The sequence below is a fragment of the Nilaparvata lugens genome, chromosome 2 (assembly GCF_014356525.2).
Source record: "Nilaparvata lugens isolate BPH chromosome 2, ASM1435652v1, whole genome shotgun sequence".
NCBI lineage: Eukaryota > Metazoa > Arthropoda > Insecta > Hemiptera > Delphacidae > Nilaparvata > Nilaparvata lugens.
In genome coordinates, this window is record NC_052505.1 from 23096216 (window position 1) to 23910418 (window position 814203).

Consider the following 814203-nt stretch of genomic DNA (forward strand, 5'->3'; position numbering starts at 1 on the left):
GGTGGGAGTGGAGATATTGGACGGGGTGGTTGGGAACTGTACTGTGGAGGGAACTGGTGGTAGAGAGGGGATGAGGGGACTTTTAAAATAATAACCAACAATAATAATAAACAATATAGATTGTACTTACTTTGTTATTCACTAAAAACTGCACTGCACTGTAGCACACACTAAAAAGAGCAACTCGTCTTCAACTAGGGAGCAACACAATGCCCTTATGCTCTTATGGCTAGGAGCTCCCATATTGGAGCACCCAAACAGTCTCCCACCACTCCCAAAGGTTGTGAAATTAATTCTAATTTATTTTTATTTAATTTTTGTTTATTTCTATTTTATTTTTATTTATTTTTGATTTTTTATTATTTGTTTGTTTTTTTTTAATTTTTATTTTTTTTTTTTTTTTTTTAATTTTTTATTTATTTTCATTTTATTTTTATTTATTTTTGATTTTTTATTATTTATTGTTTGTTTTTTTTGTTTTTTTTTAATTTTTTTTCAATTTTTAAAATATTTTTCTTTTATTTTTTTTCAATTTTTTTTTAATTTTTTTTTAATTTTTTTTAATTTTTTTTAATTTTTTTTTTATTTTTTTTAAATTTTTTAAATTTTTTTTAATTTTTATTTTAATTTTTTTATATTTTTTCCTATTTTTTTAATTTTTTTTAAATTTTTTTTCATTTTTTTTATTTATTTTTTTATTTTTTTCATTTTTTTTTAATTTTTTTTTTGACTTTGGTGACCTTGAGGTTAGGTTAGGTCAACTTGGGTGACCTTGAGGTTAGGTTTGGTTGACTTGGGTGACCTTTTTATACTACTTGCAACACAAATCAAACTGATCATGAGTTTATTGTTGGAAGAGTTTTAGAAGCAACAATTCCAAAAGATGAAGATAAAAACTTGGACAGTGACACAGAATGCAATGATGATTTTAATGCAGAAAAACTATTAGAAATAGGAGATAATGATAATTTGAAGGAACAAATTGAAGAAGATGGTCTTTGTTATATAAGTGGGTGGATAGCGAAAAAACTGAAAAACAAATATCCCCATTTAGGCAGCTACACATTCAAAACAAGCCGTGAAAGTGGATCGTGGGTTCAAGATTTATCAGCTGGAAGACTTACAGAGCCTTCTATAGAATTTGAAGACATTATCAACAAATTGGAGCATTCCTTCAAGAAATTCATGGGTGAAGGTCTTCCAAATGCACCTTGTTTGAAGAAGAAACTCGTATCACACCTCAAAGATGAATATAAAGAAGTTGACGATGTGATAGTGAACTTGTTTGCTAAGCGACGTATCGTGATGAGAGTGAAATATTTAAACAAATTGAAACAGGGCACAAAAGTTTCTTCAAGATGCAGGAAGTTGCAGAAAGTTACAGTTTAAAACTGTAATACGTCCTACAGCTGTCAATTATAACTTTTTGGTGAGTATAATATTATTGATATACAGTACTATATTCTCATTTCATTGCTTGAATATAAATTTGTTCATATAGGCTACTGGTGAATATAGGCTACACATATACGAAGTTCATAAACATATTACTGATGAAGAACCTCACTTATTTGAGTTTCACAGGGACAGCCTTAATTATTTTCTAATTTTAAAGTATTTACTAATTTGAAATACAAAGAATTTGAATTATAAAGGTTAACATAAATTGAATTTGGCTTTCATAGGTTCAACGTAAAACTCAAAAATAATACTGTACTGTAATATTCAAAAGAATACTCCAGAGCTCAAATATTCAAATTGTACATTACTGTACAATTTAAAAACAATATTAATGTGTCAGAAACATTTCAAATTATTGGTACGGGGGGCTTTATTATTACTATATATATATGTATATACTATAAGTATATTATATCAATTGTAGACTTGAGTTGAAAACCAGGCTAAGTGCCAAAATTGACAAAAATGAGTTAGACATCATAAAGTGTGCTATGTGCCAAGCCCAATACGATGAAATGTGTGTTATGTCTAAGGCCTACCATACACGTTTTGATCGGTCTTAAGGCCCGGACTCTTCATTCTGCACTGAACGAATACTGCACTGATCATCCCCTTGTTTCACTTCAGAGTGAGCGGAATAGTTGAGGAATCAATACATCCCCCAAGCAATAGGGTCAGTGTGTGTGTAGTAGTGTGGTGTTTTTTGAGTGTGGCATCACATTCGGCTGAATAAATTATCTGCTGAGGCTGGTATGATAATATATGATTATAATATTCCTATTTTCATATTATAATATTCCTATTATCATCATTATCATCATCATCATCATTTATCAATTATCATATTATCATCATTTCACATCACATGAAATGAGATAAAAATTAGATTTCGTATTTTCCTCTCTGTTCAAATATGGTAATAATGATATGATCAACTAAGATAATAGAAATATTACTGTGTAATACCTGTCTAGTCCTGTCCTAGTAGTGCTAAAAAAGTTTCAGGGTTGAAGGATTGAAGGAAATTCAACTTTTATGATAAAATTGATAACATCGCGAAGATTTGTTTTTCTTTTGGATATAACTTCTCCCAGAATCATGGGGCATTGTAATGTGTAACAATTTTATATCAAATTAACGGAGAGAATGTCTCCTTTCTATTGGTGTCTGGATGATTTTTATCTGACCCATAATAATTTTTTAATTAATGATTATGTTCGTCAACGTCGATACATTTCGAGCAGAAAACATTAAATTTTTGTCATGCTCGAAACTTTTTTGTTTTGAAAGATAAGTGGATGGTGAAAGCAAGAAAGTTTCACAGAATTATTTTCAACTGTTAAAATGTAAGGTCGTATTATGGTCTACAAGGAATTTTAAAGTTAGGAGAGCATCTGCATGGTATGTATTGTGTACCAAATTGTATGCTAAAGGCTGGTAATTTACAAAATATTTGACTAAATTATTTCAAACGCAAGCAGCTGATTGCCTCTAGAAAGGCTGTAATGAAACACTGCTTGGATTATTCGAGGCGAGGTTGTCATTTGCACTATTTATAATCATGTTGCATGCAGTTGCTGAATTTTTCAAGCGTACTGTATTTAATAGAGCTACCGCGCTACTGGATACGGTACTGGATACGCAACGGCCCCAAGGCCAATCGGTACGTGAATGGGGAGACCGCCATTGAGGCCCGGTCTTAAGACCGGGACTAAAGAGTCCGGGCCTCAAGACCGATCGAAACGTGTATGGTAGGCCTAAAGCGATATGCTAAGAGGTTCAAAAATGAGTCACAAGAATGCGCTCGGGTCAAATTCAACTGGTTGTGTAAAGTAACCAAGGCTAAGTGCCAAGTATTGAAGCAAGGCATTTTGAGGTTACGTTATCGTTGTTGCTGGTTTTTCAAGTGTTGTGCTTATTGAACTTTTGAAAATGAGTGCTACTGAGGCTGTAAATACGAGGAAGAGACGTAAATCTGGAGAAGGAAGTCATAAAGAACACCAGAAGAAGTCACGCTGCCAAGGAAAATCATACATTAATAATAAAAATCAACTTGCTTTGGCAAAACAAACACCTCAAGACAAGGTAAGACTCAACTTTTCAAGTTTTTTTTCTGATATTCATATGGGTACATACTAGGCAAACGACCTAATTCAATTGATAATTTGTCCCCACAATAAATGTGCAGAGTTAAGCCGTGTTTTCGTAACAGGCAGACGACAGAATTCACTTTAAATTAACATTGGTTCTTATGGGAGTGTTCACCCCAGTTTTAGTTCATAAAATAATATCTTATTAATAATGAGATACAATCAGTTACTTCAAATAATTCACCCTTATAAATTTCAAGCATAGGTAATTAAAAGTTAACTCTTTGATTGACATGCCTATAAAGCATAAAATTTAGCATAATTGAAGTAACTAATAATTGTGGTAAAGTTATCATTTATAACTTTTAACTTATAACATAATTTTGGTAGAGTTATAAAAAGCAATTTATTCACTTTATTGAATTAAATATCCAATAATCATTTTAGAATTACCTTTTGGACAACCCCAAAAGTTCATTACCCATAAGACATAAAGCAAAATTCATGTCAAAGAACTAGTTCTTTGAATTTTACTGTTTCTGCCCGCTTGGGTGCGCTGCAATCGATTCTGCTTCTGCCCGTTACAAAAACACAGCTTTAGTGAACAAAAAGGTTTTGTGAGACAGGACTGGAACAATGTCTATAACAAAACTTTTTTGTTTTTCAGGTGACTTGCAAATGCACCTACAAATGCAAGGATATTTCTTTTTATCAGAAGCTCAAAATATTCACTGAGTATTATGACATAGGAGATCTCAGTCGCCAATATACCTACCTTATGGGCCTGATTAATGTCACTGGGGTCAACAGACGAAGACATGGCAGCTATGAGGAACCAGAATCAAGTCGCCGTCAAGCTTCAGTTTATTATTCTTTACCGAATGGTCATGGGGAAATAGTTCAAGTGTGCAAGAAGACATTTCTGGATTTTCACCAAATTACAAAAAGAACAGTTGAAACTTTGGTCAAATCAAAGAAAAGAGGAGATTTGATTTATGTTGAGAAAAGCGGTAACAAGAAGAAAATGAGAAAATACACTGGTGATGATGAAAAAGCTGTGATTGACCACATGAAAAGTTTTCCAACAGATAATAGTCATTATACAAGAGCAAGAAGTGATTGTGACTATTTAAGTGAAGATTTGGATTACAACCGTATGTATTTGGCATTTCAAGAGCTATATCCAGACACAAGATCATGCCTCGTTATTATAAAGATACTGTGAAGAAACATTTTCCTCAATTGAAATTCAAGAAACCACGAAAAGATACTTGTGGAACATGTGATTTGTTGAAATCGAAAATACTGAATGAAACTATCAATAGAGATGAAAACAAGAAGTCTCTAGAACTTCATCATCGGAAGGCAGAGTGAGCTCGCTCTGAAATGAAAAATGATACAACACATTCACAGCAACCTAAGAATAAGATTTGTACTATTCCCGTTGATCTCCAACAAGTTTTTTCACTGCCTACATTGTCACATTCACAGATGTATTATTCACGCCAGCTCTCTTGTTTCAATCTGGGTTTACATGTTGGAGACAACAATAAAGGATTTATGTTTGTTTGGCATGAAGGGTTGAGTGGGAGAGGTGGTAATGAGATTGCGAGTTGTCTATTGAAAGGCTTGACATCCCAATTCACAAATAAAAGAAAGCTCATTATCTGGAGTGACAACTGCACCGGGAAAAACAAAAATAAAATGATTTTATATCTGTGGATTTATCTTGTTAGCAGAGGAGTTTTTGACGAAATAGATCATAAATACCTAGTATCTGGACATTCATACTTAGCTTGTGACAGGTACTTTGCCCACATCGAAAAGAGAAAGCTAGTCACAAAATGTGAGGTACCTTTGGACATCGTTCGACTCCTTGTTTCAACTTGCCATAAAAATCCATTTATGGCTACTCTGATGCAAGAAGATGACCTTTTCTCTATATTTATAACCATTGAATGATAAAATTACTTTTCTGAAAAATTACTCACTTATTTGGATCTTCCAGTTTTACTGGCTAACCCTATATTATGTAAATGACATTATCAAATCGGATATATCGTGTAGAATGCTACTGGTTGCTGATGACAATACAGTTTATTTTGAAGCAGACAGCTGGTTGGGAGTATATGAGAAGGCATCCAGAGACATAATTAAGCTTAAAAATTGGTTTGATGGTAACATTCTTAGTATGAATGCAAAAAGACCAAAATACTCGAAATATTCTTTCAAAAAAGCAGCTAAGAGCAGAAATAAATGCAGTGGGATTACTGAATTCAATCGACTTGTAAAGCAATTCCTCCCTTTTCATCAGTTAATGTAATAATAAGACATTTGTGCACAATAACATAGGCCTACCTTCATGTCCAAATCCTCCTTGCTTCCAGGATCCCGGGTCCAGATCACGATACGAGACGAGATGACACTTGTAATAAATCACAATAAATAATCAATAGATCACTTTGCAAAAATCGACATTATGAGAAGTGAGCTGTTTGATTGGCTGTCAATCGGCAACTGGCTGCGATTATGCTATGCACATCACCGTTCAATTGCCCCCTCTACCACACAACACCAGACAACAAAGAGGAACATTGATAGTTTTGTCTGAACATTCCGCCCACCTTAGAAGAACTTCCAATAACAAAAAAACAAAACCACCTATAACGAACCCTACTAGGGAACTAGGAAAAAAGGAAAATGTCTTCACTCCTCAGGGGCCCTTGAGGAGACTTATAAAAAGGAGTAGGAGGCCCACGGAAAGGAGAGGATGGGCCGAGAAATAATGACTATATACAACCAATATAGAATAAAACAAGAAACAAAGCAACTTGGGAACCTTTCCCACATATAAAATGAGAAACAAAAAAAACTAACCACTAAAACTTATTGAAGTTCCCTTCAATAAGGCCTAATCTTCATCAATAGGGAGGAGACATACCCTATTGACAGACTTGTGAGACTTCCTTTGCAGTCTGTACCTCCACCACTCTCACAATTCCATCCTGTCCAAGGAATATCTTCATTATTCGACCAAGTCTCCAGTGAAGAGGGAGTAGGTTACTTTCCTTTAAGAGAGCCATACGTCCAATGTTAACATTACTATGTTTTCTGTACCATTTTGTTCGGGTTTGCAAACTAGATACATACTCCAATTGCCAACGTTTCCAGAATGAGGATACAATTCTTTTGAGTAAACTCCATCAATTCCTCAAGTTCACCAATTGAATTGATTCCTCTGAGTCTTTACTCTGTGTTGCTAGAGTAATTTTTCTTGCTTCCAATTCAATCTGTTTGGAATTTTCATCATCATTACCGTGGGTTTGGTGTGGCCAGCACTCCAGTGGTTTGTCTAACCAATCAGAATCATTCCACCACGGAGAATTACCAATTAATTCATTGAGCAATAGTCCTCGACTAGCACAATCAGCTGGATTACTTTCGGTTGACACATATCTGAATTGCTCTGTAGACAGGTGTTTCTGTACTTGACTTACACGATTTGCCACAAACCTAGCCCAACGATGAGGTGAAGACCGAATCCAACTCACTGCCACAGTTGAATAAGTCCAAGCTGCAATATAATCTATGTTTATAATTTTTGAAAGCACTTCTTGAACTTCATGTGATAATCTAGCTACTAGGACAACCACACAAAGCTCCCATTTCTTCACTACCTCCACGGATGCTATATCATCCCAGTCACATCCCGATTGCCATAGACATTGAATTATACTCTTGAAGGTAAGCATGAAAGGTGTCAAATATCCTAATGGATCAAAAATTTGTGCTAAAGTTGATAAAACATTTCATTTTGTAGCTAGATGGGATGAAACCTTCACCCTGTAGAAGAGGTAGTAACCAATTGGATTTGATTGGAAGCCAAGAATTTTAATGGTTTTATCAGACTCCAAAGTGAAATCTTTTGCATCAATAGCGCAATGCTCTGGAGGGAGATTTGATAGAATGGTAGAATGATTGCAGGCCCACTTTAGCAATTCAAATTTCCCTTTGCTTAACAATTCAGTAAGCTGCAGTTGCTTGGTTGCTTCTATTGATGAGACTGATGTAACTATATCATCCATGTAAGTAGAAAACCATAAGGCTTCAGAAGCCGCAGGGAACATTTTTTCTTCATCTTCAATACACTGATGCGTAGTACAAATGGCAAGAAATGGCGATGATGATACACCATACGACATAGGTGTTAGAGTATACTCTTTCATTTCTTCTCCTTTTTCGGATTTTGTCCATTTTATTTCAACATTATCCTGTCTATCATCATCCAACTCTTCCAAATTTCGTTTCTCCCTTTCAAAAAAATCTTCACCAATTTCCTTTTTCGGTATGGGTCTTCCCATTGGTTTGATTTCATGTGGACTATGAATCACTTTTAACTCTTTCCCTAAATTACTGTTGATCGGTAAATAACTGTTGAAGGCTATACCTTGTTTACCTGGAACTTCTTTTAACTTATCTCCCAATTCTTCTTCTCGAATCATGGAAACATTTTCTCCGACATTAGTTTTACCTTCAAGATATCCAGATATCTCACTCGTATTTGTTTCCTTGGATGATAATTCTACAATGTATCTACCAGTATTCAAACGACAAACAGTTGATTTGTATATCTCCTCACAAGCCATTTCACTTTCCAATAAATTTTTTGTCCTAGGTGGCTCTTCTACGACCCAAAATCGCTTCACCAACTCTTCTGAATTAGCATTGGAATACATGCACAGATTATTTGAGATAGTAGAATTCTCCTCTGATACCTTACCCATCAGGCAGTAGCCCCATACAGTTTCTAGGGCAGATGGTGTACCCGCTGGACCAATCACCTTTCTTCCAGTCAGAATGAAGGGGAAGTATTCAGCACCCAATAAAATATCAATCTCCTCTGAAAGGAAAAATTCAGAATCTGCTAGCTCCAGTCCTTCAATATGTGCCCAGTACGCATTTTTTATCTCATTTGTAGCTGCTATTTTGTTGACTCCCAACACAGTAATTTTTAATGAAGGGGAGTTCGGTGTTTCAAATTCACAGTTAGCAATTTCATCTGTCACTTCCAGTTTAGTATCAGATAATCCATAGATTGGCAAACTGTGTGTTTTGTGTACCACTAAACCCAGTTTTTTCATGCATTGCCTTGTAATAAATGACTTGGTGCTTGCACTATCTAATAATACTTTGACCTTATGATAATTGCCTTGATTACCTCGAACTCCCAATTTAACAGTTGGTAACAATACTAAGGAGCTATTTACATTCGAAAATACTTTCTTAGCTGAGTCAGTAACAAATGTTTGATGGCTTTGATCAGCAACGTCGTGCACATCTATGCTGCTCATTTGTTTATTACCGGCCAATGTGTTGGTGTTTTCAACAGGCGGCTGTCTCGGCTCTAAATGGAGGAGCGAATGATGACGCGAATTACAGTGACTGCATGGCTTCCTTCTTCTACAATCTCTAATAAAGTGCCCTGCCACTAAACAGCATATACATAGTTTCCATTCTTTTACACGTTTTAATCAATCAGACGGTTTGAGATTCAAGAATACTTCACAATTTTCCAGTTCATGAGAATTATTACATTCAATACATTTCAGCTCGTCCGATTTCGATTTAACAATCATAGCTGAAGCTTTGTAATTTCCCATAGTGGGTTTCGATTTCCCAAACTGCTTACGTGAGGAGGCTTCTGACGATGTAGATGATCCCAATAAATCAGTGGATTTAGTAGCCTCTAAAATAACAGCTTCATCATTCAAAAATATTTGGAAGTTTTTCAAATTGGATACTGTTCCATTTCTTAGTAGTCTCTGCCACTTCTCTCTCAATTCTTCAGTCAGTTTTTTACATAAGACAAATAATAACGGAATCGTCCAGTCATTAACTGCATGACCAATTGGTTTTAGTGCTGCAATATACTCAGCTAAATGAGTGATGAATTTTCGTAGCGAGTCTGGTTGCTTATTAACTGCTGGCATATCAAAAATTGCTTGCAAGTATGCGTCAGTCAGCTTGTAAGAGTCATTGTAGCGATTCAATAATAACTTCCATGCCTCAGCATAATGATCACTTGTCAATGGGACTACAGAATGACTGACAGTGCATCGCCTCTCAGCTCTCAGTACAGACCGAAGATACATATGTTTTTGTATGTCAGCAATTTGACCATTATTATGAACCGTGGCTTCGAATAAATCTTTAAATTGACTCCAAATTTTCAAATCGCCGTCAAAAGTCATTAAAGGAAGCTTAGGTAGGGCAACTGACGAGATATTTCCAGTTGTAGGTGAAGAAGCTACATTGGAAGAACTAATATTCAAATTTGTTTGAGTGGATGGTAAGGTTTCGAGAATAGCCTTGACATTGAAAAAAGTCTCATCAAATGGCTTATCAAATTTTCAAGCTCACTTGTTTCCAATTGAGGATTTTGTTTGTTATAGTAGCTCTGCATCTTATCTATTATATCATTGAACTCCACCTGGTGGTGATCGATATGCTCACCCATAACTTTCAATAAATTCTTCATTTTTTTATTTTTTGGATCCTTTTCGACAGCTTCGGCAATTTCATTAATCTGTTTTATTTTACGAATTAATGCATCTCTTTGAAATGTCAAATCTTCAATAACACCCATAGTGAGGCGATAACAGTGAGCGCTCGTCGAGAGAGAGTGAGACAAAGAACCAAACATGAATAAGAGGGAAAACACGAGAGCAGGCGACACAATGGAACAAACGGGGATGTTTCACAGAGACAAGTTCTCACAGAGACAAGTAGTGTTTTTGAACGATATTAGTGTCACAGAGACAAGTTTCACAGGAGCAAGTATTTCTATAAATGGCAGTCTCACAGGAACAAGTTCCCACAGAGACAAGCAGTTTCATAGAGACAAGGTTTCCGTCCAAAGTAGTAGCGCTATAAATGGCAGTCTCACAGAACAAGTTCTCACTGAAACAAGGTGTTTCACAGAAGCAAGGTCAGTGTCATAGAGACAAGGTAGCGAATGTAGAAGAGTTAGGCGTGTTGCCTACATCTGAACTTGAAGGCACTCCATTATTTGTTCTAGTAAATTGAATGTCTGCTGTTTTTCAATCATGCAGGTATATGTTTATGATTGAAGGTTTATCATATAAGATAGGGATGGGTTGGTAACCTATTAGAATTAGATAGAAGATAGATAGAATTATGAAGATAACTTAAATAATAAATTGAGTTCTATGCAAATGTAATATATTTCTACCAAACTCCAAGATAACTATTCCAATATATCCAATAAGTATATATTAAACCTTCAACCCGAAAGAATAATCAATATGAATATGAAACGGAATATAAAAGAGCCAAATAGCCTACCACTGACCTATTCATCACCGCTTCTTAAAAACCACATGGCCAAAATGGTTTTTCATTATAATTCCTTCTTTCGTAATAAATTGTTTATGCTTTTGTACTCCTGAGTGAAGCTCGGTCCCCGATATTATGAGCTAATCATCTCTTCTTTTTCCGAGCTGCGGTCTCGAATTGTAAATTCAAATTGATATAATATTAACTTCAGGCAGTCACAGAGTAAAGCTGCGTTAACACCAATAGATTCTATAGATTCTATTAGATTGAACATAACTTATCATACACATGATGAACATATGTGTTTTTCAAGTGCCGTTCAATCTATAATAATCTGTGAGGATTGAGTTATTAACATCTTGTTAATAACTTTGGTGTAAACGCAGCTTTAGATGCCAAGATTTATCATGGCGTTCCGAGTTACGGATGATAATGTCAATGAAAAACTTCATTTTCCTCATGAAATCTTACCCATAAAAATTTTAACAGCTTGTTGTTCTACAAGCGTCTTTACATGTTACAAAATTAAAATCCCAGTGAAAAACAAAAAATTGCCACTTGATAATTCCCAATCATCTTTTAATCATAGCTCTGATTCAACTGAGCAATACTTCTGAACTTACTGAGTTGATAAAGTAACATTTAAAATTATCATAAGCGCAATGGGACTTGGGATTCCATCAACTCAGAATAAGTATTATATCATAAAATATTTGCACATAAAGAGAAATGCAAAACCGTCGACTTGAATCTTAGACCTCACATCGCTCGGCCAATGAACTCTGGATATCTGAGTTCTTTTTAAAGTACAGTCGAACCTCTCTATAACAAACCTCCACTTAACGAAATCCTCCACACAACGAATTTTTACCTGGTCCCATGACATTTTAGAGTTTTGGCTGCTTATTTACCTCTATTCAACAAATTTCGAACCTCTCAACACAAAGTTTTCTCTTGACTTCAACATACAAAGTGTAGTGTGTATTGGAAGCAGTCGGTTATTTTCAAGGAATTGTTTAGTTTCAGCAGAAAGGTCAATAGACTGAAAATAATGGCAATTCAGGTAGGAAGAAGATAGGGTGGTAGACAGTTAATAAAGGGTGAAACACATGTCGGAAATTGAATGCAAGCTACTGGATATTGAATTCCAAGAACTTGTCATTATTGTAGACCAGGCAGGTGAACGACTGGACTTCCCCATTCTTGCTTTTGTCACACATTTCAATTCTTTGAACTGGCTATGATGATGATAGCTGTGATGAACCTGTGGAGAAGAATCCGTCAGATCAAGAAGTTCTAGAGGCTTTCAAAATTATCAGGCTAGGATTAAAACTGAAAAATAGTGTACCAGACATGTCTGACTGTTTGAATAGATGTGAGTCGTTTATCGAACATGATTTTTTATTCAAATGCAAAATTGAACCGAAAATTACTCACTTTTTCAAATATGAAACTTAAAAAATAGGAAAGTTGATATTTATAGTGGAGTTATAGACAAAATAAAAAAAATGGAACCGTATTTTGCGTTCCATCTAATAGTAGTGTAAAGAGTTGAAAGATATTGCTACAGGGTATGTACTTTGATTAAACTCCACTAATAGTACAAATGAAGCTTTCTTAAAATAAATTGTTAGTTTACTTATTACATTCTATAATTATTCAAAAACATGTTCTTTTTTCAAACAGCATGAATTTTCAAATTTCCATATTAATATGGCCTAATAAGTACCCTACCTACGTTCGCGATGATATATTCTATGTACCATATTCATTTATTTACCGCCGTGATACGATATTATAAGATCCATAGGATCGTGGCAGTTTTCTTGACAGAACCTCCCAATAACGAATACCTCTCTGCAGCGAATTTTTTCTCGGGATAATCGACTTCGTTATACAGAGGTTCGACTGTACCTCTGAATAGCATAGATTCTACTTGTTCTACCGAGCCAGTACCATTTTGATTTTTTTTCATAGTACATGGCACTATTGAAATTAACTGTTCTATTGATTTATTCTAGTTTTGTCTACAGAATTGTGAAACTGCATATGAGGAGTACTGTATGTCTATTTTTTTTATCAACGTTGCATCTATTTTCAGTTTGAAGAACTGGATATCAATCTTGATTATTCAAATTTTTATTGTTCAACATACACACACATTATTTACATACATATAAAAACAAAATGATACACAATTTTTTTAGAACAATAATGCTCAAGGTAAAAACCTGTGACGGGAGAAAAATCTAAATTTTCACATGAAAACGTCACTCGAGAATAATTATGTCACCCGGCCTCACAACAGAGTCTTTTAGATTCTTGACTAAGAATAGTTAATCTCACAGTTGTACAGTCAGTGTCAGTGAGATTTTCTGCACACACTTCATTGTTACCGTAATATTCAGATGATGGTATTTCTAGATGAAATGGATCGGCGTGAATACGCCGAATGGATCGACTCGTATCATTTGAGAATGGTGATAATGATGAGGAAACATGATTATGTTAAAAGGAATAGTCTCCATCTCCATTATGTTCTTAGGGATTTGCTTGTGATCATGTTTCTATCATTTTATCAATTCGAAGATCAGCCTTCAAAAATTCAGGTCAACTTATACACTTCAACCTTTGACTATAGAAAGACTATCTTTCTATAGTCAAAGCTTCAACTCACGTTGCTACACGTTTCAACTTAGCAAAAGGACAGAGGGAATTAGTATCATTATTCTCTAGAGCCCTGGAAATATCCCTGTTATTGTTCTTGGTACCTTATACAAAAGGGACTCCCTAATACAAAAACGAATCAGTCCTTGCCGGACAAAGCTAGAGGAAGAAGAAAAAGAAGAAGAAGAAGACGACAGGAGGAGAAGAACAAGCGAGAAGAAGAAGAAGATAATAGAAAAAGGAGTCAGAAGAAGAAGAAGAAGAAGGAAGAAGAAGAGGAAGAAGATGAACAATAATAATAAGAAAAAATATAGATAGGAGAAGATTATAACCGTTGAATACACTATTTTATCTATAACCACTCTTTTGACGAATTGAAAACTTATAAATTACTGGTGGTACTCCCATACAGTAACAGTTAGGGGTGTATTCAAATACCGTTGGATAATATCTTTCCAATATTGTTTCATTCATCTAGAAGTATATAATCTGTTCTTTCTTACATTGATATCACTTATGTATAAGTTACTGCAGTATCAAAATTATTTGATATTGACTGAACAATTAAAAGTCACATTGAAATAGTTATTTTGGAGTTTGGTAGAAATAATACATTTACATGGAACTCAATTTATTCATTAAAGGCAATCTACATAATTCTAATAGGTTCTGATAACCCATAATGATAAAATAGGTGTTCAATGAATAAATGAAGCCTACCAACTTGAAATATATTTCAAATTATTTAAGATTAAATTGATTCTACCTCGGTGCTAGTCAGCTTTACATCTGTACATGTATCATTGTATTGAATTATTAAATATTTGATGATTTTGGTAAAACGACATTTTAATCCTGGACTAGTAGTTCTACACAGTAGACCTCGCGCAGTTATAAAACACAGCCTCGTCTCATACTGTCCATAAGAGTAAATCCTGTTTGTATGTTGTGTCGGCAAGATATCGCTGTGGAAACGGTTAATGGCTGTTGGGGTTAGTGTATCAAAAATATGCTTACATCAAAAGCTAATCTCCTTCAACACACTGGCAACAGGTCAGCCCGAGTTGAAAGCAGATTTCGAGAGAAAATACTATGTTTTCTTTCCGTTATTAATTGCATGCAATAACGCATGCAATTAAAAATCCACTCAACAGCTGAATTATTATGGATGATTCTATTCTGATTTTTACTGTAATATTAGCGTTCGAAGGAGACTTTACCTATTGTATTAACCTTGAAATGAAAAATTTCCAAAAAAAAAACTTGTATATACGTCGAGGCACATTTAAAAATAAATATACCTGTCAAATTTCATGGTAATCTATTGCTGCGTTTCGCCGTAATTGCGGAACATATAAACATAAAGAGGAATGCAAAGCCGTCGACTTGAATCTTAGAACTCACTTCGCTCGGTCAATAAATCGAAATTTTAAGAAACCACAAATATCCTGGATGAAAAGGGGAATCAAATGCTATGTAGATTTGAATCTAAATGTCTAGGATACACTAAACAGTCCACTAAATTCATCATTTTTTCTCCCACAGGAGAAACGTTTAAAGCTGGCATCAAATGATGTCACCACATTATTTACATATGTAAATTATATATTTATATATGTATGTCACATGGATTGAAGGAGCGTTGTTTGTCACGTTGTTTGTTGATTGAAGGAAGATTGTATTTTACTATTTAAATAAATCATAATGTAATTTACTTATCCACTTCAATTTACATAGTGATAATAAGTAGGAAATGAAATGTATAGCAAACACTTCAGTTGCTAAGTAGGCCTACTGTATGTATCTGTAGTGTCTTATTTTTTACCAAAGTGATAAAGTATCAGAAAATACTATTATTCAGCATTGTTATGTATTATTTTCAATGTCATTTTTTCCTCTTTCTTTACAATAGTTTAAAATTTGGTATTTTTTTTAAATAAGTAGATAACTTAACTATTGTTTATTTTTAATCATATTATTTGCATTATTTTTTTGTTTGTTATAATACTTGATAGAGAGTTGAGTGTAAGAGAGGGTCGACTGCGCCCTAACTTCGCTCTCTAAGAAAAATAAAGGCAGTCATTCTATTCTATTCATGTCACCATAATATATATATATATATTATATATATATATATATATATATATATATTGAAAAACAGATGACATCCAATTTATTAGAGGGAATGGAATGCCTTCATCTTCATGTGTAGGCAACACACCACACCAACCTTGTTCCTGTGAGACTGACCTTGTCTCTGTGACACTCCACTTGTTCGAATGGGACTCTACCCTCTTCTTGTTCCGGTTACACTACTTGTTCCAGTGAGACAGACCTTGTCTCTGTGAGACTGACCTTGTCTCTGTGAGACTCACCTTGTCTCTGTGAGACTCTCTTGTCTCTGTGGGAACTTGTTCCTGTGAACTGCCATTTATAAAAATACTTGTTCCTATGAAACTTGTCTCTGTGACACTAATATCGTTCAAAAACACTACTTGTCTCTGTGATACGGACCCGAACAAACAATGGCTAGCTTATCTAATCATACAAGCCTAGCCAGCACTTCAACTTATGCTCGGTAGAGAATGATCGGTTACGAGGCTAATATACTGTATCGATACTCATTGGAACAAACAAATCTGCTATTAATAACGAAGTACAACATATCAATGCAAATAACTGCAATATCCTTTGAAAAAAGTAACAGTTCCAGTTACTGTTACAGCTAGACGACATATAAGTCTTTCTCTACTTATCGACACGAACTTGCCAGTCCAGCCTTGTGGCTCCAATGCAACAATCTTATGCAATAATACTACGACACAATTATTTACAAAATATTACTTGTTCTACTCAATTTCCAACTTAATTGAGCCCAATTTCTTAAGAATACCACAATAAAGCGTATATTCATCTACAACGACAAAACAAGCCATATACACAGAAAAACCAAGATAATAGAGCATAAAAACAACAAACCTATTAGACGATTTTCAACTTATGTCCTATTCAAATTCGATTAACAAATCAATCCCGGATGGTTGAACCATGTATATTCGACAGACTGGCTCAAACAGCACTCTGGTTTGTGGACTGTATAATTACATCGAGAACTTTTGGGTTGTCTGGCGTCGGGTAGCAAGTTGAACAATTAAAATGGCTAAGTGCACAATAACATAGGCCTACCTTCATGTCCAAATCCTCCTTGCTTCCAGGATCCCGGTCCAGATCACGATACGAGACGAGACGACACTTGTAATAAATCACAATAATAATCAATAGATCACTTTGCAAAAATCGACATTACAAGAAGTGAGCTGTTTGATTGGAATGACCTCGTCCTCTGCCCCTATCCTGTTGTTCCCCAAAAATGGGCAGATGCTCTCCCATCACATTTATACCTGTTCCTGGGGGTTCATCATCTAAGCGGGGTAGAGCCTCGGGCGCCTCAGCTTTGGGGTTGTCGATGATAGCTGCAGCCTCTGGTGCCACAGCTATGGGGACATCGAGAGCCTCTTCAATATCCTCCAGCTGTCCGAGAACGTCTTCAGGAGAACCCGGCAATGCAGAGGGTTAGATGCCCTGTTCCTGATAGTCGATGATGTTATTCGGGAACAGTTTAAGGTCTTCGTCGACAGGCATCTCGACCCCCTCTAGCACCTCCACTGCAGCTGCTGCAGGGGCGACCTCGATGATCGGCTCAGGCTGCTGAGGGCGGTGACGACGATCCAGTTGCCGGGCACGTTGATTTTCCAGACGGGCCACCAGTCGCTGCTGGCGAAGACGTCTCTCCTCCTGATGTCGCCAGCGCTCCCGGAGCCTTTGGAAGGCGATCGCCCGTCGCTCCTGCTGTCCTCGGACCTCATTGACGTAGGCGTCCCCATCAAAGCTATCCCTGCTTGACATAGTAACAGTAAAGATGCTAATAGCAGAATCACACAGACACACACACAAACGTGTCTGGTGTTCAACTAAAGTTGAGAATGTTATGAAGTCGGATAAAATTTTTACCCATTATAGGGAATCCCCAATCCGCGAATATGCAATTTTTAGGTCGAACTGTTTTTGTTTTGCTAGTATATACAGTTTTGACAGTACTATCAATACAAATGACGAAGAGGATGATACAATTCTAAAAAAGAACTTGCTGGCAACGCCCACAACCAGATAATTGAGAGTTCTCCTATTATTTTCGTAAAGGAACTGATGAGGTGAGGGTATGCAAATACGTTCATCACCCAAAAAAGACAGGTGTCTCATCTGCATCCGTTTTGAAACAGCAAAGGATGGAAAAGATGAATTAAGGGATGAGTATGAGCAACACATTGTGAGAAGGAATGAAGCCAATGCCAGCAATGAAGCCAACAAAAAAAGAGCAACAGAGGACAAGACCTTTGTCAGTGCTTCTTTGATCTTCAGAAGGTTTTACAAATACCATGATCAAATGAATCTCCATTTTATTAAAGCAGAAAGCTGAACGCCTTTAGCTTCACAGTTTGTGAAGCAGCGCCTCCCAATAATGGTTTCTGTTTTGTTTGGACGGAGATTAATGGGAAACGTAGGAGTAGTGAAATTGGTTCAGCTGTCCTGAATTGGTTTAAAACATTGCATAAAACTGTCAAACACGTCACAGTTTTCTCCGACACCTGTGCAGGACAAAACAGAAATCGGAACATGGCAGCTTTGTTCATGTTTGTGATAGAAAATTTCGATTTCAGTGCAATTGAACACAAATTCATGGAGAAAGGACACAGCCACATGGGGGTTGACTCAATGCACAGCACCATTACTTTACTTTACTTTTCTTGTTCGTCACAATTATTAAACTGCATTAAGGGAGCAACGATCCCGCAGTATATGACACATCAAAGTTTAATCTAATATCTACCATCCCTCATATTTCAACACAACAGATCCCACATAACATATATCAATCAAGCATTATTCAACAAGGAAGTCTGCTAACCTATACGGACACAATACAATAAGGAATTCCCTGAGTGTTTTTTTGAACTCCTTTAAGCCATCAATTTCTCTTATGTGGGATGGGATTGAATTAAATATTTTCATTCCCATATAAAACGGGCCACTCTCCAGCAGGCTAAGTCTGTGGTTTTGGTGAACAAAACCTTTAAATCTTGTATTATGGGGATGACTCACCTGTTTATCTACATACATTCGTCATACATTGAGTACGCTTAAAGAAGTGTGCCGATCTACACCATGAGAGACTGGCTGAATATTTTTCTCATGGCGAGGTTAAATCGAAAGAAGGAAATGGCTAGCAAATACGTCATCAAAGAGATGAAGTATGATGAATTTCTAGATTTGAAAAAATTGTCATTAATAAAAATAAAAAACACCACAGTAGACAATGATGGCAATAAGGTTGAGTGGTTCTGCATCAAGAAATTGTGTTTTCAAAAGAATTCATATGGTATAGGCCTATTAATCTTCTTCAGTTATGATCATTCGACCCCATACAAAGAACTACATGTGAAACCTCGAGTTCGTGGTAGACCTGCTCATCTTGCACTTGAAAAGCTCTACAGCCAACCACTTCCAGTTTCAGATGTTAATCTTAATATGGATTTATCATCGAGGAATGAATTTGTTTTATGTTGATACATATTAGATTATTAAGTTGGCAACAAGATGAATAACCTTGGACCTGGTCTACTTATGTTATGCCTATGTCTATATCACATGTCGATTAATAATAATTTTGTCTTTTTAACAGTCTTTTATTTATTGACTTTTATATTAAGTTGTTTAGTGATTAAAAAACTTACAACAGAATAATTCAATATGATATCTTTCAAGATTTAATCTGTTATCACTATGTACAAACTTTCTATGTTCATGGATTTAGTTGCATACAATGCAATCATTCATGAGCTTGACAGTAGCCTATTCTGAATAAAATTTCTCTCTTTCGATTATCACTTTCTAAATCTTTGTAATTTCTGGCAGTATACATATTCACTGTCTTTACTCACTTGAAAATTTCACTGTCAAAAGCCTAAATCAGTTTTCTCTATTTTTTCTAAATCAACAGTTTCCGAATGAACGGGAAATTTGCAGATAGTTAATTTTGAAACTTCTCGTGCATACGTTGTGTAGAAGAAATTACACAAGGCTCATTACAATCGAAGCTTAGAAGAAACGCTTTAAAGTAAAGCTTTTTTGTATTTTGTTTTTGGCAAATAAAATTCATTCATTCATTAAAAAAAAACAAGAGGCTCAGTCTGCAACAGTGCTACTACTACCTGGGACACTCAAGTATGATTTCAAAAATAATTGTTTATTTAGTGGAGAGTTAATTCAACTAAAATCAGTTAACTTTTTAGTCATTTAACTAAAAAGAATGAAGACAGAAGAAAAGCCGTACATCTACAGTATCAAGAGATTTCTACAATATATAAAATGATTGATGGACATGTATAATTACTTTCAAAATATTTAGTACACTTGTAATGAATTTTTTTTGTAGAATAAATTCAATATTCATAATATTTTTCCATTGACAAGGAAAACATTTTTTGGACATTAATGGAGGCCAATGCCCTAAATTATATCTCTTCCAAAGAGAAAAAATTTCACAGCTCCAGTGAGCGAATGGAGCTCCAGAATATGGAGTACCTTGAAGAGGAGCATCAACTTAGAGTGGGTGTGATTAAAGAAGAGCATAGGGTTAAAATGGAAGCCATTGAGAAGGAAAAAATTATTTGACATTAATGGAGGCGAATGCCCAAAAACAAATGTGATCAAAGAAAAAAGATCTCACAGCTCCAGTGACCAAATGGAGCTCTAGAAAATGATTCAATTTTCAGATACCTTATAATAACTTATTCAGCAATACCAGATCAACAAAATATATTATAGAAATAATAATAGTATAATAATATCAAAGTATTTGATATTTAGTTGGGCCCCATCTAGTCCTTTTTCTAGGATCAGGGCCCATTAACGCCGTCTCTCCCTATTATTCGCTTTAAATTACTATCATTTTTGCACCATTTACAACTGGGGTATAATTTATAAATAAGGCAAAGTCAGGGGGCAGATATCATTTACCTCAAATCGCCTAAGTAATTTAAACGGAGTGATTTGAAGGTTTGAAATTAAATTCAATGGAACAACGTGATGGAATATAAACAACAAGTACTTATTATTGATGTAAACATGTATGCAACTTCTATAGCAAAGAGAGAAGCTTCTTGTATTTTAGTTGATAAGGAGTTTGCCACAACAATTATTCAATGTTGTTGCGTACTACACAACTTTGTTAAAAAAACAAGATGCTTATTTTTTACCGACACTCTAACTTGTGAAATGGAAAAATAATGTAGAAGAAGTTCCAACTGTCGGAGGAAAAACAAGTGATATTCAAGTTAGGGTTCTTCTTTGTGGCTATTTCAACGGTCCAGGAGCAATATCTTGGCAAGAGTGGTATGCTTATTTGTGATGAAGAGAGAAAACAGATGTAGTTGAGAAAACAGATGTACAATTTGTTCATTGAAACAAATTTATATTTGTTTCAACAGTGATGTTTCGACCTCACATGGAAATAAACTGATGGTGAGATTAAAGAAATTGGCATACATATTTTATTGAAATGCACAAAATAGCTTTCAGCTATTAAGTTTGCGAATATTCTCTGCAATAAGTTAGATTTAAAAATACCTACAAGTGCTCAGTAAAATGTGTTTTTTTTCAACATATTGATATATATTCAAATTGAAATATATCAGCTGCGGTCTTGGACAATATCCAACGTGTCCCTCAAGAAGTTTATTGAACAACAATGAAATTGGAGGGGAACATGGAAGAGGAGCCCTATTGCCTTTGCCCTTTATTGCCCTATCACACCATCATAATGTGCAGCATGTGCTTCACAAACGTGACCCCGGGATTGCAGTAGACTTGACGAGCATGGAATTAAAGCATGAATCACCCTTGACCATCAACTACAGCAGTCCAGGAGATGCCTGAACTTCCTAGTCCCTAATGCTGGACAACAGTAGCGGTAGCAGATTTTCCTCCATACCAATAGTCTGCCGGCTAATTAACTAATAATAATATAAACAATAGTGTCTAATTGGGTTTTTTTTTGTTTCAGGAGATTATCATTATGACACTGACTATGACCAAACGTAGGAACTTGCTGACCTTGTACTCGACCATGTTTCGGAGGATGAGGAGAGGAGTAATACAGAGAATGAACCAGGGATTGATAAATTCAGACCAAGGAAAAAGTTGTGAAGAGTGGAAAAGTTAAGGCAAAAGATCTTCGCAACATTGGAAAGGCATACACTGGTGTAAAGGAGGAAGACAACAAGAAGGAACGTCCTACCCTAATAATTGCAGGTATAAGCGTAATAAAAATTTCACCGAAGAGGGCAGGAAATAGATTTTTGATAAGTATTGGGGGACAAATTATTGGGTTTCACAAACCATTTTCAAGCTCTTGTGTTAAAAAATTGTCTTCAAAAGAACGAACTGGCACTCAATACCCAAAAAAATCAGCACTTGTATTGTTCTGAGAGAGAATAGAATTTGCGAAGAATTTTTTTTGAGAACTCTCAAAATCAGTAATAAGAGGTTTTTTAATGTTGTACAGAAAAAACCGAAGATTGCATCCTATTAAAGGATCAAAGAGGTCGCCATACTCCAGCAAACAAAATGTCAGATTTACAAAAAGATTTTGTCAAGCGTCATATCATGTCGATTCCCCCAAGTTAAACAGCCGCTATTCTAGGAAGTCTAACACACACCGAAAATAATTCTCAAAATGTCAACCATATGTACGAGTTATAAGTGTGTTGAAGAAGAAAAAGATCCAGTTCAGCTCCAATATTACAGGAAAGCCTTCAACTTCAAGTTCAACTAGATTTTTCATAAGTCATATACAGACACTTGTATACAACATGTGACGAACTCAATGTCACTATAAAAAGTGGTGATGAATCCACCAAAAATGAAGCTATGATTCTAGAAGACCTACATTTGAGAAAGGCGGATGCAGCCAGGGAAGCTGAGAATAAGTCAGCAGAAGCTGCTGTCTGCCCCAGATTGAGTGGCTATTGCCTTTGACTTACAGAAGACTGCCACACCAATGATCACATGTAGTCAACTATATTATTCCCGTCAGTTGTGGACATAGAATTTGGGAGTGCATAACTTTAACAATAAAATTGCCACCCACCCCAAAGTTCTATCACCTCACTATTAACATCAAGGCCGATCCCGACGCTACGTCTGGACTTTGAATTTGACAATTCCTGTACTCTGATGAAGAGCCTCTAGGAAGCTATTAAAAACTAGTTGAATTTATTGATTGTAATGTGGGTACTTTCATAGTTCGTGGTTGTATGCAAATTTATAATTGGCTCTTGTGCTCTTGTTATTACATAGTTAGATCTATTGCAAAACATTTTGTTTTAATTTAATTTAACATTTTGTGGTTTAATTTAGTCATTGTTAGAATTCTCAGGTTTGTCACCGATTAATATCCCAATAACTGAAATTGTTACTTTTGAATTTTAATAATTTATATTTGTTCTAGATTGTGAATTTTGCGTTTTGTATAGTTTCCTATATTGCCCCTAATAGATAAATTTGAGGAAAATTTTATAAATGTGTAGCCTAATCAAATTATAATAAATCCATCACCTCCTGCTACAAGTAGCTCTTTCACTAACGAACAAAATAAAATATTTCCTTATGATATTATTTTATAAAATATAAAAATATTACTTATTAAAGAATACGAGTATGACAGTCACAGCATTCATGTGAATTTCCTTACAAATATAGACAAAAAGAACGGTAAAAGTATATCTTATCCAACAGGATTCTCTTTTTTTCTTGTAATGGATAAAATGATATTGAATCAATTCTTCTAAATTGCTAAATTACAATTGAATTTACAACAGATGTCGAATCCTAGCCATAAAATTATTATTGCTAATTAGAGTATAGGCTACTATATATCCTTGTTTGTTTAGGTTGATTTGAAAAAAGGTTGATTTTTGTTGAACACGAAAATACATAAAAATGGAAAAATATTTAAATAAGCATTTATTGTTTTTTTGGTTTATTTATTGCTGGATGATGCCCACATAATAATAATAATAGATATAAATATAATATGGGTATTCACGATGTTTGAGTTACCCAGCTTAGTCGAGCTATCTGTTGAGTTCAGTTAATCGATAACTCAGTGTTAAGTCGAGATAGCAGAGGTAGATTAAAACAATTTAGCAGCCGATATGACAGAGAGCGTTGATCCTGCTAATTTTTACTACCAAAACTTAGCAGAACAGTTAAGCAACATCGTAAATACCCCTCATGCTTGTGCGTCAGAAATGAGATAAAGTGGTCAAATAACCATGACCTAGGCGGGACTCTAACCCAAGACCACGCATAGCCTTAGCAAACTGAATTTGCGATGCTTACAAAAACATGTATGGTCCCTTCACTATACTAAGATTCACGTGATTAATATTAGTTTGCCATTAAACAAAGCAGATGGGAATATCCCTTTCTAGTTCCGCACTGTTGCCAAAAAGTTTTTTGGCTATGATGAAATTTAGGCCTACTATAAAATATACTACAAAAATATTCCATCTCAATTATAAAAATTCATCATTCAATCTTGAGAAAATATATTTTCTTGACGAATAGAATATATTTGATAATTGTTTTACAAAATCAACAATAATCAGATGTACTGGAATAACTTGAAAAATAGCTATCTATTATAGAAGGCGTTGGAAAGAGGTAATAGTAAGACCCTGTTGTCCTATCATTTCAACTGACTTCATAACATGAATCTAACTATAGTTAAAGCAGAGGCCTCACTATGCTTGGTCGTTTAGTTATGTCTTACCAACCACAAACTAATATCAATATTCAGTTTTAGAGTGATTTTTTTTTTAATTTTATGGATGAACATTTTTAAAAGTAACTCATTAGTTTACATTGATTAGTGAGTGTAATTTTGTTATTCAATTTGATTTTCAAACAATCTAAATTCAAAATTTCTTGTTTTTACTGAAAATTGGACTAAAATTCAGAAGTGAATGAGAGATAACCAACTTTTGGGACTACTTTATGAATCTGTTTTTGGCTGTGCCTGTTGGCCATCCTCAATCATTTTAATGATTTGTGTATCATTCAATAAATTTTGCCTATAGTGAGATCCACGTTATAAACTCATCTCACTATAATATTGCAAGTGAAATTCGACACCTGTTGCAATATGAAGATACTGTTTTTCCATATTTATCACAATATGAACAAGTAGGTTACTACCTAATGAATGTGTAAACTGATTGTCTACCTTGATCTAAGTCACGCAGCAATGTAGCTGGCAGGTCGAGTTGGGCGGAAGTTGCGGAGAGGTAGACCGCTTGTCGCAGCGCCCCGCGAACGAGTTCGGCCAGCGAGTGGAGTGGCGCCCTGATTTCAAGCGAAGCAACCGAGTGGCCGGGTGTGACCGCCACATAGTGTCGCCTGCCGTCGATCAGCAACCGAAGGCCATTCAGTGTCTCCTCTGCCAGTCGACCGGTGTGTGCACTTCCACTGTCTGCTTGCTTGGCACTCACCACGCCGTACTGCATCTGGTGTCCGTCGGGCCTCGCCCACATTATGCGCACGTCACTCGGCATCATGTTCTTCAACTCCACGGCCATTCCTTCCGTAGAGTTGTACGACACTCCAAATCTCGGACGATCTGAAAGTAGCATTGGCACTGTAACATAAAACTTACAAAGTGTCTGATACGTCACTCCCTATTTTTCAACAGTTATAATTTCATTATTTATGAACCAATTTTGTTAGAACTACATTTGTTAGATAGAGCACTCCTTGAGGTTGTGTTTAACACCAATTTCCATTTGTTTCAGTTTAAAAATGCCCCCTCTCTTGACTGTGGAAGAACGAGCCGAAATAGCAGCTCCGAAATAACTGCACGTACAAAGGTGGTGGAGGGCTGAACGAGAGATCCATGCAACACTGGATGCAAAAACATTGAGATCTTTCTTAAGAATCGTTGCAACAGAGTAACGTGAAAGACCACTTTCACGAGATCCTTGATGCAGTGATTTCGTAGGGCTCCTCATGAACTTTTCATGAACTCTGTCAACATTCTCTGCTGTCCTTGATGTTGATGGTCTTCCTGATCGTCTTGAATCTGCGACACTCCCTGTTGTTAGTAATCTGGAATGGACATTTTTGCATCAAGTTCTGCATGAATCCCTCGTTCAGCCCTCCACCATCTTTGTACTCGCACCACAGATCCTCAGACCACATAACGAGCTGCTATTTCAGCTCGTTCTTCCACAGTCAAGAGAGGGGGCATTTTTAAACTGAAACAAATGAAAATTGGTGTTAAACACAACCTCAAGGAGTGCTCTATCTAATAAATGTAGTTCTAACAAAATTGGTTCATAAATAAAGAAATTATAGCTGTATAAAAATAGGGAGTGACTTATCAGACACCCTGTAGAATAATAATCCTACAATCCCCAAATAGCACTACACAAAACGAATCCAACAAACATTATATAAACATAACACTGCGTTCAATGAAGTAGTATTTTTCCCGAGAGAAAAATAATAATAAAAAACCTTCCAACACTTTTCCTACGGCGATCAGGAAGAGTACTGAATATTCACGAAAAAATTTACAAAATAAAAAGATAAGATAAAATAATTGAAATGATAATTGAATGTTAATCAGAATGAAGAGAGAATTGTTTATTAAGCTTAAGAATGATTATGACAATTTTGTGAATAAACAGTAAAAAAGCTCCAAAAATGTATCAATACAAGATCAGACTTATAAAAAAAATAAGGAATAAATGACGAAAATAGCGCGAATCTAGGAGTAAAACACAAAATTCGGCATGAATCTAGATGTAAATCAGAAAATTAGACATGAATTTAGTGGTGAATCGCGGAATTATGAGTGAATTTAGGAGTAAATTACATAATTGGGCCGCTCAAATACTGAATAGTTGATCATCTAATAATGTAACAGCCGCCTAATTTCATGGCTGCAATATCAAACTATATTTCAATTTATTCAATAATCTCATTAATTGAATGGTTAATATGTTTAAATTAGAACACAATAATTACAATGTTTTTCCTGCTCAAATTGTTCATTTTCACAAAACCCAGGGTTTCAATTTCTAACTCATTTTATATTTTCGGATTGAGCTCGGCTCAACTGAAGATCATGCAATGGGTTCATGCACCAAAACCTTGGGTTTAGTGAAAATGAAACATCAAGTACAGAATAAAGTATAAATATTATATTCTTATTTGAACATCCGTTTTTTTTTTTTTTGAGATTTGTAATTGTTACCAGCCCTTGCTTCACAAAATGATCACTGGCCTAATAATTTTAGAATTAAAAAACAGAATTTAAAGGTGAAGACCTAAATGAAATAGCCTTATTTCGGACATTGTAATCTATCTAAATTTGGGAGAGAAACAGCTCATGGTAGCCTCATTTTTCCTCTACCGATAATTTTAATGGTGTGCTTTTCGTAAGAATAAACTTTTCCTCACCTACTGTCTAAAGTACTCACTTTACTCACTGGAACATAATATTAAAAAGCATCACTTATTCGTCGCCCTCGGGACTAAAGAGACTGAAAACTCCCTAGGGAGTTAGAGAAACTCCATTTGAATAACATGAGAAACATCTCTATTTTAAAAGCTTACATTGGAAATATGATGAAAGGTCGGAGCTCAGATGAGCTACTCATGTATGAGCTCAGATGAGCTCATGTAGAGTTGTCATTGAGCCAACTGAGTTCGAGACCTCAACCATAAATCTGATCAACTTATGAAAGATATGTTTGTATGCTATACTTATTACATAGCCTACTTGATATTAGTAGACTATGAAAATTTATACATATATTTTATGTTATTCAAAATGCCAGCCAACGAATATTTTTCATCAGCTTATAAAATCTGGAACGGCGGAACTGGAGTCAGCAGTCTGCCATCATTGTTTCAAGATCGGGCTCATTGTTTGCCTCGGGCATAGACTTTCCCCTCAAGTAGAAAAAGCTATATTTTTAACTCGACATATACAAATAACCATACTTGTTTCAACTAAAAACTCACATGCGTCTCGTGTGACATTGCTAGATCACACTCATTGTTCGATCTCTCTCGAAGTGAGAAGGGGATAGGTGATGCGCACAAGCAGCCTGAAGGAGTGGGAAGAAGAGTCTTCAAGCTTTGTGGGCTTGACATGGAAGTGTGACAGACCATTGGCCAGACAGGGTGTGTCAGTGCAGGTGTCGCGACCCATCCAAAAGTGGTTGGCGTTGACGTTGACTGAGGCCCCTCCGGCAGTAGAGCGTAGCACTGCTAGTCGCCTAGCTCTCCCACATGTAGTGTCGCATTGTGGAAACGCAAATACGCTTCTCATCGCAATAATAAATTAATATCATGATAATAATTAGCTGTTATGTAAATTCTTGTAAAAATAACGTTCACTGATGTAAGCTTATTTAAGCTTACAAGCTAAGCTTAAGCTTATTTAAGCTTACAATCAAGTTTATTTAAGCTTAAGCTTATAAGCTTATTTATATTTCAATTTACAAGTTTTTATATGGTACCTTGTCAAGCTGCCTCTTCAAGGAAGCTTATTGATTCAATTAATGATTTTTCTACTATATTATCTTCAATGTACTACACTTTGTAGGAAGCAACTATTATTGTGATTGTAAGTAATACGACTTAAATAGAACAACTTATATGTGCAAATTGGATCAACATCACAAATTGGTCGATAAAAGTTCTCATAGTTTGTTTAGGAATGAGTTTCTAGAGAATATATGGAGACGGAAAATGATAAGCCACTACTAAAAATTACAAGTATCGCAAGCCAAAAAAAACTTCTTCAATTACATTCACAAAGCTCAGTCTCTAAGCACCAAGCATACATTCCTCCCAAAATCAGCATTCCAATTCAACCCTATTGTATAGACTGCTATTTGTAAAAAGTGATTTTTTAATCCTATTACCCTGTAAGTGCAATAATGTAATATTTGTAAGCATGTGGTTATTTATTTGTGAGGAAATTTTTGTTTGGCGCAAGAATTTGGTTGCCCTACTCAATCTGTAGGCATCTATACTGTAAGGCAGTGCGAGTTGATTATCCTTGAGCTGCGTAAAATTCTGTGTGAATTGCGATCGGCTTATGAACAGAATGTTCGGCTCATTTTTTTAATGTAATTTACATGTAACATGAATATTATGCTGAAAAGAGTCAGTCAAAGCGTGTATAGGTGGAAATTTTGAGAATATTCTTTAATAATGTTCAGAAACTAAGAGATTGGTTATAAAATATTACATGACTTTTGAAAATAGCCTCACAACTGTACATTTTTATTACAACTGAATTTCCGTTTTTATAAACTAAAATATTACTCTGCATTACTTCTTCAAGATTTTCTCTGATAATACTGAAAGTGTGATTTGATAGATAACCATGTAAAATCTTGACAAGTAGCTTCATATTAATATTAATAGGCTACTGCTACTTATTAATATTATCTGAAATAACTGCTTCATAACAAAGGGTTACTACAAAAGATTCGTCATCTGGATTTTTAAAAAACTCATATTCACCGAAGTACTCATTTGAAATGAATAATCTTTATAACAATGGAAAAAGAAAATTCCAAAGTTTTTTTAACAATGAATACTTGAGCCCTATTAGACTAGGCAGCCAGGTCACACAGTCAGCCGAGCAAGCTCACTCAATCACCGGGCACTGTTTTTAGACTAGCACCCAGGACAGCCTTCCTGTCAGCCACATTTCGACTGCTGGTTGGATGCCGAGCCCGACGACCACACTGATAGCCAAAACTTGGCTGTCCTAGTCGTAAAATGGTGCCCGATGACAGAGTAATCGAATGCCCTGGTAACCGAGTGACCTGGTTGCCTAGTCTAATAGGAGCTCAAGGTAGCCTATTTATTAAAAAAAAAAACGTTGAAATTCTCTCTTTCCATTGTTTTAAAGATTATTTATTTCGAATGAGTACTTTGGTAATTATGAAATTTAAAAATATGACTAGTCTTTTGTAGTAACCCTACCCTGTATTACAAATCAATTTGTCACTAATTGCCAATCACAAATAATGAGTTTGTAGGCTACTATTGTAGCTTTGATAATTTCAAGATTATAGCTTCAAGAATATATTTATTTTTTACTTTATAATCATTTATAATTTTGAGGCTATGATAACTTTAAGTCAAGTTTTCAAGTTATGCGAATTGAAGTTGAGTTGACTTCAAGATTTAAAAATCACCCATTCGACTCAATTCATTTACTCTTTGTTGTTTTAAATTAAAAATGAGAAAATAAGATTTTTACTTTGTAAATTGTAATTTTTCTTTTTGAAATAAATATATTTTGTCTATCTGTCGAACGTTGAAAAAACTCGAATTCAAGTGAACTTGGGCTTCATTCTAGTTTATTACCGCGGAATCCAGCATTAAGACCTACATGGATCAATAGAGGAGGAAGAGACACGTGTTCAACCGCATGGTTGACAAAGACGTCAACGTGTACAACAAAGTTTGTTCCAAGGCGGATGACAATAACTGAATTACTGAACCATGTATCACATTGTTGTCAATTTCAAAGAACTAGCGGAAGAAGCATGGCAGAAAGTTATAATTTTTATGAGCTCCAGTCCTGACGGTTCTTAAAGTGCAATTCCTTAGAGGTGTATCAAGAAGCAATGTGTTAAGACACACGTGCCTATTAGCAGGCAGCCAGAGACGCGTCGTTACAGCCGTCACAGCTAGAGCACATAACCTGGTAAATTCAATGATTCATTGGATTTTTTTTAGATATTTATTTATTTATCATTTATTCGTGGACATAATCACAAATCATATAAATATGAACATTATGGCGACAGATAAATTTAAAATGCTTGCTATTATTGTTTCTACGATACATATGGAATTCAATTCATTAAATTTGATGAATTTATAGGTTATGATCTCTAGTAAGGACGCGTCTTGACTGTCTGACCACGCGTCTCGACATCTCGACAGCCGCGCATCTATGGAATTCAACTTTTAATACGCGTCTTGAGTCTTTGCTCAAATTGCATCCAAAGAAGCGGGTAAGTCTAAAACCTTGACCAGCATAAAAAGTGATTGACCAGGTATTTCTAATTGTCCGATTCGTTTCAAATTTGGCATACAGAATGATATACACATGTCAAACATACTGTTGAAGTTTCATCGGAATATGATGATGTTTAGGGGTGGTTAGGGGTAAAAAACCCTATTGACCAGCATAAAAAGTGATTGACCGGGTATTTCTAATTGTCCGATTCGTTTCAAATTTGGCATACAGAAAGTGTGATTTGATAGATAACCATGTAAAATCTTGACAAGTAGCTTCATATTAATATTAATAGGCTACTGCTACTTATTAATATTATCTGAAATAACTGCTTCATAACAAAGGGTTACTACAAAAGATTCGTCATCTGGATTTTTAAAAAACTCATATTCACCGAAGTACTCATTTGAAATGAATAATCTTTATAACAATGGAAAAAGAAAATTCCAAAGTTTTTTTAACAATGAATACTTGAGCCCTATTAGACTAGGCAGCCAGGTCACACAGTCAGCCGAGCAAGCTCACTCAATCACCGGGCACTGTTTTTAGACTAGCACCCAGGACAGCCTTCCTGTCAGCCACATTTCGACTGCTGGTTGGATGCCGAGCCCGACGACCACACTGATAGCCAAAACTTGGCTGTCCTAGTCGTAAAATGGTGCCCGATGACAGAGTAATCGAATGCCCTGGTAACCGAGTGACCTGGTTGCCTAGTCTAATAGGAGCTCAAGGTAGCCTATTTATTAAAAAAAAAAACGTTGAAATTCTCTCTTTCCATTGTTTTAAAGATTATTTATTTCGAATGAGTACTTTGGTAATTATGAAATTTAAAAATATGACTAGTCTTTTGTAGTAACCCTACCCTGTATTACAAATCAATTTGTCACTAATTGCCAATCACAAATAATGAGTTTGTAGGCTACTATTGTAGCTTTGATAATTTCAAGATTATAGCTTCAAGAATATATTTATTTTTTACTTTATAATCATTTATAATTTTGAGGCTATGATAACTTTAAGTCAAGTTTTCAAGTTATGCGAATTGAAGTTGAGTTGACTTCAAGATTTAAAAATCACCCATTCGACTCAATTCATTTACTCTTTGTTGTTTTAAATTAAAAATGAGAAAATAAGATTTTTACTTTGTAAATTGTAATTTTTCTTTTTGAAATAAATATATTTTGTCTATCTGTCGAACGTTGAAAAAACTCGAATTCAAGTGAACTTGGGCTTCATTCTAGTTTATTACCGCGGAATCCAGCATTAAGACCTACATGGATCAATAGAGGAGGAAGAGACACGTGTTCAACCGCATGGTTGACAAAGACGTCAACGTGTACAACAAAGTTTGTTCCAAGGCGGATGACAATAACTGAATTACTGAACCATGTATCACATTGTTGTCAATTTCAAAGAACTAGCGGAAGAAGCATGGCAGAAAGTTATAATTTTTATGAGCTCCAGTCCTGACGGTTCTTAAAGTGCAATTCCTTAGAGGTGTATCAAGAAGCAATGTGTTAAGACACACGTGCCTATTAGCAGGCAGCCAGAGACGCGTCGTTACAGCCGTCACAGCTAGAGCACATAACCTGGTAAATTCAATGATTCATTGGATTTTTTTTAGATATTTATTTATTTATCATTTATTCGTGGACATAATCACAAATCATATAAATATGAACATTATGGCGACAGATAATTTAAAATGCTTGCTATTATTGTTTCTACGATACATATGGAATTCAATTCATTAAATTTGATGAATTTATAGGTTATGATCTCTAGTAAGGACGCGTCTTGACTGTCTGACCACGCGTCTCGACATCTCGACAGCCGCGCATCTATGGAATTCAACTTTTAATACGCGTCTTGAGTCTTTGCTCAAATTGCATCCAAAGAAGCGGGTAAGTCTAAAACCTTGACCAGCATAAAAAGTGATTGACCAGGTATTTCTAATTGTCCGATTCGTTTCAAATTTGGCATACAGAATGATATACACATGTCAAACATACTGTTGAAGTTTCATCGGAATATGATGATGTTTAGGGGTGGTTAGGGGTAAAAAACCCTATTGACCAGCATAAAAAGTGATTGACCGGATATTTCTAATTGTCCGATTCGTTTCAAATTTGGCATACAGAATGATATACACATGTCAAACATACTGTTGAAGTTTCATCAAAATATAATGATATTTAGGCGTGGTAGGGGTAAAAAACCCTATTGACCAGCATAAAAAGTGATTGACCGGGTATTTCTAATTGTCCGATTCGTTTCAAATTTGGCATACAGGATGATATACACATATTAAACATACTGTAAAAGTTTCATCAAAATATAATGATGTTTAGGGGTGGTAGGGGTAAAAAACCCTATTGACCAGCATAAAAAGTGATTGACCGGGTATTTCTAACTGTCCGATTCGTTTCAAATTTGGCATACAGGATGATATACACATATTAAACATACTGTTAAAGTTTCATCGAAATATAATGATATTTAGGCGTGGTAGGGGTAAAAAACCCTATTGACCAGCATAAAAAGTGATTGACCGGGTATTTCTAATTGTCCGATTCATTTCAAATTTGGCATACAGGATGATATACACATATTAAACATACTGTTAAAGTTTCATCAAAATATAATGATATTTAGGCGTGGTAGGGGTAAAAAACCCTATTGACCAGCATAAAAAGTGATTGACCGGATATTTCTAATTGTCTGATTCGTTTCAAATTTGGCATACAGGATGATATACACATATTAAACATACTGTTAAAGTTTCATCAAAATATAATGATGTTTAGGGGTGGTAGGGGTAAAAAACCCTATTGACCAGCATAAAAAGTGATTGACCGGGTATTTCTAATTGTCCAATTCGTTTCAAATTTGGCATACAGGATGATATACACATATTAAACATACTGTGAAAGTTTCATCAAAAAAAAATGATGTTTAGGGGTGGTAGGGGTAAAAAACCCTATTGACCAGCATAAAAAGTGATTGACCAGGTATTTCTAATTGTCCGATTCGTTTCAAATTTGGCATACAGAATGATATACACATGTCAAACATACTGTTGAAGTTTCATCGGAATATGATGATGTTTAGGGGTGGTAGGGGTAAAAAACCCTATTGACCAGCATAAAAAGTGATTGACCGGGTATTTCTAATTGTCCGATTCGTTTCAAATTTGGCATACAGAATGATATACACATGTCAAACATACTGTTGAAGTTTCATCAAAATATAATGATGTTTAGGGGTGGTTAGGGGTAAAAAACCCTATTGACCAGCATAAAAAGTGATTGACCAGGTATTTCTAATTGTCCGATTCGTTTCAAATTTGGCATACAGGATGATATACACATATTAAACATACTGTAAAAGTTTCATCAAAATATAATGATGTTTAGGGGTGGTAGGGGTAAAAAACCCTATTGACCAGCATAAAAAGTGATTGACCGGGTATTTCTAACTGTCCGATTCGTTTCAAATTTGGCATACAGGATGACATACACATATTAAACATACTGTTAAAGTTTCATCGAAATATAATGATATTTAGGCGTGGTAGGGGTAAAAAACCCTATTGACCAGCATAAAAAGTGATTGACCGGGTATTTCTAATTGTCCGATTCATTTCAAATTTGGCATACAGGATGATATACACATATTAAACATACTGTTAAAGTTTCATCAAAATATAATGATATTTAGGCGTGGTAGGGGTAAAAAACCCTATTGACCAGCATAAAAAGTGATTGACCGGATATTTCTAATCGTCCGATTTGTTTCAAATTTGGCATACAGGATGATATACACATATTAACATACTGTTAAAGTTTCATCGAAATATAATGATATTTAGGCGTGGTATAAAATATACTACAAAAATATTCCATCTCAATTATAAAAATTCATCATTCAATCTTGAGAAAATATATTTTCTTGACGAATAGAATATATTTGATAATTGTTTTACAAAATCAACAATAATCAGATGTACTGGAATAACTTGAAAAATAGCTATCTATTATAGAAGGCGTTGGAAAGAGGTAATAGTAAGACCCTGTTGTCCTATCATTTCAACTGACTTCATAACATGAATCTAACTATAGTTAAAGCAGAGGCCTCACTATGCTTGGTCGTTTAGTTATGTCTTACCAACCACAAACTAATATCAATATTCAGTTTTAGAGTGATTTTTTTTTTAATTTTATGGATGAACATTTTTAAAAGTAACTCATTAGTTTACATTGATTAGTGAGTGTAATTTTGTTATTCAATTTGATTTTCAAACAATCTAAATTCAAAATTTCTTGTTTTTACTGAAAATTGGACTAAAATTCAGAAGTGAATGAGAGATAACCAACTTTTGGGACTACTTTATGAATCTGTTTTTGGCTGTGCCTGTTGGCCATCCTCAATCATTTTAATGATTTGTGTATCATTCAATAATTTTGCCTATAGTGAGATCCACGTTATAAACTCATCTCACTATAATATTGCAAGTGAAATTCGACACCTGTTGCAATATGAAGATACTGTTTTTCCATATTTATCACAATATGAACAAGTAGGTTACTACCTAATGAATGTGTAAACTGATTGTCTACCTTGATCTAAGTCACGCAGCAATGTAGCTGGCAGGTCGAGTTGGGCGGAAGCGCCCCGCGAACGAGTTCGGCCAGCGAGTGGAGTGGCGCCCTGATTTCAAGCGAAGCAACCGAGTGGCCGGGTGTGACCGCCACATAGTGTCGCCTGCCGTCGATCAGCAACCGAAGGCCATTCAGTGTCTCCTCTGCCAGTCGACCGGTGTGTGCACTTCCACTGTCTGCTTGCTTGGCACTCACCACGCCGTACTGCATCTGGTGTCCGTCGGGCCTCGCCCACATTATGCGCACGTCACTCGGCATCATGTTCTTCAACTCCACGGCCATTCCTTCCGTAGAGTTGTACGACACTCCAAATCTCGGACGATCTGAAAGTAGCATTGGCACTGTAACATAAAACTTACAAAGTGTCTGATACGTCACTCCTATTTTTCAACAGTTATAATTTCATTATTTATGAACCAATTTTGTTAGAACTACATTTGTTAGATAGAGCACTCCTTGAGGTTGTGTTTAACACCAATTTCCATTTGTTTCAGTTTAAAATGCCCCCTCTCTTGACTGTGGAAGAACGAGCCGAAATAGCAGCTCCGAAATAACTGCACGTACAAAGGTGGTGGAGGGGCTGAACGAGAGATCCATGCAACACTGGATGCAAAAACATTGAGATCTTTCTTAAGAATCGTTGCAACAGAGTAACGTGAAAGACCACTTTCACGAGATCCTTGATGCAGTGATTTCGTAGGGCTCCTCATGAACTTTTCATGAACTCTGTCAACATTCTCTGCTGTCCTTGATGTTGATGGTCTTCCTGATCGTCTTGAATCTGCGACACTCCCTGTTGTTAGTAATCTGGAATGGACATTTTGCATCAAGTTCTGCATGAATCCCTCGTTCAGCCCTCCACCATCTTTGTACTCGCACCACAGATCCTCAGACCACATAACGAGCTGCTATTTCAGCTCGTTCTTCCACAGTCAAGAGAGGGGGCATTTTTAAACTGAAACAAATGAAAATTGGTGTTAAACACAACCTCAAGGAGTGCTCTATCTAATAAATGTAGTTCTAACAAAATTGGTTCATAAATAAAGAAATTATAGCTGTATAAAAATAGGGAGTGACTTATCAGACACCCTGTAGAATAATAATCCTACAATCCCCAAATAGCACTACACAAAACGAATCCAACAAACATTATATAAACATAACACTGCGTTCAATGAAGTAGTATTTTTCCCGAGAGAAAAATAATAATAAAAAACCTTCCAACACTTTTCCTACGGCGATCAGGAAGAGTACTGAATATTCACGAAAAAATTTACAAAATAAAAAGATAAGATAAAATAATTGAAATGATAATTGAATGTTAATCAGAATGAAGAGAGAATTGTTTATTAAGCTTAAGAATGATTATGACAATTTTGTGAATAAACAGTAAAAAAGCTCCAAAAATGTATCAATACAAGATCAGACTTATAAAAAAAATAAGGAATAAATGACGAAAATAGCGCGAATCTAGGAGTAAAACACAAAATTCGGCATGAATCTAGATGTAAATCAGAAAATTAGACATGAATTTAGTGGTGAATCGCGGAATTATGAGTGAATTTAGGAGTAAATTACATAATTGGGCCGCTCAAATACTGAATAGTTGATCATCTAATAATGTAACAGCCGCCTAATTTCATGGCTGCAATATCAAACTATATTTCAATTTATTCAATAATCTCATTAATTGAATGGTTAATATGTTTAAATTAGAACACAATAATTACAATGTTTTCCTGCTCAAATTGTTCATTTTCACAAAACCCAGGGTTTCAATTTCTAACTCATTTTATATTTTCGGATTGAGCTCGGCTCAACTGAAGATCATGCAATGGGTTCATGCACCAAAACCTTGGGTTTAGTGAAAATGAAACATCAAGTACAGAATAAAGTATAAATATTATATTCTTATTTGAACATCCGTTTTTTTTTTTTTTTGAGATTTGTAATTGTTACCAGCCCTTGCTTCACAAAATGATCACTGGCCTAATAATTTTAGAATTAAAAAACAGAATTTAAAGGTGAAGACCTAAATGAAATAGCCTTATTTCGGACATTGTAATCTATCTAAATTTGGGAGAGAAACAGCTCATGGTAGCCTCATTTTTCCTCTACCGATAATTTTAATGGTGTGCTTTTCGTAAGAATAAACTTTTCCTCACCTACTGTCTAAAGTACTCACTTTACTCACTGGAACATAATATTAAAAAGCATCACTTATTCGTCGCCCTCGGGACTAAAGAGACTGAAAACTCCCTAGGGAGTTAGAGAAACTCCATTTGAATAACATGAGAAACATCTCTATTTTAAAAGCTTACATTGGAAATATGATGAAAGGTCGGAGCTCAGATGAGCTACTCATGTATGAGCTCAGATGAGCTCATGTAGAGTTGTCATTGAGCCAACTGAGTTCGAGACCTCAACCATAAATCTGATCAACTTATGAAAGATATGTTTGTATGCTATACTTATTACATAGCCTACTTGATATTAGTAGACTATGAAAATTTATACATATATTTTATGTTATTCAAAATGCCAGCCAACGAATATTTTTCATCAGCTTATAAAATCTGGAACGGCGGAACTGGAGTCAGCAGTCTGCCATCATTGTTTCAAGATCGGGCTCATTGTTTGCCTCGGGCATAGACTTTCCCCTCAAGTAGAAAAAGCTATATTTTAACTCGACATATACAAATAACCATACTTGTTTCAACTAAAAACTCACATGCGTCTCGTGTGACATTGCTAGATCACACTCATTGTTCGATCTCTCTCGAAGTGAGAAGGGGATAGGTGATGCGCACAAGCAGCCTGAAGGAGTGGGAAGAAGAGTCTTCAAGCTTTGTGGGCTTGACATGGAAGTGTGACAGACCATTGGCCAGACAGGGTGTGTCAGTGCAGGTGTCGCGACCCATCCAAAAGTGGTTGGCGTTGACGTTGACTGAGGCCCCCTCCGGCAGTAGAGCGTAGCACTGCTAGTCGCCTAGCTCTCCCACATGTAGTGTCGCATTGTGGAAACGCAAATACGCTTCTCATCGCTTACAATTAAAACGTATTGACGAGGCTGCAAAATACAAAATTACTATGATTATCACTCGATATTCAATACATTAAGCAAATAATAAATTAATATCATGATATAATGATGTTAGGGGTGGTAGGGGTAAAAAACCCTATTGACCAGCATAAAAAGTGATTGACCGGGTATTTCTAATTGTCTGATATGTTTCAAATTTGGCATACAGGATGATTTACACATATTAAACATACTGTTAAAGTTTCATCAAAATATAATGATGTTTAGGGGTGGTAGGGGGTTAAAACCCTATTGACCAGCATAAAAAGTGATTGACCGGGTATTTCTAATTGTCCGATTCATTTCAAATTTGGCATACAGAATGATATACACATGTCAAACATACTGTTGAAGTTTCATCAAAATATGATGATGTTTAGGGGTGGTTAGCCTTTTCTATACCAATAGCTATTCATATTATTCAAATACATTCTGTTGAAGCTGATTATGTTTTGGAAACAACAACCTCCAGAATGTTTGATGGTTTTGTATTGGTAATCGTTTTCACTTCTCACACTCACAAAAACAAACATGAAAGTGTATGATTGTCTAGATAGAAAGGACTACTCCTTTAAATTCTAGGCTCGTTTGTGAAAGGCAGGTTCGCAGAAATCTATTATTTAATTCACTTCTATTTTCTGATTCCTTTTTTGAAAAGGGTCGTTTTCAAAACATGTTTTTGGAACAATATGCATACCTTATCTTTTCTCTGGGAATTCACGTCTCTCTGATTTGTATCGCATTAGGAGACAAGTGTCATCCTGACATTCCTATTATACGTTCCTGGTACAGTTGGCCAAATGAAAATGAGTCCCTCAAGGTCAAAGCTTGCTCTTCACACCACCACCCGTCTCTACCAACACTGTTGCCACTTTGTACCAAGGGTGGCCAGTAAGAGAGAAGGTGAATGTGTGTGTGAGAGAGGGTGTGATAGTGAAGTATTGTTATTGTGAGGAGTTTTGTTTGTCTTCTCTGTCCAAAGCCTGGATGAAGTGTGATGGGAATCAAATGAGAATTCATGCAAATTGAAAAATGCAGAGTGGAGTGGGCACTACAAGAATATTGACTAAAATAAATAAAATTACATCACTCCACTTCCAATTGATTATTATAAAAGTCTCCAGATAACCTTAGAAATACCCGGTCAATCACTTTTTATGCTGGTCAATAGGGTTTTTACCCCTAACCACCCCTAAACATCATTATATTTTGATGAAACTTCAACAGTATGTTTGACATGTGTATATCATCCTGTATGCCAAATTTGAAACGAATCGGACAATTAGAAATACCCGGTCAATCACTTTTTATGCTGGTCAATAGGGTTTTTACCCCTAACCACCCCTAAACATCATTATATTTTGATGAAACTTCAACAGTATGTTTGACATGTGTATATCATCCTGTATGCCAAATTTGAAACGAATCGGACAATTAGAAATACCCGGTCAATCACTTTTTATGCTGGTCAATAGGGTTTTTAACGCCTAAACACCTAAACCAAGGATATAGCAGGTTGCCTCGATCGCGTTTACGTACGCGCATGAGATGGCATGAGCCTGCGTCAGACTGCGACCTCCCGTCCGGCAAACGCCGGCTCCCATATGAATTACTTACAAAACACCGCGTCAAATATCAATTCCTCACATGAAAACCGCTGTATTGATAAAAATTATGAATATGCGATTCAATTCAGAAAGAAACTAGTTTTACATCAATATGTAATTTGAATACATTAACTAATTTCCAAAAGTATAGAAAAAACTTGAATCTATCACTATATTATTCAATCCGTAAATCCGATTCATCAAAATATAATGATGTTTAGGGGTGGTAGGGGGTTAAAACCCTATTGACCAGCATAAAAAGTGATTGACCGGGTATTTCTAATTGTCTGATTCGTTTCAAATTTGGCATACAGGATGATATACACATATTAAACATACTGTTAAAGTTTCATCAAAATATAATGATGTTTAGGGGTGGTAGGGGTAAAAAACCCTATTGACCAGCATAAAAAGTGATTGACCGGGTATTTCTAATTGTCTGATATGTTTCAAATTTGGCATACAGGATGATTTACACATATTAAACATACTGTTAAAGTTTCATCAAAATATAATGATGTTTAGGGGTGGTAGGGGGTTAAAACCCTATTGACCAGCATAAAAAGTGATTGACCGGGTATTTCTAATTGTCCGATTCATTTCAAATTTGGCATACAGAATGATATACACATGTCAAACATACTGTTGAAGTTTCATCAAAATATGATGATGTTTAGGGGTGGTTAGCCTTTTCTATACCAATAGCTATTCATATTATTCAAATACATTCTGTTGAAGCTGATTATGTTTTGGAAACAACAACCTCCAGAATGTTTGATGGTTTTGTATTGGTAATCGTTTTCACTTCTCACACTCACAAAAACAAACATGAAAGTGTATGATTGTCTAGATAGAAAGGACTACTCCTTTAAATTCTAGGCTCGTTTGTGAAAGGCAGGTTCGCAGAAATCTATTATTTAATTCACTTCTATTTTCTGATTCCTTTTTTGAAAAGGGTCGTTTTCAAAACATGTTTTTGGAACAATATGCATACCTTATCTTTTCTCTGGGAATTCACGTCTCTCTGATTTGTATCGCATTAGGAGACAAGTGTCATCCTGACATTCCTATTATACGTTCCTGGTACAGTTGGCCAAATGAAAATGAGTCCCTCAAGGTCAAAGCTTGCTCTTCACACCACCACCCGTCTCTACCAACACTGTTGCCACTTTGTACCAAGGGTGGCCAGTAAGAGAGAAGGTGAATGTGTGTGTGAGAGAGGGTGTGATAGTGAAGTATTGTTATTGTGAGGAGTTTTGTTTGTCTTCTCTGTCCAAAGCCTGGATGAAGTGTGATGGGAATCAAATGAGAATTCATGCAAATTGAAAAATGCAGAGTGGAGTGGGCACTACAAGAATATTGACTAAAATAAATAAAATTACATCACTCCACTTCCAATTGATTATTATAAAAGTCTCCAGATAACCTTAGAAATACCCGGTCAATCACTTTTTATGCTGGTCAATAGGGTTTTTAACCCCTAACCACCCCTAAACATCATTATATTTTGATGAAATATCAACAGTATGTTTAATATGTGTAAATTATCCTGTATGCCAAATTTGAAACATATCAGACAATTAGAAATACCCGATCAATCACTTTTTATGCTGGTCAATAGGGTTTTAACCCCCTACCACCCCTAAACATCATTATATTTTGATGAAATTTCAACAGCATGTTGAGTAGGTGTGAACCATCCTGCATGCAAAATTTGAAACGAATCGGACAATTAGAAATACCCGGTCAATCACTTTTTATGCTGGTCAATAGGGTTTTTAACGCCTAAACACCCCTAAACCAAGGATATAGCAGGTTGCCTCGATCGCGTTTACGTACGCGCATGAGATGGCATGAGCCTGCGTCAGACTGCGACCTCCCGTCCGGCAAACGCCGGCTTCCCATATGAATTACTTACAAAACACCGCGTCAAATATCAATTCCTCACATGAAAACCGCTGTATTGATAAAAATTATGAATATGCGATTCAATTCAGAAAGAAACTAGTTTTACATCAATATGTAATTTGAATACATTAACTAATTTCCAAAAGTATAGAAAAAACTTGAATCTATCACTATATTATTCAATCCGTAAATCCGATTCATCAGTGAAAAGGCTGGTAACTTTTTTGTTTTGGACTCATTTTGAACAATAATATGACAAAATAAAGAAAACAAATATAATTCTACGCTGGTCATCTAATTATGTTTAGAAATGATTGTTTTTATTTGACAATCGTTTGTGAAAGTAAATAGTATCAGCGCCCCGAATGCTGGGTAGTAGCAAGCATTATTCTGTATAATAATGACTATTTGTTTAGGACTAAACTCATTGACAAATACCTAGAATCAATTTAGGGAATTCATTAAACTGATCACCATTGTTACAAGCTATTTATAGATCGTTGAACTGTCTTGTTACTAATAAAATTTTAACACTTTTATACCGTAGTGTTTTTGTTTCAACTCAATGCAGTATTATTATTGACGATTGTTAGTATTTTTTATTGATGACTGTTATTAATCGTTTGAACTGGCAATCATGCCAGTTAATGAAGTAGTCCTAATGTAGACTACTTTCTGATTAATAAGTGAGTTCTGTGCTTATTCTGTGCGGTTATTCCGAGTAATGTGTGTGATTGAAATTGTTTGATGGTAGGTTTCCAGCTTCATTTTCGGTATTTTTCAAAATATGAATTATCGTTTATAATGCCAGGAGAAAGGTATGCTGTTGTTAAACTTATTAATAAGCTTATTTCATTAACCTTCTAGTCGTGACCCTAAATTTCTCTGGCGTTCGTCGTGAGCCTGGGTCCTGAAGACCCACTTTTTCCATCAATTATTTAAAGCAGAATGCTATTTTTCATTTCAATGTGTCCATGGGATACTTAATTTTCATGGCAAAAAACATTGCAAAGAACACTTGTATAAAGCAAGAATAGATCTTAATTATAATTCAAATATTCTTTAACTAATTATAAATATAAATACCATTGTTAGTTTCTCATAAAATGTTTAAACAACCCTACAGTACGGTAGTGAAATGCACTCTATTTCTTGATGAAATAACAGCATTGAAAGTTGTGATTTTTGTCCATAATTAGGATAAATAAAGATCTATATAATGTTTGAATGATGATAATACATTCTTAGGGCAGATTTAGATTGGTTATTTCTGCGATAATGTTAGGAAACCTTTGAAGGATTCGGATTATCGTTGTTGATAAAATGACGTTAATATCATCAGAGAAATATCCTGAAATTCCCGAAGAAGCTGTTAGATCTTTTCACAAACAATGGACCTTCATGAGGACGAAATTTCTCAATGAGAATCTGAAGAAGAGGAAAAACTACAACGACACAAGAAAAAGTAACAGAAAGTACAAAAAGCTCATTTGAAATACTATGTATTGAAACGAATCATGTACTCAAACGATTTGTTTTAGACTCGCCAGTAAAATTTATAGGATTTTTATTGAAAATTTGTTTTGATATTGTTTCAAAAAGAATAGAATGCTGAACATTTTTATGTCATTCACTTCTATGTAGTGTTGATGGTTAATCTGCTATAGGGGCTCAAAGATAGGCATTTTTACGTTTGAATCCGTGTTAAACCGGGCTGAGAGGTCGCAGCATGACTTAACACCATAGCCGGCTGCTTTCTCCACGCGTCTTACGGGATCAAGGCAACCTTCTATACATTATTCTCGTCCCTAAACATCATTATATTTGGATGAAACTTCAACACTATGTTTGCCATGTGTATATCATTCGGTATGCCAAATTTGAATCGAATCGGACAATTAGAAATACCCGGTCAATCACTTTTTATGCTGGTCAATAGGGTTTTTCACCCCTACCACCCCTAAACATCATTATATTCTGATGAAACTTCAACAGTGTGTTTAATATGTGTATATCATCCTGTATGCCAAATTTGAAACGAATCGGACAATGAGAAATACCCGGTCAATCACTTTTTATGCTGGTCAATAGGGTTTTTTACCCCTAACCACCCCTAAACATCATTATATTTTGATGAAACTTCAACACTATGTTTAATATGTGTATATCATCCTGTATGCCAAATTTGAAACGAATCGGACAATTAGAAATACCCGGTCAATCACTTTTTATGCTGGTCAATAGGGTTTTTTACCCCTACCACGCCTAAATATCATTATATTTTGATGAAATAACAGCATTGAAAGTTGTGATTTTTGTCCATAATTAGGATAAATAAAGATCTATATAATGTTTGAATGATGATAATACATTCTTAGGGCAGATTTAGATTGGTTATTTCTGCGATAATGTTAGGAAACCTTTGAAGGATTCGGATTATCGTTGTTGATAAAATGACGTTAATATCATCAGAGAAATATCCTGAAATTCCCGAAGAAGCTGTTAGATCTTTTCACAAACAATGGACCTTCATGAGGACGAAATTTCTCAATGAGAATCTGAAGAAGAGGAAAAACTACAACGACACAAGAAAAAGTAACAGAAAGTACAAAAAGCTCATTTGAAATACTATGTATTGAAACGAATCATGTACTCAAACGATTTGTTTTAGACTCGCCAGTAAAATTTATAGGATTTTTATTGAAAATTTGTTTTGATATTGTTTCAAAAAGAATAGAATGCTGAACATTTTTATGTCATTCACTTCTATGTAGTGTTGATGGTTAATCTGCTATAGGGGCTCAAAGATAGGCATTTTTACGTTTGAATCCGTGTTAAACCGGGCTGAGAGGTCGCAGCATGACTTAACACCATAGCCGGCTGCTTTCTCCACGCGTCTTACGGGATCAAGGCAACCTTCTATACATTATTCTCGTCCCTAAACATCATTATATTTGGATGAAACTTCAACACTATGTTTGCCATGTGTATATCATTCGGTATGCCAAATTTGAATCGAATCGGACAATTAGAAATACCCGGTCAATCACTTTTTATGCTGGTCAATAGGGTTTTTCACCCCTACCACCCCTAAACATCATTATATTCTGATGAAACTTCAACAGTGTGTTTAATATGTGTATATCATCCTGTATGCCAAATTTGAAACGAATCGGACAATGAGAAATACCCGGTCAATCACTTTTTATGCTGGTCAATAGGGTTTTTTACCCCTAACCACCCCTAAACATCATTATATTTTGATGAAACTTCAACACTATGTTTAATATGTGTATATCATCCTGTATGCCAAATTTGAAACGAATCGGACAATTAGAAATACCCGGTCAATCACTTTTTATGCTGGTCAATAGGGTTTTTTACCCCTACCACGCCTAAATATCATTATATTTTGATGAAACTTTAACAGTATGTTTGACATGTGTATATCATCCTGTATGCCAATTTGAATCGAATCGGACAATTAGAAATACCCGGTCAATCACTTTTTATGCTGGTCAATAGGGTTTTTTACCCCTAACCACCCCTAAACATCATTATATTTTGATGAAACTTCAACAGTATGTTTGACATGTGTATATCATTCTGTATGCCAAATTTGAAACGAATCGGACAATTAGAAATACACGGTCAATCACTTTTTATGCTGGTCAATAAGGTTTTTTACCCCTACCACCCCTAAACATCATTATATTTTGATGAAACTTCAACAGTATGTTTGACATGTGTATATCATCCTGTATGCCAAATTTGAATCGAATCGGACAATTAGAAATACCCGGTCAATCACTTTTTATGCTGGTCAATAGGGTTTTTTTAACCCTAACCACCCCTAAACATTATTATATTTCAATGAAACTTCAACACTATGTTTTATATGTGTATATCATCCTGTATGCCAAATTTGAAATGAATCGGACAATTAGAAATACCCGGTCAATCACTTTTTATGCTGGTCAATGGGGTTTTTTACCCCTACCACGCCTAAATATCATTATATTTTGATGAAACTTTAACAGTATGTTTGACATGTGTATATCATCCTGTATGCCAATTTGAATCGAATCGGACAATTAGAAATACCCGTCAATCACTTTTTATGCTGGTCAATAGGGTTTTTTAACCCTAACCACCCCTAAACATTATTATATTTCAATGAAACTTCAACACTATGTTTTATATGTGTATATCATCCTGTATGCCAAATTTGAAATGAATCGGACAATTAGAAATACCCGGTCAATCACTTTTTATGCTGGTCAATGGGGTTTTTTACCCCTAACCACCCCTAAACATCATTATATTTCGATGAAACTTTAACAGTATGTTAAATATGTGTATATCATCCTGTATGCCAAATTTGAAACGAATCGGACAATTAGAAATACCCAGTCAATCACTTTTTATGCTGGTCAATAGGGTTTTTTACCCCTACCACGCCTAAATATCATTATATTTTGATGAAACTTTAACAGTATGTTTGACATGTGTATATCATCCTGTATGCCAAATTTGAATCGAATCGGACAATTAGAAATACCCGGTCAATCACTTTTTATGCTGGTCAATAGGGTTTTTTACCCCTAACCACCCCTAAACATCATTATATTTTGATGAAACTTCAACAGTATGTTTGACATGTGTATATCATTCTGTATGCCAAATTTGAAACGAATCGGACAATTAGAAATACACGGTCAATCACTTTTTATGCTGGTCAATAGGGTTTTTTACCCCTACCACCCCTAAACATCATTATATTTTGATGAAACTTCAACAGTATGTTTGACATGTGTATATCATCCTGTATGCCAAATTTGAATCGAATCGGACAATTAGAAATACCCGGTCAATCACTTTTTATGCTGGTCAATAGGGTTTTTTAACCCTAACCACCCCTAAACATTATTATATTTCAATGAAACTTCAACACTATGTTTTATATGTGTATATCATCCTGTATGCCAAATTTGAAATGAATCGGACAATTAGAAATACCCGGTCAATCACTTTTTATGCTGGTCAATGGGGTTTTTTACCCCTAACCACCCCTAAACATCATTATATTTCGATGAAACTTTAACAGTATGTTAAATATGTGTATATCATCCTGTATGCCAAATTTGAAACGAATCGGACAATTAGAAATACCCAGTCAATCACTTTTTACGCTGGTCAATCACTTTTTATGCTGGTCAATAGGGTTTTTTACCCCTAACCACCCCTAAACATCATTATATTTCGATGAAACTTTAACAGTATGTTTGACATGTGTATATCATCCTGTATGCCAAATTTGAAACGAATCGGACAATTAGAAATACCCGGTCAATCACTTTTTATGCTGGTCAATAGGGTTTTTTACCCCTACCACCCCTAAACATCATTATATTTCGATGAAACTTTAACAGTATGTTTGACATGTGTATATCATCCTGTATGCCAAATTTGAAACGAATCGGACAATTAGAAATACCCGGTCAATCACTTTTTATGCTGGTCAATAGGGTTTTTTACCCCTAACCACCCCTAAACATCATTATATTTTGATGAAACTTTAACAGTATGTTTGACATGTGTATATCATTCTGTATGCCAAATTCGAAACGAATCGGACAATTAGAAATACCCGGTCAATCACTTTTTATGCTGGTCAAGGTTTTAGGCAGTCCCCAAAGAAGCGGACAAAAGTACTATTTTCCCTTTATGCTCTTCAAAATAAACTCATTCTCGAAGTCTCCTAACCCCTATTCAATCTCCCAACTTATCTAACATTATATTGTTATGCATGTTTTTAAAGTATGTAGCCTAATAGCCAGCAAGTGCCTCACAAAGGCTTGAAGTTTAGACACAATTAAAATGTAACTAATTATTTTAATCTTCAATATGATCTTATCTCATGCAACAAAGTTGAAGAAGTTGGTTTCTTGTTTTGAAATTGTGTTCTGCTCATGTCGTTTTCTTATAGTACTGTAGCCGCCTACTTGAACTTACCATGCTGATTATTAAATTGTTGAAAAAAAAGATAAAACGGGATGGTTTTTCACTTTATAAATTCAACAGCAATAAAAACATTTTTAGAGTAAGCCTACTTTTAAAACTGAAATATTTCATTTTTGTCAAGTAACGTTAGTTACATACAAACGTGTCAGTAAAAAGTGTGAAACAAGTCAGGAGTTGTCATCAAGTAATCACAAAACTTGTAGATAGTTATTCAGTTGAATCGCTATCACATACTTAATTTTAAAATCTAAGAATTTGAGTGAAGATAAATATACAACACAAAAACAGTGAATAGGTACTGAACGAAAAAGTTTGAACTCTGTTGCGTCGGGGAACCACCATAGCCTCGACAAACTATAGCATCGACACGACATAGCCTCGACAAACCATAGCACCGATGCTATGTCGTGTCGGTGCTATGGTTTGTCGAGGCTGTGGTGGCAGGCTTAACTTTATTTTTCTTGTCGATGCTATGGTTTGTCGAGGCTATGTCGTGTCGGTGCTATGGTTTGTCGAGGCTATGTCGTGTCGATGCTATAGTTTGTCGAGGCTATGGTGGTTCCCCTACTGTTACAGCACAGTATGAGTTGAGTAAACGGACACACGTTCGTAAACTCGGAAACTCGGCCACAGAATAGTTACAGAATGGAAACTTGTAATCAATGTTTTTTACATGACGCAAATAATAGACACGTCACGTGACCTTGGGAAGCTCCAATCCTGGAATGCGGCGCTTCCTAACGGCGGATTTTTGCGTCAGGTTACTAGCCAAGTTTCCATACTGTATGTATACTGTGACTTGGCTATAATAGTGAGGTCCACGTTATAATGACAGTATTTGATCAACTTTGGTTTTGCTATCCTTGTCTATCATTCGACAAAGTCGGTGTTACTATCCTTTTCTAGGTCCAACACGATACAAATTATGTTTTCGACAGTGTAGAAATATAATTAATTAATGCAGAGAATCGGCATCGCTATTCTTCTATCTTTATCCACTGCCATTATAACGTGGACCTCACTATAGTACACTGGCCATCTTGTTAGGAAGTTCCGCATTGTAGTATATAGTGAGGTCCACGTTATAATGGTGATGAATGAAGATAGGAGAAAAGGGTTGCCAGATCTCAACCTTGCCACCCAAACAACTGATACTAGTTTATCTTATAAATTAAATTGTACATTATTGTTGAAAATAGTTAATCATATTTTATTTGTCAAGAAAATATATTTTTCGAAGATGTAATAATACATTTTCATGGTTGAGATTAAATTTTGATCAATTAGTTGATAATCTACATTGTTGATAAACGATGTGGCAACATCGCAAAGCGTGAAAGAGATAGCAACATCTGCTTTGTTGAATGATAGACAATGATAGCAACACCATTGCAAATAACACACTGCCATAATAATGTGGACCTCACTATAGTATTGATGAGAGGTTCGGATCACTCTACTGATCCGGATCAATTGATCTCGTTCACTGCTGCGAGTCAATCAGAAGACCAAGATTGGAACTTCCTATAGTGAGTTCCACGTAATAATGGCAGTGAGGAAATATAGGAGAAAACGTTACCAAATCTCTCAATTTCGCCACTGATTGTACACAGCTGTTACTCAATTCATCCCATTAAATTTGATCTAATAATAATTATAATTCCCTTGATAAAATAATCAATTTCATGTCAAATTAATCAAGAAAATATATTTTTTCAAGATTTGATTCAAGAATTCGCTTCCATGACTAAGATCAGATTTTTATTTGTATTCAAACCTGAAATGGTGGCACTTTTAAAAAGCTGTGATACACCAATCTGAATTTCAAAACAACAGAAATTAAGTTATTTGGTAGGTATTCCATTCCAATTTCTTTTAAAAATAATAGAAAAATAGGAATCCTATTGAAAAAAGTAATTTCAGTGAGAATAATTCTGAAATAACCTTTCGATATTATTTATACTGGTATGAGTAGGTCTAACCTATATGTGTAGGCTAACTGAAGCATGGATGAAGTCTAGGATGGTTAGTTATCAACTTTTAAAATGTCATTTCAGGTATTTTGATTTGTGTTTCTCATACCATAATGTCTAAAAATTATTTAATTGTTTCAAAGATACATTTTAAATCAATTATACAACTTGTGTACCAAAGTATTTTTGACCGAGCAAAGTGAGGTCCAAGATTCAAGTCGACGGTTTGACATTTATCTTAATGTTTAAAATGTTTATATGTTGCGCATTTATGGCGAAACGCGGTAATAGATTTCATGAAATTTGACAGGTATTCCTTTTCAAATTGTGAGTTGACAAATATACAAGGTTTTTAGAAATTTTGCATTTCAAGGATAATATAAGAGGAAAAAGGAGCTTCCTTCATATGTCAATATTAGAGTGAAAATCAGACTATAGAATTAATTATTCATCATAAATAATCAGCTGTCGAGTTGACTATAAATTGCACGCCATGACGCATGCGATCAATATCTCAATGTAACTTGGGTAAAACCACAGAGGAAAGAAACACTACCAGAGATCTGACGGGTCGAGATAGTTCTAGACGAGTATCAGAGATAGCGCCAGCATCGAAACCTTAGTTCTAGACGGTGCAATCAGTAGCGCTAGTGAGGGAAACTTAGTTACTGATGAAAGCGCCTGGAGCGCTATAGTGATGTCCACGTTATAACGGCAATGTTTCATTATCAATAGTATTGTTATCCTTGTCTATCATTCAACAAAGCAGATAGCTTTTTCCCCGCTTTGTTCTGTTGCCAGATCGTCTTAAAACAATGTATAATTAATAGTAAACAATATATTTCATCTTAATAATTAAGATTATAATAAGGTTTTCATTAAGATTGGATTATTGTTGAGATAAAATATTATTTAGATAATATATTAGATTATTGTAATAAGTGTGAATGATAGATAAGAAGTAACTCAATTTGTATATTGAATCAACATCAATATTATGTTACTAGGTAACCAGGGATACTACAATAAGATGATAATAAATCTCAATAATTTAGTTAATTGATGCAATATTAACTCTTTTTTGTAGTTTAAAATAAACAATTGTATTTTATCAATTGGATATCCACTTACAATGTTTGTGAATCAAAATTTTAAACAGCAAATTCAGAATGAATTTTGAATTTTTGGTACAACTTGTACAAACTGCTGCTTCGCAATCAACAACTCTCTGTGTTACTGCCGACAATTTTTCCAAAACTCTTGTTTTGTGAGCAATCTTTGGGAATCTTTTTTTGAAAACTTCAAAGGCTACATTGCAAATTTGCAGAATTGTTTCGGTTGGTGATAACAGCCCAGTAGTCGTATCAACCTTCAAATTTGAAAATGTTCTGTTAAAAATAAGAATTTCTTTTCTGCTAGAAAGTTTTGAGTCAGCTTGACTCAGAATTTCTAAGCAGTTAAAACATTTGAACTTCTTGTGATATTTCATCACCAAGTAGCCCACAAAATAAACTTGTGAGCACTCCTCCAGAGTGACATCATCAGTTGGAGATACTCTTATCAATGTATCTTCACTACTTGATGTCGAACTTTCTGATCTGAGACTTGGTTGTGGAGAAGGTGGTGGATTCGCTTTCGACTGCTCACTAACTTCACTAATCTCCAATAAAACATCATAGTCTGGATCATAGCTTGTGCTCCTTGGAGGCTCCAGTATTTGTTGGAGGGTCAAAATTTTCAATGTTGCCCTGAGGATTCTTACACTGGATTCCGGTTGAACCCTCCTCTCTGACGGATTGAGGAAAACAGATTTTCGAGAGGGTCCTGATTTAAACGTGATGTAAGAATAAAATTGCATTTTTCGCTTTCCAGAAGCTGCAGGAAGGAAGTAATAGTTATTATAAACCCATCAAAACATGGCGGTCTTGAGGATCTGGCATTAATTTTTTTAAATTTGTAAATAGAACCAGGGCTTCATTGAAAAGTGCAATAATTTTTGGGTTTTGTTTGCTTAATGCACAGTTGTCGGGATTTTTTGAAAAAAGTGTTCGGCTATTCATAGCATCGAACAAGGCATTGATTTTTTGTAGGAATTTGCAGTTTCTAGAGCAGTTGATGTTGTCAATTGGCCAGTTGCAATGGCAGTTTTGAGCGCTGCTGCAGTTGTGTGACTAAAAATTTGAGCTGCAAGAGAGACAGACATCTTCTGGAAGTTGTTGGGTGAGATGTGAGCTGAGGACAGTTGATGAGCAGCTCTTGTAGTCCCACTCTGTCTCTCAAGCTCAAACAGCTTCACAATATCATCAAATGAGACCCTCCTCTCCTCATATATGAAATCATGAGATAGTAAATTGTTTCTCAATGACTTCAAAAGGTGAGGAGGATCATATATTGCAAAAATCTTATCTCCTTTGCCATTCAAGAAATATGGGGCCTCCTTAGATACTCCAATTCCTTCAAGGCCCTCGTATTAGTTGTAGATTGGTCGCAGACAATGGCCTTCACTGCAAGACCAATATTTTCAAGACTTGAAATGCAACATTTTATTGATGATGATGAGTCGCTCCCATTCAAACCTTTTTCCGACACAAAATAGCCAATGGGAAGTTTCCATTGATAATATAACCCTCTAATCATGAAAACACTTGCCTGTTTGGCTATTTTGTTCGATCGCCCAAGCCTGCCTAAATCCTGGAATCCCTCAATAATATCATAGACAGGAGAATATTCGAGGCATTGTTTGATTGACATGTCATCAAACATCAATACACAAGCCTTCTCCATGTCTGACATGGTGTCAACTTTCATCTTGATTTTTTCAAAAAGATTTTTGTTGAAACCTGTGGAATGACATTTTTTCGAAGAAAGCCACATTCTAATTGTCGATTCACCAGGAAGAATCATTATTTTGCGGAAGTATCTATAAGTAGATGGTGAACGCAAAAATATGCTAATGGCCAATCTCTTCTCTTCTTTTTTCCATGGTTGCCTCTCTTTATGGTTTTGCATTCCAAAGAGAATTGAAAATTCCTTTGATTTAAATTTTTGAAAAGTTTTATTTTTTGACAATTTCTGTCTCAGCAATTGTCTTTTCAAACTTGAGATTTCAGTTTGTTGTCTCTCAATAACTTTCATGTAAGACTCCTTCTGAAATTTGGTTGGGGTGGTAAAAAGTGATCTTCTGACATCCGTCCCTTGTGTTGGGGAAGCACTCTCTATCCAGTTGTGTACTGAAGGAGACATCTGAATAGAAAAATTTGCGGAAGAAGTGCTCACCGATGGAGATGGTAGAAGCTCAGATTTTTTTGCTGGATATTTCTTTGGTGACGCCAATGTTATGTTGAAACGAGGAGAAGCTGGACTAGATGAGTGAATGGTTGTGGATGGGCCCGGAGCACTGTCAGAGCCACAATAGACTTGCGGAAAGGCACCTGAAAAATTAACAACATTGTCGTAATTGTGATATTATGGTAATTTCATTCAATCATTGAGAGAGTGTATAAGATCAAAAGAGCGAGTAGAATACTGTCAGTCAAGATGAGGGAGTTATTCTTTACTGAATTATTCAATTACTTTCAGCAATAATTGTAAGCACATTACAATTATCATTATAGTCATACAACCAGGGAGTAAATTAATTACTCCATTAACCATTAATTAATTGTTGCAATTCAACTAAAAATCTTTATCCTGTCAATAATATTATTATTATTGGATTTTCCCCGACTTCCTTTCTGATCGGCAATTGTTCAATCAAGCCGTGAATGTGTGTATATTAATAATTTATGAATGGAGTAGTTATATCAACTGAGGCCATTTTCAAGACTGTGTAAAACAAGATTCGGCAAAGTATTCTTAATATGTTACTTTTAGGATACTTTTGTTTTGAACGAATTTCAAAAAAGTAAGCCTCTGTTAATGCATCCTATAAAAGGAGCTTAGTTCTGTACCTTGTACCTCAATCAGTCATCTTCTATTTTTTTTTTTGCAATTGAGAGTTTATGACCTTAAAAAAATAAACAAAATTTATTTTAAGAATAAAGAACGTTTGTATCTGAAAAAGCGTTGATAATCGTTGATAAAAATGACCACATGGTTGCTAGTTTTCCTTTACTGCCTCCTTCTATATAGTACTTTGAGTAGCTGTGATTCAAGTTGCTTCGGTATATTTGTTACAAGATTAATTATTAGTGATAATGAATTCCATCTCAAATATATTTTATTCGCCTAGAGACAGTTCTTTGTCATGAAGAAAAAACCTAATATGAATGTATGAATGAATATTATACCACCATTTTGTTGTTATATCTATTGAAATTATTTTGTTGGATGAAGCTTATTATTTGTTTTTTATCACATAGGTAGTAGATAACATTTTTTAGCAAGATTCTTATCAATAAATTCGATAAAAAATATTTTGAGTAAGAGAGAAAATTGTCAAATTTGCAAACTAAAACATTCCCTCAGTTCTTCACAATTTTCACTATATCATTAGGAATGAGGGTTGAATCAAAGGTTATTAGGAAGGTGCCTTGTACAAAAAGCAAGAATGGCTTTTGAAAGGTTCAACACCCTGAAGTCTATTGTATGCCACACGTTGAGTGATGGGATAGTCCGTGCCAGCTTTTCACGGTTCATTGGGAGACCTATTCTGTATTAAATGAATTCTTAACACTAGAACTTTGATGTTGCCTATCTTTTACAAATTGATGCCACCCATTCATGAGGGAGTTGAAAAAATGGTTAGCAACCTAGCTAGAAATACAAAAGCCTCTTCTGAAATCCAAGGTCCTAAAGGAAATGTGCACGCTCATCTATTGTTTTTAATAGTTTTATTTATAGTAGGGGGACAAGTTCAGCCTACACAAGTCTACCTTTTTTGAGAGAGAACTTCCAGATAAAAATGAGAAGGGAGGAAAGGCGACTACAGGTTTATTATGATAAAAGAGTCGAATTTTCAAAAACGTCTGCCTCCCTTTTGTTATCTGTCCCAAGGTTTGGTCACGTTGGGCACTTGTACTCCTACATTTAAACGGTGTACACACGTACGTTTGCCTCGGGTGAGCATACGTGTATGGGCTTGCATTCGCACGTCTGGACACTGTTCGCTGAGGCATGTGGGCGAACCGGAACCCTGTCGGTATTTTGGCGTGCTCAAAGGCGCCTCGGGCGAGCATTGAATGTACGTTTGGACGCGATTTTGCCATACGGGTGAGGCAAAACGTAAACATTGAAGGCGTCATAACCTAATTCCAATGAATTAGGTTTAATGAATGACAAATCAAATTGTGATCCAATAACTAATTGTAAATTGTAGGATTTTTGTAATTTTGTAGGATATGTGGATTGTCAAATATTTAAATAGAAACATGCATAGAGTATATAATTTGTATCATGATTAACAAATTTAGAACTGCATAATTTAAGTGAAAAAAGCTTCTCTACAGGGTTCCTACAAGAAAGTATAGCTCAAATATTATTTTACTGTGGCTATCAAATCATCTTGTGTTTGCTTCATGTTATCAATCAGAGTTGTTGATTAAAATTTTAATCTTCAATATGATATTATACGTTTTAGATAGCTAGGCTATCTATAGAGAGATTTATTCAAACTTTGAACTATAGTATTGCCTTGAAGGTAAATCTTGAAGCTAATCTTTTGGAGAATCTTGTTTTGTCATGTGTATGAGCAGAGTTAGTTTAAAATAGGCAGCAATTTAGTATTTGATTCAATTTATGGCTAATTTCCTTAAAGAAGACTGTCAATTTCGTGAGACAGTGTTAAGTGCTTTGATTAGGTCATCAAAACTTCTGGAATTATTTTAGAAATTTTCTTTTTTTGAGATTCAGAATAGATATTGGAAACCAACAAATGAATTGCCTAATTGTGATACCGGTAACTATCTTCAATGATGGAATGACGTCATTGTTGTCATGTTGTGGAAAATCTACATCTACCATGTCTTCATGTCGTCTGCAAATCAGATAGCTTTTTGAATGCCGAGGCATACGTGGATCGCGACCACAAGGACGTACAGTGAATGTTGAGGCATATGTACATACGATTGTTCGCGCGAATCTGTACGGACGTGTGTACAAGGCTTTATGCAACTTTCCACTTTCACAATTAAACAGGTGAACATAAGTCGGCGTGTTTCATGTGAACAACACAAAATTCCTTTGAAAAATCATTGTTGAATATTGATGATACCGATATAATAATTGATATAATGATATACGCCTGTTTGCGTTGTATCATTCAAACACCTGGAGAGGGATGTTTTACACCGTATGTCTGCTGCTGTGTGCGTAAAGAAAACTAGGAGAGCAGAGAGGCTCTTTAACAAACTCAATCTTCATAGTAATTAGGCATATATATTACAAAAAATGTCTAACTTGGAAGTAGACTTGGACTTTCACAATTAGAATGTAATTCTATATCTAAAGTTAATCGCGATGAATAATAGGTTTTTATTATTAGGCTACAGTACCATGTTGATAATCGTTTTCAGAAATGATCATCGTATGCGTGTGAATGTCTTGTATTCATGTTTTCTTTCTCCCTTACCAATTCAGCTGAAGATAGTAATTCCATATAATTATAGTATGTATATAAACTTAAACTGTATAACACTTTACTCCATTGAAACATATACTAATATGTATTACTGTATACTGTATTATATTGCCATTGACTCAGCAGACAAAACAAGGAAACAATATGACACAATACTTCACATCCAAACAAAACCTAACTCGCACTCTCTCAGACACTCGCTTTCTCTCTCTTCCCACCCCTGAGTTTGGAGAAGCTGTGATAGAGAAACGTATTTGACGAGTGATAGTTTCAAGCTTTCTCCCCTAACTCTCCTACTCTTTTTCACTACCTACATCCCAGAATAAGAAGAAGAAAGCGAAAAAAATAAGAAAAAGAGGACGAAAAAGAGGACGAAAAAGAAGAAGAAGAAGAAAAAGCAGATGAGGAAGAAGACGAAGAAGAAAAAGAAGATGGAGAAGAAGGAAAATGTGAAAAAAGAAATAGAAGTATGAAGAGAAGAAGAAGGAGAAGCAGAAGAAAGAGAAGCAGCATAAGAAGAAAAAAAAGAAGAAAAATGAGAAGAAGAAGAAGAAGAAGAGAAGAAGAAGAAGAAGAAGAAGGAGAAGAAGAAGAAGAAGAAGAAGAAGAAGAAAAATGAGAAGAAGAGAAATACATACAGTGAACCGCGATATAATATACCCCGTTCCCCGTTATAGTACACTCCCTGTTAAAGTAGACTACATTTTTTACTGCAGTCCCTTGAAACATCCATATTTAGCTGAATGTTAGATTAGACTCCTACAAAGTAAATTATTTTTGCTTAGAGTATTATTGTTTTACATACCTCTCATGAGACGTCCACTGGGTAAAATATCCTGCTGTTGGAAATGTTGCTCGCATATCTCCTTTTTACCAAGTGATTTTGGTGATAATTCTATCAGTTCTGGATTCCCTGAGAAATTGAAAACATATTTGGGATAAAAATTGTATTTTATTTAATGAGAAATCACTTAGAACTTTGATTAGCTACTTCAAACCAATGTCAACATGATGCTATTACTTTTATCTAAACACATGATCGACTTCTATTTTCTTTTCTGAATAGAAAGTTTTATCAATTATTACAATCAATTGAGTTTCTCAATGTTTAAGGAATATTACTATTCTAGGGCCAGGTTGCACAAACATATTATGCAATTTGACCGTGATTAGGTGCCAATTAATGACGTCGCCTGCTTCTCTAGATGGCTCCAGTATATAGCACTCAACTGTCATTTTATCTTATTTCATGCAACAGGGATAAGTAAATCTTTCAAGTACAATACCGCATTTCAACATGTTTGTGCCAACGATGCTTTTATTAAAAATCTATAAGGAAAACGTCTGAAAAAATTAGAAACTTGTGAAATGTATGTTATCTCCTTATCCGAAAGTTGAAAATTTTCTTTCAACTTTGAAAAATGAAGTACTATTCATGAATATTGTTCAATATCTAGGCTATATTCTACATTGAATGATTAATAAATACTGAATAAAAATGAAACTCACCTGAGTTGTTCACCCAGATCTTTGCTGTGTCAGTATCCCGGGGAAAGGAGAACATTTTCAATCCTTTAACTTTTGCACGACTGTTGGAACATTTCCTAAATGCGCATCTATTTCCCGACATGATTTTCTATTTTATTTTAATTAAACTAGTTACTATAATAATTATTCAAAGTAGGTATGTTCAAATTCTGGGAAGCCTACATAATTAAAGTTAATAAATCTTTGAAAATCAATGACTAAGCTATAATAACTAGAATAACTTTCAATTGAATTTAAAATATAATTTATTTGATTTAAATTTAAAAATTTTCATAATCTTATTCAGAATTTAAGTATTTTCATAACAAAATTCTCATTAAAAATAACTACAGTACTTTTAAAATATTTATAATAAATATTTTTATTTATAAATTATTCAGTATTTAAAAATAACTACTCAACAACTTTTAGAGAGCGCCGGAAAATTCAACCCCTAAAGCCGAGAAGGGAGACTGAAGGATGCCGGGAGCAGAGGCCTGCTGTTGCTGCTGAACTACGAATGCGTGCTAATATAGTGATTGAACACCGCACCAGTGGACAGAATCGAGTTGGAAAATTAAAAACATTCCACTTGTGACTTGGCAACAGGGCAGATTGGCAACAGTGCACGTCTTGGCAAGCATCCAAGCATGCGATGATTGTACGCAAAAGACCACTAACACGCCTGAGTATGTGTTAGTGCTAAGGTGGTGGGAGTGTGTCAACTGCCTGCGCCTGTATCATAATATTATGTGATCAAAATCTGAACACAAGCGCGCTCTATCGAGAATCTTGAGAACTAGCCGTCATAATTCTGTTTATGCTTATTCCGTGGTAAAACATTAGCAGCTGTGTAGACTATAAATTGCATGCCTCATTGAATGCAATTTTTATGCACTATTAGGATGCAAAGAACTTATAACAGCTCGTCTGGGCGCCTAGATGTCTTCTGGTTTTCTCGCACTAAATTCTGGAAAGCATTATATGATAATTAAATCTTGTGTAAGCATGATCTGATCAAATAAATAGTTAGTGTATCAGTGTGGATGTGCTTATGGTTTGGGACGTCGTTATAACTGTGCAAGGTCTACTGTTCACAGAACTACTAGTGATAGAATGAAAAGAAAAAAATGGCGGCTGAGTTACTTTTGAACAGTCACTGTCAGATGTAAAAATAAAATATTCTGGCAAACTGACAACATTGCAAAGCAAGAGAGAGATAGCGCTATCTGTTTTGTTGTATGCTAGAAAAGGACAGCAACAGTATTGTCAATCATACACTGCCATTATAACGTGGACCTCACTATAGTATATTATTAGTGCTATTAAATGCAGGGTCGCATGAATTGGGAATTTCTGGAACTCAAAATATCTTGCAGCTGGCCGGAATTGGGAATATATGGAACTCCGAATATTGTGCAGACCGGCGGAACTCAAAATATCTTGTCAGCTGGTGGAATTGGAAGTATGTGGAATTGGAAATATATCGAGTTCACAATATCAATCGTTATTAGCGAGACTGTGTAGATGTGGGATGAAACAAATTTATCGCAAAACAAATGAAGGGTTCTATAGTTAACCTAAAATAAATTCATCAACACATCAACAGTCGTCAGTCTTGTTTGTTGAAACAGATAACAGAGTTTTGAAAGCTTGCATAATATGTATGAATATAATGAATATAATTGAAAAAGAACGACAGACCAGGTCCAAAAGTATTCTATTCCCAAATTTTGATAATGAAAACAAGTCCAAAAAGATCAGCCAAGTTGTTTTTACTGTTTAAAGTTCAAGTCCAATATTTCCATTCAAAATTAATATATAATGAGCTATGAATTACCCTAAGTGGGCTAATTAGTCCATATCATTCCAGAAAATAAGTCAGACTTGAACCATTTCTCAATAACAAACACATTACCAGTACTCCCACTTTGGCACTGATATTCTGAGTTCCAGATATTTCCAATTCCGCCATCTGACAAACAAATAATTTGAGTTCAAGATACTCCCAATTCCGCCTAGCAACATATTTCGAGTTCCGGATATTTCCAATTTTGCTGTCTGACAAATATTTGGAGTTCCACCCAGCAACAGTTTTCAAGCATAGGACATTTTAAGGTGCGTACAGACTTTCATTCTGCTCCAAGACCGAACGTCACTCCTGCATAGCGATTGATGATCGACCGGCGAGCAACAATGGTTCGACCAGGGAACGCGAGAAGATCTACCATCTTCCGTGGGCGGAGCGACTTTGGTTCGATGGTGTTACGAGGGTGGTACGAGGGAGGAGCGTGCTCGGTGCGGGTTGGAAGCGCGAATATGTGTACGCAGCTTTAAAGCATTGGTTGGAAAGGCGTTTGATTGATAGTTTCCATTCCGTATCTATTCTGTGACTGAAGTTAGAAACTGTGTGGTTCCTTGTACACACGTCCGTACAGCTTCGCGCGAACAATCGTATGTACACATGCCTCGGCATTCACCTTACGTCCTTGTGGAATCGTTCCACGTATGCCTCGGCATTCAAAAAGCTATAGTGAGGTCCACATTATAATGGCAGTGAATAGAGATGGAAGAACAGCTTTGCCTATTATCTGCCCTAATCAATTATATTTCTACATTGTCAAAAACATATTTGGCTTCGTTGTGGAGCTAGAAGAGGATAGTACTACCTGCTTTGTCGAACAATAGACAAGGATAGCAGCATCAAAGCTTATCAAATACTGTCATTATAACATGGACCTCACTATATCTGATTTGCAGACGACACGAAGACATGGTAGATGTAAATTTTCCACATCATGACAACAATGGCGCCATTGAGGTCATTCCATCATTGAAGATAATTATTACAAAATGCAGTTGTATCATCTATTTTGATGACTGGTAGAATAATAAAATCGAAAATAAAACTTAACAAACGATGTTGGTGGGTTGAACGATTGTAGGTTGAAGTAAGGAAATAAATTGCTATAAGATATGAGATTGTCAATTCAAACTTTATTAGGATGTCAAAACATTATTTTGTTAATACTGAATCTAATTCAACTAGTTATCCAAACAAATGATACCATCATGAGGGAAGCAATTACTTCACAAGAACGATTGGCCCTAACTTTGAGATTCTTGGCATTAGGCGATTCATTTGTTGGTTTCCAATATTTATTCTGAATCTCAAAAAAGGAACTTTCTACAATAATTCCAGAAGTTTTGATGACCTTATCAAAGCACTTAACACTGTCCTTCAAAATTGACAGTCTTCTTTAACAAAATTAGCCATAAATTGAATCAAAATACTGAATTGCTGCCCATTTTAAACTAACTCTGCTCATACACATAACAAAACAAGATTCTCCAAAAGATTAGCTTCAAGATTTACCTTTAAGGAATACTAGTTCAAAGTTTGAATAAATCTCTCTCTGGATAGCCTAGCTCTCTGAAACATATTATAACATATTGAAGATTACAATTTTAATTACCAACTCTGATTGATAACATAAAACAAACACAAGATGATTTGATAGCCACAGTAAGATAATACTTTTTTGTAAGAACCCTGTAGAGAAGCTATTTTCATTTAAATTATGGAGTTATAAATTTGTTAATCATGATTCAAATCATATACTCCATGCATGTTTCTATTTAAATATTTGACAATCCACATATCCTAAAAAACTATTACAAAAATCCTACAATTTACAATTAGTTATTGGATCACAATTTGATTTGTCATTCATTAAACCTAATTCATTGGAATTAGGTTTATGACGCCTTCAATGTTTACGTTTTGCCTCTCCCGTATGGCAAAAACTTAGACCATTTATAGAGTAGACACGCTGGGAAGTCTAGTCTCTGTAGCCAACTTATACTACCAAATCCGCCCATATTGACGTCACAACCAAGCTAACAACAATACATTGTTCAACAACAATATAAGTTAAACACTTCGACCATTAATGTAATAGACACGGCTTCCCAATACCCCCACAATACATTGGACAGAAGCAAACATAAACAGCCGTATGACGTCACATGAAGGAGGAAAATGGCTGGATATTCTTATACGGTATAGGCACGCTATCATATTTTTGTATTTTAATCAATTACCAGATGGTGATTTCTTTAAAAAATGGTGAGAAGTTGCTGTGCATATAACTGCACGGAGAGTGATAAAAAAGGAAGTGGGATTTCTTTTCACAGGTAAGTAATTATCTAAGTTACATTCTTTTCAAATAAATTAGGCTCAAGTTATCATTCAATAAGTCAATGTTAATATAAATACTATGTACCTAATTTCTACAAGTAGTCTATTTTTTAAGCTCTTCATCTACTCATCTAAATCTTCATGAAGAATGTACTTTTTGTAATATAATATGTAGTTTTATTTTTAAAAAAAAATTCATAATAGTGGATAGCAAAGATCACTGCCTCTATTAATGCACTTAATAATTCACGAAAGTTGTACAAACGAAATTGTAGAATTAAGCGTTCCTTCAGCTCAATGAAGCTGAATATATTAGTATTATTAATATTACCATATGTACCTACTTAATTTTGATAAGTAATTTTTCATGCTCTCCATCTACTTTCCTTTTAACATATTTCTGTAAACTACTAGGTACTCTATTAATCATAGAATGCAATAAATTATTGTTACTGCCGATATATTTTCTACAAAGAATTTATATCATGATTATTATATTATATTGATTGAATAATATGTAGTAATAATATTTCAATATTGATTTGTTCATTCAAATCATCCAATCCCTAATCCTTGTATTCCAGTTTTTTACCATCATAATTTTATTGTGTTTCTATGTGTGATAAGAAAATCTGTTATGTCTAGGTCGAGAATTCAAACTCAATGTTAATATTATTCTTTTGAACAGGCTCAAGATTATATTATTGATTGTGTGCATAACATACAATGATTCCTGAATTTTCAATAAGTCTATTCATACTTGTTCATTGAAGTGATCGGAACCTACCATCAATACTATTACAATGCGGCGCTTCCTAACAAGATGGCGGATTTTGGCGTCAGGGTAAAGCCAAGTTTCCGTACTGTATGTATACAGTGATGATGGTTGAAGCTAAAAATGAGGTGTTTTTCACAATACAAGGACCATTGTTGTCAGGTGTACATGGAAATCTATGAGATAGAGAGCTCTACTCAGTCTCAGATTGTAGAGCACAAAATTACGCCCAGACAGATTTTGAATTTTATATCTGGATTGTAACAATTGGGATATATTGTTGATACTAAATATAATCGAAATTGATTTTTTCTTGTAAATCTAAAAAATCAGAACTAAAATATAAATTGCTAGCACACCCCTTTTTTATGTATTTGACTGGACTATGAGGATAACCAGCAATCTGAGACTGCCAACAAAACTTTTCGGTTGACAGACTGCACACCTGTAGCTCTGTATATAATTAAACATTCAAAAAACTAATATATGGTTGAATCTTACGACGTGATCCAATAACATGTTGCGTTTTGGCAGTACCCGCTGAGAAAGACTACCATAGACTACAAGTACAGCTGATCCCTGACAACCTTTTTCTGGCATTTGTTTCAGTTGTTCAGTTTCCTGTTATCAAGTATCAATTTCAATTTATCGTCGTTTGTTTCATTTGTTCAGTTTCCTGTTATCAAGTATCAATTTCAATTTATCGTCGTCTGCTATCTGAAGAAAATAAAAATAAAATGATTTTGCTAAAAAAATGATGAATCAATACTTCATGAAAATTTAGTTATTTGGAATTACTGTGTACTCCAGTTATTTGAAGCATCCTAGCTTTTAATTTAATAATCACAGTATTTAGGCTTACTGCAGATGTCCAAGCAAATTCATGTTGTCGGATATCTTATCTTTTCACTTGAGATTTTAAAAACAACTCCTAATGTTCTACTAACTTTATGTCATTACTCAATATGTCATTTATCAAATATTTTCTAAAAAACAATAACTATTCAAAACTTGCTAGATTAGCTTTTGAATATTCCGCCCAATTTACCGGCTTGCATCGGCAAAGTTTATTGCCATTACAAGAATCAAGAAGAAGCATGGCGGACGAAGTTGATAAATCACAAGCTGCAGCTCCAGGAGGAGATACAATATTTGGTAAAATACTGCGTAAAGAAATACCTTGCTCATTTATCTACGAAGATGATAAGGTTAGTACTCAATATCTTTAATATAATTTTACATTAAATTAATTATCAGCCTACTCTCACTTTCTGTTAGAAACCCGGTAAGGTTAATTACGTTTGTTTTCCAAAACTTGATAGACAAAATATTATGCTAATATTAACACAAGGTATACATTTTAAAATTTATTCATAGGCTTCACTACTAAATCAATCCTTCAGCGGCTGCACTTTAGTATATGGGCCGCGGAATCTAGCATTAAGACCTACATAGATCGATAGAGGAGATTAAGTCGAGATCAACCATGTATAACATTGTTGTCGATTTCCAAGGATTAGCTGAAAAAACATGGTGGAAAGTTTAAAATTTTTATATCAATTTTTATTTTTAATAATTTTTTTATGGCTACAATATGTTTAAAACTAGTTCAATCTTATGTAAAATTTGACGAGGAATCCAATGAAACTAATTTCAGGTTCGTAACTTCAGTAGTTTTTGAGATATTGCAAAAAATGTGCGAAAAAGTGCAAATTTTTTGTTTATAAGGGTCTGGGAAAAGCTCAAGTTGGGAAAAGCTTGGGTTAGGAAAAGCTCAGATTAGAAAAAGTTTAGGTTATGGAAAGCTTAGGTAAGAGAAGGCTGGGTCTGGACTTAGGTTAGGAAAAGCTTAGGTTAGGTAAAGCTTAGATTAGTAAAAGCTTAGGTTCGGGGAAGCTGGGTCTGAGAAAAGTTTAGGTTGGGGCAGCTTGGGTTAGTAAAACTGAGATTAGAAAAAGCTTAGGTTAGAAAAAAGCTTAGGTTAGAAAAAAGCTTAGGTTAGGAAAAGCTTAGATTAGGAAAAAAGGTAAGATTGGGATAAGCTTAGGTTAGGGAAAGCTTGTGTTAGGAAAAGCTTACATTGGGAAAAAGCATAGGTTAGGAAAAGCTTGATTTGATTCAATTATTTTTACAATCTTTTAAAGCTTCTGAATTGCATTGGAAGCTGAATAAAATGTGATCCTCATTATCGGTCTGCACTATGCCTATGCAAACATATTGAACTCTACTAAAGCTAAAATACTACATTTTCTTGTACTTTTTCCAAATATCTTAATAATCTGTAAAGTTTTCTAACCTCAAATCTATTTTAATGAATTCCCTGCAAAAATCGCAATGAGATTTAGCCAATATAGTGGTCACTAAAAGTAGTAAAAAAAATTAAATATGAGAATTGAAGGGTATCAAGTGTGCAATTTTTTTTATTTTCCCAAATATCTCGAACAATTTTGAGTTTAGGCTATCAAGTGACTGGACATTTTTTCTTTAGAATTTATCATTCTACTGAATCCAATAGTTTAAAATACCTATCTATCACCATGCAAACAGGTTCACCTCTTTTAAACAAAAAATTTGCCGGTTGAACATACGAATGGCTGCTGCTGGGTAGCTGTTGTAGGTGCTGCTCAATCGTGTGTGGGATGCCTCAAGGTCAGCAGCTCGGCGCGTATTGTGGATGTGGATTTCACCTCTTCTCATCCAGGCTTCCTGGTTGTCCATCAGGTGTGATAGTGAGCAGAACACGTACTGACTGTAGATGGTGAGGATCCCCATACCCTTGAATAGAGGTTTACAGTGGTCCCTATTTCCCGAGAATGTGATTGTTCGGACTGCTCTTTTTTGGAGGAGCTTGCATTCTATTTTGCAAGTAGTTTACAATTGTTTTCAGCACGGTCCCTTTCATGCCATACATTTCAATCTTTTTGATGAGTAAGTCATGCGGCACACAATCAAAAGCCTTACTCAGGTCGCACATTGTGAGGGCCAGGGCTTCACCACCCTCAAAGGCACTTTGTATCTTGCTGGTCAGGGTGAGCAATGCACTTGTAGTTGAGCGCCCATTTCTGAAGCCATGTTGGGATTTTGCCAGGATTTCGTTCCCCTCCAGAAATTCTGTGAGTTGTACCTTCATTTCTGTCTCAATGACCTTGGACAAAATTGGCACTATTGATATTGGTCGAAAATTAGATGGGATGCTGGTGTCACCTTTCTTGTGAATCGGTATTGTTCTTGAAATCTTCAGTAGATCCGGGAACTTACCCACACTGAGACAATCATTTATTGCCCTTGCCATTGGTCTTGCTATTAAGTGTAATGTGGATTTCAAGACAAATGTTGACAGGCCATAAATGTCCTGTGTTTTGGAGTTCTTCAATCCTCTGTTAATGTTCTGTATCCTCCTTGGGTTAACCTCCTTCCACACATACATACTTACACCTCCTCTGGTGTTGATGCCAACAACTGGAACGTGGTCGCCTGTTTTGTCCAGGTCCTTCAACACATTACCAGCAGCCTCAACAAAATAATTGTTGAAATCATCTGGGCTGAGTGGAGAGTCTACCTGGGGCTTCTTTGGACGATGTTCATTGATCACATCCCAGGCCGCTTTGCACTTGTTGTCTGCATTCATGATGATTTTGGCTGTGTGCTCTCTCTTTGCCTGTCTGACATTCCTTCGGTACTCATTGTTTACTCTCAGGTAGAGCCTGTAGCTGTTTTGTCTCTTTTCTTGTGTTTCGGCTGTCTTATATTGATGGTTTAGCAGCATCACTAGGTTCTTCTGCCTACAGAGATTCCCTGTGAACCATGTTCTCTCGTTTGAAGTGTGGAACAGTGGACCTCTATTGAGTCTTGTGGATTTCCTCATCACTTTAGGGTATACAGAGTTGAAGGCGCTTATGTACCCAGTAATCAATATATCAAATGTCAGTTCTGGATGTGTGGTGCTGAATATTTGATTCCAGTTTATGTTGCTCAATTTCTGACAGAGCTCTGGAATTTGCTCTTCTCTGACTACTCTGGTGTAGGAGCTGTAGTTTGATTTCCATGCAGCCTCTGATGCAATTTCACCTTTCCAGCCTCCTGTTGGATCTGGAAGACAACCGCGCAGTGGTCTGAAATCATGGGGTCAACTACTTCAACTGTATAATCCCAGGAATCCATATTTGTTAGAAATGTGTCCAGGCATGCAGTTCCTCTTGTTGGAAGGTGACTCAGGAACTTGTTGGAAGTCTGAACTCAGGTGACTCAGGCTGGTGATGTGTTGGCGGTTTGCGGACTTGTGTTATGCCCAGTTCACACGTTTGCCCAGTCATGCTATCCACACTGCAATATTTTGCTCAAAGCCTTTTGCAGCGATGACAACAATTATAATATATGTGTATGATTAATATCGTTAGTAGCCAGTGTGATGCCGCATTAACATGTTGGTCCATGCAAAGACGATCAATGTGTATGAATGTGTAGTTTGCAGCGTTAGCCTAAATTTATGATTGCTGGACTAGTTATTACCAGGCTCGACAAGCTTACTGGGCCAACATGTGGATTTTAGTGTAAATCTCATGATGAAGAAATAAGGCCCGCTTATGAAGTAAGCCTATGTGGTTTAGTTCTCATCACCTTTCGAACCTATCTATCTGAAAGAAATCAAATACCTACTCAATCTTGGAGCGACTCAGGTTTGCTCCAAGTTTACCATGGAATGACTCAGGCGGCTCAGGCCATCTCCTTTTCCTGGTGATGAACAATGAACAAGGATCTCATGGAATCAGCAGCTTAAAGAGCCTTGTCCCAATGTTTTTTCTTTGATGACTGTACAGAGTGGTATAAGCTAGGTATAACAGCAAAAGATCAAACTCTAAATGAAATTTACAACAAAAAATGTCTAGTGAAATTTTCTTATATTGATCTAAGTTTTTGAGATTTATCGATATTTTTGAAATAGGTATTTTTTTACCATTATTGAATAAAACGTCAACTAAAAATATATTTGTCAAAATCCAATTCTACAGATATGGTTGGAAAGAGGGAAAAACTTTATATTCATAATTTGTTCCTTTGTTAGACGTTTTTGAAGTTTTTATGAGCGCTCAAAGTTGAAAAAATTACATTCGTCGAGTTCAAAGCCAAAATTCAAACAGTTTTTCTTGTTTTTTTTTCTGCGTAACAATAATATTTGTTACAAATGAAGTATACAATTTACTATTTCTAAGATTTTGTATGAGTGTAAACTTGATAGGAAAAACTGCAATAGTAATGAAAACTGCAATTTTACTGGTCATTTTTTGTTGCAAATTTCATGTACAATCTATGGTCTTCGGCTGTTAAGCCTTTTCTTGGGACATCTTGATAAGCTGCTTCGCATGAAATCCATGTTGCATCAAGAACTAAGAGTATAGACTGTCTAATAGTTGAAAATTATAACTTCGATGGACCTCTTATACCACGGAAAAGGAGATCCCCGTGTAAAATTCTATACTCCGTTCAAAATTACTTTTCACTTGGAATATTCGTCACAGAGAAATGGAGGGAGATCAGCCAATTACAGTGATGGATAGATTCATAGGTAGAAGCGCAGTTGTCGATTAGAGTCAGTCGACTGAATGCTTTCAGAGAGGAAACTCCGCAAGTTTAACATGAGCGCTTGAATACTAGAGAATGCATCAGAACGGAAACATCGCTGCCGTTGTATCCCTACCTCTGTATGCCTTCCATGCTGCGCCTGTCCCTCCCAAGTCAAAAGTAATTTTGTACGGAGTATAAGTGTGTAAAAAAGTCACTAAATAGCCTACAACCGGATGGGGAAAACGCTTCATTGCACAAGGATCAGAAATGTGCAAAATCTACCTGCCAAAGGATCTCTCAGTTGTAGATCCTAGTTGTAGTTGCCTATCTTCAGGCAACCATACCTCGCCTACTGCAGACCCCTGTTTGTGGAGGATGGCATTCTAACACTTCCTGCACTGTTTGTTTTGGAGGCATGTTTAATGACTAGAAGGAAACCAAATATTTTTTTGAACAATCAGCAATATCATCACTACAACACCAGACAGAGGAAAAACACTTATGTGTCAGTGGTACGATCCAGACTGACCCTATATGGACCGAGATACACATGTTCAAGGATACACAACTGATTTTTGACATAGGCCTAACTGATATTTCCCTCCCAACAAGGACCAAGTCATGTTCACTTCCAGACACAGTCGATCCAGATCTCTGATCATGACTAAGAAGAGAAGTATGTAAGTGTGGAGGGTTTTACTTGGCATTTGCTCTCTGTCATCAAGTTTATAGAGTAATATATATTTAATTCTAATTAATTTTGTTAAGGTTTTATTCATAAATCTATTCTTGTCTTATTGAATTGAATTGTTTCAGTGCGTTGCATTCAATGATGTGAGCCCTCAAGCACCTGTACATTTCTTGGTGATTCCTCGCAAGCCAATTGATATGTTGGCCAGTGCTACTGAAGAGGATTCGGCAGTGAGTAGCTCCTTTCCACTTCATTCATATCTTACTGAGTCTATTGAAATTTAAGTCCAGTTGAGTGTTAATGATCCATCGCAATAAAATTGTAACACTGTAAAAGACTTCTTTTTAATAGATTTCTGCTCTGTACTTTAGTACAGAATCTGGCACCTGAAATAAATTGCTTGCATAATCTAGAGAACAATTGTGACTGTTTAGCACTTGGAAGAACCGAACTTATCATCTCCATCATAATAAATAGTTGATAGATTTCGTCTTCTGGCATCCGAGGGAACAGTGTCCATTGAGCCGATGTTTGTTCCTAGAGTTTGGATGCAGACAGAGAGAGAGAGAGAGAGAGAGAGAGAGAGAGAGAGAGAGAGAGAGAGAGAGAGAGAGAGAGAGAATGAAGTGTGCGAGTAAAGATATTCCCACTTTAGCGTGCTAACTTTCACCATTCGAGGGGCGAGGGGTCAGAACTAAATTTCATTCCTCTTCTACTTGACACAAGTCCTGCAATTCATAGTTTTCCATAAAGTCCTCTAATTCCCACCAGAATAGAGTTTCTCCTAGAATTTCAAATTCTTCTAATATTTTTTTTTTGTGTTTCAGCTGTTGGGGCACTTATTGTTCACTGCGAACAAAGTTGCGGCAAAGGTTGGATTAGCCGACGGTTACAGAGTTGTCATAAATAATGGTAAAGATGGAGCTCAGTCGGTTTATCATTTGCATATTCATGTGTTGGGTGGAAGGCAAATGCAATGGCCTCCTGGTTAATATATATAATATTTGAAAACAATCGATTGAATCAATAGAAATAATTGTAAATCGCAATAAATTACATAATCAAAATGACGTTGACTATCACAGTTACGGATGTACTATTCAAAAATATTTTAATAAACTTGTCACAAACAATGATACAGATTTTATTTTGCATGAATCTCCAATATTAATGTTGATATGTGTTGAGGAATCTACTTAGGAATCAAATTTGCATTAAATCGCACATTGACTAATTAGCTTGTATGTATATTTAATGCTATTTTTTACAATTCATTTGTCAATTGGAGAGTGATTATTCTGATTAAGTTGCCAATAACTGTGAAGATCTATTCCATACCATGTTATCTTCACCCTTAGCACTTCAACTAGATCCCAAATACCTTGGGGAAAGACCCCGGGTGAGCCCTCCTCATCATTTGGAATATTATAGATCACTAGATAGAATGTTTTTCCCTAATAAAAGAAAAGAGATGAATAATATTCATAATATTCAACAATCAGCATGGTAATTAATTATTTGTATGGTTTGATTTTTCCACCTCAATAAATACATTTAGGTACTCAAATATTCCACGATTCGACAACAGGAAATATGCATTTTCAAGGTGAGAAAAGTGATTGTTTTACTGGGTTCTTCACTCCTTAATCACATTTTTTAGCTTCAAATCATTTTTTATCGGGACGAGAAATACTTGTCTTATATGGCTTAAAAATAAAATGTTATCACAATTGTGAGTACAACCTGTAAGAAAAAAGCCTGACAAATACAAATCTTTCATCACTGCAGAGTGGGGATTAGATATCGACAGAATTACGTAGCAGAGGTATGACCATACAGAAAAGATAGCATGAGAAGTTAACTCAAGTCGACTACTGTCTGTTATTACTGTTTTGACCGGGTGGAAATGTAAGAACGGTAAAATATTAGGCTAGGCACACACCAGTTAGTCAAGACAAGAGAAGACATGATCAGACACGTTCAGTCACAATACTTCACATAGTTGCTTATGACGCAACTCACACTCTTTAGTTATTGCAATTAGACATGTCTTCATAAGCAACAAGTCTAATTGCAATGACTAATCAGTGTGAGTTGCGTCATAAGCCACTTTGTGAAGTATTGTGTCTAAACGTGTCTGATCAGGTCTTGTCTTGACTAACTGGTGTGTACCTAACCTTAGGCCGGTTGCAGACGAACCACAATCGCATGTGGGACCGACATACCACAGAACAATACGACCAACGCAGAGAGTCTTTCACACTACATACGAGAAAACGCTAATTAGTGCGATTGTGGTACACGGTACAGAAGCTAGGGGAAGCGAGGTGATCAAATCAGTGGTACCACAATCGCAAGTAAAATAATCGCTACCACAGCGCGCAACGCCATGTGGAAGTATCAGTGCCACTGCCATGCCTGCCAATGCATTCCATATGCGCTGCGTTTGTGGTACAACAAAAGGAAAATAGTTGCTCCCTCATCCCACATGCGATAGTGGTTCGTCTGCAACCGGCCCTAGTGCGTCACATAGCTTCACGAAAAATACCTACTGTAGTGAGGTCCACGTTATAATGGCAGTGTTCGATTAGCAATGGTATTGCTATCCTTGTCTATCATTCAACAAAGCGGATAGCGCTATCTCTTTGCTCTGTTGTCAGATCGTCTTCTAATAATGTAGAATTAAATTAACAAAATATTACATCCTTATTATGAGAATTCATTATGAAATTATTGAAAAATATAATTTCTTGCTTAATAAAATATACCTAATTGATTATTTTAAACGAGAATGAACCGTTAATATTACATCAATAAACCTGTATCAGCTACTGTCTAAGGAGGCATTGACAAGACAGAGGATCGGCAACGTCTTTCTCCTATATCTCTCCACTGCCATTATAACGTGGACCTCACTATAGGACTATCGGCTTGATTTAATAGTGAAATTTGGAACATAAACGCCCTATACCGTGAGGTATTTTCATAAGCTATCTTTTCTCTATGTTATGACGGAGTGGCAGCCATGAGTAGTCAATTCAAAGAAATGCAGAAGATCATTAGAGTGTAGAATACTGTACTGAGTTCAGAGTGCTTTAAATGTTTATTTTATTTGAACTTGGCAATTTCTTCGACTTGTAGCATTGTATCTATACCTCACGGAATGTGGACTATTGTAGTTATCATTTTTTTTTGTTTCCAAAGCGTCTGGCACAACAATTGTTGTAAATATGGAATTCAAACAGCTGTAAAAAATTCAATCGCATGTGTCCTATGATGATTTGAACGACATGATGCAGTTTGAAATTTTGCTGACCTTGAAACTGAGGTGATGAATGCGCCATTAGACGCGTAAGTTCATGGAAGGATGGGAAAACCGTTTGTGAGACAAAGTCGTGACACCTGTCTCTGGAAGACATCGAGTTCAATGTTTCCCTCTCCCTTTATGACCTTCCACTTGACCTATGACCAGGATATAGTTTGCAAAGACCAAACAAATTGAATTTCCTTCAACCCTGACACCTTTTAGTACTACTGGAATATCGGGGATGATATTTTACATACAATTCTGTGGTTAGATTGGAAATTGATAGAGTCGAAATTTTACACAAATTGGCAACGGTGTTATTTCTTCGGATGGAGGACCAAGTGACAGGCCTCAACATATTTTATGCAAACTAAAGAATTTACAAAAAAATACATAGATTGAGCTTGATAACCAATTCTTTTGAGAAATATTTCAGTAAGACTTCTTCCTTTCACCAGAAAACCTGCAATTCATTCAACTCAGGCTACTATAAAAAAGTAATGGCATAGGAAATCTCAAATCCATATTCAAACACTCATAAATTCCTCAATTCTATTGTTTTAAGCGGAAAGAGGATTTCAAATACCCATACCCGAATTCCTTCTCTAAGGAGGCATTGACAAGACAGAGGATCGGCAGGTCTCTCCTTTCTACCCTGTACAAAAACGTTTTTTTGTTAAAAATAGTCCGATAAGAATTTCTTATGTAAAAAGATATATTCAAGTATTCAAATTAATAAAAACAATATAAAAATCTTGAAGTACCCTTTATTTTTTGAAAACTTTAAAATAGTTCAACAACTAGTTTCGACCCTAAGTTAGGTCATTTTCAACTTTAAAGTTTTTAAAAAATAAAGTGTACTTCAAGATTTTTATATTGTTTTTATTAATTTGTTAAAAAGTAGACCATGTAAGTGAAGTGTTTTCAAGTATTCAGATATTCTATTATTATAAAAGTATTTTGTATAAAAAATATTTCACTTTGTTAAACTAAAAAAACTGAGTTCTGTAAAAACAATTATCTAGGATTCTCTTAAAAAAGGTTAATCACGAAAAAGATGACTAATTTTTTATATATAATGTATTCACCTTCCCTCTCCATCAATGTATATTCATTGTGTGTATATTCATGTAGGCCTACTGTACATCTATATTCAAAACCCTTTGTTTTTCAAGCCCTCATTAATTTTGAGCACACTAGTAGTAAATAGTAAATAATATGCATACTGGTTGTGTTATGCAATCCTAAGTCAAAATAAGTTTTCTTTTGTGTTTGTTCTACACATTTTCCAACTGTATTTGAGAAAGTATCAATTGTAATTGAGAATAGTAAATTTTATTTGAGAAAGTATCAATTCAATTTGAGAACATACGATTTGAAATCGAGAAGTTGTCAGTTGTAATTGGGAAATGAAAACCAGTACTTATATTTTTCATAACTGTATACTCATATAAAATAATATGATAATATATTTAATATTGCAATAAAACGTTTAGTTTTTGAATAAAACATTATTTTCAAGCCCCAAAATCCATTGAAGAATTGCCGAATTGTTTGATCAAGAGTTTCAATTGATTGATGCAGAAGTTCAATTGCGCCGTAAACATAGAGAATTTGATCTTCATCAAGTGCAATGTTCCACAAAATTTTTGGAGACAAAAGTCGCGTTGCCAATACATAGGCTACATAGAAACTCATTACTCATGGTTTCATGGTTACTCACATTACTCATTAATCATTCGTAAACAGTACAGGGGAAATACTTTCACCATTGAAAATATTAATTTTCAAACATGCAAAGCCTATGATAGTAATTGGAATACTGTGTACGTAGTATAGTATCCTTTCCTGCTCAAATCAAACCTGTACTAAAGACCACAGAAGAGTCACGACATGTCAATTGGAAAATTTTCTCATTTTCAATTCATATCTTCTCATTTACATTTGACGATTTCTCAAATACAATTCACTATTCTCAATTACATGTGATGACTTCCCAATACAATATTGACTATTCTCATCTACATCTGACATTCTCTCAATTACAAGTGACTATTCTCAAATACAATATTGATACTTTCTCAAATCAACTTGATACTTTCTCAAATAAAATTGGAAAAGGTTTAGATTTTTTGCCTATTTTACTCACTTAAAACTTTAATAATAAAAAAAAAACAGTTTACTTTTGGTTAAATATTTTTATACAATAAAAATACATATACACAATAATAATTGCTATCAATCATATCAATAATACTAAAACTTAATTAAAATCAAAATTTATTTCAATTTGTAAATATATATTTTAAGGAGGAATTCACCATTTTATCAATCGTGACCCAAGTAACTTATTATTTGAAGTTCTTACAATTCGAGATGAAAATCTTACAATATTTGATTTAAAAAAGTATATAGTTTATCAGATCTCATATAATGATTAATATGCATAGTACAATGATAAATTTCATGACTGAGAACTACACTAAAATAGACTGACAATTAAGTATTTGGTTGCAAACAAGTCAATAATTATTTCCAAAACATGGAAATCAGCAAGTTTTTGGTTAAGGTTATAGAAATTCCAAATTTAACAATATTAGTCTATCTGACTATATGTACTAGGGCTAATCAAGAAAGTTTATCTTATATTAAATTATCAAATATTTCTGTTTAATATTTAACTCAAGCGAAGTAATGCATTCATTCCAAGTTCCAACAGTTATCAAGGTTGGGAATAAGTTAGTATACCGTTCCAAAACAGTGATATCATTTGAAAGGAAGGTGAGTTTTGACGTTCTGTGTACTTCGATGGAGTTTAGGAATATCCTAAGATGAATACGAACCACAAACATTGGCTATCAAGGAATCAATGCGTCATCAAGTACCTACTTTTGTTTTGATAATTGAAGCTTGAATCTATCAATTCTTCAGTTGTTGTGAATACATTGAGAATATTGATGAATATAATCTTGAAAGATTTCAACCTTATCTGGGATATGAACTTGTTGAAAAAATAGATTTGAGTGTTAAGTCCATTATTCGTACTTTGATCATTGTAATGCATTACTTAATGACAATGAATAAAAACAGGCAAATCTGTATTAAAACGCATTGTATTTACATATTATGGTATAAAAAAAATCAAATGTAACCTAAAGAACGTACCGTATTGGACTAGAATGAATATTTTGGAAGGATTATGCACATTTTTTGACACTGTAAATTGAAGTTATGCAGTGATCAAAAAATCAAGTACAAAAGTATTATTTTGTAATATCAAATACCTGAAGTTTTTTCTCAATTTCTCAGTTTCTAAATGTTTGTATTTTGTATAACAAAAGTGGACTTATTGGAGTTGCTTTTGGCTATTGACCTAGACCGTAGAAAGAAGCATTTTTGCAACAACAGAATACATTTACAAAAATGTATTGAGTTTTCAAAATCTCCTTTTTACATTCTTAGTGATTTACCATACCGTACATTTAATGTAAATTGAAGAATATTCTAGATAAATTTGATCAAAAGATAGTATCAGCACCATCCTGAACCATAAAAATGGCCAATAGTTGATACAGTTTTCGGTTCAACAGTCAGATAGTTTGAATATCATGTTTCATTTAGGAACGTTAACCTTTCTCAGCTTTCTCGATATCTAGAATACGTCCATAGTTTAATTTTGGTAAGATCATTCAATCAATGAATTCACATAGAAAATAAAAGTTTTTTTATCGAAATGAATAATAGTCGTAATGGTAAAAAGAAATATCAAAGAACGATAAATAAGTATTAACCAGTTTGCAACATTAATATTGGAGTTATAAAATTGTCAATGAAAGAAATTATTTTTTACAAAATCATCTTGTACATTCGAATCTTAACACCTTTATGAAGATTCAAATTCATATAAAACAGTTTTTTTGGTAAACGTTGTTACTTGGAGAAAAGTCTATTTTTACAAACATCTCTGCTAACAAATAAACACGAAAGCGGATGCTAATGAGATTCGCTCCATACTGTTAGCAAGTCAGCATTCCATATTAATAATATCAATGCTGACATGCAAAGTGTATCTTGCTGAGATGGCGGCTACAGTCCGAATGAAACAAGTTGAGACTTAAACTAACAGCCGACCAAATATAAGCGTTGCCAGTTTGTGTGAAATTCTGACTTTTCAAATTCCTCATTCTGCTACACAAATGCACTCCCATGAATCAATATAATATTCAATTCTACAAGGTTGCATAGGCAGTGTTACAAAACGGCCTTATCTATCAGCTAATTGCAGTTAATATAATATATTATAAATAATATAACAATTCTAATATTATTAGAATCAACTAGTAGACTAGTGCATTTTAGCACTTGAATGTCATACTGGGTGGAGCCAAACTGTTCTTTTTTAAACTTCACAGAGACGAAATAAAATTATTTCGACAACTTTTGACATTTGAAAACGTGCTTTCAATTATATAATAACATATTGAATTCCTTCATCAACCAAAAAAAAAATCTAGCATGTCGAAAGTGTCATGTTTTCTGATAGAAATGCCTCGACATTGACGAACATTCTGCAGTAATAATAAAAAACTTACAGGTCAGACGAAACCTGTACCTTACCAACCTTGACGTTGCTTATGACTTGATTGTTTCTTGGCATTAGAATGGTATTTACTTATTTTATAGGTCTTCCAATGGAAATGACAGTTTTCCAATCATTATTTTAATATAAAAAAGCTTACTTAGTATTACATCCCGTGATTCTGAGAAAAGTAATATTCGAAAGAAAAATATATTTTCACGATTTTTCAATATCATAAAAAATCAATCTACTACTAGTCCATAAACCAGTTTTTAGCACAACTGGAATCTGGAATATCGTGGATGAGAAACTACATACAAGTTGAATTAGAAATTTAAGTCATAACATCACACATTCCGGCAACACTGATGTTTTGGCTAAAAACAGTCTCGAATTAAGTGTTGGCAGCTAAACACAGTCTCTTTTCGTGGTAAGTGGTTTGCGCTTTGCCTGTCACGTGCAGTCGCTTGGTAGTTGACAGGGCATCGACATGGACCGCAACTCAAACCCTGGGAAGGCCGCTGCTGCGTTTGAAATAGTTGTGCTTGACCTGAAAAATTAAACAATCTTCATCAACTGTTTCTCTTGATGAGTTACATAATTATCTTTGTTTCATAACGTTTGAATTTCTTCATATACCTAGCTGAACTAGCGGTAGGGAAACTACCTTACCTACCTAAACCACCCTACCTAACCTAGGCAATGTTTTCATACTTTTACATCGAAACTAGGATTTGCTCTCTACAAATACAAACAAAGACCAGATTAATGGATTTCTTTTGTTTTACATCTATTATGATGTTCTCTTAGCCTATTAAGTTCTCAATTTTATCAGGAATAGGTGCTATGTTGTATTAATCTACTCAATGAACTGATTAACAGTTATTTTTTTATTGTTCAAGAAATGAAAGATGGAGAAAGTTTGATATTTATTATTTGAACATTTTCTGGAGTAAAAGTGCGTTCTTGCCAAGCAATAACAGAACTGAAGAGGAAAAGTCTATATATTTACTGACTTGAGCCATTTGGTTGGAGAGTATTTCAAATTGCCCAGTATTTCAACTTTTTGTTATTAGTGTTTATTTTCGAAAATTATCTAAACATTTTATCAAGATAAACATTTATCTAAACTGTCATTTTATAGCAAACACCTAACCTTCCTAATATTTCCTTTTACCTTTAAAACACAATTAAACAGAACCATTTAGGTGATGCTCATCTAATTATGTATGCAAGACAAATTGAAATCTGGCTGATCTGAGGATTTCTCACTTGATTGCACAGACTCAGTAAAACTAATCTAAACAGTGGATTGAATCAAGCTGTGGTCTATGGTCGCATTTATTATCCGCCATATTTCAAGTTTAAACCAGAAGTTAATCCGATTCAGTTTAAGCTTGCGTGTGCAAACGAACCTTAGAACCTTATCCAATCAACGATCTCAGAATTTCTAGTATTTCTAAGTTCCTGATCAACTGTTTCAACTATCACTGAATTAAATAGTCGTACTTTGATTAATTAAAAGTTATCAGTTTATCTACAGCTAAAATATATCAATACTTTATACGTACAGGTTTCTAAAACTATTAGGAAATAAAATAAAGTATAAAAATATTTTAAATCATACTATTACAAACAAGAAAGTGGAGATAATTTAAATACATATTTACAGAATGTACACCAAAGGTTAACAAGTTCCAGGTGACGAAAGGCATATGCATTTTTAATGAAGATTTTTCACATTGAGAATGGAATTTATTGGATTTTTCAAAATTTACAAGAAAAATTGATTCTAAGCATTTTCATTAAAATTATTTTCATATTTAGATTGTTAAGCAGCTTCAAATTACTATAAGCTAATGGAAGTAACATGCACAATCAAAATTTACCATCAACAGAACAGACGCCACAATTAAAACAATACAATTTTGAGATGTTGATCTACAGAAGGTGTAAAATAAGATAATGAAAATTTCACCTTCACTAACAGCAACTTCGAGCCTTTAAAAATAATTTCATGAATTAAATAACTTGGGTTAAATTCATTGGATGATTAATTATCATCATCAATCTTTTTTAACTCTGATTACCAGAGATTGATGTTGGTATAACGACCGAAACTAGTTTTTCATTCTTCAATAATTGAGAGATAGAAATAACATCAAGTCTCATTAATATTATTGAAACACTTAGTTTGATGACTAAATAACTCAAAAGAAATGTGCTATCTATGATAGCCTAAACAAGCAGTTGATTTGTGTATATACCTCGACGTCATAGCTCAAGATCTTAATACTTATTTAGAATATCCTGGAAATGAGAGAGTTATTGTTTATACAAAAAAATAAGTAATGGAAATATCAAATTTATTGATAGATTGATGTGAATAATAAAAACTGTCTATTCTACTTTCAAAGGCCATTCAAACCCTTCCAATTCTGTCTATTTCTAGCAAGAAGGAAAAACTTGTATTATATTATTATCATAATTATTATTTTTTATCATTCCATCAGAATGATGAACTTTTCGTAGAATTCAAATATGAAATTGCCAGGGGTTCAACATTGGTTATTATAGAGAGAAAGCTCTCTCAAAATATGGCAGATGTCCAGCAGGACCGATTTTTGTTTGAATAGTTCTAATACTGATTATTACATATTTATCTCCCACAAACCGTCCTTAAAAACTCTTAGAACAATTCCAGTAGCACGCATGATGATTGACACACTACAAAACGATAAACAATTAATGTAGTGTAATTGTACTTGGACAGCTAATGAATATGAATTAAAAGTATATAATAAATTTATAGAAATGCTAAATGATGATTAAATTTGTTCAAGGTAAACCCTTTCAAGAGTCCTATGAAATAGCCACATGTCTAGTGTGAGTGCATCTCAAAGTCAGATGTAATTATTTTAAAGGAGTTCCACAATTTTATGAAACAGACCCCTAGTAATAGAATAAATTCACAATAGAAACAATGCTATTCAAATAAAACATATCAACTTGAAAAATATCCTGGTGGTAAGCTTTCAATGTTTTTTTTTTATTTATTTGACTGGAATCTATTTGGTTAATGATCAGTTCTATTCTAATTTGAATTATTAGTATAACATTTCTCGCATAAGACAGTCATTCCTTCTCAACTATAATACTGTAATTGAGCATTGCTCATACACTTTTATTCAAAATTGAAGAAAAGCAAAACAATATACACTTGTTTTCATTTGTTGCTTCTTTTACTATCCAGAATCTATAGTATATTCACAAGAGCAATAAAATAAAACATGGGATTATGTTCAAAATCAATAATTTAAAATAACAATGCCATTCAATACAGAATAGAATTATTAATTCACACGTTTACTCAGAATGTGTCCAGCTTTATACGTGAAATAAGACAAGATTGATTTCAAAAACGTGATGGACTCCAGGTTGAATAATATTCTGTTCTATTATTACGTTATGAACTGCGGGAATAATAATACTAGCATATAAATACAGTATATAACATATATTAATATAGTTAAACTGACCTATTGTGCCTAAGGTGACTTCTGACTAGATGGCCGGCTGCCAATGCTGACATGAGCGATAATTCTCCTGCTAGAACTGTTCCACAAACTATCCTTGCTAGTTTATTCGCATTTTCTCCAGGACACGTCTCGTTTGGTCCTAGAGAAATAAAATAAAATGATTAATAATTTGAAAGAGTTCTGAATCAACTCCAGATTCAGATCTTAGATCGCACATATTGAAGAATTAACAGAATAATTTTATTGATAGATTCGAGCAAGAAACCCTACTTCTATCAAAATTCGAAAAGGGAACAGTTTTGAGCTAAGCCTGTTGGTCCTTTTTTGATAATGTATATGATTTGTGTATTTTGAAATGTGAAAAAGTAAATAGACATCAAAGCTCAGACTATTTTTAGAACTTGGCTATTGTGAGATTCCCGTTGTAAATTTGCTGAAAATGATAGGAATACATTGTAGCCACTTCTCCTACACCGCATGTTGAGTAGATAGGTGTGATTGAAGTTATCCCAGTAAATCTGATCTGATATTTTATTATTTATCAAAATTTGGGAACAGAATAGTTTTGGGCTATGCCTGTTGTTCTATCCCGATCATATTCATATGATTTGTAATTATATCAACAAATAAATAAATAAAATATTAATATTGTTGTTTCTTGATAACAATAATCAGTTCATGCGGTTCAAACTTCAAACCCGCTCACAGCCAAACGTTTTTGATCAGATCCCTCCCGTGTTATCGGATGAGCACATTAAATTGTTGGTCCCGGCTGAAGTATGACAGTCGTAAGGCCCATTGACGGCTTAAGCGATGTTTTCCGACAAGGTGGAACTTCCGTCAAGGACTCCCACCAATAAAAGCTATACGAATATTATTATTAATTCTATCTCCAGTATATTTCATTAGCTGAGAAAAATATTATTTTTTTCAAGATTTAAAAATACATTTTCATAATTGAGAATAACTATTTTGGTACTTCATCATATTTCTACAAAGTAGATGAACAATTTGAAAACGGTGCATAATTATAAAAGGATAGAGCTTTGTTTAATAACAGACAAGGACAGCAAACCAATGTTAATAAGATGCTGACGCTGACTCTATAAATAGAATCTCACCATGATTGTATAGTCATATCGTATTGTTGATTTATAAGTAAAGCCAATTAGGGAAACAGATTACTACCATATAGCTCACATTGGATTGTAAACAGTTGAAGAGAGAGGTGAGAATTTTCAAAGATTCAAGTCAATTTGATGATAACAATGATGACATAAAAGCAGAACTAGCTGCCGCAAACATACAGGGTGGGTGAAAAGTCCGAGAGCGGCCTAATATCCCATACATAAAGGTAATTTGACGGTGGGTGTGATTGGGGATCCTACTTAAATTTGAAATACTACTTTACTATTTCTCTTGAAATTTCGTATCGAAATCATGTATGGCATGACCACCTTCCTATTTAAATAGTTGTATTCAATATCGCGGATCCAAGATGGCGGACCAGACTTTCAAAGTCATATTAAAGTAGTATTTCAAATTTAAGTAGGATCCCCAATCACACCCACCGTCAAATTACCTTTGTGTATGAGATATTAAGCCGTTCTCGGACTTTTCACCCACTCTGTATACTATTATGCTCTGATCCAATATTTAAGATACAAAACCCTGTTCAGGAAAGTAAAGATACAAATATATGAAACAGTTATAAAGCCAGTTGGGTTGTGTGGAGCAGAGGTGTTAACAAAGAAGAATGTGCATCTATTAAATATTTGGGAATGGAAGGTTTCGAGAAGGATATTTGGCCCAGCATATACTAATGGTGAATGGCAATTACGATCAAATCAAGAGCTGCGTGATCTGTACCAGAAATGTCACATTGTTGACGAGATGAAAGTAATGCGTTTGAGTTGGATGGGATACGTTGAGAGGAGGAGTGACTCAAGAGTCGTAAAAAAGGACCCTAGAAACAACACAGGAGGGAAAAGGCTGAGAGGACGTCCGCGAAAGCGCTGTCTGGAGGATGTGGAGAACGATATTATGAAATTGGGTGTCAGGGGATGGAGACGTAAGGCTGCCGATAGAGATGAGTAGATAGGTTTCTTGAAGGAGGTTAAGGCTGTGAATGAGATGTAGCACCAAGGAGTAGGCAAGTAAAATTAATGCAGATGAACCTCTGACGCCGAGCATGTCCAGACAGGAGGCTTGTGCGGGCAGCTGAGTTCCGCCGCCAATGGTGCCGATCTCAATGGAGGGCATTGTGCACGACACGTACAGGTCATTGCCCTCTCGGCCCCACGGCTCCATCAGGGTCATACAGTTGCTGCTGCTCACGTTCTGCGCCGGGTCCTGTACAAACAATGCGACATTGCTAATGTAGGTATATTGAATTAGTTTGCTAATTGGTAATAACTTTCTAATTTATTCCACTATGAATGATGCTAAAAAAATATTTTATGATGCTAAAAAAATAATTGGGTACCACACATTATTGCTTCTTGTACCATAGCGTATAATAATTATGTAGTAATATATAATTGTTTAGCACAGAATTATTATATGTATTGTTCCGTTTTCTCTAAGAAATATTAATTTTTTATATTAGTTTTTTGAGCAGAAGTAGTTGATAAAATGTTGCTAATGACTTTTGGCTATAATATTATGATTGCATATGGCGATGTGAGCATGGGAAATATTTCTTTGTATTCTTTCATTGTTATTGACCGAGCGAAGTGAGGTCTAAGATTCACGTCGACGGTTTTGCATTCCTCTTTATGTTTATATTTCTGTTCCGCATTTACGGCGAAACGCAGCAATAGATTTTCATGAAAATGATTTGACATGTATGTTCCTTTTTTAATTTCACGACGACGTATAACACGCAACAAGCAACTAATAACTTATACCCCAACACATATAATTTATAGTGGAGTGTATAATTCATTGAATTATCTATGCCTGTTAATAAATTATTCAATGCATAAAACTTCATTGTTTTAATTGTATCAATTGTTATAGTATTCTAATTTGTAATGTAATTGTTTTTGATGAATAAATTTTATTTGATTTGATTATTTGTATATATAGGGTTTTTGAAATTTTGCATATTAAGGATAATACAAAATGAAAAGGAGTCTCCTTCTAACGCCAATATAACCGTAATAATAAGACTATAGAATTATTCATCATAAATCAGCTGTCGAGTGGATTATTAATTGCATGCAATTAATATCTCAATGTAACTTGATTAAAAACAGCTCCTGTGTGGACTATTAATTGCATGCCTCATTGAATGCAATTTTTATGCACTATTAAATGAACTATTGATTGCATGCAATAACGCATGCAATTAATAACTAAAATAACATAGTATTGTCTCTCGACCTTTCTCTGCTTTGAACTTGGCCTGACCTGTTGCCAGTATGTCTTGAAGGAGATTAGCTTTTGATGTTAGCATTTTTGATACACTAACCCCAACAGTTATTAGCTGTTTTCACACCGATATCTCGCCGACACGACATACAGACAGGATTTACTCTGATGGACAGTATAAGAGGAGTTTATAACTGTGCGAGGTATACTGTTCACAGAACTACTAGTATTTTTAAGCCATAGCATTTGATAAATTTGTCTAATAACTTAATAAAATTGTTGTCTTTTTCTTGTAATATTGTGTTGTAGTTCATGAGAAACAATGAATTCTATTCTATTCTATTTGTATTTTTGAAATAACCTAATATATTTTGTTGGCTGAAATAATTGAATCATAAATGTTAATTGGATACTCACTTGTCCGGTGGCAATGTAGATGGCGGTAACAATGTTTGCTGCGTGAGCGTTGAAGCCTCCTATACTGCCGGCCACAGCCGACCCAATCATATTCTTGCTAATATTCACATCGACCAGCGCCTGCACTGATGTTTTCAGAACGGTCAGAACAACTTTCGACGGTATAATCGCTTCGCAGACTACTGATTTGCCTCGTCCCTCAATCCTGCAACAATTTTATCAAAATTACGAGCTGTGGTAAAGTCGTTGAAGATCGTTATTTTTCATGTCGTATGACTTGAATTTTTTTGTTAATTGGAATGCAAACAACTTCCCACGCATAAGCTGAAAGCTCATGTGGGCATCTTCCGCAATAATAATAAAAAAAATACTAACAAGTGTAGAAGTTGTATTATATAATGTGTCTTCAAGGCCTATTGCCGGCCAGGATACGATTAAGGCGTTGCACCCTTCAGTCTGCTAGTGCTACCTGGTCGCGGGTTCGAATCCCATCGAATAGGCATGGACGTTTGATCATCTCATAATCATCCTCGCACTTCCCATTAGCCAAGCCCAAGCAAAAAGCTCATGTGGGCATCATCCACAATAAAAAATGTGAATCAATCAAGTATTTTTATTTTTACTTTCAATTCTATTGCCAACATATTATTTCATTTCTTTTTTGTGATTATTGTTTGTGCTTTCTTTGCGAGAATAAAGTTATTATTATTATGATTCTTTAAGATTTTCATTTTAGTAATCATGATATAGAATTTATCAAATATACAAGTATAAATTTTAAGAAGACTCCATAAATAGTCCATTATAGATTCTAATATTTAATCCTAAATCAAGAATAATAATAATAATAATATAATAATAATAATAAATTTTACTTCCATTAAAATACAAACAAACAATCTAATCAATAAAATGTAAATAACATTCAAAATACAATATATGAAATTTACTACCAATATAAATAAATTGATTTTTTTCTGAAATTAACCTACTCAACTATGGGAAACCCATGTACTAGGGCAGGTGTAGGAGTATTCTTCCCCCATCCCATCCTTTCATATCTACCGTCTATTTACTTTTCCTGATACCTTTTTCAGTTTCTCAAGGATTGAAGGTTTTCCTAGTACATGGATATACAGAGTTAGAAAAGCCCTTCAATCTTCCATCCTTTTTTTGCACCACTTTCTTTTCATTTTGTTTTAGTGTGTTTTGTTGTTGTTGTTTACATGTATTCATTTTGTTATTCTCTGTATTAAACTTGTATGTGTGTGTAAAAATAAATTGAATTGAATACATTAAATTTAGTGTGGGAGTGCAAATACATTGGGTAAGTAAGCTCACATATTGTTAGAAATAATGTTTTCTATATTGTCTTCCAGTTGTTGTGATCCAGTTTTTAACGGCGCATTGAAATTTTCGTGAGTTTTCTATTATCTTGATGTGTACAGGAAGTAAATTGTGGAGTTTTGGTGCTGGTTGGTTGAAGTGTCGTTGGTATGTTGCCTTCCTAGTGTAATATTACATTTTTTCTCGATTGGAATCGAATCTTCAATTCGAGATCTATAAAACTTTATAGTAAATATCAGAGTAATCGATATACGGACAACTTTTTGACTGAGAATTTATCATAAATAATTGTGTTGCTTGTTCCATGGTATCACCGAAAAAACAAACTCTGTAAACAGAGTTAACAGAATTAACAGATCATATAGAGGATATATAAAATTAAAATAACAGTTTCGAAATAAAGTTTTATTGAGAACAAATGTAAAATGTAAATTCATCTTGTCTTCTTCTCTAAAAAAAAAAAAATGGTGGCTGGCTACTGAAAAGTGTTTTGTGGTCTCTGAATATTTTTCTATTTAATTGAAATTTTAATGTTTTAAATTGAGTTTTGAACAGTTTATAGTGTTCTAATTTTTGTCTATAATTATTTCTTGTGTTTACAAGCCTATAGCCATTGTTTTTTCAACTACATAAGTGGATAAGTATTTAGATCGTAATGATTTTAGATGCTTAAGTGTGTAAGGTATTGTTCTTTGTGGATTTGTGTTGTAAATTGCCAAAATTCTTCTGAAGATTATAAGTTGGTTTGCTCTGAAAACTGGATTTCTCATTCATAGGCGATAGATCCATTCCTAGTTTATCAAGAATCTATTACTTTGGAGCCGATAACTTTCCTTAGGTTAATAGGTGGAAAATGCTATCCAACCGATTTAGGAGAAATTGGTAGCACGGCACTAGTCACGTTCGTGATAAGAGGGCTTCTATTTATTGTGTAGTGACAGTGGTTTCTGTTTTGAAAGCTTTTTGGGTTTTAGTGTGCAAATAATTTCAAATGTAACAAATGTAGAACATTAGGCATTCTGAAGCTGAAGTTAATTCAATATGTATAATAGATTGGAAAATATACAAGCTGATTTTATAACGTTTTTAGAACTGATATTGATGTTTTTCTCTCCATAATTATTGAGCTAATTTATTAAGTCACATATGAATTGATTATATACGTACATTAAGCATGGAACTTTTGTTCAATAAAAATAAATGCAAGCTCGATAAAGTGTTATTGACAGAATAATCATTAAACATATCATTTTATACAATATAGTATTTATAGTATAACCTACTATAATCAGGTACTTTGCTTAGTATTTTACCAAACATATTGGAGGCAGTGAGATCGGATACTATCTTTGCCTCAAAACTTTATTAAATCGAATAATGGAAGTTAAGTTTGATAATATCTTACCAATTGACTGCAGCAGGTTTTTTGTCAGCACAGAAGTTCCCACTAAGACTCAATATCTCCATATCATTGAATATCGACTGAACAAATTTCAAAGCATGTTCTGTACCCTGCAAAATTATACGGAGAACATTATATTTTCATTTTTCAATCATTTCATCTATTAAAACATTATTGAAAAAACATTATTGAGTACAGCACATTGATCAATACTTGAAGATCAAAGAAAGAATATTATTGTTAAGGATGTACAATGACCAAAAAACAGTAGTAAAAAACAATAATCTATAATATAATAAAGGAAAGAATTAGCTCATACACGTAAGGGATAGGAAATTCACGACTGCCGCATCATCATGTCTGAACTACTGGATTGATTAACTTGAAATTTTGCAGATAGATTCTTAATTCGCCGAGGATGGTTATAGGCCTATTCTAAATATACAAGATTTCAGTAGGTCAAGCTCTCAGTTTGTCAAGGTTTTAATTAGATTGTCATTGCGGGCGGAGCACGGTTACCTGCTAGTATTAAATAATAAAATGTCATTTAACCTGAAAATAATAAACAGGAAATTCTAATATGGAGTGTATTAAATATTATCGAAGAAAACACTGTACGGTATCCAAATTATTGATTTATATTGTCTGATAACAAGCAATACCAAAAAATATTTTTTATTTTTTCAACTGAAGAATTATTTATATTTTTTTAGATGAATGAGATGAATCAACTACTGCTTGAAACGTGCTTTGTAATTAACCTAAGTTAAAAAGATTTGCTGAAATTATTTTTCAACTGAAGAATGAATGATTTATAATATTATTTTAGATGAATGACATGAATCAATACTGCTTGAAACCTGTTTTGCAATAAACCGAACAAACGTACGTAAGTTATTTTGCTCAGAACTGTTTTGGAATTAAACGATGATAATAATAATCACCTTTGAGACCATATTCATTCCCATCGCATCGCCAGTAGTCGCCACGAATCTAATAAAAAGATGGCGTCCAGCTATTCTAACGTTGACTTTGCTGAGGCGTGCGTATCTGCTAGTCTGATCGAAGTGCTCCTTCATTTTCCTGAAATTATCGTCCAGCTGCATCCACATCATTGCTTCACTGCAATTCATAAAACATACATACACTATTAAAGTAAAATAAAAAAGATTCATTACTTTGTGTTGTAATGTAATGTTCATAAATCAGGATTAGAAGAACTTGAAGAACAATTGAATATTTAAAAAAAATCAAGGAAGTGGATTGAGAGTGTGCAATAGCAATCGGCCATATATTTGATATCCCATAAGATGAATGTAATTTTGGAACATATAGCGCCGTTATTTATGGACGGAAACTCACGTACTATACGTCATTAGAAAGATTTTGCTTGTAACTTTTCCAATTTTGAAACAATTTTTGTAATAAATTAAAGTAATAATAACATTTCTAGATTACATTTTGGGGTTTTTGGAAGAAATATTTGTTTGAAATTTGAAAAATCACATGCCTTGCTATATTAAATACTTTATCCAAAAAGATTGGTTCAAGAAGATCCTATGTAAGCTGTAAACGTAATATGTTCCAAAAAGAATGCGTGGTCTGACTGTTTTTGAATTGATCGTATGTTAGATTAATTTAATAAGATTGCAATACAATTCAAAGTTACGACTGCTACCGCACATTCTTGATTGAAGAACAGGTTTACAATGTCCAAGTTGATTAAAGACTTCTGATTCATTAACTAATTTACCGTTCTCAACTTGAAGGATCACGTTTTCAGCATATCTTGACCAAATTATCTTGATAATCACTTCATATACAAACGTTAAGTTAAAAACGTATCAGACTGACAGCGGATCTCAAAACGACCTCAAACCCAAATATATTGAAGTTGTTATTATGGGCTATTGCTGAGTTTTCATGAGTTGGTTCACACGTGACTGATCGACCTTCAGTCGGGCTGATGAATGTGATTAAAGGCCGATCTCTACGTTTGGAGGAACCATAACAAACTTGGATAATAAAGAGAGCTAAAAAAGTCACGCACATCAATACGTTGAATAGGTTCAGTCACATGAGCGCGACTTTTCAATCTCTCTGTAGAATACAGCATGTTAACTGTACAGTCAATGAAGGTTTACATGAGCAGGCGGAGTTAAAGCAAGTCCAGTCCAACACTTGACCTTATTTTTTAATTGTAAACGTATACAGTCTTCAATCAACATGGACATTAAGAACCTGGTCTTCAATTAATATTGAAAAATGAGAAAAATATGAGTGTAATATTGAACAATTTGAAGACAATTGGATTGAATTAATACATGGTACTTATTATATTAAAATAACGAGTTTTCTGACTGACCTAGCCCTAGTGATGGACTGAAATCGCACGACAGGACCGCGAGTCATTCCGTCGGCTACGACACGACTCCTGACGCCGCAGTCCTTGAGCGCGCGACACCCGCGATTGGTGGACGCCACCAGACAGCCTTCAGTCGTTGCCATCGGGATGTGCAGCAGCTGGTCGTCCAATCGCAGCGGCCCGGCCACGCCCACTGGCACCGGTACGTAGCCAATCACGTTTTCGCAGCACACGCCCATCACCTAAGCCACGTTCAGCACACAAAATCACACTAAAGAATTGGGTAGTATAAAATGTAAACATAAATAAATGTAAAATTATTGTGTTGAATTTGATAAATTTGAATTGAAATTGAATTGTATGTAGAGTTTACACTACACACTGAAAGTCTGTGATGATCGATAATGAAATAAACATCTAATAAAATAATCAAATAGAGTAAAACAATGTATTCTAATCCACAAAGTAATCCAATTCACAATTGCTTTATTCCAACCATGTTGATTAAGGCTTAGAGAAAAGATAGCACAAGTTTATGCTAAATGATTAAAGCTACCATTATAATGATTTCAATTAAACAATGACAGTGAATGAAGTACCCAGAAATTCATGAATACGATCTCTATACAGAGTGTTTCAGAAGTAGAAGAATGACAGAGAAATTAATTCTTTTCGTGCTGCATGCATGACCATGAACAAAAAAAGATAATCTGAAAACATTATAAAATCAGCTGGATGGCCATATGAAGCCATACCGAGTTTCAAAGCTTCATCTCAAATACAATTAGAATTGAAAATTTAATATTCATGTTTAAAATGGTGAAAAGTGGTCATTCATGCAGTAAGAAAATAATTAATTTCTCTGTTATTCTTTGACCAATCATAATTAATAAGTCATTGAAATATCAAGAATAATATCCTTGAAATCTTGATAGGATTTGCTAACTTTTTTGTCTCTTGTAAATTTACTGTAAAGTGAACGGTTTTCGTGAAATTTGCCATCAAAAACTTAGAATGGCCGCCATTTTGAAAATTTACATCGAGCATTTTTTATTTTATTTTTTAAAGTTGAGTCTTTATAGAATAAATATTCATGCTAATTTCAGATCAATACAACTTTTCGTTTTTGAGATAAAAATTCCAAAGTGAAAAAACAAAATGGCAGCTATAAGGATAACCGATGAGTTTTGGACACTTCAAATACGACATTTGTAGTTTCCTATCATCCAGGAACAATACCCTAAAATGTTCGACACTACTTCTGAAACACCCTGTATAAGCCATCTATAATGAGATTTACACCATCAATTCAGCACCTGATTAGCATTAGTATGCTATCCTTTTCTGTCATAAGCCAAAACAGACAGCTCTATACTTTACCAAGTCTTCTGCACTGTTGCCAAATGGTTTGTTTGATATGAAGAAATATTATGAAGTATCAAGATATTTAATTTCAGGGAAATTCATTATTATATCATAAGAAAAATATTTTCTTAATGAATATTATCGATTTGGGATAGAATTTACAATTATTAACAAGAATCAACATTTAAATTAAGCTAGGCCTATATCAAATACTCGTATATACCGGATTAAATTCAATCACAGCTATCTACAACAGATTAAGGGGGTACCAGAAAATTGACAACTCTGCCGTCCTATCATTTCCACTGATTTAATAACGTGAATCTCACTATAGGAACTTGCGCTTTAAAACGAGTCAATTCTATAACATTAAGTTTATTCAAATAAGAAATTAATGAAAAAATTAACAGTTATTTGTCTGAATAAACATAAGTCTATAGGTTTTCTTCACATCATAATAATAAGATTAGAATCAAATCATGATAATGCTCTGAGAATGAAATCCTTATTTTAAACAATGGAGCCAGAAATGAAAGATCCATTACCTTGTCGTAATCATAATTTTTGTAGGGCAGATCATTGAGTGCCTCCGGTATGGCAGCATCGAGGCAGACAATCTTCCTTCTCAGTCCCACCCCCCTCTCACAGTCGTTGACCACCTTCTCCAGCTGATAGCCGGCGATCAGGCCTTTCTTCACCAACAAGCACACCTCTGCGTCATTCAGCTTACATGCTGAGCCCTGAAAAAACAACCACAACATTCCATTCAAGCAACCGTTTTCAATGTAGGAGTGGAATTGTTCAATGGTATAATAAAAGAAAGAATCGGCTTATACTCGTAAGTGATAAGAAATTCACGAATGACGCATCATCACGTCTCAACTACTCAATTGACTAGCTTGCAAAGTTGCATATAGATTCTTGATTAACGAGGATGGTTATAGGCCATTTTAAATTCTTCAAGATTTCAGTAGGTAAAGTTTTCAGTTTGTAAAATTTTTAATTAGCTTAGACCCTTACGGAGCACGGGTTACTGCTAGTCGGTAATATAATGCAAATTAACAGAACTCATTTCCTACACCCAGAATGTGTCTTTTTGGGAAATATCACAATATTTTAATTGATTAATATCGAATGACCTGGCTGGCTTAGGCCAGGTGTCAGAGTTTTCAGGTCGCACCTGATCAATTTCAGAGCCTCTGACATGACCTAAAGACTGGTTTTAGGCAGTACAGTAAACGTGTCCATCCGAAACACGGGAGTGACCCGAGATAAATATCTTGCCCGGGCCGGAATTTGAAACCGGGCCTCTGAATTATAAATTCAGCATAAATCTAATCAACTCGACTACGGTCAATCAAAATATTTAAATTGTAACTGTAGATGTAAATTTATTTGATTTGATCATTATTTACTAACCAACAAAGCATTTTGAGAACCATTTACTAGATCTAGTGTATCAGGCAGGTAGGCATTGAGACTATTGTTGTTTTAAAACTAAACAAATGAGGAGAATATATTCTTTAGACTACAAATAATGATTCAAAGTATCATCTGTTACTGTTTTTAAAGGAAGAAGAGCTCCTTCCCCTAATATGTTCAGTCTTCTGATAACACATTTGTGATCATCCATACACAGTAAATCATTATATCACCTAATAAAGTAATTTGATTGGGCTACTTGAATGTTAAATTATTGTTCACTGGAAAATAATTCTTCATTTTAACACTTGAAAATGACATAGGTGCTTGAAAATAGTTGTGTTTATTGACCGAGCGAAGTGAGGTCTAAGATTCAAGTCGACGGTTTGGCATTTCTCTTTATGTTTAAATGTGTATATGTTTAAATGTTTGAATGTTTAAATGTTCAAATGTTTATATGTTGCGCATTTACGGCGAAACACGGTAATAGATTTTCATGAAATTTGACAGGTATGTTCCTTTTTAAATTGCGCATCAACGTATATACAAGGTTTTTGGAAATTTTGCATTATAAGGATAATTTAAAAGGAAAAAGGAGCCTCCTTCATACGTCAATATTAGAGTAAAAATCAGACTATAGAATTATTCATCATAAATCAGCTGTCGAGTTGATTATAAATTCAATATCTCAATGTAACTTGGTAAAAAATCAGCTGCTGTGTAGACTATAAATTGCATGCCTCATTAAATGAAATTTTTATGCACTATTAAATGAACTATTGATTGCGTGCAATAACGCATGCAATTAATAACTAGAATAACATAGTATTGTCTCTCGAACTTTCTCTGCTTTGAACTCGGGCTGTCCTGTTGCCAGTATGTCTTGAAGGAGATTAGCTTTTGATGTTAGCATTTTTGATACACCAACCCCAACAGCCATTAGCCGTTTTCACACAAATATCTCGCCGACACGACATACAGACAGGATTTACTCTGATGGACAGTATAAGAGGAGGCTGCGGTTTATAACTGCGCGAGGTCTACTGTTCACAGAACTACTAGTATAAAGAATTCTAATTTATTTATTCATATGGCTTTTATCGGCAGAGAGATCCTTTTGGACGTATTACCCATGTCATTTCCTATTCACACTCAAGTTATATAAAGAATATAAAGAGGGTACTAGTGATTTTCTATAAAAATAACTACCATTTATTTCTTTAGGGCTTCTTGATATTTTCAAGATATATAGTTGAGTGTACTAGTGTATACTAGTAATATAGTTACTGTAGTGTATACTAGTGATAAAGAATAATACAAATAATTACCAATAATAGTTTTTCATATTATCATTAACAAATAAGAAACTTCACAAATACTAAAAACCAACTAGTGGATGAATGATTGTTATTAAATGGCAGTGGATGACTCACGTCAGCTTTGTAGACAGCCGCACACTCCTCAAAAGTGCGACACTGAGCGTCAGCCGCATCACCGGCCTCCCCAACCGCCGGAGCCACCTCCCTCGCCTCTCCATCAGTCTGCACCAACTTGTCGAGTCTAGGTGCTGCCAGCAGGTCAGTCTCCACCAACTTGTCGAGTCGAGGCGACGAGAGGTCCGTCTCAGTCTGCACACGCTTATGAAGGCAGGACACTGTGGCCGACTGGAGAGGCTGCTTCGAGTCCAGACTGGCCGAGTCAAGCACCAGCGATAGGCCAGTCGGCATGAAGCGCGACAGCATTGTCGAGTCAAGGTTGCCTGAGCACAATACATCGTTCAATCAATTAATAAAATGATAGATTATAGTGAGGTTAGATCAAATCAGATTTATTTATGCTATGGCAGACCAAACTTATGGCAGATCAAACGTTTCTGTTCAGTGTTAAATATGTAAAGAAATAATAATATTCGTATGGCTTTTATTGGTGGGGAGTTCTTGGCGGAAGTTCCACCTCGCCTGAATATATCATTTGTTGAAAATGTGAGTAGATGTTACTATAAACACCTGAAATAGTAAAATTTGATAGTTGAGAATTTTTTTTAAGATTTCCATTCACTTAATTTTTGTATGATTTTCTAGTGTCTTTGAATGTGAATAACTATGAAACGGTTTGAGATATCTATGTTCGCGATTTTCGACATTCATTTTCTCTTGAAATTCTGTATCAAAATCATGTACCATATGCCACCACCACCATAAGCCATGTACCACCTTCTCATTAAAAAAAATGAAGTTGGACCAAAATTTTTAAGCGACAGGAAAGTAGTTTTTTTCAATCCGAATAGGATCTCCAATGAAACCTATTGTCAAATTATCCTTGTAAAAGAAATATTCAGCTACTTCAATAATTTTCACCAGCCCTGCATAACTATAACTATATTATGTTGTTAGGTTCACTTTATTGCCATCAATAAAGAATTTGAATGAAATAGAAACGCTCATGAGAATCTTCATTTCAACACTTAAAAACAAAACTCATTTAATGCGGATATCTACTAAAATATCAGTAAAGTATGAGTAAAAACTTATAAGATTCGAAAAATCTACTCACGTTCAGCAGCGGCATCATCAGCAGACATGAGGATCTGTTCGGCAAGTTCTTCCTTGTCTTCAAAAAAGATGAATTTGACAGTGAGAGCCAGCAAAAGAATGAGGATGACTATTTGATCTGCACTCACTCGCACCCATCTGTGTCAAAACACAAATTATTAATTAAGCTGACTTTATAACACAACACCACGAAAAAACCAAAGGCATTAAACCAAGCAAATTATGATTTCATACAAATAGAAAAATGAGTATCTGAGTTAAAAGTATCCAAAAAATCGGAATTGAATGTTATGCCGAATGGTCAATGTAAAGGAAGTATCGCAATAGATTTTTGGTATCTTAAGTACTTAATTTAATACGTTAACTCATCAAATTCTGCAAAGTAAATTGAATGGACCTCAGCGATTTTGTGTGTTGGAAATTGTTTATTTTCTATTAGTGGCTTTTTATAAAGTAATTCTAGAGGGAGAATATTTTTGAAGATATAAGTAAGAGGAAAAGTTAAATCGCAACTGCAATAAGTACCTCATAAGATATCCTTGCAAAACAGCATCTTCAGTTCGGTTGGAGCTGATGTGGTCTCCCTGAACGAGTGGTAGTTCTGGTTCTTGGCGGTCGATGTTTCTCAGAGCCAACCTGCTGTAAAATTCAAGAAATTCAACAATTTAACTTACAAGTTACATATGAACTCACTAAGGCATCTGGAAGTTTAAAATGGTAATTGATAGGTTCCAGGACTAGTTGACATATTATTACAAGAAATGGAAGTATATATGGTGTTTTCAAATAAAATCGCTATCTGAAGAATTGAAATGGTTAACACTAAGGATTAGTTTATATTACGAGACAAAATCTAGAATTATGAATAAATTGAAGAATTTGTGATAACACAAACAAATTTAAATGAAAACAGCCTTCAACTGATCAGAGACTGATAAATTCTAATTTTTCTTCATACAAAACATACATTATTCACATAATACTTCCAGATAATATAAATATTGAAGACAATGAAACAATGGTTACGGGAGAAGGTTATCCAATGAAACCAATCTTTAAAGTGATAATGACAAAAACGTAAGAGGCTGAAATTTGTAATAGAAAAGTCAAAATAAACGTTGAATGTACATGTTATACGAGATATATATTCAAAAAATATTGGATAACAATCGGGTGAAAAGTAAATAGAAGAGAAGAGTAGAATAGAGACGAGAATGAAGAGTAGAGAATAAGTAGAGGAGAGTAACAAGTCCAAGTAGTAAAACGCACTTGGAAAAAACTGTGCCAATAAAAGAGCAGCAAAGTGTTACAAGAAATGAATATTTGAAAATAACTGGATAATGAGTAAAAAGTGAAACGTACTTGGAAAAAATCTGTGCCAATAAAGCAACAGCGATAAGGAAGAAGAGCAGAACAAGACAAGAGCCGTCGGCCGACATGAATGAGCAGTGAAACACTCTGGCCGGGAAATAAGCGCTGTCCAATACATAAATAAACAATTATTCCTTCCCCCATCAGCGCATTTTCAAAGGGAACAAGCCAGATTAACATCTGAGGTTGGCCGAATGGGACAAAGGAAACGCTTGGGAAAGGTCAATGTTAAGACCTCGACTGCCGCCGGCAACCGGGTTTCAACAAATAATAGAATCGAGAGGAAAAAGATTATGCAGAACGCTACCTGAATGAGATAGAAATAGAAAGTGTGGATGAATGTGGGGCACCGTAATTTTAGAACAGATTCAGGACGTAGGTACAGCTGACACGCATTTTGTAAATTCATGGGAAGTGGGTGATGAGATGTAAATTGTTGCACGAGTAGGTGAGATCATTGATTTTAGAGGAAAGGTCCAGTAAGAAATATAAGGGTTATAATGCACAGGAAATAATTGTTTATTAATATTTAGGAAACATAATTTTCAGTCGCAACTGACTGCCAACTCACAATTTGTTTAAACTGTGTGGTAGGAAAAAACATTGAGGAAAGTGTTTGCAGTTATTATCTATGAAATAATTGAGTGAAGATCTGCTTGTACACAACATGTTTCACGTTGATACAATTGCATCAGGTTCATTGACGTTTGATTTGAAAATAAAACTGATTTGATTGGATTGATAGTAGGTGAGATCACTAATTTAAGAGGTCTAATTTCTTATAAAGTATTAGGTATAATAATCGTATATGAGATTCGATTGGAAAACTGCAATCACGAGCATCACAAAAAATCTCTCAAGTTGTCATCTTTGAAATAAATTACTTTTACAGTGAACTTCAAGATGATGCTTCTGCAATGTGATGCTTGGTCATGAGAGAGATGTTGCTGAGGGATAAACGGATCTACAGTTCCAAGTGGGAGAGTGATTAATCGACGTCCAACAGTTTAAGGAAGTTCTGCTGAGAGAAATATCTATTAATAATAATTAAGGATTTAATAGAATGTATTCGTGTTTCCTTATAACGAAATATATTACTTTTCTCTCCTAACAATGTTTCTGAGTATAATTTCCACATGAGATATAAACTTGTGCGTGGATAGTGAGAGAAGTGGTAGACTGGGACCGTTCAGTGGTACGACAGTATCAGATGGGTCATGAACTACCAGTAAGTGATACGGTAGCTGACCTCATATAGGAATACCAATAGTACGCCAAGTATCTAATCTAAGCAATCAGCTATCATCAAAGACCATGAAGCCTATTTTTTGTATTTTATTAGAAATTTATTTTTTGATTGTGGTGTTTTGTATATTGATTTATTTAATGTAGATTGTGTTGAATTGGTTGAAATGATTGATTGATATAATAGAATGTGATAACGCAATCTCACTTTTAGGACACAAAGTCCTAAATGTAGCAAAGTGTTTTGTCAAGATTTATTACAAAGGTAAATAATAACAACAGTGATCGAAGAAAACTATTCTTGTAATAAAATCAGGAGGTTATTTGATGAGGGTGATTCCCACATAAGCTGCAGGCTAGTGCAAGGAAAATGAGACGGATAATGATGAGAGATGAGTTACCGCTTTAGGTGGGTTCAATAATGAAGGATTGAGTTTCTGAGAATCCTTTTTGATTTTCAGTTTAGTTACTGGATTCAATGATCTGATGTGAGATCAGATTCCTGATAGAATAAGAGTTGCCAGTGGAGAGAAAATTGTGAAGTTCAGTTTTAATATTAATTTTGTGCTTAGCAACGCCCAAAATAAATTATGAGTTGGCAGTAGAGCGTAAATCATTTTAAAGTTTTAATATTGATTCGGTGCCCAATGTGCCTTCTTTTAGACAGTACCTTCGGTGTCTTCTTATGTACAATAGCCGACCAACAGTTATGAAGCTTTAAATCATATAGAATCAACGAAACTGTGATGATAGCATACCTGTGGAGATGAACAATGACAAGTCCGGCCGACATGATCATCTTGACTCTCTGCACGACAGGATTCGGCTTCTGGTCTTCCTCTTTGAGCGCTCGCATGATCAGCGATTTGTTATGCCACGCTGGGTGTCCTGCTTCTTCACTGCGCGATAACTGAAACATTAATATTATTATTATTATTATTATTATTATTATTAAAATATTGAAAATTGAATGAATATTAGAAATTATAAAAATAGCCATCTACAGTTAGAGTACATAGAGTCTCATTTTTTTCAAATTTCTTCCTATTATAATCTATTTGTGCAAGATATACAGAGAAATGTTAACTTTGTTTGAAATGTTTCAACTTTGAAACGATATATCTTCATGCGCGGTACGTCCAAGTCTGTAATGAATTAAGAAGATAGTGGGAAGATATCTCATTCATATTTTCATCTTCAACAAAGTTCAAAATGTTTAGTAAAAATATTTAGTTAACTGATAGTTTGCTAAAATGAAGAACTATGGCTGTAGCACGCAAATATGTATGTATCAATAAATAAATAAATGAACTAATCTTATTCTGGATTATCTTATTTAATCTTACTTTAAAAGAGGAGTAGCTCAAAGTTTGTCTTTTTACTCTCTCTATCATTTCACTAATAACAGAGTTGAAACTAATGAAAAATAAATCAATTGACTAGCCCGCAATAAAGTGGAAAATCCATGTAGAATAATGACGAATAAACAATAATGAAGTAAAAGACTTGATTACAAGAGAAAATCGATCAATTAATTTTTATGTTTCAAAGTTGAATTTCATTCAATCCTATCGATTCTCGAATAGGTCTGTTTCATAATATTTTCAGGCTAACGGATGGTTTTATATAAGTTGATAAGTTTACGGTCCTATACAAGTATTTCCTAAATGAAATTTCTAGTTATCGTGGAACAGACTCTAGTGACAGGGAATAATTTGATATTGCAGATAGTCAGACAAACCTTGAAAGGAAACATCTGTCAACTGTATTATTATCTTAGCATTTCTTGAGGCACGAACTTTTACCCTTTCAATGGAATTCCTTAGTAGAACCCCACTCTGCATTGCGTGAAATGACCATCAGAAATGCAGATCAAGTATACTAAATCATAACACTCTGAGCCTCAATTATGATTAATAGTTGATTAGAATCTACTAGTCAATTAAGATTGGGATATCCTAATTGATTAGAATTATTGAATTAACGATCAATTGGTTGTCTTTAATTTCCTCATTGACTAAAAATGTCATTACAGTAAGAAAAAAGTATCTAGATTGTAGTATGAAATAAAGATAATTGATAAAATTTGTTGAATATGTATTGATGATTTGGAACCTCACCATAATATTAGAAAAAAACTGTTTTATTTGTCAACTCCGCTTTGTATTAATTTAAACTGCAGTTTTTGAAACCAACACATCAAACAAAACTGCAGTCCTGTAATTAAATTAATAAAAGTGAAATTGACTTAAAAGCTTTTTTCAATTATTGAAATTGAAATTATTTTCCACATTGCATTCCAAAAAAATTAAAATTACATAAATTCAATTATAAATAAAATACATCAATTTAAATAGAAAATTATACATTAATGTTAGCATACAGAAGGCGTGGAATCTCCCCAAGAAACCTATACATACGTCTGTGAATGGGGGAGAGTTCTTGCATGAAAATACAGTAACATGTATCTTTATCTGTGCTATATACTATTAACTTTATGTTTTATACAACCTATATAAGTAAATGTAACTGCTGTTTTTAGTTTATTCGAAAAAATATGTTATCAATAGCAGAGCAGAGTTGATTATAAATTTACAAGTGGGAGAGCAAGGGAACCTACGACCAGCAATGAAGCGAAAAAGTTATAATTTAATTAAATTGAGCTGGTAAGTTATACTAGATGTACGGTGAATGGAGCAGTTCCTCAGTTCCAATCCAGCCTATGCCAAAAAGCCACTCGACCAACCTACTTTTATACACCACGTCGCTGCAATCCTCAGCCTCCCTGATGACATTCGGCAAATTCCTATAGATAATTTGAGCTAGGTAATATGATGATTTGAGTTCTATTCCATGCATTAATCTAGGTGTTGAATAACCATGGTTGTTCCAGAGTCGTGTTTGGTAATTGTGTTGTATGTTAGCAAATAGGTTTATTTTATGTTTCCTTATATATGTGTGATTTTTTTAAAATAAATAACTGTCTTAGATTGAGTACAGGGAAGTCCGAGAATAGCAGCAAGAAGAAGAAGAAGAAAAAAAAGAAGAAGAAGATAGAGAAGCAGAAGTGAGACGCCTAAGTGACTGGGTGTTAAGGACATTTTTTATAATACAATTGCTTAGTCTCGACTCCAGAATAAAGAAAAAAAGGATTCTGGATTCTTTTTTCAGGATAGCTTTCATTATTGTGCGTTGAGTGACGGCCAGCGGCTCCAGGCAAGCGGATGAAACACCTCCCCAAACTATTATGCCATACTGCAATATTGATTTGGCATTTACATGGTATATCCTCCTACACAATCTAATGTCTAGTAATGTGTAGAAATTTGTTCAGTATTCTAAAAAATTACAAGTTTTTAGTTAATCATTGGTAATCCTATTAGCCTCTCAAGTCAAAAATGAGAAATTATTGGAGTGAACTTAATTTAATTCGTTGAACATAACGTTGCTTTGACAATATATTCGACTTAAGTTTAGAAGAAATGAAGGCTGACACCTTTTCTCTCTATTAGAATAATTCTCAATCCTAAAAAATTAGCAATGAACAAAATGATGATATCTCTACCTATGAAGTTTCCATACAAAATATGAATATCACAAATAATTTTCAATCTATTTCGAATAGGATAGAATGGGATGTACTTACTTCAAGAATGAGCGAAAGACAAGCTGGGTAGAATGTCATGAAAACCACGTAATTGACAACCACTGACAGGCACGCGAACCAACACAGCACTTCCAGGCGCTTTACACCTGAAACCAATTGACAAAAGAGTGATTATGTTTTATAATAATTAAAATATAAGTAACTTTTACAAATAGGTACAGTAATTTAAATTACACATTTTTCTATACAAATACTCTCAATCAACTTATATTTATTCAAGTTGTTCAACCTTTTACAAAATTATTTCGATTTAGTATGTTAATATTAAAAAATGGAAGTAGTACTAGTTAAGTCGATGGAAAAAGGAATTGAATAATAAAAAAATATTTTTAAAAAATCAGAATCGAGTACATGAATATTTAAAAAGAACTTCAGGAACTAGATTATCTATGAACTAGAATCCAGAAATAATTATTGTATTGCAGAAAAACTTGGAGCCCTGTTTTCCGTCAACAATCATTAACTGCACACAAGCGACTATAGAGTGTGTAATTCATTGATAAAAAGTGTCAATTACTTTGTAAACAGAAGTCTTATACTTCCGTTTCTAACATTAATATCTCGAATTCGAGCGAGATAGTCACAGCCCCATTAATTCTGGAAATTGATTTTGTTTCAGTTTATTCATATTTTGAAAGACACTCTAACAACATCTTAACTGTAACCGCCAGAAATTAGGATATACCAAAGGAGTTATGGGACACGTAATTAACATGATTGTGCTTTCTATTTAACTTATAATTTATTTGATGACTCTATTATTTAATAACTCCTTTTGAAATTTTCAATAAAACAAATAATCGTTGAAATTTTATTGTAACTCAGGAAAACTGTCATTTTTTCCTAACTTATCCCCTAAAATAACTGATCACAAATACTTGAGAAATTATTTTACTACTACAGATAAATAATTAGGGATTCGGTCAAATAAGGTGTTTTAACATGAGCTAGAAAACATAATAGCACTCACAATAATTATTGTTGAAATTATTAATCCGATACAATTGAAAATTCGAAATACACTGTGATGTTGATGGTTATTCCACTGATATTGTTAATAAACATTTCATTTTCTTGCACTTACATTTCAAATTAATTTAAGAATTCTTCATAAAATCGCACAAAACAAACATTTCACAAATGTTGTACAATCATTTATCACCAAATTCGACACGCTTAAGGTTTAAAGTGGGTAACCCCGCACTTGAGAGGCTCGAGACTACCTCTGGATTTCAATGTGTTTCCGATCCCGGCTTGATTGGAACTGTTTATTCGACACAAATTTCATTTCAAGTAGCCATTGTCATTTCAAGTAGCCTATCTATGGGTCTAAATTCTTTTATAATTTTATGTATTATCTAATTTGATACAATTAGGGCTAGACGGGTTTTGCATCGTTTTCACACTGGCGGCGGACGAGTCAGCGGCTTGGGCAATGTGATTTAATGGAGCATCCACACGTTGGATAGTACTGGCGGCAGACGACTTAATTCGGCTTACTTTTTGTCGGCTCCATTAAAATTACATTGCACGAGCCTCCTACTCGTCAGAAGACTCGTCCGCCGCCAGTGCAAAAACTATACAAAATCGCTACCATAGAATAAAACAATCTTGAGTATTTTTCTTGGCTGGCCCTTGGATATTGGATAATGTAGTTTACCGGAGAGCGTGCCCACACTGATGACGAGTGTCTCGACAATGGTGTCGAGTGTGATGGTGGGGCCGAGCAGCGCCATGCCTCGAGCAATGTTGTGCTTCACCTCGTCGCGACTCGACGAACTCAGTGCGTACTGCGCCAGCACAGTCGCCTTCGACAAGTCGATCAACAGCAGGAAGAAGAACAGAGCATCTCTGTCAAATAAATGCACAACATTAGATTGGATTTCAGTTCTTTATTCATGAATGTTACAATATATACGGGCTGAAGAAACACAGTTTTATTTTTGTCACATCCACATTTATTATATTTAATTTAATTTATTCATAGACAATAGATACAATGCAGGTAAAAACAACTAGTATTCGCCCAAAACTGCTTTAAACCTTAATTTGGAATACACGGTCTAGAGGTTATGTAAATAATAACTTAATTCACACACTATTTTGAGTCCAAAAATGTATGTGAATACACTTTACTGTAAATATACTTTTGTACAGGACTGCAGTTCTGTGAAACCAACACATATTCACTTGTGGATGTGTTGGTTTCAACACGAAACTGCAGTCCTGTATGAAAGCATAATAAATGTGAATGTGACAGAATTAAAATAGTGTTTTTTCCAATTATGGAGAAATGCCACAATATCAATTCTCATTCAACAAATTTCATATATACTGACTTTACATTAAATAACAGTATTACTATTTATTCAACAAGTTCCATAAAGTATACAAAAATAATTAATGAGAATAAAGAATTGTATCAAATTATAATATGAGAGACAAGTCCAGAAAACACCAATAAAATACTGGCTTGGCTGAACAGTGAATTACTGGAATTCTGAATGCTAAACTGCTGGCTTGTAATATTAGTGTAGTAAATAAATAGATGAAACTTACTTATTGATCTAAATTTAAAATTGTTTTAGGTCCGGTTTCTATGACACTTACCTAATCGACCATCAAACATACAGACTTAATGGCCATCAGTTTTAATAAGTGTCTTAGAAACCGAACCATAGATAACATTACACACTATATTGACAATTATTGTAATTTAAAATAATAACAGCCAACAGCATAGCACAAGAGTAACTCGATTATACATCACTACCTATCAAGTGAGAAGTCGAGACAACCATGATAAAAAATAAATCTCTTATTATATTATAAGGAAATAATTATGAAAATTTGTTTTATTAATAACTTTATGAAAAAATAATAAGAAAAGCCCAGATAACAACTTCATTTCAAAAATAGTTACAATTATTATTGACGCAACTTGCTTTTTGAATAATACATGAACGAATGAGTGGTGTGCGTGTTTCATTAATGAAATGGATGGACCCTTTCAAAGCTTGTATACTAAAAGTACTTTATCACGTTAATAAAGGAATGAAGTAGGATATCAGCAATAGGCTTATCATATGCATACATTCTTTACTAATGTGTACAGAAGGTGCATTAATGTGATTGAGGTGTACAAATAGACATAATCAATCATACAAGAATTAATGCATATTTTATAATAAAATAACTTTTAAATAGCATAATACAGGCGCATAAATTAAAGTGTTTTTCTTAAGAATTATAATAGTTGAATATCGGTAAACGGATGTCTACCATCTGGAAACCCAGGAATCGTCGTAATTTTTGTATTAAGTTGAAATACTCTATATAAAGAAATGTATAAAAAATTAGACTTTTTTAGATCTATATTTTGAGGTCTATATAAAGATAACGTTTCAAATAGACCTTGGAACTGAGTTAGTACCTTTGGTTTTCGTCAAATAGCTAAAGTTGGAATGTGAATAGATTTTACCTTGGTGAATGCTAAAGTCTCCAGTACTGTTAACAATTAGATACATTCTGATAAAGTAGAATTACTAAAACTTATCGTTCGTCGATAATTATATTTTTGAAGTCCAGATGTGTATTTCTTCCTACATGAAATGGAAAAATATTACAAAAATTATACCCCAATAATTCGCTTCCCAAATCAATTTGGTTTCCAGTTTCATGGGCATTGAAGAAAGTACGGTACATTTACGAGAAGAATTGAGAAAAGGTGAATTATACCACCCAATATCAAACTGAACTGTATTCTACAAAGACCCTCATAAGAAATTAATACACAATATATAGTTGAATTAATTTATTGAGAAAGGAATACGTGAAATTTTTACTCACTTGAGATCAGAAATGTCACTCCTCATGAAATTGATAACACTGGACGTAAATACAAAACTGGAAAAGACAGTGAATAGCCCTGCAATACCTGCAACAAAACGAAAAAATACCGTTACTACCAATAATCAATCAAATTCAATCACAGATTATAGCAATTCATCAGAATCAAGTCGTTCTTCCAGTATTTCTAATTTATAAATATCAAAAACTTGACTGACTTAAAAGCTTATTTCAAAGCTCAATAATAATCAGTTGAAGCTGAGATTTCTTGGAGCTGTGGAGGAGAATTTCCCTCTTACTAGTACCGGTATTAGGATTTAAGTACGGTATATTGTTTAATGATATTCTACAGGGTTGGGTTGAGAAGTATGGCCAAATTTGAACTGCCAGTTACACACTCATTTTTAAACGTAACTAAAAATTTAAATTTTTAATGTGTACCTTGGATAACGCCCTTTACCATCTACAAAAAATACCATACAGTATTTGAAAAGGCGATTGTTCTTGTTCGTAGACTTCTGTAGATGTTTTGGAATTTATTCATAATCCTCTAAAGCCTACCTATACCTAAGTAGGTATTACACGAAGTAACAAAATCCACTTTAATTCCATGGAACATCATAACCACTGATCTATTAAAATGACCAGAAACTAGTTTTGGTTGCTCCACCATAATCAATCTCTATCAATGTGTAGTTGACATTGGTGTAACAACAACAACAGCTGAATTCTTCTCATTTTTTAATAAAGTTGTCAAATCATTTTCAAGTTTTTTGAACTTAGCTATCTATTACAGTTACATAATCTTAATTACCGCCTAAAGTTTATATTCATTATTTTCAAAGTAATCAAGGTCAATAGAAATCTATGTACCCTTTTTAAAAATTTAAGTCACTACATGTTTCGGCTATATGATACAATATTATGAAGTCCTTGTTATATGAAACCACTTGATAATGGCATCATATAGCCATTACATGTTGTGACTAAACAATTTAAAAAAGGTGTTCTTAGATTTATATTTAAGAGTAGCCCTAAAAAAAAGACAATTTGATAGTGAACCATAAATCTATGAGTTTAATGGTTCATTAAAATGTAAAATGTTACTTATTAAATGTAATAGACCATCAAGCACATAGATATAATGGTCCATTATATTTAATAAGAGCACTAGAAGCTAGTCTCTTAAATTCTGTGATAAAATAAAACTAAAGTATCATGATCTTCCAAGGATTGGGGACAATATTGATAAAATTAAAGTTTCAATAAACTTTATAAATCCAAGTAATCAGAAACGAATAAATCCATGAGGATCAGGATCAGGAAGAATATGATCGAGACAGTCAGCAAGCAAAGGAAACAGAAACGGACTTCCCATGAATTAGGAAGAGGAACGATCACTTTCGCTTTCGGACGGAGCGTGAAGCAAAGTGTTATGACGTCACATCCACGCGACGACGCCTCGCCAAAGAGAAAGCTCTCACAGATTGTCTCTCTCCCGCGTATCTTTCTCATTTTCTCTCTCCCGAGCATCAATCCATTCTTCTTTCTCTAGTGCATCACTCCAATATATTGTCTCACTCTTGTGTATTACTGGTCTTTTTTATAACCATAACACATGCTCTTCCATTTGTATTGAACCAATTTGACACTCCATATACCTCCTCACTACACTTATAAAGATACACCTTCCTCCTCCATTTACTACCGATTTGGTATTTGTCTTCTGTCTCTCGAAAATTGTTCTTATTAATTCTTCATCCTTCAACTTTTCTATTGCCTTTTTCTTTTTCTTAACATTCAGCGAATACTTTTGAACTGGATAACGACGATATTGTCACACCGCTAATGAGAAAATTTGAGAAACTAGTTTTATCGATGCCACCTTATCAACAGTGGCGGCTCGTGGACGAAAATTTAGGGGAAGCCCAAATAACATGAAAAATCGAATATGACATAGGCTATCAAGTATGGGATTTGAAAGATGGATTCCTTATTATTCCCAATTCCGTTTGGTGTCGAAAATAAGTCATTTGAGAAAAATATTGAAAAAATAAAACTATACTTTAAGCATGCCTGAATTTTTGTATAAAGGAGGTTACTCACTTTGGTCTTTTTTGTCACTATCAGTCCACTTGAAGAATGGTGTCTCTAAGAGAGCACAAACTTAATCTATTGATGGTTCCATAATATAATTACTATTCAGTATTCACACTACAAGATTATAACACTACACTAACTGTAACTAACACTATTACTTCCACAGATACATCATTTACACCGGTATATTTATAGAATAATGTTCAATAGAATAAATTATTCTCAATAGCCTAATAAGAATCAGCGCGATGTGTACCGTGTTGTTTTCAAGATTTTTAGGATAACCTCAAACTTTTAACAGCAGACATGCGGTTCATCAACCGAGCGCTTTTAAAACTTCGATTGTGCCAACCTGATCGATAGAATTTTTGCAAAACACATTCCTCGTTTTTACGTTATGTTCTGCATTTTCATATTGCAAGGTTGGTAGTAAGGGGATGCCCCAGCTTGTCTTGCAGTACCTATAGGCTTCACTAATGTAGAGTCTATAAGTATGTATATATCGTTTCCATGGCAACGCGTGTGTATAGTACTCCTGCAGCGACCAAGGTCAGTACTGCAAAATAGAACACGGCATCCCTTGAGCAAAATGCAGCTCAGAACGAATATCTCAGTAATATGGGACAACAACAAAACTCACCAGCGACAAAATGCTTCACATTTCATACGCACAGCCAGCCTTATTCAGATTCAGCTAATAAGATTAATGATAAGTTATTGAACAATAAATAATCGTAACCTTATGAATATTCTGGGAACTTCATTTACTTATTCTTATTATAAAAACATTATTTTGTATTGGAATATTTTGGTACAGCCGGGCAGTACTTGATTCCCCCGACGAGCCGCCATTGCTTATCAATCAGTCCTAATTAATACTTATTAGGCTACATTATTAGTCTTCCTCATCTTCCTAACAACGTCTATGAGAAACCCAAGTACTGTATCTACATCTTTCACCTACTCCCAATTTTATTCTACCTTTTACTCTCTCACATTTTTCTTTTGCTTTCTTCCTTGAAAATCTTTGTCTTCTTCTTCTCAACAACATTTATGGGTTTAGGATACCCACGTTCTTACTCACCTATATCTTTTTCACTTAGGTGGGTAAATACATACTAAAGCTATGTTTAGACAAAGCTATTTTACTCTGCAGAGCAACAGAGCAACAATTATCTGAACATACTCAAATGTAATTTTACTGCTTTCTTCCTCTCTTTAACTACAGCTCTTCATTTTTTCTCAGATTTCTTCTTCTTTCAATTTCTTCAAACACCTTATTCAAATCAAATCAAATCAAATCAAAATTTTTTATTCGCAATACAAACAGTTGAGGGTCCTGCCAAACCCAAAGGTTTTTCGGCGGGTGCCCAGTTACAGGAAAAAAATGAGTTACAAAAGATAAATAAACTTAGACAAAATAAATATTACACTTCAAAGATTTTAAGTAAAATATGAAAGAAAACTAATGCAAAATGAAAAAATAAAATAAGAAATATACATCAGAAATATATTTCCTTCTTTTTCACAGCATCTTTCCTACCCATTTCACCACACAAAATCACCGAGTCATGAGACTGACAGTCATCAAGAGTGGTCAATTTAGTATCTCAATTTTATCAATTTTGTACCTCACAAACTGGCCAACATATCAAAAACTGACTGGAAGTAACTGGTAGCAATATTGCAATCAGCTTCATTTGTTGATAAGTTGATCATGTCGGTAACCGGTAAGACTCGTATCTTTTTCCAATATATGTGAAAAAAATGGGACTTTTCACCTTAGGACGAATAATTTTCATGTTTGCCTCCTAGTCTCCTAGTTACAATCCAAAATGAGCTGCAAAGACATACATTTGCAAAGTCATATCATCTCTCGCTTTATATTTTTAGAATTTTGTTGCCTCGACTTAATAATAAAGAGAATAAATTAACGAAGTTTTTTCATTAAAACTATAAATTTGATTACAATAAAATTGAATAATATCAATTCAAATTGAACAATTTAAAGTTTAATTGAATAACACAATTAACTCAATTGAATAGTTTAACGTCTATTTCAGAAAACATGAAACGGACCTTGGCAGTAGATAGGTAGGATACTAGCAGCAGACGGTAGGTAGCATACCATAAAACTAGATATATATACATGGGTAAATGAAAGTATAGTTATCTCCTACGTATGTATCATAACAGCAGTAAAAATGCGGCTCGACTGGTCGCTTGCGAAGCGATTATATCACTCGAAATTATCCACGCCGCATTTCCTGAAGAACGCGCGCATCCTGCACCTTTTCAATGTAGATGGTTACACCTCTAGCTTCAGACACCTATTTCTTCACTACCCAACCTGATAATAATATGTCATGACTGTAGCAATTCGGGTAAAGTACACGTGATGATTAACTTGAACAATTTTTAATCTTGTTTTACGGATGACACTGAATCTTGATGATTAATAGTAGGCTGGCTGTAATGATTTAAAATGACATTCCAGAAGCAAGAAGCTTGAAAAATCTAAATTTCAGTCTCACAGATTATATCTATAATAAATTAATACTTGAAAGTTCATCATTTTATGAGAGGTTCATTCAGTAACTGTTCAATAATGAATTGGAAACTTCTTACTCCTATTTAAGAAACTAATAATGTTGATGCAGTGAAACTGCAAAAATATATAGTTCCCCAATTATCAAACCTAATGCTTAAAACTTTGAACATCTAGTTGGAGAGAATCGTGCAAGGAATATTGTTTACGATAGAGACCTAAACAGTTGGCGAGCAATGTATAAAATACGGTACTCGAGTAATCCTCAACCCTCGATTAAATTCACGGCAAATGCATTGGAAAATTGCCACAGCCAAGCAATAAATGCTTTTATTATGGCATCGTACGTCTCAGGATTGATCATAAAATTTTAGAATTAGTAGGCTACACATCAATAAAAATAATTATAAACCTGTTTTCTATCAACAATACTGCGTCCTCTACAATATCACAACAATAGATAGTTTCAACTATTGAGTACTGTTTCCAAACTTGCTTAAACTTGGAAGAGGTAGCCAATCGTTGAACAGTCTGAAACTTCTTATTTACTTGAAGATTATTTTTGAATATATTAAAGAAAACTGAATCATTAAGGCCTTTAAATCATAGGAAAGAAACATGTGTCTTTGAACAATACAAAGCTTCTTTGAGTTGAATAGAAATATCCATTAATAAAAGTTTCTAGAGAATTATAGAAAAGTAAATGAAATAATGTAAAAAAGGAACTGGTTCGTGGAGAACTTATTTTATTTCATGTTGTTTTCTTATTCAAAATAATAATTAGGGAACAAACATTGTGAAAATGTTGAACCACATGTCAGCATGATTGATGATATGGTACTCTAGGATTTCTATCATCCATAACAAAGCTTTACAAGAACAAAAACCTTGACATTTCTACGGAGTAGGATATTGAAAACTCGTTTTTTACTTCTGGAAAGATGGGCTCAAATTTTGAAGCCTATTATTTCCTTAACCTGTAACATTCACAGGTGATGAAGAAGTATTTGTATTTGATTGGTGAACGGCACGAAATCAAAGCTCATTTATTCATACGGAAAGATATACGACACATATTTGGTATACACGAATCCAAATAATCGAAAGATGTACGAGGATATAATCAGCAGATATAACAGACTTGGGAAGTCTAAACAATCTAGAAAATGAAAATGTGGTAATTCCAGTATCCCAAAATTACATAAACTGAGTAACTAGACACATCAACTATTATAATAATTAATCTATGCTCAATTTGCTTATACTGGGGGTATGATACCAGTAAGAATTACTATAGCATTTTTATAATACACATTTTAAATTCAGATTTAAGCCGCTTCAGAAATGAATGAAAAATAACTAATCTAATCTTTAAAATGCATAGTCAATAGAATAGAAATACTAGTAATAAGTCATAGGCGTAGTATGTCTGCAGTATATGAAAACCAATTTGTATAGTCTTAAGCAATTATACATAGGCATGAAGTTTAGGCTATTATTCCAATTTGAAGGAGCTCAGTAGTACCACTAATAAATCAATAATGCAACGTTTTTTTCTAAATACAGCTCTCTCAATTAGTTCACATTAGTTTCAGTCGAGCTTAAAGAATTTAAGAAAAATTTGTCTCAATCGTTCCAGTAATTCTCCAACACCTCTTTTCTCAATATTTTTTCTTGCATCATCCTTTTTTTAGATCTACTCTGAGCTTGAAATAAGACGCGTGAGGAAGAGCGCATCAGAACAGAAAATGGGTCAAGATCAAGTTTAAACCAGCCTTAACAAGTTAACACTTTAGATTTGTTTATTACAGGATGAGCAACTGCTTATTAGAGCAACAGAGGTCTTCCTATTCATTGATGGACTTGACCTACACCAATGTACCCAACATCTAACCTGCATAGGTTCATATGCACCATCAATCAGGTTTACATAAAGATTATGCTCGCGTCAAATAATGTGTTACATTCAGGGTTTAAACCAACAGCTGATAAATCACTGTTTAAACTAGAATGGTGCTTATGATCCATAGGTAAATGAAAATTCAAGTGATTTTTCAAGAAAAAGTAATGAAGAACAAATTCAAGTTATGTGTTCATTGATTGTCATCAAGAACCAGGCTTGGAATAATTTTTTGGACAAAAGTTTTTTTCCGAAAAAGAATGGCCTTTTCAAAAGTATTAAATCCATTAGAAATAGAATGTATTTTCATAGAATAAAATTCTTTATACTTGCATCTACATTGAGAAAATCATTATGAAAATAGCATTTTTATTTTATTTAAAGAAATAAGATCACATTAGGAGTGTCAAGTATTTCTAACAGTAGCCTATGAAATATGATTTAATGAATTAATTGAAATAATGAAACCTCGGGAAACCAGCATGATAAAATAGTATCAGAAACTTGATGAAGTGAATATTCTATTAATATTATACTTCAAATATTTTCAACACACTGATAATGAAATTTACAGGAAGCGTGTTATCTTTCGCAAGTTTTAGAAAAAGGTTATGTAGCCAAATATGGTATCACTTGTCCAACTCGACCTCAAAACGTTATAGAATGTAATTTTTTGTGACATCTTACAAGCTACTCAATATCCTGAATTAACGAATACACACATGTTCCAATCTTGAAAAAAAAACTACATCAAAGTTTGCCAAATTGTCGCATTTTTACTATTATTACTATCACATTATTATAGTTTGTAGTGGCACTAAAACCTGTTGAGAAGCTATTCTTTCTAGCAAAGAGAAATAGAATAAGATGTACATGATACCATGGAATAGTATGATATTTGTATGAATATTCAAATTGTCTTAGTTCCAATTCAAACACACATGATAAGCCTAATCCAAACATATTCAAGAGAAACTAGAATTAGAAACAATCCAAGAGAATTGGAAATTCAAATATGACGTAAGCTGTCAATGTACGACAGAAATAATTATATTTTACATTGGCAAAGATGATTAGAGAGAGCATTCCTTGATAAATTCTTATTTTATCACAGTATCAACTACCTAACAATGTACTCTATTGACAAATCTTATCAAACATTTTTCAACACAATGCTCGCTTATCAAGCAGTTTGGTCATTTTCCATAACATTGAATGAGCAACAGAAATAATAATAATTGGTGATGATTAATAAATTAAACAAAACTATTCTATTAGTGTTTATTTGATCAGTATATCCAAATCCATCCAACATTTGTTGAGGAATAAGAAATATAATTATAGGGGAGAAATCAAGTGCTTCTTTGAATATTTCTTTCTACAATCCAACATCTCAACACATTATTTTTCAGTTTTATGAACTAACGATATAATTATCACATCAACCACTCTGAAATGAGTAGCTCTTGACCACACATATAACTGTCACATATGACAGCTAGCTCATGCGGTGTGGCTTCAATGTGAACAGACAAATTCACTTTCCTTTCAATTTCCACCTCAAGAACTACCGTTCTACAAATGTATATGATACTTTCTCTCATATCCCCATCCTGTCACACGCACATAGCCTTCACAAACTGGAATAAGAATAAAATATGTAGCTTCCTTACTAGAACTAAAGAAGTTTTTGAAAAATTTCTTAATTTTTTTCTGTCGAAAACTGGAGACAAAAAGAAATTATGGTAGCTTCAAAAACACAAATACGCTTGGTTCAATTATTCAGAATTGTGATTTATTTTTGGGGTTGAGAAATGTAGAATTTGGCTATTTTTTCATCTATTATTATCGATTCACAAAGCAAAATACAATATCCACAAGCCTATACTTATTGTTTCATCTACAAATTTATCATCGGAAAATCAGTATTTAGTTCTATTTTAGAGAAATGAATATTCATTCCTACAATAATAATTATATTTATTAATTCTCATCCAATTACAGAAGTTCAAGTCTAAGTGAAATTTGCTAGTTCTCACTAAAAAAATATAGCATTAACAGATTTTACAAAATTATTCGATGACTGCAAAAAATGAAGAGACCAACAAAGTAAATTTGTTCTAGTTATTGAAAAAGTAACTAACCAATTCTGCTATTTCATATTTTTTTTTAAATATGATTTTATTACAGATGAAGGGACCAAAATTTAAAAAAGTATATATTTGTGAATTACACAGGAAATTAATGTAAAATAATTAAATGGATTTAATCATAATCATTAGAATCTTATTTCTTTCACCAATATAAACATCCTCTTATTGGCATGGGATATAGCGTGAATGTTGATGTTGTGGAACTTTTCCATAATTGAATAGACTTAAAACGTTGTCAAAAATCCACTTTAATTAAATAAAAATTAATATTTTACACGAAAGCATGCTCCTGTAAAATATTAATTTTTATTTAATTAAAGTGGTTTTTTGACAACGTTTTAAGTCTATTCAATTCAGGCATGGGATATATTTTACACAATTTTTAATATGATCTATCTATTTTTCTATAATTGAAATTTATTCACAACACTGACATGTTACGGTAATAATTTAGAGTTTTAGACTGAAGGACCAAATAAACCTATATTTCTCTGTGAATTACACAACAAATGACTTAATTTGATCATCAATTAAAGGAAATGATTGTTGGTGTTAGACTGTATTTTCTGCCTTAGTATAAAAATCCTTTGATTGAGGAAAAGGAAATTGTAATGAAGGTTACTAATAGCACAATCCAATCAGATACAGGAAAAGCTGATCAATTGAAACAACTGAACAGGAAAAGACAGTTTCTTCAGTGCTCAAAATTTCAATACAGAGAGATCGTGAATTGAATTGAAAAGAGCAACAGGAGAATTGAATCGAGAGCAACATGGAGATGACTGTGAATAGAATAGGATCATTTTTGTTAATGAGGTACATCATATAATGAGACCTGTCTCAGATGTCAGATCTGAGATGAAAAGTGACTTTCAGGAAGAGTGAATACTAAAGAAATCATTCCGAAAAATTGGTTTTACTCATCTTGATTTTAATATCCCTCAAATAGCTAATAGCTAAAGGGATTAAAATATGTGTAAACTGAATTTATTGAAATTGTATTTTGAAACAAATTAAAATTGAAATACTACTTATAAAAAATAGAATAATCGAGAAGAAATATGAAAAATAATGTTGTTGGGAAACTTTGGAAAACAATAAAAATATAAGGAAAATCAATTTAAGTTCAATCGGGCTTTGAATTTGACCCAATTGTGCTTCAAATATTTATAGAAGCATAGAAGTGAGAAAAACAAGAGAAAACAATAAATTTTTAAAAATTCGTATAAAATTAGCTCAACCCAATTTTTACATAAGTAGACCCCAAAGAAGTAGAAATTACTAATGAAACTATCCAGAAATGTTTGAAAAAGATGTTATTTTCGAACTGTTTTTTCAAATCAATAGTCTAAACTACAAAGGAAATCACAAATATAGATATTTATAAAATCACATTATAGCGAATACTAAAGAAACAAAATTCATGAAGAATTATTGAAGTTAATAAGAACAATATGAAAACTTGTAGTACCCTTTATTATTAAAAATATTACAATAACTAGTTTCGACTAATTTCAACTTTTAAATGACCTAAGTTATGGTCGAAACTAGTCATAATATTTTTAATAATAAAGGGTACTACAAGTTTTCATATTGTTCTTATTAATTAAAAAAAAATTGCCCATTCAAGTGAAGTGTTTTTATTGAAGTTACTATTTGGTTGCCTTGAATAGTGTTGATAGTTGTATAATAATAATAATAATAATGGTATTTCATATTTAGCTAGCACAGAATTCCATTAATTATAAGTAGGAAATGAAAATAACGTTCAGAAATAAAGGGAATAGTCTGCTCATTCAATTTTCCTAGAAGTATAGAAGTATTGAATATTGAAGAAAACATGTTCAATTCATGCATTCATCAAGCCTCCTATTTTTCTTTCCGAGTTTTCACGTTTCTATACAGCCCAAATTAAATCTATCAATTGTTATTGTGGATTCACAAAAGCTATGGTCGAAGGACAGGAGGCTGAAAGACATCAGTGATCCAGGAACACTCGGAAACTAACCGCGGCCACGTGAATTATTGTTGAAATGATTTATGACTGTGCACACTGCACAATTGCACAATATTAATGAATGAAGAATTGTAGCGGTAGACCGACCCACTGTCACCGTTCTGTTATCAAAGCAATCCCAAAGCTCAAGGACAATTCTGTTTACATCGAGCACTGCAGCAGTAGTTAACCTCAAAACATACCGCTACACTGACACAGCACGTTGCTTAACAATCTTTTGAATACGTTAGGTTTCATCTATAATAACTATAAATTGAATGGCGTAACAGGTCAGGACACTGCTACTACAAAGGTCGCTCTAGTGAACGCTCATTTACATCTGCACTGTACTGTACAGGAGCCACGTAGTCGTTGATCAATAAATTTGAACTTCTGCAATAATTAGAAATGTATAGAATGATATATTAGCAGCGATTTCAGAGCTTAGATATTGTATGATTTGATACCAAGTTAACAGGTGGTATGCAAGAATTACAGTAATAAATTTGAACGCTTGCAATAATTAGAAATGTAAAACATTACATTAGCAGCAATTTTAGAGCTTAGATATTGTATGAATTGGTACCAAGTTAACAGGTGGCATGCTTGAATTACAGTAGTAAATGTAAACTTCTGCAATAATTGAAAATGTATAAAATTATATTAGAAGCGATTTTAGAGTTAGATATTCTAAGATTTGATACCAAGTAAACAGACATGCAGGAATTACAGTTATAAATATTTATAGACTAATACTGTACTATAAAATTGGATGTGTATAACATGACATTTGTAGAGACTGTGGAAGTTGGATTCTATATGAAAACAGAGAATTCAATTTATAAAGTACAGAATGATTAGGGTACTACTATGATAATAGGGAAAATCAAATCACACAGAGTACTACTGAATATCCTATTATATTAAGCGAGCAATCTCTGTATGTCTGTTTATATTTTTATATCTGGTTATTTATGTTCAACGGATCTCGAAAACGGCTCTAACGATTTTTACGAAATTTGGAACATAGTAGGTTTATGTTATAAGAATTCGATTGCACTAGGTCTCATCCTTGGCTGAAACAGCTGAGACTTTCGTCGTCTGTGGATAGTAAAAAGTGAGCGAGTGATTCTGTGGAAAATCATAATATCGCATCCGAGAAATTCATAAGCTGACGTATAGCCAGCTGCTGTAAAATATAAACACGATCATTTTAGAAAATTGTGTTCTGTTTATCAATAAATGAAAATAACGAGCGAAGCTCGGTGCCCCGATATTCACTATGATATAAAGAATAGGCTACTTTTTGAAGAAACTGATACTGAGCCGTGATTATTATTATTATTGACTATATAAAAATACTGTATTTCATTTCAACAGAAAATCATAATTTATTTCCATGTTTATTTATGATTTTCTATTCACTGGATTAGCTGTGTTATTATAAAAATGCAATTTAATAGCGTAAGGAATAGGCTACTTTTCGAAGAAACTGATACTGAACCGTAATTATTATTATTATTGACTATATAAAAATACTGCATTTCATTTCATCAGAAAATTACAATTTATTTCCATGTTTATTTATGATTGTCTATTCACTGGATTAGCTGTGTTATTATAAAAATGCAATTCAATAGCATCTAATAAGCAATATCTTTAGAAGAAATTCCTAATGGTCAGAGCTGCAATATCACAATTTTACAAAGTGACGCTGGTACTGACTTTCAATTCTGAAATACAGACTAGAAGATTGACCTTCAACAATAGTGAATCTGCAATGAACGCATAATGATTTACATGTTGATATTCAATGTAGGCTGTACATAATTTGAATTGAAATTAATGTTATAAGAAATCCCAACGGTTAAATTTGAAGTTGCGAAACGTCACCGATTATCTTTCGGCAGTCTTCCTTGACACGCTTGGCTCTGCTCAGCTCGGTGTGAGGATGGAACTTCCAACTTCCTTTCATTCAACGGAGAAATAGGACTGTGATGACTTAATTGTCGGCTTCAGGCACAAAACTTCATGCATTATAATAGAATGGTGTCGACACATATTGACGATCGCGTATCCCTCACCATGTCACTAACAAATGTCATTCATTTTGCAAATCCTGTATGAGGAAATTTGAAGGATGTCTGTGGGAATATGGAACTACATTCTTCTTCGATTACTCTATTCTCTTCTTTATTCAATATTTCTTTTTTAGTGAACCATTAATTAAACTTTACGAACAAACTATTAATTATTATCTTCTTTTCTTTTTATATTCATAATCTCTTTCATAGAAAACTATTCACAATAAAATCCAAACGTTTGGAGATACAATTTAACATTTTTAAGATAACAGTGGACGGTAGAGTATCTACTATCAATTATTTACTATAAACATTACAACTATCTACTATTGGCATTAGATTAACTGTGCCAGAATAACTGAGGAATTATATCAACAATTGGATTAAGAGTAATTATTTTTTTCTAGCTATAAGACGCATCACTTAGAGTACTCTTCTGTTTTTTGGTTGGCTTGCTGATACTCTGTAGATTTCCATCTTAGAATAGAAGAATAGAATAATGATTTATTGACAAAAATTGAATACAAGCATAAATTATCAAACAAAATCACAAGCTTGGCTTTTAAGGCGTCAATAACAATAGTAGTACAAACTACAGTAATAGTAGTAACTTAGTAGTAACAGTAACAGTAACTTAATAGTAATAACTTAAAATTCAGTAACTTCGACTATTTCAACAATGAAACTTCATGAATTGAAATATCATCAAAGAAAGTAGAGTAAATAGGCATACAAAAAAGATTCGATAAAAATGGCAGAAACTTGAACTCTGGAACCATCAGTATACCAAATAAAAAGTTAAACCTCACAACTTTTTTCTAACTAATTTACATCTTATAGTAATAAATTGTAACTTAATGATTGAAGTTATTTATAAAAAAACCATCGGTATTTCCACGCATCTCTACAGTATAACGCGAGGCTTCTCCAATCTATATATGAACTACCGTTCATAATTACTGTAAACTCTTGTGCCCCCAAAATGGTTTTCCATCTTAGTCTACAATATTTTTTGTAATAAAAATCTCCTGGCCCTTTGATTTTCCCCATCATTATTATACCTTCCATCATCCAATTTTATCATGCTTACATTCCCTTAACGTTTCCCGATTCCTAACATACTCTCTCAAGGATTGAAGGATTTCCCAGAACATGGTAAACCGTAGTCGGAAATTCTAACAATTCATACCTATTTTAGCACACCCCACCATGGAGCCTTTTACTTTGTATTATGTGTTCGATATTTGTACTTTTTGTATTTTGATCTTACGTGTTTTTGTTTCTAATAAATTTGAATTTTAGTTTAGAATTGACTTTCCATTGTTATACTTTCCTTCCAATCACTTTCCATTGAGCCGAATTTCCTAGTCATTTCGAAATGTGTCTTTCCAATTTCATAAAATAATGTATTTCCAAAATAAAAAATGCAATGTAATCTTCTTCCATAAATAATTGAAGATTCTTTTTTCATGTTCTTTTTTTCAACTTTACTAGAATTATATGGAATTCGTTACAGACAAAGCATTATTAACTTTTAAATCGTCAGACACATTTCAAAATATTACCCAGACTTGATAAGGCAATCCTCCACCATAATTCTCAGCAATGCTTGGGAAGAATTACATTGATATTAATGTAAGGCACCTTAACGACTCCAATAACGACTTTTTCATTGAGGTTAACGCCCCATGTTCGTTGGTTACAAACTAACCCACTATTTCATGAATATACATTGCAATTGTACAATAGAGCTATAATAGTAATACAGCCAATAGTAGTAGATACTGAACAACAGTGGTTATAGCGGGTAATTGTTCAGCCGCCTGCTTGATTTGAATATGAGCCGCCTTGCGGTAAGATGACTGTCATCTTTGGCGGGTACCGTAATGACTTTCTGTTTTTGTTGTCATCATTCATAATCTCTTACACAATAGTATTGCACTTTTATTACACTTGGGAGCCGTTCGCCAAGCATGGGAGACTTTTAGAATTTTCAGCTGAATCCTATATTAGTTCCTCACAAAGTAAATACTTCTGTATGACTATTGACCTCCACTGTAAAGGTTATACACTTTATAGTGAATCAAATTACTTGCGGTTTGAACCAAAATAGCGTTCATGTGCAGGGTTTACTTCTATTTTGAGAACAAAATTTTTAATGAGGTGGACAGTAAAAAGCGATTGTGCAAAGAAATGGAGGAATTTTGGATTTTTAATAGACCTGCTTGAATTGAAGAGCTAGATAAAGTATCTAATAGGAGGTGACGAATTCAAACAATGCACACAATTCGAACGTTCTTCATACATGTACGCTCAAAATAGAATGGTGATAAATCGTAACATTTTTTACATTTATTGCCCTTGGCAGTAGGTATTTTTTTCAAATATTTGCTATTCAAATCATTGAATTCCCGCCTTCAGAGCATAATGAAGAGTGAGATGAATATTAGGCCTACTACAGTATTAGCAAGTACAGTATATTATAGTACTGTACCGTAGATTATATTCAACTTACATTAGCACATTTTCAAATATTTGACGTTCAATCTCTAAATGTAGGTTTCAATGGCCAGCAACGAGGAATTGGCATTAATGCTTAACTGGAGATGAATAAATTATTCTTGTCAAATTAAGAATCTTGAAAGAAATACTATGATGCAAATTGAATTTACATAGAGATGTGCGGAAATCGATTTAACAGTTGTAATTAACAAGGATATCAGGACCTAATTTCTGGAAATCATGTAGAATTTCTAATATTGTATCAAATGTGACACAATAGTGTTTCCATAAAATTTACATGGATGGAGTATAGAAAAATTGGCGTGACTAGAATTTGATTTAAATTATAAGTACCGGTATTCCTAATCAGTTAAAAAGTAAATAATTAGCTATTATTTTGTTGTTTTAAATGGCTCAACAATTTAACACTAGCGATATTGTATCCCAAAAAGCGAAGAAAATTATTCTGTCTTCCTACGAAAAAACGCAGGTATTTTTAACTCCGATGGGAACCGGTTAAGACGTTAATCTATTCAAATATAACCAGACAAACCCGGAACTTGTATTTCAACTCTTCTGTCGAGACAAAGAACTATGACTCGAGAGCACCCTAAGCTCACAAAAGTTGTCAATAGGAACGTTTTTTTACAAATATTTCGTTTCAGACAAGAAATACCTAGAATCAATGACTTCCTAAGGACATTAAGCCCCAAATTGTATTTTATGATTTCCTAAGAGCACTAAGCACCAAGTTTCACAGTCGTCAATATAGCAAATATATTCTCAATCAATTATTAATCAAAGTAGACGATACCATTTATAAACTACAAGTTTTTGTATCAGTCAAAAAGTAGAAATTCAAAATGAAATTTAGATAAAAATTTAAATTCATTATTTATTATTATTTTTAAGAACCGTAATCTACGGTCCCAAACCAATAAATGAACAACGATTTAGAACACTTTTTGGGGTCCCTCCTTCTATAAAATCTAACAGCTTGAATGAATGGATAGAGACTATTTATATTTCTAAAAAAATAATAATTAATAATGAATTTAAATTTTAATCTGAGTACTATTATTGAAAGGTATAAGCTTTAATCAACAATTAAAAATATTGCATAATTCATGTGAGAACTAAAAATTTAGTTGTTGGTTATCCATCTTGTTTTCACTATTATTATTACTATTACATTTTGTAAAACTTTAAAGTGAAGAAGCACTCACATTCTTTGATGTGACGACGTCCGTTTCGTGCTGGTATTGCACATTTTCAAGCCAAACAGAAACTGAAGTGTAGTGTTTCAAGCCGTCTTTTGTTCACTCTGTATAGTATTAATATGTCATCTACATATCGGAACCAAGTGAGTATTCTATTGGATTGGATGTGTGATTTGGGATCATGGTTGTGTAGAATGTGTTTTTGTTCTAAAGTGTTAACGAAAATCTCTGTTAGAATGCAAGATATGGGTGATCCCATAGGATCTGTTGATTTAAGGAACACACACCCTGACATAGATAACAACCTCGAAATACTCCACTATTCCCACAAAAACAGAAAATTAAATGTACTAGAACAGTTAGAAATATACAAACACACCACACAACAGCCAAACAATATTCTAAATGATCAAATCAACTTTTCCTCCCACACCCTGTTTGACAAACTCATTTAAATCCTCCTCCATTAACCGCCAAAACTCTCCTCCACCCCCACTCTGACCAAATTTCACCCTCATAACCTTAAACACTTCAGTTTCTGTTTGGCTTGAAAATGTGCAATACCAGCACGAAACGGACGTCGTCACATCAAAGAATGTGAGTGTTTTTCACATTAAAGTTTTACAAAATTTAATAGAAATTTAGTGAGTATTTTGAAACATATTGGAATTTCCATGCCTAAAGAGATCTGTTGATGGATGGTTGGTTAATATGTTGATGAACAAAGAGGTCGTGCGAGGCCCCGGCTACAGTATCTGAACAAATGACGAAGGATCTGGCTGCTATGAGCTATGGTATGTACAATGAAAGAGAGTAGCTAGCAATGGACAGATTCAGATGGAAGACTGCCAACCAATCAAACGATTGAGCTGAAAGAAGATAGAGATCTATTAAGTGAACCGAAAAGTTACAAGCAAAAATTGTAACTGAAACTAATCATCACACAAGTTTCCCCACAATGCCATAAAAATGCTCAGATTTCACAAGTCCATTATTATCTGCAAGCTCTCTAGAATCGCCATCACAATTATCCTCCGATTCCAAACTGTTCCTCCATTAGAAAGTACTGATGAGGAAAACTACAACTACAACAGCATTATGACTTTTACATCACAATCATCAGACACCAGAGAAGACTTTGACATTTGCAAATTACTGTAAAACGAAGTACGCGGTGTCAAGTAGATCAAGGTTCGTTCAATTATCGGAACGGTACAACTTTTTCGCGCCATTCATAACCTGTCTCAAGGTTACACTTATTCACACACATTTCCGAAGAAGCGCTAAGGTTTTCAGTAATTTGCTCAAATAATTAGCACGTAACATAATTATCTTGTTGATAATATTTAGGGAACCAACAAACTTAATTTCTATATCAAGCCTATTGCTTAATACATATTAATTTATTATTGGAATGTATGTCATTTTGACTAGAGTTGTAATCACATAGGAAGACGTATACTGATCAATAAATTACAGTAATACTGTGTAGATTGCTTCCCTTACAGTGTGTAATTGAAGGGAATAAACGTTCAAATAGTATATGAGTGGTTTCGTATAAATGAGTCAACTAGTTTGGAATGGTGTTGTTGAGGAACTCTGAATGAAACACATGGGTATAGAAGGTCAACGCTCCGCATTTGAATCGCCAATACCCCAGAAACATTGCGTTAATACATATTTACTATATTTTGCTGAGAATGATGTCCAAATAATTTTTAGACTTGTGAATGGTGTTTAGGTATGAGAGCGATGATAATAGGAACCGAGTGGACCTACATGTTTGGGTGGCTTTTTAGCCACCAGTGATTTTAAAGCTCATAGCTCAGAACTGTCTAAGCTAGCAGAGTTGTGTTTAATACCGTAGGTGGTAGGCTTACACAAAAATCTTATTGAATTATTTGGATATTTTTTACCAATTACGAATATATAACAGACTAGGTACTACTATTCTGGTATACAGCTAGTATTTTATTGCTTTTAATTCAAGATGAATAAATAGAATTGTTATTGTTTATAGGCCTACAATCAAATTACATTAAAATGTAAGATAAATAATTATATTGAATGTAATGGAATAAAAATTATAATAATTCTATTTTCGAATAGTGATTCATTTTTGACAAGGGAAGATAGACATAATAAATAACCAGATAACTCTAAACTTTCATCGAAAGTTAATTTCAGGATACAGTTGAACTTGTGTAATATATCTTGCACTGAAAAGTACATACATTGCAAAATTCCATTTCCGCAACTAGTTGGATAAGTCAGTCATCAGACACAAGTCCAAATGTTCAAGGAAGCTAGTCTGACTCTGCTTCTCAGTCAGGTTTCAGTGTAATATTCATGTGAGCACAGGAATCTCCCAATAATAAACAATCTGAGGACTTTCACTATTAAGTCGCGGCTTGGGAGCTTTCTTCTCAGCTGCTTGTAAACAACTGTTATAGCACAGCTACCACTATAGTTCAATTTATAAATCACTGCTTATTTATAATACCATTGCTTAGCGAAGAGTTCAATTATAATTATAATTATTATTGTCCAGAGTGTCTCTGAAATTTATTTTTCACCTGAACGGTATACCCAAGTATTTTACTATTTTATATTTTATTCTATACCCAAAACTGTTTTCTACAAACTGATACAAACATGAAATCCCCATGCCATTTTAATTGATTTCTTCTTCTTCTTCTTCTTTCTTTCTTTCACGGGTTATGCATTGTTGTCTGTTCCGAGCCACTATGCCTCTAAAATCAACCCATCTTTTCCAGAGACGTCCGCGATCTCTTCTTCCATATGACTGATACAATTCATTTTCAAAGAAGATAATTTTCAAAGATGGATCAACATTCTTCGAAATGATGAGACTGAATGTAAAAAAAGAATTCAATTCGATCGAGTGAGACCGCAGTTTGATGAGATATATGTCAAAACATGTTGTGTTTAAGTTTGAAAGGGAGTAGAGGGATTATTTTAGTGATAAACCAGTGATTTCAATTAAATTCTTATATCAAATTCTTTCACCAAAACTGGTAAATAATTAAATTCTAAAGATAAAATGTAACAGCAATTTATATTCATTAAATATGAAGATACGCGTGAAATACATAACTACATAGGATTATATCCTACATAAGCCTGTATTATTCTATTCTGAACAATTTTTATGCATTTTCAATCATCAAATCAGATTTCATAATATGAAGAATAAAACCACGATATGAATCCTAATTATTTAGAATCCTCCTACAAGACTATCAATCTGTGTGTAGAGAGGAGGAATTATTAATATTAAATAAGTAGAAAGGACTTTCAAAATATTTTTCAAAATTATGAAATTCTACTAATTTGACAAAAACAGTTTAATAATGAGAATCAATTATACACATCAACATTTCACAAAATGATGAAATCCACATCTCTCAACCTGTATAATCGTCAAGGTATTCAAACTCATTATCAACACTTTGTATAACGTAGGCTATGGCCAAAAGCTGATTCTAACCGTATTTATGCAACTAAGCCGTTACTATCATGCCCAGACAATTATCATTATTAACCTACGAAATAATGCACATTGTAGTGAAACTTTCTATTTAAACACTAATTGTTGATTGCAAGTCGAGCATTGAACTGACAGTGACACACGCATGCGCGTACACCAGCATGCAACGTAAATTTAATTTAACGGCCCACGCAAAGTCGCTATTCGAGTTTCACTTCAAGATAGAATAGCTACAATAATTAATTTATCATTGTAGCCGTTTATGAGGGGTTAAGAGATTTATATGAGTCATAACTATAACAAGTAAAACGTTTGAAAGTAACACTAACCACAATTTGAGTTCAAATTGAAACCTAATCGACATGAAGAACAAGTTATAGTTCAAAATCAAATCAAAGTACTTTCAATCACTTCATATTATAATTCTTACAAAACATAACAAAATAATAAATAATCGATTGCACTCAACCTTAGGCTAGCCTAAGTCAAAGAGTGATTCGTCTAAATTTGGTATAAATATCATAATATCCAAGGTACCTAGAATACATTCTAGGAACATTGATAATATTATAACCCTAAATTTAGGGTTATGATATTATAACAATATGCCAGATCATCAGATTATTTTCTTCAGTAACAATCTTTTACTATCATATTCATCTCTCATTGTGTTAAACTCAGATTTGATAAATAAAGCTTCAGTGCAAGTATCTCTAGGATTGAATATAGCTCAATTCTAAGAGGGGGATTCTTTGTAGAAAAATGTTGTTATGTAAAAGGAGAATAAATTTAATTTTCATACTATGAATTAAACTAGAAGTATGGTATTAAAATTGCATATGAAAGCAACCTTCATGGTTAATCAGTAAAGGTCCAGAAAACTAATATTGATCAAAATAATGTTATGCATTTAGATTTGAAGTCAGTGACCTCAACGAAGAATTGTCTCAAGGTTAAACACACTGCCTACTTGTAAATTGTAATTCGCCATAAAAACTGATTTCCAATTGGTTTCTTCCTTTTGTTCTCAATTGTGTTCAGCTTCCAATGCTTTTGCTGATGAAGAGTAGTGTTTTTGCACATTAGTCTAAGAGTATTGCCAAAGCAATTGGACCATATTATAATATATGTATTATATTATGATAAAAATGAGAACGAACATGAACCGAGAATAGAACCATGGAATAAATTTTGTGAAGAACTATTCTTCTATAATATAGTTCTCTACGAAAGAACCCATGATCGTTGCACTGATAGCGAATCAAGTAGCGACGCTTCAGTCCACTAGACTACTCCGGCTCGCCATTCAAATGAGTTCTCCGTTCATGATGAGCAGTTTAATCCAAGTACACCGTAATCCAGGATTAAATCAAGATATGGTCGCATTTATGAGCTACAATTGGATCAGCTAATGATTTCAAATTGAACTGCTATACAACTTTTTCTATTCAGGCTTTATAGCAAGATTTCCAATTCATCAATGATTTTCACATACAAACTACAACTGAAAAAATTTCTGTTAACTAGTAAATTTTTTATACTCACTTCGATGCCTAAACAAGGGCGATGCAGTCCGCCGCAAGAGGGTGAGGAGGTGGTGGAGGGGGTGGAAGATGGTTTGGGGCTGGAGTTGGGGTTGGGATTGGAGGGGTCATCCAGTGACAGTATGCAAGCGGTCAGAGTGAGGGTGCCGACTATCACCTCCCACGGGTGACTGGCACAAAACTCCCCGTGACGCCGAAACAGCCGCACCAACATTCTAATGACACCTGGAACACACAACAAAAACATAAACAAGTGACCATTGATTCGAGATTAGTGATCATAGCAGTGCAATTAATACTGCTACAAACCAAATGCTGATATTACCATAGAGAAAAGATAACATAATCCCATCTATATAAAAAAAGACCGAGCCTCAAATTTTGACATTCAATAACTTTTTTATATGTGCACCGAATTTGATAAATTTTTTTTGTTGTGTTCGTTATGTTGAGGACCAGGTTTATGGCCTATCAAATTTATAATCCGACTTCAGGACTCTTTCCTACGGTCCTTCAAAGTTTACATGTAATCCTTATGGGAGAAGATTTGTGAGCTGACCACACACAGAAATAGAAATCAGCTGTTATAATCATTGCGTCATACAACAGCCGTCGGTAGATACAACAGCACAAGAGTGTGTGCTGCTCCATAACCGCCCATGTATTTTATTCTAAACGCTCGAACTAAAAACAAAATAACTGTTCTGTGTGTAACCATCTAGCAGTGCGTCCTCAGGTTTCGAATAATTGTGCTGTATTTGGTGTTCAGAATCAATTGATTATTAGTAAATTATTTACCGTGCAGTTGGAAAATTATCTATATAGAAAAAAATGCCGCATCGCGCCTCCTCAGTTGCGCATCCCGCTAAAGTTTGTCATGAGATGCATTAAACTATTTGGCGGTACGAAGTTCGCCGGGCCAGCTAATGAAGAAATATATTGAAAAAAGGTATTAAAAAATGATATTGCTATAAGCCAAATGTGATATCACAATAGAGAAGAGATAAAATAACATAATCTAATGAAAAAATCAAAAGATAGGTAGCACAAATGCTATGTGATATGCTCTATGATAATGCTCTATGATAATATGTTAATGCTCTATGATAATATTACTCTATGAAGTAAATCGATTTATTCAATTGCTCTAAAACTCCCTAGAGAAATACTGGAAGTTGAGGGTAAAAAGTGACCATGATGATAGGTTGTAACAAAGGGGATAATAAGTTTAAATTCAGATTATTAGTAGAAAAACTGTACATTCTGTGGTAGTAGTTTTTAAATAGTTGAACTGTCAAACTATTGATAACTAACCAATTCCTCATCTGATATACTGGAAATGATCGGATTGGAGGTGAAATCCATTGCTATATTACAAATCCTAGTAACTCTAGGGACAAATGTGTCAAATTGAAGTTGATCAATATATCTCTATCTAGACTGCCAATTCCAGAACAACAGAGAAGAGATTATGAAGTGATTTAGGTGAGAAAAGTGCACAAGTGGGTGTTTGCAAGTAGTTAAATCATTTCTTTGATAGGTCGAACTAGATCATCCTACAGTAACTATATAACCATATATTTATATAGTTAGAATAGAATTCTAGAATAGAATAGAATAGAATTCTTTATGACATTAAACACATAGTGCAATAGACATAGTCATCAAGAAACAAAATACATACACAGTTATAGGTTATACAGTTACTGTAGTTCATCTTAATTATCTTCTGAATAGCCATTTTATTGATTTTATTTTGTTCAGGCCTAACCGGGCTTGTCAAAACTCTTTACAGCTTTCAGACTTGAAATACTGTATAAATGTCAGGGGTGACCCCACCCCCTAAAATTTAGAAAAATTCTGCTCTTCCCCCCTTTACGGAAAAATGTTAAAGCCATTAAAACCATTACGGAAAAATGTCGTAGTCATTTTCAACACTGCTGAACTTTTTTGGCTCACCAAAGATTTGATTTTGAGCCCACCCCCACAACATGAATTTCAAGGATGCAATCTGCGCCGTTCAACCCCCCTTCTGTTAACACCCCTGGCCACATAGAGATGGAACAATTATTACTATACCACTTGGTGAACACTCACCATCATTTTTAATAGTATTCGAATGAAAAATTATAATAATTAACAGCCAATGAATAATTTGAAAAACAAAAGAGACAAAATAGATATAACAGTAGGAGAGATGTAACACACTTTCAGTCCGAAAATGTCTCATTTTGATTTGAAACAATCAAAACTTCACTTTTTAACCTTTTCATAATTAATTTTCATCTGAAAATTATAATATTCGAAAAGAAAAAAACACTACTATACTTCCATCTCACACATTATGAAACAGCAAACTTTCGATTTTTCAAGGTAGCACGCCGAAACGTTGAACAGAGACGCAGTAATGTATAAACAACATTTAGCATGTGCTCTCTGAAAACAAGTTTTGTGTTTTTTCTCAAGAGACTAGTTTTCGAAGAGGAAAATGCTCATCAGTAAATCAAAATTGATGATGATGATACGTACTTGAAAAGACGTTCCTGATTATAAGTTTCTATACTAAATTATCTTGATAGTAAGGAAAACTTGGTAGTACCAATTTTAATAGTTATGAAAACTTGAATAGGAAATCCAATAGTGATCTCAATTTAAGAATAGCCTGGAATTCATTTTCGAACAATTCCAATTCAAATTCATTTATTTTGTCATAAAATAATACGGATTAATAAAATAAATATTCTAACTAACAAAATGGCACTACCGGCAAAGAACAACTTGTGCGCCGGCAGTGAGTTCAAACAATTACGTTTAATTTAACAAAGATGAATTTGTTATTTTGTGATGAAGAATTTCTCATCTCTTCACAAATCAACTTAACCTCACACAGCTATTTACAATTGATTTTCTCGGAGAATATGAACACAAAAATACAAATTAATTGAATTCAATTCTTGATTTTATTTGGGAAGTAAAGATAATCTCACCTCATAAACAGTAACTACGAATGAGAAAACACACAAGCTATACCAAACTATACTCAACAAATTCAACTGGATTAGTAAATAAAACTGAAAATCAGGACCACAACTTCATGTGTCTCCACCGATTTCTCACTGACAACTAACCTCAGACAAGAAATACATCTCCTGATAACCTAAAAAGATCAGTGTAAAATAATTATAGATGTAGCCCTCAAACTAGAAAATAATTGATGCAACAATCGTTTACGAGTAGGCTACGTTGTTTTTTTCTACAGCCCGAAAACATAAACAGGTCAATGGACAATGATTATAGTTTATATCCTGAACTTGAAAGCGGTTTGAATATTTTTTCCATAACCCAAAAACATAAACAGGTCAGCGCACAATAATTATAGGACCATGTCCTCCTTCTCACAAATAATTGTAACACGCATACACTTAGAAGTGAGGTGAACTAGTTCCAATACAGAAACGGAATAACCTCTACAATCGACACATCATTGATTTGTCATTACAGTATTGGTCAGCGATTGACAATACCACATAACACAACTGATAAAATTTTCGCGAAAAATTTAGAACCGGTTCCCAATAATTTCCTATCGAAAAAACGAAGCGAACTTCAATTTGCGATGAACATGACTTTGATGAAAAGTATTACACCGATGATAATATGAATGGTAATGGTTCGAGGGTAACCAGTATACTAGTCACTGATAGTGAGTAGTATATGGGTATACTGGTGAGACTTGCACCTGGTTTGGATTGCGAAATGCATTTGAGGAACGATCGACCTGCCGGCCTCTTGATTGACCAGTGGCAATGATCTCAATACGGACACGAGACCACTGCAACATAACCGTTCACCAAACAGGCACTGCAAAGCTTCCTAAACTGTTTTCACAATAACTTCCAAGTAATTTCGATAAATCTATAGACATTATTAGTTACTTTGGAGCCCGAGTTCCTATACTACAGTGAGGTCCACGTTAAAAAGGCAGTGTTTGATTAGCAATGGTATTGCTATCTATAATGATATTGCTTGTCTATCATTCAACAAAGCGGATAGCGCTCTTTTTCTCGCTTTGCTCTGTTGCCAGATCGTCCTTTAACAATGTAGAATTAATAATTAATTAACAAAACATTTCATCTTAATTATAAAAATTCATTTTGAAATTATTGAAAAATATAATTTCTTGCTTAATAAAATATAATTGATTATTTTAAACGAGAATGAACAGTTAATATTACATCAGTAAACCGTCTAAAGAAGGCATTGACAAGTCAGAGGATCGGCAACGTTTTTCTCCTATCTTTCTCTACTGCCATTATAACGTGGACCTCACTATAGTTGAACGTCAAACATAATTTTTAGAAGAGTTACATATATTTAATAAGGAATTACTTATAATTTTTATAAGGAATATACATCAATCTTGATTGTTGTCAGGGTTTTAAGGATCAATGTATCAGGAATGGTAGGTATAAGGTAAAAACCTCACCAATCCAGGATTTTATAAAACTTGGACTGGAGTCAATCAGGGTTGAACGACAATAAGAAATATTATCAGAGTTGAAGGTAGAACCAGAAAGTATACTGTAGAAGTAGTCTTCTACACTCACTGGGTAAGACGTGATTCAGGTGAGGAGCCACGTTTAAAATGTATAAATCTATTGAATTTTCTTTTATAGCACAGACACTTATGAATTGAGCCGATACATCCCATTCCACTTTGAATGTTCAGATTTTATCATCAACAGTTTCTCTGATGTGAAGAGAATACATTGAATGTTCCTTATTTAATCATAGAAACGGAATAACTAGTCTAACATTCTTTCCTCAATGTTTCCAATTCTATAGAACTGAATTAATAAAAACAAACTGAAATAATAGAAGATAAATAGAATTGAAGAATGATCAATTGATAAATAGAACAAGCTCTTTCAATTACAATTAATACGTGAAGAGGAAAAATAGATTTAATCTGTAATCCCTATCTTAAAATACCCTGTGCTGCATAAAAATTTGAGATTACGCTGGTGTGCTGAATCACGGGCTCACGGCCAATAGAGCTCATTCACATTTCACCAGCGTGCATTTGGCTGGCGATGCTTCTTTATTCATTAAACAAATATTTATTCCTTGAATTTTGTTTCGCACGTTCAATGAATCGAGAAGAGAGCAGAAACAGAAAAGAGAGAGAGAGAGAGAGAGAGACCGTATTATAGAGTACGTCAACACAAAGAGAGGAGTAGAGCAACAGAGATCCCGAGAACATAATATTATCTGAATGAGGCCCAAAAAGTGTGGGAGGAGGAAAAGTTGCAATTGTTTTAGTAGATTAGATGAGTTCGAAGAAAATTATTGTGACAAGATCAATGGCAATTGAGATAGTGAGCCAATTATAATTCTATCTAGAGTCGTATACGAATGAATCATATTCAATCAATTTCAAATTAATTAAAATAATTAATCTAAAATTCATCAACATGGTACAATCAGTTGTCAAACTGTTAAGGATCGCCTACAAAATAAGGATAGAGAGATGTTGCACTCACAGAAGAAGAAGACAACCTATTAAATAGAGAAATTAATCAATTTGATACGGATAAATCTCAATTTTGTAACTGCTACCCAGGATAGGATAAAAATAGAGATTACCTTCTAGAGATTATTTTCTAGAAATCATACGTCATGTAGCAAATTTATTACAAAGTTAGTGTATTATTATAATTTCTAGAACTCATACGTCATGTAGCAAATTTATTACAACCAAAGTTACAAGTGTATTATTATAATTTCTAGAACTCATATGTCATGTAGCAAATTTATGACAACTGTATTATTATAATTTTTGTTCATTGCTCATTGTTTATTCTCATTGAATAAAGAAATAGTCTTGAATTTAACATTAGAAGACAAGTATACTAATCCAATCAATTAATCATTTTGGAAACAATAAAAATGAAATGACTGGTATATATTAATGTCCCTTTCAGTCCCTTACTATTGTATCCCTTTCAAGTCGAAACAAAAAATACAGATGCATCCTACAATATGCTGGAATCCCTGTAGCTATAAGCTATGCACTTGAGTAATATTATTTTGCAGAGTATTCCTCAAGGTACAATCGCAATTTTAGATGTAATCCGAACAGAGGTTTGATGTAAGTGTAGCGAGGACAGTGAACTTGGTGTTCATGAGAACAACATCAACATGGTGTTAAGTCACGCACACACCGGTCTGTGCACGGATTGATGACCGTGACAGCCATTGATTCATCATTCATGGCTATTAACCTCCCTCTAATAGCTCGACTACTCAATGACCGACCTTGTTGCTATGAGATAATAATTGTGTAACTTTTGTTGGGGGACTACTGCTAGTTCCACCTTCACGTTACAGATTATGGGGAAAATCACAAACCATAGTGTTATGATATCATAGACGAATTATGCTATTTCTATCTTTCCTCTATGATGATATTTCAAAGTGTGGAATCTGAATTAAAATGAAGAGATGGAAAATATATTAATAAAATAATATAATATATCTTTTGAAATGAACATTATAATTGCAAATATCAAAGGCACATAATTTCGTACCGAAGCGTTCATCGAGTTTCAATCTAGCAGTTACACTGCTGCTAAAATACTGTATTTGAAATCGCAGGTTAATTTATAATATAATTAATTTGGATTTTTTCATAGTTATGATACTATTTTATAAAATGTCATGAATTTCAATGGTCTTTTGTAGAAAAAATAAGCCAATTCATCAACAAAATTATACTAAATCATGTTAAAAAATGGCACTACACAATTATTATAAAGATTACAGAAACTGAATATTCCAGAACTTATTTTTTTTTTTTTAGTATAGATAGGATTGATTCTTCTGTTTTCCCATAAACACAATCAAACAATAAATTTATTTTAGATCGTAAACACCTAATAAAAGACAAAAAAGATTTGACCGTGTTAACTGCCGTACTTTCCAATAGACGCATCACATCTCACAGACCAGACCAGGGAAGCGGTTAAAAACGTCTACACGTGCCAACTTGGCTTCCAACCAATGCAGCTGGACACTAAACAATAAACTGATATACCATCATAAACGTAAACTAGGATGCCACATCCATTCTTGAATCTAATTACGAGTATTCATCGTTCTTAGGATTTGGTATCTTTTGAGAATAATTGAAAAAAATGATTATTCATCACTGATAAGATTGACATTTTTCGTCGGATCAATGTGAGGCATATCAATCTGTGAGAAAAAAATGCTGAACAATCATTCCTTCTATGCTTAATCAGACTTGCTGATTTTCGTGAAATAATTAAATATTATTTTTCAACATAGATATTTAATTGTATGAACGATCTTTCATTACTTCATTCGATATGTTTCTTTCCAATATTTTCAATCTTATGATATATCTAGTAATTAATTATTTATTTAATCATTCAGAATTACACAACTTGCAGAAAGTACCACAGGCTGACGCCCAAAACTGTTCCAATTCTAATTTATACAACAGTCCAAATGTAACTAGGTTATGTGTCACTTCAACATTCTTCAGTTTCACACTCAATTTACAATTCAAAACACAAAAAAAAGTCATTTTTAAATTGAAAAAATTGTTCTAAATTGAATAAAATCAATTGAAAATGCTCAGAAAATTACAAACTTTGAAAAGCTATAACATTTTGAGACTGAAAAGACACACTATATAGAACAATTATAAATAGAAGTCAATACAGAAAAAAATTAATAGTATGTTAATATAGTACTAGAAATGTGACCGCAAATCTTATTCAAACAAGGACAGCATAAAAATTTAATTCTCAATAGTAGATTTGTTTCATGACCCAGGCAGTGGTTTTAATTTCGTACGAGGTACTATATCGAAAAACATTAAGGATCTTGTTATTGAAATTATCGATAAATGGATCACTGAGGATCAGGCTTGTGCATTGGTAAAGTATACGAAAAAATGATACTTGAACAGACCTACAATTAAGTAGTAGTTGGGTGGTTCGAGCGCCACGGGAAGCCATTTTGAAGCTGGTGAAAAAAGAAGTGGAAAATAGTGGAGTTGACCTCAAGCCACCCTTCCAACAATATTACTAGAATCACGTCGCTTATCTGTTGTGGCTTGTGCTGAATCAGTCTCAATAAATGGTCAGATAAACAACACAAACTGAGTGAAATTAGACTAATTGAACAGAAAATATATTCTCCAATACATGAAACAGATCCGTCTCTACAAGACCGGGACCTCCCATTGGAGTTTTAGATATGGTGCCTGAACTTATCCTTCAACAAACCACCTCTTTCCACAAAAAAAACTATTTTTTGAAGACATTAAAATCGTTATCGATAGACAGAATTCCATATTTTGTAACGGTTTGTTATGATGAGAGATTTTGGAAGGCTGGTTGCAGCAGTGGACTCGTCTGCAGTCAGAATGCAGTCAACCTTGGCTCAGAGCAGAGCCCAGAGAGAGCATAATATACTCAAGTGGACCACAGAGTGGAAGAGTGGACCACCTCACCTCAGAGTGGCGCAATGCACAGTCAGCCATCAAGGTCCCCAATCACCCCCCTCATCCTCACAACACTACCTGCTGCTATCTATGTCGTGTTCCCCTTTTTCTATTTATTTTACTTATTATGTTATTATTTGTTACTTCTCCATATTTTCATGAAATTGATCAGCACTCGGTATTTTCCCTACAATTAATCATCTCCTTCTAACATCCTCTTATTCTCAAACTAATTCTTTTACTCTTTTTCTTCCCCTTTGTCTTTTACTTCTTTCACATCTTCGCCTTGTTTCTTTTTATTTTTTTCATCATCACTTTTGAACCATAATCGTCACATCGATAGCAAACTGAATTTTTGATGCTCCAGACCACATCTTCATCCTTTCAGTTTAATTTGACTCCTTTTTCCTCTAGCTTCTTCGTCAGCAATTATATGTTTTATTCCATTCTCTTCTGAGTATTCTATTCCTCTCTGTTGATCCATTTGCTCTCCTCGATCTTCTACTTTTACGTCTAGTTCTTTTTCCTCCCTCAACCTCAATCGTTCAACTTCACCGTACTCCACCTCCATTTTTTCATTATATACTACTCAGAAAATTCCCATTTTCTAATCTTAACTTTACGTTTTTATCTCCATAGTTTTGCTATTCTTGCTATTACATAGATCAAACTTTTTGTTGCATGATTCAACTTCTCATACCATATTTTTATGACTCTTCTAGTTGAATCATATTCCTTCTTCCTTCTGTTTTCTTTTTGAATTTTGTTCTTTATCATAATCATCTACATCTTTACAGACACAACATAATCGTAATCATCAGTCCATAATTTTTATTTATCATTATTATCATCATCGTAATTAATATCACCATGGTCATGAACATCATCCTCATCACCACTATCAATTAATATATTAAATAACTCAATATCATTTGTTACAAGTGGTAATTGAGTGGAATATTTCTAAACAATTTATGAATTCAAGCCATCTAAATTCAAAATTTATAGTTTTAATGTTTTTTTGGACTAAAATTTTATAAAAATTGTACACGTGAATTTCTAACCTTATCTTTGACTTTGTCACCTATAAATTTGGAAGAAAAATAGCTCAAGGACTAACTTATTATATCATCTACCAATGTGTCTACATTAGTGTCATTTTTGCATTGTGAATAAATATCACAATTATCATCACCACCAACAAAATCATCTTGAACATTATTAACAACATCATCGACTTCCATCTGAATATTGATACTAGTCTATTCAAACTTCGAAAAAATCAAATACTTCACATAAACACTCTCTTAACAGTGAGCGCCCACTTCAATAGAGAAAGGAAGGATGCTCATTGAGACATTGAAAGAGAAGGCAGACATTCTAGCGAGATTCACTTCAAACTGACAGCATTCCTCATTAATAACATCAATGCTTCCCGTTCAATCAATACTGACAAATTAAAGTTACTCGCTACTTCATTTCAAGCTGTCAGTATATTTCTTTTGAATGACATTAATGTTCAACATTCAACCAATGCTGACAGTTTGAGGTGAATCTCACTATATAAGTATGCGGCGATGTCCTCGAAGATGAAAACTGTCAAGGTCCGCCGTTAAGAGGTTACCAACTGCTGGTTGAAGGAGGAGGCAAGTGAGTTTGTCCTTCCTTCACGCTGTCCTAGAATCCTCAGCGGCCGGCTTGCCTTGACAAGGCTGCTAGCTTGCTAGCCGCTCATTCGATTAGTCCTAATTGCACGTAAATCCAGCTCAAATTTAATTATTTTTTCTGTTGAGGATGATGCCCACAGGAGACCTAGGCTTGTGCGTGGGTAATGAAACTCATGATGATGAAATTTACCTATAGCTTTACGTGGGTTCCGAACCACCAGGAAGCAATTTTTGAACTCATAGTAGCCTACTCATAGCACAGTTGAAATGATTCTGGATATTGATGTGATGCAACCTGGAGGGTCATACTAATAAACGAGTTTCAAGAACGAACTGGGATCAAGTTTGATTTGATTGCAACCATCAACAGGAACCAATAGAATGATTCTAGTATTTGGTTACTAGTCAATCAAACCGAACATGGTTTCAAGTTCGTTATAAAAAAAACGTTTATACAGTTTTTGTTGAATAAAGTGTGACATGACTTAATTAACGTGAATAAAAGAGAGGTTCTTCCTTTCTATGTGCAGTACGTTTTGAATTGCTATTTGTTATGTATTGTATCAAGAACTAAATAAATTTAAATTTTAAATATGAGCGTTGCACATAATTGTAACATATTTAAACTAGCATCCTTCCACTATTAAGAGAAAATGCGGAAACATTTCAGAAGGAACTCAAGAGTGAAGAAATCGCACAGATTCCACTCTACAAAACTCACATTACAATTTTCAAGAAATCATGAGGAATTTTTTAAACCTTGTAACTATAGTTCACGCAACGTAGCCAGGTAAAAATACGGTAATAAATAGATCAACGTCCAACCGAGACATAACATCAAAATGTTTCTAATTCCAGAAATGAAATACTATACTGAAAACTGAAACCCCAAGAGCCGGTGACATGTGAGAACTATGTTTGAGAAACTTTCAGGTGATGGAAATTCTGTATCATCTTCAACCTCAAGGGTTAAGTGGAAGAAGGGGCTCTTATTGCCTCAACTTCGCCCACATCACGTTTTGTAATGTTATAAAGTGGAAATAAGACATTTACCTATCCTACCTATTTACCTATCAAGAAGTTGAAAATTTGGCTCTGAATTTCCAAGAAATATATTCGATCACTACTTCCTGAAGAGAGAAATTAATACAAAATACGATGACAAAATCCCAAATAGTAATTGGGGCGTGAATAGACTACTCAGTACATATACTCGAGACTTGAACACACACACGCGAGCGAGCAAGCGCGCCCACCTTACATGGACATATATCGAGCAAGACTGGTGTGAGTCAGAATTCCAAGAGATTGTTGAAAGGATACATAATATGACGGATGGTGGACAGAGAGAAAGCAGACGAGGCGAGAGCAGGAAGAATACACAACTTCTTTGTAAATTTAGCTGTTTAAAATATGAGTTATCATTAAATATGGGATACATGATACGTATGAAAAGGGATTAGAGGGATACGGGGAGGAGAATCTGGTACTCAAGGAATGATGGAAGAAAATAGGTGGATGATAAAACTTTATTGAATTTGCCAAGGCGGTCTCCAAGAACCGAATTGGTAGATCCCAAAATTGATTAAAGTTTCAAGCTTTGATGGATTTAAGATTGATCGTTATAAACGACTGGCAGTTTGCCCGAACGTTTTGTCGCAATAGGTTCCAGTGTGGATGGTCTGTCTTGTTACAAGATTATCGGACCTATAGTTTTGGTTGTGTTCCGAAACACTGGGGAGGAGGAACTGATATCTAAGGGTACCATTCGGAATAGAACGACACCATTCCAAAAGGGTAACGTCAATTGACTAAATTAACAGATACCGCATTGGTGCTAAGAAGATAAACACAAAGATAAAGGAAAGCCACGAAACTGAGGAAAGCCATGAGGAGTGAGAAAAAGAAAGTAAAAGATGAGAATAATGACTATTGATATTCCTCCCTGAAATGTTAGTCCTCCTTTATTGCCATTAATTAGGGTAATGACTATTCCTGTGCATTCCAAGTAAAGGTACGTTTTCGTTTGTGCATAAACTTCCGCAGTTGTCGACGACAAGCATTGCTGTATGAAGAGATTCATATTGTACAAATTTCGAGTGTGCTAAAACAGTTGATACAATAACTTTTCGATTAATAAGACAATATAAAATCTTAAAGCACCCTTTATTTTTAAAATAGAAAGTATTATTATTTAAAACGTATATTTATTAATTTACTTTAACTTTTGAATTTATAACTTTATTAATTTAAAAAGTAGCCCATGTGAATGAAGTGTTTTTTAATAACTTTTCGATATTTGTGTTTATTATCCAAGAACATTTCGGATTATATCAAGATATTGCCATTTAAAAGTATAAACTTGACCTCCCCCATCAAAACATAATCTTTTAAGTTATTCAGACAAATTGAAATCTACCCAATCTGAGAACCTCACCCTGTTGTGGTCGACGACGGCATTTACGCACAAACGAAAATCCCGCCTATGTTGAAGTATATGCACCAGTCTGCTTTTGAAGGATACTGTCAACTATTTTCAATTCATTTCGAAATTCTATGAAATGAATGTCTATGAACACGTGCAACAGATTGTTCAGCATTATGCTAATAGACAGTGAATCTATTTTCATTCTAGAGGAGAAAAAGAAACGGAATTCGTGAAAAGAGTACAAGGCGAATGAGAATAATGAGATGATGAGGAATAGAGCTGGGAGCTGGGAGGACAACAGCTTAGCGTGGAAGGCCGACTAGGAAACGGTCTCGTGGACCTCTCGTGATCACACTGCTAAATATCAACAACAACAATACGATAGTGGAGAAGATGCACAAACACAAAGAGGATAGGAGAAGACGAAGGTGAATTAGAATGAAGGAGATGCAAACATCAAGCAGAAGATGGGAGGAGGAAAAGAAAAATGATGATAAATATTTAAGAATGACTTTTTATTTGTTGATGTGGCGAAGTTTGGACAGTAATGTTCACTCTACCACTTAACCACGATATATTATTGAATATTGTATGGTGGCGGAAAAAGAAGATAATGGAGGAAGGAGGAAAAAGTAAATGAAAAAATAAGACAAAAAATGCAGATAGTAGAAATATGAAGGAGAAAAAATAAGACAAAAAATGCAGATATTAGAAATATGAAGGAGAAGTTGAAGTAGAAAATATTCTAAAATGGGAATGAATGAGACGTGAAATGGAGAACAGAACAAAAAGCGCAACTGTTACAAGACCAAGAAGTGAAATGGAAAAGGAAAATGAAGGAAAGATTATTATCAGGAAGAGAAGAAATCGAATAAGGATGAAAAAGAATAATAATAATGATGAAGATGATGTTGTTAATAACTATGATCAAAATCGAACAAGAAGCAACAAGAAGATCAAAAAATATTTTAGAAAAGGAAGATCAAGAAGAAAACAGGTTATAGTAGAACAGGAAGAAGGCGATGCAGCAAAAAATCCATAAGAAAATAACATGAGAAGAGTATGCAGAGAGAAGATACAGAGAGAAGAAGGTGCAGATGGTGCATAATTCAGAGAGAGGAAGAAGAACAACAATAAGGATCGCGGTGGTTGCATCACACTTCCATCATCATCATCATCATCATCATCATCGCATATCAAAACTCAACCCACCCGGTTTCAAGTTATACATGGAATGGTAAACAAAACTATCTACATGCTAGCATAGACCTATGTATATACATCAAAAGTTAACACAAAAGGCAGCGACACACATTTTGTACTAGACTGACGACGACAAAAACAAAGACGGAAGGAGAAATGGGTGCAGCAGAAGGAGAGGTTATGAGAAAGAAAAGGTAAACTTCCAGGAAAATGAAAATGTCCTCTCTACCACTCAACCCCGAAAATTAAGATGGGTAAAAAATAAGTAGAGAATACAAACGACAAGGAAGGAAGATCTGGAAGATTGACAAAAAAGAAGAGGAAGAAAGGTAAGGAATTGAGAAATGCCAAGAGGAGTAAGGAAGAGTCAAAGTAGAAGATGAGAGAGGCACAAGACAAAGTAAGACGTAGATCCTGAAAAAAAGGTGGAAGAAATAAAAAGATGAATAAGAAAAAAATAGCAGGAAGACAAAAATAAGATAATGAAGAGGGTGAAAATGCTTGTAGATAAGGAAAAAACAACAACGAATTCAAAAAGAAAATGAGCAGTGTAAAGAAAAATATGACATAGATGAATCAACAACGAAAAATAAGAAAAAGAAAAGAGTAGTAAGATGAGATTGAAGAAAAACATATCACAGTATCAACTTTTATGAGGTCAAGAAAAAGTTGTACAAATTTGAAGGAAGTGACAAAAAGGAAAATGTGTTCAAATTGATTGAAGATGTAGAAAAAGAGAATTATAACCCAACGATGGAGGAGAAGGAGAAAAGAGATCATGGGAGCAGGAGGAAAAGAAAAGAAATAAGGAGTGCCCGGGGACCGTCTTGTTGTGTACCCTGGATGCCAAACATAGTTTTGGAGTCAGCACTGTGTTCAGCATTATTATCATCAAAACACACATTATCTAACCGCCGCGCGCTAGATGTCGTTTAGTTTACATAAGACGGTTGACGAACTTCTTCCAACAAGCATCTCCTACATGCTCCTCTTCACCACATCCCTCTTTTTCTCTTTCACTCCTATCCTTTTCCATCACTCTCTTCACTAACACCTCCTCCTTATCAACCACCACCACCTCCTCCTCCTCCTCCTCTCTTTTACTACAAACTCCACAACTTGCTCTCATTTATGAATCAGTCACAACTCACAAAAAAGCTTGTATTACCCCTCCCCCTCACCTCTTCTAACCACCACTGTCTGAGGTGATATCGTTTACGTTTTCAAGGAATTAAATCACGATCATTCATGAGTCATACGTTCAACGGAATTACTTACGAAATTAATATGATACAAGAATGGTAACTGTGAGCGGGTTACTCTCATCAAATATATTGGAATCTTTAGATAGAATTAAACATTATTTCAGATCAATTGTTTTGTAATTGAATAAAAATATTGTTTTTCATACGACCTTTATTTGAATTTCTTTGATCTAAAACATGTAAGTTAATCTGCTGAAAATACATAGCTTCAGAGAATACGCAATTGAAAAACATTGCATTGATATTATGAAAAAATAGCTAATAGAAAAAAACAAATTCTCATCAAAATCAACATTTTACATCTTATTTCCAATAGGAGATAATTGAGAGAGTCAATAGTATGTATAGTAGACCCAACATTGTCTGTGGAGCCTGAAATTATATTTATGTCACTGTGTCACTGATAAATGTAAGATGCAATTATTGTAACGATGATAAATTAGTTATTTTTGAAGAAAATATTTATTCCACACAGGTACTTCAACAACTGTAGCTTACATCATAATATATTCCAAAACCATACATTTTCTAGTTAGTAACATTCTATTTTGAGAGTACTCAAAAACTCTATATTCCAAAACCATACATTTTCTAGTTAGTAACATTCTATTTTGAGAGTACTCAAAAACTCTATAAGCCCTAATAGGGATGCTATGGGGAAAATTTTGTATGTTTTCTTCATTTGTTAAATTTATAATTACTCAAAAACATTTTTGTTTAGGTTACTGAAACATAATTTTAATATTTGGAAAGGATAACAATTTTCAACACCTTGACAGAAATTAATTTCCTATAACATAAATTTGGGGAATTTTTATTGCCACTCAATGATTTAGAATTTTATTTTGATTTTGAGCAAATGCAGTATTATTATTATTATGAACTTCCAGTAAGTATATTTAAAGAAGAATGAGACATCCTATCAAATTCAATCAGACAGACGTTAGGATTTGAAAATAGAAAGCTCTATTACATAATTTAAAGGCACCTTGAATGTGTTCAAATTTTGGAAATTATCCAAATTCTTTTATGAAAGAAAACTTTATAACAAATTTTTAAAGAATTGCATATCCTGATGCAACTGGAACACCAGAGACATCGGATATTTTATGTAATCCAATAAAATTAATGTCCACATGTTCCTTTCATACGATTTATTCTATTTACTTATATTTAGGGGCCTACTCTATTTACTGATGAACAAACGAAAAAAATTACTGTCATATAACCGGTGAAATTCAATGTAGTCAATACTGTAGTATGTAGTGAAAATATATTGTTTATCAATAACACCTTGAGATATTTTTATGATAAATGCATTATATTTTATATTAATTATAGTTCACATAAAGTTACTCTAAAAAATCATTTTATGTTTTATCGTTTAAATTACACATCATGAATCGTATTTTAGAAGACACCAGCCATAACACAAGAAAAAACAAATAAATTCCAATAAAAATTATTTATGAAAAATAATTTTTATAGATGAATACAAGACATGAATAGCAAACTGATAGCCTATATTATGCATGAAATAGTTGAAAAGTATTTTTCAATAACACTAGGAATGACAGAAAAAGACTAGGAATAGAAGGAAAATAAAAAATAGTAAATAAGAAAATATTGAAAAAATTTGCCCAAGTTACACAAACATTTATGCCACAAAACCTTACTATACTGTGATAATGAATACCAATTATTATGTAGAACTATTTATTGAATATGCATTTTAGTAAAAACCCTAGGAATGACAGCAGGAAAAAAAAATAACACACCCCAACAAAAAAACAATTTTTCAAAGTTCTAAATGTAACCTTGAGCCTTCAAAGGAAAATAAAAAATGAAGTGAAAATATAGACTTACAAAGTTAGCCTTTCCGTTGTGATTCGATAAAATCGCGATCACGTTGTTATGAGCCGCGGTTACAACGAAACTTTCTTTCCCTTCTAATCACGGAAGGCGACTGCAGAGCAGACCATCTCAAATATCAAAACCGTGTGAGAAGTGATAGTGAAGGTTCCACTATACGACTAAACAAAGAACGCTCATAATGATCACTACAGTTCCCAAACATGATACGGTACGTTGTTGTGTTGCTTTGAAAGAGATACGCGACAATTTGCAATCAACTTTTCCACAGAGTAAATAAACTGCTCCGAACAAGTTTATTAACCTTGATTTTTTATATCTTGTTAATCTTGTTCTTATTATCCTGCTAAACATTTGCACCTGTAATTATACACCTAATACAAAATAATCACATAATTATTTATCATTATCAATCTACAATCTTTCACTGGTACCGTATAAAAAAGAATCCTGAAGACTTATCTTAATCCTTGTAAATTATATTGGATTGAACGGAACTTGACAAACACATTATGTTCATCATGAGTATGATAAGTTATGTTCAATCTAATCCATAAGGATCAAGTTATTAACATTTTGTTAAATGATACATTAATTTCATTAATTTACATAAATCTCATTAACATTTTGTTAATAACTTTGGTGTAAACGCAGCTTGACTATAACTAAATATATTATTTTATGAAAAAGAACACTATATATTGCATTTTCTAGTAGAAGTATTTTATTTTCACAAAACCCAATTTTTCGATGCTCAAGGCATTATGTTCAGTTGGATATAATATTATGGTGTAAACGCTGCTTTATAGTCATTGAAAGACGTGGATACGAAATAAGGGATTTTATGTTTTGGTTTCCTAATTTCAAGTGCTTGAAGAATGCATTTACCAACCCAAGTTACTAACCAAGTAGGCCCAATCATAGTTACAACCACCTACCATAGCTTACTATTTAGTACAGGAATTTAAAGTGGATTCACTCAATCTCAGTGAAATTTCTGAAATATGATTTTATTAGAGCACTCTAGATTCAAATCGATATCGATAACTGTGATCTATTCCGTCTGTCAATAGTCATAACAGGATGAAAGACTTTTTTTAATTTCAGCAATTGAATCGACTATATTGCTATGGTAAATACCATTTCATTAATTTATTACTGTACAGTACTACAAACGCAGTGTGAGACTTCCCATAAAACACGTCATTCCAGGTTCCAAGAGGTCACGTTTCCAAGAGGTCTGTACTATTTCTTTGACGTTTAGGATTAGATAAAATAGAGTAATAACACATTTCAGAGATTTATTATGGAGTAATAATGTACACCAACAAAGAATTAACATGATATGTTATTACCTACTTGTTGGAACAATAATAATAAATAATTTACACAGTACATTACTACTCCTAATAATGATACTCATCTACTAAACGGTAATGCACCACTGCAGATATTTCAATACACCAAATTCAAACTGCATAGAATTTAATGTCGGGACAATATATTCCCAGTTCAATATTAGCATTTATGATACAGAATAAAAGTAAACGGTCAATTGTTACAGTATTCAATTCATCGTAATCAGTTAATTCGAGTTAATTCGTTTGTGAATAAATTGTCTAATATACTAGTAGTTCTGTGTACAGTAGACTTCGCGCTCAGTGAGTTACATTGGCCTGTTGTTATGTTTTCTCAAAGATTAATAAATAATTTATCAATTTAAAATGTCTAGAAAAAATCCTAAATAAACATAGAGCTTTCTGTCCTATATCGTACCGTGATGTGTCGTCCCGGAATGTGAGTGTGAGCGCTGTTATCAGGTCTGGCTGCAACTGTCTACAACGTTGATGGAAAGATACAATTTTCAAGATGTTCGATGTTTTTGAACGGGTAGTATTATAGTCCACTAAACAGCTGATTTATGATGAATAATTCTATTTACGGTAGTATTTTGATTTTTACGGTAATATTGGCGTATGAAGGAGGCTCCTTTTTCCTTTTATATTATCCTTGAAATGCAAAATTTCCAAAAACCTTGTATATACGTCGACGCGCAATTTAAAAAGGAACATACCTGTCAAATTTCATGAAAATCTATTACCGCGTTTCGCAGTAAATGCGCAACATATAAACATTTAAACATTAAGAGAAATGCCAAACCGTCGAATTGAATCTTAGACCTCACTTCGCTCGGTCAAAAAACAAAATAAAATACAAATGAATCTTTTAGAACAAAAAATATATTGTGGATCCTCCCCATTATATCACTTTAGTTCTAAGTGCTCAATTGAGTGAAATTGTTATTTGTTAATACATTATAATATTACATTTTTTGATAATACAATTAGCCAATTCTAATAATTATTGTATCTTACCCACTCACATTCTTTACACTACATGTTCAAATGTTTTTTGTAAAAATATTTGTGTTAAGTTGGAATTCAAATCTATTTCAATATATACTGATTGAAAATCTCAAGTTATACAGCATTATGAACTTATGATAGTCATAATTTATCCTAATAAGTTACTGTGTAATCAAGTGAAAATGTGTGGTAGCGCCACACACGTCTTGAAAACAGAAGTGCTTGGACTCAAGTACAACATAAAGCTACAATTAATTTTCGAATTCCTGAAATATCATGCACTGCAGATCATTTCCTGATTTTGTACTGTAATTTTGACGAAAAAAAATTAAAATAATATCAAGTGATGGCAACTTTGGACAGAGCAAGCGGCGCTTTGCAAATATTTAAAACGCTGTTGTTGATATTATTTAACTCGACAACGTGTGATTGTGTCAAAGGTCAGGTGGGTCTTTTTGGCCTCTAATTACTATTAAAATAAATCCTCGTGTTATTGTCGACCAGGGCCGGGGTGGCTAACAGCCCCACAGAGTAATCGGAGCGGCGCAGTAGTGGCATTTCGAGTCCTTCGCGGGCGATTAGGTCTACACCAACTCTGTGTCCTTCTCAGTCGTTGTATGTTTTGCCCTAACAGCTTTCGATAGCCACTTGTGACTCCCGGGTGTCAGTGAGCGGATATTACACATATTAAACTCGCATTGTTTTCCTGACTGCCGTTTGCATTAATATATATGTTCTATAAATGTACATAACTATATACTACGTTTACAACCACTTGCATTCATAAGCTGCACTTCCATCTCCTCCAAGTTGAAGGATGATCGTTCTCATTCAAGGGCTCCGTTGTGATACGGCATAAATAACACTAGACACAATGATAGCCTCGTTATTTTTGTAATGCTATTTTTATGATGAGCCACCATCTTTCATAGTAAACAATAACAACAACTTCCCTATCAACGTGGAGGTTATTTTTTCATGGATTGTTATGAAGGATTGGATTGTGAAAGTTTTTCAGATGAGGGTTAGCACTATAGTACTCCGGAAGGTTGATGGGTTATCAGGAAAAGATTTGGCCTCATCCAGATACAACTTTCGACATCCAGATACTTGAGCTCTCTCCAAAAATATATTTAAAAACACCACTGGTCCCTATAAAATGTTATGGATGTGGTCAATCGCTGAAACATTATACGATATTATAAAAATTGATTAATTTTGGACAATAATTTATTGGAATATGGGCTAGGAACAGTTTCAAGTTGAGCCAGTGGTTCTTTTAATAATCATTTCCATGGTTTGTGCAATATAATTGATAAATTTATTTTCAGACGAAAGTTTTTTTTTATTATTATTATTTGTAGCTTCAATCGAAGATAACACCAACATTATAAAAATAATTTCTGGAATAATAGAATAATATTTTATTTATTGATTTCGCTCCACAAAATTACTGCATAGAGAAAACAAATTTCAATTAACTTATTCCTTCTCTTTCACACGTGTGAAACGCAAAATTACTGCATAGAGAAAACAAATTTTAATTAACTTCTTCCTTCTCTTTCACACGTGTGAAACGCACTGGTAATGACAAACGATATAAATATTATTTATAACTTATTTTAAATAGTTGGGTAGCAGCTATCAAAAACAACAAATTAATGGGAAACCTAAGATAATCTTATAATCATTTCTACACAAAAATCATAGTGAATAGGAGCTACAAAAAAATATTCCGGTACCGGGAATCGAACCCGGGCCTTCTGGGTGAGAGCCAGATATCCTAGCCACTAGACCATACCGGATTGGCGAAAACAGACAATGCCCGATCCATACGTATTCGCCACACTTATATGTAAAAATAAAAGATTGCTGAATCAATGAAACTATTATAGTATTATAGAATGATATCATTAAAAATATCATACAATTAACATAGAATAAGAATAGAGAAACGTATGCTTTATCTATGGGTGCAAACATGGTGGAGCGACGAAGGTAGCTTCAAGCTCGATAATGTTGAATGCATGCAAATGCATGGAGAAAAGATAGCATTTATGAGTTATCTTTTCTTTATGATGACATACAAGGGAGGCGCACTCTAGTGGCTGAAAGTGGAGCAGTATGTTCCGACCCATTTCAATGCATGCATTACATTAAACATTCTCAAGCTTGAAGCTACCATCGCCGCTCCACTATGAATTGAATAGAATAATATTGCCTAATTACGGGCAGAGTTAGGACTCTATAGTGAGGTCCACGTTATAATGACAGTATTTGATCAACTTTGGTTTTGCTATCCTTTTCTATCATTCGACAAAGCCGGTGGTACTATCCTTTTCTAGGTCCACAACGATGCCAATTATGTTTTTGACAGTGTAGAAATATAATTAATTGATGCAGAGAATTGGCATCGCTATTCTCCTATCTTTATATACTGCCATTATAACGTGGACCTTACTATAGGTCCTCTCTCCCACACAACCCAATGGTTGCACCCAAAGAGAAAACATAGGTTTCTTCATTCTTATTCTGTGATATTATTATTTGTATGATTACAGAGTGCCTTCAGTGGTGGGGAGAGGTTTGTTGGCCGCATACTGCTTCCTTAAAATTATCGAGGGAAGGGAGGCTAAAAATCAAATCTGACACATTTTTTTCATAAGGCTGGTGTTTGGGGTAGAAGCTGAATTTTCCCTAAATTTAGGGGGGGGGTGTTAGAGGGAGCGTCCATGGACTATGTGTACATTATAGCTCGATCCTGTGCTATTATACTCTAGGGGGAGTCAGATTCATATTGAATCATTTTATTCTTATAAATTACAATATTAATGCTTTTCATTCAGTCAATGCTATAATTTGAAGTGAATTCCACAATAAACTACTTTGTTAACAAGACAACGATGAGACAAAGCAGATATGTTATCTGGAAAATACTAATTAAGTGTAAAAAATATCTTCTGGAGCAATACTCGATAATTATTATTATTATCAACCCAAGTATTCCATAGCCTTTAATCCATTAATATTACAAAAAACCCTCAAAAAATGAATAAATCTCATAAAAAAACAGTAGCTATGTCAAAAATACTGTGCACACTGGAATTTATACTAAGTAGTTCCTATACTTCCTATATTGGAGTTCAATAGTTCTATATTGGAGTAGTTCCTAAATAAAATCATCTAGACGCAATGGATTCAAAGTCTATTTTTGTTAGGATAGAAGAATGAAAATCGTGAATTCTATTTATAAGAATGAAAAAGATCAGACAGAATTTTCAAAATACAGATAAACTACAGACTTCAGATATTCCGTCAGAAATTATTTTTTTATACCTCAAACCCAAATAATCTTCTACACTACGGTAAGCTACAGGAAGAGAAGGGTAAACTCAGAAAATATCATAATAATGCCACGTCGGATAATGCTAATTCATGCTTCATGAGTGCATGTTCTTATTGGCAATCTAAAAGTAGTGAATGAGGAGCATCAATCTGATTCAAGAGTGGTCTACGAAGATGATTGATACTGTACTGATGAATTGATAGTCATAAACCTGAGGAAGGCTGCGCATGCATGAACAAGTGAATAAATCCCACCATAGGACTTTTTTATTTTCTATAGCAAACTGGTTTTGTTGAATTTGGAAACGTTTCTTTGATCACGTAGTGGACGGGTTGCTATTACTGTACCTCTTTCCTTTTCCATTATCCCTGGTGTCTCTTTCACTAAAGCAACAACAAGTAAGAGGATTCAGACGAGAAAACGAGGCGCATTAAAAAAATTAAATATGAAGTTCTTTCTTATTACCAAATGTAGTATTATTCATATATATTTATTGGTTCAATTATAAGAGTGTATGTAATGGGATCTTGGAGCAAAAGTCGCCTATATTTACCTATCAAGAAGAAAAATGCACCAAGATTTTGAAATAGCAACTATCTGGTTCAAAATATACAGTTGAACTACTTTTTTTATATTTCAGCGTATTAACTGTTCAAAAGTAGTAAATCTTTCCTGGTGTGAGCAAATTATTTTTACTGCAAATTGAACAAAGACTCACAATCAAAGCTGAATCAGAATCCAACTATTCTTTTTTCAACAATTTCGCATAAGATTGTCTACATAATCCAAATTGTAAATACGGTAATGTTTTATGATATCTCGATTTCTTTCAAATAAATTATTAAAAAATGATTGTTTGTGTTATTTGTCTCATTATGTTTCATAAGCCTGCTCAGGGTCTCATCAAAATGATAAATAATATCATTGTAAATTCATACATAGACTACCTAAAATAAATTTATCTTGAATCTGTGATAATATTGTATCATAGGTTCTGAGAAAGATTCTACAGATAGGATGCTCACCAGATACAAATGCAGCTGTTAAATTTAGAAGGTTGCAAAGGATTGCAAGCCGATTTAAATGTAATTGGAAAATCTATTTTTGTTTCCAAGGTTTCTTTTACCATAAACTGACCATAATGAAACAAGAATAAACTCTTCTCTTATATGATTTTTAATAATTTACTTCGAATTGTCAAATTTAAATAAAATGGAATAAAAATAATAATAATTTTCTTATTCAATTATAGTGAACTATAAATATGTACCTTATTTCTGTTTTAATCTATTTATTTATAAAATGAATGAATGAATTAGGTACCGTATCATTCTTTCAATGTAACATTTCCAACAATATTGAAAAAAATATAATCAGAATGATATTATTAATGATAGACTTTACGGTTAATTGTTATAGAAATGTACAAAATTCAAGATTTTTTCTTGTACAAATAGCCTATGTTTCGAATTATCAATATTGCTCTTTAATTTTTTTCTAACAAGGGTTGATAAATTGATGTATAAGTAATTGGGCATCATGTGTCTTCCACTCATATTAGCCTACTGGTCATTGAACTGTTCACATCTTACAATAATATTGTGTAGATTACTATCTTACTGATGAGTTGTTTCAAAGTAGCCCACTAATTTTAATTACAACAATTATTTCTTAACCTATACTAACATTGATTTGGTTGGACCCTCTCTGAGAAGAAATTTGTTAACAGGTACAATTACGATTTTATGTAAATGAAGCCTCCAACCAATTACCCGAAATTAGAAGAGAGTATTCTAGAATGATCCTTCAACTACCTCAACAAAATATTGATGAAGTAGTTACCAGAAAAACAATTGCCAGAATGCTAGTCACCAAAAAGTTAAGAGTGATAGGCTAGTATTAAATCTGTCTCGCTGGAGCGTCAAGTGTTCTAATAGCAAGTCGGGAACATCAATTCTTTACACTTTGGCGCCTATGGTTGCTTGTTGGCTGAATCTAATACATGTATTCAAGTATAAAAAAATTAAACTGCATAAAAAACTGGTGTGGCGGACTCACACAACTTTCCTTGCAGTTATGAGAATTGATCACCTGACGCTAGTGTTTACGCGCATCTCAAGTCTACTATTCAAAGATCTGAGCCAGCTGTTGACAGGACAATAACGTTGGAGACACACGAGGTCTGCTATCTCTTCATAGTGAATGATTTAATAGAATCAACAGTTGCAAACAGTTTGCAATTATTGAAAATTACATTTTCTCGAATTTCCAGCTTATTTTCAATTTTAGGTGAAAATCTTAGTGAACATTAATTGTAGAGATTTTCATGCTCAATCTTCTACTCTCGAAATTTTTTGTTTAATTTGTATATGAAGCCTGATAATTGGGAATCTAAAATCAAACTTTGCATAGATGGGGCGGAGCTCCTGGAATTTTTACAGATATGGGACTTGTGGCAGTTCATAGAGCTTACCAATGACAATTTTAGGTATACATTTGATCAAAATCGTTGGAGCCGTTTTCGAGAAATCGCGAATAAGCCCGTTTTTGACAACATTTTTGCCATTTTAGCCGCCATCTTAAATTGCATTTAATCGAAATTGTTCGTGAAGGATCTTTATATTGTAAGGACCTCGAGTTCTGAATTTCAAGTCATTCCGTTGATTGGGAGATGAGATATCGTGTACACATACAGACCAATACCCAAAAACCACTTTTTTGGACTCAGGGGACCTTGAAACGTATAGAAATTTAGAAATTGTGGTACCTTAATTTTTTTCGGAAAGCAATATTTTCCTTACCTATGAATAGGGCAAGGAAAGTAAAAAAGTAATAAAACCCACAAAGTTTGTGATAATGGGTAGGTGTCAAGTTGAAATGAAGTTAAAATGGTTATGATTGATGCAGTGTGTAAGCTATCATTACTAACAGTAAATACTATCAGTAGGTAGTATAATAGTGCCACTAGAATTCAGTCTAACGCTTCAACAATAACACATTTGTTATTTAGCCTAACATAAAATAAATTTGCTATTATAGACTTCAGCTTATAAAATTCACTTCTTTCAACGATATGACCTTACAAAAAAATGTAAGTTATAACCTCAACATTTAAAATATCCATAAATTTGATTATGAAGTTTCAAAGTAAGATCCATAGCCAATCACATGGAGCATTAAGTAGATAACGTCTACAGATCATTTTTGAAATAAATATATCTGAAACATAAAAATATAGATAATTCTGCCCTTGACCTACGCGATCGATTAGAACTGCACTCTTTCATGATTATTTTAGGTTATGAAAGTAAAAATTGAACCCTTACCAAATTCGAAATGGTGAGCGGTGATTCAATTCATCTGGGATACAATTTGATCTTTTCTTCTCACAAATATTGATAAGTTCCAATACACTAATATATGATCAAAAATAAATGCACCATTGAACATAATCTTTTGTATAAACACATAAAGTCATAAACTGGCAGACGCAGGCCACACGCTACAGCTGTGCCACAGCCACAAACTCTGTCAACAAATTTCTATTGAAAAGGCTGTGGCTAATAAAGAGATGATGGCCAGCTGACTCCCTTGCAATTCACACCATCAGAAGAAATTGCTCGATTTATAGACGATTAGTTTTTCATTTCTTTGATAATATATGAATTTTCAGGGTACGCGCATAAATAATTATAATTCACGCTATTATAATTAAGGTTTATTGAAATATGGAATATTTCTAATCAATTTGTCAATTCAATCCATCTAAATTCAAAATTTATAGTTTTAATGTTTATTTTGGGAAAAAAATTATCAAAATTGTACACGTGAAATTCTAACCTTATCTTGAACTTTGTCATCTATAAATTTGGAAGAAAAATAGCACAAGGACTACCTTATTATTTTATCTGCCAATGTTATTACATTCGTATTATTTGCATTGTAAATAAGAATAAGAATAAATAAGGTACCCCAATTTCTATACGTTTCAAGGTCCCCTAAGTCCAAAAAAGTGGTTTTTGGGTATTGATCTGTATGTGTGTGTGTGTGTGTATGAGTGTATGTGCGTCTGTGTACACGATATCTCATCCCCCAATTAACGGAATGACTTGAAATTTGGAACGTGAGGTGCTTACAATATAAGGATCCGACACAAACTATTTCGATCAAATGCGATTCAAGATGGCGGCTAAAATGGCGAGAATGTTGTCAAAAACAGGGTTTTTCGCGATTTTCTCGAAAACGGCTCCAACGATTTTGATTAAATTTATACCTGAAATAGTCATCGATAAGCTCTATCAACTGCCAACAAGTCCCATATCTGTAAAAATTTCAGGAGTTCCGCCCCATCTATGCAAAGTTTGATTTTAGATTCTTAATAATCAAGCTTCAGATACAATTTAAACAAAAAATTTCGAGTGGAATAGTTTGAGCATGAGAATCTCTACAATTAATGTTCAGTAACATTTTTACCTAAAATTAAAAAATAACTCATAAATCGAGAAAATGTGATTATCCAATTGCAAACGATTGGCAACTGTTGATTCTATTAATAATGATTCACTATGAAGAGATAGCAGACCTCGTGTGTCTCCAGCGTTATTATCCTGTCACCAGCTGGCTCTAATCTTTGAATAGTAGACTTGAGATGCGCGGGAACACTACCGTGTAGCGTCAGGTGATCAATTTTCATAACGGCAAGGAAAGTTGTGTGAGTGCGCCACACCAGATTTTTATTGTATGTCATTGGACAAAGCAAATGGCTCAATCCTTTTCAAGCTCCACGTGGTTCTATATTGTTTTTGAACAATGTGGAAACATGCTTGATTGCCAAAATATTCTATTCAACTGTGAAAATGAATCATTTTATATAAAAAAAATGTTTTTGAAGGACAAAATATATTCCAACTGAGAAGAATAAACAATTAATACGGTTTTCGATATCAAATTAGATTTAGGCTATACCGGATCAGCTATATGGTATTGTAGAGAATCGGCAACGCTGTTGTTACATCTTTTCACTTTGAAGAAAAATAGGTCAAATTCGAGATAGGGGTCTGCTATTGGAGACAACCAATGCAAGGCTACCTAGGACGTGATCAATACCAACAGATTCATGTCACGTAAAAGTATTGACTTTGCAAGCCCAGATGACTTCAATGGGTTCTTTGTGAGTTTGGTTCAGGACATAGTGGGAGCACTGCCTGATGCTGCCATTGATCCCATTGCTTTGTTGGAGGAAAGAGTCCAGCCGGGCCAGAAGCATCTCTTCTTTTTCCGCCCAACAACACCAGCAGCCTTGAGGAAAATTATACGTTCCTTTAAGCCCTCTAAAAGCCCAGATGTTCTTGGCATATCTGTGAGCATGCTTCGTGAAGTTGTGGATGCCATTGCAGTTCCTCTCTCTGCATCTGTCAACGAGTGCTTGAGGTCTGGAAAATTTCCTGATTTTTTGAAAACTTCAAGGACTGTCCCGGTCTTCGAGATGGGTGATCGCGAGAGCATTCGTAGCTTCAGGCCCATCTCCATTACCCCTGTCTTTGGCAAGGTGATCGAGGTGGTGATCAAGCCACAGCTGGAGGCTTTCTTTAAGGAGACTGGCCTGTTCTCTAACATGCAATTTGGCTTTCGAGTTGGGAGATCGACAGTGGGTACAGTTAACCATGTAGCTGAGCGGATTGATGTGGCATTTGAGGATGGTGAGTCTCTTGTTCTTGCTCTTTGTGATCTGAGCCGAGCCTTTGACTGCGTGGACCATGGCATTCTTCTTAGAAAGCTGAGATTTTATGGTCTAAGAGACTCTGCCCTTTCCATCTTGGGCTCTTACCTTTCTGGAAGTACTCAGCTTGTCTCCCTCAGTGGTGCAGACTCCCGGACACTCCCGGTGTTCCTCAGGGATCGGTGCTGGGGCCTTCACTGTTCCTTGTCATGATAAATAACCTCGACGACCACGGTTCCTCTCTGCGATGTTTGCATCTCTACTGTCATCGGGTTCTGAGCTTGAGCAGGTTTTGGAGGCATCTGCGGAGCATCTTCGATCTGCTCTTCATGGTTCCTGGCTAATCGTTTCCAGCTGAATGAGGACAAGACCCATAGGATCATCTGCAGCTTGTCACGTGAATTGCGTGACCCTCAGAATCCAGTGAAGCTGCTGGGTTTTGTCTTGGACAGCAAACTCAGCTGGAACAGTCATATACAGCAGGTAACCAGTCGACTCTCCCGCTTTTGCTTTCTGCTGCTCAAGATGAGGGGCCTGGTAACTGATAAGTACCTTTTAATGATGTATCATGCGCTCTTCCATTGCCACATTACCTATGGCTTGCTTCTGTGGGGTCATTCAGCAGAGGCTGCTGATGTGCTGAGACTGCAAAAGAGGGCTATAAGAATAATAACAGGCAGCGATCATCTTGCCCACTGCAAACAAATCTTTGCTCGCCTTGGTGTGCTGACGGTCTTCAGCCATTACATCCTCATGTGCTTGGTGTATGTCAAGAGGATACAGCATACTCTGGCTGCCAGAAGTGACGTGCACAACCACAACACCAGGCACCGCGAGCTGCTGGATGTCCCCAGGAGACGTCTCCACCGTTCACAGGCCAGCTATAGAGTTTCTGCACTGAAATTCTTCAACAAGCTGCCTCCTGGTGTGAAGCAGTTGGATGAGGCCGCGTCGGAAGAGAGCCATCAGGAAGCTGCTTTGTGATAAATCATATTATAGCATAAAAGAGTTTATGAGTGATGATCAGAACTTTTTTTAAAAAGTGGTCACTGTTTTATCTGCCATCTGAATAGTTTTTGTGTTGTGTATATTGAAATTGAACTCTATGACGCCTTCGATCCCACAAATGTGGGTAATGGATGAAGCAGAAGGTATTAGGTATTAAAGGTACCGATTTTATGTTTAGTGCGGTCAATTGCTTATGTAATGATTGTGAAATCCTTCACCACTACTCTGAATCAGAAGGAAAGCAGAGCTTCAACCTTCCTCAAACTACCTTATTCCCCCTCAAAATGCGCGCACCCATGTTTATAGACTTATCATGCCTTACCATATTCCCCAGAAACCCGCCCCCCTTATGATATAAAATTTCATATCCGAGCTCATGATCGACAGTTATACCTGTATCATGCCTTCAAATTCGATTGAAGGATTGATAACAATATCGAGGTTTAAACTTAGTTTTATTCATTTATTCTTTACTTCAACCTCAAAAAATTACTTTTATGATCATTCAACCTAATAACGCTATCATTACAATATTCGTAATTGTTCAATAATCTTCCAATTCAAACCAACTTTACTTCACTTTTACTTTGAAAGATTTATCTACTTTGACTTTATTCCTCTTGCATTGCAATGAGTCAGGAGCCATTCAATACATGCCGAGGTATCCTTATAGTCGACCCAGATAAATTGACCACGATCCGTCCTTGATGTGCTGAAAAATTGTAAATTTTTTGTTGTACTTTTAAAATTAGCAGAGAACAATAAAACTATCAATCTATGTGTGCTTCTTGAGGTAGACGCACACTGATCGTCATCGGACGGACAGCAGGCATCGGACGATTAGATTTGATGCATTGTTTTCGATTGGAGTGCACATACCTAGCCGCATCGTATAGGTACGCACACTCCAATAGAAAACAATGCATCTAATCGTTCGATCCGTCCGATGCGTGCCGTCCGTCCGATGACGATCTGTATGCGCCTACCTTTACAGACCCTTTTGAAGAGCACAGGTATCACCTGCTCGTTCATCATAAATTGCAATGATTCATTTAGGTTTCAACACAATCAAGATGACTTATATTCTTGTAAAAATATATAATCTTGCATAAGAAACTTAAAGTCAAAATTATATTAGAGATGTATCATAATAGCTTACTTATCAGTACTTGGTACAGCACTACTATGTGGATGGATAAGATGAGATTAGTTTGAATAATGAGAAAGAGTTAAAAAAAATCAAAATTCAGACATTTTAATACCACTGTACAATTATTTTAAATAACGATAAAATACGTTTTGCGTTTTTTCTCAAGTGTGAATATATTCATATATGTCCATATATTCATTTATCAATTAGGTTAAAACATCACAATATTAAAATGCAAAAACAGGCACAAGCCCAAAACTTCTCTTCTTAAATTTGTTTTTTTTTTTAACTGTCCAAAATAGAGTCAAGTTATCAATTTTTCACATTAATAGCTATTACTCATTTCAATAGCCAACAACAAATAAACACTTGAAAATATTCAAAAAAATTTCGACGAAAATTCACAATAATTATCTACCACAGCTGAATGTGTGTAGATATTCATAATATATTTGATGGAAGAACAAATGTTAATTCAAATTTCATATATTCCCTGTTTCGTCATTAATCATTGGGTAAAAACTATTAAGTACAGTGAATTAATATTTTAGAATTACCAAACATTGCTTCCCACAAACCAATTTTCAACATGTAATATGCATTGCATAATCTTTTAGGGTTTTAATCACATTTCCAATTTTTTAAAGTTCATAACTGTAGGCTACAACTCATTAATGGCCTTCTTCACAATCCCAAACTGCTCTTTCTACATTAATTTGCAGACGTACATGTCCTGGGCCCCCCACCTATCATAATGGCCATTTGAGCATCAACCATCGTTTGTGCACGAATGTGCACGTACATGAAACGTTTGTGCACTTTTTAAGCAAGAAAATGGGTCGTTGCAGGAGTGAGGTACAGTACAGGGGCAAAGAGAATGGTTGCCCCCCGTTATACAGTATTTATACAGTAAATTTGGAACCGTTTGTGCTTCGGATGTCGAATGTGCACACATGTGCATGTACTTTCACCGTTTGAGCACTCTTCAAAATTATTCGCGAAAGCCTGAAACAGGTTAGGGGACTCGGGAAATGCTATCCCCCTTAAATAGTCAAAACAACCCAATTTTCGGCTTAATCGCTTGTGCACACTTTTTAAGCAAGAGAATGGGTCCTCGCAGGAGTGAGGTACAGTACAGGGGCCAAGGGAGCCCCTAGTTGCCCCCCCATCAGGTGATAAAATACAGTAAATTTTGGTTCAACCGTTTGTGCTTTTTGGTCAGCATCCACCAAATTCAAACAAACAGAGGCCCTGGTTACCTTGTGGTTGTTGCCACTGCAGCGTGCTTTTCATTTGTGCTCTTCGATTTCAGTTGGAGAATGTTTGAGGACATTTTTTAAAATATCTCGAGCTGTTGTCCTGGACTGAAACTTCATAAAAATTCTCAAGTAGAACCCTTGACATGCAATGCAGTACTGTGCCAATATTTGTTCTCGCATCTGGTAAGTTTTGGCTTTGATTTCTCTTCCATTACATCGGGAATTATGAGCCAAATTGATGAAGTACTGGAGTCATTACCTTGAATCTGCGACTGCATATTGCTCAGGTAGTCACTGCTGTCCGTTGCTGCTGATGCCAGGACTTGACAGAAGCTATCAATAGCGCATGTGTTTCTCACAATCAATTGTGCAGATGGCAGGTGGAGAGGCTGTACATTTTTGGCTTTTGAAGGAACCTTCTCACCATGGATTAGTAAACTACAACCATTAATTTTCACAGGCTGTAATGAGTTTAGTAAACTACAACCATTAATTTTCACAGGCTGTAATGAGTTGCCGTTCTTCAGGAGCCTAAGTGCTGGTTTCTTTTGAACCAATTCCTTCTCGCTGAATTCCATTCTGGCAATAATTATATGGGTTTGGAGTCAAGTAGGAAGAGAGAGGCCGCATCTTTGAATGTGCACTTCCAGGAGATCTCTTCTGCCAGGTATTCTTAGCTGATTGTTCTTTGTCCAAATTTGAGAGTTTATTCCCATATTCCAAATCAGAATTGAATGTGACTTTCATTTTTCGAGCACATTTCGTCTGGATGTCTTTATGTTTTTCTCCTGAAGATTTTTCTTCACTGCAACTTATGCAGAGTCTCTTCTCTCCAAACCCTTCTTCTTCTCCTCCCACTAGCAATGAACATGTTTCAAATATGTGAACTGATCTATTGCAGTTAATGCATTTGTGTGCACCGGTTGGGAAATGTTTATTAATGCACGCAGAACATGATTCGTTGCCTTTTCTCCTTTTTCTTGTTCTCAAGCCTCTCACTTGGCTGTGCAAGTTCCCTGTTTCCCTGTCCTTCATCCTCATATTCCTTGTCCGACTATTCATCTCCCGAACATACTCTTTGTATTTCCTCTGGTCCATCTCCGTTTTGTTCATTTTTAATCCTATTGGTCTACATCTTCCTCACCATCTAACTCTTCCTCTTCTTTATCACCATCCTTTTCATCTCTCCCTGTCTTTCTCTGCCTGTGGTGCTCATTTAGGTCCTGATATGATGCTATAAGGTTTGCAGATCCTCTCATTAATATTAATGATGTCTCTGGTCGAGGGTACAACACGACCAGAGGAGTTTATTCAAATTATAGACATGATTACAAAAAGCATATAAGCTAAAATTATTTACAAAGTATTAATACAATTGGTTGATTATTTGCTGATCTAAGAAAATGTGGCCCCCACTATATATGAATATGTGTCGGAATGCCAATAATTTTGCTATTGTTTAAGATTTTATGCCAAAAGTAAAAAATTCTAATAAAGATACATATTGCGAGTTATTATTAGTTCATGAAAACCACATCTATATACACAAATTTAAAAAAATATTGATAACCTAAGATGTGGAAATTTTATGAAAATTTAACATAAAAAACATGTATAGACATGGGGAAAAAATCATTAAAATGAAGGAAATAAGAATGAAACAGTATGGAAAATTTTTCATAAAACTAATTGTTCTCCATGATTGATTCTATTGGACAGGAGCCAGTTTTTTGTTTCCGATTTGAATGAATTGCTTGGAACTGTTTCTTTAATAGCTATTGGCAGTTTATTGAAAATTTTTGGTCCTAAATATGTGGCTGACCTCTGAGCAGCTGATGTTGTCATCCTGGGAATTGCCAAGTCCATGTTCCTTCTGCGTGTTCCTTGCGGGTGATTCAAATTGATGAAGAATTGTGGGTTCTTTCTGGTGAATGTTAGAAGTATGTGAATGTAAATCTGTCTTATGCTGAGGATGCTGAGCTCCGAGTATAGTAGTACTGAAGAGAAGAATGGATGTTTGCGTCCTATTATCCTCAAAATCAGCTTCTGAACCTTGAAGATAGGATCGATGTGGCAGTAATTTGTAGCTCCCCAGATCAAAATGCCATATATTGCTACGGACTCGACTATTGGCATAATAAACATTTTTCATCTATTTTTTCATCATTTTTATCTATAACATTTTTGTCTATTGATAGTAGCTTCCTGAGTTGGATGAATTTGTAAATTAATTTTCTGATTTCAGCCGTTTAATGTAAAATGTGTTTATCCCAGCAAAGTAATTCATCTATTATGACTCCTAAATATTTTATATTGTTTGTGCGCTCTATTGAAGGACAATTACAATTCATACTATCCAATTTGCAATGATGTAGTTTGATTGTCTGCTTAGAAGGCTTCTTGGAATCTGTCAGTGAGAAAGCAATAAAGCAGCGATTGCAACAATGTGCAACTGAATGAATTCATCTACTCTCATTGGGAGGTTCTTGTGTCTAAAAACACGATGTTTAATATTATTGAACTCACTTTCGACAGGAGCAGAGCTGACTGTTTCTCCTGAGACTGTCTCCCATATCAAACACAGGGATCATTATAGCAGTTCAAATAGGCAGGTATTGACCTGCTCACACAATTTCACTGACAACTTTGGGAAGGGATTGCAGGTTGTCATGATCTCCTTCTCATCCTTCATAAACCATCTTCTCCTGTGCTGCTCGACTCAGACTTGACAGCCAGCTTTCGAAAGGTGAATATGTATTTTCACTGTCTTTGTTCAGGTCATCCACATCCTCCAGTAATCCTCTTCAATCAGCTGTTGAACTTCATCCTCTGGTAGACCTGTGAGTGCCAGCATACCTCTAATCCTGTCTCAGCCGTTGCTTGTTCACTTCACAAAATGTATAACATCCTGTTGTTTCTTCAACACCTTCAGATGGAGATAGGGCAACAGTAGAGATGTCAAGAATTAAGCTGTGACATCAATGATATTTGTAAATTGCAGAACAACAACAAGGGAACGAATGAAAAAGTGTTCTGAAACCAGCTCCTTTCAAAACGGTCCATGTGCAAATCATTTTGATGAAGTGGGCAAAGTCAAATCTGACACAGGGGGCTCTTGAAAATTATTTTGATGAGTGCTCAAGCGGTGAAAGTACATGAACTTGGGGGGGGGGGGTCAAACGTTACCTTCGCCCCTGTACTGTACCTCACTTTTGCGACGACCAATTTTCTTGGTTAAAAAGTGTGCACATTCGTGCACAAATGAAGCACAAACTATTTAAGCCGAAAATTGGAGTGTTTGACTGTTTGGGGGGATAGTATTTCCCCTGCCCCCATTACATGCAATTCGTATTGATGACTGCACAAACGGCGAAAGTACGTGCACAATCGTGCACATACGATGCACAAACGAAATCGTTACTGCTATGCTCAAACTCAAAAAGAGGGGGGCTATCGTTTCCCCAGCCCCCCAAATCGAATTTTTGATTAATTTGTTCAGTTTGCGTGCACAAACCCAGAGTGGTCGTGCACATTCGTGCACAAACGATGTGTAATGCTCAAATCTCCATTACGCTGAGTAGGAGGGCCAAGTACATGGAGGCAACTATTGGATGAAAATTTGGGAATGAAAAAACAAATTATATACAATATTCATAATTCATCATATTTAACAGCTATATTCTAATAGTTAATATTGGAATCAGCACTATCAAGTGCTATGATGATACCCAGGACTACCTGCAGGTTGTCAGTGGCAAAGGAAAGGCGAGCGCTGATTGGCTGGAAGGCAGACAGGCGGTGCTCTACTTCTTCTACACGGAGATGCTGATTAGCGTCGGCAACTGGAGGGCGGCCGAGTCGATTGTCAGGAAGATGGGCCAGCTGAGGGTGTGCATCAGGCGGCCCGACCTAGTGTTTGGCGTTAGTGCTGATCACTATGCTGCAGCGGGATAATCTAATTTTCGCCAATTTCAAGAATCGTATGAAGAAACTAGTCGAAAAAGCGAGCGTTAAAAATCGGCTGGCAGTTAATTTGCAGAGTACAGTTGTCGATCACACACCCTCCAAAACCTGCCTCCCCCCACGCCGCCAACTGCTTGCCACCAACAACGCCGCCGCATCTCTGCTGCTCGAATTGGAGCGACGCAGTCTGTTCGTGTCGGCGAAAACGCTCGAATTCGGTAGCAGTGATAAGTATGACGACGAAGATGTCGTAAACTGCACAATTGTCGACAAGGAAAACAATTTTGCCAGTCCCATTTTGGCACAGCGCAAGGCGGCGCACAACAAGTTTCCGGCGTTTGTTGCACAGGTGCCGGAAACTGAGGCAACGACAAGAAGTATGCGACAGAAAGTTGGGAGCGTGTCAGATAGTGACACAAAAGTACGACAGAAAAGTCGGAACGATGTGTCGGCAACAAGTGATGGTGAGAGAAGAGTAGAAGAAAGTGTGGGGAACAAGTTGTCAACAAAATTGCAAGGGTCAGCAACAAGTTATAGAGAGGGGAAAGTGGAAGAAAGTGTGGGGAACAAGTTGTCAACAGAAGTAAAGAGTCTGCAAAAAGTGATGGAGAGAGATCAAGCTCAAAAATTAAAGAAAGTGTGGGGAAAAAGTTGCCCACAAAAGTACGACAAGAACGTCGGAATGATGTTTCAGAAACAAGTTTTGGAGAGAGATTGGAGGAAAGTGGTGTACCGACAACTAGTGGAGAAGAAAGGAGTTCAAAAGTATGGCAGATGGGTGTCCTCCCAAGACGAGACCACACTTGAGAGAGAAGGTGAAACCTAGGAGTGCTGAGTAAGAGATTTGTACTGATTCTCCTTCTAGCTCCTCGTCATCCTCCTGTAGAACCTCTAGAAGAAATTCGTCATCAATTGAAGTAGTTCCAGTAGCGAGCAGTGATAAATCGAAGGAAAGTGATTCACAAGTTAGTGATAAACCTAAGCGTGCAGTGAGAACTGCGAGGAAATAGAGGTTGAACTGCTAGAATCGATTATTGTCACTACATCTTTCCAATTATTTTATTTGAGAAAGTATCAATTCAATTTGAGAAGATATCAGTACTATTTGAGAATAGTCATTTGCAATTGTGAAACATAAGATGTAAATGAGAAGGGACAGTTTATGCCCAAAACTATCTATATATCTATTTTTGATTGAAGATTTGTTGGCCTACAATTTAATTTGGACTGTAGTAAAAATTTGAGAAGGGACAGTTTTGGGCATAAGCCTGTTGTGCCTTCTCGCATAAGTGTAATAATTGTACATGACTAAATGAGAACAGTCAAATATTATCAATATTCACTATTAGAAATTTAGCTGTTGAATATGATGAATTATGAATATTGAATATAATTTATTTTTAGGTCCTATACTTCTTTCTCAGCTCCTGTTAAAACGACAACGTTTAGTTTTTCTATGAGCGTTCAATTCACTAGATGAAGTAAATTTTATATCACATTGCTGACAGCCAAAAGGTTTCTCACCAGTGTGGATTCTGATGTGTCGTTTCAAGTCAAAGAAATGAATGCATTGATAGCCACAAATGTCACAGCTGAAGGGCTTTTCACCAGTGTGAATTTTCCTATGTCTACATAAATCACCATGATAGGCACTTTTGTAACTACATTCTGTACAACAAAACCATCCATCTCTGTTACGGACTGTGTGTTTACGCCTAGGAGTTCTTGATGATTTAGAATTGCGAGGCTTAAATTCACTTGAATCTTTTCTGAGGCGTTTATCTCTGTGGTCAACAGTATGAGTTTTTTCGTGTTCTTGTAGAAGGTAAAGTCTAGAAAATTTAAAATGACACATTTTACAGTTGTAATGTTTCTTGCCTGTGTGGACTTGCATATGCCTGGTCAATTTACTTGACTCCGAGAACTTTGAGTTGCAAATAGTACAGGAATATGGCTTTTCTTTAGTATGCTTGTACATCGTATGCCTTTTCAAGCCTTCTTTTTGAGCACACTTGAAATTGCAGATATCGCATTTATAAGGCTTTTCTCCAGTATGAATTCTTTGATGCATTTCAAATTTCAACATACTTTTTGCCACATATTTACAAACTTTACAAGTGAATTTCTTCACATTATGGTTTTTCAAATGGGTTTTGAGACCTTCCTTTGTACGACCCACAAATTTGCACTTGTCACATTTGTAAATTTGAATGGTGTCAGAACCATTAGTACTGATTCTATCCTGCTTTCTGCTTTCACGTCTTGCTCTGTTGATGCGGGACTCTCTCAGGCTTGCCAATGATGGTATGTACTCGTCATTGTCATCACAAGATTCTGGAGACAAAAATAAGAGATAATAATTATCTAATAATATCAATTTTTGTTAGTCGTTAAGCAAAAAGATTTTTATGATATTCACCATTTCGATTTATCACTATATGCAGATGATTAAGTATTCAACTTGGATTAAAAGTATACTAATGAGCCACCAGGCTGGAGAACTCGCTAATGAGCTATTGTACTGATCTTAGAGAGTTCTTACTGATGACTTGTTATTTATCATAACAAAACATAAATCCATAGTCAGTTGGATGATAAATTGCTATACATTTCTTTTCTTACGCATTTTCAATATTATCCTCTAGTAACCTCAAAAAGGATAACCTCAAAGAGTCAATTTCGTCGGCCAAAGAATTTGATAAGCATTTAAGATTTGAAGTTGACTGATGAAAACAATCTTAAGTAATCGTGTTACAAACCCACAAACTGTCATCAGTGAGAACTTACTTCGCTCGTTCAATTAATTATTATCAGTATTTAATACATAGCGAATTATATTTTTCATACAACTTGGAACATAATGTTCAAATGCTGTAATAATGACGTAGCATGGGGCATATTTTTGCTAGAGAGTTCCAGACGAAATAGTCAAGAATAAGCAGGATTGAAATTTAAAGCCTTGGCAACAACTGTGATCAACGTTCTTATTCGACTCCATATTCATACAGATGGATGACTGTATGATAGCAAAACTCACAACAGCCTACAATTCTGGAAGCCACACATGACTTGCCCTACCATACCCCCTCCGCCAATAACACCACACATATGTCGGATAACATATGACATGTGTTTCACCACGATCATATGAAGCAATAATTTATTTTTTAAATCGATGCATTCCAAGTTTAAACCACCAACTGAACGTTCAAACGGAGGTGGTCCAAGCAGGCCTAAACATGTTTGGGTTTCCTATGATGGTTTTAGCCAGTAGATGAATTAAAATTCACACCACACTCTTTGCAAATGAAAGGTTTTTTGCCAGTGTGAGTTCTGATGTGCGGTTTCTAGTACCTAGATCAAATAAATGCATCATTATCCAAAAGTGAGTTCAAATAAATGCATCATTCAAAAGTGTCCCAACTTCAGTGCTTTTTGCCAGTGTGAATATTGGCTGTGGTGCACTAAATGGACTTCTATTAATTAGGGTTGTTCTGTAAAGCTAGGTTTGGAATCTGAACTATTCAATAGAAAAGCACTTTGAGTACAAACTCTCATAGTGCAGTAAATGGGCTTATTAGGAATGACGTAACTACTAAACTCTACTACACTACAACTCGGATCAACGTAATCAACACATAATAGATCAACTTAGCTGATCTATTGATGATCTTACGAGGTAATCAGTTGATTCGTTTTATTAATTTTCAATTCTCATTGAGATAAGCCCACATACTGCACCCTCACACAGTGCAGAGTGCACATGGGCTACTGGCAAAAGTCCATATAATGAGTTAAATTCATCCTGAATTTTTTTCTATATTTTGATAAATCACTATAAAAAGAACAATGTTGTAACTGCAGTCACTTGAACAGCAAGGCTTCCCACCAGTGTGGATTCATCTCTGTTTTCAAAACGTTTCTATGCTTTTGAAGTTTATTTTAGAAGATTTTTTATGAGAATTAATTAATGTTTTAAATCATCAGAAGTGAAGCTTTTGTAGGTACACTCAGTACATTTTCAACTCTTGTGCCATAAGTGTGTTGGTAAGATCAAAGAAATTTACGATGACATGTTTCACAACTATAAGGTTTTTCGCCTGTGTGGATTCTTATATTTTTGGTCAAACTACCAGAATCAGAGAACTATGAGTCACAAATAGTACAGGCATAATATGGGTTTTCTCCAGTATACTTCATAAAATACATTCTCAAGTGTTATTTTTTAGAATATTCTTGTTATCACAGTCATCACATTTATAAGGCTTTTCTCCAGTATGAACCCATTACTTTTTATCATTCATAACTCTACCTTCATTGTATTATCATTCATCCCATCATCATCACCTAGGCTTGAAATACTTCTAGGAAGTCGCCGTTGTAAAATAATAAATAATACATTTCAATGATATTCCTAATTGGTGCTGCATATTGACATATTTCACAAATGCGTACCTTTCCTATTATGAGATCTGGAATGCGTTGCAAGACTTTTCTTAGTAGGACCCACAAATCTGCACTTGCCACATTTGTAAGTTTTCTCGGTGTCAGAGTCATCATCACTGATAATATTCTGCTCTCTGCTAAGTCTTGCTCTGGTGATGCGGAGCTGTCTGAGGCTTGTCAATGCTGGTCTGCCCTCATCATTGGCATTGTCATCAGACGAGTCTGAAAAGAAAAATGATACATCGCAAAATTAAATCAATCAAAAAAAAAAAGAGGCAAGTCATTCTCAAAATATAAAGGTTTTACTCCAATTTGCTATTGGTATTGGATTTTAAAATGTCCAACCTATACCAAGTGAATGATAAAATGAGGAACTACCTAGTGTCATTCGCCTTAGGTCGGCCACTAACGGTAGGACAAGTAGACATAAGTAATTATTATTAAACGAAAATCCAAATTAAATTCTTTGAATCATTAATTCATTAGCATTTGAATAAATGCAATATCTTATTAATTTCCATCTGTATAAACATAAAGAAATATAAAATTATTTAATTTATTCAACTTAATTTATAGTCCTTCAAAAGTAAACACAAATACATAAGATGTGGAGCACAATAATGAAAAAAGTTAATAATGTGGTTATCAGATTCTCCCGATGATAATGCTCAACATGACCAGCTATCAAGTTATATGACATCTTCTGTTCTTATTCATCAGCTTCAAGAATAGAATTGGAAAATTCATAACTCATGAACTAAAATTGACAAATTATAATAGTTTAGCCTGTTAAAAACAACACTGTGAATAATTCTATCGCATGAATTCTAATTTTATCAACTTCACATTAACTTAACAAGAATTGGCAATTCATTACAATCGGAATGGAATTACAGAACTGAGCCAAGAAATACATTCTTCAGTTGATTGCAATACTGCAATCTCTTTGCCTGCCGAAAAGCAGACGTCAAGTCATGTCAGAGGCCCTGAAATTGATCAGATGCGATCTGAAAACGTTGACACCAAAACTGAGACGGACAGGTTACTCGATATTATTATTTATTCATTTTTACTGGGGAAATAGAAAAACAGACTCACCATCATGACTTGAGCTGCTCTCTGCTCTTGCTGTGGATCCAATTTTATAATTATTGTCATCCTCCTGGAATGAAGAACAGAACAAGTAAGATACAAAGAATGACTGAAACATAATCAGAGAAAATGAAAAAAGAAAGTGAAATACATAGTCATAATATGAGATGTTATAGCTTGAAGGTTGTATACAGGAATAACCCTCAAACTTCTATTGCTGTACCATTGGGAATGGATATGTTTGCTAAATTAATTATTGTGTGTGTCAGATCACATTCAGCTAAATTTTATTTTGTATCAAATCACATTTAGTTAAATACAGAGACCAATATAGCCGGATTTTGTATGAACAATGGATGCAGCCACTGTTGTCTCTGTGCGCTATGTGTATTGTTTCTCACAGCACATTCAATTCAATTTAGATTTCTCTTAAATTTAAACTTTTAATCCACAAGATAGGTAATAACCTATAAAAATGTTATTTGTATTTAAAATTGTAGATAACAACTACCAACAACATGAATATCGGCTAGAGGACAAGTTTATACTTATGTTGGTCAAGCCACAATACAAACAATAAAATAATGACTTTGACAATTTGCATTTTTGAAAACAAATAATATTATACGCAATAATTTCTATCTTAAGTACTAGTAGTTCTGTGAACAGTAGACCTCGCGCAGTTAAAAGACACAGCCTCCTCTAATACTGTCCATCAGAGTGAATTATGTCATGTTCTCACGTGTCGGTGTGAAGTTATATATTATATAACTTTACAATTGAAAAGGAAAAAAAAGAAAATAATAACACACTTCGTTAAATATTTACAACAATTCAGTATAAGATTAGAAGAGAACGATATTTGAGTTAGATTCAGGAATGTTAGCGAAGGGGTATGAAAAAAGAAACAATTGAAAGAATAAAGCGTTAGTAGAGCTCAAAAATAATTAATTTAATCATCAATTGAGCAGCGTAATTTTTCACAAGATTTTTGAATGTATTGTAGCGGTCATAGGATTGGGAGGTCAAGGAATGGGTTTAGTCTATTGTTATATTTAGGTAAGAATTGAAATGGTGAACGGTTCTGACAAACGGTATTTGAAATAGCTTATTAAGTATTGGTCTATTGCATGGAACATGAAAATTTTAAGAATTGGGAATCTGGCATGAATATATTATTACTTAGAATTTCATATAATAACATTAATGCTCTAATGGATCTTCTGGTTTTTAATTTTTGGACTTTAAATGTTGACCTCGAAGTTTCAGTGGACAAAGCTATTGGACAAAATGTATTATACTTTTTGAAATAAAGATACCTCAATAACTTATTTTGAACAACCTCCAAATCATTAACGGCAGTGCTTGACGGCATATCGGTATGTAAACAACTAATGGATGTTTGGGTTGTTGTATCGACGATAATTTGTAGTAAACAACTATGCTACTATCATTAAAAGCTTACCGAGTTGAAAGCAGAGAAAAGTGGAGAGAAAATAATATGCTACTTCGAGTTATCAAATGCATGCCGCATCGCTTGCAATTTATAATCCACTCGACAGCTGATTTATAAAAATAATTCTCTCTAATATTATAATAATAAGTCTGATTTTTACGGAGATGTTGGCGTTCAAAGTAGACTCCTTTTCCTTTTGTATTATCCTTAAAATGAAAAATTCCAAAAAACCGTACGTTTCGACGCGAAATTCAAAAAGGAACATACCTGTCAAATTTCATGAAAATGTATTGCTGCGTTTCGCTGTAGATGCGGAAAATGAATAAAAACAAAAATATAAACATAAAGAAATATTTTTGAACTGGCCTACAGTTGCCGCCTATTAACTGCCGTTTTACTATTGGTGCATGCAAATTTTATTCGGTATTCATGCGCCTGGTAACTCTTATTTCCTGAATACATTAAATTATTTTTATTTGGTTTTTTATTTATGCTCTTTGCATGCTAGTTAATATTCTATACATTAATATTAATTCCATGCTACCTAATAATTAGCCACGTGGACGGGTGTTTTTCACATTGCACACCATCTGATTGCAATAAAGCTCTGCCAAGGGGTTTTGGTCAGATTCTACGTTCTTCGGTTTGATCGATCTCTAGGTCACCGATCCGTGAATACATGTACATAACCTCAATCTTCAAATATTTTATATAATAATCTATTTATGAGCAATAAACTTCTTTCAAATCCTTTTTAGGTTCTTGTACCATTTAGCCAGAACAAGCTGATGCTATCTAATCTTAGTTATTATCTATTTGGCGATATTAGCCAGTTACTTTATTTCAGACCTATTACTGTTTCTGTTAGGGCTTTTTATCTACCCAGATTTAATATGTTACAATGTTCAATGTTGACCCTGCTTTCTTCAATATAATAATGTGGCATATGAATTCAACAAAAATGAAGAAAAATTGATTGAGACTACTAAAAGAGGGTAGAACTACCAATTTAAGTTACATCTTTTTAATATTATTACTAAATTATTCAATAAAGATAAGAGAAGGGCTTCGTCAAAAAGGGTTTTCACAAATCGAAACCAACAAAGATTAGATAGCTTACACATTATTATTTGATCAAACATTAAAGAAATACGAAAAAATCAACTTATTGATTTTGAAATAAAATAATATAGAAAGTGGGAGGATTTTCCCAGAATTGAGTTTCTGCGTGGAATAATTATAATTAGTTATAGGATAATGTCCATTGAACATTTTATATACACCGTGTCCACTAAAAGGTTTACACATTCAATTTTATATTACGTGCACCGAACTTTTTTAAATTTTACACAGTTTACAAAGTAGAATCAAGAAATATTCTGGGAAAATTTCAGCTCTCCAACCTTCGTAGAAACAAAATGGCGGCATATTGAACATTTTACCAATTCGCTTCCTATAAAAAATTCTATAAAGGCCGGGACAAATATAACCGCACCGAGCCCGCGCCGACATACGGCTGAGCTAAGACCGCGACACGGTGATAGTGGTAGGAGAACACACATATCCGTGCGACAGCCGAGCGGCAGCAGTGTCTCAGTTCTGTAGTGCTACTGTGGTCTGATTTCTGAATGTCTTAAACTATTGTTAATAATATAACACTATTAAAAGCTCCTTACATCCGATTTGAATTTATAATTTCAATTTCAAACTAATTACCTGTAGACACAGAAGATGAGAATCTCATAGTGCTGGTATATATTTCGGTGCATAACAATACCATCATCAGTCATGTATCGGAAATATATATATATATATATATATATATATTATATATATATATATATATATATATATCAGCAATGAAATTGTTATATTCTGCCTTCTGTATCTATAAGTAATTAGTTTTAAATTAAAAATTTGAGACACAGTCACGGGTTCCTTCTTTTATACTTTTTGTTGTTTATTTTATTATTTATTATATTATGTCTATTATAACTTTGGCTTAACTTATTTGGTTCTACTTTTACTTCAACTTATTCTTCCGTTCAAACAGATTTCTCATCACTTTGATCGTATAACAAGACAGGAAAATTCCGTATCTCTTCAATAAGTTGTTCACTCTATGTCAAACGAGGCCACTCCGTCACCGTCAAAAAGTGAACTGAACTAGTCGGTGACGGCGCGGACAACAAACACGGCGACAGTGCCGGCGCGGAGCGTGTATGTGTCCTTACACGTTTGAAAAGCCTTTGTTTTCTCACTCGCCGTAGTACGTCTGACACTCGGCCGTACGTAGACGCGGGCTCGGTGCGGTTATGTGTGTCCTGGCCATAGAACCTAATATAAAATTAAACGTGTAAACCTCTTCGTAGGACACGGTGTATAGTCAATAACTGTTACAATTTATTGTAATGGTTATAAATTGTCAGTAACTGTAGACAAATAGAATAAGGTTTCTTAGCACACTAAATTCCAATGCTCACCTTTAATAATTCATACTTGGGTCTAAAGTTCGAATTCTCAACAAAACAAGCCTCTTCATCTTCCAACCTAGATAGACGAACAATTGCTATTTTGCCACCTAAAATTATAAAAATGGAAAAATGTTCAAACATAAACAATTAAAGTGTTAACTCGTTTCAATTACAATTATAGGATTGTCTTGATTCAGATATAACTAAGAATAAAATGCAGTTGGTTTTCAATTAGCTGTATTACAATTAACTGAATATAATACAATTGTTTTTCCAACTGTTCTAGCTATATCTTTCTATTATCTGAACAGAGGTAATAATGAACACACCAGTCAGAATACATAGAGAGAAATAATTGAGATTATGAGTATTTAAAATGATGAATGGAGAAATTGTACAAGCACATGTTTGAGAATTGGTTCAATTTATTATTGTGGAACAATTTTGAATCTGTTCATTGAGAAGTCTCTAATAAACAGTACTACGAAATGTTACAAAGCTAATGTAGATACTCTAGAATAATTACTTACAAATCTCCGATTCCATTTCATGGCATAACTCCAGCTGAAGTGGATCATTCTGCAAAAGGTAAAATTACGATTTCATTGAAGGTCTTTAATGGATCATTCTCTCTCACTCTCTCTCTCTCTCCGCCCTTAAAAAAGGCAATTAATCAATCAATCTCTTTCTATTGTATACTGTAACCTGCAATGCTTGATGCTATTAACAGTAATTGTGAATTATGAACAAACTGTGAGTTATAATATGAAACTAATGTAGGCCTACGCTGAAATATTCAAAAATTATAACTCACCTTTGGTATCACTGCCTGTACTGGAGTGCTGTTGAAGAGTTCTTCGATGATTAATGGGGTTTCATCGATTTCTTTTTCATCTTTTATGGAAAACTTGAGATCATTTTTCAAGTCATCATCATTGTAGTTTTCTGCATCAATACCATTGTTATCAAAAGGACCTTCATTTCCTTTATTAGTCTGTAACAATACATTGGATGATATAGAAAATTGTACTAGATTTTTTGTAAGTTTATATAAACTTTTTCATATGTCTATTTTTGTATAAGTTTTTCGTAAGTCGATTTTTGAAAGAATTTTTAATATTCTCAAAACGATTTTGAATGAAAGTATGAATGGCTTAAAAATTTCTCACCTTTTGAATCTCTGACTGTGCTTGAATGTCCCTCGGGTATTCTTCCTTGATTAATGGTTTCCCATTCATTTCTATTTTGTCTTTTATGGAAAACATGACTTCATTTCCAGAATCATCATTGTTGTTGTCGTCAGCAACATTGTCATCAACAAAACCTCTATTTGTACTTCTATTAACCTGTATAAATAAATAAGAAAGATAAGAATGTTGCATTATTGTTGAAATAATATTTTACTATTTATCAAAATTTGGGAACAGAATAGTTATGGGCTATGCCTGTTGCTCTATCTCGATCATATTCATATGATTTGTAACAACAAACAAATAAATAAATAAAACTGACTAAGTGGAGTTTTCTAGATGAAAAAACTGAGCAACCATGATATATGAATGATTCATAATTTTTTACCTTTGGATTATCGCTGAAGAATTCTTCCTTGATTGACGGGCTTTCATCAATATCAATTTCGTTTTTCACGGAGACCATAACACCATTATCAATATCATTGTTGTCAGCAACAAAACCTTCATTCCCATTATTAGTCTGAAAAAAGTTCAGATTAGAATAATTATATCCCTAGAGTATTGTTGAAACTAAATAACGTTTCAAAAAAATTAACAAAACTTTGAAGCATTTCTGAACAACTAAATAAATAAAGGCTTTTATTGAACGAAATTTCATTACATTTTAGAAAATAATCAAGTAAATGTTAATACATTTTTATTGTCAGCGTTTTCTCCTTGCCTGAGTGCCGTCAGGAGGTGTTGGCAAGCTTTATATATATGAATTTTAATATTATTTATATTTAAATTAGACAATATATAAAAAAAATGGAAAATACTATTTTTCATTCCCATTATTAGTCTGGAAAAAGTTCAGATTAGAATAATTATATCGCTAGAGTATTGTTGAAACTAAATAACGCTTTCAAAAATTTAACAAAACTTTGAAGCATTTCTGAACAACTATACAAATGGCTTCATAATTTCTCACCTTTGGAATCACAGAATGAACTGGAATGTTACTACATAATTCTTTGTTGAATAATGGCTCTTCATCAATGTCAATTTCTTCTTTTATAGAACCAATCATTTCATTATCTTCTTTCTCACCATTGTTTAGGCCACCCTGATCAACAGCATCATTTTCCTGATCAGCCTGAAATTGAATATTGAGTTGGTTGAATCAAATGGTTTAATAGGACATATTTTATCAAATATCTGATAGTTTAATAGGAGAAAAAATCTTTGATAAAAGTTGCTCAAAGCTGTTTGGCTAAATATTTGGCCGTTCAAAGAGGCGCTTAGGCTACTTCCGTCATCTAAGAATCATTCATTGTTTCTCTCTTCATTATAATGTCATTCAATCTGTGTTATTTTTCATCTTTCTTCCAATACTAATGTTATAAACTATGTTGAACTGATGGAATTGTGAATTATTATTGTATTTTAATGAGGAATAAAGTAACTTGATTTTACAAGTAGAGCTCAGATACACAACCATTGAGAAACAAACATAATATCAATTTCCAACACAGCTTGAAAAATCCTCAATAAATAAATAAGAGCGCTTTCTTGATAGGAGTAATTTAAATTATTGAAGCATAGGAGAAAGGATATAAATAAATGATATTGATAATAACTATGAGTAAATTTCATAAATAAATAGCCTAGTATAATATTTGATCAACAGATAGGTACCCATCAGTCCATCAATATTTCAAGTGATTATAAGGCTAGTCGCACATATTTAGGGGCATCGCGACTGACCCTAGTCTGCTAGATGAGTTAATATCATATGATCATATTTTAATGTTCACATTGAGACGAAGCTAGAATGTGTGAAAATTATATGATCATATTATATCTAGCAGACTCGAGACGCGTCATGTCACGAACGCGTCTCTGTATGCGACTAGCCTTATTTTGCTGTAAGAAGTAATGTTTTACTCTAGAAGTGTTAGAACTCACCAGATGCATAACAAATTCCATTGTAGTATCATCAGGTATTTCATTCTTCACAAATATAATTGGTATTTCATTTCCAACAATTTTTCCAAATGCGTGATCCATTTGCACATGTTCTTCTGTCCACCTGGAAAATAAATATATTATAATATATATATATATATATATATATATATATATATATATATATATATATATTATAATCCATAATCAAAAAAGCAACGACTGAAGTAGCCCAGTCAGAGTGTTCGGCGTGAGCCGGGGTGATAAACGGACTGTTTTCGTATCTGCTCTTCTGCTCAGATAAGATAGGCCTGACTGCTTTTGATTTTACTTGTAGAGATTAATGTTGTTCATAGCTTCATAGCATTTCATAACCTATAACATCTATTTTAAAACTTATTAGCATTATTATTATAACTATAAATTTCAAATCTAATAACTCATTATTTTTAAATTTACATTTTTTATTATTTTCATAACATACTATAAGTGGTTTGTTATTTTTCCGTTCATAAACAGGTCACAACTCTTCAAATACTTTCAACTCTTGAAATTTAAAATTATTTCTAGCATAAATTGATTAATCTTGCCACCTGAATTCCAGATAATTTTATCACTCAAACTTACCACAATTTTGCATTTATATATATATGTTCTTAAAACCTGTCCTATCATAAATTGATAACTGCATATTAAATCTTAAATAACATACTGTAAGAGTAGCTTAACTGTTATTCTTCAATTACATACGCTGCAACTCCTCTAATTCGTACTTCTGAACTCGTGAAATCTCAAAATTATTTATAGAATAAATTTATCAATTTGCAATCCCATCCTAAGATAGCTTCATCATTCAAACTTACCACAATGTTTCTCTTATAAATGTATTTTTCAACCTTAGTCTTACCATAAATTTATAACTGAATAGTAAACTACGTTATAAACTCTCTTGTCTCTTGGACCTATCCTTTTTTGTTTCCATAAAAATCATTTTCACATTCCTTTATCCTTCCGAGAAATTGCAGAGGAGGCTAATCCTTGATTATAGATAGTGATAGTGAAAAACACGAGTTGAAAAAGATCTGCAAAATCGGCAGGCTGCTTTGTAAAGTTTTGTAAACTGTTATAGTTGCTCTTGGCCCGGACCCGGACGGGGTACGAGCGATTTGACGACAGACTATTTCATCACAGCAAAGTTTCACCTGTATTTTCTCAAAATTTTCAAGGATTCCATTACGAGAGCTTCTTCTTTATTTTTGACTCTTCATTGCATAGTTGCAAATATACTTAGCTGCTCCTAATTTTTCAGCATATCCCTTACCTGATTTCCTTTCCCTTCCTAAATCATACGAGTATGTTACGAGAGAGATACTTTCAATTTAATAATATTGTTAATAGAAATTTTCAAAAGTAATACAACATTGTCACTACATTTGTCAAGCCGTATTTTAAGTGCAAAATACAAAATATTCCAGTAACTTTGAATAACCACATTTCTCCTCAACATCCACATTTCTATTATTTTTGTAGAAAAATAATATCATTTTTTTAATAATACTTCATAAAAATATAAAATAGAAGAAAAATTAATACTAGATAAGGCAAGGAGCAAGGTTTATTTAAATAGAGTAAAAAAAACACAATATTTTTCATTAACTGAATGATAGTTGGTGCAGTACTGGATTTATAACACGATCAACCATGAAATTGATGGAAACCACAACTAGTAAGGGGAATCGCGCAGTTCTCCTTCATAATTAGAAATTCAGAAAAGACAGGATCTTAACTGATGGAAGTACTATAATTTGGCGATGTCTAAATAAATTGTGTAACATTTGCTTGAAACGAACTTGGAAATTGTTCTCTTGTCTGATGAAAATTTGAAGCATGATCATTTACCGAGAGCCACAGACATCTCGATCACTGATAATGATAGTTTATTATCGCCGAATGACACGATAACGATGCTGCTCTTGATAAATCCATCAACTCACCTGTTCACACATCTGATAATATGATAATATCAGCAGTTCCAGTAGTTTTTAATAAAACCAACTCTATCTATCTATCTATATATATATATATATATATATATATATATATATATATATAATATATATATATATATATAAAAGCGAAATGGCACTCACTCACTGACTGATTGACTGACCGACTGACTGACTCACTCACTCGCAGAACTAAAATCTACTGGACCAAAAACGTTCAAATTTGGTAGGTATGTTCAGTTGGCCCTTTAGAGGCGCACTAAGAAATCTTTTGGCAATATTTTTACTCTGAGGGTGGTTTTTAAGGGTTTAAAGTTCGTCTTTTAGCTTGTATATTCTTCTTCTTATTCCCTTAATTATAATTGAAAAATGTCCATACCATATGTTAATATAGAACTATATAACTTTTGTCAGGTTGGCATTAAGTTGAGTTGACTTTGTTAGGTTGGCACCAAGTTGAAGATTGAAATGCATTTATCGCGGAAAAATTGATTGGGCACTGCTACTTCAATCAGAGCTATTCCTGGGAATATTATATTACTAGCCATCAGGCTCGCTTCGCTCGCCATATCCGTTTAGTCTGGACCCCGACTGGATCGTCCTTACATATGATAAAAATGCTCAAATGAAAAATGCAGGCGAGCGAAGCGAAGCGAGCCTGCTGATCTCATTCTTGGACGATCCAGTCGGGGGTCCAGGGGGCGGAGCCCCCTGGCTAGACGGATATGGCGAGCGAAGCGAGCCTGACGGCTAGTAATCCTATAAATATGGATTTTCTAACACGTTCGAATTATAGAGATTTGCGACTAACGACAATGACTTAACAGTAATATCACTGCGAAAGGAAATCAGTGAATTGGTTGAAGAAATGTTCATTTTGAAACAGCAATGGAATGATGCAATAGAACATTCAATAGACACAGATAGGAAGCTAATGGAAAGTAATAAAATAGTGGATCAAATGAAAGTGAGCATAGAGGTTTTGGAAGTAGAAAACACTGCACTAAAGAGTGAGAAAAAAGGTATGGAAATTGAGTTACAGGATCTCAAGAATTTTTATATGTCAGGTGACACAATATCTAATCACTCGTCAAACTCATCCATTACTGTTACAAAAAAACTCCTTTGCAATCCCAAATGATAATGCAAAGGTGACAGCGATGACAAGTAACATGAACCAATGCAAGAAAGTACGAGCACAAACCCGGCAACAAGGAGCAACAAGGTCAAAGGCGGAAAATAATAATAATAATAAGAAGAAGAAGAATAATAATAAAAAGAAGAAAGGTAGAGTATTGCTTTTGACTTCCAGCCATGGAAGAGAGTGCAGCAACCTACTGCACGACAGGTTGAAAAACAAATTTAATGTTCAGAGTTTTTTCAAACCGGGTGCCCCTATTGAAGCAGTGGTGGAGTCGGCTGGAGAGCAAATTAGAGTTTGGTAAAAATGATTATCTGATAGTGCTGGGTGGTTCAAACAACATTGACAAACCAAATCTAGTTCATCTTCCTCAAGTATTAGGGAAAATAAAAGAAATTGTGCCACTCAGCTTGAAAACGAACGTCATAATCAGCACAATACCAGGTAGGTACGACAGGCCAGAGTTAAATCAAACTATCAAGAAAACAAAGCAATACATGATACCATAAAAAAGCAATAGACTAAAAACTAAAAATTCCAAACAACTAGGGGTCTGTTTCCTAAATAAGAGGTTGGAAATCATCATCTTTATTGAAAGCACCTCTCCTTAATCACTTCATATATTCTTTTTCACCATCACTTTCACCATCAACTCTATTAAGGAATGTTTAAGAAGTAGTTTTCTAAGTATTATTTTCTTTCTTTTCAAACGTTAGTTTTAGTATCTTTTTTTTTATTGAATTGTATACTGTACTTATTGTTGTGTTAAGGAAACATATTTGGGTCATTACCTGTTGTTTCCGATGTGATATTGTGAATAAATAGACCTACAGTTAGATTGACTAAAACTCTGAAAAGTCAAAGGTACCTACAAATTCGCATGTTTCATTTACTACCAGATAATGTTAAGCAGTTACCATTGAAAATGTTTTGTATTGCTGTTGATAAATGGCTCAATTTTAACATGTTTAGAATTTTAAAAGAGCAAACTTCACTAGTCACGGACTACATCTAAACAGATCTGGCAAAATAATTTTTTGTGATAGGTTGGCAGAGATGATTGAGAGTCGTTTGCAATCTCCTGTCACGGAAACACTAGAGGGAGTTAAGAAACAGATATTTTTTTATGAATTGGCTCAGAACAGGAAAAGGAAAGTAGATTACCAGAATAGCATCAGTGTAAGGAACTCTTTTAACGGTATTGGAGATAGTATAGGTCAATGTTGACCAGCGTCTGTGTGTTGATGGGTGGTTTGCCCTTCGTAAGGAATTGCACCTTTACCAGGCTGGGACAGAAACTGGGCCAACATGCAGCTGGGGCATCAGGATCAAGAGGCATTTTTTCAGTTGACATGACAGGACAGTAAGCTATCCAAATGGCTGATTGGGCAGGCGTATCGAGAAAAAGCTCTATGGATAGAAAGCTCTCTAGAATCAGCCAATTGGAGATTTTCCTGCCCTTAACCTAGCGCCGCAGTGCAGGATGGTTTCTCACAGCTTGGCGTTGTTGTCATTTGAGATGGGTGTCTGGCTTGGGAGTGTTTCGACCGTATTGCAGGATGACTGTTAACGGTTGCCGGAAGATCATCAGCTGGGTCTATTTCGTTATTTTTCGTGATAGAGCAATTATGATTGCAGATTCGTTCTCAGCGACCTCAAGTTTAGCCTGAAGGCTCAGAATGTCAACAATGTTTTTAAATAATTGAAAATCATCATGAAAAGTCATTAATGTGGTAGTACACCACGTCTCTGGAAACTTTTTACAGGTGACTGGAGTTATTATTGATTATAGGTAGCACAAAAATCAAAATAATCGTGAGAAAGAAAACTGCTGATGAACGCGAATAAGACCGTCACTCCATTGTTCTATTATCTCGGCTGCTTGGCTGAGCCTGGCTGGAGGGATCAAATAACCGACTGGATTGATCTTTCGTCTGTCCACCAGGCGGAACTACGCCGACCATTGCTGGGTGGAAGATGTTACTGCGGCCGCTCGCATTCCCACCAACGCTGCTTTTATTTGCTGTCTCAGTGCCTAGTCCGATTCAGCCAAGCATCCAGCCTGCACTGCGGAGCTACGTTTAGGGCCGAGTCACGTGAAGCATTCGTTTTTTCAGGCGATTTTGCACTGACGGTGGAAAATTGAGTTTTTATATAATTTTTTTATAATTTTTCATAGCTACAATAGGTTCTAAAATAGTCTAATCTTAAATCTTATGTAAAATTTGACGAGTAATCCAATGAAACCGGTGTCATAAGTTCATAGCTTCAATAGGCTAATGATGAAGTTAATATTTAATTTGTAAATAAATTTAAAAAAATATATTACATCATCTCCAGTAATTGGCATAGTTTCTCCAGTAACTGTCAGGCGCTTGCTCCAGTAATTGGCATGAGTCTGTAGCGTCTTACTTCTTAACCTACAGTTAGTTTTAGAATGGTAATAAGACTAGATATGACAATGTAAGCTAGGATATAAATTAATAACACATGGACTTTACACATTACATAAATCAGTAGTAGTAAGTAGAACATTTTAAGTGTTATCGACAGGTGGAGAATATTCAGTTGAAAATATTATGAGCACTTGTTCGTCATCAGAAGATGGAATTAATTCATCTTCACTGCTGTCTTCTGTACACATATGACAGATGAAAGCAACTTCATCCTCATCTTCATCATCTTCTTCTAGTCCGTACTTCTCTAAATGTTTTTTTTTGGGACACATTTGAAGTGATAGGCCCCATGGCAGTCATCACACTCTACCCACTTGCCTGTTTTTTTTGTAATCAATTCGGCGGAGTATCGTCTGTTGCAAACTTTGCATACCCAGTCGTCTTCGATATCTTCAACTTCGGTTTTCTTTTTCTTGTTTCCTTTTTTTGTGTGTCTTTTCTTTCTTCTCTCATTCTTTTTCTTTCATCTTTTAACTTCTCATTTTCCTTTTTCTTCTTCCGTTTTTTGTCTTCATAGTCCAACCACTTTAGGGAAGTGACCACTGACGGCATTCTGGTTTTGGTCCTTTTCAAATTACTTTTGGTTGGAGTTCCTGGCCATAACAAAATATCTTTTAACGGAAAAGGTACATTGTTTCCTTCTGTCTCTGGTGATAAAACCTTTGCCAATTTCTCTCGTCTCAACGGAGATTTAGGCCTAGGCGTAGGTTTGGATTGATGGATGGATGTCGAACATGAAGGCTTGGTAGGCGTAGGTTTAGATGGATGGATTGATGTCGAACACGAAGGCTTGGTAGGCGTAGGTTTGGATTGATGGATGGATGTCGAACATGAAGGCTTGGTAGGCGTAGGTTTGGATGGATGGATTGATGTCGAACACGAAGGCTTGGTAGGCGTAGGTTTGGGTGGATGGATGGATGTCGAACATGAAGGCTGATTGTCAATCACTGGATCGTCATCTGTCAGGTCATTAAATGGTCCTAATCCTAAGTCTTCAATAGGTAAGATGTCAATTCCTAAGTTGTCATCTTGCAAATCATTGTCGATTTGAAGATCCTCCGTTTGGTAAGTTTCAACTCGAGTCTCATCTTTAATTTTTTTCCAGACAACGTACAGGTCATGGGATGACTCACTACCATTCCAAATAGGAGTGAATAGCTTATACGTCTCTTTGAATTGTTGCAGTGTGTTGGGGTCGATGAAGGATTCTATATGTTTCAGAATTACTTCTTTTTCAGCATGGTGCTTTTGTCCAGATCCTTTTAGTTCTGTTTCCTTTGTACCGGTACTCATTATGTTGCACTTGGTGAAGTCAACTGAATTTACATTAAATGGGTAGAGACCACAGACTCTGAAGCCATTTTTAATTGTTGACTCATTCATGGTCTTGTCCAGAACTTCTTTCAACAATGGTGCAAAATTGAATTTTTTTAAAGATGCACCATCTCGCTTCGGATCCATACGCCACTCATGAACAGCCTTGCTCCAATTTTGTTTCACTGGCCTGAATACAGCGACATCCAACGGCTGTATCCGGCTTTATCCACCTCCATTTGGTGGTAAAGCAATTAGAACTATTTCATGGTCTGCACAAAATTTGCTCAAATGGTAGGTAAGATGTGCTGAATACCCGTCCATGAACAAAATAATTGGCATCTTTATTTTTTGCTCTTTTAACCAATTATGTAAATTATTGGCTATAAATTCAAAAAAAACTTCACCATTCATCCAGCCGGATTCAGACCTGCCTAGAGCCCAATCCTTGTTTGCAGGAAAACTTGTTTTTATTGCAGATGGCAGGCCAGGATACAAAACAAGTGTAGGAGCACTTTTCCCAGCAGCATTTACAGTTGTTAGAACTGTTATATTTTCCTTACCAGAACCGGAATGAACTTCATAGATGTTCTTCTGGCCTTTAGCAGCTAAAACTTTACCTGTATTAGGACAAAGCATGAAGCCAGTTTCGTCTAGGTTGAAGATCTGTGTAGGATCTTTTAAAACTTCACAAAGATCTTTTTCACGTACATAATCTTGAACTTCTGCAAACCACGCACGGATGTCTTTTTCAGTGACTGAAGCACGCACTTTACTTAGTTTTTCTGTCTCACGCAAAACTATATTCGGATGTCGATTCAGAAAAAGCTCTATCCACTTCTTCCCTGGAGTATTATTTGTGAAATTGGTTTTAATGTTCATTTTTGTCACTATTTGTTTAACTGAAATAGCTAAGTCTATTTTCGTCACTGTAAACCCTCTACTGGCCATCGCACGGATCCACTTAGCTATCATCTCTTCAATGGTATGTCCCAAAGCAGGCGGTGGTCCCATCTTCCGCTGGATTGGAGTTTTACCAGTTGCTTTGTTCACAAGGGTTGACCTCGGCACACCAAATCTCCTACTAACAGCAAAAGCAGTTTCTCCTTCTCTCACTGCGGCAATAGCTGCATCCATATCAGCTTCACTGTATTCAAACTTTGGTCCTTTTTTCTTAGGCCGCGCCATGCTTATCTGCAAATAAACAAATTTTTTATCATTAGTTAGGCTACCACAAAGTCCCTTGAATATCTAATTAAACAATAAACGGTGTAAGTATACTTTACTGGCCTAGTTAACTAGCCTAGACAAGTTAGGCCTAGACCTATGTCATGAGATTGTCCTTGCACCAAAAATAAATTGTAGAATTGGACAAGATTTTTGTGTTTTTCATTTTAATTAATATGGAACGTTTCTACCACCTCACTTAGTAACTACTGTATAGAATTCCTCTATTATGTTTTGTACTTACCCACGGCCTTAGAGAAAAATTATACTCAGTGCCAATTACTAGATTTTTATGAACCCATTAATTGGCAGTCACTGCCAATAACTGGGGGAAACAGCATAATCAAGATCTAGTAATTGGCACCCCCATTTTCGATCCTAAAAATTGGAGGTTATGGCAAATGTAGGTTATCAAATTATAGATTTTTTAATACAGAAACCAGTGATATTATTTCTCAATCGATATTTCCAACTACACACTGTACAGATAGCAACATGTGAACACTTACCTCTTAGTTTTTTCCATAGAGAATTGATGAAATTGAGCAGCTGAACAACAAAAAATTTCTCCAACTCAAACACCAACGAACACCTGATTCAGCTCTGCAGTAGATGATGGAGAAATGTGTAAGCTACCAGCTGATGAAGAAAAAAGTGGTCTGGAACCAATAGAAAGCTTACAACTAGTAAATTAATAATAAAGTGCCAATAATTACTGGTGAACTGTCTATTACTGGTGCATTTACCCTATTGATTGAAAGCTTATTAACCAAGCATCTCAATAATGCAAAATTTATTGAATTATGAGTTAAAATGTTTACACAGTAATTGATTAAAGTTGAGCTTTGCCTTAAAGTGTCAATTACTGGTGCATTTACCCTAGTTTTTTGGATATTGCCAAAAATGTACGAAAAAAATGGCATTTTTTATTGGATTCCTAATTGAAAAAAAAATTATTGAATCAATCTAGATGCTATTACAGCCTTAAAAAATTATAAAAATGAAAATTTCAACTTTTCTCCATGTTTGTTCAGCTAATCTTTTGAAATCGACAACAATGTGATATATGGTTGAGCTAGTCTTTACCTCCTCTATCGATATATTAGGTCTCAATGATTGATTCCGCTAAGCCCATAGACCCAATTGACATATTTATGACATAGACTACCTCAAAATTAACATTGAACTGTACATGAACACCAACTCACTAAGGTAGTTTAATATAGAAACAACATAACCTAAAAACTCAACAGGTTAATGCCCAGTACTGACGGGCGAAAGATTCGTGCGAAGCAAGCCTCACTTGCATGTCTCGGCGAGGCAATGTGCGTTCGTCAGTACGCTTTCCACACATGCCTCGGCATTCATAGAGCTATCCGATTATTAATAGTCAACCGCACAAAAATAGTCCGATGGAGATTAAAACAGATGAGTGAAAAGCAGCCAAATAAGAGTTGATCACATGTATCCTCGGCTACACATGCTAGAGCTATCCGATTATTAATAGTCAACCGCACAAAAATAGTCCGATGGAGATTAAAACAGATGAGTGCAAAGCAGCCAAATAAGAGTTGATCAGCGTTGTTCGCAGCTAATTATGAATGAGAGTAATCAATATTTTTTAAATACACCTGATGAATTGGCAACGTCTATGGGTGCGTGTGAGGGGGGGATTCAACTATTTGAATTTTCATCGGACTATTTTCTTTCAGATAACTATAGCAGATGACGCACATTTGCACCATTGCAAAAATGTCGCTTGACATCACAAATAAAGAAAGAAAGAACAACACTAGAACAAGAACAAAGAATGTTAGAGAGAAGAGATGATAATACTGGAAAAAGGAAGAAATTAAATCAATAGAGGAAAATTAGATTACTGGAGTGAGAATTGAGAATACCAGAGAAAGACAGAATAATATTGATAAAAAAGAGATAAGAGATTGAATGTAATGAGGAAATAGGCTTGTTTATGATGTCAGGAATGAAATGGCTGACTCCTATTCCATAAGAATGACAAAAAAAATTAAAATCATTATAACTTCTATAATATTTCCAGTTGATGGGACCAAGCGTTTACTACGAATTATGGAGGGGACGAATCATAGAGGCTATAGTGGTGGTGATGGAGGAGGAGAAGAAGGAGGCTTATACTATGAATGGGGATGAAGAAATCATTGGAATATAGAATGCTACATATTTGATGGGCAATCACAGAGATATTATGGATGGAAATAATTAATAGAAATAGCTTTATATTAAAATAAAGTTAAACTTTGAATTTTCAATTTACAATATTGTGAATTTGAATCAATAAAATTTGAATTTCCAAAAAATATTGACAAAATTCTAAAATTATTGAATCAATTAATTTTTTCCGTTCGATTTAAAATGATCGCTTGGTATTCATTTCTAGTAGAGAGTGCACAACACTACTCATAGCTAACATTCATAAACTTATTAGGCCTAGGCCTAACGAATTTGAAATGAGACATTTTTTGAAGGAAATCGGTCAATTAGTCAGAAGCTAGACAATTTATTGAGGGGAAATGGTGAAAAGGTAGTCAACTACCTTTTAGGGGGAAAATTATAAAAACTTTTTTAGGACATAATGTTGAAAAAAATGTCAACGTTTTAGAGAGATAAATTATTGAAATAGTCCATTTTTTGGAAGGGGAAAATGGTGGGAAAATAAGACATCATTCATTACAAATAAACTGATAAAGTTAGATTCTCATGCAAATGATTATCTTTTATTCTGAGTGAAATGCAGTTATAATAAGTACCTACATAATAATTATAAAAAATAGTGCCATTTGCACAGTGCTAGTTTAAACGAAATTTCATTTTAACTGGATTCAATCACTACCTCCGAAAAAAAGCCATAAATAGTGCATTCTGGTGACGTCAGCACAGGTAGGGCTCCTACCAATACCTACTATCACATGAAGTAATAGTAGGTATTGCTCCAATAAAAATTTGTTGATTTCAGCTGATCTAGCTGAGTTTTTATTGGTGTAGGAGCCCTACCTGTGCTGACGTTACCATCAACCACCTGTCATGCACCATGGCTTTGTTTACGGAGATACGGTAGTGATTCAACCCATATCAAGAGTCTTGTTATAATACGGTTCATTTTGATTCTAATCCATCAGCTGATTTAATCAAGATGAAACTTACTGTGTATTTATTTAACAAAAGAACTTGAATTCTGCCTACAGACATCTGTAACAACTCATTCAAATATAAATCTATGGTACGTATATACTGTTAGCGCATAACGAGAAGACCCATGGCTGACATTTGGAAACCATTAAAACAATGGAACAGAGTGGCCTTCTCATTATGTGCTAGGCTCCATTCTCCAGCCTCCGCGCTCCAGTCGCTTTCTGACGGGCTAAAAGCTCTCAGTATCCCGCAGTCACTTGTCAGCAGTCAGCAAGTGACCAGTTAGTGACTAGTCAGTGCTCCACCGGACTTGGACTTTGACGCTCTGACATGTGGTCTCGCGGTCATCTTCTCGCCGCGGTGGCTTCAACCTTTCTTCTCTTCTTTTTGACAACTGCTGACGCACTCTTACCCGACAATGGTGAGACATTTCAAACTATGACTATTACCATAGCCACCTCTAATACAAGGCCCTGGCCTACGATATTGCAACGTCGTAGTGTAGGCCTACAATCAAATACATGATTGGGGAAAAAGATTTAAAAAAATACCAGCTGATCTTTTTTTCCAATCATGTATTAGATTGTAGGCCTACACTGCGACGTTGCAATATCGTAGGCCAGGGCCTTGTATTAGAGGTGGCTATGCTATTACAAATTATTATTTTCTTCTAAACATTGCAAGAATAGGCCGAATGGGATTCTGATGTGAATGATTATCTTTTATTCCTAGTGCGAGTGAGATACAGTTATAATCAGTACATAATAGTTATATTAAGAAAATATTAGCAACTCAAGCAATAATCAATTTTGACCATTGGTGAAGAAATTCAATTCTTATGAACCGGTGACTTACCTGTAGATTACAGTACGGAATCTACACTGCGATCTATTATTCACCGCGGTCTATTTATTGACCGAGCAAAGTGAGGTCTAATATTCAAGTCGACGGTTTGGCATTTCTCTTAATGTTTAAATGTTTGAATGTTTGAATGTTTAAATGTTTAAATGTTTAAATGTTTAAATGTTTAAATGTTTGAATGTTTGAATGTTAAAATGTTAAAATGTTAAAATGTTAAAATGTTAAAATGTTTAAATGTTTAAATGTTTAAATGTTTAAATGTTTATATGTTTAAATGTTTATATGTTGCGCATTTACGTCGAGACGCGATAATAAATTTTCATGAAATTTGACAGGTATGTTCCTTTTTTAATTGCGCGTCGACGTATATACAAGATTTTTGGAAATTTTGCATTTCAAGGATAATATAAAAGGAAAAAGAGCCTCCTTCATACGCCAATATTAGAACAAAAAATCAGACTATAGAATTATTCATCATAAATCAGCTGACAATTGATTACACAGATGTGTGGAGAAGTCAGTCTATTGCTGTGTTTCCATAAGGTGTCTATAGTTTCAATCAGGTACTTGTGGATGAGAATACTGCGTGAGGTCTACTGTTCACAGAATTACTATTAAAAAAATTAAGATCTCAGTATATCAATAATTTAGGCTGAATTACAACTTAATCAGTTTATATTTTGATATTAGCTATTGCTAAAAGTTACCCAATAACAGATTTCCCCCCAAAAAAACATGAGAGATAGATATGGCATGTTTACTATAGCTAATCAGCTAGCTGACAACTAGCTGGCAACCGTTCACCAGATTTACCGTTCAGCAGATTCATGAACTGATTAAAATTAATTATTGATAAATCATATTTCAAATGAATATCGAGTGTTCAAAGGAGAATAAGTGATATTTTCGGGCCCGGGAGGCTCACTAGTATTCATTGTTTGTTTTCAATTTTCTAAATGATAGTACCCATACTAAAAAGCCTCCGGGGTGTTTCAAGGACATGACAATGGTTTTGTCTTATTTTTATTGAAAAATCATTTTTTCAGCGGTAATTTTCTCAATTTTAGTTAGACAAAATGCTGTTCAAAGGATATCATGAATGAAAAGATTTATTTTATTCCATAAACATTATTTATTCAGCTGATAAGCCTACAGTCGTTAAAGTACCCTTCATGTTTCTCCAAGATGATAGGGTTGAGAAATCAATGCTTCCTATTTAAATTTTTCAAGTTTCAAAATATTTTGGTATTACTTTACAACTCGTCAAGATTTTTATGCAATGTTGTGTTGATTTTATTCTATTTCAGGCAGTAGAATAAATCTTTAATAATAAGATTTGATTTAAAATCCTTGATCAAAATTCTGTCCATGGTTTTTGCAATGATATATTGTCAATTACAGGGGAAATGCACAACTTCCAGAAATATTGATGAATTTCAGAAATATTATGATATTCCAAATGCATGATGACTCTATGATATTCAAAATACATGGGATACAACTCTAATGAATTATAAATGTATCGAATACTCACAGATGGCTAAAAACCTTCACATTCAAATTTCTCACCGAGTTATTCTATAAAAGGAAAATCAGCAGAGTGACACACAGTATTCTTTCATCACCAATGTGGATTATATCTATATACTATTATATCCTACGAGTGAAGTCCATCGTGAAGATTTGAAAGTAGGTAGGCAGAATGAGATATCGATAGAGATAACCTTTTTGTGTCAGCTCTCAGGCGTCTCTGAACTTAACGACTTGAGAAATAATTATACTGAAAGTGATTTCAGTGTAACGCACATCTGTCGCTGATTTTAAACGCATGAATAGAAAGGTTTTATATAGCCTACAAAACCTGAGTGGATCTAATTCATGCATTAATCCAAAACCGATTGTTAACGTTTTGAAACTGATTTCAATGTTAAACAAACATAAAACTTATACCCTAGAGAAAAGATAGTATAGATATTAAAGTATATACTAATGCTATCTTTACTCTATGGTTAGACACATATATGTAACTAATTTGGAGCATTACGCAGATTTATGTCACTATATTTTAGAAGCTATATTGTAAATAAATTGTAGAGCCAAATCTACTTATAAATTAGGCTATGTTGACGCTTTTTACATTAATAACTATTACCATGTTGGTATTGCACAAGAAAGCAGTGAGCTCGATTTTTTTTTACTGAACAGCAGGACAAACGAACTATATGCATACATTTTTAATACATAACATTACTATAACTATAGGCAGATAACAGTGAATCCCATTTATGGTCAAGAGGTTATAGCCTGACGACGTCTTGAGATAGAGCGATATTCACTTCAAACTGTCAGCATTGATTAGTCGGGAGGCATTTATGTTATTTATAAGGAATGGTGACGGTTTGAAGTGAGCACCAGTTGTGCGTGGGACGTGCATGTGCGTGGGTAAGCCACGCGTGGCGTTGCGTACAGGAAACTCCAAACAACCAACAACCTGAAAAGAAATCGACCAGCTTATCAGATGGACCGAAAATATCTCGGCGCACCTAAATCGTGTGCATTTATTGTTTTTTTTCGCTTCTCGCATTCAAGTGTGTGTAGACTCCTCCTCATTCAAGTATCGCGGTCATTCATGGTTTAAGAGATTCATTGATGCTATCAAGTGTTGAAATTGAAAACAAAGATTGATAAAGGTTTGGATTTATTCAAACCAATTCTATGCATACAGGATCATTTCACACCTGTACTTATATTATTACAAATACGAAAATGTACTTCACACTGCACAGTACTTATAATTACACAAAATAGTTCAAGAAATGTCACTAAATTTCACTAATACAGTGAAATCGCATAACACTTGTAACACATGTTTCTACCTTCCACTTAATACAATATATATTTTAAGAGAAATATTGATTGACTTTATTCTGTTGATAACCAATCCTAATGTGTGATTCAACTATAATCATTGTTTGAGTCACTATAGTGAGGTCCACGTTAAAATGACAGTGTTTAATTAGCAATGGTATTACTATCCTTGTCTATCATTCAACAAAGCGTATAGCACTATCTCTTTCTCGCTTTGCTCTGTTGCTAGATCGTCTTTTAACAATGTAGAATTTATAATTAATTTTAAAAACTCATCTTAATTTATTATGAAAATTCATTATGAAATTATTGAAAAATTTAATTTCCTGCTTAATAAAATATTATTTATCATTTTAAACGAGAATGAACAGTTAATATTACACCAATAAAAATAAAAAAATAAATATTAATTAGCATTTGAATAAATGCATTCTCTATTTCATTCCATCTGTTACACCAATAAACCTGTATCAGCTACAGTCTATAGATGGCATTGACAAGACAACGTTGTTCTCCTATCTTTCTCCTCTGACATTATAATATGGAGCTCACTATAGTCTTCTATATTATAAAAGAGCGAAATGACACTCATAACTCATCAAGAGAACTAAAAATCTACTGAGCCGAACACGCTCAATTTGGTACGGTAGTTATGTACAGTTGCCACTCTGAAGGCGCACTTAGAACGGTTATTGAGAATTTTCCAAAGATATGTAAATACAATACTCCAGGTGCTGCTCCTGTTTTGGCCAGAATTGGAGCTATTTCAGCTAATAAAACCTAGTTGAATAAAGTAGATTCGTATGGCTTTTGTTGGTGGAGAGTCCCTTGCGGGAAGGTCCCACCTCGCCTGAATATATAATTTAAGCCGTCAACGGGCCTTACGACTGTCATACATCAGCCAGGACCGACAGTTTAACGTGCCCATCCGATAACACGGGATTTATCTGGTTAAAAAACTTTTGGTAATGGGAGGGTTTGAACCCGGGATCTATATGCTGCTACGCAAGCACTTTATCCACTAGACCACGGATCACTCCAGTTGAATAATAATGTATTCCTATTGAATCTATTGCATTTCATCTGTGGGATAAGAATCTCTGAAACTTGGAATTATGAAGGAAGTTGCATTGCAGATGTTCCAAGATTAAAAGGAATCCGATCGAGTGCAATGAATTCGATCTGTTTTGATGTGTCGGTGATGGTGATTCAGAGCACGTAGGAGTGACTGTGACTTTCCCACTAAGGAAGAAGGGCTGACAACCAGTAGTCTTCAGACGAACATTACTCTGTACTTGAGTACTTCTCTCAGCCTCTCCGCTAACGCTTTTCTCATTCTTCTACTGTAACTTCATCTCCTCTCCTCCTTCTTCTACTTCATCTTCTTATTCTCCTCCTTCTTCTTCTTCTTCTTCTTCTTCTTATCCTCCTTATTTTTCTAGATCTTCTCCTTCTTGTTCTTCTTCTTCTCCTCCTCAACCACTTTCTTTTTCTACTCCTTTCCCTTCTCCTCCTTCTCTTTTTATTTTACTTCTCGTCCTGCTTCTCCTCCTTCTTTTACTTCTTCTTCTTCTTCTTCTTCTTCTTCTTCTTATCCTCTTCTTTTTCTTCTCCTTCTCTTCCTCTTTCTTCTTCTTATCCTTTCCCTTCTCCTCCTCCTCCTTTCCTCTTTCGAGAACCTGCTTCTCCTCCTCCTTCTTCTTCTTGTTTCTTGTCCTCCTCATTCCCCCCCTTCTTCTTCACTTTCTTTTCTTTTTCTCCTCTTCCTAATTTTCTTCTTCTTCTTCTTCATTATATCAGAGTTGAAATAAGAGAGATAAATATAAAATATGATTGTATCTCTTCTCTCTGATTCTACTTTTCAGTTACAGCTTCCAAACTTTAACTTGCTGTTATTTTTCTTCATGAGCTTCAACATCTTCTTTAACTTCTTATTCCTCTTTAATCTTCATTTAGATATTCTCATTAATTGTTTTTCCTCTTCCCCAGCTCTTACTCTTATTCTACTCTTTCCCATTTCTAGTTCTTCTACAAGCTTATCGTATTATCCTCCATTAATTCATCAATCTTCTTCTATGATTTCATTTCCTTTCTCTCAGTCTTTTTTCTTCACTTTTATCTCAATTCTATTATTTTCCTTCTTCATCTTCCTCTTTGCCATCTCGTCGAAGCCAGTTTACAATGCAGGACAGCACACACAATGCAGCGACAGTCAACGTCCTTTGCTTAGCTGTTTGTCCAAGAGGAGTCCTCTAAAAAGTTTCTAAGAGTCCCATACTGTTAATACATTTGAACGGTAAACGCATTCCTGTACCAATACCATTCTTTAAACATTGCAAAATGTTAAAGCTCCTTTTTGAGATGAGTTAATTATTTTCGGGTTTTTATTCGTCTTTCAGTTTCTTAAAGTTTGGTAATTTGGTTATATTTCTTCAGTTATCGCTTGACAGTGTGGCATCTTGTGAGACCAGAGTTCACATTTAAAAAAAAAAAATTATTTGAGATTTCCATGTGTACCAACAGTTATAACTATATTTATCTTCCTACACTCCTATGAGCTCTATCAAATCACATGGCCTTTCTCATTTTTACTTTCCTTGCCCTATTACCATAGGTAAGGAAAGTATTGCTTTCCGAAAAAAATTAAGGTACCCCAATTTGTAAATTTATATAAGTTTCAAGGTCCCCTGAGTCCAAAAAAGTGGGTTTTGGGTATTGGTCTGTGTGTGTGTGTGTGTGTGTGTGTGTGTTGTGTGTGTGTGTGTGTGTGTGTGTGTGTGTGTGTGTGTGTATGTGCGTCTGTGTGCACGATATCTCACCTCCCAATTAACGGAATGACTTGAAATTTGGAACTTGAGGTCCTTACACTATAAGGATCCGACACGAACAATTTCGATCAAATGCGATTCAAGATGGCGGCTAAAATGGCGAAAATGTTGTCAGAAACAGGGTTTTTCGCGATTTTCTCGAAAACGGCTCCAACGATTTTGATCAAATGCATACCTAAAGAAGACATTGATAAGCTTTATCAACTGCCACAAGTCCTATATCTGTAAAAATTTCAGGAGCTCCGTCCCATCTATGCAAAGTTTGATTTTAGATTCCCAATTTGCAGGCTTCAGATACAATTTGAACAAAAAATTCCAAGTTGAAAAGATTGAGTATGAAAATCTCTACAATTAATGTTCAGTAACATTTTCACCTAAAATTGAAAATAAGCTCGAAATTCGAGAAAATGTGATTATTTCAATTGCTAACTGTTGACAACTGTTGATTCTAATAAATCATTCACTATGAAGAGATAGCAGACCTCGTGTGTTTCCAGCGTTATTGTCCTGTCACCAGCTGGCTCAGATCTTTGTTTATAAGTAGACTTGAGATGCGCGTGCACACTAGCGTCAGGTGATCAATTTTCATAACGGCAAGGAAAGTTGTGTGAGTGCGCCACACAAGATTTTTCAACTTTGTCCACATAAGTCTGAGGCCTACGTTTGGGAATTAAAGAGAAGATGCTTAGAACAATAAATGTCAGCCGAAATGAGAATTAAACGCATGACTGAAGCAGTAACAGCTTATCAAAGTTCCTAGCTGTAACCAACTATATTACTTAAATAGTCCATATAGTAGTAATATAACTATAAACATTATAGTATCTGAGATACTACTATATTACAGAGTGTTTATAAATGAATGTCGGAGTTTCCACTCTTTATATTTTCTATTTCATTGATCTTACTCACCGTTATAAATGCTATTATGTCGAATGAAAACTCAAATAGATTAATAAGAACCTTGTCTCGTATGTTCAATAAGACCACCATTTTGATCACACGGTCATCGTTTTCATTTCATTAGACTCAATCACAGTTAAAAATTGTATGTCGAATGAAAAAGCAACTCAAATAGATTAACAAGAACCATTTTTTGTCACATGGCTCACATCAAGTCTATAATCAATCTTTTCCCAAACGTTGATAAGTGTTCCTCCAATAGTTGTAGAAGTATCGGCTTCAATTTCTCAATTCAACGAGGAATTTATTGACAAATCCAAACACCTCTTCTACAGGAGGGGTGCAATGAAAATAATAATACAAAATAATAAGAAACTGATTTGTATTATCATACTCTTGATACATATAGGCCTACTGTACCGTACGACTGACATAACTTCCATGTTAATTTTCACAAAACTACCAACTTCTTTAATGCTACATTGTCTGAATGAAAATATGATCCAGATCTAGATAATCTGATTACCTTATTAGATGAACTCATTTAGAAATAGTCCGTAGGATGTCAGCATCTGTCACGACAGTGCATTACATACGAGGCTTTCCAACACCACATTCAACCCACTTATTCAATGACGTTCATAATATTCTCAGCTTCCAGTTCAGCTTAGCCTTTCCTGGAAAAACAAATAAAATTAAACCTACTCAGTTTCAAGTTTATTTCGTGTGATATTTCACTGTGAATTATTGCATGTCTTACTTAATGCAGTCCAAATGAGGACGTGAGTTAATTATGTTTGTTACTTTGACAAAGAATTGTTTGAGGGAGTTTCAATCCAAAAACAACTTTTCTAGACAGCCAACATTTTCATGACATTCAATTAATTGAGGCTACTAGAAAATCTGTTTGACTTTCTCAACTAGACTTCTAAAACAAAATGATGTTTGAATAACAATGTCGTATTCTATTTAAGGAGGAACACAGAACTTAATTCGAAGGGAAACTGTATAAACGGTTAACAAAGGAAAAAATACAACTATGGCTACAACAGAGCAGCCATAAATAACAGAGTTGACATACAGAGATTCCCTTTCTTTTTTCTTTCCATTATTTCATTCATTAGAAGGACGACGAATCATTTCCATGATCTATTTCGTTACCTATCTGCTATATAAATCCAATTAATCTGTTGTCAAAGAGAACAGATTAATTGTTCAATGGACAATGACGATTTTCCTAAGATAAATTTGATTAACAATCATTTCTCAATAAGTATTCAATATGTTGTAAAAGATGAAACCATTGACGATTTTCCTGAGAACGATTTTAAATTAATCAACCATTTCTCAATTTGTAATTATTTACCAACTTTTTCTAGTATTCGTATGGTTTTAAACTTGATCAACAAAGAGACGATAAAACTGAAATGAATGAGAAGATAGCAGACCAACTACATAAATAATTATAAAAGCCTAGTACACAAGGTATTTTTTATGAGTTTGTATTATTTTATTGTCTAGTTTATATTTAGTTTAGTACAAAGATTGTTAATCTGATTTTTCTACTGTGTAATGAATCAATTATTACCCTCAATCAAATAAGTTAGTATTTTACTTTTTTTGTAGTTGAGAAGTTGATATTGTGGTAATAATTCATATTAAATAAAATACTATTTTCTGGTCTTTTATTCAATAGTTAGTATTTTACTTTATTGTTTTTCTATGGAAAATAAATGTATGAATATAAACAATAAAGAATCGATGTTGTTTTACAGATGTGACGAAATCGCTAGAGGAAGCCGTCCAAGAGGACCAGTTCATTCTGAGTGTGAAGCACATCAAGCCAAAGAAGCGACTGCGCGGTGGCATCGAGACTGTCTTGGAAGTCGACTTCCCCGGCTCACAGCACAAGTTACAGTTACAGATCGACAGACGTTCAAGGAGAGGTATGTTATGTCTCTTAACAACAAAAATATATTAATCTTCATTATATTAGAATGCAAGATCATAGTATGATCCAAGATAATAATAATAATAATAATTTCTCAGGATGTTGGACGACACATCCAGAAGAGTTTATTCATAAATTCAGGAACATTACATATTATTTTCTCATACATTTTCATTAATATAACAATATTCATGGTTTTCAAAATGATACCTTACTATATAATATAATATATGTGTCGAGGATCATATCATTCATTTTCTTGAAATAACCATAGCTTAAAACCACATTCAACTTAAAATGGTCTCAGATGCAAGGAACCTGAACAATAATTCTGGGTACTTTCCTGTTTATTCGTAGAACATGGACTTTCAACGGGACTTTCTAAAAATATTTCATTTTTATAATGTGTTTGTTCATTTGAACACGGCAAAATTAGATGGAGTAATTATTTTCCAAGTAGGCTCTACCTAAAATGACATAAATGGATCTTGTAAAATGGTGAGCATAAAAATATGGTAATAGCATGTTTCGTAGGACTATGACAGTGTAGTAATAACAGCCTAGACCAAAAACGTCGGCAAGTAATTAAAAAGATAATACGGTACTCAGACTTCTAAATGCGTAAAAAATAAAGGAAATACTTATTTTACAAGGGAGGCCCTACCTAAAATGACACAGATGGATATGGTAATAATGGTGAACATAAATATGGTAATAGAATGTTGTCGTAGGACTATGACAGTGCAGTCTTCTTATGCTATCTTTTCTACATGATAGAAAACAATACCCAGTAGGGCTCTAATTCTTTTTTTTATCTCATTAGGGCCAACAGAAACACAGTTTGACATTTTTGAAGCTCACCAAAAGACCAGCCTAGACCAAGAACGTCGGCAAGTAATTTAAAAGAGTTCTGAAATCTGACGAAGTCCACTAAATTTATCTCCATACAGTCACATGTTATATATCAGTTTGAAGCCAACAAAAGAACCATAGAGTGAAGATAGCACAAGAAGATATCCCATGGTATAGGGCGTTCATATTCCAATTTTCAAGCTGATAGTCATGTTAGTTATTCTCGTGTAGCTATCTCTTGTTAGTAGTCTCTCATACTGTGCCGTTCTTACACTCTCACCCGACCTAAACAGTAATAATAGACAGTAATTGACAGTAATAGGCTTGAGTTAACAAAATCGGGTGGAAATTTGGAACATATACTATACTATATTTGGACCTATACTACCGTACTGGATATCTTCTTCTTATGCCATCTTTTCTCTATGATCGAACACAGTACCCAGTAGGGCTATAAATCTTTTTTTTATCTCATTAGGGCCAACAGAAACACAGTTTGACATTTTTGAAGCTCACCAAATATGGCGTAGCCCAAATATCACACCAGATGGTCAAATGGATGAAGAAATTTGAAAGATAAAAGAATTGAAAGACGACGACATCGTAAAATATATGTGACCTATGCTTTATTTTCTTGAGCAAAACGTGTGGTGTGACATTCACTTCACAAGGTGAACTTGAAGAAGAATAGTTGAAGAATGATGGTTGAGTAACCCTACATAGCGCTGTCTTGTTTTTCAGCAAGTAATTAAAAGAAGATGAGAACTCGACTAAAGTTGCTCAGATTTCCTTCTATAAATCCCTAGATGATGAATCACGTGTGTCAAGTGTCGAGTACCGGTACGGTACATTGCTCAAATAATTGTATGTGGAAAAATAAGAATAGAAATACAAATCTTAGTAGGTACCCTTTTTGATTTATTATTTCACAACATGTTTCGGACATTTATGCCATTTTCAAGTCATGTATGTGGATTGTATTTGGATTATTGTTCTTGATAACAATTCTTTGGATAACTCGACTGTTTGAATTTCTAAAATATTTCATCATATTGCTTGGATTAAATTCTCAAGATATTGACACATCATATAGCCTAGGCTAACTAATTAGTATTACTTAATTCATGTATTGTTTTTATGATGGAATATAATATTCAATCCGTAGAATGTTGGTGATATCAAATAACATCCTGGATACTTTCTAAGTTCCAAATACTGACATGATACATAGCTAATTTACGAGAATAATACAAACAACACCACATAAAATTTTCGAAATAATCGAACAAAATGGAAAAACTGATTATTTTAATACTCTCTTGAATATTGTTATTTATAATTGTATTTTAATATAATTCTACCAGTTGAATTGGGCATCAGTTTATTGTACATAATTAAATTCAGACCTAGTCAAGAATCAAACCTGGAACCAACAGGAGCAAGCCCAGCATTACGTATCACAGACATTCGAATGTCGCCTTAGCTTGAGATGACACAACAGTGCGTGGGTTTCCATTCTTGGAAATGTTTTCTAACTTATAATGAAGTTGGCGGTGACAAATATCATCACTTGTTTTTTTTTCTACATACTACATAAAAACCTATTGACACATAATATATATATATATTTAAAGTACTTAAAGTAACATATTATTCTCCATATTCTTAATGAGTTACATTCTTAGTTTTCTGTGATGGATATGATGGATAGATACAAACATTTATCACAGTGTTCCAAGTTCTATCCATCTATACTCTCAGCAGCCACTAGTCTAGGTCTCACAGGCCGGCAGTAGCTGATCAATGCGTGCATCCCTTATAAGGAGTTCGATTTTCATGACACAGCTCTGAGGCAATCCGTTGTTGTAACTGTCTCTCTTTCCACTCTCTCTCTCCTTCTCTCATTCCATCTTCACCTCCTCTCCACAGTAATTTCCTCTCACTGTTATTCCTTTCAACTTGCCGCCTACTTTACACCAAACTCCATCCAGTTTACAAGTTAGAGTGAATCAACAAGAAAACAATGAACTTGGTCAACAAGCAGAACTCAATTGTAATAGGCCTGATTTCAATTACTAACTTGACAATAAAGAATTTTCTTCAATAATTTAGTACCGTGACATATGATTTGTTATTCACATCTGGTTTGTGAAGAATACAGTAGAATGTTAATCGGATTTATCACTTGTGATCGCTCTTACATTGTAGACTGTAAATAAATAAATTTGGATAAATTTTTTCAAATTATTATAAATCTTACATGATTTTTTCTTAGACTCGAGGTTTCTTGGGACTTGGGAAAACTTGGACAAGTTAACTTGAAATTAATGAACAAATACTATTATGTGTATGCGTCTATTATGAACAATAAATGGAAATGAGTAACTAAGGTAGGTAATGAAGATATTAGCCTACAGTTTTGGGCTTTGCCTGTTGTCTTCTCTCAATCATATTATTGAATGATATAATGATTTGTGATTGTTAATAAATAAAATGAAATATCCAATACAGACTGAAAACTTTAACCATAAAAATTAGCATATTTTGTAATACGACTGTAGTGAATAATCTTCTAACTAGTTTCACCGGATTTCTAAGCACATCTTAAATATTATAAAATCATTTTTAAACCCATATCAAATCATCAGAGAATGGTAATACAAAGTTGGACCATCTTCATCTTCGACAATTTTTTATCTCAGTAGCAAAGCATTCAGAGACCTTTGTTTTAATTGAATGAAACGAGCCCTAAAAGTATTGGTGACTAGACATGCGACCAATTTCCACAATAGTATTACAATAGAGTAATATTAATAGAATGAACAGTAATTCAATATTAAATCAATATCAATATAAAAGTTTGATTTGAATAGCTTCTGGTTAAGAATTCAACATTAAAAGCCTTTGATTGAACTATATACGGTACTGTAACCTTATGACATATTCACGTTTAACTCTGCGCGAATCAGAGTGGAAATATGTTGGAAAAAGTTATGCTTTTTTTCAAATACCATTATATAGAGATTTACTTTAAATTATCAGCATTCCTTGTAAATAGCACTAATATGCTTTTCTCAATCATGCTAAAAAACTAGATAGGCCACTATTACTATTTGTATGATACAGAGCAGAGTGATGTCTCAATTAAGTTCAATTAAATGTCACTGCAGGTTTTTCAAAAAGTTTCTCGATTCTAAAGGATACCCTACTGTAAATATCTATTGACATTTCAGTCATTTTTTGTGAAAAGGATGAAGCGCGTGTGAATAAGGAAAATATGGAAGACTTGACTTGTTGAATAGCTACAGTTGATGTATGAACTAGATGACATTTTAAAAGAACAATTTTCTTTTTGAGACTCATCTGTGAAAGTCCAATCTCTAGTAGTTGTAATGTTTTTATAAGATTAGATTTGCGCGAGCCATTCAAGCAGTGATAATAGAATTATTTTATTATTATCAGAAAAAATAGGAATTCCAGGATAAATGGGAATAGTCGAACGAGACATCCTCAACAAAAAATCGTATTCCAATGTTTATATTTCTTTTTCATTTAATATTTTTGATTTATTATTAAATATTGATATAATAGAAATTCCAGAAGAAATCTGAATAATCGAACGAGACATCCTCAACAAAAATTTGTATTCTAATATTTCTTTCTTTTTCACTAAACATTTTTGATGTATTATTAGATATTGATATTCGAATATCACCAGTTCTACAATATGAGTTATTTTTATCATCTAAAGATCAATTTATGATTGATAGTTGAATGAATAATATTTTGTTTTGCAGCTGTCAATAAAAAGTTGAATGAATTATATTTTGAGTTGTAGTTGTCGATAAATAGTTGAATGAAAAAATTGTTTTGTTTTCAGTTGTTGTAGAGACCCTGGAGGATGGCAGACCTCGTACCCAGCACTTTTTCGTTGAGAAATTGACCGAGGGCTCGGCCATTCACAATTTGCTCATAGTATTCGACCAGCGACAACCTGCGGCTTCAGCCACCCTCTATTTTGACTGCGAGTCTCAGGGCAAAATAAACAGCCACATGACTCTCAAGGAAATGTTCAAGAGCATGCGCAATCCACACATTCAGGCTGTGAGTATTTAAATGATTATGAATGAACTATTAGTCCCCCTGAACAATATCTAGTCTGATATCTCAATATCTTGTCTGATCTAGTCTTTTTATTCAGTACTGAATTGAACATGAATGAACTAGTAAGCACCTGAACTCGCTAATGTCATTTAATTGTGTAGGATATTGACAACTTTTGATTGTACAGTAGTTTAGTTAATCAACAGAGAACTAAAATTTTACTTGTATACATGCAACTGGCAGATGATGTGAATGGATGTGTTTTCATTATGCATGCAGATCAAATTATTAAATTATTGGCTAAAACTAGTCATGTCTGAAATAGAAAAGAAAAGGGTACCGGACCAGTAATTCTTTGAAATCAGATAAAATGATAATATTATATTATTTTCTAATGACGATAAATAATGGATTATGGATTATTAAACATTCAAAACACAAAAAAATCAGTATGATTATTGAGTATATTTAAAGTGGAATATCTAGATTTGATCGGAAGACATGTACTTTTTATTGATTAAGACTTGTGCACATCTCTGTGATTTGCATGACTGAGACCGGCAGAATTTTTTTAAAACTCGTGAGGATTGAATTTCTAAAATGAAATATAAAGGTCAATGATATTATTTATTTATTTATTTATCACATTGTGTACAAATACTTAACATGAGGAAAGGCACAAGAGGCAAATATTCACAAATATTTTGATCAAACCTAGATATTCCACTTTAAATATACTCAATAATCATACTTTTTTGTGTTTTGAATGTTTAATAATCCATGATCTAATATTTATTATGGTAAACTTAAAAACAACAAAATATTGTCTTTGATCAAAACTCTTATACTGTACCTCTCTTTTTCCAAGTATAATGTTTTCATGTTTTGCGTCCTTCAAATTGAAATTTCACAGTGACTCAGACCATTTATATATATTTATTATAGTTCTGATAGCTATCATTGGCAGAGAGATTTTGGATGTTCTGCTTCACCGTAATACCTAATGTCATTCAGTGTAACCCAATGGCACTCAGGTTTATATAAAGTATACACTCAGGCCATGATTTCATGAAAAAAATAAGAGAAAACGTGATCAACTCTAATGCTGGGGAGTGACGTCAGCGTTAGCTCCAATAATGGCGAACAGGGAATGATCTCATTTTCTCTATAAAAACTCTGAATCGTAGAACTTTGCTAGAATCGTAGTATTGCACTGGAATTAGAATTTGAATTACTTACTCCAACTTATGATTTGAGAAAATACTTATGATATTTGATTATTGAATAAGAATTGATTTTTTATCAAATAAAAGCTCAATACCGTATTTTATCAATACTGAGATTCTTGAGTTCAATTTTTAACGAAAATCAAAATTGTTCTATAATAAAACAATCATACATCTCTGACAACAGTGTTATAAACTTTTTGTCATTTAACACTTTAACCGAAACACCGGTCTGTGAGACCAGAGGTAAAATTATTTTTTCTATAGTGGCAAATTGTGAATCAAAAATTGCTGCCAGCTCTAATACCTTCTCCCCCACTATTCCTCAACATTCTTCAACAATGCTCGTCAGTCCCCAACTCACGGTTATCAAGTAAACATCAATCTATTGAAAACATACCGGTCTCAGCTACCGGATCTTTCGGATAACGTTCATTTTTTACCGGCCTACAATACCGGATGTTTCGACTAACAGATATTTTGAGCATTCAATGTTTTTCTCTTCATTATTTTGGTATTTTATTGACATTTTTTATTTGGAAAACTAATTTTTGTTATTTAGAAAACGTTGGTTTAGGAAAATTGATGACAATGGATGAGTTATCAACCATACAAGCCCCAGCCTTTGGAACTTGTATCAATAGGATGCTTCACAATGTAGTGTCACAAAATAAACATTCACTTGACGAAATAGATGATTCCGACCACTATAGTTATTTATGAACTTTTCTTGCTAATAAAATAACTGGAGGCTGAAAACGTTTGCTCAAACAAGTTTCTTGGTAACAATGAAAAACATTATTATTCTCAATGATTACCTTTCAGTTTTGCTATGAAGCCTATATTGATAAAATATTTCTTCATGATCATTGTTCTGAGTAGTAACTGATAATATATCTTACACGGACTTTTGTATTGTGTGTGTTTTTACATCCAACATTATACATTTATTACATATAAATGTTTCTAATTTTTTTTCTATTCTTCCATCACTTAATTTGCAACTGAAATCTATATTATACTTTACTATAATTGAAATTTACCAATGAAAAATATTTAAATTCATATTTAGTAGAAAATATATCAAATATAACACTTTAAGCAAGACCCGGTCTGTGGGACCGGATGTTTCGGTTTAGGTCAGTTCTGACCATGTTTCGGTTGGAGTGTTAAACACCGAAATGCAGTCAAAAATGAATTTTCTTCCTCAACTTATTTTTAGTGGAAATGAATTTTCATTCTCAAAACAAAACTCACTTCCATTTTAAGAACTCATTTTCCTAAAATGAAGTTTTTCCAAATAATATTATTTGCAATAATAATGTGATGGTGATAAATTGAATGTTGAAGAAAATATTGCGTCCAAACGATTTGCAAACGTTTTGTTAGTTTCGTTTAGCAAAGACTGTTTCAAGTTCTGAGAGTTTTGAATGTAATCATTCTATTATATTCGGTTTTTAATCAAATCAAATTCAAAATTTCTAGTTCATTTATTTCTGGACTGAAAAGTGGACTCAAACCAATTCAAGTGGATAGCATAACCTATAATTTTTATCCATTCATTACTCTACCTTCATTGTATTATCATTCATCCCATCATCATCATCACCTAGGCTTAAAATACTTCTAGAAAGTCGCCTTTGTGGAATAATAAATTATTTAAATGAATAAATAATAAAAAGTAATAGATTTGCACATAATTTGAACGAATAGATCTTTGATATTTATTACTTTTTGAGATATGAGATGGAGTGGTCATTTTTGGGACAGGTTCGATATGATTTTTTAATATTTTTCAGTATCGTGAGAGGAAATACGAAATACAAGTAGAGTCTGATTTGGGAATCGGAGAAATGCTGGACCGCAACAATTGTCCAGACAGTATTGTTAACGAAATGTTAAACGACCAGCAATTCGCAGGCAACGATCTCACTACCCAAATCAGGGGTAAGTAGTAACAAAATAGCATTACCGTGATTTATCCTATTAAAACGACAATATCAATAATATAATCATAGAAAAAAATGATGAAAAATTTTATCATTCAACTTTGAAAAATAGTTTCATTTATTTCTAAAAAACTTCCTTGCCTTTCAACACTCACTTATCTTTTAAAACAAAAATGTTTTTAGAATGTCAAAAATGTCATTTTTTCTGCTTGAAATTTCTCGGCATTAACAAATAATCATTATAATCATTAATTAAATACTAACTATAGGTCGGATGAAAATAATTATCTAGATAGACAGCAATAGAAAGGAGACATTTTCCCGTTAATTCGAAATAAAATTCTTACAATTCATAATTCTGAGGGAAGACGAAGAATATTTAAAAGCGAAAGGGAAATGATATTTGAAAAAATACATGTTTTCAATTTCATCAAAAAATTAGATTTCCTTTCAACCCTTCAACTCTGAAACCTTTTTAGCACTACTGAAATATAGGGGATGAAATTTTGCATACAATTCTGTTTGAATTAAACATTCGAGTCGCAATTTTACACAATCGGGCAACGCTGTTATTTCGTTGGATGAAGGATCAAGTCCCAACTTATTTTATACAGATTACAGGGGTCAAGCAAATCAAAGGTCTCAACCCCTACCCCCTGTGTTTAGGGGGTGGATGTGATTTGAAGGCAAGGTATAAGGGATAAAGGTATAGATAGATTGAAGGTACCATTTTTTTGGGTAGGTACCGCAAATATCTTGGAAACTATGCGTCTTAAGGACATTATATCCCCTTACAAAACTAAAGTCCACAAATTTTCTACAAGTCTCATTTGACACTTTTTTCATATATTTCATAGTTTTTGAGATGTAAGCTCTTGTGTGTGTAACATTAAAAAGCAAAACCCTTTCGCCTCCAATTTGATGGATTTATAACTTTTGATGAAAAAATATGTACTAATTATGAGCTTATAGAGAGCATTAAAATCTCTTCAATTTTATAATATATAATTTCACCATCTTACGCATGTACCTATGACTGTTGCAGCAGTTTTAGTGTTGAATGTGAATGAGGATCTGGAAATTGGCTCCTTGATGGTCTTTTTTTTTCAATCAATTAAATATAAATGTGATTTACTTATTCACTTCAAGATTTATAATAATACGTAGGAATGGTATGTATAGCAAACACTATAGTTGTCGTTTTTGTATTTTGTATACATTAGGTTCTCTTTTTTGTTCACTACAGTGGTGAAGTATCACTACTGTTAATCAGTATTGTTATATACATTTTTTTCCAAGTTGATTTATTTTCTTCTCTTTTCAATTATTTAAAATTTGTTATTTTAAATAGGTAGATATTGTTTGTTTTTTCATATTGTTTGGAATATTTCTTTTTCTTTATCATATTATTTGTATTTTTTTGTATTGTTATCTTGTAAAAGAGAGTTAAGTGTAAAAGAGGGCCGACTGCGCTCTAACTTCGCTCTCTAGAAAAATAAAGGCAGTAATTCAATTCAATTCAATCTTCAGTTTATTAACACTAGATCAGTCGATTAGCAGAAAAATTGTAAGGGAATGTTTGGAACACATTCTTTGACTTACCAGCTTTTGTTTCTTCGCTAGAAATGATGAATTTCAATATAAATTTTGGAAGATTTAATAATACCTTTTTTACTAAAAATTGTTTTCTTTTTTCAGGTGATATACCAATAATACACGACTGCGATGGTGAGTAACGGCACTTCAGCATACTGTGATTTTTCAATTTGAATTATACATATTTTATTCATTCAGAGCTTGAATTTTACTGTAATACTGTATACAAATCAAATCAAACCAAATTTTATTCACTCGAAATTCATACAAAATATTAACATAAGTATAACACGACAAGTTACAAGTGAACAATATACTACTCACAAAAAGTACATACAGTATGTTACTGGACTTTGTTCGCGAATAGGAGTCAGATCCAAAGTGTTATAAGTAAGATTATTTAATTTATAACTTGATATAATTAAAGATGGGAGTTGGGAAGAAGAAAGATTTAGAAATTCAAGTACTGTATGATGCAATGAAGATGATTTAGTGCAAGCTCGCACATACATACAAAACAAGGATTTTTTGTATCATTTACCATTATAAATTTCACCCATTTGTAGAAAAAGTGCCTATCAATCTATAGAGAAATAATATAATTGAAATATTAATCAATTCCATAGTGTAGTAAAAATAAAAGATTATAAATTGAAATATTACAATAGATTAAGAATAAGAGTTATTAGTGACATCATCGAGAAAAAAACAGCAAAAATTGATAGAATATTTAGTAATTAATACAAGGTTGATTAGATCAGTGGATACAATATCGAAGCTTATCAACTTAGAACCTTAAAGAAGCTTTCCACCTCAACTGGCGAAACAATAAAATATTCACCCAACTAAATTTTTATGGGAATATATTGAAATGTACTTCAAGTGATGACATTCATTTGAATTTCATCGTGCTGAACCGGAATCGATACTGTTCAGTGTTCAGACTGTTCACTCCCATGCTTTACAATGTGCTGGTGTTACATGAAGGTCGATCGCGACGAGCTACACTGAAAGCTAAATATCAGCCTGACCGTTCTGTTCGTACACTAAGATTTGCACAAACTATGCATAGTACTGTACGTATACTATACTTGAAACAATTATTCGAGTAATTATTCCACTTCTATAGGCCTAATGCCTTTCTTTGTTTCTCAATATTTCCATGTGTAATGTAGCCGATTATTTGACATGCATTTTCACGGATAGTACATATGTGATTGTTCTATAATTATTCTACATTACACATGATTGTTGATATTTAAGATGTTGTAGTGTTTTTCGCTTTGATTTTTAAGTAAAATTTAGTTTCAGTTTTGAATATTAGTTCATTTCTCTTTTATAATTTTCAGATAATCTACTTGTCAAGGCTATAAATGATCTGATACAGATAGTGAAGCAACTGAAGGAGGAGCTCAATTACCAGGTGAGACAATCATTATTGGAATAGAATAAATAATTGATGCAATTCAAATTCACTTAAAAATCAATTATGGTAATACTAAGAGTATATTAAAGCCAACTGAATACCAAAATTGAAATCGAATATAGTAAGATTCACTTTCAACTGTCAATGCTACCCGAATGGGGTCCAATCATCACTGATAGTTTACGTGAGTCTCACTATACGAAAATTCTCAGATTAAAGTAAAATCAGTATTTTCGAAATATTCAAGTAATAATTCCCCTTTGATTGACTCTCATTATTACGTTCTATTGGTTTATTGAATTGATTAAATAATTTAATGAATGATGTTTGTTTGACTACTTAATAAATCAGTAATTCATGAAATTAGAAATTGAAATTTTACAATGCAATTATTATAGGTATTATATAGAAGGTATAGAAGGTATTGGAGAATGCTACAATAATGAAATATCATTAAAATGGCTGTATACCAACAGCTTATTTTATGGATAAGTTATTTGGTGAGTGGAGAGAGAGAATCTTCCTTGAATAATTGAAGTTCGTGATATCTTATCTTATATTGCTGATGGAAATGCTCTCATCGGTTTCAAATTTGTGCCTGGGATAGGAACTGATTGAATAAAAATGAATCTACATTTTAAGAATGGGTTCTGAATGATGCTTGGAGTGATTGGTTCAAATCATGAGTAAAAATAAATGTTTGAAAGGCCCAGAATACACTAAAGTGAACAATAATGGATTAATAATCATATTTCCTGTATATTAAACACACGGCATTGACATAATCTCAGGGTTTTTTAGCTTGTATTGAATATTGAACTAATGTCATTGGAACATGAGTACAACAATTTGTTGATTATCGAATAACAATGCTTGAGAAAAGATCGATTCACAGTAGCCACACAACATCTTTGAGATAGACTACAACTGAATAATCACAGTATGTGATTCAGTGTGAATGGAAGCATTGTGAACTGGTATTTACGAGTTCAGAAATTGACAGGTGTCACGTGACAACGTGACAGCAGGCATCACGTTTAGACATATACAAGCGCAAACTCAATTTTGTTGTTGCCTTTTGATGAAAGACAATAACAATTTTTTTTAAATTTTTTTTTGTAAAAATCTGAAAAATATAATTTCTACTCCACAGAGATCCGAGACTCGTCGATTGAGAGAGTACCTGGAGAAATGCGACATCTGCAAGCCAGGTGAGGGATAGAGGGATCAGGGATCAGGGATAGCTTAGGCTGGAAAACCATCGTCAAGAGTAGACTGACATAATGCACTTACCTCATTAGTAACTCAATCTATTAGCTTACTAAGCTAATTTGTAACTCTACATAATATATACTTTAGTAGGTTTACCTCAAGTTGTTTTGTACGCTGATATTTTTCTAATAAAATTCAATTTACTAAATATGTCGGTGTCTCATTATTCTTGAAACCTTGGTTATCCAGCCTTAAGCTATCTTATTTCGTTCATCAGAGATTTTTCAATGCTAAATACTAATCTATCAACATATTTTTCCATCGGAATTTCTACAATGCTTTCTCTTACAATAACTATATAGCAACAGAGGTGAATTTAAGAAGAGAAATACATCAATAATTTGGACAATATTTCTATTTGAGAAAGGAATCACTAATGAACAGTTTGAACAGTTAGTCAAACTATGAAAAACTATTTTATTATAATTATTATAAAACTATATATTCCAGGAAGTTGATAATAGAAAAAGCTAAATTCTTATAAATCGTTCAACTTTGGAATTCGAATTTTGCTTGAAATGATTGAGATATACTAATGTATGACTGATTCACCTTCAAGTCGAACAAAATGCATCAATTAATCATAAATTAAAAACCGTACTGGCCATAATTATGTTGTTCTGGCTGTTTATGCATCCAACTACATAAAACCATGCCTTATCAGAGTAGAACACATTATCAAATCAGGACCTTCTATATATAATAATAATACTGAGGGTGATGCCCACATAAGATCTTAGGCTTGTGCGTGGGTAATGAGTGAGAGGGATGATGATGAGAGATGACGACTACGTTTTAGGTAATCGGACCGACGGCTTTTCGTCTCCTCCGAATTACTGTACATTTGAAAGGTGGTAACCCCATACTGAGGAGGTGGAGGAAGAGATCGAGATAGATACACCCCAATGTAACACGAATACATTTTGTGTTATGGGCGCACGAATGGTGAGGCGATCAAGGTAAGCTGCTCGGTAAACATCTACATCGATCTTCTCATCATACGGGCACCCATAGCACAGAATACATTGTGTTACATTGAGGTACCTCTATCTCAACATCGACCTCTACCTCTATCTCTACCTCCTCACTATGCGGTTACCCTAAAGAACATTTCACTCCAACGAAGCGTAGCTCGAAATACGTCTTTGGAAGACATAGCCGCCCTATCTCCCAATGTTAAATCCAATCTACGAATCTTCCCGTTCACACCAGTGTAGCATAGCTTTTAATACTAGCTACACGTAGCTGGGTGTGTGAAGACCATAAAGCTGCGTACACATATTCGTGCTTCCAACCCGCACCGAGCACGCTCCTCCCTCGTACCGCCCTCGTACCACCATCGAACCACAGTCGCACCGCCCACGCACCCATCATGAACGTTACGGAAGATGTTAGATCATCTCGCGTTCCCCGGTCGAACCACTGTTGCTCGCCGGTCGATCATCAATCGCTCTGCTGGAGTGACGTTCGGTTGCGGAGCAGAGCGACAGTCTGTACGCACCTTTAGAGATCGCTGATTAATCACCGGAATACTATTGTGAATAACATAGTAATCAACTCTATCAGGTTCTTGAGGATCCACTTCGTGGAAAGTGGGAAGCTGCTACCATTATACAGCTCTGTAATAATCTGAGCAAAACTAGTTGTCTTGAAAAAAATATCCGTGTTGCCAACTTGTGTGAAATTGCAACCTTCTTCTACAATACCATATGGTTGAAAATATCTAATTCTACAACACAGTCGATGCAGGGTTGGATATATTCAATGTAACGTGTGTTTGCATGGAAAGAATGCAAAATCGCAATATATTTGGCAACGCGTATATCTTGTCCTAAACAAGAAAGTGAACTTATGGTATAAGTATACTCGTGTATTTGTGAATGAATGCAAATCTAACATGTGGGTGTAGTGTCGCTGGCACAGACTCGTCCGACGTGCAGCAGCCAGCCGTGCTTCGCGGGCGTGGAATGTCGCGACACGGTGGAGGGGCCCCGCTGTGGTCGCTGTCCGCACGGCTTCGTCGGAGACGGCCGCCACTGCAAGCCTGGCATCACCTGCGCCGAGAATCCCTGTCATCCTGGTCAGTAAACACAACACTACTGTCATTCACTTATTCTAGAGAGAAAATAACTAAATAAGTCTATATTATATTGAAGCCACTTGTGAGGTCCTCAGAAGCATAAACTTCGTTCAAAAGTACAATACAAAACTGATACACAATATTTAGACCACAATACCGTCTTAGTAAAATGCAAAAATCATACAATCAATATTTTTATTGTTGCAATAAATGAGAACATCAGATGTATTACAATCGCCTAACAACAACAAAAAAAAAAACAATATTAAACAATATTGATAAATACTACAAGCATATCTGCGAAAAAGAATATCCAACATTGGAAAGAATCACAAAAATACCATTTTTACAGCATTATCGTTCGAGATTTATCCACAAAAAATTGAATCTTAAAAATGCAATTATTTTTCAACATTGTTCTCAAATTAATTTTGAAACAAGCATAACCTAATTGTTTAAAACAATTAAACTTGTGAAGGGCAGGTCATTACTTTATAGAAATATAGAGGAAAGGTTTTTCATTGCGGATGATGAGCTTTTTGCTTGTGAGTGGTTAATGGGAAGTACGAGGGTGAATTATGAGATGATCAAACGTAGATGCCTATTCGATGGGATTCGGCGGGATTCGAACCCGCAATCAGGTAGCACTAGCAGACTGAAGGGTGCAACGCCTTAGTTAACTCAGCTACCTGTCCGAAAATCTGGCATCTGGTTTATTGTAAGTGAACCTTTTCAAGCGTAGAGCACTCCTACTTCTTGTTGAATAAGTATGATTTAAACCCAATTAAATACACAGATACACAGTCTCTTTCATGTAATAATGAAAGGCTCTAGAAGATGGAAATGTTCGAGAACTGTCGTCATCACTGTATACAGTATTAAGACTGTTCTCTAAAAATCTACAAATTTTCATCTACAATGTGCTCATCTGGATGGAAGTGCACAAATAATGTTGTGTTTTGAATGATGCAGGCGTGAGATGCTACGACACAGTGGAAGGCTTCCAGTGCGGTTCATGTCCGGCGGGAATGACGGGCGACGGGCGAAGGTGTGCTCCAAGGTCCGGATGTGACAACCGACCCTGTTCTTCAGGTAAATAGTTCATCTCTTCATAAAACCCTATTCAAATACCATCTCGTGTTAAGATATTTCTCAAAATAAACTATGTATAGTCTTTTGTATGGATCCAAACACAATAATTATTACCGTATGAATGGAACCAGTTCAATTGAGAACTTGAATTACATGAGTTGCTGCGTTGCTTGTTGGTGGAAACTAATTTGATATAATTTTTTCATTGCAAAATCAAATATGATTATTTGATTACAGGTGTACAATGTGTGAACTCGCCCGACCCACCCTACTATAGATGTGGCGCCTGCCCTGAAGGTTTCACAGGCAATGGAACTAATTGTCATGATTTGGATGAGGTAAAAATACCAATCAGTCCTAAATTCAATATTTTAGTTGTTATCAATAGTAATTATCTATAATCTTGATTTTATCAAATTCTTATAAAATTCAATGAATAAGATATTTTAAATATTATATTTAGGTTTCTACGTATCTACGTAGGTACTTGATGTATACTTGTACTACAAACTTTATAGACTATTCAATTCGCAAAACTTGAATGAGTGTTACGAAATATCTTGATAATTGGAATGAATTGGAGAAGTCAATTCGAATGAATCTTCGGTATAGATGTTTTGGCTAAAAAGTAATTATTATACCTAAATGCAAATCAAATAGTTAGTATAGTAAAATTGAGATTTGACAGAATTGAATTTTTGTGAATAACTACAAACTCTTTCCTGATAATCAAACTTCTCATTCCATTTTCCATCTCTCCTTTTCACTCACACTTCCCTAGCACCACCAGATATATATTTCTTCTATCACCAACTCCTCTTACTCTTTTTCATCCTTTTTTCTTTTTCTTCTCTTACTCATTTTCCTCTTTTTTCTTCCTATCTTTATCCCTTTTCCACTTATTGCTCTCATTGTTCTTGCTATTCTTCATTTGTTCCTCTACTACTCTCCTCCTCCTCCTTCCATATCACCTGTTCTTCCTCTTTTTCTTTTTTCTTCTTCTAATTCTTTTCCATTCTGTTCCATTTCCTTTTCTTTTCCATTTCCATTTTCCTTTTCTTCTTCCTATTTTAGACCTAGAACATCAAAATAAAAATCAATCTTCTACTACTTCTCCATCCTTTATTTATTATTTTATACTTTCTCCTCTTCCTTTTCTTTGTCTATTCCTACTCCTCCTCCTCCTCCTTCTCCTTCTTTTCTTCTTCTTCTTCTTTTCAATACTTCGTATTTCACCGCTCCTTCTCTTTCTCTTCATAATTTTCTTATTATTCTTCTTTATCCTTCTTTATTTCAACCAACTGAGTGAACAAAACTTGGCTGTCAAAACGAAAGTTGCCAAACTTGGCTCTATCATCAGAAAAAGAAGTAATATTCATTAACATGTTTAATTAACTGACAGTAAGTAATTCGATGTTGTAACTAACCTGTTGTGTTGATGTAGTGCGACCTAGCCGAGCCGTGCGACACGCGCGTCAAGTGCACGAACCTGGTGCCCGGGTTCCGTTGCGAGGCTTGCCCGCCTGGCTTCACCGGCTCGCCGGGCCTCGAGGGCGTTGGCCTGGAGTTCGCGCATCGCTACCGCCAGCGCTGCTACGACATCGACGAGTGCGCAGACGGACGCAACGGCGGCTGCGCGCCCAATTCTGTCTGCACCAACACTGAGGTACACTACAAACACACACGAAATTTATTCACTGATTGTTATTAGTTATTGATTATTGATTAATCAATTGATTCATATATTGAAAAGCAAACTCATACAATACAAAGATGATATCATACACAATCTCGATTCAAGTGATTGCTGAAAAATAATTTCAATTTTAATAATGATATCCCACTATAATATTGTGACGAATAGGGAAGTATGCCTCCACAATTTGAATCAAAACATTATTCAATTACAGTTTATTAGCACCATTATTGTAGCCAATGTTTGTATTTTGAAAATTTATGGGGGCTCCACCACTTCCCAGATGGGAAGAAAAGCAACAAAGGATCGGAGAGCTGATACTGATTATATTCTAATACCATTTAGATCTGGGAGATGAATGACGATTTCTAATAATAAAATAGAATACTTTAATGAATTATTGAGAAAGAGTTTTATCGGGTAGAACTTAAATTCGTTCGATATACAGATAGACTGAGTAGCAGCTAGTGGTGTAGGCAAGACAATGCATATCATTTATTAAACCGATACCGGTACGTACTCAATCACCTCAAATTCTCATACCCTGATAGGTACCGTATATTCTTTGTATATTCACAAATTAAATTTGGATTTAATTATCTTTATTGAATGAAAACGACGAGATATTGGCTCAGATAATGGTTTTAAAAACCAGTGGTTTTCACAATATCAAGTCGTTTCAATTTAATGAGTTGAAGAATATTTCAAATTATTTTAATATAACAGTAGCTGTGATAATATTGAGTCGTTTCATTTAATATAGATATTCACCTCATCACCCTAACAACATAAAAAATCATTCTTTTTACGTCAAGGTTGCAGGAAATACATTGAACACCAGAACATAAAATTAACTGAAGCCTCACTCATAGAAGATGATTCTAATCTCCCAAAACAATATGGTTTTCTCTTGTAATTTAGGAGTGAATATCATCGCTACGTTTAGAATTGATACGTTTTTCTTTACAAATCGAAGAGCCTATACAATGAAGACACAGGGTGAAGGAAGAATTTTCACACTTTTCAAGTGAGATCGGCAACTTATCCTCTTGACTCTCCATCAATCAATCAATCCATCACTCTGATTGCTCATTTATGCACATTAAATACCTAAATCCTATACAAAGTCAGTTGAACAACCCCAGATACTATCCCATACAAAAAAAAGGCAATGAAAACCCAAAATAGAGCTTTCTGAGGAATTCTGAGTGAATAAACTCTTTGAATTATCTCAAATCAAAAACCATGGTACAAAATTTACATTTCAAGCGTTAAAGATGAGACTTCCAAGAGAACTTATGCATTGATTTTCGAGTTTTAACACAGGAATGACGACTTGCAGTGTAATATAATTGAGAAAAAATCAATATTTACTTCCTCATGATCAAGAAATTGAAGATTTTTATTAATTTATTCAAGATACAAATGACACTGATGTAGTAACATTTCTTTAAAATTGATGCAATTTCTTCCTATATTTTTTAATAAACTACATATATCGTGTAGCTGACAAAAAAGTTTAATACATTATAATTATGAAACTGTCATAAATTAACTTATTATAAACTTGTCATCAAGTTACTCTTTGCATCATCCTCATTAACCTCATCCTCAACCTTCAATTCTAATGTATGTTCTTGCAATATTTATTTTATTTCAAGTGATTCTAATTGGTTGGAATAATTTCAGGGTTCATTCCACTGCGGGTCATGCAAGATGGGCTACATAGGCAACCAGACGAGTGGATGCAGGAACCAGCCGGGTCTCTGCCCTGATGGAACCCAGTGCGACTCCAATGCCGAGTGTGTCAGAGTCAGTTACCACTCATACCGATGCAAAGTAAGACATTTCACGATAAGTCCGCTTCATTAATTCATAATCTCGTGTTCAGATCAGTCGATTCTATTAGATCAGTCTCTATTAGGAACATTATTAGCCATAAATGCCCATGTAAATACTATTAATCAATCTCACCTACAATATTATTGATAGAACTAAATGAAAAAATGCATTTCATCAAATGTTAATAAATACGAATAGAGGAACCGGACTCGATTCCGAAACTGACAAATCATTTATGGATAGTAGCGCTCATACAATTTCCTTTTAACTGTTCACCCTGTTGTCAATATTTGTAGTAGAAGTCTTCGGGGTGGTTTACATAATTTATTTTGGATTTTCATTTTTGTTCAGCTATTATTTTATTAAATTATTGTTTTAGACCTACTACTAAATTGATTATACGAATAATTCTAATAAAATTAATGATCGTCAACATCACTCATGATGATAAGGCAATTTGATCTTTCAAAATATTTGTACCTATAATTCCTAAAAATGAAAAATAGTTGTTTTTTTAAATTGGAGGATCAAATTTATCTATTCTTTATATCAATTTCCAATGCCAGTCCACAAATATTCTCCATTAAATATTGCCTTATTCATCTCAGTATATAGAGCTTAATATATAAAAATACAATGATAAATTCACATTTCATTTGGTATGAATTTAAAATAATTTCTATTGCAATCGATCTCGTATTTCATAATTTTCTTCTATTATATAGTGTGTTTATCATGGCAATATCATTGCTAAATGATTCCTTTATCTCTAATAATTATATAATCATGAATTTTACAGTGCAATTTTGGAGCTAAATTTTGAAAACTTTCCTAAGATTCCAGAAATCTCTTACCAAATAACTCTTACTTTAAATGCTTCATGATCTTATTAACTTTCTGCTAATTAGCTATATTAATTCTTGGATGCTATCGACTCATTTCTCACTTTCCTAGAAGGCCTATCACTAAATCATGCAGAAAACTATATTTTTGTATATGTTCGATAAAGCATTATTAATGTTAAACTCTACTCATCACTAACATGGAAGTAATACTCGTTCAAATTTCTATTACTAACAGAGACATGAAATTATTTATTTCTCAAAAAAATTAATTTAAGATTAACTTAATCTGCTTGTATCACTCCACGAATGAACAGAAGGAATAAACTTTTTTCAATTTCACTTCATTTCATGAATTCCACTTCTCACTAAAATGAAGAATCAATAATAAAATAAAATTTTCATCTAATTTCTTTCTTTTCTTCCTTTCAGTGAACGTAAGCGTTCCGTTGGCCAATCCTGTAAAATACGGCTCAGCCAAGGAAGGAGGAAGAAAAGAAAGCAATGAAGATAACAAAAATGACGAAGAATGGACGCAAAATGGAGAAAAATTAGGAGTTTTTAACTTTGATTATCATCTACCATATGTGATACAAGCTGCACTAACAAGATTAACAATTTACCATGATAAGTAATATTAGTTAGTGGATAGTCTGAATATTAATTTGATCACTAGTCTTGATTAATAAAAACTTGTAATGACCTATTAACATTAGGCTGTAATACAACTATTGTATTTCAATTATTATTGTGTTTGAGTATTTTCAATGTTTGATAATGTGAAATTAGAATAATAAAATGAAGTGTTTCAATTCTTTTCAAGTGTTCATTTCAAAATGTATCAACTTATTTCACCAATCATTGTTTTCATAAGTTACCGTACATTGAAAAGTTATTTTTGTAAGAGAATTCTAATAACGTACATCACGGTATGCTAGGCTACCACCATTAATATTTTCTGGCGAATTTCATAAGAATACAATGCAAATTCTAACTGCTTAGTTTTGAAAATGTTCCTACACAATGCAAATAGTTTATTATTCTTAAGAACATTAATATATATTAGTTCAGTACAAAAAATATAAATTGTGCTGGGAAAAATAAAATGAAAACTAAGGGAAGAGGTAAGAGGCAATACTCTGGCATTTCTTACCAATAGAGGGCATACCAATACCAATTTTGACAATGCAGTAAGTAGATTTTCATTTTGAAATGAATCTGACTGAGAAAATGATAATTCGAGAACGTAACGAGAAGCATAAAATAGAAGACTGAAAATTGAAATTCTTTATTCCCAGAAAGAAAGAGAAACGAATTGATAGGAAATGATAACATTTGAAACAGATAAATTGGGCTCATGAGCATGTGCCCAAAATAAAAAGCGGCTGGGTACTATCCGGGAGGACCTTGGCTATTGTATTTCAATGACCTTCTAGGCAGAATCTCCAGTCTTCTCTTTTAGAGTTGATAGAAAGTGTCCTAGACACATCGGTCTGGTTACCGGAATAAACAGCGGCCTCTGTTTGGATGTGAATAAGTGAATAGTTCAGTGACTTCCAGAAATGGCAAGCAATCTAATTTTTCTGAGGATGATACCAACAGAAGCGTGTGAGGCTTTTTGCGTAGGTAATGAGTTCTAACACGCGAGCACGGTTATTTGCACATTCATTTCCACTTGCAGCCAATAAGTATACATACGAGATTCTAATGAGAAATTCACTGTTTAATTTTTCAAGTAGTATGCTAAGATAGAAAAATTTTGCTCATTAGTCTTCAGACTAGATGGCTTTAGAGTTAATCTGGCTTTAGATCAATAAATGAAAATCCAATAATAATCTATTGGCCAATACAATAAAAATCCACTATTCTATCCTTTTTGAAAATACTATAAAAGAATTACTAAATCCTCAATCGATTCTGCTAGACTGCTGTAATGCAGTAGGCCTACGATACAATGCGAAATTTAATAAATGATTCAAGTAATTATTTGTAGCCTATAACTTGACTTATAAAATGTGGGAGTTATGGTAGATGTTTGTGTTGTTTAGTGTAAAGTTGGGTATGCAGGAGATGGCCAGGTTTGTGGGTCGGACAGGGACCTCGATGGCTGGCCCGACCATCAACTCAGGTGCTCAGATGCTCATTGCAAGAAGGTAACATCAACTATGTACATTTTCACTATTATATTCAATAATGAACACTACTATTCCATTATTTCTTAATGCAGACCTATTATGAACTCCAACGCTAACACTACATATTTCTACTTCAAATTTTGCGACTGTGGTCACCTATATAATTTCATTTCAGATTTTAATTTTCTGAATTATCTCAATTTTTTTTGTATTTCTATAATAATTATTAAAACGTGACTTCCTCATGGATTATTGCAATCTGTGTAGAATGTGCCTCACTTATCGCTGCAACATCTCAACTGGGATATTATGGATTTCATCCAAATGATCTCTTTTCATTCAACCATAGTTATTGGTCAAGTTGTGAACTCTTTCGATTTGATATAGCTTCATGAGAAAGCCCAATGTAGAAAAAGCGATCAGTGGAGAATCTCTAATACAAATTTCAAGAATCTATTCAATGCGGAGGAAGCCATCTAAAGAAAGCAATTTTTGAGAAAGATAGCTGTCATTGATGTTTCTTGAATTAAAAATTCCAATTTTATTCATATTCGAAGGCTATAAAGAACTAAATTCATTATAATGAATATAATATTATTTTCTAGCTACCCACTTTTGTTTATGAGTTTCTTGAAAGTTCTTGTTATTATGGGCACCATGTATTTTCTCAATGCAACAAATTTGTTTTGAATTGAAGGATAACTGTGTGAACATACCGAATTCGGGACAAGAGGACGCAGACGGCGACGGGGAGGGAGACGTCTGCGACGCCGACGCTGACAACGATGGCATCTTGAACAGTCCTGTAAGTAATCAATGTTATTCTGAATTTACTCATAATTCCACAATTACAATTTAATAATACAGATTTATTATAGATTCAAACTAACTTTATCTTAACACCGTCAACCAGAATATCATCATGCTACAGTGGAAGTAGAAGTGTAAATTATAGCACTAAGTTTGTTATACTTCAATAAGTATAACCATTTATCATTATTTTGTTATCTTTTTAGTAACCTAAGGCCCGGAAGAACAAAAGCCTGTTAACTTTTTATCATGATTGAATTTCACGAGAACCATGATTGCAAACAGAGAAGGTTTTCTGAAAAGAAGACTTCTCTGATTGGTTCTCGTGGCATTTAATCAACAGACTTTTGTGCAATCGGGTGGAAGAGTTTATTTGTAACCCGATTCTATATGTAGTGCTGTAATAATTTATTAAAAGTTAGTGGGTCGTTGATTTGCCCAATTTGAAAAGTAAAATTCAGCACTTCTTTCACAGTTGTAGAATTGTTCAATGTAATGATATAGCACAAAACATTGTCTCTATCACCGAGACACGTTTATTAATAGCCAATTTTTTATGACGTAGTAATGAGTGATTGAAAGTTAGTGGGTAGTTGATTTGCTCAATTTGATACGTGAATTTCAGCACTTCTTTCAGAGTTTTAGTAGAATTGTTCCATGTAATGCAATAACACAAAACATTGTCTCGATAAACGAGACACGTGTACGAGTTTATAAATATGTTTAGACTTTGAATAAAAATAGAAATCTAAGTACCCTTTCTAAAATTGTTTACTCACAACATGTTTCGGCAACGATGCCATTATAATTGCTTTTGATATTCAACAGTAGCCCTAATGGAAAAAAAGACAATGTACATACTAAGATGGGGCATCAATTTGTATGAGATAGAGGTATATGATCAGACACACAACATGTTTGCGTATCAAAGTCCTAATACATGGGATGCATCGAATGCATGGGCATAAATTACAGCCTTACACAAAATTGCATGATTTGATAGCATGTATGAGGAGATTCTTCATAACTTCATACTTGTCAACTTGAGAAGTGACTCATATATAAATAAAACAGAACTAACCAATAAGAATAAGAAAACGTATTGAGCTACTTTATTAGTTCATTAATAATTTGTAAAATTCAACTATCAAAGTAGAACTACAAGAATTAACCTATTTCGGATAATGTGTAACCTTATCTAAATTTGGGAGAGGAATAGCACAAGGTTACCTTATTTTTCCTCTCCCTATCATTTCAATGATGTACTTATTGTATGAATTGATAAATAATAAAAAACAAGACATTATTTAATTTTATTTGAAATAGTTATATTACTTGATCAAATTATCTGTATCAAAAGTTGCCCATATTAATATTTTGTAAAGATTAAAAAGTAAACTGTAACAAAGCTGAATATCGTTATATTAATTTAATTGTGTATTCTGTGATTTATCTTGTTCAATTACAGGACAACTGTCCATTAGTGCACAACCCGGACCAACTGGACACGGACAGAGACGCGGACAGAATGGGAGACGCCTGTGACAATTGCCCCATGGTTCCCAACCTGGACCAGGCCGATGTCGACAAGGATGGACTGGGAGATGCGTGCGACAGTGACATGGACAATGATGGTAATGTTTCATCTCAGGGAAAGAATGTGATACTACTCAAACTCATTAGTCAGGATCCAAAGATGGAGGAGCCGTTAAGATAAGAATGAGGAATCTCTTTGAAAGTTTTCAACAAAAATTATTACAAAAAACGTTTAAAGCCTGTAAAAACAACTATTGGAATTCCATCACTTAAATGTGGAGTTCTTCAAACTCAAGCATCTTGAATAGCAGAAAAAAACTTAATCGAGTTTTCTGAATTAAACTTTTGCGATTTGTTAGCTAATATCTCTCAAAATTACCGTAAATAACCCCTTCTTTATTTAATAGTTGCTCTTCCAATAAATAAATTTCTTGCTGATGGTGATGCCCACATGGGATTCAGGCTTTTTGTGCGGGTAATGAGATAGATGATGATGATGATAGATGAGTGGACCTACTTTCAAGGTTGGTTCCCAACCACTAAGAAGCGATTTTCAAACTCATGTTATTTAGATGAGTCAATTCTTCAAGTCACCCATTCAACGGGTGTAGCAGACGCAAGTATCTCAAGGGCCCGGCCACACAGAGATATCTCAGATATGCGATCTTGAAATAAATATAGAAACCTGGATATAGGATCGCATATAACTCTCTGTGTAGCCAGGCCTCAACTTATCTTACTATTCTTAAGTATATCGATAGCCAATCGCTTCTCTGATAAATACAATAATACAAAATAATAATATTGAAATAAATGTTTGATTGATTAAAAATTGGAAAATTTCGAGTTAACTTTGGAAATGTTGAGGCTGTAATAGGAAATGATCTATATTATGTCAATAATTAACTTTAGATGATGACCTAGTGAATTGACTTGCCTAGGCATTCCGAACCACAACGACAACTGTCCGAAGATCGCGAACGCGGACCAGAGGGATCAGGACAACGACGGACTGGGTGACGTGTGTGACAACTGTCCACGGGTTCCCAACCCGACCCAGGTCGACAGCGACAATGACCTCACCGGAGATGCCTGCGACAGCGACATCGATCGCGACAGGTACACATAATAATACCTATGAAATTACAGATAATTGTAATTCATGAAAATAATCAGTGAATCAATATTCTATTCATTTCGCACTTTAAAAAAAACATGAAAAGATAAAATAGGAAAGGTTGCAACTAATCATGACTGTCAATGAACTAGATGTCGAGAGTAATAAAATAGATTTTTATTTTTCAATTCATTTCCTCTATTTACACTTGGCGAAACAATACATGTACATTTATCTGATCTTTGACAAAATAAGAATTACACTTTTACATGAAACAGTACAAAGAACATATTGATTGAGTGGAATTCCCCCAGTAAGACTATGCGTCTGAGTTTGGGGAAAATTATTCTCCCATTATTGGGGGATTGACATGAAATTAGCATTACTACCTGAGCTAGAGTTCAATTTCATATATAATAATACATTTTTTAAAAGAACTTTCGTGAATGTTCAACAAAGTAGAGGCTGGAGAAGAATAATGATGAAACTTTCATTTATAGTAACTTATTTGTTTATTTATTGTATAATTATGTATTGTATATTTATATAATTATTATTGTATAATTATTTATTGTATTATATATGACTTAAACCTTAATCATACATAAATCTCATATTCACTTATATCTGTATTATAACATCATGAATTAAAATCTTTGAAGTTTTATTCTTCAAGTTCAAATGAATGAAATCAATTAAATTCTTTCAGTCTCATTCAGTTTTATGTTTCATTCATTTTATCACGTTTCATTTCAGTTTTAAACTTGAATAAATAATTCTTACATGTTCTATTAGACAGACCCCTGAATTTTTGACCTCACAACATTTTTGCAATTCAGTGAAGAATGTACCTGTATCTGTTTTTAGAATTTGGGAAAGGACCACATTTTTGCCAAGCCTGCTGCTCTCTCCCAGTCATAATAATTATATACCGGTTTTGGCACCAGATATACAAACGTTAATGAAAACACGTTGTCACAAAGTAACACCTGCAGGCACAAAGTAACCCTACTCTACGGTAGTTAACTATATAATTATTATGATTGTATTGAAGAATGAATAAGTACAGAGTTTGATTCTAGAGGTTTTCGAAAATAATAGACTTTAATTAATTTATGTTTTCAGAGACGGTATCCAGGACAGCACCGATAACTGTCCAAAAGTAGCCAACAGCAACCAGTTGGACACCGACGGTGATGGGAGGGGAGATGAGTGCGACAATGATATTGACAACGACGGCATTCCTAACAGGGAGGATAACTGTCCCCTAGGCTACAATCCCTCACAGGAAGATCGCGATGGTAACATTATTCATCTAAGTTATCTCTCTAAATATCATCTCAAGGACTTTACAATTCTCTAAAGATTGACTTTCTATTTAGACTTATTCGAATCATATAAATTGTTAAATTTATATAGTAAAATTTATACAGAGTGGGTGAAAAGTCCGAAAACGGCTTAATATCTCATACACAAAGATAATTTGACGGTGGGTGTGATTGGGGATCCTTCTCAAATTGAAAATACTACTTTACTATGACTTTAAAAATCTTGTCCGCCATCTTGGATCCGCCATATTGAATTCAACTTCATTTTTTTAAATGAGAAGGTGGTCATGCGATAAATGATTTCGATACGGAATTTCAAGAAGAAATGAATGGCGAAAACCGCACATCGATATCTCGAACCATTTCGAAGATATTCACATTTATAATCAATATTATTCAAAGCAGAAAGGAGAGAAAAAAATCTGAGAACGGCTTAATATCTCATACACAAAGATAATTTGATGGTGGTTGTGATTGGGGATCCTACTCGAATTGAAAATACTACTTTACTATGACTTTAAAAATCTGGTCCGCAACTTTATTTTTTTAAATAGGAAGGTTGTCATACGACATGATTTCAATACAGAATTTCAAGACAAAATGAATATTGCAAAAACTGCACATCGATATCTCAAACCGTTTAGAAGATATTCACATTATTAATTAATACCATGCAAATCAGAAATGAAATACATAAGTTGATGGTTTATAATATGTATATCTTCAAAACGGTTTGAGATATCGATATACGGTTTTCGCCATTCTTTTTTTCTTGAAAATCCGTATCGAAATCATGTATCGCATGACCACCTTCCCATTTGAAAAATAAAGTTGCATTCAATATGGCGGACCAGATTTTTAAAGTGATAGTAAAGTAGTTTTTTCAATTCGAATAGGATCCCCAATCACACCCAACATCAAATTACCTTTGTGTATGAGATATTAAGCCGTTCTCGGACTTTTCACCCACCCCGTATGGTTAAATTTATATACTTATAAATGTATAAGTAGTCCAACATAAAATAATAAAATTATTATTCCTGAGTTATAAAATCGTTGTTTGAATGCAGGAATACATGTAGATTGAAATACTATTATATAAATATGATACTTTTATGAATATCAGGGATACTTTAATAAATATGAATGAAATGGAATAAGTAACTTTTTCTAGAAATCACGTTCAAATTCTTCTAAAAAAAAAAACAAAAAATTGTTTAAAATTACAAAATCAATAAAAACACTATGCATTTCGGGAGATTTATCTCATCCTCAGGTGCAATTAAGAATAAAAATTATTATTTCTTAAAAATTAAGAATTAAAGGTGAATAAAAATAAAGGTGATTAAGAATAAAGGTAAAGAATAAAATAATAAGTACTAAAAGAGTACTTATCCCATTTTATTCCTATATAATACTGAGCACTGAATAATTGAAACCATTGTTTGAAGGAAACGGAGTGGGAGACGTCTGCCAGGATGACTATGACTTGGACAAAGTGCCAAACAATCTCGATAATTGTCCTAATAATTCGAAAATATTCTCTACAGATTTCAGGTAAATTACATCCTTACATTTTCTCTACAAATTGAAGTGCATTGAAAATATTTTGATAATTTGTGGGTTCAAATGAATGCTCCTTGATTATTATCATCATAGCTAAAGACCAGTACTGTATCTATATGAATTATGAGGCTATTATTCTCAAACAAAACTTGTACAGTATCATCATCAAATTAAAATGAGATGAACAATGACAAAGATATCATGTTTAGCTAAAGCACAATATTGTTTAGTACTCTTCAAAAGAATTCCATCAAAGTTATAAATAATTATATTGAACGATGACGCACTTGGAATATAGTAGCCTACAAGACAAAAAAATGATAAGAATCGGGCTTTGACAATATTATATGATACCGTATGGTGATTCAAAGTGATCTAAGAATGAGAATTGTAAATCAAAATGTACACTTACTCAATTGAGAAGTGGTTGATTCTCTCCAATTAATTCCCCAACTTATTCGATGCAGAACCAATTCAATTTCAGCAAGTGTCTAAAAAAATCATAAAACTCAAGATGAGAAAATAGTCTACATTTTGATTACGAATTTCAAAATTATAACATATATTTTGTTTTGTCCAAATTTACAGAACCTATCAAACTGTTGCTCTAGACCCCGAGGTGATTCTCAGAATGATCCCAATTGGGAAATTTACAACAAAGGAGCAGAAATTGTCCAAACTCTAAACAGTGATCCCGGATTGGCAGTTGGTGAGTATTATCTTATAACACAGATCTAACAGATTTGTTTAGTTAAATTTGATTATACCTTTTATACTAAGTTTATACTGAAGTTCCATCGAAGAATGAATATTTATAGTGATATTGTGTTTTGATTTCACATACTGTTGTAAGCCACAATAATTTGGTAATAGAAAATATCATCTCTAGTATGAAAAAATTAATTTCTTTGAAAAGAGTGAGGATTTTGAGTTGAACTCCTTTATCTAGCGGATTTGACGGTTGAATTTGGTCATTGATATCAGAATGAACATATAGTTATCATTGAATTAGTTTTAATGCAGTTTTCAACTTTTCAGGTTATCATTCGTTTGGCGGCGTTGACTTCGAAGGAACTTTCTTTGTGGATACTGAAATTGATGACGATTATGTCGGCTTTGTTTTCAGGTAAGTCACACACACAATCTTCCGATTTTTAAAATACAAAATGTGTCATATTAATATCATAATATAACAAAACTTTACCTATACATTATCAAATATCCAAGCCTGGTTGAGTTATCTGAATAAACTATTCAAATCAATTGAATTCAAGAAACAGCTTACATTCAGCAAATATTAAAAAGAAAGTTGCCTACCTATGTGATAAAAAAGTAATTCTTTACAAGTTGAACATCTGAAATTTGAGCTGAATATGATGTCCTCATGTCCACATAAGTCCAAAGCTTGTACGTGGTTAATGGTACCAATTTAATGGGAGACCTACATTTTTTTATGGATTCCGAACTACCAGGGAGTGATTTTAGAATTTAGAATTTGAATTTATTTATTCAAGTAAGTTACAATACATTCTGGTTCATACACGAATCTCATATTCACTTATATCTGTATTATAACATCATGAATTAAAATCTTTGAAGTTTTATTCTTCAAGTTCAAATGAATGAAATCAATTAAATTCTTTCAGTCTCATTCAGTTTTATGTTTCATTCATTTTATCACGTTTCATTTCAGTTTTAAACTTGAATAAATAATTCTTACATGTTCTATTAGACAGACCCCTGAATTTTTGACCTCACAACATTTTTGCAATTCAGTGAAGAATGTACCTGTATCTGTTTTTAGAATTTGGGAAAGGACCACATTTTTGCCAAGCCTGCTGCTCTCTCCCAGTCATAATAATTATATACCGGTTTTGGCACCAGATATACAAACGTTAATGAAAACACGTTGTCACAAAGTAACACCTGCAGGCACAAAGTAACCCTACTCTACGGTAGTTAACTATATAATTATTATGATTGTATTGAAGAATGAATAAAGTACAGAGTTTGATTCTAGAGGTTTTCGAAAATAATAGACTTTAATTAATTTATGTTTTCAGAGACGGTATCCAGGACAGCACCGATAACTGTCCAAAAGTAGCCAACAGCAACCAGTTGGACACCGACGGTGATGGGAGGGGAGATGAGTGCGACAATGATATTGACAACGACGGCATTCCTAACAGGGAGGATAACTGTCCCCTAGGCTACAATCCCTCACAGGAAGATCGCGATGGTAACATTATTCATCTAAGTTATCTCTCTAAATATCATCTCAAGGACTTTACAATTCTCTAAAGATTGACTTTCTATTTAGACTTATTCGAATCATATAAATTGTTAAATTTATATAGTAAAATTTATACAGAGTGGGTGAAAAGTCCGAAAACGGCTTAATATCTCATACACAAAGATAATTTGACGGTGGGTGTGATTGGGGATCCTTCTCAAATTGAAAATACTACTTTACTATGACTTTAAAAATCTTGTCCGCCATCTTGGATCCGCCATATTGAATTCAACTTCATTTTTTAAATGAGAAGGTGGTCATGCGATAAATGATTTCGATACGGAATTTCAAGAAGAAATGAATGGCGAAAACCGCACATCGATATCTCGAACCATTTCGAAGATATTCACATTTATAATCAATATTATTCAAAGCAGAAAGGAGAGAAAAAAATCTGAGAACGGCTTAATATCTCATACACAAAGATAATTTGATGGTGGTTGTGATTGGGGATCCTACTCGAATTGAAAATACTACTTTACTATGACTTTAAAAATCTGGTCCGCAACTTTATTTTTTTAAATAGGAAGGTTGTCATACGACATGATTTCAATACAGAATTTCAAGACAAAATGAATATTGCAAAAACTGCACATCGATATCTCAAACCGTTTAGAAGATATTCACATTATTAATTAATACCATGCAAATCAGAAATGAAATACATAAGTTGATGGTTTATAATATGTATATCTTCAAAACGGTTTGAGATATCGATATACGGTTTTCGCCATTCTTTTTTTCTTGAAAATCCGTATCGAAATCATGTATCGCATGACCACCTTCCCATTTGAAAAATAAAGTTGCATTCAATATGGCGGACCAGATTTTTAAAGTGATAGTAAAGTAGTTTTTTCAATTCGAATAGGATCCCCAATCACACCCAACATCAAATTACCTTTGTGTATGAGATATTAAGCCGTTCTCGGACTTTTCACCCACCCCGTATGGTTAAATTTATATACTTATAAATGTATAAGTAGTCCAACATAAAATAATAAAATTATTATTCCTGAGTTATAAAATCGTTGTTTGAATGCAGGAATACATGTAGATTGAAATACTATTATATAAATATGATACTTTTATGAATATCAAGGGATACTTTAATAAATATGAATGAAATGGAATAAGTAACTTTTTCTAGAAATCACGTTCAAATTCTTCTAAAAAAAAAAACAAAAAATTGTTTAAAATTACAAAATCAATAAAAACACTATGCATTTCGGGAGATTTATCTCATCCTCAGGTGCAATTAAGAATAAAAAATTATTATTTCTTAAAAATTAAGAATTAAAGGTGAATAAAAATAAAGGTGATTAAGAATAAAGGTAAAGAATAAAATAATAAGTACTAAAAGAGTACTTATCCCATTTTATTCCTATATAATACTGAGCACTGAATAATTGAAACCATTTGTTTGAAGGAAACGGAGTGGGAGACGTCTGCCAGGATGACTATGACTTGGACAAAGTGCCAAACAATCTCGATAATTGTCCTAATAATTCGAAAATATTCTCTACAGATTTCAGGTAAATTACATCCTTACATTTTCTCTACAAATTGAAGTGCATTGAAAATATTTTGATAATTTGTGGGTTCAAATGAATGCTCCTTGATTATTATCATCATAGCTAAAAGACCAGTACTGTATCTATATGAATTATGAGGCTATTATTCTCAAACAAAACTTGTACAGTATCATCATCAAATTAAAATGAGATGAACAATGACAAAGATATCAATGTTTAGCTAAAGCACAATATTGTTTAGTACTCTTCAAAAGAATTCCATCAAAGTTATAAATAATTATATTGAACGATGACGCACTTGGAATATAGTAGCCTACAAGACAAAAAAATGATAAGAATCGGGCTTTGACAATATTATATGATACCGTATGGTGATTCAAAGTGATCTAAGAATGAGAATTGTAAATCAAAATGTACACTTACTCAATTGAGAAGTGGTTGATTCTCTCCAATTAATTCCACCAACTTATTCGATGCAGAACCAATTCAATTTCAGCAAGTGTCTAAAAAAAATCATAAAACTCAAGATGAGAAAATAGTCTACATTTTGATTACGAATTTCAAAATTATAACATATATTTTGTTTTGTCCAAATTTACAGAACCTATCAAACTGTTGCTCTAGACCCCGAGGGTGATTCTCAGAATGATCCCAATTGGGAAATTTACAACAAAGGAGCAGAAATTGTCCAAACTCTAAACAGTGATCCCGGATTGGCAGTTGGTGAGTATTATCTTATAACACAGATCTAACAGATTTGTTTAGTTAAATTTGATTATACCTTTTATACTAAAGTTTATACTGAAGTTCCATCGAAGAATGAAATATTTATAGTGATATTGTGTTTTGATTTCACATACTGTTGTAAGCCACAATAATTTGGTAATAGAAAATATCATCTCTAGTATGAAAAAATTAATTTCTTTGAAAAGAGTGAGGATTTTGAGTTGAACTCCTTTATCTAGCGGATTTGACGGTTGAATTTGGTCATTGATATCAGAATGAACATATAGTTATCATTGAATTAGTTTTAATGCAGTTTTCAACTTTTCAGGTTATCATTCGTTTGGCGGCGTTGACTTCGAAGGAACTTTCTTTGTGGATACTGAAATTGATGACGATTATGTCGGCTTTGTTTTCAGGTAAGTCACACACACAATCTTCCGATTTTTAAAATACAAAATGTGTCATATTAATATCATAATATAACAAAACTTTACCTATACATTATCAAATATCCAAGCCTGGTTGAGTTATCTGAATAAACTATTCAAATCAATTGAATTCAAGAAACAGCTTACATTCAGCAAATATTAAAAAGAAAGTTGCCTACCTATGTGATAAAAAAGTAAATTCTTTACAAGTTGAACATCTGAAATTTGAGCTGAATATGATGTCCTCATGTCCACATAAGTCCAAAGCTTGTACGTGGTTAATGGTACCAATTTTAATGGGAGACCTACATTTTTTTATGGATTCCGAACTACCAGGGAGTGATTTTAGAATTTAGAATTTGAATTTATTTATTCAAGTAAGTTACAATACATTCTGGTTCATACACGAATCTACAATAAATTACAGTACAACAGCCAATTATGCAACAAATTTCACATATTATGAAAACTTATTAATTACAATGAAGATTGAATGCAACATTAGAATATCTATATATATAAAAGCGAAATGGCACTCACTCACTGACTGACTGACTGACTGACTCACTCACTCACTCACTCACTCACTCACTCGCATAACTAAAAATCTACCGGACCAAAAACGTTCAAATTTGGTAAGTATATGTTCATAGTCCAGTCAATGAAGGCAAAAAATAGGCATTTGTCGGAACTAATTAGTGAAAAGCTGAAACTTTGCCCAATGTTACATTAGTATAAGAGAAGTTCCCCTACAAAAGTCCCCGACCCTACCCCTCTTGCTTCCCCCCCACCCCCTTTTTAAGTTAAAATGTCGATGTTTACTAGAAGCTCGATATCTCAGTAACCAATCATCGAATAGAGTTGAATTTTTTTTAGAAAGGTTGCTAATATAATGGTCTACAATAATGGGTCTATGCTTTTTCACGATAAAAATGATAGTTATCCTGATATAAACAAAAACATCTAAAAAAATGAACTTTTTTCAACTAGACTCATTTTTGTTTCCCAATTTACTTATTTGTAAGCAATTTTATCGAAAAAAACTTTGAATGAAAGTTTAAGATCTATTCTTTCTCAATCCAACGATATAAATCTTGCTTACAAAAAATCGGAAATGTCGCTCTGGGAGGGGGAAATAGCAACGCGCTACACTTTTACGCTACGAGCTACGCGGTCCCCTCACATCAAGCTCGCACAAGCCATGCGTCTATTTGAAAAACGAGAGATTCTCAGTTATATTTTATTCTTCAATACTCATAGTTCAGATTGATAGAATAGTTTTTATGTTCAATAGAAAAGTAGCTTGTTTTTGTGGCTTTAAGTTCATAAAATTATATTGTTAGATTTTAAGAGAACCATTGTGACTAGATGTTGTATAGAATGCATAATATGGATATTTTTGAAGATACAAATGCAGAGTGAGGCTCATAGCATAACTATATAACATATAACTATATTATATACAAAAGACTAAGTATTTTGTATGCTACATTTTGACAATACAGTGGTGAGCTGGGCCCATAGAAATAGATGACATCTATTATTATGGCTGGGCCGGGCAGTAGGGGTGCGGCGCTAACGTTGCTCCTCTCAATATTGTTTTTGTTGCTAAATAAAGAAAAGAAACTCGTTCTTTGCATTCTCGTATGAGTGGCATTCTCATCCCTCATGTCAGTTTCAGAGGGAAGTTTGCCAAGTTCGGACGTGCGTGGTAGACTTTTCGTAGTGAAGCACGTGGTAGATTTTTCGTAATTTTTCGTTGTGAAGCACGTGGTAGATTTTTCGTAATTTTTCTGTGAATAAAATGCTGTGAAGAAATGCTGGTCTGTCTAACATGATCATTGAAGACTTGGGAGACCTGTGCTAAAATGCTGTGAAGAAATGCTGGTCTGTCTAACATGATCATTGAAGACATTGAAGACCTGTGCTAAAATGCTGTGAAGAAATGCTGGTCTGTCTAACATGATCATTGAAGACTTGGATAAACTGAAAGAAGTTGGAAGTGTGTCATGTTTACCTTCAGAATATTTGCATCCCCTCAACTTCGTATGGCTTTCTCATGTACACTCACAGCCTGGGTGGAGTGGATTTATGACCAACCTAATGACAAACTCAGCAGAATGTCAAACAACATACATTATGGCAGTACCATTTATTAATTTGGATCCCAGCAATATGTCAACCATCTACACAGCATTGCTTTTTGCAGCTGACCAAAGTAAGAAACAAAATCAAACCTGTATTGTTACATTTGATCAGCCTCTTTTCTTAAAAGCTATGGATATAGTAGGTGCCTCTGATAAAGACAGAGTAGAATATCGAAAACTGTTGTCCGTTTGGGAGGATTTCATTTACTGATGTCTTATATGGGAGCTATTGGGAAGATTATGGAAGGAAGTGGTCTAGAAGATCTCTGTGGCACAGTGTATGGAAAAGCTACAGTAAGTCATATGATGAATGGGCATGCTTATGACAGATGTCTTCGAGCATTTACACTAACAGTAGCAGCTCTAATGAACATTGCTAGAGAGCAGTTTCCTGATATCCAACACTGTTTTGATGAAGTTGATGAAGTATGTAGAAAAATTATTTCAGGAGAAATGTCAACAAAACTTGCATTAGAGAACCCCTTGCTATTAGAAAAACTCAATCAATTGGATGAATGTATGAAAACCATTGAAAAGACAAGCAGGACAGCTAAGTTGTGGCTGCAGCTTTTTCACACTATAGATTTAGCTCTTAATTTTGTGTATGCTGAGAGGAGAGGAGATTGGATTATGCATTTAAAATGCACAACAGATATGTTTCCATATTTCCATGCATCAGGCCACTTGCCTTATGCAAAGTCTGCACATATTTATGCCCAAGAAATGACCAAAATAACTGAAAAACTCTCTGAAAAAGAATTAGATCTTTTCATCAACAAGGGATATTTTACTGTGAAAAGAACAACAAGATACTGGTCAGGAACATGGACAGACATGTGCATAGAGCAATGTCTGATGAGGCCAATGAAATCTGTAGGAGGACTCACTCATGGAAGGGGAATGAATGAAAGTACTGTGAATAAATGGATTCTTGGGACACCATACTTCATAAAGATTAATGAAGCATTAGAGGAGTTCTTAGACATTTCTATTACCTACAGTGAACAACATGTTGAGCTGAGAAAGTCAAGAAAACTCAGAGACCAAGCTGATATTGATAAGTTCACCACATGGTTCAGACAACACAATCCATTAAATAAGGAATCTGGAGAGCTAGTTTCATTATCATCTGGTTTCATCAGTGATGAGTCAGTCAACTGTGACCAAGCCTATGACATAGGTTGTGCTGCTATGAAGACAATGGTAGGAAAATCATTTGGGAAACTGACATTAAAAAGAAAGGACATGGTTAAGACCCAACTAGCACACAAATTAGTTAAAGTCAGATCCAAAGAAATACCAGTCAACTCTCAACAGCTCTTCAATAGAATACTCTGTGTGTGTGATAGCTCTCAAAAATTGAAATTGTATCTTGAATATGAACTGTCTTCACATCCACCATCTCTCTTCGACAATGTTTCATTAAGAAAAGGAACTAAATCATCTATCCTGAAAGTGTTTCAAGATGCTGTAATAGAGGAAGAAGAAACTGATCAAACAAATTTATGTGTGATTATTGATGGAGGATTTCTCCTTCATTATGTTCCCTGGCCACAAGACTCCACTTATGGAAATATCATACACATTTATCGAAAATATGTTGTAGAAAATTTTGGAGAAAATGTAACGGTTGTATTTGATGGCTATCCAGAAGACTGTACAACTAAACAAGAAGAGCAGAATAGAAGAGCAGCAAAAAATCCTCAAATGACATAGATTTGATAGGAACACAAAATGCTTAACATCAAAGGAAGAATTTTTAGGCAACAGAAGAAACAAGAAGAAGCTTATATTTTCAGTTTCTGAAGAGCTTATAAGTTCAAATATCAATACAATTGTTGCAAAAGACGATGCTGATATTTCCATTGTGACGACTGGAATAGAGGAGCTGAAGAGACACAAAACTGTTATGTTGTATGGTACAGACACTTATTTGTTGATACTGTTGATAGCTCTTGCCCCTGAGAATCAAGAAATCTACTTCTGCAAACAGATAACAGGAAGATTGCATGGAAAAGTGTTCTACAGCATTTCAAAGATAATAGATAAGGTGAAAAATACAAGGAAGCTTTTACTGTTTGCTTATGCAATAACAGGCTGTGATACAACTTCTTCTTTTTTCGGCCTTGGAAAAATAAAATCTTTAGAAATTGTTCAAAAATCAGAAGAAGCTCAAAGACAAGCATCAGTGTTCATTTGTGAAAATTCATCTAAAGAAGAACTGAAAAGAAATGGTGAAGATTTTATTCTGAATTTGTATGGCCAGAAAAAGCACACAAGCCTCAATGAAGCACGTTACTTCATGTTTACAAAACTAGCAAGAAAATCAAAACTCAGATCTAATTTTGATCTTGCTAAGCTTCCTCCAACGTCTGAAGCTGCACATCAACATATATTTAGAGTGTATTTGCAAGTGCAGACATGGCTTGGAAATAGAATGGATGCTACAGATTGGGGCTGGAAGATGGAAATGGTGAAGAAAAATGGTGATCACAAGAAAAGTTTAAAACCGGTACAAAGCACCAAACCCTTTGCACCTGATGACCTTCTGCACCTTGTGTCTTGTAGCTGTAAGACATCATGTCTTAAATATTGTGGGTGTCGGAAAGTGGGACTTGATTGCTCTGCCATGTGTGAGCACTGTGATGGTCTTTCTTGCGAAAATAGTCCTAATATTGATGAAATTATTGATCACGAGATTGAATTGGATTGTCAAGAACAGTAAAAGAAGGAAGAGAAGAAGAAGAAGAAGAAGAACAAGAAGAAGAAGAAGAAAAGGAAATGAGGAGGAGGAGGAAGAAGAGAAGAAGAAGAAGAGGAGGAGGGGAGGAGAAGAGAAAGAAGAGGAGGAGGGGAGGAGAAGGAAAAAGAGGGAGAGTGATTTTGAGAGAATGACTATTGTATATAGTGTGAATATTAATTTAAGTGGTGGGTGGGCGGTCCGTGATGGCGTTTGACACCTGCCGGTTTGAGCCAGTCCGGGACACGCCGGGTCCATAGGTGGTGGATGATGGAACAACCCTAAATGAGGGTTAGGAATAATCCCCCGAACCAAAACTGGCTCTCTTTATATGCTTTTGAAATGCTTCTACTGCCAAACACTGAGATCTAATTTTGGGGGTTGAGGGACCCCCTCTACCCCCCTTCTTCATGGTTTAATGAGCTTGGTAGTATCAAATTTGAGCTAAGCGCCCAAAAATACATATAAAACAACTGAAGAAAGATTTTCCGTCCGAGTGAATGTGTTAATCATATAACATGCAATAATAATGATGATAATGAAGGGTCGCGTCAAAGCGTAGCGCGTTGCTATTCCCCCTCCTAACGCAATATTTCTTATCGTTGGTGTGCTAAATTATACATCGTTGGATTGAGACAGAATAGATCTATAACCTTTGTTGGAGGCTTTTCTCGATAAAATGGCATACAAGAAAGTTAATTGGGAAATAATAAAAAATTTAGTTGTAAAAATGCAATTTTTTTAGATATATTTATTTTTATCAGGATAACTGTTGGGTTTATCGTGAAAGTGAATAGAATCATTATTTTAGACTATTATATTACCAACCATTTGAAAAAAAAATCAACTCTATCCGATGATTGGTGCCTGAGATATCGCGTTTGTAGTAACTACCTGTTTTTTCCAACTTCAAAGGGGGGTGGGGGGGGGGGAAGCAAGAGGGGGAACTTTGGGGACTTTTGTGTACAAACTTCTCTTATACCAATATAACATTGGGTGAAGTTTCAGCTTTTCACTAATTAGTTCCGACACAAAACCTTTATTGACTGGGCTATCAGTTGGCCCTTTAGAGGCGCACTAAGAAATCTTTTGGCAATATTTTAACTCTAAGGGTTGTTTTTAAGGGTTTAAAGTTCGCCTTTTAGCATGTATATTCTTCTTCTCCCAATCTCTTAATTATAATTGAAATTTCCATATCATATGTTACTATAGAACTATAATCTAGATAGAGTACCTCTACGAAACAGTTAAGTGGTAACTAAATTAATAATTTTGTTAGGTTGGCACCAAGTTGAAGATTGAAATGCATTTATCGCGGAAAAATTATTGGGCACTGCTACTTTAATCAGAGCTATTCCTGGGAATATTATATTACTAGCCGTCAGGCTCGCTTCGATCGCAATATCTGTTTAGCCAGACTTTAGTCTGGATCCCAGACTGGATCGTCCTAACATATGATAAAAATGCTTAAACGAAAAATGCAGGCGAGCGAAGCGAGCCTGCTGATCTTATCTTTGGACGATCCAGTCGGGGGTCCAGGGGGCGGAGCCCCCTGGCTAGACGGATATGGCGAGCGAAGCGAGCCTGACGGCTAGTTGATAATATAACTACATAAATCAGCGGTGTTTCAACAATGAATAAATGATAATTTCAATGAATAAATATACACCCCACTATATATCATATGTGTTGGGGTATAAGTAATTAGTTGCTTATTGCGTGTAATAATTACTATTTACAAACTTCATTCACTGATATGGGATTAAAGTTTTTTATAATAAAATTAGTAAAAATGTATAATACAAACAAACAAAATTATGGTATTAGTAAATAAATATTAATGTTCTATTAATGATAATAATAAGAAAGGTTATTTTTAGAAAAATGAAAAACAGTAAAGAGTGGAATGAAGAATAAATAGTTTCAATATTTACAGTCTAACTAAATTTTCACAATTCTCCACTCCAATATCAACCAACCAGGAAAATAAACTTTTCTTGAACCTGTGTCTATTGAATTCTTCCCTAATGTAACTTGGTATTGAATTATAAATTTTTGGTCCCAAATATGTGTAGTTTCTTTGCCCAAATGTAGTGTTCATCCTTGGTACTATTGAATACGTGTTTCTCTGCCTTGTTTGATGGTTATGATCTGCCAGTCTTATGTGTTCGTTGTTTCTCCTCATTCGCGTGATGATAGCCTGGATGTAGAGTTGTCTTACACTTAGTACTTTACTGACCTTGAAAATAATGTTCGTGGGGAATTGATTCTCCTTGAAGCCTATTATTTTTAGTATTCGTTTTTGAAGTTTATAGAGAGGTTCAACATGTGTAAAATTCGTAGCTCCCCAGATAATTATGACGTATCTTAAAATTGATTGCACTAGAGAAAAATAAACAGTTTTTAATGTCTCATAGTTGAGGATTTTACGGAGTTGATAGAATTTGTAGAGAAGCTTCCTGATCCGGGTAATTGATAGATTAATGTGCTTGTCCCATTTGAATTTGTTGTCCACTATTGTTCCTAAATATTCTATTTCATTGACTTGTTGAATTGAAGGGCAATCACACGGGTTGTTGGTGCTTCCACAGTGATGCAGGATTATTGAAGAATCCGGTGGTCTCGTCCGTTCTGTCAGAGAAAAGGCTAAAAATTTCGTTTTTGTTGCATTTACTGTAAGCAAATTTTCTCTTAACCATTTATCGACTTTCATCAATTCTTCCTGTGCCAGATTAAAAACTTCCTCCCAGGTGTTTCCTTCAAATAGTATACACGTATCATCAGCAAAAGCTATTACTCTTCCTCTTATCGTAATTGAACATAGCTCATTTGCATATGCCAAATACAGAATTGGCCCAAGAACTGTTCCTTGGGGAATCCCAAACTTCATCGTTTCCTCTGAACTGAGATGTTCTTCAACTTTGACTTTTTGACGCCGGTCACAGAGGTATGATCTAAACCATGCTAGAGGAACTCCTCTAATTCCCATGGCTTCTAATTTCTTCAGCAGCAAACTGTGATTAACAGTGTCAAAAGCTTTTGCTAGGTCCAGGAACACTGCTGCACATTTTTTGTTATTTTCTAGCTTATCTGTGACAAAATTTGACAATTCTAATACCGCATCTTCTGTACTCCTCCCCTCACGAAAACCAAATTGATTCCTAGATAGTAAGTTGTTTTTTCCATGTAATTCACAAGACGTTTCTTTACCAGTTTTTCCAAAATCTTAGAAATATTGCTTATAAGTGAAATAGGCCTGTAATTGGTGGCATTTGTTTTGTCGCCTCCTTTATGTAATGGTCTAACACATGTCTCTTTCATAGCTTTTGGAAAAATTCCTTTTGACAGACTTAAATTAAATATGTGAATTAATGGTTTTACAATCACATTTTTTATCGACTTCAATGTTCTATTATTGATTCCATCAAGTCCTGGAGCACTGTCATTTCGCAAACTACTAATAACTTCAAGAAGCTCATCTTCAGTTACTGGGTGAAAGTAGATGGAGTGTAGAGTTCTTGTAACAGGTTTATATTGGGATATGATTTGGTCTAGTGGTTTTCTTAAGGAATCTATTATTGTCTCCGCCATTTCTTCACCTACATTTGTGAAAAAGTTATTCATGTGGTTGAGCACAGTTTCTGGATTTTCCTTTAGATTGAAAATCCTATCATCTATTTTAATAGCATTCAATTTCATTTTTGTTTTTGATTTAGAGTCAGTAGCATCTTTGATTACTTTCCACATTTTTTTATTATTCTTTCCAGCTTCATACAATTTCTCTCTATAGTATTGGTCCTTTGTTTCATGAATTAAAGCTGTGAGTGTATTCCTATACTGACGATAGAAGTTGGTTAAGTTAATGTTGTTTGGGTCTTCCTTTCTTCTTTTGTTGGGTAGATTTCTGGTTCTTATTGCTGCTACTATACCTCTGGTGATCCATGGTTTGATGGGTTTGTACTTCTTCTGCCGCCGATGCTGCTTGATATTATTTTGTATATGTTGTCTCAGAGTTGATAAGAAGGTGTCATAAGAGGTATCTGGATTATTATCTTCTAAAACATGAATCCACTCCTCATTCAGTAGTTCATTCTTCAAGCTATTAATGTCTATTTTCTCGTTTATTTTATGTGTTCCAGTTTCATTTGCACTATTTCTCGAAATATGTTGCACTCCTAGAATTGTGGTGAAGTGGTCAGTTATTGTTGATTCATAAATGATTGGAAAAAGATTATCTCTGGAGTTGGTAGCAATGTGATCTATGCAAGAAGCAGTTTCTGTTGTAGTTCTGGTTGCTTTTGAAACGTATATGTTCGTCAATTTGAGCTGGCCTCAAGCAGACATTCTTCAACCGTACTTCCAATTGATTAGATATCGTTATAGCCGCTGGGACAATCAGTTCCTTCATCTGTATCAAAATAATTATAGCTACACGTCTTACATTAAAATTTTCCAAGATTTTGGATTGTAATCTACTTGAATGAAGAAATAAAATGAAATCTCATTCACTTCTCTAGCACAACTATATACACCTATATTGCAACATATTTTTTTTAGAAATAATTTTTTGGTAAGGTGAAATATTATTTCAGTGTAAATTTTAATGTATAGTATTTAATATGCATTTTCTTGAACTTGAATCACGCAATATCTTGGATAAACTAAAAAATGTTTACTTTGTGCAGTTATCAAGACAACCACAAATTCTACACAGTGATGTGGAAGAAGAGCTCGCAAACGTACTGGCAGGCTACGCCTTTCCGAGCGGTCGCCGAGCCTGGCATCCAATTGAAGCTGGTGCAGTCCGCCACGGGACCAGGCCAGGTGTTGAGAAACTCACTATGGCATACTGGCGACACTAACGAACAGGTACTGTGACATTCAACTGTCATGAATAATATAAATCCTTTCCATTGAACCATTTATTTGAAGTGATTTACATTTTGTTCAGTTTAAATTTGAGATTTTCTTTTGAGGATCATGCAATGATCCGTCTGTTGCTGTGTGCGTTTTCATTCCTCTAATATTATTTACATTCCAATATTATTTTCTTGTCTAAAAGCAAACGCAAACAGCAGTAGACGAACGTATGCCGACATACATTTTTCCAAAGTGCTCAAATGTTGCACACAGATGACCGTCTGTCGCAGACGTTTCATTTTTTCTCAGTTCGTCTGTTACTGTGTGCGTTCTCATTTAATCCAATTCTCAACGTTCCCTGTAATTCAAGTATTTAATCTACACTCTTCAAGAAAAAGGATCATCTCCTATAACATCTTCTTTTCATCTTGATATCAAATATTTCTTGTAAGTGAATTGTCTGACAAACTTCATAATAGAAGTAATATATTATTCAATTCAATTTTCTTTCCATCCACGACCAGTCTTTACACTGGATAGATATCGTCATAAGAAATTAAAAATCTAAGGCCCGGTTGCACAAAAGCCGATAAATTTCAACTGTGATTAATTTCACGAGAACCAATCAAAGAAGGTCTTTTAGAAAAGACGGCTTCCCTGATTAAAGAAGGTCAAAGAAGGTCTTTTAGAAAAGACGGCTTCCCTGATTGGTTCCGGTGAAATTAGTTACGATTAAAATTTAACCGGCTTTTGTGCAACCGGGCCACAAACGTTCATAAAATTTACACAAACTATCGAGATGGCATGTCAAAGAGACAAATAAAACGAGTGATCTCCTCTTCATTTTTAATTTCTTATGACGAAATCTATGCAGTGTAAAGACTGGTCGTGGATGGAAAGAAAATTGAATTAGAGTGAAATCAAGAAATAGAGTGGAGGTTTGAGAAGTTTATCTCGGAAGTACATTTTTAAATTGTTTATCATCCAATTCACGGACACACAATGGGAGCCTGTTGACTATTTTCAGGGTGCGATTGGGAAACTGGTGTGTGATCTGGCCAATCGCAGGTCTACATCATCACGTCTTCTAGTATACAAGGAGAGTTAACAGTTTCTAGAATCTAGTATTTTTTACAAGATACATCCAACTTGAATTACATCAAATGTAATTTTATCAATTGATTTTAGGTGAAATTACTGTGGAAAGACCCCAGAAACGTGGGTTGGAAGGAGAAGGTTGCTTATCGTTGGTTACTGCTGCACCGTCCCAAGATCGGACTTATCCGTTTGAGGATTTTCGAGGGTGAGAATCTGGTGGCCGATTCTGGAAATGTGTTCGATTCCACGCTGAGAGGCGGTCGGCTCGGAGTCTTCTGTTTCTCTCAAGAGATGATCATCTGGTCTGATCTTGTCTACAGGTGTAATGGTCAGTATTTTCTTACAAAATGAATAATTCAATATGCTTAATAACAGTGAAAACCAAGTCCAACTTACCCAGAATTAAATCAAGGTTTGCATTATTTTGTTATGTTTTGATTTTGAACCATGAGATGGTTAATTCCGTTTAGTCTCGTTAGACTTAATGTTGGCCGCTTAAACACTTGGTGTCTCACTGGTGGTCGAATGTGATACGGGCATAAACTACTAAAAGACAAAAAACCAGTAGATCTGTTCCAAAAAGGATTCTGCAACTTTAAACTTTTACTTGTGACGGAACCATCTAGGCTATATTAGCTGCCCGGTACTTAGCTGAATTAGACAAAATATAGATCACATATATTATTCATTCTCTATTTGATTGACTCATATTGTACCCATGTACCATGTATGATGTGTCGTTTCATAATCAATCAATATTCAATAAAGTACCTGATAGATACTGCTCGAGCCGACTCCAAACCCGTCTATTCAGAGACGATTTTATTGTCTCTACATACGACCCTTGAAAACTAGTTTGATTATGAATTAAAATTCAACTAAAGATATTTTTTTAATAAATTAAAAAGAAAACAAAACAAATTACTACAGTAGGCCTAATTATAAAAATAATATCAGACTTACACCATGAAAGTTGTAGAATTCATGTCTGGACTTGTCGACTGAAAAATAGGTTAAAAACCAATATTTTTGACACAATTAAACTAAACTAGGCTACATGAGCAGATTCATGAAGATTACAATTTTGATTAGGCTACAAGATAAGGAATACTAATTTTACAAGAAAACTTACTAGTTTTCTATTAATACTGAAGACTTTTTTTTAACTGAAATTAAAATTCAATCCTGCCTGTTCCTGTTGAAAGTTGCACGACTTATCGACTTCGCAAGTTTGCATTTTGCTTTTGCACTTTGCTGACTTTGCTCTCTCACTCACTCTCTCGAGTACCGGTAATGACAAACCACTCTCTGTCTCAGACAGCACCGTATCGCGCATGCGTTAGCAACGGGTTTTTCCCGTCCCATTCAGTCAGTTCTTTGAATGTAACGTTCTTTGTGATGATGGTTACCGAGCACTGTAACTGGAGCCAATCGTCATTCTATTTGATGAAAATATTATTATCCAATGATGATTTATCATTTACTTCAATATAATAATCGATATATTATTATTTTATTTAATAAAAGAAAGAGTACTTTTGAAAAATATAATTAATAAAATATAACAGTTGTTATTTAACTGATGTTAAAAACACTATAACTAAGTCAGCATATTGTCATTTCAAAACAAAAACCGAACCCTCAACCTCCCCTTTTACATTTAAAACATCAATAAACATAACTATTTGAAAAACCTCTAATCCCTTCCAGCATATTGCAATTTCAAAGCAAAATCCTAACCTATCTTTCCACTTTTGAAAATATATCAAAAAGCATAATTCTACCTGGACCCTAGCCCTTTCTAGCATATTGCAATTTCAAAGCAAAAACCTAACCCAACCTTATGGAACATTATTGAATATAATCCAAAAAAACCTAACCACTAATCCTTAACCCCTTCACATTTAATAATTTAGATTTCAGAGCAAAATCCTAACCCCCTAACCTATCCTTTCACATTTGAAACATCAAAAAACATGACTCCAACTGCACCCTAGCCCCTTCTAGCATATTGCAATTTCAAAGCAAAAACCTAACCTATTCTAATAACACATTATTAAATATAACCTGAATAAAACCTAACCTCTAACCCATTCACATTTAATACTTTAGATTTGTTCGTCATCTTTAGAACAAAACATAAACATTTGGTTCATTTCATGAACATGTTCACAAAAACGTGGTTCATTTCATGAACATGTTCACAAACATGTGGTTCAGAGCAAAATCCTAACCCCCTAACCTATCCTTTTACCTTTGAAACATCAAAAAACATAACTCTACCTGGACCCTAGCCCCTTCTAGCATATTGCAATTTTTAAGCAAAAACCTAACCTATCCTAAAAAAAACATTATTAAATGTAACCTAAATAAAACCCAACCCCTAACTCTTTCACATTTGCAAATCGTACATTACCATTATAACGTGGACCTCACTATAGATACTCAAAGAATACTTTTGAATAACTATGTTATAACTGTGACTGTTGCTGGCCTTTACTCTGTTTCTGAGACAAAGAGAAGCTCCTCCGGTAATGAAGATCAATAGACAATAGAAACATAACCTAAAATTAAATGTTCATCAAAGATGAAAGAGTAGGTTGAGTGATAAGGTTATTGCTTTTAAATTACAATACGCTGGTATCTTCCAAAATGTTTTGATAATTTTAAATAAGAAGAAAATTACAGAGAAAACAAAAAAGTTAACCTCTAAAGAAATTGTAAACTGCGCATGCGTATTACGATGCTATATTGCTCTTGGATTCCCTTGTGAGTTTTATTCACTGCCTAGTTGATTTCATTTTTTCGCGGTCTATGGCCCGCGATTTTTGAAATAGCGCTTCATTTGAAAATATTACTGAAAAGTATATTTTTAAAAGTCTAGTTTCCAATCTATTCAGCCTATAATGCTATTATCACGTATTGAATTTAGTAGATAAATTATTCTACAAGTCAGAATAATTGTATAGGATCTTGGGTAGGGGACAATTTTATGTAATAAGACAAACATTATTATTTTCTCTTGCCGCTGCAGCTTGCCACTCATGTGGGCTTACCCTTACATAGCCCAATGTTGGACCATTTGTAATTATCAATGATTGATGACCTGTTTTGTAAATGTAATTATTTAAACAACATGTTCAAAAATATTTAAGGAAGGAATTGAGACAAGTAATGACTCATGTATACTAGCAATCAGTTGCATAATCTCGACTTACCCATCGAATGATACAACTAATTGTGCTAACATAGAGAAATCATTATTTCAATTACCACATTAAAAACCTTTGAAGAAAAGGGGGCGATTCACCAGTTCCCAGACGGGAACACTGTAAAATTATTGTTGCGCAACATTTGATGGTAGAGCAAAAGCTGTTGGTTTTTAATTATTAACAACTAAATTATTACTTTTCCGGAATTTGAAAGGGGAATATTTTTATTAGGACTCAGATTTATTTTATTGTAATGAAGAATTCCATATGAATTTTCACATATTTTTGTTTTATAAAATTAGTTACGCTATTATTATAATGAAAGTTACGCTACATCTATTTTGATACAAAACAATTAATTAAGGCTATGGAGTTTTTGAAAATTCAACCAATTTGAAATATTAAAATGAATTTGATCTCAATGATTTCACAAAACTTTAATCGGAATTGTTTTGGACTATTTTATTATTAATATTAATTATATCAACAAGTTATATGACACTTTTAAAACAGGATTCAAGACATAATTAATTTGGATTTTCTAAAAACAAAACAATATGGAAAAAAATGAATTGAAATTTGAACGATACCCTTATACAGTTGATGTCCATCCAAGTTGCCATGGTCTGAATGGAAAACCAGGGATGTCCAGCCACGGGTCAGCTCGGTCTGTCTCTCGAGGTAGGCGATGGGAAAGAGTGTTTAAACTTATTCAGAAAAAAGTGGAAAGCTTTTTTCACTAGCTGGCTGGAGGGGAGACTAGAATCACATATAAAATAAGTAATAAGTATATACTTCCTTTATGGTAGAATGCTATCCCCACTCCTACCTCTGCTCAGCATCTTTACTCTGTCAGCCAAAACTGTCTAATCAGCTTTTTAAAGTTGAAAATATTATTTCTCTTCTTAAAGAAGAAACTGATGTTTGGGGGTTTGTCAAACCTTCTGGTTCATGACATTATAATCAAGGTACAAGCATAGAGTTTAAAAGATTTTCATTCAACATGACAATCGTGAAGATAACAATATGTAGAGTAGGTCTACATAAAATGTACACCCTCCTTGAAAATGACCTGGTTCTGACACTATTATGGGGTCAATCTCGAACATAATAGTCAAATACTCCTACTTTTCTCATTCTATCATGTTTGTGGATGTGATTATATGAATACATCTTTTCAATTTTCAGACGATGTGCCAGAAGCAATATACAGGGAGCTGCCTCCAAGGCTGCAGAATGAAGTGAATGTGGACTCTAGCCAACCTCGACATCATTGAATAAGTTTTCACTCAAGTATTAATATTGTAATAAAATTACAATTGACTCATAAGTCTATGAACTATGATGTTTCGTTTATGTACAGTGATTGTTACAAGTTACTTGTTAAGAAATTATTATTATTTATTTAACCACTGATAACCTGCCATTTGTTCCTTGGATGCCATTGAATTGCAATCTTTAAAACATGATTCAATGTTGCTCTCAGTAATTTTCAAGCAAAAATTTTCATTCTGCATTGTCGAATCATAATTTCATCCTAGTAATTACAATGTACCTATTATATCTTCCATCATTGACAAATCATTAAAACATCATCATTAACTTTCAATGTACACCCTAGATGTATTACTGTGTATGTATTACTAGATCATCTTAGCAAAGTATGATGCGACATGATATTGAAAATAGTCCTATATAATGTATTGTATAATCTGAGGCTTGAGGTCCAGTAAAATTTAGTGATTGAATATAAATTAATAAGAAAATCTAAAACTGTTGAGCTAATTGAGTGAGTGATGTATGAAGTGATTGATTAAGATAATAGAATATGATTAAGATCATGCTATTTTCATTTGAAATAAACGATTTGGAAACAAGAGAAACCATAATGGACCTGTGAAATATGTAGGCCAATGTTAAAATCATCAAACCGCTTACTGCCATAACTTTAGCTTATTATTTATTTCAACTACGGTACGTTAGTATAATTGTTTTATGTTTTTTTTAATAATAGTATGAGTATTTTTAAAATAATTATTGTGTTTTTTTCGTCATGCTTCATCTCTATGAATAATTCTCCATTAATCTATTAAAGATACTTTTTCTAGTCTACGTCTAGCAACAGTTGCCGTTTAATGTTATGAAGTTGAGAAAAAATATAAATAATTCATATCTTTCCTTGGATTGCTATTTTTCAGGACAAGTTATAGATACAAATTGAGAACACACATAAAAAGACAAAGTTTTATTAAGAGTATCTTCTACAACAATAATATAAAACACACAATTCAATATGAACTCAAAATTATCACAATATACAATTAATTTAACAGGAAAACTTAATGATTATTGGCACAAAATAATAAACTCTTGGTTTGTTGCAAATAAGTGTGTTAAGATCTAACTTATTATGATAGAATTTGAAATATATAAAATTGAGAAGCGATTCTAAAATATGGGAATTCTTAAACAAGTATTACCTATATGATATATATGCATTTAATATGAAGCTTTCCCAGAATAAAAAGTGATGCAAATGCTGTGGCTATATTTCTGCTCTCTAAGACAAAATTATATCATAGTTTAACAATTAATAGGTAACTTACTGATTCAAATGCTAAAGCTTTTCTAGTGATGCTTGATCTGGTTTCTTTCTTTCTAAATATCGATTATTTTTATTTCATCAATGACATTTAACTTGAGTGAAACACATTTTTACAGTTTTCGAGAGAAAATCATATATATTTGGATAAAGACCTTCTTGTTGGCTATTATATGGAATAGGCATGATTCATGATGTTAAAGTTGGATCTAGCCTGCATTTATCAACAGCTCAATATAGTTCAATATCATTCTTATCATCTATAATGAAAAATTTATTTTTAACAAATCATAGACATTTCTTTTGATGAGATATTCACGTTCAAGAGCATTATTACGCATTACGCATTTGTCCAAACAAGTGTTTCTGGAGCTTTGCGTAATGGAAGAGCTTTTTGAACTGGAACTGGAAATACTTCCACATTAGATGATGATAAAATTACGAATAGAATACTTAAAAACTTATCAATCCTATTGTATTACAGCGATTTAGTATATTTTTGAAAACATTGTGATAATTATACTGGATTACAATTATTGAAGACATTAATTTCGACTAGCGATAGCTCTATTTACACATAAATATCAAGCTAAAATTCATCGGTAAAACATTATAATCTTCTAATTTTCCATGGAAGTTAAAGATACTCTTCCATCGCAGCTGGGTTTATTTTGTGGGCTTCATTCAATTCAACAATTGAATACTTCAGTTTAATCAACTAACGTTCATATAATTTATCTACATAATATCTACAACATACAAACAAAATACAGTACATTATCATCTCATATTATTAAATTATAAAATACTGGTTCTTTTTGATATCGCTTAAAACCTATAGTATTATATCTACAGTTTATACATTTGGCAAACTGAAATTAAATAATTTATCTATCCCAATGGCAATAATAGACTTCTTTGATGTCAGGTGAAATACCAAAGAAAGCATTGAATATTATTTTTTCCAATATTGACATACCTACAGTTAATATACTTCAAGTTTTTTCATGACTCTTTCAATAGAAAAACCTGTTGTGATTGTGAAGCCAGAGAGTTTCACTCGAAATTCAACTCTTAATATTGCTGGTTTCATATCTTGAGTACATGAATGGAATGACAAATAATAAGTACATCGAATCATGTACGGTACAAAAATGTATTCTAAATTTTCAATTGAAATCAAATTTGAATGATTCTGATCATTGAAATCAAATTTGAAGCACCTAAATTTATTCAGTAATAAATTATCCAATGAGAAATATGCACAACTTATTTCATATTGGTTTGCCAACAGAAGAGCTGTACATAATATTAGAGGGTCTTCAAATATTCTGTTGCTTTTTAACGTGCTATGAAAATAGCATGGAAATAAGGGATATACAATCATATAATAATTATTAGAAAAAGACAAGATCTTAAATTATTTTCAAAGTTGGATCAACATTATTAGTTTGCAGCCACACCTTGAATAAACACAGATAAATAACAAATATAATGAGAAACTAAAACTGTACATTACTATCGATTACTTCACAATACATTTACAATAATTTACAACTTCATAATATTATCTCTGATTCTCACACGCACATATTCACACAAACATATAGATGCTCACTAACATCTCACACCTATACAATATCAATAATAAAATTATTTTAATAAGATTAATTTTTGTTCATTGAAACACTCGATTTTTTTCAAAATGGACTCAAATATTATTTTCTAGTAACATGAAATACATAAAAAATTGTTTGATTTCATGTGTACTGTAGAAACAGTTTTTTTAAAGTTGTGTGGTTTGGGTAAAGGTGATTATATTATTTTCACTAAGTGACCAATACCGTAGCTAGTTTTCAATGCAAATGTATTTCTATTCATAAATTTACTAACGGCTTGTGAAATATATCGAATAATATCCACCGATTTGAAATTCATATATCAAAATACTGTACATGAAAATAGTGGAAAATGTAACTTATCTGTTTTCAGGCATATAGCTAGAAACGATAAACATTTTTTTGTAGATGTCAAATCATAGTAAACCTACCCTTGCAACAAATATAAAGATCCACTATTTGACAAATTTCATGATTGAATGGAAAGTTATGCAACACAAGAAACTTATTAACGGAATTGTAATGTAACATTACTGGGATTATTGCAATAAAAGTGATCAAGTAGCTTTCTATTTTATCAAATAAGAAGGATACTGGATGACTTTTATTAATACCAGATAGGAATTGATTTTTACTTTTCGGATTAGAATAAAACTAAATAGAAGAACAAAATTAAACTTATTACACAAACAAATCACAGTTCAGTAGAAGGTAATAATCTTTGACTTTGACTCAGATTTAAGCCTTGTTTTTGCATGCTTGGCAGCAAGAGCTTCTGTAGTACTTGTACTTGCAAAGTCGTGCTTGTACTACAAGCTGGCAGTTGGGAAAAACATCCGTGCAGTCTGGATTATCTGAAAAATAACACAGTCTATATTTCATTCATATTCGATTTCATGGTAATTAATGATATAATTATCGTACCAGCATCAATAATAATATAGGTGATCATTCGAAAAATAATGTACCGTGCAAAAATTTAATCAAGCGATTATGAAAGATTTTGAATCATCTTATATTTTATAATCAGTGACCCTTGATTTTTAAAATTTGACTTCCTTTCCGATTTTAATACAAATAAGAGACAAAAATACAAATCATTAAACATATTTGAATGATTCGTTTATCTTAAAAATGTTCTAATATGAGTTAATATAAGTTAAGTTGATTCCATTGAACACACAGTGACCGCATTGTCATTGTTATGCATGAAGTAAAGCGTGGCAGTAAAATATGGATTAATTATTGAAATCGCAGATGCTACTTTATGGATTAATTAATGAAATCATAAATGATACTGTAACGACCATTATAGTCTATGTATAAAACGAACAGTTTAATTTTATGCACAGTATTTCCTAGAGTAATCAAATGTAAATGTTCTATTTTTAGAATGATAACAGCTACAGCAATATAATACAGATTTGGCTAATGTTAAAAAATATATTCATTCAATATTTGAAAGATTCTTAACATTTTTATTTTTATTGCTACACAAGAATTCTTTGATATACATAATGATTCTCTTGTGTAATGATTCTCGCTGAATTCTTATTGATATGGCTGCAGCTCTTAAAGTAATGATAAATAGATCATGATCATAAATACAAAATATTGCAATAATTACAAATCATGTACTAGGGTATCGTACTCGTTTTGAAATAGGTTATTATCATTTTGTTTCCACAATAGCTATGCCAAAATTCAGCCATTGCTCAATAAGAACGATATAGTTAACCTAGAATAAAGAAAAATACCTGACATTCAGGGCCACTCCATGACTATATTGTATAAAAGTAATAAAAATGCAGTACCGTACCTGTATTGTCAGCCGGAGCTTGTTCTCCTGGGTTATTACTGTCATTGACGGGTGAAGCATCTGTCTTTATCACTTCCTTCTCACCTACAAAAAGTTGTATTTTCAGCAAAAACATTAAAGTCTCAAGTTTACTAGACCATATATTACTTGAAATATTTTCAACTGTACCTCAGACACTTCTAATGAATTGTTCCAACAAATAACGCTACAATTGCATAATAATTGACTGTTATTAGTAATGGTGGATCAACCAAGTTAAACCAGCCGTTTATAATTGGTTATAATATAAACTATTTTGATCTTACACTCTGTGAAATGTGCTGTAAAGATGATTAAATTCAATATTTTTCTGACAATATTTTCCTATTGGAATTCTGCAAAAAAATATAGTTTTGGCTTTAGCCTGTTGTTCCTCTTACAAGGATTTCCATAATTTTTGATGTATGAATTCATGAATTGGTGAATTTACTCTTCACTGCTTACCTGTGCAAGGATGAGCATTGCAAGATCGTCTGACAGCTGGCTTTTTCTGTTCACTGCAAGTTGTAGAGAATAGTTCGTGTTCATCCAGACATCTCAGGTCTCGCTTCTGTACTCCCAATCCACATGGCTTTGAACACTGCAAACGACAAATAATAGGTAACTCATGTCATTCACTTGTATGTATGAATTCATTACACTTACTGTTGTATTCATTTGTCAACTCAATGTCATTTACTGGTATAGCTCATGCTCACGCTCATGCTATAATAAACTGAGAATTTATTCATGTTTTGTCGGGTTATAAAAACTATTTTTTCAGATGGAAATAAATTGGAAGTTGTATTTGTTCAAATACTAATTAATGAATAAATATTATTAAACTTAAATCCCAATTAAATGCTGTGAATCACCCCGAAGACTTCTGCTACTGCAAATATTGACAACAGGGTGAACAGCAAGATGGAAATTCGATGAGTAGAGCGCTACTATACAAAACTTATTTTTCACCGAATTTCCATCTAGCTGTTTACACTGTTGAATATTTGCAATAGCAGAAATCTTTGGGGTGATTTACAGCATGTAGTTGGGATTTTCGTTTGATAATAATATTCTTTCATTCATATTGAATATATGATTGATATTTGAGCCCATTATCATAATCATAATTGGATCATTAGTGGACAACTTTTAAAATATATCTCAATGAACTGATTGTCATATTAAAAGAGCACAGCTCAGAATCGTTTCCATAGGTATCGTATCAACAGAGGAGTTCACCACTTTTATCTCGAAACAAGAATGTTTCCGAAGAAGGTTCTTGAAAATATTTTATTGATACCGCCTCAGGGATGCCCACAGCATATATATGTTTTGATGTCGCAAGTTACGTCATGAGGCTGAATTTTGGGGGGATTTTTGGAAAAAACTAGGGAAAATGGGGGGGATTTTTCAATATACAGTTTTCAAGTACCTAATTGGATACCAAATTTTGAGAATTGGGGGGGGGGGGGAATTTCGCGACATGGACCATTGGGGGGATGGGCACCCCTGTACCGCCGTATTATAAGCATAATCTATAGTGATATTACTTTCAACTGTAAGCTTTCCTTATAAATAAGGTTTCCTTATTAATCATAATATTATTGTTATTATTGACATTTTCAGTTGCCATGTCAATGTGTTTTGAATAAATGAAAACATTCTTATTCTTAATTAATAACAGAGGGAAGTGCATCCCAGTTAACCAATGCTGATATTTGAAGTATAAACCTGGATTCCCACAAATCAGTGCCAGTGAAAGTGATCGGTAGCGGGAGAATATTATTCCCATAAGTATCAATGTGATTATCCATACTCGCTCAGTCGTCCTGAGTGAAAATAGTCCAATCACAAATCTAAGAAATTATATATTCACTTTTGCCGGCCACTTTTACTGTTAGCATAGTAGTATTCTTTTCTCTATGCTGTTAGGTACTGATAATTGGGAATTCAGCTTAAAAAACATAGTGCTTTGCAGTGATGCAATGGTGACAGTTTGAAGTGGTACTGACAGTGGCCCATTCGCCGGTGTACCACTGGGAGCCGCACGGCTGCACCTGGCAGTCCTGTTCGATGTCGGGTCGTTGGTTGAGCTGGCAGCTGTCGGCTGGCACAATGTGCTGCTTGCCACCTATTGTCTCCACACACACCACCGCGCGACTCTGCCGGCCCCAGCCGCACACTGCAGAACACTGCAAAAATGGACCAGATATCCAAACATCGATAACATATATAACAAAAAAGTATATCTCCCAGAAATTCGATTTAAAAATAACCTAAATCAATAAACTAAATTGAGTTTTCATTTTCGATAAGAATAAAATATAATTACAAGTGCATATAACAAAATTTTACTATAAAAATAGAATAAACCACATTTTTATACTAAAGTGATGAATAGTATTTCTCCATATATCATATTTATTATTTTCATATTCATTATTTTTCATCCAGTGACCTCCTATGCAAAGAGTATAAGTGGATTTGGCAAATCAAAACACAATCCATAATAATAGTAATACAATAAAGATAAATTGCTCAAAACAGACTTATAATAAATTACAGTAGATCAGTTGCGACCTGAAAGCTCTGACAACAGACCTGAATCAGCCAGGTCACTCGATATTTTCATTATTCTAGCAGTCGATGGTTCTGCAACCAGAAAACTCTTGACTGCTACCGAACCGCTGCAATTTAAAACTTTTTCTCGTGATTGAGCCATATATAGAACGAAATATTGAGAGGCTATTGTGAAATATACTTACACTATTATTGTAATATGAAAAATATTTATAGGTAATTTATTGCAAATTTTTATACCAAATGTATCATAACTTTAGGCTGTTTTGGATAACCTATGATAGGGAATATCAATCCTATGACAATTTCTTGTGTTATAGCTATGAGTTTGATGCCTTAATTTTAAATTGGATGAGTTTTTTTTAACATGCAACGATACAGTATATATGTAAAAATTCACTTATTGTCATTATTCTAAGCTGGACGAAAAGAGGCTTACAGTGTGCTAGTCTATGAGAATCAGTTAAAACCCTGACCACCTTCTTTTGTAATAATAAAATATTTTCTGCATGACTACTATTCCCCACAGTAGTATGCCATATGTTGCAATACTCTGAAAAAAGGCAAAATATATCGATCTCAAATAATTATCTGGAACATGATTTTTCAGTTGTCTGATCAGATAAATCACTCTTAAAAGTTTACTTGATATATAATTAATATGAGCTTCCCAAGTCAAATATCTGTCGATGAATATCCCCAGAAATTTTACATTGCTTATTGCATCCACACAATCTAAGCCACCTCTAAGGGTGAAGTGCATAGTCTGTGTTTTATTCTCGTTGAGCATGAAGCCGTTAGCCCTAAACCATGTCGCTGCTTGCATCAGAGTGGTCTCAGTTAGATTTTTAAGATTTTGAAGGTCAGTACATTTATTGATAAATGTTGTGTCATCAGCATACAGTATTGAACGGCAATTTAGAACAGCAGGAAGGTCATTTATCATAAGAATAAAGAGCAATGGCCCGAGAACTGATCCCTGTGGGACACCGAATTTTACACATGCTACATCTGATCTCTTATCTCCAATACACACCACTTGTCTACGTCCCACAAGATAAGTTTTAAATAAGCTAAGATCTGCTCCACAAACGCCATAAAATTTCAATTTATCCAGTAAGAGAGAGTGCACAACACAATCAAAAGCTTTGCCCAGGTCACAAAAGGTCACCTGAGCATACTCTTTATTTTCAAAAGCGCTCAGAATATTCTTGACAAGAGCATCCATGGCTCCAGTAGTTGACCTACCCTTAACAAATCCATTCTGAGCATTACTTATAATATTGTGCTCTTGAAAATATTCATATAACTGCCTATGCATTATGGTCTCAAGGACTTTTGAAAAACATGGCACCAATGAGATGGGACGATAGCTACCTGGAATATCTTTTGGCCCCTTCTTATAGACAGGTACAATTCTGGAAACTTTCAGCACTTCAGGAAAAACTCCATCTCTCAGGCATCTATTTATACAATATGTGAATGGATTTATAATATTATGAATAATTTTCTTCAATAGATTACTTGAAAAGCCGTAAATATCAACACTGGATGAAGCTTTGAAACTAAGAACTATATCAAGCACTTCACGTGTGGAGACTTTGTGAAATGAGAATTTGGGCTTATCCTGGTTAAGAGGGAAATTGAAGTTTTGCTCCAATAAATTAATTGCCGTTAAATTGGGCCAGTCAATCTTATCATGAACATCCATCACTGCGTCCAAGAAAAAGTTATTCATTTCATTGGGTGTGAATGGAATTGGATCTTTTCGAGCCTCTTCCTGAACAGATTCTATTATTTTCCATGCGGCTTTGCACTTATTACTAGTAGACTCAATTTTAGAAATGTTATAATGTTTTCTTAGCTCTATTAATTAACTGCTTATATGATCTTCTAATATCTAAATATGCCTTCCTAGCTTCATCAGTATTATCTCTCCTTGAAATATCTAAATATAACAATACTGTGTTTTTCATTTTCGCTAATTGCGGTGTGTACCAGTTTTTTAGTTTTGTTTTTCTTGTTTTCTTTGCGCCTTGATGATTATTCACAACTATTTTTCTTTCAGGAATGAACATATTAAATATACTATAATATTCTAAAATATTATAATATTGTAAAATGATATTGCAGGTCTATGAGTCGCTTAGGAAGTAGGTAGTTACAAAGAAAATATTATTTCACGAGGAATATCGTGTAAGGCACTGTGGAGCATTGATGAGAATAATTGAAAGTACCACAGGTCTCACAGCCACTATTTTAATAAATATAATCTACAAAAAGATTTGAAAATCAATAGCTAGCTTGTAACATATTTATATAGCATTTCTCAAGTCTTTTGTGAGGTCCAGCTACTCTTATCTATCTGGAAATTAAAATCTAAGTAGGCCTACCCTCTTTAAAGCTACAACCATAATATTGAGAATACATGAGGTTTTTTGATAGAGAAAGGGTACTTGTATTTTCAATTTCCAGATTTGTTGTATAATGGATGGATTACCTGAGTCCAAGCGCCAGAAAACCACTTTGGTCCGCACTGCTTATCACTGGAGCAAGCTCTACTGTCCTCTGGCCGAGTGCTCGGATCACACTGACCGCCAGAGCAGTGAACCTTCCTTGTCTGCACTCCTGTTCCACACCCTTCTGAACACTGAAAGAGTCGTGAGGTTGCGGATTAGTACGAGTACAATATTAGGCAGTATTAAAAATTTACATCATACTCAATTATCTTGCATATTCATTCAGAATTCGAATTGTTGAGCTGTATTAATTTATTGCTAGAATTCAAATAAGCTATGATGAACAGTAAATCTTAACAAATTATAAAAATGTCACTAATCACTACCGTATAGTGAGATTAACATTATAAAGTCAGCACCTGGTTAACATTCGTGTTGCTATCCTTGTCTGTCATTAAACAAAGCAGATAGCTCTATCATTTTCTACCTCCGCACTTTGTTGCCAAAGTTGTTGCTTTGTTGAATCTTATTTATGCTTGTGGGTTTTATTGAGGAATAAAATTTAGGCAACCAACGATTTGGCAACAGTGCGAAGATGAAACGTTTGTTGACTATGAAAGAACCAACATATTTTATCCCAATTATCAAAATTTCAAATTAAATTTGATTATTACAAGAATCAGCAAATCGTTTAATAATATTAATAAATAGTATACAAATATTACTCATTACACCATATCATTATAACGGATTAACTTGAATCACAGCTATCTAATATAAACGGAGGTTTATTTCAGGTAAACTATAGGCAAATGATAATTATGATATAGATAAATGATAGGCAAACTATAGCCTTATCATTACCATTGACTCTATAGCGTGACTATCTAGTAAGAGTTCCCAAAAGCCTGTTGCATGAGCCTCACCTTATAAATTATTTGAAAAATGGTTATTTCACTCTGTAACTAAGCAGATATTTTTTAATGACTAGTATTAGCTCATCCTTAGGTAGCTCAAAATAATACAGTATGATAAAAATTGATAACATAATAAAGTTAATAACTTTCAACTCAATAAATTATTTTCAACTAACTAATATGTGCGAGCTATTATTTTACCTGTTGCGACCACTCAGTGTAGAACCAGGCAGGCGCACCAAGGTTGGCGTCATTGGGGGAGCAGGGGGTGAGGAAGCAGGCGCGCGTCCGCTGCAGGTGGGGCGCAGGGGGGCGCAGGCATGCCCCTTCGGCCACAGTCATGATGAGGTCTGCGGTGATCTCCTGTCGGCACACCAGTTCGCGGGTCTGCACTCCCTCGCCGCAAGTCACCGAGCACGCGCTCCATTCACCGCCCACCCATCTAACCCAACCAAACGAGTCAATGAAAAAAGAGAAAAAATAATTGATAAGTAATAAATGGATCAGTCAATTTGGTCAGTTAAAAATTAGGGATGATCATTTAGGAAAATGACACAATTTACAGAAAAAATGATTGATTACCCGCTTGGAGTGTTTAAAACACCAAGCGTGTTTATTACAGTATTTGATAAACTAATACCCACATCAAGTGTTTATTTGATGTGGTGGTTAGCTAGCAAGCCGTTTTGTCTCAGTACCTAACAGGATACTAGATACCTAACCAGATACCTAACTAGATACAGTAATGTATGTAAGGACTAACCATTTTTTGTAATTTTTGTTGAATTGTTAGATTATCCCGCTGTGTCAAAATTGATGGGGATGACTAGAATAAACCATATGAGAATTTACGTACCGTATCTATGTTTAACGTAAATTTACACATAAAGCATTGATGGAACCTCCTACTGAAATTATTGTGAACTTTTCTACACTATTATTTTTCCCATTCAGTTTTTGGAACTCACTTTTCAATGTATTACTATATTGCTAAAGCTCTTCCATTCAAATGTATAAGATTAGAGTATCTTGTTAATTTTTTGCCGCAATCCTAATTATTTGCACATGGACAAAAATGTTATATTTCTCTTGGTCTCTAGCTATGAGACCGATTTTTGATTAGTATCCAATTCGTGTCATAAGTTCAAGAAATACAAAAATTTACTCCATTTCGATAGAAAAATAAGTTAAAGGCTATAAGAATTAGCTCTGATGTTGCTTCAACATCAAATGATTGTCACTAATTGTGGTCATATTATAAAACCTTCAATATCGTATCATTATAAAAAGTATCAAGTCAATTAAAAGAATAAATAGGTTTGAATCTTATAACCAGTGTAACGACCAAGATTTTGAAAAATTTCACCATTATAGTATATTGAATTATATATTACGGTAACTGAAGAAATAATATTTATCCATTTTTGTTCGTTCAATAAACCTGAATATTTATTTATTCAATCATTAAAAATTACACAACTTACAGAAAAGTACCACAGGCTTACGCCCAAAACGAATCCAATTATAATAAACTGTTCACTTCATAAGATCACCTTACGATTAAGATTAACGTCTCATGTCATACACTGTATAATAAGTTACTTGAATTTTTCTGAAGATAGTTCCTACTTTTGTCAAATAAATCATTATTAAAAATTTGAATCGTAAAAAATATATCTATTCTCAATCAATGTAATATATTTTTGTCAATGAAGAATATTGTTAGAATGTAGCATGGTACATTCAAGTGAGCTCAATAAAAATGTCCAACTCTTAACTCAACCAAGATTATAACATTTCATTGTGTATTGTGTTGTGATTTTACCTGTAAGAGTCCACATTATTGCCAGAAGGTACTCCATCACTCGGAATATTCAAACCATCTGTAAAAAGGATGATACATTGTTAGAAATAGAGAAATAGGAAGGAAGATCGATTCAAGCAGATTCAAAACGATCTTATATTAAAGGCAATTTGAGCCTGAAAGTTCAAAGCTTAGTGTAAATGGAATGCTTGAAATCGATGGAGATCGAAGAGAATTAATATAGATCCATTTTTCCTTCTTGAAGTTTATGGAGTTGCTAACTTCTGACTTTAAAGTGTCAAATTTGTAATTCACTTTTGGTTTTTAAATTTTTGAGTTACATATCTGAGAATTCAAATTAGAATGGACCATCAATATTTGGACTATAATTTTTATGTGACTAATCGAGGAGAGGAAGAAGATTTGAATGATTACTTGTTTCTTACTCCCTGAGGAATATAGTAATCGTTATTTAATCGCATCATCCAAACATAACAATTTAATATTTTATGAAACATAAATACTTCTATACATATCTCACAGTATAAATATAAATCTGGGTATCCTTTTAAAATTATTTCGTCACGAAATGCTTCGGCTACTATTAAATGTCATTCATACTAATTCGCTCGGCTACTGGCTACTCGGCATACTAATTCATACTACTGGCATTAGTAGCCGAAACATGTCGTGACAAAATAATTTGAAAAGGGTACTCAGATTTATATTCAAAAGTAGCACTAAAGGAAAAATACAATATCTCACAGTATTTTCAAATACCATGAGAATTGATACCGGTTTCGAAATTTTTAAAGAGTTTTCGGTATTGCACACATTCTGAAAACTAAATATGTAAGACATGGATGAGCAGCATGGAACGATCAAAATATAATATTATTTTTCCTTCTCTTGAATAATACGATTGAAATTGAGTGTATAATACCTGGGGGCTGGTTGATGAGTGGAGGTGCGATTGGAGCCTCCTGTGGAGGGAACAGCATCGAATCGGCTTGTGACATCGGAAGTTGGTATTGGTATTTGATACCTGAGTTCGGCTGTTGATAGATTAACTGAAATTGAATAAATATATTGGAATAAGTTACAAAATGAGGGAAACTTGGTTCATGCACAACTATCTTTCATCCCTTGTCCAATTCGACTTACTTGAGAAGATAATTCTGCAAGATAAAATTACCTATTTATTCCCAAAGATCATGCTTAGGACAACGTTTATAGAACAACGTTTCAATTACTCGAGTAAAGGCATAAAGATCAGTAAAGGCATAAAGATCAGTAAAGGCATAGGCTAGCGAGAAGATAGCATGATCTCATGATATCTTTTGATATCTCTATGGTAATGGCGAATCAGGCTTATCAGTTGGGATTCAAAATTCAGCCAGAGTATGATAGGCTACTATGGTGTGATTCACGTTAATCTGTCAGCATTGGTTGAATGGAAAGTATCGATATCATTTGAAATGAATGCTGACAGATTGAAAAGTGAATCTCATCTTGAAGTGTCACACTCGTCTTCTTTCCATATATTTTGAATCTTCTTCCTTGTCTTGAGCCTTGCCTTGTCTATTCTCCATCTCTCGGCATCCGAATTCTTTTCCGCTTTGCCACTTGTGTCTTCGCAGAGCTGTCTACTTGCACTTTTTACATTAATTTTAGCTGTGCATTATTTGTTTTTATTGTTTCCTTCCTTCCTATTTCTAAACTAGGCTAGAACTAGGTTACTCCGTCATACAGGAGGGTATGAACCTCCTTTTCTTCTCCTCCTCCTTTATTTTCACCCTTTCTTCTTCTTGCTCCCTTCCTGTTTCTCCGCTATTCTTTCTTACTCTCTTATTTGTCCTTTTACGGTTAAGTGCTGAAGGGGAGGATCCTCGATACCCTCTATGAGAATGGAATTCTTAAGGTCCAAACTTCACCGTTTCATGTGAAAACATTACAGTAGTACCTTAACTTTCGCATAGTTCATCATTTTTCTTGCTCAATAATATTGTAGAACTCTTTAGTTTAATATGATTCACCATGCTATTTCACTGTTATTGGTATTTACTTCTAACGCTAGAACGTAAGTTGAATTTTGTTTTGTTAAACATATGGATAAAGGAATCTGAATTTGAATCCTTTATTCTTATGGGTTTTTATTTTTTTTCTTTACTTTTCGCTCTACTCGCCTAATTATGAAATGCTTGATTTCTTTCCATCCCCCAGATTTAACCTCTGATTGGCTCCTCACTTTTCGTTTGCTACTTCCTCATCCTCCTACCTCTTTTCTCTTCTTGCTTTTGTTATCCAAATTCTCCCTTCATATTCTGTCTCATAGAGAGAGATGGGATGTAGAGTAAAAGTGAGAAATAAAACTAGAGACAGTTTTAGATAAGTAAATAAGAGTACAGTAACCTATTAAGTTTTTTACGGATATCACTAATTCTCTTTTACTGAAATCAAAATGAAAATTCAAAAACTCTTCTCTCATCTTATTATGACATATTTCGATTTCATCATAGTCATGATCAAGTAATGCCGTTTTAATTAATAAAATATTAATTCTAATTCTTATCAAATCCTGAATTTCAATTCCTGGCTACCTGGATTTTTATTTTAGTAAAAGAAAGGTACTGAAACTGTACCTACCATAAGGTCGATGGGTTGGTCGAGAGGCCCTGGTGCTGCAATGGACTCCCCGGCGTCGCGACGGTACACGAACTTGGTTCCCACAGCCTCGTAGTCTCCCGACCAGTTGATCGCCCAGTTGCCATTCAACACATAGGTGCCGTCGACACGTCTCAGTGCTGAAATTGTTGCATACAGACATTAATATTAATCAGTATATAATATATTAGCAAGTTTCGATATCAGTCTCAGCCGCCTCTCACATCTCATATGCTAGTTTTTTCCTATCTATCCAGTCTCCCCCATTCATATTCCTGTCTATCACTTCAATAGTAATAATTATTGGTATTAATGAATAATTATTGTGTCAAAAGAAGTGTGTGAAAAGAATGATACAAATGATACAATGAACACAAATCTGAAAAACAGATTTGTGTTTTTTATTCAATTATGGAACGGTTCTACAATATTGACAATGACTCAGTCGAATAGGCTAATATAGTTTGGAATAGTACAGTCACTTGAAAAATGTAGGTCTACTATTTACTGCCTGAGGGTGATGAATTGATTAAACTAATTGTAAAAAATGATGTATTATTAAATGGAGACTCATGTTCTGGGATGAAGAGAATTTCCACAATTTTTTAAATAATTTTGTATGATTGAAATACTGTACTGGGAAGTAGTGCCACAACACGTTCAACATTTAACATGCATTAGATAGTGAGTACCTTTCCAATAGCACTCTACTTGCAAAGTGTCTCAAGAATTTAGTACATCATTTCTACAGTAGAGAAAAGAATATGAATCTAAACCTTCCCGTACATTCAACACATCAACATTTAGAAACAATAAGACAAAATATATAGCTATCCCTATCAAAACATACGATTTTCGTAGAAATACTTTGAAGGTGTACTCAAAAACGTTATCCGACCCTACACAATTGAAGAATTATGAACCAGTTGAAAATTTAACCACAGTTAAAAAGTTGGTTCGGATTATATTTATGGTTATTCTGATTATGAAAATATACCACAATCATGGTTCTTGCTCAGAAGCATAATCAATTATAAATTATCACATTCACAGAATAAAGAAACAACTTTGTTTTTTACAAATGTTTCTCAAATTTTGTTGAGAAATCAACATTCTTTCTTTACTACGTGCCACACTTATTATTTCTTATTATGATTCTTCTGATCGAGAACCGTAATTGAAAAGTTACGAACATAAACCAGACAACACTTTGGAGATTTGAAGAGTTGACTCACCTAGATAGTTGCGCGTGGGCTTGAGATGCGATATGGAAATGTTGCAGGCGGCGCGCGGAATCTGCGTGATGAGGTTGTATCCGAGTGGAAGCTGTGGCCGCGTGAAGAGACCCGACACGACGCGACAAGTGCTGTTGTTGCCGCCGCAGACGCCGCAGCTGTCCAGTCGTCGCTCCGACCCGATCACTCCGTCGCAGCCCACACTCTGCAAACAAACAGACAAACATTTCACATCAGGGCAAGCTCTCAACTGATACGATGGTCTGATCTCACAGCAAACAATCACAGCGTCGCACTTTCGCCACTCAAAACACTTGGATCTGTACTCCTCCTCTATAGTGATATGAGTAGATTGATACAGCGAACTATATGAATGGATGGAAAATGGATATGGTGTATCACTGCTACTCGACAAAGGTTAGGCGAGAGTTGACAAACATTTTCATATCACCCAAACAATCATCAAGCTTTGGTCACGCTGAACACTTAGATCATACATGCTAGTATACGATAAATGTGTATAGTGCATTCCTGACATTAGCTTGTTCCCCAAAATACACAATTTGAGTTTTGATACTATTATGTATCATAGTGTAGGAACTCATATCATCAGTTTGATTACTCAGAACACTTGAATCAATATAGCTTTTAGTATACGGGACATGGGTACATAGAAAAATATACAGTATATACAATGCATTCGTAACACTAGCTTGCTCTCCTACATACAAACTAAAGTTTCAAAAATATTATTTATCATAGTGTGAGAACTTCCTCACTTCCTTCATGGAGGAATCACCTGGAGGATTCCTGTACCTTATGGTATGTGGTAAACTAGGTACTCGATCTGATGTTGGACCTTAGAATAGAACAACTTTAGAATTTGAGAGAGCATATTGAAAGAACATAGGTATACCAAAGGATCGAGACTTCCTTCAATTAGGCCTAGAAGCACCTGATCCGACCTTATACACTTTCACTGTGGGTTATCTTTACAGGCCTGTCGATACTCCGTTTTCTCTGTGGCTTGTATGTAATAACTGCTCCAGGAATCCTATCAAACATAATCCTTTCAATATAACGATTCTAAAGTTATTTTATTATAAGATTAGCTTCAGATCAATTAGTCTACCAGATATTATAACTATAAATATATAAATGCAAACATTCAGTTGACCCAATTCTCTTCTCATGTATGCTAGGCCTGCCTATTCGTAGCTCCAGGGAATCTAGACACTCAAATCACATCCCTCCGTTATTGATGCTGTGTGATGGAAATATTGTTTTTGGATACAGAATACAGAGGTCGTATCGTCGTTTGTTGTTTTTGCTAATGGTTTGAATGGAAACGTAAGTGCTTTGCATTGTAAAAGTATGAAGCTGGATTCCCACATGTGTAACCTAATCAGTGAACGTTTGCGGTACAGTGAAAATATAATTTTCATAAATTCGAACTCGACTTTTCATTCTAGCTTGACAGGGCTGAGTGGCCATAGCCCCATTAGAACTATAAAACTCTTGAGGATAATGTTTCTACTGTACCGGATACATTCATTGATCCCATATACTAATCAACTGTATATATGAGTCGATCCTGAATTATTGTTGGATAGAATTAATATTCTACTCTTTATACCAATGTGGAACTTTCCCATCACTTTCACATTTCAATTTCAAATTCAAATTCTATTGTTCGCAACAACGATCATTGTTGTATCATAGCCACCTCTAATACTGTATTACTGTACTAATACTGTACTACTGTACTATACTAATACTGTATTAGAGGTGGATATGGTTGTATTAAATACTCTAGTGAACATATGAGACTCATGAACTTATTAGCCCTCATTTTACAATCATAATAAGCTTCTTATAATAATACCTATTTGATGGGTGATTGCGTAATGTATTGATTTTCCAATGAGAATTTCAAGCACTGGACGCCACCATTTGTTGTATTCATGAATCCAATGAGTTTTTGAGAAGAAAATAAACTTCAATCATGCATATAATTGACCCTAAAGTTTTAAATATCATTGTACTAATAATTAAATGATAATGAATAGCAAAATAGTCAACTTTATAGCTGAAATTTAAGACTTGGACGATAACAAGGGCTTTGAACTTGGTGCTTGAATACCGAGAGTTATTGTAGATTTTGGATGGAAACATAGTATTTGGAACTAGGTGGAAAAGCTAGAGCAAGGTAAGAGATAGGAAGAGGAAAGCTGGTTGTGAGGAGAGGAGAGGAGAGGGAGGATTATCGGCTTGTTTGTGGCCGCATCTTGCCTGCATTGATTCCACCGCAAGAAATTCGAACCTTCTTGAGCAAGGTGCAAGCAGTCTTGTACAACATTGTAAACACAAGCAGCTTACCGAGATAATCCCTTTCTGCCGAGGCTTTACCAACATACATGATTTGTTTGTTTGCTATCCAAACTTCATAGTGTAGGCTGAGGGTTTATTGGTGTGAGCTGCAAATAAGGTGAAGCTGATAGGTGACTACAGTACATACTTAATTGCATGATAATAGTGAAGTTAATTTTGAAATATCAAACATTTATCATCCGAAATGTATGAAAAGTTTTGATTACTAGAAGTTTAAATACCAATAATACAATTTCAATAATACAATAAATTTAGTGAATAATTTATATCAAGGAACAAAACAAATCAATTGCAATAAATGAAATATATAATGAATAACTTCTGGACTTGAAAAATATCAGAAATGATTCAAAAAGAAGAGAAGAAAACATATGAATGTGAATACTTATAACTTAAACAAAAGCTCTATACCAAACATTAGTTCTAATGTTTATTTTTATTTATAAAGTTATTTATTCATCTTGTTCAATGTTTATAGAATAGATGGGAGTTAAAGATTGAGATCCAAACTAAAGATTCAACGAATAAAGAAGTTGTTTTCCAATATTCCGGAGTTCTTAGCTTTTCAAACTAACTGGTAGTTAAAGAGTTGATGCTCGAAACATCTCTTGATGAAAATCTCTTCATTGAACCTGCCAGATAATGACGTGCATCCAAAACACATGCGTACAACTTTTTGATATCTGATATGCCTTCCAACACGACCGTTCTTGATTCACATGTTTCGAAGAAGTATCGAGAAATTAAATAAAAATGTAGCTTACAAGTGAGAAGACTACATTAGATTGTGGATAAGATGTGCAGTTTTGTAGCCTACTAGAGTTCAGTGAAGATCTACATTATGCTGGAGCAATTTGATTGGAGTTATGCTTTCAGCAACATTCTGCTTGCTTGAAATTGATGGCGGATTAGCTGCAATAGATTATCTGTAGCCTGAAAGCATGACTGTCTCATTAAATTCATAATGAGTAAAATACTCAACAAGTTCAACTCTAATCGTTTGATCTAGTTATGCCCAATCGGAAAAGCACTTGATAACTTGAGAGCAGTGCATGCATTTATTAATGTTTAGTGAATATATAGAGCCTGCAGCAGGCTTGAGACTTTGATTTGCATAAGAGTTCTACAGTGTTATATCATTATATATTATATGCAATGTTTCTATATCGTGTAGTATAGCTATAGTTTAATGGATGTAGTATAGTTATACAGTAGTGTAGACGTGTATATTGTTTGCCACTCTGATATATAAAAGCCCTTCTGAATTTATTACAAGCATAAATTAGTCTAGATATCAACAGACTCGTTTTCAGAGAGTTGTACGGTACATTTGCATACTGACGCCGTGTTATGTTTGTTTACTGTTTCAGCATGGAGTAAATTAAAAAAATTCAGCTTTCGGCGAGATGAAGATTCACAGAGTTTTTCAGTTCAAAATTTGGCAACATTGCACATCAAGATTGATGCAGATAGTTCTATTCATTTTTGCTTTCAATCAAGTAAAATAGATTCAATCAAGTATTAGAATTTGATTCCTGATTATGAATAATGTCATGATGATGATATTATAGTAAATTGAAAGAAAGAAGAAACATTGGAGGAATTGGATTTGTATTGAGAGTCATCAATCGCTTTCCGAGCGTATAATTATTTATCAAGAACTATGTCGATACACAAGGAACATGAGAAAACATGCTGAATTATATCTAGGGAACAAACTAAAGACTTTGATGAAAATGACTATCTAATTGTACTGGGTGGCTCAAATAATATAAATGAACCTAACTTGAATCATCTTCCTCAAGTAACAGAAAAAATCAAGGAAATTGTGCCACTCAGCAAAAAAACAAACTTAATAATAAGTACAATTCCTAATAGGTTTGATAGGCCAGAGTTAAATGAAGCAATCATTTCGACAAACAAATCAATCCATAATACAATCAACAGCCTAAAAAATAAGAATTCTAAACAACTGGGGATTTGTTTTCTAAATGAAAGGCTGAAAAGACATAACTTCACTAATCATGGGTTGCATCTAAATCGATCTGGCAAAGTAATATTTTGTAATAGATTGGCAGAGCTGATTGAAAGCCGTTTGCAATCCTCTGGTTTAAAAACAGTCAAAAAAACAAATAACGATTTTTTAGTAAATTGGCTCAAAACAGGGAAAGGGAAATAGCTACAAATGCTAGAGATAGAGTAGCACAAGATGGTAAGGTTTTTAGTATTTATCATCAAAATATTCAGTATCTTCGCAACAAAATTGACAGATTAGAAGTATTTCTTAAACAGGAGGATCCTGACATTGTTATTTTCACAGAGCATGGCTTAAAAATAAAGGAAATAAATCAAGTTAGGATTCCAGGCTATTCACTGAGATCAGAATTTTGTAGAATAGCTCATAGAAGTGGTGGTGTATGTATATTCACTAGCAATGCTAAACATACCCAAACTTATGAACTGGATTTTGTTAAGAGATTTTCTGTTGAGATGGATTTAGAGGTGACGGGACTAAGGTTAAAAATTGATGATCGATTTGAGGTAGCAGTGTTAGGTATCTATAGGTCACCAAATGGAGACTGGCAAAAATTTTGTGAGCTGCTCCACACACTTTTGGAAATTACAACCGCTCGTTTCACAAATGTTATAGTAGTAGGAGATTTCAATACCGATTTTGCCAGGCAGGATAAAATGACAGAGGACATTAGAGATATTATTAATATGAATAATTTAGAAATTAAGGTCCACGAATATACAAGAGTAACTCGAACTTCACAGACAATTATTGATAATATCCTCACAAATATAGAAGGTTGTAATGTCAGGTTAGGTAGCTCAGATCTATCAGATCATAACTATCAAATTTTAGATGTTAAGTTGCAGGGCCAGAATCCAAGCAGAAAAAAAACTTTTGTGAAAGAAATTCAGCAATATGAGCTAGGAAATATAAATTGTTTGAAGCAGGAACTGCTTCAAGAAAATTGGAGTAGTGTTTATAACAGCTGTAACCTAAATTACAAATATAAGCAATTCATTGATACTCTAAGATTTCACATTAGTGTATGCTGTCCAATAAATAAAGTCAAAGTAAAAAGTAAATTGGACAAAGTAGATGAATGGATAACTGAAGATATTCTTACTCAAAGAAATATTGTTAGGGAAGCCTATGAGGAATTTAAATTAGTGAGGGATGTTCCGAGTGAAGTCAAATACAAATGTCTAAAGAAAAACTATGCAAAAGAAGTGAGGAAAGCTAAGTGTAAGAAAACAGCTGAAATATTAACAACTAGTACCAATTTTAACTCTGCTGTTTGGGAGGTAATTAATAGAAATAGGAGAGCAGCTCAAAAAGATACAGTTACTAATGTCCCTAGGATAATCGATGAACATGGAAATTATATGGATGATAGTATAGACATTTGTAACTTTTTCAATAAGTATTATCAACAGGTTGCATATAATCTCCAAAAGTCACTGAACACTAATACTTGTAATACAACTACATTAAATGCTGAGCCAATTGAAAAGGTATTTAAATTCCATCCATTATCAAGAGATGAGTTGTCAAGAATAATAAAAAATTTGAATAACAAAAAAACAGTAGGATTGGATGGGGTCTCAAGCAAAATTTTAAAAGAATGTGAAAATGAATTACTGGACCCTTTATTGCATCTCCTTAATACTTCACTAGAGCAGGGTATTTTCCCTGATGATCTGAAACAAGGAAAAATTTTGCCAATTTTCAAGAGCGGTGATTCTGAAAGAGTTGAAAATTATAGACCCATTAGTATTCTAAATGTAATAAGTAAAATTTTTGAAAGAGTAGTTTTAAATAGGCTATTGATGCACCTGGAAGAAATTAATTTCATATGTGATGAACAGCATGGGTTCCAGAAAGGGAAATCTACTAAGACTGCAATAGTATCCCTTGTTGAAAGACTAATAGATATAATAGATTCAGGTGAGAAGGCAGCCGCAATATTTCTTGATTTATCCAAAGCTTTTGATTGTGTGAACCATAGAATATTATTGGAAATACTAAAAACTGTAGGTGTGAATGGTATAGAACTAAAATGGTTTGAATCATATCTCATAGGTAGAAACCAGTGTGTTGAGCTTACCAAGGTGGATGGGAATGAAATAGTAAAAATTAAATCTCAAAAACTGGAGGTCCAGGCTGGAGTACCTCAAGGCTCAATTCTGGGTCCCTTACTGTTTCTGTTGTATGTGAACCAATTACTAAAAGAGTTAAAGATCACAGAGCTCTGTTCTTTGCTGATGACACATCGCTTATCTTTAACAATTATTTATTAGATAGTCTAGAAATAAATGCTTTTACTGGAGTACAGTCAATTGTCCAATTCTTGAAGCGAAGGCAATTAACAATAAATAGTAAGAAATGTCAATTCCTACAATTCAAAAGTAAATATAATTCAGTAGAGGATAGAGAAATAAATGTGTTTGTAGAGGAAAATGAATTAGACCAAGAAGAGAAAGTAGCATTCTTGGGAATTTTATTGGACAGGAAATTAACATGGCATCCTTACATTGAGAGGATATGTAATAAGATATCATCTGGGGTATTTGTCCTGCGGCAGCTTGCTAGGCTGAATGATAAAAAACTACTGTTAACTGCTTACCATGGACTTATACTATCTCATATTAGGTATGCTATTTTAGTATGGGGTAATTCATCTCAACAAAATATGGACAGGGTGTTTAAGATTCAAAAGAAGGCACTCAGATGTATAGAGAAAGTGAATAGGTTAGACTCTTGTAGGCCTTTATTTAAAAAGCTTGGTCTATTAACTGTGCCATCTTTGTATGTATATGAAGTTGTAATGCATGTGAAAACGAGTGGTGTGATCCAGAATTCAGATGTTCATGAGTATAATACGCGAAACAGAGCAGATTATCATATAATGGGTCACAATAGTAGGTTATTTGAACAAAAACCAGATTATATTGGTAGGAAATTTTATAACAAGCTACCTCAAATCTTGAAAAGTAATGATGATTTGAAGATTTTCAAAAAACAAATTAAAAAATATTTAGTTGATAGAGCTTTTTATAGTGTTCAAGAATTCCTTTCAAACCTAAACTAGGTTGAACTACTTAGTGTTAGAATTATTATGTAATAACATGACTTGTCTTATACTCCATGACTGGAGTCTTTAGGACGTAATCTTAAAAAAAAAAAAAAAAAAAAAAAAAAATATGAAACTTTCTGAAACCAACTTCTCTTGATAGTACCTAAAAATCTCTAGATAACACATTCTTTTAATTTCCATACTATTAAATATATAAACCATATTATTTATCGATTCTTGTTTCTCAATCGACTAAGATTATCCTCAAATAATTAATCACTCGAAAATAATTTTAATGATATTCAAAGAAACTGAGCAAAGTCAATTCATGAAGAATAAACTTTTAGAATTAGCTTTTTCAATGTATATTCAAAAGTTTCCTGCTCAAAAAACTCAGCAGCTCTCAATGTTTCTGCAATCAAGTACAGTGGTTTTAAAACTTACTTCTTTCAAACACTCAGAAAGTTGAATCAAGTTTACTCAAGAATATCCTATTGCAGACTTCAGAAACGTTCGTCTACAACGTTTTTCTCAGGATGTAATTGAACAGTTTGCTGGAGCGGAAGTAAGAGATTTACTCCCATTTCATAGTTGATCAATCGCAGCGAGCAGATTCATATTCAAATGTTGAGAGTGCTCAATCCGATTTGAATACGGAGCCGACCTGAGCGCCAGGCCGCCAGCGCCCCGTCTATTTCTGTCCCCGTCTATACAACTCAAACTCCAGTATTCGATCTCCGTCTTTGTGATTGAATGCTTCTCAAGTGCCAAATATATTGCTTCATAACACATTTGCTTGACAGGAAGCAACGTTTGGTTGATTATCGGAGAAATTTATGTTGAATAAGTAATCGAATAATATCATTTACCATCAGTCATGAAGATCAACTAAAATCTGCGATGAAGCTCAAGAACTCAATTCTGATTCTCAATTCAAATTATTGAATTTAATGCTTCATAAATGCTGTCTCCTATTCTTGATATTATAATATAGATAACAAGATTGTAAATCCATATGAAATGTCAATAATAATGTTGAATAAGAGGGATGAGCAACGATTTGTTGTAACGTAGTTTATTGATAATGAATGCAGATAATTCTAAAAACATTATTCACCAGCAGCTATTAGTTATTAGAATGCATGATGTAATCATGTAATCATTTTGACGAGAGAGCTAAAGTATTGGATTTTAATCTTCATTATTAAATGCTTCATAAGTAGTGACAACATTCACTATCAGCTATCAGGCCTACTTGATAACACATGAGGGAGAAGAATATTGTGGCTCATAAAAGGAATGATGATATTTGATAATGATGAAGTTTAAGTACATTACACAAACTTATAATATCATATCAAACTATCTTATATTAGTTAAAAGCAAGCATTTTTGAAGATGGAATGTTGACGATAAAAAGCAAGTTCATGATCAACTTGATTTGCAACTAGTTGAATGCCTTCACAGAAAGCTACATGACTTATGACAAAGCAACTGATTAAGTGGGTAATATGATACAGATTAAAGTGGATTATTCATTAATGGAATCTGAAATCTATGTGCAATTAATAGTATTGTAATACATCACTCTCCAGTCTGATAGAGGTTTTTGCCCTCTATGTGAATGTGGTCCAAGTATTTTCATCTTGATCTCTCTGAACAACGTTCGGATGAAAATGTTGATGAAGTAAATAAAGTTTATATGGAATAAACAATATTAACCAACGAATATATCAGTATAGATATGAAGATCTTAGATAATAAGAATTAGATTCTAATTAATTATACTAGAATATTGTATGTTGATTGGAATAACTGGTAGGAATGAGTATTGAATAATATGATAAAAGAAGATCGATTTTGTTCACTCAATTTGGTGATTTACGAATGCTTGCAGAAATATTGTATTCAAACTACTGTATTCTGAATGTTGAATAGAATTACTGAAATTAGTTTTGATATCTAATAAAAGAAGACCTAAGACCGATTTTGCTAATTCAATTTTGTGATTCACGAATGTTTGCAGAAATATTCCATTCAAACTACTGTATCCTGATAAATTAAATTAAAAGGAAAATTTCAATTTATTAAAGAGAATATTTCTCTTCTAATGATTTCACGGATCATTTCGTACTGAATTCAGTCGACTAGTCTCTGGCAATGATACGGTCCATTGCACAAGAACCCAGTATGTTTTTCTCCAAGTTTGACAAGGCAAATTAAAATTAGCTGCCAAGTTCAAATCCAGTTTTTTTCAAGTTCAATCTAAATCCCACATGCTACAAGGTAGGCCTACATATAATTCATTACCTGATGGAAAATTCTGGATCGCTTTCACGATCAAAGGATGTCAAGTAACTGATAATTAACGATTGACGATAAGTTTACAAAATGTGTGCTTGAATCAATTCTAGGGGAATTATATCAATAATCAAATGATAAAATGAATGAATCCATGAATTTGTTAACTCTCATTGATAATAGAATATTGACAATGGATGATTGAAATCACGATAGGTATAATTTGTTTTGAATGTTTCGAATATCTGGCACCAATCTAGCCACTTGAATAAAATGAATCGAATCAACTCAAACATAAAACCATTTTATTGAAGGTCCTCTGATCTTCTGATTTATTAATTCATTCAGAGCGACATGATTTATTAATTCTAATACCGAAGTATCATATATTATTGAGCTTGAAATTCAAGAGGGAAAAGGAGCAGCAGAGCAAACAATTTCAATGTCAGTTGAATAATGAACAGCAAACAAATGAACAAAATTTGACAGAACTGTGAGTTCATAGACTGGAATACATTACTTGTATTTTTGTTTATTGAGAATTGAAAAGTTGAGTTTCATTCTGTCTGTTGACTAACACAAGCAAATCAATCTCACGTCAACAATAATAATTATCTACTACTTGCCAGATTGCATGCTTTGATAAGTGTTATTTTCACAATTTCAATTATCTCCAAAGCGCATTTCACTTTTCTAATGAGAGTGAAATCATGTAAAAATCAAAATCAAATCTGATGATTGACACGAGTAGCATCATGGAGGCCTATAAGAAAGCTGGTAACTGTTGATATTATGGATAAAAGAGAATATGAATGGCATATTAATGTCAATTTTAATTAATTTCCACGTAAAAAATCATTCCAATCAATATTCCAAAAAATTGGTATAATTAATTCCCCCAACCTTAATACAATGTGAAATTCGACAGATGACGTCACATTTGGCTGTCTACATACAGTTAAAAAACACGAAATATTCATCTCGTATCTCTCAAAAGCTATTGTGATACTTTCACATTTGAATATGTTGCTTTTTTGGTAGATAATTAAAAGGTTTGAGAGGAAATTTGTTTCCAATTGGAGGAAGACTGCAATGTATGGTAACCGCCTCACTGGTCTTCATTCTCCGGATAGTTTCCCAGAACCAGAATATTGTTTTGTGAAATCGATCGACCAGCCAGCTATTGCACAATTTCCAGTAGAATGGATCGCTTCATATTTGCAGCTGCATATTGGGTCTTTTCATTAAACGGTGCTCTTCTAACAAGTGACAAAGTCATGGAAATGGATGGATACGTTGAATATTTATTAGAAAAATGAAAATATTGGGAATACTCTGTTATTCTAACGAATAACAAAGTCATGAAGATGAATGAATACGATGAATATTTGAAAAAAAAAAATATTCTGAATATTTTGTTCTGCATCTATTGATATGTCGGAGATGAATGTTGTTTTATGCAATTTCGTCAACTTCAATTCTAAATTTTCCAATATTATTATTTATTCTTTTGTTTGTGAGTGGATTTTAGAGGAAGAAAATTCCAAAGTGAAAGAGATGAAAATATAGACATCCCAAACCACAGATGGAATAATTTAAACCTCGTAAACATACGAATGTATGTCCATATACAACGTTTATACAGTAAATGTATCCCAATGCAGTAGAGAATGATGCATAAAAAATGAATGTCTAACCAATGATGGTCAATACCGATAAAAGAGGTTTCTCATCCTAGTATAGATCAAAATCATGTGAACAACTTAAATCCTCCACACATTATTTGCAGAATAGAAGTAAAAATTTGACTCTTGTATGAATGGATAGGATTCATTGGATGAATAAATAAAGATCTTCCTACTTAGCTAGAAAAGTAGAAAAGATTCCATCCTGATCGGCACTCCGCAAAAATAAGTTGAAACCTGTTAGGATCTCTCTACTATAAAAAAACTATAAGCTACGTATATTTTAGTAAAAATTTGGACAAGCAATCGCCCTACTAAACCAAGGCACGCTGACAACTGAATTCAAGTTCATGTTCAAAGTCAGTCGATCGAAAACATTTTTCAAACAACCTGGTCGATGTTTAAACATAGAAGTCCTACAATGAGATTCACTTTAAGCTGTCAGCATTCCTCATAAATGCCTTCCATTCAACCAATCTGCTGGTTTATAGTGCATTTTTACTATACAGGTCTATGATAGTTCAGTTGGGTTTGAAAGCGCGATGAACTGGCAAAAGCAAACAGCAAAGAATTGGTTGAGGTGGCAGCAGCTATGAGCTATGAGAGCCAGCAAACTGTTTTCAAAGCTTCGCCACCGCTGTGCAAAGTGGAAAAATGGTGAGAGAGGGAACTGAAGCAGAGAAGAAGTTTGAGAGAAAGAATACTTCAGAGGAGTTTCATTTAGCCGAATCTATGCGTAACAGGGTGAAGGAGAAGAAAAAGAAGGAGAATGAAGAGTGGAAGAACGAAAAAAGGAGAAGGAGGAAGGAGTACAAGGAGAAAGAGTAAGGAGAAAAGGAGACGGAAGAGAAGGAGAAGGAAGGAAAAAGGGAGAAGGAAGAGGACGATGAGAAAGAGGAGGATGAAGTGAGACAGGAGAAAAATTGGAAAAAGGAGGAAAAGGAGGGAGAAGAGGAAGAGAAAAAGAGGAGAGAGAAGAAAGAAAAAAGAATAAGAAGGAGAGGAGGAGGAGGATGAGTAGAGGTATGAGGAGAAGGTGGAAGAGGGAGATGGGAATGAGAAGGAGGAAGAGGTGGAGGAGGAGGAGGAGGAGGAGGAGGAGTAGGAGGAGAGGTTTAATGAGTGTAGAAAATAAGGAGGAGGAGGAAAGAGAAAAGTACAAGTGGAAGAGGAATAAGAGAAAGAAGATGAAGGAAAATAAGTAGAGAAAGAAGAATAAAGTAAAATGTTTATATTGGAAGATGCAAAGAGAGTGACAAGCAAAGAGAGATAAACGGAAAGCAAACCAATGAAGGGAAAGTAAAAAGAAATATATTGATGGAAGGAGAAGAAAAATTAATAAAAAGGGGCAGAGTGAAAAGCAAGCCAATAAACAAGAGAGAAGGTGGAGAAAGAAGTAAGCAGATGAAGAATCAAGATAGATAGAGAACGAGAATAAATGAAGAAGAAGGAGCTGAAAAGCAAGAAGAGAAAAAGCCAAAAAGATGGGGGAAAAAAGAGAATAGGAGGAAATGGAGGTAGAAATATAAGAAGAAGTCCGATAGATGTCTTGTTATGCAAATCGAACATGAGGGTACGACGTGAAGACCCCCCCTGGGGATGTGGGGATGGCTAGCAGTGCCCCATTAGACAAATAAAAGTTTCGGCAACACGGCTAAACGTTCCGAATATAGCTCGCTATCATTTGCAGTCTACTAGCATCGGTTCACACGTGTATAGAGAGGCTAGAGCTAGATAGAACGAATACCGGTTGTGTTGTTATCTGTTCCAGAGTACCTCTCTAGTATTTTTCAATCGGGACTCTCCACTTCACCATCAGAAGCCTCTGCAGCCTCTGCTGCTTCCCCAGTCCCCGATCACTCTTTAAATTGGAGTCGGAACGGTATTTAAAATAGGAGCTGTTCTGAAACGGTATCAAAATAGCAGTTGATTTGAACCAATATTTAAAGTAGGTGTAGCTTTTGAACGGTATTTGAAGGAGAAGTCATCCATAAACGGTAGAAAAGAATTGATTTTCGAAACTGGAATAAAAATTCAGGAGTTGTAGGCTACGCTAGTGCTGCGACAATTTAAGAGGCATAATAAATCTTCAACTACAAATATTCACCACTAATCTACCAGCAACTGATATTGTAATTTATAGCAGTTCATGCTGTTAATTCTTGACATTTGTAAGCTCAGTCGTTAATGTGAAACTTCAACACATTTGGTGACATCTACTCAAAGTAGTTTCATCTGAAAGATGCATAAAGATTTCAAATATCTACATAAAAAGGGCTAGAAGTTTACTGGTTACATCGTATTTGTGAACGAGTTCTTATGGAGTGTATGGTGTAGCTAATAACAAAATTTAATCGCCTTCCACTGAGACACTGATAGTGAAGAACATCCCAAATGATCATTAACATTTACATAACTGTTGCAGTCCTTCTGGATATTCTAAGATGGCGTTAGAGCTTAGTCGTTGAAAGTGACTTGGATTCCAGAAGTAATTATTAGAAGTGATGTTCAAGGAATCTCTTGAAAGTTATTCCCAGTTTGAAAGTAGACTTCAAGTGTACTACTTCGACTATCACATACCGTATTCAATGAGAGTTGCCAGTTACTATCCCCAGTGATCTTGATCTTGATTTCTAGTTGTTTGAATGTCTTGATGCTGTGGAACGAAAGTAACAAAAGTCGCAGGAGAGGATGAGATTTCAAAAAAGGTTGAGTACATCAATAATAAAATCAGTGCTTCCTCTTGAGATGTTCTAGTTCGAATTCCCATTTGAATTCTGGCAATATTAACAAAAAAATTATTCATCTTGATGGTTTTGCAACACAAAGCTCCAAATAGCATACTTTTCGACGTGGGAAGTGATCAATATGCTAGATAGATTGACCAAGAAAAGGTCTGAATATATGAATAAACTGCTCCAAGAAAGCTTCAAGAATTTTAATACTAAAATTTGTAGTTAGTAAGAGCAATATCTCTCCATTACATTATCTTCATGCATTCACAACTCAGAAACAATAGTTTTATACTAGCTGGCCCGGCGAGCTTCGTACCGCCAAATAGTTAATACCTAATACATCTCATGACAAACTTTAGCTGGATGCACATCTGAGGAGGGGCGATGCGGCATTTTGCATCCAGGTGTTACTTACTTAATGGTTTGAATAGAAGAACTTACACACACTGAATATGTCATGTCGTGGAACGGTGTGATAAGGCAATCTCCATAAGATCAACTCTTTGTATCACCAAGCTGCGCCTCCTGAGATGTGCTTAGCCTTAGCTTAATCCGATGCACTATATTTTCATGGAAATTATCCATTTATATCTCAATAAGAACTTCCTATGTGCTTAGTTAGTTGTGCAGCAGAATGTATTTTTTAATTATAGTTGAATGCAGCTTGCTGAGAATTGAATGGTATATCTCCTTGCTGCTGATTTTTCCGTGCATATTCTTAATTTACAGCATTTCGAGTTCTACGACCCAAATTTGGACGTCGTTCGTACCTTGGCTTCATTGAGAATAAAAGTTTTGTGAATTAGTAGAAAGAAAATGAATAGAGAAACAGATCTACCGACGGCTGTTGGATAAGCAATGATTATAACAGCTGTTTTTTTATTTCTGTGTGTGGCTAGCTCACAAATCTTCTCCCATAAGGATTACATGTAAACTTTGAAGGATCGTAGGAAAGAGTCCTGAAGACGGATTATAAATTTGATAGGCCATAAACCTGGTCCTGAACATAACGAACACAACTAAACAAGAATCATCAAATTCGGTGCACACAAAAAAAGTTATTGAATGTCAATTAAATTTGAGGCTCAATATTTTCATTTATATAGATGATCAGCTGGGATTCAGCTGATTGTTTCGACTTTTGCCATGCTCCAAAAAGCATTCAAACAAGTGTTAAAATCTTTTGATGAAATTCAAGTATTTGTGCTTCAGAAGTGAATGGTGTATTGTCCTTGCATCTATGTTCCTACTGAGTGAGATCATAATCGAGTGTAGGAGATCCAATAATGATACCAGTAATACCAGTGCTATCCTGAAGAGCATTATTCCTACTGTCGCAAAGATAGAGTACGTTTCTACATTTTGCTTTTGTTGTCAAACGTTTTCAGAGAGATAAAGCTTGCGTACTCTATCTCACCAATATAGTGCAGTGGCTTTCACCACTACTCCTACTTATGCGGTGAGCAAACAAAGGTTTCAACAGCTTTCAGCAGAGAAGCATGGAATGTGAAGAGAGAAGTTCTCTCAGGAAGACGGTAGAGGGGAGCTGGAAAAAGTAAACGAATACCAGAGAAAAAGAACAAATCAGAAGAGTAGAATCGAGGGGATGAAGAAATTAGAAGATTATGATGGAAAAGAAAAAGGATATGAGAAGGAAAAAGCAAGCAGACAATAAACAAGCGGGAAATAAAAAAGTGGAGTCAGTGAAAATAAACAGGAGGGGAAGATTAAAGAGGCAGAGATGGAGAAGACGAAAAAAGAGGAGGAGGAGAGAAGAGGAAAAAGAAAGAAAAATGGTGGAGATGAGATAGACATAGAAAAGAATCCAGCTGGGGAAGAAGAGAGAAGAATACGAAAAAGAATAACTGAATGATGGAAGAAGATGAAGAAGAAACAAGCAATCGAAGACTAGAAGACAGAAGAACAGATACGTGGAAGGAAGAAGAGAGAAGATATGGAAAAAGAGAGGATAGAAGTAGAAATAATAGTGGGAGGTGAACAGATGGAGAAAATAGAATAATAGGAAAAGGGAAAAGAAGCAGAAGAAGATCAAAAACATGAACAAAAAGGATAAAATCGAAAGTAAATTGAAAGAAGAAATAATTATGAAAAATGAGATAAAAAGAAGAAGAATCAAGAAGGAAAAGAAGGAAGAAGATTAGAAAGAATAAAAAACAAACAATAAAAACAAATAGTGGGCAGCGAATGTAAACGTGTGAGTAGACAGCTCTGTGAAGATGCAAGTGGCAAAGCAGAAAAGTATTTGGATGCTTTGAGATAGAGAATGGACAAGGCAAGGCTTAAGACAAGGAAAAACAATCAAAATATATGGCAAGCAGACGAGTGAAGCACTCCCATACTGAGATTCACTTCATACTGTCAGTATTATTTCAATGAGTTAGGGTAGGTGTTCTCTACACGGAATCCTGACAGTATAAAGTGAATTTCACTTCTATTTACTTGGAGCAGTTTTGTCGTGAGTGTGGAGAGATGAGTCCACAGCCGAGGTCGCAACTTGGACCTTTCTTCTCTTATTTATTTCGTAAACTTGTACGTTGAACTGGTCCATACGTGGCGAGCATTCTATTATCTCGCACACGTTACTTCTCAGTAGTCAAACGGCGCTGAATTCCTAGAGGAGAACTGTGTCAGTTCAGTCTTAACTGATTTAGCTCAAACACGAAGTTTCCAAAAGAGATTCATTTTCCAGAAAGGATTATGAGTTGTACATTATGGAAGGATTGTCACCAGACTAAATCAAATTAGTGTAATCAGTTAGAGTTAGTCAGAATTTAGTTATTAAACTTATCCACGTTTCACCAGTTACTAGAGTTTGGAGAGAAATAACAGGTTTGCTGTTCGTGGAATAGAATAATTGTAGATAAGATGGAACAGATCAGTTAAGTGTGAACACGTAATGAGCTAGAGCACGTATTTTCAAACGGGGTTTTGAAATAGGGATAAATATTCAAAAAAAGCAAATTTTTAAATAAGAGCTTCAAACATTTTTCGTGATCAAGGATCATGAGTTTTTAAAACTGAAATCGGTCTGAATTTATCGCTCAAATTCATCCAATGATCTAATTTTTGATCAGTGTCATTTAAATACTTTTCATCCCAATTTAAATATATTTTCCACTAGCTCCAGTTATTATGAAATATGATTATTATGGTACTAAATGAGAATGTACAATGTAAAAATCACAAATAAAAAATTCTCAATAACATAAATAGAAGAGGCGAGACAAATGAAAACAAAAATTTCAACTGTATTAATGAATGAAGTAATGGACAGCATTTTCATGTAGCGAAAGTACACTGTCTAGTTTGTGTCATGTCCAGTAACCAAATAAATCTAGTGTTATGTGTAGGCTACATGAACTATGTAGTGATGTCAAGCTTGACGATTCTAGGAATTATAGGATTTCTGAATTTGTATGAAACTAAAGTCAATGTGGGCGAACTAAAAGCTTTTAAACTAAAGGATAATGTGATCTGCTTCATTAATAGTCTCGTTATAAAGGAGAAAGGTTCTTTCACACTAGACATGAAGTTTTCACACAAATCACTACTATATCAGGCTACAATATCAAAAAACCTTCTCTATGTATCACCACCAGGTTGATATGAATATAAATTTAATAATATTCCTCTACAAATTTATATTAACCCTCTATTTGAATTAATGATCAGAAATGTATCTAAATCTATTTAATAAATTTCAATATGAATATTAATTCTTCTGAAACAGGCCAAAGTATTTTTTCGTTTTTAAACCTTTTTCCAATCAATAATCAGAAACTTTGCTCTCAGCTATGACGTGAGGACTTCCCTGTACATTGCGGCTACGTAGTCAGTATAGGATCTCTCCCCTTCACAGTACGGTTCCAGAGGTGAATTCCAGCCTGTATTGGCATATCAAAGTAGATAACAGGTAACCACTGGCTACAGCAGTTGACCACATCTATCAAAGCTCGCTTTTGGGGCCCCGGCAATATCACATCAATGGACCTAGAATCAATAGAGGGTCAGCTAGATCCAATGTAGCCTGGATCCAATGTTATAAAGTGAGATAGGATAGACGTGGGTTGTATTATTTCCATTCATATCGCTATTGTATGAAGAGCTCCCGTTTCCCAAATAATGTGAGCGTTTGTTTGTTGAGGGATATCCACTTTCCAGAGAGAATTCCGATTTGAAACGCAATAAGCAGATCATGTTATATCAAACAGATGAAATGGCTCTCCAAACTAATATTAAATCAAAGGAAAAATGTAGTGATTCAATACTGAGGCAAATGAAAAATGAACAAAGAACCTAAAAACGCAATAGTTCTCTTATTTCTAAAATAAAAAAAAATTAATGAATAAAGTCCGAATGAAATGCATTCTCGAATACTGTATAGAAAAACGTCACGATTGTTTTATTCTATGTGTTGTATTATTGAACTATGTGAAGTGAAAATCATCTATTTATTATGTGAACACATCAGCAAATTCAGCCCAAACAAGATATTATAATATCGACTATGAATATTTAATCAGGAAAGGTCAAAAGAGAGAGATTGGTTCGATGTTATATTTGTGAAATTGCAGTAGAAGTTTATCATTAATGGACAATATGGACATTGATGAACAAGATATAATGAAATGAATCATGATGCATCCAAATAAAATCTGTTGCTTGAACAATGTTATCAATATTGATAAAGAAAGTTAAGCCTCAAAGGGCTCAGTCTTCATCATCGAAATTTATCGCACTATAATATTCCAGAGGAGCTAGACAGAAGAGTAAATGTTGGTAATTTACTTGGAAAGATGTTGGTTGATGAAGTTTTGAAAAGCTTGTGTTCACGATGTTGCAGTGCTATTGCGCTATAGTGAGGTCCACATTATAATGGCAGTGGATAAAGATATAAGAATAGCGATGCCGATTCTCTGCATTAATTAATTATATTTCTACACTGTCAAAAACATAATTGGCATCGTTGTGGACCTATAAAAGGATAGTACCACCGGATTTGTCGAATAATAGACAAGGATAGCAAAACCAAAGTTGATCAAATACTGTCAATATAACGTGGACCTCACTATAGCGTGCTATTGGTCGAGGGGCGTGTCTTGTCTCAGCCTGCCATTGATCGAGACAAAACTCTTCCAATCAACCAATAGCAGACGTTGAACGTAGCTTCCATTCTGTCTACCGGCGTGTCATTGAATGCATTGCATTCATCGCATTTTATCACTCTCTGCCAATTCATCATTCTTTTATCATCATAACTGCTAATAGAGCAATCATTCCATTTCATTTTGAATAAGAATACTGAGAAATTGTCAAAAACCACAGATTTATTGATACTCTATCTATTTATGATACTATCTATTTATCTATCTTTAGAGATTGATAATGGTGTAACAACCGAAACCGGTCTTTCTAAGTATCAATAAATCTGTGGGTTTTGACAATTTCTTAGTATTTTTATTTAATATGGATAATTACCACAATATCAACTTCTCAACTACACAAAAAGTGATTCCATTTCATAGTTTTGAGATTATTTAAGCTCAATTCTCAATCGCCAAAAATGTTAAAAAATATAAAAAAATGTGAATTTGTCCAGGTATTTGTATTGGATCATTTTCTATCCCACATCCAAATATTTTTACTACCAAATTGATATGTAATAATCTTAATCATCACCATTCACTAATTTGAATTCGTTGAACAATGGAATACACTATCCATTTGGCAAAGTTGCATAATAGATCCAGATGTATTTATCATAGTCATCATTACTAAAGAAAAACTGATAAAACTTAGCAAAGAATCTGCGAAACTCAACATTCTTAGAAAACAATCAAGAAGATACTGTACATCTCATTTATTAGGTGTAAAGTTTTCTATTGGACGAAAGTACCTATTTCGTGCGGCTAATTACCTTTTTCGGTTATTAAATAAGCGGCTGGTTGATAAACAGATTCAATTTGCCTGCTCGCAGCTATATAGTGGCATCACTCCATACTGTCAGCATCACTTGAATGGGGAGCATTGGTGGATTTTACAAGGAATGCTGTCAGTTCTAAATGAATTTGAGTATACCGCAGCCGACTGCACAATGAGCCGGAATTACATGTAATAGAACTCGCATTATGAGAAGAGCAATAAATTTAAGCCGCCCGCAACGCAACGCACAAAGCGACGACTGAACCTTTTCCTAGCACGCAGAATATTAACTCCCTCACAGCTACTTTCTAATTTCAGTTACATGGTGGAATTTTCGGATTAATACTCAGTTCGCTACCCACCACCCCACCCCACCAGCATTCTCCGTTACTGCGTATACAGCAGAGCTCTATTCATTGAATGCTCCAGCGCTGAAACGAAAGTTTGGAGTTCACTTGTTTGCGCATCGATGATTCTCATTCAAATGAGTGATTAAATTAGGTGTTCTTCGAAAATTAAGAAACATTTGATTTGATTTTGCTCTGAGTTATTAATTTGTGTAAATGTGTTTCGAGAATCCTAACCAGGGGAAGAAGTTGAAATTTTATTCCTCACAAACAACATACGAGAGTCAAGTTTTAAAAGCATTATAAACGGAAATTTTCAATTTATAATTTCTCATTTGATTATTATTGCCAATTTTGTTCAATATTCCTTATAGAAATGGGAATTATATTCTCGATTTAAGATTTGGGAGACTGAAAGTTTTATAGATTTTGTCGTACATGTTTTGGTTTTCTATCTGTGCAGAATTATCAGGCCATTATTCTACTCCATTTTCAGTACTCGAATTTGTTAATACTCCATATTGAATTCTCAAAGCTTTTCTTAGACGGAAATTTTGAACGCTCATATTTCTCCAGCTAAAAATGTTTATCCAGCCGAACTCGAAACAAAATTGGATAGAACCTCAGCATGAACAAAAGTCTACATTTTTGTACTTCAACGTCTTACAGAAGTACGAATATAGTCTATGTGTCAACAATGTTGAAAATCTTGAACGAATAAACTCCCCTATCATACTGGAGGGTGGCTTCATATGCCTGTAATAATCTGATCACTTTACAGTTACTATTCCAAAACCGTTCACTTTCTCTTCATAAACAACAAATGCAAATATTCATGAATGAATAAAATTTAGCCTTATTTCACAATGTAAATTAATGGAACTCACAAGAACCTCCTCCACATACCAAAAGCATACACCGTGGTCTCGTCAGAATCAGCGAAATTCTTCTCGTGTTTCGCGAAATCGAGGCATCTTAAGCGAAACGAGCCATAACTCATTAGAATTTCAAGAAACTTCAACTCAACCGACAAGAAAGCATATTTCAGCGCGATGCATATTCAAGGGACGGCAATGGTATCTTTCCAAATAGCAGGAATTCTTTGCGGTTTTCAGCGCTGACTGTGGTGAGGTGGAGGTTTAGGAGGGAGGTGGAGGAGGAGGTAGTGGTGGTTAGTGGAGGTATAGGTGGAGGGTGAAACTGCAACGTCCATACTTTATTCAGGGTGGTAAAAACCGGCATCGTCTCCACAGGGAAATGTGAGAATACGCTCGGTTGTTGTAAATAAACTCGTCTGCAATGGACTGTATGTTTTCCACAAGAAGTGCGTTCGGCATTACAATTTATTTATCCTCCAGGAATGTGTGATGTTCATTACACTAAGAACGTATGCTCTTTACTTTATGGTGTCCCACATAAAACTAACTCCTTGGTATAGTGTAAAGACGAGTAGAGTCGAGAAGATAAGTTCAATTTTCATTGAAAGAATAGAAATATTGTGTCTTCATTTGATAATAGCTGGAAAAGTTTTTCACACTTGCTCGTGATGAAGATCTATAGATTGAATAGAAACTTGTCAATATCACATTGCTGGAATTGACAGAAAATATTCCTAAATCCAGGCTCATCTTGGTTTATTTTAATGATCTTGGTCTGAATCTTAAGTCTAATTCAAGAATTTATCAATGTGATATTATGATTATAATATCGATGAATAATAATTTGTTATTGTTATAATTCATAGCGATCAATAGAGTTATCAATTGGTATGAGATGATGATGATGATTAATTACTGGCGTATCAATCACTGAATTAAAACTGTCATTCGACGTCTATGAAAATCTTAATCATTGGAAAATTCACAAATCCTCTCAATGTTCAAATAAATGGAGTACATTTTTCAGTTTCGAGTGTTTTGATCCCAGTTACCATTCCAGTCTATTTATAACGAAAGTATCTGAGACTAGAAGCAACTTGACCTTTTTGAAACGAAGAAGAGCCTCCAACCGACCAGATTCGCCCATTCCAAAATCATATCTGGCACGAAAATAAAAACTACGCTCTGAACTTTTCTATCTACGAGATGGATGCATTGCATTTCACTCATCACCTATCTGCTATATAAATCTTCTTCTCAGATACAGTTTCTGGTTTGTATGTTACGCTGCAGAGATTTCTAAAATTTCTGTAACTATTGATGTTGAAAACTGAAAAACCATTCAATAATCCTTTTACTATCAGAATGGAAACTGTTTCTTGATGTAAAAACTAAAAAAAAAACGATTTTGCCATCTCTGCTACTGTCAGTTAAATAAGAACGTTTTACCTGCTACAGTCGATTCGACTCACTATTAACGTCTCTCTTACTCACCTGCAACAAAAAAGTCAATTATTAGATTTATATCATTTTAGTATTCTAATATCAAATATTATTATAATGTCATGTACATTGAAAATAGTGGATATTTTCAAAATTTCAAATGAATGAAAATACTGTACATAGATAATGGACGCATTCATGAGGATATCTAACAATAGTTGAGTAGTATCATCAAATGCTCCCCAAAAATGTATTATTATATCGATCCAGCTTGGACTGTTGTCTAATAATAGTTTAACATGAGTTAAACATATTTTGAAGAAACTATAGTGTAGCTGCCGTGTAAAAACGAAAACTATTTCCTCATCTTATATTTTAAAACTATCGTCATTCTTTTTTAAAACAGAGAATTCAAAACATCTCTTGATGGCAACGGGGAAGATCTATTACAGATATCCCATAAAAAATAGCAAGTTCGTATCAGGATGATTAATAAACCACATTCGTCACGGCCATAAAACAATATGAAATACACTAACTTTCAAGCAATTTCAAAGTCACGTGAGATATGAAGATCGGAGATTAGCCCAATTCCTTCGGCGGCCAGAAGAATGAATACTATGTTGGGTTTTGTTGTGTGAGATTAGTTTGTGGAGTATCATAAACATGTAGCCTTTGGTAAAAGTATTTTTGGTGACGTATCATATTTGTAGCCTATATTAAGTTGAGTATTTTTGTGTGGGATTTGTTCGTGATCAAACAAAAACGGCGTGTCTTAAAGGACCGCAAATGTTCCATTCCAGTTCCATGTTTCTATCCTAATGAATTTTTTATACAGTTCATATGGTGCCATTCAGTTCCAAGGTCAATAATTTTGCTGTTGAATCCTTATTTGCAGTAGGAAAACCAATTGAAAATCAGTTTTCAAAATAATAGTTCAAAATAGAAACACTTCTGAACATTGTTGAATATTATAATCTTGTAGTCGACTGTTTCAGAATTAAAATGCTGAAACTTGACTTACATTATTATTTTCTTCAGCTGTATGTTCTCCTTTTCTTCTTTTTTTCCGGCCTTTCAAAGAGAGATATTCAATTAAGAATGTATGAAGAAATTCTGAGGTCGATCACTAGATGGCAGTAGCTGCTGGATTATTTAGATCACTAGCGAAATGGTTAAAAATAGACACACCTACTCTTTCCTGATTGGTCAGTAGTTCACTTCCATTTCCAAACTCTGCTACTGGGTGACACTAGCTGCTGAGTACTTTACACCTATCTTCTTGTCCAATAGTTTCAATATCTCAATGAACAAAATATTTCTTAGTAAAGTACTGTATTTCGGAATTATTGAAATACTGAAGACTACTAGTTTTGAAAACATTAATTACGAGTAGCTCTTATAATTATTATGAGGTAAATCATTGGACTAGGTGACTATCACCAGAGACAACTGATACCTTAAGCCCCACACACACACAACACATAGATTTTTGTTCGTACGGTATTTTGCCATACTTATGATGTTTGTCAAGTCCCGTTTATTCAGATAGAATTCATATAGACGGCAAAATATCGTACGAAATGAAATCGATATGTATGTGTGTGTGTGTGTGTGCGGGGCTTTACGCTTTATTTCCTTTATGCTATCACCCAACAGCTGCAGCTATTAAGTGGTACAATTATTTGGAACATGAATTTGAATTCAATCATTATCGACTATTTAATAATGTTATAGGCATATAGAAACTCTTATAATATGTGGGGAATTTTGAACATCAGCCTTTTCAATAATAATAAGTATTGAAAGTTGAAAATTCATACAATGCAAAAATCCAATCAACTCATCAAATCAAAAAATGTTTTTCAATTCAAATAATTCAGGGTCCTGCCAAACCCGAAGGTTTTTCGGCGGGTGCCCAGCTACAAAAAAAAACGAGTTGCAAAAGATAAATAAACTTAAACAATATAAATATGACACTTCAAAGATTTTAAGAATAAGACGAAAGAAAACAAATACAAATATAATTGCAAAAATAAAATAAGAAGTATTCATCAGGTTTTGATAGAGGATTAATAAAAAATACATCTACTAATAACTCATTCTAATAATAAACCATCAACGCTAATACTGTAATAAATAACTTATCTCCTCTAAATTGCCACATTTAGAAATCTCATCACGCCCGTTAGTGCTGATTTGCGTTATCGATTTTTTCCGAAAATAAATAATGCAGAAAGTTGGCGAATGCAGCCTGATATCATCAGCACATCCTCCATTGATGGATCCAATCGTTTAACGTCTTCTTTTTGCAACATACCCTTGGCCCATATATCTTCGTTACAGAATATCCATTAGCAGCCGCACTATCCTCAAGTAGATTGCAATAAATCTCCATTACTATGGAATCAATAGTCTTCTGTGTTGAACACCAGCCACACTGCTAAACTGCCGAAAGGCTGCTGCAAACTTCACTATGCATGTGAAGTGATTTGTGAAAGGCAATTAGTTTCGGAAGTATATTCCTTGTACCTCTTGTTTATGTACTAGAAAGGAGGGTTTTATTGAAGTAGAGGTTACATAGAAATGATGGGAATAATGGAATTACAAGAACAGACCATTTTATATAAATTTATTTTCTTATAATATTATTAATTTCTTTATTGTACTGTATACTTCTAAAATTTTGTACTTTTGTTAACATTATTATTTTGTGATTGTAGATTTATGTCTGTAAAATTATTTGGCAAATAAATTACAATTACAATTTAGACATTTTTAAAATTTGAAGAACAAACTTCATAAAGCCGTCATGTTCCATAGAAGGCAATTACGTTCTCAAAATAAATTACATTCAAATTTTTCTTGTAGAATATAAATGTTTTTTTTTTAAATAAAAACCTCTTTATTGGTTCTTAAAAACTAAAAATATATGAAAAAAAAACAAAACGTTCAACAAAAATATAAGAAACAAAAACACCTGCAAGAAAAATCCTGTGCGCAGGTGAGAGTTGCTAATACAATTCAATACGAGTCATTAAGAGCTTACAAAAGATGAAATAGGAAATCATATAATATATAGATAAAATAATATGATGAATAAGTGGAATAAGGGTGATCGGAAGAGAGAAAAGAGAAAGAAAGATAGCCAACATATTATTAGAACAAAGATGCAATTTCATAGGAGATATTATGGAAGTTTAGTAATAGAAGTGTAGATCCATATTCGAATAATATCCTATTCAATAAATATTCAAATACTAGATACAAATTTAAGAATTCAATCTATAATATAGCTGAAGAACTACTCTTACATAATTCTTAATACACCAACAAAAATAACCTCAGCTCTAGAAGTATTAAGAAGGAATTAGAAGGATATACATTTAGTTAATATGATTTCAGTAAGATGATCCATTGAAATGATCTCTCTCCTCTTTTCTCACTTCGTGTCCTACAATAAAGTTTCAATTAACAGAGCTGGAACTTATTTATTTCCTCTCATTAAGTTGGTGGATTCACTTCGACTGTCCTTGACTGTTTCAAAGTTGGACCATCAAAATTTCAATTTACAGTAGAACTTGAGAAGAGATAATTTCGTGAGTTGTGATTTCAACCGTTCCGGGCTAATTAGGTCATAAGAGCCTCCTCAACTTGAGAGGAAAGTTTGTAATAGGAAAAAACTGCTGTTGCTCTAACAGGTAGTCTACACTTTTCCTCATTCCAAATAGGAGTTGGGCCTATTGTATGGATATAATATGTGGGCGAAACCAGAGGTTTCAAGAGTAAAAAGTGCTCTTTGGACACGCCATAAAGAAAGTAGCTCCAGTTCACAGTGCTAAACAATACTGTATCCATTCACCCCATTCACAAACCGTGATTTATAATGAAAATCAAGAACTTTTCAAGTAGTTAAAGCACTCCAAACTTTTCGCGAACAAAAGAGAGAGAAAAAATGTCGGAAGTGTTGTGATGAAAACAAAAGAAGGCTAGGAAAACAGAGAAAAGTTTATTGGAAATCAGTGAGAAAATAGATTGGGCTGGAGATATCGATATTCTCGATGTCATCTATAAAAAAAGGAAATCTAGAAATCTTTTTATTTCTGGTTGAACGAAAGCAACTCAGTTTACTGGTCATTGTCATTTTGTTTGTCAGTTTGTGATGTTGATTATGCCGTTCCGTTCCTTTTCTCTAATAAGAAAAGATTTGGAATCTATAATTCGTCGTTCAGTCAGTTCAGCCGATCTCTGATTGGGTACCCGGCAAACTCTTTCCCTTATCTATCTACTTTCCAAGGTTCCCAAACTCCATTATAATTTGATTGATTCATATAATTTTCAAATATGAAGTATCCTGGTAAATACAATAAAAATATGTTACACTAATTCTGATGATTGATTACGAAAAATTACTGTCAAGTCTTTATATTGTTTTTGTTGTTGAAGACGTTTGTGATGGAGGAGGAAACTAAACTGCTCAAGCTTTTTAATTAATCTATTACAGTCTATTTCATATATAATTGAGCTGTATACCCTTATTAGTTCTCTACAATTCAATCTAATTTTTCAAGTACCCTATTTCATGTGTCATGCGTATGTGTATCTTCTATTTGCTTTCCCAGTAATTAACCAAATTGGTTTTGCCAAATATCGGAGTAATATATTCAGATTGGAGGCATTCACCAACGAAATATGGATTATGAAACTTATGGTAATACAGTGTAATGCAAGGAATACAGAACGCAACTATAGCATCGGTAGAAATACAATTATTTGCCAAAGTAAGACACAAACTAAGACACGATCCAACTCCTTCATTGTGCTGTAGCTGTTTGTAATCAAGTTCGAAACCACACTGCTCTGGTTTTCTCGTGGAAACTTATTCGACTAGCATTCTACACTCCACTAGTACATTGAATACTGCAGCAAACTTCTTGTAGAAAGCTCCAAATGACATTCATCTGCAGTCGCGCATCTAATTTGGTTAACCTTTTCCGTCTAATGAGACTCATTGTGCAGTTAACAAGCAGCTTTTGAAACACCAAGATGGCTGCACTAATTCTCAAAGCCCGTAGCAGGCCACATTGAACGGTACTAACGATTAAAACAGCTCATTTGTGGAGGAGCTTCTGTATCGGGAAATTCAGCATCAGAATGGTGCAATTATGTTGAAGGAGACTTTGAAAGGAGTAATGAGATTTTACAATAATTCGATATTTAATATTCTTGTTTAATTGATCAATGGAAATACGAGAGTCTTTGGGGTATTTTGATGCAGATAGATTCAACTCTGAATAATAATAATGAGTAGTAAATTTATTAAAAAGAATTATATTCCAGAGGAGAATATAATAAGAATATAATAATAAGAATATACTGAGGGCCGGTTTCTGAGCTCGTGATTTAGCTAAGCTCCAGACTTTAAACAGCTGGAGTCAGAAAAGTGAACAGAGAATTGGCTTTCGTAGTCGCAGCTTTTATGACAATCTTCATTTTCTTATTTCTATAATTGGAAACGGTTTTCCTTGACGAAATTAAACATTCCTGAATAATTCAAAATAGCTGAAACTTTTCACTATTTCCTTCTTATTTCATGTTGTGTTCAATTTTATAGTTTTTCAAAATTTAATTTAAACGTGACTTTGACTATGACCGCCACTACGCCCCATTTCGGAAAGCCAATTTTCTGACTCCAGCTGTTCAAAGTCTAGAACTTAGCTAAATCCCGAGCTCGGAAACCGGCCATAAATATTCTACATGAATTTGAAATTTTCAAGTGTAGTTTTTTTTATTCCCAATAAAACCATGTTTTGGTGGTAATGGTATCTGTCGTTATTGTCAGATAGTCTATTATATTTGATATTATCATCAGTCGAACATTATTAAATATTATTAATGTTGGGAAGAGTTTGCTATTGAGTTGAACTCTTATCTAGATTCAAGATTCAAGATTCAAGATTTTTTATTCGCCATTAAGTACAGTACAAGTTTATCTTATACTAGCGTACAATAGGTCGTAGTCACTAATCTAATTAAGACTTATATTACAGTCGAGTCAAAAAGAATTAATTAAAATGAGCATATTATTCAATAAGCTGTCAAATAGTCATAAACATTAAGTATGCAAGAAACATAATTAACATGTATGCATGTTGAAACATAAATTACAAACATAAAAACATACTTAAAGTATAAATCAGAAAACATCTATTAAAAACTATTGCTGATACATCAACCATACCGGTACGTCAAACTTCTCAAGTCATGGGCGAGAAATTCTTCAATTGAATAAAATGCTTGTTTTTTCAGCCAGTATGATACAGTAAGCGCAAATACTTTATATGGCAGGTTTCTGATTGATTGAGGTAGTTTATTGAACAAAATATATTGCTGATACTTGTGACTTCTGTGTGACTTGTGTAGCCTGATACTTGGAGTTACTAGGTTTTCTAGGTGTCTGGTCTGATACTCATGTTGATGGCTATGTCTATGGAAAAATTTCATATTTTTTTTTACATATATTAAATTGACATAGATATACATAGATGGAAGGGTCATTATATTCAAATCTATGAAGCTGTTCCTACATGTTTCCTGACTCTTCAACCAGCAATACAACGAATAGCTCTTTTTTGCCATACAAATGCTTTTTTCACCTCACTACTATTACCCCAAAGTCTAAGACCATAGTTTAGTTGCGAGTGGAACAAACCATAATAAGTAAGAATCAAAGTATCACAACTAACGCAGGATTTTAGTTTTCTTAAGAGAAAAATGACTCTTGATAGCTTTTTGCATAAGTGCTCAATGTGACTACACCAGCTTAATTTACTATCCAATACAATGCCTAATAGTTTGACAGGTTTCATACATGTTTGGTGGATATCGCTTAAGTTATTTCTAAGTGTGAAAATTATATTTTCTGTCTTTCCCTCATTGAGAACCATGCAATTCGCACTATATATTTTATTGTATCGTAATAGTATATTTCGCACCTAGAGCAGAAAATGAGATTTTTCTGGCTCGAAATCGGTTTTCAAGTCCGAGGCCGTAGGCCGAGGACTAGAAAAGATTGAGAGCCAGAAAAACATTTTTGCCCGTGTTGTGAACAATATTTTTCGCCACACTACAGCTATTGCTGACAAAATAAATAAAGAATACTTGTTATCGTACCTATCTCTTGATTTTAGTGGAAGAAGATTTGCAGTCAGGATTTCAGATTCTTTTAAAATTTCACTTGGAATATAACGGGCGTTGTCATCTTCAAGCATTTTTGAAAATTCGGAATGCGCTAATCAACAATAAATAATTGAATGGTTGCGAAGCGAATGCTGAATTAGTTTGATTTAAAATTCGAACTGAAATCATGGCGAATTAAGATGAAGAAAGTGGACACTCGCCCGATCTAGCGAATGACTTATTAACTACGGACTTCCATGACCGGCTGGAAAGAGACCACTTTCCGGCCTAGACCGGAAAAGAAACCTGTTTCTTACGTCAGACGAGAGTCGTCTGCAAACAAGGTCTTTCAGATCTATGTAGGGACTGGAAAACAGCTGCTTTCTGTGCAGTGTGGCGAAAAATAATTTTCTAGAAGGGATTGATAATTTTCTCTATTTTGAACTTGTATAAGGATGCTGCTATCCCTAGTTTATATAACATTCATTTACTACCTGAGTTGAGCTTGTCGTAAGTCGGTCATGTATATTATACTCATTTTTTCATTTTATATGATACTATTGGCGCAGAGTATACAACATGAAGCTTGGCTCCACCCAAGGCTATAATATAGCCTTATTTTATAGGCAGTACCATCCTTGTTCTAGACCAAGAGTATACAAAAAGGCGGATACGATCTTTTCATCGCAAATGGCATTACCTTCCATGATTTGGCTAGGCATTGAGAATTAATAACAACCAATTTGAAAAGAAAGAGTATGAGTGGAAAAGCTATGTAAGCTTATTATCTTAGTTTATACTCTTCAAAGTCTTTTAATGCGAAGCTGAATGCGCAAGTCTTATAATCCGGTGTGTGTTAAATATAATAAGGTGTGTGCTAATATGCTAGTATTGTTCTATAGTTAATCAATGAGAAGTGCTTTCATCATGCACCCAATTGTATTTCGAGTCTATTTGGTGGTCATTAACTGACATGATTCGAATTTATAGATATTGAGATAGTTATCAATAAGAAACAATGACCTATTGGCTCACACCTTCCACGCAGCAAGAAGATGAATAAAGATGTTCTTGTTCTTCTTGATTATTCATTTATTGAATGGATCTGAGCATCTGACAATCTGTAGATGGAATTTGAAAAGTCATGCTGAATTATCCAATCTTGCTAATTTATCTATCAGTCTATTATTACAACATTCAAAATCAATTATTGTTGAAGATAATAGGAATCATGTATTATTTCGAGGTAATTGTATACTGTGTGCAGGTTCATGGCGAGTGATCGTCACTTTTGATCATCAATTTCCAACTCCGAATCATTTGGAGTTTTTGATCGGACTGCGGTTTTCAGGGTTGGATTGAAACGAATTGTTTGTAATGGGAAGCAATTGTGAGTAAATGGGCCCTGAAATTAGTCTCCCTCATTCAATACCTATTCCCCTCATTCAGACATTTATTACACATCGAGGAGCTATTTTCCATTTAGATGATCCAGGCCCTGAACCCCTCCTCCTCCGAAATCAGGAAGTTCATTTCAATTCTATGAGTTCTATTGATGGTTAATATTACAAAGAATGCAAAAATATATTAAGATGGGAAATGTGTTACTCTTCAAATTTACTCTGTTGATAATGTTTCTCGTCACAGCTATATCCTAGTTTCAATCCGTGGGAGGGATGTCATGGGTTGGGGAGATGGAGAGAGAGAGAGTTACATCTAGTTATCAATATATTCGTATTTTATTATCCATCTTTCATTTATTAGCTGCTGGATAGAACAATTATTTAAGACCACTATGCAAGGAACACTATTGAACTCACTAAATTTATATGCCAGGCTATGTGACACAAGAAGTGAAGGCCTATAACATACTGGATACTCCCTAGTACGATAGTAGAGTACAAAACATAGAAAACAAACTATTGTACTCGATCTTTTTCAAATCAAATAAATTATTAGCAGGCAATAAACTACAAAAATAAATAAAATTTTGGACTGCACGAAAAAAGCGTTGACTCAGCTATTCCTGAAACAATATCAAAGATAACACACAGAAAAAAAATTGCAATGAAATTTTGAGTAACAATAAGAAACTGAATACTTCCTAGTACAATAGGGGAGAATAAATAACAGAAAAATGAAACAATAAATTAAAACCAACTGACCTCCATCGATTCCAAATTTATAACAGACAATTAGTCAAAAAAATGGGAGAGATCAAAGTGGGTCTCAATAAATGATTAAAGAATGCTCACTTTTCCTAGAACAATAGTAAAGGAGCGCAACAGACGTGTCAGTGAGCTAGTAGAGGAGGCTGAGTGATTGTCAGCAGTCAGCCAACACCTCAGAGAGGAGAGAGAGAGAGGGACAGGAGAGAGTGACAGGTGCAGAGTCTGTCAGACGAAAATTATTATTGTTATTAATGAGACACGCACATTCGTCAGTGCCGAATTTCGGCTGAGTCATTTTGCCGGGTCCCAGTCAGCCCACACTGCTCCTATGATGGATCTAACGGTACCCGAAGGTTCAACGATCCAAATGTGATGAAAATTCATCAGATTTGAAGTGTGAAGTGCTTTGGATTGAATTGTGTCAAGTTTCTGTGCATGGTTATCAATTTTCGTTAAGATGTAATTGATAGAATTTGTTCACTGTTTGTGTAGTTTGCAACAACCAACAATATTGATCTAGCTTCTCTCATCCTGTATAAAATTGTATCAATGTTTCAAGTACTATGATTCCCATCAATTCTTCACAAAATCATCATAAATCTCATGAAATAATAGCAAATAATTTATGAACTGTTAGTCTTTAAATGGGGAAGTTTTTTTCTCATTATTATTAAGGTTTTAGTAGCTAGTTTGAGACTAATTAGCCTATTTTTAATCCTATTTTGACTGAAATTGATAACTATATTCAGGGGTCCCGTTGACCTCCCTTTTCAGCCCATGGACGTATCACCCTGAATTTTTGACAACCCCCCAAAAAAAGTTTGAGGACGCAGTCTCTGCGTCCAAACCCTCCCTCCTGTGGGCACCCCTTCTATATTGTTGGTGACCAATAATAGTTGATTGGCTTATTCATTAATTTTGAAGATTGAATTATAAGAGGTCACTTTTCACATATTCAAATGAAGAAGAGGTGCAATCAGTCTCACGTAATAAGCGCTCTTACTTCTTTCAACCTGAGACTCAAATACCCAATAATGTCACATTTGATTTATTCTAATTCAGAGGAATAAGAAATAGAATATAGTATCACAAAATTCTAGTAATAGGTACACTAAAACAGTCAACAGAGAAATAAAAGAGTGGAGTACTTACCAGCAGCAATAAAAAAATGGACAAGTATTGGCGCCCCTGGAAGGCCATAATGAAGCGTTGACTGCCTCTAAAAACACTTCATTCCAAATGCTCACCACTTTCACAGTCACACGCCCCTTCTATCAAAATTTCCACTCGAATTTTATTGTCCGCAACACAAAATTGAGCGGGCTTTCCACTCTTACTGCCGCTATAATTCTGTAAGTAATTTGGAGTCTGTTACATTTTTGAAACCATTCTGACACTCCGTTCAAAGTGAATGAAATGGAAAACACGATGGTTGTTATTATTTTCGGTAGTTGTAAATCTTCTACTCGATATTTTCCCCACTGGTAGTTTATATTTGGATTCTCTCGTAATAAAAAACGAACAACATTTCAAGGGGGATAGGAAAGTTATAGCCTTATAATGATGTTTTCGAAGTATCTCATCAAGTTCCAGTTGAGGCTTATAATGATTCTGTTATGCATAAATTACTGGTGTTTTATTTGGTGTTTATCGGTATTTGGTTTCACTGACGACACTGAAACGACAGAATTATTTATTCCACAGAATGATGGTACCTTTTGGTTTTGGGATTGAAATCATTTGAGCTACAATATTCCATCTAATAATTACTTCAGTTCATAAGTTATACTATAATTCAAATTGAAATATCATGATAATGATAACTTGAGTAACAAATGTAGATATTGTTTCTAAAATATCTATATTCTGTATAAGTATATTCATTGAATATTTTTGAAAATATTCTTATTTTGGAAGTTAAAAGGTAGCATAAATGAAGTCAGTTCAACTGATAATAGAGAATGATGGATCAGGGTACTATTTTCTTATGCTACCTTTTCTCTTGGGTTGTACTCTCTACAGTCAGTCTAAAGTCACTCTAACATACAAGCCACTCAATATCCTGTCTGGTTTGGGAATGGTGGATTATCCATTGAAATATTTCCAATAATTTCAAGTTTCCTACTTTTTTTTCATCAATAGTGTAAGTCAAGTTCCCTTATTCCAATTTTTACAGAGTCATTCCGAAGTTGGTTCTTTTGTATCATCATTATTTCATTATTGTATATTGGGATACACAAGATGGAGAATAAAATATAAATTGATACAAAAGGCATTTCTGGAAATCTGATCAGAGCCCTAATTCGTTGAAGCATGCTAAAATCGTCCTACACTTATAGAACGAGTTTAATGTCTATAACAGTAGTTGTTATTACAGTAGGAAGAAATTACTTGAATTAGGAGAATTATCTGAATCTAAATAAAGTACTCGTACCTCACGTTGATTTAAATGAATTCGGATGTTCTCATCAATTATATTGTGAACATGTATTGTTTCAAACTTAATCTGAAGGATGAGTTGAAAATATAAATGTCCTCATCAATTTTGAACGTGTATTGTTCTACACTGAATCTGAAGTTGAAAATAGAAATGCAAAAATTCCATTTACATTCCAGATTGATTTGAAAACTAGACTATAAGTAGAGAAATCTGTGAAAATATTGGCCTACTAGAGATCCAGAGAATGGTCTTTGCTAATTATACATTCATTACATTTCATTCAGTACGATCCCAACACAAATGCAATAAACTCATATTGAAAGGCAGTCTCGAACTCCCGATATGAAGATGTCTACTTTCAACACTGAAAGCATGCTAATGGACATTGACTAACGTGGCAATAAAACGGCCATAACATTTTATGCATTCTTAATTGCCGGATTCTTATGCATGGGCATCATCAGTGCTGACTGAACAACGCTAAATTGCGGCAGGCGATGTCTTTCCCATTTGACAGGCAGACAGACAACCAATCGATTCTCATTCGCTTATCATTGTTAAGTGGTGAATAGGAGTGAGAAGGGGAGAAAATGCATGATGCATTCGACAGGATAATGCGGAAAGAGAACACAGTAGGAGAAGTGACACAGGGAGAAGGTGAAGAGGAAATTGAGCTAATAAGGGAGAGTGAGATAGAATGAAGAAGAAGAAGAAGAAGCAGAAGAGGAGGAAGAAGAAAAAGAAGAAGAGAAAAACTGGATTGAAAGAGAGATAGATGAAGTTAGTGGGAGAAAGATAACTTGCTTAAAAGAAAGAGAAGATAGAAGATTGCAGAACAAAAAGAAAGGAACTGTGGATGAGAGAAGATGAAGAAGTGGAAGAAATAAGAAAATTGGATGACAGAGGAGCTGGAAGTAGATTGAAATAAAAGATGAAAAGAGGGGAGAATGTAGGATGACAACAATATCGACTTTAATATAGAGAGAATAATGCATAATTCATCCGAGAGAATAGTTCAGAAAAAAATACTGTATATAGAATAATGTGGGAAGAGAGAAATGAGAAGAGATGAAACTGAATATAGAAAGAAGAGAGGAATACGTGGTGGTAGTGAAGAAAAACAGCAAAATACGTGATACGAGATAAGAAATATAAAATAACAAGATACGTGTTAACAAGAAAATAAGGATAAGGGGTGAGATAAATAACAATATGGATAAATAGCTTAGTAAGAGGAATGACAATAGAAAGAGCAAGAGAAGCGCCAAGAACAAACAAAGAGGGGTAGCGAAAGAGATGAACCAGAGACGAAACGAGAATGAAATATATCCTGTTTAAGAGGATAAAAATATTAGAAGAAAAAGATGAAGAATATAAACAATGAGGATGATAAAGAGGAAAGGTGAGTGAGAGTAGGACTACTGAGTTAATAAAACAAGAGACCAGAAGACACAAAATGTACTGATAAAACTTGAAGGCTCCTATTCGATGCTGGAACCCAACTGCTGAAAAATGATGAAATGGGAAACGGGAGTTGATATCAAAAGAGAATTACAATACAAATAGTAACTGGGATAGTGCTGATGATTACGAATGGAATGAAGAGAGGAAGAAAGAAACTGATTTTCCCCTTCACAAATACAAAAAAGACAAGTTGTAAAGTATTTAAATTCGGTGTAGTATCTTGATTGCCCGACTCTGTAATTCAGTTGAATTTCCGACTGATAGAAAATACAAGAGTGCATAAAAACCTCAATAGAATTCCAGCTACGATCAGATAAATATTTAAAAGGTTTCGAAGGATAAACTAATAATAAGTCCACATCATCGCGAGAAACTCAGGCGCTGTTTTCGGTAAAACGTTATTTAACACTAAACAAAAAACTTCTATTCACTCACTTTTTATTATAGCCACTCTTTGTGAACGAAGCCTGGGTAAATATCGACGGAAATAGCTCAAAGAGAATATAGATAGTAAAGCTGTGTACGATTGAGAATAATGTGGAAATATTTTTCTCTCAGCTTTTGAGTATTATCTTCTGTGATGGGTTCATCATACAACTTTGAGCGGTAGAAGCTAATGGAAGGCGGAGATCTTATTAGAAAATCCAAACATTTTATTCTGCACTGATCAGTTCTCTCCGCTTTGCAGTCATAAAGTTCCAACCTAACTATTCCATCAAGATGGGATACATTGTGTAATCGTTAAATAATCAGTTGAACATTTTCATTGGAAAAGTTCATTCAGAAAAATATTCTCTTCCAAAAAATTAATATCCAAAAAACTATAGTGATAGTAATCTATATACTCTGTGTATGAGATATTGTTTATCTCTGTAAAATGAGAGTCTATGAATAGTTCAATTCAGTTTCGTGTTCAATTGAAGTGGAGAAATTTAAATATGAGTACGGAACTGAGACTAAATAATGAAAATTGTTTCTTGAATCTGTGGTATTGCTTATACCACTATACTATTAATTTATTAACTTTTCCTACAGCTGTACCTTGAAAAGTGGCCGTTCCTGCACTGATTACAGAACGCAAAGAATCACTTTTCCGCTCTAGTGCGGGAAAAAAATTTTCTGCACTCCAGATTTGCAACATGACAACGCAAAATAGTTAGTAGGTTATATGGAGCACCAGTGCAGCAAAATCAAAATTAAGTTGGTAACAGTGACTGTGGTATAGTGTTGTGGTGCACGTTATAATAATATTAAGGACAACGAGGACAGCGACATGAGTGACAGCCGCCCCTTCATTCAAACACTACTACATTATTCAATTTGACAATACATTAAGGATTTTATCAATAATAAAATTACACAGAAAACCATTTGATGGATTTCAGGCAGTTTCACCCATAATTACCCACTTTTCATATTCAATGGTAACTGTGGGAAAAATTGTGAAATACGTGCGCAAAGCTCCTCTGCTGCACTCAAGAAACAATTCCGTAAACGTTTCTTTCGGTGCAGCAAACTGTCACTTTGCGCACTAGTTGCACAAATAACTATTGTATATGAAATTGACATGTCTACGACTTGAATCCTAAATAGAATTGTTCAACAAAATTAAGTTTGTTGAATTATGTAATGACCAATGGGAGTAACTTGTGTGCCTGTTAGGGATGTCAATCCCGGGACTGATTTCCAATCCCGGTATTTCGGGAATATCCAATATCAATCCCGGGATCCCGGGACTGATCCCGGGATTGGCAAAAATCAGTTTAATGCATTTTTAACCAATTGTTCCTCCTCAATTACATGTTCGGTAACAGTGTGTCTAGAGGAAAAAGGGCCCATTAAAGAGGGAGAGGCTATTATTAAAATAAAAAAATATACTTGGGAATAATATTAAAATTGAATATTCTATTTCTATAAATTTTTTCAAGATTATAGGAGTAACTGTTTTATTCCATGTCCTACCTTAAATTTGCTGTATCCTAGATGATAGTGAGAACTGAGGAAAGCAAGATAACTCATCAGAGTCTTTTTTATGTAGACAAAAGCATTTCTATCCTACATCAGGACGGGATAGAGCTCACACTTTAATTACGTCAAATACTTTAAAGTGAATTGATATCACTTGAATTAATAAAATTAATAATAAAATAGAATACTTTTTGTAAGACCGTAACCGACCAAACCACTGCGAAAGCTGAACCACTACACTATACTAAATGAAATTTCATAGAACAACTATAATATTTACTTCAACAAGAAATTCTACTTATGATAGAGAAAGAGAAGAGGAGAGGAATAATTAGACAGGAAGTGAATCGTGCTTTTTTATTTCTGATTTCTGAAGTCTTTTCAAAGTTCGGAATGCATTTCAAGGAAATGCCATCAGCATTATTGCAAATATTGCGCCGTCTAGACTGGTAATTGTGGTGCTGTGTAAACAGAAACAAACGTAGAGGCATAACAACCAATCAACAACCATTCTGCCAATTATGCGAACTGATAATGCGAATTCTATTAAGCCAGTGAAGAGTAGGCTACAATATACAATCATTATTATGTATATGCAACTGTAGACTGTGCCTGTAAAATAAATTAGTCAAACACTTAGAACAATAAATTAGTTATAGAAACTCATATTCATCACCATAAATAAATTCCATATTGGATTGTTTTTGGAAAAATGTGATTCACAATTTCAGGTTTCCAATCCCGATAATCCCGGGATTGACGCTGACAAATCCCGGGATTGTTAGGTATGAAATATGGACCGGGATCCCGGGATTCGGGATCCCGGGATCCCGGGATTGACATCCCTAGTGCCTGTTCTTGTAGTCTACTAAGCACCTGAAATGTGCTCGCTTATGATTTGGTCGATGTTGTGTAACGTAATAGGTCTATCAGATGACGTTGAAATTGGCATCAACCAATGAAATTGAAGGGGCGTCCCATCAACAGACTGCTAGTTTCTTACAGTATAATCTTATTTTTTCAAATAAAAATCTATCATTTATGAAATTTATCTTATTCTTTTCCAATAGAAACTTATATTTCATTGAAATTATCATTCAATTTGTTCTGTATAGATGATTCAAAAGAATAAATGATGTACAAATATTCAAAGACCTTTCATAGGAGGCTATTGAAAGGTGATTGTTGGAAAATCAAATGAAATTGAAATCTAAATAATTTTGTTGAAAGAAGTTAATTGGCTGTACTATAATTTTATCAGTTGATATTATCGTGAACATGGAGAGTGGAACATCTTGTCTAATCGTATTTCTTCCTGAATAGGTAGTGTTCTATAAATTCGCTGCACATTTTTTAGAAAAACAAAATCGAAAGATGGTTGAGAATCCTGTAAATGTTAAGCTGAAAGATGAAAAATATTGTAAGAGAGAAAAGGTCAACTGCCTCAATTGTTCAAATTTGGCGAAAAACAGTTTTGGCAAGTGGCCATCCTAGTTTCAAAATTCAAATTGGATAGAGAGAGGAGTAGGAGAAATGACACAAATTGGCTCCACCTGAGTCTCAGTCTAATCAACTGGCAGACGCTTGAAAAACAACAAAAGGCATGTGAAGAAAGACAGAGGTATGAAAAGAAGAGTGGAACGAGAAATATGGAAGGATATAGGAAGAGAAAAAGTAAATAGAAATAAATAAATACGGAGTAGATAAGAAGAGATGAGAAATAGAAGATGAGAATCAGTTAAGGAAAGAGTAAATAAACAGAGAGAAGAAAGAGGGAGAAGAAGGAAAAGAGAGAAGAAGGAGAGGAGAAAAGGAAAGAGAAGAAGAAGAAGAGAAAATGAAAAAGTATGGGAAGAGGGTATAGTAGAAGAAATAGAACTGAGAAGATGGAGGTAATATAAGAAAAAAGATGATTGTTAAAGAGTGGATTGAAAGAAAGTGAAAGAGAAAGACTGAAATACAGGTAGAGAAGAAGAGATAAGAGAAAGGGCAAGGTTAAGTTAGAGGGGGAAAGAAGAAGAAAAATAGAAAGAAGAATTAGAGCAGAAAAAGAAGAAGTAAGGGAAGAAGGCGATAGTAGAAAAAATACTGAAAAAATGGAGGTGATACAAGAAAAAGGATGATTGTGAAAGAGTCGATTGGGAAGGAGTAAAGAGAAAGATAAAAAACCGAGTAGGGGAGAAAAATAGAAAAGGAGAATAGAGGGTCAAGAATAAGGAACTATTTGTAGTAGTTGAAGGATGAAGTTTTGAAAAGGAGAACTGGGAAGGAGAAGAAGAACGCATATTTATTATGAAGAAGAATAATAAACGGAAGGAAGGTGAGGTATAAAAATAAGAATCGATAAGTGAGATGAGAGATCAGACCAAGTGATAATCAATCTCAAAAAAGAGAAAGGTATATGTAAAAAAGAAGAGGAACAATAGAATGGAAATTTTTGAGAAACTGAGAATCAAGAAAATGAATATAAAGGATAACAGTGGAGGAAAATCAAGAAGAAAGGGTAGGATAAAAGGGAAAACGTAGTTCTACGATAAGAGGGGGAAATTGGAAGAGAAGGTAAAAAAAGAGGAAAAGACTGTGTACTATGTACAGTACTTCAGAACACCTATACATTGATATATCTATATTGTATTAGTATGCTATACACACACGCTTGTCTGCCAGATATTGTGAGATTCAGCTCATACTGCCAGCATTATAACATCAACCCTACCCATTCAAATAATGCTGACAATTTAAAGTGAATCTCAGCAAAGTCTAACTTAATATTCTCCACATCCACGGAGCGGAAACGTCAGAGCAAACTTGGAAGGGCGTGCCTATTAGCTCGGCAAAGCTGTATTATAATTTGGAATAATAAACAGATTACTCGGCTGCCACAGGTGTGAGCATAATAACTCCCTGATCCAGAATATTAGGAAAATACTAAGAATTAATCCTATTACCCTAATAAAAAAACTACATTTGATAATCCGTGATGGAGATAAAAGGGGATGTTTCACAGAGACAAGTTCTCACAGAGACAAGTAGTGTTTTTGAACGATATTAGTGCCACAGAGACAAGTTTCACTGGAGCAAGTATTCCTATAAATGGCAGTCTCACAGGAACAAGTTCCCACAGAGACAAGCAGTTTCATAGAGACAAGGTCTCCGTCCAAAGTAGTAGCGCTATAAATGGCAGTCTCACAGAAGCAAGTTCTCACTGAAACAAGGTGTTTCACAGAAGCAAGGTCAGTGTCATAGAGACAAGGTAGCGAATGTAGGAAGAAGTTAGGCGTGTTGCCTACATCTGAACTTGAAGGCACTCCATTATTTGTTCTAGTAAATTGAATGTCTGCTGTTTTTTAATCATGCAGGTATATGTTTATGATTGAAGGTTTATCATATAAGATAGGGATGGGTTGGTAACCTATTAGAATTAGATAGAAGATAGATAGAATTATAAAGATAACTTAAATAAATAAATAGAGTTCTATGCAAATGTAATATATTTCTACCAAACTCCAAGATAACTATTCCAATATATCTTATAAGTATATATTAAACCTTCAACCCGAAAGAATAATCAATATGAATATGAAATGGAATATATAAAAGCCAAAAGCCTACCAATGACCTACTTATCACCGCTTCTTAAAAACCACATGGCCAAAATGGTTTTTCATTATAATTCCTTCTTTCGTAATAAATTGTTTATGCTTTTGTACTTCTGAGCGAAGCTCGGTCCCCGATATTATGAGCTAATCATCTCTTCTTTTTCCAAGCTGCGGTCTCGAATTGTAAATTCAAATTAATATAATATTAACTTCAGACAGTCACAGAGTAAAGCTGCGTTAACACCAATAGATTCTATTAGATTGAACATAACTTATCATACACATGATGAACATATGTGTTTTTCAAGTGCCGTTCAATCTATAATAATCTGTGAGGATTAAGTTATTAACATTTTGTTAATAACTTTGGTGTAAACGCAGCTTTAGATGCCAAGATTTATCATGGCGTTCCGAGTTACGGATGATAATGTCAATGAAAAACTTCATTTTCCTCATGAAATCTTTCCCATAGAAATTTAACAGATTGTTGTTCGACAAGCGTCTCTACATGTTACAAAATGAAAATCCCAGTGAAAAACAAAAAGTGCCACTTGATAATTCCCAAATCATCTTTTTAATCGTAGCTCTGATTCAACTGAGCAATAACTTTCTGAACTTACTGAGTTAATATTAAAAATTATCATAAGCGCAATGGGACTTGGGATTCCATTAATTCAGGATAAGTATTATATCGGTATTCATTTTTACTGAGTGATGATAATTATGACTTGATAAGACTGATTTGATGAATGACTACATTATTCATAAGATGACTACTAAGATGTTATGAATATTGAATTGCTCATTTATTGTATAACAGACTATAAGCTGAATTCTTTAGACAAGGCCTAATCGCCTAATCTACATCCAAATTGTTTGTATTCATCGGTCAATATATTTCTTATTCCTAGACGCCAGCTAAGAAAGGGGTTTCAATTTTCGTAGAATAAGCACGTTTTTCAAAAAATGTTGTGATTTCAAATTCAAATTTCGTTTATCACACACATATACGAGAATTTAGAATTAATGAGAAAGTGGCCCGGAATAAGGTTTATGATTTTTGTTCTTCTGTATTTATACAAAGTGACGTATCAGTGATGGCTCTTAAACTGTAGGCTTATTATTAAATAACGAGTTTAGAGCACCGGGAAAATGGGATTTATATTTTATTATAATAAATATTCAAAATTACGTTTCCAACCCACAATTACTGTCTTTTTGTCATGTCCTTAAAGTTACTGAAAACCATATCGGTTGGGACTAATCAAACTTCATTAAGGGTGGTTCTAATTATTAGTTTTTGTGTTACAAAATAGTACACCTAGACCTAGATGGCTATTGAAACATTATTGATCTAACCAAAGCATGATATTAGTGACAAAGACAGAAATCTGCGTTTCAATTCATTATCATGTGTGTGATAAGAGAGAGAGAGAGAGAGAGAGAGAGAGAGAGAGAGAGAGAGTGAGAGAGAGTGAGAGAGAGAGAGAGTGAGAGAGAGAGAGAGAGAGCCCGAAGGAAAGGGTATGTGTGAGAGAGTGATGTGGTTGAGTGGGAGTGAGAAAGTTCGATATATTATATATGCTATATGGTGGGTGAGGAATAATAGTGTGGACCTTATGCGACACTCACATATATATATATACTAAAACCATATCCATAGATTTTTCTATCGGGTGACCTCCAGCGACCAATCCTTGGGTCTACTCGCCCTTCAAAGCCATAAGCTAATAAGGATAATAATAAAATTGAAATTTGTACTTATGTTTTTTGTGTAATCAATTCCCATGATAATTTATTGATCTTTATTATTCATCATCTTACTAATAATTAATCTTTCTTTTAATATTTTACTAGGATTATTAGGCCAGTAGGCCTACACACATGATTTTTCTTTGAGTACTAATTGATTCTTGACAACAAAATATCTTTATAATAGATGGCTGTATGTTTCCTACTTAGTTAAGAAGAATCATTTATCAAAGAAATATGAAATTTAAGAAGCAATTAAGTAGATATCTACTGCTTTTCAATACTACATAATAATATTTGCAAATGATATTCAATTTTGTCAATTAATATTATTATTTTACCGTTGATACGATAATGATGTAACATGGTATCTTTTGTATATGTATATATAGCCTACTTTGTTTAAAAGTGATAGATTATTTCGATAATTTTTGTTTTCAGGCAAATTTTCAATACAGAACAATTTTTATAAAACTTGTATTTATTATATCTCAGTTCATCCCTCTATGAAAAACAATCTATATAGTCAATTTGACCACTTGACAAGTAAATCACTGATCGAAACTTTGAAACCTATATTCTGTATTTTTGAAAAGCTTTTTATTCAATTCAAATTTGAAAATCAGTGAATACTATAGAGTGAATAGTAAATATTATAATAAGTAAGTAGAATTGATCCCGTCAACCATATCCTATCGTAGCCTATTTACAACTAATTTTCTTTGCAGATGTGGTTCTGGTTTAAGATAGTATTTCTGTAGAAGTACACTATTAAAATCATAATAAAATCAAATCATAAAATCACAGTAACAAATACACAAGACACAGGGAAAGAAAGCATAATACCATTCATATGGAGTAATGATGAATGTACTCTTCCTTTGAGTAAAGAGCACTCTTAGAGAAATCTATCTTTAATTGAGATCTAAAGTTGCGTTCAATTTATTCATCGAAAAAACATACTGGCGTCTGCCGAACGTGACTTTATCACAATGCAGCACCTTGCATTTTCCTTTGATGTCTCCCAATAGAATTTGTTGACCTATTCAGTTGGAAAAATAACTAGTAGTTCTGTGAAAAGTAGATTTCGCGCAGTTAAAAGCCACAGCCTCCATCAGGGTGAATTATGTGCTGTTATGACGTGTCGGCGAAATATCGGTGTGTAAGCCACTAATGACTGTTTGAAATGTATCGTCAATAATTACTGATATTGAGTAAAATTATTATCATTAGAATGCTAATAATTTGTTGTAAACAGCTACAATCATACCGAGTTGAAGTACCTACTTACCAAGTTGAAAGCAGAGAAAAGTCGGGAGAAAATAATAAGCTACCTACTTTGAGTTATCAATATTGCATGCCTCATCGCTTGCAATAGTTCACACGACAGCTGATTTTTTACCAAATTACATTGGGATATTAATTGCGTGCGTCATTTCATGCAATTAATAATCCACTCGACAGCTGATTTATGATAAATAATTCTATAGTCTGATTTTTACGATAATACTGGCGTTTGAAAGAGACTCTTTCTCCTTTTGTTTTATCCTTGAAATGCAAAATTTCAAAAAACCTTGTATATATACGTTGACGCGCAATTTAAAGAGTAACATACCTGTTAAATTTCATTGAAATCTATTGCCGCGTTTCGCCGTATATGCGGAACATAAAAATATTTAAACATAAAGAGAAATGCAAAACCGTCGACTTGAATCTTAGACCTTGTCTAGTCTTGACTTAATCTCATAGTTGTACAGTCAGTGCCAGTGAGATTTTCTGCGCACACTTCATTGTTACCATAATATTTAGATGATGGTATTTCTAGATGAAATGGATCGGCGTGAATACGCCGAATGGATCGACTTGTATCATTTGAGGATAATGATAATGATGATGGAACACTTTTCTGTTAAAAGGAATAGTCTCCATTATGTTCTTAGGGATTTGCTTGTGATCATGTTTCTATAAAGTCGTCATTTTATCAATTCGAAGATCAGCCTTCAAAAATTTAGGTCAACTTATACATTTCAACTCACGTTGCTACACGTTTCAACTTAGCAAAAGGACATAGGGAATTAGTATTATTATTCTCTAGAGCCCTGGAAATATCCCTGTTATTGTTCTTGGTACCTTATACAAAAGGGACTCCATAATACAAAAGCAAATCAGTCCTTGCCGGACAAAGCTAGAGGAAGAAGAAGAAGAAGAAGAAGAAGAAGAAGAAGAGAAGAAGAAGAAGAAGAAGAAGACGACAGGAGGAGAAGAAGAACAAGCGAGAAGAAGAAGATAATAGGAAAAGGAGACAAAAGGAGAAGAAGAAGGAAGAAGAGGAAGAAAATGAGAAATAATAAGAAGAAAAAATATAGATAGGAGGAGATTATAACCGTTGAGTACACTATTTTATCTATAACCACTCTTTTCTTGAATTGAAAATTTATAAATTACTGGTGGTACTCCCATACAGTAACAGTCAGGGGTGTGTATTCAAATACCGTTGGATAACATCTTTCCAATATTGTTCCATCCATCTAGAAGTATATAATCTGTTCTTTCTTACATTGATATCACTTATGTATAAGTTACTGCAGTATCAAAATTTGGCCTTAACCTGAACAATTGAAAGTCACATTTAAATAGTTATTTTGGAGTTTGGTAGAAATACATTTACATGGAAATCAATTTATTCATTAAAGGCAATCTACATAATTCTAATAGGTTCTGATAACCCATAATGAATAAATGAAGCCTAACAACTTGAAATATATTTCAAATCATTTAAGAATAAATTGATTCTACCTCGGTGCTATTAAGCTTTACATTTGTACATGTATCATTGTATTGAATTATTAAATATTTGATGATTTTTGTAAAACGACATTTTAATCCTGGACTAGTAGTTCTATGAACAGTAGACCTCGCGCAGTTATAAAACACAGCCTCGTCTCATACTGTCCATAAGAGTAAATCCTGTTTGTATGTTGTGTCGGCAAGATGTCGGTGTGAAAACGGCTAATGGCTGTTGGGGTTAGTGTTTCAAAAATATGCTAACATCAAAAGCTAATCTCCTTCAACACACTGGCAACAGGTCAGCCCGAGTTGAAAGCAGATAAAGGTCCAGAGAAAATACTATGTTTTCTTTCCGTTATTAATTGCATGCGTCATTGCATGCAATGAATAGTCAACACGACAGCTGATTTTTTACTAAGTAACATTGATATATTAATTGCATGTGTTATTGCAAGCAATTAAAAATCCACTCAACAGCTGGATTATTATGGATGATTCTATTCTGATTTTTACTGTAATATTGGCGTTCGAAGGAGACTTTACCCATTGATTTAACCTTAAAATGCAAAATTTCCAAAAAACCTTGTATATACGTCGAGGCACAATTTAAAAAGAAATATACCTGTCAAATTTCATGGTAATCTATTGCTGCGTTTCGCCGTAATTGCGGAACATATAAACATAAAGAGAAATGCAAAGCTGTCGACTTGAATCTTAGAACTCACTTCGCTCGGTCAACAAATTCAAATTTTAAGAAACCACAAATATCCTGGATGAAAAGGGGAATCAATTGCTATGTAGATTTGAATCTAAATGTCTAGGATACACTAAACAGTCCACTAAATTCATCATTTTTTCTCCACAGGAGAAACGTTTAAAGCTGGCATCAAATGATGTCACCACATTTTTTACATATGTAAATTATATATTCATAAATGTATGTCACGTGGATTGAAGGAGCGTTGTTTGTCACGTTGTTTGTCGATTGAAGGAAGATTCTATTTTACTATTTAAATAAATCATAATGTAATTTACTTACCCACTTCGAGATTTACATAGTGATAATAAGTAGGTAATGAAATGTATAGCAAACACTTCAGTTGCTATGAAGGCCTACTGTATTGTACTCTGTAGTGTCTTATTTTTTACTAAAGTGATGAAGTATCAGAAAATACTATTATTCAGCATTGTTATGTATTATTTTCAATGTATTTTTTTCTCTTTCTTTTCAATAATTCAAAATTTGTTATTATGTTAAATAAGTAGATAACTTAACTATTGTTTGTTTTTAATCATATTATTTGTATTATTTTTTGTATTGTTATAATACTTGATAGAGAGTTGAGTGTAAGAGAGGGTCGACTGCGCCCTAACTTCGCTCTCTAAGAAAAATAAAGGCAGTCATTCTATTCTATTCATGTCACCATAATATATAATTATGTATATATATTAAAAAACAGATGACATCCAATTTATTAGAGCAAATGGAATGCCTTCATCTTCATGTGTAGGCAACACACCACACCAACCTTGTTCCTGTGAGACTGACCTTGTCTCTGTGACACTCCACTTGTTCGAATGGGACTCCACCCCTCTTCTTGTTCCAGTGACACTACTTGTTCCAGTGAGACAGACCTTGTCTCTGTGAGACTGACCTTGTCTCTGTGAGACTCACCTTGTCTCTGTGAGACTCATCTTGTCTCTGTGGGAACTTGTTCCTGTGAGACTGCCATTTATAAAAATACTTGTTCCTATGAAACTTGTCTCTGTGACACTAATATCGTTCAAAAACACTACTTGTCTCTGTGAGAACTTGTCTCTGTGATACGGACCCAGATAAAATAGTCTAAGAAGGTGACTGAACGACTAAAAAAGTCCTCTATTAGGACCTGTGAAACAGATATTACAGATCAGGAGGAGAATTATTAAAGTTGTCTGAAAAGTTGAGATACTTTGTGACAGTTGAATGCAACTTTGAAATCGTTCTGTAGATCGGGTTAACATCTTAATTAAGTTATAAATTGGATAAAAACCCCCTTCAGAAATCATTCTGATAAATTAATTGGATGAGTTGGTATAATGAAATATTGATTTTGAATAAGTGGGTGGATTAGATGGTGCTGGCTATAATTTCTAATATTTTACGAAATTGATAAGAAACCATTATAGCGTTTTATGAACAAATAATAAGAAAATCAATGTAGGCCATGATAGAATAAAGTAATTTTTTGTCATAAGCATTCAATTTCAGCTGTTTTACATCCATGAAATCAAACCGGTAAACAGCTGATTGTAGAACAAATAAACATATGATTCTCATTACAGCATACTATACTGTAATAAAATCATAATTATGTTTTCTTTGCAGTCGAGTATGTTTACTAGTTCCGAATTAGGAACAGCAAAACTTGTACAAAAACCGCCTTTTAGCGCTTCAGGTGGAAGCTTTGTCAACTACAATCAAGAAATTCCTGATTCAAAACTTGTAAACTATAGTGAGGTCCACGTTATAATGACAGTATTTGACCAACTTTGGTTGACCAACTTTGGTTTTGCTATCCTTGTCTATCATTCGACAAAGCCGGTGGTACTATACTTTTCTAGGTCCACAACGATGCCAATTATGTTTTTGACAGTGTAGAAATATAATTAATTGATGCAGAGAATCGGCATCTCTATTCTTCTATCTTTATCTACTGCCATTATAACGTGGACCTCACTATAGGTAAATTGTTTAGAATGCATGTAGTAATGTCAGCACAAGCAAGTAATGTTTTCTGTTTCTCAATTACTCTTTTCTAGACTATTATGACAAGAAATGGTGTAAGTTACTTGGACGTGAATGTCTTTTTCAGTGCTCGAATGAAATTCTAGTCTCGGCTAACGCCTCGACTAGAAACATCATTCTCGCCTGCAAAAGGCCCCTTCCCGTCCTTGTGAATTAAGATACTATATCAGATCAGAAGCCTTCACGGTAAAGACATAAATTTGTCAAAAAAATTAATGATTAATCCTATTATTTTATAAATGTATTGAAATTAGAGTCATATACATGTATTTATCATATCATGATAAACAGTAAATTATCGTATATGAAAAATTCCGGTCGTTATAAAAATCTATATTGAAAGTATATTATGAGAACAAAACAAGAATTCTTTGTATTCTGATGTTCGATACGTTTTTATAGTTCACACATGTTTATTTTCGAAATCTGAATTCTTCTATTTAGAAGAATGTTAATGTTGATGGATGAATCTAACACATTCCAAAGAATCAGCTCAAACCCCAACTATGGAACAATCTATCCAGTGTAGATATAATCCAACCATTGTCGAAATGCTTTACCATTTTCTTCATAGCTCATCAATCCTTCTATGAGACAGATATACTCGTATTTGATTGAAACAAATACATCACTTCGAGCCATTTAAAGACTGGAAAAGAAATATTGCGTCATATAACGGATCATTGAAGTCAATAAACTACCACCATTTCAATTATTAAATTGGTCCGTTACTCAAGACTGAGGCTTTTCCCCCTATTCTAGATTTACAGTTGCTATAAAAAGGCTTACAGCTGGAGAGACTCTCATGATTTTTCACGCAATATACGTTTTTGTATGGTGCATTAGCTTGAGTGGCTATTTACTCGAAAGTAATTGAATATAGAACCAATATTGTGATAGTATTAAACCATAAAAATTTATCTCGAATAAATTGATCTAAGACATTTTATTCAAAGTTTGACCTGGCATTCCAAACTTATAACTTGAAATTATAAGGTAGACAACCTTGTAAATCTTTGGAAAAGTGATAAAATTTATTCTATCATATATTATTTTATCGTAATTTATTTAAAATAATTTTTAGTAAATCTCAATTTTTCACATTCTCAATGTAACCTTAATTTGGACAATCAATCAAACTAGGAAGAAGAAAGTTTTGGATTCTATATGTTTCTTGATGCCTCATATTAATTCAATGAAAAAATGCAATTTGCACCTTTAAATTAAGGCTCAAGCCTCACAGGTAGGGGCGAAGACTATTAATTCATTATTCATGCCCACCACTGTACTTCTTCATTGTAGAATAACGATGAAGTTATCAAAAATCTTCAAAATGATAGATTATGCAGTCACCGAGTATAAATCCTTCGATTTCACTTCTTTTCATCCCAAACATCCTTAACATACTTGAACTCAGATAAAAGAAACTTGATTAGAGGATCCTGAAAAAAAAACATTATTTCCTAAACCTAAAATATTCTTATACCAAGTAACATTCACTAACAGATCATAAAATTCAATGGTTTTTCAAAACTAAAATACCAAGTTGAAGGCCAAAAACAATAAAACAGCGATTGAGAAGTCTATGAAAAGATCTGACTTCACATTCAATAAATGATCCGAGTATTAACAAGATTATCAAGACCCAGATAATTAGTTGGAAGTACGCCCACGATTAAAGCTGATACTCTATTGTCTATTGCAAATCCAAAAATAGCAGCACTGAAATCTGGTGAGAAGTGAAAAACACCAAACTGAAGATCGCAAATAACAGTCCTTTGTATGTGAGGGCTGAAAATATTTCGTATACTACATACTTGCGAAAACCCTCAAATTGTTCCACTACTCAAATGTATGGATCACATAGTGAGTTTCATTTCAAAGTACCAGTTTTCCTTATGAAAAGCATAGAAGATTTTCATTAAAGTAATGCTGACAGTTTGAATTGAATATCACTATAGCGGACTGTCAGAAAAATGACAACCTGTCGTTGGAGGAAGATGTCGACAAATGAGAAACGAAGAGGAGAATACGAAAGAGGAAATGAGTGAGTGAGAGAATAGGAGTGAAGTAGCGACCTAGAGAAACAGATGTCTCGTTTTTGAGGGTAGCTGTGTTTTCGCACTCTAAATATATAACATTTTGGAATATTGAGTGAGAGGAGGCGTTATGAGTGCTCAATCTCGCCGGATGTTACAGAAACATGTTGACACGTCAAGTCCCGATAACATGTTGTCAACATATTGTCCGTCCACGCATCAGAATCAGTTGTCAATCAACCGAATCAGACGACAGCTGCAAAATGGATTGGAGATCTGATTACAATGCATGAACACCAAACAACAATGGCGAGAGTGGTAAGTGCTTCATGGAAATGGAAAATGGAAGCTCTTGTCCGATGTATTCTTGTAAAGTCTGGAATATCAATTTCAGAACTTGCGATGGAGTAGCTAATAGCAAGCACAAATCTGATTAAAATGTATGAACCTGATGGAGGCACGATTGACAGATGGTAACTATCCTTTGTTGGAGCTGAGTGCTTTTCGAACTACCAAATTCTCAAAATAACTGAAATGCAAAGGTTCACAATAAAGCATACTATCAGATTCTCAATGAAATTTCCCAGAAGTGCGATTGAAGTACCGACTGATGAAAACTATGGGGATTTAATCCTTCATAAGTATAGCCCTGCACACACACACACACACATCCATTTTTGTTCGTACGATATTTTGTCGTCTTTATGAAAGACTAGCCGTCAGGCTCGCTTCGCTCGCCGTATCCGTCAAGCCAGGGGCTCCGCCCCCTGGACCCCCGGCTGGATCTTCCAAGAGTGAAATCAGAGAGTGAAATTTTTCATTTGAGCATTTTTATCATATGTTAGGACGATCCAGTCGGGGGTCCAGACTAAACGTCTGGCTAAATGGATATGGCGAGCGGAGCGAGTCTGACGGCTAGTAATATAATATTCCCAGAATTAGCTATGATTGAAGTAGCAGTGCCCAATCAATTTTTCCGCGATAAATGCATTTCAATCTTCAACTTGGTGCCAACCTAACAAAGTCAACTCAACTTAATGCCAACCTGACAAAATTATTAATTTAGTTACCAGTTAACAACTGTTTCGAAGAGGTACTCTCTTTAGATTATAGTTCTATATTAACATATGGTATAGCCTTTTTTCAATTTTAATTAATAGAATAAGAAGAATATACATGCTAAAAGACGAACTTTAAACCCTTAAAAACCACCCTTATAGTTAAAATATTGCCAAAAGATTTCTTAGTGCGCCTCTAAAGGGCCAACTGAACATACCTACTAAATTTGAACGTTTTTGGTCCGGTAGATTTTTAGTTCTGGGAGTGAGTGAGTGAGTGAGTGCCATTTCACTTTTATATAGAATTAAACGGAACTTGAAAAACATCATCTGTTCAATCTAATATAATTTATGAGGACGGCAAAATATCGTACGAACAAAAATCGATGTGTGTAGCTAGCCTTCTAAATAGATAACTTTGGAAGTCCCAACATTTTTCTATTTCTTCTGAACTGTCATTCACCTTCTTAACCTTCATCTCTTTCACCTATTTGCTTTTCCTGTGTGCCTTCTCAAGTTATCATTTCTTCTTCGTCATTGCTCTCATTCCTCTTTATTCTGCTTTTTTCTTTGTCTTCTTCTCCTTCTTCTTCTTCTTCTTCTTCGTCGTCTTCTTCTACTTCTTATTTTTTTCTCCTTCCTCTTCTTTTTATTTTTCTTCTTTTTGAGTCCGATCATCTTCTTTTTCAAGTTTTCTCTCCATTTCCTCTTGTTCCACTAACCTTTCCCTTCTCATCCGTCTTCAGTCTTCTCATTCTTCTTTCTCCTACACTTCACCTCTTTTCTCTTCCCGCTTTCCTTTCCATCCCCCCATTCACCCTCTTCTCCAAGCCTCATCCCTCTTCGGTCTCAATCAACCTTCGACCTTCAAGGACTCGAGCGACGACAGCAACAACAGCACCCACTACTATCGAGCCTCGCGGCAGCAAAGCCATAAAGTAATAGCTGGATAACATCAAGTGGCTGGCAGGCAGCTAGCACGCTAACATACTTGCAATTACACCCACCCTCTACTCCACCATAAACCACATGCAAATTGAGACTTGACACAAAAGGCAATCTCACCTATACTGATATTCACTTTCAACTGTCAGCATTCTATATAAATGAAATCTATGCTCCCCATCAAACAAGAAGCTGACTACACTACACGACGTAGTCTACAACGTATACTATTAGTTTACTACCACTACTAATATAGTAAGATTCACCTTCAACTGTCAGAATAAATTAAATGGGAAGCGTCGAGACACAGAAAAAGGAACACTATGTTTTCCTTTGTGGTTGAGTTTATAAATTAAGAATTCTGACAGTAAGAACTCACACTATACATCTAGATTTGTACTCACTATATACTATAATAGTCTGACTAATCGAAAACGTTTACTTTACTTTTATCGCTGAAGTTTACTGTATCGTTTACTATTTGAATATTTACTGTACTGTACAGCAGTCGTTCGACTTGGCAATTCGATATAGCGTTACCATTCCATTTATTGCTTCCAACCCATAAATTCTGTAATTACAAGCTTCCATAACATCGAACCCGTCCTTAAAAAGCATATAACCGTTCTGTACCCCAAAGCTAAGTTAAATGTAGTAGTTTTTGCACTTGTTGAAGAAAGTTATAGATCCCATTTTGTACACACTTGAGTAGTAAGTAATCAAGCGGAGCTATGAGTCAACTTGTAAGCAGCTTTATTAGAAGTAGGCTACATAAACGTGTTGTATCCCAAAGGTAGCCTAGCCTAAATATAGTTTTTGCACATGTTGAGGAAAGTTATAAAGTCTATTTTTTACACACGTAACTACAGTGGAGAGTTTTCGACCACAACTATGAGTCATCATGGAGCTGTAAGTGGAGTTGTGCAAAAAAACGGCCAATCGTTGTGGCGAACACTTAATTTATTTCGTTCCATATTTGGTACGAACAATTATTATAACTGGTCGAATATGGATTGAAAATTCAAGTGAGATTGTAATATTTATGGCGTAGCCACAGAAAAAATTGCTTTTTGTCCTAGTCAAATGAATTGGAGAAAATTATTTATGAACTAAGAACTGGAAGAAAGGAGCATGGAATGGAATAAACTGAATCAGTGCGTAACTGTTCTTGAGATGATGCGTTCTTTTTCGTCCTTCTTCTATACAATCATTTTCTTCTTTAGACCTGTTCTTCTTTCTTTTCCATCCCCTTTCTAATATTCACAACTCGTTCTTTCCCCATTTTTCTTGTTTCCTCTCCTTTTCTTTTCTCCTGATTGTCATATTTCTCTTCATCTTATCCCTTTACTTTTGTCTTTCTCTTCTTCTTCCTCGAACTCCGTCTCCTTCCACTTCTTCTCATCCATTCTTCTTCTTTCACCTCACCCCAACCTTTCCGCTTTGCATTATCATTTCGTCAGAATATCAATACTCACTATTCTCATTTACAATCAACCAGTCGTATTCAATCAAGAATGAATAAAAATCTGCCTGTAAGTCAGAAAGGAATTATTGTATTTGTGCAAAATTAGTTCAGGCCTAAAGAAGATTAATCTTAAGTAACACATACTGCAGTGTATTACTCAGAAGCCTCAAAGCTTTCTTGCTTCCAGGCACTTTAGCTGAAATAGGAGCTTAGCAGCTCTGACTGTTCTGTGTGTATTGTAGGCCTATCAATCATCTGCTAATTGCCCAATCAGTTGCTCCATTCAAGACAAAGATGCCAGGGAAGTGGATCCCATTCAATTCTGAGCCTCTACCAGTTAGTTAGCTGTAATAGCATCATTTGTGAAGGATTCAAGACCATTTAATGAATTTTGGTGTAGGTAGACTCCAAAAATCGATTTATTATTATGATTCATAGTTATACATAATACTACTGGATTTTATTTTCGTACGCCATCATGGATTGGCTTCCTGATCATTTAATTTTTATCATCCCAGTAAAGCCATTCTTATTGACCATAATATCATACGACAAAGATTATATATTATTACACATATAAATATTATACATATTGATATCATAATGCAAAGTATGAAGGGGATTCAAAGTTCAGGAGATGTAGAAAGAATGGATCATTCAGTGCTGATGATTACATTGATTAGAGTTCATCGAAAAGTAAAAAAATCTAAATAAAAACTTTTAAGTTTGAAGTCATGACTTTTATAACATGATAATATAACTTAATGCCCGGAAATTACGAAATATCAGTTGGAAGAAACTTTGCACACAAAAATTTGATTAGAACTTGACTTGGAGAAGAAAAGAATACATTGAAGATTCAGAAACATCGTCCAATAAAGTGAACTAAATTGAAGAATAAACACGAAATGATGAAATCTTGCCTCGAAGAATGTGATGTACCGACTCACTTTGTCCGTAAAATTAAGATCAATATGTCAAAAACTGACAATCATGTTGTAATATTTTATTCACGAGCATACAACTTCAGAGAAGCTGATGAAGACGTGGAATTCAAAAAACCAGGAGGTTTTTCCAAGAGAGAAAGAAAAATAGGTTAGAATAGAATGAAGTGGTGAAATAGAAGAATAGCTGTAGAAAAGAACAAGATGGAGAACCAGAAGGTGATCATCCATTAAAGTGCTCCTTCTCTTGACCTACAACCAATAGTAGGACAGGGCGAATTGCCAGGATTGAAAAGATAAAGGATAAGGGCAAAAGCAAGCCAAATGAACACTGGCAAGCCGATTGTAACATTACATCGACTTCAGCTTTACAGCATGTTATTGTAATCCCTTCTTTATTACGGTTAGGGGCTTGTAATAAACAGACAATAGAAGTAAGGCAGCTTTGAAGGAACTTCTGTTCTGTACCATGTTTACAAATAAATTGGGTGAGAGCGCACAAAACTCTCTTTCTCTTTTATTGGGTCACGAGGGACCTTAACAGGAATCAGGATCCATTAGTTGGCTGTAAATACTTTTTATCTCTATTTTATAGTCACGTTGTATCAACCCTTTCAGAATAAGCACTGGTGTAGAAAGATTTCAATCAAATGAAGTCAGTATTGATTGAGAAAAAAGTTAGTAGACTACTCAATTGAATAAATTCATGTAATCGGAATGTAAAATCGTTCTTTCTTGTCACGAATTTATTGAATCTGAACTCATTATGATATAATTTAATTTGAAATTGTTTCAAATAAATTCTACCAATATGGGAATGAATCCATTTATCCATATGCATATTCGAATATGGAGAGTGAATCTGGCATTTATTTAGAATAGGCATACTTTACACCTTGCGCATGTCTGGTAGAATGAATCATTATTAAATATGGATGGATTAAGAATGAATGTGTATTCCAGAACACCTGGAAGTGAACATAAACTCAGAATATTAGCTGAGCGGGGTGACCGCGAAGGAGTACCGAGCGTTTGTTATCTTATCAGAATGTTTTGAATGTTTCATGGACACTGAGGGACAGACCCAATCTCTCCTCAAGGAGTTCACGAGTAATACTTTTACCAAAATACTTTTTATCTAAGTTTTGGAGAGAAACGGTACAGGCTGGTTTTTCCTCCATTGTCATAATTATATTATGATTAAAGTGTTTTGTACAATAAATGAAATAAATAAATACATCCAGTTCGTAGGTATGATTATTCATTCATTCTGCTCGCATGACTGTAAAGTCACACTTGCAAAGGAGCTGAAAATATTCAACTATGTAGATGACATACTATTTTTCTGAAGAAACTATGTAGACAATGAACTATGTAAACAATGAGCTATTTAGGAAACAATCTTTGTAGATCACAACTTGTCAAGATGATAAGATCTTTCAAGGAAGAAATTTCCCTCAATATGAGTGCATTGCATCACGAAAGTGTAACTGAAGATGTTCACCAAATTTCAAATTCACACATCATACTTATCACTCGGGAACCGATATTTGAAATTCTATGAATATGTATTTTTAAGAATAAAAGAATAAGAGCAGCAAAAACAAAAAGGTATGAAAAACATGAATGAATACGAAAGCGAACAAAATATATTCAACTTTGTATCACTTTGTAATTGTTGCAAACATCCAATTCAACAAAGTTTTAACCATTTTTCTACTCTGTATCATCACTACAACAAACATGAATAACTTGAGGAACCCTTGGAAGTCTTCTGTGTGACTTAATCCCAACAGTTAGTCACTTATCTTTCAATAACTTAAATTCTGAAAATGAAAAATTGTCTTGGGGGTGATTCATTCAACTCAGACTTCATCAGTTGTGATAATGAGCGCATAAAATCACCAACTCAATTAATACTTTCGAGTTGAAATCGACCTGCTCAATTTCCACTTCCATTGCGTTTGCTTCACTGGAAAGGAGCTTCTTGATTGCTTCGTCAACTTTTAATTCCTGAATGGAGAGGAAATCTCGCTGGCTGCAAACTTTAACGTAATCTGAATATAATTACGAATATCTTGCACTCATGGATATAGATTGGGAGGATGACTCAGGAAAATTGGTAGATGAGTTCAAGTTAATCATGAAACGGTCATTTCGTATGAAAAAATTGTTCGCAGTTCTAAAAATGGAGAACTTTGAAAATTGTATGAAATTATATAAAAAATGAGGATACATTCACCGAATAATTAATTCAAGAGAGTAGATCGAAACAGAGTTGTTCTGTAAAGGAGGAAATTCAGTCAATTAAAGCAATAAATCCAATTATTGTATTATTTTTGATAGGGATGATTCTCATTATTCATTCTACTCAATTTATTAAAGCTTATAACATACTTAGTTTTGAAATCGGTATTCAACTACTCTAACATAATTTATAATAAATTGATACTGAATAAAGAGCAGATTCCACTAAAAATGCAAAACACTTTATTCAATTCCAACAAATATACATTTTTGCAGCCTTACTACGGATACCTTCAACATAAATTACCTGTTGAAAAGTATTATTTAGGCCTACTATATCGGATCATCAGCAGCTAATCAGTCATTTCAGAACCTAGCGTACTATACTGGATACTCAATTAATTAAAACCCATTAGATTTGTTGGTTGGGTTCTTGATAAATTATCCAAGAAGTTTATAACTACAAAATGAGAATATGTAATATTCCATACAACATGTATAAACGTATGTATGGGAATAAATAGTATTCTATATTCCATAAATATCTCATGTTGTTCAATTAGAACTGAAAATTGAGAAGAGTCCTGTTTCATTTAAAATTCAAAGTTTTAATGCAAATGAGTCGATAATCCTGAAGCTTTCAATTTATGTGGAATTCGTAATCACGTTCATGCACTTAACAGAAATATAATGACGGAACTCATTTAACAGTAACAGAACATCAAACTCATCCTCTTTCCCTTTCGTTGTTCTGTTTAAAATATTCCAACCCAAATTGAAAATTATTCCTGATTTTTCGTATTCAATGGAAAAATTTATTCAAACAGTATAATATTCAAAATCGAAATCAGTCCCTTCCTCATATTGGCGTATTCCACTTCCATTTGAACCATGTATTATATTCTAATATATAGAAATGCATGGGTTTAGGAGTATTCCACTCAATCCAATTTATACCCATTTTCGTTCCTCATATTGATGGACAATTCCATTATAGCTGTAGGCAAATTATTCAAAATAAAACTGATTTTCACCCTCATGATGGAGTAACCACTGTATTCTGCATAATATTTTCGTGATTAAATTCATCTTCCTCACATTGATTGAATAAATTACTGGAACAATAAATATTTATATCAAAGATCTACCACTTCCCTTGCATAATGGTAAAATCCATTTGGAAAGTTCATAATACGGTATTCCAAACCAAAGCAATAATCTTCAATCCCTGATATTAATGGGAGGACTCATCCAACAGTTTCAAGTCAAGCTTATATTCACCATCACATTACCAAGTCTACTCACATGGAACTCGCCTATTGTAAAAACTCGTAGTATCCTTTTCAACTTATTCTTCCTCCCTCACATTGATGGAAGAATTTATAGAGCAGTACAGATATGAAATAAGGATCAAACTCATTCCTCCTCCACAACGCTGAAATCCTCTTGGAAAGTATAAATGTGATATGATATTGTGAATCAGAGCTCATCTTCCATCCCTGTAATAAATTAATATGGAGAAACTTGTTGAAACAGTACATACCCAGCAACATTTGCGCTTACCCACGTATGAACGCGATAGGATTAATACAGTCACACTCAGCGGAGAGTTTTCAATTTTCGCAGTCAACAGACATTATTCATCATTTTCAATTTCTGCTGACAGCGCAGAATAAGGTGGATTTCGATAATGGCGAGGGTCAAGGGAGTTTGAAGGGAAGCCAAGGTAGCGGCCCCTAAATTAACATCATTTCCGTCTGAGTTTCGGGTTGGTTGACTTTTGTTCGGACAACGGTAACGGTAACGGTCATTCCTGATAACGGCGGCCCAACTGCCATATTCGGCCATACAAGTTTCGCTAATTTATTTCGCAGCCGGCGGAACGTGCGAAAATTATATAGCTTTTCCGGACAATCGATTTTCCGGGGCTCCTACGCCAGTTTCCACTATAACCGCGATATACAGTTAAATATTCATACCAGTATCTGCCTCCGAAAAACTTTGCGAGTGAGTGAGATAGCACCAGCAGATAACTAATTATACCAGAAATTTGAATTTATAATTGGAAACAAGTTCATCGTCGGCTGGCTACAAATGCACATAGCTCAAATTTAATTACCACTCTGACTGATATTCGTGCAAGCGCCAACCTTCCCCTCCCACCCCCCGCCAACCAAAAACCCCAAGGCACAAGATTCGTAGAATAGATAATGTTTGAAATTCACTAAAATTTGCGAATCAACTGTGATGAGTGGAGTTATTGGAAGTAGAATTTACTGGGTATTTGAATTTGCGCTGGAAAACGGGGTTTGAACTGTTTCTGAAATACAGTATAGTATGATTGAATATCTACACTCAGACTCACGTAGTACATCACTTGAATCAATATTTAAGTAAGTACTTTCAGTGTGGTACATGGAAGTTAATCTGTATGAGAATCTGAGATTCTGCATTTGAACTTGATATCAAAGAAGAATACATTTTTGGGAATACATTACATATTCTATACATAATATGAGAAACCAGATAAATAACTTCTCACACGTAGTTGTACTCCTTCAATAATTATATTCATTCAATTACTGCATTATAGAAAAAGTGGTAAACCCCATTAGAATGCAAATATGAATGCGTGTTGCACAATAACTATCGTGACTAGAACTTTTTTAACGAGATCCTTTTTTTTCAGAACGCAACTTTTTCAGTAAAAAGCCTATTGCAATGATAAGTGTGAATTTAATTTCATATGCTATAACAAGTAGGACATTTAAACACGTAACGTGCAAGAATTTAATGAAATTGCATTTATTAGAAAAAATGAAATTGTCGGCCCACTTAAGTTCATTGAGGTATGGTTTTTTCTTGAACTGTGTCAGTTTCCTTCTTCAAACAAACCGTTCAAGTATAATGAATACAATTTGCCATTCAGAAATGCATTAGATCACGTGATATTAATTAAGTGACAACGATCGATCAAAAAGGCTCCATAGATTCCTTTAAATCCTCTGTCCGACGGATAAATCAATCATTAATATTTTTTAATAGGATTAGTGATTATACTCGTAAGATGTGTCAAGTTGTTAATGGTTTTTAGGACATCTGAATCGATCAATTCAACATTGTTTGTTTTATTTTGATTTGTTAAGATCCGCTGTAAGAATTAATATGGACATAACATGAATAATATTTGGACGATTTTAGATAAAATTAATAAATAGAAGAAGTTTTGGGCAAAAACCTGTTTTTTCGTATGTGAATATTGTATTGTTTGCTCTTTCCGAAAAATATATAGATGAATGAACATGATGTGAACAACTCAACGTTTATAAATAGGAGAAAGAAAGGAGTGAAAAGAGAAAGAGATATAATATAAGTCGATAAAGGAGATGATGGAAACAAGGAAATATTGAAGTGAGGTGCAAGAAAAAGAAGAGAGGTTGTATGGGAATCAAAAAGGAGTGTTGGAAAGGGAAGTGAAAAAGAAGGGAATGAAAGTGTAATCACGTGATACTTTATCAGAAAAAGGTGTACTAGGAAGTGACGCAAAAGCAAGAAAGAGAAAGAGGAAAGAGAAGTTGATGATTAATTGGAGAGGGAAGGAGGAGAAGAGAAGAGAAGAGTAGAGGAAGGGAGAGGATAAGGAATGAATAGTAAGAGGAAGAAGGAGGAGTAGAAGGGACAGGAATGAAAATAAAAATGAGACAAAAATTAAAACAATACAAACAAGACAGAATAGATATAAAATGAAAAATGAGAATGATAAAACTATACTCATTAAAATGTTGGATGTGATTACATAGTGATGAACACAGAGTCTGGTATTTTTTCAATAAAGCCTAATACACTTTTATGATGAACTTGATTACCCCTTCATGCGTGGATAAATGCATAGCGTGGGCAGCAAGGAGCGAGCATCGTGTTATTTTTGCATTCCGAATTTTGTTGGACGGCTCGTAACTCTTGGCTATTTCTGTCAAAAGTTTCTGTGAAGCTTCACATTTGGACATATTCAAAATACGGTCAACGCTTCATTTCCAAATGGACTCGTGGGCTCTACCCTCCCACTATATCGTTATACACAAATAGTAAATCTATCAAAGTTGACCTGCTGCTATCAATTTAATCTTCTGCGACAGAATTATTCAACTCTTGCAGAGAGAGTACTTACTAGCTTTAATTTCATGCAAATTGAAAATTGTTTGTTCGGATTTCTACATTCTATTTGATCCTCTAGCTAATGTGATTCACTACAATCTGTCAGCATTTCTCATAAATAATATTAACACTCCCCATTCAACTAATGCTGTCAGGTTAGAGTGGATCTCACGATAGAACCCTGCTGTTTGAGGAATAGCTGTGATGAGATGGCGTTTGAATAACATGGTTTGCAGTCAAACTGGAAGTTGGAGGGAATTCCGATCCAAACAACTATAATATTCAGATCATCATTCGATTCCAACCCACGTGCTCACAGCACTCGATTAGCCACACGATTATGTGATACACAAGTTTGAACAGAATATTCTTGAGGAATGACTTTGTCTTGTCTTGGCCCTATTGAGAGAACTATATTAATACAGTAAACTGGAAATTCTATTCATCAACATTCATGTTTCAATCATCAATGTAGTGGAATTTTATTCATAGTTCCACCAAAATTCATTTCAAGTCTATCATTTTACCTTTCTCGATTTTGTAGTATTGTTGACGCCAATCATATTTTTGTGTCCAATGATGAATTTTATTTGATTTGACATAGTGTTTTATTTATATAACTATGTTTATATATGTAATGTAACTATCTGATTGTTGAATTCATGTGGTAAGACATGAGTTATTATATCCTATATCAATACTTGGAGATTCACTCAGATTAGACGGAGAGAAAGGCTCCTGATTCACGTGAGTCTGCGTATGACCCTTCTCAATAACATAACTTATATTTGCTTTCAAAACCACGTGGAGTACACCTTGAACTATATGCTTATTAATTGTCATCATCAGCCATCATCATCATTATTCTTATCTGTCTTTATAATGTTATCAACCAATCACAAATAATTTTTCTGAAAATCTTCTTCATAGTTGATGATACAGACATCCAGGTCGCATTTATACTATTTTCTTTTCGCACTATCACCGCTTGTAACTTTTTGTTAGCTAAATTTTTTTGTTCAGTAATATTTTCAGGTTGTTTTGCAGCCACCATAATAGATATCCCCCATCAAATAGAATTCCAAAATAATAAATGAAATTCAATAAAGTACGTAGCAGTATTATCTGATCACCCATAAGTTCTAAAAACAATCAGCCACTCTCCTCATTCTCTCCGTTTCCAATAAATTTGCATGTCAGTCTCAATTTATTGTTGTAGATCCTTATCCGAGGATTATTACGTTGAATCTAGCCTTTTGAATATTCAACGACTGGCTGTATGGATAGGATAATACATGCGCTGTAGAATGTATCTATTTTCCAGTAAACTGAAATAATGTATATGTATTCTGTATTCGCTATTAATCTGAAGGACTGTATATATGTATTTGCCTGTAAGAGCACTCGAAGGGATGATTACTGCATACAATATTTATTGTTCGAGTGCTGTCATGATAAAGTTCCAATAACAACAATGGTTCTTTGCATAAATCTTGCCAATTGAATTGGAAATAAAATGCATCGGCTACGTCCCCAGGTTTTGTTTCAACTGATGTAAGATTAATCACCTGTCTAATTCATCTTGGGAAAAGTAGTTGTTTCACTGAATATTCTCCTAGAGTTATATTCTCACTTCCATTCTTGAATAAAATTCAATTGGTTTCAAGAGTTCTCATGAATAATTGAGAATAGAGAAAGCAGAGGAGAAATGGAATTCAGTTAGTTATTGTATCTCAATCTCATTATTCTGTGATGAGTTTCAAGAGTTCTCTTGAATTGAGATTAGAAATAGCGAATAAGAAATGGACAACAGTGAGGAGCTGTTTCCTAATCCTATCCTTCTGTCAAGAGCATTCAATGACGAGTATTAAATTATCTTTGAATGAACTTTTCTATTCCAATTTCCAAATTTGAACAATATTCTCAATTATTTAGTATGAAGGAAGGCTTGGACGGATCTGGAAAACCATGCTAACCTTGAAAAACCAGTGCAGATGAGTGAAGAAAAGTTTATCGACGTAAGAATTGAAGTCGATTAGTGGAAAAAGTCTGTTAGTGAGTAGAAACTGAAAAGAAAGCCTGAGCTACAAAAGAAGGGGCGAGGGAAATTAGTGTCTGGACTCCCCCTATACAGCAAGGGATTGATTGATTGATTAACTGTCCTCATTATTTCGAAATTGATTGATTGACTATGCCTGCAAGGCTCAAGACGTGAAAAGAGGTACGGGATGCTCAGTAGAGGCGTACAGAATCCAAGAAATGTAAAGAAAAGGAGTGACCTTTCAGCCTTTCGTTCGTAATTTTCCGCTCTCAGGTTCAGATGGATTACGTGGGAATAATACTGTCAAGGTTTTCATTCTATAAGATGGTAAGAAAGATAAGATCATCAGTTACAGCTCATTCATCTATAATAAAAGCATTGAAAAGAGATTAATTGATTAAGTAGTGAAGTTGATAATGTAGAAGAAATAAGATTTTCCCAATATTACTGCCGGGTGCACGCAAGTCTATCAAATTCAACCACCGAAAAATGTTGACATTTAATCATTCATTTTATTGGCAGTGCTTTTCTTACATGACGTAATTCTATGGCAGTTAAATTCAATGAACGATCATGCAAATAGGAACAATATTAACATTATATAGTACAATTTTTTATAATCGTAAATTTACAATGAAGAAGGTTGCTATAATTTGAATGAAATGGATGTTGATCTGATAAAAATATCGTCAATGTTGTTTAATTGTATTCATTTGATCAAAAACATAACATATTTTTGCACAGCGTTATCAACAATAACTGAGAAAAAAAAATTCTTTGGAACATTGTTGCTTCACATCCAATGATTTGTGTTATACTATGAATGAATAATGAAAAATAAAATCACTTCACTTATATGGGTTACTTCATTCAAATTAATAAAAACAAAATAAAACTTGTAGTACTTTAAAAAACTTTAAAACATTCTAACGACTAGTTTCGACTACATTTACTATATTACCCAAATTGGGTAATATATTTACTGTAGTTTTGACCTATTTTGACCATTTTCATGTTAAAATTTTAACTTAAGTTTTAATTTTAAGTTGAAAATGGCCAAAATAGGTCGTTCAAATGTTTTAAAGTTTTAAAAATGTTCTAATAAAAGAGTAGGTACTACAAGTTTCATATTGTTTTTATTAATACAACATGAGTATAAAGAACTAATCTTATCATGCATAACAGATTGGCACCACTTATGCCAGTTTCAAGTTCATAATGAGCAATGAATCTAATGGAATAGAATTTTAATACAATTAATCCAATGATTGTTTATACAAATTATTTATTAAATATCGATGAAGTCTCCTAACGACGAGTGTCCAGAGAAATTACAACCTTCTAATCCAGAATTCAGATCGACTGCGTGATTGATTTTTACTAGACACAGTCTTCCAACCTGCTACATGGAGAAAAGGATCGGACCGATCTGATTTAATAGGTATGCATTCACTTAATGTCTCAACAGAGACACGTCAACAAATCAACGTACAACAATTCATTTCAAATAGCCTACAATCATTTCCTATTGCAGATAGCAAATGAACATGTCTAGCTGATTTACTATACTTTCTGTAGTTGGCTCTAGAATAGATGAGAACGAATCTAAACGACTCTAAATTAACAGCCAATAAAACGGTAGCCGGCCAATAGAGAGCTCTTTAACAATGTTAGGGTGTGTTATGCATGGTACAAATCTATGGCGGTGTCATAAATAAAGCTAATAAACATAAATAGCATTTAGCTATAGTGAGATTTGCTTCAAATTGGCAGCATTCACGATATATGACATCAATGTTCACCATTTAACCAACGCTGACAGTCTGACAGTGGATCTCACTATAGTCAGAGTCAATTTACACCTCCTATCTGTGATCAGCTAGCCCAACTGACAATGCTATTGTCAGCTGGAGGTCATTACCACCTAGCCTTAGCCTATTGCACAACTACAACCACAATCAAATCTCACATCCAAACTTCAATTCACACACACACACACACACACACACACACACAAACCGTCGTAACTACACATACACACATGGAAATCTATGTAAGATGCATATGTGAGGTGGAGATCAAGGAAGAAGGAATTATTTTCCTTTAGAGATCCATTGAAGGAGAGAGTCTGTTGCTGTAGGAACCGATGTTAAAAAGAGGCAATCGGAAATGAGTTCTCAGCTTTTTGAAGATGGAAATATTCGTTGAGCGTTTATTATTGATTTCCTTTGAAATGTGAAATTCCAACCTTACGGTACTGAGATTCTATCTCAGTGAGAGATTTTATTTTTGCGAGATATTTATAAATTATTTTGAAGTGGAGCTGTTTCAAGAGGCTAATGCTAGTAGCAGTAGATTCCTCTTGGAGAATAGAGGGCCTACTATCACTCACAAAATTGGAATGACTGCTTCAGATATCAATAAAGTATTGCTCTCCAGTGGGCTAGTGGAGAGTTTTGTGAGCGATTTCAATGTGAAGTACATAATTTTTCAATGAATCAATACTCAAATGGTTTGAAATAATGATAAATACTCTGACTGTCGTCCTTTTTTCAAATTTTTAATTCATAATTACAATATAGCCCAACTCTTCAGGCCGCTTCAGTTCTACTATCATAGAAAAGAGAATAAGAAAAAGATTTGTAGTTGAGATAATTTTGTGAAAAACTTCGGAGAATTTGAAATAATTCTCATATGTATTGTTTGCAAAAATAACAAACAAAGTTCAAAATTTATCTTTTGAACTCCCGATCTCCACTCGCGTATCGTTTGAAATTTGACTTGTTCGTAGGATCCTTCAAATTATATTCAGGTCTCTGAACAACCGACTCTTCAGAAGTAATCATTCCTATTACTACTTGTACGAACATGAAGACTGAAAAATGGGTTTTTGTGATGATTTTAGTCCGCAGAACAGTTACTCACATCCAACTATCTCTATTAGTTATTATCTGACTCAGATGGAATGTGAATTAATCAAGATAAAATAAAGTCCGATAGAGAAATTTAAATTTATTCATGATTGAGTTCACGTCTGCAATTTGTGCTAATCAGGTTGCATAGAACAACATATTATCATTTGCGCACAAAATTCAATCCGGTCCACAGGCAGCATAAACACTGAGTCGAGCACATTTTATCGTGGTCAGATTACATAATAGCCATAATTATTGAGCGAAAATTGATATTGTCTATAGGAAATGAGGCAGGTGAAAATCATGGACGTTTCAAATAGATATTTACCGATAAATGATTAGGTATTAAATATTCAGATGGGAAGATGATACGCTCATTGAAAATGAGCTCCATAAACACACTCACTACACGTCACTCATCATGAATACATCAGTGTGTTTATTATGATTTCAACGTTCCCGTTTGAGAGCTTGATTGGATACGATATTGGAAAACCAAGCACAGTAATAACGATAACGTTATCATCAGTGTACATTTTGATGCCTCTCTGCCCAAAAATTCACTGTATTCATTTTTATTATATGGTCAAAAGTTTGTTTGAAATTACTGAAAATAATATAAATTGTAGTATGGGTATGATTTACAAAGAAGACAAAGCTTCCATTTCTGGAATCGATGACTACTGTTCAGTATACTGAATTCGAACCAATCTAATATTGAGTACTGTAACATTATAAATAATATGTGTCATGATTTGTCAGGTAGCATCAACATTATTTGCTTGTAATATGTTATTCAATACAAATCACGTGTAGACATCATGTGAATGATTCGGATATTCATACTGTATTATTTATAAATAATATGAATTCCAAAATAAATCATTCAGACTCCACTACATGGAATCAGCCTCTTATAACCAATCTGACAGTAAAGATAGATTTAGATTGGAATTAACTTATTACTTTCGAGTCATCCATCAAATTGTTATTTATGATAATTTTATTATTTATCGAGTTCTTGTCAATGTTAAAAATAGAGGGAAAGCCATTAATAAAGTCAAAATAAGATAATGGAAAATAGAATAGATTTTCAGAAACTACTCCTCTTTCTCAGATTAAAATTTCCCAAATTCAAAGCGTTCACTTTTATGATTCCACAATACTTGTTTGCCATCTATGAGGACTGGAATACATGTTCAAAAAATATCATATTAAAGCATCCAAACAGAATCTCTTAATTGTTTCTGACAGCAGAGGACATCAAAACTGAATTCAACTAAGCAGGCTCAGTGAAATTAATTGGAACTTGATTACCCCAGCAATCCCACTTGGTAAAAAGGGTTGCATATCGTAATCGCATTAAACCCGGGTCATGATTTTTTCTGGAAATGCGTTCCCATTCCCAGGGATTGGGCCTCCCTGTTCCTATATTTTCCCTTCCCCCTTCACTCACAACGATCTGCCAAATTTTCAGTCCACAAACTGTTCGTATCAAAACAAATAATAAAAAGCAGGCATCTGTTGACATGGGGTGATCGTTTGTGGTCAACATGACGGCGACAATTTATACTCTCTACAGTGAGGTGCACTTCGAACTGTCAGCATGCCTAACAGCCAACATCAACGCTTCCCATTCAATCAGTGCAGACAGTTTGAAGTGAATCGCACTTCACCAGCCGCAAGCTCAAATAATAATAATTCGCAATATTCGAGTCACTGACACTGAACAGACTGCGAGTTGAAAACGCGAATTTATTATTGATACTGTCCAGTGGCGGCAAACAACCATATTTCACCATAACTGTGACTCAGGAGTCAATTCTCCAGCCATTGAAACTAACCAAGAGTTCTCAATTATTCAATGCACAAACCACAATAAATATATGGAACGATGAATGAGTTCCAGATTTATCCAAGCCAGATTATTTGTTATTAATCGTGAAGGTTCTGATAATATGTTGACGAGATGTACAAAGTATGTGATGATTCTGAACGATTAATGAGAGATCTGGTTTGGATAAAACTGGAAGCTTGATCATTCGTTCTCTGAAAACATGAGCAGATTGGACCTTGATTGGCTGGATAAGTCTGTATTGAGAGAACTATAGATTATCATGTGATGGACTTCAGCCATTTTCTAAAAGATTTGTTGAAATAGACTGGGCAGTGATCTCACACTGAATGATTTTACATTTTAATAGATTAATTATCCGTAGAGAGCTCAATATGATCTCTATACCTCAACGAGTTGACGAGAATCGAAAACAGTGGAAAGAACACGTTGAGAGAATGGGAAACGGAAGAATCCCCAAAGCTGTCATTGCTTACAAGCCAGAAGGGAGGAGAAGTATTGGCAGACCAAGAAAAAGGTGGGAGAATGTTTGAAGGCGGAACAGGTATTAATGCCTACCCCTGTTAGAAGGCGACGACGACGACGATAGATTAATCTATACTAAATTTTTTGAATTTAAATCATTTCATATATAGATTTATTATGTTAATTCAGAGAGAAAACTGGGGAAATGGGAAGATTGAAACAGCGTTAGGTTTGGTAACTTATCACCTGGATTAGATACTTGTTCTCGATCACTTGTTCTCGAAATATATTGTGAAATTCATCCATCATAGGGAAGGTAAAATATCTTAGTAATAAATTGATAGAGAATAAAGCAGAGAACAGTATAATCAACTTCTCATGTGTCATACGCTTAGAAGTAAATCTATTTTATTAATCTGCGATTTAAAACAGAATCGACGTTCATGAATCATGAGATTCTACACAACCCCAAATAGCTCGATTACGAGTCCAATAACATCTCATTCAAACATCAAAAGGTTACATAAATTCATTCACTGGACAGTGGACATGAACGTTACTCTTGAAATCAAATTTAGCTATAAAATGTAGTTTATCTGCCCTTATTTATGGCAGCAGAGAGTATTTTTCAACAGTTTTCGTAATAGAGGCCTATAGGCCTAAAACAAGATGATCTGAAAGAAGTAACTGGAAAAATGTAACACCACTACTTGGCTGCGTTGCCAAATGAGAGCATCTCAATGTTGGTTTTGGCTCGGGCAATAGATCGCGGCCCTCATTCACGATAGGCTGCCTATTTTACAAGTTCGCTTTCAATAAAAAGAGAAAAACTTGACGTTTCTGAGATATAAACGTCAATGATGTAGTACTTCATTCAGTAAGATTTGCTACTTTTTTTATAGTGACACGAATTAAAGCACCGTAAAGTACTGACATGAATATCATACTCTATATCATTGAGACTTTAATACTATCGTATCAACATTAAAATTATATCGTGGACCTACACGAATATGTTAGAATGTTTTCTTCAATCAATATCAAATACAGTTACATTGTTCTCAATATCCGCATGATGTAACAAATTATATTGAATGCCGTTGATAGAGATTTAGGCTTAATAATTATTGTAATTTGAAATATCGAAAACAGCAAACGGTATTTGAGCTAAAATATTTTGGAGGAGCCAAAATGATTCAAACAGACTGTTCATAATTATGAACATTGATGTATTTCGATTTCAATCCGGAGTAACATTGTAATTATTCACGTTCCTACTAAATTCATGATCTGTGAAATTCCATCTAACATGATCACGGAAATCAGAAGCAGGGATTTATTTCAATTTCAATCAATCCGAATCAGAATTCCATACAAATGATAACAAATTATTCGAACTCTGAATTATTTTTTTTATATTGAGGAAAATCACAAAATAATTTTCAATTATATGAGCTTTCAAAATCACAATGAAATTCAATATCACTCGAAATTCCATCTTATAGAATCACAGCAAGCAAAAGCTGTAATTCATAACAATGTAAAAACGTAATCCTCATTCAACTGAAACTAATTACGTCAATTCCAAAACCTTCATCATCATATTGGAATCACTAATTAATTTTGAGTTATAAGTGCTTTCAAAGACACTCTCAAAATCACTGTGAAATCGCATTTCCTCTTAAAGATCCAGCGCCTCTCGCTGGAAAACGGAAACCGCAGAAGACAAGGGAAATGACAACTTAGTCGACTATTGAGAATGAATCCCTAGAGATTCAAAAGCAATCTTAAATTGAACAGCAAATACTTTAATTTCTCTGCAACAAGCCACACCCCCATGAGCGCTCACAATAATTTATTTTAAGTCGGCGCCGATGAGAAACTACATCAGTTATTATTTACATTTTTACATCACGATTATTCAGCTAATCAACCCCTTCATATCCATCTACATCTGTTATGTAGCTAAGGTGAACGTGATTTCCGAGCTCAAAATTCAAGTGGTTTTATTCTTTATTTTGTGAATTTTCTGTTTCATGTTTTTACGAAAGTTTTATTATCAATGTATCCAAATTTGAAGTTGTTTGTTTTATTCTAATTTTTATTTTCAGATTGTGATTCGGTGTAGAAATTGAAATTAACATAACCAAGTAGACTTTGTATATTTGGACAATTTGATACTAAATTAGGAAATTGAAGAAGTTTTGGGCAATAGCCTGTTTTTCCTTTTCCGATCGTTGTATTGTTTGTGCTAACCTAATAAATAATAATAATAATAATAATAATAATAATTATAATAATAATAATAATAATAATAATAATAATAATAATAATAATATGTTTTATTGTATTACAGCCACATCAAACACCTCGGTTTAAATATAAAAGCTACATGAATCACCTCGGTTTAAACGGAGATTGATCATCTCGGAACGTAACACATTAATATAATAAATGCAATCATATTTTCCACTTTCTAGTAAACCTATAAATTATCGTTGAACGTAGATGTTGCATATGGGCCCAAGACACTTCTGTGTGCTATATTGTCTATGCCTCTCATATGTCTCACATGAGTTGTATTGGTCTAATACGGTACACTGAACTGAACCGTTTCCCAAGTTTCCTGTTGACATTGTTGAAGTCAACTTTTCAGCTTCAGCCCAGCCTAGCCTGGCATAGCAAGACAGAACAGTGATGGAACGAACTGAACTCTCCGAGGAATAAAAGTTTAGCACTTCGGACACCAAGTGATGAGTAACATGGGTACCAACTTAGTCCTGTCAGTATTGGTTCAATGAGAAGGAATTTTGTTGTTTGTGAGGCTTGCTGACAGTTTTAAGTGGATCTCACAACAGACAAGTTGTAGGAAGCTTGTTGGGGATCTCTGGAGGAGGTGTATCGACTCTATTCGATTTGAAAGAGTTTCTCTACAACTGTCATGTAGTGGCAATGAAGTCAACCGCGAAATGTAGGCATCGATGTTTCTACGAGTTGCTCATTTCAAAACAAGGTTCGAATCCACTGAGTTTGATACTCCACAAGAGCTTTCTAGATTGGGAATGAATGCTTTTAATTTTAAAAGTTAAAATGTTTATAACATAGAAATTAGTTCAAGAATCTAGAAAGGTAAGCTTTTTCATGTAATAAATTAATGGTTATGATAAAATAGTTACCATACCTTATCTTCTCTTTTCCGCATTGTCTTCTCTAATCATTTATGAGTTAGAAAATCGCTTCTTGGTAGTTGAACATCTAAAGCAGTCATCTTCTATCATCCTAGTCGTCTTCTATGAACCAGTGAAGCTGGTTCAGTCATCTTCTACGATCATTCTTTCCAACACCCACTCACAAACAAAGAACTCATTAATTGAACTGTGGAAATCATCCTCAGGAAAAGAAAGAAAGTAGATGTGATTATGAGAACTCTAATCACTATAATCAGTGATAATGTATAATGCGTGTGTTTGCAAATCTACTATATAATAAAAGAAAGAAATTGGCTTATGAGCGTACGGGATAGGAAATTCACAAATGACGCATTATCATGTTTGAAAAACTGGAGTGATTATGGGCCTATTTTAAATTTTTCAAGATTTCACTAGGTCAAGTTTTTATTTACACCTTTGCGGAGAAAAACCTATGGTCTTCATTCAACAAATTCGCAATGCCTGACTTGCAAAATATAGTCTAATATCAATGTACTCTTATCATACCTATTTGCCGACAATAATGTATGGTGTGTTTAGGGATTCAAGAGGCTGCATATCAATCTACTGTGACTGCATATTACCGCTGCTACAGTATGAAAATATAGAGATCATTTACATGCAACAAAGTACCGCTCCAATGTGCGAGGATCTCAAAGAATGCGTTGAATTAGCGACTATATTCTTCGAACATTAACTTACATTGTTACACAGAAAAACAAGCAGATGAAAAAGAAATCTATTTTCGCGTGGGAGGAGCCCACTTGACATAGTTGTGCACATATATGTATAATAGGTACTATATATCTATGTTTAAAATAGTTATATATTTGGATGTGCGAGTTTTCATGCATATGCAATGGAGTTTCGCCTGACTATTTTGCATAGCATAGCATACTTTTGTTTCACACAAGTCACCTTGTGCTTGTTGAGACCGAAATTTACATCTCAAATATGCAAACAGACCACAGACTATATTCAAGACTCGTCTTGCATTTTCAACATATGTATTAATATGTGTCGACAACCAATTTCCCACTCAATAGCGCCATTTAAATTGAGATGCATGGCTGTGATAGTTCGCCGAATGTCCTGAGATCGCCAATTGAGAATTTCTTAGTGGTCTGATTTCACGTGACGCGCTTTTTAATGTTGACTCAGCAAGAATTAATGATTTTTGATGAGGTACTAAAATTCAGGGACGAAATTCTCAAGTCATTATAGAGAGGATCTGACTCCACCTTTGATTATATCGAACGATTATGTTAGTCCTTAATACCTCAGACAAAACTGTAGTCCGAGACAGATTTTTGAGATGCGGGTGAAGAGGCAGCGAAAGTGAAGATTTCAATCCGGACTGATTTTTCAAAACCGATGAATTCGGCCATTTTCCAGGGATTTGAAGATGTTTTAGTCGAAAACTATATAGTCTAGGCTTTTGAGAATCGAAGCCCATAGATGAATATTTTCAAATAGTTATTTAATCAAAGCAATGACATACTATGTGACTAAATTATATTATATGAACTTATTTTATAACTGAAAAATTATTACTGTGATAAACTGGTAGAAGCATATTGTTGAATCAATGAATACATAACAAATACAAATATAACATCATTATATTAATAATTATTCCAGCCTGTATTGAGATGAATACATAAAATTATCGTTTTATGAACTTGTGGCGCGATCTCTTGGACAATAACTAAACTCAACAATCAATATTTTTGACCAATCGCGTGGAAGTAAAGGAATGGGCGTACATTTCCGGTAGTTTGAGCTTTCTTATTGGCCGATTCCGAACGATCGAACAAAATGGCTGTTCCTAATAGGAATGCAAAAAAATGGAGGATGCTATCTGAGTTTTGTGCGTACAACTATTTTTGACCAATCGCTTGAAAGACAAGATTTGTGAGCGAAGATCAAATTCCATAGAAATATTCAAAATGAACACGACTCTACTTTGCTAATTGCTATGATTATGAACTTGTAATTTTAAACTCTGTACTGTAGTTGCAGTGTATTCCCCCTCTTGTAATATTTTGGATTAATCCTTTATTAGATTTAGGATTGAAATTAACTCACAGAGATTAATCATGAAGAGAGTTATCTTGGGTAAGCTATTGTCCTCAAGTTTGTCCTCAAGTATTGTTACCAATAAGGTCAACAAGTTTCTTTAGATTTTTCCTAAATTCTGAAAAATTTATAGACAATCTACAACAGTCTTCAATAGAAAAATTCTACTTACAAATACTACAACAAACTGTACGCATTATTTTTTTGTGAACTTTCTATACCAATATTCTTGACATATTTGTGAAAATTAACAAATAAAGAATCAAAACGAAATGATTATATCGATTTGTATTGAGAAAGAGTAAGTAAACTATGCGTACAATTATTCGTCTATTGGTTGATAGAATTCAATTCATATAAGAAGGGCACACAGAGAAATACCAATACTATTCTCGATTCATTAGACAGAGAAGTCAGGGACAATATTGATAATTATTATGGAATGGAGAGTTCGTTTTCAGCATTTCAACATCAACACACCGTGGGTGTCAGTTGATCCAATTAGAGCAATTAACAGTGATAATGAACAATTTTTATCTGCTAAGATAAGATATATGATGATAGGCTTCTGAGTGTCAAAACTGTTCGAGGATCAAGTTAGCAATAAATTTTGTCTTGGGTCATCGTTTTATTGGGATCAACGTTTAATGGATTGAAAATGCTCATTCCACAATTTTCTTATAAAGGTGATGAATTGAGAAGTGAGAAAAATCTACCATCAAGGACTTTTCTATCATCAGAACAACACCAATTTCAAACCCACCTCTCGCTGTGACCATTATTATCATCCCTCTCATAAAGTTAATCTGTGATAGCACTAGAAATCATGTTTCTATGGCTCAAATGGACATTGATTTGAGCTCAGAAATTTTTGAAGTGGACGTCTATTATTCATCGACTTGAATAATGAAAGTATTGAATCGACTTGAATAATGAAAGTATTGCATCGACTCAAATACAAACTCAATAAAACATCAATAAAGTTTTTGTGTGAATCAACTCATAAATAAATTTCATAGTCATCTCATTGTCTCTAAAAGTTTACAATACTCCAAAGCTCCATTTTCTATTTTTTTTCTTTCAGCCTCACATTTTTCCTGGCTCCCTTACACCATGTAGGTCGTTATTAGAAATATATCAATTTGCTGGAAGTAGCCTATATTAGAGAGTTCAAGGAAGAATTTTTGCGCAATCCGCGAGAAATAAGGAAAAATTTTTGCGCAAATCCCCCTCCCCCTCCCCCCTCCCCCTCTGCGCATGCGCCCCCCTCTCCTCCCCCCTCTCCTCCCCCTCTCCTCCCCCTCTCCCTCTCCTTCTCCCTCTCCCTCTCCCTCTCCCTCTCCTACTCCTTCTCCCTCTCCTTCTCCCTCTCCCTCTCCCTCTCCCTCTCCCTCTCCCAGTGAGGACGAGGGGGAGGGAAAAAATAATTTCCCTTTTTCCCTTTTCTACTGTCAAATTAAAGTGAATCCATCTTTCTACTGACAAATTAAAGTGAATCCAATTTCTACTGTCAAATTAAAGTGAATCCATCTTTATACTGTCAAATTAAAGTGAATGCTAGATGAATGAATCCATCTTTATGAGCATCAATAGAGCTGATACCCCAAGTGATATAGGTCTGAGGATATCTATAGCCATTTTTGGAATGCTTGTTCGTACTAAATTTACTATAGATATTCTCGGAGAGCACACTTGAAAAGCAACGCCTGCGGTTTGTACAGCACATAGAAAATTTGTGAAATTTTTCTTAACTGTCGGGTGGAAAGCAAACCAATCACTTTTTACAGTATAAAGATGGATTCACTCATCTAGCATTCACTTTAATTTGTCAGTAGAAAAGGGAAAAAGGGAAATTATTTTTTCACTCATCTAGCATTCACTTTAATTTGACAGTATAAAGATGTATTCACTCAGTATAAAGATGGATTCACTTTGCATTTAAAGATTTTAGGGTTGCATTTAAAGTAATATCCTTGCATTTAAAGATCCTTGCAACTAACTCTAGAACGAGAAACTTAAAGAGTAATAGGGTTTTAGCACATCTACAAAAGAGTTTCTTATCTATACTAGACTGGGATTTAATCTGTCAGTATAAGTTGAATTGGGTTCTTAGAGATTCATGATGCTGAAGTAAGATCTGACTGAGAGAATAATTTGAGCATATCTTCCAAGGTTGACTCTCACTGTCAGTATTTAGCACATCTACAAAAGAGTTTCTTATCTATACTAGACTGGGATTTAATCTGTCAGTATAAGTTGAATTGGGTTCTTAGAGATTCATGATGCTGAAGTAAGATCTGACTGAGAGAATAATTTGAGCATATCTTCCAAGGTTGACTCTCACTGTCAGTATTTAGCACATCTACAAAAGAGTTTCTTATCTATACTAGACTGGAATTTAATCTGTCAGTATAAGTTGAATTGGGTTCTTAGAGCTTCATGATGCTGACTTAAGATCTGACTGAGAGAATAATTTGAGCATATCTTCCAAGGTTGACTCTCACTGTCAGTATAACATTAGATGGAGTCACTTTAATTTGACAGTAGAAATATGGATTCACTTTAATTTGACAGTAGAAAGATGGATTCACTTTAATTTGACAGTAGAAAGATGGATTCACTTTAATTTGACAGTAGAAAAGGGAAAAAGAATTTTTTGTGAACTTTCTATACCAATATTCTTGACATATTTGTGAAAATTTAAAAATAAAAAATCAAAACGAAATGATTATATCGATTTGTATTGAGAAAGAGTAAGTAAACTATGCGTACAATTATTCGTGTATTGGTTGATAGAATTCCATTCATATAAGAAGGGCACACAGAGAAATACCAATACTCTTCTCGATTCATTAGACAGAGAAGTCAGGGACAATATTGATAATTATTGTGGAATGGAGAGTTCGTTTTCAGCATTTCAACATCACCACACCGTGGGTGTTAGTTGATCCAATTAGAGCCATTAACAGTGATAATGAACAATTTCTATCTGCTAAGATAATATATAATGATAGGCTTCTGAGTGTCAAAACTGCTCGAGGATCAAGTTAGCAATAAATGTTGTCTTGGGTCATCGTTTTATTGGAATCAACGTTTAATGGATTAAAAATGCTCAATCCACAATTTTCCTATAAAGGTGATGAATTGAGAAATGAGAAAAATCTACCATCAAGGATTTTTCTATCATCAGAACAAGGCCAATTTCAAACCCACCTTTCGCTGTGACCATTATTATCATCCCTCTCATAAAGTTAATCTGTGATAGGACTAGAAATCATGTTTCTATGGCTCAAATGGACATTGATTTGAGCTCAGGAATTTTTGAAATGGACGTCTATTATTAATTGCCTTGAATAATGAAAGTATTGCATCGACTCAAATACAAGCTCAATAAAACATCAATAACATTCTTGTGTAAATCAACTCTTAAATAAATTTCATAGTCATCTCATTGTCTCTCCAAAGTTCACAATACTCCAAAGCTCAATTTTCTATTTTTTTTCTTTTAGCCTTACATTTTTCCTCGCTCCCTTACACAATGTAGGCCGTTATTAGAAAAATATCAATTTGCTGGATTATGATACATGGTATCTTAAGATTAAGACGCCTTAAAACAAAAAGAGTTCTTCAATTTTCTCTCATTCTCTTATTCATCTCTTTTATCAGTCATAAGAAACTCTACTTTAATGGAAAAATAATCGTCTTCATCTAAAGACTGAGAGGTAAGATTGATTATATGAATGATAGGACTTAAGATAAGAAAAGAGGAACTACCTGAGACTGAAAATATGGGCCCGGCATTTGAGTGAGATAAGAGAAATAATGCAGTAATCGCGATTATTGTCTTAAAATATTACTGTGCAATGTAAAAGTGAATATATTTTTAAGATACTCACTACGCAACGCATTGAGAGCTTCAAGTTTCTTTTAACCTGGAGATCTATATGAAATAGAATTTTCTGGTAGACTGGAACCGATCATGATAACTACTTATCAGAGGGAACTACTACTTTTAGAAAACCTCTCTGAATTATCCCCAAGAATTTCACGCTTGGTAATAATCTCAGCTCTCCAAATAAAATCTTGAGATTGATTTTTATGACATCCGAACATGATAATTGCAATTCAGTGTTGAATGGAAAGAATAGAGTTGCACAGACAATGTGTTCATTTTCACATTTCAAGCAAGCCAGTGGATTAATGCTTCAACTTTTTCCATTAGCCGCGTTCGGCTCCGTCGTCTCCATTCTCTATTCTCTTTTTCCTATCCTTTTTTGAACAAAAGTCTTTGCAGGGAAGTCGGGCGCTCATTGTTCGAAGGGAAGAAAAAGGTGATGAATGAGGTGCGTTCGAAGCAGTTCAGCCGACGATATAATGAATTTTATATTCATTTATAACAGTTCTTCATGTTCCCAGATACTGCCTTTCAACTGCATAATATGCGCGCAATATTAAACTGAATTAATTAATAAACTTGTCGACTCTTTCCGAGCATGTGAAATACCCCCTGAGAAAAAAAGGATTTTTCACGACACATTAGTCAAAAACTGTTTAATAAGCTGAGCAATCGCATAGAACGTTTGCAATATTGGAGGATATGAACTTTTCCCTGTGTTCATTATTAATATTCGTCATCAATTTGTATGCAGACATATAAATGAATAACGTCTCATATTAATTTGGCTTAGAATTGATGAAAAAATGTATACCCTTTATAAGCTTCTAGTGATCTGAGAAATAGCTTTTTTGATGATAAAAGGAAATAATAGTTTCAAATAGCTTTTAATTACAATTCTCCTGAATCTCCCTTATCATTTCTTTTCCGCCAATCCTATTCGAAAAAAATGAAATTTTCCAACCACCGTAAAGAGTAGGGATTTTTTAAATAACATGCTCCTAATCATTTCCTATTCTCTCAAATTCATTTCCCCAATTCATCCTCGGAACAGGTCTAACAGTTATGTGGAGCGAAATTGATCAATGATTTTCATGAATATTGTTATAGTACAATATTCTATACTCTAATATTCACTCATCATTGGTTCGAAATCATATAAAGAATAAGGGCTCAACGAGAAAATATAGATGGAAGATTATGAACGTTTTGATAACAGATTTGGCAGACAGGTCTTTTGCATCTTAGCTCTTTCAAGCTACTTTTGAGCTTCTTTCAAGTTCTATGATGAGAAAGTAGGAAACCAAACGACATTGGCATACCACATAGAAAAAACCCCGAATACTATGTTCCATGTAACAGTGTCCAATGTCCTTTGTCCTATGTCCGAGTCCTATGTAACAGTGAATTATAAATTATGACAAAAATGGAATCAAAATCATTACGAATGAGAAATACAAACAAACAATCTATATATATAAAAATGTTATGTTGGTTTGTGTGTAATGCAAAAACTCCAAAAGTACTGGACCGATTGAGTTGAAATTTTAACATGATATAAAATCCGCATCAAGGATGGTTTTTATCTACTTTTTACAATTTTCAGGGGCGCTACGCTCGCCCGAAAATTTTTAACTTTTTTGTTTATGGATTTTTCCGATTTTTGACTTCACATTCGGGGTCAGCTCGCGAAAATAAGTCGATTAAAAAAAAAAAAAATTGACCGGGCTCGCAGGGTGGCCCGGGGGGAGGGGGTGAAACTTTGGCCATTTTTGGCCAGATTTGAGCTGAGCGCTGCTGCAATCAAAGTGCAAAATCTGACCGCTAGATAGCGCGCATGTTTCAAAACGCAGCTTCAACAGGTTCGTGAGATATAGAGTACCGGTAAACTACACTCTTGATTACCGTATGTTTTCCGGTACAATTATTGGATTTCAATTACTTTCGCAATTCAGAACAAAGAAAGCATACCGATGCTTTTTTTTCACATGGACAACTGTATGTTGCGTGTTCCCGAGTCGGCAAACCAGATAGTCTTTATATTTACGCAGACAGTGGAAAAACAAAAAATATTGTATATAAACAAGTATTGCAAAATTAAACTTATATGAAATGTATTCTTTGTTTTTTCTCATTTCTCAACCATTCGCAAACAGAGAGTGAGAATAGGGAAAAATCTGAGTGCAGAAGAAGGCCTTCCTGTAAAATTCGGCGTGCCACAAGGAACAGTTCTTGGTCCGATACTGTACCTCATCTTTGCCAATGAGTTGTGCTCACTCGACATTGGTGGCAAGATTATTGTCTTTGCCGACGACACAGCTGTGATATTTCAAGGCAACAACTGGAACGAGACTTTCATAACCGCTGAATTAGGCATGGAAAAAATTACACTTTGGCTCCACAGTAATATCCTGACTCTCAATTCATCAAAATAAATTTCTAGCATTTTCACTGACGGACTCCAAAAAACCTGTACGAAATACAATCAAGTTACATCACTGCAAAATAAATCGCATAGACTGCAATTGTCCATCAGTAGAACGAACAGATAATATAAATATTTAGGAGTTATAATAGACGACTTACTTTGGTGGGACAAACACATCATACAGCAAACAACAAAACTCAGGAAACTGGTTTACAGTTTCATTCAACTCCGACAGATACTCACACTGGATACGTTAAAAATTGTATATCACGCATTGGTAGAGTCAATAGCAAGATATGGAATCCTGGCATGGGGAGCTACGTATTTCTGCCATATCAATCCTGTTTTTAAAGTCCAGAAACTCATCCTCAGAATAATGGGACAGAAACATCCACTCTACCCTTCAGATTCTCTATATGAAGAGCTCCAACTACTGAGCATCCGACAAATTTACATTCACAAATTACTCACATTCATCAGGAAAAACCCGCAGTTCTTTCTCAACATGGACCACACCCACAGCACGCGAAGAAGGAATATTGATCTAGCAGTCCCCAGGATGACAACAACTGCCGCCCAGAGAACAGTCACATACTTAGGACCGAAGATTTACAACAGGCTGCCAATGGACATCAAGGAAATGGTACTGGTTAATATATTTAAAGCAAAAACAAAAACTTGGATAATTGAAAATAGAATAAATTATAGTGAAGACCTTATTACAAACTAGATATTATGAATATTATTAATTCATTTTTTTATCAATCCTTTTTAAGAGACTATTCTCAAATATTTTTTTCTTTTAGAATCTAATTATTTTCCATCAATAATTTTCTATTTTATATATAGGTATTCATTTACTCATTTTAATTTCTTTTTTCTAAAAATTTTGCTTTTTTTCATTTTATTTCTCACATAAACATTATTTTTCCTTTTAGTTTTGTAATTGCACAATAAACCAGATTTAACAGCTCACATAACACAGATGTTCATAATTTATTTAACAAGCATAATATTTGTGGTTTCCCAACACATATTTTATATATAGTGGGGGCCACAGAAAAAAAAATAAAATTTTCCAACCACCGTAAAGAGTAGGGATTTTTTAAATAACATGCTCCTAATCATTTCCTATTCTCTCAAATTCATTTCCCCAATTCATCCTCGGAACAGGTCTAACAGTTATGTGGAGCGAAATTGATCAATGATTTTCATGAATATTGTTATAGTACAATATTCTATACTCTAATATTCACTCATCATTGGTTCGAAATCATATAAAGAATAAGGGCTCAACGAGAAAATATAGATGGAAGATTATGAACGTTTTGATAACAGATTTGGCAGACAGGTCTTTTGCATCGCTCTTTCAAGCTACTTTTGAGCTTCTTTCAAGTTCTATGATGAGAAAGTAGGAAAACCAAACGACATTGGCATACCACATAGAAAAAACCCCGAGTCCTATTTTCTATGTAACAGTCTTCTATGTCCTATTTCCGAGTCCTATGTAACAGTGAATTTATAAATCATAATGACAAAAGTGAAATCAAAATAATTTTGAATTGGAAATACAAACAATATTTTAGAACTTATTCCTGATGCACACAGTTTAAAAAAACATAACATTAATCCTAGTAAATCGACAAATTTGATCAGATTGCATCTAAACTCTTGGGAATTTCTCCTGGGAACTGAAAAAGGTGTAGGGAAGAGGAAGCATGAAAAGATGATTGTGTGAGGCTCAAAGCCATTAAATAAATAATATAATGCAGAAAATAGTTCACAATTATTTATTTTGAAAACAATTGTAATTTCAGCTCATAAAGCGGGATTCCAGAGACAATGCTGGCCAAATTGCAGCTCCACTCGCGGCTGAGCACGTCAGGAGTCAGGCAGGATTCACTTTAATCTGTCAGCATTCCTAACAGATAACATCAACCTAACCTAACCTAACCAATGCTGACAGTATCAAGTGAAAGCCGCTAGGCAGGATTCGGCCATCGATTACCATAAAGCAGGCAGCCAGTGAGCTTCACCCCAAACTGTCAGCATTATGGCAATGGGAAGCACTGTGTTATAATTAATAAGGGATGATGTCAGTTTGAGGTGAATCTCACGAGGGCCCCGAGAGAGTTTTCAATTAATTAAAAGGTCGGCCAGTTGTGAATGGAGACGTGATCGATGTTAAACTCCGCAAATTTCGTGTCACAGCGCTAAGTTGCTTTGTTCGCTAAACGAGCATCGCTGTACTCCATCTAGTCAAGAGTCACGGAGCACAACCAGAGACTAAAAGCAGTACGGCACTCATACATGTTCACGGTGAGCTGACATGAACCGCGCGTCGTTTAATTATTACGACTCTGCTCACAAAATAGCAACAACATTCCTCTGTTTAGACGATTGTCACATCATTGGTTTTCATAGTCAATATGTGCATCACTGGAATTCTTTACAGTAGTAAACGGTTGTATTGAAGAAAACTTTGTATTCAATTGTCCCAACATTGGACTATTATTTTATAGTCAAAATAGGCAACGGTGATAGATTAGCCTACAGTGGCGTGTTTCTGTCACCAAGTACAATGATAGCATGGTCAACTATAAACAGAGTACAGATTTTTCTTTGTGTATTTCAACAGTATACATTGTATCTTTGCAATAAATAACTTTCTCTCTGTCTGTCAGTTCAGTGTACTAAAAGTATATTCAAGATCCACTTTACTGAATTCTGTAGAGTCACATCAATCAAACTTGAACACAGTAAATCTAAATATCTCAGGAAATAAAAAATAATACTATGTCTGTACTCTTCGACTAACATGATAATATTATTGTACTTTGTGGGCTATTATCAGTCAAGAAATACGTTACTGTACCCTGCACAATCAATATTACATAACTCATCTCAGTGTAGTAATCTAGTAATTATTTTTGCGTTGTATTGGAGGGTTGAGTGTATGAGAGGGCCGGCTGCGCCCTTACTCCGCTCTCCTAGGTAAAAAATAAAGGCAGCTATTCTATTCTATAGTCAATAACCAAAACATTATACTGAACAGTGCATTCTGTTAAAATTCACAAAGTAAAATCTGTACTCTGTTTATAGTCAACCATGCTATCATTGCACTTAGTGATGGTAGCACACCACTGTAGGCTAATCTATCACCGTAGCCTACCTATCCTACTTTGTCCAGTCAAAAAAAGATCACTGTCATCTGTTAAGTCATTGTTTACATCGCTTCAAAAGTCATATACTCGTCATAATGTAGAAAACCGCCTTATCTTGGTAAAAATCAAACGTCTGCATGCAGACGTGAGCATTCGTATTATGCAGACAGACTGACACGTCTGTGTGCGTTGCAACAGGAGTGATTTTTCCTCCGCCTGTCTGCATACGTCCGTCTGTTGCCGTATTCACCCAAAATCTCACTCAGTGTAGTTAATAGATACGTCATGGAACTGACAGTCTCACTGTACACTGTATAACGGAAGCCATCCCAAAAACTAAACGCAGTACATGAACGCTGACATCCAATTACGATGTCGCTTGCTAAACAGCGTACACGACCCGTTACAGCGCTGACAACTCAATAAAAATGCTAGGAGATGCGAAATGCTAATGAACGCCTGTTGTATTTGGGTGGCGGCCAGAAATTCGCCAGTCGTTAGGGGCTGAAAATCTGATCTATTTCCAACGAGTGCTTGAAAAATGAAATCTGTTCGAAATAAATTGGATTTCTATGCAAAAATGTATGGAGCCGACAATAGGAGTCGAACCACTGGGTGTGGGACACAGCTACTACGTCTTATTTTCTTCACTCCCCTCAGAAAACGAGTGGTAGGGTTTCATTCAGAAATAATAAGTATAGGATATCATACACAGGAAAAACTAGATTTGTGGATAGAGTTAATCGGAATGAAATTGGAAGCCGTGGTACGTGTATACTATCGTTATCATCTTTTCCCAAAAGATTCCAGTATTGGAAAATTCGTTGGGATTCGATTCATGAAATTAGTCAATACAATCATTGCTAAACAGTCAAGTGATATCTGGAAAGATACATTCCTATTGTGAATGAATGAATGAATGAATATACACAAACTTACCCAGATAATTTCTAGACTACTATTAATCAACACTGATGATAAGAGTTAAGTTGTCTGACAAATCTGAATAGCTCATTTATTGTGAACACAACGCAGATGGACTATAAAATTATGGTTTCTTTCCTTATCAATTAAATTGCATAAGAGCTTCAATTTCTATTCAATGATCGTTTTTCACTGCAATCATTAATGAAAGTTTAACAAAGAGGCTGAGTTTCAAAACAATTCACTTTGTGTACAATATCCATGGAAATTATAAGATTATATGAAAATAATAATAATAATTATTGATTGGTGACAACTTGAAGGAAACTTTTATTACGTGATAAAGTTCTTTCCAGAACTATACACCGATTCCTAACGCTGGTTATTTGACTTTGAGTTCGTCAGTAGAAGGAAGAAAGTAATCTCCATAAAGAGATGAGTGATACTGTTCTAGTGTGGCAATAGATGCTCATTACAAAACATAATGCATGATGAATAGGTGGGACAGTTCCTATTGGAAGTTGATGTACTCACTTTCTTGAAAGTGAATATTTTAAACATGTACGAAGTTGAACGACACTACGAAGTGTTCATAGCTATTTGGATAATCATTTGAAATATGTGACAATATCTTTATAATACATGACATAATGGGATATGACATGATGATATCTATATTATAGAACAGATCAAGAAGTCGATGTGTACTTTGATGATACAATATTGTTAGGATGAGAATCAAACTTGATTGAGTTAAAAATGAATGTAAACTCAATATATTGCACAGCTAATCCAAAAGATGAGCATCTCTAAAAATTTTAATTTCAAATTCAGATTCACAGTCTTAATTGCAATTAACGATACTCAGGTAAAATTATAATAAATTGTTAACAGCGCAGAACGCGCAGCGATTCATCTAGAAATCCACAGATAATTCAAAGAGGCGCAATTGAAGGAGTCGGTTATGCAATAAACAATGCAGCATCAATCTAGGGAGAGTCTTCATCTATAGTTCTACATTACTGTACTCGAACAAGATTACACCGAGTACAAAATGATCAATTATTTCTGGATATTTCCGACTCAACATGATAATTATGATCGAATATTGATAATTGATCCTCCTAAGGTTCAATTAATACAATGCTACAAACCTGGAGAGCTTGAGAAGAATTATTTGCTCATTTCAGTAGTATCTGTTGGCTTTTACGAAGATTCTTCACATTTTGCCGCACGAGAACTCAAGTTACAGATTATGTGCGGTCATAAAAAATACCAACTGAATAATTTATGAGGCATTAAGTAACAAATACCCTCATTCGGGTACTTTGGTAACGATTGAAATATTAATGGCAGTGAAAAATTACGAGCTTACAGCGGTTCCTTATCCGCTTAGGTGAAGTTTCCTGAATGCTTACGTTCATGACTTCATATTATATCTAAGCGCATTATCGCAAGATAATAGACCTACTACAGGTGTAATGTATTTTCCAATCTCAATTATTCTTCGCCAGATTAAGAGAGAGCTAGTATGAAGTCATCTAGTAATGTTTAAATACTTTCATTACTGTAGAGCAGCTCAAGTAAAGTGATATCATCCAACATAACTTTTCACTTGAATTATTGTATCAAGTGGAAATGTAACCCTTTTTTGAACAAATTTACTTATCAAACTTCAAGGGAAAACAGTTAAAGGTTGAAGTTGTATCCCACCCAGGATAATATTATTGTTATGATATGTGTTACTCCACATGAATAATGTAATATACAGCAAGGAAGATGTTCGATTGTTGTTCCTTGTGTAGCTGCCATATTATCAGATTAATCATAAGATTGCACGAATGATAGAATTGTAAAATTTCCAGGGAGGAAGAACTTGAATTGAAGTTAAACAAGTTGGCTCATTTGATGTGTCAAAAATAATATAAACAACACTTGAAGTTATAATAATTCAAAATATTTTCTATATGATTATTCATTCAGAAGAGTTTCTTTTCACTAGCTATTCATCCCGTGGAAACATGAATATAAAAATCCAATGCTACATGTAACGTTCAACTGTAAGTCGTCAATTGCGAGTGAAATCGATAGTCAGCATCCTATGAAACTCGAAATCCAACCATAAATAAAACTTCAACGATCGAATCCCAAATTTGAATACAAATTGATACGAAGTGTAGGCTAGAAACAATGTTCGTTGAAGAATGTGGAATATAGGTTGAATATTCGCGTGATAAGACGATTGTAAATACCTCGACGAATGCATAATAATTTCTGATTAATTTATTGTTCTCCTCCGTGTTCTGAAAGTATAACCCACTAGAACAGATAGTGTGGTCTGAGAGAATGTAGCCTAGTTAAGTTTCTTAGCACTTTCGTTAGAACTTGCTATTGTGAGTTCCATGTCAAATTGTCAGCATTAGTTAAATGGAAAGCATTGATATTTTTAATTAGGAATGCTGACAGTGAATATCACTATTGCTTGCTTACCGGCTTGAGTATGTTTACCTTTTTCCACACTGGCTGTGGCTGTTGCTGTGGCTGCTGGGCTATTGATTGCTCAACTACAGAACAACATTCTTTGCGCCAAGAATTCACTCTTCCAACATGCTCATCAGGGCTAGGTCGGGATTCTTGTGGGATCGACATTATTTGTGGAATGACTCGTGGAAATTCATCTAGTTCCCTCAAAGTTTGAGATAAGAATTTCCCAGACGTTCAAAAGCTCATTGATGTTATTATATAATCTTATATCAAATCATCTCATATTCATCAAATTGAGGATTTAGATTTCATCTATTGATAATTTTTTGGGCTCTAGACTTTTAGAATGACTCGTGGAATATCTTAAGGTGCGTACAGATATACGCGCCTCCAGCAAGCTTCGCGCTCGATCCGCACTCGCTCCGCAATCACTCCACGCACTCTCAGCGATCGCTCCGATCATGAACGTTACAGGAGATGTTAGCTCTTCTCGCGTTCCAGTCTTGCTCCCCGGTCGATCATCAATCGCTCTGCTCGAGTGACGTTCGATTGCGGAGCAGAGCGAAAGTCTGTACGCACCTTTATAGGTCTCTTGAAGTTCTTCAGTTCAAAGTTTGCCAGTAATGAAAATGTCAAAGTTGTCACGAATAAGCTTTCAACGACAAAATTTTGAATCCTTTTACACTCCCAGTACGGAATAAGGGTATATATTTTATTGTTCAGTACTCTGTGTTTCTATCATTATTGATGATAGCTGACAAGTAAAAAAATCAAATTTGATCTGGGAGTGGTTCTGAGGGAATGCCTGAAGTATCCAAGGATACTAGGCTATAAGTATTTTCTATATACTATTCTTGCGTTGTATCACCTTCTATTTTTGATAATCATAGGGGTACTATTTGTATGGTAGGAATGATATCTATGATACTAGAATGAAAAGTACTTAGTATAAGAGTTGATATTATATGGCATGTTCAGGCATGTACATGACTGTTATCTCATGATATATTGGCGATAAATTATACATAACACATGACGTGTGACTTATATAATAAAAAACATGATTCATGATCTGATAAAAAATTGATATTTGCATTTCAAAGCTTATAATAAGCTTTTCACGACAAAGCACTCTGCTCAAATTAATGGAACATTCAATTCTACTAATTATTCGAGAAAATTATGATCCAGTTAGGATTATGAATGAGTTGAGGCCCATAAAGAACGACATTGTGAATGGCATTAAAGTAATGTAGTCCCGACAGCAATTGACCTAATTCGGTACACGTGATGATAGATTAGTTTTCCAAGTTTCATTGATAACAAATTTGATAGGATTGAATTCTGATGCAAAACTAGAACGACTGAACGAATTGGATTTAGATATAGTGGGAATTCACTAAATAGTGGATTTAGATAAGTAGTGGAAAATATGCAACCAAACATTAATGAGCATATATAGATGAATCATCATCAAAAGTGCAAATGGTTTTCAATTGTAAATCACTCATCAAAGTAACAATCTTATCAGCAACCAACATTGATCGAGAACAGAAAAAAACATAAAATACAACATAACTATTATCATCTTATTTAAAAGTTCTCATCAATTAATTCTGAGAAAATCTCAGAGAGCATTCAAAACCACTAGCGAAGTTTCTAATTTGCCTCACTTTCCAGAAACTATGAGAAATGAAAAGGTATAAGGAAATACGAAAGATGTTGCAAATAAACAATGGCAGCAAGTAATATCGATCATTTCCTTCGAAAAAATCTACTTTTTATCTTTATGTTTAAAGTCTGTGAAATTACGTATTCCCAAACTTGAAATTTTGGAATATTTTATGACATTTTTTCAAATTGATAAGACAGAATAAGTTCAAGAAGATACGTCAATTATAAGTATTGATTGTACTCAGATTGACATTAATAATCCACCTTGAAGAGAATTGATAGTTGAAAACAACAGAACCAACATTTCTGATGACTATCAAGTCTTGACATTTCATAAAAATCAAACAAACTTCTGAAAAGCCAGAGGAACTTTGATTTCATTCACAAATCAAGGTAGCCACGGAAACTGTCACAGTCTAATATAAAATTCACTAACTGTAGAGATTGTAGTTACACTGTCTGTTTTTGTTATTATTGTACTAATTGTTGTATTTCTCATCAAGTGGCGAGAGAATTTTCTTCACATTTGAGTTTAAATGAATTTATCTCTATTTTTTCCAAATATCCATATAATTCTTCAACTTTTTAAATGGAAATGAATTGAGATGAAGAACTTGGCAGCACCTATCAAAATACCTTCCCCATTCTTGAGAGGACCTCTACAACAATAATTATTATTAAACCACCAGATAAAATAATTTGAAGTATTCAAGAAATTATCAACTTGTAATTTGTAATATATATATCTTAATTACTGTTTAACGCAGCATTTAATAATTGCTAAGAACTAGACACATTTTTATAATATTTAATCATTATAATGATTGCCAAAAATCAATCAATTTTACCAATCCCTTATTAGGGAGAGAAGAAAAGGAGTGTCAGAATAGTTTCAAGGTCAATTTATGTAGTTGGTTACTTGTGAAGAGATGATCCTCAGCAACTTCGAACTTGGTCCGTGCTTTCCGATAAGCCACTGATTGACAGACACGGCGATGTCGACAAGGGAGCGAGAGAGAGAGAAAGTGAGAGAGTCCGCGAACTTGCACTGAGAAGAGTCCAGCACACACTGATCTTGAATTGGTCGCCCGCCGCTCGAGGAGTTGGTTTGGCGGACTTGTGCGTCGACGTGAGCGCCCTCCCCCCTTCCACCAAATACCCCCAACTTACCCCCTCAAATCAGGACCCCCCTCGCTATACACTCTCAAATCCAAAAGTACAACTCTTCGCATTTCACCCGCAATTTCAATGCTGAAGCAGTTTTTCCAACACAGAACTCGCTACCCTTTGATTTTTCCCTGCTTCAACTCAACACACTCAAACTCCTTATATATATATAAGCTTCACTTTATATACTACATAAAATATACAGTGGTTGATAAGCAAGCCGCTGACGACGAATATGACGCAACTTTTCAACTTTTCTCTGTTCAGCTGAGTATTTACATATTCTCACAACTTCGTCTCCACTTTTTTGGAATTCAATTTACATGGATGGAGGCTTGGTTGTCAATTTTTTCGCGCTACCCAAATGAGGCTGTAAACTCACAAATTGGAGGAGTTTTCGCCGACGATGTTCACTTTGATTTTATGTTTTGAATTCCCAGACTGTCGAATGCTCATTCTGATGTGTTCCGAAGCAACCAAATGAGGTCATTCGAAGTCCATTGTTTGTTATGGGAGAAATTAATGTATTCAAGGCTCCTGAGTCATCTTGTATTTCAAAAAAATTATACTTTGAACTGTCCATAGAAACTCAAAAATAAAACAAGACAAGAAACGAGAAAAAAGTTTTATAATACTATTGCAGTTCCGACTCTCCTATATGGAAGTGAGAATTGAATACACACAAGGAGAATAGACAGTCTAATTCAAGCTGCAGAAATGAGGTTTCTAAGGAGTAAGTATTTGGCTGCAATAGAATTGATAAAATCAGAAATACTGATATAAGACAGGTTTTATTGGTTGCTCCTCTGCATGAAAGAATCATACAAAATAGACCAAACTGGTGTAGTCATTTGAGTAGAATGCCATTGGAAGTCCAAAACTATAGACCTACTGGAAAAAAAGATGCAGGAAGGCCAAGAAAGAGATAGGTACCGGAACAGGTTTATTAATAAACCTAATCCCTAAAGTGAAAATTATACTTTGAAATATTGCATTTTCTTGTATGTTGGAATTGGGAAGCTATTTCCTTTCCAACATTCTCTCAGAATGTCTTTTTAATGAGAGGGTGGACATCAATGAAAGATAATCATCATTAAATAATGAGTAAATCAAGATTCTGAAGATGGAATACTTCAATTGAGCTATTTCACAATTACTCTATCTTGAATCTATTAATGTTATTCCATCCTACTTTCATTTATTTCATGTGCGGACAATTCCAAGGTTTGATTTTTTTCATTGTTACAGCACAATATACTTCTCACCCATTTTATACAACTCATCTATTGAGAAAAATATTATCACGATTATACTGTGGTGATAAAAAACTATAATACTTATGATACTATACAAAATATAATACTTCATTATGATAGTTCGATAAAGTTTTGATTGGTGCATTAGGTTACTGGATTATTCAGTCTTGAATAGACTCGATCAATCACGCTTAATATTGATCCATAGTAGTTTGTTGCAGCTCAGCTTAGATTTATTGATTCACTGCAATACTAGTAAAAGTCAGAATCTTCCAGTCAAGAGAAATAAATCAGCCTCAATCGCATGTGCTCTGAAAATAGGCTATTGTTCACAGTATTTATCCTTGAAGTTTTATTTTTATCAACATAATTCTCGCTCAGTAATTTTTTTTTCAAGATTTCATTAGATCATACCTCATAATAAGCTAAAAACATTTCATGAACGTCCACACCTCTCATACTATTAACGTCCATAATTCTATTGGAATGACCTAATGATAAGAGCAACCAAAATTTCATCAATCTTATTTTAAACCATTAAATCAATAAGGAGCATTTGAGCAATGTGAAAAACGTCAGTAGAAATCGATTGTAGAAATTCCCTGTTCCAGGGAATTGTACCATTGAGATGTAATGAATTTCTCAAAGCTTTCCGATAATAGACTCTGGGGTTGAGCTGATCCTTCATATTGCGAGGAAAGATATCACTTTCCAAATTCATGAAAGGAGCTGAAGGAAATGTGGAAACCCTTTCTGTTGTATCTCATACTATTTATAGACTGTTGTTTGAATTTTGTAGAGCACCGTTTGCTGGGAAAGCTGTTATTACTGAAGTGAAAGCTGAAACATTATTGGAGTGGAACGATTTAAATAAACATAAGTTGTAGAAAATTGGAATCAAGGCATACAGTTAGCAATACCACTTTCCCGAATCTCACAGTAAAATTCAAAGAAGTGAATACTCTGATGTTACCAGATTCAGCCTTAAAAGAAACTGCTGGTTTCCATTATTGAGATTCTCTACTATTATTATGTTTGACATCTTCAAATTCTGGTTATCTCATATTGAATTTTCTACAATAGCTGCTCCAGGACTGCTCCAGGACTGCTCCATCTCCCATCATTGCGATTGGATTAGAACCATCATTGAGACTCTGGCTCCCCACCATTCATATTCTCCAATGAATCGGATAAGGAAAGCTTAAATCGTGATAAGTCACACAATAATATCAGGTGTCAGTGAAAATGCCAAGGAGTAAACAGGTTGTTTAATAAGACTTGAAGGATGCAATTGGTACATATTGTGCAGTTGGGAATATCCTCATCTGTTGGATGTCGGAGATCCTATTTGTCTCAAGTAACCATAGTATTGCCTTCATGTGAAAAAATAGATGGTTATTCCACATTATTCGCACTCTCCGCATTTAAAGTACGTTTTATAAGCACTACTCTCCAACTCTGTGAAGCCCTCTCCTCCATTCATCCAAAGGTGATAAAATGAAAAAGATATTTTACATATCTCATTTTGCCGAGACCTTGGAGTGTGTGTGGTTTCGACCTGCGATCTCTGAACTTGCACTGATAATGTATGGCAGTCGATGCGATGCGGCTACTTAACAAGAGGCTGGCCGACCCCCTGGCCCAACAACTAACTAATCCTGATAACTAACTATACCACAGCCCGTCCTGAATATTATGCAAATCTAGCTTAGCTGCTCTGTGAGAGTGCCCAGCCCGGTCAACAATCATTTTGTTTGCTCTTCTAGACTTACTCTAAACTGTCAGTATTCCTTTCAAATACCTCCGTTACTTCCCATTCAAGTAATGCTGACAGTTTACAAGTAAATCTCACTATAGAAGAGCAAACTTTAGACTGTCAGCTTTTCTACTGATAAACATCAACACTTTCCATCCAAACAATCATGAAAGTTCAAGGTGAATTTCACTACATGAGCCGAGTTGGCCTCCTAAAAGCAAACTAACGAGCAAACTGACAGTTCATTCAGTACTCCACTTCGTATCCTGTTCGGAAAACTGTTTTTAAAACGTAACCACTTATCGCGCCACTACCTTACTACTTTGTTTCTTGTGTTAACCGGCGATTACATCCGTCGGGGTGGTGTATTCTATTCTCTACATTTGAGGTTATTGGGAAATGTAAATCATGGTTACGTTTGGTTGCCTAACATAGAGTGCGATATAATGATGAACAAGAATGCATTACTTTATCGACAAATGTTGAAAGTTAAATGTAAAAAAAATTAAAAGTAAATGTTAAAATGTGAATTGATGTTAAAAGATGCTCATAATCATGATAAAGCTCTGTCATTGTTATAGAACAAATTTTAAACTTTAAAGAGCAGAATTTGACATACCTTGAAACAGCAATAGTCTTAGTGGAAACCAGTATGATCTTGAGTACTCCTTACCTGAAACAAAAAATGAGTGTGAATTTGAAGTTGATGAATACCTCATCGAAAGTCCTTATTTCAACTCAAAAAACCTATTGATGATATTTATCAATTTTTCACAAAGCAAGAGTATTAACGGTTGTAAGTTAAGTGTTTCGAAAGCTTTGAAGTTAGAAAAGTGAGTGCTGTAGGCTAATACCACGTGTATTAATGTTACGGTTCAAGAAGAACACGGCTAGGACTCTGTAATTTGCAATTCAGAGATTGTCATTATTTTCTCTATTATATTTCAAAATTTGATAAACTCTCTTTTCGAATCAGAGTGCACCTATCCACTTATTGACAAGCTATTATAAACTATAAACAATTTGCTATAAAAGTATAAACTATAAGCTATTGTACTTGAAGAAGAATTCCACGATTTAAATAGGCAATTTCTCATTACAGTATCATAGTTGTATTATCCAATTGATTCAAGAATGATACACATGTTGAACCACTCTTTTATCATACAAATTTATAGGGAGAATGCAAATCAATAGCTTAGTGCAGTGGTTCCGATCTTTTATGTTTGGTAACTTAGTTTTGGATGTATTCACGACCCATCAAAATCTCCCCCCCCCATGATCATTATATATACATGAGAATCATTTATTTCTGAATCATTTCAGTACGTATTGGAAGCAAAATATATTATATTCAATTCGAATGGGTGATATTCCATGATTGTGTGCTCAATGTAATCCTTGACTCTGGGTTCTGCTGATTTTGTCTGATGTGCGGTCTGATTCTGTTCAAACTCTCCAGTGAAACAGACAACAATTTAAAATATCATTCACATAGAAGTTGAAGAGCTCCAACAAATAATATAACGGTACGTTGCCACCATATAGAGGACGCATATTCCAATATATCTAATGAAACCCCAATACGCATCAACAGAATGAATTCTCCCGCCTCCCTCCTACAACCACAAGCCAATATTCCCGCAAGGCAGACTCCCTTTGATGGCGTCCCCTCAATAAAGTCGATCATTGTTGGATGGACGAAACAATTTTTCGTATTGACGTTGAAATGAAATAAACCGTCCACCATCAAAGAGTACATGCATGACGTGGTCTATTCAATTGAATAGCACTGTTCCATTTTGGCGTTGAAAGTGATCATTGTTATAATCCTATTCAGCATTAAAAGCTCAACAAAGAATTTATTCTCTCCATGATTATTCGGACATGCCAAATTTTGAATGAAACGCTGAAAAGAATTTCTTCCCCTCAAGCTTCGGGCATTATGTATTCCATTCAATTGTTGGAGCATTGTTATTTAATACAATAGAATAATATATTGTATAGAGATCATTGTTAACGTGCTCGATGATGTATTTAAACACGAATTTGCAACCCACATTATGGTATTCAAATTTACCCTATGAGTATAACAATATCATATTATTATGATGCGTTCAGAGTCAACGTCTTTATCGAATTAAAATATTGGATTATCTCTTACAACTACTACAAATCATTGATGTACATTCTACACTCTCTGTATGAACTATAAGAGAGTCCCTGCAGTCGTTAGATTTCCATACCATTACTATGTTATCCCAATATTATAAAATTACAATTCTATCAAAACTTACTCACAGTTCTCTATCATTTCTTATTGGATCTAGAATTTGAATAATCAATGTCCTTCTAGAAATATCTCTTCTAAAATTAATGGATCTCCTTCTGTAATAAACATCATCTATTGACAATGTGAAAGAGAAGACATCAGCCCACAAATCTATGTTTTCAAAATCAAGCCGAATAAATTCACCAAAGTAAGGATTCAATTAATTAATCAAGAAGAAACATTAGGATTCTAACTATATCATTGATGGATAAGATTGGTTATAAATAAGGTTATATGTATCAGTCATCAATAATTGATGGATGTATGAACCAATGAGTTCGTTAGTAATTAAAGCACTATGAATCACCACATTTGGTTCTCATAATATTCTCAGAATCTCATGATATACTTAGAAAATATGAATGTGACGAATAATGTTAACTCTTTGGTATTTCGAGGATAGAAGAAAAAACCAATGGTTTCGGTTATAAACCAGAATTGATAAATAAAATGACTTTTTCGACATTTTTTATTTTTGTTGACGTGGCGAAGTTCGGACATTAATGTAGAGTGAACACAACACATAACCACGAAATATGAACTAGCCTTCCAGATATTATATTTTAGAATGGTGGGTATGAGAAGTATCGATCATTTCTCCAAGAAATACTGCATTACTTTGGAATTTAGTAATGACTAGCCGTCAGGCTCGCTTCGCTCGCCATATCCGTCTAGCCAGGGGGCTCCGCCCACTGGACCCCCGACTGGATCGTCCAAGAATGAGATCAGCAGGCTCGCTTCGCTCGCCTGCATTTTTCATTTGAGCATTTTTATCATATCTTAGGACAATCCAGTCGGGGGTCCAGACTAAACGTCTGGCTAAACCGATTTGGCGAGCGAAGCGAGCCTGACGGCTAGTAATATAATATTCCCCAGGATTGAAGTAGCAGTGCCCAATAAATTTTTCCGCGATAAATGCATTTAAATCTTCAACTTGGTGCCGACCTAACAAAGTCAACTCAACTTAATGCCAACCTGACAAAATTATTAATTTAGTTGCCAGTTAACAACTGTTTCGAAGAGGTACTCTATCTAGATTATAGTTCTATAGTAACATATGATATGGAAATTTCAATTATAATTTATTAAGATATTGGGAGAAGAAGAATATACATGCTAAAAGACGAACTTTAAACCCTTAAAAACAACCCTTAGAGTTGAAATATTGCCAAAAGATTTCTTAGTGCGCCTCTAAAGGGCCAACTGAACATACCTACCAAATTTGAACGTTTTTGGTCCGGTAGATTTTTAGTTCTGCGAGTGAGTGAGTGAGTGAGTGAGTGAGTCAGTCAGTCAGTGAGTGAGTGCCATTTCGCTTTTATATATATAGATAGTACCTCGCAATTCTCTTTTAATGAAGATATACTTTTATATTGCGAAGTATAAATGAAGAAATAAAATTCCATAGGAAACCATAGGAAACAAGGCCGATCCAATCATGTGGCGCCTCAAAACTTGAATTGTTTCATTGAGAAGTGTTTATCATTCAGAATGGAGGCGAACAGAATAGAAAAAGCTAAATTTATCAACCAAATAATCCTGACCTCTAGTAGAGCGAAGACTGCCGGAAGTCACATCGGATAACAATGGAGGTAGATGGATAAAAAGTAGGAGAGAAGCGAAAAAGTAAAAAAGTAGCGATAGATGTCTAACTTGAATCGAATGGGAATTGATGTGATACTTGGCAACGGTCGCTTTGGGTACCTCACACACTATCAGGATCTTTTCAGATGCGGACAGTGACAAACAACAGCTGATGAATCTGTTGCTGATAAATTATTGTTGTGATTAATCAGAGTCTGGCTTGAGGTGATGTTGTGCATGCATTTTCACCGTCAATTCGAAATAAGAGCTGCATTATTATCAAGTGCGGCCAACTTCTCATTAGCATAGTGTTACCGTGATCTGAAACCACAAGAATGTATTGCCATTCATTTAATGTATCGGTTTTGTTCAACGATAAAGTCATGTGAAAAAGTATATTGATTAACATTACTCTTCATAATATAGTAGATAGTAGAATATTGGCTTGTTCTATGGTGCAAAACAATTTCCTTGAAACTAAAATTCAATTTTCTGTTGCAAAAAAAAAAAATACAAGATTACAATAAACAATTTCTGGAATCCGTCTACAAGACTATCCATATGTGTATAGGGAAAAGATTCAAATTGATTCATTGATTAATTCAATCACTTTTCTTATAAATTCTTCAAAAATATGTTCAAATTGAATACTGAAAGTGATTACCGGTACTGAGCGATTACGCGTTCCTTACGTAATCACTTAGTATTGATAGTACTTATTAGGTGATACCACAGATTCATACTACAGATAACAGATTGTTTATTTGATCTATGGTGATAATATTGGAAAAGTAATAGGTGATTGGATAAGTGCTTGGTTCTTGGTATGCCTGCCTGAGTGCTTGGAAGGATGACCAATACCATAGCCACCTCTAATACAAGGCCGCGGCTTACGATGTTGCAACGTCGCAGTGTAGGCCTGGAATCTAATACATGATTGGTGAAAAAGTTCAGCTGGTATTTTTTAAAATCTTTAACACCAATCATGTATTAGATTCTAGGCCTACACTGCGACGTTGCAATATCGTAGGCCGCGGCCTTGTATTAGAGGTGGCTATGCCAATACTCATAAAACATAATTCACATCCCAGAGATTCAGGCCTATTTTCAGAACTATCAATTTTTCAACATATTCAGTCTATTTATCATCATCCTCATCATCATCATCATTATCATCCCTATCATACCTCACATCAAGTATTTCTTATACTTATGATTTATACTTTATTTCCTATACTTGTGACTTATTCTAGCCACACATTCAAGCAGTAAAACAAGAGAAAATGGAAAATTAGCATGATTTGACATACTATGGAACAAACCCATTCGTGTTAATACAGAATGGAACATTTTCAATCGACCAATGCCATTTTGAATGGAATATTGAAAAATAGTTTGATACTAGAAGGTACTTGACGGATACTAGATACTTTCAATATATTCCCAATACTACCCAGGAACCTACCAACTAAAATTCATAAGCAGAACATAGAGCGCCTCCTATTAGACAATCCATTGTACTCACTTTCAGATTTCTTTTATCAACCACTTGACAACTTTTTCAATTGAATCAGGGAAGAATATATCATTAAGTATAAGTGTTCTCAATATTTTATTGTTATGTTTTTGATGTACTCTTTATTTTATTATTTAATGACTATTCTTTTATGTTATATGACTTTATCCTATTTCATGTATATTATTTATTCTATTCAATGATATCTTGTATAGATAAATTATTATATTATGTACATTTTTCTATCTTGAAATTAAACCTGAAGTTATGTACGAAATTATTATTATGAAATTGACGTTTCCGATAGCATTGTTCATGCATTGAAGGAATAAAAAATTATTCTTTGTCTTGATCCCATGTAATAATCACCCACTCATAAATCGAAACCACGATAGTCAATACTGTTATGGGATAAGATAAAATAGTTTATGGGTGAGTTTAGATAAAATTGTTATCAAATGGGTGACTTTGAAATATATAAAATTGTTATGGGTGATGAAACAGCTCTCTACTGGATAAGGCTATGAAGACTTTCACTAGTGATTTTATTTTCTCATTCCTATTCGTTGCTGTACTCATAAAAAGATCTGACAACATATTTTATGGACTTCAACGGTAGCGTGCTATATATACCAAGTAGGGGTTCGAAGTAAGATGTTGAAAGTGTTAATTCGTAGCTGGAACATTGTAGCTGTGGCCAGTGACGCACTGGACATCGACAGAGAAAGAGAGAGATAGAGTGATTAGATGTGTGTGTGAAAGATAGAGAGGGTGATTGAGAGAGAGTGAGAGTAAGTGTCAGAGAGGTTCACAGTTCAGTTTAATATTCATTGAATAATCAACACCGACTGCGGCATGATAACAAGCAGGTAATTAATGCCTTGAACAGGTTCGCGGTGTAGTCTGCATATCTATATCTGTACATATCTCCACATCTATATTCGTATCTACATATCTATATATTCACCCTTCAGACAATAACAGCCCATCTATCTGTCCAGTATAATTCTATGATACGACAATCCCCCAACTACTCATATGCTACACCCATTGGAAAATCCCCATGAAAAATTGAAGAGCTCATAGATGCACGTTTTTCAACGACCAAGTACTGTTCCAAGTCATTTATCATGCTGGAATCTCTATGTACAACATGTGTGAAGTACCCATTACTCTCCAGGTTTTCAGTTAATACTTCTTGTTTCAGATGGAAATATTCACTTTATGAACACTGGAATTATTAAAATCACGTTTCTCAGCTATTTTAAATCTGACAGAAAATATTACTTGGCATATTAATATGATTTAGGAAGTTGTTTGCGTGTGATGGTACAGCAGCTTCTTCAAGGCTTCTGAGGCTTTTTCATTGTCAACACTTGAGCTGTGGAGACGTTTTCAGAGACTTAAAATTAAATGTACGTTGTGAGGTCCTGAAAGTTATCTCAATCATATGAGTTCGATGGATTCACCAGTGATATAATTTGATATTATTTCCTAAATTTTCTTATTTCTGAACAGGAGAAAGGAAACATTGCTCTCAAAATTCGCTTCAACAAATCCTCCGTAAATACTCATGCAACGCATTAGAAAGTTGGAAATTTCCACCTCATACGAACCTCACATGTGCTCTCAAATCATGAATGATGTAGCTTCCAAAATATATTTTTTATAGTTCTTTCAATTGGTATAATTCAATTATGAATTTGATTTTTATTGCGGATGAAGCCCACATGAGCTCTTTGGCTTGTGCGTGGGTAATCTGATTTAGTCTTTATAAAACTTGACACTTCATACAGAATTATCACGTTTTGAACTATCTATTAGATTGGTGAATTTTTATTCCGCTTTTTTTGAAAAGTGATAATCTATCATGTTGTCGATCTACAGGATAGGTTTTTTGTAGGCTATGGAAATTTGTCTCTGGTTGGGGTTGGACCAAACGAGAGAATGCTTGTTATGAACAAGGATTTTTAGAAATCTGGATGAAGCCAGTTTAGAAGCTCTTAAGCCATGAGAGCTACCATTGGATTTATACACTTTTTGAGACATAGTTTATCATGCTTCTCATATAAATGTCCGGTTGTTTTTGTGCGTTTTATGCTCCTGAATTCATGCTTTCTCTCTATGCTCGTTTGTTCAAGCCCAGCCTAATATTATATGTTGTATGAATCGTTAATCACATCTACTTCATACCTTCCTCTCTCTATTGAGTAATTTGTGTTGTTGATTAAATAGATAGATTGATTGATTGATTGAGTACTTTATTATGTAGATTACAATATATACTGGCTTATACACTTATATACAATAGCTTACAATACAGCAAAGTTATAGATGAATTTACATAATATAGACTAAGAAAATAACTATTGAACTGTATATGATATGAAAAAGCAATTTGTAATATAATAATAACTATAGATAATAATCATATTGTTATGCATCTACATAAATTGGCGGAGCTTTGGACATATCAATGTCCATTCTTTGGAAGAATATTAAAAATATCCTCCCCACTAACTCTCTACCAATAGAGAGAGAGAGAATATGGGAGATGAAAATATATCAAACGGAAACAGTTGGGAAATAAAATTAATCTAGTTCATGTGTTAATTTAGATAGATAAATAATATAAAAACGTATGGGAATGAAAACCCATAGACAACTCTGCTAGTTCTCTCTGAAAATCTCAAATTTGAATTGAAATTAAAATTCAATCCAGTTGTACTTTAGAGCTAGCGATCGTCATAATTGGATGAACCCTTCAACTAGCTGAACAGATCGACTCACACACGATGGTCACAGTCTGATCCCGGATTAGGAACGGAATCCTCTGAAGATAAGCACTGCGCTTGCAAAGCAAATGCATGCTGATGCATGCAAACAATAGCAGGACCGGATCGGCACACGTCACGGTGTCACGGTAGCTGCACGTTTTATCCTCGGTTGTCTCTGGGCTCTCAGGTCCGCTACTTGTGTCCTGTGTCACAAGCAATGATTAACCTGGCGTGGCACAGTCTGATTAATTATCGCACACCAAGTGCATTGTTCTGATCAGTTAGCAGACCCTCACTGGTGTATCACATGCTCGAATCGTGTATCATCCACTGTAAAATGTGAGCCGCTAATGGAATTCATGAATGGGATTACTCCTGAATGAATAGAATTACTGGATTTGAAACAAGAAGATTCAAATTATCAAACTCACTGTCTAGCTGTATTACATGCTCAATAAATGTTCTATCATTCACAATCACATAAAAGCTGATAGTGAGAGTCTTGAATTGAATCCCCCTCTCACTGATGAATCACAACAGGAAATATAATTGTAATTACACTCACTAGAGAGTATTAATTCAAGTACGTTGCATCATTCACGATTGTGTAAAAGCTGGTATAATAAGATTCAAGAATAGAGTCACTCAATCACTTATAAAAGCTGGAAACGTTGAACAACGAGATATAGATGGCATGGCGTAATAGTGTTATTCTTTTAGAGTGAAAATGGCACTAAACTACTATTTAGCTGAAGGTTCATATTGAATTAAAATTATTAGAGCAGATTCCTGTTTTATGACATTTCACTTCATCCAGTGATTTTTGTCACCTGAGAGATCATATTATTAATGTCGGAAAGAAGCTGTGGAAGAATGAGATAATAGGAGAGAACAATATAAAATATGACATCGAGTGAAAAAAAATACATTGAAAGTTGAAGTTCAATGAAGAGGAGTTAGTGGTCTAATTATTTAGAGGATTGTTGAATAAAAAATAAGAAAGAAAAATGTTTTCTTTAAGAGTGAGTAGAAGCCTGATCAAATATTACAAAGAATAGTAGAAGTGTTTGAAAAGAGTGACCAGGAAATTTTCATCCGCTAATAATATTTTTCACTTTTCACTAATAGCTTTTTAGTTTTTCCCATCATAAAATAATATTCATCCTTTGGAATATTTTACGTGATTCATGGTGAAGTAGTATTTGATTACATAATTTATACAATTCAAGATCATCAGTGTGTGGAATAAACCAAGTATTATTTTGGGAAATAAAAAACTGCGAATCTCAATGCGTTTAGGTTAAATGAACCCATAGAAAATTCATTATCCAAAACATTCTCCAAAAAGCTGTTATTACTGAATTTCAACAAGTAGATAGTAGTTGATGTTCCTACAATGAATAAAACTCACTGCGTTGCTTATACCACTTAATATATTTCTTGAAATCGATGAATACCCAAAAAATCAATTTTCAAGTTATGAATCATGGTTTCAACGTAATATTTTCAATTGAAAGCAGTGAACACAAAAAACAACTTTAAAATTATGTATCGTGACTTGAACGATTTTTTCTTTAGTTGGACAGGACTAACCTAGGAGACTCAATCCTTATCGTATGAGGAAGGATCGCTGGTCAATGTTCACGTCACAATAATGAGGGCATAATGAGGTACCCTATTGTGAAAATCAGGCCCGGAGCAAGTGGTTGCATCTGACAAACTCCATTTTCCGTTAGCAACTAACAGTTTAATGACAGGACAATGAGTCCATAACTGTTCCCCGATTAAGCGAGATCCACATTAAACAGTCAGCATTCCTCTAATATAACATCAATACTTCTTTCCCAGCCAATGCTGACAGTTCAGAGTGAAGCTCCCTATAGATACAAATCTTCCATATCGGGCACGACCTACGATAATCTATCACTGGCTGGGAAGGTGTTGTTGTATTTAAGGGCCGGAAAGTATGTAATCAAATCGAGTACTCTTTCATATCCGACGAGCAATGATTGGGCAGATCACAAGTAATCCCGCGCAATTACCTCGAAGCGAGGTGTGAGAAAAGTTCGGTACTTTTCTGAATCATTGGAGCATGATCCACTCTCATATTTTCAAATTTGAGTGTGATGCTTTTGTTCTCTAGTTGACCGAGCGAAGTGAGGTCTAAGATTCAAGTCGACGGTTTGGCATTTCTCTTAATGTTTATATGTTGCGCATTTACGGCGAAACGCGGTAATAGATTTTCATGAAATTTGACAGGTATGTTCCTTTTTAAATTGCGCGTCGACGTAAATACAAGGTTTTTGAAAATTTTGCATTTCAAGGATAATATAAAAGGAAAAAGGAGCCTCCTTCATACGCCAATATTAGAGTAAAAATCAGATTATAGAATTATTCATCATAAATCAGCTGTCTAGTGGACTATAATCAAAGACCTTAAAGATGCATAGACTGACATGCAGCGCTAGTGTCGTACTTGGAATTGAAATCCGCCATTGAGGGGGCAACCCATAAGATTATTACATACCAATGCCACCAATGCCTTTTCGATCTATAGTATTACAAATAAATAATATATTTATAATATCTTGTGCTAAAATACCCCAATGGCGGCCTTCAATCTCAAGTAAGAGCTATCATTGGGAAGGCATAGGCATTGTGGGTCTATATCTCTTTAAGGTCTTTGACTATAATACTACCCGTTCAAAAACATCGAACATCTTGAGAATGTACACATTCAACACTCACATTCTGGGACGACACGTCACAGTACGATAGGACAGAAAGCTCTATGTTTATTTAGGATTTTTCTAGACATTTTAAATTTATAAATTATTTATTATTTTTTGAGAAAACATAACAGCAGGTCAATGTAACTTACTGAGCGCGAGGTCTACTGTTCACAGAACTATTAGTTATTCTTCAGTTTAAAAAGATTGGTCAGTTAAAAAAATGTTATTTCTATTACAACTTTGATTAATAAGAATTATTAAGAATTAATAAGAATTGCGCGTTGACGTATATACAAGGTTTTTTGGAAATTTTGCATTTCAAGGATAATATAAAAAGAAAAAGGAGCCTCCTTCATACGCCAATATTGGAGTAAAAATCAGATTATAGAATTATTCATCATAAATCAGCTGTCTAGTGGACTATAGTACTACCCGTTCAAAAACATTGAACATCTTGAAAATGTACACATTCAACACTCACATTCTGTGACGACACGTCACAGTACGATAGGACAGAAAGCTCTATGTTTATTTAGGAATTTTCTAGACATTTTAAATTTATAAATTATTTATTATTTTTTGAGAAAACATAAACATGAGCGCGAGGTGTACTGTTCACAGAACTATTAGTTATTCTTCAGTTTAAAAAGATTGGTCAGTTAAAAAAATGTTATTTTTATTTCAAACTTTGATTAATAAGAATTATAATTATTTGATATTCATAACAATCAGAACATTAAAAAGTATTATTTAATTACAAGCAATCAGAACTGTACTCCTTTCGACACGGAAACTTAAGGTTCGCTCCAATTGATGTACAGTATAAACCTTCAAAACACTTCCTGTTGTTCGAAACTCACCCAAACTCTACTCATATTATATTTTATAATGATCATTTTAAAGCAGATGAACTCAATCGTAGAAAAAACATCTTTTTCATTCACGTGAGTTCATAATTTAGTTCGTGATTCATTCATGGACATCATTTCCCTGAAAGCTTTCCCATGCAAATATTCTGGTTAGAAGCGAGAAAATGTAAGCGAATAGTTTGAGGAATGTAGAAAGATTGACAGGTATGACAGTACCGCTACTGTTCTGTAAACTGACAAAAAAGAGTTGAGTAAACTTCACTGTTGAACTTCCGGGTCGATAGAGAAAAATCAGAGGTAATATAACCACTATGAACTCAGAAAATTTAAGAACGATCAGTATTGATTAGTATGAAACCGTTCAGATCGGAAAGATAAATGATAGCGGCATTCTAAAAGTTAGTCATACATCAGAAGCTATTCAATTTGTACGGTGTAGGCTGCTCAACATAGAATGTGCATTAGGATGACAACCTACGATTTTGGAGTCTGAATCTCGAGAACCGCTTTGTTGTGATTTTGGAAGTTGAGATAGCTCGTAAATCAGGATTAACTGAAAATATTTCGATAAAACGTTGGTGACATGGGATCGTGTGTGTTCCTGTAATGAAGAGTTATGCACTATCATTCAAACATTCACTCACCAGCAAAAATTTAGTTGTATAGAGACATTTTTCAGCATCCCACCTGAATTTCTTGGTAGGTTTCTCCCGGAAGCTTTCAAGCTATTATGATGATCATTGGAGTGATAATATTGATGATCTTGTTTAGCATAGCATGAAACAAACAGTGAGGTGATACAACCGATAAGAATTTACTTACTTGTAAAATCCTTATAAATATTTTCAATTAGAAACTCTCGTAAAAACGAAAATATTTTAAAAAATGACCTAATTATTATAGGATCATCGGAAATACTTCAAATGTTGTTATCAGAGTGATGAGGATGGGGTTCCAGTTCATGTTCATGTTCGAGAAAAAAAAATGGAAAATTGAAGATTTTTTTTAATGTAATAATTACAGTGATAACAAAATATATGAGGAATAGTATGCAAAAAAAAAAAAACAATGGAATATGGAAATTCAGTCCCTGGTACTGACTGATATTGCCTTTCATTTCTTAAATTGGAGAATTTACCTTCAGTTATTGACCGAGCGAATTGAGGTCTAAGATTCAAGTCGACGGTTTTGCATTTCTCTTTATGTTTACATTTTTATATGTTGCGCATTTACGGCGAAACGCAGCAATTGATTTTCATGAAATCTGACGGGTATGTTCCTTTTTAAATTGCGCGTCGACGTATATACAAGGGATTTCGGAAATTTTTCATTTTAAGGAAAATATAAAAGGGAAAGGAGCCTCCTTCATACGCAAATATTAGAAATATATAGAGTAAATAGAGAATAGAAAATAAAGTAAAAATCAGGCTATACAATTATTCATCATGAATCAGCTGTCAAGTGGATTATTAATTGCATACAATCTACTCAATGTAACTTAGTAAAAAATCAGCTGTTGTGTGGGCTATTAATTGCATGCAGTGAGGCATGCAATTGATAACTCGTAGCATACTATTTTCTCCCGACTTTTCTCTGCTTTCAACTCGGTAAGGTTTTGATAATAGTAGCATAGCTGTTTACAACAAATTATTAGCATTCGAATGATAATAATTATAATTAATATTAATAATAATTGTCGTTACAACATTTAAAACAGCAATTAGTTGTTTACACACCGATTTTTCGACGACACGACAGGACAGGATATAATTTACTCTGATGGAGGCTGTAGTTTTTAACTGCGCGAGGTCTACTGTTTAAAGAACTACTAGTTACTAAAATGATACTGAACAATTTCATTACCCTCTGTAGAATTTGAGTACAATCGATCTTCAAAGACCAGAGAGTATAGAAAGTGAATATCACTCTACTTACATTCTAATGTAGCTACCTACATTCTATTCTTCCTGATACAGGCCAATTTTCACCCTCGAAGGTTAGCTTTTTCTACAATCATTTTCAGCTTTCAATATTAATTGTAGGCCTATATTATTATTGATTATTTCTTATGAATTTCCAATATAACCGCAATTCAGCCCCTTAACGAACCCTAAAACCTACGAGGTAGGAAGGCTAGTCTGCCACCACTAACTAGACTTTGAGTATTACTGTGGGAAGTTACGGTAGCCCAGTCCACTCCGGTATAATCAATTGTTCACTATAAAGTACAAAGCCCAAGAAGTGATCTTAGAATTCCTTTGATGCAAGGTACAAAGTAAGGGTTCTCTCCCTAATTTAAATTGACTCAAGTATGTATCCTCAGCTATATAGAGCCTCACTTAGGAACCTTCTAGAAGATAATTCAGGATAGAGTGAGGGAGAGACAGAGAGAGAAAGCGATTACTTCAGAGCGAGCATTTTATGAAGTGACGAACAGCAGTTTACGGTGTCGTTTGAAGTCGTCATTTTTAATAATGTCATAAATGTCTGCATTTTAGAATTTCAGATTTCAAACTCCATGCTAACATTTCAGATAAATACACAATGATCGATCATCAACGTTGTTATGTAAAATTGTTGCAACAAATCCATGTAAAACAATGTGCATACGTAAAAAGTTGCACTTGAAAGACAATGTGAACTGCAATAGCTCAAAGTCACTACTGTTCTACAAACAAATAAAATTGACCTTCGTTCAAAACAAATAGCTTGCACATGCATAAAATCAATATTGATAAATTACTGACCCATGCAAGTTAATGGTGTGGAACTGTGAAAATTGAATACTACTTCAAAGAAAAATTTTCAGTTGTGATGTTGAATTTTTTCAACGCGAAAAACATAAGGCTTCTCTTGAATCTGAATTTATTATCGGGCTCTATTCATCGAGCTATTTTTAGAACAATGTAGTCAGCCGTGAAGGCTGCAGACCAATTGCAAGTGCATCTTTATCATGATAAATTCGTTGCAACAATTTCCAATGAAATCATTGTTGAGATCAGAAGGCTACTAGAGCAATACCAAGAAGTCAAGAATTTATTGGCTCCTACTATTTATAGAAGATAAGGAAAGATTTTTACAAATTTCTGTACTGAGTTGTTTCAGAGAATCTTTGACAGTGACTTTGAGTGGAATGAAGTTTTGTTATTAAGTTTGTAATACGAGATTGTGTATTTATTGCACAAATTACTATAGTAATTTCTATATTATAGCTATCAAAATTCAAAGAACTATTATGTGTGTTGCATACTCATCCATACCTTTCCACTATTGAAACAGAACTTGAATTTCAAAAACACATATAAAATGGAATTACACTTACTATCAGTAGTGACGATTGTTCATAATCAGAGTCGAAACGATCGTCAATACCAATAGTAAGTACATTTTCACATTATAAGTGTTTTTGAAATTCAAATAATTATAGGGTAGGCTATTATTTTCACACTACTATGTCACTCACAAAATTTAAATCACTAATGTAAATTCATATTTTGAATCATTTTAATAGCACTAGATATCGTATAAATTGAAAGAATACTAGAATACTTGCCTGTATTCTCAATAATAACAGTGTTGAGTAAAATTTGTCATATGGAAGAAACTTCAACTTGAATACCGACCCATCTTACTAAATGCTATGCATTCTATCGTTTGATTCTCGATTTCCAAAATCAATCACATGAATAATGCTTTGTTATGAATTTATTCTGATAAATGAGATCACCTCTTTAGCTCTACTTACTGCACTATGTGAAGTAGAATGCCAAGATTGAGCTCTTGTGTTGCTTATGCAAGTAGTACCACAGACAACCATGTTTGTATTTGTGGTAGTACCGGGACATGTATATTCATTATATTAGACATGCAATTTATCCATGTCTATCTATTGTTGAGGTAATTAATATGGACAGGTACTAAATAACCATCACCATTTAAATAATTGGATTAACGCCTCTGATATACATTTTGAATAACGATGTTTTTCAACACATTCGTTACTGACTATGTTCAATAATTAATGATTACATTGGTATGATATATATAATGATTAGTATTGGTATAGACGCAAGTTCCCAGGCTTGTTATCAATTGTCAGAATAAGGAATGTATTTGACAGCTCAACATGTATTCGATTGAAATGCAATATTATAAATTCTTGACAGCAGTATTACAAGCCATATTATTGGTGATATTGAATGTATTTCATTCTCAGTTCATTAAATATAAACACGGTATACATTAATTTACATTGATAAATGGATCAACATTGTTTATTCGTGCTTGGCATGATTGGCAAGCTCTAGAATAATTTACATCACAAGAATGATTCCCAGAATGACAGGAACTCATTCATGGTCAAATTCAAAACAAACATGAACAAATAATGGATATTCCAACTAAGTCCAGTAGAATACAGTAGTACAGAATATCCAAACTCAGTGAATAGAAAATTGAAACTAAACATAATTTGTTCAATTGATATTGATATTATCAATATATTCATAGACTGTGATATTAATAATCAATTATGACGACATCACATGAGAATTAAGTGAAGGATCATTCACACAATCACAAGTGAGAATGCAGCTTTATTTGACAGCCAATCGAAGATGAGTGAGAGAAAATTGGACCAATCACAAATTACAGTAATTAACCAATGAGAAAGTAGCACTTTTTTCATGAGAACAACCAATGAGAGTCGGGTGAATGAAATGTTTGGGCTCCGTGATGACATCATCTTACGGCATTTTAATTTCATTGAACTTTTGTGGAATTAGGCTTTAGTCTTTTTATTTGATTTTGATGTATACAATAGAATGACATTCACAATATAACAGCGAATTATGATCATCCACTTACTTATTAGTCAGGGTCGCTCATAGGGGTAGGAGGTTTGTGCGCAGACTGCTCCCTGGAGGGGCTCAAAATCAAATCTTGGGTTGCAAAAAAAGGGTTTTATCTTTTGGGTTCTCAATATTGATGGAGGGGGCAGGGGCAAATCAAATTTTGGATAATCAATACTATGGTAGTATGATAAGTACTACTTCTGCTGAAAGTAAACAACAAAATATTTCTCACATTGATACCAGTGATGGCAACAAACTACCAAAATACAACTCGCTTTAGCATATCGCTGTTGTTGCACAACTTTGCACACAGCTAAGCATTGAGAAGTGCTGCATTTCAGGCCGAAACTTGCCGGCAATAAGCAAGTACATCACGGCTATCGTGAGAGTCACTTCAAACTGTAAGTATTCCTCATTTACTCCACCAAAGCTTCCCATGCAAACCAAAGCTGACGATCTGAACTGGAACTCACTAGGCTGGCTTCTCTCGGGAAATTTGGAGCAGGCCCTTCTTCTCCAACTACTTCTCCTATCCGTCATCACTATTCACTTCTCCACCATTTTCTGTTCCCGTAACCTCTCCTCTCATCCGTATTCCTTTTTTTCTGCTCTGCTCTCTGCCATCTACCAAATACTTGAGAGTTAAGTGTAAGAGAGGGCCTACTGTGCCCTAACTTCGCCCTCCTAGGTCAATAATAAAGGCAGTCATTCCATTCTATTTTATTCTACTTTCTAGTGTTTTCCTTCCTCATACTTTACATCTTCGTTTCTCTCATTTTTTACTATTTCGTCTTCACCTTCTGTTTTTCCTTAAACTTGCATCCCTTCATTTTTCTCTATATTCTTACTCTTCATTTCTCCAAAGATCTCTCAACACTATAATATTTCCCTATACTCCTTCCTCATTTGAAACGTTTTTCCCTTACTATTCTTTCCAACCGTCTCTTCAACCTCTTCCTCTCTATTCTCACCTCTTCTCTATTGCCCTTCTTCTTGCCACTTGTTTTCACTCATCATCCCTCTCATTCATGTCCACTCTTTTCTTTTGATCTAATATTTCATACTAAATAAGCTAAATAAGGGAACCCCTGAGTTGGAGAGCTCGCTCATACTAATTTTTCACTTTCATACTCCTCATTCACCAATTACTCCCCGTACTCCAAATTCCTCCAAAATATATTAATTTTGTGTTTGTGGCGATGAAAATACAATTATGATTCTTATATTTTTACGAATTCTCTTCACTCCTTATTCTTATTTCTCTCGCTTACTATTTCTTCTTCATTATTTCTTTCTCCTGGTTCAACTTTTGCCCTTCCCTTTCCCCACCTCCTTCTTCTTTTACTATTCTTTTCTTCCGTATTTTCAGTATTTTCACTCTCTTTAGTATCCATAACCTACTTCTCATATTTATTCATTTACATTAACCAATGCACAAGTACCTCTTCTTTTTCTTCTCATCCTAAAACTCCCACTCCTTGTTTCTATTTAAATCTTCTATTCAGCTTTATTTTCCTAATTCTTCTTGGATAAATTCAGCATCTTCGTCTTCTCCCTCTTCTTCATTTTCTTATTCTCCTACACTCACCCCATTCCCTCTCCTACCTCTTGTTTCTTCTTCTTTTTCTTCTTCTACTACTTCATCACCTACATTTCTTTCATCTGTTAATTCTTCTTTTACTTTTTCTTCATCCTATTACTTCTCTCCACCCTCTTCTCCTCCACTTTCATGAACTCGTGAAGAGGTCAGATTGCAATACGATGCTAGTCAGTCAGTCCCTCTTGACTCAGCTTCCGCACAACAAATTGTTTCCCATTTCTTTCAGAGCGCTCTTGTAATACAGTCTACTAGAGGAAACCCCAATCTCGAATCGCAGTGGTTCAAATCATGGCCAGTTCCCTTAACTTCATCCCATTATTTACTGTTTCAAATATTCACTTAGAAAGTTTGGATTATTGTAGAATAATATTATTATTGTTGTTGGTTGTTGATTAATATAATGGGATAAAGTGATGTCATTGATCAAGCGAAGTCAGAAGTAGGCGGATCAATACTGCTGAGATACATGAATGCCTGCAATGAGTATGAAACATCTAATTAATAAGAACTGTATGCTTCAACAAAAATTATGAAAGAGACTCCTTGAGAGAAAACTAGTAGTTCTGTGAACAGAAGGCCTCATGCAGTATTCTCATCCACAAGTGCCTGATTGAAACTATGGACCATAGGGAAATACAGCAATAGACTGGCTTCTCCACACATCTGTGTAATCACTTGTCAGCTGATATATGATGATTAATTCTATAGTCTGATTTTTACTCTAATATTGGCGTATGAAGGAGGCTCCTTTTTCCTTTCATATTATCCTTTAAATGCAAAATTTCCAAAAACCTTGTATATACGTCGAAGCGCAATTAAAAAAGGAACATACCTGTTCAATTTCATGAAAATCTATTACCGCGTTTTGCCGTTAATGCGCAACATATAAACATTTGAACATTAAGAGGAATGCCAAACCGTCGACTTGAATCTTAGACCTCACTTCGCTCGGTCAATATTCATGATAAAAGACATTTATAATGCTGGAGTAATGGAACTGATAACTCGCATTTCTGATAGATAATAGTTGTAGAAAAATCCAATTTGTTTTATTTACCACCATTTCTCGTGAGATGTACTGAAAATTCTTTACAGATTCGATGTTGTTTGACCTTGACTCTTGACATTAGCCTTCACAATTCCGCAGCCATAAACATTAGATTCAGCTCACCATGAAAATAGGGCATAGTTTTCCGTGTAAACTATGACATTTGGAAAGAAGGTTAGACCTATCCAAAGAGTAAATCAACTCAAATCAAGTATTATTAGCGATTAGGAGTAATAGCATTATCAACAACGATAAGAAAACATGTATTATTGTGATTTAATAATTATGAGAACCCATTGGTAAGATCAAAAAATTATAAAGCGGCATAATTATTATTGGCGGATTACAAAAAAAAAAAAAAATAAAATGCATGAACATTGAGGTTAGAGTTACTTGTTTACGTTTTGAAAAGAATTAGTCGATCTTGGATAAATCGATAATTATTAGAACCAATACTGAACGAATCAGCTGATTATTCGATCAACCCATATGACCGGTTGAATCATATAAAATTCACTCATAAAGGATATATTATGTATACTAAAGGAAGTCGATGTGTAGAAATACAAATAACTATTATTTCTGTATAAATATTTATTATAATCTAAAAAAGCATGATAAATCAAGAGTATACAAAACTCATATAAAAACTAAATGTATTATCTATTAAAATCGTATGTTACGATTTATTTATGAATTCAATTTAAGATAAACACTCCATATATTTGTATAAAAACTTCTTTTATTTAATTTTTTCTATTGTAAAGCCGAGGAAGCCCTGATTCCCAAGGCAACCAATTGTATTGAGTCTATTAAATTGAAGGCCAATCAGAGAGTAGCTTACAGAATTATTCTAGGAAGAGGCAAATTTTTCTAAAAACCTCCTTCTTCTGGCTTAAGATCCCAACCCGAGAGGATGCACATGGAGTTTAGGGTCTTTTCTTCTTCCTTTTAAAAATTTTTAATGAATTATTAAGCCAAACCCTTTTTTAAATGTAATGTATGTTTGTTGAATGTTAATTGTTTGTGAACTCAGTGCTGTCAAGGAGTTCGTAATTGTAAAGATTCCCATAAAAATAGCTTTAATTCGAAAGAAACTTATAAAAATCTGGATCACGCGTTAGCCCAGCAGTGACGAAAAGGAGCCTACCTAATTAATTATTGGAAATAATTAATTCAATCCACGAGAACATCTAGAACTTCAGTCAGTGAGTGATAAGTCAAACCAAATGAGCTCATTTTTTCTACGTTCAGTGGGGTAATAATTAATAAAAAAGCGCTATTCCTATTAATTTGAATTAAAATTAAGAGTCACCACGTGTTGAACAATATCACATAGTTCACAAGAACATTTTATAAATTTATTTATTATATGTAGGAAGCTTACTTCCATGCACTGCCCGAATTCATATTAAAAGCCCTGAGATCTCATGTTTGAATATTAATTTATTAAATATTAATTTTGTAATTGAACCAAGTATATCATATCAAACTTATAGACCGAACAGGTTTTTATTGGTAGAATTTTGTATTGATTGGAAGTCTAAGTACCAGTATTAAATATAATATATTTATGAATTTGAAACTCATTATTGTGAATATTAGCAAAGCCTGTGATAATTATTCAGATTTTAAAAGTAGATTATTTAAGTGAATTATAGTTATATCGAATATTTTATGCACATCTTTTTTGTGGGAATATATTTTGTGTTTTATGTCAGCATACAAACTTATAGAATTTTTTATTATATCCCAATTCATCTCGTGTTATATAGTTTGAGCTGTTTTGGTACCAACAAATATCTAGCAGCATTTAAAATTATTGAATCAATTATATTAACCTTATTCAAAGCACTCAATATTTATCATCCTTTGATGATATTCATTTTATCAGCCAGAACAAGTATATTAAGAAATTATATTAATAAGGTTCCAGTTATATCATATAAGGATCCAGAGAGCTTCAAGAACTGGCGTTGTAAGTTCTAAGGAATTTTGAAAGGGTATATTGGTGAATACTTGTATTCACGACGAGCGTTTTAAGAATCAACTAGAAACAACTATAGTTGGTCCTGATTATTCTCTAGTGGTACATGGTTACTGATAATCAGTCATCAAATATTCTTTTAATTTCCTTACTGGTATTCTTCAAGAACTTCATAGAAGCAGCGGTAAGAATTATCAATACCTGGTCCTTGAACCTTATGGTGATTATTTGTATTTATAAAATTCATGTTTCTACCACTGAGCTAGAGCTGAGGTTTGAACCCAGTAATTTTGCGAGCCGGAAGGCCTTAATTTTTTGTGAATTTATTCGCAAAAGAGGGAATTTAGAGACTGCTCTTATAAATACCAGAAACATCGTATTATCTGTGAAGGAATTGCAATCCACAACTTCTCACAATAGCTTCATAACGTGGGACTCTATCATAAGAGATAACCCCCCCAGGAGCACAACTTCACACAATGGCACCCAACCAGTGGAGCATGATGAAAAGCTTACCTACTCAATCTTACTATCAATGATTAATGAAATTATTGATAAAACTGAAAGCTGCAAGAAACATAATCTGAAGTTGTTTCGACAAGATATATCTGATAATCTATTGTAAGTTCTGGCTAAAATAATTGAGTTGCTCTTCAAATTAAAATTTTTCAAGCTGCATAAATACAGACAAACTGTATCACACGAGTTTGATAACATAATTCTCATAATAGAGAAAATTGGATGGAAATTTCCATAAAAGTTATAGTAAAAATTTGATTTTGATCTTTGAATCTAGACATTGTATGCTGACCAGGGTTATAGGTTATTTGAGGCATTATAATACTATCGTTATTCAGGAGGATAAGACCCTAATTAAAATTTTAAGAACTATATTAGTGTAATTTGTAAGCCATATCTGTCTATGTTGATAAGCGTACCTGTAGCACTCGAAGGTCTTTTTGTAATATATGTACATGACACTTGAAACTTCAACACAACACAATTTTATCCAGAATAGGCACTATCACTGAATCCATTTTAATATTCCTGAGACTTGGCAACACACTTGGCTATTTACTCGAAGTATTCCATAATAACGTCACCATGAACCAGTCGCCAGCTAACTCGCAAATCTCCTACTTCAGCGACCACCCCCAAAACTATGCAGCTACGACACCGGCCAATCAACAACCCCAGGACCATGCAGCGGAGACCCCACGAGAGAGAGAGGGAGGCAGCATATGCTCCATCAGTTTCGACCCGCAAAACTTAGCCCAATTGTCTTCTACGAAGATCGATAACGTCATTGATGCGATTAATTCCGATGAGAGTCCGGATGAGGGAGTGAGGGCGTCCAACCCGGTACCGGCGTCTCCGCAGATCGCTCCAAGCGCCGCCGAGGGAATGGAGAAGGCCGCCATCCAGTCGCCGACCAATGTGATCAGCCAACCGTCACCCGCAGTCACCAACCTGGAAAAGCACAATGTTACATTAGATTCTTCAGTCGATTATACTACCAATTTCATGACGAAAGATTTCATAAACGAATTCAAACTTATACTCGACCAAGCCTTAGAAGAAATGACTAAAAAAATACAAGAAGACATCTATGAAAGCGCTAAAACCATCCAGGATAAAATGGAAGAAAATACCAAAATCATCCAAAAAGATATCAAAACTGACCACGAAGGTGTTGAAAAGAGGGAAGAGAAATTTGATGAAAAATTTTCTGAATTCAATGAAGAGACAAAAAGCATAGGAGACAGTAAAAAAGACATGCAATCTACTGCCGTAAACGACCTAGAAAATCATATTGATGATGTTATATATCAGTTAAACGATGAGCTGGATGAAGTGCCTAAAGAAATTGAGAAGCGGGTAGACGTATTAAGTGAAGAAAGAGTCTCTAGACTAGCGACATCCATGGAAAATATTCCAGCCAGCAGAATACATTATATACCGATTGAACCAGTAAATAGCACTCAACCTTTCCAAAATCTTGGAAAATTTGATAATTCCTACCGTCACATGCAACCCAAATTATTTGTGGACCAAATAAGAGCCGTTCAAGAACTGACACCCACCTCTTGGTTAATGTGGCGTTTCCAATTGTCCAGTTTACTACTTGGCGAGCCACTGATGTTTTTCCAGAGCCGGATGCGAGATATCAACAGCCTGGAGGACTTCATCTCCCAGTTCCTGCAACAGTATTGGAGTAAATGTAAACAGATGGACGCATTGTCGGAAATTATTTTACGCACTTACGATAGTAGAAATAGACAATCCTACACTGATTTTATAACAGATCTGATGAGCAGAAACTATCAGTTAGACGAATCTCTAGCTGATTCATCACTGGTCCACATCTTATCAAAAAAGCTTCCTTTCAATGTTCGTATGACACTGGCAGTATCTTCGATTTCCAGTTGTGAAGAACTGATAGAACATTTACATTCTATCCAATCAGCTACGTCTGAGCCAAACCACTTAAATAATCGAGCAAAAAATTTTAATCAACAAAATAATCATTTCAGAAAAAATTATAATAGTGAAAACTATATTGCAAACGCTGGAGCAAATGCGCAAAGTGCAAAGTACACTGAAAATAATTGCAGAAACAGATTTCAATATCAAAACAGCAAACAGTACTATAGAAAAACATATTATGATAACAGAGATCGCTTGAATAGAAATAATAAACAGAAAATAACTTTCACAAATCAGGATGTAAATTTCACAAAACAGGACGAAAATAAACAAAATAATAATAGAGTAGACACATCTTTCACAGTAGCACATACAACAAAGACAACCCAAAATCAACATGCAAATAACCCACCACCAGACACACAGAAACCAACACCAAAAACCGCCGCACGCCATGCACTTAAAACGCCCTGTAAACATCAATCCCTTTTGAGCCTTATATTTCCCACTGGAGAACCATCACCGCAGGAAGAGCAACCCGCCACCGAGGAACACCAGGTTATAGTAAAGGAGTTATGCAATATGGAGCAAACATGCGATCAACCCGTTTTGAATGCCACACCCGCGCATCAAGGGACCACCACCAGGCATCCGCGCACAGGACTTATGCACCCCGAGGAACCCAGGATGGAGGAACAAAAGGATGACACCAGGGAGTACCGGGAGGACAACATTCGGGATACAAGAAGCATACACCGTAAGGCCCGGAGACGGAAACGCCCGAGGCAGACACCGGACGACCGACTGCATGACCGACTACAGGAGAAAAGAGGCATGCACCGCAAGGCCCGGAGGCGGAAAGTCAGGCGGAAGAAAAAGAAGTACCGCGCGCGACGATACCAGCCGCATGCACGTTTCAAACGCCCGAGGAGGATTCCGGACCAAAACCAGGATGGAGGACCGGAGATCGACAGCATGCATCCGCGGCACATTCGCTTTAAAGCAGAAGATCGGCGATGTGACCGGAAGAATGGGCTAAAGAAATGTGATAAAAACGGACCTAATAAATGGATTAAAAATGGAGCTGCTTACGAAACAAATATGGAAACATGCATGGATGATAACAATAAATTAGATTACTTGTGGGAACTAATGAAGACTGGAAAGTGTTTAAGAAGAGTGAGAGAAATAAGGAGTTATATTAATAAAATGAAAGTACCTGACTATTATATGTTGAGAGATTATATTGTTAAAGAAATGATAAATGTTCTGATATATTGTATACTATTTGTTATGACTGTGATATGGATAAAAGACTGTGTTGTGGATAGGATGAAAAATATTGTATTATTATTACTAAATGAAACTACTATTGATGAGTGGAAAGGTTATGTTGTGAGAAACACGGTAAATGCATTGATTTATTTTGTGAGTATTATTATATTTATGGCTGCGATATCAATTAAGGAAAATATCATTAAAGTACTGATGAATGAGGGCGTGTCTTATGTTGAGAGAATCAGTTCTAAAATTTTCAAAGCTAATCTGAAACTCAGAACGATTCAAAATACACCAAGTAAATACTCTAGGCTAGCCAGGATAAGAGAGCTGATGGAGAACCGGTCGTCAAAACCGCCAGATTATTTACAGAATCAAAGCCCATGCCTCTAATCTCAAGCCGTATTATCGAGACAATAAGCGATAAGAATATAAACAATAATATTTGGATTCATGGACCTACCTGTCAACAAATACGTACCAAACAAACACCAGGCAACACACTTATTTCGCAGACGAGTATCCACTTCGAATAACAACACCTGAAAATAAAGAAATAAAAAATTTAGAAACCATTTTTAACACCTTTCTTATTAATGAAACAAGAGAATAAATAACTTCTAATGTTAAAAGCCAACTTACCTTCATGTAGCAGGAAGAAACATCAAGATGGCGACAAGTGACAAACCGAAGCCAACGTAAACCAGCTGTACACTACGAAAACCAGAGTAGTCAATGCCTATTAAATCATCAAAGTTGATACCCCGAATAAGAAGATCAAGTGTCATATAAATGTGAATTGCATGTAGAGATATTATAAAGATATTATATTATTATTATTTATGTATAAACTATTAAGAAAATCACTAAAATTATCCGCCAAATGATCAAACCGCATAGTTACCACCAAAAGCATTAATCCCAAGTCTCAATGTATTAGAGGAATAAGAAGTTCTTGTTGATAAAACCTACCAAAGATTATCCTTAAAAATATCCATTATATGAAAACAAAGCCCAATTTCTGCAAGAGAATGAAATGAAAATGTACAAGTCACTGTTCTATGTTGAGGGAGAAAATATGTTATACTCTGCAAGTCGGAGAATTATCAGTTTGTTAGGTTGGCAATGATTTTGCACCAACATTCAAATGTGCTTCTGGCCTGAGGGCAGAGCGTGGATTAGAAAAAAGATTTATATTATATATGGAGGAGGAGATAGTTTATATTGTGTATTGTGTGTAGAAGGAGATTGGCCGATGTAAGGCGTATGTATTTGAATTGAATTTATTTATTGTTGTATATGTTGTTGAATTGTTAGGAGGTAGATTCTCAGTAGAGTTATTAGCAGACTTTGTAACATGTATGATTTCTGATCCAAAACCAACTGGATCATAAAATTTATATTATATTCTCGAATTGTCGTTTTAAATCAGAAATCAGAGGGCGTTTTGTGTCACGTGGTAATTTGAAACCACCAAATATTTTTAAATGAGCCAATAAAATGTAATAGAACTATAAAATTGGAAAGAAGGTTAGACCTATCCAAAGAGTAAATCAACTCAAATCAAGTATTATTAGCGATTAGGAGTAATAGCATTATCAACAACGATAAGAAAACATGTATTATTGTGATTTAATAATTATGAGAACCCATTGGTAAGATCAAAAAATTATAAAGCGGCATAATTATTATTGGCGGATTACAAAAAAAAAAAAAAATAAAATGCATGAACATTGAGGTTAGAGTTACTTGTTTACGTTTTGAAAAGAATTAGTCGATCTTGGATAAATCGATAATTATTAGAACCAATACTGAACGAATCAGCTGATTATTCGATCAACCCATATGACCGGTTGAATCATATAAAATTCACTCATAAAGGATATATTATGTATACTAAAGGAAGTCGATGTGTAGAAATACAAATAACTATTATTTCTGTATAAATATTTATTATAATCTAAAAAAGCATGATAAATCAAGAGTATACAAAACTCATATAAAAACTAAATGTATTATCTATTAAAATCGTATGTTACGATTTATTTATGAATTCAATTTAAGATAAACACTCCATATATTTGTATAAAAACTTCTTTTATTTAATTTTTTCTATTGTAAAGCCGAGGAAGCCCTGATTCCCAAGGCAACCAATTGTATTGAGTCTATTAAATTGAAGGCCAATCAGAGAGTAGCTTACAGAATTATTCTAGGAAGAGGCAAATTTTTCTAAAAACCTCCTTCTTCTGGCTTAAGATCCCAACCGAGAGGATGCACATGGAGTTTAGGGTCTTTTCTTCTTCCTTTTAAAAATTTTTAATGAATTATTAAGCCAAACCCTTTTTTAAATGTAATGTATGTTTGTTGAATGTTAATTGTTTGTGAACTCAGTGCTGTCAAGGAGTTCGTAATTGTAAAGATTCCCATAAAAATAGCTTTAATTCGAAAGAAACTTATAAAAATCTGGATCACGCGTTAGCCCAGCAGTGACGAAAAGGAGCCTACCTAATTAATTATTGGAAATAATTAATTCAATCCACGAGAACATCTAGAACTTCAGTCAGTGAGTGATAAGTCAAACCAAATGAGCTCATTTTTTCTACGTTCAGTGGGGTAATAATTAATAAAAAAGCGCTATTCCTATTAATTTGAATTAAAATTAAGAGTCACCACGTGTTGAACAATATCACATAGTTCACAAGAACATTTTATAAATTTATTTATTATATGTAGGAAGCTTACTTCCATGCACTGCCCGAATTCATATTAAAAGCCCTGAGATCTCATGTTTGAATATTAATTTATTAAATATTAATTTTGTAATTGAACCAAGTATATCATATCAAACTTATAGACCGAACAGGTTTTTATTGGTAGAATTTTGTATTGATTGGAAGTCTAAGTACCAGTATTAAATATAATATATTTATGAATTTGAAACTCATTATTGTGAATATTAGCAAAGCCTGTGATAATTATTCAGATTTTAAAAGTAGATTATTTAAGTGAATTATAGATTTATCGAATATCTTATGCACATCTTTTTTGTGGGAATATATTTTGTGTTTTATGTCAGCATACAAACTTATAGAATTTTTTATTATATCCCAATTCATCTCGTGTTATATAGTTTGAGCTGTTTTGGTACCAACAAATATCTAGCAGCATTTAAAATTATTGAATCAATTATATTAACCTTATTCAAAGCACTCAATATTTATCATCCTTTGATGATATTCATTTTATCAGCCAGAACAAGTATATTAAGAAATTATATTAATAAGGTTCCAGTTATATCATATAAGGATCCAGAGAGCTTCAAGAACTGGCGTTGTAAGTTCTAAGGAATTTTGAAAGGGTATATTGGTGAATACTTGTATTCACGACGAGCGTTTTAAGAATCAACTAGAAACAACTATAGTTGGTCCTGATTATTCTCTAGTGGTACATGGTTACTGATAATCAGTCATCAAATATTCTTTTAATTTCCTTACTGGTATTCTTCAAGAACTTCATAGAAGCAGCGGTAAGAATTATCAATACCTGGTCCTTGAACCTTATGGTGATTATTTGTATTTATAAAATTCATGTTTCTACCACTGAGCTAGAGCTGAGGTTTGAACCCAGTAATTTTGCGAGCCGGAAGGCCTTAATTTTTTGTGAATTTATTCGCAAAAGAGGGAATTTAGAGACTGCTCTTATAAATACCAGAAACATCGTATTATCTGTGAAGGAATTGCAATCCACAACTTCTCACAATAGCTTCATAACGTGGGACTCTATCATAAGAGATAACCCCCCCAGGAGAATGCAAAAAAACACTAATTTTATTTTGGGTTATCTTTGGCGTTATTTCAAATTCCTTCTAACACAACATTATTACACCCCAGCTGAGCTTCTGTAGTAAATTTGAACATTTTCTGTTCATTTGTTCTCGATAAAGCTGAGAAAACGCTAAAAAAACGCTGGAAAAACGCATATTTTGGGCGTATCTTTGGAATTTTTTTAAAATCCGTTCTTAGTGCGCCTCTAAAGGGCCAACTGAACATACCTACCAAATTTGAACGTTTTTGGTCCGGTAGATTTTTAGTTCTGCGAGAGAGTGAGTGAGTCAGTCACTCATTGAGTGAGTGCCATTTCGCTTTTATATATATAGATAATATTCTCCCTAAAATTTATAAATTTACTATTGATTGATAGACTATTCATATCGTATATTATGATATTGAAAGTTTATAACCTTCACACCTTTTGGCTGATCAACTGGTATCAAATTACACGAGTTTTATTCGGGTAGTGTATAAGCAGGTAATAATATGATACAATTATACAGGTTAAGCTGTTCGAATCAAGAAACAGTATGATATGCAACGAGATAAGTACAAACATTCCTTCTCTCCACAGCTCAAAACCTCCACCAACTTAATATTCTGGTAGCATACTGTCTGAGAGAATAGAAAATTATCAATTGGTAATAAGATGTTGAAAGAGCCGCGAATAATGTATGGGAGGTGGCGGAGCATAACCTTTCTCTAATTCCAGGCTCACTGTTTCACTTTCTAAATGGCAGTATCTGATAATCAGGTGCATTGTAATGGCTGTATTTCCAGTCCAATAAATAACCAGACACATCTTCCCCGTGATGTTGAATAACATGCTGCTTTGAACAACAGAACCAGTAAAATGTTGTTTCAGTTGTAGATGGAAAATGCATTATCTGTCGGGTTGCTGTTACACAAGTGAATTACAGGATAACTTCATTCCGCGTGCTTGTTTCCATGTCCTTATCCTTGCTTCTTCTCATTGTTCTACTACCGAATTCTTTTTCTTCTTCCTTATATTTTTATCAATTTTCTTTCACTCTATACTTCCCTAGAGTAGGGAAGTATAGAAGTATAGTAGGAAGTATAAGTACCCTATCTCCACTCTCTGCTTCTCTCCTGATTTCTCTCATCCTTCATCTTTTTCTCATCTATTCTCGTCTTATCATTTTCCCGTATTCCTTCTTCTCATTTTCAAAGTCTTACTGATTCATCTTTATAATATTATGCTCTGCCTTGTTTTCATTCTTCAGCTCTTATTGTATACCTTTTTTCATATTTATGATATTATGCCTTTCCATTTTGTTTTATTTACTTTTCCTTCTCCTTGATTCTTCACTATCTTCTTCTTTTCTCACTCCATCCTTCATTTCCTTCCCCTTTTATACCTTCTTTCCATTTTTCCTTTTTTCTTTCAAACCTCATCCCCATCAAGTTTCATCCACTTCTTTACATCTATCTTCTCCATCACCTTCTTTTCTTTTTCACCTTCTCTTCGCTATTTCTTTTGCTTTCCCTGTTTCCTCCTCTGTTCCTGCTCCAACCTATCTCTCTCTTTTATTCTCCTTCCCCTTTCTCATCTTCACCTTCAACGTTTCCACTTTTTCCTACATTTACTCTTTATATTCATCCTTTCTTCTTTTCAACCTTCAACGTTTTCACATATCCCTCCTATTCCTCTCTTTAGCTAGATATTCTATTCTTATTTATACTTTTACCCATCTTCCGATCGTCATTCTTCAAACTTGTCTTTCTCATTTTTCTCGTTTCCTTGCTCTGCCTCCTCCTCCTCCTACTCCTCCTCCTCCTCCTCCGCCTCCTACTCCTCCATCGCCTCCATCACCTCCATCTCCTCCAACTCCTCCTCCTCCTCCATCTCCTCCTCCTCCATCTCCTCCATCATCTCCTCCTCCTCCATCTCCTCCATTACCTCCTCCTCCTCCTCCTCCTCCTCCTCCTCCTCCTCCTCCTCCTCCTCCTCCCCCTTCCCCTCTTTCTCCTCTTTCTTCTTCTTCTTCTTCTTCTTCTTCTTCTTCTCTTCTTCTTCTTCTTCTTCTTCTTCTTCTTCTTCTTCTTCTTCTTCCACATTATCGCATTGTACAGGCCAGCCATCCGAGTGCACTGCAGGATGCCTTATTGTTGTTTGTCCTTAATCTTGATATCGGATGAATAATGCATCGTATGAAATACTTGTAACATTTATCGGCCGATCTTGGACTGTGGAAGCGAAATGCTTCATTTCCATTGGCAGGAAGTAGTGGTCACTAGCTTGTAGCTTCTTCAAACAATTATTACGTTTCTAATTCACTGTTGTTACTATTTACAGCCACAGAGTTTACAGAAAGTGTGAAAGCAACTGTTAGTTACTGGTTGGTTTCGTTTCTAACCGTCATGATTCCATGATTAATATATTTGGTTTTGGAGGTTTGAGATGGAGTTACAGTAAACTTGAGAAGTATTCCTTTTTTCTTTTAGAGTTGTAGGACGAAAATTCACATTCCCCAACAAATATGCTTGTAAACAGTTCCGTTTTTGAAAAAATTATAGTATGATTATTTAAAATAATTATTGATACATTCATTTCGAACTACTCTGTATATTATAACGGTTAACTTACTCTTCGTTTCTAAAACATAGGACATTCTTTATAACGACGAAGAATCTTTGGGTTTTTTCACCGACAACAGCCATTGGGAATATTATTTTCATCAAATCAAGAATTTGACAAGAATGTTCACTAAATCTAACAACATAGCTATGAGCACGAAGATGAATATTTGGTATTATATGAATTTTATAATCGGTTGTTCAGTCACAATCCTCATTATTGCAATTATTTTTCGTGAAGACTATTCCAGAAATCAAAAACACTCATCGAGAGCAGAAATTTCAAATTTGTTAGATCATCCATGAAATTTATAATGTTGACTTGACCTATCACTAAAGCCACTGTATGTTATTGGATATTCTACACACGGATCCTGTCTCTAATTGAATTGATTACAATTAAATCCAGGATCAACAGTATCATTGCAGGCGTGCATATTACATCATGCTCAATGTTTGTCAATTTACTGTACAGAGTCAATAATAATTGACAATTAATCACTATATAATATTGAATGACATCATAATCTTCATCATCCGTCTCTTCACCCACGCACAAGCCAGGATCTCATATTGATCTTACTTTCCAAGAGTTTTTCAAAATTACATAGGATTTTGGCAACATTCAAATAGAGACATTTTACAAGCCATGCTTAATAGATGTAAGAAATGGAAATAACCTATCTGAGGTAATCATGAAACAGAAATACTGTAAGAGAGAATAATCTGGTGTGGCGCACTCACACAACTTTCCTTGCCGTTATGAAAATTGATCACCTGACGCTAGTGTTCCCGCGCATCTCAAGTCTACTTTTCAAAGATTTGAGCCACCTGGTGACAGGGCAATAACGCTGGAGACACACGCGGTGTGCTATCTCTTCATAGTGAATCATTTGATAGAATCAACAGTTGCCAACAGTTTGCAATTGGATAATCACATTTTCTCGAATTTCGAGCTTATTTTCAATTTTAGGTGAAAATGTTACTGAACATTAGTTGTAGAGATTCACATGCTGAATCTTTTTCACTCGAATTTTCTCGTTTAAATTGTATCTGAAGCCTGACAGGCTTCATCAGGACAGGCTGATCAGGAATCTAAAACCAAACTTTGCATAGATGGTGGAGTGCTCCTGAAATTTTTACAGATATGATACTTGTGGCAGTTGATAGAGCTCATCAATGACTTTCCTAGGTATGAATTTGATCAAAATCGTTGGAGCCGTTTTCGAGAAAATCGCGAAAACCCTGTTTTTGACAACATTTTCGCCATTTTAGCCGCCATCTTGAATTGCATTAGATCGAAAAATGTTCGTGCCGGATCCTTATAGTGTAAGGACCTTGAGTTCCAAATTTCAAGTCATTCCGTTAATTGGGAGATGAGATATCGTGTACACAGACGCACATACACTTATAATATATAGACCAATACCCAAAAACCACTTTTTTGGAAAGCAATACTTTCCTTACCTATGGTAATAGGGCAAGGAAAGTAAAAAAATGAGAGAAGTAGTACGACCTGTCATAATAGCCAAGGAGGCGATACCAAATTGACAAAAGAAAAAACCAATATAAGTGAAAAAACCAAGATATTGATGAATGATACGAGAATAAGACTGAATGAGACAAGAGTTGAGCAATGCAGGAAAACCTGAGTTGGAAATGCCCATCTTGGAATCAGGTGGTTAAGTCAGGAGGTGAAGTCAGAAGTGGGAGTTAAATTAGAGGCTGGAGCTTGAACGTCAATAATGCCATTATCATGCACTCAGTCACTCAGCACACTACCGAGAAATGTCTTCGGTGAAGGAGTTCCGAGAAATTTGATTTCTCATTTGAGATATTGAGATTTCAGAGATTCTCTCTTGAGATATTGCTGACGATCTGATGGATCAATCTCAATCAGTAGTTGGCTTCGAATGTCTTATCATGCGTCCAAACCAGTCCTCAAATTTCATCCCTAAATTTAGGCCCTAATGAATCTGATTACGTAGTTTATCCATGACATTGGTTCTCCGAAGAACCAAGGGATGTGACAGAAGAGATCATTTCAGGAATAAAGGTATTAAGAAAGAATTGAAAATCTGCAGCATGAATGAAAGAGTTACGGAGAATCGGTATCAATGGAGGGAGCATGCTCAAAGAATGTCAGCTGAAAGAATACCAGTCTCTAATATTATCAGCCAGTAGGCAAAAGAGATGTTGGCAGACCATGCAAGCGTTGGCAATAATACGATTTTTTTATGTTTATTTGAATAATTGGCTAGATGTGAGTCGGAACAGGTTGAAGCCTAATCCTTGTTTGTAAGAAGAAGAACAAGATCCATGACGTATTCCTACACTAGAAATGAATATGCAGGGAAACCTATATCCTGCCTTATCAAAGAGCCGAATTATTCCTAAGAAAGATGCCTACATGAGAATGATGATGATGATGATGATGATGGTGATAATGTGCACTTACAGTTTTATTGTTCCGGGTGACGAACCAACGGGGAGTGATTCGAATCTCTAGTGCGGCTGGAATCTGGATCATACTTCCAGTGAATCAAGCGATCATACTGCCAAATTGGCACTGTCATAGTGGAGATGGCACTAAGCAACCACCCTTCCAACGAGAGTACAAACAGCACAATATACGATTTGAGCTGCTGGTGATTTGGACGTTGGTTCAACATTTGATACATTATTTGATAACATTATTTTTTAATAATGTATCATGCACAAGCGATAATCACATATAAAACTGAATTATACCTTAGAGAAAATATAGAATAAGAAGATCGTTTATGTTCAAAATTTCAAGCCGATTGCTGCTGATTATTGTTTATTATTACTGTAGTGGCCGGGTAAGTGTAAGAACGGCACAGTATGAGAGACTACCAGCGTCACAGAACAGCCTCTTCACGGAACAGAACTACTAGAACTATCTTCTTGAGCTAGCATTGAAATTTGGAACATAAACTCCCTATACCATGGGATATCTTCCTATCCTATCTTTTCTTCATGACTATACACTGTATAAGTGAGTAATAATCTCGACTGTTTCAATCCCACTGTAAAATATTACTGTATTATATGCTTCTTCATTCTACTAGTATGACAGTCGTGAGGCCCATTGCCGGCTTAAATTATATATTCAGGCGGTGAGACCTTCCCGAAAGGGACTCCCCACCAACAAAAGCCTTACGAATTTACTTTTTTTTACTAGTATATTATTTCTACTTTATCCTATTTATTTATTTGGATGTTAGAAACAGATTTCTCTTACCGAGCCAAGATATCGGAATCGCAATTAGTTTTTCAACATACCTGTAAAAGAGAAAAAACGTTATTACATGGAACATTTTTCCTATTCGCTAATTTTTATTTATTCAATCCAGTAATACCACATACAATGGATGCTGCATGAAGCTCTAATCGAATGTTGTTTGGATTGCAAATAGTATGTTGCAGTGAGATCGGTATCTGACTTGATTGTAGACCAACAAAACTGTGTGCTTCTAAAGCTTGTACTGAGATTGTCAACAATCACTAGCAATTATGCAAAATACTTGATGCTGCAATTAGCATACGATTACTTCTTGATAGGTTTCGTCCAAGACAAGAATGCTTGATAGTGGAGCTCTCTTTGTTTATGTTCTGAAATCCAATATGTAAGTAATACAGTGTGATGTAATATGATAATGTGAAATTTATATTTTTGTAATTGAGAATATTATTTTTATAAATTTTCATATTATTTTATGTTAAATAGATCAATTTGAATTTGAATAAAATGAAATTCAAGATTGATTCAATAATCCAAACATAATCTTCCTTTTTTAAGGTGAATGAAAGAAACTAAACCTCACTATAGAGAAGATCCACACATTTCTGAGTCAAGTGTAAATCTCTCCTTCAATCCTATCCTCCTTTCTCTACTACCTCCTCTTATTATTCCTTCTCCACCTTTCTCCCACCACCACTCTCTCTCTCACTCTCACACTCTTAGCACTCTGCTCACCTTGCAGAAGAGAGGCTCACCAGAAACGTGAAATCAATGATCGTTCTCAGAAAACTATTAGCAGAACAGAAAAAATGAGCGCGTCAATTGATTGGGTCGATAATAAATAATAACCGCCAAGTCTGCCTGGCCATGTATGTCCCTCGCGGCGTTCTGCACATCTTGTTGTTTATAACAATATGCCGTCGTTCTGCACAACTTGCTTCAGAGCTTCAGGTATAACATAGTGATCCATCCATCAAGTCGTACCTAAAGTAATCAGGATATCCCAGTTCTTGAGGAAAGGCTTCAAGTTGGTTCATTATTCTAGTACTCTGGAATCTTCCCATATTCTCCGGTTATGCATCCTCTATTGTTATCATTCTTGAAATTGTTCTCCATTCCCTTTCTCGTCTTTTCCTGTTATATATTCTTGAATCTTGTTTTTGTTCTCTCTCTCGTTTTCTTATCCTCCATTTTGTTTTTCTTTCTCCTTATTAGCAAAACTCTGTTCCTCCTCCACCCTCTCTTCCTCTTTTTCCCTTCTTCACCTCCAACGTTCTCGTTTTCCTCTCCAATCCTTTTCTTCGGCCTCATTCCATCTTCATATACTATCAATATTTCTTCCATTCACCATAATTATTTCACATGTCATTCTTCAAGCTTGTGACTCCCGCCTTTTTTCCGTTTCCTCCTCCTCCTCTTCTCCTTTATTGTTCTTTATCATAGTTTCCATATTTCCACTCCATCATACAATCAATTGATTTGCTACTCAATTTTATCTTAATCTCCTTTGAATTTTTCGTTTTTTGTACTTATCTTTCTCCCTAAAACGTCTATTCATGTCATACTTCATGCTCTTTCTACAGTTTGTCCACTTTCTGTTCTATTTCTTCTTTACCTCCTCCATAGTCATCTCCTTATCTATCTGCCTGTACTTTCTCATGCTTCTCCTCCACATTATAGCTCCTAGTCTACGTATTCGCATTCAAGGTTCAAGATTTCTTCATTGCAGAAAAGATTTGTAAAAATGCATAGCATCGTCATGAAATAAAATATTTCTCCAATCTCTTCCTTCTTCCCCTCTCCGTTCATCTTCACTTCTTATTCTTGAGCTTTCCCTTGCTATCTGCCTCTCAATCATGCTAAAATATTATGTATCAATGAATTGTGCTTTAAAGAGATGGAAATGGGATTAAAATAGAGGTTTGAATGGATAAAAAAGAACATTTGAATTGTTGTATAAATTGGAATTGCTGGAACCGTTTTGGGCTTGAGGCTGTGGTACTTTTCAAGGAGTGGTATAATTCTAAGTTATTGAATGAATACATGAATATTCTTATTAATATTTCGTACTTCATCTTATCTACACACTATTGATAGCTCTTGTAATGCTCTCTTCAATCTTATTACGCTTTTCCTCAAACTCCATCAATATTTTTCCTTCCTTTATTTTTCTTTTAACATTTTATTACTCTTTCTTGAAAAGAGCCACATCGCTCAATCTACTCTTTCCTTTTCAACAACTCGCTTTGTTGTTGGAGCGGCGAGCGAACACATTTCTGTGCCACAAGCACACATTCAATCCGTGCTGCCTATCGATCTCAGGCGCACGATAATCGATCGCCTAAACGTCTCCTCGTGCCGACTCACTCAACTGTACAAAATCAATGATTGAGATCCATCTTTGGCGCATGCGCACACATCAACCAGCCACAACTGACCATCCTAAACTGGCCGACTAATACAAAGTGAAAAGCCTTATTAACCCACTTAACTCCCAATTGTGCACGGCTCGATTATAAGCTGTTTAAAACGTTACACACCGTTCAATACCTGCGCTTAAAAGCTTAAATGCTGCCTAAAGTGTTCTGCCTCCAAAAGCTCACCGCCTCTTTCAAGGTGCTAAATAGCCGCAGGAAACGCTCCTTGCCGCTAAACGTGTAACAATCGATATATTAAACAACGATATACCCCTAACTAACGATATTCCTGTATGACTTGTACATGCAAGATTATTTTTTTAAATCGAGTATGAGTAATTTAACGCCGACCAGCAGAAATGGACAGATCAAAGCCCAACAAGCAGCAGAACTATTTTATGAAGCGTGTATAAATGGACCGGTCTTGTTCTAACAAGTGCCGGCTCTGCTCAAATTGGAAAGTGAGTCCCCCCCCCATAATGGATAGAGCTTGAAATGAAGTAATGGCGATTGGAAACACATCATTGGAAGAGTGAAGTGGTTTTTCACTTTGCGAAGCGAAAGTATCACGAATACTGAGAATAGATGAGGGATGTAGTTTCAATTTTGATTAACATCAAAATGAATATTGTTCCAGGAGTGAAATTGAATTGATATGGTAATCTATTGACATCTCATGCTACTTATTCATGTAAAACTGGAAAACTGGTCTTCCAGTATGCCTAGTGAATTGATTCAAATTTCCCATCCAAGGTAATTTTATTCATTTCCCACTATTCGCATCTCAAATAGAGCAGTTTCAAAATCTTGAAACGAAAAATCATATACTATGATTTTAAAATTTTTTTTTTGTTATACTGAGATTAAATGGCGCTTTGCAACTGTTGATAATTATTATTCCTAGTTGAAACTTTCTCACTTAAGATAATGTATCATCGAATGTGAAATACATATTTTGAATCATGGAATCAAAACAATCATGATAAAAAATAGTAGCTTCATCATCATCATCCACGGCTCTACAATCCAAAACGGATCTTGGCCTCCTCCAGCAATCGCCTCCATTCTACTCTGTCCATGGCAGCTCGTCTCCAATTTCTTACACCAAGCCTCCTTGCATCTTCAGTGACTGAATCCATCCATCTCAGTCTTGGTCGACCAGGGCGTCTTCTTCCTTCCATGTTGTAATTCATGATTCTTTTAGTAGCTTACCGATTTCAATTATTAAAGAGATTATTTGTCTCTTATTCCAGTTACATAAATTGATTCTATCTTGATCGCATATAGCATTGTCTAAATCGAATTTGTTCGTATGACTGTCTGATGATAAGTGGATTGATCAAAAATAAATGGAAAACATCGTTTTATACAAGAATATCACTCAATATTGATATTATAATATTTTATTTTGAAATGACCAACTTCAAAAACGGCCACATCGTACGAAAGAATTGAGAACATAGTCCTGTATTCAACCAATGAAAAAATAATGAATTTGTTCCTTTCAGATTTGTTTGTTTTCCCATTTAACCGATAACTTGCTACATAACACCAACCCAAAGCTGCTTTACTACTTGTTAGATGAACTCAGAAAACTTGACTACTCAGTGGAAAACACTGCAGTAGCCCCAGGTTCTGTCCTACTACTACTAGCTTCTACTAAAGAGAGATTCACTTCAATTTGTCAGGAATCCTCATGCATAGTATCAATGCTTTACATCCAATCAATGCTGACAGGTTTAACTAAGTCTTACTATATCTACTTGGTGGCCAACCCGGGTCTAATTCATTTCATGTTGGCAGCATTACTTGTTTGCCTCATCAATGTTTCCTATACAACCAATAGTGACAAACCAACGTGATTCTTAGTATATCCACTTGGTGGGTAGTCCGAGTCGAGGTTTTCTGAAGAAGCAATAGATGTAGATAAAATCATTGAGATAAGCAGAGGCTGACATCTGACAAAGCAGGCAAGCGGCCAACCAAAAGCAGCAATAAAAATCTTGTTTAGATTGGATTTGAATTCCTGAATGGTCTGAGTTGACTCTCATATTGACGGAACGGACCGATAAACAACTATTTGGTTCGGAGATCGGAAGTTGGAGTGACGAGAGGCTTGCTCTCTTTTCACAGATGACCGAGAGAAGGATGGAGGAAGATGGATGAGAACGATTAGAGAGAGTCAACACTCTTTAAAAACACATTCACGCCACCCAGTTGAAATGAGAAAAAGTGATCGATAGATCCGAAGTTGTCTAAATCGATAATTTATAGTGAGTTAATTTGATTTTTGATTGATCACTTTTCAAACTATATGAATTTGACCACGAGTCAAAAACTTAGCAGCATTCAGGTCTAGGTGTGATATACTTGCTGTATGGTACACATAGACCATCTAAAACAACGTATAGAATAGAAGTGGTGTCAGGCTTGAACAAGTGCACCTTATTAAAGCCATTTTTGACGACCGAAAATATTAGAAGTGTAAAATGACATCAATTAAAATCTGTAAATGTAATTTAATATGAATTTGAGTCATCAATGAAGACACAATTCGGAGGTGTACACTGACATCACATCTAATATAATATTACTACAACCACCACTCACAACTAATTATACTACTGACACTCTACTAATACTAATACTAATACAACAGTGCAAATAATGGCGTTCAGAATGATGACCTATGTTCTCCTGATCAAAAACTACAAAACATCTAAAAGAAATTGGGAATATAAGTAGGCATTTGAGACTCATGAGCTTCATATGTGTATCTGTCATACGCTAAATAATAAATAAATAATTCGAAAGTGACAAGTGGAAAAATAAAATTCGTTCATGTATCAGGGTTGATTGATCATATAACCACTTGTATGATGCATAGTGCAGTAGTTACATCAAACGCAATCACACTCCGTTCAAATTAGCTTCGGACTTGGGATGGACATGCGCAGCAGAGAAAGCAAACCGCGGCAGAAGATGAAGAAGATTTGCACGGAGTATATAAAATAGATAGAAGTCATGGAGAAGTTTCGAATGCATGTCTTGTGAAAAAGTTTATCAATAAGGATGTTGATTGATATGTACCATCTTGACGACACACCTTCACTATCAATCAACGCTTTTCAATCGTTCAATTCAAATTATAATCCATATTATTCACAGTATTGTTGATAATCTATTATTCACAACATTGATACCTCAATTATTAAATTTAATCGTAACAAACCAATCAATCTATTAGGCCTACAGTCGACTTGAAAAAATTGATTCCCGCTGGCAATCACCATATTAGTATATCTATATGCATCAAAACTATCACTGTAGAAAAACTATTCATGACATACCTGTACCATAGATTAATCAACCTGTATATCGTTACTACATGCCAGTACTATTGATATTGTAATAAGGCTCTTTTGATCTTCGCAAAAGCTCAAGTCATGTTCGTCCTATGTTATATATTTAATCTGAGAACAAAACATCAATCTTTCTGAGCTGTTATGTTGACAAAATCAGTAATAAGCGATGTATAGTTATAGTGTCATAAATAAGTGACTTGTACTATAGAATGTCAGCACTGCTTGGATGAGAAGCATTAATATTTTTATGAGGCATTGTGTCAGCTCAAAGTGAAGCTGTGTAGAGATGTGTAGAGCACGACAAGTGGGAGGGGGTATCATTATCAAGATCATTTCGCTTTTGTAAGAGGCACGGTTCCTCATTAAGGGGTGGTGATAAAGGCAGCGCGTCTCACAAATACTTGTGACTACATGTTGTATCCTACAAAAATATGTATCATGTAACTTGTATCGACTGTGGCAAGCTAGCTCACGCATGTTCACACGAGATACATTCGAAGATAATATCACGTTGCCTGTATTACCATAAATGCAAAACAGTCTCTTCTTCACAGCCTTAGGACACAGAGTGGTCGTCAATGAGTGGTTTTTGATGAATGAAATTGAGAAAATTCTGGAATAAATCATACATGAAGAGCGTAGTTGTCGCCGTCGTGATAATAGAGCCGGGATAAGAAGCCCGAGGGCTTGCAGCGTCCTGCCTCTGCCAAATGACCGAGGCCAGCTGACTCCTCGCTTCGAGGCTGCACAAAATAGCTCTCCAGATAAGAAAGTGGAACGACACTTTTGATGGTGTCATCCGTCTTCCCAGGGGCCATTTCGCAGACACTGCAAGGTATCGAGATATTAATCAAGGACTATATCAAATCCCTAAAGCTAGTACCATAGTGTACATTTACGAAGTATCAAATACAGGTAGTTGAAACTTTGTTACAATCTGCCAAGCTGAAAAAATCTAATCAAATCAAATCAAAATTTCCATTCAAAATTCAAACAGAAATGAAAAAAGAAACAGAAGGAAAAGAGAAGGAAATTGAAGTGCCTACTGTTCGTAATAGATATGCAATAACACTCAATTGAAAACAACAAATTGTACAATGAATAAGGTTTTGTTATCAATGTTGGGTTTTTATCGTTCTGTTTTAGTTCATGTTAGTTCATGAAACCATACCTTTCGTTTAAGAAAATTTGAGCCATGATGTTAGTTGACATGATAGTTTAAAAATCTGAGATCAATTTAATTGAATATTATGTTTTGTTTCTCGGGAATGAGAATAAGATATTTTCTTGAAAGTAAGAGATCATGCTATGGTCTAAGTCGTTCTTGATATTCTGAAAACTCACGACTGGCTCTTGACATTTTGGATGAAATTCAATAAACTTGAGACAACTTATTCCAGCAAAAGCAATGTAATTGAATTTTTTCAAAAATGCATTATTGTAGCCTGAACGTATAATCTGAATACAAGAGAAACGTCTTCTTAGAAATGATGCAATTTCCAAAACATTTTGTCGAGAAAAGAGTTTCTTCTCAAGAAACATAAGAAATCGTTGTGAACAAGAGTGTTTACTCTTTGTCCTTGTTATTCTGCTCTCTATCTTGGAGACCACTTGAAATTTGGAGCTATATTTCCTATTATTAGGTATAAGAGTTTGTATTATAGAACAAATTCACATGATACCATAATTATTTAGATGACGTCAGGATACCCAATAATCTCATTCACAAAGAAATACTCCGTTTCTCATCCCCTGTCACAGCGAGAAAAATTATTCTTTCCGAATGTATCAAATATGAGTGCAAATATATTATGCATGAACTATACCTAAAATCATCTATTTCAAGAAAATCACCTAAATCAAGAAAGTCAGCTACTACATTGCCCTATTGTGTTCCATATTATGCATGAACTATACCTAAAATCATCTATTTCAAGAAAATCACCTAAATCAAGAAAGTCAGCTACTACATTGCCCTATTGTGTTCCTATACTACCATCAACTAAAACAACTGACTAGGGGTACACAAATGCAATAGGCTATTTACAAAGCAAAGACACAAATTTCCATTCCTTAACTTCCTTTCAGTCTTCAAAAAGGGGGAGAACTAGCGAGTTTGATAAGATTTGACGTGACTTGAAGAGCAGTTCAACAAAACGACCAACATAACAGTTAGGGAAATGTGGAGGTACTCTTGTTTCTGAACAGTTATTACAAGGGAACAATATCATCTATTTTTTGAAAGACTTGCTACAGAAATAAGTCTAATCTCATAGAAGTCGCTCCATGAACTTGATACCACGATCTCACTTGGAGTTAAAAAGGAGGCGAGTATAAAAAGGAGGGGCGGATAAAGAGAAAGCAGTGGAAGAAGAAGAAGAAAAAGAAGAAGAAGAAGAAGAAGAAGAAGAAGAGAAGAAGAAGAAGAAGAAGAAGAAGAAGAAGAAGAAGAAGAAGAACCATAATAGCTCATGAGAGTAATATAAGACAAATGTTAAGATAGTTTTTACTGTATACGTGAATAATGTGACTCAGCAATACAAAATCTGAATTCTGTCCTCGTAAAGCCTGGTAGTTCCTCAAAGAAATAATACATTCTCTTGAACATTCTGTCTTATCAGAAATAAACTGATTCAATAGGCATTCTTGAACGTTTTTGTGCATCATCTGATTCTTTAATGCCTAATCGTTTAAATCACTTAATATAGAATGACTATACAGAGAGTCATATGTATGGGAACTCTTCAATAAGTTGGAGACTGTTGTACTTTATAATACTGTTACTTTCAGGATAAGTTATTGGTCGAATACTCTACATTTTGACGTAAAATTGAATTGCAAACTAAAACTTGAATCAACCTCCATTTTTGATACAAGTATCATAGAACATTTTTTATGCCATCTTTCTTGTTTTTAAAAGGTCTTCAAAATGATGTACCACACAATGCATACTTTCATTTGAAATATTTGAGTTACATCCCCTAAGTCATCCCCTCATGAGGGGTTGACATTCAGTTGTACGTCAAAAGGTAGATTATTCGACCAATAACTTATCCTGAAAGTTACAGTATCATATCTACAATAGTCTCCAACTTATTGAAGGGTAACCATACGTACTCTGAGACTCACAGATAGTTATTCTTTGATAGAACCGATAAAGCTCCTCCACTCCTAAGTTGACTACACAAAATCTCTAGTAATATGCCATAAAATACCATGGTAACTTATACAATTGCAAAAAATGTTGAAAGTAGATGAAATAGCTAGAACAACCATGTTACCACATGAAGAAAACTTGTATACAGTAATATTTAAATAGTTGCACAATAGGTAATGGTGCTTAACGTTTCCCAATGTATATTACAATGGTCGCCAAACTTACGAGCCTGTGAGCTAGAATAGCATTTATAAATCTTCTAGTGAGCTAACAAGGAATATAAGACTGAAGAAAGTACGGTACGCAAAATGAAATTTTCACACTTTTATTGCCTATAAAGATACAATTCTAGTGTTGAAATCTACTCATCTCATAGCAAAAAGTATACCATAGTTGAAATGTACATTTCAATAAGAGCAGTGGAACTCTTTTTTGGTCATCAATTATTTTCTTGATGTTTGGAGTGTACGTTGTAGTTGTCCAATTGTTAATCAGTCAGTCTGTTCCTATAACGATTTTTTATGAATTTCATACTTGAAAAAGATGCTTCACACAAGTAGGTAGAGCTGAACATAGCTTTCAACCTCAATGCAACTTGAATAATATTTGGATGCATTTCTTCGGGGATTTGAGGCCAAATATTTCCAGTTGTAGAAAGTTATCTGAGCAACAGATCATTTTGAAAATCCACAGATTCCATTTCAATTGAAGGATCTTCACCAAAATGTTTTACATCACAAGCTGAAAAATCTTCTGCATAGATTTCTACAAAAGAGGGTTAATGAATTGTACCATATTTGATATGCTTTTAAAATATTGAAATAATGTTGATCAAACTGTTGTCTCAAGTCTGAAAGAATTGTACCGTATTCTTGGTTATTTCTCGTCATTGATTTTCTTCAGACTAGGAAAGTGTATATATTCAAACTGGACGACATTCTTTTGCACGAGTATTTCTGTGAGCTACCAAAAACTACCCCACGAGCTACCAGTAGCTCGCGATCGACTGTTTGGCGACCACTGGTCTATTAGAACACCTTTTCCATCTCTTCCCAGCTTTACTACGGGATTAGAGATCTAGTTATCAGTCTTGATTCATAGACATTTATTTGGAACTTATGCGATTCATATTTGATTTCTAAAGGATTCGCCGAAAGTATCATAATGAAGCATCATAACAGTATGAGCCCTATCAAAGTATCCTGGTTCTATCCCATAAAAGCTGTTGCTCAACATAAAAGAATGAACACATTCCCCTGTGGGGAAAAGCTCGCCTGATAAAGCATGTCACATGCACAGCCGGTTCAGGAGAAAAGCATGCACATCTTACAAGCTGATGCTCATATTTCATTCTGTAAAATTTACGCCTGCTTGCCGGCGTGTACTTACTGACTCGGAAAAACTTGGATGCTAAACTGAACAATAAAAGCCTCCCTCGAGAAATTTCCCGACTTGAAACATAATTTAAACTAGCTCCAGTTTGGAAAACGGGCGTAGTTATTTTTACTACTCAGGTAACATACATGGGAATAGCTGATGAGATTGCTGTACTTGGAACTGTGCACTTATTGCACTAGAAATAGTATCCTACTTGATGCTCTCATATTTTCACTGCATTAGGAACAGTATACTAACTGCACTCGAATCAGCCTATGATAATGGGTAGACTATCAAATTCTTGTTACATCAGTGAAATGAAGATATTAATTACAAAATCACAATGAAAGATTGCTCTCTAAACACTGACCTGTAGCAACTAAACACTATACAACAGTGTACGTGTATCAGGCGCAAGTTTTATACCCTATCCTAAATCACAGACTAAACTAATATTATTAGAATCTATATTCAATCAATGAAAATCTTTTCATCTGTGCTTGAATAGTCATTATAGATAATAATGATTGAGGATATTTCGAATCTCAGAAGTATATATTCTCAATTGGAAAAATATGATATTCCAGTTTGGCAAAATAAATGAGGAACACTGAATACTCATTGGTGAATTCACATCACTGATCAACGTGAAGTTCAATTTTGTATTTGATGCTTTGAAGTATTTTGTTTTCAAGATCATGTCTCTTCCACTACATTTCATCCCAAGTAGTACTACTACGTAGTGGAGTACTCGTATTACTTCTTCTCTATTGACAGTCGAGCAGTCAAGTTGCATTATATTGAGCTTGAATTTGGAATCAATGTTTTTGAAGCCCCATTTCAAGCCATCTTTTGAATAGATGCACTTTAAAACTTGTTTGTCATACATGAAAAGGTTCGGCAACATTTGAGAAGTTCTGATGATGAGGAATGCATTTCTCCTCCTCAAATCAAATTTATATGATTATAAGAAAAGCATCGCTGGAACATCGAAAAAATGAGTAAAGTGAGATTCATTCCAAACTGTCCACATTTCTTATGAATAGAATACAAGCTCCCATTCAACCAATGCAGACAGTTTGGAGTGAATCTCACAATGGAGTCAATGCTCTTTAGATTTTGCTGTAAAAGTTTATTGGCCACTCTAATCCCTTTCAATTTCAGGCAGTGCTAAAAAAGTGGAGCATTAAATGAAGCAACCACGCCCTGGGTGTAGTCTGCAGTCAGCCAAATGTTTCAAACTAATTAGAAACTAGACTAGTTCCTGGTTCATTGCTTGCAATTCATAAATAAAAGGGCCTTTCCAAGATCATCAAATCTCCATATGGAACTTGATTTTTGAAAATTGCACAATAATATTATTACGGAAGTCACTAATTTCATTATGTAATAACATTCTAGGGCTTATTTAACATGGGAAGGATTTACTTGTGATAAGTGGAATCACAGATGGAAGATCTGTACTTGAACTACTTATTTCAATATCTGTTCCATCTCCAATATGCTGATTTCAAAACTCTGAGAGGGAACAAATGATGCGCACTTGCGCAGTTATCATAACATGGAATTGAACATAATATTGAGTTTCAGGGTTGAAGAGACATTATCATAACGCCTCGAATGTTTAAATGTTGAGACCATTCTCTCACGTTCCAAAAACATTATCTTCAGATTACAATCAAGAGAATATTGCTTCTGAACTAGCACAGCAAAAGAATATTGTAGCAAAATTCACATCAGATCACTATCTTTATCAGCTATGTGTGGTAACTTCGTATTCTTTTAGCAGATTCGTCAATATTGTATGAGTGAAATTAGAGGTCATTGTTAGAAGCAGCAGAACAGAGCTACTCATTTCATGATCAAGGTAGTAAGCAAAATCAATGCATTAGAAAAACAAAACATTTCTATTAGGAATATCATGAATCATCATATGAATCATACTATGGAATTAATTCAAATTGATATTTTGCTTTTTTCACCCGCATATGCTATCGTTCTATCGACCAATACCTTCTTCCCTTCTCCCTTACCCTGTTTACCTCTATCTTTCTCTCCCCCATCTACCTCTTTATCTTCTTATTCCTCATTTCTTGTTTCCATACTGTTTTCCCTCTTCTGAAAAATGTTTTCTTACTTGTGTTTTTTTGACCTTCATCATTGTTCTATTCTTCTGATGAATAGAATGTTTCTACATCATTTTCTATATAATTTAGTTTCATTTTCTATAATAGAATAGTATTGTATTTAGAATAGTTCCACTACTCTTCACATTGCTCTACCTCTTTCATTACATCTCCCTTTTCCTCCTTCAGCTCCTACTCTCCATCTTCTGTTCCTCCTTCCCTTCTTCTCTACATCATCCTCCATTTCCCTTCCTCCTCCTTTTAGTTTCCTTTATGCCCTCTCCTATTTTTCACCTCATCCTGTTCCTCCTTGTCCTTCTTCTTCTTCTTCTTCTTCTTCTTCTTCTTCTTCTTCTTCTTCTTTCTTCTTCTTCTTCTTCTTCTTCTTCTTCTTCTTCTTCTTCTTCTTCTTCTTCTTCTTCTTCTTCATCCACTTCTTTTTTTTTCTTTCCTTCCTCTTATTTTTCTTGTTCTTCTCTTTCTCTTCCACTTTTCCAGCCATATCTCTCAACTCTTCTCTCTGTCTCAGTCTACTTCTTACTTCTCCACAGGTCAGTCTGCTTCTTATTCTCCTCAAATACATTCCATCTGCCGAACATTGTAGAAGATGATCTCCCCGTCGCTTATAACAATCTCCTACAACATTGTAGATCAGATCACCCCTAATAGGGCTGCCATTGAGAAGCCACAATCAGCGGCCATCTTCTACTCTGACCACATCAAAGACTCTTATCAGCGACGCTAATCGAGTAGCATGTCCCCGGATAAATTTATTATTATTTACCAAAGCGCAATCGCCGTGCATTAGTTACGGTAACCCGATCCAGTCATTATAGGAGTGAGGCGGACACCGGATTTGCATTGAAATTGCCTCTGAATTAGTCTGATCGCACCTATAAACTAGGTGCTGCGATTCGATTGTCTATACTGCCTTCTAATGCTAAACCACATGAAATTGGTTTTTAATGGTGTTGCATTCCGTGGAATCGATTGCAAGAAATAAAATTACTCAATCTATAAGTTAGCAATTGATATGGGAGGATTCATTTCATTGGTAGTTTATGTAATTTATCAACTTTCTGGTTGAATTGGATTTGTTTATCAAGGCAAATTCCAATTTTCATTCAAATTGAGGGATGATGATAAAGATCAATGTGAATATCGTTCCTGAATTAGTCCACGATAACTCCACCATATTCATAATTAACTATTGAACTCAAATTATCATATTTTCATCCGATTTGACAATATATTTTATGATAATGCATTTATTTATATTTGATTCGATAATGAAGATTCAAGTGACGAGCAAATGATGTTACGGTGATCTAAGTCTTTATGCAGCAGTGAATTGTGATATTGGATGAACTCTATATATTTGAACATGAATTCACCTTACCTATGAAACAATTATCATCTCTCAATTGTGGAAAAAATTCATAATACTGTATCACACTTCAGTAATTCAGTATATTCAGATTTTACTAATTATATTCAGGTCCGTATTTTTTAGAGCATTAACAGAAGATTTTTAAATAGTAATTAAGGTCAACTTATAATGACAGTAGGGCAGGGAAAGTGAATACAGGAAAAGACAGAAACGATAATATCGTAGCCTTCATGTCTTACATCAGTGTTGGTGTTGCTGAATGAATACATCCCCTTAAACATTGTCCCCTATCAAATGCATGAATACATGTATAGTTGATACATTTTGAAATAATTTTAGAGTACTCATCTTCAATCTCTCCGACAATTTTTGGTGCATTTTCTTCTCGATTATTTCGTGAATCAAAATACAAATTGTTGATATTTGATTAAAAAATAATGAAAGTTTTTTTATAATTTTTTACATAATATCCAAAAGATTAGGGATTCACCCATCGAATATAATTTCATCGGAAAAATGCACTAGAAACAAGACTTTGGGGTGCAGATCACCCCATCCTCCTGAATCTGAATCGATACTTTTAACATTTTTGGCTTTCCAGTCTCTTTTGTCACTGACCGAATCTTGACTCTTCTGGATGATAATTTCTCGTTGGAAACCCATTTTTAACCTGCACTCACGTAGGCATTTCCTATCAACTACTAGAACACCACGAAACAGTTATGTAGCTCAACTAGCCGAATATCAACTAACTGGAATGGAAATGAGATAGGCCTACTCTCCCAAGATTGAAAACCAGTTCTGATGCTAATGAAAAATGATTCTGCAAATCTTGGAAATCTGTTCATAAGTTTACGAAGCGGTGAGATGTCTTTATTAGTGCTGCTTGTGTGGGAGTGACGCACCTAAAATAGATATTTGCATTATTGAAGCACACACATAGTTCGATTGAAAATAAAACCTGAATTCTAGGCCATAATAAACTTGTTTGCTGTATGCATTGGTACTATTGCCAGCTCGGTTATTATAATTTTATGCAGCCAGGCTGTGGGGGTGGCTGGGTGATTATAGTGATGATATTATCCACTTGGCGCAATTGTATTATCCTAGGCCGTGACATGATACTTGAAATGATAATTGGACGACCTCACATACAGTCAATAATTCTTATGTTGGGAATCTTTCCAGAAAATTTCATTCGACACATTTTTTGTAGCCGTGTGAGTGAGATTGTTATCTTGAACTTTTTTATGATTGTATTGAAATTTGCTTATAAAAATATATTGCCTATTGTGAGTTTTGTGGAGATCCAAGGGAACGTTTGGGAGCAGATGAAATTATTCAAATGGCATGGAGAATAAGGAATGTGGTAGGCTGAGTTAATGTGGTTGTTTCGACCTATTTTATGGGTGGGGAAAATGTGTCTATGCAAGAACTGTGAAAAAAGTAAGAATATAATGAAGAGGATCAAGCATAGTGGGAGAAATGTGCGGAAAGTACGAACAAGAACAAGCGTTAATATAATAAATAAAGTTGCTACACGAACAAGAACAAGCATTAAAATAATAGGTAAAGTTGTTACAGACCTATCGACCTTGGCCAATAAATGGAACTTGGAACTATTCTTGTTCTGCATTTCACTGTCTTTCAAAAAAATTAATTGATAAAGAGAATTAATTATAAATTTAAGATATTTTCTTAAAGTCAGGATGAAGCTCGCTCGGCTCTCGATGGACCTGATAGTAACCGGAAGTGCATTCCATGCTCGACAGGCACTAACTAGAAAGGATTTTGTGAAAATAGTAGTTCGATGATTGGGTATCCTTAAAGTACTTTCTCCGGTTCTAGTATGTGAAGCATCTATCCTCCTACCTTCAGAAACAAATTTGAAATCATCTTTAAAATATTTCGGATTACCGTATTTCCACAGTGTGTGGGAGAGAAAGAGATGGAAGGAGACGCAATTTGGATAGAAATCGAGAGGTAAATGAAGCTAGAAGTTGGGAAAGAAAATCAGAGTAAGAAATACAGGTGGAGCTGAAGAAGGAAAAGCGTACAAAAATGTTGATGGAAGGAGTGCAAGTAAAATAGCGTATGGAGCAATTACCGGCAAGATAAGGTTAGCAGAGCTGCAACCATTAGCAACCACCGGCAACTCAAAACCACCCAGTCGATCGATTGAAAGCCACCTTCACTCACACACTCTCTCTCTCTCACCCTGTCTCTTTCTCTCACACTTTCCGTACCCTTCGATCAGAGGACCGATACCAATTTGCTCATTACTTTTTATTCTGCCTTCAATCAATGACATTCTATCCTTGCAAGGCTATTACAATGTTGATAGTCATTCAATTGCCTATCTAAGTGACTCCATCCTCAGGCAAAAGCAAGTGACATTTTGTTTTACAATATTACCATGAGTAAAATATCAGGTATCAAGAGTAATTATTGAAAAGATAAAAAGTATATGCAGTTATCACAAAAAAATAATAGAGTATTCAAGTTTTATATAATAGGGACCACACCTAAGATTTCTTATTACTTACCATACTTTGCAATTGAATGTTATCTATGGTTAAATTATGGAATAGTATCTTGCAATTTGAAGTATTGAACTGAAAAGTATCTACGAGCATAGCCTATTAGTAAGTAAATTCACGTATCAAGTAAACCTACCGTCATTTTCTTTGTGGAATAGTTATCGAGTAAATGAAGGAGATTTTACATTGATTGTGAATTGGTTCATCGAGACACTCCTATTTTCTAGATAAGACTTTATTACTGCACTCCGGGATGAATAGAATAAAATTGCATTCAATACGATACGGAGTCTGTTTTTGAAATCCTCAAAGAGCTTGGACATTGAAATTGAAACTTTTATAATCTTATTAATGTTTTAATTACAACTGTTCTATTAGGCTATTATGATTACTATGATGATTTCCGGAAAATGAAAACGATTCCCAGTATTAGAGATGATAATAGCACAGAAAACCATACGCCAATATTATGGTATTTCCTTATCGTGAAATTCTTAATGAACATAAATATGTTGCTGGAAATAGTTTGGTTTCCCAGTTTATAATAGGCCTAAGTGATAATCTAAGAGACGCAAACCCCTTAAGAACAATAAGCTTCATTATTAAATACATTAATCACAATTAACTTCCATTTAACGTTTCAGTCTAGATACCAATAGCTGTTGGACCATGTCATACTTGGCCAATCGTTGACATAAGACACGCCTCCTCTCTTTTGATTGGCCAATAGTATTCATTTCCAAAATCTGCCACTAGGTGGCAGTAGCTGTTGGGTGGTATCCCAACTCTTGTCCAATAGTTGAGAATAGACACGACACACCTTCTCGTCTCCTGATTCACTTTCAAGTTATTTCCGAACTCTACCACTAGGTAGCAGAAGCTACTGGGTGGTGAATGTCGCTTGCCTAGTGCTTGAAAATAGACACGTCTACTCTCGTTAAAATATTGGTCAATGACTCACAATGAATTGATTTCAAACTCTGCCACTAGGAGGCAATGGCTGTTTGGTGGTGTATTTCCTTTGCCAATACTTGAAAATAAACACACGTACTTTCGTTATCGTTGGGACAGTCATACTTATCAGATTCATATTGAAGTTATCACATTCTGTGACCAGACTGGTTTGTACCAACTTCTTTGAGTCTAAACAGAACATGGTGATGAAAAAGGGATTTTCGAAGTATTTGAACCATACCGCTATCACTCGATTAGAGAAGAGTAGAAAATTTATTTTGTTTATAGAGAGCTATTACTATTCAGCATTTGAGAGATAAGAAAATTTCTTAAGACCAAAAAGATAATATCACCCGATCAAGATCCATTGTCGGTTCTGTTTATGAGTTCGAGATTTCAAATATCAATTGATTCATCAACCATTTTATCAGCACTTTAAAAAACAATAAATGGATCAAGACCAAAACTCTCGTTGCTGCTCCTCGAATAAATACTTCAATTTACAAAGTCAATCTCTTGATATACTCTTAAAATCCAGATTTCAGATTATTGAGCTAGAGATACCATCTACAAACTACATGATTTCATAAGAAATACTGTATTCATAAGTTCGTTGGCGTAAGCTCTTTTCTCTTATAGTTATGATGAGTGGTATCAAGGATAAAAGAGAGTGCTCGTTTGTGATAAAATCATTGCTAGCTTGAAAAATATTGTAAAAAGCTTGATAAACTGTACAAGAGTTTGTAAAAATTTTGTATTTGAGATGAGCCTGATGTATGCCTTTTCCGTCATGAATACCATTGATGCGATTATTGGGTACCTTCACGTGAAGCTAAACATAAATCGATGTAATAAACTTGTTGGTGTGTATAATTTCAAACTAAAAATCAACAATATGACTGTATTTTTCGTTGACATAGAGGCATACATTATGTAGCCTAGTCTGGATGAATAGATGTTTGATTGTAAAGGCAACCCCATCTAGATAAACACACAATCATTTCTATTTGTATCAATAGATCCCATATAATTAATCAGGTGAATTCAAACAGGTTTGTATTGAATTGCAATTTCCTCATCGCAAGCCTTTCAATACACATAATTTGAATTACCACACACCATCACCTACAACAATTCACATTGCCTGTCAGCTCATGATTTACATTAAATATACATGTATTTAAACATTAATGTACCATAGAAGTGGGAATAGGCTGTGCGAAATAGCCGATTGAATGTGTTATGGGGTGATGTGGTGATGCAAATGCCTTTAAATAGAGTTCAATTGCAGTGCAACTGATAAAAATCGGCAGACATCAAAGGGAGCTCTGTTAACAGGCGCCTGCATTTCCTGCAATCATGCTGGATGAGTCACTGCTATTTAGAAGAATCTCGCTGCATTCAATTTATCTTGTGCGGTTGGCAAAATGAATTGAAGGAGTAATTTATTTTGTCATCATTATTGGTACTTCTAGTTGATGAAATGGGTGTTATAATCTTAGTTCCTGATTTATGAGCTGACTAAAAAGTATGCAATGGAATTGAAAGACCGCCATGAATCTGATACCATAGAATAGTCTACTTTTCAATAAATGATTGATAGTGATTAAGGTTAGAATGATACCCCAACATCTCATATCGTCTTCGGAACTATATTGTTAATAGAGCTTTGTCAATTGTAGTAGAAATAAATAATCGATCGGGTGAAAATAAAATGAGATTTATTCGTGAACCAATAGATGAATAACACATTTTTCAAGTTCATGAATTTCATGAACAATAAAGATCCAAGAATTAATTATTATTATTAAACGAAAATCCAAATTGAATGCTGTAATTCATCCCGAAGACTTCTTGCTTCAGTCCAAATCACAGCATTTAATTTGGATTTTCGTTTAATAATAATAACTAATTCATTAGCATCTGAATAATTGCAATATCTCAGTAATTTCCATCTGAAGATCCAAGAAATTTTTTGATCTGATTGAAATCATCCTACATTTTCCTGATCATCATTGAATTCTCTTAGAACCTTTGAACAGAATCTATAGTATTAAAGTTTGAGTCAATCTTGAGTTGAAGTAATAAGAATAAAACTATCTAAAGGGTTTGGTGGCGAAGAAAATATATGAATGAGCATATGAGGAGCTGTAAGTCCTTAGTTGAGGTGCTACATAGGCCTATACGTGTGTTTGCTACCAACTAATAAACACTCTAATGTACTGTAGCTACAAATCGTCTGCGAGTTGATAATAATTATTGTAAGTACAACAAGGATGGAACAAGAAGTACTTCTTTTTCCATCCACAACAAGAGCCCATGTAATGGGAGCTTGTAATAAATTCAAATATCCCACCTATTGATTCCGTAGGCCTTCTTGAAATACGATAACCGAAGCTGCAGTATAAATTCAATAACAATTTCAACAGGTATCATAACGCACATGATTCATAACGCCTTTCAATTTTCTAATTGGAAAGTGTAGTTTCTCCGTATTTAATCGACTATCCACGATGGTTGTAACCAACAACTTAACAACATTTGAAACATTGTAAACAAGAGTTTAATATCCCGTTTGGAATCTTATGATATTCTCGTGAGAAAAGCTAGCCAGCCACATAACAATATATTATTAGGTCGAGGAATATCTGGACAAGTATCGTACTTACACATTAGGATTACTCAGAACTGCTGTATCGTATTGCTTAGAAGAGTTAAAGACTATTATTGCCGTGACTATCTTCCATTTTCAAAATCAAATTACAGTTCAAACTGATACTGTTGTCGAAAAAGGCTAAGAAATGTTGGAGAGGTTAAATATGAGTCGGAACAGGTGAAGAACAACGTATATATAAGTATATAGGGTGTAAGTGGGTGTATATATAAGCCGGATATCGTGTAGTGATTTATTAGATGTTGAAATATAACTGATAATTTCTGTGATATCAGACCCTTCTCTTGGGGACAGGGAAAAGGGCAGCTTAGGTCTTGTCAAAAGCAAAATGAAAGCAAACAAGAGTGCCCTGCAATTAGAAGGCCCTAATTTAAACGCATTATCAATATTTATAGTCACCCCTTTTACGCGCCGGAACAACTTCGAGCCAGCATCCGTTGAATGGGAAGTGTTAGTTTCATTTATAGTGAAAACTGACAGTTTCAAGTGAAACACGTCGCATAAGCCGGTGTACACGATTTACGAGCTCGACGAAAAGTAATAACAACATTTATCATGCAGGACGTCTTCCAGGGAAACACTTTCGACTCGGCTGCTGACACCATTATCACACTTTACTGTATTTTTCACCTGATAATATTCACAAACGTCTAAGAAGTGAACATGAGAAGTGAGGATGATACAGAAATGTTAGGTAGAATGAGGATTGAACTCATTTTCCGTCAAAATTGACAATATCAACCAAATTATTATTAGAATTTGATGAGCTATCTCAGATCATACAATATTATTTTATTTGAAAGATTCATGTCCATTGGATAACATTCTTATACATGGATTTCATTAGGTTTTGTGGTGTTATTCACGAATTATGTTTCACAAGTTTCATTGCTATCAAAATATCTGTCGTCAGTAACTAAACTAGTGACCTCCTGGGTTGGAGAACTCTCTCATGAACTGTAGTATTGTAATCTTTGAAACCAGCAACTTTTAATATTATGCAGAGTTGGCGAAAATTTTGGAAACAGCTAAATGTTTCTCTAACAATTTGACAGTAGGCTTCATTGGGGATCCTATTTAGAATGAAAAATTACGCGTATGCTATTGTCAATTATTGTTCGTACATTTGCAAGAAAAGAACATCATCATTAGAGCTCAACAAGTTATAGAATGGGTTCCTCTAAAAACTTTTCAACTGACAAAATTTCATAAAGTGATGCTTCAGTGTAAAAACGTTTGTAGAATTTATTGTTCTCTACCTAGTAGTGACATCTGTGGTTGATAGTTTGCACTATTTTCTTATTAAATAGAACTATTTTTATAAAATAGTGCGAACTCTCAAACACAGATGTCACTACTAGGTAGAGAACCATTCTACCAAAGTTTTTACACTGAAACATCACTTTATGAAATTTTGTCAGTTACACCCATTGTGATTATAGCTATTGATAATAATTATGACTATAGTTTCAAATGTTGAAGTACTTTGAAGAGAGATATACATTAGAATTGCTCGGTCACAAGAAAATTGAAAATATTTGTAATGTTTTTTCAATTCTTATTGCGGTTTGTTTCGATAAATTCTGATTAATAATAAAAATATTTTTCGTATTAACGTGAGAATGTTCCAGTTTCCAGGAGAATTAAACAAAAGATGAAGGATTGATGATAGGTACTACTGGAAATATCACAACATGTCGAAATTAATTCAAGAAAATTTAGTATATCACTCAATGATAGATTTCTCAGTATGATATGATTTATTATATTATTTATAGTAATTATTAATCAAATTTATTTATTTTTATATTATTTATAGTAATATATATTTAGCGAATGATAATGATACCAATGTTAATGTCCCTAGCTTTGACTTACCTGATGCAGATGAATTAAAAATAGGTAATATCATCAGAAGTATGAGTTCAAATAAATCTCCAGGGATTGATAATATTTTGATGTCTGATATAAAAAATCACAGTATCAAGTTCATACCGATTATCACAAGATTAATCAATTTATCATTAGAGGAAGGTAAAGTTCCAAATAAATTGAAAACTTCCATAATAAGACCGATTTTCACAAATGGATCCAGATCAGAAATCTCTAACTAACGGCCTATTTCAATACTTTCTTCACCTGATAAGATTGTTGAAAAGTATATTTGTAATGAATTAGTTACGCATTTAAAAAATTACAATTTAATCCCTTCAGCTCAATTTGGATTCCAACGCGACCTTGTGTGCCACAAGGCTCTAATTTTGGACCATTGCTTTATTTGGTGTCAGTAATCACAATGATTGGTGTTTCAAAGGAAACTAAAATATTTCAGTATGCTGATGACACAGTTATGGTAGCCAGCCACACAAGTTTTGATGAAGCAAGAATATTGCTACAAAGAGACTTAGATAGAATGCAAAGATGGATCCATGATAATGGCTTGACTTTGAATTAAAAAAAAAAAAAACACTTGTATGCATATGAGACCGCCACGTCAAACCTCAAAGTCCACTAATATTACTATGCATTCCTTAAATTGTCTACATGAGAATAACTTTGGAACTCCTTGTACTTGTAATGAAAAGGTCAAACAAGTTACAATTCAAAAGTATCTTGGTATTTTCATTGATGATTGTTTAAAGTGGGGTCCTCACATTGATAGTGTATGCCAGCGTCTTCGCTCATGTCTATTTGGTTCATATAACTTACAGCGATCTGTCTGAAAGAAGACATTGATAGTTTTTTTATAAAACCCAAGCTGAATCCGTAGTAAGATACGGTGTCAATGTTTGGGGTAATGCAAGTGCCTATGAAATTGATAGAGTTAAGAGATTACAAAATTCCTTGCTGAAAATAGTTCAATCAAAACAAGAGAGTTACCCTAAGCCAAATTTGTTTAAAAAATATAGCATTCTTCCTGTAAACGAGCTTTTCAGATATGATATCTTATTAAATAATTATTATTCTAATAACTATAAAATGTCAAGTAGAATTTTGCATGAGCGAAGACAAGGTGCAGCATATAAGAGGTTTATTGTGCCCGAATACAATAATTATCATGGTAAATGTGAACTTAGTTATCTTGTACCAACTATTTTCAATGAGTTGCCAGATGATTTAATTGAAAATAAGTTGCCAGATGAAACACTTTCTGTTGAATAATTTGAGTGAATTTGAATGATCTTCATAAATTATTTCTTTTTTTATATTTTTTTCTTGTGTATGTTTTTTTGTGATAAGCAGCAACTGAAATCCCATTGTTCTATTATTTTATTGCTACATATTGCTACACAATACAATTAAATGAATTATTATCAATTACTTTTTTCCTACTCAAGATTGACAACTATTTTTCTTTTGATATGATTTGAATTGAAAAATTATTTATTTTGGGATCACTGATTGATTATATCAATGTACTCTTTCTATGTTTTTTTTTTAATATAATGTAAAACTTGACTCCTCCAGTCAAACCTTCTTTAGAAGGTTTTGGAGAATTTATATTTCGTCTGGTTTATAATATTTGAAATTTTCCATTGAAAGGGAATCTTCTCATCTTTTGTCATTCTTGCCTTTTTTATTATTCTTCATTTGTTTTGTTTGTAAGATTTCTTTTTATGAGTGTATTTTCATTTTTGTTTGTTATATTTTCTATAATAAACTCCCTTCTTCTGGGGGTACCAGGACGAAGGAAAAAGGAAAAAGAGTCAGTAAGTTGTTACCGGTAACTGGAAATTTGAAAGATAGCAGTTCAGGTAAGCACATTTTCTAAAGATTCCGAATCCGAGCTACTAAGAAACTACAGACGAGCTACAGAAACTAGAAAAAAGACTCCTTCAACTTCCCGACTTGACATCACATTTTGTAATTCATCGAGCTTATCAAAGAAATACAAGATTTATCTCCTACACTAAGAAGATTTCTACTGAAAAACATGAAGAAGCTTGGAAACTAATTGAATCAATGTGTGAGTCTTCTTCGCTCGCCAGATTAGAAGTTTTCCGAACAACGTTCAGAGTCTGCAGTTACCTACTGTGAGATTCACTTTGAACTGTCAGAATTGGTTCGATGTGAAGCGATGGTGTTAGTTATGAGGTATGCTGACAGATTGAGGTAAGTATAGCTATAGAGATTGTATTTGCAACTACAAGATGAAGATAGAAACAGGTTTGCTACTAATCAGGATACTATCAACTCCTTTCAACCGACCAGACTACATAGTTTGAGAAAACTTTTTCCCACTTTGAAACCACACAGAGAGTGTACACCCATCTTCGACCACCCTCGCCGTTCTCAGAAATTATTTTGTTCTGCAACTAAGTTTCGATCTATTCCTTTTCTAAGGATCGATCTATTCCGTACCTACTTTGACTTTGTAATGAGAAATTTCCAAAATAAAACATAGAGTCTTATGATGTACAATCACTCTTATTGGTCTCGTTAGTTTGTTCTCATACGATTACCATGGCTATTTTACTTCATTCAACCATTTTGTTGCTTCTCTGAATTCCTTTTCATTTCTGAATTCCTTAGATTTGTGGATGAGAGACTTTTGCATCTGATTTGATGCTCTTTATTATAATAATTATAAATTTCTAGAATTAAGTGCATTAAACGAGTCACGAAATAAAATTCAATGAAATAACCATCAAACGAATCACGTGTATGTAATTCATAAGTTCAATTCATCAATAAATAGCTTTGTTTTCAATTGCTTGGATCGTTGATATTTTATTCAAACAACACTCTGAGATAATAGGAGCATCACTGGAGTGGAATAACAGTAACTGTGACAACAATAATTATTGAACAAAAGCTATGCAAAACTAAATATAATAGAGACTATTATTATCAATGTTCATGATACGATCCTTTTGGAAAACAGCATTTTACACCTATAGTAAGGTTCACGTTATAATGGCAGTGGAGAAAAATAGGAGAGCAACTTTACCGATCCTCAGTTTTGTCAATGCCTTTTATAGTTGGTAGCTGATACAGGTTTATTGATGTAGTATTAACGGTTATAATTATATACTATTAGGCAAGAAATTATATTTTCAATAACTTCATAATGAATTTTCATAACTAAGATATATTTTGTTAATTAATTATCAATTCTACATTGTTAAAATACAATCTGGCAAACGGAGCAAAGCGAGAAAGACATAGCGCTATCCGCTTTGTTGAATGATAGACAAGGATAGCAATACGATTGCAAATTAAACACTGCCATTATAACGTGGACCTCACTATATGAATATTGGAAATTTAATGTATAAACAAGAATTAATAAATAGCCATTTCATTGTTTTTCCGACTACAGAGCTTTACGGGTTCAGTAGAGGCCTTTGAAACCCCTAAGAACTACAGATATTTTAATCATTTCATTATCCAAGTCTCAGTTCTCTTATTCTGTTAAAAATTCATCTAATAATAATTGTGATGAGCCAATTCAAAAACGAATGTTTCTTCCCACAGAGTGTGACAGAACCACGCGATACCTCAAGGTTCGTAGGTGATCTTTCCCTGTTCTGATTTGATCTCAACAAATTTCCGAACATGTTAGAGAATATTCGTGGAACGAGTGTGAATAACCTGGAATTCGATATTGGGAGTTATCAGATGCGTCGATTGGTGTGTAGCAGAATGTTTGAGAAAGCCAAGGCGGCTCCAATGTGATTGCGTGAGGCCAAAGCATAGATTTTGTTTGAGATTAATTTTTCTCAACTAGTGGATTTAAAACTTATGCTGTCTGATTAGCATATTGGGCCCCGGGCAGCAAGCGGCTAGGTGGGAATGAGAAGAAGCAGCGTTGAAAAAAGATGTGAACACCTCAACGCTTTTTTCTCGTAACATGAAAAATTATTTTCAAAGAACAAAAAGAATTGAGCCATGAATATGAAGTCGTTATAAGCTTCACACTGATTAAGCAATCAAGTGACGGAATAATTAGAAGTACTTCGTTCTATGTCGCTGTGTCTGAGCGCAGATGAAATAATAAGTTCTTCATTTCTCTTCATGATCCGAGGATTCGCCGATTCCTTCTTTTCAGTATAGTGAGAGTTTTTTCTGTGTATAGGATTTTAGACTTTGTAATCTGATTTCGGATTTCGAGTCGGATGACGACTCGTTATCTGATTTGGGTCCAATCAATAACATAATATTCCTACTAAAAAGTTAGCTCTTCCAATGAAAGTTTGAGCTTGATTCCTATTTCGTATACGGTACAACATTTATAGTTCAATTTAAAAATCTACAACCAGATTCTGGAGTGTACAATAGTTCTCTTCTGAATAAAACCTTCTTACATTTTAATAGTTGACGTCAGCGTTTCGAGACGTCACTCGGCGTCTCTTGTCAACTCAAAGCAAGGACTTATTTTCTGGATTTCGGCGCCAGTTTTATTCGACATTCTTTCAGAGTGCAGTTGGGTGATCGGTTGAAAATCGAGGGACACACAATGGGAGGTTTTATTGAGCAATTGAGTCCTGTCTGTTGTCGTAGAGAAATCCTCTCCTCCCCCTACCACCTTAGTGGTGACTCTTCCCCCACTCCTGTCAACCGCCTTCACAATTGAGTTGGATGCGAGTTTAGGTTGGTTCAAGCACGCCGAGCCAAATCACTAGAATCAGCGGGAAAATCTGACTTCTAGAAAGGAATTTTCTTCTCAAAGCACTGTAAAAATAGGATTTTCCACTACTATATGGAAGAAGTGTAGATTGCTATTTTTTATGAAACTGGTATTTGAACATTTGAATTTCTGTAAACATAGATTTTTAGTCCATCTATAAACGGAATGGATTGTATAGCCGAGTTCAATGGCTCCAATGATGAGATAGATTTTGTTTATTCACAGTAATTTTGACATCACCAGCACTTCTATTTTCTATTCAATGATGATATTTGAGTCGATTACCATAATGAGAAATGGAAACAATCAACTACTACTAACTTCTTCTATATTGTTCTTAGTTTTGAATCTCAGCTTCATTCAGAAGTAAATCCTTGCAGAATAACATGGAGTCTAACTGGAAAATTTTGTCTCAATATTTCAATTCGGACTCAACTCAGAAACCTTTGAATTTCTGTAAACATAGATTTTTAGTCCATTTATAAACGGAATGGATTGTATAGCTGAGTTCAATGGCTCCAATGATGAGATAGATTTTGTTTATTTACAATAATTTTGACATCACTATCACTTCTATTTTCTATTCAATGATGATATTTGAGTCAATTACCATCATAAGAAATGGAAACAATCAACTACTACTAACTTCTTCTAAATTGTTCTCTGTTTTGAATCTCAGCTTCATTCAGAAGTAAATCCTTGCAGAATAACATGGAGTCTAACTGGAAAATTTTGTCTCAATATTTCAATTCGGACTCAACTCAGAAACCTGACAATGAATTTGAATGATCTGACAATATCCTGGAACAGAAAATTGTCTGTTTTCCATCCAGTAAAATTGTGTTATCCAGAGTATTATTTACTACGCGCCTTTTTTTATAAAATTCGTTGGTGCTCTTCATAAGCTGGATTTTCCAAATGGAGACATAATACCGGAATCAATAGTTTGTGAACGATGTTTACAATTAACTGTGGGCCTGTCCATTGCTCATAACGTTGTTCATGTTAGTGATTCATTTCACTTCTGAATACGGTAACTCATCTTTTATCATAACTCATCAATATAATAACTCAAGAGCAAATCAAGATCCCTTTCAAGATTTCTAGCAAACGATTCTTTGAAATTATCTCGAGTTCTTCTACAACAGATATGTTTTTTGTGAGACCGGCATTTCTTATCATTATCGTAACAGGAGCTGGGATCTGGGAGCTGGGAGCTGGGACCAGGCTACCGATTCCCAGTCGAACAATACATTTGGAAACGGAAGGCAACCAGATTCCTCTGACAAGAATCTCCTAGTTTCGATATCCACGTCAAAAGACCATCTTGCAGCCTATCTATCATCGGCATGGCTCCGGGCGGTACACACTCCACACGGCAGGAGTCGTGACAAGTCTCCCTCACCCACTCACTCATTCTCTCTCTCATTCTCCTCTCTCACTTGCTCTCTATCAATTTCAGTTCTCTTGTTCTATCATGCTCACACGCTACCGCCCATCTTGCTCTAAAAATATGATCTGGTACTTACTCGTCGGAAAAACTCAAACTCAATGTAACATTTTTTGAGATTGAGTCGTAGGGATGTAGCATGATTGGTGTTGCATTTGGGGATGTTCCAGGTATTATTTTCAATATTACGGTTCGAATTATGTAGGGTGTAAGATTTTTGATGAAGTCATATAGCAGAAAAAATGTTGAATATCAATCTATGATCAAATTTAATTTTTTGATTTATGATTTATGATTAAACAAATTCTCCATAAAGTGACTTCTTAATACGAATTCAATAATTATGGATTCAGTTATAGATTCATTGTTTCTCCATATTTTCTTAGTCTTCGAATAGCATAATATTTTATCTACCTTATCAATGTCTCAGCTCATGTTAAAAATTTATGATACTTGTTGGTACTTTAGTTCTATGTCACTTGAAGTTCAGTTCAGCTTCAGCTTCAAGTTCTATTTAACTCTATGTAACTTGAAGTTCAGTTATCAAGTTCAATGATTGGAAATAGCCTATCCATCATGATTTGAACTTCTTGCATAAAATCAGGACTGTTTACAGAACACATGTTCTGTTACACAGAGATATTTGTCAACTTTGAAAACTTGAAATATATTATCATGTAATTTATTGATATGAACGTTTACTGTTCATTGCTATTTTTCAAGAAATTTGAAACTGAAGTTGGGTTCTGATAGTTTTCAGCCACTGTTAAGATCTCGCGCAGAATCCCAGCCGATTACGACGATTGTCATAAAATAACATGCGAGATCCCAGTTGATTCTGGCAGACACGTTCATATACGAGGATTTCGCCAGTGTCACATGGAGAATTTCAATTTCCATATTCGCCGAGTTTGGGGAAAACGTGAGTGTTCGTGGAAATAAAAGGTTTGCCTCTCGTGGCGAGCAAAGGCAGTGAAATGGAAAGTATGATTCTATCTTTTATCACTCGGGGAGCGGCCTTATGAATAACTGATGTTTTCAACTGAATATTTCGGTGGCACAGGGCGCACCACTGTATTCTATGATCACTGGAGGCATTTGCAGACTTGGGAGCATTATTACAGTATAGGAGAAAGGTACACTCATGAATATATTTAGACAAATATTACTAGTAATCCAAATAAAAGCAATATAAATTATGAAAAATAAAGGAAATGAACAAAATTGGTCTTCTTCGATGAAATAATGAATTTTCTATAAAAGTCAAAGCCGAGTCACATTTTAAAATATGACATGAAACTTTAAATATTTATGAATAGGCTAATTAGTTCCGAGCTGCTTATTCAATTCAAATGAGCTCTGAAAAATACATATCATGAGCATGATAAATTTATCCATATTTGCATTTCCAGATATCAACACTTATTGTGGACTATTATTGGGGAATTTTTCACAGTTTTTCAATTGAATATGGACTATTAGTAGTTAATATAAATCTTAAAAAACTCCATTCTCATGAGATTGAGGAAAACATTATTCTGTATTCTTTAGATCAAATATTTGAGAAATTACATTATTTTCTGAATTTTTACTATTCTGTTCATGTGCTGTCATTGAATTTTTCCATTCTCTATGAATTCTGCAATAAATTATTGATTAGAACACTTTCCACTATGTTCTTCTGTGATATAGTTTGAATAAAGTTGAAATTCCAGTTGAAAGAACAAACAAAAAGAAGGATTCAATGAAAAATGTTATTCTGTACTATGGATATTTTATTACGCTTGTACAATCAAGGATGATGATGAAACAATGAAGAAATAATTCTAAATTTTTAGAAGAACAAAATTGATCACCAATATATCGTCACTTCTCCGAGGCAATCGATATGGTCTAATGATGTAATCATCCTTGACTTTATGATCACATTCATGAATCCCAACCCACTCTTATCAACCTACTTTATCATAACCAAGTAGAGATGTTCCAACAAAGAATCAAAAGATAAGTCGAATTCGGAGCCTACTAGTTTTCAGCACAGGTTCCACATCGATGGGATACAATAATAATTCAGAAGTGTTCTCAACTAAGTGGGCTACCGCTGCAATCTTGGTTTATGGATCTGATTAAGGCGGTAATGCCCGGTAAATTATATTAGCTGTGTTCAATTAACTGGAGATTTGATGGCATATCCTTGGGGCTTAGATATTGGAATACTGTTATTAACACTGTTTACCATATCGGGCCCGGCTATCGCTACATTTACTGACCTAGCGTACAATAGATCATAATTAACTGATCGGAAGCACGTGGATTGCCTTGGCCGGGCTTACTCTAATAATCCACTTTATCATCCCATTATCGAGTGTGTTTTCCCCCTAGAGAAAAAAACGTTACGTGGAATCCCCTAATCGCCAGAATTCATCAGAGCTCTTTCAACTGTTCAAATCTCCTAATCAATGAATCCTCATATACGTAATACCATTCTATACATATTCATTCTTGTTCCAGTGATGGTATTTCTGATTACAGCTTATTGTGATATGAAGCTTGGCAAACGAATTATCACCTCTTTCAAAATCCGTTCTCTTCAGATTTAAATAGAATAATAATACAGTTTGTACATTTGAGTTTTTATAACTCCTGATTTCATAACTAATTGCTCCCTCTTTGATAGCAAAATTATTAATTATCACCTCGGTGCTCATTATACACATTTTTTTTTCAAGCAAAATCAACTAGGATGTGAGATTAGGGCTAATAGGCTATTATTATTGAATACGAAAAGTATGTTCCATACTTATCCAAGAATATTTGAATTTGAATTTTAATTTGAAATACTATCATTGGTATATTAATGCCTTCTTAGTTTCTAGAGCCAATCCTTCCTTGGTATAGGCAAATTTCATCTATTTCATCAGTATAAGCACAGAGTATAGAAAAATAAACGTTTTCATCTTCAAAGAACAAAACTTTCAATAACAAAAGTGAAGCATTAGTTGAATATAAATTTGTGTAGAAAAGTTTCTCAAATAGGATTTTTCTGGAGAGCACATATATCACCCTCTCCATATGAGTTTCAAATCAATAATGGAATAAATTCACTTATCAATATTTGTTTAAACATGATTGATGATACTCATAATAGAATTATTAAATTATTGATAGATTCATGTCAGTGATAACGGTCCAAGAGTAACCTAAAAAACTATGAGAAAGTACAGGATATCCTATATAAATCACATGTAGTAATCTGAATTGTATTTTTTTAATCAGAAGTACCTGGTTGAGCTAGGTTAGTAACCAGAGGCCCATAAATGGGCAAGCCAGGGGCAAATGCAGAGATGCACGAGAGCACCGGTTTCAATTTCCATGCTCTGCCCATGAATCAGCAATTAAAATTGCATCGTAAATTTAATTCGAGCTGCGAATAACATACATTGTGACCCGCCCCAACTATGTACGAATTGTAGCTAGCCTCAGGTTGTGCAGTTTCAGAATTTAAATCGGGGCGTTGAAAAAATGTATGATATTACATTGGACTTGAATAATCTTCTGAGAACCGCATGCTATTTGCGGTTTGACGTATATGACATATACATGTTCATGTAGGCCTATCTTCATGCATCTCATTACACTGTTATTTTTTTTATTTTTACATGTATGTTTCACTGTTATTTTTGGGGCGATTCTTCTATCCTTCGAGTCTCTCCATTGAGAATGTTCTTGAGAGATCTAGTGGCTGATAAAGTCAATTGTGACAAGTCTTTAATTCGACGAATCAATATTAGGTGGAGGGGAAGTACATTTCAGATTGAAAGATAATAGGCCTTTGTTTCTCTCATATGGGAAACTTTCTTTAAAGAGAACTTTCTAATTTTTTGGAAAATGAAAATTGCTGGGTTCTTCTAAATGAGTAATTTTGTTTGGGAATGTAACTGATGGTAATTAATGTGACTGAATCAATAAAATTGATTTTTTGTGTAGTTAAGAAGTTGATATTGTGGTAATTATTCATATTGAATGAGAAAGACTAAGAAATTGTCAAACACCACAGATTTATTGATACTTAGAAATACCGGTTTCGGTTATTAAAACCATTGTCAATCTCTGATAAAGAGTTTATCAGAGATTGTCAATCAGAGATCAGGGATTGTTATCAGAGATTACGATTGTCAATCTCTGATAAACTCTTTATCAGAGATTGACAATGGTGTAATGACCGAAACCGGTATTTCTAAGTATCAATAAATCTGTGGTTTTTGACAATTTCTTAGTCTTTTTCATTCAAAATAAAATTGATCACAATCTGAGATTCAGTTTAGAGTGGGCAGATACAAGAGATTTTAATATTGGTTGAGAAATGACATTTGTATTCAGATATTGGCTATCACATAATGTAAATATCTGGTTTGATTGTTCTTCAATCTTCATCATACTCTTTCAAGAAAGGAGGGCCGGCTGCACCCTATCACCACACTTCAAGTGACGAAAAAATTTCTATTCTTAACATTATTACTCACTTGAAGCATCTTTGATCACCGTTGAGATAAGGAATGTAAATGACATGAGGGAAATTACCTCAACAGCTTGGACCCTGCATGTTTCCATCTAACTGTGATTCAATCCACAGAATTTTCAACTTGACAACTATTTTGATCTGGGGTATGTAAAGTCACCTATAATAATTAAATGAAGTTTGAGTCTCACACGGATAATGAATAAGGAAAACAATACGGATAAGGACAAGGAACATGGATAAAGACTTTCTGCCAGTGGATTACAATATTCACGGAAAATTAAATTGTTATCAGATTATCATAGAATACATTTCCAAGATAATATTAAAGAATGAGGGATTATTACATGATGGAAAGTTTCTACAAGGTTTCAACGAAGTAACAAACAATGCAACAAAGTGTACGGTAGTTGGAAGCAGTCATTCTGCTGCACTCTGTGAATTCGCCTGTGTACGAAAATTGAATAGTTGGCAAGCTGCTGCGCTCTGCCGGCCAAATGCTCAACTACGTCCAGCGTGCAACCTTCGCTGCAATAAACGCAGCACAAATACTTGCGAAATAAAGCTCGGTTCTGAAACGGCTGAATTTGGCGGCCTTATGAACCAAAAAGACTAAACCAGTAGATGAACCAAACACCAAAAGTCAAGATACTGGTTTGTTGAAAAAGGAAAATGACGTAAAATCATCTTCAAACCCACAGATTTCATAAAATGGTCAGAACAGTTATCGAATGACAGTCATCTGAGAACAGGAATTAACCGCAAAACATGAGTACCTCGCCGAGAAAATGATACCTACGGGAGGTCTATTATAATTAGGAGTGATAAAGGAAAGAAAAAGCTTGGTTTTGACAAAGAAGGACAGTTGTTGGTGAACATGAATAATGCAACATTAATAAATGAGGAGAGATAGTAAGAAATAAAGGTGTGCAAGTGTTTTAAAGTGAGGAATAACAATGGGAAAAAGTTGAGGAGAGAAGATTGAGATAGGAATATGTGTAGAGGAGGTGGAAATGAATAGAGTGAGGAGTGAAGCGAGTAGATAAAGATCGTGGTAAGGAAAAAAAGGAAGAGAAAAGAAATTGATTGATTGAGTGCATTATATAATTATGTAGATTGCAATCAAAAGGAAGGGAGAGTTGATGAGGAGATAAATAACAAGGAGAAAAAGAGAATGATGAGGAAGGAAGTGATAGCCTACTTGAGGGATTAAAGAAAAACGGAAGATACAGAGAAGAGGAAAGAGAAAAATGATGATAGAATTCTACTTGATGAATTAGGTGTAAAAAGGAGATAAAGGAGTAAGAGAGAAGAGAATAGAATAGAATGACTGCCTTTATTTTTCAACTAGGAGGGCGAAGTTAGGGCGCAGTCGGCCCTGTCTTACACTTAATACTCAAGAGGAGGAAGAGGAAATGAAAAAGAGAAAGATAGAAAGAATGAAAACAGAAAGGATGAGGAAGAAGAAAGAAACTAGAGATTAATTGTGAATTTAAAAGAGATCTAGAAATGTAAATAATGAGAGGGTGGAAAAATGAACCAGTGAATATTGTGAGCAAGAGAAGAAGAGTGAAAATATAGAAGAAGACTCAATTTCATTTCATCTATGGAGAATATTTATCATACATAGGTGCAATGATCAGAAGCCAATAATTCTGGTGATAAGAAGAGGTGAACAAAAATTATATGTCGTGAGGATGTCATTAAGGAAAGATAAGATGCAAGGAAGAGAGAAACGACCCACAAAGGACGATCAGATGTGAAAGGATACACGTGTGAAGCAATAAAATAGCTTTGGTGTGTGGAAGAGCCGATAAAATTGACGATGTGTGAGGGAAATTAGTGGCTTGGTTTCGAACAGAGATGGAGCACGAATCGAAGAGATATTGAGAAATGTCGTCGACTGCGGTCAAGTCAGGCAGGCACTGTCCTACGTGACATTTAATATCCGAGTGCCAGTGATTCACTTCAAACTGCCAGTATTGGTTGAATGAGAACCATCCATGTGAGATTTATAAGGAATGCTGACGAGTTGAAGTGAACCCCAGTAACCCACAGCATCTGCTACTCATGCCCAATTCTGTCTGACAATAATATCTGCTACAGTGTGATTCACCCAGAACGGTCAGCAATCTGTTACTGAGGAATAGGTATGTTACTCATAAAGAATGCTGACGGAATAAAGTGACTCTCACTGCAGGCTACATTCAACCCAATTGCTACAAGATTCGACCGGTTGACAATTTGCTCATATTACTAGCACAATAACTCATTCTAAAGAAACCATTTTTTGAAATTTGTCCAATTTGCCCAACATGTTGAGGAACGGGAGACTTTCTTGTTGAACTGAATCTTCTTTATGATATTTTAAACAATAAATGTGTTATTTTAAATTTTAATAAATTAGAAATAAAAATTGCTTTGTTCGGAAGCGAAGGTTATTGTTTAAGTTTGGATCATCAACTATTGCCAATATATTTATAGCCCCAAGGATAGTATATAGATAAGTATAAGGATAGATATACTATATAGAATAGTCTATTTATAAAATTAAATTATAGTACAATTTAAAATTAATAAAATAATAAATCAAGAATACAAATTGTTTATTATTCAAATTGTTTCATTAATTTTAAAGGGTACTATAATTTTATTTTATAAATACAAGAAAGTAGTCCTGTGAATAATTCATATATTGAAAAAAATAAATAGTCCATTATACTATTCTTGTTATAGCCCTACCATTTGCGAACCAATATCATTTCAGTTTAGAATAAGCAAAAATACACAGAGTTTTCTTCTTTTACACATTCTGATGGGACATTTGAGACTAATCATTCGATCAGTGTAATGTTGAACAGACAATTACATAGTAATAGTCATTTGATTAAAATACCTAATACTTTTATAAATATTCATAAAAGTTGGTTTTATCAAATTCTTATAATAATCCATCAGTTAAAAGCAAATACCCGTGATAGAATGAATATATTTTGAACCAATCTGCAATTGAAAACAAGGAATCATTTTTCAACAGAGATTTAGAATCACTTGATCTGATAATGATCGAAACTAATCCACAATAAAATTCTGAGATTAAGTGTACTACTAATTCTTTCTTGAATCAACTGATGATATCTACTCAGTAATTATTTTATCCTTGCTAGGAAATGAATAAATCAATCAACCATTCATTACGCTGATAAAATACTCAAATTATTGATCTTTATTGGTGTGATACATTGCGCTGATACAAGACTTAAATTGATCTTTCTTGGTGTATCACAGCATTGAGAAGCTACAAACATACCACCTCAAAACAGTACACTAAGAACAGTTGCAGCCATCTAAACAGACATTAAGCTCTATTATATTAGTCAGTTGAGTAGCAATAAAGTTCCGTAAAGTCTTCCAGTCTGTTGGATCTGAGATTGCTGTTAACCGTGTAAGAAGAGATGGATCTTCTAATACTTATAAAACTTCAATATACACTTAGTGCAATAGATGTCATAGATAGGAGTTCCAAGATGGAATCAGAAGAAAGTTATAGTGTATAAACTACTATAAGTGACTGACATTAGAAGAAAAATAAGAGAGGGAAAGAGAGAAGATAGAAAGAATAGACAAAAAGAGAGGCTAACAGCTTCCTGAAACGGATATAAGTAGTGTATCGGAAGGGTATTATTACAGGTCTCTTGAGTGTACTTAGCACCGTAGATACAGCTGGCAGCATTGATAGAATGGGATACATTGATGTTATATATGGGGAATGCTGACAGTTAATCTGGATACAGACATCCTCTGCAAGACATCTACTTCGATATAGAGGGGTCGAAAGGGGACTATAATAAGACGTAACCTGGACAAAAACGCTTGAAGACACTTCTAGGAGTCAAGTTGATGGAAGGGTCACATATCTATGTTTGTCTAACAGATAACGTGGAGCTCTAATAGGAGGATTTAGTTTCTCACCCCTGAATGTATATATATTGTATATTTATGAACAGCGTGAACTGTGTAGTATATACTCGTATCATAGGTTAAAACAATCTTAATTTTCCTCTGGTAAGATTCTTCACATAATATCCTGCTTCCATAAATTATGGATTTTATGAGCATAATATTGTACGATATTACGTATCCTTTTTACTGTTTGATGGAACAAGATGGTTACTTCGGAGTGTTTTTACCTTTATTCTATGAGCAAGAAATATAAGTCTTTAACCATTCAAAATTTTCAACTAAAAATAGCCATTATTTTAAAAATTTTCAACTAAAAATATTCATTATAATAGGCTCTACTATCACACGTTCAGTTTTTTAATATTTTTCTTAGATCTGTATTAGTTTGACGTCAATTCAACAAAATGATTCTACAGTAGTAGATAATATTTGGGATCACTGGGAAGCTTTTTTGCTCGAAATCCCCTCCCCCCTCTCCCCCCTCGTCCATCCCTCCAACCTTCCCCCCGCCTGTAGGGTGGGGGGTGTTCTAAAAATAGATTTCCCCTTCCCCTTGCCCAGTGGAGGTGAGGGGGATGAAAAGAGAGAGATATATCTTTCTCTCTCTCTTTCTCTCTCCCCTTCCCCCTGCCCAGTGGAGGTGAGGGGGATGAAAAGAGATATCTCTCTCTCTCTCTTCCCAGGTGAGGGAAAAAAAAATTTCCCTTTTTGGAGGAAAAATTCCCTCTCTATACTGTCAGATTAAAGTGAATCTATATTTCTACATCTAATGCTATACTGACAGATTGAGGTGAATGCTAGATGAGGGAAAAAATCTCTTTGAGAAATTCCCTTGGTGACAGATTAAAGTGAATCCATATTGCTATACTGACAGATTGAAGTGAATTGAGAAATTCTCTCTCTCTCCCAGTATAGATGAGGGGAATAATTTCCCTTTGAGGGGGAAAAATTCCCTTGCTGACAGATTAAAGTGAATCCATATTACTCTATACTAGTGAATCCAGTGTGAGGTCAATGACTCTCTCTCTCTACATCTAATTGAATTGAGAAATTCTCTCTCTCTCGCATCTAATGCTATAAATCTCTACAATGATCTAAGTTCTTTTACATTTTTTATCTGCAATATCGTACAAGCATTTCCAAAGTTCATCGGAATTTTTAACAAGAGATAATGACGAATCATTTGTACAATCATAATGTAGATGTCCACTGTCTAGAATATTGAGCAGTTCGAAAATCTCAGATAAAATCGAAAAGTGTACATTTTCTGTTTTTGTTAACGGTAAATCAACATCTTGACATCCTGTTGAAAATTTAATATTCTTCGCAATTGAATCAAATTCATTAAATGAAATTGACATCAAGAGACGAGTTAATTTTTTGAATTTTGAAAAACCATAACACTGCATCTCGCAGATGTTTGACGTGTCTCGAATGAGGGGGAAAGATATATCTCTCTTTCTAAATTGATGAGATGCACGTGTTATAGGGGCTCGTGTCTGTATAAAAAAGATCACCCCACACGTGTTGTCTAGTCTAGCTCTAAGCAGCAACTAAACTAAAAAACGTGAATGGGATATTGGAATGAAAAATCATTTGAAGGCAGAAAACGTTTATTTACACATTTCGACACAACTATTCATAATTTCATCTTCAATTCTAATTAGCTTATCTATACACAAATTATGAGGACGATAATAACATAGATAGTCTCTTATATCATTTAAATTAACCGTGCTTAGAAAAATGTCTTTCAATTGCTTCGCCAAACTATAATTTTCAGGAGTTGATTTCCTAATTGAACATAATTACAGTATCGTCTGCATATAGTAAAGAGTTTATGTGTACAGTATTGCTGAGCTTAATGCCTGAGTCCACATATTGATTCCAAATATGAAGAATCTCGTCTGCATATATATTAAACAAAGTCGGGGACATTGGACAGCCTTGCCGTACTCCTTTGTTTATCCTAATTTGGTTTGTCTTCTTATTATTGCCGAACATAATTGTAATATCTGTATTGGTGTATGCACCCTCAATTGCAGCAACCAGATGTTTGGGGTAGCCTTTTTGAAGCATTATATTCCATAACTTTGATCTTAAAACTATATTATGAACTACTGTAATTATGTTCAAAACAGAAGACCAACTTCAATATGCACTTTTCATGTTAAATAAGATTGGTATGGACTTTGGCATGATAATCGCACCACAAAAATCCAAGGTCATGGCGTTTAAAGGGAAGTGGCCAGTTAGATCCAAGATAGTGCTTGAGAACCAAATTTTGGAACAAGTTAAATGCTTCAATTACTTGGGATGCCGTATCTCATTTGACAGAGAAGATGATGTAAGTGAGAAATTGACAAAATTCAGTGCTGTGTGTGGTGCAATACGTAGAACAATAGGGAAGAAAACAAGACAAGCCACTCAGATGAAGTTCTACAGACTAATGGCTGTACCAATAATAGCTTATGGAAGCGAAGCCTGGGTGTCAATGAAAAAAACTGAGTCACGTATCCAAGCAGCCGAAATGAGGTTCCTTTGAGCAGTCAAAGGTTACACTAAGTTGGATTACATAAGAAACGAAGTAATAAGAACCGAACTGAATGTAGAGTCTTTATTGCGAATATTGAAGAAAGGTAGGGAAGACTGGTCCAGCCATCTACTCCGTATGCCAGCAAATAGACTTCCAATTCAAGCTTGGCACTACAAACCCGATGGGAGAAGAGGCGTCGGACGACCGATGAAGAAATGGATGCCGGAACAGACCAACAGAGTCTAATCCTTGAATGACGATGATGATGATGATGATTTGCTAATTGCACTTTCACACTCATCGTACCAATCAATACAGTTTTTTAACCTCACTTCCAATTCGTTGTCAGCAGCCAACCACTTTCTCGGATCCATGTTGTTGAGCGAATGAAGAAAACTAAGTATATGCAGGAACTATTATAGAGTAATTAAGTGGTCTTTCTTCATTAATTGACGATAGACAACATGTACGCGCTTTATGCAGTCTCAATGCATGCAGGCAATAAACACATTGTAGATCCTTTCCGTTGTAGAAGAATCCATAACGAGCAAAGTTTCTTTTCTGTGAATTCGTGTACATCGGAGCCATTTTCATACTTTGCATTCAATTGTTTTCGCACAAGAAATTATTTGTTTGATACATATTTTTAAACAACAAAGAATTATAATGTTGGGCAGAGAATAAAGCACAGCGAGAATGTGGTCTATTTTTATGAATGTTGCACGCAGCATAACACCATGAACTAGTGAAAAAGCTGAAATCAGGTTTTGGAAAATCCTCTGGTATACATTGAACGTTGCTATGCAATCTTCTTAAAAACTTTGCTTTCTCAGTTCCTTTTGTGAAAATTTTCTCATAAGCTGTAAGGTAATCACGTATTAATGACTCACTGTATTCTAAATCTCCATCTTCCCATTTTATTTTATGATAGTGACGTTCTAACCATGTTACATCGTTATACAATTTTGCACTCAATTCTGTCTTTGCAAATGGTGATTTGAAATGGAACACAATATAATTATTAAACTGATCAATTATGGCAAGTTCTTTCACAATAATTTGATTACAATCTTGTTTAAACCAGTGAAGATCATTTTCGCACTCGCTTCCTTGTCCACTACTTTCTCTTCGGCGACCTCGTTGAATCCATTGTCTTTCTCCCTCCCCTCAGCGGCGGCGGCGGACTCCTCGAATCCTTCTCGTTTCTCCTCCTCCTCTTCTCGTTTCTCCTCCTCCTCCAGCGGCTTCGGTGTACTTGCTTCATAATAGAAACTATCAAGATCACACTGAATACCAATAGAGCGAGTTTGTGGTTTGTCCAAAATATCAGAACACAAAGAATAGGACATGTTGCCTGTTCAAAGGTGAAACTGATAATGAACTAAATTGAGCAGAATGCACACCTTATATAGGCGGCGCGCTCTATCAATAAAATTACTGAACTTCTTTCACCATGCTCGTGAGAGGTGTGTATTCCATCACACGATCGCTAATTAAAACGCAATAGGCGGAAGTATTTGCAGGTACTGCACTTTTAAATTCCATTTCAATACGAACATCTGTCGATGATTTCAAATGACTTGGTTGGTGTGAACAATCTACAACAATCAGCGGTGTTGATTCACAAAACGTTTTAAAATCGATTTCTGTTCCGAGTTCGCTATTGATTGAATGATTATAATACGAGGGCGCGAAATCCAGGAACATCCGGTATAAAACTTCCTTCTTACCTAGCAGATTTTCATATGGATAATACTCACTGTTCAAATATACTTTAACATTGTAAATACTGCAGCTATCGAAATTAGATATTGATTTTTTAATTTTATTCTTACGATCAGTTTGAAATGCAATTATAACGTATTTTGGACTATCAAAACTCGATGTGGTACGAACTGCCCAAGAATGGTTAAGTGAATTTTGCAAATTTGGTAATTCACAAATTTCCCAATGGCGGAAACCTAATTTCAGTGGAGTGTCAGCATCAAGCAGTCTAAAAAATTTCAGTCTTACATGATCTTCTAAAGTTATGTAGGGCATTCTCCATTGCAGTTTTGTAATTTTCACACTAACGCTTGTTCCACTTTGAGACTCAACACAATTTAGATCTGTCGGTGACCTCAATAAGACAAGTTCCTGTTTCAAATTTAAAATTATTCTTTGAAAATCTTCAAAAAACGGGAGGATTAGTTTCAGCGGTACACAGAAAGTGAATGTATTATCCGTTAGCTCATATCCTGCTCTGTCAAAACCAGCCAAGTGATATGTGTTTTTATCGAGAGTATTTTTCACCAATATAGCTTTAATTGTGGATGTTAATCCAATCAATCTTGATTTAGAAATTTGCTGACCTGCTAATTCATATCGTATTTCGTCAAAAAGGTTGCCGATTATGTTACTGCTTAATTTATAGTCTGCTGCAACTGGTGCATCGGCTGGGTCTGTTCCCGGTTTTGTACAGTTAACTGTTCCCTCAATCAATATGAATGATTTACAAGGTAAAGAATAGACATCTAAAGAATTTATGCCAATACGTGCCTCGTCAGAGTTTTTTATTTCCTGTCCCGAATAAACTGTATGAGTGTGAAATTGGAATTTAGTAATATCATTATAAAACTGAAGGTCTGTCTCCACATCCAGAATTTCACTAATTGCCGCTCCCCCTCCTAACATTTCGCCAATCAACTATAAAACCCAACTTTTCTAATATTCTCGCGCTTTTAGCCGACAAAGCACGTTTGTTTTTAGGTGTTGTTGCTATCGCATTCCTTTCTCTAATGACTTGATTGGTCTTATTCGAACATGGGTTGAAAATAAGATAACCCATTACTTTTCACGTATGTGCAACCTAATTGTAATTGTATCTCCGCGGAAATCAATAAACGATCCGTTCTGGTCCGTTACCTTTACATTAATAGTTTGAATTCGATGCGTATTCAAAGGTACATAAATAATTGGTGATGGTACTTCGTTTATTAAATAACCGCTAGGAACCTTTGGTAAAAATTCGTAGATTATATGTTTTTGTTTTCCCTCAGAGTAACTGCCGCAAGCTAAATTACACTCAACTACAATACTGTCAATGCATGTTATGTTAACCAAATGTTTGGAATAATGCCATTTATTTGCCTGCAAAACAACATTATCAAAACCAAGTATCTTAGCAATCTAATCAGAACGTGTTAAATCAATGGGTTCATCAGAATGAATTTCAATCTTCATAGTATTTACGTTTGCACGTATAATAAGTTTATTCTTCTTGCCATCAATATTCAATTTATTCTTTAAAGATTTTATAATATCCTCAACTTCATATGCACCAGTATCCAACTCAATTAATCTATCACCATATTTGAAGCTGGAATTTGTTCCTTTGTTAATGTTTGCAATACTATTGTAACTGGAAAAATTAATCAATCCAATTTCCCATTCACGATTTTTATCCAATTCTATAATTTCTTGTAAATGTTCATAGAGGTTACTCGTGTTAGATCGTAATGTAATAACCACCATCTTGTGTGTTCAGCACAAACACTTAATTAGAACTGATTTGCAAGAAACAATAATGTAAGATGACCACAAAAATCGCTATTTAATGGTTGCATATGCTCTACATTATAAAATATATTTACTCCATTTTCTTTTTTCCAATATTTGTCCAATTCGTATGGAGGTTGTAAATTTCCAATTGGATCAAAATACCAAACATTAGAACCAACTTTCTTATATGCTACCCAATGTGTGCCATCCTCGCTATCCCTTGCTAAATTCACAATGGCATTCTCGTTTTTTAGAATTTTTTTGGGTAATGCATCTAGCATATATATGCCTCTTAGCTGAATCTGTAATAATTTCGACCAATCAATCAAATCATAATTTCTCAATTCTCCTTCAATATTCATGCCTTCTTCTTCTTCTTCTTCCTACTCTTCTTTGTTGTTCTACGTTTCTTAACTTGAGGGAATAAACTCACTCCATATGATGATGGGGGTAGGGGTGGAACTCTCCCCCCACTAATACTAGGAAAAGGCTTCAAAAAATATCCTTTTCCTGCAATATGCTTTTTCAACTGAGCTATAGCTTTGCGTCTAATATTGTTACTATAACTTCTCCTCTCATTCTTCTTCTTCTTCTTCTTTCTCAAAGACCCACCAAACGCCGCTTTAGCTTTCATAACGTTTGTAACAAGATAGCTAAGTGCTTTCTCGGCAAGGGGTGTTTGAGGATTTTTGAAAATGTCCCATGCAGCGTTTGCTAGAGCTCTGTCAGCTACCGCTCGAGTTTTATTATCGCTATTTTGAGTATAGGCTATATCATGTATCTTGCAAGCTCTAACTAATGAATTTATACCTTGATCACCTCTCTTTAACCTTTCATTAACCTTGGTGCCCGGTCCGCAATACTCGTATCCCGGAATATGATATTCTTCCCCCAGGTTATCAATTACCTTATTTGAAATAGTTGATGTCACATTACCTGCCAAACCTGACACACCTTTAAAAACTCTTGCTGCTGAACTCAAGATTCCTCTACCCCGTTTCCTCGAACTCTGCTTTTTTCTCCTACATACCATTTTTCATTACCTTTCAACTCAATGGTTGAACATTAACTGAGGTTAATTAATCAATACACCAACTTGAATTGGTTTAATTTTCAATCAAGTTGGAAATGAATTCATACAATGATTGCTATGATACATTGCTTGAATGATAAGAATATTATTTCAAATCTGAAAGGTGAATGCGATTTGAAAAGGGGAGAAATGATGCTGGCCCACCCACATCTGTAGGAGCACGTGCGAACACGTGCTAATGTAGGAGGGAGCGAGAAGCCGCCAGCGCTTGCCTGCACGGCTGTGTGTGTGTGTGTGTGGTGTGTGTGTGTGTGTGTGTGTGTGTGTGTGTGTAGTGGAAAAGACTAGTGAGCATGCTCACAACAAACTATAAAAGACACACTCACCTTATTTGAATATCATTCACAACAGAGCAGCTGAAGCATTTCTTCTTCTTCTGCGTGTTTCTACTATTCATTACGAACTTATCAACAACGGCAACAACAGGTAAGAATTGAAAACAATTTTTTATCAAATATGGACACATTTTATTGAACACTACTATTACATAACATATTTAATGCAAAACATGTTAATGCTCACCGACATAAATATTGTCAAATGCCAAATTTGCTAATTTTGCATTTGTCAATATTTATGTCTGTCAAAAAAGCATTAACATGCTTCACAAAGAGACATAGGGATTCACAATTTTTGTTAAAATGTTCAATGTCTTTGGAGGTCAAACCGCGGCTATACCTCTCCGGCATGTATATATCCGTCAATCGTACAGATGTTAAATGCACTTTTAAAATTACCCGGCGACCATGTTGGTTGGTAATCTGCCGTACCCCCACGATGGGGTACGGCGTGTCCTCCACCAACTGCCGGAGAGGTGTCCACGGTTTCTCAGTATGATTTATAATGGCGAGCAACTCCTCCGTCTCCACGTCCATCTCGTTCTCCGCTTCCTCCTCCTCCCTTCGACACACCTCCTCCATCAGCGGTAGCATGGATGAGTTCTCTTCCGGAACACGTTTCTGTTGAAAAAATATTTCATTAGACTCTTATTTGTTTCAGGTTATAAAATCATACGAGAGAGGGAGAACTTGCTCAACAGATTCACTATTGAAAACTGAAAGTAAGTAATAACTCGGAAATTCTCCGATTACTTGAACTCAATTCAAATTGCTAGATAATTGACTCAAAAAATATTTCACTTCAAAACATGTTCATTTTTATCAACAATAATTTTGTTTCACACGAAATATTATAAACAGTTTATGCATGTGAATGCATTTTTCATAATTCAAATAACAATGTATTATTCGAATCAATATTTCAGTTCATTACATGTTCATTTTTATCAACAATAATTTTGTTTCACACGAAATATTATAAACAGTTTATGTATTATTCGAATCAATATTTCAGTTCATTACATGTTCATTTTTATCAACAATAATTTTGTTTCACACGAAATATTATAAACAGTTTATGCATGTGAATGCATTTTTCATAATTCAAATAACAATGTATTATTCGAATCAATATTTCAGTTCATTACATGTTCATTTTTATCAACAATATTTTGTTTCACACGGAATATTATAAACAGTTTATGTATTATTCGAATCAGTAATTTGATATAGTAAGTAATATATATATATGAGTAATAACTCGGAAATTCTCCGATTACTTGAACTCAATTCAAATTGGTAGATAATTGAATTGTTTCATGCAACATATTCGAATTTATTATCGAAATTACTAAAACATGTTTTGAATTTTTACCCAAATTTCAATGCAACCATCATGAGAATTTATCTGTGTTCGAATTGTTTTGATAGCACAATTAGAAGTCAAGCTCAGTCTTCGCTCACAGTATAAGAATCAGTAATGACTTGTAATGCACGCAAGAGATTTTATCCATTAGAAATTAGTTTTAAAAATTCACATTTTATGAAGATTTTGTGCACATTACATGTTAATACAATAATAATAATAATATTTGTTGAAACTAACCTTTGATTGAGTGAGCACCTCCTCCTCCTCTTCCCCGCTAACTTCAGGCTCCTCGAACGTTAATTTCCTCTTCGCCTGCCTCTCCCTGATGCTGTTTGATAGGGTTGTCAGCACCGCACGGCGCGGTGCCCAGGTAGTCGGTGTTGATTGAGGGAGAGGACTGTCCCCGATGATGATCTCCTCACCCCTCTCTCGTTGTACGAAGATTCCCCGTCTCTTCAGGGGTGAGGCGGAGGAGGAGGTGGGGGAGGCAGCGGAGGTGGCAGCGGCAGCAGCAGCAGCAGAAGGGCCGGCACACTACTCGGCAGCTTTGCGCTGCCAATAGTTGAGCACACGCTGCGGGGGTGGGCTATCTGGTAAGATGAACGATGGAGAACTCATCTCATACGATGTGTGAAGTATACTGTCTCTGATGTGAATGATAATTTTCCTCTCATCGCTTGTGTTTATATAGCATACGTTTCTCTCTCTGTTCCAGGCACGTGCGAGCGAGAGCGTGCTACAAGGCGAAAAAAAAATTCGAATTTCTCCCCAACAACACGTGCTCCCAGATCGTTATCAGATTGTAAGTATCCCACACACGATCATTTTTCAAATAGCATCCATGTGTTAGAAGACGAAAAAAAAAAAATCTCGTCTAGAACTCAGCATGAGACTTCACCTGCTAGAAGCTGAAATCCCCCATGTCTAGGGGAATAAAACATCTAGCTTGATTCTAATTTTATAATTCAAATCAATGTTAGATCCTTCAACATGGAAGTAAGAGGACCTCATTTTTCAAACATGAATCTTATCTTGTCAGTGTTTTCTATCATCAATGAGATAACGCATTTTAATATTTAACCAATCTAATGTTTTACAGTAGCAAAGTTGTTGCATTTCATTTATTTACAATAATGCACACATACACTTATATGTTTTGATCTTTCTTTGTCAATCCTGTTCTAACCCTGTCTCATCTGCAGAATCTCGTAAAAAATTCCAGATAAGTTGATTTTATTGTTCTTCTGTTAAATGAGCATTGTTTTCTATTATAACCTTCTTAATTCTATTGATAGACTGTTTAAGGATTGCACACTCACATTTATATGAATCTGGGCGGTCCCCATTCCCCCAGAATTTATCATATGATGTACCATATAAATCACAAACAAGAATATGATCGTATCCATCACTGAAGCAAGAACCTAATTTTTCATAATCTCTCACAAAAGTTAAATATTGTAGATTTGTCCATCCTTTTTCTGCTAATCGCTGCAATATATCTAGGTGTGTGTCCAAGAGTTCACTTAATTTATATTGATATCTCATTTTTTCTAAAGGAACAGAATGGTATTCACTTAATTGATTAAAATGTCTATCTATAATGAATTGAACGCACAAATCTGAAGACTTTAACTCAGACTCTACACCAAACACATTATCCATCTCAGTACAGTAGCTTGATGTTGTATCAGCAAAGACAAGATCTCTACTAACAGATTACCTTGCTCTAGCTTATTATTATTATTATGAAAAGCACACTCTAGCGATAATTTATTGTACTTTATACCACTCTATTTCTAATAAATATTTCAGACCATAGAGGAATAGCATTCTCGATTCAGTTATTAAATATTTCACAACATTTCAAGATAGAGGAATAGCATTCTCGATTCAGTTATTAAATATTTCACGTCATGGAGGAATAGCATTTCTCGATTCAGTTATTAATATTTCATTGTTTTCACAGCATTTTCTCACCTCTCAACTCGAGGTCCGAACCTCATAACCAGTTGAGCTCTCGTTGAGACAAGACAGCTGAGAGGAATCAATCATAGGGCGCTATCTACAGCTCTAGCATAGACCGCTATCTACACCTGTAACCCGCTATCTACACCTGTAGCCCGCTATCTACACTCGAGGAGATTCACGCAGCATCTAGCACTACATGTAAGTACATTTTTACTTTGATTTTATCCTCTGAGGAGGAAAATAGTCCTCCGAGGACAGTTTTTCTCCTCCGAGGACAGTTTTTCTCCTCCGAGCACAGTTTTTCTCCTCCAAGGACAGTTTTTCTCCTCTGAGCACAGTTTTTTCTCTCCGAGGAGAAAAAACCTTCTACAATATACTGCATGCATGCGATTTACTTCATCTTTAGAATATGGTATATCCGGAACATCCAAGCCCCGCTCTTCTTTCTCACACTCTTCATATAAACAAAATGGTAAATGTATTACTTTTTCAAATGGATTTTCCATAATATATTTGCAATAGACACATTGCAGATAGAATGGATTTTTATGTAAGAAATAACCATTTCTCGCAAAATACTCTGCTTTATTGCATAATGATTTACAAAAGTCACAATGATGATGCTTTTCAAAATACTCTCCTTGAATGGATGAATCTTCTACACAATTAAAAGTTGAATATCTTTCTTCATATTCTCGTAGAATATTATTATCGAAATTCTCCTCTTCAATTGTTATATTATCTTTCCTTCTACAGTTCGGACTGTACCTTACATGTTCTATGCTGGTATGTCACTTTCTTCCCATTTTCCCAAATAAATTGAACAAAATACACATCACACATGTCTGGTGGAGATGAGAATATAAATCCCTCTTCGCCATGTTTTCTGCGGACAAATGCGGAGAAGATTTCAACCATCTTTTATCAAAAGATAATAATCTTAATCTTTCATACAACATTATGTGATCTTGAGATATCATTTTCACACACCCTTCTTTACCAATGTCAATTCACAACTAAACATGTTGTTGTACTCTATCTCATCCTGATCGTTTTGTTTTTCAGAATCATGCTGAGGGAACGCAGACTATGTGGTATCAATTCAAGCGCAGCCCGCCATCGCATCACCCTCGATGACGAGGATATCGACATTACCAATGTGCTAGAGAGCTCAAAACGTCGAGTTTTCGATATAATTAGGGAACATGCGGCACGCCATGATGGGAATGTTAAGTGGTTTATAGTCTTAAACGTTTTGCTGTATAAATTAGTGGTGATGGATGACAAGCAGGTTGGTGACTCTGTCTCATCTCTAATAAATCTACATAGTTACTCCAACATAGCGCTAAACGTGCTTGAGAACTATGAAGATTTTAATGAGCATTTTTTCTTGGCTGTGAAAAAAATCCTCTCATCTTTCGAAAATTTCGTAAGACATGGGAGGGATTGGTGCTAAAGAAAATTGAATCACTGGATGTGAAGTGATTAAATTTAATCCTATATACACATCCAGTTTCATTCAAACACCCCAGTTTTTGAAAAACAAAAAATATATTATAAATGTGAAAAATCTCTCTGACGAAAAATGCTTTTTATGGTCAGTGCTCGCGTATTTCCATCAGAAGCCAAAGGACTCACACCTGACTGTAAAGTATTGAGCAAGTTTGCTCACACACTTAATACGCGAGGAGTAAATTTCCCGGTGACGACACGTGATATTAAGAAATTTGAAATACTCAATCCGGACATTGCAATTCACGTCATCACGTACGAGAACAAAAAGTTTTTCCCCTTCCGTACAAGCATTTCCACACGCGTAAACACCAATTAATCTTTTAATGCTAAAAGGCGATGCAGGAAAAACTCATTTCTGTTTAGTAATACCGCGAACGGGAAAAACGGTCTATCACGTCTTCTCTCCCACCTTTCAAAACATCATGGTCAAGTACACATTTGCAATTTTTGTTTCCATAGATTTACATCAAACAAAACTAAAAATTGTGATGCTGAAGCAAATTTGTTGAAACATGTGGAACTTTGTTCCAAGTTTGAATCCCAGCGCGTTTCATATCCTAAACGCGGAGAGACAATTAAATTCAAGAAACTAGGCGCGACGTTGAAGAAAAAGTACACCATTTACGCGGATTTAGAAACATACGTTGTGAATATTAATGATGATGATGATTCCGATTCTGATGAAATTACTCGTAGTTACACAAAGAAAACGGCGTGATTCCTACAAGTTTATGTCTGAATCCTTGGAAGTATTGGTGCGTAATTTGGTAGAAAGTACAGACATGGAAAAGAAGTTCGAACGATTATTTTCGGTGTTTCATGATCCACCTCGCGAACACAGACAGCTCTTGTTGAAAAAAGGAGTATATCCCTACTCGTACATGAGCTGTCCCGAAAAATTCGCAGAAACATCGCTTCCTCGCATCGAATGTTTTCATAACGATTTAACTGATAGACCTCTGTCTCGCGAAGAATATGAGCATGCACAAAGAGTGTTCTCAACATTCAAGCTGAAAAATCTGGGTGAATATCACAATTTTTATTTATGTTTGGACGTAATGCTACTAGCGGTAGTTTTTGAATCCATGAGGTCTACGCTTTTAGCTCATACGGCCTCGATGTGACCCATTTTCTTTCTCTCGCCCACTTCACCTGGAATTGCATGCTGAAACACACTAAAGTCGAACTAGAATTGATTACTCATCCTGACATGCATCTTATGTTTGAGGCAGGGATGAGGGGTGGGGTCTCATTTATCGGTAAACGTTATTGCGAAGCAAATAACAAACATCTACCCGAAACATACGATCCTTCAAAACCGTCTAATTATCTGCTTTATATCGATGCAAACAGTTTATACTCGGAAGCTATGAGCCGAAGCTTACCTGTTGGAAATTTCAAATTCCTCTCAGAGGAAGAAATTTCCAGCCTTGATTTCGCGAATTTGGACAGCAATTCAGAAACCGGATATATAATAGAATGTGATCTCAATTACCCTCAAGAGTTACATGATAAGCATGCCAGCTTCCCCCTTGCACCTCTCCACCAAACGCCGTCGCACGAATTGCTGTCGAACTACCAAACAAATGAGAACGGTCAAACTGAAACCAAAAAGCTCATGAACACACTTTTCGATTGTGAAAAGTACATTGTTCACTATGTAAATTTAAAGCTCTACCTTCAGCTCGGTTTGAAATTATTGAAAGTGCATCGCGTCATTAGCTTTTCCCAATCTCCCTGGCTGAAAAGCTACATCGACTTGAATATCCGGAATAGACAGAACGCGAAAAATAAATTTGAAATATCCTTCTTTAAGGCCTGTTGTAACTTGATATATGGAAAAACTATTCAAAGTAGTCGTAAGCAAATGAACGTTAAAATTATCACGGATGAAAAACGGTTAGATAAGTACATTTCAAATCCACTATGTAAACGCTGGCAAATAATTAGTCTGATCGTGATCGCAGTTTTCTCTCGCAAGTTGGAACTTAAAATGAACAAGCCTGTCTATTCCGGCTTTTCCGTACTGGAGTTGAGTAAATTCCATATGTATGATTTTTTCTATTGTAAATTACAAAAAATTATACCGTGGGATCGTATAGAACTGTGTATGACTGACACCGACAGTTTTCTTCTAAACCTAAAAGTCGAAGATGTGTATCAGTTGATTAGAGAAAATTTGACCCTTTTCGATACTTCTAACTATCCACCTTCCCACCCTTGCTTTTCCATGGAGAGAAATAAAGTTGTAGGAAAGTTCAAGGATGAGACCGGGTCAAAACCTGTCCATAAATTCTTGGACTTAGATCCAAACTTTACTCATATTTAGTATGTAACAAGAATAAAGAACCTGTAAATAAATGTATAGCAAAGGGTGTACAGAGCGGAGTGAAATGTAGAAAACTTAATTTTAATTTATATAAGAAATCATTGTTTGAACGTAGTGAACATGTAGAAAAATTTAATATGTTAAGATCCTATAATCACACCATGTATCAGGTTGGATGTGCAAAAATCTGTTTGAGCCCTTATGATGATAAGAGGTATATTGCTGAGAATGGTGTTGATACTCTCCCATTTGGACATTATAGAGTGCCAACTGTGAACTGATTGCTCAGTATGTCCCATGACAATCATCCGACACCACTGATTGGACTATATCATGAATATTATTAGATCTAAGTTAGCTTTAGAGCTTCATAGCGTGCCGCGTGTGAACTATCCCACTCGCAAATATGAGTTGAAAAGTGAAAAAGACTTGCTTCAAGCCGATCTCATTGAGATGACGAGTTTATCGCGTTTTAATAAGGGTTACAAATATATCTTAGCTGTTATTAATTGTTTTTCAAAATTTGCATATTGTGTACCATTAAAAGACAAGGCAAGCCAATCTGTATTTAACGCTCTCGAGCCAATTATTTCTAAAAATAAAGGAGTTAAGCTGTTCCAAACAAATCAGGGAACAGAATTCTTTAATTCAAAAGTTAAAGCGTTATTAGATAGATATAGTATTAAACATTATCATGTTTTTACCGATAAGAAAGCCTCCATAGTTGAAAGGTTTAATAGAACACTTAAAGCAAAAATTTATAGATATTAACTGAACATGGAACCAAAAACTGGATATCGCAACTAGACAGTTTAGTTCGTGATTATAATGCAACAATGCATTCATCCATAAGAATGAAACCTAAAGATGTGGGGAAAAAAGATCGTAATCATGTTTTAATGTCATTGAATTCTGCATTCAATAGACGATATAAATTGAAAAATTCAAAACCGAAATTTAAGCTAGGAGATGTTGTACGAATCTCAAAGAAAAGGGTTCTTTTCGATAAATCTTATAACATAAACTGGAGCGCAGAGTATTTTGTAATTCATTCTATATTTCCTTCTCAACCTGTAACGTATAGCTTACGAGATCTAAACGGAGAAGTAATTAGTGGTAGGTTTTATGCAGAAGAAATTAAAAAAACACAATTAAACGAATCGGAGAGACAAGTGTATTTGATTGAAAAAATATTAAAACGTGATAAAAAAGGATTGTTAGTGAAATGGATTGGGTTTTCAACACCTAGTTATATTAGTAAGGATCAACTATTAGATGAAAAATAATCTTTTGTAATCTATTGTAAATATCATGTAAATTTATTGTAAATAATCTATTGTAATATCATGTACATTTATGTAAATAATCTATTGTAAATATCATGTACATTTATTGTAAATAATCTATTGTAAATATCATGTACATTTATTGTAAATAATCTATTGCAAATACATTCCATTCAGTGTAAATATCATGATGTACATTCGTTGAAAATATAATAGCTCCTCATCAAACATTGCTTTTCATTTCAAGTTTCGTAATTTGCTAACCCTCAACCAACAGATGCATTCTCGTGAAGAGGGTGCGGGAAAGAGAGCGCCATGTGCTGTGATGCTCTCTGATAACTTATCAGTTCCTTATCAGATCACATGCTGTACACGTGACTAACATGATTCCGATAGTAAATTTCGACAATGTTATAAGAGAGAAAGAAATGCCAACATGGTGTAAAAATGGTAAGTTATTACCACATAATGCAAGGATCCTTATAATAGGCTCTTCAGGTTGTGGCAAGACCAATTTACTATTTAATTTAATTTTTTCAAAGAATGGATTGAGATTTAAAACTATATACTTGCACACGAAGAGTGAGTATCAAGATAAGTACTTGTTTTTGAGAAAAGTCTTTTCAAAAATGAAGGGTATTGAATTTCATATAAACAGCAATTCGGAATCTATACCTCACCCCAACAAAATTCAACAATTTTCTCTTGTCATATTCGACGACTTCCAACTTAATCACGTACCTCAAATAAGAGAATATTTTACCATGGGACGACATCGTAATATTGACACTGCATATTTAATTCAGAGTTATGGAGCTACACAGAAACATTTCACTAGGGACAACGCAAATATGATTATAATCTTCAAGGTAGATTTATTGAGTCTGAAATTAATTCACAGAGATCATGTTGGAGCAGATATTTCTTATGAAGATTTTGTTAAACTTTGTCATACAGTTTGGAATCATAAACCTCATAATTTTCTAACTATTATGAGCGAGTGTGGAATTAATAGCGGCAAGTACCGAGATTCGCTCGATACGTTTCTTACCGTTCAGTAGAGATTAATTCTTTGTGCAGACATGTTGTCATACAGCAGCAGAAAACTGAATAGAAAGAACGTTGGTTTAATCGAAAAGATTAAGAAATTGAGAAAAGTAATTAGAGAGAAGCATAAAAGCTTAGTCAATTTTGAAAGGCGATCGGAGGAATATAATAGGAAAACGCTCTCCCCGTTGATAGAGCCAATAATTGAACTGGGAAAAAACAAATTCTCACACTCTGGTGTAAAACCAAAAAAGGAAGAAGTAAAAGAGGAGAGTATGCAAATTGATGATAATGGAGAGGGGGATGAACAGAGTTATGAGAGTTCAACAGACAATTTTTTAAGCTCGACTAATTTGAAAACAGTTTAATTGGTTCTAGCAGAAACGATGATGTGCTGTCACAATATCTAAAAACGTTTCATGCGGAAAAATTGAATAATTCAATCAGTTATGGAATTCATATAATTCTAAAGATGATGTGTATTATATTGGAAATCAGCAAGTAATATTTGATAACGGTTATATAGATATTAATAATGAAAGATTTCGTTTAACACATGGTCTACTTGAGTTATTATTCAGTGCGAGACCAAACTCAAATCTTTATAATGAGAGAGATCTGGATAAGTATAAAAAAATCTTAACACTTACAGGTATACATTTAGATCGAAGAGGCTATGTTAAACGAAATCAGGGAATTAAATCGCAAATGATTCAAAAGTTATTTCCCAGTAAAAAAATTAGTAAAAAGAAGGGGTGGGGTTTATTGAAATTTGCAAAAAATAATTCTCATGATAGAATTTATCAATACTTTGATAATTTTGACGAATTAGTGGAAAGATTAAATTTACTCTATTCCTCAAAAGCTGCTGGCAACACCGGGCATGATGTGGAGATCGCGTCTATAATTGAAGAGCTAAAAGAAGCAAAATTAATTGTTTAGTGTCACGATGACTCTACATCGATTCGGACGAATTGATACGGCTAGTGCTAGCGGAGCTCTTGCTAATCTTACGTGTGATATTGACTCGATAACACAGAAGATAATCAAATCGATAAATCAACAAGGAATCAGCGAAGCTGTGAAATTTTATTTAGATTCGCAAATAACCAAACTCGTTTCGGAAAATACAAAGAATATTGGAGTGAGCATAATTGAAAGAGAACATATTCTAAGTACATTACAAAATTTCAGTGCTAATATCGATAAAGCTATTGCAGAGAGAACACAAAATTTAGAATCTGCTCTAGGAGAAGTGAAAACTTTAACAGACAGCTTTTCATCTCAGTTGCTCAGTATTAACAACGATAAAGTTGATAAAGCTTATTTAGATGAAAAATTAAAAGCCGTATCAGATAAAATTAAGAATTTGGAGGTGCTGGACAGAAACTATCTCAATACTAAATTGAAACAACTTAGTACAGAAATTTTTACTAAAGTAAATGAAACACAGCCATCGGCAATTGATAAGCAATATTTAGAATCTACTTTGCAGAAATTGATTAGTTCTTCATTAACAAAGGAAGAGTTTGAAAAACGATTATCTGAAATGGCGAGTGCAATAAAAGCTAATATTATGGAGGGAATTGAACAGTTCATTACAAAAGATGCTATTGCTATTCTAATTAATCAAATTGCAGAAAAGTATGCAACTAAAAATGATATTGGAGATTTTATTAAGAAAAACGAGATGGGAGTTGCTGTGAAAAGCGTTCATGATGAAATAGCTGAGGCAATTAAAAATTCGGAAGAGGGTACTGTCATGAGACTGCAATGTTTGGCTCCATTCATTGAGTACCTAAGTTTATTCATCCACAGAATCGCACTTGACATTGTATCCAAATATGCCGAGGTGTCTTTCCACATGAATTGGATTGAGGCAAAAGATCATAACCTTTCTGAACATCAGGTAGTGCTAATTATTACAGAAAAAATGGATTTGGTCAAATATAAAGACTTTATATTGGGTCCGAAAACATAAAATCTTGAGTTGTGTGAGAGAGAGAGTGAACGATATGTTGTTTCACCCTAGACGAGCGTGATTGATTGTATAAACACTTGTGTGAGAGAGAGAAGTACAGACCTGCAGTTTCAAATTTCAGTCTAGACATTTTTGACTATATCGATAAATCTTGTAAAAGGATGTGTGAGAGAGAGTGAACTTTAACACCTATAGTTTCAAATTTCACACCCTAGACATTTTTGACTATATCAATAAATCTTGTAAAAGGATGTGTGAGAGAGAGTGAACTTTAACACCTATAGTTTCAAATTTCACCATAGACATTTTTGACTATATCAATAAATCTTGTAAAAGGATGTGTGAGAGAGAGTGAACTTTAACACCTATAGTTTCAAATTTCAGTCTACACCTCCGTGATTGATTGTATAAACACTTGTGTGAGTGAAGTAACCTATGGTTTTCACCCTAGACATTTCTGACTATATCAATAAATCTTGTAAAAGGATTGATTGATTGATTGATTGATTAGCTGCCTTTATTAAAAACCTAGGAGGGCGAAGTTAGGGCGCAGCCGGCCCTCTCTTACACTCAACCCTCCAATACAATTCTAAGTAAAACTAAAACACTATACAAATATTATAAGATAAAATAAAACAATTTACAAAATAATAAAATTTTCAAATAGCGAATGAAAGAAAGAAAAAAAAAACAAAATTTCTTTCTAATTTGAATCAGTGAAAATAATACAATGAGAAAAGAGAAAACTGAAAAGTGAAAACGGAAGAAACGTCTGTTCAAAATCCATAGATCATTTCGATAGAAGAAAAAAGAAGAAAGAGAGGAATAAATTAAAGAGGAAGAAAGGACACACACACACACACACACACACACACACACACACACACACACACTAACACACACATTAAGATTTAGTGAACATTCCAGCCGAGTCCACCACCTCTGATCCACCGCAAGACAGCCGCACCGAACCGACGATGTCCCTCAACAAGCCTTAGCTCAGCAGGCAGAGAATTCCACAAACTACAGGCTGTCACAAGGAACGACTTGTTGTACATAACAGTCCTATGTGTTGGGACAGCCAGCAGATGGGATCCATGCCGCGTTCCTCCATGACCAAAATCACCCAAGTAACGGTACTCTACTGCCAGATACTTAGGGGTTTTAGTTTTCAATATCTTATAGAGGAAGCACAAAGCATGATGTGATCTACTCTCACGCAGCTTCATAAGTTCAAGTCTGTTAAAGTATTCAGTTACATGGTCGTCACGTCTCAGGTTAAAGATAAAGCGAACACAGTAATTATGTGCACGCTGCATCCTCTGCAGAAGTTGAACTGTCATGTCAAGAGTCACAATGTCACAGTAGTTGAAGATCGGGAAGATCAGAGTCTTGACCAACATAACCTTCGTTGAAAAGGGAATGAAGTCAGAGATCCGTTTCAATGTCATAATCCCCCCAATGACCCTGTTACAAGTCTGAGTCACGTGGCTGGTCCAGTCAAGAGTCCTTGTCATTGTAAGTCCTAGATTTTTCACGTCAGAACTGTATTGCAATTGTATGTTATTCAATTTTATAAATGGTCCGTTAGTTATGTCAATTGTGTTTAAAAGTCTTGAATAACCTATGACTATTGATTTTGATTTAGTTTCATTAATTTTCAGTCCATTATTCTCAGTCCATCGTACCAAACGAGTCAAGTTAGCATTGACTTCATCAACTGTGATGTCGAAGTCATTTTTCTTGCAGTGCCGGTATACTTGCAAGTCGTCGGCATACAGGTGATGTCTGGTTGTGAGTAGAGTGCTTGTCACGTCATTTATGTAGATGCTGAACAGCAGAGGACCCAATACCGAACCCTGAGGAACTCCTCTGTTCACTTCACGCCACCGTGAAGAGGCATCCCCGACTCTCACACACTGACACCGACCCTGAAGATAGGACCTCACCCATGCCACAGTGGAGTTGGAAAAACCTAAGTTTCTGAGTTTATAGAGTAAAGTGGGATGAAAAATGCTATCGAATGCCTTACTAAAATCTATTAGGACTAGAACTGTTAGCTCTCTACCATCCATAGCCCTACGGATGTCATCAGTGACTCTCAGGAGCGCAGAGGTGGTGCTATGACCACTACGGAACCCCGATTGAAAGTCACCAATCAATCCAGAACCATAGATAAATGAGCTCAATTGGGAGTGAACGATAATTTCCAGAACCTTGGACAAAACGGACAATAAGCTTATAGGCCTGTAATCGGATGGAGAGAGAGGGTTAGGGATCTTGTTCAAGGGAATCACTATAGATAGCTTCCAGTCATTAGGAAAAACAGACGTTAAAAGTGAGGTATTGATCAAATGGGTGAGGAATGGGAGGATAAAAGGAAGGATAATTTTGATGAACTTAATCGGGATACCGTCTGCACCAACAGCATTACTCTTCACTCGATGAACAGCCAAGAAGACCTCTTGCTCCGTGACATTGGAGAAGTAGAAGTCCTCATTGGGATGAAAATCAGGCAGAGAGTCAAAGTGAGCACGAGCTTGGTCCAAACCCACAGGGATGTCAGTGAAGAAGTCATTGAGATCATCCAGCGAGTGAGCTACAGTCGGTACCTGCCTCTCCTTGCCAGCCCCAATCTCCCTCAGAGCACGCCAAAGAGATGAAGTTGATGATCGCTTTGAGGAGATCAAGTTACGATAGAATGTAGCTTTCGCATTTCTAATTGTTTGCTTGCAAGAGTTCCTCAAACGCTTATAATGATTGAAATCATTGGGGCTTTTTGAAGCTCTTGCAATTTTGCACCAATAATCTCGATCCCTCATTAGCTGGCGTATCTCATCTGTGAGCCATGGAGCAGGATCTCTGGTTACTCTGCGATTTTTTAAAGGAACATGTTTTTCAAAAAGAGAAACTATATTGTGGTTAAGAATGTCCAACATAACATTAACATTGTTAGTTTGGAATATCTGTAACCAGTCAAGGTTAATTGCATCATTGAACAAATTGTGGTAGTTTATATTCTTATAATCTCTATAAGTGATTATTTTTGGTTTAGGTTTAGGCCTCTTAATATTATAAACTAGGAATATCATATCATGTGCAGAGAGGCCTGGAAAGGGGAACTGCCCATGGCACACAGCTGCTCTCACATCGGCAACTGCAATAAGATCAAGCAATGTGTCCGAAGTGGATGTATGGTGTGTAGCTTGGAGAGGCAGCAAGGTCATACCATTCGCAAAAAACATAGTGGTCAGTTGTATTTTGTCATGAGTATCAGGTCCAAGTAAGTCAGTATTGAAGTCACCCATGATAGCCACATGTTCATAGGGCACCATCAGCTCAAGTAGTGCTTCCTCAAATTCTGACATATACCCAATATGAGGCGGCCTGTAGCAAACTGCTATTAACATTTTAACTCCGTTACACTTAACCTCAATAAACATGTATTCAGGTCTAGCTGCACGGGAGGTATCAGAGGAAAACTTATGAACAGGCAGCAGAGAACGCTTGACAAACGCGGCAACCCCTCCCCCATTCTTGTGTAGCCGGTCATTCCGAATGAGCACATAATCCTCGAGTGCAACAAGTCGATTAGGGATTGTCGGTTTTAGCCAGGTCTCGGATACAAGAATGATGTCACAATCTTTGCCCTCGAAAGTGTGCCTAAATTCATCTATATGACAGAGAAGGGATTGCGCATTAACATGAGCGATCTTAAGTCGATCCGGGAAAGGAGAGAATGCCCGCTTGAGGGAATCGCCGACACTCAGCGCGGCCGCGCCGTCATCCTGCTGTATAGACAAGGTGGCTGCGACGAAGCAGCAAGGCAGAAGAGGGGGGTGAATCGGCGAAACAATGAGAAATCATAAGAGATAGAAGAAGAAAATAATCAAGTGAAGAAGTCGAGCGCTATGAAACGATAAGATAACGCTATATTAAAAGGAGAGATAAAAAACAAAGTAATGTACAGCAGTAAGCAATGAGTCGGAACGCTAGCTACAGGCTTGAGCTGTTCGGCTCCTAAAAGATAAAATTGAGGTTCTAATTCGGTTTTTGTGAATGACAGATCAAAAGTATTTCAGTTCAAGATTAGATACACAGTAAACTAGAAGACTGTAGGATGTCGATCAATGTGAGAGTCAAACGGAATAAAAGATAGTGTGACCGAGTCCACTATTACAGATAGTAGATAAGAGCAATCACGACAATCCTCAGGTAAATAGAATAGATTGGGAGCAGAAAAAATATGAAAATGTAGTGTGAGAGAGAGTAGAAGAGAGAGAGAAGGAGAAAAGGAGAGAGATCCAATAATATATTGATAATTGAGAGCAGAAAAGTAATGAATAATAGTGGGAAGATAAACCACATGAAAGATGAATCAGATAGAATCTGTAATTATTTTAGGCTATAAGAGTATATCATCAAGTTGTAAGAAAATTGTAGACAGATTACTATCTACCTATTCTTGTGTTTTAGAAAAATAATTATCAATCATTAAATCGTACAGTATTATGGCAAACAAAGTATTTCATTATGCGAACAAACCCAACTTTGATCTGATAAACTGTGTTCTGTCTTGTAAATGTGTTCTGTCTTATATAAGACAGAACAAATTTTTACTCAATAATTTAAAATTTCAGAAAAATATAAAATTAATAAGGAGAACAAAGAAAAGTAATAGATAAAATATTTTTAAAAAATTGTGAAAAATGGAAAATGAATCAAATAATAATAAACCAATGATAAGTCTTTCACAGAAACATAGATACTACGATTTCTAAATTCAATTTCATAGTTCAGCTTCCACTAAATTAATCAGAAATTTCTCCGAAACATAATTCTATCCCCCTCCCTCCACTTTACCGTACCATCAACAGTCCAGGCGTTTGCTTGGCCCACACGAGCAGCCACCTCGCGATAGAAGCTGTTCCGCTTCCGAGTGAGGTCCTCACGGATGGTGATCGAGGACCCCTTCAGCTGCCGCCGCACGGAGAGAACGGCACGTTTTGTCTGATAACTGATAAACTTTACCAGTATCGGACGCGGCCTAGGTCGTGGCTCGCCGGGCCTTGGATCGACAACACGGCCGGAGCGATGGCATCGGTCAATCAGTGCAGGGTCTATATTAACGTTGAGCTTGTCGCGGCATATTTCAGTCACGATGGCTGTCACGTCCTCACCCCTCACCTCCTCCACGCCAAAAATTTGCACATTGTTGCGCCGCTGGTACTGCTCCTGATCATCGATCTTGTTTTCGAGCAGCACCTGACGGGCCCTCGCGTCCTCGCGAACGGCGACAACCTCAGCCGCAAGAGACTCCACTCTCGCCTCCAACGCCGACAGTCGCGGTTCAAACGCTTGGATAAAGCGCGCGGAGATGGTATCTGCCAGTCGATCGAACAGATTATCGGCAACCTTATCCGCTAGCCTGTTCAGGAACTCGTCATCGGAAAGGAATGCCGAGAATTTCTCTCGAGCCGCTCCTCCCCCAATCACCGTATCGCTTCCACCTTTGGACGAAGAGGCAGAGGGGGCCGAATTCGACCGTTGATTTACCGGCACGGCTGGGCGCTTATCTCCTGCAGCAGCCTTATCAATCGAAGCCTGCGCCTTAGAACCGCTTCGTAGAGCTTTTGGCGATGGAAACATGTTACTTTGATTTTAAAATTTCTCAATTGCGCAAGATATATGAGGTGGATCGCAACAAGATTCGGTGATGAACTTGATAACACTTTCACACACTATATATGAAAGAATCACGCTGATTCAATGAGAAAAACCGACTGAAACGAGTGCCATGTTTGTACAGCAAAAGAGCTCAATTTTTTACACATTCATAATCAGTTTGATTGAACTCTTGACTGTCAGTTGGAAAGCAAGCATAATATGACCCATTATAGAACTTATACTAGATTCGCTAGTATAACATTCTTCCTTACTCGACTTTCGTAATGCTGGGCAGAGAGAAACGTTTCACTTTAATCTGACAGTATAGGAACACTCGATCAAAATGGAACTTAGTTACTCCTTATCTCCTTTACTCGCCTTTCGTAATAAAGAAGGAATTTAGAAGGGTGCGGGAAAGAGATGGGGCGAGTAAAAGAAGGAGAAAGCATCTGCCTAGACTGCTGGTTGTGAGAAGCGAGGGGCGTGTATCCTCCTCTCTCTCTCTTGAGTCTGCCATTGTAGTATAGCAATGTGGATTCACTTCAATCTGTCAGTATAGCATTAGATGTAGAAATATGAATTCATTTTAATCTGTCAGTATAGCAATATGGATTCACTTCAATCTGTCAGTATAGCATTAGATGTAGAAATATGGATTCACTTTAATCTGTCACCAAGGGAATTTCTCAAAGAGATTTTTTCCCTCATCTAGCATTCACCTCAATCTGTCAGTATAGCATTAGATGTAGAAATATGGATTCACTTTAATCTGACAGTATAGAGAGGGAATTTTTCCTCCAAAAAGGGAAATTTTTTTTCCCTCACCTGGGGAGAGAGAGAGATATCTCTTTTCATCCCCCTCACCTCCACTGGGCAGGGGGAAGGGGAGAGAGAAAGAGAGAGAGAAAGATATATCTCTCTCTTTTCATCCCCCTCACCTCCACTGGGCAAGGGGAAGGGGAAATCTATTTTTAGAACACCCCCCACCCTACAGGCGGGGGGAAGGGGTGGAGGGATGGATGAGGGGCGAGAGGGGGGAGGGGATTTCGAGCAAAAAAGCTTCCCAGTGATCCCAAATATTATCTACTTACAGTGTATGGATTTTCGTACAATCACTTGAGAATATCATAGTTCATCAGAAACACCAAATAAGAAGGAATAGCAATTTTAATAATCAATGAAGGCAAATAGATAGGGAAGAGTCATCAATGCAATTCCACAGAACAGCCTTGAGCTGCCAATCCTTGAGTATTTTTAAACAAGAATTTCCTCCTCCGAAAATATTTTTGCAATGTTATGTTAACGATCCGTAACAATTAATTATTGAACCTAGTTCTAATTCGGCGAATTCAATACAAGAATAGTGCAGCGCAGTGAATGTTGACATAGAACAAACACGGAATGTTTTTAAACCGGCGGATGGAAAACAGACAGTGGTAAGCACAAGAAAAAATCAGTCGACTAGGTCTGGGTCCGAATTGAGGCGCTACATATTTCTGGGAGTATTTTTACTACTCATCTATAAACAAGTCAGTCAGTATTTTCGGAGAAGTAGATGCAATCCAGACTGTGTCCAATTGAATAAGGCAGAATATAAAATAGGGTGTATTGATCACTAACAGAAATACTTGACTGCATTTAGATGTTACTTGGATTGAATGGGATCAATAGTAAAAATACTAGACTGCATTAAAATGTGAAGTGAGAGTAATGAAATGATGGGATGACATCTATTGCACTCTATGTATATTGAAGTTTTATAAGTATTAGAAAATCCATCTCTTCTTACACGGTTAACAGAAACTTCAGATCCAACAGAGTTTCACAGAGCATTAGAGAATATCAAGGACCATTTTTTTCAATATTGTAACTAGAATTTCCTAGTGCAGTACCAAGCTCCACTTGCTCGGTGAATAGCCTACTCTCTGTAGTACCTAAACTCACGATGTTTTCATGATTCCATAGGTTTGAACGTTGAGATTAGTATTGAATTTGATCAAGTAGTTATACAAAAGAAGGATCATGAGAAATGATTGTTGATTACCTGCTTTGAAAAATAATGTTGATTCACTCTGTTTAGAAAATAATTACCACAAACTGATGCTACAATCACGGTTTGATATCGCCGTAATATGACAGATTTGACTAAATTATTTTATCATATCTGATTCAATCACATGAATTTTCATTGTAAACAAATACAATTTATCATAAATTGTCATTACAGTAACACTAACCGACTTTTTGGCGCAATCCGCGTTGAAATTGACCTACCATAAGTCTTACATGAGAACTCTAGATGAGAATTCTCACTCTGAAAAACTACCTACCTGTTCCATGAAGAATAGGAAGTACTATAATATTGGAATATGATATTCCTCACACTATCCCATGATATACACAACTATTATAATAATCGGTATTATTTTTCAAGTGTGAATAGATTCTTTCATGATTATACACAACTTGTAAGCTTCCATGAAACATGCTCGAAAACTGTATAAACCGTCCAATGGGAATGTGTTGTTCTCAGTATAACTTGAGAAGCGATGTCTTCATCCTTCTTCCTTCAAAGAGCCTCCCCAATAATGAAGTTATCTCCCAATACTCACTCATGACGGTTAAAGCATCAGCGACGGGACAAACCTCAACCGACAGTCTATATCCTCAAAAGTCATGCATCATCGTCACTTAGTGACGCTTGAAACGTCCAAAGGGCTGGAGAAATATAACATAAAATACATTTTTTCAAATTATTATTATACTAAGGTGTTAATATGATTTGTTTAATAATTATTGTGAATCATTCACATTGAATTCAGTTTTTCTATTATTATATGATTGATTGTATTTTTCATCTTTTCCCACATTCTTCATCTTCTTCTCATTTTAAATTGTATTATATTAAGATATTATTGTATAGAGTGTAAAAGGCAGAATAGGTTTTTTCCTGATGTCTCCGTTGATAAAATTATTATAATTATTTGTGTGGGGTGGAATGCCTGCAATTCGATGTTAAGTTTTCCACTCATTCAACTAAAGTTTCAAAATCATAAAGCCAATTATGTCTGTAACCTGATCAGTGACAGAAATCTAGCTTGAAACTGTATAGTTTCAAGTCAAAGACAACTAATTTGAAGAGTGATCAACAAACAGAAAAAAGAAAATATTTCACTGATGAAGAATATAAACGTGAACCATTCCTTGAACAGTGAACACTATTGAATAACAATAAACATTCATTTTTCATAAAACTTTACGTAAGAAGTATTAGTTATATCGCTGCTGCTCTTATAAGAAATATTCACCCTATGGTGGATCATGAATTTCAAGTTGAATTCAGTAACTGATATTATGTTAGCTATTCCCATTTTTGTAAACTCGAATAAAATATCATACTGTATCAGAAAATACCATACTCTTTTCTGAAAAACGAACAATACATTGATGGATTCACTATAACGGAAGAAATTTATTTGATTGGCGAATTGTAGCCTAGTAATATTTTAGTGAACTCACTGAAATTGAAACACGTGCATACGGCTTGCTTTACATGTAGGTACACAGTCCACTAGATGGGTCCAATAACTCAGAATAATAACGAATCAACTCTCTGAACACAATATTGTGATTGAATGAGAATATTCCTGCAATACGAATCGAAACATCTTTCCAATTCAATAAATACAATGTGATGGCTTTCATGCAGTTTCATTTACGTTTTAAATTGGAAACTTTCAATTCGAAAACAACCATCTCATCCAATCTCCATCTGTTACTGAATTATTGCACCGTGAATAAAGTTGCACCTATCGCTTCACTAGTGAGAAACGTATTATTTGACAAGTGAACAAGATCAGTGAACCAAATTTGATAGTAGTTTATGACTGACTATTCATGCTACAGAAATCATGATGAAACTTCATCGTATGACAAGTAGTATGCCATGTTTTTTGTATGATTGATAATAATATTCATTTTTTCCTCATAATACACACGAAATTACATTTTTTTCTGATTCATAAAAACAAAGTCTAGTCTAGTAAGAAGTAATCAAGTGAAGTTATAAAATCTATTTTAGTGCATACAACCCTTCTGACCTAGTTCAACAATAATTTAGGTTAACGTTTCACCCTTCAATGATATTCCACTACTTGCATCTCCTACAAACCTTCTATTCAGATATTAATTTCAATTTCACTGTCTGAAATTAATTTTTGATTAAACCTTACAACTCTTCTCCGAAAAGAAACATGAAAAGTTCTCAGTACTCACTGTAAAATGGAGAATAACGGTTCACTGACTTAGTGCACTAGTACACGGGGCTTTGCATACTTTATGTGACACCAGAATAATTTTGTCCCCATACAACCCTGCTATACAAACTGCAGACTCCCATGGAGTACTAGTTCATGATCTATTATAATCATTTCTCATTTAATTGGATTGTTCTCTTAGCATTCTCATCCCAAATGTAATCATTGTTCCCTTAGTAAGTTGTAGTATTTCACAGCATCATTTATCATTATCAGAATTATCTGAAATAATAATTGCATTATTTGGAATTGAGCCTTGTGCAGACACCCCTGCGACTCGCATGACGGTGACGGAGCGAGAGAGATTAGATTAGATTAGATTTCTTTATTTATATATGTTACAATATTTACTGGCTTATACACTAATTCACATTAAATGACGATAATGCTAGTTATTTAACGAATTTTACAAAGTATAAATAATTAATCAATGAGAATAAAGATTGAATTCAATTAGAATAACAATAATAGAATAATGTTATATAACTTCATAGATCGGCGGTGTTTCAACAAATAATTGTCGATTCTGAAATGCCCGGTCTACACGACGATATTAGCGCAAACCTGCCAGGTTTGCGCTAATATCGTTGTCGTATAGAAGGGAGATCGTTGTAAATTTCTGAGGTTTGAAGGTTTGTGCTTCCTTCGATCAATCTCAGCCATAAGAAGGATATAAAATATCCTTCCCATTAACACACGACCGGAAAAGAGATTGATTGATTGAGTACTTTATTATGTAGATTACAATATATACTGGCTTATACACTTATAAACAATAGCTTACAATACAACAAAATTATAGATGAATTTACATAATATGGACTAAGAAAATAATTATTGAACTGTATATGATATGTAAAAGCAACTTGTAATATAATAGCTATGGATAATTATTATATTGTTATGCATCTACTTAAATTGGCGGAGCTTTGGACATATCAATGTCCATTCTTCGGAAAGAATATTGAAAATATCCTCCCCACTAACTCTCTACCAAAATTTAGTAATTTATTATAATTACTAATAATTAAATATTAGAGAGAGAGAGAGATAATAAGATTGATTGATTTATTTTATTTTCTTTGCCAGGTCTGAAGATGCCTATGGAAAACATCAATTCACATGAATACGTTGCAAACTCAAATCACGGAGATGAAGAAGAAGCAAAAATATGAATGAAATTACTCAATATTGATCAACTACTGTAATACTGTATCAATTAATTAGAGAATAAGGTTGTAAGGAAAGTGACTTCAATAATATTGTTCTGTTGATGATGGAATCGATACTGAACCTTCACCTCGAATGAAAATTCTGAATCAGTATAGCAAGGTATCAATGCGTAGTTACTGTAATAAAAGTCTATTGAAGGAATGGCACAGAACTGATTCGTAACTTTTACTTATTTGAACTTTGTAACACAGAACTTATTATTTTAATAAGGTATTCAAAATAAAAATGATATAAATAACTTATCATATAAGTAAGTAAGTAATAAAAATGATTTACATAATTTTTGATGTGAAGTAGCCTGATACACAGAACAAATTATTTTTAATTTCTTAAAGTAAGCTTCCTGATATAACTCATTCCGAATGAGAATGCGGATCATCATATCATAAATCATTGATGGAAGAATGATTAAGTGAATTTTACATATAGATCTCAGTAGTAATTAATATTATAATCCCTGAGAATTATCGAATTATGAAATACAGCAGTTTATGGATAAAGATGATACATTATCTTAATTATTTATTCATCACTACATCTCTGGCTATTAATCCTGAACTACTCGTATTATTCGTTACAATCTGGGAAATTTTGATGAAGTTTCTGACAGACGTACACTCTCCCTCCGTACGCGAAGCAGACTGGCAGATGCATGCTTGATAAGATAATCGAAATTGAGATATTTATGAATGTGAAACAAAGCGCTGGAACTTGGAAGGGTAGACTATTATGTCAGGACCCTACATTCCTACAATAGACAATGGCTTGACTAGCTGCTTCAATCAAATGATAAGCCCTTCAATATCACAAAATGGATTCCGGGTAGCAACTTCTTCAATGTTACGGCTTCCTAAACATCACTCTAAACGTACATAAAACGGCGGGATGCATAGGAGAAAATGGACTCGGCAGAGAAATACAGTATTTCAATGGAGCCATTTACATAAGAGCCTATCTCACATTGTGTCGGCCCTATTATATCTATAAATCGTCGCACCGATAAGACAACCACTGTAAAACCTATTCCTTATGCTATTTCTTTTCCCTATACCATCTATTTCCTCATTCCTTTTATTTCATTCTCTTCACAATAATTCTCCTTTTCCTCTTTTTCTATTTTCTCATCCTTTAAATCATTCCATTTTCTCTTCAGATCTTTCTTCTCAAACAATTATCTTCTCATGCTCATTCATTTAACCCCCGAGTTTGGCTAGTTTTATTCCCTCTTTTCAACTCTGCTTCCTATACCTTCAATTATATTTCTATGTAATCTCCTAATTCTTCAACAACTCCATCTCCATCTCCATCTCCAACCTTGTGTAATGAATGACAAGATGCGAGTGGAGGTGAAAAATCGATTTGTTAACAAAAATAATAGATGAAGATGATGAATATTGAACATGATTTCTTATGACTTAGCATAAAATAGGGCTCATCTTTCAATTAATCTTATACGGTAGGGTACTTTCTGGTTAAATGTGAAACACTTTCATGATTTTCCTACCTTTTATATGCATGCTTACTCTTCCTTAATTTGTATGTTTGCATAGCTTTCATCTTTAGAATCTACTGAATTTTAATATTGGACTGTCTAAATGATGTAGATTCAACTAGTAAGAACGGAAGATAAGCTACTTTACAGAGAGAATCATAGAAAGTTCCAACTCAACAAGCCCAATGTATACATTTTTTCATGTCTCAGCCGTCATATAATTATATTTGGCTTAACTGAAGGTATATTATCAACCTGGCTTGCAGAATATTAACTGAAGAAAACAGCAAACACTGCACGCTATGATTTTTCAGGAAATCGCCACTGTTAACACTATTGTAATCTATGATTTATCTCAGTTTTTGACATTCATAGCCTATGATAAATTTTAGCATAGAAATTATGATCATACACACATATTTCAAATATGTATTATATTATGAATATTTTATCGGTTGCAAACAATATCTTTGTCTGTCATAGAATGCATGATTTAGCACATATATAACAACAAAATGATTTTAGAGAATTAAAATGTGAAAAATTAGTTTCATCGCATGTCAAAACAAAAGACAAAATTGATTGTTTCGAGCGCCATAGTGTGAATAAGATGCAACTCAGAAAGCAGTAGGCCTACTAGGTACTGTATTTTACTGTTTACTATGGTGAAGAGAGTCAGCCACGCCGTACCGCGTCGACAGTTTCCCCTTCCACAGCGTCAAATCGAATCGCAAATAAATAACAATATACATCAATGGATTCGCAATGAATGTGGCTACATTAATTATTTGTGTAATTTTTTTAGATTATTTCCTTCGAAGTTAATCGGAGAAAACAAAAATCAAATCGAAAAACCTCTAAATTTTTACATTATATTATTTTATCAAGGAAACTGTTTGATTCATTGAGGAAATGAATACGACTCATATTTTAGTCCATAATGTAACGAATCGAATTACATATGATAGATTTTTTTCCGATTAATGGTTACAGAGATAATTGATTTCCATTTTGCTGTTTACTATGGCTAAGAGAGTCAGCCACGCCGTACCGCGTCGACTGTTTCCCCTCCCACGGCGTCAAATCGAATTGCAAATACATAACAATATACATCAATGGATTTGCAATGACAGTGGCTACATTGATTATTTGGCTCATTTTCCTTTAAAACTACTTGTTTCGAAGTTAACCGAAGAAAACAAAAAAATCAAATCACAAACCCCCTAAATTTTTACATATATATTATTTTATCAAGAAAACTGTTAATTTTATTAGAAAAATGAATATAACTAATATTGTAGTCTATAATGTAACGAATCCAATGGCATATAATAGAACTGTTTCCGATCAATGGCTACAGAGATAATTGATTTCCATTTTGCTGTTTACTATGGCTAAGAGAGTCAGCCACGCCGTACCGCGTCGACTGTTTCCCCTTCCACGGCGTCAAATCGAATTGCAAATACATAACTTCCTCCTCATCCTTCTACTTCTTCTTTTTCTTCTTCCTCTCTATCTTCTTTTTCTTCTTCTTCTCTACCTCTCTTTGCATCTTCATTCGTACCTTTCCTTTGCTTTTCTCGCTCATTGTCCTCCTCCCTTGAAGGAACAACCTCTGCCAGGGGTGCCACCATTATCGTGATTTTCCTTCTAGGAACGTTTTAGACTGCTCGTTTCAAATGCATTACCATCGTATGTTATGGAAGGTCGAATCTATTTTTGATTGCCGTGGAAATGCACTCGTACATTTGCGTGAGCTGTACTCTGTTATTGCTAGAGAATGCACTCAATATCAAATAGCTGCTGCTTTCAAATTAGTTCTATTATTACCGTTTACTACTATTGATATTAATATTAATGTTCTCTTTGGGAAATTCACTGAATTTGTTTTTGGTGCCATTGTTACATGCAAGAGGAGTCAAATGAATTTCCATTCATCAAGAAGTTGGGTACACTACTTGGTAGTGCCAGTGGTAAATCTAATATGATAATAATAAAATACTGATGATAATGATAGTAGTTCTGTTAGTATTTCTGCCAGTTGATCTGGTAGTGCCAGAAGTGAATTTAGTAGTTCTGATAGTGTCAGTAGTAAATCACTTGGTAGTTTTGGCAGTGTCAGAATTCTTTCAGATGGTACAATTCACATGTTAGCATTCTACAATGGAGTGGGTTGAAACGATGAGGTAGGTTATGAAAATGAGGTTAAAGGACAGTAACATTTTACCTAATTCTTATTCTCGATTCTAGGATATATTATTATCTTACTAAAGGAGGAAAGAAAAAATGTTAGAGTTTTTGATTGAACTCCAACTTGTTGAAATGATGGATTGGGAAACTCCCAGATGCCCAATTTCGAATATGAAGGTGATGATGTTTATTCAATTTGTTATGAATGTTGCATCTTTGATAATGACTGATGACATTGGAACATCCTATGTGTGACAAAGAGTGTGACAACCCTGCAGACCTATGATGAGATCATCAAGTCTGTCACACTCTTAAGCTACCGGACGAACACCTAATAGACCGAGCGAAGTGAGGTCTAAAATTCAAGTCGACGGTTCTGCATCTCTATGTTCAAATGTTTATATTTATGTTTTCATAAACATATTTTACGCATTTACGGCGTAACGCGGTTAAACGTGGTATGTTCCTTTCTTTAATTGCGCGTCGACGTATATACAAGGTTTTTTGAAATTTTGCATTTGAAGGTTAATATCAAAGGAAAAGGAGCCTCTTTCATACGCCAATCACTATGTATAAAAATGAATGTCTAGATATGTGTGTGTTAGTTTGTTAGCTTGTTTGTTAGTTTCTTAGTTCCCTATAGACACGAAATTACTTGACAGAACGGCATGAAAGTTTGGGAATATGTTGCGTGAATATTGGGGATGGTTTCTTACAAGAAATTTCAATAGGGGGGCTAATAATAATTATATATTAATCCATTTTACAGACCTATGTTTTCGAAATTGTCGGCCGAGCGGCTAACGTAGTACGGGTAATACTATAATCATGATTCCAGATCATGTTGTAATAATAAGATTCAGCATCTAAACTTACCAGCTGTATTAAACACACCACTCTCTGATAAAATTGTTTACTGGTAATAAAACGATAGCTTTAAGCACATAGGAAGTCCATATTGAGATATAAATGAAAATATTAATAGTAAATAAATAAATTTCATGTTTCACCAAATAAAGTCAAGTGTGACATGAGATACATTGACTTTTTGGCGGTACGAAATTCGCCGGGTAAGCTAGTATTAGAGTAAAAATCAGACTATAGAATTATTCATCATAAATCAGCTGTCGAGTGGATTATAAATTGCATGCTATGACGCATGTAATTCAATAGCTCAATGTAACTTAGTGAAAAAACAGCTGTAGTGTGGACTATTAATTGCATGTAATTGCTAACTTGTAGTAGCATAGTATTTTCTCCCGACTTTTCTCTGCTTTCAACTTGGTAAGCTTTTGATGGTAGTAGCATGTAGCTGTTTACATCAAGTCGATACAACAACCCAAACAGCCATTAGTCGTTTATACAACAATATCTCGCCGACACGACAGGACAGGACAGAATTTACTCTGATGGACAGTATTAGAGGTGACTGTGGTTTATAACTGCGCGAGGTCTACTGTTCACAGAACTACTAGTTATAGTCTGAATCTTAGTTATAGCATATGAAGCATCGTATATGACAGATATGTCTAGACTTCAGACATAATATCACTGTTACAGAATGCTCATTAAGCAAGCATTTCAGCCGTGGAATGTCAATTTTGACAGTGAATTCGATTGTTTGAGAGGGTGACTGCTATAAAAGTAGGTAAATGTCAGAGAGCGAAGACCTCTACTCAAATGTCAACTTTTCTTTCAACGGGAATGTATGAGTTTCCTCAATGTGGGAAGCTTGTGCTGAGAAAACAGTTCTTTGAAAACCTATCTTGCTTCCAGTCCCACATATTCTCAGAAGAAAACACTAAATTCTTACAACTATTTGAGAAAACCCGGTTTGAGATTTCTTGTAAGCTTTTCTTGTAACATACATTCCAAAAAGAATACATTTATTCTAAAAAAACCCTAGGTCCTTGATTTATTAATAGTTTTTTTGTTCTGGTATCAAGAGACTTGAAACTAACATTATCCACATGAAATAATTCCGAATAAAATGTTAATAAGGTTTGTTCAATATTAATTTATTCCAATTGTCCAATGGAAAGTCTAGTCTATCTTAGTGTCAGTGATTACTCAAAATTACTTGAGATTGAAATAGAATTGTTCCAATAAATAGCACAAGATTGTAGGAAATTATCTCACAAATACCTTAATACTAAGATACAGAGAACAGGTTGTAAATGATTACTGTATTCAAAGTAGGAAGTGAGTGATTTCTTAGTATCACCTTGAAGTCAATAGTTTGATGATCAGATAGAAAATGTATTGATAATAGCCAATCGCATGATGGAAGAAACAATTTCAACAGTAAATAACAGAGTATGCTTCAACACGTGACTACATTCAAAGAAACTGTGATTGAACAGTCTTGGAAACTATAAATTAATGCATTCAGAGAAATGTTGTAATCAGGAATCATATCAAGAGTATTCGATATAGTGATGATTCCCAAGGCCAGTAGAAAATTGTGATTTCCTGTTAATGAGCCTGATGAGATTACATAGAGAGTGAAGATCAAGAATTAAAGAGACTTGAGCTATAGTCAAAAATCCACTTGATTTTGAAGATCAAGAAGGACAGCTGATCAGTGAATGATTCTACTACGAAAGTTTCTATAGTGAATTTCAATCTCGGAAGAAGTATAAAATATTGAATTCCCAAAGTATATGTATTAGTAAAGTAAAGTACTCACTAAAACAGTACCTACTAGATTATTAATAGAAATACTGACAAAAAACTTCTATTCCAATTCATTTGAGAAGAATATTCCTCACTGGAAATAATTATTCAACTAATACTTTAAGAGATTGAGGAATAAATCCATTTGGGAATATTCACATTACAAAGTTACTCAAATTGTTCCACGAGAGAAAATTTGATTAAGAAAATACCAACTAAAGGGATAAATGAACTTCTCTTTTTCCCTGCTTCACATTATAGTTACGATTGAATTCAAAACATAGGAATTTCTCTGTTGAAAACAGTCTCATTTTCCTTACCTCCCTATCAACTACATTCTTATCGAGAAAGCTATCTTTATGTTGGAACGATTTCCTTGTCTTTTCATGCACACTTTCCCTTCTTGGCTGGGAATTTATTTTTATGTTGGAACTTTTGTCGACTGGATATAGCAAGGTGAGAAAAGTGGAGCTTCGGCTCTGGCGAAACGTGTTAGTGAGATGGGATTGGTTATTGGAAAAGTGTAGCAAATGGACGCAGGCTCATCCGATTTACGGCCGGCTTAAAATAAACAAATTCATTAGGAAGAGTCGACTTTCTTATCGACTTTTTCCGGCTATTTGTCTTGATTTTATAACAGTTTCAAGGAGGTTGAAGAGGAAGAATAATGTTATCTTCTTCTTCTTTTTCTTCTTCTACCTTCTCTTCTTCTTAATCCCTTCATTCTTCTTCCTATACACGATTACAAGTTAGACCTCGTAACTTTGGTGAGGGAAAGTTACTATTCCCTAATACTAATATTTATAATAACTTGAGGTATTATAAAAAGTTGGAACAAGTAAAATCATAAAACTATGAATATTAAGAAGAGGAAGAATAGGAAGAAAAACAAGAGAAATAATTCAATTTAAAGAGGAGAAGCAGGAGAGGAAGAAGAAGAAGAAGAAGAAGAAGAAGAAGAAGAAGAAGAAGAAGTGGAAGAAGAAGAAGAAGAAAGATTAGTAGGAGGGGTGATGGAAGGGGTATGAGAATGAGGAGAAGGAAAAGGGGATGATAAGAGATGGTAAGTGTGGAGAATGATGGAATGATGAATACAATATATTGTTTCTATCTCTGGTGGAAGAGAAATTCCAATAAGAGCAGAGTAAAACGTGTAAGAGGAAGGTAGAAGAAGGAGGAAATTGAGAAAATGCAATGACCATGCAGTGTAATAGAACCCGGAAAATGTAGATGGATTGGAGGGAGAGCAAATGGACTGAGTACAGGAATAGGAATGAAGGAAAGAAATCGGAGAGAATGTAGAGACGAGAAAGCGAAGAAAACTGAAGTGAATGAGAGAGATATATGAATGAGAGAAATAAGAAGAAGTGTGGAAAAGTAGGGAACAAGGAGAAACAAGTGAGAATTATCTTTAGAGGAAAACAAAATGTTTAAGAACAGCTGGAGCAAGTGAAATATATTACGTAGCAGAAGGAGGAAATGAAGGAGAATCGGCTGAAGAACAAGAAAAGGAGGAAGGGGAGAGGAGGTAGGAAAAGAGAACGGAATTGATCGATGAAATGAGAAGAGAAGGCAACAATAGAGGAAGAAAAAGAAGAGGAGGTGGACGATTGTGAAAGCACAGGTCTTCAGGGAACATTGTCAATGGAAGCAGGCACCTTTTATTCGCCGGTTTGTTCCATTGATGGCATTAAAAGCTGGCTGCCAGCGAAAAACGGAATACTAAGTTGTTCTAAAGATGTTCTCCAGGGTCTCTCGCCATTATTGTAGGCTGTAGGGATTCAGTTTTATAGCGATTGAAGCATGATCGTTTATTGCTGTTGCAGACTCAAAATGTTATTGCCTTGTAACTTGTGAAATGATCGATAAAATTTCATGACTCCATATTATCTCTTGAATTTGTTCAGTAGCCAATTGTTAATATTGGATGAACTGACAAATCTCCAATAGAATTGAAGCTCATCAAGGATCGTTGTGATAAAACATGTCATTAAAACTTAGCTCCAACCAGACATTATAAACTTTGATCTGCCGACATACTGCTTAAGATCTGATACATAATCTCCGATAGATGTTAAGTGATCTGATTCGACTGAACAAAAAATGGGAATATAGTAAAATATTTTACTATACTTCATTCATACTTTATAAAAATACTTTATGTTTCATGGGACACAATACTTTTATATTCTAAGATCTGCAATCTACATGCATATTATTCATATTCAAATGTATTGATCCCGAATAATCGTACTTATTCAATATACAGAAACAGGAACATGGATTGCTGGACTCAGAAATATTCTCTTGTTCGGAAACATCGTTGAAAAACTCAAGTTTTATTATAAAATTCATCTTTTTATCAAGAAACATCGATATCACATTCTGGATAATATCACCAGGTTCCAGGCTACTAATTTGAACCCATGATTAGTAAAGTGTATGTATTCAGCACAATTGTAACAATATTCTCTCAAAATGAGAAAAAGATAGTACTGGAACTATCAAACTGAATTGATATTTATATTTTGATATTTAATGGATCTATTTAATTTGCTAGGGGACGATCCTTGTTTATTTTTTGGAAGTTGCAACCGTAAGCAACGTTGATAATTACATTTCTGGGTGCATAAACAAGGATCAACTTGAATACTGGATCACCTCTGTACAACGTAAGCAAACCCAATTTGAATTCCAATTGGTTCAAGTTTGCCTGTCTGATTTTAAGAAATGAGGAATACAGTCCAAATCAAACTAGCTTATACATGGTAATTTTCATTCTCAACTCAATACCAATAAGCAATTGAAACAGTGTACAAAAACCCCATATCCATGAAGGAAGAATAATGACCATTCAAACAAAGTATTCCACAGTTCAACAGCTACTGAATAATTATTGTAATTCGAATGAATGATAATTGTAATTCAAATGAATAATAACTATTATTGAATCGTTCTCGCATTCCATGTGGTTTGTACAGTGAGTGGAGTGGTATTCATGATCACGCTTAGAGGTGTTTGAATAGTCGGCGCCTGACTTCGAATACAAATTGAATGATCTGGACAATGAGAGAGATCCTAATGCCCTAGATTTGGACCTGGATTTGATGGGATTTGTGTTATATTGTTATTATGCGAGCAGCTCAGCTCGAAGTTGTAATGACAGGTTTGGAAATTCATGATTAACTACTCGAGTTACAGGATTGGAGAGTTTGAGGGGAATGAGAGGTTGGTACAGATTATAGAGAAACTGGAGGAGAAAGAGAGAGATAAATGAATGGGAATTATGTAGAACTCATGTGGCTCTGTGGTCCTGAATATTTCCGGTATGAATAATAAATATGGAACAAAAGTGCAGATTTGACCGATTTTTTCAAAGACTAATATGCTTCTATGATCAACTCGAACATAGATGCACATCATGAACATTGCCTAAATTCTCTCGCTTGTTTTACAAATTTGACCATTCTTCTCTGAGTACATTTTTTGAGAATCTTCATTTTATAAATTTGATAGGTTCAGTTGATTTTTTCCGTCGAATAATAAATTCATGATTTTTTCTCTATGATCGTCATTATCGAATCCCTCAACATTATGTCGTGCAAAAATCCATAAGAATGTTCAAACAGACAAGAAATAATACTTGTATCATGCTGTCTGGATAATGAGTCAAGATACATGATCCCTTGATAGACCTATGACGTATTTTGAGACATTGCAGACTCTTAATATTTATAAAGATCAAATAAAGACATTATCAATGTTAAACTATTCTATTGATGCGTTAGCATCGCGTTCATGCCATCACAAGTGAATAAGATTTGAAGCTGGAGATTGAAAATTTGAAATTTTAGATTGATTTTATAAGAAAATAGTATCAGTCAGACGTTCAAAATAACAAAAAAATAGTCTGGAGAATTTTCATTAGTCAGAATTCTTCAATAATATCTCACGTTGAATAATAAATGCAATAAAAACAATTATTACTTGGGATGGATAAAACTGAAAATAACGAGAGAAATAATTAAAAACTGTCGAAAAATAAACAGTTTCATCAAAATAAGAATGAATTTCAATTTGATCTTGAGAAAGAAATCGACCCAGCAACGATTCAAATGTCATCTTCAACTTTTGCAAAGGGGTCTGATGACAAAAGTTTCTAATTGAAAAATTCTTGATCTCCCTTGATAGTTAGTGTTCTTGTAGCTCTTTTTGCTCTGGACTTGAAAACGTGCTCAACAAAAAGTTAATTACGCTGTTAGGGCAAAAACAAAACTTGTATTCGGGTCTCGCTGCAGAATCACTTAACTACATTGTTAAAAGTGGACTATATTACCTCAACGACGGAAAGTGAGGATATAAATTTAAATTAAATGCTTTATAGTGCAATGCGGTAATGAGCAAGCGGTGATATTGCCGCTATAGATATATCTATTTGATGAGCCAAGTATTAGTTTATTCCTAAGAATTTCCCTGAGTTGCATCAACTAATAAATTCAACTTTCTTTGTAGCCCTTTAGATGACGTTGTAGTTGGTTTACCATATTGGTTTTTACAAGAACCATTTAAAATTCCGAGACATTGAAGAAATATCTCATCTTGGCTTGATTTCTGACAACTATACACTCGTACAATAAAATTATTGTGTAATTTTACTCTCTTGTCCTCAAACACGGTTAATCACAGTCTATGCTGTTGGAATGAACGTTTTTTCAACCAAGAATTGATATCAGTTATGAATAATGGATTATCGTGCATGATAATATCAATCACCTTGATCAATGCGGATTGATAAACAACAATATTTATTAATATTCTTAGTATAAAATAATCACGATTGAAAATAATGATTCTATGACAAGGGAAAAAAGATGTTATTCTCACATCGAAGTAGAAAACGTCAATTCAATTCCTAAGAGGCCATCAATAATAATTTACAAGGCATTCAGAAATTTCCCAAAAATGCTATACGGTCTTGTAATCCAAATATTGTGCTCAGACTACTTGCACAATCAGTTTCATAATGTCTAAACACAAATTGTTAAACGACTGTCACTCATACCGTGAGTAGAACGTATTCAATTTTCATATCATTATATTCATTTTTAGGGTTTTCCAATACTCAGGTATCGGTCCTCCACACCTGAGAACGAATTAAATCAAAAGACTGAAACTTTGTTTGAAAATGGTCCATATCCATGAAAACAAGAAAAATGTAGCATGTGCTATTTATTTAGAAGAACAATAATGAAAAAGCTCATATCTGAAACGCACATATTCATTTAAAACACTCCTTCAATATTTTATTCTACTCAAAGCTGTTATTTGAAAGTTGGTCTATTATGACGTTTCATTCCACTGAAAACATCTTCAAAAAAAGTGTAATCTCAATTATTTTGAGTAGTATAACTTATATGAGTTATATAACCAGAAGATTTCTCCAATTGAATAGAATGAGAAAAGCCTTATCAATGGTGTGTCTTTGAAATCCTTATCACTCTTATGTGCATGAGTAAAATGCCTTATGAGTGGAATGAGTAAAAGCCTTATCACTGTCTTAATTAAAAGCATGGAACAGGTTTTTTAGATCTTTTCTGAAAGTCTTTGAATAGCACAATTTGAAAATAAGCCGAGTTATCCAGCCGCTGTGAAGGGTATGAATAGAATGCGAGACACCTGTCACCAGCATTTTCCGAGAGATTTTACCGAGAACTGAAAACAAAGAGTATGATAAATCTCTAGGGAGGCGATTCAATGCAAAAATCCAAGAATACGGACGTAGAGTGGTAGAACTCTATTTCTCCAAGCTCCTTGTTACTGGAAACCTTTTTGGTTTTCTCTTGCACGAGGAAAAACTATGAAAAATAATGGGAAAATATTGAGTAAAAAACGAACTAAAGTCATTTCAAGAGATAGGTAATGAATGTCTCTGAATTCCTATGATATTTTTATTCACCCACAAATTATCAAAATTATCAGTTAATACCGATTTCAACTCTAGATACCAAGTTCAGAGATCCAATTAAATCACATTCAGTCCATAAATAATAATAACGATTTCAGATTATTTGCTTTCGCTTTACTTATTGTTTCAAGCCATGATAGATGATTACACCGACAAATACGTGAATAAAACACTAATTGATATCAAAATCAATCATGCCACTTATAACAGAATGTATAACATCATGTCCTCATCATTCAACCCCCCTATAATAATATCAATCACCAGGATCTCCAAATACAACAAATCTCTTCTTTTACAAAAATAATGACAAATATTGGGTTTCTTAAAATGATTATTGATCAAATGATCCTTTCAACTTTCTCAATAATAAATTTTTATTAGTAATCCCAACTTACCAATTGAGACAGATTTGCTCATGATTTTCTCAAACTTTCTCGACTCATAACTTACGTAGACCATTCCGAAAATCAGTCTCGAAATAATAATTAATTCAATCCTAATCTCATAATTAGTTAACCATATCTTATTTGAGCCCAGAGACCCATACTCAAAATATCAACTTGAACGACTTTAGGGAGAAACGGTGCTTTGGATAGTGGGATAGGAGGCAGGAGAATGGATAGGGGCAACATCTGAGATGCCCTGATGGAATTCAGTAGGTTACCGCGCTCTACCGCAATACAACTTTCATACAACTCGGATCGCATCTTTTTCCGCATCTGTGCCAAAGAAGAGCGTCTCTCGAGGATAAGAGAAAGACAATTCAATTTTCTCCCTGATATATCTTCGGCTGGAATTGATTTGATTATATTCAATTCTGTCTCACAGGGCTGCTCAACTCTCAACTTGCTGTACTAGCATATCTCTGTGTGATACCCGGCGCTTCCATCAGCGAATATCTTCACGTAACGTTTCAAGTGTTTCATTGTGAGTTGTGTGGTTCATGTTGAAAGGCATCATCTATGTTCAATTTGCTCTCTACTGGTGTTTCTTTCGATTTTTTGTCGATGTGATCATCTTAAAGTCTAAAATCTAGAAGCTGATCTAATTTGCTAATTGGGATTGTTTTAATACTTTGACATTGAATGATAATAGCTCGTAATAATCTCAATGATCTAATATTGTGCTATCAATCATTATTTTCATTTTATTTATTTTTTATTTTTATTTTAATATAATTTTTTCTTGTAACATCATGATGGATTTCATCTCAAACGCTCATTTATCTAGAGTAGAAATAATTATCTCTTTTCTGTATAGGGCTACTTTTATAGAAATAGAAAGAAAAATAAAAATCTTAGTACCCTTTTTGAAATATTTAATCACAACATGTTTCGGACATTGATGCCATTCACAAAGATTTTTATTTTTCTTTCTATTTCTAGAAATAATTAGTTTCTTCGACCCAATCTATTAATTGATGATGATTGGAGCGAACTATCACTCAAAGAGTGTTCAATAGCTTTAAGTGGAGTTTCATATCACAGCCACCTCAAATGAATGCCCTGCCCTTGGTTGAATGACAAAATCGCATATTACGTTAGTCCAAGCAGGAAAATGCCAATGGAATGTGAAAGATGAGTTTAAATCATAGTCTATTATAATAAAATGCTGTGTCCATGAGATAATAACGACATAGGTTCATTCATAGGGCATAGTAGTAGGTTTATACCTGGTTCATAGTGAAAATTCATTTAACTTGTCAACCCAAGTTGAATACAGTGAAAATCAACTGGAAAGTCCATATATTATTACTTAATAGAGTAGTCAAATTAATCAACTTAATAAACATAAGATATAACTAAATTGATTGAGATCTAACCAAGTAGCTAACCAGCATATTAACCACGTATTACTTTCGTTTAACGCGTATGATTCATAACATACCTTACTCAAATTTCCTTGCGATAGCACCTGTTACAAAACTATAAGATTCATTCAGAGTTCTACTGATGAAATAAGCAAATTGAGAGAGGAAGTGGTGGTTACTAACCTTGCACATTCCTCCGACGCAGATGGCTCTGGTGGCTCGATCCTTGCTGCTCGGCCTACAGGAGGTGCCATCGGCCACACTGTTGTTCAGAGTCGCGTAGAATCGGTAGCCCAGTGCGCGGCAGTTTAGTGCACATTCGTTCCCAGCTGTAATTCACAGAAAATAAGCATTAAAATCGAATAAAACTGTATAAATTGACATAACTTTCAATTTATAGTTTAATTCACTTTAAACTGTGATCATGAGTTGAAGGAGAAACATTGAAATTATTTGTAAGGGATGCTGAAATTTCGAAGTGTGTTTCATTACTGAAGAGAACATTGGGATATGAATTAACTAGTGTACCTCCATTTGAAAAAAATACATTGGAATAATGCCTTTATCTTGCATTCACAATAAGTGAGTAGTGTAGCTGGAAATTATTTTGTGCGTGCTTGATAATTAGAAATAGATTTAATCCTAGAAAAAAAATGACCTGCGTGCGTAGTGAGTAGTGAAACTGGGAATTATTTTGTGCGTGTTTGATAATTGGAAATATATGTGATACTAGAAAATAAAAATACAATGAAAGAAAAATGACCTGCGGGCGTTATACCTCGCCATGACTATTCGATGTACTCATTTATTTCAAATTCCATGACGAACTGCTAGTAAATAATGTTTTTTTCAACGACACTACTGTCAAGTTTTAACATTGGAATTGACTACAGTCAATTATTTATATAATTTATTATTAAATATTATTCAAAATACTTGACTGTAGTGTCGTGAAAAATAGTTCAACAATGAATTCGATGTAGGTCACTCTCAATAGAAAATTGTACTAGAACAAATAAGAACTGAGATTGGTTTTGGAAGAGTACTTAAATGATTGGTATTGGAAGTAATGACAATGATAAATCATATCGAGAAAATAATGACGCTCATCTGATTAGAGATTAGGTGATCTACCACTAGTCTACACAACAAATGAGGAATTAACAACATAGTAGGTGATACCTAGATTCCTCTAGTGACCAGATATACATTTCAAAAGAAAATCATATTATGATCAGTCTCCTGTAAACAGCAACGGAGCTGTATGAAAAGATGATTATTCAAGAATAGAAAGTGAAAATATCCAGAATAGTAAATGAGAATGATATTCAAAATGGAATGGGGTGATTCTTACCGAAGATATGAGAGATTGATTACTGACTTCTCAAATCATCCTGACCAATGTGGAATGCAATTAGGATGAAGAATCGCCAATGAATATGAAAAAAATTCAAACACTACAGAGATTTCATCTCATTTATGTCTCGATTCTTGACTTTCATTGAACATTCTTGAAGGAGCTCGTTATCTCAGTTTGTGTAAAAAGTACTACCTTGCCCACTGTGTTTTAATTAGAATTTTTCCAGGTAGAAGAGTTATAAATTACACAAAGCCATGTTTATCGAATAATATTAAATTTCAAGATTTCATCTCGCTTTGATGCAAACTCTGATGCGGAAGATAAAAGAAAGAGTCAAGAGTGCCTTGTAAGTATAATTATTTGGAGCTGAATTTTCTCCCTCAGAGAGAAAAATCTAAACTCGGTTTCACGTTGGTCCAATTTGATAATTAGGATATTTACTGAGTTGGCTGCGTAGGGGAGTACATACTTTTATTCGAAAACTTTAGATAGAATTAGAGTTACAAGTTCTTTGTAATAGAGTCTTGACCCACTGGTTGGAAGTTTCACGAGAACTGAAACCTCTCTCATCTCTGTGGGGAATAAACTACAGGAAAAAAGGAAATGATAGGGAAGGAGAGTGGAAAATGAGTGAGAAAGGACTGTGGAGAACACAGTGTTGTAAAAAGGAACTTATGAGTATGTTACAATGAGAAGAAAAGAGAGAAAACGATAGACATAGAGAACTGAGAGGAAGTGGAAAAACGTATCTGATGAGGAAGGGGAAAAGAGTGATAAACAGGAAGTTGAAGAGAGAGGAGAAGATAATTAATGATAAAGTGAAGATGAGGAAAGCGATCATAAGAAACTCGTGAAGCAGGACAAGGAAGGAGGAGTAGAAATTGAGAGAATGAAGATTAGAACGATAAGTGAAAATTTGAGGAGTAGAACAAGGAGAAGAACCATGATCAGGAGGTGATGAGGGAGATTAAGGAAGAGGATATCAAGAAAAAGCGGGAAGAGAAGGAGAAGGATGAAGATGAGAATCAAAGCAGGCATAGCAGGCAGGCAGGAGTAGCAGTTTGAGGAGAAGGAGAAGAGAAAGAAGGAAAATGATAGATGTAGGATAACTAGAATAAAAAATTCAGATGAAATAGAAGATAATTATCAAATGTTCTTTTAGAATGAAAGAGGAGAGAAAGGAGAGTGGAATAGGATTGGAAGAAGAAGAGGGGAAGATAAGAAGACGAAGAATGATAAGGAAGAAGAAGACGTGAGAGAAGTACAAGATGGTAATGATGATTAAAGGAAGATGATAGAAAGTTGAAGACTGAGAGAAAAAAAAGAAGTACAAAGAGAAAAAATGGGTGAGTACGAATCCAGGAAGATAGAAATATAAGGAAAGGAAATTGAAGTGGTGAATAGGGGATGGTGGAGGAGAGATTAGAAAGAGATGATGATCTTCAAGAGAAAAGACCTTGAAAAACCTTAAAGAGAAAAGGTTTGAGGAACAGAGAGGGAGAGCGTGGTGCTGGATTGATTGGATATAGAAGAGAAGAGATAGAAAGGGGTTGGAGAATAAGAGGTTTGAAGGAGAGAGAAGAGGAGCGTAGAAATAGATTGATTGGGAGAGAAGAAGAAGCGTTACGGTAAAGACTGAAAAGCAAAAACAAGAAGCAATACAGCAAGAATAAAAAGCTGAAAAAGAGCATGACAAAGACGAAGAAAAGAGTAAGTACAAAGATACAGATAGCACATGTGAGAGATCAGCCAAGCAACCTCAAAGAAAAACTTTGTAGTGAAAAGAGAGAGGAAAAGTGTGTGTTACCGTCGGTGAAGGGCTCCCAAGTGTAGGCACGTCCCATGAACAACTTGCCGTTGTAGGCCTCACACTGCACGCGGCGGAAATCCACGCTGCCAGGGGGACAGTCCTGCAACAAACACCAAAGCAACACATCAGGCATCAAAATGGCGGCCACACACGACATGGAGAAACAACTAGAGAGGTGCTGATATATAGGGTGAGATAGTTCTGTGGTTCACAGTTTGATCGAGATCTGAATTCGAGGACGAATTTATTCGTTTCTTTTCAATAATAAGAACATATCCAATGGTGAATTCCAATTATTTATTTATCTTGATCTATATTCAATGGATTGATCTATCTGTTCAATGGATTATTTCATAATTCTCCCAGAATTGTTGAGGATACTACCCAGCCTGTTTCAAGTTGATTCCCTCTAAATACTTTGAAATGAAACATGAATGCACAAAAGAATAGAGTTATATAAATTATGAGCGTTACTAGGAAAGCGTTAACATAAGGACAAAATAATTGATATCATCAAACTATAAAAATTCAAAATGAAAGTTCAAATCAAAGTTTAGAAAATCAGAACACCTGCAAGATAATATCCTGTCTGCAAGGGAAAATAATTGAATTTATTGAAAAATTATCATTTGAAATTAAACAGAAGAAGAATTAGCTAAAATTATTGGGAAGTTAGGTAGAGATGAATGAACTCAATCACTTTTCAAACTTGACTGTGTTCAGTCAAGTGTGATTGGAAAATTCAAACAATTTCCTATCAGGACGGAAAAATATCGCATTTTAATAATATTGTCACTCAAATTCCCAATTCCAATTTTTTTAAAAATATAAATTCGTAATAGTTGAAGGAATAATAATAATTCTAATGAGTGAGCTAAGAATTCACCCATTTTTAATGAATTAGGAATAAGGATAAGAATAAGGAATAATCAGCTGACTGTCTCGATTGCCGGTGAGAATTAGTTGAACTAGCTATTCTACCCCGAATAATATCGGGGCTGGATCAGATTGGAATTCAGTTCCGTGAATCCAGTTCAACCGATCACTTGACCACATCTCTGCCACACTGCTTTGTCTTCTACGAATTCCAATATACCTTTCCACCACGAATAATAATACCGGCCCAAAGCGAAATCGAACAGCTGCCAGATTAATTTCTGCAGTAGTCACGTGCTGACTCAGCCTGATTCAGTTGGAAACTCGTGGAATAACGTTCATCCGAGCAAAGAGGGTCCACCGAATCCTATCTACAAAGTTATATTTGATTGCCATCTTTGAAGTGATCTGATTTATGCCGAATTGGATGGGATTGGGATGACATTCTGTTTATATAGGAATTGATGCATCTTGAGTCGCCTCAATATAACCACAGATGAGAAAAATAATATATACAAAAATATTCTTCAATCTGTACCATAACATTCCAATAAATTCTATAAGACTCACTGATGCATTTTGCAGAAAAAAACTGTTATATACGAAATAATGAATTATATTGGATCAAGAATTGATATATTATTTGTCTCTTACTTTAATTATAATGCCCCTGATAAAGACATGAAAATCAGAGTCAATCATCTGTGTCGAAATAATAGTGAGTGAATTGAATAAGTCTTTCCTGCTAGGGAAACAAATCAACAGTGAAAATATCATTATGCAGATGGAAATAGTAAAAATAATTATTATTATCTAACAATAATTGGAAATATCATTGGTTGGGTAGGCCCTCAAGCACTATTCGGTCAATGTGTGAAAAATCACATGAGAATCAATGGTACGTATCTTAACGATTACAGTGTTGTAATTGTAATAGTCTATAGTACGATGGAATACTAGTACAGTGGAATACTTCTCTTTCTAGCCCAGTCAATAAAGGTTTTTTCGATCCGAAAATTAAATAAAAGCTAAAAGCATCGATGGAACCCTCCCAGAGGGTCATTCTCCCAAAAGTCCCAAGAAATCCCCTTGGAGCTTTCCCCCCTAGCCACCCTCAAAGTTGAAAAATTCAGGTAATCACGGAAAATCAATTATCTCTGTACTCATTGATCGGAAACAGTTCTATTATATGCCATTCGATTCGTTACATTATGGACTACAATATTAGTTTTATTAATTTTTTCAATAAAATGAACAGTTTTCTTGATAGAATAATATATATGTAAAAATTTAGGGGGTTTGCGATTAGATTTTTTTTTGTTTTTTTTTCCGATTAACTTCAAAGTAAGTAGTTTTAAAGAAAAATGAGTCAAATAATTAATGTAGCCACTCTCATTGCAAATCCATTGATGTATATTTTTATGTATTTGCGATTCGATTTGACGCCGTGGAAGGGGAAACACAGTCGACGCGGTATGGCGCGGCTGACTCTCTTAGCCATAGTAAATAGCAAACAGGAAATCAATTATCTCTGTAACCATTAATCGCAGAAAAATCTATACTATGTCATTCGATTCTTTAAATTGAGGACTACAATATTAGTCGTATTCGTTTCCTCAATAAATCGAACAGTTTCCTTGATAAAATAATATATATGTAATAATTTAAGGGGTTTTCGATTTGATTTTTTTGTTTTCTCCGATTAACTTCGAAGCAAGTAATTTTAAAGGAAAATGTGACAAATAATTATTTATTGCGAATTCATTGATGTATATTGTTATGTATTTGCGATTCAAGTTGACGCTGTGGAAGTGGAAACAGCCGACGCGGCTCACTCCCTTCACCATAGTAAACAGAATAATACTTCTGTCTACATTGCATCTCATTTACACTATGGCGCTCGAAACAATTAATTTTGTCTATTGATTTGACATGCGCTGTATCTAGATTTTAACTTTTCAATACTCTAAAAGAATATCCTAATTTTCTTGATTTAACCATGCTTATGATAAAAATCAGGATTTCGTTGTCTGCTCACAGAATTTATTATATTAATTTGAAGTGTGCCTTCTCCATACGAGTCAGAGGTATCACAATTTGATAACTCTAGTTTCAGATATTGATGTTTTCCAATGAATTTTCATGATATATTATGTGTCTGATTCCTTTATCTTATCCTTATTTTGTGAAAAATGAAGATTCAAAATTTCTTTTCGTAGCTTTTCTTGTGTTTTATCTTGTTTCATCACTCTTTATAATTTGAACACTTGATAATGGAACGGATATCATCAGATCACGTGAAAAAAAATAAAAGTGTAGGCCTACCTGAGATACGATATGATTACACTGTACTCCTGATAAGTTGAAAATTTTCAAGCTGGAAGTAGATTAATTTGTTGCACATTCGGTTCAAATATTAACAAATGTTACCAATATTATCACATATAGTGTAAACGAATTACTCTGAAGCTTTCTATTCTCACTAAACATGAAGAGGCAATACCAAGCCAGAATCGCAGCTCCGTTCAAATCATTATTATCAGAGCTTTCAAATTGATCCTATGTAAATTTAACTATGGATGTTATCCCCATCTCACAATTTCCCTATTTATCCTTATCGTGATTCAGAATAAAGTAGTTGATCTCTATATTCACAAAAATCAATGTACAGTACCTATAATAAATAGTAAAAATAACAACATTTCAATAATAATGCAACTTTTTCTAGGTACGAATTTCAAGGCTCATAAAATGACTTTTTCCCAATCACAGGCAGAAACTCTAATGATCATCATTTTAGTAATTTAATGAAAATTGTATGTATTGTACATTGTTCGACGTAAGATAAGCTACATCTTCAAGGTAATCAACGTATTTAGGATTATCATGTTTATGAATGAAAGCGAGACTGTGATAGAAGATTAGTCAAATTGGAATATAAACATATATACAATGCATATTCCTGATCAACTCAAATTACAAATGATAGTATCAAGCCGAAATGAATTGAGCAACTGAATTTCAAAGTTACTATCCACTGTTCAAATCGCACTGTGATTTCCTTTTCCAAATGGATTGAATTGCCTCACTCTTCAACGTAACAATTATTGTAAAAAAACCAGTGGAATGTGAACGTCATCCAAATAGCATTATTTTGAATTTCAATTTTCAGATCATGAAATTCATAAAAAAACTTGAGAGAATAGTGATGAATTGCAAACAGTGCAAGTAACATTGATACAATAAAAATCAACATCGATTAATTTAATACTGGACTTATCAAATTTATATTACCGTTAATCTATATTATTTATAAAGCCTATAAAATGTAAAACCAACATTTTAAATTTTCTCTACTGGAGCAAAACATCGATCGAAAATAAAGAAGAGCCCATTATAAGCACAAAATACTTGTGCACTAGAACTCACTTGAACTAACTCATCACTTCACCCTTCAATGATCACAATGACTAGAAGGGTATAAAAACCATGAAATTGATAATCAGGTACATTTTCAAATAGCTTCACCCAACTAAATCTGTGAATGCCAAGTCATAAGAAATCATGTTCATAGATTTAATTTAATGCTTCAAATAGAAAATGATCTAGTCTTTTGGTGCCCGAATCAGAATCAATTTCAATCAACATTAATCGACATCAAGAAAAGCTTCTGCCAACTTTGTGTAATGAATGACAAGATGCGAGTGGAGGTGAAAAATCGATATGTTAACAAAAATAATAGAAGATGATGAATCATCTTTCAATTAATCTTATACGGTAGGCTACTTTGTGGTTAAATATGAAAAACTTTCATGATTTTCCTACCTTTTATGCATTCTTACTCTTTGTATGTTTGCATGGCTTTCATCTTGAGAGTCTACTGAATTTTCATATTGGACTGTCTAAATAATGTAGATTCAACTATTAAGAACGGAAGTTAAGCTACTTTACAGAGAGAATCATAGAAAGTTTCAACTCAACAAGCCCAATGAATGAATTTTTTTATGTCTCACCGTCATATATATTTGGCTCTACTGTAGGTATATTATCAACCTGGCTTGGAGAATATTAACTGTTGAAAACAGCAAACACTGCACGCTATGATTTTTCAGAAAATTGCCACTGCTAACACTATTGTAATCTATGATTTATCTTAGTTTTGACATTCATAACTTGCGATAAATTTTAGCATAGAATTATGATCATACACACATATTTTAAATATGTATTATATTATGTAATAGTATGAATATTTTATCGGTTGCAAACAATATCTTTGTCTGTCATAGAATGCATGATTTAGCACATATATAACAACATAATGATTCTAGAGAATTTAGAGAATTAAAATGTGAAAAATTAGTTTCATCACATGTCAAAACAATAGACAAAATTGATTGTTTCGAGCGCCATAGTGTAAATAAGATGCAACTTAAAAAGCAGTAGGCCTACTATTTTACTGTTTACTACGGTGAAGAGAGACAGCCACGCCGTACCGCGTCGACTGTTTCCCCTTCCACAACGTCAAATCGAATCGCAAATAAATAACAATATACATCAATGGATTCGCAATGAATGTGGCTACAATAATTATTTGTCACATTTCCTTGAAGATTATTTGCTTCGAAGTTAATCGGAGGAAACAAAAATCAAATCGAAAAAACCCCTAAATTTTTACATATATATTATTTTATCAAGGAAACTGTTCGATTTATTGAGGAAATGAATACGACTAATATTGTAGCCCATAATGTAACGAATCGAATAACATATGAAAGATTTTTTTCCGATTGATGGTTACAGAGGTAATTGATTTCCAGTTTGCTGTTTACTATGGCGAAGAGAGTCAGCCGCGCCATACCGCGTCGACTGTTTCCCCTTCCACGGCATCAAATCAAATCGCAAATACATAACAATATACATCAATGGATTTGCAATAAGAGTGGCTACATTAATTATCTGTCTCATTTTTCTTTAGAACTACTTGCTTCGAAGTTTATCGGAGAAAACAAAAAAATCAAATCACAAACCCCCTATATTTTTACATATATATTATTTTATCAAGAAAACTGTTCATTTTATTGAAAAAATGAATAGGAATAATATTGTAGTCCATAATGTGATGAATCGAATGACATATAATAGAACTATTTCCGATGAATGGTTACAGAGATAATTGCTTTCCCGTGTTTACCTGCATTTTTCACGTTTTAGGGGGCTGGGGCGGAAAGCTCCAAGGGGATTTCTTAGGACTTTTGGGAGAATGACCCTCTGGGAGGGTTCTATCGATGGTGGAAAATTCAGCTTTTATTTAATTTTCGGATCGAAACTGCTTTTTTGGACCTTCATTGACTGGGCTATTCCGAGCATTCATTCCAGAGCAGTGCGTTTCAAAATTATTTTTTCAAGAGACTTCATGACAGATCGATGCAATTGGAAATTTCTCCTCTCACACTCGCTACAAGAATATTATCAGATTGGATTATTAATCTTGAATGGGATTCGAAGAGAGAAAATGTTATTTTGCAATATTTCAAACTAGAAAAGCAATGATTTTACATAACGCTTGCACATGAAAAGGATCATGAAAAGTTCTGCATTCGCTGAAATGAGATTTGAGACATGTATAAATATTTTGAAATCTCTCATGAGAGGTAGGTACTGGGAAAACTTATTACGCTACTGTATACATTTGGATGACAGGATATAACTTTTCTCTCAGCCACTACATGTGCGCTGCGCACGGATTCATTTGAATTACAAATTTTTGAATATTGATGGCATGTTGATTCAAACCGAAACTTTTCTAGCATCGGCTGCATACAGTGAAACTTTTTCAAATGTATCATGTGAAGCTGGAAAAACGATGAAAGTTGTGGGTGGACAACTGTAGAACTTCCAATTTTTGGTTATTGATTACTGATTACTGACTACTGATTCTATAATCATCTATGATTTATTTAAAAGAGGATAAGGGTTAATAATGTTATATTATTATGATTTCAATTCATCCATCAATTTCTCAAAATGGATATAACTTTTAACACATTCCAAGAGTAAGTATCAACCTCATTTGAAGCTATATTTTTGGAATAATGGTTGATATGTCTTCAAGTACAGGGACTCTTGGAGTGATAGCTTGATAAAATATTCTTATTAATATTTCTGTGAGTCTTGTATCCTTTCTTGTTGTTCACTTCGTATCATTCCAGTTCTAGACTTGCATCTTCAATTCGAAATTGTATTTTCAATGAAATCATATCTCAATTCGCCATTTCTCCTCTCCATTCAATCAGTACTATGAGGGAAATGCTGTAAAATATATTTTTATGTTTATCGGCATTCTCACCCACATTTTTTGTACTTTTAACCGTCTCTTAATTTATAAACAATGAAAACATGAAGATTCATAGACACGTATCACACGTGTGAATTAGATCCATTACTCTACATTTAGAAGATACAGGAATCAGATCGTTGGTATTCCTGTCTGTGAGGAAAGAGTTTACTCAAATTGTTATTCACTTTGCGTGCAGCAGGTTGCACTCTTTATTTCTCTCTGTCGCACAGCATCCACTATAAACCCGACGGCGTGAGTTCCACAGGAACTTCAATGCTTTTTCCGGGCTGCCCATTAATCCTAAGCAAATGCATCCAACTATATACATAAAACACATATATACTCTGTCTCATAATATATATACCCCGGCAAGTGTTCTGTTCATCTCTGGCATGTGGAATAACGACATCAGAGTTCCTTTATCGTCCATTTTATAGCCAGCTCTCTGGATTACGTTCAGATACATAAAAGAAACTCCCGGATATGACATTATACGCTAGTTAGTTATACCCAGCTAAAGAACAATAGCCATCTGAAGCCAATTTGCATACTTTATTGGGCACTGGAAAAAGTCACGACTGAAGGGTGACTTATCGGGCAAAACGAGCGAGTGAATTTTATGCGATAACTGTGAAATATCACTGGGGCAGTTTGTGATGATTTCAGTGAGGAATAGAGGAACAGTAATTATTTCTAGCAGAAATGTGGAATAATTTGATAAATTCTTCCTCTCAGGTGGAAAGCCGCTTTACTTTACTTTTATTTTTGAGCTAATACATCTCGCCAGACTTCTACAATCAACAATGTTCAACTTCGAGAACTACTCCTCCCAATACTAGAGAACGTGATCAGTCTTCTTCAACCAAACTGGTTGCATTTTGAAATTATGAGAAAATCAGCAAGAAACCTCGGGTTTATTCGATGAGATCATCATCTGCGGTAATTTTCAAACCTTTAAGAAAAGTCATTGGAAGAATTTACAAAAACTCTTTAATTCATCGTAAAACTCAGAAAAGAACCATGTTCATGCGTTAGGAGATCAAAATTAGTGTTTATCTTCAAACAATTAATAACAATGATTATCAACTATGTATGGATGAGACACAGTTCAATGGGAAGAGAATCCTACTTCTATCAAGAAATATTGTACTGTTCATATTGTTCCAGAGGTAAGAGAAACATTTTCAATATTCTCCCTTGTCATATCCTTTCAAGAACAGGGTTAAGCTCATCTATAGCATACAGAACGTTTAACCAGCCTTATTGAGTTTAACAGCTATTAGCCCAAAGCAGAGAAAACTTCTATAATAGGATAAGGAATTCTATTAGATTTCAGCTAATTAGAATTTAGATAATCCCAATAAAGGTCCATTGCTGTATTCTGTGCCCGAAGCTACTAGCCTCTAAGAAAGAAAACCTCTCTTACTTGTTAACACATAGGAAAATAATTAAATTGCCATCAAGCAAGAATCATTTTTCAGTCGTTGTCTTCGGAAGTAGGCCTATGATTACCTTACCTTTGTACTGTGTTGTACACAGGCATGGATTGATCACTAAATAACCAATCTCATAGCTACAATAATTTCTTGCTGACAGATATCACATTATTGTAATGAAAGCAAGTGTTACATGCATATACTCGACCTACTGCTGTGAACACTAAGAGCCAACTGCTTACTTATCAAAATCTTGGGTTATGATGAATCAATACCGTTACTACTGTAATATCGTTCTCGAGTTTTCATTATACGTGACTATTCAGTAAATGACGTCTGATTTCAAGGTTTGTGAATTATAATGTACACTTTGTAAACATTCTTGAAAGTCCTTTTACAGTTCACATACCGTAATTTAAAAAATGCTGATTCTACTTTTAATGGTAGATTCTTCCTTCATTTAATAGGAATAGATCAGTTTTCTCATGGAATAAAAGTAATATTGACTGGCACTGAGTTTTCAGTTCGCATCAATTTCATGGCCTCTGACATGACCTAACAACTGTTCTTAAGCAGCCAGGAATGACGACTTAACGTGTCCATCTGAAACATGGGACTGGCCCAAAAAATATATCTTGCCCGGGCCGGGATTTTAATCCGGGGCTCCATATTCTCTGAATACAATGAGCTCTCTCATTGATCCAAATATATTTTTGAAGAAGCGATTAACGAACAGGCAGAGGTACTCCAGATTCTAACTCACAAGTGTTATCAATAGTTTATATGTAGATGATTCTTTATTATTGATGCCATTGAATCCTATTAAAAATTAGGCCAGTAGAACGAAAACTTTGATTTCCAATACAGGTTAAATAATGACTGCCTATAGTCTTGACACGTAACCGAGAATGGATGACACAATGGCAGAGCTGCACTTGAAGCACTGCGTTTGGCCAAATAGTGCTAGTTATCGGCTCATTTTTAATAGTGGGAGGAGTTTGCCAATAGGAATCCAGTTCCAATACTGGTGAGATAACATAGATCACCAAAGTTATCTCGAGCTATATTTTAAGCTTTCCCTTTGGCCAAGTCTTTCAGCTCGCCGATTGATCCTATTACTCATTCAATGACTAGATAGTGTTAGTAGAAGGATCCTTCCTATTTCACAAAGATTTATCTTTGAGGAATGATAAAGTTTGTATTTCGATTCTAGATCAAATAATTGGTGTAATCTGATCAATCAAATCATATTATAATAATGTATATAAATAATGTCCTATGTGTCATAACTCTTACCTGGGTATTACAGATATGCATCCTCTTGTACATTCCAATACAGTGTCCTCCAGAAACTTTTCGTTTGTGTCTTCCTTCAACTCTGCAACAAAAGAATCCACAATCTTGATGTTATCACATAGAATTCAACAATATTTTTACACATGAAACGTTCTAAGTGAACAACGAATAAGTCATTTGATGAAAGTAACAAAAAATAAGTAATTTTTCCAAATGAACTTACTCATTATCAAAGGTGATGATAATAATTATTCATTTATTTATTCATTCATCCACTCATTCACAATAGAGACAAGGGTTTCCCCAAATTTTTCTCCTTCACAATACAAAACCAGCAATAAACAAGCTAATAGTGCAAAATAGACAATAAGTTTCCAAACCGTTCATTCTCCGTTTGGCTTGATAAAATTTCGGCTGTTTATATCCCCTGAAAAACCTAACTTCCTAACCAGCAACGAAAGGATCAACAATAATCATTCCCAGCACAGTCGCATGGTAGGGTCATTCGATAGCCAGTGTAAACAAAATGTGACGGAATAAATTTCCAATAGACGGTCGATGAAAATGTATGCATATGCAGTCACTAGCTGCAGTGTCAATGCACTCTGTAAACAATAAATGCATCACAATCAAACATTCTATTTGTTGAGATTCACTTCAATTTGTCAGTATTGATTGTATAAATCGCATTGATGTTATATATATGAGGTGAACTGACAGTCTGAAGTCAACTTCAGTTTGAGTGCTGACACTTCAAACGGTCAGCATTGGTTGAATGAGGAGCATTAATGTCATACATGAGGAATGCTGACAGTTTCAAGTGAATCTCTCTGGCTGCGGCCTGCAGCCAGTGTGGATGCATTTGCAGTTAGCACTGTGGATGGAACTCGGCAAATTGTTGACTCGCGGCTGAGAGAGATCTTGCATAAACAATGGTAGGCTATCAATTCCGTCACTGATATTCTGTGGATGGGTATGAAATGACTGAATAATATAGTATAGTATACTATACTCCTATAGGGATATGGGAATATAGTATACCCTCTCCTATGGGATAGGAGAGAGTGGATCTATAAACTAAACATCTACTGAGATGAAAATGTGATGGATAGATGTAGGCCTATCGATGAGTATAGATTGAATAAAAACAATAAAATACTTGTAGTATCCTCTTATTAAAACATTTTTACGACTAGTTTCGACCTACTTTGACCATTTTGAAGTTAATCGATTCTAACTTGAAAATGGCGAAAGTAGGTCAAAAATTGTCGTTAAAATGTTAGTAAAGTACATTTGACATTTAAGACAGGTTTTTTTGCGCAATCTCCCCCCTCCCCCCTCCCCCACAACCCTGAGTTTGTGCAAACTCCCCCTCCCCCCTCCCCCTTCCCCCCTCCCCCCAGAGTTTGCGCAAACTCCCCCCTCTCCCTCTCCCTCTCCCTCTCCCTCCCACTCCCTCTCCCTCTCCTTCTCTCTCTTATCTTATCTTATCTTATCTTATCTAATCTAATCTAATCTCTTCCCCTCCCCCAGTGAGGACAAGGGGGATGAAGAGAGAGAGAGAGAGAGTGATCTCTCTCTCAGTGAGGGGAAAAATAATTTCCCTGAGGAAAAAATAATTTCCCTTTCTACTGACAGATTAAAGTGAATCTGTATTCTCTACTGACAAATTAAAGTGAATCCATATTACTACATCTAATAACTTATACTGTAAAATTAAAGTGATTGCAAATTAAATAATTTAATTGGTTTGCTTTCCCCCGAAGAAAAATTTCAAAGAATAATTTATATTGAAATTTTCTATGTGCTGCTAGCTCATCCAAAAAATAGCTATAGATATCCTCAGACCTATATCACATGGAGGGTACAAGAGAGAGAGAGAGAGAGAGTGATACACCCATCGTTTCTCTGTCTCTCGCATAAGCATTACTTGTAGATTGTGCAAACTACTAGGTGGAAAAAACAGATGGCCCCATGCGTTATCTCCTATTCTCACTTACTCGCACCATATTTCTAAATTCCTTTTTGCTATTACGAAAGCCATGTGAAAGAGAAATCAGACAAGTAACTGAGTTCCTTTTTAATCCCGCCTTCCTATACTGCCAGTTAAAGTGAATCCATATTTCTACATCTTTATACTGAGTGAATGCATATTACTACATTTAATAACTTGTACTGTAAAATTAAATTGATTGCAAATTAATACAATTGGTTTGCTTTCCGCCTGACAGTTAAGAAAAATTTCAAATTTTATTTATATTGAAATTTTCTATGTGCTGTACAAACCTGCGGGCGTTATTTTTTTGTAAAGTGTTTCTCCGAGAATATCTATAGTAAATTTAGAATGAACAAGCATATCCAAAAATAGGTATAGATATCCTCAGATCTATATCACTTGGGGAACATACTCAAGCTCTATTGATGTCTGACATATCTTAACAGAGAGAGGTCAATGATCTAAGTTGATCTTTTACATTTTTTATCTGCAATGTCATACAAGCATTTCCAAAGTTCATCGGAATTTGTAACAATAGTTGAGAAATCATTTGCACTACAATAATGTAGATGGCCGCTGTCTAGTATATCGAGCAGTTCGAAAATCTCAGATAAAATTGGAAAATGTACATTCTCTGTTTTTGTTAACGCTAGATCAACATCATCGCCTTGGAATCCTGTTCAAAATTTAATATTTTTTGCAATAGAATCAAATTCATTGAATGAAATTGACATCAAGAGGCGAGTTAATTTTTTGAATTTTGCAAAGCTAAAACACTGCATGACCTAGATCAAGCTATGAACTATAATTGATAAGGTAGGAATGTGCACTTAGCTGTAACAGTTGTCTCTGAGGGGGCGTATCTCGCGTCCTCACTTAATCAAGTCTACACTGATACTAAGCCAAAATGTTCGAGGAAATATCTGAATTAAAAATTTGTTTACAACATTTCACTACAACAATACATAACTTCATCTTCAATTTTAATTAATTTATCTATAGACAAATTATGTGGACGGTAATAGCACAAATAGTCTTTTATATCGTTCAAATTAACTGTGCTTAGAAAAATAGCCTTTAATTGTTTCGCCAAACTATAATTTTCACGAGATGATTTCTTAATTGCAATTTCGCATTCATCATACCAGTCTATGCAGTTTTTTAACCTCACTCCCAACTGGTTGTCAGCAGCTAACCACTTTGTCGGATCCATTGTTGTCGAGCAAATGAAGTAAACTATGTGTAGGCAGGCACTATTATAGAGTAATTAAACGGTCTTTCTTCATTAATAATTGTACACAGACAACACGTGCGTGCTTTATGCAATCTCAGTGCATGCAAGCAATAAACACACTGTAATTCCTTTCCGTTGTAGAAGAATCCATAACGTGCAAAGTTTCTTTTCTGCGCATTCGTATACATCGGTGCCAATTTCATACTTCTCATACGAGTATTCTCGCACAAGAAATTATTTGTTTGATACATATTTTTAAACAGCAAAGAATTATAATGTTGTGCACTGTACAAAGCACATCTTCCATCGGGTCTATATTTATGTATCTTACATGCATCATAACACCACGAAGTGGTGAAAAAGCTGAAATCGGGCTTGACAAAGTCCTCCGGTATGCATTGTACGTTAGAAGGCAATCTTCTTAGAAACTTTGCTTTCTCAGTTCCTTTTGTAAAAATCTTTTCATAACCTGCGAGGTAATCACGAATCATTGTCTCATTGTATTCCAAATCTCCATCGGTCCATTTTATTTTATGATAGTTACGTTCCAGCCATGTTACATCATTATACAATTTTGCACTCAATTCCATCTTTGCAAATGGTGATTTGAAATGGAATACGGCATAATTATTGCACTCGTCAATTATAGCAAGTTCTTTCACAATAATTTGATTACAAGTTTGTTTAAACCAGTGAAGTTCAACTGTAGCAATTTTCGTAGACATCTGCTTGTCCATTCCTTTCTGTCCTTCTTCACGTATCTGTTCCTCCTCACGTTTCTGCTCCTCCACCTCCTCTTCCTCCTCCTCTCCCGACTTCTGGATTGGTGTACTGCTTCTCCTTGGTTCATAATAGAAACTATCAGATTCGATATCGTAAAGTACCGACTGAGTTTGAGCTTTGTTCTCACTCTCCAAAATATCAGAATCGAGATCACACTGGATACCAACAGTCCGAGTTTGAGCTTTGTTCTCACTCTCCAAAATATCAGAACACAAAGAATAGGACATTGCTCAGATGATTCCTGTTCAAAGGTAAAACTGATAATGGCTTACATTTGCCGCAGTACACACCTTATATATAATATTGCATGCAGTGATGCACTCTATCAACAAAATTACTGAACTTCTTTCACCATGCTCGTCAGAGGTGTGTACTCCATCACTCAATCGCTAATTAAAACGCAATAAGCGGAAGTATTTGCAGGTACTGCGTTACTAAATTCCATTAATAGAACCTATAATTGAATTGGGAAAAAACAAATCTAGTTTGCACTCTAATCATGATTTTACACCTAAAAAGGAAGAAGTAAAAGAGGAACAAGAGAGTATGGAAATTGATGATAATGAGGAGGGGGATGAAAAGAGTTATGAGAGTTCAACAGACAATTTTTTAAGCTCGACAAAATTTGAAAACAGTTTACTTGGTTCTAGCAGAAACGATGATGTGCTGTCACAATATCTAAAAACGTTTCATGCGGAAAAATTGAATAATTCAATCAGTTATGGAATTTCATATAATTCTAAAGATGACGTGTATTATATTGGAAATCAGCAAGTAATATTCGATAACGGTTATATAGATATTAATAATGAAAGATTCCGTTTAACACATGGTCTACTTGAGTTATTATTCAGTGCGAGACCAAACTCAAATCTTAATAATCAGAGAGATCTGGATAAGTATAAAAAAATCTTAACACTTACAGGTATACATTTAGATCGAAGAGGCTATGTTGAACGAAATCAGGGAATTAAATCGCAAATGATTCAAAAGTTATTTCCCAGTAAAAAAATTAGTAAAAAGAAGGGCTGGGGTTTATTGAAATTTGCAAAAAAATAATTCTCATGATAGAATTTATCAATACTTTGATAATTTTGACGAATTAGTGGAAAGATTAAATTTACTCTATTCCTCAAAAGCTAGTGACAACACCGGGCATGATATTGAGATCGCGTCTATAATTGAAGAGCTAAAAGAAGCAAAATTAATTGTTTAGTGTCACGATGACTCTACATCGATTCGGACGAATTGATACGGCTAGTGCTAGCGGAGCTGTTGCTAATCTTATGTGTGATAACACAGAAGATAATCGAATCGATAAATCAACAAGGAATCAGCGAAGCTGTGAAATTTTATTTAGATTCGCAAATAACCAAACTCGTTTCAGAAAATACAAAGAATATTGGAGTGAGCATAATTGAAAGAGAACATATTCTAAGTACATTACAAAATTTCAGTGCTAATATCGATAAAGCTATTGCAGAGAGAACTCTAAATTTAGAATCTGCTCTAGGAGAAGTGAAAACTTTAACAGACAGCTTTTCATCTCAGTTGCTCAGTATTAACAACTGTCACGTTATTCTTTATATTTAAATAACGATTAGCCTCCTGCTTGGCATCAGTCGGTAAAGCATGAGATTTTGATATAATCATATAATTAGGTCGTGGTTTTTTAATAGGATTCAGTCTCAAAAATCTTGATAGGCCTAGGTATGATTTATATCAGAATTTGGGTGAGCTATTTCATGAATTTGCGAAGTGTTTTGTGCTGGTAGGTTATCTATTCTTTCGTTTAACTCACAAGTGACAGTATCTATTTTTGCTGTTAAATTGGTTGTAATTAGTTCTTGATTTTCAGCGGTAGATGCTGGTATTGTGTCCGCAGTTTCCTTACCCATTCTTACCGATGTATCCTTCAATGATTCCCGCATTTCCTTCATTTCCGCCTTCAAGTCCTTCATTACCATGGTCATTGTTTTTTCTAAACTATTAGAAAATGACTTGATCATCCCCTCTACTATAACCCTTCTTATTGCTTCTTGGGAGACATTTAATGGTTTATTACTGTTCACAGGATTCTTGGCGGTGATTGAAGAGATCTGGGCGTTGGACTCCATCGCGCCCCCCTCAGCGTCGATCTCCGCTACTATCGCCGTCTGCAGTGTGTCTGCTACCTTACTTTGCGTGGACGAAAAGAGACTCATATTTTAAAAATGGATTAAGTGTCAAGTGTTTGTTAAAAAAGTGAAAGTTTTGGCCAACAAGGCATTAATAAGGACACAAATGAGGATAGGCCTATGGACATTACAAGCCAGGTAACCTATTTATTACTTAAGCTCTTATAATATAATAATACTATTCATTGATTTCTGACTAGCAGTTTAGGCCCATAAAATATAATAGCTCTCTCTATAAAATATATTTTCTTTTTTACAATAACAATAATATAAAATTTTCTTTAAAACATATAATTTCTCTTTATTTAAAGCTATTGATTCCCCAAAAAGTAATACAAATTTTACTTCGCCAGTTTTCCTCAATACTCGTATAAGTTATCTATAATTTTCAATATGGTTATTGACTTAATTTCAAATAATTATTCAATGAGCTCGGCTCTCATCATCAGTCCCACGTTGGTACGGCATGTTTTACCGTATCCATGGCCTATCACGTTGGGCGACATGTTTTATGTCACGTTATTCTTCATATTTAAATAACGATTAGCCTCCTGCTTGGCATCAGTCGGTAAAGCATGAGATTTTGATATAATCATATAATTAGGTCGTGGTTTTTTAATAGGATTCAGTCTCAAAAATCTTGATAGGCCTAGGTATGGGCTTCTCCTATAACTCTTGTAATTCAATAAAAATAAATATATATAAATATGATACTTATACTATAGTGTTGAGGAATAAAAATAAATTGCACACCATAAACATTTCATACATATATTAAACAAATAATGCAAAGAGTAGATCGAGGCAAAAAATATATAAAGAGCGATAGAAAAATATAATATAAAATAGAACATAATTGCAATCAGTAAAATATCACAGGCTAAACTTTATATTCTAGATTTATGGCACGAATCATTACCATGTGCCTTTATCTTAAAATCATATGCATTCTTTTGCATGTAGCTGCGATATGCGCTTGCTAATACTTGTCGACTTGGACAATTCAATTAAAAATATGTGCTTTAAGATCAGCTTGATAAATTAGCCACTAATAATCCAAATATATATATATTGAAATCTCTAGTACTTAGTAGATTTCTTTATATCGAATATATATTTTTATCTCAGGGTGCAAGATTCGGCACCTGACGGAATAGGTAGAGCCATTCATCTAGTGAATTAGAGCTATAATCAACTATCGCAAATTATATTGCAAAATTTAAATATCATATGCATATGTTTTAATAGCCTAGATTTTATACTTCTTTGATTCAATAGAAATTTCTGAAATGTATTGATCTATCTTTTTTCTTTTAATAAAATACCTTTAATACTAATTTTACTTGCGCAAGTATTACTCTTATTAATTTCTTAATTTATAATAAAAACCCTTTCGACGAGCTAGCTTTGATTATTAGATTAATTCGAAGCACTAGGGCGCCCATCACTAATTCAATATTTATCACTCACGTGTCGAAAATCTTCTTATAAGCCGCCGATGTCGATCCAATTCCATGTGGTCCGGGAATATGTTAGCCGGAATCGTCTCTTCCAAGGGGTTATAAATTTATTTGAAATTGAAAATGACTTCTGCTTTACAATAGCATCACGAAGTCCTTTAAGAAATTTAATAATGTGATTTAATTTTAACTTTTACAAATTTATTAGCAAGGTACTACGCTCTAAAATATTTGGGGTCCTCTCCTGGTGGCATTTGGTTGGTGAGTGCTGGTTCTCCTTTCTCAATTTTACAAATCTTATTTCCGACTTTCAAATTAACATAAAATTTGAATATCTTAGTCCTCCGCCATTTAGGTTCAAATAGATCTTACAAAAAATATCAAAATATTACTTAGATTGTACGATTAATAATTTCTTTGCTTTCGAGCCATATCGATAACATAGACTATACAAAGTTTTAACACAAAATCCAGTACATTTATATAAATATATAGAAATATTTTTGAATTGGCCTACAGTTGCCGCCTATTAACTGCCGTTTTACTATTGGTGCATGCAAATTTTATTCGGTATTCATGCGCCTGGTACCTCTTATTTCCTGAATACTTAATTATTTTTATTTGGTTTATTTGTTATGCTCTTTACATGCTAGCTAATATTCTATACACTAATATTAATTTCATGCAACCTAATAATTAGCCACGTGATCAGGTGTTTTTTCACATTGCACACCGTTTGATTGCAATAGAACTCTGCCAAGGGGTTTTGGTCAGATTCTACGTTGCTCGATTTGATTGATCTCTAGGTCACCGATCCGTGAATACATGTACCTAACCTCAATCTTCAAAATATTTTATATAATAATCTATTTATTAGCAACAAAATTTCTTCACATCCTTTTTAGGTTTTTGTACCATTTAGCCAGAACAAGCTGATGCTATCTAATCTTAGTTATTATCTATTTGGCGATATTAGCCAGTTACTTTATTTTCAGACCTATTACTATTTCGGTTAGGGATTTTTATCTACCCAAATTCGATACTTTACACAACGATAAAGTTGATAAAGCTTATTTAGATGAGAAATTAAAAGCCGTATCAGATAAAATTAAGAATTTGGAGGTGCTGGACAGAAACTATCTCAATACTAAATTAAAACAACTTAGTACAGAAATTTTTACTAAAGTAAATGAAACACAGCCATCGGGAATTGATAAGCAATATTTAGAATCTGCTTTGCAGAAATTGATTAGTTCTTCATTAACATAGGAAGAGTTTGAAAAACGATTATCTGAAATGGCGAGTGCAATAAAAGCTAATATTATGGAAGGTATTGAACAGTTCATTACAAAAGATGCTATTGCTATTCTAATTAAGCAAATTGCAGAAAAGTATGCAACTAAAAATGATATAGGAGATTTTATTAAGAAAAACGAGATGGGAGTCGCTGTGAAAAGCGTTCGTGATGAAATAGCTGAGGCAATTAAAAATTCGGAAGAGGGTACTGTCATGAGACTGCAATGTTCGGCTCCATTCATTGACTATTCAATTTATTCATTCACAGAATCACCCTCGACATTGTATCCAAATACGCCCAGGTAAGTTTTCACATGAACTGGATTGAGGCCAAACAACATAACCTTTCCGAAAATCAGGTAGTGCAAATTATTACAGAAAAAATGGATTTAGCCAAATATAAAGACTTTATATTGGCCCCAAAAACATAAAATTTATAAAGAGCGGTAACCATTGTAACGCATAGCTGCAAGAACAAGATGATGGTTTCACTTTAACTGGCAGTAGCGTACGGCCGATCAAAGGGGAGAACAGTCGAGAGCTGAGTGTTCTCTCCTTCACTCGTCATTCATAATGCAGAGAGAAGCATATGGTTTCACTTAAATCTGGCAGTATATGAATGGTGGATTAAAAAGGAACTCAGTTACTTCACTGAGTTCTCTCTTCACATGGCTTTCGCAATAGAGGAAAAGCGGTAGATATGGCAACGTGCCAGGGGCTCGACTTGGGTGCAAGTCAGTCTGCTGCTTGTGTGAGAGAGAAACACATAGGAGACGTATCACAATTTCTCTCTCTCTATAACCTTGATGCGTGTGCTGGATTTCACTACGTATCATCATTAGATAAGGAAAGTGTAGCATCCGTCGAATTCCATTAAGTTAATTGCAGGAGGTGTCATTTGGTTCTAATCGTTCGAGCTGATAAGACAAAAAAATGACTGGTTATTTTGATTGCACAAGTTTCAATGAATTCTCAATTGATGCAGACCAGCAAGTCAATTGGGGTTTTGATTGTTACCCTTTTGATTGGTTTAGAGTAACAAAAGTTACATTTCCCGATAATGGAGAAATTCACATTAAAATTATTGATATTGATAGCAAAGGGGACTTTAAGCACACTATCAAATTGCCGAATGAGTATTCTCTAGTCTTAAACAAGCATAAGCTTAAAAGTTTTCTTTCTCGCTCGTGGGAACTAAATGTTAGCGGAAATAGAATTTTCCTAAGAGAACTGTACAGTGATTGCAGGGATTGATGATTTGTCCACACCAAGTGATATAGGTCTGAGGATATCTATACCTATTTTTGGATATGCTTGTTCATTCTAAATTTACTATAGATATTCTCGGAGAAACACTTTACAAAAAATAACGCCCGCAGGTTTGTACAGCACATAGAAAATTTCAATATAAATTATTCTTTGAAATTTTTCTTAACTGTCGGGCGGAAAGCAAACCAATTGAATTATTCAATTTGCAATCACTTTAATTTTACAGTATAAGTTATTAGATGTAGTAATATGGATTCACTTTAATTTGACAGTAGAGAATACAGATTCACTTTAATCTGTCAGTAGAAAGGGAAATTATTTTTTCCTCAGGGAAATTATTTTTTCCCTCACTGAGAGAGAGATCACTCTCTCTCTCTCTCTTCATCCCCCTCGTCCTCACTGGTGGAGGGGAAGAGATTAGATTAGATTAGATAAGATAAGATAAGATAAGATAAGATAAGAGAGAGAGGGAGAGGGAGAGGGGAGGGAGAGGGAGAGGGAGAGGGAGTGGGAGAGGGAGAGGGGGGGGAGTTTGCGCAAACTCTGGGGTGAGGGGGGAAGGGGGAGTGGGTGGGGGAGGGGGAGTTTGCGCAAAAAAACCCGTCTTAAATGTCAAATGTACTCTACTAATGTTTAAGAGTTTTTAAAATGTTTTAATGGAAGGGTACTACAAGTGTTATATTGTTTTTGTTCAATTTGAATAGAGTAGCCCATATAGGTGAAGTGATTTTAGATCAATGGTCGCCAAACTTATGAGCATGTGAGCTAGAATAGCATTTATAAAACTTCTAGTGAGCTACCAAGGAATATTAGACTGAAGAAAGTATCTCTTATTGCCTATAAAGATACATTTCTAGTATTGAAATCCACTTATCTCATAGCAAAAAGTATAACAAAAGTTGAAATGTACGTTTCAATGAGAGCAGTGGAACGTACTCTTTCTGGTCATCAAGTATTTTCTTGATGTTTGGAGTGTACGTTGTAGCCGCCATTCTGATGCAATTGTCCAAATGTTCATCAGTCAGTCTGTTCCTATATCGATTTTTCATGACTTTCATACTCGAAAAAGATGCTTCACTCAATGTAACTAGAATAATATTCGGATATATCTTTTTGGGGGGACTTGAGGCCAAATATTTCCAGTTTTAGAAAGTGATCTGAGAGACAGATCTTTTTGAAAATCCACAAATTCCATTTCAACTGAAGCCTGATCTCCACCAAAATGTTGTACAACACAAGCTGCAAAATCTTCTGCATAGATCTATACAAAAGAGTTGATGAATTGTACCATATTTGATATGCTTTTAAATTCTTGAATTCGTTGATCAAACTGTTGTCTCAAGTCTGAAAGAATTGTAACGTATTCTTGGTTATTGCTGCGGTGCTGTGGGGGATTTTTCTCGTAATTGATTTTCTTCAGACTAAGAAAGAGTTTATATTCAAACTGGACGACATTCTTTTGCACGAGCATTTCTGTGAGCTACTAAAAACTACCCCACGAGCTACCGGTAGCTCGCGATCGACTGTTTGGCGATCACTGTTTTGGATGATTATAGATGCATGTAGAAAAATACATAGATAATGTATGGAGTGATTTTGAAGTTATTTAGTTGACAGAATAGATTATTAATATGGTGACATATTCACACTACAGTTAGAATAGTTACTGATCTAGAAAATAAGTTAGATGAAGTTTGGTTGGCCTTTCATTAAAGTGCAGCTCCATAATAAATGATGAATCTTAATGCCCGAAGCACTCGAGGTGTTGGCTGATTCTCAATGCGCCAACCCAATCAGTCAATCGTAGAGCTTCTTGTCCTGTCGTGCCGTGACGACTCGTCTGAAAATCGCCTAGTTTTTTTCGACCCTAAGCGTAGAAAAAAGTAAAAAATCCAATACACTCCTTATTATATTATACACATCTAATGACGTGAAAGCATAATATAGTAGAGGGAACTGTGAAGAAAATATAGTGAAGAGGAAGGGAAAAATGAGGAGTAGCAGAAGAAGAGGTGGAATGTAGGAGAAATATAGGATAAGCGAAAAGAAGATATCGAAAAGCAGCAGTGATGCAGGGAGAAAATGTACAGAAAAGGAATAAGTGTGAAAAACCATAGAGAAACAATAGCGTAACTTACGCTAACGTTTCTCTATGGAGAAACTAAGAATAACTTGTGGGAGAGAGGAAGGTCGGAAGTAGGAGGAAGTAGATTGAAGATAATTTAGTTATTTTAATTATATGTGAATTTTTGTGTGTAGTAGGTGTAGTGTTTGACCGTGATAGTTAAGTTTTCTTCGACTTTGTAACTTATTAATGAAAAATGACGATTGTCTCAATATATTGTATGTTCTATGACAATAAACGATGATGAGCGAGTGAGACTGGTGAATAGCCGCACCATACCAATACAGTACCATCGAAATTGCTCAGGCCAATATTGTTATAATGCACATAGCAGTGTTTACAGTTGTCTCCATCCTGAGTTACCGCACCGATTTGCCGACTCGCATCGTACAACGTTTGTCAGGTGCCCGAAGCTGAATGCAGACTGCCGACTGCTGGCCGGTGATTTGCCGGATATAATTCAATGGTTATGGCTGCCACAAATGAATGATGTCCTTCTCTCGCACTGAGTGGCTCTGCTCGCTTGTTTCCCTCCATCAGCGATATTCTCAGCAACGTCTCTTGTTTGGCTATCTGCTATTTCCTTAATCACACCAGCTTCTAATGTCATTCTCTTCGTGAATAATTGACGTTGATGGCCTGAAAATTATTGTTGGGATTACAATAATAATTATTTCCCTTCACATCATATCAAGTTATAAACTCAGACTGATAAAATAAATTATAATAATGAAAATTATCTATATATAAAAGCGAAATGGCACTCACTCACTGATTGACTGACTGACTGACTGACTCACTCACTCACTCGCATAACTAAAAATCTACCGTACCAAAAACGTTCAAATTTGGTAGGTATGTTCAGTTGGCCCTTTAGAGGCGCACTAAGAAATCTTTTGGCAATATTTTAACTCTAAGGGTTGTTTTTAAGGGTTTAAAGTTCGTCTTTTAGCATGTATATTCTTCTTCTCTCAATCTCTTAATTATAATTGAAACTTCCATATCATATGTTACTATAGAACTATAATCTAGATAGAGTACCTCTTCCAAACAGTTGTTAACTGGCAACTAAATTAATAATTTTGTCAGGTTGGCATTAAGTTGAGTTGACTTTGTTAGGTTGGCACCAAATTGAAGATTTAAATGCATTTATCGCGGAAAAATTGATTGGGCACTGCTACTTCAATCCTGGGAATATTATATTACTAGCCGTCAGGCACGCTTCGCTCGCCATATCCGTTTAGTCTGGACCCCCGACTGGATTGTCCTAACATATGATAAGAATGCTCGAATGAAAAATGCAGGCGAGCGTAGCGAGCCTGCTGATCTCATTCCTGGACGATCCAAACGGGGATCCAGGGGGCGGAGCCCCCTGGCTAGACGGATATGGCGAGCGAAGCGAGCCTGACGGCTAGTTGTAGATAAACGTTGATCCATCAGCTATCAGACCATTGCAATCTGGTTGGTACTGTCATACTCTCAATGAATTGAACTGGTTGAATAAGTAGCGACAATCAATGTGAAGACAACTGAAAATTTCAGATGTAATTCAACAAATTACAAGCAAATCGTCAATGAGAGTACAGCGAATTCGTCATCATAGCAACAGCTAATGGTATTTGTGGAAATGTATGAGTATTCAACCAATCAGAAGCTAACTAATAAGACAGCAGTGATTTGTCGTCATGACAACAGCCAATGGAAGTTGAGCGAGAGAAGTCGAAGGAAGAGGAACAACCATCGAGACAGCAGGGAATAATGAAGTTATCATTATTTAATTAATAATAACACAATTCATTTTATTTTGTTAAATCCTAGTTGGATAAGTTTATTATCTACAAAACTTTATATAATGTGAAGTATCATTTATGATGATGACAAAATGAAAAAGTGATTTGATTTTGAATTCGTTGTAATGACAGTCGATAGGAGGATGACGTCACAACCTATCGCTATGGCTTTGTTAATTTAGGTGGTAGTGTAGGAGGTGAGTGGGCCTAGAAGAAAATGAAAATGAAATAGATCGGAAACATCTAATGGGTCATCAGTAATTTCTTAGTCATGAGAGAATCCAATGTCAATTTTTGATGCGAAGTTCAACAAATTACAAATTAAGCAATGAGAGATTAGGAATCTGGAGCTGAGAACCAGAAAATTAACCAATCACAAACTATGCAATGACAGAGCAGCGGTTCCGTCATCATGACAAGAGCTAATAGGAGGTGAGTGAGAATGAGCTCTACCAATCATTAGATCACCAACGAGAGAGTTGTTGTAGGCGCCTATTGGCTGGTCACTCAGGCAATATCAGAAACATCACAATATTACTGAGATTGAACTTGCTTACTTGCTTACAATATTACTGAAGTTCATTTTTATCCTTGCTTCCAAAATATAATGTTTTTACTATAGTCACGTTTATTTGATAGAGTCTTCTACTTCTTCTTACAAACAAGGATTACTAGACTTTAACCTGTTCCGACTCACATCTAGCAAATTATTCGAATAAACGTAAGAAAATCCTATTATTGCCACCGCTTGCGTGGTCTGCCAACATCTCTTTTGCCTACTGGCTGATAATCATAGACTTTAAATGGTATTCTGATTGAGTAGTTCTCTAATTTATTTTCTGATGGAGTTTCTCAGAAATACTCTGTGTGATGATTATTATTCCGCAATGAATAATATCGATCCAGAGGATATAAGAGACTAACAGAGAATAACTCCACCAGTTTTCCCATTCTAGATCGACATTGGCAAAGGTGATCGAATGTGGCAAATGTGAGCAAATTTTTGTTTGATATTGAATAGAATTGGGCCTTCCCATCAAGATACTGCTACAAAATTGCCAGGCTACATCTAAAGTTCAGATCCAAATCTCTCCAATACAGACTATTCAGAGCTGGCTGCAAATTAAAATCAGAAACCTGGGTCTAATAGATAGGGCGGTTGTAGGCGGAAACTTGAGATAACCAATCAATGCAGGTAACCACTCCATTGTGGATCTTATTATCTTGGAAATGATCAGAAATAATTGATTCAAGTAGAAATGTCAGAGGGAAGTTCAGGAAACAGAGAGCAGGAAGACGTCTTGAACTAGACTGGCTGTTTGTAGTGGTTTGTTTTCACTTGATAAGTCACTGAAAGAGAAAGATAGAGTGAGAGTGTGTGTGAGAGAGAGAGAGTGAGAGAGAGCGACATTTTGACCAGAAAGTGAAGTTGCAATCTGCTCTACAAAGTACCACTAACTCACAGACCAACTCACGGACCAACAACCAGCTCACAATTCCGTGATTTAATAGCTTGAGCCCATTTGGCCGAACTTAATTAAGGTGCAACTTGCCCGGTAACCTAGTGTAAATTTCGGCTTAGGTTGTGTAGTACAGTTAAATCGATAAATTTACAAGTGTGCTTTGCAAACGTTTCCGAAAGTGATACAACATTTTCCAACTGCTTATTAAGTTAGCTAAGCTCTCTCAGCCGTTGTAGTTTTGGTGCACACTGCAATCATATTTTCACTAGTGATTTACTGTTTTCTGGTGAACAGCACACTAGTGAGTTTTACTCTTAACTGTCAGCATTGTTTCAATGGAAAGCATTAAAGTTGTGAATGAAGAATCCTGACAAATTGAAATGAATCTCCTTATAGTGACTCAAAATTGCCGGAAGCTCTAGGTTGTTCCACTCAAAACCAGGATTGGAACACATAATTTTCGCGAACAGTCCATTTTTTTCCTCTTTTTCTGTGTCAATGTTCAACAAATGTTGTGCGTACCTAAATTCCCTTTGTTGGAAACTCCTTTCAGAACATTTTTTGAATTATAAAAACAGCTATGAAAATGGTTTAGCCTGGATGGAAAATGTGCTATGGATATTCTTATGCATTTTTGGATTTTCTCTCCCTTGCGTAATTCTATTAGTTCACTTCGTATGATATTCTCATACTGCTGGTGATGTCCTAGACTTCTTCATATGAGAGACCAAAATATTCAATGCATATTTCCACGAGGACTTCGACAACAGATAATTTCCATTTCCAACGATTGTGTAGAAAATATTAGTTGATACAAATCCTTTGTCTCATGTTTAAACAAGTGCATGAATGTTCAAAACTACAGAACCTTTAAAGAATTAAACCTTGTATCACCTATGCTATCAATTCACAAGTTTGTTATTCGAGTCTCCCACGAGAAAACAAGAAATACTAATTGAAATTTGAAATTCAATCCTCAATAAAGGACTTCGTGATAGAATGATATAACTTATAATAAACTTATGGAAATCTAAACTCGTATATGACAGTGTTCGAAGTTTTTTGACATATTTTGATATATTGGACTAATGAATATTATAACTTAGAAATAATATAATAGTTCGAATGATGAAGAATCTTCTTTTATGAAAATTGGATATTCTAGAAAATTCTGATGTTATCAGGAAATACAGTCTTAATTCTATAAAATCCTGGTATTTTCAGGGAATAGAGCCTTATAAAAGCGAAATGGCACTCACTCGCAGAACTAAAAATCTACCGGACCAAAAACGTTCAAATTTGGTAGGTATGTTCAGTTGGCCCTTTAGAGGCGCACTAAGAACGGATTTGGAAAAATTTCCAAAGATACGCCCAAAATCAGCGTTTTTCCAACGTTTTTTTAGCGTTTTCTCAGTTTTATCGAGAACAAATGAACAGAAAATTTAAAAATTTAGTACAGGTGCTCAGCTAGGGTATAATAATGTTGTGTTAGGAGGAATTTACAATAACGTCGAAGATACGCCCAAAATTAGCGGGTTTAGCTAGGGTCTAAAAATTTTGTGATGAGGTGACTAATATTTTATCAAAGATTCGCCCAAAATCAGCGTTTTTCCAACGTTTTTCTCAGCTTTTCTGCGTTTTCTCACCTTTTTCAATAATTCATGGAAATATATTAAAAAAAAAACTCAGTACACAGGTTTAGCTGAAGTGAAAGAATTTTGTTCGCCAAAGATACGCCGATATCCAGCGTTTTTTTCTACATTTTCTCAAATTTTTGAGATCAAATTCGGACATAAAAAGTTCAAATTCGGTACAGAGTTTCCGCTGAGATCTACAAATTGAAAGGCCTTCAATATTTCGCCTATGATATGCTCAAAACTGGCGTTCTTAAACGTTCTTCTAGATTATTAGTTTTCTCATTAATATTATTTAATCTTATCAACCGAGATTGTTAAAATTTGTTACACAAATCCGTCTGATTTTTCAGGTTTGGAGTAAGTAATGGCGGTTATAAATTGGAGGGTTTCTTTTCTTCAGTTTTTCATTGAGTTTGCAATGCATATTTCTTCATTTCTCAGGAAAATTTCAGACTCGAGAGAGTTGGAGAATGAATGATTAGTAAGTTCTCCACGTCATTCCTATCTCAAATTTAAAAGGCTAGACTGGAGTACAATAACTCTCATAATATCCAAACGAAGTTTTCCACCCTGCACTAAATAATTGAAATTAATCGGTGATTGAATCGAGCGAGGAAGTACTTTGACTTTCTGATGAAATGAAGCATGCTCAGATGAAAAATGCAGGCGAGCGAATCGAGCCCGCTGATCTCATTCTTGGACGATCCAGTCGGGGGTCCTGGCTAGACGGATATGGCGAGCGAAGCGAGCCTGACGGCTTGTAGAGGTATACAATACTCTTGTTTTTTCTACTTCAGAATTCCCACTTTCTCAGTTAAAGAAATTTGAAAAACCTTCAGTAGATGAATCTGTTCATTACGAGGCAAGTACTATACGAGGACTTGAAAAATAATCACTTTAAGAGCTTTTTGTGAGATTTAAACATTCAAAGCTCTCTCATTTACTGCTGTGTTTCAGTTTCATTTCCAAAGAGTACTGTCACTCGCTTTAGGGTTGGATGCTTGTATTGTAATTTTGCCAGCTGTATTGTGGCTCCCAATGAGAGTGGTAGAAAGATAGAGAGAAACAGAAAGTTAAATATATGTATGAGAAGAGAGAGAGCAACAGTGAGTGGGTGTGAGGAAAAGGATGAGTGAGAGAGAGAGAGCCAGAATGCCCTAGAAAATGACAATAGTTGAGTGTCAATTGAAATTGCAGGCGTGAAATGTACAGTGTGCCCCGTGAAACAGTGGCTCTATTTGTGCGCTACCGGAATGACATGTTGTTCTATTCTGGTTTGAAGTGCGCGAAATGCGCTCTGTTAGTGCTCTTCATGAATTATTCTGTGTGCTCATCGAAATGATGACGTCAAACGGTGTTCAGAGATTTTCCAACTGTTGTTCAGTCTGCATAAAATGTAAAACATGTTGAACGTAAACAATTTGGGTTTTATTGTTTTGTTGAACTGGAGAAAATGAGTATGGAATAAACACGAGTCAAGTTTATGAGGAACAGTGTGGTCCGTTGGAGGGTTATAGGATGGAGAAACAGTTGAAGAGTAAGAAAAATATTTTAGTTGGATGGACATTAAAACACGTTAGCTGTTGCATGAGTACCTTGATTGAGGTTGTTAGATATTATACTATGAAAATGGAGATTTTACGATAATAGGTATGATTATATGATATGGATATGATAAGATATTGATAGATGAATAGCCATGATATGATATAACTGATGGAAAAACTATGATCTTTTCTCGATTTTAAACTGGATACAATTAATGATTATTTGGCTAGTACAGTTATATCATTGAGTTACTTGGAGAAGAGAAGATCGCTCGGCGCTCTTATTGAACAGGTGACCGTCCATTGCCCAGCACTACTATCGCTTGGTATGTGCTTCCAGAGTCTCCTCCCACAGTTCATTATCTCTCTCAACTCATCACATTTATAATTCTTTGACAAGTCTCTTAGAAAAATAATCAGAGTTTTGTGTTGGTCATTTCAATTTGTAATTGAATCTGGTTCGCAGCATTAGATCCTCCTACTCTCGTCTATGAACGCCAATAAGGTGATTATTAATTTAGCATTATCCAGTACTTCCCTGAAATATATCCAAGATAATTTTGTTATGTAAACCAGTAACATTTTGACTACTGTTTCTCTCCCAATAACTCTCATGAAATGTTCTTTTCGACCTCACTTTGGACGTGAGAATGAGAGCTGACACTACTAATGAATAGGAAATAATAGAAAACGCATCTGTGTGAGTGTCGGTCAGGTATTTTTGTGCGTCGATAGCATTGTGAGATAAAAATGGAGTGCTAGGGATCCTCCACGAAGCCATCTATTATCTAGTTGCTCGATGAACGAGCCTGGAAGACGACGGAGTCTTTCAGTTTAGAGAAAAGGTGTTGATTGATTGAAATCCCCCAATGGTTTTGTAGGAAATCCCAAACTATTCATCAGCTGAGGATTAGTTCAGGTTTTAGTTTCAATTCACAATGAACTGTCAGAATTGGTTGAATATGGAGTATTGATGCTACTATTTATGAGGCATGCTGACAGTGAATCTGGGAAATTCACGGTTCATAAAACTCACGTGCTGCTCAGAACGGTATTTTAGAGAAACTGTGGGAAAATAGTTTTGACCAGTTTTGCGTTTCAGTAGAATAGATGAATTTAGTAGTGAAGGAAGTCCACGAGAGCCCACTATAACTATCAAGGTTATGTACTACAAGGAGAAAATATAGCATGCTATCTTTCTTTTTGGTACTAATCAGATACATCTACAGGTTATCCATGTTACCTTTAGGGTATCTCAATCGAATTTGATTTATTATTCGACAAATAATCTACTATATTATTACAATACATAACAATACGCTTCTGCTACTAATCTTATCTACAAAAGCATTCTCATACTCTACATTTATGTAATACTATTGAGTATTAAGTACACTTAAATGAACACACAAATTAACTATATGCTGATATGAGATCAAACAATAAGCCTGGATTTTTTCAACATGAAATCGCGTGAAAACGTAGGTGCTCTTAATACATAGATTATTACGATTATACCAGCGCGGAACTTGGAGTAAAATGTTCCTTTAATACGTTTTTATTTGGAAAGTTAGAAAAAATGCATTGACTTGACGAGTACTCTAGTTGAAAGTAAAGGAGAAAAACAGGGAAACAGAAATATATGAGAAAATTAATATCGTCGCCTTAGAGATGACCGGGTGACTCCAATTTTGACCATAATGAGATTCTGATATCACACAAAACGACTTTCCATGCTCTATAATCAAGCAAAAAATTACAATTTATGGTTTTTGTTGTTAGTTTTTACAACTACATGGAGACTGTTTCCTCATTTAGTGCTTCTGTTCTTCGTCAGTGAAAATGACCGGAATACTTCTCGTTAGGAGACTATACAACTAACTACTACAACACCTATGATATACCTATTGCCATCATTATCGTATAAGTATTTTATTCTTGAGTCTAATAAAACTTTCAACTCTAAACTTTGAACTGATACATTATCGAATTAGAAAAACTATTCCGAATAAAGATGACATTTTAGTTAGTATCCAATTCACAATTTGATGAAACTTCTTAATTGGAACACCTGAATAGAGTGTACTTTCTTATGCCGTTTAAACATTCGAGTTTGAAGAGTGAATAATTTAAGTGGAGTCCAACTGGTCACACTGGATAAGTAAGCAAATTTCATGAAATGGGATTACAAACGAGTAACTAGACCCCACAAGCAGCTAGAGAACGAACATTATTCATGAGTTACCAAACATAAGGAAGGCAATTAAAATCCTATTGAAACTTGTCATGTCAAATTAAATATCCACTACTTTTCCATTTTCTGAGATATGGGATAGTTTTCGCGGTCGATTAGTTTCATATGGAGGTAGGTAACGTACCTCATCAGCGGTGACTCAAACATATTTTTTCAATTTAATGGAGCAGTAAATACAAAAATGTAGTGAGGTGTAAATCAAGATTTAGCCGAGAGGCGAAGTCGACGATTTGTGGAGGGTGGCAACCTAGCTGCTGCCGGAGGCTTCAGCCGGCCATAATTAATGATTTTTACTTTCCTCCATTCTGGCAAAGCACCAGTTATGGAGCCATCAATTCCACGTTGCAGTCCAGAAAAATGCAGGCTTCGGGCCTGGAATGAATATTTCCTCTCCAAATAGTATACAGGTGATGGCTTTCAATCTGTTATTCGTTATTCTATTTTGAAGAAAGAGGGTGAATCAGCTCATCGACTTGGCTGTCTCAAGAGGATTAATGGATTTCTAACAATTATTGTTTCTTTCGAGTTAGAAAAAACTTGGAAAGAATAATTAGTTCAAAGAGGATGAATTGATTCCACATATCAATTAACGGTTTAAAGAGAGATAATGTGGGAGAAAAGAGAATCTAGGATTCTCAATGTGGGGACATAATGAGTCGGGAGGACTTCCCTAACTATCATAATTGTGGCAATCGATTTCAACAAGAATCATTAAAATAGGGCGATGCTGGTGTAATGTGTCCTGGAGTATTATTTGTTCCATTCAACTTGAGACTGTCAAATAATATCTTATAGAACGTAGAAATTATCGAAAACACCAATTTTGATATCGGAAATATATCAATCGTAGAGACATCTGAGAGGAATTCAAGAAGGAATTGTATAATTATTGGATCTATTTCATTCAATGGAGGACTGAATTTTCACTAGTAGAAAGAATCAACTTATCTATTAAAAATATTATCCATTTATATTTTTTTAAACTTATCCATTGGAAATAATTCACAACAGATTGAGATACGATTACTAACTAATGCTGCAAAATGCCATCCAACGGAATCAATACCAAAAGAACAACAACAGTCATTTAATTGAAAAATGATTTTCCATAGCAAATAACTTCGAATTCGTCATTGTATGACCTATGAATTCAACAAACTCACGTCTAACCAGACTTGTGAATAAATAGTAATTTCCAATGAGTCAATGTCGTATTCAAAACTCAAGGTTTTGTAATATCAGTTGATATTAACTAAGAACTAGGCCTCATATCTATAAGCTTATTTACATGACCACTCGACCATAATGGAGTCACGAAATGAGAATCGTGGTATAATTCATGATATTAATATTATTGGTTTATAACTCACTCATGGTGCATACAATACTCCCCATAAATCCATAACTCTTGCTACTAATCTCCAGCACTTTCATACGTCACAACTCGGCAAATATTGACTCCAAACTTGACAATGGTAACTTGAAACAAACTTGACTCCAATCCTGTTTCTTCTATAGACATTACTATATTCATGAAGACAATTCATAATATTATCATGGGGAGTCCCATACTGGATCATATACTAGGATCAGGAGAAATATATATTATATTGCTAATGGAAACTGGAAAGAATCCCTGAATTCAAACTTATCAGCGATAAACCACGTGTTCTAGGATTTTTGTATTTCGGTCACATTCCTTCCACATAAACCTCCCATACAGAACAAATAGCCTACCGAACAAAACTCCTCTATTACGAGCACGTGAGGGGAATGTTGACTTGGCTTCTGCAACATTCAGGAATATCCTGGCAAAACTGGAACAGGAGTTTGAAGAGCTAGTTAGGAGTTAATTATTTCTTGATTCGAAGCTGAAGATTGGTAGATGTGAGATGGTCGCATCAATTCAACTTTGAAATGGTAGTTCATACTCGGATGTATGGAATACGAATGAGGAAATATTTGAGCTGAATATAACTCATAGGCACAGCAGCTGGATCCAAGATTCAAAGATAATTAAAATGATCACCAAATTAATGATGTTACAGTTGAACGTTGAAAGAGTAGTTAGAGAATCTACAATTATAAAAATTTGTAGAGATCCAATTTTGAAAATTAATATGATTATTCATATATAAAATTGGACAAGTTATCTAAGAATCCACATATTCATTTTGTCATATCAACCAAGCCTAAGTTTGGATTCAAATTAATTCCTCATTCTATGAATGGAACAAAATTGAACGACTTTATATCATTTCACTAAAGAATGCATTATTTCTTTCTGTTGCAAACTGCAGCTCCATTATGATAACAAAAAACTCATTCTATCTTGAGTAATGATCATCAACTTCAACCAATATCATACTGATTATATCGTTTCAAATATTTCCCATTTTTCATCCATCTTAATATCCAAATCGGTATTTGACCCAAATTCTTATCATTTCGTTGCTCGATACAGATAACGATACAGATAAGAGAGAAGAGTTTTCTATATTTTAACCACTGTTATATCGAGTATTTTTATATGAGAAGAGACGAATATTTTACTAAGTCTATGCTGTTACTAATAAAGCCATAACTGAACCATTATTTTATCGTCGATCAGTATCTATTCCAGGATTACAATAGCTCAGTACCTTTCTCTCTAAATACTGCTATCTATCGGGATCATCGATTCAAGTCATATTACTCTCACAATAATTCTGCTCAAAGAATGAGATAATTTTATTATTTTCCCATATTAGGGCATCAAGCTTATTTACTCCAATACCAATCAGTTTTCTATATCTGGTCAACCATGAAAAGCTTTTAACAAAGCTATTCACTCCAAAGTTATACATTTTGAAAGATCTTAAGCTTCTTCAAAATGTAATGTCAAGCTTTTAAGTATCATAAACTGAAGCTGAATCCAATCCATCATTTGCCTTATTCGGTCAACGGGAGTAATGAGTAAGCTTCTAACCAAACTATCCATCCAATTTACAGATTTTTGAATATATATTGTCACGTTATTCTTTATATTTAAATAACGATTAGCCTCCTGCTTGGCATCAGTCGGTAAAGCATGAGATTTGATATAATTAGGTCGTGGTTTTCTAATAGTATTCAGTCTTAAAAAATCTTGATAGGCCTAGATATGGGCTTCTCCTATAACTCTTGTAATTCAATAAATAATAAATATATATATAAATGATACTTATACTATAGTGTTGAGGAATAAAAAATAAATTGCACACCATGAAAGTTTCATACATATATTACACAAATAATGCAAAGATCAATCGAGGCAAAAAATATATATAGAGCGATAAAAAATATAATATAAAAATAGAACAATAATTGAAATCAATAAAAATATCACAGGCTAACTTTATATTCTAGATTTATGGCACGAATCATTACCATGTGCCTTTATCTTAAAATCATATGCATTCTTTGCATGTAGCTGCGATATGCACTTGCTAATACTTGTCGACTTGGATAATTCAATCAAAAAATATGTGCTCTAAGATCAGCTTGATAAATTAGCCACTAATAATCCAAATATATATATATATTAAAATCTCTAGTATTTAGTAGATTTATTTGTATCGAATATATATTTTTATCTCAGGGTGCAAGATTCGGCACCTGACGGAATAGGTAGAGCCATTCATCTAGTGAATTAGAACTATAATAAATTATCGCAAATTGTATTGCAAAAAATTAAATATTATATGCATATGTTTTAATAGCCTAGATTTCGTACTTCTTTGATTTAATAGAATTTCTAAAATATTGATCTATATTTTGCTTTCAATAAATACCTTTAATACTAATTTTACTTGCGCAAGTATTACTCTTATTAATTTCTCAATTTATAATAAAACCCTTTCGGCGAGCTAGCTTTGATCATCAGATTAATTCGAAGCACTAGGGCGCCCATCACTAATTCAAATTTAATCACTCACGTGTCGAAAATCTTCTTGTAAGCCGCCGATGTCGATCCAACTCCATGTGGTCCGGGAATATGGTAGCCGGAATCGTCTCCTCCAAGGGGTTATAAATTTAATTAAAAATGAAAAATGACTTCTGCTTCACAATAGCATCACGAAGTCTTTTAAGAAATTTAATAATTTACTTTAACTTTAACTTTTACAAAATCATTAGTAAGGTACTTCGCTCTAAAATATTTGGGGTCCTCTTATGGTGGCATTTGGCTGGCGAGTGCTGGTTCTTCCTTCTCAAGTTTTACAGATCCTCTTTCCGACTTTCAAATTAGCATAAAATTTAAATATCTTAGTCCTCCGCCATTTAGGTTCAAATAGATCTTACAAAAAATACCAAAATATTGCTTAGATTATATGATTAATAATTTCTTTGCATTCGAGCCATATCGATAACATAGATTACACAAATTTTAACACAAAATCTAGTACATTTATATAAATATATAGAAATATTTTTGAACTGGCCTACAGTTGCCGCCTATTAACTGCCGTTTTACTATTGGTGCATGCAAATTTTATTCGGTATTCATGCGCCTGGTAACTCTTATTTCCTGAATACATTAATTATTTTTATTTGGTTTTTTATTTATGCTCTTTGCATGCTAGTTAATATTCTATACATTAATATTAATTCCATGCTACCTAATAATTAGCCACGTGGACGGGTGTTTTTCATATTGCACACCATCTGATTGCAATAAAGCTCTGCCAAGGGGTTTTGGTCAGATTCTACGTTCCTCGGTTTGATCGATCTCTAGGTCACCGATCCGTGAATACATGTACATAACCTCAATCTTCAAATATTTTATATAATAATCTATTTATGAGCAATAAACTTCCTTCAAATCCTTTTTAGGTTCTTGTACCATTTAGCCAGAATAAGCTGATGCTATCTAATCTTAGTTATTATCTATTTGGCGATATTAGCCAGTTACTTTATTTCAGACCTATTACTGTTTCTGTTAGGGCTTTTTGTCTACCCAGATTTAATATGTTACACGCGCCCCTGGGTTTGAATTCAAAATATTGAGAATCACAATGTTTTTAATGAAAACCCACCCTTCAATACATCGATATACACTATACTTTATTTATAAATTATACTCTCATACTTCTATCACAGTTCGCAGACATATTTGCTGCATCTCCTTTATACCTTTATCAAATACAATAACAAATTCTCCTCCTCAACACACATAAAATATCATAAATATAAACTTCTAAACGTACTCCTCCTGACAACACTTAACATATAGTAATTTTTAAATTCGCCGCTTGCAGGGCCGCCAACCTAACTACACACATTTCATAATTCTCACAATGATTCCTTTTAGACAATAATTTCGATTCACAAAACTTCTGGGCTTATATCTATAGTATTTCTTAGGTCTTAATATAAATAATTTTCTATACATCAGGTACAATACTTTTCTTTTGCTAATGGCTCTTTGGTTTTGGTAGCTGGTATTCACTTTAAGTCTTTTTCAGGTAACAAACGTGGCATAATTAAAAGTAATAAATATAAAACATATAAATAAATATATCGACATTAATAAATATAATAAATAACAATAATAAATAACTTTTGGGTACAGTACTTCTTTTTATAAACATATGTTCAACAGACATTACATTCATTTGATTTGGGTGGCTTTGGCCAGCTGGTCACTGGTTCTACAGAATTTGCTGTCGAATTTCATAACTAACCTAACTGCTCAATTTTTTCTCTTAAAAAGGTAATTAACAAATTTTAAATATACTATCCCCGCTTGTGTCCTTTTTTAGTGGATGTAGCTAATTTAATTACACATTTAAAAATTGTTCTTTTTCTTATTGCAGGCTTCTAACGGTTGGAAGGAATTAAAACACTGGATTGTTGCCATGCGGTCCTATGCCAAGATTAAATTTATTAAGGAAGGTCAGTAATCGGTTTGATAATAATGTTTTCCTTGATTTCTTATCATATTTATTTTAAATTTGACGATATAGCATGTAAAATTGTTGTGGTTTACTTGCATCTTCTTGCATTCTGTTTGTAGATGTTGTAGGCTGGTAAGGTTATCTGCTATCCGTTGGTGAGGCTGTCCTAATTGATAATTTATCTTCATGAATTTAAAGCCCTGGTATCTCGTGTATTCTTTCAAATAAATCCTTGCTTCATTAATTGTGGTTCCTCTCAATCCATTCTTTTTCCAATCAATCTGTACTCTTAATTCATCCTTCCTTTTATTTTCATCTAATACTCTTGATTTCGGCTCATTATAACTCATTAGGCTTGCAACAATAAACATTTTTATAATATTAAATTTCCAATTATCAATCATAGATTCATTTAATAATAACAATATAATATTTTCCATCCTATCTACAACACAGTCTTTTATTAATATCACAGCCATTATTACGAACATTACACACCATATCAAAACATTTATTTTCTCTTCAATAGTATAACCTCTTATCATATAATAGTCAGGTACTTCCATTTTATTAATATAATTCCTTGTTTCATCACTCTTCTTAGACACTTTCCATTCTTATTAGTTCCCACAAATAATCCAATTTATTGTCCGCGCATGAATTGATAGTAGTCCTTCTAATAGCTTCGGTTCTATCCCATTTATTTGATCCGTTTTTATCCCGTTTCCTTAGCCCATTCTTCCGGTCACATCGCTCAATATCTCTCTTGAAGCGTATGTGCCGCGGATGCACGCCGTCGGTCCGCTCCTGTCCTCCACGGTGTCGGTCCAGTATCCTCCTCGGGCGTTTGAACCGTGCGTGCGGCCTCCATCGGCGCGCGCGGTTCCTCCGTTTCTTCCGCCTCCGGGCCTTACGATGCATGCTCCTCTTCTCCCGAATGCCGTCCTCTCGTCCTGATGTCGGCCGTCCGGTGTCCTCGGGCGCCTCCGTCTCCGGGCCTTGCTGTGCATGCTCTTCTCCCTGGTGTCATCCTCTTGGTCCTCTATCCTGTGTTCCTTGGGGTGCCTTGGTGGGGTCAAATGATGTGCGGTGGCGGTCTCTTGATGCGCGAGTGTGACGTTCAAAGCGGGTAGTATGGTGACGGTCTCCTCTTGGCAGCTGTTTGTGTTCTCTGGCGGTGATGGGTCTTCGGCGGGAAACAATATACTTAAAATGGGTTGATGTTTGCGGCTGGCTTTAATTGCATGGTGGGCGGCGGTTTTTGATGGTAGGCTGTCTTGTATTGCTATATTAGGGGTATCATATATTCGTAGGTTTTTAGCTGTAGTTTTCTGTATATCTGGTGGCGGGTCGTTGGGTGTTGGGTTCCGGGTTTTTTGTTGATTCAATCCTATTGCATGTGCTAATGTATAATTTGTACTTACTTGTTGAGGTGGCGGTTTATAATTTCTGTTGTAATTGTTTTGTGTGTGATTATTATGTGAGTTTAATCGATCACGGCCATCATAGTGATTCCTACGATTGCTCTGCTGGGCATAGTGGTTGGTTGTACGATTTTGAAATTTTTCATTATTCCAGTTACCATTTTGCCTGTGCTCATAGCGGCGTTCAAATTGAGGAGCAGATCGGTAGCGATCATATGATACCGGTTCATAATTTTGGCTGTTATGCTGATTAAATTTTGATTATGTTGATTTGTGCGTATCTCTGGTCTGAGCGGTGGTTTGATATTGCCATTGCAGACTGTATGCCATATAAATGATTTATCAGCTGCTTGCAATCAGTAATGGGTTGTGTGGCGAGTGCCATTCTAACTTGATACGGTAGCTTCTTTAAAATAATACTTGCTAATGCCGATTCATTAATGGGCTCGCTCAATTGAGAATTTTTAAACTGTAGGGCAGTGACGAAAGTGGTACATGCACCGTCTAAGTTAGGGTTGAAATCGCATGATATGATGTCCGCTAGCACGTCCAACTGTTTACTTCTGCTCCAATACTGTTCCAGGAAGACAGCTACAAACTCATCCAATGATGTAAATTCATGGGCTCTACTCCGAAAGAACATCAGGGGTTCGCCAATCAATAAATTAGTCAAACGGAGACGCCAAAAATTCCAAGAGGTAGGTGCAAGAGTTTGTACTAATTTTATCTGATCAATGAATGGTTGAGGTTGCAAATGGCGATCAGTATTATCAAATTTTCCTAGTCCTTGTAATATACTATGTACGTTGAGGTTGTCTGTTTGAATCCCTTGAGGTTGTTGTTGAATATGATTTTCCAATGCTATTATTTTTTCCTGTGTTATCTGCCATTGACTATTATGTGTAATTTTATTTGCGTTTATTTCTTGATTTAATTGAGTCAGAGTGGATTTTTGAATTAGTAGAGTTCCGTTTAAAGCTTTACAGGTTTCAGTATTTTGATTGATGCTACCTTGCAGTTGGTTCATTTTTGTGGACATATTAATCTGTTTATTTTGTATTTCTTTAATACTGTTAATATTTTTGTCAACTGTAGTTGTTAAGGTTTGATTGGCAACGGTAATTTGTTTGTGGATTTCTTGGTGGCAATCGGCCTTAATGTTATTGTTATATCCTGAATGGGTGTAGTGATTTGTATGGTTAGGTTATCTATCCTTTCATTGAGTTCACATGTAACCGTATCCAACCTTTCCGATAATCCTGCCGTAACTTTATCCTGACTTTCTTTCTGTAGATTTATCATTGCTTTTAATTCTTCCCTATGATTCTCTACTTTAGCCTCAATAGTATCCAACCGTCGTTCTACTGATTTTATAGCGCCCGCTGTCTCTTTCATGCCCTGTTCCATGTTTGCTTATTTGCCTCTTTCATTTCCACATTCTCTTTTTTAATCTCCTGCATCATTTTGTCCATTGTGTTTTGTAGCATAATATTGAACATACTGCTAGTTTGTTCCATCATTACCTTTTGAAAAGGATCTAGCTCTGTGACTGAAAATAGACTTTGTTTGCTCAGATGTGACTCGGCCTCTGGAGATGCGGGTTCGGCAGGCTGCTCCTCGCCCCCTTCAAAGTTGATCTCTACTATCCGTTGATTCAATGGTGTGTCAGCGGCGTCGATTCGAGTGGATGATAGAGGTTGCAGACCTGGTGGATCGAAGACTATCGACCCGACGCTTCCTGGTTCCCTTTCTCGTGGCGTATTGGCATCTACCGTGGTGGGGTTTGATGTGCTTGGAGTCGACAAAGTGGGATCTGTGCAACCGCCGTACATATATGAAACTTCAGAGTTTGCGGGAGTGTGATTCATTATGTCAAATATGATAAATGCTAATTAAACAGTGACAAAAATGATAAGCGAAGATGCTTAAAAAAGAGACACAAACCGGGACTTACAGTGAACAGTGATGTGTAAAGTGTTTGGATACTCTTACAACAAGGTATTTATACTTAAGTTTTTTACAATGCTCTAGCGCCCCCAATGTTTTGTTGATTTATTCTTGGCTAGTTTACAGGCTGCGACTTATTTTCCAACCGGCTTAAACACCTAATATATTTTTGACTAGAAAGTAATAGCAGTTTAGGCTTATAAAATATAATCTCTCTTTATAAACATGTAATTTTTCACAGTACTAATAATATAAAATTTTCTTTAAAACATATAATTTCTCTCTATTTAAAGCTCTTGTTTCCCCAAAAAGTAATACAAATTTTCCTTCGCCAGTTTTCCTCACAACTCGTATAAGTTATCTATAATTTTCAATATGGTTATTGACTTAATTTCAAATAATTATTCAATGAGCTTGGCTCTCATCATCAGTCCCACGTTGGTACGACATGTCTTTGTGTCACGTTATTCTTTATATTTAAATAACGATTAGCCTCCTGCTTGGCATCAGTCGGTAAAGCATGAGATTTGATATAATTAGGTCGTGGTTTTCTAATAGTATTCAGTCTTAAAAATCTTGATAGGCCTAGATATGGGCTTCTCCTATAACTCTTGTAATTCAATAAATAATAAATATATATAAATATGATACTTATACTATAGTGTTGAGGAATAAAAAATAAATTGCACACCATGAAAGTTTCATACATATATTACACAAATAATGCAAAGATCAATCGAGGCAAAAAATATATATAGAGCGATAAAAAATATAATATAAAAATAGAACAATAATTGAAATCAATAAAAATATCACAGGCTAACTTTATATTCTAGATTTATGGCACGAATCATTACCATGTGCCTTTATCTTAAAATCATATGCATTCTTTGCATGTAGCTGCGATATGCACTTGCTAATACTTGTCGACTTGGATAATTCAATCAAAAATATGTGCTCTAAGATCAGCTTGATAAATTAGCCACTAATAATCCAAATATATATATATATTAAAATCTCTAGTATTAGTAGATTTATTTGTATCGAATATATTTTTATCTCAGGGTGCAAGATTCGGCACCTGACGGAATAGGTAGAGCCATTCATCTAGTGAATTAGAACTATAATAAATTATCGCAAATTGTATTGCAAAAAATTAAATATTATATGCATATGTTTTAATAGCCTAGATTTCGTACTTCTTTGATTTAATAGAATTTCTAAAATATTGATCTATATTTTGCTTTCAAATAAATACCTTTAATACTAATTTTACTTGCGCAAGTATTACTCTTATTAATTTCTCAATTTATAATAAAACCCTTTCGGCGAGCTAGCTTTGATCATCAGATTAATTCGAAGCACTAGGGCGCCCATCACTAATTCAAATTTAATCACTCACGTGTCGAAAATCTTCTTGTAAGCCGCCGATGTCGATCCAACTCCATGTGGTCCGGGAATATGGTAGCCGGAATCGTCTCCTCCAAGGGGTTATAAATTTAATTAAAAATGAAAAATGACTTCTGCTTCACAATAGCATCACGAAGTCTTTTAAGAAATTTAATAATTTACTTTAACTTTAACTTTTACAAAATCATTAGTAAGGTACTTCGCTCTAAAATATTTGGGGTCCTCTTATGGTGGCATTTGGCTGGCGAGTGCTGGTTCTTCCTTCTCAAGTTTTACAGATCCTCTTTCCGACTTTCAAATTAGCATAAAATTTAAATATCTTAGTCCTCCGCCATTTAGGTTCAAATAGATCTTACAAAAAATACCAAAATATTGCTTAGATTATATGATTAATAATTTCTTTGCATTCGAGCCATATCGATAACATAGATTACACAAATTTTAACACAAAATCTAGTACATTTATATAAATATATAGAAATATTTTTGAACTGGCCTACAGTTGCCGCCTATTAACTGCCGTTTTACTATTGGTGCATGCAAATTTTATTCGGTATTCATGCGCCTGGTAACTCTTATTTCCTGAATACATTAAATTATTTTTATTTGGTTTTTTATTTATGCTCTTTGCATGCTAGTTAATATTCTATACATTAATATTAATTCCATGCTACCTAATAATTAGCCACGTGGACGGGTGTTTTTTCATATTGCACACCATCTGATTGCAATAAAGCTCTGCCAAGGGGTTTTGGTCAGATTCTACGTTCCTCGGTTTGATCGATCTCTAGGTCACCGATCCGTGAATACATGTACATAACCTCAATCTTCAAATATTTTATATAATAATCTATTTATGAGCAATAAACTTCCTTCAAATCCTTTTTAGGTTCTTGTACCATTTAGCCAGAATAAGCTGATGCTATCTAATCTTAGTTATTATCTATTTGGCGATATTAGCCAGTTACTTTATTTCAGACCTATTACTGTTTCTGTTAGGGCTTTTTGTCTACCCAGATTTAATATGTTACAATATATACAGTGAAAGTGTGATAAATATAATAACGTTCCATGAGACATTCTCGATAACTGTAAATAACACAGTGAGGTTGACTCCAACATTATTCAACCCATTTCAGCATTTCTGGCCCATAAAGGAGAGAGTTTTTGACAGAACGATTCAATCTCACGCCGCGAAAAGGTTCAGGGTGAACTCGTTGGATGAACAACAACACAGATATCAAGATTCGAACAGAGATACAAAGCCGGTAAGTTGGCAATTACAAGCGACTCTGATGTATTGTTCTGCTAAATATCGGAATTATCGTTGGAAACTCATTGAACCGAATAGAGCTCGCAAATATAATGGTGATGCAGAAGAGATAGTCACGAACGGCTCGAACAATAGATCAAAATTGCTGCACTCGTCAGGTTTCGACCACGATTTCAAAAAACACGGCCTTGATGGGTGGGAAACAACATATCAGAAATTAAAAGGTACTGTTGAAAGAAGAACTGGGAGAGAATGAGTGGAAGATGGAGGAAGTGTAATAGAGTAAGAGTAGAAATAAGAAATGAGATGGAGGTGGAGAAAAGAGAGAAATGGATGTGGAGGAAGACATGATGAGTAAAAGAGGAATGGAGAGATGAGAGATACGACGATAGATACAGGGAGACAAGCAAAACATTGAAGAGTGACTGTCGGAGACATAGAGAGTGAGTGACACAATAACACATAGAGAAAGCCAAGGAAAACATGGAGAGAGACAAGGAAGACAGTGAGAGTATCATAGATAATCAGGGAGTAAAAAAGAAAATATTAGAAAGGTATAGAAAGGAGAAGGGATTGGATGCAGACGAGTGAAGATGAAGAAGAAATTTGTCAAGGGAAAGAGACGACCAAAATGTGGAAGAAAGAGATGATATGAATAGTACAAGAGGGATGATGAATAGGTTGAATTTTAACTCGGTGAGAATATGAAGAGGGAGGAGAAGGAGATGGATAAATATAGAATAGGAAGTAGAGATAGAGTGAATGCGGATTCGTGATGGTAGGATTGTACAAATTGGTACATGTTGAAAAAGATGGGAACAGAGAAGACAGCAACTAAACTTATACGTGTGTTGATGGGGGAAATTCAAACGAATTGAAGAGACAAGGGGACAAGTAGAGAAGGAGAAAGAAGACAAAAGTATCAAAAGAATAAAAAAAAAACAGAGAGAGAAGGACAATATCACTGTAACAATATCACTGAGTTCAGGGGACGAGTACGGAGATAGAAGCAAACGAGTAAAAAACAGTAATAAAGCACACTTATTCTTCTTGGATCTCAGGTTGATGCTAAGAGAGAATAAATATGCTCTAAATGAAAGAACACAAACCATGGGAAGAACTTGTCAAAATTCGTCTGAAACTGAGATTCGAATCTCTCAGTTGTCCAGTTTCGTGACGAGCAAGTCACGTTTGTCACAATGCAGTTGTCCGAAATCTCTCCATTATTAGCGATTATTTCAGACAATTCGAATGCCACAGATTACAGGATGTCAGACAGAATCGAAATCGCATCCAACACAATAATCACTGTCAAACAGTAATACACACAGTAATGAGTATCGTATCTAGCTGCCAACGCATCAATTTATTGGACAGATTCCACCTCTAGCGCCCTAATTAAGCTAGTATCGAATGATATTAAGCTGGTATCAGCTTGCAGCCTTGCACACACCCACGGACCCACTTAACTAACATAGCCTAACTAGAGCTGAGGTATTATTGTGTCAGTGTAACAAAATCCACTCCCCTAAAAGCAGAGCTGTTATGTAGAATGGATTCATACCAAATGATTCTCTCCTGAAATTTAAATAATGGCTAGTTGGTTCATTTGATTTAATGTGTTTCCACTTACAGATGTGAGATACACAATAATGCTTCAATCCTAAAAGTAGTAAATGATTCAAATTGTAGGAGAAAGTGATTGGGTTTGAAAATTGCGCTTTAGAGATAATCCTACTATTAATTACATCATAACCAGAAATGTATCTACTTATTATTATAATTGTTTCATTAATTGATATTAATCTTATTTATTCATGGATTTTACATATGTTTATTCCATCATTGACGGAGTAATATGAACTATTGGACAGAGATTCCACCAAACATAACTTTTCTCATCCAAGTCACCAAATTTCTTAAAGAGAGTAGGATAGTGTAGATAATAATGGATACTCCTGCCCCTGAAGCATAATGTTCCACACTGAAAAATATTTTTCAAGTTGATCCTAATAGCAAACTTGTAAACTAAGGATAATAATATCAAGTGGAAACTCAAGCTCTGTATTGTTTTATCGATTAGCGACCTTCGATTACTACTGAGGATATTCTTGAGTTACTCAAGCCCTGATTTATGATTAGTTTCTGCTTTGCTGAGCAGAGAGTACCATGGTGCCTCATGTGAACGTTCACACTACTCGTGCATCAATCTGAGAACACATCTACAAGATCAATAGTATTTCCTCAACTCCATTCGCTAGCAGGGCTTGAACTTTGATGTTCACTTGTTTCTTCATGTACCACACAAAATAGCCTCACATCGAAACGATTTTAAATGGTTCATCACTTGATTCAATTTTGAAAAACCAGTTTTTTCCGAATCAATAAAGAATCGAGCTTACAACGTAGTCGACATTGTGTAACGCGGTACGGTAAGTGGTTTGTATCGGCGACCACCCAGAATATTTACGAAGTGTTTTCGAGTTAACATCTTTCTAATTTGATAACAAGCGAGTACCCTTGTACCAACTGAATTCGATTTTTATTAGGTTACACCTCTCATTTGAAGCACAACACACGATTGGTTACACACTCCCTCGATAATTTATTCAAGAACATCAAAAACTTGAAGAGGTGGGCCATAGAATAAGATTGCTGTTCTCAATTTTGGCATCAATTTTGAATTATATTGGCAACAATTCATTATTAATCATCATGTCCTATCAGGCCTCATAATTTCTATAAACTCATCTGAAGCTCATAATATTATCAAGCTGGATTTCAGTAAGACTAATGTCACAATACTTAGATTTTAATCACTCTCGAATCATAGGTTCACAATCAGAAAATTTTATTCCCATTCTATGTTCATCTATAAAGTACTATATACAGGCAGTAACGCATGTAAAGAATGAACCAACGCATGTACACCGCATGCAACCAATTTAATCAAAAACCTTTGCCTCATCTAACAGAAATTATTATCTATAAAATGCAAAGGAAAATTATATTCATAAAATATGTAAAATTTCTAATGAATTGAATTTTGTCATATACGATGAAAACCAATCACAGAATATTACGTTCAATCCAACTGAGAGTTTTCTAAAACGTATTCATACCCATGAAAATATAATATTATTATTTCTCATTTTTGTAGAACTTGTTCTAACATTATTTCAGTTATTCCAGTATATTCTGAGCATGCTACATAATCGAAGTGTTCCTGGTGAATACTAAACAGACTACTAATAATACAAACTACGCAGAATATTATTTCAACGGTACTGAGATTTAGAGCTTTCCGTCATGAAAGGTGCAACCACAATATCTTGACGTTCTCTATGTTCACATTGCTAGAACTAGTTTTAATCGCAAAAAATTGATATTTCGATAGTCGTGACATAAGTTCAGTAAAGAGCGTTATTTTCCACATTCTTGTAGTATTATATCATTCATCAAGTATTTATGTTAATATCATTATTATCTGCGATATAACGCTTATAATATCAAAGTCGACTCCACCACAATAAGTAGGGGATACTTTTTAACGCACCTTATCACAATGACATTTCGAATAATTCACATAATGATAATATCCATATATGGTGCATATAATATGGTATGCATATGGTATGATCCATATATGGTACCGCGTATGCTCATAAGTAAAGTGGCGCCCTATCTATTGAAGGCATTTCAATGGTGGATAAAGTAGCAGCAAGTAGCTAGGAGTAGTAGCAGTAGCAGCCAGAAGCTTTTCTAGGCAGACTGGTATCCTTTTAGTTGAATGAATTGACGCACCTGAGGCGTGTATGTGATATTTGCGTACAACAGTGCAGCGAACAAAAGGCGCATCTAATGATGTGGAAAGCGCTTTTAGGCACCAATACTGCACACGAGTTTTCTAATAGTCTCTCTCCGACGGCCACATTATTATCTACCTCTCTATCTCCTTGATACACTCTCACTCTCTCTCAGATCTCTGTTCTCTCTCTAAGATTCTCTAAATCTAATAGGCTATTATCTTCACCCGTTCTCCCTTTCCTTTTTTCGAATCTTCATATCTTTCCTCTCAGACTATCTCATAATCTCTCAAATTATCAACCCTTCCCAATCAATCAATATTTGAAATTTTTCTCTTTACCTATTCGTCAGTTCCAATTATATTCCAGTTTTCAAGGACTATAAATTCACCATCCAAAGTCCTGGTTTATTATTGAAATGAAGGATATCATTACTTTTACTTTTCCAAGATCTAAAGTGTTGATATTCTCAAACTCCGCCATTTTATCATGGATACTGCACATATTATAGAATCGTATTTCAAATTTCACTTAATCTCCATAACAATCAATGATTCTTAGCTCAAACCAAGCTAACTGAATTGCTAGCTTCAGTATCTAATTGCCAGCTAGAGTGTATCCGCCAGATTTCCAATCTACATGAATAAGAAAGTCAATCTAATTCATTTTTTTCAATAACTTCCTCTCTCTACCTCTCTCTCTTTCTCACACACTCTCTCCCTCTCTCTTTCAACTGTTATCAATCATTTTGTAAATAGAGGTGAAGAGCTCACTTCTGAAAACAGTTGAAACACATACACACATGCCGCTCCACCAAGCGACAGGGGGTAGCTCTCACCCACACTCATATCCTTGCTATTTTGATGCATTAAGCCCGTTGAACTCAACGGATGTACCACAGCAAACTATAAATGAGCAAGTTCAGTTCAACTAAAACAACCGGAATGCTGAAAATTCGGAGACCATCTGACAAGTTTCTGCAATGTGTTGAGCGAGTTATTAGCGGTGAAGATGGAGAAAGACAGAGGGAGAGTGGAAGAGAGAGATAGATAGATAGAGACTTTATTCTCCAATTGAGAGAGATGGAGACAGAGAGTGTGTGTATCCTATGGAGACTTTTTATCATCTTCTAAATAAACAGTACAATAATTACTACTAATTTTACACCTCGTATTTAAGCATATTATTGTATTTTTATATCAATTTCATTTCCAGAATACCGTAGCTATTCAATTAAGAGGAGAGTCTTGTTAGAGATGACTCATAGTTTGTAAACTATTAAGTATCTTATCCAATCCCTTATATTTGTAAGCATATTGTGTAGTGCTGATCAATTCTTGGCCTCAAAAAATTTCAGAAATTCATTCTGACATCGGAATATTGCTCAATTGTTTCTGAACTTCTAATAACCCTATAATGAACTCTCATATCATAATATCTTATTTTGAAAGGACTTAAACTTGCTACAGAAAGTTGCTACTTTAAAGAAAAGTTTTGCTACTTATTCTCCATTCATTTAATCCCTGGTCAATTTAGAAGGCTGAATGAATGGATTTTACCTTCAGAAACAATATTTTCAACAATTCAATTCAGAATGAAATAGCTCATTATTCTCTCACTAGATGCTATAAAAATCATGGGAAAAAGCTCCAACATAGATTACATGGGAGTTTCGCTTTTGAATGAACATTCCATTCTCTAATATACAATGTAATATTATCCTCCTTGAAAGAAAAAATATGTTCCAATTATCAAATTTTTAGATTGACAAGAATTCATCAAATTTAATAAGGATGTTTTTAAATGCAACACTTTGTAGGACAGAAAAATATTTTGTCTTATTTGATCGGAAATAGAAACTACGCCAGATTCCAGAATCAAGGTGATGAATTGAAGAAACGAAATCCATACACAAAACGAACATTCTCATTTATAGTGACATTTGGGAGCTTTTGAATTTCAAGTGGCCATCAACAGCATTCCCTGAGCTCGGAAATCTGGACTCCCTCCAACTTGCTAATGAATGGGGGCCTATTGTCTCTTCATTACGAGAATAATCTTGGTTCCTCTAATTAATTTGGACTTGTGAAGAAGTGAAAATATGTTCATCAAGCCTCTTGGAATCCTAATGATTCAATTTCGCTTTCAACTTCCCTATCCTCAAAACATTGCTGAAGTGAGATTCATTACAAATTGTCAGCTTCTCTATGAATAACTTCAATGCTGCTTCCCAACAAATCAACGCTGACAGTCTCTTACCACAATTTCCACATCAACTTTCACAGAGAATTACAATTGAATTTATATAATTTACAAAATAACACTACGCAATGATTTCAAATTGAGAATAACCTATTGTAGAGTATGTTTGTTTAAACAAGGCTTTCCGAACAAAATAGATTTTCCTTCTACCGGGTTCTCTGATTTATAAGGTATAATTTTTCGATCTTAGGAATTGCGATAGGAAGGAGACTTATGTTTTTTAAGACACTTTGTTCTATCAAGCTTAGGGCTCTGGAGCGTGTATTCAAATTATCCAACACCCAGAAACATGGCACGACAAAATAGCTCCATCAAAAATAAGATCGAAAAAATTAATACTTAATAAATCAGAGAACCCGGTAGAAGGGAAATCAATTTTGTTCGGAAAGCCTGTTTGAACAAAATTTCACACTAAAGAGCAGTTCTTTATTCAAATTCAAATTACTAGACCATGGATAATTCAGGATTCCATAATTGCCAAAGTTCTAAAATTACATCAATACTTCATTAAAACTTTCATTTGATAATCTTGTGGAAATGAATATCTCTGATTCATTCTTTCTACTAGTAAAGAAAGTTACAATTAGCTGTAGTTACTACTTTTTTACAATGACGTAATACTTGAGTTATTGCATTGATAATATGCTGGGTTCATACGTGGAATACAGAGTGATAGGAATGATACGGAATACAAATGAGTAAAATCCAGTTGAAGGAGATTCCGGATACCAAAGAAAGTGGAATCTACTGCAATCAATAAGACAACTTATTTTAAAAATCTACCACTGTTAATCCAAGTTCTTCTAGTTGAACAAAGAGGGAAGTGAACTTGGAATTCATTACAGTAGTTTCCTTGATTACTGAAGACTTTCTCAGCTAGCTTAATACTTTGTAGAGCTGTGTTACACAGAGTTCTTATAGAAACGAGTTATGGATTTTGTTCCAATCAAAATACATTACAGACCATTACACATTTCAAACTAGGAAATGGAATACACATAAAAATATGTCAACCTAGGGTTTTCAACTTGTGTTGCGTTAATCACCTCCCACAATAGAAAAACCAATGTCATTTATAAAAGAGTAAGCGTCAGCGCATATCATATCGATATCCAGGTATCATAAACGCTGATGAATTACTAACACAGTTTTCGTAGACAAAATATGATACGTAGGCTATACTGAAGAAGGAACTTCTTATTGGGAAGATATGAATGAATCACATCTGAATCATAGGCTTCTAGAGAGAATTGGATTGATCACTTGAAATCCCTACGAAAAAAAATAGGTTTCATTTTTTTGTAGCTCTGAACTGATAGATAGATATATATAGCAATAGATATATATAGCTGATATAGATATATAAAGCAATGAGCATAGCTTTCTTATTAAGAGTTAGTGTCTTAAAGACTACATGTAGGGGCTATAAGACAATGCAGGTCACTTTTGCTCTGTAAATAAAATCAGGTCATTCTACCTGCGAATTACCTCATTTGTGAAGATTGTGAATGACTAACATCTGATACCTTATACCTGGAGGAATATACCAAATTTTTCAGACTATTGAAATCGATAGATTATTAAAAAATTGCATTTGAAGGAAATCAAATTACCTTTGTTATCAAATTATTACCATTCATGTCAAAAAAGTACTGGAAAACGAGTGACGAAGTCAAGAAGAAGGAATGGAAGGAGAAAAAAAAGAAAGAATATGAAGAAATTGCATCACAGGAGTGGCCCACAGACCCATAGGGACGATTGAGCGGGTGGTTGACCCAAAATAAAAGACTCAACCCAAGTGGAGAAGATCCAATCATGATGGTCACTTAACAGATAAGAGAGAAAGAGAGAGAGACAGTGAGAGTCATGCCCCACGCACCCTCCATACGTGACCTCTTTACCCCCTCCCCCCGCCATCACGAGGACTGATCAAAGAGCTAATAAGTCGATCTTCTAATTGAAATCGATTAGAAACAAAACGATGTTCTTGGGAGATCTCTCTTATCCGGAACAATCGAGCAGTCCACCTTCTTTTGATCGCTATCCGATCTGAGTCTAAAGAGGCCGACCTCTTCACAGAGAGACTACCACTTGTTAGCGTATGTGAGAGAGAAGAAGAATGAAAGCTACCACAGCTGGGTATCGTGGATCACGATCGTCTATTAAATGCAGAACTGAATGAATGGGATGATTTCATTCCTTCAAATGAGAGGCAAGGTTGAGATGATCGCTCAAGATAATCGAGATTATCATTATTATTTTTAAACGAAGGAAATAACCTGCAGAACCAAATGAAAGAAGTGAGATGAAGTAACAATAATGTGGATCCTAACAAGCTTACAGAGAGGGAAAATAATTTATTCTCGATTAAACTGAACTTGTTCAAGATACACCATATCAATAATACCTTCCAGTTCTGTTATTGTTTTTGAATTTGTACTGTGAGAATATTCAATTTCAGCGCTGGCTGAATGGGGAGCATTGATGTTTTTCATGAGGGATGCTGCCAGTATGAATTGAATCTCACTTTATTATGGTGCCAACAAATCGTGTGTATTGTTGTGTTTGGGGTTTGATATTATTGAGCTTTGATTGATCCAGTCATGATTTCTAATCAGTGCTGTGATTGGTGAATAGCTTTTGAATGTGAACTATTGTGCAATTTAATCATGAAGTGTATTGTTGTAATAATTGCGGCACTGATTCGTTGTCAGTGTATTGAATTGCACCCGTGAGTTACAAAAAAATTCTAATCAAATCATCATGAAAGCTTTTGATAATATTATCAGAATACTGGAGTATCAGAATATAATTGTATCATTATCTATAGCCACAACACCACAATTAGAAATCTGAATTTTCTTCTCGTTCCTAGAATGAACACAGCTTTTGGTCAGAGATCTGTACAATATTTAGGTCCTAGAATTTTCAATAAAATCCCGCAGATCGCAAAGGACGAAATAAATATGGATAGATTTGAAAGAGCAGTACGGAATAAATTGGTTATAAATGATACTGGCATTCACCAGACCGAAGAGCTCATTGTAAATAGGATATAGAATGAACTACTGTCTTCTTTTTATTCTACCTTTAATAACTAACAAACATTTATAACTAAAATTTAACAATTACATTTTTTATACATGTTTTAGAAAAGAATGTTATGATCACCCCGACACATATTATTATAGTGGGGTATCATAATTAGAACTTAGTTTAGTATTAGCAATTTTGTATGTATAATATAACAACTATGTTCATCAATAAACATAGTAAATTGTATATGTTTTGTCAATAAACTCCTCTGGTTGCAATTCATTGGCAATCAGAGAAACTATTACTATTATTATCATTCATAATATATATCATATATCAAGATGAATGATTCACTTTCAGTTGACTTCCGTCAGCCAAATTTGTGTTCAAGATGAATTTTATAATATGAGCCAACGTAGGCATAGTACTGAATTTTTCAAAAATTAATCTTCATTCAATTATTTTGAGTTCAATGTTTATGCGATTTTATTATTTATTTATTGAATAGAGTAAACAATAAAATAGTCGGAAAAGAAAAAAACAGGCTATTGCCCAAAACTTCTTCAATTTTCTTATTTTGTCTTGAATTGTCTAAATATTATTGCGATTAGTATTAATGAACTATCTACTTTCTACTTTCCCTTCCTTGGTCTAAACTCTCTGGTATAAGATAGATTGCTTATTCCTATTTGTATTTATTTATTGTTAAAAATACTACAATTATAATATAATTATGATATTGAAGGAAAAAATAGGCTGAGCCTGTACTATTTCTCTCCAAACGTTTTGATAAAAAGTTAATGTAGCCCAAAGATAGATTTCATATTATACAACTTGTATTGGTAATTTTTCTAATATTTCAACTACAGTATTTTGGCTACCATTATTTATCACTTCTATGTGATAAAAGTTTACTCAGGATTTCTCATATACATTGGTATTATAAGAGGTCCTGGTTTATTTGATGGGTTAATTAGCTACTGATTGTCTGCACTCTCTAGTGCTCTAATTCAATATAAATTTCGTATGTACGTATTTTCCTCATCATTCTCCATTCAACTATTATAAGTTTGGAGTTTATGTGATGATTTGATGAAATTTTGATAATTTAGCTACCTTGGTCTGCACTCTCTGGTCTGCGTTGAGATGCCGCCTCCACAGCTTCGGGAGCACTCCGACCAGGATGACCATTGCGACCAGATTCCCAGAAGACCCTCTGCCACTCGTTCGCGGTACATCCTGTGTACCTGCAACATTCACAACATAAGTCAATTAATAACTCTAGTATCCTGAATTTATTACCGTTTTCAAATCAAATTTATTTATCCTCAATGATGGTTACAAAGTTTCAAACTCAAATGATGGTTACAAAGATTATTTGTAACATTTATTACAAATTATTATTTGTAATTAGGTTACATTCATGGTTACATGTTGTAATTAGGTTATTTGTAATAAATGATGGTTACATTGAGAGGTTTTCACCCTCTCAATGATTGAAGGTTATCCAAGTCTATGGATAATCATAAATCATGTGTGTGTTAAACAGATAAATGAATTCAATTTGAAATTGGAATGAATAAATAATTATAATAATATTTGTATGGCTTTTATTGATGGGGAGTCTCAGACGGAAGTTCCATTTCGCCTGAATATATCATTTGATCCGTCAATGTGCCTTACGACATAATTCAGCGGGGACCGACAAAATAAGGTGCCCATTCAATAACACGGAAGTGATCTAATTAAAAACTTTTGGCTATAAGTGAGTTTCAAATTGAAATTACAAAAATGAATAGAGTTGAAATTCATGAATTGGAAGAAATAGTTTAATATTTATAATTGGATGAAATCGAAACTCATTCTGTCTGCTCTCATCGAATTTTTATCTAGCTGTTAACCCTGTTGTCAATATTTGTAATTTGCAATAGGAAGCAGAAGTCTTCGAGGTGATTTATACCATTTAATTTGTATTTTGCTCTAAATTAGTTATACTTTTTTTAGGAATATTCGTTGGCTTGTATTTTGAATAACATGGAAGGAAAAAATTATACTTTTTTTAGTATAGTGATATGAAGTTTGTAATAATTTTAGCATACAAACATAAATTTCATATATTGATCAAATGTCTGGTTGAGGTATTGAATTTGGTTGGTTTAATGACTACTCTACATGCTTCCTCATCTGTGCTTAGACCTTCTAACCTATTTCAAATGTACGTTTCTAAAATAGAGATGCTTCCCATGTTATTCAAATGGAGTCACTTTCACGCTCTAGAGAGTTTTCCTGTTTCACCTCCCGAGAGCAAAAAAGTGACACTTTAGTATTATGTACCAGGGAATAAAGTAAGCACTTTAGACAGTAGCTGGAAGAAAAATCAATTTGCGTACCTGTAATCAAAATGTGTAAGTTGAATAATTATCGATAAAATTGTATTGATACTGAATCAATCATAGATAATAAAAATGTAAAAAATGTGCCTCGAATATCATTCATTGAAATAATTACTTCTGGTAGAAGAAGGTGAACTATTTTTCTTAATAAATTCAAGTGACAATCACAACGAAGCGAGCGCAATGAATTGGTTCATTAATGCAAGTAATTTCATATCATTATCACTAATCTATCATGATTTACAATCATTATACTTTCAGCATGAAACGAATATTGGTCTTTTGTATCATGATAATATCAATTAAATTCGTTTAATGCTGAAAGTATAAAATAAAAGTAAAGTAAAGTAATTGAAAATAATAAAGTAAAGTAATATTCGTCGAATGCTGAGTTCGTTTAATGCTCAAAATTATTTTGAATGAGAAGACGATTCCAATATTGAGTAGGTCCCACGTCCCATGTCACAGCCTTTACAATACTACACATTATACAAATCATATTGCGAAACTGAATATCATAGTGATAAGGATGACACCAAAATTCGATCTCATGCCTGATGATTCGAGCATACCAATAATAGATTATGTATGGAACAATGACTGAGTAATTGGGTTAGTCGTCAGACATGTTTGTCACGCCACCAATTCACGTGAGAATTATAATATCTGACACAACCACAATATTCACGCTACTCCCATGAGATGAACATTATTATCATGAGTATCATTCAACTTTGACCCTATCTTTCATAATATACATGTTATACATTGGATATTATTATAGGACCTTATTCATATTCATGTTGCACAGGGAAGTTCTGAAACAAACTATAATCAGAAGTGAATTATTTGAGGAAGTAGTGGTTTTTCAAAATTGTTTTCAGTATTGTGGAGTTCAGTTTGATCATAGAAGAGACAATATGACATTATTCTATTATTCTGAGGTCATAGTTTACTTCTAGTTCAACAGTAGTATCATAGGCACCTCTAATGCAAGGCCCTGGCCTACGATATTGCAACGTCGCAGTGTAGGCCTAGAATCAAAACATGATTGGTGAAAAAGATTTAAAAAAATTCCAGCTGATATTTTCACCAATCATGTATTAGGTTCTAGGCCTACACTGCGATGTTGCAATATCGTAGGCCAGGGCCTTGCATTAGAGGTGCCTTTGGTAGTATTCAATATCTAAAATTTCAATTTTCGCATCAGCTGATGCTAGGCTTTTCATTCTGTTTCTGTACAAATACAGGTATAATCAGCTGATGAGAATTGAAATGCGCGTGTTCGTAGTGCTCAAGTCTGTACGCAGCTTTACAGAGATTTCATTTCAGATTGATCATGTAAATTGTACATTTTTTGCTTGAACTTATTCTAGCTTTCAGTGGACTACTTACAAAATAATCACAAGAATGAGTATCTATATATTATAATGTTCATTCTAATGATACTTGGGATCAAAGTATGAAATCATTTCAACAATCATCCACTGGTGTTTTCACAATCCTAATTGTAACTAATAAACCAATAATTTCTAAATAAATGAGTAAAAACAATTGAATAACATGGAACTGAACATTTGAAGCAGTAAAAGTTCCAACAAACAATTCATTTGCGTTTCGCTATTTTTTGTTATGATTATTTACTCGTTGTTCGCTCAACTAGGTCCAACTCAATTTGAAAAATTCGGTGTTTCAATTTGAATTTGATTTGGGTAGTTTGAAAATGAAACATTATTCAAATAGTTTTAATTTTGTTCGAATTATATTTTCATATTCAATGACTACTACATTTTTATTTCATTTATCAACTCACGTGATGAATCTGAAATAATGAACATATGCGTGTATCAATCATTAATGTTGTGGGAATTGATGGGCAAGTTTGATTGTTTCGCAGTGCACTGCACTTGGTCCATTTCGGTTGAGAGATCTGATTGATATGGCAGGTCCTTCGCCACCTCATTATGCGACACTCTCATTTGGTTTGTAGAACAGTGTCATCGATTCGTGTTCAATGTTTCACCAGAACAAGCTGATTGAATATCTCTCCTCTCTCGGATGCGAAGTGACAATCTCTACCAATCAGGAGCGTTCAGAATCAAACTTGTAAAAAGAGATAAAGAACTATAGGATTTATAAAAGGAAAAGAGAAGAGAAAAGAAGAAGATTTAAAAAGAAGATGAGGAGAGGGGATGTGGAAAGGGGAAGAGAAGAGGAAAAGCTGAGAAGAGAAGAGAAGAGAAAAAGATAGAAGGAGGAGAGAGAAGAGTCAAGGAGAACAGGAGTGAAGTAAAGTGAAAAACCAATAATATTATTTATTGAAGATTTTTTTCCAATTTATCAGGCAATAATTTGACATATAGTGAGGTCAAACTCCACAGAAGTAAAAAGTGGAGGAGCAAAACAGAATCATCACTACTCACGTAGTGTAAAGTGAACGTGGGAAAATAGAGAAAAGCAAGTTGGAATTCAGTGGAGACAGAATGAAGAAACAACTTGTATTGGTTATTTTTCCAATCATTCAACTACAGTATTTTTAATACCATGATTTATCACTTCCATGTGATAGAAGTTTACTCAGGATTTCTCATATACATTGGTATTATAGGAGGCCTGGTTTATTTGATGGGTTAATTATCTACTGATGGTCTGCACTCTCTAGTGCTCTAATACAATATAGATTTCGTTTGTTACAACCATAGAGAAACAATAGCGTAAGTAGATATCCCATGGTATAGGGAGTTCATGTTGTAACTTTTACTGTTATCTCAAGCCGATTACTGTTGATTATTGTAGATTTTTACTGTTTTGGCCGGATGAGAGTGTACGAACAGCACAATATGAGAGACTACCAGTGTCACACAGCTTCAAGGGAGAGAGCTACGTGGACTATAGGCTTGAGATAACAGTAAAAGTTGCGACATAAACGCCCTATACCATTGGATATCTACTTATGCTATTGTTTCTCTATGTTACAGTAAGTATTTTTCTTATCATTCTTCATTCAACTATTATAAGTTTGGAGTTTATGTGATGATTGGTGAAATTTTGAAAATTTAGCTACCTTGGTCTGCACTCTCTGGTCTGCGTTGAGATGCCGCCTCCACAGCTTCGGGAGCACTCCGACCAGGATGACCATTGGGACCAGATTCCCAGAAGACCCTCTGCCACTCGTTCGCGGTACATCCTATGTACCTGTAACATTTGCAATATAAGTCAATTAATAACTCTAGTATCCTGAATTTATTACCGTTTTCAAATCAAATTTATTTATCCTCAAAGATGGTTAAAAGTTTGAAACTCAAATGATGGTTACAAAGGTTATTTGTAACATTTATTACAAATTATTATTTGTAATCAGGTTACATTCATGGTTACATGTTGTAATTAGGTTATTTGTAATAAATGATGGTTATATTGAGAGGTTTTCACCCTCTCAATGATTGAAGTTCATCCTAGTCTATGGATAATCATAAATCTTGTGTGTGTAAAACAAATAAATGAATTCAAATTGAAATTGGAATAAATGAATAATTATAATGATATTTGTATGGCTTTTATTGATGAAGAGTCTCAGACGGAAGTTCCATCTCGCCTGAATATATCATTTGATCCGTCAATGTGCCTTACGACATAATTCAGCGGGGACCAACAAAATAAGGTGCCAATCCGATAGCACGGAAGTGATCTAATTAAAAACTTCTGGCTATAAGTGAGTTTTAGATTGAAATTACAAATGAATAGAGTTAAAATTAATGAATTGGGAAAAATGGTTTAATATTGAATATTAATCATTTATTGATCATCAATTTTATGATTGGATGAAATTGAAACTCATTCTATTCATATATAATAAAATTTCATCAGCTGAAATAATAGAATTTTATTGATACTTAAACAATATTGTAGACGAATACATGTGAAAATGTGTCTAGAATACCATTATTTCATGAAAATTTTATTTATTTATTCAACGTTATTGCATTTATTCAAATTCTAATCAATGAATAATAATTATTAAACGAAAATCCAAATTAAATGCTTTATAAATCACCCTGATGTAAGAAGTACCAGGTTCGATTTCCGGGCAGGTAAATAATTTTTGGTTGGTTGGTCTTATCAAATTCTCATCTAGTTGTTAACCCTGTTGCCAATATTTGCAATTTGCAGTGAGTAGCAGAAGTCTTCGGGGTGATTTACAGCATTTAATTTGGATTTTAAATAATAATCAATCATTATTTGAATTAATAACTTCTATTATTGAATTAACTACTTCATGCAGTAGAAGATGAGACATTAGTTCATTAAAAATATCCAGTGATTAGGATGAAATGAAATCAAAACTCACTGGTAAAACTAATATTTATGAACAAAATACTGTTGAAAAACAATTTGTGTATCTTCAATTGAATGTGTAAGCTGAATTATTGATAAAATTTGATTGATACTGAATCAATCATCGAAAATTGATGTAAAAATATGCCTCAAATATCATTCATTGAAATAATAACTTAGTGAAAGCTGAACTATCTTTCTACATAAATTTATGTGAGAATCACAACGAAGCGAGCGCAATGAATTGGTTCATTAATGCAAGTGATTTCATATCATTATCATTAATCTATCAGCATTAAACGAATATTGGTTTTTTGTACCATGATATTTTGAATGAGAAGACGATTCCAATATTGAGAAGGTCCCACGTCCCATGTCACAGCCTTCACAATACTATACAATATACAAATCATATTGCGAAACTGGATATCATAATAATAAGGATGACACCAAAATTCGATCTCATGCCTGATGATTCGAGCATACCAATAATAGATTATGTATGGAACAATGACTGAGTAATTGGGTTAGTTGTCAGACATGTTTGTCACGCCACCAATTCACATGAGAATTATAATATCTGACACAACCACAATATTCATGCAAATCCCATGAGATGAACATTATTATCATGAGTATCATTCAACTTTGACCCTATCTTTCCTCATATACATGTTATACATTGGATATTATTATAGGACCTTATTCAAATTCATGTTGCACAGGGAAGTTCAGAAACAAAATTATAATCAGAAGTTAATTATTTGAGGAAGTAGTGGTTTTTTAAATTGTTTTTAGTATTGTGAAGTAAAGGTTGATCAAAGAAGAGACAATATGACATTATTCTATTATTCTAAGGTCATAGTTTACTTCTAGTTCAACAGTAGTATCATCGCAGTGTAGGCCTAGAATCTAAACATGATTGGTAAAAAAGATTTGAAAAAATACCAGCTGATATTTTTCACCAATCATGTATTAGGTTCTAGGCCTACACTGCGACGTTCCAATATCGTAGGCCAGGGCCTTGTATTAGAGGTGGCTATGGTAGTATCATAGCCACCTCTAATACAAGGCCGCGGCCTATGATATAGCAACGTCGCAGTGTAGGCCTAGAATCTAATACATGATTGGTGAAAAAGATTTTAAAAAATACATGCTGATCTTTTCCACCAATCATTTATTAGATTGTAGGCCTACACTGCGACGTTGCAACATCGTAGGCCGCGGCCTTGTATTAGATGTGGCTATGGTAGTATTCAATATCTAAAATTTCAATTTTCGCATCAGCTGATGCTAGGCTTTTCATTCTGTTTCTGTACAAATACAGATATAATCAGCCGATGAGAAGTGAAATGCGCGTGTTCGTAGTGCTCAAGTCTGTACGCAGCTTTACAGAAATTTCATTTCAGATTGATCATGAAAATTATACATTTTTTGCTTGAACTTATTTTGGCTTCCAGTGGACTACTTACAAAATAATCACAAGAATGAGTTTCTATATATTGTAATGTTCATATTTTAATGATACTTGGGATTTCAAAGTATAAAATTATTTCAACAATCATCCACTGGTGCTTTCACAATCCTAACTGTAACTAATAAACCGATAATTATTTATAAATAAATGAGTAAAAACGATTGAATAACATGGAACTGAACATTTGAAGCAGTAAAAGATCAAACAACTCATTTGCGTTTCGCTATTTTTGTTATGATTATTCACTCGTTGTTTGCTCAACTAGGTCCATCTCAATTTGAAAAATTCGGTGTTTCAATTTGACTTTGATTTGGGTAGTTTGAAAATGAAACATTATTCAAATAGTTTGAATTTTATTCGATTTGTATTTTCATATTCAATGACTACTGCATTTTCATTTTCATTTATCAACTCACGTGATGAAACTGAAAACAATGAACGTATGCGTGTATCAATCATTAATGTTGTGGGAATTGATGGGTAAGTTTGATTGTTTCGCAGTGCACTGCACTTGGTCCATTTCGGTTGAGAGATCTGATTGATATGGCAGGTCCTTCGCCACCTCATTATGCGACACTCTCATTTGGTTTGTAGAACAGTGTCATCGATTCGTGTTCAATGTTTCACCAGAACATGCTGATTGAATATCTCTCCTCTCTCGGATGCGAAGTAACAATCTCGACTGATCAGGAGCGTTCAGAATCGAACTTGTAAAAAGAGATAAAGAACTATAGGATGTATAAAAGGAAAAGAGAAGAGAAAAAAGAAGATTTAAAAGGAAGAAGAGGAGAGGGGATGTGGAGAGGGGAAGAGGAGAGGAAAAGCGAAAAAGAGAAGATAAGAAGATAAAAGGAGGTGAGAGAAGAGTCAAGGATAACAGGAGTGAGGAAAAGTGAAAAACCAATAATACTATTTATTGAAGTTTTTTCCAATTTATCAGGCAATAATTCAACATAATTTATAGTGAGATCAAACTCCACAGAAGTAAAAAGTGGAGGAGCAAGAAAGAATCATTACTACTCACGTAGTGTAAAGTGGACGTGAGAAAATAGAGAAAAGTAAGTTGGAATTTAGTGGAGACAGAATGAAGAGACAAAAAATGAGTATTGAAAGGTAGAAAAGAGAGATGAACAAGTGAGTAATGGGAACATGTAAGATAAGTGGAAAAAGTGGGAAAAAGTAAAAGTGGGAAACTATACAATAGGAAGAATGAGAGTGGAAAAAATTGAGTAAGGAGAAAAGAGAGGTATTATTGATGAGAGGAAGTTGGAGAAGGAATAGAAAGATAAACAATATGTTAAGATGTGAAGGAGACGTAGAAAAAGAATATGAAAAGATCAAGTTGAATTGGAGTACTGGTGAGATATGTAGTAAGGAGATAGAAAATTTGCAAAGAGGTTAATGGATAATAGTAGAAGAATAATAGGTGGAATGAGGGAATGGTGGAATGGTGATGATGAGGGTGAATGAGGAGAACAAGATGATGAAGAAGACGAGAAATATAAGAAAATATAGGACTGGAAATGGCAAGTGGGGAAAAGGCATAGAGTAATAGGAAGAAAAGAGGAAATTGACACGACAGGCATAGTTAGTGAGTAGATAGGAGAGTGGGGGAAAGATAAAGGTGATGAAGGAGAGACAAGGAAAGAGAAGAAGCTGGAGGAATAAACGTTGAAAGAGTAGGAAGAGGAGGGATTAATTGCGTCGGAAAAATAGTTGAGCTAGAATAGAAAAAATAATAATGAAAATAGAATTTGAATCTAGAGGAAGAAGAAAAACAGGGAGGAAGTGGAGGAAGAAGAAAAACAGGGAGGAAGTGGAGGAAGAAGAAAACAGAAGGTAAGGAAGTGGGAAGAATGGAAAACCACCCTAAATGGATTCGCTGCCACATGCCATATAATAGCTAGTACAATGCAAGTGGTGGAGCAGAGCATAGCAGAGCAATACAGGCTGATAGCATCTTAATGTGATGAGCTCGGCTAAGATAGTTCTGATTAATACTGCAACGACTCACACAGACCCAGTCATACTCCTCTCAATATTACCTCTTCAATGGCCTCTAACTGCATAGTACAGCTTCCCAACAATTCGCTATCCAATATTGAGTTCACCCTCCACACTACTCCTTCTTTTTCTTCTTCTTGTTGTTGTTGTTGTTCTTCCTCTTCTTCTTCTTCTTCTTCTTCTTCTTCTTCTTCTTCTTCTTCTTCTTCTTCTTCTTCTCTTCTTCTTCTTCTTCTTCTTCTTCTTCTTCTTCTTCTTCTTCTTCTTCTTCTTCTTCTTCTTCTTCTTCTTCTTCTTCTTCTTCTTCTTCTTCTTCTTCTTCTTCTCTTCCTCCTCCTCCTCCTCCACCACCACCACCACCTCCTCCCAATTCTTTACTTGGCGTTATTTCTCAGATTCTCTTTCCCATAATTTTCTTCCTAACTCTATTCTACCTCATCATGTTCATCTTTTATCTACTGGTACTGAAAACCTCATTCTCATAATATTTTTCTCTCTAGAGTTCCTACTCTACTCACTCTTAGTTTCATATTTTACTCATCTTTGTTGTTGTATTTTTACAAATTTATTCCTCTTTTCCGTTTTCCTCTTCTACAATGTAAATATTTTACAAATACACCTTCAATGTGTCTCACTCATCATACTTCTTGTTCTTGTACCTTTCTTGTCTTTTTCTTAATTTGCATTGTGTCTACTACAAGGACATCTTGTCTTCTTATTTTGATGAAGTCCTGGAGAGTACATAATGTGGAAATATTAAATCTTCAGTGAGATTCACTCTGATATCAGCATTTTTTCAAGGACAGTTCAAAGTGGATCTCATTATACAAACTTCCATTACTTGTCTACTGAGTTTTATGGATCTTTTCGAGTGTTATGATGCTAATGATGAGGTACACTATATTGCTGATATTCATTTTCATCACATTCAATGGTGTTTCAAATTATTCCCTTATGAATAATTTACTCAGAGTCTTCTCAATTCACGATTACTCTGCTTCATCGAATGAGAATCTTTATTATTATGTAATTTTATTGAGGATTTTATAGTTATGGCACTAGATTGCTTTGTCAGTTTCACATACATCCTGCTACTAGAGAGCAGATTTGTTTCAAATAATTAATACCACTAATTTAATGTTGGGCCCATGACTCAATAGCTAAAATTTGGATAAAAAATATACAAAGAAATCAGCACCAGTTTCAGGACTAGTTTCACCTTATCGTCTCTAGTTTCATACTTCTCTGCTCTAATAGCTTGATGAATAAAAACTAGTAGTTCGGAGAACAGTATAACTCGCTACACTCACTAACATTACTACTCACACATGCCCGCCTATTCACACACAAACACACATACAAATTGGACAAGTAAACAAGCAGCTGCAAGGTTTTCTACATTCAGCTCCATTCTTATTTGAACGGACACGTTTCCTGTCTCTTGATTGGTCGATGATTCAGAACGGTTCAGTTGATGAATTACCAAGCATCTATCATTCCAGTGGTTGGAAAGATAGACACGCCTACTCTCCCCTGATTGGTCAACGGTTTAAAACGTTTCAACATCTTGATCCAGTCACTAGATGGCAGTAGCTACGAGCTGATTAATCGCAGTACTTTAGTAGAAAAAAACATATCACTTTATTTTCTCTCTGGCGATTGGTTGACAAATCGAGAACAAAATTTTAATGGCTTATTTAAAAAGTCAGAAAAATTTAACGTACTCGGGAGTAAGAAATTGGAAGAGGCAGGTATGTCAGCGAGATGATTGGAGTCGAATTGTCAAGGAGGCCAAGGTCCACGCAGGGCTGAAGAGCTTCGTAAGTATGAAATGTCAAAAGTAAGAAATTTCTGGTAATAATTTGGTAGATGTTGAAGATCTAATTTCCACCAAAAAATAATTTAGTCGAGCCTTCGATCCCAGACTTCTTTGATTGCGATGGAACTTTGAACGAGCATTATTTTTGTGTTTGAAGTCAATCTACTCATCTCAGATCATGTTAACAGTGAATTGGAATGTTTGAGAACAGCCAGCATGATTCGGGTATACAAATCCCTTATTTGTGAAGTTGAACTCAACTGTGAATCTGTGAAGTTGAACTCAATCGTTTAAGGGAGGGATGTAACCTGAGGGTACATATATAGTGAGATAGAAAAGAAAAAGACAGATAGAAATGAAGAACGAAAATAAAAAGAGCTTCATTTCTTTGTCTATAGAATTAAACAGAATGCTTCAATGACCATTGCATTGGAAGCTTGGAGTGTTATTTGCAGATGATAAAACCCACATGAGCTCGAGGATTGTGAGTGAGCAGTAGAAAATATGATAAAAAATAAGAGAAGCCCACAGCTCTTTGTAGATTCCCGGCCGATTTTGAAACTCATTGAAATGAGTAGTAGGTAGGGTACATCAGAAATATGACAGATCAAACTTTTTGTTCAATGTGTTGGATATGTGAGTAGATGTGTCTTCAAGTGCTTACTAATATTTCGTAAATATAAAATTTGGTAGTCAAAATTTTTATTATTAAATTGGGCCTTCTCATCAATTGAATTTTTATATGATTTTTTAGTAAATGCAAGTGTAAATATCTTTGAAACGATTTGAGATTTTTGTCATTCATTTTCTCTTAGAATTCTGTATCCAAATCACGTATCATATAGCCACTTTTTTCAGGCGAACCAAAATTTTAAGCGATAGAAGAGGATTTTTTCATTCGAATAGGATCTCAATAAATTCTCAATATCAATGTCTTATTAATTCTCAGTGAAACCTACTGTCCAATTATCCTTGTAGAAGAAATATAAAGCTGTTCGCATAATTTGCAACAACCATATTATATATTACGATGGATAACATTGAATAGAACGACCCCATACTGATACATCGTTATCAATCCGTAGTGAACTAACATTTATTTGATCTTTACAAATAACCCCTCGATACCACAACATCAATTATTTCAAATTCAATAGAGATATTTTAATACATTTGTAGTCAATGCAACTTTTCCAAAGAGGGCTCAAGGGAATAATGGACTTGACTACTGCAGTATTATAAGTATCAGCAAAGAGGATGCAAGATTAGTAATGAATATTATCTTTTCCTATAGTATATGATGATATTAGTCAACTTATTTACGTGAACGTCATCAACCTGATGGCTTCGTTTGACCAAAATTGGATTCAATTGGAATACGTCACTATACTGTGCTATACAATCACGAAGTAGCAAATGAGTTGTGAATGAATTCAAATTTCGAATATTTACACATCCTTATTTGTCGTGAATGAATAGGCTAGTTACTATTTCATAAACAAACATCAATAACCAATAGTGTTCTAAAAAATCCTTTGTTTGCCTTCCAGAAACGCCTCCGAATACCATTTTGAATCAACATGAATACCTAAACACAAATATTTGTCCAATATCCATCGCTGCCAATGTTCGATACCAAACCATGGATGGGTTTGAGTGTGATCCATGATCCATGGATGATCTGAAACATCGATCAGCTGAAATAAACATGTCATCCTTTATGGCGACAGCGATTCTTGCACCAATATTTGTTCACTTTGCGTCGAACTTTGCTCTCGTGACTGCAGCCGTAGCTCGAATAATCCTCTGAATAAACCAATTGCTATGCATTATTCACCCGGAAACTCGTCATCCAATAGAAAGGTTCACTTTCAACTGTCAGCAATTCTTATAAGCATAACACCATTGCAATCCGTTCAATCCATGCTGACAGTTTGGATCTCACTATTGCAGTGATGACCTTTCATCGAATGAAAGATGGAGATTGCAAAAAGGAATCACTGTAATAATTCAGTTCTGCAGATTTCAAAGTTTTCAGTGAGATTTAAAGTGGAATTGGGCAGATAATGTGAGTTAATCTGATGATAATGCTTAATCCATATCAAATAACGATTTGGAATACACTGTGGAACAATGGGTGGAAGGGCGAATTTTTCATTTGATATTTTTCAATGTGAGAATAATATTGCAGATATATTCGATTCTATTAGCAATAGCATTTTTCTATGGTCTAATTCGTAACCATCAGTAATGAATATACTGTGAGTACACCCTATTACTAAAGCCATCTACGCAACTAGTAAAATAGTTTGGAAATAGTGTAACCGAATCGTCGATCAATTGGGAGAAAGTGTGGTGGGTGTAAGTATGAAGATAATACATAATCAAGCATCTTGTAGCTATGTTGCAATTCAGTGATAAGATTTTGAAGTAGGCATACCATAGAATGGAAATAATCAATGCCTGAAATTTGGGAATAGATATACTCAAAGTACTTCACAGTGTAGATATTCCTTGTTTGTGGCAGAAATTGGAATTGGAATCGTCGTGTATCGTTGAGCAATCAGGATAAAGTAGGCGTGTTTTAAAATATGGGGGAGCATGCAGCAGCTAAAGCTTTCTTGTAGTAAGAATGACAGTTTAGACTGGGATGATCTGACGGTTCTAGTTCTGTAGTTCATGATTATGTAAAATGTTGATCCAATCAGACTTTGAAATTCTCAAAGATTTAATAAAGTTTCCAGATGAGAAATAGTTAGAGTTTCTAAAGTTAACGAAAATGTGCTTGAAAAACTTCAGGAGTCAATTGATGACATTTCCTGTGATGAAAGTTTGCCTGAATTTAAGAATAAAGAGAGTTTATGAGTCCTGGTCCACACGTGTGAGATTTGAATATCAATATAGATTCTCACTCTAATGGAAATGATGTACCATTAGATTGTTGAGGAGAGGAGATAATTTATTTCTAAAGCATTCCAAAATAAGTTAGTACTGTAATAGCTCTACAAGAATGGAGTTTTCTTGGAATAAAACTTGTAATAATTGCATCATGGTTCGATGAGGGCTCACATTTAAATAATAATAAAAATATTGAATAATACTCATCACCTCGTAGTCCAGTTGTTTGTCAAACCATAAACTCTGAAATTTAATTGAGGAAAGAAATATCACAAGTTTAATCTAATTTTTTTCTCCCAATCATTTTAAATGAGAATTATATTGTAAAAATTAATAAGGAATCATTTTTCCCATTTTTTATATCAATTGACTAGGTACTTCTGCTTTTGACGACATTAAGAATAGAGATTTCTTTATAACTTTCCAGTTTACAGCGTACAGGTACATCAAGAAATCTAATTCCAGGATCTTTTGTAGACCTCATTGGAGATCTCTTGGATTTCTCTCAATATAAGAGTATTTTGTGAAAATTAATTTCCAATTACAAATTTCGAACCCCAATCGAACTTTTTGGGGATAGGGTAGTAGTTTTCAAGGCCAACGTATTTTGATCTTGTCCTAATTTTATTCATCAGCAAGAATCATTGTTTATGTTCTAAGAAAGTATTTGATCACACTAAACCCTATGCTAAATTTTTCTCCGACCATATTTTTTATTTTTTAGTATCCTAATTTCTCTACTCTCATTCTTAATCTCTGTCTCTCATCTTATTTTGAACCATAATTTTTATTTATTTATTTATTCATTTATTGTATAAAACACTATAATCATAATACAATTATGAGATCGGAGGAAAAACTAGGCTGAGCCTGTACTTTTTCTCTCCAAAAATTTTGATAAAATGTTAATGTTGTCCAAAAGTAGACCAGAAGATCAGACGATAACATTGATTTCGATTTCAGTCTAATAAGCGTTTTACGCTGACAAAGTAGGAAACACAATGGCAATATTTCTTGCGGAAGGTGTAATTGGACTTGGCTGATATCGGTTGACTGGGCTCCTGACTGGCAGCTGGACCGACTGCTGACAGACGCAACGATTTATGAAGAATCCTGCTGCTGTAGTCCAGCCAGAAATAAATCTCAGTTCCATTTCTATTAAACTTCTCTGAACTATACCCTCTACTTCCACTTTTAAACCGCTGTTATGAGAGAACAGTAGGTAAAGCTTTCATAATCACGATCATCAAGTAATCCACGGAATCACTTTCCTATTCGCATATCAATCTTCCAAAGCTGGATAAGAATTTTTCGCCACACTGCACAGAAAGCAGCTGTTTTCTAGTCCCTACGTAGATCTGAGAGACCTTGTTTGCAGACGACTCTCGTCTGACGTCAGAAAAGGGTTTCTTTTCCGGTCTAGGCCAGAAAGTGGTCTTTTTCCAGCCGCTCATGGAAGTCCGTAGTTAATAAGTCATCCACTAGATCGGGCGAGTGTCCACTTTCTTCATCAGCTGAAGTCCCAATGATTTAATTTCGAGTTTCGAATCAAACTAATTCAGCATTCGCTTCGCAACCAGTTTTATTCAATTATTTATTGTTGATTAGCGCATTCCAAATCTTCAAAAATGCTTGAAGATGACGACGCCCGTGATATTCCAAGTGAAATTTTAAAAGAATCTGAAATCCTGACTGCAAATCTTCTACCACTGAAATAAAGAGATATGTACGATAACAAGTATTCTTCATTTTGTATTCTTTATTTATTTTATCTGCAAAACCTGTAGTGTGGCGAAAAATATCGTTTGCCCGTATGTTTTCCGACTCTCAATCTTTTCTAGTCCGAGGCCTACGGCCTCGGACTTGAAAACCGATTTCGAGCCGGAAAAATATCATTTTCTGCTCTAGGTGCGAAATATACTATTTTTGAAATCATGAATTGTGTGCCTGCTGCAAACATTCCGATTTTCTCAAGGATTGAAGAAAAGTGTGATGTTCTACTTTGATAAAATGTATATTGATAAAATGCATGCATTTTATTTGGTCAAGGATGCATGTATTGGAGAAGACAAGACAGGTCTAACATTAAAACGTTATTATTTTATAACCTATGTTGAAAATATAGCTTCAATTAATTTCAACACATAGGACACATCGTTACCAATGCAGGAGCACAGGCTATTGTTTTCCAGATAAGTCAACACATTATGAATGAATGATACTGCAGCAATCTACATAATTCAGGAAAGAATTGGCTTTTACACGTACTAGATAGGAAATTCACGAATAACGCATCATCACGTCTGAACTACTGGACCGATTCACTTGAAATTTTGCGTATAGATTCTTAATTTTCCAAAGATGGTAAGCCAATTTTAAACCTTCTAAGTGCGCTAGTTTTAAATAGTTTGTAAACGTGAGGAGGGTGTACTTGCAATAGCATTCACCAGACAGCTTCGTCAATAAGTCAGTTGAATAATTTCTATGCTTTTCTCAGAGTAAGCTTGTGTGATGTGTTGAGACATGATCAACATAAATGCCAGACGTCATGAGAATCGAACCCTCGACCGGTGCAGTGATAGTAGATTGAGGTTGCAAATTGCAGACTACTAAACAACAATGGCTTGCTATCATTTTGACCAGAGTGGAGAACACAATATTTTTATAAATGTATCATATCATACTATAATTTATAATTGAAAGCAGGGAGAGAGATAATAGCGATCGGCAGAGCCTTGGAGGTTGATTGCGGTGGAGGAGAGATTTTGCAAATCGGGAAGTAGCGTAGTTAATGTAAAAGAAATTTTCATATTCATTCTGAGGAGTAGATTCCCACTCCCCAACAACCTGGACATCAAATTTCTCTCCTACCCTTTCTAATGTACGAGATTATTCATGACTGAAAACCAAGCAGCTAACTCACAAACCCTGGGAATTCTTCGGGAAACTTCCCGCTTGATTCATCTTGCAAAACCTCCATTAAGAGTTTGTTCAGAGTTGCCTTATTGAATTCATTTATGTTTCTCTGTCGATTTCAGAGTTTGTGAGTTGAGTTGAAGTGGCTGGATCCACACCAAAGTCAATTAGCTTAAAATGTTATGCTTAGTGGTGTTTCATCATCTCTTGTTGAGGTAGGATAATGTTTGAAACGAACTTGTGGATAATAAATTATATATATATATATATTATTACTATTATTATATTATTAATATTTTGTCAATAATTTCAAGTTAGTTGCTAGAAGTAGTAGTCCTGGTGAGAACTACCTATCTTATTATATTTAACCCATTATTATATTAGGAAAAAATTGCTCATTAGTCTTTTTAGACTAGATTGCAATGGGATTTGAGAAAAAAGATATGGGACGTTTCGTGAATTATGTAATAATAACTTTATATAATAAAATATCGTTATCAATATTTTCAATTCATACAAATCTGTCTAAGAACATTTGTCGGAGGAGTATTGGTCAGGTGAAGCATTGACTGAGCTCTTTCAGAACAGGATTTCTGGATTATTTTTCGTTATGTGACATAATTCCTATTTCTTAGATGGCAGATGAGTGACTGAATAGAACAAACTTTATCTAAAAAGAAATAATTCATTGATGAATCGAAAATTGTATTTATGGCAATTTAACAATTCAAATTTGAAAGCTCTACTGTTATCGATTAATATTGATTGATATGACTATTTTTTTAGAAGAACCAGGAAAATCTGAAACTGGATTCTAGAAACTTTATCAAGTACATTTAAGTAATCGATTTTTAAATCATCTTAAACAACAACTTGAAAAAGATTAACAATTAATGGGCTCGACACTCTAAATCAACTGATCAATTTTATTGATAGAAGCTCTTATCAGTGATCAATTCTACAATTTTCCAAACTTTTTATGGTAGCCATGAAACATGATAACAGAATCAAACATTTTTTATAGATTGTAGGCGTGAATCGTCTTTAAAATAATGAGTTTTATTGATAATCCAATGTTGAAAAAATTGTAACATTTCCCACCCAATAATGTTCCCATTCTATTCTCCATAGATGAGGAATTATAAGGTTTATGAGAATTAAAAGGTCAATTATCAAGAAAATAATCACGAACCAAGATTTTTGTGAACAATTTTCATTCACACTCGTATAAAAATTGAAGAAATAATAGCAATCCAACAAAGCTCGTCAGTAAACTACAGTATCAGTGTGAAAATAGTGAATAGGTTTAAATAGTAAATCATAGAGTAAATTCATCTTTTATCGCTTACAAGTTTCAACCATGCTTATAATCGTGAGCAGTTGAAGCTGACTTAAACCAGATTTTCCCTCTACATAAGCTTCTCTAGTGCCTATCATCCCTCTCTTTTTCGATCCAACTTTCGCCTCACTGCTGTGATATCACATCTCAAACAAATTTCCACCTCTTTGCATGTACCGCGTTTACACGTATATCTGAATATTGAATTAATTATTCGGGCCAAGTCACAGAATCACAAGTAACAAAGTGACAGAAAAGCAATTTATCGCGAGAGAAAATAGGGTTTTACGGAGGAAAACTCGTTTCGCAGTGATGTTTACGCGTCGAAAAAATGATGCCTCCACAAACTGAACTCAATGCTCACATTTTGACTATGAATATCACAGTTCTCATCTTCCGAGTATGAGTATCACTTCCATACTCACTATGTATGGCCTATTCTCCTACCAAAGAAAATTGGTTCTTGTTGAGAGATATTTTATAGTTTCTAACGAAACCGAATCAGGATAAGCCAGAATTCCGTGAAACCGGTATACTTTTATGAAATTGTTACTGCATATTGAAAAATTTCTTTCATGATGATTGAATTCAGAACTTATATTACTGAGTTTGGATGATTTTTAATCAACAAGATATAGGAAGAAGTCTGAGTACGAAAACCGTACTGTCATCGTTTTAAAATGATTGTGTACCTGGGAGAGTGCCTATGAAAAATAATATGAATTTTAATCAAATTATTCGAAGAAATACATTCACCAGAGTATATTTCTACATAATTATAGTACGTACAGCTTTAGCTAACTCATGCTCATACAATCGAAACTATTTTGTGTAGCAATCGACATCAAATTTCTCTATTATGATTTGAAGAGTGGAAATTACGGAATGGTTCAACTAAAATAAATTAATATTCTCTACTAGCATGTTATTTGTGAAGCACATGCCCATGTCTTATCAGTCAAAGTGAATTGTCAATTCAAAAGATTATTCCATTTATTTGTGGATATGATAACAAATCATATAGAAATGGTCGGGAAAGAACAACAGACATGGCCCAAAACTATTCTCTTCCCAAATAATTCTAATAATGAATATCATGTCTAAAAAATAGGTTATGTTTTACTATTTTTTTAGAATAGAAGAAGAAATTAGGAACCAGGAACAATATCCATGTACAACTTTGAAAATACCTCACTCTCAACAGTAACTTTACTTAAGTACTGTATTTAACATTCATGACCTCATAAACATAACCACCACCATTTAAATCCTATTCACCCAGTGACACTGTTCCTTTATTCTTCACAAATATGTATAACGGTTGAAACGGTTCTTATTCAGCTGACCAACGATGTAATTTGTCTTGATGGACAATCATAATAATACATAACTGAAGTTGAAGCTAATCCGTGACTGATTCGAAGAAAGCTGGAGGCTATAAATCAATTAGGGCGACGAATGACGGCGTGGAGACATGCTCATTGTGAGCAACTTGCTTCCCATTCAAAAAGACGTCCCGCGTTTTGTTATGTGCGTATTATTCGTGAGAACATGAGGTCAATGAAGAGACCGTATGTGACCGGCATAAAGGAGGAAGAATCAACAGTGTAGACAGAATAAAAGGGCAAAGGAGAAGAATGAAAAGGAACAGGGAAAGTATTTTTGAGAATAGATTTTTGTGAAGTGAGTATGGAGCATGCTTGGGAGAGTCTGACATGAGATTAATTTCCATGCAGAGCTTTTCGAAGACTTGCTTCCACACGTAGAGCAAACACAGAATTTAATTCATGCCGGTTTGATATTGATACCGTACTTGACGTGGGGTCCAGAATCAATAGTGGAGGAAACGGTCTTCAATGTTCTTTTCATCTAATAGACGCTAATTACTTCAATCTTGAATGATTAAATAATACCAGTATTTGGCTCATTTTGCATAATCCATTTTCAACATTAATCTACGATCACATTTGTGTATGGTTGCATTATAATGTGTTTTGTTCCAGGTTGAAATGAACAAGTTATCCATCTCCGTTTTAACCGAGACCGTTTAGATTAGTAATGATGAGAAAATCTCAATTCTCTCCATTTTTCTGGATTTGGTTAAGATTGAGTTATCAATGATGAAAATATTTAAAAAACTAATCATGTTATTCCATACTCAAAGCTCAAATAATACTAGAGCAAAACATAAGTAAATTTGTTGATGGAAATTTATTTCGAAGGCAATAATAGAATCTGATTTTACGCTATTTTCAGTGAATGATTTCAACGTTCTTCAAAGGGAATATATCAAATTTCATTCTACATTATTGTAATCGGTATAGTTTGACAGGAGGATTTGTTCGATTGTTATCACATGATTGGAAAAATAATAGGATTATTAATTTAACTATTGAAACAACAATTGAAAAAACAGGAAAGATCACTGCTAGAAATTGTTTGTCTTCGTTTCAGGAGTCCACATTCAAATTGTACAGCAGTTCCAGCCGATAATGGCGTAAAGACACTCATAGGTTGAGTGAATAATGGAAAAATGGTTGAGTGGAAAAAAATTGATTTTGAAGGCAAAGATGGTTTCCAAACATCTTTGAAGTGTTTCTAGAACTCTATAGTGATAAATTGATCTCCACTCTCAGAACAATGGAGAACAACTATCATTGATAATATTCCATTCAAAATTCAATCATTTAAAATCCGCATAATTTTTCTCTTCATTCATTAGCTACCATAAATCAAATACATCTTGTTATAATATTCATCTCACAGACCAGATAAACCCTCAGACCTCATAGAAGATGATGATCTGTTTTGAATTCCGTAAATTGATCACATTAAGTGAACGCTCTAAACATTGAACCATTCTACTATGAAAATCTGATCGAATCTTTTTTTTGTTCTTAGATATGGGGATATTTCAGTGAGGAATATACTATAATTTGAGTGAAGCACTACATATAGTCAAGTTCAAACAATATTCAACATTTTCTAAATTCTCAGTTTGAACTCATAGGAAACGATCACCTCCAACGAATACGTTTCACACGAACTGGATGTACAAAATCAATTCACAGATTCCAAACATATTCGACAATGAACTTTTATTGCTGGTAGTGATGATACTGTGCGTGTTAACGATTCGGGCGCTCTGTTGGGAATAATGTAATACATTTTGGAAGTTGGAAAGTGGTACGCGACGCGACGCGATAGCCCATGGTGCGCCCTAACACGTTCAAACAAATAAATAACACACGAAAACGTGAACTGCTCTCCATATACATATATATAAAACATCTATCCATACACGATACACGACAACTCCCATTACGAAAACAATGGTCGTTAGGCCACAAGGTAAGCTGTGACAGATTGTTTCCTCTGTACGCTGAACTGTGACGCAATATTCGATTATATTTCCACATTTTATTTACGTAGCCAATGTTATTTTCACATATTCACATAATACTATATGTGATGTGAGGCTATGATGAGACGAAACAGTATAACTAGATATGGGATGCGTTTCGTTATGTATTCTAGACTTGTATTCAATACATTTTCGCACCGTCAAATTTTGTGATACATGTGGTGTGGAATGATGTGATGTTATTATTTGAAACAGTATCAGCGTACTACTCGAGATTGCCTTGATATGAGTGAAGTGATTTGATCGTATATGAACTAACAAAATCTGAAATCACTAAAATGATTGAGAGAGAGAAACAGGTGAACCATGAATTACTATAATTTTAGGAAGATGATGCGCTCATAAAAATGATCGATCACTAATAATTAAATATTAAAATTCGATTAATCATGTTGAGAAAATGCCTGATTGAGAGTCTTGATCAGCATTCATTTACCACCGTATGATACAAATATTATGACACTTCAAACGAAAAGCTCAAAGGAACTGAAAAGGTTAAATCACTGTGCGTGAAGAAGACATGAGTTAGTCGTAACTGAGAAGAAGTCTGGCTTATAAAATTATCCATTTGAATCATAATGAACCATATCAGTGTTTTAAAATTATTGAGCGATGATCAAATTCAATTGAAACTGCAATGAAACTATTTAATGAAATTTTGATCCATATTCCCCTATTGTATGATTTATAACGTAACCTAAGAAAATAATGAGTTGTGTTTCAAATCAGATAATAAATTACAAAAACCTATCTTGAAAGATGATACAATTTCCCTTTCAAATTACAAGAGTGATATAATATATAAAATATGATGGAGTAGGCCTAGACATTTAATATACGAAGAATAGGTGGGCTTGCAATGAACTAAGAAAATCAAATTGAGAAAAAAATGAGTAAAGAAATTGAATTGAAGAAGAGAAATTAGTATAATTGATGAGGATCAATTATTGAAATAATGATTTAAATTTGAAATTCTGTGATCATTAGAACCAATTACAACCATGACTAGTACCAGTCATGATGATGAAAGAACATAGGCATCTAGTTTGATGTCAGGGATGAGAATGCGCCTCATTTCAGCTTCAATTTACTTTATGACAGTAGGCGTATTCTCAATCCTATGTGGTAATTGTTGCAGAGTGCAAAAGTTGACAATCTCCTCAACTCTGAATAGAACAAGTCGCGAAACATTCTCTGATTGTTCATTCTTTGAGTGATGGTGATGATAGCCACTGAATACGACTAGATGTTGTCATCTTTCAATTTGCTTGTTTATGATTTAGATTATGACATTTTGATATTGAACGCAATTCTTTTTTCAGTTTCAGCAGCTAAGATTGAACGTAGTACAATAAACATTCTTGTATTCTGTTTATTTCTACTTAGATGACTTCATGATCATCATAGCAAAATTAGTTAATCACACAGGATTCGTTACTTTTTCTCATTCCTTGATGTCATATTTAATTTGGTTGATTTAATTTAAATCATTGATTACTTCAATCTTGAAACTTGATATGGAGTGTTCAATTTGGTCACAGTTGTTCAGTACTAAGTATCTATTAATAATATCTTCTCAATATATTAAAAAGTCAATTTAGAAATTTCACTAAATTATTTTTATTGGAATTAAATGACTATCATCGAGTAGGAAGACTTACTTATTCACATTACTTGTAATGTCATGAAGTAGTACTTTTTTTGTAATCTTCAACTGCGTTGTTGGAATATCATTTCAAGGTACAATATTATGATTCTATTCTCTTAATTAATGTATTATATGAAAATAACAACACATAATATATTCACAAATATCACAAAAAAATTTTTTTAGTTTCAGAGATAATTTTTCTGGAGGTATAAAGTATTGTAATGATTGAATAGATTGATTAAGATGGATTTGAGGAAAAATAAATGTTTCAAACGACCAAACTGAAATGGAAGGGCAATCCCAATTCCCAATTATTCAGTAAGAGCTTTTTTGAAAGATAATAAAGAGAGTTCAATCCTCACTATCAAAAATGATTCACCCCCTAGAAAACTGAAGAGTTCATCGAAAATAATATTTGTTTCAACACGATGAAATATTATTTGAGAAGAAACTCGAGGACTGAAGGCCATTCATGGCTACCAAAATCCACTTCACCTATCACTCGCTCTATCATTTTTTTGACCAGCCAGAAATCAACATTTCGCCCACATTTCCAGCTGGATTTGGAGCTTAGTGAGAGAGCGCCCACTTCAAATTCCAACGAGATTTGTGTTTCCAGGTGTAATTAAATCGAACACTCATGTTGAAGGTGTTATGATTTATGGAGAGCAAGCTAGCGCAAAAAAACACGCGGACTGGCAGAAGACATAAACAAATGCTCCAGACTACTCTCTACATTCTCTCTCACTCATTCTATCTCTCTCTCTCTCTCTCGTACTCTCACGCTCGTCCAATCACACTGTCACTCACTCTATCTCTCTCTTGCTGGCTTGTCAGTAGCAGGTCTAGATTATTTGTTAAACGGGCCAAGCTTACCGATTTCATACGTCATGCAGATGCAGAGTCAGTATCGTTCATTATGCCAGTCAGAGTTTTTTCAAACGTATTCATTTTCAAACGAACAAGTTTATTAAATTTCCATACATATGAAGACATGCATTAAAAAACTATGTGTCATCGGCACACAGAATCAATAGGGAAAATAATATGTGATTTTAAAAAAAAAAATATTTCTATTTATGCCTCAAAACCATTCTTCATCATATTATATTTTTTAATGTACAAAACCAATTTCAATGTTCTCATTCGTGATACACATAACTAAAAAACTGATGAATCTCATTGTAAATGCAACTTGTATCTTTCTAGAATACTTCAACCCTCATGTTACATTGTCTACCTAATGTTCTAAGTAAAACTTCAACCCTTCAGTATCCACAGCTGTAGCAGAAAATTTAAACAAGAACTGTCTGAACCAATATGAGATTGGATACAGTATTTAACTGTTTACAATAATACTGTCCAAACGTAACCCTTGAGGGAGAATGGAACGCAGAATGGGGATGGTGGAACATGGAAAGAAATCCACTGATCCTAACTTTGAATTTGATAATATTTCATCATTCAGCAATAATTGAATTCTGAAGCGAGTTTTCCATTCTCTTGCTATATTCTATCTTAATTCAGCCTATTGATTACATCTCAATTCCAGTCGTTCTTACATAATTCATTGATATATTGATTACCAGATGAAGCCAATTTGATCTAGTATTTTTTTAAATAGTGAAAATATTCAAATCCACTCTTTAGAAGCAAGTAATTTTAAAAACAAAATTGGATTGGCTCTCAAGAATAGTTCATTAGAGAAACATATTTTACGTTATTATACCAAACGTTCATTACCACTTGAATTCAGAGGAACAATTTCATCAATAATTATCAGAATAATGAATGAGTGACGAACTTTATGAAGTTTGTCACGTTATTTTTTTATAGTTAAATAACGATTAGCCTCCTGCTTGGCATCAGTCGGTAGAGCATGAATATTTTAATAATTATAAAAATCAGGTCGTGGTTTTTAATAGGATACAGTCTCATAAAAATCTTTATAGGCCCAGATATGAGCTTCCACAATAATTCTGATAATTCATTAAAAAATATATATATGGTACTTATCCTATAGTATTGAGGAATAAAAAATAAATCGCACACCATAAACAATTTGATACATATATTAACAAATATTGCAAAAAATAAATCAGAGCAAAAAATATATAGAGCGATAAAAAATATATAATATAAAATAGAACAATAATCGAAATCAATAAAATATCACAGGCTAAATACTATTCTCTAAATTCTACAGCACGAAACGTTACCATGTGCTTTTACTTTTCTGATCATATGCATCTATTTGCATGTAGCTGCGATATCAGCTTGCTAATACTTGTCGACTTGGACAATTCTATTAAAACTAAATTATAAAAACCAGCTTGATAAATTGACAACTAATAATCCAAATATGTATATTAAATTCTATGGTATCTAATAGATTTCTTTGTAATGAATATATATTTTATCTCAGGGTGCGAGATTCGGCACCTGAAGGAATAAAAGAGCAATTCATCTAGTGAATCAGAGCTACAACAGACTATCGAAAATTATATTGCAGAAATTAATGATCATATGAATATGTATTAACAGCCTAGATTTTATACTTCTTTGATTTATAGATCTTCTGATATGTGGATTGATTCGTTACTTTTCTAATAAAATACCTTTAATACTACATTTACTTGCGCAAGTATTTTTTACCAAATTCTTAATTTATAAGAAAACCCTTTCGACGAGCTAGCTTTGATTCTTATGTAATTTCGAAGCACTGAGGGCGCCCTATCACTATCTCAATATTTTCCACTCACGTGTCGGAATTTTCTTATGAGCTGCTGATGTCGATCCAACTCCTGGTGGTCCTGGATTATTGAAGCCGGAGTCGTCTCTTCCAAGGGGTTACAAAATTATTTAAAAATGAAAATGACTTTTGCTTTATAAGAGCATCACAAAGTCTTATAAGAATTTAGTAATTCAATTTAACTTTAAATTATTACAAGGTATTACGCTCTATAATTTTTGGTGACCTCTCATGGTGGCAGTTGGCAGGCGAGTGTCGTTCTCGTTTCTCAATTTTACAATTCTCATTTCCGATTTTCAAATTTGCATAAAAATTTGAATATTCTAGTCCTCCGCCATTCAAGGCTCAAATAGACCGTGCCAAAATATTAAACTATGACTTATGTTATATATATAATAATTTCTTTGCCTTCAGGCCATATCCAAAACATAGACTATACAACAATTTTATACAAACTCTATTTATTTGTAGAAATATATACAAATATTTTTGAATCGGCTCACTATTGCCGCCTATCAATTGCCATTATGTGATTGGTGCATGCAAATTGTTACAGTATTCATGCGCCTGGTTACCTCCTATTTCCTTAATACATTTATATAATATATATATATATATATATATATAATATATATATATATATATAGCGAGTTTTTGCAACTTCAGTTGTGTCGCTTCTCGCACCCCAATCGCCATCTTTCCTTATCTATCCAGTCTCCTTCAAAGAGACCTCTACTCTCCATTTCAATGTGGACATTGGATACCCATTTCTTTCGCGGTCTTCCACGCCTATTTCTGTTCGCTGGTACCCAATTCCATACTTGCAAAGGAAGTCTTCCTTCATTCATTCTGCGCAGGTGTCCATACTATTTCAATTGTTTCTCTCCAATGACATCCATTATTGTGTTTTTTGCGCTCATTCTCTCTCTTATTATATCATTCCTGATTCGCTCCAGCAACGTCAATCCTAAACTCCTCCTCCAGTACATCATTTCCGCTGAAAGAAGTTTTTGAATAGTTAATTTGTCCACACACCACACTTCTGACCCATACGTCATGACTGGCTCAATTATTGCCTGGTAAATATTTTTTTTTGTATTTTTGGTTATGTTTTTATTCCATAGGATTGGATGTGATGCTCTTATCAGTAGTGGGGTTTTGAGAGAGCTGCCTATCCAATAGAAATCGAGGGGTGTGGCCTCCCCCCTCCACCCCCCCAGCCCCAGTCGGCCATTTTCGCCCCGCCCCCAGCCAATAGGAATCAAGGGGCGTGGCCACGCCCCCCTCCACCCCCCTGCCCCAGTCGGCCATTTTGGCCCCGCCCCCAGCCAATAGGAATCAAGGGGCGTGGCCACGCCCCCCTCCACCCCCCTGCCCTAGTCAGCCATTCCCCCTCCACCCCCCTGCCCTAGTCAGCCATTTTGCTCCACCCCCCCAGCCCCAGTCGGCCATTTTGTCCCCGCCCCCAGCCAATAGGAAGCAAGGGGCGTGTTCAAAATGGCGTCGTGCCCCCACCACCCCAACCAATAGGAAGAGACCATTGTAGCAGGTGTCCATCTCCCCTACCCAGCATGGGTGTGTTCAAAATGGCGTCCCCCTTCCCTAGTGCCCCACCACCCCAACCAATAGGAAGTGTAGCAGGTGTCCATCTCCCCAACGGTTCCCCAGCGGCGGCGGCCATCTTTGTTGTAGCAGGTGTTAACTGACATCTGCCCCAGTTAACACCTGCTTAATTTGCATATTAAAAATATCCCCACATTTAAAATCTTTAAACTCTCAAACTACACTACTACTAATCTATTTCCCAGTCATACTTTTTTCTTTTTTTTCCTGCATCACTTGGTCGCCTATCACTGAACATTCTTTTCAAAAACAACTCTTGCACCTGATCAGAATTCAAATTATGTTGTACAGCTTCACTCATGTCAAAGATGTACCTCTTTTTTACATATTGTGCAATCAAATAGTATGAAAAGTTGAACAACTGTTCATTTAAATATTTCTGAAAATCTTCACCTTTCATAATCATCTGCATAATGTCATCTTTTAGCTTTTGGTGAGAGCTGAATTTTTTTCATCAAGTTTCTTTTGCACCTCAGCCAACATAATATTGAATGTTGATTCTAGATCAACTACTTTCAAATTATAATCTTGCCTGTTAATAAAGTTAAGTTTATTTTGTGCAATTAGATTGTCTTTTAATTCTTTCAATTTAGTTTCTAGCAAATCTGTATCAACATGTTTTAAACAATTGTTTTTACTTTGTTGTTCACATAATGTCTTCAATTCGTCTGATTTCTGATCAAACAACGATCTACTAACATACTTTAGCTCAATATCATCACTAATTGATTTAGACAATGTTTTCAATTGTGAATCGAAATACTGTTTTTGTTGTGCTATCTCCTTCAATATATCAGACATTGAATGCAATTTACTTTCAAACACTTTTTTAGTAATTAAATCAGACTGTAGTTTTTGGAATATACTAGTTGATATTGCAAGTAATTTGCTGTCTAAATATTTCCTATCTACTAAATCAGATGATTCAGATTGCAATTTAGTGAATATATTTGTTGATATTTCAAGCAATTTACTGTCCAAGTATTCTTTGTTAACTAGCGGTGATGATTGATCAGTCTGTAGTTTTTGTATTATACTAGTTGAAACTTCCTTTAATTTACTATCCAAGTATTCTCTGTTAACTAGCGACGGCAACCACAATGGATCAGACTGTAGTTTAGTGAATATATTTGATGATATTTCAAGCAATTTACTGTCCAAGTATTCTCTGTTAACTAGCGGTGACAATGGATCAGACTGAAGTTTATTGAATATATTTGATGATATTTCAAGAAATTTACTGTCCAAGTATTCTCTGTTAACTAGCAGTGACAATGGATTAGACTGAAGTTTATTGAATATATTTGATGATAATCCAAGTAGTTTACTGTCTAAATATTCTCTACTTGCTGCCACTAATGATGATGATGATGCTGCTGCTGCTGCTGATTCACAACCACTGTTTAAAACTAATGGTGCTGTTGTATTAAACACATGATGTGTCCTACCAAATCGATCTATTGTACTACTCACTGCAGTGGTGGCGGCGCTACTGCCCGACATCTCTATTCTTGTCAAGTGTTAAACACATACTAACGACTAAAAGCAGCAACATTGCCACCTAATATAATACCACTTTCTTTCAGTTCTTCAATAATAGAAGCTATTTCAACTGAATGTGATCTATTTCCCGCCTGCTGTGATGAAAGCAGAATATCTAATCTGTCTATCAGTTCATTTGGATTATCCCAGTAGACATACTGTCGACTAGTAGATTCATTTCTTATAAAACCCATACCACTAACAGCTGCCGCTGCCGCTGCATCATCAATCCTAGATCTTTTTCTTTTCCTACTACTACTTGATGGAAATAAAGATTGAATAATTTGTGATTTATAGCCTGTATTTCTCTTTACATGACCGCGTCTATCTAAATGAGCAGCGGTAAGCTGCAATATATTACAATATTTTCTTAAATCACGTTCTGTGTACAGTTTCTGGTCAGGCTGTTTTTAAATAGAAGTTCACACAAACCAACTGTTAAACGATACTTATTATTATTGTCGATAATTAAATAACCATTGGCAATACTAATATCCTTTACACCCATATAGTATTCATTTACTTTACTATCATAACATATACCATAAGATATACAATTATTCATTTTTTCATTATGAAATTCACGTATATACTCATCAATAAAATCCACTGTTATTGTTGTTTTATTCAAAATATCACTTACGTTAGATCTATTCAAACCCTCATCCACATCCATTTCCTTGCCCGTATCTTTCTCCTCCTCCTCCTCTCCTCCTCCTCCTCCTCTCCTCCTCCTCCTCTCCTCCTCCTCCTCCTCCTCCTCCCTCCTCCTCCTCCTCCTCCTCCTCATCGTCTCTGATTCTTCTTTAAGTCTGCTGCTACTAGTGTGTGCATGTTGTACAAGTGTATCTTTCAATTGTTTTAGTGGATTGATAATTGGTTCTAATGATTTTTGTCTAATCGTATCATTTTCCCTAATCATACTAGTTAATGATCTATGTTTATTAATAATTGACTTACGCAAACCTTTTATCCTGTCAATTACTTTACTAGTATGACGATGATGATCACGTTGCACTAGTCTTCGTCCTCGCCGGCGCCCTCCTCTTTGTTTTTTTCTTTTTAATTTAATTTTACGCATATTGCTAGTAGTAGAACGATAATTAGTTCTTTCACCTACACTGGCTCAACAACAAATGATGAGAATTGACACATGTCAATTGGTGGTGCTGCTGCTATACACACTTGGATCAATATACTTACCAAGACAATTACGATATTTACCAGCATCTGGTTTACACTCAGTGAAAATTGAAATAAAACTATGATTTCCGCTTTGCCATACATGTGAACATAGATTTCTGAACGCAACAAATGTCATATCAGTTCCGACAAAATCCCTAAATATTAGTTTTAAATTGTGCATATCCATTTTAAAAATAATCAGCATATTTGCATTGTCTCTGATATGATGTTTTGAAATTGCGCCATAGCTTTGAATTAAGTACACACAATCTATGCTTTTGTGTCTGCCCATTGTGAAAAAATTACGTATTTGCGGCACACGTGTAACATTCAAATCGTCAAAAATTATCAGTGAATGATGTCGATATCATTCGGTTGCGGTATACATTCAATATTGTCAGATTTATAGTAGTTTACACACTTGAGTTTTGAAAAAACAACGTCCAATAGTTTATATTTTCCTGATACAAGACTTACTGAACAAGTATAGGTTTTTGAATTTTAATCCATTTTTATCGAATATTAAATTCAGCAGTACATTGTCTTTCCACAATTTGATGCACCGCAAATTAGAATTCTAGCTGAACTTGGCAAAAACTCACCATGCTTTTTTCTATCTAGACAATTTTTGCCACCCACTTGTTTTGTATCTACAATTAGATTATCAAAGTTAACTATTGCTATTGACTCTTTTGCTGTCGTCATAATAATAACTCTTGCTGCGCGTGCGCGCTTGCTGTTTACACATGCGTGTCTACAGTTCAACTATGCTGTTAACATCGCTACATCCGATGTGTGTGTGTGTGGTGTGTGTGTGTGTGTGTGTGTGTGTGTGTGTGTGTGTGTGTGTATACTACAAGCGGTTTATGAATGAAGAAAACACGCACATACAATGTTCACAGTTTATTAAAAATACTAGATACATACAAATTTAGCAGCAGCAGCTAAAACAAGCGTATATTACAAAGTTGACAAAAAGTTGAAAATACATACATTAGTTGACAGCTGCATACATAAAAGGTGAAAATATACATACAAAGTTGTCAGCTGCAGTAAGGTAAGTGGCGACAAATCTAGTGATAATACATAGACAAAGTTGACAGTGTTAATATTATAAAAATTATTACAAAGCGTGTGTCTTTCACATAATACAGTATAGCACCAGCATCGCACGCATTAATTAAGATTAGCCATTGAGAGAAGATATTGATAGCAGCAACGCGGCTAGCGGCGGGACTGCTGTTACGTCAGATTGATCGCAGCAGTGAGAGTGAAAGAGACTGAGCGAGGAGCAAGAAGCTATTAATGAAACCAGTTCAACAAGCGTCGCTCAGCTCAGTGTCGAACACGAAGAAGAAGAAGGCGGCAGAAACACATCCGTCTAAAGAAGAAGAAGAAGAAGAAGAAGAAGAAAGATCGCTGTCTGGAGCAGTAGTGCTGCAGGTGTGACTGAACACTAGCAAAAACAATCACACGCGCACATTCGTGTAGGGGGAGATCAAACCGCAAATATGTCAGATTTGCAACAGAAAATTGCTCAGGATTGCACCGTCCAGCGCGAAGAAAATTCAACAGACGTAAATATATATTAAAAGGAATAAAAGACCTCATTCAAATTGATTTAATTGAATTGCCAGAATTTGCTAGAGCAAACAACGGCTATCGTTATGTTTTGATTGCAATTAATTGTTTTTCACGTTATGCTTTTGCTGAACCATTAAAAACTAAAACGGAAAAGAAGTTGAACGAAAATTAGCGCGAATATTAGTATTAATAAGGGTATAAAAAATGTGCAAAGCGATTTAGGTCGCGAATTTTACAATAGGATGTTAAACAACTATTCGATAGGTTGAACATTAATCATTACAGTGTATTTTCTGAAATTAAGGCAGCTTTTGTTGAAAGATTGAACCGAACACTGAAATCACATTTGTATGAACGACTAACTGCTAATGGTACGCAAAAATGGTTAAACATTTTGCCGGACATTGTTTATCAATATAATAACACTATTCATTCAGCGATTGGCATGACGCCGGCCAGTGTTAGACGATGTCATGAAAAGCATTTGATCATGTTACAGTTGAAGAAAAAGACAAAACAGTCGCCGTCGCCGCGTACAGTTTATCGACCAAAGTTTGCATTAGGCGACGTAGTGCGAATAAGTAAGTTTCGACAGGTTTTTGATAAAAGTTTTAGATTAAATTGGTCGCCAGAACTGTTTATAATTCACGGTGTTTTTCCCACACAACTGCCAACCTATGTAATTCGCGATCTTAACAATGAAATCATACAAGGTAGATTTTATAGTGAACAATTGATGAAAACAAACTTAACACCGTCCGAACAAAATACATATTTAGTTGAACGAATAATACGAAAATCAAACAATAATATCTTGTTAAATGGTTAGGCTTTGATAAAACTAGCTGGATAGATAAGAGTGATATTATTACTCCGTCTGTAAAACAGAAGAAGAAGAAGAATCTGCGTGCAACACGCAAAAATCATTAAATTTATTTGCATATTGTTTCAGATATGATATAAACATAATGTCAATGGCTATGGATGCGCCACTGTTGTTCTATTTGCTGAATGGTAACGATGTGTGTAGTATTATTAAAAGATTAATTGATCTTTTGTGTACGCTTAAAGCGATGTGTGTAAAACGTGTTGATATTGAAAAATGCTTTCTAGTTGGCTTATGTAAAAAAACATTTTTCAGCAATGTTGTTGATGATGATGATGATGATAGTAGGTTTCATTTAAGTATATGTTCATATAAAAATTTAAAAGATGCAAGCAGCGTATTTGATGTAGTAGATACTTGTATTTGTGCTCAATTTTCTATGCAACTAAACATACTTTACTCGCAAATTAAATCAATAGACTTTAATGTAGCTGATGTTGATGATGATAAGAAGAAAGAAAAGATATTAATTTATATTTTAGATTATTGCATGTCAATGGCTAATCTTAATTAATGCGTGCAATGCTGGTGCTATACTGTATTATGTGAAAGACACACGCTTTGTAATAATTTTTATAATATTAACACTGTCAACTTTGTCTATGTATTATCACTAGATTTGTCGCCACTTACCTTACTGCAGCTGACAACTTTGTATGTATATTTTCACCTTTTATGTATGCAGCTGTCAACTAATGTATGTATTTTCAACTTTTTGTCAACTTTGTAAGATACGCTTGTTTTAGCTGCTGCTGCTAAATTTGTATGTATCTAGTATTTTTAATAAACTGTGAACATTGTATGTGCGTGTTTTCTTCATTCATAAACCGCTTGTAGTATACACACACACACACACACACACACACACACACACACACACACACACACACACATCGGATATAGCGATGTTAACAGCATAGTTGAACTGTAGACATGCATGTGTAAACAGCAAGCGCGCACGCGCAGCAAGAGTTATTATTATGACGACAGCAAAAGAGTCAATAGCAATAGTTAACTTTGATAATCTAATTGTAGATACAAAACAAGTGGGTGGCAAAAATTGTCTAGATAGAAAAAAGCATGGTGAGTTTTTGCCAAGTTCAGCTAGAATTCTAATTTGCGGTGCATCAAATTGTGGAAAGACAAATGTACTGCTGAATATAATATTCGATAAAAATGGATTAAAATTCAAAAACCTATACTTGTTCAGTAAGTCTTTGTATCAGGAAAAATATAAACTATTGGACGTTGTTTTTTCAAAACTCAAGTGTGTAAACTACTATAAATCTGACAATATTGAATGTATACCGCAACCGAATGATATCGACACTCATTCACTGATAATTTTTGACGATTTGAATGTTACACGTGTGCCGCAAATACGTAATTTTTTCACAATGGGCAGACACAAAAGCATAGATTGTGTGTACTTAATTCAAAGCTATGGCGCAATTTCAAAACATCATATCAGAGACAATGCAAATATGCTGATTATTTTTAAAATGGATATGCACAATTTAAAACTAATATTTAGGGATTTTGTCGGAACTGATATGACATTTGTTGCATTCAGAAATCTATGTTCACATGTATGGCAAAGCGGAAATCATAGTTTTATTTCAATTTTCACTGAGTGTAAACCAGATGCTGGTAAATATCGTAATTGTCTTGGTAAGTATATTGATCCAAGTGTGTATAGCAGCAGCACCACCAATTGACATGTGTCAATTCTCATCATTTGTTGTTGAGCCAGTGTAGGTGAAAGAACTAATTATCATTCTACTACTAGCAATATGCGTAAAATTAAATTAAAAAGAAAAAAACAAAGAGGAGGGCGCCGGCGAGGACGAAGACTAGTGCAACGTGATCATCATCGTCATACTAGTAAAGTAATTGACAGGATAAAAGGTTTGCGTAAGTCAATTATTAATAAACATAGATCATTAACTAGTATGATTAGGGAAAATGATACGATTAGACAAAAATCATTAGAACCAATTATCAATCCACTAAAACAATTGAAAGATACACTTGTACAACATGCACACACTAGTAGCAGCAGACTTAAAGAAGAATCAGAGGACGATGAGGAGGAGGAGGAGGAGGAGGAGGAGAGGAGGAGGAGGAGGAGGAGGAGGAGGAGAAAGATACGGGCAAGGAAATGGATGTGGATGAGGGTTTGAATAGATCTAACATAAGTGATATTTTGAATAAAACAACAATAACAGTGGATTTTATTGATGAGTATATACGTGAATTTCATAATGAAAAAATGAATAATTGTATATCTTATGGTATATGTTATGATAGTAAAGTAAATGAATACTATATGGGTGTAAGGGATATTAGTATTGCCAATGGTTATTTAATTATCGACAATAATAATAAGTATCGTTTAACAGTTGGTTTGTGTGAACTTCTATTTAAAAAACAGCCTGACCAGAAACTGTACACAGAACGTGATTTAAGAAAATATTGTAATATATTGCAGCTTACCGCTGCTCATTTAGATAGACGCGGTCATGTAAAGAGAAATACAGGCTATAAATCACAAATTATTCAATCTTTATTTCCATCAAGTAGTAGTAGGAAAGAAAAAGATCTAGGATTGATGATGCAGCGGCAGCGGCAGCTGTTAGTGGTATGGGTTTTATAAGAAATGAATCTACTAGTCGACAGTATGTCTACTGGGATAATCCAAATGAACTGATAGACAGATTAGATATTCTGCTTTCATCACAGCAGGCGGGAAATAGATCACATTCAGTTGAAATAGCTTCTATTATTGAAGAACTGAAAGAAAGTGGTATTATATTAGGTGGCAATGTTGCTGCTTTTAGTCGTTAGTATGTGTTTAACACTTGACAAGAATAGAGATGTCGGGCAGTAGCGCCGCCACCACTGCAGTGAGTAGTACAATAGATCGATTTGGTAGGACACATCATGTGTTTAATACAACAGCACCATTAGTTTTAAACAGTGGTTGTGGATCAGCAGCAGCAGCAGCATCATCATCATCATTAGTGGCAGCAAGTAGAGAATATTTAGACAGTAAACTACTTGAATTATCATCAAATATATTCAATAAACTTCAGTCTGATCCATTGTCACTGCTAGTTAACAGAGAATACTTGGACAGTAAATTGCTTGAAATATCATCAAATATATTCAATAAACTTCAGTCTGATCCATTGTCACCGCTAGTTAACAGAGAATACTTGGACAGTAAATTGCTTGAAATATCATCAAATATATTCACTAAACTACAGTCTGATCCATTGTGGTCGCCGTAGCTAGTTAACAGAGAATACTTGGATAGTAAATTAAAGGAAGTTTCAACTAGTATAATACAAAAACTACAGACTGATCAATCATCATCGCTAGTTAACAAAGAATACTTGGACAGTAAATTGCTTGAAATATCAACAATATATTCACTAAATTGCAATCTGAATCATCTGATTTAGTAGATAGGAAATATTTAGACAGCAAATTACTTGCAATATCAACTAGTATATTCCAAAAACTACAGTCTGATTTAATTACTAAAAAAGTGTTTGAAAGTAAATTGCATTCAATGTCTGATATATTGAAGGAGATAGCACAACAAAAACAGTATTTCGATTCACAATTGAAAACATTGTCTAAATCAATTAGTGATGATATTGAGCTAAAGTATGTTAGTAGATCGTTGTTTGATCAGAAATCAGACGAATTGAAGACATTATGTGAACAACAAAGTAAAAACAATTGTTTAAAACATGTTGATACAGATTGCTAGAACTAAATTGAAAGAATTAAAAGACAATCTAATTGCACAAAATAACTTAACTTTATTAACAGGCAAGATTATAATTTGAAAGTAGTTGATCTAGAATCAACATTCAATATTATGTTGGCTGAGGTGCAAAAGAAACTTGATGAAAAAATTCAGCTTCTCACCAAAAGCTAAAAGATGACATTATGCAGATGATTATGAAAGGTGAAGATTTTCAGAAATATTTAAATGAACAGTTGTTCAACTTTTCATACTATTTGATTGCACAATATGTAAAAAAGAGGTACATCTTTGACATGAGTGAAGCTGTACAACATAATTTGAATTCTGATCAGGTGCAAGAGTTGTTTTTGAAAAGAATGTTCAGTGATAGGCGACCAAGTGATGCAGGAAAAAAAAGAAAAAAATATGACTGGGAAATAGATTAGTAGTAGTGTAGTTTGAGAGTTTAAAGATTTTAAATGTGGGGATATTTTTAATATGCAAATTAAGCAGGTGTTAACTGGGGCAGATGTCAGTTAACACCTGCTACAACAAAGATGGCCGCCGCCGCTGGGGAACCGTTGGGGAGATGGACACCTGCTACACTTCCTATTGGTTGGGGTGGTGGGGGCACTAGGGAAGGGGGACGCCATTTTGAACACACCCATGCTGGGTAGGGGAGATGGACACCTGCTACAATGGTATCTTCCTATTGTTTGGGGTGGTGGGGGCACGACGCCATTTTGAACACGCCCCTTGCTTCCTATTGGCTGGGGGCGGGGACAAAATGGCCGACTGGGGCTGGGGGGGTGGAGCAAAATGGCTGACTATGGCTGGGGGGGTGGAGGGGGAATGGCTGACTAGGGCAGGGGGGTGGAGGGGGGAGGCCACACCCCTCGATTTCTATTGGATAGGCAGCTCTCTCAAAACCCCACTACTCTTATCATATTTTTTCCCTTCCTTATCTTCCCCATGATATCCACTCTATCCCTTCCATCATCACTAATAACAACGCCGAGGTACTTGTACTCCTTAACATTTCTAATCATCCATTTTCAGTTTCAATATCCTGTCCTGTGCCTCCGAACTGCATAATACATTTAATTATTTTTATTGGGTTTTTAAATATGCTCTCTACATGCTAGTTAATTTTTTATATGTTATTATTTGTTTCATGCATCATAATAATTAGCCACGTGAGACCTTTAGTTCCTCAAATTGCATACTGTTTTGCCACAATAAATTTCTGCCAAGGTGTTTGGTCAGATTCTACGTTGTATGGCTCGGTCGATCGTTAGGTCGCCGATCACTAAATGTTTATGCCTAACCTCAATTTTCAATATTTTATATAATATTATATATTAGCAAAAAATTATTTCGATTCCTCTTAGGATGTTGTACAGTTTAGCCAGGACGATCTGATATTATCTAATCTTTATGTTATCTCTTTGGCGATATTAGCCAATTACTTCACTTAGACCTATAAATATTTCAGCTAGGGATTTTTATTTGTCTATCCAAATTACAATATGTTACAAGTTGGAATAGTTTGGATTATATTTTGAAGAACGACAACGATATGCCATTGAGTCAAACATAAACATACTAAAACTGAAAACCCACCTAATAAAATTTTGGTGGTATGTAATTTGAATATCAAGGAGTTTTCAGACGAGGGGTTGAAAGGTGGTGGCTTACAAGGTTCATTAAAGAGCTAAGTTTGAATGCTGGAACAGAATATGTATGACTCGTATAATTAAAGTTCTGCGAGTAAACGCCATAACAGAAGTTGCGCGCGCTTCTATCAGCGTCTGAAAAGATAACTATAGCGAGATCCACATCTCAGACTGTCAGCATTTGTTGGGTGGAAGGCGTTGATGTTATTTACAAGGAATGGTGTCAGATTATAATGAATCTCACTAGAATACTACGAGTCTGCTCGCATCCGACACTCAGAACAGTTTCTTAATAAGCACGTTATTGTGCTCTAAAGTTTAATGTGAGACCGAATTTTGGTACTCTCTCAGTGGTCTAAATCAGGCTATGGAGAAACTTTGTCCGTGAAAACAAGCGGATCCAAGAAGTAGGTGGTGAAAACTTGGAATTAACGGACGATTTTGATTAGTAAGACATTTACATAGAAAATGAAGGAAGTAAACAGTTTAACACTGTACTGCATAATCACTAGGATGATTTTGATCAATGAGACATTTACATAGAAGATAAACATTTTTAGCACTATAACCAGACCTTCAGTATAAAGTGAGAATGAAAAGCAGTGAGTCAGTTGGAAGGAAATTTGCCTAAGCACACGTTCATGCCTGAAATTCTTCAACAATGTTACCCTCTAATGCAACTTACAATGGGAATAATGAATACTCGTAGATACATTTATATTTTTCAAGTCAGGGCAAGCAATCACTCAACATAAATATTGATCCTTCGCCAGAAAAAATCCTCAAACAGATAATACATATCTGATAAATTTATTTTTTACTCGATGAATAAATTCTGCATTCAATAAATTGGCGAATACTCGCCCACAGACGGTTATAAAATGCAGCGTTTAGGGTACCAGAGGGGACAAGTGAGGAATAAAAGTGACATGACAAAGAATAACGACCCCCCTGGTGGGTGGGGCCCCCCCACAGTGTGCTTTCGACACAGGTGTTGCTCAAAAGAGTTATCGCTCCATGCTGCACCACTAAGAGCCACTTATATTCATTTTGCTCGCTAAGTAATGGCTCTTCCCCATTCCGCACGCCTACCGATAATTTTTCACCACTGCGATTTTTTGCAACTCTTCAATCTTTAATAATCATTTTACATCCCACTGAAGTAATGTCAGCCACTTTGTAAACTGGATTCAAAGCTAGGGTTTATACTTCGATCCATAGCGTCCAAGTGGATTGAATAACATAATAAATAATTTAATAAAAATATTAATAACATAATTATTATGTTATTACATACAGAGGAATAATGTACTTTTTTGGACATTTGAAAGCAATGGAGTCAGGCAGTGTTTGAATCCGAGGAAAAGATACATTAGAATGAATTCTGCTATATTTTGTTATTATTTAATAATTATCTAGCCTATTTATCATATAGTAAACTTCTATTATTTCAATGATACAAGCTACTTGAAGTAATAATAGATGAATAATAGATACAAAAGAGTTTGTTATTATCAACCAAACACTCTCTTCCATTACTCTCATCATTTATTAATTTATTCATATCATTTTTTATTAAACTGATTTTCTCAAAGCACAGAGAGTAAGCAATACATTTCATCGGAGCGTGATATATGGGGGGGGGGGAAACCTAATTATTTTTTGTGTAGTTGAGAAGGTGATATTGTGGTAATTATTCATATTGAATGAAAAAGACTAAGAAATTGTCAAAAAACCACTGATTTATTGATAATTAGAAAGACTGGTTTCGGTTATTACACCATTGTCAATCTCTGATAAACCAATCTCTGATGTTCATCAGAGATTGACAATGGTGTAATAACCGAAACCGGTCTTTCTAATTATCAATAAATCAGTGGTTTTTGACAATTTCTTAGTCTTTTTCATTCAAACCCCAACTATAATAATAATTGTTATTATCAATCTTTTTAGTTACTTTTTATCCGTCCAACTTGTTTATTAGCACAACTCTTGCTAGGTTTGGTTGAGGCGGTGAATTTTAAAGGAAATACAATATCAATATTGGAGAAAACCAAATTCTAAGAGCTTGAATTGAATTGAATTATACTTGAATTATCAAATTGAATTTGTATTAGTTTTATATTTTTCAAATCAAATCTACATTTATGCAATGTTTATTCAAGGACCGTAATGTGTCCTTATTTAGGACTATAATAGCTGGAGAATAACAATTGGGGTTGACGCAGATCATAATATTCATGTCTATCAATAATAATAAGAATGAAAAATATGACGAGTGATCTGGCTGGCTTAGGCCTGGTGGTGTCAGAATTCTCCATGACTGCTTATGCAGCCGGGACTGACGGCTTGTACATCCGAAACAGGACGACCCGACAAATAAATCCTCAGAAATTGTCATCGTTTAAACAACTCACTTTTGCAATATAATAATTAAAACTGCTACTATCGTCATCTAATATCTCTGAGAAAGAGTAAAATCTGAAAAATCTTGGAGTATTGGGAGTGGCAAATTTCAACATTCATCCTTGCGCATCAAAACCCAACTAGCAAAGTATCTTTTTAGGAGACGAACCTCAAAGAAAAATACATCTCCAGAGAAAACGCAAACTGAGCGTTGAAAAATTCATTCAGTATGATAGAATCATTCGGATGATGGGAGTATAAATTCAAGATCTCCAGAATCGAGGAAATGAGACCTTTGGCGTGAGGAGGAAAAGCGTCGACCTGTGAGGAGGAGAAGGCAAAGGTGGTGGTGTAGGAGGAGAAGGAAGAAGTGGAGAAGGAGGAAGGAGGCGAGACTGAATGACACACTCAAGTGTTTTTTTGTGTAGCTGTTTGTTGAAAGTATTCCCACTCAGAACTGCTGGATCTAAGGAAAAGCTTGTTCCCTTTCTCAGAAAGAATGTGAAATGTTTGTTTAGCATCTCGAATAATGAAGCTCTTGAGAATGGTGGAAAAAACTATTTATCCTACTCTACAACACATCCTGGTATTTTATTGCCGACACAGATAGATCTTCTTGGCAATTTTGTCACAGCCAGCCAAAAACGTTCTTGAAATGAGGAGTTCTCACTAGATACTGGACCACGTTCATTCTTATATTCTCCTTCAAGGTAAATCTGCATTATTCAGCAGGAGACGTTCTTGAAAATGATAAATTTCCAGTGGAATTACATAATTTTAAGTATTGATATTTCTCAAAACATGCATAACTTGGAGTATTTTCTTGTTAGGGCTACTCTTGAATAGAAATAAAATAAAAATCCAAGTATTCTTTTGTAAAATTGTTCACTCACTCACTTTGCAGAAGGGTACTTGAATATTTATTTTTATTTCTATAACTTAATGTATATTGCTCATATACTGACCCTTTGGTCTAAAGAAGAACTACTTCTGAAGAACAGGAATGCTTGTAAAACAGTGATGCATGTGGTAGTGATAATGATGATGATAATGATAATGTGAAGGTGATAGTGTTAGTGGACAGTGATAGTGGATATCAAGTGTGGCTCGGCACCCACCTATCTGGTCTCGATATCACGACTGGAAGAAGGATTTATATTTCATGAGTGATTTATAGAAATTTGAATTAATTTTATAGGTCAGTGATATTGATGGTCCCTATTCTTGGAGTTTTCGAGGATGCATTTGGTATTGGAAAAGGAATTAAAGGTAGAAAAAACTTTTTAATATTTTACGACGTGGATGTTTCACATGAAGGGTTGATAGTTGGTACTTGTTAAATTTTCCCATTTCAATTATTTGAACGTTTGATTTGCAGAATTTTTCCAAATCTGTGGTTATTGGTAAATTAGAATCTATCACAAAAGCTATCAAAATAATCGAATTTCAGGAAATTACAAGTGTAATAATATAGATAACATCGTATCAGTTCCCAGCGTTCACACGGCGGCTCGTGGCAGTATATTTTGATTTTGTTTCTTTGGTGATTAGAGCCTTGATTGTAGCAGGCTTCTTGAAAATAGCGACTTTCGGCAAGGTCTTTGTGCGGGAATTCCAAAGGATTCTCTTACCTTTTCATGGAATGTTACATGTGAGAACAATTTGTTAGGTCGGCAGTGTATCGAATTTGCGCGCTGCCTTTGCTTGGAGCCGGCTGCTGTTAAAGCTTGAATTGAACCCTCATCGTCTCTCACATGAATAGGTGATTGCATCATGCATGATTTATCGACACCCGTGCAACGCACCACCAAATTGAGTACCAACAACATTCTCTTCAACCATTTACTATGTAGATGATATTATGTTGTTTAACGGCTGCTCTTCAAACAATGTACTTGGCGGTGTTAGACTGGATTTTCAATTAATTCACCACATCATGACGTTGATTCCAGGTATTATGAGTATCGAAAATTGAAGTCTCTCCGATGTTGGTGGAGTGACACTTCAGGGAGCTGCATACAGAGATGGAATGGAGTTTGCAATAATCATCGTTCTGCAGCATGAAGGATCAACATATTCAATGGAAGTTATAAACAATAATTGGCTCTGTTTTCTGTGTTCGAATTGAGTATCCTTAATACCTTTGACAAAACCTCTCTAATTGATTCAAAATGCGTTTTTAGTACTTGGGATAGCCTGATCAGATCACTGCTTTGAACCCTTTTAGCAATGAAGATAAGGATGACATCAAATTGTGAAAATGAATATTTCTCGTCTTCTGTAATAACGGGATAGTATGCTCAACTTGACATGCATCAACTCATCAGTGTGAATTTTGAAAGCTTTGTTATTCATAAAGAGCCTATCAAGAACATGAATCCTATCCCATTATAATCGAAGCCATTTTATAAGTTCAGTAAATCTCTGGAAATAGAATTGAATCGGTAAATGGTAAAGTGCAGTTTTCACAGTTACGTTATTATTTGAAATATCAACTTACCTGAAGAGGGTATTTCCCGATTCCGATCACTTCTTGCCTTGTGGCTACGCCCAGAAACCAAATCGCGATCACTGCCCTGTGAAAAAAATGAATCTATCAATACTTTCCATAAATTCAATTCCATACTCGGTATGAACAATTGAAATACTCTCAGGACCAAAACCCTGATGGTGTGTAATTTCATGAGAAATAATATTGTGTAACGTATTATAATCTATGAAGTTCTCTTAACAACATATTGTAAACATTGGTAACAACTATTCAATTATAATTTATTTAAGCTGAGTCATCCAAGTACTTTTAAACTCGTTCAAAAGTTTAGGGCTCCTCATATCCTCTGTACTCAGTGAATTATTGTATTCATTCATACATATTCAAGGTTTTGATCCTGAGCTCCATATTCATATTGATTATTATCATTCATCTGATTCCACGGTAACAAAATTATAAGTACAGGTCAAGTGTTATGGCAATAAAGTATGTCGTGGTTGAAATATTGTTCAAGAACATCCGTTACCATAGAATAAATCGAATTCGTTTCAGAAGCAACTCAGTTATTGCTAGAAGATTGATTAGAGTTTTTATATATTCCTCCATAAATTGAAACAAGAGGGGAACAATGGAAAAGAGCCTTATTATACATTGAGTGGATTGTTTGAAAGCGAGCTCAAATATATTATATTGTTCATCATTTCCGCTGCACCTTTGATTTCTTCGCTGGAGACACGAATAAGGGAACATTAATAACATTTTCATAATTTGGTTTGTTGTTCCAATTCCCAATTATTCTCGATTCTCGAAAATGTTGATTCTTGAGGACTCTACGATAGTCTTTCGTCTTCCATAAATGTCAATGATATTTCTATTGTTGCCATCTTTTCAGTTTGAATGAATCAAAATTAATTAAAAAAAGGCTGCTTCATTAAAAGAAATTCATCAATAATGCGACTCTGAATGATAGCCTCTCCCAATCAACCCTTCTACATAATTCCAATATAACTAATGCTACAGCATCATACAATTATATTTTAGAATTGGGTTGGGTAAACGTTCCTGAAGAGGTCATTCAGAAAAGTATACCTGAGACCAGATAATTGAATGCTCTTTCAAACTCTTCCATCACTAATTTTTGGATCCTTTAATGGAATGAAGAGCTTGTCAAATTGAAGGAGGATGCTATAATTTTTGTGACTCAATCAAAATATACATACAAAGTTTGCAACTTCTTTCATTGAAATCATGATGATTGACAATGACTGTGGACATTGGAAAAACGTTTCTTGAAGCTTTCGTGTGGGAGATGATGCTCTTTATTCTTAGAAGAAATTCAAGTCAACATTGTTTCATCAAAACATTGTAATTGCATCCTCAACTGAGAATACTTACAGAATCCTTAAAGGAAAATTGGAATACCTCTCCCGAGAGAGCCTCTTATTCTTTCCAACCCACACAATTCCGAAGCGAAACCCCTTTTTCAAAGAACCCACTCATAAAATTTTAATGTACATAGTAATATTGACCTACTTATAATTTCAGGAAACTAACGAAGAGTTGAGAAGTAATAACAGGATAATATGAGGAAAGAAGAAATTGGAAGAACATTGAGATGTATCTTGTAAAATAATAAACATTGTGAAGGTGGAAAGTAAGGGGAAGAAGAGAATTGAAATGTGGAAGTATACGAGATCGAGAAAAATTAACCATACCATATGAATGATAGAAAAAGAATGATACTCTCTCACTCTCTTTGTGATTTATATTTTTCTATGATGTTAGCCAGAAGGATAGGAATGGGAAAGAAGATGACGAGAAAGAGAATATGATGAGGAAGAAGAGAAATGAGCGAAACTGAAATATAAAAAGGAAATGAAAGAGTAGGAGGAAGAAAGAACGGATACTCAAAGAATAAGAGTGAGAGAATGATGAGAACACAAGGAAGGGTAGTGTTTGAGCCAAGTCGGATCTATGATGTGTCTAAAGTGGCTCTCACACCCATCCATGGCTCACAAAGAATTTTTATGCCTATTATCAATCAACGTCCCGGCCCCAAAAATATATAGGCGCGCGCCCAGATCAACCTGTTCGAGACTGCGATGAGGAGGTGGAAGAGTTGGAGAAGAAGGATTAGGAGGAAGAGAAGAAGTAGGAGGAAGAGGAGAAGTAGGATGAAGAAAAGTAGGGGGATCAGGAGGAGAAGGAGAAGGAGGACGAGGAGGAAGGGGAGGAGAAATATGTTGTGAAGAAGAGGTAAGATTTGAATGAGGAAGTGAGCGCGAAGATAAATGAAAAGAGAAAAGAACCGAACATCTTACTCTGCTCCTATTTTTCAGATGATGTTGGTTATAAGGCTATATCTCCATTTCTATTCTCAATAATTTTATCACCTTCACACTTCCATAGAATTATTGTCATTGTTTCTTCTACATTCATTCTGCTCCACATCGACGATCTTTCTCATTTCTTGAGCTTATTCAATATCTTGTTGCTTCCTTCTTGCTATGATTCTTCCAATCTTAAACGAATTTCACTTGTAATGGCTACTTGTAATGAACGACTGTTCATTAGATTGTTTTCTTCTTTATCCACTCGGATATTCCTTTCTCCTCCTATTTCCGTATTTAAGCTAATATTGTTACAATGTTGCAGAAGAATTTATACTAATTGTAATCTCAATTCAATTACTTTGTCTTTTTCTAAATGCTGATATTAAAGTCCATTATTAATTCAATATTTGTATTCTTTCTAATTTCTCATGTGATTTTTTTCGAAAATTTCTAGAATTTCTTTTTTCAAATTACAACTTTTGAAATTTCCAACTTTCCACTCTTCTTACTCCTCTAATATTCTTCTCTCTTCTCCCATCTCCTAATCTTCTAACTTATCCTTTCTCTGGCTTCTCTCTCCTCCAATATTCCTTTCCTCCTTTTCCCTCTCCTTCACCCTACTCTTCTGTACCTTCCCTTCTCTCCTCAGTCCTTCCTCTTTTCCTTCTCTCTCACACTTTTCTTACCTCCACCTTTCTTCAATTCTTCTCCTTCTAAACTCTCTTCCATATCCAATTACTCCTCACACATCCACTTTCGCTCCCTTTCTCTTACCTCCTAGTCCTTTCTCTCTCACACTTCTCTTACCTCCACCTTTCTTCAATTCTTCTCCTTCTAAACTCTCTTCCATATCCGATTACTCCTCACACATTCACTTTCTCTTACCTCTTAGTCCATTCTATTTCACACTTTTCTTACCTCAACCTTTCTTCCAATTATTTTCCTTCTAAACTCTCTTCCATGTCAGATTACTCCTCACACATTCACTTGCTCTTACCTCCTAGTTCATTCTCACATTCTTCTTCATTCGATTACTCCTAACTTACTCATGCTCTCTCCCGCTCTCTCACGTCCCTCCCCTCCTTACACCACCACGTGTTTTTCTTTTTCCACTCCCTCCACTCGTATATTCTCACGAGACGTCCCCTATCTCTGTCAAGGATCGCAGGATGCTCTCACACCGCTGCTGGCCGCTCAGCTCAGCACTTACAGTAATTGCATTCACGCATGAAAGCATAATGAGCCATGGATTACAGAGCAGACGACGCAGCTCAACATTCGATTTGTCAATCCTATCAGCACTCCGAGTGCTAATGAATTTTTATCATTTGTTAAATTGCGCGCGATAAAAATCAACGTCATCCTCACACTAACAAGCTCTGATGAATTTCTATCATTCACCAATGAGATTATGATTGAATTTTATCCTATCCCGGGGATGAAAAATGGATTTGAAATAGCTCGATGTACTCGTACTTGATTATATTATCGTTTTGTGGAGTTGTGATAGACTTTAATAGAAGAAATTTAAATTGTAAGAGCACATATTCTTGAATAGTGTTAAAATCAGTTGATTATGCAAGAGTTCACTATATTACAGTATAATTACTACTGATAGAGTAATCAGGAGTTTAAGGACCGAATTCACCAAAACGAAAGCTTGGTTTGAACGCCAGTTGATTCTAAATAAACAAAAAATCATATTACAAAAGCAATTCAAAATCATCTGACTTAGAACCAACTGCCGCTCAAACCTAGTTCTCGTTTTTGGTGAATTTGTACCCAAGTGTCAGTTAAACTATTAAGTAATAGTAGGTATTGGCTTTGCTCGTTATTTTTATTTATTGATAAACAGAACACAATTCTCTAAAATCTGGTGTGGCGCACAAACACAACTTTCCTTGCCGTTATGAAAATTGATCACCTGACGCTAGTGTTCCCGCGCATCTCAAGTCCACTTATAAACAAAGATCTGAGCCAGCTGGTGACAGGACAATAACGCTGGAGACATATGAGGTCTGCTGTCTCTTCATAGTGAATCATTTTGATAGAATCAACAGTTGCCAACAGTTTGCAATTATTGAAATAATAACATTTTCTCGAATTTCGTGCTAATTTTCAATTTTAGGTGAAAATGTTACTGAACATTAATTGCAGAGATTTTTATGCTTAAACTTTTCCACTCAAGATTTTTTGTTTTAATTTTATCTGAAGCCTGATAATTGTGAATCTAAAATCGAACTTTGCATAGATGGGGCGGAGCTCCTGAAATTTTTACAGATATCAGACTTGTGGCAGTTGATAGAGCTTATCAATGACTATTTCAGGTATAAATTTGATCAAAATCGTTGAAACCGTTTTTGTGAAAATCTCGAAAAACCCTGTTTTTGACACGTTTTCGCCATTTTAGCCGCCATCTTGAATTGCATTGGATTGAAATTGTTCGTGTCGGATACTTATAGTGTAAGGACCTTGAGTTCCAAATTTCAAGTCATTCAGTTAATTGGGAGATGAGATATCGTATACACAGACGCACATACACTCATACACACACACACACACACACACACACACACACACACACACACACACACACACACACACACACACACCACACACACACACACACACACCACACACACACACACACACACACACACACACACACACACACACACACCACACACACACACACACACACACACACACCACACACACACACACACACACACACACAAAGACCAATACCCAAAAACCACTTTTTTGCACTCAGGGGACCTTGCAACGTATAGAAATTTACAAATTGGGATACCTTAATTTTTTTTGGAAAGCAATACTTTCCTTACCTATGGTAATAGGGCAAGGAAAGTAAAAATGATTGAGTTTATATTCCACAGCTGGCTATACGTCATCTTATGAATTTCGGGGATGCGATATTTTGATTTTTCACATACTCACATTTTTCCTATCCACAGCTGTTTCAGCCAAGGATGAATTATCCTTTTGATGTCGTTCATCGAGTTTTCCCAAGGATGAGACCTAGAGCAATCGAATCTTTCTATCATAAACCTACTATGTTCCCAATTTCTTGAAAATCGTTAATCGAAAATCGTTTTCGAGATCCGTTAAACTAGACATAAAACCAGAAATATAGCCAGTATAGTATAACCAGTTAAACTATAAATTTAATAACCAGACATTAAAATAGCCAGATATGAAAAAAACAGATATAATAATAACCAGATATAGGAATAACCAGATTTATAAATACAGAAATTGCTCGCTTAATATGATAGGATTACTTCTTAAACTGGATTCAATCCATATCAAGTCTCGTTCATTATAATGTGGATCATTTTGAGTTCAAGCCTGTAACTGATTAAATTCAGTTCAAGCTTTGACTGTGCAAACGGCCTTGAGAGTATTAATTGATGTATTAAGAGTTTTCGAGAAAATTTGATGAATTTCTGATGAACAGAAGTCACACATTCGGAATCAACTCACTCATATTATTATAAACTCGTGAGTTCATCTCAAGAGACAAGGGATGCAAGTACAACACCACTTAACGATCCAGAAAACAGTGAGTAAACACTTTCCACTACAAAGTTTCCATAAATTGGTACGTTCAAATATCTACTGTAGGAAAGAGGAATGTATTCCCAACACCTACGACTAATTTGATGAATGCGCTACAAATATGATTCGATGATTCGACAGCAGCTTTTTAGTTGATTTGAAACGATAACTGGAAAAAGTATAAAAAACATTCATTTCGATGACAAATGATTCACATTATAGTGTAGCATTGTATTGATTTAAAAATGTAGCATATATTGATTAGCATTTATTGATCGATATATGGAAATTTGCAATATCAAGTTTAATCTCAACAATTTTGTTGAATTCGACGTTGATCAATTCGTAAGACTTCTAATTCAATTTTTCGGGTACCTCATTAATTTTTCTCATGGCGAGAGATTTCTCAAGTTCATCTCCCAAAAATGGACACTAATGACGAACAATTATCAGCACACTGGCTTGCAGACGATGAACAGTAGATTATAGGAGTGGCCTGTGGTCACCGCAAATCACTTCAATACTTCATCAGCATCTGTTCACTGCTCGCATTAGTGTTTGTCTGCAGTTGAATGGTGATCATAGAACGCAACTAGAGTTGGTAGTAAATTGGGGAAGCTAGAGTGGGACAGAAAAGTAACCAGAGTAACTGAAGCAGGAGAGTAGAGTGGCGAGAACAGTGAGTGAGGGGAGCTAGAGAGGAACAGTGATACACTAGAATGAGATAGTAAAGCAGTGAGAGTGAGATAATAGAGTAGCACCCACACAGTGTTCAACTTTCATACATGAGATCCGAAATTAATTTCTGGGATGCAGTAGCTGTTATTTTTCATAGCTCTCATTAATTCTGTGGGACTTGTCAGCGTACTAGTGTGTTGTGGCCCTACTACCAAGACTCCCAAGCATAAAGAATATTTTGTTGCTTATTCTCCACTTGAAGTCAATTTCTAACTTTATTCAACTTGCTCTTATTTCTCATTCTGATAGAATAATCGTGATAGAGTTTTTGAAAATCTATCACAATGGATTTCACCATACATAAATTCGTGGGAAATGCATGGGAATAGTTATTTGTGCAACTAGTGCGCAAAGTGACAGTTTGCTGCACCGAAAGAAACGTTTACTTGAAACGTTTGGTTTCTTGAGTGCAGCAGAGGAACTTTGCGCACGTATTTCACATTAAATTTTTCCTACAGTTACCATTGAATATGAGAATTGGGTATTATGGGTAAAATTCCCTGAAATCCATCAAATGTTTTTCTGTGTAATTTTATTATTGATAAAAACCTTAATTTATTTGAAATTGAATAATGTAGTAGTAAATGAATGAAGGCGGCTGTCACTCATGTGGTGGTTGTCAACTGCTGTCATCCACTGTTGTCCACTGCCTTCATATTATTATAACGTGCACCACAACACTATACCACACTATACCACAGTTACCAACTCAATTTTGATTTTTCTGCACTGGTGCTCCATATAACCTACTAACTATCTTTTGTTGCCATGTTGCAAATCTGGAGTGCAGAAAAAAATTTTCCCGCACTAGAGCGGTAACTCGCGGAAACTTTGCGTTCTGTAATCAGTGCAGGAATGGCCACTTTTCAAGGTAACTGTAGGAAAAACGTATTTCGCAGTGTACGTTCTTCCTTGACAAACGTAGACTCACTTTTCTCAATTTAAAAAGTATCTGTTTCAACATAGTAGGTTGCTCAGTAATTTGTTTGATTGCGAAAATAGAAGCAGGCCATTCTCTACCCGACTATCCGACTAAAAAAAAGGAATATAGTGAATTAAAGTAGATTTTTAGTGGTTAACATTGTAGTCAATTATTCAATTTTGTATCCGACATAGAAACGTGAATATGGTTGTTGGATGTTCGAAGTCTAATCGGACGAGTTGGATCAACTAGTGGTCCAACACGGAGGTCTAACATCCGACTAGCATTTGTTTTCTATTGACAAGACTGAATTTGAAGAGCCAGTCGTAGCGTGAGTGGTGAAACGATCCGACTAGTAATCCTACAATATAGTTGAACCACTAGTTGGATAGTGAATGGCCTGCTTCATAATCCACGAACAAACTTTTCACTTTGATGAACATAATACGGTATAGCTTATCATCTATTATCATATTATTATTAGGGAATGCTTTAAGATTGAATCAAATAAATTCTCGTTCGATAATGAATTTGAAAGTAGAAACTAGCCCTATATTTTGAACAATTTCATTTTACCTTAATGATCTATATTATTTGTAAAAGAAATATGTAATATTATAAAGAAAATAATTGACTGAAGTGATTAACTTGAAATTTTGCATAAATATTCTCAATTTACCGAGGATGGTAAAAGTCCTATTTTCAGTTTCTCGAGATTTGAGTACATTAAGGTTTCAGTTTGTCCAGTTGAAAGTTCGTCAGGTTTTCGACATGTCAAGTTTTCAGTTCGTCAAGTTTCTAGTAGAAGATACATTTCCTGAGTGGTCATCTATCCAATATATATTATGAAAGAATTGGCTTGTACATGTATCGGATAGGAAATACATAATTGACGCATCATCTAAATGTTCATGACACACCCGTGAACTAATGATCTGATTATCTTTCTATTTCACATAAAGATTCTGAATTCACCAAAGATGGATAAAGGTTTATTTCCATCGATATTAATCATCAATCAATTATTATATTAATAATTGAAACAAATTCATTCAATTTGTGACTCAAAGTTTATGTAACAATAAAAGCTACATAAAACAGAGCTTTCTCAAAGTGAATCTGAAGTGTTATTGGTAGCAAGTGGTAGGCTACTCATGAGTGAAAGGTTGCGGATTCGAGAACAATTAAACTCATATTTTTCGCTGAGAGTTTTCAACCATGATGAAAATTATCAATTATTGATTGTGACAACATAGTAAATGATTATTCTTGGAGATTAAATTTTACAACACACAACTTTCCCCGGTGCAAAGCACGGGTTATCTCCTAGTAAATGAAAATGAAGATTAGGTTTGGTAGAAAATTGATTGTATGGATTAGATTCAGTCGTGCTGTCAGCATTCCGTATAAATAATAGCATTGCTTCCCATTCAACCGATTCTGACAGTTACAAGCGAATCTCACTAGAGGTCCAGCATAGGAGGCTGCATCCCCTACATTACAGGGTCTTGTTGTTTGGACCCAAGTTGATCCGGCGATTTTGCAAAATTTCAGACCAACCAACGATACTCCCTTATTGCTCCCTTACTTCCCCTTTCACCGCTCAACTCAGTGGCCATAATATCAGCTGGTAAGCTCAGCTGTGGTCAGCTGTGGTCAGCTGTGTGTTGTGGCCTGTGCCAACCGCACACCTTGCATGTTTCAACCGAGAGCCTGTCTGTCATCTTTAATCTTCCCGCTTCCAGTCAAGAATAACCTCCAACCCAACCTGAACCGACTCTCTACAATCTGTCAGCATTGGTTGTATGAGAAGCATTCATGTTATTTACAGAGGATTTTAACATTTGAGGATAATTTAACTTAACAAAACAGTTGTACAAAGGAGCGAGAATCCTCTGAAACCATCCTAAACGAGTTGAGTAGGACTATCGAGGTATTTCTTTGAGGTAGAATAAATACTTAGCCCCCCACCCCCGCCATGACCAACCAGTGGAAGAGCCGGAAATAAACCACAGTGCTCTATTCCCCGACTTTCATAACTTTAGCTTGGCCATCTATCTGAGGACTGGAAAATATTTGAAAACATGCCAGATTTTCAACTTCATCAAAAACGGTGGTTTGTGAGAATTTCTCTTTCAGAAGTATAATCTGGATCAGTTTTGTGGTAGGGTAGTCCTACATTATAGTGAGATTCACTATAAACTGTCAGAATTTGATATTGTCAGTGTTTTCCATACAACTATATGCTCACAAATATTGTTGCCGCCACTCGCCGAGCTCATTGAGTCAAGGAACGAGATGGATTCATGTCGACAAGGCTCATTACTATCCAATTATGAGTCATACAGACATATATGGCTCAGAAAACAAGGAAAATATATGGGGTAGTCATTAAAAAAGTTCTATCAAGTAAATTGATCTTTGATTAACCATAGATGGAAGGTACACGCATTGTTGAAGAAATATTCCACATTGTTACTCTGGTTTCTGGACCTTCATGTTACGTACTATACTGTATACAGCGCCACAGCCAATAATAGTCATTTAATTCGATAAAGTGATTCAATTCTAATCTTAGAGAAGAACGGTTTTCCGCTTAAATGCTCACGTCAAAATCAAAACAAAAAAACATATTTCTATAAGAACGCTACTGACGAGCAAAAAGATAAAAATACTGGTCACAACTTAAACTTCGTGAAAATATTCCCGAATATCTAATTTTAAGTAATCCATTCACAAAACTACACCCTCACGGATACATTTGATTTTTTGATTGAAATGGATGTGAGAATTGTTATGATGGCGGCCTAAATGGAAAACTATTAGGAGCGATTATTGTTTGTAATAACGAATGGTTGAGAACTTTGCCGTATTGAATCGGAAATAACACGCGGTAATCGATTGTTAAATCGACGTTAAACGGCGATTATTCGAGCGATGATCAACGTCAGTAATGACTGTTTTCGAGTTTTGAGAAGTGACTACGGCCACGTTCGCCTAATCAGCGGTTAGGGGCGGATTAAAAACGTTATTTCGAAAATCAGCGGCTTCCTATATCGTTTATCGGAGAGTCGTTTCGGAGAGATGGTTATTGTCGACCATCATGTAATGCGAGTTCGAGCAAATTATTGCAAGGATTTCCAATAAAGTTCTGTAGCTCCAGCACACTCATTTAAAAAGCCAACATTTTCAGTTCGATAAGTGGCGAATTATGATTACTTGACGATTCCAGAAGTGAAAATGAGAATATGATTGTGGGTAGAAGCTTTTTGGATAATGATAACTCTACGAAATTCACCGCTAACTTGATATCAAGAGTTGAAGACAACTTAATAGAGGATACTCAAGAAACTTGATAATATTCTCTGATCAAATTGCAAACAATAAAATTTTAGCACAGTTTCAGAAGTCAAAAATTTCCGTAAGTACTTGAACATGTTTAAAATCAAATTTGGCCAACATTTTGTTGTAGTGCACTTTTCTACAATGCATATACGACTCTTTGAGTTGGTTATACTATCACACAGTAACCAATCTAGATTGTATTTGAGTTTGCATTAGATGTTTCGCATAGAAGCAATGTAAATCAAATTTCCCGTGTAAATCAAATTCAGTGTATTTCTACAATCTATCAAAATTATCAATTTTCAAAAAAAGCTCAAAATTCAGTCACATATTATTGTGAGCCATCAATATACATGTAGCTTCCATTATATGAACACTCATAATAACTGAGATCAGATGGATAGTACAAAGCCATAATATGACATATCGGAACAGATATTATTGAGGTAACGTTGCAGAACAATAGTATTGTACAGATTTTATGATGATTGGTTGTCATTACATTAGAGATTAGAGCTTTGCGTATCCTGGAACAATGCATTATTGAGCATAGTCAATTTAGCAGCGGAAACAATTGAGCAAATCTCAAATTATAGTATTGATTCGCATGATGACATTTCGATGAACCGACGTAGAACTAACTCTTTTCAAAACTAGTTAACCGCTCATATCTAATTGGAACCAAAGAACTCGGCTAAACCCTGGTAAGCTGTGTTGTTATTTTATCGTTAGGGAGCTTATAGCGAATCTACAGCTACTTGGATGTTTTTAGAGGATTAAAAAGTTGTTAATACTTTACTGGTGTTTCTAGAACTAACACGTGAATTTTTATGTATTAGTTTTAAGTTGTTTATAAAAAGTTCTATCGCCAGAAACAATACAGTACAATAATCCCATCTTGGCTTTATAACTGTTTGGAATCACTCTGACATTTTCAGGGATAGTGATAGGTTGGACCGATTTCTAAATAACTAACCAACAAGTCATACTTGAGTATACTTCAGTAATTCATTGCTGATAGCTGAGTAATCCCTGAAACTTGACAAAACTGTATACCATATTGATACTTAAGCTTAATGCTCAGTATCAATAGATAAAGGGTTCCCCCCTCCCAAAGCAGTCTGCGACCAAACCTTCCCCACCCCTGTGGGAACCCATGAATAAACTGAGGGATTACTTTTGAGATTTCTCAATAATGTAGCAAAGGCTACAACATAGTCGGAATAATAGAATAACTGATTTGGACAGTACAGTATAAATTGGAAATGGGACAGTTTTGGGCTGGGCATGAGCCTGTTGTGCCTTTCCTCATGTTAAGTATTTGTACACGATGTGATAGATAGATAACTATTATACTACTAATAATATTATGTGTTTCCCTATGACTATCATACAATGCAAAGATCAAAATACTCTTCCAATCTACTTTCAATGTTGCTTAAGAACAGAGACTACTCTGAAGACTTCTCCAAAGACTGCATCTACTGCATGATAATTGAGTCTCATTAGCCGCACGGTAGCTGCCTAATTTCTCCAAATAAAGACCAGTGTATAATGTTATTATCGTATTATCAGCGGTCTTATCTGATCTGCTAACAAGGCGGTGTCACTGTACGCACTAAAGAGAGTATTTGATCTTTGACCGTGCTTGTTGGCTATAAAGCCTAAGTACTTCGTTTAACATAAAACTTCTGCTACATTATAATTAAGCAATCAAATGAGAAATGTAGTTTTGTTTCGTTGTCTGAAGCCCGCATTGGGTGGGTCCTGATTGTCTTTCTCTTACTATATCCTATTCCTATGGTGAGATTCACTTTCAACTGTCAGTTATATGTTGATCAGGAAGCATTGGATGTCATCCATAAGGAAGGCTGACAGTTAGAAGTTTATAGGAAACCCTAGGAAACGATCAACAGAGCGCATGCTTAATTCTGTGAATAAAATTACCAACTTAAAAAACCCATTAACTCATTTACGTATCGGAATCGTAAATTAATAACTCCAATTACAACAACAACTCTTCTAAAACGTTTTTAAAGGTATAAGTGTATAAGGTATAAATATACTATTACTCCAAGATCCTGCAAAGAAAAATGAAATAAATTGTGCGTTTTCGAATCACCATTTTAAAATAGAGAATAGTGGTGATTTGAATCGATCACTTAGTTGTGATTGACAACTGAATCAAATCTTTATTATACATACGAGGGTCATATTTGATTACACATCATCAGACACAGACAAGTGGAAGGGGAAGGGGAGTCATAGTTCATAGCCTCATTTAGCTTTAACATTTTATGAACAAGGTTCTAGTGGTGGCCCACTGGTATGATAAATGCCTCAATCTTTACGGTGATAATGTTGGAGAATAATAAATTTTATGTGTAAGTAGCTTTTAGTGATAATATAATTGTTTTATAACATACATTCGTATTTTTCAAACTTTGCCTCAAACTTTATGGTGATAATGTTGAATATTGATAAATCTTAAGATTACTATAATATGTGACACAGTAAATTATAATTTTAAAGTATACATTAATTATTTATGTATGATCAATTGAAGGTTGAAAACATGACCCTCGTACATTACAGAATAAGAATAGTGTAGTATGAAAATGATATAAAAATAATGGAATATTATTAAAGAACACCAATCTGAGAAATAGATAATAGTAGATAATATCCTTTTCTGGAGTTCTGTAGAAAAACTCGAATATGCGAATAAGATTGAACTTTAGTTCGCAATTGAAAAATGGAGTGATAAGTGGTGTTAAATGGTGCTAAATTGAATGGACCGCTCCGTGATAAGCATTCTGCGACGCATTATTATTATTGGCTGCCGCATAAAGTGATTTTGCTCAGCGATTTCGAATTTACGTGACCATATTCCAAGGTCGCTCTTTACTTTGCAGCTACGCTAAGAACTCAACCCTCACCTTATATAAATGCCCTATATCTATACAATCTCCATCCATAATCGCCCTATATTAAACTCCCTCATCTTTTCAATCAATAGAAGTGTGCTGCATATCAAAAAGCCACGCTGATCTGTTCATAAATTGAAATTTGATGGGAAGTAATCAATTTATATTCTTGGAACACTCTGGGATCATCAGTTTCTTTGTTTCTTCCTAGTTTAAGATTATATTTTAACGCGAGTCTTTTCAAATCATCTATCAAATTGTTCCATCACACAATTTTTTTAATCCTGAAATGTTTGTTTTTCAGATTGATTTCAACGTAGCTGGCATTTTCGCAGATTTGACGTCTAGTAAGATCCACTCCCCCGTCATTCACGCCCAAGCCAAAGAATATTAAGAATGTACATAGTATAGATATTACACAATGGGATGTATCTATAAAATACGATCTATAATATACTCTCTGGCAAAAGCGTCAAATCATCCCAAGCGATGAAAAATAGTTTCAGTCCAATAATAAGAAAATTATAACCTTCATGCATCAATAACTGTAACTTTATTGGAAAATAAATGTTTACCCGCACTTTCCGACAAACGTTCCAATCTTTGATGGAGTATTGTAAAGTCTTCCAACTGAGTCTGAAATCTCCGAATTGACCGAGATCAACCTCGAAAGATCGACTCAATAATCTGCTAAGACTGAGAGATATCTGCATGCATCTTACTGCTTTATTGTTATACTGTTATATGCACATATATCAGAGCAACCCTTGTATTATAGGTTATGAAAAATTCAATATTGGTGAGGTCTGTGAATATTCACGAAAGTCTCGATACGATGCAAACTGTGCATTTCAGAGGTACCAGATCTCCTTCTTTCTCTATTTCATTCAACGACAGCAGCTTTCTCCTTCCCCGATCACATAAAGCATGCACAGTTCCAATATTCCTCTGTAACTTTTCCTTTTTTTCCAAATCTCGCCCTGCAATCTATACGTGACACGATAGGCGACTTGAGCCGGAATTATCACAAGTCATTTTTCTTGTTCTTTTCTACCGTTCAATATCAAGTGATTGACGACCGGGCAGACCGTCAACTCGTGTGTGATATCTCTATATATGGAAGAATCTATTATATATGAAGTATTCATAAATGTAATTTATGAAGTTTGTATGAGAAATGTGAGCTGTATATTGGGTTTGAAATGCCAATAGTCTGTATGAAAAATGTGTATTTATATTGAAGTTGGGAAATCTCTTTATGAAAGATGTAGGTATTGAAGTCGAAGATTTTCGAAGCAAAGCTGCCACGGGTGGGCAAATGAAGTTGTGCTTGTTTCTTCAAGTCTGATTTGAGAGTATTCACTTTATTCTTGGAATCATTGAATAGACATGATAAATCCTAAAGTGTTCAAGACTCTTGAAGGAATGCAAGAACTTGAGATCATCATTCATATGTTATCTGATCTGTTCGAGAGATATGAAGCAGGTATCATGATATTATAATATAAATAAATCATATTCCAACCAGTGAGCCAGAGAAACTTAGTTTTTTCAAGCATTCCAGTTACAGAACTGTACTACTGAAAATACTGTTCCAATCAGAGGTGCCAAAATGGAGGGAAGGGGCGTCATTGTACTTTTAACCCCTAATGCTTCTTCCACTAAAGAAAATAATATCCCAATTTTTGCATGCAGACCAAGAAATAAAATGTGCTTGTGTAGGTTAATAATTATTCCTACTAATCAATAATAATCAATAGTGGATAAAATGTCCTTAGATAGAATAGAGAGGTCTGTGGAAATAGCTTCTTAATTTTATATATTTGTAAATCAAATGTTATTCTTCCCGAAGTGCTAATTGAATACCATAATATCAGCAGAAAACGTTCACCCGAAATGAAATAGCATAGCATTTAATAGATAGCAATTTCTGAAAATTCATTACTGCATCAGTTTATTATCAATGCCATTCTTTGACGAACTGGATTTTAGAGGCAATACACCATAATTTATAATCAACAATAATCTATTCGAATCAGAACATTACTGCATGAAATACGCCTTCCTTGGTTTTATCGCTTTTTGCTGGCATTAAATGAAGGTCATGAAGGAACTATTTTAATGAATGTCATCAATTCCAGAGAAAAAGAAAGGTGGAGCAAAAGATATGGAAATGGTAACTTATTGAAGTGAGAAGAGGAAATGAGATGGAGGAGTACAGAAGAATAAAATTAAACACCTCCAGATTTTCCAGACTACAAGATGAATAGTTGAACAAATGAAGTACCTTCATCAAGTAACATCTCCTTCCCCATTACGGGATGCAATAACTTTATATTAGATTAGCTGAACTTTCTCATACTGCTACTGAACATAAAAATGATAGTTATTCTGGTGTGATAAAATAGAATATAAACTTTCAGGGTTGTGGAGCTGTTCATATCTCATAATCTTCATATAGAGTCAGAGAAGAGTTGATTCGAAGGCTTGAATGAATAAACAGGAATATTGAATGATGCTGTATATTTCTAAAAGGATTTATGCTCAAATGATGAATCAATATGCGAACTCATTTATGAGATGAGTCCATGATTGCCTCATACCTTATAGCATATCCACTCAATCATGTATTCAAGGCTTTAAAATAGAGGATAGGATTACTCATTTTGTGATTAGCAAGAAAATCTACGTCTGTTATTAAGATTAAAATAATATGATAAGTATCATTCTACTCGTACATATTCAGATCATTTTAGTATTCCAGTGTCCATTATATTGTTTAGTATTCTATTTTGCTTGTGGCGCCAGGACAGTTGATGCACAGCTCTCATGTATATCTTGTAGAGATAATTTCAAAAATCTAAATTTTGACTTTTTCAAATCATAAAACTTTACCTGGTCAATTGTACCTTGTCAGCTATTCGTATTATATTTATCGATGCGAAATACATGTTCGACGCATCATTACGTCTGAACTACTATGCTGATTAACTTGAAATTTTGCGGATCGATTTACCAAGGATGGTTTTTTGCCTATTTTTATCTAGATTGATACATTGAATATAATTCCAATAATCAAAACAAATTTATTTAATTTGTGATACAAAGTTTATATAAGATAAAAGCTGAATCAAAAACAGCAAATTTTTCCAATAAAAGCATGGAACTATAAAATTGTATTCTATATAATGAAGTATTTCAATGTGGCTACTTTCATTGTTTGATCATTATGGGAAAAACTGGTACCCTTTCTGAACATTTTTATCACATAATCGTTTGCAGGGTATTAGTTATTTCTTAAAAAAATTAATTCAATCTATTTGTGCTACAGACCTTGCTTATTACCTGCTGCTCAATAATACTTGATGTTTTTTTTATAATTATTGAACTTCGCATCATCATTGAGTTCACAACAAAGTCAGTCAAAGTTTTCTCATTCAAATGTAGTCGAGACTACAGTCAAGTTGTGAATTTCACTTTGAACTGTCAGCTCTCAAATGTTGAATAGGAATCATTGTTGTTATTAACAGGAAATGTCGACAATTGAGTGTGAATATAGAGCCAATCTCCTTATAGTTGAATATTTCTCTCGAATATCACTCACAAACTCTGCATAACCGTGGTTGAATAATAAGAAATTCACTTCAAAAATGCAATATTCCTTATAAATATCCCCGATGCATCCCATTTAAAAAATTCTGACAGTCTCACTACGATTTCAGCTACAACTTGCTCAAGAAGGTAAGTGCAAGCTGACAGATCCAACTGAATCTCACCATAGATTGTACAACTTGTTCAATTACAGCTAGTTAATCTGTGATTGACTGACAGGACTGATGACAGTTGATCGACTGATACTCTTGCCTCTCTCTCTCACACTGTCTCACATCCTCTCACTTATGCAGACAGCTTCCAGTTGATCGACTGCTCCGTTATTCGGTCGCTGAGTAGGTCCGCCGCTGGAGGCTCTGGCCAAAGTCGGTGCCGAAAGTGTAACAGCTGACAGCACTGAGAGCTATTAAATTGCTGAACAGTGAACGAGCCGCTTGCAAATAATAATTATAACCCGCGGAAACCAATGATGAGAAGAGCTCTGGCGGCCGAATAGCTGTCTAGAATGGCGATCAGATATTAGTCGGGGAGCAGGATCAGTGGAGAGAAGGAGATGAAGACTAATTGAGAGGATGGAAGAACGGAGGAGATAAGATGAAGATAAAGATGTATATGGAAATGAAGTTGAAAAAAAGATAAGGAAGAAGGAGAAGAGGGAGGAGAGGGAGGAGAAGGAAGAGGAGGAGATAAAGACTAATTGAGAGGATGGAAGAACGGAGAAGATAAGATAAAGATAGAGATGTATATGGAAATAAAGCTGAAAAAAAATGAGGAAGAAAAAGAAGAGGGAGGAGAAGGAAGAGGAGGAGATGAAGACTAATTGAGAGGATGGAAGAACGGAGAAGATAAGATAAAGATAGAGATGTATATGAAAATGAAGTTGAAAAAAGATGAGTAAGAAGAAGAAGAGGGGGGAGAAGGAAGAGGAGGGGAAAAAGAAGAAGAAGAATAAAAAACTGATGATGTAAAACAAGTGATAGCAGAAGAAATGTTGGAAGATGAAGTTGGAAGAGGAAGGGTTGGTAATAAATAATAAGAATAGAAGTAGATGTTGAGAAGTAGTCAGGAGGGAGAGGAAGAAGAAAGAAGTTGAAGCAAGAGGGCAAGGAAGAAAGAAATGGAGGAAGAGAGAAATATATAGAAGATGTAAAGGAAAAGATTTAGTAAAAGGAAGAGAAGGGAAGATCGGAAAAGAGACATAAAATTAGTGAGAAGTGGAGATTATGTGAGAAAATCATGAGAAGGAAAAAGTGGAAAACAAGATGGAGTAGAAAAGGAAGGAGAGAAAGGAAAACAAAAATAGGATGCATAGGATATAAAAGAAAGAAAAATAAATATTCAAAAATCAGTTTAGAAACGAAAAATAATAAGAAGAACAAGGAGAACAGAATCAAGAACAAGAACAATGTTCAATATCAAGAACAAGAACAAAGGACAGGAACCGTAGCAAAAAGGAAAATTTCAAGGATAGTCGCGGATCTTCCTTGAAGGCCGCTGCTTTCTCTGCCACTCCCAGGAGTGTATGAAACACTACACACACACACTCACTCACGCTCTCTCTCTCTCTCTTTCACTTTCTTGCTCTCCCTCATTTTCTGTTTATATTAATGTGAGAGAGTAGATGTGGAAGAGAAAGAAGAGAAAAAAGAGAAAGAAGGAGGAGGAGGAGAAAAAAGAAGAAGAAGGAGAAGATGATTATGATGATGATCGATTAGCATTATTTTGAAGAGTGTGGTCATCACTGAAGCACACTACAGTCCACACTTATCATATCAAGGCTCAGTCTTCCATAGTCTTATAGTCTCCACTTATCATTATATCAAGTGGAACTCCGAATATTTCGCACTACTGCTCAAGTTGCCCCCCTGGCAATGATGGCTGGACTTGATAGAAGGTGAGAAAGTAGGCGTTAAAAAGTTGCAAATCTGATCAAATTTTAATATTAGAACAGCCATTCCTAGTAGGCTACTCGAGATGGCTCTGATTTGAAGGTTTGAGTTTGGTTATGATTCAGATCTTTGAGTAATGAGCTGTGGAATCGTTGTTCAGTGATTCATTCAGGAAATATACTGGAAGTAGGCCTACTCGATAGACGAGAAGAAAGTTTTGATTTTTATAATATGAAAAGATTTTTATATACTTAGGCCTACTCGTAATTTTCTTTATAATTGACCGAACGAAGTGAGGTCTAAGATTCAAGTCGACGGTTTGGCATTTCTCTTAATGTTTAAATGTTTATATGTTTATTATATATTTATATGTTGCGCATTTACGGCGAAACGCGGTAATAGATGTTCATGAAATTTGACAGGTATGTTCCTTTTTAAATTGCGCGTCGACGTATATACAAGGTTTTTGGAAATTTTGCATTTCAAGGATAATATGAAAGGAAAAAGGAGCCTTCTTCATACGCCAATATTAGAGTAAAAATCAGACTATAGAATTATTCATCATAAATCAGCTTACAAGTGATTACACAGATGTGTGGAGAAGCCAGTATATTGCTGTATTTCCATAAGGTCACTTGTGATGGGGTACTTGTGGATGAGAATACTGCGTAAGGTCTACTGTTCACAGAACTACTAGTACGAATAAAGCCTAGTTTATGCGATGCCAATTGGCGAGACGATTGTCATAAGGCAACTGACTGGCATGAAATTATTGTCTTCGTGTAAACACTTCATGTCAATTGTCTTGCCAACTGTCCCGAAAATTGGCCCGAAATTCAACTTTCTCCAGGAGTAGACTATTGAAAATTAATTGGGCCCAGCGAGCCCCCCACCAGTCGGAATCTCAGTTTTCGCGACAATTGGCGCAGTGTGAACGGTGTAGGCCAGTAGCGCTGTCTTGGTTTTGCCAGTTCAGTTGTTTAGTCACAATAGATGACGAGAACTCGGACATGATTTTGGTGAGCTGTCAACTGAAAGGATTTGAGTCAGCTGTATAATCTTCAGTTTTCGTCTGTCGTGGCAATAGTTAGCCCCGTATAAAAATCTTCTCGTTTAACTGGCCTGGCCTCCGACAATCCGCCAACCACGTGATGACAATTGTCCAAAGACAACTGTCTCGCCAATTGGCATTGTATAAACTAGACTTAAGAGGTGAACATCAATTTCAGTCACATTACTTAAATGAATATTATGTTAGCTCATAACTTAACATATTGATAATTAGTCGCTGAAAATTGTACTTCAAGATTATTCAATGAAGTTGAGAATTATGAACACAAACAAATTTGTTAAAAAATGTATGATATTGATAAAGTCAACTCTAATTTTCAATCAACAATTCATTATTATCCACGATTAGGAATCCCAGACATCCAAGCAACTTTATAAACCAATGTTCAAAAACTTGAATCATTGAAACTATAAAAACCTTATGAAACTATCATTATTGAACAATTATTCACTATTTCGATCACAGCAGTGGTCCACGAAAATATAATAATGTGAGCAATGACCCTTTTAAAAAGCTTTCAACGAAATTGAGTTTGAATTAATAGTACACCAATCTAGCAAAGGATACATCGAAATAAGCGATGGAGAGAGAACGATAATGAGAGCCATCCATTTCAATTGGTTAATGTGACGACAGAGTGTTGTCCCTCTAATTCCATCCAGTAAATAATCCATCATAATGATAACGATCGAAGTCAACATTGTGTAGAACAGCTTGTAGTCTTTAATTACGGTACTGAATTAGTATTGAGTTTGTGAGTTTTGGGAGTGGAATAAATCATTAGAGTTATAGATTCTGTTAACGGTTGATTCCTTACAATAATATTGAGGATGATGTTTCAATTCGTGCCTCGATTATTATCAATATTAGGTTTTGAAATCATGCAGTGGAGATTTTATTATGAAGTATACAGCATCCAAATACACGGCTAGTGGTGTATCATTGACACAAATACAAAAGAACATCCCTCAGAAAAGTTGGTGACAAAACTTCGAAAGTTGATAGGTGTCGAGAGCCATGCTGTACAAATAAGTCGAGGGAGTGTAGGTAGCTAGATGACTTTGAGAAGTACCAAGTACCTTTCAACATAGGCCTACTTTATACTTTGTTTCATACTCAGTACTTTGTACTTCATATTCATAATGATATCATAATAATATTATATTGTGATAGAAATTTTAGTTATATAGGAACTTTTCAAATTCTATTATTTCTATGATGAAGGATACAGTATCACCTAAAGAATTGTAGATTTATTGTTGTAGAGTGAATTTGGTATGTCTAATTTTTTTTTATATTGTCGTTGTGTTTCATGCAAATTCAATATTCCAGCTGAATTTGGTTGTATCAGCCTCATTGAATTAGCGTTCCATGAGATCCACATCAGATTATCTGTGAATCAATAGTTGGGTGGAATGATTTAAGAAATAATTATCAGGAGGAATGAAAGAAGTATTTGAAATTCGGCTTCTTTTCTTCATCTCATTTGCACATGAAACATTGTATAAGTTGACTTGATTCTTGACAGTGCCACTCAAAATAAAGTGATAATTTATGAAATTGCGTTATCAAAACCCCAGTTGGCGTTTACACAGTGGAATGAGATGAAAATAGTTCAGGTAGAATCGAATTATATATGTGGTTATTATCTGGCATTTTGTAGTTCTGTAGCAAGATAAAATGAGTTGGATTGAAAGAGTTCATCCTATTCCAATCTTCTCACCACAGAGCAGGGATACGTATCAGAGGAGAAATATATTGTTTATTCTACTAATGAAAACAATATACAAATCTGAAGCGATATGAAGTACCCTTCATTTTTTAAAAACTTCAAAATAGTTCAACAACTAGTTTCGACCTAACTTGGGTCATTTTCAAGTTGAAATGTAGAAAATGAATTTATTTATTATTTTGTATATTGTTTTTATTTATTTGTTAAAAAGTAGCCCATGTGAGTAAAGTGTTTTTATGTTTATTCTATGTTTTCACTATCAATCCATTGTCACCAGAATCTGAATGAGGTGAAAAACAATGTAGCTATGCAAACTGAATCGGTTCAACCAGTAATCAAATAGTTCAAAACTAGATCACGTCGTATTAGAATGACAGTTGAGCTGCAGGTGAGTTGTATTCAAGCTGCAAATTGTAGTGACATGTTGGTAGGAGCCAGGAATCATGTTTCAAACTGCAACCAACTTGCAAATGACATGTTACCGTGTAGCATTCACGTCACCATCCCCATTCGAGTAGTCACTCCAACTCAAATTACTGTAATACATTGAAAATCAGAGTTATGGCTTCAACATCATGCATTGGTTGAATGGAAATTCTAACAATTCACTGTCACATAGATCTATCATACTTGTTACTACTAAGAGGTCAGATTGAATGAGATTCAATTATATATGAATACAATGAATTTATTCAATTTATTCTCATAAACTTATTCCATATCCTTGTACGTTAGAGGAAGGGAAGTATTGCTTTCCGAAAAAAATTTACGGTACCCTAATTTCTAAATTTCTATACGTTTCGAAGTCCCCTGAGTCCAAAAAAGTGGTTTTTGGGTATTGGTCTGTATGTGTGTGTGTGTGTGTGTGTGTGTGTGTGTGTGTGTGTGTGTGTGTGTGTGTGTGTGTGTGTGTGTGTGTGTGTGTGTGTGTGTGTGTGTGTGTGTGTGTGTGTGTATTAGTGTATGTGCGTCTGTGTACACGATATCTCATCTCCCAATCAACGGAATGACTTGAAATTTGGAACTTAAGGTCCTTTCACTATAAGGACCCGACACGAACAATTTCGATCAAATGCAATTCAAGATGGCGGCTAAAATGGCGAAAATGTTGTCAAAAACAGGGTTTTTCGCGATTTTCTCGAAAACGGCTCCAACGATTTTGATCAAATTCATACCTAGAAAATTCATTGATAAGCTCTATCGACTGCCACAAGTCCCATATCTGTAAAAATTTCAGGAGCACCGCCCCATCTATGCAAAATTTGATTTTAGATTCCCAATTATCAGTCTTCAGATACAATTTAAACTAAAAAATTCAAGTGGAAAAGATTCAGCATGAAAATCTCTACAATTTATGTTCAGTAAAATTTTCACTTAAAATTGAAAATAAGCTCGAAATGCGAGAAAATAAGATTATTCAATTGCAAAATGTTGGCAATTGTTGATTCTATTAAATCAATCACTATGAAAAGATAGCAGACTTCCTGTGTCTGCAGCTGTCTCAGATTTTAGAATAGTATATTTGGTATGCGCGGGAACACTAGCGTCAGTTGATATAAGATATAAGGTCATTTTTCATAACGGCAAGGAAAGTTGTGTGAGTGCGCCACACCAGATTTTTGTTTGTTGTAGCCATAATTATTTGTGAATCATCTCTCCAATATGCGACATTGCCATTATTCTCCGGCCTTTTCAAATACCTAGTTAATGATACTTTGAATCTCTTTCCCGTGATGTATTCTATGCTGAAAATCCATTGAATATTGAACAGTAAATACCTTAGTCAATAGATAGTGGCAATTAAAGATATACCCTATATGATATCTCCATCAACAGACAATTGAGTTTAATCACTATTCATTCAGGAATTTGTTTGGATGAATATGATGAAGGATCACGAGAGAAATAGAGTAGGATCCCTTTAGAGGAATAGGATAATCCCTTGAAGACTATTTTTGTTCATTTTGACCTGCAGCAAGCCATCGTGATATGAGAATCATATTTCTATAAGATACGAGGATTTTACTTGTATAGTAGTCAATTAAGGAATAAAAACATCGTTAATGCTTTTCTGGGATGTCAATTAAGGAATAAAAACATCGTTAATGCTTTTCTGGGATGTAAGCTATTCCTTTGTTTGTTTATTTATTCGAACGGAAATAAAGAAGATTTGAAGAAACATAAATTTAAACCTTCAGGATTTGGTTGTGAGTTCAAGTACAAAAACTTGGAATAATCAAAATTGAGTAGTTTGTGAACTTATCGCGTGATATAAAATGATATGTAGAAAGACAAATAATAATTAAATAAGTATGTAGAGGGATAAATGATAATCTTGATAAATTGATCTTCATATCCTCTTTATCTTCATGAAGATTTCTTAATCTATTAAACACTCATGGAAACAATGACTGAATAGTGTTTAAGTCGATCAGGGACACTACAAAAACTAACAATCCGTTTTCTAGATTATCTCCTCCATTCCCAATAAATCAGATTGCTCTATTCGTAATAAACAGATTTCAACCTTCGGTCCGCAGCAAAGATTTGCATCGGCCCACAATGAAACCTCATTATGAGAGAATAACGAGACTCGGCTGGAAAACGTCCAACAATTTAGATTATTTCAAATAGGGCTGAAAACCGTAGAATAAATAGGATGAAGCGAGAATATTGAATTACGCAAGATGAAAAGGACGATGGCATGCTTTATCATAACACACATAGCCTACTTGGGGAGAAGAGGCAGGAAAAGTTGCAGCTTGATTGTGGAATGTTGCCAATTTCACAAATTGAATGAAGTTGTAAAACAGGCGAGCCGAGTAATTTGATGACACTGTTGCTCCTTCTAATCCCCTCTCACTCTGACACCAGTCGGCCAGTTTTGAATCCCCTTTCTTAATTCCAGGAGAATGGAGCCAGTATAGCTGTCAACACACATGCGTGTGTTCTTCTTCACCGGGCTTCTTCTTCTACGTTTTCTTCATATAATCTTCTTCTCATATCATCCCTTTCCTCCCTCTCTAATTTATTTTAAATTCTCTGTTCCGCTTAAATTCTATCTATCACTTTGCCTAGATCGACTCTTAACTGCTTCCCATTTCTTGTACTTTGTACTTTATTCTTTCTCCTTCCTTCTCCTTCTTATCAGCTCCTCCTTTTTATGTTCTCCTTATTCTAAACATCATGGTACGCTCTGGTCTTCTTTCTTCCTTCTTATTATATTCTAATTCATTCTCAATCTATCTCCTATTCCTCACCTTTACCGTCTTCTTCTCCACTTTCTCTCCTTTCTCTTCCTCTTCTTCGTTTCCTTCTTTTTCTTCTTCTACTGCCTCTTTCTCTTCTTTCATCTTGTCCGTCTCACCAATTTCTATTAACCTTCTTAATGTTCTTTCATTTGCAAATCACACTCATGTAAAGTAACCTTCTATCTTACTTTAAGTTCTTCTTCCCTGATTTCTTACCATTTCTTGCTTTTAATATCCTTTATTCAATGCTTATTCATTACTAACTCTTTCTCTTCTGTTTCCCCTCTAGTTCTCTTATCATCTTTCTTTCTCTTTCTCCATTCAACTCTCTTTTCTTTCAGCTCGTCATTTTTCTCTGTTCTCATCTACCTTCCCCACTTTTCTTCACTTAAAGTACTTCTCTTCCCACTATCTATTCTTTCTCTTCTTCTCCCTTTCCTTCTTCTACAACCATCTTCCTGCTTTTCTTATTATTATTTCCCGCCCAATTTCTCCACTGTCTCTCCCTTATTATCCATCAATCTTTTCATTTTTAAATTCTATCCTTCAATTCTCCCTACAAACTATCTTCACTGTCCTGTTCATCTTCCTCCTCATATGATACCCCCTCCTACTTCTCTACCACATATTTTAGTCCTCATTCTCTTCCTTACTCACTCCTCCTTCTCCTCATTAGATGTCATACAAAATACAAAACCAACAGCATGCTGCTTCTTTCTTAAAAGTGAGTGGTGTAGTAGCGTAGAAAGTGTTGATATTATGAGTGGAGTGAGACACTCAACAGGAGTGAACGAACTAAGTGATGACAGCTATAGTGAGATTCATTCCAAACTGACAGCATTTCTCATAAATAACACCAACGTTTCCTACTCAACGAAAGCTGAAAGTTTAACGTGAATCTCACTATGGTCAGACTTGCGTTACGCTGACAGCATTCTTCATAAATAAACATCAAAGCTTCTCATGCAACCAACGCTGACAGATTGAAATGAATCGGACAGCAGTAGGCGTTCAAATTCATCGCTGAATTTTAACCAAGGCCGTTGTCACGTGACAGAGATGGCGCCAACAACAATTTTAGGAGGCGATGTTTTAAATTTTTACTACGACCGGATGACTGACTTCACACTTGCGGTCAATTTCCGTTGCAAGAAAAAATTTGTTTGTTGAACGTGGTGGAGAATTTTTTCACGCTTAGCGGTGCTTGAATGTTTAAGCCTTGCTTGGAAACAATGAGTCTTCTAACTAATCAAAATCAGACTGATTCAGATAATTATGAAAAATTCACCAGAGCTGCATAATGATCAACATTGAAAGACGTTTTTCATTAAAGACTAATCTCTGTTGGAGTGATAATAAATGAATTTGTTGGAATCCATTGATGAATCTGAAGGAGTAGTTCAATTGAATACCAATATTTTCTATTATACTTGATAATTATAAATTGAGTTATTGTTCTAAAACGTTATATATTATGCTCGAATTTCGAAAAGTCGTCTTATCATCCTTTGATAATAAAATGTAAAAAGAATTCAAGTAGGATTAAAATGGAAGTATCTCAATGTTTCAGCTTGCGCACATCATATTCCATTAAGGCATTTGAAGTAGGAGAATTATAAAAGTTCAACTTACTCTAATCTACAAAGTACCAAAGGTACTATCTCAAGTTTTTCTAAAATATTTAATCAAACATCATAATGATTCAATTCCAAGAGAGTTTGTATGAAATTTTAGTTGACATTAATTTGATATCCTACAAGACCGAAGAAGTACAGTACGTAAAGTATAGGCCTATACTCTCCCAAAGAGTATTATGCTTTCTGTTTTTATTCATTGTGTAATGGATCTTATCTTGAATTGTTTTCACTTTTTTCGTTGAAGACGATGCTCGCATTAGCTCCAGGCTTGTACGTGGATAATAGGAAGTATGAGGGAATATTTTTCTACAATAATCCTTCAAGTTCTATGATACTATGATACATCTACGACAATTATCATTTATTTGAATAGGAAAGAGCACACGGAGTGAAATCAACTCCCATTCAATGAATTGTCAGGCCTAATTGATGTGATGGAATGCGTGCAATTTGCTGACACATCAGTCACTGACCGCAGTCGCACCAAGGGGCACTCAGTCAGGTGCTTCAGATGGTCCACTGACCGCACTTACTAAGCTGGACAGTCTCTCTGGACAGTCAGTGGTAGAGCACACATCTCTCAAGCAAATGGACAGTGTGTTGCAAGTAGCAGCAATGTAGTAACATAAGGAACTCCATATAATCAGCCTGATCACATAGTAGAGTGAAGAGGAAGAGGCCTAGGTAAGTGATAGGCGAAATCAATTGGTAGTCTAGTAATATCGATCAGTAAAGTGTTGAATTTAAAAAAAAAATAGATAGGTCAAATCAGTGTTCCAAAGAAGAATTTTATGCGATAATAGTTGTTGATTGTCAATATAATGGTCCAGGGAATATGCGTATACGATGAATCACAAAGAATTCCATATTCTTTCGATCTTCCATTTTAGGATGAATATCAGCTAAGCTAAATTCAAAAAATTGTAAATTATTCTGTCATTCTTCAGTAATTTATTAATGAATGCATTATGAGCAGCTATCTTACATGAGGTGAATAATTTTTTCTCAACATTTTCCAGTTTCTCAATGATAGGGATACATTCTAGAATGTATTCTAGGTACCTTGGGTCTTCTAAAGGACCATTATCTACAGCTGGTACCAATCAACTACACTTCAACTCCAAACTACCGTATTAAGCACGGGTGACCTGTTTATTACAGCTGGTAACTTTAGATTCTAAATCATATTATCCCAACATGATATTGAATCATGATCATTTTTCCTTTCTTCGTTAGCCGCTCGGCCGACAATTCGAAAACATAGGTCTGTGAAATGAATTAATAATTATTAGCCCCCCTATTAAAATTTATGGTCAGAGACCATCCCCAATATTCACACAACATATTCCTAAAGTATCATGCCATTCTGTCAAGTAGTTTTTAAGTCTATAGGGAACAATCAAACAAACTAACGGACACACAAACAAACATTCATTTCATATACTGTATATAGACTGGACAGCATTTGGAAATGAAAATTGAAAGTTTCATTACCCCATGTTTTTGAGGTTTCATGATTTGATATTTCATCATATATATGAAGGTGAAAATAATTATTTATATTGATAGAATAACATTCATGAGTACATTAATGCTATATCCTCTCAGAATTAGAACCAGTAGATTTTTTTAACAACTGGCTAAAGCCCGTGAGATGGAATTTGAAAATTGAAAGGACATTATGTCACAAATTCAAAGTAGGAGAAAATAAAACATTTTATGGTGAGATCGATATACAAGAACGTTATGAAAATCAACACAGTTTTGAAATTTACGAATCATTACAGTTCCTTTAAACTAATTAAAAGTTGATATTCGATCATGTGTAGTCTATTATTTATCATCATAATAACAAATAGGACTCACACCACTAGAATACAAAATTATACTTGAATCATAATAATCATCATCAAATATATTCTTTCCTATTCATAAATATATACTACTGCAAAAAAACAACCGAATGCTTCTCAATCTCGAGTAGGCCTATTGTTGAGAATATCATTTATATTCAAAAATTAGAGCTGCACTTAGCATTGATTTTGTTTCTTTGAAACGGTAGATCATCCCATGCAAATAAAACAGGCAACACTACTAAATGATCGTCTGAACCTCAACCTACACTGCAAACAACTTGTGGTAGGCTATGTGTGAAACTGGTTCCACTATCTTTTTTCTAATCCATAGCCTCTCGTCATCGTTGGACGGCTACCCATCCATCACTGGTGCTTTGAAAGCTCATTCAAGTCACGTCCGCCTCCTATCAACATACAATTTAATCATCCGATCAAAGGTACAACGGCTCTGTTGTCAGATTCACTTCATACTGTCAGTTCTTTTTCAACGGAAAGCTTTGTTGCTATTTGTAAGGAATTCTGACAGTGGGGATTTCGAAATTTTGACAGCTCAAATGGCAGAGTTTCTCATGAATAGTATCAAAGCTTGCCATTCAAACAACGCTGTCAGATTAGAGTGAATGTCACGGAAGTAGCAAGTAGCGCGTAGCGGTCAGCCCAACTAAACACTGTCCAGCCTTCATTGATAGTCGTGTGGCGTTTGTTTGCTGTATGATTTTTTGACAAGCCTTCACAATGCTGCCAAATGATTCGCAATAAACCAAAACAGGGTTGAAGAGATTAATTTCGTAAATGATTATTTATAATAACAAATTTGGAATATTATTTTGATCTGAAATTTCCAATACACATATTTGGATTCACTCGATTGAGTAGACAGCGAGGTGAAACTATCCGTACACGGTAGTACTTGGAATCTATAATATAAAAAAGAAAGAATCGGCTCATACACGTACGGAATAGGAAATACACAAATGACGTATCATCACGTCTGAACTAATAAACTGAATAAGTTGAAATTTTGCATATAGATTCTCAATTTACCACGGATGGTTATAGGCCTATTTTAAAATCCTTCAAGATTTCAGTACGTCAGGTTTTCTGTTTGTCAAGTTTTTAATTAGACCCTTGCGGAGCACGGGTTAACTGCTAGTTGAAAATAATGTTCTCGACTCAGCAACTAAACAAGCGATCAAGTAAATACAAGGAGAATATAAGAGGATGAATTATTAACGAATGAAGGAGAGATTATTGAAAATGAATAATGAAAAAAGGGAGTTGATTTAATTATATAACAACGATTTATTGATAAGCATCTATCCTTGTATCACTGATTTCAACAGCTTTTATAACTTCAACACTTATTCATGCTTAACATTAATAATTCTTCTAGAAGTTCAGACAAAATTGAAGAAATTATCTTAGAAAGAGAAAATTGGATTAATAAATACAACCATATATTATTTCTCAAAATTGAAATAATAAATTTGTTTGTAATGGATTGGAATGATTCAGAGAAGTATCTCTTTTAATAATCTCCTCAATTAAATGGCTCAAGATAGCCTAGCAGCATAGTGCTATTAATTACTGTGGCTATTTTTAGCAGAAGATACAGATTGTGAAAGAAAGAACAGGACAGAAAGATGAAACTGAGTTATTTTTGCAGAAATAACTGAGTATCAACCCTGGAGGAAGAGAAAGAGAGAGAGTGGTCTTGAAAAGGACACAGGCATTAAATCTTGCACCATATTGAGCTGAACGTCCTCTGGTGGGAGAGGCAGTAATAATTATTCATTTATAGTGAGCTTGATTTTCAATTCTGAAAATTTGCTTGCAGCTTGCTATGACGTCTATTAAAAAAATATAATGGAGCAATGCATAATATGAACAGATTGTGATGGGAGATGATTACTTTCCTTCGTCAGTAATATTTCAGATTCATTGTGAAATGGAAAACTCGAGGAGGATTTATTGGTCACCTTCTGCTTCAAATTCAATCATCTTTTTAATATCATTCAAAAATTTCGCTCATTGTTGTCTATTCAATTTTATTCAATCATATTTGGTAGTGCACAAAGGATACAAATGCATTCACCATACAAAGCATACACAAACAGGGTGAGTTGAGTTCAATACTATTCCTCTCCAAAATTTCAATAGGGTATCATTGTTAAAATCAAGTTGATGCTTCTTCTCGATTCATGGACAAAAATTATTTATCCAAAAATGTGGGGGAGTAACAAAGATTTCAACATTTTTGGGCTTTGATAACAAATGGAACTAATACGAAGTACTCGAATTAGAGCTCGAAAAATAAAAGCTTGAAAAATTTCCATACACTGTACCGCATCTATGAACTTTGAAGCTTTCCAAACTGAAAACATCCACTCACTCACTCAATCAATAAGCGGAAAACTGCATTTTACATGCTATGAGCAAGAAGAATCGGTGATAATAATGAGTGTATACTATATATACATGAAAAATAATATGTTTGGTAGTATAAAAATCTGGTGTGGCGCACTCACACAACTTTCCTTGCCGTTATGAGAATTGATCACCTGACGCTAGTGTTGTCGCGCATCTCAAGTCTACTTATAAACAAAGATTTGAGCCAGCTGGTGACAGGACAATAACGCTGGAGACATACGAGGTCTGCTATCTCTTCATAGTGAATCATTTAATAGAATCAACAGTTACCAACAGTTTGCAATTGGATAATCACATTTTCTGGAATTTCGAGCTTATTTTCAATTATAGGTGAAAATGTTACTGGACATCAATTGTAGAGATTTTCATGCTCAATCTTTTCCACTCAATTTTTTGTTGTTTAAATTGTATCTGAAGCCTGATAATTGGGAATCTAAAATCAAACTTTGCATAGATGGGGCGGAGCTCCTGAAATTTTTACAGATATGGGACTTGTGACAGTTGATAGAACTTATAAATTTCTATTTTAGGTATAAATTTGATCAAAATCGTTGAAGCCGTTTTCGAGAAAATCGCGAAAACACACACACACACACACACACACACACAACCACTTTTTTGGACTCAGGGGACCTTGAAACGTATAGAAATTTAGAAATTTGGGTACCTTATTTTTCTCGGAAAGCAATACTTTCCTCACCTATGGTAATAGGGCGAGGAAAGTAAAAATATTGCCATATTTGCAGTAGCATCTCTGCCTACATGCAGTAGGCCTATTCTAGACTTTATTTTCTGATCAGAGACATGAGGAAACACACTTACAATGAAAGGAATAATTTCCTGTATCCTCTTAAAATTCAAAATACTCTCGACATGGAGTGGATGCTATTCATGTGTGGATTCAAGTGAATCAATTCAAATAAGAAAGTATCTAAATGCAGATATCTTTTGGAATTTAGCGAGTGTCTTGCAGTGTCATTTACCCCACTCAGGTCAATTTCATCCACTTCATAAGAATAATAGGTTATTTGTTATGATGATAAGAGAATAATACGATATGTAAAGATGGAGCAAAGAATAAACACAGTAGTTTACACTCAATTACGACCCTAATAAGAGCTCTTTCGAAGCCTTGAGCATCGTTGCACGGTAGTTACTTACTCCAGTTCTCCTTATGAACTGCACAACCACAAGATATAACAAATTATGAGTGAATTTGAATTCTTAATAAACAATAATTTGAGGCTCAGGAAGTGGATTACAATGATATAAAAACTTGTAGACTGGAGAAAGATTTGCGTTTTTTATCCGTTTGCGATTTTTTGTCGCCGGTATGCGATGGGCGCGCCGTTCAATGTTTATTCATGAATGACTGAGTGAGGCTGACTTCATACTGTCAGCATTGGTTTAATGGGGAACAATGGTGTTACATGTGGGGAATGCTGCCAGAATTAAGTGATTCCCACCATAGGAGAGGGGCGGCCGAGCTCCAATGATAATTCGTGTTGAACTGGGGCATAAAAACAAACCACAAACATCAAACCGGCAGTAGAATAAATTCAATTTATTAGCCACACTGATAGGGGTTCGTAATATTTGTAAATTTACATACACCCAGAAACCATAACATGATATAGGTTCGCTGAAATTGTGTTATGAGCTCTACTTACATGTTTTACATAGTTTGATTATGATATACAATGTTGAACAGGTAGATTTACAAGGGTTCCAGTGACGAACAATAATTGTTGCAGTATTTCTGATTGATGAGGAAATACGATGAATACATTTTTTATTGTTGTAGAATTACATTATTGAGATAAAATGCGATATCCTTGATGGTGGTGGCATACATGATTACAGTTGATTGAAGATGTTTAATGAGGAATAAAATTATTATGAAATTATCAAAAGATGTAAAATACTCCATTCTAAAGTGAACTTAAAATCTATGATGAAATATTATTCTCTTATATCACTCAACGATGCACAAATCATATTTACTCATGTTCAATCAGATTTACGAAAATTGCTATCTTACATTCACTGATCAAATTCACTCATCTATATAATAAGAGAGAGTAGGGTTGTGTTTGTTCGCATAAAAACATGCCAATTTGTGGATTGCACACCGGAAAAACGGAAATGATTTAGACCTCCAAATTTTTCACATAGATTCTAAAAATATCAATCTCTTGCACCTCGAAGCCCAAATTTCAATTTTCCTTTATAGATTTTTCAGAATTTAAGTTTAGAATTCATTCACGGGACATCAAGTTTATATGGCTTACAATGTTCCATTGTTGTAAAATGTGTTTTTTATGAGGTATTTTATATATCATTGTTACAAGACTAATTATTTCAGCGGTGTCGTGGTCTAGCGGTAGAGTATGGCTTACAATGTTCCATTGTTGTAAAATGTGTTTTTTATGAGGTATTTTTTATATCATTGTTACAAGACTAATTATTTTAGCGGTGTCGTGGTCTAGCGGTAGAGTACTCGATTTCGGAGCGAAGGTTTCTCGGTTCGAGTCCCCAATTCTTCCATTTTTTTTGTTCTTGATTTTTCCCTCGAAACTTATTATGAATTATTTTTTAAGGAAATTGTTTTCATTATGATTGAAAATGGATTTCATCAAATAATTATTTAATGTAAAATTTTGCAACCAGTGCAAATGAAATGGACAGGTTTCACGCTGTATCATTGGAATTCATAAGAAAAACATGAACAGATAACAATGGTGAATTGGGGGAACAAAAGGCTGCTTGATTGAAATTGTGGAGGATCTAATCGATACTAAAATTGATGTATTGAGAAAAATCAATATGATACTATTAGGTTTTCAAGTATTATGTCTTCTTCAGTTATCTATTATATAATTATGGAAAAATTGGCTATCACATAATTATATGGGATGGGAAATACATGACTGACACATCATCACGTCTGAACTACTGGACTGATTAATCTTGAAATTTGCATTAAGATTCTTAATTTACCGAGGATGCTTATAAGCCTATTTTAGATTCGTCAAGATTTCAGTAGGTCAAGTTCTTAATTAGACCCTTGCGGAGCACGGGTTACCTGCTAGTCACTAATATTATTGATATACATGTTTGAAGAGAAGATATCCATTGTTACGTAGGGTTGAAAATAATTGTCATCAATCACAGTTAAGAATAGTGTTAATTCAGTAAATTTATTCGATTTATTTGTATCAATGTCGAATGAGTATGAGCGAGTAGGTGAGGATCGTATGGTGCTCGTCAGTACTTCCAATTCCTATAAAATACTCTCACAGTATAGCTGCATGAAGAGAAACAATGAAGCATTCACATCATTAAGTGAAAACCGCAAACGCCATATAGACTGTGTACAATAATCAATTGAATTCAATTCAATTCACTCGAGCAATAAACTCCATTTAATGTGAAAACAGTTCGTTTCAGGTGTTCGATCAGAGACTGCTAATGAGAGTTACTTTGAACACACAGGTATTTTGTAAGTGCCTACATTGTAACAAAGCATTGGACTAATAGTTTATAGTGTAATAGCTTTTTGATGCTAGCTAATTTGTATATGTAATCCATTGTCACCGTGTAGCCTTGCTATATCGTTTTCTAAATAGACAATATCAGAGACAAATGAATAAGACAATATGAGAAGCCAATATCAGCGACGAATTAAATTATCTTTATTCTATGACAATATTCTCATGAACTCCTGAATAGTTGGAGCTCACAATATCTTGAAAATTATAAATTTAATCCAAACCTGAGAACTCAAGTGTGATAAAACAAAAATCAAATTTTATTTTGGGAAATTTTCAATTACAGGAGTAGATGTTTCTCTTTGTGATAGTTGAATGCTTTGAGTAAAATTTGTAACAAAATTGATTTCAATAAACAATGTAATGTAATTTTTACACGCTCAATTTAATTTAAAGTTTTGGGAATATCTTCAAAAAGACAATGATAAACGTTCACAGAAATTAAATTATAGTGATCAAAATGAAAAAAGTATGTAGCTCATGCATCTTTCAATTAAGTTACTCTTTTTCTTCAGTACTTGATTCCACCCAACCGCTAAATTAAGCGATGAGCTTCTTCACACACCGAAAACACAATGCATTGCCTGTTATCTAGTTCTGTATTCTTTACAGTAAAGTAAAAACATACACAACGTCTACTCATTTGCGTTGTTATTTTGCTAAAAACAGTTCGGTTCATTATGTGTGCTGGGCCCTGGGACGGAAACTTTCGTTTCGCTGAGGATTGGAACAAACGAGAATCATTTAGAACGCACGACATGGAATAATTTGGCAGTTCGAATTGCAGCTGCCAAAACTTAACGAGTTTTCACAAACTCAAACTTCAAAGTCAACTTCTTCAGTAACATTTTGTTGAACTAGAGTTTGTAATGAAGCAATACATTACACTCACATGCTGCCTGATGAGTGTTGTTTTATTAAGACAAGTTAGAACTTGGTATGGAATTTCTGAGATTTTCCAAGAATTCTACATTATTTAAGACTTACATGCGTTACATGATGAGTTGTTTCATCGAGACAAGATTGGTGTAGAATTCCAGAGATTTTCCAAGAATAATAATTATTGTATAAAATTCGAAATTTGCATGTTTCATAACCTGATTACGATACAGTTTATCTTTCACAATCTATTGGCTTGTATCAACATAACTGAGAACCCGATGAGGAATTTCAAAGATTCTCCAAGAATTCAACAGCATTCAAGTTACTCGTATGTCTCGTAACCTAATCCCGTCAATATTTATCTTATCCAAAACATAAACTCAGTTCATCAATTGACGAGTTACTACAAATATTTGTATAATTATGTATGTTCAGTGTAGTAACAATATAGGCTCCGGTAGACATGTTCCGGGGTGCCTGGAGGTATTCAGAAAGGGGGTCCACTCCCAAAAAATTCAAATTTAGCCTGAAAAGGGGTACTTCAATCCAGTTCGGTAGCAAGGGAACATTCGGGAATTTGTCAATAATTTGTCCCGAACACTAAAAATAAGGCTCATCCAGAGTTACAATATTTTTATTTCCATTTTTGTCCCAATAGGTGCCGGTACGGCGCAAGGATAGTGTATAGCCTATATACGATAATAGTCTATATACCATTCTTGGGTACGGCGTACCGACGCGTACGGTCACAAAAACACTGTGGTATGTAAATATCAAGCATATATTTCATATACAGTATTATATATTATCATACTTATCACGTATAGCTTATTAAGAAATGTTATGAGCGTATTAGGAGTATGAATATACTCTGAATATGATTCATGAGTTTTAAAATCACTTCACGGTGGTTCGGAACCCACCTAAAACTGTGGGTCCATTCATCTTTCACTATCATTCTTCACCTCATTACTCACACACAAGCCCAGAGCTAAGACTCATGTGGGCATCACCTTCAGCAAGAAAAAATGTATCCTTTATGAAAGAATGAGATTTGTCACTATTTATTACATTCGTATGCACATTTGAATATAATATTACCAGTTTCCGAATATTTGGCTAACTACAACGTTCAAAAACCCTCCAGTGAATGAAATAAAGTTTTTTTTTGAGTAGTAGAGAAGTTGGTATTGTTGTAATTATTCATATTAAATAAAAAGACTAAGAAATTGTCAAAAATCACAGATTTAGAAAGACCGGTTTATTTAATAAAGTATATTTAGAACGATTATTGCACTATCAAAATCAAATTAATACAAGTAAGAGAGAACATAGAAGATTTAAAAATATTCTCTTCGAAGTAAGTATGAAATGCAAAAAATCCTACAACAACAGGCTACGTGTGGACAACATACATTTATATTGAAATGACAGTAATAGCATGTAATGTAAGTCTCGACGGTCACGCGAAAAATAGAGTCGAGGTCTTTCTGCTTTCAACTTCAACTTATATTTAGTTGCATGCATTGTTCTCATGCGGTATGTCTGCAAACTGTCTCAAACATTTCATAATATTCAATCATACTATTTTCTCTGTCCAACCAGCTATTTTTTCACAATTCGCTTGGAGAATGGTGACTTTGCGTGTAAAATTTTGCATTGCTTTTTCTCTTTTCATTTCAGACATTGACTTCAGTTCAACTCTAATCTCTGAGTTCTGACAGTGATGTACAGTTTGTACAAGCATAACTCATCGAAGAAGAGAAAAATAATTAGATTTGTTCCAATTTATACTGTTGTACGTCACTTGCCAAGTCATTTTCTCACTCATTTTTTTTTTGACAATACTGCTTCTACTTTATCAACGAGAAATATATATGCATAATTTGTATATGAGTAAAATGTATATAATGATATAGTATGAATAATTTGAAAATATGAAGTGGACATGGAACAATTGGGATTTTGAACTCTCTCCATCAATATACTTAACAAGCACGAAAAACTACAATAACTTTTGACATTACATGATTCATAAGCTGTAATGATTGTCTTGTTCACTGAGTTTAGAGAGCTTTCAATTTCAAGCTCTTCCTATAAGTAAATTCGTTTGGCTTTTGTTGGTGGGGAGTCCCTTGCGGAAATGTCCCACCGCCTGAATATATATCATTTAAGCCATCAATGGGCCTTACAACTGTCATACTTCAGCCGGGACCGACATTTAACGTGCCCATCCGATAACACGGGAGGGGTCTGGTTGAAAAACATTTTGTAATGAAAGGGTTTGAACCCGGGCAAGCACTCTATCCACTAGTCCACGGATCACTCCAAATCAGCTCTTCCTATCACCTGATAACTAATACTACAGAGAGATCGAATGGTCGCGCACATCAATACGCACATTATAGTCCACGACTCGTCGATCTCTCTAAGCTCCTAAAAAGTACCTAAACAGTACCTCAATTATATTCATTCCCATTGCAGTAACTCATTTCTTTTCAAACCCATCAGGAATGGAAGAGAATAGAGAAATGTCAACTGCAGACTCGTTTTGTTACAATTCTACCACAATTCATTCTAGTTAGAACAAAATCATTTCCCAAAGCCCAGTCTAGAACCCACTGAAATTCACACAGTTTGTGAATATACTCGTACACCGCGCTCGAAGAATCACTAGTAAATAAAGTAGTAGAGCTTAACATTTGTAATGAATACACAGAAATCAGTACACGGCAGCAGTAGTTAGTTTGGCTGCTTGGTCAGTAGTTATTAAAACCGGGGGCCACGTACGGTCCTGCTCCACTGTAGTAGTGTTCTACCGAACAGAGGGCGGAGGCAGAGCAGAAGCCAAAGCTGACTAAATCATCATCATCATCATCTACATCAGTTGGATGATCATCATAATCACAGTCAGCGGCTATATTAGGTAGGTGCTGTAGTAGCTTCATTAAACTACAACATAAGTATCAACAGCATCATGATGGAGAAGGAGGAGACGAAGAATTAATACGAGTAGGATAGTAGGAGAAGGAGAAAATTGATTGATTGATTGATTGATTGATTGATTGATTGAGTACTTTATTTATGTAGATTACAATATATACTGGCTTATACACTTATATACAATAGCTTACAATACAGCAAAATTATAGATGAATTTACATAATATAGACTAAGAAAATAATTATTGAACTGTATATGATATGAAAAGCAATTTGTAATATAATAACTATAGATAATTATATTGTTATGCATCTACATAAATTGGCGGAGCTTTGGACATATCAATGTCCATTCTTTGGGAAGAATATTAAAAATATCCTCCCCACTAACTCTCTACCAAAACGTTAATTTCGTTATTTAAACTAAGGATTTATTTATTAATGGAAATATTGTAAAAGTTTTAATCAATATGAATATTAAAAAGGAAAAAAAACAGAAAATTGATAGAGTGAAATAATTATATAGGTAGATAAGATCAAATAATTGATTAATAAAATGAAGTAGGCTGAAAGTAGATCAGGGTTATCAACTTTCAGTAATATACAGCATTATGCAGTGGATAATGAAATAACATGAGTTTATATAATATATATATATACAATTCGTTCTATAACATGGTTTAAAGGTTTGTATTTGTGGGATGGGTGGGGGATGGATGTCATGTGATCGTTCTAGGGCCGGACAGTTTCAGTCATTTGTTCCAAAAGATGTTTTTTTAAAGTCAGGATGAAGCTCGCTCGGCTCTCGATGGACCTGATAGAAACAGGAAGTGCATTCCATGCACGACAGGCACTGACTAAGAAGGATTTTGTGAAAATAGTAGTTCGATGATTGGGTATCCTTAAAGTACTTTCTCCGGTTCTAGTATGTGAAGCATCTATCCTCCTACCTTCAGAGACAAATTTGAAATCATCTTTAAAATAGTTCGGATTACCGTATTTCAAGATATCTCTAACAAGCTTGACTATTCGAAAAGCCTCTGATCGGAAGCTTTAATGTTGAACTAGCAATGTGGGCTGGGGTGATATGATCATGGCGTTGGAGAGAGTAGACGAAACGTAGACAATAATTTTGGCAACGCTGTAGTTTATCATTCAGAGTGACTTGCATATCGTTAAGAACAGAATTACAATACATTAAATGTGGGAAGATGAGAGATTGAACCAATAATAATTTAATGTTTCTAGGGAGGATATCGTGCATTTTCTTCAATGCATGCATGGCTGAGAATACCTTTTTACAAGTTTTGTTCACTTGTTCTGACCAGTCAAGAGTATTATTCATAATAATGCCTAAATTTTTAACTGAGCTACAGTAAGGAATGTCATTACCGTCTACACTAATTTTGTGAATCGATTCAAGGTCAATATTGTTTATAAGACGAGAATATCCAATTATAATGGGTTGTGTTTTGATGGGATTAAGCTTAAGGCCATTTTTCTTTGTCCATTCCACTATCGAATTGATATCCTGATTCATTATTCCAACTGTTTCATTAATTTTTGTTATGGACAGCTTAAATAGATTTGAAGGTCGTCTGCATAAGTATGGAAACTGGAGAATTTGATAATGGAAGAAAGGTCATTAGCATACAAAGTGAAGAGGAGAGGGCCTAAAATTGAACCTTGTGGTACTCCATGCATAACGTTTTTCCAAGTTGACTTTTTGTCACCGACAGATACACATTGTTTCCTACCTAATAGATAGGATTTAAACCAAACTAACGAGTTGTGACTGAAACCAAGAATAGCCAACTTATTCAGAAGGACTGTATGATCAACAGTATCGAATGCTTTAGAAAAATCAAATAGGGTGAGGATGGTGCATTTTCTTTGGTCCATAGCTAACCTTATATCATCAGTGACACGAAGCAGAGCTGTCTCAGTTGAATGGAATTTTCTAAAGCCTGATTGAAAGTTATGAAGCTTACTATTGTTGTCTAGAAATTTTACAACTTGAGCATGAATGAGTCTTTCTAGCACTTTGGACAATGCAGGTAAAATACTGATTGGTCTAAAATCCTCAACTTTATTGGGTGATGGAACTTTATTTAGAGGGCGAACCAGAGCAAACTTCCAGTTTTCAGGGAAAATGCCTTCTTCAAGTGACTTGTTGAAAATGTATGTAATGGTTGGTAAAACAGCAAATAACATCTTCTTGATAAATTTAATAGGAATTTTGTCTACACCATAGCATTACTATGAATACGTTGAATTGCTCTGAAAGTGTCTTCTTCTGAGATTGGATGGAAATGAAATTGATCAGTGATTGGTAAATCTAAGTTTGTAACCTGCTCTTCAAGATCATCAATGTGATTAGCAATGACAACTTCGTCGCGTTGGTTAGAGTGTGAAACGAAATGGTCATTTATATTATTCAATGGTAAGTCAATTTGTGGATTCGATTTCTCTTTGCCAAGCCCGAATTCTTTTATTCCCTGCCAAAGTGATTTAGAGTCTTGTCTATTGTTTGTCATAAACGAATTCAAGTACCTAATCTTTGAGTTCCGTAATTCCTGTTTAACCCTATTTCTAAGGCTCCTATACTCTATCAAACTGTCCAAGTCAAATGTCTTTTTAAATTTTCTATGTGCTTTGTCTCTACGTCCCATCATCTTAAGTATGTCTTCAGTCATCCACGGTACTCGTCGTTTTCTATTAATCCTCCTTGTCACATAAGGTGCATGTTTGTCATACAAAGTCAAAGTCCAATTCTCGAAAGTCTTGACCATGTCATCAACTGAGGGTAATGCTTCAATTTGATGCCATGGAGTCTGAGCCACATCAGTCAGGAAGGCGGCTTCATCAAAGTTTTTGAAGTCTCTATAAGTGATAATTTTCTGTTCTGGCTTGGGTATCTTATGGGAAAGTACACAGTAGATCAAATCATGTCTAGAAATAGCTGGGACTGAGATTTGGCCTGCTTGAACAACCTCATTGGGATCACTAACAATGAGAAGGTCAATGAGTGTGTCTGATTCATTAGTATGATGAGTTGGATCGAGAGGTAAAATAGTCATGTTTAGGCATTGGAAAATTGTAGTCAGTTGAAAGTAGTCAAAGTTACGATTTGTCATGTTCAAGTCGGTGTTCATATCCCCCATAACTAGTATACGGTTATAGCAAGGCATAAGAGAAAGCAAGGCACTTTCGAAATCTGTGAAATGACCTATTTTTGGTGGGCGATAACAGATACCAACGAGTAATTTATCAGTACTAGATAAGGATAATTCAAGTAGCATAAACTCTGGTCTGGAACAATACTCTTGTTTAGATGTGATTAAAACTTTTGTTTTGATACCTTCTTTCACATAAATTGCTACACCCCCACAAGCTTTATTTAATCTATCATTCCGGAAAAGATTATATCCAGGCAATGCAACAAAATTTGATGAAATACTAGGCTTCAAAAATGATTCGGAAATTCCGATTATATTGAAGTCCTGAAAACGGAAGATTGCTCTGAGTTCATCAATGTGGCAACTGAGGGATTGTACGTTAAGGTGAGCAGCCTTGAAAGTTTTTTGAAAGAGTGGAGCTTGTTCGCTAGAAACATACCTGCGTCATTATTACTATTATTGAAATAATCATACCTACTTGAGGGCGAGCGAGCTGACGTGTCAGTGAGAGGCATCATGGAAGCAGCAGACCAATCGTGAACCGACCTCAGAACAACACATGACGGGGAAAATGGGGATGAAACTGATAAAACTTAACCTAAATGAAAAAGTCTCTTGATTCGAGTGCATTCAGCATGCCTTGACAGTTCGGCTCCCTTCACTATTTAAAGCACTAGTTCAAAACAAATTCACTAAACACAATAAGATGTAGATGTGTGGAGTTCCGGTGATGAATAATCCTAATGGTGAATAAGACGAAGATTGAGGAAGAGCTGGTAGTGGGAGATCTGGTCCAAGTGGAGATAGAGCGAGTAGGTATCCAGTAGTGGAAGAATCGGTCCAAGTGGAGGTAAGCGAGAAGGAATCCAGTAGTGGAAGATCGAGTCCAAGTGGAGACAGAGAGAGATGGAATCCAGTGGTGGAAAATCGAGTCCAAGTGGAGATAGAGAGAGATGGAATCCAGTAGTGGAAGATCGTGTTCATGGTGGAGATAGAGCGAAATGGGATCCAGTAAAAACTGAAAAAGAGAAGAAAAAGCCAGCAGAAAAACGAAAAATCTTTGAAGAAAGTTATCAATTGAGAAAAGATACATAATACAACTCGCACCTTGGGAGGAAGACTGCTCCAACTCGAAAATTGTCAATTATGATCTTGTGTATTTTAGTTGGTTTCTATGCACTTTATTCGGTGGAAGACTGTTCCAAGTCAAAACTCGTTCCAATTATTCTATAATATATCACAGAATGTTCAGTATTCCTATTTTGAACACCAATGCAATCATTTACAGGAAGACTAAGTCATTGATTGAGTAGGAGAGAGAAGAAATGAGCAGGAGAAAAGGCGAGTTAGGAAAGGTTGAATGAACGGAGAAAATGAGAATACAAGTAAAGGAGTAGGAGGAGAAAGCGAAAGAGAAGGATGAGGAAGAGGAGGAGAAGAAGGAGGAGTAATAAAATGGAAGAAAAATGATAAAGAGAAGTAGTGGGAAGAGAAGAATGAGAATAAAAAGAAAAAGATGGGGAATAGGAGAAGAAGGGAAAAGAGAAGGAGGATGATTAGAAGGAGGGAGAGAAGGAGGTGGAGTTGGAAGAGGTGGAGAAGGAGGAGAAAGAGGGAGAGGACTCTCCTCCTCTGGGGAAGAAGAAGAAGAAGAAGTAGAAAAAGAAGAAGAACAAGAAGAAGAAGAAGAAGAGAAGAAGAAGAAGAAGAAGAAGAAGAAGAAGAAGAAGAAGAAGAGAAGAAGAAGAAGAAGAAGAACAAGAACAAGAACAAGAACAAGAACAAGAAGAGAAGAAGAAGAAGAAGAAGAAGAAGAAGAAGAACAAGAACAAGAACAAGAACCAGAACAAGAACAAGAACAAGAACAAGAACAAGAACAAGAACAAGAACAAGAACAAGAACAAGAACAAGAACAAGAACAAGAACAAGAACAAGAACAAGAACAAGAACAAGAACAAGAACAAGAACAAGAACAAGAACAAGAACAAGAACAAGAACAAGAACAAGAACAAGAACAATAACAAGAACAAGAACAAGAACAAGAAATAAGAAGAAATACAAGGAGAAGAAGGAGAAGGAGGAGCAAAAGGAAGAGGAGAAGGAGAAGATGGATAAGAAGAAGACCAACAAGAAAAAGCATGATTAGGAGTAGGCTAGTTGCAGCAGCAGTGATAAGCAGTAGAAGAGAAGCAGCGATGGGATTGTGTTAATCCAGCGGCGAATAACGAAAACGAATAGAACGATAAAGGAGCGGTGGCTTAGCAGTGAGGTGCAGCGTATGCTGCCATTGGAGCGTAACACCAGCACAATTCCAGCCAAAGCTAACAAATTCGAAATCCTACCAACTAACTGCTGGCGGAATGGGTGCATTGAAAGAGGGCGACGAGAAGAAGGAGGAGGTTAGTCGACGGTTACAACACGGTAATTGAAAAAGAATAGAAGATGTAAAATAGATGGAGAGGAGAGATGAGTGAGTATAGACGTAAGTAAGGAAACGATTACTGGGAAAAGAAGAGAAAAGAAAAGTTAGGAGTAGAGTGATAAAATTATAAAATGTATTTATTTATTTACTTAGGTACAATGCAAATAACACTAATGTAATAACATTGGAAGATAAAATAATAAGGTAGTCCTTGTGCTATTTTTCTTCCAAATTTATAGATGACAAAGTCCTAGATAAGGTTAGAATTTCACGTGTACAATTTTTATAAAACTTTGGTCCAAAATAAACATTAAAACTATAAATTTTGAATTGAGATGGCTTAAATTGATAAATTAATTAGAAATATTCCACTCAATTACCACTTTTAACGAATAATATTGAGTTATTTAAGAAAATTTGGAACTATTCAATAAACACAAACTCGTAAACACTAAAGCTCAGCTGAAGAAGAAGAAAATAGGGTAACTATGAGATAGAATGATTAGAAAGTAAGAGAAGAATGGAAAGGGCAGAAGGAGAGAATGGAATAGAATAGAATAGAATAGAATGACTGCCTTCACTTTTGACCTAGGAGGGCGAAGTTAGGGCGCAAACGGCCCTCTCTTACACTTACCCCTCCAAGAATGAGGTATTCTTCTTATCCTCCCACATCTCCTTCTCCCACTTCTTCTTCTCTTCTGGAGAGACATTGAAAGAGAAAGTTACGAAATAAAAGTGATGGCAGAAGATGAGAAGAAAATGAAGAGGATACAAGAGATTGGAGCAAAAGAAGGAATGAGGGATTTCCAGATTCCTATCATTGAAGAATAGGAAAATATTTGAAGAGAAAATACAGGAATTTTTGGCAAAATACAGGAATTGGAAGCTGATATGATAATCATTTGTCATAAATCAGTTGTTTGAATTATTCTAAATCATCAGAAAGTTTGTTATTTTATCTCAGTTCATTTTAGTCAATAAAAGCCATTATTCTAGCTCTTCAATGGTCTCTATTAATTTATTACAATTTTATTGTCTAAAATAAGTACCGGTAATCAAAATGCCAATATTTATTACAGAAGCGGAAAGGGAAACAACTGAATGAGGTGATAGTTAATGAGGTACAATAAGCAGAAGCAATTATCTAAAAGATGGAGGGAAAGCTGCAGAAGATGTACAAATCCTAGATGAACTGAATAAGGTTGGTCAAGAGGAATAAATAGAAAGAAAGAAGAAGATGAAGAGGAGAAATAATGTGAAACATTGGAGAGATGAAATAATATTTGAAAAAGGGAGAGAAATGGAATTCCACAAAACAAGCATTGAGAATAAACTAGACATGGAGGGTTTGTGATAGCAGAAAAGTAAGGAGACGAATTTTAAGATAAAGAAATCAATGTGAAAGAGTACATAAAATAAGAATAGAATTGAGAAAAGAGGTGGAGGGGGATTAGGAGAGGAAGAAAGAGAAAGAGGAGAAGGAGGGGGTGAGAAAACGGAGGGGTAGGAGGAGGAGCAGGGGGTGGGAGGGAAGGAGGAGGAGGAGGAGGAGAAATAGTAGTGGGAAGAGGAGGAGGAGGTTGTGGTGAAGGCGGAGAAGAAAGAGAAGGAGAAGAAAGAGAAGAAGAAGAAGAAGAAGAAGAAGAAGAAGAAGAAGAAGAAGAAGAAGAAGAGAAGAAAAAGAAGAAATAGGAAGACGGTGAAGGATAAAAGAAGAAGAAGAAGTAGTACTGAAGAAAAATACAAATAGAAAAATAAGTAGAAAGAATAGAAGAAATAAGAAACGAAACAGAAAAAAGAGTTGCAAACTATAGCCGTTGGGCAGTGCAGGTCAGCATCGATGTACCTTGGCTTAAAGAAAAGCGGCGAGCGAATTACAGCACAGTGGATGGGTGCTCATGTGGCCAATGCTCAGCTGACTCCATTATTGGCCTCCTTTGAGCTGCAGTCGAGCACACATTCCTCCTTCTTCTCCATCTCCACCCACCCTCCTTCATTCCATTTCCTCTTTTCCTCCAACTTTCTTTCCCTCTTCACTACCCTAATAGTCTAATCTGAATCGTCAGGCCCCTTCAATACCAATATCATTCTGGGGAAATTACATGCTTGCCACAAAAAGTCAAAGAATAACGGTCTACCCTTTTACTACATCTTGTAGAATCTCTCTCCGTGTGTGTGTGTGTGTGGTGTGTGTGTGTGTGTGTGTGTGTGTGTGTGTGTGTGTGTGTGTGTGTGTGTGTGTGTGTGTGTGTGTGTGTGTGTGTGTGTGTGCCCTTGGAGAAAATCACTTGTGATTTTGGGTGCAGTATGTTGAGCTTTCATGTTATGCCTGTATGGATGAAATTGACTCTTCTATGTTGTACAATGGGAGAGGTTTTGAACTGATAAGGGAAAATCTCAACAGTATTGGCATATTGGCTGTGGAATCGATTGTATGATTGTATTGCTGAATTTTTTTTCTGAACCCAGTGCATCAATAGATTCGTCATTTGATTCGTATCAACATCAATATTTTCTTAATACATTCAGCAATACAGTCGAACCTCTGTATAACGAATTCGATTATCCCGAGAAAAAATTCGCTGCCGAGAGGTATTCGTTATTGAGAGGTTCTTCCAAGAAAACTGCCACGATCCTATGAATCTTAAAATATCGTATCACGGCGGTGAAGAGATGTATCGCGAACATAGGTAGGGTACCTCTTAGGCCAATATTAATATGGAAATTTGAAAATCCATGCTGTTGGAAAAAACATTTTTTTTAATATTTGTAGAATGTAATAAGTAAGTAAACTTACTAATTGCCTGATAATTTTGAAAGCCTCTAGAACTTCTTGATCTGACGGATTCTTCTCCTCAGATTCGTCACAGTCATAATCATCATCATAGTCAGTTCAAAGAATTGAATTGTGTGACAAAAGCAAGAATGGGAAAGTCCAGTCGTTCACCTGCCTGGTCTACAATAATGACAAGCTCTTGGAATTCAATTTCCAGTCACTTGCATTCAACTTTCGACATGTGTTTTAACCTCTATTGACTGTCTACAACTCTATCTTCTTTCTACCTGAATTGCCATCATTTTTAGTCTATTGACCTTTCTGCTGAAATTAAAAATTCCTTGAAAATGACCGTCTGCTTCCTATACACACTACACTTTGTATGTTGAAGTCAAGAGAAAACTTTGTTGTTGAGGGGTCCGAAATTCGTTAAATAGGGGTAAATAAGCAGCAAAAACTCTAAAATGTCATGGGACCAGGTAAAAATTCGTTGTGTAGAGGATTTTGTTAAGTGGAGGTTCGTTATAGAGAGGTTCGACTGTATTAGTGAAACAACTGAGTAACAAATATTGGAGTCTATTTCAAATTATCCTTCAAGTTGATGAAATCTGAAAACTTTCATCACAGTGACTGTAATACCGATCTACTCGTAAAAGGTAAAATTACTGAAGAAAAGGTTTCTAAGCTATGAGATTTAAACTTTTCCAAACTTTGGAATCTATTCAACCACTTCCAGAAGTTTATGAATTTAGCTTCGATTCGTAGGTGTTCGAATATAACATTGAAGTGGATATGGTATTTCAATGCTTATTCTTGATCGCATCACGTAGTATTTGAAGGATCTGATTAGTAATTTCCCACTACACCACTGATGAGATTATAGAATACGTATAACATGAAGAGATTGGAAACACTCAACTATATCATAGAGAAACAAAAGCGTAAGTAGATATCCCATGGTATAGGACGTTTATGTCGTAACTTTTACTGTTATCTCAAGCTGATAGTCCACGTATTTATTTCCCAAAAAGGTGTGTGACGCTGGTAGTCTCTCATATTGTGCCGTTCATACACTCTTACCCGGTCAAAACAGTAAAAATAGACAATAATCGACAGTAATCGGCTTGAGATAACAGTAAAAGTTGCGACATAAACGCCCTATACCATGGGATATCTACTTACGCTATTGTTTCTCTATGACTATATCCAGTTTTCCAGTTATTTGGTTGATACCTGAATAACTTATATAGTGAGGTTCACGTTATAATGGCAGTATTTTATTTACTTTTGTGTTGCTATCCTTGTCTATCATTCGACAAAACACATACCACTATCGTTTTCTAGCTTCACAACGTTGCCAAATCCATTTTTAACAATGTAGAAATATAATTAATCAAGGCAGACAAATGGCAACGCTGTTCTCCTATTTTTATCCACTGCCATTATAACGTGCACCTCACTACAATTCACATTATTCATTAATGGAACATTTCATAAGAGGAAGTTAATCTTCAACCAGGACCTGATTTCCTAAACTGTACACACTTTACTGACTTCCTTCTTGTGGAAATTGAGATCGTGAGAATAAAAAGGTGAGGAAAGAGGAAAATACCCAGAGAAAGAAGAAAAAACAGAGGGAAATAGGAGATTAGGAAAAACGAGATGAATAAGAAGAGAGCGCAAAGAAGGAGAAGTGGGAGAAAATGGTTTGATGAAGGGGAAGGAGATAGAAATCCACATTTTCGCAAACCATTCTTTGTAAAACTTGTGAAAACCGACCTTAAGCAGAGTTTTCACACATTGTGTGACAGTAAGCTGATTCCGATTCGAAATTGATGACACGTTGTTCGTTGTCTTGGATCGAGAAATAAATGTGAAAGTGTTAAGATGGAGTGGATTGATGGATGCATTCGATCAGTATCGGTTGATAGGATTTTCATTGTAGATTGTAGGGCGACGGCGGCAGAGGCGAATATAAGCTGGTATGCATGATGCACGGTGGCCTAGCCTAGCCTAGCATGTCGTTTCAAATTTGCATTTCCGGAGTTCAATCCCGGCTGTATGATGGCCTACCCTCTCAACACATACGTGAGTGGGTGAGAGGTGGGGGAGGTGGATGAGGAGGAGTAGGAGGAGGATAAGGGATGAAGAAGGGAGAGAGGATGAGAAAGGGTGGTGGATGAGAAAGGGTGGAGGAGGAGAAAGGAAGGAGGAAGAGAAGGGGTGAAGGAGGAGAAGGAAGGAGAAGGAGAAGGAGGAGAAGGGGAGGATGAGGAGAGGGGTGAAGGAGGAGAAGCAGAAAGAGGGGGATTAGGTGAGAGACATATAGGACAAAAGGAGGAAAAGGAGAAGACGAATAGGTTGATAACGAGGAGGAGTAGAAGGAGGAGGAAGAGAAAAGGAAAGGAGATGGAGAGAAAGGAGAGGAGATGGTTGATGAAGAGAGGAGGAAAGAGTAGAATAAGAAAGAGGAGAAGGAGGAGGTGGAGGAGCTCGTGGTACAATAAGAGAAAGAGTAGGAGTAGAAAGAGGACTATGAGGAGTATGAGAATGAAGAGGAAGAGGAGAAAAGCAGAAGAAAGACAAGTGTAGAATAGAATACAGGAAGAAGTGTGTCCCCGGCTGCTGTTACTCACATACGAATAGGAGGGGATAAGGAATTGGAAGAGATGATGAATGAGCGGAAGGCGAAACCGAATGATGAATAGCAGGATAGAAAGGAAACTTTAGAGAGAAATGAAAATGATGAAACAACAAGTAGCAAAGAAGGATAACGATATTATAGAGGAAGAATAAGATATAGAGGAGGAATTGAGAGAAAGAGCGAGAATAAGAGAGGAGAGAAAGAGAGAAAAGGTGAAGAAGGGATCACAAACACTAAATCACTGGGAGGTGATTAAGACGTGAGAGGAGGAAGGTTATGAGGAAGAAAGAGGTGGGGGGAGCGGATATGATGTGCATTACAAAAAAAGGTCATTATGAAGAGTATGAAGAGAGTAAAAAGACGAGAAAATCAGAAAAACTTTGCGGATGAGAAAGACAAAGATTGAAATGAAGGAGAAAAGAATTGAGAGAAAGATGGAGAATAAAAAGGCGTAAAACATGAGGAATAGAAGGTAGATGAGCACGTTGGATGCAGAAAAGGAAGAGAAGAATGAGAAGTATGACAGAGGAACAACAGTTTAACGAAAAAGTATATTATTAATGAGATGAAAAGGAAAAGGAGGATGAATGGTAATGAAGAAAGAGGACAAGACAACAGTGACAAGAGGTCGTGGTGGAGAAAAAAGATGATTAGCTAGTAGCGGGAGTAGCTGGACCAGGAGGTAGAAGAAAAGGAGTAGTCGGAAAGTAATAAGAGATGAAAAGGAAAAGTAGGATGAATGGTAATGAAGAAAGAGGACAAGACAACAGTGACAAGAGGTCGTGGTGGAGAAAAAGATGATTAGCTGGAAGCGAGAGGAGCTGGACCAGGAGGTAGAAGAAGAGGAGTAGGAGAGTAATAAGAGGATGAGAAGGCGGAGAGGAAGAGGAAGAAATAAGAATAGAGAGAAGGACGATCAAGAGGAGGAGGAAGAGGAAGAGGAGGAGGATGAAGAGGAGGAGTAGGAGAACGGACGACAGACACGCTAACACGATTCCGGTGTTGCCCCCGTGCCCGCATACTAGCTCACCCTCTGCTAGCCAATTTCGGGTTCGTTTTATGGATTTTGCGACAACCTTCACCGCACCAAAGAACCCCCTCAACCCCAAACCACCTCACAACATGTTCCATTCAATCATGTGGACCACTCTCCATCCTGTTTCGTGTTATGAACTATAAATATAAATCTACCCTACAAATATACAACTCACACTATAGATATCTGCATACCCACCCCACCTAACCGATATTATTCAAAACTCATACTAAAGTTGCAGTTGTAACATTTATTATCACCATGATAAATTTATGTGCGCTCTGAAATTGAGATGCACTGTATTGATATTATACATTATATGTAACCTAGACCCTGAATATGGCGATGTGGGGGCGATTATGTAGTATATTTTTCAATAAAATGAGTATAAACTGGGAGAAGCGAGTTGTGATGGAAGATTGAATTTTGCCATAAGGAGATTGAATGTGAAGGTTGTTAATATGGAACGACTTGATGTTGAAAACCAAGGTGATAGGCTACCATCTAGCTTTTAAAAAATTTCTTGAATTGATTTTTCTTGAAGGTGTATTTCAACATGATATGTTAATATAGTGGTAATTCTCCATGGTTCAAAGGAATTCATCAACTCAAAGATGTGAAGTCAATCCTGTAAATCTTTAATGTCAGGAAGAAGTACAGTTGTAACAACCTGGAGTTGTAACAGGTGCTTACCTGTTCAGATTATTCAATAATAAAAACAAACATTCCCGAAATGTTGGTAGATTGAAGATTTTTGATATCACACGCCAATCAGCATTTCTGTGTTCTGGATAGTGATCTCAAATATTGATAGTTTAGAAATTAACTTAGATCTTCAGTGAGTGGTCATTGACGAGGTATTTATTTGTTAGAAACAGGAAATATTGACTATTCTGACGAACTCCACACCTAGTCCTATGTGATTATTTTTTCCAAGAATCGTTCACTCACTTAATGTAAAATGGAGTTCAAGTTAATGTTTGAATTGGGCGATAAAACACAGGATGAACCAGAACAAACATCTTTCTCCTGAATTGAAATCTGTAAAGCCTTATGAATTGAGATTCAAATATGTAGGCGATGGAACTAGCGATATATTCCTGTGAATAAGAAGTAGACACCAAAACGCATTCTATTCTCAGATTATGCAACTCCAATAATCGATATATACAGGTTGAATTCAAATTCATATTTCAACCAAGAATTCCTTCAATCAAAGAATAATTTCTATAGAAGTGGGCAAATGGCCAAATTTTGAAAGGTTGAATTTTAATTTGTGAAAAGGGGCTGTTGAGTGTAACTTAACTTTTTGCGACTTTCATTTCCATGTGAATTTGATGAGATACATCATAGAGTCTATTTATTTATTTAGGTACTTTCAAGAAGTTAGAACTAAGTCTTTTAAATATAATTTTGTTCTAGTATTGACATGTCACCAGTCAAATGAGTGTTACTCAAAAATTGATGTAATGTGACGATAAATAAATGAAATGAAATGAAATAAAATGAGAAGGGGAAAACACAAAGCCATTTAAAAAGTCAAAGATTTTGAATTAATAATAAAATTTAGAAATTATTTCAACAAATTATTAACCAAATTTTAATGAACAAGAATACACTATGTACCATGTCCACTATATGATTCCAATCAAAAAATGATTAGAAACAGTTACAAAGACCAAAAGAAAGTATAACTATGAAACTAAACTGCAAAAAATCGAAGCTCAGAGAACAAGGCAGATTACAATAGGAAGAAGCCAACGGTGCCGCTAATAAATTCCAGGGCCACAAGTGTTATTGATGACCGACTAGTCAGAAACTGGGCTATTTTCTTTGAAATGTCAGCATTTCTGACTAATAACATCAATGCCTCTCATTCAAAAAAACTCTGACAATTTAAAAAGAATCCTACTATATATGAGGCTGTGAGCTGAAGGCGTGGCGTCCGAATAAGCTCACTCGCAGCCCGCCTCGGGTGTCTCAAATTTGGCACTCCCAGGCCCCCACTCAACTATATCTATACTTCTGTATAGACTATGTGTTTATTCCCAATGATACTATATCTGTATATATAAAGATCCACAGATATTTCATATGAATGGATGTATATAACATACTAGTTGTGTACATGTATAGTTGTTAAGCCCTGGCTATCAGAGCGGCGGTGAATCAAAACATAAGAAAAAATTAAGGCGCGCGCAGGAACAGAGACTTCTGTGGACTGAGATGGATTGGAGAGATTGTGATCTAATCTGAGAGACGTCTGCCCTCTGCCCACCTCCAACCAGTGAACCAGGTCAGGACATTTTTGTCTTATTATTTTGATCTGTTGTCGGATTAAGACTTTGAACTGAGAGGAGGATTTTCAGAGAAAATAGTGGGTCTTGACAGTAAATATTTCGAATAGATTAATGACCTGAACAGTTATTGTTTCTATGCGTTTCTCCATTGCTGAAATCAACCTAATATAAAAGTATCAAAGTATATCTTGTGTTGTAAGTATACACTTGGAAGAGGTTTGGTGATGATTTCACTTGTTTCACCTGTCTCTAAATCATCCTAATTATTGGAGTATCCCGTACAAATGAATGAACAGGTGTAATTCCTGTTATAATCATAAAGACAACTGTACAGTATCATAAAATGGGGTTCATTGGATAAATTTGAACAAAATCACAATGTAGGAAGATCAGAAGAGATTGGTGAAGATTCTATAACATTTTCAATAAGTTTTTAATTTCTAGTTTAAAACTGTAATCTGAGAGAAATCTTGATAATGTAGGCGAGATAAAGAAAACAATCGCCTTGATAAAGACAAACTGTACAGTATCATAAAATAGGGGTTCATTGAATAAATTTGAACAAAATCACAATGTTGGAAGAACAGAAAAGATTGGTGAAGATTCTATAACATTTTCAATAAGTTTTTAATTTCTAGTTTAAAACTGTAATCTGAGAGAAACCTTGATAATGTAGGCGAGATAAAGAAAACAATCGCCTTGATAAAGACAAACTGTACAGTATCATAAAATTGGGGTTCATTGAATAAATTTGAACAAAATCACAATGTTGGAAGAACAGAAAAGATTGGTGAAGATTCTACAACATTTTCAATAAGATTGAAATTTCTTGTTTGAAACTGTAATCTGAGAGAAACCTTGATAATGTAGGCGACTTCAATAGTAGCCATTTAGAAATATCCGTGTTGTCAATTAATAGTGATTCTTTCATCGATCATTAGAATTCTCTTTAACTCCCTTGCGCTAGATAAAAATTGCATCCTGAAAATTTTTGAAATAAAGCATCGTGATCTGAATATGTCCCACCTTCAATATTCCAAGAGTTAAGAGTTCCAAACAGTTGAGACGATTCTAGTTTATTGGAAAAATGTTTCATGAATTCTATTAATTCGTACCAAAGAGCATCTCAGCATTGAACACCAGAACGTTACTCTCAATTTAGAAGATTCAACCTTCAATTGAAAATCAAACAAGCTTCTCCATGCACTGAACATTATCCAAAAAAGTTCCCATGCTGAAGATGTGCGTAGGTGAAAGTAACACCTATCACTTTACACAGGTATAATCAGACAGAACACAAACGTTTATCTGATCTGGCCTAAGGGCAAAACTATCAGTTTACCAATGCTTAGAATCGATGACGAGGGAAGCTGAGAATCCATTCAGCCTCCAAAATCAATATACGAGTGTAGAGAAGCGATTGGATCAATTGATAAAGTTCGACCAATTCATCGCTATCAGTGATCCACTTAATCACGCAGAAACAATATAGTAATCGCGATCAATTGAAATACAGAACGATTTCCACAAAAATTAAATGAAATGATGAAAAATAGCGCACGAATTGACCTACACCACAAGCCACAGAGTAAGCTGATTGCATGGAGAGTAACAATATTGGCCGGCTTTAATTGCACATGAATCAATGAGCTGTCAGTGCCTCAACAAACGGATGTGGCACACACTAATTGAACAGCTTGTTTCAGATGAATCAGAAAAATGGACCAATTTTTGAACTGACACGACGGTCAAAAAATGATATATTACAAACCCGAACAAAGGTTGAATTGGTACGGTACCAACATCGTGAGCAAATCCACAGTACGACTCACATCTCTCTGTTATCATTCCTCATGAATAACATAAATGCTTCCCATACATCTAATGCTGACAGTTTCAACTGAAACTTATAGCACACCTGCAGAGATGGCAGAGTTGGCTGGATACTCGTCAAAATAATGAGCTAATGAAATTTGATACCCAACTAGAACAAATGCCCGAAGGGTATATGCCTAACTTTGTGATTTATGAATTGCAGCCTATTGACTATGGTTCAACTTTGCGGTCCATGATTGTCGGCTTGCCAATTGTTTCAGTTTTGCCAATTTCAAATCTGAATAAACATAAAACGTTCCAGGACTTTTATGAAAAATTAGTTAACTGTATTGAATTTTCTCATTCATATTCTCTCATTTCCATTAATTCAAATCAGATCATTATAATATTCAATGAAAATACAATACTTGAACAATACGATATTTTGAAACGCTAGCGTACACAGCAACAGAGCAGACATGAAGAAAGACCGACGTCTATGTGCTTTGCAACAATCGAACACCTGTGGAGGGATTTTTCCTTCGTCTGTCTGTAAACGCCTGACTGTTACTGTGTGCGTCTGTCATGGATCCACAATTCCCTGTTATCTTATGACCACGATATGTATTTTCTGGTCAGTACGTAGTAATGTTCACATAAACCCGAGGTGTGAGTAGACCTATAATGAGAAAGAATTCTATAAATGAGAAAGAATTCTATAAATTTGATAAATAATTGAATAACTTGAATCATACTGGACAATAAGAAATTAGCAATTTTTCTGTCATGACGACAGCTGATAAAAGTTGAGTGAGAGAGAACTAAACCAATGACGGAATAGTAACTTCGTTGTCATGGTAACAGCCAATGTGAGTTCGGTAAGGGATAATTGAACCAAATAAAAGCAGTCCAATGAGAGAAGAGCAACTTCCCTTCATGACATCAGCCTATGAGAGATGATTGAAAGAGATTTCAACCAATCTTGAGCCAACTAATGAGTAAGTTGCATTTCTCCATCATATCAGCAGTTAATATGAGAGATAATTAAACCAATCACGATCTCACTGAGAGGAGAAGTGTAAGTGAAGTATTCATTTATTTGAAAATTCACATATTGTGATGTATGAAGGAATAGTGATCAGAATGGAGGAACAATTTTTGTCCTGACAACAGTAAATGGGAGTATAGCGAGAGAGAACCCAAACAATCACAAGCTAAGCGTAAGCAATTGGACTGTAGAAATTTTGGTGACATGTCGACAGTCAATGAGAGTCAAGGAAGAAAGTAGGTCTATTCAACCAAATGAAGCTAACCAATGAGAGAGTAGCAGTTTTGACGCCATGACTTGACTTGATACAAGCCATTACATAGTCATTGACTCGATACAAGTGGTTATAGTCGGTAAGACTATACTCAACCAATCAGAAGTAAACATTCTAATATCGGTACCTGGATGATCCATAACAAAGTGCTTTGCCATCCCAACAAAACACTCCGTCTTTTTCTCCCTTATCAGATGGGACCAAACAGAAAATGTTGTGACAAGTCATAGCAGCAGCAAAATCCGCACACCGCAGGTGGACCTAATCTAATTACACTTCCAAAGAAATGTTCATTAGTACTGATGAGGATACACGGTAATGCGTTAGGGCTTAATACAGTCCCTTATCACAGTCCCTTATTTCTCCTTCACCTCCTCATCCTCCTCCACCTACTCCTCCTCCTCTTCCTCCTCCTCCTTCTACTCGTCCTCTTCCACTTCCTCCTCCTCCTCTTACTCCTCTTTCTCTTCCACCGCATTCCTGCTCCTCCTCCTCCGCCTCATCCACATTCCCTTATTTCCCCTTACCGCACCCACAACAGGCATTAAATTGTGTGGCTTCAGCTGGGAAGACAGCTTTTTTGCCGGGAAAAACACGGCTCTAAAACATGTCCTAACAAGGTGGTTAATGAATATGAATTCGAGTAAATGAAATCGTAACCGAGATGAGTTGGCTTTCATGAATCCATTAATATTTTTTCCATTGCAATCCGCCTGAGATGGGCTAGATGTCATGAATCCATTAACTTTATAGGTTCCTGTATGATATTCCTGTTCCTGTTCTTGATCTGTATACAACGTCAATAATTGATTGAAGTTTTCTAATAATCATGGATCCAATTTATTTCAAAAAATATGTATATTCTCCAGTGATTAGTGAAATTTTGACCTAATTTGATGAGATAAATAATCTAAGAGCAGATCTGAACTATAGCGAATTAATTTTCCACTCATGGGTTCCGGTGTGAATGTTTCATCTGTTTACTGTATTATTTATCTTTAACTGTATTTCATAACAATTCAACGCTCTCCACTAATCTAAGTTTTTCACCTTTATACTATACGTTATCATTTATTAAATTTTGAATCCTTCATTCCGCTCTCCTATATTTTTCTATTTCTACATCAATGACATTCATTCTTTGTTATAATAAAGTCATACGATGGGGAAAAATTTTCAAGTTTTACAGAAATTAATACAATTAATTATTATGGAATATGATAGAATATCAAATCTCATTCCCATACATTTGACTCGAAATCCAATATTAACAGATATTAGAAATAATACATCCTCATATTCACCATGCATCCATCTCAATATCCCAAACAACAAATGATATCCATTAGTTCATCATATTTATTGGTCTTCGTCCTGTCCAATTTGTAACGCATGGCAAGAACTGAACAGTATTTGGGATGCGATATCGAGCCCATTCCATGGAACATGATCATTATTTTCGATGCATGAAATTCTTTGTTTTGCTCCGTTGTTATTTTCAATAGCAGTTATTGGAGGGCAGACTGGATGTCACAATTTTTCTGCTATTTTGAAATAATAATGATGCTGTGTAACGTCTGTTGGAGGTTTGAGCTTCGTGAATGCGATATTTCTCTACATGAACATTATTCCTATTCCTCTAGTGGAACCAGAGACATATAAATTCCATTTAGTGAAAGATTTTCATTTACAGTTTTCTGGATTACTATTCAATTACGGTGATTTTTATTTGAGTATTACTGCACTATTAATTGGAATAACCTGCTGCTCTTCTCCAACTATCAGTTATTCGAATCTACGAACAATTTATTCATAAGAATACGAATCAAATAATCATGATTGGAAGATGCCAACAGACTCAGCCCAAAACTTTCCTTAATGATCGCTTCAAAATCAATTAGTTTAAAAATGTAATATTAGATGTGTAATAGTTATTGGGTCTGGTCACTACCTCCGTGTTCACTGAGGTAGTGGTCTGATACGTGTAACCAAAATTCTTTGAAAATCAAACTTGAAACATTTTTTTTTCTCTTCTCCAACACACCCAACCACAAAGCCCATGGTTTTTTATATTTGTAACATTTTATTGTGTTTTATTTGTTTCGTAACTCTTTGTAATTTTGTTTTGTCTTGTTTTGTGTGTTTATAAAATGAAAAGTATAAAGGACGCCTTATTGGGAAATATGATGATATTCTGCCACTGAGGATAAAAAATCGATTCAATATTATGAAAATCATTCATACCATCGGCTATAATCATTCATTATTTTCGTTCGAGAGTAGGATTTTATTATTGTATTAAAATAATAATCATGATGAAAAGTACGCTTTCAAAATAAGTCCCGAATCGCTCCTTGTGAGTTTGCCTCCAGCAGCTTCCTGGATTACACAAAGGAAGTGACTGAACAGAATTCAAATAATGCACTTTTACAATCACGTAAGAAAAAGAGCCAATCACGAAATTTCTCTCAATAGCACTCGTAACTCACCGAACGGACCGAGAAACAAAAGACAAGCTCGTCTCTGAGAAAGAAGATTGGAATACTAATGAAATAATCCTCTATTGAACAAACTACTTCAGGTAAATCAATGACTGCGCTACTCTGTCAGCATTTATTGAAAGGAGAGCATCCATGTTATTTATATGAAATGCTGACAGTTCAATTTGATTCTCACTATAGCTCGGGTTGCTTTTGAATCATTACAATATTTTGGGAGATAGAAACGAATAATGAGAGGTGATCAATTCACTCTGAATTTCGAATTCAGTTCGATTATGGTGATACTATAGATTTATCTGGTCAAATTGCAGTGATGAAATGCAGCTTATCGAATTCCATGATAATAATAGAAAAATAAGATGAAGATCTTCAATAATTATAAATGAATATAAACTATGAATTCAATTACTCGTTACAAATTTTCTATGCTTTTACAGTCCAGAGCCAAGCTCCCCCCGATATTTTATGTTATGTACAATTGAAATCCGTTGCTTACAGAATGTTAAGGGAAAAATATTCAAATTTGAGTTGTGTTGGTTTCATGAATTGTTGAATAATATGACGATAGGAAGTGAGTAGAAAAATACAGAGACATTTTTTAAATATGATTTTATATATTCAGGCTTTATTTATTTAAGAAGTTGAACTCATTCAAGAAATTTGTAATGAGCAATAACGATTTTTCATTTTATTGACAATCCCTTACTTCTTTCGTTAACCGACCCCTTCACCATTCAGGAACTAGCAGCCGAATAATACAATATCGAATGCAATAATAATTTTAATTGGATGCCTGAATCTCTCAGTTTCAGATAGCAAAGAATTTACTGCACGTTGCTAAATACTACAATGATTTCAACAATTATTGCTGATATTTGAACTTTACAATGCGGGAAACAAATATTGACATTCAAACTCCCAAAGCTCGCTGGACTGTAAATAATTGCAAGCGCAAAATGGTCTTTGTGCGCTAGTCACTGCCCCAACTACTCATACAAAGACCGTAGCTCAACAGTTCTTTGTAATACATGAATTTTGAAAAAACAACTACTTTTTAATCTGCTCATAGTTCTGTTCTTAATAAATTCAAAACAAATTGTACGCTTTCTAGAGGTTTGAACTGCTCGTAGTGAGATGAAACCACAAAATTATCTAAATATAACTAAACTACTTCATCATGTTTTATTATTCCATCTAGTTTTGAATGTGAATCATATTCTGTCACTCACTAATGTTTTATATAGAAGAATCAGAGTACATTCAGATTAATCGAAAATAATTATTACTCTCCAAAAATAATTTGAATTCAAAAATTCAAAGATCATGATTGATCGAATTCGTTTCATTGATAAAGCTATGTGCCGGTTGCACAACAGCCGGTTAAAGTATAACCGTCATTAATTCCACGAGAACCAATCCGAGAAGCAGTCTTTTCAAAAACGCCTTCTCTGATTGGTTCTCGTGAAATTAATCACGGTTGAAATTTAACCGGCTGTTTTGCAACCGGGCCGAAGTCTCTCAACTCTTATCAAAGATAATTTTGGTGACAATACTCATTTATGATGATCGATTATAAAAACTATGTATAACATCATGGTGTATATCGTTATAGTATATCCCTGCAATAGAAAATTGTTTGGATTCAGTACAGGAAAAATGTTGTTTGAGCATCATCACATCTGAACTTGTGAACTTACAAACTAGTTAGCTGGAAATTTTGAATAAAGATTCTGAATTTACCGAGGATTGTTATTCTTATAAATCAACCAATTTTCATTTCAATGGGAAAAAACAATATTTTTTCTAATAAATAAATATCCAATTTGATCTCAGCATATTTAATTCGTTTGGTTTTGTAATATAAGATGAATATTGTCACGTGGTACTTTAGTACCATCAAATACTTTAAAATGCACCAATGAATTTTAATAGAATTATAAAAGGGAAAGGAGGTTAGACCTGGTCAAAGGATCAACCAACTTAAATCGAATATTATTAGCGATTAGGAGTAATAGTATTATCAAAAACGATAAGAAAACATGTATAATTGTGATTCAACAACTATGAGAATCCATTAGCAGGATTAAAAAATTATAAAGCGGCTTACTTATTATTGGCGGATTATAAAAAATAAAAGTTTGCATGAACATTGAGGTTAGAATTATTTGTTTACATTTTTGAAAAGAATTAGTTGATCTTGAATAAATCGATAATTATTAGAATCAATGCTGAGCGAATCAGCTGATCACTCAATCAACCAGTATAACAGGTTGAATTATATAAAATTTACTCACAAAGGATATATTATATTATTATACTAAGGAAGGTTAATGTGTAGAAATACGGACAACTATTATTTCTGTATAAATATTTATTATAATCTAAAAAGCACGAAAAACCAAGAGTATGCAAAACTCATATAAAAAACTAAATGTATTATCTATTAAAATCGTATGTTACGATTTATTTATGAAATTAATTCAAGATAAACACTACAGGTATTTGTATAAAAACTTTTTATTTAATTTATTTTTCTATTATAAAGTTGAGGAAGCCCTGATTCTGAGGCGACCAATTGTATTGAGTTTATTAAATTGAAGGCCAATCAGAGAGTAGCTTACAAAATTATTCTAGGAAGAGACTAATTTTTCTGAAAACCTCCTTCTTCTGGCTTAAGATCTTGACCTGAGAGGATGCACATGGAGTTTAGGGTTCTTTCTTCCTTTTAAAATTTTAAAAACTATCAAGCCAAACCCTTTTTAAATGTGAAATATTTGTATTAAATGTTAAATTATCTGTGAACTCAGTGTTGTTGAAGAGTTCATAATCGTAATTGTTCCCTATAAATATATCTTTAATTAGAAAAAGAAACTTATAAGAATCTGGACCAGGCGTTAGCCCAGCAGAGACGAAAGGAGCCTGCCTAATTAATTATTGGAAATAATTAATTCAATCCACGAGACCGTCAAGAACTTCATGAATGTGAGTGATAAGTCAAACGAGCTCGTTTTAGGTTTTCTATGTATAGTGGGGAAATTAATTAAAAGCGCTATTCAAATTAACCTGAATTAAAGAAAAAGTCACAACGTGTTGAGTGATATCACATAGTTCATAAGAACATTTTATAAATTTATTTGATATATGTAGGAAGCTTACTTCCACGCACGGCCCGTACTCATATAAATCCCTGAGATCTCATGTTTGAATAATAATTGGTTAATTATTAATTTTACTAATTGAACAAAGTATATCATATCAAACTTAGAGACCAAACAGGTTTTTATTTGCAGAATTTTGTATTGACTGGAAGTCTAAGTATCAGTATTGAATATAATGTGTTTATGAATTTGAAACTCACTATTGTGAATACTATCAAAACCTGTGATAATTGTTCAGATTTTAGGAAGAATTTATTTAAGAAAAATTATAGATATATCGAACATTTTATATACACTTTTTTTATGGGAATATATTTTGTGTTTTATGTCAGCATACAAACTCATAGAATTTTTTATTATATCCTAACTCATCTCGCGATATACAGTTTGAGCTGTTTTGGTACCAATAGATATTCAGCAGCACTTAAAATTATTGAATCAAGTAATATTGATCTTATTCAGAGCACTCAGTATTTATCATCCTTTGATGACAATCATTTTAGTTTGCCAGAACAAGTATATAGAAAATTATATTAATAAGGTTCCAGTTATATCATATAAGGATCCAGAGAGCTTCAAGAACATGCGTTGTAAGTTCTAAGGAATTTTGGAAGGATAAATTGGTGAATACTTGTGTTCACGACGAGCGTTTTAAGAATCAACTAGAAATAGCTATAGTTGGTCCTTATCATTCTCTAGTGGTACATGGTTACTGTTAATCAGTCATCAAATATTCTTTTAATTTCCTCACTGGTATTCTTCAAGAACTTCATAGAAGCAGCGGTAAGAATTATTAATCACCGGTCATTGAACCTTATGGTGATTACTTGTATTTGTAAAATTCATGTATCTACCACTGAGCTAGAGCTGAGGTCTGAACCCAGTAATTTTGCGAGCCGGACGGCCTTAATTTTTTGTGAATTTATTCGCAAAAGAGGGAATTTAGCGACTGCTCTTATAAAATAATATCAAGAGCATCGTATCATCTGTGAAGGATTGGAAATTTACCACCTTACACAATTATAGCTTCATAACGTGGGGTTCTATCATAAGAGATAACCCTCCAAGGGGCAAAGGTACACCATTTTACAATATTTATTTGGTTTCATCCAAGTCAGAGTCTATATTTCTGCTAGGAATCTTCTACTAAATGAAGATTATCAATGCCAAATATAATTTCAACTAATTTTTGAGAATGAGTTACACCTGCTCACTATACAATAGAGTATAATATTGTATTGCTTTTGTATATTATTGTATACGTCGAGGTGCAACACCAGAGTCCATCTTTCCATAAAAACCTACAAGCATAATTTATAAATGAATATCGTAGCTATTGCATCGTAGCTGTTGATGAATGCATAATGCGATACAAATCATGAATGAAACCACAATATCCATGAAATGTATACTGCAGAAAAGTAAAAAACATATCAATGTCATAGAGAAACGACTGGAAATACCTGTTTTACACCACAGTGAGCTGCTGCACGAGTCAACGTACACTAGGGAGCAGTTATTTAGTAGCCTTAAATCGTACCTGTAACAATGCAAAAGACCATCATTAGTCAAGAATAAATAATCACAGTGAATTCAAATGTAGTCAAGAATAGTGCTTAGCTCATTAGAGGATATTATATGAATGAATACTAAATCTCACGTGCAACAATGGAGAAAGACAATCATTAGTAGTGAATAATAAATTACTGCTGCTTATCAGATTGAAATCAAATTCGGGAATGCTAAATTGGCTGCAATATTGTCATAGATACACTATAGAAACACAGGTCCATCCAAATTTAAATTAGCTCCCTCACTTCCCGGAAGATGCATCAAAATGCTGATTCACATTTGATACATGCTGTTACAAGAATTCAAATCAATGTAACCGGTCTGACAACATTGTTTTACTAGTTGGAACGTTTTGTGTTACACATTAAAGCACTCGTAAATCTTATCGAAAACACGATGGATGTCCCGGGAGAAATGAGTCATATGTATGCTGAACATGAATAAACTTTTTTTACGGCTTTAAAAATGTCACTTGACGTACATTCGTTTGATTAATTGAGGCACAGCGCAACATTCTAGCTTCGATTTATGCCTGGGGGGAATAGGAGTTTATCAATAATAACAATAAAAAACGCTCGAATTAATTCAAGGGAACGAATTTTCAATAATTTTTGTTGATAACGGGCTCAAGCCCCATCAAGATACAGGAGGAAACCAGATTTATGTAATTTGTAATTAATGTTGTCACTCTGTTATGTTTGAATAGAATTCTCTCCATTTTCCAACAATTTTGTCACGATATAAAATATTATTTCCATAATCCTCCAGCAGTCAAATATGAGTAACGGAGAAGGCTGATATCATTTGAATAAACTTCTTGCAATTTCGATATTACTGTGTATCAGAGATTGACAATGGTTTAACAACCGAAACCGGTCTTTCTAACTATCAATAAAATTTGTGGTTTTAGACAATTTCTGAGTATCTTCATTTAATATGAATAATCACCACAATATCAACTCCTCAACTACACAAAAAGCTACTGTGTATCATCCATTCATCGCAATAGGTCAACTTGAAAGTTTCATTACATAGAATATGTTACACCAGTTATACCAGTTACAAGCTACACCAGTAGCCTGTATCTCCTTTGAGACGAAAATAATACTCTATAATTAGCTCATATGTGAATTGAGAAATAGGTTGACAAATATTGGATCCACATACAATACGATACAATAAGTAACATCCATTGTAATTAAGAGCTGATGTTGTGGAGTTGGTGAGGGTAGTTGGTGTGGAGGAAAACTGTAACTTATCCTCTTAGGGGCTGGCACCAGTGTGAACCAGTGGCTGTTAAGGGGTGAAGTACAACTTAAGGGATGAAGTACAACGCAGCGTGTTTCGAGAGAAGAGCACACCGTAATTTCCTTGGGAATGTTCGGAAACTCGGGCAACACACTCAACAATTCATACACATGCTGGCCATTCACTCGCTACCCCAACATGCACCTTCACTCCTTTATTATTATTGTTATTTCGGGTATCAACTCCAACAAGAGAATGTATTGCGAGGGAGAGATAGAATGACAGCAGAAGGAAGGAAGATAGAGATAGAGAGAGAGAGAAAGAGGATGAAGGCAGAAGGCAGGAAAATAAGTAGAGCTACTTGAGAGAGAGAGTCATCTACGAGAGAGTAACATCAGGTGTAGCTATGTGGGAAACCCGGGAAAGTGTCAAGGTTGACAGATAGATCTGTTCAAAACCTTGGTGAGTACAAAGCTTTTGAGAATAACTCAGGAGCTATAGGAATGTATCTAACTGATGTAGAAAATGGGAACTCATTAAAACCTTCCAAAGATTAACATATTTGTATGGTTAATTAACAATTTGATTTCCAACATAGGCGCTATGCGGAGCACAAATTCGACTCCTTCCAAGCGTTCTTAACGTTTATCACTATTATAGTAATAGGTATATACATACAACTCATCGAAGCAATCTGTTATTCCAAACAACATAAGTTAGCGTGCTTTCACTAATTAAAATACGACAGTATATTCAATATACATCATGGTTGACCTTTGATAAAGGAATAACCTTTTGTTGAAGGATTCAAAAGTCAGTCTTGAACGAGAATCTGAGAATCAATTACAATAAAAATCATTCAAGTATTGAATTTCTTTATCTATTGCGAAGAGCTGTGTTTTTGTACAGTGTCACAACATTGAAATAACAGCTTGTAGAAAATTCATCTTAGAAGTGGTTAATTTAACATGTAGTACAAATTTCAATACAGAGTATTCTTATCACTTAGAATCTATTTCCAACAGTCAAAGTGAGTTTATCAACTTCAAGAATGCAAGAGTTTGAACTCATTGTTGTTGGAGGATTACTAATGATTTATCGATTAATTTGATTGTCTTGAAAGTTCTAATCACCGGTATACAAAGCATCACCAGTTTGGAATTGTTTGAATAGTTTCTCTCAACATAAATACTAAAAACTTCTTGAAAAATAAAGAATCATAAATTTAATTTTCGATTTTGAATTCGGAAAATGCGAGACCATATAACTTACAATTGGATAACTTTTCACCTTACCGCAATGTATTCATATTATTACATGTAAAAACAAAATCTAATCAAGAAAGAGAGTAGAAATTGATTTCGACCACAGCACAGTAGTAGAAATGTACAGTAAGATTCACTTCATACGGTCAGCATCCCTTTACAATAGCATTAATGCGTCTTATTCATCAGCCAATGCTGACAGTTTCAAGTAAGTCCCACTATAGATGATAGAAAGAACTGTACGTGAACTTTTATTGGATTGCTGCGAATCCTCACTTGACAAAACAAATATTCGAGACAGAAATCTTTTGATTGGATTGCATGCCGTCCTCACTCTCAACGCTTCTCACTTCCACCTCCAGAAGTCCAATCTCGCCTCTCACTTCTCCCTTCTGCATGGTCCAATCTCCTCGATTTATTCTGGAAGTTTTCCTCTGTTGAGGGAGTCTGCTGACAGAGATTCCCCCGGGCTGTCACTCCAACTAACTCCCGATGTGAAAGAAAATACGATTCGAAAATTATAACTGTCAACTTACTGTCCTTTTGTTCCATGACAAGTCTTATCTACCCACTCTATGTTTCTACAGGACTACAGGATGGGGTTGTTCATTGTTTTCTTTGGGATGATCTCATGGTAAAGTAGAGTTTTCTTGATAATAAGTTATATACAGAGTAACCCACAAACCTTAAAACATCAACAGTACAAATCATATTATCTGAAATGTGAAATTTGGTTTCAGTTACAGTTGGTGAAGAGACTCAACCACGCTTGACAGTCATCTTTTTTTTCTTTTTTGTGGAGTAAATAATCAATATCAAAGAATTGAAATGCCAATCCATCCCCAGTTTTTCTCACTATTTGCCATCTTCTTGGTGGATCTTTAAAAATGTATGGGTCTTGTTTCAAAACTACGTTGAGTACCTGGAATACAGTGATCATAAAAGTATGAGAGCAGTATTACGGAATTGCCTTTTCAAAATATAATGATGAAGGTTGGCTTTGAAGTAGAATTCATGTGAAATGGAATAGTTCTTTTCAGGATGGATTTTTTCAATAGAGCTGATGCACCTGTTTGAACTTTTCCTTTAGCAGTTTTCTTTGATAAAACTTCATATTATCTATTCTATTCCCTATATCTCTCTCATCAAGATTTTATATTTTGATTATAATTATTCGCAAATATCTCTCTCCTTTCATCTGGAGAGAGTATTCTCTTTGATGTTCTCTAAATGTATCGTTCATTGAAGAGAAGCTCAATAATTCAAGCTTTAGAAAGCTGTGTACAATATACCACCTTCATTCACCATCCAAAACTCATTATTGTTGAAGACTCTCCCAATAGTCAAGCTCAACTCAACAGAACTTTCAAGTTCTAATGGATCTTCTCAACGCCCGGCTCCATCTCAAACTTCGACTCATCCCTATTTTTGCCTGAATAGGTAATCTGATGACGAAACGAAACCACAAACTTGAGTATTTGCGAACAACAAGGCCGATTCGTGGGCTGTGTGATTAACAATTCAAATAAGCAATGAGTATTACTGGGTGGGAAACTCTTGGAAAATGGTAATTTCCATTCGAGTAGCGAGGAGATTCTAGAGGAAAAATGCGGGATTAATCCTGGAGCAAACCCGACAAATGGAGTTGAGTTTGCAAATTATCAGACTTGACCAACTGCGAATCGCAGCCGGCCAAAATTAATAACTCTTTCCACGTCCGCAAGCTGTAAGCTCCATTCAAAAACCGTGAGCTTACTGCGTGGCTGGTGGAGTGAGCATCGTTTCAATGGGAAGTATTTTATAAGGAACTCTGACATTTGAAAGTGAACCCCATCATAGCTTCTACGCTTCAACTACTTACCAGCTTACCACTCATGATAATGCAGATGAAATATTATGTTCAATACAGTCAGCAGTTGTGATAAGTTTCGAAAACAGTCGAAACTTCAGCCTATGATACTCAGATAACTTATTGAATAATCTTCTGTGTTTGGATTTTCATTATTTATGATCTACTCCTGTTAACTGTGTTTGTTATCTTCTGGAAAGAGTAGGCTAGGAGTGGGAGAAGGAGGATGAAGAATTTGTGGAATTCATACTTCGATGAAATCATTTGTTTCAAGGAAGAGGAAACGGTTTTTATGTGTTAGGTACATATATTAATGTGCCACGAACATGCGCATTTCACTCCTCATCAGCTGATCATATTCTTATCAAAAAATAAGAATATTTCCATTCTTATAATTTATAATTGAAATTATTATGTATTTGTGCAGAAACATAAACTTTCATAAATGATAAGTATATCATCAGTTGATGAAAATTGAAATGCGTGTCTTTGTGACGCGTAAGTCTATATGCATGAATGCTTATATACGAGCGACTATATTGGCTGTTATACGTATAACACATTCATTAGAAGATTTACCGGTAGACGGAGAGCTTGAAATATTTCTATCACTCATGAAACGACCTTCAGTTAAACGAATGGAAGTTTCTCAATCATTCATTAATTCATTTGAAATAACAATCAAGTAGGCCAATCATAACTAACAAACAACAAAGAATTGAGGGAGGGAGTGACTGAATCTGTTAATGGCCAACAAAAAAGATCATTAATTGAAGGACAAGAGTGACACTATTAATGATTTGTGGCCCATCATTAAATGCCCTTCACGATTAATCATCCAACGATGTGATTACCGGCTCTACTTGATAACATCAAATCCAATAATCGAGTGATTACCGATATTACTTGATAACATCAAATATGTAATGACGATTCTGATGAGGTTCTGTTCTGTGCCTTCAAAAATCGTCGTTATGAGCATTTGAATCTAAAATATGACGTCACACTGTGATGTAATCGCAGACGATTGGTAATGTAGCCTATATTGGTATGGATGGGTTTCAAATTAATCCTTTGCTGGGTACTGAGATATCCTAGTGGGCATGATACACAAGTAGTTTTGGTTTAAATGGAATACTTTTGAAAAAAATTGATTTTATTGTAGGCCTACTGGAATGTTGCAAGAAGTCTCAAATTGAGCTTTGAATTGTCGAAATTATCTCATAATCTGCAAACACCCATTTCTCATGTGATGATATGGTGTATGATATTGTAAGTAGGCTTTGTAAAGTATTTTGAAGAAATATATTTGAAGGAGTGATTTCCTGCAGTACTCAAGTGAAAGATAATTAGTTTTTTGAAAAACTAATGTACGTTTCATATTACAGTAGCCAATATCAGAAGTATAGGCCTATGTTGTATATTGTGAAATAGTTATCATGAAATTATTTCGAAAATCAATCATATCTTATTGGATATGATAGTATATAATATTATTTTATAATAACCTATATGGTAGTAAATGTTTTAGTAAATAATTCACATGTTTAGTCCCTTGGTCTGGCATTTTGTATCAACTGCCTTAGTAATTCAGTAATGTCCTATGTAGTCGCCCTAGTGAACAGTGTCAGAATAGTTGAATACGGTAACGTACACATTTCAATGAGAATTCTTTGAAACATAAATATGTCACAATAATTAGGTTAATTCAATATAGTAGCTCCAGGAAAACACACATTTACTCCCTTCCTTTGAAATGAACGAGGACAAAATTACATCCAATTCACTTTATATGATACAAGATAAATATTTGACAGCCGAAATTGTTATTCGTTAAATATCGTTTTCCCCTGTGACGCTGTTCTAAAATGATACAGCACATAAAGTAAATTCCATGGTAGATGGAAGGAAGAGAAGAGAAAGAAGATGTGAACTGAAGAGGGAAAGAGAAAGTGAATTTGAAGATAAAGAGCATAAGAGAGAAATTAGAGATAAGGAGAAAATAGAAGATTAGAGAGGTAGATAGTAGAATGTGATAAGGGAAGAGAGAAGAATAAGGTTACAAGAAGAGAAGGATTATGGGAAATAGAGTGAAGAGATAGGATTGACATGAGAGAGAATAGATGGGGTGAAGGTTGAACAGAAGAGAGGAATTTATAAAGAGAGATAACGATGAATGGATTTGAGATATGTTCGTGAGACAATGGAAAAAAAGAGGAAAAGAGAGACAAGAAAAGAAGGGAACAAGAGAGGAAGGAGAAAAAGACAGAAGAACGAGAGGGTGATGAGAAGGGGAAGAGGAAGGGATGAGAAAATAAAGAGTAGAAGAAGAGGAAGAGAGAGGGAATGTGGTTGAAATAGAAAGATAATAAAGATCAGGTGGAGAGAACATTGAGCCCATGATAAGAGTAGGCCTAGAAATAGACGAATTATGTGGTGTAAATGAAGAGTGAAATAGAAGCCAAACTGAAGATAAAATTAAGAAAAAGAGAATTTAAAAAACAATGAACAGGAATAAAAAGGGAAAGAACATATTATTTATTATATGGAGTGTATAACGCAAAAGGGTAACAAAAAATTGGTGTAGAGTATAGAGATTAGTGAATACAGAGAAAAGGGACACAAGAAAACAAGAGGAAGGAAAGGGTAAACAACAAATAAGGTGGAGAGTAACAGGAAAGAAAGATGAAGAAAATATATAGTTGAAGAAGAGATGGTCGAGATAAAGGCTAGTAAAGGTGGAGTGAAAGGGTGTTTGCTGTATGGTTAGAGGAAGCGCCCGGTCAGGTTGACTGTAGCTGTTCACTTTTCACTTCAAAGAGAGGCACAGCGATTAATTTGGTGCTACAGTGCGATCCACTCCCATATCTGTCAGCATTCCTTCCAAAAAGAATCACTGTTCCCCATATAACCAATGCTGACAGTTGTTAGTGAATCTCTCACTATAGTGTAGATGGCAGTGGCAATTTGTCGCGCCCAATTCAATGGACTTATACACTGCACTGGACATCTATGGTCTTATTCACTTTAAACAGTCAGCATAGGTTAGATGGGAAGCATTGGTGTTACCCATTAGGAATGCTGTGTGTTGGAAGTGGATTTCAATATAGGTACACTAGTCGAGAACGGCTGGTGGGTCAATGAAAATAAAATCCGCTTGAATTGGTTTCTTCTACTTGTTTTTATCTTTCTTCCCGCATTTTCTTCTTTCTCCTATCCTTCATTGTCTTTCTCCTTCACATTCTTCAATTTCCACTCATCTCATATTTTCACTGCCTTTAAAGTACTTTTCCCCTTCTACATCTTCTGTATACTTTCTTTTTACCTCCTCTTCCACCTCCTCTACTCTCCTTTCCCAACTATTTAAGGAATCTTTATCACCTTCTTGGACGTTGTTCATCTCCGCTTTTGCTCGTACTTGGTTACGTCAAGAAAATTCAAAACTCTAACATCTATTCCTTTTTCTTCTTTCAAGATTGACGTTGAAGATAGAGGAAGTGACTGTTAACAATATTGCACCGTTGTCTACTATTTCATCATATTCTCTGTCTCCTTTTTTACTTTGATCTTGTTTTCTTGGTTTTCTCCAGCCACTTTTTGCTCTTTTTCATTTATCAATTCTTTTACTTATTCAATTATTACATTGTGTACGAATAATCAACTTCTTCCTCTTTACACATGCTTTCATCCTTCACACTTTCTTCCAAACTCTTCTTCTTTTTCTATTCTCGCATGCTCTCGTGAATGGCGTAGTAGCGGTGAAAGTAGGAATAAAAAGCACAACTTTCCGACGTATCATCAAATATTCATAGACGTCTTTGCGGAGTCCGTAGACGATTTTAGGACGCAGTCAGGCCCTTTTATGGGTGGGTGTGGACGAGGAGCAGGAGGAAAAGAAGGAGATGGCAGAGAGAGGAAGGGTTGCAAGGGTGTTTTCATGACAAACTTCTCCAATGCCCATCTATACTAGTCGACAGCAAGGGGTGGCTTCTAAAAGCACACCCTCATTCATGTATGATTGCATGAAGTTTCGAATATTTCCTAGGATGGAGAGTGTTATATGCATGGGAGACATAATGAATGTTATTAATGAAAGTTTACCTGGGAAAATGAAGATGACCTTTCAGGATAAGTTATGATTCGAAGGAATTAATCAACCCAAAGAGCTTCAATCAACAGAAAATGTTAAAACATTGAGATTTTCAATCATGAATTATTTGATTGTATTATCCCTGTACTCCCTTCAGGAGTTTACAGATCTTACTGTAAAATTCCGTTACTGGTCATGATTGTTTGTCTTAAGATTGTGTGTTCTTTATGATTTGTTTGTCTTGATGAGTATTGACACTATTCTCAAGGTCTCCTCAAACTTGGCTACTCCACGCTGAAATACGTCTTCTATCTCCCAATGTTAAATCCAAGCTACGAATCTGTACCGTCCACATTCGTAGCTAGTGTTTGAAACGGAAAAGAATTTCCGTTTGTGCGTAAACTTCCACAGTTGACGACGACAAGCATTGTTGACATTAATATTGTCCAAATTTCAAGTATGCTAAAACACCTGATCAAATAACTTTTCATTATTTGTGTGTATTATTCTAGAATGAAAACATTTCTAATAGTATCTACAGTATTAAAAGTATAAAATGCATAAACTCAACCTACCTCAATGAAACATAATTAAACATAATATTTTAGGTTATTTAGACAAATTGGAATCTACCCAATGTGAGATCCTCACCCTGTCGTAGTCGACGACGGAATTCACGCACAAACAAAACCCCAGCTTCAGATTTAACATTGAGAGATATGAGCATAATAATTTAACAATGCAAGAGGAGCATATGATGTGAATGAGAAGATTCTAATATTAAGGAATTTTCAGTTCCCAATTAAGATGAACTGGTCCAAAACAAATTTTAAATTGTCAATCTACGCTTTGAGAAACAAAAACACTTCCCAAACCTTCCCATTCCAATTAATTATAACACATGTCAACTTTTTCCAGAATTATCATAAAAAATAATGACATAGGATTATGATTCAAATATGGATTTGCCACTGGAAAATCACACTTCTGATGTGAAAATGATGAGCACATTAAAAAGAAAAATCCATTGATGCTGAGAAAAACATTTATTAGACGGTGAGGCCACGGAAAATGGCTGAATGCATTGACCAGATGATGGATGCGTCTAATAACGCTGGATGAAGAGAGCTTCCAACTGTCAGCATTGATTGAATGGCAAGCATTGATGTTATTTGAGGACATGCTGACAGTTGAAAGTGAATCTGACTGTGTGATCTTTGGAAAGAGGTCGTGTAATTTACATACTGCCACCGTTCACAGAAGAGTTTTCCATCAGTCATCAATTATTCTCTCAATGGCAGAATGATGCATCGGTGAGAGATTCATCAAATAAGGCGCATTCCATCAAGCATTTAAGGCCAGCACTCATTGATAGTTGAATGATTCTTTCGAAATGAATTATTAGAATGGATTCCTTAGATTTATTATGGTGGAATTCATGAGAAAGAAAACACAACAGGTTCAATGTTAATTTCACTTTTCTATTTGACAAAGGTCAAGGATATTCATTTGAATTCTTCTATGTTTGGTTTTGACGCATCTAAATTTAAAAATCTACTAAGTGAAAATAATTGAGGACTGAAAATTCTGTGGAATGAACAACTACAAGACAACCCATTTCGGACTATATGTAACCTTATCTTTTTACTTGGGAGAGGAATAGCACGAGGTTACCATATTTTTCTCTCCCTCTCATTTTGTATGAATAAATCAATAAAAAATTCAAAGATGGAAGATGATGATAAACTCTCTTTCTAATGGTAATATTTTCAAATTGTTTTATTTGAAATAGTATTAATTATAATAAAATCAAGTGTTTGCTGCCTAATAGCTTCAACTTTTTTTATTTGACTCAACTCACTTCATTTTAGTATTTGGTGCAGAACTTAAGATTGTATAATCACTTGATGTAATTGCATTTTATATTAATGTATTTATAGTCATCATCATAAATGTTTCTACATTTAATTTCTTATTTCCAATATTAATTTGTTTAGTTGTATTTAAAATTTTCTTTAAATATTCAAGTATTATTTCATTTCACTCATTTTTCATTTTAGTATTTGGTGCAGAACTTAAGATTGTATAATCACTTGATGTAATTGCATTTTATATTAATGTATTTATAATCATCATCATAAATGTTTCTACATTCAACTTCTTATTTCCAATATTAATTTGTTTAGTTGTACTTCAAATTTTCTTTGTTTTTCAAACGATTAATGTAATGGAAGCAAAATGGATCATTGATCTGTTGCTTCCAAATATTCTTGTTTTCAATAAATAAATAAATAAACTCATTGATTTTAATTTGGGAGAAAAAACGTTCTGGGCAAGAAGTCTTCGTTGTTAGTCTTCAAGAATTATTTAAAAACATTTTGCGAATCAATGTTCATTAATGAACAAAATTGTTCATGAATAACAAACAAGCACATCAACATTGAAATAAAATTTCAAGTTTTAGATGGTTTAGATGGCTATAGCCTACTTTCAGTCTTCGATCATCGAATGTAATTTAACGGGATCAATTCTATAACAGTCTCTGAATTTTCAAGAATATTAACAAGATTCCTTCGATGACAGAAATCATTTGAATTAGAAAGTTAAATCTACATAATTTGGAAACTTCCTTCTTTACCTGATGACTCAATTCAATTCAATTAACAAATAATTGGAATTTCCCCGCGACTAAACAAACAAATTTAAAACATCTGTAATTTATTTCAATAATAACGATATTCACTACATTTCTACGAATTTAATTTACTTTAGGAATAGCTGCACCACAAATAATCTTCATAACTTTTCACATGTTGAATAAATAGGTGACTACAAGAAAATTGGGTCACCAGATGTAGAAGGTGGGTACCCACTATAATAGATGGTTGAATGTTTCAAGGGGCACATGACTATGTGAAGCCGCTTCAAGAGATGGAGCAGCAAACATTGTGCTACTCCATCTCACAATCATGAAACCCTCTTGAAGTTCTACTTGAAGCTACACCGTCCAATAATACTAATGGAGAGACAGTATTCTCCTTTGAGGCAAAGCGGCTGCGGCTCACTTACATGGATAATCTTCTTGCAGTAAAAAAGGTTCTGTTTCCGGTAACAAAGGAGTTTTACAAGTGTGTTCTATCTCTTGCTCCACCACAATCTTCATATAATCTGTCTTTGTCTATCAGCTTGTGAAGCTGCTGAGCTTAATAAGCTGCACCCAATATTAACTGATTGAATGCTTTCATGTTAATTAGGCCGTACGATGAGAGCTGTGCTATACTGGATGCTTCACATCGCCCAGTTCTATTCACTTTCAACTGTCAGTATTTCTAACAAATAACAGCGATGCTCCCCATTCAACTAACGCTGTCAGCTTGAGACGAGCCTAGCTATTGTGAGATTCACTTGAAACTGTCAGTATTCCTCAGATATAACACCAACGCGTCCCATTCAACCAACACTGACAGTTCGAGGTGAATGTAACTACATGGAGATGGGAAGCCGAGCATTCTCATCAATCATAATAGGAACAGGATCAAAATAAGCGCCTTTGCCAGAAATTCAAGCACAAATGCATCGTTTGATGCAGGAAATGAAAGAGCTAGTATGGTTTGGGGAGTTTAATTTCTACTTCTTTGAAAAACGAATATTCGCAAGTTACTGGAAATGGGTATGAGTATGAAATCAATTTATTTGAAGAGTCATTAAGCGTTGAAACGAAATTTCAACATAGATGTGAATTGCGATGGGAGCAGTGGAACCAACCAATTAACAACTGGAAGTTTATAACTGAAAGAAGAGTTCTGTATAATCCTAGGCAGCATTTAAAAATGAAATGAATATTTGGATAAGAAGTCTTCCCATCGATAATTCTATAATGAGCGAACTTTAGTAGATTGTGGGCCATAAACTATTATTCTTTGATGCCTATACATGTAGACTTAATTTTTCTTGATAACAATTTTCAGAAGTACATGACTTGAAAAAAAAACTATATTTGGATTTGAACTAAATATTGAGAGAATAAGATTTATCTCTTATTTGCGGATATTAATATTATTACTTCAATCATATGGAGAAATATTACTTCAATTAGATGGTCAAAAGTGACTAGATGGTCATATTACTTCTATTAGATGGTCAAACGTAATAAGTTTTATCAATTGTGAAATATTTTTGACCATAGCGCTCACCCTCTCTCACTCTCTCTCACACACACACAGATTCTCTCCCTATTTCTCTCTCTCTTTCTCTCTCCCTCTATAAAAAACAAAGTATTCTAATAGAATGGAGCGATTTTGAATGAACTCCACATAATGGTGAACAGTATAGAGAGTTGGCGATCCAATAATATCAAAGTATTGAATGGTGCTTGTGATTGAACAAAGTCCAAGTTAATATGATTACCGAGAGCACTACAGCCACAACAACCACAGTATAATAGGGCACACAAGTTTCCAATCACTGCCACACTAATATCGTACTTTATCAACAATTTTCAATATTCTGTACAAGGAAATTCATCTTTTGTCTACTACCTGGTTTTCCAATAATTACTGCATTTTCCTTATTCATGGTGATTCTGTGATACAATATTGTATTCTCTTCATATAATAAATTATGAAGGGATCATGTCACATCATGCTCATTATGTATTGTCATGCTCATGGGAGGAAACAAGAATTCCAGTGTTCTGTTGCAGGGATTAGAGTACTTAATCCAGGGTATTTCAATTTAGAGTGGAATTGAATGAGCATGCTCACATTATTATGATGATATCGTATATTTTTCACTTTTGGGGATTTGAATTTCAAATTATAGTATTTCACTTATGATCTATATCTCCTGTTAACTGTGTTATCCATGTATTTCTTGCTCGTATTATTCATTTGATTTAATATTCAAATAACGTATTGTGATGAATTTTTTAAATAGACCTCATGAGAAGAGAGAAAAACTGTGATTACCTTTTAAAATGAAAGAATTTGCTAAAGGAATAGTTAGCGACCGAGCGATAAAGCTTACTTATCAGTAACTGTATATTAGATAAGAGTACCGTTCTGTACCGAATATTTTCTAGAAAATTATTCAATAAAATTATAATTATTCTGCAAATAAAGCACAAATTATTTACGAATTGCTCATTGAATTTGAGGTTACACTTTGTTTACTATCGATCAGATGTTTTAAAGCAGCCTGAACACAGCTGACTGATTCAAAGTATTGTCAAATGTCATGCCGGTTTTCATGCAAGGTATAATATCATTCCTAAAAATTATAAAACTATCAATAAAGGACCAAGAATTTCGAATAAAAAATAAAATGTATGTATTATCGATGAAATTATTTATTATTTAAGAAATCATATTATATGTCAGGTCTTATTGTAACTAACTAGGTCATATCATGAACAGTATATTATTGATAAAACGGCAGAAATTAATTATAACAGTCTCAAACATAATAAAAATTGTATAAGAATATTAATTTATTAATGATCAATTCAACTGAACCACATGGTAATTAAATCTCTTTGGCAAGCCTAAGCCAATCATAGTGCATAGAAATAGCACCAAAAGGTGATCGTTTGAAAGCAACACATGTTAATCTAATATCAGACAACAAACCTGCCTTATCATATACGCTAGCACAGATACATTGTATGAGAGGAACTATGTCTAGAAGATTAAGCAGTTTTAAGAAATACATAAATTGAATTATTATTGTAATTAAAGGAATTATATTCTACTGCCTGCCACTGACGTCACGTCTACGTCACAATCGTTCTACCAATGGCAAATTTTTCATGCAAATTATTACATCGAGATTCTCAGAAGAAAGGTCTAGCCAAGAAGCTGAGAGAAAAGACAGCACTTCCCTTTTGAAATCCTCACCGTTCAGATCTCTTCTTATAGTTACCAAGACCTATTTGTGAAAATTTCTTGTTCGATTTTTATATGTTCTATTTGTGAGCCGATATTTTAGGCCGATCTGTTTGTTATTTGTAAATTTATTTCCATCAATCGATAAATTAAAAGTTTAAAGTAAATTATCCCTAATTAATTCGGTGAAGGAGATATTTAAATTAAAATTCCACACGTGCTGAAACTGAAGCCTGGATTGCTGCCGATCAAACGATTTTTGATCTAAAGAAGAAAACCACGACCGCCAAGGAAATTCACGTGAGTTATAAGTTTTAAAAGGGGCCCCAATCTACGCTTCAAAAATATTTCAGTGCAGAAAAACGTAAATTTTTCTTCGTTAAATTATTGGCCACGCCGACAAGCGTTTTTAGTTATTAAGAGCCTAGAATTTATTCCTATTGAATTCATAAGAACTTGTAGTTGATTAGCTATCCTCCGCTGCCAGAAACACGACCCCGAGCAATTTTAAAAAATATTTTATAATTCATTTTTTTCACTATTTTTTCAAAACTGTTCAATTTTATCAATTGTAAAATTCTGTTGAATCACGCATGGTATCATGCAAGCACAAGAAAATTTTTAACTATTCTGTTAATGCTAAATTATTATCAACCTGTAAATCAAATTCTGAACCTGCACTGTATGATTACATATTTTATTATAATATATTTCAGTTTTGTTAATTCGCTTTCTGAGTTCGATTATTTCTTAAGCCTGTCAATTATTGTGTCTGATACGTTCTATATCATCAAGAACCAATCGAATGCGATCATTGGAATAATTGAATTAAGCTGGATATTGGAACAGGTCTAAGTGGATGTAGCGAGTGGGGTCAGATCGAGATATTTATTCTTTGTCCTTACCTGCTCATATATCAGCTTTTATCTGTTATCTACCTCGACTTAGGAGCGAACACATCCATTGTACAGCAGATGCAGCCAGAGATCATATAAATTCCTACAATAGAGCTTAAAACCCAACAAGACTCTGTTCTCGAAGTATATTCTGAACGATATTTGGTCCAAATACCGTATTTTAATCCTTCAGAACTTATTAGAGACGCAGTCCCGTAAATTATCTACATCGGGATTTTTGCTCGACCTGTATGATTTTGTATGCTCATTCTTCACAGGTAATAATTTTAAGGTATCCGTCTTCAGTGTTTAGCGATCGCTACACTGCTTATAAAAATTTCATCACTATACAATTTGTCATTAGAAGAATCAAGGGTGAGCGAGCGTTTAGGCCTCCCGCGATTCCGACAATTGTATTGAATCTTGTAGTGAATCAATCAGTCAGGTGTACACTCAGCGTCCACACACGCAATTGCAAAATTTATAGCCGCTACACCATTGACTCAGTACAAGATTCACCCTACATATGTGAAGCCTTCAAATACCGCTCCACATGATTTGGCGCCCAACGTGGGGCATTGATGAGGTGGATAATCGACTACGAAGATTATTTAGTTGCTCAGTATACTATAGCGCTGACAACGGGAAAATTTTTTGAAAAAATTTATGGTTGTGAATTTCTTCAAATTTAATATTAACTGTTCACTGTTATACAAAACAGCAAGACGTACCATACCCAATTTTTGAATGGAAAAGAAATTTATCGATTGATGAATTTTTAGAGAAAAAATCGAACTCAGAATTTTATTATTGTGTTATTCGAGAATTGGTCATACTATAAGTCATAGGTATAAGAAATACCATAAGAGAAGTCATACTATTTAAGAGTATTAGGTCTATATTGAAACAATTTATAAAAAAATTTATGGAAAAGAGGATTGAAGTCATTTATATTTTTTAAATTTTTAAAGCATAAAGAGGGAAGTAAAATTAAATCACGGATATATTGCGGAATAATTCAAGTAGAACGCTGCAGCTTTTATATAAAATTTTGCGAAGAATACTAGCCCTATATATAGAATTGCGGCGAGAAATTATAAGAGTAAAATATTTATAATAATAGTAATAATAAATTATAAGAGGCATACCTGTATTACCGCATAAGTGTCCATTGTGTATCCTGTATGTTCTTGTCATTTTTATGTCAACGATATTGCTACTTTGATTCACTTCATCACTGAACATATTATTGAATAACACTTTTATATTTCTTCATTGAACGAATTTTTCACACTATTTCAATTTTTGATCATTCACTTATAATCGTTTCACATAACCTCACATGTTTGCGATCGTTTCACTGCACTTACATCGTTATACCATCCGATAAATTATGGAAGAACCACACCGCATCCGGGAGACCGCATCGGCGACTTCAGGGACGGAAGATGTCGCGCGGGAGAAACGCCCATGTACCACCGTTCCAGAAGTCCAGACGCCCGCATCTCATATCATAGAACCATTGCCGCCGACTGAGGACCACATACCCACCCTTCCTGTGCTAGAGATGAGCATCATCCTGGAAGCATTAAACAATGCATATGAAGGAAACACACAAGCAATTGACGAACTAATTGAAGAAGCCCGACAGATGCAGAAAACAGGTAAACGAGGTTCTAAAAAACCGGAACAAAGATGGAAGGAAGCAGTAGAGAAAAGAAGGATGTTAACACAGCAAAGTGAAGAGAAGTGTCATGCAAAGGAAGTCAGTATTGGACCAGAGACTGAGCCCACGCACGCGGAAATAAACATACTCGAAAAGGAGGTTAAGGTCAAACAAGCAAGAGAAGAAATAATTAAAGAAAACAAACAAGCAATAGAAGAAATAATTAAAGAAAACAAACAAGCAAGAGAAGAGATAATTAAAGAAAACAAACAAGCAAATGAAGAATTAAAGAAGGAAATCCAACAGTGGAGGAAAACAAGTGAACAAGGTTTTGAGAAACTGGATCAACAGTTGAAGGAAGCAGCGGAAAGAAGCAGGATGTTAGGACGGCAAATCGAGGAGAAACATCAGACAATTAAAATCAATATTGGACAAGTGATCGAGCCCATGCATGCGAAAGCGGACATACTCGAAGGAGAGGTCATAAAACAGGCAAGCGAACGTGACACATGTATGGAAAATCAACCCACCGAGAATATCAAGACTGAAGTTGCACCGCACCCCGCAGAACGCCGAGAGGAGCCGGACGACACCACCCGCCAAGCTGAAGACGTCATCCATGGCATAGAGGGACAGCCCGCATCACCGCCCGCAGAATGCCAAGACGAGCTGGACGACATCACCAGCCAAGCTGAGGACGACATCCAGCAAGTAGAGGGACAGCCCGCATCACCGCCCGCAGAATGCCAAGACGAGCCGGACGACATCACCAGCCAAGCTGAGGACGACATCCATGGCATAGAGGGACAGCCCGTATCACCGCGCGCCGGACACCAGGAGTCCAAGGACGCTGCCCGCCGAGTAGAAGAGCAGCCCGGACCGCCGACTGCCCATATCTCCCATCCACCGAAGACAGCATCTGCAACAGGAAAACCCAGCACTCATGAAGATATTTCGCCAAACAATAGAAATAAAACAAAAATTCACAACAAATCAAAATCGCAACTGAAACTAAAAACCAATAAATCAAAACAACATACAAGCAAAATAGCAGTTCAACGGAAAAGAAGAAGCATTGATAGAATTCATCTACACCGCCATCATGTTAGGCTAAAATCTTACATCACGATTCCTACCGACATGCAAGGAAAAAGGAAGACGATATCCAGAAGAACCTACAACCACCGCAGTCATGTCCGGTTGAAATCAAACAGACTGTACACCAGCATGCAGAAAAGGAAAATATTATCAACAAGAATCCACACACATCACCGGCATGTCCGGTTTAAAAATATCAAACTGCATGTTACCGGCCAACAAAGAGGAAACGAGTTTGTAAGAATTGATTTACACCACAGGCATGTCCGTTTTAAGCAGAGTTTAATAAAATGGATAGTCACAAATCGGAATTGGACCTTGAAGGACACCGAATCAAATTTAGATGGGGGCTTAAGGAAGAAATAATTTTTCAATCAACTAGAAACTACATTTGTGGAATACACCAATAATCAAACACTTCATAATCACAGCCTACCCATCGAATCATTACTTTGCAGACTAGCATCTTTCTACTGCTGCCTAATCAACAACATAACCTAACTTCGCCGCATCTCAGCTAATATGGAAATATTATTGATTCACATCAAATGAAGAAATTATTATCAACTCTAAGTCAAGAAATTAAAACTGAAAACAACTTTAAGAATTTACCAACCTGATCAAGCCATCCACCTCGTGTCATAGTCATCCCAGAAACAATTGCCTAGTTATATCCGCCCAACTGAAAAACAAAAACAAAAATTGTATTATCAACAGAAAATAATTGTAAATTAGAAATCAGATGAAGTTAGTAGTGAATAGGAGGAAAGAAAATAAACAAAGTTTATTTGAAAAAATGTGTAAATCTAACCTCGAAATACAGAATCGATAGAAGAATCTATTCAGAGTCAAAGCCTGTTCGATAATTTTCTTTGTCACACCAACCAATGTGTGCGAGATCATAGAGTCAATTTCAATGGAATCAAAGCAATATCGTTATTAATTAATGTAACCTATTATTTAATGTGAAATTATAAGTGAAAAACGCAACCAAAAATATATATTTATGTTAAATTGCACGGAATGCGCATGTTATATGTCATATAAATGTATCTCTAAAAAGCTCAAAAGAAAATGAAATTCTTACCTTCAAATGTGAAAATTTATTATTGTTGCATCAAAAGATCATAAATTGTAATTCAAATTGATAAATATAATCTTGAAAGCATAATATTTGTAACCAGCATTGATAAAAATCAAAAATCACTTCAAGTGTAACCCTGTTTGTACACAACGTACTAAGCGTAAAAAAGGAATTACTCGAATCAAACGGTAGACAATTGTCAAGTCACCGAAGTTAAATCACACTCTCACCCAATTTATGTAAAAGCCAGAACAAAGAGTCGAAACCTGTAATAACCATGAAAAAATGATGAAAATCTATATTTGTTGCCAATACTGTTCGAATCTTAAGAGGATAATATGTGAAATTTTGTATATTTGTTATAGTTATGGGTCTGCTCATAAGCCACCCGTGAATGGAAGTTGTGGAGTTGTTTTAATGAAGGATCCAAAGAGACCTCATTAATTATTGTATTTCGATTGTATCCAATGAAAGGAACAATCAATTATTTATTTTCTCGTAGCCAAAAGTGCACGATATATTGTTTTTAGTGTTAAGTGTGGAGTTTTCGTAGAAGTAAGGAGATGAAATAGTGTATTCATCACAATATCGGATTTTTCAAATAGTCATTGTTTCAACTCGTCTCCCAATTACCTATTTAAAATATCCTGGGGGCTTTGTGTGATGAATTTTTTAAATAGACCTCATGAGAAGAGAGAAAAACTGTGATTACCTTTTAAAATGAAAGAATTTGCTAAAGGAATAGTTAGCGACCGAGCGATAAAGCTTACTTATCAGTAACTGTATATTAGATAAGAGTACCGTTCTGTACCGAATATTTTCTAGAAAATTATTCAATAAAATTATAATTATTCTGCAAATAAAGCACAAATTATTTACGAATTGCTCATTGAATTTGAGGTTACACTTTGTTTACTATCGATCAGATGTTTTAAAGCAGCCTGAACACAGCTGACTGATTCAAAGTATTGTCAAATGTCATGCCGGTTTTCATGCAAGGTATAATATCATTCCTAAAAATTATAAAACTATCAATAAAGGACCAAGAATTTCGAATAAAAAATAAAATGTATGTATTATCGATGAAATTATTTATTATTTAAGAAATCATATTATATGTCAGGTCTTATTGTAACTAACTAGGTCATATCATGAACAGTATATTATTGATAAAACGGCAGAAATTAATTATAACAGTCTCAAACATAATAAAAATTGTATAAGAATATTAATTTATTAATGATCAATTCAACTGAACCACATGGTAATTAAATCTCTTTGGCAAGCCTAAGCCAATCATAGTGCATAGAAATAGCACCAAAAGGTGATCGTTTGAAAGCAACACATGTTAATCTAATATCAGACAACAAACCTGCCTTATCATATACGCTAGCACAGATACATTGTATGAGAGGAACTATGTCTAGAAGATTAAGCAGTTTTAAGAAATACATAAATTGAATTATTATTGTAATTAAAGGAATTATATTCTACTGCCTGCCACTGACGTCACGTCTACGTCACAATCGTTCTACCAATGGCAAATTTTTCATGCAAATTATTACATCGAGATTCTCAGAAGAAAGGTCTAGCCAAGAAGCTGAGAGAAAAGACAGCACTTCCCTTTTGAAATCCTCACCGTTCAGATCTCTTCTTATAGTTACCAAGACCTATTTGTGAAAATTTCTTGTTCGATTTTTATATGTTCTATTTGTGAGCCGATATTTTAGGCCAATCTGTTTGTTATTTGTAAATTTATTTCCATCAATCGATAAATTAAAAGTTTAAAGTAAATTATCCCTAATTAATTCGGTGAAGGAGATATTTAAATTAAAATTCCACACGTGCTGAAACCGAAGCCTGGATTGCTGCCGATCAAACGATTTTTGATCTAAAGAAGAAAACCACGACCGCCAAGGAATTCACGTGAGTTATAAGTTTTAAAAGGGGCCCCAATCTACGCTTCGAAAATATTTCAGTGCAGATAAACATAAATTTTTCTTCGTTAAATTATTGGCCACGCCGACAAGCGCTTTTAGTTATTAAGAGCCTAGAATTTATTCCTATTGAATTCATAAGAACTTGTAGTTGATTAGCTATCCTCCACTGCCAGAACCACGACCCCGAGCAATTTTAAAAAATATTTTATAATTCATTTTTTTCACTATTTTTTCAAAACTGTTCAATTTTATCAATTGTAAAATTCTGTTGAATCACGCATGGTATCATGCAAGCACAAGAAAATTTTAAACTATCCTGTTAATGCTAAATTATTATCAACCTGTAAATCAAATTCTGAACCTGCACTGTATGATTACATATTTTATTATAATATATTTCAGTTTTGTTAATTCGCTTTCTGAGTTCGATTATTTCTTAAGCCTGTCAATTATTGTGTCTGATACGTTCTATATCATCAAGAACCGATCGAATGCGATCATTGGAATAATTGAATTAAGCTGGATATTGGAACAGGTCTAAGTGGATGTAGCGAGTGGGGTCAGATCGAGATATTTATTCTTTGTCCTTACCTGCTCATATATCAGCTTTTATCTGTTATCTACCTCGACTTAGGAGCGAACACATCCATTGTACAGCAGATGCAGCCAGAGATCATATAAATTCCTACAATAGAGCTTAAAACCCGACAAGACTCTGTTCTCGAAGTATATTCTGAACGATATTTGGTCCAAATACCGTATTTTAATCCTTCAGAACTTATTAGAGACGCAGTCCCGTAAATTATCTACATCGGGATTTTTGCTCGACCTGTATGATTTTGTATGCTCATTCTTCACAGGTAATAATTTTAAGGTATCCGTCTTCAGTGTTTAGCGATCGCTACACTGCTTATAAAAATTTCATCACTATACAATTTGTCATTAGAAGAATCAAGGGTGAGCGAGCGTTTAGGCCTCCCGCGATTCCGACAATTGTATTGAATCTTGTAGTGAATCAATCAGTCAGGTGTACACTCAGCGTCCACACACGCAATTGCAAAATTTATAGCCGCTACACCATTGACTCAGTACAAGATTCACCCTACATATGTGAAGCCTTCAAATACCGCTCCACAGTATATAGTTTATACTTTTTTGCTTGAATCTGTTTCTCAACTGTTATTTTTCCTGTGAAATTGGTTTTCTACTGTTCTACTGTAGGAAGTTGAATAAATAAATAAGTGAATAATAGCTGAATATTGAGAGGTCTTTTTCATATTTGTCAATAGTTTTCTAGGTATTTATCTCGTGTATCAAGACAACATACTCATGTTTTGGAAAGAAGTTATTTTTCAAAATAAATTATCAAATATTTTTTCAAATGAAATAATTAGAAGAAAGTAGTAGTGATTATCATCAAACATTACAGATTTTATGTCAGCTTTAATCGATCATGTCGGAAATCGTTTCGAATAAAACTACATGAACATGTACAGTACTAATAGCCTATAATTATTTGCTTCAACAATTCCAGTTAACTGTTCAACTGTCCATTTTCAACTTTTTGATCGTTTTAAATATCTATTTCCAACTGTTTTGAATGTTTCAACTGTACAGTACTCATAGATTTGCTCCAACAATTCCAGTTAACTGTTTCAACTGTCCATTTTCAACTTTTTGAATGTTTCAAAAATCTATTTTCAACTGTTTTGAACGTTTCAACTGCCATAAGTCGAGAGATAATTGCGGTCTTAAAAATCAAGGTCACCCTTCAATAGATAACGTCTACTCTCCATCCTTGACTCGGGAAGGTTCAAGGAGACATGAAACTTGGAAACATTTATGTATTCATGAGTCTGCCGACGACCAAAGTTCAACTCCCTGCAAACACCTACAGAATGTGTTATTTTCTGCCGTCAACTTATTTAAAAGTCACTGCTCGAAAATCTAATCATGGCCGGGATTTGAAGCAGTGCTTCAGCAATGGATCAGCCAGCAGCACTTGAGACCTCGATATATTTTAATGAGAAACTTAGGCAGAGAAAGGAGAGTTGCAGAAAGTTTTCTGATTAGATTTTGTGTATAGTAGTGGTTTCGTGGTAACCAAATTCTTGAGTGATGGACTGCCTGTAGAGTAAGATATAAACGATAATAATTTTTCGCTTAAAATTATTGGACTTTTCTTAATTTTCTTATGTTTCCCCAAAGCTTCTATTGATCAAATTCAAATGGTCAAACAACATGTTAGGGGATAAGAAGTTGAAATATTGAATCATACATTCTATTTTTTTATATGTTATAACGGTTTTTATGTTTTTCGGTGTATGTGAATTTTATTCATTTATAAGATAACATAAGATAAGATAAGATAATCTCTTTATTCAACACAGCATATAATACAATATACATTTGAATATCGTCTAGTCGCAGGTCATTCCTTGAGGAATTGTTGAAAATATACTCACAATCTTCTCTACATATCTACATATCTCATAATATCTTATTAATCCTCTCTACATATTTTTCTGTTAATATATTTGAATTTATATTATTTTTTCTACAACTGCGCGTAAAAAAAGAATTTACATACTCAATTCTCCTCGTAACAGCTTATTTCTGAGGAGAATCAACTTTTTCGCACGCCAACCATCCGCGCATGCTCAGTAGATTTTCTTTATGCTCGCTAATCATTCGCGCATGCGCAGAAGAGTTTCTTTACGCTCGCTAATTAGCTGATGGTAAGCAGCTCGCCAAAAGTCAGATCTTAACCTAAAAAGTCGGTAATTGTAACTCCGCCGATATAAGTAATTTAACAGGTTTGGGCAGTGTAGAAAAAATGTCGTATGTAATTCGCGCGTAATGCTTCTTTATCGCTCTTGCAAAATTATCACGCTCCGCTTCACCGCGAGCGATAAAGTCGCGCATTACGCTCATGAATAGCTATTCATAAATAGCTATTGTAGCCTAGACAGTGAAGGTTGGACATTGATCCGTTGTAATTCAAATATTAATTATTGAGGTGTAATTTGAATATTAATCCTCTCTACATATTTTTATAATAATGTAATTTATCAATTCATATCAATATGTAATGTAGACTAAACAGTGAAGGTGACACATTGATCCGTTGTAATGTGTAGGGTGTAATTTGATGGACATGATCCATTGAATAATCGATAAGCTAGCTGTCACCTGTCATTGCTGATAATCTGCCTCATTCATGAATCATGAATAATATGATATCAATAACAATAATAACGGAAATCACACGGATAGCTGCAATCGCCAGCTCCTATAGAGAGATTGACTTCAATCCGTCACCATTAGTTAAATGGGATGCATTCATATTATTTATTAGGAATACTGACAGTATATCCCACTGCAGTATTAGAATACTGCAACTGTGAATATGCCACTATACTATAGTAGATCCTATTTACCGATTTTGCGAGACTTTTTTGCGACTTTTCCCCCCCTCCCCCCTCCCCCCGCACCCATCCTACCTTCCCCGCACCTCCCCCGCTCCTGCGGCACCTCCCCCGCCCCTTAGAAGCACTTTTTAAATCTACGTGTACTAATTTGCAGATTTATCTTGATCGAAAGCAATCAATTTTGTGATGATCATAATGATTATTAACCTTCCGGTAGTCGCGCCCTACTCAATCACACGAGCAGTCGCGTGTTGTACTTTTTACAACATCCAATTATCCAAGTGTTATGTACTCTGTTTACTGTTGAAACATGTTAATTAATTGTATAATTACTCTTTTCATGTATTGGATTATTTTACACCTATGAACATTTGGATGATTACAATTTCATAGCCCAATAAGGTACACCAAGCAATGCCATCAATTCTGTGTTATTGGTTCGTTTAGCCCCGTATACAATCTTTCCCTATCTTATAAACTGTCGCGACTAAATGGCACCTAAAGACTGAACCATTGCTCGGTTGATACTGCAATTCAGTGGAGTGATGGGGAGAAAGTTTTGGAATGCACAGGTGACTCATTCACTGACTCCACCCTATCCAATAGTTTTGTGCAGCAAAAAACTGATACTGTTGTACTTTTTACAACAGCGCGACTGCCGGAAGGTTGATTCTATCATGGGAGAAGTATTGAGTTTCACTAAGAATAATTAAATATTATATGGCCTACCTTGTCCCTATCTTGTGGAATTTCCTTGATAACATTTACTCTTTCGAGAAAAAGTGAATTATCATTACCTGATTATCATCAACACTCTGAATAATAATTAACATTAGCCTGTGATGAAATTCACGTTAAAGATCCAGCATTCCTTTATAACAGTCTCAATACTTTCCATGAAACCAATACTGCTGACAGTTTATCTCCCTGTAGTAAAGCTTCATCCAAATAGTGCAATACATTCCACGAAAACTCCACAAAAAGTGTTGAAGTAATATGACATTTGGAGATTTAGGCTCAACTCACACTTACGCGACTCTGATCGAGAAGAGACTCGACTCTAGTCGAGAGCATGTGTTTTCAGATGGTGTCAGTCGCGGAGACTAGAATCGACTGGTCTGAGTGTCACCATTTGGAAACACATGCTCTCGACTAGAATCGAGTCTCTTCTCGATCAGAGTCGCGTAAGTGTGAGTTGAGCCTTAGAGTAAAATATACAATTAGTTTCATCTAAAAGAATTTTCAAATTATCTTTTATTTTGGAAAGCATCACAGAAAAAAACATGTCTATAGTTCCTCAAAATTCTGACCGATTTCCATGATCCATTATTCCAAATAATGCTCTATCAATCGACCCCAGAACATTGAGAAACAATCATATCAAACTCAATAGTCTCCGGTTGCAAGTGTGAATTATTTACGGTACACCTTATCATAAAATATGGTGCCTCGGGTCCTGAAAAATTCTAAGCTGGATGATTTAGGGTCCTCGTGCTGGATTTTTTATCAAACTGCACTCTCAAACCTTTAGTAAGATCCACTTCAAACTGTCAGCTTTAGATAGATGAGAAGCAAACATGATATATATGAGGATAGCTGACGGTTTGAACTGACTCTGACTGTGGGTCCCCCACACATAAAGCAAGCAAGTAGCTTTCATCGCCTCAATAAACAACAAGCTATGCCAGATGCAGATGCAGCTACAGTCACATTATACCATATTTTTCTTGATAAAATGGTGACGCTCGTTCCAAGCACAGAGACTAGATAACAGAGTACATAACTGGCCAATATTGTTTATTTCAGAGTTTTATCGCTTTATCTGGAGTTGATTATTTGATCAAACCAATCCGCATTAAGGAAAATTAGTTCTTTAATATCTCACAGATATAACAGAGAGTCATTTTCTGTATTTCAAATAATTTAATTATTGCCAGTATTATTCTGATTAAATCATTATCTAGAACCTTCAGACGTCCAGACACAAGAATAGTGGCTAGGCATATGAATATAAGTATGATACAGGCCTATTACTGTAATGTACAATATCTATACTCTAGCCTTGGTTTAGAGCTAGATTCTAGAGTATGAAACAGCGAGGATTCTATTTGTAATTCAGTCAAAATAATAGCTTCTATAATAGTTTTACCATCCCTGGTTTCTTTCTTCTTCTTTTCCTTTTTCTTTCTCTCCTTCTTTTTCTTCTTCTTTTTCTTCTCTTCTTTTTCTTCTTCTTCTTCTTCTTCTTCTTCTTCTTCTTCTTCTTCTTCTTCTTCTTCTTCTTCTTCTTCTTCTTCTTCTTCTTCTTCTTCTTCTTCTTCTTTTTCTTCTTATTCTTATGCTTCAATTTCCTTTTCTTTTAGGGCTGAGTAGTCTTTTCATTTAAATAATTCTATCCTAGTAGTCCATAAAATTAAAATATGTAAATTTTGGATGCTCCTGATTCCTCAATATCTGCTCTCTAATATCTGACCCTCTCTGACACTTCCTCCCTTATTTTTCCCTGCCATCATTTTCTTCCTCCCGTATCCTTTCTCATTTCTCTACCTTCTCACTCTCTTCCTCCCTATCTGTTGAAATTGATGCTATTCTGAGCTATCAATACTTTTCTAATATTTCAATAATAACTATCAACAATATGAGATTCCATAGTGGAAGAATTCTAATAAAGGTATAATTATTTTCCCTTCTTTTTCTCATCCATTAGTGAATTTTCTAATCGATTGATCGATACATGATAGTGCATTAATCACATTTACACCTTACTCCAATTAGTTGACTCCTGATTCTCTGAATCCCAGCTTAAAGCACCAAGTTTGTTACTACATCGCACCAATAGCTGAGAAGGAATAATCAAATTATTCTTCCGTTGGGTGCCTTCCAAGTTCAACTTTCAAAAAGTTCGCCTCAAGAAAGTATCCTCAATGAGCAATAAATTACTTGCTTCCACAAGGAAACCTGAGAGCTCCATTCTCACACTTTTCTGGCTCTGCGAGAACTTCACTTGAAAAGATTTTCAACAGAAATTTCCACCTGAATAAAACATCATAGGTAACTTCTGTCCAATTAAGCTCAGCGTGAACCACAAAATTAGGTTACGATCACTCGTTCAAGTTAATCCACTCAATAAATTACTCGCTAAAGTGGTTTGGCTGGCTTAATTCAAAATTTCATTCATCAGGTACTTGGCAAACGACAATAGAGTACAGGGAAATTGGCCAACATGATTGCCGAAACTGTACAATTCCTATGGAACCTTTCCCTCCAATCCTGAATATAAATATTCAGGTCTGTATACGAAATAGATCCTTAAAGACTTTCTTCGCAAAGAGCGCTTTAAGAACTAATCAGAAGTATTAAATTGGAGATAAATAATCTACAACAATACTCACATATTCAACCAGATTCCATAAAAAGAGAGCAACATATTGCATTATTGAATTTACTAGATACGCATCAATTAACAGTTTGGTGTAACACCATAATAGTAGTTCATTCAAGTTATTATGAAGTTGACTACTTTGTTATCAACTTTGAAATAAAAACTTTCCAGATCTTTGAATAATAATCCGAATCCGTACAAAGCGCTGAGAAAATAGGTGATGAAAGATTAGCATTCAAGTTGTTCAAAAATTTGGAATTCAATACACAATGTAAAATAACTTCAAGCACTCCTCCATCATACAAAACTATATTAGAGAATCATGTTATTAGCAACAGTTTCGTATATAGCTCACTGGATATGCATAATATTTCCAGCAATATTAAATAGCTGTATTATCCACAGGAACATTATATAACAAGTAAAAATTGAGAAAAATCAAAATAGGTTAAGATATATTCGATGGAGAGTTTCACATCGGGTTGTCAGAAAAATGTATGAAGAAATAAAAAAACAATTTTCAAAAAATGAAGGAATATTTCGAGGAAATTTCACAAAATAACACCTCAATGAATAGAAGTGGAGAAGCTTGTGAATCATATATTCTTTCTATGATGAAATTCACTTTAAACAGTCAAAATTCCTTATGAATACATCGACACTTCCCACTCAAGCAATAGTAAAATCTTTACTATAGTATAGATGCAATAATGAGATTGGATAGTGAATAGATGCGGTTTTGGACGGTGGCAATGTATCATCAGAGGAACACAACAATAACTACTAATAAAGGTTGTTGTCATAAATAGATTAACTGCTTTTTGTTATAGATTAATTATTGAGACCTTCCAAAACGAAAATCGTTTTTACAAATAGATGGACCAACATTAATCAATTCAAATAGAGTGATGAATACACAAACTAATCTGATTGACGAAATAAATTATTGAAATATCTTGCTCAGCCAAATGAAACATAGCCAACGGTACTGCAATGAGAATCGTGATATAAATAGAGTGAATATACATGAATATATTATTGTAAAGATTTGTATAATTGGAAATATTGTGAAATGAATGATTCAGTTACAGACTTATTTTGGGATATACAAAAGCATTTCCAATAAATTGTAGAGCATTGAACCAAATTTTGAAGAGAATCACTTGCAAGTTGCAACTAAAATATAGTTGAAAAAACAGTTTTATTCTTGTCACATCAACATTTTATGAGTATCTCTACCATATATTTGAGGTAGACCTCATGTATTACTCACACTTATGTGAATGTGACAAAAATAAAACTGTGTTTTTTCAATCATGGAAAATATCCACAATATCAATTCTCATTCAAAACAAATTTCATTAAAATGTAGTTGTCCATTTGACCTCCTCAGGACCAATTGTATTTTAGGACACGACAGTATCCATCAACATTTCAGTCGGTCTCTGGGCTTGGCACTCACAAGCTGTCAGCTACCCTGTGATCGGCACGTGGCCCAATATTCAATATTCATCGTTGATGTATTGAACTTGTACATCTCTGTGTAATGAAAGTACCGTGTTCATAGCCCGTGATTCATTAGCATATTGGTAAGCTTCACTACGTAATGTCAGTATCGGTGGAATGATAAACGTTAGTGCTATACATAAGAATCACTGACTGTTCAAATTGATTTCACTATGGTGTGATTCACTAATTTCTGTCATCATTGGTGTTATGAGAATCTTTGGTTTTATTCATAAGGAATGCTGACTGTCAACCCAGCCTCGTGCAACGCGCTTCTCAATTGGCGAAACTGTCCTCACAGGTCACAGTACACGGCATTCTAGTTGTCAGTCAGTGTCCAGCAAACATATCATTGCAATCGATGATCATTTCCAGCAAAACATGCTGGATTCCAGATCACGAAACGAAATGATATTGCTGACGTCATGTCAGGGATTAGGAGACCGATACAGTATAAAAAATAAGGTGATTATTTGCAGTAGGTCTACTTATCTCTTTTCTGTTTAGAGAAACTTTTAATATAAATAGAAATACAAATCTCAGAACCTTTTTTGAATTATTTATCACAACATGTTTCAGTTGTGAAACATGTTGTGATAAAATAATTCAAAAAAGTTAACCGAGCTTCATGGAACTGGGCATATGTGAATAACTCCAATAACATGAAATTACTATTCAATTTTTTTTTTAAATTGATGAATTCAACACAATATGTAAATAACTTTAAGCACTTCCTCATGGAAAACCGTATTAAAGAACAGGAGGTCTGGTGTAGCACACTTGTTGAATAAACATATATGTTTTATATTTTTTTTCAAAAATCTCAAAGAACAGTATTTCACAGGAAATCAAGGACCAATTGAAGAAAAACAGCAAAGCACATTATTCAGTAAATTTAATATTATAATATGAAGGAGTAACAAAGCATTGTTCAAACAGTAAACTTGCTCTAGCAAGAAATTCTAGAAAATACTACCACAGGATAGGAGATAAAATTGTGAAAATTCCAGTAAAATTAATAATCATTTCTATTTGGGAAAATATAGATCACAGTCTTGATATAGACAATATAGAATCCAAGTCTTCATAATCATAATCTATAATCATCACTTCCATCAATCATAAAAATCTTTGGAGTAAGAACAATAAAAGGCAAAAGATATAATATAATTACACTAGCCGTTAGGCTCGCTTCGCTCACCATATCCGTCCAGCCAGAGGCAAAGCCCCCTGCACCCCCGACTGGATCGTCCAAAAATGAGATCAGCGGGCTCGCTTCGCTTGCCTGCATGTAGACCTCAGCAGAACCTCTGTACCGAATTCTGGACCCCCGACTGGATTGTCCAAAAATGAGATCAGCGGGCTCGCTTCACTCGCCTGCATGTAGACTTCAGCGGAATCTCTGTACCGAATTTGAACGTATTATGTCAATTTGATCTCGAAAAAACACCTGATATCATATCGGCGTATCTTTGGCAAACAAAATTCTTCCACCTCAGCTGAACATGACTGTGTACTGAATTTTTTTAAAAATATATTTCCATCAATATTATTGGAAAAGGTGAGTAAACGCAGAAAAGCTGAGAAAACGCTTATTTTGGGCGTATCTTTGGCGTTATTTCAAATTCCTTCTAACACAACATTATTGCACCCCAGCTGAGCTTCTGTAGTAAATTTGAACATTTTCTGTTCATTTGTTCTCGATAAAGCTGAGAAAACGCTAAAAACCGCTGATTTTGGGCGTATCTTTGGAAATTTTTCCAAATCCGTTCTTATTGCGCCTCTAAAGAACATACTACTATTTGCGCCTTCTAACTGAACATACCTACCAAATTTGAACGTTTTTGTCCGGTAGATTTTTAGTTCTGCGAGTGAGTGAGTGAGTGAGTTAGTCAGTCAGTGAGTGAGTGCCATTTCGTTTATATATATATATATATATATAATATATATATATATATATATATATATTATATATAGAGATAGATTCACATTATTATATAATAAATACTTCTTTATAATCATATTGAATAGATTCCTTGGAGGTCAACTCGAATTTGATGAAGTGGTTGCCACAGAATCCAGTGAACCAATGACGTCACATCTTAAGAAACTGCAGAAGAGCTGTTGACACGTTATGGATTAATCACGCAGCCGGCATATGGCTCTGACGCATTTTCCTGATCGTCAAGCAAGTTACTTACTTTCGACAAACTTTGATGGAGTTCGCTTCCTCGAATTATATAGCCTAGCATCTTCTCGACTTTTGGTCAGATTTTTTCTTTCAAGACTCAATTTTTCAAATGTATTTCAAGTTGTGTTTTAGAGGATGGTTTGAATGAAGTGTGGTATGAGTGGATAAGTTTCATTCCAAAAGGATCTCAAAGAATGTTGATCATCACAAACTAGTATCGAAATAAACATGCCTCATCCCATTTTTCAATCGAAAGTGATCTGCTAGGCTATCTATAATTCACATTCAAGATTCAAAAATGTCTTGAAAAACATTTCAAGATAAGATGTCAGAAAACATCTTATGGTTATACATCATTCATATCAATCATGAAGCATGTTAGGAAACTTTCAAAGTAGAAGGTACTTTGATTTTTCTTGACTCCCCCAAAACTATGATGCCAGGAATATCTTGATGTTTTTAGACGTCAATATCTCCCTTATTTGAAATTCACATGTAATTTTATCAGTTTACTAAACAAATTAATTCATACACTCTAAGACCAGTTATAGAATAGACACGCCCCACACTGGAAGTCGATGAAGCCAACATCCACTACCATATCGCCCCATCATGGCGTCAGCATCGTATAAAAAACTTTTCTGTGGAGTTTGTATACATTGTAGTTTGTTTTGTATGGATAATATTGGAAGGTTATATCAAAATTACTTTCATTTAAATTATCTTTTTATAAATAAGATTTCTATTTTGCTATTATTTTGAAGAGAATTTGAAATAGAATACCCACCGAGCAACTTTATTTCTGTTGTTTTGGAGTTCAGATTGGTGTATCACAGCTTTTTTAATTAGCTGCGATTTCAGATTTGTATGAACATAAAAATCTGATCCCAAAGCAAAGTTTTGAATCAAATTACGAAGAAAGATGTTTCATTGATGAATCCAATTAATATTACATGAAATTGATTATCTTATCAAGGAAATGGTCTAAACTAAATGAATTAAACAAAATGCCTTAGTATGAATATAATAATAAAACATGTATATTTTGTACAGCATATAAGATGTCTGTTAATAGTTCCAACAGATAATTAGTAGTTTTTGTTTTCAAAATTGTATGATAATAAACTATTAGTAGCTGTCTCGTTTGTTCTCTTAGCACATTCTTAAAATATCACACTTTCAGGTCTCAACATAGAAAGATAAGATCTATCTAATTTACAAACTCTACAGAAAAGTTTTCTATACGAAGCTGACGTCACGATGGGGCGATATGGCAGTAGATGTCGGCTTCATCGACATTCAGTATGAATATACAATGGGGCGTATCTATTCTATAACTGGTCTAAGCATACACTAAGTCCCCGTTGTACAAAGGCGTGTTGAATTTCAATCATGAATGAATTTCACAAGAATTAATCAGAGAAGGGTTTTCCGATAAGATGGATTATCTGATTGATTCTCGTGACATTTAATTGGGATCAACTAATGTTAACAGACTTCTGTGCAACCGCGTGATAGTGTTTTTGCTTAGGTGATCCCAACATCAGGTCTAGGCTAGTTGTATGATGATGATGATGATGATTGTGATGATGATGATGATGATGATGATGATGATGATGATGATGATGATGATTGAATTGAATCGCTGCCATTATTTAAAACCTGAGATGATGAGAGATGGGTGGACCTTCTGCTTTAAAACGCTATTAACTAATAACGATATTGAGCGGAGTCAGTACCACAAGTGGGTCACCCTTCCAACGAGAGTAATAAGCAATAGACCAATCACGGAGCTAACCGCTTCCCTGAAGCTGGTTTCCAAAATTGTAAATTTTCAAGAAATCCTCAAATCATTCCAGATTGCGTTCAAAAATGTTATTTAATTATTTTTAATCATCTTCATAACATTTCCGTTGTGTAAAGGAATACATCCAAAGATGGAGATGATGGTCGATTCTAAAATCTCAGTGTAGTATCATAGAATAAGAATCGGGAAATTAGCCCTCTCTATGGTATGGGAGTATTAGCATCATTCATAGCTTCAATCTCCAATCATCAACATCATTAATATTGAAAATACTCGTAGTATGTGATCATATGAATAAAACTCAACTGTCCAGACTTTCAAAGGCTTGACATCATTTCCCCATTCTTCTCATTTCATATTCCTTGATTATTCGAAATCCTGACTGTTGTATAAACCAAAATGATACTCTGTGTGCTCGATAAACGATATCATATTGTTTTCTCAGAAAATTTATCAACTCGTATTTGATTATGACGGAATAGAAACTGTAAATCATCGCTTCACTGAATTGTTCTTCAGTTTTCATTTTTCCCATACCAAATAGCGCTCTGTATCCACTGAACCAATGCATATTAGTTGATATTAAAAATATTTCAAACAGTTCCCAGAACTGAATCCACTGAAATACGCAAAAAGAGAAATTATTATCATACAACCTGCTCTTAAACAACATCCATCAAATGATTTTTTTTTTTTTTTTTTTTGCTAGGTAATGGCCATATACCCTTCAGGCTTGTAAAACATGAATGATGGGGAGAATCAGGATTATTCAAAGAGATGAGAGCAGAGCTCTAAATCTCGCTGAGAGAACAAATCTCTGAAAAGCAGCCTGATTGAAATTAAATTGAAACAATTCAAGATTAATTTTTGTTCATGTACAATGAAAAGTTGAATTCCTTACTAAAATAATTATGTACATTAAATAAAATATCGGGGCACCGAGCTTCGCTCGTTATTAATTTATTTATTGACTTTTGATAAACCGGACACAATTCTTTAAAATGATTGGGGAAGTACTAACAGGCACAGCCCAAAACTGTTTTTTCCCGAATTTTGATTTATACACTATAAATAGTCCAGAAAGTAGGTTATGTTCCATACAGTTAAATTCAGGTTCAATTTTCTGTTCAAACATTTGAAAACAAATATTTATAATAATATTTAGATTATATACAAACCAAATTGAATAACACTCACCAATCACTTGGAATTGTCAAATAATAATTAACTTTGAAAATTATGATATATACTCTAGTTTAGGAGGATTATCATGTCATGTCAACAAATCAGAGTATGTTGATCAAATCGATTAAATTGTCTGGGTGGATAAAATTTCTCGCTGATTGATTATGATTACACAGCTGGAAATAATTCTGTCTCTCTCCCACACATGCACACGCATCTTCTGTTATCGAGAGCCGACGAAATTATCATCTGTTTTCCAAGGATGAATTATCCTTTTAATGTCGCTCAGCGAGTTTTCCAAAGAATGATACCTAGTGCAAACGAATCTTTATATCACTAACCTACTATGTTCCAAATTTCGTAAAAATTGTTAGAGCCGTTTTCGAGATCCGTAAAATATAAATAACCAGATATAAAAATGACCATATATAAAAATATCAAGATATAGAATGTAACATATTAAATCTGGGTAGATAAAAAGCCCTAACAGAAATAGTAATAGGTCTAAAAATAAAGTAATTGGCTAATATCGCCAAGCAGATAATAACCAAGATTAGATAGCATCAGCTTGTTCTGGCTAAATGGTACAAGAACCTAAAAAGGATTTGAAGGAAGTTATTGCTCATAAATAGATTATTATGTAAAATATTTGAAGATTGAGGTTATGTAGATGTATTCACGGATCGGTGACCTAGAGATCGATCAAACCGAAGAACGTAGAATCTGACCAAAACCCCTTGGCAGAGCTTTATTGCATTCGGATGGTGTGCAATGTGAAAAAACACCCGTCCACGTGGCTAATTATTAGGTAGCATGGAATTAATATTAATGTATAGAATATTAACTAGCATGCAAAGAGCATAAATAAAAACCAAATAAAAATAATTTAATGTATTCAGGAAATAAGAGTTACCAGGCGCATGAATACCGAATAAAATTTGCATGCACCAATAGTAAAACGGCAGTTAATAGGCGGCAACTGTAGGCCAATTCAAAAATATTTATATATATTTATATAAATGTACTAGATTTTGTGTAAAAATTTGTGTAATCTATGTTATCGATATGGCTCGAATGCAAAGAAATTATTAATCATATAATCTAAGCAATATTTTGGCATTTTTTGTAAGATCTATTTGAATTAATGGCGGAGGATTGAGATATTTAAATTTTATGCTAATTTGAAAGTCGGAAAGAGGATCTGTAAAACTTGAGAAGGAAGAACCAGCACTCGCCAGCCAGATGCCACCATAAGAGGACCCCAAATATTTTAGAGCGAAGTACCTTATTAATAATTTTGTAAAAGTTAAAGTTAAAGTAAATTATTAAATTTCTTAAAAGACTTCGTGATGCTATTGTGAAGCAGAAGTCATTTTCATTTTAATTAAATTTATAACCCCTTGGAGGAGACGATTCCGGCTACCATATTCCCGGACCACATGGAGTTGGATCGACATCGGCGGCTTACAAGAAGATTTTCGACACGTGAGTGATTAAATTTGAATTTAGTGATGGGCGCCCTAGTGCTTCGAATTAATCTGATGATCAAAGCTAGCTCGCCGAAAGGGTTATTATAAATTGAGAAATTAATAAGAGTAATACTTGCGCAAGTAAAAATTAGTATTAAAGGTATTTAATTGAAAGAAAAATATAGATCAATATTTTAGAAATTTCTATTTAATCAAAGAAGTACGAAATCTAGGCTATCAAACGTATGCATACAATATTTAATTTTTTGCAATACAATTTGCGATAATTTATCATAGTTCTAATTCACTAGATGAATGGCTCTACCTATTCCGTCAGGTGCCGAATCTTGCACCCTGAGATAAAAATATATATTCGATACAAATAAATCTACTAAATACTAGAGATTTTAATATATAAATATATATTTGGATTATTAGTGGCTAATTTATCAAGCTGATCTTAGAGCACATATTTTTGATTGAATTATCCAAGTCGACAAGTATTAGCAAGTACATGTCGCAGCTACATGCAAAAGAATGCATATGATTTCAAGATAAAGGCACATGGTAATGATTCGTGCCATAAATCTAGAATATAAAGTTTAGCCTGTGATATTTTATTGATTTCAAATATTGTTCTATTTTTATATTATATTTTTTCGCTCTATATATATTTTTTGCCTCGATTGATCTTTGCATTATTGTGTAATATATGTATGAAACTTTCATGGTGTGCAATTTATTTTTTATTCCTCAACACTATAGTATAAGTATCATTTATATATATATTTATTATTTATTGAATTACAAGAGTTATTGGAGAAGCCCATATCTAGGCCTATCAAGATTTTTTAAGACTGAATACTATTAGAAAACCACGCCCTAATTATATTAAATCTCATGCTTTACCGACTGATGCCAAGCAGGAGGCTAATCGTTATTTAAATATAAAGAATAACGTGACAGAAAGACATGTCGTACCAACGTGGGACTGATGATGAGAGCCAAGCTCATTGAATAATTATTTGAAATTAAGTCAATAACCATATTGAAAATTATAGATAACTTATACGAGTTGTGAGGAAAACTGGCGAAGGAAAATTTGTATTACTTTTTGGGGAATCAATAGCTTTAAATAAGAGAAATTATATGTTTTAAAGAAAATTTTATATTATTATTATTGTAGAAAATATATTTTATAGAGAGAGCTATTATATTTTATGGGCCTAAACTGCTAGTCAGAAATCAATGAATAGTATTATTATATTATAAGAGCTTAAGTAATAAATAGGTTACCTGGCTTGTAATGTCCATAGGCCTATCCTCATTTGTGTCCTTATTAATGCCTTGTTGGCCAAAACTTTCACATTTTTAACAAACACTTGACACTTAATCCATTTTTAAAATATGAGTCTCTTTTCGTCCACGCAAAGTAAGGTAGCAGACACACTGCAGACGGCGATAGTAGCGGAGATCGACGCTGAGGGGGGCGCGATGGAGTCCAACGCCCAGATCTCTTCAATCACCGCCAAGAATCCTGTGAACAGTAATAAACCGTTAAATGTCTCCCAAGAAGCAATAAGAAGGGTTATAGTAGAGGGGATGATCAAGTCATTTTCTAATAGTTTAGAAAAAACAATGACCAGGGCAATGAAGGACTTGAAGGCGGAAATGAAGGAAATGCGGGAATCATTGAAGGATACATCGGTAAGAACGGGTAAGCAAACTGCGGACACAATATCAGCATCTACCGCTGAAAATCAAGAACTAATTACAACCGATTTAACAGCAAAAATAGATACTGTCACTTGTGAGTTAAACGAAAGAATAGATAACCTACCAGCACAAAACACTTCGCAAATTCATGAAATAGCTCACCCAAATTCTGATATAAATCAAAACATAGTACAACTTGAAAATCAAATACATCAATTTCCGCACGAGAATATAGAGCCTATTCCCATAGCAACGTTTGATTCACTACACAGTTTCAATGAATTAGGCCGTTTTGACAATACAGACCGCTATCTCCAACCTAAAGAATTTATAGATCAGATAAAACTAGTACAATCATTAACACCCACCTCTTGGAATTTTTGGCGTCTTCGTTTGACTAGTTTATTGATTGGCGAACCCCTGATGTTCTTTCGGAATAGAGTCCATGAATTTACATCATTGGATGAGTTTGTAGCTGTCTTCCTGGAACAGTATTGGAGCAGAAGTAAACAGTTGGACGTGCTAGCGGACATTATATCATGCGATTTCAACCCTAACTTAGACGGTGCATGTACCACTTTCGTCACTGCCCTACAGTTTAAAAATTCTCAATTGAGCGAGCCCATTAATGAATCGGCATTAGCAAGTATTATTTTAAAGAAGCTACCGTATCAAGTTAGAATGGCACTCGCCACACAACCCATTACTGATTGCAAGCAGCTGATTAATCATTTATATGGCATACAGTCTGCAATGGCAATATCAAACCACCGCTCAGACCAGAGATACGCATCAAATCAACATAATTCAAAATTTAATCCGCATAACAGCCAAAAATATGAACCGGTATCATATGATCGCTACCGATCTGCTCCTCAATTTGAACGCCGCTATGAGCACAGGCAAAATGGTAATTGGAATAATGAAAAATTTCAAAATCGTACAACCAACCACTATGCCCAGCAGAGCAATCGTAGGAATCACTATGATGGCCGTGATCGATTAAACTCACATAATAATCACACACAAAACAGTTACAACAGAAATTATAAACCGCCACCTCAACAAGTAAGTACAAATTATACACTAGCACATGCAATAGGTTTGAATCAACAAAAAACCCGGAACCCAACACCCAACGACCCGCCACCAGATACACAGAAAGCTACAGCTAATAAACCAGGACTATATGATACCCCCGATATAACAAGCACAAGCTCAAATGAAACAAACCAAGAAAAACAGGATATTTCAACGTCATACACCACATTCAGAAGTGATTTACCGAAAACATTATTAGAAGAACCGAAAATATTAGAAAAACAGATGTTAATACAAGACAGCCTACTACAAAAAAACCACCGCCTACCATGCAATTAAAACCAGCCGTAAGCAACAACCCATTTTAAGTATCCTGTTCCCCAACGAAGAGCAACCCGCCACCGAAGAGTCACTGCTAAATATAAACAGCCACCAGGATCATGCTATAATTAAGGAGTTGATGAATATAGAACAAATTGAAAATGTAACAGATCCGCGCACCGAACCTACAACCGCTTATCAAGGGACACCACCGAAGCAAACCAAGGACCCCAAGATGGAAGACCGAGAGGACGGCATCCGGGACAAGAGGAGCGACCACCGCAAGGCCCGGAGACGGAGGCGCCCGAGGACACCCGACCGGCATCAGGACGAGGAGAACGGACTACATGACCGAAGGAGCATGCATCGTAAGGCCCGGAGAAAGAAGCGAAAGAAAAGGAGGAACCGCGCGCGCGCATACCGGCCGCATGCACGGTTCAAACGCCCGAAGAGGACACCGGACCGTCACCGAGGAGGACAGGAGCGGACCGACGGCGTGCATCCGCGGCACATACGTTTCAAGAGGGCAAACCAGCTATGTGACCGGCAAAATGGACGTAATAAATGGGATAAAAACGGAGCTACTAAAAGGACTACTACGGATTCATGCATGGGCAACAACGAAATGGACTACTTATTGAGATTGATGAAGGATGAACGGTGTTTGAGAAGATTGGAAGAATTAAAAAATAATATTAAGAAAGTGAAAGTACCTGGATATTATGCTATTGAAAAGATGATAAATGTTTGGATATGGTGTTTAATATTTGTTATAATGGCTGTGATAATATTGAAAAGTGATGCTATAATTAAGACAATGTTATTGTTGAAAGAATTTATTAGTGTTGATTGGAAGTGTTATATTATTGAATTGTTTATTATGATGATGAAGCCTAATAATGAATTTAAGTGGAAAGTATCGGATGAAGATGATTGGAAGCTTTATATTATAAAGTCGTTTATTGGTGTAACTAGAATTATAAACAATGCCACTAAAGTGAAATTATCGAGACTCAACGGAATAAATAGAAATAACAAGGAAGAAAACAGAACCAGATCAAGGAATTGTTTTAAAAGATACACAAGATACCGAGGTTTTATATTCATGAAGATAGATTAATAATAGGACAGCCTCAACAATCAACAATCAACAGCAGATAACCTAACCAACCGGCCTATAGTATAGCTACAAGCAGAAAGCCAAGATACGGGAAAGCCACGAAATTTCTACATGCTATATCGTCAAATTTAAAATAATATGATAAGAAATCAAGGAAAACATTATTATCAAACCGATTACTAACCTTCCTTAATAAATTTAATATTGGTATAGGACCTCGTGGCAACAATCCAATGTTTAATTCCTTCCAGCCGTTAGAAGCCTGCAATAAGGAAAAGAACAATTTTTAAATATGTAATTAAATTATATACATCAGATAAAAAAGGACACAAGCGGGGATAATAAAATTAAAATTTGTTAATTACCTTTTTAAGAGAAAAAATTGAGCAGTTAGGTTAGTTATGAAAGTCGATAGCAAATTCTGATGTAACATGTAGCACTATGAAATGTAGAACAGCGACCAGCTGACCAAAGCCACCCAAATCAAATGAATGTAATGTCTGTTGAACATATGTTTATAAAAAGAAGTACTGTACCCAAAGAGTTATTTATTATTGTTATTTATTATATTATTAATGTCGATATATTTATTTATATGTTTTTATATTTATTACTTTTAATTATGCCACGTTTGTTACCTGAAAAAGACTTAAAGTGAATACCAGCTACCAAAACCAAAGAGCCATTAGCAAAAGAAAGTATTGTACCTGATGTATAGAAAATTATTTATATTAAGACCTAAGAATACTATAAGATATAAGCCCAGAAGTTTATGAATCGAAATTATTGTCTAAAAGGAATCATTATGAGAATTATGAAATGTGTGTAGTTAAGTTGGCGGCCCTGCAAGCGGCGAATTTAAAAATTACTATGTTTTAAGTGTTGTCAGGAGGAGTACGTTTAGAAGTTTATATTTATGATATTTTATGTGTGTTGAGGAGGAGAATTTGTTATTGTATTTGATAAAGGTATAAAGGAGATGCAGCAAATATGTCTGCGAACTGTGATAGAAGTATGAGAGTATAATTATAAATAAAGTATAGTGTATATCGATGTATTGAAGGGTGGGTTTTCATTAAAAACATTGTGATTCTCAAATATTTTGAATTCAAACCCAGGGGCGCGTGTAACATATTAAATCTGGGTAGATAAAAAGCCCTAACAGAAATAGTAATAGGTCTAAAAATAAAGTAATTGGCTAATATCGCCAAGCAGATAATAACCAAGATTAGATAGCATCAGCTTGTTCTGGCTAAATGGTACAAGAACCTAAAAAGGATTTGAAGGAAGTTTATTGCTCATAAATAGATTATTATGTAAAATATTTGAAGATTGAGGTTATGTAGATGTATTCACGGATCGGTGACCTAGAGATCGATCAAACCGAAGAACGTAGAATCTGACCAAAACCCCTTGGCAGAGCTTTATTGCATTCGGATGGTGTGCAATGTGAAAAAACACCCGTCCACGTGGCTAATTATTAGGTAGCATGGAATTAATATTAATGTATAGAATATTAACTAGCATGCAAAGAGCATAAATAAAAAACCAAATAAAAATAATTTAATGTATTCAGGAAATAAGAGTTACCAGGCGCATGAATACCGAATAAAATTTGCATGCACCAATAGTAAAACGGCAGTTAATAGGCGGCAACTGTAGGCCAATTCAAAAATATTATATATATTTATATAAATGTACTAGATTTGTGTTAAAATTTGTGTAATCTATGTTATCGATATGGCTCGAATGCAAAGAAATTATTAATCATATAATCTAAGCAATATTTTGGCATTTTTTGTAAGATCTATTTGAATTTAATGGCGGAGGATTAAGATATTTAAATTTTATGCTAATTTGAAAGTCGGAAAGAGGATCTGTAAAACTTGAAAAGGAAGAACCAGCACTCGCCAGCCAGATGCCACCATAAGAGGACCCCAAATATTTTAGAGCGAAGTACCTTACTAATGATTTTGTAAAAGTTAAAGTTAAAGTAAATTATTAAATTTCTTAAAAGACTTCGTGATGCTATTGTGAAGCAGAAGTCATTTTCATTTTGAATTAAATTTATAACCCCTTGGAGGAGACGATTCCGGCTACCATATTCCCGGACCACATGGAGTTGGATCGACATCGGCGGCTTACAAGAAGATTTTCGACACGTGAGTGATTAAATTTGAATTTAGTGATGGGCGCCCTAGTGCTTCGAATTAATCTGATGATCAAAGCTAGCTCGCCGAAAGGGTTATTATAAATTGAGAAATTAATAAGAGTAATACTTGCGCAAGTAAAAAATTAGTATTAAAGGTATTTAATTGAAAGAAAAAAATATAGATCAATATTTTAGAAATTCTATTAAATCAAAGAAGTACGAAATCTAGGCTATCAAACGTATGCATACAATATTTAATTTTTTGCAATACAATTTGCGATAATTTATCATAGTTCTAATTCACTAGATGAATGGCTCTACCTATTCCGTCAGGTGCCGAATCTTGCACCCTGAGATAAAATATATATTCGATACAAATAAATCTACTAAATACTAGAGATTTTAATATATATATATATTTGGATTATTAGTGGCTAATTTATCAAGCTGATCTTAGAGCACATATTTTTGATTGAATTATCCAAGTCGACAAGTATTAGCAAGTGCATGTCGCAGCTACATGCAAAAGAATGCATATGATTTCAAGATAAAGGCACATGGTAATGATTCGTGCCATAAATCTAGAATATAAAGTTTAGCCTGTGATATTTTTATTGATTTCAAATATTGTTCTATTTTTATATTATATTTTTTATCGCTCTATATATATTTTTTGCCTCGATTGATCTTTGCATTATTGATGTAATATATGTATGAAACTTTCATGGTGTGCAATTTATTTTTATTCCTCAACACTATAGTATAAGTATCATTTATATATATATTTATTATTTATTGAATTACAAGAGTTATTGGAGAAGCCCATATCTAGGCCTAACAAGATATTTTTTTAAGACTGAATACTATTAGAAAACCACGCCCTAATTATATTAAATCTCATGCTTTACCGACTGATGCCAAGCAGGAGGCTAATCGTTATTTAAATATAAAGAATAACGTGACAAGAAATAACCAGATATAAAAATAGCCAGATATATAAATACAGTGAATGGTCGCTTAATATAATAAGATTGAGAGATGACCATCATCACATTTTATTTGCAGAATTCCATTTCATGATAGGTATTACGCCGTCACGTAGGAGTGAAATTCATTATGCAGAAGCCACTTCCCAGCATCATCCATCAAACGAAGCAGCTCAGCCGGCATTCATAATTGGCACTGAGAATCATAACAGTTGAAGTGACGTAGCAAGTTGGCGGCAGATTTAAAATTTCAGCGGCATTAATACGACGAGAAGCGGCGATACGTCAACGATAGAAGAGTTACGGCTCGGCCGCACACAACATGAATAAACCAACAGCCTCGGGTGGACATACGCGCAACAGAGACGACTGGAGGAGGAGTGAGAGGAGGTGGGAGAGGAAGTAGGAGAGGACAGCCGGGCACAGAGAAACATACATGAGAGGAAAAGTTGTAAGAAAGTTAGGAAGAGATTAGGAATCAGGAAAGGAATCTCACCGGAAGAGAAGGAGAGGAGAAGAAAATCGTAATGAGGAGAAAATGAAAGAAGAGCAAGGAGGAGAAGATGAGAAAAGAGGAAAGTGGAGAAGATGAGGGAAGAAGAGAAAATCAAAAAGGAGAAAGAAAAAAGAAGAAAATACAAGGAAGAAGAGAGAGACAAAGTACCAATGAAGTTAGGAAGAAAAGGAAAGAATGTGGGAAATCAGAGAAGGTAGACGACAAGAAAAAGAGGAGACAGATGAAGATGAAAGGAGAAGGAGGAGAGAGCAGGAAAGTTGAAAGCAGAGAGGAAGTTAGAGAGAATTGGAAAAGGTTAAAGACATGCAGAAGAGAGTTGAAGAAATGAGACAAGGTGTTAGAAAATTGCTCAAGGAGATGATCGGATAAAGCGGAGAGGAAAAAGAGAAGAGGAGGAGAAGGAGGATGGCTGATAGAGAAGAATGCAGAAGAGAAAATTGATTCAAAAGAGATTGAGAGAAATGTAGAGAATTAAAAAATATGATGTACAGAAAAGTGGAAGAAGGAGTGACTGAGGAAGAAGGAGGAACAGAAGATTACAAATGGGTGGAAAAATTAGATGGGACATACAGATAAAAAATTGAGGAAAATTGAGGAAAGAAGATTGGGGTAAACGCAGACAATGAAGAAGAGGGAAAGATGATTATTAGAAAAATCTATAAGGAAAATAGGTCAATAATGTTCGAAAATTACAAAGAGGAAATGGCCCAGAAAGGAGAGGAAGATGAGAGCAAGTCGAAAAGAAAGGGATTAAAATTTTTTTAAAAAATGTGAAAAGTACAGATCTACTTGTTATCTGTGAGGGAAAGTGAAGACGAGAAGTTGGGAAACAAGAAGGGTGATATGACCAGTAGAACCGAAGAGATGAAGGGAAGATGGGAAGATAAGGAGGAACATTACAGTTTTAAAAACTTATATTCTAGTGGTAACGAGAAGGTAGGTTACTGTAATTCTCTACCTCGAAAATAGCGAATGAGAATGAAGAGTGAATAGAGTTGATTATATGTGAGAGAAGAATAAAGTAACGTCAAGAGGATGACAGAACAAGAAGTTGAAAAATTGGAGAAAAAGAATAGCAAGAGAGAATTTCATAAGGAACGCAAAAGACAAAGAAGAGAGTAAAGGAAGGAAATATACAAGAGAGGAAGATAACTCCCTATTCAACTCTCCGCAGTCGAACAACTGAAGGAGGAAAATACCACAGTTCATAACAGGAGAGTGATCGAAATATGAGGTAAACGATGTCATTATGAGAACAGTTGGAAATGGAGGGGGTTAAAGAACAACGATGACCAGGATAAGAAGATTCAAGAGTGAGACAGATAACAAGATTGGTCAAGCGAGGAAGGAGAATAAAATGATGGGAAGGACCCCCTCTCATTGACTATCTCGTCTCTCACATTTCCTTATACACACGCCTTCTCTCACTCTCTCACACACACACACACACACACACACACTATCTCCAATTCACCCTCACTATCTCCAGTCGACCGCCTGTCAAGAGGGACTTGTCAGAGATGTATTCTAGTTTATTTTCCTTCAGCCTTTTCCAGTCCTTCCAGGAAATCTCAACTGGCTTTCCCTAAACACATATGGGAAAAGATTGACAGTGGACAGCTTGTGTCTAATTATTTATTCATATGAAAATTGAATTGAGTCGTAATCTGAGTTTATACCGCACAGAACTAGCTGAAAACTTCAGAATAATAATGAATCATTTTATTGCATAAGTGAGCTACAACTTTTCTGATATGTTAGTTCACACATTAAATTTTCTATCATGATATGATTCTGGATAATAATATGATATTATCTGGTTCTGGATTGAAAATTTCATAAATTTGACGTCACAGTCTCTATCTTTGACACAGATGGATAGACACAAACATACGATTGCACGTTCACCTATTGCACTTAATCGTGATTAATAATTACGGTAAAGCGCTACGAGAACCAATGAGAAATACGCATAACGTCTACAATCATCATAAATGGTGTTTTAGTTGAGCATATCGATTCCTTTTGAAGTATCGGATGAGTAAAACTTGAACTATCCTCAAAAGTACAAAAATATTGTATGATGAGGGGAAAAACGATGAATTTTATGAAACACGATCAAATTGTAATTATTCGTTTTCAAATGTAATCGTCAATTTCTCAAATATACAGAAAAATCCTCAATATTAATACTGCAAAAACTTCCACCTTGATTATGATAATGACTTATCATCTATCAATAATAGAGTATCATGTCAGTTTCTCCTCACTCACTATCTCTTCTTCTTCTTCCTCTTCTTCTTCTCCTTCTCCTCCTCCTTTCCTCTTTCTCCGTCATCGTTAACATTCACGCTCTCTGTTTTTCTACAAAAACATTTACTTGATTTGGTTGTAAATTTCGATCATAAAATAGGAACCCACAGTTAACTTGTCATTATTATTAGAATTTATGAATAACTTTAGAATCTGGGCGAATTTCTCTATAAGTGTTGATGAATAACTGAATATCTTCCGTATCGGACTGAGCACCAGCTTCATGAAGCCACCCACTCATCCAGCCCAACCGATCTCATCACATAACTTATGCAGTAGACATTTATACCCCCTGATCTCCAGCAGATTAGATGGACACGACACGATAGCTGACAGCGAGAGCTAATCAAGCTAATAGACTCCATAAGGATTAAGTTAACATTTTGTTAATAACCTTGGTGTAAACGAAGCTCTATCAATTTATAATGATGTTTAAAGTAAATAATAACTTATCAAACATATTTATGATAAATTGAATCGCTAACCACAGAAAGGCAACATGTCCAGTATTCATCATTCTACAGGAGAGACAAAAAACTTGATAAAACATAAACCTTAACCTGCAGTAAACGATATTCAAAACGTGACCATTACAATGCTTTCAGTTGGACATGTTTCCTTTCTACAGTAAACGATTTACCCTACATTTAATAGTTGATTTATTGGAAAAAACATTTTTTGACATGTTTCCTTTCTGCGGTTAGTGAATCAATTAATTTAATTCTAATTTGAACTACATTATAATTTTTACCCATTTCTATATTTTTCTCACTTCTCTAACCAACTATCTCCTCAAACGCTCTTTCTCCCTCTACCCCATCCCTTTAAGCTACCATCTCTTTCCGCCGCCAGCGCCACTGCAATTCCGAACGCTTTGTTCAACGAATTCATTGCTCTATTCATGAAATTTCAATTCACTTGTACTGCGGTCTGAACTCTGAAGCTGCTGCTGAATGCAGGTTGAATGTCACTAGACGCATGTTATTCCATTCCCGGCTGCTGGCTCCTCTTTTCACGATTGATTTATGAAGCATATACCACCTCTCTCTCCCACTCACTCCATCCTCTCTCTCTCTCCAGTCATGAAATTTAATTGAATTTTTCTCCACAGCCGGGACTAGCCCGGCCAACATTGTAACTATATTGTTTTATTCCGTATCTTTTGTGCTAGCTCGACGTTTTGTGTGTCAGAGTTCTCTTCAAAATTACCATCAATTTTCCGGCTGTCTCTCGACTGGCTGTGGAAGCAGCTCTAGTGGAATTCACTTTGAACTGACAGAACTCTCCAATAATAATCCAAATGCTTCCCACTCAACCGATGCTTACAGTTTTCAGTGAATCTCATCATAGCACTACCAATCCCGCATCTTAAAATCAATGTTCTATTTTGTTCGCTCCATACCACCCGCTAATTAAAAGTGATGCTGAAAATCGCCGATTGCTTCTGTTACTCATGCAAAACAATAGTGTAAGGGATTTTGGTTGAGTTTATTCAATTTGAAGCTCTCCTGAGGTCTGACAATTTCGAGGAAACAATGTTGTTCACTCCATGTCTCCGCTTGATTGAAACTAGGATTACTATTTTAATTGAATTTGGGAATAATCTTTTATAAATTTTACTGAAATAGACTAGTTCAGTTCAATAACTTGACAACTGGAGCCCACGCTCACGTTTCCAGTTATGATTGCCCTGGGCAGAAACCAGTTTGTGTGGAAACTATTGAACGATTAACATAAGAAGCACCACAATTTGTGTAAGTAGAGAAGCGAACCTGACTCAGTGAATCGGATACATTATACAGGACATTTTGAATAGTAGTTTGTATAGTAGCAATTTCAGTTGTACTTTCCTAAAGGCTTTGAAATTGAATAAATTATAATGTGATCATCTTACTAAGGACAATATTTTTTCTAGGCAGCAAGAGAAAACTCAATTACTAGAAACCACCCGACTATAGAATAAAACTATTCTCTTAACATCAGTGATCAATTCAAACCAATGATGCTCCTACTTTTTTTCCGAGAGGCTGGTTTTCAAAGAAACTACTGTTTAGTCGACATGACGAATAACAAGGATCAGTGTTGAAACTAAAATAAAATTATTATCACCTGTCAACTAAAATCAAGAGTAGGGTTTATAATTTTGTTATATTTATATTATTTTGGTTATAATTTTCAAGGTTCTCAAAAAACTATGGTTCCTTCATAACCATACGAACCTGCATGGGTAGCAACGGAAACCCCTTTTCCTAAGAGTGACCAGAACATATGGTATTTTATTGGACACTTTACTTGCCAATTGATGCAAAAATTCAATCTAACATAGATTTTCCCAAAGATTGTCGTATTTGAGGCATCTAGGACATATGACTCCCAAATTATTTTCACATTTATAAAAACAATGATAATACCAATAATGATAGGAATGATATCTGAATGAAGATGAAAAGACAAAATAGCATAGGAAGGAGTTTGAACATTGAAACAAAATTATTATCATCTGTCAACTAAAATCAAAAGTAGTATTTATAATTTGGTTATATTTATATTATTTTGGTTATAATTTATCCTTAATAATAATAACATCAACAGAAAATCAGAAACATAGAAATAGAATTACATTAAAATGATGTATTACAGTATAAAATTAAATTATACAATGAATATAAGGAAGGTCCCCGCAAGGTTAAAGAACTTGTGCGCAGGGGCCGAGTGTTAAAAATCTAGATATTTTAAATTTCAGGATAAAAGATAAACTAATTAATAAAAAATATTAAACTAATTACAGTGAAAGGAGAAATAATAACTGATAGAAAAATATTAAACTTCTTAAACTTAGAAAATAAGTTACTTAACTTAAAAAGAAAAAAGAGAGGAAAAGGTTTTGAGATACTATGTTTCCTTCATAACCATACGAACTTGCATGGGTAGCAACGAAAACCCCTTTTCCTAAGAGTGACCAGAATATAATATGGTATTTTATTGGACGCTTTACTTGCCAATTGATGCAAACATTCAATCTAACATAGATTTTCCGAAAGATTGTCGTATTTGAGGCATCTAGGACATATGACTCCCAAATTATTTTCACATTTATAAAAACAATGATAATACCAATAATGATAGGAATGATATCTGAATGAAGATGAAAAGACAAAATAGCATAGGAAGGAGTTTGAACATTGAAACAAACATTACACTTATTATCTATACTATAATAAAAGGGAAAACTGGCCTATACACTTACGGGATTCGAAAATTATGTTTGACGCATCATCACGTCTTAACTGCTGCACTGATTAACTTGAAATTTTGCATATAAATTCTTAATTAACCAAGGATTTTGAAATATTCAAGTCTTAAATGCGTCAAGTTTTCAGTTTGTCAAGTTGTAATTAGAACCTTGCGGAGTTCGAGGTACCTGCTAGTATGAAATACAAATAATGTGATTGAGAAATGAGCAGAAAATAAATTGAGGAATAAGTTGACTACATACAAATGTGTAGAAGATAATTCAGAAGAAATTGTAGTTAGTGGTAAGGAGAAATACATTTTAAACATAAAGAAGAAGAGACGGGAAGTTAGGGGTGGATAGTAGTTTTCATTGGGTCACTTTCCATGAATATCAATTTAGACAAATGTTTGATAAATGGGAATTGGTGGAGAAGTGACATAGTGAGAAAGCACTCACTTCCTGTTACTTTCCGTCACTGTATTCCCAGTCTCTAAGCCACTATTATTGACAAATAGATTTTACCATGCTACATTGAAGAATGATTGAAGAATCGTGAATCCTGACATTTATAGTGCAGATTATCTGTTTTCCCCTTTCTATTCCATTTATTACAGCTGGAGTTTTGTCATTGTGTCACATCTGTCTCACGCAACGACAATCTCAAAGCAATAGATTCTCACATTGTTAATCTGTTCTCAAAAGGGTTTCGGGGGCAACTGATTTGCATTACCAATCCGAGATTCGAGTCTCGAGATTGCCTCCATGAATGGTGACGAAAAGGTCAACCCTTCCCGTGTTTCAACGAAATTGGCTCCACTTCTCTTCTGTTACACAGGCGTGTGACAATCTTTATTGTCTCGGCTGACATTTCAAAGGCGCGGATGAGTTCAAAAGTAAGCTGCTTATTGATCCTGCTGAATTCATTCATCAAGGCATCCTAGAGGTCAATGGACAATCACGTTCACTTAATAAAATACGTTTTTTGGAACATAATGATCTATTAAGCCTAACCTTCAATTCATTACATGTGAAATTGATAGCAAATTGGATTAAATTCCATAACGAAGAAATTGAATTGACTCGGTAACATAGGATGAAATTTACTATGTTAAATTCATGAGTGAGTGTGATAAATTCAACGAATAGTTATGAAAAATATTGTTTCATGATGTAATTCACAGATTTTAATTAATTGATCGATAAAATTACATTCACAGATATGGGGGTTGAGAAAGGAATATTACATTGAAATAGAGTTTAAGACACAATGCCATTGAAAACACTTTCATGAGTTTGAAAGGTTTATTGAAAAATGTTTCACTCAAAGCAAACCTCTGGGTATAAAGTATTCAAAGTTCTCCAATTCATCAAACTTGAGTCTCGTTGGTGAATTCTCATGCGTACATATTGCTTTGGGCTCAAAAATCCACGAAGGAGAGTAAGATGATTGGAAATTCAATTTTAAATTTCAAAAGCCTAGAGGTGCAGCGTATCTGAAACTACAAACAAAGCTCACGATATGGATTTGAATGGATTGGAATTTATTGATGGGATAAGACAGAACAATACTGTCCTGCATGGAAAGTATTCTTATCTATCCTATCTATCCTCAGGACAACCTTTATTCGCTCAAAAACGGTAGATGTGAAATTTTTCAGAACCTTACAAGAGAAATCAAGAATCACTTCGTCGATCAGGATAGATTTCTACTCAAATTTATTGTCATCCCAATCTTCATTGAGTCTATTGTTGAGTAGGGTATCATGTTCTCTCCCACATTTCACCAAAGCTCATTGTAAGCACCATCATTCACACGTTTGTAAATAAAGAGTAGCCCAATAATTTATGTTGCGACATTATCCATTGAACAGACCTCCGAGTAAGATAAAAAATACTCAACATTACTCCTTCCTTACTTTTTATGTATAACAGGTAACTTTTGTTATGAGATGAGCACTCACTTAGGTCAGTGCAGTAGAAAAGCTCTCACAAAATTTGAATAACACCGACCGTCTTACAACATACATTTCCATAAACATCTCTCGAAATAGCCATTCTAGAAACAGTTCACTGCCACCGGGGAAAGTATTGTTGCATTCATAACTAACTTTTGACAGCAGTTATAAATCTTGAGCTGTTACAATGCGAAAATTCAAATAAGTTGAATTTTGAGTGCAAAGAACAACGAAAATAGTCTCATTGTCGAACCAACGCTCTCTGCAAACTGTCATCGACAGTTTCATAGAATGCATTGATGTTATTAATGATGTACGCTGACAGTTCGAAGTGATTTCTAGTATATGCAGCTAACGAAACAGATTGAAGCATTCATTCAGCAAGTAACGGAGTTTTTCTGTGCAATTTTTACCTCCTATTACGTGCATAATAGCGTTGATGACAATACTGCATCAATCAATAGGTCACTTATGAATAATAATGTTTTCATAAATGAAATCAGAACGATATCACAATATTGCTCTCTCGACTCTCCGCCAAAATATCAAGTTGTCATCTGTACTTCCTATACTCAGTGTATGAAATAGTGGTGCTACGTTCACTAGATGACTCTTATTGAGGTATGAATGCTACCAATGGAAACAGAATAATATTTCAATTTTTCACATCGATTTCGGACCAAATATGCAGATGTGAACCGTATTTCCCATGGAGGATTGAATTCCAGTGTCTGTATTGTTAGTTGATGAACTTCCACCGGCAATTGGATTAGAGGGTCTCGTTTTTGAATTTGCAAAGAGCGGAGATTTATAACTCGGCAGGGAAATCATAGCTTTCTAATCAGCAGCTACCTGCGAACTTTCTGCTGACCACCAGGAATCAACGAAATTGCAATTTCTGCTGATGACTGTCAGCATTGATTGCAAGGTGAGCTTTGATGTTATTTATAACGAATGCTGGAATTTTTAAATGAATCACACTTTAGATGGGGCTGTGAGATTTAATATATACTGACAGCATTGGTTGTATGTGGAGCGTTGATGGTATTTGAAGCGAAAAATGACAGTTTTGAATGAATCACACTTCAAATGAAACTAGTGTGATTCACTTTATACTGACACCATTGGTTGTATGGTAACGGTGACGTTGATGTTGTCAATACCACTTTCTGTTCAAAATTGATCAGTTTTAAGTTTTAATTAATTGGTTAAATAAAAAGAAGTATTAACATCATCAACGTCTTTTTCTTCCAATAAGAGAGAGAGGTCTCCATGATTTAGTGTGTATCAATGTTGAGTGTTATGCCCCATTGCAAAAAAAAGAGCAATTCCTTATTTAGTGTGATTTCCGCTGATTTCAAAATAGTTGATGTGAAAATCTGGGTTAAAGCTGCTTTTCTTTGTTGCCAGGACAAAACTCCAGCTAGCTTTTTCGAAAACAACAAACTCTGTCAAAACATTACTCTCCACTAGCTTCCGAACGCACATTGTGGAAATGCGCTTTTCATTTCTTCTCGACTTTCAAATAATTTTCTGATCCGTTCCATATTCCGAGCACCTGCTTCTGTTTCCATTCCCGTTTCTGTTTCCATTCTGCGATACAAAATGCGCCATCAAGTGTGTTTCAACGCTCGCATCGAGTACAGTGAAATTCACGTTATACTGTCAGCACCCCTTACAAATAGCACCAAGGATTCCTATTCAACAAATGCTGATAGAAGTGAATACAGCGATACTTAGGGTGGTGATTTATTGCAATGGGTTATTTCTCTCCGTCTCCTTACTGTAGCTTCCATATTTTCAAATAACAATGGCAGTGAAGCGGAAGGTACAAGTGCTTTCAATTCCCCAGAGCGATAATGACAACACTTCAATTTGGAAGATTGAATAGCAAACTTCTGTCACAATTGACGCAAATTTTAAGAGCGACTGTTTCTAGTCGAAATTAAGGACACACATGAATTGATGATGGATATTTGAGGATTAGTCCTAAGCTGCGTCGGATACATTAGGATAATTTTCATGTGTCAGCAGTGTTATTCTCCGAAGATGTATAAATCTCGACAAGATAGTGGTTGTTGAGGTTCGCATATCACATTGAATATCACATAATATCTCTCATTCATACAGGTATATTTCTGGAACGTTCTTGTCTCAGAATTATTATTCCAAGAGGATAGAAGATGTTTACCTTCAAGGATATTCTCTTATTCCATAATTAAAAGCACCAATAAAGTGGAGTAATATACCATGATTGGGTGAAGTATCTACTTACCGTTATTATTTCATTGCTGTCAATGTGTCAACACAGAATTATATCGGATTCAGAGGATTAAAACGCTGGAAGTAAAATATATTGTTTATAGCACAGGAAAAACTGATACATAAAAATATATTGTGGAAAATCTTTGTCAATAAATTCATGATGCAAATTACTTTGGAAATCACCTGAAACTCTTGTTTGAGATTGATTATGTTTATTTGTGGCTTATCTCATATCATTTTATGTTGTCAGATAACTAACGGTCATGAGGCTCATTGACGGCTTTAATTATTTTATACTCAGGGTGAGGTGGAACTTCCGTTAGGGACTCCCCTCCAACGAAGCACCAATTTCAATTTTTTTTACACACACATACAAGTTTGATACAGAGATTAACAAAAAGAATACATGCGAAAAATGTAAAATGTAACCATTTTATATTGTCAGATAACTAACGGTCGTGAGGCTCATTGACGGCTTTATTATTTTATACTCAGGGTGAGGTGGAACTTCCGTTAGGGACTCCCCACCAATGAAACACCAATTTCAATTTTTTTTTACACACACATACAAGTTTGATACAGAGATTAGCAAAAAAATACTCGCAAAAAAAAATTTAAAATGTAACCTTTTTTGTACCAATAAAAGCCATACAAATAATATGATTATATTGACTGCTTTTTCATGTTCTCCCACAATGAATGAATCACTGGAAAGGATTAAGAATCAATTTTTTCCCCAAATGTCCGACGGTCTATAATTATTTGTGCATATTATCCATCTCTCAATTATAACCATATTTACAAATTCATACGTTCTTATCTAACACGACCATCAGTGTTGTACCAATTGGATCAGATCTGAGATATGAAACATAAGTTTATTCTTCTATAGGCCTATCTGTTAAGAACATCATGAACTGTAGGAGTTGTTTTTACTTTCCTTGCCCTACTACCATAGGTAAGGAAAGTATTGCTTTCCAAAAAAAATTAAGGTACCCCAATTTCAAGTTTTCTATACGTTTCAAGGTCCCCTGAGTCCAAAAACATGATTTTTGGGTATTGGTCTGTGTGTGTGTATGTGTGTGTGTGTATGTGTGTGTGTGTGTATGTGTGTGTGTGTATGTGTGTGTGTGTGTGTATGTGTGTGTGTGTGTATGTCTGTGAACACGATAACTACATTCCTAATTAACCGATCGACTTGAAATTTTAAACTTAAGGTCCCTATACCATGAGGACCCGACAATAAGAAATTCAATAAAATTCAATTCAAGATGGCGGAAAAAATGGCGGATAATTACTAAAAAACCATGTTTTTCACGTTTTTCTCGAAAATGGCTCTAACGATTTTCTTCAAATTTATATCATGGATAGCTATTTATAAGCCCTATCAACTAGCATAAGTCTCATTTCTGAGAAAATTTCAGGAGCTCCGTAATATTCTTGAGAAAAATGGCGGAAAATGACTAAAAAACCATGTTTTTCACGGTTTTCTCGAAAACGGCTCCAACGATTTTCTTCAAATTTATACCATGGATAGCTATTTTTAAGCCCTATCAACTGGCATAAGTTTCATTTCTGGGAAAATTTCAGGAGCTCCGTAATATTCTTGAGAAAAATGGCGGATAATGACTAAAAATCCATGTTTTTCACGATTTTTTCAAAATAACTTGACCGATTTTTTTCAAATTCATACTCTGTATAGTTATTTATCAGCTCTATTAACTGGCATGGGTCTCCTTCCTGGGAAACTAATGGGGGGTCCACCCCATCCTTGAGAAATGGACTTTGTAACCTCCTTCTCATGCATGAGGTAGGTAGGTAGAGCAGTTCATAAAAAGAACACATAGTCGAGATATTTCATCTGTAGAACAGCTGTTTTGACGACTTTAAAAAAATGACGACTAAAAAAATCATTGAATTTCACAATTTACACAAAGGAAAAAGTACTCTGAAAACAATTATATATACACATATACAAAAGTCTGATCGTAGTTTCGAATATGAGCAAGGAAAGTTGTGTGAGTGTACCACACCAGATTTTTTACTTTCCTTGCCCTATTACCATAGGTAAGGGAAGTATTGCTTTCCGAAAAAAACTAAGGTACCCCAATTTCTAAATTTCTATACGTTTCAAGGTCCCCTGAGTCCAAAAAAGTGGTTTTTGGGTATTGGTATGTATGTGTGTGTGTGTGTGTGTGTGTGTGTGTGTGTAGATGAGTGTATGTGCGTATGTGTACACGATATCTCATCTCCCAATTAACGGAATGACTTGAAATTTGGAACGTAAGGTCCTTACTATATAAGGATCCGACACGAACAATTTCGATCAAATGCGATACAAGATGGCGGCTAAAATGGCGGAAATGTCAAAAACAGAGTTATTCGCGATTTTTCGAAAACGGCTCCAACGATTTTGATTAAAGTTATAACTGAAATAGTCATCGATAAGCTCTATCAACTGCCACATGTCCCATATCTGTAAAAATTTCAGGAGCTCCGCCCCATCTATGCGAAGTTTGATTTTAGATTCTCAATTATCAGGCTTCAGATACAATTTAAACGAATAAATTCGAGTGGAAAAGATTGAGCATGAGAATCTCTACAATTAATGTTCAGTAACATTTTCACCTAAAATTAAAAATAAGCTCGAAATTCGAGAAAATTTGATTATCCAATTGCAAACTGTTGGCAACTGTTGATTATATTAAATGATTCACTATGAAGAGATTGCAGACCTCGTGGGTCTCCAGCGTTATTGCCCTGTTACCAGCTGGATCAAATCTTTGAACAGAAGACTTCAGATGCGCCGGAACACTAGCGTCAGGTGATCAATAATTTTCATAACGGCAAGGAAAATTGTGTAAGTGCGCCACACCAGATTTTTATAATTTGATCTCTATAATAGTGCACTGTTTGAGTTTGTTATGAATAACAATTCTCGTAGAAGATCTGCCCTATCTTGATTTAAAGTTGAAACTATTTTCCAGTACAATCACGTAGAATAAAACAAATCTCAACTACTCTACAATAATATGATTCACAAACTATGTTTTGTAAACTTTTCCCAAGACTTTTCTTGCAATGATTTCAAGCTCAGAATTTCCGTCTTATTCTACGAGATCATTTCCAACGTATCTGGAATATTTTACATGGAGCCTTGTGTAGTCTTGCCTGATTCAAGCAGCCTGAGGCTCTCCAGTGAAGGAACGAGTAAGTTTTTCCCGTCCTATCAGAGTCCTGAATCTCAACAAAGGAATCGCGTACGGAATTTCCACCGTTGAGAGAAAATGCAGTTTTATGCTACCAAACGAATAGTCTCTGTATTATTCATCAACTTGGCTTGTGGCGAAAAAAAAATTGATACCAGTAATCTGCGGGGCTATACTGTTATTACAAGCGACGATAATTGGCGTCCCGGTAACGTCAAGGGACATCTGTGAGCTGATTTCATGTCACTGGCGAATATTTATCGAGATTTCATCATGAACTTCCATCGTGAACATCCAGTCAGTAATCGAAAAAGTTTTTTGAATAAATATCACAATATTTTCGCAATATCACCAATAACATGATTCATAACTTTGAATTATTCAAATTCTCTCTAGTATCAGAATAATATGATCAGTTTTGAGATCAATACTACTATGATTACTCTATGGCATGATACTTTATGGTAATACAATGGTACTCCAAATTTTTATTCTCCATACAGAAGTACCAGAATAATAATCATCAGATCTAAGATGAAATACTACGGTTAATCTTTACTATGGTACGGTACTCTATGGTAATAATACAATGCTACTCCAAATTCAAATTCTTTATACAGTAGTACCATAATAAATCATCAAATTTTATATTGAAAACTATGATTACGGAGAACAATAGCCTATGCTGATCGTTATTAGGAAAATGTAATAATTCAATACTATCAAGTCACTCACATGGTAACACTAGAAACTTGCTCTTGTAGATTGTGCCTGGGTGAAGATTTGATTATGTTTCTTGGTTTCTTCGAATTGGAAACTTGGATTTGATTTTCAATCACCCTCTCCCAAGAATTTCCAAGACGCAGTCTGCGTCCATCACCCCCCCCCCACGTGTAGGCACCACTACCCAACTACATGTGGCTAAACTAAACGAGATTTTCTTTGGAACCGCTTGATTCGATATTTCCAATGTGTTTGAGTTCCAATGAATGAGTACAGCTACTGAATCTTTCAACCATAATTATTTCAAGCCTAAAACTATTCCATTTCCTAAACAAGCATAACTATATTATTTGGCAATAGAAATCATTATCATCATTGCTGAATTGATAATTATTAAACTTTACTAGAGTAGTGAAAATGATTTCTATTGTGAATATAAATTTATTGAGAGAGTAGTTTACTGGCATCAGTACCTGGACTAATTGAAAATGAAACATAACATGTTAATAGATTATTTATATAGATTATAACAATCATATAAACTGTATTAATTATATGAATCATATTATTTATTCCATTTTTCAATGGAAGATTTCAGAAAATGGGATTTTGAGAAATAGATGAATGATTTTAAAAATATGAAAGAGATTATGGATTTCATGATAATTTCAATTATAAATTGAATGTTTCTATCTATGATGGATGAGAACAGTTTAATACAAATCTCACTATAGCAAGATTCAATCCCATACTCCATTTTCCTGAAGCTGAAAGACCTTCAAGAAGATAATTCGAAAAAAATCAAATGCTGGTTGAAATCTCTGTTTTCTAAAAGGAAATTAAAAAATTATTATTACAACCCTTCTGGCTGGTGAGACATGAGAGGACAAAAAATTGAATTCTCTGGAAAGAAAGAATAATATTAATTTGATAATTTAGAGTTCCTTTCAAATACAAAAGAAGAAGTTTTCCACCTTCCTCGATTCCAATTCAATTAAAATCCACTTTCTGTAGAAGGATTCCATTTCGAGAAGTAATTTAATTGTGAGTTATTTGTAATTGAACGAAATCTTTGAATTGTTTCAGCAGCTTGAATAAACATTTTCAATCTCATTTGTGTCTAAAGAGAGATTCACTCTAAACGGTCAGAATTATTGTTTGAATGATAAGTTATCATGTTATTAATGAGGAATGTCAAAAGTTCATAAATTGTAGAATGAATATGAATTCGAGTAGTAGATAAGAAGGCGTGTCCTAAGATATTGTCCAACCAACGATTTATTGAAAATCAAGATACCGGTTCCGGCTGTTACACTATTATCAATCTATGAAAAACTGAGTGAGGTAAATAGCAACAGTATTATTATCAGTTATGGCCGAGCTATAGTATTGGTGGAAGCCGTGACCTATCAAGGTGAACGTCTGCCATTGGCTTAAACAAGCCCCTCCCAATTAGCTGTTCATACAAGAGCTTTAACGTTGATTGTGAATACTGCTCCTCTTAAATGTAGTTTTAGTTCACCAGAGATTCGTTATGGTGTAACAACCGAAATTCGTATCTTGTTTTTTAATAAATCAGTGGTTGGAAATTTGTAGTCTTTCATCCAGTATGGATAACTACCACAATATCACCTTCACATATATTAGCAATTCATTTAGTCAAATTGTTCAGATTGATACCGCTACAATAACTAAACTCGATTTTTTTTATTCTAGAAAGAGTAAAAGAGTAAGTGGCTATGATTAATTCAAGATTTATGTTGGATTTCTCCAAAAAGTTGATACTAACCTACTCTTATCAGTCAATAGATTTTTTAGGTTTAACAAGCAATTGCTTTGATCAGATACTATAATATTTTATGAATATGACCTACAGATATAAGGTATGTAGTCATTTAAGAATTTTTAGGTTTAACAAGCAATTACTACTAGAATAGCTTTAAATCAGTTACTATAATATTTTATGAATACGGATCTACAGATATTAGTTATGTTGACAGAGACATCTGGATAAAACAGAGTAGTAGCAAATTAATCATAGAAATGCAAACGGTTGAATCCCACTTTGACATCCGAGTCAATGAGAATTTCAACTGTGAACCCAACATTTTTAATGGAAGCTACAAAAAATAAGCTTTTCAAGTACGGTAATGGCTATATCAGCTCCAAACCAACTTTTTAAATCTGAATGTGATGAATAATCATTTTATCAGATAGTGAAATAAAGTTTAAAGTGAAAATTATCAACATTTTTCAAGCACTCAATTTCATTATGGATATTTCAGCTCCAACCCAACATTTCAAATTCAAATGAAATGCATGGTTACTATTTTTTTGGTGGACTAGCTAGAGTTTGATTGGCATTTACGTCACCAAAAAGGTTGATTTTATAGCTATTTTTAGCTGCAGTCACTGGTCATTGTCGTCAGCATTTTGCTCGTTCATTTCAAAGTTAGGAACATTGAAATTCATCAGATATAACAGTGAACTTCAGCGTTATTTCACAGTATTAAAATACTTCAACGAAGAACCAACATACTGAGATACACCTCGAACTTTCAGCATTGATTGCGTGTGAAGCATTGATGTTATGTATATAGAGTGCTGACTGTCTGAATTGAATTAATCTGTAGTTTATCCCAACTCAGCAGCAAAATTAAAACTCCGTGATCCCTGAATAATGAAGAGCTGTTTTAATGGATTATTTTGAATGTGTTGTCAAAAGTAAACAAAACTGGGTTTAGCGCTGAGACAGGCTGAAACAGAAGCATATTGCTAAGCATTGCATGTTGCCAATGGCTCAAAAGGCATGTGTTTAGTGTCAAAATAGTCTACTTTTGGCGTTTTCCGTGGATGACATCACACAAAGTCCTCATGCTTTCAGAAGAGTCCTGTATTTCGATCTCGAATGAAGAAACAATTTTAATGACCGCAGCTTACTTTGATGTGGATCGCTTCTGTGCCGTTGACTGAATGGAATGAACTCCACTCTCCAGTCATATATTGTGAATGAGATACTTGTGTTGTCGTATATTGTGAGAGTAGGCCTTCTGGTGTTTCCCAACCGATTAGAGCTCACAAAACACATGAGTTCACTACTATCTCTTTTCTGTTTGCATCAGAAATTTCTAGCTGAAAATTTACCCTAAACTGTCAGAATTGGTTGACAGCATTAGTTGAATGGGTAGCATTTATGCCATCTATAAGGCATATTAACATTTCCAAGTGAACCTTACAATAACAAATTCTTGTTTTTTTCACAAACAGGATCTTATTTCTTTCATATTTCATTATTTTTCAGTGTTTACTGGAAATTGAGGAACTGCGCTGACACACGTAAGCTTTAATAATCTACTTATTGTTAATTATTGTTATCTCTATCATTATGAGAAAGCAGGCAAAATGTCGTTATTCGTGACTTTTGTTCGTTATACATTTATTTCGTCAGGGGTGCTCACCTTAAATTTATTGAAACTTCAGCTCCTATACCTTCATAAAGAACCCTATAATGGTTTTCAGCACTCATTTCAAACACTGCTGACCGACCTTTTTTCAACTTTGATACCCCCCGGTGAACACCCCTGGTTTCATCATGGATAATAATCGAATATTCATTCCAGATATGTATTTCCTTATATATGCCTATTGTTCATGTTGCATATCTGAAGTTGATTCACATGAAGTTATAGTCACCTAAATAGTGAGGGTACAGATTAACCCTTTGCGCTCCCCAGTCCAGTACCACTGGACATGAAGGATTCATTCATCAGCTCGGTATTGTTTAGCCGCTGCCTATCCCCACAGCTCTCCTGTCCAGTACTACTGGACAAGGCACAATTCCTCTCCCACTCGTAATAATAGTCACCCATGATTCCTCTACAGCTCGGAATTGTTTTTGCAAACAAGTGCTTTTATCACTGAAAGAGACAGGTTTTAGATTTTGTGTATCTCATTTAATCTACAAATTTCATATTCAAAAAATTGACTCTTCAAAACTTGTTTTTAATATATCCTTTAAAAATGTTTATTAATAAAATATATTATAGTCTATCAATTCTGGAATTTTAATAAATAGGCCATAGGAGTCGAATGACAAAAAATGTTATAAAAAAGGAGAAACAGGCATATTTGTAAATTATGCCAATATTTGATACCCAATTATATATTATGTATGATCTACAGATGAACCTATTTATCACACATTGTAACCAATATAGCAAATATATGTACGGTATTAAATTTCTGTTTTCCAAACAATTTATAAACAGCATAGCATGATATATTAATAGATAATACAACAATGTTAAAACTGAATAAATAAGGTATGAATGATAAGAAAACAGTGATCACTATCTTCAACAGTATATTCGTTGTCACTGCCGCCTTCTGAAATATATTCTGATATTTCTTCTTCCAAGACATCTCCTATTTCATCAGAATTAAGTTCCCGGTCAGCCATTGAGAAAATATTGATCAATAATATTAAAAATAATAACAGAACAAAACAGTACTCCATGAAGGTTAAGTCACATGTCTGTCAGAACCAACAATACACTACTATAATGAAGAGACACGAAACAAAAACTTGTGGTTATAGTAGTTTCATATATTACCACCAGGTTCCAGCACTAATCAGACATGTAAAAACAATAGATACTTTTTCGCCACACTTGGATGTAATGAGCTGGTTTACGTGCGTCATATGGAGGCCGAAAGTGATTGTTTTCCGACCAGGCCGTAAAATAGGGCTGTAAAATGACCTTGAATAACAGCTGATCGTGTCCGATCTCACAAAAATCATAGAGATAATCTCCTAACGACTGTAATAATCTATATAATTATGTATCGTGAATCGCGGTATCATGTCTATAATATATTTTATGAATTACTGTTTCATAATTTAATATTTATTATTGTGTTTTTGATATCAAACAATAGAATACGATGATATCTTCATAGCCTCAACAATATAATGTTGGCTGCATTGTCCATTGTCAGAAAGGTACGTATCGCAAGTATTTAAAAGTGAAGAATTGAATTTGAAATCAAAGTACAATAATTGTATCAATATTTAAAAGTGAGGTAGAGTAATAATTGTTTCTTTTTTATTATCGAATTCCACTTCTTAATGCAATACAATCAACAATAATAATAGGAAAATACAGCATAGATCTAAAGTTTAAGGTAAGCCTACTGGTGAAACTCAGCCTTGACTGAAAAATTCCTAGTAATTTTTCCGTAATTCATTATTAAAACTTTTAGATAATTTTTCTTCAATATCAAACCATATAGAGAAAACATTAGGCCCACTCAAGATTGAATCTTCGAATGTTTTCTCTATGATTTAACTATTTTCAGAGCAATATTTTGTTGTGAAAATGCCGGCAAACCGGCTTCAAGTTTGCCGCTATAGCCTACACTATATTATAGTAGCCTACATACGTTACCTGACTTACAGGCCTCTTTGATCAAAAATATGCAATGGCCGAGAGCATAAAGGCGTAATACATCAGAACTCAAAGCTCAGTGAATTACAAACATGATCTAGGTTTGAACCTCGGTCAGTGACAATTTTTTTGTCGATGAATTTCGACTTTTATTAGCTATTTTTTATATTAGTTACCGTAATTTGAATTTCAATCAATTTTTTAGATATATTTTGAGACAAAACTGTGAAATATGCAATTATATTAATTTTTTGATCACATTATTTCAAAATAGTAATGAAAATTCTATTCATCCATCTATCCATGAGATATTGCACCAGGCGCAAAGCGCGAGCTATAAAAATTCAAACAATTATTCGAAATATTAATAGTATAAAAATATTGTCACTATTGTAAATTATTAATTAGTAATATTGAAATTAATTGACAGTGAAAGTTGTCATAACCAAGATTCAAACTATCAAAATAGGCTGTTTGAATTTTATTTATTTTTTAATTTCTTATATATTGGGAAGTTTTTTTTTGGTGTGGCGAAAAATAGCGTTCGCACCATGGGCAAAAATGTATTTCCGGCTCTCAATCTTTTCTAGTCCTCGGCCTACGGCCTCGGACTTAAAAACCGATTTCGAGCCGGAAATATCTCATTTTCGGCCCTAGGTGCGAAATATACTATTACAGACAGAAAAGTTTATCACTCTGTAGTTGTCCAGCACTACTGGACAGGAGACCGAATCGAGCATTTTAGTTTTGTCCAGTTGTACTGGACTGGAGAGTTCAGACGTTGACTTGCATGCAGTTAAATACGAGTGGAATAAGAAAATGGCGCTGTCCAGCTGTACTGGACAGGAGAGTTGGTGAGCCATCTTCACATTAAATAAAAAGGGCGCAAAGGGTAAAGTTTATTATCTCATAGAATAAAAGTGAAGGAAGCGTTTCCTTTATCTTTTATGATAAAGGTAACCTACGGTTCATATCATCATGCTAGTTCAAATATTGGAATGCATTAATGAGAATATCATTATGGGGGTATATTGGATTGGAAAGTACAGAATTCAATAAGGAAATTGGTTGCCATGTATAAGGTGGACCAGGAACAACCAGTCATCAGCAACTTCACTACAACAATTTGATTAAAAATGCTGTTTCTTTCATTCATTTAATTTTCTTCACGCTCCAGTTTCAATATCCTATCCTACTTTTGGTATATTTCAACCTCTTCAGAAGCTCAATAGCTTTCATACTTCCTCTCTATGTTGACCATTGATACTATCCATCAAATGTTGACCTTCACATTAAATACGTTCGATAATTTCTATATTCTCAATAATCTTCATCCTCCCGGCTTAATAGTTTTTTCCATATCTTCTTATCATATCTTCCCTTCTCTGCTATCTAAAATTATTGAATAAACATTTCCTCAAGAGATATCAAGAATTTTACTGATATCTAGCACTTTGATCAGTTTGGATTATTCAGTGATAATTTATTCCTGTATAATCCTGCTTCCTTGTACAATTCCTCCTATTATTTGAAATTGATGTTGTTTTCTTGTTTTTAATAACGAAACATTCTGAAATAACTCTTTTATAGTTGGAACAGAATGTCACAACTACAACAGAGTTCATGCTATTTTTCCTTTCCATACTCTTCCATCACCCGTTCTCCACCTTTCCATACCCTTCCATCACCCTTCCCTATTCCTTTTCTTTTCCTATCCCTTTTCTTTTCCTATTCCTTCCCCGTTCCTTCTCCTTTACCTTTAATACTATTCTGTATACCCTTTCCTTTCATGTCCTTTTTGACATGCATGTCTCCTCCCACATACTCACCATACTTCTTGCCCATCCAGCCCAGCACAGCGCCAATATTGCAGATAACAAAGCGCTTTTCTCTCAGGCTGAATTGTGTTATTTAGGTCAGCATTCAATTAGCAAAGCGATAGGCGACAAGAGCGCCGAATTGCAATTGTACTACGACAATGCCAGCAGATAGGCCGCACAAGCACACTGATCAATTTATGTAAATGAACGACATTGCAATTACCTGAGCAGCAAGTACATGACTTTCCTGATTGGGTTTCTGCTTCGGCTGCACTCTAGTAGTTTCACGGCGTTTTTAGATCACATTTTCTTCTCGGATGAGACACATTCCAACGTCGGCACCGCACAACATGTAGACACTGGTTCACTGAAATTCACTGATCACTGGCACTATCGCGATTGGGGCAGTGTGAACCGGGGCACGATACGGTGTGAATCCGGTCGTCTCTAACCACTCAGCACGATTCTGGTCGTAGCATTTGCATAAAGATCGACACTGTCTCGCCACCTGAAACAAACAACCATATCAGATCAGATACAATCTACAATGTATTTCATAGTTGATGCATATAAATAGGGCTTACAATGGGTGATTCAATATGAAATAGAATCACAATAATGGTTCTATAAATCTAGATTATGGAAGTATTTATATTTGGTTATCAATAACACTACTGGCTTGATACTCAATATGATTAAAAATATGCTACATCAATACCCAATATTAAATTTGAGAACAATAATAACATAAATGATGATTTGATAAGTATTATACTGTATGGGTGGATTACAATAATGGTTTCACATAGATGAACTTTATAAGATTATTAATATTTCATTTTTAGTGATAAAACTGAATTGATATTAAAAAATAATCAATAGTTCATTATCAATATATTCATTTATGATGATTTCAAATATTATTCAACACACTTGTGGCAGCAAACTTTCAATTTTTTCTACATTATTAGATGGCGGAAATCCGTAGAGATGTAATTCAATTCCTCTTCTAGAAATTCTCAATGCTTATGTAGGAATTCCATCTATCAAATAAACATTATTCATTAATTTTTTAAAAATTGAACGAGAGATGATTGGGTCTATTGGCGACTACAATCGAATCCGCAACTCGAGTAGAAGAAAGAGATGATGTTTTAATTTGAATCTGCTGTTCGATTGAGGCTAATGGAGTGGGTGTTGGCCCCAGACGTCTCAAGAGGATGATGATGATGATGAGGAGGAGGAGGGGAAGGAGTAGGAGGATGGTGAGCGGGAGGAGAAGGAGAAGAAAGGAAAGAGTAAGGAGGAGGAAATGGAAGAGGGCGACAAGCCATATTTTTCCATTTGTTATTCCCTGGGAGTCAATCAATCGCAATCTTGACAGTTTAAAACGCCCAGGAATATTACGCAGACAAAGATTGACATCTGTCTCACGATTGGAAAGATGAAACACGTTATCAGACAGCATACAATCATTTCAGAGAACTATTAAGTACTAGCAGGTAACCCTGTGCTCCGCAAGGGTCTGGAAACTTGACAAACTGGAAACTTGACTAAATTGAATCTTGAAGATTTGAAAATAAGCATATAACCAACCTCGGTGAATGAAGAATCCATATGCAAAACTTCAAGTTAAACTGTTCAGTAGTTCAGACGTGGTGATGCGTCATTAGTGAATTACCTACCCACTACATGTATAAGCCGATTCTTCCCTTTATTATAATCATTTTAGATGATAATGCTTGATTGAATATTGCAAGTTTGATGATATTAAGTTTCTTTCATTCCAACTCACATTGAGTTGAATTTTTCAAATTGAAAGTTTGTAATAATTTTTTTATTGAAATTTGCTTTTGAAGCTTTTTTCTAATTGTCACACCAGTTTTATGTTTTTATGGAATTCCACTGAATGTGTTGTAGTATTTGGGCCTTACCCTTTGTAAAAAAGAATACGAAACAACGATATAAGAGTCTCCGAAAACATTGTTCTATTGCTGAAAAAGTTAACATATACTTTTCTTGGTAATTCAAGACAAAAATAATATAGATGGTAGCCATGATTTGAGTTGAAGGTATCTTGTGAAGCTTGTGACATCACATTTCATAAGCGGGCTGGCATAGCTGAAATTGATAGTAGCGAGCAGCAATATCGATTAGATAAGATGCCAGCCTGCTATTTCTTCGGTTCATACAGCTTTAATTATAATAAAAATTCATTCCAATACTGTGATATTATAAATGTTTGTCAAGTTATATTTTTAATTATTATTATTTACCCTCTCTCGGAAAGGTGTTCCTCAAATTATCTCTACCTCCATGTTCATTATCTATTCCTCTTTTACAATTGAGGGTGCTTACCCCCACCTCCATAACTTTGGGGAAATATTGGCGTTATCTGCTAGAGTAACGGGACTCTCTCCCGGCAACTGAGAAGGAACTCCGCCTGTGTTTTCGTCACTCTTCTCCTAGACTCCTCGGGACTTGCAAACGTAAAGGTGTGCGGAGAATCGAAGTGATTTGGTGGTTTAGAAAATACGCGTGTGAAAGAAGGCTGGCGGACGGAAGACTACCACCTAATGCTCTACCGGAGGATTGCTGTCTGGGGACGATACTTAAACTAAAACCGGTGAGTCCGTTCCTTATGGAAAACTAGTAAAAGGGACCCTTAGGTCAAAAATCCAAAAGTCTCACAAGCTGTAATGGAAACTTCGTACCCTGGACGAAGGATTGTAAAGTAGGATTAAATACTTTTCTAATTGAAGGGACAAATATAGAGATGAAAGCTAACATTTTAGTTGAAGCTATCTTGTGAAGCTGTAACGAAGATTTCGTCCTCTGTAGAATTGTGAAGTAGGATTGGAATGGAAACCTTATTCATGGACTCGTTTGAGATGGAAGTCTATGAATGCAGAAATCTGTGAGAGATAAGTCTGTGAAGATACAAGCACACCATTTGAAGTCAAGAGAAGGATTAAAAGACGTGAAAATCATTTTACTTTAATGAATGAGAGTTTCTTAGGATAATCTGAGCGTTTTCATCATTACGAAAAATGATTACAGTATTTTGGATCATTCTTACTATCAGAATAAATTTAGATTCTTTCTCGGAACCTTTTTTCTATAAAATACCAGAAAAAGTATCGTTCAATTTCTTCTCCAAGAAGAATTTGGAACACCACTTGGCAAATCTTCAAATTCTTATGAGTTGTTTAAATTTTGAGTAGTAGTTGGAAAATAGAACTCGTAAAGATTTATTGCTAGACAATAAATATGTACATACTCATTCGATTGAACAGTTATGTTCGATATTATTACCTTTAACATTTTATGCTTCCAGATGTGATCATAAGCCTACCTATTTCAGCTCTTCAATTCAATTTTAATCATTCAATTTATTGTAAACAAAAGTACAATGTTGGCTCCTGCTAAGCCCGTAGCATGAGACAGAATATAACAATAGGATTTTTCCCTTTTTCCTAGTTTCCCATATCATGTAATCAGATTTACTGATATATCCTAGATTAATGTGACTCAACTTTATCATTAAAACAAAAAATTAAAATGACAATAATTCATTTGCCTTATTCAAAAACCTGCAAAACCAAAAAAACATAGAAATTTTGCGAGCACATTCAGTTGAATCTTGAAACGCTTTCTACGAATGGATTTCGAAACCTTTCCAACAATACGTCCAAAATCGGCGAATTGGTGACATAATTGGAATTTTCTTAAACTACCCCATGAATACAAGATATCCAATCATAGAATTATCTTGCCTAACTAGCAATTTCAATGCATTTTATAGATATACCGTGAATGGCCGTTTTAACAGTCACCGATGTCTCCCCGACACGACACTTGAAATGTCCTCCGATTGGTCAATTCTAAACAACGACTACAGTAACATTTGGTGTTTTTGATTCGACTTAGTTACAGCTAACTTTGATGATTATAATAAAGATCAAGAGGAAACACTAATTAGCTCCTACAGAAATATTCTATTTTATCGAATATGGATTTCTCTTCACCTCCAAAAATAGTATAACGAACGATGAGTGAAGCTCTACTGTCCACAAAGTATCTGTAAGGAATGCCATGAACATCAAGTAGGTCTCTTCCAAGCGATGGTGTGAAGTTTGGGAAGTAAAACCGTGGTAATAATCATTACTCTTGAAGGATGGAGAGTCACTGTAGGCTAGTGACTATCATCTGGCCAGACGACTCACTGGATTTCTGCTCCATAAATTGCAATTTCTGTCATAAAGTCGCAGAGCATGACCACACGACAAGATTTCGTGCTTTCCTGAGTTCTATGTCCCCCTCTACCCTCCCACACAAACTCATCTTACCACCCCCTCTTAAGCACACTCTCCCTCTCCTAACCCCCCCCCCAGCCATAAATTTTGATCTCGTGACCTCGAATGTTGCCCCAATACGCCATATATTCCATTATTAATGTCCCAGATGTTTCCTTACAGTTGCTTATACAAGCGCGTCAATTTAATACATTCATGGATACTAGAAACAGACGAAGACATGATTCTTAGTATAGCTTCTAAGAACTATGCGAATTGAAATGAGAAACGTATTATGAGAGCTGAGAGATTGGTTAATTGAAAATGTTGAAAACCAAACGTACTGAGCTTCAGGGTTGATTCAGTATTGTTTTCAACTCTCTTGGAACAAATTAGAAAAATACTCTAATGATATTCTTGAAATCAGACTCATCAAAATCTCAAATTTTAGTTTCATTATTAAAAAATCTGGTGTGGAGCACTCACACAACTTTCCTTGCCGTTATGAAAATTGATCACCTGACGCTAGAGTTCCCGCGCATCTCAAGTCTACTATTAAAAGATGTGAGCCAGCTGGTGACAGGACAATAACGCTGGATACACACGAGATCTGCTATCTCTTCATAGTGTATGATTTAATTGAATCAACAGTTTGCAATTCAATAATCACATTTTCTCAAATTTCAAGCTTATTTTCAATTTTAGGTGAAAATGTTACAATACATTAATTGTAGAGATTTTCATGCTCAATCTTTTCCACTCAAAATTTTTTGTTTAAATTTTATCTGAGACCTGATAATTGGAAATCTAAAATCAATCTTTACATAGATGAGGCGGAGCTCCTGAAATTTTTACAGATATGGGACTTGTGGCAGTTGATATAGCTTATCAATGACTATTCTAGGTATGAATTTGATCAAAATCGTTGGAGCCATTTTCAAGAAAATCGCGAAAAACCCTGTTTTTGACAACATTTCGCCATTTTAGCCGCCATCTTGAATTGCATTTGATCGAAATTGTTCGTGTCGGATCCTTATAGTGTAAGGACATTGAGTTCAAAATTTCAAGTCATTACGTCAATTGGGAGATGAGATATCGTGTACACAGACGCAAATACACTCATACACACACACACACACACACACACACACACACACACACACCACACACACACACACACACACACCACACACACACACACACATACACACACACACACACATACATACATACATACAGACCAATACGCAAAAACCACTTTTTTGGACTCAGGGGACCTTGAAACGTATAGAAATTTAGAAATTGTGGTACCTTAATTTTTTTCGGAAAGCAATACTTTCCTTACCTATGGTAATATAGGGAAAGGAAAGTAAAAAAATGTCGAGTACGATTCCAATGCATTAGCCTACCATATTTACTGACAATCAATATCAGTGGAATATTATAGTGAAATTAAAATTAATGGTTAGTCTCTGAGACAAGCTTTAATGACAATCAACATGAGTGGATTTTTTTTTTGTTTTTAAATCAGTTTTCAAACATTCAAATTACAAATTTTCAGTTAAGAAGTTAGTTTTGGAGTGAAAATTGGACTTGAAAGTGAAAAGTACAAACATAGCCTCATTCTTTTCTTGAAACTTCTATTCAACAAAATTTGGGAAAAATACAGTTTTGGTCTTTGCCTGTTGTCTTCTATCAATAATTTTATTATTGTATAATATAATCATAATGATTTGTGACTGTCTATAAACGAAGTTGATAAATACACATAACCAAATAATAATATTACTTTATATTCGCGAATGGTCTTATTTTCTTCATCTCTCTTTTTATACATTTTTTCATATTTCTGTAATTATTGTTCTGTGTACAGTATAACTCTTCATTTATTTCTAGGAGGCAACTACAAATGACATAATATTGTGTAATATACCGCATTAGTTGTTGTATTGTACTAAATTTGATGAGATTTTCTTACATTTGACAGATTATCTCAATCTCTTAATTATACTCAGTCACTATTGTTATGGAGATTCGTCAAAGAGAACTTTCTCCTTGAATATTAGGAAATTGACTGTCTTCCAAATGAAAATGTTGCAGTCCAGATAACGCGAGAGTTGGTTACGTCACGGATCTTACAAGTTGGAATAAATCTCGCAAGAAAAGTGAACAAACACAGAAAATGAACTGAATGCGACGCAAATAATGATCTAAAACTTCGACTCCCCCAGGCGGTCGCATAATTCATGCTTTTTTCCTCTCGGAAGTACTCTGTCTCAAAACAGTTCGCTCTCCAAAAAGTTTGATGGGATCTGGGTGATTTTTACCGAGCGATATTCGGCGCACGACCTCGTAAAGTGTCTGATCGCGAAAAAAGTCTCTGAGTTTTACGTGATCAAAAGCAAATCCAGAGTAAAGAGATCGCGAATCTTCCAGATTCATTATTTACGCATTCAGTGGAGAAGGCATTAGGTATTGAGAAGTTAGTTTTGGACGCGACTAAACTCTTAGCAGAAACCGATAACCTAATCATTGAATCTGTTCATGGAACAACACAAAATGACATGATTATGTACCATGAATTATTATTAATTACTAATTGAAAAAGATAATGCAATATGAGAGCTTCCTCTAATATTTTATTTGTTTTATCCATTTACAATGCAAATGACACTAATGTAATAGCATTGGTAGATCAAATAATAAGGTAGTCCTTGTGCTATTTTCCTTCCAAATTTATTGGTGACAAAGTCCAAGATAAGGTTAAAATTTCACATAGTGAAATAGAGGGAAGTTTCCTCACAGAGTTGTAATTTTACTTCTGAGTTAAAATTTTCACTATTAATATTCATAAATCATAATGTTGTTGGCATTAAATCAATCCGATATTGATAGATCCTAGATCCATCCAATATCGTTGAATTGGAAATCCAAAATAGTTTGGTTCAAGATCAATTCAACTTCTTATCGCTGTGATCCGGTTAGGTACAGCATTCACTAGTAAATTCTAAATTGGTTTTTCCCATTTTTTTATGTTAAAAAATGAGTTAAAAATGTTTCTCATGATATTCCATCGCAGTCTATGATAGGCTTTTTTGTCTGTCAATCAGTAGCATGTTTCGTCACTTATCCTCATCCTTACATTTTTTCTTGATACAGTACTTATCCATTATCACCTCATGAATGAAAAAATCACGAGAAGCAATAATACGAGATTAATACCAGATTTAATTTTCGTCACATATGCTCATCAATTAATTATTATAGCTTGTTTTCACTCATCATTCAAGTGAACAAACTAGAATGAATGATTGGTAACAATGGAATATAACCACGAATACCAACGCAACATCCTAATGTTGTACTGGTGGCCTATCCTCTATATTTCACGGGTGATTCTATACCGTCAGGCTTTTTTATATTCGCTTTCAGCTTTCAGTATGTAATAATTGGAAGAGATGTTAAGCAAGTTACATTGACGAGCCGCGAATCAATACAATGTGTTCAATGCTGTTAAAAGGAAACAAAACTTTGTCTAATGTACTCCATGCATTCATAAAATTTCCTTCCGTTGAAGGAAAATTATTGTTGATGACTACAATTTTTGGAGAGTTCCTTAAATCTTATTCCCACTTGATTGTATTTCAATATTGTCCTCCACTATCAAACACATCAAATCATTTCAAAGGGCTGGATCCTCATATCCTTCAGTTAATAGAGTAGTATTCTTCTCTTGCATTCTAAACTTCCTATCTGATAACAGGGTACACTCTGGAAGTTGAACATTTATTTCCACTCCTGTGAATACTTTCTTGCAGATTCATTTAATTTCCGCTCAATTCTTCACAAAAAATGGATGTTACATTTTTTAACGTATTTCTAGACATAGTCGAAGTAGACTGATAGACCTATTGTTAATGTTTCAAGTTGTATATTTCTCTCGTTGAAGTTTTGATATCGAAGGCTCAGAGTATTGTTACTGCTTCGGATCACTCAGTGAACATTTCAGAAATTCTAAGAAACATTCATTTTCACAATGGAAGCTCTTCATATCAGCTTCTTCTTTTTCCAACCAAAAATATTTTTCAAGAAAAAGAGTATTCTTCGTTCCATCTTCAGTTGCCTTCTTTCTCTTTTCAAGTTCACCTGACGCCCTGTCAGGAAAGGTGCCCTGCCTCATTTTCTCTCTACTCTTCTTTCTCGTCTTATTTATCATTCTCTACTCAATCCGTTCTCTTCTCAGTTCCCTTCTCCTACCCATCATCCTGCTCCTCTTGCATCTTCTCCTTCTCTTCGTCCTTTTCAGCCTCTTCCTCGTACTCCTTCACCTTCTCTCCTCAACCACTCCTCCTCCTCCGCCACTCCCTCCACCACTCCCTTATCGTCCCACTCACCCACCACATACTCATAATCATCCATCACCTCCACCTCCTTTTCAACTTCTATCACCAACTCCTCCTCCTCCTCTTCTTCCTCCTCTTTCTTCTGCTACTGCTACTTCTTCTCCTCCTCCTCTTCGTCCTACTTCTCCTCCTCCACCTCCTCCTCCTCCTCCTCCTCTTCTCCTTCCTCCTCCTTCTTCTGCTCCTGCTCCTTCTTCTCCTCCTCCTCTTCGTCCTACTTATCCTCTTCCACCTCCTCCTCCTCCTCCTCCTCCTCCTCCTCCTCCTCCTCCTCCTCCTCCATCTCTTTTCTCTTCTTCTTCTGCTCCTACTCCTTCTTCTTCTCCTTCTCCTCGTCCTACTTCTCCTCATCACCTCCTCCTCCCCCTTCTCATTCTCCTCCTCTTCCTCCTCCTCCTTCACCCACTAATCCTCCTGCTCCTTACCCTCCTATTGCTAATCCTCCTCATTTTCGCGTTTTTTTATTTTAGTCAATTTCAAATTGTTTTATCATGCCTTTCCTTCCAAATCCAATTTTCAGGCCCCAAACTTATGCCAACTTATTGTTCCCAACATCGGGGTTTGACATGGCTCCGTCATTCCAAGAAAGGTTTGCAATATCATCAGAAGCACGTAATCGGAAACGCGCGGAAAAGTTGTGATTGCTTTGTCAATATTGTGCGCCTATCATCCCATCAGCCCACGCTTCGCAACCCAACGCAACGCAACGCACAGCTTGTTGATTCTGATCAATTATTCCGGTTTCGAACAACAACTGTTCCACACAGGTTGAGCATGATTTTCTAGAATGATTTGGGGTAGAACTGGTTGATTTGACACAGGCGAATAATATATCAAACCCATCATGTTTTATGTATTCCCTTGGTTCTCTTTGCAATCCACAAGTGAATTTGGATCAGATATTGGGCTGTGGTTAGGGTTGTTGCCTCTGGATTTGAAAGATATGTTGTTCAATAATGACGTTTCCGTCTAGAATATCAAAATTGATAGATTTTTCATAATTATTATATTGTAGCTTACATTCAATTTTCCATCAAGAAGCATTGTCACCAAAACATTACTGTGAAAAACGGATGTGATCACTATGATTCTTGAATTATTTGGTCTGGGGGGCTCAAAATTTATCAAAAACGGACGCCATTTTCTTGATTGATTGATTGAAGTGTTATCACCTTGATTGGATATAGATTAATTATTGACTTTAACAAGGATCATTGTAAACTTGTGCGTGCAATAAAATGATTATACTCAAGCATACTTCTGGTATTTCAACTACGACAGTATGAATAATATATAAAACTCAGTTTCAATGCTCATGATATCATCAGATTAAGTTGACACAGAAGTTTTGCTTGTTCTAAATTCAATCAGAATTATTTGTAAAGTAAATGACTCGTTCAAAGCCAATTCGAATGCACCACATATTCGCTTAAACCAGAACTAGTTTTAAAAAATATTTAAAGAGTCAGTCGAGAGTGGAAAAATATTATAAAATGTCGTCAAAAATAGCTTAGCTTTTTCAATATTTGCAGCACCTTCTCTCTAAACGATTATTATGTTCCTTCATGAACAAATCTATTTTTTCTCTTCTGCAATCAGCTCAAGAACTATACTTCTAATAATATTAAGCTATCAACAAGTAGGCTGCCTAGCTTTTTCCAGTGAAATGGTACAGTTATCTTCTGTCATAAACCCGTTATCAAATCTCAGCCACACAGTTAAACATTACTACATCTGTGAGCTAATAATAGAGCCACTAAGCTCTGAGTAATTAATCGTCTGAGTGACAAGATTCTATCTTGAGTGACTGAAAATCTCAAGTGACTACTTTTCGAGATTTAATCTGAACGAAATTTGTTCACTAACAGACTAACCAATACCAGCAATATTCTTAACCAATAAAGATATAGTTCCTAATGATAAAATAAATAATATGAAAGAGAAAATTTATGATTTCAGAGATCATTTCCAAAAAAGGAAAAATATGTTCAAATAGCTCCAATAAAAATCTAGAAAACACTTTTTGTGTATTCACAGGTTCCAGATAGACAGTAACGTTACAGAGAAAACGTTTTAAATTAAACAGTAACAGTAACATGCAGCCGACTTTAAACTTAAGTCATTGCCTTCTAGAATGAATATTATTGAGCAAAATTTACCGTTGAAGTCTTAAAGAAAATTGAGAAAGTTATTGAATTGGATCGTAAAACGCAAACGAGAACAAATATTATTCTCCACTATTGTAATACAAAAGTTGAGGATTCCTGAAACATTGGAATTCACGTGAATGCAAGTTCCTAAATAGATCAAGTGTTATATTGTTGTATAGGGGTTACTCTCCACAGTCTTCAAGTGTTTGTTTTTCAAGTAGTATTCAAGAATAACTCGTAATAAGTAACTCTTTTTATTGAGGTTCTACTATAAAGGTACTAATAATTTGAAATACTGATTAAATTGAAACTGAAATGGATGATTCGTATTATTTTGTAATGCGATTTCAACTGCTGCTCTTTTTAGCACTTAAGTATAGAATAGGATACATTTTTTCTTTCACAAGCTTCAACCATAGATAGAGGATAAGCATAAGCTATATTACTTGTCTCTGCTTCAACTCATACTGTCTAGTCCTTGCTCGTTTCCCATAATAGATGTTGTCTCTTGAACTCTGTGACTACTCCTTAGTTCTTACTGTGTGATCTCTTAATAATCCTAAATAATTTCGTCTGATATGTTTATTATGAGATTCACATTAAACTGTAAGCATTCATTGAGTAGATACCATTAACACTTTCTATGAGGAATTCTAACTGTTCATAGTAAATCACATAATATAGCTTTTAGAGATGTTTGTAGATTCACACAGGAATTTACAACAAAAATCAGAGGAATTTTGTCTTTTTCTCCAACTTTTTCCTACAAACCTGAATGGCTAACTATTTGACAGATTGAGCTTGATTTGTGGCTTCCGAAATTCCAAACAGCCCCCACAGGAGGCAGTTCCAGATTAGTTTCGACTGCATTGGCTTCCACCGATAAATCTCGCTGAATTGTCTAGCTTCTCATACATAATAGACTGTGAAATTGATCTACTCTTTTACTGCCCACATATCTATCTCTGTGTTTGCTACTCCATACCAAGGCTGATAAGGTACCTGTAAACGGCCTACGTGCTTCAAATGGGAACTATGAACTGGTTTTGTTTCCGGCGATTTTCAATGCTAGAAACACACCTGTTAATGAGAAATAGTTGAACTTTCTAGTGATGTCAAGCCCTGAAATCAGTTGCAAAACTAGAACATATAGAAGGTAGTAATGAAATATGTCGCATGGTAGAAGAGGTGGTGTTATCAAACTCATCTCTCGAGCTCCAAATGCCACACAGTTTATAACTGCAATGACTTGTACAATCTCACTTTTATTAAAATATAACTGAAGCTGAAGATTTTTAGTGGAGGAAAGGAATATGATTGAGCTTCAGAGATCACTATTACATGCTGATTTGTAACGGGTGAAACAATTTTCAAATAACGAGTTGAAAAATCAATATTCCATTACAATATTATGATTAGAATTTTTTTTTCAAAAGATAACGCTCCTGAACATCACACTTCATGGTTGATGGTTGGAATCTATGTTGTTTGTGCACTATTGAACGTGATTCATGAAAAAAGCTCTCTCCATTCATTTGTTCAATTACGATATGCCAAGAAACCTGTTTCTGTGATGTAGTTACTGTTTCTACCTTTCAATTCAATCAGGTTATTACGTGAAGAAGCTATGGAATTCGAACAATATTTGAGAATTCCCATTTTTAGCATTATGAATAAAATAGTATTGAATGAGCAGCATTTTCAGTTACAATATCATGCATGATATTCAAAGAAACGAAAAGAAGCAGATTGACTGTTTTCTCTGATGTACAAGGCAATTATCTGAAATTTCAGATACGTGTTTACAAGGACACACTTTGTATGTAGAGCGAATGTGTTAATTGATTGCTGGGTGCACAGAATAATAGTCCTCGATGGATTCAGAAACAATTACAGTGAATCAATACTCCAAAAATTTATTCTCAAAGCAGTATCATCAAATTGACTTCCCGCCCTACCCTTCACCCACCCTGTTGTTTGTGGGGCGTTGAAAATAAGCTCTTCACACAGCCAGAGAGAGTAAGAGTGTGAGATAGAGTGAGAGAGAGTGTGAAAGAGGTGGGAGTGAGAGGAGCCAATTGATTTCTCCACTTCAATTTGCATTTTGATCACCGTTGAGCCGTGAACTCACTCAATTATTATCGAAATTGTCCAAGTTTGAATACATTTTCATTGATAAGTTGAGCAGCTGCGTTGTATGAAGTCCACTCGACATTCCCCGAATAGGAATGTTTGGAGCATCATTGCATTTTCGGTCAAATAAACGCTTTTCAGAGGGTATTTTCCCAGCCAATATTTTTGTAATTAATTGGGAAGATTGTCATACAAAATTTCTCACAGGATATAATAACAGTTTTTGCTGCTCTGCGTTGTGAAAATGTTGATTCTTGGACGTAAAGTCTACTATAATATTACACTCTCCTTCTCTCTATGGATTCCCACATGAGTTCATGTAATTTGGAAGAAAAATAGCACAAGGACTACTTTATTATTTCATCTATCAATGTTATTACATCAGTGTCTTTTGTATCGTGGATAAATGAAATGTGGATTTAATAGACTGGCATTCGTTTTAATGAACGACATTTTTATACTTTATTAGGGCTGAAAGGTGTTCGAGAAACAAAAATATGAATCGATTAAATTAATTTCAATGATCTTTGAATCTAGTTAGTGAGTATCCTGGGAATAGGATATTGGATAGAGAGCTTCAAAATGAATGTGAGGTGAGGTGGAGCAGGGATCGAACCCAAGACTGGGGCAGAAATAGACTGGAGCTTCGCAAGCTCCAGGCGGTTGAGCTTTCTGCTAGGCAGCGGTAGATGAATCTGGATGTGGATAGTTAGATTCACTGAAAACTGTCAGAATAGGCAGAATGAGGAACAATATTATGTTATTCGCCGCTACTACAGGGCTGCTTGGCAGTACAGGTATTCATTGATCCAGGAGTTCAATTTCTAAAGATTTCTTAAAACGTATCTTCTTTTGCAGTAATAATAATAATAAAAACTCCTTTGCCATATCGTTTGGTAAAGGGAAAAAATTATCTTTCTCCTCTCCCCCCGGACGGATCTTATCCATGGGGCGAATGCCAGTAATGTAATACTTATATAGAAATATTTTTGTAACAAATTGTTGTATATTTGATCAATAAAGGCGATTATTATTATTATTATCATTATTATTATTATTATTATTATTATTATTATTATTATTATTATTATTATCATTATTATGTTATTCATAAGGAATTATGACGGCTAGTGAATTCCAATTTAGCTATGTCAGACCTATCTGAAAGCTCTATTTCACTTTGCGTAATTTTCGGAGAATTGAGGCTGATAACCCACTGTGTATCAAGTAACACGATCCTCGTATTATAGAGAATTATCAAAAATCATTTGAAAGAGCACATATCTTCATACTTCATTAGTAAAAATACTCTGAATGCTACTAACAAACTTCAATCGTTAGGCGCCACCATGAAATTATTGATAAAATAAATATAGGCCCAACCGGGAACATCTTTACTGCAATTAAATGCTTGAACCGTTTCAATGAAGAATAACATTTGTGTGGGTCATGTAGTGATTCTCTAGTAATTACATGAGATTGAATTCATCTTATCAGAAGCTTCCGGTTCTGAATTGCATCTTGGAAAATGATTGTTTTTTAAACTTTTTTCTTATTGAAAGTCAATAGATTCTTATTAGGTTATATTCGATTCTAGCAGTTAAATAGATCAAAAGCATCAGTTCAAATTCATTATATTAATTTATTCATTCACAAATACACATAGCCAAGTCAATTAAATCAACAGTATTACCTCAAAACTGTTTCTTTTTCGAATTTTATTTTCATCCATTGATTTTATATGCCTAAATTGGATAAAAGAATGGATTACTACCCTATTGATATCATGGGATATAAGTTCAATATAGCAGACTGCGCACTATTAAATCAACGTTCATATCTTGAAGTTGGTTCAAATGAATAAGTGGATTATTATAGAATCCCTAGAATAGAGAATATTGACATAGGATACATCAAAAAGTTCACTCTATATTGTGTATAATAATCGTGTTGGGAAGAAAAAATAGTTAGTTGGTGGAGGAATCCGAGAAATCATCACCAGAGACAAATAATCTAGGATTAAAAAAGTATCTTTGCTCTATGATATCACTGACAGTGTGATTAGGTTGATGAAGATTTCCGATATTTCATTATTAGATTCCACCATGTGGAATATCATTTGGAGAGAATCTATTAGCTTGAGTAAATGAATAAATTTCGAGTACCTGACTGGTTCAGGTATGTTGTCAAAACCAGAGAGAATAGAATAATAAATAGATAGTTTTTATTCTCTTAGCTCTCTAGGAATAAGAAATAAATTGGGTTTATTCTGTCAAGCTCTTTAGGCTTTGTTTGAGTTCATGGGCGTAGATCCTGGGGGGGACACAGGGGACGCGTCCCCCCCCCCACTCAGAATTAGGCTATGTTCCCCGGAAAAATTTATTCAAGTTTTTAATTATGATAACACATTTTTATAAGTTCATTTTTTTTCACAAGAATTTAGTATGATCATCTCATTTGAGGAGTTCGTCTATTATGTTACAATTTTATATCTGCAACGCTCTTCAAACAAGAACAGTTACAAGAGTTACAATCAGAAAGATTCATGTAAAAATTACAGCTTTGTATGGTTTGTGAGTGGATAACTTTTTTATGGTTATTTAGCTATCCTGCTTTGGTTGGTAAACAAAACAAACAATACAACTAATGCTGTTCTTATTTTTTGTAAATAATTTGTATTTAGTAGAACTTAAAACCATCAACTCAGAATTTCATCTATTTACCAACTAATTTACCACTGCCAAATAAGAGGATTTAAAACGGATTTGAAGTGAAATATGCTTCAAAAACCATCATTTTAATAAACTATTTTTCAAAAAAATCTTCCCAGACCCCCCAATGTCAAACAGCTATCTACGCCAATGTTCGAGTTGCAAGGTTGCAACTGATCAGCTATTTTTATCGGCAAAGCATCAATTATTCTCTATCGTTGAGCACTGAGGAACATTTTGCTATAATGAGTAAGATGTTCAAAAATTGCATTTTTCCATAGTTGTTATTATAATTGCAGTTCTCTTGAAGTTCATGAAAAAAGTCTTCCTGGAATTGAAGTTTCAAATTGAATTCAATCAATTCAATCACACCCCGGAATAACAACAAATTAAATAGCCAATTATCGGAGTGCTATTATTGTTGGAGCTTCCATGGAGCTTGTTTTAGTACCGCGCGTGCTTCTAATAATGGAGGGCTTTTGATTTATTTACATCATTAAGTTATTCCCATCGTTGATATCGTCATCCATCGGAAATTATTCCAATTTCCTCACTGATATTTTCAACAAGAGGATCTTGAATATAGTAGTAATTGAATCATAATACCACACTGATTCAACCATTATAGTGACTGGAAGGTTGTACTATTGTGACGTGTGACGTCATTGGAACCAACACTACAGTGTTCATAAGTGGTTATCAATGAGAATTATAGAGAATGTATAGTAAAAGTAATGGCATTGAAATACAAAAATGTTATGTTTTCATGAAAAGTACTTCCAGAATATAATTTGACTGGACTTGACTGAAGAATCTAAGAATAACAGAATCATGTTTGTTTTCTTCAGACCCAGTTCAGCATAATAATTTATTCCTCTAAATGTATTAGCGGCCTGACTGACGTTAAAGTAGTGATCACAATCGAGGAACAAATTTCTTCGACCTCATTCTAGAAACACAGAAGCTCTTCTATGAAAAATATAGAACATTTGTTAATGATTGCTACTGTGAATAGATATTTAAACGGAATTGTTGAAAGTTATTCATAAAGTGTGGTGATTCATTCATTGCAGTGAGTGAAGGTCTTATAAACAGACCTTCTATCAAACACTTGGTTCATATGCATTGCATTCTAGCTTATTATTCCAGATATTCAATCTTTCAGTGAACAAAGATAAGAAAATTTTTAAAAAATGATAAATTTCCAAGACATAACGGTTGTATAACGTTTGAGGATCCAGCAAAAACCATTAAATTTTTATAGTTCCACCGGTCACTACTCCACTCTAGATCTACTAAGATAATAAAGTACAGTATGCTTCATGATTAAAGTTTATGTTTTGGTGAACACTACTCTTATTTAACTGAAAATTTATTTTATTTATTTTCAACATTTTTCAACATATTAATGTCTTTATCAAGTGAATGAATCACTTGAAAATGAAGATTTCAAAAAAGTGGTACTTAAATACAATGCTCACGGAGGAGATAGAGGAGTTTCAGCGAACAATTATCAGATTAGAATAAAATAATACAAGTATATCAATGAATAAAGTGAGTGTGAGTCAGTGGTGGTCCAGGTGGCTAAGGGTCTACATCCACTTATTTGTACATTATGTCTCATGTACACTAGATAGAACAACGCTTTCCAATAGAGTCACATGTATATTCTTGAGGATGATGCCATGATCATCATACCACCTTGACTCAATCCTGGCTCCGCCACTGTAGTTAGTGATGTCAAACCAAAAAGTTAAGCACCATAATTTTATGATACGATACAACATATGATGAAATTTGAACTAGAATCTTTTACAGTAGACAGTAACCTATTTTTTGGACATTTTATTAATTTATCAAAATTTGGGAATGGAATAGATTTGGGCCAAGCCTGTTGTTCCTTCCTAATCATATTTATATGATTTGTGATTATGTCCACGAATAAATGATAAATGATAAATGAATGATATTAGAATACAAGAGTCGTAATAATAAAGAAATAGAAGAGAGTGCAAAGACAGACAGAGCCACAATTCCTTGGCTTGTGGAAATAAAAAAGACATATCGGAACTAAATTTAACTATTGACAATGTCAAAAATCGCACAAAAATCTATAGGGAAACCATCACCGACAGAAAGAGGATCCTATAAAAACAATTAGGAGAAGGCAACAGGTTTGTTCAGATGAATTGAGAAAAGAAAGATCTGACAGAATGAAAAGGTACTGGGAAGAAAGGAAGAGAACTGAAGCAAATAAACGAAGAAAGAGGACTAACCAGAGACTACAGTGATCCTATGTGGTCATAAAATTGAAAAAAATAGAGAATTTCCTATGTTTATGGAGGAGATGGAGGAGTTTCAACTTACAATTATCAGACAAGATAAGTGTTATGGAATACACTTGAAGATTGAATTAGACCAATAAAACAACATGCAAGAGGGCAGAAATAGAAATCCAACTTGAAGACCATCACACACTTTTTGCTCGTCACATATCACAACGTGACATCATTAGCAACGAGCAACGACGTGAGGTGTTGTGACTAGTGCATAACCGACGTGCCCGGTTTAGTATCAAGAGTGCTTTGCAAAACAGTTGTGACGCAGACATTAGCCTGAGATGGAATGAAATGCTGTAAATCCTTTACAGTTGAAACCAGAATCAGCCGGGCAGACCGAGGGCTTATGCACTAACTAGAGAAGAGAGGCTTAGTCCCGGCATCCTCCACTATTAGTCCGAATGTTCATTGTGCTCGACGAATTAGGTAGGCCTACCACCCATTTCAACCCTCAACTCGTCCGCTCCTAACAGAATTATTGCAGCTGACGTCTGTCTCCAATGTAGGCTACCTAAAAGCGATGTGCTAAACAAATAGCTGAATGTAAAACAGAAGTAGTTCAGGGGATTTGTACATCAAAATGGAATTTTAATTGACTTTTCCAATTCGTTTTCCTCTCCCAGTTGGACATACAACTGAACATGAACTGGAAGTAGTTTTGGGGATTTGTACTTCAAAAACAAGTTTTGATTCACTCCTCAATCTGTCTTGTGGTTCTATTGATGAAGAATAGGAGGATAAAAGCTGTCAGCGAGTGTGTACTCTGAAATGGAATACAGATTGACTCCAATCAGCTTGTTTTACTTTTGTTCTATTAACTTCAATGACAAGGATTTCAATCGAACATTTCAGTATTGTAAAAGTGCATACTATGCAAACTTTTAGCTACAAGAAGGAGATTTTCAAAAATAAATCTTGTATTGAGGTAGCCATAATTCAAAATCTTTTTAAATACGTTCTCCTTCGCCATATGTGGAGTGAAGTGGCTGTAGCGTCTTATAGACGAGGTAAGTAGAAATGGCAAGCTACTGGTGGCCATTGATTCTCATTACGTAACTCTTGGACAATGTCTTAGACATTACGTAAAAATATAGACATGAAAAAGGGGGTGTGCTTGCAATATATATTGTCACTATAGTTCTAATTTCTTAATATATTTTTTGGGTTAATAAGAGAAGTTCAGAACCAATTTTCTCATGCAAAATTCGCCTATGCCAAATACAGAAAGCCCCAAAAACCTTGATTCTTATTTGATTTTCCAGTTTTCCCCTATTTCTGCCAAATCCAGCCATCGGACAGAAAAATTCGCTCCCGAATGATTATGAAATTTTGAATAGGATTAAATCATCTGGAGCTGTCTATCCTCAATGAGAAGTGTGCTACAACTCTTCAAAAATGAATAAAATTTCAAGAAAAAAATTTTGATGAATTTCAGATTCAGTCACGATATTTTCCGATTGTCACGATTGAAGTAATAATAATAATAATAATAATAATAATAATAATAATAATAATAATAATAATAATAGGTAACAATAATAATAATTTCTCTGGATGTTGGACGACACATCCAGAGGAGTTTATTCATAAATTCAGGAACATTAAATATTATTTTTCCATACATTTTCAATAATATAACAATATTAAAGGTTTACAAAATGATACCTCACTATATAATATATGAGTCGAGGTTATCATCAAATTAATACAAATTTATGCTACAACAGATAATACGAAAATTCCAAAAAATCTAAAACTATATCTATTACCCTAAGCATCACCTAGCACAATGATACTAAAAATATATCATTCAAAATCCTTCTGGGCGTAATTTTGTGTTCTACAACCTAAGGCCAGGTAGAGCACATTATCTTATATAGATATCCACGTACACGTGATAACAATGCTCCTTGTATTTTGAAAAACATCTCATTTTTAGCTTCAACGATCATCACTAACTTCATTGACTTCACATTGAGATTCCGCACAATGATATAGGTTCATAAGATAATCTTCTTACTGACAAAATGATAAGATCTAATTCTAAGAATCATATAATGGGTGTAATTCATTATTGCTACTTTTGGTGTCAACTATACTTCGTCTACTTCAATAATGTTTAATTTTCCATGATGAATCAATGAAATGGATTCCGATCATGCTAATTGATACTACAGTAACATAAACTTTTAATTTTAACCGTGATTGATTTCAGGAGAACCAATCAGAAAAGGCCTTTTTTATAAGACGGCTTCTCTGATTGGTTCTCGTGGAATTAATCACGATTAAAATTTAACCGGATTCTGTGCAACCGGCACTCATCATTCCTCATAGATAACATATAACAGCTTTCAATCCAACCAATGTTGACCGTTTGAAAAGAACCTAACGATAGAGAAACTATTAATGTGAACCTTTTCGTTTTCTTTATTCCATTATTCGTGACACTCAGATTCCCAATTTCAGATTCTACGTGAGTTCACGGACATTTTCCAGAGTTGACTCAGCGCTCCTTAGTTTACATTTAGAGTGATTTTGTACGTTTTATTAGTTAGCTGTCACCTTATAAGCGACAAGACAGGAACAATCAACCAATTTGAACACTTCCTTGCAATCTGACTCATCTAGGCTCTTATTCAAGTCTAGCTTGGAATTTCAAGAGCTAATAATGATTAGAGAAGGAATGCTGATTTGTAACTCTGTTGAATATTTTCAGTGTTTTCATTCAGTAATAAATCAAGCAATGTGTAACTTGTTGAATGAAATCTGATACACTGAACAAGATTTCTGATAGCGGACAGATAGCATTTGAAGCAGATGTGCCAAATAATACAGAGATTTAAATTATCATTCTCCTTGTCGAATATTTCAATCTTTTGATAGGTTTTCGGAGAGAAATTGTGAAATCATTATCCATGCAGAAAATAAAAGTTTGCGAATTTGTTGGATGAACCATAATCATCTATGATCTTCAGAAAAGTTTGGGAATCCAGAGAACTTCTCGAGAGAATATCGATGCTATTTCAAGAAATCGATAATAAAAATGTTTATATGTTTTCATCATCAGACATCTTTGTTATTCGCCATGAAAAATTGATTTCAACTACATTTTTGATAAGCTTTTACATAGATTATGTTCTCAAAGTGAGTTGATGCCTGTTATTGATGTACAGTAATATGAGTGGAAGGTTTGATAAGAATACTTTACAATTATTGTAACTTCTATCATATCAATTTTTCGAAAATCCTGAATAATTCAATATGAATAAATATTCAATATTCTTGTCCATCAAATAAAATTATGTCGATATTTCTTCAATGATCAGTTTTTAAATAGAATAACAAATTATCATATGCAAGTTGTTAACGTACTCGTAGCTTATATTTTGTTCTAGCTTTACCTCAAGGAGGAAAGATTGTTTCAATTGAATAGTCTCATCACATGAACAAAAGAGAATGAACCAATTTCATTCGCAGATTGCTTTATCGATCGTGTCGTGTAGTTTAAATACTCCAAATCTTATTTGATCTGGCAATATTGCATAACTCTCATTGGACTATTCTCTCTATATTATCACAGATAATATGAATGAATAATCTTTTCTTGTGGAGTGGCCGTAGTCGAATGGACACATTAACCGTCGGTCCCGGCTGCCTAAAAAGCAGTCGTTAGGTCATGTCAGAGGCCCTGAAATTGATCAGTTGCGACCTGAAAAACTCTGACACCAGACCTGAGCCAGCCTGGTCACAGGATATTATTATTATTATTACTACAGATAGTATGGTCAATGAACGCCTGATATAGTCTGTTCTCGAGCGTTTCCCATCAATTTTTCGTTACGAATGGAATACTATAAAGGTATAATATAATAAATTGGACCATGTTCACGTTTAATGGAGCGGAATAAGTTTATTAACAATGAACATTATAAACAATGTATGTTTTCCTTCTCTTATTTTAACTCTTGATCAGTGTTGTATCGAGAAAAAATAGGTAAATTTGGGTATGGACAGAAATAATTGCTGGAGCGAGAGCAAAGAGGAATTCCAATCAAATCATATCGCAGCAGTCGTAACTAATCCGATGATAATTAAAATTGAAACGTACCGGCTCCAAAATATCAACCCACTTGAATGTGTGGGTTAGCTCTCAATTATTGAATTAGTTACCTGAGTACTACATCATCGGCTTGCTTCGACTCTATAATGATGATTAGAACACTCTGTTTTTATCATTGTTTAATAGCTCTGATAGTGAATAAATGAGGAGTTGGTAAAAATTTCACAATCCCCGGCGCCTCGCAGCTCAGTTATCATATTTTACAGTTAATTATTCATCTATTTAGATTCTTCCTCTCCATTTTTCCTCATATCCAGTTATATTTCTTCTTCTTCTTCTTTCTCCTTTCTTCTTTATTCTTCATCCTCGTCCTCGTCATCCTTTTCCTCCTTTTTCTCTTCCTTCTCCTTCTTATTCATGTTCTCCTCTTGCTCATTCTCCAGGTCCTCTTCCTTGTCATCCACCTCTCCCTCTTCTTGTCCTTCTGCTTGTTGTGTTCAAGTTCTCATTCTCTTCTTCTTCAAGTTCTTCTTCTTCTTCTTCTCCTTCTTCTTCTTCTTCTTCTTCTTCTTCTTCTTCTTCGTCTTCTTCCTCTTCACATTAAAGGCAATCTGAATTCTTCACTCATTCACAGATTTGGCAGTTGTCTAATTTTCAACTACTCAACTTCTCAGGTCCTATTTTTATGCGTATCCCATTCAATTATCTTGATATCGAGTACATAAATTGGTCAAAATCGTTTAACAGAATTTTAGGTTCATTACAGTTACTTCTCTGCCTTCCAACCACGCTGAAGTTGAATCCCCCCTATTCCTTCAACTTAATTTCAAAACTTAAGAATGCTACGAAATTTCTTCAGGAACATACTTGAAGCTATCAAATCCACTATCAAACATCCTTAATCAATGAGACACTGCTAAAATCTCATTGGGAATCCTCTAACCAATTATTAGAGTATAATCACTCCACATTAATCGAAAAAGGATTCAGTTTCAATATCGAATTGAAAATCAAAGGGTTGATGAGAAATTTTTTACGTGATTATTAACTTTTTCGTTGAATTTTCAATTCATCTTAGTTAGTAAACAAATTTCTCTTACAACATGAATTGCTTATTGATTGTCGATTAATAGTTGGATGAATGTGATGCAATTAAATTGAAATCTAACTCATCTAGGCTCTTATTCAAGTCTAGCTTGGAATTTCAAGAGCTAATAATGATTAGAGAAGGAATGCTGATTTGTAACTCTATTGAATATTTTCAGTGTTTTCATTCAGTAATAAATCAAGCAATGTGTAAATTGTTGAATGAAATCTGATACACTGAACAAGATTTCTGATAGCGGACAGATAGCATTTGAAGCAGATGTGCCAAATAATACAGAAATTTCAATTATCATTCTCCTTGTCGAATATTTCAATCTTTAGATAGGTTTTCGGAGAGAAATTGTGAAATCATTATCCATGCAGAAAATAAAAGTTTTCAAATTTGTTGGATGAACCATAATCAACTATGATCTTCAGAAAAGTTTGAGAATCCTGAGAACTTCGCGAGAGGATATCGATTCTATTTCAAGAAATCGATAGTAAAAATGTTTATAATGTTTTTATATCAGACATCTTTGTTATTCGCCTTGAAAAATTGATTTCAACTACATTTTTGATAAGCTCTTACATAGATATGTTCTCAAAGTGAGTTGATGCCTGTTACAATTATAGTAACTTCTATACTATCATATCAATTTTACAAAAATCTTGAATAATTCAATATGAATAAATATTCAATATTCTTGTTCATCAAATATGTCGATATTTTTTTTAATGATCAGTTTTTAAATAGAAGAACAAATTATCATATGCAAGTTGTACTCGTAGCTAATATTTTGTTCTAACTTTACCTCAAGGAGGAAAGATTGTTTCAATTGAATAGTCTCATCAAATGAACAAAAGAGAATAAACCAATTTCATTAGCAGATTTCTTTATCGATCGTGTCGTGTAGTTTGAATACTCCAAATCTTATTTGATCTGGCAATATTGCAGAACTCTCATTGGACTATTCTCGCTATATTATCACAGATAGTATGATCAATGAACGCCTGATATAGTCTGTTCTCGAGCGTTTCCCATCAATTTTTCATTGCGAATGGAATACTATAAAGGTATAATATAATAAATTGGTTCATGTTTACGTTTAATGGAGCGGAATAAGTTTATTAACAATGAACATTATAAACAAAGTGTGTTTTCTTTCTCTTATTTTAACTATAGATCAGTGTTGTATAGAGAAAATAATAGGTAAATTTGGGTATGGACAGAAATAATTGCTGGAGCGAGAGCAAAGAGGAATTCCAATCAAATCATATCGCAGCAGTCGTAACTAATCCAATGATAATTAAAATTGAAACGTACCGGCTCGAAAATATCAACCCACTTGAATGTGTGGGTTAGCTCTCAATTATTGAATTAGTTACCTGAGTACTACATCATCGGCTTGCTTCGACTCTATAATGATGATTAGAACACTCTGTTTTTATCATTGTTTAATAGCTCTGATAGTGAATAAATGAGGAGTTGGTAAAAATTTCACAATCCCCGGCGCCTCGAAGCTCAGTTATCATATTTTACAGTTAATTATTCATCTATTTAGATTCTTCCTCTCCATTTTTCCTCATATCCAGTTATATTTCTTCTTCTTCTTCTTTCTCCTTCTCTTCTTTATTCTTCATCCTCGTCCTCGTCATCCTTTTCCTCCTTTTTCTCTTCCTTCTCCTTCTTATTCATGTTCTCCTCTTGCTCATTCTCCAGGTCCTCTTCCTTGTCATCCACCTCTCCCTCTTCTAGTCCTTCTTCTTGTTGTAGTTCTCCTCCTCCTCCTCCTCCTCCTCCTCCTCCTCCTCCTCCTCCTCCTCTTTCACATATCCATTTCCCACTTTTATTTCTCCTCTTTATCACTCGTCATCCTGCATCATCGCATTCTCCTTCCTATGTTTCCAATCCTCCTTCTCATTTACCTCTTTACTTTCTTCTCCTACTCAACATCCTCTTCATCCTCCAACTCCATCTCGTTATTTTTTATTCCCCTTTTCTCCTCCCTCGTCTCCATCTCTTTCTTCTTTCTTCCATCCCTTCTCGTCATTCTCCTCCTTCTCCATCTCTTTCTCTTCTCCTTTTTTCCTCCTTAACTTTTTTCTTCGTTTCCATCATCTTCTTCTTTCTCTTCTCCTTCTTCTTCTTCTTTTTCTTCATCACATTAAAGGCAATCTGCATTCTTCACTCATTCACGGATTTGGCAGTTGTCTAATTTTCAACTACTCAACTTCTCAGGTCCTATTTTTATTCGTATCCCAATCAATCATCTTGATATCGAGTACATAAATTAGTCAAAATCTTTTAATTAATTTTCTCATCGTTTAACATAATTTTAGGTTCATTATAGTTACTTCTCTGCCTTCCAACCACGCTAAAGTTGAATCCCTCCTATTTCTTCAACTTAATTTCAAAACTAAAGAATGCTACGAAATTCCTTCAGAAACATACTTGGAGCTATCAAATCCACTATCAAACATCCTTAATCAATGAGACACTACTAAAATCTCATTGGGAATCCTCTAACCAATTATTAGAGGATAATCACTCCACATTAATCGAAGAAGGATTCAGTTTCAATATCGAATTGAAAATCAGAGGGTTGATGAGAAATTTTTTACATGATTATCAACTTTTTCGTTGAATTTTCAATTCATCTTAGTAAACAAATTTCTCTTACAACATGAATTGCTTATTGATTGTCGATTGATAGTTGGATGAATGTGATGCAATTAAATTGAAATCTAACCTCATTCTTTTTTGAAACTTTTATTTGTAAAAATTTGGGAGAAGAAAGTTTTGGGCTATGCCTGTTGTCTTCTCCCAATCATATATTATTTTAATTATGATTTGTGATTGTGAATAAAATAGATAATAGATAATAGAATATCAATAGAAATGAGATACTGCTGATTGTAAATAATAATTATGAAAAATGAGAGTATATTCACTTATCTTACAACTATAATTCATTGTTCCAATTGTGATTAGAGTTTATATCAATCATAGTTAAATGAGTGATGTGACAGTTGAAATAACTGAAATTTTGTAAGAATGTGAATGACTGAAAGTATTCGAACCGAATGTGTAGTCCACATTCTTGACAAAAAAATGTGAGACCCTTGAACTTTTCTTTCCTCCCACTTTCTCCCCTCCTTCATCTCACTCTCTATCCCCCTCTTTTTCTCGCTGCTATTCTATCTCTCTCCAATCTCCTCTACTTTCCTCTATTGATAACTTTCTTCAAAGATTTTTCGTTTTTCTGCTGGCTTCTTCTTCTCTTTTTCAGTTTTTACCGGATTTCATCTCTCTCTATCTCCACTTGGACTCGATTTTCCACCACTGGATTCCATCTCTCTCTGTCTCCACTTGGACTCGATCTTCCACTACTGGATTCCTTCTCGCTCTACTCCACTTGGACCCGATTCTTCCACTACTGGATACCTACTCGCTCTATCTCCACTTGGACCATATCTCCCACTACCAGTTCTTCCTCAATCTTCATCTTATTCACCATTAGGATTATTCATCACCGAAACTCCACACATCTACATCTTATTGTGTTTAGTGAATTTCTGAACAAGTGCTTTAAATAGTGAAGGGAGCCGAACTGTCAAGGCATACTGAATGCACTCGAATCAAGAGACTTTTTCATTTAGGTTAAGTTTTATAAGTTTCATCCCCATTTCCCCCGTCATGTGTCGTTCTGAGGTCGGTTCACGATTGGTCTGCTGCTTCCATGATGCCTCTTACTGACACGTCAGCTCGCTCGCCCTCAAGTAGGTATGATTATTTCAATAATAGTAATAATGACGCAGGTATGTTTCTAGCAAATAAGCTCCACTCTTCCAAAAAACTTTTCAAGGCTGCTCACCTTAACGTACAATCCCTCAGTTGCCACATTGATGAACTCAGAGCAATCTTCCGTTTTCAGGACTTCAATATAATCGGAATTTCCGAATCATTTTTGAAGCCTAGTATTTCATCAAATTTTGTTGCATTGCCTGGATACAATCTTTTCCGGAATGATAGATTAAATAAAGCTTGTGGGGGTGTAGCAATTTATGTGAAAGATGGTATCAAAACAAAAGTTTTAATCACATCTAAACAAGAGTATTGTTCCAGACCAGAGTTTATGCTACTTGAATTATCCTTATCTAGTAATGATAAATTACTCGTTGGTATCTGTTATCGCCCACCAAAAATAGGTCATTTCACAGATTTCGAAAAGCCTTGCTTTCTCTTATGCCTTGTTATAACCGTATACTAGTTATGGGGGATATGAACACCGACTTGAACATGACGAATCGTAACTTTGACTACTTTCAACTGACTACAACTTTCCAATGCCTAAACATGACTATTTTACCCCTCGATCCAACTCATCATACTAATGAATCAGACACACTCATTGACCTTCTCATTGTTAGTGATCCCAATGAGGTTGTTCAAGCAGGCCAAATCTCAGTCCCAGCTATTTCTAGACATGATTTGATCTACTGTGTACTTTCCCATAAGATACCCAAGCCAGAACAGAAAATTATCACTTATAGAGACTTCAAAAACTTTGATGAAGCCGCCTTCCTGACTGATGTGGCTCAGACTCCATGGCATCAAATTGAAGCATTACCCTCAGTTGATGACATGGTCAAGACTTTCGAAAATTGGACTTTGACTTTGTATGACAAACATGCACCTTATGTGACAAGGAGGATTAATAGAAAACGACGAGTACCGTGGATGACTGAAGACATACTTAAGATGATGGGACGTAGAGACAAAGCACATAGAAATTTAAAAAGACATTTGACTTGGACAGTTTGATAGAGTACAGGAGCCTTAGAAATAGGGTTAAACAGGAATTACGGAACTCAAAGATTAGGTACTTGAATTCGTTTATGACAAACAATAGACAAGACTCTAAATCACTTTGGCAGGGAATAAAAGAATTCGGGCTTGGCAAACAGAAATCGAATCCACAAATTGACTTACCATTGAATAATATAAATGACCATTTCGTTTCACACTCTAACCAACGCGATGAAGTTGTCATTGCTAATCATATAGATGATCTTGAAGAGCAGGTTACAAACTTAGATTTACCAATCACTGATCAATTTCATTTCCATCCAATCTCAGAAGAAGACACTTTCAGAGCAATTCAACGTATTCATAGTAATGCTACGGGTGTAGACAAAATTCCTATTAAATTATCAAGAAGATGTTATTTGCTGTTTTACCAACCATTACATACATTTTCAACAAGTCACTTGAAGAAGGCATTTTCCCTGAAAACTGGAAGTTTGCTCTGGTTCGACCTCTAAATAAAGTTCCATCACCAATAAAGTTGAGGATTTTAGACCATCAGTATTTTACCTGCATTGTCCAAAGTGCTAGAAAGACTCATTCATGCTCAAGTTGTAAAATTTCTAGACAACAATAGTAAGCTTCATAACTTTCAATCAGGCTTTAGAAAATTCCATTCAACTGAGACAGCTCTGCTTCGTGTCACTGATGATATAAGGTTAGCTATGGACCAAAGAAAATGCACCATCCTCACCCTATTTGATTTTTCTAAAGCATTCGATACTGTTGATCATACAGTCCTTCTGAATAAGTTGGCTATTCTTGGTTTCAGTCGCAACTCGTTAGTTTGGTTTAAATCCTATCTATTAGGTAGGAAACAATGTGTATCTGTCGGTGACAAAAAGTCAACTTGGAAAAACGTTATGCATGGAGTACCACAAGGTTCAATTTTAGGCCCTCTCCTCTTCACTTTGTATGCTAATGACCTTTCTTCCATTATCAAATTCTCCAGTTTCCATACTTATGCAGACGACCTTCAAATCTATTTAAGCTGTCCCATAACAAAAATTATGAAACAGTTGGAATAATGAATCAGGATATCAATTCGATAGTGGAATGGACAAAGAAAAATGGCCATAAGCTTAATCCCATCAAAACACAGCCCATTATAATTGGATATTCTCGTCTTATAAACAATATTGACCTTGAATCGATTCACAAAATTAGTGTAGACGGTAATGACATTCCTTACTGTAGCTCAGTTAAAAATTTAGGCATTATTATGAATAATACTCTTGACTGGTCAGAACAAGTGAACAAAACTTGTAAAAAGGTATTCTCAGCCATGCATGCATTGAAGAAAATGCACGATATCCTCCCTAGAAACATTAAATTATTATTGGTTCAATCTCTCATCTTCCCACATTTAATGTATTGTAATTCTGTTCTTAACGATATGCAAGTCACTCTGAATGATAAACTACAGCGTTGCCAAAATTATTGTCTACGTTTCGTCTACTCTCTCCAACGCCATGATCATATCACCCCAGCCCACATTGCTAGTTCAACATTGAAGCTTCCCGATCAGAGGCTTTTTCGAATAGTCAAGCTTGTTAGAGATATCTTGAAATACGGTAATCCGAACTATTTTAAAGATGATTTCAAATTTGTCTCTGAAGGTAGGAGGATAGATGCTTCACATACTAGAACCGGAGAAAGTACTTTAAGGATACCCAATCATCGAACTACTATTTTCACAAAATCCTTCTTAGTCAGTGCCTGTCGTGCATGGAATGCACTTCCTGTTTCTATCAGGTCCATCGAGAGCCGAGCGAGCTTCATCCTGACTTTAAAAAAACATCTTTTGGAGGAAATGACTGAAACTGTCCGGCCCTAGAACGATCACATGACAACCATCCCCCACCCATCCCACAATTACAAACCTTTAAACCTGTTATAGAACGAATTGTATATATATATATTATATAAGCTCATGTTATTTCACTTATCCACTGCATACTGCTGTATATTACTGAAAGTTGATTACCCTGATCTACTTTCAGCCTACTTCAGCCTATTTTATTAATCAATTATTTGATCTTATCTACCTATATAATTATTTTACTTTATAAATTTTCTGTTTTTTTCTCTTAAATATTCATATTGATTAAAACTTTTACAATATTTCCATTAATAAATAAATCCTTAGTTTAAATAATGAAATTAACGTTCTGGTAGAGAGTTAGTGGGGAGGATATTTTTAATATTCTTTCCGAAGAATGGACATTGATATGTCCAAAGCTCCGCCAATTTATGTAGATGCATAACAATATATTATTATCTATAGTTTATATTACAAATTGCGTTTTCATATCATATACAGTTCAATAATTATTTTCTTAGTCTATATCATGTAAATTCATCTATAATTTTGCTGTATTGTAAGCTATTGTATATAAGTGTATAAGACAGTATATATTGTAATCTACATAAATAAAGTACTCAATCAATCAATCAATCAATCAATCAATCTCACCGACACTCACAGAGCACATAAAACTCGCCAGTTCGAGAAATTTTCCGAGTAATCACCATGAAAAAAAGCATGAACCGATAACCAACCATGGAGTGCGATCCACCACAAGCCACAGAATTTATTTGAGGAAAGCCATCGATGATTAATGAAGAGCGAAAAGTCACAAGCGAATGGAGTGGGAGGCGCACGAAAAACTGTGTGAACCAGAATCAACAGAAGGGATAGTTTGTTTGTTTCAAAGCGGCGGCATCAGTTTGTCGAATAGGAGCAAAAAGCGCAAATGAAGAGAGAAAGATAGAGAGTGGAATAGAGGATACAGTGAGAGAGTGGGAGAGAGAAGGAGCAAAATGGCACTAGTTGGTTGGAGGACCAAAGTGCACAACAGGTGCGAACTTCACTGACAACTTCTCTCAATCATCCCACACAATATAAACATCGATTTTCCAGGACCTGTTCGAAAATTGGTTGATGAAATTTTTTCTCATACTGAAATTTCGATAGACTACACTCATGATGCACATGGAAACTCATTAATTATTGAATCACATATAATTTATTATATTATTCACTCGATAAAAATACAAGATAAGTATCATTTTTCAGTCCCATTAAACAGCAATTTCCAGTCCAAGCTCAAAACGGAACGAAAAATATACCGCTGTCAAGCAGATATAGATAGATAGATAGATAGGCTGCCTTTATTTTAACCTGGAGTGCGAAGTTAGGGCGCAGCCGGCCCTCTCTCCCACTTTACCCTCCTATACAATTCTAATGCATCTACATCACAACATAAGGAAATATAGAGGCAGAGTTATAGAGGGAGAGAGAGTGAGATGTAGAGTTATTCAATGAACATTTAAGTTATTCTAACAACATTTTTTCCGAGAATCTAAATAATTTTATTGATGAGTATTGGGTTTTAATCTATACTACTTACAAATTGGCTTATACAATTACGGAATATGAAATACATATTTGACAAATCATCACGTCTTAACTACTGAGCTGATCAACTTAAAATTATGCATAAAGATTCTCAATTTACTGAGGATTTTATAGGCCTATATTCATTTTTATCCATCAATCAATTGCAATTTTGATGATTGAAACAAATGTATTTTTTATCATTATTATTATTAAACGAAAATCAAATTTAAATGCTGTGAATATTGCAATATCTCTGTGATTTCCATCTGTAGACAAATTTATTTATTTTGTTATTTCGTAACTCCATTTAAATAACATGGGAAGCATATCTATTTTGAAAACTTACATTTGAAATAGCTTAGAAGGTCCAAGCTCAGATGAGGAAGCATTTAGAGTAGTCATTAAACCAACTAAATTCAATACCTTAACCAGACATTTGATCAATATATGAAATATATGTTTGTATGCTAAAATTATTACAAACTTCATATCAGTATACTATAAAAATGTATAAATATGTTTTCATTTTCCATGTTATTCAAAATACCAGCCATCGGATATTCCTCATTAACTAATCACATTTGAAACGGGAAACTCATTTAAGTTTACGTAAGATGACCAATAAAACTTTATGTCTATTGTAAATTATTACAGTTGATATCTTCAATATCAGCATGGATCTGTAAAACTCGATTCAATCCATTTAAAAATACTTTCTAGTGCTTTCAACATACCCTTGCGGAGCACGAGAAACACCTTCTCGTTCAAGATAAAATCGACAGGCATTATTATATTAATGAATAAAATCTGACTAGTTGCATTATTAGATAGAAAATAGTATTGATTTTTGTCAAACTTAACAAATGTTCTCCGTGTTTGAAATTATGATCCTACAATACATTTCTTTTAGCAATCAAGGCCAATTTTGATGAATCTGGAACTCTCAACATACAAGATGCCCAATTTTTAAGTGAAAACCAAATTTAAATGCTGTGAATATTGCAATATCTCTGTAATTTCCATCTGTGGACAATTTTTTTTATTTTTTTGTTTTGTAACTTCATTTTAATAGCATGGGAAGCATATCTATTTTGAAAACTTACATTTGAAATAGGTTAGAAGGTCCAAGCTTAGATGAGGAAGCATTTAGAGTAGTCTTTAAACCAACTAAATTCAATACCTCAACCAGACATTTGATCAATATATGAAATATATGTTTGTATGCTGAAATTATTACAAACGTCATATCAGAATACTATAAAAATGTATAAATATGTTTTTATATTCCATGTTATTCAAAATACCAGCCAACGGATATTCCTCATTAACTAATCACATTTGAAACGGGAAACTCATTTAAGTTTACGTAAGATGCCCAATAAAACTTTTTGTCTATTGTAAATATTATTACAGTTGATATTTCCAATATCAGCATGGATCTGTAAAACTCGATTCAATCCATTTAAAAATACTTTCTAGTGCTTTCAACATACCCTTGCGGAGAACGAGAAACACCAACTCGTTCAAGATAAAATCGACAGGCATTAATATATTTATGTATAACATCTGTGTACAGTAGTTGCATTATTAGATAGAAAATAGTATCAAAAATAATATTGAATTTTGTCGAACTTAACAAATGTTCTCCATGTTTGAAATTATGATCCTTTCTTTTAGCAATCAAGGCCAAATTTCATGAAATCTGGAACTCTCAACATACAAGATGGCTAATTTTGTAGTGAAAACCAGAAAATTGTGACGAAATTGGCGAAGAAAAACGTTGACAACATTCAGTGACGATGGAAGAAATGAAGAGTTACCCAAAAAGAGATCACTAATCGAAACTTATAGTTTGATTCATCACAAAATGGCAGTATTATTCATAAATGACAATCTCATTATAATACTGAATAGTTATGTTATAACATGTACAGCTATATCAACACATCAACAGGTACTGACAGTTTAAAGTCAATGTCAGTGTGGCAATCTAATGCCTATGCAGATTTTACTCTCTGTACCTATGCAACAATAGGTCTCTTTGGTAGAGAGTTAGTGAGAAGGATTATTTTGAATATTCTTTCCAAAGAATGGACATTGATATGTCCAAAGCTCCGCCAATTTATGTAAATGCATATCCATATTATCTATTGCTATTTCCAATTGCTTTTTTCATATCATATGCAGTTCAAAAATAATTTTCTTAGTCTATATTATGTAAATTCATCTATAATTTTGCTGTATTGTAAGCTATTGTATATAAGTGTAAAAGCCAGTTTATATTGTAATCTACATAAATAAAGTACTCAATCAATCAATCAATCAACAATCTAAAGCACTGGACTTTAAGGAAAAAATCATTACAGGGAAGAGAAACAAAAGGATTACTCCAATGCAAAAATTTACTTTCTCACAGTTTCAAGAATGAGCGCTCTGAAAGAACCAATATCCAACAAAAAATTATTATGTAATACCAGAAACCATATTCCAACTCTCCCATAAAAGAATTTGTTTTCTAGTACATTGATATTGATGGGGGAGAAATATTGGTTCTGCTACAATTTACAATGGAAGTGAAGCTAATAACTAGATCTCTTAGAGTTAACTTTCTCACTTTCCTATATGCACTCAACGGTTAACTCATGAGATTGAATTTTCTATAATATGCACTCCATGGCTAACTCATGGTTAAGTTAAGTGTGTTAAATCTTCTACCAGCCCCGAACCAATCATTGCTATTTGTCACGCATTCTTAACACATGCACACACTCCCACACATGTCCAAGCTAGCATGTGAGTAATTGAACAAGTGAACAATATCAGTACAAAGGTTCAACAAGTGCAGTACAAATATTGATGAAAATGGACTTGAAAGACATGGCGCCTAGTATTTCATGGACGACTGCAAGTATTCGAAGAGACTAGTGTTTGAAAGAGAGGAAGAAAGTGATGGAGAAATGTAGAGAGAAGGTTTCAAAGAGAATGAAAACCGGAGTGGATGTATGGATCCGTGACGTCATCATGATGAATTCATGAGCACATCATGATCTGATGTCAATGTCAGACACAAGAGGGATTCTACGTCCATACGTTCTACGTAATCTTTCCAGTACTTGTATGAATCAATTTTGAAAAACATTGTTCAAGACATAAAAAATTGATATTTGAAAGAATATGTGATATTTAAAATTTGATCAAGCTTTTGAAACTCACGACCAGACACCAGAATTACACTTCTGTAGTGAGATTTACTTCAAACTGTCAACATTCCGTTAAATAACAAAAATGCTAGCACCGAGTTGCACAAGAGTTTGTTAACTTTTAATCCTGATTATATCATATTATAAGCCTTCTTTCCAGAAAAAATGTTCTGATTGGCTCTCCTGGAATTTAATCGTGATTAAAATTCAACAGGATTTTGTGCAACTTGTATTATCTCACTATAGAATAAATCAGTTGCAATTCAACACCAAAATTACAGTTTCTAAAGACTGACATTCCAGTTGCAATGGTATGGTATATTACTTATCATATGAAATTTATATTAAGTACTCGTACTTGATGTACATGTGGATTCATCGAAATTAAAGAATTTAATTATTACAAAATGTAATGTTTCTCAGAAGTCTTAGCAATTTCTCATTGCAGTTCCATAATAAACCACCTCGATAACATAATTATAAGATAAGTATCTACATATCTTAATGTATGTACGAGTACATTATAGGTATAACAAATTCATGTCATGTGATATTTAAAAAAAATAAAGTTTTTTTTAGTTATTTATTATTAATTTCTCATAAATGAGTTTTCAGAGACTAAGAAGTTGAAAAAAGATTATTTCTTCTCATAAGAGGATAACCAAATTTTGATGTCATGAGTAGCAAACAGCAAATGTAAACCAAATCATATATTGTACTATCAGAATAAAAATCTGAATCTACTTCCACATTCACTCTGATATTATTCTCGATGAGAATGAAATTCACGGGTTTGACTTACATAAATAGGAAAATAGCTCTTAGTATTGAGACAGACCGTGATAATAGCAACATATTTGAATAAGAAATTCCAAAAACGCGAGGCATGTTAACGTCAGGGTCTAGGAGATTTAGAGAGTGTCAAAAATAGTGAGCAAATGTTCAACTCTCCACGCTTTTGGACCTGCAGAGACTTGCCAGAACATGAAAGTATCCTTTCTGAAAGTAGCTGCTGGCGAATATGATTAAAAAACCTCTCCTGAATGTGTTTTTTTTCTGTTTCCATTCCATAATTCACTACATGATACTCTTATTTGTACTAATTCAAAATGAAAATCCACTAATTCGTACGGGGTATCACTTTGAACTATTAGAATTAGTTGAATTCTAAACACTGATGCTGATTGAGAATTTCAGACAGTTTAAAGTGTATCTCACTAGACTTCGATTGTAGAGCTTTTATTCTGCAGTATTGAAATTGGGTTTGTTGATTATGTTGAATTCAGGAGACACTATAATTCGTGAAATCAGAACCAAACTTCTTTCCATTCTTTGACTCCCATAGTCTAAATCATAATCTCATAATTTCTCAATAATCTAAGCACTTTTAACCGGAAATGATGATGGTCGGATACATTGCCACTACTTCTTGAACGTAGAAACTCTGATTGTGATGATTATGATTGTAATAAATTTCAGTCATTCTAAACTGTTTTAACAGTGGAATCCGCATTAAAAATTCAACCGATTCGATTTGTAGCTAAAATATTATTTTCTATCTTCGGAGATCCCATTATCTTTATCAGAAAGTCAACTCCATCAATTAACAACATTACATGTTATAGTACAATATTCTAGAATAATACTGTAGTACAAATTCAGGTTCCAACTCTTTATGATTACCAACTCTTTATAATGATTTTTCATCATTATTCACAGTTTTTATCAAATGGAAAACTGTTATTAAATTACCACGAAGATTCCACTCACGAAAACCCTAAAAATAAAAAATTAAAATACAAAGTAGAAAACTTCGACATTAATTTTTTGAATATACATTAACATTGATGACATATTTCTTGACATTTATGTTGTGGCTTGTGGAACTCCTTCATTATTGAAAAGACACACTGACACTGCAGTAATATAATTGAATCGATAGAAATTGAGATGACAAATAAACAGCATCTTTTCAACTTTTTCATTTTCTGAATGTAGTGAGCCTACTTTTTGCAATGCAAAATTTTCATCAATAACATTATTTTTACAAGTTTTCAACAAATAAAATTCTCGTGAATTTGATGTGAAGAATTCTTATCAATGTCTTACCTAGCTGCCCGGTCGAAAGTGTCGAAGCCGGTCTTTTCTCGTGTGACACAAAATTTATATTATCGTGATAAAGTACGTGATTGATAACAGGAGAGCACAACACGCGCGCACGCAAGCCAAACCGCACGGTCCACAGACAAGCACCGACTGGCTTCGAGCTTCAAACATTCAAAGCGCGCGACTTCCAGCCCTGCGACATCTATCGGCCAACAGACGAACTAGCAGCGCTGCTCTGCTCAACCACCGGCTTATCATTAGACACTCTTGCTGTAGTAAACCGTCTTATCTACTTGTAAACTACCGCGCGCTACCAAATCTAATGTCCTGACTTGATCCGACTGTAAACGAGCCTTGATTTACGGCGCAGGGCTGTCAAAACGCTTCCAGTAATGATAAAAACGTCATAAAAACAGCAGCCAGACGCCGGAACAATAGGAAAGTTTTTATCCTCCTTCCTGAAAAGGGCGTAGTCAAATCAAGACGTCGGTAGGTATATCTACGTCAAGTTCCTACATAATCACAAACCCAGCGCTTGTCTTTCCTCTCGTTCACAGGGAATTTTCACGAATATCACATTACAAAGAGTGATTTTTTCCACTTTTCAGAAGAGATTTTTACGATGATAAGATTCTGCAAAGTGCTTGTGAAGTGATTGAAAGCCATTCTTGCTGGTTTTCGGACTTTCTCATCATCCTTTCAAATTTAAATTGTATACAGTTATGCATTGTCGTTACATACAGTTTAGAACTTTGGAAAGAGAAATATTTGTGTTGGTCCACTTTAATTTCAATATTCACATTAACGAGATAAAATCTTTCCCCAATTCTATTTTCGGGTCTATTCAATTTCATGAAGATACCGTTTGAGATTTATTTCATCTGCTCGACAAATCAATGATGAACAGTGGTGTCGTCTTTACATCCTAAAGTTTGTTGTCGAACAGTTGATAAGATAAATTTTAGAACTTTGAACATGGACTGATTAGACCACGCCTACTGACTGACCTCTCTTGATTGGCCAAAGATGTAGCTCCTAATTCAGTCACCAGGGTGCAGCAGGGATAGGGTTATGTTCGTATAGTCATATGGTGTAGTCAACTGAATTTTCAAATTTTAATTCGGTTTTGAAAGTTGATATTCACTAAAAAATATAGAATAATAGATTCTCACTATAGGAATGAGTACATGCTGAGAAAGATAATATGGACAATTTATCGATAAAATCTACCAAATTTGAATAGCCTAGATGTTGTATGGTGCAATCCAGAAAAATCATAAAATTTTCAAAGTAATTACAGAGAGATTGTAAGATATTAGAAACAATCATTTAAAATGTTGAGAGATTTACTTTCGAACTGGGCATTACTCAAAAATGATGCTATTTTCCTGTCCATACAACCAACTTTAACCGTTCAAATCATCTCTTAACAGGAAGAACACTACATTTTCAGCTTTGAACTTACATCCAAGAAGCAATTTTACTAGTCAACAATAATTCACCAAGAACAATAGTTCACCAATAATTAATAGAACTACATTATTTAGAAGAGACTCTCCTTGTTTACTGGCCTCCTGGTTCCTGTATGTAATTTCAAACAGCAGCTCCAAACTGTGAGCATTGGTTAAATGAGAAGAAATGAAATTTCACAGGGAATGACAGTTTGAGGTGAATAGTCTCTAAAGTCAGTCAAAAAGTTACACTCATTATCAGCATTGATTGAGTAGGAAACATTTTTTATGATGATTGCTGACAGTTTGAAGAGAATCTCACTACAGTCACTAAGTGAATCTTACTATCAGAATCAGCAGCATAAACCTGGTCCCCGACTTTACCAAATTCGGGAAAAAACTATACCATATTTTTGTATCTTTTTGTACCACCAAGAAAAATTTTTTCACCCCTCCCCATTTTGAAAAAAATGCATTTGAAAAGTCTATGCTGCTATCAGAATCAGCAATGGGAAGCATTGATGTAACTTATATTTTATAAGAGGTGAACCTCACAATACGTTACGAATTCGAATCTCTCCAATACATTGTAGGTTGCGTTTCTGCGTAGCTTCAATGCAATTGTTAAGAAGGCAAGCCTCGGTTACTACTGTTGTGCTTTGAAGCTTTTCTTCTTCTCTTCTTCTTCTTCTTCTTCTTCTCCTCCTCCTCCTCCTCCTTCTCCTTCTTCTTAACTTTTTTCTCTCACTTCTTTCCTTCCTTCAGGACACGGAACTCCCTGATGTCAGAAGGCAGACCGATGCGCCTGCCTTCCATTAGTGAGTGACAACACAGAGAATAGGAACGAATAGAAAACGGTTGCTGGAAAGCGGCTTTTCTTCCTTGCTAGGTGGTCTTCGATCGCTGCGTAAAATATGATCGAGCGCATTTTCCTCAAATATCGCCCCTGTTATTGTTAGAAACTGATGGAACGTCTGTGTGGACGTGGAAAATAAAGTCATTGTGAAGACAATATTGTGATAGATTGGATTAGAAATCTATTTTCAGACCCAGTTCACATTATTTGTGATTGGTTGATGTAGCTCCTAATTCAGTCACCAGGGTGCAGCAGGGATAGGGTTATGTTCGTATAGTCATATGGTGTAGTCAACTGAATTTTCAAATTTAATTCGGTTTGAAAGTTGATATTCACTAAAAATATAGAATAATAGATTCTCACTATAGGAATGAGTACATGCTGAGAAAGATAATATGGACAATTTATCGATAAAATCTACCAAATTTGAATAGCCTAGATGTTGTATGGTGCAATCCAGAAAAATCATAAAATTTTCAAAGTAATTACAGAGAGATTGTAAGATATTAGAAACAATCATTTAAATGTTGAGAGATTTACTTTCGAACTGGGCATTACTCAAAAATGATGCTATTTTCCTGTCCATACAACCAACTTTAACCGTTCAAATCATCTCTTAACAGGAAGAACACTACATTTTCAGCTTTGAACTTACATCCAAGAAGCAATTTTACTAGTCAACAATAATTCACCAAGAACAATAGTTCACCAATAATTAATAGAACTACATTATTTAGAAGAGACTCTCCTTGTTTACTGGCCTCCTGGTTCCTGTATGTAATTTCAAAACAGCAGCTCCAAACTGTGAGCATTTGGTTAAATGAGAAGAAATGAAAATTATTCACAGGGAATGACAGTTTGAGGTGAATAGTCTCTAAAGTCAGTCAAAAAGTTACACTCATTATCAGCATTGATTGAGTAGGAAACATTTTTTATGATGATTGCTGACAGTTTGAAGAGAATCTCACTACAGTCACTAAGTGAATCTTACTATCAGAATCAGCAGCATAAACCTGGTCCCCGACTTTACCAAATTCGGGAAAAAACTATACCATATTTTTGTATCTTTTTGTACCACCAAGAAAAATTTTTTCACCCCTCCCCATTTTGAAAAAAATGCATTTGAAAAGTCTAAGCTGCTATCAGAATCAGTAATTGGAAGCATTGATGTAACTTATTTTATAAGAGGTGAGCCTCACAATACGTTACGAATTCGAATCTCTCCAATACATTGCTGGTTGCGTTTTTGCGTAGCTTCAATGCAATTGTTAAGAAGGCAAGCCTCGGTTACTACTGTTGTGCTTTGAAGCTTTTCTTCTTCTCTTCTTCTTCTTCTTCTTCTTCTTCTTCTCCTCCTCCTCCTCCTTCTCATTCTTCTTAACTTTTTTCTCTCACTTCTTTCCTTCCTTCAGGACACGGAACTCCCTGATGTCAGAAGGCAGACCGAAGCGCCTGCCTTCCATTAGTGAGTGACAACACAGAGAATAGGAACGAATAGAAAACGGTTGCTGGAAAGCGGCTTTTCTTCCTTGCTAGGTGGTCTTCGATCGCTGCGTAAAATATGATCGAGCGCATTTTCCTCAAATATCGCCCCTGTTATTGTTAGAAACTGATGGAACGTCTGTGTGGACGTGGAAAATAAAGTCATTGTGAAGACAATATTGTGATAGATTGGATTAGAAATCTATTTTCAGACCCAGTTCACATTATTTGTGATTGGTTGATGTATTTATACCAGAGATTCATGTTGTCATGCAGTATTGTACTAGGACAATTCATATATTGATTGTTGTAGAAAACAAGATCATAAATGAATCTCTTGTATCTCTTGCTACTATCTTGTATTCCAGTAAAAACCTTGGGTAGCAGATATAAAATATCCTCAATATTCTCAATATCCTTCATTTTCTAAAAGGCTGGAAGAATTTTCTGAATCATTTTAATATGTTTCAAATCGTTGAAATTGATGTGTGACTGTTTTTTGTTCCTCTAATACTAGTATAAATATAGATTTTTCTGTCAATGCGAAATAGTTCAAGGGATTGCACAAGAAAATATGTACATTGATCAGATAATTTTGGGTATTATAAATAGGCGATAAACTGTTAATATTTGAATAATCCAAAAATACTGGAAATGTTTCAAACTTCCTTAATACATTAATTATTCTAACATGTTGGGTTGATGCATTGAAACAGTGAATTCAACTATTCCAAAATTTTACATTACCACTATCCTAGATACAGGTTATTTATAAGTGAACATGATGTGCATTTGCATAGCCAGCCCCGTGTAGTCTATTTCTATCGTGGCAGTGCCCCGTTGAAACGTCAGCTAACCAGGTTAACCAGATTTGATCTAGTTTGAACTTTGGTTGGTTGCCTGAATCTCAGTTCCAACTCAACCCATCACTGCAGTCAGGCCGCAATTTTGTTTGAGTTTGACTCGCCGTGACCCCTGATATTTGCGGGTCAGATAGGAATGGAATTCGCGGTAGACTACCTATTTGGGAACGATGAGAGGCTGTGGGTTGGGGCAGGTCGGAAATAGGAAATCGGTAGAATACAGAGTTAGGGGCGGAGGAGCGTGGTGTGCCATCCTAGGCGAATCAATGACACTCTAACGGTGTTCCTCTTCCTTATCCCAACAAACGCCAGTCGTAATCGGTGATCGTATTTCATGAAAATTCACTTTTATCATAGAAAATCGGATGAATAAAAAGTATAAGAGGATACAAGAGTGTTCACAGGGAGGGACAAAATTGGATGAATAAAAAGTATAAGAGGATACAAAAGTATTCACAGGGAGGGATAAAATTGGATGAATAAAAAGTATAAGAGGATACAAGAGTGTTCACAGGGAGGGATAAAATTGGATGAATAAAAAGTATAAGAGGATACAAGAGTGTTCACAGGGAGGGACAAAATTGGATGAATAAAAAGTATAAGAGGATACAAGAGTGTTCACAGGGAGGGATAAAATTGGATGAATAAAAAGTATAAGAGGATACAAGAGTGTTCACAGGGAGGGATAAAATTGGATGAATAAAAAGTATAAGAGGATACAAGAGTGTTCACAGGGAGGGACAAAATTGGATGAATAAAAAGTATAAGAGGATACAAGAGTGTTCACAGGGAGGGACAAAATTGGATGAATAAAAAGTATAAGAGATACAAGAGTGTTCACAGGGATTGATTGATTGATTGATTGATTGATTGATTGATTGATTGATTGATTGATTGATTGATTGATTGATTGATTGATTGATTGATTGATTGATTGATTGATTGATTGATTGATTGATTGATTGATTGATTGATTGATTGATTGATTGATTGATTGATTGATTGATTGATTGATTGATTGATTGATTGATTGATTGATTGATTGATTGATTGATTGATTGATTGATTGATTGATTGATTGATTGATTGATTGATTGATTGATTGATTGATTGATTGATTGATTGATTGATTGATTGATTGATTGATTGATTGATTGATTGATTGATTGATTGATTGATTGATTGATTGATTGATTGATTGATTGATTGATTGATTGATTGATTGATTGATTGATTGATTGATTGATTGATTGATTGATTGATTGATTGATTGATTGATTGATTGATTGATTGATTGATTGATTGATTGATTGATTGATTGATTGATTGATTGATTGATTGATTGATTGATTGATTGATTGATTGATTGATTGATTGATTGATTGATTGATTGATTGATTGATTGATTGATTGATTGATTGATTGATTGATTGATTGATTGATTGATTGATTGATTGATTGATTGATTGATTGATTGATTGATTGATTGATTGATTGATTGATTGATTGATTGATTGATTGATTGATTGATTGATTGATTGATTGATTGATTGATTGATTGATTGATTGATTGATTGATTGATTGATTGATTGATTGATTGATTGATTGATTGATTGATTGATTGATTGATTGATTGATTGATTGATTGATTGATTGATTGATTGATTGATTGATTGATTGATTGATTGATTGATTGATTGATTGATTGATTGATTGATTGATTGATTGATTGATTGATTGATTGATTGATTGATTGATTGATTGATTGATTGATTGATTGATTGATTGATTGATTGATTGATTGATTGATTGATTGATTGATTGATTGATTGATTGATTGATTGATTGATTGATTGATTGATTGATTGATTGATTGATTGATTGATTGATTGATTGATTGATTGATTGATTGATTGATTGATTGATTGATTGATTGATTGATTGATTGATTGATTGATTGATTGATTGATTGATTGATTGATTGATTGATTGATTGATTGATTGATTGATTGATTGATTGATTGATTGATTGATTGATTGATTGATTGATTGATTGATTGATTGATTGATTGCATCTACATAAATTGGCGGAGCTTTGGACATATCAATGTCCATTCTTCGGAAAGAATATTAAAAATATCCTCCCCACTAACTCTCTACCAAAACGTTAATTCCGTTATTTAAACTAAGGATTTATTTATTAATGGAAATATTGTAAAAGTTTTAATCAATATTAAAGAGAAAGAAAAAACAGAAAATTGATAGAGTAAAATAATTATATAGGTAGATAAGTTCAAATAATTGATTAATAAAATGAAGTAGGCTGAAAGTAGATCAGGGTTATCAACTTTCAGTAATATACAGCATTATGCAGTGGATAATTGAAATAACATGAGTTTATATAATAAATAGGGAGGGATAAAATTGGATGAATAAAAAGTATAAGAGGATACAAGAGTGTTCACAGGGAGGGACAAAATTGGATGAATAAAAAGTATAAGAGGATACAAGAGTGTTCACAGGGAGGGATAAAATTGGATGAATAAAAAGTATAAGAGGATACAAGAGTGTTCACAGGGAGGGACAAAATTGGATGAATAAAAAGTATAAGAGGATACAAGAGTGTTCACAGGGAGGATAAAATTGGATGAATAAAAGTATAAGAGGATACAGAGTGTTCACAGGGAGGATAAAATTGGATGTATAAAAAGTATAAGAGGATACAGAGTGTTCACAGGGAGGATAAAATTGGATGAATAAAAGTATAAGAGGATACAAAAGTGTTCACAGGGAGGATAAAATTGGATGAATAAAAAGTATAGAAGGATACAAGAGTGTCACAGGGAGGGATAAAATTGGATTAATAAAAAGTATAAGAGGATACAAGAGTGTCACAGGGAGGGATAAAATTGGATGAATAAAAGTATAAGAGGATACAGAGTGTTCACAGGGAGCGATAAAATTGGATGAATAAAAGTATAAGAGGATACAAGAGTGTTCACAGGAGGGATAAAATTGGATGAATAAAAAGTATTAGAGGATACAAGAGTGTTCACAGGGAGGATAAAATTGGATGTATAAAAAGTATAAGAGGATACAGAGTGTTCACAGGGAGGATAAAATTGGATGTATAAAAAGTATAAGAGGATACAAAAGTGTTCACAGGGAGGGACAAAATTGGATGAATAAAAAGTATAAGAGGATACAAGAATGTTCACAGGGAGGGATAAAATTGGATGAATAAAAAGTATAAGAGGATACAAGAGTGTTCACAGGGAGGGATAAAATTGGATGAATAAAAAGTATAAGAGGATACAAGAGTGTTCACAGGGAGGACAAAATTGGATGAATAAAAAGTATAAGAGGATACAGAGTGTTCACAGGGAAGGACCAAATTTGATGAATAAAAAGTATTAGAGGATACAAGAGTGTTCACAGGAGGGATAAAATTGATGAATAAAAAGTATTAGAGGATACAAGAGTGTTCACAGGAGGGATAAAATTGGATGAATAAAAAGTATTAGAGGATACAAGAGTGTTCACAGGGAAGGACCAAATTTGATGAATAAAAAGTATAAGAGGATACAAGTGTTCACAGGGAGCGATAAAATTGGATGAATAGAAAGTATAAGAGGATACAAGAGTGTTCACAGGGAGGGATAAAATTGGATGAATAAAAAGTATTAGAGGATACAAGAGTGTTCACAGGGAGGGATAAAATTGGATGAATAAAAAGTATAAGAGGATACAAGAGTGTTCACAGGGAGGGATAAAATTGGATGTATAAAAAGTATAAGAGGATACAAGAGTGTTCACAGGGAGGGACAAAATTGGATGAATAAAAAGTATAAGAGGATACAAAAGTGTTCACAGGGAGGGACAAAATTGGATGAATAAAAAGTATAAGAGGATACAAGAGTGTTCACAGGGACGGATAAAATTGGATGAATAAAAAGTATAAGAGGATACAAGAGTGTTCACAGGGAGGGACAAAATTGGATGAATAAAAAGTATAAGAGGATACAAGAGTGTTCACAGGGAGGGACAAAATTGGATGAATAAAAAGTATAAGAGGATACAAGAGTGTTCACAGGGAGGGACAAAATTGGATGAATAAAAAGTATAAGAGGATACAAGAGTGTTCACAGGGAGGATAAAATTGGATGAATAGAAAGTATAAGAGGATACAAGAGTGTTCACAGGGAAGGACCAAATTTGATGAATAAAAAGTATTAGAGGATACAAGAGTGTTCACAGGGAGGGACAAAATTAGATGAATAAAAAGTATAAGAGGATACAAAAGTGTTCACAGGGAGGGACAAAATTGGATAAATAAAAAGTATAAGAGGATACAAGAGTGTTCACAGGGAGCGATAAAATTGGATGAATAAAAGTATAAGAGGATACAAGTGTTCACAGGGAGCGATAAAATTGGATGAATAAAAGTATAAGAGGATACAAGAGTGTTCACAGGAGGGATAAAATTGGATGAATAAAAAGTATTAGAGGATACAAGAGTGTTCACAGGAGGGATAAAATTGGATGTATAAAAAGTATAAGAGGATACAAGAGTGTTCACAGGGAGGAGTGAACAGACAGAGATTGCATCTTTGAAATTCTTGGGTAGGTGTTCTCAAAAATCAATTTTTGGGGGATACCAAAATGTCAGCAGTCTTACAAATAACAACTGAATGTCTTATTTATGAGGGAAACTAGAATTTGGGATTTCTATGGGGATGCGTCATCGAGCTTGGAGGGGCACCCCTGAGTAATTGAAGTGGAAATATTTTTTGATTATCCTTGCTCCTTGATTTTAGTATCATTACAGATGTAAGTCTTGTCTGTGGTATCATTCACTTGCAAATATCTGTCTTAAATTTCACTGTCATTACTATATTACCATTTCCATCCTGCCACAGTAACTATTACCTTATATTATAAGCGAATATTATGTTATTACGATTTTCCAATCTTTGGAGATTTGATTTGAAAATCAGTATGGTCATATACATATGAGCAATCTAATGTACTTTATTGCTCATGTACATATGAGCAATCTAACCATGGTTTTGGAATTAATTATGACTTTTCGCAGTACCTATCTAGTCTAGTGCATAGTATACATTATAATTATCTATTCTTGAACTATTCTATTTAAATAATCGATATAATTACTTAGCTAATTGCTTAGGGCTTAGGCAATCAAGTTGAAATATAGTCATTCATATCAAAGCCACAAAAATAGTATATCTTTTATTTACTTTTCACTTTTTCAATTTCCAATTCCTTTTTACAGCTTAGACTTATTTCCAAAGTCAAACTCGCATCTTAATTAAAAAGTTGATTTTTCATTGTATTGCAAATTTAAAAGCTGGATTTTTGAACAAGTCATCTTAATGGCGATCAAAATCACCCAATTACAGCTTCTATCTGGTGGCAGAATTCGAAACTCTATTAACCAATAAAGAGAGAGTTGGAGGCGTGACAGTAGTCGTGGTAAGATCGGCAGGTAGTTTTTAGCACTGGATTATGCTGAAAATCATAACTTTCCACAAAATTGTCAAAGCTTAAATCATTCTATCATATTTTTCTTCACATAGAATTATCAATATTAATGAGGAAATAAATGTGGAATATTACAAACTCAGTATTTCAAAACTTCAAGGAACATCTAAATAAGATATTAATCACAAATATGACAATAATTCTATTTCAATCTAATCAAGATAGCTCATTTGTGAAAACCTGATCATAGCTAAGTTTAGCTCAGAGTTTCTTCAGATCAAAATCGCAGCAGGAACACATAGTAGCCAGACAAGAACAACTTATTCTTGATCGCATCAAATTTGAAACTGAAGTATCGGTTTATTTTCAATTGGCTTTGGACATTGCTTTGTGTTGGATTTATCATTTGACATTCTGTAATTATTCATATTTCATGTATTAGTGAATTACCTCAATCTAATACACTTATAGATAAATCATGGAACTTCAATCTAAATCAGATTTTTGATACTTGGGATTCAAATTTCTCTAACTTTTTCTTCTAGGTTCGAAATAGAAATTTGAATGAAGCTCATCAAAAATTATTTACCAGCACTATACTTGCATCAACTATGAACTTTCAGGTTATTGTCAAGAAATCACGTAGCTATGTGAAAAACCATGCAGTTTTCTCTCAAACTCGAGTATAATTCGAAAAAGTTTCCAAAGCTCAAAGAAATGCCCCCATGCTTTGTGAATGCACTCTCTCGAAAATCTCTCAATGACGAGCTTATAAAGGCACAGCTGGTCTTCAACTTGGAAAAGAAAATTTTACTGCAGCAGAAGGAGAAGTTTCAATAGCAAATGGGAAAATACACTCCTTAGAACTGCTACGGAAATCCACTTGGCTTCCCAAACTTTTCTCCAGACAAGGTGGAAGAAAATGCTATGCAGTTTCAATAGTCCTTGTGAATTAACAGAGCCAATTAGTAATTTGCAGGCAATCAAACTGAAGTTTTCTCGTCTCTCCCCGTAATCTTGTAGCTTGAAGTTCTAAGTTTTACGAGCCTACATTTTTCACTCAAGTATTACATCACAAGAAACTTCCATGCCTCTCTACTCATGATCTTCTAAGTTGAATCTAGGAATTTCATTGAAATTTTCTACTGAAGTAGACGGTGACATTAGAAGAATTTTTTGTGAGCATGAATGGTCTGTTTCTGAGTAGTGGAACAAGAAGCTAGTGAAATAGGGAGCAATTTTTTCATAAATAACTATTCAAATACAAGGAATACTAGGGAGAGAGTGATTTCATCAGACATTTAACGAACAACAAAAGTCAAACTCAAACATTTTACAGTCGAGGACAGGAACGTAGGAGGAATTGTGTTGCTTCCATATGGAACAGGAGAGGAGGAAGATATGAAAGATCACACACACATGGTACTTTAACCGATATGCAATCAATTATTTAATGCAAGTAACTATTTATCTCTTTCAAGTCTCTTGAACACATTGTCAACAGAATTGAATTTCATATTTTGGAATTTTAATTTTATTTATACTTTATACTTTTATTCATTGACTTTCATTTTAAGCTTGCTTTTTAATCATAATATTTTCTGTAACTTTCAAAATTTTGCAAAATTACTCAAAAATTTTCAATCTGTAGAGATTTGAGTGAAATATTTTTGTTTTTAATCAGTTTTCAAATATCAAAATTCATAATTTTTAGTTTTGTCATTAGTTTTGAAGTGGAAATTGGACTTTTTGAAGTGAAAGTGAAATCTTAACCTTATTCTTTTTGAAACTTTATTTTTAAAAATTTGGGAGAAGGCAGTTTTGGGCTATGCCTGTTGTCTTCTCCCAATCATATTATATTTATTATAATTATGATCTGTAATGCCAATGGAATAAATAAATAAATAAATAAATTTTCAATGTGGATGAAAAAGTTACAATCGTACCCGATACACTTTGGAATGAATGAGTTGTTAGATGAAATGACTGAAAATGAATTCCGATTCTCAGAATTACGCTCCCACAACCTACCGCTGTAGCCACAAAAGATTTGACAAGCTAGAACAAAAGCCCCCAACTTTGAAATCAGACATGCTGTCTCTCCCACTGCGACCAGGGAGTCCAACTTTGCTTCAAGCATGAATAATTACAAGAAAAAGTTATCAATAGTGCCCAACTTTGTTCGGATGGAACAAGTAACTTGATAATAGACTATAATTGATTCATAGATTGGAAGTTGGTTCGTAAGCGACGACGAATCTTGGACAGAAATGTTAGTTCATTAAGTGAGTTTTGGGAAGATTGTGTGTGCACAGGAGGCGACCTCCTCAGAACAACTACTAACTGTTGAGAAAACTTGACTCTTTAAGTTACAACTTTCCATTGTCTTGCACGTTGTGTTCATTTGGCAGCGGATAGACAGAGATGGCGGCAAAGTTGGATTCGGTTAGAGACAGCACACAAAACCCCGGATAGCCGGCAATCATAACTTGAGCCACCATATAGCTTTTGCATTATAATCATAGTATTAGCAATATGGGGACTGTGGGAAAGCTTGGCATTTGACCTCCCAAAAATGAAGAAAACCCGACGAGACATATTTATGTTGATTACAGGCCCAGTTCAGTAATTAAATACACAAACTAATGAATAACGGAAAGCTTGGCATTTGACCTCCCAATAATGTGCAACATAAAAAATATATCTCGTCGGGTTTTCTTTATATAGGGTTTATAATGTTCAACATGAATATGTCTCGTCGGGTTTTCTTCATTTTTGGGAGGTCAAATGCCAAGCTTTCCGTTATACATGTACGTTATTCATTAGTTTGTGTATTTTATTACTGAACTGGGCCTGTAAAAAGCATAAGCATAATGTATATTTACAGTATTAGCAGCTCAATTGTAGTAATGTATTGAGCAATATTCGTTTTCAATAATTCACACCCAAAACTTCGTAGCTGATGAGTTATCAATGTGAGACGTTTGACAAAATGGAAGATTGAAGACTATTTTCAGAGATTAGTTACTAGATCTGAATTTGTTTCAAACATATTCAGATATTCTAATAAGTATGTTTTACCAGTATTTTTTTCATATAATGTGACAAAAATGAGTAGGCCTATGCAATTTCTTGTAGGAACAGATAATAGCTGATATATTATCATTATATTGATCATGAATTTTCCACTGTTGCTACTCCATGAGCATCCCATTTCTCACCAAAATTTTCAGGAAAACTTCGTCTTCCAATATATTTGAATACTAAATCCTTCTTCCCTTTAAAACTGTTCAAAATGGCAGTCAAAACTTGAACAAACATAATTATCACTACACCAGATCACTCATACTACGATATTTTCCATTTTACTTCAGTCGAACTATGAGAATGATTTTTCTCATTTAACCTTTCTATATATTGTTTTCTATAATTTTCCATTTACTGCATTCAACACAAATCGTGTGGTACATACCTGAATCATAGATGAATCAAATGCTAGTATTGGTACGTGTCTTTATCTAAGCCTAAAGTCTATTCAACCCACAATAATATTGTAATTCACAAACTAGAACTACACGCAATAACTTTTTAGCCTTATTTATCTCACTTCATGTTATTGGAAAAGATTGTTAAGCCGTGTTCACACTGAACAAATGTTCGACAAACTTGTTTGTTGGAAAAGTTTGGTCAAATTTTATTATGTTTTAACAAACAATGTTTGCCCGTAGCCAGTAACATGTACGTCGAACATTTGTTCAGTGTGGACACGGCTTTAGAAGCAGTCCCGTACTCCAAAGCCTTCTTACGTCTGAAACATCACTATTTTGTATTTGCCCTTATCCGTCATTTTGAGCTGACCATCAAGAGCGTAGATTTTGACAAATCGGAGAATGGCAGCTCCTACTATTCATCACATTCGATATACGTTCTCGTTCATGTGACAACGGTACACGACTGAGAAAGGATATAGTATGGTTCTTTTCTTTTTGGAAATCAATTGTGAATGCTATGAGAACTTCAGATATTTTTTGTGGTTGTCGGCCGTTTTCACATAAACAAAAACATACCTTCACTCTGTAAGGGAAACCGTGTTTAGAATTAAACATATTATTCAGATTTCAAGTTAGGTAGACTATAAAAAGCTAGCTAGCTCCGATTATAAAAGTAAGCTCTGCTTATCACTCTACAAACTTTCCATAAGAGATTTGGTTTGTTGTCAGGTGATTTTCTCGGTAGTGACAACCATCGAATGCTATAAAAATATTGTTGCTTCTTGCGTGGCGACAATTTTATCGAATCCAACAGGAGTGAAAAATCGTAGCGACAGAGAATTCTGATTGGGAGTGAAATTGACTGATAGACCGTAAAACGAGAGACTTAATCACTTTGCAGGGTCTTTCAACTTCTGAAGGGTAATGTAATGGAAAACTTGAACGAAGTTACATTTCTGACACCTTTAATCATTTAGAGTACAACGTCGGTCCTTGAAGGCTGGGATCTGATAATAAAGATTTGGGAGGGGGTAGTGATTTGTGAAAGGATAAGCGAGTGTATCCTTGATGAAAAGGAGGAGTCTGATGTATAAATATTGATCTCGATGTAACTAGAGCTGCCTGTTGAGTGAAGTGCTAATCAAATAAGCTGATGTCAATCCTGAATACTTTTCCCGATCTTCAATATAATTTACCACTTCGTATGTATTGGTATCATTAGAGTTCCTCCAGTAAAATGAGACAACTATTTTAATAGGATAGGCCATTCCATTATTATTGATAATCGATAAATTTCTCAACTAACTGCAGAATTTTTAAGAGGTTAATCCTTGAGAGCTGGTTAAATCAAACCTCTCCACTATGCGCGTACCCTAACGCGTACGGTGGCGTGTGGAATGATAGAACTACAATCCCTCTCTCATGGTCATAATCATATTGCCGAAAAATTCAGACATTGAAATTGCCTACCATTTTACTGGTGACGGGACGAGGACGATTTCAACCAGGGCTTGAAAGAGGAGCACTCCCGTTTCCGTCGCCATTATGCGATTCGCATAGGATTGCGCAAGAGGTGGCAGGGCAAGGCTCATATAGTGTGATAATCAACAAGGGATAAGCATTCCAAATAAGCATAATAAGTCATGAATGTAAGAATAAAAACACGTCTTAAAATCTCAAGCGAGCTTAGCAGTCGAGTTGAAATAATTCAAATAAAAAGATAAATAGCATACTATTTTCAAAGCGATCTCTTGATTCTTTTGTTGAATCTCTGGGAGATAATAAGGAAGCAGAAAATCACAAGTGGACTTACCCAATTATTATATTTCATAACAAATACTACATTTGTTGATATGAAATATGAAAAGGGCTCTTGTGATTTTCTGTTATTTATTGAACATTCAGGTAGCCAATACTTAATCACATAAAGAATCAATTTCTTCCATGGAAGCTTATCAAAATTTACACAAAATAAAAGATTCAGTTCAACCAGCAACCGATGATGATGCATTAAAACCTAGGTTTTGCATTAAATAAACATATCCCAGTATTAAAGACAACATATTATTGAGTTCTATTTGATCATGGAACAATAGTCTACATCTCTGACAACAGAGTGTTCAATTATGTTGTGAACCAAAAGGTAAGTCTTCTTGAATCCATCAACTTGATCCACTTTCAATTTACAGATCTCGTCTAGTACTAACATAAAACAATGCTGTCAGCATTTTTCCATGATGTAGCCAGCGATTTAGCATTCTACCGGAAATTATGTTCGTTTTTCGCCCACCGCTCGTTTACTACTTTATTCACCGCGACTATTTTTATCATGCAGCTCGTGTGGAACTATTTTTATTGACGATGGTTTTACGGCTATTGCTTCCTTCCGTGTGGGATTTTTACAGTGTAACGGACTGCAGGGATCGATAAATTACCCGAGAGCCGCCCACTTATTATTTAGGCAGAAACAAAGTGAATACTGCAGACTCAACTTCACTCAAAACTGTCAGCAATCCTTGTGAATGACATCAATGCTTCGCATTCAAACAATGATGACAGTTTGAAGTGGATCTCACTGAGGTTCTCAACTCTGGGAGCAGGTTTGATGTGATGCTAAAGTCTCAGTGATTATGCACTTCATGTAAAAATGTATACTACTAAAAATATAGCTTGTTTCATGAACCTCATTATATGAATTTTAGTACTTGATATAGCTGTTTCGAATTGAAATGAAATTCAGGGTCATGTTGGGAAGGATTTAATATCAGACTATAAATTAGAGTAATCTGGAAAAGTAGTCTGTTTCTAATATTGCTTCTCAATTTACAGATCTTTGGGCTAGGCATGTTGGTCCTATTCTGATCATGTATTTGATTCTTCAATGTTGTTTTCCATCACAAACTGTTTATTATTAAATCATTTTTTTAATTAAAAAAACAGTAAAATTGACTGCAAGTCGTTCTTTTTAATAGCAAAAAAGTATAACATATATTTGATTTGTGTATTATGAAGTGTACATAAATAAAGTGGAAGACAAACGGTCTAATTCATTTTATTTTTCCAATTACGACCTCGAAATACAAAAATCTATTACTGATAATTTCATATTCTATCAAACATTAGAAGAACTCTTTAGAACAACCTTCTCCAAAATCGGATCGCTTTGATGATCACCAAACGTTGTTAGAAGGGAAAAGATAAAAAGAGAGAACAAGGAGAAGACTGCACTTTTCAAGGATTTCCCGTTCACATTTTCACTAGAGATTCCCAGTTCAAGTTTTCTTGAAATATTTAAGTATGAAGAATGCCTTCACTCCGCTATTAGTTGTATTCCACATTGACTCCTTAACTATCTGTTTATCATGAACTATGAGTATTTTTGTGAGACTCCGCCTAATAAAATTTTTTTTCATTTTCATTTTATGTCATTTTCTATTGGAAATTTGAATTGACTTCTCCAATTCTGGTTCAGCTGTTTTATTCATTATTTTTCAATCACGTGTGATGTATGAAGCTATTACTTGAGCAAAACCAATCTTGATAACCTAATAATACATCCCTTCCTGCCTCGATGCTGTGATACATCACTTCTCTTGTTAACAAGTTTACAAGTGAACCCTTCATTATTCAATTACTGTCCAGTTAATGGAATCTCCATTAAATGGCTCAAAATAGCTCTCCATATCCACAACCGACTTACCACTTGCCAAATTCTGCAAACTTATAATGGAATTTCGCTCTTGATTTTAGAGGTGATGATGATGATGTCAATCTTAGGTAGGAATCTTAAGCTGGGTTTACACCAAAGTTATTAACAAAATGTTAATAGATTCCTTATAGATTCTATTAGATTGAACGGAACTTGACAAACACATATGTGCATCATCTGTATGATAAGTTATATTCAATCTAATAGAATATATTATAAGGATCAAGTTATTTACAAAATGTTAATAACTTTGGTGTAAACGCAGCTTAATAAGGTGAAAATGTGAAAGATAAGATTTATCTCAACTCAATAACTCCTATAGTGAGATTTACTTTCAGTTTCTTGATCTTCCGATCCAGATGTCAACCCCATGCAATCTTTCCCAATGCAAAAATCAGATGTGACATTTTCACCTTTTTATAGAGAAGCTTTATAGTTTTGATATGAATTTTGACATGATCTGAATATTTCAACTTTTTAGAGGAGCTTTATAGTTTTGATATGAATTTCGACATGATCTGAATATTTCGACCGTATTCTCTGCCATGTATGCTTGATATAAAACTTTAGCTATATATCAAGAGCTTAAACCAGGATTGATCCTGAATTGAGTTAAAACACAGAAGAAGGAAACCTAATATTCGATACTTTTTATTCGATGATTATTATTATTTTGGAATATTTATGTAATAATTCAATTGCTGAACCGTTCATAACAGTCAAATGAGCAAAACTTCCAATAGCTCAATGAAACGTTTGGAAGACTCAACGTATCAATGATTACTAAAATTAACAAGAAAATTCTTAGCTGGAGGGAAGTAGTTTTGCAAAAGCATTTTAATACTCATGGAGATTAGTTAATTAGGTCGAGATGCTCTATCAGTTTAAAACTATCAGTTCTATCATCAGTTTTAGCGCCATCCCGGTATCTCAAAACTCACGACTACTTAGATTAAGAGTACCTAAGAGTTCCTAAGAGTACTCAGCCTAGTATCGGATTGCCAAGTTCGTTATATTGCTTCTGATTAGTGTGGCGACGATTTGAACAATATTTAAGCGTCACTCGACACTGTTAGTTTGAACTAGTTAAATCTGAAAAAGTTTCTTCAAATATCCATACCCTAGACTGAACTAAATTAAACTATATACTGTTATCAACATCAATATAGATCAACCTCAAACTCTGTGATTGAATCTCGAAATTGTTCCCTTGAAACACCGATTAACAAATTTATTGATCAACTTTAAACTCTGATTAAATCTCAAAACTGTTCCCTTGAAACAATGACTCATCAACTGATCAAAACTCAGTTAAGCTGCATTATGATGAGGACGGCTGCAGAACACCGTAAATACACCTCATAAAAAGTAATTGCTGAGAGCAGGCGTTCCACTCTTCCCCGCTCGCTTCATTCGAGTTTTTGGTTGCTTCAAACTCAATCATTGTTACATTTTCTACCAGGAGACTCTTAAATATTCTCCAACAACAACTGAGAATCAATTTTCGCTTTAATTTCAGGTTGCTTTACCTCCCACCCCACTACACAACACCCACTCACTGGCGAACTTGGGCCTACTCTTCTAAGCAAAACATTTATTATTGATCTTGGTTTCTTCTCTCACTGAACTCAAACGATATAATAGTCACTATCAAACCTTCTATTAACCTAATATTTTCAAGTTGAATGTAAGACACTCGTCATGACTTCCCCTTTCTACTTTCCTTGCACTATTACCATAGGTAAGGAAAGTATTGCTTTCCAAAAAAAATTAAGGTACCCTAATTTCATGTTTTCTATATGTTTCAAGGTCCCCTGAGTCCAAAAACATGATTTTTGGGTATTGGTCTGTGTGTGTGTATGTGTGTGTGTGTGTGTGTGTATGTCTGTGAACACGATAACTCCATTCCTAATTATCCGATTGACTTGAAATTTTAAACTTAAGGTCCTTATACCATGAGGATCCGACAATAAGAAATTCAATAAATTCAATACAAGATGGCGGAAAAAATGGCGGATAATAACTAAAAAACCATGTTTTTCACGTTTTTCTCGAAAACGGCTCTAACGATTTTCTTAAAATTTATACCATGGATAGCTATTTATAAGCCCTATCAACTGACATGAGTCTCATTTCTGGGAAAATTTCAGGAGCTCCGTAATATTCTTGAGAAAAATGGCGGATAATGACTAAAAATCCATGTTTTTCACCGTTTTCTCGAAAACGGCTCTAACGATTTTCTTCAAATTCAAACCATGGATAGATGCACTTTATATTTAATTTATAAGCACTATCAACAGGCATGAGTCTCATTTCTGGGAAAATTCCATGAGCTCCGTAATATTCTTTAGAAATTGGCGGATAATGACTAAAAGACCATGCTTTTCACGGTTTTCTCGAAAACGGCTTTAAAGATTCTCTTCAAATTTATACCATGGATAGCTATTCATAAGCCCTATCAAATGACATGAGTTTTTTTTCCTGGGAAAATTGCAGGATCTCCGTAATATTCTTGAGAAAAATGGCGGATAATTACTAAAAAACCATGTTTTTCACGATTTTCTCAAAACTAACTTGACCGATTTTTTTCAAATTCATACCCTGTATAGTTATTTATCAGCTCTATCAACTGGCATGAGTTTCCTTTCTGGGAAACCAATGGGGGGTTCACCCCATCCTTGGGAAATGGACTTAGTAACCTCCTTCTCGTGCATGAGGTAGGTAGGTAGAGCAGTTTATAAAAAGAACACATAGTCGAGATATTTCATCTGTAGAACAGCTGTTTTGACGACTTTAAAAAAATGACAACTAAAAAAATCATCGAATTTCACAATTATTCACACAAAGAAAAAGTACTTTGAAAACAATTATATATACACATATACAGAAGTCTGATCGTAGTTTCAAATATGAGCAAGGAAAGTTGTGTGAGTGTACCACACCAGATTTTTTATAAAAAACATCACATATGCCCAATTTCGAAAAGCTCCGTCAAGATATTTTAACATGATCAAATCAGGTACGATCAACAAGGAGTACACTGGAATAAATTATTTCTATGGCAATAGTCACTATTGACTTGTATTATTAGAAGCTTCAAATCCCCTTTTTCCCATTCTTAGAAGAGCGTATCATTTACACCACGGAATTCTGTGACATCATTTTTTTAATTTGATGATTTATGGATACTTAGTGCATAAGTATGGATACCAGTGCATACTTGTGAATCGTTCCCAGTTTAACCATGTTTAAATCACCGAGCTTGGTGGAACCGGAGATGACTGTTGCATTTTCCAGTTGAATTCTCATATTCTGGTTACTTGCTATCAGTTCCAAAGTAAATTCAAATGATCATTCTTGTTTACATTTCCACATAGTTTTACATTGATACCAATACATAAATTGATTTACTTACAAATAAATTATTCGATTATCAGCATTTTTATACATGGAGTTATTTTATCCTAAGAACTCCCCGATCTTTCCTGTTCAAACTGATATGCACTTATGATACTGTTTAAAATCATCCTCTGACTTATGTGTCATGTGATACAAGTTGATAACCCGTGAAGACGTTAGGGCTTGATTCCCCAGTGTCTGCCTCAAATCTAAGTATCCAAGCACCTCAAGCATCTTCTCACTGGAGAGTATAATATTTGAAGCTAGATTGCCAATGAAATGGTTGTCCATCACGGTTTTTAAGCAATCATTGAGGTTCAACATCTTCTATGCCGTGTCTCGATTATTAAACAATGAGCTATGAACAATAAGAAGTATTATCTTCACAACATGTGAATCCACTCAATATCACGACATCGGAAGCTTTTATTAGCTTTGTAAACTTAGCATATTTTAATTTTAATGTATGATAATGATGATTCAAGTAACCTGACATTCTCATCAACATCACTTGCAAGAACCCAAGTGGTTTGAATTTGAATGGAAGGTTGATGATTTTAACACTACCTACTATTATTGTTCATCTATTTCACTATCCATGACAAACTGCAAGTTAATAATTCGTTTTCAACTATTTTTGACGATACTACTGTCTAATTAAATGAAAAATTAGACTGTAGTGTCATCAAAAATAGTTCAAAACGAGCTATTATTATCGTTATTAATCAATATCGCTGTCCGGTGAATCAAGATCAATACATTATAATTTCAGGGGATGACTTCCAGAGTTTTATTTGCAGACTTTGAAGCTGTCACAGTCAAACTCATGTTTGGATTGTTCGAAGTAGGGGTACATTATGTTGGCGAATTCTTGGGCGTAGCTCGGCAATCCATTGTGAATAAGTTGACAATCGCATTGATGGTGTGTGCACTGCGTGACATGCAATGACAAACTTTTCAACTGTGACGAGTCTCACTGGGTCACTGTACCATCGTCAATCTGAATAACTTTACGTGTTTCTCTAGCATCAACTATGATTTGCCATCAGCCTTGACCGTTATTATTTATTGTTGGTGAAGTAAAACTTCCATTTTCTACTTCCGTATTGAATCATCGACAGAAATGGGCCAAGCTCCCAACACAACTAGTTTCCTATTCAAAGTTTGCAGTCTTATAGTCCTGGCTTATTGGGAAGATCGACAGCAATATGAAAAACATGTAGTGAGACTTCAACTCATTGGTTGAATAGGAAAACTGATGTTAATTATTTTAAGAAATGCTGACTCAGTGGAGTGGATCTTACGACAGTATATTGGATTCAAAAGTTAGTTATATTTCAACCATTACTCATTCATTTATTCAGTAATTAATCATTTTGCAGAAAAGTACCACAGGCCAGAACGTTTCCAATAAATTCTACTCTCTGTTACTTTCACGGAATAGAATTACACCCAAATTCACATTATAATATAAAGAGCTTTCAAATCATAGATTCTCCAAATTAGAGAATAGAACTAACTTCTATTCTTTTTCAATTCAATTTCTTTATTCCAATATAAAATACTGTACGAAATAAAATGGAATAATCATGGAATAATTATTTCCCCGCATAGACTGCTGATCCGTGCGCGGGGAAAGAGTACATAATCTATAGGTACTGGTAACAATAGTGTAAAAACTACAATCAATAACTTATATCAATTCAAGTTTAACCTATAAAAAATATGTTGAATAGTCAGACTGTACCAACGACGATACACATAGCACAAGTGAATTAAGTAATTCACATAGCACAAGCAACACTTCTCTCTTCGACAATAAATAGCAAAATCCTCCATCCAAAGAATTTTCACCTTGTCTCAAGACAATCCAGAATGTTTACTTCTTATTGCATATTTACCTCTATATAACGAATTTCCTACCTCTAAACAACAATATTTTCTTAAAACTCGGAATATGTAGCCTACAGTATTCAAGTCATGATTTCTGGCGATGAATGGGCGAATGTTTTCAATTATATTCAAAACATGTTTTCATATTGTTTTCAATATTCTAAAAACATTGAAACAAAGTTGAGTTATCTATTTTACAACACCATCTTTCTCTTTAATTTGTATCCTACATGAACGTTTTCCTATTAAAGTGTACCTACACTTGCGATTTTTATTCAATTACCGACTGCAATGTTATAAGATTCATGAAATGGAATCTTGGGGTGACAGTATTCCTAACTGAACAACTTCTCGATAGAAACACTTCTGGAAAGCGACTTTTTCTCTCAGGATGATACAGAGGTTCAACTATTAAAAATTGAAAGGCTCAGAAGCTCTTACTGGACTTTTTCAAGTGATCACAAATTGATTTTTTCTGTCAGTCGATTATAAGGTTTTTTTATAATCGATTTCGTTAAAAAGAGAGTCAACTGTATCTCACATGTATTGAACCTTTTCAAAGTGATCACAAGATGGTTTCTCAGGATAATCTATTTCGTTATACAGGGGTTCAACAGCATCTTAGAGAATTCTATCAAGAAACCACAAAGCAGTTATGATAAATTGAGAAAAAGAGCAGGCCAAAGTTGACAGACAGACAGAGCAAAACTGTTTGGGGCGTATTCGCGAGCGACTATATAGCAGTGATTGATACGCTGATTGTTCTTTGTTGCCAATGAGGCGTTGTCATTTCCGTCTCGCGTCTCATCTCATTCATCTCATTGCTCCGTTCATTCATCCTCTCTTCAGGCCTACTGTACTCTCTCTCACTTCAGGTATTTCACTCTATATTCTATCAGGTTAGTTGTAAATCGGTTCATTAGTGTATGACATCGCGAAACTGTTTGGCATTATAACGTACTTAATTTTTCTATCCGAATTTCAAATTACTTACAACACAGAAAAACACATGAGAAACAAAATCACAATAAAACAGTTACAGTGGAAAACAATCACAGATCACAATTTGCTACATGGTGTGGTGTGCTGGAATGAAAGAAGGAGGCAAAACTACTATGAAAGGGTGTGAAGGAGAAACCTCCCAGAGAACCAACCCTGGAGGATGGAATCATAGATGGAAGCATATAATACCGCTATCTCATCGACAGAGAGAGAGAGTGTGTGAGCGGGTCAAATAATGAGACTGGCAGTGATGACGTCACTACGTGAACAGTGTACTTGTGTAAGGGAGCCATGTATCACTCCCATTTCACCTCTGGGCGCAACTTGTGTATGTCCGAGAAACCATATAGAGAAATATAACCCATATAGAGAAAGCATAGAGAAACCAGTCTTTGATTTAGTTCATCTCTGATGGAAGAGAATAAAAATGACGAGCAAGTCCACTTATAAATTAAAGCTCGCAACTACTTCATTGCATTTTGAAATTTATTTTGCAGAACTGACGACATTCACTGCAAATATTATATAACTTATAACAGCTATTAATATTATAGTCGCATCACTTTCTATATTATACTCGTGCTAACGCTTATAACTATTAAATCATTTTCCATTATTTGTGAATAAAGACCTTGATAGAATTCAAAATGATGTAAAGAAAACATAAATGAATGATTGTGTTGACTTTGAGCATTAGCTGGAGAATATCAACGTACGATAAATTGCTGAGTATGATCCCTGTGATTAACCCCAAATGAGCACAGGCCTGTACGTGGGTAGTGGAAAAGGGAATGATCAGGTCTGTGATAAGACATGAAATATCGGGCACTGAACTTCGCTCTGGAGTACAAAAGCATAAAAAATTTATTACGAAAGAAGAAATTATAATAAAATTCATAAGATTCATACAGAAATGTTCTATATCTAACCACAGTAAATTGAGGGCAATTCCCAGAGGAATGCAAAAATTTCCCTCACAAAGGCCCAGTTGCACAAATACCGGTTAAATTTTAATCCTGATTAACTTCACATGAACCAAATCAGAGAAGACCATTTCAAAAAGATGGATCTACTGGAATTAATCAGGATTGAAAATAGCCCGGCTTTTTTGCAACCGGCACTAAGTACCTGATTGAATGATTACAAAGTTTAACAGCTGAGTCATAATTTTGACACAGTCCCACACATATGAACTCGCTCACTTACTTCCATCACCAACAGACGTCATAATAATTATCATCAGCTGTTTTTCCAAGGATGAATAATAATTATCCTCTTAATGTCCTTCAGCAAGTTTTCCCAGGGATGAGACCTAGTGCAATCGAATCTTTATATTATAAACCTACTATGTCCTGAATTTCGTGAGAATCGTTAGAGCCGTTTTCGAGATCCGGTGAAATACAAACATATAAACATCCAAACATCTAAACATATAAACAGAAGTTGCTCGTTTAATAGTATAGGATAGTATAAGAGTGTTTTAGGTGGGCTCCGAAACACGCCGGGAGTATGCAAACCGATAGCTGGTTACTCATTAAATCGGACTGTTTAGGCAGGTTACCGCCTCTAGGCTCTAGGCATACTTGATCTATCAACTTTTTCAAAAGACCTTTTAAACTTCAAGTTAAAATGAACAGAACTCTCCTGGTGATAATAACTTTGTTGAAAGTAGAGATCTTGAATTTGCCTATTGTTGTTTGTAGGAAGTATTATTATTATTTTGTCAACATGAATAACATAATTATAGTGAGATTCACTATCAGTACTTAGCCTACTGTCAGCTCACCTCCTAACATCAATCCTATTCAACCAATTCTGACAGATTAGAGTGAATCTCACTATGATTACTCAGTCATGAGTTATTAGTCAGATAACATTATGGAGTGATAAATTACTGAAATTATTAATTAAATAAATTGTTATATTGTCATAAAGTCGTCTTCAAATCTTGAAAAGAGGAATAAAGCTGGTATCTAAAAATACACCAATTTCACGTGTCGTATGATACCAAGTGTTTATTTTCCTAGAATTAATAGTTCAATTTTAGTAAGTCACGCATGAATGTATGACCTAGAGCGAGATAAGTTTTCGAAATTAAATATTCTTTGAGTTCGGTTCTCTAAATATTGTCCGGTCGTTCGTTGATAACGGTTGAATGTTCAATTATAATTCTTCTGCATTGGAACATCGATGCTGTCAGAATGAAATTATTAAATAACTCAATTAGCGCAAACTGTCAGCCGCCTGTTATCAAACGTTTTAATTAATTTGTGATTAGGTGCTGCTGAATTTTGTTTCGAATGAATTGATAGGATCTGGAACACAAGAACGGGACAGTTGCATACATTGCAATCATGTCAGAATTCATTTTCCGAATTTGTTACATTTCAAACCCTGTCTTGCATGAAACCCGTTCATAATATTTCATTTGCAGAAGATATCGTCCCTATAGTGTGATTCACATGTCAGAATTCCTATAAATAGGTAACAACAATGATTCTTCCCGTTTGACCAATGCTGACAGAATAGTTTGAATGTATATTTTTGCTAAATATCTGACCTGGATCAGAATTACTTTGTAACAGACGAATTATTCCATTATTATTTCATTTGAATTTAGTATTCAACTGAATTCCGGAGTTTGATTCGATTTGATTTACTATTGCTTTGGAAAATGATTTTCAGGTTTCAGATGAAATAGTCAAAAATAAGTTATTTTAATTTTATCAATAATTGATATTTTTATAGAAATATGGAATTATTCTCTCCCAATTTACCTCTGCAGTTTTACCACTTTAATAATGTAACATCGATGTTTTTATTGTGGTCACAATAAAAACGTGAGTGTTGATTTTTTTCTCATAAAAATATTTTTCTTCAACGTTATAAAATAGAGAAACGAAGTATGGTAGTATATAGTAAAAACCCGCACATATATCAACCCAGAGAAAACTTAAACACAAGAGAAAGTAATATTGTTTTATTCTATGCTGAAACCTTTTGAATTTATTCACATTCAAAGATATAAATAAATCATGCAGAAATAAAATAAATGGGAAGGAAATTAAATTTCCTACATTGGAAATCTATGAAGATCTAAACTACCAAATTTCACTCTTTCAAGTTGTTAATCACCTAAACTCACATATTTTTAACACTCTCCACAGTAAATGTTTATCTGTCAAATTTTTTATATAGGTAGGCTACTCATTATGATTTGTATGATTTTTTTAGTATATTTAAATGATAATATCTTGAAACGGTTTGAGATATCAAAGTGCGGTTCTCACCATTAATTTTTTCTTGAAATTCTGTATCGAAATAATGTATCATATTTTGACCACCATCCCACCTAAGAAATAAAGACGGATTGAAAATGGCGGATCCAAAATGACTGAACAAAATTTTAAAGCGACAGAATAAGGTATAGCCTAGTTTTTTGATTCGGATAGAATCCCCAGTGAAACCCACTTTTGAATTATCCTTGTAAAGAAATATCAAGTTGTTTCCATAATTTTCACCAACTCTGTAGCTTAGTATAGTGATGGAGCTCTTCCGTTTCTCCACTAGCCAGTAGATTACAGCAGCCTACTTTTCCTATTTTTCATTTTTGAGCTCATAGTTGTAAACTCACTATATACCATGAAGGGATTCTAGTATCACAAGAATTAATCAATAAATAAATAGGAAATTATTTTATAAAGAATATAACTCTAGATATATAGATATTTTTATATGGTTTGATTTTTTTGTATTCGTTGATAATATTTGAATAATTAATATAATTATTCTTTGCCACATCAAACACTGTGAGTGATTTTTTTCACTTTAAAGTTATAAAAAATACAATAGTAATTAATAACTTATATAAGCAAGGTTTTTTTGGGAATACATTTGTAATGAAAATCAGGAATTTCATTGAAAATGTTTGTTAATTTATCAAATAATCTGATCTGCAATCTTCATTATTGTTAATTGATCATAATTTTTAGTATTCAAAGTACTGTACCGTACGGTAGTATTGTAATTCTATCAAGTAACAAAGGTGCCTTACTTCAAATTGCAATGAAACATAATAAGATGTTCGTTCAGTTGATTTGATTCTTGATCTAAAATATTTTTCTTAAAGATGATAAATCCCTGGCACAAACATTTTATTCCAGCAATTAAATCTATGATTTCATGTACGTTTAACGGTAGCTCTATAGTGAAAATAATTAACGGAATAAGATGTAGAACATATTAAAACGAAATAGAAAATAAATTGATAAATTATATAAACATATAAAAGCGAAGTTAATGAAAACGAAGAATAGCCTATCTTTATTAGCTATTCAGTCTTGCATCAGGGGATACTACTAAGTTCATTATTATCGAAAACAGTTGAAATTAAGTAGGCTTATCACAATTTCAAGTACCTAACTTACAGTATTAGAAACTGTAGAATACTACTAAGTCACTCGGGGGCTGAAAAAATTTACCAATTCATTCCAGGATCTAAACGACTTATTCATAATGCCGTGTTACCAATTTCTCCTAAATCGGTTGGATAGCATTTTCCACCTATTAACCTAAGGAAAATTATCGGCTCCAACGTAATAGATTCTTGATAAACTATGAATGGATCTATCGCATATGAATGAGAAATCCAGTTTTCAGAGCAAACCAACTTATAATCTTCAGAAGAATTTTGGCAATATACAACACAAATCTACAAAGAACAATACCTTACACACTTAAGCATCTAAAATCATTACGAGCTAAATACTTATCCACTTATGTAGTTGAAAAAACAATGGCTATAGGCTTGTAAACACAAGAAAAAATTATAGACAAAAATTAGAACACTATAAACTGTTCAAAACTCAATTTAAAACATTAAACTTTCAATTAAATAGAAAAATATTCAGAGAGCACAAAACACTTTTCAGTAGCCAGCCACCATTTTTTAGAGAAGGAGGAAGCCTCCTAGTAAAGAGCAAAGACACCTCAAACCAGTGACGACTTCACGGACACGTCACCAAAAAATTATAAATTACAAGTTTAGAATTCACATTTTACATTTGTTCTCAATAAAACTTTATTTCGAAACTGTTATTTTAATTTTATATATCCTCTATATGATCTGTTAATTCTGTTAACTCTGTTTACAGAGTTTGTTTTTTCGGTGATACCATGGAACAAGCAACACAATTATTTATGATAAATTCTCAGTCAAAAAGTTGTCCGTATATTGATTACTCTGATATTTACTATAAAGTTTTATAGATCTCGAATTGAAGATTCGATTCCAATCGAGAAAAAATGTAATATTACAATAACTTAGTCCTTGATCAAATCTGTGAGAGGAGATATTTATTTATCTATTCATTCATAGACAATACATACAATGCGAATAAAAACAAGACACAAAAGGCATATAGAACAAAGAACTGATATGAAGTTTTGTCTAGATGCAACTAACAGTTTTGATTATTTGCATGGATGTGTTTTAATTAAATAATAAATAAAATAAATAAATAAATAAATAAAATGTTTATTTCCCAAAAAAACTAAAACTACAACATCAATTACACAAAATATTAGATAAATTACAATATTACATACAATAGTTAGTTACAAAAAAATTCTTATAATGTGTCCTCTACTTGTTTAGTTTTTTGTGTGTGGAAATTTACCTACTCCACTATGGCGTACCATGTTCTAGAGTAGGTTTTGTTGTTTTTTTGTGTGTATTATTAATTAGTTAGTGTTTAGTAAGTCATTAGGTGGTTAGTTGTTATTTGAAATAATGTTTTCTATGTTCTGTCTTCCTTTGCTCATCAACCAATTGTGTACTATTGTTTTGAACTTTCTAGGATGATTAATCTGCTTAAAGTTTGCAGGAAGTAGATTATATAATTTTGGTGCTAAATGATTGAAATGTCTCTGGTATAGTGCCTTCCTTGCAACACTAGTGATGAGAAGATTCCTGTATCTGGTGTTGTGGTTGTGGTTTCTGGTTTGAAATGTTGTTGGGTTCTTGTGTAATCTGCATAGTATCTCCTTGGAGTAAAGCTGTCTTGGATCCATCACATCAAACTCATTGAATAGCTGGTCTGATGAATAGCGTGGAGGCTTCTGGTTGATGACCCTCATGATCAGCTTCTGTACCCTGAGGAGCGGTTCGATGTGCAAGAAGCTTGCACCTCCCCATCCACAATCCCATACAGCATGAGGGACTGAGCTAGAGAGAAGTAGATAACTCTTAGACATCCCTTGTCGACCAGTGTCCTCAGAATCCTGAATCTGCAGATAGTCTTCCTTAGTCTCCCGCATAATTCATTGAGATGATGATCCCAGCGCAGAAAAGAGTCCATTGTAACTCCCAGGTATTTCTGTGACTGTTTCCTGCGAACTGTGTATGAAGTGTTATTCCGTTGATTCTTGATTACTATCTCATCTCCTGTTGGCTGTCCATGTTGAGTCGCCGAAAAGGTCAGAAAGAAGGTTTTCTCATGGTTCAATGTTAGCAGATTTTCACTCAACCAGCGAGACACCCTCTGAAGTCCAGTCTCGGTTTCTCTCCAGGTCATCTCCCAGGTCGGTTCAGAGAACAGTAGAACAGTATCATCTGCAAAGGTGGTGATTGATCCATTAATTTCCATGTTGCATAATGGGTTTATGTAGAGAAGAAAAAGAATTGGTCCTAGTACTGTTCCTTTTGTGGCACTCCAAACTTTACAGTCAGCTTGTTGCTTATACATCCATTGACTTTGACACATTGTGTTCGGTTTGATAGGTAGCTCCTGAAAAGATTCCATGCGACTCCTCTTATTCCATAGTTATCAAGCCTTGAAAGAAGAATGTCATGTGACACCGTATCAAAAGCCTTCTTTAAATCTAAGAATACTGCCAATGGTTTCTCTTCAGTGTTTATTTTATCGGCAATCTGAGTGGTCACATAGTGGATAGCATCATTTGTACTGCGACTAGATCTAAAACCATATTGGTTTGACGATAGAAGATTATTTTTTTCAAGAAAGCTGATCAGTCTTGTTTTTATACACTTTTCAAAAATTTTTGATAATGTACTTAGTAATGATATGGGTCTGTAGCAATTCATATCTTTCTTATCTCCTGTTTTGAAGATTGGACAAATGACAGCTTCCTTAAGACACTGTGGAAAAACACCTTCCTCAAAAATTTTGTTTGCAATATGTGTTAAAGGCTTGGCAAGTATCGTATTATTCTGTTTGAAAAAATCTGGTTTTAAATTATCGAGTCCAGGTGCACTATTAGCTTTAAGACTATTAATGATTTTTATCATTTCGTCCTCACTGACAGGTGTAAAGAATAATGACCGGCAGACTATCTGATCAGCTGCCGCATGCTCATCTGCGCCATTACAATCGCTATTTAGAATGTCCTGGGCCAGTTTTATCAGTATAGAATACTGGGTCAATTATCAGTATCGAATGATAAAATAATAATAATATATTTGATAGTTATCAATAAATAATCTTAAAACATCACAAAATGATTCAGCATTATTATTAGGTAATTTTAATAAATAGAAGTGATATAGGTATTCCGAGCTAGATTCAACTTGGAATTTTATTTTGGAATTTCTCCCAGAGGTTCTAAATCTGTGAATATTCATCTTACATAATTATTATTACTTCCGTTACCGTATTCCAGTTGGCTCTCCAAGGTTCTATTCCACTTATAATTATTGAATACGGTACAGTACGGTATTAGCCTATGAATAATATTTTTTATTGGATTAAAATACTGGGTTTTGTAATTGTATTAACATGGAAAAGAATAGAATCTTGAAAAATGTACGGTACTCTTCTTCTTCTTTGACTCAATTGGATTAACACCCCCAGAACAATGCTAAGAGAACTCTGATTTTAGGCGCACCTTTGGTGATTTCTAATTAGTTCCTAGTGTAGGTCTAGAGGACAAACTTTCCAATTTGAATCTGGTTCTGTATATTTTTAGTTAAATTGACTGATGTGAGTTTGTAGGGTGTAAGTCTTTATTGAAAGCCTTTTTATTTTGCATACATGATACTTCATGTGAAGCCTTCACTGTTAAAATCAAATTCAAAGGCACTACTATGAAAAAATTCTATGAACATCATCAATATTCGCTCATTTACTGATAATATATATCATTAAAATTCCCCAGGTAAAACAACAATAAGAGCCCCCAATAAAACCTACTGTCGAAAATATGAATAGTGAGTTGTTTTTTTTCTGGCTCTAAATTTTGTCAAATTATGCAAAAATGTTCCAATTAATGGTGATTTGAGTGTGATATTTTTGTTTTTTATTCTGTTTTCAACCATCAGAATTCAAAATTCTTAGTTTTTGTTGTTTTTTTTTAGTGAAAATAGACCAAATTTTAGAAAAGTGAAACCATAACCCTATCTCGGACTTTTAAAATGTTATCTAAATTTGGGAGAAAATTGGTACAAGGAGTATCCTTAGTTTTTCTCTCCCAATCAGTACTACTTTGTAAAAATTATAAATCAATGAATGAAATAAAATAAATAAAAAAATCAACCTTGTAAAAGAAATATTAAGTATATTCAGCAACCCTGCATGTAGACTATACTGTTGTTCAGCATCCTCTCTCTCAGAAGGCACACAGATTGCATGGCAATCTGGGTAACATTTGGCCAACCAATGAGATAAAAATATTAATGAAATAACATTGATTATTATAAATTTTAAATGCATATTGGACCAACCAAACTCATATCCATGAGTTGCAGTCATAATCATTAGTAGGCCTAAAGTTTCAATCATTCAGATTTCAGAAAGGTTTTATAATCAAATAATATTCTGTAGCCTTTTTTAGCCTACTTTTCAACTCTGAACTCCTAATTAATAGTAGCTTTAATAAGACTAATCATTATCTTATAATATTTAATCAGAATACGAGGAACCATTAATACACTTTGAAAACTGAGGTGAATGATATTACGGTACATGTTTATTCAATTTATTACAATAATTTTGAGTTTACCATTTTTATAAGTGTGCTAAAGCTTATCAAAATAGAAAGCCTACTACTGTGAATTTCTAAGAAAATGATAATATTAGCATGCAAAGTAGAAAATGAATAATAAACTCATATGGGTTACAATGAACTTATCAAGCTGAGATTCATTTATAGCCTATTTGGACAAACTCTTTTCTTGATATCTACAGTAGCAAATTTATTTACTAGTAGTCTAGAGTCCTAATTATACTTGGCAAAAGTACTGTATAACACAGTACCGGTAGGCTATAGTGAACAAATACTAATAAGGTAAACGTAATTACACAATAAATGAATAAATACATTGAGATGATGAATCTCAACTTTCCATCAATAGAAAGATACAGTGTTCAGACGGGAATAAAAGTGATCTTGCATGTATTCAAATGCTGATGTTGAAAAAATAAGTGATAATAATAAGTACTAGGTAAAGATGAAGAATGGTGATTCTTATTATAAGCAGAATTTAAGATCAATATTGCTATCATCTACCCTATGAAGACTTCAGCAATAATATTGACAACTGGAAAATATAGTAGGATAATAATGTATTCAGATCAGTAAATAGATAGCTCATAGAAATAGGGTGTATTTATCATTAACGTCATTGATGAGTGATAATGAATTCTGAAAGAATTCGCAATACCAATCAATATGCATTTTTCTACCATCAATACTAGTATAAAATTATTATGTTGTATGATTGAATATCATGTATTGTCTCTTACAACTTATTGTATGTTATTGTTACTTCATCTGTCGGTAATAAAATATACTTTGATGATTGATATCATTCCTATGATTAAGTCACAACTTGAACTTTTCTTAGCGAATTCATTATGGATAATAGAACCTTTTAATTTTCCTTTCAACTTCAGTTGACAGACTTTTTAAAATAATGCAGGGGTACTGCACTAGGTACTAACTAGATAGTTCAGCTGTGTCGATATCATTTTTCCCCTAGAGCCCATTATATATAGGTAGGTTTAGAATTTATCCAGACATCATGGTCAAAACTAATGCCAAGACATCTTGGCATTAATAGGAGAATTTCAAACTAAACCTTAAAGACACTAATATTCCAGCATAGAACCAAGCAATAATAGAAGTTTGTCTATTCTGGTGATATTATGCTGTTATTTATATAAAGTTAACTGCATTTTGCAATGTGTAGGCTACTTTAATGAATTTGAAATTATTCTATAAGATTTCTTTCGAAATAATATATTATTGTGGTTCATGATGCTTATCAGAGTTACTCTGAGGTTATGATTTTTGAACTGTGTAACTTGTAGGATTATATTAGGCCTACTTGGATCTGGGAGGGAAAAAGCCAAAGTATTATCTTTCTCTCCTAAATGTTATTTACATCTAATTCAAATTCAAGTTCAAATTATTTATTTGCAGTTTCATTCTTTTACAATATTATTTACAACGACATTGTAAAGAATTTCTGCATTGTCACAATTCTTCATATATTCAATTATATAAATCACAAATTTATAAAATACATAATAAGACACTAGAGAAGTTTAATAACTATTATGAGGCTACAAGTTTTAGATTTGAATCCAATCAAGCCTTGTGTCTAGATAGGTTGGAGTTGGATCCGAGGGAGGAAAGCGGTAAAAATGTTAAAATCATCAGTCATTAATCTAAAAACTCGCGAATCGAGTAATAAGCTCTATTTGTCAAATACTCTAAGATATTCTTCTTAAATTGAAACTTGGAATTGAAAACTTTAGTTTCGCTTGGAAGTTTGTTGAAGAATTTTATTGCTCTATATAGTGCTCCTTTTTCAAATTTAGTTGTTCTATGCATTGGGTAGTATAATAAGTTATGTGCTCTTGTTTCTCTTGCTGTTTCATTCCTTTTGTTCAGTATATTGAGGTTTCTGAATGCTAACATGAGTATTGAGTAAATAAATAAACTGAGGGAATGGTGAGAATTTTTTTATTCTTGAAGATGTCTCTACATGGGTGTCTCCATCTCAAATTAAAAATTCGCCGAATAATATTTTTCTGAGCTTTAAATATTTTATCTAATTGAGACGATGCACCCCAAAATACAATCCCGTACTTTACTAAACTCTCGAAGTAGCCTCTGTAGACGTCCAGTAAGACACCCAGACTGCATGTATCCTTTAAAACATTTATTGCATACGATGCAGAACTGAGCCTTATTTTCATGAGTTGCTCGGCATGTGTATTCCATGTTAAAGGATTCGTCTATAATAACACCAAGGAATCTTGTATCAGAGTTGAATGAGATACTGGAATTCGTAGCATTCAGTTGAGAATTTCTCAATGGTCTTATATTCTAGATCTCAATGATCTAGTGTTATTTGTACAAAACAATGAATGGAGAATCTCTCATAACAATTTCATAGTTGGCTTGCTTTCAGATTTTTGTATTATTCTAAATTCATTCTTCATCTTCATTTCACTGGGATCAGTGTTTCAATTTGTTTCTTCCTCTTATTCAGTATGAGGATTAAACAATCCATGCAAATTGGATGTAATGATAAAATAATACTCAATCCATACAGCTTAATTGTACATTATAATTTTTACTATTTAGGAATGAAACTATTCATATTATTATTTAATTAATCAATTTTATGTGAGAAATATAGCTTATTTGGACTGATTGTAATTCATTGCATTTGTGATGTATAGTTGAAATGTTTGTACTTTGTGTAAATAAATTTGAATTCGAATTGTGTATCCATACACATATAATTATACACCATATACACATAATACTTTGCCACTATTAATAACTGCATATTCTTTGTCATAAGTCTTGTGAAAGAGTGGACCCTTTTTCCCATGGTAATTTTGCATTCAATAAATAAATATACAATAGGTACTTGAAAAAGTTTCAATAAGAAGTGAGTTTTTTTTTTTGTTTTTTACAATGAATAATCAGGCTACCCGGTGTTGCAAGTAAAGAGTGGAAACATAGTGGAGCGGCGAAGGTAGCTTCAAGCTTGAGAATGTTGAAATGTTGTATAAATACATGTATTTATATGGGTCAAAACATACTGCTCTACTATATGCGCCACCATTTAAATACATGCATTCTACATTAAACACTCCCAAGCATGAATAAGCTACCTTCGCCGCTCTACTATTTGGTTTTATTCTCTAAGAGTTGTGTGTTGAATCTTGGTACTTATTGAGGCTTCGCTGTTGAAAATGTACTCTCTAGATATCCCCCATAAATATTGTTCAAATTTGAAGAACATTCAGATCTAGAGTGGAGCTGACAAGTTCTAAAATGAAAATATGTACCCGAATAGCAGGTGACGAGTATCCTACTTTTATTATTTGTAATATTAAATACCAGGTATTTGTTAGAACCCTATACGAGGAATAATCACACTAATCAACCATTAAATATATTGACTTTACCAGCAATGTCATTCTGGAATCGGCCATGATGATGAGGAGGAAGCCTGAATTGTTTGTGAGGAATGAGGAAATCCATTTGCATAACACTCACCAAACACGGATGATCCACGTGGAGCAGGTGACATCAACCCTAGCCAGGAATGGACCTAAATTTCTCAGCTCAAAAATATACAAGGTTCCGGCTAGCATTAGAAGCATAGAGAGAGGACAGATTCAAGAGAGCATTGAAGAGCTATCTGTTAGCCAATCCATACTACTCGGTAGAAGAGTGACGACCACGACGCAGCAGCGTTTCCAGTAGGATAACAAACTACAAGTATCTAGTAACCAACTTCAGAATAACTGAAAAATTCTTGAATGTTTTCCTTTTGTATCAGAAGCTAAGATATTGTTCCCAAGCTTGATGAAAAATGTTTCATGATGAGTTACTAGGAAACTGTAAATGGTATAGGGTCAATATTATTCTTTTCAATTTCTTATTTTTTCAATAAATTCATTTTGTCTTTATAATAATATTTATATACAGTTTTCCACATTTCAATTATTAACTCATTTAAAATAGTATAAAATTATAGCCGAATCACTACGTCAGAAAGTATAGCCTACTAATATTAAAATTTAAGGAGTACTATTTTTCAAATTATTACGGTCACACTGCTTGTCTTAATAAGGTAACGGTCACAACATAGTGGAGTGGCGAAGGCAGAGTCATGAAGGAGCCTACTATAGATTAGTTTTTTCTATTTAAGTAGAGGGTAGCAGCAAAGTTGAAGTTGCAGAAAGTGTTAAAGATAATGCTTGAATTAGGTTCATGCCGTAATTATAAACCTATAGCATAATATAATGCCCTATTGTTCAATTGTCGCCACTGTTGTTCAATTGTGCCCTGGAATATATAATGAGAGAATGGTATAAGATTAATCCAAAAAATATCAAAGTTGGAACTTCTAGAGATAATATAAATTTGAACTGCTTGGGATTTGCTGATGACCTTGCACTGCTTGCTAACAATATTCAAGAAACAAAGAAACAAATAAATACACTACAGACTATTTCTCAGAAGATTGGCCTTAAAATATCTTTTGAAAAAACATAACTCATGCTAACTGATCCACCTCTTGCAAAGAAAATCTGTATAGGAGACCAAGAAATAAAGATTGTAGACAGTTTCAAATATCTAGGTGAAATCATAACCTACAATCTCAATGAGAATCGAACGTGGGACAGTAGACTGAATAAGTTGAGAAGAGCACAGTATGCCACAAAGAAGAACACTTACAACAAGAAATCACTATCAATAGCCACAAAATTGAAGCATTACAAGACAGTCACTCAACCGGTAATAACTTACGCAAGTGAAACCATCTTTAAAACTACCAATACCATCGCAATAGACAAATTACTAAAAATCGAAAGAAGAATCATCAGAACCTGTATTAACAAGAACTATCAAGTAGATGGACACTGGAGATTAGCTTCCAACAAAACTGTTTACAAAGAAATTGAACCTGTCACAAGTACAATAAAAAAAAAGCGAATATCTTTCTTCGGTCACCTGATTAGAGCTTCGGAGGACAGACTAAGCAGAAGAATTATTGAAAAGTTGTGGAAAAGTAAAACAAATTTAAAATGGATTGACGAACTCAAGGAGGATATGAGAGAGTTGAATATAACATTCGAAGATTTGAAGAACAAGTCGGACAACATCAGAATCCTGAAGGACAAACAGACCAGACTGCAGATCAAAGTCAGACACAGAATGGGAAGAGTGATTTCGGACGAGGAAAGGAAATTAATTTCTGAACGAATGAAGAAATATTGGGCTGAGAGAGGACGGAGTAAAGGTGGAAGATACTGACTACAGTGGTCCAATGAAGGCCATAAAATAATAATAATAATAATAATGCCCTATTAAAAAAATAATGTTTGGAAAATTCAATAAAACAAGCATTATCTTCATCACTCTTGAATATACCATTTTCATAATAGGCTAATAATCAGCCTATTATAAAATTCAACAATAATTAGGCTATTTTTATACCATGTGTGAATTAATAATGACTAATAACTGCTAAGGTAGGGTACTACACTGTATATGAAATTTGCAGCTTCAGTGCCTAAATTGTTGGATTAATAATATTAAATTTTTGTGGCTTATGAAAATAAGAATCTTTTAGATATGTTTTGTTTGTTGTTTCAATTTTTGCAACTTGAATAATAATTTTTAGATGTTCAATTCAATATTTACAGAGTTGCGCAGTTTATTTTTTCAAATCAAATTATGAAAGACGACGCTTATTTGATTACTGATAAGATGTTTTGCTTTTAGAATGAGAAAGGTATTACTGTTTAAAAGTATGTTGTGGAAAGTTCTCCTTCATTTTTTAAAATCCTAGATTATTTTTACGTCGCCAAAGTTGATATAACCTTGTCCATGAGATTGATTCTATGTTAGAAGTTGAAACAAAAAATTGTAATCGCGCCAACTCCTTTGTTATTTTTTATCATATTGAAATGCTTTTCAAAGTCTTCATTTATAGAAGCGTAATATATTATTTCGATTTAAAAGTTGCATCGGGTAATTTTTTATTAATTAGTTGACGTTATTCATTGTTCAAGGCCAACTTTTAAAGCAGTAAATTGGAGTATTTAACTGTAAAATTCTTGATTGACAGTTCAATAATTTATTATCAGTCAATATACCTTTACCTACGTTTCATTTACAATAGGCTGTTAATTTTACATAGGCCTACTGATGAATCTGTTTACTAAACTATTTTAATTATAAGAATGCTATGGAAGCTTTGCTATTAGTAGCCTACAAATGTTAGACTAAAATAGTAGCCTAATTATAACAAACTATAGACTAAAATAGTAGCCTAATAATTATTATTGATTAGACGCTTGAACATAATTAATCAAAATACCAACTTGTTTCTCTCCAGACGTTATAAAGCTTTTCAATAGAGCTCTGAAACTTATTAAATGGTCTATATGCTGTACTTATTCATTTGTCTTAAAAATAAAATGGTGTCTAGACCTACAATATCAAACCTCTGTTAAAGTTAATAGATTTTATTATTTCAATTTATTTTGCCTTGTCAAATAGCATGACAAATCGACGCTATAGCATTTGCTAAATGATAGGATCCATTGCATTGTTATTTTTCATTGAAGTCTGTGTCATATTATCTGTCAGGGTTAAAGTTCAGCCAAATCTCGCTTATCAAATTCCATTAATTCCTACTTGCGGTGTAGATTGACGAATTTCTATAGGAGTCAGATTAGGTAGAGATGTTTTGCTTGTCTTCAAAATTCTTCAATTTTCTCTTATTTGCACGATTTGTTGTCACAAATTGAGATACACTCAGACATCAACTGTACTTCAGTAACTTCGTAGACAGTAACTTCGTTACTCAGACATCAACTACTTTCATCAAATTAACTTGATGTATTAATTTTCAGATGTTTTATTGATATTGTTATCTTTCTTGTTTTACTCTTTTAAAGAGTGCATTTACGTCTTTGTAAAGTTCTATAATAAAATAACTACCGCATTTGTAATGTCCCACCTCTTGAACTAAGGATCTAGAGGATTATAAAACAAAACTCCAAACCATGAACTCCAAAACAAAACAGAGTGCCGTGCAGGATATAAAGTTGCTTTTGTCGTAGAGGTAACCTTGGTGGTTGAAGATTGGGGTTTTCTGTTTGTAATTGTTGTTTTTGTAGCAATGTTGAATAAGCTACTTTGGATCAGAATCAATTGTTGACTATATCCTAGGCTTCACAATCCAAGGTTTTTTATCGTATAATCAGGTCATAATAATTATTGTTGAACAAAGGAAAATGAAAACTTCATGAAACAGAAATTCTAGGTTGGGCAATGAAGTATGGTAAAATAAAAATTACTGTATTAGTTGCATAGCCTACTCATTTTTGAACGAAACTCAAACTATTTTTTCCAGTATGTACCTTGAATGTTGCCATTTAGGTAATTGAAGAGGAAAGAATTGTAGTAAAAATGATTATTTATGAAGAAAAAATATGTAAAATGACGCCTGTTTTTGTACTATAGACGTTGTGTGAAGTTGATGACAGTGTCGTGCAAGATATAAAGTCGTATTTGCCGTAGAAGGAACCTTGGTGGTTGAAGATTGGGGTTTCCGAGGTTTTGTAAATTGGGTTTTTGTAGCAATGTTGAATAATTGACTGTGGCATTAGTCAAAATTTCATTATTAGCCCTTAAATTTTTGAAAAACATTCACTGTCAATTCAGATTTTTATCTTATAATGATGTGTCATTTTTTCTGCCAATATTGAGATGACATATAAACCTTTAAGCCCTGAGTGAGAAAACAACACAATAAATTCGAGCGATACCAAGTACAACGCTTCAGAGGTATTGACAACTTCTAACAATGTCTACAGAAGTGTATGGACAAACACGGACGCCATTTAACAGATGTTATTTTTCGTACTCAATCAACTTCACTACAACTTTTTCCTTTTCAGTTATTAATATGGGAACATCCAATGTATATACTTGAAGAAAATAATTTTTCGATCGAAGAGAATAATTTAGTTTCGTTCAAAAATGATTATGCAACAGTAATAATTGCAAATTCGCCATTGCCCAACTCTATAATTAGTTAATTACAAACATAGAATTGTTTCGTAAAAATTGTTTGCAAATATCTAGGATTACAATGAGAAATTGTTGCTCATGAAGTCGTTGTATAATTTTTAATTATAGCATTTCCATAATTCTATTATCATTTAGTAACTGCAGAAATTATAGAGCATCTCTGTTGCTTTCCGATGGAATTGATCTTCTTCCTGTGTAATTGATGTAGAATACCAATAGCTTGACAAACTAATCACTTGAAGTATAAACCCAAAATTTATTCCTTCTGCTTTTTAGAGTAATGAACATAATATTAATTAACAAACTCTTATCAGGGAACCAGCATCCTTTTTGTTGCATTTATAGAAAATGTATCATAAAAGATTATCTCCCTCAAAGTCCAGCATAAATGTCTGCATTTTGATTGGTAGGTACATAAGAGTATCGACAGTCTTTGAAATTCTATACTTTAATATATTGTATTTTCTATAGACACTTATTTATTTTCACATTATTCGAACTCATTTTCTGTAGCTTCAGTTCTTCAATCAGTTCTAAGTAAATAATAATTTGTCTGAAAAAAGATGTGGGTTTTTTTTAAATTTCTACTCTACTAATACTAATTAAACCTACTATAAAAATAGTATTACATAATTTACTATAATTATAGTGAATGAAATACATGAGTACTGCAATCACGTACTACTAAATACACTGGAGCTAGTATAGGTCTTAGTACTTCAGTTGGAAACATGTAGTTCCAACGATTGACTCAATACCAATATTCAAATAATATTAAAATACTTCAGCTTCTCCTCATTTTCAAATAATTTTCTCTGTAATTCGGGTTCCAATTATTTGTGCTCTCATTCGCCTCAAATTACTTTTGCTTGTTTGTAAATAGCAATTAATTATTTGTGTAAAAAATGATAATGCTAAAAATTGGTAGCATTATTTCCGTGCTAATAGCGATCAGCAATAATCTAAGTTGTCATTTTTATCAATATTCTTCAATGTCATATTCTTCAACAGCACTTGCAATTATTATACTTGAATTAGTTGGGTTCAATTTCTCTTCTTTTGTTAATGAAAGTGAAACAGTTGCCCATCATTTAAATCAACCACGTAAGTTCATTCATATTCTTGCCTCACTAATTTATTGGAATTAATATTAACAAGTATATTTGATCTCTAAACAATTGAACAAATTGTAATGAGTTTTCTAAAAAAAAAAACATTGATATTCGTTGTCGTTATCCGTTACACTCATGTTCATAAATTACGACATAAGAGTTGTATTTGATAGTGAGCAAACAAAATAAATATTCATATCGTATGAACTGTTGAATTTCACAAAATGTCGTTAATGTTGTCCACTATTGAAAGGAGTGGATCATTTTACTTTAAGATAAACAACAGAACAATTATTATTAAACGAAAATCCAAAATAAATGCTGTAAATCACCCCGAAGACGAAGACTTCTGCTACTGCAATTATTGACGACAGGCTAAACAGCTAGATGGAAATTCGATGAGCGTTACTATTCAAAAATTATGAATGATTTTAAATAAAATTATTGGAAACGAAAAAACAGGTTTATAGCCCTTACTATTCCATTCCCGAATTTTGATTGCATATTAGTCCAAAAGAGGTTATAATTCTTCAGCAGTTTTAAACATTTTGATCCCAAAATAATCACATAAGAATGAATGAATGAATTTAGAATGATAATATAGGAAATTAACTAAAACTTTATGGGGTGATTTACAGCATTTATTTTGGATTTTCGTTTAATAATAATTATCAATTAATTAGCATTTGAATAAATGCAATATCTCAGTAATTTTCATCAAAAGAGAACAAAAATACAAAAAAAATGTTCAATATTCAAAAATTCGATTATTCAAAAATACTAGTATTCAATAATCAATCGCAAGAATCCATGAATTGTTGAATAACCACAAAAGTTTATAACTAAAGTTCAACATGACTAACGTTTGTCAAAAAATGATATTGACAATTTTAAAATTTCCAGTTTTTAATCGGCTAGTTAAATGGTATGCATCCATGAGGGAATACTGCCAGTTTAAAGTGAATCTTTTTACAGACCTGGGTCTCCAATTTGATCCCAATCAATAGTAATCATGACTTTGAGGCATGAAATTTTACGAGTGCATTCTTGTCCAACAATTGATTTTTCCCATGTTCTCCACAAGGGCACTATTGACCCACTCTCAACCTCCCCCCCCCCACTCACGGGCCCGACCTAATGCCATGCGGGTAGATTATCGTTTATCGTTCACCGCTATACGACAAAGAATATGAGCTATTCTGTTCATTTCATCTCGTATTTCTCTCGGCTCAATATGGTGTGAACGTTTCCATGTCTGACTCATCAATTTGATAAAGATCAGACAAAAAGGCTTCCTGTGTTTATCAGTCATTTGTCCTTTGTTGTGGTTGTAGTGTGACTCCAATAGTGATTTTCGTCGAATGAATTGAGCTGGACTTCAAGGAAATATTCGTGTTTCCCTTGAAATTTAATTTTCAAATACGTTCAAGTTAATTTTTCCATATTCCTGAATATAATACTAATACATAGTTTCAAGTTTCACACACACATTTCGTATATTAATCAACAAGAAATTTAATGATAGCGCATCTAGTTCTATACTAGAATTTTCTGATGATTTTTAATAACATTATTCACATAACAAATTCATGGTATCCACCTCTTGAATTTTCTCATCAGTTCTATTCAATATTAAAATTATAATATTTGACTCGAATTATACTCATTATTCCAAATTATTATAATGGAATATGATGAGTACTTGTGTAATACGTATTTAATATTCTGAGTATTCCAACGTGTGAGAAATTTTTTATGCTGTTGGTGCCATACATTTAGGTATATACAATCATTAGGTATCTACAACTCTATTTAATATGATTTTTATAATCATTATAATTATATGGAATGAAATATATTTCACTTATTTTTAAACAACCTCATCTTCTGATTTTGTTGTGTTTCATGCCAATGGGATAGAATTTTTTATTCAACACGATACAGCAATTATTGTAAATTTGAATAACGTCAGAAGAAGCATATATTTTTTAATATAGAAGCTATTTTTTTCATGTTACAAATCTTTGAAGATTACAAAAACCATTAAAATACAAATTTTTATACATATTCCATATTATTTTATGAGTTTCACGATTCATTATTCCATATTAATTCATGAATTCTTCATTTATAAAAATATTTTATAAGTATGTCAATTTCTAGTGGTTATATCATGTATATTTATTTGATATAAATATAATGTTGTTCTGCAAAATTTTTGGAATATCTCATTGGAGACGGAAAGGTTCAATTGTACAAGTCTCACTCAATTTTCAAAAATAATTTCAGTGTCAGAATAATTAAATACAGTCTCGAAAATATAATTGCACTCAGTCAATATTCAATTTGAAAACTCTTTTTGTTCGAACAGTTATCTCTGTGTTCATTGACCCCCTTTCATTGAACTGCTTCAAGATAAATACACTTTCTCATCTTATTTTTTAAAGCTTTTTCTCATTTTTCGTTTTCTTGGACTCATCAATAATGACTTACCTTACGTTGATCTTCTAATGGAAGCAAATGAACAAAGCAAAAATTGGATTTTTTCTTTCGGAACTCATCGAAATTAGTTCGTAAATATCTTATCTTAATTGACTACTTTTGTGGCCAAGCGGCATTGAAATGTTTATTTCTAAAGATAGAAAGTAAAAAAAATTAAATCAAAGTTTCTAAAGTTTTATTGTCAATCAAAGTTTGTTCCCAGAACTTTACCTGATCATACTTTACATATAAATGATGCCTTATTCCAGGAGTTCTTAACAAAACTGTTTTAAGGACTCCCTCATCAAGCCTATATAGTCACAAGGACCACCATCAATACCCAATCCTTAAATTAACCCCATGCTAGCACTCTTATTTCAATGGTTCTGTATCAGAACAATGGTGAAGCAGATAATTTATTGCTAGAACGGTTATTTTTTATTCATCAAATCTAGAAAAATTCTACTATAATATTAAATATTATAGTAGTATTATAATATTAAATATTATATGTAAAAATTTATGCCGATATTTTTACCTTAAAATAAATACAAAGCGGAATGTTTTATATCAATGACTTGTTTGGTGCTCTAAATTTTTAGCTATTCCACTTTGAAACAATTTTAACCTAAAAAGATTAATGGAATCATCACTCTGAATAGAACCAACAATTTTTTAACATTTCTTGTATAATCATCAAATCATGGAACAGCTATATGTGCAAAAATGTACATTGTTTTCACTCTCTATCTCTTTGTTTCCACCTATTTTAACGAGGTCAAATATAAGGAGCCGCTAATTTGAATTCTGATACTGTATATCTTCACTTTTAAAAAAATATTATGTTCAAATAACTTTGCGTAAGATTCTGAATTATTTAAAAATGTTGAGCTTATTTACAATATTCTTCTGCATCTAATCATGATAATACGGGCTTTTTAATGAAATAATAAAGTGATGTTATATTATCAAAAAAATTATAGTTTGATTTTTTTTTAAATCAATCATTCGAAAACAGTATTAAATATAATGTGCAAACGTTTAAACAGAAGGTTTAAGGCTGTGCAAAGGCATATTATTAAAAAAATAAACTTTCTACTCGTGATATGTTTCAAACCTTTTCGATTTGTATATCATCAAGCTATCAAAATGAAAATATCAATTTTTGAAAAAGTTATTCAATTTACCAAAAATAACTCAACTAAAAGTTATTTTTTGTTATTTTTAGTAAATTGGATAACTATCTTAAAAATTGATATTTTCAGAAAATGTTTGTCTTACTAGATCAACAATACTATGAAGAACCTATCCTCTAAATCGCATGGATTTATCTCTTACCGAATTTGAAATGTTCTGTCCCAAAAATTTAAACTTTAGGCGCTCATATCTCAAAAAGTGATGATAGGAAAAAATGTTTTCCTGAGAAAACTTTTTCATTTTGATAGCTTAATGACAAATCGAAAAACTTTGAAAAATATCACGAGTAGAAAGTTTATTTTTAGCCTTAAATATTAGAAATCCAAGGTATTTTATAGGCCTACTTTATATGTTAAATAAATTGATGAAGAATTGAAATTTACATGAAATATTGTATAAAAAATTTTCAACTAAAATTTACTCTTTTACATTGCTAACAAAGAAGAAATATTATAATTGCATTATAATATGCAATGACTATTTCAAATGGATTTTCTGTAAACTTTAACATACGTTTTTCCTTATACAGTTCCTCATTACAAAACACATTCTATAGTGTGCAGTATTATTCATGGAACAAAGTCTCGAATTCTTACGGCTGAAGAATTTAATCATCCCTTATTTGATTGAAATATTTATAGACACCGATAAATGCCTTTCTTTGTCGGTTATATTTTCGCTTATCAATTTCCTTTATTACGCATGACTGCTTAGTCAATGCATTAGTCATAGTTCATTCTGTAATATGTTTGACTATCAGCTAGATAAACGTTAAGCTTTTGTTAGCTCAAATACTGCAACTCAATTGACGATACTACAAACTATTTGATATGAATTATTGTTTTAAACGATTTTATTTTTTGCATTACAACGATGTACGTAGCCTATAGCTCTCGAATTGCGAAAATCAAAATTGATGACGCTTTCAGATCGACATTTTGTCATAAAATTATTTTCATATCAATATTGTATTTGTCCATAAATTTCCTGTGGAATGTGTTTTATCAATTGAAATATTTTTCATCGATTTTTGTTTTAGTTATTTGATATTTTTAATCTCAATGATAAAAACATTATTCTGTTGACATTTCTTGAATTCTATAAAGTCGTCATTCTTGTGTAATTGTCGATATTTATCTCAATCATGCAATGGAATATTCATTTCTGACTGTAGTAATAAAGTTCTGTTTATGTTTTCGTGAATATTCAAATAACTATTTGTAAAAATTATTATTACTTTCCTTGCCCTATTACCATAGGTAAGGAAAGTATTGCTTTCCAAAAAAAATTAAGGTACCCTGATTTCAAGTTTTCTATACGTTTCAAGTCCCCCTGAGTCCAAAAACATGATTTTTGGGTGTTGGTCTGTGTGTGTGTATGTGTGTGTGTGTGTGTATGTGTGTATGTCTGTGAACACGATAACTCCATTCCTAATCAACCGATTAACTTGAAATTTTAAACTTAAGGTCCTTATACCATGAGGATCCGACAATAAGAAATGAATAAAATTCAATTCAAGATGGCGGAAAAAATGGCGGATAATTACTAAAAAACCATGTTTTTCAGGTTTTTCTCGAAAACGGCTCTAACGATTTTCTTCAAATTCATACCATGGATAGCTATTTATAAGCCCTATCAACTGGCATGAGTCTTATTTCTGGAAAAATTTCAGGAGCTCTGTAATATTCTTGAGAAAAATGGCGGATAATGACGAAAAAACCATGTTTTTCACGGTTTTCTCGAAAACGGCTCTAACGATTTTATTCAAATTCATATCATGGATAGCTATTTATAAGCCCTATCAACTGGCATGAGTCTCATTTCTGGAAAAATTTCAGGTGCTCTGTAATATTCTTGAGAAAAATGGCGGATAATGACGAAAAAACCATGTTTTTCACGGTTTTCTCGAAAACGGCTGTAACGATTTTCTTCAAATTTATATCATAGATAGAGCTATCTATAAGCTCCATCAACTGGCATGAGTCTCATTTCTGGGAAAATTTCAGGAGCTCCGTAATATTATTGAGAAAAATGGCGGATAATGACTAAAAACCATGTTTTTCACGATTTTCTCAAAAACGGCTCTAACGATTTTTTCTAAATTCATGCCATGGATAGCTATTTATAAGCCCTATCAACTGGCATGAGTCTCATTTCTGGGAAAATTTCAGAAGCTCTGTAATATTCTTGAGAAAAATGGCGGATAATGACGAAAAAACCATGTTTTTCACGGTTTTCTCGAAAACGGCTGTAACGATTTTCTTCAAATCTATATCATAGATAGCTATCTATAAGCCCTATCAACTGGCATGAGTCTCATTTCTGGGAAAATTTCAGGAGCTCCGTAATATTATTGAGAAAAATGTCGGATAACGACTAAAAACCATGTTTTTCACGATTTTCTCAAAAACGGCTCTAACGATTTATTTCAAATTCATACCCTGTATAGTTATTCATCAGATCTATCAACTGGCATGAGTCTTTTTCCTGGGAAACTAATGGGGGGTCCACCCTATCCTTGAGAAATGGACTTTGTAACCTCCATCTCGTGCATGAGGTAGGTAGGTAGGTAGAGCAGTTTATAAAAAGTACACAGTCATAGTCAAGATATTTCATCTGTAGAACAGCTGTTTTGACGACTTTAAAAAAAAATCATCTAATTTCACAATTTACACGAAGGAAAAAGTACTCTGAAAACAATAATTATATATACACACATACATAGTCTGATCGTAGTTGCAAATAATATGTTGCCGCCAATATTGTCATGATGTGACCCTATTTTATTCCCCCCCCCCCCTAAATTATTGTGACCCCTAAATTATTCTCGTTTGAGAATGAGGCTTACAGTTCAATGAGCAAGGAAAGTTGTGTGAGTGTACCACACCAGATTTTTTAAAAATTTGCAAACCCCCTTCTGTTTATTCTGTAACCCCGTCCTCAGCTGTTCGTCCTCACATTCCGTGGCCGACAGCTGATTGCTCTCACTCACTTCATGCATGTCTCAACATGCATTCCAACCGCCACAACTGCTTCTTCACACGGCGTGGTTCTTTTCAATAGCAACCCTTGTTTGTGAGAGTATCAAACCCTAGTATCCTGACAAGAAATTCCAAGGTTTCACTATAATTGATCCAATTAGGGCCGTTTGCTCAGTAAAAGCTTAAACTGAATTCAATCAGCTTGTGGCTTGGACTCAAAATGATCCACATTATAACGAACGTGACTTGATATGGATTTAATCCAGTTTAAAATTAAATTTAGTTTAAACTGATCCTGTGCAAACGGCACATCTCACATCTATATCTCACCACTGCTCATCCACTAAGCAATTTAGTCAATTCAATCTATTTTTTCCTTCTGAATACAATTTAAAGCAGAAAAGCACTTCACTCACATGGGCTACTTTCTAACAAATTAATAAAAACAATATAAAAAATCTTGTAGTACCCTTTATTTATTTTTTTAATTTTTTTTTTAATAAAGAGTACTACAAATTTTGATATTGTTTTTATTAATTTTAAGCAGTTACATAGAATCTTTAGCAATAAGTATATACAATTCAAGAATCAATACAATATACTAATACAATTAAAATACAGTATAAAACTATACTAAACAATAAAACTCTTAAACTATCACAATTTCATTCTTGCAATCAGCTAGATAAGAGCTTACATAGGCAACAAAGGCCTGTGCGCAAGCTCGAGTTATCATAACAAAATGCGTTACATCTATACAATTATAAAGAGAGATCTCAATTTTTTATTAGAAATCCAAACTACATTTAAATAATTTTTAGGAATGAATCTATAATTCTTATGTATTAAGAAAGGATTAAAAAAAGTAGAATACTAAATTATAAACATTTTATATTTATAAATAATTGATGATTAAAATGGATTAATGAAAAGTAAGGAATAGCGAGGAAGGCTCCAATTTAAATAACAAATACAAATCAGGAAAACAGAACAGACTAGCATGACAAAACAGAAAAAAAAACAAAAATAAATTTTCTCTCTGAAGGCGCCCAAATTGAATTAGACACGCACACCCCCATTAACGATGAGTGAGTGAATATATATTATTTATAATTAATAATATGAATTAATTAATGAAAATGAATAATGAATACTTGAAATTTTCCAAATTACTAATTTATTGAAATAAATTTTCTTTTAAAACTAATTCATGAAAATATTGAGAAACTAGTCCTGGATGTTACACTTTTATGAAATTCCAGTTTACCAGAGACTGATAATGGTATAAGAACCGGATTCAGTCTTTATCATTCTTGATTATAACAATGACAAGTATATTTAGTCAATTCCAACTTATTCATGGTTTTCAAATTTGCAAAGTTTTTCATATGTCAACAGCTATTACGTTGGGTTCACCCTGGTCTACAAGTCTACTCTCAACTATCGCATTATTCTAGTTTTTTCACACAAATCGCTTGATAAATTTTGTTATCCACAGAAGTAACAGCTTATGTTTTCTCATCCAGTCTTTTCTTGTCGGAAAGATTGTAATCGAACAATAATCCTGCTTCTGAATTGTTGTGTGTGAGATTATTCATTGAACAAGTGTTCATGCAGTGGAATAATCTGAAGGTCGTCTGAGTCATCACTATGAACTCGTTCAAGCCGTGCATGTTTTCAATTTCTATTGATGACATGTTATACAGTTTCAACGTTGAATAGCGTATAATTGTTGCTAACAGCTACCTTTGAACCGATGTGGCTTTTGGTACATTGTGATCATGCTTGGCTTTGCGCTAAACATAAATTTGATAACTGCTATGAGAATATGAATATTAATAGTGCAACATTAAGCTGTTGTCAACGGTTCTATCTTGGAATTATTATTGATCGAAATATTTTAATTTCATTTCATTTCAGTAACATAAAATTAATAACACAATCGATGCAGTCTGATACCGTACAAAAATGAAGAAGAAATTATGTTCAGTCTAGACATACAAGTGTCAATATTCATAGTGGAACATTAGATAAGCTGTTCTATTTTGCAATTATTATTGATCGAAATATTTCAATTTCATTTCATTTCAGTAACATAGAATTAATAACACAATCGATGCAGTCTGATACCGTACAAAAATAAAGAAGAAATTATGTTCAGTCTAGACATACTAGTGTCATTTAATTTGAAGCATCGGTATTCATACAGTAATTACTCAAATTATTTTTATCTAAAATATTATGGATCCTTATCATTCGTTTAATCGATAAATTGATTACATTCACTCACATTCGGCTACTGGAGCGTCTTTGAGCGTCGTGGGCTTAGTTTGCAAAGTACCTCTGTTGACCTTGATTTTCTTTGATGTCCTGATTATTACTTGAATAATTTATTCCAAATATGTCATTTGTGTTTGAACTGTTGGTGTACACTTGAATTATAAATCTCTTTTTGGTCAGAAAACCTCCTTTTCTTATTTTGATGAGTCATTATTATTTTTATTCGTTTGAACATACATTCATGATCATGATAAACAAATTATAAGAATGATTGAAAGAGTAAAACAATGAAATATTTGAATAAAAGTATCAAATCAATTATTCATATTAATTAATCATCATGAATATTTATCGAAGAGAATACTATTTCAGAACTAGTTTTTTACAGAAATCGTTAGGCTACTTATACCTCATGTCCACTTATGTTTTATTTGTTCATCTATACTCCTTTATTCATTTTATCCCTTAAACAAATTATAAGAATGATTGAAAGAGTAAAATAATGAAATATTTGAATAAAAGTATCAAATCAATTATTCATATTAATTAAATCATCATGAATATCTATCGAAGAGAATACTATTTCAGAACTAGTTTTTTACAAAAATCGGTAGGCTACTTATACCTCCATGTCCACTTATGTTTTATTTGTTCATCTATACTCCTTTATTCATTTTATCCTTTAAATAGCTAATAGCTTAATGGGTGTTAACTGTTTTTATTGAAATAAACAAATTGGAAATTGAAATTCTATCTTCACATTGCGGCTCTTGATTATTCATTTATTTGTTTATTCACTTATTTATTCATTTACTTATCTATTTGAGTTACATATGAGAGCAGAATGAGCAGAATGATTTTATTCGACATTTCACACATTTTGAGCACAAGGATAATATCCCATAATTGCTCTCTTAACACAATACAAGTAAAATAATTGGAAATGCAATATTTGATACAAATATTGAAAGCAAAAAAAAGTTTTTACGAAGTCTTTCTGAAAAATATACATTACAGAATATTAAAACACAACTTTAGATAGCAGAAAAAATAAATACAGCAAATAATAAAATGAAAATATGAAAATGAAATGAAAAATAAAAAGTTTCTACAATTATACAGAACTCATTCTGAGAAGAAAGACAAAAAAATAGTAACGAGAGGAAATAATTGAACACACAACTTCAAGGAGTAGTAAAAAACAAAGAGATCACTGTCACAGAAGACTTTCTCCAATCAAACTCCAACCATCAAAGAGGGATTGACATCAGCAACCCAATCAGATTTTAATATTATATTATACGATTCGTCTTTTTATGTATATGATTAATCTGATTTTGTTGCGATTTTACAGTAAGTTTTGCTTCAATTTCAGGTTACTGTGTGCCGACACAGAAACCCGAAGGTAAAGTCGCACCTGAAGTGGTCCTGGAAAACTTTTCGAAGCTCTGTAACAAAGGACCCGAAGTTTGGTGCCAAAATCCTCTGTAAGTACATTATTTTTGAAGAGCTATTGATTCTTAACTCTATTAAATAATAATAATAATAATATCGAGTGGCCTGGCTGGCTCAGGTCTGGTGTCAGAGTTTTCAGGTCGCAACTGATCAATTTAAGGGCCCCTGACATGACCTAACGACTGCTTTTTAGGCAGCCGGGACCTACGACTTAACGTGTACATCCGAAACTCTAGTAGTATTCATGTCTAGTGTGAGATTCACGTTGGACTGTCATAATTGGTGCTATTTATGAGGAATGTTAATCTTGGAGTGAATCTCACTAAGCTTGAAATGGTGAACCGTGAAATGAAGTCATCCCACCAAACCAATCAACCAATCTAACGCAATGACGTCATTTTACGATGGTCAAATTCAATATGTGTTCTTATGCAACTGGCCCTCAGATTTCAACAGTTTTTGACAATCTGAAACTGAAAGTAATTTTGTAGAAAATAGAATTGTAATATGCATTTATATTGTATACCAAATACATAGCTATTGGTATTATAGAGCAGTGGGGAAAGTAGTAATATGAGAAGCAGTGTCCAAATATATTTAATTCTCTTCTTTTCAAGAGTCTATTATAAGATTAGTGATGCAATGAAAGGTTTTCTAAGACTTCACTGACGGTTTACTAAGGACCATATGCATCATATACGTTTAACGCTAAACCACGTTCACTTGTAGATATGGTTGTATTTATCTCAATGTGTTTCATACGGGGTTAAAACGAACCCCCGTCATTTCTCAGTTTAAACCGAGTATCTGCTTATGGGCCTAAGGAAAATCATCCTTTGTTATTGCATGCTCGTTGTGATCTTGAATCATTTTTCACTCTGTCAAAGTAGATAAGTATAATTAAATAGAAAAAGTAAATCCTAATATAAGTAAAGAATGGAAAGTAGATTTGGAATCTTCTCTGTCCTGAAAATTGGAATTCTGAAATATATGGAATTTAATTTTCATATGGAGTTACCCCTTTTTAGTGGTTCAAATTTCATAGTGTAAGGCATAAAATTAATTTAAAAAGCATGACTATACAAGAAAGTAACTTCTGAAGTCGTTCTATTATTCAACCTAATTAGTTGAATGTGTTAGGCTTGTTTTGTAAGCTGTACAATCTCAGTAATTCATTTCTGTTTCAAAATCTAGAAGTCTTTTGGTAGAATTAAGTCAATATCGTCCGGAACTTATAATGATTTTTTTCTACAACTGCGCGTAAAAAAAGAATTTACATACTCAATTTTCCTCATAAAACAGCTTATTTCCGAGAAGAATCTACTTTTTCGCTCGCAATTTATTCGCGCATGCGCAGAAGAGTTTCTTTACGCTCGCCAGTCAGCTGATGGTAAGCAGCTCGCCAAAAGGTCAGATCTTAACCTAAAAAGTCGGTAATTGTAACTCCGCCGATATAAGTAATTTAACAGGTTTGGGCAGTTGTAGAAAAAATTTTGTATGTAATTCGCGCGTAAATGCTTCTTTATCGCTCTTGCAAAATTATCACGTTCCGCTTCGCGTCGCGTGATAACTGTTTTGCGCGAGCGATGAAGTCGCGCATTACGCTCTTAATACATAAATAGCTATTGTGAGCTATGTGATCCCAGTAAGCTCAATCCATTTCTGTTTAATAATTTTCCAACTTTTGATGTTATTTTATAAAATTCCACCGTAAAATTGCGTTGAAATTAATGAAATCTATCGATGGATTCAGACTTGTTAGTAATTTATTGATCTTTAAAACTACTTACAAATTATTTCGATGAATCCTATAACAAAAATTCTAAAACTCACATGATGTAACAAAAATCACTTGTATATTGTAAAATTGTCAACTGTAATAAGTGGAGTTGTATTTTCTGACGAAATTCTATAACAGAAATTCTAAAACGTACATGAAGTAACAAAACTGACTTGTTGTATATTGTGAAATTGTGAATTGTAATAAGTGGTGTTGTATATTCTGACGAATTCCATAACAAAAATTCTGAAACTTACATGATGTAACAAAAATGACGTGTTGTATATTGTAAAATTGTGAATTGTAATAAGTGGTGTTGTATATTCTGACAAATTCCTTAACAAAAATTCTAAAACTCACATGATGCAACAAAAATTACTTGTTGTATATTGTAAAATTTTGAATTGCAATAATTGTGTTGTAGGACTGCTAAGCAATGTGGCGCCGTGGATCATTGCATACAGACCGTCTGGGAGAAACAATCATTGGATGTCGATTCGAGCCACTATTGTCAAAGCTGTATGAACTTTGTTATCAACACCAAAGATTTCCTAGCCAAGAATGCCACTGTTGTAAGTTTCAAATAAATTATTGTTTCTTCCTCTTTTTTGTAGACACAATTTTTCATTCAAATACAGTAAAATGACTATTGTGAGATTCACTTTGGACTGTCAGAACTAGTTGAATGGAAAGCAATACTGTTCTTATAAGGTATTGTAATGTTACAGTTTGTTGATTGATTGTTTCGCAATGTCAATAATAATGTATTGATGAATCGATAGTAATATCAATATTGTATATTGATTAATATCGATTTTGGATTACCAAGTAAACAGTTGGTTTGTCTGGTTAAATTTATATGAAATCATTTGTAGTTTTTTGTTTGTTATATTTGAATTTGATTGCAAAACGCTTTAGTCTACCTTCGATGTTTCTGAATCCAATTCTAATAAAGAATAAGTTTCAAAAAAAGAGTAGCGTCTCAGTATACTGATAGTATCACAATACTGACTGTCACTTTCCACACGCTTTCCACTAATTTGATCCCGGCAATTTGAAATTTGGCTTCTTGACAAACTTGACTCAACCTATATAATTCCTTCCTGCATATTATGCAACTTTATCATTCTCCATAGGTTGTATAGTTAATTTACACTGTAGATTCCTAATTGAAATGTGTAACCGTGAAATGAAGTCATCCAACCGAACCAATCAACGAATCTGAGGCAATGACGTCATTTTACGTTGGTTAAATTGAATATTAGTTTTTATGCAACTTGCCCTTGAATTTCAAGAGTTTGACAATCTGAAACTAAAAGTAATTATATAGAGAATATAATTCTAAAATGTATTTATATTGTATTGGTATTATAAAAAAGTGGGATAGTTCTCAATATGAGAAGCAGTAAGTGGAAGTGGCTGTGTTAATATGAGATTTCATTTAGATATTACATATTTGCATTATCTAACAAACCATTCTCATTGGTTGATGATATGAAACTCAGTGGTTTCCTCGATTTGTATCCTTGTATCCTCGATTCCATGTATGTCGTTAAATTGTCACCAGCAACAGGTTTTGACAAAACCTTATTGTTTTCAACTTCAATAATCTTTTGTGAGAATTACTTGAAAGTGTCGGCATCCGTTGAATTTTAACATTGATGGTATTTATAAAGCTATGCAAGGACAGTTTGTAGTGATCTCACTGTAGTGTAAACCAATTGATTGATTGACTGATGTATTAACCATTTTGTTTGAGATTTTCACTATTTATTTGCAAATGCAATCCAGGTAAAAACAACAGGCATTTGCCCAAAACTGCTTCAAATCTTAATTTGGAATACACAGTCGAAAGGTTATGTTACTATGATGCAGGTTTGATGTCTAGTGAGATCGGACTCCCGATGTGTCTTAGTTTGTCAAAATTTGGTAGAAGAACAGTTTTTTACTAATCCTGTTGCTTTCTCCCGATCATAATTATATTATTTGTGATTTTATGAGTAAATAAAATGATTGACCCAAATTCTCTTCCAGGATCAGGCCAAGGTTATCTTTGACACGATCTGTTTGATAGCTCCTTCAATCTTGTCGCCGGAATGTAAGTATGTGGTTGACAAAAGCCTTCCGGAGCTGCAGAAGTACATCGAGACTGTGAGTCCGCACACTTTCTGCGCCACACTCATGCTCTGCAACAGCCAACGCAACCAAGTCTACTTGAATTTCAGAGGAATCGAGGTAAACAATATTTATGATCAAATTTACAATTTGAGTTTGTTTTGTCCTTGTACTGTGTTCTATTGTCGAAATCTTATTTTTAATTTACTGGTCTATCAAATTATGTCATATTATCAAGTTATATTCTGTCGTGGTAAATAAAAATCAATATTCCGTTTTATATTCTATGTCAAGCAATGTTAAGACCTATCTCGGACTATGTGTAACCTTATCTAAATTTGGGAGAGGAATAGCACAAAGTTACCGTATTTTTTCTCTCCCTATCATTTTTGATGAATCAATCATTGATTGTATGATCCAATAAAGAATCAATTACTGTATGTGTACTGGAGTAGATATTTCAATTTCTGTAGACAGAATAGTGATTGTGTAGTGAGTCAATAGTGACAGAGTAGTGAGTAATTGGATAATTTTGATCAAACATAAAGTGTGTTATATTGTGTTATCTATTACATTACTTAATTATAGATATTATTTAAACTTATCATCATCAAACACATTTACTATGAACACTCATTCATGTGTTTTAAATACATTTTTATTAAAATGGAATTTTATTTGATATAAATTAATAATAATGGATGTTCATATTTCAATTACATTCCATAACAATAACCTTTGTAAGTTGAGAAACTTCTGTAATCATGGAAATTGAGTGAATATAAATAACTAATCTTATTGTTTATCTAATCTTCTTGAGTCAAGTAACCTTAACCCAGCTGCGTTCTTCATGAATGCGGAGCAAATATTGTAAAGTTCCCATAATTTAATAACTAGTTTACAAATGTTTGTGAGCATTATTTCTATTTCACATTTTCTTGAAAACCTATTTAAGCTACTATGTTTTATTTTTAAAAGACAGTGACAATAAATTCTTATTGCAGTCTCATTATCTATATACTATTACAAAATAGACTACTATATGGTGTTGTTCCAAGAATTATTATTTATAATAGATTTGTGCATTCCTTCAATAAAATTACGATGTCTAAGTTCTTGAAATTTATGAATGAACGAAAGATAGTCAATTCATTGAATAATTTTATTTTCTAAAGGAATCCACTGGTAGCATCAGTTTTTTTCTCAAACACACGTTTTTAGCCATGAGTAGCAACTTGAGTATTAGCCCTGGAAATAAAAATCGGAACATTTTAATATTTTTTGAAATTTGAGGAATATTAATTTTTATAGTTCCAATTTAAAAGAAGTTCACGTTTGGATGAAAACATGTTTCACCTATCAGTAATATAGGCCTAGTTTTTTTTGTAAGTGAAGTAAAGTAAAAAACCCAAGTTCTCTTGAAGAAGCACTGAACATGTAGAGGAACGATTTTTAATTTGAAATGACTTCATCTCCAACAGAAAATCACCAAAAATACCTATGTGGTTCAAACATTAATAGAGACACAAATCGTATACAATTATCTAATAATGATTTCAATTTGAAATTTTTCAAGTGTTTCTATTATTTGTTGTAGACGAAATCACTTCTGGAAGCTGTTACGACGCCGACCACTGAAATTTCGACAACCGCTAGCAGTGAAACCTCGGAACCGACGGATTTGACTTGCGCCAATTGCCATTCCTTCTTCACCACCAGCAAATACATGTATGAAGATTCCAAACCAGATGATAACCTCAATGGAATGCTCAGGGTAAGTGACCATTTAAATTTCATGAAAATAATTCAAATCCATCTGTTATAAACTGTATCAAATTTGATTGTATGGTATGAGATGATGATAAGAATAAGACGTTGATGTTGTCAATACCAACATCTATTGCGGATATAGTCCAGGCTATGAATGCTCAAAAAAGGGTATAGAGGGAAATGTCTGGAAGACAATTTTTGACCCCACAGTCCTGTTGAGGGTAGTAAGGAGATAAACATATCAAAAGTCCCCACCCCTACCCCCTGTGCTAAGGGGGTGGGGGTGGTTTAAAAAGACAATTTTTTGGTTTCTCGCATAAAAATCAAAAACTATATATCCTAAGGACTTGAATGTCATATAACAAATTAAAGCTTACATAATTTCCTACAATATTCATTCTACAACTGTTTTATATCTCCTCCAGTTTTCGAGATATCCGCTCTTGAAGGTATGACATTTTTGAAAAAGCCACGTTTTCCCCCATTTTTTTCTATTTTTGCTCTTATAGATTTGGACAGTATACAATAGTATAAATTAGAAATGGGACAGTTTTGGGCATGAGCTTGTTGTGCCTTTCCTCATGTTAAGTATTTGTACACAATGTGATAAATAACTTTTTAAAAATCGATTGGAAAAATCCATGTGGACTATGAGCTTATAGAGCAATAAATTCTCTTCAATTTGATATATGATTTCACACTTTTACGAATTTCCCTACACCTTTTGCAGCAGCTTTAGTGTTGAGTGTGAAATCTCTATTTTTGTTTCAATAGACCAATTATTAACAAAGGAAATTGGAGGGAATGTTTTAAACAAAATTTTTGACTTTGCAGCTTTGTTGGGACTAGCTAGGAGGAGAACATATCAAAAGACCCCATTCCTAACTCATGTGCTAAGGAGATGGTTTTAAAGTTGCATTCTCATGCTTCCACGCTCATATCTTGAGAACAATGCGTTCAATCGACATAACAAATCATCCAAAAATAAAGCTTGATAAATTCTCTACACTTCTTTTCCAGTGGAATTTTGTGATATTCCTAACAGTTCCCGAGTTATTCGCTCTTGAAGGAGTGTAATTGTTGAAATAACAGGTTTTTATTCAATGTTTTTCTCTTTCAGTGCTTATAACTCTCCAACAATACATCATAAAAACTTATGCTTATCGTAGGTTTGTAGAGGATTAAATTCTCTTTGAAATAATGTATTATTTGACTATTCCAAGCTTTCCTTTCATTGTTATAGCAGCTTCAATGTATGGGGTGAAATTTTCATTGCTAAACCCAAACTAATGACTAAACCCTATCCTAACGTCGGGACCCGTTTGGGACTGTTTGTAACATTACTTCAGAGCGGGTCAGTATCTCTTGAGCTTTTTCAAGCTTTTTTTGGGATGAATTTCTTTTTATTCCTTCATATCCATTGTTCTAGTAATGGTAGTAATGAGACTATCCATCCTTGCCAATATTGCTGCTGTCCCTGTAGTTTAATTGTATTGACACTGTTATTGAATTGAATCAAATAATTTCCTGTATTACAGTAAGACCAATTTGTAGATTGATAATAATAATTTAATATTTCCATTTGGTAATATATAAAATATAAAAGTATATAAAAATGTATTAAATTCTCATATTTAAACTATAATTTTTACCTATTTTTTCAGCTTTGTGGCCAACTTAGTTCGTTCTCAGACTTCTGTTCAGCTCTTGTCCAGACGAACTTTAATTTGATCAACGAAAGGATCAAGGCAGCCAAACCTCAGGACTTCTGTCACTACATTCCCGACTGCAACAAGAGAATTCATTTTCAAGTGCCAACTACGGTAACACTTCGATAAATATTTATTATCATAATAAACATCAAACGAAAATCCAATTTTTTCATTATTTATCATTCACAATCAACTTGATGACGAAGAAACATACTACAGTCCAAAACTTCTTTCCATCCCAATTTATTTCATTGAATGTTTTAATAGTATTTTCTTTAGCAGAAAAATATCAAGCTGGTTTCCCACATATCAGTGAAAGTGACCTGTATAGTGAGAATATTATCCCTATAAGATTTAATGGGACTATTCATACTCGCTCGTTCATGATGAGTGTGAACAGTACAATCAAAATTCATTGAAATTATATTTTCACTGTGCCGGTCACTTTCACTGTCACTGTCATATGAAGAAATTCAGCTTTAAGGGTTGAGGTTTTGCACTTTAGTATATCTTGTTATGAGATTTACATAAAATTGTCAGCATTGTTTGAATGGGTAGCATTGATGTTATACATAAGGGGTGCTGTCAGTTTAAAGTGAATTTTGCTACAACAAAATGTTTTACGATCGTCAATTTCTATAGGTAGAAAAAATTGAATTTCCAATACTCTACAAGTATGCATTTGAAAAAGTAATATGAATGCAGTAAAATGAGATAAATATCAGGGATATGGAAATTTTTTAGGTTCGTTCGATGCACTAGAAGGTTTTGAAGGACTTGGATATGACACTATAATAGTTATTTCAAAGTTTCTTAAAATAATAATTAATCTACAAATAAGTTATTACACACTGAAAAGATAGTTCAGTTGGTTATGTCAGAGACAAACTAATATATGAATTAATATAAACTTGAATTTTAAAAAACTTTTAAAAACTTTTATGGAGTGAAAATGCTCTTACATTGGTAGTGACGATCGTTTCGATGACCAACAACAGGTCGTCACTACCAATGTAAGTGCATTTTCACTCCATAAGTGTTTTTTTAAAATTCAAGTTTAATTTTAATAGTGAAAAAGTATGGATATGCAACAGAGAAATTAATATAAAGTAGTATTCTTTTCTCTATGGTTACATGGTTGAATGGTAGAGTGGACATTACTGCCCAAACTTTGCCACGTCACCAAATGAAAAAGTCATTCTATTCTATCATTTTGGTTGTTAGTTCAGTTATTTCACACAGATAACTAAGTTATGAAGTTATAAATAACTATGAAGTTATGTTGGAATTTACAAGAAATACTTTCTTCCAATTCAAGTTTTGTTGAAATTAGATTGACACAATGATGAAAAATGTATATTCCGAAGTACTGTTCAATCTATATGAAACGTTTGAAAATTTACAATATCGTTGATTATGTAAGTGAACTCACTTTTCCATTCATTATTCTATGTAGTAAGATTCACTTTGAAGTGACAGGAAGCATAACATTGATTTTATTTAAAAGAAATGCTGTCAGTGATGTCAGTGAATCTCACTATATTTATATATCTTTCCCAATCATTCACAACATTTGTGTCTCATCAAATAAGTAAATAAATATTTTATTTACTGTAGAGTTTTTATTGAAAACGTTACTGATTTAGAATGTTGTTTTGCACTGGTTCAGGACCTGATTCAGGCGCAAAAAGACGCGCCCAAGGTGGCCAATGACGAGACGTGTGACTTCTGTGTGGCCGTGGTGCAACACCTCAGGGACATTGTCATCGCCAACACGACCAAGGCCGAATTCCACAAAGTGCTCAACGGACTCTGCAACCAACTCGGAAACTACAGGCAAGAGGTAATACATGCCTACATTATTCCAAATTTATACTAAAATGAGATATGGATATATATTTTAATTGAATTATACTGTAGTAACATGTACTATGAATTATACTGTAGTAACATGTAATATAAATAATTAATTCATATTGTTTATAATATAGAGGCCATTTCCGGAAAATGGGCACATACGCAAAAATTATGTTTAAAGTAAAATCAATTTGAAGATTTTCTTCTAATATTATTTAAATATGCCCAGACCACTTCAGAGCCTATTAAAAATTCTCTGTTTCAAAAACCTATTAAAAACAGTTATAATTCTCTGAATCTAAACAAGCTCTCTGATGCTGACTTCAAATTTAGGAATTTTATGAAAATATAAAGCTTCAAATACCAGTGCATGGAGATACAAAAACACTCATAGAGTTCTCAATTCTCGAGATTATACGTTGAAACTTCCTGATACTACTAAAAAACAACATGGCGAATCGATTAAACCAATAATCGGAAAAAGAGCACATAGGCCAATGCCCTCTAAATGGTAATAATCATATAATATATTATTTACAATTATCATTATCGTATACAATTTGTATTAAATTGAAATTTATTTCCCAAAAAACTACAGTATAAAAGATTAACATAGAATAATACTGTTAATGTGAAAGTTAACATTTGCATTTAATTTATTATAAACATTTGACAAATTGTTATGACAAGTTGGTCAGAAGATAATATTGTAAAATATTATGAAGAAGATAATATTGAAAAATAATATGAAGACTATGAACAAGAACATAATAAATATTATATTTATTTAATTTGTTTCACAATAATAGAACATTTTAAAATGATTTTAAAAATCCTATTTAAAAACGCCTATTTTTGTCTGGACTATGTTCTATTTTCAGAAATCGAGTTCGCAGATTCAGTTTCAACAATTGAAAAAAGTAGAAACGTTTTATTTTTCATTTATTTTTACACATTCATTTTGAACAAGATTGACATTTTGGCAATCATCAGATTCATCACTTGAAATTAAGATAGTGCTTTTGTCAGCCTCAATGTAATCCCCCACAGAGTAGAATAGTGATTCAATTATTCTTTATCTTACAGTTCTTAATTCTCATACTGAAGCTGCTGTCGTTGAGGCTCCTCACTCGTATTTTATTTATTAAATCATTTAACGTAGCACAACTTCCAGAAAAGTACCACCATAGAGAAACAGCGTAATCGTATGCTATCGTTTTTCTATGGTACCACAGACTCGAGCCCGAAACGGTCCCAATTCCAATGCATACGACAGTCCAAATGTAGCTTAGGTTATGCATCTATGTGTCACTTTCACGTTTTTTTAATTATACACTATAAGATTATTATAAATCCGTAGGACTAGTACTGGGAAAAGTTACTCCTTTCTATTGAATTATGTATTATTCAGTAATTCAATGGAAATGTTCAATTTTTTTTTGTTTGTAGTGCTCCGAAATGGTGGACCAGTACTTCGAGATCATCTACATGTTCTTGACCGAAGAGCTTGATGGAAAGGAACTGTGCACTGAAATCAGGATCTGCCCCAAAATTTCCAAGGATGTAAGTCAAATATCTTTTCTCATATTCATCCAAATATTAATGTTCGCTATACGATTAAAATTGAAGTTTTTGGAGGTGATTGATCTCCTTTCATAAGAGAGGGTCTGTGATTTTGGTACATGATCAGCCGACAATAACAGATTCGTTGTTTATTATACATATTGTTTTCACTAATATTATAATATTCTATTTTTATAACATTAAAGTGAAAAAACAATCACATTCTTTTGCTGTAGTACACAAAAGAATGCGAGTGTTTTTTCTTTTCACTTCAAAGTTATAAAAATATAATAGTAATAATAACAACAGATTCATTGAGACTATAAGAAGTATGGAATCATGCCATGTGCTCACAATGTTGGAACTTGTCATTACTTTAGATGCCAGCGACCTCGTGCAACTGAAAAGAATTATTCTACTATTATTCGCCATCATTTGTTTTTTTTTATAATTAGCAACAACTTATTAGTAACTATGTCATGAATACAGACACAAATACGCCCTAAAAAACAGCTTAACTTGTTTCATATCAGATCTGTTTTGTCTTTTGGTTGTTTTGTAATTTCAATGCGTTATGCAACTTGATAATTTCTTTCTATAATTGTTTGTATACTGCTATTTTGCCGATAATAATCTATGATCTTTCACAACTTTGATGCGATATTGATTTGACAACAATTATATAACATTTTCAGCTCCCTGTTATTGGACGTGATGAAGCCAAGGCTGTTGAAGTGGCAAAGAACAAGGATAAGCCTGAACTGCATAAAGATGATTCTACACGTAAGTAAATCATTTTGAATTTTGTCTATGTTCTCTTTCCATGTAATTCCATCATTGAGATCTTTTTTATTTTGTACAATCAAGTATAGGTTTTCTTGATCTGTGATTGATGTTGTGATTTTGATTTTCTTTAAACTTATTGAGAAATTGTTTATTATATAAAGCTTTTCTCTGTTGATCCAACAGATGGACTTCACCTTCTTGGAGCTAACAAGTGCACATGGGGACCGAACTACTGGTGTTCAAATTTCAGGTAATTGTTGAATATTTATTCGTATATTTTCGTAATTCTTCATTATTTCACCATGTTCATTTGTTCTGTATAAGAAACTCTTGGTTCCATATCTTCCACATGAAAGATACAAGTGTGTAATGATACATTGGTGTAGTGCTCATAGCTGGTATCAGACTGACTTGGATCTATACAGGTCAATACCAACTTGAGGAAACATTTGACAAGGTAATGTTGTTGTTGAAAATGTGAACAATTATAACAGCTTTATAAATCTCCTATTTAATCTATATTCTTCATAGGGGATTCATGATACAGTTATTGGATATTTTACATTCCCATTATGTAGTTAGTTATCTGTATGCAGCTCAAGATTTTATAGATTCTGCATTTGTGTATTGTAAGTTTTCATAGATCGGGACGAAGAATTTGATTGCATTTTACTTTTCTAGTCTTACTTCATAGATCTCATCAATAGCACACTCAATTGGTTTTGTTCTATCGTTGTCTTCATATTTTTAATTATTTCTAATATTGGCAAATGATTTTGCAGAACCAGCAAGGATTGCAAAGTGCCAGTGAAGCTCTGCATTCCAACCTGGGAGCAGACGAAGCTGGCTGAAGACAACGGCGAAATTTGCAAAGTTTGTAAGGATATGATTCAACAAGCCAGAGATCAGCTCAACAGCAATGAGACACAGGTAACTCACTTCCTTCTTTGGCATTCTCTTAATTTTTAATATATTATCATAGTGAACATTTTCAAATGAATTCGGACTTTATTCAATACTTTTTCCAATTGGTGTACTTTAGGCCCGGAAGCAACATCTCGTTTCAAACGGAGATAGATCAGCTATTGGTTTAAACCCGAGATGAAACACGTTACTTCAAATGCGACCATGCCTGCTTATAATAGATTATTAGATTAGCGTTAAACGTAGATGATGCATGAATGGCCTCTGAACGTAAATGCTAATTGGTTTCAAGTTCAATATTTCACACATAGACTAATCAAAGCAACAAATCTTGGATGGAGTAATAGATAATATATACAACAAATATTATTAGTATTATTATTATTACCAATAATTAACAAGTATTATCCAATACGAAACTAATAGGTGATCAAATCTTTGATAAAATTCGGCCAAATATTTATGAAGAATTATTATTGAACGAAAATCCTAATTAAATGCTGTAAATCACCCCCGAAGACTTCTGCTACTGCAAATATTGACAACAGGGTTAACAGCTAGATGGAAATTCGATGAGCGCTACTATACAAAAATTATTTGCCAGCCCGGGAATCGAACCCGGTACCTTCCAATTGCTAGTCAGGAATGCTTACACCAAATTGACAATCTCTGGATAGCAGAACTCATTTTATACGAAGACATAGCGGCCAGCCAGTCTACAGATGAAATATCCATGACCTGTGATGTGTGTGTATCAATGACTGTTTAATGGGGCACTAATCTACATTTTCATCCCTCAGATAGTTAAGTTAGATAAGATAGATCAGTTAAGAATCATTCTGTTTGTTTGTGCAGGAGGAACTGAAGGAAGTGTTTGAGGGCTCGTGCAATCTGATCCCGGTGAAGATGGCGCGCAAGGAGTGCATCAAAGTGGTGGATGAGTTTGTACCGGAGCTGGTGGAGGCGCTGTCCTCGCAGATGAACCCACAGATTGTCTGCGCCACCGCCGGACTCTGCAACAACGCCAAGATGGACCTCCTCTACGAGAAACTCAAGAGGGAAGAAATGGTTAGTGATTGCCGTATTTTGTTTATTGCTTGTAGATTGGTTGGTAGGTAGGCAATCTAAATGGATCTCAAGTAGAAAATACATCTAAATTATCTCATACAAAAAAGATACCTAAGTAGATTGAGATTAAACTTCATGAATATTGATATTAATATTCTCTTTCTAGAGGTAAGGTAGAAAAAGTTGGTTTAGACTCAACTCACACTACCTCGACTCAAATCGTACGACTCCAGTCGAGGATACTCCAGTCTCTTGACCTTACGACTTTTTTGCTCAATGTCACCACTTCAGTTCTATGCTACTCCATTTCTAACCTTACATTATTAAAGATATGAGATAAAATTCAATTCTACTGCGCATGTAACAAATTTCATAATAATTATTTAAATATCGTCTTATCTAATTCTTAGTATTGTCTTATTTTAAATTACATTTTCAATAGTATCAACTTGTTGCCTTTTAAAAGTATGAAATAGTACAAACTAAACCTCTCTCATTAAAACATAATTGAACATAATCTTTTAGGTTATTTAGACAAATTTAAATCCACCCAATCTGAGATCAACCCTGTCGTGGTCAACGACGGCATTTACGCACAAACGAAAACGCAGCTTAACTTCTATAATCCGGCCGCTGTGATAAGCGACACGGAAATTTAGGAGGAATCTATATTATGCAACAAAAACAGTCCTGTTTCTAGCGATGATGGTGAAATGAAAGAAAATGTAATGAAGTTGCCTCTTGACTCCTATCCTGTAATAATTCTTGTAAACTAACTCGTCTATTTATCTGTCCGACCAACTCCAGGTGGAGCAAGTGAATGTAAGTGGTTTTCGATTACTAACCCGTTGATTTTTCGTTGCAGGAAGAGAAGGAGAAGACGAAACTAGTGGATTTGCCGATCGAGCGCATGTTCCCAGTGATTCCCACGACAGCCGCCTACAACCAGGAGGCCGTGTCACGTGCCAGCGAGGCCTGCGAACTGTGCGAGCTGTTCCTGCACTTCACACAGCAGCAGATCACTCTGCCAGCCAACGAACAGGAGATCAAGAAGGTCGTGGACCAGGTGTGTCTCAAGATGGCCTCAACAGTCGCCAGCCAGTGCTCCAAATTTGTCGCCGAGTATGGAGACGCGTTCATTGCCCTCTTGGCGCAGCGCATTGATCCCAGCCAGGTAGGAGCATGCCTTCATAAAATTGAACCATCAAAAATATTGAAATTATTACCCTATATAATTTAAGATTATAAAACTATCAAATGCTTGTTTATTTATTTGATATAAACAAGAAAAGTTGAAAAGTCCATTGCGAGCCATACAGTGGAGTTTTACAAGCTGTTATCCAAAACCAAAGAAGTCTACACTGTACTATAATAATAATAACTTTATTCTCGCAAAAGAAAGCACAAACAATAATTACAGAAAATGTAAAAAATGAAATAATATGTTGACAATAGAAGTAAAAGTAAAAAATAAAATGTCTATATCGTACAGTACCTATTTCAAAATACAAACAGCCTCTATTAAAATAAACATCAAAATCAACAGAATAGCAAAAGTAAAGGAAAATTAGTATAACAGATGTACAAAAATTAAAGAATAAAGTGGCTGTCCATTCAATAATATTATAAAAAACAATATACCCAATAATAAGAAAGAAAAACTGTATATAAACATAACAGAACATGCCATTGCACCAATAAATCTTAGCGAAAATAATTCTGTATGCAAATAATTTCACGAGAAATTATGTCCGCATACAGGAGCATCAGAAAAGAGAAAAATATCTTTACAATCGATACAGTAAATCAATAGTGAGATCCACGTTATAATAGCAGCATTTGATCAGCATTGGTGTTGCTATCCTTTGTCTATCATTCGATAAAGCAGATAGTGCTATCCTTTCCTATCTCTGCAACGTTGTCAGATCGTTTTTTATCATTTAAAGATATAATTAACAGATTTTTATCATGTAAAGATATAATTAATTAACAGATTATCTTTTAATTAACAGAATATCCAATCTCAATATTGAAAATTTATTATATCATTGGAAAAATTTTTTTTCCCTACCAATGAAATATAATTGATCATTTTAAACAAGAAAGATCAGTTAATATTCCATCAGATACACCGGTATCAGCTATCCTCTATAAAAGGCAGTGACAAGGCAGAGAATCGGCAACGCTGCTCTTTTATCTTTCTCCACTGCCATTATGACATGGGCCTCACTATAGTAAGCTGTCTTCTAAACAGAAAGTTTCTGAATATTGTGTATCTATTAATATCTGACAGATATCCACTAGTACTAACTTACCATATTCAACTACCATTCCATAATATCCTATCATATTAAGCGAGCAATTTCTGTATGTATCTGGTTATTTATGTTTTACGGATCTCGAAAACTACTCTAACGATTTTCACGAAATTTGGAACATAGTAGGTTTATGATAAATAAAGATTCGATTGCACTAGGTCTCATTTTTTGGAAAACTCGCTGAACGACATTAAAAGGATAATTCACCCTTGGAAAACAGATGAGTTCGTCGTCTCTCGATAACAGAAGATGCGTGTGCCTGTGTGGGAGAGAGACAGAATTATTATTTCCAGCTGTGTAATCATAATCAATCAGCGAGAAATTTTATCTAGCTAGACAATTTTTAATCGATTTGATCAACATAATCTGATTTGATGACATGACATGATAATCCTCCTAAACTAGAGTATATCATAATTTTCAAAGTTAATCATTATTTGACAATTTCAAGTGATTAGTGAGTGTTATTTTGTTATTCAATTTAGTTTGTATATAATCTAAATTAATTTTTTTTTCAAATGTTTGAACAGAAAATTGAACCTGAATTCAAGTGTATGGAACATAACCTACTTTCTGGACTATTTATAGTGTATAAATCAAAATTTGGGAAAATCAGTTTTGGGCTGTGCCTGTTAGTACTTCCCCAATCATTTTAAAGAATTGTGTTCGGTTTATCAAAAGTCATCAAATAAATAACGAGCGAAGCTCGTTGCCCCGATAATATTCACTTACGTATTCAACTTTTTAAACTAGACTTTATGATTGATAGTGATGTTAGGGCCAGGGGTACCAAGTAGTTTGAATTTTTAATTGAAATGAATGAACTTGAATTTTCAATGTTGAAACTATATGATTTTCAACTATTATGTGACTTTATTCAACTGTGATGTATTTTGTATTTTTCAAATCAGCCTATGATTGAAGGTGAATATTTTGTGAATGGAAGATGTTGATTGTGTTTTTCAATTTGGTAGGTCTGCCCGAAGATTGGCGCTTGCATGCAGCTGATTGACAATGTAAAGCCAACCTGCCCCATGTGTATGCTTGCTGTCAGATCGTTGGAGGAGACTGTTGCTAACAACAAGACCGAGGTAACTATTCAACTCACTCCTACCTAACTGTGTTCTCATGACAATTTTAAATGAATTGAATATTTTTTCCTAGAAAAATATAAAATAAAAATGTTTGTATCCTATAATAATAGGGGATTCTAATCTAGTAACATAACTTGAGAAGACCACACGAAAATAGTCCGATGGAAATTGGAACAACTGAGTCCCACTTCACTGGGTTGAAAGTTTTCACAGTTCTGATTACCTAAATTTATTATACACGCAAAGCACTACTTTACGCATTTTGATAATGATGAAGATCACTATGGGCGTCAATGTGTGGGTGGATTTATGAACCGATACAAATTAATTTGAAATGAGAATTATAAACTAACTACTTTACTCAATAAAACATCAAAGTAATATATTTCTTAGTGATCGATTCACAATGAAATATATCACTAATGTTTCTCATATTTGATCCACAAGATCTGGTAGCAATGATTCCTCTAAAGCAAGAGATTTAATTGTTGGAAAATGTTGGAAAAGTACGAATTGAGCCAAACTACGTAGATTGAATGACTCATCGATTGGGACTACTCGACTGAAGCTGTTTTCGCGGAGATGGAGGTGCTTGATGTCAGGCAATTATACATTAGTACTTTGGCAACATACATATTCAAAAACTATTCTGTAAAAACTATTCTATAAATTTAATACTATCACTCATAATTATACAACAAGGAGAGTAATACATAACAATATCCAGATGCCAAGGGTAAATAAAACCATCTTCACTACTAGCGGTAACAAACTTCATCAACTATAAAATATCTGCATTCAAAATAGCAATTAAAAGGTGGATTACTGTGGTAATCCAAAAAGGATGAAAAAAAAGGATTAATCCAAAAAGGATTAAAGGTGGTATCAATATTACTGTTATATGAATAGGATTAATATACCATACATTTTTTTATTGTAAATGTGACTTTGTATTGTTTTTTATTGACAGTGATCTGTTTCTTCGTCTGTTTGTTGGGTTTGGATGGGGGGAACGTCACTTATTGGGGGGCTGGAAGGGGTTTCTTGGGTTTCTAGGGGGTGGCATAGGGATAGGGGGGAGAAATGTAGTTTCTTTCTCAGGGGGGGGTTTAGTGTCACTATTATTGAAATGTCAACAAGCTTAACCGATCTATGCAAGTACTGCGAAATATATATATATGCCTATTCCTACCTTAGACTCATTCTCGCACACAGGCAGTAATGCCTCTGCGAGAGTAAATATTTCTTAATATATATTTGTATATCTGCTGTCATTTCTGTGGTGCTGAAAGTGTGTTGTAAAGTGTATTCTTATTTTATGATGTAGGCTACCACTGTAATTGCTTGTACGACTTATGAAATTAATAACTTTTTGAATTGAATTGATTAATAGATTTGACTGATTGATTGATGTTGCAGGAAAGCATCAAACACGGCCTGGACAACTTGTGCTCGCACCTGGGCGCCGAGATGCGGAAGGACTGCGAGCGTTTCGTGAACACATTCACCGAGGACATCGTGAACGCAGTGATGGCCGACTTCAACGAGAAGGAGGTGTGCGCCTACCTCAAGATGTGCAGCGCCGAGGTGATGTCAACCGATGTTGTCACCTTCGATCCCCACGCGACCAACAAGCCTGCAACTGAAACTGTTGCTACCAAAAAGCCTGCAACTGAAACTGTTGCTACCAAAAAGCCTGCAACTGAAACTGTTGCCACCAAGAAGCCGGAAACTGTTGAAAAGACTACACCTGTGAATATCGGTAAGTTTTCTTATTACATTGATGTTTATCACTTCTCATCGACTTTCTCATCAATATCAATATATCGATGTATCAATATATTGATGATTCCTTATTTCGCTTCTACAAAGTAATTTCTGATTCCGACTAATTATTATTAATATATCGATATATTCCTGATTTGATTCTATGAATATTGGTGAGTTTCAAGAAGAAAAAAGGGTACATTTCGATTAATCTGAGTACATGTTTATCCTTTTCCATCGACATTTTCATTAATTTATCAATTATTAATTATTTCCTTACTGCGATTTATAAATATCAACCATTAGATGAAAATCAGCTAGTAACTAAAGTGAATAACTAACTGTATATATAATCCGCATTACCAAAAAGACAGCTTCTCTGATTGGTTCTTGTGGAATTAATCACGATTGAAATTTAACCGGCTTTTGTGCAACCGGCATTTAGACTGTCAGATGGTCAAATTCAACCAATCTGACAGTTTTATGCCCGGTTACAGAGTCGTTCATAAAATCTAACAGAGCTATGTGAGACATAGATTAAAATCACTGACATAAATGGTTGGTCATTGCACAGTCGTTTGCCGAAGCCCATTTAGCTATATCTCGAATTAGCATCACACATAAGTCACACTGCAGCTCTGTTCACTTTTTTCCGTACATTTCCGTACATGCTCCTATCCATGCTTCTATCTTGGCATCGGGGAAAGTTTCAATAGACATTACTGTGAACAGACCCAAAAGACCTCACATAAAATTGATAAACAACATGGCGACTCTTGGCTTTTGGCGAGATTTCTCACCATATTTATTCAGCAATTTGGAGGTTATAAACAAATTTTAAAGCGAAGAAACACTGACAATTCTAACTTACCGCATTGACAATAAATTATTTAAAAATTCTACAGACATTTCATCCAACAATCGGGCGTTTCAGTTCTATTACTTTACTTTGACGTCTGTGCAACGAAAAGTGGAATTATGACTTCGTAAATGAATTGACTGCCTGTTTTTAATTTTATGTGACGACTCTGCAACCCTGCATAAGATCTGATTAAACAAAAACAAAAATTATGTTTTAGCGGCAGTTAGATCTAGTCAGAATGATTTCAAATTGTTTTTGTATATGATTTTTTGTTAGTTTAGAAGCAGTATGCTCTGCTTATCCAAATAATGGCGTTGATAAATACATATTTCAATTTCATATAATCTTTTTGCAGAGACGAACGAAGTACATGATGATGTTACAGTTGGCGACAACAAACAAAAGTGTGTCCTGTGTGAATTCGTCTTGCAGAGAATTGACAACGAACTGAAGGATAAGAAAACTGAGGTATGTCAATGTACTATCCTTTATTGTTATTATTCATTTATGGCTTTCATTGGTTGCTGACGGAAGTTCCACCTCTCCTGTATATAATATCATTTAAGCCGTCAGTGGGCCTTACGACTGTCAAACTTCAGCTGAGACCGACAGTAAAGTGTCCATCTGATAACACGGGAGTGACCTGTTCAAAAACTTTTTTCGGTACTATCCTATTCAATTTCTATTCCAGATATTACTTTCCTTGCCCTATTACCATAGGTAAGGAAAGTATTGCTTTCCGAAAAAAATTAAGGTACCCCAATTTCTAAATTTCTATATGTTTCAAGGTCCCCTGAGTCCAAAAAAGTGGTTTTTGAGTATTGGTCTGTATGTGTGTGTGTGTGTGTTTGTGTGAGTGTATGTGCGTCTGTGTACACGATATCTCATCTCCCAATTATTAACGGAATGACTTGAAATTTGGAACTTAAGGTCCTTCCCCTATAAGGATCCGACACGAACAATTTCGACCAAATGCAATTCAAGATGGCGGCTAAAATGGCGAAAATGTTGTCGAAAACAGGGTTTTTTGCTATTTTCTCGAAAACGGCTCCAACGATTTTGATCAAATTTATACCTAAAATAGTCATTGATAAGCTCTATAAACTGCCGCAAGTCCCATATCTGTAAAAATTCCAGGTGATCCGCCCAATCTTTGCAAAGTTTGATTTTAGGTACCCAATTATCAGGCTTCAGATACAATTTGAACAGAAAATTTTAAGTGAAAAAGATTGAGCATGAAAATCTCTACAAGTAATGTTCAGTAACATTTTCACATAAATTTGAAAATAATCTCGAAATTCCAGGAAATGTCATTATTCAATTACAAACTGTTGGCAACTGTTGATTCTATTGAATCATTCACTATGAAGAGATAGCAGACCTCGTGTGTCTCCAGCGTTATAGTCCTGTCACCAGCTGACTCAAATATTTGAATAGTAGACTTGAGATGCGAGGGAACACTAGCGTCGTCAGGTGATCAATTTTCATAACGGCAAGGAAAGTTGTGTGAGTGCGCCACACCATATTTTTTTCAATATACATTGATGTGTTCATGATCCCATAAATGCAGCTGATCCCTGGATTGTATTCTATCCAATGTTTTTCAGGGTCACCTCGAAATGAACAATCTATTATGTATATTTTTACTGAAAAAATTATACTTCATGCTCATGCAGTATGAGTATGGTTTATTCATTTATGACCATGGTTTATTCTCATGGTTTGTGTCATCTGCATTGGGGTGATGTCACACTAGGCCGAATGCGACACAATTGGACATAAAATTGCAGTGAGCATAAATACAAAATGTCCGGATGCGAGTAGTGTAACATGGTCTTCACCCACTCAAATACTTGCAGATGGCTTTGAACTTTCTTCTATTTTTGTTGAACTTTGAGATTAATGTTTCTTAGTAAATGGTTTCTTACAAGGTCTTTAGAAACCATAGACCTTGATTTTTTTAGTTCCTTAAGAGCTTCATAAATTTAGTCTTTCACATAACTCAAATAATTAAAATTGTTTTTTGATAATAAAATCTTTTTGATGCCATTCAAAATCCTACCAATATTGCCCTGTAACTATGTATTTCAAATCTGTTGAACTTTTAGCTTGGTTTAATTTTTAATTCCAGTATAAATTTTAAATCATTTGAACGTTTTGCTCGTCTTTGTTTTCAATTATTACTCTTGTAAGCGATTGTTTTCTCAGGATAGTTGAATTTGTTATGCGGAGGTTTAACTGTATAAATAATTTGTTTGCTTGTTTTTGTTTTCAATTATCATTAATGTAAGATGAATGAACTAATAAACTTGAAATTCAACTATCAAATGGGAATATTCCCGGACAATTATGTTATGTAATGAGAAATTAATTAAATTAAATGTTGTGGTTTACAGGACGAGATCAAGCACGCAATCCACACGGCGTGCAGCCACATGCCACACACAGTCGTGAATCAGTGCAACCAGTTCATCAACCAGTACGCTGACCTGATCTTCGACCTGCTGGCCGACAGCCTCGAACCCAAGCAGATCTGCACCAAGATCGGACTCTGCAAGAACGACACCGTTGTTGAGGGTAAGTAGACTGCCACCAATGACAAGCATTCATGTTGAGAAATACTGACAAGTCAATCTCACACTATACCCCTGATAGTTTTAAAAGGGAGTAAGAAGAGGCATGAATTGTAGATTGATATTCGGTGTAATTGTTGCATCCATTGTAGCTAGATATTAGCTTGTTGTAGGCAATAGTAGTTAGTTATCCACTGGATTTCCATATATCAGTATCAGTGTCTGTTACAACTAAAATATGATTAGCGTGAGTTCTAATGGTAGGTACCATCATAGAGAAACAATAGCGTAAGTAGATATGCCATGGAATAGGGCGTTTATGTCGCAACTTTTACTGTTATCTCAAGCCGATTATTGTAGATTTTTACTGTTTTGTTGGGGTAAGAGTGTATGAACGGCACAATATGAGAGACTACCAGCGTCACACAGCTTCACCGGAAATAACTACGTGGACTATCGGCTTGGGATAACAGTAAACGTTGCGACATAAACGCCATATACTACTGTATGGGATATCTACTTACGCTATTGTTTCTCTATGGTACTATTCCCAATCAGCTCAGCCGATCAAATATTAATAGTCCCATTAGAAACTATGGAAATGATAATTTAATTGTACAGGACACTGATATTGATATGTGGAAATCCAGCTTGAAGGGATATTTTCCTATGAATTATGTCCAGCAAATCAAATCAATTTTTATTCATTGACAACATTTACATAATAAATTCCGTTACAGATGGTCTTACAGATCATTGAATACAATACAGCAGCTCTTTCAGTATCGACAGAAAGTTGGGCAAACCGATAAACTAGAGCGGGAAGATTCTAGTTTTAAATACAGTCAGAAAATGCAGTCAGAAAGTCGCGAAAATATGCAAATGTATTACAATTCCTAAAGTATTACAATTTCTATTAAAAATTCCTTTAAAATCCAATCCATCATTACAATAAAAGAATAAACTATAGAACTTGATTAGGAGCAAACCCATTCTTGAAAGAGAATGAGGCTCTGATGTTTTACAAATGGCTTCCAAATTAGCTGACTCGTATCTGAAATAGTGGTGAAGCAAAAACATGATTAGTAGTCTTTCCCGACAACAAAAAAATTTGAGGCAATCCTTCTACTTCCATCAAAGATGAAGTTGGTGTATAAAATGAAATGTGGCTTCTGAAGCCACGGTCCATTAATGTGAAAGCATTTGTCCTTTGCTTTTATATCGAGACTTTACTATTTGACATTCCAATATGGGTATAACATTTTAAAATGCTTCTTTAATGATTGATTTACTAGGTAAGTGCATGAACCAATAGACTACTGAATGGTAGATTGTTGAATTGAAGATTCTTGTAATGGTAGTATTTTGAAATAATGATGGGTTAACTCTCACACTGCTTTAATTTCAATCACATTGAGTGTTGTTTGTTGGTTATTTCTCTCGCTAAATTTGTGCTTTGAGCGAAGAGCTGGCGATAGAATGGCAGATTTAGCAAGACACTCATTAAGGCTGTTTGCAATTCAGCTCTCAACACTACTCGCTAAAGCTATTTAGGTGGGTTCTATTTATAATTATTATTGATAGAATAGGCTACACTTTCGTGTGTGTATTCAGTAGTTTGAGTAGTCGTTACAATATGCTAGAGCGATTTTTAAAATGTTTTTCAAATCAATGTTATTTGAATTAATGGATTCTTTTGTTGTTGATTGATCTTTGTTAATAAATCTGATAAAACAGAAAATCTTGCTTCACAAGGGTCTAATTGAAAACTTTGCAAACTGGAAACTTGACATAATGAAATCTTGAAGAATCAAAAATAGGCCTATAACCATCCTCGGTAAATAAAGAATTTTAATGCAAGATTTGTACGTGTATAAGTCAGTTCTTTTCTTTATTGTAATATAGATTTGGCAATAATTTTGGATGATAGGATTCGTTTACATGGGATGAACAGAAAATGTCAACTTCTACAAGCGAAGTAGCTCTCTTCATACTTTGAATTGACAACTTTCGTTTAACTCATTCATTCCAACAAGTTAGCTATTTAGAAAATCAGTTTTGAAGAAATATTCTTCTACATTTTTTACGTGTAATTACCTAGTTTGAACAATTGATAAGAAACGTATATTTTCAATTATTTTCATTCTATTGGTCTACTCAAGGAATTTATAATACGGTTCTAATTATCATGGGTAAGAGTGGCCGTAGTCGAGTGGTTTAGACGCTGGCATAGTAAACCAGAAGCCCCGCGTTTGAAATTGTGTTGACAAGATATTTTTCCCGGGCCACTCACGTGCTTCTGATGGATACGTAAATCCGTCGTTCCCGGCTGCCTAAATTCAGTCGTTAAGTCATGTCAGAGACCCTGAAATTGATTTGACTGTAGACCTGAGCCAGCCAGGTCATAATTAAAAGCTAGAAACCTATGTGAGCATCATAAATTTAGATATTTTGTGTGTAAATGTTTTTTTTTTTTTTTTAATTGATAAAATTGAATTTAGTTACATTCAGATTTTAGGGTTTTCTAGAGTCTGAAAAACTCATTCCATGTGAGTTTAATTGTTTCAGTTTCATTGATTAGGCTATCAGAAGTCTATGAACAAAAGGAGTTCATTCACTGTCAGAATTCCTTATAAATATCATCCATGCTATGCTTTCCATTCAACCAATTTGACAGTTTAAAGTGAATCTGTAGTGTTACTCGGAAATAGTTGAAACATAAAACATTTATAATTGGCTCAAGTATATTAATGTTAATCTTTTATAAATAAAATAAGATTGATTTCTTTGCATAATGATTGTGAATAAATTCCTATGGTAATGATATATTTTTGGAACCAGCAACCAGAGAAATAATCTTTCGTCCTTTCTTTATTGAAATTCTTCTCATCACATATTGACATGTATGCAAATAGAGAAATCAACATAAATTACACCATTTATATTATACCAGCAGGTAACCCGTGCTCCGTAAGGATTCAATTTAAAATGACGTAATGAAATCTTGAAGAATTGAAAATAGGCCTATAACCATCCTCGGTGAATTAAGAATCTATATGCAAAATTTCAAGTCAATCAGTTCAGTAGTTCAGACGTGATGATGCGTCATTCGTGAGTTTCCTATCCCGTACGTGTATAAGCTAGCTTCTTTCCTTTATTATAGTATATACTAGATAAGTATTAAGGATTTATTTAGATTTTTTCTTTAATTTTGTGGCTACCCCATGAAGCTAATTTTAGCTTCTAATAATAATTACGATTATTATGAAATTTGCTCTATGCGTGATGTTAAACTCTGCTATAGGATACAGTAATATAACATTTGTAGAAGAGATTGGTATAGGTAGACCGAGGAAAATATAGGTATAGTAACAGGTGTGATAAACCTAATTCGTGAAGTGGTGATGATGATGTTGATAATGTATTTATCGATTATGTTTGATAATGATAATGTATCAGTATTTATCGATTATTGTTTCAGAAGTAGTCGAAGTGAAGTCCGAGGAGATGAAACGTGACGCCAGCTTCGACGAAACATCGGCGAAGATCGTGTACTCGTGCCTGGGTGCCGTCGGAGTCATCGCAGTCATTGTCCTTGTGGCCACTGGTATCAAATCCCGAAACAGCTTCATCCACAACACCCCCTACATCCGAGTTACTAAATAACTTGCGCTCATGCCTAAATAACTAGCTCTTTATTTTCGACTATAATTTCTATTGATAGCTGTTTTTCAGAAGCAATTTTAACATTTTGATATGCATTGTAAAATTATTGGAAATGTGATTAAAAAAATAAAATTATTATTGTTTATTGTTACTAAGGTGTAATATTTGTATGTAAATATAAGTATAAATGATATCCATACAAGTAGACGTATTGATTTTCTTTTTATTATCTAGATGATATTTTGTTTATGATATCTACAAAAGTAGACAAATAAATCTTATTCTTGGTTTTATCTCATGAATATTTTGTTCAGGATATCCACTGAAGTAGGCAAAACAATATTATTCGTTGTGTTTATTACATACATATTTTGTTTATTATATAACTTTCATAAGAGTAGACGAATCAATCATTTCATTCAAGATGTTAAGATAGATGAAAGTTTCTCACTTTTCATTTTTCTTCGTAAGTCTACAATCTATTTGCACTGTGACATGTTTTCCAAACCTACATTGTGCATTTTCTTGTCATCTTGTATTGACTATAAAGTTATCTTATACTGAGAATGATAGATACCTATTAATTAATATGGTGTGATATTTTTGAAAGATGGTCGATTTCTAGATGACTGAATTGAATGTGTATGTGTTAGGTTGTGATAATGAGAAATAAAGTTTTTAATTAAAAGACAATTAGGTATTTTATTTTCGACCATTCCTGTTGGGTGAATATTTTATCATCTTTTGTTGAGTCGCTGAAAGAATCTACACTCATAAAAAGTGGTTTGCTCGCTTCTCATAAAAAAACTGTCAATTTTTATACCTACCATGATATACCGAGTGATTCAAAAAGATCGTTACAACTTTGAAAATTCAAATAAATCTTATTAAACAAGGTACAGAGCTGGTTTGGTGTTGTTTTAAAGGAAAAAACTTCAAGTTTTTTTACCTTAAACTAAAGATATTCTATGTGACTTCCTTTGTTTATCCTGCAGACATCCCATCGATAGTAGATTTCTTCCCAGACTCGTACTTGCATTTCCGGTGTAACTTGCTCAACAGCAGCGCAAATCCTTGTTTTAAGTTCAGGTAGAGTGGCTGGCAAAGGAGGTACATACACCATATATTTTATGAAACCCCACGAGAAAAAAATCCAGCTGTGTTAGTCTGGGGAACGAAGGTTCATGCAATTGGCGCATTACGGCCAATCCACTGATTTGGAAAGCAGTCATTAAGAAAATCCTGGACGTCAGTCAGATAGTGTGGTGGTGCGCCATCTTGCATAAAGAAAACATGTCGTTCTCAGTCATCCTCATTGATCTGTGGTATCAAAAATTTTTTCTACATATCAAGGTACACTATGCCGTTTTTCAAACCAAAACACACAAGTTGTAAAGTCCTTTTTGAATCAGCCGGTATAGAAAGTTTGGAAAGTCACTGTTCACTTCAATCATGGAAATTGAATTCTTTGAGCACCGTGACTTTCCGAACTCTGTAGATTCTGGAAAAATGCAATTACTACTTTAGTGTTACTGTTGTAACTAACCATTATATCAGTAAATTTGCACGTTTGCTTATCAAGTTGGTTTAATCCTGGCTGTTGGTGTTGTATACTCATTTCTTCCGCATTTATTCTTTAAAAAACAAATCATTTTCTATCCTCTACTTTTAAAGTAGTCTCATACTTACTATTGTACCCTAATCCTGCTTAAGAGTAGTTTGTGTACTGTATGTCTAGTTGACTTACAATATTCTATTTCATCAACCATTTTCTTTTGAGTAATTTGAATGATGATAATTCTCTAAAAACTATACTAAAGTAACTGTACTTCAAGTACTCTGCTAGGTACTGAATAAAAATTATTCATATTGATAAAATTATTTACATAAAAGAACAAGAAAAATGAAAAACACAGAGGATGAAATGTAATAATATTTGAA

The 814203-nt window shown here is 34.4% G+C and overlaps 12 protein-coding genes and 1 non-coding gene across 17 annotated transcripts; 5 read left to right on the plus strand and 8 right to left on the minus strand.

Moving 5' to 3' along the window:
* The first annotated feature begins 3312 nt into the window (after positions 1-3312).
* On the plus strand, positions 3313-4776 carry LOC111064096. The gene is made up of 2 exons (XM_039420014.1): positions 3313-3546; positions 4219-4776. Exons 1-2 carry the CDS (start codon positions 3394-3396, stop codon positions 4774-4776), a joined length of 711 nt encoding a protein of 236 aa, XP_039275948.1. The 5' UTR covers positions 3313-3393.
* A 12128-nt stretch (positions 4777-16904) lies between these two features.
* On the minus strand, positions 16905-48364 carry LOC111049691. Of its 3 annotated transcripts, XR_005570435.1 has the most exons (4): positions 48030-48364; positions 38149-38487; positions 35376-35740; positions 17373-17469 (listed from the first exon to the last, which is right to left on the minus strand). XR_005570435.1 is itself a non-coding variant. In XM_039420824.1 (3 exons), exons 2-3 carry the CDS (start codon positions 25271-25273, stop codon positions 17228-17230), a joined length of 594 nt encoding a protein of 197 aa, XP_039276758.1. In that variant the 5' UTR covers positions 25274-25314; positions 27726-27783; the 3' UTR covers positions 16905-17227. The 3 variants fall into 3 exon arrangements, 2 of the variants coding, with proteins under 2 accessions (XP_039276758.1, XP_039276757.1); XM_039420824.1 differs by lacking the exons at positions 35376-35740; positions 38149-38487; positions 48030-48364 and adding exons at positions 24922-25314; positions 27726-27783 and having other exon boundaries at positions 16905-17469; XM_039420823.1 differs by lacking the exons at positions 35376-35740; positions 38149-38487; positions 48030-48364 and adding exons at positions 24922-25314; positions 27726-27783 and having other exon boundaries at positions 16905-17472.
* A 3768-nt stretch (positions 48365-52132) lies between these two features.
* Positions 52133-58954, minus strand: LOC111055808. The gene is made up of 4 exons (XM_039420015.1): positions 58098-58954; positions 57394-57501; positions 53110-53442; positions 52133-52284 (listed from the first exon to the last, which is right to left on the minus strand). The coding sequence occupies exons 1-4, from the start codon at positions 58216-58218 to the stop codon at positions 52133-52135; spliced, it is 714 nt and encodes a 237-aa protein (XP_039275949.1). The 5' UTR covers positions 58219-58954.
* A 4791-nt stretch (positions 58955-63745) lies between these two features.
* Positions 63746-70478, plus strand: LOC111049689 (histidine triad nucleotide-binding protein 1). The gene is made up of 3 exons (XM_022335824.2): positions 63746-64299; positions 69470-69574; positions 70172-70478. The coding sequence occupies exons 1-3, from the start codon at positions 64042-64044 to the stop codon at positions 70334-70336; spliced, it is 528 nt and encodes a 175-aa protein (XP_022191516.2). The 5' UTR covers positions 63746-64041; the 3' UTR covers positions 70337-70478.
* A 6051-nt stretch (positions 70479-76529) lies between these two features.
* On the minus strand, positions 76530-152900 carry LOC111049687 (3-hydroxy-3-methylglutaryl-coenzyme A reductase). Its single transcript, XM_039420016.1, has 17 exons — positions 152714-152900; positions 126702-126929; positions 105147-105261; positions 102958-103148; positions 101277-101383; positions 98389-98540; positions 95540-95653; positions 95016-95152; positions 93896-94221; positions 91586-91780; positions 89676-89917; positions 88255-88432; positions 87314-87420; positions 84562-84766; positions 82947-83121; positions 80770-80908; positions 76530-77780 (listed from the first exon to the last, which is right to left on the minus strand). The coding sequence occupies exons 2-17, from the start codon at positions 126916-126918 to the stop codon at positions 77684-77686; spliced, it is 2697 nt and encodes an 898-aa protein (XP_039275950.1). The 5' UTR covers positions 126919-126929; positions 152714-152900; the 3' UTR covers positions 76530-77683.
* Positions 147775-147846, minus strand: Trnae-cuc. Its single transcript has one exon. It is a non-coding gene; the product is annotated as a tRNA-Glu (tRNA).
* A 4297-nt stretch (positions 152901-157197) lies between the features above and the next one.
* Positions 157198-159117, minus strand: LOC120349822. The gene is made up of 2 exons (XM_039420826.1): positions 159041-159117; positions 157198-158998 (listed from the first exon to the last, which is right to left on the minus strand). Exons 1-2 carry the CDS (start codon positions 159099-159101, stop codon positions 158649-158651), a joined length of 411 nt encoding a protein of 136 aa, XP_039276760.1. The 5' UTR covers positions 159102-159117; the 3' UTR covers positions 157198-158648.
* A 4615-nt stretch (positions 159118-163732) lies between these two features.
* LOC111049686 (zinc finger protein 761) lies at positions 163733-177109 on the minus strand. The gene is made up of 11 exons (XM_039420827.1): positions 177089-177109; positions 175095-175218; positions 174118-174282; positions 173533-173667; positions 173124-173300; positions 172769-172948; positions 172485-172533; positions 171964-172061; positions 168031-168094; positions 166942-167154; positions 163733-164820 (listed from the first exon to the last, which is right to left on the minus strand). Exons 2-11 carry the CDS (start codon positions 175194-175196, stop codon positions 163907-163909), a joined length of 2097 nt encoding a protein of 698 aa, XP_039276761.1. The 5' UTR covers positions 175197-175218; positions 177089-177109; the 3' UTR covers positions 163733-163906.
* A 3627-nt stretch (positions 177110-180736) lies between these two features.
* LOC111049683 (proteoglycan 4-like) lies at positions 180737-183989 on the minus strand. Of its 2 annotated transcripts, none has more exons than XM_039420828.1 (2): positions 183748-183989; positions 180737-183205 (listed from the first exon to the last, which is right to left on the minus strand). In XM_039420828.1, exon 2 carries the CDS (start codon positions 183197-183199, stop codon positions 182237-182239), a length of 963 nt encoding a protein of 320 aa, XP_039276762.1. In that variant the 5' UTR covers positions 183200-183205; positions 183748-183989; the 3' UTR covers positions 180737-182236. The 2 variants fall into 2 exon arrangements, with proteins under 2 accessions (XP_039276762.1, XP_022191510.2); XM_022335818.2 differs by having other exon boundaries at positions 180998-183205.
* A 2632-nt stretch (positions 183990-186621) lies between these two features.
* Positions 186622-245356, plus strand: LOC111049684 (cartilage oligomeric matrix protein). Of its 2 annotated transcripts, none has more exons than XR_005570436.1 (23): positions 186622-186827; positions 195642-195812; positions 200550-200773; positions 203799-203946; positions 205647-205676; positions 206894-206967; positions 208124-208181; positions 210152-210322; positions 211295-211414; positions 211652-211752; positions 212859-213080; positions 214800-214949; positions 217843-217947; positions 218627-218734; positions 220208-220373; positions 221217-221394; positions 222518-222693; positions 224172-224277; positions 224875-224995; positions 225325-225412; positions 238838-239021; positions 240201-240438; positions 244511-245356. XR_005570436.1 is itself a non-coding variant. In XM_022335819.2 (23 exons), exons 1-23 carry the CDS (start codon positions 186737-186739, stop codon positions 244597-244599), a joined length of 3120 nt encoding a protein of 1039 aa, XP_022191511.2. In that variant the 5' UTR covers positions 186622-186736; the 3' UTR covers positions 244600-245356. The 2 variants fall into 2 exon arrangements, 1 of the variants encoding a protein (XP_022191511.2); XM_022335819.2 differs by lacking the exons at positions 224875-224995; positions 225325-225412 and adding exons at positions 228713-228834; positions 229166-229253.
* LOC120349823 lies at positions 232080-232832 on the plus strand. The gene is made up of 2 exons (XM_039420829.1): positions 232080-232615; positions 232758-232832. The coding sequence occupies exons 1-2, from the start codon at positions 232136-232138 to the stop codon at positions 232773-232775; spliced, it is 498 nt and encodes a 165-aa protein (XP_039276763.1). The 5' UTR covers positions 232080-232135; the 3' UTR covers positions 232776-232832.
* A 196-nt stretch (positions 245357-245552) lies between the features above and the next one.
* Positions 245553-734307, minus strand: LOC111049685 (thrombospondin type-1 domain-containing protein 4). The gene is made up of 17 exons (XM_039420017.1): positions 734156-734307; positions 697623-697907; positions 569177-569252; positions 526123-526253; positions 482903-482984; positions 472952-473054; positions 469968-470113; positions 261043-261247; positions 259790-259947; positions 258087-258213; positions 257165-257222; positions 255541-255781; positions 254464-254613; positions 251396-251575; positions 249846-249981; positions 249363-249446; positions 245553-248397 (listed from the first exon to the last, which is right to left on the minus strand). Exons 2-17 carry the CDS (start codon positions 697637-697639, stop codon positions 248282-248284), a joined length of 2010 nt encoding a protein of 669 aa, XP_039275951.1. The 5' UTR covers positions 697640-697907; positions 734156-734307; the 3' UTR covers positions 245553-248281.
* A 37600-nt stretch (positions 734308-771907) lies between these two features.
* LOC111050095 lies at positions 771908-812955 on the plus strand. Its single transcript, XM_039420018.1, has 18 exons — positions 771908-772091; positions 786307-786439; positions 788612-788759; positions 790222-790422; positions 791900-792076; positions 793737-793895; positions 795454-795627; positions 797091-797204; positions 797900-797987; positions 798174-798240; positions 798773-798920; positions 799770-799982; positions 800848-801156; positions 803275-803391; positions 804814-805156; positions 806379-806491; positions 808420-808600; positions 812078-812955. The coding sequence occupies exons 1-18, from the start codon at positions 771908-771910 to the stop codon at positions 812260-812262; spliced, it is 3054 nt and encodes a 1017-aa protein (XP_039275952.1). The 3' UTR covers positions 812263-812955.
* Positions 812956-814203: the final 1248 nt, after the last annotated feature.

Coding starts and splice junctions, on each gene's coding strand:
- LOC111064096 (XM_039420014.1), top strand. CDS start 3,394: ATGAGTGCTACTGAGGCTGTAAATACGAGGAAGAGACGTAAATCTGGA. Junction 3,547..4,218: donor AACAAACACCTCAAGACAAG/GTAAGACTCAAC, acceptor TTTGTTTTTCAG/GTGACTTGCAAATGCACCTA.
- LOC111049691 (XM_039420823.1), bottom strand. CDS start 25,273: ATGGCCGTGGAGTTGAAGAACATGATGCCGAGTGACGTGCGCATAATG. Junction 17,473..24,921: donor GCTGCGTGACTTAGATCAAG/GTAGACAATCAG, acceptor TACTATGTCAAG/CAGGGATAGCTTTGATGGGG.
- LOC111055808 (XM_039420015.1), bottom strand. CDS start 58,218: ATGTCGGGAAATAGATGCGCATTTAGGAAATGTTCCAACAGTCGTGCA. Junction 57,502..58,097: donor GATCTGGGTGAACAACTCAG/GTGAGTTTCATT, acceptor TCAATTTCTCAG/GGAATCCAGAACTGATAGAA. Junction 53,443..57,393: donor CAGTGGACGTCTCATGAGAG/GTATGTAAAACA, acceptor TTAATTTTTCAG/GTGCCTTTCCGCAAGTCTAT.
- LOC111049689 (XM_022335824.2), top strand. CDS start 64,042: ATGTCATTACTCAATATGTCATTTATCAAATATTTTCTAAAAAACAAT. Junction 64,300..69,469: donor TTATCTACGAAGATGATAAG/GTTAGTACTCAA, acceptor GAATTGTTTCAG/TGCGTTGCATTCAATGATGT. Junction 69,575..70,171: donor CTACTGAAGAGGATTCGGCA/GTGAGTAGCTCC, acceptor TTTGTGTTTCAG/CTGTTGGGGCACTTATTGTT.
- LOC111049687 (XM_039420016.1), bottom strand. CDS start 126,918: ATGTTGGTGCGGCTGTTTCGGCGTCACGGGGAGTTTTGTGCCAGTCAC. Junction 98,541..101,276: donor GTCTTTCGCTCATTCTTGAA/GTAAGTACATCC, acceptor TTAATGTTTCAG/TTATCGCGCAGTGAAGAAGC. Junction 77,781..80,769: donor AGTCACCTTAGGCACAATAG/GTCAGTTTAACT, acceptor TTAATTTTTCAG/GTCAAGCACAACTATTTCAA.
- LOC120349822 (XM_039420826.1), bottom strand. CDS start 159,101: ATGGAATTCAGCGAGAAGGAATTGGTTCAAAAGAAACCAGCACTTAGG. Junction 158,999..159,040: donor ACTTAGGCTCCTGAAGAACG/GCAACTCATTAC, acceptor GTTGTAGTTTAC/TAAACTCATTACAGCCTGTG.
- LOC111049686 (XM_039420827.1), bottom strand. CDS start 175,196: ATGGATCACGCATTTGGAAAAATTGTTGGAAATGAAATACCAATTATA. Junction 173,301..173,532: donor TCTTCAGCGATAATCCAAAG/GTAAAAAATTAT, acceptor TTATTTATACAG/GTTAATAGAAGTACAAATAG. Junction 172,062..172,484: donor TGAAATGGAATCGGAGATTT/GTAAGTAATTAT, acceptor TTATAATTTTAG/GTGGCAAAATAGCAATTGTT.
- LOC111049683 (XM_022335818.2), bottom strand. CDS start 182,158: ATGGATCCGAAGCGAGATGGTGCATCTTTAAAAAAATTCAATTTTGCA.
- LOC111049684 (XM_022335819.2), top strand. CDS start 186,737: ATGTGGTCTCGCGGTCATCTTCTCGCCGCGGTGGCTTCAACCTTTCTT. Junction 195,813..200,549: donor CGACAGACGTTCAAGGAGAG/GTATGTTATGTC, acceptor TTTTGTTTTCAG/TTGTTGTAGAGACCCTGGAG. Junction 205,677..206,893: donor AATAATACACGACTGCGATG/GTGAGTAACGGC, acceptor TATAATTTTCAG/ATAATCTACTTGTCAAGGCT.
- LOC120349823 (XM_039420829.1), top strand. CDS start 232,136: ATGACCAAAATAACTGAAAAACTCTCTGAAAAAGAATTAGATCTTTTC.
- LOC111049685 (XM_039420017.1), bottom strand. Junction 255,782..257,164: donor AATAATGTGGACTCTTACAG/GTAAAATCACAA, acceptor TGGTTGGGTTAG/ATGGGTGGGCGGTGAATGGA. Junction 248,398..249,362: donor AGCTCCGGCTGACAATACAG/GTACGGTACTGC, acceptor GTTATTTTTCAG/ATAATCCAGACTGCACGGAT.
- LOC111050095 (XM_039420018.1), top strand. CDS start 771,908: ATGAGAGAGTTGAATATAACATTCGAAGATTTGAAGAACAAGTCGGAC. Junction 797,205..797,899: donor GCCCCAAAATTTCCAAGGAT/GTAAGTCAAATA, acceptor TAACATTTTCAG/CTCCCTGTTATTGGACGTGA. Junction 805,157..806,378: donor GACTACACCTGTGAATATCG/GTAAGTTTTCTT, acceptor ATCTTTTTGCAG/AGACGAACGAAGTACATGAT.